This window comes from Artibeus jamaicensis, unplaced genomic scaffold, assembly GCF_021234435.1.
Source record: "Artibeus jamaicensis isolate MK-2021 breed Jamaican fruit bat unplaced genomic scaffold, CSHL_Jam_final scaffold_1964, whole genome shotgun sequence".
In the NCBI taxonomy this organism is placed as follows: Eukaryota; Metazoa; Chordata; class Mammalia; order Chiroptera; family Phyllostomidae; genus Artibeus; species Artibeus jamaicensis.
The window spans coordinates 1,998,964-3,152,396 of record NW_026522030.1 but is presented as its reverse complement, the minus strand read 5'-3'; the positions used below and the strand labels follow the sequence as shown (position 1 = coordinate 3,152,396).

The 1,153,433-nt window shown below is 42.0% G+C and overlaps 1 protein-coding gene and 2 pseudogenes across 6 annotated transcripts; 1 reads left to right on the top strand and 2 right to left on the bottom strand.

Annotated features, from left to right (window-relative positions):
* Positions 1–313,498: 313,498 nt before the first annotated feature.
* BRINP1 (BMP/retinoic acid inducible neural specific 1) lies at positions 313,499–804,919 on the bottom strand. Of its 6 annotated transcripts, XM_053656104.1 has the most exons (11): positions 804,831–804,919; positions 781,735–781,988; positions 698,359–698,456; positions 636,302–636,488; positions 439,148–439,415; positions 378,712–378,902; positions 370,636–370,805; positions 367,588–367,693; positions 345,785–346,021; positions 340,922–341,144; positions 313,499–317,355 (listed from the first exon to the last, which is right to left on the bottom strand). In XM_053656104.1, exons 5-11 carry the CDS (start codon positions 439,363–439,365, stop codon positions 316,215–316,217), a joined length of 2,286 nt encoding a protein of 761 aa, XP_053512079.1. In that variant the 5' UTR covers positions 439,366–439,415; positions 636,302–636,488; positions 698,359–698,456; positions 781,735–781,988; positions 804,831–804,919; the 3' UTR covers positions 313,499–316,214. The 6 variants fall into 6 exon arrangements, with proteins under 6 accessions (XP_053512079.1, XP_053512076.1, XP_053512077.1 ...); XM_053656101.1 differs by lacking the exon at positions 636,302–636,488; XM_053656102.1 differs by lacking the exons at positions 636,302–636,488; positions 804,831–804,919 and adding an exon at positions 783,010–783,099.
* LOC119035939 (uncharacterized) lies at positions 800,795–800,894 on the bottom strand (annotated as a pseudogene).
* A 104,650-nt stretch (positions 804,920–909,569) lies between the features above and the next one.
* On the top strand, positions 909,570–910,037 carry LOC119035928 (60S ribosomal protein L29-like; annotated as a pseudogene).
* Positions 910,038–1,153,433: the final 243,396 nt, after the last annotated feature.

Sequence of the window (1,153,433 nt, the reverse complement as noted above, 5' to 3'; positions counted from 1 at the left end):
TTCTTCCAGATGCCACACAAAGTGAGCTTCATTCACATAGTAAATGAATCAGGGAAGCATACAAAAAAGCAGTCTATTTTTTTACTTCCAATCCCAAGAGGCTGATGAAGCATCCTGACCTTTTTGATGGTATAAAGCAGAAGCTCTGACCAGATCTCTACTCTGTTGAAGATATACCCAAAGCTCTAGAAATAAATAGGATCTCATCAAAATAAAAAGTTTCTGCATGGCTAAAGAAAACAGCATTAAAGTGAAAAGAGAACCAACCATATGGGGAAACATATCTGCCAATGATACCTCAGACAAGAGTTTGATCTGCAAAATATATAAAGAACTCACATGACTCCACTCCAGGAAGACAAACAATCCAATTAAAACATGGGTAAAGGACTTGAACAGATACTTCTCCAAGGAGGATTTACAGAGGGCCCAGAGACATATGAAAAGATACTCAGCATCACTAGCCAGAAAAGGGGTGCAAATTAAAATCACAATGGGATACTACCTCACACCAGTGAAAATGGCCATCATAAGCAAACCAACAAACAAGTGTCGTAGAGGTTGTGGAGAAAAGGGAACCCTAGTTCACTGTTGGTGGGAATGCAGACGAGTGTAGCCACTGTGGAAAACAGTGTGGAATTTCCTCACAAAACTAAAAATGGAACTACCTTTTGATCCAGCAATTCCACTGCTGGGATTATACCCTAAGGATCCTGAAACACCAATTCAAAAGAACCTGTACACCCCAATGTAGTGTGGGTGTATACCCCACTACACCCCAATTAGCAGCACAAATTATAATAGCCAAGTGCTGGAAGCAACCTAAGTGCCCATCAGTAAATGAGTGGATCAAAAAACTATGGTACATTTACACAATGGAATACTGCACAGCAGAAAGAAAGGAGCTCCTACCCTTCATAACAGCATGGATGGAATTCGAAAGCATTATGCTAAGTGAAATAAGCTAGGCAGTGAAAGAGAAATACCATAAGACCTCACTTATAAGTGGAACCTAATCAACAAAATAAACAAGCCAGAAAAATATAACCAGAGACTTTGAAATAAAGAACAAACTGACAGTAACCAGAAAAGAGAAGGATAATGGGGGAAATTAGGTGAAGGGTCATCAAGGAACATGCATAAAGAGCCCATGGAGAAAGCCAAAACAGGTAGGTTCGAGGGTGGGAGGCATGAATGAATGGGCCAGGAGTCGCGGGGGGGAGGTGTTGAAAATGGAGACAACTGTACTTGAACAACAATTTAAAAAAGGAAGAAAAGAAAGAAACTATAGTGAGGTCTATACATCTCTTAGAGTTTATTGTGCACCCTCTGATAGGCATGTCTCTTATCATGACAAAGTCCTATCTGCTACCTTATCTTCAGAAAATTATATCAGCATAATGTCGTCAATGTGATAACAATAGCAATGACCACTGTAGCACAAGCTGTTATCTATTGAATGATTACTATATTTTAGTCATTGTTCTGATAATTTTGCATGTATATTAACTAATAATAAATTTACAATAACTTTATGAGGTAGATACGGATGACCATCCTCACTTTATAGATGAGAAAATCTAGGCAGCAGATGCTGTTAGTCACTCAAGTTCACATGGCTATCACATGGTAGAACTGAGATATGAAGGTAGGTAGTCTGCCTCCAAAGCCTATACTTTTCACCCCTGTACCATCTGATTTACCCAAGATAAGAGAACAAATATAAATAGAAACCATTCGAAACATATCAATGCCTACTTTCTACGTAAGAGAGTTATAAATGTTGTAACATTGGCTTTGGTTGTCATTTACTTTAATTTTGAGACTGCAGAAGAAAAAAGTGTTCTTTGTTCTGTTTTGTTTTCTGGTTTTCCAAATTTCTTCATTCAAAAAAAAAAACCCTAAATTTTAGTCCCTGTTTTTTGAGCTAAGAACTTAGGGATCTGTAATGTTTCTTACTTTTTTATGGTTTTATTTTATTTATTTTTATTAAATATATTGGGGTTACATCTTTATGGTTTTAAAGTATTATTAGAACTAAACACCTCACTCTGCTGCTCCTGACCTTTATACTATTTTACGGTTGTGACAACACATTTCTCAAAGCTTTGATTTTAAGGGGTACTTTATTCTAGATACACACTGATGATACTTTAATTAGCTGTACCACTGCTTCCTGCCATGGGCATCCAAATCCCTTTCCTGAATTCTAACAGAATCACTACTGCCTTCAGCTCCAACTAGGTCAGGTAATCTATCACAAACTCCTCCTTTCTTCTTAGGGACCATTGCCTATAACCCATTCCCTGGTAGCAATCTCTGTATCAGTCATGGTTTTGAGTTGCAAACAACAGAAAGAGAATGGATGCTTTGTTGATAAAAAGCATTTATTGCAATAATATGGGGTAGCTTACAGACTCAACAGTAACTGAATCAATCTGGACCCTGAAATATGCAGAAATCAAGGGAGGCTAGGCAGCAGGCCATGCATCTTTGGACTGCACACACTGGAAGCTCAGTGCTGCAGCCAGGGAAGGGACTCTGGATGTTGCCGTTTGCCACTGGACCCTTACCACCCCTGTGTCTGTGCATCCCTAAATCAGTTCAAGAGCCAGAGTCATGGGTGGGGCCATCTGGTTGCCTATCCTAAGCCAAGTACCTGCACTCACACTCTTGCCCCCAACAAAACTTACCCAGTCCCGGGGGGGGGGGGTTATCCTAATTTTTTTTTCCAAAAAGGAGAGCAAAGTTTGAATATGGGAGCATTAAATAATCAGCAAGTTTCAGTGGCAGAGTAATAACTAGGTTTCAAAACTTTTCCCCTCAAAGAAATATAACAATTAAGAGAAAAGTTCTTCTAACAGGTGAAGTAAATGCAGATAATAAGGCAACAGTCGCACAACGCTTTACACAGTAATCTCACAACCCTTCATAAACCATAGTCATATCCAAGACAGAACTTTTATTCATTCATTACAAAAGTACTTGTTAAGGGTCTCCTATGTAAGGAATACTGTGGGTTCAGTGCCGATCCTTGGGAAATTTACCATATAGTAGTTGCTTTGCTGTTGGTGGCTCAATAAAATAAAATAATTAACTGCCTTCAGTTTTATATAAAATTGAAACTCACTATGTCTTTCTATGCTATTATGCTGGCAAGGAAAATTGATTCACCTTGTTCACTTAAATACCAATAGGAAAGGCTATGAGTGGAAAAAGCAGGCAAAAAAAAAGTGATTAGAAAATTGGGATTGGGTATAAAGGTTGAGATTTAAGTGCTAGGCCACCGAAAGTCTTTCCATACATCAGTGAATCTCAGCTCCAGCCTCCTGACACATGAAATGGGGTAACAGTAAAATCTACTTCTCCTATCTCTTTGCCAAAATAAGGTAGCCCAGTCTACCTGGGCTTGGCTTAACTTAGATTTTTCATAATAAAGACACACACTTTTAAGGGCATAAACTGACCTATATTGACCAACAACATACTTTGCAATCATTCCCCATTCCAAGCTATCAGATGCCATCTAGGTATCACACAAGCTTCATCCGATTTAAATGGTTTCATCTCTCTTACAAAATTTCTTTTTTATTAAAAACCCAAACCTTTAAGTCATTCTCACTATCCATACAATTTTTTAAGTGTTGATTGGTGAGTCACACAGGGTTCTGTGGCAATTACATAATTACCTGTAGACAATGAACAGTAAGTCCTAATTAGGGCTACTTTTTCTAAGGGAACATACAAATCTCCCATTCTTCACATTGCCATATATGATAAAATGTTCTTTTCCTAAAGAACAAAATTGAGAAATGTTTCTGACTCCCCTGGACCTTTCTTCACTCATTATCAAAGGAGACGTAAGTTTCTTAACTGGTAGGATTAGGAGAAGGAATTCAGCATGATCATCTCAGGACCACTGTGGACCTCTCACTCAGAGTATCGGGAAGTAGCCTTCTGTGTTCATTTTTTGTGGTAAATTTATAGGAGATTGAGTAATAGAGTAGATCCCAAACTTCCAAAGGGTTGGTGTGCATTTTAGAGAATAAATTTTCAGAACATCCAAAGGTGGTTGGAGATGAGTTTCCCTATTCTAATGCAACTTTATTTCTAATAACACTGATACTTTGATATCTCTTTGATTTCTTTGTCTATTTCTTAAGGTAGCCATACTCAGGAAAATGAAGGTATGTTACTTATGGGATCCCTGAAAACTCCAGCTTATTCCTTCTGTGGCAGCACGTTCACTGAGCAAATTCTTATCTACATTTTAATAGCTACATGATCAGCACATACTAAGCATAATTTCTGGAGAGAGCTCTCACAGGAACATGGGAAGCATTTCAGATTCTTTAAAAAATACATGCAATTTATTTTTTAAATGATACAACACAAATCTTTCTGCTTTCTTTTTAATAAGTACACTTTGCTCATTTTATCACATTTTCTTTCCTCCAAAGAGAGGGAACCAGCTTTAATAGTATGAGAAATATCAATGAACTCTTTTAGGAGAGACATAAAGTGGATTTCAGTAAAATTCCCCAGAACCCTATGTTTAGGGTTAAGGAGTAAATTAGTCATAGTAAAATACTGTCTGTGGTGTGGAGCCTCCAATCAAATGATACCTTGAAATGAGACTTTCTCCCTGTGGCCATTAGACCATTCCCTAAAATGTCTTTAGCCTGGAGACGGTAGATTACACACAATATGATGTGGTTTTGCTGTAGCACTGTAGTATGGTTCTCACTGCATAGGCTATGCTTGAATAGTAAGAGAGGAATTGGTTTTTAGTGATGCTACTTAAAAAGACTGATGGATTTTCTTTGTGCATGGGCAGACTAGTCCTTCAGTCCCAGGTTGTTCTTGCCAAGAGCTCAAACCACATCAAATTAACCTCATTCATTGATTCATTCATTCATTCCTTTATTTATGTGTTTATCCTCCATTCATTCATTCCATTAAAAAAAGTGTCAACTGGTATCCACCATTTTTCTACATACTAGAAATACACAAATCAATGAAAACAGACAAGAATCTTAAATTCCACTGGGAGAGACTGGTATTAAACAAACTTAAAAGCTAAATAATAATAGTACTTTAAAAGCAGTGAGTTCCAGAGATGGGGTGATAATAAAACAAGAAAAAGGTATATGGATTATTAGAGGCAGAAAAGGTTTAAAGCTTTAAAGCATGTTCAGCCAAGACCATATTGAGAATAACACATCCGAACAATGCCTTGACAAGGAATGGGGGGAACCATGTATCTCTGTAGGAAAGATCATTCCAGGAGGAGGGAACAACAGCTTAAAGACCCCACCAGGAGCATGTCTGGAGTTTAAAGGAATAGTCAGAGGCCACCAGGATTGGAGTTCAGTGAACAGAGTAGATTAGTAGGAAATAAAGTCAGAGAGAGAATGAGAGGCTAGATGAGGCATGACTTTCAGCCTATTGTTTTTGGAATTTCAAAGATTAAGACAGGAAAGCACTGTAGGACTCTGAGCTTTAATTCTGGTTCAGTCTAAGATGGAAATAGGAAGGTCATTTAGGAGGACAATGTAATAATGCAAATGTGGTGCCTTGGACCAGGCTGCTATTAGCAAATATGGTCAAACTCATTTTTTTGTATTTGGAAGACTCAAAAAGCAAAATTCACTGAAAAGAGTAAAATATCATATTTGGGTGTGAGAATTAGAAGTTTTGGTTCAGACAAGATAAATTAGGGATACCGAATATACAGATGACTATAGAAAACTTGATTTCAGAAAAAAGGTAAAGGCTTTCAATACATATTTGGGAATACCCAGACTAGAGTTGGAATCAAAGCTAAGGTACTGAATACAGTCACCAAATGAGTGAGTTTAGTCAGAGAGGAGGTGAAAGCCATTGATAATGCACTGGGGCACTGAAGGATTAAGAAGTCAAGGAGATAAGGAAGAATTTACAAATGAAACTGAGAAGGAAAAGCCCATAGTAGAGGAGAAAGCCCAGAAGATTCTGCTCACATGGTATTAAAATAAATAAGGGCGGTGGGTGGAGAAATATGGTATGTCATGCAATGCTCACAGTACTGGGCATTGGATTTAGAGATGTAGAAGTTTCTGGCAACTTTGGCAAGAGCAGTTTTGCTGGTGTTGTAGATGAAAGATGTATCAGAATGGGCACCACAGAGAACAGTGTAGGTAATCGGAGACCATGACTATAGCACTACCCCAGTCCCTTTTCCTTGAAAGCCTGATGTGTCAGTTACAGTGCACATCAGTACTACTCCTCAGTAATTGTGATGAAATCCCACTTCAAGCACCCAAGTGAACCACCTCTCCTGTGTCTTGAAATCACGTATGGGATTTGTCTTGCTTTGGCAAATGAATCGTCAGAAGTGGTGGGTATCAATTCCAAGCAGAAGGATTATGCTGCTTCCAGCAATGTTTAATAAGGAACTTGATTAGCCTTCATCAAATATGAACAGAAATCTCCACAAATGTGTGATGCTTATATGGTGTGAGGGAGGAGTAAACTTTGTTGTTTTCAACCACTGAACTTTGGTGGTTATCAGTTACTGCCACCTCATCTAAATGAATCTAATAAAACAGTATGTGCCCCTGCTGTGTCACTGTTGTGCCTGCTGGAATTGTACCGGTACTGACTGACTGACCACAGCATGCTCAACACTTATTGGAAACTCAAGCTCTCTGGAACATGAACAGTATTTGCTTTCCTCATCAGTGTTGACAAACTTGGAATGGTAATGATTAGCCCTTATTCTACCTTAGACATGGGTACCTCCTGTTTATCCCCATTTAAGTGGTGGGAGATGGCAATAAAGCATGCATTTTTTAGTTTAGCAAATCTGTGGGAAGGACAAGGTCCATGCCTTCACTGCATGAGTCCACTGGATTAGACAGAAAGAACCAGCTCTCCCTTTATGTTTGAAATTAGGAAATTATGTTTATGCAGAAAAAAATGTACCCATAAACAATGAAATCAGTAATTGTTAGCTACTATTTTTGTTGCAACTATAATTCTGTTATTGCCAGTATTGTTGTTGCTTTGATTGTTATTATATGCAGATGGTCATGATGACATCGAATGTCAAAGCAAAATTTTATTTAGCACAAAAATTTATTTTACTTTTCTCTATATACCAGGAATAAATTAAATAGAAAACCTGGATTCATTGAACATTTGTTAGGTTTTCACTGCCTACTAACCTTGTACGCAGAAGACTAATATTGGCCAAGCCATGTTCAGGTTAATTCCTCCACTTCAGTTCCTTGGGGCCGGAAGTCATTCATCTTGGAAAGGAAAGGTCTCCATCAAGCCCATTTATCTTGAGGGGATACAGAACAAAGACCATATTTTCCCATGTCAACACACTGATGGTGTTTCATCCAGAAGTTTATTGCCCCTAACCACAAATATGCAAGTTGGGAAATTGGACTCAATTGAATTGGATTGGGTGATTGGTAAAGGCCAAAACATTAAGGGATAGAGAGAGAGAGAGAGAGAGAGAGAGAGAGAGAGAGAGAGAGAGAAAATAAGTTGATAGAGGGGGAAAAAGAAAAATAAATACCTGTGTTTTAAAAAGGCAAGTTTATTTCCCATTAAGTATTTCCTCATTATCTAAGTGAATGTATGTTGCTTCGAGTCCATTATTTAAACAATGGCAATAATACAAGGAAGTTGTAGCTGTTGGAACCCTGAATAGTATGCCAAATGATTCAACATTCATTCATGTCTCTCTTTTTCTTCCATAAACAGCACCCAGACAGACCATTCAATTCCATAGGCCAGTAGACTATGAGATATTACATCATTATACTGCTGTATATATAGTTTATTCACCATGTCAGTGAAATTGTGATGAATGCTGGACTTACAACGATCATACCATATATTTCACCTGCAGCCTTTTAAAATAATTTTTATTTTTAAAATTTCCATTATAAATTTCATCAGCTGATCAGCCTTATAATCATGAAAAAATTACTCAGTTCACCGAATTAACATGGCATATTGAAGTTTGGGCAAGCCCTGGTAGCCAGCCTCTAGCCTCTCAGGCTTGTTCATCCACTGACGGGGGGAAAGGGATGAAAGGAACCAACATTTATGGAGCCTTAGTTTAATCATCTCTAAAGTGGGAATAACAATCTTACATTACAAGGTATCTGAAGGACAAATTCCTTTAAAAGATGAAATATTTTGTTTTCAAAGTTAATTTGCACTAGATATATGAGGTTTCCAAAGATGTTATTCTTCTTTGTATTTATTTATTTATTATTCAACAAACATATATTGAAGAGTGAAATGCCATAATTCCTGCTTGCTAAGAGTTTTCAGTGCACTGCAGGAGACTGCTAAAAACACCATGACTGCACAATTCAGTGTAAGAAGTCCTGTAACAGACATCAGAAAACTTGCTTTGAATGAATCAGAAAAAGAGAACAAACCTGGTCAAAAACTCTCCTAGAAGGTTGATCTGATGCTGTGATTTACTTACTAGAACCTGAAATATATTCAGAGAATTTCTGCAACAGGAGCCATTTGTTCAAAATCATGGATCATAGAAAGAGGTGGACATGTCCGTAGTATTAATTTTCTAGAGCTCCCATAACATTGTATCACAAACTGGTGGCTTAACACAGTAGAAATTTGTTGTATCATCGTTCTGCAGGCAAGGAGTACAAAAAAAGCAAGGTGTTGTCAGGGACAACTTCCCTCCAGAATATCTAGGACAAGACTCTTCCTCAGTATTCCCAGCCTCTGGAAGTTACATGTGGTCCTTAGCTTGTGGCAATGTAACTCCAATCTTTACCTCTGTCTTCATACAGTAGTCTTCTTTGTGTGTGTCTCTTTCTTCACCTGGCTTTCTCCTCCCTCTGTGTGTCACTGTACAAATTTTTCTCTTTTAAGGACACCAGTCCTATTGGATCAAGGCCAATGCTAATAACATCTTTATAAGTTGATTATGTATATCTACAAAGACCCTATTTTCAAGGTCATATTCACAGGTGCCGGAGATTAGGACTTCAGTATAACCTCTTGAGGATATGACTGAACCCATCACATTCATGGAAAGTTAAGGGTGGTGAATAGGAAACATATCTGGAAAGGAAACCAGAGGGCTGGAGGCAGATTATGAAGAACACAGAATACCATGTGGAGGAGCCCTTAGGCATGTTTCAGCAGGGGAGTGAATAAAGCAGCTTTCTCTTTATAAAAATAACATATGGCAATGAAAACAAATGGACCAAATGGGAAGTAGTGGTCTTGTGTGAAGGCCATAGCAGTTGTCCAAATAAATAGTAGGTAAGCACAAAAGAGGCCACAGTGAAAGGAATTTTTTGGACGACCTGACAATTGATCCTATATGGAGAATCAAGAGAGGGAGGAAAAGAGGATAACCACAAGGTTTCTAGATTTGGGCACTGGATAACTTGTGAAGCCATTAACCAAGACATGAACCATATGCATGTAGTAGATCTGATTAGAAACCAATAGGAGAAGACAGCTGGAAAGTTTAATTGAGCGCATGTTAGGTTTATCTAGGAAAAAATAGAATTCAAGCAAAATTTTGTAAAATACAAATGATTATATTTTGCATTGGCTTAGTTTTTACATGTTTCAAAACCTTAGAAAAGGTTGTATTCTTGTTTCTTTTAATAGCGAGGTTACAAGGATAACAAATTATATAAAGTGCATGAGTTTTCTATTTCCACATAATAAATTATCACAAATTTAGCAGCTTATAACCACATATAATTATGATCCTCCAGCTTCTGTCAGTCAGGGGTCCAGGTGAAGGTGAGCTGGTTGTCTGCTCAGAGTCTACCAGGCTTGAGTCAGGGCTGTGATTTCTGAAACTCATGATCCTCTTCCACAGTTGCTGGTTGTTGGCAGGGTTCACTTGCTCATGACTGTTGGACTGAGGCCATTACCTGCCCATGCTTCCCTGCCATGCGGCCCTCTTCAGAACTGGGCACTTTGCTACATCTGACCAGCAGGAAAGTATCTGTGCTGCTTTGAATCTCTAACTTCTAGACCTCCTTTTAGAGCACTCAACTGACTAGGTCAGGCCCACTTGGAATTATCTCTCTTTTGATTAACTTAAAGTCAACTGCTGTGGGTTACTTATTGCATATGAAAATCCCTTTGGCTTTCCCATATAATGTGACCTAGTCATGGGAGTGATACCTCATTATAACCACATGTCTCACCCACATATAGGGAGGGAGAGGATTATACAGGGTGTATATATCATGAAGTGGAATTATTGAGAGCCACCTTGGAATTCTGCCTTTCACACAAAGTAACACAGTGCACATTGGTAGAACAGACTATGCTTCATCTCTTCCTGCTTCAATTTTCATATTATTTTCCAACGTGCTCTTTTACCCTCAGTTATGGCACACATCTGATTCTCCCTAAGTAATGAAAAGTTTGGAGTGAGGAGGACTTCCACCAAGATGGAGGCATAGGTGGAAGCACTGTGCCTTCTCACACAACCAAGTTTAAAAACAACAAAGTTTGAGCAACAAAAATGCAGCCAAACCACAGAAAATTGAACTATACGGAAGTCTGAAAACAACAAACCCTTCAGCCAAACCGATAAACCAGTGAAGGAGTAAACAGTGAGATGGACCGTGCAGGCCCCAGTGACAAGAAGTGGCAGAGGGGACAACTATTGTCCCTCTCTGACCATGCCCCCACATACAGCATCACGAACCAGCGACTTGGGTGGCCCCACCCTGGTGAACACCTAAGGCTCTGCTCCTTATACTTAACAGGCATGAACAGATCAAAACGTGGCTCAAGAACAACTCAGAGCCTTAGAGCCGATAAATCTAAGTCATGAAGAAATAGCCAAACTTTCGGATGCACAGTTCAAAACACTGGTGATCAGGATGCTCGCAGAACTGGTTGATTTTAGTCACAAATTAGAGGAACATATGAAGGCTAAACTAATTGAAATGAAGGGAAATGCACAGGAAACCAATAGTAATGGAAAGGAAACTGGGACTTAAATCAAAGGAGTGGACCACAAGGAAGAAAATAATGGCCAAACAGGAAAATACGAAGAAACAAGAATTCAAAAAAATGAGGAGAGGCTTAGGAACCTTCAGGACATCTTTAAACGTTCCAACATCTGAATTATAGGGGTACCAGAAGGGGAAGAGGAACAGCCATGAGTGAAAACTTATTTGAACAAATAATAAAGAAGAACTTCCCCAATCTGGCAAAGGCAATAGACTTCCAGGAAATCCAGGAAGCTCAGAGAGTCCCAAAGAAGTTGGACCCAAGAAGGAACACACCAAGGCACATCATAATTATATTAACCAAGATTAAAATGAAGGAGAGAATTCTAGAAGCAGCAAGAGATAAGGGGACAGTCACCTACAAAGGAGTTCCCATCAGACTGTCAGTGGGTTTCTCAAAGGAGACCTTACAGGCAAGAAGGGGCTGGAAAGAAGTATTCCAAGTCATGAAATCCAAAGACCTACATCCAAGATTGATCTTTCCAGCAAAGCTTTCATTTAGAATGGAAGGACAGATAAAGTGCTTCTCAGATAAGATCAAATTCAAGGAGTTCATCATCACCAAGCCCTTATCATAGGAAATGTTAAAGGGACTTACCTAAGAAAAAGAAGATAAAAAAGATGAACAGTGAAAGGGCAGCAAACTCACAGTTATTAAGAACCACACCTAAAAGAAAAGCAACCTAAGAGGACAGCTAGATCAGGAGCAGAACCATAGAAATGAAGATGACATGGAGGGTTAGCAACAGGGGAGTGGGAGAAGGAGAAGGGGGGAGAAGGTACAGAAAATAAGTAGCATAGACAGTAGATAGAAAATAGATAGGGGGTAGGACAAGAATAGTATGGGAAATACAGAACCTAAAGATGTTTAACCTACGAAATGAAAATAAAATGTACGTATATATAAATACGTTTTTGAAATGAAAATAAAATGTATGTACATATATAAAAAAATAAAAGTTTGCGCAAGGCCTTGATTTTGGACTCAGCCATGGTCATCTGTACTCTCATACAAAATTTATAGATGTTCTTAACCATGACCATTAGTTTGGGTCACATGCTTACCATCAGAAATAATAATTCACTTTGCACCAACCAGAACCAACTAACAAAGCACTGAGATTGGTGCTTATTTTGGAAATGTTTCATGAATTTCAATTTTTTAGGTATTCCAGCTATTTCCCAGTTAACAGTGAAAGTCAATTCCACAACTGTAGCAGTTAATAATAATGGCAGTGGTAATGATCACTCATAATTTGCACTCACACATTTTTTCCAGTCAGCCTGGAAACAACCCTGTCAATTCTATTCAATAAGCACTAATTTATTCTCAACTGTTTATATTGTACTAGGTGCTGCATGGACAAAAATCAGTAATCAGTAAACTACAGTCTTTATCCTGACCTAGCTCAAAGTCCAGTTAGGTGAAATATACAGTTCATGTTACTTCATTTAAGAAAGGAAACAAGGCTTGAACTGGGGAATTATTGAGTAAAAACCACATGGTTCATTAAATAGAAGGGATTGCTTGTTCTAACCTTACAGCCAGCAGGCTATTTACTGCCTTGAATCACTGTATATTTTAGTGATATAATATTCAAATAATTAACATGTATCTATTTATAGTTTAGAATAACACTTTATGGTGAAGCTAAGTAGTGGAAGGAGAGATAACACTGCATATAAGAATGTACTTGATTTTTTCATGGATGCTACTTTCTCTAGGTCAGATGGCCAACATGTTGTGTAGCTGCCTTTGTTGTTTCAAAACTTCTGGAGCAATCTCTGAAAATGACATAAGAGTAACCTTCTCCCTAGGGCAAGGGACTAAATTGTTCCCAAAGGTCAGAAGAAATTTCCCAGGGACTCACAGCTGGAAGGAGGACAAGGTTACCAAATTGCTTTCCTGATTCAGAAGGGAAAAACGAAAAGAATAGAAATAAGACACTCTGAAATCAGTGAAAGGGAAGTGATTTTGAGGCCAAGACAATCAAAGTAGGAGTCCAGATTCTTTAGGGAGGCCTCCTGAAAGAATAGCAATACTATACAAGCAGATGCCACAGAAATAGCTAAATGATTTTGAAAATTGCTTACCTACTATTTAGAGGAGAAAACAATATTCTGAAATAAATGGAACAGCTTTGTGCCACAAACAACTGCATTGTTCTAGATAAGCTCCTAGGTATTCTTTATTTAGAAATACTTAAAAATTTCCCATTGATTCCCATTGTATTTTTATATCTGACTTCCAATTGGCTTGGGCTTCTATCACCTAGGCCCTCCATCACAGTAAGCTGGAGCATTTAGAAAAGGCCAAAGTTTTTTTATTCTGTATGCAGCATTAAAGAAAGTTGTTTCTTGTTCATCAAGTTATTCAACTACACTAATGGCTAGGCAGAAGGAATAAATTGCCAGCTAATTGAATTTGCAGAATGTATTCAATAGTGAACGTATATGAGGATAAGATAATAATGTAAGAGGCCTCTAAAGCTTTGCATTCTGTGAATGAGAGAATGAAAGGGCATGAGTCAGTCTGTGCAATTACAACAGGCAGAAAGGAGAAGAGACAGAAGGGAGGTTACTGGAGAAAAGAGCTCTTGGGTAGCAGTGAGAGGACATTTATAGGAGGAGCAAGAGACAGACTCTAATAGCTATGTGATATCACTGAATAATTACTCCTGTCAGCATCAGATTCTGAACTGGTTCGTAGAAGATTTCCCATGTATATCATTCTTCAGAGACCCCACAAAAACTCATCCCCAAATGAGTTTTTGATATTTGGCAGACCACCAGCTCTACATCATACTTCTGGCCACAACATGTCTTCTGAGTTAGCCATTGGGGTTTCATTCATTCTCAAAGTAGAATAAGCCTATTGGCAGTGGTAGGTGGCCATATGCCAGGAAGTATGCAAAGCCAGATGATACATATGGCTTATATCTCTCAATTAATATTTTGCTCATGGGAACTAAGGTAAACTTATTTTCATAATAAAACAAACACAGACAGAATGTGATATAGACTAAAGAATTTGCATGGATTTTGAGCTATAATTCAAGACTTGAAAGAGATGTTTTTCTTACAGGGTGCCAGCTTGATTTACATATCCAGGTCTTCTAGGGTCACCTTCCTTGATGTTTCAGGTATCTAGGTGAGATAATTTAAAAGAATTGATATATTCTAAGTATGTGCATAGTATGATATAAAATATGTTTTTAAATGTATTAATTTATTAAATATTAATAGAGAGCCTAATCTGCACCACACATTGTTGTTGGAATGAAGTACAGTGATACACAAAACAAGTCCCCACTTTCCGTAACATGTATTCAAAGTCTATCTCATGTTTAGGAAGTTCTTCACATATAATAGTTTAACATAATCATGTGTAATGGATTATTAATTGGTATTCATTTATTAGTTTACTTCACACTCATTTATGGTCCATCTTCTATCTGCTAAGCACTGTGCTACACAATAGAGCAATGGAAGTGAATGCTTCAGACCTGCCCTCTGCCCCAAAACCGCATGAATTTTAACAAGGAAGGCTATCAATTAAGCCATCAGTTCCAGTGCTCTGGAATCGGTTTTATGTAAATAAAGTAGAATTTGGTACAGGGTGATTTGGCAAGGCTGTTTCATATCTGCCTTGGGATACACAACAGTCCTACCAAAGGAAATATGTTCAAGCCTGAGCTGGCTAGATGTGTAGGAGTTGTTCAGATGGACAAAGTAGAAAACTGTGTATTTCAGGTAGGACACCATGAGAAAGGATGAGAGCTGTGTGGGAGCATAACTTACTCTAGTGCATGAAAGAGATTCATAATGGCTGGAATTTACCATGGAGAGCAGATTATAGGGCTGTGTACATAGATCTGATTATGAAGATACTCACAGGTCATGCTGATAGACTTGTGCATTATACTAAAGATGATGAAAGCATCATAAAGGGGGTTAAATGAGGGCAAAACATGACCAATATTGTGGTTTCTAAATGATCACTCTGGCTTCAGTGTGGAAAATGAACTTGAAAGAGGCAGAGAGGAAGCAGAGACCATTAAGGAAGACACTGTAGAACCCAGGAAAAAGAAGATCTAGTCAGGCTGGACTCGGGGAGTGGCCATGAAGATAGAATTAAGTGATATGTAGGAGGTGAATCCATAAGATTTGTTGTTTAGTTGGAGATTGTCCGTGACGACCTGGTTCTGAGGCTTTTCTAAAGGGACTTGACCAAGTCTGCAGCCTGCTAGTGGAAGAATGCAGATCTGAGGGGGGACCTGAGCCTTGGTCTCCATACCACCAGTTTACTATGCTCTTCCTTACCCCAACACCCTCATCTTCACAGCCCCTCTTCCCCAGATCATACAAGCCCACCCTTTCCCCAATGTCTGTGGTGAGTCTCTGCATCTTACCCTTAACTGACAGGTGCCATATTTTCTTCCCAGGTAATGACACAAGCCCCATGTAGGGACTCCTTCTCTTTGCTAAAGAAAGCCAAAGGCCTATTTAGACATGAACCCAATTCCTCCCCTGCCAACCATCACTGTCACAAACTGACCATTCTGGCAGTGTTTCCAGCTACAAGTGGACAGGTTGACTGACAAGAAGCACAGATCTGCTGCCCACACAAATCTAGGCAGGCGAGGGATGGAACATAGGTGTGCTGAACCTGTCTGGTGCCGACAGCTTCTGCTGCACCAGAATTTCAGTCAGCACCATGTTCAGTCAGCCCTTGTGTCACTCAAAAATGGTTCAGCACCAGAGGCCTGGCACCAGTACAGTGCTCCAGGGGTGACTTATAGGGGGCCAACCAAGGTCCTGGGCAGCTGCAGAGAGTGGGGTCACCAGGTCCATCAGTGGCATTTGCCACACCTCCTTCTCTTGCCAGACAATTAGGATGCAGTCCAGTTGGGTGACTTTATCCTGCCCGAGGAAGCGACAGTTAATACTGGGTTGGCAGAGGAGAACATTCCATGCTTCATAATGACTGCCCAAATCTACAGTTGCTGTCTGGAGCATCCAAAAAAAGTTGACTTTTGCTTATTCTTTCTTTGGGGAGAAGGATGAATTATAAATCTCAGTGTGCTTTGAAATGCCAATCAAACTATATAGACACTTACATAGACCTATGCATATGTGTACACACTTGCATGGCACCCAGACATATTTGAGCTAATTTTTGTACAGACCACAAGTGTACAAACAGGCCTATAGATGTATACAAAACACTCATATGCTAAAATATGCATGATTATAAGTACACACACAGAAACTTGCATTAGGATGCACACAAAGAAAAAGTACACATATACATAGTATATATAGTGCTGTACACTATGTGTATACTTCATTGTATACATAGTGCACACAGATACTGATATACAAAAGCACATGTACAGTGCATGCAGACTGGTGAACTCATATGAACATATGTGAAATGATACTTGTGCAAACACATGCACTTACATACACACACTTTTCTCAGGGACAAATAGAAAGGAGCAAAGGATGAAGAATATTTATGTATAGGAGTTTCTGCTGTCATCATTCAAATCATTTCCAAGTGTGTCAAACAGAAGAGGGGAAAAATCAATTCTTGATAGGAGAGGTTCAAGGAGCTGTGAAATCAATTATGTTTTATTTTCAAATATCATTCAGAGAAGTTTACACTCTTTCAGAAAAGTCTGGCCTCGCCAGGGGGCAAAAAACCAGCTGGAAATGGTAATGTGAAAGACACTGCAAAGTTCAAGGCAAAGGCCTGTGCTGAGGTCAGAAATGACACTTTCATCTTCTCTGGCAGGAGCAGGGGACTGGGAGGGTTTCAAGTGCCCCAATTCAAATAATCGCCATGAGGGCTATCTGATGTGACACGGGTCACCTCATTGATTGTTAAGTTTGACTTGGTCAATTCACATTAAAAAATAATTGTATGTGAGCTCTAGAGGGAGCCTTAGAAAGCTCCCCCCAAACCTTCTTAAAAAAAAACATACAAAGATAAAAGAATGAAAAAAGAGACATGACTTGCCCAACATCATCTAGGAAGAGAGTTTGGGACTGAACTCAGCCTCCTGGTTTCCCAGCCCTGAACTTTCTGCTTTTCCCATTAGACATCTGTCTTTAGAACACCCTCCCTACTAGGCAGAATTTTGATTTCTTGAAGACCTTTATAGGCATGCAACTAACAAACTCATGTAGTATTGGAAGCCTTTAATTATAGACACCATGCTGAGGGATGGTGGCTGGTCAGGGATTTCACAAGGGCCAGACCCAGGTGATATGCACAGCCTAGTTGGTTTTCCATATGAACATCCTCCCTGTTTGTGGGATCGCTTTAATTCCAAGTATATGGCCAAGTCATAACCAGGACTGGGCACTGGAATACATAGCATGATGTTATGGAAAACAAAAAGCAAAAACCCTGTATACTCTGAAATGTAGAAATCTTAATATGAAGCAAATCAGCTCAGCAAAAATGAAGAAATTGTGAGGAGGGAACAGAGAAAGTGCACTGAGAAAGTCAGATGCTGCCATTTCAAGTTTCAGTTTTCTCACTGAAAAATATAAAAATGGAAAACCAAAAGATTAATCTGGGTCACCAGGAGTTTTACATGAGCAGATATATTGAAAATGTCATAAATTTATTGGACAGATGTAAGGTATGTAACTGTCTACACTTTTGGTGAAAGAAAACATTATTTCACAGATTTCCCTTATGCTGTTAATTTGCACTGCAAATGTCCTTGCTGTTCCCTGAATTGAACTTGAATCATCCTTAAAAGATTGTCCAACTGAACTGACCTGAGCTGCCATCGCTTGGAACCATTTAGCTGGAAAGGCCCTCAGATGTGATTTCTGGCATTTTCCACAATGGTTCTAAAACAAAAAAGGGAGTTATCGAGTGCCATATAATAGCAGGCTTTGTAATAAAATAATTTTACAGAATGCTACAAATAAGATTTCCCTCTTATAAATTCACAAAATGCCTAAGCATCTTCAACATCTCCTCAGTCTTGTTGACCATGATTCTAAATATTTCCTAAGTGTTTTTGTCATGTGCCATTTCTCCTCAACCTTTTTGCTGTTATTGTTGCATAGCTATTATTCTAAAAAGGAATTTTCCATGGAATGCAATTTGGGGATATACTCTTCGATCCAATACCTTCATTTTAGACAGGATCCAATGCCCTCATTTTGGCCAAGATCATGTAGTAAATTAATGATAGTTTTTCACTTGATAGATTTTTTTCTCTCCTGATAGTTTTTCTTTTCTTAGACCCATTTTGGACACAATTCAGTACCTGGTTTTATTATTTGTTATTGTTTTAGCCTTTATTCATTTACATGTGTTTTTTAACTTTTTTATTTCCCAGTTACAGTTGACATTCAATACTATTTCATATTAGTTTCATGTAGACAGTGTTGCAGTGTTGTAATTTTTTGTGTGTTTTTAAATAAAATAGTATGTGTAAAATTACTCCAGATAACTCCTGGAACATTTCCATCACTCAATAAATGTTAAATCTGAATTTATCTACTTGTGCAGCTTTCCCAATTAGACCATGAGTTCCTGGGATGGTCCAGGTCTTGTACACATTTGTGTGTACCCTTCATACATCTTCTGGCTCCTATGGTCCTCCTAGACACACTCCGGGCACTCAACATCTGCCTTCTCATTTACTGATTGGAAATCAGAGGCAGCCCCAGTTTTATGCCCATTGGAGAAAAGGAGAAATCCTGACATTAAAGCAATAAAATGAAGTATTTCCCCTACAGAGTGAGTCCAGCATTAATAAAAGCTCCATGTTGCACTGTTGTCCTCTCCTCTTATTATGTTTATTTCAAGGTAGATGTATGTGTCAGAACTCTTTATCTATCTGCATTTTCATGGGATTTATTGCCACCGAAGGAACACATGCTTTGACTTCCTGCAAGGGAAACACTATCCTCAGTGGCCTTTCCTCTTCAACCCTGTCCCAAATCCCTCAGTGCCCACAGAGCTGTAGCAACTGGGTAAGGAGCACTGTGTCTGTTGTCATAAGCCAGCATGAAAACTCACCTTACTTATCTTCCAGTTCTGAGGTTTGGGCCAACTTGCTTTTATGCTCTGCACTTCCCTGTACAGAAGCAGAGATGGTGGTTTTGAAGCATCTGTTGGCCCATCCCATCAACCTATCTCTCCTTAATAGAACCGTGATTTTGTTCAGATAGCTATCCATCCTCCTTATGATCAGATGATTCATGGGAAGAGATTCTTCCCCAGAACCAGGTGTATATTCTGACTAATCACAACCAGTGATATTTAAACTTCACATCCACAAAATACATCTGGACAGTTTATTGAAATGCAGATATCTGGGCTCCAACTTCAGAACATGGCCCCAAGGCCCGAGGAGGGCTACTGAAATTTGCATTTCTCACAAGTTCCCAGGTGAGGCTGATTTTGCTGGTCTGGGACCCCCATTTTTCAAACCACCCGTCTAGGTCAGTTGGGGAATTCCCATTTCCCAGTTGGTCTGACTGTAATATTTTAACTTGTTTCAACTCATTGCCCTAAAACAGAAACCAACACAAGGTTATGGGATGTTGTTATTGGGATGTGGTCCTAGGATCTAGTGTGAAGGATTCGTGAACTTAGAAAGGGAAGCAAAGAAAGCCACCAAGGGTGAAGGATTGGGTGAGTCTCCTCTAGGAGCCGCTGGGAGTTATTGCTGCTGCAGACCTAATGTAGGACTCGGAATTTACCTCCAAGGAATTAAGAGGTCAGAATTTTAGTTTCATACTCACTTGTTTAAGGTTGTTACTTAGCATCTTAACCCTTGCATTTCCAGCTTGACCCATGCACAGGCTGAGCATATTCCAGAGGTGGTCATCAGACTGAGAGATACAGTTTTCTCAGGAAGAAATCAGGGCATATATGGGGTTTGCCCAATAAGTTGCAGATGATCTGTGCATGGGCTGAGGGCAGAAGGTGGAAATCCCATAATGTCTACTACTGATGAACACTGATGCAGATTTAGCCAGTGCCTGTGAGAGAGAGTTGCTGGGGGATTCTCAGCAAGAACGCTTTATTTTTAAGAAAACTGTAGAAGAGAAATATTTCCCTTTGGATGGTGTCATAGCTGAATAGGACACAGAAATTACTCTATCCATGTCATTAGCAAAAGTAGCCTGAGAATAGGGGCACTTCTGAGGAGACCAGAGTGGGGAGATGGAAGCAGCCTGCATGTCTGATGAAAATACTGAGATGTTGACATATCATGGCTGGACCTACCTTATCACTGGATGTATCATGTGCAAGACAACAAATGGTGCCATTGTTTAAACCTGCCAGAATTACCATCTTCTCTTCTTTTATTTTAAGCTTTCCTAATTCATTTTACTCTACCAGAATGTATGTATCTAGTGTTTTTTTATTTAGTTATTTTTCAAATACAGTTTTCTGTTTATTTCTCCCATCCCATCCCAGCCCACCCCTCCCCCACCTCCCTTAGTAATATTGTCCCTGTGTCCTTTATACTTGTTCCTCTAAATCCCTCTCATTTTTCCCCCTTAAATTCCCTCACCTTTCCCCTCTGGTCACTGTCCCCCTGTTCTCTATTTCAGTGTATTTGTTTTTATTTTGCTTGCTTGTCTGTTTTGTTGTTTAGCTTCCTGTTAGAAGTGAGATCATATGGTATTTGTCTTTCAACACCTGGTCTATTTCACTCAGCATAATGCTTTCCAGTTCCATCCATGCTGTTGCAAAGGGTAATAGCTCCTTCTTTCTCTCTGCTGCATAGAATTTCATTGTGTATATGTACCACAATTTTTTGATCCATTCATTTACTGATGGGCACCTAGGTTGCTTCCAACTCTTGGCTATTGTAAATTGTGCTGCTATGAACATTGTGGTGCATAGGTTCTTTGATATTGATGTTTTAGGATTCTTGGGATATAATCCTACTAGTGGAATTGCTGGGTCTAAAGGCAGGTCGATTTTTTTTTCTGAGAAAATTCCATACTGTTTTCCATCATGGTTGTACCAGTCTGCAATCCCACCAACAGTGAACTAAGGTCCCCTTTTCCCCACAACCTCTCCAACATTTGTTGTTGGTTGCTTTGTTTATGATAGCCATTCTGACTGGTGTAAAGTGGTATCTCATTGTGGTTTTAATTTGCATCTCTCTGATAGCTAGCGATATTGATCATCTCTTCAGGTGTCTCTGGATCTTCTGTATGTCCTCCTTGGAGAAGTGTCTGTTCAAGTCCTTTTCCCATTTTTTAATTGGGTTGGTTGTCTTCTCAGAGTGGAGTCTTGTAAGTTCTTTGTATATTTTGGAGATTAAACCTTTGTCTCAGGTATCATTGGCAGATATGTTTTCCCATACAGTTGGTTGTCTTTTCAATTTAATACTGTTTTCTTTAGCCACGCAGAAGCTGTTTATTTAGATGAGATCCCATTTGTTTATTCTTTCCTTTATATTCCTTGCTCTAGGGGACATATCAGTAAAAATGTTGCTGCGTGAAATATCTGAGATTTTCTTGCCAATGTTCTCCTCTAGGACTTTGATGGTTTCAAGGCTTATATTTAAGTCTTTTATCCACCTTGAATGTATTTGGTGTATGGTGTAAGTTGGTGCTCAAGTTTCATTTTTTTTGCACATAGCTGTCCAGTTCTCCCAACACCATTTGTTGAAGAGGCTATCTTTACTCCATTTTATGTTACTGCCCCCTTTGTCAAATATTAATTGACTGTAGAGAGTTGGGTTGATTTCTGGGCTCTCTGTTCTGTTCCATTGGTCTATGTGCCTGTTTTTATGCCAGTACCAGGCTGTTTTGATTATAGTGGCTTTGTAATACAGTTTGATATCAGGTATTGTGATCCCTCCTACTTTGTTCTTCTTTATCAAAATAGCTGCTATTCGGGGTCATTTATGGTTCCATATAAATTTTTGAAGTGTTTGTTCTATGTCTGTGAAATATGCCACTGGTACTTTAATCGGTATTGCATTGAATCTGTAAATTGCTTTGGGTAGTATGGACATTTTGATGATGTTAATTCCTCCAATCCATGAACAAGGTATATCTTTCCATTTGTTTGTGTCTTCCTTGATTTCTTTCTTCAGTGCTGTGTAGTTTTCTGCATACAGGTCTTTTACCTCCTTAGTTAGGTTTATTCCCAGATATTTTATTTTCGTTTTTGCTATATTGAATGGGATTTTTCCTTTATTTCTGCTTCTGCTGATTCATTGTTGGTATACAAAAATGCCTTTCTTGTAGTCGAATGTACTAGGGTGACATTGGTTAATAAAATTATATAGGTTTCAGGAGTACAGTTCTACAATACATCATCTGTATATTGTATCGTGTGTTCACCACCCAAAATCAAATTTTCTTCCATAACCATTTACTTCTCCCTCTTTACCTTCTTCTACCTCTCCCCACCCCACCTTCCCCCTGATAATTACCATACTGGGGTTTTCTATTACTGGTTGCTGAAACAAGGGATATGCTGATTCCCTGAAATGCAAAATTAAAATAGTGCTTAACATCCCTTACTCAAAATGTGGTCCAAGGTCTAGAAGCATCACTGGGGAGCAGAATTTCAGGCACCACTCAGATCCACTGAATTAGAATCTACATTCAGCCAGCCCCCCAGGGGCAATCTATGTGTGTATTAAAGTTTCAAGAACTCAGTATCTTACAGAGCTGATGGACAGGAATCACACTATCCAGGGTGAATTTTATTATTTTATGTGGACACTTTGGTGCCTCCTTCTAGTCCTTTTATTCCTCATTCCTTACTTAAAAATAAGATTACATCAGCACGTGAAAATGTATCCATGTGAAATTCATGATTGGTTAATTAGTCTGGTGGGTAATTTTTTACATAGGAGTTAGTTTTTCTATATATTAATGAGCAATTAGAATTCTATTCCAGGAACAGACAACACTGTGAGTTGAGGGAGGTGAGGAATGAAAGAACACACAAATAAATAGGATTACATATTGTGGTTACTTCATAAATCTGTATTTTTCTAAGCCTGATACCTAGCAATCTAAATAAAAGTAAACCAGCTGGCACCAGGGCAACCCTCATAAACAAATAAATCATGTATTGGAAAAAAAGAAAGAAACAAGTAAAACTCCAAATCAAGCAAAGGGCAAGATCTGTTATCATTTTAGAAGGGCCTGAAGTGTGACTTTAACCTCAAATATCCCAAAGCAGTATCTCTTAAACGTACTCCTCAGAATTCATAAAGTGAAATAGGTATTACTTAAATAATAGTTCTGTGATCAAATGAATTTAGACAATGTTGGGAAACAATGATAGAGGTTAGAAGTTTATTTACTGGATTCTTTTCTTTAATTGATCAATATTTGAGAGGCTACTTTTCTATTTCAGAACTTTACCAAAATTTTTCTAGCAGGTTCCTGGGTTCGTCCTCTATCCACTATAGTACTGTCTCCTCAGAGCAGAAAGTGGAATATTTTCAGAATAGTAATAACAACATTGGGTCATTCACTTGCTCAAAATGCATCAATGCACTTCATATTCATATTTATGTTTTTTTCCTCTAACATTGCCAACAAATCCCTTCTTGAGCTCTTACATGTTCTTCACAGGGTCAAGGCTAACAACCTCCCCTTATTCTCTCATGTTGAACACGACAAGATATTTCTTATCTGATCTTTCTTACATATTTAAATATCAGTTTCTCAGATAGGCTATATCTTACATTCTTCCCATCTCTTAGAACACCCTATAAATTTATTTCAGAGCAAGTTATAATTCATAGTAATATTGCTATTATATTTGAGTAATTAGTTATTTAATTGTGTTTCACCCCCTAGGAACAAATTTATAACAGATCTTACTTGCTATCACATCTCTGTGCCTAACACACTGTCTGATGCATAGGACATAATTATCAAATATTCATTTGCTGAATGAATAAATCGTGAATCACTAACACAGCAATGCATGAGGGTTGTTTTTTTTTTTCAGATGCATTTGAACATGGGAACATTTTTTTTAGCCTAGAAGTAATATTCTGTAGACTATATCTTGAGAAATGCTTTTCTAAAGTCAATTCCACTCCTTCTAAGTGTGAAAAGGGGAATATAAGTTATAACTACATTTCAAGCTCTGACTAGCTGTGTGACCATGGGCAGAGTTATTTCAAGCTTGAGGCTCACTTGTGGAATGATGAGGCTGGATGGGATAATCTCTGCAGTCCTTTACAGCTTCTACTTTCTGAAGTTCTAATCATGCAAAAAAGAGTACTGCTTTCACTTCAGTCATAGCATGAGCTCTCCCAGAGTACAATCAGACTGACCTCATTTAACTCCAGAGTATTTATAGCTTTGGATGATAGATCAGGGAAGGAAGTTGACATAGCACATATAGCTTGCCACAGGTCTTCTCTGATGCCTTGTAGAAAAGAGTGAGGAATAAGAGATGGATGGACTGGTTGTATAACTTCTTGAAAGATGGTTCCTTCGAGTGCTAATTAGTGGATCAATACAAATCTTGATGACAGGGACTGGCGGCAGGCCACAGGCTCTTTCCTTTATCCTGCTTTGTCTGACATTTCTGTCTATGTCTTGGATGAAGAGTGAGGGGTTATGATCATCAAATGTGTAGGTGACACCATGGTATGACTGTTCCTGAGGAGAGAATCAGAATTCCAAGTGATCTGAGCAGCCTGGAGAAATGAAAGTACCTAAAATGGTAGAATGTGATAACATAAAAGGAAAGTTCTAGCAGTAGAAGCCACCCCAACTGTAAAAATGTATAATTACAAAAATGTGTGTAAATGTGTATTTGTGTGTAAATGTGTATTTGTGCCTGGGTGACCTTTGGGGGTTTTAGTGGATGGTAAAATCAAAAAATCACTAGACTAATTGTGGTGATCATTTTGCAATAGACACAAATATTGAATCATTATGTTCAATACAGCTAAAATTAATGTAATATTATATATCAATTACTCCTCAATTAAAAAAATCAAAATAATAAAAATATGAAAGATGGCTACCCAACATAAATGTTTGCTGCAAATTGAAACTTCATAAATAAAAATCTAGCATATTAAAAGAGTCAGATGATAAAAAATACCTCCAACTCTGCTGGAGCTCATGATACTATTTACAATTTTGAAAAAGAGAGGGCTATGATCACAGAAGAGTGAACAAGATAATGATCACACAAGAGTGAACAAGATAATGAGAGAGAATTGAAGGAATTGAGATTTAGTCCTGACAAGAGACAACATAATTTTGGAGACCAGGATTATGCCACTGTCACTAATCAGGAATATATGCCTCCCTGGTGTAATTCCTCAGCACCTGAGACTCTTTCATGATGAACCCTACACAGTGTTTTCATTACATTTATGTGAGGACTGAGTTTGGACCAGTTTGATCACCATCGACCACTCAGTAACTAGCTCAGAATATAGAGTATGGAATCAATGAGTTGATGAATGAACAAATTGTTATTTTCCTTATCTATGTTTAGTATTGTAAGGAAAGACCATTTATGTTTTCTTTGTGTATATAATCTAATTAATTCACTAAAGTATTAACTGCAGGTGAAAAATCATTCCATAAACTTCCAAATGTGCCATGGACTATTGGGACAGATGGTGAGTTTATGATACTGGTGGCAAATGTGCCAAATTTTTACTATTTGGAGGACCATTTGTCTGGAGCCACTGTGGACAGGACTTAAATGACACATTTTATTTGGCCTGGGTGACTTTTATATTCTTAAGACATCATTTTGATTCAAAGGTTTGGTACACCAAGTTTGTTGTGATCCAACAGAATAACAGGTTATTTCTTAAATATTGTTTGACATTTTGTGCCTCTGGGCCTTTAGTCTCACTGTTCTGCCAATGCAAAGCTCATTCAAATTTTGCATGTTAAAATCTTATCTATGCTTTATATAACCTTTCATAGTTGGCTTTCACTTAAAATGTTTAATGAACAAATGCACCAAAACTAATTCCTTCCTCTTCTGCATGTCTGTACAGTAGCCATCCTTCCCTTAGACCATCAGCATTTTATCAGAGAGTTAGTTGCCAGTCTGACTTAGAAGACATTAACATGTGCAAGTGAATGCAGAAATCTCTCAAAGGATTTTTCTTTCCTACAACATTTCTGCTAATACCTCCTGATGAAATTGGGAAGATTACATCTGTTATTCAGATCTTTTACATATGCAATTATCTGCCCTTGAACACCAGAACCCCTCCTGGTATTTTTCCCGTTCTACCTAAGTATGTGTAGAACCCGGTGTCAGACCTGTTTTTCTCTGCTCCACAATTAGAGAATGAACTCTAGCTACCCTTAAGGTATTGTTGAAAGAGGGATGAGAAAATGAAATATATAGACCACAGGAAGGGAAAAAGAAAACAGGCTGAACGTGACTGAGGTGCACCTTAAGACTCTGGGGTGGTGAGAAGAAATCAGGAGGACAATATCCATCACTTCATTTTGGTTGACAAAGTTTGTTCACCAACTTGCTGCTTCTTGTCTGTCAGTACAGGACTTTTGAAGAAATTATGCTGTGGTTCTTTCAAATTACTCTTTGTGGACCTAATGGTTTCCTCCAACAATATTGGAATGAATTAAGAGGAATGAGTGAATGAGAAATCTATGGATGAACTTCCCCTTGGAATGTGCTTTGCTTTTAGAAGACAGGGTAAAAGTTGCCCAAGAAAGCCTCTGCCAGGCATGTGCTTGATTTTGGGAACATTGGACACCACCGGGGAGAATCTCTCTCACTGTGGGGCCACCTCCCCCATCTTCCCAACACTGGCTCTTTTTTGTTGTAACTTAACAGTGTCTGGTAGTATTGTCTTCTTTGCTCACAGCACTGGGGTTCATACCACAGAGAACCAAATGGGTTTTCTACCCTCAGAAAACTATTATTTATTAAATATCAATAATAAAATCCAGTGCCAGTCAGGGTTCTAAGCTCTTTATAGGTATTAATGAATTTAATGTTCACAATGAACTCATGAGAAAGGCACCGTGATATTCTCTCATTTGTATCATTATGTTCCCATTTTCCCCCACGCTATTCCCATTTTGCAGATGAGGACACTAAGGCAGAGAGAGGTTAATGAACTCATGCAGCATGAAAGAGCCAGTAAAAGAGTCAACTGAGATTTGAACCCAGGCCATCCAGCATTCTTATACTTCTCTGCCTCTCTCCCCCACTGCTACAAACCACTTACTCTCAGCTCAGAGTTAATATACTGCCTTATTTTATTCCTGTGGTTACACTGTGAGATAGATATTTTTCCAATAGTTGAACAAATGATACAACTCAGTATCAAAAGCAGTTAGAAAAAGGGTATTAAACTCACAGAGTTAGTGAATGGCAGGACCATGATTTGAATTCAGGGTTCGTCTATGCTGTGCTCCAAGAGTAGCCCCTGAATTCACTGCATTAGAATTGCCTAGGGTAGAGTGGTTGGGCCATGCTGCTTAAAAAACACCTGTATTTCAGACCATTCTTGTAACTACTGAATCAGTCTCTGAGGTAGGGCCTCAGCATCTTTTAAAACATGATCACATAGTTTTTTGACTTCCAAAACTGAATGCCTTAGGCTGCCACTGAAAACCTCTTGTGAGAGAGAGGCACCCACCAACCAATGTTACTAGAAAATTTAAAAGAAGATATAAGGTGAATATATACTGAGTGTGGATTCATGAAGGAATGAAACAACTGCAAAAATACAAATTGGAAAATCAGGTGATTTTGTAAACAGTCTGTGTCTAGATTCCTTTGCAGGGTTGTGGTTCACTTGCAGCCCTGAAGGCCTCTTGGGGCCAGAGAACATGGAAAGCAGGAGAGAGGGCAGCAAGGTACTGCACAAAGGACAGGGCTCTGTGGTCAACTCCTGCCTCTCTTATTTGTCCATTTGATTTCTGGTGAATTATGTGTTCTTTTTGCATTTTAAATTCTCTGTCTATAAGATATTCGCCTTGTTGAATATCTTATGTGCAGTGTAAATGACCTACCCATCTAAAGCAGCTGACACACAGTAGGTAGTCAATAGTCATTCATTAATCAATGTATTTATTTATTTATTTTTGCCAGTGATATTTCATGATCAGTGACATTTTTAAGATAGTCAATTGCCAGCTCTCTTCCTACCCAAGCTTATATTATACTAGCCATTACAAATTTCCAGTTTGTCAATTATTTCCTTTCCTTCAGACCATAAAACTGTCTCCTTAGGAAAGAATTTGCCTATTAATGTGAAGTTCATTGCTAGTGGTAGGTTATGACTTATCATCCACTTGCACTTTCATCAGAGAAAGATGAAGATATGCAAGATTACACCAAAGGAATGAATGTCTAATGGGAATAAATTCCAAGACTGTTATAGATGAGTAATAGAACTATTGGGGGCAAAAGTCCTTCAAGAATATCATTTAAACTCCAAGCTCCATGACTTTTTCTATTTATTTGAAATATCAGTGCAGATATGACATCTTTTATTTACTTATCTATTTTGGTGGAAACATAAAATCATCAAGTTGCAAAGGACTTGGAGGTTATTCATAAAAACTCTTAGGCAATGCTTCCCCTTGAAGGATAGACAGCAGTTCATTCCTGTATGTAGTGTTAATACAGTTCATATCTGTTACTAAACCCAATTAGATAAAAAGCCAGGCACCATTTTACAGATGAGAAAAATAAGGTTTGGAGATGGGGGGTTGCTTGCCAAGGTTGCTCAAGTCACTCAAGACCAGGCCTGGAACCCAAAAGCCCGACTCCTTATTTTCACTCCCCTCCCAAGGCCAGAGTACTTCCTGATTCCAGGCAGGCAACATATCACGGATGAATTCCTTTCTCTATCTCTTTCAATCTTTCTTTTTTAGAAACTTTTAATTAGACCCCGACTCGCTGCCATTATTAGTATTTGTTATTAAGTATTAAAAGCCATCCCTGCTTTTTTCTCCTCCTCTGTTCCCCTCCCCAGGCTTCCCACTCTTAGGCTTCTGGTTCTAATTGTTATATTTTTTCACCAGTGATCAGTGGAGCTTCCCTAATGATCTCAACTCATTTGGAGGGTTTATAGCTCCAGCACAGAACTCCAATAAAAGGAAAAGAGAAGCTTTCCTGGAATCCCCTGAGGGTTTTGCTTCTGCCTTGAACAAAATCCTTTCTTTGTAGCTTATACCCCACCTCCACCCTAAGGCACTGTCTTGTGTGGAAAGACTCATTTTCTGCTTGGGGAAGCTGTTCTCCTTCTCCACCCTTCCATCCCTGACTCCTCCTCCTCCTCACTTTCCCAAAATATCCTGTGAGATTCCCATTTACTGTAGGCAGGTGCATGATATGATCTGTTGAATGATTCAATAAATAAGTGCATTAATAAAGGAAGAGAGGAGGATAAAATAGGAAGAATTATGGGCCACTTAGCTTTGTAAAAAAAAAAAGGTGCAAAATTCTTGTATGTGTCAAGTGCTCACAACCATGTGGAATTAGTTTTATATGTAAGAGAGCAAGAAAGGAGCATTATTAAAATACTCCCTGGAGCCAGACACGTAGTGGGACTTATAACAGCTAACTTTACTGAACATTTACTGGGTGTCAGGCTGTATTTTATATGAAATTACTCTTTCAAGCTTCACCACAACTTTGTCCTGCACTTACTCTTAGTATCCTCATTTTCAAGGTGGGGAAGTAAGAGAGGGAGCCAAGATTCTAACTGAAGTCATGTAGCTTCAGAGCGTGGGTCCTTAATCTCTATGACATAGTATTACTGTGATCCTAGGACACATCTCCCAAGGTTTAAGCTTAGTTATTATGCATTTAAACCTTTCAAGGATTGTATCCATATAGTTTCTAATACAATCATTATAAAAACAAGAAGGTGGAAGAAAATAATACTATTATTATTCATCTTTGATTTGGGGAGAACTGAAGACAAGAGGGGGTCATGGTCCTTCCCCACAGCCAGTAACCTGCAAGAAGAGATGCAGGACCAGAAGTCAAGTCCATCAACAGTGAACGGCGATAGGCATGAAGTGACAGTAATGGTTAGTGTGGCATTCTACCTCTGGCAGTGCTATGTGCTAGTCATTTCTCAAGGTTTAGGCTGTTTATCTACTCTGAGCCCTGGTTTTTCTCCTAAGCAAAATAAGAATGCAATGCCTATCTTACAGGATTTGGGGAAGAATGTTGTCTGATATTTTATCTGCTAGAATGTGATACATAATGCATTTGGTTTTCCTTTCCAGGCTCATGAAAGGTATGTGACAAGGTGAGCCTCTCTCTCAAAGAATCTAGGCACATGTTCCTGGGCACATGTATATGAAGCTAAACTCTCTTATCTCACTGTTCTGTGTTGCTTAACCACCAAGGAGAGAAACAGGAAAGCCATCATGTGTATTCATGAATTGAATGACTTCCCTTTGCTAAAGCATGGCCATACTCCCTGTATTGCCAATGGATAAAAAAACCAACTTAGATATATATGAATACAAGGACCACAGTCATTTGAATCTTTCAGACTCTTAAAAGCTCTGTGTTGATAAGGACTAAAATTTAAATCCCTCACCTAAGGCAAAGAGAAAACAGATGCATACAGGAGAATAGAATCATCCATGATCACATGATTTAAAATGCTGGACTTGGATTAAAACTCAGGTCTGGCTAAACCCATTGCTGTACAAAGAGATTACCAGGAGAATAGTGCTTGGCATGGTTTCTAAGTCTTGGAGACCCAAGAACTTTCCAAGGTCTATCTCCCCATGAAATTGTTCATATCAGGAGCAAAGTCTTCTAAGTTTGTCCAGGGAGTAATGCCAGCTGACAGTGATGGAGCCCTTCAGTTCCATATCTGGTTAATGAAGAACATCTAATAAACATGAGGAGAAAAGCCAAGGAGTTTAATACTTAATTATCTGACCAGTGATTGAAAGTCTAATTTCATTTGCTTGTGCTTGTTTGTGAAGGCTCCTATATTTCCAGGAAGGAAAGAACTTCAGAGTTCAGGGATTTAATGTATTCTAGATGAATTCATTAAGGTGCTTATTAATCTACATATTCTAGTAGCTTAATATTCAATCAGTTGTCACCTCTTACTAATTCTGGACATGGAACCAGGAAACAGAGAAAACAATATTATGAATTTGTCACTTTGATTTGAACTTAGTAGTATATTTATTGACCATCAATTATAATCTCAAGAGTTAATTGATTTTCTTTTGTTTAATTATATTTTGCTTTACTTTAGCATTAGATATAATGACCTTATAGTCAGTATAAAAATTTAGTATTCTGAGTTAAAATAAATTTTAACTTTTTATTTTTAATGCACAACAAAAATCATCATAGAAAAAAATCAGGGGCCAGAGACTGTGTGAGAGTATGAGCACAAAGGGAGAAATGAGAGCATTCTAGACAATTTTCTGCTGAGAACGTTGGTGTATTTCTAGGGGCTTAAACCCAGAGTTTTAAGAAAACTAAGGAGAAGAGAAAGTCTGGGGGCTACAACACAAGGTCAAATAGATTATCTATGTTAAGCCAAAACCCCAAAGGGCAGCACTCTTCCTGGATGAACTAGAAGGAAAAACAGCCACAGAGTTTCAAAAACATAAGACATCCGAGGTCTGTCCAAAAAGAGTCCAGTCACTGAATGGTTTGTGCAACATCAATGTAACTTGGCAGCCAAGGAGAGTGGACTGGAATGCACATGGGTGAACATTGATGACTTGGGATTGTGGGTCAAAACGCATATCCTTTTTTGAGTTATCTCCATATTGCTTTCCATAGTGGCTGCACCCGCCTGTATTCCCACTAACAGCGCAAAAGTGTTTCCCTTTCCCTACACCCTTGCCAGCCCTTGTTTGTTGATTTATTGATGATAGCTATTCTGACAGGCCTGAGATAGTATCACATTGTGGTTCTAATTTGTATCTCTCTGATGGTTACTGACATTGAGCATCTTTTCATATGTCTATTGGCCACTTGTATGTCCTATTTGGAGAAGTGTCTATTCAGATCCTTTGCTCATTTTTTAATTAGGCTGTTTGTTTGTTTTTTGTTTTGAGTTTCATAAGTTCTTTATAAATAAACATTTTTTATATCAAAAAATTTCTTGCCCTGGCTGGTGTAGCTCAGTGGATTGAGCGCAGGCCTGCGAACCAGAGAATCCCAGTTCAATTCCCAGTCAGGGCACATGCCTGGGTTGCAGGCCAGTTCCCTGCAGACCAGTTCCCAGCAGGGGATGCACTAAAAGCAATCATACATTGATGTTTCTCTCCCTCTCTCCTTCCCCTCTAAAGATAAATAAATAAAATCTTAAAAATTTTTCTTAATAAGTTTCACAAAATTAATATTATATCACTAAATTTTCTGACTAAAATGAAATTGCTATATGTCAATATATATAAAGAGACAACAAAAGTAAATATAAATAAATATGTGTGGATGTGTACTTATTGCACATGCACATCAGAAAAAATTACATTATATATGTTCAGAAATTTCAATAAAATGACATTCTGAATTAGTCATGGGTCAAGTAAAAACTTAAAATGGACATCAAAAAATATTTAGATCTGAATAACTATGGAAATTCTATCAAAAGTTTGTATTGTAGCTAAAATTATACCTGAAAAGAAGTTTATAGCTCCAAAATCTTTATATTAAAAAGTAAAAGGGATAAAAGTTAATTCATTTAAAAAAATTATTAAAATAGTGGCATGAAAAGTCTGAAGAAATGAGGACTGAACAATAAAAACAAAGATATTTCCTTATCTGTGCATGTGAGAGAGAGAAAGAAAAGGAGAAAGGGAGAAAGAGAGAGACAAAATGAGAGAAAAAAACGTAACTAATAATGTTAAGAAAGGAGTAGAGACATACCTGTTGTTCCAACAATGATTAATAGAAAAAACAGGCAGTATGTATAATAAACAAATATTGAAATAAATGGAAAAACATTTATATTAATTAAATCCTCAAAAATATAGTTTACTAAACCTGACTGAATAAAAATGAGAAATAGGTAGAAAATTTGAATGATTTTTAATAACATTACTGACATTGAACAATGTTTTTATCCATTCCCACAAACAAAGCAACCAGCCCACTTGATTTGAAGGTTAATTTTATAAAACATCTAAAAGACAAAAAAATTCCAATCTTACAAAAAGTCTTTCAGCCCTGGCTGGTATAGCTCAGTGGATTGAGCACGGGCCTGCGAACCAGACAATCACGGTTCGATTCCCAGTCAGGGCACATTCCGGGGTTGCAGGCCGGTTCCCTGCAGGCCACTTCCCAGCAGGGGATGCATGAAAGGCAACCATACATTGATATTTCTCTCCCTCTCTCCTTCCCTTCCCCTCTAAAGATAAATAAATAAAATCTAAAAAAAAAAAAAAAAGTCTTTCAAAGAATAAAATAAAGAGGGTAGACATCACTTTCCAACTTTTTTTAAAGAATAATATTATTTTATAACTAAAACACCAAAAAATTATATGACAGGAACTTAACAGACCCCTTCCACTCAGGGACATGCAAAACTTCAGCAAACTGCATTCAACAATGGATTTTTTAAAAAATGCATTATGATTAATATGAGATTGTCCTAAGGCTGATTAATATTAGAAAAATCTTTACATTTATTCTATCATTTTAACAGATAGAATAACAAATAAATCTCGGTGGATGCAATAAAATCTCTCCATAACACTTGGCAATTGTTTATAATGAAAATTCTCTTGGAACTATGACTGAAATGGAACTTCCTTGACTAGATAAATGAGAGTTTAAAAAATTCTCCAGAGACCCACAGACACAGACCACAGTGTGGTGAAGGCCGGAGAGAGGAGGGGCTGGGGCTGGGTAGAGGCTGGCAAAGTGGGGGGTGAGGGAGACATCTGTAGTGGTGTCAACAATAAAAATAAAGTTAACCAAAAAACTACCAGAGAAACAGAAGAGAAGGAGATGTACACATATAAGGAAACCTGCTACATTAAAAAAAAATAGCAAAACAGATTAGTAGGAAAGTTATAGTACATTTAAGAAGCACTGCTGTTGTGAAAAAGTGTTCTCCACGTGGGAAAAAGGAAATGAAGAGGGATGCTCAACTCATTCTGCCTCATAAATGAAATTTCCAGGTAATTTAAGGACTTAAGTATGGTAACCACATCAATGAAGCTTTTCCCAAAAATGGACAATGTTTTTATTTCTTCAGAATAAGAAAATGCTTCTTAAACAACACCTAAAAGAACAGAGCATAAATAAAATCATTAATTTGACTCTTTAAATATTAGGGACATTCTTCATTATAAAACCCCATAGAGAAAGTGAAAACACAATCCACAAACAGGGAGAAGACATTTGTAACCACATAAATGAAAGAGGTTTACCTTGAAGAATGAATAAATATCTTTAACAAATCAATAAGAAAAAAATTAAGCACAAATTTAAAAAATGGGCAAAGACATGATTCTGCCTATCACTGTAGAGGAAATACAGCTGGCCCATGATATTTGAAAGAATACTTGCTGGATTAGGAATAGGGTACAAGTATAAAATACCTAGAAGATTAACAAAACCTAAGAAGTCTATCAATACCAAGTATTTTCCTGTATGCAGAACCAAAAGAATTCTCATTCACCACTAGTGGGTATGTAAACGGGTCCTTCTGTTTGGAAAACAGTTTGTCCTTACCCAGTAAAATCAAACATATGTACAGCCTAATATTCTAGCAATAATACTAAAACTATGACAAAAAACAAGTGGCCAATTAACCCAAAATTTAGTACTATATACTGGCTACTTGTGCTGAGGATAGGACAGAAATTTCAACTAGGGAAGAAAACCTAGAAGGCTTCAGAATGAACAGTAATCATCTATTTCTTAAACTACTGTGAGTTTAAGGTGTTAATTTATTACATTTTTTTACTTCATAGACATATTTTTACACTGTTCCATATATAAAATATATATTTATAATGTAATTAAGGATATGTTTAAAAGAAAAAAAAATAGTCCAGAAGAGCCAAAAGGTGTACGAAGAAAGAATACACAAGTGACATGATCTGACCTATATTTTCATAGCATCATTCCAGCCATTTTATTAAAAATAGACTGAAGAAAGGTGAGCAGGGAACAGAGAAACCTTTTGTTACCTTAAAGAGGGGTGATAGTGACTTGAGCCACGTTGGCAAGAGTGTCGGTAGTGAGAAGGGGATGGATTCTGGGTAGTGGTGAGGACAATACTAAATGGACTTCATGTTCAACTTGATATGAGTTAGAAGGGGAAAGGTCAAAGATAACTCCACATTTTTTATCAGAACACATCAAGGGCCAAAATTAGTAGCCCTTACTGCCCACGATTATGGACATTCAGTGAGAAGATGTGTGTCTCTTTGTGCTGGTTTTTAAATAGGGAAATTTGAAAGGTTACAGCACTAGTCTTGATTTGTTTTTATGCCCTTTGTCAAAACAAACAAAGAAAACAAAAAGGTAGAGCACAAGGTAGGTAAATTTTGCTGAGAGCTGCAGTTGAGGAAAGAGCTGGAATTCAAGATCCAGATTTATGCCACATGCCTACTTGACTGTAGAATTGTGTTAGACATGTCAACACACTATCTTATTTAATCCTCACAATGATCCCTTTAGGCAAGTGTTATAATCCCCACTTCCTTGGTAAAGAAACTGAGGTTTAAGAGGTTACGTGGCTTACCCCATGTCCCATAAATCTTTGTCCAAACTCTTCAGCTCTCACAACCCATTTTAAGAAACACAAATCAATTGGTGTGCCAACACACTTTTGCTCTACATTTTCCATCTAAATTATTTCTTTGTCATTTTTACATTATAACAATGCTGAATCAACTCTGCAATATCCAAATTTTATTCCATCTCTGGTCTTTGGCATATTCTATTTCTTCTCTATGAAATGCCCTCTCTTTACACCTCAGGAAAATTTTTGTACTCCTTCAAATTTCAGCTTAAGCGATATATTTTTGTTAGTTTCTCCAGTTTCCCCAAGTGGAATTAAGAGTGCCTATACTTAGTTTCCTGTTTCATCCTACACAGAAACAACAATAGTAATTGCCATATTGCACCCTGAGGGAGTATCTGACTCCCAAATAGGGATATGAGCTTGCATGAAGGCAGGAATTTTATGTCGTCTTTGAATTTTCAGGCCACGAATCAGGTCCAATCACACAAACTCATAGTGAGGGCAGATTGATGTATAAATAGAATAACTCCTGAAAATTCACATGGCGTACATGAAACTACATCAAAAGCTTTCCTGGAACCTTAGGTTGGGCAGGAAAAGAAACACATGCAGGCACACAAACTTGGGGCTATATGTTGCTTGTCTCTGCCAAGTAGAGTCACTCTGAAATAGCTGGGTCTAAAACCTCCAGATCTTTCTTGAAGGGGACCGGGTTCTGTTGCAGGGACTAGGAAATATTAGAACACATTCAGGGAACTGGCTCTGATGCCCCCACCCTCACCACACTCAGTCCACTTGGAGATTTTTCCTCTGCACGTGGGTGGCATCCTGAGAAGCCCGATGTTCTTCGCTCTGAGAACTCACTGTGCGGAAGCAGGCCTCCAACAGGCTTGCTATTCCATCCCAGGGTTGCGTCTGACAGTAAGTACTTTTGATATTTCAAAACCCACTCACTGAGATGACAGATCTGCTACGGGGAACTTCAGTGTAAAGAGCTGCTGCCTTTTTTTTTGACAAATGTATAAATTATATTAGCTTTTCCTGCTCTAATTTATGGTGTAATAAAACCTACTCTACCCCAGCCTTGATAGGAAAGTAGAAGTGAAGGGCTCCTCTTGCTGGCTATTGATAAATCCTACCAAATTCTTGCCATGAGCAGAAGTGATGATGAAATTTAAAAGAGCAGAGTGGAAGATGGGACACCAAGTTCAAGCTGGTGAGAAATGAGAGGAATGACTACTGAGAGCTGAAGCAGAAACCTGGCAGGCCTCATATTTCTCCCACCATGATTTATGCCTTCAGGATGTCACTTCATCATGGCTAATGTTGTGTTTGTCACACGCACATGCAAACCCTCAGGTGACAGAGCCTCAAGTCTGAGGCTCAAAGAGAAGGCCAGGGACATAATTATGCCTCAATTCTGCCTCTACACCCCCCATGAAACTTGTGTGTTGACAGTGGAGAATGGGATTCTTCCTGTTTGGGGTTTTAAGGAAAGGGAATTATTATTGGGCAAGTAGGTCTGTGGGCAGACAAACCAAGTACTTACTTGTAAGAGTATGTTAAAAGAAGTCTCCTAACACACACACACACAAAAATCTTCCATAGAATCCAAAACAGATTTCCTCATCACTGCCAACTATAAATCATTTCAGATGCTTAATGAATACTTTTTAAATGAATTAGACAATAATTTCATTGTTAATTTTATTGAAAAAATAGCTAACATTTATGAAGCAGTAGAGCACTTATCAATGTCAAGCACTTGAGATTTAAGTAGTTAGGTGCACTCAGACTAATTAAAGTCAGAGTGCATCTTATCTTAATCAGTCCTTACCAGAAGGTTATGTGGTAGTGTTTAATCCTTTTACAGGAGAGAAAACTAAAACTCAGAGGTAAAATTATCTTTTAAAACTACATAGTGGGTAAATGATGGACAATCAGATTACCCAGATTTCAAGTCAATTTCAATTATTGACAGTTTGTGCTAATTCAGACATACTGTTAAGAAATTGTACAGCCATCAAATACATTAAAAAATTTTAAAGTTAATTTTATTGTTTTAAAAATAATATATGGTTCTTATAAATGTTGCACCCACCAACGCGAGAGACAAATTGTCAGAAACTTTCAGGATTCAGAGATGTTATTTTATTGGCCAAAGTTTTAACCTGAGCATGGGAAGACCCTCAGAGTGTCCAGAGACATGGTGCTCATAAGAGCTGCAAACGAGAGCCGAGCTAAGTGCTTACAGCTAAGTCTTTTTATAGACGCCAGCAAGCAAGCATTGTATAGAAGCAAATGTGGCTGTTAGCTACTGGCTACTCGAGTGGCGCGAGCATGACCTAAGCTTTTTGGGTTTTGAGTAATGGAAAAATTTTAATCTAGACACTTGAACAGGTGGTCCTCTACTTGTTCAGCGCCATTGGTTTTGTAGTTCCGCCTTCTCCACTCCCTACGTTCTTTCCTTGTGGTTTCTGTCTCCAGGCCAAATCTCTTTAAGGCAGTCCCTATTTTAACCTCTATTTTTCTGGTTTCAACAATAAAGAGTTAAAACTACTTGAATATAAAGAGAAAAAATATCATCTGAAATCAACTATCTAGAAATAACCAATTAATGTTTGAGTGAGTATTCCATTAAACATTTCTCTCTGGATAGACACAGAAATATGCACAAAATTTCATATGAATGCAATAATATCGAACATACTGTTCTAAAATCTGCTTTATTTTTTACTCAGCAATATGTCATGGGCATCTTTCCATGTCAATAAATATAGATTTGCATCATCGTTTTTAATTGCAGCATAATTAGAAGTCACAATATTTTAGAGAGGAAAAAATGTCAGAGGCTGTCTACTCCAACCTCTTGTCCACTGTAGAAATACAGTATATAACTGCCATGGCTGAAAATCATGCAAATTTTGCAGCATATTGCCATTCAAAGATGATAGCTCTAATGGTAAGGGAATTAAGCCAAACTTTTTCTCTCTGTTTCTTTCACATGCTAAAATATGTCTATATTATTAAACTCAGCTATCATTTCTGCTTTCTCCCTTTTCAATCAAGCCTTCCTCAAGTTAAATGTTCCTAATCTATCTTTTTTCCCTTATGAGTTAAAATTTCTAAAATTTTACCAACCCAGGTAACTTTTAGGTAAGAAATTGCTTCTAGGGAAAGAAATTTCCCTAGATAATTTTAATGAGTTAATGAACTGAATGCAGTTCTCTGTTTGTGACATGACCATCATTGAATGTGGTGATGTTTTCCTGTTGAGTGATTTAGATACCTTCCTTCTCCCAATACAGTTTAATACCAAATGTTTAGAGAGATGAACAAATGGATGGAAGTTATGTAGAACTTAAATCAGTAGTACAGACATGCATGGGATTTTTGTTTCATAAGGCCTTCAGAGAATGCATAAAAACTCATGGTAAATTGTTCAGATATATAAAAGCAGTGAGGTGGAACAAAAGACATTGAATGTTCTCACTTATTAAAAAATCAATGCACTGAATTAAAGGAAAAGTTAAAGATACTGTGGAGACTCCATGGAATTTGACCAGAAGGCATTCAATACCACCTTGCCTAACATTTTTATTATTTTATAGGATTAGCTGTAGGCCCAAATGTTTGCAAAATCTTGCCCAATGGCATATGGCAAGGAAAAGGGAAGATTGTGTTTCCTGGAACATGTAAGCAAAATGGTGTTACCACCAAGCGATTATGATAACTATGAAAGTTTTCACTAAGCACTTGATCAGGTACAGAAGTGAGATGGACTAAACTTCAGTCATTGTGCTTCTGGGGCCAATTTTCCTTCTCAGAATTAGTATTAAAACTTGCTGTTGAGTTTTGTTGTTATCTTCAAGAGCTTGGCTTGAGTAATTAAGATGATAATTGGAAATTTAGTATTCATTAGAGGAAATCACAATGAGTCAGTTTTCTTTCTGTTTTTTTTTAAGTGTTTTCTCTGGTAATGGCAGATGTTGAGGTTGTGAGTTTGTTGTGTGTGCTAGATGTACAGAAATCTCCTATTCAAGCTGAATTTTTCTCCTTTATTTTTTTGTTGATTGTCTACTTAAATTAAGCTTCCCTAATGAAATGAAGATCTGTTAGCTACATCTGTGATATACTGTCTATGAAATTAGTCAGTATAGATAATTTATCCCATGGGTGACAAGGGTGAGATCACAGAGTGAACCACCAGGTAAGAGTGGAGAACATAAAGAATGGCTCTCCTGCCATTGCATCCACAGTTTGCATGGGCAAAGTACAAGGAGAATGCATTTCATAAGCCCAGGCTCTAGGGAACCCAATTTGTCACCAGCCCACCTTCATGTCCAACACATCCTGGTGGGAGCTTAGCTGGGGTGGACCTGCTACTTAGATCATGAAACCACCAGATGTCAGTATTGGTGCACAGTAGCAATAACAAAATTTACTTCTTGGCCAAATCATATAAAACTTAGCTCTGAGAAAGACCTAGGCAAGCATTGAGAAAGGGGAGTATTTTAGTTTACTTTTTCTTCTTCTTGCTGAGTTGGAACTGACTGACTTTAGAAGAAAATCATCTTAAGACAATGGAATTGCATTATTACTGAATTATCGTGCTTTGTTCCAATAGATTCTAAATAGATATTCCTTAAGGTGTTAGAAGAAAGAAAGAAAATTTGGTAAGTGAATACATTTGTAAAGTGCTACCTTTAATTACATATCTACCACAGGAATTCTTAGAATTTATAATGCATTCACTTCTAGCAAGTCTTTAAGATAGAATAAAGATGTGCATTGCTCCCAGCATTAGTTGGCCATGTTATTAAAGGAAATAATTTTCTAAAAGTATTCTTCATAAATATTGACTGATAAAATTTTCTTGTATTACAAGTGATTAACTCAGAATACTAAATGGTTATGTGATCAACTGACAAGCTCAATACTACCTTCAATTCAATGGCAGAGTTTTATCCAATTTTTCCACATATGCTCTGGTAAAACATCTATAAAACAGTAAAATATCTGAAGGCAACATTAAAAAAGCTAAGACCATAAAAATAAATGGGAATTGGGTTAAAATGAATTTCTGGGGGCTACTGAAGGACTAATACTAAGGTGCCCTTCTTTGTTGTGTCTAATGTGGAAACTAGGAAAGAAATGTGAGCACTACCAGAAAATTCTGCAAGATGAACTAACCACCTACAGATGTATAGGGCAAAAGATTATGGTAGAGACATATGAGTGATTGCCTAAGGCCCAGAAAGAAAAGCTAGAGTATATTCTTTGGGAAATAAGGACATTCAATAACACCCATCTGTATCTACATATACAGAAAGCTGCATGATACCCAGGGCAACATCCTTGCTGAAAGACCTAAGAAGACCCTAAGGTTCACCTTGGATAGATCCTTAGGCTGAGTAGAAGCCCCATGCTAAATGTTAGAGTATCTCAGCAGAGAAAATCAGCAGAGACTGAGAAAGGTATTTGATTTAATTTTGTGTGTGCACTTTAAAATTTTTTTTCTTTAAGCTCCTAGCTTTCCAGGCAATTTCTGTCAAATTATTAGCTGAATGTAAACTAAAGGAATGGAAATTTTAATGACCACACATGACAAGGAATACAGTCTTTGCAATAAAAGAAAAGTTTGGAAAACTCACTAAGTAATGGATTGCTATAACCTTTTACAATCAAAAGGCGAAAGAAAAACAGAAAACTCAGGGAAATAGTGTCTGATTTTCACAGTAACTACAATAAATGATCACTTTTCAAAACAAAAATTACAGGCATTGGAAAAATATGGAAAGTATGACCTAGTGAAAGGAACAAAATAAACCAACAAAATCATTGCTAAGAAAGCCAGACTTACCAGGCAAAGAAAGAAGTTTCATAAATATGCTCAAAGCTTTGAAGGGAAACATAGACAAAGAACTAAAAATATCAGCAAAATCAGGTATAAAAATAAAAAAATAAAAAAGTATCAAGAGGGTATTACAAAGGCAGTGCTCAGAGAAAAATGTATACTTATAAATCCTTATGTTAAAAATAGGAAAAGTCTCAAAATCAATAAACTAAATTTACACATTGAGGGACTTCAGGAAAAAGAGCCAACTAAGCTCAAATCTAGCAGAAGGAAAAAAATACTAAATATTGAAGGAAAGATGAACAAAATAGACAATTGAAAGATAAAACAATAAAGGGAATTAATAAAAGCAAAATTTGTTTTTTTTAAAAGATCAACAAAATTGGGAAATTTTTAGCTAGAATGACAAAAAAAAGAGAAAAGTAAATAACTAAAATCAGACATAAGAGAATATTATACATAAATGCAAATGATTAGAAAATAGTATAAGTAATTGTATGCCAACATATTAGATGCTCTACATAAAATGGACAAATTCTTAGAAATATGCAAATGACCTAAACTTAACAAGATATACAAAATTTCAACAGGCTTGTGATAAGTGAAGAGACTGATTCAAAACCTCAAAACAAAGAAAAATTCAAGACCAGATAGTTTTAATTAAGAATTCTACCAAATACTTAAGTAACTAACCCCCTCCTTTACAAACTCTTCCAAAAGTAGAAAAAAAGAGGAAATATTTCCTAACTCTTATAATTCAAGAATTACTCTAACACCAAAGCTAAATAAAGATGTCAAGGGAAAGGGAAGTACAGACCAATATATCTTATTAATATTAATGCAAACTTTCCAACAAAATACTAGCAAAAGGAATCCACAGCTTATTAAAAAGATTATCCACCATGACCAAGTTGGATTTATTCCAGGAATGCAAAAGTGATTCGATGTAAGAAAATAAATCAATGTAATATATTATGTTACCAGAAAGAGGGGGAAATATTTTAATCAGTGTTCTGTACTAAGATTCTAGACTGTTTTTCTCTCAAATGTGATGTACAGAAATAAATTTAAGTGTCCAGATGTGTCTGAGTCACAATAGATTAAACACGCACACATTCAACAGCTTTATATACATCTATTTAGATTTTTCTTTTCATTTATCCTATACACACATACATGTACACATTATATAAATTGATGTTTATGATGTAGTATGTAATATGTAATATTTTATTAAAAGGTCTAGGGAGCTATGGTACTTAGGTTAAAATTTTTTGACTAGTAGAGAATAGTTACATCCTATGAAGGCTAATAAACCTTCAGTCACTAAAGGTGTTCAAGTATCAATATGATAACTAATTGGTAAAGACACTGTAGAGAAGAATTGACCATCCTGAATTCATTGAAACTGTGGAGCTCTGTAAAGTATTATTATTGGAGTTTCTGGAGCTATTTTAACATTCAAGTACACACACACACACACACACAAAACAATAGTGATGAAAATTTTTCATTTACTCAACTTAAGAGTATACAGATTAAACAAAGTTCATTTGGGATTTCCTGGACCTACAGGTCCTCAAAGGTCATTCTTAGTGAAAAAAGTTGTAGGTAATATTTCTGTTGAGAAGTCCAAGTGCCAAATTGAAAATTAGACAAAAACAGTGATCAAGTTTCTTTCAAATTCTGAGGGCTTATGATTCTTAGATATAGAATTTATTGTGATACTTTTAAAGGCATAAGCAAAATTGTTTTGATCACACTTGTAAGAGTCATGTTTTATGTGAAACAAAGACATAAATATAAACAGTGTATTATTGGACCAAAACTACTTTTAAAATATATGCATGACAAATGCTATTAATGGTTACAATGATGATGACCAGCATGATTAATCATTTATTCTTTCCCATATAGTATAATTAAGATTTTACTTATACAACTTAATGTTATTTTATCTGAACCCTAAATAGAACTTTCACTATTATTCTTTTTTAAAAATTAATTAAAAATTAGAACTTTAGATATTTTTAAGTCATTTGACTAAGATAGAGTGGAGTAGTTTTGAAGGAGACAGTCTGCCCCAAATGTGTATTCAAAAATATCATGTTGACCACATTTCAGAACCTCTAAGATTTTAAGAGATTTAGCAGTGCGAGTAGAGGACATGAGTCAAATTAAATGGAAGAAGGCATTTTAAGCCATAAATTAGACAATAATATAACAGCAATCATTACTTTATATAATAGTCTAAGGCTTTCCATTGACTTTCACTTTCATTATCTTGATGGATTATTATAACAGTTTTAAATAAGAAGTTATGATTTCTTATGAAATCATAAGATTGGCTATTCTTATGATTGGCCATTTCACAGATGGGGAAATGGGTTAAGATTGATAAAGTAAATACCAATGCTAATACTCAGTGGCAGAACAGAGACTTAAATTTGTGGCTTTGTGTGTATGTACCACAATTATTTTTATAAATAGTATTGTGAATATAATTTGATAAGACTGTAGTAAAAAAAAAAACTTAATGCTACAGAGCTCTCCTTTATCACTTTCTTCATCTTCACTGAACTCTGACCTACACAAAGTTGAGAGATCTCATCTATAAAATGGGTAATAATAACATAGTATTAAATTGAAGGGGTTATTCTAATCAATTGCCTAATGGATAAATAAGTCATTGTCATGTATTGAGCTCATAGTAAGTATTTGATAAAGGTTAACTTTTATTATCCCCATTATTCTATTTTCATAAGTGAAATCATAACCAAGCATGCAGGATTTAGTGACTAAGAAAATCCACTTTAGTGTCCCTTAGTTGAGGGTTGGGGAAAACAAAACAAAACATAGTACAATGAAAATTGAATTGGCCTGGGTGCACCCTCTGATGAATACCAGCACGTAGGACCTATTTATTGAGTTAGAGGATCATGGACTAATGGAATCATGTATATCTTGAAATGAAAGTCTCATAGACCCATAAGCTATTAAGTTACACCTTCACTCAATAGCACTAAGAATCAACTTTTGAAGTCACCAAGTTCCTGCTGAATATATCTGGTGAAAAATGACCACCTTGTTTCTACTCAAATATTTTCTTGACCAGGAATGCATTGTCTCTTGGGGCTTTCAATTTCTGGATAGCTGTGAAAGCTAGAAAAGTCATGCATATGTTAATCTAAAAATATGTCATTTTGAACCAACTCTCCTTGACTCTAATTCAGTCTCTTGGGACTACATAAAAGAAGACTAGTCCATTTTTGCATGATGAAAGAATGCATGAGGCACAAAGGCCTACTCTTTTATTTTACCACACTTTTAACCTATTAATGTGGAACTGTCTTTCAGAATTATGTGTTTTCTCCTTGTCTCTCCTTCATCGCCATCCCTAAGCTTTCTTTCTTCTCTTATTTCTCTTTTAAACACTTGGGTCCTTAGCACATGCAGTCACAACTTTTATTAGAATGTCAGGGAATATCAGGTAATTCCTCCACATTGTATGAATGAGAATGCTAAAGTCTAGGGAGACAGCGAACTGATTTGCCCAAGGTCAAACAGGTAGCTCAGATGAAGACACAATCTAATAAGTGTAGATGCAAATATGGTAAATTTGGAGTCCTGTTTGTTTGTTTTTAACTTTGATGTTATGTGATAGGACTACATTTTACAGTACATGTAGTTTATATATAGGAGGGACAAGATGGGAGAAACACTGAAGCACTCTATTTTGTGAATTTCACTCCCAGGGAGTGCAAGGATAATTTTTCATTTTTGTATCTGAAAAGTCATGCATGGCAGAAGTACCTTTCCTTTTTTCTTCCTTGTTATTTTGTCCAGATAGTTATCACTTTCCATTCTATAGTCAGGGCATAACGTAATGCTACCTTGTACCTTTGAAAGGATCGAGTTAAAGAATGCAGTGGAGCGGTGAGGCAGAGAGAGACTTGAGCCAGTGGGAATGGTCTGTTCACAGGGGACCAGCAGAAAGATGTTGTGCAAGGAAAGAAGCAGGTCTTTTTAAAAAGAGATGCTTTTAAAAAATTCTACCAGCTAGATACCTAAGGAGCTTCACTCCAGGGGAAAATGGAGAACTCAGTTATGGAAGTTAATTCAGCTTCATTACTGTTCCCCATGGAGGCAGATAGAGAGGATTTCTAATGAAACTCTTGGAGTCAGTGGCTAAAGTCATGAGAAATGGGATCTTATCCTGCCTGTTGTACTGAAATATCTGAGAGACCTTAGGCAAGTTCCCCTCCCTCTCTCTATGTCTCTTTTCCCTTCATATTAAAACAGCCACGGTGAACTTTGATATTCCCTCATTCTAGATTTCCTGAACGTTAATATATGTGAAAGAATCCCTAGAATGGTAAAATTTGACCTCTCAGTTTTACAGCAAATTTTGGGAGGTATTCTAGATGTGTTTGGAGTGTGCCATTCTCCCCATTACCTGAGTGGAGAGATGCACAACATTGCCTTTAGTCACTGACTGATATTAATCATGTCAGCTCTCTTTTCTACAAGAATGACTGCTTTAATGGGAAACTCCAGCCACTGTCAACATGCCAGGAGGTGTGAAGAAGGAAGGGCAGACGAATGGGAGGGTGTTATTAAAAAGGAAATGATGGATGAGGAAATCAAGCTCAAGCTTTTGTATTATGAAAGGGGGATGGGATTGGAATAGAAGTGGGAGCATGACTTGGATTAGCCTGACCTATTGTCTCTGCAAAGTACCTAAAAATGTTAGCAGACTGAGGCTCTTTTGTTCTACTTATCTCTATGCGTACCACCCCATGCAATGGAGGCTGTGCAGTATAATGTGTAAGAGTGCTGGCTATGAGCTCACCCTGGTTTTGAATCTTGTCTTTGCTGCTCTCTAACACTATAAATCAGTTGTTTCACTGGAGATAACAGTGCCTATTTGAGAGGATCTTTTGGATGATTTAACAAGAGGATACTCATAAGATGATTAACATAGGCCTGGAAATATTAAGCTTTTATAAAGTTAGTTGTTACTGCCAACCCTTAATTCTATATATTATTTACAGGTTTCATGTATTGATACATCATGTAATTTAATGCTCAGAAAACTCTCCAATGTAAAGTAGAAATTATCACTAGGATGCACAGGAGGAAACCACAGTTTAGTGGTATTTAGAGTCCTACAAGTTCCAAAGTTAGGACAAGAACAGAAAGTTGTCTGTCTCAAGATCAGCAAATGAAATTACAATATGCTGAGCACCAACAAGGTGCCATACAGTCTGTTTTGTGCTTTGATAGAGGCTCTTCAACCTCAAGGCAGCTTAAGATATAGTCTTGCTTGTATGAGGGCAATTGATGTCCAAGGAAAGCAAATGATATACCTAACAATGTACAGCTAGTAGGGAAAGAACCAGGGTTTGAGTGATATCCTGGGACACTCAGTCCAGTTTTATTTCTGTGTTAATCTGAGTGTCCCTCAATCGTGCAATTAGTCTATTACATGGTATTTGGTGACAATATGGACAAATGTAATGGGTACACCAGAAGATGAGCCCCTTATAGTTTCAATAGTGCATGTAAATCACATAGCTCAAATTACCAGCAGTGATTCTCAAAGATAGTTTTCTCCAATATTATTTAAAGACCAAGAAGTCGTTAAACTAGTTGGTCTATTGGGTATCCTATCAAACAAGATATCATGAGTATGGGCTAATGTCACATACCATGAGCTTTGAAGACAGATACACAAGCCTGTAATCATATTCCATGATGTTTACCACTTATGTGTCTTGGTAAATGTGTCTTTTAAATTTCGATTTTCTCATATGTGGAAGAAAAACAATACTACCTCTCAGGATCACTGAGAGGATTAATCATGTAATTGAAACTATCAGTGTTCACTCATTAAATGGTGGCTTTAACAATGAAAAATGTTTTAACATGGTAGGTTTGAACTTACTCAGAAATTCCTATGTGTATGTTCTTATATCTGTATAGAAATGTTTCCTGTACTGATGAGTACAATCAGTATTGAAATCAGTAAGTAAAAATTAATTCAATAAATATATGTTGTCCTTCTACCCAACATAACACACAGGCTGGCACTGTCCTGGCACTCTGGAGAAGTTCCCATGTAAGTTTAACCTCAGACTCTATCACTGTGAGTCTAACACAGAAAGGCGCAAAGCATGTCGTATACAGAAAGTTGAAATTTAGCTTTCACCCTTATGTGCTTTCAAAAGGTAAAATGTGAACCTTGGACATAAATTGTTACAGGACATACATAATTTTGATGTAGCCTGTGCATAAGCTAAATAACTTTTAGATTTCTCTTAACAACAATTATCACCCTAAATTAATTTTTGTTGAGTATTCACTAAATTATTGGGAATATATGAGCATCAGAATAGTTACAGAGGTAATGCTGCCCAATAGAACTTATGCTGATAATAGGAATCTTCTCCATGCTGTTCTATACTGCATATAGACTGTATAGCTGACTTTTATATTTTTATTTAATTCTAAGGTAAATTTGAACAGCTACATGTGGCAGGTGGCTATTGTATTGCACAGCACAGGTAGTAAGGAGAGGCATTGTTTTCAGGGTCAGGTGATTAGATTCTAGTCTGGACCCCACCACTGTGTATATTAATATATATACACAAAACACTCTTCCTGTAATGTCTTTTCTTACTGAGGCTAAGGACCCCTGTTCATAGAACAAAAGGGTTTCACTAGGTTCAGGATTACAGACCCATGGCATTGAAGCCTCCAGGGCTGATTCCTGTGCTCATAGCAAACATCACTAAGCAACAACCACACAGCTTCCCACTGAGCCAGGTGTGGCATTAGTGTGATGCGATGCTCCATACGATGCTCCCACAAGTATGTACAGTAGAGTTTCAAAAAAGGGCCTGTGTGTATTTTCTGGGTTGAACCTAAATTTTCTGGCATCTTCAGAGGGATAAAATCTTATGTAAAAAGGATATGGTTGTTCTTCGAGTCAAGCTGAAAATGATAATGATTTTGTCATCTAAGTATTTACTTAAATAGTTTTGAACATATTTGTGAACCATGTGGTGAAGGAACTGTGGACTTAAAATCAGAACAACTGACTTCTAGTCCCAGACCTTTAAATCATTTGCTGTGCGAAATCAGTAGCTATTCACTCTGGCTGAGTAGCCCAGTTGGTTAGAGCATCATTCCTACATGGCAAGGCTGTGGGTTCAATCCCCAACTAAGGCACATGTAAGTATCACATGCAGTGAATACATAAGTGAGTAGAACCACAAATCTCTCTCTCTCTCCCCCATCCCTTCCTTCCTCTTTCCCTCCCTTCCTCTCTCTCTCTAAAATATCAGTTAAAAAATAAAATCAATAGCTACTCAGGTATTTGAACCTCAGTTTTTTCATCTGTAAAATACGGAGAATTAAATGATCTATTGCATCAAAGTAAATGACATCAAAGTACTTAACTAAGAAAAATACTATTAATATTCTGGTGATGAAATATGGATGCTTAGTAATTTTACATAGTATGGATGGTCTTTCACCAAAGAGGAGTACAAGAAACATTTATTTGTATTAAAATTATGACTGTTTTATTGGCAAAAGACATTAGGGACAAGGAAGATTATCTCTCATGATTATTTATGCAAACATACACTGAAACATGTACCTGGTATTGTAGATTTTACATTAACACATATTGGTATATAATTATGAAATGTGATAGATGGAGGAGAATCTGGAGGTCACCTCTTCTGACCTGAGTTTTCCAGAAAGCAGACTCTGAGATGGAAATTAGTGTGGACAATGTTGATTAGAAAGTGTTCTGGGTTTCAGCAACTCTGGAAAAGAAGGAAAGGGAAAAAAGGATTATTGGGATGGGGCAAAGAGAAAAGTCAACCTGTGGGTCAGTCTTAATGGAATACCTTAGTCAACCTTATGGGATATGATGAACATAGTGTGATCCTCAGATCTGTCCTGAGCTAATTCGAGAGAGTCAGGCCTTTATGCTTTCATGAGTTAATCAGACATTGGATATAAGCCATTCCAGGAAGGGAGTATAGCCTTTAGGAAGGACACTTTCTTCAGCCAAAGCAATTTCTAAAGGTGGCTGAGAGCTGTTTTCTTTTCTTCAAAATGCTGAGAGATTAAGTGCTTCATTCCTGAAGGTGGAGGGATCTTGATAGCTCTCTGCAGTACCCACCCAATCATCCAATTCACCACTTGTTTTTTTTTTTTTAAAAGAAAATGAAGGTTCAGCTATAAATGGACCTATCAACAAACAGTATTCTTGGGTATATTAGGACTAGAATCCAAGTCATCATGCTCCCATATAAGTGATTACCCATCTACCAACTCTTCACAACTACACTATAGAGTACATGAGTACTTGAAGTCAACACTAATTCTGGTCAGGTGTGCTGATTCTTCAGCAGTGATTGTATACTTCACATGGTTAATTAATCTGAAATTTACACAATTAGGTCGACCCAGATGACAAGGCAGAGCTGACTGGGCCATGTGCCCAATGCTTGTCACTTCATCTCCTTACCTCTTATTGACTCTGGGGTTCATTTTCCGCTAACAGCTATTCCCCAAAGTTTCTCTGGTCTGCAACTACCAAACCCTCTTATCTTATACATTTCAGCAACCTCAGTCCAAAAGGTAAATAATAAAAATTAGACTCACAAAAAAAGCCAGAATCTTCCTCATTCATGATGTTTATACCTAGAAAAAAATTAGAGCAACAATTTTTCAACCTTGTGACTATTTGGGGCTAGAGAATTCTTTCCTGAGCAGAGCTGTTCTCTGCATTGTAAGATGTTTATCAGCTTATTTGGCCTCAATCAACTAGGTGACAAAAACAGCCTCTTCCAGTTGGGACAATGCAAAATATCACCAGATATTACTAAATGTAGCCTGGTGGGCAAAATAGCCCTGTTTGAGAACCAGTCCTACAGAGACCCTGAGAATTAATGTTTTTTATGGCAAGAAAAGACCTATCCTTTCTTTTCCAAAGCTCTGTACTCCATTCTCTTCCTTCATCCCCATACATTTTGTAAACACTTCTCCAAAGAGGGCATGTAGGATGCCCATAGACATATGAAAAAATGCTCAGCATCATTAATCATTAGAAAAATGCAAATTAAAACCTCAATGAGATATCACCTTACATCTATCAGAATGGCTACCACCAATAAATCAACAAACAACAAGCACTTTTGAGGTTATGGGGAACAGAGAACCCTAGTGCCTCTTCACTGTTGTACTACTGGTGGGAATGCAGACTGGTTGCAGCCACTGTGGAAAACAATATGCAGTACCATTAAAAAATTAAAAATAGAACTGCCTTCTGACCCAGTAATTCAACTTCTTCGAATATACCCCAAGGATCCCAGAACACCAATTTGAAAAATATATATGCACCCCTCTGTTTACAGCAGCACTTTTCACAACAGCTGAGATTAGAAGGAGCCTAAATGCCCATCTATAGATAAGTGATCAGAAGAGCATTTGCAAGGTCCAGCAAGGTTCCCTTGTGACCCCATCTAGTCTATGTGGTGTCTTGTTGCTGCCACTACAAATGAAATCAAAATTAGTGACTGGGAAATACAAATTTATTACTTTATTGTCAGAAGTTTCACACTGGTCTCACCAGACTAAGATCAGGGCATTGGCAGGCTGTGTCAGGATGTGTCATTCCTTTGTGGAGGACTTAGTGGAGACTCTGTTTCCTTGCTTTTCCCAGGTTTTTGAGGCCACCATGTTCCTTGGGTTATGGCCTTCTCCCATCCAAAAGCCAGTGACATCACATCTCACTGACACTGTATCCACTATCACATCTCCTTTTCTGACTCTCTTCTGCCTCTCTCTTCCATTTATAAAAACTCTTGTAGTTACATTGGACCCACCTCAACAATCAATGGTAATTTCCCTATTTTTAAGGTCAGATGATTAGCAGCCTAATTCCACCTGCAACTCTAATTCCCCTTTGCCATGTTACCTGACAAATTCATAGGTTCTGAGATGAGTATGTGAGTATCATTGGCAGAGGGGTCATTATTTTGCCTACCGTAGGAGGTAGCCCCTATTTTGACTTCTAGCTTTATAAATGAGTTCTGTGTTCAATTTGATTTGGTTTTCTAAGCACATAAAATCTATATTATGTGCTATATTTCTTTGTCTGCTTTCATTAAACATATTTTTGTGTTTTATCTCTACTATCAATAGTTTGTTTTATTATTGTATAATATTTCTTTATTTCAGCATACCACAATTCATTTATCTATTCTGCTGTCAAGGGTATTTTGGTTGTTTAGAGCTTGTCTATTGAAACTAAATCTACAAACATTTTTGCACAACGTGTGGACACCTGCACCCATTTTTAGAGGGTGTAACACCAAAGAATGGGGGTCCTTAAGAATAAGGTAGGCATTCCTGTTTGACTTTAAAAACTACTATTTAGTTTTCCAAAGTGGTTTTACCATTTTACTTTTCCAATATAAGAGGATTCCAGTTCTTCCTCATCATCCTAGCTCACACTTCATACTGCCCATCTTTTTAAAAAAAAATTTATTTAGTTATTTTTCAAGTACAGTTTTTTGTCTATTTCTCCCATCCCCTGCCCTGTGCTCCCCACCTCCCTCCCATTTCCTCCCCCGCCCCAGTCCTCATCCCTGTGTCTTTCATACTTGTTCCTCAAAATCTCTCCTCTTTTTTCCCCTTAAATTCCCTTCCCTCTCCCCTCTGGTCACTGCCCACTGGTTCTCTATTTCAGTGTCTTTGTTTTTATTCTGTTTGCTTGTTTGTTTTGTTGTTTAGCTTTCTGTTAAAGGTGAAATCATATGGTATTTGTCTTTCAACCCCTGGCCTATTTCACTCAGCATAATGCTTTCCAGTTCCATCCATGTTGTTGCAAAGGGTAGTAGCTCCTTCTTTCTCTCTGCTGCATAGAATTTCATTGTGTATATGTACCACAATTTTTTGATCCATTCATTTACTGACAGGCACCTAGGTTGCTTCCAACTCTTGGCTATTGTAAATTGTGCTGCTATGAACATTGTGGTGCATAGGTTCTTTGATATTGATGTTTTAGGATTCTTGGGATATAATCCTACTAGTGGAATTGCTGGGTCTAAAGGCAGGTCAATTTTTATTTTTCTGAGAAAATTCCATACTGTTTTCCATAATGGTTGTACTAGTCTGCAATCCCACCAACAGTGAATTAAGGTCCCCTTTTCCCCACACCCTCTCCAACATTTGTTGTTCATTGCTTTGTTTATGATAGCCATCTTGACCGGTGTAAAGTGGTATCTCATTGTGGTTTTAATTTGCATCTCTCTGATAGCTAGCGATATTGAGCAACTCTTCATGTGTCTCTGGTTATTCTGTATGTCCTCCTTGGAGAATTGTCTGTTCAAGTCCTTTTCCCATTTTTTAAATTGGGTTAGATGTCTTCTTAGAGTGGAGTCTTGTAAGTTCTTTGTATATTTTGGAGATTAAACCTTTGTCTGAGGTATCATTGGCAAATATGTTTTCCATACAGTTGGTTGTCTTTTTAATTTAATACTGTTTTCTTTAGCCATGCAGAAGCTTTTTTATTTAGATGAGATCCCATTTGTTTATTCTTTCCTTTATATTCCTTGCTCTAGGGGACATATCAGTAAAAATGTTGCTGCGTGGAATATCTGAGATTTTCTTACCGATGTTCTCCTCTAGGACTTTAATGGTATCACGGCTTATATTTAAGTCTTTTATCCACCTTGAATTTATTTTGGTGTATAGTGTAAGTTGGTGCTCAAGTTTCATTTTTTTTGCACATAGCTGTCCAGTTCTCCCAACACCATTTGTTGAAGAGGCTATCTTTATTCCATTTTATGTTATTGCCCCCTTTGTTGAAGATTAATTGACTGTAGAGAGTTGGGTTGATTTCTGGAGTCTCTGTTCTGTTCCATTGGTCTATGTGTCTGTTTTTATGCCAGTACCAGGCTGTTTTGATTACAGTGGCTTTGTAATTCAGTTTGATATCAGGTATTGTGATCCCTCCTACTTTGTTCTTCTTTCTCAAAAGTGCAGCTGCTATTCAGGGTTGTTTATGGTTCCATATAAATTTTTGAAGTGTTTGTTCTATGTCTGTGAAATATGCCATTGGTACTTTAATCGGTATTGCATTGAATCTGTAAATTGCTTTGGGTAGTATGGACATTTTGATGATGTTAATTCTTCCAATTCATGAACAAGGTATATCTTTCCATTTGTTTGTGTCTTCTCTGATTTCTTTCTTCAGTGCTGTGTAGTTTTCTGCATACAGGTCTTTTACCTCCTTGGTTAGCTTTATTCCCAGATATTTTATTTTTCTTTTTGCTATATCGAATGGGATTTTTTCCTTGATTTCTGCTTCTGCTGATTCATTGTTAGTATACAAAAATTCTTTTGATTTCTGGATATTGACTTTGTATCCTGCTGTTTTGCCAAATTCATTAATTAGTTTGAGCAGTTTTTGGGTAGAGTCTAGGATTTTCCATGTATACTATCATGTCATCTGCAAACAGTGACAATTTTGTTTCCTCCTTTCCTATTTGGATGCTTTTTATTTCCTTTTCTTGCCTGATCACTATGGCCAAAACTTCCAAAACTATATTGAATAGAAGTGGTGAAAGTGGACATCCTTGTCTTGTTCCTGATCTTAGTGGAAAAACTTTTAGTTTTTGCCCATTGAGTATGATATTGGCTGTAGGTCTCTCATATATGGCCTTTATTATATTGAGGAATGCTCCCTCTATTCCCACTTCGCTGAGTGTTTTTATCATAAATGGGTGTTGTACCTTATCAAAAGTTTTTTCCGTGTCTATTGATATGACCATATGGTTTGTCTCTTTGCTTTTGTTTATGTGATGAATTACATTTACTTATTTGCGAATGTTGAACCATCCTTGCATCCCTGGGATGAATCCCACTTGCTCGTGGTGTATAATCTTTTGGATATATTGTTGGATGCGATTTGCCAATATTTTGTTGAGGATTTTAGCATCTATGTTCATCAGTGATATTGGCCTGAAGTTTTCTTTCTTTGTTGTATCTCTATCTGGTTTTGGGATTAGGATGATGCTGGCTTCATAAAAGGAGTTTGGGAGTTTTCCATCCTTTTGGATTTTTTGGAATAGTCTGTGAAGAATAGGGGTTAGCTCTTCCTTAAATGCTTTGTAGAATTCTCCTGTGAAACCATCTGGTCCGGGGCTTTTGTGTGATGGGAGTTTTTTGATTACTGTTTCAATTTCTTTTGCTGTTATTGGTCTATTCAGGTTTTCTACTTCTTTTTCATTGAGTTTTGGGAGATTATATTTTTCTAGAAATGTGTCCATTTCCCCTAGGTTCTCAAATTTCTTGGCATACAGTTCTTCATAGTAATTTCTTACAATCCCTTCTATTTCTGTGGTATGAGTTGTAATCGCTCCTGTTTCATTTCTGATTGGGTTTATGTGTGTCCGTTTCCTTCTTTTCTTGATGAGCCTACTTAAAGGCTTGTCTATTTTGTTTATCTTTTCAAAGAACCAACTCCTGAATTCATTGATCCTGAGAATTGTGCTTTTAGTCTCTATGTCATTTAGTTCTGCTCTAATCTTGGTTACTTCCTTCCTTCTACTTGCTTTGGGCTGTTTTTGTTGTTGTTCCTTGAGTTCTTGCAGACATAGAGTAAGGTTGTTTGAAATGTTTCTATCTTCTTTAGGTAGGCCTGTATTGCTATAAACTTCCCTCTCAGGACTGCTTTTGCTGTGTCCCATAAGTTTTGGGTTGTTGTGAGTTCATTTTCATTTGTTTCCAGAAACTTTTTGATTTCTTCCCTAATTTCATTCTTGACCCATTTGTTGTTTAATAGCATACCATTCAGTCTCCATGATTTTGGGTGTTTTGGATTTTTTCCTTTGAAGTTGGTTTCCAGTTTCAGTTTCTTGTGGTCAGAGAAAATGCTTGGTATGATTTCAATATTCTTGAATTTGTTGAGGCTTTTTTTGTGTCCTATTATGTGGTCTATCTTTGAGAATGTTCCATGTGCATTTGAAAAGAATGTGTATTTAGCTTCTTTGGGGTGAAGAGCTCTGCATATATCAGTTAGGTCCATTTCATCAAGGGTGTTGTTTAATGCCGCAATGTCTTTGCTGATATTTTGTTTGGAAGATCTGTCCATTTTTGATAGTGGGGTGTTAAAATTCCCCACTATAATTGTGTTGCTGTCTATATCTTTCTTGAATTCCTCTAAGATTTTGTTTATATATTTTGGTGCTCCTATGTTGGGTGCATATATATTTATGATGTTAATGTCTTCTTGGTGGATTCTTCCCTTGAGTGTTATGAAGTGACCTTCTGGGTCTCTTTTTATGGCTCTTTTTTTGAAGTCTATTTGGTCTGATATTAGAATTGCTACCCCAGCTTTTTTGTCTTGTCCATTTGCTTGGAAAATTTGTTTCCAGCCTTTCACTTTTAGTCTGTGATGGTCTTTTGTCCTGAGGTGGGTCTCTTGTAGGCAGCATATGTGTGGGTCATGCTTTCTTATCCATGCAGCTATTCTGTGTCTTTTGATTGGAGCATTTAATCCACTTACGTTTAAGGTTATTATTGATAGGTACTTATTCTTTGCCATTTTTGTACCTGTGTTCCTCTCTGTCTGTCTCTTTTCCTTCCTTTCCTTAAAGCAGTCCTTTTAGTATTTCTTGTAGAGCTGGTTTGGTGGAGGCATATTCTTTTAGACTTCTTTTGTCTTGGAAGCTCTTTATTTGGCCTTCTATCTTGATTGAGAGCCTTGCTGGGTAAAGTAGCCTTGGTTGTAGGCCTCTGGTTCTCATTACTTGGAATATTTCTTGCCATTCTCTTCTTGCTTGGAGTGTTTCCATTGAGTAGTCAGTAGCTAACCTTATTGGGGCTCCCTTGTATGTTATTTCTTTTTTCTCCCTTGCTGCCTTTAAGATTCTCTCTTTGTCTTGGAGTTTTGCCATTTTAATGATGATGTGTCTTGAAGTGGGCCTCCTTGGGTTCCTCTTGAATGGGACTCTGTGATTCCTGGATTTGTGTGACTTTTTCTTTTATCAAATTAGGGAATTTTTCTCTCATTACTCTTTCAAATATGTTTTCTATCCCTTGTTCTTCTTCTCCTTCTGGTATTCCTATTATTCGGATATTATTATGTTCCATATTATCTTGCATTTCTCTTAATCTCTCTTCATTCTTTCTGAGCCTTTTTTCCCTTTCCTGTTCTTTCTGTGAGATGCTTTCTACTTTGTCCTCCAATTCACTAATCCGATCTTCTGTTTCATCTACCCTATTTTTAATGCTTTCTACTGTGTTTTTTAATTCAGAAATTGTATTCTTCATTTCCTCTTGGCCCCTGCTAATAATTTCCATTTCCTTCTTCATGTTGATATAGTTTTCGGTGAGATCGTTATAGCTCCCCTGTAGTTTCTGGTAGTTCATTGTGAGCTCTTTGAACTTCCTGATAACCAGTGCTTTGAATTCAGTATCTGATAGTTGACTTGACTCTATTTCATCTAACATTCTTTCTGAGGGTTCCTCCTTTCCTTTCATTTGGGGATTGTTTCTTGGTCTTCCCATTGTTTGTGAGACTCTTCTTCTTAGCCTCAGCTTCTTAGATTAATCTGTTTTGACACCCTGGGTTTATGGTGTGAACTTTTGTGGTGGAATGTGAATTTCAGTGGTGCAGTCTCTTTTGGTTATCCTGTCGTTCTCTGCTTCCACCTACTCAAATATGCAGCAACTTTTGGCTTCTCTCCTACAGCAAAGTGCAATTTCTCTCTGACTCTACTACTGGGAGGCCTCTTCTATGGGTCCAGCTCTGGTCTTTTCATATTTTCAAGTTGATTGTGACTCTTGTGGGTAAAAGAAAGAAATGACAAGGAAAGAAATAAAAGGAAGAAAGGGAAAAAAAGGATAGGGGAATGGAAGAAAGAGCAATAAGTTTAGAAAGAAAAGAAGAAGAAATAAAACAGAAAATCTGAGAAAAGAGGACAAAAGTATCTAAAGATGAAACAGTAATAAAATTTAAAAGAAATAACAGATTACTTTAAGAAAGCAAAAAGATAAAGAAAAGGAATGAAAAAGGAAGAAAAGTAAAAAAAAAAGAAGAAAGAATAAAAATAAAATAAAGTAAAATAAAAAATTTAAAAAAAAAACAAGAAACAAAAGACACACAAACAAAAAGAATCCCCCCAAAACAACAACAAAAAAGGAAATGTCACTTGTTGGCTTCAAACTAGCTGAACCGGTTTTTCTGGTTGCAGTTGGCTGAGGGTCGATTGTTGTGCTTTTTTCAGCCAGCCCTTCTCAGGATCCAGACACTTGGCGCCTCTCCCCAGCTCCCTACAGTGGGGAACTAGGACTTCCTCACAGCGCTCCCCTCCCAGGGGTTACTGCCATGGGCTGGTTTGTGGTGTTTGCGGGCACCTGCACTGGCCTAGTTTCCTGGTTCCCTTTGGGTTGAGCACAGACCTGCCCCCGATCTGTTAGGAAGCTCTAGGCCCTCTGCCCAATCTTGGGTTCGCTGCCAAGCTGGGTGTGGAGCAGACCAGACTGTTGTGTCTATTGGATTCAGAGCCCCAGGCTGTACCTCTCAGTTCTCCTGGGCTGGCAACCACATAGTCCTTGGTTGGGGCCCTTTGTCCTCAGCACCCTCTCTGCAAACCCCATCAAACAAGTCTCTCCTGGCACCCCACCTTGCTTGGCCAGAAAGGGAGGGGGTTGAGGGTCTCAGCTCTTTCCCCAGGACCCCTCAGTTCCCAGGGCTTCCAGATAGTCTGAGGGGGGTGAACTGGAAGCTGGGAGCTGATCTGAGGACTGGGCGCCGACCTAGAAACTCTGTGCGCATGTCATGGCACGCTGCATGGTGTGTATCCCTTCTGCTCCTGTGTTTGTCTGGGTCCCCTGACCAACCTCAGCCAAAAAAACCTAGGGATGGAGCAGCACCATGCCAGGCGCTGGACCCAGAGCTGTGCGCAGGCTGAAATCTCCTCTGCTCCCCTCTGGTTGGGCCTCTTGGCAGGTCCTGGCCCCAAAATCCTAGGAAGGGAGCTTTCAGGGCATTGAACGTTGGCCTAGGCGCCGTCAGGCACTTGCCCAGATACACTGCGTGTCCGGGCGACTAGTCCCCCAAATTGTGCGCAGGCTGAAATCCCTTCCACACCTCTTTGCCTGGGCCACTTGGCCGGTCCAGTCGAAAAATCCCAGGGAGGGAACCATCTGGACGCTGAACACTGTCCCAGGCGCCGTTGGGCTCTGGCCACTGGGCGCTGGTTCCCCAACCATGCGCCGGCGGAGATCCCCACTGTTTCTCTTTGGGTCCCTGAGACTACTGTATCGCTGCTGTCTCCCTACCGTCTGGTTCCTCCGTGACCTTCGAGGTTTCTGGTCCCTTATTTTCATATATGCTTGGCAACTGCTGGCTTGCTGGTTTCTCCTCCTCCGATCAGACAGGTTTCTCTCCCTTTTGTAATAGGAACTGGTATCTGCTGTCCTACTCCATCGCCATCTTGAAAGCCCCTGGAGTCAGTTCTTTATGGGGCTTTTATGTTTTCTTTTTCTTTGTTCCATGTTTTAACTGGCATTAGAGTTGTTGGCTTTTACAAAGAATGGTGTAACAAACACTATGCTACAGTCCTATCATGGGTATACACAGAGTACACAGTAGAAATGGTTGGAAGAACAGAAGAAAGGTGGGAGGCCCACTCCTCTCCCTGCCCTCTTCAGAGGATGAATGCTGACTTGCCCATCTTTTTCAAAGTAATAATTACACTTGATAAGAGGTATCTTTCGATTATAAAGAAGCATCTCATTATGGTTTAATTTGTGTTTTCCTGAGGCTCGCAATCATAAGTGCCTTCTTGTGTTTATTGCCTTTCATGTAACTTCTTTTGTGTAGTGCTTGTTTGAGTCATCTGTTTATTTTTTAATTGGATTTATAGTTTTTTATTTGTAGAAGTTTGTTATATAACCTAGATATAAATCTTTTGTCAGATATATGTATTGCAAATATTTACTTCTAGTCTGTGATTTGTCTTTTTAACTTTCTTAATGATGTTTGAGAAGCAGACTTTTTAATCTTGAAAAAGACTTGTTTTCTTCCTTTTTTATTTTATAATCAGTGCTTTTTGAGTCCTATTTAAGACATTTTTGTCTTCCTAATATTAATTTAAAAATATATATGTATATATATATGCTCGTATATACACATGTACATTTTACATCTTATTCTAGAAGCTTATGCCTTTCACACTTAAACCTATGATATATTTCAATTAATTTTTATACATTACATGAGGTAGCAAGATTCATTTATTTCCCTATAGACATTTAATTATTCATTGGCAACCTTTCAAAAAGACCACATTTTCCAAATTGAAATTTAGTGTGCTATATTTTTTTTTAAATCAAATGATCATATACTTGTGAGCAAAATGGTTGTTTAGTGTCTACTTCCCAACTAACAAAGTTGATTAATTTATAATATCAACTATATTAGCCTTTCCCTTGTGTTGGGGTCCTGTTTTAAATCCTGGATTGATTAATAAATCTGATAAGGTGTTTTTCCATTAATGATATACCTTAAATCCTAATTATTTTTTCTATTAAAAACTATTTTTTAAATTTTTTTATCAACACTGTTACAGATAACCCCCTTTTCTCCCACTTTGCCTACCTCCATCCAGCCCTCAACCCCCCCCTTCCCTCCGGATATCATCACATTGTTGTGTCCTTGGGTTATGTATGCATTTATGTTCTTCAGTTGACCCCTTCTCCTTCTCTCCTTCAGTTCCCCCTTCATTATCTCTGTCCCCACCTGACAGCTGTCAGTCTGTTCTATGTATTCACACCTCTGTGTCTCCCTTCCTTTCTTCTTTCTTTCCTTCCTTCCTTCCCTCCCTCTTTTCCTCCTTTCTTCCTTCTTTTCTTTTTTCTGTTTTAATTTTTAATCTTTGCTGGGGTTTTTTCCATTACCATTTACTTCCCTAACACCCCCTTCGCTCCAGCAATTGACACACTGTTGCCCCTGCCTATGAGTCCTTTTTCTTTTTTCCATGTCTCTGTTTCTATTTTGTTCATCAGTTTACTTTGTTAATTAGATTCCACATGTAAGTGAGATCATCTGGTATTTGTCTTTCTCTGACTGGCTTATTCAAGGAGATGGAAACATGGTTTGGATTGCTTTCTGTCAACCTTTTCTTATACATTTTAATGGATTCATTTTATACTTTCCTACCCTTATGCTATAAATTTCCTAATAATAAAGAAGTGACATATACTAAATTTACTAAATATTCATAGTGTGGAAATACATGATGTTCACAGTGAACCAGGGCTCCCTCTGGCACAAACTTATAGTATAAATACACGTGAATACTTAATAGTCATTGTCCCACTTGTTGACATTCCTAGAGTCAGTTTCCAATGTTGTTCTCATTTTATAGATAATTGGTCCATCTACGGAAGATAAGGTTACTTCCCTAAGATCACAGAGCAATTAACTGATAGTAATTTATATATTTTAGGCATAGTATTTTATGATTTTAAGTTTGGATGGTGCCTTAATATTTATTTTCTTTAACTCAGTTTCAGTCATTCACATCATCCCAGGTGGTCAGGAGGTCTTTCAAAACTATACTTGAAAACCTGAGTGACATATAGCTCATCTTCCCAAGTGAGAATGAGTAAAATGGAAATTAAGAGCTTCATCTCTGGTCTAAGATAAGTATGAATACTGGCTCAGTTACAATTAGCTCTGAGTCATTAAGTAAGCTACATAGCATCACTGAATCTCAGTTTCATTATCTATTTTAGTGAGAAAAATGATACCTATCTTACAGGGTTATTTTGAGAATCTAATGAGATAACGCAACCTCTTGTCTAGCAGAGATCTTGGCATGTAGTAAATTCTAGCATAAAATAGTATTATTGTTTTTTTAATCTTTGGACAGCTCTAACTTAAAAAAGTGTATGAATTAAAATTCATAGGTTTCTATGCCTGTGGGATATCAGAACACAACACTGTCCTTTCTTAAATTATTTAAAGCCTGACATTGCTCCCTTTGAGACTTCTTGTACCCAGGCTTAACTTCCACTTCTTTCAACTTTACTTCAAGTGTTATTCTTTTAAGATTATTAGTTACTTGGGTCAAATATTGATTCTTTTCTAGAATACCCTCAAAGCGAATAGCCTAGGGTAGGTAACCAAAGAATACCTGTTGAGTGACTGATACAAGTCCCCATATCCTTTCAGTCATTATCATTTGTTATCATACTATCTTTTTATTTAATTTTATAGACACTGTATCTTATTTATAGAATATTAAATTTTTAATCATTATAGTTTATATAGAGACCATATACTGCTTAACTCTCTTAAAGATCATGTGGTATTTTTATGTGTTCTAAATACATATAACAGGTTAATCATCACAACCTCTCAATTATATTAGATATTATTTTATTTATCTTAAAAGAAACATACTTAGAGTGGGATATGAACCCTCCTATAAGTGATTTTATAGTTCAACTTCTTAAATACAGAAAATTACTAACTCTAAAATGAATTGCTAGCAAGAAAGTAATTCTACTCACCTCTCTTCTTATTATAATAGAGAATTGTTCTGTTCCCTTGGATAATTTCTCAGTTCTTTTCTAGTATTCCTTTTCTCTTCTCATTTTTCTCTCTTGATATGTCCCTCTACACTCTTGACAGGTTGTTATTAGAAACATTTCTGCATATTAACTTACCTCTACCTTATAAACCAATGTGTGAGTGACAGGCCCTTCAATACACCTGGACACATGAGATGCATCTCATCTCTGCCCGTTTATGTGGGTCTGTCATACTCCATCTCAATATAATCCCAGATCCTTCTTTTTCTCTCTCTAGAGGCTGAACATCAATTCAGCCAGCACTTTCAGGGCCGCCTTTGCCCCACCTCTGAAAAAGAATTCATTGGCATAATCTCAAAGAGAACTCAAATGTATTATTACAATTTCTACTTGTTTGATGCTGGGATAAATCTTCAAAAGAGACAGACATCTGATGAGAAACACTGTCATGTGTTAGAAAGGGCACCCAGTCTGAAGTTAGAAGTCCATGATAAGAATCTAAGTTTAGCCTTTCTGTCACTGTTGGATCTGGGTAAGTTCTGTCACCTCTCTGAGTCTCAGATTTCTTATCTCTGAAATGAAATCAGAGATTAAATAGGATTAATGATGTGAATGTATTCTACTTAAAAAATCATGCCAACCAGAAATTGCGGTTCTGGGAGGTGCCAAAATACACTGTTTCTATTTAAGCAGATTACAATTCAATTTCTTAAAAGGGTCCTAGGTGATTCTTTTATTATTTAATTTAGATCTCTTCATTAATTTATTAACAAATCTTCATCAATAATAAACCATAGAAATTAAGATTAATATATAAAACCAATCACTCTTATATGTAAAGGTAATAAAGAGAAAATATAACTGAAGAAAGAATAGTATTTATCATTATAAGCATTGAAAAATATATAAATTAATATAACAAGAAAAAAGATGAAACTCTAATACTAGTAGCTAAGGAAGATATATATATATATATTATTTTCTTGAATGGAAACTATTTTAAAACTTTGAAGTCTGTCTTAAATTTTAAGAACAGGCATTTCTACCATTGATTCCAAAGGAAATTGGAAAAGACCTTAATAAACTTATTTTTAATTGATCTGGGAGATTAATTATAAAATACTAATTCCTTTATTCTTAAAAAGCAAAATTAGAAAAGATTTACATCACATAAATATTAAAAATATTTCAGATGTATGATAAGTAAAATAATATTTTAGTATGAGAATATAGAAAAAGAACACACATTAAAAATTACAAAAGCAGATCCTAATGCATATGATGATTTAGGAAATACAAAGTGAAGGAAGGAAGGATGGAAGGAAGGAAGAAAAGTAGGTAAAAAAGAAAGAAAGAAGTATTCAGTATATGAGGGTAGAACCATACTTTTTCCCTTAAGGAAGGGGGCAAACATCTGCATAGGGATATTAAGCCTTTTACTGAACTGTAAGGTATGTGTGCAAGGGGTGAAACTCCAAAAGGCTAGTCAAAGCATGAATGGGTGCTGTAAGGTGAAATGTTCTGAGAGCTAACAAAAGGATGGGAGACATTCAAGTTTGGATGAGCCAGAATAAAGAATACACATTAATGGTAGGGCTTAACTAGGCCTAGAAGTAGAAATTTCTTTCATCCCCAACTCAAAAAATTTTTTAAAAGATACTTCCCTCTAAAAGATCAATCTATTCCACAAGTAACTTAACTGCTTGGAAGAACAAAGTCCAACACTTTTAAAAAAAATAAATTAAACCTATGAAATACAGGATCCATTGAAAAATTGTTGTCAAGGGGCAAAATAATATGACCCAAAAGCTAGAAGAGTATCAGTAAATAGAAGTGAGTGAAATATTTTAATTACAAGACCAGAATTTTGAAACAGGAATTATAAATCCATTCAGTGTGCTTGATGACTTTAAAATAATATGGGCAGACACTTCTCCAAGGAGAACACACAGAGCATCCAGAGACACATGAAAAGATGTTCAATATAGCTAGCTATCAGAGAGATGCAAATTAAAATCACAATGAGATACCACTTCATACTAGTAAGAATGGCCATCATAAGCAAAGCAACAAACAGCAAGTGTTGGAGAGGTTGCGGAAAAAAGAGAACCCTAGTGCACTGTTGGTAGGATTGCAAACTGGTACAACCACTATGGTAAATAGTATGGAATTGCTCAGAAAACTAAAAATAAAACTGCCTTTTGACCCAGCAATTCCACTGCTAGGATTATATCCTAAGAACCCTGAAACACTAATTCAAAAGTACCTATACACCCCAATGTTCATAGCAGCACAATTTACAATAGCCAAGTGCTGGAAGCAACCCAGGTGCCTATCAGTAAATGAATGGATCAAAAAACCACGGTACATTTACACAATGAAATACTATGCAGGGCCCTGGCTGGTGTAGCTCAGTGGATTGAGCATGTGACTGCGAACCAAAAGATTGCGGTTCAATTCCCTGTCAGGGCACATGCCTGGGTTGCAGGCCAGCTCCCAGCAGGGGCCAGTTCCCAGCAGGGGATGCACCAGAAGCAACCATACATTGATGTTTCTCTCCTCTCCTTCCCTTCCCTTCTAAAGATAAATAAAAAAATTAAAAAAAAAAAGAAATACTATGCAGAAGAAAGAAAGAAGGAGCTCCTACCCTTTGCAATAGCATGGATGAAACTACAAAACATTATGCTAAGCAAAATAAGCCAATCGGTGAAAGACAAATACCATATGATCTCATCTTTAACAGGAACCTAAACAACAAAACAAACAAACAAGCAAAATATAACCTAAGACACTGAAATAGAGAGAACAGGCTGACAGTGACCAGAGGGGAGAGGAAAGGGAATTTCAGGGGAAAAGGGGAAGGGTTTACAGGAACAAATATAAAGGACACAAAAACTAGGGGAGATGGAAATGGGAGGGAAGTGGGGAGGGATGGGTGGGTGGGCTGGGATGGGATGGGAGTAAAGGAAAGAAAACTGTACTTGAACAACAATTAAATAAGACAATATGGATACAACATTGAGGGAAATGGAAGATATAAAATATAATGAAATAACTCTAGAGATTAAAAATAAAGTGTCATAACTATTCAAACAAAAAATTACCTAATAAGATTAATAAAAAATTAAATATCATAGCAGAGAGTGGGGGTGGGAGACAAAAAAGATAAAAAAAACTTGAAGTCAAGGAAACCATCAAAACTTAAGCACAGACTGGTGAAAATGCATAGTTCCAAAGTCACCCATTAGCAACTACAAGCAGTCTGACATAAAAACCTTAAAATGAGGAGAAAGAAAAGTACAGAAAAAAAAATATTTGTAACAACAGATAAAGCTTTCCTTCATGTTAGGAAACCTATAAACTGACATATCCCAGATGCTCAGAAAATTTAAGTAGACTAAATGCAAAAAACACCACACCAAAGCTACCATCATTAAGTTTCTGAAAGCCAAAGATAAAGAGAAAATTCTTCAAATCAACCAGAGAAAAATACGCCTCATATAAAGAGAAAGAAACACAAGAATGCTCACAGACTTCATGCCTGAAGATATGCAATCCAGAGCACAATGTAACAATGGGTTTGGGGTGCTGAAAGAAAATACATGTATGTCAAGTAAGAAGTCAATAACCAGTGCAGACAACTTTGAAAATAAAGGTGAAATACTTTTTTCAAACAAAGAAAGCTGGGGATATTTTTTTCAACCTGCTCTAAAATAAATGTTAAAGATTTTAGGCAGAAGGAAATGATATGAGAAAGACATAGGTCGGTACAAAAGAAGAAAGCTTGCCAGAAATAGCAAATAAGTGGGTAAATATTAAAAATAAACAACACTGGGTTCTGTTTTATGGTAATGACACAGTACCTTGTATAAGACTAAATGTTCAGGTGATTATAGTGATAAAAACTGGGAAAAATAGCTATTTTGAGACACTAGAAAGCAGTCAAAAGCAGGAAGTAACTGAATAGGATTTATCTCTCAAAAAAGAGAAAGAAAGAAAGAAAGAAAGAAAGAAAGAAAGAAAGAAAGAAAGAAAGAAAGAAAGAAAGAAAGAAAGAAAGAAAGAAAGAAAGAAAGGAGGGAGGGAGGGAGGGAGGGAGGGAGGGAGGGAGGGAGGGAGGGAGGGAGGGAGGGAGGGAGGGAGGGAGGGAGGGAAGGAGGGAAGGAGGGAGGGAGGAAGAAAAGAAACAAAGTCTTAAAAACCAGGAAAGAAATGAGACATTTTATGCGAGAACAATAATAACAACGAAGGCTGGTATTTCATCATAGAAAAAGGAGACTAAATGATATTAATAGAATGACATCTTAAAAGTCTGAGAAAAAAATGAACACAAAACACTGTGTGTCAAAATGAACACAAAATAAACATTTTCAGGTAAAGAACAAAAAACATTCTTATAGCAGGCACATTATGTGATGTGTTGAAATTGATAATTTAAGGGATATGATGCAATATGGTAAACTGGATCTAAAATGAAGAACACTAGTAATAAATATATAAGTCAATATAAAAGTATTCTTTAATTTCTTTTAAAGTGAGTTGAGTGAAGATAATTTATGACAATGACAACAAATAACTCATATATAAAAGTATATTTCCATAAAGTTATTATATGTAAAGTCACATATAATTAGTTCAAATTAAACTGCTAAGAGTGAAAAATGTATTATAACATAAAAATAAGTCAATAAAAGTTATTTTATAGAGAGATATGTGTATAAGTGGACATGAGCAGTTCAAATGCATGTTGTTCAAGAGTCAACTGTGTGTTTGATTTGCAGTCGGTGATGTGCACATTGGAGAGTTGGCTTAAGTTATACACAGATTTTTTAGTGCACAGTGGATCTGTGCCCCAAACCTCTGCCATTGTTCAAGGGCCAACTCTCAATAGATAGATGATAGATGATAGATAGATAGATAGATAGATAGACAGATAGACAGATAGATAATAGATAGATACATAGATAGATGATAGACAGAAATGGATGGTGATGATAGTTGCACAGCAATGTGAGTGTACTTGATATCATTGAACAGTACATTTCAAAATTACAGGGTCTAGCAGCACAATTTACAATAGCCAAGTGCTGGGACAACCTAGATGCCCACCAGTAAATCAGTGGACTAAAAAACTATGGTACATTTACACAATGGAATACTATGCAGCAGAAAGAAAGAAGGAGCTCCTACCCTTTGCAATAGCATGGATGAAACTGGAGAACATTATGTTAAGTAAAAGAAGCCAGGTGGTGAAAGACAAATACCATGTGATCTCCTATAAGAAGAACCTAATCAACAAAACAAGTGAGCAAAATAGAACCAGACATTGAAATAAAGAACCAATTGACAGTAACTAGAGGGGAGGAGGGGGAGGGATAGCATGGGAAAGAAGGGGAGGGATAATCAAGGAACATGTATAAAGGACACATAGACAAAGTCAAAAGGGGGTAGGTATGAGGGTGGGAATTGGGGAGGGGTAGGAAGGGGGAGAGTAGTGGGGAGAAAATGGGGGCAACTATACTCAAACAACAATAAAAAATAATAATTTAAAAATTATAGAGTCTATAGAAACATAGAAAAACAAGGTAAAATAGAATATTAACAGAAAGAGTAGATTTAAATACTGTAATTTAATTTTATATTAAATATAATAAAAAATCTAACATTCCAAACAAAAGGCAGTGGTTGGTAGACTGGAGATGGTGCTATGCTGTTAACAAGACATATTCAATATATGAAGACATAGATAGGTTGAAAATAAATTAATCAAAATGATTAAAAAATATGCACATGGAAGCTGATGTGACTATTTTATATTAGAACAAAATAAACTTTAAGACAAAAATCTTTCTGGAGATAAAGTGGATCACTTCAGAGTGTTAGATGTTAAATAATCCTATCTTGTAAATCCTAAATTTGTATGCAGTTATTAACAGATTCAAACTGCATAATAAAAAATTTGACAGAAATATGGGAAAATACACTAAAACTTAATCATAATTGAAGAATATGGGGAATACTCTAAAACTTACTCACATTTGAAGATTTAAATACTTTTATTTCTGTAACTGATAGGAAAATTAGATATATTTCAGTAAAAACTAGGGATGATTTAACAACATTTTGAATAAATCTGGCATGATTAACATTGAAACAAAAACTAATCCAATAACTGCAGGATACACATTTTTCTCAAGGGCCCTTGGAACAGTTACTTTGACAGATTCAATATCAAATGATCAAAAACCAAAAGTGTGAATTTTAGAGGATTGAAGCAATACAGACTGTGTTTCCTGACCATAATAAGATTAAATCATAAATAAAGGACAATAAGATATCTAGAAAATTTACAAATATTTTCAAAGTAGGCAACTTATTACAAGGCAAGTAGAAATTATTTTTAGCAAAATATTGACAAAACTGCAACATATCAAAATTTGTGGGATACAGCTAATGCAGTCCTTAAAGAGATGTTTATACTTTTAAATACTACTTGAAGGGTTTAAATAACAAAAGTATTTTTGTTCACTGAGGATATGATATTAACTTAAAAAACTCAAGGAATTTATGAATAAGCTACCAGAACTCATACGTGAGTTAGAGAATTTTGCAGGAACATAAAAATGAATACATTTTAAAATCCTAGCAGCAAGTAATTAGAGAAGTAAACTTTAAGATATGACTTATAATTAACATTAAAATATAACATAATTGGGAATAAATGTATTTTGTATTATTGTTCAATTACAGTTGTCCCCATTTTTTCCACATTACTCTCCTCTGTCCTATCCATCCCTGACCTCTCACATTTAATCCCCTCCATTGTCTTCATCCATGGGTCCTTGATACAAGTTCCTTGACTTAACCCTCTGCTTCATTCCCCATTATTTCCCAACTCTATTCCTCTGGTCACTGTCAGTTTGTCTTTCATTTCCATGTCTCTTGTTCTATTTTGCTCACTTGTTTGTTTTGTTGATTAGGTTTCATTTATAGGTGAGATCATATGGTATTTGTCTTTTACCACCTGGCTTATTTCACTTAGCATAATGCTCTCCAGATCCATCCATGCCTTGCAAAGGGTAGGAGCACCTTCTTTCTTTCTGCTGTGCAGTATTCCATTGTGCAAATGTACCACAATTTTTTCATCCACTCATTTAATAATGGGCACTTAGGTTTCTTCTAACATTTGGCTATTGTAAATAACTCTGCTATGAACATTGAGGTGCACAAGTTCTCTTTAATTGGCATTTCAGGGTTCTTAGGGTATAATTTCATCAGTTGAATTACTGAATCAAATGGCAGTTCCATTTTTAGTTTTCTGAGGAAATTTTATACTGTTTTCCACAATGGCTACACTCATCTGCATTCCCACCAACAGTGTACCTTTTATCCCCAATAAGGTTGTGGACAAGGTTTCCTTGTGTAACCCGAACGTTGGCAGCACTTGTTTGTTGATTTGTTTATGATGTCCATTCTGACTGGTGTAAAGTTGTATCTCATTGTGGTTTTAATTTGCATCTCCCTGTTGGCTAGTGATGCTGACCATCTTTTCATATGTCTCTGGGCCCTCTATATGTCCTCCTTGAAGAAGTACCTGTTCCAGTCCTTTGCCCATTTTTTAATTAGATTGTTTGTCTTCCTGGTGTGAAATCATGTGAGTTCTTTATATATTTTGGATACCTTGATTGGTACCTTGTCCCAATCAAAGGTACCCTTTTTTAAATTAAATATATTTTATTGATTATGCCATTACAGTTGTTCTATTCCCCCCTTCATTCCCCTCTACCCTGCATACCCCCTACCCCTACCATTCTCCCCCTTTAGTTTATGACCACGTGTCTCAAGTTCTTTAGATTCTATATTTCCCCTACTATTCTTGCCCTCCCCCTATCTATTTTCTACCTACTGTCTATGCTACTTAATTTCTGTACCTTCTCCTCCCTTCTCTTTCTCCCACTCCCCTTTTGCTAACCCTCCATGTAATCTTCATTTCTATGGTTCTGCTCATGATCTAGCTGTCCTCTTAGTTTGCTTTTCTTTTAGGTGTGGTTGTTAATAACTATGAGTTTGCTGTCCTTTCACTGTTCATCTTTTTTATCTTCTTTTTCTTAGGTAAGTCCTTTTAACATTTCCTATGATAAGGGCTTGGTGATGATGAACTCCTTGAATTTGATCTTCTCCGAGAAGCACTTTATCTGCCCTTCCATTCTAAATGAAAGCTTTGCTGGATAGAGCAATCTTGGATGTGGGTCTTTGGATTTCATAACTTGGAATACTTCTTTCCAGCCCCTTCTAGCCTGTAAGGTCTCTTTTGAGAAATCCACTGACAGTCTGATGGGAACTCCTTTGTAGATAACTGTCCCCTTATGTCTTGCTGCTTCTAGGATTCTCTCCTTCATTTTAATCTTGGCTAATGTAATTATGATGTGCCTTGGTGTGTTCCTTCTTGGGTCCAACTTCCTTGGGACTCTCTGAGCTTCCTGGACTTCCTGGAAGTCTATTTCCTTTGCCAGATTGGAGAAGTTCTCTTTTATTATTTGTTCAAATAAGTTTTCCACTCATGGCTATTCCTCTTCCCCTTCTGGTACCCCTATAATTTTTATGTTGGAATGTTTAAAGATGTCCTGGAGGTTCCTAAGCCTCTCCTCATTTTTTTGAATTCTTGTTTCTTCATCCTTTTCTGTTTGGTCATTTTTGTCCTCCTTCTGGTCCACTCCTTTGATTTGAGTCTCAGTTTCCTTTCCATTACTATTGGTTTCCTGTGCATTTCCCTTCATTTCAATTAGTTTAGCTTTCATATGTTCCTCTAATTTGTGACTAAAATCAACTAATTCTGTGAGCATCCTGATCACCAGTGTTTTGAACTGTGCATCTGAAAGTTTGACTATTTCTTCACTGCTTAGATTTATGGGCTCTGGGTCTCTGAGTTGTTCTTTAGCCATGTTTTGGTCTGTTCATGCCTGTTAAGTATGAGGAGTGGAACCTTAGATGTTCACCAGGGTAGGGCTACCCAGGTCGCTGGTTGGTGATGCTGTATGTGGGGGCGGGGTCAGAGAGGGACGATAGTGGTCCCCTCTGCCACTTCCTGTTGCTGGGGCCTGCACAGTCCGTTTCATTGCTAGCTCCACCGGTTTGTCTGCGAGCAAATGTGTGACCGCAGTCAGCCCTCGGTGGGTCCACCCACTACTCCACATCTGGGATTCACCCACGGCTGCTGACGCACCTGGGCCATGCACCCAGGTCAATCCGGTGGATTTTTCCTGCCTGACCTTGCTCTGCTGCTGGCTCTGCCCCTCTTATCGGTTTGGCTGAAGGGTTCGTCGTTGTCAGACTTCCGTATAGTTCAGTTTCTGTGGTTTGGCTGCATTTTTGTTGCTAAAACTTTGTTATTTTTAGACTTGGTTGTGTGAGAAGGTACAGTGCTTCCACCTACGCCTCCATCTTGGCGGAAGTCCCAATCAAAGGTACCTAAGGTACCTTGATTGGTACCTTTATATATTTTGAATACCTTATCTGAGGTATCATTAGGAAATATGTTTTTCCATATGATTGATTCCCTTTCATTTTGCTGATGTTTTCTTTATCTGTCCAGAAGCTTTTTATTTTGATGAAGTCTCATTTGTTTATTCTTTTCTTTATGTCCCTTGCTCTAAGGGACATATCTGTGAAAATATTACTGCATGGAATATTTGATATTGTCCTGCCTATGTTCTCCTCTAGAACTTTTATGGTGTTGTGACTTATATTTAAGTCTTTTATCCATATTGAGTTTATTTTTGTGTATGGAGTAAGTTGGTGGTCAAGTTTCTTTTTTTTTTTTTTTTTTTTTGCATGTAGCTGTCCAGCTCTCCCAACATCATTTGTTAAAGAGGCTATTTTTACTCCATTTTATGCTCCTTCCCCCTTTGTCAAATATTAATTGACCATGGAGACATGGGTTTATTTCTGGGCTCTCTGTTATGTCCCATTGATCTATGTGTCTGTTCTAGTACCAGTACCAAGCTGTTTTGATTACAGTGGGATTGAAATATAGAAAACAAATGTATTGAAAACTGTGGAAGGTCTCTACATTAAAAATTAAAACACATTGCAGAGAGAAATTATGACCAACCTAATAAATGAAGAGATACATCATGACTGTTAACTTAAAGGTTTAATGGTTTTAAGGCATCCATTCTCCTTAAGACAATCTATAGGTTCAATGTGGTATCAGTCACATTTTCAGTAGCTGTTCATTATAGAAATTATAAAATTATTTTAAAATATGAAAAACATCTTTAAAATAGCCAACCAGATCTTTAATAACAGAGCTGGAGGATTTTTTGTGACTGATTTTATAACTTAGTATACATTCGTAGTAATAAAGATGTTATTTTATTAGAAAAAAGATAAATAAATTGATAGAGAAAAGAATCCAGATGAAAATCTTCACACACTTGGTAAATTCACTTCCTGGAAAGATAATGTAATAGAATTACTTAGGTATTTCAGTAGGAAAACATGGTTTCCTTTAAAAAAAAGTTATTGAAACAATTTGGAAAGAAATGAGCCTTTACTCCCACTTCATACCACACTCAAAATTTTTGAGATGTCATAAACATAAATATAAAAATGAGAGGACTTCCACCAAGATGGAGGTATAGGTGGATGTACCGTGCCTTCTCACACAACCAAGTTTAGGGACAACTAAATATTAGCAACAGAAAACACAGCCAGAACACGGAAAATTGAACTTTTCGAAAGTCCGTTAACAACAAATTCTTCAGCCTGACCGGTAAGGGGCGAAACCAGCAGCTGGTGAGGGGTTGCACAGGAGGACTCGGTCAGACGGACTCAGGCGCAGAATCCAGACGCGTGAATCCAGGCGCAGGGTTGGACCTAGTGAGCCACCGAGCAAGCCACCAGGTGAGCGACTGCGAAGGAGACAGCGGGGAAGCGGTGCTGCGTGTTGACTGTGGTCGCCCATTTGTGCATGAGCAGATAGGCGAGGGAGTGGGCGGTTGGACCGGGGCCCGGCATCCCCGCGGCAAGCGGCAGTAGAGGGCGCCACCATTTCCCCGCTCTGACAATGCCCCCACATACAGCGTCACAACCCAGAGACCTGGGAGTCCAAGGCACCCCTTCTCACACTTAAAGGGCCAGAACAGACCAAAAATGTCATAAGATCTCAAAGCCCCAGAGCCCATAGATCTAAGCGATGAAGAAATAGCAAAACTCTCAGATGCACAGTTTAAAACACTGGTCATCAGGATACTCACAGAACTGGTTGATTATAGCCACAAATTAGAGAAACATATGAAGGTGAAACTAATTGAAATGAATGGAATTGCACAGGAAACCAATAGCGATGGAAAGGAAACTGGGACTCAAATCAATGGAGTGGACCAGAAGAAAGCAAATAATGGCCAAACAGAAAAGAGTGAAGAAGCAAGAATTCAAAGAAATGAGGAGAGTCTTAGGAACCTCCAGGACATCTTTAAACGCTCCAACATCCGAATTATAGGGGTACCAGAAGGGGGAAAGGAACAGCCATCAGTGGAAAACTTATTTGCACAAATAATAAAGGAAAATTTCCCCAATCTGGCAAAGGAAATAGACTTCCAGGAAATCCAGGAAGCTCAGAGAGTCCCAAAGAAGTTGGACCCAAGAAGAAACACACCAAGGCACATCATAATTACATTAGCCAAAATTAAAATGAAAGAGAGAATCCTAGAAGCAGCAAGAGCTAAGGGGACAGTCACCTACAAAGGAGTCCCCATCAGACTGTCAGCGGATTTCTCAAAAGAGACTTTACAGGCAAGAAGGGGCTAGAAAGAGGTATTCCAAGTCATGAAATCCAAAGACCTACATCCAAGATTGCTCTATCCAGCAAAACTTTCATTTAGAATGGAAGGACAGATAAGGTGCTTCTCAGATAAGATCAAATTCAAGGAGTTCATCATCACCAAGCCCTTATTATATGAAATGTTAAAGGGACTTATCTAAGTAAAAGAAGTTAAAGAAACATGAACAGTGAAAGGACAACAAACTCACAGTTAATTAACAACCACACCTAAAACAAAAGCAAACTAAAAGGACAGCTAGATCAGGAGTGGTAACATAGAAATGAAGATCTCAAGGAGGGTTAGCAACAGGGGAGTGGGAGGAGGAGAAGGGGGGAGAAGGTACAGAAAATAAGTAGCATAGACAGTAGGTAGAAAATAGATGGGGGGGCAAGAATAGCATGGGAAATATAGAATCTAAAGGACTTGAGACACATGGTCATAAACTAAAGGGGGGTAATGGTGGGGATGGGGGGGTAGGATGGAGGGGAATGAAGGGGGGAATAGAACAACTGTAACAGCATAATCAATTAAAAAAATAAAAAAAATGAATTTAAAAAAAATGAAAACTACAAGTCTTCTAGAATAAAAGGAGAGTGTCTTCATGTTCTTAGCTGCAAAATATTGAATATGTTATGCATATCAAAAGCATTAATCATTAAGAAAGACAGATTAAATTTTATTAAATTAAAAACCCTTTTGTTTCAAAACATTTTTAAAACTGAGAGCCACAGACTGGGAGAAAATGCTTACTTTAAAGTAGATAAACTTAGAATATATAAAGAGCTCCCTTAACTCAATAATATAATGAAGTATAAATAACCAAATTCAATGACCACAGGACTTCATCCTTTAAAAAAAATAAGTGAGAAATAGACAATCGACTGTATGGGAAAACATTTGCCAATGATACCTCAGACAAAGGTTTAATCTCCAAAATATACAAAGAACTCACTTGACTCCATTCTAAGAAGACAAGCAACCCAATTAAAAAATGGAAAAAGGACTTGAACAGACAATTCTCCAAGGAAGACATACAGAGGATCCAGAGACACATGAAGAGATGCTCAATATGGCTAGCTATCAGAGAGATGCAAATTAAAACCACAATGAGATACCACTTTACACCAGTCAGAATGGCTATCATAAACAAAGCAACCAACAACAAATGTTGGAGAGGTTGTGGGGAAAAGGGGATCCTAGTTCACTGTTGGTGGCATTGCAGACTGATACAACCATTATGGAAAGCAGTATGGAATTTTCTCAGAAAACTAAAAATGGATCTGCCTTTTGACCCACAATTCCACTGCTGGGATTATATCCTAAGAACCCTAAAACACCAATCCAAAAGCACCTATGCACCCCAATATTTATAGCAGCGCAATTTATAATAGCCAAGAGGTGGAAGCAACCTAGGTGCCCATCAGTAAATGAATGGATCAAAAAATTGTGGTACATATATACAATGGAATTCTATGCAGCAGAAAAAAAAAGAAACAGCTCCTACCATTTGCAACAGCATGATGGAACTGGAAAACATTATGCTGAGTGAAATAAGCCAGGTGTTGAAAGACAAACCACATGATCTCACCTTTAACAGGAAGCTAAACAACAAAACAAACAAGCAAGTAAAATAAAAAAAAAACCACACTGAAATAGAGAACAGGGGGACAGCAACCAGAGGGGAGAGGGGAGGGAATTTCGGTAGAAAAAAAGGAGGGATTTAGAGGAACTAGTATAAAGGACATATGGACAACAGCTAAGGGGGGTGGAAATGGGAGGGAGGTGGGGAGTACTGAGGGGTAGGCCGGGATGGGAGTAAAAGACAGAAAACTGTACTTGAAAAATAATTAAATAAAAAGAAAGAAATATCAGTAAGCAAAAAAAAAAATGTTCAACCACACCACAGAGATACTGCTATATACCCACTTAAGTGGATATAATCAAAATGACTGGAACAAGAAAATGTAGATAACAATGTGGAATTACTGGACTTCTAATGCATTGTGGGTGAGTGTGCAATGATTTCAACTACTTGAGAAAATAATTTTACAATTTCTTATAAAATTAAACATATATTTACTTAGTGGTTCCATGTCTTGGATTCTAACAGAGATATATGAAAATGTACATCTACAAAATGATATAACAGTATTCATACAAGATTTACTTATAAGAAGAGTAAAAGACTCAGAATGGCCCAAATGCCTATAAACAAGAATCATAAATAGTGATATATTCACACAGTGGAATAGTATGCAATAGTAAAACAGATCAAACTATTGATGCATGACAAAAAAGGAGAAAATCTCAAAAACGTTGAATTAAAAGTCATATACAAAAGAATGATGCATATGTGGCATAAAATTAAAGAATAGGCAAACTTTTCTATGGTGATAGAAATCAATTTGTGTATTGGGTGGAGAATTACTACAAAGGAATATGGAGAACTTTTGGGCTGGTGGTAAGAAGGGGAGACAATTTTATCAAAATGCATTAAGTTGTACATTTGTTCATTATATGTAAAAATTCCATCACTTACAAAATGGACAAGAATTGCTCTACTTAGGTATTTTAGGAAAAAAGACAGAGATGATATTATATTTCATATAAGCCCTTCCACAACTCCTTTGGAAGATGTCTAATAACTACTGCCAAATTTATCAGGTTAAGAGATTTCCACCCAGGAGAATCAGTTCTGTTTCCCCAAGCCCTGCTATTTCAGTAAAACAAATATTATGAATTCAAAGTCAGGTATGATACTTGATGTGATTCTGGATGTGTTTGAATATACCAACTATCATTTTGGGGAACAATGAATCTAAGTATAGTAATGATATTTAATAATAGGATTTTTAAAATCTATTGAATATAATAATGGTGTTCAGGTTTTGTACAAAAATGTTAATTATCAAATATGGATGATGGTTATATAAATACTAGTTGTACTTTCTTCTGTTTTTATAGGTAAGATAACAAACAAAATAAAATTTAAAACAATTTTTTTAAAAAAGGCATCTTCTCTGTAGGACTCTGTGCTACTAATTATGAAAGTCCTTTAAATGTTTAGATAAATTATGCTGAGTGAAATAGGCCAGGCATTGAAGGACAAATACCATATGATCTCACCTTTGACAGGAAGCTAAAGAATAAAACAAACAAGCAAACAGAATAAAAACAAAGATGCTGAAATAGAGAACAAGTGGGCAGCGACCAGAGGGGAGAGGGAAGGGAACTTAAGGGGAAAAAGGGGGAGGGATTTTGAGGAACAAGTATGAAAGACACAGAGATGAGGACGGGGGGGGGGGGGGAAATGGGAGGGAGGAGGGAGACCGGGCGGGGGGGGGGGTGGGGTGGGATGGGAGAAATAGATTAAAAAAAAAATTGTACTTGAAAAGTAACTAAATAAAATTTAATAATAAAAAAAAATAATAATAAATGTTTAGATAAATGCTTAGGTGATCAATTTCTTTCAAAATTCAAAGTAGAATTATTAAATAGTTCAATTCCCATTACTATATGTCACATACGGTTTCTCTTTTTTACTGTTTCCTCTAGGAAGTTCTAAGGCATTATGTTTCATTTCAGTTCCCTTACCTTAGCCAACTCTTCTTCATGGACACATACTGGAATTATTCTGGATTTTCTAAGTTATTCTCTCCTCAAATGATACTGTTATAATTCTTAGCAAAGGAATGTTCTTTTCTTGACAGAGGGGCATGCATCTTTAGAAAATTACTTCCCAGTTGATTGTAGTATGTCGGCTCCATTTTCTTCCTGGCTCTTGGTGAAGAACTTGGCAAGGCTTGTACAAATTTTCTGGGCTACATGCTATATCTACTGGCTCTTATATTTGTTTCCTTTAGAAATCTGATTTTATTAAGTGTAGGTTTTTATTGCAAGCTATCCCAATTCTCTTTAGAAATAAGCAGTACAATGAAGGAATACATAAATGAATAATTCAGTGAGTCAATGAATTAATGATTGAGTGAGAAAGCCTATGATTCTCCTATCTCTTGTTGAGTCCTACCAAAAAGTTATCACTCTTATCTATGCAAAATGCAGAATTTTGATCAGTATGTTTAATAGGTTCTTATTGATGAAAAAATAATCACTGTTCTAAATTAGCTTAATTTTATACCACATATGCTAATATGAGGCTCAGAAAATCATTTCTCCCAGACAATTTAATACATCTGTCCTGGTTCTCTTTTTCCCTGTGCTCCTGGCCAAATATTTTCCTGGTCTCTGCTGCAGTAAGAGCTGTTTTTCTCACTAGGGTTCCTGGGCTCCTTTGAAAGGCACAGCACATTCTTTTTTTCTCCCTGAGGATGTTTAATGGCCATGAGAACGTGCGGGTCAGGCTGACGCTGGGCAACACCTTTATTCTGAATCAATGTTCAAACCAGGAAGCTTCAGCCTTCATTGTGGTGTGCTCCTCTGCACTGACCATCCTCTTCAAAGCCAGTGATCAGAAATGGTACCATTTTCCTGGAACAATCAAGATACTCATGTGCTGCATTATTTTTAGTGTATTGAAATGGCACCAGAGATGGGGCTTGGCAGATGAATACGAATTTTGATCTACTGTGAACTTCTCTGTAACAGAAGTGACACATTTGCTTTTTGCATCTCTACCCTAATAATAAAGCTTCAGAGGGTATATGGCAGATGGTGGTGGCCTGAGAATCACCTTGTGGAGTGCAAAGAGCAAACGTGATTTGGAGGTATCACGAAGCAGACATCACTCTGCATAGTGAAGAGTAGAATGTCTTAATAAGACTCCCTGCTGTATACATTTTGACCATGATCATTAGATAATGATGATCCAAGATTCCACCCAGATCCTCCCAGAGGAGTTGGTGAAGAATGGCAATTGAAAACTCTGAGTTTGAAGTCAGACAGATTTGGATCTAAATCTTGACTTGTCACTAACAGCTTTATAAAAGTAGATGTCTTTCTTTGAGTTCCAAGTTCCTCATGTGTAAAAAAGAGATAATCATTCCTAATTGAGATAACGTGTAAAAAAATGTTTAGCATAATCTCAACATGTTAATGCTATAGAAACCTAATAAATAGTAATTAATCATATAATTATATACTAATGATTGGCTATGAATAATAAATAGTAACAATAGTAATAAAATAATTCTAGTAATAATATTTAGTGAATCCCATATAGGTCATATTAAAGATGTAAAAATGAGTCATACACATACCTTATATTCATAGGACTGCAGTTTTACTAAAGAGATAAAGCTTGTGACATCTGCCTTCTAAGATGGCTGAGGATTAAATGTGATGATTCATGTGAAGCTCAGTACAGCTATTGTTATGACACATTACTACGACACATGTTGGAAAATGTTAATTTCAAGATGACATTCCAATAATGTGGCTTGGGAAATCAGAGGCAAACAATAACTTCCCACTTGAAGGATTAAGCGAGTAAGCAGAATATGATAAGCCCAGTGGAGGAACACTTGAGAAACCGACATTAAATTTAGAGATGCAAAATAAAAGGAGTTAGCATTGCAGTGGCCAGCAACAGGAGTGTGTGACAGGCAGTTTCATGGCAAACACAGGTGGTTTAAAGGACAGAACCCTTTAGGCTTAAGAACATCTTTTTTCATATATATGAATAAATAGTTAAAGTTCAAAAGAATCTCTTACTCTTTAATTGCTTATCAAACACTCACAAGTTAAACAAGTTTATTGTCCCATTTTCAGATGAAGAAACTAAGACCTGTGACTCTGAAGGCCTTGCCCAAGTTCACCAGACTTAGAAGTGACTGAGCCACACATTCAGCTTCCAGTGTGTTTCCTCACCCCAGGCTGCCTTCCTCAAGCATGCTAACTAGAAATGACAGCCAGCAGTGATATTAATCTCCCAGTGATGGCAGGATACCAGCACATGATGGTATCTCCAAAATGAAATATTCGCTGAGCCACACGGGCTTTCTGTTTAAGGGCTGCCTGGAACCCCAGGCATTAACAGACAATGAAAATAGCAAGTTGAAAACAAAGTCCGGGGCTCTTTCTATGAGTTTGCAGAAGTCATCAACACATAGAGAGTGAATAGTAAGTTTTCTACTGTATGTTAATAAGGACAAGCCTGAGCACTGAGGGGAAGACACTGCACTTCACTTTCAAATCAACTTTAATTTGAACTTAGGGCCAACTTTTATACTGTTCACACTTAAAGTTAACCTGTGGACACATATCTGCATAACAACTTTTTGCTTTATAACTTTATAGTAACCTTAGTTTCTCCTTTACTATCCATAACATAGGGTTATGTGTTCTTTAAAGACCCTTCCTTTTGTTGCTAGTTGCATTCTAAGTCTTAGAATATATTTCAATTTTATAACCCAAGATACTATTTTTTTAAAGACAAGTTGAGATGTCTTTGCCTTTTGAAAAAAAATTTTTAAAACACCGTGTAACCCTGTCATATACCATGGAATTTTAAAATTCCTGCCAGGTTTCCTGCAAATTCCTAAGGAGGTTGGAATATGAGGAAGGAAAGAGCTTAGTTCCCATGAGCTTTAGGATATCTTGATTAAGTTTATAGTTGGCCCTGCCATCCTGTATTTGGGGATTCTGATTTATCCTGCAGACCAAAAATAAGACAGCAACTTCTTTTCAATCTCTCCACCAAAGGCAACTGGCCCCAGTATTTGTCTTTTGAACATTTCAATTTCTACTACAGACGAGTTTAGTCATCTCCTGTGTTACCCTTTCATTTTGAAGGTACATGTCTTCAGGGCCTCACATTCACTCCAAGGATTTGCCATAATTCTGTAAAAGAAAAAAAAAATTTCCCCTCCCTAAGGGAGACTTTGCAGCAAATTTTAAAGATTTCCCTTCACTACAAATCCATTTGGTATTTAACAAGAAGCACAGTCTCTGACAGCTGGTTGTGGAACAGATAAAACTTTCTGTGAACATTTTCCATGTCATTAAGTATTCTTCCACAACATCATTTTTAATGGCCATGGAGCATTTAAACATATGTGTGCCCTATAATTTATTTAACTGATCCTCAATTGCTGGACAATTAAATTGGTTTTCAAAACTCATGCAATTTAGGATTTTACCATTAAAAAAAAAAACACTTGCCAAATTAATAGGAGAAAAAACTGCCATTTCAGTGTTGTTTTATGTTTTAATTTTGTTTACCAATAAATGTAAATACTTATCTCATTAATTGATCATTTAAATTTTATTCCTCTATGCCATCATATAATATTGTTGCCTCCATTCCAAAATATGCACTAATTTTCTCCACTTCTTTCCTGCTTCAGTGATAATACCCTAATCTGAACCACTGTTCTATGTGAACTGCTAAAGTCACCTTCTAGTTAGATCACCTACTTCCACACTTATCTTCATGCAAAAATTGGATAATGCCCACTCTTGCTAATACAGACTTCTCATTCCTCTTACAGTACAATCTCATAGCCTTCAAAGTTCTAGGTGACCTGGCCCTTGCTTAACTCTTTCCCCTCCAACTTTGTCTTGCTCTGCCTCTTCATCCACTGTCCTTTGGCCACACCATCTGTCTTTCTGTGATTTTTAGTTTGTTTGTTATAATCCAAGCTCACTCCTTTTTCAATGCCTTTCTACTTACTTTCCTCTCAATCTGAACTCCACTTCCCACCCCCACTTCCAAATTACATGTGGCTGGCTGTCTTGTCCTTTTAAATTTCTATTCAAGCACTGCCTTCTCACAGAGAAATTTCTCTAACTACTGAATCTGAATGACCCTTTTCTTCCTCCTGGGAGCTGGAGCAGCATGAACAAAGATGCTAAGACATGCATTTCTTTACCATTTTTTACTTTGGGGTGGGGGCATGACTAATGTAAGATTGGACTGGACCACTAGTCAGGAGTCCAGATAATATAAGGAATAATATCGGACAGTCCGCTAAATTGCTTGTATTTTATTCTTCAGGAGTCTAAGTGAGGTTTTTTAGAGTTCTCTATCTCTTCATTGAACCATCATTTATTCATTTATCAATCATTTATTTGAGACCTACTATCTACCAGCCACTGATAGATATTATGGAAGCAGAATTATCTTTGCCTTTAAGGGTCTCTCAATTATAATTGAGAACTAAAATGCTCAATATCCTCAGAGCACATGTAAAATCCCAAACCATGTGTTCTCCCAACTCCCTGTAGACTGTGATCCATTAAGGAGACATCTAAATAAAACAGTTAAGATGTATCAGATTCTTAGGCCCACAATCTTTTAACCAAAGGAGTTCTACTTCTTTCATGTACTAATAACTTCCCTAGCTATCTTTTAGCTAGAGACTATAAATGAATATGTGAAAGCCCTTGGCTTAAAGACCTAGATAAAAATCCCACTCAAACATTCCATAGATACAAACTGTGAGTCTTACTTACCCAAAGGCTTCTTTCACCTTGAGCCAATGGTGGAAAGAGATGAGGAATTAGTGTGCACAGTGCTGTCAGATTTCATCTTTTCCCCTCTGATAGGAGAAGACACCTTGCCCATCAATGAACATGTCATCTTATTGACTGTATTTCTACTCTGGCTGTCCTAGAGATGGAAGGTGTCGGTTCTTATCTCTTTGATCCATCACTGCAACACGTTTGAGGGGAGATACAGGGCCTCTTCAAGTTTCTTTCTCATCTCTTTTAATTATATTCAACAGTAAAAGACAAGACTTATCTCCCCATAAGCAAGATGTTTTCACTGTTTTGACACTGTTTGCTTGCTCTTTTGGTTTGGGGGCAAAGCTCAGTTCTGTCATTTTTGACCTACCAAGGTTAAAGAGGATGTTTTTCTTTCTTTGTTTTCTTCTTTTAAATGAATAGTGGAGCATTGCAACTTGGAAAATTTATACATAACAACTCAGTAGCTGGGCACCAGCTACCTTGGATACCCTCTAAAGTTAGTATATTTAGGAGCCTTCATCTTCAATTGAATACACCCTTAACCTTCACACATATTCTAGAACAGATGTTCTTCATGTTTTTTATGCCATTAACATCTTTGACCTTCTAGTGAACCCTATGGAGTCCATCTGCAGCAGATTAAAGATGGCCACAATTTTTGACACTTCTTTCAAGAAAGCTAGGGAAAGAGTCTGCCTTCCATCAGAATTGGTTATTTATATGTAACCAACAAAAAGGAGTGGAGGAGATGTGCATGACATGTGAAGAAACTCAGAAGAAATCTTGTTTCTTCTGCCTTGATCTTCTGGAACACTCTCTACCTAAATACTGCCTCTTCACATGCTTGCTTTCAGCACTCAGTCACCATGATGTGAGAAGCAGCCCATGTTATCAATACAAGGTGAGGTTCATGGGTCAACAGCCCCATCTGAACTCCCAGCTATCTTGGATATAGACCGGAGTTGCAGTCAAGCCTGATGACTACAACCCCTGATAACAATGAACTAAAACCACATGAGAGATTACATATAATAGCTGCTTACCTGGACCCTTTTTAAATTTCTAATTCACAAAAATCCGAGAAAATAAATGGTTATTGTAACTTGCTAAATCTCCATATAATTTGTTACCCAGCAGTAGATAACCAGAACAACTCCTCAGAAAAACCCTTTTAAATGCATGAAATAAACCTATAAAATTACAAAGAAAACTCAGTACATTAAAAGTCACAAAATACTTTTAAATTTGATTTTAACTCATTAAATTCATTGATTCCTAAGTCATTAAATACCAAGAGGTAGCAGTAAATCTACAATTACTATAACAAAACACTTATTGATTTGCACTTGAACTAGTGTTCTTTGGAATATTCTTTGGTAATCTCTTTCTACTGACTTTGTTTCCTTGTCCCTAACCTAACAACATTGGAAGAAGTTTTTATTATTCTTTTCTACTACACTTAGATGATAAAACTACAACCTTCCAATTTTTTTTAATGTAGTTTTAACAACTTCTCCTTCAAGTCTGTAACTTTTTTATTGAAATATAACTGACTTATAACATTATATTAGTTCTGTATATACAAGGTGACACCCAGATATGTGTATATATTGTGAAATACCACATATATACACATATCTGTAGATAAACACATATGCATAGATATGTATATATATTGTGAAATAACCACCACAATAAGTCTAGTAACACCCATCACTATACACAGTGACAATTATTTTCTTATGAGAACTTTTAAGATCTACTCTCTTAGCAACTTTCAAACATACAATACAGTATTGTTAACTGTAGTCACCATGCTGTATATTACATCACAGGACTCACTTATTTCATAACTGGAAGTTTGTACCTTTGGCCACCTTTACCCATTTTGCATCCCACTCCTGCCTCTGGCAACCACTCATCTATAATGATGAGTTTTATGAGTTCATTTTTGGATTCTGCATATAAGTGAGATCATATGGTCTTTGTCTTTCTCTGCCTGACTTATTTCACTTAAGCATAATGACCTCGAGGTCTATCCATGTTGTTGCAAATGGCAGAATTTCTTTCTTTTTTTACAGATAAATAATAATGCATTACATATATATATGTATATATATACACACACATACGTATACATTATATATATACTGCTTTTAACTTTTTATTGTACAAACAACATAGTATGCTATCTAAGCTGTATTTAAAATATAGCTACTCCAACTCCATAATCAAGTTATAAGGAACAGTCTGTGTCTCTCTCTGTATCCCAGCAGCAGGAAGTGAATAAACTTTTGGCTTCTAGACTAGAGATTTGGCTTACATCTTAGTGAGAGTAGAAGTTATGTACAGAATCTTAAAACTGAAAAGGATCTTAGAAATAATATAAATATCTTTATTTTCTTTTGAAGATTTAATATGTTTATTAATAGGAGACATGCATTTTAAAGGTCTAGAGACATTGTCTAGAGACATATTAAACCTTCTTTTGAAGGTTTAATATGTTTATTAATAGAAGACATGCATTTTAAAGGTCTAGAGACATTGATAAGATGGGTCATGCTGCCTGAGACCTCCAAATGTTTAGGTTCAATCCTACCTGTTTAAGGTTAACTCCCACCTGACTCAGAGGATACAGGTAAAGGTCCTATGAACACTTATTAGAGCTGTACAGGGAGTTAGGGCTTTGCTGTCAGGCATATCTACATTGGCTGAAATATGCTTAACAGTAAAGTTTCCCCCTCCAATTCTCTTTATTCCTTTCCTCTCTTCACCTCCTCTTTTTCCTTCTCCATCCCTCCTCCTTCTCCTCCTTCTGTTGCTTTTATGTCACAAAAATCCCCATTAAATATTGAGTAAATTAAAAATTTCTCTGGTACTAAGAAAATCTCCATGCAACTAAAAAGCAGTGGAATATTAGTTCTTAAAATAGTTCTGCTTCCCAGACCTCTCTGAGATCTTATGAATGCAATAGGCCTTCTAGCCAGAAAGTGTGCCTATGTGCACATACCAATAAGCCCCTGCACACATTTTAGGGGTTCATTTAGAGCACTGTAAGTCACACCCAGGCAGTATACACCAGCACCTCCTTTTTCATGCATATACATTACTGAAGGATCTTGTTAAAATGCAGATATTATAATTTAGAAGACCGGAGGTGGGGCCTGAAGATCTGCATCACCGACCTCAGGTGATGGTACTAGAATCCCCAGGCTACACTTTGAGTTGCAAGAATCTAGACCAGTATTACCACTTACCTTTCAATTGGCCTCTGTAGTTGACACAAAACCTTCATGTACATTCACACTCCCTCAAAATAAAAGGAATTAAAATAGTTACACCAAACCTGTAAGATAAAAAAGATGCAATGTATGTAAATTTCAAAACTTTAAGTTCACCTCCCCACCTAATCTTCATCCAAAAAAGAACATGAAGATAAGAATGCTCGTTGTAATTACCTAAAATGGTAAGTCTGTTAAGTTTTAAGCTAAATTTTCAGGCTCACAAGTCATTTGCTTTCAGTAAACTACACAGTTACATGGTTGGAAGTCTCTCTATTTCTGTCAAACATATACACACATGCACACCACACATCACACAAAACTATACATTCATATATACATATGGTAAGATAGAGGCAGTCATCCATAGCATTGACCAAAGCATTGTAAAGATGAGGAATAAATGGATACATGTCTTTAACCCTGATTTTTCCTATTTTTTTATGTATGCAGATTGAAATTGAAACTGGATTTGTGTAACTTGGTTCTGCCACAAATTTGACATAGTTTCAATGACAAGTCACTTAACATCATAGAGCCTCAGATTCTGTTGTTAAATAATTGAGTTTACCTATTGAGATGAAATTTAGAGCTTTATTTTATTTTTCTCAGAATGCTTTTATATCTTGGAATAACAGATGATATGGGAAGAACTGGAAAATACTACGGCTCTCATTATGGGACAAATCCTTGATGATCCCCTTTCCTTCCCACCTTTCCTTCTGTTTTACTGTCACTGGCCTTGTGGACAAATGGGGTCCAAGCCCCTCAATGTGCATGCTCTGACTTGTGGAGCCAAGAAGTCACATCACATACAGCAGATAAGTAGTCCAGAAGCACAAAAGGATCCAACAAAAGGCCTGTGCAGTTCACACATTCTCATTCTCCTTTACAAACAGGTTAATGCTAGATGGAAAAACCATCATAATCTTGAAAAGGGACAATTTTGCTATGTCCAGGACCTTAACAATCTGGCTAGATTAATAAAGAGAGCTCACAGGTCTTATCTATTTGGTTTCAATCCATGAAAAACATGCACTCCTGCATGCTGATGATGTTTACTTTAGAAATATTTGGAATTTTGTCTTGCTCAATGCATAAACCATTAAGGTAAATAAAATAACAGTAGGTGAAAATATATACCTTTATCAATGCCCATAAGAACACTACTCATATTTTACTGAAGTATGTCCTGGCTGGTGTAGCTCAGTGGATTGAATATCAGCCTGTGAACCAAAGGGTTGCTGGTTCAATTCCCAGTCATGCCACATTCCTGGGTTGTGGGCCAGGTCCCTAGTAGGGGGTGCATGAGAGGCAACTGCACATTGACGTTTCTCTCTCTCCCTTCCCCTCTCTCAAAAAATAAATAAATAAAGTTTTTTAAAAAATGAATAAAGGATAATCCTCAGGTATAATAATGATAGCCAACATATGTTGAACACCTTGGCCAGTTCACTGGGCTTAAAAATCACACTAACATTACTTTATATAATGCTCCATGGTAGCCCATGTGATAGATACTAGTATAATTACCACTTTTAGACTAGAAAAAAATGAGAATTAGAGGCAATAAGTAAGAGCTAGTGAGTGGCAAAGTAAAAAAATCAATTGAAGCTCTAAGGCTTCAAGTATTATGCATGTAAATTTGCAGGGTCTGCCTCAATTGTACTTACAATGTACTCACATTAGAGTATATACATAAAGGTCTGTATTCAGTTACTTTATGACTTGGTGGATGCATAATTTGGCTCAGTCTAACTTTCTGTTTCCACAACAGAGAGATGTTTTGCATAAGAGAGCTTCATGAGCACTTACTGGAGAGTCAAGAAATTCAAGCCAGGTGCGATAGATTGTTTGCAAAAACACAATAGTCATTTCTCTCCCTACCCCTTTGACAGGTGATTTCATAGCAATTTCTTTCAAGAGGTGGACTCTATTGGTGCTCCTCTTGAATGAGAACTAGCCTCCTTACTTTCTATTGGTAATTAGGTAGCAAAAATCATACTGCTCCAGTTTTCAGCCTCCATGTCCAGGGCCCTTGCACATCTACTCTCTTAGGTTGCCTCTTCCCTGTAAATGACCTGGAGTAGCTACAGGGTAATAGCCTTGTGGCTCAGTCACCCCTGTAGCACTAACCAATAGTCAGCACTGCTAAACATGTGCTCAAAGCCTTAGCCAGTCTCTACCCACACTGAAAGATGACCATGTATACTCGGGCAAGCTTACCTGACATCTATCAAGCTTATCTAGGTCAACAGAACCACCTAATTAATCTATAGACCCATGAGCAATATTAAATGGTGGTTGGTTGCTTTAAGCCATTAATTTTCTTAAAGTGGCTTTTAATGTAACAATAAGCTAGACACCAAGAAAGCAATAGCAAAAACATATATTTTCTTCTGTATTGACTATTTAGGGGTTTGTTTGGTTTTTTTGGCATCACTCGTTCATTCAATAACCATCTGATACATGGCTATTCTGAGTCTGTATTTGACATAGGTCAAGAAAGAAGTACTAACTTAAAGCTTTGACTATATTCTATTGTAATGAGGGATCTGTTTACTTTAGAATTGGTTAGAGAGAGCAGGACACAGTGGTGCTTTCTTCGGAATGAAGCACCTTTGTCATCTGGCATTAAAAAACACTTGCTGAATTTATCAAGACTTGGCTGTGCTGACCAAAACCCTGCTCCCCAATTTGATACCTGGGTTTCTTCCTCTTTAGCCCAGCTATAATTTTATTTTTCTGCATGTCTTGCACATTTCCCTATGCCTATTTCTGTCCTCATAGAGTTAGATAAATGAAGTAAACTATTTTTTTTACTTCTTTTCCATTTGACCTACTTTATTTCTTTCCAAGTTCTCAATTCTTAATTTACCCTGTGACCTACCTTATTACTACTCAAATTACTCAAATGCCTCAGTTTACCATTAGACAAGTTTCTAATGATGCATGCTACCCACCTCTCCCCATCTGCCAGAACACTTTCCTGTAGGGTATTTGTGGCATAAAACACTCAAAATGATGATGGGGAAGCACTTGGCAGATATAAAAGAGCTATAAATATACATGCTAGTTCATAAATCAGTACCAATGATAAATTGCATTCAAGTGCTATTTAATTTTTTGTGATCATCAATAAAGGTATAAAAAGTTTCTTCTAACACCCTCTCTTTGGCCACTTTCTGAGCTCCTTCATACAGTTGCCTACTCTCTGTTAGTTACTCTGTTTACCATCTTGATGATGGTCTGTTTAGTTTGAATCAGCTCATTCTGGAAGCATTTTTCTATGGAATACCAGCTCCAGGGTGGTATAGAGAAGAGATTACATTTTCTGCTTCAACCAGTAGAAAACCTGTACATCAAACACATGTGCTAATAATATTCAAGCCTACATTATCTTCTTGTTTCTTGATATCAGTTAATCCTCCACTCACCAGGGAAGGTGTGGTTTGTTCTGGTTGGAGTTCAAAAGGAAGCAGTCCACCCACTGAAACCTACCCTGTACCCTTCCTTCCCATTCTCACCCATGTCCCTTTTCTCCCCAACATCGACTTCTTTGGTTCATAATTAGACTCTCAACTCCCAGGCCCCTTTGGCAAAGTGATGAGCTACTAAAAATACAACTCTGCAGGAATACATTCAACTTCTATTTCTGTTATTTTTTAACACCATTTCCAGATGAACAAAGCAGTTAAACAAAGGAGAGAAAGTGCTGTGATTGTAAAGACAGAACATGGTCACGTACTTTGTTCATTTTAATTACACAAAGTCATCATTTAATAGGAGCCCAGGATGCTGCTAAGGAAAAGCTTTCACAGGTCTCTCTTGATATTTCCAATTTAAAGCCTCTTCCAACAACCCTGAACATAAATATCTTCATTGTAATCCTGAAAATCCCCACATCTCGGTATAGCCTGTAAAACAGGTACTGCTGCTTTCATGGCAGGGGAAGGCTGGGCATAACTGGACTGTTCTACTAATGAGACCTACTTCTATCACACCCCTTACTGTCTCCTGGCATTTAATATGGACCTTTGAAAAGTGGGTTAGGAAATGAGGGTGGGGCAGGAGGAGGGCTATGTGGCAGATTCCCAGGGGTATTAAGAGCTCTGAGTCTTAAGAAGTGGGTAAAGGAGCCAGAATACATATGTGAGGAGAAAAAAACAAAAGTCTTACTTGTCTGAAAATCTAAATCTGGATTTTTCTACTTCTTACCCACATGCTTGATATTTAGTGATGACTACTATAAAACAGGTCTTGTAAAAATGTGTAAATGGTTCTTTTCTTTAGTTAATGTTAAATGCTGTTTACTTAATGTATATTATATATCAAGTATATTGATAATCATACATTGGATAGCTTATTTATTCTGCATGAAATTAAATTATTAGTGCCTGTACATTGTAGTAGGTCATGTGTATCTGAGGGTTCCACATCCACAATTCAATCAAGCAGAGATTAAACACATTACAAAAGAAATTTCTGTTGTTGCTATGTAGTTAGGCCTATGATGGTTGCCTGTGTACTGAACATATGCAGACTTGTTTTTCTTGACATTCCCTGAACAATACAGTATAACTACTTCCACAGCATTTACACTATATTATTTATCATAAGTAATCTATAGATTGTTCAGAGTATACAAGAGAGTGTGTGCAGTATTTTTGCAAATAGTATATCATATAAAATAAGAGACTTAAGCATCTGTGCATTTTGGTATCCACAGGAGTCCTGGAAGCAATCACCCATAGATACCAAGGGACTATATGTGTGTGTGTGTGTGTGTGTGTGTGTGTGTGTGTGTGTGTGTTGGTCCCTGGAACATACGTGGTGTTCACTAAACATTAGTGTAATGAATAAAGGTATAAATGAAGAAATAAACATGTGACTGATTTAATGAATAGTATGTAAATATAACTTTGAATAGAAAGCTGAAAGAAGCTTAGACATTTGCCCAGAATTGAAGACAGATGATGCTTCCAAAAGCAAGGAACTGAGAAATAGCTTGACTAGTGTACAAATAGAAAATCTAAATGCCCTGTGGAAAACACTCAGTAGTTAAACTCTAGACAATTGAAAACCATTGAGTATTTTTACCGAGTGAAGAGAAATGACCAGAAAGGCATTTTGGAGGGATCACTGTGGCAATGAAGAATTGAAGGGAGACTTAAAAGATAGTAGCAAGGAAAGAATCTATCTTTTTAAAATTTTAGTTTCATTGTATGTCACTGAATTGAACTGATAGGAAACAAATTATTTTTTAAAATTACTTTGGAGGACATATGTTCTAATATTCCTTGTGTTTAACATGGCCACCTAAAGTTTTAACGCAAGCCATACATAGCGTGGATCAGTTCCTTCAGTAAACATAACTCTGAGTCATGTCAATTAGCCTGATCTTCTCTCATCTCTGTAATGGGTATACTAATTTCAACATGGCACAGTCATGAGCATTCAAGTGTAATAACATGAACATTTTTGATAAGCCATGAAATGATGATTCTAGCTTATTGTGTTATAATTACTATAATTAATACAAATGCTAGTGTGGGTGATAAAAGTCGAGGAACTGCTCACATTAGCACTATTGTTCCAAAGTTTGTGTTAACCGTAGACTACAAAACAGAGGTCATGGTGGCATAAACCTCAAGTCTAAAAGAAAGGAATTGAGATTAACTGACTATCCTTGATGCTAAACAGTGTGCAGCGCACAGTGAAAGCTAAATAAATGATCTTTACTGCAGTCGTTGATATCTGAAATCACCTCTAACTTCTTGCCCAAGGATTCCTCATTCTTTCATTACTCGTCCACTTTGCCCCATGCCCAATTTCCAGCCTGCCATTTTCCTACACCCATGACTAATGATGTAGAAACTCTTGCAAGCATGCGCCTCACATTGCGTAAATGCAGAAATAGGGGCTTAACTTAAGAGCATGTGAACACAGCTTTTGAAATTATATATGTTACACATACATATGTAACAAAGTATATACTAACAGAAAATTCAGTGCTACAAATGGTTGACTGAATCTTTTATCAGATTTCATATTCCTCCAATCTGAAAGGAAAGAATTTATTCTTGGAATGGCCTACTGAATTTCATCATCCACCCCAGGCACAGATTGATTATGTTATACCAAACCTCTGAATTGAGTTAGGTGGGCCTTGGTTTACTTATTTTTACCTCTCATTTCCTGGTGGCACAGGAGGATACATCAGCTCCTTTATGTCCTCCCTGGTGCTTGCTCTCTTTCTAGCTCTCTTTCAGTCACAAGAATGATCGTATCTGTCCTTAGGCCCATAAAACGGATATTTGATTTGACTGAGATGAAGACCCACTGAGCTAATTTTGTTATGATTAACTGTCTACTCTGAGTTTTATACTTTTTGTGGTTCTGAAACACCAATGTAATCCCGTTTGTCGGTGAACTGAGTCTCTGGCCACATCAGCAGGTCATTGTTGCTTCAAAAGCAGGTCAGCTGAAGCTCCCTCTGGGCAGAGGTGGGTTAATTGACACAGCTGTATGATCATTCTACATATGACTGGACACTGAGGGAGGAAAGATGAGAAAGATATGATGGCCTTTGTCATCGAAAAGCTCTCTAATCCAAAAGAAAGACCTGTGATTACAAGGGAAAGTGATGTGTACAATAATAATAGTAAGAACAAGTTTTCACAGAAACCCATTCATTCATTTATTCACCAAATGTTTTATGAGTGGTAATTGTGTGTCAAACAAATCTGGAAAGGTTTTGAAGTCAGAGTCTCACCTGAGCAATGTTGAGCAATGTTGTGTCAAGAGAACTTGACTAGTTGGACGCTGTGAGAGATAATTGGCAAAAATGGAATTGTTCCTTTCCCTATAGCTAAGTGTCTTCACAATTAGACTCTGTATGTCTTCTCATGAAAAGGGAAAGTTAACCTTTTTTCTAGTGTCCTAGTTTGTACACCCATATTCACAATAGAGTTACTCACAGTAGCCAAAATGTAGAAGCAACTCAAACGTCCACTAGCATATGAATAAATGAACAAAATGTGGCATATACACATGGTAGAATGTTATTTGGCCCTAAAATGAATTGCATTCTGATATATGCTACAGCATGGGGAGACCTTGAAAATCTGCTCATTGAAATAAGCCAGACACAAAAGGAGAGATTTTTTTTTGTTTGTTTCCATTTATATGAGGTACCCAGGGTAGTCAAATTCATAGAAAAAGAGTGTAGAAGAGTGGTTATCACAGGTTGAGGGGAGGGCAGAATGGGGATCTAATGTTGAATGGATACACTTTCAGTTTGGAATATGAAAGTTCTCACAGTCGATAGCAATGATGTTTATATAATAATGTCAGAGCACTTAATGCCCCTCAATTATACCCTCAGAAGTAGTTAAAACAGTAAATTTTATTTTAAAAAATCATAAGAAAAGAGCAAGCCAAAATTATACTACTACTTATAATAGACCTATTTAATAAGTTATTTCTATAAGATGAGCATTACATTTAATACCTTGTGAGTGTGATATCTGACAGATACCACCATCCTACAAGGTGGGTATATCAGTCATGGTTCAATCAGAAGAGCAATTAGAAACCATACCAGTTACTCACACAGAGAGAACTTAGTATGAAAAATTGTTAATCATATTATCGAGAACTGAAAAGGGATAAGGAGGATGGGAAAATAAAATAGAATTGCAGTATCTCCCCTAGGGCAGAGGCAAAAGAAAAGAGGTTCGAATTATTAAATCTAAGAAGCCTAAGGGTTCCCCAGACCTCTGAGAACGGAGCACCATCAGGCATGGCTGGTGTCTCTGAAAGTGTGTGTGAGGCTGCCTCTGCAAATGGTGGCAAAACTGCAGACTGGAATCAAGTACTGCAGCTTGAGTGAGTAAATGTTGCTGAGTTTCATTCATAGTAGAAAGAGAACCAAATAGGAAGGAAGGTGTCTTTTCCTCCATCTCTTGTTTTGATGGTTTCCTTTCAGCAACCCACCCCCAGATGGCAAAGAAAATAAATATTTTACACTGTAGAAAATAGTAAGTTTGGGTCTGAGAGACAGTAGCTTCATTAGAGTATAGTTTGTATATTTAGCCTCATTTTTTATGATGGAACTATGATTTGGATAGATTTGATGGCTTGCATAGGTCACACAGTGAGCTGATGGAAGAACCAGTGTGTGAACTCAGCACTTCCTCCAATGGAAAGTATGTCTTTCACAATGTACTGCTTTGTTTTATTGGTTAATCTGTTTGTTTCTTTAATTATTTAAAAAAATCATTCTTCAAAGTCTCCCATTGTGTCAAGCACTGTGCTTGGTGTCAGTAAAGCAAACACTAATAAAATATGGAATTATGCCAAATTATAGTCAAATCAAGGATACAAGAAGTAGCCAGATGATCATGGCCAAATGGTAAGTGCTAGGACAGAGGTATATGGTGTGCCCTGGAGGACTGTGGAACATTCACCTAGGATGGTAGATGCTAGAGAGAGCATCTTGAGTTGGTGATGCTGGAATTGTGGTCCCAGCTATATACTGTGGCAACTGAGAGAAAAATGGGCATTTCTTTAGCAAGGCTGGTAGCATGATGCAAGTTATTTAAACACTCCCAGTGCCTGTACCCGTCAAAGATGAAGCCTATTAACTTGGCACAGGGCAGGCACCAATCTATGAAGCTTCCTTGCAAGGCCGGATGCTTCTCTGCTTGCCACGAGCCACAAGCCAGAAAGAGGTTGACCTTTCTACAGAAATGGACATGGATTAGAGGTCAGAGATTTTGTTTAAGTGGGCCATCTTTGAAGTCTTTAAGTTTCATGAGATAAAAAGAGCTGCTTATAGGCCTATCTTTTGGGCCTTGCTTTTGATTCTCAGGTAGGAATATAAGAAATAAGACCATTGTGTCAGAACACAAATTCTCATTTCTAGGAACTTCCAAAGAAACTGACTTCTCCCTATATTTTAAGGCAAAGCAAGAGGACTTAACCTTTTCCTATCCTGTGCTTGTTTATAGTGTTCATTGGCAGCAACTCACTACATTCCTTCTACCTTGCTTTTTCTCCTCTGTCTTACTTTGAGTGTGATAAAATGAACTGCTATTTACTCAGTAGTTGACTGTGCAAGACTCTGCACCAAGAGTATCATACATATTAGTGCATTGAGTTCTCACAACAAGCCTATAAGGAAGACAACAAGAAGACTAAGAAAAGATAAGCAACCTGACCAAAGTCACTCAATGAAGAAAATCTAGATCTAATACCAGGGCACAAGCCTAACTAGTGGGACAGGCTAGCTCTCACAAATATGAGGTCCTTCCCTTTCCCCAAAGTAATTATCAGTTGAATAATTGGTGAAAGCTAATATTGGAATAGTTTGCCACCAAAGTAATTCTGTTTGAGAAATAAAACCTTTCAGATACAAACACGTTTTCCATCAGTCTTTGTTTGTGCTTGAAATCCTGACGGTTTTAAGTAATTCAGTCACACATATTTTGTGTCTATTGTGTATGTGGCACTTTTCTTAGCATCAGAGATATGAAAAAAATCCATTAAATCCAGCCTCTGTTATTCTGAAGCTCACCGTCTAACTTACCAGTCATTTTGATCCCCTGAGCAAGCCAGAGGGATGGATGCATGACTTGTATCTGAGACCTGCTGTAGAAAAATGATCCTTTTTTTAAACTAAAAGGAGAGAGTTTGATGAGAGAGGTAAAAGACCTTTAAAAATTCCCATCTTCCTCCTCCTGGGCTTGTAATTTTTCTAGCTCTGCATCCTGGTCTAACAGGAGGTTATTTCCTGGTGTGGACTCACTGAGGGAGATGATTTGGCACTGGAGAGGCAAGGACATTGGGTCAGGGCCTGTGGGGAGGATAAGTAAGAGCTGATTTGTATGGTGTATCTGAGAGAAGAAAAGGGAAGGGAAAGAGGGCTCCTTGATATATTTATGGCATACTAACTATGTCACCAGCAAAAAATAAATTATTTGAGGCAGGAAGTACTTAACCAAGAATAAGGATTTGCTAGTGTTCTCTCTGCCCTAGCCCTAAGATCTCCACTGTCAGTAAGGAACGTGCCTGTAGGCCTCAGTCACAGGCAACACGGGGAAACCCTGAAGTTCTTTTCCATCTCCATCCTCCATATAGGAAGTTTGAGACCCAGAGAAACTGAGACTCTTCAAAGATCAGCCTGCTTTACCACACTCCCACACAAAGGTTCATCCCCAGCATCCCCCTTGACACAGAAAGTGCATTTACATAAACATTAAAAAGTGGCATCTGCAGAGTCCACCCCAGTCCATGTTTTAAATCTTACTTCTCATGGCATTATTATGGGAGCACACCTCGTGAAGAGCTCTCTGTAGATGTTATTACCCCACACGGCAGCTTTGGAAAGTGGGCTGAAGAAGCTGTGAGTTTGTGCAACAGCACATGTTAACATGAGTTATAATATGTCAGGGGCCCTGTGTTAACGATCAGAAAACCTATTCAGCTCCTTTAAGGTTAATCAACTCAGCATTTGTGCCAGGTGTAATGTCTAATTAAAATGATGGACGGGTGGAGAATGCCTCCAGGCAGCGGGAGGAGATGGCACAAAGAGGGAGCACCCGTGCCATATTGGTTTGGAAAATCAATAAGAGGAGCTCATTTTATTCCACTGTTATCTGTGCATTTGCCATTCCGTGGCTCATTTGAAAAAGTGCCAACTGGCTGATGAGTAGGCTCCGCAGAGCCACATTTTTCAGCATTTAAGGATGCTCCAGTTGGAGGAAGCTCAGTAGAACCTCAGGATGTCACCTGAGGGGACCAGACAGAGGAAAGTGTGGCCAAAGGGATCCAGGAAGCCATCCTGGAGTTTACTTTGAATCACCAAATCTGAGAGGTGAGAGCAAGCCAGTTAAAAAAAAAAAGCCACCAGAAGGAGACTGGGGAAAGCTGAAGTTGAGGCTCAGTCTGTCACTAAATAAATTCTGAACCTTGGGGAAGTATTTCCAGCCCTCAGTTTCATCATCTAAAAATGCACATAATCATAACATTAGCTGCATTGCTAACTACCTAAGCTTGTTTTGCGCATTAGAAGAATTTTTGACTGTGAAAATTATGTAATATATACAGATTTAAAATATATATTTAAATATGTACCTGCATCTCTTTTTGCAACTCTATATTTATATGTATTAATTTACTTAATAAATATTTATTAAAATTCTATGTGCTGGGAACTATTCTAAGCACTAAGGGAGATCAAGAAACAGACACTGTGACTGTTCTGAGGAAGCTGAATGACTAATGGTGCAGAAAGTATCTCAAAAATACTTAATTATGGTCTACTTATATTTGGTCAAATCTCTTCTTCCCCCTTCTTAGGAAAATCAACTCCAGGAAAACCATCTGGAAGATCAGGCACAAAAAAATAAGTAGAGGACAAAGAAAAGTTTTCGCTGGGTTGCCAATTTTTAATTTATTAAGATCAGACATTGGTGACCATCTCAGAATGCAATTCATAAATAACCCTTGGGAAAATACGAAATTGTTCATTATTCCTCTTGACGTACTAAGTAGACATGGTTTTTCAGTTCAGTTCACAGCCTCAGTACTTTTATGGCCCACTATTAAACTGTGCGTTATAATTTGAGAATGGCGGATTTACAGGGATGACATGAGCTTTTTGGGAAATAGCTCCCTAATCTCAGTTTGAAAACTTCCTCATGGGAGATCATTAAGTCATGAAATTACCCATATGACTGTAGAAGAATCATGGGGGCCTACAATTTAATTTCATTTCCTTGTCTATCACTTATTCGTGACTACTTTCATTATGAGACTGTTGTCAGACGCGTACTATTTATTAATTGTTTTTGCTATTGATTATGAGAGGTAAATACTAATCAGGGGAAAATCCTCATTTTGCAAACGTGGTCCATGAAACTAAATTATTTAACTATCACATGGCAGACGTTATTGGCTTATCTTGTAGTCTGGGATAAATGCCCCCTGACATTATGGCACAGTTGACGTGACTTAGACTTAGATACTTACAAAGGAATTAAAATAAATCTCTTATAAGCTCCCTGAAAATTCAGGGATCTGAGAATCCAGATACTAGAGTAATATTCCAGCCCTCATTCCCTTAACTCAAACTTTGCTTGGGATTCCATAACACTGCCATTGTTATGTAAAGTTGACAGCTATGATGTAGAAAAACAAAAGAGAGAAGTAGCTCATTCTAAAAAAGCAAGTCATCAGTCTTAAATACAAGGAACTAATAGAGATGTCTGGAGAAAATGGTAGACACAGGTCAAAATTTATATGCATAGGCAAAATAGATAAAAATACACAACAAAAAACACTAAGTTAATTTTTAAAATAAAAAAAAAATTGTAATAGGTTTAGGAAAGGCAGAAGAACCCAGCATGAGCAGTATGTAATCGAAGAATGTACAACTGACTGGCTCTTTATGTAACTTGCACCTTGCTGACTTCGAATGTTGGACTCTGCTGGTTTTTTTTGTTTTAATGTGTATTGAAGAATTTAACCAATTGAGTATTACAATTACTGAAGTTCTGGACATATTGGGTAGTGCCTATTATGAGGTTGGGGGTGGGAATTATTGCTGGTAGGAAACTAAGTTAAAAGTTGACTAAGAATTTCTTGAACATCTAATTAAATGCCTCACTTTGTCTCTGATACTACAACCTTTATCCAGGAAAAGCATATTATCTAGTTGGGTTTTAAGAAGTGAAAGGTATGAAAATAAATTAAAAAGAGAAGAAGAAATAAGAGGAAGAGACAATCACCACCAGCATTACAATAACAAGTAAAGACCCTGAGACTCAGCAATAAGCTTTATCAAGTGCCCAGCACCAAAAATTATTTTACCAATGTTATCCTGATCGGCTCTCAAAGCACCTTAATAATATAAGCATTCTCCTTTGTGCTGATGAGGACTCACTCTGCACTGCAACATCTTCTGTAGCCATAATGGCAGTGCCTACCATAACATTTGGAATTGGAAGTTGAAAATTGGAAGGCTGCCATGGCAACCTTAATCTGTTACCCTCTGAACTTTCTGTGAGAAAGAAATAAAAACTCATTCACCCACTATATTTTGAAATGTCTTAACTTTTATATTATTGTAAATAATGCAGTGAGTATTAGGACTGTGGTGCTCAGACCTGATTCTATAAGCACTTGAGAGGCCTTCACTTAGCTTGAATGATCCATCTTAATTTTACAGTAAAATTATCTCATGTCCTAAATAAATATGTGCCACCTCTTACTTCAAGAAAATGGAAGTGTTGCAGACATAGAAATAGGAACTGTGCCCTATTACATCACAACAAGACTTTCAAACTTCCTGAGTAACGGGACTGGTAAAGACCTGATAAAAGATAAACTGAGACCCAAACCTCCAGTGCCATTGATATTCATGTTTCCAACTTTGCACAAATGCTTTAGAGGAGAAAGCAAGGGCACCTAGGCATCAAATAAACATAATTGTTATGTTACCATATCACCTGTGAACAATGTGACTTGGAGCCTTTGTGACACTACTTTGAGACACCTGTATCTCAGTTATTAAAGGAATAAATTATAACTGGCCTGGTGCACCACAGAGTTTCTGAAAGCATCAAATAAAACAAAGAATGCATGAAAGATTATCTGTTAGTGAAAAATGTACTGAGCTCTTGGAGCCTGGCTCTGTTGAAGTGCCCTGGAAGAGTCTAAGAAAAGAATAAACAACAACAAAAAAAAGGTACAGTCACTGCCTGCCTTTATTTTAGCAGCCATGATTAATAATAAAAACAATAAATTAGAAGGAGTCTTTAATAACTATGCATTTTGAGAGTGCACAGAAAGCGATGATTAATGCCAAGAGGTATATCAGAGGTGGCTTCAGATAAAATACATTATTTTGATGTGGCCAAGGTTGCAAACTATGGAGGAGCCCATTTGTAGATTTATGAGTCACTCGTGGCTAGAGAAAGAGTAAAAGCAAGAGTGTGGACTAACGCAGAGTTCGCAAATTCTACCCTTCATTTGTGAAGATTTGATTATGAGAGGTGGCATGATTATGGTATAACTGGGAAAGTGAGCATCAGTTTACAAACTTGAAATTAGAGTGATATTAATGAGACACCACCTTTTAATTTGGGGGTCATCATGGCCCTGACACCTACTAATAAAGACATGGTGTTTAGAAGTTACCCTGATGGGGTTCTCTATAATCTTTCTACTCTGTTTTCAAAATTGGAGACAATAGCATCATTTCTGATTGTGCTGTTTCTGAGGCAGAAGTCGGGACAGTGAATACAGAAACAGCATCCTTCCATCTCATTGTAATTTTTTTTGTTAATGCTTCAAAGCAAATGACATGAAAAATCCTCTTTAATGGTGATGAGCATATTTTTCCATTTGTAAATGATGACCACATGCATCCATAGCAAGACCATTTTATATTTATGCTCAGCTGAGTTCTGCAAATAGAGAAATTGGCTAATTATCTACAAATTTTTGTTCTTTATCTCCATAGAATTTTAATGAACAGGAATTGCCACTTACTCATTCGTATTTGTGAAGAGGGAACAACCTCTCCCTGTGGTGATTTCTCTTCTCTATAGTTCTCGGGTCTGGTAGTTTTAGGAGAAATAAAATTCTGGCTGGTTGTCTTCCCATTCCCCAGTCCTCTCTACTGCTTTCCAAACCATAATCTTCTGAATCAGGTTTCTTGCCCTCATTATGAGGATGAAGTAGAGATACTTTGGAAATTTTCCTTGTTGTGATTTCTACATAGACTTGCCTTTCTGTGAAGACATGGCTTGGATTTAATTGGGTGTACTCCACACAAAGTAATCAAATCAAATCAACAAATACCCATTGAGGGCAAATATTACAAGGCAGTGAGCTTGACAAAATGCTCCTTTACTAATTTCTGGCCTGAATTCTACAGACCCTAGAAGCATTTGGCACAAGGGTGCAACTTCTCTGCTGCTAAATGATCATCATCATTACCAGTAACAAGAGTTTACTATTGCAGAAAAGGCCTCTAGAATCTGTCTATTTGTCCATTCTAACTGCTAAAGTCTTGGTTCAGGCCTTGTCTTATTTGGCCAAGACAGTACAATTACTTTTATCTGGTCCCACTGCTTCCTTTGGTTCCCCTTCAATCTGTCTTCCCAATGGTGGCTGAAATTTTTATTTTAAAGTATAAATCTCATTTCATTTTTCACACCAAAAAATTATTCATTGGTTTTCTTATTTACTTTTAAACAAATTGCCTCTCTCATTTAAAGAGTAAATAATATTTTCTGTGGGCCACCCATGAAAGTTTCAATTATTTTCATCATAGTGCTACTCAACCAATAGTGCTTTTGCATCTTTACCACCAAATCAAGCTTATCGTATATGAAACACAAAAAAAGCATAGAAAAACCAAAAGGAAAAATAAATGTCACTATGATCATTGTTCCTTCTGAAATTATACTATCAGTGTAGGACTCACCAACAGAAAAATATGTTTGTGATAAGTTTTATTTTATCATACAGATTTTATGTTTTAGATTTTGGTTTGATGGGTCATCATTTGAGTCATTATTATTGTTATGTGGTTTCCTTTTAAATTTTAATATTTTTTAACAATCAGGCTATTGAAGGACCAAATCAATATAATAGAATTCTCACAAAAATTAAAAAATTAACTGTGCTTCAGGAAAAATATCTTATTTCCTTTTGCCATCTCACTTTCTCCTAATTAAATGCTGATATATACATAAAGAGAGGTTTCATTTATAAATCCATTCAAAATGTGGCCATCATTCTGACTAAACCTTTTTAGTTCAATATGACTATAGTACCTTGCATAATGTGATGAGTTAATTTTACCTTGTATTGTTTTTTCTTTTTAAAATATCAAAAATTCCTGTTTTCGACAATATTACACATCACCAATCACCTCCACTTTGCAAAAAATAGGATGATAGAATATAGAATGGAAATAGTGTGGTCGTGCTTGGTTATTAGATGATTATAGAAATCATCCAAAATATATTCATCACTGAACTGCTTGCAAGTATTTTTAAAATGAAGTCTGATAGACAACTCATATAACTTCATGAATCAATAAAATCTAATTTCTTAGTAAAGTCCAAAATCTTTTTTTAAAAGATTTTATTTACTTATCTTTTAGAGAGAGGGTAAGGGAGGGAGAAATAGAGAGAGAGAAACATCAGTGTGTAGTTGCATCTCACACACCCACTGCTAGGGACCTGGCTGGCAACCTAGGCATGTGTCCTCACTGGGAATCAAACCAGCAACCCTTTGATTTGCAAGCAACCATTCAATCCACTGAGCCATACCAGCCAAGTCTAAAGTCCCAAATTTTTAACCAACCCACATTCTTGTCCTCCATGCTTCTGTATCTGCTTATGCTGTTTTTTGTCTCTGGAATGTTCTGTATCACTTCCCACATCCCTCTTCAATCTCTTAAAAAGTTGAATGAATATTCCAACCTCTATGTAAACACTCTAGACAGATTAATCACTCTTCCCACCATATTTTTATGATTGTTTTATATCCACTGAAAAGATTTTTTGTTGCTTGCATATATGCCTCTCTTTGCTCTCCCCCTGCCTCTATGCCAACTCCCCACATTTACTTGAGAATATTAGTTCATTAAAGTTAAGGTGCAGCACCAGTGCAGGGCCCACCAATAAGTCAGTAGTTATTAATTAGAAAGAAGTGGAATGGAATGAGATCAAATGAAATGAGATGGGATTTGATAAGGTGAAATGCAAGAACTATTAAGCCAATTTGATGTCAGGAGCTTTGAGAGTCCATCAAATGTTAAGATGCCACTCTTGAGTTTGGGAGGTAGGGCATCTGTGAAAAAGAAAAATGTAATTATTATCAGAAACTCAAGGAAGTGTATAAAATACATAAATGAGTAGTATGGACCATAAATACAATGGGAATTCAGAGAAATGAGAAAATATATGGGTAGATGTAATAATAGTTTTTTTCCACAAGAATAAATTGTTCTAAAAAATGATCTAAGATGCTTCATTAAATGTGAAGTTACTTTCTTAATCTACTAGCTTTTAAATTGCTTAAAGACTTGAAGCCCTTTGTGAAAATCAAATTTTATTGAAGATCCATGACCCTATCCTAGACAGATCAGCTCCCATTACAACTCCTATTGTCTTTTTTGTCATAGCACTTATTAGAAGTATAATTAAATAATGGCTAGTACATTTATCCAACTCCCTACTACAAAGAAACTCCAAGAGGAAAGAGCCCACAATTCTGCCATGCTCAAAACTCCATCCTTAGCATTTTACATATTGCCTGCCATATAGACATAGGTAATAAATAATACTTGAAGTTCAAAGCAGGGTTACTCTGGTTGAGACTGGAGTGGGAGACTTTCAGCCAGTCACTCCTATTTTCTTTCCTCAGTGGCCCATGAAGCAACATCATGGTGTCTAATGTTCAATAGAGTACTTCTTTTTTTTTTTTTTTTTAAAAAAAAAGGCCCACAGTCTCAATTTCCTCATTCCTCAGTGGCAAATTAGAGATGATAATGAGCAACCAGCAAATTTGTTGTGAGAATGAACTAAGATAAGATAATGCATGTGAACACAGGTTCTAAATTCTAAACACTGTTATCAGTCCTCGCCATGTCTAGAAATGTAGAACATGGCCATCGCCCAAACTCACCTTAAAAAGCTGGACTAGAATCCTAAATGTACTGGCCTGAGCCAAATGTAATTGTTATAATGTGCATTAAAAACATTAACAGCCTCTCCTGTGGACTCTGGTTCAATATAACCAGCCAAGTTCAGATAGATTCAAAACAAATCACCTCCAAATCACCACATACTAGTTGAATTTCTCTTTTTGAAGCCCTCATCTCCACTTCCCATAGATCTTCCCAGCCCCACCAGTTCCAGAATAATATACTCCACTCCTCACACCCTTATTTACAGCTCCTGGAGAGAAATTATGCATGCATTTGACACTTTTGAGTTGGGAGCAAATATTTTAAAACTGCTTGGGTTGAAATCTCCAAATTGTTAGTGTATGCCATAGTTAGAATTGTGCTAAGATGAAAGAGAGAAAGACAAAAATGTTAAACAAAACTTATTTTTAAAGGCTTCAGAATTTACTTATTCTAAAAGTAGCCTACATCTCTTCTGCTTTTGTTTGAGTAAATGCTGCAATGAAATGATAGACCATATAGCCTTAGCTATAAAATCCCCAGGTCCTGCATTTGACAGACCTGGGTCCAAAATCTAGCTCCAACACTGCCTGTGTCTGTTCCTATACAAGTGACTCAGCCCTGAAGTAGCAGGTTTTCTGAGAGGCAAAATGCAGGTACTAGCAATACTCACCTCCCAGGGTTTCCATGAGACTTAAATCAAAGTTTCCCACCAGCGGTCTGTAGGGGCTTGCAGAGAATTTTGAGTATTGCATTGCTATGTGGCCAGGCCTCAAAAGTTCCCAGTCTATGATTTTTTGAAAATTATCATCTTATTCCTGAACTTCTTGACCATAAAATGGATACCAGTGTGTGTTGTGTGCGTGTGAATTACATACCACTGTATTAATAGCTGGACAAGTTGCCTCCTACCATCTCCTTCTTCAAAACAGGGTAGCAAAATGATGAAGAGCCCAAAGTGTGGGCCTAGATTGCATGGGTTTTCAATTCGGGCCCTGCTGCTTACTGTATGTGCCATGTTGAGCAAGTTAAAGGATCTCTCTGATCTCCTCGGTTTACTTGTGTGTAAAACGAGAACAATATTTACCTTTACCACAGGGTTTTTTAGTAAGGGGTAAGTGAGTTATTATACAGAAAGAGGCAAAAGTAGGTTTATAGTTGTGAGTACCTGAACCAGTTTCTTCTTATGTTATTAGTTTTAATTATTGTATTATTTTTCATGCAAACAACTGTATTTACCCCAAAAGCAACCTACATTTACCCCATCCTGTATGTAAGTACCAGAGAAGTCTCTAAGGCAGAGTACACACTATCTGCATTATGTATTACTATTAATTATTTCATTAACATTTTATTGTTTAGTAATATGTAGATTATAAAACATATCTGGGCCCTGACTGGTGTGGCTCAGTGGGTTGGACATCATCCTACAAACTGAAATGTCATTGATTTGTTTCCCAACCCAGGGCACATGCCTGGGTTGCCAGCTGGTCCCTACTGGGGGGCATTTGAAAGGCAACCAATCAATGTTTCTTCCTTCTGCACACCAACCTTTCTCTCCCTCTCTTTCCCTGCCCTTTCCCTCTCTCTAAAAATATATAAATAAAATATTTAAAAATAAAACATATCTGCTATCGGTATTCCTAAATATATCTTAAATTCATTAATTACATATATCATGCCATTTCATCTTTATCAATAATTAAAGGTATTTTTTCTATTATGCAGTTGAGGAAACTGAGCCTTGCAGATATAATTAACTTGCCAAGATCCCACATAATTAGGAGGTAGCAGAAATGGGGATTAAGCCTGATCTGAGTAACTCTAAACTTTACTCCCACTAAAGGGAAGATCATCTACATGTACAGGTCACTGACGGAGGAGTTTTTACACTATTTTCCTTATATTTCTCCACCCATAGTGGGGCAAAAAAGCATCCCCTCATGGCCCTGTATGTCCATAAATTTTTGCTTTTGCATTTATCTGAGTCCCTGGTTCATAGTAGACTCTCAACTGACAGGCCTATGAATGAAATACTACTAATTGGCTACACTTTGTTGGATACCTATGACATTTCAGGCTGGGCACTTAAATGGTTCTAGTCTTTCTGTCATCCATTCTACAGGATGATTCTGCAAGACGGTGCAATTATTTCATTTTAACAGGTAAAATTTCAGAGTATTTTCTCCCAGTCATTCCAGCTGACATGAAGCAGAATCGGGATTGAAACAGGCCTAGTGACCTACCTACCCTGATGATGTGTACAAATGATATCAAACCCAACAATGAAACTTTAATTCACTTCATCAGAGATTCAGAACAGTATGTAACACTTAACATGCTAGCAGGTGGGTAATGAAATCGAGTAGTCTCTCCCTCTCTCTCCCCTCCTCGCCTTCTCCCTCCCTCCCTCCCTCCCTCCCTCCCTCTCTCTCTCTCTCTCTCTCTCTCTGACTCCAGCTTGCCATGGACAAAATAGAAATAATTAAGTGTCAATAACTGAAGTTTATTCCTGGCAAACAGCTGATGAGTATATTTCAGTGGCTCCTGTTTTTTTGACCTTTACTGCCCTAGACAATGACAAAATCTTGTTGAAAGCTCTTTAAGCTGAAATTAATTTATGCTCGACAGTGATTAAAAGAGAAAGTGAGAAGGGGATGGAAATTAACAAATCCATCTTTATCGCTGAGATCCCATTATGATTATAAGGAGAGGGAAAAATCATCGTGGCAGGAGCCAGCTGCAATCTGCTGAGGAGTTTAAACAACCCATCCCGCTTGGGAAATGTCCTTGGGTGAGTAGATTTATCTGTCACTGAGCCTTTCAGAGAAAGGGGCTTGTTTATTAAGGATTGGAATGCTGAGATACTTGGACTTGCTTTTAGAGTAAGGTTCCAGAGAAATAGCTGCTAGAGGGACAGGCCAGGGAGTTTGACATATGAAGCCTCTTGAAAAGTAAATTCTGCAGGTGCTTCTAAGAACAGAGATGGCTGAGTTGCTGTGCTCTGGGTATCTGTTGTGCTGTTCCCTTGGTTCATGCCTTTACGTGCTGACATACTTGTACCTGTAATTCATCATGTGTTCCCTGGGAGGGCTTTGAGGCCAAGGATCTTGTTTTGGCCCTTTTTATATACAAAAAGCTCTGCAGACAGTGCCTATCATAATGTGAACAAGGCTGAGCAAACATTGAAGAAGACACTAGCGTTGTTTCCCCATTCAATCTTCAAAAATGCTATGTTCAAAGCAACTCCTATGAACCACGCTCAGTTGCAGGCAGTGGAGATAAATATTTTAAGTGACTCAAGACTTTAAGCTGTCCTCCTAGAGCCAACCAGTGAATAAGGCTCCTTTCCCCTTGATATTAATATTTGCACCCTCCCAAAGACAATCCTAGACTCTTACTATTTCCAGAAAACTACTATGTACTGGGAACTTTATATATGTCAAACATTTGATACCTGGTACCTCATTTAATACTGAGGACAATGAAAGTAAGTATTCTTTTTCTCAGAGAGGTGAAGTGATTTATCCCAGGGCACCAAGCTAGTGCAGCAGGAGCCAGAGAGTCCACACTCAGACCTATTATATGTACACCACTGCCCTCCATACATCAAAGTTATGAGATGGTGAAGTAAGACCGTGAATCTAAGAAGAGGCCTGACTGTAGGTTTTGCTCAACCTCTTACTAGCTGTGTGGCCTTGGGAAAAATCATTGCTATTTTTCAATGTATTGATTTTCTAATCTGCAGAAAAAGGGATGGTTCCATGCCTTGTCGGTATCACAGGTTAATCTGAGGCTCAGAAGAGATGTATGCAAAAATGGTTTGCAAATGTAAGCTATTGTTATTATACAGTCCCTCCTCAATTCATACATGAACCTTCTCCATAATTGGGCTTAATTTATCTCATAATCATTTATATTTGAAAGGAATGAAACTGACAATATTACATTGCCTCCTGTAAAAGTATAACTAAATGGACAGATGTGTATAAGCTGTGGCTCTTCTAATTGGCTTTAATTATCATTGGGCATAAACTCAGGAAGCAAAATTGCTTCATTTCAAAGCAGGCAAAAACAGTGAGTTGCATATCTGAAAACGTTAATGATAAAGATAATAATAAAATTATCTTTTCTTTGATTCTTACTATAATCTCATGGAAATCAGTATTAATAAAAAGAGGAAGCTGACAGCTTGCTGAGTCCTCAGGGGGAAAGTTGGTCTCTGTGATCATGTGCAAATTTGTAGTAGTTACCTAGGAAGAAACTTTAGGGGCTGATGGTTGGGATGATGGAATTCTGGAGTTCACCAACTTACCCAATGCATTTAGGGAAGCCATTTACCTCTCTGGACCTACACTGGGAAGTAATCCTACTCCTACCCAGCCCCCTTCCTTCAAAACGCAAATCCTGAAATTGGCGTCCAAACATTTTTACAACTCTTATCCAGAATAAGAGAGAGAGAAAGGGAGAGAGAGAGAACTTGCTCACTTAACCCAGAAGGCAAGCTCTTCTAGAGCTGCTTATCATGTTAGTGTGGGGAACAAAAATAATACTGAATAAGACCATTCTTGTGGACTTGAAAGCACAGTTACCATTCTTACAGGGAGCATGGCTGAAACAATGTTTTGAACTCTGAATGAAATTATCAACTTCTTCCTTAGAAGAATGTTAGCAAGTTAAGATAAAGGGTTCACAGGCTGAAGTCAGATGACTTAGGGACAAGGAGTAAGTGCCCATTTCTCTGCAGGGTTATAATTACTTTCCATGTCTTGTTAAACACTTTCAATGGGTCTACATTGACTAGAACTATATTCTTTGCATTGTCCTACAGAGCAATTATTTTCAACTTGAGTGCTCAAGAATTTCTAAAGCATGGAATACCTGACTCTTTAGTAAGGGACACTGACCCCTTTTCTTTTAGGTTGTCAGAGAAGCCCTAACTGGTGTAGCTCAGTGGGTTGGGCATCATCCCACAAACCAGAAGGTCCCTGGTTGGATTCCAGGTCAGGGCACATGCCTGGGTTGTGGGCCTTATTCCCAGCTGGGGGCATGCAAGAAGCAACTGAACAATACTTCTCTTGGACATTGATGTTTCTCTCCCTCTCTTTCTCCTTTCCTTCTCCTCCCTCTAAAAAATAAGCAAATAAAGTCCTTAAAAATATATTTCTAAAAAAGTGACAACAGCCAACACAATAGCCATTCCATGTGAATGAATCAAAATTACACATTTTTTTTCTGTCAGATCGGTAAAAAAAGTCATACATATTTTTGGTGTGCCACAGAATTTTAGTAATTAGTTTATATGTGCCATGAGATGAAAAAGAATGGCAATATCTGCTATAGAACATACATTTTACAAGATATCACAGTCATTACTGAGAACAAATTCTGTAGGGGGAACAATGTGTTGGCGAAGCACGGCATTAAACACTTTACCAGATTTCTTTAGTGCTGGACTTCACAGATGTCTTCACTGTGGGACTTCACGGAGCTGCCCTACATATACTGGTATGTATTATGAGTCTCTAAAAGAGAATGCAATAGGCAAACTACTCAGACATACTTTTTTTAAAAGTCATTTAGGGTGAAGCATTTGTATGATGAATGCATGGCAAATGCAATGTTATGGAATACTTCCTTCACTACCAACTACAATATCTCAATGGCTGATTTTTTGTTCATGAAAGTTTTTAGTTGGTGGACTCTCCCAAGGAGCTTATGAATGAATAGTCTGTGAACTCAGGGAGTCAAGCTCCTTTTATTCAGTGGCTCTGCTATCCCAAAGATGTTACTTCTAGTGACATGGCTGGGAGAGGCAGACCGTGACTGGAACAGTACACAAGCCATCTCATGGACAGGTCTAGATGGGGCAAATACCATTTTTTCCATGATCTACTGTTCAGAACAGTCATATTGTCCCTAGATACAAGCAAGGCTGGGGAATGTGATCTTTCTCCATGCCCAGGAAGAAAGTGAAAGGCATATACCCCTGCCTCACCCATGCCGGTCACTGTGAAGCTCTCTGCTCTCCATCCCCAAAATCACCTGACAGGCTCCAACTCAACAATTACATCTTCCGTCAACTGCTTAGTTTCTTACATTTCACAGTTTTGCCCAATTTTACCTCTTCGTTAATCCATCTCCTTTCCTGCCTTCCCTGAGTCTGAGAGGAAACTCTACCTGTTCTAAAATGTTCCATTATAATGTTACTTCTTTAATTCTGCTTTTTCTGGCCACCCTATCATATCTGTACCAAAAAGCAGTCTTTTCACCTTTCTTTACCACATTACTTATCTCTCTATTATATGTTAGAGACAGAGCATATTATTGGACACTCTAAACTCAGAGTGGGGGGCTGTGGCACGTTATAGAAGGAAAAATATGGTCTTGAGAATAAGACAGACATGGATTTGAACCCAGGCTTTTCATTTCTTAGATGCTACCTTGAGCCAGTAACATTGCCATGCTGAAGTGCTTCCTCACTTGAAAATTATGAATCTAAAATCTTTTTATATAAGGTTGTCAGGAAGTTAAAATGACATAATGCAAAGAGGCCCTTAGCATGAGGTACGTGGCACATCAGAAGTCATCTAGGACTGTTGGTTGTTATCACTGTTCTCATTGCGGTCATTGTTACTCTGAGCCAGGCAGACCTGGTTTTCAGTCCTGACCTTGTCACTTTGTTAGCAGTCTGACTTAGGGAAAATTACTTTCTACTTCTGTGTCTCAGCTTTTTAATTTGTACAAACATAGATAACGTTTCCTTTCTGAGTGAATAGGAAACGCTTTCTTCTGAGTAAGAAAGAAAAAAAATGCCTATCACAATGTGTCACAATGACTGGCACATGGTAGGAGGTGCAAGTAATTAATGAATTTATACAAAACACCACTAACCCTAATACCAGGCATGAGAGCATCTATTCACTTAGGGATTCCATCTAGAGAGGAAAGGACAGCCTCCTCTATGCAGATTGTTCTCCTGCCTGGGGACCAGAGCAAGCACTTCTTCATTAACTACCCTCTAAGTCTTCGAAGCTACAATATAAGCCCAGTTTTTCTCTTCTGATGTGAACTTGATCACCTTCCTCCTTATATACTATCCTCTTAAGCAATTGAAGCCTGTTAAGCCAACCCCTCATCTTTCTCTTTGTCATGCTGAATTCCTTTAATCTCTCTTTCCAAGATCCCTTTTCCAGCCCTTTAATCATTTCTTATTGCATTGCCCTTCCATTTCTAACAGAGCAGAGGCACAGGACACAAAAAGTTCTACAATAATGTGTGGAAATTGAAAGCACTTACACTCCAAATCAACTAGTAAAGGACAGTGTTCATATGTAGGAAGAGTTAGAAACAATCAAGTCCAGAAATTTTTACTCCGCTGCCTATTACCAATGCAACACCCATCAACACCTTCAGATTCAAATGCAGGTGATGTTTTGCGGGTATTTCATCCTCTATGCATAAAACATATTTAGCCATTTATGTCCACATGCTGTATCATCTTGATTTAAGATTAAGTACCTACTGGATGTGCCAGGAATTGATCTATAGGCAAAGAAAATTCTGGATGAAGCTCTGTTTATGTGAATGCAAAATAAATAAATGAACAAGTAACATAATCATATAATGGCTACAGATACAGATATTAGAGAAAACTGTCTTGTATGGGAAAAAATACAGCCATTAGTCTGAGACAGAAGATGGATCTCCCATGTACTAGGTGTGAGTATTGCATGAGGGAATCCTTTCTTTAAGATTCAGTTTTATCATTTGTAGAAATGGATGCTACCAACAACCCTTCAGGGCTTTATTGAAAATTAAATAAATGAAGGCACAAAAAGCATCTAGCTCTGTGTCTGACTCTTAGCACTCATAAAATTACTTTCGTTCCTTGTCTTTGTCTTGCAAGTACAAAGAAGAAATATCAAGTAAAGAAACCATGTTGGCAGAAAGCCTTTTCATAATAGAGTCCTCACATTTGAGTTTGTTATTAAACATCCATTCGTGATGTTATTTCTTCCTTTTTTAAAGGAATGGCCTTTTATTAGTCTAAAAGCAAATTGTGCATGCCCAAAACTTTAAGGAAAATACCTGTCTTTTAAGTCTCCTTTTCTGTTCTACTTTTGTTCCATACAAACCTCGCTTTTCCCCTCTCTCCCTAATTCCCTCGTTTCCTCTGAGGAATTCTTTTCTATCATGTCCTTCATTTCCTTTCTTGTCCCCTGAATTATTTCTTTCTCCATAACCGTGAGGGACCCTGGAAGAAGTAGGCAAACATGATTACACTTGATGATAACATAGTAGCTGTGGCCATGGCCATGGCCTGTGGAGTTAGAGAGTTCTGGGTTTAAATTCAGTTTCTCTCATTATTAGCTAAGTAATTTTGGTAAAGTTACTTAATCTTTTTAAGGACCATTTTTTCCCAACAAAATCAGCATAATAATGGTTCTTTCCTCATAATTATTTACTAATATTAAATAAAATTGTTCATGTAAAACATCTAACCATAGTATACTCTCAATAAACAGTATTTATTATTTCACCTGCTACATATTTAATTCAGGCACAATTATTTCATTAAAAGCCAAGCATTGTGTTGGGTACCATATAGGAGAGACATATAATAAAAGGCAAGATCTCTATCTTCAGAGTCAACAGCTTATTGGAAGAGCAAAATGTCTGCATAAAAACATAAAAGTAATGAGAAAAAAAGTGCCACATTTTATGTCAAATGTGTTAAATGAAAGATCACAATAAGCTTCTATACTGAAAACTAACTCTAACGTGGTAGCTTGGGCTGTCTGGGGAAACATACTAAGAGGAATTTTGAGTCCAGTAACAATGAGTAGAAAATAAAATGATCAACAGTGTCTGCCAAAGGTTCAGAAGGAGACGTTGCCTACCTGTGACACACATTGTGTTAGGAGGCATGTTGAAAGAAAGAATGAAATGTATCTTTTTAGTATTTTTATGAGACCTTTATTTTACTTGTGTTCCTCAGTGTATGGTATGGGTATTGTTATCCTTATTACAACTGAAACTGAAACTCAAAGAAGTTAAGTAATCTTCCCAGAAAACTAGTGGCTTGACACAAATCTAAAATCGAGATAGATTTACACATTCCTACTCTGTCTAATTCAACACTGTGGGCAGGGGGCCATGTGACTAGTCCAAGATAATGGTATATGGGGGAAACATATCCATCACTGTCAGTTATGGCCTGTATACTCTCCCATGAGATTCTTGGCTCATACATTTTCTTTCACATTGGCTGTATGTAGGAGGCCCAGTGGGGACCATCAAGGAGGCCCTAAGGGACAGTAGGACTATAAGAGGTTAGAGGTTTTAGAACCTCTGGGAGGAGAGCTGCTCCAGAGAAAAATCTAGTCCATATTAATCTGTGACATGAGAGAAAAAGCCTCTGTTGCGCCATGTCACTGAGATTTTTGTGTTGTGTTTTGGAACACACAGCTTTACTTATCCTGACTGGTAGAGGTTAGCAAAAAATATTCAGTAGAGGAATGAGACATCCACAGGGCCAGGCTGATGTGCAGATAGACCCTCCAGACAGAGGGACCTTTTCTGAAAGAGCGTGAGGTATGCAAAGTCCTCAGGAATATGAAGCAGAAAGTGGCTAAGATTGGTCTTCCAAGTTTTTATTCTCATGCTTTCTAGCTGAACAATATGAATTTAATTGTTGTCCTGGTTACACATTGCAAAGAAACACATGAGTCAAGGCACCAGGCTTAAAACACTGGTCCATTTATCGCATCGTATATTTTTGTGGGTCAGGAATTTGGTCAGGTCTCAGTGGATTGAGTACCATGTGGTACCATGGAACAACTCAGTTGGTTCCATGTGGCATCAACAAAGGTTACTTAGTTATATTTGGTTGGTAGATGGGCTGTTATGGAAGATCCAAAATGGGTTTACTTCTATTTAAATTAAAATGGGGGATTAGCTGGGACTGTCAGTTGGAGTAAGTACATATAACATCTCTGAGGTCAGGATGTTACAGAATAGAGGTCCAAGGGTGAGGGGCAATATTTGGTCCACCCAGGGATGCCAAAAACTGTTACAGAACAACAGGGTCCCCACACCAAGGATGTTATACTAATACTGTCCTGACCACATACTGGGCTCATCTGCCCACTGCCAGAGGAAAGATGTTTCTCAATGCTAGAGATTTGTGAAAAGAAAAGGAAAGGTTTATTTAAAGCTATACAGACTTAAAGTAGTAACCCAATGTGCCCATTAATGTATCAAAGTCCTTTAGGATAACCACAGATGCCCACAGTGCTTCCTTTTCCCCCTTGCCCTAATTCGTGGTACAGGAAAAGAAGCACATGTCCGTGTTTCAGGCCGCTGTCACCATCAGCTATATCGCCATCCAGGCAGGATCTCCAATGAATCCAATGCCATGTGGCACCTTCTCACGGTCCACTGACAAAGAGTTCTTTCACCCTTCTTCCAGGCAAAGTCTCTCCTGCTTCCTGTGTGGCCTGCCACACAGCCAAAGGGAGCACCCCAAAGCTGCATAGTCCTCTTCTGCCAAAGCTGCAGGAGTCTGCACTCTGGTAAAAACCTCATGGTTCTTTCCTCCACCAGAGTTTCGGAGAGGGTAGGGTCGCCACTCTGGCAAAGCTGAGTGGTGATTCTCTGCTAAAGCCACATGGTGATTCCCTCTACCTCCACTGCGGGGGTCCCCAGTGTGTCCAAAAGCACATGACTTTCTCTCGCTACTGCCACAGCCACGTGGTCCCTCTCCTTCCCACATGGCTGCCTCCTTCCCACATAGCTTCCTCCTTTGCAGCCCCCTTTCCGACTCCTCTACAATCTGGCTACACTTGCCAGAACTCCTGTATTATTCCAAGTTTACTGGGCTGCCATCATGAGTCTGGGCAGGTGTGGCCCCACGGCATGGAGCCAATCATCTCCAAGCTCTCACGCAGATGCTGCAACCAGGGGGGGTTGCCTCCCAGTTACATCTTAGGTGGAAGTCACTTCCTTCTCCCTGGCTCAGAGCATGGCCACAGCTATTTAACACATCTGTGAAACCAGTTAAAGGTTATAGATATGTTAAATGACCATTCTAGAAGTTAGCTAAGAAACTAACTAGAGCAAAACTAACTAGAGAAACTAACTACAGCAAAACAGTTCTCAACAGCCTTGCTCCATTTGTCCCTTCCTCAACTCACACCATGGCAGGGGAGGGGTGAGAACATCTTAATATTTCCGGGACACCTTGAGTTCTGGACCCCATTCCAAACTCCTTTTTGGGGACCCCCTTGTTGGCTGCACCCTATTACAAGGATTCCAAGAGGTAAGGTGGAAGCTGTCCTGCCTCTTAAAGGCTAGTCCTGGAATTTGCCTGGCATTACATCCTCCTTTCTCTTGCTTGGTCAAGCAAGTCATTAATGCTGCAAGACTCTACCTGTCAATGCGATGAAAGGCAAAGAATTTGCATCCATCCTTCACATACTCCATCTGGGATGTGTGAAGTCCAGTTCTCCAGGGCAGGGGCCTGGCAGTGTATATCTCTCTCCTTCCCCGGCTCTCATCAGTTACCACACTGCCTGGGGTTCAGTCTTCATGCTGGTGGAATTACAATCACACCCTAAACACACATCAAAAGAGATGGAAAAGGGAACTAAATCTTACAGAATACCAACTCCTGATTTTAATGGCCAACCTTAACATATTCTCAAAATGACTCTATTTAGTGATAGAGGTTTTATTTCTCCTTTTTATTACTGAAGACAACAATGAAGTTTCAGGAAAGAAAAAAAATAATAAAACCTCTACAGTCATTCAAGGCATTAAATTCCAAAAACAAGTCTTCATTCCATCAAACAAGTCTTCCTTCCATGTGTGTGGCTTAAATGTCCACTGCTCAAAATGCAGACTCTGTGGTCAGGAGCTTAAATACTCACCACGGCCCCCGGAGGCTGGAGCAAAACCTTTCATTTCTCTGAGCCCATTAGTCTTATCAGAACCAAAGGGGGCCCTGTCTTTGTCTTCCCCACCAGGGGATTATGAAGGATTGCTGATAAAAATGAACCCTAAACTCCTTGCAAATATAAATGCTAAATAACAATAAGATGAAAAACGAGGGCAATAATATTGCTTCACATGACATTTAAGAGCCAGGGATGAAAGGCATTCTAAGAACTGTTATTCTCTGTGCATTTTCAAGTCCCCATCTTTCCTCTGTTTTATCCTCTGTCTCTGAAATGCTTGATCATGGTCCTTTTACAGTTTATTTTACTTTGTCTTATTTTTTTTCTACTTTAAGACACACATCACTGTATCGCTGGGGACAGTTTACCCTTTTGTTCCATTTGAAGAGAGAGTGGTGCAGGGTTACTTCAAAGAAGAACCAACCAAAAGCCAATGGGGATTGGGTAATGAAGAAGCCCCACTTTGTTTTCAAGCAGGGATACAAAATTGCACTATCAATTATACAAGGCATGGGGGGTGGTGAGTTGCGAGAGATGAACGCAAATCAAAAATATCGGTCCCACAGCTGGTGTTTCAGCCTACAACTGAGAGATTCATGGGAGGGGATGATTTTAGAGTGGAAGGGACTTTGCAGAACTTTTCATTCGCCCTTGTATTCTGTGGTGGCTCTTTAATAACCTCTAGTTTTGGAGTTCACTTCCTCGGCACCACAGTTGTGGGGTGGGATGTCAGTTCTTACACTGACCTGAAATCTCAATCTTTCCTTTTTTTTTCAAATCTAAACTTCCTAGTTCTTTTTTCCGAGGACTTCAAAGAGCAGGTTTGCTCCCCTTGGGCGGTTAAGAATTGGGATTCATTTAGGATGGGCTAACACCCACAACTCCTTCAACAGTTCCTCAAATGATTTTTCATGAGGTTAGTTCAGTCTCTTGGGAACCTGTAAGAGGACTGGAGGAAGTACTTAGAGAAAAATATAGGCAGAAAGAAATTTGATTTTCTGGCCAAAAGTGATAAACACCTTCGTGGGTGGAGAACAGCTAAGAGGTTGGAGAACGGTTTCTAAGTAGCAGAAGTGGCCTGGGCAGACGCAGGAGGGAAGAGCGTGGAGGGCAGGCGGAGGGAAGGTGTTGGAAGGGCCTCTGAGATTGTTCCCAGGTCTCGTAGGCTGGAGGTCGCTGTGCCTGGGTGCAGAAGGGGCATTAGCTCTGCTCTGCAGAAGGCAGAAGGTGGTGATTGCCTTAATTATGTGGGTGGAGACAGATTAGTTGAATAATAGAGAGGGAGGGAGCAGGTTAGAATTGCAGCTCTTTAAGAAGTTTCAGGTAAAGGGGTAAGAAAAAAGCAGTAGGAGAAGGTACTGAGGAGAGTAAAGGCAGGGAAGAGCTTTCTGGGAAGCTTGGAAATTAAATTCATTATTCAAAAACATGTGTGTGTGCTCTCTGACAGTTTCCAGGGAAATCGTCCCCCCTCCACTCTCTGTACCTTCTGTATTGGTTGTAATTTAACTAGATTTATGTGGATTGTTTTTTTTTTTTTTTTCATATATATCCATACACCGATGCTGTTTTCTTTCATAACTACCTTACTGAGCTACTGGCCCTCATGGCTGCAAGTGGCATTTGCAGCACACAGGAGAAAAAGGCCCTTGTAGGAGTGGGATGGGAAGTATTTAACATCTGACTCTTCAGGAAAATTATAGGTCACTGACCTACAAGCTACCAACAAGACAGCACTGACCTTGGAAGTGGGAGCACAAGCACAAGAGCATGTTGCTATATATGTTTTTGCACCACACCCGGCAGAGAAAGTAGGAATAAATAACACCAAGAGCATTGAGGACAGCAAAATGCAAAAAAAAAATAAATAAATAAATAAAAAAATAATAATAATAATAATAAAGTGTTGAGTTTTGAGGATGCATTAGCTTTTAGTAAAAGTTATTAAATTACAATTAAACTTTATATAATTTAATTTTTTCCTAATGGTGCTCTTTCACCAGTGGCTCCAACATTCCTGAAAATGTATGCTTCTGGCATGAGCTGGTTCAAGCTGAGGGCAGCAGGTGGCTGAATCTCCTCTCCTCTGACATCTGTGGTGAGGGTGTGTGTTGGCGTACAAGTTGGGGGCAAAAAGAGAGACACAGGTGCAGCTAGGGGAGTCTGAAAGGATAGATGGAGACTGTCCATTTATTTGAACTCAGTAGCATTGCCATACACATATGTGTGTATACTAATTATAAAATTATACTTCTTATATACTTATATAATTACTCTAAGGCTTAGACCTTAATGACACTTAGCCAAGATAAAGAATCTCTTTGTGTATTTCATCTGTGCATCTGTTTTCAGAATCTATGGTGTGCGTGTATGTCTATGTGTATATGTCCATATATGTATAAGGCTTGTATATAAATATGTATATTTATTTAATATATAACTATTTTATAAATGCTACTACTATATGTATTTATCATATATGTGTGTGTATTGTATAGATGTATTATATTTTATGTATATTTTTATATATTTATCAGCATCACACATACACACATATTTTCTACATATCCTAGATAAATTATACAATGTTTATTATCTTAAAGCAGGTGTACTATCTATAGAAAAGTATTCAGACTAGAAACTTTAGGGGCATCAAAAAATATTTGTTTATCATGTGCTTCACACCAGGAACTATGGAAATGAGAAAAGACCCCAGACCAGAAGAAACTTGGTCTTCGCTCAAAAAGCCTGCAATGTATCAGAGGAAACAAAGTTTAAACTGTATAAAATCAACAAGTATATGATAAGAGCTAATAATGGTTATCACGGATTGAGCCTATCATCTATGCCAGGACTGATCTTAGGTAACCCTTATAGGCAGCCTCCAGGTAGGAACTCTAGGATTATATGTATTTTAAGATGGGGGGACGTCACTGGTTCTCAGAGAATTCCTTTAGCTTGCTTAGGATTATATGTAAGCAAAAGTGATTTTTCCAAAGGTCTGACTCCAGGACTAGGGTAGGACCCATGGTTTCTTTTTGTATCCTGAACCAGTTCAGACCACGAGTGCTTCTGAAGCTCCAGAGAAGAACACTTCATGCACATCACAGAGGGGCAGACACTGGGCAGCCTTAGGGCAGGTTGGCAGAGACAGAGTAAGAGCCAACCAGAAAGACTCTGCTAACAATAAATAACGTATGTTGCCTCTGCTAATTTGATGTGCTTAGTGGGATGGTGAGGCTTAATAGAAAAGATTAAGCCTGACTATAATTTTGGCCTCTTTTAGGAATAATTTATGATTATTTGGACAGAGAAGTTTTGATATAAAAAAATCTTGGGAACTTAAAATTTCTAATCAAATTAATTAGCCACGTCAATCATATTATATGAGTGTTTAGATGACCTAAGAGAACAGTAGTTTCAAGAGCACTCAAGAAATTTAGATGGGCCTGTTTTCATGCTAACAATTTCTATGCTAATTGCAAATTATTCTTATCTAATCAGTGGAGCCTTAATGACCTCTCCTAGGCAGGAGTTTGTTAGCCTACGTAGAGATTATATATAAATTTGATAATAATTAAGGGCTTAGAGAGAATTATTTTAAACGTTCACTAATTTGGTGATTTTACTACAGTTGTAAAGTGCTATGTGTGTGTGTTTCAGAGAGTGCGATTGAACACATTTTTTTTTACATATCTATAGATTTAGTTATAAAATGAAAATCAGTGTTTGTATTTATAATTTCAGTGAACACAATTTGTCTTTTCCTTTTTAACACTTTCATATGGAAGCCTTGGCTTTGTCCAAGTAGTGGGCAATCTCTCCTTCTATAAAGACGAAACCAACATTTTGTTTTTACTTACTCTGCACTGGGCTCTTCTAAGCACTTTACATAAATTAACACATTTATTTCTCATGATTACTCCAAAAGTCACAGAGATTAAGTGACTTGCCCAAAGTCACACAGCTATTAACTGGCAAAACCATGTAATGTTTCTCAAAAGTTCATGTTTTTTCCAAGAGTGAATCTCACCTTCTTCAGCTAGAATATTATCATTACCACTGACAATAGCTGGTAACCAAAAAATATTCTCTTCACTTGAATGCAAATCCCCACTATTACTGGAAGTTAGAAAAGTAGGCTGCATGATTTAAATGTGTCTTTCTCCTAAGTCCTCAGGTCAATTCAATGCTACATTTGCTAAGAAAACCATCAAAGTTTTTGCTCTCCATTTCCCTCTATTCACTTTGCATGTGGCCTCTTTGCCTTCTCCAGTCTCAACTACAAATATCCCAATTTACACATTTTGTTTGCCTTTTTCAGATTTTAACACTGCTGGGCTATTACCAGTCTATCCCAGGTATCAGTAAGCATTTTCCAAATCTTGCTGAAAATTCACCTTCCTTAACTTAGCTTTACTGGTTTCTTTGGGAATTATATATTGTATTGTATCATAAGCTTTTCATTCATTGGTAAGTACATTTTTAACAACATAAATTGAATTTCAACTGCATGCCAGACAGAATGTAGAATACCTAAAGTATAGGGATTAAAAATAAAAATAGAACATCCCAAGCCTCAAGGAGTCTCCAAATTAACTGAACACTAGAATCACTGGGAGATTGTTTTAAATTCCTGATTCTCAGGTGGCACTTCATTACCAATTTCATCAGGAGCTCTCAGTAAGGGACCCAGGCAATGGGTTTGGGGTTTTTTTGTTTTTGCTTTTTTTGTTTTTGTTTTTTTAAATTTTTTTATTGATTATGCTGTTACAGTTGTTCTATTCCCCCTTTATTCCCCTCCACCCTGCCCCCCCAACCCCACCATTACCCCCCTTTAGTTTATGACCATGTGTCTCAAGTCCTTTAGATTCTATATTTCCCATGCTATTCTTGCCCCCCATCTATTTTCTATCTACTGTCTATGCTACTTGTTTTCTGTACCTTCTCCCCCCTTCTCCTCCTCCCACTCCCCTGTTGCTAACCCTCCTTGAGATCTTCATTTCTATGTTTCCACTCCTGATCTAGCTGTCCTTTTAGTTTGCTTTCATTTTAGGTGTGGTTGTTAATAACTGTGAGTTTGTTGTCCTTTCACTGTTCATGTTTCTTTAACTTCTTTTTCTTAGATAAGTCCCTTTAACATTTCATATAATAAGGGCTTGGTGATGATGAACTCCTTGAATTTGATCTTATCTGAGAAGCACTTTATCTGTCCTTCCATTTTAAATGAAAGTTTTGCTGGATAGAGCAATCTTGGATGTAGGTCTTTAGATTTCATGACTTGGAATACCTCTTTCCAGCCCCTTCTTGCCTGTAGGGTCTCTTTTGAGAAATCTGCTGACAGTCTGATGGGGACTCCTTTCTAGGTGACTGTCCCCTTAGCTCTTGCTGCTTCTAGCATTCTCTCCTTCATTTTAATTTTGGCTAATGTAATGATGATGTGCTTTGGTGTGTTCCTTCTTGGGTCCAACTTCTTTGGGACTCTCTGAGCTTCCTGGATTTCCTGGAAGTCTATTTCCTTTGCCAGATTGGGGAAATTCTCCTTTATTATTTGTTCAAATAAGTGTTCCACTGGTGGCTGTGCCTTTCCCCCTTCTGGTACCCCTATAATTCGGATGTTGGAGCATTTAAAGATGTCCTGGAGGTTCCTAAGACTCTCCTCATTTCTTTGAATTCTTGCTTCTTCACTCTTTTCTGTTTGGCCATTATTTGGTTTCTTCTGGTCCACTCCATTGATTTGAGTCCCAGTTTCCTTTTCATTGCTATTGGTGTCCTGTGCAATTCCATTCATTTCAATGAGTTTCGCCTTCATATATTTGTCTAATTTGTGGCTATAATCAACCAGTTCTGTGAGGATCCTGATCACCAATGTTTTAAACTGTGCGTCTGTGAGTTTTGCTATTTCTTCATCGCTTAGATCTATTGGCTCTGGGGCTCTGAGATCCTCCTGCGCCATTCTTGGTCTGTTCGGGCCCTTTAAGTGTGAGAAGCGGCGCCTTGGATTCCCAGGTCGCTGGGTTGTGACGCTGTATGTGGGGGCGTGGCCAGAGCGGGGAAATGGCGACCCCCTCTGCTGCTCTCACAGCTGGGTGAGGAGGAGGAGTGCCTTAGGTGGTTCACCTGGGCCGGGCCACTCAGAGTCTCTGGGGTATGTGGAGGGGGGTCAGAGCAGGGAAATGGTGGCGCCCTCCACTGCCACTTGCCGTGGGGACCTGCCGGCCCGGTCCAACCGCCCACTCCCTTGCCTGTCCACCCGCGCACAAATGCGCGACCTCAGTCAACACGCAGCCCCGCAGCCCCGCTGTCTCCCCCGAGGTCGCTCGCCTGGTCGCTTGCTCAGTCGCTCACTAGGTCCAACCCTGCGCCTGGATTCCGCGCGTCTGACAGAGTTTTCCTGTGCAACCCTGCTCCGCCAGCCGCTGGTTTCGCCCCTTACCGGTCAGGCTGAAGAATTTGTTGTTAACGGACTTCCGAAAAGTTCAATTTTCCGTGTTCTGGCTGTGTTTTCTGTTGCTAATATTTAGTTTTCTCTAATCTTGGTTGTGTGAGAAGGCACGGTACATCCACCTATGCCTCCATCTTGGCGGAAGTCTGGGTTTTTGTTTTTAAGCTTCCTAGGTGATTCCAAGTTAGAGAACCACTAGATTAGAGGACACAAGTATATTAAAAAATAATAACAGAAATGTACATAGGATACATATGGTACAGAGACAAATTAATAATCTTTTTGAAGAGGGTTTTGGAAGGTTTCTTGGGAGAGGTGCTAAGTTTGATTTAATGAGGAAGAAGGAGAGAACATAGCTAAATCCCCAAGCTTACCCATTTTGCCCAGACACAAAGCAGGGAATAAAAAGTGTCAGAAGAGGAAACTAAGGAAGCCGTCAAGGTGGAAGGTTCTGAACACCCATCTATGCCATTTTTAAGGAGCTTGGACTCGTGTTCTGGCCAATGGGTGTTCTTTAAATGATATCAAGGAAAAAGGCCCCATCATGCTTGGGTAGATGTGAGGTCACATAGACAGTGGATGGAAAAAGACTAGTGAGCAAGGGGGTGAAGAAGAAAATAGTTGAGAAGTGTTGTATTCTAATGAAAGTTGAAGATGGCCTGGTTAAGGATAGTGACAATGAAGGTACAATCTAATACTAATAAATTCAGCATTCGTGTTTAGAAGAAATTCTACACTTACTGATGGCTTGATAGTGGATTAGATGGAGTGAAAAGAGAAATAGGAAGATAAACAGAGAGAGAAGGAGAGAGAGAGAAGGAACTGAGAATCACAGAGATTCTATTTCTGGCTTGAGGATCCAGGTTTATATTGAACTCATGCAGCAAAGAGTGGATAGTTGAGGGAAAAAATAATTTGGGGGAGAAAGCTTATTCAATTCAGTTCATTTTTATTCATCCTAAACTTGAGATACTTATGAAAAGGGAGTGAGGAGAATTCATATAAAGGAGAGTCACTGAGTGTTAGAAGGTGCTATGGAGGAGGATGACAGCATGTATCTGTTGGTTTAGAACAGGGAGGTTATTAGTGACTCTGACTAATATGACTCCTATAATATTAAGTCCTATATCTTGACTCCTTTGCCAATCTCTTCTGTGATGTTATTCAGCAGGGGGCTCCTTGTCTCCTTGCTACTTCTACTTCTAAAAAAGAAGATTTAAGAAAATCAACAGTGGGTGTAGGGGAGAATAAGAGTGATGATTTCATTTGCCACTAAAACAACTACTTTTTTTGCTGCTGCTCTTGCCATCATCACTGGTATATCAACTGTTAATCATTAAAAACTACATTCATTACATACAACTCTACCAAGTTTTTGAGATCTACTTTATTTAATCTTCACATCATACTTTTGAAGCACATACTATTTCCTCATATTTTACAAATGAGAAAAATGTGGCATATAAAGGGAGAAAGAGAATAATAGCATTTCTGTTGTGAGCTGGGTATAGTTAATTGTGCCAACTATTGCTGTAAAAACAAAAACCACAATTTTTTACCTGGGTTTTTTTCTCCAGAAGTTTTAATGTAGCCTATCATTTGAGTGGGCTTTAAAAAAATTACCTTTTGTGTTATTTATTCTCTTTTTAAAAAAATGAAACAATTCCTTTATTGGGTTTTCCATGCTAGGCCAGGATCTTGAGCAGACATACAGGAAACTAATAAGAAGGAACCAGCATACACTGAGTGGCTGCAATATCTCCAGTGTTATAGATTTGTAACCTCTTTTCTTCACAGCACTGCAAAATAGACATTACTATCCCCATTATAGAGAGAGGTAGAGATTGATTTTCAGTAAGATTCAGTAATTTGTTCAAAGTCACACACAACTAATACATGAACTAGAATTTCAACCAGGTCTGTGGAAGTCTAAAGTAGGTGCAATCTCTATTACACTACACTGCCTTCTTCATCTGAGAGCCCAGGGCCACACAGGCTTTTATTAGAGAACTGCAGGAAAAGACTTCACAAAGAAGATCATGTTCAAGTTAGATAGGAAGAATGAATGAAGGAGGTTTTCAGTGGGAAAGGGTATGTCAGGTCACAGACAGAGGGCTTGAAAAGTCACAATGGCCAGGTGGTACTGAAGGGTGGTTAACATGCTAGGGCTGTAAACTTCTTGTAGAAGTATCTGGACTTCACTGCAAGGACCACCAAAGGAAACCTTCAGAAATCATTACTGAGGGAATGATGCACTGCTACTTGTTTTAATATCACTATGGCTACCATGAGATGCATGGTCTGGAAGCCCCAAGAGTCTTCTCTCCTCATTCTTTATTCTTTGTGCATAGCCACACCCCTGGGTCCTGGGCATCTTCAGGCTATGAAATCACATACAGAGGGCAGAGAGGGGGGATAAAGAGGAATATGGAGAAAAAGCAAAACAACCAGAGGGGGAAATAGCAGGTCCCAGGAGACCCAATGGAGATGTCCTCACTGTTCTAACATGCAGAAAATGAGAAAAACAATGAGCACATTACAAACAAGAACATGTGTATGCATTTATTAACATTTCCAGCGTGGTTTTAATTTTCTATGTGCATCCCGCCTACACAGAGCCCGATGTTGTTCATCTAACCTCTCGTTAAGTTGCGCGCAAGTCATCTTTACAACGTGTCCTCTGGGGGAATCTTCAAACAGGTTCTACAGTCTCACTTTTAAATAGCTCTCTTTCAAAATGCTGTTTATATTCGTCTTTTACTGGCTCCTCCCCACCCCCACCACACATGCAAACATATTCCCATACATGCACACATGCATGCTACTATTTGAACCTTTGTCTTTTAGATGAACAAATGAACTTTCTGGCATCTTGGTGGAGTTGGAGCAGGGTAGGTGGGCTTTGGGGCCAGGCACACCCACCTGCCCTGGTTCCTGGCTTCACCACTGACTCCATAGGTTATAGCTCCTCTCTGAGACTTGAAGTCACCATCAGCAAAATTTGGACAGTGACAGAAATTACCTCATTTAGTTTTCACAGGTAAATGAGATAGTGTCTCAGTGCTTTCAACACATCCCTGGATACATACAGTTATTCTCCATTCTTTGTTCATTGTCCTGTCATTTTTAGTCACAAACTCTAGACCTGAGTTCAAACACTGGTTCTTTTCACCTATTTACCGCATTTTTTTAATGAGTCTGAGTTTTAGTTCTAGCCTTTGTAAACTGTATCAGTACAGGAACATTTAGCTGTCATTGTTCCATTCAGACACAGTAACACTAGGTAATATTTATTTAGAAATTTTTGTATGCCTGGCACCAACTCCAAGCAATTTACATGGTTTATTTCCTTTAATACTTTTAACTAGTAATGAAATAGACATCATTATTGTTCTCATTTCATAGATGGGAAGAATGAGGTACAGGTTAAATTATTTGACAAGGCCACACAGCTAATACATGGCTGGGTTAACATTCAAACCCAGGCAGCGAGGCTCCAGAGTCTATTTTAACCATCCCATTCCCTTGTTCCATAAATTGGCATGACCACAAGCACTTAGGAACTTAGTGCGGTTCACTAGGCTTGGCCGATTTGTAACGTTATTTTCTTTCACCCTCCCTCCCTTCTTGACCCAGAAAGCAAATATAGCCTGTGCATTTTGAGAAGGGAAAGGCGGAGGCTAAAAGTCAAATTAGTAAGACAATGCAAGGTGTGAATAAAGTAAGTATCACTATCATCACCAGAGAATCAACCCTGAGCCCCATTGTTCATGGCTTGGGATAAGGAAGTTAGTAGTAGAAATCAACAACCAGTTCTCTGCCCTCAAAGAACTTTAAATCCAGTAAAGAAATGACATGCATGGCATTACCAGTGCCACAATCCATATTCATAAATAAACCTTAAGAGGTGTTGTAAACTTAGGAAAAATGCTATTTATTTCCATACAGCGGCAAGTGTACGATGATCACAGATCAGCATTAGAATGGACAATTTAAGCTCTACCAGAAAAATAAGTAGAATCTATTCTGTAATATTCCCCATTTCTAGCCCACTCCTCTCTTGAAAATAAATTTAAAATGTTGAGAAGAGATAGTCTTGGGACAAATGTGCATTTATACCTGACACAAGTAAGTACAAGAAAATACCTACCATTTCTCTCAGGGGAATTATGCAAATAATAGTGCATAACTCATTTACACAGATGATAAAGAACAAAATGGAAGTCAGGCTAATTACTCAAGCCTTGAATTGGTTCTTGAAAAAAATATCTGTACGAAGGGATGACGGGTCACATGCAGAATGACCAGTCTGACTGGTTGTATCATTCTAGGTTTTTAATGAGGATCATGTAAAAAAAATGGAGGTGTGGTCACTTGGACAATAGAAATCCAACAACGGGGTTATATTAAAAAGATCATTATTGCCTCTGGTATTGTCAATCATGCTCTTTCCAAACTCTGGCACCTGAAATAGTCAAGAGCCAAAACATAAGGTCAAACAGACCTGATTCACCTTATTGCTATCACAAGCAGTTTGTTTTCCATGGGGTTGTATGTAGCGGCCCATGCCTGGGCACAGAATTCCCTCAGGGCAAAAGGGAAGAGGAGAGGTACATGATCAAGTCAATCAGTGGGTTAGGGGCAAAGATAGGAATTCTGCTCTAGAACAAATTCTCTCAATCTTCCTGTGATCTGTGATGCTCTTTGGGTAAAAATAAAAATTGTATCATCTTCAATGATATCATTTCAAAGTAAATATTCCCACAGTTAGAAAAGGATTAAAGGAACTCAAAATTAACAAAGATTACAAGTAAACCATAAAAAAATGGCAATTTTTTATAGTCTTTTTCAGATTTCTCTCTCTCTCTCCACCCTCACCACTCTGGTCCTCCTCCTACTTCTTCTCTGAGTGATGAATGTCTTCTTTCCCTCTTCCTCCTGACCCTGACAAACAAGAATTGATTAAGAGTTTGTCAACTGGGATGGAAACTAAGACAAACAAAGCCAAAATCTACCAAAGAACATAGAAAACAGATCACTCTGATGTAGAAATGAATACTGTTCTACAAACTGCTGAGTCCTGAGGCTTTTGCTGCATAAACAGCAGCAGTAGTTACCAGAATTTGTGGTCATCAGGTCCTAAGATAAGGTACAATTATGTCTAAAACACTTGGCTTAGGAAGGTAGTGGTAGCAATAGTGACAAGGGCTTGACTAGATGTCGGATCTCTGGAGTCCCAAATATTTCCTGCAATCCCTTGGCCACATGGAAATTTCCTAATTTATATTTTTCTTTGTATGTTTTCCCCTAGTTGGTTTGTGTGTGTCCTCGAATTAAAACCGCGATCTTGGTGTTTGCATCTCGAGTCTACTATTTTTACTGGATAAATTTCTGTTTAACTCCTTGGACTGCCAAAAATGTAGTTACCTCATTTTTGTAAAGGAGACACTTAGAATAAAACCTATAGCACAGATTATTGTGGTAAATTAAAGAAATTAAGCATGCCTTAAGATGCACCTTATCACATATGAGTGACACAAAGCACAGTGGATCAAAGCAAAGGGCTGGACACTTGGAAATCCCGCCATTCAGAAGATGTATAATTTTGAGCAAGTTAATAACCCTATTTCTTTCTCATTTTCTTCATCTTTGATGTAAGAATAACAAAGTCTACTTCGGGGAGTTGCTTTGGGGATTAAACAATGTCTGCCTGGGTTCCTCCAGCCTGGTTGCCATCACTGATTATAAATTATTGATGCACTTAATAATTAAATACAGAGAATAATATCACTAATGATAATGATAGTTTAATTTACCTTTAAACTTATCTAGGGCAGGGGCTAACCCTTTTTTATTTTGTATGCACCAAAGGATATATAAACTTAACTAATTTAAATAAGATTATTAGATAATGCACAGGAGATTAAAACCAGCAGGTACTTGATAGAAGTATACTTAAAAGAGTGGTATGGCACTCTACCACAACTATTTCAACGAAGGTGAAGAAACTCTGCACCCACTTGCTTTGCACTGGCCCCAGCTAATGCCCATAGGCTTAGACCAAATGATCTCTCCAGACTATGTGACTCAGGCAGAATTTTGGGAATTCAGGAGCCTTAGCAAAAACTATTGAAGAGACACAGGGAAGGCAGGGAGCAAGGGAAAATCTTTCCAGACTTCTCTGCTCCAGGAATTTCCCAGTCAAAAATTACCCCAAATCTTTGCAAGGCTGGGTTAAGCCACCCTATAAACAGTAAAATGGCCAAAGACAATAGGAAACAAAGATACTACCAAGCAAAAATTTATTACATTGGGAGCCAAGTCTGGGATTCATATGGATGTTGGTCTCAGGTGGACACATGAATTTATGGTCTGTTTGCCTGAAAGAGCATTTTGGGAAACTTTCCAGCATTCATGACTTCAAGTAGATGCTCAAATCAATTTGTGACCCAATATCTATAAAGATCTGTTTCTAAATAGAGCCAGTTCCTTATGAATAAGAGTAAACTGTTAGGGCTTTTAGGCAAGCCTTCTTTTCAGCAAGAAGCATGGTCTGAAAATAAGGTATATAATACACTCTTTATGAGTTTATTGTGACTGTATGTCTTGTTCTTTAAAGAGATTCTGGTATTCTTATGAAATATGAGCAGTATTAGTGAAAGATCTGTCATCCCATGTATAGATGTTGATGGACATTGCAGGTGAAGGCAAAGAGTGCTGGACTGGAAGTCGCAAGGTCTGCATACCGTGCCTGACCTCCCTGCTGCACTAAACAGACTAACACAACTGACCTCCACTGTGGCGAATCACATGGTGCTGTGCACAGCAAAGGGTTAGCAGAGTAACACATTTGGACTAGAGGTGGGGAATGTGGCAAAGGCCCCTGCATTTTGTTCCTCCTTTAGCCACAGAAACAGGGACCGGGTGGCAGCTCACTTTAAATCTTATGTGCTGAATTGGACCTGTGTCTGCATTTTTGTTAGAAAGCAAGTTGTGGGTGGTGGTTATTCTACAAGCTCCTTGGCATAAGGACACTTTTTCCACCCGAGTGGAGTATATTGCTACAAGAGAAATGGGGACAATAAACATACCACCCTGACCATACTACAGTAAGAACTAACCTTCACTGAGCCCTTCCCATGAATGTACACTATACTGTATTCTTGATGTTCTGTATATCACTAAGTCCTTAAAGAACACCTGCAGATTATATTTTCAAGACTGAAACAAAAACTACTCTAAAATGCAGAGCTAGCAAATGGTGAACCAAGATTCAAACCTGCCTGTCAAACTCCAGAGTCTCCTCTCTCAAACACAGTGGTTTTAACAACCTTTTAAAAGAAGCAAATGATAAAAAAGATTTATGCATTCATTTTAGAAAACTGGGAAAAATTCAGACAACTATGAATCACTCAGATGTAATCATAGATGAACATGGTTCCCATTAATAAAAGTAATACAGTTTATTATTTGTATAGCTTTTCACAACGTTTTCATTGTTATTTTAGACAGTGAGCATTTGATCCACATAAAAATCAGGGTTTTCTTGCTCTGCGTTCCACATGTCTCTGGAACTTCACATGGGCCCATCTCTCAGCTCTGAATGCTTCTCATCTGGGTTATCACAGGACACATTCCCTTACTTTCTTCACTTCCCTGCTCAAAGTCTACCTTGAGAGAGAAGCCCTCCAGGTTATCATATAAACTCCGTGAGATCAGGCACTTTGCTCTCCACCTTATTTCTAGAACCTAGTACGCTTTATGTCCTATAGTAGGTACTCAATAATGTTTGCTGAATCAGCAAACATTGGATAAGACATTATGTTTCTCATTTAGAAGTCAAGGAAAGTGAAATAATTGAGGTGAAAAGGCCTGCTTATGTCTAGTGAGTAGTAGAACAGGGCATCGTGCCCATTCTTCTAATTCTTAACCATATGCTTTCTCCAACTCCGCTTGGTCCTGCCTCTAATGTAATTGGCTCTGTGCACAGAGCCGGCGTGGCTCTCCGTAAAGCCATATCAGTGTAACATGCCTAGTAAATGGATCTCAGTCCTGGTACTTACAGGGAAACAATGCAGTATTAAAAGAAGTTTCCAATTTATCTTTCTAAGGGCCCCATTTTTGGAAATGCTAACAGGAAGAAAATAAATTACTCCAACACAACCACAAGAAGTACATGCTTTTCCTTTGTTCCAAAGAGCGAACTTTGTTCCATTTACCCTATAGAAGTCTATACTGAGATCTCAGTCCCTTCCCAGCTCAGTGACCTTGAGGGAGGTACAGCCTCTCCAGAGCTCAAGTGTGCATGTCTGTAGTATGGATGAGTTGGATGGGATGATCTTCAAGCCCCTTTCTGCTTTAACATGTCTGGTGTTGAGCATATTCTGTGCCCTCCTCCCCACCAAGAAGACAGGACATGTCTCTGAGGATGGGAAGGAAAGATATCAGATAAAATTAATGTCAAATGAGCATAAGTCCAGGATCCTAACATGCTTCTCAGATAGGTGGAAGAGAAAGCGTGCAAAATTAAAACCCTGTTGCCAGGTTAAAAAATAAGCCATTTTAAAGAACAAAGTCTGTTACCTTCTTTCTCACAAAAGCAACACCAGGCAAACACCAGTAGGTGGAAAAGTTCCTTTGCTGCTGCATATAGCACTTTTCTCATCTTTTTCTCACTTTGCACTGACTGTCAAATGGTCTATCAAGAGGTTAGTTTGTAATTAAACTCAGATCTAATTGCTGGAACAAGTTCCTAATTGTGTTCTTAAATCCTTTTATTCTATACCCTAGAAACCAGTGCATTCTAGACTTTAAATGCTAGTGTTTTGAGAGAATCATCACATAAGTACAGCTTTTAGCAGAAATTTTGTTCATTTGAAGCTTTTACCCAGAGCATCAATCAAGAAAACTAAAAAAAAAACATGAAACCAATTGGTAAAGGGAATTATCCTCCCTTCACAACAATAATGAAAAATAAATGTGAAGAAATGTTCTGCTTTCTCTCTTTCTGAATTGCAGATAGTGCCACATTTAATGATTGGCTTATATACTAAGCTCCATAGTCAGGAATCTGTCCACTTCTAAATGGGGTTTCCTATCTTTAAAGGGTCAGTTGGGTGCTTTTGAGATGTGGAAAATCTTTTGAAGCCATTAAAATCCATTCCATGAGTCATCCTATTTTGAGAAAAAAAAGAATGTGAGTGATGCGGGTGTCAGTTAAATTTGAATTTGAGTTGTGCCGAGTAAACAAAGCAATGAAACTGAAGGAGTAGAGAAGAACGACAGAACACATCAGTGTCTTAGTTCAGATGACTAAGTATTTGTTGGGCCTATTGAATGAATGCTGCTGGAGGCTAGTGGCTCAAAAAGCTTAAAATGCTTTTTTTGTATTTGGAGAGTATGGTGGGCACCCTTAGCCTCTACTTCCCCACCTCTCTTCCCTAATAAGTCCTTGACTTCTGGGTGACAGTGACCCCACCCCCAACCTTCATGTCTTCTGTTTATTGGTGTAACCTTGTCCAGCCCCTAGCTCCTGGCCACGGTAATGAGGTCATTGGGCCTGGAATAAACTCATGACCCACCCAGTTCAAGTCACTGAAGGCAAATGAGACTCAGTGCCAGGTCTTTCTCTGTGGCAGCCAAGTCCATGCTCTCTCTCCTGCTGGGCACATGAAGCCCCAAGGAGCAAATGACTATCTTTCCACCCAGAATAATTTGAAGTTCTCACTCTAGGGGATTTCTTTTAGTGTTAATCACATTGCTTATAACTGACAATCCTGACTGATAAAGTGTGGGATGGCTAAGCCTCACTTGATTTCTTCTGGAGAACTTGGACATAGGATGAAGCTGACACCACAATCAGAGAGAAAGAGACAGAGAGAGAGACAGACAGACAGACAGACAGAGACAAAGAGAGAGAGAAAGAGAGAAGAGATGCAGGTATTGGTGACTTCATCAAATTCTTTGATCAAATGTCACCTCAAATTATACTTCTAGCTTTTTCTTAAACTATGTAAGTCAGTAATCTTCCATATACTGTTCCCAAAAGCATTTACTGAATATTTATCATGGGGCAGCCAGCGCTGAAGAACCAAGTATAACTTGGAACAAGACATCCCAGGACTCCAGTGTGAGGACACAGAGAGTAAAACTGATAAATAAGTAAACAAGAAGAAAGAATGATAAATTAAAAGAGAGTATTGATTTCCTAAGACTGGCATAATTAAGTACCACCAATTGCAGGATCTTAACTCACAGGCCTTTATTGTCTCCCAATTCTAGCCTCATATCAAGGTGTGAGCAGGATGGTGCCTTCCAAGGGCTGTGAGAATTGCTACATGCCTCTCTCTCTCAGATTCTGGAGGTTTCCTGGCAATTACCAGCATCATAGATGCATTACTATGATGTCTGCTTCATCTTCACCTGGCGTTCTCTCCTGTATCTTTACATTGTCTTCTTTCCGTGTGTATCTGTCTGTGTCCACATTTCTCTTTTTGATAACAGTCATATTGAATTAGGGCCCACTCTAATGACCACATCTTAAATAAATTAGTTACAGTTACAAAAACCCAACTTCCAAACAAAGGCACATTCTGAGGAACTGGGGGTTCAGACTTGAACATCGTTTTTGGGGAAAGCAATTCAAAACATAACACAGAGTATGGGATTAGGAATCACTTAAATACATGAAATGCATTTCTGAGGAGATCTCATTTACTCAAAATTAACAGATCAAATGGAAATAAAAGACTAGATATGACTATTAAGGGAGGAAAATAATCATTTTGGACAGAGAGAAAAGCTAGTGCATAGTTCTTAGTACATATCATGGTAACAAACAAACAAACAAACAAAAAACAAAACTCAATAATAAAAAAGGCTTTTTATTGCTTATGTCCATTTGAGTTGCATTTTCTATACCTTGAAAGTTAAAGGATTAAATAAGTAGGATCTAATTAAATAATGCTTATTAGAATTTTACCTCTTAACTGTAATTTACTTATTAAATCCCCAGTCCCTACTTTCTTTCTTCCACAGTTAGGTGACTTTTTACTTTTTGACTTCGTATTTCTGGATGCTGTGATTTTTGTTTTTCTTCCATGTCCAGTTTCACCAATCTGTGCATTTCTGAGTTGAGGATCATCTTCGGCACCAACCACATTCCTGACAAATAATGGACATGGACAACAATGTGGTGGTTGTGAGGGAGGAGGGTATACAGGTGATAAACAGTAATGGAAAAATGCAATAAAATAAATAAATACATACACACATTGGAAAGAATAGGAAAAGAAAATAATGAGAGGAACCCTCATCTTCTTTAGGAGCAGGGGTATGCCCCTAAACAGGTTTTTAAAAGATTTTATTTATTATTTTTAGAAAGAGGAGCAAGGAGAGAGAAAGAGAGGGACCAAAGTGAAACATCCATGTGTGGGAGATACACCCCAACCCGGGACATGGCCCACAGTCCTGGCATGTGCCCTGACAGGGAGCTGAACCAGCAACCTTCCAGTTTGCAGGTTGGCACTCAATCCACTGCACCAAACCAGCCAGGGTGTGTGCCAGTAAATATTTAACGTGTGACTTTTTTTTTTAAATAAAAAGCCCTGATTTTTAGCAGGTGCCAGTTTCCAGTGTGTCAATACTCCCACAGTGGCTGACTTCAAGCAACAAACATGACATCTCTGGACTGAGGAGTACACACAGCTCCTTCCCCTAAGCCAGAGCCAGCAGACTCTGACACACCATGAACAGGGGATCTGGAGATCTGTCTAGGGCAATGGTTCATGCCCCGCTTTCAGACTAACTCAGGTTGCTGATTTATGGCTAGCCCTTAAAGCTGTAATTTTCAGAAACTTATTTATCTCAGTGAGTGTCAGTGTCCCCCTTTATAAAATAAGAGTTATAGTCACTGCAGAGGATTCTTATGGAAATTAAAGTGAATTATCATGGACATAGCAACCGACAGAGTAGGGAAGTAGAGTAAACAGCTAATATATGTGAGTTTTGTTTTTAATTTTGTTGCTGACAGAAATGTTTTCTTGCCTTTTGAATCTGGCCACAAAAAAATGAAAGCAAGTGGAAACACTGTCACTGGGCATGAAATTTTATCTGACCAGAGAGTTCTCTTCCTCCTTCACTGAATCTGGAAACATTGCAAAAATGCAGGTTTCTAAATGGACATCAACAATGACTCAGTGACTAAAATTGAGCTCATGATATTTAATCTATAATTGGTAACTGGCCACAGAGAACATATGATATCAGTATTTGAAAAAATAGGGGTCCTAAATCAACTGGTGATTCAAATGATTAAAGAATGAGACAAAAAGTAGGGAAATCTTTGAGGACTTGGAGTCTTATCACTCACTGTTTTCAAAGACTGCTTTATTTATGTACACATTAACTTTACTCCAAGAGGAGACTAGACAGCAAGACTCCACCTGTGCAAATTCAAGTTCACAAATTGTTAGGCAAACTAAAAGAAATAAGTTACATAGGCTGTGTGTGTGTGTGTGTGTGTGTGTGTGTGTGTGTGAGAGAGAGAGAGAGAGAGAGAGAGAGAGAGAGAGAGATGGAGACAGAGGAGAAAGAATGTAGCAAATTAAATTAAAGAATATGTCCTTCACTGAAAGCCAGCATAATTTTGAAATGTTGAATGTCCAAGCAGACCCAAACAGTACACACTCCCCATGTGGTGGATTCTGCTCTGTGGGTCTCAGTTTGAGACCCTGCTCTACGTGGAGAAGGGTATCATGCCTGCCCCTGGACTCCACATCAGTTCAGTTTATAGTGGAAATAAATATAATCAAGTTAACTTGCCTTCGTTTCCACCCCTAGATTGGTTCCATAGATTGGTTCTTGTATATCTGGTTTTTATTTTGAGTACTTTTCTTTTATCCACAATCTTTGAAAATAATGCAAACAAAATAGAAGGGCTAAATGGCATAAACCACCAAACTGTCCCACTTGAAGAAGGCAGCTGAACATTTTGGTGAATATCCTTTTCTGTCTGTGCACAGAGTACCATACAATTTTGCAAACTGAACTCATGCTGTATATGCCTCTTTTTAAGGATAATACATCACAATATTTAATCACTACAATTTAGTAAATTTTGGCTCAAAATATGGCACAAAGTAATTGTGTTCAGGTATCAAAGAATCACATCTAGTCAGTGTCTACCTTAAAATAAAACATTTTTCTTTTGGCTTCACTTCTAACAGGCAAGAAAGGGACAACCTTGTTTTAGAAACCAGGCATCACTATTATTAGAAATTTATCAAGACTTTACTCATCTCTGGATTTTTCCCCCCTCTCCTCTCTATATTTTGTCTTCTCTTCACTGATCTTTTTTTTGGGGTAGATGACCTTTCAGGTTATTTCTCATCTGCTGGTCCCATCAACCCTAACTTTGTATCTGCTAAAATTCAGGTAATTGCTTTTAGATGGGTATAATTAAGAAGCCATTAGTGTAAAGTTTCATTTCAGTTTACGCCTTGGTCTGCATTTGAGCAGAGAAATATGAAATTAAGGTATTAGCTCCTTTCAGGAGTATGAGTCACAAGCTAATAAGTTTCAGCAACAGTTTCTCAACTGTAATGATTGTGCTTTTCTCTTTGAAAATCTTCTCTTTGGATTCCTCATAGAGGGAATATTTCTAAAGAGAAGGGAGCATATCTGTAGAGACAGACCTGGATTGGATATGTGACTCCGGAACTGTGAGTGCCTGTTTTGCCCCAGGAGGGTCCTAAGAGATCAGTAAAAAGTAGGCGATGTAAAAAAAAAAAAAATCCAGCATAGAAACCTCTCTGTTTCCTCTCATTGTTATGTAAGAATTCTACCCTTTTGAAGACAACTATGAGAGAGATTTTAAAGCATATTCATGACCTTAATAAATGAGTCCAAGTCAACTACCTGCCTACAACAGTAGTTCTCCAATGTGGCTGCACATCAGAATTACCTGTCGTGTCAGTTTGCATAACCATTGTCCACAAACTGGACATCCTAAAATATTGAAAATATATTTCTTCACTCTTCTGCAGTCCAGAAGTTTCAATTCAAAGTGTTGCCAAGGCCAGACTCCCTCTGAAGACTCTAGAATAGAATTCTCCCTGGCCTTGACTTAGCTTTGGTGACACTTGGTAGTCCTTCACAGGTCTTACCTGTGTGGGTATCTCTGTGTGTCCTTTCTTCTTACAAAGATCACTGCTCATTGGATTTAGAGTACGCCCTAATCCAGCAGGACCTTGTCTTAACACTTGCATAGCAAAACATTTGCATCTTATCTTTTTATCTGCAAAGACTTTTTTCCCAATATGGTTACATTCTGGGATTCCAGAGGGATATACATTTTGGAAGGATGCTATTCAACCTATTATATCGAGAAGTATTTTTAAAATTGTAGTGCCCATGCTGTACTCCAGATTAATTGAATTAAAATTTTGGGAGGGTACACATTGGAATCATGTAAGGAGCTTTAAAAGTAACTGATACTTGGGCCCTTGCTGGTATGGCTCAGTGGCTTGAATACCAACCTGTAAACTGAAAGGTCACCAGTTTGATTTCCAGTCAGGGCACATGTCTGTGTTGCTGGCCAGGTACCCAATTGGGGGTGTATGAGAGGCAACTAATGGATGTATCTCTCACACCTCAATGTTTCTCTCCCTTTCTCTCTCCCTTCCCCTCTCTCTAAAAATAAATTTTTAAATCTTAAAAAAAAATACAACTGATACTTGGGTCTTACCTTCAGAGATTCTGGTCTACAAAACAGGTATTCTAATAAGTATGACATTGAGTTGTTAAAGAAAATAAATGAGATCAAGAAAAGTGCACAGTAGAAATTTGGCACATAACACATTAAGTGTCCCTGGCACTGTGGCAAGCACTTGATATACCACGTTAATATTTTGATTGGTTTGGTTTGATGAGTTTACAGAAATGCAGGTATAATTTCATATATGTAAGATATAATGTTTAATATGCCTTGTTACCCTCTCCCTCTATTTTTTTTAAGGACAAGTCTGATGATCTGTTTTATATTTCTAGGGTCAAGGTTTTGCCTACTATATGATTTGCTATTACTAAACCCCTACACAGCTTGCTTTTCTGATAGACAAATGCTTGTCATTTCTTCTGCATTTGCATCTAATTGTCACTGTCCTGCCATGCCCTGTCCTTTAACAGGTCAACTTGTAAGCTCTAATTTTCTCTAGTCTGCCAGGGTGACTAACTAATTCATTTTGCTCATGATTGAGGGTTCTTGCAGCATACAAGTTTTTCAGTTCTAATTCTAGGACAGTCCCAGAGATTTCAGCATGGCTAGTTACCCTAAGCCTGACTCAATTAGTCACAGATAACAGAACATGCCTAGTGTTATCTCAAGAATATTATACTTATATTAGAAGTGCAAGAATTTTAAAAAAGGAAATACAAATGTACATAAGATATGTCACTTGTCTTCAAGTCTGTATAGAGCTACCAGAGAGCAAAATAACCAATGATGATGATAATGATAATGATATTTACGTATCACTTATATTAATCCACTTAATATTCACAGCAACCCAAATGGTGAGGGGTACCATTATTCTCTTTCTTTAAATGAAGAAACTGGAGTTCAAGCTGCTTATGCAACTTCTGTAAGGTCTCACAGCCAGTATACGTTTTTGCCCAAATGTCAATACAGGCAGTTTGGCTTCAACAGTGCTGGTATTAACTCTCATGCCGTATTGAACAAAGGCACAAGAGATGCACGAATACAAGTAGAGAAGGAGAGGGGAGCCATGCTTCAGCTTGATGTGACCCACAGGCCATTACAGACAATGGGGGGAAACAGAACTGGCATCTACAGCTTGTACTGCATCATGACTTCCCTTAAGTGGTGCATTTAAAGAAAACATTAATTGAGCACCTAACATGTGTGGAGCACATACTGAAATGTTGAAGCAATGAGAGTAGCCAAAATTTTTGAAGTAGTTACTCTGTCCCTGGCACTGTGGCAAGCACTTGATATATTATTTCATGGCATGACTTTATGAAACCCACCAAAAAAGATACTATAATTATCCCCTTTACAGAAAATAAATTTAGGATCAAATATATCAATTAACTTGATTCAGGATTTCATACCTAGTTTTAGGTAAATTCAGGATTCAAACCTAGGTCTTATTTATTGCTTTGTTTGTTTATTTGTTTTATGATGGAGTCTGTTTTCTTAAGCATGTTGTCTTGCTCCTTGAGGTGAAGGAAGCATCAGAATATTTCAGTGAGTCTTAACTGAAAAACAGAGAAAGTTCATGAGGCAGGTGCTTCATAAAAAAGTTAGTTAATTCACCTGTTCCAGATTGCAGGTAGACGGTGAAGGAGATGTGCAGGGAACTTGCCAGCAAGGAGAGCTGGTGACATGGACACTTCTTCATCTTTGGGGCATAGCTAGCTCCCGGGCTCTGGAAAGCACTCCTATGACAAAACTGGAAGTACAGTTAATCAGGACGTAATTGAACAGCTCAATCTCTGACTAAGGGGTGGGGGGTGATGGAGGATGGGGAGGGGAAGGAAAAAGCACATAACGTCCCTCCATTTAAGAGAGTGAAATGTGTCTTCTCATTCATAATGCAGCACCATAATGTTCTTGTATGAATTGGAAATGCCAGGCAATCAAAGGCCATATGTCTTCAGCTTAGATCCACAGAGTGTCCATGTATTTTTAATCAAGGCTGCATCTCTGAAGTATGTTTATGCTTTCTTGGCATAAAAAATGCTCCCTCAGATTAGCTCTGCACCCTGCTCCAGGCTGTTGTTACCTCTGGCCATGCCAGAGGAAAGGAACTTGGCAGATTCCCCATAACCCATTACTGTAAAGCTAATGCAAACTGTACTTGAAGGATAGTGAACACTGAGCAATCCATTAAGGCTGAGGAAATGAGTCACTGAAGTCTTCGCTCCCCAGAAGATCTCTCTGCTTCTCCTCTTTCCTCATGCTGAAAGTTCATTTTCTGCACAGCACCCAGAGTAATATGTTAAAAATGCAAATCCAATCTCTTCATTTCTCTACTTGAAACCCTCTAACAGAGGGTTTTGAAAATAAGAGTGGGACTCTTTGCTCTGGTCTACACAGCTCTGTATGATTTGTTTTCCCATACCTATTTCACATCCCACCTTCCTTCCCTACATTCATGATGCTCCAACCACATTGTTCTTATTTCCGCTCCTCACCACTTAGTATTTACTCTTTCATGCACTCACTAAAAAAATGGTTGAGTACCAGGTATGTGCCAGGAAGTGTTGGGGACACACCAGTGAACATAATAGAAATCTCCCCAACCTTTTAAAACTTATGTTCCAATCAGGGAACTTAGACAACCAACAATAAAGAAGATAAAAATGTAAAATGCATACCATTTAGGAAGTGACAAGTCCTTTACAAAAAAAAAAGAAAATAGAGCAGTATATATGGAGTCAGGCTTAAGTGGCAAGAAATGCTAGGTTGTGACTTTAAATGGTCAGGAAAAATGTCTCATGTTAAGGTATTATTTCTTATGGCTTCTTCTCTCGGAATACCCTTCACCCAAATGTTTACATAAGTTTCTCAGAACTCAGGTCTCCGCTCAAATATTACCTCTTAGAGAGACCTCTCCTGATCCCCCAGTGACAAGTGGCCACTTCTAGCTATGCTATGTCACTACCTGCTGTGGTAGCACTTACAACTATCTGGGGCAACATTTTTTCATTGGTATAGGTACTTTTTTTTGTCTGCAGTACTCATGGATGATAAGCTGCACTAGAATAAGGTTTTTATCAATTCAGTGTTAAGTCTTCTGCGTCTTGATCTGTACCTGGCATGTAACAGATACTCAACAACTGCACGCTTGAAAAAAGGAATGAAGGAATGGATGAAAATGTCAAAACACATTAACTGGATGATTGGGATAAAAGAGAGGCAAGTAATATTTCTCACTGAGAAGTCATTGACAGATGTTATCAACTTATTGGCTAGTAACATGTCATGTATTTAAGCAACACCATCCAGAAAATACAGAACAGATCAGAAAAATAGTATTGGAAGAATAATTTAAGAGATTACATTTCAGTCAAAATAGATGACTTTTATATACCTAAAGTGTCCATTTCTCTCCAGTCTCACTGCCACCACTCTGGTCCATGTGCCATGTTCTCTCGTTTTGCTGCTTCATCGTTGCTGCCATCCAAAACATGTTTTCAAAGTTCAGGAAGGGTGACTCTTTAAAAATGTTTATTTGATTTTATCTCCCATTGCTTAAACCCCTCAATTACCCCCTATTGACTATAAGATAGGGTTCAAAGTCTTAAAATGGCTTCTCAGAAGGCTTGGCCACTTCCCACACCTTCAGTTTCATCTCTCAGTACTTCTCACCAGCCCCGTATGTATCCCAGTGATCTCCTTCACATTGCCCAACACTCTCATCTTTCCTTCAGACAACTAGATGACTTCCCTCTTTGGAAGGGTCTTCTCTGCTCTCTATGTGTGGCTAAGTCATGGTTATCTTTTAGGTGTCTACTTAGTTAGACTTTATATCCTCTGGGAAGGACTCTCTGACCCCTACATTTGGGTTGGGTTCTCTTGCCTCTGGTCTCATACCATGTTACACTTGCCCACCACATTACTCCAATAGTGAGAAATGCAATTGTTGGATTTCTTGCCTGTCTCTACCACTGAAACAGAGCAAAAAATAATTTATGTCTTCTGCATTTTTATAGTTCAGGCATCTCATGTAAGACCTGGTTTATACTAGTTTCTCAAATTATATTTGTTGAATGATCAGATAAAATGCACAGTCAGTTAAAATAGCCAGACTTTTTTTGCAGACAGAACTTTGGGTATTATTTCTCATGCTAAAATCCTGCTCATGGGTCTCACTATTTTGTGGCAACACTGCTGAAAACCGCAAGACACTATGGTAGAAGTTGAGTGTACACTGCTTATTTTTGTTAATGATGTCACAGAGTATAACCTGGTCTGCCTGTTAAACCTTTGGTGATAACCTCTGGAACCAAGGAACTGATCTACCAAGACAAGAATTCTGACTCATACTGGAAATATTGAGCATACTGGCTTCTGCAGAATAAGAGGTTCAAATGTCTTGCTTACCACAGTGGAAAGCACCTTAAGGTTAGTGGCTTTGCCCCATCAGAGACAAATTGAAGTGGCTATAGAAACAAAGAATGCACAAACTGAGCAATGTCTTTGAAAGCACATCATGCAAAAATCTCATTTCACTGATGAGGAAAAAAAACCTCTGCTGGTGTTTAAATAATGTCCTTTTTGTTCTTGTGTTGAATTCTTGACTTTTCCTTACATCCTACAGTTTCTTTCATCTTTAATCCCATTAAACTCAACATATTTTGATAAGTTTTAATTTTTTTCTTAATCAGTGCCAGGCAGTAAGAATATGTCTCTCATGTAAAGGCCACATGTCAATTCTGTAACATAAATGTGAGTTCTCTTTTATGGTTCATTTTGCATTTCATAAGTGCAAGTGCTTTTCATGGCTCATCCTGCATCCAGCTAAATTCAGAAACCTATTCCTCTTTAAAATCTTTTGACTAAGTCACTTGTACCAGAGGTTTGGTGAGCAACACATATTTTATTTAAAATATCACAGGATAAAAAGGACAGAGAGGAGAACGTACCACACATCTCTAAGCAAGCAATTTAGCAATCCTCCCAAAATCCCTTGCCTGTCTTGTCACCAGGAGTTCTCTTTTCTTCCTTTTAATGCATGGGGAAAGAAAAAAAAACATCTTTCTAATTGACTTAGAGCTCTTCAGTATTTTTCTCTAAGCATTTTGAATTCTTCTTTCCTTTATGAGACACCATAATTCAACTCTGAACCAGCTCCCACTTGCAGCAGTGCTTATCCAATGTTAGCAAAGTTATTTAGCTAAACAAAGGGTCTTCCAATGAGCAAAACTGCCCTTTTTAGAAAATGCATCTTATGCACATTGCCTCTTTATGCTTGGCTAGCAAATCCCGAGGAGCCAAATCATTATTAACCTAAGTTTTGAGCATTTGGAAATTCATGTATAAGATGTCCCAAAACATTCTGACCTCATGAAGTTCTGAGGATCACATAAAATAAGTATGAAAGGCAAAATCTGACATATAACCCAACACAGAATAGCCTAGTAGAGCCCTGACTGGTGTGGCTAAGTGGATGGGGCATCATCCCACAAACTGCAAGGTTCAATTCTTAGTCAGGGCACATGCCTGGGCTGCAGGCCAGATCCCCAGATGGGGACGTGTGAGAGGCACGTTTCTCTCCCACAGAGATGTTTCTTTCTTTCTCTTTCTCCCTCCCATCTCCTCTCTCTAAAAGTAAATAAATAAAAATGTTTTTTTAAAAAAGAGTAGCCCGGTAGAATCTCAGTGTGTCCTGGTTACTTTCTCCCCAAGCTACTGGACATGGTGATTCATTTGTCTCCAAACATATTCCTGTGTTAATGTTTAGGAAGCTTCTCAGCCTCTGAAAGATCAGCGGTGCCCCTAAAATTTGCAGAAAAGCACAAGGTAGTCCAAAAAATTACAAATCAAGAAGCGTATCTTGTTATTTGCTCATGACGGAGACATAATCCAAAAGTGTGTGCATGTGTGTGTTTTGGAGAAGGTATAACTACTGAAAAGACTCTGTCAAAGAGTCTTGTCATATTCTAAAGACTGTGTCATATTCTAAAAGGCTTTTGTCCATAACCCTGCTTGACACTCCATAGGCTACTGCTCCAGTTGTTAGTGGCAAACAGCAGCACTTTGTGCTTTTACTTTGATGTAAAACTTTGCCCTATCTAGAAATGTCATGGATTGAAAGGCTTGAAGCAGAGACGCTTCTCTATCTATAATCTAATTCCCATTCTTAGCAGGTCTTGGAAACAATCAGAGTAGCTCTCTGGCCATGGTTAAGCAGAGCCACTGGCTGGAGCCACTTGGTGCCATCTATCAGGAATTTAGAACCTCTTACACCTCCTGCTTCCAGAAACTCAGGGGAGGCAGGATCTCCTGGAGTTCTCTCCTTGGAGCTGACAGCAAAGCACCCCTGTGGGTGATAAATACACTCAACTGCAACACAAACGGGACAGCATATATTAAAAGAAACCACCAGACTCTAGACCTTCAGCCTGAATTTATGATTATTGACTTATTTTGCAATCCCTAAGATTCTCACTGTACAATTAATACGCACTCTGTAAAGATCTGTAGAAATTACAGAGATTGGTTAACAATTGACTAAATATCTATATCATGAATGTTATTTCAGTTAATCTCCACAATAATTTCACAAGATGGACATTTATTTTTATTTTACTAAAGGCAAAACTGAGGCTCAGAACCACTGAGAAACTTGCCTAAGAAGCACATGTGCTAAAGTCACATTTCAAAAGCAGCTACGTCGGGGAAGAGGGTTAAAACATGGTCATGAATAACATGGGTAAGCACACTATACACATTTCCCCCTTAAATCTTCACAAAAACCCTGTTTTGTTATCATTTCACAGATGATAACATGAAGGTCAGGGCAATGAGGTTCTCACTCAGAGAGATCATGCAAATGTTCTATGAAGTGGACACAGAAGCACTCTCAGATAAGTGGGATCTCCAAGGGTAGAGAGTTGGGTTTAGTAAGATGCCCTAAATATTCCATAAGATCTGAAAAAAAAGGAAACTTTGAAGAAGGGAAAAGTGGTAGCAAAGGGAAAAATATAGTTACATTAGCATGGAGACTCATTCTGCTTTTTATTTAGACAGCAAGCCTAAATTTTCTGTGGAGTTATGTAAGAGAAAGCATTGTATCTATGTTCAAAGGGCAAGCTTGAGGAAAAGCTCAGGATACTGCCTGCATTCTAAGTGGCCCAAGTGATGGAGGGAGTGGGCACTGTTCCAAATTGATTAGTTCTGCTACCTTCTCATTATTGTTCCGCCTGAAGTTTGGCATGCAAGCAAGGTCATTCCATGCATGGGTCTGCGTGACTTAACTAATTATGCTACAAATTCCCTCCCTTCCTCACCCCCACCTCTACTACGGCATGCCACCTGCACTAAAGAAAATTAAAAGTCACCACATACATTTTACATGAGTTCCCAAGACTGGTGAGAAATTAATATGTTATTTTTTCACAAAGATACAGCTGTTTTTTTAAGATGCTCATCTAACTCAGTAATAGGGAACCTTCTTCAGCCTTCTACCACAGAGCCAGTACCTCAAGATGGAAAGAAAAAATGCATATAGATTCAGGAGAATATGTTTGAACAAGATTTCTTCTTGCAATTCACCTTACAAAGAAATTTCAGGGCTAGGTACTAGATTGCTGCCTCTCCAAATTCTCAGGAGCCTTAATATTTTTCTGTTCCCATACCTCCTTGTAGGTTGTTCCCTCAGCCTACAGTGATGCTTTCTTATAATGTTATATTCAATTGCTCCCAGTTTTTCCAGGTTGACCACAAATGTCTCAGTTTCCATGAAGTCATATCTTCACATCCAGATAAGATTACTCTTATAGCCCTGGCTGGTGTAGCTCAGTGGATTTAGCGTGGGCCTGCGAACCAAGGGATTGCGGTTTGCTTCCCAGTCAGGGCACATGCCTGGGCTGCAGGCCAGTTTCCTGGCAGGGGACGCACGAGAGGCAACCATACATTGATATTTTCCCCTCTCCTTCCCTTCCCCTCTAAAGATACATAAGTAAAATCTTAAAAAAAAAAGATTACTCTCATATCTGGGGAGGGAGGTGGGGAAGGCTGGGTGGTGGGGAGTGGGGGGAAAGTCAGAAAATGGTACTTGAACAACAATAACAATCAAAAGTATTTTTAAAAGATTACTCTCATATCAGATCTTCAGTAATTCTTTAAAAAGTTCTGATCCCCTCTGACCCTCAGTTTCCATGCTAATAATGTGAGAATAATTATAACTATATTTAGGGGTAGATTTTAAAAGTAGAGATAATGTATGAGAAACCTAACAGAGTATTGGACAAATGATACCAAAAATAATACTAATTTTGTTAATATTATATACTACTAACCAGGTGATACAATGTCTAATGATCTTTGAGTGAAGGGCAAAGCCCTTCACAGTCAAGTTCTAGTCTTAGTTTCTAGCCTTATATCTTGACACATTGTCCAGGATACCTTCTATTTCTACTCCTCCAAAATTCTTTATTTTATTAAACTAAGTTCCTCACTGATGAATGAGCATCATGCACCTTCATTACCAAGGGTTTCCATGGCTATTATTCTTTCCACTTTGTTTCCTTCTGCACTAGAACTTAATGCAAGATCTCATGGTTAGCAAATCACATAGAAAATAAACAGTCGTCAGAATTTAGATCCAGTTTGCATACCCATAAAGAGTTCAGCCAGGCTTTTCAAACTTGTCAAGTTACTGTTAAGAAGCGATTTACTTGGTTATGAGCATAAGCTTTGAATTAACTTAGACAAACTTGGGTTTCAATGTTAGTTGACTGGCTACACAATTGCAAACAAGTTCCCTTAGATCTCAGCTTAAGCAGTGACCTTTGTAAAAATATAACTATATATTTTTATTAAAATTATTATACCTTATAATGTTCAAAATTCATATCCACAAATTATATTCCCATTCATAAATTCATATTTAAAGTTATATTCATGGTATAATCTATATATAACACATGTATACAGATATAATTTCATTTGCATCATAACTTTAAGAAAGTATGTATATATTGTTTGTATATTAGGACTTTATACGTGTGCTGTTATGACTGTATGTGTGATATTAATATTTATATATTAGTCATAAGAACATTAGCTTTAATTCTGACTCAAGGGAAAAATAGATTGAGAAATCAGCCAGTTTAAAGTAAAATAATACATTTAAAAATGTTAAATTACTGTATTTATTTTGTTGTTCAAGTACAATTTTCTGCCTTTTCCCCCCACCCCAGCCCAACCCTCTAGCCCTCCCCACCTCCCTCCCATTTCCACCCTTATGTTACGATTTTTGAACAAAGTGTTTTAATCTAATGACAGGTTACATGGACTTGCCACACCCACTGCTATACTCCCCCACCCTCCTCAGGTCCTGGAATAGCCTCAAGGGGCAAGTGATGACCTCAGGCGCAGTGGGAGGTGACCCACAGTCACCGCTACCCAGAATCACTGGGTGCAGAGGGAGGAACAGTGAATTCCCGGTATTTACTCAATTGTACATAAATCACCTCTAAATAGTTGAGAAACACAGACCCATAGACTAATGTCTGCCACCCAAAGGTCAATGGCTCACTCTTCTATGAGAGAGCCTAAGAAAAAATGTTCTTTATTTTTGGAATTTTTGTGAGTTTATTTGTGCCAAACTGACAACTGCTGGGAAACAAAATCTCAACAGATTGGGAAAATGCTCTGGAGACTGGCAGTTTTGCACCTTATTTTACACGTTACAGTCAAAGGAGAAGACATAAGGAGGTTACATGAAATCCATTGGTGATGGATAAGGGAGGGGGGAGAGGCAAAATAGGGAGGAGGGAAATCCCTGGGATCGGATAAAAAGTACAAGGAATAGACGTATAATTCTTTTACCCCTGTGGGCTTTTACCTCTGTGGGTACAGGGTAGTAAACAGGTAACAATTAACATGATAACAGTAATAAGGAGGGGCTCCGTGGCCTCCTGCTCTGGTGGGGTGCAAGAAGATGCCCTGAGGACTCTGAAGAGAGGCTCTTGCAAGAAGCCAGGAGCAGGAACTCCTCGCCATGGGGAACTGGGGGGGTGGGGTTCAGGGTTACAGGCTCCTGCTTAAAACCTAGCAAGGTGCTGATGCTCAGTAAGTGGCCCCTATTACTCTGAGAAAATAGTTGCTGTTGGTAAGTTTTGACGGATCAACGTTCAAATATTATTAATAATGCTAAATGCATTTATATGAAGTGCAGATAAACAAAAGCAGAAATAAAACTTTCGATCAAAACCACCCCCTTGAGGGCTTCTGTTTCACAATGCACTTTTCCCGTTCCCGCAGAAGGTCCAATGTCACTGAATTCTGCTGACCTGGCTTCAGTAAATTTTAATTTAGCAAAAAGCCTGGTTGAATAGATGCATTCTGAACTCCCAGGCCTTGCAACACTCAATCTGTTTAACAGAAATGTTGTTCTAGTTCCCTATTTGTGCTTTCTGCTGGAACTGGGTTTGCATCTTTCTGTCTCAGTGGAGCATAAATGTAAGGGGATGTCAGGACGGGAACCAGAACTGGAAGGAGCAGAGGTGAAAGTGGCGGCTGGGAGGTCATAGGGGCTGGAGTGTTGGAAAGATACAGGGAAACAGATGATTTCACCGAATAAGAAAGAGCGCACAGCCTCACAGCAGGTTTCCATTTAAAACCATTATGGATTTAGACCCTTTAAATGAGACACTGAAATTGTTAAATAGGTTATTGTCTAATATGGGCATGAATATTGCATGTGCTTGTTTACGTTTTGATCAAGAGATAAATATTAAAGAGAAACAATTAATTTTAAAAAACACATTGGGTGGCTTCAATATGATAGCCATTATTTTAAAGACTTGCTCTCTCTCTCTCTCTCTTTCTCTCTCTCCCCTTTCCTTCTCTTTCTCCTCCTCCTCCTCCTCTCTTCCTGGTCTTAAACCTTCACACACATGACTCACTCTAAATAAAATTCTGTCTCCACCTGATGAATTCATGACCAGATTCTTCTTTGGCCATATTTCATCAGGGAAGTTTTCCCGACTTCCAACCAGTCCACCCAGGACAGTATCACTTTATGTCCAGTTTGCGGGGCTCGAAGGACGGGATCCTGTAAGTTAAATTTTCACTCCCCATTTACTAGTACTGTGACCTTGTTCAAGTTAATCCAGTTGTCCTGAAAATAAGAGTAGAAGCCAGAAATAACACTAATACCTATTCCCCAGATTAGGTATTTGAGAATTAAATGAGGCAATTTATTTAACAAGCTGAAACCTGGGGCTGACATTGAACACATGCTAACCATTTTTATTCTCTCCAACCAGCCTTGTGTTCAAGCTGAACACAAGGGAAATAGGGGAGAAAACAGACTATAAAAAACTATCACTGCACACTACGAGGTTGGATTTTATCTGGTAAGAAATTGAAAGCAATCAAAGGTTTTAAAGAGAGGAGGCATAGCGATGGATTAAAATTTTAGATAGGAAAAAAAATACCTATAGCATGAGATGCAAATAGAGGAAGAACTCTTTAAAGTCTGTTCAGTATAGCCAAGTAATTCATTATAAGCAATCACATTTAATCACCATTCCCCAAAACTAAGAGCCCATTTAATTCTACAAACAGTTATGGAATGCTCACTAAGTGTGAATGCTGTGCTAGAGGCTGAGAATTCAAAGCAGCAGTTTGCATACTGTGGAACCATCCAGCCTAGTGGTGAAGAGCATTGGATTTACAACTGTACAGACCTAGGTTCACTCTAAAGCACTATGTCTTTTTCTCTGAACGAGGGTCTTAAATTATCCAAGCCTCAGTTTCTTCAAAATTAACAAGATTAACAAGATTGAATTAGATACTGTATATAAATCACCTAAGAATGCTTAGGATGTGGTATGGTTTTATTAATGCTACTTATCACTACTCCTATTATTATCGTGGAAATGATTTTGTAGGAATGGTAAATGACACCTTTTTCCAATGCCAGAATAGTCACAGTTTGAATATAGAAAGCGGATATGCAGGCATATAAATTATATTATATTTGATGTTCCATGTTATTAAAAATCACAAATAGTTTTTCGGTGCATACCCTATGTCAGATATTATTCTACATGTTATACATTTAAAATAGTATTTAGTTCTTACAAACTCTACAAGGCAGAGAACACAGTGCTAACTGGTACAGAGCTGAGAAAACACAGGAGCACAGGTTCAGCAATGTGCCCCAGCTCACACAGAGAACGACTGGCAGAGCTGCGTGTGAGCCAGGGTGGTCCGGTGCAGCTGCCATGCTCGGAACCCTAGCTTCCTGTGCTTCCCTGATAAATAAGAATGTGATAACATGGAAACCATGGGAGATTTTCCAGAGGATGTAACATCTGTGCTGGGCCCTGAAAGATGAGCTATTCATTCTGTTTCCAGAAAAACTTCAACAGAACCCATTTCAGATAGAAGGCTATTCCCAACTTTATTGACAGCTAAAATGCCTCTTTCAAGAATCTGTTCTATATTATAATGAACAGCCAGCATTGTTACAAAATCCTTCTATATACTAAATATTTTATGTTGGAAGTAGGGCCATAAAAAGTGGACACCACCCCTACCAGTAGTATAAGGGTAAATTCTAGCTCTCTGTGCAAGCAAAGGGATTCCCTCCAAGATTGTTGATCCTAGAAAAAGTTTTCTGCTGATTCATAAATGGAGGGAGTAGAATAATTTAAGGGTGATATTAACCTTTCCTTCCATTTACTCACATGAATTTTCCTCATGGCTCTGCAAGGCTAACTAATAATAATGGCAGTAATGTTTGCATTATTAGTGAAAACAATGACAATTGTTAATACAATTGACACCATTAGTGTCCAATAACTACCTTAAAGACATTTAAAAAGATAAAACCTCAATGGGTATATGTAACTAATCACGCTATCTTAAAGATGAGAACATTGAGACATTGAATGGTTTGAAAATGTATTCAAGATCATATAACTATATGTGTCACAATCATGGTCATGGCCAGAAGAACCATTAGTGGTCACAGCTGTAGTTATAGATCTCTCTCACACCCTTATTTTGGATTGTGCCTTGTGACAGCATGCACAATTCAGTAATTTAATTTACCAAATCACACTGCACCCTGAGCCCAAGATTTGGGGTGGGAATAAAAAGACATTTTCTAGCTGGTGGCCAATTCCCACAGTCTCACCTGAACAGACACTGGTGCATTCCGACAGAGCAGAAAACAGGTACATACGTTTCTCAGTTGAACAACCCTCTAAATCACGTGGTCTTGACTGGTAAATTGAGGAGAGAGGGGAATCTTTCTTAATATTCTTCATCAATGTGGAGTGTTGTGGTTGTAGCATTGGTCACTAGGTATTTCTTCTAATTCCCCTTCTAAAAGCTACCTCTTAGTATTGTGATTCTTTGCTTCCACAAAGTGAACAAGATCATGGAATATGCTAATGAATGTGAACAGAGGTTTTCTGTATTTTCCCTGATGGGTATTTTATGAGACATACCATACTTTGTTACTATGGTCTCTGACCATTTCTACAATGATAGTGAAAACCTGTGTGCAGGTACTAGCTGTCTCCACCTGGATCCTGAGAGACCACAATGAGTTGAGAGCCCCTTTGATCCACATTAGACTCATTTGAAGGCACTGAGATTTATTGGTTGTCCTCTTCCTCCTCCTCATAACCCTAATGTGATTTTGTATGTAATGTGAGTACTTTTGAAAACATTTGTCACGATACTACAAGAAGGAGATGAGTTCATAAAAGAACCAATTCTAAATACAAGAGAATATATTCTAAGGAACCAATTTTAAATACAAGAGAAATATAAATGAATATGAGAGTCAAGGAGTTTAAGAAGTTGAAGGATTAAGAGGGGAAACTGTTTTTCACCCCAATCTATAAAAAGATATTGACATAGCCATTGACTATAACAAGGGCCAACGAACACTTTGACTTGCAGCAAGAATCAAATGGAAGGAATAGCTATCGCAACCACTGTAAAATCTCTGAGTGGATTAGGTGTTTCAGAGGAAAGGTGTAATTAAGATCTTGGTTTCCAGTAAATGCATTCAATTGCACAAAATGGCTCATGGTGAAAAAAGACTACAATCTTGCCTTGCCCGTGGAAGATTTGTAAGTTAAAGTTGTTGTAATTAATTAAGGTGGCAGGGGGTGGAGGGAGAAGAGAGGCAAGCAAAAACATAACACATCTAAGAAATATATCTAGAAAAGAATAGTGAAAGTGGTACTGGCATACAGATATGACTGGATTCAAAGAGATGTGACAGCTATTAAAATTTAAGTGAGTGGCATGGCACATAAATCACAAATACTGTATGTCTGTTTGAGATTTAAAAAAAAAAAACAACAACACTGGGGCTCTCAAACTCCTTAGTAGAAAAAAAGGCTGGGAAAGCCTTTTGCTCAGCTACTGAATAGAGCATATTTTCATTGCCCACTTTTTGATGCGGCCAAGGAAGTTGATGGAAATAGAAAAATTCCATTTGGATGAACAGGAAATGGACCATGAGAGGACCACAGAAAACAAAAGAATAGGAGCAGAATGGGCCAATAATCTGGGAACATCTTTCACTCCCAGAGGGGACCTTGTCACATTTCTCTGGTAGGATTTCAGAACTGCAGTAGAACAACTGTTGTGCCTCCTTCATTGATCATTGGGAGTTTTTACTGTGGTAATCCTGTGCATGTTCTTCTATTGTATGTTGGCTGATAACATGTTTTTTGAGTTCAGTGCATTAGTTCAAATCTCTGAACTAAAGAGAACTACCTCTGGACTTGAAGAGGCAATGGAGAACCACTCAGGGGTCTGGCCTTCAAGCTGATCACAGCGACTGGATGAGTTGTCTTAAGTTCTTGAGCTGAGCTCTTGCATTTTCTCGTCTAGTGATATGAGGATGAATATGCTGTACAGACAGGAGAAAGAAAAAAATATTTGCCATTAAAGAGGCAGACTGGAATAGGTGTTCAATCTCTTAAAAATATTCTTGATTTTCTCCCTTCTTGGCACATGGAAAAGCACATTTCCCTACTTTTTCAGGTTAGGCAATGTCGTATAACTCAATTTGACCAAAAAAAAAGAAAAATGGGAACAGAAAAGTTCTGTGTCATTCTGAAGTGGAAGCATTATTTATCAGGGCAGTGTCAGATGCTGCCGTGTTGTAGTAATCCCGGAGCATATGTCAGTGTGTGGCCTCCATCAGTCGGGGACCCTCAATGACTATAATAAGCAGAGCATCCTTCTGACTTGAAATGGACATGCAGTGTAAAAAAGAAATAAAACTCTGTTATTTTCAGAGTCTGAAACTTGGTGGTCGTTCATTGCTCAGTATAACACACCAACCCTGGCTTGATCATGGGCATGAACTCATGTTGTATCACTGTATAAAGTAGGGCTCTTCTGGTTGATCAATATGACCTGTCCTCTGAACTTACATCCCTGGTGTGGCAGCCATGTTTTGAGGTTATGACCATTCCCATCATAAAAACTTACCTACTTCTTTGCCACTCTGGGTAGTAGGTACTGCCCTTCCTCTTGAGTGATGTATAAGTAATAAAGTCCAGAGACAAGAATTCAGCAAAATTGCATCCTGTCTCCTCCACGTCCCATCTCTTTGATGAAGTACACACAAATTCACATAATAACTTCTTCCTTATCCACTGAGATAATGAAAATAGTCCTGACCATCCCACCATGGCTCTATTTCAAGTAGCAGCAGCAGTTAGGTATGAACTTAGTCATAAACACAAATGCACTTTACATCTCTCAGATGAGGGGACATGCATTCTCATGCTCATTGACAGGTATCCAAACCTCTTCTGTTATACTGATATGTCATAATAGGAGAAGTTACCCCTCCTCACAAAAAAGAAGACATTATGTGAATATACCCAATAATCATAATTATTTCATCAAAACAAGCTAAGATCCCTTTTTTTTTTTTTTGGTTTTAGCCTTAATGCAAAGCTTCTTCAACAGCATGTCCTATTTTCGGTCTCTCATTTAGTCAAGCAAAGATAATGCACATTGTGGGTGGTAATTGTTTAATAATTCAGCTTGTTGTTATTGAGGACCTGCTGTGTGCTTGGTGTTGTGCTGGGGATAGACAGGGAAAGGCATCTTTGGGGGGAAAGTGATGTTTAAGTGAGAGTTCATGAGTGAGGAAGTTAACCAAGTGTGGGGAAAAAGCATTCCAAGCAGAGATAGTAGCCTGCGCAAAGCCTCTGATGTGCCAAAGATCAACTCATCTGGACATTTGAAATAAGGCCAGCGAGGATGATGTGGCAGAAACAAGTGTGAGACTGGTTGGCGTGAAGACACAGGCAGAGGCCAGTTTGTCCTAGACCTTGTAAATGTTGCCAGAATTTGTGTAATTATATTAGAGAGACAATAAATAATCATTCAGCAGTTACTGATAATCTTACAGTGCCCAACTTCCATTGTTTTGAAAATTACTGAATCTTAGAAATTCACAGGCATCCTGCCCCTCATTTAATCATCTTTTCTATATAAGATTGGAATTCTGTATGTTTATTAATTACCAGACTTACTGAGGGTCGTGTGCAGGACCCTCTGCCAAAGAAGTGAAAGAATAGATATGCCCCTTAGGATACAATAGTCATGGGATACACAATGATAGTAAGAATATTCTTTAAGAAAAGAACTTTCTGTTCTCTGTGTTCACCCATTAAGCAATAAGTTTGTTTTCTCTAATCGAGAATTTATAAATTTAGAAGTTAAAACATGTGTTTCATAAATAATCCATGGGTATCAAAGGGTTAAATGCGTTGAGCTCCCCAGAGAGTAACAGAAACAAGATAGATGACTAACTGTAAGGACAAGCCCTCCTGATGCTACTGACAGAATTTCTTTAGAGTCAATAGCAGAAGAAGGAAATGAGAGAACCCAATCCTTGTTACAGTTGCAGAATTTTAAGGTATTTATTTAACATGCTCTGTGCACAGTTCTAAAATATTCATGCACGTTGGGCATAATTATGTCATTTTATTGTCCACTGCATGTCAGTGAAATGCCATTTTTTTCACTGCAGCTTGTATCACTTCTCTGGCAATTGGGCAAATGGTTATAAACAAAGAAGTCTTAAGAGAGAGAGAATTTGTTTTATGAATTTTATGGTGAAACTTTAAGACCTGAACACTGTACTCCGAGAATGACGGAGGATTAAATTGGCACATTTCTGTACAGAAAACACAGAGTGGTCCCTTTACAGCCGCCACATTTAAAGGAACATTGAACTAATGATTTAAGGGGTCAGCAAATATCCCAGTGAAGTCTGAATAGCAACTAAATTGCTATTTCCCATCTTAAAATGACTATTGTCCCGTGTTGTTTTACAAGGCTCTGGTAGTGGCAATGAGTAGAAGATGCAAGAAAGCTGATTCTATTCCCATTCAAGGAAGAACATCCCATGGAATTCAGCTTTTCATGAGGATTCTTAGCCCTGGCATTGCTAGTTTGTTAGCAGGTGGTTACTGCAGCAGAGCTTTGCTCACAGCGCAGGACAAGAGACTAGAAACTGACCAGGAGATAGTCTGGCATTGTGGAAATTGCCCGAGGTTCGATGCAACCAGTTTAGGACTCAAATCGCAACATTCCCAACTTGCTGGCTGGTTGCCTAGATGTCTGTTACAGTTCACGTAACTTTTCTGAAATTCATCTTTCTGCACCTGAAAATAGACATAATCTACTCCAAGTTGTCACTAAAATTAAATGACATAATATATGTAAAATTCCGAGCAGATATCTATCAACAAACAAGTGTTTTATAAAAAGTTTTTAGGAAAATGATGCTCGCAGGCATGTATGCAATTCCTGTCACATAGTAGGTGTTCAAAAAGTGTTAGACCTCTTTATCTCTCCATATCAGTGCTGATATATTGTCTGTAATTTCTGAATGCTCCCTCTGTATTGTTTTCTCTTCACATCTAGAAAATGCATGCCAGTGAGAGTTGGTTCATTGCCTTTCTGGTTTCAATGTTCAAAACTTGTCTTTGTTTTCTCTGTCCTCTCTGTGCTTGTTTCTATGAGTAATGAATCTCTCTTTATGTCTTAGGGGGTCCATGTGTGTGTGTGTGTGCTTCATCCTGTTTTAGCATTATAGCATTTTTCTCAGGGGAACTTCAAAAGAAGATGAAAATGCAACATTCTTCTTGACCTTTGTCCCAATTTAACTTAAAACCCCAACCAGGTTGTTAAATCCGAAAAGAGCTTTGAATTAGTCTGTCTAGCTTCATTTCATTTGGTGGCAAGAGGGGCAGGTGCATTTTTATAGCATTGGTTTTATTTCCCTTTGTTACAGAGAAATCTACCTTCAGTGACAGCGCTACCTGTGGCTGCCAAATATGACACATAAAACTGAAAACCACCTTGTGTGCTGATCAGACTTAAAAATCCCCATTAACTTACTTTCTTCATCGGCTTCATGCCTTCTCTTTTGCATGTCATTTTCTTTACTGAGAAGTCTAAGGTAGATTTTGTACTACCAATGGCAAAGTACTAATTAAGAAAACCTGAGCATAAACGCTGAGGTATGTCCGTCATCTCTATTAACCAAAGTTTTAGGAATTTAGGGAGTCAATAAGCAATGCAACTTATTCTCAATGTGGCTTAGAGGGTGAGAGCAAGCGGCTTTCTTTTGCTTTTGCCAAAGCAAATGTTTCTGTAGGGGAGGCTTTGAATTGTCTTCATCTATAATTTGTAGATTTATTCGAATGGGCCAGGTTATGCCATGTAAAAAACAACACTTATAAAAAGAAAGGGGAAGGATTTACAGGAACTAGTATAAAGGACACATGGACAACAACCAAGGGGGGTGAAAGTGGGAGGGAGGTGGGGAGCACTGGGGGGGTGGGCTGGGATGGGAGTAAAAGACAGAAAACTGTACTTGAACAATAATTAAATTTTAAAAAAAAAAGAACAATTCTAACAGTACCTGTAACAAAAGTTATATGGCTGGCTTTGGGCCATTATCAGGTAAAACAAATGTTGCTTGAACACAAGGGCTGTGATACACAAACAGTTGATCTGATAACCAAGACGGCTACTAAGTGACTAACAGGCAGGGGGCGTATGCAAGGCAGATATGCTGGAAAAAGTGATGATTCACATCCTGGGCAGAAGGGAATGGCGCGCTGTGAGATTTCATCACGCCACTCAGAGCAACACACAATTTAAAACACACGAACTGTTTATTTTTGGAATTTGCCCTTTATTATTTTTGGACCCTGGTTGCCACGGGTAACTGAAATCATGGAAAGCGAGACCACCGATAATACGGAACTATTATATGTATAAAACACCTTAGATTTTATAAACAATAAAATATTCATTAAGAGGAAACATTTATTTCCTTTGAGTTAGAGAAGCTATTTCTAGGTCCTCGGGAGAGAGCTTGGCACGGGTGGGAGTGTTCTCCTTCGTGCCTGGCGTTCCGTTCCACAGATTACAAGTCGTAGGATGCTATGGTGTTCGGCTCGCCCACGTTATGCTCTGCTTTTGTTTTCTCCTAAAACAGTGCTTTCTACTGATAGTTTGCTTCTAATTTTCCATTAGGAGCTCTTTTCCCCTTCATCGTATTGAAATATTAAGTAGCTAGCGTGACAGCTTAATTCATTTACACCATACCTAATCGTAAAGTCAACATTAATATCACCACCCTGAATATATACAATCACCTGTATTTACACAAAGTGCCATCACAAAACTTGGCTCGTTTTAACTTCACAGTCAGTCTGTAAGATACCTGTGAACATCTGAAATTTACAAGTGAGAAAATGACACTCAGTGGTAGGACCTAAACCCAAGTTTATTGATCCCATGCGCAGGCAATACCCTTGCGATGCTCTAGTGCTCCATGCCTTGTGCAATTGCCCACGAAGTAGGCAAGACTGATAATCAGTGGTATCCATCTGCACCCCAAGGAGAGACTGATGGAAGTCACTCAATGTGTGTTTATCATTGATCCAAAATGATTCACCAATGGGGGATTATGGATTGTTTTAATCAAGAATACTGAGAAAATGCTGAGAGTAGAAATAATGTGGTCGGAGCAGAGCCAGGGATCATTAGAAACTTCACATCAAGGCACACAAGGTTGGTGGCCAAGCACCAGGAAGGCACAGTCCAGAGAGAAACTGGAGTTAAGGATATATATATATATATATATATGAATCACAGCTTTGATGGCTATTATGTACTTGTCTTTGGGCAATTTTCTCAATTCCTCTGGGTCTCAGTATCTTTGTTGTTAAAAGGAGGATAATAGCATTTATCTCAAAGATGTGTTGTGTTCCACAACCCCATCAATTAAATACCCTAAGTGAGTCCATAGCATCCCACCATTCACATTAGTAAGCATCAACACTTTACCCACTTCCATAATGTAAGTTGGCAGCAACAGAGTCTTACTGACTACTGCTGCATCTAAAACACTTTCTGGCAAATGAAAGTCATTGAAGATGTTTTTATAAAATGTTTTTGATTAAAATAACATGAATGAAGTCCATGACATATAGTAAGCTATATGTTAGATTTATATTCCTCTAGAGCTGATTTAAGCAAACTTTTTTTCTGCAAAGGGCTAGATAGTAAATATTTTAGACTTTGCAGTCCACATAGTCTCAATGACAACTCCTCAACTTCACTATACAGTGTGAAAGCAGCCACAGATAATATGTAAATGAATGGACATGGCCAAGTTCCAATAAAACTTTGTTTACAAAAACAGGCAGAGGGCCAGATGTGGCCCTCCAGCCAGAGTTTACCAACCCCTGGTCCAGAGGATACATTTAATGTACCTGTGGTAGCAAGAGCTACTTTTAAAAGTTCTGACTAAAACGTAATGTCCAGGAAGAGGCTTAATATGGGGAAAAAAATAAACAACAAAAGCATGAGCAGTAGATGATGATCCATTCTGATAAAGGTAAGCATTGCTCTATCCGCACCCTCTCCATACTCTCCTTCCTCCACATAGTGTGAGTGATGCTCCTAAGTTCCGTAGCAAAACTTTTTCTTCTTAGGTAATGCCAAGGAGACTTCAATTCAGTTCAGGTTGAACCATTCTGAATAAATAAAATACATATGGATTTATAAGCTCCATAATTCTAATTGGCATGAAAACATTTTATTTATTATTTTATTGAAAATAAATGGGAATTGGGGTATATACATTATCAAATTGCTTTCCATTATTATTTTAGATACAAATGTCTTTTGTGGCAATTACATACTAAGTTTCCATTTATCACAGTAACAGTCTCATTACTTTCTCTCTTCCTTTTTGTTGAGTCTCTGGATCCAATAAAAAGCCATCTCAAAACATACAACTCGCACAAAATGCAGGCGATACCAGTATCTATACCTTGTGCTTTTTGTAATAATATAATAATAAAACATCTGTCATGTACTGATTCCTTATCATGTGCCAGAATCCATGACAGGACATTTACATACATTTTCTGATTTAACCCTTGTGAGATGGGCGGTCATTCCCACCCTACATGACAGAAAGTGGTGACTCAAGAAGTATTTACCCAGTTACAGGACTAGAACCCAGATTTTCAAACTCCCAAACCTTTTTACCTAAAAGAAGAAATATCCATCATGTCCTTTCGACTGTTCTGTGGACATCCTGTTTGAATATCCATCTTCAGAAATCCTCACCTCTTATACCCATAACCTTATAAATCGAGTACTATGATAAAAATGCAGAGTCTTGGGCCATGTCCCAGACATACTGAATTGGAACCTACATCTTAACAAAATCCCAAAGTGGTCCATGTTCGCATTAAAATTTGAGAAGCACTGAGTAAGATATCACTCCTCTTGCACAGATCAAAATCCTGAAAAAACAAAGATTTGGGACTTGCATTGCAACAGTGTGTGAAATTTCATCAAGGAATTGCAACAGTACACGTGCAAAATGTAAAGAGGGTGAAATTACTTCTTACTCTCTGCTTCTAGGAGCAGAGGGACACTACGCTGGAGGAGATAATACCTGGAGCTCCTTAGTAGAAGCCTAACCTAAAAGAAGGGGACAGCTAAGAACTTAAGTCTGCTTTTTTTTAAAATCCCAGGGGAAAGATCAGTGTCTTCTAAAGAGGGGCTCTGTGCCAGGAAAAGTCTTTTGCATGTGAATGCCAGCATCCACTTTTCAAGGTAGCCATTACTTCATGTGCCAAATATTAGCTTGACTAGAAAGTGTTAGACTAGAACTTCATGCGAGGAACATCTTCACAGAAAGAGTCCTCCACTGAAGAATGTTTTTCTACCACATCATCATAATACAGGTGGAGCAAATCCGTCCTCCATGGGGGAGGATTTGTACTCCAAATCTGCTTCTCTTGCCTCCTCTCTACTCTGACATTTCATTTGTTCCTCCTTTCTTATTTCCATCTTTTCCATCCTCCCCCAACCCCATTCACTCTTCCTACCTCTGTCTACACACAGAATGTTGTATTATCCCTCCCTTGTCCGGTGGCCGCCCAAAGCATAATGTAATTTATTTATAATAATACAGCCTGGTACATTAAAAAGAGAGGAATAATAAGAGATTTCTGAGCAGTTAAAATTGGTATCACAATACCTGTGCAGTAATGCCCACATATTTTCTTCATAGGAAAAAAGATCTTCAGATCCTATTTATTCTCACTTTGCTTTTAAGTAAATGGAATATATTCATGTCTCTGTGCTTTATTGTGATAGGAGGTAAATAGGGTCAGCACATTTTGAAGATAGTTTTAGGCAAAGACACAATAAAGCAGTAAGAGGGACACAGCTCAGGGTGTGTAACTGATGGGAGAAAGTAAGAAATGACACAAAACAAACAGAACCAGAGAATGATGGCAGAATGTGAAACATTCTGAATTTTCTAGATTGAGGTTGAAATGATTCAGTATGTACATGAGTGTTCATAATGATGATCTGTCTCAGGAAGTAATAGTTCATTATGTGCAAATATGATACAATTCGTTTTTTAAAAAGGAAATTAGTAAAATAACTTACAGATGCTACTAAAATGTCAAATTAAAGTTTAAAAACAATTTTCTTGTCTTTCAATACTTATGTTTTAGTTAGTTGGAGAAAAATTAATTTATAAGGGGTAGCATATTCTAATCCTCAGACATGTTGAATAAAAGATCATAACCACCTTTTGTAAGTACTCTAGAATTTTCAGTCTTTCTAAAATATGTACTTTAATTTGTCATCAGAGGAACCATTTGTGATTGACAGAATAAATAACAATGCATCTATTTTATAGATGAAGCAACTAAAAGTAAGAAACTATTGATAACTTGGCAAATGTAAACACCCGAAACACAGAGGAGTTATGATCAGCTAATATTTTGCCCAAACTACTACTTACCATATTAAGAGTTTTACTTTTTTTTCCAGTTTTACTTTTTCTATTTCTTTGATTAAGAAAAAAAATCTCAAGCCCTGGCTGGTGTAGCTCAGTGGATTGAGCACAAGCCTGTGAACCAAACAGCCATGGTTTGATTCCCAGTCAGGGCACATGCCTGGGTTGCAGGCCAGGTCCCCAGTAGGGGACACATGAGAGGCAACCACACATTGATGTTTCTCTCCCTCTCTTTCTCCTTCCCTTCCCCTCTCTATAAAATAAATAAATAAAATATTTTTAAAAAATCTTGAAACAGGTAAGTTTTTGGAAATACAGTTGGAAGACAATAATTAAATGATTAAATTACTATAATGATATATGCAGAGAACTATTTTTGAAGAAATAAACTTATTTATTTTCTGGGTTGCTGTAGTTAAGATTTGAGGAAAAAGTGATTGTTTACTAAATATTTATAGACAGTGAACCATGGGTATGAGGTAAGGAGATACATGAACAAGTGAGATAAACCTTCTGGACTCCACCACCTCACAGCGTAGATCACTGATTCTCCACAGGGGGCGATGTTATGCCCAGAGGACATTTGATAATATCTAGAGACATTTAATTCTTCGTAACTGGAGGTGGGACAGGATGTTGGTACCCCAGGTGCCTAGTATTAAAGGCCAGGGGTGCTTTTAAATATCCTTTAGAACACTGGACAGCCCCTACAACAAGAATTATTAGGTCCAAGATGTCCATAGTGCCCAAGTTGGGAAATCCTGACTTAAATGGAGAGGACAAATAATTACTAAATAACAGACCACTACAGTAACCTCAAGGAATAACTAAGTATGGTTGGGCAGGATGGAGAAATTTTCATGGGGACAGTGTGGATTGTCTAAAAGAATGTTTACCAATTACATCATTAAAGAACATACTAGGATTTAAATAAGGAACCAGTATTTCTCAAAGTTCCTCTCCAGAGAATACTTGGCTACACAGAGCTCTAGCACAGAAAGAGGGGTACCACACATTCAGGCAGAGGCACACACACATGCAAATGTCTGCGGTCCAGAATTGAGCAAAACTAACTCAGTCAGTTTTACCTGTACTATAACAATTAGAGCCTTCAGCTGTGACTTTCAAAGAGGGGGACAGTATTCAGCACTCCTAAAACATATTTAAGCAAGTAAATTTTTTCAGGAGCTTGTTTTATGTCATTAGCGTAGCGTGGATCACAGCTTTATAAAAATACTGTTTTAGATAACAAAAGGTCATTTAAGGAGTTTAAGCAGAGGAAGTGGTCTGAGTACATTTTTCTCTTTGGAGGAATAAGTGGTAACTATGAGGAACCAGACTGGAGACACAGGGCAGGGGTGGGATTGGAAAAGAAGAATGGGTGACAGGGATATCAGTTAGAAGATTATTGCAGTAGTTAATGAAAAATTAATGGAGTCCTGTATTAGGTTTGTCGCTCAGAGGATGATTTGGAAGGACTAAAATTTGTACATAGCCTAACTAGACATGAGAGCTGTCATCCAGATGAGAGTAATTTTCTTTATGCCTCATCACTTGTCCTTACTTTCTCCTGTAATTTATTTTGTTCATAGCAGAATGTCCATCTATTAGCAGAATCATAGCATAAAAGACGTACTCCTTAAGTATGTTTGGGATTTCAACCTACAGTGGACTCACAGCCAAGACTCTACCGGGCACAATTCTCATCCAGTAAGCGCTGGAGTGAAGCATTATTCACAAAGGAGGGCAGGTTGCCTTTGTAAACTGCAGCCTTGCATGTTTGTTCTACGCATGCCCTTCAGTTTCCAGGGCCCCCTAAATGGCAGAAAGTTTGGCAGCTCATGCATCACTTAACTCCTTGCTATACGAAAAGAGCTCCAAAGTTACTGAATAGTCCACACTGAACCATAAATTACAGAGTACTTATTTCTTAGTTATTTAGCAGTTACAGTGCAATTAGTTCCACTTAATGTCAACTTTTGCCAATACGTCTTCCATTAGCCTGAAAATTATAGCTTGGTTCTGTAACAGCCGTAATGTTCAAGTAGCTTCCAGACTCCAGCTTGCATCTGGGAGGGGAAAGCAGAGAGGAAATTGCTAGGAAACCAAGTTGATTTGCATGTGGTTGTATGTTCCTCATCCCCAATTCAGAAATCATCTGCTGGCAAACTCACAGCTCCCTTCTGTATCAGTGATTGAGCAAAGGGTCCAAATGAATACAATGCCCACAGCTGGAGAGTATGTATGGTTTCAGGATAACTGGAATTAACTCATCAGTGCTGAAATTCCAGGATCTGGGAAGGTGAAATCCAGGCTTGCCACTCCCTGGGTATAGAGAAGCTTGGATTAGTTCAGGTTTGTTATTTGGTTCAGAGTTTACCAAAATACCATTTCACTTGCTAGACCACTCTCTCACTGATGGTATAAGGGACTTACACCAAACAGACCTTCCTTCTCTGCTTTTATCCCAAATATAGATAGTCCATATGTTTTTCACTTCATAGCACAAAATTTGAAAGAAACGTGACTCAGTATCTAACATATGTACCTCGGTTCATCCACACGGGGGTGATTTTTTAAAAAGTAATCTTTCGTGGGGAAATCTGTTGGTTTAATCCTTCAAATGCTTTTGAATCATTTATTAAGAACCCAATCACAGCACCTATTGCTATGTATTTATTATTGCCAGTTGTGATGTTAATCACTTTTTTCTTTTCCTTTTTTTTTTTATTTTCTCATTTCATCATCAAAACAACCTTATAAGTTCTGTAGGTCACTCTAAATTCCCTTTTTACAGAGAAGGACACTATGGATTAAAGAAGTTAAATAACTTTCTCATGGAGCAATATCCAAAACACATACTATTTATTACAAACTTTTTATTAATGTTTATTCATTAACTACTCAATGTGAGCTAGAGACCAGGGGAATAAAGTGATGCTAGGATTGATGTGAGAGGGTGAGGAGGTTCCAAAGCTCACTTCCAGACAAAACTTCCAAATTTTGCTTGTGTATATATAATGCAATTTATAAACTCCAGGTGTTTGCCAAGAGGACATCTCTCGATATTTAGAATGATGCCAGCTTTGTTGGAAGCACGTGTGACTTCTGACATGCAAGGTCAGCAAGAGCCTGAGCATCCTGCTCTGATTTCTTTTGCTTGCATGCTGCTTAGGACCCTTATGCCATCTTGCCTTGAATTATAATTCATTGTTTACAATCGCTTCCATTTGTCTTCAAGGGCAGGGGCTGGATTTTCTTCATCTCTGTACCCCCTTGCCCAAGACAATGCATGCAATTAGGAGTGCAGCCCCCACAGTAACAATGAACCCAGACTCTGTATGTCCATAGGCACAGTTAGAAACTTCTGTAAATCTTAATTCCTTAATTGGAAGGATGGGAATAATGTCATCAACCTATTTCATAGGGGTTTTGTGACAGTTAAATTGATCCATACACATAAAAGACTAGTACAGTGTATGACAGAGTAAGTTCTCAATAAATGGCTAAAATTATCATTCACAATTTTAACGTGTTGATAGCAGTGATATTAGCCTACCCAGATATAAGAAGGAGAAGGGATCAAGGGAAGTTTCCATGTTCTTCAGTTGCCCAGAAGACCAGGATTGGGTTAAATGCAACAAAAAATAAACCAGGCTCTAGCACATTGTGCACACTTGCACCTTTCTTTTTCTCTTCAGTAAATTGTGCACCTCAGTGGGTTGTTTTAATACAACAGCACATGGCACCAATCAGTGCAGCTCACAGAGTGTGAGAGCCCATCTCTGCAGTCTGCAGGCAGTGGTGGGAGGGCCTGCCCAAATTCGCCCCACAGATTTGCAGAGAGAGCTGGGAGCTGCCTCCCTTGGGCTCTGCATAGGATTTTGTTTTCACTCTTGTTGATAACAGTGCCACAACTGGGGTGTCTGTGTTACATCTGTTATTTCAGTGGCTCCAAAGACAGCCAACATAAGCAATAAACATTGTATTATTTCACCTTTTTTGTCTTCAGGTCCTCAGGTATCCAACTTACTGGCTCATACTTTTGGCAGTCAATGAACATTTGTTGAAAAAATGGAAGTTAAGTATAAAATAAGGTCTGTGTTTGAGTGGCACAGACAATAATCAAATGACCGGTCAACCAGTTCTCGTGAGAATGTTCCCTAGAGAGGAAAGGGATTACTGGATAGCTACTATGCTTTTGCAGCACTTCCAAACATGGTATTAAAATTAAGCATGGCCACAAGGCTTCCACCTATTGGTGGAATCTAAAGTGGTCCAATTCACAGAACTAGAAAGTGAAAGATGGCTACCAGGGGCCAGAAGTAGGGGGTAAAAAGGGAATAATTGTTGATTAAAAGCTATAGAGTTTTAGTTTTGCAATATTAAAAAAAAGTCCTGGATATCTGTTTTACAACAGTAATACTACCAAACCGTACACTCAAACATATTTAAGAGGGCAGATTTTATGCTATGCTTTTTAGCATAATAAGGCAAAACCAAATTGAGTGTGACCTTTTGAATAACTTCCAACACAGGGTTAAGTATAAAAGGTAGGAATACATCTCCTTCCACCATTGCTTCTGTCTCCTAATCCCACAGCCCCTGTCTGCAGAGAGAAATGCTGTTAGTGACTTCTGTGTTTCCTATTAGACATCTAAAACATATGGGTTATTTTTTAAATTTCATGTTGTTACTCTAAAAGTGGATCAGTCAGGGTTTTAACAGACAGGGGAAACCTGTGTGATACACACACACACACACATGCACATGGGTATAGAGGTGTTTATGTTACGAAATTGACTTAGGCAATCGTGGAGTCTGGCTGGCTAACCAAGTCCACGGTCTGTACGATGGGCAGTCAGGAAGCAAAGATCACAAGCTGATGGGAACCCCACAGTCACGAGCCAAAACTTCTAGCACATGGGCTGTGGTCAGGAAGAAAGATTTAAAGAGAAGAGAGAGCAGCTGCAGACCCAGTGGCTGTTTGGAGTGTCTGTCCCTGGGGATGCTGAGGGCTCTACATGTCTCCTGAAGGATTAAACCAGGCCCACCCTGGATAATCTTTCTTCTTAGTATGTATTTATTTTTAATTTTTTTCATTACAGTTGGCATGCAATATTATTTTATATTTGTTTCAGGTGTACAGCATAGTGGTTAGACAATTATATAATTTATAAAGTGATCCCCTGGATAATTATAGTACCCACCTGGCACCATGCAAAGTTATTACAATATTATTAAATATATTCCCTAAATTGCACTTTACGTCTCTATGACTATTCTGTAACTACCAATCTGTACTTCTTAATCCGTTTACCTTTTTCACTCAGCTCTCCCACTCCCTCCCAAGTGGTAACCATCAGTCTGTTCTCTGTGTCTATGAAATCTGTTTTGTTTGTTTAATGTGTTCTTTAGATTCCCTATATAAGTGAAATCATAGGGTATTTGTCTTGCTTTGTCTGACTTATTTCATTTAGCATAATGCTCTCTAGGCCACACATGTTGTCACAAATGGTAAGACTTCATTCTCTTTCGTGGTCAAGTAGTATTTCATTCTATATATGTACATCTTCTTTATTCACCTAAATGCATCCAGTCTTTTCTGGCCTCAGATAAGCTCCCTTCTGATTACCTAAAAACTAACCAAATTGAGAATTTAGTCACGTCTGTCCCTTCACAGTAGCATCTATATTAGTGTTTGACTGAATAACTGGGAGAAAATCTGTGTATGCCACAGAATCACCACAGCTTCTGTTCTGCCCTCCAAGTGTCCTGAGAGAATATTCCTTTAGCTCTCCCTAACCAAGAACATAATATAAGCCCAGTCTAGCCAAGTTGACGTATCAAATATATCACAATGGTACCATGCACTGCATGGTATTAATACTTGGTCTTATAGCACTCCTTTTAGCAGCTGCAAGACTTTTCAAGGCATGGTATGTAATATAATTTCTTCTGGTAGTGAACATTTAGGTTATTTCTGGTCATGTTTCTTACTTCCAACAACACTTTAATGTTCACCTTACATAAATGTCTTTTCTTACATGTGCATATATATTCATAGAATACGTTCCTAGGGGGAGGAATGTGGGGTCAGTCATACATGCATTTTAAAATTGTCTCAGATATTGCTAAAATGCTCTCCAGAGTAGGTACAATAGCAGCTTAGCCTTCTGCCAAATATTCAACGTTTCTTACACCCAAAGGGGCCCTGCTTCCCTCTTTGTCTGGTCTTACCCAGCTCTGCACTGCCCTGTTCTTCCCCAGGCAGAAATTATGTTTTCAAAGTGTGAGTCTTTCTATGAACCTGTATTTTTATCTTCTTGAATTTAACCCCTTTTACTCAAGTGGTTAGGTCAAATATTGAGCCCAGTGTCATATCTGACACGTCTAGCATGCTGGCTAATATATGATAAACCACTGGAGAGTCACAGAAACATGGGGTGAAAGACATTGAAAAGAAGAGATAGTCTACAAGAAAAAACTCACCCCATTGTCTACAAGTTGTTCATACAAACTTATGCATCAGTTTTTAGAACCTATAAGGCAAACTGTCTCCTATTTGATAAATTCTTTATGTTTAAAATTCTCTAAGGCAATTTTATTTTGGAGGATAACCTAATCAAAGAAGAATTACTCAGCTAATAGTGAATGTAACTCAAATGGTAGATGTAAGTGTTCAAAAAGGTTTTGACCTTATAAAGTAGAGAGGGCACCAAACATGTGATGGGAAGAAGGAAGCAGTTTGGTTTTTAGCTTGTACCTTTCACTTTTATTTAAAACCTGTACCTAGATCTGTTCTTAATTTAATAGTTTTACCTTTTCAAGATGAACTCAAAACCCTATTAATGATGTGACTTCTGTTCAGTGAGGTACAGGACAGGTTGTTAAAGACTTAAAAATGCCTGAGCACTTTCAGGAGAAGGAAGATGAACTAGCTCAGATGTTTTAAGTTCATAGATCTACAGCTGTTTGAAAACCCAGGGAATTGAATGGGAATAAAATTGTCCACATCAAACAAAGGCTGTCCATGGCTTTGTGCTCAGTCTGATTTTTGGAGTATCAAAGAAGTTCTCTCTCTCCATGGAGAAAATATCCCCATATATTATAAATCAATAAAGCAAGAGGCACAGAGAAGAAAGTTTGCTATATTCAAGCAAGTAGATAGAGCAAGGGCTGGGGAGGGGCCTGGGAAGGAACATAGGCAGCCAGGACAAGAGAAGACTGATGCTGATAGAGGGACAGAATCAGACAGTGAAAATCATGGGTGGAGACAGGAGCTAATAGAAGAGAGGGAGAGAAAAGAGACAACAAAGGAAAGACTGGTGTGATTGATAAAATGTAAGGGTGGGAGAGGCAGAAAGAATTAACCCACTAAGCCATTCAATACTTTTTTACTAAGTACTTATTACAGAGGCACAATGCTGAGGTCTTCTTATATTTTATGATCTAGGCACGTCACTTGTCTCACACTAGTCCAGACCCTGGTACTTAATACACACATGGCACTAACCCAGGCTCTAGAGACATAGTACAAACAAGATGGGGGTCCTGCTCTGAGTGGAGAAGACAGAAGGAAGCTCAAACAGGTATATATAAACCAGTGTGATACGAACTATCAGAGGGGACATTCAGGAGGTTATGAGAACATATTAAGGGACACTTAACTTTGTCCCAGAGAAACTGCGAGTTAGAAGAGAGACAGAGGAAATGAAAAAGGAAAGTAGGAGAAAGATTAGCATTGGTTGTTGCTGTTGTTGATGATGCAGGTGATGGTGATGCTTATATCAGCCAGTGTTTATTTTTAGGGCACTGTATTTGCTCTCATTTCTCAATAACTAAGTTTTTCTTAGAAGTCATCTCCTATCAACACAAAAGATTTGCATAGTGCTTTCCCTTGTCCCATTTTGAAAGTGAGTAAATTTTGCATTTGAGATTTAGGCAATTTCCTCAAGACCTTTTGAATGTAAACCCACCCATGTCCAAATTCCATTCAAGACTACAGCCTTTCCATTCCACTGAGATGCTGAAGAGAGGTGAGGATGGCAGGGAAGAATGATGAGAGTCAGAAATGAAATAAGAGAGGATGTGCAGTCAAGAAAGAACAAAGGAGAATGAGACAGGAGGGAGGACCTACAACCTACAGAAGATGAGACGAAGGGGAAGCATGCAAGAGAGGACAGAGGAAAGGGGAAGAAGACACAATGAAGAACGAAGGTAGTTCTTGGAAGAGGAGGTTTCCTGGAAGAGAAATGATGGCCGTGAATTACTGAGCAGAGTGATCCTGAATGACAAGGACAAAACAAAAGAAAACTGCTTGTGAGCAGAAGACCTGCAGTGCCTGATATGTAATAAATGTGCAGAAAAGGGGACAGTGAAAGAGGGAGGGGGAAGTGACACAATTAAGGGAGTTCTGGAGTCAAACGGCAATTTTACAAAGCCCTCAAATTGCCCTGGGCCTGGCCCCACCACAGAGCCAGCTTCCTCTGTCCCTGAAAGTTCCCACGACAGGGAAAAAACACACACGGACTGAGACAGGGGCTCAGGCATTGCTGTTACTGTCTCTCTGGACAACATTAGTGCTCTGAAACATGCTCGCTGCTTCTGCAGTCATCTATAAAGGAGAACAGTGAGAGGGGACCATGGATATAACACCGAGGAGGCAGGAAAGAAGGAAAATGCGGGTATGGTGCAGGATATGGAGAGGCAGTAAGAAACATAGCAAGAACTTAAGTAAAATTTCGAGACCAAGTCTTTCATTTTATAGGTGGGAAACTGAGGCCTGCAAAGGATCAAGGTCCTGTCTAGATCACACAGCAAGTTGATCACAAAGCCCTCCCTGACCAGGCTTCTTCCTATTGTAAAAACTCTAGCCCTGGCTTGTGTAGCTCAGTGGATTGAGCCCGGGCCTAGGAATCAAGCAACCATGGTTTGATTCCCAGTCAGGGTACATGCCTAGGTTGCAGGCCAGTTCCCAGCAGGGGACACACAAGAGGCAACCATACCTTTTCTCTCCCTCTCTCCTTCTCTTCCCCTCTAAAGATAAATAAATAAAATCTTAAAACAAAACTCTGACAACCCTATCTGTGATGAGGAAAAGTAAGAAAGACAGGGATTCTGGCTCCTGGGTAATTAAAACAACATTAAGGACCAGCCGTGCTGTTCTGCAATTCCCAGTGGCAAGGGTGTTCACCTGCAGACAAGTCTCTAATGAGTTTTGGGAGCCTAGGTTCTGATGCCGCGGATTTAAGCAGGTGCTGCTATTTCTGTCCTGCTCTGTATTTTCAACCACAGGCTACAGCCTCCTTCAGCTATGGGAAGGACTTGTGAAAACATAGTTCTGCTACTTCATTCCTTCTGTTCCCACCCTGTCTCCTCTTCTGTAAACCGTACCTTTAGCTCTGACTTGTTCCTGCAAATAAGGGGTGCTTCTATACCTCATAGGCTCTGGCTAAGACAACCTGCTTCCTGTCTAGAATGAGTCACTCTGGCTTCTGCAAAAATAGGGAGGTTACCTCATGTGGCCTCTCAGTGAAGGCACCCTGGAGATTCCTTAAGCTGACATCATTAAGCTTTCTCGCAAAGAATAAGTGTTCAAAATATGTGTGCTGGGTCAATGAATGAATGAATGATATTTAAACACTCCATCTTTCATAATGAATAGCAGTGTCATAACTAGACGGGGTGTTGGCTCAGTGGGCAGGGATAGGGGTCAGGGACCATCTAATACAGCTATGTCATAACAAACCTGAAGACAGTGTTCCATGTAAATTATTTAGGCTCCATCCATGCTAGTGAGTTCAAAAGTAAATCAAGAGAACTGAGATCTGAGAAGATTCCAGAGACAGGAAAGAATATGAAAGCATGAGTCTTTGGATCAGCCCCAAGAGGTCGGTGTTTATGGGGTGAGTAGGACAGGGAGGGTAGAAGAAATTTCAGGATGTGCTAAGTAAGGAAGCCTCACATAGACTATGTCAACCATATAAAATCATCAAGCTGAATTTCTAAGAGGGTCAAAAAGGGTATCACGGGCCAGAGGAATGAGCAGGAGGATGAAAGAGAAGCAGCAAAGAAAGAAACTGTGGTGACGAGGTGAAAATTCTGCCATCCTGAAGCTGCCCTTTTGGAATATTGATTTCAAGCGGTTTATTAAGAAACAAGGGACTCATGAAGAACCTTGACCCTCCTCCATTTCCTGCCCAAGAGATTCAGACGAGAAACCTGCTTCAGGCAGGAGATCTTAAAATGCCTCCTTAGCCTAATTTGAATTAAGTAAGGTAGACAAGACAGCACTGAGCAGGTACCTGTTAGCTAGATATCACTGGTGTCCGATTGCTTCTGACTTGTCTAGCAAGAATGTTCTGGCCACATGTATTCTGTTGTGGCCCAACTACCTGTGAATCACCCAATTCTCATTGCTGAAATCTAATACCCTGTTTCCCCACCCCCTTCTCCTTTGCCCATAATGTCTTATATTCCCAATGTTGTCTCACTGTCTTTGAAATTTTTATGGAATTATCATGCCTATGTGAATTCCCCAAATGCGTATATTAACCTTTTATTTTCTCCTATTGATCTGTCTCTATTAATTTGTTGTGTAGCCCAGCCAGAAGAACTCCAAAGGTGGGAGGAGAAGTGTCCATATTTTTTAGCCCCCACAGCAGGGTCCTCCAGAATCAACAAATCACAAAGGGAATGGCCAGTGGGTCCCATATGTTGTATGCACTTGGCAACAGTGAAGAATTGTTGGAAGGAAGGTATTTGAAATAGCACTACTTGAAGAGGGTTTCACTGTAAGAGAATGGGAAGGAAAAAAGGAGTCAGCGGGTGGCAGGGAGTGGGCTGACCTGCTCTTCTGACCCAATGGGAACAGAGAACAGACAGGTGATATTTATCCTGAGTTATCTCTGAGCTGCAGAAGAGTTCCTCAGTTGAAGAGGAAGGAGCTGTAGTGGTCTCTCTGGCAAAGAGACTCTTCTTGCAAGTCAACCTGACTGTAAAAGAGCCTAAAGGTAATTCTAGAAGTTGCTTTGTGAGTGTGTTTCCTTAAAGTAGAAAAATTAATTTTTCCATAGAAAAATTAAATCAATACTTGAGATGGCAGAGGACCACTGTTTCGTAGGAGGTAAAAGCTAGTGTAGTACAATGAGCATTGAATAAATACGCTGTGCTTTTAGCTGGATCTGTGAATTTGAGAGAAATCCCTTCTTGCCCTGAAGCCTTGGTTTCCTCGTTTGTTAAATAGTGATAGTGCTTTCAGTGATTTCCGCGGGGCCCTTCTCTGTATCATGTTGTTTTTTTCTTTTTACTTTTTGGTAGTTACAATATTCATCATTCTTTCTTGATCAGGTAATCTCTGGGGATAGAAAATTTGCTTCTCATTTATACTCTTACCTGGATGAACAAAAGAGAGGCTCTTCAAGCAGAGAACCAGAAGTCTCTGGGAACAATTTAATTTAGAAACGTAGGGAATAGCTTCGAAATCAGTCAGACTCTGAGGTCCTTGAGAACTAACCTAAACGCTGAGAAGATTCTAGGGGCTTTCATATTTCAGTTCCTTGAAAGCCCCCTTCCTCATATGCATAAGTAAAATTGCTTCTTTAACCAAGGTCAGGTTAAATTGACTGGACACGGGCACACGCTGCATTTGGCTGCAAGCCAGCCAGAGCTTAATAACCATCACGTGTCGTCCCATGAACTTTGTGGCTGGGGTCAGCTGCATGTCTCTCTATACACTCTTGTTCTGCAGAGGCTTTTCCTCACTAAGAGCATTTCTAAAGGTTGAATATAGTGATTAGTCACACACACACACACACACACACACACACACACACACACACATTTAATCTTCACCTGTCTTCCCTGTCTGGGGCTCCCCTCCTCACTCACAGTCCTTAAGAGTTTTATGCCTGTATCAAGGAAATGTTTGCATCTGTCTTTCTGCTATTTTCTTTTGTCTTATAAATTCTTAAAGAAATGTACTGTAAGTGAATTTAGTGAGAGGCTGGATGGATGGCTCCAGAGAACAGAGTCTCTTCATCTGAAGAATAGTCTCTATATACAGAGAAGCAAATGGCACCTTTCAATTCTGTCAATGTGATTATTAAGCATTTATAGAGCTTTCCCCTCTTTCACCATACCAGCTACAAGCAGTTTAATTAGTTGGTTTTCACCCCAGAGTCGTATAGATGGTTCAATTTATCCAACCTGAGATTAATTGCACGTGTGAACCCAGGTTCTCTGAAAGAGTGCTTGCCTTGCCATCAACGCCCTCGGTGAACCTCTTGGGCCGGCACTTTTAAAGCCATGTGACCTAATGCAAATCATTTTCTGATTCCAGGGTCAACAGGAAAAAGAAATGCATTTTGTGATACCAATAAAGCATGCATTCTCAATGGTAATGAAATGATAGGCTGTCTCAAGGGGGTTAAAATTGATTCTTACAGGGTAAAAAAGTCTAGCTCTGTACGTACAAAACACAGATTTATATACTGTACAGAAACAGTTGTATAGCGTATTTGTCCCATTAAAAATTTATGGGAGGGCAATCAGAAAAAAGTCTTAAGACTTCTATGGAATGGCAGTAGTGGCAAAAGAAGAAAAAAAAGGAGCAAAGGTTGAGAAACCCTGCAGCAGAAAATGAGGGAAGGAATGTGCATTGAGCAGCTACGGCGTCCCAGCCCTCAGGCCTCCATCATCTTCACAACCTTGTAAGGAAGCCAGAGATAGGTGTTTTCTTCTTTTTCAAGGTATATCACTTTTCTATTAAATTTGTTTGGGTGACATTGTTTAATACCATGTATATGTTTCAAGTATACAGTTCTATAACACACGTGTGTATGAGATTGTGTATTTACCACCCAAAGTCAAGTTTCTTTCCCTCACCATATACTTGACTCCCTCTACTCTCTGCAACCTCCCCCCAACAATGCCAGTTTGTTTAACAAAAAGACTTGGGGTAGAAGACAATTGAGAGAATATGAGCAAAATATTTTAAATGATAACTCTCTATGCAAACATAAGGTGTTATTATTGGTGATTTTTAATATACATAACAGTTAGCAATTAGTGGAAAACAAACCACTCAAAAGCTAGTGGCTTGAAACAACCATTTATTTAGCTCCCAATTCTGTAGGTCAGCAAATTAAGCTGGATTCAGCTGAGCAGTTCCAGTGTTGGCAGGGCTCGCTCACACTTCTACAGCAAAAGCTGCAGGTCGCTCAGGCAGCTCTGCTTCCACAGGTTGGCTGACTATTGGCTGTCTGTCTCTGAGGAGGCCTAACCCTGGCATCTGTCATCCTCCAGCAGGTTAGACCCCCTTTGTTCTCACGGGCTATCTGCAGGGCTCCAAGATGCCCAGCTGATGTGGGGAAGACACTCACAATCAACCTACTCTCTCTTCAATCATGGCGCATTTGTCAGAGCAAATCCCGAAGCCAGCTCAATTTTCAACAGTAGGGAAATCAACTCTATCTCCTGATGGGACGGGCTACAAAGTCACATTGCGGAGCATGTGGACAACAGGAATGAATTGCAGCCCTTTTAACAAGCAATCATTCTCAGCAAAACACGACTAAATAATGATCAATAACCTATCTAACTTGTGAGCTAAAACACACCTTTACAACTCTAAAGTATGACAGGACTATTATCACCATGCCCTAGCTTTGGATGCTTGAAACCACGCTTGGCATGTGTGAGTAAAGACGTTAATACAGCATCCTCTTTCATAAACATCATAGTGGCAAAATAAGCACTTAGTAAATGCTGAGTGAAATAGCTCAGACACAGAGGACAAATACTGCCTGGTGCCATTTATAAGAGGAATATAAGATAATCAAACTCATAGAAGCAGAGAATAAAAAGGAGGTTGCCAGGTGATGGGGGAAATGGGGACCTGTTCAATGAGTATAAAGTTATAGGTATACATGATAACTAAGCTCTAGAGCAGGGGTGTCAAACTCATTTTCACTGAATATAATTTCAACTCCTTCACAGTTAAGGAGTAGGTACATTGATAGAGTCCTAAAATTATTTCAGCCCTTTGAAGGCAACCACAAAGCTGATGTGGCCCCTGGTGAAAATGAACTTCACACCCCTGCTCTAGAGAGCTTCCGTACAACACAGTGTCTGTAGTTAACAGTGTGGTGCTGTATACTTGAAAACTGAAGAGAATAGATCTCAAGTGTTCTTATTACACATACACACACAAAGCCAGGTGACAAAAAGAAACTTCTGGAGGTGATAGATATGTTTGTTACACTGATGGTGTATATTTATTATCATAATAGCATAAGGGGCATGTGCATATGTACAAACATTTCAGAATGTATACACATGTATTAAGTTCATGCAACTGTGTGTATATTAGTTATGTGTCAATAAAGCTGAAAATTTTAAAGAGGGAAGTGAAAGAGATATAGTCCTCTTCCAAAGCTTGCGTGAAACAGCTTCCATTTGAGAAAGGGAGCTTAAAAGGCATGCTAACTAGCCATTCAACTCAAGTCTCCAGTTCTATTCAAGCATTAAGTTAAGGCCTCGGAAAGCTGAGTAAATGCTTGGACGCCATTATATCAGCCTCACACAAGATTCCCTTCCCTGAGTTATGATTCGATGTCACGCGCTCTGCCTTCATGGAGGGCCAGGCTGTGGATCACCCAGGAGAACAGCATTTCCTCATCTTGTAAAACTCTTGCTGTAGATAAAGTACACTGAACAATATTTGGGTTTTTTTTTAGATTTTACTTGTTTATTTTTTAGAGAGGTGGGTAAGGGAGGGAGAGAAACATCAGTGTGCCAGAGAAACATATATTGGTTGCCTCTCGCACACCCCCAACTGAGGACCTGGCCCCCAACCCAGGCATGTGCCCTAACTGGAAATTGAACCAACGACCTTTCCATTTACAGGCCAGTGCTCAATCCACTGAAGCACACCAGCCAGAGATGTGTTTGCTTGTTTGTTTTTAAATGCCATTGAACATGCTAAATTTCTTCTTGGGTTAATGTTCAGAAAGAATTTTCTCTACCGATGAATTTGTATGATTTCTATTATTATGTGTTTTAAAAGGTTTTTTCTTTATAGCTTAGTTGCCAGGAAGAAAACTAATTGTCTCTATACTATAATCTTCTCAACTCAAGGGCTTGAAAGTGCCAATACATGTTTTTAAATGCCCTTTCAAATAACCTTGAAAGGTTATTTGAAAATGTTATTTCTCCTACTTGTTTTAACTGCTAAGTCACCTTAAGCCATTTCAGAAGAAGTCAAGGGATATATTTTAAATATCTGTGGGTTTTTTAAGTGAACTAGTGTCCCGAGAATATGTTTACATAATTATAAGTCTGGGTTTGAAAGATCAGACCTTCAGATGCTATTTTTATCACCCTACATGCAACAATAGCTAAGCTGCCTCCACAAGGATGCGGGTGCCTGTGTTTGGCTCTTTGGTACCAATAACTTTCCTTTCCTGTCCTGTGGTTTATCTGCATTATAGACGGTGGCAATGAAATGCTACCATGAGTTATGAGACATTGTGGATGTGGACATGTGTGAGTCTTCTTCCTCTGCAGCTTCATCTCCTTCCTCATCTCTAACGTGATCCTTGTCATTGTCTCATGGCCCTACTCTGGAAATAGAGTATAGTCAATGTCCTGTAGAGTTCTTTTTGGACCAGCGTACATGAATGTCCTGAAGTTCACTAACTAACACACCTGTCCAGGGAGGTCTTCTGCACCCAGGCCACGTCCACCTTGGCCAGTTCAATAAAAGTCCAAAAGGATCACGAATGTAATTCTTGCTATTCAACCCCAGACTCTGCCTTCAGCTCTGCAGCTGCATTTAGTCTGTTTGCCCTTTGGCTGAAAAAAGGATGAGGCATTTCTCCTGCTTCCTCATAGGCCATCAACTCCCTCCCGCTTTGAGGAGTAGGGAGGTAGGGGAGACGGTGAGAGTGGGAGAAACACACACACGCAGATGAGAGCTCCCAGGCCTTTAAAAATTTGTTTAGGATAATTATATTTAACACATGTTATTTTACAATGGCAAGCTAATGGGAACCAAACTGTGGTATAGAAAGAATGAGGATTCCTAAAAGAAATAAAGTTATTTTACATTAAATAAAACCAGCACAGGATACCAGATGATAAAGTCACAGCGGGAGAATCATGGAGGTTGTCAGAGTGCACATCTGAGACCATGGAAAGAGCACTTGGAGTTGGAGGCTTGGGTCCTACTCTTGGATAAGACCTTGCAGCTCTAGGAACTTCAGTGGTTTGGGGCCTTTATACTGCTCTTGGGCCTCCAAGTGCAGTATCAGGTGGTCTCCATGATCTTATACAAATAAAAAAACCATGACTCTGTCCACAAACTAGTTGAAAGCAAAGAGCACACATTGGGTTCGAATAAGAGTCAATTCCAGTTGCTCTAGGGGTTACCCTTTCTTTGCCATGTTTAATGTGACATTCCATATGTTTTTGTGACTTCCGAAAAGGTCTGGGCAGCCTTTTCTTGCTCTTCTCACTGTAGCGAGGGCTAAAGGAGGGGAGCGGTATGGCTGGCAGAGACTTCCTCAGAGGTGCTGGCAGGGAGAATTGAAAAGTGCACCTTAATAAAGTCACCATTAGTTTAATGTACAGTTGCAACATTCCATTTATTTGCTTAAATTACAAATAATGGGGAAAGATTGTGGAAGATGTTGAGTTATCCCCCCAAAAAGCATGAACTTAACTTCAAAACAGAAACTGAGCACCTATCACATCACACTGAACACCATCTCTGTTTCTCCCGCACTGCTTCCCTGCCCGCCATGGGCTGTTCTTCCGTGGTAGGAAATATGATTATTTTTTACCATTTTTATCCGCAGCCAAACCAATGGAGGATTCTCGATATTTGTGGAACTAAATTGAATCCCTCTTATCTGTTTCCTAAATGAAAGCCTATTTGAAAAATAAGGCCACTGTGTTTATGTGAATCAGGGGATGAAGACAGCAGGCAGAACAGATCCTTAATCCTGTGAAGTTCTTTATCTTGGATTTATTCTCCCAAAAGCCTTTATAGAGGAATGGATTTTCTTTTTTTTTGGTAGCTATAAAGTTTTAAAAAGCAATGTGAAATCTTGAACAAGTAACAATTTTACACTGTACAATTCATCAATAAAATCAGTTATGGAGAATTATGTAATAAATTAAATATGAGATGTAGGTGGAAGTAACAGCACTTCAAGGGATCAACTTCATGTCCCATTACAGGAGAGACAGACACGTATAATAGTCATTGAATAACCTGCCACTATTGACAAGCGGAGAGGGGGGTGGAAGGTATTCAAGAAATGTCATTTCAATTTTCAAAGAAATAATATAGTTTATCTTTTATGACTAATACTTCAGAATTGGTGTTTAAAAAAATCACTTACTGAGGCAATATTAGGTTGAACCAATATTAAGTTGAACGTACTGGTTATGTAAGTAAAAAAAATGGTTGCATATTGGCATGTTTATAAAGTGGCAAAGGTTCTCTCCTTGACCAAACTCTAATCAGTGCCCTTTGAACTCTTTATCAAGAAGGCTCCATCCTTGGGACTGTTCTCCAGGAGCCCAGACTTAGCAAGAATCCTATTAAGTCAAGTTGGTTTCACCAAATTTCCCACCCTCAATATTGGATCACCTACCTCATCTTTCAGTATCCCCCAAATCATCTTTATGTGCCCTCATCAAGGGTTCCTGCTAGACCAGTTTAACAAAAATTACCTTATCTCTTTAGTATTTTCCAGCCACTGACTCCCTGCTGCTAATCTGTATCCTAGCTATAAATTCCCACTTTTACTTACATTCTGAACTGAGCCCTGCTCTATACTGAGGACTCATTTCCTTTATTACAATAATTCCTAATTAAAATCTGCTTTTGCCACTTTAACTCCTGTGCAGCTCTGGTTTTAACAATGGTTCAATCTAAAACTCTAAAACAGTGCTAGAAATTATGGGATTCAAAGAATGTAGCTCTTACTATATTAACTGATTGATATCCTAGTTTATTTGATAAAGAATGCAAGGACACTAACCAAAAGACTAATAATTAAATGGGGAAAAGACTATAAATTGATTAAAAATAAAATCAGAAAATCTACACATTATATGGAAATTTTAAGTTAAGATCAGGGAAAATCAATTAGAAAAACCTGCAAAATATGAGTTTCCTAACAGCCAAGACAAAAGATAAAAAGTCCAAAAAATATTGGTTTTTCACATAAGTAAAAAGCCTACCAAAAGTGAAAATTCGTCACCTTATTCTTACTCTACAAGGAAATGAGTATTCTGTTTAATTAATATATTTTTAAATCAGAAAGCTAAATGAGATAAAGGTGTTTTTGTTGTTATTGCCTTTATGTGGTGGTGGTGGTAGTGGTGATGTTTTTAAATTTTAATTTCTTAGTGAGATACCAGAAAATAAGAAGAATTTTGAAGAATAAAAGGAGAATTTGGGGGGAAAAGTATGGAGAAAATGTCATTAGAATCACAGTCACACAAGTATACAGGATAATGATATTTAACACATATAAGGTTTAATATGTACAGATATCATTCTATATATTTCACATTTATTAACTTATCAATTCTTACAACAATGGTGTGAGGTAGGAAATATCATTCTTTCATGTTTCACAGATGATAAAACTGAGACATCAAGAATTTAAGTAACTTGCCTGAAACCACACAGCTAGTAAGCTCCAGAAGTAGGCTTTAAAGCAGGCAGTTCAAAGCTCATACTTTCTTTTTTTAATTATTATTTTTATTATTTTTACTTAATTTTTCATTTACAGTTTACATTTAATATCATTTTAGATTAGTGTCAAGTGTTCAGCACAGTGGTTAAACAATCATATGCTCTACAAAGTGTTCCCCCAGATATTTTTCATACTCACCTGGCACCACACATAGTTTTGATAATAATTATTGATTATATTCCTTATGCTGTACTTTACATCCTTATGACAGTTTTGCAACTACCAATTTTATTTTTTTATTTTTTTTAATTTTTATTTACTTATTTTTCAAGTAGTTTTCTGTCTATTTCTCCCATCCCAGCCCCCCGCGCCCCATGCTCCCCACCTCCCTCCCATTTCCACCCCCCCCCTTAGTTCTTGTCCTTGTGTCCTTCATACTTGTTCCTCCAAATCCCTTCCCCTTTTTCCCCTTAATTTCCATTCTCTCTCCCCTCTGGTCACTGTCCCCTTGTTCTCTATTTCACCAATTTTATTTGTTAATCCTTTTGCTTTTTTCACCCCATTCCCACTCCTCCTTCCCTATGGCAACCATCAGTCTCCTCTCTGTGTCTAAGAGGCTGTTTCAATTTTGTTTGTTCACTTATTTTCTTTAGAAAACACTGAGAAGTGAAATCATAGAGTATTTTTCTTTCCCTGACTGACTTATTTACTTATCATAATACCCTCTAGGTCCATCCATGTTGTTGCACATGGTAGAATTTTATTCTTTTATATGGCAGAGTAACATTTCATTGTATATGACTACCTCCACTTTTTTATCCACTTGTTTACTGATGGGTATTTGGGTTGCTTCCATATCTTGGCAACACTGCAGTGAATAAGGAGTGCATATATTCTTTCTAATTAGTTCTGATTTCTTTGGATATATTCCCAGAAGGAAACTCCAAACTGTCTTCCTGAGTAGCTGAACCAAACTTCATTCCCACCAACAGTACACAAAAATTTCTGTTCTCCACAGCTTCACCAGTGCTTGTTGTTTGTGGATTTATGGATGACAGCCAGTTTGACACGTGTGAAGTGATGTCTCACTGTTGTTTTGATGTGCATTTCTATGATAGTACATTGAGTGTCTTTTAATAAATCTACTGGCCATCTGTATGTCCTCTTTGGAGAAGTGTCTATTCAGGTCCTCTGCCTGTTTTTTAATTAAATTTTTTTCTGGTGTTGAGTTGTATGAGTTCTTTATAAATTTTGAATATTAACTCCTTAAGAACCATATCATTGGCAAATATATTCTTGCATTCAGTAGGCTGTCCTTTTTTGTTATTGTTGATAGCTTCGTTTTCTCTACAAAAATATTTTAGTTTGATGTGGTCTCATTTGTTTAATTTGTCTTCTGTTTCCCTTGCCCAAAGGGATATACCAGAAAAATATATTGCTAAGAGAAATATCTGAGATTATACTGCCTATGTTTTCTTCTAGGAGTTTTATGGTTTTGAGTCTTACATTTGCATCAATAATCAGTTTCAAGTTTATTCTTGTATATGGTATAAGAAGGTGGTCTAGTATCATTTTTGCATATATCTGTCCAATTTCCCCAATAGTATTCATTAAATAGACTGTCTTTTCCTCATCCTATATTCTGGACTTTGTTGGTAAATACTAATTGACCACATCTGTGGGTTTATTTCTGGATTCTATTCTGTTCCGTTGATCTTTATGTCTGTTTTTATGCCAGTACCATGCTGTTTTGATTACTATGGCCTTGTAGTACAGTTTGATAACAACTACCAAGATATTTCCAACTGTGTCCTTCTAGCTCCAGATTGCTGTGGCTATTTGGGGTCTTTGCCATTTTATATAAATTTTTGGATTATTCTAGTTCTGTGAAATACACCAATGGCATTTTGAGAGAAATTACATAAGATCTATAGACTTCTTTGGGTAGTATGAACATTTTAATGATGTTACTGTTTCCTATCTATGAACATGGTATATCTTTGCATTTATTTGTATATTCTTCAATTTCTTTTTTAAAGTATCTTACAATTTTTCAGTGCATATATTTTAACTTTGGTTAAGTGGTGAGAGGTAGCAGAGGGGGCCGCCATTTTCCCACTCTGACCCTGCCCCCACATACAGCGTCACAACTCAGCAACTCAGTGGCCCTGCCCTGGTGAACACCTAAGGCTCCGCTCCTCATAATTAACAGGCTGGAACAGACCAAAAATGGCTCAAGAAGATCTCAAAGCCCCAGAGCCCATAAATCTAAGCGACGAAGAAATAGCAAAACTTTCAGATGCACAGTTCAAAACACTGGTGATCAGGATGCTCACAGAACTGGTTGATTATAGTCACAAATTGGAGGAACATATGAAGCCTAAACTAATTGAAATGAAGGGAATTGCATGGGAAACCAATAGTGATGAAGAGGAAACTGGGAGTCAAATCAAGGGAGTGAACCAGAAGGAAGGAAATAATGGCCAAACAGGAAAATATGAAGAAACAAGAATTCAGAAAAATGAGGAGAGACCTAGGAACCTCCAGGACATCTTTAAATGCTCCAACATCCAAATTATAGGGGTACCAGAAGGGGGAAAGGAACAGCCACCAGTGGAAAACTTATTTGAACAAATAATAAAGGAGAATTTCCCCAATCTGGCAAAGGAAATAGACTTCCAGGAAATCCAGGAAGCTCAGAGAGTACTAAAGAAGTTGGACCCAAGAAGGAACACACCAAGGCACATCATCATTACATTAGCCAAGATTAAAATGAAGGAGAGAATCCTAGAAGCAGCAAGAGATAAGGGGACAGTCACCTACAAAGGAGTTCCCATCAGACTGTCAGCAGATTTCTCAAAAGAGACCTTACAGGCAAGAAGGGGCTGGAAAGAAGTATTTCAAGTCATGAAATCCAAAGACCTACAACCAAGATTACTCTATCCAGCAAAACTTTCATGTAGAATGGAAGGACAGATAAAGTGCTTCTCAGATAAGATCAAATTCAAGAAGTTCATCATCACCAAGCCCTTATTATAGGAAATGTTAAAGGGACTTACGTAAGAAAAAGAAGATAAAAAAGATGAACAGTGAAAGGACAGCAAACTCACAGTTATTAAGAACCACACCTAAAAGAAAAGCAAACTAAGAGGACAGCTAGATCAGGAGCAGAACCATAGAAATGAAGATGACATGGAGGGTTAGCAACAGGGGAGTGGGAGAAGGAGAAGGGGGGAGAAGGTACAGAAAATAAATAGCATAGATGGTAGGTAGAAAATAGATAGGGGGGAGGGCAAGAATAGTATGGGAAATATAGAATCTAAAGAACTTGAGAAACTAAACTAAAGGGGGAAATGGTGGGGGAGGGGTGTGCAGGATGGAAGGAAATGAAGGGGGAAATAGAACAATTGTAATGGCATAATTAATAAAATATATTTTTTAAAAAAGAAAAGTGTTAGTGGATCATCTGGCATGTGGTAGCTCGCAACAAAGGGTACCAGAGATGGTGGTGGTAATAATTAGAATGCACAGCCAGAGGACCAAGCCTTTAAATCAGGACTCATGACCCCAGAAACCTTAGCTAAAACACTACAAGGGGAGTAGACAACATCAGGCTGATCTAAATTGAGAGACTGTCAGCCCCAAATATTCATCAAGGGGCAAAAATGGAGCAGAAAAAATGACCCCTCACCATGACTTCAGGACAAATTCCTTTTACAACTTGAGAAAAAAATTAGTGTAACTCCTACCAGTTTATGAGGATCATCAAACTACAGGGAATTATAGCTTAAAGAGCCTAAAGGGTTCCACAAATTCAACTCCTCCACTTTACAATTCCTAGAAAATGAGGCTCAGAGAGAAACAAACTCTTCAAAGTTCTAGGGCCAGTCCATGGCCAACCTCTCACACAAAAGTTCCTCTTTGCTGCAGAGCCTGCCATTCACTCCTTGATAATAATTAGGGGTCTTCTGTGCCAGGTACTAGAGAGATGCAAAGATAAGTGAGATTTTTTTCCTCATAGTTCAGCCAGACATGTATCATTGAAACAGACTGAGGAGGGAAGGAAACAAAAGGATTAAACTGGAGAAGCTATAGAGATACTCACCAGTTTTATAGGATAGGGGTCATAGGAAAGGACTGCCTAACTTTGCATAGCAAAAGAAATAGTCAAAGATGGCTGAGCCAAAAAAGAAGGAGATAACTAGAAAAGGAGGATATCTCTTTTTCCAGATGGCAGTCTGAACAGGAATTAAATTAACTATCCGTACTTAGAAAGCATAGACCCCACACCTGGGGAAAAAGTTGAACACACCCAATCACAAAGGATGGATTAAAATGCCTCTCAATTTGATGCCCACTGCCTTGCTCAAACAGGACTCCTATTCATTCTATTTTCTAGGTGAAGAACCCTTAACACGGGAAAGTCAAATAACCTTCCCATGTTATATGATGAGTACCAGAAACTGGATTCAAAACCCAGGCATTCTGGCTCCAGATTCTGCCCCATTCTGCACACAATTTTAACTACCTTAAATGCTATGCAATGTCCTTCTCAGAAAACCAATCCGTTCAAAAGTGAATCTACCCTCAAATAGAAACACAATGCCAGGGAAAAGCATGCAAGAAGTTTGGCACATGAAACTAAAATGCATGAACATAAGTTTATTTTAGCTTATATAGTCAGAATTTACTTGATAAATTTAACTTCATGCTAATTTGTAAAATGATCAGAAAATGAGCCAGGTCCTGATTTTTAAACAGACACTTTTTGACAAAATTGTATGATCAAATGAAATGAAATCTTTCACTTTGCGTTTAACTTTCCTACCATGATTAGGAGGAAGGTAATTTTTGTAAAAATATTTGAGAGATTCATCATCCACCCCCCCACCCCACCAGGCTTCTCCTAATCCTTTGATATTCAAATATTTCCCTTTTGAAGTTTCTAATCATAGTCCTTGTTGGTTTTCTCTTTTTCAATTGTTAATTGGTCTAACTCAGCCTAATCCTCATTTGCCAATGGCTCTGAACGTGATTCCAGAGAACCTCAGCATCCCTTCCATCAACTTCATGATACAATATAGCTTTCCCAGGCCTGCAGTTTCATCCTGCAGGTAATGCACACTGTATTCTCACTATGATGTGGGTACTTGGAATATTTTATAAAATCACCGATAACCTAAACAAAAACACAAATCATTTTGACAAGATGGGAAGAAACAGGGTGAATACCTTGATTGAGACTGATTTTTTTTTCTACCACTAGTCTTTTTCAAAATGTTTTCTTGTAGTGAAAAACTTTTTGGACGGCCACAACTATCCAAATTCAAGTAATGAGCACTCATGTAACAAGGATCCCACATATATACAGATATCTTCAAATTCCCCAGGGTTCCAGAGCTGCCAGGGGGAAACAAGACACCCATCTGCTCAGTTTGAGAAGTAGAACATCTTGGGGAAAAAAGCAGGATAAAGATTTTATAAATAGAGTTGTATTTTATGTGTGTATTCGGCATATGGAATATAGTTCCCACTAATATCTTTCCCCAAGTGTATGGGTGGTGCAGATTTTCTCCAACACTTTGATGGTTTAGGACAGGCTGTGAGCTGCCCAGAGACAGTGGTTCTCTGGGGAGTTGGACTGTGAACAAGCCCAGTGATCTAGTTGATGTTCCCATTGCCTGGAGTAGATAAAAGCCTGAAATTCAGCACCTCCCAACACCATCCTTCTCTCCAGGGGAAAAATAAATAATTAGTTCTGTGTCTTTAATCTGCAGATTTCTTGTGGAGCTGGGGAAGGGACACTTTCATGAAGGAACTTGGAACAATACCAGCTTCCAACTGGTAAGTTTAGGGTTAGAGGGCATCGCAAGAGTCCAGTCCATTCTATTTTCATCAGTGAAAAGAAGGAAGAGGAGGGACCTGTTCTTCAATTCAAGGAGAGTAACTGGTGGTGATGTTCTGTCTCCCCTGCTATGCCCAGGGCTTTTCTGCAGAGTTGGTTTGTGTGCAAAGAGCTGGCCATCTGCTGTGTCTGGGGTGCAGGAGAAGTACATATGTCTGAGTACAGGAGGAGAAACGTAGACTCTCAGCTTTTCAGAGCTGAGTTCCAGAATTTCCTGTGTCTCTGGGGCTTCCTGGAGCCAAGAAGTAAAGGAACAAATATTGCCTGGGGACTGTTCTTTCGGTTTGAAATTTAGCCTTGGAATCCATGAAGCCCTCTCTATTCCTAGCATGTGACTCAACTCTGCTCAAGTTCACACATTTTTAATAAGCTTCTTGATTCCTGACAGTCACTATGAAAGTCACACTCATGTGTGTGCACACACACATACACACCTGCTAGCTACCTAAAATATTTGAAATTCTACCACAATTACTGCAACAGAGGTGACAACAACAGCTCATTGGTAATGCATTTGTGTCAAGTTCAACTGAAGTCTCAGTGCATAGATTCTCAGAATTAGAAGGGACATCAGATGGCCTTAAATTACCCTGTACTAAACTATCTACACTGGGTAGTAATCAGAAAGGGTTATTCAAAGAACCTGTTTCAACTCTGAGATGTTATGATCTTAAATATTATATAATATGAGTTGCTGCTTCTCAGATTAGTGTGGCTATACTTCCAGGGGTGTGCCAAGCATCAAGTTTACAGGATAGTAAATATTGCAAAGGCTATCTTAAAACAAAAAGGGACTCATTGTTGGATTTAATGCAAAGTGTGTATGAAATTTTGCCATGAAACGGAAAACTTCATAAAAGTGACAAGTAAGCACTTGGAGACCATATGTCTCAGATTATTCCACTGTCATTTCTAATTCACAGAAGGTATTTCCATATTTGAGTTGAGATCTGTCTTTCCTCCTGGCCCTACGTGTTAAACGACCTCTCTAGAAGTGGCCAATCCTTCTATAAAGCATGATTTTCAGAGGAGGCCCCATCTTCACTTTGTGCTGCCGACCTCTTGGAGCAGTTTTAATCTGTGCAGGCAAATGATCTGTCAACTCTATGCAGTTCATTTGACCAGTCAGACACATTTGGATCCCAGATTGCACGGCTTCCCTGCCACAGAACCAGTTATTCAACCAGTTCTAGGACCCAAGGAAGACCATTCTCTTCCTGGGCCCCCACCTGCTTTCCCAGACAGCGTGAAAGACAGAGACTGGTCATATCTGAGGCCAGTGCTGTGGATCCTAAGCAGAAGCTCAGAGCTGAGACATTTTGAAACACTCAGCATTGCCCTTAAACTCAGTGTCCTACTGCATTTCTTACTTTAGAATAACTTCTCCTGGCATCTTTAAAATGAGCCAAGCCTCCAGTTCCATAGTCACCCTTAAAGGCTAATATTCTGGCTGCTTAATTTCTCTGAATAAGCATGAAAGTGAATAACTGCATGAGAGCAGCATCCTAAGTAGGAAGGGCCGCTGTTTGCCCCAATAAAGGATCAAACAATAAGCTAGCGATGCCTGTGCCCTAACAAGTCATTGCTGATATCTTGGAGGGCACCATAATGCCACAAGAAAAGTTTAATAAGTGAGAGAAACCCATGTCCCAGGGGTTTAATACTCTCCAGCATAGCTAAGTAGCTTATCCACACCAACCAGCCCTGGCAAACACAAACTCTCCGCCAGCGTTCAAGCCTCTTCATAAGCCGGGCCTGTTGCCTTTCCCGGTCCAGCTTCCTCCTGCTTCTCAATGCTTCTCCCTGTTCCTTGAACATGTTTCATGCTTCTGTGCATCTGCAGGAGCTGTTTTCTCTGCTCCTCCCTCAACTTTGCAAATTCCCTATTCATCCTTCATGATCCAGATTAATTAGGCCTGAGCTGCATGGAGCTGGGTTTGAATTCTTATATTCTAATAGGTGTATGGCTTAGGTAAACTATTTCTGAGTTTGTAAATTGAGTACAACAATAATTATGTTACATAATTGCTGTGATTAGCACATTAAATGCAATTTTCAAAAATTATTAGTAAATGCTCATCACATGGTTGACACTGGTTTATTTTTATTACTGATGGCATTTTTACTAGATTTGAATCAGTATCTGTCTCGTTCCTAATTCCTTGTTCTTAATTATTATTCAATAATAACCCTTTTATTATTAGAAACCAGGGATCTGCACACTTCTTACAAGGAAGAGAATAGTAAATACCTTAGGCTTTGTGGGCCATAAGGCCTTGGTCAGCTCTGCCGTGATAGCATAAAATCAACTGTATATACTACAAAAATGCATGGGCTAGAGAGTTATGAACTCTATATGAAATACCAGATTTTATTCATTTTTTAATGCCTAGCACTTAGTTTAGATGTCTTTAAATTAAGGCTCATGGGCCAAATCTGGTCCTCTATTGTTTCTGAAAATTTTATTTGAACACAGGCAGTCTCACTGGTGTATATATCATCTGTGGATGCTTTTGCACTACAATGACAGAGTTAAGCGGTTGGTAACATTCCCTGTGATTCTCAAGACTAAAACATTTACTATCCTGCCTTTCCCAGAAAAAGTTTGTCAGTCTAACCCCATGCTTGGGAACTATTTGTTGAATGAATGCAGACTGACAAGAAATAGCCAGAATAAACAATCTGGCCTTAGCACCTTGCAAGCTTTAGCAAAAGCAGAAGGACAGGAGCAGGAGTCTGAAATCTGGGAAGATTCAGAGATCAGAGAATAAGCAAGAGTGGTCATTGACTAGAGAGTTGTGAGCCTTGGTCCTAGAGCTGGTATCCCTGTTCTGCGCCCCCTACTAGATGCTGACGGCCATGTCCAGAAAAGGAAGCCAAGACCCAGAAAAGGGAATAGTTGGCTCAAGGTTGTATACCTGGTGTGTACTGGGTTGGTATCAGTCTGACTAAAGTTTGGAGCTTTGTAAACGATGTGTTCACCTACTGGAGACATAGGCTAAAATGCTGACTCCCCGCCCCAAATTGGATGGTTACAAAAGAGCTTTTAGTACCCTGCAATATTTATCTTTGACTTGTTCATCAGTGTTTTCCTAGTTTGTTTCAATGTGATTAGCTTAATGGTGTGCTTTGTGTGTATATGTGTGACAACTACCCATAAAATTTTAAAAATATGTCAGAGCATTTCATAGATGAGTAAATCTGTTACTGATGAGGTGTGGAATTCCCACTGAACCATATTTGGCCAATACTATTCTCTGGACCCTTTCTCTAAGACTCATCATGTTAGAGTAAGATACTTGTGATATTTTTTAGATTGATTTTATTTTGTTTATATATCTTCTATGTAGCCCCCAATATCACCATGAGACTTTGAGTGTATCAACAAAGTTTTATATGATCATGACTAGTTAGTGAATTCATATAGAACCAGTTTTAATAAAAAACAAACTATTTTTTTCCTTTTTTCAATATCCAGCTGCTACCCCATCTCCTACGTTATTTATAAGTGTTTCTCATAGTCAACCAGATATACCATTTCTTAAAGATGCCCACAAAATATAAAATCTTCAGCAGCTGAATTGAACTTGGAGGGGAAAAAAGAAATTTAGCATTTATACGTTTTCTCTGCAGGCCTTTTGGTGTGTGTATAAATTTTAAACTTTGTTCTCTGGGACAAATACAAGCTATCTACCTATAGCAAAATGTCCCCCTAAGGTCTGAAAACTGACTACTGATCCTGGGAATGCCTAGCCGCCTATTTCTTAACCCCTCTTCCTGACAGTGCACACCTTCATCTAATACATTAGACCCCTCTACATACCCCAGCTCCCCAATGTGTACCTTATCCTTGGAAATGACGTTTCCAGGAATGGAGAAGTCAGCCTCTAGAAGGTCTCACTCTCACCTGCTGTCAAGTATGATCATATGAAAATGTTCCCTAAAGTCCATACACTTTAACTGTCATCCAGTGTCCCTTTTCCTGACTTGAGGGCCAACTCAAGCAAGTCTCCCTTCAGACACAAAATACTACACAGAGTTGAAAATGACTATCATACTTCTCCCTGTAACTTCTCTATCTTCAAGTTCAATATCTTCAATCCAATTACCCATGCCAGTTAGTGTGAAGCCCCCAGCCACCTTCCGTGGTCATGACCCCACTCACCAATGCTCACTAAGAAAGGCTTAAGTATCTTGTATCATATATCAGTTGTCATATTTGGCAAGAATTGAATTTGATCACGCAGTTAAAAGAGTAATATATAAATGCACATCTTTTTTTTGTGTGTGGAAAAAAATTGTTCTAGAGTCTAGATCCTGGACTCTGTAGTCAGTGATGGGCGGGGGAGGAGAAGGTGGAGGTACTGAACGAAAAGGAAAAAGGACTCATGGACTTAGACAACAGTGTGGTGATTGTTGGGGGGAGGAATGTAAAAGGGGACTAAATGGTAATGGAAAAAATACAAAAAGATTAAATCATAAAAAGAAAGGCTTTAATAAGATCATGTTTTCATCTCTTTTTCATCTGTTTCCATATATCTTTTATCTTCATTTTTATAACATCATAAAATGATTACGCCTAAAAGAAAGAGAATGACTTGCATGAGTTCATGCTGTGAAATGACAAATCCATGCAAGTACTTAAAGCTAAGAAAATAATATTTAAGTGGAACCACTATGTACCAAGTGCTTTGAACATGTTTTCTCTTTCAGTCTTTAGAGAAAGCTCCAAGCTTTCGTTCCTATTTAACAGATGGTGTGACTGAGGCTAGGAGAAAGGGAGGCCTTCTGGCTACTCCATGGAAGTGAGCAGAGATCACAATTTTTCCAGGAGATCAGCCTGCTTTTCAAATGAGAGTTCTATTCACCTCAGAACCCTTGCAATCTTAGGCCAACCATGCTGCTTCTTTCTGAAAAAAGTAGTTATTCATCTTTTCCTATCACCATAAAATCTTTGAGCAATGAAAGATCATATGGAGGTTGTAGAGTCCAACTTGATTCTGAAGAAGGAAGAAGTGCACTAATATTGGCTTCCTTTGTACTCTAACATCTAGCATTCCATGTTGTTTGTGAAGTTAATACTTAAACAGAATTAATCATTATGCTCACCCCAAACAAGCAGTCTCACCTCATGACATCATGCTCACCACAGCAACATCTGTGCATTAGCAGCATATTGCCTTCAGTTAGGGATCACAGCAATGAGTTAACAAAGTATGACAGCTTCAGATGCTGATGTGAACGGGAGGGGAAAATGTGGAAAAGGTGGAACAGGTGTGCTACTTCTCCTGCCAACATTCCTTAGACCTGAGCTGAGGTGGGAGTGAACATATGAATAATCCTTAAGGAACAAAAATAATCTCCTAACCACCCAGCCAATAAAGAGAAGATAAGAGGGAGATAGAAGAGGCTGTGGCAGTATTCTAGGGCCCTATTTCCAAATGTCAGAGTGTTAGAAAGTCTTGATCCTTTCTTTGCCTTTTGCCCTTGAGCCCTATCATAGCAGAAGGAGCATGGAATCAGATAATCGTGGGCGGAAATTTTTGACTATGCCAGTTATTTGGCTTTTCACACATGGGAAAGTTCCCTAATCTTTTGAATCTTAGTTATATCATCTATAAAAAGGGTGTGAAATTTGCATCCTAAGAGTGTCAAGAAGATCAAAGGGTAATACCTGATGGGGAGCCCTCAGTTTCCCTTTGTTATTGTAAGTGGCTGAAATTTAGAGTTACTAAAGACAGTGGTCAGTGGTGGGCACATGGATGACCAGTGTACCAATTTCTATACTTTGCTACAGGTTTGAACTATTCCACAGTTGTTTGGATTCTAAATTAAAGTGTGTCATTTGTTGAAATCCCACGCAGATGATGGGTATCAATTCTGGATACATTTTCCTCTGTGAGCTTGTTCAAACCCCACCACTTCTCTGAACCTTGAAACTGTATGAAGAAAAAAATAGATTTTTCTGCTTCTGTTATTCCTTGCCACTTATATGACACTTGAAAATAATTTAGCTGTTAAACATGCCTTTCAGCAACTGTAGAGTTATCCATCACTATAACTGCAACATCAAAATTGGATATTTATTTCTATTCTTCCTGTTTAATGAATTTCTCTCTAATGAGATTTCCACAAGGAGGTTTTGCTTTTTGCATCCCCAGGCTGTAGCACAGAACCTGACACAGAGAAGGTATTCAATGCATACATTTTTTGAATAAACAGACACATAACAGATAGCTTTATTTAAGATAAGTATTACACTCAAAATGTCTGCAGAATATTATTGGATACCTATACAAGTCTACTCACTCAAATAGCCAAATGTGCCCTTATATATGTCAGAGTTTGTCTTGATCTCTGCCTTTTAGACTTTTGTCCTTGAGTCTCTATCTCAAGCTAAGTGTGTTTCCCTGTATGGGTCTCTTTATCTTTCTAAATATACATAGATCACTCTCTTCTTTCTCTGCCTTTTTCAATCTCTCTCCTCTCCTGCACTAGGTATCCTCTCTATAGTCCCTTGTCTCTAGAAGCTTTTTCCATGGGACTCTCCTGCCAACATAATTCTATGTGAGTTACATTTGTTTGCAAAACCTTTCACCGCATGAAGAGGTTCTATTTAATTAGTCAAAGTTCAATTTTTTTTGTCCCCGACAGAGCATCATACATCACCAAGTCCAGAGAGTCACTAGCTGGGAAATAAATCAGGATAGAAGAAAGGAGGATAGAATCCCAGAGAAACTCACCATGTCGCAGGCTCAACTGTGCCCACTCTGAGGACCCCGCCCTCTCAGGACCTCAGGGGCCATCCCTACTTGTGAGGGGCACAGGGAGGGAAGCCATTGTTCACCCCAGCAGATGCCCCATTACTGCCGCTGAGGACCAAGCAGAAGATCAGGGAAATTGAGGGTTGACTATCTCCAGCAGAAAATGTCCCACCTGGGAGCTCCCATGACTGTTGTGGGAGAAATCATTTACCTGCCAGAGCCTCTCTTAACTTCAGGGGGAAGGTGGCTGCTTCCAGCCTTGGAAACACAGAAGAGAGCTTGTTTGTGCATTTATGTCCCTCCCAGTATATACCTTTAGGGAGTGCTGCTTTAAGCTTATGATAGGATTGGGGGTAAGATAGGGATGCAGAATGTCTTAAAGCCCCCAGAAAGCATTTGACCTCTATATAAATAATGTTAATTTGTTACTCTTGGTGTTAATGCTCTCTGGACCTCAGTTTTCATGTCAATAAATTGGGAGTTATAATGGCCACTCTTTTTTTCTTCATAATTGTTGCAAGAGTAAAAGAATAAAATTAACAGCGAGATGTTAAAATGACACATTGTTTACTTTCTTAAATTTCTCAAAAGTTACTTTCTATCATATGTTGGGATTTGAAACAAAACAACACATGTGACCGTGAATCCCACACATGCTGTTCACCATGCAGACATATGGGCAGCTGTCATGTGGCAAGAAAACACTGGGCATAGCACGTCCTTACCCTTGATGACCATGTGACCTCAAGTATATCTGTGAGCTTCAATCACATCTGTAAAATTAAGATACTGGAAGTTCCCTATCAGACTCATGCTATAAACAGAATAAGCTCATAAACATGTCTACATCTTTTGTCTCAAAATATCATTAGCTAAACATGATTTTCTTGATAGCTTCAATGTAGCTATACAGACATCACACAGTAGATATTATATAAAATGTTATTCTTCTATGTCATCATTATTCTCTTTCTTGGATTTTTGCCTTAGTTTCTTTCTCTGGAATTCATCACTTAGGCAGCTTTTGCTATCACATGCTATACAAAGCAGTTTATGTATATTTCCTCATTTATTCCTCTCTCTGTCAAAGATAGGCATTTTCTCCATTATACCAAGAAGAGGTGAAAGTGTTCTGTAGCCAGTAAGTGAAAGGCTTAGGATTCAAGGTCCCCATTATTTACTTCTGAAGCTGGGGCTCATTCCTCTCTATTCCACTGCATCTTCACAAGCTTCCTTTGGGACCCGTAAGACCCTCGGAATCTGCCTTGGGACATGAGACAGGTTTTGACACTGAGGTGTAAGGAACCTGCAAGCCTAAGGTCAGGTTGGCTTTCCAAGTAGCAGTTCAAGTGCTTGCTTTTCTGCTGTTTTTCTTTCCAATGTCATAACTCACAGGCCAGCAGGTGACCAGAGCCTGGGGACTGGTAAACTGTAATAACAGTAACACTTTCTCTCAGTACAACCTTTTATGTAGACACATCTGAGGACTCAACCAACATTAATTAAACTGCCCAGCATCCTAATTCTTTAAGGTCAGGATTGCACCAATTTTAAAGAGAGACAAACTGAGATAATAATGACTCTCAAAAAAGACAAAAATCAAGAGAGATCACCTGTCAGAATAGAGTCTGAAGCAGATAAGAGAGGCCCAGTGTCTAAGTCAACTGAAGCAATCACTTGATAAGTATGTCAGAGAGAGTGCTGGCTGTGAAGTCAGGCGACAGGGTTTTGACCTGACCTTTCCATTGTGTATCGGGATGGCTAGGATTAAGACACTTTCTCCTTTTTTTTTTTTTTACTGTTGTTCAATTACACCCCCCCTTACTCTCCCTTGACCTACCCACCCCCCACCCATCACATTCAATTCTCCCCCTACTGCCCCATTGTCTTTGTCTATGGGTACTTTATACATGTTCCTTGACTTGACCCTTCCCCTTCTTTCTCCCATTACTGTCAGTTTGTTCTTTATTTCCATGTCTCTGGTTATATTTTTCTCATTTGTGTGTTTTGTTAATTAGGTTCCACTTATAAGTGAGATCATATAGTATTTGTCTTTCACCACCTGGCTTGTTTCACTTAGCATAATACATGGATAGGATGGCATAGCCACTTTTCTTTTTCATTTTGCACGTACCCATCAGTAAAACAAGGTGGCTGCTGATTACTGCCTTACTTAGAACTGCTTCCTTTCACAGTAATACGGTCTTAAGGATAATGTGCCCTCAGTTTCCTACACAGTGCCTCCTGACTTGTGTTTCCAGGATGTTAGTGAACCATGCTGGGGGAGTGGGAAGGGTAGGTAGGAAGTTTTTAAAGAAACATAGATTCCCTGGGGACCCACCACAGTGATGCTAATTTAGTAGATCTGTGGCTAGACCACTCACTGGGGACTCAAAGCCTTTGCACCAGAGTGGGTAAAATGGTCAGGAGGTGGAGAACTTTCTGGACTCCTTGACATGGGAGCCTCATAAAATCTGGAACACTTATGAATGCAGGAAAGAAAAAATGGAAAAGCAATAAAAATTGAAGCCCTAAATCCAAGTATATGGATAATAATAATGCTAAATCTAAAATGAACTCAGCATTACAATTAAAAGGATGAGATTGTCACATTAAATACAAAACCAAGGCACGGTACAATTGTATGGTATTTTTAACATGAAGCTGCAGAGAGTTTGGAGGTTTAAAGATGCAGGGAAATGTCATACAAACACTAAGGTGAAGAAAGCTGAAGTGCCTATACTATCAGACAGAAAAAATAGACTTCGAGACAAGATTGTTCTTTTTTATCTTAAAGTTATTTCACATGTACATAAAAAATGTAAAAAAAAAAAAGAATCTGTATATGCTCTTCACTCAGATCCTCCAAATGTTGGCATTTTGCCACATTTCTCAATATTCTCTTTCCACACCTCTCCCTCTCTTCCTCCCCCACCCCTTTTCCTTTGTCTCTTCACCCGTGTTGAGATCTGTACATACACCCAAGCCTGTGGATCTTGTTGTGTATTTTCTCCAGAAACCAGGGTAATCTGTCACATAAATCTGAATACAATACTCAAAATCAGAAATTAACATTGGTATAATTATCATTATGTAATCTAGAGGTGTTTTTAATTTTTCCAACTGTCCCACTAAGGTCTTTTTCATAGCAAAATATTTTTTAGATCAGAATTTATTCCAAGATTAAATGTTGCACTTAGTTATGTCCCTTTGCTGCCTTTAATGTGAAATGCTTATTCAGTCTCTGTCCTTCATGACCTTGAGGGTTTTGGAAAATCACAGGTCTTTTATGTAGGATGTTCCTCACATTGGCCCTGTCTGATGTTCCCTCGTGATCTGGCTCAGATTATGCATTTTGGGCAGGAGTAATTTGGGAGTGATATTGTGTCCTTTTTTTCTGCAAAATGTTAGGGAGAAAATGATGTCTGTCTGATTTCTGCTAATTAACTTGTCACTCAGTAATGATGGTGTCTGCCAGGTTTCTCCTGTAAAGTTACTATTTTTGTATTTGTCATTAACAAGTATCTTATTGGGAGATTCTTTGAGAATGAGTAAATATTGTGTTTCTCATCAAACTTTCACTTATTGGTTTTAGCATTCATTGCTGATCCTTCCCTAGTAGTGAGGTGATTTCCAGTTAAAAGCAGAGAGGATAGCCAGAGATAAAGAGCAATAGTTAACACTGAAAAATGGTCAACTCATTAGGAAAACATAGTCATCATAAATGTATATATGCCCAACTAAAGAGCTTCAAAATACACAAAGCAAAACTGGCTGGATTAAAAGGGAAAAGAGAAAAATCCACATTCACCTTGAAGATTTTGAAATACATGAATCAAAACTGACAGAATTTTTTTCAACAAAGAGAGAGATAGACACCATCATAACTGAAGATATTAATACTCCTTTTCAATAATTGGTAGATAACTACATTTTGTAAACTGTATGATTGTCTAACCACTTTGACGTTCACTTGAAACTAATACAAAGTACTATTAAATGGAAACTGTAGTTGAAAAATAAGATTAAAAAACACTATAAAATAATCGGTAGATAACAAAAAATCAATAAGGATATAGCTCTGAAAACACGGTCATCCACATTGACATAAATGACAATTATGCCACACTACACCCCGCAACTACAGAACAGGCAAATTTTTCTAGTGTACAATGAATGTTCATCAGGATAGACCATATGCTGCACTATTAAGTAGGTGTCCACAAATTTTAAAAGGTGGCTGTCTTATAGAGTATACTCTCTAATCAGATGGAATTATATTAGAAATCAACTGTAAACTAGGAAAGTCCCAACTGTATGTAAATTAAAGTGCTACCAGAGTGCATTAGTCAAGAAGGTCCTTGTAGACAAGTTCTAAACATAGATTCCACTGAATGATGCCCTTAGGGGGTCTTGGGAGATAAACAGTATTTGAATGACATATTTCATTATTATTTGATATTTGCACATTGCAACAGAGAAGCATACAGGTAAAGAAAGAATGACCAGTTTAATTAAATATGGATGCATATGTTCAATGCCATGCTTTGGCAAACACTTCCATTGATGAGGGAAGTAAGGCATGAACCATCCCACGTGCCACACTCTATGAGCAGGGCAGAGTGATTCCCCCAAATATATGTAGGAAGGAACCCAGTGCATTCCGGGAAGCTGCTCTTGTGCTTTCCAGATTCCAGCTTCTAGAGAAGGTGACATTATTCTGGCTTCACGGAGCTATAGACATGACGCCACAGCAGCAAAATGACCTGGCAGCACATCCTGCACAAATGCCACCGATCTTTATTAGAGTGAGAGCAGAATGCTTCTGAGCAGCTGACCTCAAGAGGCTATTTCCACCAGTAGACTGTGAAATAAGATCACATCTATAGCTATATGTACATTTACATAGCTTATTTTTTGTTTGATCTTCAGTAACTATATTTTTATTATGAACACTATTCTTTGTGCATATATATATATATATATATATATAAATACTTTCTTTAAAAGTGAAAGTGAATGCAATGCTTAAAACAAGGAAAGTGTTTCTTTTTTTCATTACCCTTCTAGATAGAATATTGTACTCTCCCCATTATTTGGGGAAATAAATTAGTGCTTTAAAATGATTAGGAAACTAAAGGGAGAAAAGTCACACTTGATTTGTATTTTAGGCCATGAACTTCACACTTGAGAGGGAAAAGGGACCTGAGATACAAGCTGTGTGGGTTAGGAATTCGTGTGCTAGTCAATTGGGTGTTGAGAAGAGAAAGGTGGGGGCAAAGGGGCATTACAAATTAAGAAAAGCGATTCAGTGAAGAAGTGACTCAAAAGGTCAGGCTGCTAAGAGTCCCTGCAGGGTGAGAATCAGAAATCACACGCTGCAGCCCACGCAGGCCCACATGAAGGACCAGAATAATTGATGATATAAGAGCCAGGATCTGCGTAATTCACAGGATCTTAAACCGCCCACAGACATGCAGCCCAACTGTCTCCAAGCAGACGTCACAGAGCTCGGATGATGGTGGGAGGGTTGGGGGCTGGGAGGTGATAGGGTAGCAATATGAAATAGGTCCCTAACCCACGCACTGTTTTCGGAGATAAACAAGGAGCAGTGAGCACATGATTATCAAATGCACACTTCATGTGAATGTATGTGCCAGTCCCTAATCACAAAGCAAAAAACGGTGTTGGAGTGGCTATAGTATAGCTTCAAAGCTTAAGTCGATGTCCTTCTGCTCCTTACATTCGCTTTGTATTAGCACACTCAAGCCCGCCTGGGGCAGAAAGGCATGGCTGGCTCCCAGTGGGAATCCTGGTGTTTTCTGTCACTTGTGCTTTCTGTCTCTTGAAGAGCTAAAGGGCATTCAAGAAAGAGTCTAGTATCTGGTTCCTGCTCTCTTTAAAGCGCCATTATCCTACTATTAATCACAGCTCAATTAGTGACTCAGACTTGACCAATCAGATGAACACTTCCTGCCTTTGGAGAAAGGTAGGAAGTGGATGGAAAGGGACAGGGCTGGTTCAGAAAGAGGGACAGAGTGTCCCCATCTGCCACATTGGGGACTGCGCAGTCTCCATCAAGTGTGCACATTTCAGCGTGTATGAGTCTGGCTATTGTCCCCTTATCAGTTGTCCCCTTGAATGGATTTGGGCTTCTGGTAACTGTCCTCAGTGCATCCTAAAGCCTCAGTGCTGTCACCCTGAACCTTACACTCACGACCATCCCTAAGATTTCTCCAAAACAAGAGTGGAGGATACTTAGGTTGATATGTAGTGAACTGGGGAAATCACTTAAGCTTTCTGGACCTGCCATTTTTATAATGTTCAGATTTATTCACTTGGTGCTGAGCCTAGTTCTGGGAACCTTGAGCACAAAGCTTAACAGCTGCAGGCCTTGAAGTGCTCACAATTTAGTAGGGGAAGTTGAAAATCATATATACTATGGCAAGCTGTGTTAGGTGCTAGGGCTGCCGCAACTAAATTACCACGGGTCGGATGGCTTCAACAACGGAAGTCTGTTTTTTTTCACAGTTGGGGAGGCTGGAAATTCAAGATTAAGGTGTCAGCAGGGTTGAATTCTTCTGATGCCTCTTTCCTTGGCTTGCAGATGGCCATCCTCACTTTTATGACCACACAGTCTTTCCCCTGGGCATGCTTATATCTGTGTCCTAATCTCTTCTTCTTATAAAGACATCAGTTATTCTGGATTAGGGCCATCCATGACTTCATTGTACTTTAATTACTTCTTTAAAAACTCTATCTCTAAATACAATTACATTTAGAAGTACTGGAAGTTAGGAGTTCACCATATGACTTTGTGGGAGTGGACAAAATCCAGCCTATAACACAGGCATTATGTTTAATATAATAAACAAGAAAACGTAATCTTTACTTTTGAGATGTTTTAAGGCAAGTGGGTGAGGCAAGTCCTCATCTAAATATAAATCAGGAAGCGGGGATAGAACGTGTTACAAGCTCAAATAAATATATTTGCAAATAAATAGTAAGCAAGCATTTGGAAATGTTTCATGGCAGAGATGGTGAGAAAGTGAAGACCTGACTACATGAAGTATATCCTCCCTCCCTGTCCCTTAAAACATTTGTTCTTGTCAGAACTTTTGTCTTTCCACCCAGCAGTAAACTCTCAACACCATAAAGCTCTAACAGGGTTGGTTAGGGGGGCAGGAGGGGTGAGTACAGAGGCCTTCAGTTCAAAGGCCACATCCTATTTGATAAATGCAGAATCTTTTCTTCTCAGAGATTATCAAAGATTGTTGTTAATTATTGCCTTTTAGCTAAATGATCCTAATTCTCTCAAATATGCTTGTATGAGAACTAGAAGGAGACTTAGAATTCTATGAAATTGAGGAGGAATGTGAATGGGATTTAGGGAGAGCCAGGAGCCTCTAAAACAATAGTTAATTTTTAAATTATGCATATAATTTTGCATATAGGTTCTATATTACTTATTACATAGAGGTCATTCTTTGATGTCTTAATCATAGAGATTAAAAGAAGGCTGAGACTTGGAAGGACAGCAATGGAATAAATACAAAGATCATTAAGAGCAAAGATGTGTCATTAGAAATTAAGGCTAAGATCATTCAAACTCTTGTATTCCCAATTACTATGTACGAATATGAAAGTTGGACAGTGAAGAAGGCTGATGAGGAAGAAAACTCTATTCGTGTGAAATAAGGTGTTGTAGCAGAGCTCTACGGATACCGTGGACTGCCAGAAAGATGAAGCAGTGGGTGCTAGAGCAAAGTAAGCCTGAGACATCGCTGGAGGCAAAAATGACAAAATGCCAAAGCTGTCCTATGTCGAGCACATTCTGAGATGGCTAAGTGAGTTTTCTGGAAGAGACAGTAAGGCTGGGGAAAATAGGAGGCAGTAGAAAATGAGGAAGCTGAATTTGAGATGAATGGACTCCACAGAAAAAGCCATATGCATGAGTGTACAGGAGCAGAGCAGGGCTGCTGAGGACGAGACACTGTGGATGTCACTCATTCATAGGGTCGCCAGGAGTCAGAGCTGACTCAATGGCAGGTAACACACACAAAGATCGTGTTACTCTTTAATAGAAAACCCTCCAAAGCCTTCTTCCCATGGTACCTGGAATAAAATTCTTTCTCATTACCAGGTCTTCCATGGCCTAACCCGTGCTTATTCTCTTATCTCATCTTCTACCACTCTCCCCCTAACTCCCTTAACCATAGTCACCCCAGCCTGCTTTCCAGTCGCAGAATACTCCAGAGTGAGGCTTGCTTCAGGAAATTTGCACAAGTTGTTGCCTTTGTGTAGCACTCCCTTCCTTAGATCTGTTTCTGGTCTGGTTCCTTCTGGTCCTTCAGAATTTAAATATCGCTTTCTTGGAACCAAATGATTATTTATATCCATCATTGCTTATTACCTCACCCTCGTTATTTTTTTCATATTTTCTTTATATCTCTTATCACAATCTGAAATTACATTTTCTTGGTTTACTTGCTTATGTTATCCCACAGAATTAGAATGTGAACTCCATGGAACAAAGACCCATGTTCCTTGTGGTCATCCAAGCATCTGCACCTACATCAGGCACATAGTAGGTGATTGACACATAGTTGATGCATAGATCTTCAAAGTGGTCTATGAATGATTACTCCATATCATTCTCTGTAAACGAACAAACAAATAACGAACAACTAACAAGTAAAGCAATATAGGTAAGAAATACCAATTGCTTTAAATGTGTTCATTTTTAAAATGACACCCAGAGGAGCTCATTCATTTTAACAAACCCTGTAAGGAATCATTCCAGCCCTTTTGTTATCTAGGAACTCTTGTTTGGACCTAATCCAATTGTCAATGTGGCACTGGGGATACTTCATAATAGGCTGACTGGAAGAGAACAGGACAATCACCTCCCTTCTCCCAAACCCTGCACACCTCCTACAGTGCTTTGGATTCTCTCTCAGTATCTTCTCTGAGCTACCCAGCAGCTCATTTCTTGCAGTGCTTTTGGCATCAGTTGCCATATTTTCTGTTATTAGTTATTACCAATCCAAACAAACACTTTAGTTTCCCCCAAACTCTAGAAAGAGGTACTTTTAAAAGGCCATCTTAATTATACATAAGCAATGGAGAATCGCAGAGGATTCATTAACATAATAAACGGAAGTCTATTTTCAGCATTCACAAGCAAGGTGATATAAAAACAACTAATATTCACTGCTCAGCGATTGTGGGTTTCTTTTCCAATGCCTCTGTCTTTCTTAGATCTGGGACTCTATTCTTATAATTTTACCTGAGAGGAAAGAGAGAACTTAAATAGCAGGTGGTTCTTGACCTTTGCCTTAAGAAAGATATAGAGATGAGACCAGAAATACTCCCAATATAGAGTCTTTAAAACAATAGAGGTGATGATGAAATATGAAAAAGAGTGGAAATGTGACAAGAGCGTGGCCTTAGCACTAGAGAAACAAGAGATCTAATCCTAGCTTTGCCACTTACTAAATGCACGACCTTGGACCAGCAGTATAACCTCACTGAGTCTATTTATTCCTCTGCCAAATGGCATTATCTCTGCTTCATTGGGTTATGAAATAAATTTCCATGCATGCATTTCCCAGCATATTCTCAGAAACCTTAATTTCATTACCCAAAAGCACTTCTTTAGCATTGTTCTCTACCTTTCCCCTTCTCCATCTCGTCAGCCTTTCCTAACTTGGGAAGCTAACCCAACTTGATTCCTCCTGAGGCCTCAGGGAGGGCTGTATCTAAAGCCAGCAGGCTCTGGGTGGTCAGTGCCTGCCAGGTGGCAGGGAAGAATGGTGTCCTGGAAGTGGCAATTGAACTGATGACATTGGAGATGGTAGCAGATACTTCCTGGTTGAGTCTGAGTTGACTAAATCAAGGCTCTGTGGTTTGAGACATAATCCCAGTGATTTCCAATTAGGAGATGCAAAATGACAGCTGCTCTTATCCCAAAATCAGTCCTCACTGCTGCAGACCATGCCTCATTCAGTTGAGAGCTTTAACCAGGACTCAAGATTTGTTAGAGCATCAACACCCATCATATTTGAATTATTTGAATCTCTCTCTCTCTGAACCTGAGGTCTCATACCACTTAGCTAACAGGAGTCCTGGGAAGAGGCAAAAAGCAGCAGAAGAAATGGGTTTAGATTCCAACTCTACCACTTGCTGGCTATGTAACCTTGGGCACCTGGCACCCTCTATTTTCTCATCTGAAATGAGGATGGTGACTTGAGTCTCGTGATGATGAAAGTGAGTGCCCACTATCAAAGGGCTTTGTGAATGTGGAAGGGTCGTACACACTTCTTCATGTCACAGATACCCTCTCCATGGTAACTCAAGCCTGGTCTAACTAATGCAAGGAGAGCTAAAGTCAGATTTAAATGATGCAAAGATACCGTAATAAGGCTTAAACTAGTCATTTAACCTCACAGAACATTTTCTTTTTGTCTTTCAAATTGAAGTAAAATTAATAATTGGAGGCTTGCCTTACAGAGTTTACAATTTTAGGAGTGGAATGTAGAGCCCTTTATAAACTGTAAGGTACGAGCAATTATATTTTAGGGCTTTTTCTTTCTTTTTTGTGGGGCAGGGGGGTTGGTTGAGTCAGCTGAATGCTCTGAGCAAGAACAATCTGTTTTCTTTCCTCCTGCCAAAGAACACAAAATACAGAGCAACTCATAGAAACTGGGGCAGGAGAGAAAAGTTAACTCTCTCCACCCCCCACACACACAAAGTCACACAGAGACACACACCCCCATCCCCACAGAGTCCCCCAAGTCCAGCATCCAAAATACCACTGCAGAACTTGGGAAGTGGCCTCATTTCCTAACCAGTTTCTGTATCTTTAGTCCCGATGCTCACTGCTCATTGCCCAGATATAGTGAGGATCTAAATTAAGAACAAGTCCCTGGCTCCAACAGTCCTTGTCACATTGTATGCAGCCCCAGACTTGGATCCCAGGTGACTGGCTCTGCATTTCTTTAGCCTCTCCTCAATCCCCAAGTCAATCAGTCTTCATTATGTTAATTTTATGTCTGAAATCCACCAACTTCTCTTCAATTCCTTTGACACTACCTTGTTCAGGCCACCACACCCTCCCCTCACTCTTTCCCACCACACTCCTTCCCAGCCTCCCTGTCCCCACTTCAACTCTCATTTACTATGTTCTCACTCTGCAGCCGGAGAGACCTTTTTAAAATGCAAAAGTCACTCCTCTGCTTAAAACTCCTCAAGATCTTGCTACTTCTCTAGAGCAAAAAAAATGTCTTAACACAGCTCATAGGATGCTGCATAATCAGGCTCTATCTATCTGTTCAGCTTCTGCAATACACTCCTTTGCCCTCTGAGCACCCTCTGTTTGGGGAACCTGTTCCCTCTGCTTCAGTCTGTTCCTGGAATGTCTCAACAATCCCCTCCTCCTCTGCTTACTTTGTTCCACTTCCAAATCATTAATTCCACACTCTTCCTGCAGGTACTAGTTCACAGACCCTTCTACCAGGATCATCTTCCTCAGTTTCTCACAATGGGCACTCTACATGCTCATGTACTTCAACTTTTCCTGTATGGCAGCTATCCCAGCCACTAAATAAGTATTTCTGTGATGACATAATTATCGGCTCACAAGATTCTGAGCTCTGACAGTGCAGGAGTCCTACATTTGCTGACCACATGGTTCCCAATTTCCACAAAGTACATAGCACAAAATATTTCTGAATGAATAAACAGGAATCTGGGCAGACTATGTAGGTGCTCAGTAAAATTTATTATTGCTATTATTATTGTAGATATTCAGAGAAAGTTGGTTTCTACTTTGCTCCATTTTGTGCCTCCTCTGAAAAGAATTTCCTGCAAAATTTTGTTGATGATGCTCTTCTTTTCTGATAAATTATATGCATACCAAATTCAATATCATAAAATGTATGTATTTTGTAATTCACTAATTAATTCACGTTTGTAACTCTAGCCTCTCCTTAAGCACAACAATTGTTGTATGGACTCATTTTATCACTGTTACACCTACCTTGGTGGAATGTGTGCTTCAGGTATTTGAAGAATTGATTCAGGAGATCTGAGTACAGTAAACTCCCTAATTCAGACTTCCCTGATTTGCATGTTGGGATGAGTGGGTCAGTAGCTCAAGTCTAGGGGGGAAGCTAAGCATATTCATAGATAAAGCCAGGGTATTTATACTGAGGGGGAAATTGGGTGTTTTATGAAGAATTTAGGAATTAGTTTATTGTAAGTTTCCATTAAGAGGAGAATAATTTACAAAACAGAGTAGAGTTGCATCCTAAATACTCTCTACTTAGAGAGACTTCCAGTGATGGCAGCATAAAGAGGTTGATGGGTGTTCTCTGCAAAAATAAGTGTAAAATTAGACCCATTAAATTTACTCCAATGCCCACTTTTTTGAGAAAATAGGATGAGAGAAAAAAAGGTAGAGATGGACACACAGATGCAGAAAATATAAAAAATGAATTTAATTTTGGAAATTTACTCAATGCTGCATTTGATGCGTGCATGCTCCATAAGTTATCAGCTGTTCTCACATAGTGGTGTGAGCATCTTGCCATGACAGGTGTGCTTCTGGTGTTTAAAGAAACAGTTATACACAATGACCATCAAACCAAGTCAGCCACTGAAGGAAAGAGAGTACATTCTATGGATAGCAGGTAGGAGGGCACAGTGGTTAAGAACACAGTTTCTGAAGCCAGGCTGGTTAGTTTCAACACCCAGAATTACCGTTGAATAACAATAGGACATTAGGCAAAGGACCCAATTTCTCTGTAACAGTTTTCTCACCTATAAAATAAGGATAATAATTAGTCTGCATACAATTGTTCTGAGGACTGAATGCCCTTTTATCTAAAGTATCTGGCACAGAGTAAGTAGTATATATGTATGAATGTATTTGTTATTATACGAGTGGTTTTCAAGAGTAATTAAGATCAAATACAGTTTTTACATTCAGCACTGACTATGGAAAATAACTACCAGTGAAGGTACAGCTTCACTGTACCTATGAGATCATTACAACTCATTTTAGATCATTATTAAGCAGGTCTTTCATGAGCCTAAGAGAATAATTTGTTCACCCCATTCAGGTAACTGCTTTTGGGGTTTTTTTCTGTATACTCTTTAAATGGACAAATATATATATATATATATATGCATTTAGTACAATTTTATTTATTTTTAATAGTCCTATAGACCTGACTTTTCATTAATTTCTACTTCCTGTCTACCTCCAATGTCATTGGAAATAATAGTGAGGACTTGCTTCACATTACTCAAGAAAAACTCTAGTTGACAAGTTGCAACTCAGTGGGTAGCTGAAAGTCTCTTTGCCAATCAGCTGCAGAAACCTATAGAGGCGGCAACTGAGAGGATACAAAGCATAAAAATTCAAAGCAAGACCTGAATTTAAATCCAAGAGATTCAATTCAAATTCAGAAGACCTTGAATTCAAATCCAAGATCTGTATCTAACTTGTGGGTTTGGATATGGTAATTAAATCCTAAAGATTAATTTACTTTTCTGGAAAATGGGGATGGGGTTAATAGCGGCATATGTTGCATGAGATTTATCGGGGTAATAAATGGATATTATCTATCCAATATAGCTGACTCATAAATCCTAATTATGAACACACCTACACCCTAATGTGAAATTCCTAATTCTCTTATATTCATCTATATCATTGGCGAGTTAAATAAAACCCAGAGTTGGGAATTACTCCTAGATAATTTGGGAGGCTTATTTTTTAGGATATCCTCCTCTGGAACACATCCTTCCTACTCACAAGGAACATTCAAAATGGGTAGCTTTTAATAAATTGTACACATCCTCTAGAACTGTAGAAATTCTTGGGTTAAGGTAGGTTAACTAAAACTTTGTTAAGAGGATATCTGAACACTGACCTCTGCTGTCCATTGTTTTAGGAAAAAATACTTACCTGTTAACCAGAACCTAACAGATTCTAAACTTGATGTTAGTGTATTCACTGCCCAAGAGAAATAAAGCAGGATATGCAGGTGAGAGACAGAGAGAATAGGAGGCTCTGAAACGCTCCTCCCTCATTGTCTCCACCTGTCAAAATTTCACCTGTCTCTTAAAACCCAGCTCAAAAGCCACTGTCATGTGAAATTGTCCCTGATCATTTCCAGCCCAGCTGTGGACTTCCTCCTGTGAACACTTCCTCTGTACAGATTCATCCATCCTCTATGAGCATCTCTTACATGGACAAAAGCGGTAGTGGTATGTTTCTTATCTTACCTGCAGGGAGGAAACAGACCAGCATTGTTAAAACTTCATGTGTTCTTGTAGAGGTATGAATTTAAATCTCAACTTCTTTACCTGTTCCCAGAGTGATGTTGAAAAAGCTAGAACCTAAGCTTTTGGAAGGCAGGTTCCAGGACTTGGACAAAGTTGGCCAAACTGCATTTGATGAATACTAAATGAAAGGGGACCTTGTGTGAGTTCACAGGGTTTAGTTTCTCATCTCTCAGCTCTGTCCTTTACTCTGAGACCTAGATCACGTAAGTCACCTCATTAAGCATTGGTTTACTCTTATGAAAGAATAACAATAATACTCTGTCCATAAGAACCTTATAAAGATTCATTTTGATCAGCTGAACCTTAAGAATGTTTGTAAAATATTAATCACAGAGCATGTAAGTAGGTATTTTGGAAAAAAAACTGGCATGGTCCAATATGTTTGGGAGTTGCTGGTTAAACAGAAATAAATAGCTATTTAAGGTAGTACTTTATAAAACCTTTATATATCTATGTGTATTATGAATCTTCAGGAAGGAATCTTCAGGAAGGATATATAAGATTCAATGCCTCTCAAAAATATAGTATTGGTTATAAAATCCGTGGTAGTTAGAGCTCTTGATTACAAGTGATGGAGCTCAACTCAAACTTCCAAGCACTTGAGAAATTAAACTTGGCCGTGAGATCAGTCCTATAGGAAGCTGACTATATTCTACTGAGCATTCTTTAATTGACTACACCAAAAATAGCTGCGTTTCCATATACCACACACCATACAGCCCAAAAGAGTAATACATATTTATTAGTTTAAATGCCACAGGAAAGACTTTCACAAGTTTTTTCAATCCATTATGAAGATTTTTTCCCCATTCTCTCTGAAGACATTAATACTTCAAGGTGGACTTGACCTTTTTCCTCTTTCTGCTCTTTTCTAACTGCTTTGGGCTCCCACTTTACCTTTCTCACCTCCTCTGATCCCTCTTGGTTTACCTCCTGCACTCCCCTTGGCCGGTCTCTCTCTGGCACCAGGGCAGCCTATGTTCCCAGCCTTCTTCTTGATCTTCATCTATTTTTGCCTCCTCTTGGACCCTTTGAATTCCTTTCTGCTTGAACTTTCTTCCTCACCTTAGGTCCCGCCATGACATTGCATTCTTAAATATTGTCTTTCCCAGCTGGGAGCCATACAACCTTTTGTTTGCAGAAATCACATCCATATTCATAGGTTGCTAGACATATTTTATAAATCAGAATTCACTGTGAAATACATTAACCCCTCCTGCTGCTTCAGTGCCCAGTAGAGGAAGCTGCAGTCTCTTGCAATTTTGTTCCAAGGAATCAAAGCAATATTCAGTGAATGAGAGCCCACTCAGCTCCTGCAGAAGGGAAGGTACCCATAAGTGACACTCCTGCTAACCTGCTGGTGCTTTTTTTCTCCCCAAAAGTTTCTCTGAATGTAGGTAAATAATAATAATATGAAGCTACACATACAAATACATTTTTCATCTGAAGGTTTCCCTCCTTATCCCAGAACACCACAGCTTCTGGAATGATTGCCAAACATTTAACCTACTGTCCAAGAACCAAGAAAGTCATTCAGTTAACAAGGAACTAAAGCTCAAATATTGGCTTTTGTAGTAAAAAAAAAAAACTGGAGGAGATTAGAATTAGTGTTTATTGTCTACCTTTATGTCTGTACAGGGTTAGATATTTAGAGTCAAAATGATGTTATTATATATCTATATCAATATCCACACATAGATATGCAGCTACAGTATATCTTGGTCAGCTCAGGATGCTATAACAAAGCAACACACACTAGGTGGCTTAAACAAATATTTATTTGCAGCTTTGGAAGTTGGAAGTCTGAGATCAAGGGACCAGCATGGTTGGATTCTGGTGAGAGCCCTTTTCTTGGCTTACAGGTGGCTGCTTTCTTCCTGTGTCCCTCAAATGGAGAGGGCACATTCTAGTCTCTCCTTTTTTTTGTAAAGACACCAGTGCTATATGGGGTCTCCATCCTGATTGCCTCAACTCATTCTAATCACCATCCACAGGCCAACCTCTTGGTAGCAACACATTGGTAGTACAGGCTTCAATGCATAAATTTTGGGGGAACGCAAACATTCCATCCATAACAATATATGGCCACAATTCTCACAGAAGGCAAACTAAGGCTCTGACATAGTCCAAGATCACACAGTGAGTGAGTGGAGTGAGTTTTGAACCCTGGTCTCTCTGTCTTTATTCGCAGGAACATTTCAAAGCTGATTCTAAAAAAACCTAATATAATGAAATAACATAATTTAAATTCTTTGTGAAATCTTAGTCATAGGAAATCTCACTTCCTCTCAAGGAATCTTAGTTTAATAGTGTGAGAAGTAAAAGCTGGATTGAGAATTATGTTCATGTAAGTTTTTAGACTTGTCTCTACCTCTATTAAACAAGCTTCCATCTCTGGGGGTCCTCATTTCCTAAATAAAGATGTTAGAAGATGCCATGTGAGATCTGTGTCCTATATGATTAAAGCTGTCTTTTGTAGAGTGCTTACAGTGTGTCAGGTACCCTACATAGCACTCATTTAAATCCCCCATTGACAACAAACCATTTTTAAATGATAAAAATGAGTTCAAGATGTTAGGTCAATCCAACTAGCAAGTAAAAGAAATTGGAACTCAAATCTGACCCACTGAAATAAGAATATTCAAACCTATAGAGAAATTTTACGAGAGTTTATTTGAGCCACAGTGACAGCATGGTGGAAAGCAAGATCTGAGTAGCTCACCAAAATGACAGTTGTGCAGGTTCTTTTATACATTTGAAAGTAAGATGGGAATGTGAGGAAGATTATGAGGGTGGGAGAAAGAAAGGAACAGGACAGTTAACAAGGTTATATGCTCCCTTGAAGGTGGTTATGCCCTTGAGGGGTCTGGAAAGAGGATCACTTCACAAATTTCAAAGGTTTGCTAACCCAGATGCACGAGAACAATGGCTGATGTATAACCTTTCCCTAAAGGAGGTATAGATCTGGGATGCGACTACCTACCAGTTAGGAAATCATGGTCAGATGACCCTGTGCAGTTATTTTGGTCACTGAACTTTACATCCCTCTTTTTTTTTTTTTTTGTCCATAGACCTCAACCTTTGGCTTAGTTACAATTCCAAATAACAGTATAAATATTCTTTCCAAGGGAGTGCAAATATCTATTAAAATATAAACAACAGTTCCAGGCATGGTCTTACAAATGAAGGTGAGCAGGGAACTATCCCATTGTTCTGTCTGCTATAAACACAACCCTTCAAGGTGAAAAATACACACGGTCTACCTCCCAGGTCAAATCTAAGCTGCTGCTGAGGTAGATCATGTTTGCGGTGCCTTCATCTAACTACAGTGGAAGGAGGAAGACAGAGGTTTAGCTGCTTAGATTTGAACCTGTGGCCCTCAGGAATCCCAGGATATGCAGGTGTTCTACTAATTAAGCCTTCCCACTGACTCTCTGCCTCACTGGCTGTATGTCATTTTTGCTAGTTCTGTACACACCATGCTTAAATTGCCATCGATACTGTACACTCTGGTAAAACCTTTCATCTTCCTATTCCAGGCTGCTTTGCAAATAGTAATTAATTAGGCCTCATAACCCCCTGATGAGATTATTATGTATAAACACAGTTCCTCGCCTGGCCCAGGGGCTTTTGTCATCAGGAGTTATAACTTTAATTCACACCTCCACCACGGATCTCAGGCTACCTTCACAAAGGCAACAGGAATGAAGAGATGAAAAGGGGTGACGTTATGATGCAGGTCACAAAACTTCTACTACTGAACAAACATAGAAATATTTTTCAATGTACAAAATTCATTGGAAACATGATTGTTGCTCATGGAACACCAGAGTTGAAGGGTCAAAGGTCTTCAACAAGACATGGATACCAAGTTTATGAAGGCGATGTCATCAGTGTGACCTTGGGAAAGCCAAGGAAACCCCCCTAAGCCTCCATTTTTCACCAGGAAAGAGTGAAAGTAAGAGTTTCTGTTTCACAGGTTTGTAGAACAATCTTTCAATCAAGACAGATCACAAATAAGTCTCTCAAGGCATATGAAGTATTACCTACAAAGATGAATAACTGCATATCACTGTGATCTGAGCTCATAATGACCTGAAGGGCATAAAGATAAGTTTAACCCCCTTTATCATGCACCTGTTGAGCACCCAGGAGTCCCTGCAGAGCCTTTGGGTGCAGAAAGTACAATGAGAAATACAGTTCATTTTCTGAAGGTTTTCTGCCTCCTTGGGCCTATGCCAGGATACTATGGAGACAAATTTTGAAATTTTAGTCAGCACCAGTTGCAATCCTGCAATCATTCTCTATTTCTTGCTTTTCATGGACAGTGTGAACACAATTACAATGTAAAATTGCTATGGTCTAAATGTTTGTGTCCTCCCTGCCCCCCAATTTGTATGTTGGAATCCCAACCCACAAAGTTATGGTGATAGAAAGTGGGGCCTTTGGGTGATGACTAGGTTTTGAGGGTGGAGTCCTCATGGGTGGGATTGATGCTCTTATAAATGAGACCCCACCGTGCTCCTTTGCCCTGTCTGCCATGTGAGGCTACAGTGAGAAGTCTATGACCTGGAAGAGGGCCCTCACCCAACCAGTTTCTGTTGTTTATAAGCTATCCAGTTTGTGGTATTTTCTATAGCAGCCTAAATGTACTAAAACAGTGATAAAACTAGCCCCTATGGCAAAGCTATTTACTTTTCTACAATATAGGATAAGATTCTACCAGCATATCCCAGGAAAGGGAAGCCATATATATCCCAAATCTATTATTTGTAGTTGGAATATAAGCATCTCTTCTTGCTTGATAACATACCCTACATTGCTCACTTTGAATCTTTTTCATCAAATTTATGATGTTTTAAACTCTACATACATAGCATTGTGTCAAAATTTCTTTTTACAACAGTCATAAATCTGAGGACTTCAATTTCTGAAAGCAGTTTTGTGATCAATGTACAATGACCCTTCTTGTCACTTTTTAAGAAGAAAGAAACAATTTTGATGGAGAAAGTTGTTGTGGAGCCATTTCATGGAAATTTTAAGTGCTCTGTCTTCTTTGCCAATCAATTAATTATGACATAATTTATTAATTTACAAATATTGCATGTGGCTGGTAGAAGTACAGCATGACACAAGCATTTGAAAAAACCTTTGGCAGAATTGTATAAAGATAAAAAGATGTGCCTGCCACATGACCCAAAATTTCCCCAGTAGAAAAGAAAATGTCTCTTCATCTGAAATGAATAAAAATACAGATTCACAACAAAAGATTTATACAGGAATGTTCATGCAGATTTATTTAAAATAGTCAAAAACTGCAACAGTATGCAAAACCAGGTGAATGGATGAGCTACATGTGGCATATCCATAGCATGTAATAATAATTAGCAATACAAAGAAACTACCAGGTCTGCAGGTCATCAGTGTGATGGTTGATTTTAAGTGTCAACTTGAATGGGCCATGAAGTACCTGGATATGTGGTTAAACATTATTTCTAGTATGTTTATGGTGGTGTTTGCAGATGATATTAGCATTTGATTGGTGGACTGCATAAAGGAAAGGGCCTTCCCCAATGTGAGTGGGCACCTCATGTAATCCACTGGAGGCCTGGGTGGAACAAAACAGTAGAAGATTGACTTCATTCTTTGCCTCACTCCTTGAGCTAGGACATAACCTTCTCCTGCTCTCAGTGCCGGGTTCTCAGGCCTTCAGACCCAGAAAGGAATTTACACCATTGATTCCCTCACCATCAGGCCTTCAAACTAGACTACTAGCTTTCCTGGGTTTTCACCTTGAAGGCACTAGATCATGGGACTGACTTCTCAGCATTGAGAATTGTGTGAGCTAATACCTTATGAATCTCTCTCTCTCTCTCTCTCTCTCTCTCAACCCTGGGCAAAAGCAGCCAATGCAGAAGTATATTATGCATGGTTCCACACACATGAAGGTTTAGGTTAGATCAATTAATCTATTGTAATAAAAATCAGATCAGTGGGTGTAGGATTAACTGAGACGAGACACAGTGGAACTTTGGGAGATGATAGACATGTTCTACAGTTTGACTAAAGCAGTGATCATGAAATGTATGCATTTGTTAAAACTTGTTGATTTGTATACTTAAAACAGGCATATTTGTCATAGTGATTTAAGTTATGCCTAGTCAAATGGTTTTTAGAAGCGTATACAAAGAGTTTTATAACATTAAACATTGTCAACAGCCCTGGCCAGTGTGGCTCAGTTGGTTGGAGCATCATCCTGTAACTGAAATGCTGTGAATTCAATCCCCAGTCCAGGTGTACAATCCCTGGTCTGGAAGTGTATGGGAGGTGATCAGTTGATATTTCTCTTTGCCATTGATGTTTCCTCTTCCCCTTCCTCTCTCTTTAAAAGCAATGAAAAAATGTTCCCAGGTAAGGATTAAAAGAAATTGTCACCCTGGCTGGTGTAGGTCAGTGGATTGAGCACAGGCCTGCAAACCAGAGGACCACAGTTCGATTTCCAGGCACATGCCTGGGTTGCAGGCCTGTTTCCAGCAGGGACGCATGAGAGGCAACCATACATTAATATTTTTCTCCCTCTCTCCTTCCCTTCCCCTCTAAAGATAAATAGATAAAATCTTTTAAAAAATTGTCAACTATATTGGTTTCTTTCCTCACTGGCTAGCTAACTTATCACTAACTTATTCATTAAAAGGATAGATAAATGAAAGTCTCCCTCCAATGGGAATTTCTATGCATCAAATAATCTTCCTGAAATTCTAAAAATATCAGACTCCACTTGGAAATGCTCAGGTTATTTTTACAGAGGAAGAATAAACTGAGAGCACCTGTTCTGATTTTTCAAACCAAAGTAGTCTCCACCATGTGGTATTTCACAAAATTTTGGGAGCTCAACCAAGCCTTTAAAGGAATATATAAGCACATTTGAAATATGTTTCTGAGAAAAAAAATATATATATATTGGTTATATCTGTTAGTACCTGCTGTTCAGGTGTGCTTAACTGATGGGAAGATGAAAATACCTCATTCTTAAACTTTCGCAACAGAATGTCATCCTTCATTGTCTGCTTCCCACATGGTATCTGAAGCATAAAGTTCTTACTCGCATGTCTCGGATGCTGTATAAGCCTCAACTCTGGGTAACAAATAAAATTTTGCTTGCTCTGTACCAGGCCCTATGCTAATAACTACTTTGTGGACATTATTTAATTTTCTTCTCAAAACAATGAGAGGGAAGATGACCTTATGCCTTTTATGAATGAATGAAGTAACTATTAAAAGGCCACACAGGTGACATGGTTATGGCGCACCTGGATTCCAATCCAGGGGGAATGGTGACAAGCATGTGTGTCAGTCACAAAGCATCACCACCTCCTTGATGAGACAGCATCTGCTGCAAGCTGGCTCATGACCTCAGGTTTTGCAGACAATGTAACTTCTACCCATGGACTAAGTCATATCATCTGAATAAAAATGTTCAAACATAGGTCACTGGCAGAAGCATCATTTCTGTGATTCTTCCTCTATTGTGTCCTCTGATTTGTAGAAGGTCAAGGCCAGGAGTCTCCATATTAATCACATGTATGCTTTTTTGTTAATATATAAAACCATATCAGAATGTAGGGTCAGCTTCCTAATTCATGTGGATCAGTTCGAAGTACCAATAGATAGTTGGGCCTTGATCAGCTGTGGGAAAATCAGTCTCCACTTTCCACAGGTCCTTTGCCCCAACCCATAGCACAGAGGCAACACCCAAGGGATTCCAACCTCTCATTATAACAGGAAGGTGTTTCATACCTGGATCAAGGGTCCATAAGAGGCTGCTGCTGACTCTGCTGACTTGCCCACTGAATGCATCATTGTGATGCCAACCAGGGAAAGACACCTACAGCCTTGTGCCACTCAAAGATACCCACCATGCACACACCCAACCCCAATCTCATGTAGTCCCCCACAGGGGATAGAGGATGCTGATGGAGCCTCCTCTTTGCTCTGCCAGTGTAATCAGGTCACCATCCTGATGGAGGGTGGCAGTGGCTGTGAAGTGAGGGTGAAGAGCTGGAGTCCGGGCAGGGCCCAGGGCACCAGGTTAGAGAGTGGAATCTGTGAACTCATCTCAGGGAGGGAGAGCCACATGGGGGCTGTGGCTCTAAGATCTCAGCACCCGATCGACTGTCCCATCAGAGTTTAATTTCAAAACACCAATTCAAAGATAAACTTATTAAGCATTTCAAGAGAGCAACAATAGAGCATTAAACCCCATGCATGGGATTCTTCTGAGTGGGAGGCTCTGTGGAGAGTGATTCCAATGGTCACACATCCAAGAAGCCATTCCTGGTTGCAGACAGTGCATGTGACAGTGAGGAGCATGGGATTTGGGGACTAGGATTAGATTCAAATCCCATTCCACTATGTAGTAGCCATGTGACTTATGGACAGTTACAAGCATGCCTTCGCATTCTTATCTCCAAATTAGTATCATTATAAAAAATTCTAAGTATAAAATGAATTAAGCACACAGGCTATGGTACCTGGCACATAGTAGAAGTTATATGTGTTAGCTATTTGCTTATTATTTATAAGTATTGCCCACATAAATGTCCCAAAGCCCTTGTATGCATGTCTCTAAGTAAATCTGTTTTACCACTAATTCACTGATATGATTTATAACAAGTATGCCTATTTAGTAATCTTCTGCTTCATGTTTTTTTATTATTGAATAGATGGTTTCAAAACAATATTATAAAACAATTTGTAAAGAGAAAAAAATCTTTAAGTGCACATCCATACATAATTATTTCAATTCTGCATATAAGATTCCAGTACTTGCCAATATGCATGCATATTCTTGCAATGCTACAATTGTACTATATATATCATTTTATATTTTTTCACTTAACATTAAATGGTAAGCATTTGTTCATGATGCTACATTGTCATAATTATCATTGTAATGATTGCATAATATCCTATTATGTTGATATATCATAATTTACTGTAAATGATTCCCCTATTGATGGACATTTAAATTGTTCCTTTTTTTGACAATTATGGTTAATGCTATAATGATGAGTGCTTTAGTTTTATCCTTTTGTTGAATTATTTTCTTGAGATTCATTTCCAGGAGGGGGATTGCTGGGCCAAAGGGAATGAATACATGTAGGGTTCTTTATAAATATCAAGCCTTTATTTTCCAAAAGGGTAATATTAGTGATAATGCTAATAAGAAGAAGAGGAATAGCAGCAACAGGGGCATAACCTACACAGACTCTGTTCTAAACTCTCAGCAAGTAATATATCATCCCATTCTTTCTATGGTCCTAGGAATTATAATTCCTACTTTGCATATGAGGGGACTGAGGCCCAGGGAAGTTAAGTAACTGACCAAGGCTGTAGATTTAGTAAGTAGAAAAGCTGGGAAACAAATTAGTCTAGTCTGATAAGAAATGCCTGTTCATTAAACCAGGAACTTAAACATTCCCCTTTACTTCCTGCAGGTGATGTGGTAAGGTTCTTACAAATTTTCAAATGATTTCCATTTGGACTCTCCATAGAGATTCCCCCTAGTACCCACTCATCATGAATGTCTGCTCTTTTGAAATGCTTTCTCAATCGCTGTAACATCAGAAAGTAATGGTGATTATTTACCTTCACACATATGTTCTGCCTTCTTGTCTTTCTTTCCCTGTTTGTCATTCTCTCTAGTTCTTTCTTTTATACCTTTCTTTCTTTCTTCCTGTCTTTCTTCTTGTCCTCCTTACCACATATTTTGGTGATCTTTTACATGCTAAGTTTTACTAGAAGTTGATATGGAGTTTTTATTCTTAAGCAATTGTGCCAAATGTTAATAAAATGTTTAAATGCATTTACTTTGCATTTAAATTTTGCAACTTATTTTGAGTACTGTTAAAATTTAATTGGTGAAATCATATTTTTCTTTAAATACTATATGCTAATTAAGAAAGTTACAGAAGCCTTAACTATAATTTGCATCCATCTAGGAAATTGTTTTCCAAAAGAACATCTTCATAATGTATGTGAGCATCAGTCTAGTTATGCACAGACCTTCTTCACACATTCTTAATGGACAATCATTTAGGATAAAGTGAAGCATATTTTGTTTCACAAAGTTCATATATTGTCCTAAGCATTTTTAGTGTGGAGTTGATCTAGTCCTGTTATGTTTTTTTTATAATTACAATTAAGGGAAGAAAATGTTTACATGGTCGTATGCAAATATTTACTGAGCCTCTATTCTCTAATTTAAAAATATGAGGAAAAAAGAGATGTGGAATTAAATAAGTTTAAAGAAGAAGAAGGAGGAGGGGAAGGAGGGAGGGGGAAAAGGAGAAGGAGAAGGAAAAAGAGATGAAGAAAGAAGACTCAAAAAGGGAAATTGAGCAGGTTGCAATAAGTCCTGAAATGGCAGAATCATCTCACCCCCAGCACATGCTATCACAGATGTGACAAGGGCACCAGGGATCATCTCCAAACACCCAACACAAAATTCAGTGGTGAACTACAGAACCAAGCTCAGCCAAGAAAGAACTTTCTAGATTGCTATGCCCATCTCTTGGGGCTCACACATCCCTCTATCTTTCTCATTTCCTTCTCCTCTCACCTCTTTCCCCCTTAGGCCCCTCTCACTGTACAGCAAAACGAAACATTGAAATGCATTATTCAGTCTAGAACGAAATGTCAGCTCTTATTTACCTCTTCCCATTTACTGTTTTCTCTGGTTTTCCTTTGGTTGCTGCAGCAGACCCAGGTCTTGTGGTTTTTGCCTGATATTTAAAAAAATTTGCAGCGATGTATTTTTCCTAAGCATAGGGATGTGGAGCAGCTGAGAACTCAGAAATCAGAGGTTTCTAATAGTGCCCTTTGGTTGCGGTTGTACTGGGGTGCCCAGAAGACAGGTACCAGATAAGCATAGATCAACCCAGTCAGGCTTTTCTAAGACCCAGGTCATCCTCAGGCCCCAGGGATCCTGATACCATGTTATTAAAAAAAAAAAAATTCTTGTGAGTATATTTAGAGAGCAGCAATAATATAAATAAATTCCAGTGCTTTTCTACCAAAATTGGGTGAGGACTGCAAGCTTGTTTCTGTCATGCCAAATGTCTCAGTGTCTCTTAGTATCTATGTCTCATTTCTCTATCACACCCCGAGGTCTCTGCACACGGAACAGTGCTGAGGTGTCTTGGAATACACTGGTCTCCATCCAGGTAAACCTTTGCTGAGTGAACTGCCATGGGACCAGTCGGGGAAAGAAAATCCAAGCAAAATGACTATCGGGACTCTTTCCCTCATCTCTTCAAAGGGGATCATACAACCCAGTAGTGTTTCATGTAACAAATGGGCCACTTAAGTGATACAATTGTAAAGCCTTTGAAATATCTGTGTTGAAATATCTGTGACATTTATTTCAGTATTGCTTAAAAAGGAAAACCAAAATACAGAAGATACCTTCTCAATTACTATCAGTAAAGAACTGAGGAGGTATATCTATTAAATGGATTGAGTGTTTAAAAGGAAGAGTTCATGTCAGCAGACATTGGAAGCTATTATTTCCCCCATAATAGCTTAAGGAAGAAAAAGCATTCTCTACACAGAATACATAGAATTAACAAATTGTTTATATATGCTTGTGTATCTGGAAGGCTATCCTGGAGTATATGCTGGAAGGCAAAGTGGGAGTTCTCATTGTGGGTCAGGCATTGGACTAATGTACACTATTTCATTTAATCCTTACAAGCAATCCCGAGAGATAGATCATGACATTGAGTCTCAGTTATTCACTTGAGAAAGCTGAGACCCAGAGAAGTTGAGTCACTTTCCCAAAGACACACAAGTTGGAAGTGGTGGAGCTGGAAGACAAATGGGAATAGAAAAAGCCAGAGCAGGGCTACTCACACCAGAGGCTGCCTCCCAGCCAGTGGTCTCCCTTGGGGGTGAGATCAGGGAAGAGACTTTGCTTTCTACTTTATAGACCTCCATATAGTTTACTTTAGTTTTACTTTAAGCAAGTATTGTGTTACCATAATAATAATTTGCATTTCTAAAAATTAAAGCAGATGCAAAATGAATTAGGGGTTAGGTCAGTATGAGCTAAGTCTCAGTCTGGAAATAAAAAGAAAGCATTTGTCGTTTCAATGACCAGATGAATGAGAAAAGAAGTGGAAGGTTAAGGCGAAGGAGGAGGAGTTGTAGGCGGTGGAGAAATGGAGGAACCTTGTTTTTTTTCTCTATGGCTATAGGGCTCCAGGGAAGCTTAAAAGGGCCCTAAAAATAATAATAGCAATATCAAAGCACCACTTTGCACTGCCAAACTACAACCACCTTTTTTCACAGTATTTATTTTTAAATCCTACAAAACCTCTTCTCTTTCTTCCCTCCTCCCATATGCCCTTTGCCACCCCATGTGGCCTGCCTCTGTGGCCTGTTCTGGAACATCTGCTAAGATGAGTTACATTCAAGGCAAAAATTAGACGTTTAGTTATTTGTACAGTTCATCAATACAAAACTTAATTGTACAATTACTGGTTGCTATTCTTCTTCTAATTGAATCAGGCAACCTTGTGTGTAATGTAGGACAGAATTGATCTGCTCTATAATTTTTCCCAGAGTTAAAGGGAAAGGAATCGGAATCGGTGCTGAGGGATTAGGCCAAGCAGAGTAAAAGGAACACATACCAGGGTCCCTGTCATCTCAAGGGAGCCCCTCCATGTGCTGAGGAGGTGGGCCCTGTGACTACACTATGTCTCAGGGCCCTGAGGTGCCCATGTGAAGACTTAAGTTGAAGTGGCTAGTGGGAACTCTGTCCTTGGACTGTGTGGCTGAGAATGGGCCTGCCACCTCAGGGGACAAGGATCGGCGAAGCCAGGTGAGTTGTTTATTCATGAGCACATGACTTGACTTCCCTGAGTGTTCATGAATAAGATGGGTCTGATTGCCCACCTTTCCAGGGCAGCCATAAGTATCAAGTTGGATAAAACATATATACGTACTGCTCCTGTCCAAAGGCAGGGACAAACCTGGTTCGTGTCCCCTTTCCCTTCTTTCTACCTCTATGCCCAAGCCTCCCCAAGCCAGTTTCCCTGAACAACAGAGCTCCCACTTTTTTAAAGAAAAAAATACCAGTTCTCTCCTTTGATATCTGCTTTAGAGCTCAGATTGTTGAAGTGTTTCTTGTCTAACAGCAAGTAACACTGACCAAGATTGAATTGTATACCCTCCCTGAGACTCAGTTTTCTCCACACGCTAAGTGAGATGATTGGATAGCACAATCTCTGAGTCTCTTTCATATTAAAAATTCCTTAATTCCCCATATTTTCATTTCTCTCTTCCTTCCTTCCTCTCTTCTTTCTCTTTCTTCCCTTTTGCATCCCATTCTGCTGGTGAATAGAATTCAAACCATAAATTAGACTCAGGTATTTACTTGTGTTGCTCGCAAATAAGGCCTAATTGCGCAAGAATAGGTTCCCTATTTTCTGATTGAATGAGTTCTCTTCCTTCTTCCTCCCTCTGGCTTTCCCTCTATTTTTAGATAGACAGTCTGAAAAGTCTTAATATATCAATGACATTTATAACACATGTTAATATCTAAAGCTTCAATGCTCTATTTGTAGATATGACTGCTGATGAGATGCTTTTGTTATATCCGTGATTTTTATTATAAATAGGATGAAGCCGTGCACTCTTTTTGGAAAATTAAATAATAATAAAGTATTCTCTGCCCCAGTTTGTCCAACTATCAGCTGCAAGTACGAGTTTTTACTTTTTTGTTGTACTTTTTATAAATTGCTCTCTACAACTTCAGGGTGAATATCTGTCTCCTGGAATAGATGGCAGCAGGTTCTTCTGGGAGAATGCACTAGGAGGGTAAGTGCAGACCCCTGGGGATCCATTTTATAATCTTAGAAGCTTCTCAGGCCCCCTAATGGGGCCTGGTACTTTAGAACTCTGGGGCTAGCCAGTGCTGTGGTCTTCACATAAAATGTAAAGCCCTGTCTCTGCATCTCTGCATTTAGCCTGTCTTTGAAGTGCATTTCACAATTATAGGATCTAGATGTTAAGAACATCTGTTTGGGGAGCATCAGACATGGGCTAGAATTGCTGCTGTCTCCCTTACCAACTGTGTGATTTAACCAAGCCACTCAACCTCTCTGAACTTCATTTTTTTATCTATAAAAAGTAGACAATCAAAGAGAAGGTGTGAGGATACAAGACGATATGTATCTAACATTTATGACATATTAAAAGTTCAAGAATAATAGCCTTTGTTAACTTTTGTTAGAATTATCTTTTCTTATTACCTCATTTGTAAAGAACTTCTTTTTTACTCTGCAGTTCCATGCCAACTATCTATTCTACTGACCTTCCACTGAGCTGTAGTTAAATATCATCTGCCACTTTCTGACTGCCCAACTTTATCATGTCCTCTCCCAGACCAACACTCCAACACACACATAGACAACCTACACTCTAACCATACAGAATTTCACTTTTATTCTAAAACATGCCAGAATTTTGCAAGCTTTCATGATTTATCTTGCTACTCCTTCTGCCTACCTATACTTCTTTCTCACCTTAGCTTATTCTCCAGTATCAGTTTAGATTTCATCTGCAGAAAGGACTCCTTGTCTGATTGGAGGTTACACTCTGTCTCTTTGGCCCCGTATTAGCTCTGTCATAGTTTTTGTCAGAGTTATTAGTGTAATAGAGGATGTCATCGCTCTGAACATGGGTTCATGGAGGACAGAGAGTCTATCTCAGCTGCCTTTGTATCTCAAGTCCTATGACTTAGGACAACAAATAGGTATTGATCAACTGATTTCTGTGCATTTCTGATCCATCTTGATAGATTTTTAATTCTTCTGGTATGCGGATTATTACTTGGTTTTGCTGGCTTCCACTGTCTCTAGCACACATCTTTATTAAATCAACAAACATGCTTGAACGTTTATACTCTGCTTGGACCTAACATAGATGATGAGGTATGGTGTTACAATGTAGAGAAAAGCAGGGCTTCTTTCCACACCTGTCATGACTCAGCAAGGATGGAAGAAGAGGGCACATTTCCCTAGGAGACAATATTCCCATGCCTTATGCTGGATCCCATACTTCTCAAATACTTATTCAAAGAGTAAGTGGACAACTTGAGGCAGGCAGGTCTTCTCTCTATGCTTTCTCTTCCATTTCCTATGTGGAATTGATAAATGGAGCAAAGTGCCACTGCTCAGACCCAGCCGTGTTGTTTTCATTTCCTTCTAGCAGGTAGAGAAAAATCATAAGATTTGGAGATGTATACTAGGGGAAGGGCAGTTATGCAATAGGGGGAGTAAAAGGCTCTATTTAGACCTTAAACCAAAGTCATGCATGACCAACCCAATCTTCTCCTAGAAAGTCGCACTGCAATTTCAAGTGTGTGAGCAATTAATAATCATTTTAGACCTGTGGTTACTATGATTTGTTTATCTAGGAACTCTATGAGACACATGAAGTGCAGGTGATTACCACAACAGAAGTCAGGTATTCCTAGATCCTGATCCTAACACCATATAATATCACCAAAATTTTAACCTTGATTTAGAAGAAATAAATTCAAGCCCTTACCTAGTTCACTTGCTGATGCAGACATCCTTGATCACAATTAGTATATTATAGTAAAAAAATTACACAGAGTGATAAGAATTATCAATGTGTATTCAACCAGTATTATAATATGAATGATTTTAAAGAATAAGTCCCACTCTCCCATGCTGATACCTCTGTAGACAGAACTATTATGTTCCATGTTTAGAAATCCTAAAATATTTTAGCTATTTTTTCCCATGGCTTTTAGGAGAGTGTATAGACTTTCTAAAGGAGATGTTGTTTCTAACAGGCTCTCAGCTTTTGATATCTACACCAAATTTCTACAAATTCATAAAAGCATATTGGACATGACTCATCTCCCTTCAAACATCCCAATTTTGGGAGCTGCAGCAAGTAAGCTGATATAAAATAATGTGAAGTGGTTATGAAAGTCTAGTAAAAGGTACATTGGGCAGAGATGAATCATGCTGTATTTGTTACCTATTATCATAATAATGATCTAATAACAAACAACCCCAAATCTCAGTGGCTGACAACAATAAGCACTTCTCTCACTCGTGAGCCCATGGGTTGGTTGAGGCAGTGCAGCTTTAGTCTGTAGACCCAATGGTTGTGTTTCTGGGATCCACATTTGACTTGGGTGTCTCCATCCTCTTCTTCAATTAGTATCTTCTGAGGCACTTTTTATTCTAGAAAGTCATAGGAGTGCAAGTGCAAGCCAATCTGTGCAAGCACATTTGTATGTCCTCTCACATCCTGTCCGTTTGATATTTCATTGACCACATCTCATCACATGACCAAGCTCCTTTTCAATAGTACAGGACTGTGTGTACAATGGAAGGACACTGTAAAGTTACATGACAAAGAGTGAGGATGCATAACAGAATGAGTAATTGGGAGCAAATAGCTGCTCTAGCACACATGCATGACATGCATTCTGCCATTCACCCCCCTACACATATGACATGTGTCATTTTTCTGTCATTGTACTCTTCTTTTTTTATTCTCAGCGTACCAGTCAATGGCAATTGCCATCTCTGGAGTGGTTCATTGCTGTCTGAAACAGGAGATCTCTTTCTATCAGTGTCACTTTAAGCAAATCATTATTTTCCCTCACTAGACCACACTTTCTTTATCTGTAAAATGAGGAAACTGGACTAGATGCTTTCGAATATTTTCTCAGCTCTGTCACTCTATGCTTTTGGTGACTTTTATTCTTCATAAGGCCATATGGTACAATCATTAAGATTTAGGGCCTTAACGTCAGACCACCCGAGTTCATAACTGGGCAACACAATTTGTGTAACTGTAGGCAAGCCATTTACCTTCAATGACCCTCAGTATTCTCATCTGTAAAATGGGGATAATAATAGTACCTACTTGTAAAATGCTCATGGGTGTTAAATGGATTAATGCACTTACAGCACCTATATCAGCACCTAGTATACAGCTATCTAGCACTTGATGAAAGTTTAAGGTTTCCATGATTAACCACTGGTTGCTTCTTTTTAAATGTCTCTTCTCTCTCTCTCTCTCTCTGTTTCTGACTTTCTCTCTTTCTCTTTATTTATCTATATCTATGCCTATGATATAGCTATATCTATATATGTATATCTAGTCAAATCCCTGTGTACTTTTATGTTTCATTGACTATGGAAGATTCTTTGCTCTAAGATGAGAAAGAAACAAGGACTGAGGAAAAAAAGTAGACTTGGAACAAAAATAGGAAAGTTCCTCTGACCATCAGAATTCACCCATCATTATTCATTAAAAATATTTATTGGATATCTACCTACCAAAATAACAATCCAAGCTATAACCCAAAGACCCCAAAATAAATATAATGGCTTCAACAAATCAAGGTTGTTGTTTTTTTTTCTAATGCAGGCATGTAGCATTAGGCTGTCCGAGACTGATACGGCAGGCAGCTCTGCCATACTCCAAATGTGTCTTTCACAACTGGGTCGAATGTAACTCTCCTGCCCTGATCCCCTCCCAGGAACTGGGAAAGGGTGAGGGCAGTTTTGTATACAACCATTTATTTTATGCAGCATATCTTTATTCACATACTAATGACTAGAATGTAATCCCTTCGCCATAACAAGATGTAAGGCTAGCTATAATGTGTAGTCTGTAGTTTGTTGGTCATTTAGCGTGCTAGTATTTAGGATTTCTGTCATTGAAGAGCAGAGCAGATACTGGTGAACAGTTGAGAATCTCTGCCTTAGGAATTCTACTAGATGGACAACATTGTAAAAGACAGGCCCGGCTTAGGGTCCAGTGGGAGACGGATTATAGGCAACGAACCTGACTGTGTACAGGGATCAATGAAGAAGCAAGGTCAATATTAAAACCTGAAGTATGGGTGGGGTGAACCAGGCGACAGCTGTGGTTGAGGGGAAGTAAAGGGCCTCACTACCCCACAAATGTCTGGAACTGAAAGGTACTCAGACTGAAGGGGTGAGGATGGAAGTGAAAGTGAGTCCAGAACACAAACAAAGACTGCAGGAAACAGCGGCTTATGCCATAGTATGAGGTTTGCTTTCTAGCCTATGATAAATGGTCAACATCACAGTTTCTTAAACACGGAAATGAGGGAAATCTCAGGGTCTCACAGAAAACTGAGAAAACAAGTATTGGATGACCCCTAAAGTTTCCTAGTCAAGCAGCAGGCATAAAAAACTGATTTGTGCCTGGCTGGTGTAGCTCAGTGGATTGAGCAAGGACCTGCCACCCAAAGGATTGAGGTTCAATTCCCAGTCAGGGCACATGCCTGGGTTGCAGGCCAGTTCCCAGGAGGGGATGCAGGAGAGGCAACTATGCATTGATATTTCTCTCCCTCTCTCCTTCCCTTCCCCTCTAAAGATAAATAAATAAAATCTTTTAAAAAAACTGCTTTGTGTGTGTGCAGAGGTGTGCAGAGTTGGGGGTGGGTAGAAATAGAACAAGCATGGGCTACGGAGCATACATGGAGGAGTCATGATAGTTTAAGTCTAGCTGAGTGGAGGCTATTTGCCAGAGGCCCGGGATCCAGTGTACGGCAGCCCCTGGAACCCAGCAGCGCTTCACATCTGGGTACTGCTGCTTCCCAACCTTCCAATCTGGCTGCCTTGATTCGAGAAGGGTGAGGAGGGGGAAGGGGAGAAAAAAAAGGAGCTGAACTTTTCTACCTTCCAACTTCCCTCAACCATTTGAAGAGTGAACTAATAGAGAGTTCGGGACTAGCGGAGACAGATCCACGCGCTCGCATCCTGCCAAGCAGAGGAAGGAGCAGTAAAATCGCAGAGGTATTATTATGCTGTCTCACTGGCTGGTGTCTTTAGAATAATCCCCCGGAGGAGTTTAGATTGAAGTGGTGCAGTCACGAAGCAGGCAAACCCATCCTCCTCTTGGAGGGAGCTGCAGCGGCACTCCACCTAAAGACAGCAAGTGGAGCCGCTCTCCTAGTCACCGTGGTGCCTGCTGTTGACACCTTCGGATGGGTTTCGGAGACACTTTCCGCATGTCTACAAATGTACAGAATGTACTCATCCCTGTCTTTCGCTGTCTTAAAGCAGAGAAAACCTGCTTTCTGATCACCAGTGTGTGTGTGCTCACGCGTGTGTGGAGAAGGCAGGAGGGGCACGTACCACTGCGCAGGAATCAGCTGCAGGCCATGTGCTTCACAGGCACCTTTGGGAGCTAGGGGTTCATTGTTAATCCTGCATTGCGTTTAAGGCAACTCCCAGACCCGGAGGCTGCTGGTCAGGGCAATATTGGAATTGACACAAGTTGACCAGGTCACGCCTCCTTCAACTACCTGAAATGGAGCAGGCACAAGCGGCTGACGGACTTCAGCTGGAGACCATACCACTCCCTGGAGTTCAAACCCAGAATGGGCCTCTGGGCCGGTGCCCCCTGCTCATTTTCTACCCAACATCGGCCGCTGCACCTCACCTCCCTTCTTCTGTTGTCACATTTGTAAAATGAGGGCAGGAATCACTTTCTCAAAGGGTTTGTGTAAGAATTAAAACAGTTAACTGGGGCCTGGGGTGTATGAAACTCTCACTAAAAGTTACTCGTCTATCATCATCATTATCATCGTTAGCATCAACTTGGATTTCCGTTTCAGCCTTGCACAGGTGAACCGAGAGTCACCATGGGCTCTCTCTCCCATTCCCTCAGTGTCTTCTCTACCCTCCAAGCAGGCACCGAGTCCTGTGGAGTCCAGCCTTCAGCGTTATCTCCTGTCTTGATGGCCTCCCCTTTGATAACTCTGGGGAAAAAATAAAAGTAGGGATTTTGTCAATGCGCAGCTAGCTCCCAGAGCTTAAGCTGAAGGATCAATGCCTATGAGGCTCAGGAGTACAGGATGGCCCTCAGAGAGGCAAGTTACAGACTCGGAAGGCTGATTAACAGGCAAGATAAGTGATCGCTTCGGCAGCCTGAAAAGGCCCCACTTCCCCCGGTTTAACAGGCTAAGGGAGAAAAGACGATTCTCTATCTACAGAGGTCTTTTCAGAATCTGAGCCAGCGCCTGTTCTGCTAGCTTATCCGGCTTAACGGGGAGCAATCGAGCTACTTACCCTGGGCCCGTCGAAGCAGGAGCCATGGAGAGCGTATTTGAAAAGAGGCAGTAAAAAAACTTACAATATTGAAGGCAAAAAGACCATTGTTTTAAATATCGGCTGTGAGGTTTTTGTAATATATAACCTCACTTCTCTAAGACTCAGTTCCTTCCTCAATAGTTGAAGGTCATAATATTTATCTTATGGGCCTCTTATGAAAATGAAATATATGTAATCAATCTGGCATATAGGAGAGAATCAATAAGTGGTAGCTATTATGTTACTGTTGTAGGGATAAAGTGAGTAAGACGCAGCTCTTTTGTTCCAGTAAAAAAGTGAGAAGTGAAGAGAAATTTGTTGAGTAATATTTAATGGATGACAATTATGTATCTTATGGTATGAATGTGTATACGTGTATATACACATGCAATCAATGCTTATGTTAATAATGAATAATTGTTAAAAGTTAATGGGTGTTAATTGGTAATAGTTGTTAGTAGTATCCTAATTTGACAATAGTATTCTGTATTAGGATGATAAAATGAAATCCCAATAAAAACTATGGGCCCCAGGCTTCCTAGTGGGTGAAGACATCAATGTGCTGGAAGGTAGCAGGCTCGGATCCTGTACAGAGAGTGCACAGAGGCCTCCTGCATTCAGGACTCTTCCAGACCTCACCTCACATGTCTCTTCACTTCTGCTCCTAAGTTGTGCCCTTTATAATAACGCTGTACTCCTTGCACAGTAAGCCCACACTTAATGTGGTCCATAAGTTCTGCTACTTTAAGAGAACCTATGTACAATGAAACCAGTTTTACCATACATAGGCTTATTGATATAAACAAAAATTAAGTTCCTACAGCATCTGATGTGTTTTTGAGGGCCCGTTGTATATAGCACTTTTCTATGTCCCATGAGTCATTATAGCAAGTTATCAAGCTTGAAGGCATCGTGGAAACCCTGGAATTAGTAGCCAGCCAGTCAGAAATGTGAGTGGGGACCCTAATGATGTTTGCCTGGCATTCAAACTGAAAGACATCTTGTGGATTCTTATAGGGAGATGTGCTAACTCTTGGAGGTTTGGTGCCAGAATTAAATGATAGCTTACTAGTTACAGTGCTAGAACAGTTAGGGTGAAACCAAAAATTTGATCTTAGAGTAGTAATCCACCCTTTAACAAGCTAAAGAAAAAAATACATAATCAAGGCCCTGGCTGGTGTAGCTCAGTGATTGAGCACGAGCCTGCGAACCAGACAATCGTGGTTCGATTCCCAGTCAGGGCACATGCCTGGGTAGCAGACCAGTTCCCTGCAAGCCAGTTCCCAGCAGGGGATGCACGAAAGGCAACCATACATTGATGTTTCTCTCCCTCTCTTCTTCCCTTCCCCTCTAAAGATAAATAAATAAAATATTTTTTAAAAAATACATAATCATATCAATCTTGGGGCATTCATAAAAAACTTCGCAAAATTCAATGTTCATGATAAACACTGTCAGAAAATGGGAACAGAAAAGTTTCCCAGGTTAATAAGAAGTATTTGCCCCTATTAAAAAAAAAAAAGAAAGAAAAGCAAAGATAAAGCTATTACCAACATTATACTTAACAGTGAAAAACTTAACTTTTTTGCCCTAATATTCTTAACAAGGCAAAAGTATCCACTCTCACGATTCATTTAACACAGTACTGGAAGTTCCAGCAAGCACATTAAGGCAAGAAAATGGAATAAAAACATGCAAATCATAAAAGAGTCAATAAAAATTTTTGTATTTGAAGATGATAATTATACACCTGGAAAATTTTTTTAAATGCCCTAGAATTATTAAGTGAGTTTAACAAGATGTTATAGAATATAAGTGTAAAAATATTTCTTTATATAACAATGAACATGTAGACATCAAAATTAATAATATAATACTGTTTACAATGACTGAAAAAAGAAATCACTGCAAAAAGGTGTAAATTGAACAAAATATGTATAGAATACTGCACAATACAGAAGAAATCAAAGATCTAAATAAATTGAGAGACTTATCATTTTCATGAATTAGAGGATTCACCATAGTAAAGGTATAAATTCTCCCAAATTGCTATTCTGTTTTAGCTTAATTGCTATGAAAATCCCACTGAGATATAGACAAGATCATTCTAAAATTCTTTAAAAAAAAATAAAGTAGTAGAAATGAGCTACCTGATCTCCAGACTGATAGTAATAAGCAACATCAATTTAAAAGGTGTGGTATTGGCCTAGAGATCAATGGCCTAGAGATCAGGGGCCTAGAGAAGAGAGAACCTAGAAATAAAACTACAAAAGCACACTAAACGGATTTTTGGCAAAGTTGTTGATTTAAGCCACTACATTTATAGTAATTTGTTATGGTAGCAATTGAAAACTATTACCAGGTCCTCACTAATTATTAAGTATGTGAGTTCTGCAACCTAATATTTAAGGAACACTCTCCTGTGATCTTGGGCAAATCTTTTATATTTTATTAGCCTCAGTTTTTACTTCTGTAAAATAAGGATAACAATTTCCCCAAAATAATAGTGCAGTTTTGAGTGCCAAATGAGATTATTCATTTAAAGTAGATAGTAAAATTCCAGGCATTATGTTAGTGTAAAGATGTGTTAGCCATTATTATTGGCAGAACTATAGCAGGTTAGAACAAAGTCACAGATGGAGGAGGAAGGTAAAGTATTAAAAATGAATAAACACCATAAATAAAAGTCCTAAAAGTATCTTTTTCTGTAATGGACCAGATTTGACTGCAATAAAAATATACTAGCCAGATGACCTTTCTCCTGAATCACTTTATATTGTTCTGAAAACATTGATCTCCTGAGTCAGGCTATCCCCAGAGTTTTAGAAAATACTCTAATTCTTAAACAACAACAACAACAAAACTCACACTAGCTTTTACCATTTTGAAATGCAATAGCTTTACTTACATTTTTTATTTTATTTCTGCACAACTTAGCAAATTGCTTGAGTAAGAAAGGCCTGGCATTTTCACAAATTATCTTGGTGCTTAAGAGCACATTTTTTGGGGCCCGGTCTTCTCTTCATATGTTTTAGGAAAGATGAGCATAAAATGATCTTCCTTTTCCAAACCACTAGGTAGATCTACTGCCATCGTCTGCAGGGGTGAGGTACCTACCTACTGAGAGCACTTCTTGTTTAGAGACCAAGTAAAACTTACAACCCCCCAAACTAACTAACTAACCAACACAGAATTAACATTTTTAGTCTTTACTACACCTTGTAAACCTCAAAGCCAATGCTCACGGAACATCGCTGTTCTTTTAGTCACGTGTCTAACCATTAAATATATCTTGCACAGGTAATATGAGCTAGGCAGTTTTTTTTCTGGCCCCTGGGAATATGTTTCTTGCTTGTACAGGGATTATACTCTAATATTCACTACAGGCTAGTGCTTAGTCAGGGACCAGAAATTCCATTAAATTGTCCATACAGCACCTTATACTACCTGGGTCCTAAAACAGCACCTGTTTTGTTGTTACCATGATGAAAAAGTACATGAACAATTTCTCATCATTGAGGCTTTTGTTCTGAAATTCTTCCTTTATAATTTGATCTAACCCACTTCACTCCTCTCTCTGGGTTACTGTCATACCAACCTGTCGTTTGTTTTTTATCTTCTTCAATACTTTTTATTGAAGTCTGAGATTATTTTGCCCATTTATTCTTCTACTTGCTCATAGTCTGTCATGCCCAGTGATTAAATTTCAGGAGGGCAGAGATGTCAGAGGGCTTTTATCTCCCCAGGTTAGTGCCCAGATCTGTATCAATCACAGCCAGTGCTGGAAACATGTTTGAATAAGTGGATAAAGGAATTGTTAGCTAAAAAGTCTCACCCCTATTGGTCTGGAACTGCTCTGTCCACTGTGGTAGCCACACATTGTTATCATGTCCTTGAAATGTGGCGAATTCATAAAGAGATGTGCTTGCAAGCCTAAAGTACCCATTGGATTTCAATAACATGGTCCAAATAAAATACAGTATTGCATTAATAATTTTTACATGGACTCTTTGTTGAAGTGATAGTATTTTGAATATATTGGGATAAATGACATATATTAGTAAATGTTTTAAAAGTTCATTTCAGTTTTTTAAATCTTTTTAAATGTAGCTACTGGAACATTTCCCATTTTTCTCCTTGTATGTGTAGTTCATCCCTGTGGCTTGCACTATGTTCCCATTAGACAGTGCTAGTCTGCAATGATAGTCTACAAAACAAGTTCTGAGAAGTACACAGGTATGGACAGGTAAAGTAATTGTGGAGGCCAGCCAGGTAGAAGCAGGAGACACTTGAAATAAATTCAAATTCTGGCTCCGGGAAGACTGGGGAATGAACAGTTCAAATTGAAAGAGGCAGAGCCAGTATGTCCCAGGAGGTGTCTAGTAGGAGCTAGATGCGACCCCCCACGGGGAGGATTTGGGAAGATGTGGTCTAAGGTTAAGGCTGCCAGACCTCCTCAAACCACATCCCTCCTGAACACTATCAAGATGGACAGCAGCTATTTTAATGAATGCTTTATGGGTATGATGGTGCATAGGAAGACAGACAGGAGGGACTTTTAAAGGCCATTAAATCAATGCTGTGGTATTTTATGCTTCATTCCAACACTCCTGACTCCAGATTGGCCCATTCAGGGAAGTATCTGTGTGTATATGTGCAAAGTTTCTCTAGAATGATAGCGGGAGGCTGTTAGAACGGGCTGGTTCTGCTTTGCTTTGGATGTGTGGTATGCAGAATTGCCCAGGAGTTGAGCCTTGTCTTAGGGGGTTTTCCCAGTGGAGAGAGACGGCTTTTTGTTCAGAGCTCCTGACCTTTATTTGTCTTTGCTCCAAGTGTGTGAACATAAGGAAAGCCGAGGATGTTAGCATTGGTATAGCTCTGAGAGTTTTCTGGAACACTGCTTCTTAAACCGTGGTGTGCATAAAACTCACCACAGGGGAATCCATTGACAGTGCAGGTGTTCTGCTTCTGTCTGAGGTCTGGGGCTCAGGAATTTGTGTTTTTAAACCCCAGTGATTCTGATGCTGATGCTCTATGTGGTTCACACAGATCTCGGATGTGGGCCTCCTGGGTCAAATGAGGAAATTCAGATCCTCGGAATGAAAAGAACTTGTTCAAATCTCCATTGAACCCTGACTTCTGGTGATGTAGCCATGATGTTTTTAATGCATCATTGAGCTAAACCACAACCAGAATTTGGCAAAATTATCAAGCAAAATATTGGGAGCGGGGAATGTTTTAGACTTTCAATGCATTCCCTGACTTGGGTATCAGTCCCATCCCATTCTGTGCTAGTTGTTTTTTGTTGTTGTTGTTTTTTTGCAAAATAGAAGGGTTTTTATTTATGACCTTGCATCTTCTAATACATGTGAAATGGGATGTTAAAAGGTGCTCCCAGAAGACTGAGTTCAAGGGTAAAATTACATTTTGAAATTACTAGGCAGTTTGTTTATTTACCGCAGGACTCATCAGGGCCTTTAATATGAATGTCATAAAATTTATTCGACCACAGAAATCTCACAAACCTCTAGATGGGGACACAACAGAGACTCCAGCGTATGAAGTGTTATAGTATTTGGTATCCATTAGTTCCTGCAATTACAATCATAATCTTGTGAGGAAAGGGCTTTTATTGTAACATTTCCAAGTCAACAGATGAAGAAACTAACGCGCAGGTAGATAAGTGAATTACCCAGAAGCAGAGGCCTAGTAAGTGAAAAAACTCTTTCTCAGACCCAGGTCTTCAGCCACCAAATCTGGGGGTCTTTCCCACTATTCTGTGAGTCAGGCTCATGGTGAATGAATTCAGGAGTTTTATTCAGGAAAGGGACACTTTCTGTACCTTTCCCAAAATTACTTTGCATAGTTTTTTTCTCAAGACCAAACTTGAAGCTTGCAAACCAATGCCTGTTTTAACACCTGACACCGAGAACCTATGAACTGGCTTGGCCTCTGCTGGCTCTCAACCCTTCACCACTGACTGGATCCCATGCTCTCTCTATTGCTAATTAATATTTAACCAAAAACAAGAAAGAACATGGAAAATGCATGGTTGACTTTGTCACATGCTGGTGCACATTGTGGAATCAAAGGCCAGAGTAAAATCAGGAATGAAGGGACCCTACTCAGTGACAGTGTGAGTCCCAGGCCTCTCCTTCCCTGTGAGGCTGGCTGGCTGGCTCCCTCATCTTCAAACCTAGTCTCCTGAGAGCCGGATATGACCCAGAAAGGGAATCCTTTTGGAGCTCACCAATGAACGGCACCCAGAATCAACCATGAGCCTCTGAAAGTAGGTCGACGAAGACCAGCTACTTTGTGGTAATATGTGAGGAAGGGTGGTCTCCTTTCCTAGTCTCTAACTGTGGATGGGACCCCCCACATTTGGGGCAGCCACATCACACAGTGCAGTCCCCAGTCCTCTCTCTCCACTGGATACCCCTGACTGGGGTGAGCTCTGTAACTTGGCAGTCTCTCTAGACCTAAATTCTGCTTTTATTTTTAATAGCGTTCCATTTTATGTATTTTTTTAAATTTTATTTATTTATCTTTAGAGGGGAAGGGAAGGAGAGAGGGAGAGAAATATCAATGTATGGTTGCCTCTCGTGAGTCCCCTGCTGGGACCTGGCCTGCAACCCAGGCATGTGCCCTGACTGGGAATCAAACCACAGTTGTTTGGTTCGCAGGCCCACGCTCAATCCACTGAGCTATACCAGCCAGGGCTAGCATTCCATTTTATATCTTTAGATTTACTCCAAGAGGGCTATGAGTCTCAGGCACAATCTAATAAATAAGACAATCAGATTGCCTCCTTGAACATTTGTGTGTGTGCACATGTGTAACTGTGCATACATGTGCCCTGCCTGAGTGCATTGTGTATGCACAAGTATGAACCACCTGTGCATGTGCAGGTTGTGCATATGTGACTTGCTTGAGTGTGTGCATGTGTGTACATCATGGATATGTGAGTTTGCACGCCCCTGTGCATGTGCGTACATGTGCCCTGCCCCAGTGCATTGATAGGAGGGAAAGGCATTCACTAGGTCCTGCATGCCACATTGTAAACTCGTGTTCTCGCTCTATAAACACATTTCTGCACATGACAAATGCAATCATTAATTATTCAAGAACACAGCTATCCTGGCATCCACCACAGTGAAAGCCTTTGCAGAAAAAAGTGACAGGACTTGACGCAAGTGAAGAAGGACCCAGTGATCTTCCCAACGCCATCCATAATTGTTTTCCATTTTTACATCAAAGAAAACCACCTAGTGCCAGATGGACACAGTAGGGGTTAATGGTACTGTGGCCTGGATACCCCCTTGTGATAGAGCTCACTACTTCGGGGGTGTTTTCCTCTACTGTTTTAGGGTTGAAGTGTTTGCTTGTATCAGCTCCTGTTGGTCCTAAATGGCCCCACAGAGCTTTAAAGAGCTAACTCCTCCCTTCTTCTACCTAGTTGGCATTTGGTATCTTCCCTCAGTAAATAAACAAGACCTTTTTCCCTTTAGAGTATTCAGAAGTTATTGAGAAATAAGATTCAAAAAACACAGCAATGAAAATCAAATGTCTCAGATTCGTTACTGATCCAAGTTTACTTGGAAGGTAAATCGTGTCAACAGCCCTTTTACATCACCCTTGAGTGAACTTAGCCACCCATCCCAGGCAGCATTGGACCACGGCACATCCCTCCCCCCATCTGGGTAGAGACTGGCTCTGTAAGCTGAGCCCCAGGACATGGAGACATGTGGGTCCTGTAGACAGGCTGGCTCGAAAGGTGAGAGCTTAGAAGAGCCTGAGATACACAAGCCCAGATTCTTCTCCCAAACTCAGCAATCATGTAAGTGAATATCCATCCTCTGGGGAAGAGGGAGCATGAAACCAGAGAGCAAGAGAAAGTCTCTTTCCCCTCTTAGGCAGTAAAATAGGAATTTCCTGCCCTCTGTGGATACTTGAGTTGGGGGAAAGAGCATCATCCCTGCCTCCCTGTCTAGCAATTGATATCCCTTGTTCAGCTGTCCTCATTAACTCATAATCCTGGTTGACCTCCTTGAAAGTCATTTGTTCAGATTTCCCTTGTACTTCTGTGCCTCAGAATAGATAAAACTATGATGTCTAGGCAGGGAAAAGTTGAGGAAATGAGGTCCAGAGTGACTAAGTGCCTCCCTCTAGGTCGCACACCGGGACATCAAACCCATGCCCCTCCTTACCTGGGGTCCATGCAGCCATGCTAGCTTCCCAGGTGAGGACCATTAGCAGTGCCTGCTATTGTTACAGTATTATCTGTCAAATGAAATAATGATTCTGAGATCCTGCCAGCCTGAGCCAGATGAAAACTGGCAGCCCCAGGAGGAGAGAGCATTTGACTCAGCACAGGCCCTTAATCCATCCTGCCTGCCTTCTGCCTCCCTCTTGCAAGGCATGGGGAGAGTCATAATACGTCTCGATTGCCCTAGAAGGTAAGCAGATGTTGAATGCAAGCTCGGAGCAGCCCACGAAAAAGAGCAAAATGGAGCATTCTGTTTTCTAAAAGAAGTTTTTGATCAAAAGGGAGAAAGTGAGAACAAAGAAATAAACATGAGGAAAACGTTTTAGGTAAGGGAAAGGATTCGTTGTGCTCCTGCATCCTACAAATGAGTAAAAAGAGAGAGATAGCCAGTCCTCGTTAATGGAACCCCATGCCTCATACACCGCTGGTGGCCGACATTCACCAGAGTTTTGTTCAATTGGCCTGGTTTTGCAGCCAATCAGAAGTGAGGCACTAAACGTGATCTATTTTAAATGTATTGCAGTTGAATTATTTAATTTGAAATTTAGCTGGTGCCACAGGCACTGGAGCGGCAGCTAGAAGAATGCACAAAATTATTTCATTGGAAAACGGTTTAAATTTTAATTATGAGATGGGGCAGTTTGGGGGAATGAGGTGATTGGTTCCTGGAAGCTCTGTCTCCTGGATTCATGCGGAGTCACACCAGGCACTGGAGCGTATTTGATTATCCAGTCCCAGTGTCTGTCCACCAGCTCTGAGGACTAACGGGGGAGCAGAGGCATAAACAGCATAATTATAATAGTAATAATAATTGCAATTCGAGTTTGTATAAAGGACATTTCCACTGATCTTTGTTATCCTATAAGATAACCTTGAAGGCTTTTTGTCTTTTTGTACAAAAGAAGAGAAGGTTACAAAGCCCTTGAGGATAGAAGAGAGCGACACTAAGAATGGGGGACGCAGGATTCTATTTTAATTGTTGCTGTGGTGACTTGTCACCTTGAGCAAGTCACTTTACCTCACCAGGCTTCAACTTCCTTAATATATAATGAGGCCATTTGGGTCCTGAGACTGTTGTGACCCCTTCCAACTCTAAAGTGTGTCTCTCATATGTGATCTTAAACCAGAGTCTATTCTCTGTTGACAAGATATTTTAGGATTCCAAGTAAACACTGCATTCTACTAAACATCATTCTGTTAGAGTCTTGTGTCACCCTTCACTGAGCACAGTTGCACCATTACCCGTTGCAATCACTTGGAGCCAGACGGACGTGGATTTGAACTTGTTATGTGATTCCTAGCCTGATAGCACTGCACAGGCTAATTGATTTCTCTGAACTATATCTTCAGAAAGTGGGGACAGTAGTGGCAACTACTTTATATTTGTGGTGAAATGAAATGAAGCGATCCATGTAAAGTGCTTCACATGGCAATGATAAATAAAGTAGGAACTCAATACATGTTAGTTCCCATTGTCACCATTGTCATCACCATCATTGTCATGACCCTCATCACCATCACCATCATAATATACTAGACTCTCCCGTAGATGCTGGTAATGTGGCACCGAATAAGGTATACTTCCTAATATCAAGGGACATTGATATTCTAAGGAAATAGACACACACTGTAAATATCACTTAGGTTTGAACAAAAATCTTTGAGACTAAAGAAAGAAGGGAAACTGAGGCCCACAGAGATCACAGGACTTGCCCAAGACCACGTAATGTATTATCCATAGTGCTGGGACCAGGATCTCAGTGTTTCCACCTCTTTTTCATTTATTTTAAGGCCAAATTTATAAGATGGCGTTTGAAGAAACTAAGTGAAATTAATATTCAGAGTCTAACTTCTGCAAATTACCCAGTTCCTTCTATTTCCCCACACCTCAGGGTCTATTGAATAAAGAGGATTATGGTTTCTTCTTCATAACTCAATTTGGAATTAATAACAAATGCTGTAAAATGATACATTTACATACCTATGTGTATGCTCATATGAATTTGCAAGCATAGATGTGCAGAAATGTGTCTATAAGCACAGGTAGCCATGTACAGCAGAATCCATTCTGTCTGTATGCACATGTATTAGTATATGCTTAAGCATATGCCCACGTGTACACCCATATGTGGCCATGCAAATATTTGTACACAGGCATACATGTGTCCAAACACTCACCTGCACAGATACATGTGCACAGAGGGTATTTTGACAACACTGTGAACAGTTCCAGCAGCAAACACCATGGAAGTCCCTATAATTTAATTCAGCAACTGTCACTAAAGTTCAGTTCTGGTTCAGGAGGAGTTAGGATCTCCAGGTGTACTGTGGCCTTAGCTCTTAGTCATCTTGAGTCCATTAAAACAATGCTTCAAACCATCAGTTTTCTGCATAATCCATATAATCTGAAACATAGAGTGTGAACTTCATTCCAAGTGAATCGGAGAATACTGGCTAAATCAAGAATAGAACTTGACAGTGGTCCTCAGACTTTAATGCCATAACTTTAAGAACATGCTTAAGATGCTAATCACTCTTTTTCAGTCCCAGAGATCCTGACTTAGTGTAGGGGTGAAACTCAGGAATCTGCATCTAACACACCTCATCAGGGATTAGATGCTGGAGGTTTATGGAACACTTTCAAGAAGTGCTAAATCAGAGAATATCAAAATCTCCTCAGTTTTCAAAAGAGTAAGGGGAGGTCCCAAATAGTGAAGTGACTTTTACAGGTTTTCACTGTTACTAATGGCAGGTCTAGGCTTGGAACCCAGGTCTTGTCCCTGCTTCTCAACAAGGTAGCCTATGGGGTTATTGTTTGGTCTGTGTGAGTCTCTCAACTTCCAACAGGATTTTAAGTTTCCCGAGGTAACATCATTCATGCATATTCCGTTCTCTCTCTCTCTCTCCAGTATTTGAATATGCATGATCAACCAAGTGAAGAGAGTAAACACTGGATAAATGAACTGGGAAAAAAGTAAATATGTATTGAGTTTCTGTTTTTGTGACAAGGTACTGTGTTAGAGCTTTATACCAGCTAGAACTGTGATTGGCTGCAAACATGGGAAAACCTGAGTGGCTAAAACTAATAAAAGTTTGTGTGTTGTATGTTTGTTTACGTTGGTCAGATAAGAGTCTAGCGCAAGAGGTTATTTAACACTCAACAATATCAAGATTGATGTCTGTATATTAATAGTTCTCTTTGCTGTTTCATAATGTTGGTCAGCTCATGGTCACAAGGTCGTTGCTACACCTCTAGACATTGCATTTGAATTCAAGGCAACAGGAAAGCTGGGGAAACTTACCAGCTTCATTTGTCTCATTTGTTGAGGAACAAAGCTTTCTCCAAAAATTTCAACAGGCTTTGGCTTATATATCACTGGGGGAGTATTTAGCTGGGAATTTGCTCTTGGAAATAAAATGAACTGTGCCAACAAAGAGGAAGACGAGATGGCTTTGGGATATTTGGCATCTTTACACTTATATTCTAATAGAGATGGGAAGGAATAATCCACTGTGTATAAAAACAAAGCAGCAGGCTCTCCTTTGCCAATATTCTTAGATGATGGTGGGAAAGTCGTCTTTTCATTCAGCAGGCAGTATTCAAATTTCCCTTAAATACCAAGAACTGAACTAGATACTGTAAACCTAAGGAATAAATAGTCATGTTTCAAGTTTTAGTTTTATAGTCAAGGATATAATTACTAGAGCAACATTGTGATTCAATATAATATGTGCTACAATGGAGACAACGCGTTCTGTTCATGCATGTCATTTGCATGTTCCTTAAAGTGTTCATTTGCTTTCCATATGTCTTCCAAACTAAAACCCACAAAGTTCAATATGATTAAAACTGAGACCATCTTACTAGATTCATTTCATGTTATGTTCTCATACATCCCTTACAACTTGTGTTTAGTTCCTACAGTAGACAAAGCTTATTCTTCCTCAGGACCTTTGCACATGTGATTCCCTTTGAATACCCCCTGAACAGACTTCACCTACCAGTCACTATTCCTCATTCAGATCTCAGCTCACATATGTTATTTAGTCCTTCAGATGAGGTCTTATTTCTTTTTGCCACTCTCATAATACAGTACCTATCACATCTTGCTATTGCATAACCATGTGACAGTCTGATTAATATATATCTCTCAATCTGTACATTAGACTCTATGAGGGAAGGGGCTCTGTAGTTGGATAACTGTTTTATTCTTAGCACCTAGCACATAGTAAGTACTAAAAATCTATTAAATGAATGGATACATGAATGGGTGGAATGAAAGCATTGGTTTTACTTAGTAGGGGTGTCAGGCTGCATGCAAGATACAGCATTTGAGCTTGTCTTCTCTGGTCCTCAGTTTCCCCATCTTTTAAGTGGGTAGGAAACAATGATTTCTAGGGCTTTTCCAGACTTCTTTTTGCTGAGATGCAGTCTTGAGCCCTGACTCCACCTCTCGTTTTCTGTGTGGCCACAGGCAATATGCTTAACCATGCCCAGCCTCTGTCTCCTTCCCTATGAAGCAAGCACAGATGATCTCTAAGGCCCCTTCCAAGATTGGAGCACCTGTGAGTTTCAGAAACTTCCAGAAGAAACATGTAAACCATAGGACGTGAGCTGAAGAAATTGTGCTGAGTTATGGGTTTTGCAGGTATTATCACCACAGTTTCCCAGGAGCATTTCTTGAGGAGAATCAGTGTGTTACCTGGACTCATTTATAAAAGAAATGAAAAGGAAATGGACTCGTTATAATGAACACCATTAATTCATCACTTCAGACTTCACTGTTTGAACAGCAAGGATCAAGCAATTCAATTGTCATTTGTCGATTGAATTCTGCTATTTTGCCTGTTGGAAATGACCAGCCAACACAACAGCGTGTAGACGAGGACATGACTGCTAATTAGCATATATATTGTTTGTCCTGGTACAAATTTATGGCAAACAGCAATATTTTACACTCCAGTAAAGTTAATAAATGAAGCCTTGAGCTATAAAATTTTCATGTTCCTTTGTGCAAAGGTCAATTATAAATAGTTAAGCACATATTCATTCAAAAGCCTGAGGTCTTGCAGCCAGGAGAATGAAATATATTCTGGTCAATTTACACTCTGGCTGGACTTACCTTTTATTTTATAGCCTTGGTGACATCCCTCTTTGCTGGTCTGCACAGTCTGGGTTCCCAAAGAGCTCCCTAAGCTGGAGAGACTGAATAAAATAAGTATGTAAATGTTCCCAGGTCTGTGGTTTGACACCCAGAATGTATTCAATAAATGTCAGATGAAATGGAAAGAGACAGCCCACGGGAGAGAAGGGGCAACAGGGATTCAGAGCAACTCCTAAACCTCTTTGTCACAAATACTGAACTAGAATCAGAATACACAGGTTGTAGTCCATGTTACGTTATGAACTGGATAAGAGCATTTGATACTTAGTTTTCCCATCTGAAAAGAACAAAGAAAACAGATGATATCAGTAGTTTAGCTCTCTATTGCTGCATAACAAAATACCAAAACATACAATAGTCTAATTTTTTTGAAACTTAAATCACATTAATGCATCTCATGATTTTGTGCATGAGGAAACCGGGCAGGGCCCAGGGGCAGATTCTTCTCTTCCGTGAGGTGTCAAAAGACATCATTCAGTGCTGTTTAGTTGGTGGGTAGGCTGGTCCTGAGAGCGCAAGACAGTGTCTCTCACTTGTCTGTGAGACGTGAGATGGCAGGAAGGTGTCTTGGGAGAACGGCAGCAGCAAAGCTGGGCTCTGCTGAGACTGTTGACTAGAGTGTCTACGTGCGGGTCCCCCTGCAGGCATTGTCAGCAGGGTCAGACTTCATATACACAGCAGCTCAGGGCTCCCAGAGAGAGTTTTGTCAAGGGACAGGACATAGAAGCTGCCTGTTTCCTAAGGCCTGAGCCCACAACCTGGTACAGCCCCATTTCCACCACATTTGGTTGCACGGAGGAGCCACAGGGACTACCTGCGTTCCAGCAGGAGGCAACGTGGATCCTGCTGCTTGATGAGAGCAAGAGCAAAGACGTCTTACCCATCTCATCTTCCTCGATCTGTACTTTCTGATCTGGTTCTGCAGTAAAAGTGTCACACAGAAAAGGATTTGGTGCATAAGTAAGTTTGGGGAAGGGTGGGTCAGAGAGCTGAGCAATTTTTTTTTAACTGCAAGGCTTCTCAGTCTTCCCTCATTTTCTCATTACTTGCTGAGCATTTACTTTGTATCAGGACCCCACCAGCAACAAAAATAGGGCAGTGACAAAATGAAACTTCATAACATGGGCGTTCAGACAATAATAAAACAAATATACAACATTGGGTCCTGGTATTTGTCACGCACACAAGATGCAGTGATCAGGAATGACAAGATACACTCTTTCTGACAGAGAAATCAGATAATTCAGGAAGATATATGTCACCACGTAGCTGAATAGTGAGAATGGAAACCATACTAAGGGCCTCCCCAGTAACAATAGCAGAGTCCAAGGTCCCTGGAGTGGGAGCGTTATTGGCCAAAATGTCTGGGAGGAGTGAAGAACTTAAGCGGGTGGCATAGAGACCAGACAGGGAGCCAGGGCCTTGGGAATCACGAAAGACTTTGGAATTTACTGAGTGTAATGAAAAGCCACTGGAGGCTCATGGGCAAAGGTGGAATGTAATCTCACTTGAAAAGTGTGTCTCTTTCTCTTTCTCTTTCTCTCCCCCTCCCACCTGCTTTATAAAGAGTAAACAATAAGGGCAAGCAAGTGGGGAATCAGTTAGAAAGCTACTGCACTATTCCAAGTGAGAGATGATGATGATAGATGGAATGACCAGTGATGGGGGTGAAAGTGGGGAGAGAGGTCTAAGTTTGCAAGATGTGACGGAGATACTGTTGACAGGGCTTCCAGATGAGTGTGAGACATGGAAAAAAGAGTGAGAAATGCCTCCTAGATGTTGGGTCAGTGCAGCCATAGATGGGTGGGAGAGTAACCTTAAATAAATTCGTGCCAGTCAGGACTCTCAAAGTGAATACTTGGAGACAAATTCTGAGGCCCAGAGCTCCAGGGGACACATTTAGGGAAATGATGGGCCACATCTCTCATCAAAGAAAAGTATACCGGACAGAGTGAAACAGGAAAGGGAGATTTTATTCAAGACGACTGCAGTAGGGGAGTGAGGCTGAATTAAATCTGCTGACACATAAGTCAGGAGGTGGAGAGCTGGGGTGGGCTAGTGGAAGAGGGCTGCGCAGTGGTTTGGAGGGAGGGGAGCATTGGTCACTGCGACTGGACCCTGGGTGTCTGCTAATGGGCACCCGTCGAAGCTAAGCTCCTATCCTTTCACAGAGACTGGAAGATGGGGCACGACCTCCTTAGATGACCCCATGTTAAAGCCATGGCTCCCTGGCCCTTGAGAAGGACAATTCTGAGCTGCAAAACTTGCAAGAGTCTGGGAGAAAATGTACACCCCAAAGGGGCAGAGAAATCATTTAAGACTATAAATTGTCCAAAGTAAATTACCTAAGAAAAGGGAGGTCAGGAGCTACAGTCAGGAAGGAACCTGCCCCCAAATTTCATCAAGCTGAGGACAATGTTGACACAGTCCTGATCACGCTCTGTTATACGTGACGATTCCAGGTTTGGAAGCTGAGACACAGTAGACGGAATCCCAGGGACTCGGGTCTGTTCTGCTGCAGACCATCTGTAGGGAAGTTGTGTCCCTGTAACTGGAAGAATCTCCTCCCATTTACCAGCACGGCCGACTCCCTCATCGCCTTCTGTCTTTGGCCTCCGTGAGGCCCACCCCCACCACCATGTTTCAGGCAGCGACTCTCACTCTGTTGCATCCTGTCCCCGCCAGCCCTACTGCGCTCTGTCCTTTATTTTATATTTCTCCTTTATGATCAGTGGCCTCCTTCTGGAAGGGCAGCTTCATGGGCAAAGGAGCCCATCACGGAATTTTTTATGATAAAAAGAAATATTTTTTCAAAAAAGCACAGCATTAGAGGAAGAATTAAGAAAGCTGATACCTCTACGCAGGGGAATAGTACAATAGTATTCAGCCACTTAATGTATACTTATGGAGGGGGTCTCCCGAGGATAGCCTATGTACGGAGAGGATAATTTAGAAGAATTTGAACATAAAATTACAAATAAGTATTATAGTATTATAGACACCAAAATAAAAATATATAACTATAAATACAAAAATGTTGGAAGGGAATATACCATGGCATTCATACTAATGAACTTTAGGCAGTATTATTTGTGTCTATCTTATCCATGTATCTAGATGTTTATCTACAAAATACAATGTTTTATTGTGTCCCTTAATTTCAATATCTTTACATTTTTTTTAAATAATGATAAGGTTTGTTTTTAAAGTGGAAAGTAGAATCTTTTAAAAAGTAAAGACTCTGTGAGCCTGGAACACTATAAGCAGTCACCAATTTGGGACGCATCTGTGGGGTTCGGACTGCTTTGGTACTAATAATAATGGGGCATGTCTTGATGCATAGGAAGGGAGCATCAAGGAGAGAGAAAGCTGGAGCCCGTGTTTTGGAAAACTCCCAGGGAAATCGTTATAGGAAGTAAAGGAAGAGAAGCCTGGGCAGAAGAAGCCAGAGGGGCCGAACAAACCCACAGGGGCCGAAGCAGAGCACTTTGGGGTCCCTCCATGCTACAGGGAGGAGCAAGATAAGGCTTGAAGCAAGCGTTTCCACCTAGGCACCCACTGTGCTCCAGGCATAGCATAAGGATATTCTTTATCCTTAGTAACTATGCAACTAAAAGATTTGTAAAGAAAGCACAGCATCACGTGAACTGCAGGGATGTGTTTTAAGGAGGCGGTGGCAGGGATTAACAGGTCTGTGATTCATGGAGACAGCAATTTACCATTAGTGCTCTCTGCCATGTGTAGGGGACAAAAGTATACAGACAGCACAGAAGTGTGGCAATGAACTGAGCGCTAGGCATAAATGGGTGAAGCAACAGAATGGCTTGACTTTAATGATTTTGAGCTCTGGCCAAGTCCAAAGCATATGTTCTCCCATTTTGGTTGTTTTAGTCTGCTTTGTTTTTTTAAATGCTGAAATGAATTTCTCTAGATAGCCCCTTCTACCAAAGGGAAGGCTCTGTTTATAGAATACTTACTAGGTGTCAGCCGTTGCCTACTGCAGTGTCTTTTAACCCCTCCATGACCAACAGAGTAGGCATTATTATTCTCATTTCAGAGATAGGTAAACTACAACTTAGGAGAGGTAGTGTGATTTTGTTACAAGATCACATGTTCGTTAACTTTAGAGCCATTGTATAGAATCCCTGACTGTCCAGCCACACTCACTTATCATCCCTTTCTACATTGCCAGTCATGTTATGCACACATGAAATTTTTCCACTTCAGCTAGGTTCAGAATCCTCCAAACCTGTTGCTCAGACTTTGGGGCATTATGGATGATTACAATAGGAGCCACAGTCTTTAGTGTTGAGTCTGTTGATTTTCCAGGCTGTTCACTGATGTGACAAGTTCACATGCTTCTCAGAATTCAATTTTCTAGCAAGATGGAAAATGCAATTACAGTATTCAGCAAAATATCGTTGTTGGTTCAAAAATAATTAAGCATCTTATTAAATCGCTGTCTTACCTAGTGGGCTGCAGTGGGGAAAAAGCAAGGGCTCCTCAGAAAGGGGAGTGTATGTGAGGGTGTGTCCCCAGAGGGTGATAGCTAATAACCCGAGTTCTTCGGACAAAGGGCTGCAAGGCAGCTACTTTATGGGACAGAAGCTCTTATTAAAAATGTAATGCTAAAGTTGTCGGAAGCTAAGTTTTTTCATTATAGTAGCTTTGGAATTTATTTCCATGGGATCCATTTCCACTGCACGACATTAAGGGAGTTGGCAGCAGGGAGAAACTCCAGACAGTGAAACACCAGTTTGAGAGGTATTGTACTTAGCCTGTCAAGAAGAATAAAAGAAGCCCGCATTAGAAAGAACAAAAAGGACTGAGCATTTATTGTGTGCCTACTATGCCCCAGGCATGGGATAAGGATATTCTTTGCTTTACCTAGAGAGAAGGAGGCTGAGCTATTAATATCAATGACTGGCTGAGCATCTATTCTGCGCCAGGCACTGTGCAAAAGCACTTAACATGCAGGGTCTCACTGATGGCTGTAATAGCCTAAATAGACATTTAGTAGATAAGGAAATATAGGCAGGAAGTGTTTAATAAATTGCCTAAGCCACTTAGCTCCTAAATAGGAGAAATGCTTTTGATTTCTGGAATTATCATCTTTGACCATTACTTTCAGTTGGTAGCCAAAACAAACAAACAAACAAACAAAACCCTTAAAACTCAGCTACTAAAAAATTTATCTTGTATGAGAAAGAACAAAACCTTGTAACAAACCTCATTTCAAAACCTAGGTGTGTCCTGGGAATGTGGGCAATGTGCTGTGTCTTTCTGAGGCTCTATTTCTTTACCAGTTTTACTGTAACTGGAGTAGCTCATTCCAGTCGCCCAGAGGGCTTGCTAAAATCCAGACTGCTGGGTTCTACCCCTGGGTTATTGATTCAATGAGCCTAGACGGGGCTAGAGATTTATATTTCTGACAAGTTCCCAGGTGATGCTGATGCCACAGATCCCGGACCTCATGGGGACACCCTCCACTATGTGTTCTCTGAATCTAAACTCTGATTTTCCCAGGACTGAAAGAGAGAGCTTGCTATAGTACACAAAGCATTATCTTTGAGACCTGGTCTTATCCTTCCTTCTTTATTGTCTACTCTGTGGTCTTAGGCAAGCTGATTAATCATTTGGGACCTCAATATCTTCATCTGTAAAATTAGAGCTATTGCTTTCTTTGTCACTACCCTGTGGGGGGCAACTTTCCTCGCAAGTCCCCCCATGTGCCAAAGATGAGAGTAAACTTGACTGAGACATGATCTGCTTGGGGAGAAGAGGTGGCCAGTTTCCCAGAGGAAAAAGGTCTTGAGTAGTGGCCAGTTTCTCAGGGGGGAAAAAAGGTGTTGAGCCCCCTCCTCCAGGGCCTTTTATTGGGTTGTAATACACAAGAATATAAGGCAGAAAGGATCAAACCGTAGATAACATTTCAAAGAAATCTGAGGGCTTAGTCTGAGTCAGAGTCTGTCAGGAACAGAGTTTTAGGGTTTCCTGCTTGAACCCTTAACATATGAATGAAAGCACTCTTAGCAGAGCAGATTTCACAGGTTTTTCAGGAAGTCTTTGTGATGCCAGATTTTTCCTCTGGCCACGCTCTAGCAAGGCAAGGAGCTGCACCTCTCCCCAACAGGTATTCAGGCTTAAGAGGATTAGAGCCAGGAAGCGCTTCTCCCAGAGAACATGGGGACTCGGGCTTTGACAAAGCCGGGGGGCAAGAGTCCATTGCTCTTTGTTGCAGCCCCCTCCCAAGTCCTTCCGTGATGGCCTCCAAAGTGGTCGTGTGTGGCCTAGATTGCCCCTCCTCTGAGGGGTCTTACCCATCAAGGACTTCTGACCATGCTTTGGGGGCAGGGAAGAAACTGAAGCAGCATTTGCTACCAGAGACAAGCTTTGTCTCCGGCAGCTCGAATTCCAGAGGCCGTCACTCACTCATCCTTAGCCACAGGGGGTAGAGTCACAATTCCTGAAACCAGGCAGAGCGGTCCCAATTGATGAGGATTATATAAAGTAGTTTATGTATAGTAATCTAGCCAATGTCTGGCTAAAATACTTAATAGATACTGATTCTGAACGTTGGAAAGTTATCATTTTTATGATGCCTGGCTCCATCTTCATTTATTTTTTATTCACTAAATATACCAAGCAACTGTAACAGTTTCTGTGCAGTATTTTTATTTTTTTAAATCTCTGCAGTTGTTATTATAAAAATGTGTTGTATGTTCACCATAGAACATACAGAATAGAGAACAGTGCTAACCACACTACCCATCATTACTGTTGGAGAAACATTACATACACAGTTTTGATCAGAGGTCACGAATCATGAAATTCACCAGAAGAGAGAATTTTGAATATGTTTGAATCTTAGGCCTCTATGACCTGGAAGGACAAGGTATCCCCAGGGAAGAATCCCTGAGAGATAACAGTCAAGTTGAAGGATACTTAACCCCATCTAGAGGGGCTTTTTCTCAAATTGAGAAATTTTCTACCCTCTCCTATCAAGAAGTCATTGCTGATAAAATCTACATTAATAATAATAATGTGTTAATCAATCTGTTAATGGGAGAGACCTGGTTCTTCTTGCTGACACATGTAAAGAATTACAGATCAGCAAATCTATTGGCATATAATCAGTTTATCAGTGACCCGTTCCCATGGAAGAGAACAGGACTGGGTAGAGGGTGGAGTGAAAGGCAAAGTTTCAGGGCAAAGCAGGGTGGCAAAAGCAAGAGCGGCTGAAGACCAGGGTGGCCAGCCCCCGGGCAGTCTGAGGCCAGGGGTCAGAGGCCCAGGGGACTGGGAGCCAAGAGTGTCAAGAGCGCCCTGAGCCCCTGAGACAGAGAGACAGAGAGAAACAGAGAGAGACAGAGAGCACCCTTTGTTCTGAAGACTTATGTAGTTGGTGGGATAGAAGGAAAAAAGTTCTATATTGATTAACAGGTCAATGTGGTGCCAGCTTTCCTGGGGGACTGTGACTACTTGAACTTAGGTATTTGTTGGGGTCTGTTAGCCCAGATCCTTATCTTGCTCCAGACTCCATTTGTTCATCTGGTTGTAAAACAAATACATGACAGGAGGCAGTTAATTAACATTGGGGCACTTCCCAAAGTTACTTAGGGACTCTTTCTGTGAGTATCAGGGACTCCCTCGGACAACAGATAGTGACCAGAGGTAAACCCTTAACCAAAGTTGTTTTATGGGCTTCTTCTTTGGGCTCTGTGGACCCTCTCCCGCATTCCAGGCCCTGAGATGAAAGCACAGTTTCAAGGTTTTTTTCCCCCAGACAGTGGGAATGCTACAAAGAATTTTGAGGACTTCCCTTCTTTCTTGCTAACATAGTGTTTCTAATGATGTTGGAACACCAGGCAATATTATCAAACTAGACTCGGGACTGCTGAGTTAGTGTATGAGACATGTCTCCTTCCTCCTCCCTGCCTCGGTTTACTATTTAATATACCTAATTGGTAAAAGGCGTTTCCTATCAACCAGAATGCTAGACACTGGCCAGTAACAGTATTGTAGTCTCAGAGTTCTTCCTATGCTGTCTCCTGCCACAAAACCAGTTAGAAACTCCAATGGATTAAAAATATGTTTTTATAAATTTAAATGAAACCTCAAGTCTCCCAACCCTCTCAACTCCAAGCAGAAGTCCCTGAACACTATTTTCCTTCTCGACTTTGTCCAGGTTGAAAATCAATGCATTTGGTTCACCTTGAATCTCAAGCTGCATATTTTTAGCAGCAGAAAAGCCTATGTTGCCAGCACCACTGGGAAGAAGGCAAATGACCCCACAGTGTCCTCCAGCCAAGGAAGAGGGCAGAGGGCTCAGAGGGGCAGCACGCCCACAGCTTGGAAGATTCACCAGCTGCCATTCTTAACTAAAGCATGCTGGCTGGTGCCCATGAGTAAAGGACCCTGGGCCAGGAGTTAGACTTTTCAGACAAGGCCCTGGTCTCAGGCCACCAGTTCCTTTAACGATCGAGATCAGAGTGGGAAAGAGGTTCAGAGTAATCAAAGGGCATGAAAGTCCTTTATTAACAATTAATAAATATTGTTAATACCAAGCAGTCCTTATTAAGGAATAGATATAATATGTGTAGTAGGAATTATATCAACATTCAGAGATGCTTACCATGTGCCAGTCACTGTTCTAAGTGTTTTACCTCTGTTGACACATTTTATTGTTACAACGTTTCATAGGTGAGAAAAAACAAGGAACTGAAAGATTGATGCATTACCAGGTGCTGTGTCATTAATTATGCTCTAATTTGAAGGGAAGGGTGTTCTTAAAGCCCTAGTTTAGCAGATTAAAAAATTGAAGGTGACTTCCCTGAGATCACACAGCTTGCGTGAGACATACTTGATACACAAGGTAGAAATATTCAGCAGATTAAGCTGAAGGCTTCCCAGAGGGGACAAGGCTTGGTGCAGCTTGGAAGGATGAAGGGAATGAGGCTGAAGAGTGCGTCTTGTTAAGACTCAAGAAGACAGAGTTCTCCCTGTGCCTTCCCTGAAGAGCTCCTGATGGCCCGCATTTTCTGTCCTGTTTACCTTCCTGATTGCCAGGAAGGACAGGTGTTAAGACAAATATAATCTCTGTCTGTGATAGTCCCATACAGCAAATTTATTCATCCACCCAACCCTCAGATCAAGGGTCACTATGCCAAGAGGTCATCTTTTCCTCTCCCTCTCTTCTCTGGGGGAGATTTCCTCTCTTTTTCATTTGCCCCCACACCCTCTTCACTTGCACTGCCCTTGAGATCCTTCGTGAAAACACCTGCCTTCCTCACTAAGATGAGAAGAGCAGAGCCTTGCCTTACTGGTGTGTCCTCATCCCTGTTGCCCAACATAGACAGCACTCAGAGAAGTACGGGAGAGAGGGTGGACAGAGCAACTTGCACAGTTTATTGATCTGTGTGCCCTACTCTTGAATTCAAGTGTTGAAATCCTAGCCCCGATATGATGGCATTAGGAAGCAGGGCCTTTGGGAGGTGATTAGGATGTGAGGGCTTGAGCAGGATGAGTGCACTTACACAACAGGCCAACAGAGCTCCCTTGCCCTTTTGCCATGTGATGTTACGACCATAAGACAGCTGTCTAGTCAGCAGGTTCTCATCAGACACTGAACCTACTGGTGTCATGATCTTCGATTTCCCTGTCCCCCAAACTGGGAAGTACATGTGTGTGGTTTGTAAGCAGCCCAGTTTATAGTATTTTTGCTGCAGCACCCCAACTTGATTAAGACATTCATATATCTGTTGAATCATTCAAGAAAAAAATTACGAGCTCTTTACTACAGACCATGGACTGTGCTAGATGCTACAATACAAATGTGAGCAAGATCTAACTCCGGTCCTTACAATACTTACACCCTGGCCGAATCCCCAGTCATGGTCAAGGAGCATAGCCCTGGGATTTTAGCTACAAATATAGAATTAGGAATTGAAAGGACAATCCTACTTGTTATGGACACAGCCTATCTTGCAAGATTTTCTTAGAGCTCCCTGTTGCCTCCATGGTTCCTGGGGGCAGCAGTGTCTTTCCCGAGGCTATTTATTAGGAGCAGCACCGTGGGGGCAGGAGCATGGAGGATGCCTCAGTGCTGTTTCCTATCTCTCCAAAGAAAGTCTCTAACCTCAATTTCATTTCTCATTTTTGTTGACTCATTTCACGCTAGTTGAGTGAATTTTCAAGGTCCGTTAGGGATGTATCAGCTACTCTTGTCCTTGTTAAATGGACATGCTCAGTGTAGTCATGGATAGACACAGCCCCATCATTGGGAAGATAAGGTCTGGCTGGAGTGCCCTAAACTGCACCTAAGTCTTCACTGCACCTGAAGAAATGGCTGCATTTCATGAACAGGACCTGGTGTTGGTTCCACCTTTTGGTCCTAATTTGAACAGAAGGAGGACAGAGTGATACTGTCCCTAAGTTCATATATACTTACATTTCCATTGGGAGACAAATCCTCAAATCCTCGAGAGTTTATTTCTCGTTTAAGCTGCGTGTCTATTGTGAGTCAGAAGGCTTGTTGTGGTCCTTACAGTCACTCAGCAATCGAGGCGAAGGAGCAGGCAACCTCACAATCACCGCTTCTCACCACGTCAAAGGGAAACGGAGCTCAGGAGGTGTCATGCCGGTGATCAAATGCTCTGAACCCACTAGTGGTACACATAGTTTTTGTCATTATTTGTTGTGTTAGCGTATGTAGCTGGTTAGTATTAATAAGGGAAGGGAGCAGAAGGAATTGGACGTTAAGCCTGCTTCACTAGGAAGCTTCAGCATGCGTAGTCTCCCCAGAGGACCGCTGTATTTTTCACCCTCAGGACATAATCTCCAAAGCAGGTAGAAAGGACTGGTGATGGGTCATTAGCTGGGATTACCGAGGGAGGAATAAAAGCAGCAGGGGCAGTTCTGTGGGACCCATGCACAGTAGAAGTCAAATGGTACAGGTGGAAGTCCTTCTACTTTGAGGCGTGCGCAACAGGAGCAAAGACGACAACCTTAAAGGGGAGGAGCCTAGCCTGGGAAAGGATTGGATTGGGTAAGGGATACAGACCCCTGGAAAATCTAGGAAATGAATTGGTGGGGAGAATGCCCAGCACAAGCCCCTGGAGGCTTGGGAAGATGATTCAGCTTGAAATCCTGTGATAATATAATAAAGCGTAACAAAGGCCTTTTTCTCAGTAACCTGTTTGTTCGCCAGCTTGTTCGCACACTGTCTCTCAATAGAGGCTGTGCAGGACTGAACATGGGCTCCAAGTGAGGGACCAGCAATTGTGCAGACCCAGTGCCGAATGAGACCAAGCTCTGGCCTGGGTACAGCAATGCGGTGCCAGCTGGAGCACAGCCGGGAACAGACACTAAGCTGGCTGGATGGGAACAGAGACTGCACTGGACTGACCTTTGGCATGGACTGAAATGAGGGCACAGAATTTCTGGACTCTGGCCCTTCTTCTGGGATTGATGAAGGCGAGGCTGGACTTGCACCGAGGGACAGAGTTAAACCACCTGGCCGTGGATGAGACCGACTCGACACCTGGGGACAGTCCTTTGTGTTTGCTCCAGCTTCCATAAACCTATCACTACACCTCATTCTCCCATGTGTTGTCCCCGAAATGCTTTTCTGTGTCATCATAAAGACTCCATGTCCACGGACAACAATTGGATGACCTAGTAACACAGTCCCACTTCACCACAAGGGGCCGCAATCATGAGCTCAGGAATCAGAGAGTATGAATTTCACATCCAAACTATCATCTCCATTGAAACCCCCTCAGGATCCTTGTGGGCCAAATCCATGATATGTTTCCTATCACTAACCCAGCTGAGACTATGACTGCCATTGCTACACTTTCTGGGATTCAAAGCATATCTAAGGCTCACAACACTTCCCTGAAGTTAAGTATGATTATCCCCTTTATACTACCACAAACTGAGGCACAGAGAAGTTAAGTGGTGTATTATTTTGCAAAGTACCTCACACTGGATGGTCTAAACAACAGAAATTTATTTTCTCATTTCTGGAGGCTTGAAGTCACAGGTGTCGGTGTAGCTGGTTGCTTCTGTAGCTCCCGCTTTGGCTTGCTGGTCATGGTCTTCTCCATATGTCTTCATACCTTCTTTCCTCTAGGTGTATCTGGGTGTGTCTAATCTCCTCTTTGTATAAGGACTCCGGTCACATTGGATTACGACCTCCCCATATAAACTCATTTCACCTCAATTGCTTTGTTAAAGGTTGTATCACCAAATACAGTCATATTCTGAGGCCCTGGGGGCTCAAAGTTCAGCATATGAATTTGGGGGGGGGGCAATTCAGCCTTTAACAAGTACCCAGCATTCAGATGGAGCCCATATTTAAATATACGTTATTCTGATTCCAAGCCCACATACCATGCTTCTACCTTCTAGCCATTAGTAAAACTTGACTATATAGTCAGCATCATGCCTGATTTTTTTCCCTTCCTTTTTAAAATAGAGTACTCAGAGGAAGGGTCAGCTCCTTTAGATAGACCAAGAAATTGGGGCTCATGGTAGGGAGTAGTTTCTTCCAGTTTGGTCATCTGGGGATAGGTTCAGGTATTCTAACTCTTGACTATAAAGAAACTCTCTCCTATCTTGCTCTTTGGATGAGGTAGCCCTTTAAAAATGATGCCATATCCATCACATCACCAATAGTAGCTTTTTAAAAGTTCCAACTATGCGCAAACATAAGGACAGGCACTTAACACACAGAAAGCTGACACAATGCTAGTTTTCTAGGAAATGGCAGCCTAAATGAAAAGGCAAGTAATAAACAGTAGAATACAAATACCACTTGATGTTCATTGAGAAGTACTGTCAGCAAATCCCATCAAAAATTCAGGGGAAGATATAAGCACTGCAGGCCACGTAATCAGAGGTCACCTTTTCCCCAGGGTTTAAGGAATGCATTTGCGGGGGCAGGTGATTAGAATGCCAGCAACAACAAAGACAGAGTTTCTCTAGGTGAGTCTGGGACAATTTCTGCTCATACTCTCGTTTACATCGTAATGGCTCACCATTGTCTGCAAGGTAAAGTCCAAGATTCTTGGTTTGCATTTTGCATCTGAACTAATGTATGCGTCAGCTCTGTTATCCACCATCTCCCCTTTATGTAACCATGGACTAGGATTCAGTCCCCAGCATGCCTTTCATTTCCTGCCTCTGATACTCACCTGTGGACAGGAGCTGTGGCAGAAAGGAAAGTACAGGGGCCTCGGACAGGCAGGTCCGAGTGCTGGCTCCGCCACCTACTAAGTAGTGGGACGTTAACAAGTTATTTAATTTAACTACAACTTAGTCTAGTAACTACCTGGCAAAGGATATGTGACAATTTAATGAGATGAAATATATAAAGCACCCAACCTACGGCCACCTCTATTACATAGACTCGGGAAATGGTAGTTATCTTTAAAATAATGATGCTTTTCTTGGGCCAGCAACTCAGTTCTACTGCCTCTTAACCTAAATAATTCCCATAGCATTTTTTCATATTTATACCTCAGCATTCCATTACTGCATCGTATCATCGAGAGGAAGAAGCAGGGCAATGCAGTGTTTAGAGGCTCAGCTCTGGAATCAGCCTACTTACTTATTAACTGTGTGACTTTGGGCAAGTTATTTGGCCTCTCTGTGTCTCAGTTTTCTTTGGTGGAGCTTAGAGCATTGTCTCTTTCACAGAGACAGTTTGAAGATTGATTACATTTACAACATGATACCTGGAGTACAGTATATATTCAATAAATGCTCATTGTTATCTCCTCTTTATAGAGGAAGAAGGAAGGTATGTACTTTGATCAAAGTTGAATGGCTTGCAGGGCAAGAAGTTTTAGCATTAGAGTTTTGAGATGACTCCAAGGTCTGTGATCTTAATCACCAGCAATTTGTTTTCTCTCATGAATGAGAAACACTTGCACCTCCACATCCTTCCCCAAGGTCATTACCTGATACACACACTTGACAAATCTGCAGGCCAGGCAGTAATCAGACTGTGGACAGGACAAGCTGTCTCCCAACTTTCATGTACTCGATGAATAAATCTGCATAGATACCAACCTGCTTCCTTCATCCACCCTCAACACATACAAGTTTTGCATATGAAAACAGAAGGCTCAGGGGTGAAGCAACGTGTGCAGGGTCACATAACTAGGAGACTAATGGTCAAGACCAAAATCCAGGTCACATTCACATGACTGCTGCTTTTTGAGTTCCTGCTCATGGCTGTGTTCCATGATAGGCACTGATATGGGAGAAGGGGAAGAGAGCACGTTACATTATATTAGGACTGGGGCCATATTTGTCTCTGGCACAGAATGGGCATTCACTAAACCTTTGCTGAATGAATTCACACACCTATCTACTCATCCCCTCTTCTCTCCCTCTCCATCCACCTGCCTAAGAAAGCCCCTGCCTCTTACATAAAATACTCTCACATGAAGGAGAATGTGACTTAAACAAACACATACTCTGTGTTGCATCAAGAGCTGTGATAAGAGTGGGTGCTATAGGCACCAAACAAAGCTCTCCTGACTAGCAAAATTGTACATCCTGCTCCACCCAAAGTGCCTCCTGCCCACACATATTTCTTCCACAGCCAAATAAAAAGTCACGATTGCAAGGAAAGCTTACATAATGCTATAGTTATGCTCTTAGCAAGCAACAACAATCATGAAAAGAACTTTAAATACAAATGGAACAAAGAATGGAAGAAATCAAGTTGCATTCTCCAGTATGAAAAAGTACTGCTATTTTTCTTTTTTCGAAAAAAAATATGGTTCAACACGAAGACCAGAAAAGTAAGCACTGCCCTTTCTTAATGGTATGAATCATAGAGTCACTGAAATCATTTCTTTTGGCCAAAAGATCTTACGTGGTACCTAAAGAAGCTTGACATAATTTCTACTTCCTTTGTAAATTTTGTGTTTTTTAGTTCTTGTTTCTCTCTCTCTTATTTACCTTAAGTCTTCTGTTGTTTGTTTTGGCTTGGTTCTGTTAAGTTTAAAGATGCATCAATGTTTTTAATTACCTGTTTGCTTATGTATATTTTTGCATATTTGTCTAAGTGGCAATATAGGCAAAATAAGGCAAGTGTTACTGCATCTATACATTCATGTATTCTATGTTCAAAATAACCTATTAGGAGCTCCTTGATGGTTTTCTCATTTTCACTGTTCACATCTTGATAGACACCAAGTCTTGCCAGTTCTATGCCCTAAATGTCTCCATGCTCACCTCTTTCTCAGCCCAGCCTGAGACACTCAGTGTCTTACTGCAAGCCCTCATTCATGTGCCAGGACTATTGCAACGACCTGTTAAGTATCTGATCTCCATTTGCTCTCTGTAGAAAGGCCACTGATTCCCTACAATGCTGCCAGAGATCATGCTTTCCACCACTTCCTCAGTTTCCCTCTGTGAGAGGGTTAAGTCCGAGCTCCTCAGTGTGACCTGCCGGGCTGACCTACTACAATCTGACTTCTGCTTATGACTCCAACTTTGCCTCTAACCCAGATTAACTGAAAGATTGAGAGGTGGCAACTCTGGACATTTCATTTTGTTCATTGTCTGCAAAATGACCTAAAACTCCTTGTTCTTTTTGCATACTGTTTCCTTGCCTGCTGGAAGAGTCTCCACAATTTACGTATGTCTGTTGTCTTTTATTTCTAACTGCCAAAACCTTAAGATGATCTGTATCCTTGCAAAGAACATTTATTACTACCCCTATCTTTTCTTAACTATGAAAGCACCTCATGGGTACTGCTATCTTTACATGGATTGCATTCAAATATTATATAGGTTTCTTTTGATTGCAGAATAATATATGCATCTTGTAAGGCCTTTTGAAAAAAGAAGCAGAATAAAAAATTTAAATTATTCATAATTTGGTCCACTCAGTTGCAAATACTGTTAACACTGTGGTGGACTCTACCTCTAGTCTTTTCTCCAAGTATATAGAAGTATTTAGTTTGCAAAAATATAATCATACTGTCCATATTGTTTTGTAATCAGCTTTTGGAAATGAAAGAGTATCTTGTGGAAATCATCTCCGCCTCTAAAATTATTTTGTAACATCAGTGTCAATGTTGAAAACAATGTCCTTGAATGAATGAAACAATTTCCTATTGTTTGAACTACAGTTATGTCCAAATGTTTCCCATTATAAAAAGGAAGAAATTACTCTCTTTATAGCTAAATCTTTGAGTGTAATTACAATTACTTCTGTTTGACAAATTTTGACTGGAGGAATTTCTGGATCAGTGAGGATGTACAAGTTTAAGCCTTTTGAAATACCTTTTTAAATTTTCTTCCAAAAGGATTCCATTAATTTGTACTCCCAAAAGCAAAGCATGCCTAGTCCCTCACTAAGGTAATATAAATATATGCTACTTAAGAATTGTTGAATAAGCAAAAACGTGTTCCTGTTGATTTAACATAACCCCTCTGTGAGGCGTATTTTCCTCTACATATTAAACCCATGTTTTTTTTTTCATTTGTGATTTTCTTAATTGGGTCCTCTGATTCACTTTCCACTGTGGTGCTTATCTTTTTTTTCCATTAGTTTTATGTGCCACCCTTTGTCTGTCGTGTATGCCTCACAAACATTGTATCTCTTTTAACTGTCTACCACTGAATTTGAAAATGATTCATGATACAATTCATCCAATCCCCATTGGTTTGAAATGCTACCAGTATAATATATTGATTCATAAGCAGGGTGGGGCAAATGTAGGTTTAGAGTTGTGAGTACACAAAACTGTTTATTCTCATGTTATTCTTTATTAATTATCATATTAGTTTCCATACAAACAACTGGGAGCCTACTTTTGTCCCTCCCTGTATACACTCAGATCAGTTTATGAACATTTTAAAATAATCTGTCAGTTTCTCTATCATTACTCTCTTTCAATATTATTTTGGTTCATGTAAATATTCTTAATCTTCTTATCATTATTAACACTATTATTATTTTAATAGCTTCCATTTCTTGTCTGTGGCCAACATATAATATTTCAGCATACTATGTTTTAATACTTTCATGAAATATATCTGATTTGTTTTTTAAGCAACTCTGAAATAGGGTACAATTATTAAATGAATGTTTCTGCTAAGGAAAAGGAGACATATATTATGTATTATCTAATCAGACAGAGACTAAAGCTCAGGATGGCCTGATACCAAACCTACAAACTCAAATCCATATAAATATTTCCTTTTATTCCTCTTTAACATTTTGTGCCTATTGTCAAGTGGTTTATTCTTGGAGATAAATGGTTTCCTAATTTTATACAACCAGCCTTTGAGTTTTTTTTTCAGTAAACTTTTTATTGTGGTGTCAACATAGGTACATATATAAGGAGTTGCAAACAAGTGTGTGGAACCTACACACTTTGTCTGGATGAACCAGACAAAGAAGTTCATCAGCCCATCGGAGGCCCCACCTCCCACTCATTGCCACTCCCCACAGTATACACTATTCTGACTTCTATACCATAAAAAACTTTCACCTGGTTTTGACTTTTAAAAGACACACACATGAGTATATATTTATATTATTGAGTGTCTTTTCATGTGCCTTTAATGATTTATCTTCCATTACAAAATGTCTGTTCAAATCCTTTATTTTAAAATTTTATTTGTCTTCTTACTGAGTTGAAGTCCTTTATGTATTCTTGATACTAGCTAGTCCTTTGTCAAATTAAATACACAGATGTGTGTGTGTGTGTGTGTGTGTGTGTTATTTTACAACCCTTTTTCTGAAAAAACAAAAAAAAAGATTTTAATTCTGGTGATGTCTAATGAATCCATTTTCCCTTTTATGGTAAGTGCTTAACCCTATGATCCTACAATTTTTTCCTGTTTTTTCTATAACTTTTCTATTTTTAGCTTTTATGTTTACATATGTAGGACCCATTTTGATAGCATAATTTTGTGACTGTTATTTTTCTACAGAGATATATGGTTGTTCAGGTATCATTTATTGAAAATACTGTGTCTCCTTTGAATTACTTTGAAAGCTTTCTATAAAAGCAATTACATATATATGAGCATTGGCCTGTTTCTTAACCCTTTCTCCTGTTCCTTGGTCTACAAATCTAATCTTTTGCTAAAAGCACTTGATTATTTGAAGCTATATATTAAGTCTTAAAATCAAGTAGTGCAGAAAGTAATTTTGTCCTTTGATTTCAAAAAATTGTTTCCACTGTTCTGGGTCCTTTGCATTTCCACCTACATTTTAGAATCAGTTTGTCAACTTCTATTTAAAAAAATGACTGCTGGAGTTTTGGTTGGGATTACAAGGAATCTATAGATTAGTTCTGAGCCCTATTATTTTACTAACAATTCTGGTTCCCCATCTTTTCTCATTTCTGATCTTCAATTTTTGTCTGATCAGCTGTAAGAGACTTGGGAAACTCTGCATTGCTTGCTATTTTCCTGACCTCTATAGTTCAGGAATTCAGCAGATGTCACCAGGAAAAAACAGCAATAGTTCTCCCATCTGTGAACTTTTCTTTTTATTAAAATTCTTGGCTTCCTAGGTCTTGGCCACCAAGACAGCCAGAAGAGCATTTTTTTTAATCCTCATACTCATTAGTTCACCAAAAGTTGTGCTTGATTCTCTACCACCTAGCAAAGCCATCTGTCCCCATATTCCAAGAACTGGTAAATGCTCTGAGGAGTAACATAGAAGCTGTGTGGATGTGAACTAACCTCTCTGATTCTCTTCATTGCAGACTCTGGGAACCTCAGTCTCATTTCCCTCAGTAGTTCTCTTGTGTCTTTAAAAAATTGTTTAATTTTTTTTTGTTTGGTCTCAGTGGGATATTGGTCTTATCCTTACATTATACCCTGAAAGTAATTCTCTTTTTAAAGTAATTTGCTATCCTTTGACATTTGCCCATTTTATTTAAATTTCATCAAATTTATTGGCCTGAAATTGTTTATATTATTCACTTGCTATTTTTCAATGTTTGTAGAATGTTTCTTTCATTACTGATACTGATAATTAGGATACTCTCTCTTTTTTCCTTTTTGAGTCAAACTAAATGTTAGCCAATTTTAATAGACTTTAAAAATAAAGAGGCTTTTGTTTTCAGTGATTTTCTATATTATTTTCTCGTTAAAAAATAATTACCAGTCTTCAATATTTCCTTACTTTATTTACCTTCAACTTGCTTTTCCTCTAGCTTCTTAGGGTAGAAAATTAGATAATTGTTTTTAGGCTTTTTCTTTGGTCTAATAAACCATTTAAAACTATAAATATCCCAATAAACACCGACTTTTCATATATTGTCTTTTCACAACTTTTGATGTGTTATGTTTTGATGTATACCCAAATTCAAATTACTTTAAAATTTCCCATGTACTTTTATCTTTCATCCATTGGTTGTTTAGAAGTGTGTTCTTTAAACTTCCAAATATTTGGATAACGTGCAGATTTCTTTCTTGATCAATGAGCATGCTTTATACAATTCATTTATTTTAAGTCTATTGACACTTTTATGGTCAAGAAAATTATCTTGGTGAATTTTCCATGTGTTCTTGAAGAAAATGTAGCCTCTTGTTTGTAGATGGAATATTCTAGAAACTTTAAGTAATTGACAGAAAATGTTTAATTCTTCTACATCCTTGGTAAATTTCTTTCTGCTTATTCTATCAGTTAATGAGAGATGTATTGAAATTTCAAATATAATTTTTGTCTTTATTTTCTTTTCCACTGTGTCATTTTTTGCTTCATATATTGTGTAGTATGTTGTTAAACACATATAAGTGATAATTTTTATATTTTCTTATTGTGGTCATTTTTTAATATCATCATCTTATGCTGAAATGTTTCTTTTTCTCTAGAAATGTATGATTTTTTAAAGAATTTTAAAAGATTATTATTTTTTTTATTTTTAGAGAGAAGGGAAGAGAGGGAGAAAAACATCAATGTGTGTTTGCTTCTCACATGCCCCCTACTGGGGACCTGGCCCGCAACCCAGGCATGTGCCCTGACTGGGAATTGAACTGGTGACTCTGGTTTGTAGGCTGTCACTCAGTCCACTGAGCCACACCAGCCAGGGCTAGAAATATATGTTTTAATATCTATTTTATCTGACAGTGATATAACTACTATAGGTTTCTTATACTGTGTACATGATTTCTGTTTCTGTAAGTTTAATTTCAATATATTCGTATCTTGTGTCTGAAGTATGTCTCTTATAGGCAGCTTATATTTGAATATCTTTTTTGCATTGAATTTGATAGTCTCCATCTTTTGATTGGAGTACTTAATTTATTTACATTTAATGTAATTATTATACTAGTTGGATTTAGGTCTACCAATTTAAATTTTTTAAATACTTTCTCCTTTTTTGTATTTTTATCATTTGGTGCTAAACAACTATTTTTTAGTGTACATCTTAAATTCCAAAACTGAATTTTGGGGTATATTTCTTTACATTGTGATTTTTTATCTCAGAATTACAATATACATATTTAAATTCTAATTGAAATTAATACTGAATTTATTCTGGTTAAAACAAAAATAGATGATTCTGGGTACAGTGAATTGCCAATTATCCCCTTCCATCCTTTGTACTATTTTGGCATTTACATAACAGGTAGATCAGTAGACAAATAGCCTGACAGATTGAGCAATACAGATAGGTAGTTAGATATATGTAAAATGATATCTACAGCTATACCTATAGCTACATCCACATCTATATATTACATACATGTGTTACACTCAATGTTTGTGATGTAATTTTTGCTTTAAATAGTCATATATGATGAAAGGATCAAGTGTGATGACTGGAGATTCGTGGATGGATACTCCTTCAAGAATACATGCTGATGGGAACATAGCTAACTAACAGTTCCAGGTGGTATTCCCATGAACACTCAGGTCATTCTCCCTGGAGGCTGCTCATAGACAATGCCTGGGCAGGCTGGAGATGTTAGTGCTGCCTTATTCCTGCTCAGTGTGGGATTGCTCAGAGAGGTAGCCTGGCTGAGGGTTTTCTCTGAAACGAACTGTGGGTTGAGTGAGGACTTTCCTACCCAATTCACCTTTTGTTCTCTCCATTCAGAGATATTGGACCTGCACTGTAGTCGAAGGCTTTCTGTCTACTCAAGTTACTTCTTTATGAAATATTCACAAATGTTTCCTTAAAGTAATCTGTCACATCTAAACCCATCTAGGTCTCTCAATTCTTGGACTACTTAATTTTATAATAAAATATATAGATTTATATATAATATATATAATAGTGATATGTATATATCACTACTTCCAGTATTCTGCATCCCTTCATATATATACAAGGCACATTCTGATATGTTTTTCATCCTGAAAGATTTCCTTCATCATTCCTTTAAATTGTGTCAAAGCAATACATTTGATCAGTTTTTTTAAATCTGAAAATGTCTTTATAACACCTTTAGTTTTTTCCAACATTTTATTTAAATCCACTATCTTCTGGCTTTCATGGTTTCTGATGATAATTCAACTATTAATTGTATAATTGTGTCTTTGCTTATAATGTGTGATATTTATTTAGATGATTTCATTTTTTTCTATTATTTTTGGCTTTCAGCAATTTTACTAAGATGCACTTTCATGTTTTCTTTTTTAAATCTGTATACATCTTAAGAGTTATTGAATTGAGCTTTTTAGATCTACAGATTAATGTATTTCTCTAACCACTTTGGAGAAATTTTGACCAGTATATATATTTCTGCTCCATTCTATTTTCTGGGAGTTCAATTATTAGACTGGTCGATATTAACTATAGGTCTTTGAGGATATATATATATATATATATGTGTGTGTGTGTGTGTGTGTGTATAACATATATATACATATACATATATATACACACATATATACTTTAAAATATTTCTTCTTTCTGTATTTTGACTGAAAACTTTCCATTGATCATTTTCAAGTTCACCATTTTTTTCTTTTTGCATCTCAAATTTATTGTTGGACTTATCTAGTATTTTTTAATCTTTGCCTGCTAAATCTAAGAGCTGGACACATTCTGTTTCTAGTTTCTATTGACTGGGTTTTAGTTGTCGTTTGTACTCCTGCATATTGGTCATACTTTCTGGTTCTTTGAACACTTGATAATTTTTGTTTAAAACTGAACATTACACATAGTACATTATGGAGATGCTGGAATCTGTTGTCCTTTTATGAGTATTGTCAGCTCTAAGAGGCAGTTAATTCATCTGTAGTCACACTGAATTGTGTCTTCCTGTGGTATGCAGCCACTGACATCTTTACTCTGTTTTTTTTTTGGTTTTGAGCTGTTGCCTTTTTCAGACATAAATTCTGAGTATTCCCCATATCTGCTTATTTGAGTGGTCAGAGTTTGGGGCAGACTTCCTACATAGTTTTGGGGGCCTACCTACTCTGTGATCCAAATGAACTAAATAAAGTTTCTCCCTGAATTTTCTGGTTCCATTAACCTCTCATGCCTCTTCACTAACCCATGGAATCAAGAGGGTTTCCACTTTTCTGCCGCTGGAATCGCAGGAGGGCTGGGCAGCATCACCCTTCTCTCCTGGTGCCTGAGAAGCGTTTGAAGTATTAGCTCCTCTGCAGTTTTGACCAGCTCTTTTGTTTTATTTTGCAGTGTCTTCAAATGCCTGTTTTTAACTATTTTGTCTAGTTTTTATCATTATTATTTGTGCAAGAAATCACTTGTCCTCATTATGTGGCCATTACTGGAAGTGATGGCCCTGATTTAATAGCATTTTCCTTGTGCTAGTTTCTACTTATATGTGAGGGAAACAATGTATGCCCTACGTCTCCCATTTTGGAATAAATAAAGTATTTATTACAAATTCACAAAATAAATTTTAAAACATCCCTTCTTCTTTTTGTGCTTAAGAACTATTGAAATTGGGTAGAAACTGTGTGGTTCTTAGAGATTTTGAAACCTGTCCATGAAACATGCTGGGCTCGGCAGCGCCTCCATATTCTTGGGTGATTTCCACATTCCATCCATGATCACTGTGTATTTTAGCTTACAGCATATGCTTACACCAATCTTGATCATTTATATTTACTTAGGAAATAGTGTTCTGGATACTTTAAAGTTAATTAGGAAAGTGTTGCATATTGTACTCTTCAGCCATTTAAATAACTCCTCTCTAACCATAGTTGTAAGTTCTTTCTCTTTTCTTAACTGTCCTAGTTAAGTTTCCTCTTGTCTCTATTGCATTCATTCCAATTGGCTATTTACATATCTGCTCTGTTCTTTAGGCTCTGAACACCGCGAAGTCAGGTATTACGCCCTGTGACTAAAACATCTAGTCCAGTGCCTTTCACACTGTCAGTCCTCATGAACTGTGTGCTCAAATTCACTGCAAAGACTTTGGGTTATTTATAGAGAAACAGCCTATGAAGCTGGCCCGAGAACTTCACTTTACCAATGGGGAAACAAAGAAGAGAGTTGACGTGCCCACGGTAACACCGGAAGTCTGGGGTAGAGCAGAGACTTCTTTGGAACAAACTGTGCTGTCTGGCTACAGCAGATCGAATCTAAGACTGCCTCCATGACCACCTCTTTCATACATGTATACTCAATTAAAATATGTACTGATTCCTAAGCCATTTCAAGCACTGAAATTGTGAAAACCTTTCGATTAATATACTTGTCTGTAAAAATCATCCCAGGAGCATGTCAGTGTGTGATGGATGTGCCTAATTCAGTGATTCTCCTCAACTTTAGAGAACCACCCTTCCAGTTTTTGGCAAGAGGGTTTGTTTTATTAAACTTGGAATCCACCATCTAGGATAAATAATGCCTCTGTCCCATTTTAGGAATGCGTTCCAAAGGAGAGAAAGAAATAAGTCTCTTTTTTTCCCTCAGCCATATCTATTTGCTTTTATATGACAATAAACTGAGAAAATTGGATAAGGGATTAGGCTGGACATCAGGAGACCTGGGTTCTGGGCAAAACTCTGCCATTAAATTGCTGATGACTTATTTCCCTTCTAGAGATCACAGATTTCTTACCTTTCTTATATTTCTTAAATTGAAGCACTTAAATAGGTACAAGGAGTCTGAGTGTGCCTCGGAAATGCTTTGGAGGACTCTATTTAATGGGTAAGGCCAGAAAAGCTTTCAGAAGCTCTATCTTCTTCTAACCCCAGAATATAAAAGGGAGGCCCAGATTCTCTAGAGAAGCTTTTTTAAAAAAGATTTTGCCCTTAATCAGGAGGTTTAAAAAAATAGCACCCCTACTGCGATGGAAGCCATTCTCCAAAAATTTCACAAGGGAAATATGTTTTAAATATTCAAATGAGTGAGAGGTTGTGGGTGAGAGGGAGCCTAACACAGGGCTACATGTAAGAGGAGGCATTAGAGATTGTCCTGGAGGACTGAATAAGATTTTCATATTCATTGACTAATCCATTCATTCTTCTAGTGCTTCGTTTATTCAGTGTGATTATTGAGATCCCACCATGTACCGGGCACTATGCTAGTCATTGAGGAAACCAGGGTGAGCATTATGGAGCTGATTCTCTAAAGAAGTAGTAGACATTACCCTAATAATCACAGGTGTCATGACAGATGACTGTATCTTTACGCAATAAGAAAAATACAGTGTGACTTGATATAATCCAGTGAGGGTGGGAAGGGGGACCTACTCCCTGCATGAAGTGACAGGTGCTGGTGCTGATCTCTGACATCCCCTGGGCCAAAGGGAAGGGGGAGTGAGGCAGAGGAAAGGTCTTGAAGGGGGAGGGAGCGTGGAACCGCAAAGAGGTGGAAACCAGGTCAGTGAGGCTGGTGCTGCGAGGCAGGAGGGGACATTGTAAAACAATATTCTGGGCTAAGAGAACAGATGTGGAAAAGAATGTCACTTGTCCTGAGAATTACAGGTAATTGCATTTGGGGCAAGCTTTTAATACCTAAGTAAAAGAAGTTTTTGAGGGGAAAGTAGGTTGAGTTGGTATCGTAGAGAGGTTTAGTTGACAGATTAAATAACCTGAACTTAAGCACCGTGTGTTACAGAGAGAGTCTGAAGAGTTTTATAGACCTTGCAGCTTGCTTTTACAATCTTACATTTGTTGCCAGGTGAGAAGGTAAAAAAAATGAAAAGAAGAAAAACACCCTTCACTGTAAGAAATGGGCTCCGTGAGGGACACAGTATGTGCTGGCAGCTGGATGAGCGTCGGCACTGGCGCTGACACCCGTCTTGTGGGGCCTTTTATGCGGCCAGTTGCGGAAAATGTGTGAGGGATGGAAGCTTAGCCTCTCCCTTTTCATCACTGATGCCGTTTGTTGTTGCTTTCTGCCTTTTTTTTTCTTCCTTGAGGTGTCACCCAAGCAGTACAAAGTGACACGGGGAAAAATAAAAGCATCCCTTTTTCATAGTTGAGTTACAGTAACAGATGGTCATGTTCATTCAGCAAAGACAAATAGCTCAAGTAATAAACACAACAGGGTTGAGAGGTGCGGGAGGAAGAATTTGCCAGGATCCCCATTCGTAGCTGGCTCTGGAGAGAAAGCAGTCTGCTTGTCTAGGTGTTGGGACAGGCACTTGAATCCCTGCCCTGGAAAGACTGTGAGCCCAACAGAGAGCTGAGGAGCTGCTAAGACAGCTTTGGTCATGCCAGGGGCAGGGGGTGAGGGGGTAGGTGCCACCAGGGCCACCTCCCTGTCGACATCCAATCTCTCACCAGGCCCCATCAAGTATGACTCTTAAACATCTGTCTCTCTCTTCTTCTACCAGTTTAGGCTATGCAGGCCTCTGTTATCTCTTGTCTATGTTATTGCTTATTTCTAAATTTTGAGTCTGCTTGTGGTTCATTTTCTTTCAATTTCAGTAATTACATTCAATATTCCCCCAGCTCAAATGAGCACAAAATAAACTGTTAAGCCTAAATTATACCTGTGCCTAAGTCTGTCCCATAGATGATCCTTTCTTTAAGCTTTATTGAATTATAATTGACAAATAAAATTATAAGATAAAATGTACATCATCATAATTCAATATACATATATATTGTAAAAGCATTCCCCCATCTAATTAGTTAATAAACACATCCATCACCTCATATATTTACCTTTTTTAAGTGAGAACATTTAAGTTCTACTCTCTCAGAAAATTTAAATTACATAATGCAGTGATACCAGCTGTAGCCACAATGTCATATATTCAAGTCTCAGTCCTTACTCATCTTACAGCTGAGAAATTTTACCCTTTACCAACCTGTCCCTACCCCCACCATCCCCAAGTTCCTGACTACCACTTCCTACTATTTTCTACTATTTTCCATACATTTGACTTTTTAAAAAATGATTCCTCTTTTTTTATGAGTGTACCATGAAGTATTTGTCTTTGTCTGGCTTATTACACTTAGCATAGCGCCCTCAGGGTCTGTTCACGTTGCTGCTAATAGCGGGGTTTCTTTCTTTCTCGTGGCTACGTAATGTTCCACATATTCTTTATTCACCTATTAGACACTTCGGTTGCTCTTATACCTTGGATGTTGCAAATAGTGCTGCTGCTGCTGCTGCAATGACATGGGAGTAAAGGTATCCCTGCTATCCTGTGCTCGTTCCCTTTTGACATGTATACAAGAGTGGGATTGTTCAATTGTGTCTCTATTACTTCAATAGCCTCCTAATACTCTCCTTTGCAACTTCTGTCTCCCTTTCTTGTGTCCAAGCTACTGGCAAAGTCTTCTTCCTAAAATGCAGATCTGACCATATTACTCTCCCATTCTTGTCTGTTCAGTGGCCGACAGCCTCCTTGCAATTCCATGAATGTTCTGAATAATCCCATGATTTCTCTTTCCAGTTTGCTCTTGCTGGAGTAGCTTTCCCTGCTTCTACTCACCCATCAAAACCCTATTCAGCATTTCCTATCTCTGAGGTCTGCTTTGAGCTTGTCATTTGTAGCATTCACAAATCCCTGTGGTTTTGCCATTAATAATTGTACTGTGTTTGAGTTATTTGTTAAAGTGATAATCTCCCCATTATTTTGAGGCTTCTTGGAGAAAATGGGGACTCTTCAATAGTCATGATTTGTCCCCAGAGGCTATTATGAGCTCTCTGAGCGGCAGTGCTAATAGCTGATGTATATGGAAGGCTGCCATGAGCCACCCATTGAGCTAAAGCCTCCTTTCAATGGCAGTGCAGTAGAAGCTTAGTATAGATTTTTTTAAAATTCCATCTTGGTGCCCTGGCTGCTGTAGCTCATTGGATTGAGCACGGGCCTGCAAACCAATGGATCAAGGTTCGATTCCCAGTCAGGGCACATGCCTGGGTTGCAGGCCAGTTCCCAGAGGCACATGCATGAGAGGGAACCATACATTGATGTTTCTCTCCCTCTCTTCTTCCCTTCCTCTCTAAAGATAAATAAATAAAATCTTTTTAAAAATGAAATAAAATAAAAAAATAAAATAAAATAAAATTCCAGTTTGGTCATCTGATAGAGTGTGATCTATTTGCTGACTCACAAACAATGGGAACAACAAGTTGTGTCCATAAAAGCACAGATGCAGTGAAAGACTTGAAATGGAAGGACAACTGGGAGGTGAATGAAACAAGTCACGTGTCTGCCATCAAGAGGTTCAGTCTTACTTAAGGAGTTTGATAAAATACCTGCTGCATACCCAACCTTGTCCTGGGCACCTAACCAGGTGTTTGTTTCAATATAGGGGCTCCACCTTATTCAAAGTCAACTTTTCTAATCTGTAAATAAAAATATAGGGTCCAGCAGAAGTCAGGCCTGGGTGAGTGTAGTCGGCAGGGTAATAATATGGAGGTAATAATTCATAGTTTTAATTTGAACATTTCACCTATAATGTCATAGGGTGTGCTTGAGTGCGATACTTTTATGCTAAAGAATTACATGCTTATGATTTTGTACTAAAAGATTTTGTAGTAAAAAGAGGGCTTATTTGTGCTGGACCCTGTATATTGGTATTTTGATCACTATGCACATAAATTCTATGCCCATAAAAGGTCAGAGCAGGGTCTCAGTGCTGTGCTGAGGTCTGAGTTCAGTGCTGAGCACTTAGTGTAAGACAAAGAGCATGCTCCTAGGAATCTGCACGGTCTAGTCCCCATTCTGCTACTTTCTCACTGTGTGATCTGGGGCCACCCTCTCCCTCTGTATCTCAGTTTCTTTTCACCATCTTGAAATTGAGAGGAAAGATCTGGATGGGCTCGGTGGTCTCTTCCAGCTTTGATACAAACTTCCTCAGAAGTTTTTGTTTTTGTTTTGTGTTTTTGCATGCATTTTTCTTTAACTTTAATTGAAACAACCCCATTTCCAGCCTTGTGGGTGTTGAGCCAAGAGAAGCTACCAGGAACACCAGGGGCTCCTCTCCTGAAGCTAAGACTTTCATATGACCTTTCTGCAGAGTAAGGTGTAACGCTGGGACCAAGAACTAGACCTGCAAATGGCCTGTGTCTGGGCCCACGTGTTCTTAGGCAGCCACTAGGGGAACTGGAGAGGTAGTCTTGACCTTGCAAAGTCTGAAGTCGTATCTCAGTTTTACCCACAGTGTGACCTGAAGTGAGAAGATCAACCTCTCTCTCCATGTCTCATTTTTCTCAGTATCAAAATAGGGTCAGTCATGGTACATATAGCATAAGCTAATTTTTGAGTAAATGTATGTATAGTGTTTAGAAAATTTTTGGTATATGGTGAGAGTTCCTTATATATCATTATTATGCATATCATTAATCAAAATGCTACATTTAACGTAGAAGAAAAGTAAGGTCCGGGGAGGTGATGGGACGTTTATGTCATCATAGAGCAACCCCCTTTACTAAAATATAGTAATAATATTAATATTAATAATAATAATATAAAAGAAGAATCACTGTCATAGCAATGGTATACTGTAACATTTTGGGTTTACAAGTATCATTAGATAGGAACACTTATTCTCACTTTTCAAGAGAAGAACCCAATTTGGTGAGGTGAAGTTGACTTGCCCAAGATACACAGGTAATTCATAGAAAAGCAAGGATATGCCCTGGCTGGTGTAGCTCAGCGGAATGAGCACCAGACTGCAAAACAAAGGGTTACCAGTTCAATTACCAATCAGAACACGTGCCTGGGTTGCAGGCCAGGTCCCCGGTAGGGAGCATGAGAAAGGCAACCACACAATGATGTTTCTCTCCCTTTCTCCCTACTTTCCCTTCTCTTAATTAATTAATTAATTTTTTAGAAAAGCAGGGATATTGAGCACCCGTTAGCTATCAGAGAGATGCAAATTAAAACCACAATGAGATACCACTTTACACCAGTCAGGATGGCTATCATAAACAAAGCAATAAACAACAAATGTTGGAGAGGTTGGGGGAAAAGGGGTCCTTAGTTCACTGTTGGTGGGATTGCAGACTGGTACAACCATTATGGAGAACAGTATGGAATTTTCTCAGAAAAATAAAAATCGACCTGCCTTTTGACCCAGCAATTCCACTGCTAGGATTATATCCCAAGAATCCTAAAACATCAATTTCAAAGAACCTATGCACCACAATGTTCATAGCAGCACAATTTACAATAGCCAAGAGTTGGAAGCAACCTAGGTGCCCGTCAGTAAATGAATGGATCCAAAAATTGTGGTACATATACACAATGGAATTCTATGCAGCAGAGAGAAAGAAGGAGCTACTACCCTTTGCAACAACATGGATGGAACTGGAAAGCATTATGCTGAGTGAAATAGGCCAGGCATTGAAGGACAAATACCATATGATCTCACCTTTAACAGGAAGCTAAATAACAAAATAAACAAGCAAATAGAATAAAAACAAAGACACTAAAATAGAGAACAAGTGGGCAGCGACCAGAGGGGAGAGGGAAGGGAATTTAAGGGGAAAAATGAGGAGGGATTTTGAAGAACAAATATGAAAGACACAGGGATGAGGTCTGTGGGGAGGGAGGGGATGGGAGGGAGGTGGGGAGACGGGATGGAGGGGGGGGTTGGGATGGGAGAAATTGACAAAAGAAAACTGTACTTGAAAAATAACTCAATAAATTAAAAAAAAAAATTAATGTAAAAAAAAAAAAAAAAGAAAAGCAGGGATATGAACCTGGATAATTTAATGCCAAAATCTCTCCCTAGTTCATTAAATTCACAGGGTTAAAAGTAAATGTAAGCCCCCACCCCACCCAACGCCCCAATATGCCTCTGTGAATTCTTGGCACTGGAATCTGTTCTCTAACAAAGGTTTGGAAAATTTGGACATGAGATTGTTACAAGGTCCATGTATCTATCAGGGTGACTGTTCTTCTGTCTATCCATCCTTTGTCACCAGTTACTTTCAGTGGATCGGGCTGGGAAATGGGGTTGGAGAGGATGTTAGGCCCTGAATGGACTTTGCAAAAGATGCCTCCTCTCCCTCCGGAGAGCCCTGCTATAGTCTGCCTCCTCAAGTGTTTCTCTGAGCCCATTGGGAACCTTGATGTTTCCTTTGAAACTCATACCCCACACCCCCAAACAGATGTCCAAGGACTTTTGCTCACTTAAAACCCTGTTCAAGACATTTAAAGACCCATTATCTTCCTATCAGCCTCTCTGAAACATGCATTATCCCTCCGTCCTTGAAGCAGTTCCCCTGATGCAATGATTAAAACGGTCCTGTGTTGGATAAAACCAATGCAATTTTCCAAAAATCATCATCCCGGCGTTTCCCCTGCCACGGCAGAGCACCTCACCTCCCATTTCTTGGCTTGCTCATTTGTTTTCCTTCAGACAGTCTTGAAGACACTCTTCCCAGTGACCTCTGCTAAGGGAAGGGAACAGTGTACTTTTACCCTGACATTATGCAGACACAATGACAAATTGGTCTATTTTTTATGCCTGACAGAAATGGTACGGGTGGGAAACAGGAAAGACATATTCACTCACATCTCTGACCACTGTTATACACTGACTTCAGAAAAAACTTGCTTTTTCTTTCTTCTTTTTTTTGGGGGGGTACATATTTACATTTATTTACAAAAGCCACCCCTTTCTACTGTACATTGTATTATAAAGTACTGGGGACAAGATAGAAACTAATGCTTGTTTGTTCCTCTGTAGGTTAGACTTTCTTTTTTCTGAAGTTACCCTCCTTATATCCATCCTCATGTTCTTCCTTTAATTAGTCCTGGAACATGACATTTTGAAAAGACGCTGCAGTCCTAAAGGTAATATAACCAGGAACAAACTCATCATTAGTTTCACAAACTAGCTCCTCCTAACCTCTCTCCCCAACCTATCTTTCTCTTTTTTAAAAGATTTTATTTATTATTCTTTAGAGGATAAGGGAAGGAAAGAGGAAGAGAAATATCAATGTATGGTTGCCTCTTGTGTGTTCCCTGCTGGGGACTGGCCTGCAACCCAGGCATGTGCCCTGACTGGGAACCAAACCATGGTTGTTTGGTTCGCAGGCCTGTGCTCAATCCACTGAGCTACACCAGACAGGGCCAACCTATCTTTCTTTGTGACAGAATCACTCTCCAAGTTAGCTTCTATTCAAATGCTAGAGTCCTTGTTACCCCACCCTGTTTTTCATTTGGCATGCCATTAAATCCTAGCAATTCTTCCTAGGTATATGTTTCTCCTTGTTTTTGTTCACCTCTCTTTGCTTTTCTACTGTGTGTTCCTTTCTAGGAGGGGGTGACTCTCCTGCAACTGTTTCTGTAATCTGTGCTATGTCAACCCCATCTGACATTGCATAGTCCTCTGTTGTTGTGCGTTGGATTGTAATGAAAGCAAGGCATGGCTGCATGACTAGCCTTCCTCATCCATGTGGATATTGCATTGGTGTCCTTCCCTGAAAGGAACAGTCATTCAGGCGTCATTGTCCTCTATGTCTCTCAAACCAGGAAGCAACCAAAAGAATGAGCTCCAGAAGGAAAGTATGATAAGAATTTTTCTTTTGTGCTCTTGATCACGGAGGCAGACAAGATGACAGAAAGAATACTCCATGAGGTGAATTGTAAGATGGAATGGTCCACTCAGAAATAGATCAGGAGATACAGAGGGAGGAGCCAGGAGAGAGACCTACTGAAGTACTCTGACCTCGGGGCTACTTCTCTTTCTTATTCCCTGCCTGACCACCATGGCCCCCATCCTCCCATACTTTCATTAACTTCACCTGCATCTATGCCCTAGAAGGGACCGTGAACACCTTGTAAGAAAAGAATTTGGCCTTTTCTAATCAAGGTACCCTGGGCCCCTGGCAGAGTTCTCAGTGTTCCTTAATAGAAGCTTACTACTTTTAATTGAGTTGAATTGTGACAATCTTTGGGGCTGGACTAGAGACTTCAAACTTTCACCTAAAAATATCACTTCTCTCCTGTGTTTATTTTCCTTTTCCTCTTGCATAGTACTTCAAGTTCTTCTTCCCCTCACTTTTGTTAATCCTGAGTGGAAAAAGCTCCATTAATGAAAGATGAAAGGAAGGACCGTCCACGGGTAGGCCATGGTATAGAATTGAGGAGGAGTTTATTGCTGGGACACTATTGCAGCCCAAGCAAGAAAATCCATCAAATAAGGTAAAACTTCTGAAAAAGTAGGAAATCACTTACTCAGGATTTTAGTTGCTAGGATTACGTTTGCAAGTAAAAAAAGAAAAACTGAGGTAAACTGACACATACAAAAATGGCATTTATTACATCATAAAATATCCAGAACTGGGCGAGATTTGAAGTTGAATGCATTCAAAGAACTTGAATTATTTCCATCTCTCTTTTTAGCTATCCTTGGAGTATGTTCTGGATTCTCAGATTCATTCTTCTAGTGTTCATGAGATTTTGGCCAGCAGCAAATGGGGCATTGTGTTTCCTTATTCACCTTAAGTGAAGAAATAAGATTTCTAGTCTTGAAACACTGTTCTTCCCTTTAGCCAATTGAGAAAATATGCTGACCCCAAGATGAGTAATAGACACAAACAGAATGTGACATTCATTGGCTTGTGTGTATTTCACTGGATACCTGAACCCATCTGTGGCAAATAGGGAAGAGTTATAATGATTGCCTTAGACCAAGGTTTCTCAACCATCAGACTACTGACACTGTAGGGCCAGATCATTCTTGTCCTGGAAATGCTATCCTGCGCATTGAAGGAACAGTATCTCTGACTCACTAGATGTCAGTAGCATCCCTCCCAGTAGTGACAAACAAGAAATACATTTATACATTGTCATATGTCCCCCTGGACATAAAGTCACCACCAGGTTGAGAACCACTGGCTTAGACCAAGTGACTTGAGAATTGAGAATCAACCTCAATGCTGGCCATAATCAATTATGTCTCTGTTCACATTTTTCTCCTTTGAGAAATACTTTTTTAAAGTTATAACTTTTATTTTTAAATGTATTTTGTTTAAATTTATTTATTTATTTATTTATTTATTTATTTATTTATTTATTTTTAGAGAGAGAATAAGGGAGAGCGAAAGAGAGGAAACAAAACATCAATGTGTAGTTGCCTCTCACACACACCCTTAATGGGGACCTGGCCCACAACCCAGACATGTGCCCTAGACTGAGAATCGAATCGCTGATCCTTTGGTTCACAGGCCCGTGCTCAATCCACTGAGCCACACCGGCCAGGGTTTTATACTTTCAAGATCTTTATCATGGTATGCCCCACCTATTGTACAATCTAAGTAGTCTCTCAGACATTCACTTCTGAAGGTCAAGGTAGTCTGCAGTGGCTACATGTCACCTATCTGTCTCCCTAATTTTACCTCATAATAACTGATAATCTCGAGTATGGAACCTCTGTAGTATCCAAACTGGAAAGGTCCAATCTAAGCAGGGAAACCGGTTTCAGGGTAGTTGATGTCACTATGAGAGGGAAGGGGGTGGGGGGAGTGAGAATGGGAAAAATGTTATGTGTGGGGGCAAACAAACTTCCTCATACTCATTAGAAGAGTTACCATTTTGCTCAGCTTTCATTCTGTGGACTAGTCTCATGCCAAATGCTTAGTGTGCACTATCTTATTTAATCCACAACAATGCATGTCATTTCTGAGTTTGTATATCCATTTCACAAGGGAAGAAACTGAAGCCATGTTTTATTCTTACCTAAGGTCAGAACCATTGCATTCATGCAGCATGCATGACATAGAAACACTATTTGAACCCAAAACCCCTAATACTATAAGCACTATTTTTTAGTTCAGTGTCTGCCAGTATCTATGTCACTCTCCTTTTATGAGCCAATCCCTGGGAGCTCTAACACTCTAGGATTCTATCATTCATGAGAACAGGGATACTGAACACAGGAAGAAAGAGGAGATTGATTGGCTGGGGGTTGCTCAGAAAGGAAAGGGACCTTATTGAATGAAAGCCTGAATCTGCCTTACAAACTCGTCTTCACAGGGCTGCCTTCTGACTCCTGTGATAAATCCTGCTCCCCCAAGTCACTTTCTTCAGCCACAGCTGCACACAACACAGTAATCACCATCAGAGGGGTCATCACCAAATTGCAAAGGCCATCCCAGCAGAGGAAATTATAACAGATAACACATACTGCCTGTATATACCCATCATGCACACAGGTGCTGCATACAGAAATCTAACTCCATCCCCTGTATTTCTCCTTTGCTTTCCTTCCCCTCCTCCCCTCTCCAATTGCACGGGTTTGGACCACATTTTTTTAAAAAGTCTCCCACTGGTCTTCCTGCTACTTCTCTTTCCTTACCAATCCATTTTATTTAATTGGATTAATTTCCTTTCCTAGACCACTTAACACTTCACTCCTCTGCTACCAAAAATGAACACACAAACCACTAAAGAGCAAAAGGTAACTAAGCGGTGGTTCCTCATCATTGTCACAAAGCCCCAGCACAGCATCCCCACCCTCCTGTGATCTGGTCCCAGCTCTGATCTTATTGCCCTTCTGCAGGCCTGCCCCCTTCACAGCGGACTCTCCCCCTGTGACCTTGACCTTTGCTACTCCTTCTGCTTAGAAGCTGTCTGCTAAGTGTCAGTGTAGCCTGGTGGCCCTGGTTTGCTGATCCTGCTTTCTTCCCCAGTATTACCTTAAGGGACTAAAGTCATCATACCCATTTTGGTCCAAAAAGGGGACCAAAGTTGTAAAATCCAAGATATAAGCTATGTAGTTTGTAGGTTGCAGAGCAGGGTACCGAAACCTATGTCTTCTGACCTTCTACTTGTCCATCTGGTATAGTAACAGTCATCATTTTACACCACATAGTTCAAGCATCAGTATATACACTTGATTCTTGGATGACATGGGGGTTAGGAGTGCCAACACCCCATGAGTATAACTTTTGACTTCCCCAGACTTAATTATTAATCCCCTACTGTTGATCAGAAGCTTTACTGACAACACAAACAGTTAATTAGCACGTATTTTATATGTTACTTGTACTATTTACTATATTCTTACAATAAATCAAGCTAGACAGAGCAAAATTTTATTTTGAAAGTCATAAGAAAGAACAATACATTTACAGCATTCACTGAAAAGATGTGCTTATACCACCTACACCTATGCATTTCAGACACGTTACTCAAGGTCAGCTGCATAGTTGAAACTGCTCCAGCCCCCTTTTGCATAGTGATGTCATTTTCAGACTTCACCTTTTGACATCAGCCCATCCTTTTAAGAGTATTATCAACAAACCTTCTTTTTTCTTTCTTTGTCCTAAACTCAAAGGAACCATCTCCATGAGAGTAATTCTGAAGCTGCTGTAGCATTTATACAGGTGATGCCATCTTCCGTTATCATAATTGCATATTTGGGTGGCCCGCCCTGCGCCTGTTTCATATGGCATGCCATTTGGTGTTTATGACCATTGCATGAGAGTTAACAGCATATGGGGAGCTCACCCACTCTGAATGCTAAGCTTATCCGATCTCTCTTCTACAACTGCCATGAGAAATAACTAATAAAAATGATGACAATAATAGAGGGTCATATAAATGCCAAATGCAATCGCTATTTTTCATCCTAAAGTTTCTTAATATCTCTTCTCCACCAACATCATAAAAGTGGGGGAGGGGAAAGGCACGATATCATTCATAAATAATTAGAAATATTTCTTCAAGCTTTGTTTCAAATCCTTCTACTAAGGGCCAAGATTCCATTTTGGGGTGAACCTGAGGGTGAGGTCCAGTTTCAGGATAATTGAAGTCAAAACTGTGTGACCTTTCCAAAAGACTCTCTTTGTATTCATGTATTTTTCTCCAACCAATAATAATAATAATATAAAAAAGATAGAAGATTAACACTTAACCAAATCAGATGCAGATGGCTGTTTTATCAAGCAAAGGCAGTTTTTATCATTTTAAAAGCTTTTGTTTTTGTGAAGGAAAGAAAATGGGCCATGTTCCCTTCCTTTTTTTTTTTTTTGAGAGAGGAAAAAGCATATGTTTTTTAATTTGAAATGGAGTGTGAATGGTGTTATCTCCAGAGAATTGCTATGCTGAAGTGAATTGTAGAAAATGCATTTCCTTGCAAGCTTTCTGGTAAATTCTTCTCTGACTTATAGAGTTAGTGGCACATTGTATCAGCCTGCCTTTCTAAGAGTGCTGTACTCACATCCTGAGAGTCAATTTCCTGAGCCTCTTTTACTAGATCATCTTGTTTTCTTTGTTTATATTATTGATTTAGGAAAAATCATTTGGTGAATATTGAGTGTTCATTTAAACGAGAATGTGGTAATAATGTAGCAAGAAGCAGAAAGGGCTAAAATATCACTGGGACAATAAAACTTTGTACCTGCCCTGCAATTTATGATTTGCATTATCCTATTTTTGAGCCATTGTACTCCTGGGGACAGAGACTATCACCCCACTTTTGTGGATCAGAAGTAGGAGAATGGAGAGTTTACGTGGTTGTCCTCTGGCTCCCTCTTCATGTCTGGTAACTAAAGCAGAACTAGAACCTTCTCCAGTCCATTTGATGTTTTCTGTTCTGCACAGAAGCTACCTCTAGATTAAAAAACCAACCAATCCATTCTGGAGCATTTACAGAGCACCAACCTTTTAGCTAGCACTACAGTTCAAACAGTGACAGATGTAATAGTATTGTGAGTACTGTCTCAGTACACAAGGTGTTTACCACTGAGTCTAAAAGACTCAGCATGATGTTCTCCAGGTCCATCCATGCTGTTGCAAGTGGCAAAATCGTCTTCTTTTTTACAGCCGACTCGTATTCCCTTGTGTAAATGTCCCGTAGTTTTATATCCATTCATTTACTGATGGACCCTTGGACTGTTTCCATATCTTGGACTATTGTAACAATGCTGCAATGAACATAAGGGGGCATATGTTTTTTTGAATTAGTGTTTGGGTTTCTTCAGATAAATTCCCAGAAGTGGAATCACTGGATGGACCTGAAAACATCATGCTAAGTGAAATGAGCCAGTCACAGAAAGAGAAGTATCATACGATTTCATTCATATGTGGAATCTAATGAACAAACTGAACTAACAAGAGACAGACTCATAGATGGAGAGCAGGGTGATGGCTAGGGTTGAGGGGTCAGGTTAGGGAGTAGAGGGGTCAAGCAAAAAGGAAAAAAGGCTCGTGGACATGGACAAAAGTGTGGTCATTGCAAGGGTGGGGGTAGTGTGAGGGGGATAAATGAGAGTGGAAAAATGCAATACAAATAAATAAAAACAATTTACAAATTTAAAGAAAAGGTAAAACAGAAATGCGCACACTACTTTATATGTTATGAGTATGAAAACTGCAAGGTCATTGTGGGCAGGTGACGTGGGAGCCTCACTCAGAAAGGCATAAAGAATTAGTGATGACATTAGCTAATGCTCGTGGAGCAGTTACTTACTGTGTTCCAGTCACTTCAGTTGTGCCTCTGTCACCGATGTGACAGTTTCCAGTTCTGACCCAAAGAAGGTATTTTGGAAACTTGCAGGAAAGAAACTCTAGTTCTGGCACTTGTCACTAACATGACCAGTAACATGCGATTTTGCTGCTTGGGGCCTCATTTTATTTGTCTGAAAATATCTGTTTAGAAGAATTACCCCATTTAAAAAGTTTCTGTAAATAGCACATACAATACAATAAAATATTGGCCAATAATAATGACATGATAATAATTTGGTATATTTTTGTAATTAGTACAGTTATTTTTATTATTATTACTCTGTGGTAAGGGTCGGAGATACAGAACTGAAAAGAAAATGCCCTAGTCTTAAAAAACTCCACCTAATGAGAAAGATTTTCATATTTCTCTCTTCCTCCCCTCCCTTCCTTCCTTCTTTTTTTCCAATCATTTTCTTCACCCGTTATTTCTTCCTTTGTTTCTTCCACCATTATTTATTGAGGGCCTCTGCTGTGCCAGAAAATGTACTAGGTTCTTGTTTTTTGAGAATGTATTGGGCACTGACCAAGCCCTGAAGGGGCTTTTGTTCTAGAGAAGGAAATAACTCACAGCAGACAGTCACAATGGGGGGTAAGATGTGCCTCCATGGAGGTGCCCCGAGACTCCAGGGCAGCACAGCTCAGTGGAAGGGAGGTTAGAGAAAGTGAGAGGAAGCTTCTCCAGAGAAAGGAGAACTGTACTGAACCCTAAAATACAGTTGGGAATTAGCCAAACAAATAAGCACTAGCTATTTTCCTTGGTGTGGGCATTGCTATTTTACTAGGAGGCTGAGGCTCAGAGCACCTTCATGCTATGAAGGGATACTGCAGGGCCAAGCAGAATGGTTCTGGCTCCAAATCCTCTCTGTCTAATCTGAGTGTTACATCTCCTGCCATTTCAGACCCCAGTTTCTCTAGCTGTAAAATCCCAGTATTATCTAAGATTTTCTAAGGTGCGTTCTGTCTTGAATATTAAAAACTTTCTTGGTCTATGTAGCAATTGCATAAAGGTCTTCATTTGGGGTCGTTTTGTTACTGAACAAGAGGTCCAAGGGGGGGCAATATTTGGCAGCCCCCATAGGGATGCCAAAAACTGCTACAGAACAGGGGCCCTTCCCGAGAACAAAATACTAAAATATACTGGGCTCTTCTGTCCGTCGCCAATCGGAAAGATATCTCTCAATGCCAGAGATTTGTGAAAGGGGAAACAAAATGTTTATTTAATGCTATTCAGGCCTAATGCCTCCACTAAAATATCAAAGTCCTTTAGGGTGTACTCCTACACCCACACAGCTCCCCTTCTCCCACTGTCCCAACTCCGGGTACTGTAAATCAGGAAAAAGAGCACACGTCTGTATTGCAGGCTGCATTGGCACGGTCAGCTGTGTCACTGTGCAGGATCTCTAGTTAATCCAAAGTACTGTGGTACCCTCTCATGGTCCACTGGCAGGAGTTCTTTGTACCCAATTCCAGCCAAAGTCTCTCATGCTTTCCAGGCCATGCGGCCAAAGGGGGCACCCCAAAGCCGCGTGGGCCTCTTCTACCAAAGCTGCAGAGGTTCGCACTCCACCAAAAGCATGTGGCTTTCTTCTTCACCTGGCTGCAGGGATCTCCATTCTGGAAAAGCTGCGTGGTTTTCCCTTTTACCTGGGAAAGAGGGGGTCCGCACTCCACCAGAACCACGTGGCTCCCTCTTTCACCTCACCAAGAGGGGGTCCTCACTCTGCTGAAACCACATGGCTCTCTTTTACATGACTGTAGGGGTCCACACTCTGCCCCAAACCGCATGGCTCTCTCTTCAATGGCTGCCACTTCTGGGTTACTCCCTTCTCCCTGGCTCAAAACTTGGCCACAGCTATTTAACATATCTATGAAACCAGTTAAAGGTTATAGATATGTTAAATAATCATTCCAGAGGTTAGCTGCAAAACTGTTGCTATGCAAAACAGCTCTCAATGGCCCTGGCTCTATTTGTCTCTTCCCCCTGGGGGAGGGGGGGTGGAGGACATCTTATATGTCTCTCCAATATTCCTATACACTTTGAATTCTGGACACTATTCCAAATCTTTTCTTTTTTTGTCCGCCCCCTTGGCCACACCCTGTATCAGTCTCACTATTTGTATCTCTTCCTTGGAAAGGTGTTTCATCCCAAGACTTCATAGATCACTGAAGACTCCCAAATTTAGGTACTCAGTCACAAATTCTCTCGACTCCTCTATTAAACTCAATAAATTCACTTGGATATCTAATAGACATTTCCAATGTAACATCTCCAAAGTCAAAAGCTTGATTTGTTTTTCCCTCAAAGTTCTGCCATCTCCTAATCAGGTAAGAGCAACACTCACCTAGTTGCTCAAATTAGAAGCCTTTGCCCATGTTTTCCTCTCCCATCTAAGAGCCAGCCCATCCGCTCTCCAAAATATCTCTTCCTCTAATGCAACCGTACTGATCAAAGCACCACACCTCTGTGGCTGTTAAAACTACTAGGTAAGAAGTTGATGGGGATCTTCACAAAGGATGAGTCATAAAAATAGCACCAGGAAGCACTGCTCAATCTTAATATCACTTAATGAGTGATAACCAGACCGTGTGTCCCCTGAGATGCAATAGGCAGTCCCAGTCACCATCTGTGCACCTGAAAGTAATAAATCCTCTAGATATAATTTTCAGATCTTAAGCATGTCAGGGGATAGAAGAATGTATTGATGACACTATGAATATGTAATCACATAAATACAGAATGTGGGAAAGTCTACATGACAAAAGATCCAGCTTTTAAAAAACAAAAATAATGTTAATTTTATAAGACATTGAAGAGGTTTTTTCCCCCTAAGTAATTCAAAAGCAGCTGAAAACATTCTGCACTACAAAGAACAGAATAGGGTTTTTTTCAGGGGGGTTATTGACTAGGAAAGGCATGTCCCTTGAAATTGTCGGGCTCATAATTGGCAAGGTTCTTATATGGGTATTTAAAATGTATAGAGCTGCATTCTTGAAATGTGTGTAAATTATACCACAAACAAAAACACTTTAATTGACTTCATAAAAAGGAAAAGAAATTGTTATAGTTTAAAGTACACTTAAGAGACAAATTGACCTCAATGTGCAAATTTTATTTGGATTCCAATTTGGGCAAAAATCAACTTAAACACATCATCTATATAATTTGATTCACCAATGTCACCCCAATAAATTTAATTTAAAAATAAAGATAATAAATTATAAAAAACCTGTAAAGCATAAACATTCTTAACACAATAGGGAAATAGTAAACACAGATATTAGGTAACAATAAGAACCTCAAATTCTACGTGTGATAATAGTAATACAGTAACCAAACAACAACTAGGAGAAGGAGGGAGAAGAAAAGACGGATCTGACCTGTTAGAGATACTTTCTGAGTTAATTTCTGGTGAATATGAAATGATGGGTGGTATTTACCATGTAGGATTTTAAGCCAGGGGTTAACCAACTATGGCCCATGGATTGAATCCAGCTACCACCTGTTTTTATAGTGTTGTTGGAACTCACCCACTCCCCTTAATTTACATATTGTCTAGGATTGCTTCTGCACAGGGAGGGCTGAAGGGAATGCAAGGCAAGGCAAGAGAGGGGAAGGGAAGGCAAGGCAAGGCAAGGCAAGGGAAGGGAAGGCTAGGGAAGGCAAGGCAAGGCAAGGCAAGGCAAGGCAAGGCAAGGCAAAGGCAAAGGCAAAGGCAAAGGCAAGGGCAAGGGCAAGGGCAAAGGCAAGGCAAGGCAAGGCAAGGCAAGGCGGAAAGAAAAGAGAAAACTGAAATATTGATTATGTATGACTACATACAAGTTTGTTTTTCTAGTCTTTCCACTTTTATAAATATTTGAAGATTCCATAGTATTTTTTATACCTAAATGCAAATACATCTCACCACATCCATAACTGCTCCAGTGTAGACCATCACCACCACCTGCACTTACTTCTTCAGTGGCTTCTAACTGTTCTTCCACCTTCCTCTCTTGTCCCGCTCCTCTCTTTTCACTCTGCTTAAGCAAGAGTGATTCCTTTACAATGTAAAGGAATCATTTCAATTTCTGTATTAAAGTATCCAGGGGAAACCCTAGTGTCTTTTTAAAAATTTCATATTTTTATGTATAAAATAGCGATGAATGAACCGGCACCATGCTCACAGGCTTCCTTTCCTTACTGTGTAAAGCAGCCTTTCTTTCTATTCTTCATAAACTCCAAACCAATTCCAAATTCAGGACCTTTTTTGTGCTGTCCAATTACCTGGAAACACTCTTGCCTGACTCTTGGATTGGTCCCTCCCATCACACAAGTCTCACCAGAGAAGCCTTCCACCTTTATTAAAAGAGCCATCTCCCTTAATTAATCAATATTCTCATTCATCCTCCACTATTTGATTTTTTTAGTGTACGTACAATTTACTCGTAGCCTTGTATATAGTTTTCTCGTCCACTAGAAAGTAAGCTACTTATAAATGGAAACTAAACTTTCTTATTGCTTAATTTGTTTTCACCCTTTAGAACAGAAGCATAGCAGAGGGAGTGAAAAAAAAGTATAAACTGAGAAATTAACAGATTCGTGCTGAGTAGACAGAGATATTTTAAAACAAGAACTCTAGAGACGTGTGAAGTCAAAGCAGCAGAACACTGCTAGGTATAGGAAGCTCCGCAGTGCGCAAGTCCAGGAGGGAAGAAAGAAATAGCACTGCCATTTTCAGCTCACCAGACACTTACGGAACACTTACTGGGTAAAACATGTGATGCTAGGAACTGCGGGTATAGAAACTTCCAATGCAAATTCCTCCATACTCAGTGCAGTGCTAAAAATGGTGAGAATAATAATAGCTAACCTGCTAACCAGTGCTGATCATTTCCTGTGTTCAGGCTCGATTCTAAGCAGTCTCCATGTATTATCCCCTGGCATTTCTTTCTGACAATAACACTCTAAGTACTATTAGAATCTCCATTTTAAGAAAAGGAAATTGAGACATAAAGAAATAGAGTGACTCACGAAAGCCAGTAGGTGGAATACTTACAAACAGCTACCAATGTAAAAAAGAAAAACCAGTATTGCTGAACTACTTGTCACATCCCTCCATAGGACTGAAAAGTAGGAAGGATCTATCAGGACATGTCACAGAAGACTTCATCAATGACACAGGTCACAGTTGTCTGTGTCTGGGGGGATGAGAAAAGCATCGCTACCTGCGGGCTGGAGCAATCTCTCCAGGGTGACAAAGTCCCTAACACCACAGAGAGGCCAAAACACAGCTGAACGCTGAACTGCTTGAGCTCTAGAATCCAAGAGTTCAGACTTCAAATCTCATTCTGATATGTACCAGCTGTACGACCCTATCATCATGGTCATAGACCTAATTTCTTATTCCATAAAAAGTCACTTTCCCATTGGGTAGTGTTGGGAATTTCTGTGAACCTTGCCTTTGAAACACAGTAATCCCTGGAACTTTTTTAGCTCTTACTCCTTCCACTTTAGTAGCAGTAAGTATAGGAAGCATATCACCCAAGAAATAGAGTTTGTAGAAAGTAATCTGAGACAAGTGCACTGAGAGCTGTGAATGTGAGAAGTTTGGACTTAGTTCCATAGGCCAGAGGTGCTAACCTCACATAAAGGGAGCCAAGCACACTAAGCAGGAGATTCTATCTAGTTGTGGTTTTGAGGTGAATTCAATAGAAAACCTTAAAGTATGATGATGATGATTAAACAATGTTCATAGCTAAATAGAACAAAACCTCATTGAGAGTCAAAAGCAGTCCTGTGGAAACCAATTTGAGACCTCACTAGAAACAGTGGTGATCTTTTGAAAAAAAGAATCATACTCCAATTTATTTTTGGAACTATCCTAGCACCAGTGGGAGAATGGATCACAGTGGCTGGGACTTAAGTCAGGAGGTCATATTGAAGGTCATTGGAATCAAGTGAGCAGTGAGCACCTGAACAAAAGGAGCTGCAGAGAATCTGAGAAGACCAGCATTATTGGATAAGCCCTGGGGTCCAAAGGAAAAAATGAGGCAGAACCCAGACTGAAAATCTGAAAATACACACCATGGTGGTAATGCAAAATAACTGCAAATTTCCAAAAGTTCTGAAGTTGTCCAAAGCAATTCTTGGGGCAGCTGGATTTGCTCTGGGAGACCCAGATGACGTTCAGGGCCTGGAGTTGGTGATGTCACTGACAAGAGTCTATGATGTGAAGACCTCTGTCCCAGGGTGATGTTGGTGACCTCATTGAAATACGTGTTATGTAGTTAAGGAGGCAGAAAAAGAGGCATTAAAATGTCAACATCTAATATCAGAAACTGGCATTTAGAAAAGGTGATAGGGTGACCAATTAAGATTTTCTTCCATAGTACACCAGCACCTACATCATAGCAGAAAGGTCTGTCTCCGAAGTTTCATAAATCTGTGTCTTCCCTGGAAGCATTTATTGAAATAATTCTTTCTCATAGGCTTCACTGAGCACCATTGTGCACATGATTGTACCCTGCTCAGTGTGGGTGATGTTAAGATCAAAATCTAGGCTCCTTAAACTAAACTATCTCTAGTTTTGCACTGTCCGATATAACCACTGGGCACGTGAGGCTCCTGAGCACTTGACCTGCGACTAATCCAAACTGAGAAGTACTCTGAATGTGTAATACACTGCAGCATTTAAGATTTTGAATTTCAAAATGTGAAGTGCCTTACAATTATAGTTTATATTTATTTGATGTTGAAATCATCATATTTTGGATATGTTGAGTTAAAATGTATTGATTTCATCTGTTTCTTTTTACTTTTCTAAGGTGGTGGCTTGGAAAATAATTGCAATTGGCTTTCACTTGTGGCTCATTATATTGGATGATGCTATTCTAGAAGGGGCTGGCCAGGTGGACTTCCCGCTGCCCCCTAGTGTGACTGGCATGGTCATGGCCTCACGTCTTAGTTCATGCTCGCCTATCAAAAATTCCTGAAATCTGCCTGAAAGAACATAACTTCATTTTTTTATGACATCTCTAACTACATGTGATACTCTCTCTTCAACTTCTAGAGGAACTTATTTTTATAATATATTTCTCTTTATTTTTCATTTAGTTTACCAGAATATAAATTCTCTGAAGATAAGCATCATATATTATACATTTTTATGACCCATGGAGCCTAGCTTAGTGATTCATATATATGTCTTTCTTTTGAGTTTAAAAGAATTTAAAGATTCTGCAATCAGTTATGGAATTGTGATGCTTCAGGAATCCGATCAACTCTGATGTATAAAACAGAGACATTTATCCCCCCGCTTCTGCTTTTGTGATATGGTAGCTAGTAATGTAGACTGTCAACAGCTTCGGACAGGGAAAAATAGATGAAAAATGAGTTCCTAAGAATAAGGAAGCTTAAACTTGGAACGGAGGCCAAAAAAGAGAAGTTAGTAAAACATAGATCTGTATACAAAGGCAGTGGACAGAAAGAGTAGGGGGCTGGGGGACAGAGGTCTGAAAATGCTGACTTACTTTTCAGGATAGGGAATAATAGCACACGTCTAATTGGTCAGCTTTTAGATGTATTCCTGAAAGTAGTCTGATTCCTGTAACCTGTAACACTCAACTTCCACCAGCTTAATGAAATAGAAGTTTAAAGTTAACTTCCCTTTTCAGTCCAATCCAATGTGGAAAATCAGGAGTTCAGGGCACGCTCTGCTCTGCACAGTCCTTCAGGGACCCAGGTTCCCACTGTTTCCCTCACTTTGTGTCTTCTCCCTCCCAGGTCATAGCAGAACTGTCTATTCTGCTACTGCAATTGGAAAAAAGAGAGACTGGAAGGTTTACTAATGGCTCAGCTGAGAAGAGTCATAAGCAAATTCTATTTACATCCCAGTGAACCAAAGTTATAGTCAGATGGGCACACCTGACCTTAAAGGGTTGTGAGGAGGAAACATGGCCTAGATGCAGGTTAAAGCAGAAGAGGAGATCATGTTGGTGACCACGGAGGTCTTTAGCACAATACAGCCCATGTAGGATAGGACCTGCAAGCATTTGTGCTTTCATGTAGTCCTTTAATACAGGATTTCTCAACCTTGATGCTGCTGACATTGGGCCTGGACAGTTCTTTGTTATTCGGGGCTATCCTGTGCACTGTAGAATATTTACTAGCATTCCTGGCCCCAACCTTCTTGATACCACTCACCCTACCCAGTCATGTCAATCAAACATGCCTCCAAATATTTCCATATGTCCTCTGGGTGATGGGAGGTGGGCACAGGTGGGAATCACTCCTAGTTTAATTTAATATTTCTTTATTGAGAAACTTCTGAATGTCGTGAAATATCTTCTGTTTGCTCAAGTGGTAAATTTATAGAATTCTGGATTCAAAGCCATCAGGAGTCTTATTTTTTTCTTGTCCTTTATACACAGCTGTCCTTCAAATATCACACCAGAGAGAAAGCAACTACAGACAACAAATCTTATCACAAATTGTAGCCCATTTATATGCCTGGGTATAATATTTATCCCTACTTCTGTTTCACTGTTTCTCTTGTCTCATGATCAGTTGTTTGCCTCTGGATTACCTTCTATTTTTAGTCCCTGTTTAGACATTTTATTCTAGAACACTGAGTTCACATTCTCACAACTCCTGAATCATGTTTAGTCCAAGATACAGTCCTTTTCCTTTTTTCTAGTAGGAAATAGAAATCATATAAGAACTAAAAGTACCCTATCCAAAGAATGTCAAAATATTGTCACTCAGGCTGATATTACCACATCCTGCCACTCTTTGTAGATATCACTAACCAGTCTCAAAACTCTTTCCTCCTAAAACTGGAGTCCACCTCAGAATCTAGGCAACACTTCCAGTCACTACTGACTGAACAGGATTGGAACAGAACATTAAAGTTATCTGGTCTCCAAGCTCTGATTATTTTAGAGATAAGGACACTGAGACCCAGCTGATGAAATGGATTGCCCAGGCCACACAGGGTTTTGGTTTTCTGGATTCTGGTTTCTTCCTCTGCCCCTGTGGTATAAATTAACGAGGCTTGCCCAAGTCCTATGAGACTTCATTGGAAGTATAACCTTGGAAAATCTTGCTAAAAGCAGGAGCACCGCTTAGAAGGGTGGTCGGGGTGAACTTGAGTTGAACCAGAATCTCTTTTCTCTGCTTTTTGAACAAAAAAAGTAGGTTGAGCAGAGATTGCAGGGGTATAATTACCCTCACCACTATGATTTTTAAGAGATCAAAGAGAAAATATGATTCTGAATGCTAACTACATGCCTGAATTTAAAATTCAAGAAAAATAAGAAGCCGTCACATGAGAATAGGGTTAACCGCGGCAGACTGCGTGGAGGGTGAATGCAGCGTGTATATTTCGATGCTAGGATTTGAGATTCAGTGTTAGCCACAGTCTTTTTAGGAAAAAAACATCATCAGAGTCTGGTGGGAAATCAGAGGTTGTTTATGCTTTATCGTTTGTATACAATAAAATACATTGGGAAGAAAAATTGATCCTGGTTTATTTTCTCATCTGGTTTTTATGTCCCTACCTTCAGCTTTCCTCACTGAGGCTCATACCGTCTGTGTTTATGTGAAATGGGCTGATGGCCCTCAGCTTGCCTTTCAATAATTATAGGTCTCCCTGGGAAAGTGGTTTTACAGGGGAACTTTATAAAGGTTTTAAAGATTTTATTATGAAGGATACAGCCCTTCCACAATTATTAGTTTTTAAAGGTGCTTTGTAGCCATGGCTAGGAGAACAGCTATCGATCCCTTTGCAAAGGGAAGGCTGACTTGTACACCCACATGAGCACTGTACCTTGGGGTCTTTTAAAGTGATGTCACGGCGTGGTGAAATAAAAGGATCATTGTCCTGGTTAGAGGGCCTCTTACCCCAGCTGATGGTCACAGAATTAACTTTAGTCCTATGGGCAATAGGAATCACAAATTCCACTTTTGTTTAATAGTTACATCAGAGGCTGCAACGAACTTCACATTGTGACATGAAGTTCGCCCAAGAGGTGATGGCCAAACTTCTTAAAGAGACAAACTATTTAATATCTCTTGACTCAGGCATTTCTTCTCTATCATCGCGGCCTTTGCCACCATCTCCTTTAGTGGCCACTATTGAAACAGCTTCTCAAATGGGGCTTTCTCCCAGGTGTGTGTGCCCCTGATAAAATTGTTTAGTGCCTCTTCTCCATTGCTTAAGGGAGCGAATCCAATGGTACCTTCTGCATGCGAGGCCCCTGGCGGCCAGGTTCTCGTCTACTGTGTCTCTTAACTTGCTCCCACATGACCCTCATAAACGAGCCTAATAAATTAATGATCATATCATATCTCATTTGATGGGATAAAGTAGTTTATGGCATGTCTTTTAAGGCAGTGCTACAGTCGAATTGATGGCCTGGAAGTTTTATGAGATTTAATTTTTGCTTCTTTACATAGTGAGTGGTCTTGAGTAAACCATTTAACCTCTGAAATCTCATGTCCTAAAATAAGCATAATATGAAGAACAAACACATGTAAGAGGCCAGACACAGTAACTGATGCATCATTGCTATGGTATAAAAAGGTACTTTACTTCCCTATGTTATATTATTTGGGTATAGCACATATGTGACAGGCAGGCCAGGTTTTATCTTCTCAGTTTTCTCACCTGTAGAATAGAGATCATGAAAAGGACCCTTAGCTGTGTTGTTAGGATGAAATGCAATAGTAGATATAACATGTCTTTCACAGTGCCCCAAATTCATTATTATACTGTATTTCAACTACACAGTGTCAGTAGTGAGTTACAGTTGAATTCATGCTTGTGGGCCATTGATCCACTCGCTCTCTTTGGTGGGAATTCTTTTAAATGACCATTGTGGTCCAAGGATGGTTCCAGGTGACAGAGGTACAGAGGTGAATGTTATACATCTTATTCATAAGGAGCTCCCTGTCTACTGAAGGAAAGATTTTCAAAAAGGCAGAACATGAAATAGACATGTAGGAAGCACTCAAACAACGTTCTGTAAATACAAAAATGTGAAAATCGATTTCAGCAAAGAAAGTTTCATGGAGCCCTGGCTGGTGTGGCTCAGTAGATTGAGTGCCAGCCTGCAAACCTAAAGGTCACGGGTTTGATCTCCATTAGGGCACATGCCTGGGTCCATGCGGGCCAGGTCCCCAGTAAGAGGTAGGTAAGGGGCAACCACACATAATGTTTCTTTCCCTCTCCTTCTTCCTCCCTTACCCTCTCTCTAAAAATAAACAAATAAAATATTTTTTAAAAGAAAACGACATGGAAATGTTGGCAATTTGAACATGAAGGAGTGGTCTCCCAGAAGGCAGTGGTTGGAATACAGACAGGCAACACTTTGAGCAGAGGCACGGGGGTGGGGAGGGTCTGAGAATGCTGGAGCCCAGACGAAGGGAGAGGAGTGGGGTGCCACGCGGCTGGGAGAGTCTACTGGCAAGAGGTGGAAGTTCAGTCTGCAGGTGATAGAGATCATTGCAGACTTTTGAACAGCGCAGCACCATGGTCAGAAAAAATGCTTTGAAAAAAATGAATCTGAAAGAAAGTATAGGAGGAAGGATCAGATGGAGATCTGGAGATTGGTAAAAAGGCTGGTGGAGTAATGCGGGTCGGTTACCGAGGGAACTATGGTACATATAGTGGAGATAAAAAGGAAAATCCAGATGGGACGCAGACCGAGGCTGCTCTCAGGGAAAACACATGTAGTCAGTTATTACTAATACGTGGGGAACACTGCACTTTTTGTTCATTATTGCTGTATTCTGGCTTATAAACTCATAACGATTTTGATGCTGAAACCGGAAAAGTTTTTCTGATCAAAGGCCAATTTGACTCGTGAATAAGGTTAACTGAATAACCTGTGGTCACACTGCAGGAGACGTTGGAACCAAGGTGAAAACCTTGGTCGGTCTGTGGAAAACAGAATGGAAGTCCCTCAAAAATCTAAAAATAGATCTACCATATGATTCGGCAATTCCACTTCTGGGTATATACCCAAAGGAAATGAAAACAGGATTTCGATAAGATTTATGCACACCCATGTTTATTGCAGCATTATTTACAATTGTCAAGATGTGCAAACAACCCAAATGCCAACCAACAGATATGTGGATCTGAAAGGATGTGGTACATATACAGAATGGAATGTTACTATTGAGCCTGAGAGAGGAGGAGAGCCTGCCATTTTCAACACCACAATGGACTTTGAGCACATTATGCTAAGTGAGAGAAGTAAGATATCACCTACATGTCTAATCTAAAAAAGTCAAACCTGTAGAAAATCAGAGAATAACGGTGGTTGCCATAGGATAGGGAGAGGAGGGCATAAGATTGATAGTGTTTAAGGGTACAAGTTTGTAACAAGTAGTAAAGAAACCATAGAAATCTTATGCACAGTATAATGGACATAGACAATAGCATTGTGCTAAATTATATAATGTGATAAATATTGCTTCAGTGGAAATCATAATATATAAGTATATGAAAGTACCACACTGCACACCTTAAATTTAGGAAATGGAACATGTTAAATGTATCAAATTGAAAGAAAAGAATGCAGGTCAGTCTAGACCCAAAGTTTATGTGCATTCCCTGTGTGCTCTGCCCTGCTGCCCCCTGGAAAGATGGGTGCTGGGGTCCTGCTCTCTGCTGGCTGAGGCATGACGGGAGCATAAAGTGTGTGTGTGTATGTGGGGGGGGGGGTTGATGGGAGCCAAATCGGTGCAGATTTGGCCATGAAAAGCTAATGTCAAATGCAATTCTGTTGGACCCCGTGGGCAATGGGGCGATGGGGGTGCTTGGGAAATTTTGTGAGCTTAAGACACATGAACATGGGGAAGAATGGAGGCAGGGAGACAGCTTGGGTTTGTTGCGTAGATTCAGGCAGATAACATATTAGCTTGAACTAAGGCTTGGCGGGGGATAGAATTGGACTTATCAATACAGAAGACAGATATTGGCAATATAAGCTAAGGCATAAAAGTAGGTTTCCCAATAATATGGATCCTACTTTGTGTTTAGAAGAGAAATAGATATAGCTGCATCCTTACATGACCCTCTCTCACTCTCTCTCACTGTGTGTGTGTGTGTGTGTGTGTGTGTGTATGTGTGTCACTCTGTAATGTCTTCATATGTAACTCCAGAGTGAGAGGATGAGTCTCATTTGTTTTCCTGTTTTTTATTATAGTTAATATATTATAAGTAATTTCTGTGTCAGGAACTGTGCTAAGAGCTTTATGGTCATTTGCTTATTTAATCTTATAATAGTTTTATGAGGTAGGTGTTAATGTAATTATCACTATTAGTATTATTATTATCATCCCCATTCTAAGGTGAAATTGAGGCTCATGAAACGTAAGCAAGCTGTTGGGAGCTGGTTGCTTTAATAAATACAGATCATGTGTATTTCATCACCAGGGCAAGAACCCCAGCCAATGCCTGCCTGCCTCCATGGTGTAATCTCGTAACCACCATGTGGCATATCATAATTCATCTATTAGTTGCCTTTATTCAAGATAAAATATATTTTACATATTTGTAAATTGACTCACAGAGCCTATAAAACATTCTTTACAAACAATAGCATCATCTCACTCTCACTGTTTATAGAAAAAGAAGACCATTTTGTTTCTTTTAAAACTTTTATTATAAATAAACACATACACATGGTAAAATTCTAAGTACTTTAAATGGTAAAATAATAAAAAAAAAGTTATCCTGGGATGTCAGCCTCCTATCCACACCCAAAATAATACTGTCAACTGTTTGTGTGTGTGTGTGTGTGTGTGTGTGTGTGTGTATGTATGAAACTTTCCAGAAAATGTTGAAAGTACAAGCAAGCATAAATATGTATCCTTTATTTAATTTGGTAAAAACAGGAGAGATCATGCTATATATTGTTTTGTACATTGACTATGTTATTTTTCCCCAAAATGTGGGTTAAAGATCCTTTTATAATTGCAAATAAGAAAATTCTTAATCTTTTCATTGGTTATATAAGTATCTCATTGTATGGATATACTTTAATTTAATTAGTCTTTTATGAACATTCAAAGAAAATTCTTATATGGCTGTGACCAACAGTACCTACAGGATAAATTCTTAGAAGTTGATGTGTAAAAGAATCTATACATGTTTAATTTTAATTGAGATAGACACATCAACTTTTAAAAAAATTGATTTGGAAGAGAGAGGAAGGAGGGGGAAAGAGAGAGACATCAATTTTTTTTTTATTGTTGTTCACATACAGTTGTCTCCATTTTCTCCTCGCCACTTCCCCACCCCAGCCATCCCCACCTCCCACCCTCGACCCTACCCCCCTTTTGATTTGTTGATCCACTTAGGTATGCATTCATTGGTTGGGCACATTCTTGCACATGACCTAACTGGGGATGGAACCACAAACTTGATGTACTGGGGACAACACTCTTACCAACGGAGCTATCCCGCCAGGGCCAGCCAGAGGGGCTTTAGTGCCTGCAAAGATATTCAGAAGCTGTGCAGGACAATGTCTGTTTTCCTGTGCACTTGTTAACACTTTTTGATCTTTGGCAAAATGGTAAATAAAAAAGGTATCTAGTTGCTAATTTAATTTGCTTTCCTTCAATTATGAGAAATTTTGGAAAACTTTTCTCATTTATATGTTTATTACCCATTTTTGTGTATCTTTGCATGAGTGAATTTTTCTATGAACTGTTCTTTTATGTCCTTTCCAGTTTCTTCTTGGCCAATAGTTATTTGTTTCTTAATGATCGAGAAGAGTTCCTTATGGATTAAGGAAATTGGCTATTTCCCCTGTGTGTTGCATATCAGATTTTTGCACTTTACTCTTTTGTGTTGGCTGTAATTTTAAATATTGCACAGAAGTATTTATGTATGTACATGAAATAATCTGTATTTGAATAGTTTTTGGCTTTAGGTTAAATATAGTAAGGCATTCCCACCTCAAAATTTCGTTTAAAGATATTTTTCCTTTATGTTTACAGTTGCATGCTTCATCTTAAGTCTTTGCTACATCTGTAATTTATTTTGCTGTGAAAAATAAAAGTGAGAGTTTAGTTTTTGCCCCTCTATTCACACCAAATATCTAGCTTGTTGTCCAAAAAAATTATTCAATAAACCATCTTTCCTCCTCATATTTGAAATTCTACAGCAATCCATTCTTTAGATGTTTGTTTGGGCCTATTTAGAGAATTTTCATTATGTTCCACTAATTTATTAGCTTATTCTTGAAGCAGTAACACATAGTTTTATTACTACCATATTTTGCCAAGTATAATGTGCATGTTTTTGCCCAAATTTCTGAGGGAAAAATAAGGGTATGAACAATACATGGGAATCGATGCTAAAACATGGGTGCACATTATACATGATGAAATATGGTATATAGCCTTGTGATGCATTTTATTCTCTGATGGTGCTAAGCCCTCTCATTTCTCTTCTTGTGCAAAATGGTTCTGATGATTTCCTCATACTTATTTTCCAGATGAATTTTGGAGTTATATATTCAAGTTCCAAAGTGAAATATTATATTAATGTATTTTTAGGATTACATTGAATATTTAAATTAGTGTAATTAATTTTAAAACCATTTACACATTTTTATAGGATAATAAGTTATGTCTACTTATTTACTGAAATCTTCTTTCATGGTTATTAATAGAGTTTTAAGGATTTTTTTATATAGACCTTACACATATCTTGCTAAGTTATCTAGAAAATTAATTTTTATTAGTACTGTTATATATGAGATATGTTCTTATATTTGATTTAATTTAACAATTATGTGCCATTGAATCTTATTAATAATTTTAGCCAATGACTTAAAAAATTATCTTGTTTCTAGTAATTTAAGTCATTACTCAAAGTTTTTAATGATACATAGTTATTTTATGTGCTGATAATAACTTTCCATTTTTTGTATATCTTAATTTCTTTTCTTCTCTAAATGCAATGGCTAATACTTCCAGAAAAATGTTAAATAATAACACATTACTTTTCTTGCTTTGTTCTTGATTTTGATGGAAATGCTTCTATTGTTACAAAACTACAGACTTTTGCTGGACATAGGATTGAGGAAGTAGCCACCTCTTTCATATTTTATTAAGCATCAGAAACTCAGGTATAAATTTAAATATTTATCCACTTCAGTATTTATTGAGATAACCATATGCTGAGTCTCTTTTTCTTTGATTCAGTAAGATATTGAATAATGTTAATTTAATACTTAATCTTAAAAAGTTGTTTCCTTCCTAGGGAAAAAAGTTCTACTTGGTTATAATTTATAACAAGTTCTACTTGTTATATATTAGTTCATATAAAGAGGTATTCTATTTTCTAAGAATTTAGAGGTTTTATATCAATATTCAGATATGGGATATATCTGCATTTTCTTATGTTGTCCTAATTGTCTGGATTAGTTATCAGTATTGTCTTTTTTTAGTTAACCTACCCCTTTGCTTACCACCCCAGACACATGCACACTTCTTTTAAGTCAATATTCAATGAATCATCTATTTTTTCCAAAACGACCACTTTCCGTTTCACCTTTTGCCTTCCTCATTTTTATATTTTATTTTCTAACCTTTTCAGTTGGATAATTAATTCATTTTCATAATATAATTCATTTTATATAGCGATGTGTATACAGCTATGAATTGTTCTCTAAGCATAATTATAACTCTATTTCCTAAGTCCTAATCTCTGGCATTTTCATTATTATTATTTTCTAGATATTCAACAATTTTAGCTGTGCTTTGCTTTTTGTTCTGGGACCACTATTGAAAAGAGTAGTTTTGGTGGGATTTTTGATCTTGCCCCTGTCCTGGCAAAACCACTAGGATTTATTGTGATCGGGAAATATCATCTTTCAATTTCTACTTATGGTCAATTATTGACTTTCTAATAGGAAACAAATGCTGGTTTGAAATATGTGAATGGGCACCTGTAGAAATGGCTACTGATTGCACACTGGAATGAAAGTAGTAACATCTACCTCATTGGTTTTATTACTTAGGCAATATTTCATATACTTTTTCTTTTATGTGATAGAAGAATATCTTTCTTAGTCATAGAGTTTAATTAAGAAGCCTCCCCACTGTTGTGTTTATGTACTAATCTGGATGTTTCTACACTTTTAATGCAAATGCTGTGATATTAGGAACATAGAAATCCATGGCAATGAGCTTTCCCCTCATTATATCACCAGAAAGTACCTTTTTTGTCTTATTTAGTTCTTTTTCTTCTGATTTTAATTTGAGCTTGCAACTTAATCCCTGGTTTATTTTGAATAATATATCTTTATTCAGTAATTTACAATCTTTCAAAGGCACTTGTTTTAACTGTTTATAACCCCATGTTTTTCTCTGAAACAATATTATGATCTTTTAAAATATTTTATGAGTTTATCTCATTGTAATTAAATAATATGTCTCAATTTTGTCTCTATTCTATCATGTTATTTTATGTTAATTTCTTATATTTGTCCTCATTATTTTTTTATTATTTTCTTTTGGATATGTTCTTTTGTATTTGTTATTTTCTTCCGACAAGTTGGAAAGTTTTTCAACAATAAAAATAGTAACACCCTATATGTTACATTTATGGTTAGTGATGATATATCTAAATAAGTTTTCCTCCATTTAGCACATATAAGTGATATTTACAGAATCCTCCTCCCACAGTGAAAAGAAAAATTAGCACGTGCAAACACACACGCAGACATACACACTCCTCCTTCCATCTCCCATGTTCCCACTTACAATTTTGTTAGCTTCATTGTCATATATATCTTCATGGTTTATCGCAGTTACATTTTGCATCATAACCAAAATTCTCACAGTGTTTAACCATAGTTCTGCATTAAAATAAAGCCGGTGCAAAAAACCATGTTTTCATAGTTGTTCTTTTCAATGCATTTTATTTTCTGCATTTCTTGGTCAACAGGATTTTATGACCTTGTCTTTTTTCAAGAAAGGCTCATGGGTGACATTTCCTGAGTTCTCCCTCATATAAAAATGGCTTTCAGTTGCTTTTTTGCTTGAACACCATTTTGGCATGGTATAAAATTCCTGTGTCACCTCCCTTTCTCTTGGGCCAGGGTGTACTTTGCTTATACCCTTTGCTTCACTGTCTGCCAGCATTGAATGTTGCCTGGACAACAGCAGAAGCCCCTCTGCTCCTCCTGGAGCCCCTCTCTGCAGGGGATTATGTGTGACTGAGAATGCCTGTAGGATGTAGTTCTCCAATTCAATATTTTTCTGTTATGTTATAAAAATATTGGGGCTCTTGTCTAATCCATTCACCTTCTCAATAACATTAATCATCCATATTTTGGCATCTTCTCTGTTTCCCAGCTATATTTTTATTTTTGATCAATTTTACTCTTTATTTTTAATATTATTTTATATTACTTTTCTAAACCTGTCCTCCATAACTTTGTTTTTGGTGTTCAGTGAAGTCTTAACTCTATTTTTTAAAAACTCCTCATGATGACTTAATTTTTACAATAGAATTCGAATGATTTGTTTATTCTTCTCTAATTTTTTGTTACGTCCTCTTCCTTGGGTTCATTCCTCTCCTTGACAGATTTCTCTGTTTCTGCAGCAATGTATGCTGTGCATCCCTGGAATTCTTGTATGATCATGGTTTTCTAGGTGGTAATTTAGATCTGATTATCTTCATTCAACTAATCATGCCATGTAAAAAAAAATGTACAGAGATGACTCAGCAGCAAGCCTGTGTTCCAAAGCAGGATGCAGGAGACGAATTCAGAGGTGGCTGCAAAGGGCTGGTTGTAGTTCCTAACAGGTGGGCGGGGTCAGAGTTTTCACCAGCTAACTTTCAGATTTGTAATGAGTGTGGATTTTATATACCACAATGCGGTACAGCACCTCATCCAGCTGTCATGAGTTAAAATCGTCTCTTCCTTCACTCATTACCTTACCAGCTACCCCACACCCTTGCTTACAGCAAATAACGCCCATGCCATCCACTAAATGACTATCTGGCTATTCCCATAGTGACCCCAAAATAGTTGAAAGTTAAAAGCATGCCTAGCCACTACACACCTATTAGAATGGCTGATACAAAAACCTGGCAGGAGCAATACCAGATGCCGGTAAGAATACAGAACAGCAGGGAACTTCCTTTGTTGCTGCTGTGAATGCAAATGGTAAAGCTACTTTGAAGGAATCGTTTGGCAGTTTATTACAAAATCAAATAGAGCCTTACCATACAATCAAACATTTGTCCATCTGTTTTTTTTCTCAGTTAATTTGAAAACTTATACCCATATAAAATCTGCATGTGGATGTTTGTAGCAGCTGTATTATAATCACCCAAAACTGGGAACTTTTCAGGTGTCCTTCCAGAGGTGAATGGATAAACAAATTGTGGTATAACCATCAAATGGAGCGGTTCAAGGAAATAAGCTATTAAGCAACTGAGGACATGGATTTACCTTACACATAGATTGCTAAGTGAAAAATCTCATCTCAAAAGGCTGCATACTTTATGCCATCCTGGTAAAGGGGAAACTATAGAGACAATAAAAATATTAGTAGTTTCCAGGGGGAGAGTAGAAGAGGGAGAGTTAAACAGGGAAGTTTTAGAGAGGTGAGTCTCTTCTGTATTATACTGTAGTGGCGGATACACGACATTATGCGTTAGTCAAACCCATGGAACTTTACAGCACAAAGAGCAGCCCTTAATATATGCAAATTAAAAAATAATTTAGAAGCTTGGTCATTCCAGGAAGGAATGCACACTGTGACAAGAGAATTAAACCGTATTACAAATGTATGAAACAACCTCAGTGAAGATGGCGGAGGAAGGGAAATGCTGACTTAATTTGGAAAGGAGTAGACCCTGTAAGACAAAAGACAGAGAAACTGCATGTGAACACTGTACTCTAGCAGATGAAGTGCTTTCCGTGGACATGTGTGTACAGTGAATTCTGCATTGCATGCTTGGACCCATGAGGTGGGTGATTGTGAAAATGAAGATGCTCTTCATTAGAAATTTATTAGTAAAAATAAAACTTTCTGAAGTATATAAAACATTTTACCTTATTTATTCTCTTCATCAGCTGTATATGTTCATCATTTTACCAAAATTGAGTTTAGAGAGATTAAGCACAAAGCTCAAGATCCTACGCACATTTAATTTGTAGCAGAATCGGCACTCAAAATTCAAAATATCTGACCACTAGTCTGGTGCTCTTTCTATATAATATGTTTTTGTTTTTGTTTTCTCTGAGCCTAAAATTATGTGCCTGTCTCAAGTGGAATTATCTGGTTAACCCAAACCCAAACCTATCTCAAGAATCAACCACTGAAATTCAAGAATGGCCAGCAAGCACTAAGGGCTCTTTAGAGCTTCCGCTGCACTGCCTGGGCAGATGGAAGCCATCCAGGGGCAGGCTGGCTGTTAGCGTGTGGCTGCCAGCACCTCAGGGTGCCCCCGGCAGGGCCTCTGTGCTGGCCAACCGGATTGGAATATGACCTCTGTTACGTATCAGCTGTGGGAACCTGGGCAAGTTGTTAGATATCCCTGAGCATCCAACTGTGATTATTTGTAGGGGGGGAAAATAAAATTCTGTCTGGAAAATGCATGGAAAATTACCCAGCACAAGTAAGATTTTCAATACAGCAGCAGTAATTGTAATGACCACCAGTAGTAATTGGCAGAGTTCTACAGAGATAGTTAGGGCTTGTCATGGCCTACAAGGCCTCACATGATCACAATGGTCTCGTGCACTATGGTTGAGCAGCCCCTGTTTGTGACTGTGAGGCCAAGGAGCTCCTATAGAAGACACATAAAGGCAGCTTCAAGTCATGCTCCTCACCTAACACAATCCTGACCACAGAATAGAGGTGATTGCTGATACAAGATAAGAGGTAGTCTTGGATCACTTCATTTTCTAACCTGATTTCAGGATCCGGTTGCCTCTAACAAGGGTGTGGAGAAGATCAGTTTTGGCCTTGTGGTAGCCAGCTTCTCTCTCTATCTACCAGACATGTTTATTCATTAAGGCTGAATATGATTCAACTGTATTCTGCCGGGGCCCATAGCAGGTCACCTCCAAATATGCCCACAATGGCATATTGATCATTTTGAGTTAAATTTACTTGAAAAGCAACCTATATTAGAAAGCTATGTTGACCCTCCTTTGTCTCCTTGAATGTAGAAAGTAGATCTCCCTGTGAAAGGTGCCCTTTTTGCTCCAGGGTAGCTGGAAGAGAGACATTCTGATGGCCAGATTGAGGAATTCAGAGCCAAAGAGTCTGCATAAACAAGAGTTATTACATACTCTGCTAATTTACTGTGCCAGGCCCTCCTTCTGTTTAGATTTCTTACAAATGAGCACCCAAACCTAAGTTTCTTTGTCCCTCTAAATCTTCAAAATCCATTGTTTGTCTAAAAAGCTTTAAAAGCTGCCTGCTTCAATCATTTCTCTGAAGATCATTTGTGATCTTCCATGTACACAGTATGAAATTGTTTTTTCTCCTGGCAATCTGCTCTGATGGTGTAAATGTTATTATTAGTCCAGACGTAAGAACTCAAGGGTGGGTGGTTGAAGATGGAGTTTCCTCCTCCCCCCAAAAATTCATATGAGGCCTGTCTGCAAAAACTCCAACCATTGTTAATATAAAGAGAATAGCCCTGGCTGGTGTAGCTCAGTGGATTGAGCGTGGGCCTGTGAACCAAAGGATTGCGGTTCGATTCCCAGTCAGGGTATATGTCTGGGTTGCAGGCCAGTTCCCAGCAGGGGGCGCATGAGAGGCAACCATACATTGATGTTTCTCTCCCTCTCTCTTTCCCTTCCCCTCTAAAGATAAATAAATAAAATCTCTAAAAAAAGAGAGAATAGTTTGTGTGACATCAATGTAACCTGGAAGCCAAGGGGAGTGGACCGGAATGCACATGCATGAACAATGACAACCTCAGTGGGGGTGGTAGACACCATTGAGTGAGCATGTGGACTATCTGACCATTGCATTCAAAATGACTGAGCCAATTGAACAACAAATCTGCACAAATACTGCATTAAACTTTAACATTCCTCCCCAGAAATTATTTGGATGATTCTGGAGGCTGCAGCTATGGGCAACTGGTGATTGGCAGCTTCATCATGACAATGCACCTGCTCGTGCATCATGTCTCGTGCAGACTTTTTTGGTAAAACATCAAATCACTCAGGTGACTCAGCTCTCCTACAGCCCAGATTTGGTGGCCCCAGACTTCTGGCTTTTCCCAAAACTAAAATCACCTTTGAAATGAAAGAGATTTTAGACCATCAGTGAGATTCAGGAAAATAAGATGGGGCAGTTGATGGCAAATGGGAGAACTGTGTGAGGTCCCAAGGTGCCTACTTTGAAGGGGACTGAGGCGTCATTGTCCTATGTGCAGTGTTTCTTGTGTTTTGTATCTTCTTCAAGAAATGTCTCTATTTTTCATCTGGCCATAATGCATGGCTGGACACTTTTTGGACAAATTTCATATAAACAATTTGGGAAAATCACCTGTTACATATTAGAAACTGTTAATATCTTTTATGCTTTTTTGTTGATAAAACAAGGGTTCATTACAGAAAATACTTACAAATATAAAGTAGAGAATAAAAATCACCTTTAATACTACCAACCATAAATATTCCACTTTATTTTAAGATGTTTGCACTGTATTTTTAATGCAATGCTCACATATTTATGTGTGGGTACAATATCTCCATAATATTTTTAGCATTATGGAGGGGAGTGGATTTGATGAATATTTTGAAAGACATATTTAGCCTTATTGTTTTTTAACAAAACAGATTAACAAGCCAAAAGAAACATTTGCCAAATAGGAAGTTATTGTTTGAAGAACGAGTCTTTAGCCTTCATGAACAAACACAGAGGAAATTCTTTACATGTTGATGGCCCTTCTGGAGACCCTGAAGGTGTTTGGGGACCCTGCCTTTTAAACAGGGGAAAACTTCTCCTCCTCCATCATTAATTAGAAAATCTTTTTACTTCTAGATAACACCAAGTTATGTTTCCATCCAGCCTGAATTAATGGAGTCTGAATTAATGAGGTTTGCCTGTATTGACTTCAGCTTCTTTAAGCAAGTGTCCCCTGTGATAAAATCACCTCGGATGCAAAAACGGAACAGTAAGAATTAAAATATGCACCAGCAGAGTGCCAGCTCTATGCAGGCTTTAAGAAATCAATGAGATACCATTAAGACTTTAAATCTTGCCCCACTACCAGGAGGTGAGTGGATTGTGTTTCAGCTTGGATAAGCAATTCCAGGGCACGGGCTTGCCATAGAAAATGCCCTATAGGCATTGGGTCTCTGGAGGTACAATTTGGGCTCTGTCAGCAAGAACCTTGCAGCAAAAGATGATAAGGCAGGCCCTAAGGTAGGCCCAGCCCAAATCTGAGTGACACTTGATTTTGATGCAGATGGAGAACCGGGCTGGTGTTCAATGGAGCATTTAGTATAAACCATCATGGTTGGTGAGGGATCCAGGTACTGAGAACACCAGCCAGATCAAGAGTGGATGTTGGGAATAATTGGGGGTTGGAGTAAAAAAAACGCAAATGGAGGTTGAGAAGGCAGAAAAAGAATAAATTTTTTTGCAATGCAGCAAGAAAATAGTTACCCCAGGAAAGAACCACTTTCTCATCTTTACCTTGACTCTCTCCTGCAAAAACTTGTCACCATTTTCCATGTACATATTTGCATTATTTGTGATCGTACCCTGCTTCCTAAAACTGAGAGTAAATCCTTCATTGCTGTTGTATCTCCAAAAGGTAGAATAACATCTGACACATAGCTAATGCTTAATGAATGTTCATTTAATAATAAAGGGAGGAATGAAACTCCTTCCTTTAGTGTTTTTAGTCTGTAAAAGGGAAAAGAGGTGAAATAAACCTAGGAAGTGGTTGACCTAGAGTGTTTGCCTGCACTGTGTTATGTTGTGGAGCTATTGTAGCACAGTTAAAGGTTTATGCTTATCTTTTTAAAAAGATTTTATTTATTTATTTTAGAGAGATGGGAAAGGGAGGGAGAAAGAGAGGGAGTAAAGCACCAACGTATGGTTGCCTCTAGCACATCCCATACTGGGGATATGGCCTGCAACCCAGGCATATGCCCTGACTTGGAACCAAACCAGGAATGCTTTGGTAGGCTTGCACTCAATCCAGCAAGCTATACCAGCCAGGGCAGGTTTATGCATACCTTAAGTATCAGGTATGGGCTCTGGAATATCATCCTGGGTCTGAAGGAAGGGGGTTGGTTTCTCTAAATAAGTGGTGTTAATTGAATTCAGTAAAGGTGACTTAGGACTTTTTACGTACTAAACTTCTTTGGTACCTTACACCTTCAAAACTCTGAGACTTGGAAGTCAGCAATGAAAGCACAGTGCTTGCCATGAAGCCAATATAGAACGAGGTTGAGGGATGCATCCTGGATCCCAGGACCACTGGGGATTCTGTTCTGGTAGCATCACTTACTTCCTGGCTCACTAAATTTAAGTAAAAGGACATCCATGAATTAGAAGCACACTGCAAGTCACTGTCCACCTCATCATTTATTCCTCACAGCTGAATGAGTGTTCTAGTTGTATTTGGAAGAGTGAGTGAGCTTTCTCCCCTGGGATCTGGGTACTTGTAAAGTAGTGCACTGGTCTTCTCCCCAGTATGCCAATACTTGGGATGGGAACTTTATCTTCAAGGAGAGAGTCCCATGGTTGTCCAACGCCATTATGTGATCGGGTGGGCATATTTGTAATTCTGGTGCACACCTAAACCATATCCTTTAACCTTTATTGGTGTGACAGGTAATATTTAAATTTTCAACTTTCAATCTCCACTGGTTTAGAACACAGGTGATATTGGGCCCCTAAAAACATCATCAGAGACACTTGACTTCAGGGAGTCAAGGATTCCTCAGCCATGAAATAGACACGCCAATACAGGCACTCTCTGAAGTATGATGGGGAACAGAGAAGATGATGGATGGAGAAATGGATGGTTGTTTCAGAGGTTCCCCAAACCACCCTGAGGCTCACTGATCTGAAAAAAACTCACAGGACTCAGAAGTTGTTATACTCACTTTACAGTTTATTATAGCAAATGGACACGTTAAAATGTACAAAAGGAAAAGGTCCCGGGGTAAAGTCCAAGAGAAACCATATGCAAGCTTCCTGGTGTCCCCAGCAAAAATTTGTGACAGATATGTGAAGGGTTGCTACCCAGAGAAGCTCATCCAAACCTTGGTGTCTAGGAATTTTACTGGGGTCAGTTACACAGGCATGCATTGTTTCTGTGGCTGACCTCAGCTGTTCTAACTCCAGGTCCTCAGAGCGAAAATAGGCATTCACTCTTAAATCACATTTGTTAGCAGGAACGATCTGGTCAATCTGGAATGGTTGTCCCAAGGCACCCGGCCTTCAGAAACACTTCTATCAGACAGAATGTTCAAAGAGCTTAGAGCTCATCTCCTGGGAGCTGGCCAAGAGCCAACCCTGAAGATAGGCCTTTCTCGAAAATGTGCATGATCTGAGCAACCCAGGTCCACGAAGTTAATCCTTTCCTGCACAGTGGTCAGTTTTAAGTGCAGTAGTCCAGTCCTTCCCTATCCACAGGACGTATGTTTCACGCCCTCCAGTGGATGCCTGAAATCACATCACATGTAGTACTGAGCCCTATACATACTGTGTTTTTTCCTCTACGTGCATTCCTATGATAAAATTTAATTTATACATTAGGCACAGTAAGAGATTAACAATAATAACTAAGAATAACACAGAACAATCATGACAATATATTGTCATAAAAGTTTTGTGCGTGTGGTCTCTTTCTCCCTGATAACCAGCCAATAACTGAGAAGGCTACTAAGTGACCAGTGGGTAGGTGACAAGCGCACACTGCATAGGGTGGCGGGGAACAGCATGAGATTTCACTACACTACTCAGAATAGCACACAACTTAAAACTTATGAATGGTGTATTTCCAGATTTTTCCATTTGATATTTTCAGGCCATGGCTGACCATGGGTGACTGAAACCGTAGAAAGCGAAACCGCAGATAAGGGGGGAGGCTAACTACTACGAGGTTAGGTTTCCTCATATGGAAAAGTACTAAAAAATGTACAGATTTTGACAAGAAGAATGCTATCCTAAAGAACAGTGTGAGAGCTTTCTGACTGCGGGGGATCCACGATTTTCTTTTGAGAAAGCAAGGCAGTAAGTATAGTGCCATGCATAGTAGGTGCTTGAGGTGTGACCTTAGGTATTAAGGTCTGGTATAATTCCAGCTCATCCCAAGTCCCAGAGCCAAAGACATTTACTGAGATTCAGTGTCTGTTTCTTTAAAATGATAATGGTTAGAATGTGGGGGATGGGGCGGGTGGTGGCTATGCCTATCTTTCTGGAAAAGTTGTTTGGAGAATTAGAGATATGAACCTACAGTCAGTGCCTAGTCCATAAGTAACAAAACGATCCTTTTTCTTGAGGCACAGTCAGAAGTCAATTCATCCTAGGGAAACCCTTGGCTTACCTATGACTTCACCCTCATGTGCTGACCTGGTATCAAAGCAAACCACAGGAAGGCTTAAACAAAGCATATCACGATGCCAGACCTTTGCTCTGGTAACTGGGAGAAGTGTGCCATGTTCCAAATATGAGCATCGTCTAACACAGTGATTTTCAACATCTTTCATCTCACTGCACACACAAATTAATTTTCTGTGGCACACACACACAAAATGTACTATATATATATATATATATATATATATATATATATATATATATATATATATATATATTTGCTGATCTGACAGAAAGACTAAGTAAAATTTTGATTCCTTCACACCAGACTATTATTGTGTTGGCTGTTGTCATTTTTTTATTTGACAATCTAAGGGAAAAGATGTCTGAGTAAATAGTTAGTTTCACATGTTTTAAAAATTCTTGCAGCCCTACCCAGTGTGACTCAGTTGGTTAGAGTGTCATTGCATGAACTGGAAGGTTGTGGGTTTGATTCCTGGTCAGGGCCTATGCCTATGTTGTGGGTTCAGACCGTGGTTGGGCCTGTACAGGAGGCAGTTGACTGATGTTTCTCTCTCTCTCTCCATCCCTTCCTCGATCTCTAAAATCAATAAGAATATCCTTAGGTGAGGATAAAAATATTTTTCTTTAAATCCTGGTTGAAAATCACTGGTCTGATACAATAGGATTCCTCCTTTCTAGACTCAGCACGATGTTTCCATTCAATTTTGCTCCTTATCAGAGATCTGAAAAGTGCATATTAAGACTTCAAAAATTTTTGTTTTTTAATCAGCTTATTAGAGAGTTCCATGCACAATAAAACCATTACATGGCTGCAAATTCTGGCTGCTATGAAGGGTTCCTCGAAACATAACATCTTTAGATTGGTGTCACCAACACACATCCAGATTAAGGATGTTTGCCAGCTTGATGATCACCAAAGGTGACAAATTCCCATCCCAAGGGGACAGAGGAAGAACAGATTTGTCATACCAGATCACTCTGCCCACCCACTGGCCTGGCCAGGCCGAATCCTGGACCAGATGCCTCTGGAGAACGAACATTAAATATCTACATAGGCTTCTGAGCAGAGCCCTGAAATGGAAGTGAAAATTTTTATTCCTGATTTGTATTATGTACTAAATGTTAATGTCCCCCACTTCATTTCTTGATAGCCTGTAACTCAGTGTGATGATATTTAGAGGCGAGGCCTTTGGGAGGTAATTGGGCTTAGATGTGGTTCACGAGATGGAGCCCCCCAGGTGGGATTAGTGTCCTTACAAGAAGAAGAACCTTGAGCTCTCAGTGTCCTCCATGTGAAGATACTACATGAAGATGGTCATCTGTAAACCTAAAAAAAGGCCCTCTCCAGGAACTGAACCTCCAAACATTTGTTATTTAAGCCACCCAACTCTAAGACATTTTGTTTTAGAAGCCCTAACTGACTAAGACAACTCATGTCTTCCGGTGACTCAAGGTCACTGTGTGACCCTGGCTAGGTCTCTTTTTATTACTCTGGGCCTCAGTTTGTGCATGTCTAAAATAAAAATAACACATGGGTAATCCACTTTTTCATTCAACGGATATTTTCTGGGCACATACCTGGTGCCAGGTGCTGCATTAATACTAGAGATGCAAGAGAGATCAAGATAAGTATGCTCCTTATGCTAGTACTGTGACCTCACACCTGCCCTGCCTATTTATGTGTAGTGAAAGCTAGTTTATTCCCCACGCTACAGATGGTGGAAATGTTATATTTCTTTTTTTAAGAAAATTATGTATTTCTGAGTTGTTACTTATCTGATTAGCAGAATCAGGTAAGTGTGGAGGCTACCACACTCACTGATGAAGTTCCGTTCAACCCTCTCTAGATTAATCATGCACATACATGGTCCTAGCAAAATGAGGCAGAGGCCTGGTCTTGGGTCCCTACTGACCAGCCCCTTGCAACCATTGCCTGAAGATGCTGTGCGGGACTCCTGCATGCTTCTGCTACAGAAGACCACACTGAGGTCACTCATAGGTTCCTCTCATGTCTCAGAGTCTTCACAGTGTTATCTGAATACTTCCCTCAAGGACACACCAGGTGTTTGTTCTCTGAGGCACCTAGACCAGCAATTGCATCAGAATTTCAAAGCTCATACAAGTTCTTTTCTCTGTGTATACACATTACTGGTGTCTCTTTGTGTATCTAAATGTCTTCATATATAACACCAGTCAGATTGCCTGAGGGCCCACCTTAATGGCCTCATTTTACCTTAATCACCTCTTTAAAGGTCCTCTTCCCCAAAACTGTCACATTCTGAGGTACTGAGGTTTAGAACTTCGATGTTTGAATTTGGGGGGAGACAATGCAGCCATCCTCACTGTCAACTACTTACTACCTGAGATGCCATTCTCCTCCTCCTCCTCCTCCTTATTTTTCCTCCTCTCCCCCTTTCTCCCTCTCCCCCTTCCCCTCTTCCTCCTCCTCCTTTCTTTTTTCTTCCTTCCTTCCCCTCCCTCCTTCGCTTCCTCCCCCTCTCTCTTCTTGTTCTTGTTCTTTTTCTTCTTCTTCTTCCCGTCCCTCCCCCTTTCTCCTTGGTCCTCCTCCTCTCCCTTCTCCTCCTCCTCTTTCTTCTTTTTTTTTTTAAGAACAAAACCCAGGAGTGGTACAATGTGGCCATTCTGCTCATCTCCCCAAAGGACTCCTCTGTAGCATAGCCTCTGAAGCCAAAGGGTGTGCTGGCCTTGCTCAAGGGTTGAGAAGTGCCCTTGGGGGACAAATGCTGCCCTTTGTGTGTGGTATACATGAAGGCACAGAAAGGACAGTCGTAATGGATAGTTACTTCTTGTTTATGTATGATGAGCCTGTATTCAAGAAAATAAGACACAGTTAAATCTCAATCCAGATATTCTGCTTCATTAATGGTAATAATTGATAATAATAGTTTGTGTTTACTATGTACCTGGTGCTTTATATGCATAATCTCCTTTAATCTTCCAATTTTAGGAAACCATTGTAAGGATCCAAACCAAAAATGTAAGCAGATAATGTACTTTCAGAGGCAGAGTGGAAAGAATAAATGTTTATTTTGCTCTTACATTGTGAAAAGTTCTATTTTAGTTATTTTCTCTGCATTAAGTCTTTAAATTTTTTATTTATTTATTTATTTTTAGAGAAAGGGGAAGGGAGGAAGAAAGAGGGGGAGAAAAACATCAATACATGGTTGCCTCTCACATGTCCCCACTGGGGACCCAGCCTGCAACCCAGGCATGTGCCTTGACTGGGAATAGAATTAGCGATCCTTTGGTTTACAGCCTGTGCTCAATCCACTGAGCTACACCAGCCAGGACCTAAGTCTTCTTTTTAATCTTCACAATAACCCCTATGATATTACCCACCTAAGTAATATCTTCACACAGGGATGATGAAACCAGACTCAAAGAGATTAACTAACTTGTTAAAGGTCACACAGCCAAGGCTGGGTATAGGCAAGGGTTTACCCTCAAGGGGAGCTAACTCCAGAGTTCTTACTCTTAATCACTATTCTAAACAGATGGTAAGCTGGATGGATTTCTTGAATCATCACTAGGATGATTAGAACTTAATGTGAGACAAATCCTTTGAAGTGGATCAGTTCCTGGGCATGCGGTAGGTTCCCATGAACTTACTCCATTCCTGTCTAATCTGGGTTGGGGCCAGATGTGACAGGCTCCCATGGCATCTTACACTCCTCCCTCCTGAACACATATCACACTTAAAAATCAATGCCTCTTTTCCCCCTTTAATTTGCAAACTTCAAAAAGTATTTGTTGAATGAGTGAATATAGAGTTGGACTCTTATACCTTCAATCTGTACTGACTAAGAACAGTATTTTCTCTAGCTCTGGCTTTGAGACTGAACTCGTGGGTGGTAATCAAGCGACTGCAGCTGTTGGGGGAGGTGGTCTATACAAATTGGAAACCAGGCATGTCCTGCTGGCCTTAATTGCCACATCAACATTCAATGAAGCACACTCACCAAGTCCTTAGCTTGGCAGATCATTCTTAGCATATCAAGTTTCTGCACTGTTTGAAAGATATGGAAAATAATCTCTATGTTTTTCCACTAATTTAGACCGAGTATTTCAACCTTTGTCTGCCTTCTGCTCAGCCTAACCTTGCAAAAGAGACTCTCCTCCCAGGTGTTTCCCATTTGCAGGTATCCCTTGTGCTGTAGGTGGGTTTTTGAGCGAAAGTTTGGCCCTTTTCAAGGAAGCAGTAGCAGCCTTTAATGCACCAGGGAGCGCTGAGCTCACTCTGCTGGTCTGGGCTGGTTGCTAAGCAACATCTCTGCTTGCCTGGAAATGGGGTGAGGCTGTACCAGGCTTTGTCAGAGAGCACGCAAGGAACAGTGACTTGGAGCTGCTTCTCGTCATTACTCCTCTTACAAACTCAGCCTTTCATTCTCCTTTTCCCTGATTCTATTTTTATCATTTAACAACAATATCTCTGTGGATTGTATGCTACCCCTGTTTCGGGTTTTAAATGCATGTGTTGTCATTAGTTGCCTGTGAACTTTTGGAAGGCGGGTTTTGCCTAACTCTTCCACTCAGTTCCTGTGCTGTTGATGATTCCAGAGGAGCCTTACGTGCCACAGGGGAAGCCAAGCACCAGTCTTGAGCCACGCCTGACCCACAGGAAGAATGAAAGCTAACTTTCACTGAGTGCTGACTGGGTCGCAGGGGGTGCTAGGCAGGCCTTACCTGCACTAACCGATGCAAAGGGTGAAAATATGGCCAAAGAAACTTCCTCATGGTAACCCAGTCAAGTGGCAGTTATTCTTTTCCCCATGGGACAGATGGTGAATCTGAGGTGCACAGAGGTTAAGTAACCTTCCAAGGTCACGGAGAACTAAACCTCTAAGGCCCTAGACCTCATGCTGCTAACCACTTCATCTTACCACTTTGTTTCTGTGCTAGATAAATACATTGTGAGGCTGATCTGAAGTCCACTGACCTTTTTGATGCCCTGGTTTGATGTAAATAATAGCTTTTTCTTAGGGATTTATGAGGATTGAGTTAGATGCATGTTAAGTACCTGGGACTCACAGGGGCACAGTATATACTAGATACTTTCCCCCTTCAGTAAATGTATGCTGAGTCCCACTTCCTAAGACCTGGGTGGCCTTACAGGGTTAGAAGGAGAGAATGGCATTTATAGTCCCCTTTCCATAGACATCACTTGAGACAACACAGAAAGAAGTGACATTTTTTGTAAGCATTTAATATCCTTTAATTACATAGTTTATTCATTCTGCCTTTCCGTCAGTGAAGTTTCCGAGCCACTGTAAGAGAAAGAAAATAGCTTTGCATCTCATGGATGAGAATTCTGGACTTGAGAATTCTGGGACTTCTTGGGTAAGGGAGAGAGAAATAGTTTGAGAAAGTCCACAATAGCAGGAAACCAAACAAGGAACAACAAAGATGTCTTCACAGTGCCCCGCCCACCATTTATTGAAGTCACCCTTCCTCCTCTCATTCATTCTAATGATCCCCTCCAGCAGTTTGAGTCTGCATTGAAATGGGCCTGGGATGGGCGTTCAGGAGTCTTGAATCAGAGTGGCTCGGGCTCTAGCCACACTGTTGAAACGTGGGAATGGATCAGGCTGGGGATCAAAGACTTCCTCTTTGTAAGACAGCTATGAGGAACAGGCTAGGGTTTTCCTCTCCTGCTCCCCACCTGCCCATCTCTCTGCCAGGGAAGAGTCAGTAACGCTTTGTCTGAAGAGCCTGTGGCCCTACCTGGAGCCAGTGGGCCCCCAAGTGTTTGAGAAGGTGCTCTATACAAGAACTAAGGGCATCTGGTCTCTGGGTCAGATCCCTCTGTCTTCAGAGTTAAATCTGTCTTAGAGCACCCATCCCTCCCAGATCCCTGCTGAATGAAGCTCTGTGATTACCTGAATGCTATCTGGATGCCCTGGTTTCTGGCTCAGAGTAATTTAATGGTCATATGTTAAGAGTGGTGCCAGGTGACTTTTAAAGTTTGCAGTATTCTTATAGATAATGTTTTTAGACCACTTATTTGCTCTAATTAGAGAAAATGTGTGGCATAGTTAGGAGACCTGATTTTGGAGACTTACAAATTGAAATTTCAGCATTAGCTATGTGGCCACAAATTATTTCCGTTTCTTCCTGTGTAAAACTGAGGTGGTAATTAGGCCCACTCCACTGGGTTGCCACAAAGTTAAATAAGGTTCTGAATGTATTGTTGGGCCTGTAAAATGAGGTCAATTGCTTTTTAGCTATTGTTATTAAGATGATTAATTTGCATATTATCTAAAGTGTATTTTTATGTAATTTATTTAACAAACACAAACTTTCAGTATACCAATCACTGTGCTAGGCTCTTTAAATAGACTTAATTCTCATAACAACCGCTTTAGACAGGACCTATTAAGTAGCTCATTTTTACAGAAGAAGAAATTGACGCCCAGAGAGGTTAACGGTCTCAGTCATTGCCTAGGTAGAGGGTAGATGAGTTCCAGGGCTGTGCTCTCTGCCCGAGCACTATGCTGTCAATATTCTTCTTGTCAGAAGTCGTGTGGAATGTATTGGGTTAAACACAGTTCCAGGTTAAATCACTAACCTGGGAACTGGGAAATGTGAGTTCCAATCCTCTTTCTTCAGGTGCTAGTAATTCAGAAAAACCCAGCTCCTGGATCTATATTGTTAAGCTCAGCATTTTCTTGCACATTAACAAAATATTAGGTGAGGTAATTATTAATGTATAATATTGTGTTATATGATTAACATCCTATCATTAACAACCCCTTGGCAGTGTTTATAATCATTCTGTAATTCATAGGAACATTACAACTCCATCGCTCCTGCAAGCCGGTGGCACAGTCACACCAATGCTCGGTCCCCGGGGAAGGCTTGCAGAGACCACTCAGCAGGGGGAGCGCAGGCATCCTGCTGGCATGGATATGACAGTTTAGACCTTCCTCCTTATCTTCAGCTCTGAAGCTTCTGAAAAACAAAGTTTATCAAAGCCATTTTCTTCTTGGGGTAAATGATTTAGTTTAGAAGTTTATGGAGACTGTGAAACCTTGACTATGAAGAGGCCCCTTGTTCATTCTTAGGGAAAGGTTCTCCCTTAGAGGGAGCCAATACAGTTTTGGTGGTAGCAAGAAAGTAAGTTTGGGTGTAGAGGTCAGCTACTCACCTCAGAGAGCAACCCAACTTGTGACTGATGAAGCTCACTTGTCTATTCCAAGCTACTTCACTGAGGCTTTTATTTTACTAAATTGACACTGTTGTAGACAGAATGTTTGTGTTCCCTGCAAATATGTTGATATCCTAGCCCCCAAGGCAATGATGGCGTTAGAAGAGGCAGAAATGTGAGTAGGTCATGAAGATAGAGTCCTAATGAATGAGATTTGTGCCCTTATAGAGAAAGCTGAGAAAGTTCTCTTGCCCCTTCTGCAATAGGAGGACACAGTGGACAAATGGCTCTCAATGAATGAGGAAAGGGAGTCTCACCAGACACCGAATCTGCTGCCATCTTGACCTTGGACCTTTCAGCCTCCAGAAAGGTGAGAAATAAATGTTTGTTATCTGTGGTATTTTTGTTAGTACATGAACTAAGACAGCACTCTGTCCTTCAAACATATACCACTATGCCAGGTTCATGGGCTAGGCTCTGTGACTGCCAGTGATGGAATACTTACCAATGCATTTCTGCCCTTCCTTTATCCAAGCCCATTACTTTCCAGCTTAGAAACATCTTTCTTTTTATTGGTACTTACAAAGAATATATATGCTTAATGTGTTTTGGGTTTCATGTATGTTGGATTTTATTGAAGTGAAAATAACTACCATCAAGATATTTATCCATATCGAAAGGTTTTCTTAGGCTCCACCGAGGAAGAAATGCCAATCAGCCACAAAGTTAGGCAGTATAGAGTTTTATTGGGGTTTGTGCACCCTGACGAGGTTCTCCGGTCCACAGAGTGGGGCCGGGGAAGTCCCGCCCAAGCAGGGAATATGACAGGGTTCTATTTTGGTTGGCCGTCTTCATGGGAGCTGGGGATTGGTCCCCTTTGAACAAAGCGGCAATATACCATTGGTGGCTTTCCTTGGGCTCAGGTTGCTATGCAGATATCCGTACTGGCAAAGCCTACCCTTTTGGCTCTCGGGTTTGACGTCAGCTGTCTTTTCCGGGTTGTAGTTCAGCTGCCATTTTGGGTTGTAGTTCAGCCGCCATTTTGTCCTACCCCACCCATCTTGACACATGTGTTAAAAACTGCCTTTCCTGAGGGCAGGAATCTATGTATGAACTACATTAACTTGATACATGATCTATGCTAAAATAAGCTTGTGATAGTGTGAAGGGAACTAAATTCATGCTCAGTGTTCAAGCTTGTAGAATAACTACAGGAAGAGCTTCTCATCTCTGAAGATGGAAGATTTATAGATCTTTAATGACCTTTCTAGCCCTTCAAGTCTAGGCCGTATGTGTGCACTCCCTTCTCCACTTTCCCTGATAAATTGGCCATCTTTAAACCTAATAATGTATTTTGCCTTGAAGTCTATTTTGACTGACGTTAACAGTGCTACCTCAACTTCCTTTTTGTTCATATTTATCTAGTTTGCCTTTATCCATCCTTTTATTTTCAACCTTCCTTTCCCTTTTGTTTTAAACATTTATAACAACTACCTCTGTCTTTTTTAATGACCAGTTTTTTTCAATTATATTTGTTGTGATTATCTGTGTGGTAAGTTGTTATTATGTCTGTGTGCAACTATTCTAATAAGTTTTTCTCCTTTTCTCCTCATTTGTAAACCTTTCCTCTATTAATTTGAAAATTTTACAAGCTTTATCTATTATTTTAGAGATTAATCACTTCTCACTCTTTCACTCTATGAACTCTTCCCCCAATCATTTATCACCATCTAGTGGATCCATATTCTTCTTTCTTTCCACAGGAAAGAGAATCAGAGAAAATGTCACTGAGATAATTTTGTCAGCATAGACAACCTAACAAGAGACTCCATATTTAAAATTATATTCTTGGACTTGGATACCCCAAAGCCCCTCTCCTTCTATTGTGCCTGTTTGTTTTACTTTCCAATTTTTCTCACACTTGGTGACATGTCGTTTCTGCGCTACTATGATGTTATCACTGAAGGGAGTCTTGCTGCTAGTGCGACCTCTTCCTGGCCTCCTCTTTGAAGGGAGCAGATATGCCAGGGTCCAGAATTGTCCAATGATTTTGTTTGATAGCTAATTAATGGCCTTCTATGGTTTCCATGGCAATGCCACGCTTTGCTGCCAGGCCTTATCCAAATGGGCATTCTGTTCAGTCTTTTGCCTTAGCATCAGCATATTAATCAGACACCACAGGTCCTTGGTTGCTGCATCAAATTGGTAAGACACTAATTGAATTAAAATTTCACTTGAAGGCTTCAGGCTTTTCTTCCTCCCAGCTGGTGTGTGTGTGTGGTGGTGGTGGTGGTGGGGGGTGGACTTGGTTAGCTGAAAGGGCCAGAATAAAACAGGAGACATTTGGATATCCACAGAACTTTGTATTCATTTATAGCAAAGTATTTTCATTTCACCTTTGAATAAATATTTTGATGTCTGAATCTCTCTCTCTCCTGGAAAATTTATCTAATTCCCTGACCTTTCCAATGTGTTCTCTTTGTAATAGGAAGTGGAGTTAGTATTTTCAAGGTGAAGAGAGGAGGCCTTTCTCTCTCTCTCTCTCTCTCACACACACACACACACAGGGTTAGTGAAGTCTAGGGGAAGAGCTCAGGTTGAAGGCCTCAACTGAACTTTAATAAAGATTAGGTAGCACAGTGCATATGAAGATTGCCTAGCAATCCGTAAAGTGCTGTGCAAATAGAGGGGTTATTAGATTTTGAGTCTTTGAAAGGTAGAGATGAAAGGGGAGAAGAAAGAGAGGCAACTGAGGGATGATCAGTCTTAAATTCATTCTTCAGCTCATAAAGATTATGGATGATTATTTCAACTTCTTATAAAGAGTCAAAATCCTCCCTGTCCTTGGTAGGCTTACCACTTCAAATGATACCTTTCTATAGCTATTATTTTAACTGACCCTAAAGTACACCATGCATATTTATACCTTTGTGCTTTTGCATTCTTTGTTCCTTGGCCCTCTGTTCCTTGTTATTTGCCAACCTCCTATTCACTTTCAACATTGAGAATGAACTTGCCCATGGGCTTAATGCCTTTACCAACCTTCTGAACAGAGTTAATCACTTCTTCAGGGCTCTTCTCTGTGTGCCTAACTCATAATAGCACTCATCATGGTGTACTGTAATTATTCTTTTTAACTGGTAATATGTCTGTCTTTTTCATTAGTTTGTGAGTGACAACAAAAGAATGAACCATTTCCTTACAAATCTTTATTTTTCTGACATGCCCCATTTGTGTACTAGGTGTTGAAAACATGTTTTGTGTTTTACTGACCTGCAAAATCTTGTGCTTGATGAATAGCTGCTATCTGGAATGAAGAATTTCCAACCTAAATGAATAGTGAAGCTTTTCAAAATCTGAGGTCCAAAAAACTGCATTAATGTGAAGTGCATGTTACATGTTAAAACTGGTTTTAAGTATACATACTAAGAAAACCGGAACATTAAAGTTGGAATCTACCACTATGAAATAAAGACCCTCTAGATACCCAAAGAAACTAGGTAATTCCTTACCTCTTACACACTGTAGCCCTCTCCTTTTTTCATCTTAAAATAAACCATATTGGGAATGGTGCTGTCTTTGAGTCACGTTATCCTACATTCCGGTAACCTCTGAGGTAGGTCTTTCTGTTTTATCTTGGGTAGCATTACTATGAGAGAGAAATGCTCATCCCTGAACTGGGACCAGTGGATGGAAGGTACGCAAAAGCTGATCAAGGTATGGGAGGTCTAGCTAATTGATTTTTTTTTGTAATATACGTGGAATGCGCACTATTGCTCCCCTTCAGTAATACAGGAATCCAGAGAATGTGGATTTTAGAGCTAAATAGCTTCCTGTCTTTGAAATGGCCCAGTGAGCCAACCGCAGTCATCTCCCTAAGGTGGTAAAGAGGATAGTGGCACTGGGCAGACGTTTAGACCACAGGTGTTCTACCTTGTTTTCCAGCTCTAAAATGTGTGATGCTGTTTTGCTGCCAATACAGAAAGGAAGATCCAGATACTCAGAAGTACCTCCAGCAAGTGCCACCTTAGCAAAAAGATAAACCCAGCATTCCCGGCGATGGAGTGGCATCTACCCAAATCCTCTACAGGTGTGCTTTGAAATAGTTTTCTTTCTTGTGTCTCTCCTTTCACTTTGACCCCCACGTCCTAACACAAGGCTTCTCAGCTTTCACAGAAGCCAAAGAAATGGCAGTGTTATTTTATGTATGTGTGCGCGCTCTGAGTTAATCAAAAAATAATAATTTTTTACATACTTCCTTGGGGAAGTCAGTTTGGCAGACCAACGCACTATTTAAACCTACCCTATTTTATTCTGGTTATTGATTTTTAGTCAAATTAAAATTTAATATATGGAGCATTTCTAGGAAATCTGACATCATTTCTTTTTGGAGAAAGGAGTTTCTTGATTAAAAGAAAACAAAAATTACCAAAACAACCTGAGGCTGAAATATACTGTGTCCCTTGGCAGTTCGCTTGGAGGAGAAAACCTGATCGTGGCAGCAAGATTTTGGCAGGGGGCTGCCCAGGAACTCAGGTCCCTGATCAGACAGTTGCTGTGGGTAGCCAGGGGCATGCCTTTCTCTCTGAGTCTATTTCCCAAATGAAATCAAGGAGTTCAACCATTGCTGTCTAAGGTTGCTATTGGTTTTAACCCCGTGTGATTATGCCTTTCTCCCCAATCCCATCTGTTGAGCAGCTTCTAGAAGCTTCAGTTTATTCAGCATGAAAGAAGCTAGCAGGAAGAGACAGCCCCTTCATTGCATCCCCACCCTTGCGTGGAAAATGAGTCAAAAGAACCACAAAGAATTAAGCATAAAGAGGGGAGAAATCATAACCGAAGAAATATCTTCTTTATCTATGTCCATTTCCTCCCACAAGGAAAAATGGCAGTGTCGGTTGTACATTACATATATCTCTCTCTCTCTTTAGTGTTTCATCTTAGCACCTGCACAGCAGAGACCTTTACAGTTCATTGCATATGCTCTCCCCCTCCTCCCCCTCCGCACAGAACCTGAGGCCTAAGAAGCAACTCCCTCCAAGCTCCTCACAACGCTGAGACCCTTCTTCATGACATAGGATAGACATAACACACATGCCCCACGGTCTTATACAGTTGCTAGAACGTTTTTGAGTTTCCAACGAATGAAGATCGTCCTCCTTCTCTTTGAATAGTAATTACATTTTACAAATTTTTTATTTATTCTGATCTGTTTTGTCCTGTTCACGTTTGTACAACAAAAGGGAGAGTCCGTGGCCGGGAGTCCCCGGTTAACAGAGCTTGGCTGTCATCTGGTCCGACTGTTTGAGGATCTCCGTGTTGTACAGGTCCAAGGCGTGGTTCACCCTGATGATCTCGCTGTTGGTCAGCTTCAGGCGGTGCTTCAGCATACAGGAGAACAAGTCCAGCTGGGGCTTCCCGGGGGCCACGGGAGGGGCCAGGCGGTTAATTCGGTCCCGAATATCCAGCAAGAGGAGCATCACGGACGAAGAGGAGTAGAACTGGCCTCCCTGCGTGTAGGACTGGTTGACCTGCTGCACCGCGCTGCGGAGGAGGTCCGCGTTGAACCTCAGGCTGTAGCCGAACACCTGCACATCCGAGATCTTGATGTAGAACTGCCTCTTGTTGGGGTCGGAGAGGTCCACCGGGCCCTGGCCGGTCTCATTCCGCAGGACGGTGGTCAGCCGAGTCCGACTGCGTAGGTAGATGTGGACTGTCTCGAAAAACGTTTTCCACCGATTGCCCAGCAAGAGAGTCCAGTTGTAGCACTGGCTGTTTTGGAGACGGACCTTCTCCCAGCGCGGGTAGCCGAACTCGCCGAAGGGCATGTTCCAGCCCTCCGAGTGGCTCCCGCTGAAGGGGTTGACGTAGACAAAGAACATGGGGTCCAGACTGCTGTTTCGCATCTGGCAGATGCGCATAGACATGCCGATCACCATGTGGATGAAGTCCATGCGGTTCTTGTTGCTTTTGAGAGTGAGGGACATGCGCTTGCGCCACCGCGGGTCAAAGAAGGTGTCGAGGCGGATCTCGTTGCTGACGAAGGTGGTGTGGACGTAGAGGCGCGAGTCCATCTTCTGCAGCAGGTACTTCAGCTCCAGGTCCTGGAAGTCCAGGTCGGTCTCGAAGCTGATGAACTGCTCGCTCCGCTCCGAGTCCACATTCTGGGGTTCGCAGCGGCCTCGGTACAGCTTATAGCCCTTGTTGCAGGAGCCGCAGAGTGAGATGTTGGCCAGGCTGCACATGGCACAGCTGTTGTTCCCGCCTATGATGCAGGGGATGGGGCGCTGGCAAAGCGTGGTGCTCCCGTGGCACACGCAGCTCCGCTGGCTCTCCAGGAAGCTTCCCCAAAACCCGTTCTCGTTGCAGTAGAGAAGGGACTGGACCCTTGCCAGCCACTGCTGAATTGTCCTAGGGGACAGAGGGAAAACAGAGAATGTTAACCACCGTGGGCAGGCGATGTGTGATGGTCATCCACCTGGTAAGGTTCATGGAGCCGCCCAGAGAATGAAAGGATTGGGAACATCAGTTTTAACGGGAAGCATTCTGAATGTAAATGATGAGCACGACATTGTCAGTCCTCCTAATGTCACGGGCCAGCTCTATGACGCCTCACTTCGCCCGGGTAAGTTCCTTGTTCTCATCCAGAAAGTGAAGGCATGTTCTTTGGGGTCCTTCTAACGCTATGACTCCTTTATACATTTAGCCCCAGATCAGGTTGATTCGGGAAAGTGTCTAACCCCAGACACCCCTGGCTGTTAACTTTAACAGATTGTGAAGTTAAAAAGGAAAATCAGCAAGAGAAAGTAACTTTAACCTGCACCAGATGTTTCAAACCCGCTCACAGATTCTCTCACATGGGTTATACAACATGCAACCTCAACACAAACACTACGTTTTATAATTTTATATCTCTCTAGAGATGGCGTAGTGCCTCTATATTGATGATCTTCCATGATCCTGATAGTGGCTTTTCAAAACATGTGAGAAAGATGTTATTACCCCCATTTTTCCAGACCTCCCAACTCTCAATGCAGTGGCATTTCCATTACAACGTGTATCTCTAGGTCTCCCCCACCCACTGCCCCTCAGCAGTTTTATAAGCAACAGCTAAGCATGTCCCCAGATCCCAGCCACTGAAACATTCCAGGTAAGAGATACTCTAGCAGAGCTGAAGCAACCAGAGAGTAGGTGAAAATGTGGAAGGCGGTCAGCTTAGGGGCCTCCCTCTTTCCTCATTTCTGTGCTCATCACCTCTTGGCTGTCTTCTATGCTACAAATAATCCCTTCCATGCATCTCGCACTTCCAACTCTGCATGGGGCACATTCACTCCCATATTCTCACTTGCACCTCACAACACCCTGAAGATAGCTTGGGACTTGAGTGAGGTCGGTCAGAGAGTGCTTAAAATCCTGGCTCCTGCAAATGGGGGCTGAGGTAAGGCCAGGCAGTTCTCCTCACCTTCCTAGTCATCCCTACCGCCCAGGGCTGTTGTGAGCATTGCATGAATTTTTACGTGAAAGCTTACCCCCTAACTCGTGGAGTGTTAAGGGCTCAATAAAAGTTAGCTCTTGTTATTCCTGCAAAGGGACTGTCAGCTCCATTTTATAGACACGGCGATAGAAGCTCAGAGGTGATATGATGGACTAAAAGTCACACAGTGAGTGAGCAGAGAAGTCTCCTAGCTATGGCTTTCTTCATTTTTAATTAAATGTCAAGCAACTGTCACAAGAGCCCTTCTTAAAGGCCATCATGGACCATGGTGATGTGGATGGTGATGATGATGATGGCGGTTCATGATCCAGCTTTAGGAAGCTGGGAACAAGCCCATTTGCATTGTACTGCCTGTGGTAGGAAGTGTTAACAATCATCTATTGGATCAGTTCAAAGGTCAAGCCACTGTGGCCACGCCCAGGAACCCTGGGGTCAGTGGCAGAGCCCGCTATAGAAAAGCAGGTGTGCTAGCCCAGGTGGAACTGAGTTCAAAGCTCAGTTCTGCACCCAGGGACAAGTCGCTTCATGTGTTTAAGCCTCAGTATCCATATCTAAAGCGAGAGTAATAAAGCCCATCTTATGCAGTGGGTGAGAGGATTGGGTGAGATAATATATTTAAAGCCCAGAGCCTGGCATAGAGCAATTATTGAAAAGGTAATAATAATAAGTACTCTTATGCCAGGGAATAAGCTATTCCTTTGAAGGTATTGAGACACTCTCAGGGATTTCACTATCTCTCTGGAGTTTGAGGAAAACCATTTTGTCATAGGGGGACATTTGAAAATGGATACTGTTGAAACGTCCTCCCAGGATGCTTTGCTTTGAATGTGTTGCTTATCAGCTGAGAGAAAATGGAGGAATAATTAGTGTGCTCCTTTGAAATTGCTCTGCCTTTTAAATCCACAGAACCTACCAGCCCCTGGCAATAAAAGCTCCCTCACAACCTTCAAAACACTGTATCGAAACACCTCGTTTTCTTGTCAGTTTCCCTTCCCTGGCTCTGAAGCTTCAGAGGGAGGGTCCCTTGTTCCCTGAGCATCTAACTGAAAGACCGACTCCCTATTAGTGTTTGTTGAATGAATGAACAAACAAAATTAATGTTCTTTCTTCTTATTCTTCATTAAGAAAATCCAACTTCTCTTCTCCCCTCTGGACTGCAGTATTAGTTTCCCATACTGTCCACCCACACAGCTCGGCCCCCTCCAGTCTCTGCTGCGCGAGACCCATCCTATCACAGCCTGGAGAACAGCAGCAGGCCCAGCCTTCGGGAAACGCAGCTGGAATGATAACAAGCTATGCGGATCCCATCTCCCAGACCAGAACATTGACTGAATATTGGCTATGAGTCATCCGATAGTTCTGTGAGCCGCAGGGACCCGTCACACGTCTCTGATTGCACGGTTCCATCTGACAAGAGCGTAATTTCAAAATGCCTCTTTCAAATGGCCCACACTTGCCCCTGTCACTCCCTCTCCAAGTGACAGGACAGTACCCCATTTAGAGCTCCTCTGTTCCCATCTGCAAGGCATTCTATAACCCCGCAGAGCACCCCCTTTCTCGTGTCTCATCATTGGGGTCCTTTGTCAGGGCCACAGCCCCCACTCCTTGAATCAATGCTTCATTGTGGCTGAACCCTCAGAATCCTCGGTGGGGGAAATAAAAAGATGAAAGTTCCTGGTCATGCTGCAACAAGCAAAGGAACTAGTGGCACATTAGGATTCCAGCCCTGTCGAGCAGGAGGGACTGGGGACAGAGGCCCTCTGAAGCGCGTTAGCGAGCTGAATGGCACCTGCATCTCCTGACCTCAGAATAATCATGAGGTTGTGGGCTGTATCAATGAAGGCATTAATGATACAGCGAGAGGACTTAGAACGCGGCAGAGTGAAGGGAGGGGGCAGGGAGGGAGGCTCTGGGAAGGGGAAGGAGGAAAGAGAAGGGAGAGAGGTGGAGTGTGGGGGAGGGAGACCAGAGAGGAGAAAAAGAGGCGGTGTTAGAGCTGGTGGGGGAAAGGTAGGAGTCTGAGCTAAATGAGCAGCTGAGGCGATGCAGGAGGCACCTGGAGAGGGAGAGGGCGATGGAATGAAATTAGAGCTGGGAGGAGAGAAACAGAGAAGTGCAGCCACACCTTCCACTGTCATAACTCACAGACTCGGGGAACGTGGGCACTGGAGGGGCCATCTGAGGGCAAGTCCTTCTTTTCTCGAGAAGTGGCGAGAGGGGGCCACAAGGCAAGCAATGCTACTGTTGAGTCCTTATGCCTAAGGTCAGTGGCCTTTCCATTGCTTTTTAATAATTTTGAGAAGAGTAAAACCAGAAATACAAACTCATTCCAGTTTTTTATGTATTTGTTCTTAACAAGCAACTTCCAACAATGAGGACTCCACCTGAATCAGATCAATCTCCTATACCTTCTCCACCTGCAGCCTGAGCTCTAGGTAGTAATTACTGATATTCAGAAACCCTGCAATGCGCAATAGACGGCATCAGCCTAAACTGACCAAAACAATCAGTGGCTACTCGAATTGAGCATTCACTGTACACCAGGCACTGAGCTGGAGGAGCATAACCAACCATCTGCATTACAGAGGAAGACAGCGAGGCCTGGAGGAGTGAGAGAACTTGTCTCAAATCGCGAAGTTCCTCCCTATTCAGATATCAGGGTCTCTCACTCCATCCAGCCTGGGTTCACTTGTTGCAATGCACCATAATGTAAAATTAGGACACTGAAGCCAGCAAGAAGAAAAAAGAAAGCAGGCCGCGATAAAGAGAAATAAATTACATTAACGGAAAAATACTGAAAGTTTGACCATGTGAAGGGCCTATTATCACATTCCTTGCTTCCGCTGAACCTGCCAGGATCCCTCGCCTCCATTCACAGATAATTGGAGCTCACAACAAGTGCAAAGGGAGAGGCTGGGGACTGGGGGTAGTAGGGACTGTGATCTATAAATACAATCCCCCGGGCTGGCTGGTGACAGCCTGCCTCAACCCTGGCAACAGAGGAGTGGCTTAATAGATCTGCTGGAGGCAGAGGTCTCACCAAGGACTGACACAGCCCCACCACAAGGCAGTCAGTTCGAGGCAGTGAGGACCGAGTTTTTACATGCTTTTCTGTGTCCCTAGGAATCCAAAGCATCTTCCGTTTGTAGCCAAAGCTCAACCCCAGTACATCTACATCAGCATCTTTCTGTTGGATGGGATTTCAGTTCATTCTGATGGGGGACTGAGGGGAGTGCAAAAAGAGGAAGGAAGGGAGGGTAGGAAGAGGCACTTTGATTTCTAAAGCCGATTGGCCGGCATCCACAGAGGCTCACTGAACCACAGAAGCAGCCTGAACCACAGGAGCAAAAGCCCTGGAAATGTTCAGCCCATCTCTCTCCTATTTAGACCCAAACACTGAGATCTGATGGTTTGCTGGAGGATCTGTGTTTTCGGAGTGCTTTCTACACCATGGTGCTTAACCCTTCACCCTACCATCAAGTCCTTGAGATAGGACTCCCTGGTGACGATTTCCATTTTACTGACATGGCATGAGGTCCAGAGAGGGACTGTGCCTTTGTCATGGTCACACAGTGAGATGCAGCCCACCAGAGCTCAGGGTTTCTGATCCAAATGCAGGGCTCCCTTGGTTGTCCTGCCGTAGTTTCTCTGCTCTAAAACCCAGACTGGAGCAGAAGCTAGGCTCCAGGCCCTGGAGACACCTCTGCTGCTCACCAGCAGGCCTTGTCTTTGCCTCAGCCAGGATTTTCTGGCAACATGACAGGTGTCCCAGTGATACAGCATGGCGTCACTCGTCATTTGAGGACGGTGGCTATGCCACCCAGGGCTTCCCATCAGTGCTTTCAAAGACACACATCTCCCTTTCAGAGCCACCTGGGTGGGGAGCCCAGGCTGGTATTCCTAATGCAAGCAAACTCCCTGCTGATTTTAATTGGAGGTTTTGCCTCAGACAGGAATGCAATGTGGGCCAGTGGCATTTTAGGGAAGATCATACAAATCGGGTGCCAAGGAGTTGGGGGGGGCAGACCTAGACTAAAATAGAAAGCTATAATCCATAATTCCCATTCACCTACCAGGAGTGTTTATTTTAAAGTGGAGAAGAGATGAAAAAAAAATTGGAGTTCTGAATTATTCTGTTATTTATGTCCTGTGCTTCTTCCTTGGCATTTTTTGACATTGTAATGGGTGTCTGAGTGATTCTGTGAGATTCCACAAAATGTATTCTCTGTAGACCTTAGACTAGCTGGGGAAGACAAACAATTGTTTTTAGGTTTCTGATGATGCACTGATTTTTGGTTGTGCTGTGTGTGTGTGTGTGTGTGTGTGTGTGTGTTAAGGAAATGGTGCTGATAGATAAACACATAGACGCTGCCAGAATGCTTGGGGCTCAACTGAAAGCAGCCTTGGTTTATGGATGCGCTAGTATGAGTTATAACTGGAGATCAGACCCACTCTGTGCTCATCATTTTCCCCAGATAAATATTTAGCTTGTTAATCATTTCATTCTTGAGAGTCTATCATTCTCTTAATAACCTACATACCCTTCTTCTTCTCAGTTCTTCACGTGATGTCAGGAGCCTCACTGAATGGCTCGCAGTAATAAGGAAGGAGAGACCACAAGAAGAATTCTGGGGTCCCCTGCCACAACAAAGATGCTTCTTCCTATTTGGTTTTGTGGAGGCAACGGGTCTTGTCTGGAGGGGAACTCAGGCAAAAAGGGTCCAGGGAGGAACTGGGAGAAGAGCAAGTAAAAATCCAATAGGGGACTCCTTTTAAGTTAGGTTGTCAGGAAGTTAACTGGGGAGGATTGTGAAATAACTTTTGCGATTACACAGTTCTGGGTCTGCAAGAAGGTGACAGACAACATCAGCTACATATTCAAATTCAGCACTTTGCTGTGGGGCATGGATGCGCTGGAGACAAGCGAAGGAAGGAGCCAGGAGCTTCTTTGGGGCTGGCAGCAAGGCTGAGAGAGGGGAGGGCTGCAAGAGTGGTTTGTTCTTCCTGGCCAGTGCTCAGGCAGAAGGATAAGAGACTCAGACCAAACAGTTGGGAAGGAAGGAGCTAACCCTGAAATAGAATACTGGTCTTCTACTCAATAACCTGGGCAGTGAGGTGGGGGGAGCATAGGTGCGGGAGTCAGTCAAGGACATGGCTGGACTCTGCTCTACCACCATTTGGCCTTGGATATTGGACCACGCTATTTGACCTTGGATTAGTCACTTCACCTCCTTGATCCTCAGTTTGCTTACCTGTCAAATGGGGAAAGTAAAGCCTACCTCACACTTTGTCCTCAGAACTAGACTTGATGTGCAAAGGCTGCTAGGAGGTTTGCAGTGAAAGGAGGTTATTATGACTGACCATGAACGCTTATTGTTACTGAGGGTGAAGAATACTTCGTTTTATAAATGTTCCAGGTAAAAAATACTCCTCTCCCTTACGAGAAAGCTCAGTTCATTACAGCTCAATGTCCCAGTCTCGCTGCTCACTCACCCTCCACAGTGCATTATGAATGTTGTCACCGTGATGCTTGAAGAAAGAGCTAGAGATGTGGGTTTTGGAGTCAGAAAAACTGGGTATTGAATCATTGCTCTGCTACTCATTACTAACCTTGAGCTAATTACTTGTCCTTTCAAAGCTTCCGTTTTTCTCAACTACAGAACAGAATAACAACACAGTACTTGCAGGGTTGTTTGGAGGACCAGATAAGATAATGGATAAAAAGCTTCCGACATAGTAGGAGCACAGTGTCTCCCATGAAAATCAACTATTGTGTTCCTCCTGAGCTCACAAAGAAAATGGCTCCTTTGAAGCAGGTAATTATAGATTTTTAAAAAATCCAGGGAAATAGTTCAATAAATGTTACTGGGTCAGTTGACTATTGATATTAAAACAGCAGCAACAACAAAACCTCTTTATGACACTTAATCCCTTCTGTACCCCCAAATCATTAACAGAGGGATTACAGATCTAAATGTGAAAAGTAAATACTAACAATAGTACCAGCATCAGAAAAACAGCTTTTACAAGAAAACATAGGGGAGCATCATTATGAAATGGGAGGCAGCATAGATTTCTTAACATGGCTCACTGTAAAGAAAAAAAAAAGATTAATAGGTATACATAAAGATTAAAACATATCCATCAAAGATACCATCCCAAGAGTAAAAAGGCAACCCTTAATCAGAGAATGTATTTGCAATTCCTCTAGCCAATCAAAAACTGCATTTATCTATGTAATACACAAATAACTCCTGCCCTGATTGGATGCTGGGGCCGGTCAAAGGCATTTTATGCTGCCTGAGCCTTCCCACTCCTTTCTGGGTCTCTTTAAACCACAGCAGATGCAATTATCACAGTTTATGTTTATCCTGAGAAAGGTCTCAATGGATTATTTAATACTGTAATTTGTCCCAGAAAAAAACCCTACAAATCAGTGAGAAAAAGTCAGATAACCAAAAGGGAAAACAGGCAAATGATGTGAACAGGCAGGGTATGAAAGGGGATATTCAGAAGGCCAATAAGCACACGAAACGCCACTTCATTAGTCATCAGGACAATGCTGATTAAAACTGCAATGTGATCCTATTACAGCAGGATGGCTAACATCAAATAAAAATAAAAATAGAAAAGATGGGAAACCCTGAGTACTGGCAAGGATGCTACTGGCAGGAAAAAAAATTGATTCAGCAAATTTCCAGGGAAACTGGAAGTATCTGCTAAAGAACCTTGGAAGCTGAACTATGAATACTCTGTGTCCCAGCAATTCCAATCCTAATCCTAATACCCAGCAAAAATGCATAGACGGGGGTCACCCAAAGACACATGTAAGATGGCATAACCCCAAACTGGAGGCTATCTATGCAAGTGACTGTCAGCAGCACGACACACTTCTACAAACAAAATAGAAAAGTCTTGGCCATACATGAGCCTGAACCACACGAAGGGATCTCATAGAAAAATGAAAAGAGGAAAGAAGCCAGACACAGAAGAGTCCACACTCTATGAAAAGAGGCAAATCTGACCTGAGGTGGGGTAGCAATGAGAGGAGCTCCCTGAGACAGAGGGTTCCTGGTGCCCAGAACAGGATGCACAGGGTTCCTGCCATGCTGACGACACCCGAACTTTTTAAAAACCTGGGTGCTGCTGGTTACACGTGTAAATTCGCTTTGTGCAAATTTCTGTTGCTGTGCACTTAAGATGTTTTCACTTTCTAGATGTCCGTAATTCTGCCATGGGTCACTTAACTTCAAAAATCATCCTTTAAGACAAGCCTAATAACACTTCTAAGGTAGTGATAGTTTACATTTTTATATCACTTTTAAACATCCCAAAGCTCTCCTGTGTGGTTCTCTAATTTTGATCATCACAACTTCTCTGTGTCGTGGGCTGGGTGGAATGGGTAAAATGAATCTCACTGGAGCTATATGAAAAGCAAGGCTCAGAGAGCAGCGTGACTTACTGAAGGTCACCAGCGACTTGTCACACCACTAGGACTGTAACTCACCCATGTGTGAGGTGGCTGCTGTGTAGGTGGCAGACGGTGGTGGGAGGGCTGGGAGGTGGCTCTGAAGGAGAACATGAAGGAGCTACCGCAGGAAATCTAAGAACCCAGCTCTTTTTCTGATTCAATACTCTGTGCCTCCAGGTTCTATGCCAAACAGGAAGCCACCTTTCAGCCCCAGGGAAGGAAAAAAATCCCTAAAAACAACAAAAGGGGTCTGGAGATGCTTTTATTCTCTTGCTGCATTAGTGGAGTGAGTCAACTGCCCTAACTTCACGTGCAGAATGACAACCAGGGATGCAAACAGAGATAGGCCTAGTGTTGTATTGTACAAACCCTGCACATCACTTGGGGTGAACTTGACTGCTGGAATCTGCCTGCCCCTCACCCAGGTTATACACCCGTGGGTGGCTGCCAGGTTCAGCCTCATTGACTGCCTTCTTTTTACCCCCCCTAAATAGAGAAAAATGCCAAACATATTCTTAGATGAAAGCTTCATTGCCCCATGGTTGGGAGGGTACAGGTAAGCTTCTGTGACCCACGGCCAGCTGCCCCCTGATAGCCGGGGGCTACTCGTGGGCTTGTACCTCTTCTTAAATAGAACAATGTAATACACTTAAATAGGTTTTGTCACCTCCCTTCCCATCCCCCTCCAAAATAAATCAGTATGTCGAGGATTATCAAAGTAAGCAATTTATTCTAAGGGGAACTCTGGGTTTAGGATGGCAATTTCCAGAATACTGGAGCTGAATGATGCTCAGACAAAGCCTGGTCCATGAAAAAAAAGCCCAGAGAGGTTTATGTGCTCGCTTGAGGTGATATAAGTAGTTCCTGCAAGTGCAGAACCAGCATACTCCTCTTGGGGAAAGCTACACATGTACAGTCATCATCTTTGCCCCAGCCTCTCTGAAAGGGGCTGGCAGCATTTCCCTGGGTGGCTGTGCATTGGGGTAAAGGAACTATTCACACTCTCCAAGGATTATCAGACACTGGCTCTGAGCTGATACTGGCTCCAGAAGCCACAAAATGTGACTGTGCCCCACCAGACAGAACAGGTGTTCAGGGAGGTCAGCCAATCAGTGGAGATTTAGCTCAGGTCCTTGTCACAGTGGGTCCAGTGGTCGTCTCCTCTAGTTATTTTCCTGGTTCCAGAAGGCACAGTTGGAATTATTCCATAATTGGAATACTTAGCAACTGACAGAATCATCTTCCTTCCCACTTCTGGTATCCAGACTATACGATATACCCACCAAACAATAAACATTATGGAACATTCTCTCCCATTAACCAGCTTCCAAGAAAAGAAAGCAGCACATCATGCACTTTGGTTGCTGCTTGTGGCAAGACAAATCCACTAAACAACAAGCATAGTTGACAATGGTTCTACAGGCCAATTTTATATTACAAAATGCTTCCTCACACGGTCTCTGAAGAGCGAAGTCCCCTCTGTACTAAAGTGTATTGTAATGGAAAGAGAAACAAATGAAAAACCCCCTATGTATGGCAGGTGGGCACAGATCCTTTGACACTTGTTCCTTAGACTGTAGGGCGGGTTAGTCTTTCTTACCTCCCCTTGAATCTGGGTAGATTCTACCACTGCTCTTTGACCAACACAAAAAGGCAGACATGAGTCACTCAGTTTAGGGATTTAGGGATTCTCAAGAGACTAGCAGCTCCCACCTCCTATCTTTTGGAAAACTCCACTTATAAGCAATCTGACCAAATGCTGGAGTGGCCACTTGGGAAGACCCCAGAGAGTGGGTACTGTCTAGCTGAGCTCAGCCTTTGCCACCTGTGTAAAGGCACCAGGCATGTGAGTGAAGCTTTCTTAGAACCTCCAGCCCAGCCCAGCTGCCACTAAATATGAATGAGCATCTTCAATCCACTCCACGTCGAACAGAACTACCCGGCCAATCCTGGCATGAATTCCTCACTCAGAGATCATGAGCATAATATAATGGTTGCTGCCTGAAACCTCCAAGTTTGGGTCGATTTGTTATTCAGCATTAGACATGCAAACAACTATATACCATGAGCCCCAAAGAAAACTCAGGCTATCTCTCCTGTACTCCATTACAACCAAGCCACATGACTATGCTAGGCAGAATTCTATAAATGGCTCCTCCCTCCCCAAGATTCCAGGACCTGTGAATATGATACCACTTCCTGCATTGTGTCCCCTTACATGGCACCCTTGACCTAAAGATGGGGAGATTATCTCAGTGGGCCTCATCTACGCAGATGTGTCCCACGAAAAGCAGAGTTTTCTCTGGCTTTGCAGGGAAAGAACTCTGAGAGATCAAGCATGAAGGACTCCCTGCATCTTTGTGCCTTTGCAGATGGAGGGCTACATGTGTAGGGACTGAAGAATGGCATCTAGGAGTCCACCCCCAACAAGGAAAAGGTGGCCTCAGTTCTACAACCACAAAGAAGTGAGTTCTGACAACCTGAATGAGCATGGAGTGGATTCTTGCCCAGAACCTCAACATCTTGATTCCCACCTGTGAGGCTGAAGCAGGAAGCCCAGCTACCTCACGCCCAGACTCCCAACCCATGGGAACTGTGAGATAATAAGGGCATGTTTCTTTAAGCCTCTAAATTTGTGGTGATTTGTTACACAGCAGTACAAAACTAATATAGTTACTCTGGCCAAATCACTTCCCCACTCTCTTTCATTATACACTTTAATGAAATGACAGGGATAGATTAGATAATATTTTAGGTTCCCTGACAGAAATGGCATTTTATGGTTTTGTAATTTAACCCTCCTAAGCCTCAGATTCCTAAGGTAAAGCAGAGATACATGATCTGCTGGTTGCCAATTTGATCTTATCTGCTCAACTCCAACCTTTCTGTGACAGAGACACCTTTTGTCTTGCCCACCTCCCCTTGCATAATGCCTGGAACTTAGCAGCTGCTCACTACGTATTTGTTGAATGAAGCAATGGATGGATGAATGGATAAAAATTCCATGTAAATATCCTAACAAAGGACTGTGCCTATGTAGGACAGCAGCAGGGGTCCAGTCATCAATTTCTGTGACCTTAGTCTTCTCTCCTGTAAATGGGGACACTAATCCTTGCTCTAGTGCCCTCACTGGTAATGACAAGGATCAGGTAAGCTCATTGGTGTGAAAGCCCTTTGCAAACTTTAAAATAAGCTGTGGGTGAGTTATTTGTCTTAGCAATAGTTTATTGTTTTGGGTCAGGACTGTCCCTAAGCCAAATGGAGTAAATCGATTGCCTAATTACACCAGAAAGTACATAGCTTCCTGCTGTCACTATGGCTGCCACTGGGAAGCAGTCACCCCACTCCTCAGCAGGGGTGGTGCCTGCAGGGCACAAAGCCACTAGCATCTGATTAAGACTAGCTGAAGGATGGGGATCTCCAGTGACAGGAAGGGAACTCACAACCTAGTTACCATGCCAGTCATCTGGGTCACCACCTCTTCATCTTGTCTAAGTCGCTCTTTCCCAAGGCAGTGAACTGGGGAACGTGGTTTCCAGAAAGAACTTCGAAAAGAAGGGTTCTGTGGCCAAATTAGTTTTAAAAATATGTATATTTGACTCCTTCTTCCGTTGCTTTTTTAATCCAACACTTCCTAAACATATTCAGTCACAGCACCTCCTTTCCTACATGTCCCTCACATTATTCTACAGGATTCACTGGGGGGAACTCATTTTGACTCGGTTTCTTCCACATGCATGCAAAGTGAGGCGGGACCATATCTATGGCAGTGAGGGGACTCTTCTAGCCCAGGATCAGTGTGGTCCCCAGACCAGCAATGTTACTTTATCTAGGCCAGGATCCATCCCGGATCTACTGAATCAGAAATCCCGGCCAGCGGGGCAGGGCAGCAATCTGTGTTCAAAAAGCCTTCCAGGGAACCGTGAGGTCCACTCCAGTGTGAGAACCAGGCTAGAACCCACAGACCTGGGCTTTACCCCATGTCGACACAGGGCGGAACCCCTGGATCCAGAGGAAGAGGTGCACTGGCTGCCAGAGAAGATTAAGGCATTCTTCCTGCTTGTTTTCCAACGGCTATTCAACACCTAAAGGATAATTAACATACAAACCCCACAACTAGCTGTTCCATCCCTCCATAGTTCATCTCCACATACTGGATTAATCTTAATTCTATAACGTGTAAGGCCAATTACATTGAGAGCTAATATACTGACCACATATGCTAAAAACTCTATACGTGTTCTAAGTGATCCTCACAGTAACTCTGTGGAGAAAGTTCTGCTATCATCTTTGTTTTACAGGCAAGGATACATGGGACCTAAAGACAATGAGAATGCACACAGCTCACCAGGATTTAACAGCGGATTGTCTGGCTCTAAAGCCCAATCTTGATTTATGTGCTCTCTCTGATTTGCAATTTCCCATTTCTGGATGAAATAATCTCACATTCAAATTTTCATAAGTACCTGTTGTTTTCTTACATGGAAAACCATCCCCCCCCCAGAAATTCAAAGCATTATTATACCTCAACTCCTATCTCAAATGCATCCTGACTTCAGTCCAGCAGATGCTGAGCCCTTGGGTGCCAGGCACCGGTCACTTTGGGAAGGAGGGTACCCTGGTGAGCAAGAGACAAGTCCCTACCATTATAGCATTTTTGGTCAAGCAGGGAAAGTCTGGGACTAAGTAGACAACGGCAAACGTGCCAAGTATTAGAAAATCACTCAGCAGGATGCAGTGAAGATACACTGTAGGACACCACAAACTGGTTCAGTGAGCCAGACAAGTGTCCTTAAGAAATGGAGGTTCGATGTGAAATTTCTGGAATGAAAAGAGGAATCCATGCATGCAAAGAGGGAAAGGAATTCTCCAGTCTTCCCAGCAGGAATGTATTTCTCTCTTTTTGCCATTGTTGCTATTCAAATTCTGTATTTATAAAATGGAAAGTGTAATAGAGTATGTTTTATAGGGATGTGGAGAGGATTAAATGAGCACATATATATGTAAGCATTAAAAACTATATGTATGGTACATAATAGATGGTCAATCTGTGTTAACTATTATTACAACTTTTTTTCCTACTCTATGACCTTGAGCAAGTTGCTCCAGTAATAGTGGCAAATTACTAGTAATGAGAGCTTCTGTCTCAGGGCAAGCTCATAACTGACCTCCATGGGAGTGACCTGACACACACCTGACACCCTCCCTTCCATGAGGTGAAGGCGGGGAGTGAGGATCACAGCGCATCTGATACTCGTGGCTGGTTAGTCATGGTCCGACACAGCCTGCAGGCTTCTGTTCCCTCCAGGTGACAAGCACACTTACCGAGAGTCAGTTTTCTGTGTTCCCAAACCTGTTTGCCAGTCATATTGGCTATTATTTTATCATGGAATTAAAAGCAAATAAATTGATGAAATAATGAGCTTTTTCTATGGAGACTAACTTGAATCCTATGGAAAAATTCTACAAAGATCTGTTACTGAAAAAAATCCCTTCCATTTAAATAAAGGGGGAGTGTCCAAGAAAGTTGGGAAAGATTTATAAAATTCCACAAACATTTAGAGTATTTCTTAAGAGTCTTCAGATTACTGCTCCACTTTGAATAAGCTAAAATTGGAAATATTATACAAATATTGGTCAGGAGTATGCCAGGAAGCTAGTAAAATGTCAAATAGCATATATCCACATCCTACAAAAAAATTGGCCCTATTTGGAAAAGTTGGCCCAGTAATATATATGTATATATTTTAAGTTAAAGTAAAATGTATTTATATATGTGCAGCATATATACGCTTTAGGATTCCCTAATTTAACATACATTTTTCAATTAACTGACAAATTATTGGTATCTAATTTATCTGGCAAGGATCCTTGTGCTTTGAGTTCTTACTTGATGCTGAAAGTGGCTTATATGTTCTTTCATTGATTTTCCATTATTAATACCAATTAGGAACTGAAGCTCAGACACCTTAATACTGGGCCAAGGTTACAATGTTAGTGTTAGTAATGGCAGCCACGCATCTTGGCCTGTCAGACTTCAGGATCTGAAGTCTAAGTATCTTAAGGTCCATTGCCTCCCTGCTATATTATTAGATTGTGTGGGGCACATGCTCAGTCTTCTCTAATGGAAACGTATGTTTCTTGGAAGCAGAAAGTGTCTCCATCAAACACCTAGGATCTTCTATTGCTGCGCTCTTGACTGTATTAACATTGTATCTGTTCATTTCTTTATAGCTTATGAGGAGTTTTCACAGACATCATGTAATTGACTGGGTCACGAAACTCCACAGGGCAGCCACTCCTATTACCCCGATCATACAGATGAGGAAACAGGGGGTTCAGACAGGCTTAGAGATTTTTGGAGGTCATGCATCTAATAAGTGGCAGAGCAGGATCTGTCAGTCTAATAAACTAAACCCGACTTCAGTTCAATAAAACAGAGGAAGTCACATTTGTCTGCCCCCCTGCATGTGTCTACGGAGATGAAATCCAGAAGCAAGTACGTATGCGTTCAGAGAGAAGAATCAAAATCAGCGTGGATATTGAGGGTCATCATAAGAGAGATAATGATTATCTTGGTAGGCAGAAACTTTCCACAGACACCAATTAAGCACTGCACGGAACGGGAAATATGTTAAAAGCTGACATAGGTTCAGAAGGTATGGCCCCAGGATTGGAGCTTGACGTGGATGCCGCCAAGAGATTTTCATCTCAACAATGCATAATTACATTGTGTTTGGCTAAGGCCTGGACTGGACTGCTGGGTCAAGGCTGTGTGAACATGGGAAGTAAAAATAAACCAAAGACCAAGAGTCATTGGAAAATGCCAATGATTAGACTGCCTGCCCTTAAGTTAAGGTTCCATGAATCCGCTTTGCCTCACAATTATATAACCTCTACTAAAACCAGGTAATGGGATATAGGGAAGAAACATCAAATCACAGTGACATTAAGCACCTGCTTGGTGCTAGGATTTTTCTTCATTTCATTGAATTTAATGGACTTCAAGAAGTATCTATTTTTGCTCTCTGTTGTTGCTGTTGTTGTTTTTTTCTTTTCCAGGAGGATATAATACTTTCAGGATTTAAATCCAGGTCAGTTGAAACCAATCTCCTCTTGCAGTTCCCTTTCTACCAGTCTGAGGGTCCCGACTTGCAGCTGAGGTCAGTTCACAAATTCCCTGAGTGACCTTAAGCAAGTCACTTAACTCCCTTTGGCCTTAGTTTCTTCATTTGTGAATGAGGAAGATGACAGAAATATATACTACACCGGTGGAAAATCTGTAGATTATTTACCTGGCCATGGGACATAATTGTAAAAGATGATGTCAACATGCCTTGGGGACCCCCCTCCCAAGTAGAAAATAATGGGTTTGTCCATGCATTGACCAAAGTGACTCGAACAGCTCCCGTGTGCTAGGACATGATGCTGGTGAGTGGTGGAGAATGTGGTTACAGACGCACACCTGCAGCTGATGATCTCACAGAGAGGCAGGCGTCAGTAAATAGACAAATGAGGGAATAATGGGAAACTGACACTTGGGCTTCATCTGGGAGGTCAGCACGCCAGGAAAGCGTGTAATGCGGCCTTTAGGCACAAGGATTGCAGCCTTTAGTGCTGAGGTCCAAAGGACACATAGAAGCTACCAGGACAAAGGAAGATGAAGGAACGAGGAAAGCTCATTCCATGTGGAGGGGTAGCCATGTGAAGCCTGTGGAGTGGGAGGGAGCACCCAGTGAACTGAAAGGATATATATAAGGGATGTATTATAAAACTGTACAACTGAAACTTACTTAATCTTATCAACCAATGTCACCCCAACACATTTAATTAAAAAATAGAAAAAAAGGAGATAAGTCACAGTGCAGCTGAGAGAGCCCAGGAAAGGTGGGAAGGCCAGGCTGAGTGGTAGGCAGGGCCAGACCATGGCAGCCTTGAAGGTCATCTTAAGTTTCTGCTCCTCCTCCTGAGAGTGGTGATTAGTCACCCAAAAGTTTTAAGCAGCTAATGATGAGATAGAATTTGATTCCTAGGTAATAATTCTGATTGCTTCCTGCAACATAGATTGGAAAGTGATTAGATTCAGAGAGATTTGGGGGGAAGAAAGATCTTAGTTTGAACTCTCGGCTACTACTCATTAAGATGGACTAATTAGTATCACCTGAAAGCAATACTTCCCAAAGATCCAATTACTGACCTTCTACCAATATTTGGGAGCTGAACTGTTGCTCATTCTCTGTGACATCCCTCCCAGAGCTAGGAAGGACCTCAGGGACACTGAGCCCAGTGATTTCCAAACAGTTTCAGGGGGGAAAAAAAGTATCACCTTATTTTTCCCAAATTCCATGTGAGCTTTGATTCAGAATTCCATGGATAAAAGGTGGCACTCAGGGTTGGGAGTAATTAACTGTCTGGTACCTAATCTGCACTGCACCCCTGTAAGGCATGGGTGTGGTGCCGAGGGTTCTCCAGAGCACCTGCCCCAGGCCAGAGCCAGGGCTAGAACTCAGGCCTCCTGGTTCAAACCAGTGTCCTCTTCAGCTGTGATGCTAGGAACTGAGATTTTGAGGACAAAGGCCCTATTGCTTGTCTCTCTCTCTCTCTCTCTCTCTCTCTCTCTCTCTCTCTCTCTCTCTATTTTAACAGTAGACTTTTTTATTGAGAGACAGAGAGAGACAAGAAGGGATGGAGAGAGAGGAAGAGAAACATGGATGTGGGAGAGATACATCATTCTATCTTGCACACACCCCTGACCTGGGACCAAACCCACCACCCAGGCATGTGCCCTGACCAGGATTTGAATCAGTGACCTTTCAGTTTATAGGACAACACATTAACCAACTGAGTGACACTGGCCAGGGCCCTGTTGCTTGTGCCTTTTAAAAGCAGCTGGTACAGGGCTGGGAGACCAGGTGGTGAGTAAATATTTGTGGAATCACACAGAAGTCAGCTAATTCGGCATGGCTCTTTTGTTCTCACACTTTCTCCCTTCCTTCCTACCTTATTTTTCCCTCTTTCTCTCCCTCTTTTCTTTCTTCTTCACTTCTTCCTTCCTTCCTTTGTAATAAGAGGCGATTTCCCCCATAACAGTGTATTCTAGGCAGGTCATCTATCACCTCGGACCGTCTTGCCTCAGGCAGGTAGAACAGCACAGAGGTTACAGGAAAGGAATCTTGCCCCTTATTTGCTGTATAATCTTCAGCAAGCCACATAACATCTCTGTTCCTTAACTTCCCCATTCATACAATGGGATGTGTTAGTGCTACCTGATTAAATGAGGTGAAAGTGGGTCAAGCAGCGTCTGGTGCATAGCAAATGCCTTAGAAGCACTGACTCTTAAATACTACTTTGGGACTAAGCTCAGCTTCATTCTCTTCCTTACGAATTTGGTTTCAAGTTCACCCTACTTGCATAACCCCCTTTCCTAGAGTTCTCAGAGTTTACAAAGTGCTTCTAGACACAGAACCCCTGAGGCATGAAGGAATTGTGATGCCCATTTGCAGATGGGCAGAAAGTCCCAAGTGTCAATAATAGCAGTGACCAAAGTGAAAGTCCACCTCCCAGTCTTTCCCCCTTTTCAAATGCACAATGCAAGGATCTCCTGCTAACCAAACAATGCTCAGACACCTTCCTTGTGGGTTCCAGCCTTCCCTTGACCTGTCCAGTCACGGTGCCTTGACACTAAGGCCCGCTCCTACATAAGCTAAAGGAAATCAACCACGGTATCTCTGGGTCCCCCCAATAACCTTATACATTATGAGCACCCAGTAAATTTCTGGTTAGATGTTGGACCCCACCATTGGCAAGTGTGGTCTGGAAATATCTTGCATTCCAACAAGCACTAAGCCTTGGGGTAGATGAGTCTTACTTGTTTTGGTGCTTCCAGAGCTCAACGCAGAGTAAACTCCCAGAAAACGCTTGCTGTGTTGTCCTGCGCTGAACCTGACCTCTTCTCTCGAACTACAGGAGATGCACCTGATGCCGTCTGTCTGCACTTCTGCCTGGGCTTCAGGACAGATTTGGGGCTCCACAGCTGGGGCCATTTCCTGAATCTCAGCACACCACATCAGAGACTGTAAATGCTAACCCTGGTCCCCCACCCCATGACCTTGATGAGCTAACCCTGCCTTTGGCATCAACATACACTCCACCCAGGGAACCCAACCAAGCACGGCTGCCTCTCCCAGGCACCGCATACTGTTGGAAACCTGCACAGGACTCTTGACTGCCAAGCCCACCCATGGAGACAGCAAGACAATTGCACTCCTGTCACTTACCTGCCCTGTGACCTTGGACATGGCAATTACATATCTGACTCATTAGTTCTCTCATCTGTGAAACAAACTCAATAGCATCAACTTCACAGAGATATTGTAAGGATTAGATGAAAAAATATATGTAGGGCAAATAAGATGAATGATAATAATAACAAACACAAAATAATAATGACTGCTTATTGAGTAACTAGTGTAACCAGCATCCTTATCAATACTTGAAGTCATTGAGTCTTACAGAGGGCTATACAATTTGTATGCAAAATATTGATGACTGGTAAAAATAACAGTAAAAAGTAGCCAACATATATTGAGTGTTTTCCACCTGCCAGACACTGTTCTAAGTATTTCATGTGGGTTATAGGACTTAATCTCCAAAACAGACTTATGAGATTGGTACTAGTATTAGTCCCATTTTACAGATACGAACATTGAGGCTCAAAGATGGTAGTAAGTCCCCCAGAGCTCTAGTATAAGCAGTGACACTGCTTGTTATACTAGTTACTCAATAAGCAGTCATTATTATTTTGTGTTTGTTATTATTATCATTCATCTTATTTGCCCTACATATGGGATAGTTACCTCCGGCTCTCATTATACTTAATTTATCCTGTGGTAAATCATCTCCAAGGAAGACTCCTTTTGTCCCCAGTGACCTGTATCTCCCAATATTCACACCTTTGAATCTGGACTGGGCTTTTAGCCAATAGAACATAGTTCAGGTGATGCTCTCTGACTTCCAAAGCTGAGTTGTGAGAAGTCTTACAGCTTCCTTTTGGTCTCAGAGAACTGTTTTGCAGAGCTGATAAGCAGAACACCCTCTGCCTTCCACCCGAGTATACAGATCCCAGCATGCCTTGAAACAAAGGTCTCACTAACCATATTTGGCTTTTCACTATAGTTTATAGCTAAACATCTCTTTCAAGTAGTAACAAAATAATGTATTTTAATTTACTTTTAATCTTTTCAGTCACCATTTATACACCCTGTGGGTGGAGGTGGAAGAGGTTATAGGGTGATAAATGGTGAGTGAAAAAAAAATATTTATTGATCTTGGGTACATTAGTTAACTGTCTATGCTTCAGTTCCCTTATCTATAAAATAAGAATAGTAAGAGAGTAAGAATTCCTAGGTTCAAGGTTGCAGTAAGGGGCAAGGTAGTTAGTTGATATGTAACACATAGAATAGTGCCTAACATTTAGAACACATATACTAAGTGACAACTCTCTCTCTTTCCCTCTCTCTCCAACCCCCACCCTCTTAGTATCTCTTCCACTATCGTTTAACGGAGGCAGGCATTTTAAATTTTAAAACCTTAATTCTCACACTTAACCTGAAGGCAAGTGTTATTATAATGGCATATTGCAGATGAGGTGAAGGACTTACATAAAGCCTGTTGGCTGATAAATGATGAAGCCAGGATGTGGACTGCATCTGCGTGTGGCTATAGCTCTTTCCCTCTCCCACCCAGCCTCCACCATGTCACCTGTCTGCCACTCAAGTGAAAATCCCTCTGACACGCATGGTAGTGACAGCATCTGCTTGCTGGACTCGTCCCCCACAGAGTCTGGCACACAGACAAAGCGCACCCTAGCAATCAGTTCATGTACAGATTCCAGCTGGCTCGGCTCAGGTGGCCCAAGATCCCCTGGGTTAGCACCTCTGTCTGACAGTGCTCCAAGGCAAGGAGGTATCCTGCCTGCTGGTGTGAGAAATGCTCGTTAAAGCCTTAGATTCAGATGTTAGGAAGCAGCCCCCAACCAGCAAGGAGGTGCAGCTTCAGATGGACCAGCACAGGCCAAGTTTCTGTGCCCCGTCTTCCCCAGTACCCAGGATTCAATACCCCTTAAATGAGTGTAATTGAGACACTGGCCCAGGTGGAATTCCAGACATCCTCTCCAGGTGCATGGATGAGGGATGGTATGATTCGGGCAAGTTTTCTCACCTCAGGAGGAGAGAAGGCAAGGCTGCGAGCTCCTTCTTTAAAGGTCCTGGTGGAGACAGGACACCTCAAGGTGTCGACAGCAGACTGCTTGCACAGGAAGTGGGCCTCTGTGCTCAGAAAAGTGAAGGGACTTGCTCAGGGGTCACAGAGCTTGCTAATGGTAGGACATGATCTCAAATTCAGCCCCCTGATTTTTTCTAGCATTCTTCCATCGCCCGAAGCTGTCCCTCCTTCCTCCCTCCGCATGCCTGTAGCTCCTCTCCTGGAGCTCCTGAGCCTTCCCTATACCTGGCATGCCCTGGGTGCTCTGTGCTCTGCCTGGGCCTTCTTCTCACTTTTTATTAATGTCTTCCCAGCATCTTTGGGCCTTTGGACCCTTCACTTCATACTCTAAAGTGACAGCCAGCAACACTAAGGCATATCTTTTGCAAACCTGGTCATGATGACCCTTTTCTACCAGATGTGCATTCAGTGTGCTCAGTCCTGGGGATGCAAGGTTTCTTTACCTAAGGATCTTAGCAAAAGCCAGATGGTGTTTATGCTGCATTATATCTCCCCACAATTCATACATTCAAGTCCTCACCCCAGTACCTCAGAATGCGACTCTGTTTAGAGACAGAGTCTTCAAAGATGTCAGTGAAGTTAAACAAGGTCACTGAAGTAAGCCCTCATTCAACAGGATGGGTGTCCTTAGAAGAAGAGGCAGTTAGGACACATATACCCACACAGAGGGATGGCCATGTGAACACAGGGAGAAGACACCCACCAAAGAGAGGCCTCAGGAGAAGCCAACCCTGCCAACACCTCCATCTCAGACTTCCAGCCTCTGGAGCCATGAGGGAATCAGTATGCCCTTTAAACCACTCAGTATGTGGTACTTCGCTAGGTCAGCCCTAGCAAGCCCTGTATATGGAGCTTTCCTGATTGCCAGCAGAACTCCTCACTCCTGTAAAACACATTGTTCACAGTACTGTGTCCTGTGGTCATTTATGAGTCTCTCCAAGTGCCCGCTGCAGGTCACAGGACAGGCACTGGAGGGATCTAAGTGGAATCTACTTCGGACACTCACTCATGGTGGCTGCTGTGGCATCTGTTGCAGATGACAAGGAAACCATTTTGAGATGGAACCTCTTTCCCAGCCCTGGTTCTGCAGCATGGCAGCAAGTGAGCAATGGCCAGAGAAATCCTTTCTGATTCACAATATAATTATCACATGCTCTGTGCAAAGCAATGGGCTCAGACTTGAAAGGAGTAAAGAAAACAGGGATGAGCACAAGCAAGTGTAGAAGAAAGAGGTTTGATAACAGGAAAAGACAAGAAAATATGCTGACCAAGGCAGGGCTTTTAGGTTCATGGGATTTAAAAATAAGGAGCCTTCTGTACTGGCTGGTACAATCTGGGAAGACTTCATGAAAGAGGCAGCATTTGCCCTGAGTAAAAATGGGTGTGTGGATGGGGGTGTTTGGGATGCTTACACAAGCAGAGTGATTTTTAAATTGTGCCCATAGAGCATGGGGATTAAGAACACGGTATTTAGATTCACAGAGTCAGGGTATCTTGTCTCTTCCTCTTATGTTAGGGTTTCCACACCCCAGCACCACTGACTTCCAACCTTGCTGCAGGGGCCACCCTGAGCAATAGCACCTCCACCCCTGATAAAGACAATAAGACATGTCCTCAGACAGTTCTAAATGGAAACAAATTACCTCCCATTGAGAACCACTGACTTTCACACTATAGTTTTGACCAATCACTTCACTTCCCTGAGCTTCAGTTTTACGGCCTCTGTGCAGGGGGTAACACTCCTGTATATTGATATGTGGCTGACACAGAATCTCCTCAGTGACTGTGACTTAGCCTCAATCCTTTTAAGAGCAGATCTCTTTTCAAATGACATTGAATGTGCAACCTCCAAATATGAGGTGAATGAGAGAGAGCACAGCTGCTTCAGCTGAAGCAGAGTGGAGAGTAACCAAACCTGTGTTCTGCTCTTCGCGGTGCCTGCGTGGAAACCCTCAAGCCACAGCCACAGAAAAACCCAGACACAGTTAGCTCCTAAATGCCATGAGAGAAGGAACCTGAAAGACCTGGATGTGAATCCCAGCTCCTTCCCCGTGGGCCCTGTGTGAAAGATACGCCCTGTCTGGCTTGCCTGTCTGGCAAATGCTGTCTGGCTTGTTTGCCCTGTGTTCGCCATTCATCAGCACACCTGGTACATCAAAGGCAGGGCTGGGACTAGAGTGAGGCAAATGAAGCATCTGAGCATTTAAGGAGGTGCTCACTCTCAGGTGAGGACCCTGCACTCACAGGACCCAGCCACGGTATGCCCCCTTAAATATTTCATGGCAGGTGCCTTACTTGCTTCACTCTACTCCTGCCTGACCAAAGGACCTCGGTAAACAGTTGACTGATTAATTAGGTAAGCCAGTTTCTTCACCCTTACGATGGTGATCCTAACGGTCTGCTTTTTCAAGTACTTTTAAATTGAAAGAGAAAATGCATTTTAAGCAACCAGAATAATTTCCTATAGCAGTCAGTTAGTTCCCTTCCTCAGTCAGATGGATCAGACACAACACAGAGGCTGAAAGTCCAGGGTATAGTTAGGAAACAGTGAGAAATCCATTGTTTCAGTGCAGCCAGAGCCAGCAGGGGAGAAGCCAGAGACGGTCCAGAAAACTGTCCATCTGGACACGCCCAAATGCATCACCGGCATCGCATTTCCCCCTGCAGCAAGCAAATGCAAGCTAGTAACAGGTCCGAGCCTGCAGAGGCAGTAGACAGTCAGCACTTACCTCTCTCTAGGCAGCTGGTGGTTGGGATTGTGGCGGCAGCGGACGCTGAGGCCGAAGAGCTTGCGGGCGGTGCGTTGGATCTTCTGCCTCTGGGCCTCCATGGAGCTCTGTAGGAGCTTGTAGCGGTTCTGCAGGTCCCAGTCGTTGCCCCAGTGCTGATGGATGCTCCCAATGGTCAGGAAGTGGTTGCTGGGGAGACGCTTCATAAACGATTTAAACTCATCTAGTGGGAGACAAAGGCCAGGGGAGAAGGGCTGAGCATGACAGCCCCAGCTGAGGTGGCCCACCAACCACCAAAGCAGGCCTGCAAATAAAACTAACTTGCGAGAGGCCCATGAACATGGCACTGGCCTGCTCCGCTCCCAGAAGGGAGTGCAGGGGCCCCTGTGCTTTCCAGGAAGGTCTTAGACTTGGCTGCTATAGGAGTGAACCTGCATCCTGTGCAAGACAGGGCTTCCCAAACTTCTGTCCTCTGAATGCCAACTGGACAACAAGATTCACTATCACTTGGATGTATATTTACTCAGCAGCAATTAAACACAATTTTTATCCAGTTCTATGGTACACGGAAAACCATGATCACATGTTTTCAGTAGAATGGGAGCTGTAAAAATAAGTAGGACAAAAACAATGTTCATAAATTCTGGCCAGTTATTATTACCTGCTACCTGACCAGACCCCTGTACCTGCTCTCACTTTGAAATACAGAAGTAGCAAGGGATAGAGAGATGTTAAGGACACATCTGTACCAACTAAAACATTCTTTGATGTATTCTTCAGGTCTGACAGAGAACTGAAATGGATCAACACCCCTCCTGTGTGACCCAGGCTTACAGGAAGTTGTATGCTCATGACGTCTTATGTCATGTCCCACTTTGGAAAACTACAGCTTAAGAGACGGGCACAAACCCTTGAGTCTCCTGGGGGAAGGTTTCTGCTTCTGTGGTGCTCAGTTTCCAAGTGTCAGCCTGTGCTACAACTTGACACAGACTTAGAAATTATCTGGGTCAGCTGTCTCCTTCTGCTTATAGGGAAACTGAAACACAAAGCGAGAAATGACTTTCTGAAGGTAGAACAACCCATGGGCGCCAAGAGGCGGGGCTGAAACCGGAGCTGCTGTTTTCCGATCTAATTCTCACTGGTCTACTCGGCCATGTCCCCCTTCAGCTAGTGGGGAAATTAAAAGAATTAAGAGGTTAATCATTTCATAGGTGAAAATGATTAGATTATGCAGATAATAAAATGCACATGTACATGGATCTTGAGCCCAATATTTTCACTTTATGTTCTAAAACCTACAAGGAAATTTCAGGTACCTTAGGCATTCATTTTACTTTTAAAAAATGCTTACAAAGTTCTCAATAAGCTCCAGCTTCAGTCTTAAACACCTAGACCTATGAGGTGGGAACTTTTAGTACCCCCTTTTCTAGAAACTCGGACACAGAGAAGTAGATTAACTTGCCAAGGTCACACAGCCACTGATGACAGAACTCTAGGCTGGCTCTGAATCGGATGCTCTTACTTAGCATGTTACATTTACTTTCAACCCAAAAAAGAAAATCAATGTATTGGGGGGAAAATAAAAGGGGCTGAAAACATACGCACAGGAAAACTGCCTCTGACTCCCTGAGAATTGAGGCACCTCATTACTGACAGTCAGACATGCACATGCCTGCAGACTGTGCCTCACCCACCCAGCAGCTGGGCGACCATTAATCTCTTGACGCTTCAGTTTCCCCATCTGTCAAGCAAGGACAGTAGCATCTAATTCAAATGTTGAAACAGTGACACAGGACTGTCTCTGCCTAAATAGTTACTGAAATACAGAAAGTGCTCAATGGATGGCAGCAGAAGGTTGAGAGGGTGACACAGGGCTGCGTGGTGGGGACATTCAGTGAAAAGGCTGCAGGCAGGGGGCCAGCCCAGACGCTGCTGCTCCTGTGGAACACACACGTGCAGACGGCTCCGCTGACCTTGGAGGTCACGGCCCTTCCCATGAACCCGAATTTGGGTCAGATAAGAATACATAATTTAAAAGTTAAAGTGATTAAGAATTGGCCAAAAATGTCCATTTGTTTTTTTTCCCCATAAGATGGCTCTAGTAGCACTTAGCTGTCTTTAACTTCATTTTAAACAACTTTGTTAGATTGTATTGTGACAGCTGTATTATCAGCGTGCATTTAGAAAATACTTATGAAAGTTGGTGAATTTTTGTGTAGCCACTTTAATATTGAGGATGGGAGAAAATACATATTTCCAGCATATTAAGCTTTATTATTTTAAGAAGGGTAAAAACACCACTGAAACACAAAGAAAGGTTTGTGCAGTATATGGAGAAGGTGCTATGACTGATCAAATGTGTCAAAAGTGGTTTGCAAAGTTTCATGCTGGAGATTTCTCTCTCGATGATGCTCCATGGTTGGTTAGACCAGCTGAAGTTGATAGCCATCAAATCAAGACATTAATTGAGAACAATCAATGTTCCACCATGTGGGAGATAGGCGACATACTCAAAATACTGAAATCAATAAAGTTATTGGTGAAAATGAAAAATGTGTCTTTTATTTTATGGAAAAAGAAACTAAACGGGCTTTTTGGCCAACCCAATACTTTCTTGACTAAAAGTGGAGGGGTCCTCTCCCAATAAGGATAAGCAGCCCCCCATTTGTGCATGTGAACTTGGTCCTATTTATTTGACCACCAAACTGTGGAGCCACCAAAGAATCTATGGCTTTTACATGTAGCTGGTCATAAATCCCTCCAAATTACCTGGTGCTGAAATAACATGGAGGAAAGTACTCATGCACACGCTGCAAAGATGTGTATGGATGGGTGGATTTGTCTTAATGGATAAAAACATGTCAAATGCATAAGTACTGGGTATCTCAAGTAAATGTGTGCTCCTCTGGGGAGAAAGCATGGCACCAATAATTTCCATGAACTATTGAGCTTACTTTGCAAAATCTCAGCCCATCAGCATCCCACCCACCCACCCAAAGCAGTTATTTCCCTTAGGAATAAGGACCACATGCTCAAGACCCTTATTGCTTGTGTGCATGGCTTTGCATTCTTTTCTGCTTTTTAGCAATGGGGAGAATCTCTTGCAAAAGCATTTCATCAAACGCTTCCTTTGTTTGAGGCCAAATAATCACCACAATACATTTCCATTCTGAACCTCTGGCTTTTATGCATTCCTAGGATTTTAAATGGACTAATGGGTGCAGATTCTTAAGGCATCCACAGTTCCACTGGAGCTGCATGACCTTTTAAGAGCAGAATCACTGATGCATCGTGTGCGCTGGTTGGGGACTTGGAGTTCATGGAAACCAGTAGTTTTCAAATACAGCTCAACAGAGCTCAGCTTTTATCTCTGCTACACAGTAGCTCCAAGGTATGATTTTGTTTGATCAAAAGGGTTTTTGGCTACATATTTGAATAAATTCAAGAATTAAACACATAAACATGTCCTCTCATTTATCAGATGAGGGAACTGAGGACTGAGGGTAAAGTGGAATTAATAAGGTACAAAAGCTGCTGTGAGCACTGGGTCTGGAATCAGGGATTCCATTACCGACTCCATCATTTACTATGTAACCCTGGGGAAGACACTGGGTCTTGGCGCCCTCCCTCCTCTATAATCCAGCAACACCATTACTTACTCTAATGCAGTTCTTGTAATAGATTTAAGGAATATAAAGTTGTTTTTAAAACAGTAATGCTCTCTATATATGCCCATTTATTTAACAGATATCCAAGCACATTCTTTAGGCCATTATTTGGCATCCCTTCACAGAAGTCTCAAGGATTCCCAAGCTTTTCATGTTCAAACTGAACACACAGTTTTCTTTCCAAACTGTGCAGGGTGTTCTAGCTCCGTGAATGGTACCCACATCCATCAAAGTGTCTGACAAACAGACCTAAAAGGAGTTCTTGGATCTCAGCTCACTCTTTCTTTACAAGTCCTGCTAGTTCTCCCCTGTAACTAGCTGAGCACCACTGCACGTTTCTCCGTTGGACTCCCTTTGCCATTGCCCTAACCTACGTCACAAGGCATCTCTGTCTCGGCGCCTGGGAATGGCCTGCCGCTGGTTGGCTCACACTCACCCTTCGATCTCTGCACGACAGCCAGACACTCAGACCCTGCTCTTCCTCAGGGTGGCCTCCCTGACCCTCCTGACCACGTCAACCTCCTGCTCTGTGTGATGGGCTCACAGTAGCTTCCCATTCTTCAGACATGATTAAAATGTCAGTTATCTGCATGGTGACGTGAGTAATACTTGGTTTTCCCATTAACTAGAAGCTGCAGGAGGGCTGAGATCCAACTTTGCACCTCACCCACTTCATGGCCTTAGGTGACAGACTTTCTTCCTCTGAGCCATGAAAAGCAGGAAATAGCTCAGTGACCTGAGCAGTGACTTCTAGTTTTGACAGTCTGTGAATTCTTTGGGTATCTATATGAACATCGACATGTATATGTCTATATACATATATAGATTTACATATGTGTGTGTGTTTGTTGATCTAGAGAGACTGACAGACTTGGGAAATAATACAAATATGTTTAACTCTCCATCACCCAGAGGCTTCCTATGTGCAGTGTGGCATTACTCTTTCTGTCTCCTGGGTTCAACAAAGATAATACATCACAGGACCACAAACCTGATTACACTATTCATTATCTCACTCAGTGCCCTACCCCATGACAGCTACTAGACCCTGCTCTGGACTCTCCAAAGTGAAAATGGGTGGTGGGTGGGTGTCAGTCACTGGTCCCTCCCAGCAGCCTAATCCCAGTCGGACAATTTCCTTTCCTGGACTTGGCTCAGGGCCATTCATACAGCAGGAACATGTCAGGCTCCCCACCTGAGTTCTCCAGGTCCTTGTAAGCTTCGGCCCAAGACTTGGCCATGTTGGCCAGCGTGTACTCCATGATCTGGATGTCGGTGATGGGGCAGTTGCACTGGGGAAACTCCTCCGCACACTGGCATCGGCACTGGCTGTTCTGGCACACATACTCCCCCTCGCCGTTGCACATGATGTAGCTCAGGGCTGACTGGACAAACTTCTCTTGCAGGTACTGAGGGAAGATGATCTGCAGACCTATTTGAGAATAGCAAGAAGAGGAAACAGAGGGGTTTAAGAAGGTGTTTCATTAACAGCTTCAAAAGGTGACGGGTAGGAATCGGAAGCTGCTAGCTTTCACCCTGTGTACTGTAACCAAAATATCTTGGAGCCTGCCTACATCCAGTCAGGTCATAATTGGTGAGGCTTCCAGTAGCATTGCTTCTACTTCAACTTATCAGGTCCTGACCTTGGCCGTCTCTGAAATGCATACTCTGTTCTGTTACACTAAGACCAGGGTCTGGTATATATCTTTTCTATTTTAAGAGAAAATCCTTATTGGAAAACACAAGATCATTGTTTATTTTTTTGTATTTCCTTCATTTCTTTCCTTTTCCTTTCTTCAAATATTTATGAACCCTATTTATGAAGCACAAGTCCTGAGCTAGGCAGTAGGTCTACAGAGATAAAAAAAAGAAGATAAAAAAAGACACGCTCACAGCCCTTGGGGAGTTTGCAATGTAATCAGCAGGGATAGACAGAGACACACATCATCATAACACAGCTTTATAGACCCGAAGCGGAGACGGCCCTGGGAGGCAACGGGCAGCCGAAGACTGCAAATAACATGGCTTGGAGAGCAGGGAAACCATTGTAGAGGAGACGGTGTTTGGACTGGTCGAAAAGTAAATAAGAAATCATCTTGTAAAAGGAACAGGAGGAATATTCTGAAGAGAGGAACCGCAAGAACAAAGACATAATGTATCTGTGAATGCAATGAACTCGGATGGGTGGGGGTGCCTTCTGTAGGAGAACAGGTATTAGAAAGGAGCAGATACCAGAGTGCAAAGAGCTTAACTCTAAGGAATTTGAACTTCATTCTCTGGATAATGGGGATACTTTGGTAAATTTCAAGGGTAAGAATAAAATGTCAAGAGCAATATAATTTCGTTAGATCACTGTATCAAAAACATATCAGTGGTAAATGATACCAGAGACACTTAATTTTCTTTCTTTCTTTCTTTTTTTTTTTTAACATGAAGAAGCCAGGGAGCACAGAGAGAAGGTGACCAGCAAGTTGTTGGCTATGAGTACTCTTTACCACCTCTCATGATCTTTTCTCTATACTTGAACTTATCGAAGTCTTAATCCTCAGAGCCAATGATGGAGAAGGGTTTATCTGGGCATGAGCTCTCCTCCTGTGCCCTTGAAATGTCAGCATAGCCTCTGGTGCCCAGACAGTAAGACAACTCGGAGTTAAATTAGTTCATTAATGTACTTTCACCTGGGACTTTCTCTCTACTTCATTTGGAGCTGCTAACAGTTTTAGCCACCAATGCATATGAGCTTAATGGTTTTACTACCCACTGTGCAAAAGAGAACTGTTGTATGGATTAATTTTTTTTTTTTTTTATCATTCATGCTTCAGGGACATTCCCAACCCTACTCATCAGGGATTTGCTGAATAAACTCAGCATTTCTTTCATTCTCTGCTTCCCATTTGTCTTTCTAGATTTTTATCTTTCCTTCTCTTGCCTTCAAATTATTTTTAAAAAGCAAAGCTCCATCATTTCAACTTGTGTTCCTGTGGCATCTCAAAAAGACTATTGGAGAGAGGCATTGTGGTATTGAAGCTGGGGCCTTCAAGCATGCCATGAGGCTGAAGACCACAATGAGGCAGCCAAAAACTGGGCATCGCTAGAGTCAGCCTCCTCCCTCACTATTTGAGTCATCTCAAACAACTTATTCTACCTTTCTGAGACCCTACTTTCTTTTCCATAACATGAAAATACTTTTAGTACTTACATCAGAAGATTGTGGGGAGGACTAAGTGCAAGAATTTCTGCAAAATGTCTAAAACAGTTCCTGGCATATAGCAAGTAGATGTTAATTATCCCTTTTGTAGATGATGTGATAATGGTACTCCTCTGATTAAAGTTTCTTAAAGTTTCAACAGAATCTACAGAATGCATGAACAATAGCTGTGGGTATTTAATCGGAAGAAAATGACACTCAGAAGGCAGTCTTTAGATATTTAGAGAGATTTCACAAGAAGCAGGGTTTAGCATTCTAGGCCTGTTGAACCAGCAGTGGTGGGAGGGCTATTCAGGAAGGTGTATCCTATGTGAACGTGCATGAAAGGCGTTCTAGCAGATAGAGCTGCACAACTTGGGCAGTGGGCCTCTGCGAGCCTGGGTCAGGGCCACACTGATGAGCACGGGTCCTCATAAATTTGAGTAGCTGCTCGGAAGGGCTTGCTGTATAGGGATATAATATCAAAAGGTGGGCAAAACAAGTCAAATCAAGCAGAAAAGTTTCTTCTAAACTAAGTCTACAATTCTTTCTGAGTATGCATTATTGAGTCATTTTATCTGTATCACAATTTGCACTTCCAAAGCAAAACTTATTTTTAGCTGATTCCTATCCCCTATAGGCATCTGAGTCTATGGATTGGGGTTGAGTTTCTGTTGCTTAAAGGAATTCTATAGACTATGCCCGCAGTCCTATTTTTCTAGCTTGCTCATCATTTTCTTTCTCCCTTTTGTAGGGGATAAAATATTCTATTCTTGGTCCCAGCCCAAAAGGAATTTGGGGAGAGCATTTTTAGAAAATTGCGTCAAACCATTTCTCTGTTTGGCAAGGATACAAAAGGCAGTATTACCTACCCCATTTAATGCAATGGAAAACAGATGAAGTTTTGAGTTGGGGGGCTTGTGGGAGAAGCTGAAATGCAAAACTGACTGCTCTTTAAAAATGGAAACTCAGAACACGTGAGCTGTCTCTGAGGCTGAATCTCCTGGGCAAATTTGAAAGAGAATAATGAAGACATAGCAATTAAAAAGCACTTTTCTGCAAAATGTCATTACTGTTTTAAAGTTACATAACCATTTCTACAGCAGCGGAGGTTCACAGAGCAGTCACCGCCAGAGCCATGGCTCCTGATGACCTGCGTCCAACAAAGAGACCCATTGCTGACCTCCTAGATGGGCGCCTGAATCCGGCAGGCTTCAATGGGAGCCATAAATAATTTGGAGGGGGATTTGGCCTCTGGAACCACTGCTTGAAAGATATACAGCTGCTGGCTAGGTTGGAATATTCTGTCCCCACAGTTCCCAAAGACACATACACACAGAGAAAGGAAAACTGAGAAAATGAGGGAGAGAAAGAGAGAAAAAGGCCACTGTTATTGCCAAGCATATAAATTTTGCTTCACAAAACCCAGGAAGGCAATAGTTGAGAGTTGCATTTGAACACCAATTCACCCACGCTAAACATATGGAATATTTTCCCCTCAATCTCATTATACTTTGGGAAAAAAATCTTGTTATACTTTAAAATGGAATGTTTCAGTGTTCCGCAGAGTGCGTGGGCAATGTAGATGTGGGAACACCCACGTCGCCTTCTCTTTTCCTGCCTTTGCCCCACTCTCCTTAGTCCTTCCTCCCACCTCGCGTTCAACACATACACCTCACAGTGTTTTCTGTATTTTCCAGTCTGAAATAGGATTTTTTCTTCTCTCCAGCACACAGTGAAATAGCTGTTTTCTGGTCCCCCTCCTTCCTCTCATCTCCTAACATTCTCTTCCTTATGCAGAACACACCAGGCATCCTGTCCTTTTCCAGTACCTCCATGTGCCGGTCATATCCTCCCCACAGTCTCTGCACTTATCCTTCCCTGCGCCTAGAATACTCTTTTCCCGGACTCTGCCTTCAGCATTTTCCTGCATTCCAGCCTTCCCAGACCACCCATGTTAAAATGCCTCTCTATCTTCTTCCTAAGATTCATTACTTACTGAAATTATCTTATTAGATTGCTTTCATGTTTATTTTTCCATCTCCCCCATTAGAGGGGGAGCTTTAGGGAGCAGGGCCTTGCCTTTCCATTACAGGCCTGAGTATAAGTTAAGGCCAAGCCCAGTGTAGGGTACATGAACTCATTTGGCAAATGGAAAAAAAAAAAAAAAAGCTATCCTATGTTTTATCCCAACGGAAAAACAAGTTGTCCCATTAGATTTAGAAGATAGAATTGAAAAGCTAGGTGATCTGCCCAAAGCCCCAGAGCTAAAGTAACAGACTCAGAACCCAAATCTAGGAATTCCAGCTGAGTCTTGAAACACAGGAGGGTTCTCCCACCTCTCCAGTGGGCAAGTGTGAAAACTGAGACAAAATCCTGGCTTAGCGTTCCTGCAGTTGCTCTGGTGCAGAGCGGCCTTCTGGGAGTGTTGTAGGCTCTCTAAACTCGGGTTTCTTGCCTGTGAAATTAAAAACTCCAATAACCACCTTCTAGGGCTGTTATGAGGAGTCACTGAGGCCGAGAAAAGGCATAAACACCACTTAAACAAGAGCCTGGTTGTCATGGGCTGAATGTGTGCACCCTCCCCCCCCCCCAAATTCATTATGTTGAAACTCTACCCCCTAGTATTAGGAGGTGGGGCCATTGGGAGTTGATTAGTTCATGAGGGTGGGCCTCCCTGATAGGATTAGTGCCTTTATAAGAAGAGAAAGAGACAGGATCTCTCCCTCCCTCTCTTCTTCCTTCTTTCTATCCTTCCTTTTTTTTTTTTTTTTAACCTCTCTTCCCCCTTCTTTCCACACATATTGCTTAAACCCTATTATGTGCCAGACACCCCTGCCATGGACACCAGGGTGAATGAGGCAGGCAACTCTCTGCCTTTGCGGGACTTACAGCGTAGGAAGGAGACAGATGTATAACTAACCAAGATGCCTGGATGCAGTGAGAACAGTGCTCTACTAGAAGCACAAAGCTGCTGGGGGAACAAGAGGAAGAACAGCTAACCTAGAATAGAGTGGGGGTGGTCAAAGAGGCTCTCCTACAAGGAGAAGCCTTTAGGCTGAGACCCGATGTATTAACAGGAATCAGGGGATGAAAGATCCACAGGAAAAATAGACTAGAAAATGAAAACACCATAGGCAAAGGTCTCAGGCAGTGGAACTTCCAACTAAGAACTGACTTAATAATCTCCTTCTTTTCTGATTAAAGTTCATCATTTTTTTGTTTGTTTGTTTATTTACTTGCTTCCAAATTCTCTAGAGAAGTGAATACAAAGTTCTGGGGCCTCAGAGAAGATCACAATTCTGAAGGGAAAAAATGATATAGAGCACAGATCTATCAGCTCATTAGATGAACGGCAACAGAAGTCAAGGATCCTTGTTCTTCACAGGCAGGAAATATACCTGAGATTGGAGGAGTGCGCAGGGAAGGCTCACTGTATTGCTGAGTTTCAACCATTGGGGGAGGGGGGTGCCGCAAAAGTAACAAGAACTTTCAGGATTGCTGAAGGATTCCTGGAGACCTCCAATAACATTGTCAATACTATTACTACCTAAAGCAAGCACCTGTTTTCGGTGACTGTTCTCAGTGAGGCCTGGGAATATGAAACAGCTAGAAAAGAAGACCCGATCAACAAAAGCTAAAGGTACTTCTGAGATCTGGAGATTCTAGTCCAACCTTCCTCTCTGACCATGATCCTGCTCGTTTGCTGGTAAGAACTCAGCCTCCTCCTCCTTCCTTCAACAAGGTATGTGAGGAATTGTTGAAGCAGATGCACCCTACCTTCTAAAGAAACAGAGGGGCTACTTGGAGATTCAAAACTAAGGCACAAAATTTTAAAATAACAGACAAAAACGTAACTGATAATTCAATCATAAAAAGTATCACCACGTCTGGTACATAGTAGCAGATGATGTTTGAGAAACATATTTTAAATACTGAATGCCAGTGATCTATTATGGAGATGAAAGAAAAGAAGCCTGGAGACAGAAATTATGGAAGACTTGGTGATACGTGTGGGATGTGGGCAGAGCCTTGAAACCTTAGCATGACCTTGAATAGACCAAGGGCCGAGGGCTTACTGTGAGTAAAGATTACTTACTGTGTGAATACCTGGATCAGTCAAAGTCTTGTTCAAAGCAAAGATCATGTATTTTTGTTTTTTTCTCAGCTTTATTTTAGTTCATATCCTAATTGCTTAGCATATTACTATTTTTTGATGGACTCACTCTTTTCTGACCTACTTCATTAGATATTAAATGCATGATCTCATATAGTGCTAAGAGGAAGGGGGGAAATCCAGGTTAGGTTCTATTTTGGTTGAATATCATTTTTCCTATCCTGTGCTTGCATCAGAATGTGGCTTCCTGTAGATACCTCTGAGTCCTATAGGAGTCCCAGCTGTTGTCTTGTACCTGCTAAGTTCTGCTTGTTAAGTTCAGTCTATTTCTGAAAAGCACGAGGTAGGGAAAACAACAAGGACTGCACCTTTTGCTAAAAGTCCTCCTGATCCCCTTCCTTGTGAAAGCCTTGTGATTTCAGACTGGCAGATAGAGGACTTTATGGCTCCAACAGCCATTCTGAACTCCAGCGTAATGAAGGCATGCAGGTCAATTACCCATCTGTTTGTGTTTCTATTGCTGTGAGTTACGGTATCCATCGCTGACAGCTCATTGGAGTGGAATGAAAATAAGACAATAATTCACCGGGTGAAACTGTGCAGAAAGGGCAAAAAGGCTATGATCTCATTCAGAAGTTCAGCCCTGTCTCGGAGATGGGTCATTTGCTCTCTGGGAAATAAAGAAAGGCAGCTACCTGGGGGAAGAGCGGGTGCGTTCTGGCTCCCTCTTCTGGAGAGAGTAACCTTTTCTGTTCCAAGGTATTGTCATCTATTCTGTAGGATCTTAGGAGTAGACTTGGAGCCCTTGGATGAAAGATCCATTTTCACTATCAGAAGTTCTGAGGTTCGATGACATGGAATGCTTCAGTAGGTAGAGAACTCCTTCCTCAGCAGAATTTGAAGGCTGACACAATAAGAATGTTTTAAAGAACCCAAGGTCCAAATGGCACATGGTAGATTGGCTTGTCATTAACTCATATTCATTGGCCCTACCTGCAGTGTCCTCCCTTTGAAAACACTGCATGGCTCTGCCCTGAACTCAGGTGAGTTTACATGACATGTTTTGGCCAATCAAATGGTGGTGGAAGTGATGTATGCAACTTCCAAAATGAAGTAAGAAGAACCAACACGTGGGTTCATTGGTTTGTCTTTCCCCATCCCCACGGGAACAGCAATGTTCCATATTGAGGGCACCAGATGGGTGGAATCACCATGGACTGTGACCATGTCGTAGCATCAGGAAAAGAAGCATCTCCTTTTGCCAACCACTGACATTCAGGGACTCTTTGTGAGCACAGCATAACATGGTCTACACTGGCAGACACAGGAGTGGGAAAACTATGACCTAGGTGCCCACTTATCCCACCACCAGTTTTTGTAAATTAATTGTATGGCAGCCCAGCCACAGAGATCTAACTATTGCCTAAAGCTGCTTTCACATTACTATGAAAGAGATGAGTATTTGCAACAGCAACTGAGGGAGGCCCACAAATCCTAAGGCCATCTGGCTCTTTTCTGAAAAAAGTTTGCCAGCCCCTGAACGGATTGCTCATTAAGAGTCTTTCAACTTTGATTTTCTACGAGTCTACTCTGTACCACACCATTCATTCATTTATTAAGCAAAGATCAATCAGTGACCATGTGTCAGACACTCTTCTGGGCTCTGGAGAAGAGACTGGAAACTGGACACAAAATCCTTGCGCTCACGGAACTTACCTTTTGGTGAGGGAGATCCACAATGAAAGAGAACACATAAAAAGGGAGCGGGGTTTATACTGACAAAGGTATGAGGGGTGGGGAACTTCTACATGACAATTTTAACTTTAAAAAAAAGAGAAAATGGTCTAAACTATGAAATCGCCAAGGATAAAAAGGTAAACATACTTTTATAATTACATTTCATACAATTTATACATGAAGGATGCCTTTGAGCTTCAAAAAGAGGTTGATTCCATTTAAGCAAAAGTTTCTTCATAGAATGCATGATAAAATCCAAACCTGACACCCAGAAGACTCTGTGTGGCCTGATCCTAGATCAGCAGATGTCTCCAAGTTCTTCCCTAACCTGGCTCCCTTGCTTTGCCACTGACTCTGTCCTCATGGGCCAAGTTCCCTCCTATTCAAATGTTGGCCTAGCTGTTACTAACTGCATGACCTTGGGGAGTTAAGTCCAAGAGGCTTGACTGTTCTAATTCTCAATTTGCTCATTAAAGCTTCTGTTGTAGTGCTGGAGTCAAAATTAAATGAACAATTTTATATTTTGATTGTGGTGTATCTTGATTATATGATTGAATATGTTTGTCAAATCACAGAACCCGTTCACCTCAAAAGGGTAAATTGTTTTGGATGTAAATTAGACCTCATGAATTGGAAAATGAAATTAATTACATGACACATGTTAGATTCCTAGTACATGACCATTGTTCAACTAATAGCATTTCCTCATCTGTTTTCTGTGCTTTCCCTGGAGGCCTTTGGCAATCTCAGGCATCCCCCTGTCGGTACCCTGAAGCACCCTGCACATAGCTCAGATTTTACCAGAACACTGGCCACATCGTGCTATGTATATCTATGTTCATGTTCCTCCTGGTGTGTGAGCTCCCGGAGTGGAAAAGGCAATGCCTTGTTTATCTCCATTTCCCAGTCACCTAGGGCACCAGTAAATGTGTCTGAAGAAAGATGAACGTACACAGATCACACTGCAGAGAGGACTGGTTCCCTACTCTGTGCCCAGCATGCCCCACCTCTCTCTGGAGCCACCCCTCCTTCATGAGCAGGACCTGATATCTTTCCCAACATCACAGCTGGAAACCTGAAGCTATATTAACTTCAGCACAGCAGTGAGAGACAGGTGTTCAGATGATACAAAAGGACCTGACCACTAATTTCAGCGCATATTTGTTTTTTATCCATAGCTATAAATCATGATTCTTGGGGACTACAGTTATTTTTAAAAATATTTCTCTGCATTCTTTCCAAGATACCAAACATAGTGCTAGATCCTAGTAGGTATGCAAAAATAAAACCACTCAATTCAGCAATTATTTGGAAAGACCTTTTCCTCATTACTTTATTAAGTTGAGTGTTTTCCTAGATGCTATAGATATGGAAAGTGAATTAAGACGTGATTTCTGACCTCACGAGTCCAGGGGATAGGAATGAATCCAAATGGTATGTATAGTCAGGCATTAGCCAAGTTGTATACCACAGAAACATAAATCTGTAAATGTACCCAGAATCAAATACAGTCAGGAAACTGTATTTAATCCACCTCTTTAGACTCATAGTCCACATTTGCACAGTTAAGGTACTTATAAGGCCTGCAGTAAGTAAGTGAGTGTGGATTATGCCATTTAATCCAGTGCTTCAGGAGCATCAAGCTTTTGTCGAGTTACTGTGTGCAAATAAATAACCCCAGAATCTCGGTGGCTTTTAATCACAAAGGTTTGTTTACTGCTCATGTTTCATGTTGGCTGGGCTTTGACTCCTTCCCCAGAAGTCTTCTCCTATTAGGATCTGGGCTGAAGGAGCAGCCTTCCTCAGGCAGATGCCATTCAGATAACAGAGAGAAAATCAAAAGCCAAGGTAATATCTGAAGTGTCTGCTAAGATGAGGCATGCATCTTGTCCTTTCACATTCCATTGGCCAAAGCAAATCCTATGGCCAAGTCCAATGTCAACTAGCTGAGAAGTGTGCATCTTCCACAGGACAGCACCACCAGTTACATAGCAACACCCTGGCAGCTACCTGAGGGGAAGCCAAGAGTGCAAGCATGTGAACTACCACAGAATAAGCTTGTTGTGCCAAATCTTTTTTAAAGAATTGAATTATCATATTCTTCAGCAATTTCACTCTTAAGGTATATACCCAAAAGATTTGTAGACAGGTATTCAGACAAAACCATGCACACAGACGATCATAAGAGCAATGTTCATAATATTCACAAAGGTGAAAGCAACCTCAATGTCCACCATCTTATGACTGGTAACCAAAATGTGGCACAACCATAAAGTGAAATTTAAGTTAGCCATGAAAAAATGAAGTACTGATATGTGTTACAACATGGATGAACCTTGAAAACATTTTGTTAAAGAAGCCAGACAATAAAAACACATATTGTATTATTTCATTTATAGGAAATATCCAGAATGAGCAAATCCATAGAGACAGAAAGCAGATTAGTACTTGCCAGAGGCTGAATAAAGGGAGGAATGGGGAATGATTGCTTAATGGACACAGAATTTCCATTTGGGGTGGCAATAAAGGTCTGGGATTAAATAGTGATGATAGTTGCACAACAGTGCGAATATACTTAATGCCACTGAACTGTGCATTTTACAATGGTTAAATAAGCTTTATGTTATATATATTTTACCGCAATATAAACTAAAAGATTCAAAACAAATTGATTTGACAGTTCAAATAAATTTCAATCAGTAGCTATTTGTTGAGTACCTACTAAGAACGAAACACAGAACTAAGAATAAGTAGATAATGAACAAGTAAAAAAGGATATGGTTTCTTCTCTCAAGTCTTTTAATTACAATTTAGTAGCAAATATGCACAACTGTGCACATAAGACAAGGTGGAATGCATTGATAATATAATAAAGGCACATGGAAACTGCTGTTTGCAGTGCCAAAGGAGAGCTTCTTTCTGACTGAGATGATTTGGGGAAGTGGGGAATAAGGATTGACTTAACAATCTTAAAAAATATACTGGTACCATATCTATCAGAGTCAATGAATTAACTTCCACAAGTGCTTTATTTCAGTTTTTGGCATCTTGGTGCCTGGTTTCTGCACAATCAATGAGCTCAATGAGGAACTGATGGAACACGGTTATTAAAGGAGATCATATCACCACACTGACCACTTACTATGCAGGATCTCCCTGCCAAGTACTCAGCCAAGACTTCATTGAAGATATGGCCTCAAATGACCTCACACCAAGAGGTAAGTCCCCTGAGATCCCTCCTCTCAACACCAGCCTATACCCCATCAGAATTTCCACCTCTTTGTACAAGTCTAAGTCTTGAGTCACCAATTGATTCCAGATTTCTCCAGGTTAGATGCAGCACTTTCTATAGCCCTGTACACCCCCAGAATGTTGAAAGACCTCACTAATTGTCTGTTATAAAGGCATTTGATCTGTCCCAGTTCTGGATCCTTTGGAGAATATGAGAATAGCTATGGAAATGGAATACCTAGCCACATATACAAGTTGGCATGTAATTTTAGGAAAATTTCAGAGTTTCTGAAGTAACTAGCAGAACCTATAACCCTTTCTCTAATAAAAACTATGATTATGATTTATATGTTCCAGGTCGATAAACAATATAGTATACAGTCTAAGAGCACCAGCGTTGAGTGGGCCTGGGTTCAAATTCTTGCTTTGCTGCCTACAAGATAGTTAAGTTCTGGGAGCCTCAATTTTGAAATCTGGAAAATAGACCTCTGTTGAGGTATACATGAGACACTAATATTAAAACACGAGGTCTATACCTGGCATGTGAGAATTATCCAGTAAATTGTAGCTATGATGATTATTTTTTACCAGCCCCTTGGTTTTTTGGTCAGAGGCTTTCTACATATTTTTCTATTTAAATAAAAAATAATGGCTCCAAGGCAGAGGTGTTTTTACTCCTGTTCTACAGATTACAAGTCCCAAAGAAGCTCAAAGACTTAATTAACCAGTCCAAACTCTTATCACTACCCAATGTGCTCTCCTGAACCTCCCCATTCTGTTTGTTTTCTGGTTGAGTCTTTAACTGACATTTCAATCCACTCTTCAAGAGGAACTCTACTTTTCCTTCTGATGACACAGAGAACGGAGTACTCCTTGGCTCATAAAGGAAAACCAATAGCTGGGTGGAAGCCAGCAACCCCATTGGCATGGAGGTGTTGCTCTTTTATCCAACAGAGGGAATCACGGGAAGGCAGAAATGAGAATTCCCATCAATGCCTCCCAGGCCCCTGCTAATGAGGCGGGAAGGACCTTTGTCATAAACCACTGACTGCAACCCTGGGCTGATTCTAAGGAGGACTCATCCCATGGTGCACTGGCCACAGTCACTGAGTGGTCCGCTCTGGGATCAAAAGGCCACATGCAGTAACAGGAGTGTAGGAGAGGCAGGGACTTATGAAAGAGAGACTTGATCATGTCCTGTTCCCTCTTCCTCTACTACTACAGTCAGGCAGGGACGTATTACCATTCTACCCTCATCTAGAATGTGTTGTACTGATTCAGAGCTCCTCCAGAGAACAGCAGTAGCCTTAGGAGCCCAGGTGACTAAGAATTAAAAGCTGGAGGACCTTGGCAAAGATATTTTACCTTTCTGAGCCTAAGCTGCGTCATCTGTATAATGGGGAAGATAAACCCTATCCTCTTCATTAGTTGGGAGGGACAAATTGGCTAGTGGATATCAACACATGTCTAAGAAGAAGCAGCAGCTCAAAAAGTGTTCTTTCTGAACAGTTCTATGCTCTCTGTTCCTTTCTATCTCTCGTTGCAAGATGATGTTGAAGATAATCATCTTCACTCCATCTGTGGTGTCTAGCTACTGAGGAAAGAGACTGTTTGTGTCACTTCTCTCCCTGGGCCTCCTCCTCTTACTCCTTCCTCTCCTCTCCCTCTCTCCCCTCCCTCTCTTCCTTTCCTCTATCCTTTTTCCTGCTTTCCATTCTTTTCTTCCTTCCTCTTTCTCCCCCTTTCTTTCTCTTCCTAGCCTTCCTCCTTCTGGTGTCACTTTAGCACCAATCACACACAAAAATTCAGTTCAGCAATGTGTATTAAGTTCCTATGTCCATGGCATTGTGCAGAATATGATGAAATAGAAAGTTGGCAAGGCGCAACCCTCTCTTAAAGAGAAGAAATAAAACCAAAACACAAATGAATGTGTTGCAAGATAAGTAAAAAAAATTATGCAATAAAAGAGGTCTTAAAAGAGGTTTTTCAGAAGAGGTGGTATTTGGAGGATTAAGGGACATGGCCCCTGCCTGGAAGATATAACAGCCAATTTTATAGAAGAGGCACATGTACTTTAAAGATTGCTATCCCTGCAAGGTAGCATAGTGCCTAGCACACAGTAGGTCCTCAAGAAGTGGTTGTTAGGCTGAACTGGATCCAGAGCAATGTGGAATGAGAAGTGTAAAAGTTCCAAGAAAGCAGAGCTCACTATGTTCTGGGCAATTTATTCATATAATTATTCATTCATTCATTCATAAACAAATTTAACAAATAATACTCTGAGCACTGTTTATGTAACAGGTTCTACATGTTTTTCTAGAGATAGAGAGGGTCCCTACCATCGAGGAATTCACACTTCATTGAGAGAGTCATGCTGGTAATATAGAATGATCATGTGTGTGTGCCTGTGTCTGATAGAGAGATAGAGTGATAGAGATAGAGAGGGAGAAAGAGAGAGACAAGTTCTAGAGAAGAAGGTGGGCGGGTGCCTAATAACCTGGGCAGAGAAGGTAACAGAAGCTTTCTTGGAAAAAGTGGAAGTCCAGAAATTTAACAGATGATGTGCAAAGGTACAAAGTAATACAAAACAATAATTTAAAAAGATGCGTATAGTAAAATGGAAGAAATTCCATAGATCTAAAGTAAAGATATGAGTATATGTTGGAATGCAGATTAAGACAAAGACAAGAAGTTAGGCAAGGGTTTGATTATGTTGCCTGGTGCCAAGTTAAGAAGTCTACACTCTATACCAAAATCTCTTACAGAGAAAGTGAAGGGTTTTAAGCAGGAATGTGACAGTATTGGATTTGATTTTAAGAAGACCACATTTGCGTTTGTGATGGGGATGGAGAGTAGGAAGGGTGAGAATCAAGGAGACTGGCTTGGAAAAGATTGTGTGGTCCATGGAAGGGAAGAATGATGGGGGACAAGCTGAACCAAGGAGTGTGTGCAGAAGGAAGGATCCCTGATGGGGGGTGGACGTTAGCGCAGGGCACTGGAGGATGAACTGAACTTGATAAAAGAGAGAACCAAGATCACTTAGGGCATGAAAGGATTCTGGATGCATGAGTGATAGGAGATAGAGCCTAGTTACAAAGGAGCTGAGATTTCAAGCAGAGACAGAGGCAAAGAAAAATGAGAAGGATTACAATGAAGGAGGAGGAAAGAAGGAGGAAGGAAAAGGAGGAAGAAGAAAAATAATTTGAGATCAACAAGGGAAATAGGTGAAACAGACCATTTGGACATGAATAATTAGAAGGAGGCTCTTAAAACACACCAGCCTCAGGTGGCCCTGTCTGGAGGTGCAGGAAGTAGATGTTGCCTCCTCATGTTTCCAGCCTTTCATCCCATATCCCCTCACTGCCTAACCTCCTGTCTTTTAAAGACCTTTACTTTCTTTCTGTTCAACTTTCTCTTTGAGATGCTGAGAACTGGCTAGTGACCCCACTCCTTTTATTTTCATTGAGAAAAATATCATATGCCATTGAAACCAAGATGTCATTCACTGTGAGATGTATAATTGTTTTATGCACACTAGGATAAAAACAGCCTGCTAATTAAACTATGACATACCACTAGATATAAGAAACATTCTAATTTCAGAGATGCAACTTAAATTTATGAAAAGTAATCAGAAGAAAAGTTCAAGAAAATGCCCTCATTACCACATCTATGACCTGTAGCCACCTCTGAACCCTTATGTCCTTTCATCTTCCCTTCACTGTAGATAAACTAGCAGGCTCTCTTATTTAAGGCAAATAATTACATTAGTACACAAGACCCTATTTGCTCTTGTCTGCTGAACTTGGAGCTTAAAGCCATCCCTCTTTTTGTAGAATCAACTTTTCCCTCTCTAAATAATAATTTCCATCAGCATACAAGTTTAGTTGCTTCCATATTTAAAAAGAAGAAAAGCTGTCCTACTCCACATCACCTTCTGCTACTGTGCCTTTCACTGCAACACTGCTCTGTGGTTGGCTGTATCATCTGCCTTCACGTCCTCTGTTTTAATTTCCTCTAGACCACATTCCACTTAGGCTTTGATTTCTATAACTCCATGGAAACATTTTTGTCAACATCACCAAAAACCTCATGTTGCTAAATCCAGTGCTTAGTTCTCAGTCCTTATCTTGATCCTCCTATCAGCAGCATTCTAACAGTTGACCAGGATCTGGGTTTGGAAAAACACTTTTTACTTGGCTTCCAAGATACTATAACCTCTTGGATCTCTTCCCACCTCCTTGGCCACTTCTTAGCTTTCTTTTCTTGTTCCTCATTATCATCCCATTATCCCAACCCTTCAATATTAAACTCTCCATGGCTCAATAACTGGATTCCTTCTCTTCTCTAACTACACTTTCTCCAAGGTAATCTATCTAATCTCACATCATTAAATATCATCTCTATGCTAATTTATATCTTGGCTTCTCTCCTCTGACTTTACAAAAGCACATTCAACATATACACTTGTATATATAACAGACTTCTCAAACTTAGGTAAAAACCCTATTCCTCATGTCCCATCAAAACTTATCCCTCCCACAGTCTTCACCATATCAACAAGTCAATCTTATCATTAAATGGACTCAGGCAAAATTTGGGGATCACCATCTTTTCTCTTGCACTCACAAGTTTCTCAGTGCAGTTCTGAATAATGGTGTCCGCACTATTTAAAAATATATCCATAATGCAATCACTTCTCACAACTCCCACTGCCACTCTCATGGTCCAGGCCACCATTTTTCCTCATCTTGATATACACGAAAGCTGCCTAACTAGGTTCCTTGTATGTGTTCTTTCCCTCAATAGTCTAGTCAACAGGCATTGTGATTCAGTTAAAATACAAGTCAGGTCAAGTTACTCCACTGTCTGCCTTTGCAGTGGCTTCTCATTTAAACCTCAGCAACATCTAAGGTATTTTCCATGGTCTACAAATTCCTGCATGACCTGTTCCCTCACTGTCTCTGACTGTAAAGAAAATATATTTCTTGGTTTACTTGTTTATGTCTGCTCCCCCCACATTCTACATATAAGCTCCAAAACTTGGCTCCTTCATTGCTATATAGCCAGCTCTTAAATCCATATCTGATATAGAGTTTATGTTCAACAAATATTGCTAAATATATATGTGAATGTATGAATGAAAACATTTCTGGATCATCCCTAGGTTTCAGCAAAACATTCTTTCTGCATCCCTTTCCACCCTTTCCACATCAGTGGGCTACTGAGGCAGAGCTCTGCTCTCTGTAAACCTCACCAGATGGATACTTGATTAAATTACATGACAATGTCAGTAAAATGCTCAGTGGGCTTCTTGGAGAGAAAAATATAAAAATAAGAAGCTATCATTATGCAATTAGCATTATTACTACTAGATAACTACTAGAAGCTGTTGCTTCTTTGGCTACTAATAGCCTCTGATCATTTCTATGATCCAGTTTTTCCCTCATTTTTAGTCTCCTCTAACCTTCTTTCATTTCTTTTCTATTTATTTCTCTTTACCTTTGCCCTGTTTTGTGGATCTTTAATGAAATACCACAAGGTAAATGGCATTACAGTGTCATTCATTATCATCTCTATCTGCCAAAGTGGACCTCTGCAGACCCTCCCCCCCCAGCCTTGTTCAAGGAACAGAGAGCAATGCTATTTAGAGAAGAAGCTCTTAAGTCACCCCCTCTGCCACACTTCCTCACCTACAAAATGGGGGTGTTATGTATGCCATTTTCATAGTGATGCTGTGAGGATTAAAAATGTAATAAATACAACTATATAACACAAACAAGTCTAAGTTAAAATGAATATAATAACAACAAATTGGCACAGTCCCTGTCTCATAAGGAAGAGCTGAATAAACAGTATCTATCACCTACCCTCAGTGCACGCAGACTGTGGGGCTGGACCACCTGCTGCTTTTTGATGTCCCTGCTGCATTCATGTTTTTGTTTCCAGGAGATGTCAAGATGGAGGACACTATTAAATACACTGTTTACTAGCTGCACATTACATACACAGGAACATATGCATACACATCACGTGTGTGCAGCTCTTTGTGTGTCCACAAAGTAAACATACCCATGTGCTGCCACCCACATTGAGCAGAACATCACCAGCGCTTCCAGAAACATCGCTGGTCCTCCCCAACTCCACGGATTCTAAAACGATGTCATTGTTTTTTACTAGTTTTGAGCCGTATGTGAATGGAATCATTCTGTGGGCATTCATCTGTGTCTGGCTTTTTTACTCGATGTTCTCTCCATGAGATTCTCCCATATTGTTTCATGAAAGGGTATCTATTCTGTTCTCATTTTTGTGTTGTAGCCCATTATGTGAATGTATGACTATTTATCTATTTTCTTGTTGATGGGCATTTGGGCCTACTTCCATTTGAAAATTTTGAATAAAGTTGCTATGAACATCCATGTTTTTTGGTGAACATAGGTAACATTTCTGCTGGGTATATTCCTAGGAGAGCTGTAGTTGCTAGGTTGGATGATGAGGGCATACTGAGTTTTTAGTAAATATTGCAAAAGAGTTTTCCAGAACAGTTGTGCTCACTTATTCCCCCTATCCCTTGCAATGGGTGTTAAGTTCCCATGGCTACACATTGTCACTCCTTGATATTGTCAGTGTTTTTCATTTGAGCCAGACTGATTGAGGTGTTATGATATTGAACTGTGGTTTTAATTTACATTTTCTGAGGACTAGAAAAGTTCATTACCTTTTCAAATGTTTATTTGCTATGTTGATATTCTTGTGTGTGAAGTGCCTGTTCATATCTTTTACCCATTCTCTTGTCTTACTGAATTGTCTGTCTTTTTCTTATTGGTTCTAGTGGTTATTTATATGTTTTGCAGAGTTCTCTGTCAGATACATATATCACAGATATTTCCTTCTACTCGGTAGCTTGCATTTTCATCCTATGAATAGCAGCTTCTGAGGAACAGAAATTTTTAATTTCAATGTAGTTCAATTTATCAATCTTTCTCTTACACTTAGTGCATTTTGTATTCTGCTGAATAAACATCAGAATACTGCAAAGATACTCTTCTGTCTTATATTTAAGAAGCTTTCTTCTGTTACCTTCCAGCACCAGAAGATTATTCTCCCTCAGATATCATTTTCCCCCATGATTCCTCTACCTAGGCAGACAGAATAAATTACTCCCTCTCTGGACCTCCATAATAGTATGCATTACTTTCATTATCTCTATTATATATTACCTTGAATCATATGTGTCTTCCTGTCCATCCTCTCTATCTCATTCCCACACTCGATTCACTCAATTATCTAAATTCTTCATGATCTTTTTACTAAATCCTGGTCATGATGCCTTCTAAGTACAATAACTCTAAAATTGGCCTATTTTTCTCACCCCTACTGCTACCTCCATGTCTAAATTTGTGACATCTCATCTTAAGTACTGCAATAGCCTCTAACTGGTCGCCAGTCTGTAACCTATCCTTCTCTAATTAATTGGCCACACGCAAAAGCTAGCATGGTCTTCCAAAAGATCAATCTCTTCAGGCTACTTCCTTTTCAAAAACCCTTCCACGGTGCCCATTATTGTCAAATTAATGTTCAACTCATTAACGTGCTGCAGAGGCCTCCCAGGATGTGAAGGATTACTTTGTCTTTCTCACCACTGATGTCTCAGCTCTAACCTCTTAAAGACTTTTTCAGTTCTTCAAATGCCCCTTCATAAAGACTCTTCTGTCTGCCTCCACATCCATGACACTGCCCTGGTCTTCATCCTTTGGGTCTCATCCTACGCATCATTTTTAGCAAGAAAGCTTTCCTGACTCCCTAGTAAATTAACTCCCCATGCTCACTGGTATTATAAAACCCTCATATTTTTCTCCATTGCAATGTACTATGCCTATTATTATTTAAGTCCATCTTCTCTGTTAGACTGTGTGTGTCCTTGGGGTAGAAACCGAGTCTTGTCTACTCCTGTATCCTTATGCCAAACTCGATGCTAATATGGTTCCTTAAAAAATATGTACAGGGCAGGCAAAAGTAGGTTCACAGTTGTTCATATGGGAAATATTACAATAATTAATAAATAATAACACAAGAATAAATTGTGTTTCATGTACTCACAACTGTAAACTGATTCTTGCCCCACCCTATATATAGTGAGTTGAAACAAACTGATTTGTGTTCATATGCCCACGGTATAACACTGGGTTTGGCACATAACCAGTCCTCAAGAAAAATCTTCATAAAACACTAGAAATGCTGGTATTGAGGTCTTAAAAACCACTAACTTCGATCACTCCACCCAATGGAATGATGATTAAATAATCTTTATAACATTCTAACCAAATGTCATCTATTTATAACTTAGAGAGTCACTATATATTTCAGTTGGCCATTCTAGGTTTGGCATGAATGTGCATTAGAAAATCTATTTTATACTGAGTTTAAACTGAGATGTATTTTATCTCAGTTAAAAGCTGGGGTCCTTGTACTTTCCTCTAAGTAGATCAGGTAATCCATATTAATGAATTTGACTATCTTTTTCTGCAAGACAGTCCTTTAGGTATCTGCAGTCAAGTCCTCTTGCTCCAAGTCAACCCTCCTCAGCTATTTATCATAAGACAGGCTCCTTCAGGCACACTGTAGTTTCTTGATGGTAGTTTGGGTGGTCTGTTGGATGCACAGACCTGAATCCAACCCTCCAGGTGTGTTCTGACTGATCTAGCATAAGACAAAGTTCTCACCTCCTTTTTTCTGAAAAATATATTTCTATAATGTAACCAATGGTAGACCTGAGTTTTGGGGGACTGAGACTTATACTTTAGTTGCTTCATGAAAACAGCAATTTAAGATTAGATATGAAAGTGCATATTTAGAATGAGAAAGTCTGAGGACTCAAAAGGTGAGGAACCCTAGACCTCAAGCTTCATTAGTTTCATGGTACATCAGCCTCTCTAAGTGTCCCCATGATCTTAATAACTTCCTAGTAACACCCTGTGAATCTGTTCTAAATATATTCCAATTATAAGTTACAGGTCTCTCCTTCTCTAACAGCACAGCAGGGTGATCAAGGCAGACTGAGCCAAACTTCCTGGATTCAAAGCCTGCTGGCACCTTAAGGTCACCGTGGGTATCATAGGAACAAACTAGTGTCGCTGGCACACCCAAGGCAGTTCTGACTTTCCTACTAGGCATTACCGAGCTCATCTGTCTACTCTTTTCTCTACTAAAGAGGTAGGGTTATTCGTCCTGTATCTGAGGGTATGTTTTGTTTTAACATTAAACCACTTTCTTGGCCTGAATTTCCCAGAGGACTTTCATTCATTGTTCCCCAGTGACACTTCCAAGCTCTCCCGAACCATTTTCCAACCATCTTCTATAACAGGAGTATGAATCAAACAGTTGCCAAGGAACCAGAATATAAAAGTCACATTAAGTTCTGCTTAGCTCTACCTGCCAATCTCAACCCAACTTTCCTCCCACTGACATTCACAATCACCTTTATCATATACCTTTCTAGAAGGTCACATTTTTAGTCTGCTCAAAGTTAAAGCATGCAATTTCTTTTTTTGACTATAAAGTTAATACATGAGCAGAAAAGTTAGAAAAGGCACCACAAGCCCCAATCATCTATAACCTAATCACCAGAGGTAACCTCTTTTAACATCTCAGCTCATTTTCTTGCAATATTATTTTCTTTTATTCATTTATACAGTCATGCCATACATTCCATCGGAAACTATTCATTTTTAAATTAACATTATATCAAATCATTGTCATGTATACTTGGAAATTCTTTATAAACAACATTTTAGTATCTACTTAATGTTATGTTGTATGGATACTACATTAATTCACTTAGCTTTCTCATGTGGAAAACTGAGATTTTTACTGTGTTTTTCAGATATAAATTATGCTTTTAAAAAACAACACTATCTGTACTTAGAACTTTGTTAATTTTTCCCCACAATCTTCCCTCCACTTTATGATGAATTAATAAGGGTAAAATTGCTATTTGAAATGGTGTATTATTCTAAATCATGAGTACACATGGAGCGACTAGCGTGGACCTGATATATAACAGACACTAAACAAACACAGATATTTCCACAGAGCCACAGATTCATCCTTCTAGTTGTTCCATTCTCACTAGCAATGAGTAAGAGCATGTCTCTCTACGCTCCACACAGCAATGAGTGTTCTCATTTGTCAACTTGGCCACAAGGGCACACGCGTGCACAAACACCTGTGTGTGTGTGTGTGTGTGTGTGTGTGTGTGTGTGTGGATATACAGAAAACCACAAATTATTAACGCATAAGGGAAAAGAAGATTACATAGAACTAAAAATTTCATAAGTTGCCCTATCGCTCTTAGAATTCAAGTAACAGCTGCCAAAATACATTGAAAATCAAACACCATAATGTAGGAAGTTCAAATGACATAATATAAAACTATAATATATATTAGATCTGGAGAACCTATAAATAACACCTTTTAGATATTTTTATTAAAATAATCAGGTAGAGCTCACATTTCCATTCTTGATATCTGAAAACTAATTAATAACCATGAATTTAATGCCCTGTCCATATTAAAAATTTATAATTGTATCATGACTGTCTTAGTTTTCATTGGTTTCCCTGAGTTTCCTCTACCTCTTCTTTCTCCCTGCACATCATGCCTCCCCCTAGACTACCTCCCCCTCCACCCTCTGCCCCACCCCACCCCATCACCACCAGCACTTACCTTGAAGATGAAGTTTGCTCTCGGTGCTTTGCAGAAGGACAGAACTCACAGAGTCCAGATTGTCGTAGCTGTTACAGCCCAGAGGCCCAGTGCGTGTCTCTGTGACCTGGAGGGGACATTAAGGGTGACGGATGTGAGAGAAACACTCCCAGGTATGGGACAAATCCTGCAAAGGGTTGGCCCCCAGCAGAGCAAAGCCATCAGAGAAAGCCATCTGCCCCAGGCCAAGGACCAGGCCTGGCTGTCTCCAAGCAGATGACAAGCTAGCACACTGATTAAGCAAATAGTCTGGAGCCACAGTGCCCAGCTTCTATTCACAGTACCCTTTCACAAAGCTGCTTTACATATTATATGAACTAATAAGTTAACAGGAGAATACATTTCAAAAACATGGGCTTTAGAATCAAGAGAGAATCGGTGTTAAATCCTGGCTGATGCATTTATTTGCTCTGTGACCTAAGGAAGTCACTTAACTTCTGTAACTTGAAGCTAGTAAATCCTTTCCAAAGAGGACGTGAGACTAGACATGATGGGCGCGGGTGCCTAACACATGGCTTACACTCAAAAATGAGCATCTTACTGCCAAAAGTCTCTTAAATTGTATTACGTCCATAGGCACTATTATCAGGCAAGAACAATAAAATTATCCTCATTTAAAAAAAAATTTCAGCAAGGAGCACAATCAACACCACCATACAACAAAACATCCAGATCCTACAGTTTCCAAAACATCGTCTTAGAATAAGTGGATAATAGGCAGATGGCTATTCAAAAAGATAATTTTGAATCAGGACTAGTCTAGTATGAGAAGAGGTTTCTTCATCCTGCTCTTCCCATTTCTCTTCTCTTCCCATTTCTGAACACAGGCACTGCAGAATTGTTGTGAGATCTGCACCCAACTGTAAAGACACAGCAGCAAGTGCCGTTGGAAGTGAGGGCTTGGGGAACACACACAGGGACCTCCAAATGCCAGCTCTGCCTTTCTCCAGCTGAGAGGCCTATGGTATGTAACTTCCTTTTCTAAGCCTCAATGTCCCCATCTATAAAATGTTAGTAATACTCAGCCACCTCAGTGGGAGAAGGGATTGTATGTTTGAAGTGTTTAGCACTTAGGACATGGTAAATAAATGGAGGGCCATTAGCTTTGGAGTTCTTAACAAATGACTTATTCTCTTTTGAACAGAATAATAACACAGTTGTTAGAACATAGCTGTTAATGAGTGACGACCCAGGAAAGGGGAATCATGGGCAAAACTTCCCCACCTGGGTCATCCGTTGCATTACACCTGGATGGCAGTGAGGCCCCTGCTGGTCAGCTGAGGCTGGAGGGAGAATCAAGAAATGTCAAGAAAAACCGAAGTCCTGGACTGAGTGTGGAAAGCTGTGGTCCTGTAAGAATGGCTTCTGGAGTGGCCTCTGGGCAGTTTCTCTGCAAAAGGCCTCTGAAGGAGGCAGGCTGCCCTTCCAAGAGGCACAAAAGAGGATTATCTTGTGACAGGCTTCAATATCTCAATTCCCGCCCCCGTCCAGTGGGGAGAGAACCGTTTGGTGATAATAAAAACCAGGCCTTTGCTTCACTCTGACTCTGATGGCTTCATAAAGATCCGTCTCCCTGTGCTGAGTTCCCTAACAACATAATCCCCCCAATACAGGCGATTCTTCTCAGAGAAGTGGCTCTTTGTTTGTTGATCTGATTTATTTCTCCTCTTCCTAGCTCCCTCCTCAGTAACTCTCTCCCTCCCACATTATTCTCTTGCTTTGGTCAATTTCTGACTCATCTGCCTGAGTCTCCCCCCTTCACTGCTCTCCCGCCCAACACATATACACTTTTTCCCTAGAGATATCTTTGAAACTCTTAATATAAGGCTAGGTCTTCCTTTTATTCAGGAAAAAAAAAAGTCTGGAGATTGAGAAGTAAAAAGCAGATATAATCTGGTTGTAAAAATATTCAGATGCAAAAAATTTGCATTGAAACCCTTAGAAGAACTAATCAATTATACCAAAAATGTCCTCCTTTATACTTGTTATAAAATTGATCCCTGAATTTATTGCATTTAAAATGAAATGTATTTTTTTAACATTCTTGTGCTGTAAGTCACCTAATTAAAAGTTTACAGCTGCTCTATCTAGTGTGGCTATTAAAATTAAACTTAATTAAAATTTAAAAACTTACAAATTTAATTGCTTAGTAGCCACATTTCGAGAGCTCCATGACCCCGAATGACTAGTGACTATTGTCTTGGCCAGCACAGACACATAGGGCGTTTCTGTCATTTTGGAAAGGTCTACTGGCTAGCGCTGGTGTAGATAAGCAGGAGCCACTGTTTTTGTAAATAAAGTTTTACTGGAACACAACCACACCCAGTTGTTTACATATCTTCTATGGCTGATTTTTGGGCAATAGCAGCAGAATGGATTTGTAGCAACAGAAGCCATATGATGTGCAAAGCTTTAAATAGTTATTATATGGCCCTTTACAGAAGATAGTCACAGATTCCTGGTCTAGAGATGAGAGTTCCAGTCCTTGTGAAGGTTCTCTCTCTCTCTCTCTCTCTCTCTCTTTCTGTGAAATTCTGAGCAAGGGTATTTAACCCTTAAATTACAGTTTTCCATCTATGACATGGGAGAAGGAGATAAAAAAAACACAGGTGCTTAAATTTTTTCTGTAATTCAGTAATCTGACTCCTGCTAGCTCTGTGACTTTGGGAAAGTCACGTACCCATTGTTGCTCTGGTTTTTCACTTAGGAAGAGAGCCTGAAAATCATTCACACAGGAGAACTTTAGGCATTCAGGAGAGGATTGTTGCTAATTATGCTGTGACCATAGCCGGGCTGCCCCGGTAAATCAGTAGCAATGATCACACTAATGACAGTGCTCATGTAATTACAGGGCCCTTGACAACATCAGTCAGAATGGTTGTCAGGGTATACTGTTAGATACATGGGTTTGAAGCCAGGGATTGTATCTGCCCATCAACTCTCAGAATACCTGGGTTGCAGCGCTGTTGTCTTAGGAACCTGCCACCCCAACCCACCCTCAAGCTGTACCTTGATTGCTCCAGTTGATATCTGGATCTCATGGAGCCTCCTCATGGTGCCATCACGGTCAACAAAGTAGGATGATGCAAGCTGGTGCAGAGCTTCAACGCTTTGAGTGGCGTTCCCTGACTTCCTGTCGAGGCGACTTTTGTCCATGTACATGGTCAAGGCCTCCTCCCCTGCATAGAAAGGAAAGAAGCTCAGGCAGCCTGTCCAGCTTTGGGGCAAGAGGAACAGCTCCAGAGTGTGGAAGGTAAAACACCCTCCAACCTCGCACTAATTTGCCCAAATTTCTTTCTACCACTGAAAATCAAGAACACAAGGAAAGAGAAATAGTCCATAGGTGACTGTAAGAGCCAACCTCCTCTGAGACAAGGATCATGGAAAAACTCCTAGTCATCAAGGGCAGCCCCTACTAATCCACTTCATAGTTCTCACCAGCATCACCTCACGACTCACGTCCTCTTTCTGAGGTACAGTCTCTTCTGTAAGTGGACGGATTTACCATAGACCAGGGATGTCAAACGCATTTTCAACAGGGGCCACACCAGTCTCACGGTTGTCTTCAAAGGGACAAATGTAATTTTAGGACTGTATAAATGTAACTACTCCTTAAACAGTTAAGTGAGAGCTCAGTGCTCCTGCCAGGTAGAAACAAGGTGCTGGGCCAGATAAAACAAGGTAGAGGGCTGAATTTGGCCCATAGGCCTTGTGTTTGCCACCTGTGCCACGGACAGTTCCTTCCCCTTCCTTTCTGCTCATCCTATGTTTACTCATCATCATCCAGCTCCTCCTTTTCCTCTTCTTATCTTTCTCCTTTCCTTCCTTCCTCCTTTCCTTTCTCTCTTTCTCCTTCTGCTACCCCTTCTAGACAGACAGATGGATGGATGAATAGGTGGATGAATGGCTAAACAGACAGATAGATATATGATAGATAGATAGATAGATAGATAGATAGATAGATAGATAGATAAAGACATAGTTTACAGAAAGATATCCAGAAAGGAAAAATCATGTGCTTATTATAGAGAAAATTCTAAACTGCCAGCTCTGTGAATTCAGACACTGTCTATATTAGCTACTTCTTTATCCCTTGTACAAAACCCAGTGCTTAGCATTTAGTAGATAGTCAGTAAACAATTAATTTGTCCTTTTCTATTCTTAAATGCCTACATATACCAGGCACTGTGTTTCCGAGAGTGTGATGGAAAAGAGGTTACATCTAAGGGAGAGGGGCGATGACAGCAAAGTTCAGTGTAGGGGGAGGAAGGGAAAGACAGAGAGAGATGTGAACTTACTCTTATCACTACAGGACGTTTTCCTTAGAAACACACGCATATGCATTGATTAACAACAGCACTACCTTATGGTGCCTCTTATTTTACACAACAAGATATTTCACCAGAACTTCAGATGGGAAGATCCAGATACACCAAATAGATCTGATCATTGCCCATCTGGTTTTACCCTCTGCTAACAGTGAACTTGGGGATGTTTCTTAAACTCTCTGTTCCTCAGTTTATTTATTAACAAGCTTAGGAGAAGAATAGCACTTACTCCATAGTGTTATTAAGAAGAAAAAATTAATTAATATATGTAAAGTCTCTGTACCAGTGTCTAGTGCATTGTAGCAACCAAAAATCATTTGGAATAGTAAAAAGGTGGCCCTGGACTTGAATTAGCAGCTGTGTGAGCAGGTTATTCACCTGCTTCAGTTTCTTCAGGTGTAAAATTGGGGGTGTTAATTGTACTTACCTCATACAGTTGTCACAGGGTTACTGACTCCTGTCTGGCACATAGCACAATGGAAGGACTAACTACCATTATTTGATCACCATAAACTATCAGTTGTATGAGATTTATCCTTACATCTAATTGACCCAATACAATAGGATACTCAAGGAAATACTATCAATACATTCTTTTAAATGCTCATCTGAGGATTTTTTTCACTGCATTTAGAGAGAGGAAGGGAGAAAGAAGAGAAGAGAGACAACATCAATGCAAAAGAGAAGCATCAATTGGTTGCCTCCTGTAACCACCCAGACGGGGATCACATGTGTCCAGACCAGGAGTCACACGTACCTGTGACCAGACAGGAAATCAAACCCGCAGCATTTTGGTTATGGGACAATGTTCCAACCAACTGAGCCATGCAGGCCAGGCCAAACACTATCAGTACTTTTTGAGGACAAATCCTGAAATCTAAGGTAACTGAAATTTCTTTAGCATGCTGATGGCTTTTTCAATCAAAGAGAAAAACAATTTACTTTCAGAAGGGCAGTGGCTATCATGAGCAGTAGGCACAGTCCTGACCCAAAGGTTAACTCCTCTGCCTTGGATCTTTTCATGACAGCGTCTAGAGCACAGTTCCATTGCCAGAGCCCCCACAGGCCCCCTCCCGTCTGTCTCTGCAGTGCTGTCTCTTTCCCTGTCCTACCCAGACCATTCCTCTATCCCCATGATTTATTCTGATCAATCTTCTTCACAGGCTTTCCTTGGCCTTTTTTCCCCTCCTTGAGTGGAATGCTGTTCTGTGTTTGCCCCAAATGTCTGACTGCTGATGTCCTATGCAGCTTTCTAGGTTCAATTCACATGTCATCTGCCCTTACTACCTGTCCTCTGTCCTTGACCTGGCCAACTTGTAGACACCCCTGAGAACCTGCTCAGGTACTGCCTTCCCAATGAGCTTGCCCCAACCCCACCCTCACCCCAGGAGAGACTAGTCACTCTCCCTCTCTCCGTCACGAGCTTGTTTGTCCATTCAGTTTAGTTCAGCAGGCACTGGCCATTGTGTGTGTGCTGAGCACTTTGGCAGGCACTGGGGTGACAAATGAGTAAGACATTGTCCCCATGCTTGAGTCACTAAGTGACTAGGCGCCTGCTGTCCAACACAGGAGACACCAGCCAAGTGTGACTGCTGATCACTGAAGCATGGCCAGTCCAAACTGAGATGCATGGTAGGTGTAAGCTACACAGCAAACATCTCCAAATGTTAAAAAAAAGAAAGATCCAGTTGTTTATTCTATTGATTACTTGTTGAAGTGTTACTATTGTTAAATATATTTTATATATTTATAGTGAAATATATATTTTAAATTGGTTCTCCCCTTTTTATTTCCACTTTGAAAAATGCCATTGTGAGCAAATGTAAAATGGCATGTGTGGCTCACACCACGACACACATTTCATTCCTGTTGGACAAAGCATGTCTAGGAAAAGAGAGATGGAAATCATTTCAGTGTCTCAGGTGAACAGTGAAGGTGCAGGGATGCACAGAGTGGGATGCAGCTGGAAGAAGGGGGCCTAAATCCCTGTTGCTAATATAGGATACGGGACCCTGTTGGTCTTGTCTCTCCAGCTGCCCCCTTGCTATTCTCTAGGTATGCTTTATCCTGCACAAATTCACCCTGTTTCTTTCATTATTTGAAGTCTGCTTTTCTCCTTCTAACTTCTACTCATTCCTCAGAGGTCACCTAAGACAATACCTTCTCTGAGAAGTCTTCCCTGAATCCTCCACTGTTAAACTGAGTAAGAACACTAACCCCCTGCTGCCACCATCTCTTATTTCTCTGATATAGCACCTATCACATTTTCTGGTGATGCTTGTTCAGCAGCTGATTCCTTTACTAGAAGAGAAGTACTGTGACATCCAGGAGTATGAGAGAGTCTTTCATTATTTCATTGCTATTACTTAGCACAATATAGGTATGTATTATGTGCTTAACAAGCTATTGCAGTGTTTCTGGATGAACAAATGAATATGGAAATGACCTAATCCAACAGTGTTTATTTATTGACATATCTACCTCAATGACTAGACTGTAATCTTCCAATGAGAAGATTCATCATCATCAAAATTAATCTCCAGGTTCCCTATGCCTCTGAGCTGGGTTCAGAATAAGACACTCATATTTGCAGTTCCCCTTGAAGCCTTCATTGGTTATCCAAGAGGACATGATCTTGCATTCTTTAAACTCCATAGAAGCCTAAATAGATTTGACTTAACAATGACTTCATATACAATGAGACTTTGAGTTCAGGAGTGGTGGGTGGTGGCCTGGGGGAACAAGGACTCAATCTGCTTCTCCTAGGTCAGACTGAGAGCAGATGTTCAGTTATCATCTGAAGGATAAATGGATGGGTGGTTGATGGATGGGTGAAGAGATGATTGAATGGGTACATGAATAGATAGATGGATGGAAAGGTAAATGATTAAATAAGTGAATAGTCTAGAAGTTAGAAGCAAGCGGCAGAGGAAATAAATATTCCAAGTGTCAGCTCAGGCTCTCTAAGGGGCCTGTGAAAGAGGAGGTGAAACAAGCCTGTTCCCTCTGGACTGAGAACTGCCGGCAGCAAACCTTAGATCAAGAGGGGTTAATGGGATTCTCGCTACGTTATTAAGACTTAATTTCTTGTTTATTAAGAGAATGTTCTGTTTAGAGTTGCTTTCCCATTTGGGCATTCCTGCAAATTGCCTCTTCGCCCCACAAAGGCCTTCCTTCGGTCTCTGTCCTCAAGGGGACTTCGCCTCGCTCTCTGCAGCACAACTTTCATGGGGGTGGGGGTTGAGGTGGGAGCCGATCATCTGACCTTCTGAGTCAATAGGGATACTGCTGCCAGATGGGGGTTGGCGATGTCTGAACTACAGGTTTCTCAGACGCCTCTCCTCCTTTCCCTTCTGGGCCCCTGTGACTTTACTCTCAGCCTTGCTCTTAGACAAGCGGAGATGTCCCGAAATGCAGGGTGGGAAACAATGAGTAGACGCACAAACATACACACAAGTACAAAAACATGAAGCCTCATGCATAAAAAGACATTTGTGCAATATACACACACTTACACACATGTGAAAGCTCACATAGACTCATATCTGTGGGCATCACATCCATATGCATGTGTCCAGTGAGAAGTGTGTGTGTGCTGAGTGCATACGTGTGTCCGTATAGGTTAATGTATGTCCAAGTACATATATTTGCACGCCTCTGTCTATGCATACATATAAGCTTAATCATACACATCACACAGATATCTGGGCTCCAAGGGCTTTCTTTGGGTCAAAATATGATTTTCCAAGGGGGTAAAGGAAACTGATATCCCTGTGTGTCAACACAGACCCTGAAATTTTCTCTTGGCCCCCTTCCATAAGAAAATCATGCCTACCAAGCGTGTTAGGAGTTGAAGAGACTTCACTGAAAAGCTGAGGATCCCATGGATATGTCTCAGTTGTCAGCCCTCCCACTGCCTCCCCTTGCTCTTTCTCACTCCATTTTCTTCCACTTCCCTCTCCCTCAGGAGCCATACGAGTGCATTTGCTTGTCCCACATGTGACAGTTTACGGATCATCACTGTTGTCTGAGTATGCCCTTAGGAACTCGCTTGCCACCTCAAACAGCTTATCAAAGTGTTTCTCCTAAATAAATATCGTGTTCTCAGGAAAAAATGACAGGAATAAAATTTTTTGCACCTCCTTCTATTTAGACTGGAAAACTCATATCTAGACAGGAAAATTAATTTTTTAATGTCTTCTATTCATCCAGTGGGTGGTAGGGATGGGCTTTAATACTGAGTCCCTAAGTTCCTTAACCCCATTAAATGATAGCAATAATAATATTATTAATAATAATAATAGTAACAATAGCAAAAATTTGTTAGGTGCAAAACACTGCACTGAACACTTAAATAGATTTTTTTCTTTAATTTTTTAGAGAGAGGGGAAGGGAGAGAGAAAGAGAGGAAGAGAAAAACAGATGTGTGAGAAACATCCATCAGTTGCCTCTCCTATGCCCCCAGCTGGGGACCTGGCCTGCAATGCAGGCATGTGCCTTGACTTGGAATCAAATCAGTGACCTTCCCATTCACAGGTTGGTGCTCAGTCCACTGAGCCACACCAGTTAAGGTCTCACTAAACACTTTCGATGCACCATTTTATTTAATCCCTATGAATTAAGTACTATCATTATTTCTAGTTACACAAGGGAAAACCAAGGCTTAGAGGAAGTGGGACTTGGCAAGGTGACAGGAACCTGGGGAGGAGCAGGAGGCAGGGTTGGAACCCAGGCAATCCGACTACAGAGCCTGCCCTCTCATTCACTACAACTTACCACCTCCCTTCTCTCCCATTGCATGAGGAGGCCCTTCAGAAATATTCTTCCTTGAATGAATGAATGAATGAATGAATGAATGAATGAATGATGATGACATGAGAAGGACCCCACTGTGTTTCTGGCACATTGTGCTCAATCAACAGTCAATCTTTTCTTTTCCCCGCCCCCACTCTCCCATGTTGAGCTAACATCTGGGGTCTGCTGTCCAAAATCAGAGCTCAGTCCGAAGCTTTGCCTATTTTAAAATGTTGTGCTGTGAAAACAGGAGAGGAACAAAGCTCTGTGAATAGTTCACCCCTTGCCTTGGAGAAATTAAAAATATATTTCACTGCAAAACAAAGGTCTTAGTTATTTGGGATTTCCAGAGACTCAAACAGAACACAGCCTCTAATAAAAGAACTGAATTGGTTGCCGTATTTTTTTTTTCAGGTAAAATGAGAAGTGAGAGAAGTTCACAGAAAGGCATACAGGTTAATGCAACACTCAGTGTGGAAGTGATTTCATTTTCGCTTTACAAGAGAATAAAACTTATGCAACATGATTTAACATTCAAAGTCTGACTTCACCTAATCTCTGACTAGCAGCACGCAACAACCGTATGCTGGTTGGTTGTTCTGGGGAATGGGTGGGTCGGTGGATGAATCAGCTGGTTAAAGACATGACCAGAGCTGGGTCAAAAGCTAACACAGGCTTTGTAAACTGAAAGACCTAAATTGAATTAAAACAACACACACAGAACTTAGCTTTGTCACTTACTAGCCATAATGCTTCTGAGTCTCAGCTTTCTTATCTATGAACTACAGATAATTTGACTGAACATGCAGTTTTTGAGGACTAAAGGCAATGTGCAGTGCCGACTATGGGCAAATACTTAATAAGCAGCGGCTATTCTTGTAACAAAGAGTAAACTTGCCAAACCAATCCACATTCCTCACATCACCAAATTTGTAATTGGATCTTCCTCAAGACATACATACACTGTGTGCTCAGCCTAGAAAGCTTCACACCTGCCTTCCACCTGGGCAACTCCTGTTGAGTGTGTTCATACACATTTTCCTCCCTAAAGTGTGTATGAACCAGTCCAACTCATGGAGCTCACCCCTCCTCTGAGGGAGAAGGTCAGCTGGTACAAGTAGTTACACCCTAGCCCACCCAGCCTGTCTCCGTCCATACACCCCTCTTGTTTAGCTGCTATAAGCCCTATTCGAAGGCAGCTCTCTGAGTAGGTGGCACGGTGCTCCACCACCAAAGGGGTTTTCTCAACCTTTAGTGAACCCCATCACTGTGGCAGAAGACTGATAACAGGGATTGTACCTTAAAATATAAAATGATGCATGCCCGCAAGACCCACAAGCACCTAAATGCACTAGTCTCCACCATCCTCCCCTCTCTTGTGTTTCCTTATTTCCCTTTTATCCTCTCCTCTTCTCCTTACTCCCTTATGGCCTGACTGGACTTCCTGGGATGGATGGACAAGGCTGAACAGGGTGGAGCAGTGGGTCTGCCTTCCTACTAACCTATTCCTAGCCCAGAGAAGATACAAATGATACTCCCTTTGTAAAATGCTAAACTCAAATTATGAGTCCCTAAAGCAGACTTACATTAACAAATAACATTCTCTAAACAACATCTGAATTTTAATTATTTCCCCCAGATTAGACTACATTCCAAAAGGGAATAACACAATAACTAAATTAAGCATTCCCAACAAACCAAGCTAATTACAAGATGAAGCCCTGTTTCTATAAGACAGTGAACTGTCATTGGACTGTCCCAGAAAACAGAATCCACTGCTCTGATATGATCACAAGAACCAAGACAATTTGGCTTATCTGGCAATATACGCTTTTGAGTGATGTGCCAGGGCAGAGATGCGTTAATGCACACTTCTGTACATTAACACATCTCTGGGCGTCCCACCCTCCCCAACATCCCAGACCCAAGTCACAAGGCTATGGCCCAGTGGCTGCTGACCTACCTCCCAAGGTGGCAGAAATGAGGAGGTGGGTGCCGTACTTTTTGATGATGGTGTCGATGAACTGCTGAGTGGTGGGTCTCCTGCCAAGCAGGCGGATACTCCTTTGAAACTCCGGCATGAGGGGCACTGGATGACGGACCAAGTCTCTCCTCTCGATGGCTGTGTTCCTCACCTTCCAACGGGCAAACTCCCTGGGCAGGAGAGATGAGTGAGACTCTTCAACTTACCACCTCTACCCAAAGCCAAAATCTACCCAACCACCCCATCTGAGTATCCCTCTGTAGGTGAGAGACTGGCTACAGTTATTTTTAGTATTTCTTAAGTGATACTTAGAGCTGGGGCTCTCAATCTCTTCAGCCAGCAAAAACTTATTGAACACACATCTTGTCACTGGGATACTTTGGTAGACCAGAGAGATACAGTAGTGTTCTCTTGTTGCTCACATCAAGGATACCAAAAATCACTGTTGTCTAGGTGCTTACCCACCTCCCTCACTAGACCACAGGTGGCAAACACAAGGCCCACAGGCCAAATCCGGCCCTCCATCTTGTTTTATCCTGCCCAGCACCTTGTTTCTACCTTGCAGCAGTGCAGAGCTCTCGCTTAACTGTTAAGGGCAGTTACATTTCTACAGTCCTAAAATTACATTCAGCTCTTTCAGGGCAACTGAGAGGCTGATGTGGTCCCCCAGTGAAAATTAGTTTGACACCCTTGCACTAGACTGGAATAATACCATAGAGGTAAAATCTTCCCACATACACGGTGCATGTTACATGGTAGGAGTCTTAAGAATGCTATCTGGACAAATAAGTAGATAAGGGAGGAAAGGAAGGAAGGGAGGGCTGGAAGGAGGCTGGCTGTGTAACGATGGACAAGAGCTAAGGCACAAAGCAAATTGAGACCTGTTCTAAGACAACTGCAAAACCAAATACTAAGCCCAGAGCTCAGTTTAATTCAAACAATTAACATGAATTCATTGAGCAACTGCAGTTTGGAAGGAATTAAGCTGTGTTCTGAAGATTGTGCAGGGGGATTCCCAGTCTTCCTTTCACTAATGATGGAATGGATCAAGACCAGAGAGCATTGACCTTGAGAGTCCAACTCAGACTCTCACTCTGGCTCTTGAAAACTATGTGGTGTGATCTTAGGTAGAGCACACCACTTCTCTGGACCTGCCTTTCTTTCTCTATAAAATCCAACTGGTGTTATCTATTTCCTGTTGTTGGAGGACTGGTTCCATTAAATATAGAGTGTGACCCACAGATATGGACGACAGTGTGAGAACTGACTGTGGGAGCAGCGGGTGGGATGGGCAGAGGAGGGCAAAGGGAAAAAATCATACTGTCATAGAATAACACTTAAAACATGATTAAAAAAGAAAGATAGAGTGTGCCAAGCACTAATTCAGTGTGAAAGATAGTTTCATAACTTTATTTCCTCATGAGTTCCCAGACATGTAAATCATTAAAGGTTCATGGATAATGAACAAGGAGCATGCACACTGAATACGAGTAGAAATTTCAAGGCCTTGGCTCAGGTTATCTTTGCTATAGTAATGACCTCCTTCCTACCAAAGACAAATCTTCCCAGGAACAACCAGCTCTCCAACCTGTCTGAGTTACAAGCTCCAGGTCCCTTGAGAGAAACAGACCAGCCAAGAGGAATGTGAGTTCAGCCTAGATAAATGACAGGAACCAGAGTTTAATGAAAAGGTCTCTCTCTCCCACCACAAGATGGGAGAGACAAATGAAGGATGGGGCATGGCGCAAGAAGAGGCAGAGCAGGATGGGACTCCCGCTGAGACATGCCCAGATAATTCAGTGGTGGAGTCTGACTCCTGATGCAGAGGAAACTGGGTCTGAAGAAAGCTTTCACATCAGAACATGTTTCCAAGACTCACAGCTTGTGATCTGTCTGCTTAAGAAACCTCTGTCCATAATTCATAACATAGTTCAAATTCTAAATAAAGCAGAGCTGAGTACCTCACACACAGGTACTTCAGTCAATCAGCTGCACTCAGTGAACCTTTGCAGGCACAAAGTATCAAGTCTGCAAAAGGGGGATGAGCATGTCATAGTTGTATGTCCTTGTCTCACATCCTTAACAACCTTACAGTTGGGCAGGGAAAAGAAATTTCCAATTTATTGCAAATCAAGGACTACAGGAGACAGAAGAAAGAAGAGAGATTTCTCAGGTGTCTGGGCAATGCTTCATAGAGGAGGTTACAGCTGAACTATAGTTCTGAAGTTCATGTGGGGCTTAGATAAATGGAAATATTGTTAATACATGCACAACTATGCACATGGAGGAAAGGGCCAGAACAGAGTGAGGGAGGGAGACACATAATGCATCATGGGAAGAGCTGAACAGGACAGGAGGTGTGAGAAGAAGGGGGTGTGGAAGGAGAGATGGGGCAAGAGTGACCAGATATGGGGAGAGGGTAGTGTAGCAGGTAGCTTGGACAGGAACCCCAATGATCCCAGCCCCCTGGAGTTCACACCCCCATGTAATCCTCTCCTACTGAGTGTGGGCAGGAGTGGACCCAGCAACTTGCTTCTAAAAACTAAAATTGAAGGTGATGAAATGTTACTTCATGATTAGGTTCTAAAATACGGCAACTTCTCTCTCTTTCTCTCTTTCTCTCTCTCTCTACCCCCACTCCACACTGCCATTTCATGAGATGCTCTATGGAAAGGTCCACATGGAAAGGAACCAGGGAAGCCTCTGGCCAACAGCTTCTGAGAAACTGGGACTCACTGGGAACTGAGTTCTAACAGTAACACTGGGTATGAGCTGACAAGCAGGCCCAGCTAAGCCACACCCAGTTCCTGACCCACAGAAACTGAAAGATGATAAATACCGTTGCATTAAACCACTGTTGTGCAGTAATTTGTTACTCAGCAATAAATGACCAATGAAAGGCAAAGAGAATCATCAGATATTTCTGAGCAAAAGGAGTCTCCCTCATCAGACTGTCCCTGAAATTTATTAAATTATATGTATATTAATTATGGAATTATATATAAAGAAACATGCATATATTTCATAGACATATATAGTATAATAGACACATACATACTTTTATATGTTATATATTATAATTATACCACTCATTACATATGTATTATTTTTACTTACAACTTATGACCTTGGGTGACAATTTTTTATGTGACTATGTCTCCATTCCTCAAAACTAATGCACAGAGAAGTTTAAAGTAACATCGAAAGTCATACAACTAGTTAGTGGCAGAGCTAAAAGTAGAAAACTGGTATGCTGATTCTTAAGTCACTCTTTCAATGTAGATACTGAAAGGTAGAATATAAAAATGTAGTAGATGGAAAGCATTATGCTGAGTGAAATAGGCCAGGTGTTGAAAGACAGATGCCATATGATCTCACCTTTAACAGGAAGCTAAACAACAAAACAAACAAGCAAGCAGAATAAAAACAAAGACACTGAAATAGAGAACAAGGGGACAGTGACCAGAGGGGAGAGGGGAGGGAATTTAACGGGAAAAAAAGGGGAGGGATTTGGAGGAACAAATATGAAGGACACAGGGATGAGAACTAAGGGGGGTGGAAATGGGAGGGAGGTGGGGAGCACGGGGCGGGGGGGGGCTGGGATGGGAGAAATAGACAAAAAAACTGTACTTGAAAAATAACTAAATAAAATTTTTAAAAATAGAAAATAATACAAAGTGTAGTAGAACCAGTACTGATCCAAGGAAATAATGCCCCCCCCCACCGCCAAATGATGAGCCCCTGACACAATTCCTGTTTGTTCGTTTGTCTGAACAGCCTCCCTAGTCTTCCTGATGCTCACCAACGCCACCCCCAGGGCTTGCTGTCCAGGTTGCTTCCTTGAAAACACTAGGGAAGCTGATGCTGGGTTCCCGGCTCCTCCCCAGCAGGGTGGGTACAAGGCCTAAGAGAGGGGCTGCATGTGGCCTGCTGAGCACAGCGCCAGGCTCTTGGGAGGAGCTCAGTCGCTGGGGCGTGTTATCATGAAGCACAGGTCCTCAGCCAGGCACCGCATGTTCAACATCATGAACAGAGTTCCCATCCTAAGGAATTCCATCTGACTGGGAGAAAGTGGATGTTTAGGAAAGCTATTTAGCTATGGTGTACTATTTGCAGTAGTCATTTTAGTTACAGAGCAGTCAGACAGGAGGGTCCTTGACAGAGTCTGGAGCGGGGACTGGGGTGGGAGTAGCAATGTCAAAGAATTCTCCTGTACAAGTTGAATCTTGAAGGCAATGTAGGATTTGGGCAAGAATGTTTCAGGAAAAAAAAAGCAGTATGTGCAAAAATGAAGGGGAATGAGAAGATAAGGCAATTGGACAGTGAGGGATGCATATGTATGAACAGCATTCATGTGTGTGTGCACGTGCATGGATTATAAAATGATAAGAGGAAGCCCCGGCTGGTGTGGCTCAGTGGATGGAGTGCCAGCCTGCGAAACAAAGGGTCACAGGTTCAATTCCCAGTCAGGGCACATGCCTGGGTTGCAGGCCAGGACCCCAGTAGGTAGGGGGCTCACGACATGCAACCACACATTGATGTTTCTCTCCCTATCTTTCTCTCTCCATTCCTCCCTCTCTAAAAATAAATAAATAAAATCTTTTAAAAATGTTTTTAAAAAATGATAAGAGGAAGAGGCAGACAGGTTTTCAGGGATCACAGGACAAAGGGCTTCGTGTGCCAAACTTTGTTATTACACTTCAGTCTATAAACTTTGTTCTTATTGGCCAAAAATCCAGACTAAAAACTTTCAAATAATGAGTTCATGAAACTCTGACTGTCATAGGGATATTAGAACAAAGACTGTAATAGTCACAGAATTCTACAATTTTATATTCTTTACCAAAATGTACTTAAGCAAAAGGGCTTTATAGTATCAGATCTATTCAGAAATAGAATTAAACAACATTAGAACTGAAGTAATTGATTTGTGTTTTCAAAATCTGGGCACCTACTATTCTTCCAGATCTGAGGATGCAGCAGTACACAAATGAAAGCCCTGCTGGCAAGGAGTGTGCGTGCAGGTGAGTGTGGACAGACACCAGAGACAAATGCAGAACACATCAGAGGGAGGTACATGTTATGAAGACCAATAACGCAGAGGAAGCAGGCTGGGAGGTCCAGGGGTGGGTTTATATAGATGGTCAGAAAAAAGCCTTCCTGATCTGATGACATTTGAGGAGAGACTTGAAGGAGATGAACAAGAGACCCTGGAGCCACTGGGCAGAAGAGTGATCTAGAAAGAAGAAACATCAGGTGCCGAGGTCCTGAGGTAGAAATGGGTTCACTAGGTTTGGGGGCATCAAAGAGGCAGGTCTAGATGAGTAGAGAACTTGAGATGAAAGAAAGAGAGAAAGAGAAAAATTCCTCAAAATATGGAAGCCAAAGATCTCAAAAGTCTATGTTAGATTTGGTAAAAAATTTTGTGTTTTCTTTCTTAAATATATTGTATTGATTATGCTACTATAGTTGTCCCATTTTTCCTCCCCTTTCTCCCTTCTGCCCAGTACCCTAATTCCATCCAGCATTCCTCCCTTAGTTCATGTTTGCGGGTAGTACATATAAGTTCTTTGGCTTCTCCATTTCCCATATTATTCTTAACCTCCCTCTGTCTATTTTGTATCTCCCGATTATGCTTCTTATTTCCTGTACCTTTTCCCTATTTTCCCACCTCCCCCTTCCTGCTGATAACCCCCCATGTGATCTCCAATTCTGTGATTCTGTTCCTGTTTTAGTTGTTTGCTTAATTTGTTTTTATTTTTGTTGTCTTAGGTTCAGTTGTTAATAGTTGTGCATTTGTTATTTTACTGTTCATAGTTTTTATCTTCTTTTTCTTAGAGAAGTCCCTTTAACATTTCATATAACAAGGGCTCAGTGATGATGAACTCCTTTAACTTTACCTTATCTGAGAAGCACTTTATCTGCCTTTCCATTCTAAATGATAACTTTGCTGGATTGAGTAATCTTGCATGCAGGCCCTTGCTTTTCATGACTTTGAATATTTCCTGCCAGCCCCTTCTTGCCTGTAGTGTTTCTTTTGAGAAATTGGCTGATAGCCTTATGGGAACTCCTTTGTAGGTAACTCTCTTCTTTTCTCTTGCTGCTTTGAAGATTCTCTCTTTATCTTTAATATTGAACAATGACCCAACCTGACATACGTTCTAAAAAAGGAACAGATAATCTTTTTGTGTTAAGGGCCATATAGTAAATATTTTAGCTTTGCTACCATAAACAACACATAAATAAGAGAGTGTGGCTGTGCTCCAATGAAACTGTGTTTGCAAAAGCAGATGGCAGGCTGGATTCAGCCCATAGGGAGTATGACCCCCATTCTAAAAGCATCCCTGACTCCCTTCACGGAAGCCATCAAATTTAACTCACTTGACTCATGGATGGGAAAACCGAATTTCAAAGACGTTCAGTGATCTGCCCAAGATCACACAGCAAATGCCTGGCAGGGCTGAAATCAGAGCCTGGTTCATGACTTCAAATATAGTGGTTTTTCAAATGCAACATACCACCTTTAAAAAAATAAAAAGTTAAAAAAATGTAAAAAATAGGAGAGTGAGAAAGCCTTGCTTGTCACGTTGCCTAACTGCTCTGCTGGCCCCGGAACAATTCCATGTAAGTTCTCAGTGAATGGAACACAACATAAAATACATCTTTCCTTCTGAGACCACAGAGCAAGTCAATTCCCCTTGGAGGAGAAGGCAGAACTCACAAAGGCACAGGATCCGTGGAATGTGCTTATGCCCAATTAAGCCTCCCAGCAGGACGGGCAAACCAATTAGACTGAGACTAGAAAAGGACCCTGGATGGGAGGCCTGGGGTGGCTGCAGCAAGGCCCATCCTACTGAGCGAGCAGAAGATGGAGGCTGGTGACGACAGAGGCAAGGGCTGCAAGAAGGCTGGGGCCAGGGGGGCAGGAGTTAAGATAAGGTCGGAGACAAAAATCGAGTCCAAAGCTTAGCATTGACTTTGTAGGAATGCTCACTCATCCTCTTTATTAACCCTCTGCTCTCCTGCATACACACACACACACACACACACACACACACATATTCAGTGACAGGTGGAGCATGAGGTGGCACTGAGGGAGAAAAGATGGTAAGGCAGGCAGGAGCACTGGCTCTGTGCCCTCTGGAAGGTGTTCACTCTCCTGGAAAATAAGCTGATGTATTAGGTGATGTTCACCTCTGTTTCTCTCAGCCTGGGCTCTGGAGGTAGAAACCTTGTGCTAAGTGAAATAAGCCAGTCAGAGAAAGACAAATACCATATGGTTTCACTCATATGTGGAATCTAATGAACAAACTGAACTAATACGCAAAATAGAGACAGACTCATAGATGGAGAGCAAAATTACAGCTAAGTGGGGAGAATGGGGGAAGGGATTGAGCAAAAAGGGAAAAGGGACTCTGGGACATGGACAACGGGATGGGGATTGCAGGGGTGGGGAAAGGAGAGGAGAGGAGGGTATACAGGGAATTAAATGGTAATGGAAGAAAATACAATAAAATAAAAAAAGAAATCTTGAGTTAAAACCTGACTCTGCTACCAATTAGCTACGAGATAGTGGAAGTGTGCTTACAGTCTATAAAATGTAGATGTAATCCAAGGGAAGCATAACTACTTTAAAAGGATGGGTTTAGGGTTATATTAATTCATGCAAAGCAGTCAGTACCCAGGACATAATGAGTCCTCAATCACATGTTAGCATTAAGGTAGGATCAATATTATCATTGCTGCTATGCTTATGCAAAAGGCTGCAAAGGAGAAGCTGGGTGACAGTGTGTGGATGGTGGGAGCAGAGAGGAAAGAAAACAATCATGATCTTTTAAGTGTCAACAGTAGGTAGAGCTTTTGGGATAGGTGGGATCTGAATGCTGTGATGTATGTCAAAAGTAGTGAGTCTGAATTTAATAAATGAACCAACAGTTTACAAATTCTTTCCAAATCTACCTCGCTTATCTGCCATGAAGACCAAAACCAAGTATCTCCTCAGACTGAATTAAACAAAGTAATGGTTGGAAAACTTTGTAAATTGCAACAAGATACAAAAAATTGTAAGCTGCTGTGGTATTTTTTTTATTATTTGCATAGGGCACATTTATAATGATGTTTTTATTGCTTAATTTTTTTTTGTTTTCTCATGTAAAACAGGGGGGTGACAATTTCTACTTCTTGGGGCTGTGAGGAGAACCGTAAGTGCTGGAGAACCATGAGCTCCCTCTGCTGCCTTCTAGATCATTGAGGCTCCTAACAAAGTGTGATGAAGTGAAGGGTTGCTTTCCTCTTTTTTAAGGAGCATATTTTGCAGCTTTTTAAAAATTAAATCTGATCTCATAAAAGAAATAAGTGGAAGTGGTTTTCAAAAATGCATATACCATATAGACTTAAAATAATATAAAACTGGAAGAAGAAAGAGAAAATATAAATTTTGGGTCAAGACAAACATGCAAAATTAATTCTATAAAGTCCTGAACACTTGATAGAAATGGACTAAAAATGTCTCTGAGCTTCCTGGCAGCCAATGGAAAAAGGGACTTCCTTCCAAAAGAGCCATACAGCCAAGAAAATAACAGAGCAGCTGTTGTTCACAGTTGTAGGAGAAACACAGATTTCCTAGATGCTACGAGAGGACAAGAATCTTCCCTGGTTTCAAATAAAGAAATGGATGGAATGGCTGCTGGTGAGGGATGTCTTCAACAATACCCCAATGTCTGATTGGCTCACTATAGCCTAATGAATATGCCAAAGCACCATTCAGTAAAGCAATTCCATGAGAGTCAAACGTATTACAGTCGAAATGTGTAGCTCTCTTGTGGTCTGACTTAATCCAAGGGTACACTTTAGAACAGTTTATAGACACTATGCCCCCAATAAATGTTCACTGAAAGCATGATTGATTATGGCTACAGGAGGTTTGCATGTGTTTACTCTGGAGTGGCTTATCCCATTGGTTGCATGAACTAATCTTTTGCAAATGGAATAAAAACAGGCCTCTGTGTATGGAGTGCTGGGGGGTGGGGCTCCTAGGACCACCACTGTCACTGTTAGAGGCAAATTATCCCCAGAGATGAATGAAGGGAATCACAGAGGAGGCTAAAGAGGAAAGGGGGGGAGAGACAGAGAGGACATTTTTCTTGTCTGCTGTTTCCAGTCTCTCCCCATATGACCCCTATTCAGCTCATGGAAAAGTGAACCCAAGGGCATATGTGAAGTGGAAATGATGCATCTTAACAAATAGGGTGTCTGCAGCACATCTTCTGCCTGCCTCCATGCCCCGGAATATAAGTGAGAGTCAAGTGGATCTCTGGGACATTATGGCCCCAGAGGGATGAGCAGAAGAAAAGCAGAAAGAAACCCTCTGAGCCATGCTTATAAATAGTTTTATTTTAATCACAAGACATAGCCTTAACATTAGAGAATAAAATAATCCTTGTTTAATATATATATATATATATATATATATATATATATATATATATATATATATATATATAAGCCTTTCCATTTTCCAAAGTGTGTTCACTTAAATAATTGCACTTTTATGCTTACTCCAACCCAAGGAGCAGTTCTGAAAGCTCTGATGAAAATACAAGTCAGAGAAATGAGGGCAACTAATCCAAGGGAAGCATCTTGGAGTGGAGCTACCTGCTTCTTACTGAGTAGAGACTTGAGAGGGAAAAATAGAAACCAAACAAGCACACTTGGAATTATTCAGCTTTCGTATAAATGGACCATTTGCAGAAAAGCAAATGGAATTTCTTCATGGTGCACCATCACTTAGGACAGAGGAACCACTGTGAGGGTCATGGAAATTTATCTGGGGGAAGTAGCCTAGGATACACTTGCTTTCTTTTGCCCTGGAGAAGAGTTTTGACCAGTTTCCTGAGATGCCCTCAGTCAGCTGAGCTGTCTTGCTGCCTTGCCATATGGAACCCAAACCATCAGATGGAAGGGCTTGGGAGCGATCATCCAAGAACATCACAGCCATTTCACAAGAAAATTGAGGCCCAGAGAGGAAAAGAGACTTGCCCAAGGCCATGGCACCAGCAGTGGTAAGAGGAGCTAGAATCTGGGTTCCTGATCTCAGATCCAGTGTTCTCTATCCCGATCCACTGTGCTGACCTCTTCTCTCGATTTTGTGGGGTCTGGAGTGCACTTGGTCCTTTACAAAGCTCTGCCATCATATTCAGTATCTTCCTGTCAACCTGGAAGATGGGGAGTCTTGCTATCTGCATCAGATGTGGAGGAAACAGGCCCGGGCCCATGAAGGCCACGTGGCAAACCCAGGGCAGAGCTGGGCCAGAAACTCAGAATGCAGGATTCTCTGCTGGGCTCTTCCCTGCTTCTTCCTGCTTCCTCCTCCTTCTCTGCACACTCTAGCCATATGTCACCAGCTGAGGGACAACAGGTCCCAACCCACCTTGCCAGAAGCACTCCTGTGCTCTGCAGGAGAACAACAATACCTATGATATCAAAGGAAGGCAAATGTTTATTCCCTGAGCACCTGAAAAAGAGACACTCAGCAGGTCCTTTCCCAAAGATGTGGCAATGTGGAGGAACTCAGACTAAAGTTGGAAAGGCCTAGCTTTGAATCCTAGCATAAAGCTGCTCATCAGCTGAGTGATCCTTTGCAGATTGCTCAGCCTCTCTGAGCCTCTTTATCAGTGCAACAGGAAGCCCAGTTCTTACCTTGCAGGGTTGCTGGGAGGAGTAAGCATAATGAATGCAATTAATCTGGCAGTAGTAGCTACTCAATAAATGTTCACTATTTATCCTTTGGCAAGGCATTCTAAAAGGCAAATTTGTAGCATAAAACATAACTTTTAATGGATATTTTAAATGATCTTAATATGCCCATGGGCTCCAGGGATTACACAAACTGCATATAAATAAAATATTTAAAATTCTGTTTACTGGATTTGTCTCTCTGCTTATTTCCAAAGCATCTATTGTGAAAGCATGACTCATAACTAAATATAGATTAATAAAAGTTTGGAGCAGCAATTATTTTCCAATTATCATAAATCCCATTAAACACTGCAATTATATGAATTTTCTTTTTCAGATCACAAAATTTGAGAGCTCCAAGGGACCACAGAGGACATCTTCCCACCACCTTCAAACTTCAGATGGAACGCAGAGACTCTGAGAGGGCTGAGGATGTTCCTGGGGACACTTACCCATTTCAAAATCCAGTTCACATACACACAGACCTCTGCCCCCTTCCCTTTGCTTCAGTGAATCCTTTTAGGAGAAAAATGAACAACTTCCCCAGGAAGCAACACTACTTTTAATCACCAATGCTTTCTTGTTAAATGCTTTAGAATTAACCAGAGTGCTGCTATCTCAGAGACTCCTTAACACTCAACACTCCTACTTAGGTTCTTTGGTTTCCCTATGGAGAAAGCTCCCTTATTCCTGCTCTACACTAGTTCAGAAATATTTTTGCCTTCAACTCACTCAATGCACATTGACCAACCTATTGGTCTTATGTCAAAAGTTGGGGATCTAAAGCCATCCTTTACCTAAATGTATCGAAGTCCTTAAAAATGATTTAACTCAGGGGTCGCTCAACTATTGCTTACGGACCCAATTTGTTTCACTGTCTGCACTGTGAACACGCTTTTACTGGCACACAGTCACACGTGTTTGTTTCTGCATTGGCTGGGGCTGCTTTGACATGACAGTGGCAATGGTGTGAGAACTACAACAAAGACCATGGGGCCCACAAAGTCTACAATACTCACTAGCTGGGCCATTACAGAGAAAGTTTGCTGACCCTAATTTATCCCATTGACCTAGTCAGTCAAATAATGTATTTTAAGGGAATAATCAGGGATGCTACATCAAAGATTATAGATTGAACTACTCAAAGAGTAGATCAGTAAATTCTAAGTTTTTTCTTTTTAACAAAAAAGACTTACTTGCCCTAAAAATATTTGAACACTACTGAGCCAACTCAAATTAGAAAACAAGGGCACTTTCCTACAGAGTCTGCTTGGAGCACCTTTGAGCCTAAATAAAATCACTTGTTAAAATATAAATTAGAAGGAACTGATCCAAAATGCCGGAATCACACCTGATTATGAAAATAAACATGTTTCAAGTGGAATTTATGATTTGATGATTAAACACAGTAATTGATTTAATATATGCAACGATGAAAAAATACCATCTGGGGTGCCTAAGGCATTTTCAGAGGTATCTGATTGCTCAACCACCACAGAAAGAAGAAAGAGAGCACCAATTTTCCATTACAACCCGACGAGCTGTGATTCCACGAACACATGGCTCCAAGGGCTAGAATTAGGATGCTGGGAGGTACCGACAGAAAGGCATAGCACCATTTAATAAAGCAAGCTCTTTCTGACTGTCAGAAGCAATGTGAATAGAGCAGGATGCCCTGGGAAGTAGAGAGGCTCCTCAAGATACGGAAGGGGAGTTTGAGTAACTGATTGACAGAGATGCTTATGGGGGAAACTCAGAATCCACATGGTTGTTGGAAAGTGTTGCCATTGCTGTATTTACTGACTAGGAAAACCAATGAGTTCCAGGAAAGGAAGATGTGTATGGAACATTAGGAACTGTCTTCTAAGTGCCCAGGCGAACTAGAAATGTTTCAGTCAGGAACTCGTAATTGTAACCACTGACGGGTATATTGCTTTTAAGTTGGCAGCACCAGGATGCTAGATGACAGTTATGGGAGAGGTTACCTACTTATCTATTTTTAGCTCTGTGTTAGTGGGATGACACTCCAAAACACATTGAGAGATGTCAGCCCCCTGGACGGTCCCACAGCTTCCCCCTGATTATGAATTTTAATTCTATTCCTTCTCCTACAGCACATAATAATGGTTCCTCTCCATCAAATGGTTCTCCAATCCCTCCCTTTGAGTGGTCCCACAGATGACTAGGAAATTGTATTATTCTTGAGCATACAGGCATTTCAATGACCACATCCTATGAAAGCCTGGCAACCACTCTTCTGCAAACTCATTTGGCACTCTCCATTGAGTTCCGACCCCTCTATCTCATATGCCGATGCTTATCCACCTAAATCCATAGACTCAGCCACAGATTATATCGATTTCCCAACATTGGACATGGTTGATTCTTCAGATCCATGTGCCTAAGCACAAATGTATATTGGCCACCTAACATGGGCCAGCTGCTTTGCATTAATATTCACAAGTGCCCTGGAAGTTGGTTATAATCATCCCCACTTTACATATGAAGAAACTAAAGTTTAAAGGCTCAGCAGATTTAACTCTCTTTATTACACTAAGGACACACCAGATCTGACTTATGATGACTTTCAACCCAAGATTCTGTCTAGCAAGCTAATTGCCTATTAAGTACCTCAAGTCCATGAATATATATGAACTGTTCTTAAACTACCCTGTATATCTTATTTACCTCTTGCATTTTTGGCAAAGTGCTGCCAATATTTTGTCCTCCTGTAGACCTCCTGTTGGGTCTATAGAAACAAGACCTGAACTTTGAGCAAAGGCATTATAAATCCACCACCTACTTTACCATGATAAGCTGTACTACCTTAGAGAAAAATTTTCTTTGTATTTCACTTTTCCCTTCTGTAAAATGGACAGCTGGACTGGCTGAGTGAACTTAAAATTCTTGTTTAGATGTGAAACATTTGATTCATAAATTCATTATTTTAAATAAATATTTTTGTTTGTTTCTTTTGAAGCATCTACCGTGATTCTGTCTCTACGGTAGATGGTAGGCAACAGAAGTGAACAACATTGACAGAGAACTTGTATTTTTCTGGGGAAAAGACAAATACAAATATTCCAACAAATATTTTTGTAAAATAAGTCTAATATCTTTGTAACTTACATAGACTTCTCTGGGTGAGGGGAGGATCACAGAACCCCGTCTGTCCCCTTTACCACCCTGTGCTCAGGCCCAGTCGGAGTTGGATTCTACCTGCACTTTGTGAAATGAGACCCACAGGCCACTTTCATCGGACTTGGGTGGAAATCCATGTTGAAACACAGAAACAAGACCACACTCAGACAGCAAATCAGAGTCTCCATCTCTGCCTTTTGAACAAGATTCTGACTGATGCTTCTACGGAGTAAAATGGAGACCCTTGGGACTGATGGGACACCTGTGTTTACTCTGATCTGGAAAGCAGGAGAAGCTTTTCTCCTAGCAAACTCCTTCCCTACCTCCTGATCCTCAGTCGGAAGTCGCTGCTACAGGAAACCATCCCCAACAAGGGGATGCATCCCCAGCAAGCTCAAGGACCCTGAACCCCTGAACACAGCTAGCAATTATGTTCTTGTGTGATGATTTTACTGTCATCACCTCCACCTGACAGTAACCTCCATGGGCAAGGACTGTGTCTATTTTGCTCAGCTCCAGTAAATTCCTGGAATTCATAAAGTACCCAATAAATGATTATTAAATAAATTAAGGCAGCACAAGTGAGTTTATTAATAGACGTCTCTTCTCCAGCATCAAGAAACCTGTGTTTTTAGACAGCCCCACCCCCAACAGATTGTCTCACTACCAACACTCAGCCCCTAGAATATGGCAAGTTACCCTATGACTCTATTTCCAAACTCCCCAAGGCTCCAGCAAATTCTTGTTTCTATACATGACTGCACCGTGTTCCATGTGTAGACAAAGGTGGCAATTTAAGCCTCAGGGGTGAGAAATTTTGGAATTAATCCTTGACACCCTAGTGCTTTCATTTTCCCCTTTTCTAATCAGTCGCACATCTAGTAAGTCCAAAAAGTATGCAGGAAAGGATTCTTGTGGGATTAAAAAAAAAATAAGATTCTTAGCCAAGACACATGGAGGTGCAAATGCTGCCCACCTGGTTCCTCAGTTTCACCGTGACAGCCCTACAATTCTCCTCAGTATTATAGCCAGAATTCTATTCTCAGAGTAGGGCTTAGCCGACGACACCTCCTCCACCTTGTTAGGAAGCCAGCACAAGTCCCTACTGTCTACATAGTTCCTGTTCTATATTCCCCATGACCAGAGTTGAACTTCAATCTCCAGCTCCTGTCTCCATTACCTGATTCCAGTCCAACTGAACTGCTCTGTGGACCTACTCATAACAATCAGCACCTCCTACCTTCACCTTTTCCTCCCATTTTTATGAGTTTTCAGAGACTAGCCACTACCTGAAATAAAGCCCAAAGCATTTCCTTCTGAGTGCACTGCCTTCTGTGACCTGTCCTGCCCAGGACCATCCAGCTTCTTTGTGTGATCTAATCTCTCCCCTGGCCCTGGCATGTACACAGCTTGTTTTTGTTTTTGTTTTTATTGTGTTTTTGAGCTCCATCAAGTGTACAAACCCACTCTGACCTCCAGGCTTTCCTACCTCTTAAAAGAACTCCCCTGCTTCTGCTGGTTTATTCTTACTCACCAATAGCACTTTGTACTTCCCCAATTAAAGTGTGTCTGACCCTGCACTAAAATTGTCTGTTCTGTCACTGCTCCATGAGGCATTCTGCATGATAATAAAAAAGGTAGCTTGCTTGGGGTATTCTCAGCACCTAGCTGAAGGCCTGCTGTAGAGGTTCTGAAATATCTGAGGAAAGAACAGCCGAGGTGCTGCCATGCTCAGTTGGCTCCATGACTTCCCACGTATTCATTCATTCCCCCAAATGCTGAGCACCTATAGTGTTCAGGGTGGCCTTCTAAAGGGGTAGATACAGCAATGAAAAGGACAAACTGTTGTGCTAGTCAAGCTCTTATTCTAGGAGGAGAGTCAGTCAATAAACAAACTAATGGTGATGTAATGAAATGCCAGACAATGGTAAGTCTCATGGAAAACAATTTTAAAAAAAAGGTAGAGGACAGAAAATAACAGGGATAGAGAGGGTTCATTTTTACATGGAGCAGGAGAAGCTTTTCCAATGAGGAGAAAAATGACTGCAGACCTGAATGAGGCAAAGGAGACTTGGATATGTTCCAGGCAAAGGGAAAAGCAACTTCAAAATGTCCAATTCTGTGAGTGAACAGAGTATATGAACAATGACAAGAAGGTCCGTTTGGAGAGGTAGGGAGAAGTGATGGGGACTACACGCAGTGGGTCCTGGTGAACCATGATGAGGACTTTAGACTTTGAGTGCTGTGAAAAGCCACTGGAGGAGCCTAGGACGGGTGACAGGATTTGAGCTGAGTTTCAGAAGATCGCTCTGGCTGCTTTGTGCGGAAGAGCTGAAGGTGGGGATAGGACCCAAGTGAAAGACGGGATTGCACCAGGTGGCCACCCCAGTGGTCCAGATGGAAGCAATGGTGGACTGGATTAGGGAAACAGTGGTCAAGATGGCAATAGTACTGTGGATGTATGTTAGAAGTGAAATGTATAGGATTGTTGGCGTGGGATGTGGAAGTCAGAGAAGAATCTCGAATGCTTTGGGCTCAGAGTGCAAAAACTGGGTCAGTTGTGATGCCATTGAACCAAATTGGAAACATTGGTAGAGGAGCACGTTAGAAAGGAGAAACCAAGAATTCAGACTTTGATATGGCACAGTTAAGAAGATTATTAAATAATTGGGTATGTGAGTCTGGAGTTCAGGGAAGAGATCTAAGCTGAGGGTATAAATGTGAATAATCAGGATAGATCCTATAAGGCCACGAGAATAAATGAGAACAGGCGAGATCATCAAACAGTGGGTATATGTGGATAAGAGGTCCCAGGACAGAGACACCAGCACTCCAACATATAAAAACTGAAAAGAGAAGGATCCAGCAAAGGCACCAGGGAGGTGATCCAAGTCAACAAGGAGAATCGATGAAAGAGGGGCTGAATTTTAATTAATGTAAAAACAAAACTCTCTACCGTGGCCTGTATGACTGACCTCTGTATACCTCTCCTGCTTCATCTTCTCCCATTAACTGCGCCCTGACCACAGTGGCCTTGTTTGGTCCTCAAATAGGCCCCATTGCCTTGTCTGTCAGTACCATTGTAGCCTGCAGGGGGGGCACTTCCCTCAGATCTCTGCGATGCTGCCCCCTCATTCAAAACTCTAGGTCACCAGCTCAGAAAGGCAATCTCTGACCAACAAAACTAAACTAGTCCCCATCCCATTGTCTAGGTTTTCATTTACTTATAACAATTGTGTCACTGTCTGCAATCATTTTATCTGTTTACATTTTAGTATCTTTCTCCATATACTCTCCAGGCCTCAGCCCTTTCCCCCAATACAACACACTTCAGGAGAACAAAAACATTGCCTTATTCACAGGATGACTCATTGCATGAGCCTATTAACTGTGCCCAGCACTTAGTAGGTGCTCAGCAAGTATTTGCTGAACATATGAATGAATTCACCTGTCCAAATCCAATATATCAAGACCAAAATAAAATCCTACTACATTGATGGAAACTTCCCTAACCCTTCCATCTCAAAGCAACGTATGAGACCAACAATAACATCTGGAAGGAAGAGGACAGCCTGAAAATGAAGACAGAATAGGGTTCAAGTCAGAACCCGTTCTGCTTCTAACCAGCTGAGTGGTTCTGTACCAGTCACAGGTTTTCTGGGCTTGTTTCCTGCACAGTGAGGATCATAGAGATCTTTCCCCCACAGGTTTCCTATTAGACAAAATGTATGTAAAGGCCTAGCCACATAGAGGTGATCATTAAGGGCATTATCTTCTAATCATTATCCCTCCCTCCCCTGCATCCCCAGGCAGGCACCTGAACCTCTCATGACCCTGGATTACAATTCTTTTATATGTGGGGTTTGACCCCATCAAGCACTATGGAATTATCAATACCAGGGCAGTGACTTGCAATTTCCAAATTCCTTGTAAAAGCTTATAGCATGAATCACCTTCCCCTTCCTCAGGGGCATAGAGCATTTTTAGCCTGAGTTTCTCCCGCTTCATTTTTACTAGTGTCTTATCCCCTTCAGTGCTTCATTTGGACTGTGGGACTTTGCCTATATAACCCCCCTCTGGTCACGCCTGCTTCTGGTTTCTTTCTTCTTTTCACCTTCCTTTTTTAAGCTAACATCTATACACTGTCTTCCAGCTTGCAAAGCACATTTCAAATGCCTCAGTTTAATCCTCAAGCTGTCCTATGTGTAGAGATTTTTATTTTGTCCAGTTTTAAATGTGGAAACTGAAGCTCTATAGGCGACATAATCTAGGTACATGTGGTCTTAAATTCTCCGCTCTCCCCTTTGCCACACCATTCATTAATTCAGAAATTTTTCATTCATTCATTTGTGCATACATCCACTCAGCAAATACTGACTAAGCACCAGACACTATCCTAAGCACTTGAGATATATGAGACGGAAACCAAAAACACCTGGAATTTACTTATAAAAAATAGTGTGTATTTATTCTTACATGTTTAAACTTCAGTTACCTTCAAAGTCCTCTCCATTTGATGCAATGCACCTATTGAGGCCTTTTTTTCCACTGCTAAAAACTGTGTTTGAACTCATAGATTTTGATGACTTTTAGTGCTTCTGCTATTTTTTGTTTCACCTCTTCCACATTGCCAAAACATTTCCCTTTGGGGACATTTTTCATTCAGAGAAACAAACAACAAATAGTGATCAGAGTGAGAATGGGTGAATAGGGAGGGTGGGGCACAACGGCCATGCTGGTTTTGGTCAAAAACTGCTTAACGCTCAGTGTGGTGTGAACAGGTGTGTTCATAAATTACCCATCACAAAGTGGGCAAATGTGTTGAAAGAGTCTTTAAAACAAATTCACTGAAGCCAAACACAGCCTCTCACAGCAACACCAGCTGGTACACTCATAGACATGGGTTCCTAGAACACTCACCTAGTGGGGGAAGCCTGTGCTGCATGGGGATCTACCCTCCAGAAGTTCATTCTACTTTGTGGGGTGCCCCCTTATATTAATGAACAGAACAGTCACAGATGAGAAACTTCTCTTCTAGTGAGAGATGACAGACAAAAGTTAATGAATGTTTTAAGCAAGTAAAATAGAAAGTGATAAGAAATATTAAAAAAAAGTAGATCAGGGTAAGGGAGACTGGATGTACTGGTGGAAGGGGTACAATTTCACACAAGATGGTCAGGGGTCAGTGAGTCACTGAGAAAAGACCTGAAGGAGGTGGTTAGTGACCTGTGTATATTGGCACCTGGTAGAACAGCTTCCCAATCAGAGGGGACACCAGGACTTTTGGTGACAAGACTGCAGTCACTGGGGGGCAGGAGTAGTAGGAGGGAATGTCAGAGAAAACAGGGGTCTAACCTAATGTAAGATCTTCCTGACCACAGTGAGGATGTTGGTCTTTATTATAAAATAAATGAGGAGCTATTGCAAGGTAATGAGCTAAATAAGTGACATGATCGAACTCATGTTTCACAAAGATCACTCCATGTAGAGACTAGAATGGAGAGGAACAGAAGTGGTAAAACTATGTAGGAGGCTTCGGCCATGAGCCAGCACAGCAGGATGAACCAGAGGAGTAACAGGAGAGGCGAGGAGTCATGGTCAGATTCTAGACTGGTATTTTTGAAGGGGGGAAATATAGACTTTCCTGATGGATCAGATGAGGGGTGTGAAAGGACAAGGGAAATCAAGGAAGAATAAAAAGGTTTTTAGATTGAGCAACTGGAAAGTGTAGATCTTCCATTAAGTGAGATGGGAAAGCCATAGGCAGTAGAGATTTGGCTGGCAGTAAGGAAGGGCAATCAGAAGTACGGGTTTGGACATGATATATTAGACATGTCCACCTGACATTTGGGCAAGAAGTCCAGTGTGCAGCTGGGTATACAAATCTGGATTTGAGAGATGTTCAAGCAGGAAACATTACTGAGTCCCTTCTGCTCCCCACACACATACTCATTTCCAAAGATGATCTGAGTGAAGACTCATTCAACCCACCTATATATGCCTACTCTTCACTAGGAACTGTGTGTGAGGCCAGTGTTGATATGGCTGGTCCAGCTGGTGGCAAGTATGACTTGCCCAGTAAACTCTTTGCTGGGTTCTGGGAACATAAAGGTCAAAAAGACCAGTCCTCCTTCCCAAGGCATTGAATCTCAAGTATAGAAAGCTAAATTCCAAGTTCTGTAACATCAGGAACCACCAGGACTGCTCTGTTTACTGCATCATCCTGAGAACTTAGGCTCAGAATGAATGTTTATGGAAATGGTATACCATAAGTCAGGGAGAAATATGAACAGGAATTCATACTGAAAATTCATAGCATTGGAACCAACATGTACTGCTGAAGGCAGTGGCAACTGAGATTATGTGCAGTAGATATGGACATGTAGCAAAGGGTTGAAGGTATGTATATAGAGTCTCAGAGATGTGAAAAATCATGTACAGTTTGGGAATTCCAGTGCTTCTTCTTCTTCTGGGGCAGGATTCACTCATTCTCTGTTGATAGGCATTTGTGTGCAGTGGCCTACACACAGTAGGAGAGGTGATGTCATGAGAGGAAATGGAAGAGCCTTGGATGCATAGGCTGGATGATTCATAATGGCATCCATGAAGCATTCAGGCCATAAAGATATATGCTGAATCTAGTCAAGAGTCTAGATCTAACCTCCAGTTTACAGGAAATACAGGGGGAAGAGGGACAAGTTAGCACCACAAGGAAAAATTGGACAAATCCAGAATGGGAACTCTATAGATAAATCTCTGACGTTTTCACAAAGTCACTGTTATTTAAAACAAAAACCATAAATAAAGACTGGTGCAGGCAATTTTATACTGAAAGAGATTAGAGAGACAAAAAAAGGCAATTGTGTGAATGCCGATCCAGTAAAAGAAATACAGCATTGAAAAAGTCTTGGAAAACACTGTGGATATTTAAATAAATATATACTGGTTATTAGATTGCATTTTGGAACTATTATTAATTTTCCCAGGGGGTTTACTGGTATAATTATTTTTACTAAAAAATTTATGTATTTATTATTTATAGCAGGATGCATTATTTATATTAATAAATATATTTATTTATTATTTATGCATCCTTATTTCTAGAAGAAGTGTGCTGAAATATTGTAGAGGAAATGGCATGATGTCTGCCTTTCCCTTATTTCAGAGGGAAGAACGAGGAGGGAAAGAGAGAGAGAAAAACAGATTGAGAGAAAGGAGATAGAGCAAAACATTAATGATTCTCATATACAGGTATGTAGTTGTTGATTTTCCTTTCATATTCTAAAATTTTTTAAAATTTTTGACTATTTAGCAAATATTTTATAAATATTTTTTGAAATAAAGGGTTTTTTAAATAGATAATTATTTATCCTCTTCAAAGTGACATCCTGCTGAGGGGGCTGATCTAGGGTTCCCTATGTTGAAATGAGCACGAGAATGACCAGTGCCGAGTTCCGAAGAGCAGACAGAACCAATACCTCCCAGTCTGCTGTGCGAATACCTCAGGGACACCACCTGCAAGTCCTGACCAGCCAGCTCCAAGGAGAAGGAAAGCCACACAGGCACAACAGGGCAGCCCACCGTGGGGGATACAGGCCTTGTGTGTGTTGAACTTGCTATTTCCAGACATTTTCTTTCCACACCATTTCCTTCTCTAGCAACAAACATGAAAGATAAGTTTCCCTAGTGGCCGAACTGGCTGGAGCAGCCACACGGCAGAAGCAGATGCTTCTCCCTGAAAGCTGTCCCTGCTCTAGCTCCCTCTCTTCTTTAGTCAGTAACTCCAGGTAGCCTGGATTTCTGTTACATTTTCTCATGTTTATAACTAGACACAAAAGTAGTTTGAGCTAGGGCTTGTTGTGCAGGTCTACTGTCCTTAGAGGTGGTTGTCAGGTCAGGGAACATAGACCAGGGAAAAAGGTGCATATGAAAATTCCCAGTCGCCTCCAAAGAGGAGGTGCAGAAATCACACCTGCAGCAGCAGCTTTGGGTGCTGTGGTTTCTGAGCCCCGTTCTGACAGCTGTCCACACCCACTGTGTGGGAAGCAGGAAATAAGTCAGGCACTCCAGAAATTTACAGTCCACACAGGGAAATATAAAACTCAGGAAGCTCCGTCTGGCTCTATCTTCAAATTGTTCTGTGAACTTGGGCCAGCAGTGGTTTCTCTTCTCTGGGGAAACTCAGTTTCCTCATCTATAAAATTAAAGGGTTGAATCATGTTTCCCTGGAGTCCCTGTCAGTATATACTATGATTCTCTGACACAATTAGAGAACAAATGAGTATGAACCTGAGCGATTTGGAAACTGAATCCAAAATGAAACCAGAGAAGTTCAGGTTGGCAAATGGAAGGGGAAGATTTCACTGGATCTGGGGGCTGGTGAGTAAAGACATTTCAGGGTTGGGGAGACTGGTGAGCAAGGCACAGAGGCTGGACTGAAGCAGCACAGAGGCAAGGGTGGGCAGCGGTGAAACAGGCATGTGAGGATTGGCCCACTCTGTCCAGTTCACCCTTCAAGGCCAAGTACAGCGCGACTTGCTGGAGCAGCGCTCCAGCCAGAATCAGTGCCTTATGATCACCTCCTTAGTACTCACTGGTCGATACTAATTATTGACTACCTCCTCTGAGCCACATGTTTTAAAGAGAGTTTCACTCAACTGTTTCAGCCAAAAAGCCAGGATGAAGTTGCAAAAATTATCAGGCTCAGGGAGGTCATGTTACTTGTCCAAGGTCATGCTGTTAGACCACATCTCTTTGCAACTCTTCATTCTATATGTCCATGGCTTACATTGCCCCAGGATGAAGACCTTCCCAAAGACAAGCCACCTTTACTTCTGTACTCCCTGGGCCTGACAGAGAGTTGAAGCTGACTATCAAAATGCAAACTCAACTAAGATCATATTGAATGTCGAGCCCCAGAGACACACTGTAGAAGGCTGGGCGCTAAAAGCGGAGAGTAAGTGTGATTGGCAGCTTACACTCCGAGTCCACCACATTCTGTTTACCGTGAGTCATTCCCCAAATTGCCCAGCCAAGGAAACCTCTGCCTGCCCCTCTCCCAAAACCCAGCAGCTGTGCTCTCTGAATGGCAGGTGTTTCCCAGCTCAGAGAAATAGAGAGAGCACATTACAGGGAATGAGGGCAGAGGAAGAAGCCAGCTTCCCTTTTCTGGCCTTGAGTGATCCAGCCCTGGAAAGCAGGGCACTAGGAGAGGGCACATGAGGGAGAAGCAAATTCTAGTAGGAAAAACAAAATGAAGAGTAAACAGAGTTAAATGATTGCACCCCAGCAACTAAGAGATGGATTTGGTGGAGATTACGGAGAACCTTTAAGAGCCCATTTCCTCCTGCCAGTGGATATTGCTGGATGGGCCTGGATTCATTTTACTGGATGGGACCGCAGCTGGCTCTGCCTGGGACCGACCATGCGCAGTGCTGGCAGAGCACACCCTTTATCTGGGCAACCTCGAGGAAATCCCTCTAACTTGCTGTGCACCAGGGTCCCTCTTTGGAAAGTGGGAGGGGGGGTTGCAGTCCTGCCTACCTCACGGGTCAGCCCCAAATGTGAGCATGGCCCCAGGGCCCAAATGTGATCATGTGCTCAGAATCAATCACAGAGCCTTGCTACAAATCAGGAAACTGGGGCACGGAGAGGTGAGTGATGTTAGAATCATAAAGCACCAAGGAGTGGGTGACTGCAGGTCACAGAGGGTGAATTTGGCACTTACCTTGGGAGATCTTCTAACTAAATTAGATAGATATAGATAGATAGAGATAGAGATAGATACAGGCATGCACATACTATACATGTATGTACATATACTAAGTGCAGTATATATAAAAACATGCCTACATGTACTATATAAAAATATATGTAGTGTGTATATACAAACACATATACTCTATATGCAGTATATATGTAGTACTAAATCATTTATATATGTGTATTACATATATTTTTATATATACTATACATATAAAATGTAAATACATGCTATGGATATTACACAATTATAGTATTTAATGCCCATTCTAATCTGTGGGTTAAATCATATCTTCATTTATATACATGAAAATGGAGGCTTAGACATTAAAGTGATTGCCCAAGGTCATGCATAAGTAAAACCAGAGCTGGGTTTTGAACGTGTGTGTATCTGACTCGAGGCCTTGTGTACCTGAGCTACCGGGTCTGACATAAATAACACCCTTTTTTACTACAAAATCTTTTATTAAGAAGAAATCATATGCATGTAATTCTGTAACATAACAATGTCACACTGGAGCACACCATATGACATTGTAGGCGAAATGTTCAAATTAAAACTACAAATTATTACACACATATCATTACCCTGCCCACCACTCTCGAGCAGGCCTGACTTCTGCCGGGCCCTGCATTTCAGTACTTGTGTCCTGATAACAGATGGTTGCAGTTCATAACGCACATCTATAATCAAAACTCATTTTTTAATTTTAATAAAGAGGCTTAAACTCAGGCTTATAAAAGTCCAGCTCCCAAGGAGCAGGACCCTTTCCAATCAATGAGGAAACACTGCAGGTGGTTAACATCAAATCATCTCTGTGTTTCTTACGATTTTGCCCTACCTTGAGTTATGTACGTATCCTTCATTCCCACCAGACTGCGAGCTTAACGCTGTTATGGCTCTAACCCACTGTTTATCTCTGTCCCCTCTGTCCATGTTTAGCATAGTGCCCAGCACTCTAGTTGCTCATGGAACCTGTACTAAGCCCAGTTGCACCAGGTAGGCACTCTATTCCCAGTGATGAATTTCAATGACTCCAATGGGCTAAGAAGAGAGTTGAGGTTTCATGAACAGTCTCAATATCAAGGACACTCCAAGACTAGTTCTGAAATGGACACACTGTTGGGTATATTCAGTGCAGTATGCTGGATGCTTGTGACCTTGAGGTCTTCTACAGTGGCCTAAGGAGCAAGTATCCAGTCACACCTGCAGGGCAATTTCCACCAGTTCTTGCTGCATTCCTTATTCCTAAGGCAAGAGTCATGTCACCTTGGTGGAGCACACTCTCCCAATGGCCCTCACTCCATCTGGCACGCACATGAGAAGGTATCTCAGATTCGGAGCCTACTAACTGGAAGGCTGTGATGTAACTCTGGCTTCCCTAGAAGTGAATCCTCCAACAGTTCGACAGAGCTGTACCCTCTCTCCGATCCTCCCTGTCTGACCTCTCACTGACCTCTGCCCTGCGGTCTTCTCCTCCCTCGCCTCTTCCCCTCCCCTCCAGTTTCTATTTCTTTTCACTTTTTCTTTATCTCCTGTCTCTTTTATTGTATCGGTTATTTTTTTCTTCCTCACTGCCTTCTCCTTTCCTTCGTTCATGCTTCCCCCTCATGACGGCCAGACAAACCATCTTCATGGGAAGACTCATTTTCCTGAAATGTCTGTAACAGTCATCTTAATTGGGTACTTTCCTAAATACATCCAAAACAAGTCCATGAGTTTCCATCATAACATTTCCTAATGACAGTCCCATTGTGTTTAATTATGCAACCAATATGTGAATGCAATATATTCGTTTTAAAAAAGGTTTCAATTATAGACAATAGCCCTTACCATGGTAAAAAAAAAACTTTCTTGATTTTTAATTTTACATTCACATGTACATTAATATATTCTTGAAAATTTCAAGTATTGTTTTGTATGTGTGCATGCATATATGTGTAAAATATATGTGGGAAACACTGCCATGTGCATTGTTCTTTAATTTGCTTTTTTTGTCCCAACAAAATCCTCTCTAGGAATCTTTTTGTCAGTAACAATAATTGTGCTTTAATCTTTTTAATTATTTCGCAGTGTTCTATACTATCAATAATCTGCAATGTATTTATGCACTGACATCCTGGTGGAAATCTAGGCCACTTCTAATATCTTCACTATTATTTTATAAAGCACTTGGCAATGAACACCCTGGTCCATGTCTCCCAATCTATGGGTGCATGTTCTCTCTAGGAAAGTGCTAAGAGAGGCATTGCTCGATTGGAGGACTTGCCTATTGTAAATGATATAAATATTGCCCAATTGCTCTCCAAAGCAGCTGTATAAATATATATGTTTTCTCTTAATTTCTGTGGATGCACCATAGTTTATTTATCCATTCACCCACTGAAGGATGTCTGAATCGTTTCCTGTCATTACTTTTCATATCCTCTCCTCGTTTTCACCTTTCCTCTTCTCCTGACACATTAACTTCTGAAACAGATGAGTTGCAGTGAAACCTCCACAGAGGAAGCACAGGTCCAGGTACCAGTTTGCAGAAGTCAGTGCCTTTCCCCCTGGCTCATGAAAGCTGATTGTGTGGCTCTCTTCCTAACTCCACATTCAGTGATGTCAGGTAGCTTGATTGTGGGAATATTTCCATCATGGAAAATGACAAATGCTAATAATCAGAGCTTTTACAAGGGAGAAGGTACACATTGCTAATGGTTGTTAAACATGCATGCACTATGAGCACACCTCTGATTCCAGAAGAAGAGCCAAACAGGACAGAACTCGAGAAAAACCCAAAGCCCCCTCAAGGGTCCCAGCTGAGTGATCCTTTAACACAACAACACAGATGAATGCTAAGTGCCTGATGGTCAGACTTGGGGGCCTTGCATCTTGAGTTAGGACAAAAAGATTATAGCTTTTCAGAAAAACAGAAAGAATCTCAGGAATTTCAGCATACTAGGAATTTCTCATGGTAGTAAGTATGGCATCTATGACAAACGACAGCCCACCCCACCTCCCACCCCTCACTTACTCCCCAATTCCCTTGTCTGATGTATTTCAAAAGAGGTCCCCAACATCTGCTTAAAGAAAGTTCACAGAAGCAGAGATTAGAGTAGTGGTTGTCAGGGACTGGAGAGGGGGAAGGACGTTGGGAGGAAGGTGGACATGTTGGCCAGAGAAAGTTCAGTTATGCAGGATGAATAGATTCTGTAGACCTAACATACATACAGCCCAGTGACTGTAGTTCATAATGCCGTGCTGCATACTTGAAATTTGCTGAGAGTAAATATTAATTGTTCCTACCAAAACAACCCTCCCCCCCAAACCAATGTAAGCACATGTATTAATATCTTCAGCATGTAATCATTTCATATGTATATATATATCAAAACACCACATTGTATACCTTAAGCACATATAATTTTTAGTTGTTAATTTTATCTCAGTAAGGCTGGGAGAGGTCAACTTTCCTGTAGTTGGCTGCTCATGACCTCCTCTCACTAGGCTTCATCTACAGGGTCTGACGGAAGTAAGGTCTGCTTGAGGGTGGTGGGTAGGGTAATAATATGGGTGTAATCATTTATAGTTTCAATTTGAACATTCCACCTACAATGTCATATGGTGTGCTTGAGTGCGATATTGTTATGTTACATAATTACATGCTTATGATTTTGTAATAAGAAATTTTATAATAAAAAAATGGGCATTATTTGTGCCAGACCCTGTACAATGACATAAGCTGCACCCTAAGTCTCTTGTTCATTGTTGCTGTCCCTGGTGCTTGGGGGAGGGAGACACATCTTGTCCCTGTCCCTGTCCCTCTCGGGGACCTTTTTCTGTACTTATAGTTTGGGGTTTGTACCGGACAACATCTCGTGTCCCTTCAGGACCCTGACTCCCCTGAATCCCCACCCTGTCTTCCCATGAACCACCCCTGACCGACCCACTGCCTCCCTGCCTCCCTCCACTCAGCCCTGCTGCACTGAGAGCACAGGCTGTACTTACAGCACAGCTTCCTGAGCAGTGGACCGCTCCCCACAGTCAGAGGCAGCGTGGCCTCCCTGACTGATTGTTGGCTGATTTTGTTTGGCACTTTTTTTCTGGCCTCATAGAGAGCTCATTAGGAAACCATGTTCACGTTCCAGAGATGATATTTGCCACCCCACTCCAATGGGAAACTTCAAACAAAGGGATGGATGAGGGACTCCTGAAGAGCTAAGGGAGGCCCTGTGTCAACTGAGTAAATAAGACAAATGCATCTTTTTAAAAATATTCAGAGCATTTTTCTTTCATTGACTTTTTTATACTCATAATACCTCAACTAAAAACTAAACAGATTTCCATTTTATTGATGAGAAAACTGAGGTTCAGATGCATCCCCTAATTTGCTCAGAACGAATCAATAACAGAGCCAAGCTCGCATCTCTGATTGTAGGTTCTTCCCAGTGTTCTTTGCAGGGGAGAGAAAAAAGTGATATGAATTCAGGCTGTTTGGGGAAAGTTGAGTCTGCATTCATGAAAAGGCTGGGTAATTTAAATATTTGAAGGCAAACAAACACCATCTAGTAGAGATAGTAACTGAAACACATCCCATTGAAAGTCTCTGGCTGGTGAACTTATCAGCTCTGCCAGAGGACCAGTCCCTGACTCTGTGAGGGTCCACTCTGAGGGGCTTCCTCCATCCTCCACTTCCTTGACCCACCATGCTGCATCTGTCTACCTGCCAGTCTCCTTTAAGAAACTTGAGTTTCTAAAGGGAAGGGACCTTGTCTTATTTACAGTGTCTTCAGCACCTAAAATAGTACCCGACAAGTCTCAGGTGCTTAATTACACGTATATCAGATGAAATCAGTCAGGGGACCCTTCAGAGGTAGCCAATGTCTCATTCATGTCAATGGTGTAGAAGAAGGTGGGAATTAGTTAGCCAAGTGTTGATCAGTGAAGGCTGCATTAATGTAACTGGTGAGAGTAAATTATAATTAACATATCAATTCCACATGTAAGAAAGAGGTGCCTACAAAAATGCTTAAAAACGTTTGCATGAAATACTATCAATAGCACCTAGAAAACTGTGTTCATGCCGATTTATTTGGCTGTTTTCCTTTCAAAGAGAGAGTAAGAGAAAGCTCTCTACCTGCCCAAATCAGCACAAATTCTGAATTACTGGGGTCAAAATTAATGAGGTTTATAAGAATGTTTATATGCTTTGACCTAATAATCCTTCTCCTGAGAATCTATCCTAAGGAAATAATTCAAAGGAAGAAAAATGTTATGTGCACAGAAAGGATCATAACAGCCTTGGTTATAATTTTGAAAAGAGGGCAATAAAATAAAATGTCCAACATAAGAAAAATGGTAGATTATCTCAGGAGAGACTTTTTTGAATCCAAGCCAGTGTTCAGAAAATTAATGTCGGAGCCATGGATATATGGTAACATACAAAGAAAAAGAACACAGTGGTTTCCGATCCTGCCAACATGAGTAAAATATCTAGTATCTTAAAATGCTGTTGAATTAAGTCCAGTTGAAATTTAGTCGTAATTATTTAGTGGGCCTAACTGAACAAGGAATCTCACTACCCAATTTATTGCCTAATCATTACCTCCTGGTTCATCTTTTATTTCATTCACTGAACATCTACCATGTATAAGGAGGCACTCAGTACACACAGAAAATGACATGGTTCCTGTCCTCAAGAATAATCTGGGGTGAAGAACTGCCATTACATAACTGCTCTAATGCCAGAGCAGGTGAGGTTTGGTTTAATTCTGAAAGAAGACTTCATGGAGGAGGAAGCAGGCAGCCAGGTCTAAAAGACTTTGTAGGATGTTAACAGATGGAACAAACATGAGTAAAGCCCACAGAGTACTATCTAGGAAATGGGGACATACCCAAAGCCCCCAGTACAATGGTGCGGGAGAGGGAGTGATGGAGATAATTGTGGTTTGGGGATAAATGGTGGAGAAGCCTTGAGAGCCAAGCCAAGGAGCCCAGCTGGCCCTGCTAACACTGGTTCTGTGAGTGTAGAAATGAGACAGGCTACAGATAGGTCAGGAATTACACACGGTTCTCATTGCTCACTGCCTTTCGTGCCTGGCCTGGCAGAGATAGTTCTCCTCATATGGGATATTTTACTCTGTTTTTAAGGGCTCTTCATTTGTCATTTGGGACAGAAAGTTGGAGCCGGTTGCAATCTGCAATCAATCAGCCTGCCTTTGTGGAAGAACTACCAGGAAACTGGTGTTCTTCCTCTGTGGGTCTTTCAGCATTGATGTAAGCATTCAAAAACCACTTATACGCAGTGTGTATGAGGAGAGAGGGAGGGAGGGAAGGAATAAGGGAGAGATGAAAAGACAGAATGAGAGAGAGCAAGATTGAAGGGAGAGAGAGATTAAGGCTGGATGGGATTTTCTACAGGCAAGCTGGATAAATGGGCACTGTCAAGGAATATGAAGACTGATGGAAGGGAGATATTTTGAAAAATATTAAAAAGCACCCATCATTGTACTAGTTTATTATGTATTTTCATTCTTTTATTTCTTTCACTTATGCTTCTATAAATCTAGCATCTAGGCCTACAGACAGATAATTTTTTAAAGCAAAAAGCAAGTCATGTGTGTATGTGCAACATGCTTTATTTTGCACAAGACGATACATCATGATTTTTTCCAGATCACTACACATAGATTGTCTCTATCCTTTTTACTGGCTTTGTGGCATTAGAAGAATGGACCCTAATTTATTTGAACAATCCTTACTGATAGATATTAAGGTTGTTTCCATTTTTTGTCCGGTGTTGGCTAATACCAGCAGTGCTGCAGAAAATGTCACTGTAGGCAAAGACCTCTGTACACAGTGTGAGCATTTCCTGACAGTGTTCCCTAAAGTGGAATTACAGGGCCACAGGGTAGAGACATACCAAATTCTCCAAAATACAGATTTGAACATCTCTCAATAAGGTCTGAAAGCTGCTGGTTCCTCACATCCTCTACAGGTCTGAACAGTTGGACAAGGGCCTTTCACCCGTGTCCCACCCACCATGTCCCCTGCCTGTGCTACTACATATGCCACTGTTGAGGGGTGTGCTCAACTCGAGTGCAGGGCTGAGATGAAAAATGGCTGAGATCCACAGTGGGACCTGCCCTGCAGCTGAGTACAGCTGAGATCTGGCCACGCCCTTCTAGAAGGTCCTTCAATACAGGGCTGAAGCTTTCCGGACCTTGGTTTTCCACTTGGGAGACAAGTATGTGGGACTTGATGACTGAGGGTCTCTTTTGGCTTGGACATGCAGTGATGCCAGGAAAGGAGGAATGAAGGAGAGAAAGGAAAGAAAATGGGGAGGAGGGACCTAAAAGAGAAGAGTAATGGGAAGGAATCAGAAAAATAGATAAAAAAATGAAAAACAGAGAAACCAAAGAGCAGAAGCAGTGAAAAAATAAGCTCATCCCCACTGTCATTGTTACAGAAAAGCCTTTTTAAAAATTCAATATGTAGCAATGCCGGAAGCTATAATCTTTGGAAGGAAGAGAAAGGAATTCTAAAAGGGAAGTGAGAAACAAGGGTGTTTTTCTTTTATTTTAAATGCCCCTCCCATTTAATTTTGCCCAGAAATAATGTTTTTCATGTTGAGTGAGACCAAGGGGAGAGTAATAGCCAGTCACAGGGGATGGAGCGAGGTGACAGATTACCTCTCGTGGCCGTGTGTGTCCGTGTATACTGCAGACACAGAAGTGCTCTGTACCTGCACAGGGGGTGGGTTCTTTTTTCTTTAAGGTTATATTAATCACAACTGCCTGAGTTATCATCCTCACTGACCACTCCTTCTTAGATTCCTCTCGTACCTTTTTCAGGGATAGGAATTGATGCCAGGACCTGACCAAGGATGCAAAGCTATAGGGAAATAGAAAGAGGAGTGGCCTAGATGTTTAGAGAATGTGAGGCCTGAATCTGCCCCTCACTGATCCCATAACTGTAAGCAAAGTCATTTTCCCTCTCTGGGCTTCTTTTGACGTTCTCTAAAATGAAGGGGTTAAGAGAAAACAGTCGCCAAAGCCCCTGGATAGAGCAGCAGCAGCAGTAGCATCTGGAAATGTGCTAGAAATGCAGGATCCTTGGCCCTGCCCAGACCCACTGGCTCAGAAGCTCCGGGAGTGGGGTCTAGCAATCTGTTTCAGCAAGGCCTCCAGGTGATTATGATTTGGGCTGAAGTTTGAGAATCACTGAACCACAAAAGTACCTGTTAATTTCATGGAACCCAAGCTTAGCCTTGAGGATGAGGGGGACGGAGGAATGTGAAATTAAACACTGTTTTAGTCTCTGGTCTCCTGGGACAAGGGTGACACAGGCCTGATGATGTCATCCCTCCTGCTTCCTCTTATTCCTCACCACCTTGCTGCTTAAACTGTAGTCCTTGAACCAACAGCATCCGTTTAATCTGGAGGCTTGCTAGAAATTCAGAACCCCAGGTCCCACCCTAGACCACTGACTTTTAATAAGATGCTGAACTGATGTGAATGCACATTCACGTCCAAGAAGCCTGCCACCACACCAGTTTCTCCCCTTCCCTTCCCTTCCGTGATTCTTCAGCTCACTCATTCTTCATCACTCTTCTTTTTCTTTTACTCACCCTTGGAAATGCCTGTGCTTTCTAGAGGCACAGCTTAAACCTAGGCTGACCATCATGCTGAACAAATTGCACACTACCCAGTGTGCACACTTATATATCAGATTACATGTCCAGAATCATTGGCTAATAAAGCTGCACTTCTCTCTTCTCCCTGTGAGAGGCAGTGTGGTACAGGCCAGAGCCAGGAACTCAGCCACCACCTGATCCAGAGTTCCAGTCCCAGCTTTGTCCCACCTCCGTGTTTGACAAAAACATTTAACCTTCAGAGCCTCATTTCTACAATGGAGATATCATGCCTTTTCCTTGGGCTGGTTGTGAAAATAAAATGAGATAATGGAAATGAATGCAAAAGACCCTATTCAAATGTGAGGAACTGTAATAACTATTATCAAAGCACTGCTTTGCCTCCCTCCTTCCACTGCAGATCTCAATTGTGTGCCCTTCACCTCCTACCGCTGAGTGTGGGCCCCGATTTCCACATTCCTGAGCCTGTCTCCAGGGTTTTTATTAGGAAAGCAGATACTGGATTGTTTCATTCCCTCCCTGCTTCTCAATAAATGTGTTGATCACCCTGTATATTCCAACATATCAGCAGCTAGTTACAGAGAGAAAAGGTTGTCGCCAAGAAAGATGTGTCATTCCACAGGAAATTTGCGTTTAATATGTCCAAGGGAGCAGCACATGGAAATCTCTTTGAAAATGATAAAGTCCTCTAATGAAAAATAACACTACAATCCTGAGCTCATTTCAGCAGATAAATATTTAATATAGACCAGCCAAGATTAATTGCCAACTGCAACACACCCTGCCTCTGGCTGGTGAGGAAAAAGAGCATCTTTACGTTAATTTACGACAGAGTTTTTGAAACAAGCAAAGCTTAGCTTGTCCCGGTTCATTTTGCCTGCTGTTGAGAAATGCACCATATAGTTCCCAAGGCCTCTGCTCAGCCCTGGTTCCTGCTGCAGAGTGAAGTGGACAGGCCACTCCTTTGCATACTAATCAGTTCTGGCAGGCAGGCAGGAAAAAAAGTTCCACAGAATCCCTGAAATCAGGACATGAAACTCACCAGTGAGAAAGATGGTCTTCGTTCTCATGGGGCTGGAGCAGAATGGACTTGCACATTCGAAATAGAACAGGGACCACCGTGTGAACAAAGAAAATGAGGGAAGCACACACATGTGGCAGCCACTAAGGAATTTGACTTCAAGCAGTTACCTACATTTAACTCTCAGCAGCTGGCAAGTTCAGTAAGAATGTCCTCGTTTTAGGGGTATGATAGTGCTGAAGCTCAGAGCAGTTCACTGGTGCTCCCAGGCTCCACTTGGCTAATAAGTGGTAGAGGTACAATTTCAATTGAAAGATTCCTCACTCCAGAGGCACCCTTCAAAACCTTAATTTAATTACTCATGGGACTGCCAAAGTTTTGAACTTAGGGATTCATACCTCAGAGAGAATGTCCAATTAAGGCCTTTGGGCTCTCAGACCCTTTCTACCTCCTCTTCCTTCCTCCTTTATTTCCTTCTCTCTCTCTCTCTCCCTCCCTCCCTCTCTCATCTTTCCATTCTCCACATTTCCTCTTCCATGTTTCCTCCTCCTCCTCCAGAGAGCATCCTGCTTTCTGGTCCTCCATGGGTTTCTGATACCACAGTAGTGATATCTGTTACCATTCAAGAAGAAACACAACTTCCAGAGGTTCCAGCAGTGTCCTTTGTTTGATTTTCAGTGGTGGTACACTATTAACTCATATTAATTAATTAATTATAGATGTGGGATCCTGCTTGTACTAGAAAGGAGAGCCAAATGGGTTCACACAGTACCATAAATATGCCTGGGCAAAAGGTTGAGCAACCGGGAAACAGAGTAATACTTATCACCCTCTTCCAATTAGCAACACTATCAAAATCATCACTGCCATCATCTTCACCTTCATTAATATGAATATCAGCCCTGGAACCAGCTAGAGATATTATTGTTCCCACCAATAAAAATGCCATCACTAATCTTTGTCATCACCAACATTACTATTATCAGCAACTTTTTCCAACATAAAAAGCCTCTCTGCATAGCTGAGGGCACCTAGGGTGTCATCACCATGACCATTTTTAACAGAGAGCATTGAATGCAAACCTACCACATACTGGAAATATAAAGAAGAAGGTGGCCTGACTGGTTTGGCTCCATGCATTAGGCACTGTCTCATAAACCAAAAGGTCACTAGTTCGATTCCCAAGGGCACACAGCTGAATTGTAGGCCAGGTCCCTGGTTGGGGGAGTACAAGAGGCACCTGATCAATGTTTTTCTCCCCCTTTTCCCCTCACTTCTCCTTTCTCTAAAAATAAATAAATAGACTTCTCCCAAGATGGAGGCATAGGTGGAAACACTGTGCCTTTTCACACAACCAAGTTTAAAGACAACAAAGTTTTTAATAACAAAAAAAGCAGCCAAAACACAGAAAATTGAACTATACAGAAGTCCGACAACTACGAACCATTCAGCCAGACCAGTAAGAGGGGCAGAGCCAGCAGTGGAGCGGGTCAGGCAGGAAAGAGCCGCCGGACTGACCCAGGTGCGCAGGCAGCTGTGGGAGGATCCCAGGTGTGGGGCAGCAATGGGCAGACCCAGCGAGGGCGCAAGGCAGCAGGCTGACCAAGGTCACACATTCTCGTGCACATAAACCAGCGAAGGAGTGAGCAGTGAGTCAGATCTCGCAGGCCCCAGTGGCAGGAAGTAGCAGAGGGGACCATTATTGCCCTGCTCTGACCCCTTCCCCACATACAGCGTCACAATCCAGCGACTGAGTTGCCCCGCCCTGGTGAACACCTAGGGCTCCACTCCTCATACGTAACAGGCACAAACAGACAAAAGCATGGCTCAAGAACAACTCAGAGCCCCTGACCCAATAAATCTAAGTGATAAAGAAATATAGAATCTAAAGAACTTGAGACACATGGTCATAAACTAAAGGGGGGGTAATGGTGGGGACAGGGGGTAGGGTGGAGGGGAATGAGGGGGGAATAGAACAACTGTAGTGGCATAATCAATAAAAATACATATATAAATTTTAAAATAATAATAAAATCATTTTTAAAAGAATAAAGTATACAGCCTTAGCATATATGAAATTTTGATGTAACTGGGAAGACAGATTACTAACAATATAAAGTCTGATTTTAAATGTCAAAAGAGGGCTTTTTGGTATTTTGAAAAGATCAGAGACAGTCACACCTGCAATAAGAAGCCACACAAGAGGACAAGGAGCTCACTGGGAAGGCCATTCTAGACTTGTGTCTGTCATTCATACACGCAGAATTTTTATGAAGTCATCTAACCACTCTTTTCTCAGTTTATTCAGTGGAAAATGAGAAGTACTAGATAGATTTTAAGGCCTTTCCGAGCACCGAGGATTCTTCAAACTCTGCAATTGCACTGCATGCAGCCAACGTGGTTGGCTGCATTTTTCCCTCCAAATAGCCAAACTGTGTGGCTGATTTCACCTTAAGGAAATCAGAGGCAGAGAGAAATTTGAGGTAGGAAAGGGAAAAAAAAAACACCTTAAAAAATCTCATCTGATTTATCTCTCCTCTCTGGAGATCCAGTCTTGGGTTATTCCAAATTCTTAGTTTACAGGCTATGGAGCACTTTAGTTTTCAACAATTCACACATGGCGCTTTAAGCTCTCTCTTTTGAGAGTGTCCATTCATATGAGGGACCTGGTTGCCCAGAGTAGAGTAGTTCTTGAATAACATCCTTAATGTATCATCGCAAGATGAAATTTCCTCATCATCTCTGCTCAGAGAGGGTTCACAGTTTTAACTTTTATTCCACACACTCTTCTGGGAATAGACAGCCTTAGGTTTGAGTCCTACCTCTCTTCACTATTTTCTGTGTTACTTGGGACAAGTTCATTACCTTCTCTGTACTGTAAACACCTCATCAATAGAAATGTTATAGCCACATCTCTATGGTAGAGTAGTTATAATTCTACTGGTGACATGTATCAGAACACTGAGCCTGCTACACTGAACTTGTTCCCCAAAGGTCAGAAAAATAAGACAATACCAATAGTGTAGCTAGTCAAAATCTCAAAGGTTTTCAGGGTTATGGAAGTAATGCTCAAGAGTATATTTACTTACTACAGTCTCTCGGTGGTCAAGTCTGAGCACTTACCCACATCTGGAGGAAACACCTGTAACACAGTTCTGCCCATAGTCAATATGCACAATGATGGCAAAGATTTACCAGACTTATCAGTTAAAAGCCACCACGAAAAAAAATATCTGGATTTTCATCGTTCATTTTAAAAACTCACTAGGAGCCAAGTAATGACAGGTCCCGCCTTTGGGTCAAGGTCTACTTATTACATTGCAGAATCGGAACAGATGGATGGGTGGTTGTTAAATGTCTGGTCTATTAGCATACAAGGACTTCTTCCCACTCTTCGTCTTTCTTCTCATCTCACCTAAAGGGATTCATTTCAGGAAAATAAATGACTTTTCTATTAATAATTCACTATGAATGATGTTGTCATTATGTGATTCCTGGAGGCCAGATATATGAGGCAATGGTCACCACTCAGTACTCTTTTTGTCCTTTTTTGTTGATAACTGTTGCATACCTCAGATACAAACTGGTGACTTAATGCTAAATGCTTTGAAGAACAAAGTGGATAACCAGAACACGAACCTTGACCTCATCAACCAATACACTCCTTGTAGTGATGAAAGAAGGTAGAAAAGAATAGCATATTTCAATACAGAAAGCAAAATAGTCTCTTTCAGTGGTCATTTAATTAAGCAACAAATAATGAGAACTTACTATGCATTATATATCAAAGGTAAAACTGGAAGTAACAGGATTTGGAGGAAAAAGATGTTAAATCTTAAATAGGATCAAGCCATTTCTTGTGATCTTTGTAAAGTGGTGCGAAACAGTTTCTTACTCAACCTCATAGCCTTAGGATAGAGCACAGTGCCTGGCACATAGTAGATGCTTAATAAAATATTTGAATAAAATAAAAAGAAATGAATGCACTGAAAAGGGGGTGTCATTTAAACTAATTCTTGAAGTCTGAATACAGTTTCAAAAGTCAGAGGATGGAGAGGAAGGAGAAGGAGCAAGAGAAAAGAATGATAAAAGGCATAGAGGCAGAACAGTGAGAATAAAATTCAAGGAGTAGTAAGTGATGAGGTATGACCTTGCCTTTGAGAAGAAATACAATAGTAAGGATATTACTGAAAGATCAAGCTGGAGTATTTGGACTTCATATATGTAAAAACTGGAAGCCACTGAAGATGATAGAGAAGAGGGAAACACTAATTTGACTTTCGTGTTAGGAAATCAGTGAAGTCTAGCTGCTCTGTGCAAGGGGGAGATCTAATTAGGAAGGACACGATTGTACCTATGGAACTGAGAGATGCTGATGAGAGTGTATGAGGGCCAGGGAATGGAAATAAGAGAGCAGAAAAAAGAAATCAGAAACAGTAGTGTTTGATGCCCCAGTTGATTTGTGGAAAGTGAGAAGAGACATGTTTAAGACCTCCATTAATCTGGCTATGAAAACTCCTTAAAAATATAATCTCATATAGAGCCTCAACAACCACAGATAATGTCTGCAGAATGCTAAGTGTTCCAATTGTTATTTATTTTAGGTTCCCACCAGCTCAGAAACCTGAAAGAACCTATGTACTGGCCAATAACCTACTGACATTAAGTTGAAGACTATGGTGTTTTTATCCATGACTGATTACATGGCTAGGTGCAATTCTTTCATCTTAAACATTCTGAATTAGATAATTTCTCACAAACTACATTAAACAAGTCATTACCATCTCCTGTATGGGGAATTCTGTTAGCCTCTTTATTGGTTCAAGCTTTACGCTTTATGGTTTCTCTACTGGTAGATTTACCTACAGTGACCCTTACACATGTAAATTAGGACCTTCTGGTACAGGCATCAGTGGAAATCCATCAAGCAAAATCTCCTATAGATAACAATAAAAATGGAAAAACTTTAAAATAAATACAACAACAACTACTTAAAATACTGGAAAGTGACACAAAGCAGACAGAAGTCATAGGAAAGTTTATTCTTAAAAAACTGAAACTGGAAAAGGTAAGAATTGCAAGTCTCTGGCTTTCTGGCTTAAGGTGTTCCCCAGGCCCAAAGCAACACTGTTGGAAATCTACAAAAGAGAACAGCAAAGAACAGAGGTCAGGAACAGAAGAACAGAAGAAAATTATAAGTGAGAGTCATGGCAGCAACAACCTCAAAATGTGTGAGAACCACTATCTACATTAAAAACTCTGCCCATATGATTTACTTAATGTGGAGAAGAGACTGTAGGGGCTGGTGCAAGAGATGGTAGAGAACAGAACAGAATCTACCCATCAGTCATAGAACTGCACAGGGAGAGATCTGCACATTTGCTTCTTTTTGAAAATTAAGTGCATACCCTAAATGTGTACGCTTTAGTGACAAAGTTTGAGTCATTATGTGCTTGAAGTTTCAGAAGACAAAACCAACGATAGGCAAAACTGCTGAAAATTAAATGGTGAGAGAAACTTAGAAACAAGAAAACCAAAGAAAGAAAGCTCCTCGAAGTTGAATTATAATCTCTCCCAATTATTTGGCTGACCACAAAATTTGCATATAGAGAAGACTTGCAGGATGCCAAGCTGATAAAGCAACAGCTGGAAGTCATAAAAGCAAAGCAGTAATACTCATGCCTGCATGCCGCAGCTGAGACAGATTTAACAGCAGTAAGCTCAGGCCAGTTAACAGGATACAACAACAAAATCTACAAGAACAATAACAAATATTTTTAAAATACAACATAATTTGAAGGTATTGCCTCATGTTATTTACAATGCCTACTTTATAACCAAAAATTACTATACTAGCCAAGAAAATGCAATTCAAAAAAAGAGGGTAATCAGACAATAGAAATTAATTCAAAATAAACCCTGATTTTTGATTTACCAGACAAAGACTTCAAAGCAGCAATTATAAATATAACACATATTTATAAATACATACATATATTTAAAAAATTAAAGGAAATAAGAAGATGAATAAACAGGGAATCACAACAGATATCTAAAAACTCTATATAAAAATAAGAATTCTAGAGATAAAAGCATAACAATAACATTTAAAACTTTATAACACAGACTTAACAGCATAATTGGGATGACATAAAAAGGTAAATTTGAAGAAAAATCATTAAAAAATATATAATCAAATAAATGAGAGAAAAATGATTTTAGAAAATGAACTGCACATCAGAGACATATCTAAAAACAAATAGTCCAAGACACATGCAATCCAAGTAACCAAAAGAAAAGAGAGAGAATAGGGAAGAAAGATATTTAATAAAATAATAGCTGAAACTTTCCCATACTTAGGTAAAAACATTGACTTACATGGAACAAACAAAGCTCAAACAAGACAGAAACAAAGGAATCAACAAAAAGACCTACAGTTAGCATCATATTTAGTAGTACAAGAATAAATGTTTTCCTTTCTACATCAGTAATAAGGCAAGGATTTACACTTTCAACACTTCCATTCAACATTTATCAGAGGTTCTTGCCAGTGCAATAGGATAAGACAAAGAAATAAAATGCGTGCAATTTAGAAACAAAGAAGTGAATTTCTTCATGGATGGTGTATAAAAGCTTAAGAAATACAAACAAGCTACCAGAAATGCTTAGTAAAAATGCTAAAGTTGGAGAATACAATATATAAAAATAATTATATTTTTATATACTAAAAATAAAAATATTAAAATTAAAAATTAGAATTTACAACACCATTAAAAAATATGAATAGGATTAATAAAGTATATATAAGACTTACATGCTAATATCTATAAACTATTACTGAATAAAATTAAATATCTAAGTAAATCAAGCAATAAACCATGCTCATGGTACAGAAAACTTATTGCTCAGATGCCAGTTCTCTCCAAATTTATAGATGCAAAAAAAAAATCCCAATCTAATTTCCAACCAGTAATCAATGCAGTGTAATAGTAGTGGAAGGAATATAATAGTATTCACACACAAATGATCAAATGATTTTCAAGAAACATATGAATGCAATTAATTGGGAAAAATGTCTTTTCAAACAAATACAATTGATAAAAATGGATATTTGTACTGGGAAATAATATAAACATTGACCCTTACCTTACACCATACACAAAATTTAACTTGAAATGACTCAGTACAAGTACCACAGGTCTATGTGTAATTAACTAACACAGAACAGAGAAATGTCAGAGTTAGTCCTTAGACATCTGACCAAGAGGGCGACCAGTAGCACCTTGACTCTTCTATTTTCAATTCATTGCAAACTACTAAAGTCAAACCTCCTAATATGGACAAATAGCTATGAAAGTTTCCTGCAAAGAAACTACCAAAAGAAGATAAAGCAAAAGAAAATGGTAGAGCTGGTATTTCTCCTATCCCTGGGATAAGCACATCAGCAGTCATAGTATAAACTAAATAATCATTAAAAGCAATCATATCTGCCAATTTTCTTCCCCAAATATAAAACAATCAAAAAGACTAGACATTAGTGGATAGTTTGCATCTGTCCACCATTGCTAATAATACACTGTTAAGCAATATATTAATTTTTTAAATCTGTATTTAGTGTTCTTGTTTTACTTTAATTTACTGTTCTTATTTATTCTTTTATATCTTTTTAAATGTCTATGTTTTTGCTTGTATAATAATGAACATTACATATTAGTACATGTTTATAACCTGTAAATGAACACAAACATCTTACATGTTTACAATATTCATGTATAAATGAACATCAATATATGGTGGTATGAGATTTTTTTTGAAAGACAAAGATGCATAATCTTTTGAGACCACTGACTTAGGAAATAAGTAATAGAAAATAAGATAGAAAAGAGAAAGCCACAACTGGGAAAAGTACATGAACTAGAAAACATATATCAATTAAGAGAGAAAATGGTGATTACTTAGACATAAAAGCAAGAGAAATTAAGAACACAAATTCCAGATTCTTGAACCCTGACCTTTTCACCAACTAACTGCATAATCTTGGGCAAGCTACTCATTTCCTTCATTTATGACTCAGGGCAACAATCACAGGTTGCTGGAAGAATTGGCAATAGCATCCATGTAATGTGATGAACAGAGCTGGAAACACAGTAAGCACTCAAATATTAGCAGTTACTATAAGTAGTAGTAGTAGTAGTAGTAGTAGTAGTAGTAGTAGTAGTAGTAGGAAGGAAGAAAAATACTTGAGAATACTGTCCAATGTTTAGCTTGGACCCCTGCCTGATGAGGTGCCATCATTTGAGAGAGAGAATACAAAAAGAAAATTTTTTTTCTCCGAATTAGATTGACGGAGAAGGGGGAAAATGAAAATTCTGAAATTTCATGAAAAAGTCCAATGGAAATATCCATTTGGAAGTTGGGTAAAAAGACTTTGGAGTTTGTAGGAGAGATGAAAGCTGAACATAGGTATTTGGGAGTTGATAAAGGAAGACCTGGGATCGAGTGTGGCTACCCATGGAGAGCAGAAGCAAGAGCAGCTTTTGGTTGTTATCAGCTCTAAGAGGGGAGGCCCTCAGAAAAGACTTAGATAAAAATTCAATAACACAGTAGGTGTGTCCCTTAGATTGTTGTTTGGGCTCTCAGGAACTCCACCCATACAACAGATTGCACAAGAAAATTAGAAAATGGTGCTCTCTCCAGTTAGACAAGTGACAGGGAAGTATTTTTTTAGGCGAAATTATGTACCTTGGATTGTCAAAGGCATCAACAGTCACTGAAATTAAACCCCTCAACCCCATACTATACTTTAATTCTTTTTGGTTAGACTATGCTAATTAGAATTGTTTTGGTGACAGGAGAGCGACTGTTCTGTCAATTCTATCAAGGTGCTCCTTCCCATCTTCTAGCAACTCTGATCATTAAAACTTCTCATCCAGAAGACTGCCTTCCGGTAAGTACTGTCAATTCTCTCCTGGAGCAGGCCAAAGAGGAACTCTACAATCCCAGTGCAGGTTCTTGATATATAAGTTCACAGGCTTCCTACACCTAATAATTACTGGTCCAGTGTCAGGGGATACTTTGTCTGGTTCTCTTTGAGAGACAGGTTTCTGAGTTACTACGGAAAATCCAGCACCCACTGACAAGGGGATGAAGAAGCTGACACATCTGAATGTGTCTTTCACCTGACCTTGCTCCCAGAAGTTAGTGGGTGGTACTCAGCGAAGGAATAATATCCAAAAAAGGAAGAGTATTATAGCAGAGACTAAAATAGAATGGCATAATAAGTACAGCTATGCATCTCCTGTCTACTGTCCCCCATCCACAAGAGACAAAAGGATCTCTACTCTAAATTGTGGTGGGTTGGTTGTTTTTAATGATATCACATCAGACTACTAATTTTAAGAAAACAATCTTGGAAAAAACACTTTTTTCCCCAGAGTTGGGGGATGACACTCACTGTGAGTTGACTTTCTGAAATCTTTGTAAAGACAAGGGACCCCTAGATTCACACCAGGTAAGAACTGTATATGCCTCATTCCTCCTCCTTTCAAATATCACCTCTGAATCCTTACGCACGTACAAGGTCAAGCACTGCCTGTCTGCAAAACTCTCCTCCATTCTCCCTTAAAAAGTATTAGAATCAGCACAAATGATTTACCTAAACTACTGAGTGCCAGTGACAAGAAGAGCGCATCGAAAATAAATAAATAAAGTACCTGTGAGAAAGTTAAAATAAGTAATGAAGAATGTGTCAGAAGGCCTGGATGCAAGACATTGTTCCGTCACTTACCAGATATATCATCCCGGACAAATCATTCAGCTGTTTAAATCTCTGGCGACTTCATCTTTAAAATGAGGCAACATTACCTACCTCATATGGAAAGTGCCTTGTGAATGTTAAAGCATTACACAGGAAAGGTATATCTGAATAGGAAGAAGAAGATCAGGGAGAAAAAGAGTGGGAAGAAGAAAGAAAAAGGGGAAGAACACAAAAAAAGAGAAACAAGAACTGGGGTAATAGAGGAAAAAATTTTGTCAGGTAACAAGGTGATTCAGTGTCAAGGATGGAGTAGGACCCAGACTCCTGATCTTCCCTACTTCCCAGAACTCTGCAGAGCCAGTGGGTATAAGCACTTTGCTTGGCTGTGAATCACAGTTACGTGATGCCCCCTCCCAGCTGTGTGACCTTGAGCAAGACATTTCAGTGACCTTGCATTTTCTAATATGTAAAATATGATAAAGGTAGTATCTGTCATATAGGACTGTTCTGAGGATCAAATGACTAATTAGGCTATTAGGCTATTTAGCTACTCACTCAGTATCACATATAAAACTAGTTTATGAGTTCCATTCAGTGTATGCTTTATTTTTCAATGTTGTTCTTGGTTTGGGAATGAACTCCAACTGTATTCTGTTTTGGAATCCCTCCCACTATCCTATTCATTTCAGCTCAACCTGCAACATCAAGAGAGGGAGAGTTACATGGTTCCCCTTTCCCAACACTCTGCCTTTGAACACCTGCTCTCTAGTAGTTCTTTCCTTGCCCTTGGTAATAATAATAATACTTAATAATAATAATAACAAGAACAGTTATCATTATTTAAAAGCAGGTTGCTCTGAAGCTGTTACAGAACTCTGTTGTCTACAGGGAGTGCAATACACTTTACATTTTCCTTTTGCGGACAAGCATCCCGGGCCTGGGTGCCCCGGTGCTTTTTTGTAAATCAAAAGAATATTAAACTCATTATGTTGAAGCACAAGCTACCCTTTATCAGTCAATTTGTCTGGGTCAACTGTCCTCGAACATTTATTCTGGACATCTAAAAGATAGGACATCTAATTGTCGTCTTCGATATCATGACTGCGGTTCATTTTGTTATCCTAAAATGATATTCTGAAATCAGGCCACTCAAGGGCAATTATTAGGTGCTGAAGCACTATCTTCCCTCTGAACAGTGGAAAGGATCCAAAGTTAGTCCCAGGTGCTGGGGCCTGTCAGCAGGAATAACAGGGACCATATTTACACGAAGGTGCAGGGTTTACCAAGCACATTTACTTCCAGCATCCCCTTTAGAGCATCACTCTTCTACATGGAGGAAAGATGATAAGATTCTATTTCAGGAGAAGGGAATTGAGGCTCAGAGAGGATAGATCATTATCAAAGCTCTAACGCGAAGGAGAAAAAGAAACTCAAATGCAAATCTTCTGTTGCAGATGGAGTTCACCTGTACCCCACTCTCTTTCATTTCTTCCTTGTGTTCCATAACCAACTTTCAAGGTATTCTCTCATGTTAATTAAATGCTTCAGCACTGAATTTTTACACTGTGTCTTAGCCTCACATCGATACCGTCAGCCCCTCAGCCCCTTAACACTCCAGCTCAGTGATCCTCACCTCCACCCTCTTCCAGCCTCCTTCTTCCCGTGGTTACTCCTAGAATGTGTCATCTCCAGGGCCCCTCTAACTCGGACATGTTGTATGGAAACATCCAGTCTCTGACTTGTTTTATCACGATACCTGCTTCCGACCTCTTCAAGACCTATCAAGGCCCTTGACAGTCTCCTTTCCCTTTATCCACTATCTACTGTCCTCACTTCCTTTTGAATTGACTTTGAGCCAATGAGCCATCTCCACACTTACATCTGGCCAATACTTTTAATTCTTGATCAATTGTCCTTCCATCTCCTTGGCAACCCACTACCCTGTTTGAACCTACATCCACCACCCATTCTCTTTCCTCAAATTTTTAGTTCTTTTGGAGAATAATATATCAGCAGCCCAGGTTCTAGCTGTTATAAATTGATGGTCACCTAACTGCTTCCTGGTGACTGCTTACATTTTCTTAATCAAATCCCTCTATAATTCTGCAGATTAGCTATTTCAAAATCTCTCCACATACTACTGGCATTATTTGCACTCCCGGGACCCCTTCCCCAGTGACTGCTTTCACAGCTCACTTCACAAAGAGAACAGAAGCATCCGACGTCCTTTCCGACCCCATGAGTAATTTATCTGCACCTGCATCTCTCTTTCTCTTCTTCCCATTTCAATAGAAAGGTGTGCCTCCTTTTACCTCCACCTATTCTTTCCTTCCCTGCCTCTTGAGAAAGTGCTTCTTCGATAGTAACCCTACCCTGCTCCTCAGCACCAGTCTCTCCCTCTTAATGGTCTCATCCCTCTTAGAAACCAAAGAAAAACAACAACAAAACCCTCTTTATTTCAAGTATCTGCTCCCTTTCATAGCTATGCTTCTTCAGAAAAAAAAAAGTCTACTCTCTTGCTTCTCACATACTCTTCAACCCACTGCAATCTGACTTCTGTCCCTGACATTCCATTTAAACAGCTCTTGCCAAGGTCAAGATTTAAGTATAAAAGACTATTTTCAGTTCTAATCTTATATAATATATCAGAACCATGGCTCTGATTACCTACACCTTCCTCCTTAAACATTCATTTATTTTAGTGTCTACAGCACCAAGCCCCTGGTTTTCCCCCTTCACCATTGGCCATTCTTCACCTCCTCAGTGTTTTTCCCTGTGCATGCTGAACAGGCTCCTCCATGGGCCAGCACGTCTCCAAGGGAGATCGACAGTTACCATTACTAACCTGACGACTCCGTATACCATAATATTTTATCCATGCTCTCTCTTTTGAGGGTCAGAACCATTTAGAAAACAACTGCCTACCAAGTCTTTATCTGGATGTTACAGGTAAATTAAACTCCACATTTTGCAAAGGTGACTCATCTTCAAATGCACAAAACCCCCAAAAGTCTCTTTGCCTTCCAGGGCTCCCTAGCTCAATGAAAAGTTCCACCACCCACCTAGTTGACCAAGTTAAAAAAATGCCCCCCTCTTTTTCCTATTTAACTTAGATCCAGTGATTGGTCACTGAAGGTAAAATCTTGCCAAGTCCCTCTCTTATTGAGTCTCCCCCCTTTCAAACTTCATGCTCAAATACTGAGTCTTCCAATTCTCCTTAAAGTATCTCTAGTTATAATTTCATTTATGTGCCAATCTTGAGATGATGAAGTCAGACATGGGGAACAAATCAGCAGCCATCAGGGTTAGGGATGACAGAGGAGAAGGGAAAGATGTGACTATAAAGGGACATCACAAAGGAGACCTCTGTGGAAGTGAAACTGCCCTGTGTGTCTTCATTGTGGTGGTGATCCCATGAATCTGCCCATGTGATAAAATGGCAGAGAACTAGGCACACACACTCCCCTGATGTCAGGCTGCTGGCTTTGATACTCTGCTACAGTTGTGTAAGCTGTAACCCTTGGGTAAGCTGGGTGAAGGGTAGATAAGACCTCTCTCTACTATGCTTGGAACTTTTATAAAAAGATTTTACTTATTTATTAGAGAGAGGGGAAGGGGGGAGAAACATCGGGAGAAAAACATCGATGTGAGACAGAGACATCAATCAGTTGCCTCTTGTATGTGCCCAGACTAGGGACCAAACCTGCAACCCAGACATGTGCCCTGACTGGATATCAAACTGGCAACCTTCTGCTGTGTAGAACAATGCCCAACACACTGAGGCACACACCAGTCAGGGTGACAATTTATGTTTGGAACTTCTTGCCAATCTATGGCTAATTCAGATAAAAAATTTAAAAATATATCTCAAATCCCCGTTGGTACTACTTTAGTCTAAGGCATTCCCCACCTTACCTGGGTCACTGCCACTGCAGTCAGTTTTCCTGCCATACATTCTGCACCCTCGCCCAACTTTCCTGCATCAATTCCTTTCTCTCCTTTTTAGCAGGCTTGAGCTTTCTATGAGGACAACCTGAACATGCTCCATCTCTGGGCCATGGCCTCTAACAAGCTCCCTATTGTCCTTGGAACCTGGTTCCTATTGTACATTATGTGTTGAGACACTGCGTGGCACCAGAGCATGTGAATAGGAACACCGTGGGATACCGTAAATGTTCGAGGAAAATGAGGGATACTCAACTTTTATTGGGCATTGTAGAAACTACTAACTTCAGATACTTTATAGTTTTGACATTAAAGCACACTGTAATCCTTTCGATGACGGCTTATTTTTTGTGTGTGTGAAGGTGGGTTTTAGGCAGTTGGTACAATTACAAAGGACTGCAGAGCAATTAATGAGGGACAGGAAATAAAGGTTGTAGTATCCAGTTCGAAGATCGAAGAAGTAGTAACTGTGCTTATTTACAAACAAAATAAAAACAATTTTCTTTTGATTTGCATGCATTATTTTTCAAATGGCCACTAAGCTTATTGGGACATAAACACTCCATTAAGTTGTTTGGACCTAACTACTTAATAAACAGAATTGTTAGTATTTCTCTGGCCTAGGGGACTCATAACAAAATCACTGAGACATTAAGAGAGTATCTTGAAATGAGAAAATGTGAAATGGGAGCCACCGCCTGAGGGTAAAGTTCAAAGTCTTTAATACAACATACATATGGCTCCCTCGTGACCTAACCCCATCCTGACTTCTCTAGCCAGCAGCGAACATTTCCTCTGCCCATCACTCGTGTCTGTCCCTCTGTGAACACCACCTGAAAACACATACATGCATGCACAAGTGCACATGCACACACTTACATTCCTCTACCTTCCTTGGCCTAACTCCTATTACACAGATCTCAACTTTAAAACAAAACAAATAAAACCTCCTCTTGAAAGCCTTCCTTAATCTTGCAAGAGCCACCTCAGTGCCACTTCTTTGGGCTAAGACTCCAGTGCTCCTCACACAAGGCAGCAACTTGATTGTGTATTGCCTGTCCCTCCCCAGCTCCCTACCACACCCCTTGCGGCACAGAGAAGAAATGCCTTGGTGCCACCAGAGGCTAATGCAGTCCCTGCACATGGTAGGGACTCAACACATAGTTGTTGAACAAATGCACAGATGAGCAATGCCTTCCCAAACCAGACAACCCCCAACCATTTAGCAGTGATGAGATGTCCCTATCATTTGTATTCACCTCCTTCCTTCTCACACAAACCACACTGCCCCATCAATGTAATATCAAACCTGTGGGTGTCACGCCACAGTCACAGAGAGGCTGTCACGAGTGCTCAGGCTAAAGGCAGCTCTGAACAACATGCCTGTAAGTTGAGAAAAAGCAGAGTTACCCCCACCACACAAACACACCCCACCCTGGAGTGCTGCTGATTGCTGTGAAGGTGCTGGGGTGAAAAGCCGTCCCCAAGGGGCCAATGTCCCCCAAGCGTTAGACATCAAAGACAACCTGGCGGGCACCGTGCAGTGGGATCTGGAAGATGAGATGTCGCAGACTGCTCCCATCACCTGGGCTAATTAATAAATGAGACGCCTGCAAATCATGGGACGTGAGCTGTTTACATGAATCAGCCCATCTGCTGGTTAAGGATACCTTGCCAGTGCACAGGCCTCTGGATTCCTGCTACATGTGCCTCAGGGCATCGTAAATCTTCATCTCTCTGGTCCTGTTTCTCCATCTTCTCCTAAGAATTGTCCTCTTAGACTAGGAATAAGGCAATGCTGGCTTCACAGGGCATTACCTAAGCACACAGGTCAAGCCTCCCACCTGCTGTTGGAGTCTTCTACAAGCCTTTGCAGAGTCTATGTTGCTGAATTTCCAGGGGTTGGTGCTTCAGACAGTTAAGGTAGCAGTCTCAACCCCTTGCTCCATGCTGAATACCATCATGTTTTATCTTCTTAGATCTTCACAACAATCTTGGAATATCTCCCCATTTTGCAGATGAAGAAACTGAGGCTCAAATTTTAACAATCATGCTCAGGGTCTCAAAAGTGGGAAGCAGCAGAGCCAGAATTCAAACTAAGGTCTGCCTGAGTCTAAAGACCTGATCTTCATTACTAAGCTATAGTGATGGTTTTAGGGTTCACATACACTTAGCTACAGACTTGCAGCTGTACGTTTTCATCAAGGTTTGCAAGAGCAAGTCAGATGTAGATAAAGGGTAGAATGTAAGGCCTTCCTCCAAGCCAGTCTGGGAGGCCACTGCTAGTGAGACCCAGAGAGAAGGCCTAGAGAAATAAAGAAATTGCCTAGAGCACAGGTGGCAAACACAAGGCCTGCAGGCTGAATCTGGCCCTCCACCTTGTTTTATCCAGCCGGGCACCTCATTTCTACCCGGCGGCAGTTCTGAGCTCCTTGCCCTTAGTTAAGAAGTAGTTACATTCATTCAGTCCTAAAATTACATTTGGCCCTTTGAAGGCAACTACAAGACTGATTTGGCCCCCGGTGAAAATGAGTTTGACACCCCTGGCCTAGAGGCAGAAGCCTGGGCGTTCTGGTTCCTTTCATGAGAAATACAAAGGTATCCATCTGCTGAGAACAAAATAATGCGCCCTGCCATAGGGTGCTCAGAATGGAACCGGGGCAGCAGGTACGCCTGGATGCAGCCCAGAAAGAGAGCTGTCTGACAGGTACCCAAGCAGCTCTGTTGGTGGCCCTGAGTGGTGCTTGGGAGTTAATGAACTCCATCTTTATCACCTTTGTCTGGGATCCAGCACTCCTTCCTCTTCCTTAAATTACTGCCACAGCTTTCTGACCCTTGTCTCTTACTCCCATCCACGCTTCCTCACGCTGCTGCCAGAGTGAATGTATGTCGGGCCATGCTGGTGCTGTGCTTCAAACCTGCCATCGATTTCCTATTGCCCACATCAGACAAGGCATAGGCTCGATTCTGCTCATCCTGAACCCATGGCAAGCTCTGCTAACCAAGCACGGTGCAAGTTTTCTTTCCTCTGAGCCAAAATGTGACTGCAACATAGACTCAAAGTCAGTGTTTTCCAAACTGCAAGGCCTACCCCGTTAGTGGAGGCTGAAGTCAATTTAGTTGGTACACACCTGCATTTTTTAAAGTAAATGAATCTGAAAAGAATAGATTAGGTTAGAATGCAATAGAATATAAAATATCAAGATTCATCACATGTAGTAAGGTTAAGATTTCTTCATGAATTTTCATTTCACATATATCTAGGTATCTTGAATGCCCATGCAAAATGTATTTTTTGTAGCATGAGTTAGGGTCAAAAAATGGAAATACAAAACAACAACAACAAAAAAACACTGATCTAAAGAGCTACACAGTAAGTGTTAAGGTTGGTTCAAATCAGCGCCATCCCAAATTCTCCAGCCTCCTTGCCCTTGCAGGTGCCACTCCATCTGTCCAGGCTGCTTTTCTCCCTACTGCCTTCTCATGAAACCTGAATCCTCCTTGAAGACTGGGTTCGATGCTCCTTCTCTACAGTGCCTTCCTAGATTTGCCTTTTCCTCCCATCCTCCCCCACCTTCACAATTTCAGTGCTGGAGAAAGCTCCCTTCTCCCACACAAACACAGTTTCCAGGGCAGTGCCTGATCAGGGTACTTAGCAGGAGGCGTTGTAGTTGAGGGTATTTTCCTCAAGATGCCCTCAATTCCCTTAGAGCAGAGATCAAGGGCTTCCTCTTCCTATCCCCAGGACACAGGGCAGAGTCTGGTTAGTAGGAGTCTGGAGTTCAACAAATATCTTCCAGAAGAATAAGTAAGTGACAGATACTCCAGATCATGGATCCAGTCCCTCTCTTCTTCCTTTGTCAAGATTTGGAACATAGTACCCAAAGCTTCCAAGGGCTTGTCTCCATTCTCCTAATTTCCCCATCATAGTGATGGCCTAGTTTGTGTCAGTTAAAAACACTGGTCAGTTGATTGGCCCCTATGAGGAAGGTGTGCAAACGTCCATTTTCAGAACTCGCTCCTGACTAAAGCTGGACAATGGCTCTGCGGAGACGTCTGCAGCTGCTCACAGAAGCCAGTTCAGCGACAGCATGGGAGCAAAGAGGGGACGTTAACAAAGGCACCAACTGAGTAGCAATAAAGCTATATGGTTCTTGGAAGAGGAAGATCAATTTTAAATAACCAACATGGAAGATTATCTTTGAATTGACCACAAGTGGCTCAGGTGATGTTTGCTGGGTAACCCTTCCCATCTGCTCTATTCAGGGAGACCTTGATCAGAAATATGGGTGAAATAAGGGATAAGGGAGAGGAAGGTGCAGGGTACTGGCTCTCACCATGGGACACTGACCCAGTCTCATCTTTCTTTGAGCCTAGTCAGCATCCTCTAATGCTCCTGGGTGAAGTGTATCTGAAGGACTTATGAAACCTAAACTTTTTACTGTCTGTGGAATACTATCATCAGAGGAGAAACCCACCGGACTTCCCAGATCTCCCAAAGGAATAGAGACTGTTTTCTCTGGAGTGGAAAGCTAGTTTCCCATAAATGCTCCCCATCTGCATCAGGAAGCAAAAAGCCTTTCACCTTCCTGGCATCAACAGCCACCCTGACTGAGCCCCTGTCTAAAAACACAGATGATCCCTTCCCCTCTGGTCCAGCAGCCAGACTCTGGGAACCTGGGAATGGTTGAAATACGGGCACCACCACATGCTGGTGCCCGGCCATATTTCAACCATTCCAACTCAAACTCATGAAGACCAAAATCAAAGACCATTTACTTTAATATTTTCCCTCACCCCTTTCCCTTTTTGTCTAAAAATACTTGCTCTAGAGAAAGGTTTCTCAACCTCTACACCACTGATGTTGTGAGCTAGACAGCTGTTTGCTGCAGAGGGCTGGCTGTGCATTGTAGGATGGTTGGTAGTTTCCCTGATCCCTGGCCTCTGCACACTAAATGCCACAACCAAAAATGTCCTGGGGTATTTCCAAATGTCCCCTTAGGAAGAGAAATATGCCTGACTGACAATCATTGCTCTAGGTCAGAGGTTCTTGTGTCTATCCTAGACACACTAAATCCAAATATGTGAGGAAGGACCCGGGCATTGGTACTTTTTAAAAGCTTTGCAGGTGCTTCTGATGCGCAGCCACTTTGCATATTGAATCAACTGTGGCTCTGGCCTCTGTTGAAGTTCCTACTGCTGTACCACAGGGTGGAATGCCAAACTTAGGAATAAGAAAAAATAGTGCAAAAGTTAAGGAAATGAAAAGAAAGAGAAAAAAGATAAGGCTATTACTTGAGACAGGAAAACTAAAGATACTAATTACATTCCTTTTAATTATAAACCAGGAGGTAGATTTTGTCCTAAGTTCTCAAAGCAAAAGCTCTACAGGTAGGGTGGCTTCCCAGGTGAGATGCCAGACTCCCAAGCTGAAGAGCGGTCCCTTTAAGAGTGCTCTGACTGAGGCCAGCATCCAAAGAAGTGACATTCGAGCTGCCAACACCAGGGAGTGCCAATGACTCCTTAAACCTGCTCTCCAGAATTCCAATCATTCTGAGAAAAAGAAGTTGTATAGACAAAGAAGTCTACTCAAATATTATTAATATTCTAGTAGCGATCTGTTTTCCAAACAAATATATTTATGTCATTTGGGAGGAAATGTAGCATGGTTAGCCATGCAGGCTCTGGAATCTGCTTGCCTGTGACATGTCCTACTTGACTGAGAATTAGCTCTTTCCTTGGACAAGTTGTGTAAATGGGGAAGATAACACGCGAGGCACAGGATTATCGTGGAAATCAATCAGCTGGAACAATTTATACACCCTGAGAAGTACCTGGTAGGTTTTCTATGTTAACAACTAACTTATCATCATCGTTATTATTATTATTTGACTATAAGATCTTTTTTCCTGAAAACGCCTTTTCATAGCACATTAAACTAGAGTTCCATATACTATGCTTTAAGAAATGCTAATTTTGACTAATTTTAGCTGCAATAATAGAAATATAAACTTTGCAACATGTGATGTCTAGATTCCATATGGAATGCTGAGGTTTATGGTTTCCTTTCAAGTTCAACCACAAACATCCTGAGTGATACAGCATGGACTTCTCTCTCACGATCACTTGTCTGTAAGCTCCTTGAAGGCAGAGACCTGTCTAAACCGCACATCATCTCCCCAGTGTATAGCATTTAGTATTCCAACTCACTACATATTCTTTAATGATTCTGGATAAGGACCACATCTCATTGATCTCAATAGAACCATCCACCTATCCCAAGCCCCATTCATTTTGTGGTCCTTTACCACAAAACCTAGTAAGATTTTTTGTGAAACACAAGAAAGAACCATCAAGAGAGCAGATTAAAACTAAGATTCATGCCAATTTGAACAAAATGCAAGAAAGTTAGATGATGAGACTCAATTTACCAAGAGTGATCTGCACTCAAATTTTAGGTGTTTATTTAAGGCTCAAACAAAGGTGCACCATAACCACAAACCACTTACTCTGCAACCTACAGGGAAGACAGCTCAGTGTGAAACCACCTCTATGGCACAGTCACTGCCACTACTGGTATCTCTCCCCTACCTTGACTCTCCATAACCAAAGCCTACAAAAGGTTATCACGATACTATTAGATCTGCCTCTGAAATAATTGCTAAATTTACAGCAACTACTAATGATCTCAAAGTCAGGAAAAAAAATAAACACAAAAATAAATCACAAAAAGCAATAAAAACATCAGAAACACCTTTGAACCGAACTGACTTTGAAATTAACATAAGTAGGACATAAATAATTTTTAGCAAAGCAATCAGCTCTCTTATGTAGAGGAAAGAGTGTGCATTTATGCAGCTCCTGCAAAATTCCAAGTCCCATATGCTTGATATCTATGTTATTTTTCACCACAACCACACATTTAATATTATCCTCATTTTATAGATGAGAAAACTGAGCCTCAAAGAGGTTGGTACTTGCCCATGTTCAAAGGAAGTCTCTTGGCATTTGCTAGTAAACCAGGTAATTAAGAACCAGGGAGAGTCATGAACACGTAGTGTTAGGGACTCATGTTGTGGATTCTCTAAAGCCTGCTTTTGAATCCCAGCTTGTCCACTTCCTAGCTGAAAGATGCGAACAATATACTCAGAATCTTGGTGTCTTAGTTTTCTCAATTGTAATATGGACAAAAACAGTATTTCCATCACAGGATGGCTATATTTAATGAAAAAGATATGTATAGGCTTATCAGAAAGTTAAGTGATTTTATTAGAATAGTGATTTAGAATCTTATGAAAAAAAATTGCAGATATAAAAAATTTTTAATTTTACAAAGCATTCTCAAACAAATGTTTATCATTTGCCTTAGTGGGTAGGACAGACATCATCCCTCCCAACAGAGGAAATAAGGTATCATCTACATACATAAAATTACACCTATTTGTTATTGAATCTTTTTCCTTCTACCCTACACTGTGGTCTTGTGGGGCGTGTGCTTGAGTGTGTGTGCATTATTATTTTCTTTTGCTTACCTCTTTATCTCTAATTATGGCACAGCTTACGGCATATGATTTGTGTTAAGTTCTAAAGCAACGGATATATGAATGAGTGAATGGTGCATGCACCAGGATGCCAAAGCTACAAAGTGGCTCTAAAATAAACAAAACCTGAGTCTCCAGACTCCAAGTCCCAAGTCTTCTCTGCTACCTGCCACATTCTATTTTTAAATGACAATATTTCACAGAATCAAGGACAGATTCAGACATGGAAAGGCCCTTGGAAACCACCTTAAGTAATATGTCCACTTTACAGGTGAGGAAACAGAGGCTAAAAAAGTTCCATTACTTAGCTGAAATCACGCATTGAGGAGGTGAGTGACCTGGGCCAGCACCAGATTCCCTGGGACCAAGATCGATGATGCTGCTATAGCATGCTGGTAGAAGCTGGCAGAGAAGTCCCCCCACCCAGCCTCCATGTGTCAGCTCAGGCTTGTGAGTGACACAGCGTGTGCCTCACACACCCAAATCACTACTTGTGCATATACTACAGCTCAGCTTGTGAAGCAACATGAGAGAAGGCTTCTGCTGAGATTTAATTTGAAAGGGTCTCTTCCTTGCCAGTGGCACCATCCCCCACTAAGACTATGAGCTGACACTAGCCTCTGGGTGCAGATGCACGGGAAGGAGATAGCCTTAACCCACTAAAATGAGGAGAGCAGACCATCTTCTGAAGCTTCTAGATCACTCAGGGCTCCGGCCTGGATTCAGGGTGGGTAAAACTGGCCGAAGCTTGAGGTCTAAAACATTTCAGTGAAGCTGGCTCTGTAGCATATGGCAATGTGGCATAATAGTCCACTAAGAAAGTCTATCCTTCCCGGTGCAAATGTCAACTTCCTAATGTGCTGTACCCATAGTAGCACACAGGAAGCACAGGAAATCACAGGTGGACATGTCCTAGTGTTTCAACAAAGCAGCACGCCATGGAGAGAAAGTGTAAATTAACCACCAGCCTGAGGAGTATGTCCTAGTTGGCATTTGCTCTGGTTTGACCTGGTTTGGAGAGTTAATTTGTCTCTGTTACCCATTTGCATGTCTATCAGAGAAGCCTCACCAAATCTCTGCACATAACAGGTTCCAGATCCACATTTAAGGTATTAACGTCAGACCAGTTACACCTGTCCTGCTCTTTCTTCTTTGTAGCACTGTGTGTGTGTTTAATTAATGTTAGTCTCTCCTACGAAAGCAGGGACCATGTTTGCTTCACTCATCATTGTATCATCTGCCCCCAAACAGCACTGGGCCTGTAGATGGTGCTTAATCATTATTTGAGGATTAAATAAAAGAAGAAAGAAATAACTAGATGACCAGGGGCCTGACCTCTGAGGTGAACTCCATCATTTAATTAACCATGTGACCTTGGTTAAACCTTATACTTAATTTTAGAGCTAGAAGGGAGCTTAGAAATCAGCATGTTGGCTGACTGCAAACTGTTTTAGCAGTGGAATCCAAAGGAAAGCATATGTAAAGCCTGGGTCCAAAAGCAGAAGAAGCAAATCTTCTCTGGGGATCCTGCCTGATCACCTCCTTCCCTTGGCCTGTCTTCCCACACTACGGTGACTTTTAGGACTTCTTTCACCGATCATCAGGATTTCAGAGGGCACTGGCTGAAAACCACTGACCTACATCAAACCTATCATTCAGTAAGTAAGGAAAGTAGGATCCAGGATAGGAGGGGGCTTGCTTAATGGCACTAGACCAGTGCCTGCTGAGCTGGAATTAGTATCCAGATGTCCTGACCCCAACCTCATTAGCAACCATTCACTTCTCAGGATCTGTTTAACTACCCTGGAAATGTTTAGCAGCATAGAAAAGATGTTTGGAAGTGGACTTTCAGAGCTCTGGAACACTCCATAGTCAGATACCGTGCTGGAGGGCCATGAAGCACTGTGGCTGGAGGAACAGTGGCTGACACTGTGGGTCAGGTAGATCTGTGTTTGGAGCCCAGTTCCACTCCACACCAGATCGATGAGCTAGGGCAGCAATTTTCAACTGGTGTTCTGTGACACACTGGTGTGCTGCGAGCTGACATTCTCAAAATATCTAAATCAGTAAAGTTATCAGTGAAAATTAAAATGGTGTGTTTTAATTTAAAAAATAAAAAATAAATAAAACATGCAATACCTGACTATTTAGTCAGGAGCACAGATCTCTTTCCCCTTAGACTGTCAAATAAACAGTGACAACAGCCAACATAACAATAGCCATTCAGTGTGAATGAATCAAAATTACACCTATCTTTAGTGTAAGATCGGCAAAAATATATGTTATTTGGTGCATCGCAGATTTTTAGTAATTAGTTTATGTGTGCCATGAGACATAAAATGTTGAAAATCTGTGGGCTGGAGCAATGCATTCAACTTCCCCAAGTCCTGGTTTTGCTACCTGTAAAATGCCAAAGCACTGCTCATCTCACAGAGGAAGTAGTGAGAACTGAGTGACCTGCCTTCATGACACATTGTAAGTGCCCAGTAAAAGGATGCTACTGTTGAACCTTCTGTAGCTGTGGTTCTACTGAGGATATCCTTTTAAGTCTCAGTTATTTCAACAGCAATCACTAACACATATTAATCATCTAACAAATGTGATAATTCCATCGTGAACTTCCATGATGGCCATCACCATGTCATATTGTGACTACTTATATTCTGACCAACTTATCTCTAGTGTCTAGCACAGGGTCAGGCATATAACAGTTGCTAAGAAACAGTTGTAAACAATGAATGGATGCCTTCAGTTCTAGTATATTTATTCATGTGGGTGGACTTATCAGATTTTGTTTCCAGTCCAGGCTCCACATTTCTCACCTATATAACCTTATTCAAGTCAATCATATCCTGATCTTTAAAATGGAAATTCAAGCCCCAGTTATCCCAACTTTAAATTGTCCTCAGGAGGCTCAAATAGAAGAGAAGGCCACCGATAAAACCAAGGGGTTGTTCATATCTGACAAATCACAAACATCTGGATCTTCACTACTTCTTCTCTTCCCCAAAATCCAACATCTCAAGCTAATATCTTTCCCATACCAGGGATTCCTGATATCGGAGCATTATGTTGTGTGATCAATGAGCACCATACTTAGTCTATGCACAGTCACTGAGCGCAATGGCTGTAGTCTGTCAGAAACTGTTTGAAGAATCCAAATTTGAATGGTTAAGTAGATAACTATTGTTCCTGGGTAACTTAGAAATAGTTCTCCTAAGAAACAGTTTAGACTTTTGAATCAATAATTACATATTTTTGAAATTCTGATCTTTTTTTTTTTTTGAAAGAAGAAATGCACCATTTTCTCATCCTGGTGCTGTTTTTCTTTTCATGCACACCCCATATTCATTTTTCTTAGTGTTCCTGTTTTTCATCATTCCCAGGGTACCTTTTCAGGTAACTCTGATTGTTTATTGCTCCTCAAGGCTCAAAAAAACTTCATCTGTGAACTCTTGCGTAAATGGGACCATTGCAAGACCTCAGTCACTAGTGGGTCAAATTTTAAACTAGGATCTGAATATTCAGTATGAAATCACAGGCATTTGCAGCAAATAGAGATTTCATAAATAACCCATTCTCAGCCCATAATGCCACAAAATGTGCAAAGGAGACATGCCTATTTTCATGTCAAAAATATAGAAGATATAAGACCTGAATCCTTGCCTCCCTAGGTGCAGGCCAAGATTCTTTCCTTCACCATGCTTCCCGGCTCTCCTATCCTAACTCATACAGAAGTGTTACTGGTTGTCCTTCCTTGACCTTAACACAAAAATTATACCTCTAGAGAGCTTTTTATATTCTCCAATTCATTTGCACCCACATCTAGCATGTATGTGTGTATACATGTGTGTAACTAACATGTGTGTAAATAACATGTGTACATACACATATACAAATACATATTCATGTATTTATGTATGTGTATATATATGTGTGTATGTATATGTGTATATATATATATATATGATGTCTGTCCAGAAAATGTTCATCCATTGTTAATATAATGAGAACAGCCTGGCTGCTGTGGCTCAGTGGATTGAATGCAGGCCTGCAAACCAGAGTCACTGGTTTGATTCCCAGTTGGGGCACATGCCTGGGTTGAAGGTCAGGTCCCTGATAGTGAGTGTGCAAAAAGCAACCACACAAAATGTTTCTCTCTCCCTCTTTCTCCCTCCCTTCCCCTCTCTCTAAAAATAAATAAATAAAATCTTTTAAAAATATATAATGAGAACAGTTTGAGTGACATGGATGGAACCTGGCAGCCAAGGAGAGTGGACTGGAATGCTCCTGTGTCAACAATGACAACTTCACTGTACTAGTCAGTGGGGGCAGTAGACGCCATCGAGTGAACATGTGTACTGTGTGGCTGTCACATTCAAAATGACTGAGTAGAGCAGTTAATCTGCATCAACTTTTGCGTTAAGCTTGAACATTCCTCCCCAGAAACTATTTGGATGATTCAGAAGCCTGCGCCTATGGGCAAATGGTGATTGGCAGCTTCACCATGACAACCCACCTGCTCATACATCACATCTGATGCAAAGTTTTTTTGCAAAACATCAAATCTCCCAGGTGACTTAGCCCAACTATAGTCCAGATTTTTCCAAAACTAAAATCACCTTTGGAAGAGAAGAGATTTCAGACCATTGATGAGATTCAGGAAAACACAATGGGAGAGAACTGTGATTGAGAGAGAACTGTGTGAGAGAGAACTGTGTGAGAGAGAACTGTGTGAGGTCTCAAGGTGCCTACTTTGAAGAGAACTGAGGTATCATTGTCCTATGTACAATGTTTCTTATATCTTGTATCTTCTTCAATAAATGTCTCTATTTTTCATATTACATGGCTGGATGTCTTCTGGACAGACCTTATGTATATTCTGTCCTCCAAAAGTTTCCAGTTAGGTAAAAAAAAAAAAATACAAGAATGCATACTAATTTTAAATGGCTTAAATCTAAAGAGATAGAGCTAAGTTGGCTAAGTTGGTTGGAACATTATCTGATAACCAAAAAGCTGCCAGTTTGATCCCTAGTCGGGGAACATGTGGGAGGCAACTCATTGATGTTTCTCTCTCACATCAGTGTTTCTCCCTCACATCCATATTCCTCTCTCTCCCTCCCCCTTCCACTCTCTCTTGAATGAGAATAAAATAAACCTTAAAAAAAACTAAAGAGGTATAAGGAAGGATAGGAAGCTGTAGAAATATCAGAGAAGCTGATCAAGTGAAATAAGGAGACCCTATGATGGCTTTAAAGAAAAGAGAACTTTGGGCTAAGTTCTTTTTATATGAATAGGATTCCAAGAGGCCAAGAACAGATTCAGATTTGTTCAAGAAGGATTGTTCACTCAGTGTCCATGCTTATTTCCAAATATGTGCATACCTTTAGGTAGGGTACTGGGTGCACAGCATTTGCAAAATAACACTACCAAAACCTGATGTGGTTGACTAAAAATATTGTTCCCAGGGTTAGAGTCCCAGTCCCCCCATTTACATTGTAACTTTACACAAGTTATTTCACTTAGCTGAAGCTGAGTCACCTCCCCTATAAAGTGGTGAAAACAGATCGACCCTACCTCTGGTAGTTTATAAGGTTTAAATGAAATGGTATATTTAAAGTATAAGTGCCATCTCCAGCATAGAGTAGTACTCAATGAATATTAGCTCTTTATTCTTGTCATTGCTAATCTCTTGTGCAAAGTAAAGAAAAAGGAAGAAAGAAAAAAAGGCTCTTCACCAAGAGCCTGCTGAAGGGGCATGATCCCTTGGCCCACACCAGATGTTCCCCTTATAGCAAGGCCCATGCCACCAACTGACCTGCAAAAGCATTCTATGAATGGAAATCAAAGGCTAGCTTAGCCCAGGTCTTACCTGTATATTTTATATCTGGTTGTAAATCCTTGTCGGTGTCTTTCCACAAAGGATAGGTAGCTCCTGGAGTGGTGGAAAGGCCCCCTGTCTGAAATGAGCCAATCAAATTCCTTGGAGACATGTTGGTCTGTCCCAGCTGGTTCCTGGTGGGAGGGCTGCACTGAGATACGGCCCCATATAAACAGGAAGTAGAGGAGCTCAACAAACCTCCAGTTCATGCTTTTCTGCCGGCCTTTTTCCTCTCATTCTTGCTCCATTCTGTGGAGTCCTGTGGAGAAAAGAAAAGGGAGAGAGGCAGGGAAGGGAAAAGAGAGATAAAAAATAAAAAAGAGAGAGAGAGAAGAGGGAGAAAGACAAAGGGGAAAATGGTATTAACACATCTTTTTAATACTACCTTAAATCAGTAGGGTATTTTAAGGTTTACAAAATCCAGTACAGTGTCTGGTTAAGAGCAAGCATCTATGGAGATCTGGGCTCACGCTTCTGCTTTTGCTGGTCACATGCTATATGAACATGTTAGTTGCTTCACTTCTTAGTGATGAAGTTTCCTCATCTGTAGAACACAGCACGGGTTTAAGTGCCTATACCTTGGCACCTGGCACATCAAAAATGATGAAGGCATATGTATTGAAAGAATACATGAAGTGAATAGATGCAGAAACAGAGTCTCAGGGATGTGGAGGCAGAGTCCAAGTGTCTGTCCCACCTATCATCTTCACAATCAACCTGTCTCTCCCGACAAGGACTCAGTAAATGAGAATTCCTTCCTCTCCTCCTCTCACATAAACACATACCTACTGAATATGCATTTTGCTTTTGTATAATTATATGAATGCACAAAGTCTCAAGATGGAGCATGACTTTCTGGGTTGGATACCTCACAGATGATGTGTTCATGGAGCTCTTTAGGGTCCACTTCTATAGGGCTCAGTAGAATGTCTCCCTCACCCCAAGGAAATGTGACCAAAGAATTCCCCTGTTGGTGATTCTAAGTCTCAACGTTCCCTGTGTTCAGAAGGGAAACTAAAGGCCAAGAAACTAGGTGGGGTCTTGCCCATCTCTTTTGGGGAGAATGGAAGCAAAGTACAGTGGTGCCATGTTAAAGAAATGTTAAGACTGAGGAAGAACTTAGAAAGAGGCTCCTTGCATGGAGGAGAAGAGAGAAACCACAAGGCCATGTCTAGCCTTTTGAAAATTTATAAATTGTTTTTTATCATTTCCTCATGATTCTACTTACTAGCCAGAACTGTGCTTTCTGTGTCCCCTACCCCACTTATTCTAGAAGAGCTTATCTGAGTCCATACTGAAAGGCAGCTTTGAAGCCAGGTTTTATCAGTTATCACCAGTATGATTTCAGCAAAGCCACTTAACTTTTCTGAATCTCAGTTTCCTTGTCTGCAAAATGCGATTAACAACAGCACCTGTATAAAAATACAATGACACAAATCACAGAAAGTGTTCCAACCAGTGCCTGGCAGTTAGTAAGTGCTGTACGATGGGGAGGACAATGGTAATGAAGAATGTTGGTCCTGATGATGTCCACTTATTCCCTGCTGGGAGTGTATTTGCTCATATTGTCCCCCCTGCCCAGCTGAGTCCTGTTTGTCCTGTAGCAGCCAGCTGAGTCAGGTCCTCAAAGGCCATTTCCTTTTTCTATTCATCCCCAGAATCATTCATTGATCTTTTCTCTCTGCTCTAGTTGCTCACTTTATATAACTGTATGTTGGTGCCTATTATTTTTTATTATACTTGATTGTTTCTGTGTCTGTCTTACTCATTGGACTGTGAGCCTTTGTCTGGCAAGAACCGTTAAAAGACTGTTTCTACACATGGCCAGCAGTGTGATTTGGGGCAGTCATGTCCTCTCCCTGGATCTCAGATCTTTATTCCTACCTTTTAAAAATGTGGCAAGGACACAGACATTGTGCCAAGTGTAAGGTTACCATAAGCATGGATAAATAAGATATCTTATTTGTCTACTCTTCCAAGTAGGAAAGAAAGTAAAGCTAAAAAAGAATAAGAAAATCAAACAAAGAGATGGAAATTTCCTGCTCAGCTGAATGTTTCTTTCTGTTGCCCAACTACACCACTTTATTATGAGTAGCTACAGAAATCTGTTTGGCCCCGCAAGCCCCAGCTGTCAGCGGCCAAGAAGTGAGGCACATGAGTGGAGGAGTGGGCTGTCAGAAGCTGTGGCCTCAAGTTTTGTTCAGAGCCTCAGACAAAGCCATACGTGGTGAGTACAGAACTGTCACAGCTGCAGCTGCCAACACTGTCTGCCAGGCCCACCTGAGTGGCAAGCAGGGGGTGGAGGCGACTGTTCGGAGATCCTGGTGGGGAGCTATGACACGCTGAAATCGCAGCATGTCACCCATACAAACCTTCCACATGGCTTCTGTTGTAAGTGGGTGCAGGGTGGGAGCTTGTTAAGAGAATGCTTGGCTGTTAGACTGTTCGCAAGGAAACACAATTCAGAACACTGCAGCTTTCCAAAGTGGAAGGAAGCTGTGCATCAAGCAGCAGAGTACACGTGTGTGTCTGTGCATGCAAGAGTGTGAGACCTTGGTCTACAGTCCTAGAATTTGCTGAAATCTAAAAGATTCAGTCCAGTTTTCCCCAAGTGGTTGCCCTTTTGTGACTCAAGGGACATCTTTGATTGTCATGACTGAGGGGGTGTTAATCACATCAAGTGGGTAGAGGCTAGGAATGCCACTAACCCTCCTACAAATGATAAGACAGCTTCCCACAACAAAAAATACTGAACCCACATGGCAGTGGTACAAAAATTAAACCTTGCTTTTATTCAACTTTTTTTTATAGGACATGACCTCAGAGGCCAATGGTACTAGACTTCTATCTTTTGGCTCCTTGTTTTGTTTTGAGATGTCTCAACAACACAGTGGGCATGTACAGCCATGTTAGAACCTTCTCTGTTGTTGAGGTCTACGCTAAAATCTGCTCGAGCAAGTAGGGACGAGTGCTTCAGGGAAGAAGTCTGAATGTGTATCTCTGATGACTTAGAAAATCACAATGATCCACAGAACACTAATAATGAAAACAGAAGTTTCTATAAGGTGAATCTTAATGGACATGGATGTTTTGTTGGGCAAGAACGAGAACCAGTGGATATGTTACCTTCATGTGGTCATATTATGATAGATACTGTGATTCGTATTCAGTAAACAAGCCCATGTTAGTACCAACTGTACTAGACACTCGGGATCATTTAAAAGTCATGTGACTGGTATTTATTGAGCATCTACTATGTACTTGGATCTCATGTCTGTCATCTTGGTAGTCATCAAAGAAACCAGTATAGAGTAGATGTTAACAGCGGTGACCACAGCTATCTCATTTCACAGATGAGCACCTTGGGACTTAAAGACATTGAGTAACTTTCCCAAGCTCGCAACTCTGAAGTACTAGATTCAAGATTTTAACCCAAATTTCTCATCACAAAGTCTAATAATTTCAACTACATCCCCACTGTTATCCCATCCCAGCTGAAATTAGGTCCTGTGCTCCATAGGTTCAATATATTGTGGGGAGTCACACCCATCCGTGAGACATTCTAATATGAAATATGCTGTCATAAATACTACAACAAAAGGAAAAATCCATTGGGGGAGGAATAAAGGTCAGGGATAAAGTTTTCAGTCCAAATATCTAAAAAAAAAAAATTCTACAGAAAACTGGAGCATGGCCTTAAACAGCATATAAGGTTTTATTAAGGAGAGATGAGGTAAAGGAAATCCCAGCAGAGCAAGTGGCATAAAACAAGTCTAGAGGAAGGAAGAGGGTTGAGTGAGGGCATGTGTGCCCAGGGTAGGACACAGGGTAGCAAAGATTTTGCTGGGAATAAGCACCTCTGAGATGTTTGATCATCTACATTTCTTTCTCTCTCATCAAGCAAGAATGCTGTATTTCATTTTGGTGTTATATGCTAAGGACAAAGCACTGGGGATGGTCAATAAATTCATTTATTCATCCATTAACATATTTAGCTGGAAATGAAATAGCAAACAGAGCAGCCAGGGCCCTCTGGGAGCTTCTTTGCTATTGGGTCGGGAGGAATAAACAAATGAGAAGTAATCCATGATGGTGAGGAGTGCTCTAAAGAAAATCAAAGCAGGTAAGAGAGGACTGAGAGAGAGGGTGCTGCTTTACACATGAGGTGTTCAGGAAAAGGTTCTCCGATTAAGTGGGTTTTCATCAGAGACCTGAAGGGGGTGAAGGTGTGAGTGGTGCAAGTGCCTGGGGCAGAGGGGTGGGGGCAGGGTGGGGAGATGTCAGTGAAAGGGAGAGAGAGAGGGGGTCAGCACCGGTTTGCATCTGGATATAGTCACAGGTCAAGATGCATTTCATTCTCCTGCAACGAGCTTATAGATGAGTTGCTGTGGAAGTTTAGTCTGAGGAAGGAATCATGCATTAAATGAATATCTGCTATGACCAGGAAAGTCAGTGTAAGAAAGGAATCATGCATTAAGTGAGCACTTACTGTATACCGTGAACCACTCTAGCTGCTTTACCCATGGGACTGCCTCTTGGTATCATGAGAGATTATGACTTCCATCTTATACAAGGGGGAGGGGAACTGAGGTTCAGAAAGTTTGAGGTCCAACAGAACTGAGCTGGCAAATGACAGAGTTAGTATTGGAGTCGGTGTTGTCCAGTTTGGGAGCCACTGACCACATGTGGCTCTCAAGCACTTGAAATGTGGCTACTCCAAATCAAGGTGTGCTATAAGTTTTAAATACACACCCACCAGATTGCAGAGATTTAGTCAGAGTAACAGAATGTAAAGTATCTCCCTAATATTTTATACTGGTTATATGTTGAAATATTACTATTTTGTATATATTGGATTAAACAAGACATTATTGAAATTCATTTTACCTGTTTATTTTTCATTGTCTTAACATGGCTACTAAAACTTTAAAATTACATATGTATATGTTATTCTATTTTTAATATTTTTATTTATTTATTTTTAGAGAGGGGAAGGGAGGGAGAAAGAGAGAGAGAGAGAAACATCAATGTGTGGTTGCTTCTTACATGGCCCCTACTGGGGACCTGGCCAGCAACCCAGGCATGTGCCCTGACTGAGAATCGAACCTGCAATCCTTTGGTTCCCAGCCCGCGCTCAATCCAGTGAGCTATGCCAGCCGGGGCAATGCTATTCTATTTTTATAGGACAGTGCAGGGCAAGAATGTTCTGTGGCAGTGCCTGAGAAGGTCACTCCTCCATCTCCAAGTTTTTATCCACATTTGGAGGACTGAATTCACTCTCTCCTACAACTGTTTGAGCCCCTGTGCCACTTGTTTCCTCCCTTCAAAATCAATAAACAAACAGACATTAAATACATCACAAACAAAAACTTCCATATTCAAGGGCCACATCTCCCAATTGCAATCCTACAGACAGCCCTGCCATGCATTTTGCAACTATTGTATTTCCAACATGCATAAAGAGAACTTCTTTCCCACAAGTTTAGAGCCTGTAAAAAGGGGGCCAGTTTTATTCCCAGTGCTCCCTTGACCCCCATGACCTTCTGTCAGTCCCAGGCCCTCGGTTGCAGGTACTCTGGTAGACATGGAGCAGCAGAAGAGGGATGTAGAATGGAGAGCATGTGGGGTGCCCTTGGATGAACCGTGCTATATATAAGCCTGCAAAGTTATTAAGGGAATCAGGCTCATCCCACACAGAGCACTTTCTCTAATTGTTGGCATTGTAAATCATTTACATCCGAGCAGCACACAGAAGAAATGAGAGAGAAGGGCCTTCCACAGCTTTGTCACCAAGCTCTTCCGCCAGTTCTGTTTGCACTGCAGAGCCATGGCCCACATTCTGGGCTGAGAGAGATAGGAAATGGCTCCTGTACTCCCCGCTCCCCACCTTCAGGGTCCCTAAGGTGGGTCACCAGATCTGAGGTCACCCACAGCGCCTGCCTTTTGAGCCTGGGTCAACCTGATGATCTCACCCAGGCTTCGACTTAGAAACCCGGATCTCCAGCTCAGAATTCTCACCAGAGATACAACCTACACAGCTGGGTGACTCTGAGCACTCAGTTTCCTCATCTGCACAAGGTGAACAATAACAGGAGGATGAGTAGTACCTCTTAGGGTTCAAAGAAGGATTACATAGAATTTTTAACACAACTATCTTAGCCTCATTTTCAGCTGAAGCCCAAGACAATAGGAGCCATATTCTAAAGAGAGGTGGGTGACCACTATTCAGAATTTCCAAAAAGGTAGCCAAAATAGGCTTCCTGGTATTCTCAACCTTTCAGTCACATGACAGCACATCAAGTTAGATCATGAATGGAGTCCGAGTGAGAACAGACTGTGTGCTGTGACTCTTTCTGCCCAACCCCAAACTATTCAGGGACAGAGTCAGGTAGGAGCCCCTCACCTTGAGTTTCAACAAGACCACTCAAAAAACATGATAAATGTCCCTAAGAGGTTGGAGGAACATGGCACATTAGTGTCTGACTCACACCAGAGAAATCTAAAAAAGAATAAAGGAAATCTAAAAAGGGGCCAGCTGAAACCAGGTGGCAGAAAAGGGACTGCCATTTGGAAAGTAACTTCTTAGCCTCTGTGTAAAAGAAACATGCCCCCATAAATGACAGCAAGAGAAAGCCAGGAAAGGTTCCCCTGGATCCTGACCTGGAGCAACAGAGGATCCCAGCAAAAGGAAATGGAAATTGCCTTGCAATTTACCAATGACCCAGAAAGAACTGGTCGGTGAGCAGCTGAAAAGAGATGTAGTTCCCTTTATCAAAGGAACCACAAGTGAGAGATTCCAGAGGAAAAGAGAAGCTCCAGATACGCCCAAAGTACTTCGTGTGACAAACATTAGTACTGAACACCTACCAAGCCCCTGGAGCACTGATGCTAAGTTGAAGAAAAAGTACTAGTAAAGGAAGAATCTTGCTAACTCCTTGCCCCTCCATCTTGAGAAAACTCTGTACCCTGAAGAAGTCAAGACAAGGTTAGTGAGATGGAGGAGATATGGCAATATCATAAGCTGGGGAAAGACAAAAGAATATGGAGGAATAGTGAGGTTTCCACTTTAAATAAAATTTGAGTTGGTATAATATACTTAATTGGACACATTAATGGCTAAACCATGGCTAAAGATGAGGAATAGAGGTGAAAAGAAAAAATGTTGAATGTAACTTGAAAATATGGCTTGGTCTTAAGTTTTACCCAAATGTCAGGGATACCTGATCCCAGAATAAGTTTAAACAATGGAAAACAGAGCTAGGATTTTTTTTCTGATCTTACTCTATGAATCCTGTTTAGTCAAAGTCAAAATTTCATGTATTAAAATACTGAACTCAGTGCTCACCCAGCTCAATGTAAAAGTTCAATTAGAATGTATTAATCAGGGCACACAGAGCAGGAAACAAAATTAGAACTTCTAGTGTACATGTTGATTACCTATTTTCAACACTTAGCCCAAATATCAGACAGCCACAAGTCACAAAAGTCACAAAACACACTAGAGTGAAGAATGGGAGTTCTACAGCTTAAGGAGGTTGGGCTTCATCACTCCTTCACTTTCACTGTATCCCAATGCTTTGATGCTTACCTGTGCCTAGAGATACAAATTATATTATCTGATTTTAACTAAACTAACTCTTGCAAAAAAAAAAGCAAGTCACTTAAGAAGAATTTACACTCATCAAGATCTGGAAATAGTCCAAGTGCCCATCAGTAGATGAGTGGATACAAAAATTGTTGTACATTTATGCAATGGAATATTACGCAGCTGTAAAAAAGGGAATCTTACATTTTGCAACAGCATGGATGGGTCTAGAGATTATTATGCTAAGTGAAATAAGCCAGTCAGTGAAAGATAAGTACAATATGAATTTACTTACATGTGGAATCTAATGAACAAAATAAACTGATGAACAAAATACAAACAAATAAAGAAAGTGTGGATGACAGTAATAATGATTCAAGCCAACATGAACACAAAGATGATGGAGGAATAACGACTTTATAAGACTGAACCAAAATAATGATGATTTAATTATATTTGTCAAGAACTAGCCAAAACAATTCAAGATGATCAAGAGTACTAATTAAAATATGGATTTACACATGCAATTATTAATGCTGACCCTTGCCCTAAATAAACACTGAGCACTGGGGAATTGTGATATCAGCTAGTGAAGGTAATGTGTGTAAATAATTAATGTGCATACATTCATAGAGAAGTATATAGTCAAAATTTTTACTGAACTTTATGTATGTGACTGCAAAAGAGGTCTAGAAACTACTATAGTGAGTGTTCATTTTACTTTGTATAGTTTATATTATTATTTTCAACCACATAATCAATATGTCTAAGAAAACCCACAGGCTTCTCAAACTCAAATTACCCCAAACTGAAGCCATCATGGTTCTCTCAAACTTCCCCTTCTCCTGGTATTCTGCATTCAAGTGAACCATGCAGTCTCCCAAATCATGTCTATGAGAAGCCTGGGGCTTTCCCTAAATTCCTCCTCCACCCTATTAAACAGTCTCCTCTGCCACCATTCCAGCCACCACCACCTCCATCCTGTCAGTTCTCTTTGTTTTCCTATTCACCCACTTCTTTTTACAACTTTATCCTTCTCCTGTCTTCTACAAACCTAAGTGTAATACTGCATTTCTTTCTCCCCACCCTTGGACACTTTACCTTAGAAACATATTTTTTTTCTAAGCCCATTCCCTCTTGATATGCCAATCAAAACATGGCTTTCTCTCACTTGGACTATCACCATCATCTCCCTACTGGTTTTCCCTGCTCCCTGTATCTCTGCCATCTCCATCCTAAGCCCCACTCTGGTTGCCACAGCAATTGCTCTAAATACAGACCTGACCACGACACTTCCCTAATTAAACGGACTCAACAATTCCTTGTTGAGTGCCCTACCTCTGAGTCTTGAATTCATAAGCATTTGTGAGCTGGATCCTTTGTACATTTCCCTTTTCCTGCTTCTGCTCTTCCACTTCCTACCCTCAGTTCACCTTGCTCTTTCCCCAGTTGCACTGATTGAACACACTATAAACTTTGTGCCTCATTGGTTTTGCTTATATGGTTCCTCCTTCTTGAAACATCCACCCCCATTTCCCAATTTTATCATAGGCTACTACTACTTCACATTATATTTTAAATGCATTAGTAAGAGTGGGTGAAAGACAACTGTGCACCTATCATGTGCTAGATACCATGCCAGACTTTCTCATGCCCATGACATTAAAGAAATCAACAGAACAGTTCTATGAGATAGACAGCATTGCTTGTATTTTGCAAATGATAAGACAGATTCTTCTAAAAAATCTGGTTATTTTCCCAGTGTCACATTATCTTAAAATAACAGAATTAAACCTCAACCTAAGCCAATTCTAACAAGGTTTTATGACTCAGGTACTTTAATATAATAAGCTAAGAGACCACATCATCCTTAGTTGTAGATTTTTTATTTGACAATCATGAAGAACCACAAATTAACTGTAAAGATGTCAACAAGAAAATGGTTGATAAGTCAAATTGAGATGTGAAACTTCTGGAAATGTCAAATTTAGGGAAGGCCATAGCAATCTTGAAAGAAAACTGAAATATGTGGGATACTTATTTTTGTGATTTCAGGATGGGATCCTAAATACTATATATATTTTTGTAATTAATAATATATCTATAAGTTATGTATAGTATCGTTTTCTTCATACATATTTTATTTGGAGCCACATTTAGAAATGTAAAGCTCTACTTTCAGGGAAACTGCCTTTTAAGCTTTCCCTCAAAATTATCAGCAGTCTTTGCAGGAGACCTTTCAAAAAGGAAAGTAAATTAACATTTTGGAATGTCTTTTCTGGGTCAGTCTGATAAAATGCAACAAATATTTGTTGAGTTTCTACTATTTTAATTAGTTCTCACAGTCCAAAGTAGGAGATCGACAAAGAAGAAGGTAATTCAAATATAACGTAACAGGACAAAGACAGGGTATAGCCCCCGTTCTGTGGAACATGAAGCCCCAAGCTGGGCTCCCTGAGAATGCTTCCTGGAGACGGCATCCAGGAAAGGACTCAGAACCTGAAGAATCCTGTGAGGTGACAAAATGCGGGCCCTATATTTTAGGCCAGGACAAAAATATGTGAACAGAATGGAGGAGTGTGGTATGAATATAATATCTATAAATGTTTCATATTTCAAATAGTTACTGCAGTGAGAATTTTGAAGAAGAGGAGGACAGGAGATAGTGCAAAAGAGGATAGTGCAAAAGAGCTAATTGGGGTGACTTGTCTTATAATCGTATCATTATGCATGACTGGTAGTATCTTGAAGAGATAGATTCTCCTCCCATTCCTGCCCTGCCCCCCCACCAAGTGCCGTATGACCAGGATCTGGACCCAGACCTATGGTAGGAACCAAATCAGTATTTATTAAATTAATGAACTCAATAAATCAAGAGCTAGGATTAGCCCTGTGAGATCACAAGGATCCACTGATGGCTTTTAAACAGAGGAGTTCTACATTCAAGTTTCATTTCAGATGGATTACTCTAACTGTAAGAGTAGTGGATAGATTTAAGAGAGACAAGGATAAAACTGAGGAGGCTATTGCAATAGTTTAGGCTAGCTATGGCTTGAACAAAATATGTTACTTTTGACAGAAAGTGAAAAAAATGGAGAGGCAAAATTAGCAAGAGTTGATGACTGTGTGGATGGGGCGATAAAAAAAGATATTATGATGAGTCCTAGATCTAGTTTGATAATTAGACTGATGATGGTGTGATTCATGTTAATAAACAGTAATAATAAAAAAATTGGTTTAGAATGAATGATAACAAGTTCCCTCTCAGATCTGTTAAGGCTGAGGTTTCCATTGAGCATTTAAGTCAGAATTTTCAGTAGACTAGAAAGCCCTTGAGTCAAATCAAAAGAGAGGCCAAACTAGAGGCAGAGATTTGGAAATCAATTTGAACTAGTGATTCTTTGAGCTCTGGAAATGGCTGAGAACACCCAGTAAATACAGGTGAGACCAGAGTAATGGAAACAAACTTGGAGCAGTGCTCATATTCAGGAGGGATAAAAAGGGAAAGAATTGCATTAAGTAGAGTGAGAAAAGATTGTAAGGCAGGGAGGAGAAGAAGAACCATGAGAGAATATCAACAAAACCAGAAGAGCAGAAATAGGAGGAGGGCCCAAAGTTTTCAAAAAACTACAGAGCAGTACAACATGTAAGGATTCAAAATATCTCTTCCACATAAGAATCCAGAGGTGGTTGACAGTGACCAATGCCTTAATTGGAACTGAAGATTTATTGAAAGAGTTAAGACATGAATGGGACATGAATAAGTGGAAGCATAGGTTGTAGAGTACTTGGCAAAGAAACATATCCAAAAAGCAGTAGTCAGTGCTTCCTTTCTCTCCATGAGAAAAGAAAGCACAGAGTCCAAGGGGAATTTTTTTCTTCATAGAAAGATTAGGATGTTTGTAAACTCAGAGAACAGGTACAGAACTAAAGAAGAGAAGAAAGCTATGAAAGAGAAAGGAAATTAGTACTAATTGAAAGAACAGCTTGGGGTCTGGGGCTGGGGTGGAATGCCAAACTCTGTACCAGCCATTAGGAAATCAAATAAAAATAAGAACATGTCCATGGATTTAGAGAGCCATAAACTGGCAAGAGGAGAAATCCTTATCCCCCAAATTGCAAAATAATACATTGAATTTTATGGGAGACTTAAAGTGTTGTTGGGACAAAGGAGGGGGAAAGTAATTCAAACAGAGCCAGTTCAAGGAGATTTCTCAAGGGTGCTGAGATTTTACTTGGATTCTAATGGTTCAGTCATGATTTCCAGCTGAAAAGAGAAAAAATGACTTGATAGAAGGCATTTCAGGTAGTGGGATCAGATACAGGAAAAGGCATCAAAACATGCAAACCCACTGATTGTGTGCAAATCAGTGAGTTAGTAGCTGCATGGGACACAGAAATGAGTAAGAAAAGGACTCTGCCTACAGAGGCATGCTGAAGATCCAGGAGTTAGAACGGATGCCACAGACAGGAGCTGCCACTACACTGGTGCTCAAAATACAATTGTTCAATAAGTAAATAATGTTATGCTGAGTTAATGGCTCTCAATTCTTCCCTGTGGCTAACCTATTCTTAATATTCAGTGTATCAAATACATAAAACACTTAACTTTCCATCTGAACCTAAATTTAACATTTACTCATGAAAAACTCTGACCCTTGGTTTGGTGCTTCTAACAGGTCACTAATGGAAAGAGCTGAAAGATTCCTAGTGGATGCACTTGGATAGAAGCACCTTGGGCTCTGCTAGTTTTGTGAAATAGGTTCATTCCTTCTTGCAGTGCTTTTTGAATGATGAACTCTGAGGACTACTACAACTGATGCTTGTGCATGACAGTCGTGGAATCCAAAGCATAAGGCAGGGGACACACATCTGAGTATTTAAACAGGTGCTAGGTTGGCAATCACAGTTTTAGAAAAATATGGTGTGTCTGGAGACTGTAAGTGCCCTCTCTCACCAGCACTCTCTTAAGACATGCTCATTCCATCCTTGCATTCCAGTGGGATTTCATGCTGCAAAGGGACCCAGCTCCCATTTGATCTCAGAGCCACTTTTGACATTAGCAGGGATTTATACCTCTCATTCCAAAAAATGTGAAAATTAACATTCAGCAAGGTAACACCAGGGAATTATTTAAATAAAACACACATCATTCGCTTAGTCCTCAGGACAGGCCTTTGAAGAAGATATGATCATTATTTCCATTTAGTGGGAGAGAAGATAGGAACCAAAAAAGTTCAGTAACTTACCAATGTTCTCACAGCTAGAGTGTGATTTTGTTTTGTTTTGTTTTCAAACCTTAATGTACTATGATTTGGGTTCTCTGTTGCTACACACACAGCAATTTTTCAACACACATCTGCAAACCTATGTAAAAATTTGCTGAGCTAATGTTACATCATTGTCCTTCTGCGGTTCTTGTTTTGGGGTGTTCCCACTGCCCTGAGTGTTCCTTGGGAAACATGTGCATGATCAAGTCTGTCTTCCTCTATCACCACTGTCTCTTTCCAACACTCTCTAAGTCCTCACAAATCTGAGAGCTGTCACTCTACCACAGATGATCTTTGATCCCATTAATGTGAGAATCAACCAAAGACACAAGGGATTCAGCACTGCCCTCCCTTTGGCATACCCTCGACCACCTAGGTCAAAATCACTAGAGATGTTTAATAAATATTTAACTTTCTGGATGCTTCATGAGACCTACTGAATTGCAGCCACTAGTAAGAAAGGTATAGGGATCAGTACCTTAAATAAATATTCCAGGTGAATATTATGTACACTAAAGTCACATGCTCCTGTAAGATCACTGCCATGGCAGGGGAGGAAGATGGGAAGGATCATCCGAATCCACTGCCTAACTCTAAGAAATGCCTCACAATTACTGGAATGTCAAATATCACAATAAGCTAGCACCAAGATCTTTCCCATTATCCTTCAAATCCCAAATAAAACCTCTTTATGGTGACTAATTTTGAGAACACTTTATCACCCCTCAGAGCATCTATTTTCTTATCTGTGTTACTAGATTTGGAAACTTGGATTAATAATTCTAGCCACCATTTTTTTTGAGTCCTTACTACAGCAATGATCATGATGAACAAAATGAATGAACATTTAGCAAATGACAGAACTGTGTCAAGAATTTGACAATATTTCAGTTAACTTTCACATCCACCTATGAAATAGGTGTGGTAGAGTAATGGCTCCTAATCATCGCCCTCCCCTATAATCAGGCACTCTGTTGTGCTGTTTTCCAGCTCTTCTACTAAACAGATGAAGTCTATTCCCCATCCCTTACATTCAGGCTCGTCATTGTAACTCCCTTTGGTCATGAGAATGAAACAGAAGTGATGATGTGCCACTACTAAGCCTCAAGAGATGTTGTGAGTTTCTGCTTCACCTCTTGTGCTTCTGCTAATGCCCAAGAAGGATGTGACTGGTGTTTCAGAAGGAGGATGAAAAACATGCCTCAGTCAACCAAGCTTAGAGCAGAGCCCCCAGCTGAACTTCAAAAGCAAGAATAGCCCAGCTGAGATCAGTGAGGCTGGATTAGACCAGCTGGCCCCTAGCTGAGTCACAGATGCAGAAGCTGTGATAATAAATGCCAGTTTTTTAAAGCCACTGAATGGGTAGTGATGCTAGTGGGAGGGTAGCTAACAGACACACTCTTCCCATTTGGTAGTAAGGCAATTGGGTCAGTAATTTGTTCAAAGTCTCATCATGAACAGTTAAGAGTCAAAGTTGAAATTTGATTCTAGGTCTCTCCAAAGTCCTGCCTCTTAACCACCACCCTGTACTGACAGCTACTGGGCCAGGAACTCTGGTCCCCAAACCAGGTATCTTGAAGCCTGTGAGTCCCAAGCAGTCCCTGCTTGTAAAATACATTTTATTGCCCTAGCCAAAGTAGCTCAGTTGGCTGGGCGTCATCCTGCAAACTGAAAGGTTGGATTCCTGGTTAGGGAACATGCCTGGACTGCGTTCGGTCCCCAGTCTGTGCACGTGGAGGAGACAACGGAAGGCTGTTTCTCTCCCTCTCTTTCTTCTTCCCTGCCCCTCTTTCCGCAATCAATAAAAAGGAAAAGAAATTCTTCTTTCTCCTTCCCTTTCCTTCCCTTCTCTCTGGAATCAATAAAAAGAAAGAAAAAAATTCTAAATGCATTTTTTCCTCGAGACTTCATCAGGAATTCTGATGAGGTCCTAGATTCTGCAGTCTTGCAACACTACCAGGTGATTTTAGTGCATTTGTGGGGATGACTGGTCCCTACTGGGGATAGAAGAGGAGGGTTACTCCTAAAAGAGGAGGTCACTGAGGTCCTTGCAGGCTGTGAGTGTGCAGCGTAACCTAATCCATCTATGCATGTGAAAGGAGGCTGCAGGTTTTAAACCAGAAAGGAACATTGTGTTTCTTTGGGAGTTTGAGGAAAGAAGGAAAAGAAAATTGCATCTTTTGGATGAAAGGGCCCTTAATCTTCAAAACACAAACCATTTTTCCATACCAAAGCCCCTTCAAGCCTAGGAAGTCTGCTGAGGCCTCAAGTCAGGCAAACAGCTTGTGTTTTGCAGATTAAGGAGCCTTTGACCCAAAGGATCCATTTCTGTGAAACTTCCAAGGAAACCACTGGTCTATTTCTAACTGATACACCCCCTGACTGAGTCGGCTTTAAATGCAGGCCCAGAGGAGGGCTGCTTCCCTGCAGGGGCACGGGCCTAGCACACAGTAGACATTTAGATGAAGGACAGAACACCTAAAAGGGATTATTTGCCCCCAAAACCGCACCTGCTTTTTTGCAGGGATGCCCCAAATGCTCACTATAGAATAAACACAACTTTGAAAAATTGAAAAGTGCCCATTCAAGGAAGAGGCCTAAAAACACCAAGCAGCAGGAGCAGGCATATGTCTAGCACTCTAAAACTGTCCTGTGACCTCATCTGATTCCCACAACAATTCTGTCCTATGTAGGATGAGGAAACTGAGCCCTCACTTCATAGACAAAAAAACCAAGTTCCAGAGAGTTGAAGTCCAAAGTCTAAGATCATGCAAACATGTCTCCAGACCCTTCCTAACTAGACCGCAGCTCCAGGGCAGCCAGCAAAGGCAAAGCCTGAAGCAGGGCTGTTTGTGAGGATCTAGCAGGGAAGGTCATTAGGTTTACCTGACTCTGGACTAGGTTGAGTCTAAGTGCTAGGCCCATGCTGACACCGCTGCAGAAGCAAGATAAGGGAACTGCTAACCCCATGTCCCCAGAACTGGGTGTCTGTACTTATTAACATCAGGAAGGTGGGCTTGGGTGATTTCTTCCAAATTTAACACTATTTCAGGTTATAGTTCTATGCTGGTGAAATAAAGAAGAAACTTACATTACTTGAGAGAGAAGAGAGGGAATGAGGAAAGAAGCACTGAGGCAGAGAAAGAAGAGGAAAGAGATAAAGGGAAAGAGGGAGAGAACAGACCGTGCTCAATTCTGACATGCCTTGGATACAAGGAAATTATGCCAGACAAGAGAAAAAGAGTCTGAGAGAGTGGATAGATTTGATTCATCTAAGCCTTAGGAAAGCAAATATTACTGAAATGTTGGCTGACTGCCACTGACTTCCAAACAGAAAAATGGCTTCCAGATACACTGTGGGTGCTCGGCGGAGTCTGTTAGAGTGAGTGATTGGGTGGCCGTGTGTGCTGGAGAGGAGGGGGGAAATTATAAAGTTCTGACAGTGACCAACAGAAGGAACCAGCCCAGGAGCAAGAGAGAAGGCACAAGCTCAGCTTCCCCCCAGGAGGGCCTCTGGAAGTGGTTAGCCTAAGACTGAGCCAAGTTACAACGTGGGATGCCACGGGAGCTGGTCAGGGTGAAAAGCATGGGTTTGGGAGTCAGGAGGCCTGGACTGGTCTCTAATTCACCATGTGATCCAGGTCAAGGCTCATCCTGTCCACAGACCTCTGTTTGTCCACACAGAAAACAGGTAGAAGTTTTAAATGATCTCTAAGGGTCTTTCTGACTCAGACATTCTATGGCATTCTCTGACATTCTATGACATTCCATGATCAAATATCAGTGACTTTCACTCATTCTACAGGTACTCACTGGACACGTTTCAGGTGCCAGGCAACATGATAGGGGATGAGGTAACTGACTATTCATAAACCTAAATTTATGGGAAGATAAATATTCCCTAAATTAGAGGGCAGAGTAGATCAGATGACACCTTTGGGTCATTGCCCACATCTGAGGAGTGGTGATAATCTCACAGAAGGCTGAATTTAGGTTTATGAATAGTCAGTTCTTCTTTGGGAAAGGACTTTCCTGAAGAGCCATTAAGGCCTCATATAAGCAGCAAGTTCTTCTGTTGAGTCTTACTGGAGCCCGGCCTGCTCCCCGGAGAGGCAGTTCTTACTAAGGCTGAAACCCATGGGGGAAAGTCTCCTGGTCTGCACACTAATGTGTCTTACTGGCATCACCATAGACATGTCATAAAAAGGATGAAAAGAAAACCCATTCAAAATGTCCTTCTAATACCCTGAATAATTTTAGGTTGAATGGTACTCAAAGAGGATCAAGCCCAGCGCCCTCATTTTATGAGAAAGGAAACCAAGACTTGTCCCATGTCCCATAGTTAGTGGCAGAAACCAAGAGTAAAAGACAGAGTCTTCAATGCCTCCTCCTGTGTACTATTTCTTCTACTCCAAGCATCCTCTTTTGTTCTTACAGGCATGGATTTTTTTTGTAAGGTTTGGTTGTGTTTTAGCATCAGGACCATTTCCAGTGAAGTCAACTTCCCCAAATTCAGCAACTCATTACTCTGAAAGCAATCATACTGTGATGTGCATGAGGGATGGAGAGACATTTGGGCCTTTGGAGAACACAGTGAAGAGGTGATGGAGGTGGGGGGCTAGGAGGGTGGGAGCAAAATGCAGGAGAGAGAGAGAGAGAGAGCGCTGGGGAGCAGAGGGAACAGGAATGCCGCAGTCGGATGCAGAGATGGAAACAAAGCAGTTGTATTGATTTGAAAAGGCAGCTTTGAGGTCGACGCTGGCAGCCTGGCTCTTTCTGGCAGGTCTGTGAAGGCACACACCCACCCTCAGAGGTTCACAGCCATCTACTCTGTATGCAGGGGGTGAATTGCAGGGAATCAAGACCAGATGGGAAGTGTTTGCTCGACAAGATGAGAAAGAGAAGAGAGAGGGAGACAGAATCTGAGAATGAAAGAGGATGGATCCCTCTCTCGGATGTAACTGGTGAAGGGGCCCAAAAGGACAGGTAACCTGACTCTACAGAGGTGGGAAGGGGCAACTCTCTCTTTAAAAGTAGGACCATAGGGATCAAAGGAAAGTGCCCAACCTCTTCCCCATCAGCATGGCTCCATCCCTAAGCAGATTTCATCCTCTCTCATCTGCTAGACAAACCTCCAAATTCAGCTCCTGAATTCAATCCTTCCCTTTTAAAGCCTTGCTGGAAATAGATGGTCAATAAATGTTTGATGAGCAAATAAACAGCCTCTGACATTGATTTCATCATGTCAATAATGACGAATTTTTAGTACATCACCATTTCTTCAGGAAACATAAACTCAGAAGCCTCAAGCCCAGGCATAAACATGAGGGAACAGAGTGAGTGGCAGGTGCAGAGCTTAAGAAGGGAGTAAGGTGACAAATGCTAGCACATGATCCTGTCTAGGACAGCGGATGGCTTCCATGCAGAAAGTATCTCTGGGCTGTCAGCCCCCTGATTTCTAGAAGAAGCCAGAAGGCAATCCAGATATTTAGATGAAATCTCTCCATTTTTAAGCATTGACAAATGATCCTTTCCCCTGACATGTGAGGGTCAAAAACATGTCTAAGTGCCAACGGGTGCATCTGTTTTTTGATTTTGGTTTTATAGGATCAAGCCCAAACGTGTCAATTAAACACCCAAACCTCACCCTTAACTAGATTGAACCTAATTCCCTAAACCTTGCTTTTCCTTCCCGTACAATAGTACAGATCCTGTAATGACAGTAAGTCCAATTTCCCAATATCTGGGGAAATATACTGCTGTTTTGGTAGCTGTAGATCATTTTCTCTGCTTGTTTTGTACCACCTAAGCCCTGCCTCCTCCAGGAAGCCTTTTCTGACTTCATCAGCCCCTTCTCAGCTCCAATAGCTAAGAAGGAGTAAAACTGTTTTGTCTTTTAGAACACAGGCCACCACCCCATGGTTACTTAGTAGGATCCTGCAGTAGAAAGTATTTGACTATAAACCTATGGTACCAGTGTTCTAATTCCGGCTGTCCTGCCTGATTGTGTGGCCTTGGGCAGGTTAATACCTCTCTCTGAGTCTCAGCTACCACCACCTTTGAAATAAGAATATTGACCTAAGGTAGCAATTTTAAAAGTGGGCTCAGATCTGGCCATGATGAACAGACAGGTGTTGATGTGCAGGGGAGGCTCTCCTGGCCAGTCTTGAAAAACAGCAACTTCTCAGGCTCTGACTAGTTTCCAGCATTCAGATTGTGGGTATACATTTTTTTCCTCTGCAATTAGACTGGGCTTTTCTTGAACTCGCCTAGGCTTCACTATTATTTATTATGTGCCAGGCACTGTGCTAAGTTCTTTTCCTGAATTTGTATCTCTCTTGTCTCTGAGCTCCTAACAATGGTCTGTGTACACAGTAAAAGATACAAGGAGAAAAACACCACCTGGGAAGTGGTGGTCCCTTCCTGGCCACTCTCTCACCACCTTATCTTGGCAGTCACTTCCAGTTTCTAGAGTTCAGTGTCCTCTTCAAAAATAAAAAAAAAAAGACTGAACTTAGAAGGAATCATTCAGTTCAATACAGAAGGAGAAAGAGAAAGAAAAAAAAGGAAGAGAAAGAAAGGGAACAGAAGGGAAGGGTAAGGCGAAGAAATTAGAGAGGAAAGGAAAAATGAGACATTAGTGTCTCCATAAATGGAGAGGGGATAGAGAAAACTTTAGCTTCTCTTTCTACCTGGACAGCAGTTTCTATAAATCTTGTTTTCCTCTAGACCAGAAACAGAAAATGTTTCCTTTAAAGGGCCAGGTAGTAAATAGTTTAGGTTTTATGGGCCATATTGTTCATGTTTCAATTACTCACCTCTGCCATTGTAGCATGAAAGATGTCATAGACAATCAGTGAAAAATGTGCATAGCTGCGTTCCAATAAACCTTTATTGGCAAAAATAGGTAGTGGGCCAGATTTGGCCCCTCTCCAAGTGCCCTTATGTTCTAGAAAGGATTCACCTCCCCAAGCTATCCTCTCAGGAACAACCTCAGCGTTTCTATCCAGAAGAGGACACAGGGGTGACTCTTCCTCTCCAGAGATGGCACTAAATTGGTTTTACTTATTTACTTAGAACTCATAACCCACCTACATGCCAAACACAGCTAAAGTGACATTACAAAGTTAAATAAGATATAAATCAGGACAATTAGAAATAAAAATGGAACAAAGAATAGTGAAAATGAGTGAAGAGATGCTACCAGGTACCTGGGAAGAGCTAATTGATCTGGATTTAGTGTTGAGGTACCTGGCAGCTGAAGTAAAGTGAAGTTAATTGGCTCCCAAGGGGCACAAACTGTGAGGAGGATCTCATTAGGATCATCCCTCTACAGTGAAGAAAAAAAAGGTGGAGCTGAAAGGTGTGACAGTGTGTCCTACCCCTGGGGTGCAGGGACAAGTCCCCAATCCAAGAACTTCCTCTTCCCCAAACCAGGAAAGTCTTCAACATATCACAGTAATAGAAGGAAAGCACAGGTTTTGAGATAGCTGGGCTGTGTAGGCCCCAGAAGCTGAGGGGCTTAATTGATACTCTCCATTTCTCACTTTCTGATGTGTCAAATGAGATACTTACCCTTGCTTACTTCATTGAGTTGCTGGGGGAACTGAAATTATATATGACAAATGCCCAACCAATGATGAGGAAAGAGAAAACTTGTGATTCTTGTTAATTCCTCCTACAGATTGTTAAAATCTTCATTAGACGTAGCTTTTTGAATGAATGTCAGCCCTGACATTGCCTGTCTCTGGTGAACAAGGAAGAGAAAGTAGGTACGAATCATGGAAAGGGCCAGAGAATAGGGAGCTGATGGGCATCAATGAAAACAATGGAAGAATGAAACGTCAGAACAGGAAGATGTGGCTCTGGAAACAAACTCCAGCACTGGGTGCTCTGTGACTCCAATCCCTGCCTCCCCCTACATGTCTCAAGGTGGCTACAACAGCATGGTGACAGCTCTCTTTTTATTTCCTTCTTCCACATTTTAGTCTAGACTCAGATCTTTCACTTCGCCATCCAATCAAGCCTGCTTCTCTCAAAATGGATGGATAAGTAGGGAAGGACTCTTCAGGAATTCTTAGAGTGAAAGAAGGCAAGGAGATGCTACAGACCCCCCCCCCCGGCCAGCATTTTATAAAATCAGTGTTATCTCTGACTGGAAGAGACATGGTTTTAACCGAAGACCTGATTTTTCATGAAGTAACTTTAACTCACATAGTAAAAAAAAAAATCCCTGTTCAACTCTGTCTCAATGCTGATTAAGTCAAAGAGAAAGGCTCCTTCTGTTTGATGCTACCATGTCTTTAGATTCTCCCTAACACTTTCAAATATTCCTTTTCAATACAAGGAGGGCAGGCCCAAAGATCAGGTACTTGGGCAGGAAAGAATATAGCTGAATATAGAAGTGAGACTGTAAGCCAGAATATCATTGTGCTATTTTTGTTTTAATTGTATTAATTTGTGCAGTTATACCATCTATTTAATTACTATCTATTTAGTAAACAATGTTCTTTTAAAAAGAAAATAGTTGTAGTGAGAGGAAGTTTCCTTTATAAATGTATGTATGCATTTATACAATAAATGAATTAATTTAAGGAAAAAAAACCAAAAAGTGGAATAGCTGAAACGAAAGAGAGCAGAAATTATGGTGGTGCCTGGAAAACCAACATTTCAGAAACATTGATCTAATGCGATTTCTATGTTTTACAGACAAAGAAACAAAGATGAGAGTAATGGCTACACAAACAATGGAAGACCATGGACTTTGGCACCAACTCCCACAATCACCTCGAGAGCATTACATGCCGAGTCTGAGCCTCCACTTGTGTACCCACAAAATGGGGGCTCAGCTGCATGTTCATCATGTTGAGATTCATGTGTTGAGCACCTGGCCAACCTACAGACATGGGACCAGTAAGACTCCACCTATCGGCGACAGATGATTTGTAAGAAAAATGAACTCAATGGTATTTATGAAGGCCTGATACTACTTTCATTCCTATTCCTAAACGTAACTGTTATTACAGTGCTACCCCAAACTGCCCCTATGCTGGCACAACATCAAGCAAACAATAGACTAGAGAGATTAAGTATGAGGTTCTGGAACTGACACATCCTTGGTTCAAATCCTAGACTTGCCATTAGTTAACTGTGTGACTTTGGCAAGTCATTTTATTTCTCTTTGCCTCTGTTTACATATCTGTAAAATAGAGATTACTATAATACAGTGGGATTTTGCCTGGATCATATCAATAAAAGTGTGTAAAGATGTTAGCAGAGTGCCTAGAATACAGGAAGTCTCCACTAAATGCTTCCTAGTGTTATTAGGGCACAGTGTCAAGCTGAGATTCCTCCAGGTCACTCAGCACAATGGTACTTCTTCTGCTGTGCTGTGTCCAAGATGTGACCCACCAGGTGTGACGGGAAAAGGACCCACAGCTATATAAAGTGCAGATGCAAACAGATTGCTCTGCAATGCCTCTGGGAAATGAGATATGGAGTCAGTGGAGGGTGGATTTTAGAAGAACATCCGATTAAAAGCACATCAGTAAGAGAAAGCTGGCTATTGGGTCACATTCTTCAAGTCATAAACCCTGAACTTAACAACTGCTCTATTTGACGCCTGGTACCACGTGGCCTTTTCCCCCTACTCATCAAGGTGAGTTTCCCACCTTCACTGCAGTTACGTTGAACTAGATGGATCTGACTTTTTCAGAATGTCTCCTCCTGCTGCACAGCATCCTGTTTAAAAGCCACCCCTGCCCCTCAAAGGAGTTCTTACACCTCAAAGCCCATCCTTCTACATTTAAGATCTGCCCTCTCATTCTTCATTTCTATCTCTATAGAGTAGCTCCTAATCGGGTCAGTGGATTCTCCCTCATGGGGTCCCTGAGAAGTAGTGATCCTGGGCAGATACTGAAATCTGAGACACTGTTAACTGTCCAAGTTTGTGCTGAATGGAAAGATCGGAATGTCCCTCTCCTGCCTAGACTCCCTGGATGCCCCATACCAGAGAGAATTGGTTGGGACAGCACACACAAAATGTTTTAGTACTATGGCTCGCACATAGCGAATGCTTAATAAATATATGCTGTTATTACTGGGAATATATATGCATACACACACATATATCCTAGCACCCTCAAACTCTATCTGGTTAATTTTAATCTTTCTTCAGAAGTGCAAGCTCCTTAAAAGTAAAGGTCACACTGTCTTGCTCCCTTTTATCACCAGCACATAACACACAGTAGGTGTATAATGTGTATTTATCAGTTAATTAAACTCCCCCAGAGCAGGGACCTGCCTGTTTTATCATTTTAACCACAGTCTCCAGTACAAAGAGAAGCCTTTCCACGCCTGTTCATTGCATAAATAGGTGCATGTGTGAGCATATGGATGGATTTCCAAGATGCTCTAGTTAAAATGCTTACCTGATACCCAGTGCTGAGGTTCTGAACATACCCCCATGGCCCTGTTTCTGGCCACAGATTCAGCCTCAAATGCCACAGCCATCACCCAATTGTGCAAATGCCTTTATTTTGCTAAGACAGGCACTCAGTCAGATAATCCATTCAGCATCCTCTGTTCATGCTTTAAAAAAAAAAAAAAACCCAGCCTCTTCTGTGGCTTACCAAGATCCCCAAAGCACATAAAAAGCAGGGCCTCAGACTTCCTGCCTCCACCCCACATGACCCAGTCTCCTCTCATAACCTAATGTTCCAGAATTTATTTCTTCCCTGCACAAAAACAAACAAAAGAAATTGTTGACAAACTTCTAAAAATCAGCAAGAATCTATGCAACATCTTGGAGTCAGGTATTATCCAGATGGCAGCCTAATCTCTGACAACAAACAAAATCTAGAGAGCTGGAAGCACCCACAACCTCTGCCTCATTGAGTATTCACAAACACACATCTGATTCCACTCACATCATGCAGCAACCCTTTCCATATTTATCCCATCTTAAGTACACTCGATAACAATTCCAGACCCTGAACAATGTTCTAACTACTTGAGTTCCCTTAATTCTATTTTTAATGTTAATTCCATCTTTTCATCAATCCCCTTATGATAAGGACGGTGTTCATCATGGTAGAAAATTCCTAGGAGAATGGGAATTCTATTTCTGGGTGTCTCTACAAAAAAGAATGTCCCATCAAATGCAATAGCTCCAATATCTTCCACCCTAAGAGGAAAAAAATAATTTTACCAATTCTTCAAAGAACTTTCCAGAAAAAGGAAACTATGTGGCTTTAAATCTTTTCCATAGGCTACTTCAGCTCTTGGTCCAGTCACCTCACTGCGTTCTCTATAGCAATACCCTGCATCATCTAGTAGGGGTGTCCAACCTTTTGGCATTTCTGGGCCACACTCAAAGAACAAGAGTTGTCTTGGGCTGCACATTAAATACACAAACACTAACAAAAACTGATGCTCAAAATAAAAAGGTTTTAAGTAAATTTATGATTTTGTGTTGAGCCGCATTCATAGCCATCCTGGGCCACATGTGGCCCATGGGCCACAGGTTGGACACCGCTGAAGGCCTCTCTTTGTTGGAGGCTTTTTCAACTTCTTTATCCTATGCACATTAGCTTTCTCTAAAGCTGTACTAATGGTTAGTTCTGAATTTGAGGTTAGGTGACTTCCAATTTTACTCAACTAATAGGTTATGGAGCAGGGACATGCACCTGGTCTTATGATCCAAGTCAACCTGGGCTCCCAACTCCATCATTTCTGTGTGACCCTTCATGATGAGAATTAACATCTGCTGAGCATTTCCTGTGTATCAGCTACTGTTCTAATATCTTTACCTGGATAAACTCACATAATCTTCACAATCATGCTGTAAGGCTTTTATTATACCCACTTTACAGGTTGGGTAAGTGAGATAGTACATTTTAAGTACTCTGCCTGAAGTTATATAGCTAGTTAGTGGGCTCACACCCAGGCAGTCTGGTTCCAGAACCCAAGCCCTTAACCACTAGCTTACTCAACACTGAAGTCTTAACTGTGAGCTTCATATCAAACTGAAACTTATTTACATTGTGTATGTTCCACTATACCAAGTAGCCCTGAACATAATACATGTTTGATTACCTGGAGACTCACTTAATCACACATATAATCATGACCTACCATTGGCAAGACATTACTGAGGTATTACAGGATATGATAAAATACACAAAGATATGGTAATAGTATTCTGGATTTGAAGGTGCAATGAGAAACAGACATATTCTGCATGACCTACAGCATCAGCAACAGTCTTTCAGGTTCCATAGCCAAGTCGAATCTATAAAACCAACTTTTGGGGACCAATATAACATTCTCAATGTATTTTTGTTCTAGAAAAGGGCACTTCTAGAAAAAATTGTAATTACTATTACCAGCAGTTTATAGGACAACATACATTTTACCCAGCAACATAAAATAGAGAGTGTATAATCCCAAAATAAAAAATTGCTCCTCAAATTTAGACACGAATTTTAGACCAGCATTTAAGAGCCATCAAGCTATAAGTCTTGACCAAAGGAGAACAGCATGAAAAGGCATGTGCAAAAGGAAAACAACAGACTGAGGTGGAGCTGAGGGCTGTCAGACCTGGAATTCACAAATTGATGAAGAGGTTAAAAATCTCAGAGACATTTCAAACCACAGGGTATGTGGTTCTATGGCTCTTCCTTCAAGAACTTAAAAAATGCTATAAAAAGGTAATTAGAGGACAAAAAATAAAGTTTATGTGTTGTTTTATGGCCCTTTCACTTTAGGGTTCTGTCTCTGGTGGATTGCCAAGGAAGGCAGCTGCCATTAAATTAACCAGAAATGTTAGGCATCTCCTAAGATCCCACTACAGTCAATGTGAAGGATGTTATTAACAAAAGCCTGAAGATCCAACTTCCTCCCAGATTCCCACTTCCTCTCCTGGGTGCACCAGGAGGTTGCTCACACAAACTCTCCTCTTTGCTCCAAAATTTCCTGCAAAGGCTGGAAATTTTGACTGAAATTCTACAATTAGAGTGACTTCTTTGTAGAGTTCTATGGGATTTTCTTACCCTTACAGTAACCATAATTGTTACTTGCTCAGCCTCTCCCTCTTTCCCAGCTAAGCAGATATTCATAAAATGCCCAATTGGAGAGCAAAGAAAAAAAAGAGCAGACACTATAGGCAGACTGACCTGGTTTGGGCTCAAACTGTGGAGCCCACTCTCTGTGCTGGCCAGTCAGGTCAACTCTTTTAACCTCACTCTCACATCAGACAAAATTGTACCTCTTCAGAGCATCTTCTTTTCTGATCATTCGATGAAATGAGTAACATAAACCATTAACACAGTTTCTGCCACAGATACACAATAATTAAATGCTTGGTAAAATGCTGCAGTTATCATTATAATTGGATCTTTTGGTGTTCTGAGACCAATTTCAATGCATGTGTGGGGTGGAGGTGTTGCTACACCAACCCCAAGCAATGCTTGGACACCAGCTGGGTGTCCTACAATTCAGCTCAATTCTGACACCATCTACCCAGAGATTGCATCAGATCCCACAGGTAAAGGGCTCAGTCCTATAAGACTGTCCCTCCCCCAACACTTCAGATGCCATTCACAAGTCCAGGTAACCATCTGTACTCCTGACTAGCCCACTCTCAATCAGGGGTTCCCACGACTTCCTCCTTGGGTTTGATTAATTTGCTAGAACAGCTCACAGAACCCAGGATACCTGTCTACTCACTAGGTCACTGGTTTATTATGAGGGGATATAACTCAGGAACAGCCAGAGGGGAGATGCAGAGGGCAAGGTATGACGAAATGGCACAGAGCTCCCATGCCCTCTCCTGGTACACTACCCTCCCAGCACCTCTACATGTTCATTGACCTGCAAAGCTCCTCCAACCCTGTCCTTTTGGGGGTTTTATGGAGGCTTCATTACTCAGGCATAACTGATTAACTCATTAACCATTGGTGAAAAATTGGACTTCCAGCCTCTTTCCCTTCCCCTGAGGTCAGTGGGGTGGAGCTGAAAGTTTCAACCCTCTTAATTACCTGGTGAGCTTCACTGGCAACCAGCATCCACTCACGGTTTCCAAGTTATCTCATTAACATAACAAAAGACACCTGTATCTCTCTCATCACTTAGGAAATTCCAAGGGTTTTTGAACCTCTCTGCCAGGAAGGAGGATGAAGGCCAAATACTGTAAATCACAACTTTATATTGGGCTACTTTCTTGATTAAATTTATCAAAGGCTCCTCCCACCTCTAGATGTCAACTCTGAGCTGCTGTCACTTTACTCCCTTATTATCCATGTCTCACTCTCCATGCCTCTTTTCAGAATCTCTACCTTTGCCTTCTAAATTGCCTGCAGGTCTTTTCAGCATGTTTCAATCTGTTTCACCCCTCTGTTACCTTTTCCCAAGCCAATCCCTCTGCCAAGAATGCTGCCCTACCCTATCCCCACACCAAACCTGATAACCCCATATCTTTAATATTCAGTTCGAGGTCATCCCCTTGAACTGAATATTGAAGAACCCCTGGATCCCCCAGGAAAAGGAAAACACAGCCTACTCATGACTCTATACTAACATTTATTATGTTGTCCTACACGTGGGCTTTTAGAGGGTACGCACTTTGCCTTATTCATATCAGTATCACCCACAGCAAAGCAGGACCTAATGCATGGCATCCATCCAGCAATGTTCCATGAACAAGTAAGTACGTAGAAAAATAAACAAACAAAAAGAACTGACAAAGGAATAGCAGGATTTGATAAGTGTAGCATAAGTGCAACATGTCACAATTTGCAGAGCATTTGGGTTTTAATTAAACCATTTGATTCTCACAGCATCCTGGGGTGTTCCCAGGAAATCCAGACTCAGAGCATTTGAGTGACCTGCCAAGTTAAAACATGGCAGAATAAGGACTTGAACTCAAGTCTTCCAATGCTAATGTGAGACCTTATTAAGAACTAATAATTGTTTATTAGAAAAAGTAAGTAGATTTAGCTTAGAATTGGGGACAGACAAAAATTAGAACTGATGTTTCCATTGCAAAGAAAAGTGACGAAAACTAAATGTGGGGTGCCCAGCACAACAGGGGAGCACGGTGGCCCTGTTGGGGCACATAGGAGAACCTTTGGTTTGGGGAAATACATGATAACCAAAAAGGTACTGAAAACAGATTTTTCTAATTTCCTGATTTCACTGATGGCCAAGCCCATTTCCTGTGCTGCATTGCTTGCTACAACTGAAGTTTCAGCCCTTGGAGAGAAGCCGAGAAATTTCTGCAAATGTTTTCTCTTCAGCAGATGGAGCAGAAACCGAGAAGCATTACGAGGAAGATGGATCGGTGCGTCACATTTGCAACAATAAAAATACAACAACGGTTAAAAGCAGTCTCAGTTAAATAGAACTGGGAACCCAGGGTTGGCCTAAATCTTTTTTTAATTAAAAGTGAAGGAGAATTTCAAAGTTCTATTTCAGCCCCTTGGAGTGTCAGTGCAGTGCATTTGGAAGGTTTATGTGGCTTGGCTGGGTGTCAGACTGCCTGAGATTTATGTGGGTTCAGATCGTAGCCTGAGAAAATCCCCAGCATAGGAAACTGTGAGGGGATGTGGAGGGGATGGTAGAGCACATAGGCAGGAACACCTAAGTACAAATTCTCTGTCTCTTAGATGCTATTTGTGTACAGCTCACTTTGTCCACATGCCCCTCACCCCCAAGACCACAATTTATTTTCCTGGGTGATTATGGTTTCAGCTGGTACATATATGTTTACCATATACATATTCATATAGTCACACACCCATGCATACAAAATAATGTCAAAAAAAGAAATGCATGCATACCTACATGTCCATGAGCATGAGTGTGAACACACACACACACACAACCTGCATTCGCACACTGGTACACTCAAATCAACATATAAACAAAAAAAATTGTTAAATAGACTCCATTTCAAACACCAGCCCTGATCACTTCAATTCTGAGAGCCTTAGTTGGCCCACCGTCAACATAGAAACTGTAATACCTACAGTAGCTACTTCATGGCTTTAAAATCAGATATAGTAGTATGCATGAAAGCACTTACTTCATTGTGAGAAACACAGTAGATGCTCAACAAAGGTATGCCAAAAGCCACAAAGTCATTTACATATCTTACCTATTCATGAGCACATTCATTTCCACATAAGTTTATTCACATATGAATGCACATAGGAATCTATAAATACTTTCAAATGCAATTGCATACTCAGGTGAACAATACCCAAACTCATGGTCTGCATGTGCATGAGCAGCACATGCACACACAGGCACACACACACAGCTCCCATGGCACACAGCAAAGAGTTCTATACACACTGCAGACTTCTCTAAGCTAGGTTCTTCCTGCACCTGTTACAATATGCTGTTCTACCTGAGGCCCTGTGAGAGAATGTGGAAGAAACAACTGCTACATATAAAATGGGTGCCAGGTTAAAAATTTTAAAAGTCTTGGCCAAACAAGCCAATACTTCAGAAAAAAATGTAAGCAAGGACACAGATCAACAGTAGTGTGCCTACCATATGTATATAAGAGGGACCTCTGGGGGAAAATACAGGAAGATTGGATGCCCCAAAAGCCCTGCTATGCAAAACACTTGTCTAGAAACCTTATAGAAGTCATATAGAACCGCATATCACTACTAACCTTCTGGGGTTTACAGTCCAAAGGAAGAAGACCAATGTTTAGGAGACTATTTTCTAAAATGACAGCACGGCTAAGATTGGCAAACATGAAGAATTACATACAGCAGGGATGGCGTGAGTAAAGTCATTACTTCCTACTTTGCTTCAAGTTTTCTATGAAAATAAAGGTCAGTTTCAGATGTCAGTGAAGTCAACGATACCCCACCAAGAACTTTTATGACACTCAGAAACTCCACCTGTCTCCACCATCAGTGCCGGTAGGCCAACTTACCATTAGTGTTATTAAGTATTATATCTTCCTTATGGCCACCTTTTTCCTGTATAGAGATTCTCAAAAATGTTTGTATTTTTAATGCTACATTGGTATTTTCCATGAACTGGGCAGGAGGGTAGACCAGATAACCATAAAATTCCATTCTCTCCTAAAAGACTCTAATTTCATGATTCTGTGATTTTTAAAATTTGGCAGTACTAACAGTTTATTTTTATATTCCATGAATATTACATTCTATGAGTCTAGGAGATTCTGACTCTGAGTTTTTATTATTCTAAGATTTCCTGATTCCAAGATTTGATAGATCTTAAAATTCTACAACTATGACTCTAAAATGCCAGTATTATAAGAATCTGACACTTAGAGCTTACAATTCCAATGCACCAACACCTGGATGCAAATGTGTTTATTAAGCTCTTCCCCATGAGACAGGCAGAACCTAAGTCAGGGTTAAAGTATCTATACATAAATGAGGAAGGCAGAGTGCTTGTAAAAAGAAAGAAAAATGCCCAATAAGAGCTCCTAACACATCTTAAGACTTTCTGAATATGTGCTTTAGCCCAATCTTCCTCCTAGACTCCATTCTGTGGCCTAGAGATTGAGAATATCTATTGTTAGAACACAGGTGTCAGAGAGACAAGGCTTAGGGGTTGCTTGTCATTCTATCCCTGGCATCAACACAAGGCCTGAACCTAGAAGGCACTCAGTAAATATTGTGAGATGCAATGAGTCAGTCAGACTCATTGTAGAGCTCTTCCTCCTCCTTCGTTCCTATTGCCTCTTTCTAACCTTCCTCCACCTTTTTCCTCCTCCCTTCTCTTTTATCCTCCTTCTCTTTCCCCATCACCTCTTAAGACTATGCTAGAATGCCCATGGATAATAATTATACAGCCCTCACTAGAATCCAATGATGTGTGGACTATTATCCCCACTTTACGGATGAGGAGCCTGAGGCTTAAATAAAACAACTGACCAAAGATCACATAATTAATGTGAGAGAAAAAAGTGTCCACTCTAAATTTTCTGACCCCGAGCTCAGCACTCCTTCCTTTGTCCCATAGCTGCCTTATCATGTTCTTAATAATAATACAGATGACTTCATAAAAGATGAAGAAAACCAGTACCTCAAGAGAAGCCCTCACTTCCCATTCCTGAATTGAACCCTGAATTCATTGTGTCGATCAATACCAATTCTCCTTTCAAGATTTTCAATAATGGAAGGTCTACCACACCCAACTGTTCATTTCATTTTCTGCTCTTTCTTCTTCTCTTGGGAGTGCTGTACATGGCATGTGTTTATTTTTCAATTAGAGCAAATTACACTTAATTTTGTTTTGAGAACTTTTTATTTTTTTAAGAATTTCACAGCCCAGGGTGAGATAATTGAGACCCTGCTGTTTTTGGAAGCACTATCTAGAAAGAGCAGGCCTAGATGTTACACCACCTCAGAGGAAGTTATCCTTAACCCCCCCCTCCCTTGCCCCACTGTCACAGTGTCCACCCACTCCTTTGTCACCGCCCCAGCCTAGAAGGACATCTTCTGTCTGAACCGTTACCATAACCTGACACCAGACTTCCTCTCTCCACTCCTCTTTATCTTCCTTAAGCCCAGATCTAATCAAGTCAAGCATTGTAACAGTTACCAAGAATTTTCTAAACACAGGTGACTGAGTATGAGCCCCAAAGCTTTATATGCTGCATCCCTAGATTCTTTCTCTAGCTCCACCCCTCAGCAAGCTCTGCAGTCATGAGGAACTATTTCCTCTCCCGCTCTATACGTGGAATGCCTTTTCTCCACCTCTCCCACTGGCTGCTTAACCTTCATGATTCACACAGCCAGACTCCCTCTCTGCTCCCTAACACCCTGTGGCTCCAATTTCAGCCACCTGTATTATCTCAGGTTGCACACATGTCTCCTATCAGACTGGCTCTCTGATCCCCCAAATTCTGCTACTTAAAATGTTAATTACCTAAGTCATTAATATTCACTAGAGAACTATTATGAAAGACAGGTAAATATAAAAGGGAGAATAAAACTCTTTCCTAATGAATCACCCACAGATAACCACTCAAACATTAAGGTACATGTAAAGCCATGCTATACACATTTTGTACCTTCTATATTTTTAACTAATAATTCAACAAAAAATATGTCCATGTTGCTAAATGTCATGTGTGCCACGTATTGAGCCCTTACTATAGATGAGGCATGTTGCAAAGTGCTCTATATACGTGACATTCATTCTCACAGTAAGACTGTCAGGGAGGTACCTCTGCCAGCCCCATTTTACACACCACGATCTCTGCCTTCATTCCTCTAACTTCTGAATATGCCCCTCTGCTACCACTCTTAATGACTTGTTAAATACTCTTAACAGTTATGCATACATGCTACACCCCTCAATCTAGAGACGAGGACACCAAGGCTTGGGTACAGTAAAGCCATTTGTCCCAGGCCACACACTGAGTTGATGTCATGTCAAAGATTTGTACTCTCTATCTGACTTGAAAGTGGCTGGAAGTTTGCAGGCTGGAGTTGGAGTGCCAGCTGCTGTTGGCTGACTCTGTGGCCTTGGCCAGATTACCTGATGTTTCCGTGCCAGTTTCCTCATCTATAAAATGAGAATGACAATGGCAATTCCTCAAAGAGATATTGTGAGGATTTAATGAGTTTATATGATTGGTGCTTTGAACAATGCCTGGCAGATCATCAACATTATATAAATGTTAACTATTATTACTTTTTATTATTATTACACCCTGTTGCATTAGAGGAAATGTTGCCCATGACCCCAGGTATGTTCTCCAACTGGAAATGTCGTGTAGGAAAGAAATTATTACCAGGTTCAAGGCACTACCTTGCAAATGAGCTTGCTCAATCATTTTTACCAATCCCTTGTCTCCCCTATGTGGCAATGTGATACCAGCAATTAGAGGAGAGATTGAGAGTAGGAAAAGGCTCTAAAATATGTCAAATGACTGAGACAGATTTCTTTATTCTGAATATTATCATGGGTCAGAAACCAGAATAAGACAGAGGATAATTGGCCATTAGAACTAAAAGTTATCTTCACCATAGCCCAGTTTAACTTTCTCTTGTTTTTTAGATATAAACTATTTTCTCTTTAAGATTCAACAGTATCTGAGTTGGTTCTAATACCTTAGCCCTCTGCAGCCCATGTCACCATAGCTCTTGACATGGTTTTCCAATCTGTAGGACCAAGGTATCCAGTGAGTGCATATAGAAGAGCAGCTGATTGACAGCAGAGCATGCTGCTTGCTCTTGTGTGAACTCTGTTTATCATCCTTTTTCTCAGGGTCCCCCTCTTCCTTATTGTTACAATTTATTTTACCAAGTACTTATATGTCATAATATGCTTTACCTCATTTACCCTTTATAGTCATACTCTGAAGTTGAAATTATCCTCCCCATTTTTCTGATGTGGACCTTGTGGCTCAGAGATGAAAGGATTTGCCCCCAAGTTATGTGATAAGTGATAGCATCAGGTCCTCAACCCTCATCATCGGACACAAGACTTAACATTCTTTCACTGGCCTGAACTCCTGCCATCTGTCCTCTAAGGCATCGTCCAGCTCTTAGCAGCATGGTGGCCTCCCAAAACCAAGGTTGATCATTGCTACTGGGTTTCTATTGTCTTAGGTCAAGTCCATTGTTGCAAATCATCAACCATTCTGTCATGCAGGCCCTGCCTTCCATTCCTGTCTTGTACACATCTAAATGAGAAAAGCATCTATCTGACAGGGTTCAGGACATGGTATAGATTGGAGGCTTCGTAAATCTCCTTAATACCTGCATTTTCCTTTCTCTCCTTTCTCTGTCAACACCGTGAATATCTTCCTCTCTCCCTGTATTTTCTGGCTGCCAACTTCGTAGCCTCTTAAAAATACTAATTTAACTTCACAGTGCCTGGACAAGAAACTTAGCTTGGCTAGTTTATTTGCACCTTTAAGATGTGGGAGTTCAAGTGCTACTGAGGCCAGGACCAGTAGTCATAGAATAAGCTGCTTTATAACTCTGGGCCAGAGCTAAGATCTTATTTTTCTTGAGAATGGAATAACCAAAGCCACCTTCGGTAACAGTAGCCCTTTTAAAAGCAGCTCATGAAGTAGCACCGTGAAGGTGACAGGAATTGTAACAGCCAGATGTTGTGAGAAAAGATGATATATGTGTGTATGTGTATATATGTGTGTATGTGTGTATATATGTATATACATGATCTTTCTCTTTGTCTAAACATACATGCACACATGCATGCACAAGTATGTATAAAGAAAAGAATATTGAATGTTGTTGAGAATAGATAGGAAAAAGAAGAACAATAGATATGGGGGGAAAGGTTCAAGGCTGAGTTCTCCTTTCCTATTAGTGGCACCTGAGTGCAAATATGATCATACAATCATCTACTATAAGAATGTGATATGAGAGATGGGACTTCTAGGTAAAAATAGAAATTTGGGACACATTTGGCCAACAAACCTATAAAAAGCCCAAAATATTCAAGTTCACCAATAATAAAAAATGAAAATAGCAATATGACACCATATAACATTAACAGTTTGGTTTTTAATACCAGCATTCAGTCTTGGCAAGAATGCAGGGAATAAAAGACACTCTTGTGTAGCATTGGTGGAAATCTGTATTGAATACAGCCTTCTACGAAATGTGATTTTCATTCTTTCATTTAAAAACAAACAAACATTGTTTACTGAACACTAATTTTGTGCCAGACACTGTTCCAGGAGCTGTAAATACAGCAGCGATCAAAACTGACTTGTCCCTGACTCCTTGGAGCTAACAATCTAGTGAGGAAGGTGATAAATAGGTAAACACACAGGACATCGGATGAGTGTACTAGAGATGGCAGGTAACATGGTGGAAGAGGACTTGCTGTTTTGCATAGGTAGGCAAGGGAGGTCCTCACTGAGATGATGCCATTGGGGCAGAGATCTATTAAGTCCTCACTACAAAATAAAGAATATATGCCATGCTTGGCACATACACTTTGCCACACTAAAAATGGTTTCGTAATTGTGACATTTCAGCCATCTCTAAATATTGTGGATGAAGATCCTTCCCTCTTCTTTTGCCCTGACCCACGTGGCTCAGTTGCTTGAATCTCATCTCACAAAGCAAAAGGTCACCAGTTTGATTCCCAATCAGGGCATGCGCCTGGGTTGTGGACCTGGTCCCTGGTCAGGGCACATGCCAAGAGGCAACCATCAGTGTTTCTCTTCCTCCCTTTCTCCCTCCCTCTCTCTCTTTTTAAATATAAATAAATAAAATATTTTAAAACAATATTTCCAGAACTCCCTCACATTCTATCCTATGTTCTCCCTAAATCTGTAATTCCCACTCTCAGGAATGACAGAGAACAGTGCAGGTAAAACTATGGATGATCAAGTACTAGTTTTAGGAATCACTTGTAAGGCTTCACTGGACTTTGGACAATGCTGTCCTGTTGATGTACCTTCAGAATAAAATTCTTGATGACCCCTCTCAGCCCTCCCTTTCCCCAGCCACCTCTGGCAATGGCATTTGATGAGAACCACCTTATCTCAAGGAGTGGTCCCTCCAAAATGTGTCCCAGCAGAAAAAAACATATTTCCACCCCCTGCCAGGTAATCTATTTTTTAATCTTTCACCTGCATTCCTAAACATAACAAAAACACTAATTTTATTGTTTAAATGGCCCCATATGCTTTGTGAAGATGTTTTTATAGTGCCAGCCAAGGCTCCTTCCAGGTCCTCCCCTGTCTGCCTATAAACTCAGAGTCCATCAAACTCAGGGAGAAATCTAGCTTATCCCCTACCGTATACTCATAGACTAAAATGTACTCACTTAAGGCAAATGCCTGTGTCATAGCTCCCAGAAGCTTCTTTTGAAGTTTTCTTGGGGTTTACAGGGTCTCTAGGAGTTCCACAGCCCACCAGAGTTTTGTCTGTTTTTGTGGATTGCAAATTCTTAGAGTGGAGATTAGAGAACTGACCACTTGGAAGTGTGGGTCCTCTAAGAAGCGGTCATATCCTCGATGACTGGCCATGCCCCACCTGAAGCAGCTTGCAATCTGTAATTTGACTGTGCCACATTACTCGTAGGATCCCTTATTTCTCACACAGGTTCCCACTGATTCATTTGCAGGACCTCTGAAAGGCCAGATAAATTATAGCTCAGCAACCCCTTCTAGACCAGGATTGGGTTAACCCTTACAAAGGGTTCTAGCTGTTCAGATAGGTCATTTACTTGGAAGCCTGCTGCTCCAACCTTCCCAGTTTAACAAAAATGATTGCATCTCGCTGTCGTTAATTGCCTTCTGCATCTACCTCCTCACCCTTGGGGGGATACAGTCTCCTAGGTGTTCCCAAGATGGTCCCAACCTCGCTGTATGCAGCTTTGCACCCGTGAAACAAACCTCTGCAAATGGAGAATGGGATTTGTTCAGAATGATATATTTTGTGTCCCCGCCAGGCTCCCTATTCCTATGTGTGTCCTCCACTGGAGAGCAGACAGCCAGGGTAATTTACCACTCTGAACTTTCTCACACTGGTTCTATTTAGTCTCTGCTTCTTAAGTCCACCTGCAATTTCTAAAAGAGAGTTCCTTTGAGAGACAAAGATCCCCTTCACCCTCATATGAAAAAAAAGAAATTAATTTCACTTTTCCTCAGCCTCATTATCTTCTTAATTGTCTTGTTTGCCCCCTTAGTTAGCAAGGACTGTCCACGGATTTCTAGGCAGCCTTTTTAGGCTACTGTGTTCCAGAAAAACAGTGGTTTTTTTCAAGCTACCACTTAATCACTCTGATGTTGAGAGTTAGAACAGCAGCACATCTATCCCACTCAGCCACTCTGTCTTGAGCCACAGTCTGTGCCCTGAGGTGTGACTTCTTTCAGATTTGCTCATTTCTGAAAAGATGTCTAAACCTTATGATGAAGCATGGCCGTCATGCGTGTCTATGTCTCTCTGCTTTCACAAGAATTTTGTCGTGCGACATTTCCAAAGAGTTCAGCAAACTCCTTCAGTGAGGCAGGACATGGTTTGGTCCTACTCAGTTTGCAGAAGGCAAGCCCAGGAAGGGGACAGATATGTTCATAAGGTGGTCCAGATATACAGTGGTTGAAGCCAGGACTAGAATCAGGTGGCCTGAGTCCCTGTGTTCTTATTACATGAAATTTAGAATGCAGAGGGATATAAAATGAAAAGATACAGTCTCTGATCTCCAAGACCTTGAGTCTTGGCCACCCTCTTCCTTCTTCTCATCATCTCTACCTCTGTATCTTCCTCTGAGATCTTCCACTTCCCCAAACTCTTACAGAACTTCTGAAATGACAATTACCAGTCTACCATGAATGGTAATTATTTACAGATTGGCAGATCCCCTCTATTGGGTTGCCAGCACCTAGCAGGATTCATCACCATACCCCCTAAGTCATTTTGTTCGAGGCCTTTTCCAGACAAGATATGCAATAAATATCTGCTGATCCAAACTGATTCCAGCTGTCTCCCTTTCTCACCAGATTTCATTTCAATCATCTTCCCCCCAGGTATTCATTCTCTTCCTCATTTTCTATCCATCTCCCCTCTTTCCATTTCCCACTTCTCTTTAGATTTGGGTATCTCCAGAGTATGTAGCACTCAAAGAAGGACTGCAGATTAAGATTGGAAGGATTCATTGAAATGACGGACAAAATGTGCATGCGATGGAAATCCATCGACAGTACTTGATGATGAGCTTCTGTCAATCTCCAAACTCTCCTCAGCTAAGTTCTCAGACAAACTGCTTCCCAAACAGGGAGATTCAAAAAAAAGAGAGATGTCAACCTTTCATTCCTTCATCTTGTATAAGGCTTCTGTGATTTGACCTACCTTTTTTATTTTTAACTCATGACATTCTCTTTCTTATTCAAAAGTTTAACCACACTATCCCTTAAATCGTCTAAGCTTGCCTCTCTTTAGTGACTTCATCTTTGTTCTTGTTTCTGCCTCTCATATCCTTTCCCCACATAATCACATGGCTGGTTCCTTCTACTTAAATCTCAGGTCCAATATCACCCCCTAGAGAAGTTTTTTCCCAACTCCCCTGTCTAAAGTTATACCATCTTCATTCCTTTCCAGCCTATTACCCCAATTATTATTTATATGACATTTACTATTCTATGAATTTTACCTATTTTTGATTCATTTATTATCCATCCCTTCCCACTAGACTAGAGGCTCCATGAAAATAGGACCACATTTATGAAACATTTCTAATGTCTAGATCTGTGCTTTTCAATAATAGTAGTCACTAGCCACATATAACTATTTAAGTTATAATAAAATTAAGATGAAAAGTGCAGTTCATCAGTAATACAGCCACATTGTAAGTGCTCAGCAGTTACATGTGGTTAATGGCTATCATATTGGAGAGTACAGAGAATAGAACTATTATCACAGAAAGTTCTATTTGACAGGATTAGTCTCGAGCAATACTTGGAAAATAGTGAGAACCCCATATTTGTTGAATAAGTGAATGAATGGAAAACTGTAATCTCTCAATTTCGGGTCACCCTCCAGACTTTTGTGGTTGGTAAGCCCTATAACTCAGATAAACTAGATAATGCCCATAAGACAGTATCCAGCTTGGTCAGGGGCCCAAACAAATGGTACAGGAGACAAGGCTGTGAAAATGGCCCATGTAGTCTGAACAAGAGTACTCCCGGTAATGCAATCATGCTTCCACAATACACGAAGAGCTGATATTTGGGAGAGAATTATACTTGTGTTGGGTGATGTCAGGTCTTAGAAGGCAGATTTAGGGTCAAGATTCCAATAAAGCTCTTTCTATAGAACACAGGCTGGTTTGTGTGATACTGAGTTTGCTGTTGCTGAAAGTACTAAAAATGAGACTGAGTGGCTATGTACTATGGATGTTACAACAAGGATTCTTGATTCTTCGATGAGGAGAAAGGTTTTGTTATTGAGAAAACTGAAAACACAGATCCTTTGATTCAATGACTTCACAACTCCATTATAACATCAATTTCAAAGAGTTAATAAGAAGCCCCTGACTATTCCCAACATCTGTTGAACAACCCAATCCTGTTTGCCATCCACAGTGGTTACCATTAAGTCACTGGTACACTGGAAAGAGTAGAGATGCCAAAGCAAGGCCTTAGGTTCAAATCTCATCCGTTCTTTATGTGACCTTAGGCCAGGGACCAGCCAGCAAGAGTTTCACTATCCTCTTCTGTAAAGGAGCTGTATCTGCCTCACTGGGTAAGAAGAAAGATTAAATGAGAACAAATCTCTGGAACACAGTGAGGAAATGCTCACTTCAAGTAATTTCACCTGTCCATATCACCACTGATACCCCTGTATTGTAGGTACAGTGATGCAATTTTGAAGCCATAATTGTATTGCTTTGAGTGAATATGAGGCAATGAGAGAGAGAGAGAAAGAGACGGGGGTGGGGGGGAGGGAAAGAGAAATCACAGCTTCTGCTGAGACTGGAAAACAGCAACAGCAAACATTAATAGAACAAGTAGTATATGTCAGTCCTTGGGGATTAAAAAAATACTCCTAAAAAGACCATATGGAGGAGGGCAAGCTAGACATATCCCCACAGAGCTATCAAATAGGACAAACAGAGATGCAAGTTAAAATAGAGTTTCAGAGACAATTACACAAAAGAACAGGAGAGAAAGAGATTAATTCCAAAATAAGAATTTGGGAAGACTTCCTGGAAGGGTCATTTGAGCTGGATGTTGAAATATGGGTGGGATTTTATAAAGTAGATGCTGAAGTCGAAAAATAAAGGAATAAAAGTATTCCTTGCCGAAAGATTAGAATGAAAAACAATGAGGAGGATTATTTGGGGAATGACATTTGAAGGTTTGTCCTCTTTACATAATTCCCATCTTGTCTTTAACATGATTACCAGGAATTCATTGGCCGATTTGTTTATCTTTGGAATTCAGCAAGTGTCATTCGGGGAGAGAAGAAGGGCAGGATATGTGTAACCTTAGCAGAGTGTTCAGGTGATATACATTGGTGATTTTGTCTAAGGAATTGGGAGGGGACAAACCAGAGGATGCAAATCAGAAAATGTCTCTGTACAGCTGAAGACCCCTTGGGCAAAAGACCTTTCCAGACAAATAGAGGGCTTTGTGGTCAATAGTACAAACTCTTGCAAGCACCAAGATGTTTTATTTGGACTGAGTAGGAGAGAGTGTACAGACTGTTTTTAAGGTCCCTACCTGTGCTGTTTCAAATAAATACGTTGCAGCCTCAGCTGGGCCATCTAAACTCAACAGGGGCCCAGGAACTGATTTGGAATCTCCAAGCTGTTTCTCTTTGGTTGAAATGGAGTCACAGCTCCCCCTTCTGGGAACTGAAGTGCCATCCAGCCCCGGAAAAGCCGGCTTGGAAACTGCTCTACTGCAGATGGGCCTGAAACCCCCATGTTTTTTTCGTCAGTGCTCATCTATACCCCGAAACACACATCCAGGAGTCCAGGAGCATACTCCTGTGCGGGCCTCATTCTTACTTCGCAAAAGCCCATCTTTCATAGAGCTTTATATTTCTCCTTCCCTGTGACTATGTGTCCCAGTCTTCCTGTGGGTGATGCCTTTACCATACAGGAACACAAATTGGTGCGGAGGTTGCAACTTCCTTTTGGGGAATACAGCAAGTAAGAAAGGTTTCTGGATCTATGTATGCACATGTCTGTATGAGCGCAGGTATGCACGTGTGCCCACACAGGCCACAGTGACTATAAGATCCAGGGTGAGATTCTCATTAATATGAAGACATTAATTTGCTGAAAGTATTTGCATCAGTGGATGGGTATACACTTGGCTCTATGGAAAGCAAACCACTCCTTAATAAAGAGCTCAGGTACAGTTCAGGTGCACTACGGTCATAGCCAGTATTGGATTCCCGCCTGTGTGTAATTCTCTGAAGGCAATGGAGAAAGAATGTATGGGGTGTGTGTGTGTGTGTGTGTGTGTCTGTCTGTCTGTCTGTCTAGTGAGGAGAGCGACTGAGGAATTAGACCCTTTCTCCCCAGGGTCATGTTTTCAGCAGAGCAGCTTTGAGGTGCATCTCCAAAATGAGAAGTTTGATGACGGAAGACAAGCGATTGTCTTGGGTGGGAGTGGAGTGGCAAGACAGGGGTGAGGAGCAATAGACAGTCCCTGGGCAGTGTGGCAAATGACCTGGGTGTCAGGCTTCAGGGGTTCTGGCCCTGGCATACCACTGACTCCCTCGAGGGAATTCTCATCCCCTCTCTGGGCCACAGAGTCCTGCCTGTCTGGTCTTTCATATTCCGTTCAGATTTCATTGTCTATGGATTGAAAAGAGAAAATATGAGCAGTTCCTTACATGGGGTCTCCTCCTCTGCCTTCGCACCCCTATCCAAAATGAACTTGGGAGCTCTGTTCTGATGTGAGTTTCTGGAAGCAGATTCCCTGTAAAGGCTTCAGTTTCAGGTGTCAGCCTCTGGCCAGAGAATGACAGTGTGTCTGCAAGTACTTGCAGGTAGCACCGGCACCCACCCGCCAGGGCAGGTTCTTGCCAATACACGTTTGCTTTTCTCTCTCCCCAGAAGATACATAGATACATATGTATAAATAATTGTTAAGACATGGATATTTCTACTTTTATTTTCCCAAAAGGTCTTTTCATGGCCCCTTCCCAGCCAGACACGAGGCTGTGTCCCAGCATCTCAGCCCTTGTCCTCCCCTAGCCTTGCTTCTGAGAGCCGAACCGCTGCCTCTTACCTTGGAAAAGTAACAGCTGCCGAATCTGGAAGCCATGAACAGCAGTAAAACTCAGCATTTTTGCTGAGTCGGGCAAGCCTTTAAGAGGCAGCCAGGAATCAAATCAATGACTGGCCCTGGAGTCCCAGCCCAGCAGGACCTAGCCAGGGTGGCCAAGGACTTACCTAGAGAGCCTCCTAGGAGTGGAGGAAAGAGGAAAGAAGGACTTGGCTCGAACTGTCTTCCTTACTGAGATTCTTCCCACTACCCCCCACCCCCGATGCCCTTGGCAGTATTTTGGAACCAAGTAAGAGATGTGAAGTACAAATAGCAGGACAGCAGTTTAAGTCAATTACTGCCATATCCTGCCATGAGTTCTCCACCCACCACCCGTTCCCAAATTGTACGTCTCCGTCAGTACTGAAACACACAGGCGCATGCACACACTGCCCCTCTGCCTTCTCCCAGTATCCTCCTCACTCCAGGGGAGCCATGAGGAGGTTCAGTGTAGGAAGAGATGCTCTGGGGCTTCCCAAGCCTGTCTGAAATGGGAAAGAGAGAACGGAGTCTGTCTTAGGCGAGTGCCCCATCCATCTCCTTCCATATTACCCAGCCCTTCTCCCAGATGAAATTTGTAGGAATTGGAGATACTGTGTAACTGTAATGGATGAGCAAGTCCCTGAGGACCCTTCCTCCTTTTCGTTTAAGGGGATCTATGCAAACTTGCCCAGATCCTCTCCCAAAGCACCAGAAGCAGAAGGTGCTGTTATGCTGCTACAATTACAAATGAAGAAGCAGGGCAGAGTCTATCCCAGACTTGTCAAACCACAGATAAGGAGCTCATTGCTGAGTTCTTCCTTCCTATGTCACCCACTACCCAGTGAGTCCAAATTCCCATCAGAATCCTGGAGCCTGCCTAGTGTGGAATTTAAAGTGACAGCATCTCATTCCCTCAACATTTGGCCATTTCTCTTTCATATGAAACGGCGCGTCCGAGTGTAGCAGGTCTCCATCCTTTGCAGAATTTTCCTTCAAGGGTACCAATATTGAGCTAAATAAGGTACCATCCTTATCCCCATAACCCTCCCCAACCCCAAGCCCAGAGCCCCAAGAGGAAGTCCACAGCGGGTGTCCCCATGGCTATGTGATCCTGTAGTAAGGATCCCTTCCGTGTAAGCTGGAGACCTAATTAAAAAGACACACAACGCACACATACAAACACATACGAACAAACATGCGCACACACATCGCGTCTTAACTAGGTTATAGGACCCTCTTTACCCTTCCTGTGTACGTACACACACACACATCACAAACACAGCCATCAAATGCAAAAGACGACGCTGCACATGCAAACACACACCAGCACCACATCAAGTTCCCACCACGGTACACACGTCGGGAGCGCGCCAGGGAGCACAGAGGCCACTAACTAAAAGCCGCATTTAACCCTTTGCACCCCAGAATACTGAGCACCCCCCTTCCCGGGAACCTGAGAGGGTTTAGAGGTGGCGGGAGGCAAGGGAAGAGCGGAAGGGTGCTGGGAGGAAGGGGGCGGAGCGGGCGGGGGCGCCCCGAATGCGGCCGGGGCTGTCTCCAAGGGCAGATGGGCTGCGGGGCGCTGCGCCCCGGCTCCGCCTTACCTGGAGTCAATGTCCGTCTTTGGCGGAGAGCTGCAGGCGGACGCTTTTTATTCGGTTTGGTGGGAACTTGGGAGAGCCCTGCGTCCAGCTCGCATACCGGGAACGGCGCGGGGACTGCAGGCGTGAGGGTACCTGGCTCCTAGCAGCCTGGCTCATACTCAGCCGTAAAGTCCCCTTGGCTGGTCCCGAGGACAGGCATGAATCCCGGCTCCGGAAGGCGGTCACTATTCCCTCTGCCCCCGGCTTTCTCGCTGGTTCGCTGGCTCTCCCTCCCTCTCTCTTTGGTTCGCCTGAGCTTTCCTCCTCCCCCCCAGCCAGATCAGTTCACAGCCGTGGGGACCCGGAGCGAGGCGGCTAGCGAATGGAGAGGGAAGTCCAAGTGCGCCGCGGTCTCAGGGCGGGGAGCAGGGGAGGCCGGGCTACGCGGGGGGAGGGACTTACCCAGAGACGGGCGAAAATGAATGGGGGAGCGGCTGCCGGGGGCGGGGAGGGAGGAGCCCAGAGCCCCGCTTTATTCCGAGGAGTGTTTTGTACGTCTTTAGGCTGAGGAGGAAGAAGAGAGGAGGGAGGCCTCTGAGCAAGGAGGGGCGGCCTGGGTGGTCTGAGGCTGAGCTACTGGGGAGTCTCCTGGGTCTGGGGATAGGGTGGCGTGTCCCCGAGTGAGCACCGAAAGGGACTGAGAAACCCGCATCCTGGTGTTCTCACGCGCGTCTATGGCTGTGTGCTTCGCGAGTATCTGCGGGTTTCTGGGTATGCGGGTGCTTGTGCGTCTGTATCTGTCTGCGTGTGATTTCGTCTGGGGAGGTGCCCGCGTGGGTCTGTTCGCATCGATGGGCCTCTCTATGAGTATTTGACTGTTTGTTTCTCAGTATCTGTAGGCGTGAGCCCACGTAACCTCCCAGAATTAAGCAGGTTCTTCTCTAGGTGGGCAGGATGTAGGAGGGAAATGCTGAGGGGACGCAAAGTTCTCTCCATCGAACAAGCTCGGGAACGACTGGGTTGTGGCATGCCTCTAAGAATAGCATTGTTGTTAGAACATGTATTACAATAATGTTGCCGTATTCTGCTAGGAAAAATCAGGCTAAGGGGCCGCCTGCATATTCGAGGTTAAAGCCAAAAACTAGTTCCCACCAAGCGGCAGGGAAGGGGCGAGAGGACTGTGGGAGTGAGGGTATGAATACAGAGAGCCAAAGACCCGGAATTCAGCCAGAGACGCAGGCTGTACTTGCTGACTCGGGGCCTCAGCCTGAAGCAGGAAAGAAGGCCGGTCCACGATCGGAATTCTCACACAGCGCACATTCGGTGTGTTGGCTTGCTTTGCATCGTTTTAAAATGTAAACTAAATCAGCAATGAGGACTCGTAGCCCCTGGAAACTTAGGCAGTGGTAGGTGACAACGGTAAAGCTGCCAGATGGACGCACAGGGAGCAATAAAAAAAAAAAAAGTGATGAGAAATTTAAAGGAACCTGGATTCAGTAAAAGTGCAGGCGCTATACCAGCTGGAATCCTGTAACTATGTGATCTTGGTCACACTGCTTATCTCTTACGCCTCAATTTCTTACCTGCATAATAAGAGAATATAAACACCTATCTAACATGGTTAGTGTAAGATTTAAATGAGTTAGCGTGTGTAAAAGTACTTAGAATACTTCCTGACAGTAAGCACTCAAAGCATGTTACCTGTAATTATGATTGCTATTGTTATTCATGTGATTTGTATGCAAAGGGCGACAAGAGAGATGTGATAACTAGGGAGACCTAGAAGGATCTAAGGCCTGGTGAATTAATTACAGAGAGAAGAGTTGTGAAACAACACAGAAGATAAATTGTTCAGTGAGGAATTGAGAACTTGAGAAAATTATTTAATTGACGAGGAGGGAGGAAATAAACGAGGAGGAGACAGAGAACTGACCAGAATGAGCCTGGGTCTCAGCAGCACAGGATGGGGGAGGGCGGGAGCAGAGGGAAGCAGGAGTGCTACACTTCCAAGCGCCTCTCTGCTTCTCCTACACTCTAATCCAAGTCACGGGTGGTCAGCACCACGGACAGCTCTCCAGCCACTGACCTAGGGAGTGATCGCTTTCTCTATGCCTGGTAAAAACTTCTCCTTCTTGCTTGGACTGTTTTCTCCTTCCCTCCACTTCAGGTTGAAATCCTGGGCAGAGGTTCTTGAGTCAGTTCTGACTTTGACTCCAACCACAAAGAGACACGCTCACCACAAACGCTGCTTCTCCCATCCATTTCAGAATGCAGCCCGGGTCGATGTCTCCTGTCCCTCCCTCCTTCCTTTTTTCATACTCCCCTGCCTTTTCTCTTGTCTTTGTCTACCCCATCTTGACCTTTATTATTTCCTTCTTTTCTCTCTGTTTCTCCATCATCTCTCTTTGAGTGAGAGTAGGCACAGCAGCCCTGCTGGGAACGTAGCTTTGAAATGAGTCTGAAACAACCTAGTTAGGCAGCTTCGGAGGAGGCCCAAGATATGACTAATTCTTCTTAGCTCTTCTGTCTTAATCAGTCTCCCAAGATAGGCTGTGATCCAGATGCCTTAGAAAGAGAAGACTTAGCACTAAGGAATATTTTCCTATCTTCCTCTCCTCCACCCCACACAGATAATATTTCCCTCAGGAAACACAGAACCCTTCCCAGTTCCAACTATTGTTAGAAAAAAAGAGAAGAGGGAAAGAGAGAATTTTTGAACTTTTATCATGCACCAGGCATTTAATTTGGAGCTTCCCTGTATTCTATAAGTCTCAAAATGCTGTGACGTATGGAGTAGGTAATACAAACCCATTTTTACATAATAGGATATTGGATCTTCAGAAACTTGAGTAGCAAGCCAAGGGACAGCTAGTAGGTTATGGATTCAGGGATTCCACACTCAAGTCTAAGTCCAAACTCTTTACTGTGTCCCCTGGAAATAGTAGAGAAGCATTGAGGTGATTGGAAAAGCTTAGAATTTTAATGGGGTCATCACACCCAACTCCAAATATCAACTTAAATGGCTGAGACCATGGCATCTTCTGTGCCAGTGGAGTATTTATTAGCTGTTGTGCCTGCAGGAGGAGGTGAAGGTTTTGCATGGGCAGATGTAAGACTTACCCAAGCCTTATGGCTTGAGTTTTTAATAAAACGCCAACCTTTTCTGGTCTTAGTTCATTTGCATTTGGCTCTGTTTAGTTTCCCCTGTTTCTGTGAAGAAAGGCTAAGAGAGCCATTTTTAAAAGTCTCCAAAGACTCCTTGGTCATCAGAAAAGTTCTCAGTGCAAAGCATTCCTAATGAATTATGAAGAAAGCAATCGGAACCATATGGATAACATTTCTGCAGAAATACACATGGGTGGGAAAAGGTTTAGAGGCCAAAAATATATTTCTTTTTTTTCTCCTTTGCCAAAGAAAGAACATTTAAAGCAGCTTGAGATATGTGAGAAATGTCTTGTTCTTTCTTTGGGGTGGGTGTTGGTGAGCAGCTGTTTGCTATTTCCACTGAATTTACCAAGGGCTTGCATGGGGAGGAGGTGCCAAAGAATTAGGGTAGACTTAAGAAAGAACTTCCTGTCTGTAGATCTTGGGTCATCTAGAATCGGACCTTTTTCCAAGGACATTTAATGAGACAATGTGATGGTTCCTTTTCAGTTTTCCCATTATGATGGCTTGATAAGCATTGGATCATATTTTTAGAATTATAGACCCTTCTGAGAACCTCACAATTTCTATAGGCCCTCTCTCTTCTGAAAAATATATTTACAAAAATACCCACAAAGTTTACCAAGGCATTTCACATGTCAAGCTCATTCATGGATGTGTATACCTGGATCCCAGCTTCAGGAACTCTAGAGTTGATGACATTTTGGGTCTTCAGTCTGACCTTAGATTTTATAGGCTGCTTCATTATATTTGAGCTTAAGAAATTGTGAAGTAGAAGTCAATAGGGAAATAAAAAACAGGTAAGCAGCCATGTTTTCCTAGGAATAGGAAATACTGACAAATGTTCAGTGACAAAGTGGAGGTTTCACTTCCCCCTCCTTAAATAAAGATAAGATTTAGCCCTATTTGTGCAGGACGTGCAGCCACCTGCCGCTGCCTCAAAAGCTTAAATTTACTACTCCTGTCAAATCTCAAAGGAGTTAAAAATCCTTTAATCTGGGGTCCTTGGGGTTCAGAACAGACTGAACAACTGCAGAAAGAAGCCCACATTTGTTAAGAGCCTACTGAATATAAGGTGGTATAAAAGATTTAGAAATAAATATCTCCCTTGGTATCTGTCTTCTAGGAGTCCAGACGAAGTCCATTGCTGAGCCGTACTTATCTCTAAACAATCACAATGTACCACAGAATGTAGCTGGCATTTGAAGGTCTCTAGGAAATGCTACGAGAGCTAAGAGGAGGGAAAGTTTGCCTGTATATGAGATACATTTTGTACCTATCAAGAGCTATTTTTTCTTTGTTTTAAAAGCAGCTGAATTAATAAGAGCTAATATTTACTGAGTGATTACTATGTATGAGTAACATTCAAGCCTTCCTTGCCTCTCTCATCTAGGTTTTTATTAGCATCTCCTAATTGAATAAAAATGTTATATGCCATTTAGTCCTTCATCTCTCTCTCTCTCTCTCTCTCTCTCTCTCCCTCTCTCGCTCCACACTCCCTCCCTTTTTACTGTCACCATTCCCAAACCTGTTGGGTCAATACGCTCAAAACACAGCTCTTATCTATCACTATACTTATCCAAAACCTGAAGGATTTTTAATTGCATACCAATGTACCAAAGTCTGAACATTTCTGCCCAGAATTCAATGCCCTCCATCACCTGGCCCATGTTCTTCACTATATTATTTATACCTAGTTATCATCACTGCTAACAAAAATTAACTGCTAATTGCTTCTAGTTCCCAGTGTTTCTCCCTCTGTACCCTAATTAGACTGGTCCCTCTACTTCCATGTCTCTTTCTCCCCAGTGACCCTTCACTTCTGAATGACAAAATACGGCCCCTCTTTAAATATCTATTTCACATATGTCCTCTACTACCTCAATTAAAATAAAACACACTTAAACATGAGGTGTACAAGGCTTGATTTTTCTCCTTAATATCATGTCTCCCCCTCCACTCCAACCACACTGGCACTCTGTCAGTTACTAGAGTCTGCAAAGTTCTTTGATGCCTCCCAGGGGTGTCCCACCTGTGGTTTGTGGGCTGCCTGTGGCTCAGGATGGCTACGAATGTGGCCCAACACAAAACTGTAAATTTACTTAAAACATTATGAGATTTTATGTGTGTGTGTGTGTGTGTGTGTGTGTGATTATATGCCGTAATGTATTTAATGTGTGGCCCAAGACAACTCTTCTTCTAGTGTGGCCCAGAGACACCAAAAGGTTGGACGCCCTTGCTACTTTGTGCCAGCTGTTCCTTCTGTCAGAAGCCACACTCCACCACTATCCAAACCCCACTCACCCTTCCAAGGGTCAGGGGACCTGTCACTTCCCTGATCTCCAGACCAAGGCAGGTCCCCTGTTATCAGCACTCTCACACCTGTATGACTCCTTCGTAACATGCATCATCGTTGTAATTAAAAAGTGATTGGTGATATTATTTGTGTAATATATGTCTCCTGAGCTAGAACCAGAATTCAAAGTCTTAAAAGTTATATTCATAATGAGGTCTTGGCACATAAAAATACAGTGAAAAGGTATTACCCATGCCCTATGCTCCAGAACTACTCTGTGCTTCACAAATATTATTTAATCCCTCAAATAGTCCTGTGATATCAGTACTATGATTATGATAATACCCCTCCCCATTTTCATAAGAGAAAAACTGAGGCACAGGGAGGTTAAATGCATTTCCCAATATTACATACCAGACCCAAGACTCAAACCCAGGCCTCCCCGCTACAGAAGCCAAGCCCACAGTCACCGTGCTACTCCAGGCCTTCACATGGGAGAAGCCCAGGATACAGTTAATTGGATAAACAGGAATTCTTGATAAACCCTTCAATCTTTAAGAATATTAACACTCTTCACTTTCTAATTTGATGATGCCTATTTGCATATGTGAACCTTGATCTTAGTATTCCCAGCTACTGACTGTGATCTTTCAGCAACCACACTGATATTCTGGAGCCGAGCCATCACCTGCTAGTACCTTGACTGGGATTTGCATGCTTCCTGGTCCCCCAACAGGCTCCCTCAGGCACAAGAATGGATGCACTTGGACACACTCAAACTTGTTTCACTAGATATGCCCAGCTCTCTCTCTCAACTCCCTCTCTTCCAAGCTGCCAAGGTTCCAGCTTCCTTACGCCTGAGCTTGCCCAAGGTATTACCTCTGTGGCATATGATTTCTAAAAACAAATTTTTAATAGGTGTCCAGAATACTATCCTGTTGGCTTCATCTCAAAGAATAGCCCTACTGAAAATTTCAATATTCTCCTTGAACTACTAATTCAGCATATGTAAGCCCTTCTGAAATCTCAGACAGTTTCTCCCTTGTTTTGCTTTGTTTTTTTTGGAATGTTACTTTTTGCAGTGATTGAAAGATGAGGTAGGCACAGCAGGTAGCTCCACTTTACAGTAAAGGAAACAGGCTCAGGAATTTAGTATGACTTACAGGAGAATAACACTTTGTTATGATGGACCCACAGCTTGACCCCAGGAACTCAAACTCATCAAGGCTGCTGTACTGGTTCTCTCTTTATTTCTCTGTTAAACACTATTTTGGTGGGTTAATGATCAGTCTATTTCACCCTTCATCTCTCCCCTCACCTTCCTCTTTGCAATAAACCTGCTTTACCCCAGATCCCACTCTCTGCCACATTCCACTAGGGGGAGCCCTACATAGACTATTGGTAGCATTTGACTGCCTTGCATCCATTTTCCTACTGCGTTTACACCACCTTTATTTGCCTTTGGGAAACCAGCCTTCTAAGTGTCTCAGTCCATTTGGTTCTATGGGTGCTGATTCCAGCCCCTGGCACTAGGGCATATGACCAAGACTCGTCAACCAGGGCGCTCTACCCCAGTTGTTACTATGGTTGGTTTAGACATTTGTACTGACGCAGGTTGGTACAATCATTATCAGGCCTAGAATATTTACTGGAACTATTATTTAAAAGTACTCATAAAAACAAAATGATAATAATGGGCATACTTAGCTGGTAAAAATCTAGCCTGGAGCTCTGGCAATTCCCTTTGCTACCAAAATGAGGAGGCCTGACTGAGAATGAAGGCAACATGAAGGAAGACTTAACCAGAAAATAGATGGAGACATACCTGCAGTCATAGACAGACACTTGACCCTATGAGCCAATAACATCCCTTTCTGGTTAAGCCAGTCTGATTTGGATTTTTGTCATTCATTACCAAATATATGCTAATAGAACATTATCTATCAGGGCGATTGAGTTGTTAGATATACAATGTGAAGCATTTGATTTACAGAGACCAGAATTGGAGATGAACTTGGAGCCAGGTGAATAGCCATCGATCCAGGTCTCTCTCTGGTAAGCCCTGTGCTCCAAACAAATCAAATCCATTCATCCTTCTGGGACATGTTCTCAAGTTACTTCAGAGGAGGCCTTCTATAACTGAATCCCAGGGACCCTTGCCCTTGTGTAACCCCTCTCCTTTGAATGTGGGCAGAACCTGGGAATATATCACTGTCATGATTATTTTATGTTACAAGAAAAAGTGGGTGGTCTCTAGGCCCTAACTGACAGCTAGCAGGAAATCAGGAACCTCAGTCCTACAACCAGAAGGGCATGGATTCTGCCTACAACATCTGAGCTGAGAAGAGGACACCAAGCTTCGCGGATGACAATCACAGCCTTAGCTCACCCGTTGTTTTCAGTCTGATAAGACCCTGAGTGAAGAATTCAGTCATTCCATGCCTGGACTTCTGACCTACAGATACTGTGAGACCATAAATGTGGCTTTTTAAAAAGTCACTGAATTTGTGGTTGCACACTCACAGAAAATGGATATCATCTATAAATTAGATAGTTGTATCAAATTATATCTATAGTCTTCCTTTTCAGTTCTGATGTTGCATGACAATACCTGCTGGTGCTGAATACCTGCAGATTCCTATATGATCTCTCAATGCCCAATAGCCTACGTTATGTCCGTTCATAAATACCTCCCAGGCTAGAGAAGGAGAAACTCTTCCCACTCAGCTTGTAAAGATATTGTACCCAGTAACTTCTTTTCTTATAAAGCCTTGCTCTGTTGATTTATAATTTTGAAGTTAATTTCATCTGGATAAGCATGATTAATGGGGGTGGGGAGTGTGAAAGTAGCTATTTGCCCCACAGCTTGCTCTCAGTAAAATGGTCTTCGATATGGTGACATCATTTTTTCTGAGATGTGAATAATCCCTGATTATGTTCAAGTCAGTGATCGTGGTGGATACAAGAAATAGACTTTGGAGTCAAAAGTAAATGGATTTGGGTCCAAACCTGACATCAGCATCTCTCAGGAAGGCACAAAATAATCCTTACTAAGAACTGTATACATGTAGCATTAACCCTTTCAAGCTTTGATGTCTTCATTTAGCAAATGAGGATCCAATAATTTGTCCAGAATTTATTTATTGAGTACCTTCTTTAAGCCAGACCTTCGATCTATAGCAGTGAACAGACCATTCCCCTTGGGAACACACAGTCTCATTAGGAAGTAACCTTTATCCCAACAAGGTTTTTATAATGATTAAATGAGATCAGCACATAGCATGAAACCTGACATGCAATACCTAAATCAACAGGAGCCACACTTAGAAAGGTTATATCCTTGAGACTTACATAATTATTAACAATAGCATTTCTTGAGCACTTACTTTGAGCTAGGCATTTCTTTGGGCCAACTGCTGTCCATATTTTAACTCATGTTATCTGCACAAAAATCCCAGTGGTAGATGTTACAACTATTATCTCTAAAGAGAAAAGAATTAGCAAGCATTAAACTAAGATTCAAATTCATATAGTTGAACTCATAATTCAGTGCACTTAATCCTGATTTTCTGCCACTTCCAATTTGATGCCTTTAAAGCAAAAGAGGGGAGAGAGTTTATGCTTTGTTTACACATTTCTTTTTGAATGGTTATACCTTCTCTATAACTCAATCTTATATACCATGACAAATTCTGAGCAAGTTACAATCACTGACTGGGTTAGACAAAAGGATATCACCAGCTTTGCTGTTTTCTGTGTTGTTTTTATTTGCCGTATATTTCATGCCCATAATGTGCCAGAAAGTTTGCTAAGAACTTCAGAAATATTCTTTAATTACATTAATTGATTGAAATAAGCTTCAAAAAAGCCATAAGTCACAGGTCCTCTCCACTGTCCTCTATGAAGAAACTGAGGATTGCAAAAGTAAAATGATTTGCTTAAGAACCCAAGGCTAGTCAGGGCTGGCTGACGATTGGCTGGGAATCCCAACCCTATGAGTCTGTTTTTAACTGCCGTGCTCTTCCACCTTCAGCCCTGCTGGGCCCCAGTTTTGTGAACTATAACACAGAACAGCATTTACTAGAGTCCACAGTGATATTAAACTGACCTATCAACACATTTTCATTCAGCTTCAGCGGTATGGTTGGCTTGTTATTTTATGACATAAAATATCCTTTTGTCAGTGTTTATAATTGACTTCTAGTGCAATTAGCTTGATTATGCTCACAGGCTAATCTTTGCCTTCTTTCAAACCACCAGATCGGCTTAGATTTTTCAATATTTCTTGGTGTCTCCTTAGCGTTACCTCTTGTCTATCTCTTGCCTGGGGCAGCCATTGCTAGTGGATCAGAAAACCCTCTCCCAGAAAACCCCAAAACACTTCTTAGTCCAGCCCTCCAGGCAACAACTACCAATCAATTAGATTAGTCATGAGAGATGAAACCTACGTGTCAGCCCTGGATGTTCTCTGCCAGAGACAGGTGCAGGCCCTCTGTAGATGCCAGAGATAAAAGCATGCCTGTCTGATGGCAAGATCAAATAGAAAGAAATATTTAAATTGTGAAATAAGTATATCTTTATCTTTCTATCCTGAAGGTCGATCGCTGTGTAACTCATTGCCTTCTCCATCTTTTATTACAGATGTCAGCACAGAAAACTGTTTGTGGAGCCTGGGTCTCTACTGCTACTTGTGGAAAATGCAATATTTATGAAACCCAGGCATATTTGCAGATATCAAACCCAATTTCATTGATATGTGAGCACTGCAGGATTTACTAGGGACAGGTATCCCAAGAAACAAATTAATTTCTATTTGCTTAAACAATGAGAGAGTAAACAAGCCACGGTTAATGAATTTAGTCATTGTTTTTCTCTGCTCGCACGTGTGCCTGTATTAGATCTTGCTGATAATAACGCTGTTAAGTAATCACACCACGATACAGCCAAGCCATATACTTTTTCCTGCTAATCATCCTGCAGGATCACTACACACTCCGAGGGGCTACAACAACTTCAGACAGGCTTTGAATAGGAGCACTTAATCCAACTTGCAGTATTAATTAGCATTCTCTTGCTTATAAATGACAAGAAACTCATATGAAACTGCAGCAAAAAAAAAAAAAAGGAAAGAAAGAAAAAAGAAATGTATGGGTTAATGTAACTGAGAAAAACAGATGTAGAACTTGCTTGGGTTTGGCTTCATGTCATCAGGACCCATCCTGCCTGCCTTCTCGGTTCTTTTTGTTTGTTTGTTTGCTTGTTTTATTTTGTTTTCTTTTTTTCACTCTTGTGTAATTACAGTTGTCCCCATTTCCCCCATTACTCTCCCTCACCCTACCCACCCCTATATCCCACATGTAATCCTCTCCCCTCCCCTGTTGTCTTTGTCCATGGGTCCTTTATACACGTTTCTTGATGACCCTTCCCCTTCTTTGCCGTTATCCCTCTCACCCCCCCCCTTCTGGTTACTGTCAGTTTGTTCTTTATTTCCCTGTCTCTGGTTCTACTTTGCTCTCTTTTTTGTCTTTGTTGATTTGTTTTGTTCCACCTATAGGTGAGATCATATGTATTTGTCTTTCACTGCCTAGCTTATTTCACTTAGCATAATGCTCTACAGTTCCATCCATCCTGTTGTGAAGTGCAGTTATTTTTAAAAGATTTTATTTATTTATTTTTAGAGAGAGGGGAAGGGAGGGAGAAAGAGAGAGAGAAAAACACCAATGTATGGTTGCCTTTCATGCGCCCCCTACTGAGGACCTGGCCTGCAACCCAGGTATGTGCCCTGACTGGGAATTGAACCAGTGACCCTTTGGCTCATAGGCCATCACTCAATCCACTGAGTTACACCAGCTGGGCCACTTTTAGTTTTTTGAGGAACTTCCACACTGTTTTCCACAGTGACTACACCAGTCTGCATTCCCACCAACAGTGTACTGTTCTTTGTCTCTTGGGTTGACTAAGTAATCAAGCAGTCATCCTTCACAAGTAGCTGTAGGGTGAATATTAACTGCTCCCAGATGTCCCAACAAAAATCCCAAGATTGTGTCTAAATGGCAGTAATAGAGTTGTGTCCCCATCACTAAATCTCCAACATGGTTATTTTCCATGTCCAGAGAATAACTCAATATCACCTCAACCAGATGGATTAAGGGGAAAAGGTAGCTCCTTAGAAGAAAATTGGGGGATGCTATGACAAGGGGCATGAAGAAGAGATAGGTGTTATATAAGCAACTGATGTCCATATCACCAACCCCTTTGACCTGAATCACAGCTGGCAATTATTAGTCTCTCCTAGGAAAATACACTCAAATATAACTTTAAATCTTAAGTAATGTTTTAGTATTTCACCTAAAAAGCACCTGTGGATGCTCAGGCTATTCACTGCCACCACTAGTTGTGCTCCCCTGAGGAACTTCTTAGAACTGGTACCTTCATTTGCAGCACACAGATCATTTTTTTTTCTTGCACCTTGCATTAGGCTTCTTACAGTATCCCAGAATGCTTTAGTGGAGAGATTCTTCAACACTGCTGAACCTTCCATAATTTACAATTCAATGATCACCGTTAATTGTGAAATATTTTAATGATGTTATTTAACATCACCAAAGATAGTAAAGATTGATTTTATTTCTTTTTATAAATTTACATGCCCAAACTTGCCAGCATCACAAAGAACAGGAGGAAATGCATATGATTAGAAAGTGGAAGCTAGAAATAGTTGTTTTTTTAATTGTCTTTTTTTTTCCCCCCAGTTCAAGAGACTACAGAGAACAATTCAGGTATCTATGTACTGAAAATATCAAAACAATTAGCCAATAACCTTTATATGCTTTTTCCAACTTTCTCATCTCCACCAGTAGCTTTAATATATTGGTTTCTTTGAAGCACATGGATGGCCATGTCTAATCAATATGTTGAGAGATCTATGAAACTGGCATGTAAGAAGAACCCAAGTATTAAGTTCAGAGGCCTATATTCTCCTAACAGCTTTTCTACTCATTCAACAGTGTGACCCTGTGATTAGCACAAGCTTGGATGCCCAGATCTCAGCACTATGGCAACAGAATCTCTGCTGATGAGCTGTGCCTAAGAATGACAACAGTCTCCTTTGGTCCTATAAACCATCGCCAACCTTCTAAAAGCTGGCTGGTAAAGCAGCCACAAAACTCCTAACATCCCATGGAGATATTTAGGATTAATATACAAAATGAGCTATATCATGATAAAACATGGCAGAAGAATAGTTGTGTGGTTAATGAAGACTTTCCCGTGGAGATAAAGAGCATAGCTTTGCAGTCAGACAAAATTAGGTTTGAATTTCACCTCTGCCATTAATTTAATCGGGCCAGATTGCTTTACTTCTCTGTGTATCATTTGTCTCATATGTTAAATTGATCCAATAATATTTAGTTCAGAGAACTGAGTAAAGATTAGAAACTACTACTGCTTGGTAAAATGCCTGACATACTTAATTCTTAGTCCCATGTGTGATGAAATCAGATGTATGTCATCTCATTGTCATGGGAATTAAAGTTCACTAAGTGGGTCTATACCTCATAAACACTAGATCCAAGGTTAACACTCAGAACCTAGGGTCTCATCTGGCGTAGAGCAAGCATTCGGTAAAACCCAACTGAGTAATGACTGAAAAAATCAATGCACCTACATTCAACAACAATGAGTCCAGTCCTCTTTTTTCTTCTTTTTTTTTTTTTTGGTTCTGCATGCAAAGATTAAAAATTCTAACACACTATGAGCAACCAAAATAGGTTTTCTGCTTGGTGCATTAACCTAGATAATGAACTAGTGAAACAATGAAAAATATTCCCTTAGTATGTATAATGTTATCATTTTTTTACCACATACAGTCAGAAAAGTAAAGCATATGAATGAAAGCAGGAAATTTTTTTATATTCACTCTGTTTTAAAAAAAATAATTACCAGTAAGTTGAAATGAACCTAAGAGCTGGAAAAAAAACCTCTGGCTGGTTCCTCAAATCCTTGACAGGCCATTCAAGATGGACCAAGATATGTCCTTCTTGTTCTGCAAATCTTTGAGGGCAGCCACAGGGTTCTCTGCACAAGGGACATTACATTTCTCATTGGTATTTTATAGACAAGATGAGCAGCAAAGTCCCTTGATCAATGAGCTGGAATAAGACCGTTTTTTTCCTCATACTTTTTTCAGGATAGAATTCTGTCCTGAAAGGGGAAGAGGCAGGGAGGTGTTTTTCCAGCCCAGTTTTCAAGCTATGCCACATGCCTTATTTTCAAGTCAGATAGTTAATGTCTGTTCATCACAAGCTCAGACCAGGTTAAATGTTCTCCAGGAGAGCTGTGTTGATATTCCATAGCTCTCCAGACCTCTGGTAGAATGCCAACTGCATTTCCCTTCTGCAAACAAATGCCCCTCTAAGTGGTGATCCTATTTGACAGTGCCCAGAAACCATTGTGCAAACATCTGTCTCCTGGGTAGTTGCCATATCTACCTTCAGAAAGATCAGTGGGCCTTGACTGTCTTCTACATTATCTTAGGTATGGATCCTTCACACAAGTCTCTGCAGAAACACAGGTGAGGCCAGACCTCTCCCAGGGTTCCTGTGCTTGTAGATATTCAAAGGCACCTTGTCCACACATTAATAAGCACACAAAATTTCAGAGTTAACAGATTAGCCAGGACTATCTGTCTCTAGGAGATCTTGGTCTGGTCCTGAGAGTTGAGATGAAATATTATTAGGAAGTCTCCGTTTTATTTTTGTTTGTTGTTAATGTAGATTTTTTTTAACAACCATCACCACTCTCATCCTACTTAAACTGCATAATCTTTCATGCCTTAGTGAGCTGGCCAAATTTAGGATACAGTGGACTGAGTGAGGGTCCTTACACACATGGGCACATCTTCATTCATGCCACACAGAATCCCTTGGAACCTAATAGCATTTCAAAGCTTGAACATTGTTGGGTAGGATGTAGGGCAATGGGATTCTAATCTGATATGACCCACTCTCTTCCCAGCTGCTTTATTTATCTAAACAACTAGGAATATCTTTAAAAGTATCCATAGGGCCCTGAATCAAGGCTAAAATGACCTTCAAAGGTCAAGTCTTGTACTCTGCTCCATCCCATTTTGAAAATGATGTTTGAAGCTCAGCTATCAGGGAAGATAGTTAAAATAATTAAAACTCCAAAACTGAGTTGGCTTTATGGAGTGGTCCCCAGGTCACTGAGTGGTTGTTGCCACTGAAAACTACCCTTTGAAAAGCATCCAGTCCACAGAAATGAGAAACATTGTTTTGGAAGAGGCAGTGACTAGCCATGTGTGGTTACTGAGAAACTGAAGTGTGGCTAGGCCAAACTGAAATGCGCTGTGAGTATAAAATATATACCATTTATTTAAAAAGTATGAAAAGAGAATATAAAATGTCTATAACATTTTTCATGTCAGTTACATGTTGAAACGATGGTATTTTGATATATGGGGTTTAATAAAATGTTATAATTAATTTCATCCATTTCATTGCACTCTTTGTAATGTAGCTACTAGCTATTCCAAAGGATTTTGGAAAAGGAAATATCACTCTAGATGAGAACAATAGAATGATGAGAGAGATCCTGGGAGGGAAGAGTGACTTAGTCATTGGCCCTGGAAAACAGGTAGAAGGTAAATAATAAATGGTAACTAAACAACCTTTTATTTATTCCCACATTAATACACAGAACAACTCTATGGTGACATCAGTGATTGCATTCCCATTTGAAATATCAGCTAACTGAGGCCAGTAAAGTTGAGGTTGTGTGCCAGCCCAAGGAAGTGGTAGAACTGGGCACATAAACACAGGTCTTTCTACTGTCAAATTCAGGTTCTCTTTCCTATACCAAACTGTGTCCCTCTAAAATGTATTTACTTTACTATAGCCAGGAGGCTGAAAATTTTTAGTTTTGATTCTTCACCTTATCTCCTTTTGCCCATCACTCACAGACCTGCTAACAGGATTTAATATTGTTATTTCTTTTTTTTTTACTACAACCATTTCTGGCCCCTGCACTCTGCTTGGTGCTGTACAAAAATAGTTTGCCTTTGGGAAGAGAGCGCTGGGCCTGTGCACCTCCATGCCCAAATCCATGTTTATAAACCAGGCAGGGTAGAGGGAGATAGAAAGTTGGCTAAGTCTGGCTCCAGGGGGCATGAATTTCTGGCCGAGTTGGTAATGGAAATTGGAGAATTTCATCTCCAGGTCAGTGACTGAATCTGGTCCGGTCTTTCACTGTCTGCTCCTATATGATTACTTGGTAGATAGAGGCTGGGATTTGGGACATTCTCCAAAGATTTCCCTGTTCTCCTAATGCTCTCCCTCCTTCCTTCTAGCCCAATTCCATGCCATTCTTTTAGGCCTAACTTCCCCCCAAAACCTTCCTTTATTAGTTGGAAATTAAAAGTTAATTCCCACTGACCTCACTTCCTCTCATACAAAATGAAAGAAAGAATTAAGATCAAATTATATAGAAAGATAGGATTAATGTCATCGCTGTATATTCTAACTATAGTTACTATTATCATCATTAAATAGTATTAATTTAATAAAACATCTTATGTGATTTGTTTTAGAAATGAAGGTTTTAATCATGTTATAAAGGATTTTTGAGTTAATGGTATTGTTAGGCTGTTAGATAATGCTGTCCATATATATCAGGTATGAAGTATCATTTTTCAAAGGGTGGAATACAGTGGTACAAAGAAAAGTTAATTAGATTCAGAATGAATAGACTTGCTTTAGATTGGACTCTTCTATTTACCTTGTGCATGACATTAGGTGACTCTCTTACTGTCTAAGCCTCGGTTTCCTTAGGTACAAAATGTACTAAATGAAATGTGAGCCTTTTTGAGTTGACATGCGTCAACTCAGTAAAGCAGGTGCCCTGAGTGCTCATACCGTATTTTTTACTGTTTTGTGTTTGAAAGGAGTGATCTCCAACATGAGGAAGCATACATTTTAGAGATGAAAGGATAATTCATTATGACTTCTGAGAAAAAATATTAGAATTCTATTTCTATTTATTTTTATGATCCTCTGAGTTTTTCTTATGTATGTAAGTGATAATAAATATATAATATAGGTGTAATACTGAATAACATTTAGAAATAAATATATTACATTTATAGAGAATGTATATTTATGATATTTTTACTATCGGAATATACTATTAAAAGTGATATAAATAGCACTGTTTTAAAAGGGTCCTTTTCTTTTTTTTTAAGTCATAGAAGTTGAAGATGAGAAAAGTGAAGATAACTGAACTAAATGAATTGAATGCAAGGTCATGCCTTAAAAGTTAAATGTTAAAATTAACGAATTATACAGTATTCACGTATCTTCCTCTTTTTCTCATAATTTAAAATACTGTTAAATGGTAGTTGTCTTTTTAAAACAGAACATGCTAGCAGTGTTTTGTGGGGTTTGTAACATGTGTAGAAGTAAAAATGCATGAAAACAGCAGCATAAAAGCCGAAATAAGAGAAATGAAAGTATGGTATTGTAGAGTTTTTATACAATATGCAACTCAGTAGGATATTACTTGAAGGTAGACTATAATACCAACCACTAAAATAAACAAAAAGAGAGTTAACAGGTGAACAAATAGTACAGATAAAATAGAATCACAGAAAATGCTCAATTAATGAGAATAAAAGTTAGGAAAGTAAAGAAAGAACAGTAACCACATTAATAACAAAATAAAGCAGACCTGGAAAAGGGACAGGACAACAGCAGAGGCCGTCTTCTCCCCAGTAAACAGGTCGTGGTCGACAGCATTCTAAGAACCCCTTACATCTACATAAGTTTAAAATGATCAAAAACTTACAGAGTACATACATGTTCGGATCAAAATAGAATTCAGCTAGAAGCCGGAAAACACAAATGGTTTTGGGAAAATCCTAAACTATTTGAAATTAAACCACACACATCTGAGTAATCCATGCGTGCAAGAAGAAATCACAAAAGGAAATAGAAAACATTTTGAATTGAGAGTAGATTAAATGCAACACCACAAAACTGTGGCTTTCAAGTAAACCAGTGCTTACACAATTTGCAGGATTATATTCTTATTTTAGAAAAGAAGTCACAAGTCAACACAACATTAAAAACTAGAAAAAGAAGATCAAATTAAACGTAATGTAAGTAAAGAAAAAAAGAAACACCCATAAGAATGGAAATCAAAGAAATAAAAATGCATTTTGCACATTGAAGTTAAAAGTTAAATACTGAAAAAAAGCAGGCAAGTAATTGCAAAAATCAATGAAACACAAATTTGATTCTTGGGAAAGATCAAAATTTGACAGAACTTAGCTATATTTAATAAGGATAGAGAAGGACACAAACAACCAACATCAGGATTGAAAAAGGAGACATCCTTATAAACTCCATAGGCATTCAATGAATAATAAGAGACTATCATATCACAAACAACTTTGTGACAAAAATTTTGACAGCTAAGATGAAATGTATGAAGGATTTGAAAGTCATTAACTACCAAGGCTCACTGAACAAGAAACAGGTAACTGGAACATGATATCTATTAAAGTTTATAGATTCATACTGAGAAAACTCCCTACAAAAAAATTTCAGGCCCAGGTGACTTCATCCAAATATTCACAGTCAAAAATAATACCAATTCCACATAAATACTTCAGGTAAATGCAAAAAGAAATAATACTTCCTGTTATATGAATACAGCACCACCCTAATATCAGACCATGAAAAAATACAGAAAAAGGAAAATATAGACTATATCTCATAAATATAGATAAAAATTATTTAATAAAAATGAATGAAATCAATTGAGTGATAGCATAAAAGGGCAAATCTTTATGAATAACTGAAATTTTATTTTCAGGAATTCAAAGTTGGTTTGCACAAAGGTACAAAATTAGTAATAGTGCAAAGCCATCCGGACACTGACAGCTGTCACTGGCACATGCTTTACAAGTTAAGAGCACAGTCCTCTCAACAAGACTGCCAAGACTTTTGCCACAAATTGCAAGGTTCCCAGGCTAGCTGCACTTCTAACAAACTGGGTGCAAATGCAGGGTTTTATACCCTCCCCTCGGGTTCAATAATTCGCTGGAATGACTCACAGAACTCAGTACAGTTCTATGCTTCTGATTATAGTTTTATTTTAAAGGATACAAATCAGGACCAGCCAAAGTAAGCGACCTCTAGGATCAGATTTGGAAAGGTGCTGAACATGGAAATTCCACGTCCTCCCTCTATTAAAACAGGACATGTCATCTACCTGGCACATCAATGTGCTAATTAATCAGGAATTTCAACTGAATTCTGGTATCCAGAGTTTTTATTATGCAGGCATGACTCATTGGATTATTGGTGATGTGACTGAATCCCATCTCCAACCACTGTCTCCTCCCCAGAAGTCAGCCTGATATCATCTGCTTCCAACTTCTAATAACATGGTTGGTCTTTCTGTCAAGGCCAGCCTCCCACCTGAAACTATCTAGGGAACCACCACAATCACCTCGTTAGTGTAAACTCAGGCTTGATCCTAGAGACTCACCATGAATAATGAGACACTCCGATCAATGAGGAAATTACACAGGTTTAGGTTTAGACATTCCATTCCGAGAATCAGGGACAAAGGTCAGACAAGTTGTTTAGAATATAACAACATTCAAAATGCTATTGATGTTATCCACCATAGCAATAGACTAACAAGAAAATCTATATGATTATTTCAATCAATGCAGAACAAATATTTGAAAAACTTCAACATTTGTCAATAATAAAAAGAAACTGTCAGCAAATAAGGAATAAAATTCTTAGTCAGATAAAGGGCATTTACAAAAATCCTATGGTATTATCAGGTTGGCCAAAAAGTCAGTTTAGTTTTTTTCCATGAAATAAAGACACATTTTTCATTTTCACCAACAACTTTATTGACTTGGATATTTTGAGTATGTTGGCTATCTTCTGCTATTGGCTTCTAATGGGTAGAGGACAGGGGTGCTGCTAAATATCTTCTAATGCATAAAACTGCCCCCCCCAGCAAAGAATTATTTGCCCAAAAGGTCAATAGTACCAAGAAAGTTTGCAAACCACTTTTGACATGTTCCATCAGTCACAGCACATTTTCCATACACGGCACAAATCTTTTTTTGCATTTCAGTTCCCTTTTTACCTTTCTTGAAATAATAAAGCATAATATGCTAAAGATGTTGCATATTTTCTCCTATCTTCAATATCAAAATGACTGCACAAAAATTTGCCAATTTTGATTTTTTTAATGCACAGTGATGTGACAGCTGTCACAATATAATCTAACAAAACTGTTCCAAGTGAAGTTAAAGACAATTTAGCACTACTAGAGCCATAGTACGTAAAAAACGTAACAGACATTTTGGCCAACTCAATAGCTTATTCAATGGTAAAAGACTGAATGTATTCCCCAAAAGGCCAGAAACCAAGGAAGCATGTTTATTCTCATTACTATTAGTCATTATTATATTGGAGATCTTATAGTGTGCCATTAGGCAAGATTTAAAAATAATAAGCTATCTTTGTTTCTTCATTTGCAGATGACATGATTGTGTATAAAACCCCCACCCCCTCTTCTGTTAAACCTGTTATAAAGCTACTGTACCTGAGAAGTGAGTTAAGCAAAAGTGTATTATACCAGATGAATGTGCAAAAAGTAGTTTTTCTCATACCAGGGATAAACAATTAGAAAGTGAAATAAAAAATATATCTATGATTTTAATGGAATTAAAAAGCATGAGCACTCTGAGATAAATATAACATATGGCAATATATGTGCACTGAATATTTAAAAATATTGCTACATTTTTTCAAAACATGTGAATAAATTGAGATGTGTACCATCTTCATGAATCAGAAAATTTAATATTTTAAGCTGTCAATTCTCCTAAACTAACCAGTACATGCATGTAAGTCCCAATAAACATCCCAATAAGTACTTTCTGTAGAACTCAAAAAGTTGATTATAAAATATATGTATGAAAATGTAAGCAACCTGGAATTATCAAAACAATTTTGAAAAAATAACAAAGTTGGAAGACTTAAACTACCTGATTAGAAGGCTTATTATAAAACCACAGAATTAAGACAGGGTTGTTTTGGAGAAAGAATAACATATAAATCAATGGAACAGAACAAAATATCAGAAATGGATTCAAACATAATTGGTTAATTGATTTTTGACAAAAGAGCCAAGGAAATTCAATGGAGAAAGGTATTATCCTTTGGAACAAATGGTGCTGGCACAATCAGATATGCACATATTAAAAAAATGAACCTCAACCCTTACCTCACCAGTCACAAAAAGTGAACTCAAAATAGATCATAAAGTTAAATGTAAGAGCTAAAAACTAATTCTAAAAGATAATATATATGGAAATCTTTGTGACCTTGGGTTAGGGCAAAAACAGATGACTATTGGGATACCAAAAGGAGAAATTACAGAGAAATTTCAAATAGGACCTCATCAAAATTAAACTTTGCTCCTCAAAAGATATTGTAATGAAAATAAAAAGGAAAATTACACACTGGGAAAATACATGATAAGTTTATAACTGATAAAGGGCTTATAACCAGCATATATAAATAACCCATTCAACTCCATAACAAAAAAGACAAGCAGTAGATTTAAAGAAAAACCAAAGAAAAAAGAAATAATCTGAACTGATACTTCATCAAAAATAATATACAAATGGCAAAATAAGCAGAGGAAAAGATGCTTAACATTGTTAGATATTAGATAAATACAAATTTAAACCACAATGAGATACTTCCACATGCCTGTTTAGAATGACTAAAATTAAGAATGACAACAGCAAGTTTTGCTCTCACATACTGCTGCTGGAAATGAAAAATGACCCAACCACCCTGCAATTTCATGTGTAGTTAAAATTTAACTCTGCATTTCCATTCCTAGATATTTACCCAAGGGAAAGAAAAACGTATATCCACATAAAGACTTCTACAGGAATGTTAAGAGCTTCATAACAATTGGCAAAACTAAAAAGGTGTATGTCCATCACCTGGTGAGTGGATAAACAAATTGTTATATGACCATAAAAATGGATCTGGAACAAACTAACGATACCCAACAACATGAATCTCAAAAGCTTTATGCTATGTGAAAGAAGCCAGACATAAAAGCCTATATACACTGTTGGATTCCAAACGACTTTGAAAGCAGCTCAGTGGTTGAAAGGGACCCAGGTGAGCAATGGAGATCGACTACAAAGTATCACAAGGGATTTTTTAGGAGTGAAGAAAATATTCCAACCTTGATTATGGAAGTGGTCGCACAATTGTAGACATTTGTCAAAATTCATTGAACTATATACTTTAACTTGATGACTACTGTTGCATGTGACTTACACCTCAATAAAGCGGATTTAAAAAGACAATCACCTATATGGTTGTCAGTAAAAAGTGGAGGTGGAGGTACACTTCATATTAACAGTGATTGTCTTCTGTGGTTCAGTGTTAGCTGTGCTTTTTGTCTTTTTTTCACTGCCACTCACTTCTTTAATCACATATTCAGAAACCAATTTACTAACTAGTTCCGACATTCTACAAATCACTGGAGATACAATGGGTGGCAAGGAAGATGTAGTTCCTGCAAATGGGTACTCCACACTCAAGCCAGCAGTTTCTTCTCTGCAGGTCCTAATCTTTCCGTGATGACGTTATTTTATTTTTGTCACAGGAAGGAGAAAAATGTATTTCTAACTTCAAGAACTCTAGAGTCTTTGGATCTTCTTTTTGTGTGAGTTTGCTTCTCTGATTCTATACTGGGCCACTTTCATAATCATCAGCATATGTTCAGTACACAGAATGTACTGAGTTGGTCAATCGTTGTCACCATGAAGAATAAGAAAGAATGAGAATCTGGCTGCTTCCAAAGGAAACACACGACATGGTTTAAATCTCCCACAAAATGAATCAATATTGGCATTTTACATAGTTACATTGTTTATATAAGTAAATACCCTACTCAAGTATCTATACAAGTAAACAAGAGGAAAATGTACTGGTATCTCAGGATCGAATGAGCTATTATATGAGTGTGCATGTTTTAATAATATAGTCATTATAAACTTTTTATAAAATCACTGGCTATTTATTCAGCTAGATAAAACATTAGCAATCATCTACTACAATATTCAAATTTTAAAGACTCATAATGACCTTTGAGAAGAAAATGACCTTTTGAAGATGACACTGCTCATGACTAGAGGAGTTAGAAATAGAATCCATGTGTCTAGCCCTGGCTGGTGTGGCTCAGTGGACTGAGTGCCAGCCTACGAACCAAAGGGTCGCAGGCTCAATTCTCAGTCAGGGCACATGCCTGGGTTGTGGGCCAGGTCCCCAGTGGGGAGCGTGCAAGAGGTAACTACACATTTATGTTTCTCTCCCATTCTTTCTCTTTCCCTTCCCCCTCTCTAAATATAAATAAAAATCTTTAACAAAAAAGAATTCATGGCTCATCTGGAGCCATTTTCGATGACTCCAAATCCAGATTATACAGGTAGCTAGTACTTTAGAACTTATAATTTACCAAGTTTCTAAATTATATGGCGTGTATTCTGCCTTTTTATCAGTAACCATGCCATGTCCCAGACAGACATTATCAATCAATCATCACACTTTCCGGCTAAACTCTGACACAGCCTCAGTCCTTCCTAACAGCTGTTCCCACAGATACTACCAATAGGTCCAAGTAAACACTTAGGTTGAAACCCACACAAAACACACACACACATGCACACATCCCTTTTGCATCTATAGCAACCCAACAATCTTTCCAAATGAGTTTTTACTGTCCTGTGTTCCCCAGACTTCAGCTGAAAAGTGCAGATGATAACCTCTATTCTAGCTTGATCTGAGGATGAGATGAGACAATAGGTCTGAAGGAACTTTGAAAGTTCTGACACTGAAAATGGTAAATTGTCTCTATTTCCTCACCTCCATTTCCCTCTCCCCAAAAGGGCATGTGGCTGTAGCAGAGTACAGGCTCAACCTTGCATCTTGATATCGAACCAAGGTAGAGTTAAAAGGGATTTATGTTGAGGCCTTTAGTTCCCTTTCCATTATATACAGTTAAAAGAAAATTAACTTAAACATGGGCACTGAGTAAGATGCTCCCAAAGAGAATAATGTCAAGTAGTTGGAAAGAGAAGTTAATGAGTCAAAGTCCTGCCACATTTTCTGATCAATCTGACCAGCTGAGCAGAGATATTCTCCATCCATGAGCTGGAGGAGACATGAAGACAGTTGCTCTTCTTTAAAGTACTTTCTAGCATGAATGATAGTTTAGAAATCACTCCTGAGCCCCAAACACAACATTTGCAGTAAGTAAAGCCCTCTGTGTGTACCCTCAGACTTCTCTCTTGTAAGGGTGATGCATCTGAGGAGAGCCTTCTGCAGATTTCAATCCACATTCAATTTTATGGCTAAAATTGCGCTCTGAGGGAGAGCACTAAACATTACACAATTATACAAATTTTAAAAAAAAAAACAAGAAAGCACAGAGTGAAGATTTGCAAGAGAAACAATACAGAAAAACATGATAACATTTTTTCAGATGGACAGAACAAGCCCATTTGAGAAGGTGTTATTTGACCGAGGACTTGGGAGATTTGAAGAAGCCCAAAACAGAAGTGCCAATAGGAGTACAGGGCAAGAAGAGGGCCTAGAGTCAGAAAGGAGCTAGCTCCAGACAGAAATCTCAGTGTGGACAGGGCAAGAGAATGGAGGCAGCTAAGGTGTCAGGTTGGGCAGTGTGGGCGAGAGGTATCCATAGTTTGGGATCCATAGTTTGGAATTATTTAAGTAGGACTTTCACACAAGGTGGTAGGCATTGGGGTGTAGTTTTCTAAATTGCTACAGGCAGCCTTCCCACAGTCTGTAAAAGCAACATGGATTCCTCAGTCCATGTTGGAGAGAAGGAACAGGAGTTTTAAAAAGATGCGAATGCCGGATTTGTCTGCAAAACTGCAGTGAGAGCACAAGCTCCTCTTCGTGTTGCTGGTTTAAACCCAGCAGATCGGCATGGGCTCTCAATAATCACACAGAAATGGAGACACATAAATAAACACCATTCCCTTTCTCTTAACAGGGTCTGTGCTACCTTTAGCTTAGCTCAGAGACGATTAATTGTAGCTGCTCGGAGGACAGGGCATGTTGTGAGTGAATTAATGTGCTTCAAGGGCCCTGTGTGTCTGACTTTTCATGTTGTCTAAATTTGTAACCTGTAAGACTGCATTTCCATAAGTTTTGAAATGCAATGCATTCTGTGGTGCTCGGAACTCGATCAGGATGAAAAGAGCTTTAGAAAGTAAGATGTTATTATTGTATTTGCCTTGGCAAGAGAAAACAGTCAAAGAACACAAACAGAGAAGAAGGAAAAAAAATGATCCTATATAGATTAGTACTCCCACACACCCTGCAACCTGGGGGAAAGAAAGAAAAGAGAAAGAAAACCAGAAAACCTCGGAGAAGAATAAACCTTAGCAAAGACTGAACACCACAATCAGACCTCTGTGCTGTGAAACATTTACCTTTTTGAACCCCGAAAAGAAAATTATACTCACTGGAGGAAGAAAAGAGTTATTAACAAATCAGTTATCTGATGCTTAAATAATATACCTGCTAAAATGTGGCTTCGAAGTGATTCTACAGCAGAATTAATTAGTTCAGCATTTTGGCAATAAACTCATCTCCCTTCTCTTTAGCTTAAAAAAAAAAAGCAGGCACAAACTATTAATACATGACACCAACTATGTGATAAAGCAGGTATTTTAAAGAAATAAATTTGATAGGCTGGTCTTTAAATCTAACTGCTGTTGAGATGTAGGTGAATTTGGGATTTTCATTAAGGATTCTGAGCAGAGCCCTGTTCAGGAAATTGGCAACCCTGAACTCCAGACCTGGCTCCGTGATTTACTGCTTGTGTGACAGCCACCGAGCCTCTCTGAGCGTTATTTCTGCCATTTCTACAGCGGGGATATTAACATCCATCCAGCTTGTCTCTTCAGTGGCTGTGATGAGCAAACCAACCATCACAGGTGCAAGTGTTTTGAAGACGTTTAAACTCAACATACAGGTAATGACTACGTTTACAAGAGAGTAAGTGTGAAAACAAGGCAAAATGCTAGGCCTGTGCAGTCTGACATGGTAGTGGCTGGCTACATGAGGTTACCGAGAGCTGGAAATACCACCAGCGTGATGAGAAATTCAGTTTTTCATTCTATTTAATTGTACATCACTTAAATTTCCACTTAAAAGCTGATACTCAAAAATTGCTAAAGAAACAATTTTCGGTGTATTTGGAAAACCCGGGTTTAAGAATCAACTTTTTCAATTATATAACTTTTATGAAATCTAAATCTGGGTCAAGTTTTTTATGAAAATTTACGCTTTGTATTGAGATATGCATGAAGTATAAAACACACACTGGATTTGGAAAATTTAATGTGAAAAAGGGAAATTATTTTATTAAGAGTTTTGTATTCTTACATGTTGAAATGAGAGTATTTTGAATACAATGGGTTAAATAAAATATATTTCACCTGTTCCTTCTTTAATGCAGCCACTATAAAATGTAAAAGGGCCTGGGCATCATGCTTTTATTCATACTGGACAACGCCTGGGTGGCGTGTGAAGCAGGGTCTGGAGTCAGCCACGTCAAAATGCAAGCATTTCCTCAACTCTAAGATGTGCAGCATCTCCATTTCCAGGAGGAACGTGCACCAGGGAGGATTAAGCGCTTGGTGTAAACTCAAGCAGCTGCAAAAGTACAACTGGGATCTGAACCTATGACTTGAAAGTCCTTGTTTTCTTAAAGCACCAGTGGCATGGAGTTCGGCACTAGCTGCACAGCTGAAGAAACATATGCTGATGGACGTCTGGTCTAGAGCCAGCAGGTCTGAGGTCTGAGCCGGTCTTGCCATCAACATCCTGTGAGACCTGCCTGGGGACACAGCCAGCCCCTAGCTGACACTCAGTTTTCTCACTAATGAGGGTGGGGCCCTAGAAAAGAAATGTTTTACAAGTAGCCGTGGGTCAGTGGTTGTGGGCACAGCTGGTTGCAGGAGATGCACAGAGACTCAGAGCCACAGGTGAATATTCACTCTATTTTGATGATAGTAAAATAGCTGTGTTAATTTTTTTATATGGAGAATATATGTAATGTGCACACCATGCTTTTTTCAAAGATATGACTGTTTTCTTTTAAAAACTCATTTAACTTCAGCAGGCAGAAAGATTGAAAGAGGATAAATCACTGGGAGTGAACAACAGCAACAACAAAGAACTTGAGGCGATGTGCAAACCCCTGAAGTTTGGGAAGCTGCTTTAGAAGACTCACAAGGTCCCTTTGAACTCGGACTAGGGTTATGTGGTGTCTGATCCTAAGAGACGACATCTGCTGTGCGGTGCAGTCTTGCTGTGAGACAGGTGGAGAGCACTGAGAGCAGGTGGAGAGATGTGACGGCGGCTCTGTCACGGCAGAGGGGGAAGAGAGTGTTCCTGGCTGCACAGGGCAGCCTGGGAAGGGGTGACTGGCATCGCCGTGGGCTGGTCCTCGAAGGATGGGGAGAACTGAGATACCTGATGTCATGTCGAAGGGGTAGGGAATCTCAGAGGTATGCTTCTTTCACTCTGACACCCTGGGGATGAAGAGTGCAAGTTTGGAGTCCAGTGAGCTCCAGGCACATCCCAAAGCATATGTTTGTTTAAAAGAAACAGAGGAGCAGGCGCCTGTCTTCTGCTATGTAAATGGCATCCAGCATCCCTACTGCAGGCAAATTCAGATCCCGACACAATGAGTTCCAGCTGTGTCCACTGGACACCTATTCACAATGAAATTTAAACAGTAATCATGGCCTCAGCATCCGCACCCCACTAGCATGTCCTTGATGCAATTGTTATGCACTCTCCCAGGTCCTGAATATAAATCAATTTTCATGACAGCAGGGTACAGAGAAGAATGCCCCAGGCAGGAGGCAGGAGCCCCAGGTTCTCTACTCTGCTCTCTTACCAATTAGTGAGGTGACATTTCCCTCAACACACATTTCCTGGACACCTGGTATATGTCAGGGGTTATGCTGAGCATTGGGGAACCATGGTCAAGGGTAGGCTGGGCCTGCTCCCTGTCTGGACTCTGGACTTCCTTCCTAGTCCTGGAGGAAGGCAGCTAATTGAACTACTGCAGAAAAAGTCACTGTCATTCTCTGGCTTTGATTTCCCTTCTTTGATACTAGCTCACTGTGTTAGCTGATTTAGGAGATGGCTCTTCCAATCTGTTTTTCATTCATAAATACTTTTTTGAGTTCCTACTATGTGTCAGGCACTTTTCTAAGCACTGAAGTTGAACTGTCTCATATGGTAGCCACTAGACGTATGTGGCTTTGATACACTGAAATGAAGCCACCCTATGCTGAATTGTGCAGTAAATACAAAATACACACTGGATCTCAAATACTTAATATGAAGAAAAACAAAGTGTCCTGGCTGGTGTGGCTCCATAGATTGGGCACTGGCCTGTGAACTGAAGGGTCACCAGTTCAATTCCTGGTCAGGGCACATGACTGAGCTGTAAGCCAGGTCTCTGGTTGAGGGTGTGTGAGAGACAACCAATCAATATTTCCCTCACATTTCACTTCTTCCCTCTCTCTCTTTCTCCCTCCCTTCTTCTCTCTCTAAAAATAAATAAAAATATATTTTTCAAAAGAAAAATAATAAAGCAAAGTCTCTCATTAATACTATTTGACTACATGTTGAAATAACATTTTGGATATATTCATTCAAATAAAATACAGTACCAAAATCATAGTCACCTGTTTCTTTTTACTTTTTTCAAGTGGCTACTAGAAAATTCAAGATTACAAATGTGGCCAGCAGATGTGACTCACATTATCTTTCTATGGGACAGAGGTGTTACAGAGATAAAGCAGTGAGGAAAAAAGTCCTTCAAGAATTAAAGTTGCAACAGGTGAGAGGTTTGGAGAAATGTTGTCTAATAAATTAGTAAATCAGAAGGTTGTTTGAGGCTGATATTTGATGGGACATTTTATTCCTAGACTTCATTCCAGTTCCATAAAATTCCAGACCTGGGAAGGGCTTTTGAAGTCATTGCATTCAATCCCCTTCTTGCATGAATGGGGGCAGGGAAAGCACTGGAAATCACAACTCCAGCTGCACTTATAAACTCATGCTGAATTTAAACAGGTTGAACGTCAGAGTCCTGCTTTGCTCCTGCTGGCTTCTCCGGTCAGTTGAAGAATGCTGAAGTCACCTTTGCTCGGATTTTATGTTAACAACACTGCATCAAGTGGTCATGAAGGCAAGTGGAAGGCCAGTGAGTGGACAGTCTTTCCTGCCCTGCCATTGCCTTTGTAGACTTGCCTAAGTCACCTCACCTTTGGGCCAAGGTCCCCCCATCCATGCAAGAAGGGGATTGAACAGGATGACATCAAAAGCCCTTCCCAGGTCTAGAATATTACGGAACTGGGATGACGAAGCCCAGGTGCAAAATGGTCCATCAGGTGTCAGCCTCAACCTTCTGATTTATTAAGAGTCATTAGACAACATTTCTCCAAAACCCACTCCTGCCCAGAAGGGTGTTTAGGGAAAATTCAAATTAATGAAGAGGCCTCTAAATACACTGTGTCAAACTTTAAAACATCACTCCCAGAGAAGGGGAAGGGGAAGGCCTTCAAGGGAAGGCCTGAGGGCTGTGCTGTCACCACAGCTGCCTGGGGACCCAGGGACATTCCTTAGCAGATAGTAATTAACATGATCCCTCAGGGATCACCCAAGGAAACAGGGGAATTCTTGTTCAGTCCATAGACACCAGCTTTGGGGATGAGCTGTAACCAAAACAGGGATTTGGCAAACCAGGTGGCAGCCTGTGAGGAGTCCCAGGCGGGGCTTGTGATCGGGGCCCAATGGGCCTTTCAACCGGCAGCCTCATGTTCATGAAGGACCCCAGGTTTGGGGTGGCTTTTTTACATAAATTACAAATGAAGTTATACAACAAGTCACCTCTGTGTGGGTTAACTGTGTGTATGTGTGTGTGTGAACACTATGTGGGCATTTATCCACTTGGCATATGGCCTTGGCCCCCCACTGCCTGTTAGAGGTGGTGGTCATAGGAGGTATTTTTCTACCTCTTCAGGAGCCCATCTGCTACAGTTCTCTCCGCGGATGATAAAGGTATTCAAATGCAAATACCACTGAAGGAGAAACACTGGCTACTCCAGGATGAATGACATTCACACTAAGCTACAAAGGAGCGATTGATCAGTGATGAAAATCAATACACCTGGATTGCTGTGTGACCTTAACTAAACATCTATCTCTGAGCCTTGTTTTAATCACTTACAAACCAAGAATGTATTAAATCTGTTTCCTTTCGTGTATTGAATCTTGAATGCACATTAGGATTCCCTGGCAGGTAGTATTTAAATCAGAACCAATTAGGGTTAGGTCATCAGTTCCTCCATGATTTCAAAACTAGGAAACTCTGCTCAAGGTAAACTGACAATTTCTGATGAGCAAGTTGGCTAATATTTATAATTAGGAGTCCCTTCTAAGCAGGGGAGCAGTGGAGACAGGTCTCAGGGCTGGCAGCTGCCCCACGTATTAAAAAAAACAGTGAGCAAATAAACCGTGGCAGAGAAGACCAGAAAGGTGCAGTCCAGTAAAAAAAATGATGTGAGCCACATATTTAAGTCACATGATATGACCTAAAATTTCCTAGGACCCACATTTAGAAAAGTAAAAAGAAACAGGTAGAATCGATCTTAATCATTTTATTTAAAGCAATATTTAAAGCAATATATAAAGCACGTAATTAATAGTATATAATTAATATTTTATAGCCACATTCAAAAAGTAAAAGCATGTGAACTTCACCTTAATGACCTATTTTATTTAATCCAACATCAAAATATTATTTCAACATGTGAACAATAGAAAAATTACTAACGGTATTTTTACACTCTCTTTTCTAACACAGTAGTTGGAATGGATGTGTAGTAGCACTCAGGTTGCATCGCCATTTGAACCAGCCACATTTCAGTCACTCTTTAGCTACATGTGACTATGGCCCCCAAGTCAGCACAGATCTAGGCCTTCTTACCCAGCAAGGTCAGTGGACCACACCTCGGGCATCACCTGAGACCGTGTTAGAAAGCAGAATCGCAGGTTCCATGCCAGACCTAGCAAATCAGAACCTGCATTCCTTGAGTGATAGTTTACACAGTAAAACTTGAGAAAGCCCTGTCCTTTCCCAGTGCTTCCAGCAACGCTCACCTGTATTAACCCCTTGAAGATTTAGCCACTGCCTACTTTGCTGGACAATTTATTTCTGGTTTCCCCTTCCAGACACAATGAACTGCTCTCTGTGATGCCAGTCAGCATGTGCCCTTACATTTTTGAGCATTTACACATGTTGTTTCTCTGTGTACCCTCCCTCCCTTCTCATGGCCGATTTCCAGTTGAATTTCAGCTTTGATGTTCTTTTCTTAGGAAGACACCCATAACTTGCCCCCTTGAGTCCCCTCATAGATGGGAGGCTCCTTGATGACAGGGAGGGCATCAGTCTACTCACTGCTCCTTCCCAAGCATCCAGCACAGGACTGGCATGTATTATGTGGGCAGGGATTGGGGGTTCCATATTTTTTGTTGTTGTGGGAAAGGAAGCAGAGAAGAAAGGCAAAAGGAGAAGAAGGATAGGTTTCTCCAAATAAGAAACTGAAATCATGTTTCCTGTTTAGAAAACTCTCAGTATAACACTGAAAGTTTGGGCCAGAGGGTGGGGAAGAAAAGGGAACCAACATGGGTCAAAGGCTCCCATGGCATTGAGAGACCGTGACTGCCTGGAGGTGGGCCACCTGGGGTCTGGACAAGTCACTTCACCTCTCCAAGCCCCAGTTCCCTCACTATGAAGTAGAGATGGTGATGCCTAAACAGGTGTAGAAGTTCAGTGAAAAACCACATCTGCAAGGTTTTGTTAACTGTGAAGTGCTGAGAAAAGAAAGGAATTGTGGTTGGGTTCCCTGACATTGCAACCCTTTCCCTGCTCCTCTCCAGGCTCTGAGTTTCATTTTCCACTTGAGTTTAGAAGTCAAATATTTAGCTGTGCTAATGGGGTATTGGATCTTTTCATTACAGCCCCACCACTCCGAGTGTGCAGCTTTGCTGAGATAATAAAAGATGTGAGACCTGGTCTCGCAGCTGCTTAATGCAGAAATGCTATGGGAACACACCTGGGGTGCAACTTCGAATGGAATCAGTGGTGAAGTTAGTCATGTCCCCAGCAGAGATAAAAGCATTAATATCCTATTTCACCCTCAGCCCACACTGGCATGATGTTGATTAAAATTATTTCTAAAGTTTGAGTTTTTTTTAAAAATTGTAAAGCTGTATGTTCTAAGAAAGAGAGAGTGTGTGGATGGGGGGGAGTCAGGTGGGGGGGTATAGGAGTTGGATTTGCTACCACTGCTTGAAGTCTGGTTTCAGATCTAGTTTTAATGGCATGCATTTTCACAGTCCCATGGCTTACAGGGAGCCACAGGGAGGCTTTGCTAAGTGCACTGGGCCTCCGCCACCCCCAGCCTTGCCTTCTGGTCTTCTGTACTAGGGTATGTGTTCTTGTGCATCTGCGCAGGCCTGTTGTTTTGAGCCTGTTTTATGGGATATAAAATAGAAAGCTTCTGCTGCAGCACTGACGTGTCTCATGAGAAAACGTACAGGTGGGTGTGAGTATGCCAGCTCCCTGGGCAGGTGCACATATTCACACGTAGGTAACTCATGTGCGTGTGGGGTGGGGTTGGTGTAGGGGTAGGTGGAAGGTGGTAAGAGGCCTTGCTTGATGAGGAAGAGGTAAATCACACATTAGGTAGAAGGAGGTGTGTGCATGTTATGTATATATTTGCATTAGAATCATAATCTAAGGGTGTGGGATCCTATATACAGAAAAATAGCCATGAGCATTGACAGCGAGGTCTGTATGACCACAGGTTTGCTCACAAGACAGACACAAGGGTATATGTGCCTATTAGTCCACAGATACTTATTGAGCATCAGTTACAAACTGCTCAATGCGCATGTGGTCCAGTGCAGGACACGAGGACCTGAACATACTAGCCAACATCCCTCTCCATGTCAAGCCCTCTATGTGTGGTTGGATTTTTCAACTATGGCATTATTGACATTTTGAGCCAGAAAATTCTTTGTTGGGAGAGGGCCACTCTTGTATATTACAGGGCATGTGGCAATATCTCTAACTACAAATACCACCCACCACTTGTGACGACCAAAACTGTCTGCAGATGTTGCCGAGTGTCTCCTGGGAGCTAACTCACCATATGTTGACAAGCGCTGATCTATGGAGAATGACAGCTATTTAAAAATCACAAAACTGATTATATAAGCAACTACACGTGCTGAGGGGGAAAAGCAGGGTGCTGTGAGGGTTAGAGTAAGCTGGCCAGACTGTCAGGCGAAAGGGCTAGGAAAGGCCTCTGGGACGGATGAGATGCACGTGTGGGGCATTAAAGGTGAGTGTGGCTCAGCTGGGTGAAGTGAGCAGGAACAAATGTGCAGGAAGGAGGCACAGTAACGGAAGACAGGCCCTGATGGAAGAAGAAAGGAGCACATCATTCAACACAAGCCAAACGGAGATACTGGGAGAGCCTTGTGGGCATGGAGTGAGTAGGAGAAAAGAGAGTGGGAGAGATGAGGCCAGCTCTCAGGGTGGAATCTGAGCTCCCTCACCAGAATATGAAGGCAGGAGAAGATCAGGAAAGTGGGGCATCGGACAGAGGCACCCCCAGGGTTAGTTCTTTCCTGAGAGGCACTGTGTCTCTGAAAGAATCTTGAGGTTATAGTGATGAAAGTGTGGAGAATGTCTACATATCTGCTCACACCGGAGGCTTTGGCTAAATGAAGAGAACTTGAGGCAGCATGGTGTCAGCCCCACCTGTCTACGAGATCGTCTTGAGAGAGCAGGTGGTTTCAAGTTTCATGGAGAATGAGAATCAGGCTTTTCAGTAGAGTGTTTCCACTTACAGCTGGATCCCAGTTACCCTCAGGCTCACCCACAATATTGCACAAAACCTCCTTCATCTATGAGCACAAACACTCATACACTCACTCACTCATACAGCTTCACCTCCTTATAATTAACCAATAAATAATGAGCAGCATATGAATGGCATTTAAAATATACCAAGAAATATGCCAATGCCTTTCACAATTGATATTTCCAAGGCTCCTCTTTCAACTTACAGATTAAAAAAAAAAAAAAAAACACTAAACCTCTGAGAAGTGACCAAACTTCCCCAGAGCCACATATTCAGGCTATGACAGAATGGGGATTGGACCCGGGTCTGGCCGACTTCAAGCCACCTGCTCAGACACCCTGCCTCCCTGGGAAGAGGTACACACACACCATCTCTGATTAAATCAGTCCCTGTTTATAAACTTTCAGCAGCTCCACAGAACTTTGCTATGGCTCCTGCCACTAGGAGCCCTCCCCTGATTCAGGCCCCAAACTATCACCAAACTTGCCCAGGCCACCCCCTGCTGCAAGTCAGTCAACAACACTCAGGAAAAGGCAGCCTCCTCAGGGGGCTATCAAAGTCCCTTTACAAACTCTCCTGCCCTTCTCTGCAGCTTCCTCTCTGCTGTTCTCAGAATAGCTGAGTTCTCTTGCAACTGCAAGTATTTGCATATGCTGTTCCCATCTCTAAGGATGTCCTGGCCTCTTTTTGTTTTTTGCTTTAGGAACCTCTACTATTTTTAAAGACTTAGCTCATTTGTCACCCCCCCCCCCCATGCCTTCCTTGATAAGCCCACAACATCTACTCACACCTACCCTCCCTGGGTCCTTTCCACCAAGCTCCTGGCAACCTCTAATGCAATTGAGTGTCTGCCATTTCTCTCACAAGTCTCGGAGGTCCTGCAGGGCATTAGTGTGATCTCTGCAGGACCTTCCCTCACAGTAGATGCTCAATAAATACTTTGTTATTCTACCCCTACGCAGCTCTCTTAAAGTGCTTTTGCTACCTTTAGGAGAGTGAACACCCAATAAACCTGTTAGATTAGCCACCTGTATAAATTGTTAAAGAGAGAAAGGCATGGGATGAGGCTGGAGCAGAGGGAGGAGAAATGGTGTGTGTATGTGTATGTGCCTGTGTGTAGGAGGAGGACGTTCATCAAAAGAATCAACAGAGGTTCCTAGGGAGGGCCTGAGGACAGCGTCTCCTTTAATCTCTCCCCACCCACTAGAACAGGAAGGGTGTGGTCCAGTCCACCAATCCTGGCTCTAGGGAAAGTAAAACAGTGGAACGCATTCAAATCTTGGGACTTTTTTCAGGGACCCACATGGGAAGTCCAGGGACTGTTAGCTATCCCAGCTTCAAGGTGGCAAACAGTGCCGTAATGCAGCCAACTCAACCTCCTGAATTCTTAGGCAAGAGCCCCTAACAAGTCTAACCTAACCTAACAAGTTACTACCCTAACAAGTCTTGTTTCCCTGTCTGCCTCCAACTAACACATTCTTTCTGTCATTCCAGTTTTCATTCTCCAAGAAGAAATTTGATAGATTCAGCTCACCCTCCCAGGACAAGCTATTTCATGCTTCACTACCAACCAATGAATTAATTCTTCTATGTCAGGTGATTATATCTGATCCAATTAGTGTCTACCCCCAAATAGCAGGCTCTTGTAAGTGAGAGAATTTTGTCTAGAAGAGGAGGTTGGGCATAGGGGACACAGTAAGTGATGTGTTCCTTAGCAACCTGGATACCCACATAGGATAAGGCAGGTCCAGTGGCCTGGAGCCTGGAAAAGTCCCAGTCACTGAGGTGGAGCGGATACTGAGGACCAAAACCCACATTTTAAGGACATTCCTTCTAAGGATAAAACAAAGTAGTCAGAGGCTGGGGTAATACACAATGGGCTCAACACAGTGGGCTTTGAGTTTCTACCATGACAAAGTCAGCATTCAAAGACATGTGACATTTGATCTGTTTATCATAAAACTCACCATGTTCTGACACTCTCTGAGCATCTTAAATGCCTGAATCATGTCCTACTTGTTATTTTTCAGGGCCAGACATAGTACTAACACAAAATTAATGGTAAAAGGAGTTTATAGCTGAATTAAATTCCTGGATATCTACCTTCAGGTCTGCCTGTTCTCTCACCAGCTTGCAAGCTTCATGAACGCAGGACTGGGTCATCCTATTTATTTTGGTATCACCTTATTAACCAACCTGGCACAGGGCCTGACATATAGTAGGTGTTCACTATGTGTCTAAAAGCCACACCACACACACATGCCTCTCAGTTATTCCTAATATACACAGATCTCTTCTACAGACACTGACAACATTGTCTCTAAAGTCAGTTGCCCAGGTACAAACCCAAGTTCACCACTTACTGGCCATTTGACCATGATCAAGTTCCTCTTTGCATCCGAGTCTCTTATTTCAAATGGAAATAGTAATACTTGCCTTATAGGGTTGTTGTTTGTATTAAATGAGTTAATACATGTGAAGTGCTTAGAAGAGTACCTGGCATGGAATCAATGCACATAAAATTGTGTTATCTTGTTTTCTCTCACATTCACACACTCTCTGCAAATAGTTCCAAATATACACATACCAATCCAATAGTTATCTTTACCTCCTGCTTTATTTATCTGGAATGGTTTCGAAGCCTTTCTTTGTTCCAAAATTCTCAATTAATTGATAGCTTCCTAAGCAGAAGCAAAGCCTATAATATTCTCACAAGCTGACACATGCCCTCTTGCTCATGAGTATCCATCCAGGTAAAGAACTTTGGTTTTCTTTCTTTTTCTTTCTTTCTTTTTTTTTTTTTTTTGCAGCTTCTCCCAGATATTGATTTTGTGTAGCCACTGTGGACAGTCTTCCAGGGACTCCTGACACAAATTGCATTTGTATATGTGATTTGGGCACTAAACTCAGTCCCGTGGCTACCCTATCCATAATGAAATCCCAAATGTCAGCTGTTCTGGAAATAATAATAACACAGAGGTAGAAATGAATGAGAATGATGATGACGATGTTGAGGATGATGAATAAGAACATGTACTGAGTTCTTACCATGTTCCAGATCCCCTATTAATGGCTTGACAGGTATGAATAAGACATGTCTCAGAAGGGGATCTTTTGTTCTACTCATCAGGTCAGAGAAGACTTCACAGGAGCTCTGGCACTTGACCCAGGCCTTGCAGAATGATCAGGCCTATGACTGCTCACTCACTCTAAATTTTATTAATCCAGACAGTGTGTACCATATAGCTGCTTTGTGTTGAGCATTTGGCTAAGCACGGGGCATTTAGAGATGGCCAAACTTGATCCATGTACCCACAAATATAGTGTAATGGTGAGGGGGGGGACACACAAGTGACTACTAAATACAACATTCAATACAACGATTACAGTAATTGATGCACATTCAAGGTGCAATTGAATCATTCATGGAATGATGGAAACAGCGCCTAAGTCTGCATGTAGGAATCAAAGAAAGTTCCATAGAGGAGTAAGTAATATTTGAGCGAAAATAGTAATGAAAATAAGCCATTTACTGAGTACTTTCGTGTGCTGGGCATTGTGCTCCACAATTTATATACATTAACCAAATAAATCCCCATAACAACCAGAAAAGATAGGGAGCATTCTCTCATCTTTTTTGAAAATTGACAGAGAAAGTGTATAGCTGGTCACAGTCGTGCATAAAGGATGGGATGGAAGCCAGTATATCAAGTAAGTCAGTATCAGGTCTACTTGATGCCAAACTCTTGGCTTTTAGCTGTTCCCTAGATGGCCTGAATGTCTCTGAAATCAAGGAAAGATCCAAAGTAGACGGACTTCCAGGAGAAAGAACTTACACTTACAAAGGCAGAGAGATGTGGAAGGGCCAGCAGACCTGGGCACTCATCAATCAGTGTTGCTGGTGGAGCAGGCGTTGGGTGGGGATGAGCTCTGAAGAACACGATGAAGAAAGCAAGGGAGTTACAGCTGGGAGGGCGTTTTGTGCTACAATTAGATGTTTGAATTTTGTGCTATAGTCTACAAGGAAGCAAAAAAGGTTCTGAGCAAGACTAAGATAAAAACCAGACCTGCCTAGGGAAAGATGGATTAGGGCAGAGGCTAGGGGCTTTGAATGCCAAGCTAAGGAGGGTGTGCAGTTATGTAAAAAAATATTGGCAAGAGTTAAAAGAAACTCTCTTTCGCCTTTTTCTCTCTGCCTGTCAATCTAACCCATTGAGATGGAAGGCTGTTGAGTTTATTTGATTTCGGGAAATGATATATTTTGTATGGTTTTTTTTTCTCTTGCTATCTTTATTTCCCCCCTGGACTGCATATCATTGCATGCAGTGGCCTGCACATTCTCAGTTTTCGCCAAGAAATGTACTTTCGGGGTTGTTGGGCCTGTAAAACATGAAATTAACCAATGTCGTATCTTTCACGCCCTCCTCCCTGCTCACCCAGGAGCTCAAATTAAATTTCACACTGAACAACCCGAGCAGCTGACATGCTCCACAGACACCCGGCACACGGCTTTGATGGCTGCAAGGTGGATGTCTCTGTCACCAGGCTCCGTGTCAACCCCACCACCGCTCCAATTTGAATGGCAAAATGTAGCTGATTCTGGACTTGGTAAATTCCCCCAAGGCCAACAGGATCTGTCCCTGAGTACATGAGTATTTGCAGGGAGGTTTACAGCCTACTGAGCAGCACTCATGAGAATCTGTTGAGCGGGGAGTGTTATACTCTTCTCACAGGTTGGGAAAAAAAGGCTCTGGAGGTAACAAAAGCCACAGGGGTCTTAGGCCACATGGCCAGTCCCTGCTATATCCTCAGATAAGAGGCATTTATGGGGAACAGGGAAAAACCTAATGGAAGACTGTCCCTTGGCAATTTCTTGAAAATAGAAATTGCCACTTTCAACCTCCCCCTTTATTTTAGACCCCATCTTCTCTTCCAGTTCCGCACAAACCACACCATTTCTATTGCCACAGCACCTGCACTCTCTCTTTCTGTGTCCAGATCCAGCTCAGCACACTCCTACTTGACCTGTCTCAAGGAACTTGTACTCTCCATTCACCATGCCTTTGTCTAGAACACCTTTCCTGTCCAAGATTTTCCGTCTTCAATCGTAGCTAAAAGTGCCCATCCATAAAAGTGGAGTTCTTTGTCCTCCTTACAATTAATTTGTCCCTAAGCATGGTCCCACAAAACTGGAGTTCTCAGAGTATGTTTGTTATAGGCTGCCACGTATTTCATTCTGTAGCCGCATGAGGCCAGGGGCCATGTTGAAGCATTACGCAAAGCAATGTTTTGCGTATAGCAGTCATTTGTGTCTGCTTTACTAAATCCAGTGTCACCCATCAAATCAAAAATGTCTTTGTGCCTCATCTTTCAGTGCTTTTGCTGGGTGAAAGTATCTATATCATTTTAACACATCTGGTAATAGTTAATCTCATGGATAAACCTAGAGAATGCATCTGATGGGTGCGAATGAGTAATACTTCTTTCAGGATTTGTTTACATTTTATGTTGCCTAGCAAGTCAATTGACAAACTTTGGGGGCTGGGGAGAGTGCAGGGGGGCAAAAAGGAAAAAAACAAGGCTTCCTAGCTTTGAAAAATAATCATACTGAAAGACATTTCTGAGGATATCTAGTCCACTGTTCTCCCCCTAATAAATTCTCCTTCAATTGTTGTTTAAACTCTTCCGAGCAAGGGGGTCATTATATTATAAGGCAGCACCTCTTACAGTAGAATCTCACTGTGAGACACACTTTCTTTACCAAGCTTAAATTTGCATTTTTTCCAATGCAATGGCCCTGGTCCTACCCTCTGAATAAGCCTCTGTATTCCTTCCAAGACAGACAGTTTCAAATACCTAAAGACAATTCTCATGTCCTCCTCATATTTTACTTTCTTCACTCCACCCATTCCACAGAGCTTAACACTGAGTTTCAGAGAGAAAAAAGGACTTGCCCAAGATAACAGAAAGTCAGAGCCATAGCCATTTTCCATTATACCATAAGGAGTGTGGTGGTTAGTTTATGTGCCAGCTTGTGCTAGACTAAGTTATGCAATTAACTCACGTAGGTGTTTCTATGAAGGTGTTTTGTAGAAATGCTTAATGTGCATAATCAGTTGACTTCAAAGGAGATTATCCTCCATAATCTGGGTGGCCCCTCATCTAATCAGTGGAAAGGCCCTAAGAGCAGCACCAAGGTTTTCCTGAGGAAGAAGAAATCCTATCAAGGGACTGTGGGTCCTGCTCTAGAAGTTCCAGTCTGCTGGCCTGCCTTGGAGACTGACAGACAGACACATGCACACACACACTACTGGCCCTGCTTCTCTCTGCTTCTGCTTTGTCAGCTTGAACCCTGATTAATTGTATTAAACAAGGAGCTTTATGCTTTACCCAAAGACTTGACAATGGGTGCAGAGGATTTCAGACCCTAAGACAGGACTGAAAGTGGAGACATTTATGGAAAGGGGGACCCTGAGCTCCTTTCATTACCGGCCATGAATCTAGAGCTGGCCATGGTGGCATTGCTCGGCTGGTGGCTTTCCTAGAGTATCACAGAGCCCCATGCATTCACAAGGGGTGCAGGTGGGGGGCACTATGTCTTCCACCTGTGCTCTTGGAACAGGAGCAGATTCTGGCCCCTTCACCCTCAGGCCCCTGGCTCTTCTGCTGCTACACCCAGCTGAATTGGGGAGAAGGAGCCAACCAGACTGCTTCTCCCCAAGGCAAATGACATCGATCAGATGCAGGTGACACGGGTTAGGCAAGCACCTGCTCTTCTGAAGCCCGGGGCTTTCTACTAACCTGGGAAGGAATCTGCTGCTGCAGCTTGCTCTTGGAAAGGTTAGATGAGAATTGCTTGCAATAGTGAAGCCTCGGAATGCTTTTAAAACTGCCCCAGGACACCACTGAGTACACAGAGTGAGCTGGGGATGGGGGTGGGAAACAGAGCTTTTGGCTCGTGGGATCAGCCTCCTCTGTATAGAGGAGAGGTGGTTGAGTGGTGTGACACCAACATGCTTCATGGCTCAGCTGCCAAAAACCTAATTTTGGAATTTTTACTTACTAGTTTTGTGATATCTCTGAGCCTCAGTTTCCTCGTTGGTAAAACAGGAATAAAAACAGTACTTCTTTTTAGGTTTCCATAAGGGTTATTTGCACTTGTAAATGCATGTAAGACATATAACACATACAAATTTCCTGGCACATATGTGCTCAATAAATTTTTGCTAGTTATTGCCATTCATTTCATCCTTAAAACATTTGATTGAAGTTTCCTTTGTTCCTAGTCATGGCTGGAAACTTGTCCTTAGCATATAGGAACATTGTGAAGAGTCTAACTCTTATCATAAGACAAGCCACGGTCTCTTCCTCTCTCTGACTTTGAAGAATTTGCTGAGTTAACGCAGGTGAAAATGGGCATAAAAATACCCAGGTTGGGGATGTAGCAAATGGGTATGAAAATAGTCCTAGGTTGAGGCTGCTGAGGTTCAAATCTCAGCTATGTCACTTCATAGCAGTGTGGCCTCACACTAGTGACTTAATCTCTCTTTGCTGTAGTTTCCTCCTTGATAAACTGGGTACAACAATAGCACCTATCCCCCAGGGCCCTTATGGGGATTAAATGCATTAAATATGTATGAACACTTGGAACGGTGCCTAGCACTTAGTAAGAACCTGATAAATGACTAAGATTCTCACTGTGCTCTCAGTAAGGATTAAATGAGATTTTAAATGCTTTAAAAATATCTAGGACCTAGCAGGTGCACAATAAAGTAACAGTGACTGAAGTTCCTGTTAGTGCATATAGTAGTAATAATAATATCATCATCATCAATATTCTGACTTTTATAGACAAAATACATGTTTCTGTAACACAAAGTTCATCTTCAGGCCTTCTCTGTTTTAATCCCTTTCAATTTTCTGCATTAATCTGGCTGAGTCTCAGGTCCATGTGACTCCCCTGTTAAAATAGTAAGTCTTCAGTAACTTCCACTTGCAGAATAAAATTCAACCTCTAGACATCTTTAATTTAACCTCCATGATTCAGCCCTTCCTGAGCTTTTGCTGCTTCACTTCTAGCCTTATGCAATTCTCCATCTCTCCCCTGCTCCCATCACACAATCTGGATCCAAGACGATTCACATTAGACCATCAGGTCTGAAAGCATGTCAGCCTGATGGAGTGAGGATCACATAATTGTAACATAAACCAGACATCAGCTGCTTACCCTGTACCAAGCATTAGGCTAAGTAATTAACATGTGGTCTTCTCTTTCAATTTAATACTCACAGTGACCTGTGAGGCAGAAATTACTAATCCCTTTTTAGAAAGAAGGTACAGGAGGTTCAGCCAGGTAAAATGACTTCCCCAAGGTGCTATGGTTTGTTCCTGGCTGAGCTGCTCACGAACTTCATGTCTTATATCCCTGGCTCCGTATTTATTGAAAAGGAAACATTTTATTTAACTATAACATACACAGAAAAGTAGAGATATCATAAACGTGTGCTTTGATGAATTTTTATAAACTGAATATACCCGTGAACTAAAATCAAGAAAGAGAACATGAATAAACTCACCAGCCACACCCCCCAAGTCCTGCTGGTGTTCCCTTCTAGCCCCCACTTCCCTGAAGGTAACCGCTCTTTGTGATTCAGTGTGTTCAGTGACACACAAATCCTGTGTTCATGTGTTCAATGACATGGGTTATTTTGCTATTTTTGTACTTGATAAAAATGAAATCATGTGTACCTATGTTCTTTAGTTCAAGATAGATGTGTAAGATCCATCCATACCATTGCCTACAACTATAGATCATTCATTCTCATCGCTGTCAGTATTTCATAATGAATTACCTACAATTCTGTGTAGGTGGGCATGGCCCCGTGCAAAGCTTCAACAGAGACAAGTCTATGAATCTGAGTAAACATCACAGCACTTATCACTTGAAAAGACAGGGTTGGTGCTATGCATGTGAGCAGGCTATCCATGGGTTAAAAATTAAAAGGAAGCAGGATAATCTGATACCCTTCAAGTTCAATACCTGATTCATGTATTATTTTAAAGACTATGTCTAAATCCAAGCACACAACTTTACACACATGTTTAAGAATTTGGAAATATCTCAGACTTTCTTTAGAAAGATAGGAACCCCAAACAGAGAACTGAGCGAACTGTTTCTGCCCAAGAGTCGAAAATCCCCAGCCCTGTCCGGGCTTCTTGTCTCAGTGACCCTCTGACCTCCATAGTCTGAGCAGCATCTATTTCCCTCTACCTGAGCCAACCTCCCTGGATAGGATACCATGGTCAGCCTAAACTTGGAGCTTCTGCCTGGTGTATCTTTCTCAGCAGCCCTACTTATTCATCCCTTCAACTGTTCTGGGTACTAGTGTCATTTCTAGGTTTCTGGGTAGTGCTGCTATGAGCATCCTAGTACCTAAGGATGCATTTCTAGTGTTAAACAGTTTTGTGGCTCTGTATTAAACTAGACTTCTGAGTGAGACATCCTGAGTGGCCAAACTGCATGCATGTCTCCTCCGGAAAATAAATGAGCATGCACAGCCACGCAGACTTCATTGCTTTCATATCTCTGACAAGGAGCAGTCTCTGGGAGAGGTTGAATCTGGTGACTAGTTACTGTCACAAAGGCCTCAGTGTCAATTACACTAAGCAGGAAGAGCCTGTTTTGGCAGGCATTCTCTGGCACCTTAAAGAGAGTCAGGACTTCTCCCCATTCAACAGGTTAATTTCGACAGCTATTTTAGGGGATCTTTCTCGGCCAACTCATTCTGCAGGCTCATCAGGATGTAGCCATATTCAATTGTAACAGTGACACCTTTCATTTGCACAGCATTTTATAATGTAGAAAGCACTTCTTACATGTGTTTCTTAGTGTCGTGGACACACCCCACATATATTTTATCAATACCCCCTTCTGGCTGCACTTCACAGAAGAGAACAGCCTCAGAGATGCCACTGTCACCCAGGTGGCATAGGCCTCACATGTGGCTTGGTTGACCTTAAATATCCTTTTCAAGATGTCCTGCCTTTTGCCTAAAACAAGATATTTGGGTGCCTAAAGAATCCTTCTGTAGATAGAGATGACCTGGTGATTTTTACCTTAAAGAAAAACAATATGGAGTTAAAGTAGTTTCTCTCGTGCTACACAAAATGTAGACCCTCTGTCAACTACAAATTAATTCTCAACAGCTATTTGTAAGTGAGGAATGAGAATGGCCCAAGTAAGCCCTTTAACAGCAAGTTAAAGGGCGACTCCAAACCTACAAACTGTAGTCCATCAGATTTAGGCAGGACTTCCTCACCATCCCTGATTCCACAAACCTGTAACTTCTGGTTTCTACTTCTAGAGTCCCCACTACTCAGCTCAAGGTATCATCCTTTCCTGAATCTCCTTTTCCAAATCCTGATCCAGCTTCACTTTTGATTGGGTTCATGTCACCCATGGGTTTTGCCACTTTTCTGGTTTTTATCCAGGTTTGAGTCTTGCTATTCTCTACCATTGTGCCAATCCAAAGCCTGGGGAGGACTTGAGGCTCTTTTATGTGAAGAAATACTGGTTCTGCTTACAGATATCCCCCCAAGCCCCAACCACTCCTGTGGGGAAGTGGGTCACCCTTCTGTTTAGATGAGAGTAAAAGTGATTCTTAAAGTCTTCCATTGGGATGACGATGTGGTCCCTTCCCCATCTGGCATCTTAATCACAAACAAGTAGATGAATCACTCAGCATAAAACACAAGATTATCTCTTTAACCAGTGAATTGATTATCTGCATCAGAAATCATCAAACTTCTCTAAAACTCCAGACAGTGAATATTTTAGGCTTTTGGGCCATTTGGTGTCTATGGCAACTACTAAACTCTGTCATTGTAGCATAAAATCAACCATATATAATATGTAAATAAATGAGTATGGCTGTATTCTAGTAAACCTCAATTTAAGGAAACAGACAGTGGGTCTACTTTAACCTATAGGACATAGTTTCTTGACCCTTCATCTATAGGGCCAATTCCAGGTCAAGGATCTTAGCATCAATCTATCACAATGTAGAACCTGCCAAAAATTAGTTATGACATCAGATATTTGATAGCAGAGTAAAATGACCATGTTAATTTCTTTTCATTTAACTCTCCCACTGGAGAAGTAGCATGCTAGGTTGATAAAATCTCAAAATAAAATTTCTACTTGAATTTTGAAGGGAAGAAATGCTAATGGGCAAGACAGAGTAAAGAGAAAGTTCAGATGTTGTTTTTTTAGTTGTAATAAAGAATCTTGACTCATGGTGGCTTACCCCAGTGCATTCATTGTTCACACAATTATACCAGAGTCGGTAGATCTCAGCATGTATTGAGTGGCTCTCAACTTGTCTTCAAGAATATAGGCCCTTTGGATTTTTCTCCCCTGCCCCTCACACTGTGTTGGCTTCACTTTCTTGTGTTGGTCAACTTGCCGTTGGAAGACTGGTGTAGAACCTCCAAATATCACATCATCACAGGTCTGTGTCCAAAGCGGAAGGAAAGAGATTGAGCAAAGGGCCTTCTTAAAAGTAGGTTTCTATTATGAGGAATAGAAATGTTATCGAGGAGCCCATCTGAAGACTTTGTCTCACCTTACCGAGAATTTGATCCCATTGGCATCCATAACCAGTAACTAGCAAAGGAGAATGGGATGGGCCACTGGCTTAGAAAACTCATGATTCTAGATAGAGAGAACAGAATAATGGCTGGCAGAGGGGAAGGGAGTTGGGGGACTAGGTAAAAAAAGGTGAAAGAATAAAGAAGTACAAATTAGTAGTTACAAAATAGTCATGGGAATAGAGAATACACAGTCAATAACCTTTCGATAACTATGTACGGTGTCGGGTAAGTACTGGATACATCAGGGGGACACTGCATCAAGTCTCTGATTGTCTGACCACTATGCTATACACCTGAAACTAACACAAAATAATGTACACTGTAACCGGTAAAAATAAAATTAAAAAAGACAAAACGGGCACTTTATTAAGTTAAATGATACAATTTCACTATAAAAATATAATAGCCCTGAGAAAAAAAGAAAAATCATCATTCACTCTCTGTGGGGAGGGGTACATTCTCTTCAATCAAACTAGTAATATGTGCAAGGAAGCAGGTGTTACAGAGAGGAGGGCACGTGGGGAAGGTCAGTGGGTAGGAAACCATGAGTTTGGATCACATTGATGCGAGGGAGATCCGGAGATCCTCTGTGGGGGTGGCAGCATGTGGAAGAGCCTGCTGGGGCAAGAGGAGGATAATGCACTCTCTTGAGCTCAAGCTCTGGCTGACCCAAGCTTTTCAGCCCCAGTGATTCTCAGACATTAGCGCTCCTCACAATTACGAGGGGCCGTTGTTGAAATGCAGCGGCCTGGGTCCCTGCCCTAGAATTATGATTAAATAGGGCTGTAAGAAGGGAAGCAGGAATATGGTTTTTCAACAAGTCTCCTGGGAGACATGATGCAGGTAGCCTGCTGCTCACACCATGTCAATCACTACAGGACTTTGAAGCCTGGATGAGAGTGATGGACACGGCAGAAGCAACCGTCATACCACACTTCCAGTTTATCTTACAAGCAGAGATGCAGATATGGGTATGTAAAGGCTGGGCACATAGAGCTTCCCTTTGTTGTGAGAAAGACATACATCAGGGATTTTTTCATCACATGACTATCAAGCCAAAGTGCTTGTATTAAAATGTGTCTCCTACTACACATGTACAAAGCTGCAAGGCTGAACATGAAGTTAGGGGAATTCATGTGAATGGGATTTGTAAGCCACCTGGAACTTTAGACAGACAACATAGGACAAGGGCTTTGGGTGCAGAGAAACTTGGCTTTGATCCATAACATTATAAATTTGAACACAGCCTAATATTTTTAGCCTTGGGGTCCACCTATATGAAATGCAGGGAAACATTTTCCCTCTATCCTTTGATTGAGTGATTGCTTAAAAAATTAAGGAATAAAAATTATCCATGTGAAGCATTTATTGCAGTGCGTAGGGCTTCTAAGTGCTCAGTAAATGTCAGCACTCATCACCATCTCTGTCCTCATCCTATTTTCAGTAGTGCTGATGGTTTATTCATGTTTATGCATGCTTATAGTTATTGAGGTTGTCTTACTAACACTCTCATTTATAGATGTGAAACTGAGTCCTAGCTATGTGAAATGACTGGCCAATTTTACCAAATTAGCTGGCTGAGTTGGGTCTCAAACTCAACTCTATTGATTTGTGATTCTCTAATCAAATTCTCTAATAATCCACATTCTAATTTCACAATGAGCAAGTGTGACCTAGTTTCCTGGCTCAAGTTAAGACAACACCCCACTCTGGGGAAAGCTGTTTCAGTTTAGCCCCCTTTTGTCTTTTTCCTTATCTCTCCCCCTGTCTGACCTGTGCCCTGGTCACCATGGAGGGGTAATTAAAAAGGGGAGTCAAGATGCTCACTGGTGGGACCAGGAGACAAGCTGATGTGGCTTGACCTGCTGGGAATTGACTACAATCAATTTCTCTGAAGGCCCATCCAAGGCTGCCACTGTAAAGCGCTCAGTGAGCTGATCAATGGTGGCCTTGAGTGCAGCGGAGGGAGAGACAAAGTGGTGGCGGCAGCCCCGGGGGCAGTCTGCAGCCCTCTGGCCAGCCCAAGCCCAAGGTCAGCTCTGTGTCCCTCTCTCTCTCCACAGGGCTCCCTGACAGAAGTGTCAAAACAAGATGGGGCATCTGGAAACACATGAGAAATGTTCCGGGAAGCTCTAGGGTTGGGGGGAGGGTGGGCAGAAAGGAAACTCATTTGCTAAAGATAATAAAAATAATAATAATCTTATATTCATCATCATGACTATAATGACAGTAGTGGTAATAATGGTAGGGTACCCAATTTTATCTTCTACATCTCTGTATCCAAATGAAAGTCATTTAAGGCTCGTTGTTTTGTGGCAAATAGAATTCATTACATTTAATAAAATTTTAATTGATGTGAAAGAAGCCTAGTATTTCTATTTTGTGCAGTTTCTCTTTCATTAAAGAAATAGTCAAGTACTACGATGGTATAGTGCCTAGTATGCATTGCACCTTGCATGTAGTTGGAGCTAACTTCATTTCAATATGTAAGACAGTGTTATATGTTATGAATAAAAACTTAATGAATAAAATATGCCTTTTGCTTTCAAGAAATTCAAATTCTAACAGTAGTGTGTAAACAAAGTGCTTCGTTCATTTGGGTTACTGTAACAAAATACCAGAAACTGTAAAGCCTATAAACAGTAGAACTTGATTTATTTCTCACCATTCTGGAGGCCAAAAGTATGAAAACAGGGTGCCAGCATAGCTGGGTAAGGGCACTCTTCCAGGTTGCAGGCATCTCAGTGTATCCTCAAGCGGTGGAAGGGGCAAGGATGCTCTGTGAGGCTTTTTTGTGAGAGCATGGATTCCATTCATGAGAGCTTCATGCTCATGACCTGATCAGCTCTGAAAGGCCCAACCTTCTAACACCACCACCACACTGGGTTTAGAAGTCCAACATGGGAAATTCATGGGGATACATTCTGACCGTGGCACAGGGCATTATGATGATAAAGATGTGACTGAAGCCATAAGAGAGCCAGAGGAAAATGCATCAGCTCTGGTGAAGTCAGGGTAAAAGGCGGGGTTGGGGGGAGGGAGTAAATGAGAGCCAACTAGAAAATTAGATATAATTTCTGCAGGAAGAAAAAGCCATTCAAGGCAGAGAGAAAAACACAAAGGAAAGAAAGTGTACAGCGAGTTTGCTGGAGGGAAGAAATATAGTGTACTTAGAAGGTGCTTGAAGAAGAGTTACCAAAAAAGGCTGGAGGGGAAGGCAGGAGCTTGGAAAAAAAGGGTCCTCATTTTCCACAAAAAAATTTACACATTTTCTTTTTCCATCCCTTAGCCAATGGGAACCAAAAAAAGTTCTTAATAGAAGAATGTTCAGTCCTCATCTGGAAATTGGATTATTATAAATAGAAAAGAAGAGAGAGAACTGAAAGAAATATGCAGAACAGGCAAGAAGACAGAGGTTCAAAGAGGTGAAAGAAATCACTCTGTTCAGCAGCCAATAGAAGATCTTGTATCCATTTTTGACTCACATTCTAGTGTGCTTTCCAATACTTTATACCAGCCAGACAGGTAAGGGCACTGCTTTTGGAATTAAATAGATGTAGTTTAAGTCTTGGCTCTGCCACTTTGGGGCTAAATGACCTCGGGTAGGTCAATCAACTTCCTTGAGGCTCAATTTCTTCATCAATAAAATCGGGACAAAATGCCTATCTATTGAGTTAACACTGGATGTGATAATATATATAAGGACTTCAGCAGAGTCCTTAGTATGTTGTAAGACTTTGATAAATGTCACATTATTATTAACTTCAAATACCCTTTCCATGTTTCCTTTATGAACCTTTCTTCCACTTCTTTTGACATCTCTTTGAATACTTTAGTATCTTGGATTAATTTTAGGCATTATGAGAGACTATCAGAAAAGCTATTCTGGTTGGAAAGGACTTTCCCTCACCATTTTGAACACACCACCCAGCTGACTATCAGATATAATCTAAAGAATTGTGAAGGGACATGAGAAATTTGGATGGACGTGCAAACTGTCTTCATGTATTTTAAAGCTATCTGTCTTAAAATAGGTTAAGATGCATTCTTGTTTGGCTTCAAAGGTAAAAGTTTTACCAGAATGTGGAAGCTACAGAGAAGTTTGTGTTGTTTTGGTAAAGAGAATTCTATTGACTCTTGTAGTCTGTGAATCAAATGTTCTAAATCACCTGGTCGCAAGTTCCCCCTCACTGAAAGGATTTGAGTTGAGATTGATGACTGCAAAAGGTGTTTTAACTGGAGACTGAGTTAAATGATCTCCAGAGCCCTTTCACTAAAACTATGAAGTCGTCCACTAAATGTTAATAAAGGAGGCCATTTCTAATTGTGTTGGAGTTTCTAAGTGACATTATTTGGTGTAGTAGGGTGTGCATACGGACAGCCAGGAGCCAAATCCATCCTGTAGTTGTATGTATGTTTTCCAGCACAGGGACAGATCATATTCTGCCTAGTTCACCACAGTCTACACCATCCCCTATTGTCCTACCCTAATGAATTTTACTTTAAGCGTTTGACCCTGTATGAAAATAGCCTTAGACCCAAAGTCAAGAGGCTCAGTTCTGCTGCCGGCACTGCCAGTAATTTGCTCTGTTACTTTTGGTCAACACCTTCCCATCTCAGCCTCATGGTCTTTTCTGTGAAATAAGAGTGTTGGATTCAATATTTAACCCCCTCTTTGCTGTGCTAGCATTCTGAGATCTATTATCATAAGGAGAAAAACTCACTCTAATGGCCTTCCTTGGAAAAGCAGTGTCTGTCTGTGAACTCCCTGGAGAGAAGTGGACATGTATATGCTGTCTTTTCCAAGAAATGTAGTCATTTACAATCATTAATAAAAACTGATGAATCTGCCACCAGCCTTCTTGGCTTTCCCTGGATTCCAAGATATTTCAAATAATTAAGCTGAGATACAAATAGCTTAACTTTGCCAATGTGTTCTCTGTTGAGAGAAACCCTTTTTAGGCTTTGTACTCAAAATAGCTAAGCCCCACATTATTTTAACTGACCAAAGCTTCATTTGAAGGTTGTTGTTGCTGTCATTTCCCTATGAAGAGTGACAGTTAAAACTCTGAAGAAAGTGATATGAGAAGAATCTCAAAGACTTCAAAAAATGAGAAAAAATTGCAATAACTGCTCGATCATTCTGAAGCTTGTGTGTGAGGTTCTTTCACTCCAAAGAGCAGTTCCACTGTGACTGGAGTCCATTTACTAATTGTGTGACATGGGGCGCTCCTCCTGCTCCCATTACAGGACAGTCCCTCTTATCTGCTGAGATCAGGATCTGTAATTGCAGGTTAATGGAAAGTCAGAGAAAGCAGGAGTGCTCTGGAGTATTAAAGAGCAGTCTACCCGCAAGGAGGGGCTAACTGGCAGTGGGCATTAGTCAAATCTTCAAAGAAAATGGAAAGTGTTGGTTAATCCAGAGAATTGATTAGTTCAGAAGTCAAGAATGATTGTATTTAAACAATTACAAAATACAGAAAAGCAAAAAGAAAGACAATTGTCTAAATCCACTCAGTTAACATTTTTTATATAAATACTGCTAGACCTTTCTCTTCACAAACATTTTCTATATGTAATTCATATGTATATAGTATCTAGATATGTTTTACAACATATGTAATATGTAAAGAGGTCACACAAATCATTTTATTACCCACATTTCACCTAATGTCATAAGCATCCATTAAGACTCATAAATATGAATACATATAATAATTTTATTGGCAATTTTATTTCCTCATTTAAAACCCCCAGTTATTCACAAAATGCCACCTATAACACTTCTGTCTTTCAGGTTTTCTACAATGAGAATGCATTAATTATGAGCATGTACTTAAAAATGTGAAAAACAGAAAAAGAAATGAAAAAATGCAAATATACTTGTTAAGAAGTGGCATAGTTGAAGTTTAAGAGTGTGGATTTGTGACTCAAGCCTACCTGGTTTCCAATGTTAGCTCTATTCCTATGAACTGTGTGACTTTGGGCAAGATACTGAACCTAGCTCAGCTTCAATTACACCATCTGAAAATGGGAGACATAAATCACAGAGGCTTGTTGCAAAATTAAAGACACCATTGTCTGTGCAATGCTTTCCATAGACTTGGCACTCAAGAAAACAGTAAGGATCCTCATTATCATCGCTGATTTACCGAAATTTGAAAAGATATATGACAAAGAGAATTTAAAAAAAAAGGAAAAAGTGGGGAAAAATGACCAAAAAAAATACACTTTGTTTTAGAAGTTCCTAATACCTATACACTTTTATGTTCCTTGATTCTTGGATATCACGTGTAGCAATATACCTCATTACATTTAGAGAATATCCTCCTTCCAATTGCAAATAGTCCAAGGTGCTTAAGAACAATTAAAAATGACTTATTACGATAATACAAATTTATACAATTTTGCTAAGGGGCTATTGCTGCCCCTATATCTTTCACAACTTTATTGAGATAATATTCACATAGTATACAATTCACCAATATTAAGTGCAAAATTCAGTGGTTTTTAGAATATTCACAATGTTGTACAACTAGCATCATGATCAATTTTAGAACATTTTCATCACTCCCAAAATAAACCTCATATCCATCAGTAGTCACTTCCCATTCCCCACACTTAACTTTTTGAGGAAGTGCCAGAGTGTTTTCTGAACCTACTATACCATTTTACATTTTCAGCAGAAGTATGTGAGTGTTCCAATTTACCCACATTCTTTTCAACATTTGTTATTGTCTATCTTTTGATTACAGCCACCCTAGGGGATGTGTAGTGGTATCTCATTGTGCTTTTAATTTGCATTTACTTAACAGGTAATAATGTTGAGAATCTTGTCTTAAGCTTATTGGCCACTTGTAAATCTTCTTTAGAGAACTGTGTATTCAGACCTTTTGCACATTTTTGAATTGGGTTATTATTTATTTTATCATTGAGTTGTAAGAGTTCCTTCTATATTCTGGATACAAATCTCTTAGCAAATATATTATTTGTAATTACTTTCTCCATGCTGTGGGTTGTTTGTTTGTTTTCACATTCTTCATGATGTCCTTTAAGACATAAATTTTTTTAAATTCCAATTTAGTCCAATTTATCTATTTATTTTTCTGTCACTTGTGCTTGCAATGTCTCATCTAAGAACCACTGCCCAACTCAAGATCACAGAGATTTACATTTTCTCCTAAGAGTTTTACAGTTTTAGCTCTTATATTAGGTCTATGATATATTTTGCTTATGTTTCATTATGGTGTGAAGAAGCCACTCAACATTATCTCTTTCGATGTTGATATCCAGTTGTCCCAGCACCATTTGTTGAAAGAACTGTTTTTCCTCACTGAATGGTCTTGGCATCTTTGTTGAAAATCAAGTGAACATAAATGTGAGGGTTCTGGGCTCTCAATTCTGTTTTATTTACATAGATTTGTGTCCTTATGCCAGTACCCTCATACTATCCCATTTTTTTTATTTAATTGTTGTTCGAGCACAGTTTTTTGTCTTTTACTCCCATCCCAGCCCACCCCCCCCCCAGTGCTCCCCACCTCCCTCCCATTTCCACTCCCCTTAGTTGTTGTCCATGTGTCCTTTATACTAGTTTCTGTAAATCCTTCCCCTTTTCCCCCTGAAATTCCCTCCCCTCTCCCCACTGGTCACTGTCAGTGACCATACTATGCCATTCTATATTATGTTTTGAAATCAGAAACTGGATCCTTCAGATTTGTTGTCCCCCATTCAAGGTTCTTGCCACCCCACCACCTCCACCCCACCACACACCAAGTATGCTGAGGCCCTTGCATCTTGATATACATTTTAGGTTCAGGTCGTCAATTTCCGAAAAAAGTCAAATGGTATTTTGGCAGGGATTATCTTGAATCCATAAATCGACCTTGACAGTACTGACTTCTGACCCACGAACATGATGTCTTTTCATTTCTCTGTATTTTCTTTAATTTCTTTAGTCAATGTTTCTGTTTTTCTGAATACATGTCTTGAACTTCTTTTGCTTTATTTATATTTTTTCAATGCTCTTATAAAGGGCATTGTTTTCTTAATTTCATTTTCAATGTGTTCATTGCTAGTTTATAGAAATACATTTAACTTTTGTATGTTGAGCTTGTATCTTAAATATTATTGAACTTACTTATTAGCTCTAATGATTGTTATGTATTCCTTAGGGTTTTCTACATACAAGATCATGATGTCTGCAGATACAGCTTCTTTCTTTTCATTCAAAATGTATATTAGATATATATGTGTATATATGTGTATTGGATATATAAATGTATGTGTACATTTATATGTGTGTGTACACACACACACACACACACACACATAATCCTTGGATAGAACCTCCAATACAACATGAAGAGATATGCTGAGAGCAGACACATGTTCCTGATCTTGGAGGAAAAGCTTTTAGTCTTTCAACATTAAGTATGCTATTAGCTGTGAGTTCTTTGTAGATGCCCTTTATCCGGTTGAGGAATTATTTCTATTTTGTTGAGTGCTTTTATCATGAGAGAATATTGTATTTTTGTCAAAATGCTTTTTCTCTATTAAAATTATCATGTGTTTTTGTCCTTTATCCTATTAATAGGGTATATTACTTCAGTTTATTCCCGTATGTTGAATCAGTCTTGCATTCCTGAGATAAATCCTACTTGGTCATGTTGAATAATTACTTTTGTATCATGTTGCACTCATTTGCTAGTATTTTTTAAAGGGCTTTTGCATTATACTCATAAGAGATGTTGGGATTTAGTTTTATTTTCTTGTCATATCTTTGTCTAATTATGGTATCAGAATAATACTGGCCTTTCAGAATGCATTGGACAGTCTTTCCTCCCCTTATATTCTTGGAAGACTTTGCAAAGAATTGATGTTAATTATTCCTCAAAAGTTTTCTAAAATTCCCCAGTGACTCAGATCCTGGGCTTTTCTTTGGGGTGTTTGATCTCTTATTATTCAGATTTTCCATTTCTTCTTGAATCAATTTTGCTAGCTTGTGTCTTTCTAGGAATTTGTTCATTTATTATAGGTTATTAATTTGTGGCATGCAGCTGTCCATAGTATTTCCTTACAGCCCTCTTTTATCTGTAAGGTCAGTAGTAATGTTCCTTTTTTCATTCCCAATTATATTAATTTGAGTATTCTCTACTTTTTTTTCATGGCCAGTCTAAAGATTTGTCAATTTGGCTGATCTTTTCAAAGAACAGGTTTTGGTTTCATTTTCTTCCTTTTATATATGTTGTTTTTTTTCTCTCTAATGCTTATGATTTTTCTTCCGCTCACTATGGATTTAGTTTTGTTTTTTTCCCCTTTTCCTAGTATGTTAAGGCATAAAGTTAGGTAACTTCTTGCCCCTACATTTTGATGGAATGCAGGCTCGGACGTGACAGTCATAATAGTAAAAGCAGTTATTTATTTTTTACTGTGTTAGATATCTGTATACATTACTGCTAGACTTCATAACAAACCTGCAAGTGAGGCATCCTTATCCCTATTTTACAAATAAGAAAACTGAGTTCTAAGGAACAAATTGAGTTGCCCGAGACTACACAGCAGAGCCAGTAATTACACTCAGTTCTATATGGCTCAAAATTGGTGCTGTTTCTGCCCCACAAAGAGAAAGAACAAAGCATGAGATTGTGAGTCATTACACCTGAGCTCATTTCCACTAAAAGCACCAACCTAAGTCCTGCCTGAAACTCATTTTCCCCAAAGCATTGGATGGTCAGTGGCCTCTCGTTCTTTGGGTCTTAGCTGCAGCATCACTCCTGGGAGCATCTCTGACCATCCTTTCAAAAAGAGGCCCATCTCCTCAGCCTGCTTCTCAGAAGTCTATCGGTTTCTTTTGTTCACTCATTACATTTGTTAATGTGTTACCATTTACTTCTTTATTTACCAGTTTGTTTTCCTATCTTGCTTTTGGTCTTTTATCCTCACTAAAATGTAAATTCCATGAGGTCATTGTCTTGTTCATTGTCTTTTCTCAGCTTCCACCATAGACCCTGGTTCATAAAACATGTTCAATAAATATTTGTAAACTGAATGAACAGGTAAGGTAAGAGGTACCTAATGTCTGCTCAGCTACAAAGTTATGGAATTTCCTTGAAGCTGTTTTCCAGTCGTAGGGATTCACTCAAAGAAACTCAAGAAAGAGGAAGTGAGAAACTCCCGTATAACTCAATTTTTAATCCTCACAGGAACTAGAACCTCACTGGGTATCTCCTCTCCCTTCTCTCTCTCTCTCTCCCTCCCCTGCCCTTCCTCTCCCTGGCATCCCACCTCTCTTCTGTCCATCATACCTTCTGGGCTTCTAAGGACCAGCTTGGCAAGTCTATTACAAATTTAAAAGTTTTTGCTTAACTTCTGCCAAGATGGAGGCGTAGGTGGAAACATTGTGCCTTCTCACACAACCAAGTCTAAAAACAACAAAGTTTTAGCAACAAAAAACGCAGCCAAACCACAGAAAATTGAACAATTCGGGAGTCCGAAAAACAACGCACCACTCAGCCAGACCAGTAAGAGGGGCAGAACCAGCAGGGGAGCGGGCCAGGCAAAAAAGATCCCCTGACCCAGGTGTGCAGGGAGCCAAGGATGGATCCCAGGCCCAGGTGTGGGGTAGCAATGGGCAGACCCAGTGAGGACCCAGTGAAGGTGCAAGGCAGCAGGCTGACCATGGTCACATATTTGCATGCAGATAAACCAGTGAATGAGCGAGCAGTGAGACAGACCACTCAGGCCCCAGCAGGGGGAAGGAGCAGAGGGGACTGCTATTGCTCCCTCTCTGACCCCGCCCCCACATACAGCATCACAACCCAGCAACAGAGTTGCCCCCTCTGGTGAACACCTAGGGCTCTGTTTCTCATATGTAACAGACACAAACAGACAAAAACATGGCTCAGAAAGAACTCAGAGCCCCAGAGCCGATAAATCTAAGCGATGAAGAAATAGCCAAACTTTCAGATGCACAGTTCAAAACACTGCTGATCAGGATGCTCAAAGAACTGGTGGATTTTAACCACAAATTAGAGGAACATATGAAGGCTAAACTAATTGAAATGAAGGGAAATGCACAGGAAAGCAATAGTGATGGAAAGGAAACTGGGACTTAAATCAAAAGAGTAGACCAGAAGGAAGAAAAAAATAACCAAACAGAAAAATATGAAGTAACAAGAATTTGAAAAAATTAGGAGAGGTTGAGGAACCTCCAGGACATCTTTAAACGTTCCAACATCCAAATTATAGGAGTACCAGAAGGGGAAGAAGAATGGCCACAAGTGGAACACTTATTTGAACAACTAATAAAGGAGAACTTCCCCAATCTGGCAAAGGAAATAGACTTCCAGAAAATCCAGGAAGCTCAGAGAGTCCCAAAGAAGTTGGACCCAAGAAGGAACACACCACGGCACATCAGCATTACATTAGCCAAGATTAAAATGAAGGAGAGAATCCTAGAAGCAGCAAGAGCTAAGGGGACAGTCACCTACAAAGGAGTTCCCATCAGACTGTCACCAGATTTCTCAAGAGACCTTACAGGCAAGAAGGGGCTAGAAAGAAATATTCCAAGTCATGAAATCCAAAGACCTACAACCAAGATTGATCTCTCCAGCAAAGCTTTCATTTAGAATGGAAGGACAGATAAAGTGCTTCTCAGATAAGGTCAAGTTCAAGGAGTTCATCATCACCAAGCCATTATTATATGAAATGTTAAAGGGACTTATCTAAGAAAAAGAAGATAAAAAAGATGAACAGTGAAAGGACAGCAAACTCAGTTATTAACAACCACACCTAAAACAAAAGCAAACCAAGAGGACAGCTAGATCAGGAGCAGAACCATAGAAATGAAGATCATGTGGAGGGTTAGCAACAGGGGAGTGGGAGAAGGAGAAGGGGGGAGAAGGTACAGAAAATAAGTAGCATAGACAGTAGATAGAAAATAGATAGGGGGAGGGCAAGAATAGTATGGGAAATATAGAATATAAAGAACTTGAGACACGTGGTCATAAACTAAAGGGGGGGAATGTGGTGGAGAGGGGGTGTGCAGGGTGGAGGGGAATGAAGGGGGGAATAGAACTGTAATGGCATAATCAATAAAATATATTTTAAAAGTAAATAAGAATAAATAAATTAAAGTTTGTGCTTAAGACTTAAATTTTGTGTTTAAATGATCCACATGAATGGCCAAAGTCACATGGATAGTGAGGGAGGCTAAACACCAGGTCTTCTCACCCACAACATACATAGTTATTTTGGACAAAGATTCAAGATCTCTGGCCCCAGGCCCACAAAGTAGAATCTGTTTTGTAAAATTCCTCGTTTCACAGGCTGGGAATCTGGACACAATCCACTTACGGGATATTCAGCCTATGGAGAGTCTCTTGACTCCTGCTGCTGAAGAAATTGCATTATTGGATTTTTAAATAAACTATTGGCCTGAATATCTAAGAGCCATTCTTGCAGACCTTGACAGGTTTATTTTTTTTTTAAATTAAAAATCCTGGCCTGAGGCAGAATGAAAATGTCTGCAGATTTGTAATCAGTGCTTGTTTCAGATTTGAAATGCACATGAGAAACTGGAGTTTCGTGTGACCTGATCTTGGAATGCCACACAGGGGACTGCTGACTTCTGTGAATCTAGGTGTTCTTGATGGGAATTGTCCTTAATCATTTCCAGGGGGACAAGAAAGACTCCCAACTACCCCCATATGTGAAGGTCATTTTCCTCCTCCTCCTTTCCCAGTCGGACAGAAATCAGTCAGTCAAACTGCACCATGTGGCTGAGAAAACAAAGGCCCGTGAGACACCCAGGACTGTGCATAAGGCCTTGTAACACAGAGCTGACCTATATTAGGAGAGATCATGGACGTGCACACACACTTCTGTCAGTGTGGGCCCAGAGCACACGGAAAGCTCAGCACTGAGGCAGCATCTTCAGAAAAATGCATGAATTAGGCATCCAAATTATATTTTCAAATACAATAAATTGGTAGGGAAAAAAAGGCTTTCAGCCCCCATTAAAATAGCTGGCACACACTATGATACTGAGTCAGGAATTTTCACAAAAAAATGTTTGGATTTCATACATGTACGTCAAGAAGGCAATGCTTTGGGGATTGAACTAACAAATGATTAACCTGCAATGTAAGAGGGTACATAGAACCTAATTGTGTATTCGCTTTGTTTACTTGTTCATTAATACTCCCCAGGTTCCACAAGGATTAATGCAGAATTCTAAAAAGTATTTTGTTTTTAAATGTCCTTAGTAGAAATCCAGTTTTTACATCTAAGCTGAAGCCAGGATGCTGAAGCAGGTTGCAGATTGGGAGGACCCTCTCCACACACCCCATCCCAAACTTCATTACAGTACATATTTCAAAAGCAAAACTCTCAAGTGAAACAACTGACCTGAATCCTCCCCATTAGTAAAATTATGGAGTTAATACTTGCACTCCAGTCCTCTGACTCCATACCAAGCCCCCATTATCAGAACCACCTCTGATTTAAATCACCCCCAACTCAACACAACAAGTGCCTTCACGGGGCCAGGCCCTGGGCGGGAATCCGGCTCAGAGGGATAAATGAAAACATGGCCCTGGCTGTCCAGGAGGTCATGGTCCAGTGAGGAAACAAACAGAGAAATACACACGGTTGCACTGGAGCAACGGCTGCAGGAGAAATTGAAAGAGTTATCAAAGAATTACTTCTCCAAAAGCTGCTGATCCCAAATTGTATTTTTTCCCCAGGTAATTCCTTTCAAAATTTTAAGAAACAGATAATTCTCTGTACCTCATATGCTGCCCCAAGAGCAGAGAAGTTGAACAGCTCTTTCAGTCATGGTCTGAACCCATCAAAACTTACCCAAAACAGGATTCAAAGGTGTCAGAGGCTACATTTCCACCCAGGGCCCAGCCCCAACCTTGGCAGTGCTGCAGGGACCAGGTGTGGACCCCTGAACCAATGTCGGCTGACCCACTGGCCAGCCAGCAAATAACAGAGTTTCTCTCTCAAGCTGTGGGAAATAGAATCAGAGAGAGGATGGGTACCAGGGCCATTTAGCTGTCAGCACTTGGAGGACAGTTTATACATTAAGGAGCATCTGCCAGCAGAGAAAGTTTTCTAAGTGAGAGGGGATAGAGAAAAGGAGAGATCAGAGGCTCCAGAAGCCGAGGGAAGAGAAATATCATGTAACTTTGAAAAGGCAGAGAGTGGCTTCGGTTTCCAGTAAGTTGCCTAGCTCCAGTTCCCCTGAGACCAGGCTGCATCGGCTTCTGTTTCCATGGTGTTGCCTTCTGAGTCCCTTCAGTGACAGCCTCTCCACCACCCCCACCGGCTGCACACTCACTGCCCCTATGCTTCATGGCATCAGTTTCTAGTCTTCGTAATAAAGGTAGCTTTGCCAGAATAATAACGGCTTAAAACAAAGAGACAAAATTATCATTAGCTGCAAAAGATAATATTTTGATACCTCGAACACTCAAGAGAATCGACTAGCAACTACTAAAATTAATAAGAAAGCAGAGATACCGGGTACAAAGTAAATACACCAAAATAATAGCGTTTTTCTTTACTGGCAATAACTACTTGGGAAATATGATCTTAAACCATCTCATTCACAACAATAACAGAAAACATAAAATGCCTATAAATAGCTTTAACAAGAAATATGTAAGTTACCTATGAAAAAAACCACAACACTTTACTGTGAGATGTAAAACATACTTGACTAAGAAGGAAGATAAAGAGTGTTCCTTGGCAGAATAATCAATAATGTAAAGAGATCAGTTTTTCCTAAATTAACTTAGAGGTTTATCCTATTTTCCAGTCAAAATCTGGACAAGATTTTTGGAAATTTTAACAAGATGGTTCTGAATTCACCTAAAATAATAATAGGTAAAAGCAGCTGAGTCATTTTTGAAAAATAAGAATTATTAGAAAGGCTTACCCTCCTATATTTTACAGAAAAATCATAAAAACATTATGTTTCTGGTACAATAAGACAAGTCAATGAATAAAACAGGCTTTGAACAATAAGACTGGGTTTACACTCACACACAGACATTTAATATATTATCAAAATGGTATCACAAATTTGTAGGGGGAGTATTATTTTTAATACATGGTTCTGGGGACCTTTCACAAGGGGTTAAAAGTCTTGGAGTGCAGAGAAGCATTCACCAATCCTGTCTCTAATGCATTACATGTTTATAAAATAATTAAGTACTTTTAATTTTTAAAAACAAAAAGTAACTAATAGCAAGAATTAAATTGAGGGGCAAAGAAAAAAGAGGATATTTTAACTTAAAAAGGAAAGAAATTACCCACAAGAAGAAAAACTTGATGTTACTATAAGAACATTGAAAATATTTTGTACTTGCTCTGGCTGGTATGGCTCAGTGGATTGAGCACCGGCCTGCGTGCAAATCAAAGGGTCACCAGGTAGATTCCCAGTCAGGGCACATACCTGGGTTGTGACCCAGGTCCCCAGGAGAGGCGTGCAAGAGGCAACCACACATTGACATTTCTCGCCCTCTCCTTCTCCCTCCCTTCCCCTCTGCCTAAAAATAAATAAATAAACAAACAAACAAACAAATAAATAAATCTTTTAAAAAAAGAATTTGTACTTAAACATTAATGACAAAATCAAAATACCAGGGGGTTAAGTGGAAAAATTTTATGCCAATATAACAGAATAAGGGTTAATCTAATGAAATAAAAAAATTGATACAAAACTTTCAGATTCCAATTGATAACTGGCCATAAAATGTCACAAGAGGCAATTTGTAAAAAAGAAAATGCAAATACTAGGTAAGCATATGTTTAAAAAAAGGCAACCTCACTAGCAATTAAATAAATGCAAATTAAAACAATGAGCTCTTATCCTCACCTCTCAAATTAGCAAAACCAGAAACAAAATTCTCCTCTAAACAGAGCCCTGTCAGATACCATTCTTCTCTGCTCCTGGGAATATAAATTTGTGCATCTTTTGAGAAAACAATTCAAGTATTGTATCTAGAGTTAAATAGATTGAAAAATTTTAAAGCAGTATTACCATTTATAAGGTCCAAAAAAACTAATCTTCAACAAACTAAAAATATACCAAGATATACATTGCAGAGATTTGTGTGTGTGTGGGTACGTGTGTATGTTTTAATAACAGCATAATTAGAAGCAAAAATACACTCAAAAAGAACTGATGAAAATGTGGTATATTCCATAAGAGAGAAATTAATGTACACATTGTAAATGAGAGTTGGGAAGGATTTTAATTTAAAAAAAAGTCCTTATTAGTATCACATTTTCAAAAATAGAAAAAAACCCTCCACATACATTATGCTCTCACCTAAGTTAGCACACACAACAAAAATACTTCAAACATGGAATGACTGTTAGTGATTTAGACTGGGAAACAGAATTTCTAAGCATTTTCTAATTTTTAAGCTCATTTTCTACACTTTCAGTTATTTTTTAAAAGATTTTATTTACTTATTTTTAGAGCAAGGGGGAGGAAGGGAGAAAGAGAGGGAGAGAAACATCCATGTTTGATTGTCTTTTGCATGCCCCCAACTGGGGACCTGGCCCACAACCTAGGCATGTGCCCTGCCTGGGAACCGAACTGGTGCCCACTCTGTTCACAGGCCAGCACTCACTCCACCGAGCCACACCAGCCAAGGCTACATTTTTAAATATATCAGTAAAGGAATACATATTGCTTTTATAATCAGGAGCAAGAAAGGAGAGAAAAATGGGAAAACTCATCTGGCTACAATGAAACAACAGCTGTGATCACAGGCCTTGGCTTTGTGAGCACCGAATGGGTCTTGAGGAGTACCACAGGAAACATCTCCACTGGAGCTTACAGAAGTGGGCTCTGGGCGGGGAAAGGCCATGGAAGGGCACTCTTAGCAGGGCCCACTTCAGTAAGAGGTCAGAGAAACACAGATTTAGAGTTAAACACTAGTAGGACACATGCAAAGGGAGAAACTGTCATTTGTTTATAGAAAAAAAGCATGAAAACAAAACTAGGTAGCTTGTGCTAAAAGAGAAATTCGGCAGTAAACAATGACGTGTGGGAGCAACAAAGCAAAAGAGAATCAGGAGAAATAACACTGTGCCCCCGTTGAGTCCTCTCTCCCAGCCTGCTACCCTGTCCATTCAGGTAACCCTCTCCATGTGTCCATCATCCCATGCATTCAACTTGCCTGACCCTGCCTCCCATTCTGTCATATTTCTCACTCTCCTCAAGCCATTTCAACGAGGATGGAAAGAGAATCATGGCTTGTTCAACTTCGGTAAACTCTGGGGCCTTTGGTTTTCTCAGCAGGGGACTACTGAGTTTAGGGTACAAATGTTGCAGTGATTGCAAGATGTTTGGCTTGTGCTTTTTTTTTTTGAAACCCTCCCAGTTGAAAAAGGAAGGCAATTATATATAGAAGGTTACTGAACACCTCATTAGCCAGTTAGATACTGACTTAATGCACAAGCAATCTTTTCTGTGTAAGACATTGTGCTGGATTGATGCAAGGAACTGGAATGGCTGAATAACAAAGAATCTCCACTGCAATAAATTTATAATTTAAACTATTGGGTCTTAAAGTTGGCTGCCCATTATAATCGCCCAGGGAGCTTTAAAAAACACTGATGCTCAGATCACATCCTCAGAGACTCTAATTTAATTGGTCCAGGGCGTGGTCTGGGCACCAGGAGTTTTAAAAGCTCCCCAAGTGATTCCAACGGGAGCCAAGTTTGGAAACTACTATCTAAAGAGAGTGGAAGACAAAATGCCTAATCATTAAATGGTCCCAATCACATCACTTTCTTGGATCAAATCCTTCATGGATTTGCATGTGAAAGTAAGTTAAAACTCTTCGTTGGCACTGATGGCCCTGTGTCACCTAGTATTCAGTATCTGCTGGACCTTATACCTCTGAGGCTCCCTGAGTGTTGGACCTTATTCCTCTGAGGCTCTCCAACAGAAGGTCTGTTGCTCGAGCATGCCTTTAGCTGCTGACTCTGCTCCAAAACAGAAAATAGGCAAGTATCTGCCCATTTTAATTGTTTGCTATTGGCTACCTAGAGAAATGTGCTTAGAAAAATCCTGAGACCATCACAAAGCTCAAAAGGAAAAAGCAACATGATCTATTAGTAATGTCTGCCATGGGCAAGAGATAGAAAAGGGCAGATCAAGTGCTAGACATTTACCATGCTGGCATTATTCCTCCCCCTGCCCCCCCATGGGTCTGTAAAGTCCTCCAGACCATCCTTGAAAGCACACCATAGGGCCTTTTCCTCTTGGAAGCCTGCTCATTATCTTCCAAATTCTCCCTATCTTGCCTCCTAGAGTTTGTGAAACTTTCCTCTTGAATCCCCATTAGCACTGTGTTGTCACTTTTACTACAGAAATCAATATCAGCTTCTGTGAATACACCTCAAATACAACATGACTGATTCTCCAACTTTAGCTTGCATTACAATCACATTGGGGTTTTGTTAAAACACACATCACAATTTCCGATTCAGTAGGTCTGGGGTATGGCTTGTGCAGCCGTCAGCCTCAGCTCCCAGGGCTGGGGACCGCATTAGACAACCATTATTCTAGAAGGCCTGTCTTACCTTTTAGTAATATCTTGAACATAGTGGTTGCTAATTTTTCATCAAATTAAACCACAGCAATCCAAGACAGATATGGTAAGTGACAGACACACACTGTAAGAAGTCACATTGGTTTGGAATGATACAAATTTTTTAGATGACAAAGTATCTTTCAGGCAAAATAGAAATCAGGGTGATTCCTGGCTCACTACCTAGAGCTGGGGTCAGAGACAAGGAGCATTTTAGAAAGATGCCAGGCTGGTAATTTGGAGACATACTTATTGTCTCCATCTGTCTCAAGCAGGCAAGCCCTGAATCGACTGTGGATTTCACAAGGAGGAAGAGAACCTGTGAGTGTGACCAAGGGTAGAATGAGGGGCACAGGGAAGGAGAAGCAGTGGCAGTAGACTTTAGGAAGAATTTCATCTTGCATCTCTAGAAATATGTCTCCATTGGCTTTACTAAAAGCTGCCCCAAGGCTGATGGGGGAGGTGGGGGAGCTGATAGAAGATGAATGAGGGGACTCTCTGGGAAGATTTTCCCGGCTCTCACCGTCTGGGTTTTAAAAGCCATTTCAGCAATTGTTCAGAGCTGTCAAATGTCTCTGTCAGATCGATAGGTTACTGTGGAATTTGCCCAGACTGTTGGCCAATCAAAATGTAAATTCCAGATAAATTTAATACATAAACCAACTTGTCTTCCTCAAACCATTTTGAAAGTCATGAAAAGTAATTTGACTTTTCCTCATGACTGTCATACTGGAGACACATTTCTGCTGGTGTTAAGCATTTATTTGGCCTCGAAATTCATTGTGGGTCCAGTGATGGCAAGGGAAGTGCAGGTCTATGAGCACTTAACAGCCACGTCACCCACGTGCCTCAGAGAAGGCTGGCAGCTTCGATTATCTGGGTGCCCTTTATGGGAAATATATAAATTAATATGAATATGTGTGGGGTCTGCATGCACATGAAGGGGTGAGATCTGCTCGGGAGAGGTATGGTAAAAAAGTCACAAACTCCCTTTTTATGTCTCCCACGGGCAGGCTCATTTTCTAAAACATGCAAGGTGAGTCTGGATGCATGATTATGCATGTGCATGTTGCAACCTATCTTTTCCAACAAGAACCATAAATCTTTACATGGAAAGGAAAGATTTATAGCCCAGCCAAGATGGCTCCAGGCCCCATGGGAAAGTAAGCATTAGAGGCATGGCCTAATTTTTCACATTGAAAAAACTCATAATGGGAAAATCATGTAAGCAAGAGGTATAAAGCTTTAAACTCAGGAACATCTAAAGGAGCGATTTTGCATTGAATTATTTTTCCTGTGGTCATTAGACTGCAGATGACCTACATCAATGTGACATTAGTTTATCAAACACTTTCCCATCCATTATGCCATTGGATCCTCACAATGCACATTGGAGGAGCTAGGACGGCCCTCCTTTCACAGGTGGGGAAATTGAGGCTCAAGTAGGTGAAATGGCTTGACCATAGCTGTACAGTAAGGGTAGAGCCAAGCCTTGAACCCAGGTGTTCAGAATATTCTCCATTGTATGCTCAGGTACTTTCTACCCTCCCTATCCTAATCTGCCCTTCTATGGAATGCATTGGGTAGGCTTTTATATCACTTTGTTATGGCTGCTATAACAAATTACCACAAATTTGGTAGCTAAAGACAATAAGAATCTATCCTCTTGTAGTTCTGAAATGGGCCTCAGTGGGTTAAATCAGTGTGTCAACAGGGCTCTGTCCTCTGGGAAGCTTGAGGACAGAATCTGTTTCCTTGCTTCTCCCAACTTCTAGCTTACATTCCTTGGCTCCCTTCAGACTTCCAGTTGGTGGATTCGTTCCCATGCTGCCATCTCTCCAGTTGTCCACTTCTGCCTCCCTCTTCCATTTTCATGGATCCTTCTGATTACAGTGGGTCCACCCAGATTCTAACAAAGAGATAATCTCCCTGTCTTAAGGTCAGCTGATTAGCAACTTAATTTCAGGTACAACCTTAACTCCCTCTGCCCATGCAAACTAACATAGCTACAGATTCAGGGATTAGGACAGCTGCATAGCACAGCTCCCCTGATTTTTAGCTTCTAACCAGGTCAGCCAGTGCAGGGGCAGGAGATCAGGAAGGGAAGTGAGAGCAGTCCCAGTGTTTATTTCCCCTGTTCTCTCCTTACTGTGCTGCATTTCTGTGGGAGGCTGCATCAGTCTGTTAAGGTCACAGCTCTGTTAGGTGGTCCACTCCTGTAGCTAAAGATTCCTCTGGTTTCTACCAGGCCCTTGTTCCAACAGGCCTGCGGTGGTAACAGCTTCCCTTAGTTGTTATCTTCTTGCTGCTTCATGACCCTTGGTGGGGCCCTTAACCTTCCCCACACTTTTGTCAGCAACCCTTCCATTAAGCCACTTTCAATCACTCCTTTAAGTGTGGCATCTGCTGCTTGCCAGGACCCTGGCTGATGGATGAAGAAAACACCTTCCAAGGTCAGCTCTTTCCCTACACCACACTTGGCTGAATGAATGAGGTAGCAATGAGGGCTACAAAATAAGGAAAGACGTGGTTCTATTTCAACAATAATTTCCTTCTTTTTTTCTGCTCTGTCTAGGGCATAAAATCGGGGCTAAACTAAGAGCAGTGGCTATTAATATTATTACTTTAATTAATGGAAAGGTCTGTTTTTGAAAATAGGAGAGAGCACTCCTTCTGGTTCAAAGTGGCTCAACAAATAATGAGAAAAATGCATTCATTCCTTAGGGTTGGTGAGTTTTCACACTCAGAAACAGCTATGTCTTCTGCTTACCCCAGTCTTATTTCTCTTTCAACTCTGCAACTAGCTGGTTTTGTGATGTGGAATAAATGTTGAATACACATGGTACACTCCAAGCCCCATCCCCTGAGCTCTTATTTGTCTGGCCTCATCTCCTACCACATCCTCCCACCTCCCTCATTTCACCTGAATTGCCCTGAGGCAGGAGAGAATGAGGAGGGAGGAAAATCCAGAGGTGGCCCACAGACTAAGACAAAAGACATAGACACAGAACAGAAACTAGGTTCTAAGACCTGTTCCTCAAGAAGGAGGGCAGTCTGGAGGTGCCCCAGAGCTAAGACAAAGGATGTTGATACAGGACAGAGACCCTGTTCTAAGACTTGTTGTCCCCCCAAGCCTCTTTCTGGAAAAGCACTGAATCACTGTGAATCATGACTACACCCACAGAGGAGATGCTCTGTGACCCCTGTTTCATTATAATAGCGTTATAATAAACTAGAGTTGTGGGACCCCCCTGCCCTGGTGGCAAGTCAAGGAAAATCATGGGAGACCACATGAGCAGTAGCTTAAAAGTCATATAACTACTTGCACATGCACAATAGAACCCTGCCAAAACTAGCCGGGAATTATCTGCCATATAAGAACAGAAACCCTCTAGCCCCTGAGGGTCAATCTCTGCTCGGAGTTGGCCTGCTCCCATGTTCTGTGGAGTGCACTACCGCTTAACAAATCTGCTTTCTCTCTCTCTGCTATAAACTCTCTGAGTGTTCGTTTCAATTCATTGCTCATGATCACTAAGAACATAGTTACCTGTGCCCATCTGGGATGACCCTGGCCTTTTTTCCATTCCTCTATCTGGAGAAACTATTCTCACCTGAGACTTTGCCCTTGCTGTCTCTCTTCCTAAAACCCTCTGTCCTCAGAATCTTCAGATGGTTGGTCCTTCTCAATATCAGGGTCTTAGCTCAAATGCCACCTCTTCAGAGAGAGCTTCCCTGACCAACCTGAGCAACTGCTGCATCACAGCACCCTGTTTTTTTATAGGACTCATCATCTAATATCACCTTTAAACATTTCTTTATATTCCATTATTCCCCAGTACACCATATACGTCAAAAGATCAGTGGCTTGTGGGTCTTATTCATTACAATATCCTAGCCTTTAACTGTGATAGGTACAGTCAGAGTGGTTATCTAATTATTAAAACTAATGACATTAGCTGACACTTATTCAAAACTTATGTGCTGGGCTCTAACTGTTCTAAATGCATTTACTAATTTTAATTCTCTATGCAACATCATGAAATTAATACTATTGTTATGCCCACTTTACAGAAGAGAAGCTGAGGCTTCTAAGAATTGTGAGTTTGATCATTCCCAGTTACAGATGGCGAGTTGATACATAGCAGAGGAGGGTTTTGATCCCAGGCAGTGGGCTGCAGGGTCTCTGTTTTAATCACTGTACTCCACTCTCTGTTCCCTATACAAGGAGGAGCTTTGGGCTTTCCATGTATGTTTTCCTGACACTCGTTCTACCTCTTCACACTCTTGAATGTGACATCCCATATAAATTTCAACAACCATTCCTGACAGAATCCTTCTTTATTATCTTCCTATTTCAAATCATACCATGTATGATAGATACATATCAAATCATGTCAGAAACAAGGATTAACTTTCTAATTATTGACTCTTTAAGTTAAAAACCCTCACTCAGATCTCTAGTGTCCAGCAGAGTATGTATTAAACACACAATAACTGATATATGTTAGACAGGCTGTATGTCAGATACTTAATCGTTGAATAGATAAAGATACTTCATGACTTCTAAGCCACATAGGCTGGTCCAAAGTTTTGACCATTTAGTCCCAAAGTTCCAAAAAATATTGGAATCAGTAAACTCTAACAAGGAAAATATGGGACAAGAGGTGGCTCTATCATGGAGCCCAATCTGACACCAATGTCCACAGAAATGGCAGGAGATAAGCATGTGTCCAGAGAAAGCAACTGCACTGGGACCACCTGACAGAGAAGCAGAGTGATGATGGGGAAGCACAGAAAGGGTTTGAGATGTTGCTATGAGCTTGGCAGCTCATCAAAGCTGAGTGAGGATCCCAGCCTTGGACATGCTATTTCCCACCTCCCAGCATTTGCTTCTTCTGCTGGCCCTGTGGGTCAGCACACACATCTTCTCCAGATCCGTAACGACGTATAGCAATTTATCCTACAGAGTTTTCAAAAAGAAAATCGAAAGTGTTAGGGATTAATTAGGAACCATGAGTTCCAAGAAACGGCCATTGGGTCTACAGTGATGGCAGTTCAGAAGCAACAGGGATGGTGAATAAGAACACTAAAAAGAAAATGAGGAAAGCTGTTGTTATTGTGTGATTTGTACAGCAACTTTGTTAGGAGAGTTTATCAAAACGGTTGGTGATAAAGTGATGTGGGTGAGTAAGAAGCCTATAGCAGTCATAAAACACTTGAGGTGGTGCTGGAAAAAATGGATGAAATCAAACATAGAATTTGCTCAAGATGTTTAGATTTTATAACCCTGTAATCATCTAATTTAAAAACAACTATAATTCTAATGATAACAATAAGCAACAGATTTTATTGAAATTCCTGCAAGAAAAGATAACTGTGATTGTTAGCATAAAACAATCTAGTATGAGGGATGGGCTGTCCTCACCCTTGATCAATTAGTATTTGACAACGGGGTGGTTTCTTTGCCTTGTTTTTGCAGATCGGGCTGCTGCAGTTCCCATCCTGCATGGTTCTAAAATGGAAGCCTAAATCCTTTCCCCATCCTGGCTACTTTGTTCCATTCCGCCACATTTCTGTCTTTCTGGCATCATGTGCATCAAACATATATAAATTAATGATTTGGATTATTCTCTAAATAGTTACCATACATGTTCCTCTCCTGCCAAAAAGATTATGAAGTTGCAGAAAAGGAGAACTTCTCTCGAGCAACTTTAAAACCCAACAATGATAGGGATGGGTGCAGACCTGACTTTCAATGGAGGCAGGTTGAGTTGAATTAGAATGAAATTTGCCAAAAGGATTTGCAGGATGTTGACAGATGTTGTACAGGAGTGTGAGGCAGGAGGGAAGGTGGTGACAGGTTTCCCTGGCCAAATCCTTTTGAGAAACAGTGGGTTAAACAAAGTTTAACAGGTTTCCTCCCTACAGGGCTCCTCCATCCCTTTGATATGCAAATGTACAGTATAAGCCTCTGAGAGGGGCTTTCCTGGGCAGAATTTGTAAAAAAACGTATTTGCCATAGAAGACTTTATTTTACAGAGAAACTTAAAAGATTAGTACTCCACCGAAAACACTTAGAAAACATTGAGTTTAATTAAATATAGATCAAAAAGATTACATTTTAATTAAACATAGATCAAGATTACGTTTTCCAGTCCCTTTAGTGTCCTCATTTATAAAAATGGGGATGATAATGCCACCTACCCCAAAAAGTTCTTATGAAGATTAAATAAATGAATATATTTAAAGGACTTAAGACAACAGATGTTTACTATCGCTATCTCATAGGTGAAACTATTAGTTCCCATTGCACATGGCTTAGGGGCTCAAAGCTAAGGCCTGGGAACCAGATGGAGATGAAGTGGGTTTACCTGACCTTGCAATCTCTCTTATCTTATCTCTCTCCCTTATCTGTGAAATGGGGCTGATCTAGCCAACTCTCTGGAGTTGATGTAAAGAGCAAAGGAGACAATGTGGGTAAAAGGGCTCAGCCCAGAAATTGGTATGCAGCACCCATCCAATAGGTGGTAGCTCTTAGTTGTGAGATAATATTCAATGAAAGTTACCGAGATGCAAATGCTGTTCTCAAGGTTGAGATATATTAACACATGATCTTAATAAACAAGAGGTAGATGCATGTTTAGTCCCATGTTATAGAATGAAAATGGAGGACCAAAGAGGTGAAACAACTCTCCCAAGGTATATAGCTCAGCGAGAGTCATGATTCAAACCCCATCGGGCTGACTGAAGACCTAACTCTTAACTGCTGTGCAGTCCTGCCTCTCAGCTTCAACCAGCCTGTTCCCCATCCACAGTGAATGACACTGGCTGAGTGGGGTATTTAGCTCCTGGCTTATTACTACCAGCTCACTCAGGACAGAATGAATTCTGCCCAGGGGCCCTTTAGACCCTTGTCTGTACAGCGTGATTCCTGTCCCAGGATGAGAAAGCTGCAGCCAGCCAGCTAGTATGCTTTTAAGAGGCCTTGTCTGCATTACTTAGACCAGGCCTTTCCACACAGGTAGACTCTGAAGTCAGAAACCCCATAGGCCCTCTCCCAAAGTGTCTAAGTATTCTCAGAGAGCTGGGGACAGTGGCCCTTAGTTCTTACGCAGAGAGGTGGAAGACCTGGGCATTCAACTGTCAACCCAAACTAGATACCTTACTGATAAAACCACATGAGAAAGAGAACACCACAGCCACCATCTGTTCCAGAGGAAGTGTTGAGTCTGAATCTGACTGAAGCCCGAGACACAAGCAACTGTCCCCTCTCCAAGTAAACTGAGGCCTTGAGAAAAAAGGTGCTTTGTCTTTGGCCACTGAGCCAGCAACTTGAAAAGCAGGGACTTAAACTTCCAAATCATTTTCTTTCTGTAATTCTCCCAACATGCCCAGCAAATAAAGAAGAGTCAGAAGGAAGGAACTGTGGGTGAACTTAAGACAGATCCATCCACAGAGAGTTTTATCTGCGGATGTGATGCAATGGGCCTTGGCTTTAACTAACACCCACGAGTTCAAAGATGCCCAAGATGAGAAGCTATGCCTATGTCCACTTTTCTAGAGAGTTATAAACCGAGACCAAGACATCCATATTTTTTCCTTCTAAGGCATCACCTGATGGTAACTGAGGTTATGTTGGCATTTCCAGGAGCTGTATTTATGTAGTGCTTTTATCAAGTGAGGCCATGGCCATGATCCCACAGCAGGGCCAGGTCAGGCAATTGAAGCATTACATCATCTCAATTGAGCTGTTTTAGAAAGAGGCTCCAGAACAAAAGGGGAAAGGGGCCAGGATGATGAGGAGCAAAAAACTTCACATGTTCAACAGATAATACATGTTATATTCTGGTTCAGGTTCCTCACAGACATTATCTGAATCAGTCTTCACAAGCACCCTGCAAAGTAGGCATTAAAAACCAGTTGTACCGAGGAAGAAACCAGTAAGAAGGGTTAAAGAGGTCTCAGGATTCGCGCATAAGTGCTTTATCTCCCTGATTCTGAAGTCCACCCTAGCTGCTCTCCTTCTCTGCCTCTGTCTTCAGAGCTGGTGCTGTGTCTCCCAGTTAGTTCACTCTGGCCAAGTCCCTTCACCTCTCTGAGCCTCAGATTTCTCATCCCCAAGTAATACTAGTTCTTCCCTACCTAGAGACTGGCAGCATGCGGATCAAAGATTTGAAACCATTCCGACCAATTAAATGATAAGTACGTAAACCATTCTGACCAATTAAATGATAAGTATGTAGTATTTTTGTAAATAGAAAAAAGAGCCATTAAAAAGAGGCAAAGTATCAAATGCAGATTTATTGGCCTTGTTTCTTCTTTTCAGCAGCTCTGTTAACATATACATATGCATGTATATACAGGGAGGGGCGAAAGTAAGTATTCGGTTGTTCCTATGGCAAATAACACAATATTTAATAAATAATAATACAAGAATAAACTTTGTTTCATGTACTCACATCTATAAACCTGCTTTTTCCTCATTCTGTGTATGTTATGCATCTATATATGTGATATATGTATATGTACATAGACATAGCTACATACACATAAACATACTACATATAACTACACATATATCATTATTGCAGCCAATTCCTTTTTTTTAATTATTTTATTGTTGTTCAATTACAGTTGTCTGCTTTTACTCCCCACCACGCCCCCTCACCCCAGCCACACCCTCCTCCCTCCCTTGCTTGCTTCCACCCATCCTTGATTTTGTCCATGTGTCCTTTATAGTTGTTCCTAAAAACTCTTCCACCCTTTCCCCCATTATCTCCTCCCACGCCACCCTCCTCTGGTTGCTGTCAGATAAATTTTAACTTCAAAATCTCTGGTTATATTGTGCTTGCTTTTCTCTTTTGTTTATTAGGTTCTGGTTAAAGGTGAGATCATTTGTCCCTTGTTATTTGTCCCTTGCCACCTTGGCTTATTTCATTTAGCATAATGCTTTCTGGTTCCATCCACGCTGTCCTAGAGGATAGGAGCTTCTTCTTTCTCTCTGCTATGTAGTATTTACACAATTCATATTGTGTAAATGTACCATAGTTTTTTGATCCATTCATTTACTGATGGTCACTTAGGTTGCTTTCAGCACTTGTACTGCAGCCAGTTTTTCCACAAAGTCATTCATAAACCACTTAGCATTGTGTGTTTCCCTTTTTGACATGTTGACTCTCCTTATTTTTTCTTTTTGGGGGGACCTTTACCTTCAAAAGATTCACTTAACATTCCTCTCAATATTCTAGTCTCTAATAGCATCACTGAATGACTTATCTTCATGGTTTTATGCAAAATGTAAAATATTTCATGTACTTTGTGAGTTTTTTCTTCCTAAATCAAAACTAAGATTCTTAAAATTATATGAGGTCTGTACAGGAAAAGTCTAGCCATTGTTAATATAATGAGAATGGTTTGTGCAACATCAGTATAACCTGGCAGCCAAGGAGAGTGAACTGGAACGCACATGTGTGAACAATGATGACTTCACTGTACTAGTCAGTGGGGGCAGTAGATGCCATTGAGTGAGCATGTGTACTGTGTAGCCATCACATTCAAAATAACTGAAGAAGTACAGCAACAAACCTGCATCAAATTCTGTGCTAAGCTTGAACATTTCTTTATGGAAATTATTCAGATGTCTCAGAAGACCACAGCTATTAGCATCTGGCGATTGGCAGCTTCATCACATGCCTACTTGTGCATCACGTCTAGTGCAGAGTTTTTTGGTGAAACATCAAATCACCCAGGTGAATCAGCCCTGCTACAGTTCAGATTTGGTGCCCTGTAACTTCTGGCTTTTCCCAGAACTAAAATCACCTTTGAAAGGAACAAGATTTCAGACTGTCAATGAGATTCAGGAATATACAATGGGGCAGCTGATGGTGATTGGGAGAATTGTGTGAGGTCCCAAGGTGCCTACTTTGAAGGGGACTGAGGCGGCATTGTCCTATGTACATTGTTTCCCACATCTTGTATCTTCTTGAATAAATGTCTCTATTTTTCATATTACATGGCTGGGTAGCTTCTGGACAGACCTCATATTTCCCTAGTGTGGTGTTTGAACACTCGAGTTAGCCTGGATTCGAATTGCAGCTTTGCCACTTATCTGCTGTGTGATCTTGGGCACATTATAGTCCCTTCAACATGTAAAATGAGACAGTATTAGTGCTTACCTTTTAGGCAATACATGTGTACATGTGAAATGCTTAGAACAAGTCCTGGAACATAGAAAGTGCTCAATACATCATTACTCTAATTATTTTATTCCACCTCCAGGAACATAGAAGAGATTATGGTAAATTATCTATGACCATTGTTTGTTCAAACTCGCTTGCAGGTGACTAACAGAAGTACATTTGAGCTGGTAAAACATTACTTCACCAAGGGATTGTACAAATAAGCACAAATAAATGTATGATTACAAAGTCTTAATTGGCACTTTAAGAGAAAATTAGCCAAGTACTCCGATAAACAGCAAAGCATATTTTATATAGAAGTTTCTTTATATATAAGGCCTTTTTCAGGAAGAAACATTTCAGGGAAAGCCTGAAGGATAAGGAAAGAGTGGCCAGGCTAAAGGTAAGAGAAAGGGGCAGAGTTCCAGGTAAAGGGAACAATGTTGCAAATGCCATAGAGAGCTTGTGCTGGACTGTGGTAAACAAGGGGGAGAGAGGAGAGAGCAGAGGTGAGGTGAGGAGAGAGAAAGAAGATTCAAGTGGGGCTCTGTAAATCACAATGAACAATTCAGATTTCAGTATTAGAAATGGGATGCTATTAAGCTTTGCACAGAAAAATTTGGGGAACTGACTAGCATTTGGTGTAGACCAAACTGATGGACAGGTACCAGGAGCAGGTATAAACACCAATTAAGAGGAAACCAGGACTGGAGGTGATGGCGGCTTAGCCTAAGGCCGAGGTGATGAAAATATCAACAAGGATGTGGTTTCAAGAGTCATTTTGGAGGTGGAACCACTACATCCTGGATGGCTTTGATGGGGACAGTTACTAGTGTCTCAGGAAACATGTTTTGAGATTCAATGTATCAAAATAATTTCCATTAGGACAAGGATGGAATCTAGTCATTGTATGGGATTTAGTAGAAAGCCCATTCAGATTCAACCTGAAGAAGAAACTCCCAATAATTAAAGTCATCCCAGAGTGAAATAATCTGTCTAAAGAGGTAACAGATGATTTGACTTTGGAAATGATCAGAAAGAGTCTGGGCCATGGTATGAGATTTTATGGGAATCCCCCTTGAGGACATATTTCAAAACTTTGGGAAAGAATATGTATCAGAATATTCATAGTTGACTGATGAACATGAAGTTATTATGTCATGTGCCAGTTTTAAATGCTGAACATGGATTAATTTGACCTTCATAGCTACTCTATGGGGTAACACTAATATTATCCCTATTTTACAAATGAGGAACTGAGATACAGAGACATTAAGTAATTCATCCAAGGTCACATCATGGGCAAGCGGGTAGGAGCAGGATTCGAACGCAGGCCATCTGGATGCACTAGACACAGCCTACAAATCACAACCTTGGGGAATTATTCAGTACATTATAGCACAGCCATTCTGTAGAAGAGTATTATGTTATTAAACAAGGTGGTCATGAAAAATACATTGCAAAAATGAAGAAAAAGAATTAAAAATAGCTTCCACGTGTGTATACCATAATTATCACTGTGTACCAAGCACACACAGACATACAGAACATGACAGAGAAGGGGTTATTAGGCTGAAGGAGATAGAGCTGACTTTTTTCCTGTCTTCTCCAAATTTTCCCCTAGTGTGGCAATACTGCATTTATTCAGAAACTATCGTTGCAATTCAAAACAGATGACACCATTTGCACCAAAAAGAGCTGGAAGGAGATTGGACTTCCAAGAACTCTCCCAACATGGAAATTCTATGATTCTATTAGAGGGAGGTTTTTTAAGGGCACATTGGGTATCCAGTATGAGTGTCTGGATGAAGACAAATCCGTCACAAATGAAATGCAAAATCTCGAGTGAAAACTTTTTATTTTGATTTAACAGTCAATAATGCAAACTAAACACCAGTCTATTAAGACAAATATGTTTTTGAGGCCTCACAACTCTACATTATTAGTCACACATCCCCGACAAAGTTGCTAAACTTCCATAAATATGTTTTTAATGATCGGATAATATTTATCTAATGCACTCTATCTCTCACATTAAGTTGAAATTAAATGCACCGTTTACTATGTCATATGCCTTCATGGCTTCAACAATCCTCTCTTTTATTCTCTTTTGAGCTTTGATAGCAATTTGCAATGCAGCTGTGTGACATCTGGTAGCTGAGAAATGCTGCTGAAGAGGTTTTCAATCTCGGAGTTTGATGGGTCCCGATATCTAACAGTGGGCCATTTCTCATCAGCTTTTCCCAGATGACACAATGCATCTAAGGAAAACGCGGTTGGGAAATGTCCACGCGTCTGCCACTCTCCCCACCTCTGAGCTGAGGGATATTCCACAGCAAGTCAATGTGGCCTGCTGCAGAAGAAAATGAGAGAATACATCATGTTCTCTCCTATTTTTTGTTTCACTTGTTAGCAGCTATGTGACCTCAGAATGTTGACCTAGGGTAAATTGGCACTGTTTCATAGGAGGGTCTATTCTATTAGGGTGAGATGAGGAATAATACTACATTTCCAATTAAAACAAACATTAGTGATTTAATCAGAGCTCTTTGGGAAAAGGAGAGAAGCCCCACATTAGTGTACATGTTAATTGTAAGGCATATTCCAATTTTAGAAATGTTTTTAAAATGACAACAAAGAGTATTATCTAAAATTTTGAAGATATGCTACCTTGATAAATCAAAGTTGGCAAAATACAGTTGTGTTAATTTGTCTATTTCTTTGATTCTCAACATACGAGTCTGAGTTACATCCTCTGATCTCTTTTTGACAGAGGTTAAGTGACCCAGAGGTGGGACTCTAAGCAGCTCTTTCCAAGCATGTCTTCACATTGAGGAGAATTGCTCCCCTTCTCACACTAGAACCTGTGGGGAGATGGAAGGAGAACTTGCAAGCACAGCCTGCTGAGTTCCTTCCCAATATTTGTTTCTAACAGCAACAGAATTTGTGCTAGAACCTGGCTTGCATAACTCCACGGTTACCTACTGTGGCTGATATTTATAGTTATTTCCAGTGTTAAAAGTTCATGAATTACTGATTTAAAAAATCGATTGAAATTTCACTGAATACTTGCCGACTGTTTAGTTCTTTATCACTGCTCTAGGAAAATAGAGTAATAACCATCGCCAAGGATCTAATAGTCCCTACATGCTATGTTTTACCACTTAATATACATCATAACAGTTTATATTCATAGCAAGTCTATGCGGTAAGTGAATTATTTTACAGATGAGGAAATCGAGTTACAAAGAAAGGGAGTAAGTAACTTGCTCAGGATCTGAAATTCAGGTCCAGATTTTTTTCTGATTCAAAGCAGGTTTTTTAATGATTCTATTTAGCCTACTTTCAGGACCTGGCACGGAAAATACTGGGGGAAATGTTTCTTCCCTTAAGGAACTTGAAAACTAGCTAGTGAGATAAGATAAACCACATAAATGGTCAGAATAAAAATGCCGCCCAGTGGATGTTATTCCCCATTTTTCAGATGGATAAATAGAGCGAAAGGCTATAGAATCATCAATGAGACAGAATTCAAACCCACTGTTTTTAAGCCCTGTTTCCATTCTTTTTTCTCTCTATTGTGTCTGCCATCCCATTTCATTTTTGAGAGGGAAGGCAGGTCCAAATGATATTCATTAACTGTCCCAATATGAAAGGTTTATCACACTTTGATGATGTGACTGCACCCAGTGATTTATGTCTGAAATTCCGAGGATGGGCTGTGACATCTGACAGGTTCTGTCTCTTAGAATCTCGTTTTCTCCTCCATCCCCATCACTTCCTGCCCAGCACTCACTCACCCCTAATCATAAATACTGCCTGCCACTTTTACGATTATTGGTGATTAGATGTGATGAATTCTGATACTAGTCAACTGTGGAGGAGATATTAAATACATTAGCTAATTTTTCCTTAATGCCTCATCCAATATGAATCAATATTGGTTTAATAATTAACATCTTTAAACATTTTTATGTATATTTCATGATGAGACAATCCATGTTTATTTTATGAAGATGAAATATTTAGCTCCCTGCCACCAACAGCAAAGCCACTCCAACTTGGAGCTTTCTCTTTAGCCTGCTCTGGGGCCATCGTTTTGTGTCCTGGGAGAACTGGCTGGTTCTGACTGTAACCTGGTAGAGCAGGCTGAGCTTGTGATGAGAGGCTGCAGCATCTGGAAAGAGGAAAGGCTCACTGCTGAGGAGCAAGTTCTGAGAGGACAGCTCCAGCGCCCAGGTCTGCCCCAGTTCTGCCTCAGTCCTACTCTCCTCCTCAGGCTGAAAGCATACACTGAGTGTCGGCTCCAAATAAAATTCGACTCTCTCACTCAAGGAGAGACTCCTGAGGGGGTGGTCAGAGGCAAGGCTCAGAGCAGTGATTCTCAACCAGAAATGGTTTTGCCCACCCCTGCCCTCCAGGGGACATTTGCTATGTCTGGGGATATTTTTAGTTATCGCAACTAGAGGGTATGTTGCTATCATCTACAGGTCAATTCCAGGGATGCTGCTAAATACCTTACAATACACAGGACAGCTCTGCACAACAAAGAATCATCTAGTCCAAAATGTCAGCAGTGCCAGGATTGAGAAACCTGCGTTACAGACAAGCAGCACTGGGCCTGGCACCCAGGTCTACCGAATGTAGTTACATCAACTTGGAAAGTTTCTGGTCCTTGCCTTCCACATTTCTAAATCAGGGATGATAATTATAAATGGGCATAAATGTATAAAGTCTGGTAAAAAATTAAGCTAGAGGACAAATACTAAAAAAATCAGTGTTTGGCATGTAGGGACAACCACAGTATGCCTAGCTGAACCTGAGATTGTGGGAAGGACTAGAAAACTCTCAACAAGAGGGGAATGAGGTATATTGCACAAAATACACACAATTCTTGATGCCACTGTATCCTCTCTCACAATCTGACTTCGAAGTTCCTTAGTACATTAGTTTGAGCCTACTCCTCAAGAGGCCTTGGGCACTTCCAGTCATTCTTAGCAGCCTGCGACCACTCAAGTGAACAAGCTGGCCTTCCAGAGAATGGGAGACCATGTGCGGCAAAGATGAGTTATCCTAGCTGAGGGCTTCTCAACCTGGACCAACAGCAGACCACAGACACAGAAGAACCATCTAGCTAAGCCCACTCTAAACTGACACCTGGCAGAATGAGCAAAATAATCTGATTGTTTCGATCCACTAAATGCATGTGTCCTTTGTTACTCAGCAAAGGCTAACTGACAGAGTAAGCTAGAGCTGAGTTCTGGAGGACAGGATGAGTGAACCCAGGGAAGAGGACAGAATGTGCAAGAAGACCTAAAGTGGGGAGAGGGCAGAATTCCTACCAGCTCCTAAATCAAAGGCTGACTTCCTTTAAGAAGACTTTATGGATTCTCTCCTTGGAGAATCATCAGCTTATTTCCTTTCAAAAGTTGGTTTTTCTTTTTCTCCTTTTCCTGCACTTTACTATCAGTGCTACCTAAAGACCCAGTCAACAGGAGGCCCTGCTCTGAAGTCCCAAGCCCCCTATGCTTCAGAGTTGTGCTAATACAGTAGCCACTAGCCACATGGAGCAATTTAAATTTGAATGAATGAATCAAAATTAAATAGCAATTAAATTCAATTCTGCAGTTATACTGGCCACACTTCACATGCTCACAAGCCACATGTCGGCTCAGATAGAAAGCACATTCATCTTCACCAAAAGGACTACTGAAATGTTGCTTACAGATCCTCCTTCTATCTCTCCTTTGGGTAAAGGGGCTGAGGACTCTATGGAGCAAAGGAATAGGCTCACCTGGAGCCAAGAGCCCAGCTTTCAGACCTTGTTTCAGGAGCCTGGTCCCCCAGAATGATCTACTGGGATGGCTCCAAGTCTACTCGCAAAGTGTCATCCATGGATCTGTGCCCTGGAGAATGGACTCAGCTGCTGGTGTCACACCTCTGCATCTCAAAAACTGCCCGAGGTGTACATCCTTAATGGAAGGGGTGGGCGTGTGGGCTGGGTTTCCACACACAAGTGCGCGCAGACCCTCTCGATGCAGGCAAGAGCTGGGCTGAAAAGAGAAGGTGGGGTGCAGGCCAAGAATCTAGATTTCAAATCTTGACTTGAATCCAACAAATGTTAGAGGCAGGCCTGTTTACGGCCTCTACTTTATAGCTGCATAGTACTTGTATTAGTTTTGCATTGTTATTTTAGCAATCTACTACACACATAGTGGCTTAAACCATATAAATGTATTATCTGACAATTCTGATGGTCAGAAGCTTGAAATGGGCTACAATCAGGGAGGCAGCAGGGCTGCATCCTTTCTAGAGATTCTAGGGGAAGATCATCGCCTTGTTCTTCATAGTTTCTAGAAACTCTAGGTCTTTTGGGTTCTGTACCCAGTTCAAACATGTGTGGGTGTAGGGGTTTTCCACGGCACCCAGTATCTCTTCAGACACCAGCTGGATGCCTACCAATTTAACTCAGTTTTGACACTGCATGGAGATAGCATTGCATTCGACAGGTTAAGGGATCCCTGCCACAAGACTGTCCCACTACCCTCACACTTTTACATAAAAGTTATGAGCCCAGGTTGTTACCTGTGGTTCTGACAGACCAGGATGCCAATTGCAAGCCTAGGTTATTATCTGTGCTCTTGACCAACTAGTTGGCTATAGATCAGAGGTTCCGATGCCTCCTTTCCTGGGTTCTATTTAATTTGCCAGAGAGGCTCACAAAACTCAGAGAAAGCCCATGTACTCCCTAGATCACTGTTCATTAAAAAAGAATATATTTCAGGGATAGCCAGATGGAAGATATGCACCAGGCAAGTAATGGTGAAAGGACTTGGAGCTTCCACACCTTCTCCAGGTGCACCACTCTTTCCCATTTTCATGTTCACCAACCTGGAAGCTCTCTGAACCCTGTTTTGGATTTGTTTATTTTATGGAAGCATCATTACATGGACTCGACTGGCTAAATCATTGGCCATTAGTGATTGATTCAACCTCTCTCCTCCCCAGACATCAGGGGGTAGAAACAAAAGTTCCAACCCTTTATTTGTGGTTGGTTCCCTGATGGCCAGCCCCCTCCTTAGGTGCTTTCCAAAAAGTCTCTTCATTAATATAAACCCAGTTGTGGTGGAAAGGGCTGGTTATAGATAATAAAGCACCATTTCACCTTTATGTCTGAATGGATTTCAGAAGCAGAGGACAAGAGCCCAAATATTAGAACAAAAGATGCTCCCACTGCTCTCATTGCTCCGGATATTCCAAGTGTGTTGAAAACTGTGAGCCAGCAACTATAGAAGACGACCAAATATATATGAGAAATATATTCTAGTGGTCTAAATGACCAAATATATAGTTCTTATAAATCACAGTCTCACACTATGTTACTCATGTTCCTGTGTTGGTGGCCCTTTCCACCATCTTCAAAGCCAACAATCTTAGTTGAGCCCTTCTAATGTTACCATCTCTCCAGTTCCACTCTTCTGTCTCCCTCTTCCACTTTTAAGGGCCCTCATGATTACACTGGACTCACCCAGATAATCCAGGATAATACCCTTATTTAAGGTCAGCTGATTTGTAAACTTAATTCCATCTGCAACTTTAATTCCCCTTTGCCATGTAAAGTAACTTGTTAATCGTATTAGTAGTCATAGGGTGCAATTATTTCCACCTTACAGATGAAAAATCTGAAACTAAGAAGATAGTAAGAAACCTGTTTGAAGTCTAGCTCCTTGTGTAAAATCCAAATTTGAACTAAATTGTACAACAAAACCTGAGCTGTTATCATCTAACTTCTTGCCAACAGTAAGTCTGTCTAAATAATCAGGAAATGTGTTCTTTCTGAGTGCTGAGAACTACAACCTCCTGATCTGCTGTTACACATCTGGAAGCATGTCAGGGCCTTTCCATGCTTTATCCAGTTAATCCACACAACATTAATAATAATACATACTGTTTATTGTATTTCTGCTCTGAGCCATGCATTTCATATGCGTTATCTCTGTTCCTTACAGCAATCTTACAAAGTAGGCAATATTATATCCATTCCTACAGTTGGAGAAACCAAGATAGAGGAAAGTTAAATAAATTACCTGAAGCCACTCTGTTATCTATTTGCTTAATTTTTAAGCTTCTACTAACTGTCAGGTACCGTTCCAGGGACCTGGAACACAACAAAGTAGAATACTTTTATTCTCATGGAAAAACTAGATGATGATCCAATCAATAAATTAAAAAATCAATCTTGTGAAAGGTAATGAGTACCATAGGAAAAATATAAAGGAGTTCAAAACTAGAGTGTTCAGGGAATGTATACAGAAATGTGCTATTTTTATATAGAATGGCTAGCCAAGTCATCATTGAGCAGAAGCAATGAGTGAGAGACCAGTACAGGAAGCCACCTGGGATAAGAGCATTCTAGGTGGTATGAGCATCACAAGGCAGAGTTCCAAGGTGAGAATGAGCTTGGTGGGGTCGAGAACAGCAGGAAGACAAATCTGGCTCGGCAGGGAAAGAATAGTTTACCCTGCTGAGCTCCCGAGGAGTCCAGATTGCTAAGGCAATGTAAAGTCATGGTAAGGACTAGTTACTCTAAACAATATGGGAGGGTATTAATCAGAGGAAGATTTTAAGTAGAGAACGGCAAATACAATTCATATTATAAAAGAACTACTTGGGTTTTATTTAAAAAAAAATAGACTGAGTGGACCAGGGGTAGCTGCAGGGAGACCAACCAGTGAGGGGCTCTTGTTTTCCTGGAGAGATGATGGTTAGCAGCAGAAGTTGTGAGAAGTGTTCATATTTAGTAGGAGAGTCAACAGGATTTGCTGGTGGACTGGATGTACCCATGAGAAAGAAAAGAGTAAAGGATGGGCACAGATTCTGGTCTGAAAGACTGAAACAATAGAGTTGTCATTTACTATATATGGGGACATCTAGGTGAATCTGGAGTCTAAGGAACTTTATTTTTAACCATAAGAGACATCGTTGCATGTTGTTATGTTAATTGGTAAGGTTATTCAGAATAGGGGGAACAATGGTTCATAGGAGCCAGGATGATTTATGGATTGTAAGACTGACCTTGCTCAAAGGTTGGACTAAGGGATGAGAGAGAGGCACAGGTGGCATCTAGAGAAAGAAGGAGATGGATTGCCCTTAGATAAAAATATAAACACTCTGTAGCAACAAGAGGGAAAGCAAATTATATGGACAAAAATTCTAGTAGGCTGGTATTGTAAGTGGAATATGTACATATTCTTATTGATTTTCTAGAGAAATAGGTAGCAAAGTCTAAGCAAAGAGTGAGAAGTGAGGGAAAGGTGCTGGAGATGTGAGGTCAACAAAGACAAGATAAACATGATGAACCGATTAGAGAAATGGGGTAGAATCTAAATCCAGGTCTACTGGGTTCCAATGTCAGCAAACTTCTCATATACCAAAGGCTTTAAGATTATCCTGCAAGGTAACTAACTGTATTTTATTCCCATTGGAATGAATAAAATGGGAATTTCACGAGTTTATGTGGATCAAGACCTCTCGGTTTGTTATGTTGCAAGATCAGATTTCAAACTAAACCTTCATACAACTAATTCATTGTGAACCTGATCCCAACTGCTCCTGCAGAGAAAGCAAGGGCCATGGATGACTCCATGAAGGGGCAGTAAGGGACCGGGTCCCCACCTCACGGCCCTTGGAATGATGGCAAATGTAAAAATTATTTGTAGGTTTCCTTGGGCTTTTTCAACTGCATTTTGCCCTAATACCTCAACCTGTTCCTTTGTGTACTTATTCCTTTGCCTTCAGCTTTCTTTATTTTTCAGGTGAGTTGAAGGAAGATAGAAGACTAGCTTTGATCTGCCCCTGTGAATCATGTGGTAGGATAGCTCTGTGTCCAGGGCTTTGAAACTGGGCTGCCCTTTCCTGGAAAACATGAAATCAGCATGGAATAGCTAGCTGTGCCATTTTGTGGAAAGTTTGAGTACTAAAATATTTTATGAATTCAAGTGTTAGACTCTTTCTCTGGGTTAAAAGAGATCTTGGAGATTGCCACGCCCAGTCTCACTTTGTACAACTAAGGACTGAGACCCAGAGAGAGGAAGTGATAGCAAATGCAGGATGAGAGATCCTGGCTCTTTCAATCCTATCAAGGACTGAAGGAAACTTCCAGAAGTTTGCATATTCTTATCCAAACTTTAGAGTGGGCCACAGAAAGTAAAGCAGGGTTCACAATTTTCCAACTGAACTCCTCAGTTCTACAATGACATTTGCAAATAGCTTGAGGAAAACATTTTTTTCCCTTTGTTTTTGATGTCTAAAGTTTAAACTTTCTTTAAAGGTTGTATTCTAAAAAGGTTGAGTTCATGGTGAGTCAGTGACTCCAAGACAGACTGCAGGGCTATTTAAAACCAGCCCTGTGAATTGAGTGCCTTCGCCACACAAAAGGCCATAGTGGGCCCTGGTAGAAACTGTCTGTGATAAGAGAAAGTGGGGAAAAAGGAAAGTACCTCCAACCACTCAGGCAACATGAGGATCTGTCACAGCTTCCTCAATTTACTGCCTCACTGTTCTACCCACACACTGAAGTGCATCTATTCTTACTCCCTTCTCTCCTGTTGCAGGATCTTGTATTACCTAAGAGTTTGCCCTCTGCTCCGTCTTTGAACTTGTCTCTTTACATCCCCTCAAGACATTATTCCATCTGCTGGGCCCTTCACCTCTAAGAGGCCTAACTCTCCTTTCTTTACTCCTGTCTTTCTTTTAATAACCACCTCTGTCTCAGAGCAGTCCCACCTGGATGTCATTTTCTCCTTTCACTTCATCTTCAATCCTTCAAAGATAAATCCTTTGGAGAGGTTCTCTAACTTGGTTTTTCCTACATTCTTATCTTCCACTAATTCCCCAACCCAGTAAAATCAAATCTCCTCTCCCAAAATTGTATTCATACTTCTCCTTTTGAAGGCACTAACAATTTCCCAATTGCAAAACCCAAGGGACATATTTAGCTTCTTTATTATCTGATATCTATGCCATTGGTATTGATTACTTCCTTGTTGAAGTAATTCCCCTCCTTTGCCAGTTCCTACAAGATTCTTCCTCCTTTACTGACTTTGTAAATACTGATGTTCCCCAGGTTACCCTTTGACCCTTCTCCTTCCCCTCTATCTACTTCTCTCTCCTCCGCCCACTTTTCCTTTTCCTTCTCTTTCCTTCCTTTCCCTCTATTTTTCTCCCCCTATACATTTCTTCCCATTCTACACTTTGTCCTGTGACAATAACACTCCAACTCGATGCATAACCTACCACTTATAGTCTAACAATTCTTACCTTGACATTTTCTTAGCCTTTTTCTGAGTGCCACACACATTTTTATGATGGTCTATTAGCTATCTTCACCTGTGTACCAAGATTTTTATCGCATAAATCTGCTCTCCTGGGCTCTCAATGCCACCATCACCCCCAACCCCAGCATACATAGTCATTTACCAAGTGCAGCTTTTGCTACAGCCTCATGGTAGTACGGCCTGGTGGAATTTTAGGGGGCTGCCCAATAGACAGCTGCCCAGGCATCTGGATTGCAAAAGAGGTGGCTGAGCTGGAGATTCAGGTTAGGAACAATCCAGAAGAAGGACAGTTATGAGTAGATGAAATCACCTCAGAAAGAGCTCAGAACAGAAACTCAAAACCTAGAAGTCCAAGTATGGCCACCAAAATTATGTCTAAATTTATATACTAGGTGTATATATACTTTTGAAAGATGCTTCTTAGCTTTCAACAGGTTCTCAGAGGGGTCTATAGATCATAGAATTCTTTAAAATCTCTAGTATGGGGCACAGAGAGTTTTTTAAAAATCATTACAAAAAATACGGGGTGGAGCAAAAGTAGGTTGACAGTTGTTCATATGGAAAATAACATGATAATCAATAAATAATAATACAAACATAAACTCTGTGTTTTGCCTACTCACAGCTGTAAACCTATTTTTGCCCCACCCTGTATAAGAAATGACTGCGTGCCACTAAGTAGATTTAGGAACCAGCCCTGGCTTTGCCACTAACCCACTGTGTGACATCAGGAATAATGACCTGAAGCTCCAGGGCCATAAGAAACCTTCCCAGCCCACCCTGAATTTTCCCTGCAGCACATTGTACATCTGGGGTTGTAATTTGCTCTGCTGATTTAATGTCTGTCTTCTCCACTCGATGGGAAGCTCCGAGAGAGTAAGGTCTATGTGGCTCCCTATTGGACGGTGAAACATTGCACAGAGTAGGTATTTTTCCCTGGTTTCCTTCGGACCTTCAGTTCTCTCCTCTCGGCTGCTGTGTCTCTACCTATAATGTTAAAATTTCATTTTTCACAATCCGTTTCTTCAGGCGCCAACAATCTAAGGTAGTGTGGCTCTTCGCCATTGTTGATCTCCAGAGCCTGCTGAGCCTGAGCGCTGGTTCTTCCACTGAAGCAGGGCAGGCAGGCAAAGGGGTATAATTATAACAAATTGTGATGTGCATTACAATAATGGGATTAGAAGGTGCTAGGGAGCAGGGTGGGGGGCCAGCGCCCTCTGGGATTCAGGCATAAACAAAGCTCCCAGCCATCACTTTTGACTCCTCAGAGCAGAATGGACATTGCCCCCTTCAGGCAATACTAGGTACTAGTCACACAGACCACATGCTGGCAATCCCATGTTACCCCTTCCTAATCATTTCAGATACCATTTCCCCACCGTTCAACTGCAATTCAGCACTCACAATTTATAAAAAAATAAATTACCTGCCTCTGTACTGTGTAATTTCCAAAACTAACTGTTCGCCACAGCAAAGCAACAATGCCTGGCTCCCAGAGGAAACGTCATTCTTTCTTCACCTTCCTTCCAGCCTCATTGTGTGCCGGCCGCAGCAAGTGCAGAGGACAAGCACACCAGAATTCAGCCCACCTGCCAGAGGCTTTGCTCCATAACCTGCACAGCTGCCATTGGAGTGTCTTTTTTTTTAAACAGAGTTCCTTAATTTTTTTTTTGCCTAATGGCTTCTCAGCTTTTCTTTCTTGGAATGATACTCTTTCACTTTTACTTTATCTTATTTTGAATTAAATACAGATTTTGAAATTATATTTCTAGTCTATGCCACATTCGAAGTAATAACTTCTTGACTTCCCTGTCTTTCCCTTTTTCAGTACCATAACGGTGAGAGGGTTTTTTTTTTTTTTTTTAAGTGTTAGGATTTGGAAATACCAATCTAGTCTCTGAAGCCCAGTTCTACACCAACCATAGCCAATTCATTCACCTGTCTGAACCTTAGTCCCCTCATCTGTTAAATGGAAACAATAACAGTGATAGTACCGCTTTATATCTTTTTGGGGGGGGGTGATTTTAGATCACAGATGATGGGGCGGAGTGTTTGCATAATCCTGAAATTCTCTATGTAAGTATGTAATCAGTACTATTTCTTTCCAACTTCATGGTACATCTCCCATCCTGAGCTTTGGTAAGCAACTCCCTTTCTTCATCCATCCCCCATCCAATTTCAAAAATTTAATCAACCCACCTAAAATTCACCTCTCCATGGTAGTGAAAAATTTGCCTTTTTTAAAACTAAGCATATCAGTTATTCAAAGAAGCAATTTTGCTAGCTGTTAATTCTCCATTCAACAAATATATGTCCCATGCATATAAATGTCTAAGATATGGTCTTTGACCTTATACAATTTTGTTCCAATGCCCTCGATAACTCCAGATGGCTGTGATGGTTACCCTGTGTATGACTGATCAAGCCTGGTAAACTGACAAAGCAGTAACTGCTTGAGCAGGAAGCTTTAATTGTTAGGAAATTATTCTTCATGTTGAGCTAATCTGTCTCTTCCTGAAATTTCCATCTATTGTACAATTCTAACATTTAGTATTTTCCTGCACAAGAGTTCAGATATTTGCTACCAAGTTACTTCTCCCCAAATGTCCCCTTTCCAAGTAAGAATGTAAAGTTCCTTCAGTCATTCTATGTATTCGATTTTCTCTTGGACTCCTTCTTGTGGCCACACTCTGGTTTATCATCACTGAACCTAAACTGTGATTAAACACAAGACTGCAGATATGGTTGGACCAAGATTAAGTAGAAGAGAGTCATCACTTATCTCCACTGAGCATGAAATTACCCTTAATTTAGCCTGGAAGAGCATTAAGCTTATTTTGTTGTTGTTATCGTTACAGTCAAAGCTCATTGTTGACTTGTGCCATAGTTAAATACAAATACAACCTAAGAATTTTAACCTGCCTTTCTTTTAAACTATATCTTCTTCATTCTATATTTATAGAGTTGAACACAAGTAAACATCTTATACAGGTCCATGTTTATTTTTATTTATTCAGATTTAACCCAGTATTCTCACTTATCAAGAAGTTGTTGAATCCTGATTATCATTCAATGTACCAGCTGTTCCTCCAAACTTCATCCCTGGAAGGTTTTTTTTAATCAATAAACCTTCCATGCACTCCTGCTGTTAGTTAATGTGTTGCAAATTGAAATTAAGAATGAAGTTTATATATAAGATGATTATAACCTAAATTATTTTGTGCCTTTTTTGATCTTTAAAAATTACTACAGCCTATAAAGACAAGACATTGTAAAATATATAAGGGATACCACATCTACTACATAATAGGTGCTCAAAAAATACCTATCACAGATCAATGAACAAAATAACCCAACTTTTAAAAACAATCAATGAAAATACACAAAAAAATAAGAGAATCTTCCAGACAAAGGTTGATGATAGGAAACACAAAACTGTGAAGACAAATTAAATGCTCAATGGAAGTCAAAAGCCAGAAGATGTAGCAGTATTCAAAAAGAGACTAAGCATTCTAAAACTGGGAGGGTAGAGAAAGCACTTTCCCTGAAATAGCTCCAGGCTGATAGCCAATATTGATGGTCTTTGAGACTGCTTTGATGAACAGAAGGGAGAACAGACAAAAGTAAAGCAGTCCCTCAACACACACACACACACATGATAATATTAGCTAACTCCCGTTGAGCACAGGTGGTGGGCCCAGGTATTCTGCTAACTTGTGAAAGTCTCCCAACAACCCACTGAGGTTGATGCTGTGGTCATGTTCACTGTATAAAACAGAAAAATGAACCTTGTATAGGTTACATAAATTGCTCTAGGTCATGTACACAGTCAAGGTAGACATAGAATTTGAACCTTGGTATATCATGGCTACCAATGTCCACAAATGTCTGTATTTGAACTTACAGAGGCTCCTTCTTACACGTTATAAACACTGGCAATAGTTAATCCATAGTTAAATACAAAGGGGATGTATTATCATATCAAGACTCAAAGTATCATTCTTTAAACACAAATAAAGGTAACCCTGTGGGTTTTAAGCCAGGTAATATTCCTCTCCAAAGAGCCTGGCCTGGATTACACACACACACACACACACACACACACATGTATATGCATATAAAGTGTTTCCATTTTCCCTAATCATATTTGTTCTATCATACCTACCAATTCTGATATAAATTTTATCTGTAATCTACACATTATTAATGTTTAGATTAAAAAATTAAGTGGACATATCAGTTCATGGCCTTGGATCACCCTCCAAATTCACATTCGTCCTACTCAGAGTCAACTTAGGTGACCCATTTGTGAAGTCTCATCTCACTGTCTTACCCGAGCCAGCCTATCTCTCCTTTGGCTCTCCCACCTCAATGCACAGGCCATGTCTGTGTCACAGAAATGATACTGGGACTAGGGGAGGTAACACCGAGACAAATAATGGGTTGGACCAGGTGGGAAATGGGTGTTTTCCAGATGGGAAAGCAAGCACTGAAGAGACAAGGACCAGAACAATCAACTCCCAGACATTAACCTCAAGCTTTGTATTGAGGGGTTTCCACAGGGTGTTCTGGAAAGTCCCACAGATACTTTATTTCTTCATCAAGTATTTACAAAGAACCTACTATGCATGCAGCTCTCCTAGGTACTAGGCTAAAGCAGTGTACAAGGTGGAACATGGGTTTTACTGTCTACTGTGGAATAAATGGTAGAACGAAAGCCCAGACACCAAAATCTTAGTACTAATTTTGCTAATAATTCATCTTAGACAGACACTTCACCTCCTCGTGACTCAATTTTCTCACCTACAAAATGTTCAAGTGAAGAGATGCTGAGCAATGCAGCAACTAAGGTCCCTTTTGAGCATGATGACTGAGTTGGTTCTACTAAAACTGTCACTACCCTGGAGACCCCATGTCGGTGGCTTGCCTCAGGTGTGCCATTTTGGGGGAGGGGAAGGGAAGGTGACCTGCTGAAAAAAGTTCTTTCTCATTTTCACAATAGAATTATATACTCCCCTCTGCAGGTCTTTAATCTTCCAGCATTTATCCTATCAGTTCTGTCTCTAGTGAGCCCTTATCCCAAGATGTTTGTCTATTAAATTAAGAGTTTTGCAGAAGGGGAGAGCCATTTAAAGGCTGTAAATCACCAGGCAGTCTTTTGGCTGCTCTCTGCTCTGAGTCCCACTGCATCATCCTGCACTCAACCTGCTGCAGCCACCGCCACCTCCCCTAGTTCCGAGGCTCAGCTCGCAGGCAGACAGCTCTGGAGCGGGGAACCTGCACAGACCTGCCTGCTACCAAACCCGCTCCAGCGCTGGGCCATCCTGACCTGGGAGCGAGGGAATGGGGAATGCATGTGACTCATCCGTTAACCATCAGCAACACAAATGGCAACTTAGCTCACCCAGGTTCTTCCTTCACCTCCACCTTGGTGCTTTACATGCACCCAAGCCCTTGCTTAATACCTCAGCTTTAATAACTGTGTCTTTTGATTATATTCAGGCCCCTGACTTGAGATTCTAACCAGAAAGGCAGAAAAATAATACACTTCTGGAACCTGATCCATTATAAGACAGATATTGTATGTGTCCTCTACCACTTATATTTTCACCATTTACCTATGTGCTGAATGACATTGAGTTTCCTATATTACAAAGAGATGGAGGCCAAGAGAAAGAGACTGAGGCCAAGACAGATCACCTAAATTGCTCGAGGTTTTATAACCCATTAGAAATAGAGCTAGAATTTTGAATCTGAAGCTATTTTGTACCAAAACATGATACACACTCATGCATTCACAGGTGCTTTTTGAGTGACTACTATGTGTCACACAATGGACCATGCTAATGTTAGAGTAGTAACCAAAACAGGATTTCCACACCCACCTAATGCATATAGTCTACTATGCAGCAGCATTCTACTCTTTCAAGATATTAGAGACACTGGCAGAAGCTCCTTCTCCTTCCCTCTCAACTTGATGATGGGAGTCCTATGCCTGGGCCCCCACCACCTTCTGAATTTTGCTCTGACCATTTTTTCAGCTCTCAAAAAATCACCACAGACTTCATCACTCATGCCTACAGGGAGCCCCTGCCAAGGGTGGTTGTACAGGCCTGGTACTGATGATCTCATTTCTGGCTCTACTGCACAGTGTGTCTTTCCTGCTACTCTGGATGGTCCCCTCTTGGGCTTCCTCTCTTGCACTTCCTCATTTCTGGGAAGGTCTCCAGGTCCTGTCCCGGTGCTTGTTCCATCCTCCTATATTTTACATTCACATGCCCACCTGCCTCACAAGGTTTATCAGACTTCAAAGCAATCATACCCAATGGTGAAACTCAGGGACAAAACCAAGAACTGGGTTTTTCCATTTATCTGTCTCATTCCGTAAACCCACTGACTTCTGGCTGCTCCCTGAGCCCTTCTTTCCTACATTCCATCTAGGTTGGCCTTCTTGTGAATGGCCCATGCCCCTCAATGACCCTTTCCTTTTTTTACTCATGGTGGTGCTCTGCAGCTTCATAAGATGCTATCACATATAAAAACGATATAAAGGACTCATTCATAGCATGTAGAATGGAAATCACTTGGGGCAAATCAGGAGGTTTGATTCGAGTTTCAGTTCTACCTGTTACCTGCTTTGAGTTATGAGTCATGCTCACACACTTTCTGAGGATGCTCTTTCCTTATCTGTTAAACAGGAATCTCAAAGATTATGGCTTTATAATGTGCCCACTCAGCTAGTCTGAACTACTTTTCCCAGAATTCCCTTTCTTATTTGTGTCTGGTTAGGATACGCCACAAGGGAGGCCCTTGGGTGTTTCTGGAGGGTGGAAAGGGATTAGCCACCATTGCATAAGCTCACTGGCTTGAAGCAGAAGCTGACCTGCAACAGCTCTACTTTCTCCTGGGTCCTCCTTCAACTTCTACCACTCCTGGCCCGGGTGTATAAGTTCACCTCTATGATAAAAGATACAAATGTCTTCTGCAGAATATCTACATCACCAGGGCCAAAAGCAATTAAGAGAATCAACATGGGTTTCAGTCTATCCTCATGAAGTTCCAGTGTATGCTCTAAGTTAAACCTGTGCTTGATATCCCCAAATTTATACCCACCTTCTCCTGACTTCCAGCCCTCTAAGCTTTGGGTTCCAGCAACAGATATGCTTACAGAAATGCTTAGCTGGCTCTCATCATGGCACAAGGTCAGATATCTGTAACAGAGATTTGTGTGTATATGCAAGCATGTGTGATGTGTATGCATGTGTATGTATGTGTACCCTGGAGTCTGCTTCTCTGGTTGAACCCTAATCGATATAAAGGACATAAAAGAAAAAATCACAAAATCTCAGGAACACAGAAGAATAACTATTTATTTAGCTTATGGATCTGCAGGTCAGCTGGGACAATTCCTTAGGAAGCATGTCTGTGGTCACCTGGGTGACTTTGTTACATTCGTGTTTATTCTAGAGCCCAGTGTGAAGAGACAGCACCTATCTGGGGAAGCTCTATTCCTGGAGATGGCAGCAGCTTAACAGGACAGTTCCCAATGAACAAATACATTTCAAATCCAGAATCGTATCATGTCTACCAGCATCCCATTGGTTAAAGCAAATCATATGGCCAATGTCAAACTTAAGAGGCAAGGAAGTATATTTGCTTTTTGTGGTAGAAAAAAAGTGTATGGTGTGACTGCGGAGTGAGTTGAAGCCACACTTAAAACACTGTGACTCAGATGCCCTCGCTGAGTCACCTAGTTGGTTGGAGCACTGTCTTGTATATCAAACAGTTGTGGGTTCAATACCTGGTCAGGGCTCATACCTATTGTAAGTCTGATTCTCGGTTCAGGGTGCGTATAGGAAGCATCTGATCAATGTTTCTTCCTCGTATCAATGTTTCTCTCTCTCTCTCTCCCCCCATTTCTAAAATTGATAAATGTATCCTTGGATAAGGATTAAAAAAATTCAGTGATTCAGAAAAGTGTCTAGAAACCTCCCCCTGCTGCTGACAAGCTACACTGTGAGTAGTTACAGTTATGAATGAACTGCGAGATCTCTCTCTTCCAGGTCTGACTCTGCTATCAACTAGCTGTGGGTTTTTGAGAAAGACGGTTCCTAATGCTTTGTTTGGAAAATGAGGATAATAATCCTTATCCCTAGAGTAAGATCAGTTGAATTTTATCTTTTAATGATTCTGTGATTTTAAGATGGGTTTGTTTTCTCTATTGTATTCAGTCATTTTTACATTTCCTTATTTTAAAATACATTATATAATACAATTTTTAAGTCATAAGTAAAAATAAAGACTGCTTTTAAAATCCTGACACCTAATTTTATATTCGGTTCTCTTCACTATGGAAATCATTGTTGAAATATTGCCTCTATCATTCCACATCTTTCCGTCACTTTCTGTACATGCACACATTACACATACACACAATCATATTCTTCCACATCGTAGCTTGCTGAACTTTTACTTTTGCTCCATTTTGGTCTGTTCATTGTGGTCTACATAGACTCATTTCATCCTTTTAAAATCTTCTGCATTCCCAAGTGTGAATCAACCAGGAAATATGTAATATTTTCTTCTTTGATATTCACTGCAACTCTTCCAGACATAGTAACCCCTCCCTTATCAACGGGGTACATGTTCCAAGACCTTTGAAGCCATGAAGAGTACCAAACCCTTTATATACTATGGTTTTTTTCTATATATACATTGTAGGAGACCATCCTGCATGGCATGGGCCCAGCTCTCAGGGGAAAGCAAGGTCCGATGCACAGGACCCATGCCCATGGGTATGTTCTCCCTCGGGAATTAGACCTGCAATGTACCTAGACTGCTCTGAGACTTGGTTTTGCTAAAACTCCCTCACCCTGAATAGAGACAGCAAGTGCCTACTGTGACTTCCTAAAATCCGTGCTAAACCTTCCAGGATGAGTGTAACCAGTTCAACCACTTTTCCTTTGCATTTGCAAATATCCTCCTTCTGTGATGTGATTAGTGTCATCCTCTCCTTTGTTTTCTGTAAAAGGGAACCACCTAAAGCCAAAGGTTAAGTAAATAAGGACCATCGTGTAAAGTGCCCAGAAAAGAAATAAAGGCCTATGATGGTGGGGGCTGAGGCTCTTTCTCCCCTTGAGAGAAAAGCCATGCTGTCTCTTTTCCTCCGCAGAACTCAGTAGTCTGTGTGAATTTCTCATGCCTCATATACAATGTGGCAGACCCCACGACCTGGGGTCCACATCATACATACTTAAGATAAAGTTTAATTTATTAACTTACGACAGTAACTAATAATAAAATAAAACAATTATATAATATACTATAAAAAAGTTTTGAAAATGGGGTCTCTCATTCTCTGAAAATGTCTTGTGCTTATTATGGTGATGTAAGATGATGAAACGCCTCATTGGTGAGAGAGTGAGGTGCATGACCTGAGCATCGTGCTGTGATGCTGGACCACTCCTGAGACCTTCTGAGCTTACATAACAAGCACTTTACTGCTTCTCTTTGGCATATCTGAACTGCAGCATCACTGCTTTTGCACTTGGGGGCTACTGTTCAGTAAAATAAGGGTCACCTGAACACAAGCACTGATACCAGGACAGTTGGTCTGCTCACCCAGAAAGTTACTAAGTGACTAATGGGTCAGGAGTGCACCCGGCATGGAGCCACTGGGCAAAGGGATGACTCACATCCCAGGTGGGATGGAGCTCCATGGAGCTCGGTAGAGTGCAAAAGTAAGATTTCCTCACACTACTCAGAACAGTGTGCAATTTAGAACTTACGAACTGTTTATTTCTGGAGTTTTGCATTGAATATTTTCAGACTGCAGTTGACCATGGGTCAATACAACCATGGAAAGCAAGATTGCAGATAAGGGGAAACTACTGTCTGCCTTAACAAATCAAATGTTGAAGAGAACACCTTGGTACCTGCCTTTGCTTAGTATGAGAATATTTTCTGGAGAAGAGAATCTAAGAAATAGTCACATTTTTGAAATTTTGATAGATTACTGCTATAATGCCCTCTAAATAAAGCCAGATCTAATTTACACACTACCAACATTACATAGAATTACCATTTCTCTGAATCTTTACTAATGAAAAATGTCACCAATTTTTTTTAATTTTGGTTTGTTTGTTTTTTTGCTAATTTAATGAGCCACATGGATGTCACAGGACTATGAAAATGGTTTAACTTAATGATATGTAAATTTCACTTCAATTTAAAAAAATCAAAGCGTGCAATTCACCATATTAACAAAATAAAAAAAATCCTTACAATTATTTCAATAAATTTAGAAAACACATTTTTACAAAATTCACACTGATTTATGATAAAATTTCTCAGCAAATAAGGCAAATAAGAAAACTTAAATCTATAAAAGTACATCTACAAAACTTAGAGAGGTAACATTATCCTTATTGGTATCATACTGATTACAAAGATCAGAAACAAGACAATGATTCCCACTTTCACCATTTCTATTCAATATTATATTGGAAATACTGACCATTTTCAATAATACAAAAAGATGTGAGAGGCATAAAAATCGAAAGGAACAAGTAAGTTGTCTATTTGAAAATATGATTGTTCACAAAGAAAATCATAAGGAATCTAGAAAGTTATTATAAGATATAATAAATAAATTTAGCAAGTTTGTAGGAATCAAGACTTTCTTTAAAAATTAATTGCATTGGTATACATACAACTATACAACTGAAAAACAAAATTCAAGAACAATTTCCCTTATGATAACAAAAAAAGTAAAATACTAACTATTGTAAATGAGCACAAACTAAAAAATTAAACTATTAGGAAAATACATACCTAAACTAAAACATTGCTAAGAAAAAATTCAGAAGATCTAATTACCAAACCCTATGGTACTGGCATTGGAATTGACAGATGAATGCAATACAGGGTCCCAAAGTTGACCCATAATTATATGGTTCTTTTTTTAAACAAAGGTAGCAGAGCCAATCCAATAGTTAAAAAGAAAAGGTTTTCCACAAATGATGCTGAAGAAACTGGATATTCATATAAAAAATAATAAATAACTGAATGTCAATGCTTATCCAAAATGTATATGCAATGAATCACAAACCTAAATATAAAGTTAAAAAATAAAACTTTTTAGAAGTAAATATTAGTAACTATATAATAAATATAAAATAAAGGCATTATCTTTATGATTAGGAATAAACAAAGTTTTCTGAATTGAGTCATAGAAAGCAAAACCATAAAAGAAAAATGTGATAAATAAGACCTCTTCAAAATTTAAAAATTCTGCTCCACAAAAGATACCATTAAGAAAATGAATAGACAAGCCATAGACTATGAGAAAATATTCATATATGTTCAAAAGGACTGTTATCTAGGATAAATAAATAATTCTTACAACTCAACAGTAAAAAGACAAACAATAAAGAGTGAGCAAAATATTGAGTACTCTTGACAAAATAAATGTACAAATGGCCAATAACTATACACCTACCAAAATGGCTAAAATCCTCACGACATCGGATGCTAACAAAGATGCAGAGCAACCAGACTCGCTTACATTCCTGATGACACAATGGCACAACTGCTGTGGGTGGAAGCTGTGACAGGTTCTGATAAAGATAAGTATACACCAACCCTATGATCCAGCAAATTCAAAGACAGGAGAAGGAAAAGAAGGCATCCATAGGAAGACTTGTATATGACTATGCATAGTGGTGTTATTCTTAACAGCCAAAAGCTGGAACCCAGCGAAATGTCTATCAGGTGGTCAATATACACACAAAATGATGTGTGTCCACACAGTGGATTGCCATGCAACCATGAAAGGAAATGAATATTAGACTCAGTGAAAAAAGCCTTACTTTTGAAAAGTACGGATTGTATAAGTCAATTTATATGAAATTCTAGAATAGGCCAGTCTACTCTAGAGTAGGAAAGAATCCAAACAGTGGCTGCATCTGAGAAGAGGGTGAGTGTAGTGAGTGGGAATGCATATGAAAGAACTTCCTACAATAATGGCAGACAAAGTTCTGCATTTTGAGAGGGGTTTGGGTTACACGGGAAAATGCATTTGCCAAATCTCAGTGCATACTTCAAGATTTGTGCATTGCTTTGTATGTCAATATAAAAACAGGAAAAATATAAATAAGTATTACTTCCTGTTCATGAATAATGAATTCTTTAGAATAAATGTACAGATGCTGTAGTTTCCTTTGAAGTATAAAATAATCAATTAGGAGGTGGACACGCAGGTTATAGAACAAGTATAATAAAATGTTAATGGGACTTTGGAAATAGTCTGGCAGTTCTTCAAAAGAGTTAGCGTGGAGTTTAACACGTGACCCAGCAATTCCACTCCTAGATCTATAGCCAAGAGAAATAAAAACAGATGTCCACATAAAAACATGTATACAAATGTTCATGGCAGCATCATTTATAAGAGCCAAAAAGTCAAAACAACCCACATGGCCATCAACTGATGAGCAGACAAATGGGACACAGCATACTCACACAATGGGATATTATTTGGTAATAAAAAGCAATGAAGTAGTGATACATGCTGCAGTACAGATGAATGTTAGAGATTCTGCTAAGCGAAAGAAGCCAGTCACAGAAGGCCACATATTGTATCATTCTATTTATATGAAATGCCCAGAATGGGCGAATCTATAGAGACAGGAAAGAGTCGCTTTCTAGGGCTGGGGGATGGCAAAAAGGACATGGGAGGTGGGGGTGGGAAGGGAGGTGACTGATAAGGCATGTGGTTTTGGGGCAGGGGAGATAAAAATATTCTAAAATCAATTGTGATGGTTGAACAACTCTGTGAGTATACTAAAAAGTCCTGAATTGTATACTTTAAATAGATTAATTGTATATTATGTGAATTACATCCCAACAATGCTATCATAAAATTTATTACTGATAAAATGCAAGTGGTAGGTATACCAGTGTTTACTGTAAAGTTAATTCAACTTTGCTATATACTTGACAAGTTTTAAAACAAAACAATCTTAAGATCTTGGTTGGACCTATCTTAAGTTTAGAGGTTAGTATGGACAAAACGGGTATTTGCACACTATCCAGTCTTTCCAGTTAAGAATAGACCACATGCTGTTTAAGTCCCTTTTCAGCATCCTTGCTACACGTCATCTCAGGCCACCTCTACTGAGTGTGTGATGGGTTCCACTGCTCCATCACTGCACAGCTCAAGGTGTTAGAGAGACCTTCCTTATATGCTACCAAAACAAAAATCCCTGTCACTACTTACTAGAACCTGTTCTAGGCTTTTTGAAATTTCTGTCACATTTCATTCCCTCCTGCAGGATAGCAGTCATAAGTCTGTGATTCCCCAGTTTTTCAGGCTTTACATGCCTGGTTCTTCTAGCTGTTTTTTGTTTGTTTGTTTTTCATTTGCATAATTCTGAGACTCTTCATTATCTAGAGTACCTTTCTCTGAAAATCTTTGGTTTCTCCTAACTTCCCAGGTATAACAAGAATGAAACAATGTGGCTCAGGTAAGGTCTGATCAGTGTGGAATAGAGAAGAATTATCCTTCCTCTTCCAAAACATTTTGGCACTATTAGTACTAAAATTATTGTGCAATAGCTTTCCCAGGCAACCATAGTTCACTGCTAGTTTATTAGTCTAGAAAACCTGTGAGTCTATTCTCATATATTACCAAGTAAATGATGTTCTTTTCCATCTGTATCTGAAATGTGCACCCCACCCTTTTTAAAACTAAAGGACTTTCCTCAGCATGTTCACAGTGCTAAGCGTCTGAATGTCTGGTTTAGTGGCCGCCGAGATTGGAGAGAGCAGCTTCTCTGCATTTGCGTCATTTTCATGATGAATAAAGCATAGAGAATCACTCTCAGCTGGTAGCGATATTCATAGACTTCCCAGATTGGAAGAGACCTTAAAAGACCGTCTCATCCCTCCTCCTGTCACCAAGCAGGATGATATCTACACCAATCCTCTTCAGAGACAGGGCAGCAGCTGTCACCAATCTACCCAGATCTCTAGGCTGTCCCTCCGTGACCCAGTCTCAGGTTAGTGTATTCCTCTTGATTCTGTGTTGAGAGCCTTGGATGAATGCAGTATGGAAATTAGCAGGAAGTAGTGGAAATAAATCGCCTGTACTCAGCTTCTTGTGCCCACAGTATCAGCCAAAGAAAGGCAATTGAGGGCAGGCGGAGATGCTGGGCTCGCCAAAGGTGTTGAGGGGGGCTTGTAGTTCTCTGCGTCAAGGGCCCATAATTACTTTGTCCCAGTCATCCACTTGGAGAAGAGGATGCTATGAATAGAACCTCGTCTTACCACATGCTGCTCTTAGGCTACAAAGTGAAAGATTTTCCAGTGAAAGTAGGTCAGTGCAGTTTCTGGGTACAAGGTCACTTCGCTTACTGTCTGGGTCAGTCCCAAGACCTAGCGTCTCTTCCTCGTGGGAGACTGGCATTCAGAGTGCACAGAGTTCTTTTCCATTTTTGCCAGGCTCATGGTATCACAGATCTGGAGACAAGAGGCGGGTCATTGGATACCAACACTGGCCCTTAAGTGTTCCAAATGCTTAAGTATTAAGCATTCCAAAATGCTTATTAACTACTGTAGTGGTTTTCATATATGTCCATCATTTTTTTTGAGACTCATCCCTCCAGGAGATGGATCTTCATTCCCCTCCTCTCAAGTGTGGGCTGGATTTGGTAATTTGTCTCTAACAAATTGAGTGTGGCAAGGGGAGAATGCTAACTTGGCAGTGGAGCCAACTGACAGACACCCCCTCACCCAAACGAGGTTAAGAGCAGCAGTGATGCTGATGTCATTCTGCCAGAGCTGGCTTCACGGCGTGCAACCTGGACAGCCAGACAGGGCTCCACACTCAGAAGAGCACTGCACTTGTTTTAGCGCTCTCCTTGTGACATATTGCAATTCTTGATTTTATCGTTGAATTTGCATTTTGTAAAGTAAGTCTGATGGGAAAATGCAGCATGTGTGTGAGAAGAGATACATACAATGTGCATACACACCATTCCTTGCCACCCTATTTAAAGACAGCATTTGGATGCCCCAAGCCCACAGGATCAGAGGACGCATGATGACTGAAGTCCAGCAAGACTCAGAGCAAGTACAAAGTAACAGTGTTACACCGATGACTGAGTAAGCAGGGAAACTGACAGCCTTTAGAAGCCACACTTCCCAAGTGGATCAGAACTTGCTTTGAACAGAGAAAGAAGGCAGCAGGGTTCTAAGAAACATAGATCACCAAGAAACCCTATCATATCCTCTCTTACTCATGTTACTTCCCTGTTTCAGACTATTCCTTACACTAAAAATGATAACAGAAGGAAAATGAAATATGGGGCCACCAACATTATGTTTCCTTTTAGTCCTGGCTTATTTATCAGTAAGCAGAGGTAGAGAGTATAGGTAGAATATGTGCATAGCATAAATGAACCTGGAGAGCATTGGGCTAAGTGAAGTAAGCCAGTCAGAGAAAGACAAATACCATATGATTTTACTCATGTGGAATCTAATGAACACACTCAACTAACAAGCAAAACAGTGACAGGCTCATGCATAGAGAGCAGGCTGATGGCTATAGGGAGGGGTGGGGAAGGTGAGGAAGGCGAGGAAGGCTATAGGGGGCATAAAAGGTGATGGATGGAGTTTGACTTGGAGTGGCGAACACAACACAGTGTATAGATGGTTAGTTGTAGACCTGTGCACCTGAAACCTGTATAATTTTGTAAACTAGTGTCACCCCAATAAATTCAATAAAAAGGAAAAAAAGAAAGGAAAAGTTTATAAGGAAAAGAAGTGAAATAAAAAAAACAGTTGCATTAGTCTTATGCAGCTTCTGTGCTGTTTCATTAGAAACAAAACACATGCATGTGCGATCTTCAAACTACAAACTGTGCAATTTTGATAATTCTGCATGAGTTAAATTATATTTGCAACTAAAACTGCCATTGCATAATATAAACAATAAAATTCATTTCTATCATTTAAAACATTGCTTTTTCGTGCCCTGGCTGGTATAACTCAGTGGATTGAGTGCAGGCCTGCAAACGAAAGGATTGTGGTTCAATTCCCAGTCAGGGCACATGCCTGGGTTGCAGGCCAGTTCCCGGCAGGGGATGCACGAGAGGCAACCATACATTGATGTTTCTCTCCCTTTCCCCTGCCCCTCCCCTCTAAAGATAAATGAATAAAATCTTTAAAAAATTAATTTCTTTATTTACAGTGACATCAAATAAATTGCAAATAAAAAACAATGCAAGAAATTGAGAGGGCAATTATGGAGAAAAAGAAGAAGTTTGATACTTTAGTACCTTTAACAATTTTTTCTGCTTTTTGAACACAAAGCTTCACTTTGTCATTTTACAACGGGCCCTGAACATCATGAATCCATCCCCACATGTACCCCTGATATTATGTGAACACTTCTGATGTTCTTCCCCCGAATCCTTACCTCTAGTTTGATCACAAGAGTCAGATGGAGTCAAATTCAGGGACATTCTCCAAATACCTGAACAGTGTTCTTCAAAGGTGTCTGAATCATGAGAAGGAGGAAAAGACCAAGACACTGTCATGGAATGGAAGACGTTAAGAAGACACAGCAACCCAATAGAGCACAGGGCCCGGGAGTGGGCGCTGGATTAGCAAAACGTCATTAGAGCAGAAACTGCTGAAATCCACGTCCGTGGTTTGCTCAAGAGTTTACTCAAGAGTACTCATATTAGTTACTCATTAATGGCTTAGTTTTGATAAATGCATCGTCAGTATGTAAGATGTTAACATTAGGGGGAGAAGTCAGGTGGCATGGCTATGGGAACACTGTACTTTCTGTTACTCTTCTGTAATTCTAAATTATTTTGAAATAATTTCCTATATTTACAAAATCCTTAATGCAGGGTCTACTATATGCAGAGCACCACTATAGGTGTGTTCATATGTGTTCTTCTTTAATCCTCATAACAGCACTATGATGTGTATATATTTGTAGGGGTATATATTTTCCATTTTACAACAAGGAAATTGAACCTCAAAATGTCTAAGTGGACCGAAGATCACAAATATCTAAAGTGGTGAAGCTAGGATTAAAACAGGTCCAATTATCACTTTTTTCTCTAAATATCATTATTCCCCACTTGTCTCCCAAATAACATCCAAATCCTGAGCGTGATAAACTAAGGTCTCCCTTATCTTGCTTTAGTTCCAGGCTTATATTATTTTCCACTACATTGCTTCACGCTTGAAACTTCCCACCAAATTTAGCTTCTTCCTGATCACAAGGCATGGACTGTATTTTCCCTACTTTGCACACTTCCATCCCCACCTGAAACGTCCCCAAATCCAATCACGTTTTATATTTATGACCCAGCTCGATTGCTTCTTTCTCTTTCAAACCTTTCCTTATCTTCCTTCTGGAGTAGTCTCTTTTCCTCATCTCAAATTCACAGTATTGTATGAAATTCTATATGGTGGATAATTTAAAATAACAATAATAACCCACAGTGTTATTAAACACTGACTATGCCAGGCACTGTCCTGGGTTCTGTGCACGCACCATCTCATTGTGTATTTGCACACAGCAGTCCTTGGAGGTAGATGCAATGGTTTTATCTATTTTATAGATTTAAAAAAAAACCTGAGACTTGCAGAGTCTAAGTAAATCACTCAAAGTCACAAAGCTACCACTAATAATATCATTAAATGATGTAATTTCTGAGTAAAGAATTTCTTTAAAAAATATTTTATTTAATTTATTATTGGAGGAAGGGAGGAAGAAAGAGAAGGAGAGAAATATCAATGTGTGGCTGCTTCTTGTGCCCCCCTGACTGGGGGCCTGGCTCAAAATCCAGGCATGTGCCCTGACTGGGAATCAAACTTATAACCCTTTGGTTCACAGGCTTGTGCTCAATCCAATGAACCACACCAGCCAGGGATGAATAAAGAGTTTCTTAAATGCCAACTAAGTCAACCTGTTATCCAATGCTTGGACTTTTTCTTTAGCATATGAGGAATCTAGATCTAGAGAGATTAAAGTGGCTTGTTTCAAAATAGGTCACTGGAACAAATGGGTTAGATGGAACCTGGCAATCCCAGCACATGGCTATCCCTCCCATGCCAAGTGCAGCTTCACACATTTTTGACTGATGAATATTCTCAGCCCATCAGGAGCACTGGCTCAACATCAAGGCAACTGAGGCCTGGAGAAACCTTCCCACAATTCTCAGGCGAATCCACAAAATATCTCTGCTTTGCAGCATCTATGACCTATGGGTGGAAGTAGTCCTCGGTTGGCTGTTCACAGACCATAGCATCAGCATCTTCTAAAAAAATCTTGTTTGAAATGAAAATTATTGGGTTTGAAATGAAAATTATTGGTTTGAAGTGAAAATTATAAACCAAGACCAACTGAATTATGAACTCAGGGGATAGGGTCCAGGATTCTGGTTAAGAAGCCTTTCAGGTAATTATGCTGCTTGCAAAAGTTTGAGAACTAGCCCTGGCTGGTGTGGCTTAGTGGACTGAGCAAGCTCCTGCAAACCAAAACATTCCCATTCCCATCAGGGTACCCAGGTTGGGGGGAGGTGGGGCATGCTGGGTCCCTGGTTGGGGGCATGCAAGAAGCAACCAATTGATGTTTTTCTCACGCATTGATGTTTCTCTGTCTCTCTTTCTCCCTCCCTTCCCCTCTGTCTGAAAATAAATTAAAAAATTTTTAAAGTTTGAGAACTATTGTATCAGCACAAATTCTAAAGCACAGAAACAAATGTGTGTTACCACCACAGCAATTCCGTGAGTTTTCTGGACTACTGTGTGGTTAACTTGTTTGTTACCCGAAGAATCTGGTTTTCATTTTTCTTAGTAGACTCACTTGGCCATTAGCATTTGAATTGGGAAGAACAGGAGAGAGGATCATTTCCAGCAAGGTCAGCCAGCTTCTTGACTTATCTACCCCAAATCTATTTCCCTCCTTCTCCCCCTCCTCTCCTCCTCTCCTCCTTCTCCTTTCTTCTTCTTCTTCTCCTCCTCCTCTTCTTCTTCCTCTTCTTATTCTCCTCCTCCTACCCCCGCCCTCTCTCTCTCTGGTTAGAGTTGTCATTTGGGTCCTCAGTATAATAAGATTAATGGAAAAATGTCAGGGTTTCCTTTTATGAATATGAGAAAGCTTTGTTTAGGCTCTGGCTAATACAGCTGTGCCTTGATTTTCAAGCCCCAACATGGTAGTTTGAATTATGTTTTCAAACTCTTTATTTCTCTATAAAATGATTCCATCTACACACTTTGCCTTTGTAGTACCTCTGTTGATGGAATATATTTCCTTGTCTCACTGATGTTGACCTTAATTTCTACCAATGCAATGTAAGCATATGTGACATGAGCAGAGGCTTTAAACTGGCTAACATAGCATGGTCCTATTGATCATCTTAACCCATCATTAGAAGAGCATGCCCTAGGTAACCAAAGAGGATGATAGAACATGTGGATGGTACTTAAATCCAATACTTTGCCTAATATGAAGCCCAGATTACACCAGCTGAACCACAGCCAACTCAAAGGTTTGTGAATAAGAAAACAATTATTTATTGTAAAGCACTAAGAGTTTGATGTGTTAGCAGTAATAACTAATGCACTTAGACTATCTCAGAGCTTACCACATAATCTGCAGCCAACCTTCACAAAAGAAGAATAAATATGAGCACCCGGTCCCTCCAAGAAGAGGTCTTAGAATATGACCACAACAATAACCAGAGAGAATTTTGCTTCTGCTTTGGATGTAGGAGATATAAGTCCAAGACCAACTACGGTTCCCACAACTAAGACTATCAGAAAACATCATATACCTTTTAAAGATATTGAGGATTTGAGACACTAAGAAGTCTAAAAGAATTGAATTTCAGGGAGAGTTAAACCCTTCCTTCATGAGCCAAAAATAATGACTGCTTTTCTCTCTGGCAGCATCTGCCATGTTTAGGCAAGAAAGGGTGAAAGGTTAAGCCTTCCATAAGCACAGGGTCTTGTAAGAGGTAATGGTAAGTTAATAAAGACTTTCATTGTTCTCTGATCTCAAATGATGAGTTGCAATTTGTATGACTCCACATTGCAAAACAGTGCTAGTTCCCCTGGCCACTAATTCTTCCCCACATACCTTCAGCTGAGTGCATGGTGTCACTGCAAGAGGGTGAGGACTGGACTGGCCAGGGAACAATTCTCTTCATCTAACAGCCCCAGAGCTCAAAATTTCTACTAAAGAAATACACACAGGATACACCTTGATCTTGGATATTTGAAACCAGAGAACTAAAACTAAATAAAGCTGCAACTCAGATGTGACCTAACCCAACTCATGACTGAATCTAACTGAATTCATTACATTTTTATTCTAGTTTCCTCACTGAGAAGTTTTATTCTCTCTGGGGTAAAAGAATATTTACTCCAGTTTCTATGATTGTTTAAAACACAATATTTGACATACAATAAACTTTCAAAGTCTGCAAATGAAAGAGGCAACTGCTTGCTACCCATAAACAAGAAGAAGAACAGCCAATAAATATAGATACACAGGTGACTCAAAGGTGACCCACAGATACTGGAATTAATAGGTGATGATTTTCCCAAATTATAACCATGCCATAAAATAACTTAGAGGAAGTAAAAGAGAGATAAAAGTGAGAAACGTAATGGAGAAATAGAATCTGTAAAACAGCTCAAAATAAACACTCTAAACTGAAAAGTACATTAGCTGCAAGAAAGAACTGGGTAAGCCTAACATCAAACCTGATACAGCTGAATAAAATAACAGTGAATTTAAAAGCAAATCAATAAAAATTATACAACCTGACACATGAAGAGAAAAAAAGTAAAAAGGTATATGTAAGACAATAATAAATGATGTCATTGGAGTTCCAGAAGAATAGAGCAGAAAAAATATTGGAAGAGCCAATGGCCAAAAATTTTCCAAAATTGATGAAAGATATCAAATCATATATCCAAGAATATCTCTGAAACTCAATCACATTGATGATAATCGTAACCTATCTCAAGATGCCAAGCATAAGTGCTGAGTACCCTAATTTCCCCTTGCACCAGGATCTGTTCCCTTTGCTCACTCTCATTGATGAACCTCCTGACATAACCCCTACTCCAGTGGCTCTCAGACTCTCTCACTGAACTCTCCCTGTACTGACAAAGTCCCACTTGGGAGCTGCCGATGCCTCTACAACCATCTACCTCAGGCTAACCACATCATGCCACCAAGGGAAGTGGTGATTGGGTGTTCTATGCAATTGAAATGCTACTTGTCAACACCTGAGGCAGCTCTTTCATAAGGTCAATGATGTCTGATTTATTATGAAGTCAAGATTCTGCCTGGTAGGAATATTCTTAACAAGCTAAGCAAACCACCAGGAAAAAATATTGAAAGGCAAATCCATATGAAGGAAAGAGATGAAAAGCTAACATTATAAAGAGATACTGTGAGACTCTGGAGAGAAGCCACCTTGGATTATTCATTTAAGCTGTGCAAGATGCAGAACACACAAATTTTATTTGCAGGTCTCCTACAAATGCTACTAGAGTGTTTGTTGTTTCTGCCACCATGAGTAAAGCTGTGGTTCTGCCAGAATGGTCTGATTGTCTGTCTCTGAAAGATCTGAAGGTCTTTGCTTGGAACCTGATTCTGTCATGAATAGCATAATGCAATGATCCTATATCCTGAGGATGCTACACCATCAGACGATTGTGTCCTAGACCACTTTCTTCCTCCAGGTCTCTCTCCCATCCTAGTTCATTCCACCCTTACCCCACTACCAATTCTCTCCTTTTTTTTAGATATGTCTGTTGGGCACTAGTCCAAATCAACAAATATTTAACAACAACTATGCTACTTGTAATAAATAGACATAGAAAATAGGGGGTTTTTTTTAATAAAAATTCTGCTTAATCAATAAAGGCAGTTTAGAGAGCTTTGTTATGAAGGATTCTGAGGCCTCTTCTAAGCAATACTGTAAGGTATGCTGTGATTGACTGTCAGCCTGCCTGTAGCAAGGGATAAGGGAGAGGCAGCACATTCCATACTTGACAACCTGGCTGTAAGGCATGTAAATACATAGTAAGGGGTCTCTGTTTCAAAGAGTCTCTCAGTCTGTTGGAAAAACAGACAAACATATAAGTTGTTAAATCACAAGACACACAAGCCAACAATGAAATGTTAACACATCCTAATACAACATTTGTGGGAGAGTAATTTACCTTAACCAGGATTGAGAAAGGTCTTTGGTAAAGAGGAATTCTGAGCTCTTCCTTAAATGGAATTAAAACATTTGTGACTCCAAGTCACAGTTACAACTGTAAGTGGCTTTTGGCCATTTAATTTTGTGTTACTTTTCTCTTTTAAAACCCAGCATTATATTCTGGAACTTGTGAGTTTGATGCCTGATCTTACTAGAGTTGGGGAAGCTAATGTTAAGCATGATCTCCAGATTCCATCCTGACTTCCTTTAAGGCAACATTTCATGGCCCTCCAGCTCATGGTGTACATAATCCCACTCCAAACCCACCTTTGAGCATTTCAAGGGCCTGGGATCCATGTCCAGGCTCCATGAACAGAAGAGGATTTCCATTAGCTCACAATATACCCATGACACTCCATCAAGGATTAATTGCCTTCTTTGAAGCATTACATTTTCCTTTTCACAAGTGACATAAATGACTTTGAAATAGAGTGGTAATTTATAAATTTAATTTGTCATATATTTGCAGCAGAGACTATCTGTCTGGTGAGATTCAGATGTAGGAGTTGAAGTCCAGTTCTCCATTGTGTGAGCATAGGGAGACAGCTGGATCTGCTCAGGAGGTAGCCCTGACTCATCCACCTACAATGGTAAGCAAGTAACTGACCACAGTGCAAATGAAGGGCAAAAGGGAGGGCTATAAATGAACATGGCAAAAGTGAGGCCATACATAAACACGGTATTTTCTACACAGTAATCCTTCCCATTAGCAAAAAATGCTGCAATGAATGTTCTGGGCAGGACTAGGATGGAGTGAACAGATGGGCAGTAACATAGGAAAAGGAGATAGCTCCCTCCTCACCAGTCAGCTTTAAAGCTTCTCCCCAGACTCATGAGATCCAGCCAGTAACTGCCAAAGAACCTGGCACATCAGGGCTAACCCCAACAGTCATCTTCTTTTTGAAAGCATAGAACAGAAACAACCAAAACAAAACACTGGATGAATCATTTGAAAATAATACTTTTGAGTAATTATAAACGTATTTGGAGTTCAGAGAAGAAGGTTAGTATGAGCTGAAGAGATTAGGCAAACCCCCAGAATGAGGCTGGATTTGAACTGACCTTGAAAAAATGGGAGAAGATACTAGATACGGTAGTAATATGCTTTAGAAAAATAGGAGGCAACATGTGAATATGTATATACATTCAACAACAGACAAATAACAAGAGAATACATTCCATGAAAGGCAGGATGATAAGCAAAGGAGCAGAAGTGGGACTCAACATGACTTGTTTGGGATGAGAAGGATAATTTTGATTTGATTTGTGAGTAGGGAACATTGGGAGATGTTTGGATGGGTGAGAGGGAGTCAGATTTTGGAGGGCCTTCAAATGAGTACAGGATTTAAAGAAGATAATTCTTATGGCTCATGAAGAGGAATTGGCATTGGGGGGGCTGGCTTGGAGACAGTTGCAAGAACTCCAGCCAGAGGTATTGAAGATCTACAACATATGGTTAGATGCTCAAAAATAGCCCCAAGCCTAATGGATGAAGCCTAGACTGGGGGAAATGGCAGCAGAAATGGAGATAAAATGTCAACTTAGAGAGACAATTCAAATGAATAGATGTCTCAATGATGAACTGGATATACAAGTGAGTAATTTGAAGAAAAAGCTCTCTAGATATACGGATCTACCTTAGTGACTTCCTATATCATTTTCTCATGGAAAATAATACATAATTCTACTTTGGAATTAGATTTCACTTCAGGTCTAATTCAGGCAACAAGGATTAAAAGACTTTCTAATGCAAGCTTTCACTCCAGCCAGTGGCAGGGATGCCAAAAAAAAAAAAACAAGACAAAGTCAGTTAGGATGATTCTCACCCAATTTGGCAGCTCCATCTCCTCAAAATTTCTCAAGGAATCCACCAAATCTCAACCATGTGAGAAGGGACTGATCTTTCCTGAGGGCCTCCCTAGGTGTTTTCTATGCATTTAAACCTCCTATCAACCCTGTTGATATTACACACAACTCTTGGCACTAAATGACAAGAAAGCAATCACAGAAAGAAGGCAAACCTTAGGCACTGAGGGTCCAGTCTGCCTGTCTCTAAACACACTCTTCCATCTACGCTATGCAGGGACTATGCTTCTAGACCGGAGGACATTTTATTCTTTTTTCAAAGTGACAGGTTGTAAATAACTCTCTCTCTCCAAGTGCCCAGGCCCAAAACAGTCTTTGTAAGTTCAAGAAAAAAATTTAAAAATTGTAAGACCAGGTAGTTCCCTGCAGAGACAAGACTCCTCTCGCTAGTGTGACTTGACTCAAGATAAAATCTAAAAATGAGCTTCTGTTTCAAGGGTTGTTGTGAAGAATGTGCACGTTTTTTTCTTCCAGGTTCCATCTGTGCCTGTTCCTCAGTCACCTTTACTCACTCCTTCTCTCAGTAGGTGTGTGTTCTGACCCTTGCCTCGACTGACCCCACGGGACTTCATGTACAGACTCAGCTCACAGATGGGTTCCAGGGACTTTGTCTTACACCCCTCCTAAGGCATCACCTGGGGACCTGCAGTACCTGAAAGGCCACAGATGTGGTGATATTTCGAATTGCAACAAGGCCATCTTTGTGTCTCCGTAATTCCCACTTCCACTGCCTATTTCCACTTCCGAAGACTCCTGAGATGTAACTGCTATGACCTGAGGGAGGAAGCAGCAAACATAGGGAGAGAGAGGCTGAGGCAAATGCAAGTGCATTGGCAGGAGGCTGGATCCGAATAAGAAAGCATATCAAGCAGTTCCCCAGGACTTATGGATGCTGCTTCCACTAGAATGCATGTATATATTTCAGCTGGCCAGTGAACACACCAGCTACAGGCCAGGGACAAAAACATAATGGATAATCCCTAAGTGTAGCATGGAAAGGAAGATATGTACACCTTTGCTGGTGAAGGTATGTGATAGGAGAGAGGCATAAACAGGGCTTGGGGAAAGATAAGGGTTTCCATTCATCAATATATATTCATTGACTCCTTTTTGTGTCAGATAATGTGCTAGTTGGTGGGATGAAGTACAGCAGACAGAATTCATGTTGGAGGCTGGCATTAACCCCATGACCACACAATGAATATATTATAAACAATTTAACAAAGAAAAAAATAGTCCATGGAGTTAGAGCATTTATAGAAGGAGCTCTGACCCAGTCTATGAAGTGGGAGCCATTGCAGGCAGGAAAAGCTAAACATGGGAGAGTCCTGAGAAGAAAACAGTCAGGCACGCTCTAAGCCTAGTGTGTAAATAGGGCCAGTGTAGCTGGGGAGCAGAGTGGCGTGACCCAGGAATGGAGAGACGTGGGTGAGAATCATCCTTGGCAGAACGTTATGGGCTACTCTGAGAATCGAATCTGAATGATTGATTGAGAAGTTGTTTTGCTCACTGGTTGTTGGGCACCATTGATTGGGTTTGAGTGGACAAGTGAAATGACCAGATTTGCAGTTTTTACAGATTATACTGGCCATATGTGGAGAACTAGAATGCTGAAAGCTCACAAATGGTAATTGGTTTCTAGTAAGATCTGCTGAAGTTAACATGTCACTCTGAGGGCAAATGTGGATGGATATAATAAAGGAACCAGTTTTTGCTTAGTGGCTTTTATGTACCAGGTATTGTGGCAAGAGTTTAGCAATTCTGATTTCATTTAATCTTCATAAAATCATTGTGAAGTAGATGGTACTTCTGCCATTTGACAGATGAGGGACTATGTACTTTAGAAAAAAAATCACCAATCCAACCATGTATCTATCCATTCATTCATCCATTGGCTTGTTTATTCAATCACCAAATTTTTTTGGAGCACCTACAGTGAAGGTACCTAACTAGACACTGAGAGTACATTAGCAAACAAGACATGGTCCCTACTCTCAAAGAACTCATAGCCTAATGGAGATACAGATGAGTAAACGGGTAATTTGGGTTCAATGGAGAGAGTTCTATGATGTGGGTAAGCCTGTAGTAGTTGGAAGAGCAAAGGCAAAACCCCCATCCTCACTATTTCAGGTCAGAAATCTTCCCTAAGATCTCAGCACCTGTGTGTGTCAGAGCTGAATCTCAAATGTATGGAAGTGCACCTTAATTGAAACCCATGCTTTTCATAAATATAATACAAGCAATTACTTTGGATTATTGGATTAAACTTTGGGAAAACACATGACACATCTTAACTAAATCCCCCTGGAGATTCAGCTGTGACACACTGTAAAAATAAGCTCACCTGAGACTGGTGGACCTCCGCAGCCCTCCCCTGCGCGGCCCGGACTTGGCTGGAGCCTGGCCACTCTGGTAGCACTGAGCACTTAGGCCTCTGTAAGCACCTGCCCAGGACAGGCTGTGCATTTAATGAGCTGCCACAGCAGAGGGGCTCCTGGCGCCTCAGCCGATGGAAATGGCCCCTCAGGCCAAACAAAAATGAAGTGCATGGGCTGCCAGCGTTTTGGAGCATGAGAGAAAGAAATCTGGGTTGACTGAGGATGAGCTATTAATTATAATCTCGGCTCAGGCCTAAGAGTGGTGAGAAGTGTTTCTTCTGAAAATCACTTTTCTCAGAGAAAAGGCGTGTGCTATCACCCATTTGGTTCCATCTGACAGGCCCACAAGGACCCTGCAGGGGTGTGTGAACACACACACTTCACACACACTCAAATTCACACACATATGTTCACATACTTCACACTCATACACTCACACAAGAACAGATACTCACAAAAACACGATCACACACATATTCACACGCAATTCACACAGTGACACAAACATGCACTCACACACACATACTCTCATATCCACACACACACATGCTCACACACTGACACATTCACACCCATGCACACACTCATACACATATACACACACGTTTCACCAAGCACTAATTATGTGTCAAGTATGGCATTTAGTGTTTCTCTGCATCTTATTTCATTTCATTCCTATAATTACTCCTTATGATTATTTCTTAATTATTACATGTTTCTTATCAATAGACCAAAAAAAAAAATAGAGCCCCCATTGTCACCCTCCATTTGATTTTCCAGACTCTTTTCTTCCTTTTACACAAACTTATGAAAAAAAGACGAGGAACAAGTATGAAAGACACAGAGATGAGGACTGGGGGGGGGGGATGGGAGGGAGAGGGGAGACCGGTGGGGGGGTGGGGGGGATGGGAGAAATAGATTTAAAAAAATGCACTTGAAAAGTAACTAAATAAAATGTAATAAAAAAATAAAATAAAATAAATCAAAAAAAGAAAAAGAAAAAAAGACTAGTTACTTAAAAGATAACGATGCTGCACCAGGTTCTTTTCCTTCACCAGGCCCTCAGGAAGGGAGCTGGCATTTATGATCTGGGCCTTTGAGGGGGATCGGGCTGCATCATCCCAGAAGACCACAGGAGGAGGAGGGGAGGTGGTCTATTTTTGGGGGGCGGAGCAAAAGAGACCCAGCCTGAGCTGTTCCCGCCTAGAGAGGAATTGCCGCTGGCGGGCAGACCCTGGCCTGGAGGACACCCTGAGTGGGCAAACGAGAGTGGGCTGCCACACCTGTGTTCAGTGAAGGCTATCACTGTACAAGGCTTCTCAGGGCCCTGTGGAGTAGCTGTGCCTTGGAACGGGGAGGCCAGGATCAACACCTGCAGCCAAAGGATTGACCATACAGAGGGGATAATGCACCCACTGCAGCAAACTGAGGACCTGTTCCCTCTCCTGATTTCTAAAACTTACTCCACCCTCAGGGCAGAGAAAGGCCTATATCAGGAGCAAAGCTTGCACATTCCATAACCATCTCCACAGACACTGCTCATTAACCCAGAAAACAGGTCCGTCCCTCATATACCTGTAAACTCAGCATTATACAGTGTCTCTAGCCCTCTTTTCTACATTAACTGATTTTTAGTGCCTCCATGTTCATGCCTGTGTGTGCACGTGTGCATCCCTATGTGGGTACTCATGCAGAGGCAGGGGCGTGGGGGGTCCATCCGAATGATTCTCTTAGAGCTGCACATGAAAGTAATGAGCATCTTAAAAACTCAAACATTATTGAGTGGCTTAGAAAAAAGGATGAGGGAGAGAGAGGGAGACAGCCAGCAAGCGAAGCCTCCTTGACGGGGGGCCAGGACGTCTTTTATCACAGGAAACATCAAGGCCAAGCTCAGAGCTCAGGGAGCCTGGGCAGCTGCCCGCCTGGCCCGGTTGAAATCTCCCGTCCATCCCCAAGTCTCCCTTCAGTAATCCTTCAGCACACTGGATCTCCTCCCATATGTCACTCTTTGGGTTTTGGCAAAGTCCTCATTTTCAAGCGGAGATAGAGGAGACATTTACATACGAACTTTGTATCAGTACAGTGAATTACTTACAACCATGGTCTAGAGATGAGATTGAATTCTATCTGCATCACTCTTGGGTGATTTTTGGCAACATCTTGTACCTCTTTTTGCTTGGATCTTCTCATGTATCTAATGTTTTTTTGTTGATGGTGGCGGTGGTAATTTTTTGTGGTGGTAGATGAACTACAGTATGGTGGGAAGAATTAAATGAAGAGATGCAAATGAAGTGAATGGCTCAGTCAACACTAACCTCATCATCATCACCACCATCATTACCGTTGCCACCATCTTCATCGTCACCACTGCCACCATCTTCATGACCCTTACCACTATAATCACCGTCACCACCACCTTCATCATCATCACCAGCCATTTATATCCTATGCCGGATGTGGTTTCAGATTGACCAGCTTCGTAACTGAGTATGACAGAACATGAGCAACAGCAGGACCATGTTCTCATGTGGGAGAGTGAGTGGGGAACTTCCAGGGATGAGGAGATTTTGTCAACAAAAGCAGAACTGCGTAGGGCCCCGAGCTGCTGGTGATGCGGGGGTAACCCTCACATGTGTGTGGATGTGGGATGGATGGCCTGTGATAGCAGCAGCTCCTTTAGCCCCTCCAGGCTTGATGGGAGGAGGGCTGCTGCAGAGACCAGTCAAACACCTCTGTCACCAGCACTGCCCCTTTCTAGGTCCCTGCCAGAGTCCTCCCACCAGCAGTGTGAGGGCTCCAACAGTGTTCAGAAATCTGCAACATGGATTCTCCACCATACAGAGGAAGGCAGTGCAGCTTAGAAAGGAAGAAGGCTTATCTGAGGTCACACAGCAGGTCGGCTCTGGAGTTGCAACTGGGACTCAGGTCACTGAACTCCCATTACAGGATATCTTTCTAACCCTACAGTGTCTCAATTCAAATTCCAGCACTAGCCTGTGACAGAGGTATTTATCGAGCAGCTCCCTTGCATCTATCTCGCTCCTGATCTGCCCCTAGCTAACTGTGGCCCTTAAAGGCACCCTTCCCTTCCCTTAAAATTGGGAAATTTACTTGTAAATTGGGTGGCTGATCTGGAAGGTTTCTGAGGTCCCTCTAGCTTTGATGATCTGTGCTTCCCCTGCTCATGAGTCACGGAGGCTGTCAGATGTCCTAGTGGGAGGAGGACACAGCACGACAGGTGGCATCCCTGACTTTGAGGGGGAACTTGGCAGCTCTTCCTCCTCTGATGCTGATGGGGAGGGTGGGAGCTGGCAGGAGGATCCGCCCACTTTGGACAAAAGCTATGATTCACCCAGTGGCAGAAGGGAGGGAGGGAGGGAGGCACGGCAGCCAGGAGAATGGGACCCCAAGAGCGATATGCCAGTGATCTAAGCCCCAGACCCACACGCACAAAAGGCCTGGAGCTGACTCAGGCAAACCCAGAAGCTTGAATTTACAACTTTCCTACTGAGATGTAAGGAGGCCACTTTTTTGTGTGACAAAGATATTTCAGGATTATGCAGCCAGTTTTTAGTGACTCAGTTCTTCGTGGCACAGCCAGAGGGGTCTTTCTAAAATAAAAATTGGGTCATGGCATTTTCTTATCTAAAGTCTTTTAGAGACTCCCACAATCCTTGCCATGGACTCCAGAGTGGTTAGATGGGGCCTCTGCTGCCCCTCCGGCCTCCTCCCAGCCTCCCCCTCTCCACCACTGCCTTACTCCACTTCCCAAAGGACCCCAGCTCATTCCCTCCTCCCTGCTTTTGCATGTGCTGTTCCCACCACAGGGATGCTGTTCACTCCACACCTCCACCACCCATTCCTAATTCTTCTTAGGTCTCTGATTAAATATTACGTCAGCAGAAAGGCACTTCTTGCCCCTCCCCAATCTAAATTATGATCCACTCTGATATGCTTGCTCAGAACAACATTCTCTTTTTCCTTTTAGTGCTTCCCTCAATTCTTAGTTATACATCTGTTTGGGATTTTCTGTTGCTCCTTCTCCCTTTCACTAATTCCCAAGCCCCATGTTTATAGCCCTTTCCTCCTTAAAATGCCAGTTCCTAGCACAGTGCTTGGCGAGTGAATAGTGAACACACAGTAAAGAAAGTTTTTTCCTTGTTTAAAAAAAGGAATGTATCATCACTGAGACCCACATTAGGAATAACTGTCATAAAGTGTGAAATGTCCACAGCTCCTTCTCAAAGTGCCCTCAGGGGACATGCGCCATTACCTAAATCAGCATTTCGCAACATTCCACCCGGGGGAGAGCAGTTTTAGAGCCATAAAAATGCCCAGACTGGACAGAACTCTAGCAAGAACATCCCAGCCAGTGGGTGCAAATTCTTGTTCAGTAGTGGAAGCTGTTTCCTGGCCAAAGCTTTCTTCAAACCCCCATATATGAACATGAAAGCCAAGTCCCTAACTGAGGTGGGGGCTGGGGGCACAGGGAAGAGATTCCTAGTTTAACTCTCCCTGGGATGCAGTAGTGAGAGTCGTTACCTTGGGTACAGGCAATAAGGGGTCCCTTGTCTGTAGAGAATTTAAAAACAATAATATGATCAAATAATAAACATAAAACAACAAGATAAACATGAGACAATAGGTCAGCTAATATTTGGTTGGTATGTTATAAAACCACTCTAGACACCGTCAGTGATAAAATGCTCCTTGTCAGGAGAGCAGACCCCCACTCCTTTCATGCTGAAGATCCCCATGGTCTGCCTTCACGGAATTTTTATCCAAAGTCGTCATCCAGGAGGGAACTGACTCAGCCAAACAGTAAAGCTTCCATGTTGGGCAAGCTCAGAATGAGGGCACCCAAAAGCACTAGCTCAAATGGCTTTAGCGTTGCCTTTGTGGCTACTCCAGGAGCAGAGGCTTGAGTCTTTGAGAGGCAGGACTGGGAGGGGTCAAAGGCACAGACTCTGGAACCAAATGGTGTGGATTCACATCCCAGTCAGGCCCTTCACCAGTGTGCTGAGCTTGGGCACCTGGCCTCTTTGAGCTTGTTCTCATCTATAACATGGGAATACTTAACGACCTACTGTAAAGTACTGCTCTAGGGACTAGAAAAGACAGTCCGTGTGAATTGTCTGGCAAGGGAATAAGCACCAGTAAATGTAAGTTTTAGTCATTGTTTGTGGTTTACATGTCTGGGGTCCTCTTTATTTCGATGCCACATTGATAGTTGTTGGGGAAAACACGCAGCATCAGGGTTATCCTTGACACCAGCGTTGCAGGGGCATTTCTCTCTATCCACGGATGCTGCTTGGCAGGGATTGGCTGTGCAAAATGCTGCAGTCGATAAGAAGCCAGGAGTACCTGGGGAATCCCCCCAAAGCACCCACTGAAAGCTTTACCTATATGCCTGATCTTGCTAATCCAACTGACCTGGAGGAGAGGGATTGGGCCCTCTGCACAGGACCAAAGCTAAATATATATATTTTAAATCACAGAAAGTAAGCTGTCTTCTTAGATCCAGGGAAATACTACTGTTTTTTTTCTGCTCCCATAATTCTGGCAGGCCTCGTGAGCTTTCATAGACTCAAATAATTTCTCCCTCTGGGTCTGGTAAGTCACTTTTTATATAGCATCTTATTTAATCCCTGCAATCATTTTGCAAGATATTGCCATTTGTCAGGTTGGAAAACTGAAGCTCAAGAGGTAATGCTACTTGTCCAAGGTCAAACATCCTAGAAGGAGCAGAGCAGGCAATAAAATGCAGGCCCATGAGAATCTGAAGTCTTTACTATTTCCTCTATGCTACTCTGTTGCTCTTTTTACATTTTATTTCTCAAACATTAATTCATTCATTATTAAGCCAGCCTTGGATATCAGAAGTCGCCATTTTAGAGGGAAAGAGAGCTTTAGAGAAACCACAATGAATGCCCTGTCACATAATAGTTTTGAGGGCACAGCTATGAACCTACAAGATGCAGATTTGGGTGATCACAAAGCTGACCCATGTGCATGGGAGGATCTCACACCCTCTGCAGCTCCCAAATATCTTTCCTGAGAGAAATGCAGAAAGGAGCAAGGAAGGTATGCCATTTTTTCCAATGCTAAACAGTAAAATATTTCTCAGTCCTGCATCCGTAGGACTTTGAAGAAGCTTCCTAAATGAGCTCTGCTTCAAGATTTTCAGAAACAAAAGCTTTGTTCTGGATCTTTGTAGCATCAGCTCTCTGGTGGAATGGAATTTTCCATTTACTAAAAGCAATTGACTTCTGAGTGACAGCATCCTCCCACTCAGCACCTGGATCAGGCCCAGGCTTTAGGTTCCAGGAACTGCCATGAAATTCCTGAGCCCACGTCTACTGTGGCCAGGCCGTCACATCAGGTGTGGGCAGGTGTCCACGCTGGAGCCTATCTGTGAGAGCTGAGGGGTGCCTTCCACTCTTATAGGTACACGCAGGGAAACCCACTCCACCCTGCAACCCTTTTGAGGCAGAAATGTTCCAGCCCAAGAACATATGAGTCATGGTGATGACTACTGTTGACTCAAAGCAGTGCAGGATGTAGTGCACGACCAAGGGAGGAGGCCCCTGGGGACTGTCCAGGCCAGACTCACTAGTTTCCTGATAAAGAAACTGAGGCCCAGTGAGGGGCAAGTAATCCATCTAAGGCTGCCCAGTGAGTCAGGACAAGCAGGAGTTATAGCATTTGCTCGAGCTGATCAGGATCTAAGGAACCCTGAAGGGTGGGCGTGGCCAAAAAACACTGAAAAGGTATAGGCATGTTTCAGAGATTGGTTCCATTAGTGTCCTGGGAAAATGCCGGCAGATTCTGGCATGATCGAATCATGAGTCCTTCATTTCTTCTCCTTCCTTTGGACTGGGAATATAGGGCATGAGACCTGGAAGGGATCTTAGGAGAGCCTCTAGTACAAATGCAATATTCACAAAAGATGATGCCGAAGGTCAGGGGCATGAAGGACTGCACTCGTGGTCCTAGAGCTGAGTGAAGCTCCTTGGACTTTCACATCTGTGACCGTGTTAGGGGGAAGCTGACCCAGCTCCATCTCTATCCATCACTTGCACTTGCCACCTGACCACTGGAATCATATTCATTCATTCATTCATTCACTGAACACATACACAGAGGGTGCCCACAGGTGCCATGCACTACTCTGGGTACAGGGATATAGGAGCAAAGTAAACAAAGTCCATGCCCTCAGGAAGCCTGACATTTACAGGCTCTTCTCAAATGTTCCCTCCTCAGTGATGCCTTCTCAGGTCGCTCCAGATGGAAAAGGTCTAACTTCCCGTAATTTCTACAGCATACAAAGCCAGGAACTCAGCAATGCCTAACAAGTGTGTCTTGAATTATTTTATTAGCTAAGTCAGTCAGTCATCCACGAACACTTATTTAACACTTTCTAAGATCTTATATTGGTGTTTATCATATACTAATGAGTTTTATGGTTTTCAGGATGTATGTCTTATCTCCTCAAATATAATACAAACTTATTAACAATGATGAGGACTATGTATTTCCTGTCTCACTATGGTAGATATGAAGCTTACTGGAGGTAAAATAGTTACTTAGTACATGTTGTCAGAAGGAGAAAGAAAGAATGACTAGTAATGAAAACTCTCTGAACTTCATAATTAAAGACAGAATATTGCCACTATTTCAAGATTTGGAAACTGCAATTTTTCTAAGTAGGTCATACTCAGAACAGAATTAAAGTCAACAACTTCTGAATATGGGTCTGGGTAACCCACAGGCTGTTAGCATGAAGTTAGGAATGAGAGCTCTCCAAGGGTCACTGCCTAGCCAGGCCCATACTTAGGGCCAAAGCAATCATCCATCAGAGCCTTGGAAATCCATTCCAGAGCTAAGCACCTTAATTTCCAGAAAGTTCTTATTCATGGTCACCTGGAATCTCTCCACTCTTTTGAGAATTGGTTCTGACCTCCATGGGAATGGAGTTTCTTAACCACATGATGGTTAAGAGCACACACATTTGTGACAAAGTGAATATGGTTCTTAACTCTCTGAATTTCTGCCCCTTCCCCTGTAAATTCATTGGTGACAGTCCCAACTCATGGACTGCTGTAAAGATTAAATGAGATCATCTGTGTAAGGTTCCTATCCAAAGTCTAAGCACTCGGTGAGCCCTCAATAAATGTGAGCTCCTGTAGTTGTTGGCTTTCATCCATCCTTCAGCAAATCTCTTCCGAACCTGGTATGTACAGAAGTTGTGTTCATTGAAGCAGAGTCAAACACAGCACAAGTGGAATGCCCATGTTGAAGCATATAGTAAAGAAAGCTTACTGTAACTTGGGTTTGAGGAGGAGGTACCCTTTGAGCCAAGTCCTGAAGGATAATTCACAAAGAGAGACAAAGTTGAGAACACTACATGATTAAAGGGCTGGGCGATTTGAATGACTGCCGTGTTCCTATGCAGTGGGGGTGCAGGGAAAGTAGATGAATATAAAGGGGAGTAGGACTGGAAGACCTGGACTCATCCATTTGCAGAGTGTTTGAGTACCATGGAGCATAATTTGAACTTAGTTTCTCAAAAGTCAGGGAGCCATTGAGAAGTTTCGAGGATGAAGGTGGCATGATCTGACCCAAGGCTGGATGGAGATTTCAATTCAGGTGCACAGGGATGATGGAGAGAGGAGACACTAGCATCAGGAAGAGTAGTGAGAAGGTCCTGTGGCAGTTTAGACAAGAGGTAATAGCCTCTGCATCCCACAGGACTCCCACCATTGTCACAGCCAAATGACGGGGATAAGCGGGCCCCCGTGTACCCTTCTCACCACCTTTCCTATTTCGTTAGTCCTTAATCACACACTTGGATGGACAGGCCTCCACATGATGCTGAGGGTAAATCTCAGGGTCTGTCCACGTAGCTTCCTCTCTGCCTGCAATAACCACCCCCAAATATCCCCATGGTCTGGTTCCTTTCCAGATGTCACCAAACCATCTAAAATGGCCCCCAGTCACCTTTAATTCCCTCATCCTGGTCTATTTTTACTCATAAAACTTACAGTACCTGTCATTGTACCATATCTTTACTTGTTTATATCTTTTCAAAAAAATTTTTTATTTATTTATTTTTAGAGATGGGGGAAGGGAGGGAGGAAGAGAGGGAGAGAAACATCAATGTGAGAGAGAAGGATTGGTTGTAGCTTGTGCACACCTGGACTGAGGACCAAACCCAAAACCCAGGCATGTGTCCTGACAAGGAATTGAACCAGTGAAATTTCACTTAGTGGAATGACACCCAACCAACTGCGCCACATAGGGCAGGGCTTGTTTATATCTTGATTATTTTTCTTGAGGGCAGAAAACTTATCTTTCTCATTCTTGTCTATATCCTTAGTGCATACCCACCACATTATAGGCTCTTGGAAAATATTTGTTGAATAAATAGTCATCCTTTATCCCTAAATCACAGTAGTTTCTCACCAACAAGGCATTTTTGTCAGGGGACAAGAAAAAAAGAGGAAATAGTTTCTGTCCTTGAAGACACTACAAAATGTGTGTAAAATGTTTGAACCCATGTGAACTCTGAGAGCTCATGGCACAAAGAAAGAGTTTTAGGTGGTGAAAATAATCACTCGAGAGTAGAGATTCTTGGGGCTACAGGGAGCATTGGGAATAAAAGTTTGAGGACAGAGACCTCATCAAGCTCCCTAGCATAGGACTGGCACATAGAAGGCTCTCAGTAATCATAGGATGAATTACTGAGTGAATGACACATTTTGCTGAGTTTCTTCCAACATGTCCATGCCTGTTTTAAGTGGCAAGATGGAAAACAGAGTAAAATACTGGTCCAGAGGCCAGAACAGAGCTGGAAACAATGAGGGAGGAGTGAGCAAGCTCATGCTTTTATTCATGAAACCCCATATAGACCATTTTCCTCTAGCAATCAGGAGTGCTCCTGTTATGTGGTGTTACAAATGCTGCAACAACAATGTCTTGTATTTATGGAGTGGCTGCCTCTGAGGGGCTCAGACCATTTTACAGACATGATCTCATTCATGCTGTCTTAGGTCTTGTATTCAATTACAGAGTGGTTCATTGTTCCAAACGATGCAAACTATTTCTCTTAGATGCACTCTCAGAATTATCCATTCTCTGGTTACAGGTTCAGAGATTTACAAATCATCACCAAATGGCTCCAGAATTGCTACAGCAGGAAAGGTAGTGGGCGGAAATGGAAATTTTCTGAATTCATAATTTATGAACTCGTCAAATATTAGGAAGTCGCTCTTTGTATACGCATCTTAAAAAAGCAGGGAAAACAGGCTATGACTTAGCTGCAACCACATCATGTAATAATAAAAAGAAGGAAAAAAGAATATTAATCTTCCATAATGTTAACTAGGACTCTAAAAATAGGAGTTAACCAGTGTGGCTAAAAGGCAGGGTAATTATTACTATAATAAGCCTAAGAGCAGGGGGTGATATAAACATATTTCCAAGCTAAGTATCACAAGAAGTGGGTTCTTCACTTGCCCTGCTATGAATTTTTGTGTGGCCTTGAACCTCTAACTTCTCTTGGCCTTGGTTGAATAAGGCAATTGGATTAGCTGCTCCCCAAGTCCCTTCCAACAGTGACATTTCATGTGTCTGCGTGGTTCTGCTACCCCCACCATAATCAACCCCCACCACTACTGCTGACTAATGTGCAACCTGGAACATAATGGGTACTCCCAATGCACTTAGGAGATGAATGCATCTAGTTTTTTATTAGTTTTTACGCTAAGTTTGATTTTATACACCTTAGGTGAGTGCCTGTTATGTTATAGGCACAAATATGGTGCTGGGGCATCAAAATTTGTTGAAAACATCATCATTGATTATATATCTATGTACACACACAAACACATGCCATACATATACATATGTGTGTGTATCCACACACATCTGTGACAGAATCCAAGATGATTAACTTTGAGTCGATAGAGGCTTCTTGGAGGAGGTGACAGAAGCTGGGTTTGAATGGATAATTAATAGGAGTTCACCAGATAAACTACAAAGGAAAATGACAGAAAAGGAAGGGAAAAGCATTGTTGTCAGAGGAAAGAGCATGAACAAAGACCCAGAGGTGCAAAAGACCTTGGGGAAATGTGGATAAAGTGTGAGAATGAGTCGGCAGGAAGCCAGGTTGAAAAAGTAGGCATGACTCACATGGTTGAGAACTCTAAAGCCTGGCTATGGTTCTCATGCTGTGTAGGCAACTGTGCCACTGAAGGTCTCCTAATAGGAGATGGTCACAGTTGATTTTCAAAAAACAAAATTAGGAATTTCTTTGCCATTTACTTCTCACCAAGGAAGGCATGGACTCAACATTATTCTTATTTTACAAATGGAGAAAGTGAGAATTAGCTATCATAAGGCAGCTGCCTACAACCAAAAATCTTAAAAAGAAGAGAATATATATGAATATATATTTAATATAATATTATGCAGCAATAAAAAATGAATTCTTGCCCTTTGCAACAACATGTATGGATCCAGAGGCGATTATGCTAAGCAAAATAAGTCAGTCAGAGAAAGATAAATACTAAAACGACATACGGTTTCGCTTATATATGAAATCTGAAAACAAACAAACAAGCAAAACACACAAAAACAGACTTATAGAAACAGAGACGAAGGAATGGTTACCAGAAGGGAGGGTGGTGGATGGAAAAGAGAAGGGGAATATAGTCAATACTATTGTAAGTTTGCACAGTGAGAGATAATTACCAGAGTAAGTGGGTGGTCACATTGTAAGGTATAAAGATGTTAAATCACTATATTGTACACCTGAAACTAATATAAACAATATATATTATATACCATTTATACTTAAATTAAACTTTTTTAAAAAGCAGGACCACAAATAGACTCTTTTAATAAATGCCTCTCAAAATCTACCCTCTTCTACCTATATAACTTAACCTAGTCTTCCTCTTCTGCACAGAAGCCTCATCCCAGCAGATAAGTCACCCACTGGTTCTCTGGGCACCCAGTGACAACTCCCTTGCCTACTCTTGGCCCCATGCTGTTCTGTCAACCTGGGAAATGCTACTTCTGTCCTTCCAGGCCAAATTCCACAAATACTTCAAGATTCAACTCAAGCTCCACCTACTCAGGGAACTTTCCTTAGCCACGCTCATTTCCACAGTCCTTTCAGAAGGGCTACAGTGTCTGTGGCATGTACCCCCGAGGCTAACAGTCCTGCTTAACTCATCCAGTTTAACTATCCAAGATGGTACACAGCTTCGTGTGCCTTCTGATGTCATGCTAGGCAGTGGCAATAACAATGGTGAGCAAAAGGCACAGTCCTTACCCTCATGGAGCTTAAATCTAGTTTGAGGAGGTCAATAACAATGACCAGCCATGGGTTTACACACTTAGGTGGTGTCTTGGAAGGAAGAAACAGTGCAGTCACAATGGATAAGAAGAGGAGCCCTCCGGTAACTCAGGGAAGGCTGCCATGAGATGATGTTCAAACTGGGACCTCAAAGATCAGACAGTGCATGGGGGTTAACTAAGAATTGAGAATCGGAGACAAAGGAAGGAAACCATGGCCAGGGCTGAAGGAACACCCTGCACAAAGCCCCTGGTGGGAGAGAACAAGATGTATTGAGGGACAGAAAGGAGGGAGGGGTCATCTGCCAGGACAGAAAGGAGCAAGCAACAGAAACTGACTGGTGAAAGTTAAGCCCAACGGAGAATCATCAGAAAGATATTGAGAAGTTCACAGCTTTACATGTAGGTCTAGGAAGCAAAACAAGTCCACACAACCTGAACCGATAACAAAAATGGCATGTAAGCAATGTGGTAGGGATACTGATGGCTCCACAGCTTTAATACTGGGCCCTACAGTGAGCATCTTCCACACCCCAGCCCAGGGGGTTCTGGGATGCACAGCCTCTGGCACCCTCATCGCCTGTGGCCTGGAAACAGGCACACGTCAGTGCCGCCAACATGATGATTTTTTCCCCACAGTCCCCCCTGCCCCCCATATCACCTCCTCCAGTCAGGCACCTCTGATTGGCTGATCATGCTCTCATTCCCTGTATAGCTGGAAAGGTTTACATCTGGCTTTTTTAGGTTCTAGAGCAAGATGTAGACAGCTTCTCATCAAGGTTTAAAAGGTGGAAAGCTCCCCAAACATAAAAAGAAGATTCAGGTGCTGGACACACAACAGCAAAATTGAAGGACTAGTGCGCCCATATAATTCTCTGATTGTTTTAGTTGTGTTCATCTCATCTGCTGCACAGAATCAGGATCTCTTGGGGGGAACTGTCCGTGATTTCTTCCTCATAAGCTCATCCGCGACTGGCAGCCCTGGCCATGTACTCCCTGCTCAATAAATTCTTGTTGACTTCAGTCTAGTTCATTCTGCAAAGGTCATTTCATTTGGCCTTAGCTGGGAGATGGTTTTCAAATGTAAAATATGAATAACTTGGCCCTGGAGTGAGTAACATCTGCAGATAATTATGTCATCTGGCCATGCAGAACCTCTGGGCATGGAGAAGCTTTCTGGGAATGTGAGCCGATAGGAATGGAAACTGCTACTTGATGTAGCCATCGCTTCTTAGGGTCTTATTCCCTCCAGGGCAGTAGAGAAGCTTATGTCTTGAAAATGCATCTGGGCAATCCACGGTAAGGTAGTGGTTACTCAGGTGAAAAAAAGCTCCTTAAAAAAAGAACAATCTACACAACCAGGTGCAATGCCTTGCAGCAAGGAGTTTCCTTTCTCATTTTCTTTTACAGCGCTAGGGTGGGAAGAGGGCTGGATTAGGAACCAGAATACTTGAGTCCAAGGCCAGGCTCTAGGCTTATTAGACACAAGGTCTTGGTCAACTCCCATTATTTCCCAGACCCTCGGATTTCCCTTCTATAAAATGGGTGTGATGATTTATTAGGGTGCAAACTGTAAGAGGTGTCTGCTGTTTCTGCTTGTTTAGCATCCTATCTTTTTCTGGAAATTGTTCAAACCTCTTCTAGAACAAGGACTCTCAAATTTGAGCATACATCAAAGTCACATGGAGGGCTTGTGGACACACAGATCCCTTCACTCTCTTTCCAGATTTTATAGGCCTGTGGCAGTGCTTGAGAGTCGGTATTTCTACTGACAGGGGAGGCTCACATTACTGGTCCAGGGACCACACTTTGAGAACCACTACACTAAAAACCATTCCTCTCTTATTCTCATTTTCTGACATTCAGAGGCTAAATGACAGCATGCCAGGTTCTTTCCTGCCCTGACATCGGCAACCTCTTAAACTGTCCACTTGTCCCAACTCATTTTGTTACATCGACAGGGGCCCAAACCCATTGTCTGCCCAACTTATCTAATCAGTATCCCCCACAAGCCTGCCTCTAATAAGTTGTTTCCAAATTAGAATTTTGCAGGTACTCTAAAAACACTACCATTAAATATTTTATTAATTGCCAATTTCCCTGTCTTAGAAAATATACTCAGATGGTTTCATTATATAAACATTGATTTTTTAAAATTTTTATAACTTTCAAGTCTTTTCAATGTGTTCTGTGGCTCCTTCACATATTGCCTCAACTATTCCAATCTCCAATTTCTTTTCATTTGTATTGGTTTCAAGGTACAATGGCAGCCTGGTGTCTTCTTGCATTTACAAGCGAGGTGCTGGGATTTGATCTGGTGTTGTATGACAAATCCTTCTCTATTGCCTGCATGAACTCTTCCACCAACTTCCAGACCTGAACTCCTACCTCCATTGTTCCACCACACACGCAGACCATGCCCCTGCTGGCCGCTCTGCTCTCTTTCTGAAACACCGAGATTCCTCTCATAAGCCAAAATCCTGCTATTGATTCAACCACTGTGCATGCCATGTGAATGTCTGCACAGACCCCCTCCTTGCAGCTACAACTTGATTAAACATTTAGTTTCAACTGCCCCATCATGGCCCAACCTGGCCAGGATGCTGTTTCCTGATTCAGTCTCTGCAGCTCTGTTAAGAATTGTTGCCTGACATAGAGACAACCACCTCCCTGCACTTTTCCTCATCCAAATATTACACATCCTTCAGGTTAAAGCTGAAAATCCTCCTCCTTCATGACATGTCCTCAGAGTCCCTCAAGTGGAGAGAATATCCACCTCCTCTGGATATCCAGAGCATGTTTATTGCTCCTCACTCACAGTTCGTAGCCCTGTCTCTATTACTGTTATTTATAGGTAGAAATCTTATCTCCCCCACTAGTCTATAAAATCTTTGAATGCATAGTCCCCTTGTCATTCATCAATATATTCTACATTGGAACTGGCTTGGCACCTTGCACATATTGGAAACTCATACATAAATAAACCCGTGTGTCTCTGGGGTGGGTCCCTACCCCAAAATGTCCCTCTCCTAGTCTGTCATATTGATGAAAAATTTAAGATATAAAATTAGTTGCCCTGAGTTGCCACTAAGTGCCCATAGAAGGGGTATCTCATTAGACCATACTTAACAACAAATATCTCTAATAATATGGTCAGCAATTAGATGGCCCTGGGGCATTTAGGGACCCAGTGTGAAGACAACCCCTATAAGCATGATTTTTTTTTTAAGACAAAATGTTTCTTCTTTTAAAATCCATAAGCATTTTGAATTCTATTCCATAGACACCAATTTTTCACTTAATACAACTATTTTCTTCCAGTGGTCAAATAAGATTAAGCCCCAGGCATCTATGCCAAGTATACCCTGTGGCTCTGAGCACCCTCTGGCTCCCCAGCATAGATGATGCTACCCCTGACTACAAGGCACAGCAGTAAAAGATCTGAGTCATTACTATATTTCTCTGAATTAAGGAGTCTGTTCTTTCCTAGCTGAAGGCAAAGGGAAGACAATATGAGACATGGGAGACCTAACAGGAGCCACCTAACATGGTGCTTTCTTGAGGGACAGTGTAAGACAGATCAGGGGGAGACAGGCAGAGGGAATGCCCCTGGCATATGAGACTAGTCAAGGTCCCCCGAGACTAAAGATGAAGGAGGGAATCTGATCTGCTCAACAGTTTTCCAAATGATGGTCCTGCCTTGGCCTCCCCTCTTCTTACTGAATTTGGAGGTGTGAGATAGAGAGGTCACCAATTCATTTTGTTATTAGAAGCTGAGCTAGCTTATCCAGAGCTTGGGGGCTGTCAGCACAAGACTGTTAATGAACATGTTTCCTGTAGATAATTATAGGAAAGGGAATATTGAAAGCACTTAAAACATTTCATTCTTTTTAATTCATTAATTATATTGCAATTATCCCGTACTCAGGAGCTAGGCAGGAGGCTGGATTCCAGCTATTCCGGTAAGACTCCAAGGGCAGAAATGAGGGCTGAGGGCTTGGGGAGAGACAGCCTAAAAAGAAAAGCTCAGAAAAGGTGAACTGTGCAGATACAGGAAGCTAACTGGAAAACTCTTAAGCTAAATCCAGGGAAAGAACAACACATCTCTTTTATAATGACTATTTATTATTATTATTATTATTATTATTATTATTATTATTATCATCATCAGCAGCAGCATTGTTTTCCTACCTACATTAAAATTGCCAGAGTTCTGATAGAATGGTCGTAAGCAACCTGACCCCTCCTGAAAACACCTGGCCTTGAAATTAAATCAGAAAACATGCACACTTTTAGAAAAGGAGTAAGTCTTTGGATGACTGAGGAATAATAGAGAAACAGGTCTAAATACTATACCTTAGACCTGTGACTTTCATTCTCTCCTCAAATTTTTATATTACCCATAAAATAGAGTTGTAAGTAAACTGGATTAACAATTATGTCCTGGACCCCCCACCTAACATCAGGTGCATCAGAATGATGGCGGTACGGATGAGGTCTCTGCCCTCACAGAATTCTGTGAAAACAGGCAACCATAGTATGGAGGAGGGACTTGTACAAAGACCGTGGGAGTTCTAGGAGGGAGCTCCTCTTGTGACCAGGAGGAGGGGTGGGGAGAAGTATTCCCGTATGTTCTCTCTCTGCCCCACACATACCACATTAATAATAAATATTACACCAAGTATCAATGCTTTCCGTCTTTATCCTCCTGGTGTTCAGGAATTCTAGGCTGTTTTCTTTCCCAGAAAGGTGAGAAAGTCGGCTTTACATATAATTGGAGCTACAGCCTGAAGGACTGCAGTTGGCTAGCTTGACATTCCTTGATCTTCTACCCCTTTCGCCTGTCCTTTTGCAATCCCTAGCTTCCTTTTGTCCCAGTGACCATGCCACTGCCAACCTCCATGCCATCCATATGTGATGTAACCCCCTGATAGCAAAGTACAGTGTTAAAAGTCTGAGTCATTAATATATTTCTCTGAACCAATGATTCTGCTCTGTTCTAGCTGAGGGCAAAGGGAAGACAATGTGAAACATGGGGGACTTAGCAGAGGTCAACTAGCATTTTTTTCTCCTGAAGGAATACTGCAAAATGGATCTGGAGGAGACAGAGTATCCTTGGCATTGGAAACTAGCCAGGTTACCATGACCCTGGAGGTATGTTTCTCCTTGTCTTTATCATGTGAACTAGTGCATGTCACTGACCATGTAGACCACAGATGAGTCAACTGAGTTGTCCCAGGCAAATATGTTAGCAAACACAACTTGTAGGTGACTCACAAATGACAAAAGACACATGGTGGAACCTAGCTGAGACCAAAGGAACTACCCCAGCAGAGTCCAGTACAACTTGATATGAGCTAAATAAATGTCTATTGTTTTAAGCCATTATATTTTTGGGTAGTTTGTTATGCTGTATTAGCTACCTAATACTTAACTATATTACAGATCAGTTCAACTCAACCAAAGGTTTTGAATACCTACTATGTTCCTAGTTCACTGAAGGAATAATAATTAGTAACACACAGCTTCCGTTCATGGAAATGTATTGTCCAATACCTCATAAGTGTAACTAAGCAATTGAACAACTGAGATTTTTAATGTTTTGTCTACGGGTTACTAGAGTGTCTATGTTTAAGCCTTAGGGTGGTCTATGGACTCCTTGAAAATGTATTAAACTTGTACATGTATGTGCTTCTGGATGCTTTTAAAAGAGAAGGCCCTTGGTTTTACAACACATTCTCAAAAAGATAAGTGACCCAGAAGCTGCTGAGAACCATTTGATGATAATGCAATCTAGCCCTGTTCACATTGCCCAACATTCACATGACAGCCTACTCTATTTAGAGATATTGTTCATTGCTGACTCATCCAATCAGAAAGGTGCCTTCAAAAACGATATGCTGCCAGAGGCCACTGGGGTTTATGTGTTGGGTGATCAGAGTGTTATGGCTATCTTTTAAAAAGCTTCCAACAGATAATGTTATCACCTCCTTGTCACATAGAGCAGAACCTCTGTACAATCCAAAGCATGTTTTCTTTAAAAAGCAATGGGCTTATCTATGTCTTCCTTTTGCTCACACCCACTATAGGGTTGGTAAATCTTTCTCCCAGGGCAAGAATAAGGGTCTATTATTGCCTATAGCTTCACTCTATTGTCAACAAAGTTCTCTCACTTTACCAGCAATGCAGACTATCTTGTGCAAGGTTCTTGTTTGAGGATTTCATTGAGATCAGTCTGAAATTAAGAACCACACCAAACCGTGTTACAACACCTGATATTTGGGGAAACCGTGTGATGGGTAGGCTAATTATCCCTTTCTCTAGGTTATTTTTTCTTCATTTTTAAGCTAAGTATCCATAAAAATTTGGGGGATTAGCAAGGTAAAGGAAAGAAGTGCACTAAAAACTAGAAGAACAATATCTTATTCCAGTTCTTCTATAATTTTGCTTATTAGCATCTTTGATCAAAGCTACCATCTCTGAGTCTAGATTTTCTCATTTGTAAAACTGGGATTATAATCCACACCCTACCCTCATCACAAAGATGGTACAGGTAGCACAAGCAAATAATATGTGTGTAAATGCTTTACAAATTGTGAAGTCCTACCAACCTAAGGTTGGTCTCCTCTGTTTAGTGTTCCTATAACTCACTTGGAGTCTTATGCCTGGTCACATGTAATTCATCAAATTGTCACCTATGGGATTAATAATATCATATATCATTAGCAGATGGACAACATCATTCTCCAAAGTAGCCCCTCCAGAAAGCCTTCCCTGACTCCCACTGGATGACTGGAGTGGCCAAGTGCTGAACTTCTATAGTCCCCATGCTTTCTTGGATTGTCATGCTAAAATCACTGGTCTGAATCAAGAGATGTTATAATTTGGTGGTTCAGAGCATGAATTTGGGAATAATGCTGTTTGGGGTCAAATCTTGTAACAACCACTTATTGTATAAACTTCTCCAAACCATCTAACTTCCCTATGCTTCAGTTTCATCTCGAGGGTAAAGTTGGAAAGATCAGAGTATCTATATACTTCATGGTTTGGGGAGAGTAAAAGAAATTGAGTATGTAAAGGGGTTCAAATAATCCCCAGCACTTAGTGGAATATAAAGAAAACTAAAAAAAAGTTAGCTAATATTAACTCTTTTATGCACCAACTTGGGAGTACCCTTAGTGGTAGTTAGTCAGGGTTGCATTTCCCATAAATTTTCATAGCTTCACTATCTTCTTAATAGGTGCTCGACAAACATTAAAACATGCACGTCAACATGAATAAATGAATGATGATAGGAAGAACTCTGGTTCTAAGGGCAGTACACATAAATCCTGGTCAAAGCTCAACCTCTAACTTCTTCTGACACCTCTAAAATACATTATTTACCAATCTAACCCCCAATTTCCTCATCTATGAAATGCAATCAGTGGACCAGATAATCAGTCATGACCATTTCAACTCCAGAGGAATATAAAATGAGATTATGAGGTGAGAGGATGAGTTATTTTATCCAGAGTCTACTGGTGGGCCAGACAATTTACATAGAACATCTTGTGACATCTTCCAAGTGCAGGTAAACTATCAGGTAAACAGTGCTTCCTATCAGGTAAACAAGATTACCTTCATTTTATAATACAGAAACTGGCGAGACTCACAGAGGTTAAGTAACTTTCCCAAGACCACATGGCTAGTAATTTGTGAAGCAAGGACTCAGCCCAGTTCTGACAAAAGTCAAAGGTCAGTCCTTTCCAATATCTTACTGAATCCAAGGTATACAACTGAAACATGGTGTGTTGTAACTCATGCAACATCTTCCCCATCAAAGGGAAGCAGAGGCAAGAAGCGGGGGCAGGACAGGTATACTTAGAACAGGTGTGGAGAGAGCTGTCATTGGACATACACATTTAGACACATCAGCATCTGTGGTGGGATCCAGATGGGAAGAAGTTAAGCAGGGGAGACAGTAGCAGCTATGACATTAGCCTTGAGTTAATTGCTATTTTGGTGTCCTTATGGAAGGAAACATCCACTGTACATATTCACGCAGCAAATGGAATTCATAACAACTTCTTTGAGTTGGGAATCACTTGTCCCCTCCTCCCTGGAGCTAATCCAATGTCTATATTTAACCCAGCAGGCTGGGTGGCATTACATTTGGATGATTATTTATAGATACCCTCAAGCACGGTCTGCTGAAAAGCCACAGGGATTCTGCCAAGGCTGGGGAAAGAACAGCTCCAGATGTGCAACTGCATGTGAATCAATGTCTGGGCCTTTGTGGGATGAAGGTTTCTGGGAGCTCAAGTGTGCATGAGATCTCAATGTCTCTGCCTCTTATTTTTATTCTCAATTTCCAGCATGAGGGAATTTGCTTGAACATGGTGGCGGGTAGCTAGATCATCAAGTCTCACAGTTGAAAGGAAACTTAGAGTCAGGAGCCCAATCTCCAATCTGATATCTGAATTTTTCTGCAGTATTTTCATTCAACAAATACTCACTAATGACAACCTGAACCCTTGCCATTCACCCATGCAACAGAGAGTGACCGAGAACCAACACGGAGATGAACACTAGGGCTGCACACATGGGTGAATCAGAGTCTCTGCCCTCAAGTAGTCATGTCAAGTTGGGAGGATGATGGGTGGTTGGAGATTCACAGGAGACACAACCAACAAGACAACAGTCATAATGGAATCCCAGAATGCGGCGTGACTCCTCGGAACAAAGTGTCTGGCGTGGATAAGGCCTCCAAAAATGGTGACCTTTGTTATCATTCCATCTTCCCGATGTGGTTGGGGAAAGCCTCACTGCTTGAATATTAAGTTCTATTTCTCCAGGCAGAGGAAAGGGTAAATAGGACAGCATAAAAGAACAGAAAAATAGAGCATTTTCAGGAAAGGGTGAAAAAAAACAGAGGGTCTGAACTATATTGACCATGCTGAAGACTGGATTGAAATGAGACTGGAGGGATAGATTGGGCTCATGTACAAAGGGCCCTGAATATCACACTAAGTAGAAAGGAACTGGTCAGAATCATTTAATAAGTAAAGAAGCAATAAACTTTTTTGACTTAAAATATGAAAAAAATCCATATCAGTTTATATTATTCAAATTTTAGAATTTCTTGGGAATGAGAGTGGGAATCTGAACTATTACTCCCTCTGAGCCTCAGTTTTCATATCTGCAATGTGATTAAGACACACTTCCCCTCAAGGAACTTAAAGTCCAGAGAGGATAAGACTATTAATATGGTTGTAGTGTAAGGCAGCTCATAATTACTGTTGTAAGATGCCCTACGAGTCTTCTTTGTCTAGTACATTGGTTAGATACTACAATTATGAATGCTATTATTAATAGCTACTTTTACTGATCACTTACCATATGCAGACCACTTGTCTACAATACTTCACTAAGTCTTCACCTTTAATTTAATGTTAGTGACAATCCTGTGAAGTAGATATAATTAGATCCATTTTACAAGTTATATAAAGCTTATAAAAACCAATTAATTTGTCCAGAGTTGTACAGCTAGTAGAGAGAAGTAAGGAGTCAAACCCAGAGCGTTCTGATCCAAATCTTATAACCTGCTTACAACTTGTCACATCCTACTGTACACCTTTGAGGAGTATACTGTTTCTCTGTGTGGTCCGGGAAGTTAGGAGAGGTGGTGGGTGTTGTTCATCTATCTTCGTGTGGTCTCAGGTCTAGAAGTTCTTCACTACTCCCAGAGCCTATACTCCAGACCACCTGGAGACTCAGCCTCTGTGAGTGGTCCCAGTTACTCCTCATTTACATTGCTTGGGGAATTGTGCCCATGAACTTTCTAGCCTATTTTCTAATATCTCATTATTTACAGGGTCAAAGCTGAATATATACATAAGCTTGATGAATATATACATATCAACTTGATGTTAAGGGTTTATTTTAATGAAATAGAGTTTGCATACTTTTTAAATTATCTTAAAGTCTCAAATGTATGACCTACCCATCTCTGGTATGAACTCTTTGTGTCATACGATTAACATCAAAAGGCTGTGTATATTTTATTAGAACCCCATCTTCAACTAGCTGTGCAATCTTAGACAAACCACCAATTTAAGTAAAAGCAGCAGGTTGGGCCACTTTATTTTTAAGTTTCTTCGCATTTAGTCATTCTACATCCTGGTCCTGGACTAGGTGCCACGAAGCACAAAAACCTGAGGAGAGAAAAGTCTTTCTCCTCAGGGAATGTATAATCTACTGCCATAGACAAAATCTACCTGAACCAAAAGTTCAAGCAAACTGTCACAGTGAAGCACAGATTAATCTCCAGAAGAAAGTGGCTTGGGCTGTAAGTTCTGGCAGTGTGGAGAAAAGATGATCATTTGGCTGGGTGGCCAGAAAGAGGTCAGGGAAGAAGTAGAAATGTGATGTGGATGAAAAACTTGACCAACTTCATCATTCTCCAGAAGTGACCTTGGAGATAAATCTACATGCATCATTGTTGTTATGTTTTTGTATGTATTAATAGTCTCTGTGTTTGTAGAGATATATACACTTGTATCAGCACTTGTAGAGATACATTAATACACTGAACAAGAAGTCATGAGACTTGAATTCTAGTCCCAGCACCACCACTAGCTATGTAGCCATCGGCAAGTTCTAAAATTTCTGGGTCAAAATTTCTTCACCTATAACCAGAAGGCATCGAAGCAGAGTATCCTCAAATTTCCTTTCAGCTAAAGATACTAGTTACATAATTCTGAATTTAAAAGATCAAAGAAGGGAAAGCGCACAAGAAAAAAATTCAACACCTTTACTAGTGGTACCTTTCTAGTGTAAAACCTTTTTGCTGTGGCACAAACACACTTCCTCTTCTGGCAAAAAAAAAAGTACAACACTTCCTGAAAGATGTCCTAAATGTTCATTAGGTTCCAGTGACAACATTATAAATGAACACCCAGTGACAATCTTGTCACCTATTAATTGTGCACCACTTTTTACAGGTGGAATTCTGGGATTTATGCAAATGAAAGATTAGATCCTCTGTTATACTTTCTTGGTAAACTTCCAACATGCTGACTTAATAGCTGCAGTGTGCTAGAGAAAAAAAAAAGCCCTTTACATATATTATAAAGGAGATAATGAATTATTATTCCAGAAGTAGGCTTGTTGCACTAATTTGCATATAATGTTTAATTTTTACCAAATGTTTTATTTTAATACATACAAAAATGATCAAAAACTATCAAAATATGTTAATGAACTTTTTATTGCAAGTATGTGCTGCCCTTGATTTGGGGGGCTTATTATAAAAACATTTGAAATTCTCAATAGTAAAGTGATTCTTTTAATAAAAAGAATATTGAAAATAGACAGTGTTGAGTTGGAAAGGACCTTAGAGATCATCTAGTTAAAACTCCTTCTTTTATAAATGGGGTTACTGGGGCTCAGAGAGCCAGAGTGTTTGTCCACGGTCACAGCGCTCGGTGGTGGGGCGTACCAGGACTCCTGCTGTCTAATTTGTTGCATTTTTCACTGGTCCACATTATCTCAAACTAACAGGCTTAATGTTTGTATTTCAAATGTTTAGAACTGTATTGGTTAAACATTGTAAGTTGTTTGAACTTCTATTATGGAGACTAAGATACAGGGTCAAGGTAGGGAGAGAGAGAAAGGCTTCCAAACATATAGACAAAAGGAAAACAAGAAACTCTTTATAAAAAGAATTTCCTAAGCTACTGTCATTCAACTACCATCTTCATGATTTTTTGCTATTCAGAGACCATTTAGACTATTATTTTACTTAACTGGATTTCCTTAAATCAATATTTTTAGTTGAATAAATGCATGTTATAGAGGGACTTTAAATTACCATAGAAAATGAAAAGCCAGAAGTACATGTTTTAAATAGAATACGTTGAAAACAATCATAGCGAAAACAATAATAATTAATAATAATGAAAACATATCACTGTTAATTAAATCCTAACAGGATTCTGCTACTAATCAGAGGCTCTGCGCCTGGAGCCTGCTCTTACTTTGTTATAAATAAGGGATGGAAGTGGGGAGATTAGCAAGTGTTAGAGGTGTTAAAGATGTTAGCACCCAAGTAAGATTTTTTTCTCCTTGACATTTAAAGATAATTGAACAGGAAATAACTTCTTCGCAACATGATTCAGTGTTTTCTGTGTCCCGCTTCATCTAAATCACCTCTTGGACCAGCAACAGGGCATGTTTCACACTTTGGAAGATGCTGGACCAGAATGAAATACCTGTTATTTAGATCTCTGACACATGACTGACCAAGAAAACATAGCAGGGAAACTGAAAGAAATCTCAGCAAGCATCAGGCAACATAATACAATGGCCAAGGTACAGATTCCAGATCCAGCAACCCAGCAAGCATCCTCCTCTTGCCACTTAATAACTGTGAGAAAAGTAAAGTAACTGCTCCAAAACTTAGTTTCCTTATCTGTGAAGTGGTGATAATAACAGAACTTGTCTCGAAAGATTGTTGTGAAGTTATCAAAAATATATGTAATAAAAATCAAAAACATTTACTGAGCACATAGTAAATGCCAAGTTTTATGTATATAATATTCTGAATCCTTGCAACAGTCTGTAAGAATAAGTATTCTTAATCTCACTTTACACTTGAGAAAACTGAAGTATAGGGAAGCTAATGATTCCCCAAAGCTACTAAGTGGTAGACAAAAATTTAAAGCCCAGGTTTTGTTGTCTTCAGTTCATATCTTCTTAGCAATATGCTTTACACATGCAGATATGATAATTAGAGGGAGAAAGGCTATCTCAGGTGTATGGGACACTATGAGCAAGAATTCCACATGTAACACCTATATACCATATATAAGACCTATAGGGTAGCAGTGAATTGTTCAGTTGATTATTGTTGTATTAGCTAGCTACTGCTACAAACCAGCTGCATAACAAATCACCCAAAACTGGAAACATGTAACAACGAGTTTTTATATTTTTTGTACTTATATTCCAGATGCTATCTGGTGATTGTCTCATCTGCATGTGCCTACAATCTCCCTAAATTAGCAGCTACTTGGGACTATTCCTCTCATGGTGGTTCACAGAAGCTCAAGAGAGGAAACCAAATGGCACATGCATACCTAATACCTCTGATTGTATCATATCCATCCCTCCTCACCTTCTATGTCCACAGTAAAGCACCCAGCCAATCCTGAAGCAGAGCAGGAAATTATTTCTCCCGGGGAAAAGGGAGAGGAATGGCTGTTTGCTGGAAAATATTCTAAGGTATCACCATTATGGGGTGGAATCTACCAAGGGAAGTAATGAGAATGAGCCCTGGGAGGCCCCATCAGAGTCTGACTGTGGAGCACCCCCAGTGCCACACTGTGTGAATGTGATTCCGTAAGCTACATGGAGTTACTGAGGGTTTCATGTGAAGCCTGACTCTCCCTCGTTGTCTCCCATCTCCTTCGAGTTCCTCTGTTTACCAGTTCACGATACAGTGCTAGGAAGCTGTCACTGTCAACTAATGCTCCTACCTGGGGTAGATGGTACTGCAACCTGCAGTGTCTTCACTGGAAATATTCAACAATAGTGGGGAGTCGAGCACTTAACAATCTTTTAGGGAATACATGAGATACCTCTTGAATTCCAAGGGCCAGATGAGTACTAGCTCTGTCTAGTCTGTGCAGTTGGCCTAACGGTAGAAAAAGAACTAATAGAGCAGAATCTTGTCCTTGCCAAGCCAGATGGCCTCTCTTCCAAAGATCTTTTCTTCTCTGTCACTAAATCAGCCCACTTCCATCCTCTATCACCTTTTCATAGGATTTACCATGCTCTGACATTATGCCATAAACTGGTTTGCTTTATTGTTTCTTGGCCTCACTGGAATAGGAGTTCTAGGAGGCCAGGCGCCTTGCCCATTTTTCTTGGATGAGATCTTCAGCATCTAGAATAATGTAGACACATGTAAGAACTCAGGGAATGTGTGGTGCACAACTGCACGGACACCATGCTGGTGCCTGTCCATTCATTGGCTCTTCTAATCCTCACACTTCCGAGATCCCCATCACTCAACACCAGCAGATTTTGTAGCCTTACGTTGGTCCTACCAATCCCAGATCTCCTGGTGATAGCTGTTGCCTGCTCTTACCCCCGGTAGTCTTTTGTATTCAATAGGGTTCCTGATTATAGATCAAAAACTGTTTAAACTTCAGCAGAGAAGAGATGTACAGGAAGGATATGAGTAGCTTATAGCCCTGATGTGAATGCTGCAAAGCCATGCTCAGGTAGGACCCGAGAGAGAGAGCACAGTTCAGCCCTTGGCATTGGAATGACCTGCTTCAAACGTCCTGTCCCCGACTCATCCCCTTCGACTCATGTCCAGGCACTGAACTCCCAACCACATAGAAGCCTCACAAATGATTTATAACTAACCCTGAACCTTTGGGTTACCCCTCTGAGGTTCGAAGTCTTCCCTGTTAAGGGAATCAGCAGCGGTTCAAAAAAAAGTGGTAGCTCATACCACTTTTAGCAAGATCCACCAGTCATATTGCTAAGTGAAGACTTGAGGTACAGAATGATGTATCCTTTATTTAGAGCAAAAAGGTATGTGTACGATGATGCACACATCCACATGCTTTGCCCTGGAAGGCTACAAACAGTCACAGTGATGGTAGTTTCCAGCCAGTAAGAGAACTGTGACTAGGGGATGGGGAAAGGGGACACTCCTTTTTCTGTATGTGGCTGTTTAAGTCTTTCTAATTTTGTGCCATGTGTATACATGACCTAATGAAAAGATGAATTTAAAGCAATTTTTAGAGGGGTGCAAGATGGCAGAAGAGTGGGTAGAAGCTGCACAAACCTCTGCCCAGGACCAAACTGGAATTACAACTACATTGTGGAGAAATCATCCTGAATCAAGTAATTTTAAAAAAATAAAAATTAATAAAATAAAAATATCAATATTCTGGGCTGGAATATGTGATTGGTTTACTTAATTTATTATTCATGCTTCAGCTGCTGGAAGCAGGGGGAGGAAATATTTTTCTTCCTACTGCTTAGCAAGTGGGGGACTCTCCTTTTTCATTTATGGTATGTTCCCTTCACACACAGGCAGAGCATCTAGACGCATAGCACCTGTGGGAGTCTTCCTACTGGCCCCAGTTGTTTACCCCTTGATGTCTTCACAACCCTTTGAAGTAATCTTCACTTCCTTCCACAGAGGGCAAAGTCCATTTTACCACCCCTTGAATTGGGTCTGAACCACATGAATTGCTTTAGACCATGCATGAAATGGATGGGATGGAATCCATTTCATCCCAGGGGTGGGAATGACAGGGCATCAGTTCTGAACCTAGGCTTCAAAGTCTCTTGCACCTCCACCATCTCCATAGAAGAACATGCCTGGCTCACCTGTTGGTCCACGGAGGAGGAGAGGCACGTGGAATCACCTCGTAGGGCCCAGCTAAGACCAGCAGAGCTCCCTGGGTTCACCGCATGGCCTCTGAGATTTGTGGTTGCTTGTTATGCCATAATAGGTGACTGATAAAGCAACAAAAATGAGTAATATCTGATGCAGTCACTACTTTTGAAATCGCACAGCCTGGGTGACCTTTTGCCCTCTCTTAAAGGAAGAAAAATCACTGACACCTGGTAAACTGCCATAATGTGTCACACATAGAGCTAAAGGCTTGACCTGCATTTCATCTTTCGATACTATCACAGAAACATTAATACATCCTTTTTACAAGAGAGGAAATAGAGGCTCAAACAAGTAAATAATCTTCCCAAGTTTATATAAATGGCGAGTGGCAGAGTTTGGATTTTAAACTTTTTATATTTGATGTCTTTCTTCCTTACACACACAGAAAAAAACTATTTCTCGAGCAGACACAGTCTAATACCTACTCCCTACCAGGAAGCCCTATCTCTAACCAATCCCTAGGTGGACTTTTTTGTCTGTGTCTTGGGACACAGGAAAGTGTCATGGGACAAAGAGAGATCTCATATCCATCTCCAGACAGTCATTCCCCGCAAGGCCGAAACTCTTCTGGAGAGAGGGGCCCTGGGCAGCATGCAAACTTCTGAGCTCAGAGCAGCCTCAGCTAATAAATCATTTGTGAGACAACAGCCAGCGGTATCTAGTTACTGGGGGCAGTTTTGCCATCTCTGGATAAAAAATTGTGCTCTGCACTGCAGGCTGAACAATTTCTTGCTTCAAAGTGCCCGGGCTTCTTGTGTCACCCTTTGTTCCCAAAGCCCTATAGCAGGCTTCTGCCTGGAAAGATAGGACCCACACCCACTTTTCCAGAGATGCTCCTTTGCCCGCTGGTTTACAGAGGTTAGGAAGAAGCCCCGCCTGCCTGCGGAACAGCTGGAAATTCATGGCTGGTTCTTCCAACCGTGGTCTCATTTTCTCCTACCTTCACCTCAGTGATCTCAGCTTAATTACCCCTGTTTCCCAGGAGGAACATGAGGTTCTAGAGCACAAGAGAGTGGCCCCAGGTTGTACAACTGACAACTGGCAGACCTGGATTTGAAATCTTGGCTCCTGAAACCAAGTCAGGGACTTGTTCATGAGGACTAGCATCACAGGGCATCACAGTGCCTGACTTGCATGGTGTTGTGGCCATCCTTTGGAGATAAGCTTTGCCTTTTACTCCATAAAAATGCAAAACGTCTGTGAAAGCATTTGATTAAGCCACCTCTGTAACTTAGTCTACAGGAGTGGATCATAGAATAAGGTAGAAGGAATGGACCTTATTGGTGGGTCTGGCCCAAGTGCTTCATTTAGTATCTGGAAGTACTGAAGTCCCTAGGCCAGGCAGGTAAGTCAGTTACTAGAGACCCAAATTTGTGTTTTCATATCACAAGAGCAGCCTACTGTCTTCTCTACAAAGCTAGTCCGCAGCAAAAAGTCATGGTGTGAGGGAGAGCACAGGGCAGACATGGGGGTGCAGAGCAGAGGCAGGCGGGTGGCTATTGGCAGAGATGGGGCTATTGCTACTGCAGTGGAGGGAAGTTAAGGATGGGAGAGGATACAGGTGGGGTTCCCATGTGAGTTGGTGGGAACCTGACCTGGAGGCCAACTCTGACTCTAAACCCAGTGTGTACAAAAAAATCAGGAAGGGAACTGTGATAGAACTGAAGGCAAATGTAATGGACTTGGGAGTTACTCCTGTAGTCCTTGTGGTTGGTCCATGTTCTGTGGATGGAAGCCTCAGGCCAGATCCCAGAGCCATTAGGTGAGAGCAGGGGCAGGACATCAAGATCAGAGACAAGATAACACTAGACTTGGATCAGCTAGGTAGGCATGCTCACTGGGGCCTCCAAAACAAGACACGTCGGTGTTCAAGTGATTAATTCCTTGTCTCCATTACTCTAAATGAGCTGAACAAATCTCTCACTGGGCCTGTCACACTGATGTTCCGCATGCAAATTGTTCCTAATGAGCAGGGCAGAGGGCTGGTCCCCTGGTTTGTAAATCCATTCATTCCACAACACATTGTCTTGGTCACATATTTCCGTGACACAATCCATTGGCAGATGAGCTGTTAAAATGAAACATAGACCATTCAGAGCTGTTTTAGGAATGTGATGTCTCACTTAGAGAGAGGCACTGTGCGTGCAGAGGATTTAGGATTAGACTACCTGGGTTCATGTCCTAACTCTGACAAGTTTCCCTCCTATGAGTTTGTGTATTTCCATTCATAAAACTAGGGGCTTGGGCTAGGCTGCCATTTCCAAAGTGTTTGCTAACATATTTATGGTTTGCAAAACAAATTTTAAAGGATTTAATGAAAAAAAGTGTATATTTAAGAATGAGAATTATTGCAGAAATATTAGAGAAATAGGGGAAGTTGAACAAGGTTTGTTTGTTTTTTTACCATGGGACAGCTCAGAACCATTACCATGTTAATTTGCATTGCATTTAATCAAACAAGCTTTTTTAAAAACAAAGGATTTTGTTTATCAAATCTCCTGGGAACTGCCAGACCAGATGATGCTGGAGATCACTGCAAACCCTTAACTGCCTGTAACTATAAGGAATCAATGGGATTTAGAGAAAGAGGAAAAGTTGGATGGGATCGGATCACTGAAATCAAGGACCCTTATTGGGCACCTGCTCTATGCCAGGTATTATTTTTCTTGTTTCTCCTTCACTTCTCCTGAACTTGAAGAAAAAAATTGAAAAAGAAAGGAGATTAAAACCACCTACTTGATTTTATTGTATTAGATTTTTTGTATGTTGCATTTATTGCACTGCATTATATCTGTTCTCAGTGTTGGCAGCAGATCTTACTGAAACTCACATGAACCATGAGCCTCTTACCCACAATCCCCATTTATCTGGCTTCCAGTCTCTGTTGAACTACCTCCAGGAGCATGGAACTCCTTTAGCTTCCAAAACTACCCACTCCCACTTTGGGCAGCATTTCCTTAGAAAATACTCCAAGTTCCTCCCATTTTTCCTAAGTGGACTAAGTGTGATCAGGGAAGTTCATTCATCTTTCTGGGCCTCAGTGTCCTCATGTGGAAAATGAAGCAATTACCCAACTTGCCTCTAAGTGCCCCTCTGGCCTTAACCTTCTTGGGTTCCAATGGGGGCCAGTCCTATAGAAAGTCCGAAACACAGGAAATATTAAGACAGTCTACCTAAATCCTTTAAGTCTGATCAAAGACTAACACACCCAAGACAAGTTGTAATGTCTTGTGACAATAAGCACACTGAAAGAAGGGCGAGAATCATGTATTCTAGGCCCTTCTCTTACCAATTAACTGTAACCTGTAGCAGATTGTTATGGACTGGATGCTTCTGTCCTCCCAAAATCAGTGTTGGAATCCTAACCCCCATTGTGAAGATATCAAAAGGTGAGGCTTTGAGAGATAATTAGATCATGAGAGTAAACCCTGAGATTAGTGTCCTTAGAAAAAGAGACCGCAGGGAAGTTTCCTGCCCTCTGTCCATCACGTGAGGGTACAAGGAGAAGTCAGAAGTCTACAACCAGGAGGTGGTCTTCACCAGACACTGAATCTCGGACTGCCAGCCTCCAGAACTGTGAGAATTGAATTTCTATGGTTGATAAGCCACCCAATGGATGATATCGTATTACAACAGCCCAAACTGACCAAAGATACAAGTTAACTCCCCTCTCTGAGCTTGTTTACACACTTGTAAAGTGAGAGTCATGCCATGTGACCTCTAGCTGTAGTCTTCTATATGCCTTTGACAGGTATCCAGAAGTCGTTCTTGAAGAAATTTGGTAAATAAGAAAGAAGAGAAATGCTTTTACTAGCAGAAGAAATACCAGAAGCTTTGAAAATTGTCACATCATCCAATCTTTCCAATGGACAGTAGAAAAGCTTGTTCAGTAATATAATGGAGAGCAATATCTAATGACAGCTAATAATGATTTATTTGGTAATTACCATGTATCTTTTATACTCTATTATTCAACAAACATTTTAAGCACTTACTGTGTGGCAGTCACTGCTAAGTTCTGTGGATATAGCAATGAGTAAGACAGACACAACTGCTCTTCCCACAGAATCTGCGTGTGTGTGCATGCTGTGTGTGTTGAGGAATAGACACTAATCCATTGAATAAATAAGCAAGATAACTGGAAATATGGCATTGGTGAGCAAATAGACTTGATTGCTATAATAGCAGACCCAAATAACGCTGGGTTATATAAGATACAAAGTTTATTTTTAATCACACAACAGCCCAGACATAAGAAATACAGAGATAGTATGATGATTCCACAGCATCGGAAGAACTAGCTCCTTTCTTCTTGTTGCTCTGTCATCTCTATGGCATTTCCCCTGCTACTTAGTTAAAGCAAAAATCATCATTCCTACCTTCTACTCTGTAGGAAGGAAAGGGTGCAACTTTCTCTTTAAGACTAAGGCTCAAAAGTGGCAAATCTCACTTCTGCTCATATCTCATTGGCCAGAGCTATCACATGATGATCCCCCCCTGTCGAAAAGCTTGGAAGATGTAGTCTTTATTATCTGGGACTATTCTTTCATTAAAATTAAGAGTTTTACTACTACAGAATAAAGAGAGAGTAGATATCAAGGAATAACTAGCGATCATTTTCATACATAATGATAAATAATACAAAAGGTATATCAGCCAGATTAGGCTAGGTTATGCTGCAGTAACAAACACTACTCCCCTCAACAAAATTTAGTGTCTTAAGATTTATTGTTGCTTATGCTGCATCATGGGTCTGGAGGATAAGGGATTCTCCTCCCATCATCAGGTAGGGACTCTTCTTGAGTACAGTAGTTACCATGCCAGAGGAAAGAGAGACCTCTAAGAAGGTCTTGAATTAGCAATCAAATGCTCACAATAACTGGTGATCTTTGCTCACCACTCATGGGCCAGAAGTAGGCACCTGGCCCCATCTAACAAGAAGAAACCAGTGTCATCCTGTCCAGACCATGGGAGGAAGCAGAACTGAAAACATTTGGTAAATAGCACTGCTCGCTACTCTGAAGGGTAATGGGACAGAGTGGCTTGGATAGGAGGAAGGTCTACTTTAAATGTCAAGGCCATGGAGAACTGTTCTGAGCAGTCATTGGAGCTGAGACTTGCATAAGGAGAAACAGGTTGAAAGCATGTGAAAGTATGAGAAGAGCACACCTTTTTAAAATTTTTTTCTCATTCTGGTTGCTATGTAAAAAGGACAAAGGGAGAAGCAAGGAGATCAATTGACAGTGATTATCACCTTAAAGCAACCTAATAGGTAAGCATTATTGCCATCCCAGTTTTAGAGATGGATGGAGGCAGAGAGTTCAATAAGTTACCCCAACTCACACAGCTAGTAAGTGGCAGGACCAGAATCTGAACCCAGGCAGTGTGACTGTGCAGTGAACCTTTGAACCTCTGACTTACATTAATTATACTGCCTGCCCCAGCCCTTGGGGTGGACCCTCTCTCCTAGAGGACAACAGGTTTGAGATTGTGATTAGAGTGTCACATAAATGGGGTGGGGGTGTGAGGCATGTAAATACAAGGTGTCAAAGACCCCACCAGGAGAAGACTGTATAACTCTCTGGCGTTGTCACGAGACTTCTCCCCTAAAAAGCCTTTCTTGTGAGTCGCTGTTTATTAAGTGGAGAGAGAGTGGGGCGTACACATTCCTGGCTTGTGCAAACCCCTGGGCTTGAAATGTGCCCGGAGAGAGGCAGTGGCAGGGGAAGAGCCTGTAAGGCTGGTTGGGGCCAGTTTTGCCCACCAACAATAATGAAAAAAAACTCATCAATTATTCAAACTTCTTTCTGATTACAGTCTCCATTACAAAGTACTCTCATTTTACTAGAGCACAGCCAGCTTCCCAAGTACTTCTGGAGATTATCAGAGGGAACGGTACCAGTAACACAGACCCACTTGGGACTAAGAGAAGCCAGCAGGGGTAACAGGCTTCAGCTGAAGTGGAATTCAGCTTAGTCATGACACTTCAGCTTAGTGTGGGGAGAAATCCAGGAGTGAAACATGGGGCTTGTCAGCTCCCTACCCCTCCTTGCAGTGTAAACCCTGACAGCTGGCTATTCTGTTTGGAGAGCGAATGTCCGACTTAAGCTTTGATTGCCTAGACAGCCACTTCAAGATGGCGATCTCGGTGAACACGCAGCCAGCCACAGGACTAGATGAAGAGGCAGGCCAGCCTTGCCTCCCCAAAGCCCCCTCCTTTGTTTTACGGATTTTCTTTGCATTCAATAACTGACAATTAGGGCTGCTAGTTTTTTTTCTCTTCATGCACTTTAAATTCCCAATCTTATGCTTTAAATTCACTAATAAAAGCAAGTCCACAAAACCCTAGTCCCTCACCCTCGACCCCAATAACAGCAGAAGCCCAGACCCACACACATATATCTCTGTCTCTCTCTTTCTGATTCTCCCTGTGATCTCGTGGTGTTGTACCAGGTGTGCCACCATGTTCTTTGGTACTTGTTTTTTAAATACAAACCTTCTTTGGTATTTTGTTTTTCAAAGTCTTCTGATGGCTGTTGCTGAGAGCATCTTGCAATCACAAGAACCACAAGGGCTGGTCCAACCACAACAATGGTAATTGATAGGCTGAGATCTGCACAAACAGAGTCCTTCAGTACTAACTGCTGCTCCTGGCTTGCTCGTGGGGTGGGTGGGAGGTTGGGGGCTGGAGAAAGTTCACGGTTGGAATCAGCCTACTCTCCGATCAGTGGACAAGAGCATGGAGGGAGTACCTTTGACTTCAGGCAGATGCCACCCGCAACAGAGGAACTTGGCAGAACATAGGCAGGACTGAGAACTCCAACAAGTTTATCTTGGTCTTCAAGGTTCTAAAGGAAATTGGGTCCAGCCCCCTATCTGACTTCATTTCCCTTCATTTCCCACCATTCTCCTCTACCTGGCTTGCACTGCAGACTTGCTGGCCTTCTAATGACTCCCAGATATTCCCCACATGTCCCCATCTCCATTACCTTTGCTCTTGACTACCTGGAATACTCTCCTGCACAGCCACAATATTCATTCTTCCACATGCAGGACTCTGCTCTAATGCCATACTCTCGGAAAGCACTCCCCCAACCCCACTGAAGGCACCCCTATGTCGATTACCATGTTTGAAGCTTTTGCTTTGTTTGCTTTCATAATAGCCACCACTGCCTGATATTACAGCATGCTTTCACTTGTTTTTGCTTACTTGTCTCCCCATAGAGTATAATCTCCATAAAGATGCTGTCTACCTTTTTCACCTCTATATCCCCAGAATTTAGAACAGTATCACACAAACAGTTCTCATTAAATATTCATGGAATGAATGATGATTAGAGTCAAGTGGCAGAAACATTTACAAAGCAGGGGCTTGATCACAAGGGAACATAAAAACTACCCAGTTACTGGAACCAGGGTGAAAATGAAAACTGGAATTAAGCCAAAGTAAAGGAATGCCACTTAGTGGCTGGCTTGAGGCTACTTCCATGGATTTTATGCAAAGTTCAAGGTGGGGCCAAGGCCTCAGGTGGGCCACACTGTTCCCCAGATTGGAGCTGTGTGTGTCTAAGGTACATGACTATGATCTTCTTTTGTGGATCTTCTTGAGTCCAACTCTTTTTCATGCAAAATCTTTGGGAAGTTGAGTGAAGACCCACCCTGGTTCCAAAATCTATCTCCAATGCCCCATCCATCTACTCCTAAACACCCCTTATTTCTGCTTCTGGTTTTAGAGCCCAGTGGTAAGAGATGACTGTGATTGTAAACAGCAGAGAAACCCAGAGCCAGCACAGCTGGCAGCGTCCTGCCGTGTGTCATTTTGTCCTGCCTGCAGTCTGCTGAGAGCCTGTGGGCCGGCTTGTGTTCCTGTGGCAGGGCCAATTATCTTCCTATCACAGCAACAAGCATCTGGACCACATACCTTGACAAGAGCCATGGCTTATTAGGAAGATTACACACTCCAGAGGCTGCCCCATTGGTGTCTCCAAATCTATGATGTAGACTGGAGCCACGCACAACTTTCTGAGGCCCCCACCCCATGATGTGGGCCACCCCACCCCACACAACCAAGGAATGACAATGTGAACATCGATTTTAGTGGTAAAGTCACCAGCCTGATACGTTTGAAAGAGCTCTGGCTTAGGGGAGGTTTAGAGGATCTGGTCCTTCCTCTGCCTTTGACTCACTGCATGAGCTAAGATCATTACCAAAGACCTCTGGGCTCAGTTTCTCCTCTGTACTATGAGGACGAGAGTGCCTGCCTTCCCTCCCCAAGTTGTTGTGGAGGTTCCTTGTCAAAGGTATATTCTGCAGAACACTGATTATCATTTGTGACTCTCTGTGGGGAGAGAAGAGTATGAGAGGTCAGTGGGCTACCATTTTGCCTTTTCCTTAAGAATTTAGACTAATATTACATAACACTTTCTTGTAAGAATAATGCCTCCTCACCATAAAAACTTTCATATTTAAATTCCTGGGTACAGCAATTTATACCAATTTTTAAAAAAATAACATCAGCTATTTATTCAACTTCCCTCCTTTAAACCACATTTCTCTCCACCCTCCACACAGTCCTTCATTTTGGTGTTAGGGTTGATAGGATAAGATTATGATCCCAATATGTGGCTATTAAATGCACTATCTCTCCCACTTATCACATACACATTCTACAAGATTTTTTTAACACTTCACAAGGAATAATGCTATTAATGGTAGAGTTTCAGATGCAATGATCTTATGATTGGGAATTCGGGGAGGATGGTCATCTTTATTCCTCAAAGTAAATGTGATTTCATAGAGAATCAAAGCCAAAGAACTGTCTTGTCATTCTTTCTGACACTAGGCTCAGAATCTTCAGGTTTCTCTTTCTTCACATACCCACCACAGCCCATGGAAAGCCAACCTCAGAGGAACAAGGACAAACTCAGTTATTTATTAAAAAGTATAGAGGTTATTAATATTGGGTACCTGATTATTTCTTTCCCCAAATCTTCTTTACTTGCTCATTTCTCTTGACTCATAGCCTGCTTTTCAGAAACTCAACCTTGGACCCCACCAAGTCTAGAAATACAGCATAGTGGGATGGTAACAGTCTGGGAGTTAGGCGACCTGGCTTTGAATACTTGCTTGACCTTGTCAGAGTTTCTGGTCCTCCACTAAACCTGCCCCTGCAGTGAAGCTTCAGTCCTCTCACCATCACAACGGGCAGGGTCAGGGAGGTGATACCCAGATCTCTTCCAGCACCATGATTCCATACATTCTCGATTGATTTCATTTCAATTAATCTTGATTCAATCCAATTTGCTATATTCCAATTCAATTATTTCCATTTAGTTTAGTAATTCTATTTCATTCTGTTCAAGTCAATTCAAATAAACTAAATTCCACTGACTCCAATTGGATCCAGAATTTCCTGGTGTCCCAAGTAATTTCAAGGGCTGGAGAATCTAGGACTAAGCTGGGGTGAATGAAGGGCAGACAGTCCTGTATGGCCCTCATCCTGGTCTGAATAAAATTACCCCTGGAATACCTTGGGTCTTTACAGAGGAGAGCATGAAGCATTGGGAAGAATGTAGGATTAGGAGTGCACCGTAGCCTGTGTGGCCTACCCATAGTAGGCAATGAATAAATACTTTTTTTGAGTGAATGAATGTACATGGTGTAAATATAAAAAGCCCTCCCATCCTTTCTCAAAATCTGGCTTTCTCTGCAACCTTGGCCAAATCACATCACCTCCTTACTATCCTCATGAGAGAACTGCAGGTGCTGCCCTAGGCAGTCCAAATCTAAACTCCATGTCTGGGATCCTGTGAGTCCCACTCTCTCTTGGCCTACCCAGAGTGCTTCTCCAAGGAACAGAGCTAGAAGAACAATGTCCCATGATTGGCTCTCACAGCTTCCCGAAGGGCAGCACAGCAGGTGAGCAGGGGGAGCCGTGATTGCGAAGCTGTGATGAGCCGAGCGGGATTGATTAGCTCGAGCTTCTTAAGTTGAGTGGTTCCAAAATTTCCCTAGTGTGCACATCCCTCCCCTTGGCTCTTGTCCCCAGAGCTGCAAGTTCAGCTTCCAGCAACAGCCACTCTCCTCCATCTGATGTTCTGTTTTCCCTTAAATGACTTGGAATTTAAGAAGTTAAAAAAAAAAAGAAAAAATATTTAGTGCTTACTCTATGACCAATGGACTTCTCTGATCTTCATTATATTCTAATGATGACCTCATAAAATAGTATTATTAGCATCCCAGGTTATGGATGATATGGCCAAGGCTCAGAGAGGGAAGTCATTGACCCAGTCACACAGCCAGGAACTGCAGGAACCTCCAAATCTAGAAGAGATTTTACATGCATAGCAGGGAAACAGGTGTGCCATGCATGCCAGCTCCCTTCCTGGTTTCCCTCGTCTCTGGTGCAGCCTGTGAGACCACAACCCTCCATCTACGCCCAGGGCCTTTGCATGCTGCTCAGCCTGCCGTCCCATGTTCCCTCCCGGACCAGAGCCAGATCACTTCAGAAACATTGATCCATCATCTGCTGCAGTCCCAAATGTCCCATTTGGGCAAGAGTCAGGCCATCTCCCATGTCTAATGAGATGGGAGTCAAGCAAGCAAGGGCCAAGGTCAAATTGAGCAGAAGGTGGTGTTAGTAGGCAAGCTGCTCTGTCCAGTATTCCCAGGATCCTTACAAAACCCAGGCACCCACTTGTGAGAGATCAATGCCTAAGGGGCTCCTACCCTTCTCCCATCAAAATACACCAAACCAGAGCTTCTCACCTCAAGACCTTGATATCTCTGCAACACGGGATGGGCAAATGGGTTAACCAGATATCACTACCCATCATAGAATTCTTTGCCTTATTATCTCTCCTTGGTAATTTGGTTCTTTAAGCATTTAATTCTAAGATGCTTAAAAGGAAGAAAGGGGAAACACAATCAATGTTGATCAGGCAGCTTGCATGGTGGTTCTCATATTTGTATGTGTGGTGACTTCAGCAAAGGCTAATTTGAGCACTTTCCTCCAGAAAGTCTCATTCATTCATTCACTCGTTCCTACTCATCAAGAACTATTCCAGAGACTGCAGGCATAGTAGCAAAAAGTTACTACCCTTGTGGAGTTTAAAGGGAAAAAAACTGAGAAAACAGGCAATGAAGAAATGAATAAGCATACGGTGTATCGGACGGCCAATGCTATGGGGAAATATGGAGCCTATTGATGGGTGAAGGGACCTAATGAGGAGGAGGTCAAGGGTCTGCATTTTAAACAGGTGCACCAGGGCATTCTGATGCAGCAGTCCCACACACTCTGAAAAACACCGGCTGACTCTATGTCAAAATCTGTACGTGCCGATTTCATTTCATAGTCACACAAAGAAAGTTGGTCAACTGTTGTTACTGTTACACATTTAGCAGATGTGAAAACTGAGGCTCAAAGAAAAGAATTTGCTGAAGTTATCACAGCTACTAAGAAGCAGCGGCTGACTTCAAAGCCTGCTCTTTTCCTGATGCAATAGGTTAAGTGATGTTGAACACACACAGCATGGCTGCTTCAGAAACACGTCAGTCTCATTATCCCCTAATGTGGTCAGATCCTCCCTGTTTGCAAAGCACATCCTCACCCTTTGTTTCCTTTCAGGTTCACAACACTGAGGAAGGGGGTGTGAACCCTGCTTCTCCCCTCCCCCCAGTCACGGAGGACAATCAGTGCATATGCCTGCAAACCCGAGTCTGTCCCAGAAAGGGGAGATGGCCCTGCTGACATACTAGAGGACCGCTGGGTACCTGTGTGGCCACATGAAGTTTGGGCCTTTCTCTACCCACCCAATCTCGATAAGCGGCTCCTGGTCTTGGTTCCCTGAACCCCAGCCTGCTTCCCACTTAGCTCAACCCTCCCCCTGAGCTCTCGGCTTCTGTCTAAAGAGCTTCTCTGAGCAGGCAGATGATGATAATGGCCACAGCAACAAAAACAATAGAAATAACAATAAACACTTTGAACAGTGGTTGCCACAGTCAGCACTCAATAAATATTGGTTTAATGAGGGATTGAATGGATAAATACTTACACAAGTAGTCCCCCCTTAGCCGTGGTTTCAGTTGCCTGCGGTCAGTCGCAGTGCAGAAAACATTAAGCGGAAAAATTCCAGAAATAAAAACGCCCCAAGTTTTAAACTGTGTGTTATTCTGAACAGCACGATGAGATCCCCGCTCCGTCCCACCTGGGAGTGAATCATTCCTTGTCCAGCATCTCCACTCTGCTGCCTATGCTCACTCAGTAGCCTTCTTGGTTAGCAGATTGAATATTAGTATCACAGGGCTTGTGTTCAAGTCACCCTCGTTTTACTTCATAATAGCCCGAAAATGCAAAATTAATGATGCTGGCAATTTGGACATGCCAGGGAGAAGCAGTACAGTGCTTCCTTTAAGTGAAAAGGTGAAAGGCTGGTACTATCTGGGGTTTCAGGAATGCACTGGGGGCCTTGGAACATATCCCCCATGGATAAGGGGGGACACTGTAACTAACATTTTGTAAGCATTTTCTGTGTTCAGGTGCCATGTTAAGCGCTTGTTCATTTAATTCTCACAAGAGCCCTATGAGAGAGGTACCATTGTTATTACCCTATTTTACATAACAGTGAACGGAAACTTAGAAAGGTCAAGTTATTTACCCAGGTTCACAAAGCCAGGAAACAATCAAGCTTGCCTGTGGTGTGTGTCTGTCTGATTCCAAAGCCCGTGTTCTCAACCAGATCCATATCATCGGGAAGCAAGATACACGATCCTAATCTGCTCCGTGGTGAACTCCACCCAGGACCACTGCCTGGAAACCTCTGCAGCATCCACTGCAGGAGCCGCCAGATTAGGCTGTCTTGAATAACAGCACTGGCTCAGATCAACACTGAGCTTTCTCCGTCACTTTGGCCACTATACTTTGAACCCTTGGAAAACTCATTTTGGGCTGACCACAGAGCTAGCAATGAGCTCCCTTTAGCCCTTGATCCCATCAGCTTCTGCAGTCACATCAGTCTGATGCCCCAGCAAAACTCACAGCTGACATGACTGACAGTAGTTTTATTTAATGTACCATGGAGGCAAAAATCTTTAAAACTCCATCCACTGAGAGACAAGTCTATGAGGGGGAAGCCCCAAAACCCCAGAATTATCTTCTGGAGGGTGGGACCCTTGTAGTACAGTCTTCCCCTGCTAGGTGAGTGTTCTAGGAACCTATCTGTACCAGTGTACCTGCTGGTGTTGTTGTGAGAGGCTGCATTCAGCTTCAATGAATTTCTTTTGAAGACTCTTTCAATGTGTTTGCTCATTTCATTTCACCTGCCCACACCATGCTGAGCGTTCAGCAGTTTTTGACCCTTTGAGGGTGGTGGGTGTGCCCCATCCTCCCTGTTCACCTGATCTCAACCTGAGCAACTCTTTTGGTTTCCCTGGATAAAAGAAGTCCTCAAAAAGAAATGTTTTGCTGATGTGAAGAGTTGAAACAAAAATGGCAGAAGCCCCAAAGGGCATAGAAATTGATGAGGTCAAAAACTGTTTTGAGCAGGGGAAGAAATGTCTCAATAGGTGTATTGCGTCGAATGGAGAGCACTTTGAAGGTGACTGAAGTTTAAACATGTAAGAATAAATACCTTTTTTTATAAATAAATTCCTGGGTTTTTGGGTCCCGCCCTCTCGCATGTCCCTACCCCTTGAATATAGCAGGTTTGTGACTTGTGAGACTGGATCCTAAAAGATAAAGGTTTCTGGAATTTCCTTTGAGAGCTTTTTTCACTTGGGTGGGGGAGGGGAGGAGTTGCTTGGGTCAAGATCCGGTGAATAGGGAGGGTGGGGCAGTGAGGGGGCGGGGGAGTCATTCATGCCTTTTGAAATAGAATACTGTCTGCATTCTGGGAGCCCTTGAGTCAATATGTAAAATGTTCAAATACCTGGAGGCCGCCTCTCTGTGAGGAAGCGAGTCTACACAGAGAGTTAAATGTAGGCACTTTGGTCAATGGGTTCAGAATGAGCCCAGCCTTCCAGTCATTCCAGCCCAGGGGCCAGACAAAGGCCTCTGGACTTTCTGAATCTTCCCAGCTAAGGTTCCAGGCAATTGTGAAGCAGACACGAGGAGCTGTGTCTTGCCCCACTGTGCCTTGCACCACTTCCTTCACAGAATCCACAAGCACAATATAACGACTGTTGTTTTATGTTACCAAGTTTTGGTGTGGCATGTTCCATAGCAACAGGTAACTGGAACACCGTCTCCACACCTGTCCAGCCTGGTACTGTAGTTCATGGTTAAATGTGCAGGGTCTGGAATCACAGAACTGAGGTTGAATTCTAAGTTATGCCGTTTTCAAAACCAGGCAAGGTATTTCACTTCTTTGAGCTTTAATTTATCTGTAAAATAGAAATAATCATAATATTTCAATCCAAAGACTATTATGCAAATTAAGTGAGATGTATAAAAAATCTTCTTAGAGAATACATAGATAGTAAGCATTCGGTAAGTACTAGCTGTGACTATTATTATTGAGGGCCCTAGTAAATACGGTTATTATGTTAATACTTTACAGATGAGGAAACCAAAGCTCTGAGAAGTAAAAGGACTTTTCCAAGGTCAAACAACCGATCAGATTTCCTAATTCCAAGGCCCTGGGGGCCTTGCCTTTAGGACATGAGCAGCTCTGGGGGCCATCCAATCATTTCCAAGGGGCTTGGGAAGTGAGGAAAACACCACTGATCTTTGCAGCCATTAGAAAGCACCAAACTAGTCATGGAAGAACTGTCCCTGTACCTCCACTTACATAGAGTCCCAAGCACCAAATTAGAGGGACATCTTCCAAACACATTCCCAAATAGACTTCTTTTTAAAGCGAAGCTAAAAAAAGATGCAATACTCTAAATGCCATCCCTCCCATGCTGGTAAGCAGCTTATTTAGCCCAGTGTGTGGCCACCTTAAGAGGCAGAAGAGAGAGAGTCTACTGCTGAGAGTTCTCTCTGGGAGTGCTGGGGGGTGAGTGAGTCACTGGGATGCTGGGGAGAGAGAGCAGGGGAGGAACAGGGAACCGGCTCAGGTGGCTGTGCAGGGACAGGGAGCCCTGTGGGGTGTGGGGTGGGGGGGGGGCCCCCGAGGTGAGGGGTGCGGAGAGGAGAAGCTAGAGTTGGGCATGCATTTTCATGGGCATAGAAACTGGAGCCTTAGAATTGGAGAGCTGGAAGAAGGCAGTGTTTATCATTTCCCCACTGGCCAAATGGGGATAGAATAGGCTTCTAAAAGTGAAGTAGATTTTGCACAGAGTTCTTATTAGCAGCCCAACTACATATTCCCCAGGTCTATGGAGTACGGATGGTATCTCTTTTGCAGAGGACCAAACTGTGCTTCAGAGTAAGAGGCATTTACTGAAATCCACACAAGACGTTAGCCAGAAAGCCAAACTCGAACTTGGACTTCAGATTCTGGGTTTTGGCCCCATACACCTTCCCAGCCCCATAAACCCAGAGTAAGAGACTAGCCCACTACTTTACCACCTAGAAATTCATTGGGTCAGAAAGTCTTTCCCCTGTAATACCAGGGGATGTGTCAGTTAACAGAGAGTTGGAGACTTGTATGTCTGTTCAGACCGGGAAAAGCAAAAAAAAAAAAAAAAAGTGTGAAAATTAAATAGAAAAGATGATTTTTTTAAATTGGAAAGGATCACCCCTTCTTTGGAAGAAGAAATCAATACTCCAAAGGATAAAGTAACTTTTTCTAGCTGGTGGAAGACATAAAGTGTTAAGAAAGGGGCAAGGGCTCAGACACCGAGAGACCCAGAATTTCTTCCCAGCCTCGGTCTTCACCAGCCCAGCATGCTCAGGTAGAGCCTCTATTTCCTTGTGTCTAACACAGAAGTCCACGTGACCTCTGCATGTGATTGCCTTGAGGATTAAGTATAAAACAACTAGCATGTAGGAGGTCTCCCATAATTCTTCCTTTAAAAAAAAAAACCCCACAAAACTCAACACAGTACTCCTTAGTCCCCAAGTCTATGAAAAAATGAGATTCCTGTGTGGATAGTATGTAGCGGCCATGCCTGGCCACTCTTCTTCATCATTTGCAGTGGATACGCACAGAAGAGCCACCCAGCAACACCACCAGCCCACCTTTGGGGATGTCCTCAGCATGCAGACATGGCACCCTGGTGGCCATTGTTATACCCAGCTAGGAAAATTACAGCTAGGGCATTACCCAACCCTAAATCTGCAGTTCCTGGAACAGGGTAATGAACAAACATCCAGGAACAATTGGGTTTAAAATTCTAGCCAAATAAGGTAACTAACCCTGGCCCGCCAGAAAGTGCCCGCCAGCAGCAGCACCCACCAATCAGGGACCCTCGCCGTTTTTAAATAAGGCAATAGCTAACTGCCACCTCTGCTTCTGTATGCCTTTGCTTGCTTGCTAGAAAATATAAATACCCAGTAGTCTGTAAGCCAGGCGCGACTTCCATTTTGTAGCTCTGAGTAGCTACACGGCTCCGGTCACAGTTGGGGAAGTTCGCCCCTGTGCAGGAAAATCTTTGGCCATTAAAATTTTTATCAATTCGGTTCCGGACTCCGAGAGTGTGTATTTACCTGCCAATCGTCTACAACAGCCATGTCCTGCCCAAGCCAAAGCTAGCTGGCCCAGAGGTAAGATCTGCAAACAAGCCAGATCGGCCGGAATGTTCCCTGGGATTTTCACACCAGAAGAAAGGAAGCGGTTCAGTCTCTCTGGTGTCGGCCACAGGGCGTGAGTGATGAGTAGCCCAGGTGGCCGCATCCTGAGCCTCACGAAGAAAGCCTGACGTAGAGAATAGAAGTGGCGAGCAGAAACGAGAGACTCAGGAGAGCTGCCATTCTGGTTGTGTGGAGTCCCGGATTCCAGGCGTCATTGTGACCCACATGCACCCCCTTTCCAAGGCTCGCACAGTGCACCAGTGTCCTTCTAGTGAATCAGTCTGTTCTAGCCCATGCATTTATCTCCCCTGAGTTAAACTGGGTGATCACAGGCTTCCTATCCCATGACCAACCACAGTGCCTGAATGATGACTGAAATGCCTACTGAATTCTTATCCTAAGACCCTGTGATTTTAGACTGTCAAGACCCCAACACAGTAACCCAGAGATAAGACTTTTTAGCAAAGGCTTCATATCCACCCCCCTCTGACTGAGTCCCTAACTCCTAAACTTAAGAGTGGAAATGATACTTTTTTCCCTACAATTACATAGCAAGCTGAGCTTTACAGTGCCTTTTATCATACAGGAAACTTCAAGACCTCTACCTGGAGGTGTTATTCTTTTTTCTAATTTTATAGAAGCTGGTCTCCTGATCCCTCGAGACTCTTCTTCAGGGAGTCTGACCCTCAAAGAGCCCGTCCCATCTCCACTCCTAGGTCAAGCACGTCTGAGAGCAAGAGTTTCTAATTTCCGGCTGCTCCTTCCCTTTTGAGCCAACAACCCCTCTCCTGAGGCAGGTCACCTGGGCCTGCACTGTGGTTGTCCTCCTGAAACAGCTCCTCGGGCTTCCTGTGGGAAGTCTTGCCACTTGATTCACTTGGGCAGAGTTTTCGGCACCAATGGTGAGTGAGCCGCGTCTGAGGAGATGTATTGGGGAGGATATCAAAACTGCAAAATACATGACCCCTCACCTGCAGTGAGTCACCATCTGGCTAGGAGGAAGGCCATTGACATAAATAGTAGCAACCTTTCAGGCAAATGTGCTATCATCCAGGTAGCACTAATTTATCTAAGGAAAGGGAACAGCAGCTGACCTCCAGAAGTTCTGAGACGGCCTGCCAGAGGACATCAGAGCTGGTCTTTACTCAGCTACTTCACAGCTCCGTGACTGGGAGCAAGTGAATTGATCTTTGGCATGTCAGTTTCTTCCTCTGTAAAATGGGAGCAGTAACAGTGACTCCCCCACAGGCTTGCTGTATGGCTTAAATGAGTTAAATGTGCATAAAGTGCTTAAAACTGTGCTGGGCACACAGCACGTATCCAATACTCATTAGCCCTCGGAGTCAGCAGCAGCACCAATGAAAAGGTCAACACGAGTATACCAGGGTAGGATGTAATAGTCAGAGGGAATGATATAGCATCGTGTCAAAGCATGTCATGCTTAGAGTCTCATGGCTTATCTTAGAATCAGGTGGCTGGAAAATCAAGTGCATGGGAGTGTCAGGGGCTGACCCTCCAGCATAGGTGTCACCAAAGGTTTTTAGTAAAGGACCAGATGGTAAATGTTTTAGGCTTTGTAGGCTAAGAGGCAATGTCCCCAGCTCTCTAAGCCACCGCTCTCCCCAAAAGGCTAACCCGTCCATTGCATGTTTTACATTTAAATATGTAAAACCATTCTGTGTTCACAGTACACGCAGGCCACTCACCCACTGCATTTGGCCTATGAGCTGTAGGCTGCCAGACCCTGTCGCAGGAGAAGGTTAGGACTGTGTTAGGACTGTGCTGGAAAGGATATCATAGGCCTTATTAAGGAGGCTGAGAATTCAGTACCAGGTACACATGTGACAGAGCAATGAAGAGTGTGCACTGAGGGCAAAGAGAGTGGGGGAAGTTTAAGTTCACAGTCCAATTAGAAAACCACTATGAAGCCCTGGGTGGTGTAGCTCAGTGGATTGAACATGGGCCTGTGAACCAAAAGATCATGGTTTGATTCCCCATCAGGGCACATGCCTGGGTTGCAGGCCAGTTCCTGGCAAGGGACACATGAGAGGCAACCATACATTGATATTTTCTCTCCTTCTCTTCTTCTCTTCCCTTCTAAAGATAAATAAATAAAGTTTAAAAAAAAAGAAAACCACTATGATTACAATGAAAGTGATACTTGTGCAGGGGCAGCGGCCATGAAGATGCTGAGAGATATTTAGAGGCGAAATGAACACAACTTGTTGGCTAGATTTAGGCTAAAAGGGAAAGAGAGGCAGAACACTCAATGGATCTGCTTATCCAGTGATGGATGGACCTTTGCTGAAAGTGGAAGTGAGTGCTCCATCCCCAGAAGCATTCAAACAGAGTATAGATTCCTGCCTGACAGGTCTTCTGTAGATAGCAATGAATGGAGGTAGGAACAGATAAAGTCTCTCCTAGCTCTGAGGGCCCGTGATCCTCTGGTTCTATGACTGTCTTTATCAATCTAACGGGAGCAAACAATTTGTTTAGTCAATGAAGGATATAGACAAACTTTACCCCTCAATACAAATCACCTGGATTTTGCAGAAAGCTGTCTATTTTCTAAAGCGTTCACATCCATTATCTCCCCAAGGGACCTGGAAAAGGACTCTGAAACCTGAAAGTGCTAGACAAACGTGAGGTTGTGTTATTATTATCATTATTCTTTTAAAAGACACTACAATTGAAAATGAGAATTCTCTATTTTATTTCAAATTTAGTGCAGTTCCTCTGACTTCAGTCCAGTGAATTATTCATTTCTATACCCCTCTCACTTATTGGACAACGCTTGGCACATTGTCGTAAGAAAGGAAAAAAAGAGAAATGCTTGCCAAAGCCTAGCAGTGCATCAAGAACCAAGCCAGGAAGCACTGTATCCACACAGCCTTTCCTGGCACTGCACAGGAGGCCCCATAGTCCCCCTGCTGGCTCCCAGTGCAGTGATAACAGTCTCCTTGTTAATAATAGTCACCATTTATCAGTGTTCCCATGTGGCAGGCACCATCAGGGATTTGCAGACATTCTCAATTAAGGCTTTTAAGAACCTCATGAGAGATACCGCTGTGGTGCCCATTTTACAGATGAGAATGTCAAGGTTCAGAGAGGCACAGCTGCTTGCTCAAAGTCATAAAGGTTAGCATCCTGCTTTCAACAGTTTAATGTTAATAACCCCACCTAATGTTAATAACGTCCACTGGGAAGGAGATGCCAGAAGGCATTTTGTACCTATTCACTCTAGAAGGGAGAGGCTGGTCTGCTCCCTGTGCCAGGACTGGTAATAAGGTCTTTTGTCATAATTGCCTTCCCATCTCAGGGTCCCTCTGGGAAACAGAGGCTCCTTGGATCCATAGGCTCTGAGGCAAAAACCACAGCTTCTGGGACCCCAGTTCCAGCCGCCAATGCAGCTACCAGCCAGCAGAGGGCAGCTGCAGGAAGCCGTCCAAGGACAACCTCCACCCACATTAGAGCTAATTAAGCTGCTCCAAGCAAGAAGAAAGTGCATTTCTGCGTGATGAAAGCAAACAGATCTACTCCTGGGAGGAGCAAGCAGGAGGATCAGAGAGGAGGGACATTTATCGGCTTCCATGAAGCCAGCTGGATGGTGCCGTGGTGCCTACCAGCAGTGAAACACTGGCCTGTGGGAACCAGACCCAGCGGTGTCCCACAAGTCTCTCCTCCTTGGGTGAGGCCAATAGAACAGGAAGAGTCTGGCCCAGGCCTAGAGATGCTGTGAAGCCAACAAAGGAGGGACGGGAGCTGATGAGCAAGGGGCAGTCTGTCTGCAGCAGAAAAACCCACCCAGACATACCAAGAACACACAGGATGCCCACCAAGTGTGTGTTCACAAAACAAGGTGGAACACACAAACATTTTGTGTGACCCACAGGGGCTGCCTGACTTCCGGTGTTAAAACCTGGACACTTCAGGCAGACCATGCTGCCTGGTTACTTGCACACCCACAAGCATGTGGATAAAGCTCAGGTGCACACGTATATTCATGCACACACACACACAAAATAAATGCAAATATCCACCGATGCAGATGCAGTGAATTCCAGTACCATATCTGCCACACATCTGTGCAACCTAGAACAAGTTACCAAACCATTCTGTACCACAGTCTCCTCGTTTGTGAAGTGGTCTCTAGCCTGGTTTCTTACAATCATACGCATGCTCTCTCGGAAGTTGGGAAACCGGTCACGTTCCCCTAAGCAAGCCTAGGGCTGCTCCTCATTTCCTTTACCAAGTCTCCAACCTTAGAAGTATGAGCTAGGTGGCCCAGTCCATGTCCCTGTCCCCAAACCAATGTCCCCAGATTGTTCTTCTCTAACAACACAGGCATCTCTAAGTCAGTGTGTCTGATTTTCTCCCTATCAGCACAATCATACTGAGCACGTGATTTCTTTTTCTGTCTCCCTTTGCCACTTAACTTTAGCACACAGCATAAGCGTGGCATAAACATCCTTTCAAAGGGCCACAGAATGTTTCCTTATACGGCTCTCTGTGCCCCCGTAGATCGTTATTTTGTCCTGCTATAAATAATACTCCAGGAGGAAAAAAATTCATGCATAGATCTTTTCTCTACTTTTGGAATCTTTCTTTAGAGAGAAAAAGTCTCAGAAATTAAATTACTAAGATTAAATTATATTTTAAGACATGCACATTGCCAAATTGTTTTCCAAAACGGTCGCCCCAGTTTACACGTGGACCAGCAATGCATGAGTCTGCACCACCTCGCTCTGGAAAGCACTGGCCATCTTCTTCCGGTTTCTGCTTTAACGTTGTTAGTGCAGCAGACGAAAAATGTTATCTTGTGGTTTTAATGAACATGTCTTTGATTATTAGAGAGAATGAATATGTTTTTCTTCTGTTTGTGAGCCAGCTGAATGTATTTCCTCTTTTAAGAACTGCTTCTCTGTGCCCTCTGCTCACTCATCTGCTGGGGTCTTAGTGAATTTAATTGATTTGCATGCGCTCTTTACATAATAAAGATAGTAATCCTTTGTCACATTTGCAGTGGGAATTTTTCTAGTTTGCTTTGTGTCTTTTCCTTTGTGGTTTCTTCTGTCACTTCTAAGCTTCTGCAGCCACCCCATCCTCCAGAGACTTGATTAATATTCTTTTCTAACGCCTGATTTTCCCCCACCTCTGTTATGATTTAATTCTGTAAGCTTAAGATTCCATAAACCTCAAATCCATGATTCTGAGCTTGAGAGATGAGCACTTCCAGCACTGGGTTATCTTCCAAGGCCTAGGCTCCTTGACCTGTTCACCTCTCCTCTTTGCCCTTCCCTGCTCTGCAGATGGTAAGCTCCATGAGGGCCGGCTGTGTCTCCCTCCTCCAGCGTCCTAGGAGCCCAGCACGATGTCAGGCACACAGCAAAGGAGCACTGCATCTCTAATGCTTGACTATCTTTCTTATCTTTTCTAATCCCTCCAGAACCCTTGGGCTCTGGCCCTGCATCCAAGCACGTGGATTGGATGGTCAGAGTCTGAGAACACCTAGGACAGCAGAGAGGGTGTTACCAGAAGACAGGACAGGAGTGGCTGAATTAAAACTGTAGAAGAACATGGCATGTCAGAAAAACCAAATAGTCCAGCAAGCCAAAAGCACAAGGCTTGCACGGCTGTGATAGAAAATGTGGCTGGAAGTGCATGTTGGACCCAACTGGTGAAGAGCTCTGCATGTCATTATTGGAATTTCATTCACAAAAATTCTATTCTCCAAAGTGCAGCCAGGGCAATTTTTTTTAAAAATAAAATAAAATAAGCTCTGGCTTGTGTAGCTCAGTGGATTGAGTGTGGGCCTGTGAACTAAGGGATTGCATTTATACATTGATATTTCTCTCCCTCTCTCTTTCCCTTCCCCTCTAAAGATAAGTGAATAAAATCTTTAAAAATATAAAAATAAAATAAAATCAATAAAGGCATTTTTAATTTATTTTTTAAAGATTTTATTCATTTATCTTTAGAGGGGAAGGGAAAGAGAGAAGGAGAGAAACATCAATGTATGGTTGCCTCTCATGTGTCCCCTGCTTGGGAACTGGCCTGCAACCCAGGCATGTGCCATTACTGGGAATCGAACTGCAATCCCTTAGTTCGCAGGCCCACACTCAATCCACTGAGCTATACCAGCCAGGGAAAAAGAAGCACTTTTTAAAAAGATAAATCTGATCATATCACTTCCCTGCTTTACACCCTGCCAAGGCTTCCTTTTGCACTGGGTTACAGTTGAGAATCTTGGGGTTTTTTTTAAATATTATTTATTTATTTTTAATTGTTGTTCAGGTACAGTTTTCTGTCTTTTACACCCATGCCAGCCCGCCCACCCAGTTCTCCCCACCTCCCTCCCATTTCCACCCCTGCTAGTTTTTGTCCATGTGTTTTTTATACTTGTTCCTGTAAGCCCTTCCCCTTTTCCCCTGAAATTCCCTCCCCTCTCTCCTCTGAGCACTGTCAGCCTGTTCTCTACTTCAGTGTCTTTAGTTATATTTTGCTTGATTGTTTTGTTGCATTATGCTAAGCAAAATAAACCAGGTGGTGAAAGACAAATACCACATGATGTCACCTTTAACAGGAACCTAAACAAGAGAATCTTGTATTAAGTCTACAGGGTCCTGCCTTCCTCATTTATCCCACCTCTGGCCATTCTGCCCTTGCTCACCATATTGACCCCCATCCCATTGTCAAGGCCAAGCCCCTCCACACCCCATCGTCAGACCTCTATGATTGCTGTTTTCTTATCCTGTTAACCTCTCATTCCGGCACTACAGCCGCTTCCTTCCCTTACTTGGGTGGAGTTCAAATGTCCAGTGCTGCCCAGGCTCCAGTCACTCCTGTCACATCCCTGGTTTTGATACAGGGTGCAGCCGGGGGGGGCCCCCAAAAAAGATTTGGAGGGGTGTCCAGAATTTGGAGTGTGTAGAAATATTGGAGAGATATATAAGATGTCCTCACCGCCCCCCCCCCCCCCAGGGGGAATGGATGAATGGAGCCAGGCCATTGAGAGCTGTTTTGCATAGCAACAGTTTTGCAGCTAACCTCTGGAATGGTTATTTAACATATCTATAACCTTTAACTGGTTTCATAGATATGTTAAATAGCAGTGGCCAAGTTTGGGGCCAGGCAGAAAGGAGAAAGTAGTGGATGGGGACTCAGGATGGAACTAGAAGGGACTCAAGATGGGAACTAAGGGCTGCTCTCCGGAGTGAGAAGGGCTTGGACTCAGAATGTAACTAAGGTCTGCACTCCTGAGTGAGAAAGAACTAGTGGAGACTCAGAATGTAACTAAGGGCTGCTCTCCTGAGTGAGTGGACTGGGACTCAGGAGGTAATGGGGGACTGCGCCCCTGAGGAAGGGTGCTGCTGTGTGGGAGCTTGGAAAAGACTGGCTCCGAGATATGAAGGGTCCCCGCTTGGCCAGATGGGGAGAGAGCCACGCGGTTTCAGCAGAGTGAGGACCCCCCTCTTGGTGAGGTGAAAGAGGGAGCCACGTGGTTTTGGCAGGGTGCGGACCCCCTCTTTCCCAGGTGAAAGGGAAGAACCACGCAGCTTTGCCAGAATGGAGATCCCTGCAGCCAGGTGAAGAAGACAGCCACATGCTTTTGGTGGAGTGCCAGCTTTGGTGAAGAGGCCCACGCGGCTTTGGGGTGCCCCCTTTGGCCGCGGGGCCTGAAAAGCAACAGAGACTTTGACTGGAACTGGGTACAAAGGACTCTTGCCAGTGGACCATGAGAGGGTACCACAGTACTTTGGATTAACTCGAGATCCTGCACAGTGACACAGCTGACGGTGCCAGCGGTCTGCAACACAGACGTGTGCTCTTTTCCTGATTTACGGTACCCGGAGTTGGGACAGTGGGAGAAGGGAGCGCTGTGTGGGTGTAGGTGTATACATAAAGGACTTTGATATTTTAGTGGTGGCATTAGGCCTGAATAGCATTAAATAAACATTTTGTTTCCCTTTTTCACAAATCTCTGGCTTTAAAGAGATGTCTTTCCAATTGGCGGCGGACAGAAGGGCCCAGTAGATTTTAGTATTTTGGTTTTCGGGAGGGGCCCCTGTTGTATAGCAGTTTTGGGCATCCCTGGATGGGCCAAATATTGTATTGCCCCTCCCTCGGACCTCCTCTTCTTCGGTAACAGTTTCACTGTCTCCAAGAAACTTATCATTATCAAAAATGATCTTCCTTGTCTACCTTCTTGTTTGTTTTCTGCCTCTCCTCCTTGAATATAAACTTCAGGAGGACAGAGGCCTTCTTTGTCTCTTTTCCCTCTATAGTTCCCTCACTTAGAGCAGGACCAGACGTGTGATCCAGAAACACAGTTCTGCCGGCATGGTGGAGAATGATTCGGAACTGGGGAAACCAGGGGCAGGAAGGTGGAATGACGTTTCGTGAAACGACTGATACCAGAAACTTTCTAAGAGTGGGATTTGACTCAGGGAGATAGAAGAGTGTTGTGCACTTGGTATTGGAAAGAAACAAAAATATGTGCAGAGTGGGAAATACGCAGACGTGCAAACAAAAAAAAATAGGCAAAATCGTGAATAAATTTAGCTTCCAATGGCTTTCACATGACCTCATAATGTCCTCACCATCACTATTCAAGGCAACCCAGGCACAGGCTACTGTCTTCATTTCACAGTTGAGAAAACGGAGGCTCAGGGAAGTTAACTCAGGATACACAGCCTGTGAGCAGTGGGTGTGGACAGAAACACGGAGGTCCTGACAGAGCCCTGGGTTCTGCCTGGTGCTGTGGCGTCCCGGTTTTCCCATACTTCTCATGCTCCGCAGAGTGGCGCGGTGGCTAGGATCATGCCGGAGGATTAATGACCCTCCTGTAAAACCTTCCCTGGCCTTTGCGCCTGCAGACAAGTGCAATGTCCCTCCCTTCCTTACAAGACAGTTAAGACACCACAAAGTCAGGGAGGAGGCCATTTGTCGCCACATTAACAGTAAATGTCATTTGCTCCAGTGATATCTCCATATCTGACTTTTTTTCCCTCCCCCTGGCTGGAATTACAACAAAATGGAGCAGGGACCAAGGTAAGGAAGAGATAAACAAGGCACAAAAAGAGTCGGGGAGTAAGGGAGAGACGCCTCTGTTCAAGCAGGCAGACAGGCTGAGAGACCCAGATGTCCTCATCTTCTCTAAACTGGAGCCTGCAACGTCTTTAGGGAGGCAGCAATTATCAGAGGCTCAGCAGGGAGGCAGGGGCCGGCCCTGCTGGAGAGAAGTCTCTGGATACAAGAGCAGCAGAGGAGAACGAAGAGCCTGGAATGTCTTATGATTCTTTTGAATGGGACAGCTCTCCCACCCCCCAATTTGGCATGCCCAAAGCTTACCTATTGTTCAAAGGCGATCTGCTTCAATGAGCTTACACAGGTCATACACATCATTTTAATTCAAAGCTTGTAATGATTGGTCATGTTTCTTTATGCAGAGAAAGAAGTGGAAGGTAGTAGAGACGCCCAGAACTGCACCTGCTCCTGAGTCTGGAGAACAAGGCACGAGATGGGGGCAGAGGACAGAGAAATGTTTCCATCTGGACATTTTCCTAAGGTGACAGATTAGCGCCTTTCACCTTTTGGCATCTTTCCAGTAATTTGCATCCAAATACAAATGGAGGTACCATTTGACAAGCCTTAGTCCTACATGCTGACAGTAGTCCAAGAATAACCTGATTATGCAGAGGTAGTGTTTACGGAAAAATAGGTTAAGTTTGAGGGAATGGGGTCCCAGAGCCAACCGTCCCATAGTGCACTCACGCAGGACTGACCGGTCAACCAACTTCTCTCTCCCTGCTTCCTCTCTTCTTCCTCTCTCTCAACTCCTCCCTCCTTTCATTTCTTTCACTCCCTCATTCCTTCCTCTTCTTTTTTTCCCTCTTTTCCTTCCCTTTCCCCCAGTCCAAATCCATTTTTTTTAAAGATTTTATTTATCTTTAGAGAGGAAGGGAAGGAAGAGGGAGAGAAATATCAATGTATGGTTGCCTCTCATGCGTCTCCTGCTGGGAACTGGCCTGCAACCCAGGCATGTGCCCTGATTGGGAATCGAACCCTGATCCTTTGATTTGCAGGCCCACACTCAATCCACTGAGCTACACCAGCCAGAGCCCCAAATCCATGTTTTTCAGATCTTTTTCATGTGTTAAAATAAGTTTGGTCTCTCCCTCTCATTTTTAGACCAACTGCCTACAAAGTCTTATAAAATAAATTGCACTGGTTCCTTTGGGCTGTTCAGTGCATATTTGCACACAGGTAAACAGAGGCATTGTTTTAAGATAGAGGAGCCCAAGCACACAATGTCTCCTGGGAAGAAAGGAAAAGAAAAGGGCAGAGAGCACAAGTCAAATTCATCCATCCGTCTATTCATTCATTCATTCATTCATTCAAGAAATATTTGTTGTAAGGTAATTGCAAGCCAAGTTCTGAGTTGTCACTGGCCTCGTGAAGTGCCCAGCCTGGTACAGAAGTTGATAGCTACCAGGACTTTATAAGTGAGTGACATCAGTCTTGTGCTAGGGGGCATACAAGGAGTGCCAATGAAGGACACACAGCGAAGCAGTGGCCCTGGAGTCATTTCTCAGAATAATTAAAGCAGCTCAGGCCAAAGAGGGTGTATGTAAAGCTGTGTTTAAGGAGAAAAGAGGAGGGTGAAGCTCAAGAGAGCCTGCTGGCCAGGAGATGTGGGTGGGATGTTAAGGACGGAGGCAGGAGCAGGATCTAGGGGTTGGAACAATGAGTAAGAGGCTCGGATAGGCCGTATCCTTGTATGTATGTATGTGTGTCTGTTTTTAGTTGGGAAAAAAAGTGCTCAGTCAGTCAGAATCCACAGGTATATACCCTTTTCTGGCTCTCCTAGAAGGAAAATCCTGGGAAGCAGATTTGGTTGTGTTGAGTGTAACAAATGTTGAGAATGCAGATCTGAGAAGCAGAGAACAAGAGGGCTAAACTGAGAAAGGGATGTTGTTGTAACACACAGGCTTTGTTACCGTTTGTGTGTGACAAGGCTAATAGATCAGGAAATGATTGTCATTGAAAAGGTAGCCTGTTACACACACAAATCCCAAGGGGACAGGGCAACTCGGCCACGAGGGGCTACACGGGTAAGCATCGGCATAGTTTAGGAAGCAGAGGGGTTAGGGGTAAGGGGAATGTAGACTATGTGCTTTTACAGTGGTTTCCATGGAAAGGAATGGGCAAGGCAGAGTAAGCAGGTTTAATATTGGCTAGTTTAAGTGATTTCAGTAGGCTCTAAGGCATAGGGGCTGTTCCTAGCCCTCTGGTACCTGGTTCTGAGGTGACTATGGCAGGAAAACAGTGATCCAGAGTGTAAGAACCCAATACAGGAGGTGATGGAGGTATGAGCACTGAATTAATTGGTTTGCATATGAGACACCCTCGCAGGTGAGTTCTTTACTATCTCTAGAAATTGACTGAAGGTGGTTCCTCTCAGGTCCACAAGGCTCCCAAATGCCAAAGCATGAAAAATACAGAAAGTAAAAAAGGCATGATCAATACAAATGCCAAGCTGTTAAGGATGAGAGCCAAGGTGGGGTGGGGGGTAGGAAGAAGCAAAGGTGCAGATGCAGGCAAGGGGAGAGCACAGACTGAAGAACATAGCTGTGTTTGTGAGTGTGAATGAGTGTCTGTGTTTCAGGAAAGGGAGAGACAAAGAGAAACACAGAGACAGGGAGATGGCTCAAAAAATGGAATGTCAGAGAGATAGCCAGGATAGATAAAGATGATACTTAGGAAGTTTTGGTTCCTGATGGACATGTAAACCCTTCCTTTATTGAATAAACTAGTTCATTAATGCTTTCAAAACTGAATTTGAGGAGGGGCTGGTATTATACTATATGAGACTGGCTTAAGATAACCCATTAATATTTAGATTTTATGTCTATATTCTAGTCTAGTGCAATAATTTTTAAATTTTTATGAGCCATAGAACCTTGGCTGCAATTAAGATCTTACACAGAAGTCCAGCACATCGAAAGGATGGGAGCAAAGGTACTTGGGCTGAAGAGAGGGGGTCTTAAGGCTGTATCAGCCCAACTCCTCTCAGTCCCCACTGCAGCCCCTGGAGGGCCTTTTATCTGCAGGGCAAAACTTCCCTGGGCATAGTTTGAAACCCTCTGCTCTGGGACTGAGATAGCCATACAGACCGGAGCCGAACCTGGGGACAGGTTTAAGATGAAATGCAGATCAAAGACGTGGTCTCTTTTGGGGAGTGGGGGCACTCTGCAGCAGTCCTGCTCTAGAGAGAACCCACGGACCTGCATCTGGCATGTAGAGAAGAGGTTAAGAGAATGAGTTTTTTAATAATGTGAATCTAGTTTTGAAATTCACCTCTGATGCTTGGGCAAATCATAGAAATCTTCTCCACCTCAGTTTCTTAATCTATAAAATAGGATGCCTAACATGTATCCTAAAGCATGATAATCAGGATTATACCAGAAAATGTACTTACTAGAGTGTTTAATTAGTAGCAAGTGTTCAGTACATGTAGACTATTATGATCAGCCTCATTAGTATTATTCCCCAAAGAACTAAGCAATTCATGCTGGTTCATGCTCAGTAAGACCTTTCTAGCTTTCAGAGCTGCACAAAAATAGAAGGGGCTCTCTGACTGTGAGTGGCTCTATTTGGGGGATGTTTAAGGAGAAGTTCAAGGCCACTGCACAGTGACATTGCCAAGAGGATAAACTGATAAAGTGAAGGATGGGACTACATAATTTTCCTAAGTCTATTCCAGTTTGAGAATCTAAGCCTTGGGATCCAGTCTTGAGATCTCAACTGTAAGATTTTAGCATATTAATATTCCATCAGTTCCCGTTTTGGTGAGCCAGAGATACTTCAGGGTCAGACTCAGATCTTTGCTGGGAAGTTGAAGGTGGAAGGAAGGGTAATGCTGGTGGGGTGAAGGTCACTCCAGTAGCCTATCAGTCCAGTCTTCCACAAGGCTGTTGTCTCTCAAATCACTCAGGTGGATGAGACTTCCTGAAATAGTAACAGGTCACAGGCAATTGCTGCTTCCCAATGCAATTAGAACCTAATTTGGGGAAGTACGTTTTTTTGAAAAGGTTCATTAGCCAAATGCATCCCCCAATTCAGTAGTTCAGGAAAGATGGATGGGCCCAATATGTAAGCATTTTGCCAATGCCCTGGGAGAGCAGACAGTCAGTTGCATTAAACGAGATGGGAACACAAATTACTTTCCACCTTTGGAGCAACAAGTCATTGGTAACACCACCCATCGCTAGATACACTTCACCCAGCACATGAGGGCCCCCAGAAGTCAGTGGGAATACTGCCATCCCTCCCCACAGTGTAATCCTGACACCTGAGAGGGGCTTTCAGGTCTTAGTCCAAGCAAGCAACTCTGACCTTAGGAAGGAGTCCCCTCCACATAGACCCCGACCATAAGGTCCCTCCTGCCCCAGGATACCCGTGCTCTTCTCATCAGAGAAAGTGTCTCCTGAGACATACATATCCAGATCTACATATTCACCTCCTACTGAAGTTTGCCTCATGGACTCAAAAAGCAATGCAGTACTTTCTCTTTAGATAGTTGTCTTCTGGCTTCTCTACTCAAGAGAAAACACACTGAACCTCTTTGAATGCATTTGATTGTACTTGATAGCCACTCACCCTTCTGGGCTTATGCTCCACCACTGGCCTTTGGATACATTCCTTTTGCTCTATGAGTCTCCTAAAGTATGGTACCCCAAATAGCACATGAGTCTTCAAGTGTCACCTGGCAGTTACAGAGCACAGCTAGCCTAGCTCCCCCTTCATACCAGGCACTATGTAATGATACCTCAAATAATAGATACCATTTACTGAGCATTGCTATGTGCCACACAATATGTTAAATGTTTTCATCTTTACTACAACCCTGTGAGGAAGATATTCTTCTCACATTATAGATGAGGAAGCCAAGACATGGCATCATTAAATAATTTTCCCAAGATGACATGACTGTGTATAGTTGAAGTCAAGATTTGAATCTGGAACTCTGACTTTTAATCACCATTTTACTCTACCTCTGCCTAGGATAAGTCATCCTTTTATGTTTATAATATTTGCTTTATACTTCATACAAAGTGGGTTTTTTTGTGGTAAGAACACTTAACATGAGATCTATACTTTTGACAAATTTGGAAGTATAAAATACAGTACTGACTATAACTGTAATGGTGTATAGCAAATATTTAATTATCTTGCTTAATTGAAAGTTTATGCCCACTGATTAGAAGTGTCAGATAGTTCCCTCTCCCCAACCCAGCAACTACTATTCCACTCTCCGATTCTATGAATTTGACTTTTTAGATGTCTCATATAAGTGGAGTCATATAATATTAGTCTTTCTATTACTGGCTTTTTTCACTTAGCATAATGTCCTCAAGTTTCATCCATATTGCTGCACAATGCAGAATTTCCTTCCTTTTAGAGGCTGAATAATACTTCAGTGTATGTACATGCCACACTTCACTCATTTACCTGTCGATAAATGTTCAGATTGCCTCCACATCTTGGTTTTGTAAATAGTGCTGCAATGAACACAAGCGTGCTAAATTCTCTTCAAGATCTTGATTTTAATCCTACCGAGAAGTGGGATTGTTGAATTATATGGTAGGTAATAATCAAGGAAGTGGAAATCAAAACCAAAATGAGTTATCACCTCACACCTGTCAGGATGCTATATTTAAAAAAAAAAGACAACGTGTTTGCAAGGACGTGAAAGAAAGGGAACTCATACACTGTTGATGGGAATGCAAAATGGTGCAGCTGCTATGGAAAACAGTACAGAGGTTCCTCAAATCATTAAAACTATAACTGCCACATACAAAGTGTTTTCATATGAAAATCATTTCATTCCAAGAAAGATGCTCTATTTCTAATCCCCTGAAACCTCGATGTCTATTCCACATGAGATGTTCAAAGGTCAATCACCCATCCAATACTACATTCTTTAATTTTAAAAACTGTAAACCAAGACCAGTTTTTATGCATCTCTTACATTTTACTTAAGTTGTTTCTACTAATTATTCCACTCATTGAGGAAATTTTGAGTATTATTTTGTCATCCAGTGTGTCTACAACACCTATATACCTGATCGGTACTCCTTCTATATCTTCATCTCTATTGTGCATACATGAGTTTAGAAAGCACCAGGCCAAGAAGCATGGTAGGTTATCCTAGTAATTCAACCACTAACTAATCTACCTTGTTATCATCTAGTCCCATGGTTTCCAAACCAAGATGATATCCAGAATCAACTGGAGATCACTAAGATCACCAGATCCCACTCAGAATCATCTCAGTCAAAACCTGAGAATGGGACTCAAAAATATGCAGGTTGGCATAACCCCCCTGGAGATTGTAATCATCTCTCAGGCTTATTTACCAATGATCTAGTCCAATTTTTATAATTTGTCCAGAAGGCTATAAGGAGAAACCAACTCTCTTGCTGACATTGAGACATGCTATACTTGGGATTCTTCCATCTAATATACCCATAATAAGAGAAAATTAGGTTACTTTAATATATAATTTAATCTTGCTAAAAATTCAAATAATTTTCTCATACTTGATAAGGTTCAGACTTAATTTTTTAGGCCCACCAATGGGAATTATAATATGTTTAATTGATATCAGTGATTAACTCATGATTATCTAGCACTACATATAATTTTATCAGAGAAAAACCTGACACCTGGAGAAGCAAAGTGGCTTTCCCAAGGTCATGCAATGAGTCAGTGGTGGTCCCAACTAGACTCCAAATCGCCTGATTTGAGCTCACTCTCTTTCAGAAACATCATGCTACATCTTAAATTTATACTTGGCTTTGAAATTCATTGTGGTTTTGTTTGATGTACTACATATCAGATGGCTTTCTTTATTCAATTTTGCTTCTGCTGATATAAAAATAAATTTGCATTCTCTGAGGACATGAAAACTAATGGCAGGAAAAAAGGGAGGGGAAGGGAGGGAAAACCATGGGAGTATTTCAACCATTTTCCAAAGGATATAAATTCAAATTCAAATTTAAATATTCTGGAAAAAATTCACAGAGATGTTAATTTCAAAAAGTGGGAGGATAGTGGAAAGTGTTCTGGATCAAAGTTCTGGCCTGATGACTAAATAAATTGATAAACTGTATAAGAATCCAGGTTGTAGGAGTCTTATGAACCTCACTTTGCCATGGAAAAGTGCATTTCTACTAAGATAAAAGGTGATATTATTCAATTCTTTAATCTATGTATAAAAATTAAAGTAATTATTCTATGGCATACTAAAAACTAATAAAGTAGAAGTCACATTACAAGGTCACAGTATTAAAATTAAAGCCCACTTACATTGTTGAAAGAATGTTTCAATATAAAATCAGAAAATATTTGAAAAAATAAAGAAGGCATTTTATCTGTTCATCACTGTTATAATAATGATAGTCACAATAAGTAGTCATTGAATTCTTGCTCAGTATCAGACACTCAGCTAAACTCTTCCATACACTGTCTCATTTAGTCTTTACACCACACCTGGGAAGCAGGTATAGATTCCATCATACAGATGGGAAAGCAAAGTCCTCAAACTCTAAAACTGCATGGCACTATAGTGTGCAAGTACATTTACACTGACTTGATACCCAACTTAAAAACATATTAAAGGAATAAATAAGCTGAATATCTAAGAAATAACAAAGACTTAAAGTGTCTATCTATTCATATGATCTAAATTTAAGATTATAACACCCAATGGTCTGGAGCTGGTGTACTTGTGTCTCACTTTCTCATTTCTAAAATTGTCAAAACAGATCACTGTTAGAAAATTATTATTTTTAAGTACACAGTTAGAAGGTGTCGTGGCACGAACACAAACCACATTTCTCTCTGTGGCACTATGATCAGCTCCAAATACTCCACCCTCCCCAGAAGTCACCCTCTTATTGAATTTTGGAATTGTGTATATATACAACTGTAAAATTACTCCAAAATTATTCACTGCATCAGCATAACTTGGCATGTAATTATACTTAGTTTTTGCCAGCTGAACAAAATGGCATTCCCGTCTTCTTTGGTTACATTCTTTTGTATTATTGGTCTCCATTAACCGCTGCAGGAAGGGAATGGCTAACACTTATTTAATACCTGCTAAGTTTTACAGTACATGCCAGGCATTAACACCTTCCACCCTTATAACAACCTACAAGGAAGAGCATCATTCCCCCTCTGTGACAGGAAGAGAAGGCAAGTGTGGTTCAGAAAGGCTAAATAACTTGACCAAGGGCATACGGCTGGGGAGCAGCAACATCAGGATTTAAATCCCGTAGTTAAGCAGCCTCCCAAAGGTGAGGCTGAAGCACAGAGAAATCATGCAGGGTTTGTCCAAGGCCACGCAGCAAGTCCATGATGATGGTTTCAGGCTAAAAGCCAAATTTGAATCTTCCTGGATTGGAGACTCTTGAACTAGTGATATTTCTTTGTCATAGGAAGCATGGGTAAGTTTTAATTGAAATGATGAATTCCTGAGCACGCTGCTTTTTGAAATACAAATACTATGGGAGAGAGTGTCAACACAGACCCTTTCCAGACCATTTCAGAAAGTGAGTTTGTTGGCTTACCTCTGGGAACATACATGCAGGGAACAGTGTATGGATCTCTGGGGAACTAATTTACGTAAGAGCTGGGGAAATGCCAGGAAGGTCTGCAGATAAATCAGGGAGCATCCAGGTAGTGAGAGGCTTGGTGACTGGAGGCTAACAGGCCCGCCCCTGTGTCCTTCTCTCCCTGCTGTTTTCCAACCAGAAGGACAAAGCTGGACAGAGGACAGTGGCGACTAGCCAAGAAGTAAAAGGAAAGGAGAGGGTGTTCCTTCCATGCACATCTAGTCAGTCCATGTTCATTGCACTAGCTTTTATTTCTCTCCATCCCTACTTCTTCCCTGCTCCTTATCTGATCATCATTCACTAAACTACCTTCCGGCACCATCTCCCTGCCTTAGTCACAATCCCCGCCACCAGTTCTCCAACCAGACCAGCAGCCAGAACCACTCTCTAAAACTCCAATCAGAATCTGTTCCTCCCTTGCTCAAAAGTTCTCGATTCCCCCGGCCCACAGAGTAAATTGGACTTGGCCTTGCTTTATCTGCTCCTGACCCCCAAAGGTTGGTTCCACTTACCAGAGCTGGGACTGGGGCGAGGCAGGGGAGGCACTCAGCACGGGTGCTAAATTCAAGGGGGTGCCGAAATACTTAGTAATCAAGACAAGCATTACCCCAATACAATGTATTTTATAAAGAACACAAGTAATGCAAATAAACCCATGATGAGCAAGCTATCAAAAGTTTAAGTAAAAAGTGCTGTGCCAAGCCATGTCGGAGCCCGAGGCAAAAGGAAAAATCAGTAATACTGATGTGGTTTTTACTTAAACTTTTGATGTTTTCTTCATCATGGATTTTTGCATTGATTTGTATTTTCTTAACCATTAATATTAAACAGCAGCCCTAGCCCTGCCTGTTAGATCTAAAATGTGACAGTACCAGGTTACCAAAGACCTAGAAGAGCATGAAAAAAGGGGGCACTTTTAAATTTGAGGAAGTCAGAACTGGGAGGAGGAGAATGGGATAATTCAACCAGTCACGTAATTTTAGGAACAAAGAACTGACCGTAAGAGGACAGTGGCAGGGAGAGGTCCTTATTTGGTCTTTGCCACAGTTTCCTATCCTTGTGCCAGCCTTAGAAGAGTCTGAGTTATATATTACCGACCCTCCTTGTATATGTAAGAAAAAACTAAGTGACTGGTGAGGGGAAACCAGAAACGAGAGCTGAAGTGGAACCAAGGCCCTCTGAACCTTCATTTAATTGTTAATTTATTTATTCATCCAATCATCAAATATTAAGTGCACAGGAGTGGAGTTGCCAGATAAAACATGGGATCTCCAGCTCAATTCAAATTTCAGATAAGTGTGAATAATTTTAGTACAAGTATGTCCCAAATATTGCATGAAACATACTTAAGCTAAATGTTATTTTTCTGAAATTCGAATTTAAGTGAGCATTCTATGTTTTTATGTATTAACTCTGATAACTTGTATTAAAAGGTTACTATGTGCCAGGCACTATACTAAGAGTAGAGCACATACTGAAAAGTAAAATATGCCCAATTGCCATCCAGGACAATGGCTGAGGGAGGCATTAGTAGAAATACTGCACAGGTTACTCTAAAGTGTGCATTGTGATAATGTCTTATGAAAGAAAGGGATAGAGTTCAATACTGGGACCTAACTTGGTCTAGGGCACTAAAGACAGCTTTCCTAGGAAAAGCATATTTGGGCTGAGACTTGAGGGTTAGGTGGGATTTAATGAGATAAATAAAAAGAAAGGAGAACTTTTTTTTTTTTTTTTGGCAGAAGGATCACTATGTGTGAAAGGATCCTGAGGTAGGAGAAACTATGGTAAGAGGAATGGAAAGAAAGCAGTGCTGCTAGACTTTACAGAGAGAGAGAGAGTATTAAGAGGCTGGAGAAGACGGCAAGGGCATACACTTCAAGCTTGGAATGTCTGGCTTTGTTCTAGAGAAATGCAGAGTTACTGCAGGGTTTCTAAAGCACTCCCTGCCTGTTGGTGGAGACCCTAAGATCCAGGAGGAACTAGGGGACCTGTTAGGAGCCTCTGCAGCAATGCAGGTAAGAGATGGTGGTGACCTGGACTGAGTGCTGGCCAGGGGTTATGGAGTGAGATTTCAATTCAGTGTCTTTCCCATTACCTTAGACTGTCAGGTGAGAGATGATGACATTAGTGATTGTGAAAGGAAAGGATAGACGCAAGAGACACTATAAAAGTAAAATTGACAGGACTTGTTCAGTAAGTGCTTCTGGATTGATTGAGTAGAAATTAATGTCAGGTGCCTTCTGTGGAGAGAGGGAAAAAGCATACACATCATGCAACTGTTTAAAAATTGCTCTTTTATGTTCTCGTACCTCTTTTAATGTCATCAAATGTCACCTCTTCTGATTGTTGCATGTAATGTGACATGTAATTAACCATGCAGGTAGCAGGATGTGTAATTAAGCATATATGCATGGTGACTTGTAATTAAGCACACATTTATTGTGATGTGAGCATTGCTGGATGCTTCCTGGTGTGTATAATTATGCATGTGTCAGATGACATGAAGTCCCAACTCATTCTGTGAACAGGCCAAGGTCTCAACTCCTATCTCGACCTCTTAATTGGTATTAATCTACCTCTTTTAGAAAAACATCTTTGGTAATTGAACCCACTCTACTCTGAGGCATGAGCTATAGAAACATCCGTGGATACGGAAAAGAAAGCCCTGTTTCCATTACACACACACACACACACACACACACACACACACACACACATTCACACATATATACACACATACACTCCAAAAGAGAGTACTGGGTAAATTTACAAACATCCTATGTGTGATAAAATGTTCTTACAGAGTTAACAGGATGGTATAGGTTCCCCACTAGTCCATTCTGTCAGAGAAGGAAGCCCAGTGTTGGTAAAAGGGTATATTCTGTAGTCTTCAGTGACCTTCAGACAGGTCTTACGGTACCTGGTCCACCAATGGAGCCTGACTATTTATCCACAGGTAGCCTGGTCTACCTGTGGATAAATAGTTTTTGAGGTCAGACTGACAATTACAGTCCTACATTGCTATGTATTAATTTCATTAGACAAATCACCTCTCATTTTTCTCACTTGTAAAAAAAGTAATAATAACAGTAGTATCTTGCTCAAAGTTGTCATTAGGATCAATAAGATTGCATCAAAAGGCTTTGAACTAAGTAAGATTCAATACTTGTTAACTCGACTTTACACACGTTTTCTTGTTCTACCCCACACCATGATTCCACGACACGGAAATTATTATTCCTTGTTATAAATGAGGATGCTGAGGTCTGGAGAGGTTAATGGGTCATACAGCTATTAGGAAATGGAGGAGGAGTACAAATCCAACGCTGTCTTACTCCGGAGCCTATGAAAGCTTTATGGCAGGACCCTCCTTTTGGTTACAATGAGACTTTGCCTCAGTATGAGCATTATATCAGAGTGAGTTCCAGATCCGAATATAACTTTCTAGCCTGTTACACAGGACTCATTAGGGAAAATAGAACATAAAGGTGAACAGTGGAATAGAAGATTGGAACAAAAGAAAACTAAATCAGAGTTTTAAGTCCATTACTTATTACTGGTGCGAGCTTAGCAACTTCTTACTCTCTGAGCTTGAGTTTCTTCATCTCTAATATGGGGGCTTTAACACCTTACAATAGTGTTACTGAGATGAGTAAAAGTAAATTTATCTGTAACAGTAAGCACAGAACCTGGCACACTACGTGACCCCAATGGGAGCTGCTATTATAATTCTTTTTCTTATCCATTTTCTTTTTCTTTTTCACTTTTGTAGTCCCTCAGCATCTAACACCTTCACATGGTACAAAGCAGAAGCTCAGTAAATGAGTGTTAAATTGATTTGAGCTAGTTCTTACTGAAAACCATCAGATACGTTGGGGGAGTTTTGTAGCTCGAGACTCCTTGAATAATGGACTGGGATTCTTCTACACTGAGAAGGATTATGGATTCTACATCAACCTGTTGGGCAGAAGGTGGACACAAGAGGAAAAGACCCAGCACCGCTCATCTGCCAGCACTGACTTGCCTCCCTCATCCTGGCCTTGGGATTCCTCTACAAGGGCACCACACAAACACTCTAACATGCCTGGTTATCATGTCAGTAGTGAGACACGGGGTGTCAGAGTGACAGGGGGCTGTCAGGAGGCTGAAATGTTTTCTGTCTGCTCTGGAGAAGGGTTTTGCTGAAAGTGAGGAGGGGAGGAACACAGGCTCCTGATGGGGCTTGGCAGCTGATTTCATTTTTGTCAGAAGTGATCTTTCCTTCTGTGCTAAGGGGGGAGGAGCATGGGGAGCTGGGGAAGGAAGGGAAGCTACACCCAGATGGTACCACCAGGCTGGCAGAGAGTGAGAACATGAGTCAATGAGAAGCAGGCTTGCTCCCGGCAAGGTCCCCTTTGATCATTCTCTTAGATCATGACTTTCCTGGTGTACCCTTTGTCAATGACCTTGACGCATTGGCCAGAAATGACCTGGTGTACCCCTGTACTTGTCGATGACCTTGACCCACTGGCTAAAACATTAACAAAGCAAGTTCTACCTCTGATTAGAGAAAAGACCTGGAATCTTCCTCTTTTCATTACTCATCTGCGACCATTTTATTCCAAGTGTACATGTCTTCTGACTGCCGCTTGATGCCTTAGCTCAATTTTTCTAGCAGTGACACTTGACACTGACCATATAAGAACTTTGTCTGAGACCCACTGCTCTGGCTCTCTCCAGCCCTAGACATGGTGAGTTGAATGCTTTATGTAGGAGAACTTTTCTGTTCTATGTCCAATACTTTAGTCTTGGAGGAATGCACTCTCATACATATCCTTCTGAAAAGGTGCTAAAAGATAAACAGCTGAGCTTCCGCTCACTCTCCATTATGGGGCCTCACCCTTCTGGATTTAGCAGACAGCCCTCCTTGTCCAAGAGCCTCATGGGGTAAGTGGACTCAAAAGTCCACCATTTAGATTCATGGTATAGGAAATACTTGAGTCTATGACCATAAATCTTGTACACCAGCACCCTTTATCAAAGATGCTTGACATCTGCAGAAAGCCACATGGGCCCAGATGTTTAGGCATACAGTCTATATGTTGTCCCCAGATTTATCCATTTTCCTCGTGAGCACACTTTTTTCTTCAAGAAAAGTTCCAGAGAGATGACCAATGAGACACCAAACCCTTGGCCCAAACACACTGCAGATGCACCTACTTACCTTCGGTGTCCTAGGGCTCACCTGACTGGCCCTGAAGCAATTTAGACAGGCACACACTATCTGTACCTTTATCTAGCAGGTTTTTTTTTTCATTTGATCTGGCATCTTATTTAGTTATGTGTGCAGATAACCATGTTATCAAAGATAGAGATTACATACACAATTTATGTAAAAGTCAGGGTTTAAAAAAGATAACAATATTGGGAAATCCTTTCACATTCCAGAAATGTCAGAAGAGTTTATTCAACAAATAGGCACTAATTTTCTGTTAAAGGCCAGAAACTACATCAGGTACCAGGATTCAACATGAGTAAGGCACAGCCCCTGCCCCAAGAATCCTCCAGTCTAATGGGCAAAAAGGCAAGTACACAGACTTTGATACACTACCAACGCCATATCAGGGCAACCACAGAGGCTTCATCTGCCTTCCAAGGCATTATGGAAGGTGTTCTAACCCCTGAAGAACAAGAGGAAGGTACATCAGGGAGGCAGAGAGACATACCAGAGTGAAGGGGTAGCATGGGCAAAGGCAGTGGGTTGACACTGAACACAGCATGGGAAAGAGGGACTGTGCAGAGGTCAGTTTTGTTTAAGCAATGGGGTGGAAAAGAGTATAAATAAGGGCTGGAGCAGAGTGGTGACTAGTCTTAAGAATAAGACCAACCTTGGCTCTGCTCCTTACTAGCTGGGGACCTTGCATAAGTTTTCTACCCCCTTTGAGTCTCAGTGTCCTCATTTGTACAAGGTGGGTCCTACTATACCCCATCTCATAAGGCCAATGTAAGGCATGAATGCACTGTCACGTATATGTATTTAGAACCCTGCTGGCACAGAGTGGGCGCTGAACAACATGAGCAGAGAAGAGGGGGCTGGTCAAAAACCTTCTGAGAGATAAGGTTGGCACAGCTCAGATCCTGAGGGGTTTTGTTAGATGCACTAAGAAATAATGCTTGAACTCCAACCACAAAGAGCTTGTATTCCAGAAAGGGGAAGGCAATTATAACTGAATGAGATAAATAATACAATATGGAGAGAGAGCGGGTGCTGAAGGCGAAACTCAGAGGAAGGGGAAAAATTCTGAAGGAGCTGGACCCCTGGGGTGTGGGCAGGGATTTTGGTGGGGGTAAACTGTGATGGGAGGGAAGCTGCTCTCAGGCACATGGTGCAGACAGGTGCTATCTTCAGAACAAATGCACATTTTAGCCCAGAGGTTTTAGATAGGCAGGTGCAGAAAGAGAAAAGTCTCTGAGCCCTTCCATTTCAAGAACCATGTTTCTGCCATCATCCCTTGCTGTGCAGACGCACTGCCCACTCTCACAAGCTCCCTCACCTGATCCTCACCATTCCCTGACAGTAGCTACTGAAATCCTCCTTTTACAGAGAGGGCTCTGCAAGGTCAAGTGATTTGCCCACCATGATAGAGTGAGTTGAGCTGTGAAAGTGATGTCCTCTGACTTCGATGCTTGGATGCTTAATCATTAATTTCAGATATTTAAACTTCAGGTAAGATGCTTCCCCAAGATTATTTTCCCAGAACACAAGGGAGTGAATGCTTCATAAAACCAAAAATTATTTTTAAAGCTCAATTTCAGTCAAGTAAGGCCATAAGATGAAGCCTTTCTTAGTGCACTAGGAAGTGTGTGAATGAATGTATGCACATACACATGGGTGTATGTGCACATGTACACATGTGTGATGCTAACACAGTATGTCTCCTTTGCTATTGCTTGATTTTGTGTGATAGATATACATAGATTGGAGGTAGACTGGTAGACAGACAGAGTGACATGTATGCAGGTGGACAGATGAAGGGGGTGGTGAGTAAAGCTATCCCAATTACCTCAGTGGTTGACTCTAATAAAACAGCTCTGTTGGAATAATGCAGTGCCTGAGATGTGGGGTGTAATATGGTTAAATGCTTTTATAGTTCCCCATTAAAGTAAGTGGACAGAATTTTATATAATATTGATAGCATCTGAAATGTGTTCATTCATAGCTCTGCCTAGAATCTCAAGTGACAGAGTGACTGGCCCAGGCATAGATGGCATGCCCCAGCCAGTGTGCCCCTCAATGCCCAAGTATCTGGGGTGTTATCTAGCCAACAGAGCCCTTCCGCACTGTGAGGAGCCAAATTGGAGGCCGGAGAGCTAGGATTCTACCTTCTCTAGTTCCTACACCCAGCAAAGAAAGTATAGACACAAAGGAAGTATGCCCACTAAGGCATAAAAAAAGCCCTTACTCAAAGTTGTAGTGCCAACTCAGCAAAATCAACAGGTCTACAAATAGATGCATTATTTTTGTAAAGTCTCTTCCCCCACTCCAGCCATAAGAACAAAGAGTAAGAATAAGAGTTTGATTCCACCCCCCAGACCCTGGCTATAGCTGATTGTCCCAGGCATGAGGACTCAGCCAAATGAGGCCAATCAGAAATTTCTCCTGGAAAATCTTAAATGGGGGTCCAGGGAGCTGGTCTGTCCTTATTGGTAAAGCAGATTTGCCTCACTAACTATAAACTGCTTGCAACCCTGCTTCTCATGATGGCAGCAAAGCCCTCCACTAGAACTTAATCCACACAAAGAGGAAAGCAAAAATAAAGATGAAAATGCCTTGTGACATTCAAATTCTTGGTTCTGCCATACCATGGGAGCCCCTGAAACACTGCTTTAGTTGCCAAATAAAAGGTCCCCAACTTTGCCTAAGCAAATTCAAATTCTGGAACACATCCCCTTCAAACCCATTTTACTTTATATCCTCTATATATTATATAATAATCAATAACTATATGATGAGGTGTGTCCAGAAAGTATCCAGCCAGGCACGATGAAAAATAGACACATTTATTAAAGAAGATACAAAAAACACTATGCATAAGACAATGATGCCTTAGACCTCTTCAAAGTAGGGACCTCACACAATTCTCCCAACTGCAGCACAATGTACCTTCTACTCTGGTAGCAGAAGCTGCGGAATGAATTTTGCTACATGTTTCATACCACAGTCCTGTACCAAAATCTCAGACACAGTAGTTTTGGAATCCCTGGATCAACTTCTAGTTCTCGAACTGTCAGTCACCAGTCTCTGTTGATTGCAGCCCATACACGTTCAACCTTCTCAGGTGTTCTGCTTGTTGCAGGCCTTCCAGAACCTGGATCATTTTCAACAGATTTTTTTACCATCTTTAAAGCACTTGTGCCACACTTTTATTTGTGCTGCACTCATTGCATTGTCCCCCTAAGCCTTCTGAATTATCTGAATAGTTTCCACAGAGGAATGTTCAAGCTTAATGCAACATTCGATGCAGATTTGTTGCTCTACTCCCTCAGTCATTTTTAATATGATGGCCACACAGTATACACGCTCACTCAATGGCATCTACTGCCCCCACTGACTAGTACAATGAAGTCATCATTGCTCATACATGTGCATTCCAGTCCACTCTCCTTGGCTGCCAGGTTATACCAATGTCATGCAAACCATTCTCGTTATATTAACAATGGCTGGACTTTTTTCAGACAGACTTCCATGTGTCATGTATATTGACCTTTGTTTCATGTACTGATTACTTTGCTACATTTCTTTATGCTTTTTCTCATTAAGTCTTCAGAGTAATCCAATGAAGTTGGTATTATTGTCATTCTGCTTTACAGATGAGGAAATTAAGACTCTGAGAAAAGACGCCACTGATTTTCATATACTTATTAAATGGCAAAGCCAGAAGTTAAATGGGGATGAGTTTGATGCTAACTCTGTGTCCTTAAAAAGTATAATCTCCTTTCTCCCTAAAATGCTCCCGCAAATCTAGACTGCCCATCCGATAGTGACATCTGACAACAGTCAGGCTCTTGCCTCACCTGGGCAGTCACTCCAGGTTGCACGGACTCTCTGTCACTCCCAAACATATTGACATCGTCTCCTGTGCTATCCTTGGCCTGTGCTGGGGCCTCCTAACTGTTCTCACAGATCCCAATGCTTGTCAAAGAAAATCCACCCTTCACCTTGTAAATGCCCTTTTTCTTTCTATCTAGCAAATGCTACTTTGATCATGCTACTCCTTCACTAGAAAATCTTCAGTGAAAACACATTTTATACCAGGCCAAGGTCAAATTCCTTTGTAAGACATTCGATACTTTCCATGGTCTGACCCCAACCTACCCCTCAAGACTAATTTCCAGTGAGTCTCAAAACCACTACCTCTTCTCCATCCACCCTTAAAGTTCTCATTCCTAACGTGCATTTTTCCTGCTGCTCTCCCTGTGAGAGAGCAGCAAGAATTATCTTCTCTGGCCGAGTTAATTTTTTCCCCATAATCACACGGTTTCTGAGAGGCGGATCTAGAGCTGAAACCTCCGTATCCTGATTCCCACCTTCTACTACCTAAAAGTATTCACTGAATATTTTTTCCGCCTGTTTCCTGAGAGCATTGAGTTAGCTGATTTCTAAAATCCTGCGCTTTTCTCTTTAGGGGCGAAGGCCTTAAAGAACTCTGTTAACATATATGGCATGAGAGGATAAATATTATCATTTAACCTGCAAGATCTTTCTTTTTAAAAATCTTTATTAAATTTATTGAGGTGACATGGGTTACAAAGATTATATAAGTTTCAAGTATTCAATTCTATAATACATGATCTGTATATGGCACTGTGTCCACCACCCAAAGTCTAGTCTCCTTCCACCTCCTTATATGTGACCCTTTCACATTCTTCTCTCTCCTAACACCCATTTCCAGTCTGGCAGTCACCGATACTGTTGTGTCTATGAGGGTTTTTTTTGTTAGTTCATTTGCTGCTTTCTGTTTTATATCCCACACATGCAGTGATATCACTCTTCATAGACATCATAGAGTGATGTCTTTAAAGATTTTGGATGATGTGACATAGGATATACACATTTTAATACAGTGGAGAGAAATGCCTGGAGTCTGCAGCAATTTCCAGAAATACAGGCATTTGTAAAATGCTCTGGGAAGGGCCCAGGGAACAGAATGTGAACATTACAGGGAGCTTGTTTGGAGCAGGAACAAAATAGATGCCAGGCATACCAGCCACTTTGTCTTTTGTCCACTCACCACAGACGAAATAAATCCAGGGTCAAAATTTTCTTAAAGGAGTTCTAGTTTCACTTTCTATCCAGCATAAAACTTCCCTTCCCATGTATTTGAAAGCTGATAACCCACTCTCTGCCACAGCTCATGTGGATGGAGAGCTCGCAGTGCCAGCCTCCCATGGGGCAGCCGCAGGGTGAAGCGCTGAGCTGGCCCATGGGTCCCGAGATACACAGCCAAAATGACTTCCCAGCATCTCCCACCGCCGGTCCTAGTCTGCCTCCGAGACCCATTGAATGAGCCCACTCTTTCTCCTACGCCACTGTAATCCTTCCATAAAAGACATTTGAACATGACTCCTGGACCATTATGTTTGAACCATGAGCCTTTCTCATTCTGCGTGGGCACTCCCACCATCAGTTTCCCTTGTCCAGGAACTAACTCTCCAATAAGGAGGCCTTTCATGGACTGATGGCCATTAAAGGCAAGTAAATGTGCTGACATGTACGATCACAGGCAGGATATTTTCTGGAAAGCTGTGGCCTCCTGGAGGTCAATGCAAGAATATTTCAATTTCTGAAGATTAAATTGGGTTTTACTAATGGCTTCAATTTCCGGTGGATTGAGACAGAGGAAACTAATGCAAAGAAAAGGGATTTCAATCAAAAACTCAACTCGCCCACCAGATTCAGCCCCAGATGGCGTGCTGTCCCCAGGTGTCCTGCAGTGGATGTCTTAATCAGGCCCCCAGCGGAATTAGCCAGGAGGTGTTTTTGAATCTAATGCAAGTGTAATCAGACGCTGCTTCATTTCGAAGAACTGTTTGCTTGGAAGGCTCTCACATAGCCCAAATTATCAGAGTTGTCCCTTAAAGTGTGCCACTTTACCAATGGGATCTTGAGTAGGTCGCTTCTCCTCTTTGAGCCTCGGTTTCCTCATTTTACAAGACCACAGTAAGAACACTGCCCTGCCTGCCTGGTACGGTCCCTGCTGTGTGGACATTCTTCCAGCTCTTCTTCACCTGGTCAAACCCTGTGTTACCCTTCCAAATGTGTCTAAGACATCACTGTTTTGGAAGAGACCCCCACCAGATTTCCTGAGCCCCCCAGTAGGTCCCCTTTGAGTGGCTCCCATAACTTGTCATGTTTACCTTTTCACGAAAGTCCTGGTGCCTGGAACTGTATGCTTAATTCTGAATTCCCTCCAGGACTATAAAATTTCCAAAAGGAAGAAGCCCTGTTTTCCTGCCTTGACCACTGCCTTTCTCAGTGCCCCATACCTAATGACTGACACAAAAATATGTAGTAAAAAAGTGAATAAGCTTTAAAATGGATGAAAGTACAAACATACAAATATAGGGAAACATGATGTTTATCTGAAAACACACACCTGAGTGTAAAGGATGTTTTTAGTGGAACTTTATACAATACAAACGTTATCATTAGGTCTTGACAGAGGAAAATGATGGCCTCTAGTCATGTGACTCTCAAGTCAAACCAGGCTGTTAAAGCTAGAGATCCCAATGATGGCATGTAAGGAGTCCCTCTAATTTTAAAGGTGAAGGAGCCTCAAAGGCAACTATACTTAGATATTAACATGCAACTAATTTTAGCCAAAAACTCTGAAAGGTGCGATGAGGAGGTCACAGCATGATTTCTTCCTGATCCGAGGTACCTGGTTGGATACCTGACGGAGGAGCACTTGGGCATCAGTCCTTTCAGCCACATCTCTCTCTCCAGTGTCAGCACAGAGACCAGTCCCAACTGGGCCTCCACTGGCTGAATGCAGATGCAACGGGCTCTGTGAGCCTGGCCATGTGCCCTCACTTTGCTTCTCTGTCGCTGAGAAATGGGACAACCTGGGAAATCTGGTGGGAGCTCAAATATGTGCAAACCAGAAGTGCGGGTGAATTAGTGACTGAAGGGCCACCTCTGGCCACTGGATGGGTAAACTTCCCGCTGCCCCTAGGCTGACAGTTCTGAGTCATTTGATGACTTTCTAAGGGTTCCTGGCAAATTGAAGCACCAGGCTTCTGGAGCAGCAGCCAACCCAATGATGCATCCTTGTCGGTTTTCCCTCCTTCCCTAATCTCTCCCAGCCCCTCACTCTTGTTCCTGGGGATTAGTACCTGCAGGTGAGCTGTCATCTGAGACCACCCCCTCAGGGTCATCCAGGGTCAGAGACCTAGGGTTTGGTTCTTCCCCCACTGACCCTCAAGTAATACCACTTATATCACTGGCCACTGGCTAATTATGTTTTATTTTTATTGAAGTGAAATTCACATATGATACAATTAACCATTTTAAAGTGTATAATTCAGTGGTATTTATAGAATTCACCATGTTGTGCAATAAGCAGCTCTTTAGTTTCAAAAACTTTTCATATCCCACAAAAAACCTCCCATTACCCATTAAGTAATTGTGCCCCATTTCTCTCTCCCCATCACCTTGATAACTTCTAATCTGCTTTCTGTCTCTATGGATTTGGCTAGTATGGCTATATCATATTAAAAAAATCATAAGGGTGAGCTTTTGTATCTGGCTTCTTTTAGTTAATTTTTTCCACAGTTCATCCAAATTGTAGCATATATCAGTATTTTGTTCCTTTTTCTGGCTGAATAATATGCCATTGTATGGATATACCACACTTTGTTTATTCCTTCATCTGCTAATGGGAATTTGAGTTGTTTTAACCTTTTGGCTATTACAATAATACTGCTATACACATTCATGTGCAAGTAATTTTCTGTAGAAATACATGTGTTTACTTCTCATTGGATATATACTCATAAGGAATCACTAGGTCACATAGCAATTGTGTTTAACTTTTGGAAAAACTGCCAAACTTTTCTACAGCACATCCCTACCAACAATTTTTATATGGCTGAGTCCTGCCTAGATCTTGACCTGTTTGCCTGTGTGGCCTGTTCATTGGCTTGCATCTTACAGGTATAGCAATCAGCAGAATGTTTATAACCTTAATAAAAGCCATTAAAGAGAGAATAATCTTTTTGGAAAACAGTATTAATTTTGATGCATCGGGTTATAAGGTGGACATGAAACACAAGAGGGAGAGTCGTGCTGCTCTTTATTATGTAGGGAGATGAAGATGGACCTCTTAAGAAGGAGGAAGAAGAGTAGAAAGAAAGGAGTTTTTTAAATGGCAGGAAGCTGAACGCTGGGTACTGGCTGTTGTCATTTCTCTCAATCTTGGATGCCCAGACTTCTTCTGTAAAGTACAGTACACTTTCAAACACCAGGAATAGATCATTTTCATCATTATGGTAGTGGTGGTTGCCAATTTTGCAGAAGGGGTGAAATTTTACAATGGGCATAAAGTAATGTAAGGCAAAAAAAAAAAAAATCCATGGAGTTTCTAAGAGGTAGAGAGACACAGACAAAGGTAAACACCCTCTTCTATGCCACACCTTACTCCTACCTTAAATTAGCAGAAATCTGGGGAGGGCTTCAGCCTTATTCAAAACATGGATTACCCTAGCTCACAAAAGGCAAGGAGTCTTCAAGGGGATATCTAGGGTTATAGAAGTATAATCAATACCCGTGGGGGACAATGGTCATACGGCCAGGCAGATAATTATCAATGCTAATTGTGAATACATGGAATCAATCTGCACATTTCAGCACTTGAATGTAAAACAATCAGCAAACTAAGTACAAACACTCCTTTGAATTGAGCAACACACAGGGCACTTTGCAGGAGCAAGTACGTGGCAAGAGGCTCCTTCAGAGAGCTCACAGCCTGGTAAAGAATAGATGACTCAAACAGAAATGACTGCTCTGCAGAATGGGATGTCCTAAGTTTCACGAGGTGGAGGAAATAGAACATTGGATGCAGTCCACCTGAGGAGTACGAATATATCGCTGGAGGAATTCTGAGGGAAGAGAGGCAATCGGATGGGGAAAGATGGAAAGGCAGGGTAGGGGAGGAGAGGGGAGAGGGAAGGGGAAAGGAAAAGGGAAGGAGACTAGAACTAGGAAATGAGATCAATAGTGTTCAAGGAAAACTTTAAAGAGGCAATAGAAGGAAGAATAATGTAGGAGTAGATGCTAATAAGATTTGAGTCAGAGGGGCATAAAGTCAAATACTAGCTTTTCCATCCATTAATCTTCTGTGTCTTTGGATAATCTATTATCTCTCTGAGCCTCAGTTTTCTTATAAGTAAAATGGGAACGTTACCTACTTTGTAAGGTTGTCATTACGAATAATTTGGATGATGCATTAAAATACTGGCACAGACTAAGAAAGTATCTTTTGATATTTACTGTTTCACTGAGTATACTTAACAAGTATAAGGTGCTGCATTTTGTTAAATGACATCCATCTCTAGAGATGTCATATGTCATTTTTCTCCTTAGTTCTATCAATATAGTAGATAATATTAATAGATTTCTTAATATTGAACCCCCATGCATTCTTCAAATAAAACCCACTTGGTGGTGATACACATCTTTTAAATAGGTTGATGTTAATATTTTTGCATTGATACTCAAGTATTACAGATCTCTACTTTTATTTTTTTGGTGCAATTTTTGCTAAGTTTAGGAACAAGCATTATACTCATCTTAACGAATGAATATGAAAGAGTTCCTATGATTTTATACTTTTCAATAATTTATGTAGCTGACATATTCTGATTTTAAAGATTTGGTAGAATTCAAATATGAAACCACCTGTCCTAGTGAATACTGTATAAGAAACTTTGTAACTACTTTAAGTTTTCTAAGACAAATGGTCTATTTTGGACTTGCTAAATTTTAGAAAATTATGGTTTTTAAAAACTATCAATTTCATCTGATTTCCCAATTTATTCCATAAAACCATGCAAAGTAGTCCCTTGAGAGTTTTCTTCTTTTTTTAAAAGCTATTTTCCCTTGTTATTTCTTCCTTTTCCCCTTGTTATGTCTAATTTTACATATCTACATTTTCATCCATCAATTTCTTGATTAGATTTGCTGATGGCTTATTTTACTGATTTTTTTTCAAAGTACCAACTTTTGGATGTCTATATTAGTTTAAGTGTTTTTTATTTCTTTTTTAATTTAATATATTTTATTGTTATGCTATTATAATGTTCTATTCCCCCCTTTATTCCCCTCTACCCTGCACACCCCCTCCCACATGCATTCCCCTCTTTAGTTCATGTCCATGTGTCATACATGTAAGTTCTTTGGCTTCTACATGTCCTATACTATTCTTAACCTCCCTCCATCTATTTCATACCTACAATTTGTGCTACTTATTCTCTGTACCATTTACCCTCTCTCCTCCTCCCACTCCCCTGCTGATAACCCTCCATGTGATCTCCATTTCTGTGATTCTGTTCCTGTTCTAGTTGTTTGCTTAGTTTGTTTTCGTTTTTGTTTTAGGTTTGGTTGTTAATAATTGAGTTTGCTGTCATTTTACTGTTCATATTTTTTATCTTCTTTTTCTTAAATAAGTCCTTTTAACATTTCATATAATAAGAGCTTGGTGATGATGAACTCCTTTAACTTGATATTACCTGGGAAGCACTTTATCTGCCCTTCCATTCTAAATGATAGCTTTGCTGGATAGAGTAATCTTGGATGTTAGTCCTTGCCTTTCATGACTTGGAAAACTTCTTTCCAGCCCCTTCTTGCCTGCAACATTTCTTTTGAGAAATCAGCTGACAGTATTGTGGGCCCTCTTTTATAGGTAACTGTCTCCTTTTCTCTAGCATCTTTTAGGATTCTCTCCTCATTTTTAATCTTGGGTAATATAATTATGATGTGCCTTGGTGTATTCCTCCTTGAGTCCACCTTCTTTGGGACTCTTTGAGCTTTCTGGACTTCCTGGAAGTCTATTTCCTTTGGCAGATTGGGGAAGTTGTCCTTTGTTATTTGTTCAAATAAGTTTTCAATTTCTTGGTCTTCCTCTTCTCCTTCTGGCACCCATATGATTCCAGTGTTGAAATGTTTAAAGTTGTCCTGGATGTTCCTAAGCCTCCCCTCATTTTTTTTTTTTGAATTCTTATTTTTTTATTCTATTCTAGTTGAATGTTTCTTTCCTCCTTCTGGTCCACACCATTGATTTGAGTCCCAGTTTCCTTCCTGTCACTGTTTGTTCCCTGTACATTTTTCTTTATTTCACTTAGCATAGCCTTCACTTTTTTCTGTAGTTTGTGACCATATTCAACCAATTTTGTGAGTATCCTGATTACCAGTGTTTTGAACTGTGTATCTGATTGGTCGGCTCTTTGTCACTTAGTTGTACCTTTTTTAGAGCTTTGATCTGTTCTTTCATTTGGACCATTTTGTGTGTGTGTGTTGGTGCACATAGTAAGGGGCAGAGCATTAGGTGTTCACCAAGGCTGGGCAACCCACATCACTGTCTCGTTGCTGTATGTGGGGGAGGAGTCAGAGAAGAAACAGTGCCACTTGCTCGGCTCTCCTCTGGCTTTCAGTCATTTACCCACAACCCACTATTAAATTGGGCCCTTCGGGGGCTGATTCCTGGTGGATGGGTTTGTGTATGTTCTAGGACCCTGTTCGCCTCCCCAAAGATGTCTCCTGTGAGGTTGGGAGTTTCTCCCACTGCCACCTCAACCCCCACAGGTGTTCTTGGTCAGAAGCATTGAGGCTTTATTTGCCCACACTGGAACCCTGAATTTCATGCACATGGTCTGTCTCGCTCCCCAGTTGTTCCTCCTGGTTTATCTGGACACCAGTGTGGGACTGCCCAGTCTGCAATCTGTCACCTCACCTGATCCTATAGCCACTGCCTTACCGCAAGTTCTCTCTGACCGGCTGCCCATCTCTGTCCCTCCTACTGGGCTAGATGAATGTTTCTTCTTTGGAAGAAACTTTGGAAGGAAGTCCAACTCCTTGGTTGTCGGACTTCTATATAGTTTGACTTTCTCTCAGTTCTGGCTGGATTTTTTTTAAAGACTTTATTTATTTTTAGAGAGAGGGGAAGGGAAGGAAAAAGAGAGGGAAGGTTACATCACTGTGTGGTTGCCCTTTGTGCCCCACTACTGGGGACCTGGCCTACAACCCAGGTATGTGCCCTGACTGGGAATTGAACCAGTGACACTTTGGTTCACAGGCCCACACTCAATCCACTGAGCTATAGCAGCCAGGACAGTTCTGGTTGTTTTTTGTTTTTAAATTTGTTATTGTCCTTCTTTTGGTTGTGCGAGAAAGCAGTATGTCTACCTATGCCTCCATCTTGGCTGGAAGTTCAGTTTAAGTGTTTTAGTTCATTGGCATTTCCTGTCATCTTTATTCATCCCTTGCTATTGCTTTCTCTTAGTTTATTTTATTCTAGTTTAGCTTTCTTGAGTTAGGTATTTTATTCATATGCTTTTATCTTTTTAATTGCATTGATATTGGCATTTCATGCTATAATTTCTTTCTCTGAAAAATGTTTTAATTTTATCTAATATATTTTATATGCAATTTTAATTATCATTATTTTCAAATTATAATTTTGTTTTACTTTCCCCAAAGTTTTTTAGTAATCAGTCAAAATATTTTCTAAGTAAAGAAACTTTTTAAAACTTGTAAATAGTTTGTGCTTTCCTTGAATATAGTCAGAAATGTTTATTATTTATAATATTTGGTATTTATTTAGGAGCATATGTGTTTGTGTCTCTGTGTTCTCTAAAATATGGACAATTGCATGATTATTTTATGCATTTCTGAACATAATTTATATTATGAATTATTAAGAATCAAATTCTAGTTATCTTGTGTCATTTAGATCTTCTAAATTTTATCAAATTTGGCCACTTCTTGTATTGAACTGAATTAGGCATCTTACATACTGCTATAAGTTTCTATTCCTTCTTGTGTCTCCTATAGTTTCTTCTACATATTTTGCATGGTTTGGAATGCATAAACATTAATAATGGCTCTATCTTTATTGTGCTTCACACAATTTAACATTATAAATATTTTTATTTGTCTCTTTTAAATAATATTGTTATATATTTAGAGTGATCAACATCCCAGTTTTCCCAAGGACTTCCCAGGATGTGAGAATGTCGGTGCTAAAAGCAGAAATATGGGGTTCCGCCAAGATGGAGGCATAGGTGGATGTGCCGTGCCTTCTCACACAACCAAGATTAGAGAAAACTAAATATTAGCAACAGAAAACACAGCCAGAACACGGAAAATTGAACTTTTCGGAAGTCCATTAACAACAAATTCTTCAGCCTGACCGGTAAGGGGCGAAACCAGCAGCTGGCGGAGCAGGGTTGCACAGGAGGACTCGGCCAGACACACTCAGGTCCGCGGAATCCAGGCGCAGGGTCAGACCTAGTGAGCGACCCAGCGAGCAACCAGGCGAGCGACCGAGGGGGAGACAGCCGGGCCCAGGGCTGCGTGTTGACTGAGGTCGCGCATTTGTGTGAGGGTGGACAGGCGAGGGAGTGGGCGGTTGGACCGGGCCGGCAGGTCCCCACGGCAAGCAGCAGTGGAGGGCGCCGCCATTTCCCTGCTCTGACCCCACCTCCACATACAGCGTCATAACCCAGCGACTCTGAGTGGCCCGGCCCAGGTGAACCACCTAAGGCACAGCTCCTCCGCACCCAGCTGTGGGAAGCGGCAGAGGGGGTCACCATTTCCCTGCTCTGGCCACGCCCCCACATACAGCGTCACAAGCCAGCGACCTGGGAATCCAAGGCGCCGCTTCTCACATTTAAAGGGCCCGAACAGACCAAGAATGGCGCAGGAGGATCTAAGAGCCCCAGAGCCAATAAATCTAAGCGATGAAGAAATAGCAAAACTCACAGACGCACAGTTTAAAACATTGGTGATCAGGATCCTCATAGAACTGGTTGATTATACCGACAAATTAGACAAATATATGAAGGCGAAACTAATTGAAATGAATGGAATTGCACAGGACACCAATAGCAATGAAAAGGAAACTGGGACTCAAATCAATGGAGTGGACCAGAAGAAAGCAAATAATGGCCAAACAGAAAAGAGTCAAGAAGAATTCAAAGAAATGAGGAGAGGCTTAGGAACCTCCAGGACATCTTTAAACGCTCCAACATCCGAATTATAGGGGTACCAGAAGGGGGAAAGGCACAGCCACCAGTGGAAAACTCATTTGAACAAATAATAAAGGAGAATTTCCCCCAATCTGGCAAAGGAAATAGACTTCCAGGAAATCCAGGAAGCTCAGAGAGTACCAAAGACATTGGACCCAAGAAGGAACACACCAAGGCACATCGTAATTACATTAGCCAAGATTAAAATGAAGGAGAGAATCCTAGAAGCAGCAAGAGCTAAGGGGACAGTCACCTACAAAGGAGTCCCCATCAGACTGTCAGCTGATTTCTCAAAAGAGACCTAACAGGCAAGAAGGGGCTGGAAAGAGGTATTCCAAGTCATGAAATCTAAAGACCTACAACCAAGATTGCTCTATCCAGCAAAACTTTCATTTAAAATGGAAGGACAGATAAGGTGCTTCTCAGATAAGATCAAATTCAAGGAGTTCATCATCACCAAGCCCTTATTATATGAAATGTTAAAGGGACTTATCTAAGAAAAGAAGTTAAAGAAACATGAACAGTGAAAGGACAACAAACTCACAGTTATTAACAACCACACCTAAAACGAAAGCAAACTAAAAGGACAGCTAGATCAGGAGTGGAAACATAGAAATGAAGATCTCAAGGAGGGTTAGCAACAGGGGAGTGGGAAAAGGAGAAGGGGGGAGAAGGTACAGAAAATAAGTAGCATAGACAGTAGATAGAAAATAGATGGGGGGGCAAGAATAGCATGGGAAATATAGAATCTAAAGGACTTGAGACACATGGTCATAAACTAAAGGGGGGGTGATGGTGGGGATGGGGGGTAGGGTGGGGGGGAATAGAACAACTGTAACAGCATAATCAATAAAAAAAAAATCAAAAAATAAATAAATAAAATAAAAGCAGAAATATCCCAGGCAAACTGGACAAGTTGATTATCCTATGTAAATTCTACCTTTTCTGATACAGAAATTGTAAACTTTATTTTATTTATTTATTTTTTGGTAACAGGTTTATTGAGATATAATTCATATACCCAAAATCTTACCCATTTAAAGTACAGAATTCAATCATTTTTAGTATATTCATATAAATGTGTACCCATTAGTGCAGTGAATTACCCATATGATGGAATATTATGTGGTAATCAGAAGGACCAAAGATGATGCATATTAAAAACATACATGAATCTTGAAAGGATTATGCTAAGTGAAAGAATACAGTCATAAAAGAGCACTTTCTATAAGATTGCACTGATGTAAAACATACAAGATAGACAAATCTATAGAGACCAAAGGTAAATCAGTATTTGTCTAGGACTAGGGGGTTTGAATGAAATGGTAGTTGCCTCACTAATGACTATGGATTTCTTTTGGGAGTAGTAAAAATGTCCTGTGATTTATATTTTTATTTGCCTGGTATACATTCTCCCCATCTTATTATTTTAACTTTTCTATATCTCATAATTTCAAGGTCTATGTCTTTTACTTTTAACATAGCATAGAGGTTTGTTTGTTTTTTATACTAAATCTAAACTTTTAAAAATAAGTTAATTAAGCCCATGATATTTATTGATATGATTATCATATTTGCCCTCTGATCTATCATATTGTTTCAGATCATATTTTATAAGTAGCCTATCTTTTATACAAATTGCCTTTCTGTTTGACACCTATTTACCTGTTTTTTAAGTTTTTCTGAGGTGAGAAACCTTAGGAAAGTTTGTGCATTTGTTCAAATTGTGTCCCTTATGTTAATACTAGTATATATAATACCTCTAGTATCCTCCTTTGGCAAATGACTACTGGTTTACCACTATAAAGAACATTGACATTTTCTGGTAATCTCTTATTTACCATCTCCTATCCAAGGAATTGATTTAAAGTAATATCCTTTTATTCCCAGGTAATAACTATAAAGCAATCATAAACTTACTCTACATTTCATATGCTCTCCCCCATTATTAAAAGTAGATGCGCTGTTCCTGTAATTGCAGAGCGCACAGTTCTTAAAGCCTATACTGTCTCCCTCACACTCATCACTGATACCTCGTGCTACAAGTAGCCATATATTTAACGCTCCCCACCAGGCCTTATGTCAGTGTCTCTCCAGTCATTTTAATGCTCCTGTAGTTTACTCAGGGAAGGCTCCTGGGGACAGTATTTCCTGAGTTCTTGCTTATTGATAGCAGTTTGTCTGCAGTCTTTATACTTGAAAGTAAGTTTGGCTGGGTTTATAATATATGACTCATATTTTCTTTCCTTGAGTATCTTAAATATGTCACCCCATTGTCTCCTGATACAAAGTGTTGCTGTCAAAAAGTCTCACGACCATCGGATTTCCTTTCCCTTTTTAAGGAACTCAGTCCTTTTGCCTGGGAACCCAAAGTACTTTTTTATTATGTTTCAGTATCAGTCATTCTGGGTCATTTTTCTTGGGCACATGATGTGCCTTTTCAGCATGTGGTTTTCAATCTTTTTTTTACTCATTCTACAAAAGTCATTTTAGACTGTTCTTGGTGATTTTATTTTTTTTTTTTTTTCGGTTTTTTTTATTTTATTTTACTCCTTTTCACTTTTACCATTTAAAAGGCATTGTCTGCTGTTTTTATTCATTCTTATGTTCTCCCCAAATTAGTCTTTATTTCTGAAATGAATTTTTTTTACCGATAATTTTTTCTTCAGTTCTGTAACATCATGACTAAATTTTTCTTCTACAGATTTATGCTTTTCTTTTATTTCCCCATCATTATTTTTATTTCTTTTTTATATTTTGAAATTTTAGGCTACAAGTCTTGTAGATATGTTTCAATGGACTCAAACTTGATCCTTTTCTGTTACCTATTCTTTTGTGAAATTAGTTTCCCACAACTTCTGGAAAGAATAAGTGGGTCAAGACAGATTTCCTAGCTTCATGGTTCTAGGGCCCCCCTTTTCTTGCTTCATGGTATGACCTGTACTTCCTTAGCTCTCCTTGTGCCTCTCCCACTTTTCTCTGAACTTTTCTTTCCCTTGTTCTATCCCCTCTGTCCAGCCAAGTTGCTGCTCCCAATCCTTCTACCTGCTTTGTTTTAAACATCTGGTGGAGACTTGGCTTCTGCCCTGCCTTTAGGGTCATCACAAAATCTGTTTACCCTTTTGTCTATACCTTTTTTTTTTTAAATAAATTTATTTATTTATTTTTGAATTGTTTATGCTGTTACAGTTGTTCTAGTCCCCCCTTCACTCCCCTCCACCCTGCCCCCCCAACCCCACCATTACCCCACTTTAGCTTATGTCCATGTGTCTCAAGTCCTTTGGGTTCTATATTTCCCATACTATTCTTGCCCCCCCCCAATCTATTTTCTATCTACTGTCTATGCTACTTATTTTCTGTACCTTCTCTCCCCGTCTCCTCCTCCCACTCCCGTTGCTAACCCTCCTTGAAATCTTCATTTCTATGTTTCCACTCCTGATCTAGCTGTCCTTTTAGTTTGCTTTCGTTTTAGGTGTGGTTGTTAATAACTGTGAGTTTGTTGTCCTTTCACTGTTCATGTTTCTTTAACTTCTTTTTCTTAGATAAGTCCCTTTAACATTTCATATAATAAGGGCTTGGTGATGATGAACTCCTTGAATTTGGTCTTATCTGAGAAGCACCTTATCTGTCCTTCCGTTCTAAATGAAAGTTTTGCTGGGTAGAGCAATCTTGGTTGTAGGTCTTTAGATTTCATGACTTGGAATATTTCTTTCCAGCCCCTTCTTGCCTGTAAGGTCTCTTTTGAGAAATCTGCTGACAGCCTGATGGGGACTCCTTTGTAGGTGATTGTCCCCTTAGCTCTTGCTGCTTCCAGGATTCTCTCCTTCGTTTTAATTTTGGCTAATGTAATTATGATATGCCTTGGTGTGTTTCTTCTTGAGTCCAACTTTTTTGGTACTCTCTGGGCTTCTTGGATTTCTTGGAAGTCTGTTTCCTTTGCCAGATTGGGGAAATTTTCTTTTATTATTTGTTCAAATAGTTTTTCCACTGGTGGTTGTGTCTTTCCCCCTTCTGGTACCCCTATAATTCGGATATTGGAGCGTTTATAGATGTCCTGGAGGTTCCTAAGCTTCTCCTCATTTTTCTGAATTCTTATATCTTCATTCCTTTCTGATTGATCATTTTTTTCTTCCTTCTGGTTCACTCCATTGATTTGAGTCCCAGTTTTTTTTCATCTCTATGGGTTTCCTGTGGAATTCCATTCATTTCCCTTAATTTAGCCTTCATATGTTTCTCTAATTTGTGGCTATAGTCCACCAGATCGGTGAGGAAGCTGATGACCAGTGTTTTAAACTGTGCGTCTGAGAGATTTGCTATTTCTTCGTCACTTAGATTTATCTCCGGGGCTTTGAGGTCCCCCTGCGACATTTTTGGTCTGTTCTGGCCCTTTAAGTGAGAGAAGCGGCGCCTTGGATTCCCAGGTCGCTGGGTTGTGACGCTGTATGTGGGGGCGTGGTCAGAGCGGGAAATGGCAATGGCGCCGCCAGTCCAAGCGCTCACTCCCTCACCCGCGCGCAACCGGGCAACCACAGTCAACTCGCTGCCACCGCCTCCCCACTGACTCCTCCGTAGTTGCTCACCTGGTGGCCCACTCGGTCGCTCACTAGGTCCAATCCTGGGTTTGGAACCCGTGCGACTGGATTCGCGCGTCTGGATTCCGCGCCCCGGTCGATCGAGCTCTCCTTTGTAACTCCTCACCCGACGCCGGTTTCGCCCCTTACCGGTCGGGCCGAAGAATTTGTTGTTAGCGGACTTCCGAAAAGTTCAGTTTTCCGTGTTCTGGTTGTGTTTTCTGATGCTAATATTTAGTTGTCCCTAAACTTGGTTGTGTGAGGAGGCAAGGCACATCCACCTAAACCTCCATCTTGGCGGAAGTCTCCCTTTTGTCTATACCTTTGTGTGTTCTGATGTGACATAGATTTCAAAGTGATGGTGTGTCATTCACATGTGCTCATAATTTGAAGAAATCTTAGTAACTCAGATTTTTAAAAAAATAGATGGGTTTTTGGTTTTGATACCCAGCTCCATTTTTATAGGGGATTTAGTAAGATGCAAAAACCATATCATCAATGTCATCTCCCAGAATTTGCTGTATTGCCTTTTGCAGTGATCTTTAAAACACTCATTTACCACGACATCCAACATGCGCAGCTGTCACATCCCCATGAATAATCACTGAATCTATGTTAAAGGTCTTTGCCTCATTAGTTACTGATTCTGTCATGTGACCTCTATAAACATGCATAATTAATGTTAATGGAGGATATTTTAGACAAATGTGTCTTACTCAACCACTTATTCATTATTCAAAGTAAACTAGTAAAATAGCCTGTGTAAACACAAATAAGTGGACTTCCTCTTTGGGGAAGTACCAGCTGAAGGGAAAAATATCACCTGTGTGCAGTGCAGTCACTGGAGAAGAGGCTGGGAAGCCACAATGAAGCTATGACATAGATGGACACAAAAATGTCAGAGCACACAAGGATCAAATGGGTTGTATGGGCAACCATCACTCAGTTCTGTGGCTTCTCAGAGAAGTGAGAGCTTAATGAGAACTTGGTATCCAAGACATCCCTCATGGGCAAGGGAGAATTTGAACAGTCTGAGAGAACAAATATATTTGGATTGACAGGGCATTGTAGCTGGGTAGGTCTATTATGGCAGTGGATGCAGGTGGGTTCATGCCTGGCTGCTGAGAAATGGAGTCATTTCTGATTTGGAGCTCCAGAAGCAAAAGCAGCATTTCCCACCACTTCTGTTTATCTGCCTAAACACATTGTTAAATGAAATACAACAATGCAGCAGAGATATGGTGGTTGTGAACTTTAGGTAGAGATCTCCCTGTTGCCTTCTAATGATATTTCCCTAGCTCCTTTTCCTGGGAATGTGGAGTGTGACTTCATACTTGCAGGATCCATCCAGATAAGCTGTCAAAGGCTAGGGCTCTGCTGATCTAGCGATATACACCTGTAACTCAACTACAACCCATCCTCCTTAGGTCCAGTCTTTGTAGCTCACATATACCCATGTGCGCACACACACTTTATTGATTATGGAGAGACATGCTACAAAGATGACTGATGTCCCTTTAGTTATCTCCCTTTCTCCACCTATTTTCCCAATAGTACTTGTCACATTGCCCCGCCACCATCGGCACCATCCCCGTTCTGTTAGTCTCTCTCCCAGGACCTTTCCTCATTGTCTTCCCCTCCCCTACACGTGTTTTCCCTCCAGATCGCACTATTCCTTTCCTTCTGAGAATGTACTTCTGAGAATGTACATTTCAAATCAGCAAATTAAAGAGTCTCATCTCAAATCTATTCTCTTCATAAAGAGTAGAAGAAGGGGACATTGTAAATATCACTAAAAGATAGTCCCAACCTGGTAAGTCCATGGTTTCTCCTATGGCTCAGTTTTCAAGTTCTTACAGACCTAAGAATTTTCTTCAAGACACTTGCTATTCCTTCCCCATTAGCCAGTCAGAGCATATGATAAACTGTATTTACCAATCGCTATCAATACAATTGGCTTTTAGCTGGATTGAAGGCAAGGGGTAAAGCACGCTGTCAATTGCTGTCATTGCAACCTTAATGTTATAACCAGAGGGCATGGGAACATGGGGTGCCAGGACACGCAACAGATCAGAAATGTCACATTTCCTTATTTAGGACTACAACCCTGAGATTCACAGCCACTTTCCTGGTTGCACGGCTCACAGCTTCATATAAAGAACAAGCCAGATGTGCCACAGTTGATGATCGGAACAAGTGTGTGTGTGTGTGTGTGTGTGTGTGTGTGTGAAAGAGAGAGAGAAGGAGAGAGAATGTGTTAATGGGGTGGGGTAGTAAAGAGTGAATAAATTTATACAGCCATTTCTGACTACCACTACAAAGCACTGTATACTATAGTGCTGTAATGGCATAATCAAGGAAGAGGAACATGTATTAAGATACGTTCTGCCCATAATTAAATCCTCCCAATTATCCATTGTTATCCGCTTTGTGCAGATGTCTGAAATGTGGCTCAGAGAACTCAGATAACCTGCCCGAACTTGTACAACACAAGATCTCTTTGACCCTTGAGTTCCTGTTCTGTCCACTCTCCAACGCTGTTTTCAGAGTCCCCACCAACACCCCCACCAACCCACTGGCAGCTTTGCATTTCAATGAGGGAACTAGGTTGAGGTTGAACAGGGAGCAGCTATTGACAATGGCACCCCAGCTAATCTCCACCTGACCAGTGGTCCACCATGTTCTTTCTCAGGTTTGATAGACCAAACACGAGACACACCAGCTCAGCCACACCAGTTGGAGGAGACAAGCAAGAGGCCAGTTTGTACTTTCTCTCTGGCCAGCTCTGCAGCCTAATCCTCTTCTGTCCTAATGCTGGGATCACACACTCCCTCTCCCCCACTAGCCTTGCCTCAGAGGATAGCAGCACAGCTGGAAAAACAGATAGGTCTTTCTAACCTTCTCATGCGTGTGCTGTGGGGCCAGGTAGCTCTATAAATATGGTAATGGCTTCCCAAGCGTGTTTCGACTGGAAATGAGACTGTGACGCAGGCAATAGGATGTTCCCACCAATAACTGCCGTGGCAGCCTTGCTGGAGGGGACTATGCATCTGAGCTTCAGGGTCAAATGAACTCTCCCCATTCCCCTTGAATAGATCCCTTCTCCTCCTCCTCCCTCCCTCCCTCCCAATTAATCACCTGGACCCACCTGTCCCCTTAAAGCACTGATGATATCACCAAGGGATGAAGGCAAGCGGCAGCTCATGTTTAGTCTGTTACCAGGAGGCCCAGACTTGTGATGTAAAAAAATACACCAGCAACAACACAGCTACACTGATGTGTACAATGGGGAAGCAGCTTGACACTTCCCTGCCGAGAAAAACGACAGCTACAATAAAAGCCAAACGCCTGCTCAGTCTAAACAACTGTGTGCTCAAAGACACTCTGCTGTTACCAGCCTTTCCTCAGCTCTTCCTTCACTGACGAGAGTGGATGGTGACCACCACCCCCGAATGCCCTGGAAATACGGTCCGTGGAAAATGGTGCCTGGGATTCTAGACAGACTTTAGACAGAGCTCTTAACACGACGCTAGACACTTCCTTGCCTGTCACATGAAAATAATAGCGCTCTGTGTCAGGTTGTTAGATGATTCTGAAATCCTAGTGGAGGGTTTCTGCCTCCTCCATCCCCACCTGCTCTTTCTTGTTAACATGACCTTTCCTTTTTCAGGCAGCAAGCGGCCAGACCACCTGGCTTACACTGATTCAACACAGGGAGAGTGATGCAGGAGAGAAAAGGCTTTTGGAGTGTCCAAAGTCTAGGACTGGAAAGGGGATGACATGCTGGGTTCCTGGGACGTTTTATGGTGCCCTCCCGCTGGTGCCTGTGGAGGCCTTCTCGAAATATCGTCGCTACCTGCAGAAACCACAGTGCAAAATAGCTTTATGAGGCAAAACCATGACTCTTGTTCAAATATAAACTGAATGCACTTTGAGGCTTTTAACTCAATGAATGGAGAAATCAGGAATAAGCTACAGACCTGTTCCAAGGAGAATTTAAAGAGCAGACACATACAAAGGCAGTCAGAAGGCCGAGACGAATGTGTTATCATATGTGCCACTTGCCTGGAACTGGGAAGGTCTGAAAGTGCAGGGGTGAGGGAGGCAGCAGGACTTAACGGTACCTCTCTGGTACAAACTTCACCTCTGTGGCCAAGAGTTACTTCCATTACTCACATTACTTCCATTTCCTCAACTTTCAGAGCTGTGAAATAGCTCAAAGGCAATGAAAGGTGAGAACTGGAGAATCACATAACCAGAGGGAGTGCCGGAGGGTGTCTAACAGTCCATAGGAAACCAGTCATCATTTTTTTACTATTTCAAAGTTTTTAAAAATAATTTTTTTCTGATGAATAGATACAAACTCAGAGGAAGCCAATTATATGGAAATGTACTCATTAAAATGGTTTAAAACTTTGTGATACAGTAATACACCGAGCTCCTAATACTCTTGGAATGTTCTAAGTGATGAGAACAATAAAGGTGTCTTTTGTTATGTTAATAAAGTTACTTTTAAAAGTCGCCTAAAGATAGGGGCTGGTTGCCAGTGGAGCCAAGTGACTAGAGAATTGGAATTTTCAGTCTTACATCAAAATTGCCAGGAAACTCCCAGAAGCTAGGAAGAGGTTGCCAAGGGAATGTGGTAGGTCCTACTGATAGCTTGATTTCAAACTTCTAGCCTCCCAGTCTGTGAAAGAACAAATGTCTGTTGCTTTTAGCCACCGAGGTGGTGGCACTTTGTTATGGCAGTCCTAGCAATCTAATAGAGAGGCTTCCTAGAAGAAGTGACATTTGAATACATTTCATTTATTCCAGCCAGAAACACAAGATTTATTTGCCCAACAGATGTGGACCAGAAGGAATTGTTTCTTTAGTTTTTCTAGTATTTACAAGTCTGCATATTTTATATACACATTGGGATATTCAACTTCCCTTACAAAATGAAAACAGCCCTGTGTCCTATGAGCTGGAGTTCAGTGAAGGCTGTGCCTTCCTCAGCATCATGGGTGGGGTCTTGGGCGGGCCCTGCTTCCCTGCACTCTCGCACCTGCCCTCCGCACCCTACACCCCCTGCCTGGCATTGATCATGTAATAAATGAACGAACAGGGTCTAAGAGCTTAGCCAGGACAGAGTTCAGACCAGGAGTTTCTGCATATCTCCCTGGAGCTCCAGTGAACGGCACTGACTGCCACCTGTCCCCCAGAGCCCTGGCCACTTGCTGCGTCAGTGTCAGTGGGGGATGAAACCTCTCCCACTATCTGTAATTAAATCACCACTCTCCAGACATCCCCTTGGTCTGCAATTTATTACCCTGCCCTGGATCTCGTGCTCTTGCTGCTGAATTCCAATGTGATGGATCTCGAGTCCCTTATGAGTTCCACAATTTGCTCTTTAAGTGGAAACGTTTACATTTTGATCGCCTAATATGGTTCTATCATTTCTTCATCCAGCAGGATTTCAGGGCCCAGTACAGCACTCAGAAAAAGTAAACCAGTACTCCCTGCCCTCCTTCACCAAGACAAAGCCCAGGCCAAACCTAACGTGTCTGAGACGCCTTCCACAGTGGGTACATGAATACCCGGGATGGTGTGAATATCCATCCCAACTCAACATGGAAACAGGTGGAAAGACTTGGATCGGAACTTCAGCCTCACTACTTATTAGAAGTTTGGGCAAATTACTTGACCTCTCTAAATCTTATTTGTAGAATGGACATAAAAACAGTCTGTGGGAGAGATAGTAAAGGGTCAAGGGGTTCAAATGTATGTTGACAGAAGGAGAGTTGACCTCAGGTGGGAAACACACAATGCCATATACACATGATGAATTATCAAATTGTACACTTGAAACCTATTTAGTTTTATTAACCTATTTGCCCCAATAAGTTCAATTTATTTTTTATTTTATCTATTTTTTTATCATTTTTATTATTTGAATACAGCTGTCTTCACTATAGCTGTCCCACCAACACTTTCCCCGCCCCACCCACCCCCCTCCTCCCACCCTCAATCCTACCCCCTTTGGCTTTGTCCATGGGTGCTTTGTACATGTTCCTTGATGATGCTTTCCCTTCTTCCCCCAGTTATCTCCCTCTCCCTCTCCTCTGGTTACTGTCAGTTTGTTCTTTATTTCAATGTCTCTGGTTATACTTTGCTCCCTTGTTTCTTTTGCTGATTAGGTTCCACCTAAAGGTGAGATCCTATGGTATTTCTCTTTCACCACCTGGCTTATTTCACTGAGCATAATGCTCCCCAGTTTCATCCATGCTGTTGCAAAGGGTAGAAGCTCCTTCTTTCTTTCTGCTGCATAGTGTTCCATTGTGTAAATGTACTACAGTTTAATTTAAAAAATAAGTCTGTCACACAGGATTCTTATAATGATTATATAAGTACTGAGCACAATGCCTGACATGTAACAAGCACATTTTGAAGTTGGCTGTAGCTTTTACTATAATTGTTACTGTTACCAATTTCATGGCTACTTTTATTGTTGCTGTTGTTAATTATAGCAGAATGCTGCACTATAATGCTCCAAATAGGGTCCCAAAATTCAATTGCATAAAATAGAGGATCACATTATTATAAACTTTAAGAAAAAACCTTGAGTAAAATTACTATGCAGAAGGGTAAACTTGCCTATCATATTATATCTAAATTCATGTCATCATGACATGTGTTTTTTACAGTGTTTCTCTGAAGTGCATTTACTCTGCAGGAAAAAATACACCTGTTTGGCATCAGTTGGAGTCACAAGGCAGATCCAGTATCACAGGAGAGCCCTCCCTGGTCATTTGCAGAAGCCCAGAGCTGAGCATGGAGCTGTGAGCAATGGCTTGAGTCGAAGATCATAAAGAAAGATCACACTGCAGGGGCATACAGGCGTCAAGACAGAGAGACGTCACTTGGGATGGCGCCTCAGGCTGATGGAGATATAAAAGATAGGATCCCTGAATAATAATAGAGGTGACAGATAACCTTCTTTCTGAAAATTTGGGTAGCCTGTGTTCTCTTTAAATAGGAAAGCAAACGAAGCAGGGTTTTTCCCCCTCCACTTTCTCCTATAGTTATAGCATTCCACCTGAGAACTGCAACTTATCTATGCAAAATATGAGGCCATGTCAACACCATGAAGGATTTTAAATATAAACAGACCAATACAGATGCAAGGCAGAGTCATCTGTCTCCCTAAGGGACAACCTGTTTCATGTCACTCCTCTGATCGGCAAGCTTCAAGGGGTTCCCTGTTACCAAAAGAGCAAGGTCTGATTCCCAGGATGTCTGCATGCTGCCCAGATGTGGGAAAGGTAAGCGTGCAGGAGAATGAGGCAGCAGCCAACAGAGTCGAAATGCGGCATTTCCGACATCAGTGGAAACCTGACCCCTGTCCAGCCAGACACCGGTCAATGACCTGGGCCCCCTCAATCCATCTCTTTTCTTCTCCTAACACACCCATCCTATCAAATAATCAATCACACACTGAGCTCTTATCAATGGAACTCCTAAGTAGCTCTTGAACATGCCCACTGTTTCGCTTCCATTCTCTTTGCTGCTGCCATTGTCCTGGTCTAAATTCTAACTAGAGTACCATTCGGATCCTAGATCTCTCCCATTTCTCCCCCCAGATCATCCTTCATATTCATTTTCAGAATGGGAAAAACTCTGATTTGATGTGTGTGCTGAGAGAAAGTGATGGGGAGGAAGAGTGTGTCCACGAGAAACAAGGCTTGGCTAGAGAATAGGCAAATACTAATAACAGGTTACTTTTTATTGAGTGATTATTATGTATTGGTGCTGTGCTAAATGCTTTCTGTTCATTATCTCACTTAGTTCTCCACAAGTCCCATGCCACAGACAGGTGAGACTTGGAGGGTATGGTAAATGAGAGACAGCTATACATTTTTTTTGTTCCTCCCATTGAGACATGAAGTCTAATTGCCCTGGCTTTCCCCCAGGCTGTCTTCAACACTTGTTCCAGCAGGACAATGCAGCAGAAGTGGTGTTCTGGAACTTCCAACACTGGATCATGAAAAGCCTTTCTTAGAATATCCTCTCTCTAAAAGCTTTGAGCAACTATGTGAAAAGCCCAACAACACTGAAGTGGTCACTCAGTGAGAAGCCCAAACCACAGGGACAGGTCCTGGAACACAGGGTGCCATGTGCAGACAGACACAGGCCAAGGAGCACTGAGCCATCAGGTGGGCAAGTGAAGAAGCCCTCTGAGAAGTAGACTGTCCGGCTGAGGCCACACGGGTCCAAAGTGAACTGCCCAGCTAGGCCCGAGTCCTTGATCCACTAGACTGGGCTCAAAATAAAGTGGTTATTGAATGCCACCACATGCCAAAACATATAACCTGAACAGAGAAGTTAACTCACTTGATCCAAGTTACATAGATCTTGGAAATGAGTCTCAAATACACGTGGAATGATCCCAGACTCTGCACTGTCAACCAAAGGGCCATACTGTTCCCTCGGGTGGAGAATGTTGGGTAGTAAAGTTGGGAAAGTCAAATGCCCAGAGTGAGGAAGGGGGAATGGGGAAAGAGGCCAACATTGATCGAGGAGTTTCATGTAGAGTCATTGCGCTAGAAATAGGTTTTCTAATTTAATTCCTGGAAAAAAAAAAAAAACATTGAAAACAGGCATTGTTACCTCCATTTAATTAGAAAAAGCGAAGGAAAAAGAAAATCATGTTTCAGTAGAATTTGCCCAAGTGCAACATCCAGGAAGTCATGGAGATGGGTTTTAAACTCAGGTCCAAGTCCAAAGCCATCGTGATCACTGTCCTGGGTGGCCGTCTCCCGGAGTGAATTCAGGAGCAGGTCCCAGGGCTAGATCCTCCCGAAGGAAGATGTTTGTGCCCACAAAGGCAGGTTGCAGCTCCAGGTAGGCAGTGAGCATGCTAAGGTGAAGAGTGATTTATTCCACTTCAACATCAAAAGACAAAACTTCTAATTAAAAGAAGAGAGAGAAAGCTGCCAGAGATGGAGCAGGGAGCCCACACCATCTGACAGTTTCAATTTTCACTGGCAGTGCACTTTCACGGATTGATATTCTTTTCCTGCCGGCTCAAGAAAACCACTGGCTTCCATACGTCATCTTCCAAAGTCACAGGTGACTCCTGTTTTAACCCTGGCCTTGCCAGAAACTTCTGCAGCAATGATACCCACTGTGTTTCAATGGTCACTACCTGCTGTGTTAGAATCTATGGAAAATGCTTGCCTCTGTAATTCCACTTAACCCCCACAAAACCCTGTGGGGTGGGGACTACTAATGTTTTTGACTTAAGGGTGACTGGATGAAGTCCTGGCAAGTTCATCGGAATTGCTCAAGATCATAAAGCAAATATATGTCAAGGCTGGAATTTCTCTAATGTTTGAACCCAAACACTTATATTACAGCCTAACCATCTTCACCGGCAGAGACGTAAGGCTCCATACTTTTTACTTTGCCACACTTAAAAAAGAAATTGGAGACACGAAAGAATCCTGTAAGTCAGGGGTCCCCAACCAGTCTAAGGCCTGTTAGGAACCAGGCTGCCCAGCAGGAAGTCAGCAATGGGAGAGAGTAAGTGAAGCTTTAACTGTATTTACAGCCCATCCCCATCGCTCACGCTGCCAAGCCTGAACTCCACCTCCTGTCAGATCAGCGGAGGCATGAGATTCTCACCGGAGCAGGAACCCTACTGTGAACCGTGCATGCGAGGATCTAGGTCGTGTGCTCCTTAGGAGAATCTAGTGCCTGATGATCTGAGGCGGTGATGCCAGCGCTGGGGCAGCTGCAAACACAGATTATCATTAGCGTAGATTCTGCATTATGGTGATTTGTATAATTATTTCATTATATAATGCAATGTAATAATAATAGAAATAAAGTACACAATAAATGTAATACCCTTGAATCATACTGAAACTATCCACTGCACTCCTGGTTCATGGAAAAATTGTCTTCCATGAAACTGGTCCCTGGTGCCAAAAAGTTTGGGGACCACTGCTCTAAGTTATGTGCATGAGTGTATTGCCCTTACGTTATAAAGACCAAAAAGAAATTAACTCAGAACCATCCAGCCCATCAAATGATGGCAATAACAGCTAATGTTTATACCAGGCTTACTATGAGCTAGGCATTGCTAACTACTTTAAATATATTACTTAATTTTCATAATATAACAATAGTAATTATAAGTCCGATTATTATCCCCATTGTAGAGATGATGAAATTGACACAAGCTTGGTGTCACTAAAATCACACAACTACTAAATGGAAGCTCAGTGATAAAACCCATCCCTCCCACCTCCTGGTCTAGAGTATTGTTTCACTCCACCCACCACATCTTATCATACATCTGTCCTTTACTTAAAGAAATAGAACAATGCAGATGGGTTATTAGGCTGAGGGCCTTAGGGACTTGACATTAAAGCATTGGATATTGAATGCCTTAATTAAGAAGAGAGCATATTTGGGGCAGGGCTAAAGTGCAAAATTTAATGAAGCACTCAATTTTAGGAACAGCACTTGCATGACCCTGGTGACGAGAGGAAGCTCCTCCTCACATTTTGACTCTCAGGAACCTTGACCCCCAGGGTAAAGGGTCATCCTGGTTTTGGAGCATATTAGTGTTGTTCTCATGAGAGGTGTGAAAGATGTCCTGTGGGGGCTGTGATGGGAGACATCATTAAATACATCGATTTATCACATCATAGCACCAGACACAGGCACACCACTGTGGGGGAATCACAGGAGGAGCCTTTCTTTTGGACACTCAGCACTTACTGAGGGTCTTTAATTTCCCCAGCACTACTGATACAAAGAGAACCCTGGTCCTTCCTCTGGAGATGAGAGACAGAGAAGTCAAAGTCCTCCACAGAATCATACACTGAGCACCACGTGAGCACTGGAGTGGAGGTGTGCATGCCCGGAGTGCAGAGAAGAGCCCAGCTACATCCCTGAGTGTGGGGAGGGGGAGGGATAGTCTGAGCTGGGACCTGCACCATGTAAGGGCTCTTTGAGTCTAGCTAACTCAAGAAGAGAACAGCAGCAGCAAAACAAACAAACAAAAATTATTGGAGGGATATAGGTCTTGAAAAGAGGGAACTAGACTGTCCCAGAAAGTAGGGAAGAGGAACAAGTGGATAGTCTCGTCAGAATGCTGTAGAGAGAATGTAGCTCCAGTCATTTATCCAGTGAGTGCTACTCTGCATAAGACTCGGACTTTCAGAGAGTGTCTGAATGGCCTCGTAGGTCAGCAGTCCAGCCTTGGGCAGGAAGAGAGCACATACAGTGGGGCAAGTTCAGTTCAGTTTCTAAAAGGGAAACCAGGTGCCCTCATTCCCAGAATGAGGAGATGCTGAGCAGGCAAAAAAGATGGCTATTCACAGGGTGGAAGGAGGGATGGAAGAAAGGGAGGGAGGGAGGAAGAAAAAAAAGAGAGAGAGAAAAGAAAAGCAAGGCAACCACATTAGTTTCCTAGGGCTGCTGACACTGTCTCACATACCAGGTGGCTTGAAACAACAGAAGAAATTTATTCTCTCACAGTCCTGGAGGCTAGAAGCTTGAAATCAAGCTGTCAGCAGGTCTGTGCCCCCTCCAAACACCCTAGGGAAGAATCCTTCTTTAATTTTCTCAGCTTCTGGTGGTTGCCAGCAATTCTTGGTGCCCCTTAGTATGAGGCTACATCACTCCAATCCACTTCTGCCTCCATCACCACATAGCTTCCTTCCCTGTGAGAGTGTCTTCTGTCCTGTCTCTTCTTAGAAGCACACTGGCCCATTGGATTAAGGGCCCACCCTAATCCAGTATGACCTCATGTTACCTTGATTACATCTGCAAAGGCCCTTTTTCTAAATAAGGTCACATTCACAAATACTGGGTGGTAGGACTTCAACATATATTTTGGGGGGATGCACCCAACCCACAAGAGCAATCAGGTGGAGAGACAGGACTGTTGGAACTTCACCGAAGGACACAAAACGCTCAGGGAACAGTGACATATATACATGGCCAGAGACAGGTGCCCCCATATATACATGGGATAACTGGGAGCTGAGGCAGCTAGAGATCAGATCATAAAGCATGTTTGCTGCCTGACGAGGCAATTTAGCCTTCATGTTGCAGGCAGCCGGGAGCCCATTTTTTCATCCCGGGAGTGGCACAATCCAATCTGTGTCTTAAATGGCCTTCTGGATGCATTGTGGAGATGGGTGAGAGGGAACTCAGCAGAGAAAGGGAGATAACTTAGAAGCCTGGAAGCCATGAAGCAATGATTTGGGCTGACTGAGGAGTGGGCTAAAGGCAAAGCTCTTTTAATTTCCCCTCACAATGGCTTCTGAGAGGACCCTCATGTGGAGGAGAGGACATTCCAGGAGCAGCTCCCATTCTGGCTCCTGGAAGCAGACATCTCTCCTGCAGGACCTCAAAGACCTCCATCAAATCCTCCCACTCCTCTCCTTTGCCTCCTCTTCTTTGAATGTCCTTGAAAACTCTCCACCTGTCCCCATTCATATGCAAAGGTAACATGGATTGTTCTTCCTCTAATCCCTCTGGTCATTCATCCAGGCTCTTCTTCTCAGTGCCTCCACTCATCACATCTTTGTGAAATGTACTTGGGAAAAATGAATGTCAGGAAGCAAGAAGGGGAAAGAGAAAAGAATCTGAGATGTGCACCAATCAGCTTTTCCTTGCTTCATCCAGATGGGTGTCTGATAGAGCCCAGGTCAAGGTTCAGTCTTCAAGTGCCCCAAAAATTCAGGGTAGGTGAAGGTCAAATGTATGCAGAGATGTTAAAAATATTACAGAGAAGCTTCCATTAGATCAGAGAACAACAACAAAAAAAGGACTTAGCATTTAGAGAAAGCATTCTTTGTTTCACATGGATAGAAACTGGGGCTTGGAGAGATTCAAAAGTGAGACTCAAGTTACTCTGTGAGCACACTGCTTTGCTGAACTTGGACCACTAGACAGGTTTCCTGAGATCCTGTCAAGAGTTGGGTGCATCTGTCTCAGCACTCACTGATCCAGACATACTGAACTTTTTTCCGTTCCCAGAGCACCCCCTGCTCTCTCAGTTCCATCCCTCCCACCCCATCACCCTTAGTCCTTCAGATCCTAGGTTGGAGATGACATCCTCCAAGGCCGCCCCTCTCCTAGCTCCTCCTGTAAACACTCTTGGTGTGACCAATGCTGGGCTTCACCTGCCTCAACCTGAGGAATATACTCATAACAGCCTTGCCATGGACCTTTGAGCCAAAGTTGGGCACAATCACCTTTGGTAATTCCTTCCCCTTCCTGGGCCTCAAGTTTTCCATCTCTAAAATGAATGGTCAGGCTATACTATTTTCTGAAGTGTTTTAAGATGTCATATAAGGAGGAAAATATTCTAACTCAAAAACCACTAGATTAAAGAAAGTAAATCAAGTTTCCGCATTGCAAAACCACTTCCGCAAACCCTGATCATGTTTCTATGCCCTGGAAAGCTCCAAGAGGGAGCTTTTATTGCTATTATTGCTATTAGTATTACTAGTTTTAGTGTTTTTCTCTCCCCACTTTATATAGAATTTATATAAATTCTTGTTGTTTACTATGCACCAGACTCCATTCACTATTCTAAGTGCTTTCTAAGCATCAACTTATGTAATGATCTTAACATTCTGAATGAATTATTGCTGTAATGTTGTAGATGAGGATACTAAGGCAGGGAGAGGTTAAGAAATGTGCCCAAGATCACACAGCTGGGAAGTTGGAGAGACAAAATTCAACTCAGGGTGGCTGGGTCCCATGCCTGTGCTCTTAACCACTGGATTTCGAAGAACTGATGTTCCATAGAGCATGTACAGAGGGGAAACATCTTCAAAGTCTCCGAAGTTCTCTGAGATTTCACTTTGGGAGTTTTCAGACACGGTTCAAGGAACTGCTGTACTACCCTTACTATCGGCATCACCCACCCATGGCACTGACACCTGGGTAGCCCACTCCTCCACCTCTGGGACTGGGCACCCTGGGCTACCACAAGCTGACCAAATAAAACATGAAAACAGTGGTGGAATGACCACCATGAAACCTCCTCTCCTCAAATTTTGAATCAGCCAGGCTCACCCTGTCCCCTGCCCAGTCCCCTACCTCCGGGCTGCTGAGGTCCCAGCCTGCCTCCCACAGGACGCAGTGATGTGTTAGGATAGCTCAGTGAGGAAAAGAGATACCTGTTCTCTGCGTCTCTGACATTTCCATACTCAGCCTGTGAGAGCAGAAGACAGGAGTCCACCAGCCCCAGCAGGAAAATGCCTGACGATCTACAGAGGCTTCTAGGAGCCCCATTCCTGTGCCCACCCTTTGGTACCTTCCTCTGAATCTTTGCTCAGCTGCTACTTCTGTGTCTCTGGTCCCCAGACAAGGATTTAAGTGATCTCAAGAAGTAAAATTTTCTCAAGCTTCAAGGATCTTGGGGATTGTTTCACTCTGCCCCATCATGTACACACTGGGAGACTGAAGCACACAGAGTGGGAAGGGACTAGGACCTTTCTGAGCTGATGGCAGAGTTAGGACAACTAGAATTTGCTGACTTTGAGCTCAGTGTTCTTTCCAATAATGCAGTTGTTTCTTAGATTGCTCAGGAGGGAATGAAGAACAATTGATCCAACTGTCTCATTTCACAGATGGGAAACAAAAGTCCAGGGAGAAGAAAAGACATCCCAAATCATGACCCATGACCTTGCTTTGGTGATTCCTGCTCACACTCTTCCCTCCTGAGACTGTGAGTGCCATGAAAACAGAGTCCTTGCTGGCTTCACCGCCACACCTGGGACACGACTGGCACAGAGCAAGTGCTCAATGAATAATAGTTAATGGAAGATGGATCTAAGACCAAATGAATCAAGACATAGAAAAATGAACAGATGAATGAACTAATAAATAAATTCACTTCTCTTAAGGTCTTGGTCCCATTTGAGAAGAAGTGCCTAGGGACGTAACACTTTCAAGTTGTGTTCACTCCTGATGTCAGACGTCAAATCAGCTTCCCAAGTTTTTCTAAGCATGTGATGTGATGAACAGAGAACAAGCAGTCGGCATCATCATAGATCTGGGAGGATGGACCACCACAAAGGTGCCATGTTTACCTTTCCAGGTTACAAAGGTCTCTGCAGACCCATTATCACAGTAATCCTCAAGACAGCCCAGTGTCTTAAGATACATCATGCCCACTCCACAGACACTCCACAAATAAGAAGACTGAGCACCACAGAAATAAAAGATCTATCCCCTGGCCACTCAGATACCAGGGCAGGGTCAGGCTTGGAATCCAGTTTCCCTCTTGGCCGTGCTGTGCCAGAGACTGTGCTAAGGCTATCTTGTGTACCATTAAACTAAGAACAGCTTGTACTTTTTCCAAAAAGGAACCTAGAAACAGCTGGTATCACTGTGCTGGGACCCTGTGGGCTCAGAAAGAATTTAAACTACAGCTCCAAGGACAGAGCTCATTTCTCACTCTGTCTCATCAGGAGTGGCCATCAGCGCCTACAGCAGGGAGCCTGCCTGTCATCCACTCACACCTCCTTCTCACAGGTGACAGCCCCACCAGCAGCTCTGTCCCACATCTGATGCCAATTTCTTAGAGACAAATGGTGGGACTTTTTCTAAGAAACTAAGATCTGCTGTTTGTTCAATCAATATTTGTTGAGCTCCCTGCTGTGTGTACCTATATTTGCTAGGGAGTTTGGGGAAGAAGAGAATGAACGGTCCTATTACTTGCTAAGCAGGACACTAGATAACTTATATACATTATCTTCTGTATTATCATTTGTTACTGCTGCTGTTGTTGTTATTATTTAAGGCTATCTTTTATTAAACATTTATGCTGTTCTAGAATTTTATCAGGCACTTTGCGTTTCTTATATAATGATGATTATGATTATACAGGGTTGAACAGTGCCCCCCAAAGTTCATTCCCATTCAGACTCTCAGAATGTGATCCTCTGTGGAAATGGGGTAATTGTAGGCATAACCAAATTAAGATAAGGGGATACTGGATTAGGGTGAGACCAAACCCAATTACTGGTATGCCTTACACGATGAGGGAAGTTTGAACACATACTCGGAAGCCTTTCTGCCAGCTCTGAATACTCAGTTTTTACATCAAGCAGACTCATTAAATATCTCTCCAAATAATTTTAGTTGCATGCTAAAAGGAAATCTATCAGTCACTAAGAGCTCAGTCCTAGTTGATCACAATTTACTATGTTCTGAGCAACACTGCAAGCCTTCTACTTAGATTAACTAGTTTGGTCTTTGCAGTTGTCATATATCTGTTATTGCTCATTTTACAACTGAAGAAGTTAAATACCTTGCCCAACATGACATAGCTAATGGGAGGCAAAGCAGGGATTCCAACCCAGATTTAACTACACTGCTATGAAGAACACACATTTTCCCTCTTATTTGCTTGTGATCTAAGTCTATCACTTATCTCTCCCCAAACTTCTCAAGAGATGGCCATGTCGATGACCCTCTTGCATTGTCTAGAAATGTGCCTCACACTTGTCAGCTGGATCATCAATCCGAGTTGAGTGATTAAACACAAAGCATTTCTCATCTGTGAATCGTGAATGAGCATGCCTGCTGCATTTAAGGCCTGTGAGAATGCAATGAAATAACCCACATAAAGTGTCAATCTTGCAACCAGACAAATAGCAAGTGTTAGCTGCTGAAGCTGCATAAAACACAGGCCTATCCTCCAGGAACACATCTTTAGAAGGTGATAAGGTGTTTGGAAGAAAAAGTTTACTATAAGACATAACCAAAAGCTTCCTTAAAATTAGATAGAAATTTGATTACAATGATGGTTGTACAACTCTGTAAATTTACTAAAAAATCATTAAATGGCACACTTAAAATGGTACATTTTATGGCATGTAAATTATATCTCAGTAAAACTGTTGAAAACAATAGAATGGAGAGACCAATGGGAGAAGGTGGCATTGAGGTCCCAAGATCTGGGCCATTCTGTCCACAGGAGCCTACAGATAGAAGCCTGATGCCTGAGTGTTGCAAGGGTCCATGAGCCCTGAGGGGAGGTGGGGATATATGAGGTTCAAAATACACACAAATGCAAACTGTATAATCAAAATCAGTTCACACAAATGCAGCCTGCATAATCAAAGTACATTGTTTAATTAAATGTCTCTAAAATCTAACATTATTATCAACTATGTCAAATATGGGTCTATCTTGAGAATTTTAAGGAAATATATTTAGTGTGGAATATGAAGATATTTCAAAGAGTTTCCCAAAGTAAGAGTGGCCAAAGTCTACAAAAGCTTGCAATGACCCTCCTTATAAATACAGTCCCATCCAAGTATACCATGAATTTTTTCAGCATAGTGCAAAGGTCAGCAAACTTTTCCTGTAAAAGTTTAGACTAAATATTTCAGGCTTCATGAGCTATCTGGTCTATATTGCAAGTATTTGACTTGGTTCTTCTACCCTGAGAGCAGCCATAGACGCTGTGTCAATAAAGGTGTATGGCCACATTCCAATAAAACTTCACAAAATGAACAGCTGGTCAGATGTGGCCTGCAGGCTCAGTGTGCTGACCCCTGGCTGAGTGGCGGGACACCGTGCTGGAGCTCTCCCGGTTCCACAACTAACACATTCCACAAGTCTAGCTAGGTCACTTCTTTGGACTTGGCTTTCTCATCAGGAAGTAAGGGGAGGAGTTTACTTTGAAACAGTGCATCTCCTCCAGATACTGGGAAACTAGACACCACCAGGTTTCAGAAGGAGCAAGCAGTGGGCTGCTGGAGGGGGTGCTGCCTACCCCTCTATTTTTTTCTCCTCCACACAGGCAGAACAATCTAACTCTCCTGTTTGCTCCCTCTCTGTCCTCTCTCAGCACCCAAGCTTCCTCTGCTGTCTCCTCTTGAGCACAACCCATGAGGGCTGCCCCTGCCATTGTGGCCGTAAGGCTTTCTAGCACCCACGTCCCCATCAACTGGTTCATTCTCTGACCATGAAAAAATCCTAAGGCAAGAACCCAATTGGCCTACCTCATCTTGAGTCAGCATGAATCAGAGGTCACTGTGGAACATGAGATGTGTTGCCTTCCATTCCAGGGTCCACCTTGCTTAGTCCAATCATCTGCTGCCTGGAGTTGGAGAAAGAAGAAGGAAAAAGGTTAAGTCCAAGACATGGATGTTTAGGAGCCCATCTTTAATTCTCCATGGATTGTATTTCCCCACATGCCAAGAGGTCCTAAAGTTAAGCATATAAAATATGAGCTTTATTAGGATGAAGGGGTGCTATCATCCAGTTGTGTTTTCCCTCAGTGGCTTTAGGAAGTCACAGAAGCTCCCTAAGTTCTAGTTTCTTCATCCATAAAATAAGCACAATAATTGTTTTGTTAACTGTGTATGCTGAAAAAGAGAAATACAGTGGATACTTACTATGTAGCTGCTTCTCTTACTATTATAAGGATAATGCTGTCTAGCCTATTTGTGTAATGTCATTATTAATCTCAAGCAATTCAGTTAAACATTTATTGAGTATTGACCATGTACATGAGCGCCATCATTCATGAAATGTCTCTGAGAAGTGTTCAGCCTGGACTCATGTCTGAGTTCTGCTACTGCTATTATTGTTGTTATCATCCTGTGTCTGGTGGATTGGCTCCAGACAGCTGGGCCGACACTGCACAAAACAATCTGACTTAGAAATTCTTGGCAGGCAGGCAGGCAGAGCCAGAGCCCTGCAATGAAAGTAATACAACTCTAAATAGATATCCAGGGGACTTTTTTTCTATATTAAACTATTGATTTTTCATAAACTAAGAGTACAAAAGGCCAGTGAAAACAATTGAATCCCAGAGCACAATGCCAAAAAATGAGACAGCTCTTTGTCCCTTGTTGGCCACTTTCATGAAGTGACTTTGTTTTAGAGAAAAGATAAAACTCCTTTATTTCTAGGAAGTAAGTGGAAAAAAGGAAGAAATGGAGGGAAGGAGGGAGGGAGGGGCAGAAGGAGGGTATAGTCTAAAAAAAGACATAAACTGGAAGACAGGAAACCTAAGTTCTAGCCTATCTCAGCCACTGAGCAAATTCCTCCCTTCCTTTCAGAGACCAGGAGGTGAAACTTGATGCTATGTTTGGATAGTTTAGGACTCTGTTGTGGGAAGGGAACAGGGAGGACAGAAAGGATGAATAATGGAAGAGAAGCTGAGAGGACCCACAGTGGACTGATGAGGACAGTACCAGCTGGACTTACTCATTTAGCTTTACCTAGATTCCCATGTGATCCCAGAGAATGTTCTCAAGAACCTTGGCTCCCAGCCAGTAGGGAACCCTAGTAGTGGTCACTGAAGCTTGTTCAACTGAAGGAAGAAGCCTTATTTGATAAAAATAAGCCAAAGTATGAATAAAGTTTCTGGACCTTGGGAGGGCTGTACAAGTGAAGAAGTCTGAAGTACAAGCTCATAGCTTTAGGACAAGCCCTACTCTACCCTGGATGTGGAAGAAGGGCAAGCCCTACTTCCACCTTGGGTGGAAGAAGTAGGGGAGACCATTCAGGGAAAGCTATGGTCCATTTCTCTCCAAGATTGGCACTCTCCTATCTCTGCAGACTGAGACTGAATGGCACTCACTGAGCATCAGTTTGGTACTCCACATGCATGGGCTCATTACAGTCTTCACTGGGAGTTGAGGTCATGGTTTCTACTTCATGGAGATGTTGGAGGCAAGTCACTGCTCCAAGCACTGAGCCTAGCATTATTTAGAGACTAAGGACAAGATCACTTTTCTACTGCTAAGACATTTTGTTCATGGGAGTCACATTTGTTATATGCCAGGCACTGTGATGAAGTTTATACAGTGTCATTATTTACTCCTTATGGCAATCCCAGGACATAGGCAATCACATTTGATGTGTCATCATTCCAGCTTATCTCTGGAATCAGCATGAATAAGTAAAGCCTGGGCTACTACCCTTCCCAGACACTGCTGCTCACCCAGCCATGGCTTGTGGGCCAGGAGCTCAGAGATATTCAAGGATCTGGGACCATCTGTCTGATGTTAGCACATGGGTGGGCCACAGAAGTCATCTGCTTTCTTTCTTCCTTGTGGAAGGGAGAGAACAAGCTTTTGGAGGGCTGGCTTTGTGGGAGGAAACTAAACATGCAAGCAGATTCCATCTGTCCACCTTGGGCTCCAGTGCCATTGCTGTGCTCATTCCTTAGCCATGACAATCCCATCACATGTCTGTACTCCTCACCGACGCCGAAACTCTCACTCATAGTTAAATGCTGAACTCAATTCTCACCGCTTCCAGAAAGCCTGTCCTCAGCATTATCACTGTCCATGAACTCTCTTCCTTCTGACATTCTAGGACATTCTTACTTTAAAAATTTATTTTAACATAGATGAGGGCTCTTAGCCCCATTTACAAATGAGCTCTCAGGCTTATTGCAGCAGTGACTCAAGGTGTCATTATGATTGTTAGTTGGGGTTACTCTAAATGCAGACCAAGGAGTAAGGATTGGAGTACAAGTATTTCATTTGTGTGGGGACATAAACCCAGTAGGAGAATGGAGAGGTGAGATGGGGGAAAGGAAGGCAACCCATAAAAGGTGGGATCCTGAGGAGTAAGCTCCCCATGGGAATTTAGGAAGCCAACACAGATTTCAGAGTTGTCCCACCCAAGGAGCAAAAAGCTGGATACAGGATGTACAGAAACTCCTGTTAAGCATCATGCAGTGGGGTTGTTCCATCCTCCTGTGTAGATGAGAAAAGTGGGTTTCAAGAAAGAAAGATCTCAGTTGAAAGTCAGGCCAGGAGCAGGTCAGGGAGAGCAGACATGGGCAGGACACCAACTGCATCTACCATATGCCTGCCTCTCTAACTTATCTCTACAGTCAGATATTTGAGCCACGAAACAGGGGTTGCTGAGGAAATGAAATAAGCACTCATCACACATGTAAGTTGTTAGCACATCTAAGCAATTAAAAATATTGACTGTCATTTTTTTCTAACCAACACTAGATCTATATCTGAGAAACTCAAGGCACTTACACTTCCTACAAATGGGAAAACTGAGGCCCGGAATCATCTAAGGACTCCTTTGGAGAAGTGAGACAGTTTAGCATTGGAACGTGTATGATTCTCCCAAGAATACAATTCAAGGTCACAGAAGTCCTTAGATCAACATGCCCTTCGTGTAAAGGCCCTTTTCTACTTGAGATAACACAGCTATGACGTGACTTCATCAGTGATTTCTTACTGTCATTCCTTCTAAGAGAGTGGCTAATGAGTTTGCTTTATTTATATGGGCCAGGGGGAGGACAATTATTCTCCTTAGTAGCTCAATAAACAATGATTTTACTTAGGACAGGATGCTGCGTATGAGTTGATCGTGAATAAGTAACTTCCTGGCAGATTTTGAGCAAGCTCATGAGCTTCTTTGAGCCTTAATATGTTTCTCTTTCATTTTAAGTATATAACTTAACTAAAATTTACATTTAGTAAGATTCATTTTAGGTATGCATTTTTATGAGTTCTGGAAAACATGTAAAGTCATATAACCACCACCAGCATCAAGATATAGATATTTCCACCATCCTTAGACATTCCCAACCCCTCTCTATATTCTGTTCCTTCCCCTGGCCCCTAGTGCCAGGCAAACACTTGACCTGACTTCTGTTCCCCTAGTGATGCTTTCTCCAGAATGTAATGTAAATGGAATCATACAGTATGGAGCTTTTTGCTTCTGACTTCTTTCACCTAGTATCATGCTTTTGAGATTCGTTCAGGTTTTTGTTTGTGTTGGTTTTCTATTTTTCATGGCAGAGTAACACTCTACTGTAAGCATTGCAATTTGCTTAACCATTACCATCATGGACATTGAATTTTTTCCAGTTTTTGGTGATTATGAATGAAGCTACTATAATCATCCTCATACAAGTCTTTGGTGAACATGTTTTTATTTTTCTTAGATAAATACCTACAAGTAGAAATGGCAGAGTCATATGGTGTTATGAACTGAATTGTGTCTCCCTATAACTCATATGTGGAAGTCTTAACCCCTAGTACCTTACAATGCAGCTGTTTCTGGAGATAAGGTCTTCAAAGAGTTGCTTAGTTAAAATGAGACAGAGCTCATGCTAATCTAACTGGATTGGTGTCCTTATGAGAAAAGGAAATCTGGACACACAAAGAAGCACCAGGGATGTGCACACAGAGAAGACGGACCATGTGAGGACCCAAGATGAAGGTGACTAATGTGCAAGTCCTAAATAGAGGCCTCAGGAGAAGCCAAACCTGCCGGCACCTTGATCTTGGACTTTTAGTTTCCAGAGCTGTGAGAAAATAAACTTCTATTGTTTAAGCCACCCAGTCTCTGGTGTTTGTTATGTCAGCCCCAGCAAAAACAAATACATATGACAAGTGCATGTTTAACTTTATAGGAAACTGCCAAAATGTTTTCCAAAGTGGCTGTATCATTTCGCATTCTCAGGAACAATGTAAGACTCAGTTCCCTCCTCCAATCCTACCAGTCTTAGTTTTCATTCCCCATTTTAACAGCTATACAGTGATGTCTAATTGTGGGTTTAATTTGTATTCCTTTAATGACTCATGGTGTTGAAATTCTTTTTAGTGTTTATTGTTGCTTTTGTTATTACCGTAGCTCTTCTTTGGTGAAATGTGTGTTGAATTTTTTGTCAATTTTTAATTAGTTTATTTTCTCATTAATGACTCACAAGAGTTCTTTCCATACTCTAGATACAAGTTTTTAAAATCAGATACTTCTTTGTCCCCTCTTTATGCCTTCTCTTTTCATTGTTTAATGGTGATTTTTGAAGAGCAGTAGTTTCCATGAAGTCCAACCTATGATCTCTTCGGTGACTCCTGCTTCTTATGTCCTAAGACATCTTTTGAGCACCAATGACATTTCTGCTCTGCTCCTCCATGCCTTAATTTTCACAGGGGCAATTCCTCATTGTTGAAATCATGCGGAGCAGGTGAGTCTATATAAGTCAGGGATGAAGGAATAGATGTCTTCTTGGCTAACAGACCTAAAGCCATGTTCATAGCTGCCTTCCAGCTTTATCATTAAATGGCAGTATCTTGATGGTCTGTGCCAGTTTCCCCTGAATCTGGAGCCAAGCATGGAATAGAGAGACCCAATAATAGACAGACCCAATGTGCTGAACTCCCTCAACCACCAACAGGAGGCACTTGTGAATGGTTGGAAGAATGCAATGGAATTTAATCTTGTAGGTACTAAAAATCGGGAGAATTGTGGTGAGAGACCAGGCAAGAGCCAACCCAGAAAAGATTTAGACACAACAGGACAAAGTCTGGCCTTTATCTTAAAGTCATTGCAAATCCACCAAAGGGACTCAAAGGTAATACAATCTGATTTGTATTTTAGAAAAGTCATTCTGGCTTCAGTGTACTGAATAAATTAAAAGGGAACAAGACTAGAGGGAGGAAGACCAGTTAGAAATTGTTAGAATAATCTTGACAGGAGATGGATTGACAACTGAGGGTGGGGCCGTGCCAATGGGAGTGGAGAAAAGTGTAGAGATTACGTTAAATCTCTCTATTATTTGGAAATACTCCCAGTGCCTCATTAACTCTGTCCTTAACAAAACAAAGAAAAATGTTAATCGCTACCATTATTGCTAAAACATCCTGGATCTTTCTTGATGTATTTACCACAATGGCTAATTATACTCTAAAGTCATGGTGCCCAATGGGCAAGATAAAACTACTGGTGGTATTTATATAGCCCCTTTCTCTGGAAGGGAGGAGCATGGCTAACAATCAAGAAACCACCCATAACTCAGACAAAGAAATTTCTCTCCCCACTTTGAAGATCTGCAAGTTGAGCAGAAACTGCAGGAAGTGTATTATATGTAATATTATTTTCAATATTATTGAGAACTTACTATGTGCCAATCACACCTTAAATGTTAGCTCATTTCATACCAACCCTGTTGAAATAGATATGACTGTCTCAACCTGGAGGCTGAGAAAATCAAAGTGCAGAGGTGGAGTGACTTTTGCAAGGCTCTGCAGCTAGAAAATGGGAACAAAATGAGGATTTGAACCCTGTGCTCCTTTGGTTCCCCGATATGTTATTCCTGGCCATTGAAAACACTATGCTTCCCATCAATATGTCATACTCACACAGACAAAAGTACTGTGATATCTTTTGGAGACATAGAACTAAAATAACTTAAGGGGATTAGCATTCATATGTCTTGGTGTTGGGATTTTTACAAACATCTTTATTAGCATTCTCCTTAGGGAAATATTGATATTTTTAACTGATAAAGAAAATGCATGGGTATAAAGAAATGGTGCCTTGTCCGAAAGCCAACAAGAATCAATCCATAAAATTTTAAGACAATTAAGAGAAATGAACTGAGACTGGAAATTGTATTTCTTAAGGGAACAAAACCATCCCCTGGTCTTAACAAGGGAAAAAAAGATTTTCATTGGTATCCATGGTTCTTAAATAGGTGACGTGTTATGAATCTCTTTTAAAATATAAGGTGCCATTATAGACTGTCTCTCCCACAAAATGCACAAAATATAAAATTTAGTATATAATTTCAAGTACTTTGAAGAACTTCCCCATGCCTCCTATCTATAAACTCCTGATCCCAAAGTATTATGCAAATATAAATATTTAGTTTAAGTTGCTTTTAAGTGAAAATCCACCACACTAAGAATCAGAAAATCTGGGCTCCAGTCTCAGTTCTGCCCAGTTCCCCAATGAATCATGATGACCCAGACTCAGTAACTTACAAGAGAAGTGTTGTTTCTTGAGTGTTCATGGGTCAACTGGGGAATGGCCATTCTAGGCTGAATTTCACTAGAGAATATCTATTCCCCATGGCTCTCTTTCTGGAACCAGTGGGCTAGCCTAGACATATGCTGCTGATGATAACGACAGAAATTCAAGACAACAAGCAGAGACACATGAGACCTCTTAACACTCACACACAGAATGAGGACACTGACCTACCTGCCATGTTCCACACAGCCAAACCCAAGGTAAAGGAGTGGAGAAATATACCCTATTAGCTTTCTATGCTTTGCAACAGATCACCGTAAACCTCAGTTTAAAAGAACACATATGACCTCATAGTTCCCATGGTCCAAATGTCTAGGCAAGGTTTATGTGCATTCTCTGAAAGACTATATTTGAGGTGTCAATCAAGGCTCAGTTCTCATCTGGAGGCTTAAATGGCAATCCATGGACTTCCAAGCTCACTTGTTAGTCAAATCTATTTATTAGTGGCTGTAAGTGCAAGAACTTCAGTGTCTTGCTCAGCTCCTAGAAGCTGCTCATAGTCCCTTCCTTACCAAATGGACCTCAACAGAATACATACTTGTTCATGGCAGCTTGTTTCTTCAATGTCAAATGCAGAGAGAGGGCAAGTCTGCTGGCAAGGTGGGGTCTATATAATGTAATACAATCCCATAATCACATTCTTCACCATTGCCACATTCTGTTGGTTAGAAACATGCCACAGGCCCTGCCCCCACTTAAGTAGAGTGAATTACACAGAAGTATGAAGACTAGTGAAGAACCTTAGGGTTCTTCCACCATCCAGCCTGTCTGCCACAAACCAATTAGAGTGAGATTTGAGGCCAACAATCAATGTACCATCCCATTATAGAGCCACAGGAAGCAAAGGGGAGTCACAGTAGATAAGACACATAGGAAGGTATCTCTATCTAAGTAATATTTGGGCAGAGATGTGAACAAATAGACCAGTGGTACAAAAAAATAATTTGGGATTTCTAGAGTTTGGGAACTGTAGGAAATATACAAGAATTGAGAGCAGAAAGTATGTTTTAAAATGGACTATCGCTTCAGTCTATTTTCCAGTGATGGCCCAGACACCAGGTCTTTTCTAATCTTCCAATTAAATTGACTGCTTAAATTGCCATGCCAGAAACCCATCCTCCAGACAAAGAGTACTAAGTGGCTAATGAGGTGAGGAGGAGATCATGAGAGGGAACGCCGGGAGCTTATGCCTGATGGGACATTTCTCTGTCAATGATGTGCACGGGAGCAGGAGAGAGAACACGTAAAAGATGTAGGGCTTGAGGCAGCCTCCAGAAAGGCAGTGAGGGCTGGAGATCCTGGCAGGTCAGGGCTATGAAGGAGAGGCTCTGCCCAGTCGGCGGTGGATAACTGAGCAGAAGGCCAAGGCACCAGGTTAATTGACTGAATGGGAGAATCTGACAATAGCTACACTGAAGCAGCAATTTTGTAAAAAAGCCAGAGCACTCAGCAGATGCAATGCTCCACTGTAAGCCCTATAATGTTGCTCTCTGAACATTGGATTCTTAATCTGTGAAATGGGAAGATTGAACTTAAGTCCAGGGCTAAGCAAATGGTGCCATGAATCATCTGTGAAACAGTAGGAATTAATGATGTTTATATTTCTATCAAATGTGTCCTGTGCTTAGTTACACTGCCATTTAAAACTCTACTGAAGTTTAAAAATGATCAAATATACATTGATTTGTGGCCTCTAGAAGATAGTTGCTTTGCAGCTCTAAGTAAAGTGCTTTGTCATAGCACTTGGTATGTTGTGAGATGTCAGTAAAACAATCACAATTATTATGATCAGTTGTTGTATGATTTTCTTCATGATATTAAATGCAACATACTTGGAGAGGTAGTAATGCCATCAGCCATTAGTTTTACAGCCAATTTAGTGAATCCCTATCAAGAATCCAAAAAGAATAAAAGATTCTAACTTGTACATGGTAGGTGCCTCAATAATGTACTTGTAAATTAGTAAGGAAGAGCCAGCTACATGCTGGTCCCAAACATTGGCTAATGCTAAATAACCATCATTCATGGTTTATGCATAGAAATGTAAAATACACTAAGCACACCACTGTTGAGTCTCTCATGTTCTCCCCACACTGGCCCCAGAGGTAGATAGAAGAGATATTTGGTCTACTTTGCAGGTGGAGAAACTGAGGGATAGATAGGTTATGAGCTTTCCCCACGGTCCCAAACTAAGTTGTAAAATAAGGGGTAATATGCACACCACGTCCCACTCACAGGATCACACAGAATTTGTTAAAAAATGCCAACCACCAGACCCTCTTCTGAATACATATTAATCAATAGAATGGAAATGTGGTCCTGGCAGTTAGATTTTTTTTAAAGTTCCCAAAGTGAACCTGATAGAGAAACGATGACATTAAACTATAAGCTCTGCCAGGGCAGGGACCTCTGTCTTGCTCACTTGGGTGCGATGTCTGGCACCAACTAATACATATCAATTAGGTGAACACACACACACATACATGGATGAACGAGCACAATGCCTTAGAATCATCTGGGAACTCAGAAATTAAAGAAGGGCTGTGGTTTTTAGGGAACAGTGCAAAAACTATGAAGACACAGAGCAAATCATTAAGTTCAAATTTAAATTCAGCATGACTCTGTGCACTTATTATATAGCAGAGACAGCACTAGGCAATGGGGATAAAAGGTGAATAAAGAGCAGTCCCCTCCCCTCAAGGTACCACTAGCCGGGTAGGGAAATAAACTGTGTACACTGATACCTAGAATACGAGGCAAACAGGACCAAGAAGGGGAAGTGCCACTGGATGGCCACCTTTCCCCTGTGATCTTATTCCAAAGTGCTGAAGCGATCATAAGCTGTACAGTCCCAGAAAGGGGGAGGCATCCTTCACCTGCTCCCCAGGTTTGCTTTGTTCACCTGCACAAATAGCTGCTCTCTCTGGGAGCACATGGCTATTTGCAGACACAGGACGCAGGAGCTCTTGCTGTCTCTTCCACAGAAGCCTGTGATCAAAGACCAGCTGTTCGCACCACACTTGCTTCCAGGTGGGGAAACTGAGGCAAGGAATTTACAATAGACCTGATGTTTTTCCTTTTTTTTTTTTTAAGTTTTCTAGTCCAGAAGGATGAAAGTCTCATGAATCTGTGATCCTTCATTCTGCTGTACAAGTCCTGACAACACCACCCCCACGCCCTTTCCTGGGTTTCTATAGATCCCTAAAACCCAGCAAAAACCTTTCTCATATTTAGTGATGACGTAGGACTCAAATCCTCCTTAGCCCCTGAATTTCAATTAATATCCCCTTCTTCTCACCCTCATTAGTCTTTGTTCTGCTGACTGGCAGATTAACAAAGTACGAAGTAGGCTTCAAATACCTGCAGGACAACTTTCAGTGGCTCCTAGTAGCCAGAATCAAGTAAGGGCTGACTCTCCCTCCCCAGCCCCACCTGGCCCCCTCATCACCAGCTCTTCTCACTTCCAATGCATATACTTCATAGTGTAGGCTATGATGTTGCATATACTGCAACTTCCAGTGCAGGCTGCATTCTAACGATCAGTCCCCAGGGATGAACATTCAGGCACTGTGCAAAGGTCAGTGTGCAAGAGAATCACTAAAACGAAGACCACTATGTGCACTTGACAGATGGGCAACAAATGCTACTGGCTGCCTTGATTTTATCACAGCACAGCAAAAAGGAATACCAGCAAAATATGCTTAGAGGCTGATAAATTTATAAGCACATCTGCAAAGCTGTGTTTTTCATCCCCAAGGTTAGCAACAACCTTCATCATGCCAAATTCAGTGGTCAGCACTCAGAGCTCACCTCACTGAAACACTTGGCAGGATTTCGTCCAGTTATTTCCTCCTTACTTCTTTAAGTACTTTCTGCCTGTGATGACTAGGACTACCCTGGTCTTCCTCCCACTTTCCTGGCCATTCCCACTCAGTCTTCATGGCTGGCTCCTCTTCCTCTTACTGATGTCTAAACGTTGCATTCACCCACCTTCAAAACTGTTCCCCCTGCTCTTCTGTTTAAAACTTTCAATGGTTTTCCATCAAATTCAGAAGAAATTCAAATTCCTTATCATAAACTATAAAGTTGTATATGATACCAGCTTGTTCTCCCTTTCCAACCTAATCTCCAGCATTTCCCCATAGCTAGCTCTATTCTAAACTCACTGGCCCTCTGTAGTAATAATCAGCAGTTGCGGCATAACAAAAGTATCCCAAAATTTAGAGGCTTAAAGCAAGAGTAGACATACTATCTCATCATTTCTATGAGTCAGAAGTTTGGGAACAGATTAGCTGGACAGTTCCAGTGTAGGGGTTATGAGATTACAGTCTAGACGTCTTGAGGCTGATGGCATCTGAAAGCTGGCCTGGGGCTAAGTGGCTCCCTAACACAGCTGGCAAGTTGGCAGGAGGCCTTACTTCTTCTCCACAGGAGCCATTCTGCAGCGCCCTTGTGTGTCCCCATGACAAGGCAGATCACTACCCCCCTTGAATGGGTGATTCAAGAGGCCAAGACAGAGCTGCAAGTGTCATTTATGACCTAGTTAGAAGTCATCTTGTCACCACAGGCCAGTTATGAATCAATGTGGGAGAACACACATAAGAGAAGAAATACCCTGGGAAAAAGAGTACCAGGACCATCTTGGAAGCTGGCTATCCCACCACCTTGCTGTCCTACAAACTTATAGAGCTAGTGGCCACCTTGGGGCTTTGCACTTGTTGCTTGTCCCTTCTGAATGGAAAGAAATCTTTCCTCTAGAAAAATACCTCTCTGGATTTGTGGAAAGTTTAGTCCTTCATGTATTCAATTAACTGCTCAGTGTTACTTTTTCAAACCAGACTTCTCTTATCTAAAACATTCCCCTATTACCATCCTATCACTTACTTTATTCTTTTTCCTAATACTTATTACTATGCTCCACAAAGGCAGGGCTTTTGCCCATTTTATTCAATGTCAAATCTCAAGTGTACAAAGCAGTATCTGGCACGAAGTAGATGCTTTCTAAATATTTGTTGAATCAACGAGCAAGTGAAGGAGCAAAACTTTAAGTCTTGGGGCATGAGAGGAAACCAGATTTATTCTAGAGTACAGAGAAGTGAATTCAGTCATTCCAAAAATACTACTGAGCCTTATAGATCAGTTTCTGACTATTCAAAGAGGCCTAAGACAGAATTTCTGGCAACCGGGAGCCTCTGGTCAAACACCAAGCAAATTTCAGATGTTAGCACTGTGAAGTTTAAGAGGTTTCTTACCATGTTTGACTGTTGCACTCAACACGTTCTCTTAAGGGAATTGCCCACATTTAGCTGAAGAGTTTGAGCATTAGATCAGGTAGTCCTATTTTCCCAGATACAGGTGATTGACTCACGGGCACTATTCTATACACTGGAGATCAACCTGTGATTCAAATGGCTAGCACAAAAAAATATTTGAGCCAATCAGTTGTTCTTGAAAGCTTGAATGAAGAGACAAAGAAAAAAATTATATATACACAGGGCCACAGAAGCCCAGAGACCCTGAGGCTGAACTGAGAGATTTTAAGATCAAGGCACCCAAAGGAATGTGCAAGCTGACATTCTGGGAACAGAAACTGTGAGTAAGTCTGGAGGGAAGAAAGGAGGAAAGAGCGGAGGCACAAGGAGATAAAGAGGACCTGTGAGATGAAAAGAAAGAAGAAAGAGTGTGAGAGAGATGGAGAAAACGGGTGGGCAGTCAGAGCTGAAAGCAAATAGACTGTCCATCATTATAGCTGCCCTTCCCCTGCTCAGTGGTTCATTTTTGCCAAGGTTCCTGTACATGTAAAACCTTTCCATCAAGAAGTTTTCCTATTTTTTCTTCTTGAGTCAAATTGAGTAACTCTATTATTCAAGACTAAACTCACCCCGACCGCAGTATACAGTTTCTGAGAAGCAGATCACTATACACAGATTCTTTCATGTGTGAAATAAAGCTCTTGGTGCATCCCTGGCAGGTGTCTGCTCTCCAACATTCCTAGTGCAGTGGGGATGGGCTTCGTCTGAAACACCCACCTCATTAAGTGCCTCCCCCACCACATACCACACAGAACATGCGTGGGCAGAACAAGCTCAGTGGGGCAGTGGCTCTCTCCCACTAGACGGTGACTTGTTGCTCCCTGAATTTACCAGGCCATATATGGAGTCTGGCCCACGGCACACACACACATGGTAAGCATGTGAAATGACTAAATAGATCTGCCTCCTCAAGAATCCACAGCCCCGGCACATTTGCACTTCATTGTTGTTGGGGCCACTGGTAATAATAATCACAATCATCATATCAGGGACGCCAGGCTGGGTACTATGCATGTTGTGTGTTTATTACCTCTCTCAACACTGTTAGTTCCTCTCATGGATCTTTGGTGACTGAGATATTTGATGCTAAAAATTATATTGTTATTCTCTTCTTTCCAATGACAAAATCTTCCTGTTTCCAAAAATAAGAGGCACAAGCATTCAGGTTCTTTCCTCTTCCAGGACCAGACAGCCTTTGAGGCTTAGACATTAAAAAGTCAGAATGCGCCCTGGCTGGTGTGGCTCAGTGGATTGAGCAAGGGCCTGCGAACCAGACAATCACGGTTCGATTCCCAGTCAGAGCACATGCCAGGGTTGCAGGCAGGTTCCCTGCAGGCCAGTTCCCAGCAGGGGATGCACGAGGGGCAAATCTACATTGATGTTTCTCTCCCCCTCTCCCCTTCCCCTCTGAAGATAAATAAATAAAATCTTTAAAAAAAAAAGTCAGAATGCCCTAGTTCAGGGGAATGGGATGGAGGACTAGAGGAAGGAAGAGAGACTGTCTGTAGTAAGATGATAAAATATTCTATCTAGAACTTTATGATGACTATATTACATTGTCCCAGAAAACAACAATTAAGTCCTAAATAAGGGAGGTGATACAGGGTTATGCTCAGTTTCTCAAACCCTCACTGTATGTCAGAATCACCTGAGAGGTTTTCCAAACATGCAGACTTGGATTTACTACAGTGGAACATAGCACATCCTATGACCCAGAAGTTCCACTCCTAGGGACATACTCATCAGAAAGACACATACTTTTGCTAACCAGAAGATTTATGAAAGAATGTTAGTTTTAGCATCATTGGTCATATCCAAGAATGGCAAAGTTGCACATCGACAGCACTTGACCAAATGCACTGTGATACATTCACGCAACGGGATACTCTTCAGCCACAAGAAGGACAAAGCATTACGACCTTGCTCATCAGTACATCTCATAAATGTAGTAACATGAAGATAGACAGATAAGTATTTCAACTACATGAATCCATTTATATAAAGTTCAAAAATAGTGACTCTCTGCTTTTTAAAGTAAAAGCCACCATGATTCTTAGGCGGAACGAGGTGGTAGTGAAGGACATCATGAGGCTCTGGGGGACTGGTTTTGTTCCGCGTGCATGTCATGTTTACCTTGTGAACACAGTCACACTCGTTCACTTTTCTGTATGTCTAATGTATTTCTCTAATGTATTAAAATGTTTACTTAATACATGCTTATTCCTCACCTTCCATGATGATGATTCAGGTGTTATGGGGTAAGTGGGGCTGTTATTATTTTTAAAAGCTCCTCAGATGATTTTAATGTGGAGCCACATTGAAAATTAGCAAAGCTTTGGTCAGACAGGACTGGATTTGAGGCAGTTGTCACATGCTGTGAATGTGACTTTAAGCTTCAAGCAAGCCAACCCCTCTCTCTAGACTCAGTTTCCTCACAATAGAGAGGGTACAAACTTCACACATATATTATAAGGTTAAATGAGATAGTACAGAATAAATGCTTAGCACATTGAATGGCACCCCCAAAAAGGGGCCAGGGAGTGCTAATCATTATTATATAATTTTGTCCAAGATTGACAAGTATTTATCAGACCTGATCCAGATTCGCTAGATCACAAAGCCCATATTTTTATGTTTGTACTTGTATTATGTGTTGTTTTGAGGACACTGAGCCAATTCTTTCAAGGGACAATAACCCTGACAGCAAAGAAGAGAGGCCCTGTTCCTTAATCACCGTGCGTTGATTAGGTTTGATTGCATGTTCCATGGTTATTATTGATCTGGGGAATGATTGATGGTCACTGGTTGTCACTGCCTCATCTTTGCTATAATTGCATGAAATATTTGTCGGGGTTGAGCACCTTTTACTCAGATGCATTAACAATAATTTCCCCAAATGTGTTCCCTTGAAAGAGATTGAATTATTTCCAAAGGTCCTGTGCATCTCCTTTGCAGCACAGGAAAAAGTGCATCCATAAATTACTCAATTGACACAGATGAGGACCTGAATGGCAGAGCAGTCGGCTGCAAATTCTTCTTCCCAGACACGTCCTGTCTGACGGCAGGACTGGCAGAGGCTCTGGGGGTGCCACCCCGGCCACGCACCAGCATGACTGGTGGCTCCTCTCAGAGGGGGAAGTGGACAGGCCGCTAATCCATGTTGGGGCTCCAGCGTCTGACAGCGGTGACAAAGGCAACTTGAAATTAATCTCCCGGCCGTGATAGTTCTCTATTGCTGTGCCTATCTCTTCCCGGCTGGAACAAGAAGTGAAAGGACCGAGAACAGAAAGAGTACCTGCCATGGCCAACACAAAATCGGATCCGAATTCTTGCTGCAGTACCCACTGGCTGTGCCGTGTTGTTCTGACCCTGTCTCCTCATCTTTAAAATGGACACACACTCGCGTATCGGGTAAGTAAAATTTCTAACGTTCATGTAAAGCTCCTTTCTATGCAGTCAGATGCAACTTAAATCACTGGTACTAGAAGATGTTTTTAAGGATTTATGTCTCTGTGGCATAAACAGCTCAGTTTTCCAAAATAGTAGTTATTCCCCCAAATATTTTACTCACCTCCAATAAGGAAAGTCTTCAAAAAAATTTTAATCTGAGGACAAATTTTCTATTTTTCTTCTTAAAGAGTCAATATAAGTCAATAATGCTAATTTTAATAGAAGTCCATTTGAATTTTTAAAATGTCTAATAAGGAATTTTTTCCTAGTTACCTTAAAAAGTACGTATAGGTTAGACTAAAACTCAAATAGTGAGGACTAAGCAAAAAATATATCATCTAGAGAAAATTGATAGTGTAAAGAGAAAGAGCATTATGCTAACATTCCTATTTCTAATTGTTTGTATAAATTTTAAACTATTGATGTTATCATTAAGTTAAACATTGGGCTAATTATTCTGTGACTGTTATTTAGCATGATCTTTCAGAAGATCCTATAAGGCATATATTATTATACCTACTTTAAAGATGAAGACATGAGGAGGATCAAAACTGTTAAATACATCCCTAAATTCATACAGTGGGTTGGAAGGGCAGAAATTTAAACTCAGGTCTGCCTGACAGCAAGGCCAAATTTCACTAATGCCAGCAGAGCCGAGGCCTTTGGCACGCATCAGCAGGAGGCACTTTCTGGGGACTAAACAACAACTAGTGAAAGATCCTTGCATTTTAATGTCATAAGCAAGAATAAATTCCACATGAATTGATTTCTTGAATGAGCTCATAACCCTAACAGGAAGTTCAAACACTAGGGCCTTGTTAGAGGTGTGTGCTAGAGGAGAAAAGTTTAAATTAATGCATTGACTCAACCAAAATGTATTAACCACCTACTATCTGTCAGGAACTGTACTAGTACTGCATGTAAAATAGTGACTACCACCCCCAGACCTGGCCCTGAGCAGGGGGAAGTGGGTCAGGACAGAAATTCAAGAATAATATAAGAACCTAATCCAAACTTTGACTAACACCATGAAGGAAGACAAAGGGAAGGATCTGATTTAGTTTCTATGTGTGGGTTTTGGGGAGAAGGGTGTATCAATATATCCCCTGAGGACATGAGGGGAAGTGACATTATAGTGCCAAAATTTACAGCGGAAGTCAAATTTAACTAGACAAGGATCAGGAGGGAGGGCATTCCAGGCAGAGGTGAGTGTGTCTGCAAGGGTCCTGGACCTGCGAACACAAGAAACAACACACCTGGCTACAGGACAGAAAGGCAGGGGGAACACCGAGTGTACTTTCAAAGACGGCCACACAATACCTGCCGTCGCACGTGCCCTTTTATACCGCTATTGCTACTCCCCCATTCTACAAAGGATGTTCTTCAAGCCACCCCGCCCCAGGAATGTGAGTGACCCTGTGAGTGATCTAACTAAATATGGTAGTGATGACAAAGGACCATGTTGAGTGTAACTCATGTTTCTTACCTCTCAGAAGCCAGCTTTCACATAAGAAAGCATGGCTACACTGAGAACATCATGAGTTGGGGCCCTGCAGGATGAGGCACCATGGAATGCAATGGAAGCCAAAGCACACTGAGGTGCCCCACCCAGGACCAAGAAGAAACCATGAAGGACGTAAAGCCTCCAGACCCAGCTCCCCAGAGGATGCCACGTGGACCAGCAAGGAGCTACCTTTAGGAAGGAGCTGAGCCCTTTCTAAACCATTAACTCCAAACTTGTGAGAAGAGAAAGTGTGTATTTTAAGCCATACATTTGGAGACAACTGGTTTTGAAGTAAGATAACCAGAACATGCATGTGGAAGTAAAGGGAGACAACCTAAGGGAGAAACAGCGGAGGCTGTTTCTTCAAAACTTGCTCCAGCGAGGGAATCAGCCACCATCACTGTGTTTGGCAGAGAATCAAAGGCAGGCAGGGGAGTGGAAAAGGTTGACCGTGGGAAAACCAGAAGCCTTCAGGTGTGCCGTGAGGGGAGGTCATTAGCATGGGAAGCTAGAGATGGGCATCCTAGGTGATTTGTTTGGGGACTCTACCTGCCTTTCTCTGGTTGGCCTTGACTTTGTGTCAGGCAAAAATTAAGGAAGCTGGCTGTGACTGATCAAGTGCTGACCATATGGAGCCTATGCCGCAGAGTTGCTTTGGTTTTCTACAGGTCTACTGTCATTCCATTGTCCATTTCTATGCTCAGTGTCTCAGGCAGCACTGTAGAAGATGAGGCTGTAGGAGTAGAAGGCATGTCTCGCCTCTTTCAGCAAGCATTTTAGACTTAAGAATTTTGTTGCAGATATGCCAATTGGAGTTGATACTGTGCTTGGCATACAGACACATATATGCAAGAGAGGTGAAGTAAAAGCTACCACATAAAGCATGGCACCCAGAAACAACAATGACTGGTAACTGAAAATTAATTAGTGAGGTGGGAAGGATCAGGGAGGTTGAGCAAGAAGTGCTGCCAAGTCTTTACTAATGGGGTTTGCAGCCAAGCGAGAGGATCCAGACACAGAATAATCTAAGGCCTAAATCAAGACCATGGAAGGGCTTCGGGCATCATGCTTAGACCCACTGACTTATTAATTCAGCAAAGGCTAGCCACTCAATTTTATACAATAAGGGCTGTTCTGGTGCCAGAGAGACAGTGTTGAACAAAACAGCCAAGTGCCCCCTTTCATGAAGTCCAGAGTCTAGTGTCAAGGAGATAGGGAATAGATATGCAACAAGTAAACTATGAAGAAAGTGAAGCATGGCCTGGACAGAGAGTGACTGGAAGGTGGGGTGACTGCAGGGATTAATTTAGAAAGGGGAGTCCCAGGGAAGAAGGAAGTGGCACTGGATGGTGAGAAAGGGCCAGTGATGCTAATGCCTAGAAAAAGAGTGCATGGGGGGAGGGGCAACACAGCCATGCAAAAGTCCTGAGGCCACAAGGATCTGAGTATAACAAGGGCCTGAAATTCAAGGTCCTGTGCTTGCACCCTGGGCACTGTCAGCCCGAAGTCAAGGAAGGCAAACATGAGGTCAGGCTGTAGCCAGATCCTGCTGGACCCTAAAGGTCTCTGTCAGGAGTCTGGGTTTTATTTTAAAAAATGATGTAAAGCCACTGGAGAGATTGGGATGGGTGTGGGGAGACTGATTCAATCTAATTTGTACTTTTGAAAGCTTACTTTCCTGCTCTTTAAAGAATAACCTTTAGTACATGCTAGAATAGATGTAAAATTCAGAGAAGACTCTAGATTTTGACAGAACAAGACAGGTGTAGTCCTAGAGTGACTGAGGCACTAAGGATGTTACCAAGGCAAAGGGAGATGGTGGTCTAGTTTCCAGACACAGGACACAGGTGTCAGAGGGAAAATGCAAGGACCCAGGCACCCAAACCACAGTCTAACATCAGAGTTACTCTCAATGATGTCACTAAAACCACAGCTACCTTTTATCAAATACAAGCTATGTGCCAGACAACTAAATATTCTCTTGTTGAATCTTCACAATAACTTGAGCTTAATACCTTTTTCCTTCATTTTACAGATGAGGAAATTAAAGCTCAGGGAGTTAAAGGGACCTGTTCAAGTACACACAGCTTCCCTAGATTCAGACGCAATCCCCACAGCTAGTGTTCTTAACCACTACATACATTGCTTCCCCGAGCAAGGCAAACTTGAGCTTTAATCACCTGACTATTGAAAGCAGCTTCTTTAAAGGCTATGCCCTCGCATCTGAGTGAGGACAGCTGTGCTGGTCAGAAGACCCAGCTAGAAAGAAAGGTAGGAGGACGAATGAGAGGGCCAAGAACTGGGCAGGTCCCAACTCTCAGGCTCTTCTCTAACTTACATTCATCACCAGCAATGCACAAAGAGCCCAAATTTGGAACTGTGTGGATTTCTCAGCTGCAGCCATCGCCTGTCTGTCACTCCCAAGTCTGCACATGCATACAGATACGCATACATCCCTCTGCATATGCCCAGAGATAGGTACAGCACGTGTGCATTCTTTTCAGTTTTGCAGAAGCAGCAGATGGATAATTGCTGCCCCTAAATGCCTAATCTGCTCTCCGGGACATGGGCAGATTTCTCAGCCAACAAACTTAATTGAACTTTCTATTCCAGCTGGAAAAGGTTACAGAGTTGCTGCGCACACAGCCCAGGCAGGATGAAAAGGTCAGCGGCTCAGTCCTCTTTGTAATGGATTGACCAAAGGCATATTGTTTTGTTTTCTTCTTCTCTTGTTATCCCCCTTTCGCACAACCACGTGATTGTAAAACTTAATTAGCCTCATCCAGGCTCCCTTCCCCAGCATTTAAAGATGTTCATGTTCTGTGGATCCTGCTGAGGGTCTCAGAAAGGACAATCTAGCTCCCATGTGAAGGAAGAGCAGGATTTTGTTGAAAGCTAAGTGATCAGGCTTTTTAGAGCTCCCTAGGTACATAGTCAAAGACCCTCTATTAAAAAAACACTTCTCAAACTTCAGCCTGTGTAAGAATCACCTTGAAAACTTTTGAAAACATGGATTCCTGGGCCCATGACCTGGAAATTCTGAATCAGACTGGGCAAGGCCTAAGAATTTGCATTTTGAACAGGCCCTCTGAGGGTGCTGATCCCTGCTGGTCCCAGGACAAGACTTGGAGCTCTCTGCCCTGCAGCTCTGTCCCTACTGACCCTTCTGACCTTGCTCCCAGGTATGTGCATCAGTAAAGACACTGTTTCCTGAAATGGAAAAGATGGAAGAAACTGGAACCTTGTTCAGATTCATTCTGGTTGGACTCCTCAGATGGTGTAATTCTGCGTGTTCCATTTTAAGAAACCAATGGGAAGTTAGAGTCCATTCATAGTTACACCACCTGAAAGCATTCTAGTGACACTGAAGTTGGACCTTAAACAATGGGTAATATTGGAATGTGCTGTGTGCTGGGGGCAGGTGATAACTCCTACAAAGAACTAAGACTTTTTTTTTTAGCTAGAAAATAAATATTTGAGAAACATGATTCCTGACGCCTGAAATAGGGATTAAGCTTTTCCACTGCAGCCCCAAAGGCAAGAACCAAAACTTGTAAGAAGGGGGCCAATTCTGACTATGCAAGGAAGCAATATATAAGGAACTAGTTTCTAATAATTAAAATTGGAATTGACTGTGGCCTGGGGGAGTGTGTGCCCCATCATTAAGTAATGTCCAATCAGAGACTGGGGAACTGTTTACTGGGATGGTTATAAAGTAGATTAAAGCATTACAGAGAAAGTTGGAAGAGATAGTTAACTTCTCCCATAGAATTCTGCACACAGTTAGTGCTCAATAAATGTCAAAATAATATATCTCGAGATTTCCTGGTCTTACTTCCCGTAGGAGTTCTCGAATGAGTCCCTCATGATCCCTTACTTGGCTTCTTGCAACAGCTTCTGATATGGTCTCCTTGCTTCCAGTTTCACATGCCATTAAATCCATCCTTTATATGGCTGCCAGATAAAGTATTTAAAATGCTAATATGACCATGTCACCCTGTGGTTAAATTCATCTTCTGCCTAATACACCTAACTCTTTTCCCATTGTCTATATTATATATTATAGTATAAAACAGTTTTCACTCACTTGCGTGGCATGCAAAGCCTCTAAGACCTAGACACCACTTACCCTGCACCTCTTATTCCTGCTGCTTCTTTTCTTCACTGAAGGGGTTGTCTTAGATGTCTTCTTATAAAATAATTTACTACAAGTATTGCTGAGCACATATTGTCTATCCGGCATTTCTTTACCTTTGTTTTCCACCCCAGCTAACTTACTCTCAAGATCCAGTTAGGGGCTATCTCTTAAAGGAATCTATCCTTGATACCTTACGTTAGGATCAGAATGAAAACCATTACTCACAGATGAGTGAATTTTCCGATATCTTCATATTAAGATGGAAGCTGTCAGTTGATGGTTGTTGGTACTAATCTGACGCCAACAGGAATCCCCAACTTGGGGTGCAGTGAAGAAGGAAACTTTCTTCACTGCCAAACAGCTTGATGGTGATGCAGCATGGCTGTGAAAACAGCATGGCTATGAGGCAGACCCGGGCCCAAGCCCCTCTTCAGTTAGGCAGCTCTTCTCTGCTCCACTTTGCACTAGTCCAGCTCTACCGGCCTTTAGTCTGGGTAGAAAGGAAAAGTGCACTCCCCAAGCCAGCGAAGACCTAACTTACATAGATAGAAGTCCCCACCCCAGTTCCTGATTGGTCTATCCTCATGCAAATGAGGACTCCAAATCCTTACAGTTTGATTGGTCCAGAAGGCACTTATTAGTCAGAATAGAGCCACTCTGATTGGTTGGAGTCATGCCACTCTGATTGGATGGGGAAAGCCTTCATTCTATTGGTTGAAATAGGATTCCAGGAACTCATTTATAAGGGCTGACTTCAATGGCAGAAACCTGGTGCAAGAAGGTAGTTCAGTTCAGGTATCTCCCTGAAATGCAATTTGCATGACAGACCCCTGAGATCTTCTTTCTCAGGGTCCACAAAAGTGAAGTTGTTCTTAACTACAGCATGAGGTAATATATTTTCAAGAAGACACAATGAAATCTCAGGATGATTGTGCTAAAAAGTGAAACGTGTCACTTGTTAAAGAACCTGTATATGTAAATGCCTGTGGTAGGAAATAGGCACTACAGGGTTTAACCTGGCCAGGTGGAGACTGGGAAACTAGGGAAAGGGTGGCCATAGCAAGGGGCTGCCTCTTCTACACGCCACCATATTGTTACTGTATGTTACTAGTGTTTCTAGCTCTTATGTTTCAAGACAATACAAAATCCAGGTTTTTATAAGAAATCTCATAATTTTAAAATATTTTAAAACAATGTCTGTGGGGAAGATACAGCTCACAGATTACTATTTTGCAACCCCTGTTAAAAGTATTTTCTATGCTAGTATTTTAGCCTGCCTGTTATTTACTTGGCTGCCTCCACAGGCACCAGGACAAGTGAGAACAGGTCACTCGCCTCCATACCCAGGTGACATGAGGCAGAAAATAAATGTACCAATTAGGATTTAAGAATGCAAATTTTGTTTTTTCAGCGTATCCCTAATCACGTAAGATTGAGCATATCCTTTCATTTTCCCACACCTCAGTTTCCTCTGCTGTCACGTGGGAATCTTCATTTCTATTCTGTGTACCTCAAAAATGTTTTTAAAAAAATAAATGATATATGAAAGTGGAATTGCCTTGAAAAGAGCAAAACACTTGCAGATTGAAGGCACTGAAAGCTAGTTTTGCAGAGCAGAGACATCTATGCCAACTGCACTGTGCTTCTGAGTGGGCTCGTTCCACCATAAGGGTAAAACTGAGTGGGTTTTTTCCCAGCAACAGTTCCTTCTGTTTCCCATAAATACTTTGGTTCAAGACAGGTTGGTTCACTGGGTGAAGTTCAAGATTGATTGGTAATTGCTTTCTCAATCCAAAGATCAACGTAAAGGACACATGTGCCTCTCATTCCTACACTGATTACTGAACCTTGGTTTAATATGTCACATGTCCTCCTACACAGAGCTCTCTCTGCCAGACAACAAGGATTCTTGTCAAACTGTGTTTTTTGTTGTTGTCGGTTTTTACTTTAGATAAAATAAAGACATAGAAGAGAATCCATCAGTGTGACTATTTTTCTTTTACTGGGGTAACTGGAGCTCCCAGTTAACCCTCTGCACCATGGCTTAAATGAAAGACCGAGATAAAGCCTTCCCAGAAGAGAAAAAGCTTGCCCGCAATTCAGGTACTAATTACAAACATGTTAAATCAATACAGCAGAGTGGGTAAAAGCATGGGCTTTGGGTTGACTCTCAGTCTGGGATTAACTCTTGTTTTCTTTGTAGGACCATATATTTGACTGCACAAAAAATGCCTACAGCCCTGGCTGGTGTAGCTCAGTGGATTGAGTGCGGGCCTGTGAACCAGAGTATCACGGTTCGATTCCCAGTCAGGGCACATGCCTGGGTTACAGGCCAGTTCCCAGCAGGGGACACACACCCATACATTGATATTTCTCTCTCTTTCTCTCCTTCCCTTCCCCGCTAAAGATAAATAAATAAAATCTTTTAAAAAATGGCTACAATTCTTCATTTCTCCCTATATCCATGCCCTCTGCAATGTGCCTTTGAGGCATCTCTAAAAGAAAAGTCTGCTTCCAATTCCTTGAGTAAAGACTGTCCTTGTGACTGGGCTAACAGAATATGGAGGGAGTGACATTGCCAACTCCAACTTAGGCCTCAAGCAACCTTCAAGCAAACTCTCCTTCTTTTTTTCTTGTCCTTTTTCTTTTCCCTCTCCTTCCTTCATCTCCTCTTCCTCTTCTCACTCCTGCTCATGTGCAGGTCCTGCCACTGTTATGAGAGCGGTCCTAGGCTATCCTGCTAGAAGATGAGGCATGTGGTCTGGTCACCCCCATCACCCCAGCTGACAGCCAGACAGTGCCAGACACTGAGTGGGGCCGACCTTGACCATTCAGTCTTGAGCTGACCCACCAGATGCCTGATTGAGCTCAGTTAAGATTAGCCAAGTCTTGCTCAGACCAGTAGAACTACCCCACTGCCCTAAAAAGTTATGAGAAATAATACATGCTTTAAGTTACTGAGAAATAATACATTGTTTAAGTTACTGAGCTCTGGAAGGTGGTTTTTCATGGAGCAATATTTAACCAATACAAACTTTGAGCAAGTTAGAGATCTTTCTAAGTCTTGATCCCTTGGGCCCTCAGGTGCAAAATGGGAATTTTTTAAAAAGATTTTATTAATTTATCTTTAGAGGAGAAGGAGAGAGGGAGAGAAACATCAATGTATGGTTGCCTTCCATGCATCCCCTGCTGGGAACTGGCCTGCAACCCAGGCATGTGCCCTGACTGGGAATCAAACCACGATCCTCTGGTTTGTAGGCCTGTGCTCAATCCACTGAGCTACACCAGCCAGGGGGGGCTAAAATGGGAATTTAACATTAGCACCACGCAGAACTGTAGCAAGTACTCTAGGAATGGCTGCCTTTACTGAAATGATCCAGATTAATATTACTGAAATTGTATTTCTTTAAAAACACTCATGATTCTAAATGCCCTCCTCCAAGCACTCTCTCTCTCTCTCTCTCTCTCTCTCTCTCTCTCTCACACACACACACACACACACAATGAAATGAATGAAGCTTTGCTGTGAATTCAAGGTTTCACCCAGTACCTCGTAACCACTGTATTTAAATAAACTCTAGCATCATTGGAATGTGACTAATAAAACTCAGAATCCCCATTCCCTTGAAAGAAAATAAGACAAAATGAATGAAGCTTGCCATTGTTCTTTCTACAGAACTAGTTAGTATTAAGAGTGTTAAACCCCATACTGCACCCAATTTGGTAATTTGGGACTTGAGAGACTCAGTTCTTTTAATTCTCTGCAAGGGAAAAGGCTCTGCCAGAAATAAGACCTTGTAACACAACTCCAGTGTTATCTTTATCTGGAAATTTTCAGAGAAACCTGAGAACCTTTTTTACCACACTCTCTGCCACAAAGTGGATCTCTCTTCACATCCTTGCTTTTCGTGCTGGGCCCGACCACATGTAGTTCAAGCTCACAGACCCAAAAAAGGAAAAGTTCTCTATCTCCTCTCTGCCTCTCCCTCCAACTCTTGACTGACCTTCACAGACAAAATTCCAATTTCTTCTCTTTCAACAAAGTCAGCTTTTTGGGTAGCAGGTTGAACTCTTTTTCCTCCTTCAGAGCTAATGACCTACCAGTAACTCTACTGTTTTTATCACCTATAACCTCATGTTCCCACAGAAGAGGAATGTTGCCATTGGCCCTTCCAGGCCTTTGATGGATATAACTGGCCAATCACAGAGCTCCTGTCTGCTGAATCCAGAAGTGGATTTAGTTCATAAGAGTAACAACACAAAATACAATGATAACAAACACTGGTATAGCATTCACTCTATGTAAGACATTCAAGGCTTATTATAAATTAACTCAGTCCTCTCAACAATCTTATGAATGTTCTTATAATCCTAATTTTGCAGATGAGATAACTTAAGAACAGCAACATTGAGTAAGTTGCTTAAGGCCACATAGTAAATAAACTGAGAAACTTAAAGAGTTAGGCAATTTAGAAACAGAATCTGCACTCAAAATCACTATGCCATTCTAAGAGAACATTCCAGAAAACCACTTATCAGCTGTTGGAGTTGGTAGAAGAGATGAAATCTATTTCCTCTGATTATAGAACATTATTGCTAAAAGGTATTTTTAGGGGGGCACCCCATTTATCCCCATTTTTACAGATTTAGGAACTGAGATCATGAAGAGTAAAATGGTTCATCTAGAATCAACATATTTTGAAAGCATGGTTAATAGGAAATAGAGTCATTCTGGTGACCTTTGAAACTTGCTGTTGGCCATAACCTTCATAGTAGCTACTATTTATTGAATTCTCATTAAAGATCAGATACTATATTAAATGTTTTTCTCATTTAATTCATGCATTTTTAATGCATCTCATTTTTTCATGCATTCTCATTTAATTTACAGAAATTTCAGATGGGAAAATGGAGGCTCAGAGGGGTTAAGGAATGAGCCAAGGTCACACAGCTAAAAAGGGGAAGAACAGAGATTGTGATCTGGTTCTGGCCAACTCCACGCCTCCTGGGTTTAACTACCACACAACACTGGACAAGGTCATGCCCTCGCTGAAGTCATGGCACTGCTCCTGGTGGAGAGGGAACCAGAGATCTGCTATTACTTTATAAATTCTTCCATCACTGCCTATACCCTGTGAAATCTGAGGCTTCACCCCACTGAACTTCCCAGAATGGAACAGAATCCAATTCTGAACCTTGAAAAATCAACTGTTGTCTGAATGAAACATTTCCAGAGATGTATTGGTTGCATATCTCAAAAATACTTGCCTGGGATTGGAGAGGAGAATTTCAAGGCACTCTAGAAATCTGGAAGAGAATCAGAGGTGAAATAAAATTCTGAATGCCTTTTAAATTCATAGGCAGAACAATGGACAGCACTATTCCTGGAGAATTAAAATATAAACCCCTTGAGGGCAAGAGTCTTGTTACTAAATTCTGTTTGCTGCCCTCTAGTCAGAATAGAGGCACACAGTAGGTGCTAATGAGGACTCTCGCTCCAAAAATTAAAGGGCCTTAATGAAATCTAAGACAGTAACATCATTCCATAGGGACAGGAATGAGGCTAAGCAAGATGACGTGGCAGTCCAAATAAAAGCCTCCTAGTGCCACACTCAATACACACTGTATATGATGTGCAATCACACAAATTGAAGGGAAAATAAAAGAGTAAACAAAGAGTAATTATTTCCAATCATAATACTTGGGTCTAGGTGTGGTACAGAAAAAATTAGAGGTCACCTAATTCATCTCCCCAACATGCTTAATCCTTAGACATCTTTTCAGCTGAACTTAGCCAAACTCTAGGAAAACACTAAGAATGGTAGAGTACAAGGTAACTTTGGGTCAAAGTAAACAGGAGTAGCAAAACCTCTCAACAGCACTATTTTTCTCTCAACTACAACTTTCAATTCCACTTTTGGAAGCAATTAATATATACCACCTACAACAGTAGGCCAAGGTGATTCAAAGATCTCTTTTCTAATCAGCCTAGTTGTGAAGTTAAAGTTATTTTACAAAGATGGTTCAGTGTCTCCAACCCAATATTCTTCCTCTAGCCAGAGGCCACTATTCTTGATGGAAGAAAAGATTACAAAAGAGAAGCTCATCCCAGAGTCCACAGACCATCAAGTTCTTGGCTTCCACCATGGCCTACAGATTTCCAGACTAAGAACTGCTCAGGAGGCACTGAGCCATGACCACTCAGTATCTTCAGAAGCAATGGACCACAGCCACTTAGCGTTAGAAGTGGCCTTGGAGATCATTTAGTTCTGGCCTCTCATTTTACAGATAGAGAGGCAGAGTGTTAAGTGACTAGCCCAAGGTCACACAGCTGGTTAATGGCAGAGCTGGACCTAGGCCCCAGTTCACTAGACTCCTGGTCCCATTGTCCATCCGCTCGCTCATGCTGCCTCCTCAGGCTGCTCAGCCACCACCAAAGCAGCTGTAGCATTTGCTTCTCACAGTAAACAACCCCCGAAACAGATAGGAAGGCCTGTCTTCCTTGTACTTCATAGCTCTCATCTGTCATTCCCTTCCATCTAATGAACGATGTGCTTCTGGTCTGACTACACCTGTTAGGAAATGATAGCTTTTGACTTCCCTCTAAAACAGCTGCTTATACCTCGTTGGGCCTATTGTATAATGAAGTGAGCAACTCTGTCCTATTTATGGACAATTTTAGCAAAATATAAAATCATGACTCTCAGATAAAAATAAAACAAGCCTGTGCCAAATATTTTATTCAACTCATGAATTAATGAGGGAACTAGTAAGATGCTACAATGCATTCCGAGGAGATTTAAAGAACACACATAAGTAACCAGGAAGGCTGACATAGATGACAAAGTGATGCAAAACTGGTTAATGTCCATAGACCAATAATCAATTCATCTCCACTGGACAAGATGTCACTTACTTGGATAATAATCATTTGCATGATTATCAGTTTCCTTTAAATTAAAATGGTAAAGTAGCTCAGACAATGCAAGGCACATATAACCCAGAATGGTGAGCCAGACAGGACCCCCAATCAATTTTTTTTGCTCATTTTGAAATCTTTACAATTTTTCTGACAGCCCCAAGTGCTAATAACTATTCCCTTGATGACGCTATCTCCAAATCTCTCTAGGCAGGAGAGAAAGTGCGTGGCTGTCATTGTTCCATACTCTGAGAGCCAGGTCGGTTCACTGCCCTCTCACTCCACGTACACAGTGTGCGGCCAGATCTCACCAGCCTTCCACATTTTATCTCTCAGCAAGCTGTCAAGACTGGAAAGGGCCTGCATAGCTAAACTCAAGTCTTCCTTATGGCTCCTTCTTGTTGCGTAACCTCTGAGAAGTCATTTGACCTCTCTAAGCCTCAAGTTCTTCATCTGTAGCATGGTGGTCATAGTTTCTGATTAACAGGGTTTTTGTCTCCTCGATTCAAATGGAGTTATGTGTATTGGACCATGCTTTCTCTATCTGGTTTGTGAGGGACATATGCTGGGGGCACACTTAGGTTATTTATTAGAATGAGGGTTTGTTTAAAGGAGTATAGGGGCATACATGAGTATTCAGTATAAAGGAAAAAATATCATCAGGACAGTTACCTGGACCTTGGTCATCCCTATTATCATCACTTATGAAGAAACTAATAATGAGAATACTCATTATTAAGTACTCTACTGTGTACCAAGTATCTTATTTGTATTGTTTTTGACCTTTGCTATTACTTTTGAGGGAGGAATAAAATTATCTCCATTTTATTAATGAGGAAATTGGGATGCAGGCAGAGTAACTCTCCCAAAGTCTCATAGTGAATGAAGGCTTGTTCCAATAGTCAAACACAGCTTTCTCTTGGGAGAAAAATGCATGCCCGTAACCACTATGCAACACAGGCTCATTTGGAAGGTGGTTGAAAATTACTTGGAACTGTCACCTGTTTGCAAAGTTCCTCTCTCTGTGGTAAATCCTTTACTTTTACTTCCACCAAGAATTTTATCAGATTATTGTTCATTATTAAGTATAAATCTTCCATATTGGATATAGTCTGGCCCAGTCACCTCAAAGCAAAGACTGCACTTGTGTCTAATATTTTCCTCCTGATCATAGGACATCAGGCCATTCCCTATCCTCAGGGAATTCAGCAGAGAAATTAGAAACCCAAACTCTTGGTCTGGCTGAGTTTGCCTCACTGTGCCACACCCCAGCCTTTTAATAAATGTGAGCTTTCCAGCAATTTACTTAACCTCTATATCTCATTTTGCTAATCTACACAATGGAGTAATAACAATACCTACCCCACTGAGTGATGTTTGAGGGGTAAGTGAAAAACTAATTTACATAAGCATTTGCCTAACCACTGCAAAATAACAAATATTCAATAAATGTTAGACATCGTTATCACAAATTTTCATTACTATTAAGAGAACACCACACAACACATAGGAACTAAAGAAAAAACAAGTTGGTTGCAGCCATTTGCCCCAAATGATTACTGTGTAGAAATAAGGCATTGAGTCTTTACACCCAGTCAGACATCCGTTTCTTTGTAAATCATGAAATATCATGCATAGTAATAGTGTCTAATTTTTCTGATCTTAAAACAACTTGTATTTTAGGTATTTAAGGCTTTAAGGGACAAAAGCCAACCATTCAAACTAGCATGAGTAAGATAATGAAAAGTGTTGCATAGCTTTGAGAGATTTCTCCCTTTACCCAGGAACAAGAAGAACACCTGGTTCCCAAAGATCACAGTCAGAAACTAAAACACCTATTTGTTTTCCTCTTCTTTTCTGGGCCACATGGATTTCCATGCTTTTCTCTCCCTGTCTGTGCTTCACTCTTTTCTCCAAGTCCATCTTCCCTGGTCAGCTCTTCATTTGTGCCACACACATCATGACCGCATCACACAATGGCAGTCTGTGCTCTTCAGCCAACAGGACCTGCCAATTTTTAGCTCACTGACTCAGTCTGCACCCCAATTCCAAACATCCAACAGAAAGAAGCAAAATGGCACAGTTCACCCCCTGGGCTGGTTCCCCAGTGTCCAATTCCTACTTGTCCAATCAGCTTGAGCAAAGACAGTCAGGTCAATGTTAGCCAGGCAGAGGGGACCACTGCTCTGAAAGAGAAGAAAGTTTCAGGTACCCAAGTAGCATAAACTACCATACATTTCCACATGTCAACCTAAACACACTTGATTAACTTCTTTAAATCAACATAAAGGAAATGATGTTCAGGCAGAGCACAAGGGGTAGAATCCTGACAAGCTGGGTAGATTCTCACTGTAATTCATTAGTGCTTCGATTATTTACAGCATGTCTATTTCAGAGCCCAGGGAGATTTTTCCAGACAAATGATTGTGTTCTTCCACCCAAGAAACAGAATCTACATGTGCTTCTGCTGACAGCTCTGTTGCTGAGATGCTGCACCTAGACACTGCCATGGGTGTTTTGGGGTGACTTTGTACAGTTCAGGATTTGACTACATCTTGACTATCCTCTCTAACATCACAGTGAACCAGTAAGAAGTCTTGGCTTAATAGCATTTGACTGGAGAGTGGACACAAGGGAGATCCATGATATAAATACCTAGGGGCATTACTATTAATGACATTCATCCAGTGGCACAAAAATAAGTGTGTTGTACCTGTCCTCCCAGAGCATACACATTAAAGAAAAGCACTCTGTGAAAACTTATTAGAGGGCCTTTATTTTGCTTAGGCAAAGATGACTTGAAGGACTGGTGCTATATGCTAATTTTAAGTGTCAGAGAAGGTTTAAAAAATAATTTAAGAGATAACTTAAGATTCAGAGTTTCCAATTTGGATGCATGGGAGAGTTAAGTGGTGGGGAAAGCACTGAGCTGACTGGCAGAAGACCTGTGTTCAAGCCTTGACTCTGATACTCCATACCTGCAGGGACTTGAGAAAGTCACTTCTATAAGCCCAAGTTTTATCATGTGTGAAATGGGGCAATGCCCTTGCCATGGATAGCAAGGAGAACCAAAGCTAATAGGCAAACAGGTATGAAAGAACACCTAAGTTTTAAATAAATATGAAAAGTTTTAGGTCCACCATCTCATTTTACTTTTAGAAATAAAGGTGATGACCTAGAGACATCTTGGAAAAGATCACAGAACTAGTTGGTGTCATCTGTTTCTGTAATTCACATTTCTTAGCTCTCAACTCAAATCCAACCAACTGCTACAAGACCCTGATGCCCTTTTAGTTACCTGAGCCTATTTAGCATGGTAGAAGGGAATTGTGCTTAGGGGGTTGGAAAGCAAACATTGTCTCAAGTGTTATTTCCCACTAGCTGAGCTAATGGTAAGCCAGCAATTTAATCTTCACAAACATCAATTTTCTCATCTGAAAAGTGGGTGCAATAATAATAGGGTGTTCACAGAGTTGCTATGAGCTAAAGTATGTAAAAAGTCCAGTACAGTGTTTAGAATACAGTAAATGCTAAACACAGATTACTTATTATGATAGAGGACAAGAAGAAGGAAGCAGTGGTTTGAAGGAGAAGAAAAGAGAACTATTTTTCATAACTTTGAAGTCCAGGTTAACAAAATGTTCTTCTGGGGAACAGAAGAAGGTGAGGTTGCCACACCACTCCAAGTTGAGTCTTTTGATGCAAAGGCAGCATTGAAGGGTTACGGCATCTGGTATCCTTGAGTAGAAGTCAATCCAGAAGCTAGTATAGAAGAGGCCAAATCATGGGCTGGTCCTTCTCAGAAACACTCAGTTATGTTAAAACTACACAGTTTTGTGTAGTATGTTTTACGTAAAAACATAACTTCCTATGCAGTTATGTTAAAACTCCTTTACCTGCCTTTCAGCGATGAAAAATTATTTGAATTTTAATTCTGCAAAATCACCTACACTGCACCTAGCTAGACACTTCATACTATGCTACAATCACAATAGATCTCTCATCATTCCCTGTACCTGGCTAAATCTGAATTTGGGTCAGATTATCTCTCAGGCTGGAATCTCTTCCCAATAGATTCTGCCTATGAAAATCTCATTTGTCCCCCAAGGTTCAGTTCAAATGTCACTCCATCATTAAAACCTCCCTTAATCGAGGCAAATGACGTCTTGCCTTTTATTACTATTCAGCATGTTCCTTTATGTGGATGTCTCCTTCTGCATGTCTGTCCTTCCCTACTGTGCTCTAATATCCTTGAAGATGGAACCAATATATACTTCATGTCTGTGTAACCAGGAATGCTTGGTCTAAGGTCTTACACATAGAGGTGTTAAATATTGGTTAAATTGAATTAAAATTTATTTTTGAGCTTTGCAAAAAACTGTGGGTTGCAGGAAAGGCACTCATGTATGATTTGAGTTCTTCCAATCCTCAGATGGTGTCACTTGGTAGAAACAGGGTTCCAAACTAGTTGCTCAAGACTATTTTCCTAGCAACTAAGTTAGCTCTTACTTGTTAAGCACCTACCATAGATGAGTCATTGTTCTAAACTACATGTACAACATCTTACAGATGTGAACTCTCAAAAAAATTTGGTGAGATTGTTTCTACTATTACCCCATGTTCCAGATTAATAATGACTCATCTGATGTCGCACAGCTAATATATGATGGATTCTGGATTTGTCCCCAGATTTCACACTTTTTACCACTATTAATACTCCGTCAGAGCCAAAGCAGCCCTCACCCCACCTCAGATGTCTTAAAGGGGGATTTGAGACCAAGAACCACAGGGCCTCCTGTGCTTGCGTGACTTCTTCCTCTTGGACATAGACATCAACCCCTGGCTCACTTTCTAAATTCTGTTCCCACCACCCTGAAATCTCAAGCGAGGTCAGCCAGGAACTGCACGAACCAGCCTGAGCAAGAGCAATGATAGTGATGCTATGGTGAAATTGCCCTGTTATTTTGTCCTCACGGTAGAACATTAAGACAGGATGCAGAGACGGTAAAACAGTGGTCGTTGCCCATTTTCTCTCTCTCTCTCTGTAATGTTGCCAGAGACTTAAATACGATTGAGTTAATCTTTGAAGAAAACAGAAAAGACTGTAACAATAAAGGCCGTAACATGGTTACAAATGAGAGCTACTGCTCCCTTCTGCATTCTAAGATAATTCTGCAGAGCTTCATTACCAGAGCATAATTGTGTTATAGAACTCTAAATCACCCTGCTACACTTAACTGGCAATAACATTAAGATAGCGCGGATATTCATTTTAATTAAAACATAGCCTCCAACTATTTCCCTGCTGTAACAGGCAAAACTTTCTCTTTTTCTCCCCCACCCAGAAACTTTCATTTGTTAGCACATCTATGGTCAGCAGTAGGTAGGAGATTGAAACACGATTAGGAAACCCCACGTCACAATCCAGGAACATGTAAAGTTTTGCTGAGGAAAATGAATACCAGGAAAGCGGGTTTGGGTTTAACCTTTTTCTCCTGTGAGGCATTGACAATAGTTGTTGCAAAGAGAATGGGGTTCCCAGATAATCAGTTCAAGAGTTATGCAAATTGGAGTTGAGATGTAGTAACTCAGACATTAACAAAAATCTTAGTAGCCCAGCAGTCTTCAAGAATTTCCCATTGCCTGTAGCACAAACATTCATCCATGTAACGAGTGCTTATTGAACATCTATGTTGGTTCGCACACTGGGGATGCACACGTGATAGAGCCTGGTTCCTTCCCTCAAACACATGGCAATCTGGTGAGGGAAACTGACATGTAAACAAGAAATGGCATCACCAAATGCTCCGTGGGCCGAAGTGGCCCAACGTCCCTGTCTTTCCATAGAACAAGAAATGTGAGATGGGCTTTGGAGTGCATGAAGGACTTTTCCAAACAGATGAGGGAATGAAAAAACCAGAGGAATGATGTGTTTGAAAACAAAGTTGCATGAAACAGTCTAGGCTCTTCAGGAAATTCTAAATGATTCAGTATGGCTGGACTGTAATGTATAAAGAGTTAAGGGGACATGACATCAGTGAGGCCCAAGGTGTGGAAAGTCTTAGATACATGGGCAAGGAGTATGGGCTTCAGCCTATAGGTGGCACAGAGTCTTGGAGTTTAATCAGGGGAAGGATGGGGCAGACAAGCACTGACAGCAACATGACTCCTGAGGCTGCAGCACGAATTTTGTAGCCTTGCATTCAAGGCTTCATGTTGCCTCTCCATCTACAGAGAAATATGAACAAAATAACAACAGCATCGATACCGACAACATTTCTGAATGTGCACTATATGTCTAATGATTTGCCCATAGAAAATCTTATTTAATTCTTAAATGTTTAAAGATTAACATTCTCCATTTTGCATGTGAGAAAACTCAGGCACCAACAGATTGAATAAGTTGTCCACTGAGATCACCCCAGTGGAAGTGGGGTTCCAACTCAGGTCTGTCTGATTCCCGATTCCCTGGACAGAATCACAGTCACTTGGCAAAGCTTCCAATGTCAGTTATAAACAGTCATTCTAGTCAGCACTCTGCATCTACATCCCGTCACTAAAAAGAGAATTCTGTATATTGTTCTCTAACCAAGAGCCCGGCCCTTTGTGACTGGTCCTGCCCAAGTCCCTTGAATTTCCTCAATTCGTCTTCACTCTCCACTCTCTATGCATGTCTCCCAGTCCAAGTCACACTTCAAGATTAGGCTCAAGGCAGCATGTTCACCAGGAGCAATTGCTCTCATTAATTACTTCTATGGCACGTCAATCTATGTTCTAGGGGCTGGGGTCGCAGAGATGCACAGAGAACAGAAAGGACACAGATAGTGTCCTTTTCTGATGGAGTTTGCCTTCTAGGGTAAAAGCTACAGAGTGTCAGAGTGGGTGTGGAACTCAGGCAGTCTTGCTTTGCATCTGCACCATCGACGTAAATGCTACAAGGCCTTATGTGACCACAGACCACTTAACATGTGGCCAGTCCTAACTGGTCTGTGCTGTAGCTACAAAATCACACATGATTTCGAACATGATCAAAAAATGTGAAATATCTTCCTGCTATGTATATATTGATTGTGTTGAATAATATTTTGTATATAATGGGTTACATAAAATATATTATTAAAATTAATTTTACCCACTTTTTTTTTACTTTTTCTGATGTTGGTAATGGGACATTTAAATTTGCATGTCACTTGGATTATATTTCTATCAGACATTGCTAGTCTACTCTATACATCTAAGCAATATGCTATGTTACCTCCTTAGAAGAGACTGATGCACATTATGGTATCAACAACACAGTGACATAAGAGAACATGTCCATAAGTGAGTGGGAGTGGCCTGTCCTTGGACAGGGTGAGTAGGAAGGTCTGTTTGAAAATGCGGCATCTAGGCATAAATGTGGAACACAGCTGTGCAAGGGGCTGCAGGGGGTACCAGCAGTTCAGAGAGCTTATTGTTTATGCCACTAGCCTGACAGTTAAAGTCTATGTTAAAGTGTTTTGTTTATAACTTTTTTTCACTTTACAGAGGGACACCAAGAAAATTAAAACCACTTGATTTTTCTTTAAATCAATTTTTTAAAGTCTAAACTTCAAGAACCTTAATCTTCGACATTCACTTAGCATCTATGGACCTCATTTGCATCCATAAAATTGAAAAATATTATCCCTAATTCATCACAACATTTATATGAGATACAGTATTAAGAACAGCAACCACAATGTGAGTATTTAACTTCCCTTCTTTTGCAATGATCCTTAACTCATACCGAACATGAAATGTCATTATCCTGTATCTTTCCAGCCCTCCTGGACCCTGTCGTTGAGCTTTGCACGTGGTGGATGTGCAATAAAAGTGCTGAGTCAACATCCTTTTATAAGTACCAAAAAAACGTGGAACAAGCATATTTGCAAGACTAGAGACAACTGGGATATTTTTGAGCCAATCGTTATAAGTAGGACACTTTCTTCAGAAAGTTTCTGCAACCACATTCCCTCTACTTGTTTAATTCCAATTCAGAAGAGGTTGTCCAATCACTCCCTTTAGTTATCTTTGTAAAGCTTTAAATAGATGACAAGTTCTTCCACATCCATTTGATCTTCACAATCGCACCGTAAAGTTAGAAGAGCAGGAATCAATAGAAAACTGAAAACAAGAGACGAAGCAGCCTGTCCAAAGTTGAACTGCTAATAAATGGCAGAGCTCACCCTCTACATCTGGGCCAAAGCTTTTCTCAACACATTATGTTGATCCCTCTAAGTAAGAGTTCTTTAGTAGGATGTTGCATCTTGAAAGCTTTTGCATAATTTTCCTGTAGCTTCAACTATGCTCCCTGTACCAGCTTCCCATGTCTAGGCACTTTCTTGTGGGTGCTTACACGTAATGGGAAAATGTGTTAAATGACTGGGCACATTTGTCTCAATGAGCCACTCAGGGTTTGTTTGTTGTTTCCTATCTTGATTGCTTTGCTAAATCCAAGTTCTAATGTGTTGATAGGTTTTGAAATTCTCCAACTTGCAGGGAAGGTACTTGCTATTTTCCCAGAGTTTGACTTCGAGTACTGAAATCAGAATAGACAAGGTTACAATGCCTGCAGGCTTCCAACAAGAGATTTCAAATATTTCTAATTTCTTCAATTTAGCTTCATTTAAATTTTACTGAGAAGTAATTGCACTGAATTAATATAGTTACAATTATGCTGAAATCCATCCATTAACATCTTAAAAATTCTTATTAATCTGGCAGCAATGTTATGGATAAAAACAGAAATACATCCTCTATTTGGAATATAAATTAATATAATAAGAATGCTGGAAATTATTTCTCCAGGATATGAATTCCTTGAGACAAGAGACTGTGACTTATATTTCTGTTTTCTGCTTTTAAGGTGCTGCTTTGAGCACAAGGTAATATTTGCATGTGAAAGTACCTGCAACCCCTTGTCCTCATCCCTGTTTCATCAAAGGGACCTGATTAAAAGTCTACATCACAGTGCCTCTTCTGCATTTACTGGTTAGCCTTTTAAAGTCTCTCTTTTTTTTCCAAAGATGTATTTGAGACAAAGAGTGTGTCCCTCTTCTTTTTTCAACCTACCAGCTAGCACAGTTTTTGGGATTCAATAAATACACCCAATAAACTGCTGATAATTGTGGTGGTAATCACAGCAGGACAGGGTGACGATTGCACTGACCCACCAGCCTTAGCGTTTGTGTCTTTAACACAGCAGATGATTTTAAGTGGTGTGGGCCCCGTGAACTCAGAATCCACTTGAAATTTATTCTGAAGTTGCCCAAAGTACCGTCTGAAAAGGCTGATTCTTTAAACACAAAATGTGCCATTTATCTGCATCTCTATCTGATTAAGTATTGTTCGTCAACACTCATCCATTCAACAACGGTATACAAAGCATCAACTATCTGTCTGTGGGTGTGTGTCAGTGATCAAAACAGACATAAACCTTGAAGTCACAGAGCTTACAGTTTAGTGACGGAGGAAGGCAATAAACACATGTTGCATAAACATGTTACATTTAAAATCATAATTAATAAGTACTGTGATGAAAATGAATTAGGTTTACAAAGGGGAATAATATAAGAGTTCACTTTCACTAGGTAAACTCCTCATTGGTGTTGGCACAAAAGCCTTTTATTGTGGTCCTCAGGAAAGAGAGGAAAGGCACAAGGTAACGTTGGATATGTCTGTAGGGTCCAAATTATGCAGAGTCTGTAGGCATGGAAGGTGCCGAGCTTTGAGCGTGAAGGAAAGCCACTGGGGTATTTAAAGCAGAACACTGATTTCCTACGTACTTAAAGCTTTCCCCTGGCTCTTATCTGGGGAGGAGATTTGGTAAAGGTAAGTGAAGGAAAGGAGCCACTGCAGTAGTCCAGGAGAGAGACGATGGAGGCCTGGGCCAGCTTGGAGGAGGAAGAGATTGACAGAAGTCCATGCATCTGAAATGCTTTTCATAAACAGAAAGGACAGGAAACTTGATAAGCATTTGGATATGAAAGAGAAAGCAAAAACTTAAGGACAAGGTTTTTGGTTTGAGCAGCTGAATGATGGCAGTACCATTTCATGAGATGAAAGGACAGAGAAAAAATAATCTTTAAAGTCTTGGGCATGTTTAACAGAGATGTCAGGGAGACAGATGAACAAATCTGGAGTTCAAGGAGTAATGTGTGCTAGAGATTTACATTTAGGAGTTGTCAGTGTATACGGGGTCCAACACGAATAACACCCCTTTTTTATTACAAAATCTTTTATTACAAAATCATAGGCATGTAATTCTGTAACATAACAATATCACACTCAAGCACTCCATATGATATTTAGGTAAAATGTTCAAATTAAAACTATAAATTATTATACCCATATTATTATCCTACCAACCAAACTCAAGTAGGCCTTACTTCTGCCAGACCCTGTATGTGACATTTCAAGCAACGAAAATGGATCGATTTTTCAAGGACAGTATATGGAGAAAGAAGTATGTGAACATTTTATGATCAGGTTAAGGAGGAAATGTACAAAGAAGACCAAGTAAAGGCAGCTTAAAGAGAGAAGAGAAATTGTTAAGAGGGGTTTGAGAAGGCAGAGTGAATGACTTTAATTAAAATGGAGATGGAATAAGATGTGGGCAGAAAACTGGTCATTGGACTTGAAGATCACTGCCCTTGAAAGAGCAGTTCTGGTGGCTTGTGAGGGGAGAGCCGGGTTGGAGTGCACTGGGGAGTGTTTGGGATTGAAGCAGTCAAGTTGGCATGACCAGACAACTGTCTTCTGAAGCTGACTGCAAGACAAGAAGTGAGGTGGTAACTTGTGAGAGGTGTGGGATCCAGGAGAAAATTAATTGAGAAAGGGAGGGGGTGGCAGAATACATTTGTGCAGGGAGGCAATGGATCCCTACAGGAGAGGCTGATGAAGCAGGATCTAGGTGGGCAAAGGGATGGGAGGAACTGAGCGACTAAAAACATAAAATCAGAGAGAACACTTGTGGAAAAATTGGTGTCTAGTGTAACAAGAAGAAAAGCCTTCTCAAATGCAACAGGAGGGATGGAGAAGGTAGGTGCGTGCAGAGATGGATTCATAGATTGGGTGGATATTTTCTACTTTAGTGATAAGGTATTAGCGAAACTTCAATGAACTGAGGGTGACACCCAAAGTAGGATGGTGTGAATGTTGTTATCACCACGTCCGCAGAAGTAAGCCGACTAAAGGAACACAGGAGGATTGTGGCATATGGTTCAGAGCACATCTGAGGTCTCAGATCATGGTTTTTCCTAGATTTGTTCAGCTGTCTCTGTGCAGACACTGAGGGATTTAAAACCAGTCTCATTAGATATCAGGTAATATGAGGGAGAGAGGAGCAGAGGCACTGAGAGCTTTCATGGTACAGGGATTATAATGATGGCCTATAGTATCCAAGTTGAGTAAGAAAGGAATCAAAGGTAGGCAGTGTTGATGGCTAATGTTAAACTGGTGGGTCAGCCCTGGCCTGGCGGCTTAGTTGGTTGGAGGGTCATCCCATGCACCAGAGGGTTGCAAGTTCCATCCCTGGTCAGGGCACATATGGGAGGGAACTGATCAATGTTTCTCTCTCACACTGATATCTATCTCTCTCTCTCCCTCTCTCTCTCCACACCCCCTCTAAAGATCAATGAACATATCTTTGGGTGAGGACTAAAAAAATGTCAGAACGACAAAAGGTAACTTTAAAAAAAAAAAGACTGAAAGATCTAAATGCCGGATGAGTCAGCAGTCTGGATTTTGACATTCCCGGGAATGAGGAGAGGCACTGGTAGAGAGCAAGACTATGACATGGGGCTGTACTGGAGAGTGATGAGTGTCGGTAGATAACCACAATAATGAAGCAGGAAGCAGTAAGTGTATTTTAAAGAACATAAACTTTTGCAAAAGGCAAGGGAGCAGCCACGGATGGAAGGAATCCAGTTACTCCAACTACTGGTCTGGAAATACGTGACATGTGAGAAAAATTGCCCCCTAGATAAGGCTGTGGAGAATACATCACCCTCAGGGCACAGACATATTTCAGGCAAGGCAAGAGGGTGAAAGGAATGTTCCAGAAAGAACTTATGGATATAAAAGAGATTGTGAGTCACAGATGAGGGGTACTGAATGGCCCAGGAGAGGAATTTGGGGGAGTGGTTTGGGGGTGGGGGGAGTAGATCAGCTTAAGACACAGAACTAATGAAGAGTTCCTGGCACATAATAAACATCCTGTACCTGTCGGCTGTTGTTCTATTTAATTAGCATGAGATTTGGAGGTAATGGATTACCAGACAGTCTTGGAATCCTGGCAGTCACGGCCAGACCATGAATAATGTGACTCCATAAAGCATCCACTTTGAATCTATTAACTCCATTTCTCTAGGTGGAAACAGATAAGAAGTTGAGATTATAATATAAAAGAATAATTACCTTCACACATAAAGCATAAAAATTCACTGTGCTTCTAATTCCCAGAAACAAAGCATTCAATACTGAAATACCAACATTGTTACACATTTGTATTAACGTCGAAATTGTCTACCAACTTGTTGATTTTTGAAGCGTATTAGGGTAGTGTTTATTATTCTCAATATTTCCGTGTCTTTGGAGTAGTTACTTTATCTCTATGAGCCTTGGTTTCTTCACGTGTAAAATAAAAATACTACCTATCTATATCACAAGATTATTATGAGAGGCAGGAAATGAGGACTAAAAAAACATAAAAAAATAAAGTATAATTGAGGAATACTATCATCAGTCTCCCCCATATTCAGAATATTACCTTAAAGGGGAGATCTACCTTGTTAATGCCATTTGTAGATAAATTATCCACATCTGTGTTTCCAGCCGCAGTTGGCAGGAAGCTAAATGTCAGCTCTTTTCCATTTCCACTGTCATGCAAGGTGGGACAGACACTAGGGACACCTCAATCCAAAATCCCCTCTCTGGAACTGGTCCCTTCCCTAAGTCGCAGAGGAGGGTTCCTGATGCCATTTTGTCCCAGGTGACTCCACTGTTCAGAATGGAATGTTCCAGATGAGCCGGTAACCCTTTCTAGAACAAAGAGGTATCTATGCTGATATCCCATGGAATCCACAAAGATGTTCAACTGGGCTTCACGAAGGAGTGACCCAGACTGAACAGCCATCGGAAATCAGGGCAGCTGCTCCCCCAGAGGTTACAGCTTCAGGTTACAGCTACAGCTATGTCTTCCTTTCTGTTTAGACTACTTTGATCTTCCTGGCTTGTAAGTGTGACCCAGACATAGCCACTCCAGGCCCAACTTAACAAAATCTCCCACCTGTTATTGTAGGCTCACAAAAGCATACTATCCCAAAGATAGAACAAGTGCAGACCATACATACAGTCCTCATAAGCTCCAAAAACCAACAGATTTGCAAATGGTAATACAAATGTGTAATGAAATAAAATTGGCATTTCAGTTTCTGATGCTTTCTTTGATGTGAATGCTTTGCACCGTAATAGTCAAGGGCACTAACTACAGTGGAGTGATTAAGAGTGGTTAAGTCCACTCTCCAGCTGTCCAGGTTCTAATCTCACAATAATATCTAGTAATAATTTGATGTGGGATCAGTTGATAATGCCTCAGTTGCCATATTTATAACATGGATAAATAATAGTACCTACCTCATAGGGTTATTGTAAGAATTCTGTATAACAGCTAAAAGCACTTAGTCCAGTGGCTGGCATATTTAGTGCCCCTAACACATGTTCATGATAATTGTTATTCTTAAATAGCTTTCCCCGTCCTTTACCAGGAAGGCCCACTAGCTCATTTAAAATTCCCCCATCACAAGAGATTGGATCATAGTTTGTAAGCCAAATACTTCAGGCAGAAAGGCAGATAACAAAGTAGAGTGGTAGAAAACTGCCCAAAGAAAATTTAACCAGAATTATTTTATGATCCCAGATTATTAGACAAGGAGTAGAACATCGTCCCAGCCTACACCTAGGATGTACTGTCTTCCCAGGAAAAATGGCTGGAAGAGAAACACCAGTGAGTCTTACCAGAGCTTGAAATAGTTGCATTTGCTGGGACCAATCATTTCAACATCCTGAGCCTCAACCGTAAAATGAAGAGATTGAACTAGATTGTTCCGTGATCACCTCAAGCTCCACCACTCTGTAACCCCACGCTGCATGCTCTGTTGTGCAGTGATACAATATGGAAATTGCCAGCGTGAGTAAGTGAAACCTCGACATGAACAGAGCAGAGAGCTGGCGATTACACAATGGGAAATGTCGAGAAAATAACCTTATGGAGTGGAAAGTATTGGATTGTCTGATTATGACTTACCCTCCAATATGAAGATATAACCATGCTTGGCTGCCCAAGGGTAAAAATGTGGTAATGTGTTAAAATGCTAATGAAATTGGAATTCTATAATAGATGTTTAGAACAGTTTAGATTACCAAGACACGGGAAGTTAGAGAGGATAGCTCATAAATCCTGATGATAAGGCCAAACTCTTCAGAACATTCAAGGCCTTTTATAGTCTGATTCCAACTTGTCCTTTCAAGCTCATCTCTCCTCACACACCCCCATGTACCCTGTGTTCAATCCGTAATGAGCCATTTGACATTCTCCGAATACAGTGGGCTCTCCGGTTCCATATGCACCTAAGTTCTGTTGCTTCCACCTCCATGTTTCATGTCTCTCCTTTCTACTGTGGCCATCTATTTCCAGATCACTCTTACTGACCTCATGGGATTAGTCACAGAATTTCCTGACTAGTCAGCCTGCCCCTAGGGGAGGCTGTTTGTTCTCTCTAATCCACTATCCTCACAGTTACCAGGGTATTTTTCATAATCATGCAGCCACTAGTGTCTCTCTTGCTTAAAATTTGTTATTTTGTTGTTTTTAAGACAAAGTCCAAATTCTTTGATATGGCTTGCAAGACCTTCATGTTCTATTCTGCAGCTACGGCGCCCAGCTCATCCACAGCATGTGCTTCCTGGCATGGCAGGCTCTAGGCTTGCTGTCAGAGTTCACTGTCCCAGACAGAAGAAAGACTCTCTCACCCCTGCACATGCACATGCTCATCCCACTGCCTGCAGTCTCCCTGTCTCAGCACCCCTTGCCTGACTTACTTCTACAGAGGGAGGCCATCTGTCATCACCATTAAGTCCCTACATTAAGTTCCCCCACTGTGTGCCCCCAGGACTCTTGTGCTCTTTTTACTGTAACACTTTCACAATGTTGTCACTACCTGTTGAATGGTTTACTTATGTACCATGTGCTCTTCATTCCCCAAGAAACTTTTTACTTGTTGTCAAAGTGCAGCTCATATGTTAGCACTTTGGGAAAAGCCTTCCTGACCCCACGAGGCCATTCCTTGTTCCTTCTTCGGTGTGCTCATGGACACTCATGTACAGCTCTGTTCATCACCACAAACCCCATTACTGGGAATGTGCACACTGCTACAGAGAGCATTTCACAGTTCACCCCAGAAGGGTACACTGTTCTGTGGTGATGACAAGAATGATAGAAAATCCTCAGGTTCTGAAATAATTTGGTATTAAAATAGATGCCAAGACTTAGCCCCAGGGTAGTGCAGAATGGGGCTACCCATCTTATGTGTATACACACACACTCACCCTTCTGAGATTCCAGGTGGTCATTCCTGGATATGACCATTTAGTCCTTTATCATTTATCATTGAATTATCATTTCTTTTGCCAAGTAGCAGTACTTTCACATCTTCCATATTTAAGGCTCTCAGTCAGATATGATCAAGAGCATAAATGTTACTTCTCTTTTTTCATAATGTAATGGTCTTCCTGTTGTAATATTAATCTGTAACTAATTTCATAGTTGGACAACTGTTTTTAATGACCTAGTATGTCAAAGGCATTGTTCCCCAAGTCTTCAGATCATTCCTTGCAGGACCTGTCACCAAAAGGGCGAATCCATTTACTTGTCATAATACAGGAGCCAAAAGCCTCATTACACTAATTAAGAAAAGGTACATTGGGTCTCTGTTGGTTGAGACCTAAAAGGGCCCACGTGGGACCTGAAAAAGAAATAAAATGTGGTCATCCAGTCAAAGACATTTTGAGTAACACTTAAATGGCCACAGGCATGGTAACTGTGAAACTGAGTTCTTGAGTGCCTAAGTCTGGTTCTATCTTAAAGGAAAGTGACCAGCAGGGAGAAGGATAATGGTAGAAAGAAGGGGAAGGGACTAGAGAAAGAACATGTATGAATGACCAACAGACATGGACAACACTGTGGGAATTGACTACGGGAGAGCAGGGTGTGATGGGCAGACGAGGGCAAAGGGGGCAAAATTGGGACAACTGTAATAGAATAACAATAAAATGATTAAAATTTAAAAAAGGAATGCATCTACTCTGTCTTGATGAAATAGGTAGAAACAAAAACTTTTCCAGGCCTTTTCTTCTCATGCATGTATGTGTCTCCAAGAACCTTATCTTCATCATGAAGAATGAAATGGACGGAATGAATTGCATAGTGACTAATTTTTCTGTAACTTACTAACACTGATATCTGTGATGTGTAAGATTTAGGCATCTGATGCTTAGACTAGGATGAAGCAAAAAACTTATTATCTATAATGTTCAGGTGTCATCCTTTAACCAAAAATTCTCAAAATAACCCTGATAATATTTAAAATCTTATTTTATTAATGAGAAAACCACACCATAGGGAGTTAAGTAAGCTGGGATATAAATCCAAATCGTCTAAAATCACTCATCTTTCAGCTCTACCCCCAGCAACCTGCCATTTTTCTCAATACCCCACCTTGTAATAGGCTCTATATGTGGTGTCAAAATTTTATAATAGAGTCTTCAGCCAAGACAGGAATTGGGAGGGCCTGTAGGAGCTCAGTCACAGAGGCCTTACAGGAAGAGGTCTATGGCTACAACAGAGCGCTATAATTACAACAGTCCCTCCCCTTAACTTCCTCTTCCCCTCTGTAAAGAATGTCCTGTTTCCTGCTTTCTTCTTTTTGGACTTGGCTCTCTATGGTTGTCACACCTCACTGCAATTTTTTTCTTTCTCCCTGAACAAATTCCTTTTGCTGATGAAAGAACTACCTAACTTTTGTTTACAGTTGACAATAGCTATACAGATAGAGATAGAGATCATAAATCTCTAATCTCATTATAAATAATTACCTCAGAGTCATTCTGGTTTTCAGATCTATTAACTGGACAGACTTAAAGACCTTTCAACATACAATTCTAATCTTGTCACTCTTCTGAGACAAAGCCATTCAGACTAGCTCCTGCTTTATTCAACGTGAATTCTATGCACAAATCAAAGTCACCATTATGAAATTTTTAACACATTTTACACATTCTAAACTTCAGCCATGACCTCACACTGTCCCCTCCACCTAAAATACCCTTTTCACTGGTTGTCACTAACTGGATACCCTTCTACTACCTAAATCCATTCAAAATGCTTTCACCTCTTGGAAGTCCTTCCTTAATCCCATGTCCATGCTCAGAAAATCTGAGACCTCTCCTCTCCTTCTCTGAATTGCCCTAGTGCATTATATGGATTTATGATATGACTCTTAGCTCTTTCTATCTTAGATTATGTGTGTGCCTGGTTACTTTTCCTACTAAACTTTGCACTCTTTAAGTACAAGCCCAGTCCCTAGTATTCCCATTTGTGCATTGTCAGATTCCTTGATTTTCTTCACCTTTGCTCCATAATTGACTTAATAAGTGATTCCTCTCCATTTGAAGCTCCAGGGAAGTGTGTCATTCCCATGCCCCATAGCCAACTCTGCAAAGCAAATTGATTAGCCAGACTCCACAGGGCAGGATGTGCTTTGCAATGTCCCTTCAACAGCTCTGCATTTAGCTCTACGTAGAAGGGGATGCATTGCCAACCTGAAAATGAGATACCTGGATCAGTCAATGTTAGCTAAGGGCTATGACGTTGAAAATATTATTTGTGAAAGAAACACTACCCTGTAACAAAACTAAAAGCTCCTAGATTCTGAGAGGAATACCAATGCTCTGTCATTCAGAGGGGAAAAAATTTATTTTCCCATTGCAGATTTTATTGTTATTCAAAATCAGACCTAGCTTAGTAGCCGTTAGGTCACTCATAGGCAACACAACTCCCCTCCCCAATCCTCTGCCCACCATTTCAGCCTGTTAGTTAGCTCATTAATGACTGACAGATCACTTTCTTTCCCTCCTTCCATCCTTCCTTCCTTCCTCCCTCCCTTCCTTCCTTCCTTTACTCCCTCAACATACGTTAATCTGTGTTAAAAATTGGGTGAGGTTTGGGTGCTATGAAAGCAGTGTTAAACTGGTATTATGACCAGGGACCTTGGGAACCTTTAATACTGTCCTAAATCCCTCTTACAAAGTGCCTGACAAAATATGAAGAAAAGTCATGCTATTGTTAGCTTTGGCTTTAGCCCAAAACTCCAATGTTGAAAACCGCAGTAAGCTGGGGCCAATCATTCCTTTTTCCTAATCTTGTTAGTCCAAAATAGTTTTAGATCAAAGCAGACTATGGGCCTTGATCTGTCTGTTTCATTACCTGCAAAGGCCAAAGCCAATCCCTGAATCTTACCACTAAGAGGAAGAGAAAAGCTGATCTAACTCACTTTTGCCATGACTTAGGAAATGCCCTGCAGTGTTCTAGGAACAGAGAAAAGAAACCACAAGCTGCAACCATGATTGCTCATTTTTCAAAAATGACAGTAAAAAAAATGCCTTCTCAAAACAAAACAAAAAATCCACAACAGTTTAATGGGTTAATTTACATATGACCAATCAAATTCAGGGCTCCTCCTTGGGAATGGTGGAAAATGCTTTCATCTTGATTCATTAGGGAGATCCCTTAAGTTCTTCTTAGAAATCAATAGGCCTGCTTCATGCCAGGCGCCATGCTAGGCTCGGGAGACATAAAGATAAACAAGACCCAAAGTCTCTGTCGTGGAAGAATTCTCCATCTAATGGGTAAGCCAGACAAGTAAATAATTCCAAATCTATATGATGAGAAACAATAAAGGGAGAATTAGTATTGAGCTAGTGGGTACTGGTATGATCATGCAAGTTAATAAAATATTGAAATGTTCTCAACCCTTTTATAAATACCTGCTTTCCTGAGACCCTGAGCTATACCACCAACTTCATTCTCACTGCCCTTAACAGCTTCAAGGCCCACTATGCCCCTCAGACTACAAGGACAAGAAAGGGGCCTCCAAAACTCTAGTCCAGATTAAGAGTTGGTGACCATTCTTATCGGTCAATGCTTGAGATAACTCTAGAATGGAAGTATATGCAAATTAAAGGTATAGGACAGAGGAGAGAAAATTTCCTCTGGCTGGAGAGGTGTGAGACCTACAAAATATGTATGGCTTCACAGAGGAGGGGACACTTGAGCCCAGTAAAGACTAAGGGGGTAGGTCCTTAGAGGCAAAGCATGAAAAAGAGCCCTGTGTAATGAAGCAGAATTAGCCCAGTGGATCTTAGATGCAAAATAATCAAAAAGAGCTGCAAATAGGGGAGGATGGTACCAGGAGATAATTCTGGAAAAGAAGTCAAGGGTCTTGTATGCCTCCCACTTGTGGGTAAAAGGGAGTTTTGATGAGGGTGTGACATGACAGCTGTGCCTATTGATAGGCAAATCATGGGAAGAGTATAAGCCTTGTTCCATGTATTCTTCATTCTAGGATTCTCTTTTTGATGGGCCCAGAAAGAGAAAATAATAGATTAGTTCTGTCTCATATGAGTGAAAAAAAAATCAGAAGTCTTTACACAAATCCTCCTCACTATCTACTATGAACTTTTCATAGGAAACTTCCTTTCTTCCCATTCTATTGGTGAAATAAAGTCAAATGTGTATATTGAATATTATGACAATTGTGATTTCTTTCATTAAATCAAAGCTTTGGCTTCAGGCAAATTTCTGCAGGTACCACAGCACAGGTCTCTGTTCATCTGCACAGTCTCATACAGACTGGGCAGTAGACATGATAGAGGTTAAGGAAGTCAGCTGTTCCTCTAACTAATCTCTCCCAGTGCCTCAACAAAGCAGGGCCCCATATTTTCAAAATTTATGAATCATTATTCTCAATCAATCTTCATCTTCCTGAAACAAAGTGTTAGTCTCCCTCCAGAAGATATAATTGATGCCTTCCTTCCCTTTGGCCATTTTAATCACTGTTCTCCAAAATAAATCCATCTTACTATAATTTCAAGGAGCAAAAACCAGAGCCCCTGAAACATACCAGTTCCCAGTGCAAAGGCCAACACCATGGTCTCTGGCTTATGACCAACACTACCAAACTCATACCCAGTTGTACCAAATACCTACTGTGTGTCAGGCACTGTGAGATCCATGCTGAAATTCCAAACACAAAGAGGATACAGACCCTGCCTTGACCTTCTGAGGTCTCTGCACATGAAAGATACAAACAGGTGACTGCTTTCCCAGGTACAAGTGGTCTTATGCCAAGGATATGAACTTACATCAAAGACTTGGAGGTACAGTCTGTTTCCCAAAGTATATCTGATGAACTACTAGTTCAGCAAGGTGTTAATAGTTTGATGTATAAGCAAAAGATTTCCCTGGTCAATCACATTTGAAAATCACTGGGTAAACAGGAGTCTACTGCAGGACCTCTCATCAGCTTTGTGAAGCACATGGAATAGTCTCCCAAATCCAACCAACCAGGAAACTGTTCACTGCAGATCATCTCATGGAGGACGAGGAGCTCCCAAGAATATACTTGGGACAATGCTGATCTGCCTTGTCCTGGGTACGGAGTGAGCACAACATCTCCAGAGCATGTCTTGCAATGTTTCCTCTAATTTCATTTTCTTCACATTCACTATCCCCAGAGTCCACCTGATTTCATGTGCCGATGCTTCCCACCTCATGTGGCCTGCATGCAATGGGAAATCTTGGCATTTCACTAGCTAGAAAGGCTTGGACACATCATGGCTAGAAATTCTACTGTGAATGTATATGATTTGTAGATTGTTGAACATGATCAATCCCAGCAAAGGTCTCTTCTTTTAAAAAAAAATGAATGTTTTATGTGTGTTTGTCTCTGGGTATATGTATGCTGGTGCTTTCTCTTCTCAAGCCAGAAAAGTTCCTATTTATTCCTACCAAGTGTTTCCTCTTTCTTAAGGATGACAGATTATACCTACTAAATTAGTGTGCTTTCAGAGAACCAAAGGAAACATGCTTCTGTGATAATGGAATCTGTAATTCTTTGCTAAATTCTTAGTTTTGATAAAATTCCACTTTATCAGAATGAAGGTACAGTAAGCCATATAAATCAACATTTAGCAAATGATATTCTATGCTGACATTTCTGTTCGGGAGTTGGTATTTTATTTGGGAGACAGACATTTGCTGAATTTATTAAAGCGGTTGGCTTGTCTTAAGGGGTCAGCTACTATCAATAAATTCCTTTCTCCTCAAGAAAAATGTTAGCTGCTTCTTGATGGGCTTGCTATGGGTCTTGGAGAAAATAGTTAAAAACTATAGTACAATTCATTTATTCACAAGTATTTGTTGAGCACCTACTATGTCTCTGACAGCATGTCAGAGGCTTGGAGAACAATGGTGATCAAAACAATATCTAGATGTCTGTATATGATGAGATGGATATTTTTTATGAAATATGGTTGAAGAGTATGTAGAAGCTAAGGAGTTACACAAATATGGCTGAATAGAAAGAAGCTCCCACTGAGCTCTCTCTCCCTTCTCCCTCCCCACACCCACCCCTAAGCAAAACATACTGTATTAAAACTGCAGCTCCTATTTTTGTGGAGCCAGAGAAGCTAATGAAAAAACAATGGGTCTGTGTGTTTAATGTCTTCTTGACACACAGCAGAACAGAGAAGAACAAAGGATTGACTGGGGGTTCTGAATCCCCACCAACAGGAACAGACCTCTTAAATGTGATGATCATGGAGAAGAAGCCTTCATGACCCAGAAGGCTCCTGTCATCCTCTGTAAGGCACAAGAATGCTCCTGTGACTTGTTTTTTTAAACGATCAAAGTAACTGAGATAGGAAAAAGGAGGGGATAAGATCTTTTTTAAGAAGGAATGAGTTTTCTTTCTCTATAACATAGATCAGAAGCTGTTTACCTGGACTATATCAGAATAATATGGAGGGTTTGTTAAAACACAGAAGAATTTCTGAATTGGTAGGTTTGGGATAGGACCCCAAAATGTGCATTTTAAATAAGATTCCAGGTGCCGCTGATACTGTTGGTCCCAGGACCACTCTTCTTCCCTGATGAGGAAGTTCCCAGTCACTTCGGTTGTTTCAACTAAAGGACAACTAGTGAGTGAAAATACTTAGGACACAAATTTAAAGGTAGGAGGGTGTGTGAAAAAGTAGTCTAAATTGAACAGAACTGATATTTTTGACAACTTTATTAAGGCACTTAGCAGGAGCTTGAGAACTTATTAATAATGCCATTGTCACATTTAATCCCACCACATACATGACCAATTAGCACCTATCAAGGTGAAGATCAACTTGTTAACCAAGGAACAAAAAAGAGCTATTTTCCTCACTAAAGAGTTAAATATTATATGTTTACTATCCATTTGTGTGAAAATTTTGTTTTTAACACAGGTAGGTATTAAATGCTTCTTGAGATTCAACTCTGAGTAATTGGAAGAGGTAGCACTTGTCTGTAGTAAGAGTCACCACTTACAACTTTGCTTAGTAAGAATGAGAGTTAATAGAATTGAAGTCTCTACAGAGTCCTACTCAGAGTGAATGCCCTGATTAACACCTAAGGTTCCAAAATTGAGTGATTTCTTTCCCTTTAGGCTGGAAGTTTCGGGAAGAACTGGATCAATCTTCATTTCCAATACTGCTTCTCCAACACTTAGCACAGTGCCTTGCATACTGCAAGTGCTCAATAAATTTTGCTAAATAAATTGACCCATCACATATGCAAAACACAGCAAATGCCCACAAGTGATTAAAGCAGCCTAAAGGTCCCCTTCCCAAACAACTGCCTTTATGTTTGAGCATGCCTGTTAAAAACCCAGCATAATACTTGGAAGGGACTCTGTCACTTTATTAACATCTTTATACTGATTACTCCAAAATCAGAAGTGCTTCAATTCTGGGAGGGGTTTTCTTTCTTAAGAATGAAGGCATAGGGCCAGATCCCTGGGTAGGGAATGTTAGGAGGTAGGGCTGCAGAGCTGGCTGGGGCAGGGATGGAGAAGGTCCTAGGTCAGCAAAGGACAACCTGCATGCTCTGTAGTCTGGGTGGGAGAAGAGGTAAGAAAAGGGTTATGAAGCCAAACTTCCTCCCTGGAGGACCTGCTGGAGGGGATCCAAGGTAACATTACTTATGTGATTTTACTTTTTGAGTGCTTCAGTCTTAGAATCATCGAACTATGGACCTGAGGGACCTAAATTTCTCTGATTAATACTTAAATACGTTTTACCGAAGTCCCATCAATTACTGTGATTCTCTTGACTAGATCCTCCCTGAACAAATCCAAAGGCCAAGAATCCAATCTATCAACGGACAGCTCACTGAGTTAAAACATTAGTATTATGCTAGTGATTAATAATACTTATAGTAGAGGCTACAATTTCTTGGGAGCTCTGCCTCAACCATAGTGTAAACTATGATCCATACATGATCTCATTTAATCCTGATACCCACCAGGTGGGTATAGATCAGCAAACTCAGGCTCAGTTTGGTTGACCCAGGTACTCTAGAATCAGAGTGCTTAGTCCAAATCCAGGCTCTGCCTCTGATGAGCCATTGAACTTGAATGATTCAGAGAAATTCCAAGCACCTGTTTTATGATCCGTAAAATAATAATAGTCACCTCATTGTGAAGATCCCATGAGCTAGATCTGAAGATGGCAGCGGAGTAGGACAAAGAGGATTCCACTTCCCCCCACGCATGGGAGAAAAATCTGGCCAATCTGCGGAGGAACACAGCAAATAGCAATAGTGTTTCAGCATATAGGAAAATAGGAGTCCAGAAATTGCAATGGACACTGAAAGACCAGACGGTGGGGAGATGGCTGCACGTCAATAAAGTCTGAGGGACCAGCACAGAGGCCATGGGCTACAGCTGCCTCCTCCCCTGGGCAGGGCACCAGGGGCCCGGGCTGGGTCTGCCACAGACTCTTTGGAAGCCAAGGGCTGGCGGCAAGGTCCTTGTGAGGGATCTGATGCCTTGGGAAAGAGCCGGATCATTGGCCCCTACCCAGCCGGGCACAGTTTGAAGAACACCGGGAGAGACCTGTTTGCTTGAAGTGTCAGACAGAGGAATGGGAACAAGGAAGCAAACAAGGGGGCCTTGATCACCTGTGGAGTCTGTGGTCACAGGCTTGGGAGAATTGATAGTCGCCTTGCATTCTCTCCTAGCACTGGGCCTGGGCCGGGTCTGCCTTAGACTCTTTGGGAGCCAAGGGCTGACAATAAGGTCCTTGGGAGAGAGCCGAGTCATCATCTCCCTCCCTATCCAGCCAGGCACAGTTGGAAGAATACTGGGAGAGACCTATTTGCTTGAAGTGTCAGAGAGAGGAATGGGACCAGGGAAACAAACAAGGGGGCCTTGATCACTTGTGGAATCTGCGGTCACCAGCTTGGGAGAATTGAGAGTTAACCTTGTGTTCCCCCATAGCACTGGGAAAGGTTTGCACCCGAGCCTGCAGGAGCAAGGAAGCCTGGCTGGGCGCACGAGCCCACACCCCAGCCCACGGTGGTGATTCCTGGGGAAGGGGTGCTCTAAAGGGGACCTGGATTCACTCAGTGGGGCACTGGGGAGAGGCGCTGGTCTGGATCTTGGAAGAGTGCTCATGAGACTGGCTGAGCACACCGAGAAGGGAGAAAGACCACACCAATTGCCCCTCAGCCTGCTGCAGCCACTGAGACCAGAAAAACCGGTTTGGCCAGGTGGAAACCAACAAGAGGAGGTTTTTGTATTTTTTTAAAGTAATCTTTTATTTTTTAAATTTTATTATTGTTTTATCTTTCAATACTTTTTTCCCCTCTTTCCTACTTTCTTGTTTTATTCCTTCTTCCTTTCTTTCCAAACTTATCCCTTTTTCCTCCCTTCTGCTGCCTTTTTTTTCTTCCCCCCACAGGTGAGACAAAAAACTTGGAACTGTGAAAAGACCAGAGTTGGACCCAAAGAGGGGCATCCCAACAGTAGAGACAGAGAGACAAATTTCACTTTGCTCTAGCAGAGAAACTACAAGTTACTGCATATTTGTATTATTTTTTCATTATTCTTACATCTTTTATTTTAATAGTATCTTTATATTCCTCCTCTTTCTGTATAGTCTTCTTTGCTTTGGCTGGATATATTGTATCATTTGTCCCCTCATTCATAGTCTATTGCTAATTTACTGTCCTTTACTTCACCTGTGTTCCATCAACACATTATTGAAGGTCCAATACTTCCTATTGTTGGTATCTCATAGATTTTGTCATATGATTGTTGCTCTAATATTATTGTAAATAATAGCTATTTCATACTATTGTAAATACTATTCAACACCCTCCCAAATCTTAGCCCATTTTATTGTTTCCTGAACTATAATACTGTAGTGGTTAACTCTATTCTCTCTCACACTACACCTATTTACCATCCTTTATTCTCACCTTACCTCAGAATCTGACCTCCCTCAACCTCACTGCTTTCTAGATTCAAATCACAAACCTTCCCTCCCCAACAAGAGCCTTATCTTCCTTCCATTCTTTCTAAAAAGTGGCTAGTTGGGTTGAAGATTACGGTTATCACTGTACATAACCAAAGGATCTCCTATCTCTTCTCTATCAGCTGTTACTGTAAATATCACAGAATACTCTCCTGCTGTCATAAACCATTTTGCCTTCCCCTCCAAATGATCATAAAAAAAAGAGTAGGTGGAAGCGGTAAACACCAGGATACCAACTGGAAGAGGAAACCCGACAACAAAGTAACCACCAACAGATAACAACAGAAAGGTGTTGTCACCTTCCAACAGGAAGGTGAAGGAGAGAGTGGAAACCACACAAACCTCAATCCAAGACCTATCTGAAAATATAACTAAGCAGTGGAGAAACCACCCAGTGCAAACAACTGAACAAGAGCAAAAGAGAATCCTCAAAACCCTGTATACACAGAAGAATGAGCTTCAACACAACCCGCCCTCACCAGCACAACAAATTAAAAAAGGTGGTGGACAGAGGGACCATCAGTTCACCAGTTGGTGGGAAGGACCCATAAAAGAAAGACACAACAACAACCAAAACCCAAAGACAAACTCAGAGCCAGTGTAAAGGACAGCCCAAGACCAGCGAGCTAGGGAGATAAAGGAGACTATACCACTGAATCTCACAGGTATTATACCACAGAAGTTCACACCATAAACCCAGGAAGCCAGAACAAATCAATTTAAGAAGCTGAAGCTAACAAGAAGAGTTTCACAAACAATGGGGAGACAAAGAAACAATCCCCAAATGAAAGGAAAGGAGGAAGCCTCAGAAAGAATGCTAGATGAAACAGAGGGAAGTCAGCTATCAGATATTGAATTCAAAGCACTGGTTATCAGGAAGTTCAAAGAGCTCACAACGAGCTACCAGAAACTACAGGGGAACTACAATGAACTCACTGCAAACTATATCAACATGAAAAAAGAAATAGAAACTATCAGCAAGGGGCCAAGAGGAAATGAAGAATACAATTTCTGAACTGAAGAACACAGTGGAAGGAATCAAAAGCGGGATCGATGAAGCAGAATATCAGATCAGTGAGTTGGAGGACAAAATAGACAAAAACTCCCAGAAAGAGCAAGAAAAGGAAAAGAGGCTCAGAAAAAATGAAGAGGGATTAAGAGAAATATAAGACACTATGAAACTTAATAATATTCGAATAATAGGGATACCAGAAGGAGAAGAAGAAGAACAAGGAATAGAAAATCTATTTGAAAAAGTAATGATGGAAAACTTCCCTAATTTGATGAGAGAAAAAGTCACACAAATCCAGGAAACACAGAGAGTCCCAAACAAGAGGAACCCAAAGAGGCCCACTTCGAGACACATCATCATTAAAATGGCAAAATTCCAAAACAAAGAGAGAATCTTAAAGGTAGCAAGGGAGAAAAAGGAAGTAACATACAAGGGAACCCCAATAAGGTTACTACTGACTTTTCAATGGAAACACTCCAAGCAAGAAGACAATGGCAAGAAATATTCCAAGTAATGAGAACCAGAGGCCTGCAACAAGGCTACTTTACCCATCAAGACTCTCAGTCAAGATAGAAGGTCAAATAAAGAGCTTCCAAGACAAAAGAAGTCTAAAAGAATACACCTCCACCAAACCAGCTCTGCAAGAAATACTAAAAGGACTGTTTAAGGGAAGGAAGGAAAAGCGAGACAAAGAGAAACACAGGTATCAAAATGACAATGAATAAGTACCTATCAATAATAACCTTAAATGTAAATGGATTAAATGCTCCAATCAAAAGATATAGAATAGCTGAACGGATAAGAAAGCATGACCCACACATATGCTGCCTACAAGAGACTCACCTCAGGACAAAAGATTTACACAGACTAAAAGTGAAGGGCTGGAAACAAATTTTCCAAGCAAACGGCCACAAAAAAAAAAAAAAAAAAAGCTAGGGTAGCAATATTCATATCAATCAAAATAGCCTTTAAAAAAAGGGCCATAAAAAGAGACCCAGAAGGTCACTTCGTAATACTCAAGGGAAGAATACACCAAGAAGACATAAACATTGTAAATATATGTGCACCCAACATAGAAGCACCCAAATATATAAAGAAAATCTTACCGGATTTCAAGAAAGATATTAACAGCAACACAATTATATTTGGGGATTTTAACATCCCACTGTCAAAAATGTACAGATCTTCCAAACAAAATACCAACAAAGATATTGTGGAATTGAACAATGCCCTAGATAAAATGGATTTAACTGATATATGTAGAGCCCTTCATCCCAAAAAGCTAAATACACATTCTTTTCAAGTGCACATGGAACATTTTCAAAGATAAACCACATAATAGGATACAAAAAAAGGCTCAATAAATTTAAGAAAATTTAAATCATCCAAAGCATTTTCTCCAACCACAAGGGACTGAAATTGGAAACCAGCCCCAAGGGAAAAGACCCAAAACACTCAAAATCATGGAGATTGAATAGCATGCTATTAAACAATGAATGGGTCAAGAATGAAATTAGGGAAGAAATCGAAAAGTTTCTGAAAACAAATGAAAATGAACTCACGACAACCCAAAACTTATGGGACACAGCAAAGGCAGTCCTGAGAAGGAAGTTCATAGCAATACAGGCCTACCTAAAAAAGATAGAAATATTTCAAACAGACAACCTAACCCTATGTCTACAAGAACTCAAGGAACAACAACAAAGACATCCCAGAGCAAGTAGAAGGAAGGAAATAACCAAGATCAGAGCAGAATTAAATGACATAGAGACTAAAAGAACAATTCTAAGGATCAATGAATCCAGGAGCTGTTTTTTTTAAAGATAAACAAAATAGACAAGCCTTTAAGCAGGCTCAACAAGACAAAAAGAGAGAGGACATAAATAAACACAATCAGAAATGAAAGAGGAGAGATTACAACTGACAACACAGAAATACAAAGGGTTGCAAGAAATTACTATGAAGAACTGTATGCCAAGAAATTTGAAAACTTAGGTGAAATGGACAAATTTCTAGAAAAATATAATCTTCCAAAATTCAATGAAGAAGAAGCAGAAAGCCTAAATAAACAAATAACAGCAAATAAAATTGAAGCAGTAATAAAAAAAAACTCTCAACACACAAAAACCCTGGACCAGATGGTTTCACAGGAAAATTCTACAAAGCATTTAAGGAAGAGCTAACCCCTATCCTTCACAGACTATTCCAAAAAATTCAAAATGATGATAGACTCCCAAACTCTTATTATGAAGCCAGCATCATCCTAATCCCAAAACCACATAAAGATACAACAAAGAATGAAAACTTCAGGCCAATATCGCTGATGAACATAAATACTAAAATCCTCAACAAAATATTGGCAAACTGCATCTAACAATACATTAAAAAGATCGTATACCATGATCAAGTGGGATTCATCCCAGAGATGCAAGTATGGTTCAATATTCACAAATCAGTAAATGTAATACATCACATAAACAAAAGCAAAGACAAAAATCACATGATCATTTCAATAGATGTGGAAAAAGCTTTTGATAAGGTACAATACCCATTCATGATAAAAACACTCAGCAAAGTGAGAATAGAGGGAACATTCTTCAATATAATAAAGGCTATATATGAGAAACCTACAGCCAACATCATACTCAATGGGCAAAAACTAAAATCTTTTCTACTAAGATCAGGAACAAGACAAGGTTGTCCACTTTCACCACTTCTATTCAATATAGTATTGGAAGTTTTAACCACAGCAATCAGACAAGAAAAGGAAATAAAAGACATCCAAATCAGAAAGGAGGAAACAAAACTGTCACTGTTTGCAGATGACATGATAGTGTACATGGAAAATCCTACAGACTCTACCCCCAAACTGCTCAACCTAATAAATGAATTTGGCAAAACAGCAGGATACAAAGTCAATATCCAGAAATCAAAAACATTTTTGTTTACCAACAATGAATCAGCAGAAGCAGAAATCAAGAAAAAAATCCCATTTGATATGGCAAAAAGAAAAATAAAATACCTAGGAATTAACCTAACCAAGGAGGTAAAAGACCTGTATGCAGAAAACTACACAACACTGAAGAAAGAAATCAAGGAAGATACAAACATATGGAAACATACCATGTTCATGGATTGGAAGAATTAACATCATCAAAATGTCCATACTACCCAAAGCAATTTACAGATTCAATGCAATACCTATTAAAGTACCAATGACATACTTCACAGACATAGAACAAACACTTCAAAAATTTATATGTAACCATAAATGACCCCAAATAGCAGCTGCAATTTTGAGAAAGAAGAACAAAGTAGGAGGGATCACAATACCTGATACCAAACTGTATGACAAGGCCACTGTAATCAAAACAGCCTGGTGCTGGCATAAAAACAGGCATATAGACCAATGTAACAGAACAGAGAGCCCAGAAATAAAACCAAGTCTCTACAGTCAATTAATATTTGACAAAGGGGGCAGCAATATAAAATGAACTAATAATAGCCTCTTCAACCAATGATGTTGGGAGAACTGGACAGCTATGTGCAAAAAAATGAAACTCAAGCACCAACTTACACCATACAAAAAAATAAATTCAAAATGGATAAAAGACTTAAATATAAGCCATGACACCATTAACATCCTAGAGGAGAACATTGGCAGGAAAATCTCAGATATTTCACACAGCAACATTTTTACTGATATGTCCCCTAAAGCAAGGGACATAAAGGAAAGAATAAACAAATGGGATCCTATCAAAATAAAAAGCTTCTGCATGGCTAAAGAAAACAGTATTAAAATAAAAAGAGAACCAACTATATGGGAAAACATATTTGTCAATGATACCTCAGACAAGGGTTTAGTCTCCAAAATACACAAAGACCTTACACGACTCCACTCTAAGAAGACAAGCAACCCAATTAAAAAGTGGGCAAAGGACTTGGACAGACATTTCTCCAAGTAGGACATACAGAGGATCCAGAGACACATGAAAAGATGCTCAGTATACCTAGCTATCAGAGATGCAAATTAAAACCACAATGACATACCACTTTACACCAGTCAGAATGGCCATCATAAACAAAGCAACAAACAGCAAGTGTTGGAGAGGTTGTGGAGAAAAGGGGATCCTAATCCATTGTTGGTGGGATTGCAGACTGGTACAACCACTAAAGAAAACAGTATGGAATTTTCTCAGAAAACTAAAAATGGACCTGCCTTTTGACTCAGCAATTCCACTGTTAGGATTATATTCTAAGAACCCTAAAACACCAATCCAAAAGAACCTGTGCACCCCAATGTTCATAGCAGCACAATTTACAATAGCCAAGAGTTGGAAGCAACCTAGGTGCCCATCAGTAAATGAATAGATCCAAAAACTATGGTATATATACACAATGGAATTCTATGCAGCAGAAAGAAAGAAGGAGCTCCTACCCTTTGCAACAGCATGGATGGAAATGAAAATCATTATACTGAGTGAAATAATCCAGGTGTTGAAAGACAAATACCATATGGTCTCACCTTTAACAGGAAGCTAAACAACAAGACAAACAAGCAAGCAAAATATAACCAAAGACACTGAAATAGAGAACAGGCAGACAGTGACCAAAGGGGAGAAGGGAGGGAATTTCAGGGGAAAAGGGGGAAGGATTTACAGGAACTAGTATAAAGAACACATGGACAACAACTAAGGGGTGTAAAAATGGGAGGAAGGTGGAGAGCACTGGGGGGTAGGCTGGGATGGGAGTAAAAGACAGAAAACTGTACTTGAACAACAATTAAATTAAAAATTAAATATCCTCATTTTTTAAAAAAAGATTCCATGAGCTAATATAGGTGGAGACATTATCAGAGTGCCCGACTCACAGTAAGTCCCAAGTCCTCCAGGTCAGAGAATGCCAATAGCATAATAGAGGTCCCAGAATCAGTACAGGATACAGCTAGGTCTCAAACTCAGCACCTGGGACCCTGGATCCATGCCCTGAATGCCCACACTGTCCTGTCCCCCCTTTCCCAATGCACATCTCATGGTACTATTCTGATACACTCAACAGAGGACTTTGTCCCTAGCTCTTCTCCTCATGTAATCCAGGAAGGTTTGATTTTTTTAAAAAAGCAACATTTGAGAAAAGAGATAATAGAAAAATTGAATCCTATAACCTTCAAGTCGGATGATGACCTCAGACCCATCCTGGATCTATCAGGAACCAAAAACATTTTCCTAAAGAGAAATCCTGTTTCCCCTGCAAAGTCCATCTTTGGTCAAGTCAGTGTTTTATTTTCATAGACCATCCCTTCCCCAAAGAAAAGCTCCACCACCACTTTTGGACTCTGTCTTTAAATGCCATAGAAGGCAGCATGCACTTAGACAACAAACCTCACTTAAACAGGAAGATCACCCACTGCCTTTCCCAGAAACCACTGGGGACTGCATGCCCAGCTGTCTGCCTCTCCCCAAACTCCACTCTGGAGGAGAAAACAATCTGCCTTCGGCGAAGACTCCGTAGGCAGCTGGAATAACCTTGCAGAAAGGAATAGCTAGGGCAGGTAGTAAAATGACTTTGTGAAAGACAGGCCCATCTTCTGGGAACAGGACAGAGAGGAAAAAACATGGGCTGCCTAGAAACTCATGGATTGCAAACTTAATTACCAGACTGTTTCTGGAGAAGAAAATACATATTGTCTGATATGGGTTCACAGGCTGATAAATATTTAATGGACAAATAATGAATCTCAGCATAAATATTAAATGGAGCAACATGAAGGTATACAAGGGTGAGAGTGTGCTTAGGGAACAAGGCTCTAGACAGTAAGAGAATGGAATTGTAACAGGAATAGAGAGATAGGTCCAAAAAGTAGCAGTCTCTCTGAGGGGAACCTGGGTCTCCTTAGAAACCAGGTTGGTTACTTAAATAAGAAAAGAGATGAGCTGCTTTGCAAAATGTAAACTGCTGTGGAAATGATGGGAGGTAGTATTTTTATTACCACTTTTAATATTTATTTGAAAGACAGCATCAGTCAATTTACCTGGAAGATGGTAACCATTGAGAGAGTTGGTTACAAGCAAAACAAAAACCTAGGTGGGATGAAAGGAGCATTCCCTTGAGATAGCACAATTGTTTGTACAGGTGTGTGGGTTTGGGAAGGTGAAGCTTATTCAGAAAGAGCAGAAGCAGATGGTGCAGCTACTGGGAAAGGTCTCAGAACAGTTTCTGTTTATCTTGAACCCATTATGTGGTCAAGATTATGTGAGGGCTAGGACCAGAGAATGAGTAAGAATAGATGTGGCCCAGTAATTTCATAGAGCTCACCATTGCCCAGTGGAGGCTGTAACTCAGAAACTACCAGGTAGTGTAATCAGCACCAGGACAAGGAAATAGCTATGGGAGCACAAGGATAAATCAGGGTTAAATCAGGGAAGACTTCCTGAAGGAAGCAGCTTCTGTGTCACACCTTCATGGTGATTTGCTAACCAAGTGATCACCTGTTTACTTGTCTGTCTCTTCCTACTCAGTGAAAATCCCCATGAAGAAAAACCCAGGGGTATCAAAGGAGAATCCACATGGTAACAAAAAGAGGTCATGAATGCCAAGGTTAAAAAAAATTATTTGAATTAATGAATGATAATGAAAGCCAATATACACGTTAACAGGAAGTGTGTGCATCTGTGAGTGTACATATGTTTCCAGCCCACTTGTGTGAAGTGTAGAGCAGGTAGAAAGCAGAGCAGAGAATGCCTCTTCCTGAAGTTCCTTACAGAACTTTAAAACAGGAACCAAAAATAGACTTAAGCCCCCCTTGCTCTGTGTTTTTTTCCACCATCTGTCAGCCCCACTCCCCTGGGGAGAAGCTCAAGCTGACAGCAGCAGAGTGAGGGAACAGGGGTGTGGGTGGGGAACTTCTCTTTTTTCTGCCAGGATGAGTTATTAATTAGCTTCCAAGAAAGTAGAGGAACAATGAGCTTCAGTCTTCTCACTTGACAAATATTGCACCAGAGAGGTCTGGTAGGTCACCCAAGGTTTCCCAGCCCCTTTCTTCATAGAGGCAGAGCCAGATTCCTGGGGCTGACTGGGATTCTCTGCACCAAGTCTAACCATCCCACTCAGAAGTAAGCAAGACCCCTCTCTTAAGGGGATGGGATGGTGGATGTTTTAGAGAGATGAATCAGGGGAGATATTTGTGGTGGGTGTTCCCAGCTTCTCGGTAAACCACACATTTCCTAACCTTCTCCCCAGGAACAAGCCGCAGTCTTCAATAAACTCTACAACAGATGCTGTTTACTTCGTGCCACAGAATCCTTCCAACCCCTGATGCATCACAGGCAACCAAGCTTTTCATCTCCCAGCCTTAGGACCCCTGAGAAGAGGTGGACAGATGGATGCTCTGTCTCACTCCCTGGAGGCCTGTTCCCATCATTCTAATTTCTCCCACTAAGCCTCAAGCTTGACCTAGAACATGGAGAGAGGGGTGGGGATCAGTCTCAGAGACATCCAGAACTTGCTTCTCTCAGGACCAGAACTCTGATCTCCTCTTTCTTCCCAGAAAACCATCAGCATCACCATCAGGGTCTGCATCTGAGTTCCTTCCTCCTCCTTCACCTGGTGAAGACATGGAGCTCCAAGTTTCTCCTTTGGTGTCATTTGGCTTCTCCCAATATAACTTTCACCAACTGTTCATCCAAAGGCAAAACTCCCAAGACTTATCCATGTTTGATAAAGTCTGAATGCTGTCCTGGAGGAGTAGAATCTGAGAAAGACCCTATGCATCATGGCACAACCTGGCCTTTTACATGAATACTCAACACATGCCCATCAAGCACCTACATGTGGGCACTGCACTGAATGCTGGGACAGCCAGGACCCCCTCTCCCTCATGGGACATAGCTAATAGAGGCAGAGATGCATTCAATAAAATACTATAGATAATAATTAAATACAATGCAAATGAAATCCAAAGAGACAACCTGATGTCCTTAGTGTCCTAGCATAAATCTCTACCAAAGCCAGGACTCAGACCTGTCGTCTGTAACTATCCCACACAGACTCAGAGAAAGCACACCTGTGATGATTTAGGCTAATACTGGACAGAAGATGTCCATCTCCACCCCAGGAAGCCCCCAAGTTCAGCCTTCTTCTCCCTGCTGTGGTACACCATGGAAAAGCTCAGAATGCTCTCCCCCTGCCTACCACTTATTTCATGATGAAACCAGAGGTGCTTACCTTTCCTCACCTGCTGCTTCTCAGCATGAGACAAGGACCCAGGGGGTCTGCCCTGATGGACAGGCCCAAGAACTGTTTTTAGATTCTTACCAGTCAAGAGCTGGGAGGGGTCTTAATCTTTTGGAGTGCCACACCTTTTTCTTTAACAGTTTCCAATAGAAGTCATAATCAAAATCCCAATATGTGAATGTAACCAAAGCTGAGCTGCCCTGACTTAATTTAAGAGTGAGGACCTTCAAGGGTCATGAGGATCCAGTCTCTCTCCATGGGGCAGGTCTCTAAGGAACTTCAGGACCTGAGGATCACAGACTGAAAATTGATGATCTGACTGAACTTATTTTGCCTGAGTAGCTGTGCAACATGCTTGGGTATAACTTCTTGCAAATGGGTTATAGATCCACCTGCGAAATGGGGATGGATATACTTATACCCATTCTACAGGGTAAGAGTCCAAACTCTCCTGGGGGACTAGAATCTGAGAAGGACCCCTTACATTAAGGCAGAACCCCTTCCTTTTACATGAGGGCCTGATGAGGTCCTGAATACCAAAGCACCGTACAAATCGCCGTGCGTATCTGTAAAGGAGCACTGTGGTGTTCAAATTCTAGGTCCACCACTTTGTAGCTGTGTAAGTAAATCTCCCTTGATCAGTTTCCCCATCCATAAAATGAGAACAGTAGTGGTACCTATGTCATAGCCTTATTGTGAAGTTCAAGTGACATCATGCCTATCGTATGTTTCATCCAATTGCTTGAACTGCAGGAAATGCTAAGAAAAATGTTTGTTTTCAGTCTCATCTTCTCCACCATCAGCATGACCATCATTTTCATTTAAATTTTTATTCATTTTGAGAAAACTGGACATGAACCTGGAGTGCTATAGCACCAGAATGTGACAGAAGCCATCTGTGACTAGAAGGGGACATTTAATCTGTGAAGAAGGTCAACACAAAATAAGCCCAGCTGAGAGATGAGGAGAGAAATTTGGATCATATTCTTTTGGCACCGAAGCCCAGCCAGATGAGGAAATGTTTATGTTTGGGACCTCTTAGCTAGGGAGCCCCCCAATATTTTGTTTTAACACCCACACGTGCACATAGCCACACATACTTAAACATGAACCGGGAAAGCGGCCCAGGCAGGAGGGGGACCTTGCCAGGGGCCCTGGCTGACTGGAGGGCAGTTTGTGGAGCCTGCCCCTCCTGGCATTGCTTCCTTCTCTGCCTCACAGACTATGTTCTCCAAGCTGCCCTCACCTTCCTCGGCCTCATGCAGAGACACCAGGGACCTCTGGTTTTTCTCCCAAACCCAAAGCACGCAAATGGTTCCATGGAAATGTGTCTTGGTGAGGGAAATAGTCCAATTACAGATCTAATGAGCCAGTTTCTGTGTAATCTCCCCCATAAAGGCATGTGAGGCCCCAGCAATCCTGAGCCCTGCTCCAGTGACGGCGGCAGAGGGGCAAAGAGCCCCGTCTGGCAGTTCAAACCCCCTTAATACTGCACGGGCTGGAAAGTGAAATGACTGATACCATGTAATTAGGCCTTAATTATTTATCATTTTTGGTTAATTACTGCCACTTGCAAGTTAACAGGTTGTAAAACTCCTGGGCTGTGTTTATTAAATGTTAGGCGATCATTAGCAAGGAAATGCCATCTTCCAGTGATAATGAAATATCCGTAAAAATCCATGACCGCCAGCAATGTAGGATTTGCAGCCACTTGGGAGACAGTTACATGGATTTATGACTAATTATACATTTTTGGAGTCAGTATTTCCACATTTGAGAAGAAGACTTGAATAAAGGCTACCATGTCTCTGGGGAATCTTCCATCTTTCCTCTGGTGCACAAGGGACATGAGTAGGGGAGGGGCAGGATAGTAGAGAAAAGTAGGAGAAAGAGTAGTGAAGGACAACTCCTGTCTCAAAATATTCACCTCTCCTCGGGGTCACAGTGTCTAAAGGCCTGCCATTAGAAAGCCATTTCTTGAACTATAATGCCCCAAACTTCAGATGCCCCTCAGAAAGTCAGTATCCCTGGGAGAAGTTCTTCATAATTAAACAGACAACATACCTTTGGATAGCCCTTATGAAAAAAAAACTTGTAGTTTTCACAAAAAGAATGATTGCAATATGAGTCCAAAGACACACAAAGTGGGCATGAGGCCATGGGAATAAAGGCGTGAGAACTGGACCAGAGGAAGTGAAACCGCCGGCACACCTCAGCTGCAGTTACACACTCCATTCTGGAGAGCACATTCTGAAAGCAGCCTTGGAAGGACAGAATGAGTTCTTGACAAGGGAATTGGACATGAGAAGGTAAAACCCATTTCACAGGAAGATCTTTTCAAAGAATTGAGGATGTTTAGTCTGGAAAGGCAAAGCCTGCCTGAATAGCTTGACAGCTATCTTCCTGTGGTTTGCAAACAAAACTTATTCTATGTGTCCCCAGAAGGCAGATCCAATGGATCAATGCTACTCAGAGGAAAGCTTCAGCTTTAAAATGTTTGAAAGGGTGAGAGGTGTCCACCAATGGAATGAGTGAGTTTACCTTCTTAGAGGTCTGTAAGCAGGACCTGGACCATCACCTGAGGTGATCATCATTTAAAGATACTGTGGAAGAACTCTTTTACTAGAGGGATGGCTGAATGAAAGAGAGTTAAATGTTTAAGTTCTGTGAATTTGAAGTCATTAATACTTTAGTATCAACTATTTGATTTCGTGTCTTTCCCTGGCACTGGGAGCTTGGAACAGTAAGAGTCCTCTGGGAACTAGAGGTTGGGGTAAAGAGATATTGAAAGATTAAAAACATGTACAGGAGTGATAGTGTAGCTAGCTAAAGCCAATGCAATTTTGGACAAGTTCTTTTTATTGGGAGGGAATGAAGATAGTATCTCCCAACTGTTGAATGGCCAGAGTCTGGGATGAGATTTTATCACTGTTGATGGAAGAGGGGGCGAAACTTCAGTTCCCAAGGCTTCTGCTAACCCCCTCTGGATCTTCTGTTATGTTCCCATCCCAGCCCTGAGCTTCTCCTTCTGTAAGCAGGGGGCTGAGCCTGGTGGTCCTTCAAGACCTTTCTATGTCTAACATGAAATGGTTCCGGGTTCTAATGTGGAAGCGATTCTGTGCCCTCAGCCCTCCACTAGACCTACCTGTTTCTTCAGCCAGCAAACACAGAAAATGCTGCCTGTCTCTAAGCTGCCTCACTAAGATGCCATAAGGAATAATGAGGCTATTTGTCGCTCCTCCGAGCTCGGTGTTGAATGTTCAATCACCATCGAGAGGTACTTGTACGCAGACATTTCAGGTATATAATATAATATTATGAGCATAGAATACATAAAAAGATTTGTAATTAAGATAAAGAATCAATCAACCTATCCTTTCTTTTTTATAATCTCAGCCCAACCAAATGACAAGTGGCTGCGTTCAAGGTCATAGAGTACTTGTATGTATTTGTGAATTTATATATTTAAGATTAAATAAAGCCCTCAATTGAACCAAAAAGGCACAGCTATCAGTCATTGATTTGGCCAATGCACAGGGACTTGACGTAGCACGGAGCACCATGAGGCATGGGGGGCAAAGGTGGATGTGCTCTCTCTCTCTTCAAAGATCTTCTAGTCTAGTGGAAAGGGTTGGAATTGTGCACAAAAAGCTTATACCAACAGAGCATGGCCACTTATTCTTGAGCCCCCTGCCCAATGCAGGGACTGGCACATAGTAGGCATTCCTAAGTGGTTTCATGAATAAATCCATGCACAAAAGTTTTCTGGGCCTGTGAAGAGCAGTACTGTTAAAGCACCAGAGGAGGTCGGAGAAGGAAAATATTCCTGCCAGATGAGAAACTCAGAAAATACTTCATGGAGAAATTTGGCTCATGAAGCCTTGGAAGGAAGAGAAGAAGGAACGTTCCTGTTGGTGGTTTCCACAAGGCCAATGTCCCAGAGGCAAGAAAGTGTGGGGCAAGGGCACAAAACTCATTCTGACAGCTCCATTCCCTCTTCTCTTGCCCACTCCCCTGGGCTAAGCTGACTTCTAATGGATATTTCTGCCCTCAGTTTTTCCAGAGATGATCTGTCCTACCCACCATTGCTGGCCTACCTTCCTGAAGTGCAGTTATGCTCATGCCCCTGCCCTTGTCAGAAGCATATGCTGACTCCCCACTACCATCTGAGTCAAGTTCAAGCCCCCAGGACAGTAACCTAAACCTTTGTGATCAGGCTGCAGTGTTTCTGAATGAACTCACTCATGCTCTGTCTCACTCCGCCCCTTCTAGACAGACCGTCCTGCCCTCCATTACAGATTATCCTTTGTTGCTTCCTTGTCTCTACTTGTACTATTCTTTATACATGAAAACCCTTCTCATAATACCTTGAGGTCCAAATTTTATCCACATCTCAAGGTTTAAATTTGGTGTTGCCTTTTCATGAAACTTGCACCTGAACTCCTGTGGAAGTCACCCATGAACTCCTGTTCTATGCCTGCATCACTTACACCTCATGCTTCCTGTCCTAGCTAGCTAAATGGGCTAGCTAGGACAATGGGCTTAGTCTGTTCCCACCAGACAAAGTAAACTTGCCTGGAAGATAATCTTCCTGAACTTATCTCAGAACTGGGACAAGAGCAGGTGCTCAATGTGAATGTAGTAGATTGCTCAGGTTTCTGCCAAATACTCTGAGCTTTCCCAGTGGCTATGTGTGTGCTGCTTCATTTTCTGGTCAAGACTGACCAATAGAAAGGCAGAGAAAGCTGATAAAGTGAGCCTGTTAGAGTCCCGCTATAGGGATCAGAATGAGGAAATGGAGTGATGGAAGACACCTGGAGATGCATCTTCCCGTGGAGGGCTCCAAGAAAATCACAGACATCTAACTGCTGAAGTCCCTGGAACTGCCCTGGTTTCTCTGTGGGGTTTTGTTTTGTTTCTGCTAATTCTTGTCTATCATTATATTGGTTTGCTAGGGCTGCCATAACAAAGTACCATAAACTTGGTGGCTTAAACAACAGAAATGTATTGTGTCACAGTTCAAGAGGCTAGAAACCCAAAATCAGGGAGTCAGCAAGGTTTGTTCCTTCTAAGGGCCGTGAGGGGAGGGGTGTGCCCCAGACCTCCATCCCTGGCTTGTCAGTGGCCATCCTCTCCTGTGCATTTTCACATGGTAGTCTCTCTGTGTGGGTCTGTCTCTGTGTCTCAGTGTCCCCTTTTGAGGAGGACATCCATCATATTGAATTAGGGCCCGCCAGACTACAGTATGACCTCATCTTAGCTTAACTAATGACAACTGCAACGATCCTATTCCCAAATAAGTTCACCTTCTGAGGCACTTGGGATTAATAACTCAGTGCATAAATTTTTTTTTGGGGGGGGACAAGATTCAAACCCATAACAATCTTTTTAGCTCTTATAGACCAAGTTACTTTGGTAGTATTCAAATACTCCCATTTTGTTTTCTTAAAATATTCAGAATGTGATTGTTTGTAAGCAAAGGACTTTGACAGATAAAGTGAGAGTGAATAAATGAATGAATAGGTGAGTTAGTAAATAAGTAAGTAAGTAAATAAATTAATAAATAAATGACTGGGTGGGTGGATTAATGGGTGGGTGGTGGGTGAGTACGAGAGTCAGCATGGCCACAACCTGGCTTTGTGCCTCATCCATCCTCTCTTTTCTTCATATCCATCTGTCAGTAGGAGTTGTCAGTTCCTTGGGTCAGGGCTGGACAAGCAAAGGGTACACTAGAGCCCATCCTTGTCACCTCCTTTTTGTAAATCACCAAGCAGGGGATATTTCATTAAAGCCAATCACAAGAAAGACAAGACATGGTCTCTTTTGCTAAGCCTACACTCCTCCAGGGAATGCAACAGAGCATCAATTACTTAGGAGGAAAGTCACATTTTATTCAGCCAGGGAACATGATGGGGTGGGGGAGTCAGAAAGATGAATGTGAATATGAGCTTTTCCTGGTCTCTACTAGGGGAAATAAGGCTGCCCCTCAGCTAATTTTAACAAATGCCACTGAGTAGTGAGTTTCCCCAGAGGTCTGTGTCTGTTCTCCCTTTCTAGCATATTAATTGGAAACTGGAATCATTGTTGGAGGAAAATAGAGTGCACACCTCCACTACTTCGCCCATGTAATACAGAATCCCAGAGAATCTAGAGGAGCCAAGGAGCAGCCTTAACCACTTCCTATGTCTTCTGGCATGACTCGAGAGCATCCCACCAAAGGGTGATCTATGTCCCCAATGGTATTTAGAAGGACTCCCTACATGGGGACACACTAAGAACCTGTCACACAGCCTCATGTACAGATGTTTCCTTTGCATCCCATTGTTATTCTGCTGCAGAGACTCATTTTGTAGAGGCAGAAATAGGATACATTTACATTTATTTGATAATATGTCCTCTCTCAGTTACTTCAGCCATAACAAGAACTTAGTTAGGTACTCTACTTCTCAATTAGGTCTTCTTATTATTACCCCAAGGAATCTTGTATGTCTCTTTTTATTAATCTATTATATGGGTATAATATTTCTATCCTACCTTCCCTGAGATGACACATTACATGGATAATGAGAAAGGTCCTTGTAAAGTAAACAAATGACAAAAGTTGTGTAAGAATTTAAAGAGGCAATGATGGGGAGAGTTTAAGCTTGATTAGAGGAAGGACTGTGTTCAGTTCCTAAGGGAAAGTGATTCTGTACAGTTCACCATCCAATGCAACCCAAACTCCTATGTCTCTGTGCCTCCACCAAGGAACCTCTGATCAAACAGCTAAGTAGGACACTGATTGTGAAAACCAGAATAAATCCAATTTGAATGAGCATAGAGCACATTTTGGGAAACATCTCCAAAATAGTTTTCAAGTGGGATGGTGACCAGCTGTTCCCCTCCTTGCTTAGGAAGAGGGAAACTACCATGGGAATTTAGGTACTAGGTGTAGGTGAGATTATGTTGGTTCTAGGGAGCTGTGATTTCTAAGTGGTAGAGAAGGAAGAGAGGGTCATGGACCAAGCAAGATGGTTACCCTTTATTTACCTTCCTAGAGAAAATCTGGCCATGGTATCCCTGTGCTTACCACCCTTCAGTGGCTCCTCACTATCATTAGCATAAATTCAAAAGTTATTCTCTTGAATTTAACTGGCTTCTAGCATCTTCTTCTGCCTCATTTCTTGCTATGCCTTGATTCACACTGTACTGTCCAGTATCACAGATCTCCTCCTATTTTATACATACCCCTCACTGCCTTTACTTCTGTACTTCCTGCTTTACAGAGAAACATTTACTTCCTCTTAACCTGAATAACTTCTTCTTATCCTTTAAGACTCATCTCTGCCTTTGTTTCCCAACAAGACTTCATATACATTGGTACTCCTACACAGAAAAAGATGCGTTCTCTGCAATGTCTCATGTACATGTTACAACCCATAATTGTGATAAATATACAAGATCTCTCTCCTAAGATATATGGCAGAAACTTCTAATCTTTGGCTTTTGTACATCCTGTGTGATCCCAGGGTGGAAAATGGTCTGGGGATTCTAAATATGTATTAGCATCTCTAATACTGATTTATTATTTCAGCAACACTTCGAAATATAACTTCTGATTCCTGTTGGTTAGAATCAGCTTTTTCATAGTCACCTGGATCTGGGATGCCTTTGGTATCCACACTTCATGACCAGGAGTTGTTCATTGCGTCAGGCCTCTGGGTCAGGGGAGCCCTCATGATTTAGAAACCTAGGATGTTACTTCAGAGATTGATCTTCTTTCCCAAAGCATTTTCTACGTTCATTCAAGTGCTGGGAAAACTGATGCTAATGATGGAGCTACAATCAGGTGGGAAGCACACAATGCCCAAATGCCATAATGGTATCTGAAGCCAGCAGGAAGTGGAGGGACTCCTTCTGCACATCTGGACACTGTGAGAGGAGGATGCTCAGAGTACAGATAGGCAACTGGGAGTGGAAGGTCAATCCAAGAGATGGCAAGGTCATGGCACTTACACTAAAATTCAGGGAAAATCATTCCATTCCTTGAATGGAGGAAGATTACATAAAAGCTATTCATGGCCTTATAAGGAGGGCTGGGTTACAAGAATAAAAAAATTGTGGATAAATGCACAAATTTCTCATAGGGACCAGGGCTCTGCTGTAAACTTCCATTAAAGTACATAATGTTGCTGTTCATGGTGCTGAATCCTTCCTGACTAGAATATAACTCACCATTCTCCACCTCATCCCGGAGAAGCTGCTAGGTACATACTACCTCTCCATTCATTCAGGCTCCATTTTAGCCATTATAGCAACATGTTATAATTGCTGTGTTTACATTCTGTCTTTCTCACTAGATGTGAACCCCCTGTAGCAGACAGTATGTCTTAATCACATTTGTTTTGCTAGAATAGCACTAAAACCATCCATCCACTTCACAAATAAATATTTAAGCATCTGCTATTTATCCATACAGTACTCTAATTCTAAGAATGCAAGGCAAAACACAAAATATTATAGCTAGCCTCAGGACTCTTACAATCTAATGGGAGGGAAAAAAAGCAAGTAAACAGAAAGTACTATAATACCACGTGGTTAAGTGTTGTGATAGAGCAAAGTATCTGGGACCACAAGAACACAGAGGAGTAGCCACAAACCCAGTCTTTAGAGTCAGAAAAGGCTTTTAGAGGATTTGTCAGGTAAGATGAAACAAAAGTATAGGGATTAGCCATAGAAAGGGTGAGGCTGCAGAAAAGGTAGGTGGGGGAAATTTTTCAGGAATGGGGAATGTCAGGTGCATTGGCTCAGGCAAGAAAATATGTGAGCATAGAGTAGTCCAGGGTGGATCACAGAGGAGCCAATGTATTTGTGATTGGACAGCTGGCAAGTAATGTTAATTTTATTCTATGGACAATTAAAAGACATGAAATAGATGTTTGCAAGGGAATGCGTGAGTAGACTAGACATTTAATAATCACATGCTATGTGTTCAATTCATATTTACTAAATGTAAGAATGAATACACGAACAAATGAGATTCCATGAATGTTTTCCCTAATAAAACACATGCTATGTTATTACTTTCTGGGATGGGAAGGAAATGGGAGGCTGAAGAGTGCAGCTTAAGCTTTAAAAGGTGAATGTGACTGGGCTATCTTTTGGGGACAGCTTGGTTGCTGCTAAGGATAGAAGCCAGAGGATAAATGAAAAGGCCCTGTGTGTTGCCTTACAATTCAATCATTAGGCTATAGTACATCAAGTACAGAACACACAAAGATGGTGAAAATGAGCTGTAAATCCACTGCAGGATAGTTCAGTTTGGGTTGACCAAAAGTTCAAGACAATTTGGTGTTTCATATTGAATAATTCAATGGAAATGAGAAAGGTCTTGAATTGATTCCAAACCTCAGGGATGGTAACCCTGAGGAAAACATACACTCTTCTAGAATCAGTTTTTGGTATAGTCCTGGGATGTCAAATCATACAGAATAGGTGCTGCTGGAATTCCATTCAATTTCAACATTCCCTGGACCCCCCAAATATTTAAGGTTCCATATTAGGCTTGAAAAAGAGAGGTAAATAAGATAGGAGTTACTTTATGCAGGGAGTTCACAATCCCCAAATGGGGGACTTTTAAGAAACATAATCATACAACTGCAAGTCCAGGTTGAATAGACTAAGAGGGAGAATAATAACAGGAAATTACTCTCTATTAGAGGAAATGAGAATGTTTTACAGTGAAGACATGACATTCTCCTGCATCTTTCTTGTAGGATTCTGATAGACTGAGATGGTGAGATCAAGGGAGGGCATTCCAGGTTGGGGAAACTGGCTTGCAGAGGCACATGGCTGAGAACCGAAAGGGCGCGTATCAGTGTGGGAAGGGGTGCTTCCACTATAATGGAGGGGATGAGAATGAAAGTTAAAGGCAAATGAGGCTGGGAGGAAAGTTTGCAGTCAGACATGAAGGTTCCTGCAGTTCATGCCTGGCAGCTCAGACTTTATTCCCCGGAAGGAGGAGGAACCACCTGGTGTGTCTGAGTATGAGACTGACACAGCCAGAGGACGGATGGTGAAAACAACCCCTGTCTTTCTCTCCGGAAGTTTGATTTGCATGATTCTGAGAAAGGAGGAGTTTGGACCTTTTAGTTTCATTCTCCTTCCTGCAGACAGCCAAGGTTTAGAGAGGCAGATAATGCCATCCACACCCTGTTCTTCAGCCAGGCAGACCTGGGACCCCAAGGATTCTCATTTCATTACAGAGGGGCTACGGCACCAAATGAGCCATCCCCTACTAATGAGTCTGGCTGCATCTGGAGTCAACCCATCAAGCAAATGAACGAGCAGCTTGCCTCTCACATTTGGACAAAAGACCTGCAGCAATGGCAGCCAGAGGCCCAGCAGGCCAGGGTGAAGATGCAGGTGGCAAGAGAAGAAAAGGCCCCGAGGGAGATATCCTGCACGGTAAAGAAAAAGGAAGGAGCAGGGAACATTGGAGAAACTGGCACTTCTCAGTCCTCATTTGCAAGCAGCCACACCTATTATGGTGGAACCGGGAAGCCTTTATTGGACTACAATGGCCCGAATATTCATCCGGGAACAATTTTCTCCAGAACGGGGAGCCAGGTCAGATGCTGTTTATCATTCTCACTTCTCTGACTCCACTTCTTCCTCCAAAGACCCAAGGGGGGGGGGACACAAATAAGTGACAAAGGATCCCTTTCTCTGGGAATAATTCAAATTGGCCACCAATGTCTATACAGAGATTATTTCTCTGAGACCTCAAAATGACGTGCAAATTCAGTACTGTCATGCAGTCCTATCCTTTAAGGCAACATTCTTCCACTTCTGATAACACTTCACTCAATTTCAACTCATGGTTTTATTTTTGACCACCTATTTGTGTGACCAGGGAACAAGCTAGATGTCATCACATGCCTTTTCTCACATAGAGAAAAAGATATAATGAAAGCTAGGTCAAGCAAAAAAAATTTTTTAAGTTTTATAAAAGACCTCAATGAATTCCAATCTGAGCTCAAATAGAATAAATAGTCCAAATTGTTCCAATAAAATTTCAATTCTATGATATATTCAAAGAAAAGGTCATAAAATAGACTGAAAACAATTTTGCATGCTAATAGACCTCATCAGAGCATTGGGACCTGCCTGTCTTTTTTATTTTAGTACAGAACATGGGCCTATCTCTAATTACAGAGGACAAAAGTCTAGACTTCTTTATTCTAAAGATGCCAAGAGCTGCTGATCTAACTGGAATGAGGAAAGGTCAATAGGTGATAATGTTTTCCATTGTGTGATAAAATATTTTTCCAGCTACAGGATACAGAGTAAGCAAAGCAAACCAATAGGTTTCTTTTTTCCTTTTTAATTCCTCATATAAAAGTCTCTAATTCAGCACTGAGCACACCAATCCTGTGTCCCTATGGATTACATTATGCCTTAACCCATATCCGAATTTCTTATTCGTGGAAGTAAAGTGAGGCTGAGGGCCTTGAACATCCCTCCAAAGAAAGAATCCTTTACTGTGGTTAAGAATAATCTGAGGCTCTTATAAAGTACATATCCCTGGGCCCCAGCTCCAGAAGTTATAAGGGCCAATCTGTTAGAGAGTCACCCAGGACTCGTGATTCCTAGGCAGTGATTCACCCAGGCAGTGATTCCTAGTCCACCGCCTTTCCAGCTACATCCTGTGCCCAGACCGGACCACCTGGCAGCTCTGTTCTGGAGGTGCATCTCTATGTATCTTCTCTCCTTTTCCTTCTCACTTCCCTAAACAAGCTGGCTCCAAAAGTGAAATTGGCTCCTAGAAATCAAGCTAGGGAATAACCTGACTATTTCTTGCCGAGAAGTAATAATTATGGCCCTGGAAGGATGCAATCTGCATACATTATTGCAAGTTATGCCAACAGAATGTCAACATTTGTCAGGAGGAATCTCGAGCAGCAATTACTCCAGGTCCTGGCCTGGCATTCTGAGACAGACTTGGTGGTGCTAATTGCAGCAAAGGTGAACTGGCAGGTAGTAGGTGGTGGGTTACACAGAGGAAAGACAGACAGGGAGACACAGTCTTGAAGGTCAATGGATAGAAATGAACTTGGAGCTGGATATGTCATGGGAATAGTGGTGATGGAGATGTTCTCTACTAAAATGACAGGGAAGCCAGTCATAGGCATATTCATGTTTTGGCACCAGGTTTTTCCCCACTGTTAAGGGCCCACTTTCTCTTAGACACTGAGGACATTTAAAATTTTAATGTCTTCATTGTAGGGGGCAAGGAAAAGTGATACAATCCATCAGTCCATCCATTCATGCATACATCTGTTTACTGAGCACCCACACACACCTGCCACCATATCAGGGGCTAGAGAAGGGAAGTGGGTTTAGTTCTTTCTTGTAGTCTAGAAAGACAGATCCATAAACAGACCATCCCAATATAATACAATGGCTGGATACCAGAAGGTATCCAGCCATGCAATGTGAAAAATAGAGACATTAGGACAATGAGGCCTCAGTCCCCTTCAAATTAGGCACCTTGGGACTTCTCACAGTTCTCCCAATAGCCATGAGTTGTATCATCATATTTTCCTGAATCTCACTGATGGTCTGAAATCCCTTCCCTTTCAAAGGTGATTTTAGTTTTGGGAAAAGCCAGAAGTTGCAGGGTACCAAATCTGGGTTATACGGGGGCTGAGTCACCTGAGTGAGTTGATGTTTCACCAAGAAACGCTGCACAAGACATGATGTATGAGCAAGCACATTGTCATGATGAAGCTGTCAGTCACCAGTTGCCCATAGCTGCAGCTTCCTGAATCATCCAAATAGTTTCCATGGAGGAATGTTCAACTTATTTTTTTTTCAAAGAGGTATTAAATATCAGCTTTAATATATTGTTAAATGAAAAAGCAAATCACAAAACAGTATATATCGAATGCCACCATTTGTACAAAAAATGAAAAATACGTGTACATAATATGCTTGTAAATATATGGATTATCTCTGTATTGATACATAGTAACTGGTAACTATGGTTACTTTTTTTTAACACAAAATTTAATGCAGATTTGTTGTTCTACTCATTCAGTCATTTTGAATGTGACAGCCACTCCGTATACATGCTCACTCAATGTCATCTACCGCCCCCACTGACTAATAGAGTGAGGTGGTCATTGTTCACACATGCACATTCCAGTCCACTCTCCTTGGCTACCAGGTAACATTGATGTGTGAAAACTGTTCTCAGGTTATTAACAATGGCTGGACTTTTTCTAGAAAGATCTCGTGTGCTAAACATTAAAGCAGATAAACTTATAAATGCTCTGAGATAATGGTGAAAATAGGGAGTGGGGAGGAGGAAAAAACACATTTTGTGAAGGAATTAGAATTCAAGCACACTTTAAAGAATGAGATGAGTAGAAATTTACCAGTGGCAGAATTCTACAAAGCCTATAAAACACAGATAGAATAATACCAAAATATGTATCCAGAGACTTGGCAGGGTGAAAGGGAAAGGAAGTGGAAGAGCTTAGTTGTACTCCTGTCTCTGCCACATTGGAAAGGTAATGGAGTTCACTGATGAGTAACTTCTAAGTGATATAGATTATTTTAAAGGCAATATCTTACTCAATATCCAGATAATCTTGTCTTAAGCCATTTTACAGTTGGAGAAACTGTCTAGAAGAAGTTAAAAATGTTGCCCAAAGTCACACAACTTAGATCCCCAAGGCCATGCTTTCTCCACTATCCCAAGTCCCTGCCTAGACAAGCCACCTAAACACTTTGTTTTCTTATTTGTAAATGAAATGATTGAATCCATTCTAGTTTTTTCATTCGTCTCCTAAAGTGTCACTAAAGTGCAGGGAATAAGTGAAAGCTACTGTGGGGGCCTGGGCAGAGGGTGTTCAGTGAACAAAGTGGCCAGCCACAAACAGATTCTTCCTTTAAGTCTCTTGTTTTACTTATACTAAAAATTCTTGAGAACCTTGCAGTCTTCTCTCTACTATATCCTTATTTGAATAGACATGTGTCAAATTGCATGTAAGTTAAATTACTTTTTTTCTTCTCCCAAAGAACTGACTAAAACTAACACTCCAGGAAGTGGTGGCCAGGAGCTATGAAAGTAGAGGAATCAGCAGGACCACTTCACCTAGCAACCAAGTTACAGGGAGCCTCAAATTTTTTGCCAAGTAGTGGTCCTTTGTGCAGGGGAGTAAGGTGATACCTCATCACAAGAGGAGCTCCTAAAGGGAATCCACCAACCCCTAGAATGACCTGAATCACAGCATGGAGACCAGAATTGTCTTAAGTGTGGGGGTAGGAGAACTTAAAAATACAAAATGTTCCCGGGTCTCCCTGAAGCCCCCAGGAGGCCAGGCTCCACCCATACCCCGGGCTGTGGATTCCTGCTGGGAACACATTTCCAAGATAGAGGAGTACAGCTTCAAATGATCTTAAAAAGGTCCTTGCAGTGATTTGCTTCCTCATGACCGTGAAAGTCTTTCACTTTCAAAATTCCTGAGCTTAAGCAATTATAGTTTAAGGAATTATAGGAAAAGAGTTACATTTACACTCAATGGGATGAGGATACATGAAAAGGAAGGCAAGACAATGTGTGGTTCCATCACTGATTGTGTGACCTTAGCTCTAGGAGTTTCAGCTTCTTTCCTGTACAAGACCCAAATCATAAGATCATGAAGGCTGTTTTCCAACAAAGATATAATCAATGATTAAATCTACCAACTAAGGTGAGATTCTGTGCTAGAAAGGTTGATTTGTATGAGACACCGGGACATTTAAGAGGCTGAAATAATTTTACAAAATTGGCTACTCATGTTGAAATTTACCTCTGGGGTCATGGCTCAGACTTTGAATTGGAAGTGGCTGCTGTACCTGTCACAGGTCCCAGGCCATATAAAGTTTAAGGGAGAGAATAAACAGTAGGACTCAAGGGAATCCATAGCACTAACATTCATGTCCTCAAACCTAGTGGAAAGAATAAGGAAAGCAGGCTTAATTAATAACCCAGCAGCAATGGATGAGCAGAAGCTACCTGGGCAGTGGCAGCTTCCTGGCTGTGACATCCTCACACAGGGGAGGGTCCAGGGCACTGACCCAAGCAGTGCATGTCTGTGATAGAACATGCCTACTACCTTGGCTGACACATCTTAATTAGTTTCTGTCTCTCTGACTGGGCTACTTTTCTCCCCAGGACATGTGACTAATTCCTTCAAAGGGATCAGCAACTGGTGAGGAAAGGCTTCATCATGATCAGTAGCTGATTCAAGTGGGGTCAGAATGTTGACTTAGAAAACTACAATTTTCCTAGAGTCTGAATAAGTCCAGGATCAGACACAGGCCTTTCAGGTTTAGAGAATTTAATTTAGATCAATTGATTTATCCATTGTGGACAGGTGGACTCTATGAATTATTTTTTGAACAGGATTTACAACATGTTTTTTGTCCCCTAACATGGTTTTTAAAAAGAATACCATGGTTGCTGACAAACTTCCTGGATCTTTACAGGATCCATTTCCCACTAGACAACACTCATGTCAAGAGACAAAAGGACAGAAAATGGTGTCATGGATAAAGAAAAGAGAGGGAGGGGAAGCTATCACCAGCCACCCCCAAGAGGGCACGGGGACTGGACTCTGGAGGAGGTTGGCTTTGATTACTTGCATGTCTTCTTTAAAGCACAGCCAGCAACAGTGGAAAGAGAAGAGAAATTGGAAGTCCATGATAAATTCAAGTTCCTCATTGATATTTTTTAATTAGGCAGAGAATCGGCATAAGTAGGCAGAGATTTGGTCCACAGGCTATTGTTCGCTGATCCTGATCTCAAGTGAACTGTGATGTCACCATATTCTCCTCCTACCATAATTCACTATTCCATTATATTTAAACATCTAATATATAGCTCTCTGGGAAAAAAAAATCCCCCACATACACAGCACCAGAACTTTCAGACAGGGAGCCAATAATCATAACCATTCATTTATTATGCACCAGATAGGGCACTGGCACCTTGCACATATCATTTCTCTCATTTGCCGCCATATCAGTAAGGAAAGTATTACCATCTCTATTCACTGATGATGGATGTCCTTGGCTTTTGGTAAACAAGAAGCCTTAGCCCTGCCCCTAAATTAAGAGTGGCCATGTGACTTGCTTTACCTAATAAGATGTGAGCACATATGTTAGATGTCATTCCTAGAAGGAAACTTTTTATCATAGTGACCAATTCTTAGAGCCAGCAGATTTGGAGGCAATCTGGAATTCTGAGGCAGCAAAAAAGTACCTACTCTGGAGGGTTGTACAAAGTCTGCAGTGGGCTTCGAATGAGAAAAAAAATTGTGTTATATGAAGCCATTGAGATTCTGGGTGTTTTTTGTTGTTGTCACTGCAGCATAACCTAGCCTGACCTTGCTGATAAGGAAACTGAGACTCAGCAGGCAACGAGTAACTCATTAAGAATATACAGCAAGCATAAGTTAAGTGGCCAATGTAGGATTAAACTCAAGTCATTCTGACTCTAAAGCCTGGTTTCTTCTCCACTGTGAAATTTAAAACAAAAAGAAACCTGTGTTCTTCCAGGGAAAAGGAGCCACAATAATCTTTTTCAAACCATGATTTGCACTTACTTTAAAGTAGAACTCTGAATCCTTTCCTTGTTCTCAAGGGCCCTGCATCATTCTTCCCTTGTATGCCTTACCACCATCCCTCCTCTTGTCCTCTCTGTTCTTCTCTTGCTGTGGTCCAGTCACTCTAGACTCATTTCAGCTCCTTGAACTTTCCAAATCCTCTTTCTTAGGGGCTGACTTCACATACACAGTTCTCTAAGTCTAGGGTGTTTTTACCTCCAGTTGGCCTAACTGGCTTCTCTTACCCTTTAGGGTCAACTTAAATGTCCCTTCCTGAGAATCATCTTCTGTAACCACACTCTAGTAACGGTTCCCACCCCCAACACCATTACCCTCTGCTACTGCATTCTCCTTCTTTCTTTCTTAGTCTTTACTTCAGCATGGATCTGTGTATGTGTTTGGTTACTTGCTTATTTTTCTCAAGAAAATGAAAAAATGAGGTTACTTGTCTATCTTTCTCAAGAGGTTCAGACCTCTGCCACATTTTTTTTTAGCACTGTATACTAAACTCTGCACAGTACCAAGAGCACAACAGGCCTGCAACTCTTTATTTGTTGGCTGAGTGAAGGTCAGCATCAGGTTTAGTAGTTATTTCAGATATAGAGAGGTGGACAGATAATGGATTCAGAGAGCCAGCTTTGCCATTTGCTAGCTATGTGATTCTGAACAAACAGGTTTATTTCAAGTTGCAGTGATCTGGTGGTGACAGAATGAAAATTACTTCTCTGATGAGTTAGTAATTACCATGGATCGGCCTCTACCCCAGGAATCAAGTAATGGAGTTCCACTTACAGAAATCCAGTTGAATATAATCCAGTATTAGTCTGAAGGGAATAAATAATTAACATACCACTTCTATGATAAATAACACCAAATCTGTATTCATTCAATATCTATTAAAGGCGTCACTAACCATTTATTGATTTTTTTTAAAAGGCCATACTAATTAAATAAAAAGTTAGATTAAAAAAAGCAACAAGCCAGACAGGGAAGCAGTGTCTGATACTTTCTACAGGTATGGCCAAGGTAAAGATGGGAGACATCTCTGAACCTGTGTGGGGCGGGGGTGCACACTCATGCTTATTTAATCTACAAAATGGAGATAACATCCACCCATATCATAAGTTTATGAAGAGTAACAGTAAAAGTGTTAGGGAATTGGTAAAATTCTTTACAGAGGCACTATGATTTGGTGGATCATTCACAGGTCTGTAATTCTACACACTTCAGGTGGAAAAGTTTACACTGCTTTCTGGCTGTGTGATTGAATTGTTTTCCGAGTCTCGTTTTTCTGTGACGTGGGAGACAATAGCTGCCATTGGCTCACATAAGAGTTAAAGATTATAGATGTAAGATACATGGCAATAATAGGGTGCTCGATACTGGTTGTTGTTGTGATGTTAGACATGCATTATATAGGGCAGCTAAACAACATGGTAGTGGGTAGCTTCAGGCAGTGGATTTGTTGGGCCCTTGAAGGAGCCCAGCTTCTAGATTCTTTGGAAGCTGGTGGATGCTTCCTTGCTCCCTGCACCTGAGATGTTCCAGTGTAACAGGGACATATGCTACTTCCAGGCCTCAGCTCCAGGTATCCAGGGAAGCAGCAGCACTGCAGGGTGGGGATTGGACAACTTCCACAGGGCCCTGGAAAAGAGCTCTGTGTTCCTCCCTGCCTGTGTTATGTAAATAGGAGGCTTTAATTACTCTAAGTAGCTCAGCCTTTAGCCCCTTAACAAAAGTGCTCACAACTGATTCTCTGAGGAAATTGACTCCGAAATCTGGCCATCAGAGTGCCTTGGAGAAGAAAAAGGGGATGGGGGAAATGACGGAAGGAACTGGGTTGATCAGACTGTGGCCCAGTGGACAGGGAAGCAGAATAGCTGCCTCCAGCTGGGGCCAGCACAATAGCATGGCAAGTCAAAGCCCACCATTCAGTCGCTGTTGATCATGCTTCATGGCAAGGGACATCTGATGACTGATAAGACATCTGGATGGTGGCAGCACAGTTTTCGTATTTCAGGAGATGCCTGGAATCAGGCAGTTAAAGGCTTTGGACTTCAATGTGCAAATGGATCACTGGAGATCTTAAAATACAGTAAGTCTGGGCAAGACCTGAGGTTCAAAATCTCTAATAAACTCCCAGGTGATATTGATGCTGCTGGTCTGAGGACTACATTTTGAGTAACAAGTGCTTAAGTGACTTACCCAAATTCACCCAAATACCAAGGAGCAGACAAGATTTGAACCCATGAATGACTGCTCAATAAGATAGACTCTCCACCACCACCACCACCACCACCAAGACTGCTTTAGTTTATTTTAAAAAGACTCATTTTTAAAGAAAAGCATCCATTTACTTTCTAATTATGTTCTGTTTCTCAAAAGCTGTTGGTTTATGTAAGCAGGTGAACTGTCTCTCTTGCTGCTATCCCTACAAATTTGCTTAGCAAGTCCTTCAACTCCTATAGCATGTAAAAAAATCACAAACCTCAAGTTACCAAAATGAAAAGAAGGAACTTTTTGCCATGTCCATCATAGGCTTTCTGCAACCCTGGTGTTGGATCCCCTAAGTTCAGGATCATGTGTGAGAACTAATGGTCCAACCCAGAAGGTGGAACTTGATACCTCATAAATGCAGGGGACTACTTTCTTAGTCAAAATTGGGGTGAACTTCACACAGAGAGCAAACCTTAGTCAGCTGTAAGCTTTTGTGATTTTCTACCCAGCAGACATACTGTTTTAGAGCTAAGTTAGTCTTAAGGAGAATGTTAAACCAAGAAGGGGCTTTAAAAATATGTCATTGATAAGATGTATATGGTATATCCCAGAGCAAACACTAAGAAAATTTGAAAAAATATCTAGCAAAAATATTTTAAAAGTTAAAATTTTACACTATAAAACAGTCACTTAGTAAAGAGCAAAAAGTAAAAAAGCATAGAGGAACAGAAAAACATGAGACATAGGGAGTGGGGTTAACCATGGTAGTTCTTACATGTCACTAATCTGCCAGTGACCAAAAACACTCTGCTTCATTTCAGTTTTTCAGAGAAAGTATTAATATGCACTCAAGTTCTACTGGGATAGCATATGTTGTACTCAATGCAAAAACTTTATAAGAATTATCCTTAAAGTTAGATGATCCCCTAATACTCAGCATTATCCTAAAAGGCATGAACTAATGCAATAATATGAGAAAAATAAATGAGTCAAATGTTGGAGTCAGGTGGCCCAGTGGTAGAGAGAATGGATGATGGAGACACACTTGGATTTAAAACTTTGGCTCTTACCTACTGTGTGAAAAACCCTGGGCAGTTTCTTATACTCTATGCCTTAATTACTCCACTTATAAAATTAAGATTTTGATGATAATAATAGGACCCACTCATAAAATTAAGTGTGCAAATGAAATGAGTTCATATCTATAAAATACTTTAAACATGTAAGTTCTGCATAAGTACTTGCTATTAATCAGACAATATAATTATATTAATAATTCACATGAAAAATCCAAAAGACTCAATAGCTTAATCTTTAGAATTAATAACAAGGGAGCTCAGCAAGGTTTCTTGATGCAACATCAACATAAATGATCGGTTGATTTTTTTACACTTGCAATAATCAATGCAATCACACAACAAAAAGAACAAAAGAAGAAACACTTACTTGTCCATGCTGGAAAGATGATGGAAAAATCTGATTTAGAGTAATCATAGAATGAGATAAACTTGGAAGTGAGGACGTAGAAAAGACCATGTTCCAAAGCAAGGTGCTCCGTGTTTATACAGTAGAGATGGGAAAGGGAGGTCCAAGATCATCTCAGATTGTGTTCCACCTTGGAGGCTGTTTATGGACCAGCAAAAGGCCAGGGAATATGTCAATGACTGGAAAGTGTCCTCACCATCACCAGGGCAGGAATCCTAACAGGAAATGCACATGTCTTAAGGTCACTACTTTTCACTATCCCCAAACCTCACCCTATCTCACTAGCCACGCTGCATGTCCTCCATCTTACTGTTGTTTGTTTCCACTGTTGAGAATACCTTTTTTTTTTCATTTTTAAGGATCACATTATTTTATTGATTAAAATGCCTTAATCAAAAAGGCCTTAGTATATGATTAATTCTATATTGCTATAAAATGTGATTAATTCTATACTGAAGTCTAAATCAGTGGTTCTTGACCCCTCATTGTGTATGCATCTGGAAGCTCTTTTCTTTTACTTACTGAATTTACTGGGGTGACATTGGTTAATAAAATTATATAGGTTTCAGGTGTACAATTCTATAATACATTAGCTGAATATTGTATTGTGTGTTCACCACCCTAAGTCAAGTCTCCTTTCATCACTGTTTATTCTCCCTATACCCATTTCTATCCCCACTTCCCCCTTCTGGTAATCATCATACTGTTGTCTGTGTCTATGAGATTTGTTTGGTTTCTTTGCTTAATCTCTTTACGTTTTATACCCAATCTCCCAAGCCACCCTCTCGACAGCTGTCAGCCTGCTCTCTGTATCTATATGTCCATTTCTATGTTCTCTTTTTTCATTTATTTTGTTCATTAGATTCCACACACACATGAAGTCATTTGGTACTTGTCTTACTCTGACTGGCTTATTTTACTCATCATAATACTCTCCAGGTCTATCCATGCTGTCACAAAGGGTAAGATTTCCTTTTTATGTCCAAATAATATTCCATTAATAAATGTATCGCAACTTTTTTTTTATCCAATCATCTACTGATGGGCACTTGGGCTGCTTCCAAACCTTGGCTATTGTAAATAATGCTGCAATAAACATAAAGGTACATATATTCTTTTGAATTAGTGTTTCAGGTATCTCCAGATATATTCCCAGAAATAGAATCACTGGATCATAAGGCAGATCCATTTTTAATTTTGAGGGTAATTCCATACTGCTTTCTACAGTGGCTGTACCTGGTCTGCATTCCCACCAGCAATGCTTATTGATTTATGGACAATAGCCATTCTAACAGGTATCAGGTGATATTTCATCATGGTTTCAACTTGCATTTATCTGATGATTAGTGATTTTGAGCATCTTTTCTCATGTCTATTGGCCATTTGTACGTCCTCTTTGGAGAAGTATCCATCCAGGTCTTTTGCCCATTTTTTAATTGGATGGTCTTTTCATTAGTTTTGGATATTAATCCTTATCAGATGTATTGCTGGTGAATAAGTTCTCCCCTTGAGTGTCTTTTCTTTATTGATGGCTTCCATTGCTATGCAAAGACTTTTTAGTTTGATGTAGTCCCATTTGTTTATTTTTTTCTTTTGCTTCTCTCACCTGAGGAGATATAGTGGAAAAAAATATTGCTATGAGAAATGTCCAGGATTTTACTGCTTATGTTTTCTTCCAGAATTTTTATGGTTTTAAGTCTAACATTTAAGCCTTTAATTCATTTTGAGTTTATTCTTGTGTGTAGTATAAGTGGGTGGTCTATTTTCTTTTCTTTTTCTTTTTCTTTTTTTGCACGTATCTGTTCAATTTTCCCAACACTGTTTATTGAATAGATTGTTTTCACCTCATTGTGGGTTCTTGCCCCCTTTGTCCAATATTAATTGACCGTAAAAGCATGGGTTTGAAAACACCTTTTCCTCTTCACCATCTTCTTATACTTCAAGATCTATTTCAGATGACATCTCCTGGGCAAATCCTTCCCTGACTCCCCCACTGAAAGTCAAAAATGCCTGCCTTGCTCTTTGTCCATATTATGTTTGTATTTGGCTGAAAAAAAATTAGAGATTGAAAAACCTGAACAGACATTTCTATTCAGCAACTAACTGCTCCATTTACTCACTGACTTTCTTTCTTCAGATTAAACCAGAGAGATCCAGAATATATCCCCTCCTTCTCCCACAGCAGACATAAGTATTTGGGATAAGACCTCACTCTCAAGACCCCAAACAGGAGAATTCTCCCCTTAACTTCTGCAGCCAACTCCCAGATGAGGATTTGCAGAATATTCTTAGCTTCATGGGATCATGAGGGAAAAGGTCTTAGGAGAGGAAATTAGATAAACACAGAAATAGAGACACAATGTTGCTTAAATCCTCTTTCCCTAGGAATTTGGACACTGAGCAGATGTTTGCAAAAAGTATGGTTCAAATGAGAGTCGGAAAATGATGAACTATTCCTGGGCAACCCAAGGAAGATAGGAAATGCCAAGGGATGTGCTCAGCTCATTCTGATGCTGCAGACACTTGGGCCATGTTTAGCGAATCCAAAATAAAAACTGCTTTGGCTCCAATAGAAAGAGAGCTGAAAATGGTGCAAGATAATGATGCTTGCAGCACCGATACCTGGTATCACCGTGCCTTTTGAGCTAAATGATTAATCTACAAAGATATAGATCCTCTCGAGATTCTGCTATTCAAAGTCTCTCTTCTTCCTTTGGTCACTCAAAAACTATCTAACACCACTAGAATGTCATGTGAGGTGATGGGGATGCAGCACTTGACCCCACTTAGCTTATAGTTTAGTGGTGGCATCAGAAACAAACAAATGATCTCAAACATAACTATAGAATTACAATTATGATCAGTGATGAAAGAGAGGCACAGGAGACAGTAAGAGTGAATAACTGAGGGATGGTTAATCCTAGTTCAAAAATGGGGAGAGAGTACACAGGGACAGCCTCCCTAGGAAATGATATTGAGCCTGAAGTTAAAGCATAAGTAGATTCAGGCAAGTCAAGTTGAGGCAGAGGGGTTCAGAGGACTGTAGCACAGAGAAGAACTCTAAGGTGATTACAATGGCCAAGATAGGGAAGCAACCTAAGTGTCTATCAATAGATGAATAGATAAAGAAGATGATGTTTATATAGACAGAAGAATATTACTCAGCTTTAACAAAAATTAAATCTTGCCATTTGTAATAACACATTAATGGATCTGGAGGGTATTGTGCGAAGTGAAAAAGTCACACAGAAAGACAAATACCATATGATTTCACTTATATGTGGAATCTATAGAACAAAACAAATGAACAAACAAAACAAAACAGTAACAGACTTAGAGATACAGGAAACAATCCAGTAGTTACCAGGGGGTAGAAGTGTTGAAAAGTAGGAGAAAGGGGTGACAAGGATTAGGAAGTACAGAATTCCAGTTACAAAACAAGTAAGTCATAAGTACACCATAGAGAATATAGTCAACAGTATTGGAATAATTATATATGGTGTCAGAGGTAACTATTGTGGCTATCATTCTTAATAAGAATATAAATATAAATATCAGATCATGATGATGTACACCTGAAACTAATAGGATATTGTATGGCCATTACTCTTCAATTTTTTTTTAAAAGGCTCTAAGGTGGGAGTTTGATGACGTCAAGAAATAAGAGAAAGTCAGCACAGCAATAACTGCACCTGCTGGGTGTAGAGTGGCTCAAGCTGAGGTTAGTAGTAAGGAAGAAACCATATCCACCAAGGCCTTACAGCCTATGTTAATTCGTGATCGTGAACTTTACATTTAAAGCAGCTAAGCTGGAGGACGACGTGGTCAGAATTTGCATTTCAGAATTTCTAACAAGGCTTTATTTCGATACTCAACTTAGGTTACCCCTCCCTACTGAAGCTTCAAAACTACTCTTTCTCACATATATATCTCCACTTTATCACCTTACAAAGCATGTATTTTTCCTCTTTTTTGCCCACAACTCAATTCTTTAAAATGTGGTGTCTTACACTGTGTTATTTCTTTAGTGTAATAATCTTGCATTTTTACAAGATGTGAAATTTCCTTCAGAATAGGAACCACCAACTCTCTGGGTCAGAAAACAACCCAGCAACCATTTAGCCTGAATACTCATGAAATGTAAAAATGACCTTGAACCATTTGAGAGAGAGGAGATTATATTTTCTCTGCTTGGATACTTCTTAGGGATGGGATGCTCCCTACCCCTGATATCTCTGAACGAAATGCTCCCCTTACGGCTCTCTTCTGCCATATGACGCTGTGCAAGATACTCCCACTCAGTGCCATCCTCATCCCTCCTCCCACTGGAAGATGAAGATATCCCCTTTTGACCCACCCTGATTCTTTCTCCATACTGCCCGTAGTGTGGTATTTCCTCCAAACAGTTCTGCTAAACCCCTTTGTGATGGATTTGTAGTATGTCAATGTAATGGGCACTGCATTTCCTAGAATTCCCTTCACTGGGTCAGAATGAACATGGGCCAGAAGATATATTTTGAATGACTTGAAAGGCAATTGAAGAAATATCCATGTTCTTTTTTCTATTTGGAGGATTATTACAGGGCTCAAGGCGCTCTTGCTGATGATTAACTTTATGTGTCAACTTGACTGGTCCACAAGGTGCCCAGACAGCTGGTCAAACATGATGCTGGGTGTGTCTGCGAGGGTGTTTCTGGATGAGATTAACATTTGAGTCAGTGGACTAAGCAAAGCAGATTGCTCTCCCCATGGATAGACTTCATCCAATCAGTTGAAGACTTGAATAGAACGAAAAGGCTGATCCTTCTTTTTGTTAAGAAGGAACTCTTCCTGCCTGATGGCCTTCAAGCAGGGACCTCAGATTTTTCCTGCATTCAGGCTCACTGCAAAACACAACTGGCTCTTCCTGAGCCTCCACTCTGCTGGCATTAAGACCATAACTATGTCATTGGCTCTCCTGAATCTTCAGCTAGCTGATTGCAGATCTTGGGACCTGTCTGTGTCCATAACCCCATGCACCAATTTCATGTGTCTATATTCTGTGGGCTCTGTTTTTCTGGAGAATCCTAATACACAGCTCCTGCATGCAGTGCTTACCTACTGGTTCACCTGGTTGGTGTGGGGTTGTAGCCAGGCAATGGGCTCCTCCAGCTTTCATAAATATCCTCCTTGAACTTCCATTCCTGGGAGAGGTGTGTGTTTGGCTGGGGCAAAGAATTCCAGCCTCCATCGCCGCTGAAGGCTAGAGTCAGTAAGAGAGTAACGCAGTTTCCAGTCTTTTCTCAGGAATGTCTACTCATGCTCACAGGTTCCATTTTTTCTTCCTCTTCCATTTTATGTTCATCTTCACTTGCCTGCCCTGTTGATCTCAGGCTCCATCAGTAGACACAGAAGCAAGAGCCTCATATAGACTATTTAACCAGCTCATAATCTATAACCAAGATTATGTAAAGTTCTGTCTCTGTAATAAATGTTCTGCTTTGATCAAACATTTACTGATATACCCTTCAATAGTTTCCCTCAGTGTATCGAGACCAATGTCCTGAATGTGCTCTGGAGAAGGGCTTGTATGTTATGACCCCTTCACCCCCTCCCATCATTTTACACCCCTCTACTCTCACACTCCACTCTTTAGCCACAATGGCTTTTGTTTTCCACTTCCTAAAATACATATGCCTCAGTGGCCTCCATATTTCTTCACACATGGTTCTTTCTGCCTGAAATATTCTTTCTTTTGTCAACTTTTGTGGCATTCAGATCTTAATATAAATATCACTTCCCAGAGAAATCTCTAAAGAATCTATAGAATCAGAAAGTGGGTGCATTAATAGTATACCTCCTCACGATTATAATAATTATATATACACATTTATATAAATTTAAATATTTATTTTTCTAAATGGTCATATCTATTCTTTCTTACAACAGCTTCTCACAACAACCTAAACACTGAGTGCCCAGCACTGATGGAACAATTGTGGATGCTGTTACATTCCCTGTTAGTCTTTTCCTTTCCTTTCCTTCCCTTTCCAAATAATACATCCTTCAACTGCTCATAGTGGGTTCTGTTTATCCATCTTTCTCCATCATGAACACATCATGGACTTCTGCCGTTAACAATTTCAGGATGAGAACTGAATCTTTTATCTCCCAATTAACTTGGTCTTCCAATCAAATTACTGAATTTTTGATTGGGAAAAAATATTTTGGCAATTTATGTAATCCAAATTCTCAAGTTCATTAGCAACTCTGCCTAGTACATCCCACCTATGTGATGACCTTAAATAGTAGCTATGTCAACATTAGCAGCAATGTTATGGGACTAGTATTACTGCATCGCCTATTTTTCCAGTGTTTCAAATATGTGTTTTATGGAGGAATATGCAAGAAATGTGACTATGGCTCCACTCACAACCATTTTAATAGTTCATGACTATTTATAACAATTATATTTCTTCTATTTTACTTTTTAATTGTGATCTTCAGTAGAATGCCTAAATTCCACATAAATTATTTATTTTTTACTTTGAGAATGCTACTGGGAGGGGCAGAATTGAGTAGACAGTTTATGGTTTGAGATATTTTGAAAAAAGAAAAAACTATATAACCTTTTCAACATGTCTTCCATTTTCTGTTTTTACCTCACCTCGATTTCTTTTACTCATGTTTCAAGGGATTTCTTAAAAAACAAACTAAAAAAAAAAAAGCAATTGCTTTCTGCACGTTAACCATTGGGGAGTTTGAAAAAACCTTCCAGATGGGAAATATATATGAAAAATCTCATCTCAGTGAAAAATAAATCCTCCAAATAGAGGCATGTAATGAAACACCTAATTCACTCCAACTATACTGGTCATATTGCTGCAACATTATAATGCCAGATGACTCTTTTAGCACCATGGACAACAGCTGGCCTTCCATCAAGAATGTCTAAAATGAATGCCATGCAATCCTTTCCCAATAAAAATTTGGCTCATGTTTGAAGCCCATTGCATGTCATACTCCTCATATCTATGCTCAGCAATTAGTAATTTTTAATAAGAAGTTTTAAAAGTGTTTTATTATGCTTATTCTCAGGAAATCTGGATTGCTACATAAAGCCATTGAACAATGGAATAGCTCCTTCAACAGTTGTCCAATTGCAACATCAAAATTCATTTTCCCAATCTTCAAATTTTGTGACCTCTGAAATGTTGGCACTAACAATTATGTCTCTTATAGGAAATTTTTTCTCCCTTTAGCTTCACCCCCAACCACAGCCATAACATACCACTGTTAGTCTACAGCCTTTCCTCACCTTTATCCTCTTTTTACTTATTTTATCTCCTAAATGCATTTGTCTTCCACAAAGCAAGTCATTTTCATTATTTTTCTCACTCAAAGTACTTTTTTTTTTTTTTGGAAATCTCTTCCAGTTTCATGGTCTCCACCATTCCCTCTACACCGATGGCTCTAAAATCTCCTTTTCTACCTCTGACCATCACCCCACATGCCACTGCCACATTTCCAACAACATGCTGAATCTTTTCAACTGGGAGTGTCTAATACCCCCATACATCTGAAATGAAACTTATATTCCCTTCAAAAACCTGTGTTTTGTTCTGTTTCCCACTTATGGTTTTAATGTCTAAAAGTTATTCTTTACTTCCTTCTCTCATATCTAAACAAGTGTCAAGTTATGCCATGTGACTCCATAATAAGACTTCCCAGACAAACTGAAACAATTCATTGCTTACCTAGATTTCAGTCCCCATAGGGAAAAGCAAACATGGACTCTCTTTACTATATTGTATTGTCCGTTGGAGGCTGTACATGGCTCCAAGTTCAGAGAGCATCTCTACTTCACAGAAGAAGTTCTGCATGCCCATTTCAATGCTTCTATACCCTAGTTCAGGGCTCATTTCCTCTTGCCTGTCTCTTGCAGTAAATCAATGTAGTTGAAGGAACTCAAGCCAAGAAACCCCACATTGAAAATATGAGTTTCAACATTGCATCTCACACTAACTACCTCTGTGTGACTTCTGCTAGCATCAAAGTTTTCCCAGGTATAGAAATGGGGATGGGAATAAAACCATCCCAGATCTGTTGTGTGAATGAAATGAATTGACATAGCAAAGTGATTAGCCAAGCTCCTAGCACAAAGTAGAAGTGTCATGAATATTAGTTTCCTTGCTTTTGTCATCCTGACCCGAATCTCTGTTTCCAGCCTTTCCATTCTGATCCATACCAAGCAGTACTGCCAAACTGATCCTTTCATACTGCTCCTCGAGTAGTTCTATTATGGTCCCAAATGACTTCAAAATAACATTCAAAACCCTTAACTCAGCATTCAAAGCTTTCAGTAACTACTGGCCCCAATTTATACTTTCAATTTAATTTTCCACTCTACTTCATTGAAACTACAAAGAAAATTACCTTGAACCTTGCATTTCCAAACACCAGGCCTGTTCATGTTGTTTTGGTTTGTTTTCTTAAGACCAGATATGCCCTTCACATCTCCAAATCCACGTTTTAAGTTTCAGCTCAAAATCCACCTCCTTCTTTATTAGATCCAGGATTCCTAAACTAAATAAGATTTCCTTTAATTGAAAATTTCTGCATTTTAACGTTGCATAAATTTTATTTAAATGTGATTTAAATATGCGTTGCACATGCCATTGAATCTGTTTTACTTTATTGACCTCATATCTATGATAGTTATTTCAAATTCCCTACATAATTCCCTTTATGTTCTTTAAATACAGGAAGTTCATGATAATGATCAATAAATATTTGGTCTAACATAAATATTGCATCAATTATCTTCATATTTATTTATGCCATGTCATTAATGAGAAACCCTTGTAATCAGGAAAGGGTCCAAACAATGAAGCATTTGAGGTATAACATTAGCAATCCTATGAAGACCTATATTAGTTTGAGAAGGTTTAATAACCTGAGAAATAAACTCTCACCTGCTGCCCTTCTCAAGTCGGGATGGGTCTGGCTCAGATTGGTCCAACACATACATAAGACTGTCATCCCTGGGCTCCTGCCTTTCCCAGTTAACTGAATTAGACTTCTCCTATTGTATAGATATGTCCCCCAATTTTGTAGATACAAACCCAGTGGATAATAACATTGTGGTAAAGGGGAAGCATGTTTGCTTTCCCCTGTGGGAAGTGAAATCCAGGTAATAAATTGTTTTGGTTAGCATGGGAAGTCTTATTATTATTGCCTTTATTTTTGATGTCATTGGACACAATAGAAGCAAAAAGCTCTAGGGACAAAGTACCAAGTTATTAAACTCATCATCGTAGCTCTCTAAATAATCTTCTCTTCTCCATTCCTGTCCTGTCGTTAAAAGGATTGTGATAGTATTTTGTGTGGAGGAAGACTGAAGTGTGCAAGGAGCCTGAGTCATTTTGATTTATAAAATCTTATAAACCAATTACGTCTCATAGGATTACATCTGGTCCATATTTTTTAAAGTAATCCCATGATTTCCAAAGGTTCACAACCACAGGGAAAAGGGCCCCAAGTTGCTGTCAGAGGTATTTAGAAAGGTAGGTGTGACCACCAAATATGTTCAGAGCAATGTTTACAGCTGTAGATGGAGAAAGAAGAGGAGTAGGAAGTGAGCATTACTTCACCCTTGGGATAAAGATTGAGCCCTTTTCTCCTCTGCTCTGATACAGACAACAAAGAAAAAGAGGCAGGGCCTGCTGGAAGTGGCTGACAGCATGGGAAATCCAGAAGCATATGAGAAGTTTTGAAACACTTTTGTTGAGACATTTTCAGCTAGATGGCCCATGAATCCTAAAGGTTCATGGATAGGCCTTTTCTTTGTCTTTGTGCTGCCTTATTTTGGTCCAGGAAGTACCTTCTGTTTAGGAGTCACATTTAAAGTCGGGACAGGCAGAGACAATAGTTAGAGGAGAGAGGGACCTGCCTGCTGAGCTTAGGATGGGCCAAAGACTGGGGGCAGTCTGCATTTAGGCTGCCTTCTAGGTGGCCCAGGCCTGTTCCCAGAAAAGAAAGCCAGAATTCAACAAAGTCAGACCCTCCAACAAAGAGTATTAAATGTTTTGTTTTCCTGGAACTGGCCTAACACATAGCCTAATGGTTCAAAGGTAGGTTCAAAAGACAGCCTGCCATGGTCTGAATCCCAAATCTTCTACTAGTTAGCTGTGTGGCCTTGGTCGGGTCATTTAACCTTTCCGTGCTTCAGTTTTTTTAGCTGTCACATGGAAAAACAAGAGCAGCCTATTTCTGTGAGTTGCTGTGAGAATTAAATAAGTTAATTCAGGTAAATCATTTGAAACAGTATCTGGCCCTTAGTAAGTCCTATTAAATGTCTGCTCATTGTTTCTCTACGGCATTTGGATGGAGTTCAACAGGACCAGGGTGCAAAGCAATCCTCTAGCAGAAATTCTTATTACATTTGAATTACCCTTACTAAATTTTATGTGAGGACAACTTTCCATAAGTTTATTAAATCAGCATTTATTTACAAATGTTACACTCTGCCTATCATGCATTTTATCCAAGAGACATATCGAAGTTCTCTCCCAGGTAATCAACACCAATTAAATGATGGTCCTTGAAAACAGAAGCATAAACAAGGCCCTGATGCAGAAATTGGTAACAGTCCATCCATTCTGTGGACATATGGGCTTTCATTGCAATCTCTTTCTTGGAAAGGGATTCATAATTAAACCATTTTACTTGCCTAGAAAATATTTTGACTCGCACTGACTTGCATCACAATATTTGGAAGCGTCAGATAAGAAACAAAGTGTGTTGTGCGCAAGAAAACTAAGTCTACCTGACACAGAAGCACGTAGGAATGGGCAACTGACTGATGGGTGTGGTCAGTTATATACTTAGTTTGGCCTTACAGGCACCTGAAGCCATGGTTCCTTAATTATCATGATAATTAGGCCAGTCTCTGGATGGAGGGTAAATGATGTGGGTAATGTGACAGAAGCCTTTTCCTGAGGGCAGATTTACACTCTCATATTGGCAGAATCCACTATTTGCTTTGTGATTGTGGAAACATTTGGAAGGAAACATTAATTTTCCATCCATTAACTTTGGTGGATATAAACACCCCAGAGGGAAAAATGTGTGAAGCCGCTTAACAACCTTTTGGCTGTTAGGCAGGTAAAAATGTTTTGAAAACATTTTTTCTTTGCAAAGAAAAAAAATAGAAAAAGAAAAGCAACTATTCAATCAGGAATAGTCTGTGTTTTAGAGGTTCCTATAAACGCTTGCCCCACCTCAAAAATGTAGCACTTCTGTTTGGTTTATTCACCACCTAGATATAAATGGACCTGAGAGTATAAATGCTGACTAACAGAACTCTTTCAATTATATATTTTTCTCCTCTGTAAGCCAGATACATTATGTTAATAATGACTGAGCAAAGGAGGAAACTGTAGGCTGCAGAGAAGGAAAATAAGTGGATGAAACAATAAAAGTGATTTTAGTTTTGAATTGCAACCTTTAGAATAGCTAAAGCTAAACCCAAGTCACTAGGGTCTGAAAGCCAAATTTGCATATTGCAGAAGAGAAGCTGCAGTGGGGGAAGTTGCGTGGCGGCAGAGGAAGTTCAAAAAGATTTCTGTGTTCTGGGGATGGAACTGACCACAGTGGAGGTAAAGCTGCATCACCCCGAACACCTGTTCATTCTGCCAACACATAAATAGCGCATCATCCATCAGCTAGTGTGTACTAAACACCATGTCGGGAAGACAGCTAAGGAAGACAGATGTGGCCCCTGTTCTCCTACAGCTTTAAGTTTAGTAGAGAACATGGAAATCAAATAACTAAACACAATTAAATAACTACACTAAATAACTAAAATAACAACAGTCATGACGATTGCTATAGAGAAAAGAATGGACTGTATGATAACATGGACCAGGGAAGCCTGGGCAGCATGGAGACTGGAAACGCTTCCCTGAAGAAGGGAATGTGTAATGTGAGGTTGAGGCGTTTTTCAGTGTGACTAGGTGTGTGGATGCATGTGTTTGGGTTGGGAGTAGAGAGGGATGGTGAGAAGAAAACAGCCTGAAGGCTCCATGAAAAGAGGGGGTCCATGGAAAGGCACTAGGGCAAAAAGGAACTTGATACATGGAAAATCCAGGAGGGAAAGAAAGTGAAGGGAAGTGAGTGGGATGAGAAGGGGTCTGACAAGGAAGTGGGCCCAAGAATGCAATGCCCTGTCGATCAGTCAGGATAAGGATTTGGGATTTGGAGACTTTGGGCGGGGGGTAATTTAAAAAGGAAAGAAACACAATCATGTTTGAGTTTTCAAATGAATTCTCTGGTTGTAGTGCCAACAATAAATCTGAGGAAGCAACAGCTTGTCTAAGAAAGTGTTAGGAGGCTGTGGCATGGGTCAGGGGAGAGACAATGGTTACCTGGAAAGGAACATGGCCATGAGAATGAAGACAAGTAAAAGTGTGGGGGAGGTATTAAAAGGGATTTGGGACCTGGTGCCAGTGAAGGGGCAGAAAAGCCCCCACCTCCTCCATGCCCCATTCTCCCAGAAATAGAAGTAGGTTTTCCTTTAAAAACTGAACGTATTAGTGACTCTCAACCAAGCTTTTCCTCACATGCAAGTTATTTTGTACACCTGCCACTACGACATATCGGGGAGCAAATAAATGCTCAACACACCAAGTAACAACTTATTTTCATTTTTTTTTTTTTTTGCTTTTCTTGGTTTATACAAAACTAAAAGTCAGCTGCCTGTTATCAGGAATGACCAGGAAGTGCAAAGCTCTGGTTAACCAAGGAATGTAAAGCATGCCCTGTGGCACTTACTGATTTTCAGAGACGTGGCACACAACATGTAAGAGACAAAAAGTATGAAGGCACAGGAGGAGGCAGAGGGATGGGCTCTGTCTACAGCCAGTCGTGGTGCTGGATGTGAAACCCTGGACAGGTCACTAGACTGTCTGGCAAGACAGAGGTTGAGAACATGGATTGCAGAATCAAATAATCATGGATTTTGTTTGTTTGTTCATTTGTTGTTTTTTGTTTTGTACCCCCATGACTAAAATCATATGGTTCTTATCCTTTTCCATCTGCTTATTTCACTTAACGTAATACTCTCAATATCCATCCACATTGTCTCATATGGGAATATTTTATCTCTTTTTATGGCTGAGTAGTATTCCATCATGGGAAGGGGTATGGGAGAGAGTGAATAGGACACAGGGGGTCATATATATGGTAATGGAAGAAGACTAGCCTTCAGCTGGTGAAGCCTAGTCTTCAAACAATAGAATATACAGATGTCTTATAAAGCTGTACACTGGAAATTCATTGTTATTAACCAATGTTATCCCAATAAATTTAATTTTTAAAAAAATGATGGCATCTATGAAACTCTGCTCTAATTTTTTACATGTGAGCCTGAACCTGTTCCTTAAGGGCTTTTAGACTCAGGCATCCTATCTGTGACAGGAAGACATAAATGCCCGCCTCACATGGCTGTTACAGCCAAAAATGAGATCACACACGTGGCGTACTGAGCACCTTGTCTCTACCTAACATTCTTCTATGAGTTTTGTTTGCTCATCTGTGTGCTGAAAAGAGTAACACTTCTCCTACTTCAAGGAGCTATAAAGGTCAGAAAAGTGAATACATGTGACATGTTTATAATTTTTAAATAAATTATGAGTGATCTGTCCTTATTAGTATTTTTCTGCTATTATTTTATAAATAAATACTAGAGTTGAGCTTCCTCCACAAGCACTCCAGAATCTTGTGGTTCTTTTATTCTATTGCTATAGCACCACTGTTCTGTAGAAGTGGCTACAGAAGGTGTGTGGAATTGAGTTATATCCACACCAACCCCAGGGCAAATCATGGCATCTATTTCCCAAGTTATCAGCTTATTGACTTGCAACTGTTTTTTCAGGTTGATATAAAAACAGAATGTAGACAGGGAAAATGCATTCTTCCTAGGTAATAAAGGGTTTTGGTTATGGAATGGCAGGTGAATCAGCTTTTGCTGTATGAGCCATCTGCAATTACTAAGTTCTATAAACATCTCTGCTTAATATGTACCTTTGGGTATGGATATGTCTAGTTGATGATTCCATCTACTTGAAGACTGGTGGAGGGGCCTTTCTTGACAATTAACAGGAATGGAGGGTCACCATGTGGGTATATTTGAAAGGCACTGACCATGTTCCCTAATTATCCCACCCATAGCTACTCAATGCCTGGAACTTAATTATTAAAATCAATTCATTTGGGCCTTGACAGGATTTCAGTGATAGAAGCAATAAAATGCAAAAGCTGAAAGTACCTTCGAGATCGTTTAGTCCAACTTCATTATTTTATGAGTGAGCAAACTGAAGCCCTACAGGAAGGTGTTTCTCTCCCGCCAAGGTCAAATGCTAAATTAGGGACCCAGCCCAGTCTAAACATCCAGTCTCCTGGTATCAAGTCTGGCAAGATTCTGACTGACCAAACAACTTTCCTGATGCTCAAAAGTCCCCAGAACTCAAGAGAAGCCTCTGTCTGCATTCACCCCTGAAAAAGTCAGAACTTCAGCTTATTCCCTGACTATTTTTGGCGCCCCAACTGCCCTCAGGATGAAGTAGAGATGCTGATGTTTTATGTTTCTTTAAAAGAGAGAGCCCAACTTGCTGAAACATAAAAATTAAAAAATCTCAAATATAACAGCTATTATAAAGAAGGCTATCTGGCAGAAAATTCGTTCCCTGGGAGAGGAAATGGGATTAAACAAGGGATGAGGCAAAGGCATGAATCAGCAGTGACCGTGTTTAAACTGAGAAGTGGATGTGTCTGTGCTCTGCGGAACGAAACAGCAGGTAAATTGTTGTCACATGTAGGAGCACGTGCCCTCTGCCAGTGCAGAAATGTCATGTTGCCTGAGCCTCTAAGTGAACTGGAGAAGTAGAGAGAATCTGTCAGTAATTTCATGGGGCAGAGAGGTTGTCCCAAGTAATAATGGCTAAGGTGTTGAGCACATAGTGTGTGCTAAGAACCTAGTTGTAAGGCCCTTGAACTCTTGCAATGAATCTGTGCTGTCCACACACCACATTATCCCCATTTCCCAGGTGAGAAAACTAAGGCTCAAGAACTTGACCAAAGTCACAAAGTTAATGGATCACAGAAGAGGATGTGAAACCAGGTCAGTCAGATTCCTAAACACCAGTAATCTGAACAGCTTCCAAATCAATAGTCATGCACCTTTAGAATCTTTCAACTCTAAGGCTAGTTTTAACAACCCACTCCATTCTTGGCTGAGCCTCAAAAATTCTGGGTCTCAGATTTTTCATTTCTTAAATGGGTGTTGTCAAGAACAAGGCCATGAGTGGGAAAACAGTTATAGGTACGTGAGTGTACCTATAACTGGGATCTTTAAGAATCATTGTTATCATTCTACAGTATTTGTGGAAACACCTCACTAAGAAAAAGACTGATATAGAAAACCATGCTTATGTGTGCCTTTTGAGGATAAATCAGAAAATCTTTTGAAAGGCTTTCTATAATGGTCATTAAGAATTTGAGTAATGGCTTCCAGGGGAAGAGAAATTGCATTTAAGTATTATTAAATAAAATTTAAAAACATTGAACTCCCAGGAAAAATACCCAATTGATAAGTGAGGTATGACTGCATCAGGTGAAGAATTTTTGTTTTCCTTCCTTCATGATACAGACTGACCAGCAGGGTTCCAAGGAGAAGGTTATACCGTAGAAAGAGCCCTGGGTGAGGAAGCACCTGGCTGTGCTTCCAACCATGTGACTTGGAGCAAATTGCAGTGGCTCTCTGAACCTCACTCCTTTAATCTTTCATTGGGTGACATGCTTGCTCAGGTCTGCACAAGCCAAGTTTCTACAGAAAGTACTAGCTCATTGTGCTGATCTCTACCTAGCCTGAAAATGTAGCAGGCAAGCGGTCCTATTCATTTAACACATATTTATCACCATAGCAAAAAAAAAGGCACCCTACCCAGCTCTGAACAAGTCCCTGAGATAAAGGGAACAGGGTCCAGTTGTGCCACTGCTGGTGCAGAGGGATTGTAATGCCCCACAAGACAGCCATTGACTTGGAAAAGTTTCCTGTCCGTGGTCATTTTCAGTCAAAAAGTAACAGAAGTTCAATTCATCCTACCTTTGTTATTTTCTTTCTTACTGAAGAAAGGCAAAACCAAGCAGCCGCATTTCCAGGGGCTAGTTATTACTCAAGGAAGAAAGAAGTATCTCTTGCCTGTTCCAACCTGCAGAGAGCTTTGCTGTCTTCCCAGCAGGTACGAGCGGAAGCGGGCAGGTGAGCGGAACAAAGCTGGACCCCGTTGCTTCCAAAAATCATTACTCTTTGAGTCTGTTTCTATTTTGTTTGTTAGTTTATTTTATTCATTAGATTCCACATATGAGTGAAATCACATGCTACTTCTTCTCTGGCTTATTTCAGTTAGTAGAGAGACGAGACTGACGGGTGTCAGGAAGGAAGGGTGTTAGGAGGTAGAGGGGTGAGTGAAAAAGGCGAAGGGATAAAGCAAAAATAAATAAATAAATAACCCAAAACCTCAAAGACACAGACAACAGTATGGTGATTACCAGAGGGGAAGAAGGGTAGAGGGAGAGAGTAATGAGAATAAATAGTGATGGAAGATTCGACCTGGGGTAGTGAACACACAATACAATACACAGATGATATATTATAGAATTGTATGCCTGAAACCTGTATAATTTTATTAACCATGTCACCCCCATAAGTTCAATAAAAAACTTTAAAAAAATCATTACTGAAGTCATCAAAGTGGACCAGACCCTCCGTGGACCCAGTTATGGGAGGAGTCAATCTGGCTGCAAGTCCAGGATCCCTTCCCTCCCCTTTGCTGTCCCTGCCCGTGCTCCTTCTTTTCAACTTCCCCCTTTAACTCCCTGCTCTGATGCCTTCTTGCCCTCTCTGTTGTGTTTTCTCCTCTCCCTTCCTGCTTCTCTCTCTTTCTCTCTTCTGTTTTCTCCTCCTTCCTCCTTCTCTCCCTCCCTCTCTTATCTCCCTGAACTTTTCATCTCTGTTCTTCTCCTTTTTCATTCCCCATACCTCATCCTTTCATTCTCTCTTTGCCATTGTCTTCATTCTTCTCTCCATCACTTGAATATAATGGCTGCTATCTGTTAGGTTCCTGAGATACTTAATACGTATGTGAATCAGTGAGTCAATATGTTAATTTTGTTAGACAGTATTTCCCTAGTTATTGATAGTTTAACCAGCACCCTTTGTCTTCCCTGAGATGTTTCCATTCCAAAAATAATGCACAATGCTGAAGACTCCTCACTCCCCTTTACTCACAAACATCTTGTTTCACCCTCCGTGTATACATGTGGCACTTTGCTAATGCAGACAGTCCATAAAGTATGGCCACCATGAGACTCCTGAGGCAGGAGGGAAGATTAGGTGTTTTCAAATTAGGAAATATTAACCTGTCTACAATGACTACTTTAATTGTGGGCAACGGCCTGCACATGCGTGTGTGAATGTGCTATTTTCTTTCTGGGAAGTCAGTTTGGGAGCATTTTCTCTCCAGAATCTGCCAACAGAAGGAAAGCGATAATCCAAAGATCTCATATGACACCGCTTCTATTCATCAATACACTTTGGGTTAGACATTGATGAGTAAGCCTCATACAAATTATCTCATTTAACTCTCACAGTTATGCCATGAATCGATATGCTTATTATTCCCATTTTAGAGATGAGAATGCTAAGAGTTAAGGTTGTTAGAAACTTGGCCTGGGTCAGACAGTTGGGACATAAAACAAAAAGATGGCCACTCCTGCAGGTGAGACCAAGAGCACCTGGAGCAGTATTTAAACTGGGTCTAAGGGCCCTTCCTGTGAATCCTATACCAAAAGGTCTACACAACTCAACTGCGGTCTTCTCTTATGCAGAGCCAGTCAGTCTTCTAGGATTCAGTTTTTTCACTGACAATGCAAAGTAAAGAGAGCTTATCTTATCCCACAATAACATGGAGTGTTACCTGTTAACACATGGCCTACCATTGCTAGATGTTCCTTTCTTTGGCCACAGAAGACTCACTGGTGGATTCAGACATACAGATCTCAGGAAACTGGGCCAACAACTGAAGAACTCTTGGAAATGACACACAACCCAACAATGTTGGCCTGGAGACCTGATCTTTTTCTTTCCACTTTTACATGCATGTGTGAGTGTGTGCAGAGAGAGAGGATACACAAGACCATCAGCATCCAGATGCTTGATTTTAAAAATGACTGTCATTAACTAAATGGCATGGACTAAGACCCCTGCTAGGAATTATTTAATCCCTTTTCACCTTCTGCCTTTATGATGACCCTGACAAGGAAACATTATTCTCCCCATTTCGTAAGTGATAACACTGAGGCTTAGAGAGGTGATGGAACTCTCAACAGACCAAACAGGTAGTCAGTGGGTCCTGGGGGGAGCTCTTCTCTCCTGCCTCAGAGGCTTCCTTCAGGGAGACTCTTCTTCACCTTGGGAGGTGACCCCTGTAAGCCTTTGTGTTCGTGCCCTTATTTCAGTCTAGAGTCTCGGAATTCAGAGAGGTTAACTTGGTTGCTGAAGGTCATTCGACAAGCCAGGGCCAGTTCATTGTCACACACACAATATTAGTTTGATTTTCAGGGACTGAAGAGAAAATAGAGAGAGACTGAAAAAGAAGCCTTGGTCATTTTTAATTTATCACCTTGGAGAATTTTTACTTAACACTGACATAGCATTTTTCCCCGAACCTAGAATTGCAAACCAAGATCAAGGGAATGGGAGAAGATCTGTTAAAAACAAGATCCTTGCTTATTTATGGTAATTAAAAGCAATAAATATTCTTGCCCACAATGCAAAAATCTCAAATAGCCAGTGGGTCAATACTGTTTCCTTGATTAAGATGGTAATAAATCTTTCTTCCTTTTGAGTCAAACTAAGGAAAAGGGTTTTATTTATGAATTCCATGGCCTGATGCTGCAATATTTTCTAAACAAACACGCCTGGAATGGAGAGTTTCTTTGCGTGGCATCCTTGCACAGGGGCCATGCTAATCTTCTCTGTATCGTTCCAATTTTAGCATATGTGCTGCCGAAGCAAGCACAGGAATGGAGTTTCACGAAGAGTGTTTTTGTGCCCTCTTCCAACCTGCTTCCCCAGCAAAGCCTCTGTCCTCGCGTGGCCCTTTGATTAACGCTCCAGTTGTTTCCCTCTCCAAATGTGCCACATGGCAAGAGGTGTGGGCGCCCCTCTTCCTCCTCACCACCCCATGAGTCTGGTTCATTCTCTATTCTAGGGGAAAACAGCAAGACACAACTCTGCACCTTTAGACTCCTCTCTCAAAGGCTGTTTGGTATCTGACAGGAAGGACACTGCCCTGACCCATTACAACTGTTTGCTTTTCTCGATCTGTTTTTATTATCTTTTTGAAACTGGGTGTTTTCCCAAGCTCAGAACTAGTATCACTTTTGTGTTTACCTGATCAACACTGCTCATTTAAGAAGCTGTGTGAGGGGCGCATTGAGTCAGCCTTTCCCACAAACCCAGAAGAAGCCAGAGCTCAGGTGCTGAGCCCTTCTCTTTGGGGGCTCACTGGAGGGACACTGTGTGCCCTTTGGGAAAGGGCGAAATGTCATCCGCTGAGCCTCTACATTCTAATTTCTACAAACAAATTGGTTTTCTGAGGCCCACCATTTTTCAGAGCTCCACAACCCCTGTGAACTCTGTATCAACTCCTGCTTGGTTAAACCAGCCCCGTGGGGAGGGCGGAGCTAGCTAGAAGTAGCAGCTTCTCTCAAGTTCAGCTGCTCTGATACACCCACTTTCTCCTTCCTTTGGCAAGAAGCAGGGATCTGCTTCTGCATCCTTAGAATTGATTTTATATATAAAGCTTATATACTAAGTTCAAGTTGCCTCAAAAATACCACTCTGGTTGGGGTGACTTGGGGTTGACTTGAACATTTAGCTAACACAGCATAATGTGTATCTGGCTAGCTTAGAGATAAACACATGAATGTTCATAAGACACTCAAAAGCAGCAACTTTCTAAAAGGTTTCTGGTCCAATTTACTCCTGTGCAACAATGCACATTTTATTTTCTATGGGGAAAAAAAAGCCTCAGAGAATAGGTTTGCTGAATAAGATAGACCCTTTTCATGCTTATTTATTGAATCGCAGGTAAGCTGTGAGATGCTTTATGCTAAAGAGGGCGCAAGGTAAATAGTGAGGAATGTCAAGAGTAACTGCATATCTGTGAATAACAGTATAGAAAAATTACTGGCTAAAATGAAGACTACATAGCAAACCTCGGTCCTTGTATGCCACTATATTCCCAATTCATTATTCTGTGCCACGCTTGTAAATTTGTACCACTTTGCATTATTTTTCCTTGGGAAACCTAGGCGGGGTGAGAAGGGGAAAGAAGTGCATTGAATTTGGAGTTCGGGAACAGTGGTGGGTTGTAACAATGCAGAGAATGCCAGGCTGGGGCTCAGAGGCAATGTAAAGCCCCTGCTCTGGTTCAATAATGGGACTGGACCTGGGTCAGAGAATTCAGGGTCAGGGGCCGACATTCACAGTGGATCACATGCCTATGGGCAAGGTTGGGACTCAGCAACTGTAAACGGATCTTGGTCACAGACCTGGGCGCCCAAAGTGAAATCGAAGTTCTTCTGTTTAGGACAGGGGCAAGAAGAAACAGGCGATAGAGAACTAGGTGGGAGACGTGGACACAGTGGCACAGGCCCACACCACCTGCTCTTGGTTCTGAAATCCCATTGACAGGGAGGAGCCCTGTTTCATTATCTGGCCTCGATTCTAAAGGGTCAACAAAGACACTTACGGACTCACACACACAATATCATATATCAACAGGCTAAGGAAGAAATATTGTATGATCAGATGTAAAAAAAATTTTCACAAAATCTAACACCCACTCATGATAAAAGTTCTCAGGAAACTAAGAGTACAGGGGATAATGCTCTCAAATTAATAATGAACATCTGCAAAAACTTGCAGCTAACATTGTACATATGGTGAAACACTGAGTCACCCCCACCAAGACTGGAGCAAGGAAATGTTGTCCACTTTCACCATCCTTATTCCAAATAACACTGAAAGTTCTAGCCAGTGCTATAAGCCAAGAAAAATATCACAGGCATACAGATTAGAAAGGAATAGAAAAACTGCCCCTCTTTGCAAACGGTATGATGGCCTACACAGAAAATCTCAAGGAATCTACAAAACAGTAGAAAAAAAATAAACGAATTCAGTACAATTACAGAAGACAAGATCAACACACAAAGTTACTTCAATTGCTATATATTAAAAGTAAACATATGGAAACAGAAATAAAAAACAATACTATTTATGATGGCTCCAAAGAAAATGAAATAATGAGATTTAACTCTAATAAAATGTATATAATCTATACACTGAAAAATTACAAAATGCTGTGAAAAGCAATCAAAGAAGACCAACATGAGTGGAGAGACATACTGCTGTGTGAAGGAACCCTGAAGAGGATAAAGTGGCAAGGTATAGAATGGGAGAAAATATTTGCAAGTCACATATCCAACAAAGGACTTATATCTAGAATATATACAAGGAACCCTTAAAATACAACAGTTAAAACAATACAAAACAATTCAATTAGAAAATAGGCAAAAGACATAGACATTTCACTAAAGAGCACAAACACCTAACAAATGTTCAGCATCATCAAGGAAATGTAAATTAAAACCACAATGAAATATCCCTACACACTTAGAATGGCTGAAGTAAAAAATATTGAGTACACCCAGTGCTGGAAAGGGTATGGAGGAAGTAAATCACCTGTCCCTTGCTGGTGAGAATGACAATCATAGAGCCACTCTGGAAATAAAATGACATTTTTCTATAAAGTTAATCATGCAGCTACCAAACGACCCAACAAATGAACATTTATCTCAAAGACATGAAAACTTGTTTACACAAAAAACCTGCAAATGTTCAAGCACCTTTATTCATAATACTATATATTAATAATAGTCCAAACCTAGAAATAAATGTCCTTCAATAAGCTAATGGGTAAGAAAACTCTGGTATAGCCAAACATGGAATACTATTCAGCAATAAAGAGGAACAAACTCTTGGTTCATGTAACAGCTTGAATAGATCTCAAGGGAATTCTAATGTGTAAAAGCAGCCACTGTTTCAAGATTGCATACTGCATTATTCTATTTACATAACACAAATGGACAAAATTATAGCAATGAGAATAGATTAAGGATTGCTAAGAATTAGGGGAGGGGGTGGGGAGAAGGGAGAGATAGTGTGGCAAAGGGACAGAGATGGGGTTTTTTGAGAGTTTTCATCAGAGATTGGTATGATCTGCTGGTGACATTAGGACTTCAGCTTAGAAAAAAAGACAGGGTTCCAAGGACCGCAGCCTTTAGGAACCATGGGGCATGCCAGCCTAGAGGATAACTGGTGACATCCTAGAGAGTGAAGGAAGGTCATGGAACCAGATGGTGTAAACCTCAGAGGCTAGAGAAGGTGCCTTAGAACAAAAGAGAATTCCAGGCCATGATAGATTAAATAAGAGCAGAGTTTCCTAAATGACAGTTTTCCTTACACGACCATCGAGATATTTATCCTGTCTGTATCCTACCTCTACTATTATATATTCAGTCTTTGTTCAAACTGACTCAGGTCTGAGATAATAAATAGTTGCATAAAGTAAGAATTCTGCCTGTGTACTACCTGAAGCCATCTGGCACCCCATTAGTCATACATATAACATGCTTTGTAAAAAGCTGGTGGGAGAGAGAGAGAGGAGGGAGAGGGGGCACATTCTGAGCAGAAAGGAGCTGCCCAAGCCACAGTGCGAAAGCATGAAAGCACATGATATATTTAGAACCAAGAGAGACTGGAAGGGGAGGGTTTCTGCAGGAGCAGGGTGGGCAATAGAGTGGGTGACAGGGCTGGAAAACACAGGTCGGGGGCAGAAGGTGGAGGAAGGGATTGGAATAATCAAAGACCACTTCACTCCTTTTGTTACCTCTCGCTCAGGCAGAAAGTCTGGGCAAGTGTCCTGGGGACTGCGTGTTCTCATTCTCTCCCTGGGCTGCTCAAGTGTGGGCAGTCATGTGTAGCTGTGCTAACACTACATGAGTAAAACCAATCCCCCAGTCCCTTCAGGCTGCACACCTCGCCGCCTCCACTGCTTCCATCCGCTGATTTGCATCCAGGCAGGTTGTGTAAACAAGGCTGTTAGGGGACTATAAATAACCACAGCCTGGATTATGGTTCAATAGTCTGGTCTAGGGAAATCAGAATTTCCACTTATCTCCCATGCCAAGGTGAAGCCTCTTAACTGCTCTCAGGATTCTCACCCTTTGCCTCCCAAGATGCTGGTGCTGATCTGTAGCTGGATGGCTCCCTTCTGGTCTGCTCCTCCTCCACCCCTGCCTTCAGGACCAGATGCTGGCTCCCCGAGTTGTCAAACAGAACCACAATCTGTTCTCACTTTCCCGGGAGGGCTGGGCAAGTGAAAAAAATCCTAAATTCTCTTCAGAGAGATTCCCCATTTATACCATGACCTTCCCAAGGTCATGAACTAAGTCTTATTCTATCGTGTGGCCCCCAGCAACTGATCTAATCTCTAGTTCATGTAGTTGGAAGTGAACTGCCGAGTTATTCAGAGTCTATTCAACCATGAACTTGAGTTCAATTCCAACTCCACTGCTGTATGAACTTGGGGAAGTTAATTAAACTTTCTGAGCAGATAATTACACCTACCTCTTAGGACTATGGGGAGAAGAAAATCTGATGGTGTATGCTAAATGCAGAGCATGTTTCTGGGATATAGTAAGTGATAAATAAGTTGTAACTATTTGTAATACTGTCGTGATGATGAACATGATAATGATGATAGTGTGTACTCACTGAAATGATTCAAAGCATTTATACCTAACTCCATGTCTCTTTAGACCCATTTATATGATTGGTTTAACATGGCAGAAGGGCTCAGAAGAATTGAGAGTCATCTTCAGTTTAGTGGTAAAAATGAAGGCCTGAAATTAGAAGGTTCAGATCCTAACACAACTTCTTAAAAGTTACAAGACTCCTATTAAATTCTCTAAATTGTAGCTGGAATCCCAATAAGGTGGCTCCTGAGGTTAATTTGGAGAGCAAGTTAGATCATTTTGAAATCTCTGAAAGTTGTATCTTTAAAGGTATCAGTGGTAGCTGATAGGTAAGGAAATCTGTCAGTGTAAAAAGTGTGGGAAACTTCATTCCACCCTGACGAACCTGCAGCCTCTCTCCATTGATGTCTGCAGAGTTCCCTTTAGAGTCAGTGCTGGATTCTGGCCTCTGCTCATCTCACCCCACCTACCACCCCCATCTACCTGGCCACACACCAGTAGGAAGAAGTCACAGGCCTTCTTCCTACTCTTTGAATGTTTCCAGCTCACTCTGCCTCAGGGCCTTTGCACTTGCTCTTCTTTCCCACAGATCACAGCATTCTGGCTCCTTCATGCCATTAGAGCCTGGGGCAGTTATTGCCACCTCGAACACCCTTCTCTGATGTCCAAGTCAATAATCTCTCTAGTCATTTTCTGTCACCTGGCCCTTCTTAGTTTTCTGCCTGACACATTATCTGAACCTGTCATGTTTATTCGTTTGGTTACTTCTTTTCTCTGTCTCTCCCACTGAAAGTTAAACTTTATGAGGGCAGAAAGTTTATTTGCTTATTCATTGCTCTTTCTTGGTGACTAGAGAACATACTAGGTTGCTCCAAACATGGGTGTTGAATAAATTGAGTTGGGTGGTAGAGTTTCCCTAGAAAACTTGCAGTCTAGATGTGGTTCTAAGATTTACTCAAATTATAGAAGGCACAATACCATGCAATGGGAAATGCGTGGAATCACATCTGTCTGAGCTTCAGTGTCATAGGCAACTTCTACAGTCACACAGTCTTTTTGCATTTGGAGGAGGCAGCCCAAAAGGGAGAAGGACAAAGAACAGAGGGCCGGACCAGGACTAGTCATCCATTACCAGTGGTGCTACTCACACTCAACAGGACATAAACAGAAGAGGGAGGGGAGGCAATGCAAATGGAAAAGGGCTCCTGAGAACAATTCCATCACCTATGTCACAAGCACACAGTCAGACTACCTCCAATTGGGGCCTATAACTTATTGAGTATTTGTTCTATGGCAGCTGTACTGCTAAGTACATTTTTACTTATGATATCATATAATGCTCACAATAGCCCTGTGATGCAGGCATCATCAGCAGCATCATCAACATCATCATCACCAGCAGCAGCAGCATCAACACCATCTCTATTGTTCTTGTAAAAAAGTGACTCCCTCACTTCTAAAACTCATTATATTAACAACCGGTCCATACTGCTTCTGCTGCTGCTGAGCCCTTCCACCATAGCCCAGTAATGCTGCAACCTGGTTTTGACCACATAATTTTAAGCACAGAAAAACAAAAACAAAATGCCTCAAACAAATTTGTTTTAGGAGAAAGGAGCAGGAGGAGGAATTAACATGATTTACTTCAAGCTGTCATGTTAAGGTCTAATAAAACATCCCTCATTGAATTCCTTGCCATGACAAAGCCTTGTTTGTTCACATAAATATATCTTATTTTCAGTGATATAATGTAGAATATATTGTATATTATATTTTTGCTTTTTCCCCTACCTACCAGGGAACTCAGAATTAAATTCATTATCTGATCACAAAAACTGCATTTATAATTCACCCATTGGTTCAATAGCAACTAAAACAAAAGCAAAAACTACACTTAGCTGTACAGATATGGATACACAGCATAAACAATGTTAAGAATTCTGTTAGCAAAGTAGGTCAACTCAAAGGCCTCCTCTGCTCATTTTCATTTGTTTAAATCTTCCTTTACATTTATTTTCTCTATTTCTTAAATTTGTCCCTAAAATACTGAGGAGAAGTTGGTAGAACATCAACCCTAAATGAACAAAGTCCTAATAAAAATTATTTGGCCTCAAAGTCCAGACTGACAGAAGCACCTGTGTAGCATCCTATACAAGCAATTTCATTTCCTCACATCAAGGGCATTTCTTAACGACATTCGTGTAAGTCAGAGAAGCCTGGGAATTCATGATTCTTGAAAGATGGGGCCAATTCATGCTTCTCAGTAAAGTGAGGATGTTACATAAATACTGATCAATCATTAAAAGTGCTTTTGCCGAGATGCAGGGTGTGGCTGGGAACATGGGAATTTGCATTTCGTCACTAGGTGACAACAGGCAGCCCTGCCCACATCAGCTGGTTGCCAAGTCCTATCAGTTCTACCTTGAAACGACTCTCCAGTCCGTCTTCAACACCATAACTTTGCTTCAGACTTGCTGGGCATGTACCGCAGCTTTCTATGCCTGTCTCCATGGCTCCCACTCCCAGTGGCCATTCTCTGTCAATTCAGTCTCTTGCAGGCCATTTCCTTGTTTACACAACCCCTTTGGTTCTATTTTTCCAAGAATGAATCCAGATGGCTTAATTTAGCATTTGAAATCCTTCACAACCTTTTACCCCAGGACTACCAGGTACCCCACCCTTCAACTCACCCACCCTCTGTGGAGCAGCCTGTGGTCCAGTTAGTTCCTCAGGTCTAACGAGAGAGGAAGAGATGGCTGGGATCCAAGCTCAAAATCTCTGAGCAGCAGCCTGATGTGACTGCGGATTCCAGAGACAGACACACAGTTGGCTAAGGGTTCAGGCTAATGAGTCCAACAATGCCTCACTTTTTTCCTCAATAAAGTGTAGAAATAGGACCTAACTTACAGGATGGGACTGCAAAGATTAAATTAGAAAATGCATATAAAGTGCTTAGCACAGAGCCTGGTGTAGGGTTAGAGCTCAGTGTAAGTCAGCAATGATTATCCTTCCCTTATAAGAATTTGCTCCCAGAGCCCACCTGGACTCCTGGTTCCGGAGAGATGTTCTGGACTTGATGGACAGCATTGAGGTTTTTTGTTGACTCTGGGCCTAAGATATCAACTCCGGGCAGACTTGAGCCATCCTCAATTCCTTTCCCCAGGCCCATACCCTAATCCTGTCCCTTAACATCCTAACATTCTGATGGCACTAGGAGAAATGGAAACCTAAGCCCCCCCCCCCCCCCCCCAAATCACACCAAGTAGGTAAAGCAGGAGGAGGGTGGTTCCTGAGGGCAGAGCCACCAGAACGAAGACGCCTCTCTGTAAGAAGAAAGTCCATGTCTGGCTTTCCACATCAGCTACATGAACCAAAACAGGATGATCCCAAACACCAAATATCTTACCAAGAGCCAGGAATTCACTACCTCTGTTTGCCCCAAAGAGTGCTTCACTTTTTTGTATGTGGCCTCAGAATGCCTTCATCCTTACTCACATTTGAGCTTCTCCTCTTCCTGGGTAGAGACAGGGCTGGATTCACTCCCCCTACACACACACACACACCAAGTACCCAGTTTAGAATGTGCCACTAACACACACACAATTCAAGCCTTTGCTGGGGATTCTCCTTCACCTTAAGATGCCCCACTTTTTTTCATTCATTCACTTAACAGAAGATTATTTAGCACACTATTAGGTGCAAGGCTCTGGAAGAAATATGGAGATTCAGCACTGAACAAAATAGGCTCAGTTATTGCACAGAGGTTACAAAACACTTTAGAAGAAAGGTAAATGACCAGGTAAGCAATACAGAAAGTATGGTATCTGCTGTAAGTGAAATTATCAAAGTGTCACGGGGAAGACAATGTGGGAGATGCACTGTATATGAGATGGGTCATTGGGGAATGCCTCACTGAGTAGTAACATTTGAGATAAGACTTAAAAGGCAAGTAGGTAGATGGGTGAAGAAGGTGAGGGAGTCAAGCAGAAGAAACAGCACATGCAAAGGCCCCAAGACTGAGCCAGTGAAAAGGCCAGTGAGGCTGGAAAGTGGTGGGCCGAGGCAGAGAGGCATAAGAAGACATTGTTAGGGAGGTGGAGAGAGATTTCCTATCCACCCTCAAAACCCAGTTTGAATATCACTTCCTCCTTGAGCTTTCCTAGGCTAACCCCCCCACACACAGAATTTGCATCCCCCCTCTCTGGTCCATACCTCATTTGTATGCATTTATAGAGTGTACGGGCAATGCTATTCATGTCTATCACCTGGTTCCTGGAGCACATGAAACTTAAGGTAAGGAATCAATCTTCTTCATCTCTGCCTCCTCCACTCTACCTTGCACCAATGCCTAGTACAAAAGGACTATGCCATAAATGTTGCATTTCTTTTGGTGATGCAACGTCAAAGTACAGGTTTCTTAGAACATAGAGAGGACATTTTTAACAGTGCAACTCCAAGCTTTTGCCACTCTCACCAGGGAAGAAGTGTGCCAGGTTTCCTTTTCCTTGCCCGTGACTGTTTTTTCTGTTTTCTCTCCAGCTGTGTTGCCTAATTAGCTCCTTATTACTGTTTCTCAATATGAGCAGCTACTAACAATCACCACACCACAAATAACTTGATTCAAAGCTGGCCATTTCGCAGGAGAGAGCCATTGAGCGCACTGAAGTTTGATAAATAATGAATGGCCGCAGGACATTTAGGAGCTTGTAATTTAAAAACAAAACAGGGCCCATAAGATAGATGGAATCACCTTGGATCATCAGCCTTGGATATCTCTCTACACAGTAGCTACTGTGAATATTAACATCATTTTCTTCAATCACCGAGCCTGGTGAGGGGATAGCTATGGTGTGGCAACGTGTATCGAGTATCAGAAAATCCCTCCAGCTAGCTACTGGCCTCGTCCAAATACTCCCAATGGCTGTGTAATAGTCTACAGAAAAGATCAGTTTTGACTCTGAAAGGTCAAGGGTCAGAATATGGAATGAGGCAGTATGTCCCCAGTGTTTTATGAAATAACAGCATCACATTTGATATACATGGATGCTTCACACTAACAAATGACCTGTGGTCTGAAAAAAATGGGAAAGTTCTACTTCAAACAAAAAAATTATATTTTTTTCCTGTAATGCTTTTAAGTGTATTTGATATTCTAACTAACATGCATTATAAATCACATAGATGGGGATATAGTATTTAATGTGCCCCTAATCTATTTGAACCAAAGATTTTTTTTCAATGTGTACCTACAATATTATAATGACCTACAATGATAACTGAACTGCTTTAGTCCATAATGTAACCACAAAAAATGGTAACATCACGGCCTTTAGTTTAGGAGGCCTGGGTTCAAGTCCCTGATGAGTCCTTTAAAAACATGTCCTTAAGCTTGTCACTTAACCTTGAAGCCTCACTTTCCTTACCTACAAAGGAAAGTGAAATCATCGGTTCCAATTTCACTGCCTTAATGGGGTGATTAAATATGTTAATAGAAATTAACCGCCTTTTAAGAAGTGTAAGCACCACATAATTTTTGTTTTTATTATTAATAAAGTTCAATATAAAGCCTAAGCATCCAGAGAAGATAATAGCAAGTTTGCCAGAGTAGGGAGGTTTGAGGTGGATCCCAGAAATCGACGAGGCAGTGGTAGAGCAATGGGCACATAGACTCACAATACTGCTCTCGTTGGAACCATGCAGGGCTCCTGCTGGTGCTGCTGCTCTCCAGGGCATCTGAATCCCTCTCCTGAGTTCTGTCTTAAAGTAGCCCATACCCACCTACTTGGCTAGCTCTCCTAGCCTTCACAGGAGCTGAGATTCATCCGACAAAGAACTACCATGGCTTATGTGGAAAGTCAAGTTTACCTAAAAGACACAAACTTTACAAAGCCTATCAGGAATCTTTAAGGATCTAATTGAGTCTGGTGATTTAGTTTTGCAAACCAGGTATTTGGACCTCTGGCCATATATATTACTAGTATATCTGCTGTCCTTGAAGTCTTTCCTATGTGGATTGCAAGACAAATCACTTATTCTTCAGTCTTGTCTTGAATGTCCATACTCTTTACTTTATCCCTCTTCCTTAATCAGAAAATTTTACTCTTCCACCTTCCACATGTCATCACATTTGATACCTAACTCCTCCTGGAACTTCAGTCTCAACACTCCCACCTTTGGTTAGGCCACCCAGAATGATGACAGTGCCTTGCCATTCCTAAATGTCACTAGATTACCTAAGCAGTAACCCTTGTCCTGACATGAATCCTTAAAAAAACTCAGGACACTGTCCAGAATGTACACAGGATTTTAGTGTGAGTTTGGATGTGCGTGATTCCCACTTTCCCTGAAACAGCAGGATTACTAATATAGTAGTAGTTCAAGGATGTTGAATAGGCCCTTTCAAACATATCATGGAATTCCTGCTATGTGCTCTTTATGGACATCGCTAAAAGGCATAGTGCAGAAGTTAATACTTACCAAAATCTAACTTTATATACTCAGTGATGTTAGAGTTAGAGACTCTACAAACTACATTTCCCAAACTCCTTTGTCAACCTTCTGGTTTAGACTGGGATCTGGAGGGAGATTAGAAGAAATAGGGAGGAAAGAAGCCCTTTCCTGTTTGTGATGTGGCCAAAGTCGTCTCCCTGATAGTTTCCTCCAGCATCGAGCTTCTTTCTTCACTCCTAGGCATCCTTATCCTCCAGAAGTTGCATGGCACTTCCGTTTTCAAAGGTCTGACTGCCAGCTCTACTGGGCCCTCCTGAGATCCCAGGATGCTGCTTACTCTAACCTCTGCCTTTGCTCCCCAGCCCCAGGAGGAGTAGCTTCTCTCAGCATGTACTGCCTCTGAAATATTCTCTGTGTTTCCCTTCTCTTCTCTTTCAGCTCTCTAACACCAGTATAACTAGTTGCCTATGTTCAGTCCCCCTTGTTGAACCATATAGTATACTTTCTGTTTTTCTGGCTGGATCTGGACTGATAAAGTACATGGAATTATACCATGTACCTTTCAAACCAAAAGCTCAATATCCAAGGCTATAGGCTTGCACATCTAAATGCCTTTTTAACATTTTTATGGTCATAAATTCATTTTGTAAATCTCATGACTATTACATATTCTCTTCCAAGAAACCACATTTTCACTAAATTTTGAATATAAAAACAAAGGGTTCATGGATCCCCTAAAGTGTCCCCCACAGTTTTTTGATTAACACCATCTACAAAGATATGAAGATTTCCAGAAGGTCATAAAATGTTAATCATTCTTAATTTTCAATGTAACACTTATTTAGGTATATACCAAAATTTCCCTATTTGAAAGACAATGTAAGAACCTTTACAAATGTATCACAATGAGAACTTCATATTTTGGTGGATCACCCTGAAGTATCTTATTTGATCCTCAGGACTATTATATAAGTAGATCATAGTAAATGTTACATTATTTTAATTTATAAAATTCTACCAAAGAAATGTTATGTGAGCTACCCATACTCACAAAACAAGAAATAGCTGAGCCACTGTTAGAATAAAAAACAAATGGGGCACAGCCTGGCAGTTCTTTCTCTTTTATCCTGGAGAGAAACAAGAGGGACAATAGTTGAGGGGAAGGTAAGAAATCTGCAATTCTAGAAAACTGGATTACTGATAAATAAATAAAATAAAACTGTGTCACAAATTTCTACTATAAGGATATTTTTGCTTTACATACTCTAGTTTCTACAGAAGGTATTAAAGAGAATGATCAGCAAGCCTTTTGGAACTAGACCGAAATAAACCAGGCACAACATAAAAAGACCTGAACTCAGAAAAATGTGTAGATTTTCAGAAAAAAATTCATCATGCACTTCTTTTCTTTTTTTTTTTTTTTAGCATGGGCTTTGAAATAAAATAGATCTGGATTCAAATCAAGGTATTATCATTTATCAGCTACCTATATGGCCTTATGCAAATTATTCAACATCTTTATCTTCAGTCTTGTAATCCATAAAATAGAAAACAATGTCATATGATAATTAATATTAAAATGAGAAATGTATGAAAATGATCAGCACAGTGGCTGGGACACACAGTAGGTTCTCAAAGCTCATCTCTCTTTTCTCACTTTATTCTTTCTAAGTCATTGCACTGATAATTATGGGGGTTACAGTGTACTCTAACTTCAGCCACTGTCTCTGCAGCTCCAGAATACACCCTGTTGTTTCTATACCAAAGCAGATGGGGAGTTCTCTCTGTATGATAAACATTGTACTACAGACTGTAATATATACATACACATATATGTATATGTGTATGTGTATATACATGTATATATACAAACATGTACATACACACACACACACACACATATATATATATAGTGTGTGTATATATTTTATTTTCTGCTGGTAACACTGGAGCCTTTCCCAGGAGAGTGACTAATGTAACTCAATTCAATACGGAAACACTTTGATGACCTTTTCATTTCTTTAGTAAGACTCTTACTCAGCTTGTGATTCCACCCCCTTTACAAGGAGCTCCAAGGAGCCTTCCTTAATGGAGCCCCTGCAGTTGGGTCCGTGAGGGGCTCTTCCAGGCACTTCACAGATAACACTGGACTGGGTGAATACTCAGGTTTTCTGCATCATTAAACATTGCTTAACTATTGTTTAAATGTTTTGGTGTTGATTAAAAAAATCTCAAATGCTTTTGGGGAGAAGTACTGGATGTTTTAAGAGATTTGTTTATTCTGAAGTCATCTGTCAACTTTTCTTTAAGAGCTTTCATGATGTCTCATCAGCCCCTCCAAGCTCTCTGTGAATATTTATGAATTTCTCTACGCAGCCCCACCTATCCTCCAGCTTCAGACACTGTGATGACCTTGGGAGCTCAATGTCCAGATTTAGGAATAAAGAGACCCTCACAGCAAGACTAGCTGATAGCAAAATTGTTAAGAATATTGCTGAGATCATATAATGAAGATGAAGTTGTGGATTCTGTGTGATTTTCCAGGGTGAAGGGATGGAATGGGTGGACTATTTCCCTGGTACAGTTATTATCTTTATGCAGGGATGTGCTTTTTCAACACCAGCAAGTCTTTGGATCTTAGCCCAAAAGACCGTACTCTGAGAGCTCCCCATAACAAGCACGCCTAAAAGATGGACCAATGGGTTCTGGCCAAGGTAATAATTTCAAGAGTCTCTATGAGGAGGGCTTATTTGTTCCCACTTAGTCTGTAATGCATCCTCTTGCTGCATGTGGCTTCTCTGTGCAGGTGAGTTTTGGGCTCATGTAAGAGATGTAAGAAGTGCTAAGAAGATCATGTCCAAGCACAAGTGGCCAATCACATGTGGAATATCCTTGAGGAAAATTAAAGGGGCAGGCAGAACCCTACAACTTCTCTTGCACTCTCCCCTTAAAGAATAACCCTATCTTTACACACACGCTTTCCTGGGGGCCTCACAACTCCAGCACTCAGCTTTCAACCTCTCAATTGCCTTAATACAGTAGGAAAACATGTCTCCAGAAAACTAACCAAGATTTAACACTAATTTTAGAAATAATGGCAGGATAATAAGAAAACATCTTTGAAGAGGTCAGTGTCCTTCCTTAAACTGTACAGTGTAGAAGCCCCATACCAAAAAAAGCACTCCAATAGAGATCAGAGGACCTGGATTCTAACTTCAGCTCAGTTTTTTGCTAGTTGTGTGGCCTTACGCAAGGCACTGTACCATGCTGAACCTTGGAATATTTATGAGGAAGGTGAGAAAATAAATTCTGAACCAAATGACATGGTGAATCTTTGGAAAGGCTATGGAATTTACAAAGCAAGTGAGATTAATAATAATCTTACTATGATGCAGGTCAGGTAAATCAATTTAGTCTCACTTTACAGATTGAAGAAATCAAAGGCCTCAAAGACAAAATTTCCTTTCAAATAACTGAGAACCAGCAATAAACAGAAATGAAACTTATAACCACACATCTGGAGTCCTTTTTGGAGATCTCCGCATTGTAACAAGCAGTCTTTCTCCAACAACAACAACAACAACAACAAATGCAATGCAACTTTCTTCATTTTACTTTTCTACTTGTTGCATTTGTTTTTATTTATAGAAGAACATTTAATATGAGATCTATTCTCAACAAAATTTTTTCCAACAAAATTTTAAGTGCACAACAAAGTACTGTTAACCTAATGCACAATATTGCACAACAGACCCCTAAAACTTATTCATCTTGCATAAGTGAAACTTCATACCCATTGAGTAGCAATTTCCCCCATTTCCCCTCACCCCAGCTCTGGCAACCACCATTCTATTTTCTGTTTCTGTGAGCTCGACTATTTCAGGTACTTCACATGAATGAAATCATACAGCATGTTTTCTGCGTCTAGCTTATTTCACTTAGCACAATGCCCTGAAGTTTCAACCATGTAGTCACACATGGCAGCTTGTTGAAACTTTGTATAAGGTTCCTTGTATAATTTTCAACCAATCCTTTGTTTTGTTGACTTTTTCCTACAGTATTTTTATTCTTTATTTTATTTATTTCTGCTCCACTTTTTATTATTTCCTGCCTTCTGCAGCCTTGGGATCAGTTTGTTATTCTTTTCCTAGTGCTTTGAAGTTAAAGTTAGGTTGCTTATGCTCTTTCTTCTTTAATGTAGGCAGGTATTGTTATAAACATCCCCCCAGTACTGCTTTCACTTTATGCCATAGGTTTCGGTGTGTTGTATGTTTACTTTTGTTTATCTCAAGATATTTTCTAATTTCCTTTTTGATTTCTTCTTTGACCCACTGGTTGTTCGCTAGTATGCTGTTTAACTTCCACATATTTGTGAATTTTCCAGTTTTGCTTCTGCTATTAATTCTAATTTCATCCTATCATGGTCAAAATATTTGGTATGATTTCAGTCTTTTTAAATTTGTTAAGACTCATTTTGTAACTTAACCTGTAATCTGTCCTAGAGAATGTTTCCCATGAACATCCTATTGTGAGCAGTGTGACATGTGTGTTTCTGTTCAAGTCCACTGGCTCCTTACCAACCTTCTCTTGAGATGTTCTAGCAATTATCAAAAGTGGGATATTAAAGCCTCCTAGTATTATCGTATTGCTGTCTATTTTTCCTTTCAATTCTGTCAATGTTTGCTTTGTATATTTAAGTGCTCTAATATTGGATGCATATATATATATATATATATATATGTATATATGTGTGTGTGTATAAAATTGTTACCTATTCCAAGTGAATTGACCCTTTTATCTTTATATAGTGTTCCTTTTTCTCTCTTGTGAAGTTGTCATTATTAGTTTAAAATAGGCTATTATAACCATAACACATCTTATGCAAATGTCATGGTAACCACAGAGAAAATATCTGTAGAATATGTGCAAAAGGAAAGGAGAAAAGAATCAAAACTTACCTATTCAAAAAAAAATCAATACAACACAAATGAACACAGCAAGAGAGGAAAAGAGGGCAAAATAACTGCAAGGCAGATGAAAACAATGAACAAATGGCAACGGTAAGTCCTTCCCCATCGATAGTGACTTTAAATGTAAATGGATTAGATTAGACTCCCTAATTAAAAAATACAGAAAAGTGAATGGATTAAAAAAAAACAAGGTTCAACTAAGTGCTGTTTATAAGAGACGTTTAAGTGTTGTTTAAAAGAGATTTAAGGATCTGCATAGGCAGAAAATGAAAGGACAGAAAAAGACATTTCATGAAAATAGGAGCCAAAAGAACACACGGGTGGCCCACCTCGTATCAGACAGAACAGATTAAGTCAGAAACTGCCACGGCTTCCAGTGGATGCCTTCCCTGCATGATTCACAGTGCTGTTTCAGGTAAACCAAAGCTTTGGGAAATTTGAATTTACCTAACTCATCTCAGTGTGGCTGTAACAGAACTGTCTGTGTTCATGCGAGTTTACTCCCTAATCAGGATTATTTGGCACAGGCAATTGGAGTTTTGGCAGCCACAGGTCTAGACAAACCACAACAGTAGGGATGTGGGGAGACCTAAAGACACCACAAAAAGGGTAGTAAATCTCATTCGTAAACTGAGGCTTAAGGACAAGATAAGGGAGGGACTGAGGACAATTTCTGCTCACATCACTGTACAATAGAAATAGAAATGGAGAATTTAAAGGTGTCTGTTTCAAACTGCAAATTCATAACATCAGGAGAGTCCCAGGAAAGTGCCCTATTCTCATTTTTGGTCCTCCTCCCCACCATGTGGGACTTTATAAACCTCAGTAGATCTTCCCTCTCCACCAGGCCCCTTCCTCCCCTTCCACTCCCCAGGACCACCCCACACTCTCTGGAACTTGCAGGTACAGCCTGGGCATTCCCTGCTGCTGCCCCCTTTGTTTTTTTTTCAGAATGCACTGCAAAACCCACTTCCTGTACTTCTGTTCTCCTGGTCCCCCAATCTCTTCACCTTTTCCCACATATCCTTATTAATTCTGACATGTAGAAAGCAACACAATATCTGTGCTTAAAAATGTCAGTGTAATCTATGCACCCAGTAGGCAGTCAATGGACTTAAAACAAAATTGAAATGAACTGCAAGAAGCTCTCTCCAGGGAAACACCTCTGCTATTGGGATGTCTGCCTGGGCCTCTCCTGGAGTCCATCATCATCTTTGCACCAGAACCACATACAAACACGCGCCACGTAGTTCATCAGAACACAAGCTCTGTGTGAGTGTGCAACGGAGAGCTTATTTCCACAACAAGCAGAACATCAAAATAACTTCAGAGCCTACTGCGGCAGGAGCTTTAGCTGCAAGATAAAGAACAGGCAAGCAGGGGTGGGAGCAGGAGGAGAAACAACAGACCCAGAGGAGAGAGGAAACAAGTGAAAGAAGGGACCCCAGGTTGTGCAGGAAGGTGGAGGGAGGGAGGCTGAGATGGGGCTCCCTGTGTTTCCCCATCTGAGCAAGCCACAGAGGTTGTTGAGGGAAGAAGGCAGCTCAAATGCATAAATCAAAATCATAACTCAGAGAGCACGTGTGCAAAAGTGATTAATGTAAATTTCTCAAAAAGCTGATGAAACTGTTTCTTCAAATGGAAAGTCCAAGGGAAGAAGAAATGTAGTGCTGGGATTGGTACCACCTGATCCATCAAAGAGTGAATGGTGAGAGGCTGGTAGGGGTGTTGGAAAGAAGAAGTAGTTATCAGCTCAGACTCTCCACCCAGATGAACCTGAGTCCACACTGCGGCTGTACGATCTTGGCCACATTACTGGCCCCTCACTTTATCTAATTGTCAAAGTGGCCCTAGCCCTAAAGCAAAGACAAAATGCATTCCTTGAAAGACTGATGACCAAATTAAATGAGGCCTTGCAAAAAAATAAACACTCAATGAAAATAAAATAAGGCAAACCTTGCCCTGGCTGGTGTGGCTCAGTGGATTGAGTGCCAGCCTGCAAACCAAAGGTTGCTGGTTCAATCCCCAGTAAGGCATGTGCCTGGTTTGCAGGGCAGATCCCCAGTGGGGGCGTGTGAGAGACAAACCTATTCAATGTGTCTATCACACATCAGTGTTTCTCTCCCTCTCTTTCTCCCTCCCTTCTCTAAAAATAAATGAAATCTTTTTAAAAAATAAGGCAAAACTTAAAACAATTTGAGAAAACATCTCAGAGTTTTCTGCAGAGATGAAGAGAGAAACAGCACAATAATAATCTCTATTCATGAAGCTTTATGGGGTTTAGATAGCCCTTTGGTAGTTAGTGCTTACAACACAGGGACTGTTGTTAACGTGGTACCAGCCTGGACTCCACCTGAGCTCAACACCTGCACCTGAGACCTGCGAGCCTGGGACCTTGAGCATCTCCTCAACTATTCAGATCCTCATCTGTAAATTGTGGACAATGGTTCCCACCTCATGAGATTATTGAAGGGATTAACTGCATTAACACTTACTCAGAACAGTGCGTGGAATACGCTAAGACCTCAATAAGTACTAACTCATTATCTCTCTCATTTTACAGAACAGCAAAACAATCCCAAGTCCCAGACAGACTCTGGTACTTGCCCAAGGACTCCCAGGAAAGAAGGGAGATGGGCTCAAATGCAGGGCACCAAACTCCAAGCTCACGGGTCTTTTTGTCTGCACAAGTTCTCCCTGAGCTCCCTGCTGATTCAGTTGTTGATGGGACACAACACCTGCAGGACCGGAGATGTGTCAAGGTAACTGCAAGGAAGATAAGAAGAGGAAATCCTCCAAGGAACCCAACAAGCAGAGAAAGGGACCACTGGAGGGGTTAAAGGCATGCAATGAGAATGGTGAACAGAGCTTTCACACAGGCCGTTCCCTCTGCCTGGAATACCTTTCCCAGCTTCTTCTCTTCACTCTTCACCTGCCAGAATACTAAGTATCACTGCGATGTATCAGAGTCTCCAGAGAAACAGAACCAATGGAGTGTGTGCGTGTGTGTGTGTGTACTATCATCTCTCTAGTTATCTATCTTTCATGGAATTGGCTCATGCAATTGCGGAACTGTCAAGTCTGAAATCCATAGGGCAGACTGACAAGCTGGAAATTCTGGCAGGAGTTGATGCTATAATCTTAAAGCAGAATTTCTTCTTCTCTGGGAAATCTTGATTTTTACACATAAGGCCTTCAACTGATTGGATGAGGCCTACCCACATTATTCACTTAAATTCAGTTAACAGATGTCAAACAGACCTGCAAAATGCCCTCACAGCAACGCCTCAGTCATCATTCGGTTAAGTAACTGGTAACCAGAGCCTAGGGAAGTTTACACTTTAAACTAACTAACTATCAGGGATGTCAACTCAGGTGTTCCTTCCTTAAGCACACCTTCCCTGGCCCCTCAAACCCGGCCAAGGCCTCCTATCGCACCTTCACGGAAGCCTGTAGTTATCCTTTAAGGTTTACACTAAAATAATTATAATTTACATAATTATTAGCCTAAGGTATAAGTACCATTACAGCAGGGACTGTTTCTGTCTTCAGGACCGATGGAGCTTGACATGGGGTTGGCTCCCAGAGCAGATTCACATGTGTTTAAATGCACACAAGTTCACCTTTGGGGAGAATTGTTGCCTAGGAGTGGCGGTGGCAGCTGAGTGCTGAACACATGGGGCATTGTCAGTCTAAAAACCATTTTTTCAACCCACTCATCGATTTCTAGAATTGTTATAGAACAGATTGGGAGAAATCTTGTTTTCATCTCAAAAAAAACAACAACAAAAAACTGAACTGGGCAATCGTTTTCTTCCCAGCATGAATGGGAAGCTTGCTTGGCCTTTAGGGAATTATCAGAGCATGAAAAGAGGGGTGATATCAAAACCAGGAAAGAAATGTTCAGATCAGCCTTTTCCTTCCCATTTTCCTCTGCACTGGGATAACTCCTTTTGATGTATTTATTGCCAGATTGGTTTCTTTGTACTTGAACATTTTTAGATCCTCAGTTCGGAGCAAGTCCCCTTGTTATCAATGTCAGCCAGTCCTGAGTCAGGATTTACTACGAGTTTAGATGACTTTGACCCTGGCTTCCTGTGGGGAATGGCTGAACTGTGATTTCACTGTTTTGGATGATGTATCTTCATTCTTCAGAGTGAATTCAGAGATGTGGTGGCATCCCAAGAAGTGAAAGGAAAAGATGGGATTGAAGAAGAGTTATTTAAATGGGAACTGCATGCGAGGGAAGTAAGTCACTGAAAATTTGGTTAAATTTTATAGACCAGTTAACTTGGAGGACAGTGGAAAGGGGCTGTCTTTATTTGGAAAAATCTTTTAGTAAGTGCTCAGAATAGAAGATGGGACCTCAGATGTGAGTATCAGCTGCCGCCAAAATATCTGAGGAAAAGACCAATGGTTCTTTATGATGGAGAGTAACTTGGGGCTTCCTTTACAATCTGGGGCAAGGAGATGAGAGAAGATTTCAGAGGAAGGCTGTAGACTCGTGTTCATGATGGGAACCTGGGAGCTGTGGATATGGCCCTTCCCCATCCCCCCAACACACACACTCACATTCACTCCCTTCGTGGCATTCACGCTGTCTACCTAATTCACAAGCACTTAAAATGAGAACTCCGTTGTGATTATTGTAAAAACTGAGGCAGAGACTCAGACTGGTATCAGGGTAGACTTGATGCCAAAGATTCTAAAAAGTGCCGGACCTTGAGTCCCAGGTGGTGTGAAGGATGTAAAGTCTCCAGGAATTCACTGCTCTGTTGGGGAAGACTTTGGGTAGCCACAGGGTGCAGAAGGAGCAGCGTTCCAATGGCTTCCCCTGAATCTCACCTCAGAACAACTAGCTAATGAACAAGATGAGTTATATATATCATATAATTGCCATAACCACTCTATGCGGTACATTCTCATCCCCACATTACTGACAACTCAAGAAAAGCATGCATGGAGATCAACTCCATGCTGGTTAGCAACAAACCCAGGCTAGGACCCAGGCTATCCAAGCACCGATTCCATCATAAAGACAATGTATGCACCATGACGTGTTCTAAGTGCTGTTCACGCTTTAACTCATTTAATCCATCTTTTTATACACAGGAAACTGGGCCATAGAGGATTAAGTGGCTTTCCCAGGGCAATGCAGCTAGAAATACAGCCAGGATTCGAATGCATGCAATGTCTGCCAGCAAGCCAGGGTTTAACCACTAGATGTCCAACCATGTTATGCTGACTCCAATTAATCATTCTATCATTTGCACCTTTCCAGTATGAAACAACATCCCTGCTTCCCCCCATCTCCCTGCAGCCAGTTATCAATTTATAACTCCCTGCTGCCGGCTGCTCCATATATTACTACACTTTCATATCTCGCATCTCCTTGCACTCAGTTATGATATGCACCCAGTTTATGAGAGGCCAGACCAATGACTTTGCTTTGTATTTCAACAGTATTTGCATTAGGGATTCCAAAACCTCAACCACAAGGAAATAAATTAGCAACTAAAAACACCTTGGGTGTCAGGTCAATAGCTTCTGAAAGATACTAGACAGAGCTGTTTTGAGCTTTTATTAGAAACTCAGCCAACCATTCATTCACTGATTTATTCATTCAACAAACTTTTATTGAACTCCTGCTACAACATGAGGAGGTGGATGAGATGCAGGAATGATAAAAACACCCAGCCTTGTATGTACAGAGTTTACACTCTCCCAGGGAGGCAGAAACCTATCTAAAATGGAGAATTTTATAAGAGGGCTTCTAAGGGAAGCAGGCTGTCTTGATGGGCAATGAGATTCCTGTTGTGGAAGTAATCAAGGAACCTAGCCAACTTCTCGTCAAAGATGCTGGAGATTGAATTCAAGAATCAGAGGTCTGTTGGGACCAGACTAACTTTAAGTTCCCTAGAAGCACTAAGATTCTATGAAAACAAAGCAGAAACCAGTGAAATGCAATAACAACAGGATCTGTCAGATGCACTAGAACACAGACCATGCAAGAACTAACTCCAACTTGCAGAAATAGGAAAGGTTTGTAGGTTGTTGGGGTCAGTGAACAAAGGGTTGGTTAATTTGAAGCCAACACACTCATACCTTTCAAGGCACTTTAGTTTCCCAAGTTATTTAACCTTTCTGAGCTTCAGTCTCCTAATCTCCAAGACAGGGTTAATTATGCCTGCCCTACCCATTTCTCCTGGCTGCTGTGAGGATCAAATGAGATAAGGTATAAAGCAGTCCATAAACGAACAACTGTTATGCAAATATAATGTCAAATTAGAAACAGTGCAAAGGGGCCAAACATTAATGGTGAAATTTCAAGCATCAATAGGCAGGATGCATCTTTCAGTTGAGAACTTTCGTTGGAATCTCAAACCACATCACCTAACACTGATAACAGAACACCCCTCTTTAACTGAAATTCAGGGGCTGCTGTGTCCTTGATGGCCTCATACAAGATCACTCAGTTTCTTCCTCTAGTTTTCCTATCAGCATATGGTTGGTAATTGTTGCTCCTTCCAAAACCTAACCGTTACCCTGCCATGTAAAATATAGATATTGAATATTTATTTCCCTATTCATTGAAATTAGATGGCACCATTTACCATTGCTTTGACTTTCTGTGTATTTTGATATATGCCAAGAGACACCGAGGATAAGATAGACGTGGATAGAATCTTAAGTAGCAGGAACATCTACTGACATTTATGAGTTCAAGTCAGTCAATGTCCACGAGCCCTTACTATGGACCAGAGCTAACAGTGGCAATGCTTGAAGACACAGAGGTAAATAGGATATAGCTTCTGCTCACCAGGAACCCACATATTGACGAATGCTCTTTGAAAGTGACCAAGAGAATGGACTAGTTTAAATGGGCTGTAAATCAAGATAACTACCCCAGTCCTAGAGCTGATGCTGATTTGCTGGTTGACCTCTGTTAAGACATCTTACTGCTTTCTGTCCATCTTTTGTCAGTACTAAATGAAAACCCATAAAACATTGCTTTAAAACCTGTTGAAAATATTTGCCTCCTGCCAACCAGCTAGTTGAAAATCCTAATAAAAAATGAAAGAAGAACAGCATTCAACCTCTCAGATGAGTCACTTATATATTAATTACACAGCGACTTCATTCTGCCACTTACAGAGCAAAAAGGAAATACTTGAATAAATTAAATTATTTTATCCAAATCAGCTAATTCCTTCTTTCTGACCTTGCTTGGATTTGGAATCACTATCTTACTGAAAATAAAGAATAGAGAGATATACAGTCATGACTGTGTTTCTGGTAGAATTTTTATTTTATTTACAGTAAGAAAAGAAGATACTGTTGCCATTTAGAACTAACATATTAACTCCTTGTATTCTCTCTCTCTCCCCTCCCCCCTACATTTCTTAGAGTCTCTTGCAGCTAGTTAAAGCCATACGATCAAGTTCTACCCAATGAGATGAAGGTAAGTGTTATGTGAAACTTCCAGAGAGGCTGCTCAAGTAGAACTGATTCATTTTGCAGACTGCCCTTTCTACCCATTGGACTTTCCAATACAACCTGCATTATGAACATAATGGCTGAAGACCTAGACACCATATATAACCACGAAGTTACCTGAGGATAAAATTAATACCCTAAGATGGTAAAGTGGAAGGTTGGAAGTCTGTATCTTGCTCACACCATGAAGCCATTATATCAGCCATGAGAACCATCTAACCCAAGACAAATTCTTTTACGTGAAAGACAATAAATAAATAATTTAATTTAAACCACTATTTTCTTGAATCTCTGCAACTCGTAGCTAAACCCAATTCCTAACTCAGACATTACCCAACTCAGCCTGTTTTCACTGGAAAATAAGTAAAGGGAGATATGTAGAGGGGAGCATAACTGGAATCCATACTGAAGCACTCAATACACAGAATACTGTTCTAAAATATTTTGAAGAGGTTAGTGTGAAAAACTCTGCATAATTGTTTATGGTATCAGCCTGATGATATTTAGCCATTTTAGTTTTCCACTCAATAGAATCTAAATGGTAGAAGAGTAAAAAATATGTCTATAGATAGCTATACATATTGACACAGACATATATCATAATAGCACTATTTATTAGGTGTCTATTATGTGCCAGTCATTTTATATTAATTATCTTGAATTATCACAAACATATAGAAAGATATGTATCATCACCTCCATTTTGTAGGCAGCAACATTGAGGCTCAGTAAGGTACAGTAAATGGGCCTAATTTCAAAGAGATAAGCAAGTCTGTCTCAAGATAAAGGCCATACCCTTTCCGGGATGCCATGGAAACTGAGTTAATTACAACCTTGGTTGGACAGCTAGCACAACACCCCAACAAATGTGGAAAGAATGTACAACACATAATAGTGTTAAATACAATTAGCAGGTAGAGATTTCTTGGAACAATTCTGCATACTTGATGATTTTTCAAGCACCAGATATGAAGGGCATAAAATGCATGAATCATGGCTTTTAGGGAACAGATGGTTAGTGTTCTGTGTTATTCCACTTACAAAGTTTTGAGAAGACTGACAATAATAAAGCTTGGTCCAATGATGTTTGTCATCTTCAGTCCCTAACTCCTCCTCATGACTGCTGCTTCAGCTCCTCTCCTCCGAGATCACACCCCAATGATCATCCAATGAAAACTGCCTTTTCATCAGGTTGATTTTATATAAGGCATTCCAGGTAATTTTCGTATTCTATCACATTCCACAGATTTCTTAGAGCCTATACTTTCAAACCTTTTCATCAGAACTGTAGGAAGAACATTTAAGGCCATTTTTCAGGAGTGTTGGCTCTGAGTTTTGAAAATCATATTACAAGATCATAAAGAAAGCTGGCATCAATTCTGTATTCACTTTGGTCTAGATATTTTGCATAGGTTATCTCATTTAATCCTCAATTAACACCACAAACTAAAGGACACTATTATCACCAGTTGGCAAATGGAGAAAGCAGGATGCAGAGGGTTGAATGGCTCACCACAGGCAGGGGAAATGTTAGATCAGGAATTTGTACCCACTGACCCCTTAAAAAATCTTGAACGCTAAATAGGTATAATTATTTAAGGCTAGGTAAAAGCTGTATAAAAATCCTCAAATCTCATTGTAATAAAGGTTTACTATTCACTCCTCTTATATATGTATATATATGGCTGTCCAGGGTCTAAGCTCCATACAGTCATTCAAGAACACAAGCCCTTCCACTGAATGATAGAGGCTTCTACCATCTTCTAATGCCTCAGAGTCCTCCTCTAGATTATCTGCATTCTGTCCATGAACAAGAGAAGAGAGAAATTTAGTGAAAGTTTACATAGAAGGATTTAGAGGCTTGGGATGTTTATAGCAAACTTACTTGTACTTACATTCATTGGCTAGAATTCAATCACATGACCACACCTAAATGCAGAGGAGGCTGGGAAATGTAGTCTCTCAGGAGTAAAATGAAAAGGGTATAATGAACCATCACATTTTCTCTCACAGTATTTAGTATTGGTGTGAAGGTGGAAAAAGGAGAAGATAAAGAAACACCAAGTGAAAGGACAAAAAACACAGTGGTCAAAACCACTGTGGAACAAAAGCACAGTGGTTTGAAATAAACTAGTCAAAATTTAAGGAAACAACAAATAATTTGATATGGCAGAAGCCCAAGTCAGAGGTTTGAGTGGTGAGTTGAGGAGCCACATAATTCAGGGACTTGGAGCATATACTAAGGAGTCTGGACTTTGTTATATAGCTAAAGGGGAGCTATTAGATTTTGAACCAGTGAAAAACGTGATCATATTTGAAATTTAGGAAGACCATTCTGTGATTATTATAGCTAGTGACTGGAGAGGGCAAGACAAGAGGCCAAGAGTTCAGTTAGGGTACGACTGAATCATAAATATAAGATGTCATAAGGATGTTTTCAAGGAGGTCAAAAAGAAGATGAATGTTATAAATTAGATTAATGAGGTAGAAGCATGAAATTAAAGGAGTTTACAAAGGATCATATTCTCTTTATTGCCCAGTTCAACTTTGCAATTATTATCTCTGTCTTATAGATAAAGAAACTCACCTCAGGGTAGTTGAAGGACTTGCCAAGGTCACACAATTACTTAATGTCTGAGCCAGGAGCCCTTCCAATCCCAACTCTACATCTCAGGTCTTCCCATTTTACCATCTACAAACCTCAACCATGCCTTCCCTACAAAAGTCACTTATTGTTTATGAACACTTATTCCCACCCCACCCCCTGCATCTTCCATTTTCCAGGAGAAAATATTGCACATTCCTTCAATGGTGCCTTAGATCGCCTGCCCTAAGCTTCTCCAGCCTTCTGACCACATTTGTCTAGGTGCATTTCAATAACCCGGTCTCACCAGGGTGAAGGAGTCCTTGCCTGAGACCAGTACTTTAGTTGTAGGATAAATACTAAAGCAGCACACCTTCCACTGTTTTTTTCAACTTATCAAAAATACATAAACCCCAAATAGCTCAACTACTTTTTAAAGTATACTTTTCTTTTTTTTACTGCCCAAATGTGCAAGCCACCTCACTTATAAAACCTGATGAACCATTAGTTGTTTCAAACTATCACTGGTTCTTTGATTGAGTTGTCCAGACCCCACCCACTCATTTGTAGATATCTACCCAGTTGGATTAGTGGGCTCTTTTCTACCTTTGGAATCTAAAATGTTTTTATACATTGTGTTTGGTATACTGACTGGTAAATTCATTAAGCAAATAAGTGGTGACAGTCCCTGACAAATGATTTTGAGGAGGAAGAATATATGACTTAGATCCCGGCTCATGAAATTGCCAACATTCAAAACCTACCCCTTCTTGTTTTTCCATTATCAATAATGGTACCTATTAATTTGCACCTGGTTGTCAGAACTCATATTTAACTCCTCTCTCATATTTCATTAGTCATCAAATTGATTCAACTTCCTAAAAAAAGTTTCAAAGCCAAGGAGTTATTTATTCCACTGTCACTATCCTAGCCCATGACACAATCACTTCTTCAATGACTGCCACAAGCCTCTAATTAGGCACTTTGAGTTTGAGCTTTGCCTATTTTCCCCTCTGCAGCCAGAATGTAGATCTGGCCAGTGTGTTCTCATCTTCTACCTGCTTGAAACTCTCCAGTGCCTCCTACCCCCATCACCCATGAATATACTCAGGCAATTCATTCTAGTTTCTGCCCAGTGCTTAGAGCTCCAGCCACCTCCTTCTCCCCTTCCCCCTCCCTATCTCTCCTCCAGCCATATGGAACACCTTTCAGTTCTCCAAATGCAGCTTGTTTTTTCCTCACATCTAGGCTATTTCACCTGCTGTTCCTTTTGTCTGTGACACTTCCACTTACCCTTTTTTGTTCCCCTGCTAACTCCTATTTTTTTCTTCAGATCTCAGTTTAGTCTCATTTCCACTGCCAATCCCAGCCTGACCTCCAAGACTGAGTGTGAATCCCAGCATTTCCCCTTCCTCTATTTATTTCACTAATTGCCATGTTCCCAGCACCTACTATCATTTTCTGACACTGTGTCATCCCACCAGAAATATTTTTTAGATGGCCTCAATTACTTAAAAACAAAACAAACAAATCTTTGCTTGGAAAGGAAGGAGACACAGCCAAGAAAGACCTTGTCTGTCCTTAGGATCGATGTGTGGTGTTAATGGAAAAGATCTCCAAAGTAAAATAAGGCTGCAGGTAAAGTTAAAAATGAACCTGAAAAGTAACAGAAGACTGTGGGATCTAGAGGTGGACAAATGAGATAAAAGAAGCTAGCCTGGGTTCAGATTCTCTGACAAGGTTTCTTCAGTCCTGTTCCACACAGCGGGGATGGTGGAAACATGGCTTTAAAATGCCCAGAATTTCAAATAGCTTTCTCTTCCTCTTTCCCTTCCTTTTCTTCCTTTCTTCCTTCCTTCCCTTCCTTCCTCCCTCCCTCCCTTCCTCCCTCCCTTCCTTCCTCCCTCCCTCCCTCCCTCCCTCCCTTCCTTCCTTCCTTCCTTCCTTCCTTCCTTCCTTCTTTCCTTCCTTCCTTCCTCCCTTCCTTCCTTCCTTCTTTCCTTCCTTCCTTCCTTCCTTCCTTCCTTCCTTCCTTCCTTCCTTCCTTCCTTCCTTCCTTCCTTCCTTCCTTCTCTGTTTCTCTCTCTCTCTCTCACATACCCATACACATCTAGTTCAAAATGATGCTGAGTATAAACCATGTCCCAGACACTGTTCTAGTAACACTGAGTTCTAAAGGAATTTCTAGAGAATATATACATTGAAATTACATAATTTAAAAAGAAAATGAAGTAAGAGTCGCAACAGAGATGCATGAACAAAAACTCTCTCTGAGGCAGCCTGGGAGAGTTTGCTCTGGCACACAAGGGCTAACTGTCATTCCTGTCCTCATCCTCCCCTATTTCCAAGATGCCATTCCTCAGAGAAAGCTCATGGAGGAAGCCTTAGACCTTTTGGACATTAGAAAACAGTGTTCAACATAAATGTGGCCATGTATAATAGATAGGCCATGTGACTCCTTATAGTTTGTAAGAAAAATTTGCCAAAGAAGGAACTCATGTTTAACTACCTGTTTGAGTATGACTTTGGATTTTTGTTCTTTCTGAGCCTCAGATTTTCTTATCTATAAAAGACATATTGTCACTTATAAAAATATTAGAATTGGAAGAGTTCTCTGAGATTATCTAATCTGATATCTTCCAAATAAGGTTCCACAAAACATCTTAGGGATATGAATGGGCTTTTCTCAGAAACAAGAGTCCTTAAATTGTATGCATTTTGGTAGCAGTAGCTCAGTATTTAACAGATTTATTTACTTCAGGCCCTTTCAGAGCCTGTAACATACTGGAGTATGCTATGCATCTCTTACAGGTAGGTATGGTTCACAGAGCCATTTTACCAAGAAATATCTTGTGGACCAGTGCTGGGTGGAATACATTGGATCTGGCGTAACCCACTGCTCCATAAAAGGGAAACAGGGATCAGAGCAAGGGAGGGACTTGGCCAAGGCCACCCACTTAGCACACGGCTAAGTCACAACTAGATTTCTAATGTCCTGGTTCTGCTGCTAGGTATGTTTTCCATTAATTATGAAGAAGGTGAGGCTCCAGTAGTAGCTCACTGTGATTGTATAGTGGTTAGTACTCTGTGCTGTGAAGAAGGTTTCCTCCCAAGGCTCCTGGTTCTTGTGAGGTACTAATAAGATATAAGAGTGCAAGGTTAGCAGAGACTCAGCTGTAAGGTATGTATGTGGACCTCTTTGCTATTAAAAGCTCCCAATAGAAGATATTTCTGCAACCTAACACTGGCAGAACCTGTACTTCAATCAGCACTTGTTACCTGGCCATTGCAAGCCCATGCCTGATCAGGTGCATGAGTGAATGCCAAGCCCCACCTTCTAGAAGCTGGGCCAGCACTGACAGACACACCCAGTTATGGACCAGCTTTCAGTTTGCTGCATGGTCCCATTTAAATGCTTGTGGCATCAGGCTCTTGGCCAAAACTTCTACTTGACTTTCTCAGAGGATTTCACTAAAAAGTCAAAACACTTGCAAAAAACAGAATCTACACAAATGCTAAACAGTATCTCTGTGATGTACTAGTTAACATGGAATTAGAAGTGAGAGGCAACCCCTTTTTAGCCCAGGAAACTCACTCTGAAGCAGCAGATCAAATAAACTGGGAGAAGAGAAGGCCCACAAATTAAAAAGCTGCATTTGAAATCTAATCAGATATTCTCTGAATTTACTCACTACCCCTGTGGTACTATCCAACTTTATTAGTATTTTATTCTGTATTCTCTTTTAAAGTGGTATTTACATTAATTTACAATACTCACACAAAATTCTACTAAAAAGGAAAGAACTTTTATAACTTTATTATTTTCCTCCTGGTTACTGTCCCTAGGTTTTCAGTCCACTAATAGGGAACCCTTTGTTTTATTTCTTGTCTGGGAGAAGAATCGTGAGATCTCTTCAAGGCTCTTTCCTGCGGGGCTGTTAAAAGCAGTGGGGACACCCATCTCAGAGGGCGTGTGCTGTAATTGGCTATAAGGGCTAGGAAGTTGAACTTTCTCAGTCTCCTTTTATCTTGAGTGTCTTGCAAGTTTCTAATCTTTCTCTGGTTTGGCTCTGACTTCAAAAGAACAATAAGAACTCAGCTATGAGAAAGCAGAAATGCTGGGTTATACCCCTCCCAACTTTGATGACCTCACATTCCACCTTCCTGGAAATGGACATCAAAGCTCACATTTCTGACCTGACAGTTCCCCATCCATCTCAGGATTACCACTGACCATCCACAGAGAGTCCTGGAAGCCAACACAGAGATCATCATTTTACAGGTGAGGAAACCAAGGCCCAGAGGGAAAATATAATTTATTCAAGATCATACAGAAAAAAAGACAGCTGAGTCAGGACTGAAATCCAAATCTTCTCTCTCTCAACCCATTGTTGGTTCTTTTTTCCCATTATCTAAAACCCTGGAGTTCTTTCGAGAGCAGCTATCAGCCCAGGTAATATTACCGTAGCCAGAGTGAGTACCAAATCCACCTACTGATTCATGCCGACCATGACCAGTTTCCTGAAAACCCTTCTGCTTCCTCTAAGATTTTTTTTACCAATTTGTAATTAACACAGACAATGAATTACATATGGCCTCCATGTTTACTTCTCTGTGTGAATTCTATAGCAGCTGCATTGTTTATCAGTTCAATATGTTTAGGACAGCTGCTAGATCTGTTGATAAATCACCCTGTCCTTTTCTTCAGTCTTCTACCCCAGCTATTTCTACAAACAACCCAGTCTAATAGCAGGCCAGCCTTGCCCCTGACACTGAATTGCCATGTGTCAAAAGGTGAAATTAGAGAATTTAAGAGATATTATTATATATAAGCTCTGTATTTCCCTTAAATCTATGAAAACACTCTTTTTAAAATATGCCAAATGATATATTGATATATCTATCCCATTAAGATTTATTATGCATCTATGATATGTCTCACAGTACGCTGAGTTCAGGGGACACAAAGGTGAACAGCACACACTCTGACCTCAAGTGGCTCCTACCTGGATAAGCAAAACCAGTCTCTGAGCATGTTCTAACAGCCACATAATAAATGGCATTAGGTCAACAGAGGGAGAAGGTCCAATCCTACTTGAGAAATCAGAAAATGCTTCCCAAGGGAGGTGACTATTCAGACAAGCCTAGTGGCTATTGGAACAGAAAGGACCCCATGAGAAAACCCAGTTTGGCTCTCTGACCTCAAAACAATTAGAAAACACGACCCCATTTTGCAGATGAGAAACACAAAACTCAAGAAGACCATGCGATCTGGCCAAGGTCACCTTGCTAGTGATGTCATTTCTTCTAAAGTTCCCGGATTCTCCCCCTACTCCTCAGTCAGGAGAGGCAGCGCCTTCCCAATGTGCCAATAAAATAAAAACAAAAACAAAACACTGTAGAAATCCTCCAGGATCCAAAATTTATTGAGATTAAAAGTAACCCTTGCTCGGTAAAAGAATCCACCCCCCCACCCCCGCCACTCAACGGAGTTCCCATCAGCAACCAGAAATTGTTGCAATCTAATACATTTATATGTTTTGGTTTTCTTAATTTATTTCAGGCACCTCATTTTCCTGGAACAAGAGCTGTTATTTATGACACAGCAGCAAACATTTTACATTTATAGAGGTTATGAATTTTAGAAATGGCTTTAGTGGCAATTTAATCTGTCCTAACTATGAGGCATTTTACAATGACAATTAAATTATTATTAAAAAATAAACCTCAAATGACATCCTTATCACTTATCAACATATCAAAAGTTTCACTGAGTTGCATTCTGGGTGGGTCGTAAATATCCCAGTATAGGCTTAGTAAATCCATGCAATAAACTTGAGTGAACTTAATTAACTCCTACAGTATATTTAAAAGAAAACTCCTCACACATTTTGATGTCGGGGAATGAAACATTATTTGAAAAGTGGGTTTATTACATTCCAGGGTGCACACTGATATTTAATATTTAAAGACTCTTAAATTTGATGTACTGTGCCGGTAGCCGAAAGGCTTCGTCCCACAGTGTGGGAGGGTGAGATGGTGAATTTCTCTCCCCAGCTCACAGGGGGAGCTTTTAATTTTACTGGCCAAGCCCCACATACACTGGTCTATTAAAGTCTATACTCAGAGAACAGTCAAGGATGTTAATGTATACTTTATCAAATTAATTTTAATGGAGGCCTGCTGAATAGCTAATTCTCAAGCTATGTTCTAAATTGTTATAAAACAGCTCTACTCCAAATTAGCCAGGGTGCCGCAGAGATGTCAGCAGATAACGTCAGCAAAGAATCATTTACTACAAATGAAAAACTAGGGGTTTTCTTTTTCTCTGTAGAGAATCTAATAGAGAAAAAGAGAAAGTCAATCTAACTTACTCCCTGATCTGAACTTATAGGGCACATTGACCAAAATAAAGTTATTTTGTCCCAATCCACATTTTGATAATTACCTCGAACAGCAACAGGGGCTTCCATTTCAAAATACTAGATTTGACATTTGACTTAAATATAGTGTTCTCTTTTATGTCCAGGTTTCTATGTACTTAAATGGCAATAGCCAGACATAGATAGCAGATGGTTCTCCCTCAAAAGGCAGAGCTAGAAACAGTTCTATCAAAATAATGGAAGGCAGTCCTACAATAGGGTTTGCCTGTGCTAAATCACTTTACTCAACATACTCAAGCCTACTACAAAAAAAATGTGGAAGAGTTTGTTCTTATAACCTTCCCAGAACCAGAGGACATTATGGGATGTAGCTCACTCCATTGCCTGAATGATTTACTCAGTGTTTCCTTCAATAACTCCCAAGCACCCTTCACCCAGATTCTTAGGTAACATTATGTGCAGGGCTGTGTACTTCCAGTTCTGTATATAGTAAGTCCTCGCTTAACAGTATTGATAGGTTCTGCAACTTTAAGTGAAATGATACATAACAAAACCAGTTATACCATAGGTTAATGTTATAAACAAGAGTTATATTCATACAAAATCTCATTGAAGTTATAAAATGAAGTTGAATGAAACAGTATTATTCCAAAACCTGATGTATTCATGTGCCCGTACTATTGTGCACCTATTTTCACAGATATAACTTTGTAACAAAGTCTGTCACAATGCTTTTTTTGCATTTTCTTGTCTGCTACTATAATATGCTTTTGGCAATACCCAACCAATATAAATCACCATTTATTCATTTGTAAAACAAGAGAGTTAAACTGGTAATGTATAGTTTTCTAGCTCCAGCTTTATGGCTCTAAGGCTCAACGACTGTTCCTTGTAAAAAAAAAAAATACTTGATGAGCACCTACCATGTGTCAGGCACTATGCTGGCACTGGATATAAATTGTGGAAAATGTAGCCAACGGTGATGTTCTCACAGACCCTGTAGACTAGGCTTTATTTCCTTAGTATTTGCTACTGTTATAAAAGTGGTGCTTCCATTTGTTTGTACCAAAAACGGTTCACTTGACACTCTTTAATTTCTGTATCTGGGGCATAGCAACGAAGGCAAAGCTTCCCTCCCCGTTACTCCATCCTGAATGCCTTTAAATTCTAGTATGATGTATTCCTTAATACATGTTTCCAACTCCGTTACCAAATAAAAAGGCATCTCTGACTCCCCTTGAGGAGCATGCTTTCCAAGGGAGGGTGGAAGAACACCTGGCAGATGCGGCTAGCAGAAGTCTGCAATACCGAGTTTATGATTCTCCCTCTTCTAGCCCCAAATCCATTTTACTTTCCCGTGTTATATTCTTATAGTTTTAAGGACCAGATATATTCCCTTAATTATACCAATTCTCAGAAATTCTATTCTGGGGCCATAACTGCCAAGTTCTGTGTGAAGATATGCATTTACATTTAAATGCGACCAGAGACTCTGCAAAAGAAAATGACTAAATGAAACACATCTAAAGATTTACCAGAAAGTGCTTAGAAGGGGAATTTGCCTCCTGGTCTATTGTCTAAACTGGTTTGTTTTAGACCAATGATCCTATGGAGAACAACAAAAAATTAGATCAATTATGAAAACAATAATCACTACGAAGACATCTGAGAACTACCAAGACATGAAAGGCTGAAATTCCAAAGGGAAGGAATGTCTCAAGAGGTGAGTCTGACATTTGGTGCTGCTTATCCCTAGGGGTATTTGATGATTCAAAGGCATCTCTGAGTACCTTAGAAGCTCATCATAAAGTGGTAGTCTAGAGGCCAAGAAGCTTAACAGAGCAATCTTACAAGACTGGAGAAATTAAAATTGGAGTTCAGGGCCTGTCAAGGAGGAGTTTTCTCCTGTAATTTTTGAAAGGCTCTATCCCAAAGCAAGGATAAACAAAAACTGAAGAAGGCCTTAAAGGCAATGAAATTACTCAGTGTGAATCTACAATAATAGATACATGTCCTTATACATTTGTCCAAACCTATAAAATACACAGCACCAGGAGTGAACTCTACTATAGTTTGTGGTATTTGGTGGACAATAAAATATCAATATAGAGTCATCAATTGTAACAAATGTACCACTCAGGTGGGGGATATTGATAATGGAGGAATCACTGCATGTAAAGGGTGGGAGGCAAGAGGTATATGGGAAATCTCTACACTTTACTCTCAATTTTATTGTGAACCTAACACTGCTCTAAAAATAACCATTAAAAAGACAAAAACCTCTTTAAAAAGACTGAAACCCAGCTTCAAATTAGCTCGATCTCTGACTCAATCTTTAACTCTTTCCCTAATCTAACTATCTTTTAGAAGCAAAGGCAAATTCTCCCTAGAGAATCAATATGTTTAAGGAAATTAATGCCAGGATAGATCATGTCAGTGGAGGATAAGAAGCCATAAAAGAGAATCAAATAGAAATTCCAAGAACACGAGAGATGAGTTCACAGAAGATCAGAGAGACCACAAGAAAGAACTGTTAAACTAGAAGATAAAACAAAAGTAAATATCTGGCCTAAGGCACACATAAAACAAAACAATAGAAAAGCAAATAAGACACAATGAGACAGCTTGAAAAAGTCTGAAAAATTACATGCATTTGGAGTACTAGAATGAGAGGAGAGAGAGAATAGATAGAAATAGGATTTGAGGAAATAATAACCAAGAACTATCCAAACCGATGAATGATATCAAGCCACAGATTCTAGAAGCCCTACAAACCCTATGAGCATAAATAGAAAGAAAACTACATGTAGACAAGTAATCCAAGAAAAAAATAAAAAAGGTAAAAGCAGCTAGAAGACAAAAAGACATATTATCTTCAAAGGAGCATCAACAAGAATTACAGCTGACCTTTGAGCAAAAGTAACTGAGACCAGAAGAAAATGGAAAGTCTTCAAGGACTAAAACAAAATAATTATCAATCTAAAATTCTATATTGGAAAACAAACATAAGTAAAATAGAGACAAATGCAGAGACAAACAAAACTTAGATAACTCATCAATACTTGATCTCCACTATAGCAAATACTAAAAGATATACTCCAGGCTGAAAGAAAAGTGTATCGATTGAACCTTTCCAAGCACACAGTATATGGGGTAAGTCTATATAGATACTAACTGTATAAAACAATAACAACAATGATAGTTTTTGAGATTTAGTATTTATAAAATGAGAACACAATGAAATAGTATAAATGTGTAATGTGAGTACAGGGAAGTAAAGGATTGTGAGGTCTTTGAATTTTCCAGGAAAAGAATAGGTAAAAACTGATATATTACTCTTTAAACAAGACAAAAATACTATAATCTGCAGAGTAATAATACCAAAATAGAGGAAAATAATGTATAAGTAGGAGGAAAAGTGAAATAATATAAGAAAATGGTTAGAATAATTTTGTTTTTCTTAGCGTGAAAATGCCATTAGCTCTAAAATTTTGATAGTTAAATTCCTCCAAGTGTCATCGTATAGGCCATTTAAAACAAGCCATTTTAGGTGTCCCAGGCTGGCTTTGCCATCATGCCAACTCCACTCCAGGTTGCAGAGGGTGTGTGGTAAGTACTATAGTTGGAGACAGAAAACCTGAGTCTGAAATTCAGATGAGACACTGACTAACTTATTTTGAACAATCATCTTTAACCATGCCTGCTGCACCTGTGAATTTAGCATGACGAACACTGTCTCGATTTTCCTTTGGGAAGCTCAGAGGAGAGAAGAGATGTGAGACTCTGTGAGGAGTTACACAAATGCTTATAGTTTAAGGAACAAATACTTCTTTCCAATAGGCAATACGAATAGGGCATCAAATATATGAGGGAAAATTAAAGTCAGTTATGTTCCATTTGTATTAGTCAGAATTGGCTAGACTAAGATGAAGTAAGTAGTAGATCCTGGAATCTCAATGGTTTCGCACTGCAAATGTTCAGCCACAGTGCGCACAGGTTGGGTAGTGCTCAGTGGCTCTCCTCCAGTACTGACTCAGGAACTTCCACCCAGAAGGGCCCCGGTCAACACAAGACCTCATGGCCACCCACAGAAGGGAGAAAAAGAAAGGAAAACTACACAGGATATTTTAGAGTCAAGACCAGAAGTTGAATACAGTCACTTCAACCCCACATCCTATTGGCCAAAACCAAATCACATAGTCCCAAATTAACTTCAAGGTAGATTGGGAAATGTCTTCCCTATGTCCAAGAAATGGGATTGGTTAGCATCAAGCCTGTCTCTGACCCACCACTGATGTCCGAGTTGTGTCCACTGCATATACTCAAAATTAATGAAGTGGTGACTTTCCTGTTATACCTTTGTTTTCATAAACTATTCATTGAGTTCCTCCCACAGATTTTATTAAAATACAATTAAACAACATATTACTCAAAAAAAAAACCCATTAGATCAGTAGTCCATCCTTTCAAAGAATAATTTGTTTAGGAAAAAACAGGAATTACAATACAAGAAACAGGTGAGACAGAAATAAAACACTCCCTCCTCAAGACATTTTATAACAAGAGTCCCAGAGAAGATCCATTACTTAGGGAGAAAAAAACTCTCCAGTGACTCATACAGTCATAACTGATAGGTAGCTGTGCTCTTGTGTGTCCTGATACTCTCCCAAATACATCTTTATAACTAAGACTCAGGCCAGGAGACTCAGAACTTGGAATATTTTTACAAAAATGAGAATATCCAGGCACTGAACCTGGATTCTAGTCAGAGCTCTAGCAGCAACTACTTCTATAGCTCCAGCAAACGGACTGATCTGATTATTAAAAGACTAGATTGATTAAAATGTCCTAAAGTGGCCCTGGCTGGTGTGGCTCAGTGGACTGAATGCCAGTCTGCCAACCAAAAGGCTACCAGTTCAATTCCCAGCCAGGGCACATGCCTGGATTTCGGGCCAGGCTCCCTGGTGAGGGTCACATGAGAGGCAACCACACATTGATGTTTCTCTCCCTCTCTTTCTGTCCCTCCTTTCCCTCTCTAAAAGTAAATAAATAAAATCTTTTAAAAAATGAAATTGATTTTAGCCCTGGCTGGTGTAGCTCAGTGGATTGAGTGCGGGCCTGCGAACCAGAGTATCGAGGTTTGATTCCCAGTCAGGGCACATGCCTGGGTTGCAGGCCAGTTCCCAGCATGAGACACACAAAGAGGCAACCATACATTGATAGTTCTCTCCCTCTCTCCTTTCCTTCCCCTCTAAAGATAAATAAATTTTTTTAATGAAATTGAAAAAAATGTCCTAAAGTTGGGATGCAAAAGGTATTCTGTTAAAAAAAAAAATGTTTCTATAGTCAATTCAGTTTTGGAAACACTATGGACCCAAGTTATTTCTGCTTCCTTCTCCCAGTGTATTTTGCATGTGATGCTTCCGTAGCCCATATCACATGATACTTAGTGGATGCTTATTGTCATTTTTATAATAACAGCCTTACCGCTGTAAGCAGTTACCGTGTGTGTTTTCTGTGTGTTATTCTGGTTAATATTCATATTAGTCCTTACATGGTTGACCCTATTTTTAACTTTGTTTTACAGATGAGGAAACTAATGATCACAGAGGCTGAGTAACTTGATTAGATTAGAATAAAACAGGTAATAGAAATCGAAGCTAGGATTTAAAAGAGGGTCTATAAGACTCCATCCAGTCTTACAGAGAGCTCAGTTTGATCCCAGCTCTGCCACTGAACTAGTTGTCTGGGGCCAACTAGTTAACCTCACAAAACTTCAGTCTCTTCACCTGAATATCTAGATAACCTGTGTCTTGTTCCTCACTGGGGTTTTGTGATCATAAAATGAAATAATGAATCTGAAAGGGCTTTGCGAGTACTTAAGTACTATGCAAATGTAAGCTAATTAATTAATGAACTCATTAACATGTTCTCCTGCTGAGCTGCAGTTAGGGCCAAATTATAAATAATCCTCATCTTGCTGGGAATTTAACCAAGAAATTTAGGATGGTGGGAGGGAGAAAGAAGGATGTGGACCCAAAGTCTAAAACTCTGCATATATTAATGAAGGTACTTTAACTCAGAATCATTTCCATTGCCAGCCCTATAGTTATTTTTTTCCCAACAAAATGCAAGGAGATGGAAGATTTAGGAGGGATGAGAAGTCCCTCTAATATGTTCATTAATAGAGAGGATTCAGCACGTCATCCCTGCGCCTTAAATCCACAGATGTTGTGAAGTGGGAAGGCCCTATAGTCTAGGTCTTCATTACTTAGACTTAGCAAACATTTTTACAATGTGCCAGGGACTGTTCTAAGTGCTTTGTAAGTACTAGCTTTTTAAATTGTTATAAAAACTCATGAGTAATTACTGCTCCTATCCCCTTTTTATAGGTGCAGAACTAAGACACAGAGGTTAAGTAAATTGCCCAAGGTCATGCAACCAGAAAGTAGTGAAGTCAGGATTCAGAGTCAGATCATCTGGTTTCAGAGACCACGCTCTTAATACAACATCACATTCCTCATCACTTGCAGACCGATTGGTCCACAATTCATCCACAAAGACATCCAGGAGAGCCTTTTACCTGGAGAAGCTGGTGGACAGTAGCAGCCCCTATTTGTTGAGCCCTAATTATATGCCAGCTACTGCTTAAAACATAGCATGCGATTACAGTGTTATTGTCTATATTCCCCTTCACCTTTTTTACCCACCTGCCATCTCAGTGGGCTGGTCACATTGTAGGGCATGAAAATGTAATATCATAATATTGTACACCTGAAATTACTATAACTAATATAATATTGTACAAGGTCTTTCCAGAAAGTATCCAGCCCCGTACTATGAAAAATAGAGACATTTATTGAAGAAGACACAAGATACAAGATACATTGTTCATAGGACAATGACATCTCAGTCCCCTTCAAAGTAAACACTTTGGGTCCTCGCACAGTTCTCCCAGTCACCATCAGCTCCCCTGTCATATTTCCACGAATCTCTTCAACAGTCTGAAGTCTCTTCCTTTTTAAAGGTGATTTTAGTTTTGGGAAAAGTCAGAAGTTGCAGGGTGTTAAATCTGGGCTGCCGCAGAGGTGAGTTGCATGGGTGATTTGATGTTTCACAAAAAAACTTTGCACAAGACGTGATGCGTGAGCGGGCGTGTTGTCACAGTGAAGCTGCCAATCTCCAGTTGCCCATGGCTGCTGCCTTCTGAATCATCCAAATAGTTTCCGTGGAGGAATATTCAAGCTTAATGCAAATTTGATGCAGATTTGTTGCTCGACTTGCTCAGTCATTTTGAATGTGATGGCCACACAGTACACATGCTCACTCAGTGGCATCTCCCATCCCCAGTGACTAGTACAGTGAAGTCATGATTATTCAAGCATATGCATTCCAGTCCACGCTCCTTGGATACCAGGTTACATCGCTGTTGTGCAAACAATTATCATTATATTAACAATGGCTATACTTTTTCTGGACAGACCTCGTGTACCAACTACACTTGAATAAATAAATAAATGCACGGTCCCACTGAATTTTCAAGGGTATGTTTGGAAGAGAGAACTATATCTGCAAGTCCTGCTGCTCTTTGCATTTACAGTCTACAGGGAGGCTAGACTTCGTCCTCCCCAGGGCAGGGAGCTCCCGTGGCTGGACAGGGCTTCGGACTGCTGGGTGGAGAAATTCTGGACGAGGAAGCCCATTTTGCTATGCAGCCTCTTCACATTCTCCAAACGGCTTTACAGGAATGAAGGCAATATTCTGATCTCAATCTTTCTGACTCAGGTGTCTCTTAGTTGGTTCTGAACTCAGGCAAGAAAAAGAGGAATGTTGCATACTAATCAGGCTAAGCCCCAACAGAGGAGAAAACTGAAGACAGTTCCCTTATCCAAGGTCACAGAGTAGGACTTGGAGGAGCTGGGGTTCCAACCTACAGCTATGATGCTCATATTTCCTAAGTAAGTGTAGAACAGGGTACGTTTAAAATTCAGGGCAGGACAATAGTAGGTTTACAGCTGTCTGTAAGGAAAACACTACAATAATTAAGACATAATCCCACAAGAATAAACTCTGTGTTTCACACACTCACAACTGCAAACACTACTTTCACCCCACCCTGTATGGACCATCAGGAAAGAGCAAAGGTCAGGCTCTGTTGTGGCTTTTTATAATACTAGATGTTTTTAAAATAACAGAGTAGCCTCATTTCATAGTATTTGACTTTAGGAGAAGGAAAGAACTTGCTTCCCACACCCAGGCCTCTGTGAGAATAAGAGGTCTGGCCACAGTCCTACACAGAGAAGTACAAAGGTCTGGACCTGCCTATGGATTTGTCTGATTCTAAAGTCAATGCTTATTCCACTACACATGACATGATTTCCCCTGCCTTATATATTATATAAACAATGTGCCAACTAAAATAACCAAAACTGACAGGAAAAAAAAAACAGTATCATCCATAATTCAGTAATCCCACTACCCTAATAAATCAACCATGCTTATCTGCCCACAATCCCCCTTCAATCCTGTGCACAGGCAGTTGTGGCGTTTATGTAATTAGAGCCCTAGAGTTTCCCTAAAATTCTGTGTCATGGTCAGAACTAAAATTTCAAGGACTCTGGGATGTGGACAACAGTGTGGTGATTGCAGGGGGTAGGGGAGGGTTAAATAAACCCTGATGGAAAAAAAAACTTAAAAACTGTTTCAATAACTGCATAAAATGGTCATTTTGATTTACTAAGACATGTTCTTTGTATTATACAGAAAGTATACCTCCAGTGCTGCAATGTTACAGACAACATGGTGACAACCACCTTCAAGTGAATGGCTCGGATTTCTTTGTGATCATTTCCTGAGCATCGGTTGCAGTGGCGGGTTTTCCGGGCTGGGCCGCTTCAACTTGCACAAGGTAGAAATGGAACTGGCATAAGCATTAAACATCTCCCCAAAGCCTTATCCCTCCCACCCAGCTCACGAGACAAGATGCCGAGAGAGCAAGGGAAGCAAGTCTGCCCATGATTATAACAGTCAAACATGTTTAAATTAAAAAAAAAAAAAACTTTAGAATATTTAACAGGATCAGAGAGGGAAGATTGCCGAGATTTGGAGCCTTTTAATAAATATTAAAGATGCATTTCCCCTCTCCACTCCTGGCAGGGCATCAAGCATGGAAGAAAATCAGACAGAGATGGAATTTGAAAGTCAGGGGCCTTTATCTTTGTACCAGCATCATCTGGCAGGTAACAACAACAAAAAAATCTATTGTCTTTACTTGATGGGGAGGGGGGAGTAGATTTACTTACTAAAAACGAACATCGGAATATTAAGAGCTGCTCAGAAGATGGAATCATAAGATGTTGGAACAGGAAGAGAATCTGATCGCCTAGGCACTTCGTACCCTACAAAGCAGGCAACTGTGGCCCATCAAGGGATATAAACTGGCCTCTAGACACCAGGCAGAGCCCAGCCTCTCCAGCTCCTGCCCAGTGCTCCTTCTGACGAGCTACACTACTCCACTCAAAATAAAAGAGAACCTAGCAGACAGCCACCACTTGGAGACTCGATGCCTCCCAACTTCTTACTTATAGGTTAGGCTGCAGTACATCAGAAGGACCAAACTCATTTCCAATCCAACACCCTGAAAATCCCCAGGAAGCATTCCCCAGGAAATGGGCGTCCTTCTTCCCCCCACGCAGTTGGCCTGCTTGGTTGCTCACTCCCTGAAATGCCTGCCTCCTAAGAGCCTCGGTTGGTTAAGGTGGGTCCTGATGCCGCTCAGACAGCATTTTCCATCAGGACTCATGAGTGTAGGCTCTTGTTCTTTCTGTTTGGGCTCTTATCCAGTCTGATTTGCCAGTGTCCAGGCTGTAATCATTGTTAAATACTTCTCATTTGCCAATGTTTTTCTATAGAGTACCAGATTCACAAGATTGTCACAAAAAAAGAAAAATAAGTTTGCAGACTGTATAAATAATAAAGCCTCTGAGAAGTTCTTTGAGGAAAGTTCTCCTAACGGGTGTTTAACTCACTGTTCCCAATTCACTAGACCACACAGGCATAGTGCCACCCTCTTCACCCAACTGTTCTCAGTTTTAAGAGAGACCTACTACCATACCATCCTATAAAACTGGTTTTCTGGGAACACAGCCTCATCAAGAAAGTAGATCCCTACCACCCAGTGGCTCCTGTGTCTGCGAGTTCCATCTTTCTTGTACGAGATGCTGATGAAGACCAGTTTGGGAAAGAAAAAGTATTGAAAAAATGGTAAAGAGAATAACTTCCACCGAAATTTTATTTCCTTTACTCACTCTTGAAAAAAAATTACTTCAATTGTCATATGCTCAGTTTCTTCAGCTGTTGAGACATGTTTAACGTTGACTCCCTTGCAGGGTTGCTGTGAGGATCCCAGAGACAAAGGCGAAAAGTATTGATCATGGTGTCAGGCAGACGGTAAACAGTACGAGTGAGCTATAATCATCCAGCCCTGGGCTCATCCAGCCCCGAGCATTGTGGAGGGTGCCCTTGAGGCTTCCGCTGTCAATGAGCTCACAGGCTGGTAGGCAGACGGGATAGGACAGTGACCTGCAGTGACGACAGATAAGACAGAACTCAATCGGCCAAAGCTGGAGGGAGGTGGTGAAGTTGGACTGGTCTGAAGATGTTTCATGATATGACTGAGCCCTGAAAGAAATCCTCTTCCCCTTAAAAAGCACCTGCCACTGTATGGACACTATAGGTTAATAAAATAATAATAAAGTAACTGCCTTCTGGAGAATGTGGTTGCCAGGCAGGGGAAGAATGAGGAGTTACTGTTTAATGGGTATGGAGTTTCAGTTTGGGAAGATGAAAAAAATTCTGGAGATGGATGATATGTTGGTTACATAATGTGAATATATTTAATGCCACTGAGCTGTACACTTAAAATGATTAAAATGGTAAATTTTGTTATGTATACTATACCGCAATTTCTTTTTAATTTAAATAATCGTTGCCTTCCCAGCCGAGGGGAAAATTAGCTCCCCCTCTCCCACTTCACTCTACACAAATTCATATCCCTGGTTGAGACGGCACCTGCCAGAGCACGCTGGTCCCTCCTCGACTTAGGTGATCCATTTCCCATTCCTTCCAGGCTTTCTCTTCTGGTGCAGCCAAGCCTCCAGATGGTATTGCAGTAACTCAGCTCAACATCTTCCGCCAGTCTTTTTCCCCCTTCTCCCCCAGTTCACTTAAAAATAAATTGTCTTTTTTCGTAATTCCAGACAGAACATGAAGCTCGCTCTCTCTTTTACGCTACCACTGAATTCTAAGTACACAATTATGCAGGGAATGTCTTTAGATCCACCAGCCTGAGAACTCTTAAACAGATAATGGTTTTCATCTCAACAGCAGCGTTACACTGTACCTAAGTAAAGCTTCACTTATAAAAAAAATGGTTACCAGGGTTATGAAAATGTCAAGGTAGTAAAATAAGTGAATATTAAACCCTCCCAAATAAAATATGCCAAAAAATATTCACAGTTTTTCTAAGGCAGCCGACAGCGTACTACTTTCTACTCTCCACTCTTGCCCATGCTGCCCCAAAGCAGCATCCAAGCAGCCGCAGGACAGCCAGGCCTCCCTCCTCATCTACCTGTTAGTAAGATTTCACAGGTAAAACAAGCCAGACAATTACTCTGCCCTCGTTGTCTGTGGTTAAGACTTAATTGGATGGCTGTGTTCAACTTTGAGCACTGTGTTTCCAGAAAGGGGAAAAAAAAGTGATAAATTGGATGTAGTTCAAAGGAAAGCAGGACAACGAATGAAAGCAGCTTGGAAAATAAGACTCACTTGGGAAAGTTAAGGTAATTCTGCACATTTTCAGCTCCATGAAGAGATGGGGGAGAGATCATGGGACCCTGTAATGAGTCAATTCAGGCCCAGTCTCCAAGGGCCTCACCAACAGGAGGGAGAGGAGGGGGCAGGGAGTCCATCTTAGCCCTGTCTCTCTGCAGCTCGCAGCATGGGGTCTGGTATGTAGTAGGTGTTTAGCAAAACGTTCTTGCTGATTGCCCCCTAGAGAAAACACTGCAAGTAGATTGCTACACCGGCTCATGCTGATGCTTACAAATCTCTTTTTCTAGGAAGGGCTGAATTGTTGCATTTGATCCCCAGCAAGAATAATTTAGGAAAAGTAAAATCAATTTTCTCATCAGGACAGTCATGAATTAAATAACTGACCCCAAGTCTCCTGTCAGCCCCGCTAACTTACAATGCTCTGTACTTTTAGCTACACTCATTGTGTTGCTCAAAACTTTACAACTTCCTGTGGCACCCAAGGTAAAGTTCAAAATCTGGAGGGTACAACAGGGTTTACATTCTAGCCCAAACATGCCTTTCTAATCTAGCTACCTCTTCTTCCCTCTCCAAGTTCACCTACTCAGATAGACTTGTCTGCACATGGTGCTTTCCCGCCATTTCTTTTAGCACACAACATCGCAGACAGCTGCCTCCCTTCAAATCTCAGCACTACGACTTACTGTCTATGTGACCTTGAGCTTTCCCTCTATGAATCTTCTTCCATGGTATGTAAAGTGGGGACAGTAATAGTTCCTGTGAGTCTTAAATAAGGTCATGCACATAAAGTATTCAGCACTGTGCCAGACACACAATACTCTTCCCCTATCTTCCTGTCTTTGATAGTGCTGTGTTCCTTTTCTAGAATGATCTTCAGCTTGCTTTTCACAATTTGCCAAAGTCTGTTCACCCTCACTGAAGCCTAACCCACATCTAACCTTACTCACAAAGTCTTCCCGGAATGTCCAGTCTACCACGATGCTGCCCGAGTTCTGTGAGCATTCAGCACTTGGTCTCGGGACCGGCTCACTGGAGACCAGATCATGTTTGCCACGGAAACATCTGCTGCCCTCTCTGTAACTCGTCCCTTGGGCTCAGCTCCCTGCACAATGGAAAGAGGCATGAAACAAAGTCCTAACACTCAAGAGGAAGGAGGAGAGAGTGTTTAGATGTATTTAAAGGGCATTACCATGGACCAGCTACTCTACTAAGTACTTTCACGTACCGTCTTCTGATTAATCAAATAGCTAACAGCAGTGGCTCTGAACCATGGCTGCACATTAGCATCACTAAAAGGCAGTGTTAAATATACGCATTCCTTCTATCCTAGGCCAGACCAATTTAAACAGAATTTCTGGTGGTGGAATTCCAGTAGTTTATATAAACTCTCCAGGGAATGACCATGAACACCCAAGGGTGAGCACCTCTCTCTGGCTTACAAATATAATTGTGGAAAACACACACATTCACACTTGTAAATACACCCTCCATGGTTTATCCTGGTGATACTAAGCAGTCTTAGAGCATTCACCCACCCACGCTCCCACCTATTTTTTACCCATTCATTCACCCAGCCCACTTTTTGGTGTCTTACACACTCTACTTTGCTAGGCGCTAAGAAAGACACAAAGATAATGCAGACTCAGATTTTGATCCTTATGAAGTTTATATATTAGTAGGAAAGAAGAATTTTATATTCTAATCCTTGACTCAGGGGGAGAGTGACAAACGCTCCCCAAAATATGCCAGGTACCATGAAGTGTCCACTAGTTGGCATCAGGGTAGGCATCACAGAAAGGCTTTAAGATTTGGGGAAGATTTCAGTGTGTGGCAAAAGAAGTGATGGTTTTCAAATGGGAAGAAAAGGCCTGAAGAAAAGGCAAAGAGGTGGGAGGGCACTGGAATCACGAGGCACAATGGGGCTGGAAAGCTGGCCTAGTTGCCCACCCTACACCTATGCAAGGAAGCTGGAACATTCTTACCCCCCCCACCCCGCTCCTCACTTCCCCATGAAAGCCTGAGCTCACATCCCTGCAGTCCTTACGGGGCAGCCTCGGAACTGAAGCACTCTGCTTCTTACCTTCCCAGGGCCATGCTGCCTGGGGGACTTAGAAGTTAGTGAGGCCCTTTGGGGGTCCTGTTCCTCTCACTTGAGCATCTGCATGTCTCAGTCTCAGGCCAGTGGAGCCACTTACTGGCTGCTATGTATGCCTGGCAGGTGGAAAAACACGTGGTGTCCCCCAGGTGCTGACATTTTGAAAACTCTCAGCAGAAACCTGTGTGAATGGATCCCAGAGAGGCTGGGAAAGGATGAAGGAGCCATGCATTTGAAGGTGCACTGGCCACCTTGAGAAATTAATGTGGTGTCTAAAAGTAGGACATGTCCCAGGTGGCCAAGAGTAATGGCATGTGCCAGAAGTTTGGATTCTGGCCCCAACCTTGGACTCTGGTGAAATTAAGGACTTGCAGACAAGCATTATTTTATTTAATCATAATAATATTTATATGAAAAAAGTCATGGTACAATGTCCACTTTACAGTTGAGAAAACTGAGGCTAAGAGAAGAGGTCTAGGTCTGTAACTGAAACCCATACTAAAATATTGATTTTCCAATGGCAGCACATAGAAACAATTTAGAGGGCTGTAGCCATTACTCTTTTTAATGGAATGGAATGCACTGGAATGGATGAGAACAGGAACATAAGGGTGAATCTCACACAATAAGGGTACTGTTTTGTGAAATTTTTATTTCAGTTATACACAGACACACACATGTTAGATGTATCACATACAGATTTCAACTCTATGCACAGACGCATATACACTTACGTACATGCACTGGGTTACAATGGAAGTGTTTATCTATCTGAAAGTCAAACAATAAAAAAACTGCTGTAAAACACTGAGCATACTCTCCCCTGGATTTTAAAAACTGAATTTTATAGAACAAACTTTCTCCACCTTTTAACACAGGGTTTTGTAAATCGGAAACTTTGGAAGAGTCACATAGCTGAGAGTGCTCTGATGCAGAGAATGTCCCTCTGGTGGTTCTGGAGGAGTGCATCAAGCATGGGACCTTACAAGCCTAGGTTGCCTCCTCCTGTTGGAGCTGTGACCCTAGTCCAGGGGCCTAAGATGGCCTGTGTCTCAGGGTGAAGCCACAGCACAGAGGTGGCACTGCTGGAATCCTGCAGGAGGACCTGGGTCCTCTGGGATTCCCAATCCAGCTGGAAAACCGAATTGCCATCTGGTAAATCACAAGACGATTTTTGTTCTTGCCAGACGCACCCTATCAATATGGAAGATACAGACAGTCTTCAACACATACACAGGTTCTGTTGCCAAAAGTTCCTTTGTAACTCAGATGTTCAGAGCTTGGAATGCATCACCCCATGGAAACAAGGATATAAATAGAGGTTGGTTTTTTCATGTTTTAAAACTCAGAGGGTGTGTGACACACTGTATTTTGCATCGTGAACTGGGTAAGAACTAGGTGAAGGCATATTTGCTTGTTGTGGGAACTTGCTCATAAATTCCTTATGCTTCCTGAGTCTTAACTCATTTCAAAAGGGAAGGTCACTAAGAATGACTTCTTTAATAGGAGAGTTGGGGTGTCATTGTGAGGTGTTACGTGTACATACAGAGGGTTGGATACTAGGTCACTGTGGCTACCATTACTACCATAACGTCTGGTACAGAAAACACATATGGCCTTGACCACAGAACCTAAGCACTCACGGGGTTATTATAAGCATGAGGGAGAGCAGGTACAGAGCACTTGGTACAAAGCCTAATGCAGTGTGAGTGTTTAATAAGTGGAGGGAGGTTTTGCTGTCTCAGGAAAGCCTGGCCATATCTTCATACACTTTCCAGGCTGACCTGAATCAACCCCTATTAATACTCCTGTATTCCAGGAAAATTAAAATTAACAAGTGCTTGGCAGATGGCAGACTTATGTTCAATCCCTTGCTCGGTTACATGTGACATAAACAAGAGGTAGATGCTAAGGTCCCTCATGCTAAGAATGCAATGCGGAAATGTTGCTAATGTCCACATTCCAATGAAATCAGACAACACCTCAAAGATGATGAAGAAGCCAGGGAATGAGAGGCTGAGCAAGTTTAAAGCTGATAGTATAGTTCCCTGGTCCAGCTGAACTGCATCACTACTGGCAAGTTACTGATGCACATGGGAAAATGATAGTGATAATGGTTAACCCTCACCCATCATTAACAGTCCCCAGGGAAAACCTCAGGCCAGATGCTCTTCAGAGCAACTGTCCACGGGCCAGTGGCTGAACTTTGCAAAGGAGAAGGAGACCGAGTGCCACAATAATGAAGTTCCCAGGAAGGTCTCAAGTTTCACACAGTCTTTACAATACTCAAAATGATCTCTCTGAAGAAGGGGAAAAGAATTATAATTACATCTGTGAAAAGGGCTTGAAAAGGAAAAAAAAAATCCCACCATATGGTCTGTGGCAAATGTTTTGGAACTGAATAAATAACGTCGTGGGTGTTCCCCCCCCCCCATTTCTGTTTATACGTCTACGTTATTCAGGCCGACTGGTGAATGTGGATGGGTTTTTCTTTTGGAATAGAAATGCACCGGGTAATTTAATTTTATGACCGTTAATAATACGGGTCTCTTTCTGCAAGCAAAGACATTTACAAACTTGTAATCAGATATTGTGATTTGGGTGTAAACCAATCACCCACAGGAGGCAGGCAGACATTCCCATCCAGCTTTCCCTTTGCAGTAGGAGAGCATGAAATATGAAAGGGCTTGGAGTAAAATGTTCAGGATCCCAGAGGGGAGTAGGGGCGTATGGTCACTGGTTTCAATGGACAACCACCCTCCAGGAAGGAATTTTTAATGCCCGAGAAATGGGCATTAATAGGCATTAACAATCAAATGTGTTCCAGACTTTGTCCAAATGGGATCTTGTTACATGTTTGCATCAACTCCAAGCTGTGATCAGAGGAGGAAGGAGAGGTGAGAGAAATGAAGTGACCTGCTCCTGTTTGCACATAGTAGGCTGTCAATAATTTCTTGTTGAAAAAAATTAAACATATTTCTTGAGTCTTTACTGTGTGCCTGAGGTATCTTCATGAAACTCACAATCTATCTGCTGTCTGAATGTCACACATATGCCAGAATAATGAGTACATATTGTCCATCTCTTACCTTCAGAAATAGGATGATATACAGTACATGGAAGATACATAGTACATGGAAGATACTCAAAAAGTTCTTGTCAAGTGAATTAACCTACACAACATATTTTGCTTCCCAATATTCACCCCATATTTTGCTTCCCAAGAATCTCAAGAACTTCCCTGCTTCTTGAGGAAATGATAAAGTGAGATCAGTGCAAAGACAAGAGGACAAACTAGCCTGAGGGTCTGTAACTTCTATTCTGACACACCCACTAATCTATTCTGCCTATTTTCTCTGCTTTGCATCTTGTCTTGTCTTGTCTATTTCAACTCAAGTTATTATCTTACCATCTATCTTATCATCTCATTTCCTCAAATGTGCCTTCCTTCTTCCTATCTAGACTTTATGTCCATGGCACTTAGAGCAAAGACCTTTGCTCAAGAGGATTCCTCTTCCAGGAGCACATTTATCCACCTTTACCTTGAAAAAAAAAAAAAAACTTGCTCTATCATCATTTAGGACTCATGGATGTCAACTAGATTTATAGTGGTTGCCACTTCCCAATACATACATACAAATATAGTATCACTATGTTGTATGCTTGAAAGTAGTATAATGTTATATGTCAATTATTTCTTAATTTATAAGTCACCTACTCTAAGAAGTCTACCTGGATTACCAGCCATCTAAGGTAGGGCTATATACTTTTAGATTCATTTAATTTTTATAAATCTATAGTCAATAAGGACCAAATTATAAGGTTAGCTGTGAGTGTCTCAACCCTCCCTGAGCCCCATGCATTGTTTGCATGCAAAGAGCCAGTCTTTTTAGCTCAGAGACCAAGAGCTTTATCATGTCGATTCTAGAACATTCGCACATACTTTAGAAATTGAACTAAATTGAGGGCAGAGCATAATTCTTATCATCCTTGTCATCTCAGCACAAAGTATGGGTGAGACACACTCCTCAGCCATGAGCTGACCTGGGTACATGTCCTGAGATCGCTGTCACCCACCTCTAGACTGGTCTGCTGGATCCCCATTTTCCAACCAAAGTCCAAAGGGCAGAAGGGCATTTAAGTGGAGTGAGGCCTCGCCTGACCCCAGAACTCCCGTGTATGAGAAGTGATGTGGTCTTAGAGAGGCAGGCAGCCAGCCACGGGCCTGGCCCAACGCACAGCAACATCCTGCCTGGTCTCCACATGGTTAAAAGAACCATCGTGATCCACGGCCTGCACTTGGAAACTGGGAATTTTTCATATAAAATCCCAGATTTCTATTTTCTCTTGAAAAATATCAGAAGATCTAGCATCACTTGGCCTGAGTTCCTGCCCATATGTTTCCAGTCTGGTCCTGCATGTATTTGCATTTATAACCCTATGTAACTAACTGTATGTTTTATTACTTTATTGACTGCATAAGCATTAAGGGAGCACGTAGTTTGTTAAGCTGGTCCTTGTTACATTTGGAGAATTCCCCGAGGTCACCGACTTTGCAGCACATTGTGTACCTCTGAGTAGAGGAAATTCTGAGAGCAGGAAGGAGAAGATTCCAAAGGCGGTTCTCCAGTTTCTTCCAGTCTTCCTTGCAAAAACCTCAGACAATGTGGCAATTGCCATGACATTTCCTTGGTAAAACTCTTCACTTCCTTTTACTTAGGGAGATGGTTCCAGATCAAAGAATGGGCTTATGTATTTCAGATTAGGGGAACTCAGGCCAGATCTTGGGGTTCTAAACTCAACTCTTCCCATTCACTTCCCAGGACTGATGGCACAAGTCCACTACCCTCCAGGCTGCAGCTGAAAATATGAGGCCACTGTAAGGGAACTAGATTTTCTTCCAGGCACGACAGGGAGCTGTTCAGGGTTTTGAGCACACAAGAAGCATTGGCAAGTTGAGGCGTGGAAGATCCCTCAGGCTGCTGTGCTCCATGGAGAACAGATTTTGTGGGTGGAGGTTGTAACGAGTGGAAGCAGAGAGACTAGGCATCTCTTGATCGAGGCAAGAGATGGTGATGGTGTATTAGTTACTGATGCTGCTGTAGCAGATTACTGGGAGTTTAGCTGCTTAAACCAAGATAAAGTTATATCTTACAGCTCTGGTCATCAGAAGTCCAATATGGGTCTTACTGGCTAAGATCAAGGCGTTGGTCAGGCTGCATTCCTCATGGAGGCTTCAGCAGAGAATCCATTTCCTTCCTGTTTTCCAGTTCCTAGAGGTTGCCTGCAGTCCTTGGCTGATGACCCCTTCCTCCATTCTCAAAGCCAGCAGTATAGCATCTGCACCTCTCCCAGGCTCTGGCCCTCCTGCCTCACTCTTACAAGAACTGGTAATTATGTGGACTCCACATGGACAATCCAGGGTAATCTCCCATCTCAAGATCTTTACCTTAATTATACCTGCCAAGATCCTTTTGCCACAGAGGATAACATATTCATAGGTTCCACAGGCAACTTTGCAGGGGAGGGCGACTACTCTGCCCACCACAGAATAGAAACTATAAAAATGGGAAGGATAGGACTCGTATGTATTTTAGAGGTGTCTCTTCTGTGTGCTACAGACCCCAGGCACTGTTCCAGAGTGTCTCCTCCTCAGGTTCCAAGTATTTCTGACATTATGGGCTCCTAATGGCAAACAACCCTCTTTTAAAAGTGAGAGGACCAGTTATTCCATGGTAAGCAAATGGGGGAAAAGTGAAATTTTGTATATGCACACAGACACACATGTATGTACGGGTTTGCATATTATATATACACACATACATATATTACCTATATACATGTATATTTGTGTATTTGTGTGCAGCTGAATGCTTGATTATATATACATATGTGTGTATATGTACGTATGTAATTGTATGTATATATACAAAATTACTTGTACGAGTGCACACACATAGTTGACTGACTGGATTTTCACTCTAGTTCCAACACTGGTCACCTGTCCTCCTGGCCAGGTGACCCTGAGCCTCCCCTGAGCCTCGGTCTCCTGGCCTCTTGAATGGTGTCCACCATGTCAGTCCTGCACTTCATGGGGTTCTCTATAGACAAGTGAAATTAGGCACGTGAAAGAACTCGGTATAGAGCATAGGACTCCATGAAGCCAAGAATTAAGGAGTGAGAAATTATCTCCGAATTTGAAATTTAAATCATTTCCGTCCTCTGCTCAATCCAGCTGCCCTGTTTTGGTTCCTCCCTGCAGAAAGATTTAAGTCATACAGGTTTGACCTTGCTGCCAGCTGGGGAGGGCCCAGGGAGGGCCACAAGATCAAAGAGCCATGGAAGGTTAAGTGGATTATTTAATTCATGAAGAAAATCATCAAAAGAATTAGAAGAGCTGCCAGGTTTTCTGTGTCATAGTCCAGGGTGCCCCACAGGCCACCAGGCTAGATGTTCTCTCTGAGCATCTGCTTCTATGCACAAGGCATGGGCTACGTGCCCACAGGTGTTACTACTGCATGTAATTCTCACATGCACCAGAGGGGGTTGCCCCACTATGATTCCCATTCACAGACGACACCAAGCCTCAGAGAGGGTTAGCCCCTTGCCTGAGACCATGTTGCTAGTACATGATAGAGCAGATAGGTCTGTCTCATTTTAAAGCCCTTGCTTTTAATTGTTTTGCAATATTTGTTCACCAATGGCTGTGTCCTGGCTGTTAAGTGTAAGAAGAGAGAGAGAGAGAGAATTTTCAAGCTAGCTACCACATGATTAACATGGTATTTGTTTCAGGTTAGGTCCTCTTGCATCATCTTTAATAAATAAAAATCAGCCCATGCCTATGTACAGTACTCTTATTTTCCTTATTTAATCTGTCTCTAGTTGAAGATTTTACCCCCATTTCATACATACAGAAGCTAAGGCTCAGAAGGACTGAACAACTTGCCTAGGGCTACACAACTTGTAAAAGGACTGTGTATCTTAGGAGCAGGTCTTCTGACCCCAAGTCCTTTTAAGTTTTTGAGAAACATTAAGATTTTCTAGGTCAACTCCCTTATGCCACTATAAGGAAACCAATGCCCACTGGGGAAGCGACTAATACACAGACACACAGTGGCTAAAAGGAGAGACTGGAGCCTCAGACAGATCTGTGCTCAAATCCCAATCTTCCCATTTCCTTGCTGCATGTCCTTTGAGGCTTTCTTAAATTTCTCTATTAAAAGGTACAGTTTGCTTGTCTGCCAAATGGGGATAATACTGTTGGCCATAGATTTTAGTGGAGGTTTGACTCCAGATCAAAAGTTCCCCTCATGTAGCAAAGGGTGGCGCTTAGTAACACAGCCACGGCTGAAGTCTGGGGCTCATCTCTCAGTCTGATGTGTGTTGCAGAAGACACTCAAGTCCCTTTGCAGTTTTCAGTCACATCTGCATACATGGTGACACCATGTGATGCAGAGTGCCCGGTCTGAGCAGCAAGATTGCTGAAGCTGATAAAATACACTAACCATGTGCTCTCTTAGAGCTTCAATCACCTTAGCCAATTTCTTCTTATTTTAACAAAGAGGGCAAGGGTCACCATTTGCAAACCCACATCTAACGATACCATCATTCAAGTTAGGACAGATTCTGAGGTTACAAGTTTTACTGACACCGTAAAAGTTCAAGATCAGTCATTTCATGTGCTGAAAGAAATTGGTTATATTTGGGGTGCCTGTAATACAGGGAAATGTTAATGCTTTCTTTGATAAAGTTTTCAGGAGAAAAAAACCCTCATGTTTGAACGTTTTATTATTCATATTAAGCTCTTTAAACTGCCCAGCAGTTCTTGTTTCATTTTAAAAATCTTAAATTTGAGACATAAACTCCCTGACAGTGTGGGTCCCTTTAAAGGTGATATATGCCTGAGGAATAAGGCCAGTCAAGTGTTCTAACCACAGACGGTAAAAGTCATGGTCAGGTTCGAAGAATCAATTAGAGTGAGAACGAGGCTGTGTAAATTTCAGGACTCAAATGGCAAAATATGAAGACAGTGCTGAATTTAAAGCCTTGGCTGGTGTGATTATATTTCATTTCCTGATTGGCAAGACAACCCTCAATGGGGTATTAAATTGTATTTTAAAAAGCAGTTTCTTTCCTATTTAAAATAATGCAAAGAAAGGGAAAAAATAGATCCAAGGAAAGGTAACAACAAATTTGAGGCTTTATGTGGGTATTTGAGAAAAGACAGAGAGCCTGGAGGGGGAAGAAAGGATCAGAAGTCAGAACTTGGGAAGGGGTGGGGGGCTCCAGTCTGGGCCCCGTCAGCTGGCAGGGCTGCTATCTCCAGCAGGCTCGTGACTGCTTGGCCTGGTGCAGCCAGCTCTGTGACGAGCTGTGAGTCTGTGCTGTGCCTTACATCAGCAGCAGATCTGATGTTTATAAGCAAACAACAGCTTTAAAACCTTAAAATATATACCGAAAGGGTGTCCAAGGTTCCCAGCTTGTCTGACGGCGGAGCTCGCAGAGCAGAGGAGCTGCAGAAGGGAGCAGCCTCCAGATTCCCCTGCCTGCCCATCCCAGCTCAGAAACTTCCCAGCAAAGAGTAAACCTTGCAGAGACCCAGCTTTGTTATCTGCAGGATGTGGGGAGGGTCCACGTGGGGCCTAATTTGCAGGGTTGTTCTCAGGATTCGATTACATTGGTGAAGGTACTTATTAGCACACCACCTGGTTCAAGGTAAGCATCCCATAAGTGTTGATTATCATCAGATTATAATTCAATATAGGAAAGAATCAGTGGCTATTAAAAGAAGGAAAGGTATGGAAATGATTCCATACTTTATTCCTTCCCAACCATGCCCACCACATCCCGGAGTGCTAACTTCACCTTTCTCCTGGTCTTATCTCAACCCTGATCATACCTACAGTTAATGACCAGGCCAAACCAAGAGCAGTGTTAGTGCAGCAGCAAGACTGCTGGGTCTGAAGACAGAGGGCCTGCATCCAAGCCTGTTTCTGCTACTTAGAAACTGTGAGGACACCAGGCGCTTACTGTGCCTCCTTGAACCTCAATCTCCTTGTCTATAAAATGGGATGATTAACTCTATCCTATCTATCCTGCAAGCCTGTAATGGGGATCAACTGACTCAAATGGAAGTGAGAGGGCCTGCAGAAGGTGGTGTACTGTTGAGATGTTTGGTAGCATTACAAGGACCACAGAAACCTACCTTGACCATATCCCCCATTTAGACACACCCCTAAGTTAAAGCTACTCTCATAAGGACCCTAACCTAGCCCTCACTCTGCACACTATCCATCTCGTACTTTGCAATTTAGAGAAAAAAGAAAAAGGGGACAGGAGCAGACAAACTGTGCCTCAGAACAATGGAGGAGCTAAGCCACAATAACAAGGACAGCATATACACCGTGGTCTCCCTGCATGGGACAGATGTCACCGATCCTCAGCAGCCTTCCCTCTCCCTGAGCCCAGATAGGGCTTCAGGGTTTTTCTCAACACAGTGCTCAAACTAATCACCACCATGTACACTCACTACCTGCCACTGCCATCAAATGAAAGACCCCCTGGAAACTTATAAAAACAAAAACAAATGGGGTGAAATTCTGAACTCTGGAGTCAGGTTTGGATTCTAATTCCAACTATAGCCCTTACAAGCCAGGGACTAACAGTCAGTCCCCACTTCTCATCTGTGAGTGGTAATTGAGAGGCGTGCTTCATAGGAGAACTCTGTCTGCCAGAAACATCTGCCCAATAGTAAGAGCACAATCACTGTTAGTGATGAACATTGGCATTAAAAACTTGCTTCCCCTATAAGGTTAACTTCCCCTGTCCCTCCTTCCAAAAGAAAAAAAAGCCCAACTCAGAATCATGTAGAAAATTATGGGTTTTAAAGAGAGACCGCCCTTGGCTCGAATACCAATGTTGGCATTACTAATTGCATGATCTTGAACAAGTTGTTCCCATGGTCTTAGCCTCAGTTTCCTCATTTATAAAAGGAGGAAAGCCTTTCAGGACCTCGGAAGGATTAAAATGAATAATATACATAATGTGCTTGGCCCTCAGTGGACACTGATCAATGTTCAAATATTAGTTGGAAAAAAATTGAGTATGAAGCATAATAGGATCAAGTCAAATCCACTGGAAACATAACAGAGGAAACATTTTTTTTGAGAAGGTTAAAATGAAATCAGATGTCTGAGGTAGATTAAACTTCCTTTTCCCCTCTCTCTCTCTCTCTCTCCTCATATCAGATCTGTTTCCGCAGGATTTCATCTGAATAATGGAACGTGGTGATTTGCAATAGGCGGCACAGGAGCATCCCCAGAAGAGGAGGACTGAAGGTTATTTGTGTGTCACTGCTAAGACTCTCTCCCCTGATTCCTCAGATCTTAACTTCCCACAGAATCCCACACTCCATGGCCCAGCCTCTCCCCTCCATCTGAACATAAGAGGTCCTGTGGCCCAATGGCTCTGGAACTAAAGGGAATGCTGTGCACCCCACACCCATTCCTGGAGGTTTCCAAAGCTCATTCATCTAGCAAAGGCACTGAAAAGTCCTGCAACTTAAATATGTATAAATATAAACATATTTAACATATGTTAAATATGTATGTTTAACACAGGACTGACTACAGAAAACTTTTCAGGTAGACCCCTTTTTAAGGTTTCACATAATTACTATTTGAACAATGATATAGTGTTGAATCACCCAAAAAAATGACCAATGAAGGGAGATTTAAAATCTGAATATTTGCTGAGACTGTCAGGCAGACACAAAATATGGAGCTGACCAGAGACTGTATGCGCCCCTTTTGTGGGTTGAATTATGCTCCTGAAAAGAGAGCTATAGGTCCTGACCCCCGGTTCCTATGAATATGACCTCAATCAGAAATAGGGTCAGGTTAAGATGAGGTCAAACTAGATTAGGGGAACCCTAAATCCAATGACTAGTGTCTTTATAAGGAGAAAGAAACCTGGAAGACCAGCAAAGAAGGCTATGAGGAAATGGAAGCAGAGCTCATAGTCAGGTGGCCACAAGCCAAGGAACACCAAGGATGTTCTGGCTACCACCAGAAGCCATAAGGGGCGAGGAAGGATCCTGCCCTGGGAGCTGCAGAGGGACTGCGCAACACTGCAGATCACTCCGCTGCAGATTTCTGGTCTCCAGAGCTGCGAAAGAATAAATGTCTGTTGTTTTAAGCCACCCAGTTGGTGCAACTTTGTTGCAGCAGCCCTGGGAATCAAACGCAGTCAAACCTCAGTTCTTCACTGTCTCCCATCTCAAAACAACTCAGTCATCAACCAAGTTGTTCACGGAAAAAAATGTCTTGGTTGTCAGAAAAAAACTTCGGTTCTCAACCTGACAAGTCTTTCACGATGATACCTGTATAATGATGAGTCAAGCGTCTCTCAGGTGGCAAAGGAGAGAATGTACAAGTATGAGTATGATTTCGTTTTCAAACAAATTGCTTCTTGAACAGCCTTCCAGAATGCATGAATTTGAGAACTGACGTTCCACTGTACATGTACTCGGCTACCAAGTTTTCCTCCTACACTACTGGTTGCTCCTTCTCAGTCTCCTCTCCAGACCATTAAATGTTAGAGTGCCCTAGGTAGAAGACCTTGAACCCTGTCTTAACTCTATTGTAGCATATAGCATAGTTGCTACATAAGATCAGACCCAGGACCTTAGCTTGAATATCATCTATGGGCTGATGAATCTGCACTGCATATTTAAGATGTACTTATTACATCCCAATTGGAACCCTTGACCCATCCTAAAACAATGTTTTTAATAGCTCTTCTCACCTAGCTTCCTCTTGCCCAGCAGTGACCAATCTGTTTCCCCCAATTCCTCAGGTCAAAAGCCTGGAAGTCACCCTTGAGTCCTCTCATTTTCTCAGCCCCCACCACCAGTCCACAGGCAGAGACAGCTGAATGTGTTCACGTTCACCACCCACGTCACTCCCACACCGGTCAGTCACCACATCTTGCTTACATGAATGGACAACAGTAGCTCCCTCCTGGTATCTCTGCTTCTAATCTCAGCCTTACTGTCTGTTCCTGACACAAGATCTGGAGTCATCACAGTAAGTTCTAAATCCAACTATGCCTCCCACCCATGTCACGGGCCATCCCTGCAGAACAAAGTCCCAAGGCTTCATGATGGCCCCAGCCCAGTCCTCAGCTGTCACTGGGATCTCATTTCCTTCCACCCTTCCCCTTGCTCAGCACCAGCTACTGGCCTTGAGGTTCTCCAATGAACAAGCAGCACCCACTTGAGGACTGTATTTGTTGTGGCCTCAGCCTGGGTTACCATTCTCCCTGATACCTACATGGATATTCCCTTGATTCAATCAAGTTTCTCCCCCAAAGCACCTTTTCACAGTTCCTTACTACTGTACTGAAAATGAAACTACTCCCACATTCTACTCCCATGCCCTGACTTACTACTGGACATCATGTGGGTGGGGGGTGCACAGCTGTGCACATGCGTGTACAGCTTTCATTAGGATGTGCACCACACAAGTGGAGGAGGAGGCTTCAGCCGTCTTATCCACTGCTATGTTCTCATTCCATAGGAGAACACTTGGCACATAGTAGGTGCTCAAAAAATGTATCGAGTTATTAAATAATTCTTTCCAAAAGAGTGGAGGGAGTTGCACAGGAAAGATAATATAATTCATTGCTTTCAAAAAACAGCTGAAATCTTTTCAAGAAACAGCTCTCACTAAAAGCTGAAAACAAAGCAGCTCTAAGACAATAATTTTCTGGCAAAATAAAAAATGCAGTCTTCAGAGCTATCTCTCAGTTTACAGAGAAAAACACAGTTTCTAAAACTACTCCCTATATACATCATCTGAATCTTCTTTGTTTCATTTTCACCACTAAAGTGTGCGTAAAATTTTTCAAGGCCATAGGACAATGTTTCTCAACTAGTGTACAAGTATCATATACTTCAAGGAACTTTTAAAAATCTTTATTTTTCATAGTCCGTCAAAGCAGATTTTCACATGAAACTCTTACAAATATCTTGTAATAAGGGTCATCTTAATTGGGAGCTTGGTGCAAGCCAGGAATTTTTCAGACATTCTTATTTAGACCTCTCATACTCCTAGGAGGAAGATACTGTACCATAAACCCCATTTTTCCAGGTGGGAAAACCAAGTCTGGGAGAGATTAAGCAACTTTCTCAAGAGCTTATGGCTAATGAGTGGAAAGTGGAAATTCCAACCCAGACATTTTGGTTTCACAGTCTACTCTCTTGTCCAAAATACTCTCTTGTAGGACACTGACCAGCAAGGCAAGGTCACATAATCAATATTAGATATCATTACTCCCACTTTATAGAATAATAAACCCCAGGTCACAGAAGGGAAGGGGGTCACTCAAGGTCACAGAGCAAAAGTCAGCCCTCACCCAGGTCTCCAGACCCTAGTTCAAAAATGTATTAGTAATAAAAGTCACCCAACAATGGAATAGCTCCCATGATGGGGGCATCATCCGATGAAGAAGACATCTGAGCACCAGATGGGGATGAGGGTTATGTGCACATGAGTAGAGGCACAGAGTAGAGCAGGAAAATGACCTGCCCAAGGTCACACAGACAGTAAGTTCTTGCACTCTCCTCCTGGGGCCAACTTTTTACTACATCACCAGGATGCCTCCAATCTCTGGTGCAAGTCATCAGGTCACATGCATAGAATGCCTAAAACTATTACAAATGGTAAGATCAATTGTGTTGTGCGTGTTTATATATATCTGTGAACACAGTGAAGGGGAGTGGAAGATTTTTTATGGCTCGATTTTATGGGGGGTAATTATTTGATGGCTATTTTGGTAACATCTTTTGGTGATTAAGTCCAATTAGGAAACAGATGGCTCCAAAATATTGTCAAACACGTTGGACCATCAGCAAATCACTGATTTAATTAGGTAAATAATTAAAATGTAAATGTACACCTGATCGTCCAAAAGAGGGTAAAAAGACTGATTCTGGGGTTGTTTATGAGCCCAGGCAAAGGGTCAAGGCAAAAGTGCCTCACGTCTGAGTTGCTGCTTCAGTGCCTCCTCCATGTCCTGCCCCAGAAGGGCCTTTGGGAGGCAGGCCCAACAATGAAATGACGTGAAAAAGTCCTCTGACCGTGCCAGGCTGGGCTGGTAGGGGAACCTCCGTAAGGGAAGACGTGAAGCATTTGTTTCTAAGGATCTAATCCCACTTTCTTTCCCAGAGAGTTGGAAGCCTCCCCACCGTCCCAGACTCGGGCTCCTTTTTTGAAATACACCATCGAACTCACCTGCTTTCAGCTACCTCCACCCTTTACCGAACCAGCAAGTCATTACATCATCATAGTTAGGGGAACAGGTTGTGAGGAAAGACATGTGTTCAAGCATTTGGCTTTGTCACCTGGTTCAATTTTACCATCTGTAAAATGGGGGTAACAACTCAAAAATGTCTGAAGTGCTTTCTATGAACCCAGTTTTGCACCATGCACTTTACATACATGGCGTTATGTACTGCTCACAACACCTTTATGTAACTGTCTCCATTTTACAGAAGGGGAAACTGAAGTTTAGAGTAAAGTAAGCAACTTGCCAGTATTTGTTCAGATCATGTTTGCTTGTGTGTAATACCAACCCTAAGTAACAGTGACTTACACGCAAATGAAGCTGATATCTCTTTTCTCCATCTAGGCCACCCAGGGTATTCTGGATGGCTCTGTGATGACCAAGTATAGAGCTCTCTAGCTGGTGCTCCAAAATTTCCAACACACATTTTCTGCTCCACAGTCCAAGAAGGATAATTCAGCTTCAGCCATGAGGCTCACAGGACAGCACGCCCCCTCCCTTGGAGGACAAGTTTCAGAAGGTGGGCATGCTGCCTCAGCTCACTTCCCATTGGCCAAAATGTGGTCACATAGCCACACCCAATATCAAAGGATGTTGGGAAGTTCCGTCTTTCTTCTGACAAAGCCTGTGTCCAGCTGTGGGAACCAGCCTGCAAGGTGACTTACACGGATGCTCAGCTCCTGATCCAGATGGCCTTATGCAGTCCCGTCTTACACTAAACCAGGGCTGGTGTGACCAATAGACTACAAGTAACAGCGTGTGCCTTCCAGCACAGGGCACAAAAGGCATCGCAGCCTCTGCCTTGTTTTCTTAGGCCACCTCCTTGAGGAAAAGCTCACACCAGGCCATAGAGGCACTCCCACAACTCTGTGGAAATGTCCACATGTAGAGGAGCTAAACTTCAACTTGTCAGCTGTGTGTGTGTGAGCCGGCAGGGAAACCTCAGGCCTGCCAGTGAGTCAACCTTCAGATGGTTGCAGATCTAATGGCTGTGGTAGACCCTGAGCCAGAAACATGCAGCCAAGCTGCTCTCAAGTTCCTGATGCCCGGAAACCACGAAACTAATTAACAACTGTTGATTTTTTAAGCTACTAAGTTTTGGGGTGATTCATTACCCAGTGAGAGATAATGATTCACTAGCTAACACTTGGGAGTCCTATTATGGAGGAGGAAGGAAAGTACGCAGGAGACAACTAACCATCTCTGCCCCACCACACACACACCTAAATGTAAGCAGCACAGAACCCAAACCCATGTCATCTGACAGGAGTCTGAATTTTTAACCAGCTTCCTGGATACATAATACCTTTTTCTGGATTTCTGCAGCATCTATTTTTCTTAGCAAAGAATTTCATTTTAAATTGTAGGTTGCCTTGTTCTTTCTACGAAATTTTCATGCATAGTGATGTATTCTTTCTTCTATGTCTTAAAGGTAGCAGTATATGACTTCTTTCTCTCTCTCCCCCCTCTCTCCTCTCTCTCTCTCCTTTCTCTCCTTTTTTCCCTCCTTCCCTTCCTCCTTCTGTCCTTCTCCCTTTCTTTTTTCCTTTCTTCCTCCCTCCTGCCTTTCTTATTTCCCTCTTTCCTTCCTTCCTTGCTTCCATCCATCCATTTATCCATCCATCTATCTACCCCTCCACCTATTGCCAGGTCCCCTGACTAAGCCAGATCTGACATTTCATTTTGCCTCAAGGTTTAGCTGAAGAGAGATCTTTCCCAAGTTCACAAGATTAGCACAATTCTGTCTCTTGCAGGCTGCCAGCCAGAGACTGACCTCAGTTATCGTTTTGTTTCATTTCGTTTTTTGCCATGTTGGTCCCTTCCTAGGGTACCTCACAGCATGGTAACCACCCCAGTCTGAGCAAACAAGTGAGAGAACAAGAGAGATACCAAAGTCTTTGTATCCTAATCTCAGGAGGAAAAACAGCCTGTCATTTTTGTTGCGTTCTATTCATTCGAAGAAAAGGACTAGGGCAGCCCACACTAAAGAGGAGGGAATGATAGAAAGGCAAGAAAGCCAGGAGGTGGTGATCGCTGGGGACCCTTTCAGAAGCCACCTTCTTTCCTTCCTTCAAATTCAGATTCATCCATCCATCCTTCGACCCACCTTTGTATCAGGCAGGACTTAGGAATCCAAGCTTTAGAGCCAGGCAGCCTCAGAGTCCACCCAAAAGTTGTTACTTGTCAGCTTGGATGAGTTACTTAATCCCTCCAGGTTTCTATTTCTTACCTGTGAAATGGAAACAAGGACCCTCGTGGGATTGCTGGATAATTTAATAAAATATATAATCTAAGTAACACACAAGTACTGCATCTGAAACATTAAAGTGCTCAATAAGTGGCAGCTATTGCAATCGGCATGATCACGAGCCTCTCCTTTGAATCCTAGTGGAATAGCTGCCACAGATCTGTGCATTACACTGGAGTTGACACCAGTGTGCTAGTGTCCACAATTGCTTCTGATGCTCCCTGTGAGTTCAGAAGGGTGTTATCACTTGTTTACAGATGAGGAAACAGACTCAGAGAGGTGTAGTGATGAGACCAGGGTCACACAGTGAGCTAATGCTGCTGGAACCTGAACTAGAACTCCACTTCCAACTCTAATCACTGATTTCTGTTCTCCTATATGAACGTTCACTCTTCAACAACGCAACCTGGGTATAGGATCACACTGACTAAAATCTCTTTCTTCCTGGATCCTCTTTCCTCTGAAACAGTTTATCCAGACCTCAGGGTGAATTGAGATGTCAAATGAAACCACAACCCTTGATAGCAACACGGGGCTTTGCGGGTTGCTGGAGCTTCTGACAAGCAGCCACCTTCCATATGGCCCTTCTCCCTTACATGGACATCTGTCCCAAGCTCACAGACCTGTGCCAAGTCTGAAAACCCACTTCATTTCCTGGATGGGGCAAGGGCAATATGAAGGATAACAACAATAACATCCATTGACATCCTGCTGTTCCTTCTGGTCTTCCCTTTTTAAACTTGCTTACTACAGTTAAAGTTCAACCAACCAGATAATATTTTCTAGGATATGTGAATTCCAAGGGGACCATGGAGGATGCTCAAAAGTATACAGCTTAAAAGCACCTCAATAGCAAAAAAAATTCTAGCCAACAGAGCAATTTCAGAAAGAATGGGCTGTAGGAAGAACTCATCATGGGTATATATGGAGAAGTCTCCAAATCCAACTGTGTTGTCAAGTTACCTGCTCAGATTACTTAAAATACACATTCTCAGGCCCAGCCACAGACCAATTGAATCAGAGTGTTTAACTACAGTGTATGTGAATCTGCACCTTTCATTATCCCCAGTGAGTCTGGTGACCAGCCAAGCACAAGAATCATGAACCTAATTGCCAAAAAATCCAAGTATCAAATTAAGGCTGGACCAGATTAGTAGTTTTTTAACCAAACTGGTCCTTAGAGGAACATGGTGGTGAGACTGAAACCAGAGGAGGGGCGTGGTGATGGGAAGGAAAGTGGAGCACCTAGACTATACCTCCCAGTTTCATCAGAGCACCCTACTTTTATTGTTTTCATTCACTTGTACTTCCACATAAGACGCATCTACACGAAAGATGCTCTAGCTTAGAAGGCTTCAAAGCAGCTGAATTAGATGACCTTTAATTTGTTTAATCAACAAATAACCACCAAGGGACTTCTACACGCCAATCTCTGTGCCAAATCAAAGCCAAGTCAGACATAGTTCCTCTTCCGTGGGAGCTCACAGGTGAGTGGGAAGAGAGAGCAAGAGAGTCGCTCAGAGGCACCAAAATGTCTAGAGGAATGAGAGCACAATATTAGCTGCATCCTGAAGGCTATATAAGAACTTGCTAGTTATAAGGGGAAAAAGGAGAAAATGAAGGTAACAGCAAGTGCAAAGGTATGGAGGTCTGAAGGAATGGGGATGATTCAAGTATCTTTTGAGTGTGGCTCAAGCTCAGGAGACATGAGAATGGTGGGTAAGTAGGCTACAAGGTGGCAGAGTCTTTGGGCAGGACAGCTTCCTTATTGCCAATGAGGGGAGAGGGGGTGAATAAATGACATGGGAAATCACATGTCATTGGATTTGAAGAGAACGTCTATTGGCTCCCTAGAGCAGTGATTCTCAGCACCAAGTGACCCTCTCCCCAAAAGAGGTACTTGGCAATGTCTATCAGGGGTTTCCAACCTTTTGGCATCTCTGTGCCACACTGGAAGGACAAGAGTTGTCATGGGCCACACATTAAATACACAAACAGTAAGAAAAACTGATGAGCAAAATAAAAAGGTTTTAAGCAAATGCATGATTTTGTGTTGGGCCACATTCCTAGCCATCCTGGGCCACATGTGGCCTGTGGGCTGCAGGTTGGACGCCCATGGTAGACATTTTTAGTTGTCACAATTGTGAGAAGGAGGGGGTGCTGCTGACATCTGTGTAGAGTTCACAGATGCTACTAAATGTCTTACAATGCACAAGACAGCCCCCAAAATAAAGAATTACTTGGCTCAAAATGTCAGCAGTGCTGAGCCTGAGAAGCATGCCCTAGAGCTCTAGGACAAAGTCCAACCTTTTTTGACTATGGCATTCAAGGTCACTGGTGCAAGGCCTCATGGGAGGTGTAGCCACTAAAATAAGGAATTGTGAAGGGATTCAGTGACAATACTGTATTCCACCATTATGATGGGTCAACGGCCTTGGGGATCACATACCATAGTCCAAGTAGGTAACCTAAGGATACAGAGGGGCTATGATCTGTTTAGGGTCTCTGACCCAATTAGAAGAAAGGATCCAGAATTCTTGGATCTGAAGCTAGATGTCCAATTCTCTGTTCTCTACAGCCCAGATGGCTCCTTCTCCCTGCCTGGGCCTCACAAGGATTTTGTCTCCCTTTCCCACTCAGACTGTTACACTGGCTCCATCTGTGCTACATGAATCACTGTGAACTCTCCACCTCCACTCCCACCCAGGGGCTTAATGAACGAAGCCTCTGCTTTACGACCCCACAGGAAAGCTGTAAGAAGACACTAGACAACCACCTGCCTGAACTAGATAGAGCCTTGGGGCTGTGTGGTATGGGCTGGATGTGGCTCTGAGGTCAGACCTGAGTTCAAATCGAGCCCCCATCACTACAGGCAGCATGATGTTGGTTGGACTTTGCCCCTCTGAGCCTTAGTTTCCTCATCTGCAAAAAGAAGTTGATCAGAGTTTCTGTCCCATGAGGTTTTGAGATAATGCACACACAAAAAAAATGCACAAGGCATGGCAATGGGAGCTTTCCAGTAGGTGGGGGCTGTGATGACATCTGAAAAGATGGGCACCCTCTTGGGACTAATAGCAGGTGCCATGGGAGGCAATGTCTAGAGATACCTTACCCCTGCAGAATCCACCCTTCCTCTCACTGCACAGGAGTCCATCTTCCAAAGTGGCCTCAGAGTGGAGGGGGGAAAGTTCTTTCTGAACTCTGCCTAATGGGCCCACTGTTATCCTGGAGACAAGTAATAACTTGCATTCTTAAGTTGAAAGAAGGTCCTGAAATTATTAATGTGAGCCTATCTTCAACTAAATAAGCCAGGTCTACCTGAACCTATTACATGTGTATTATACATGACATACTCTGCCACCCCCCAGACACGGTCGTTCCTGGCCTGAGTACAGTGGCCTGTGCAGCCTGGGGCATGCCAGACCTTCTGCCCTGACTGAGCTCCTGCCAAACAAACAAATGCCAGAAGCTGGGCCCAACCCTGGTGTATTCCATGTCAGCCTCAGGACCAGCTGCAAAACCCTCAGATGGCCATCAGCTTTATGGACCTTCTCTCCTCCTGATCCCCAATTTACCACTTCTCAGCATCTCCCATAGTCACACAGATTAATAGCACTCACACTCAATATGCTTTCATCTGGCCCCAGAAGAAATGTTGCAAAGGAAAACCTTCTGCTCTATTCTTCTCAATTCCAAATTTATACCATTAAGAAAATCAATTTATTAAGCATCAGCCACAAAGGTACCAGGTCTCTTGCCAGCCATTAGGATACAGGAGTGAGCAGGTACTCAAAGCCCCTTCCTCAGGGTGCTTGTTCCAGCTATAACCAAGGGGAGGGGTGTAAAAAACAGGCACCTCCAAGAGACCTGGAGGCAGCTCAAGTCCTGTGATTGTCATGATAGTAAAACTTCACAAACTACTCTTACAGGAATCAGGCAGGTGAATCAGATACAGAGGGCAAGTCAAAAGGAAGAGCATATGCAAAGTCATGGAATAAAGAGTAACTGGGGCAAGTAGAAGAAATTAGAGAAAGTTCAGGCTCCCTGAGTGGAGAGAGATGGAAGATGCAAGAGATGAAGCCAGAGAAGAAAGCAAGGACTAGATCATAAAAGGTCTCGTGGAGGCTATTTCCTAAGTTCAGTGAGAAGTCACGTATTTGTATATGCAGAATAACCATTCAGTTTAATGTGTATTTATTTAATGCTTCCTATGTGTTCAAGTGTCCCCTAGGCACCATAAATGAGGAGTACAAATGTAGCATAAAATGTGACCATGGATTTCTCTGTGGGCAGGACAAAGATATTCTTTAAACCATGTGACCGTGGTTTAAATGGGACCATTTCAAGACCTTGGAAAGAAGGAGACATAGTTTGTCTTGTTTGGAGAGTTGGCATAATGCTTAGCTCAGAGTCGTGCCCAGTAAGCAGTGGATGAATAAAAGCAAAGGTGCGGTCATCTAACAAAGGCACCAGCTCATGGGGCGGGGGGGGGGGGGGAGCAGAGAAGTGAAAAGACCAAGCCAGAGAACTAGTGGTCAAAAAAATCTTCCACGAGGAGACAAGACTGAAAGGAAGGGCAGGAGGGAGGGGAGAGCACTGCAGGCTGTGGGGATTGCATGTGCAAAGGTGCAGGGGCAAGAAGGGTCATGGGTGGCCGGGGTCCAGGAGACTGACCAGACAGCAATGAAGGATTGGTTCTCAGGAGCTATGAGGGGCATAGTCGGGTGGACAAGGTGGGTCTTCATGTGTGAGATTCCTGAAAGACAGAATGCAGACTAATGCTTGATCCACAACATCCTGGGGAATCTTTGCAGATGCTGGAGAAAGGAAGTATCCCAAGGAACACCTTGTTCAGGAGGCCGCAGGCTGTGGGAACACAGAGGGAAAGACAGGGAAGGACCCGCAAAAAGCAGCTGTTGTCATCTAGGTTAAATGCCAAGGGAACAAATTCTAGGTCCAAATACAGGGGACTTACACTAGGTACTAAGAAGGGGCAGGAACCTCACTGAAAAGTGACTAGAGACCAGATCACACTGTCACACTAAGCATCCCTCACCCCAGCCCCCAAACCTCAGAGAGGACTAGTACCTAGTTGGATTATTCATATTTCAGGACAATGAATGGGCCACATTCACCAGCGGATAAGGCAACTCTACGTTAAAAAGGTCCAGAGCAGGTGTCTGCAAATTACAGTGAACAGTCCAAGTCCAGCCCTCTGAGGGTAGTTTTTATGTTTCGGGATGGCTGGGGAGGGGGGGAGAAAAAGAATAGTATTTTTTCACACATAATTTAAATTTCAGAGTCCAGAAGTTAAGTCTTATGGGACTGCAGCCACGCCCATCTGACTAGCTGCGGTCTGGCAGCTCTCCAGCTCCACAGCCCACTGAGCCTGAAATGCAAACTGGTCCTGTAGAGACAAATCTGCTCGCCCTCCTCTAGACCTTTCTGTCTGGAGCTGAGGGCCTGCCTCTTCATTTGTTTCCCCTTCTCCCATATGGCCAGGCCTAGGTATGCAATCATCTCCAGGCTTAGAGGGAGCTCAACATACCAGGATTTAAATTTTACGTTCTCTTCACCATTGTTGATTGTACTACACCTCACCCAGACTCCTTGTAGGGGGAGTGGGTCTGGTTGGGACAGAGATTCATAGTGTCTACCATGCTCCGGGCCCAAGCTCCCCCCACAAACCCTAATAAAGGGCTTTAGGAGAGGGCGTGGCCAAATGAAGGTCATGAAGGGGGACTCAGGAAGACCTCACTGTCACCCAGCGTGACAGTGACTTGAGAGAGATGAGACGGTGGCCTGGAACTCAGCAGGATAAAGGCTCTTCTCTATGAAGAATACGAATGCACGGATCGGAGTTGTCCCGGCATTCTGGATGGAGAGTGACCACCCCGGGGTGGGGGGTGGGGCGGTGTCCTGGTCAATGTGGCCTGGGAGGCCTGATACCAATTCAATTTTCACCATAGCCCACCTCCATCAGAATGAGAAATCTTTTCTTTACACTCTTATTAAACCCTAATCTTAATCTTATTCATCATTATTAAGTCTTGAAATTGTCTGGAATATTTAAATAGGGCCAAACTAAGTCAGAGAAAAGGATTTAAAGGGATAGCTCACATTCTCTTCAAAAAGCGCATCAAATAACCACTAGCGATTCAGCCCCCAGTGGAGACCAGGACTTTTCAGGGAGAGAATTTCAACAAGGGCACAGGGAGGGGCTGCGAACTACATCCTGCCCGGCTAATAATCGTCTTTCTTTCAAAGTCTCTTCAAAAACTTATCAAGGAAAGGAAGAAGCATAAAGAAGATGAATTAAGAGCTTAAATGTCCCTGGGACCTGGAGGGGCATTAAAAGAGAATAGTTCGATAGGCCTCCCTGCTTTTGGGCCCCAAAGCAATGCTCATTAAATAACTCCAGTGCCTCGGTCGCTGTTGCTGAGGCACTAACTTCCAGCAGCCGAGAGAGGTCAGATGGCCTGGCCCAGCTGTTATATCCTGACCCACAGCAGGGGGCCACCAGGGCCTCTCAAACTATGTTCCGAGGAAGAAATAATGGCCCTTTCATACTTTTTCCAAAATAAGAAATTTAATTTGAGGAGATGGCTCGCACTTTCACTGCCCTCCCCACCGTACACAGAAGGAGTGAGTGTGAACTCATCAGCACTGAGGCTGCACCTGGGCAAGGGAGGGTGCACACTCTGCACACACATCGGCCCACTGAGTCCCCGCAGGAGCCCTGACACATGGGTCTCACGGTCTCCATCTTGCAGAGGAGGCGTTTCACAGGCAGGAGAATGAACACCTTAACCACAGTTGGCCCAGCTCCGCTCTGGCCTCTGGCTGCACAGCCCTTGTCTTTTCCCTCTGCTCCACCGGCTTGCCCCCCACCACCCCACTGCCCCTCAGCACGAGGATGACTTAGGAGAGGTGACAGATTCAGTATAGGAAAGGGATTCTATAACAAGGGACATTATATTTTACCATCATTGTTAGGTTTGAACCCTGGGTGTTAAAACAATCTATCTAACCTTAACTCTCACTAATGTATATATATTAGGTGGAGGAACCTATATGCCAACATAAAAATGTGGGAAATTAAAACCTGCTGACATAAAATCAAATTGCCCAGCCATAAAAGGTGTCGCTTTTATGTGATTATCTTGCCAATATCTTCGTGTTGCTAAACTAAATCAAACTACAATTTCCCCCACATGCCCTGAATTTAATGGGAACCATTAATGGGTGTGATTCCTTATAGATCTCCTTGTAATAGAAACATGGCCTCTTGTGCCCTGGCCGATTAAAGTGCACCCACTGGGCTGTCATTTGTTGTGTTGCTTTGAGAATACTGAGCAGTGGCTCTGCTTGAAACAACAGAGATGTTGACTTGCATTCAAGGCCTTTCTAAAATATCTAGCGCCAGCATATCTTTCCAGAACATTCTTCCTCTGCTCCCATGAATAAGTCTTTCAGAGCATCCAAGAATATCGGAAGTGAAATGGAGTTTTCCGACCATCGAGTCCACTCTGGTGAGTAGAACTGGAACCAGATGCTGGCGCTGAGCAGCATCTTGGAGCACTGGGTTGAGAAGGGCTCTGAGGCCAGCCCCAGGTGCACTGAGTGAAGAACACTGTGACAGACTGGCCGACACCGTCTGACCTGGCCTTGGCAGGTGGAGTGGGAGCACAAATGCCACAACTATGCCTCTGTGCTTTAATGTAGCCCCTTCAGTTTACAGATGCAGAAACGGAGGCTCACAGAGGGCAGGACATTGTTAGAGTCACACAGGGCATAAGCAAGGGAGTCAAGACCAGACTGCCTTGCTCCTCACTCCCAGCCTGTGTTCCCTCCAGGATAGCAAAACTCCAATGAAAGGGGATAGAGCGCATTGGCAGGCTCAAGGGGCCGATGGTTTGAAGAAGGCAGGAGGCAACTCCAATCCCAGTAATAAAGAAGCAAACTCCCCTAAACTCTCAAAGATCCTTAATCAAATATCCTTAGTCCATTTTAAGAAGTGATTATCCCTTCATTCTTCTGTCCCAGTTTTTGTCTCCTTCGCTGCATCAGGCTGGAATATGGTTCTACCGACCCCAAATCTTCCCCAAACAAGTTTGTGAACAGTTACTGAACTCTGGGGTCTTTTTATGACTTTGAATCTTTATCAGTGAGGATCTGACACCCTTTCTCTGACTCTTATCCATTGGGAATGGTTGATCATTGGCATTATCCCCTGACAGAATTCAAGGTGGAGTGAGACAGGACAGAGGAAACAGTTGAAGTCATTAGCCCCTCCATGGACACATTCATCCTCCTCTCAACATCTGCAAACCTTCCCAGAGTCCCCACCACCTCCATGGCAAAGCCCCCAGGTCTTCCCATGGCCCTTAGCACCTGGCAGAGTCTGCCAGCCAACTTGTCCAGCCTCAGCCTTTCCCAATCGCTCTCAAGCATGCATCAGCCTAGAGTGGGAAGAGCAAAGGGCATTGAGGAGCTAACTCCCACATTACCAATGGACCTTTAGTAAAGGGCATCTTTCCTTCTTTGTCCAGATGTTACTTCGGAAAGAGTGCTGAGCGCGACTAGCAATGACTTCCCTACATGTGACGGTGGGTGGCACCAGGACAAAAAGTACCAGGTCTGGTTGTAATTTTGCTTCAGTCATGGTATCATCAGCTACTGGTGACCAAATCCTGCATACACCTGCTTTGGTGCCTTTGGTTATATGCAGTTTCCTATGCACCAAGTCCACTTAGAGGCCCTAACTTAATCTTCAAACCCTGGCTCCAGAGTCACCACCTTTGAGAAGCTGTCCTCAACTCTCCAGACTGAATGAATCCCACAATGAATTGCATCGATCACTATTCCAGGAGTGTATAGGAAAGTTAAGGGCACAGATTCTGGAGATAGATGGCCCAGATGCAAATTCCTCTGCTGCTACTCAGCAGCTGTGTGGTCTTGAGCAAGGAACTCAGCCTCTCTGTGTCTCCATTTCCTTACCCACAATGTTGAAATACCACCCATCTCAAAGGCTTGTCGTAAAGACAAAAAGAGTTCATGTGCTCAAAGTGCAGCATGTTGTGTGGGGCCCAGACTGAGAGCTCAGCAAGTATGAGCATTCAGCACTTGAAATTTTGTCACTTAATAACGAAGTGTTTACCTGTCTTTTACACTGAACTGCAAGTTTCTTGAGCTCAAGGATTTGATTTTGGTCATCTTTGAACTCCCTGCCCACCTAATGCAGTGTTAGTTACATAGGTGCTTGTGAATATTTAATAGGTAACTAAATGAATGAGTAAATATGTTTCAAGGCTTCTAAGTCAGAAGGGAGAGTCAGCTTCCAGGTTCTCTACTGCTGGTGCCTTATACCAGTTCAGAGGGACTCGAATGAAATGTTCCATGGATGTCACTGTGAGTCGGAGGAAACCCTACATCACAGTGACAGCCAGACTCATATTTACCTTGCACTACTCTAATAACCTCTCACTAATGCAAAAAATTAAAATTCCTTCCTCTCTTGATGCAATCTCTGAGTGGCAAACACTGATGGGTTTTTTCCCCTTCTCCTTGAGTTTCTAATGAAGCAGAAGCCAACAAGACTGCTTTATGTGCCTATCTGTCTGCACTAATGGTGTCAGCAGAGATGGACGCACCTTCCCGAAGAGCATTTGCTTGGGACCTAGTGCAAGACAGCACAGGCAAGGCATACCCACCCACAAGGCATTGACTTTTTATTGTGATTATGGGATAAGAGTTTATGTCACTTTCCACAGGTTCATTTTTGGATTGCATGTGATGCTTATCAGCAATACTTCCAGTAATTCATTTGTTCATTCACTCATTCAACAAATAGGTACTGCAAATCTGCTGTGTGGCCAGAACAACCATGTGACACATTCCAGGGCCATCCTTCACATCACAATCTATGGAATGATTGAGCACCACTTGGGGACTGAACCTCCACACATGGTAGCCCTGCAAGGGACAGTGCTGCACATGCAAACGTGAATAAGATGCAGGCTCCTTCTTTCAGGAAGCTCACAGTCCAGTAGGAGAGTAATACTTGTAAGTGCATAAATTACCAGTCCTGCAGCAGGAGTAAAATAGCTCATTCAGGGCAGACGAGCATTCCAAAGGCATGCTTGGCTGAATCTGGGAGGGTCAGGGAAGACTTCTTTAAAGGTAGTGAAATCTGATTTAAGTTTTGAAATATGCATTGGAGTCTATTAGGCAAGTCCAAACAGAAGAGCTGGGGGTGGGGATTGTATAGTTCCAAGAGAAGAAAGGAACATGGACAAAGTTATTAGACGTGGAAGAGCATGGTCTTTCATAGTGCAATAAGCCATTAATGCATTATTGTTATTCACGTTGAAGGTGTGTGTGGAGGTGGGGGTGGTGAGGGAATGAAGGACCTTGAACGCTGCAGTAAGAAACTAAGACTTTACAGTGGCTGATATGGGGCCATGATGAGGTAGGAAGTGGAAATGAGACCTATCGCAGTCACATGGATGAGAAGGATCATCTGGTGGCTAGTTTGGAAGTACATGTACTTTGGAAGTACATGTCTAGTTTTTCAAACTATTCTGTACTGGTTATCTCATTTTAGCTCTGCTGCGGCTTAGGAGTAAACTGGACATGACCCCATTTCCTGCAATGGGATGACAGCAGACCCTAACCATGCACGTATAGGGGACCCAGTATTGCCTGTCTAGTCTGACAGATGGACGTAATGTCCTATTGGCAGACTGGCAGATAGATGGCAACCCAAATCGACCAGCAGTTTTTCACTTTTGCTCGTGGACAGCTCTCTGTGCATGCAGAACACAGACCTGGGGAAGGCAGCCTGGCACCACTCAGTGTAGGCAAGTGGTCAGCATCAAGGAGCCCTTTTGCTACTTATTGTGTTCCAAAATATTTCTCTTTGCTCTCCCTTTCAAAATCTTCTTTGCCACTTACTTTCATTACCTTCACTCTTCCACCTTCCCAGCAGATAAGAAGTCTCTTCAAGGCAAGAGCCACGTTTACCATATTGACCATCATGTCCCAGTTGCCTGACACATAGTGATTGCTCACTAGACATCTGACTAATGTGGAAGACCAAGTGATGGCCCCCCCAAAGACTGAATGATGGCCTCCAAGCCCCAGAACCTGTGAATGTTACCTGACATAAAAAGAGGGGGCTTTGCAGATGCAACTAAGCTAAGAGTCTTGAGATTATTCAGGATTATCCAGGTAAACCCAGTGTGATCACATGCCCTCGTAAGAGAAGAGTAGGAGACCCAGAATTAGAAAAGAAAATGGGGTGATAGAAGTAGAGGTTAGCTGGCCACACTTTGAAGATGGAGGGGAGGCCATGAGCTAAAGAATGCAGGTGACTTCTAGAAAGTCTAGGAAGACTAGGAAGCAGATCCTCCCTTAGAGCCTCCAGAAGGCTCATGGCTCTACCAACACCTTAATCTCAGCCCAAAAGACCCATTTCAGACTTCTAACCTCCAGCTCGGTAAAAGAATAAGTTTTGCTGTTTTTAGACATACAGTCTGTGATGGTTGGCTACAATGGCCACAGGAAAGTAATACAGTGAATGGTTAAGGGTTATTCTCAGTTTGGTGATAGGGAAAATTGTAGAGATGGCAGGATTTAGAATCAGGTTCCAGACCTAAAGGAATATGAATAGTGATGCAAAAGTTAATCTTTATAGTTTGGAGAGTCCTTTTATGTACATTACTCAGGGAATGTCAAGCTTAAAGATATCTGCGATGCATACAAAGAGGACCATCCAAGACCTGAACACTGTCCACTGAGGCAAATGTCATGGAGTCAGGAGCTGCAGCTGATAAACAGCCTCCTACTTTAAACTACACTGTAGGATGATGCACAGTTAGCGCTCTGGCAGGGCCGGGCATCAGACTCAGAGGAGAGACCTCCGACCATTTTGTTTTGAATTTCAAGGACTTAAAATGAGATCGACCCTCTTCCGATTTCCCGGTGCCCAGTCCAGTACTGTCACCAACAGGCACAATGCTGTGCAGTGGGTCTCTAGAAGTCAGTCACCTGGCACAGCTGAAATTCTGTCCCCATCAACTAGCAGCTCCCCCTCCCTCCTCGCCTCAGCCTCACAGAACCCCCATTCCACCCTCTGCTTCTGTGAGTTGGACTAGTTCAGACACCTCATACGAGTGGAGTTATGTAGCATTTGTCCTTCTATGACTGGTTTATTTCTTTAGCATAACGTCCACAAGATTCATTCAAGTTGCCACATATTGCAAAAGCTCATTCTTTTACAGCTGGATAATATTCCACTGTATGGATAAGCCACATTTTTTATCTGTTCATCCGTCAGTGTACATTTACATTGTTTGCACATCTTGGCTACTGCGATTAGTGCCACAATGATCTTGAGAATGCTCATATCTCTTTAACCTTAATTTTTTTCAATAAATAGCCAGAAGTGGGATCGCAGCATCATAAGTTAGTTCTGTTTTAATTTCTTAAGGAACTGCCACTGTTTTCCACAGTAGCTGCACCATTTTGCATTCCCATCAACAGTATACAAAGGTTCCAGTTTCTCCACATCATTGTCAGTATTTATGGTATTCTTTTGTTTTGTTTTTGTTTATTGCTTTGAGAGAGAATGAGAGAGAGGTAGACAGACACACATTGGTTTGTTGTTCCACTTACTGATGCATTCATTTATTGATTCTTGTGTGTGCCTTGACAGGGAATCAAACCCACAACCTTCTTCTATGGGGATAATGCTCTAACCAACTGAGCTACCTGGCCAGGGTGGTTTTGTTTTGATGGTAGCCATCCTATCCTGATGTGAACTGATACACATTGTAGTTTAGATTTGCATGTTTCTGTTGGGTTTTGAACTTCAATGATTAAGGGAGTACAATCTGTCTGTTGTTATAAATGGACTGGACCACATTAGCCAGTTCTGCATTTGTGGCTGGAGGATCACCAGTCCCTCCCGTGTTATGACTGGGAGTCCCTTGTGGTTGACCTGAATTGATTGATTAGGCACTGAGCTATAAGTGGTTTCCAGGGAACTGTGCCAACTCTTCTTTTGAAAGGCCAGCCTGTGAGGAATCCATCTTAGACAAGTTCGCACTTACCTCCCAAATAAGAAGGCTAGTGCTAGGGGATCACCCTCTACAACATTACTCAGGGTATATCAAGAGACAAGATATGTCAGTATCTCCCAAGGCACCTGCAGAAAAATCCTATTCTAGAACTGCACTTTAGTCCTGCTAAATAAGAATTGCTGGAAGTGATGCCTAGGAATATGCAAATGTCTATCATTCAAAATTAGAGTTGTCCAATGGGGAAAATGGAGGCCCATGGAGCAGAAGGACATTTCACAAAATCACAGAAGGTCACTGACAGAATATTTTGTCCCTGACCCCAGGAATACAACAGTACAATTCAGGGAAGATCAGCCACACTCACGTGAAAATGAAATACTAGCAAATGTGTGGAGTGCTCAGCAGTTCCCTGAGCACACTGACACTCACTATTCTATGCAATCATCACCACACAATTTTCTCCTGATGAAAAAGTGAGATGAAGTGACAGGCGGTCTGATTCCAAACCCAGGGATCTTTTATTTATAGAGAAGATCTAAGAGGAAACGTTCAGTCAAATGCGAGTTATCATGCTACCAGCTACTAGTGTAGTTGGTGGCTCTGGGTGGCAGGAAGGTGCCAGGGTGGGAGGGGTAACTCAGAGAAGTCATCTTAGCAAAGAAGAATTTTTGAACCAAGTCTTGAAAGAAGTTTTCAGCTGGCTAAGAGGAGTCATAGATTTCAGGGTCTTTGCCATAATGAATTCTCAAAAGAGTGACACTGCGGTATTAAAAACATGATTGTAATGTTTCCAGGGGAAAAATGAACAGTCTAATCCTGCAGAGGATGGATATCGGTGACGCTGACTTATGTGCACACTGCCGAGCTTCCCTAATCAGCTTTTCCTCTTAGTGCAGCTCCGGGTGAAGGCTGAGGGCTGAAAATAGTCCACTCCAAACTCTTGATTGCAAAGTGTTTCGAGAGGGAAGACGTGGGTGACAGACTAATAAAACACAGGAACAGCTTGCATTTGTGTTTTCCCACAAAGTCTCTTCCCCCCCCAAACTTCCCAACAACCCTTGCAATATCCCCCCAGGGCTCTAGCTCCACCAGCCTCACCAGTCAGGTCATTCCATGGCAGTTCGGCTGAGCACCTACTAGGTGCCAGCCATTGTGGTCATTACAAACATCATCTCACTTAATTCCCACCCACGCCTGTGAGGTAGGTTTACACTCGGAAAACCTGGGATACAAACTAAGTATTAAAGGTAACAGACTCAGTCTACATATCTCAGGTGCCTAGCATGTGCTTTTACAAAGACTCAAGTGATTTCACCCTCATAGAAAGTCCCATTAATTAGGTAGGTGGCATTAAACTTCAGTTCATTCCATGTGGTTTAGACATGATAGAAATATATTTGAACCAGACCTATTTGACTTAAAAATGATTTTTTCCTACCATCCTAGGCTGCCTTTAGTAGATTTCCTAATCTTGGAGGAGGAGAAATGTTCACGGTCAATAAGTACCTTTACGATGTGATCATCACAATAGGCTACAAGCTGTAATGAAGGTATCTACAAAGCCGGGTAGCCACTTGGAAGGAGAAACAGCCAGCTGCCAATTTTGCCACGTGGTCTTTGCACATGCTATTCCCTAGCAGCACAAATATCCCTTCCAATAGTCCTTTCCAGACCCCACCATCTATGCTGCTTGTGTGTTTTTCTCTGCCATTGTACCCTACCTAGTTTTGTTGTTTTTTTAACAGTGCTGTTTGCAACTTGCAGCCAATAAGTAACTTCCTTGCTTATTGTCTTTCTGCTGCAGCTGCATGAGAACTCCACAGGGACAGGAATGTGCCTGTCCCAGTCACGACCATGTCCTCAGTGCTGACACCGGGAGATGTTCGATAACTGTTGAGCAAAGCAAGGAATAAATGAGTGAGTCAGTGAATGAATGATAACTTTGGTGACTTAGTCTTCAGAACCATCCTGCACATTGTCATCCCCCTTTCAAAGCAAATAATCCGAAACTGCCGAGACCATGACAGCACAACGGGGCGAGGGCAGAGGGAGAGTCAACCCAGTTGCCCTGGACCGAACTCCAGTGCACATCTCACTGAATCAAACCACACCACCTGCAGTTCACAGACTCTGAAGACTGTGGGCACACTGGTGATTAACTGGGGGCCTGGAGGAGGGAAAAGGCCAAGGGACCAAAAGGAACAGAAAGAGGGGCTGAGACCACCCCCTGATTCATTATAATAAATCATAATATTAACTAATATCTACTGTCTGCTTACAGCTTTACCTGTGTAACAGAAGATTTTATGCCCCAAGATTCTGCAGCTGTAAGAACACTGCATTTGGGATAAATCCTCAGATGCAGTGCCTGCACCAGAAATAAAAGTTGCCTGCTACACAGTTGTGCATGAGACAGAGGGAGAAGGAAAGGGAAGGGCTGGGTGTGGAAAACGTAGCACATTCCGCAATGCGATCCTTCCCCTGGACTCCCCTGGCTTTACTGACCTTACAGCATATTCAATACATGTTTATATCTCATGAAATCTTGTGAAAAAGCAAAAGCAAGAGCAAACTCGACAGGGAACTAGGAGCCCAAGAATCGGAGCAGCCAGAGAAAGTAAGTCTACTTTTCAAACTAAAACTAAAAGCAAGTGCCACTGTATGAAGTAAGCATACTAGTCCACCAGTGCACTGGGCTTGGAGATGCCCTACTGGGATCTTCCTCCAGAGAAGGGTGTGTTGTCCTGGTGACTGGGACAGCCTGCTGCTCAGACCCTGCAGGGACTGCCCCTCTGCACAGCCTCCTTGTCCAAGGCCATGCCCTGCCTGGCCATCCCCATCCAGTGACTGACAGCTAGAATAAGGAAGATAAAGGCCAAGCCACTCGGGCCCTAATGGGAAATCTCTGAGAGCTCTTTCAGCTGCAGAGCTTGCCTTGGGGTCAGCTGAGGTTGTCATGGGGGCCATTTCATAGCTCAGCTCCTCTCTAGCCAATCCTGCTTCCTTTCAGTGTTGTTGACCCCAAGAGCACTCCCTGACACACATCCTGCATGCTAAACTCTGTCTCTGAATCTGCTTCCCAGAGAACTTGACCTATGGCACCCAGAAGACCTTGGGACTTTCACTGGCTGTGAGATTCATGAGACTTGAGGCAAATTATAACTGTACCTCTCAACGTTTATAACTACAAAGAAAGCATTTAGTCCCCATGCTGCAGGCAGGGAAACTGAGACATTGGTTATCTCATTCACCTGCAGTGACCATGTGGAAAAGATCGGCGCCAAGAATCAATGTTAAATCTGACCACGTATTAGCCACCCCAATCAACAATGATAATACAAGAGCCCCCTTCTGCATTCTCTTTTCCATCAAACCTAGCCTACAATGCTTCCCCTCCTCTCCTTCCCCAGCACATGATTTTCTGTGTGTGTTTTGCTTTGTTTCTTCCATTTCCTGTGGCTCTCATTACATCCTGCCTCCCATCAGGGACGCTTATTCTCAGTCTGTGTCCTGTAATGAACCATGTTCTTTTTGAGGATAAGAGCTACGTTTGATTCATCTCTATGTGCCTACAGATAAAAAAAGCCTAAATAAATGTGAACTAAATTAAAGTTATTCTACATTGATTTATCCCTAATTATGGAATGAAAGCCTTTGTTCTAATATAAAAGGGGGCAGGAAGTTGTTTTTTGGGGGGAGGGGGTTATGGGATACCCTGCTGACACTTTTGAAATCAGCCCCATTGTACCCTTGCCCAAGGCTGTCCCTGATGGAAAAACCAGGAGGGTGAAGATAATAAGTGTATTTTTTAGGCCTCTGAAAATTAAGACCCAAAGGGGGTAAAAAAAAAAAAAAGAGAGAGAGACAAAAGCAAATATTAGTTAGGAATTTGACAACAAAAATCTGAGTTAACAAATTAAATGGAGGAAGAGGAATTAAATGACATAGAAGTTCCTATCAACAGATTCCAAAGCCATGAAACGACATCTCTCGCTCTTGTTCCTCTGCAAACAATTCCAAGTGTAAATGTATTTTTGGCACAAATGGCTCTGTCCTAAGATTCTTGATTATAATTATAATAATGGGTTTCTGAAAGCCTGCAAGTGGTTCTGGGAATGATAATAAGGGTTGAGAAAAGACACGTTGTTTATGTGGTGAGTGTTTGTGGAATATTAAATGAGGGTGGGAAGAAAACCTCATGCTATACTTTCCACAAACTCCAAAATATACAATTATACCCAAGCAGCCCATCACTGCCTCCCTCTCCTCCAGGCACACACACTACATCAATTCTATTACCCTGCAAATCGGGGACCATGCAGAGCAGGAAAAGCAAGCATCCTTCCTGTTCTCCTTGTAGAGCTGCTCATCTCTTAGGAGAACTCTTAGCTTATTCATTGGAAAGAGGAGCAGCCTCAGTCTAAGAGATGCTGATCCTTCCCTCACCTACTGTTTAGTCCTGGTCCTGGCAGGTTATCCAAGTCCCTGGGCCTCCTACCTGCAGCCACACCGAGGAAATCTCACAACCCTGATGTGGGTTCTCTGTGTAACAACCATAGTGCTTTCTCTTACTCTGTAAGATCCTTGAGAACATGAAACCTGTCTGCTCTGTTGGTGGTGGTGGCAGCGTTTCATTGTGGTTAAGACACACATGACATAAAATTTAGCATTTTAACCATTTGAAGTGTACAATCCAATGGCATTAAGTGCATGCACAATGTCGAGCACCCACCTCCACTCTCTAGTTCCAGAACTTTTTTATCACCCCACAAAACCCATACCCAACAAGCAGCCCCTCTTCTTGTCTCCACCCCCTGCAGACCCATTGTTTTTTAACTGTCACAGTGTCCACTCCTGTCTCGTACGTAGTAGGTCCTGATTAATGTTTAAAATCTAACAACTGCCCATTTGACCCATCATTAGTATCTTCTCTGCCTACTTCAGTAGATTATTACTCTCAGATGCTTACGGTAAGTTGTTTTATATAATAGTGAGGATCCCAATAACTGCTATTTATTGTTTGCTGTGTAGAAGATTATTTTAAATAAGTGAAACCATACAATATTTGCCCTTTTGTGTCTGGCTTCTTTCACTTAGCAAAATGTTTTCAATGGTCATATATGTTGTAGTGTATGTCAGAATTTCATGGCTATTTATGAGGGAATAGGAATGTGCGCATGTATCACATTTTCTTCATGCGTTCATCCATCAGTGGGCACTTGGACTGTTTCCTTCTTTTGGCTCTTATGGCAAATGAATGCTGCTGTGGACATTAGTGTCCAGGTTCTGTGTGGACACCTGTTTCCCACCAGGGCTGCATGATTTTCCATTCCCACCAGCCATGTTCAGGGTTCTGATTTCTCCACATGCTCACCAACACTTATTATCTGGGGCTTGTTTGTTATAGCCATCCTAGTAGATGAGCAGTGCTATCTCACTGGGGTTGAGATTTGTGTTTTCCTAATGACTGATGACGTTGGACATCTTTCCATATGCTTATTGACTAATGATGTTGAATATCTTTCCACATGCTTATTGGCTACCTGTTTATCTTCTTTGAAGAAATGTCTATTCAAGTCTTTTGCCATTTAATTTTTTTGTCTTTTTTGCCGTTGAGTTTTAGAATTTCTTTATAGAGGGGTGGGCAAAAGTAGGTTTTCCGTTGAGAGTACATGAAAAAACAGAGTTTATTTTTTAGCATTATTTATTGGTTATTGCATTGTATTCCATATGATATAAACCTACTTTTGCCCACCCCTGTATTTTTCTGAACATTAAAGCCTTATCAGATAATATGATTTTCAACTATCTTTTCTTATCCCCTTGTGAAAAATACCAGCAGCTACCTTATCCACAGTCTTATCTACAATCCACAAAACCTCCTGTGAGCTTCATGACCACATGGGTGAGCAAGTTTGCCCTGATTCCACAGCCGAGAGATCAAGATTCATAGGTGACGCGACTCAGTTAAGGCCACCTAGCTGGGAAAAGACTCCAGAACTCACAAGCTCCTCAGTCTACTGCATGGGTTTCTCCTGGCAATCAGGGACTGGTTCAGGGTCACTGGAAACTCAGCTCACCCAGGACCCTGGTGCCCACCGTAAGAGACATTCAGACGCCTCACTTTTGGAAGCCCATTCTGATTGGAGGAAGCTCTGGAGAGAAACCTCACCGCAGCATGGCGGCGTGGTCTTAGGGCACAAGGTGCCAGCTCCCTCGCTCTCCTGGGCACCTTTCTGTCAATCACTCTCACTTCCTTTGTCATCTAAACCCTGCCCTTGGAGGCGTTGCATTTTTACTTAGCAACCTCTTCTCTCACTCACACCATTTCTGTCCATTAAAGGCACAAAGCTGCAAATATTGCACTAACAGGCTTTATCTTCCAAAATCAGCTCTAAATCAGCACCATGGTATGATTGCAGAGCAACCAGTTATGAGTCATAACCAAGCCATACTTTTTCACACACGCTTTATGCTAAGCGATAGGCAAGAATAGATGCACATCAGTTGATCATAGCGCCACTTACTGAACACTTAATAGATACATGCACCGTGCTAAGCACTTCCTATTTGATGTCATTTATTCTTCTTTTTGCCTGTGTCATCGCCCGCAGATGACTGCTGGCTTTCTGATGGAAAGACTGGAGGCTTGCTCTGCTCAGAATCTGACGTAGAGTAAGCTCTCATTGTAAGGATGTACAGCCGGTCCTTGAATAACATCATCTCACTCAATGCCATTTATTTACAACATAGATGAGATGCCTTGGAAACTAAACTCTTAATTTATATCAATTAGCTTATGATGAAATTGGTCTCATTATACACCAGTTCACTCAGAGTCCCCAAACTTTGCAATGGCATTAAGTTGAGGATAGCCGTCTTCCAGTGCAGCTGACATTCGGTAAACAGCTATTAATGCCCCAGGATTTCTTAACCAACTCACTGGCAGCCCCACAGGCCTTGAGATGAGTGTCAGTAACTCTTTTGGCTTTCCAGAAGAAGAAACCAGCCCCTAAAATATTTCATAACTTACCAAGGTCCCCCCAGCTGGTAAGTAAAAAAAGCCAAATACTACCCACATCCTCAGACTCTAAAAGCAGAGTTCTTTCCAGTACACCGTGAATGAATGAAAAATTTTAAAAAGCGTAGAGTCTAGTTTGCAACCTCAAAATGCTTCCCCCTGGTTAATAAATCGGACTAACACTCCAGGAGAGAGTAATTGAGTCTATAGTGACAAGCAAAAATGCCACTGCCAGGGGTCACAGGAAGGAAAGTAAGTCTCGTGGGTGAAAAAGTCTTATGAAGGAAATGGAGATTGGCTCGGGTCTCAAAGGCCCGGTAGGGTTTCAGCGGTGAGCTGGGCATGGGGAGAAGTGCATGAGTAAAGATGCAGAGTCAGGAACGGCCTGACGTGCACAAAAGTGCAGGAAGCAGCCGAACAGGGGATAGGATTGTACTCCTGGGGGATAAGGTTGCAGGGGGCCCTGAAGGTCAGTGGACAGGAAGGCGACACTGCAGGCTCCTGAGCTAAGCAAAACCATGATAAAAAGCACATTTGAAATAAAGACTCTATGCAAAGAACACAGAAGGACTTTGTAGAGAAAAACCCCAGCCCTTGCCATGGGCTTGATACATACTCGACAATGAATAAATGTGTAAGTGGATGAATAAATAAGCAAATAAACACATAAATGAGGAAGATGATAGAAACAGTGGTAACACTGGCTACCAGGAGCTGTGAGACCTGGGCTTAGTGACACTGGGGAAGATTTGGCAAGACTTAGTCCACTGGATGAAGTGAGTAGTGAAAAAAAGACCATCGCGAAACCTCCCTTCTTTCTCCTCACCCTTTTTGCTTCCTGCCACCCTACCCCCAGCCCAGGGCATCTGAATGACTTCAGGCTTCTCTGGCAGGCAGTGAAAACAGGGGCAAGTACCATGAAGGACATCTCTCCTAAAGCAACATGTTGACTAACAAAAAGGCTAGATGCCAATGATACAGTTTGTTGTTACTTTCCTGCCAGCAAATCATGCAGGCTGTCTAGGTGTGCATTCCAGAAGGGTGTTATGGAACAATAATTCCATCAACAGCAGCTGAAATAGGCTGGGAGAGATACAGGCTCCCCAGGAGCGTGTGAGCAGCAGCCCTCTGATGAACACGTTGTTGACTCATTTGCATTAAGAATCCTGCTGAACGTGACCTCAGAGAGCAGCGCTGAAGCTTCCTCTCTCCCAGGTTTGACTTTTTAATGGTGCAAAAATTTAGTAATTCAGCAACTATCAGGGATACAAAATCTGATACTGGCTTTCTAGTGATTGTAGGTCTGTCTTCACTCACAGAGTAAACAAGATAATGTTTAAGAACACCTAGCACACACATGGGACACCCCAAACTGTAGGCCTGTTCGAGCCAGTTTCCCTTGCCCCTAACATGCAGACCAACTCTCGTTCTTCCCAGCTCTCAGCTCCCATTCATGAAACTGAGATGCTGTCCTTGGAACCTAATATAGCGATTGGGAAGCTGCCATCTGCTAATCAATTTCTCTGAGGCTGCCCACCTAGAGTGCTATCTGAACATCCCTTCTTTCTCCCTCCATCCTTGCAGCCTTCCCAGGCATAAAGGTAAAGTGCCATCTAAGTGCTGTTGTTGTGCCAAGACTGGGGAAGCAGCAGTTACCAAGGCAGGCAGGGTACAAAGCTGCCCTCAGTGAGCCCTCCCTCCACCCCTCTTGCCTGCCATTTGCTGTGTTCTATCTGAGGCCTGCTCTTCCTCTAAGAACCTCCAGTCCCAGGAGCCTTCAGGTTGCTGACTTTGTCTCAGTCTGGAACGACAGAGTGGGAAGAGCACTGACCACTTAAGAGCCGGGACTCTGAGCAAGCCATTTCCCTTTGCTAGGTCTCAGTCTCCTTGTTCAACAGAGACAAAAATACTAAACTTCTCAGTTACTGAAATGGGTGGAGGGAGAATGAGTACCTGGTACAGGGCAGACACATAATGAGTAGCTACTATCAATACCAACTTCATCTATAAAATCAGAATACTGGTAGCTTCCCCTTATTAACATCACAAAATCTCAAGAGTTGCCCATTGTTCTTGGTATAATTATCCAAATCGTTACAATGGCCTGCAAGCCCCTGTCTGCCTCCGCAGTGTCAGCTCATGCCACACTTCCCCTCATTCCTTCAGTCCTGACTGTCACGTTGACCAGTTGTCTGGCACATCAGCTGTACAGTCGTCAGTGCTGCTCAGCAAGTACTTCTGGTCCCCCTCCTTCACAGCAGCTTTCAAAGCTCCCAGTGACATAAGCTCTGTCAGCCTAGATTCCTGAATGGGAATGACTCAAAATGGAGCTCTTACGCTAACTAATAGCGTAAGATGTGTAGTACAAGTAAAAAATAAATCTTCATTATGTCCGGCTCCTAATCTCTGGGAGCTCCTTGTCACTGCAGCAAAAGCTATCCTAACCTGACTAATACACTAACCATCTTCCTTCCAGCCACAGGGTCTTTACTCAAGCCAGCCCCTCTGCCTGAAGCCTCTTCCCTCTCCATTTAATAACTCCTTCAGATCTTAAAACTCAAGCATTTCTTCTTCAGGGAAGTGTTCCCTAATCACATCATTCTCCCCTATCAGAGGCTCTCATATTATCAAGTATCTCTTCTTTACAGCTCTTCTCAAAGTGGCAATTTTACCTTTATTTTTGATGATTTTATTAATTTTCATCCCTCCTACCAGACTGTAAATTCTACAGGAACAGGGTCCAGATCTGTTACGGCACATCATCTTATTCTCAGTACGTACCACAGTGCCTGGCCCATTGCAAGCCCTAAGTAAATATTTGTTGAATAATTGAATGGAAAAGGAAGGAAGACGGAAAGGAAAGAAAAGAAAAGGAAAGGAAGGGAAAGAAGGGGAGGGGAGGGGAGGGGAGGGGAGGGGAGGGGAGGGGAGGGGAGGGGAGGGGAGGGGAGGGGAGGGAGGGGAGGGGAGGGGAGGGGAGGGGAGGGGAGGGGAGGGGAGGGGAGGGGAGGGGAGGGGAGGGGAGGGGAGGGGAGGGAGAGGATGTAAGGTAAAGTAAATGCCTGGGACAAATGTTCTTTGGCCTTAGTTTCTTAGCTTGCACCTTCTATAGTTAATTATATGGAGTTATCAGGACATTTTGTCTCCTTTATGTCATTTGCCCTTGAAAAAATGCAGAGAAGTTGCTAGAGTCCAGGTTGTGGTCAGAGTTTATGACCCACACAAGCCAGCCAACCTCTGCAGGCCCCTCAGTTCCACTCCCTTGTGCCCAAGGGGAACCACAACAGAACCCAGCCCCCACATCTCCACTACAAGAGTCAGCCAAGGCCCTGGGTACTTCAGTGTCCCCAGGTGCTACCCCCAGGCATTGATACTAACACAATGGTCTTTGCCTCTCCATAAATCAGATTTACAGAGCACAGTGCATTTCAGAAGCCTGGGGGCACCTCAGGGGCCTCCTGGTTCAATGGAGCTCATTATGGAAATCAGCTAAATCCTGAGGAGTGAGATAAGTGCAAACTGTTTACCAGCCCCTTCCACCAGAGACAGGCAGACCTCACTAGTGGGAGCTCACTGGTGGCCTCACTCAGTCACTCAGTGCTCTTTATCTGCTGCTGTGACTAATCTGCGGGGAGAGAGGTACACATTTGAATGAGAGAGCTCTTCAAGGGGCTCCAGGTGCTTGGTGAAGGGGAACAGAGACAGGCTGGCCCAATCCCTCCTAACCATCCGAGAAACAGCCGCTTCCTTCCTTCCAGGACAGATTTTAAAGACCAGCAGAGATAATGACATTCAAACTCACCACCACTAGGAAGAAAACGCTTTGCAGCTTACAAGGTATCTCCACGTTCATTAACTTGTTGGAGCCTCACAATATTTTACCAGGTAGGCATACTGCTAATACCTCCATTTACCAGGTGCAGGGAGTGAAGCAGCTGGCTCCCAGTGTAATTGGTGAATTCTGTTTTTCTCTACACAAATACAGTGTATGTTCCACTTCACCAAAGCTCCTTAAATGGCGATTACTAGAATTCCATTAATGGGGTTCAGGGTATCCTTAGACTTGTTGAACCTGCATGCAAATTGTATGTGTTCATGGATGGGTATTTTTTCTGGGCAGTGAATTCAACATATTTACGACTTTCTCAGTAGTTAAATGTTAAGATGTTATACTAGACCCCTGGAGGGCATGGGGCATTTACCTGTAGGTCCATGGAGGTCTGTAGGCTGGACATCTTTGCCCACCCATCCATTTTTCCCTAAAGAAGAAATGTGTAAGTGGAGTGAGATTTGGTATCCAAACTCCATGTTTTCTGATTCCTCACCATTTCCCCCCCATGGTGGTCTGAGTGATGCCCACCTAGGATACCCAGGGACTGGGTATCATCACTTGGGACTAGGAGCCCAGTCCCCTCTGGCCAGGCTGTTTCTGCTCTGGTTGTAGCAACAAGGACCGCCATGCCAGCACAAACCACAGATATCCATGATGCTCTGCTAATCAGCCAGACCCCAGAGGTCTAGGCCTCCTCCTGTGCAGGGTAGGGCTGGGGGCTGGGGAAAGAGGTGAGCTGTACAAGTACAGGGTCTGATTCTGTCTTCAACAATCTGGATATTTTTTTCATTAATGTTGACCTTTAAAAAAATAAAGAATTAAACACCATCTATTGTAATTACTGGGATTTTGGCGCTCCTTCACCTTGCACTCCTTAGGTGAGTGCCTCCTCCCTTGCCTCACAGCAGTCTGGAGTCAAGGAGGCTGCAGCCTCTGCGGAGTCCAGCCTGCATGCAGACCCCCAAGTTCACTGTGCTCTCAGGTGCCTGCCTGTCACTCAGAGCATTTCAGGAAACCCCTAGCTCAGCCCTACTGTGATGTTAAAGCACAGTGTGTAGATGAAAGTGCTGAGGTCTTGTGTAAGACCAGCAGGGGTTTGGACCCTGGCTCTCCTGTGAAACCTGGAGGGAAGTCACTTCACTTCCCTGCATCCTTGTTTTCTTATCTGTGGGACAGAGATAACACAGTGATCCACTGTGAACCAATCTTGATTTCCAGGCCAGGAAAACAATCTAGGCAGCAACCCAGAGTCCAAACAAGAACCAGGAGTGTCTGAAGGTCCCCACTGCTCTGCTTGAATTTAGAGAAGATGAACCAAGGGGGATGAGTCAGGGCTTCTTACAAGAAGACCCAAAGCCTCCTTCTCGACCTGGGGGCTCTGGCGTTGGAGACCTACAGCCCTGGGTGTGAATCTTGTTGGCACTCCCACTTACTTGAGACTGTGGACAAGTCCTTCAACCTCTCTGAGCTTTGGTGACTGTTTATAAATGAAAATAATGCCCGCAGTATAAAATCATTGTGGGAATAAAGCATGTTCAAAGCACATGTACCTGGCTGCATGTGCCTGCTCAGCTGCTATAACAAGACACTACAGCCTAGGTGGTTTGAACATGGAAATTTCCCTCAGATCTGGATGCTCAAAGTCTGAGATCAGGGTGCCAGCATGGTCATGGTCATGCCGTGGTGAGATCTCTCTCCCTGGCCTGCAGATGGCTGCCTTCTCCCTGTATCCTCACAGGACAGGGAGAGAGTAAGTTCTCTGATGCCTCTTCTTATAAGGACACTACTGCTATCTGATCAGGGCCCTACTCCATGACCTCACACAACCTGAACTACTTCCTTAGAGGCCCCGCCTCCAAATACAAGCATACCAGGAGTCAGGGCTTCAGTATAGGAATTTTGGTAGGATGCAAACATTCAGTGCACAATACCAACATACAGTTAATATGCAAGTACATTCAATAAAAATAATAAGTATTATTAAAGGTGAATAAACAGGGGTGAGAAGAAAAGCATGCCAGGAGCATACAGCATGTTGGCAGCAGAGCTAAAACCTGCACCCAGGTCCCCAGGCTGAGTCCAGTGGACTGATGCCCCTGAGCTACTACTTCCCACTATAACTGACTGGAAGCGTTTGAGCAGCAGAAAAACTAGAGCCCGGTTCCTGAATTTGGTGGCACCAGGTGACTCCAGGGAACCTCAGCTCAAGACCTGGCTCTCTGGCCCCTTCTGCAGTCAGATGAGCCCCCAACCATGCTGAGACCCCTTCCCAGCCTGGAGCAAGGCACAGGACCACAGCCGGCCTGGGAGGCTGGCTGCATGGCTGTGTGTGTACGTGAGTGGGCTGTGTGTCTGACCCAACACCAGTTATAAACTGCCTCTTACTAGGTCCTTTACAGCAGACGCCTGCATTTCCCAGAATAATCTCGCTCATTACGATGCCGGCAGACTTTTCAAGCCAGCTCATTTTTCTTCCCTTTGTCTCAAATTCCAATACCCTGCCCTTTTCATGAGATTTCCAAGAGAGTAGTTCACAGCGCCCATTTTGCAGGGAGAGAGGGGGGTGGAAATGTCCCCAGAGGGTGAGCTGTATCTCAGCCTTGGTTTAAAAAAAGAAAAAAAAGGATGAAGCAAAGAGCTTTGTCTGCTAAATCTCCCCGTTTTGGAATCAAATGTTATTTAAAATTCAGGACAAATTCTAGGCTCTTTTGCTGACAAATTTTACACCAGTACAGAGGAGGTGAGAGGGAGATGAGAATGGCAATGTGTGAGGTGCCCTTTAAGAGTTCATCATGAACTGGCCATTAAGTGAGCACCTACTGTGTGCAGGATCCTGTGCTAAGTGCCAGAGATACCATGGCAAACAAAACAGATACTGTGTCTCCCCTGGAACCTAAAGTCTAGTGAAGGAGACAGACATGATCAAATAGCCACCCATATTTACGATTATAACCTGAAGCCCCTGCTCGAGAGGAAAAGTGTGTGGTCCTAGCAAAGCATGTAATTAGGACCTGGCCCAGTCGAGGGCAGGGGACACTCTGCAAAGATGTGATATTAATTCTGGCACCTGAAGGATGATGAATAGTGCTCAGCCAGGTGAGGAGGGGAGCAAAGTCTTCCAGGAAGAAGGAATAGAAAGAGCAAAGCCTTGGGGCCAGAGGAAGTGTCACTGTTCCTGGGTCCCCAGAGAATGACAAGGAATGGGGGACAGGCCTGCTGATGCAGGCAGGGTGAGGTCATGTGGGGCCTTACAGCCAAGCTAAAGCTCTGGATCTTTATCCTCAGAATAGGAGGGAGCTAATGAAGTGTTCTGAGGTGATATGTAAGGTTTAGGGATTGTACATGCTACTCTGGCTACTGCGTAGAGAATAGACTGGATCAAAGCAGGGAGGAAAGAGGGATCCAGATAAGAGAACATGACATCCTGGGCCCCAGAGGAGGTGGTGGTGACAAAAGAGAGAAGTGACCAATTCTAGGGAATATCCTTGGTGGCATCATGAGTACAGTTGCAAAATGAACGCAAATTCTTCCCCTCCCTGTATGCCCTGCTACAGGGGTGCTGAGCTTGGCCAAGAGACTTTCTTTGGCTAATAGGACAATAGTAAACATGATGCAAACAGAGACTTGAACAGTATCTGTACATTGGAAACTGCTCTTCCTTGCAACTTTGGGGACCATGTGATCACCAGCCTAGCCTGCTGGAGGTTGAGAGGCATAGGAAGCAGTGGCCCCGAATCCCTAGCCAACAACCAACGAACTGCCAGACATGTGTGATGCCATCTCACATCATTCAGCTGCCAGCCAACCAACCAGCTCATCTCAGATGCACAAACAAGCATAGCAGGAGCCAGCCAAATGGGCCTACACCAGAACTGCCCAGCTGACCTGGAGAACCTTAAGCTAAATAAATGGCTGTCACTTTAAGTCATTAAATTTTGGAGGTGATTTAGCTAACTGGTACATGAACGGTTCTGTCTGTCTTCTTTCAGCAGACCATAAGTTAATGGAGAGTAGGATGTTCTCTTTCCTGTTTACAACAGGCAATGATAGATGCTCAATGAATATGTATTGAATAAATGAATAAATGAATGGATACTCTCTATCTGGTTTCCCCTGGGAAAGACTTTCTGTACCAGCCCCAGGTCTTCTCTCCCCTCCCTGCAAGCAGCTGAGATGCAGGCACTTCTGGGTGGAAACCAAATCCATGTTCAACCTTTAGAGCTGGCTACCACAGACTAGGCTGGCATAACATTAAACACTGGGGACCATGGGGAAAGGCATATTCTCTCCCTCAGATGTGTTCCCTATCTGGTAAGAGGGACAGAGACAAATGCAACACCTCTCCTGCTCACTGTGCACTACTCTGAGCCAGGCACGTCACACAGTGTTTCCTGTAACCCTCACAACCACCACAGGGGGAAGGGATCTATAAGGGTGAGAAAACGGAGGCACGGAGCAGTGAAATTGTTTGCCCAGTGGACTCGAGCCAGACTCAAACCCAGCTTAATCTCACTTTGCTGGGTGTGATATTGGTCCAACAGAGTTGTGCAGCAGAGGTATTCATTCTGCCTGGGGTGGGAAGGCAGGAGCAGCACGTGTCAGAAAAGGCTTGGCAGGCCTGCTAATTCTAGAAGGAAGAACAAGGGTTCCCTGTGTGAGCACAGCAGGAATGACATTCCAGGCTGAGAGTATGGAGGGGACTGAGGCAGAGGAGGTGTGGAAGTGGGTGGTCTGTCCCCGGAACTATGGCCAGCCAGGGTGGCCACCAAGAGGAGGGGTAGAGATGCAGCCAGCACGGGAGGGGTGGTGGAGCCAGTGAAAGCTGCAAGGAGCGGCCACCGGTCTCCCCTGAGGCCAGTCTGAGCCGGTCCTGACAGAGCTGGGTCACTCTAGGCAAGGGTTAAGACCTGGCTTGCTGTCCCAGCTTTGCTTCCCTGCTGCATGGTTTGGGGAAATTAGATCCCTTGCCCACTCTGGGCCTCGGTTTTCTCCTCCATAAACCGGAAGTGTAAGGCAAGAGTAAAGGAATTTCTCCATGCTGAGTGCAGTCTGTACAGTAGAAGAAAGTCGCCTCACAGACTTAGTGCGAGGGCTGAACAGGTTAACACATAGGCAGTGACTGGCACGGGGCCCGGGGCATGGTACGTGCTCAGTCACACTAGTCACGGCTACTGCGGGTGTCATTTCAGGCTGGTTGTCAGAGTAACCCTATGGGGAACCATCAACCTCAGAGGCTGTAGAAAAACACTGCCTGAATTAAATCTCAGCTCTGCCACGTTCCTGCTGGGAGGCTGGCAGGGTGTTGCTTAACCACACTGGGCCTCCGTTTCCTCGTCTGTAAGCTGGGGGCCCTCCCTCATGGCATCTATCTTATTGGTCTGTTGTAAGAATTAAAAAAGGTAATTCTCATAAACGCTTAACATCTAGAACTAAGCACCTACTAATAAATGTCAGGTATTGGTCGACACCCCATTTTGCAGACGGCATAGCCGAGGCTTGGAGAAGGGAAGAAACAGGCTCCTGGTGACACACCTGACAGATGGACTGGCAGGGACTTTACCCAGGAGAACCCTGGTCCCTCTCCAGTGCTCCTAACTGGTACCCCAGACGCCTCTGAGAAACCTTCTGGCAACCAGAATCCTGCTCAGAGCGTTAGGGCTTCTCACCAAAGTCTTTGTAAAGCTCCAGAATAAACAATGACTTCTCCAGAAAACTTTTAAAATCCCCAGAGAGGTCGGGATTAATGTACGTTCCCGATGTAAACAAGCACACCACATCTCCCGGCTGGTTCTATGAGGGGAAGCTCTAAACCCCTATGATTCAAGGGTGGTAAATGGTAACTGACAAGGCACTAAACTTTGTCGGGGGGAGCGATTGCCTCAAATCCTCCCTGGAACGAGGCAAGGTGTAAATAAAGGGGCACCTGCGAGATGCAGCCGGAAGGGAGAGCACTGGTCCCCAGCCAACACCACCGCTGACCTGCCCGGAACCTCGCCCCTCTGCGCGTCCCTATGTCCCTGTCAGTACTGTGACCCGTCACTCAGGATCCTAACTGTGACATGTTTGAGAGTGAAAGGGCCTGCTATGAATAATTACACCAGGGTCACGGATGCAAACTTGGTTCCAGGACCCCGAGACAAGGACACCCTATTACCAAATGCTGAGACGCACCATCATTTCTAAGAGCCTCACCTACTGGGACAGAATCTGTTGCTGACAACTGGTCCCGTTCAGGTACTGAAATGCACGGAGCACTGGGACCCCACAGAGTGACCCACTCAGCAGAATGCAGTGGGTTGGGGAGAAAGCTGGGCTGCATCTTTTGGGGGGGGGAACCAGAAGAACCATGATAAAGAGATGAAAACAGAAAAGAGGAAGAGACGTTGTATGGTAGCTCCTCCTATCTTCGTGGTGTTCTTGTGAGGCAGTCGTGGGACACACCCCGCCATCTTTCCCCACCCATCAGGTGGACGAAACACAGCGACAGCTCGGGTGAACTGCCTGCATTAGAACAGAAGCTCTCCACATTGCCCTCCCTCTGCCCCAGGCCTGAAGTGTCCTGACATGGCTAACCTCACCACCCTCAATGACCTGTACCCTCCAGACTTTCCTTGGCCCACTGGACTATCAGGTATGGCAGGTCCTCATCCTGAGCCACCCAGATTGGCAGATGACACAGGCAAAGTTGGTGAGGTGACTGACTCAGTTGTGTCTGCTTGGCTCCCAGGATCTGGTCGCGGGAAAGAGCTATTTCCAAACATAGTTACCATCCATTTGACTCGCAAGTGGGCTGCTTACCGAGAAGTCAATGGTTCTACCTGGTGACTGGAATTACCAGCACAGTCTGGAGCTCAATCTGAACGTCTCTCCTCGAGGAGATTTCTCCTCCTTGACTACAGTACAAGAAGCCTCTTCTACTTGGCACCGACTCGAAAGAAGGAAGAGCTCTCAACCAGAAACACTTCATCTCTTGCCAGACTCTTGCTCTGGAATTTGATGGAATCATTCTTTAATACAGCTGCCTTTCTCCCCCACATCAGAGATGATTGAAGGCAGTGGAAACTATTCCTATGAGAAATGTGGGTTTTCAGTCAAGCACACAGAAATCTGAAGGGTGATTTGATTAGAGTAGCAGCTTGGCCAGCGAAAGGAACAACGAATTCCCAGAGCCCGTGAGACACTGGGAAAAGGCCCGAACCTCTCTGAGTGGCTTCCTCCTAATCCCTCTCACAGAGACTGGGTGGTTCAGTCAAATAATGGGCACCAAGTGCTCAGAAACTCCACAGCACCCGCTCACTTGGAAACAATGATATCTTTTAGGGTGTGAAGTGTTTTTAGAGGGAAGGGGCCGCTGATCAATTATTCTCTTTGCTCATGCAGGGCTGACAATAGCACTACTCTGTGTAGTGTCTTTAAAATGTTCCTAGATTCCACATTATGCACACGCTGGCATTTCTTGATGGTGTGGAAGAATCCTACAGCAGTTTGGCCTCCCTCAAAAGGAGGGCTGGTTCCCTGGGGGTTAGAGGTGAAGGCTCAAACCTCAACTGGGGGCCTAAGGCAGAAGAGGTGGGGTGTGGGAGTAAGAGTTAAGGTCATTACGTAAAATGGGGTTCAGAGCATAGAGCTGTTTATGATGACTGGTCTGAAGTGTGAGCCCAATGCCTGGTCCCTGTGGCATGGAGAAATTTGGGGGGGTCAGGGGGATTTTTTTTTTACTCACTTTTCTTAACTGAAAAGGGAGTAATGTGTAATTCTTGTTCCTTAAGAATAGAATCTGCATCCAGTTCTCTATATATGGTCAGTAAATATTTGATTAATAAATGCTTTCACTAAACACAATTATTATCATGTGAAGAATTTCCAAATACACCCAAGTCCCCGAAGGCATCCCTAACTTCTAATGGGGGCCAATCCTGACCTCACACCCTGCAAGGGAGACCACCCTAATGTTATTTTTTCTGAATCCAATGCTGATCCACAGAAAGTGTGTAGGGGCCCTCTTCCCTTCTTTCCTCTCCCCAAGTGCACAGATGGAGGCTTCAGCTGTCTGCACCTCCCACAATGCAAGAAGAAAGGCAGTCAACTGTGTGTTTAGGTGGGGATGGTCTGTGACGTTACCACGAGTGGTAGCAGTTTGCTGGAGAAGCTATGTTCACCCTGCTGAAGTCAGGCCATTTATCCTGCTGTCCTCTTTCTCTTCCCCCTCAGGCTGAGCATCCTTGGACAAGTTGCTTTGCCTCTCTGAACCTAGCTCTTCCTCCAGTAAAACAGGGATCCTAATACCTACCCCAGCAGGGCTTGCAGCTGTGAGGAACAGATGAGATAATGCATGAGAAAGGTCTAGCCTCATGCCCAGAACATTTTAAAGGCACTACACAGAGTAGTGCTATTAATTTCTTCATCAGCAGCTGATGAAAGGGGAGATAGGGATTAGGTAAGATAATGTATGTATTAAGTACTTCACATCATGTCTGGCACCTAATGAGTGCTCTGGAAGTGCTGGCTTTTATTAGTGGAGATAAAGACGTGTACATTACAAAAATAATAATAATGCAAAGTAGAAATGGATTAAGCAGGAGAATACAAGTTCTCAGTTAGATCAAAGGAAAGAGAGGCAGCTGCTTCCAGTTGAACAAATAGGATCAGCATTTCTCCAAATTCCCTGATGAGGACCACTGTGAGGTCTTATTAAATATATGGTCATTAGGCATAGCCCATGTCCCGTCTGTAGGTCGGGGGCTGGAAAATGGGCTGGGGGAAGCTGTATGTTCAACAAGCACCCCAGAATTTGTAGCATAGAAAAGTTATGCTACATAACTTGGGAGGACTCTGTAGTGAATGACATCCAAGCTGGGGCTCGTCAGCAAGGTGACCATAGTAACAGTAATCTCCAGCTTTGTTCAAGGATGAGGCACTGTGCACACACTTCACACCAATCATCACAAACAGTCCTGTGAGACAAAGAGGCATCACCAGACCCATTTTGCAGATGAGGACACTGAGATTTGGGAAATTGAAAGGATTTGCTCGAAGTCACAAACTGGAAAGTACCAGAGCCAGAATTCAAACCAAATCTTGTGTAATCTAAGTGTCTATAAGCTTTTGACTAAGCAACACTTTCTGGATATTCCTATGTGTGATGAAGGACGTTCCAGCAGTAGAAGCAGCCTGAGTAAAGGCCTGGAGAGGGGAAAGCTGTTGTTGGAGAAATGGCAATGTTAGTGCAATAGCGCAGTAGCTAGAGTAGCAAGGAAGTGAAAGGTAGTCATGGAGAGAGGTAGGAAAGGTAGGTTAGCCTGTTGGTTGGGGTTCCAATTAAGCTGATATTACCAAAAGACCCCAAACTGCAGGAGCCTAAATAAGATAGCAGTTTGTTTCTCCTTCACCTGAGTGACCCATACCAAGTGCCCCAGGGCCTCAAGGGGCAGGGTAAAGGCAGCTCTGATGTACCTGGTCCCCAGTGACCCAGGCTTCTGGGTCGGCCCTAAAATCCTCAACATGGGGCTTCAGTCCCTGGTCTGAGGTGCTGCTACTTCTGAGCCAGGAAACAATGGGGACATGGAACCCAAGGAAGGCAAGTGTGTCATTTAGGAAATGGCCTGACATTTATTAGAAATGAGAATGGCACTCACTTTACTGCCACTCTCCCTCCATTGGCCTGAACCTAGTCACATGGCCACATCTAGCTGCAAGGTTAAGTGGGAAATACAGCATCTATCTGAGCAGCTAGGTGCTCAACTAAACTTGGCAAGAAAGAGTGTTTGAAAGAAATTATTAAAAGGAAAGAGAGGTGAATGGATTCTGGGGATCTGTGACAGGGCCATATTGAATTATAATATATCAAAAACAGTTATATACTGCTTTATCTCTACCTTACACTTTCTAAGTGTTTAATCTGTATTAACTCTGTCAATCTTCATAACCAACTTGAATGCAAGGGCTGAGGGCTTGCCCAGAGGAAAAGGCCTTTATAAGAAATATTCAAAGTGATGAAAAGCAAGGACCTGCAACCAAGATTACTCTATCCGGCAAAGCTATCATTTAGAGTTGAAGGACATATAAAGAGCTTTCTAGACAAGAAAAAGCGAAAGGATTTCATCATTGCCAAACCAGTACTACATGAAATGTTAAAAGGGTTGAAGAAAAAGAAGAAGAAGAAGAAGAAAAGAAGAAGGGAGAAGAAAAGGAAGAGGAACAAGAAGAAGAGGAAGAAGGAGAAGAAGAATAAATAATAATAATAATGTGAACAATATAATGGCAATAAATACATACCTATCAACAATTGAATCTAAAAAAAAACAGACAGACCAGAAACAAACTCATAGATACAGAGAACATTTTGATGGTTGTCCAATGGAAGCAGGTTGGGAGGATGGTTGAAAAAGTGAAGGGATTAAAAGTACAAATTGGTTGCTACAGAGCAATCATGGGGATGTAAAGTACAACATAGGGAACACAGTCAATAATATTATAATAACTATGTATGTTTCAGATGGGTACTAGATTTATCAGGATGATCACTTAGTAAGGTATATAAATGTCTCATAAGTAGGGTATATATCTGAAACTAATAGAATATTGTGTGTCAACTATAATTGAAAAATAAAACGTGATTTAAATAATTTTTTTCATAAAATAAAAAATTTTAACAATTTACAAAATAAAACCTATTAATAAAAAAGAAGAAGAAGCTTTTAACTGGTATGGGACTAGTGAGAGATTTTGAAAAGGTTTGGTTGGGCACTATTGGTTCCACTCTCTCCATCTAGTTAAGGGGCACCCAGCAGTAGATGCGATGAAGTGGCTCAGCCCTATGGCTCCTTGATTCTGGGGCCTTCAATCACACACCCTCTTTGTCTCTCTGTAAAACAAGGGGGCTGGAATTGTTGGAATTGTTGGTTTCTGAGGTGTCCCTCACTTGACACTTTTATGTCATTTCCAGGTGCCCTCCTGTGAGCCCAGAACTACAGAGAACACTAGAAGGGAGAAGGTACACAGGTACAGAGAGACCATGCATCACCACAAGAAAAGTCTACCCCAACAAGACCGGCAGATGCCACTCTCTACCTCTCCATCTTTCACGTGTCAGTGAGCACTGCCACTGTCCTTCTGGCAAGTAGGAAACCTGGGAGTCATCCTCACTGCCTTCATCTTCCTCTCCTTCACCAACACTCCAGTGTCTATTCCAACACTGTCAATCTGACTCCCTTCACATGCTGAGTCCATCTCCTTTCTTCTAACCCTACTGTTACGACTCCAGGTAGAACCATAACCACCCATCTCTCACCTGGACTACTGCAGTCACCTCCTAACTGGTCTTCACCTTCCCTATCTGCCCTGCTCTAGTCCATTCTCAGCAGCAAAAGAGATCCTGGGAAAAAGCAAATATAAGCTTGCCATTATGCTGCTTACAGCCCTCCAAATGTGCCCCCTTGCTCTCAGAGAAAGGGCCAAACTCCTACATTGTCTTACAAGATCCTGCTTAGTCTAGGCCAATTTACATGTCCAGCCTGATGTTATACAGCTCCCTCCCTCCATCACGGACTCTAACCACCTGGCCCTTTTCATGGGTGCATGAAGCTCCCCTCTCTCTTATCTCAGGAAGACTTTTATAAATGTTGTTTGCTCTTTCTGGAATGATTCTCTACCCCTTCACATACCCATGTTCATGCCTCGGTTCAAGTGTTGCCTTGTCAAGGACATGTTCCCCAAACCCAACCCCCAGTCTATGTTCAGTGCCTCCTCTCTCAAATTCTATCAATTTATATATTGACTTATATGATTATACGATTGTTGACTGCTGTCCACTAAACAGTCTAAGCTCCAAAAGTATAGGGACCTTGTTTATTTTATTCACCATCAACTTTCCAAGGAAGATAGGTGAATAAAAATATTTATGAGCAAGTGAACATCATTCCCCATCATTAATAGAATAAAATTCCCAATTTCCTATCTTATCCTCCAAAGCTCAGCTCAGTCTGGCTCAAGTTCCAGCCTCAGAAATATGACCACTGATGTACACATCTTCACCCAGCTTCTTTCAGCCCTCACAATGATTAATCAAGCTAAATACTGTCTCCATTTCACAGGTAAGGAAACTAAGAAAAAGACAGTAATGTTCTCTGGCATCACAAATAATGCCTTTTAATCATCCTTGATATCGACTTGTTTAGATTTTCTAATATTCTCTTCTAATCTTAGGTGGTTTAGGGTGATTGCTACTTGAAGCAATGGGTATAAGCAAATAGACAGGATTTCTAAGAAGTTGGAGTTCAGCCTGAGAGAGCCTTTGACAAAGACATGAGCTGTGAAACTGGTGTCAAAAAAAATGGGAAAGACAAGAATTAAGTAGACAATCTTTGATGCTGGAAATCCCACACTCCTGAACTCCTGAATAGTCTCCAGGGATGGGGGAGAGTGTGGTGTTCACTTGGGGCAAAACCTAGGAGGCTGACCCACATTGAGATACCAATATTAGACTGTTTTTTACTTATATTGTGTACACATGCAAACATGTACACATACATACTTGTATATACAAACACATGTGGCCTGAAGGTACTCCCCACATATTCTCACCAAGCCATATTACTTCTCTGAACACCAGGACAGCAGATGACTAAGAGAACAGCTAATTTTCCTCCAAAGGTATACTTGAATAAGATGTAATGTTATCAAAGAAAGAAATCTAAGTTTCTAAATCTCTGAATTACATAGTAATTTAAACACAAGCCTTGGTGTGACAAAATAAAACATGATATATCAAAGTTGGTGGGAGGATTTTGTAAATGAAAGGAAAGAAAAGCTGGTAATTCAGAGAAAACAGAGAGAATGAAAATTGAAGTTCTCTGGTGGGAGCAAGGTAGGAAACACTTTAGGAAGAATGGTCAAATGGGAAATAGCGGCCTGTGTTCAGGATGCTGAAAGGCCTCCATGCACCTTGTCACTAAAACTAACCATGTCACCTCTGGTATCACCTGCGTGCACCAGAGACAGGTAACTCACCTCTTCTGTCCAGATTTGGATCCACTGCATCACCCTCCACTAAAAGGGATCAAGGCCCTTCCACAGAGAACAGTTTGCACTGAATTGTGAGACAGAGGAATCCAAGGTGGCTAGAGACCTGTTATATTCAGGAAATGGGATATCGGAGATGGTGACCAAGAAGACAAAGATGGCTGGAGAACAGCTCCCTCAGAGGAGTGACCCAAGGCCTGTACTGGTGATGTTGAGAGTTAACATCTATATGCCAGATCTATTCTAAGCACTTCACAAATATTAATTCGTTTTGAACTCACAGCAACCCCACGAAGCCTGTGTTCTGGGACTAAACCCCAATTTACATAGAAATAAACTGATACAGAAAAATTAAGAATATATTCAAGGTTACATAGGCCAAACTGCACCTCTATTTCCTGGTCTGTAAAAAGGGTTAATAACAGAACCCACTTCAAAGGTTGAGGATTAGATTAGATAATACAAGCAAATCATTTGATGTAGGACCTGGCATTTAATATAAACTCAGTGAAGATAATAAAGTAAGCTATTGCCCTTCTTTGTGAATATGTCCTTAAAGACAACTTATGTCTATAAGTTGTTCATTTGGGAGAAAAAGCAAGTGGGGGGGTTGTCAAGCTGAAAATTGATGCTTTTGTTGGGTTGTCACAGGCCTATTGATCTTCTCTGAGGAATATAAAGAGGTCATATTCATAATTCACATTTGAATTATATCCTACAGTATGTCCGAGTTAACCCTCAGAAGTAGATTCATAGCCATTTTACGAATGAAAAAACCCAACTTCGAAACTGGAAAACAACACAGGCCAGGTGACACGGGGCAGCACGAATGTGGATGGAGCCACAGTCCAGGTCTTCTGCTACCAAGGCCGGTGCGGTCTCCCTAGCCTCTTCGGGGTCCTTGGCCTCTCATCTTGTCCCTCCCCCCCTCCTCCTACAGCCAGAGAAGGTCCAATGAACAAACCCCAACTGGGCTGAGGGTTGATTTGCTACTAAGGATTATCACGAACATTAATATCCATAAAGGTGAGAAGAGGTCCAACGACACAGCAGTTTTCTGTTTGTGAATGTTTTTTAATCTGACAGTTTCAAAGTCATGTTTGTATACTGTGTTGTTTGGTTATTGTTGGAGCAGGGAATTGTTAGCAGTGGCTAAACGCACACATATGTATGGTGTACATCCTATGTGATCTTTGTCTCAGGCTGTATCTCTAAGAGGTACATGTGTATACATGTGTGTTGTTCCTTACATGTGTACTTCTGTGGTGTGTGTGTTTTACTGGACTGTATGCATATGTATGTACTGTGTTTATATCTGTGTTAGCTGGGCCTGTATTTATACACATACAGCTCTAAGTATTATGTGTGGTTTGTGTGTCTGTATTTGTGTACTGTGGTTATTTATGCCAGTGGCATGTGAATGGGCATTGTCTAGCGTGAGCTGGGTGCATATACTGTGTGTGATATAAATGTGCTGGTTGTGTTAACTGCATTCTCTGTGCCTTGCAGTACGGGTGTGTGACAGGGTGCAGGCTGTGTGTTGTACGTGGACATGTGGTGTGTCTAGGGACGATGCACTCTACATAACTGTGTGTGCACGTGGGAGAGTCTGTATGTGTAGTCTGTGTCCTGTGGGTTACAATAAGATCTGTCTGGGTGCGGTCAGTGTCTGTTTTAGACTGCAATCTGCATCCATGCGTTGTGTGAGCATTCGTGCTGAATTTCTGAGTGTCTGGATTGTGCATGTGCACACGGACACACACGTACATGTCAGGCATGACTCTGTCACCCAGCCTGCCTCCCAGTGAGTCACGTTCCCCCTCACCTCTTTCTTTGCCCCCACTCCCCACGGCTCAGTGCTGGCGTCTGGTAGTCATTAACTGGTCAGACATTTTTATCTCCTCAAAATATCCTATCGCTCATGCTCAGCTCAGTAATCACAGGAATGGGCCTCAGAGACAACATTTATGCTGCATCCTCCACAGACGAGGAGCGCTCCATGTCCCTCTTACCTATTAGTCACTGAAACCAAAGCTCACAAGCAAAACAGCTGCTGTCTCAGCCAGGTTAACTCCTTTTGAGCCAGTATTTGGTGTTCTCTGTGAAGCTGTAAATACTGCATAGGCCCTGCTGGAACACAAGGGGCTAGGAGCTTCATGACACCTGCAAACCTCAGGTTCCAGCTACCGTAAAATAAGATGGTTAGGCTCCACCATTGTCCCTCAGATGGAGAGCTGGCGGCATTTGCAGGCAGGGGTGCCGGGCACGCACATTATTGAATAACACTGTTCCGCATGTTGCAGGAAGTTAGCTCGCCCAGCCCCAGCCACCTGATTCCTGATGCCTCTAGTATCCCCAGTCATTATATCTAAAAATGTCCCACATGTCCCCAGTGTCCCTGGAGAAGCTTGCAAACTACTGAAGGGACTTAAATGACATTTTTCCATCATTATCCTATTAGGACCAATCTGCTGGTCCAGGGACCACACTTGGAAACCACCCATGGAGAAAAGACAGCAAAGATGGTTCCCTGGACTCAATTCCAATGTGTATGGTAGAGGAGGGAGGAGGATGAGGGGAGGGGAGGGTACAGGAGGGGAGGGGGTGTGCATACCAGAAACAAGCAATGCTCCAGACACCAGTTGGGTATCCTACAATTCAACTCAATTTTGCTATTACCCACCTGGCAAAAGCAGCAGATTCCACAGGTTGAAGGCTCAGTCCTACAAGCCTGCCCCCCGCCCACTCAATACTTCAGAGGCCAGTAGCAAGCCCAAGGTTGTCAACCTGTATTTCTGACTGACTGGCTAGAAATTGAAGGTTGCAAGGCCACCCTCCAAGTCAGGAAGCCAAACACAAGTCCAGGTTGTTACCTGCACTTCTGACCCACTGGCTATAAATCGAAGGTTCCCACAACCCCCTCCATGGGTTGAATTTGCTGGCTCACAGAATTCAGAGAACATTTCGCTTACTGGACCACTGGTTGTTTCATGACTCAGGAACAGCCAGATGGAAGAGATGCAATAGGACAAGCAGTGGGCAAAGGGCACGGAGCTTCCATGCCACTTTCCCCACCTCTCCATGTGCTCCCCTGCCTGCGAGCTCTCTGAACCCCATCCTTTTGAACTTGTACAAAGGCCCCATTACATAACCACAAATGATTAAATCACTGGCCATTGGTTTAATCGCCAGCCCCTCTTTCTGCTTCAGAGATAGGTAAAAGCAGTAGGGAAAGTGGGGCGGAGACTGAAAATTCCTACTCACGATCATATGGTTAGGTACCCTGGCAACCAGCCCCCATCCTTAGGAGCTTTCCAAACGTCGCCTCTTAAAACTAACAAAAGACACCTTTATGCTCTCATCACTTAAGAAATTCCAAGGGTTTGAGGAGCTCTGTGCCACAAACTGAGAGAAAGATCAAATACAGCAAGTCCTCCAACAACACCGTCTAGTCATAGTGTGGATGAGATGCCTGGGAACTTAAACTTTTATTTACATCAGATGGTAAAACCTGTTCCACTACACCTCATTTCTCTTAAAATCATAGATCCTATTGACAACATAAGGACTTCCTCTCTACATCTTATATTATAAATCAGAACATCACAAAAGGGATGCAGAAGAAGTAGATCACCTTAATTATATTTTTTAAAAGGAAGAAAACAACAGTCATAATTCTTATGTACCAAGCATATATGCTGAATGTTTCACAGGCATTACCTTACCCAACAACATTCTGAAGGAAATATTATCATTCTGATGTTGCAGAACATGCACTTAAGGTCTTAGAGAAACTGGGTATCTCATCCAAGCCCACGAAGCCAGGAGTCCAAGTTCTAATCCAAGAAGTCTGACACCAGAGTCTACGGCTCAAACACGTCAGCGAGTTCTGTGGCCCAGGGCGCTGGCACTTCGTTGGATTCCGAGTCACCATCCCATTTTGGCCTCTGTGAGTTCTAGTTTTTTCCATCCTTGGGTCCCCTGGTATGGGGTGTCCATTCCCCTCACTGCACCACACTCACCCAAACCATGAACCTCTCTCCCCTGGGTTGGCTTGAGGGAGTTTCTGTTTCTTGCCCCCTACGTGGTTTACCAGCAAACTGGCCCAGTGAGGGCCAGACCAGAGGGCACCTGCCTGTGACCCCAGCAGGTAGTTCTTTCCACTTCCCCTGGCAGCTCCCCAAGAGAACAGAAAAGTCCTTAATTTAATCAATCATATCTGCAAAATTACTTCAGGTTTCTGGGACGAGGGTTAGCAACGGCCAGTTTGCCTGCTATACAGCTGGGTGAGCAGTTAAACTCATCACTGGCCCAATCAGTATGTATTGAATTAAGTTATCTCCATTCTCCAAGTCCCTCTAACCTCCAACTGTCTAATGCATTGAGAATTCCTAAAGTGAGAAAAGATCCCGGGTTCTGTTTGTAACGATGCCACTCTCTAGCTCTGTGACTTTGGGTGAGCCTCTTAGCCTCTCTGGACAGAAGTTCCCCCATCTTCGCACTGAGGACTCTGGAATACCTGTCATGTACCCCTCCTATATTTCTCCGGGGACCAGACACGTAATAAAAACATGTAAAGCAGACCTGGCCAATGTGCCCAATCCAGTGAAATGAAACATCACAGGTTGGATTCCAGGTCAGGGCACATGCCTAAATGTGGGTTTGACCTCTGCTTGGGGTTCATATGAGAGGCAAATGATCTATGTTTCTCTGTCACATTGATATTTCTCTCCCTCTCTCTCTCCCTCCTTTCCTGTCTCTCTAAAATCAGTAATCATATCCTCAGGTAAAGATAAAAAAGGAAGTGGTGAGGCTGGAGGCAAACTGGAGAACAATGCCTTACTTAAAAAGCATTAAGACAACATGTCTGTGCCTGCCAAGTAAAGCACTGATACAGGCGTCTGTACCCCCCTAGACCCAGGATCTCTGGTGATGGCTCTTCTAGCTCGAACACCTGCTGGCCTTTGCAGAGCCTCATCTTGTATGCACGTGTGTGTTTATTCTCCCACCTTCCCAGCAGAAAGGGAGGTACAAAGCTTAACTGAAGCACTTATATCACAAGATGCAGAAAAGGAGGAGCTGAACAGAATAGATCAGAACCTTTCTTCCCCTCGTCCCCAGTCTACAAATGCACTGTGCTCAGGGAGCAGTGCCGCAGCTGGACTGCGTTCAGCTTGGCCGAAGCTGGGAGGAGACCCCGAGCAACCCAGGCCTCATTTACGAAGGGTGTCATTTCACCCCTGCTTCCCAGATAATGTAACTGAGTCACTCAATTGAGCATAAAATAGAAATTTGGCTTATCTGCCTCAGACCTGACTTTACTATTTTCTTTCTGCAAAATACATTTTTCACTATCTTATCTCCTAATAAACAATCCTAGCTTGGCAGCCTTGTGGCAATGGCGCTGAATGCATTTAAGAGACATACTTTTTCCTCTCACTCCCTTGCTTCAAGTTTTCTGTTTAAAAGCTCAAATTTTCTTTCCCTCCCTTTTGGAAAAAATATATATCCCATTTGTATGCTGTCTTCCTTTAAAGAACATACATATATTTCATGAGTTGTTCTGATGGGTCCCTTCTTGTGTTCCCTTCTGCTCCCTTGATCAGTATTAAGAGGGACTTCCAAGACAATGGTGTATCAATTTGATGGATTTTAGGACTAGGTGGGGGAGGTCAAGGTGGCTCCTTTAAGAAAGGGGCAATTTCTAGAGCGGTCAGACCCCAGTGGATCCTCCCAGATGGTGTGGTGGGCAGGACACACACTGATGAAAAGCCAGCTATGAATGTTTAATGCCTTCTCTCCAATGCAGACTGTCACCGGACGCACCAGACAGTGAAGCTTAAGCCACAGAAGAATGAAGAGGGAAAGGGAACCAACATTTACCGGAGCTCTCCTCAGGACGACCTTTTGAGAGAACAACCCCAATTAAGCAAAGAGGAGGAAACAGACCCATTATTATATAGGAGAAAACTGGGGGGTTCAATGTAGCTAATGCAGCGCCAGAAGATGGGATTCACTGGCAGGTCTCCAAACACCACTTTGGGAATTAGAATCACACACACACACACATATACATTTTGTGGCATAGTATTTGTAGTTGCTAGGTAATTGCTTTATTCTGAGAGTAACCTGAAAAAGCAATGGGGGTAAAAGTCTCCTCAATTGGCCTCCATTCTGTTAATTCCAACTTGTACCACCTTAGAGTGGGAACACAGAAAGTCATACATGCATGGATTGCACATTTGACAAAAGCACTTACTCCACTGCTTTTGCAGTCTGTTCTCAGAATAAAATCCAGCCTGTCCCAGATCTGATCCCTGCCACCTCCTCCACACCCTTGAATGTGCCATACTGCTTCCCTAGATTCTCTCCAGGAGAACCTGGAACACTTACTCCTCATGTGCTAACTCAAAGGCGACCTCCTCAGAGAAGCTTGTGTGACCACCATACTTCAGGAGGCCCTCCTATTATTCTCTCCGCAACATCCTCCTGCCCCCATCCTTCACAGCCTTGTCACAAACCCATACAATTTATACTAGTGCATCTGCACATTTAATAACCATCTCCCCCACCAGTCTGTTAGCTCCAAAGAGTGGAGAACTGTTCCATTTTAATTTCAACACATCATCCCTGTGCCTAGTACACTCCCTGGCACTGAATGGGTGCTTAGCATGTATTTGTTTGATGAATAAATGAATCGATATGACTCACGAGAGTGCAGGGTGACAGCTATTTTTATCTTTATTTTCTAATAAGTAATGAAATCAGTAAGAGTTAACATTTCTTTCTTACTGCCTGTGTGTCTGATAGGATTCTAAGAGCTTTAAAACTCACTGTAATCATCTAAGGTGGTCACTATTCTTCTTTTCATATTACGTATGAGGAAACTGAGGCACGAGGAGCACAGAACTGAGGTCAGAGCATAGGATTTCCTGTTTAAAACTCCCAGTCTTCCTACTCAACCTCAGGGCCTCACATCAAAGCCCCCAGTGGCGAGAAAAAATAACCAAGAGAAAAGAATCATATAAAAATTACTCTTAGCCCAAGTCACTATTTGCATTGGAAAATGATCCGATAAGAGTCTGCAATCTCCTCCAACATTTGCCAATCTCGGGTCGAAGATATTTGTGCAAAGAGACAAGGCGTATTTCCCAAACCCGTCTGGCCACTTGGGATGGTCCTTGGGGAGAGCCCTGTGGAAGGCCATCTTGACCCTCCCACTTTGCTTTCCCCTGGGAACTCATGTCTCGGGCTTACCTGCCCTCTGCCCGGCCCAGGCCTTTGCCAGGCTGAGGATCCATTTCTCCTTCCCAGCCTGGAGAACAGGATGAGGTCACCAGGGCCTTCTGTTTCTGCAGGAAGCCAGAGAAGATTAATCTGTGGGCAGAGAGATGACGCCCAGCAGCGGAGGAGATTTATGAGGGAGAGAAATCCAGGCCAAGGCCCCTAGGTTTGTTTCCCTCTATCTGTCTTATGACTACCACAGAGCCCTATGGTTAGAAATTTCCAGAGGTCCTCTGATCCAGTCCCCTGCCTCCTAAAGACCTTTAAGCAAAAAAACATGACCACCTGTTACTCACAACACTTAAATTTCTATAGCTTTCTTCCCTCCACATAGTGCAACCCAGATGAAGTCTAAGCATTTTCACCTGGCATGGGAGATGCCCAATGGTCTGACTCTATCCTGCCTAATTTCCTCTGAACCTCCAAGACAAACTCCACCGCAGCCAAACTGGTACTTCCCCTTGTCTTTCAACTATAACTCCCACTTGCAATGACGTCCCCCTGCTCTTCAGTAATGTGACAGAAGCTTCAGTGCAAATTTCCCATCCCCAATGAGCCATCTCTGCCCACACAGGTCTTCATTACATGAATGCATATTAATGAGGGTGTGTCTTTTAATGGCCAAATGTTTATCATCTTATCACTTCCTGGTGGCTTTAGGGCACAGTTATGACATATGCCTATTTCTTATGCACCAAATGCACAAGCATGGTGCCTACCCCCATGGGCGGCCTGCACAAACAGCATGCACCTCTGTGCCTCTGCACAGTACTGTTCCTCTAGTTTGTGCCAGCCAGACAAACTCCTTACCCATCAAGACGTAAGGAAACTAACACTGTGGGGCTGGTTGTCATATGCCAGGTACTGCTTGGTAGGGTTTGCTACATGTGATCCCAATTCATCTTTACCAAAATGCCAGGACAGCTAGCATTATGCCCAGTTTACACATGATAATAACGAGGCTCAAAGAGTCTAAGTTCATTTATATATAATCTGTTCATTCAATCAACAGTTATTTATTTTATATCTACAGTGAAACCCATCTGTCAGGATACTTATTACTCATGTTAACTTTCTGAGAGCAAAACCCCTCAAACAGAAGACATGTGGGCCTCCAAGAGGGAATTATTTGGGAGAGAGTAACTTTCAAAGAGCCTGTTATAGAATTCTACATGATCTCCACTGGTCCCAGCTGCTTCGAGAGCCACGGGCTTGGGTGCAGAGATGGCGAAGTCCAAGAACCACACCACACAGAACCAGTCCAAAAAATGACTCAGAAATAAGCATCAAGACACTCTGATCACAAAAACATGAATCTTCGGGGGGTAGACCCCAAGTTCCTGAGAAACATGCACTTTGCCAAGAAGCACAAGAAAAAGGGCCTAAAGAAGACATAGGCCAACAATGTCAAGGCCATGAGCACACATGCCAAGGTTACCAAGGCCCTGGTCAAGCCCAGCATCCCAAGGGGAAGTAGCCACAAGCTCAGTGGAGTTGCTTATGTTGCTTACCCCAAGCTTGGGAAACATACTCATGTCCACATCACAAAGGGTCTCTGGCTCTGCCAGCCAAAGGCCAAGCAAGGCTCAGACCAAGCCCCAGGCTGAAGATGTGGCTGCGGCTCCAGCTCAGGTTCCCACTTGGTCTCAGGCTCCCAAAGATGCCCAGGCCCCTGTGAAGACTCCACAGTAGAGGCCTCTGTCTGCCAATGTGAGGACAGAAGGACTGGTGTGCCCCTGGGGCTGCTGTCTGCATGGAGCTGGTATCCTCCTGTGGTGTTTGTGCAAATAAACCTGAGGCAGAGTCCATCAGCCAAAAAACAGAAAAAAGAAAAAAGAATTCGACATGGTCTCTTCTCTTAGTTCAAAGGTTCTCAATCCCCCTTTGGCCTCTTCACTTGCAACACACTCAAAGCAGGGACCAACACCAGAGAGAGCTTAAATCCAGGAAGATCATTCCATTCAAGAAAGCAAGTGGAATACAGTGAGGGTGATATTAGAGTGGTAACACTGAACTCACCCTACGTTAAAAAATTTTTTTAACTTCTTTTTATTTTTGTCTTGTAACAAACTAGTCCTACCTACCCCTCATCCTAATCTAAGCCCTGAATTGGGGTAGGGCTGCCCTGCCTTGTGTCTCTGCTGTATGAACACACATCAAGCTGTTCCTCAGGAAGGCGTGCCCTTGCAAGGAAGCCAGATGGGTGGGGGGATCAGCCCCCCTCTCAGGCTCCGGTTCTGTTTGCCAGGGGCTCTCAGGCCTGCCTCAGACCTGCGATGTCACTGAGATAATGAAGAAAGAAGCACCAGGCTAACAGCCTGCCTCGCATCTTCAGTACATCCTGATAACGTTCCCTAATGCTTACATAAACTGCATGTCCCAGACTCAGTGGCTCTGGGTACTCTGGCAGGGGCCCAGCAGGGCTGCTCTGGCAATGCTCCCCACACCTGAGAATATTTCTCAGTCAAGGGCAGCTCCTTGGAGAAGAGGTCTGTAGAGCTGGAAGTTGCCCCATGGACCTCAATTCTCTACAGACACGTAACCAGTATATAATTACCGGGAAGCCATCCCGTGCTATGCCTGTGCTGACCAAAAAGACATGTGGTTTCAGTCTTCATGTAGCACCCACACTGGCAGGGAGGTGGTCACTGCCACACAAGGTGTTAACAGGAAGGACGAAGAGCTAGGACAACACTGGACTAGGGCCGTCATGGGGGTCACCCTCCTTAATCTTCAAAAGGAAAGCATTTTTCTATACACTGCCCCTTGCATTTACCAAGTTTCTGCTCTGAGCCCAGCATGAAACTAAGCACAGGAAACACCCTGATAAATAAGATACAGGTGGCCCAGTATCTCTTTCTGTGTTTTCACTATATCCCCTTCCATATTGGTTGGCTAGGGCTGCCATAACGAAATGAAAGACACTGCGTGGGCTTAAATAACAGAAACTTATTTTCTTACAATTCTGGAGGCTGGAAGTTCAGCTTAGGCATTGGTTGGTCTGGTGTCTCAAGGCCTGTTACAGACAATGTGGCTTGTAGACAACCACATCCTCACTGTGTCCTCACATGGCCTTTTCTCCGTGTATGAGCATCCCCACTATCTCATTCTCTTCTCCTAAGGACACCCATCAGCTTGGACCAGGGCACATCCTAATAGCCTCATTTTAATTTAACCATCTCTTTTAAAACCCTATCTCCAAATATAGCCACACTGGAGGTTGGGGCTTCAGCATGTGAATGGGCTGTGGGGCTAAGCAGACATAGTTAATCTATGACATACTCCATGTGTAAAGTATGTTACATTTTTAAAGTTTAAAGAAGATTTTAACTACTTTCAAGAACATGAGCTTTGGGGACAGGCAAAGCTCGGTGTGACTTCCAGATCTGCCACTTAACCTGTTGCTTGATATCGGACACATGATCTTAGGACCCTCACTTTTGCTCATCTATAAATTGAGAGAATGTTCACATTCTCAGTGTCTTGGTGGGATTAGAGATGAATGGCACCGATAACGCCAGGAGTATTTATTAATGGCAAGAATGGTAGTTCGGGGCAAGACCAAAATAACAACAGCCAGTATTTATGGATCATGAATATTTCAATCATGATTTGAAGTGGATTCACTCATTTAATTCTTAACACAATCCTAGGAAGTAGGAAGCAGGAACTGCTATTCTTCTCATGTATAAAGTGAAGCACAAGTTTAAGTAGATGTTCTCAAGGTCATACACAACTAAAAAATGGAAAAGCTAGAATTTCAACTCAGGTGCCATGGCTTCCAAGGTCAGTCTTACTACAGCCAACTCACCAAGGACTTCAAACAATGCCCTGAACCTAAACAAAAGCAATACTACCATGGCCTACAGTTGACATAAAAAATTAACTCCAAGATGATAAGGCCCTCAAGAAAGGTAACTTCCCATTCTGCTTGAACTTCACAGTTTTCATGGATTTTTATCAGGGAAACAATGACAACATGTTTCAGACAGGGCAGCCAATATAAAAAAAATGTGATTCATCTACAAATGAGCTGATGAAATCCCCACCCCAAGTAGAGAACATAGCTTGAATCCATCCTTTAAAGCCTAGAACATTGATTAAAATACTTTTATAAAGTAGGAAAAAAATGAAGCTAATATTAAAAAATCCTGTTTTATTAATCCCTAAAGGGAGGATTTTATTAATTCCTTTAGAATCCAATAAAAAGTGTGGTTTTTTAATCAATGTTGTTTTCCAACTCCTGTCCAAGTGTCAAATCATAGCAAAGTATCTCCCATTTCTTGAAAAGCATCCAGATACAGGGTCTGGGGTCAGGAGCATGGGGGACAGATATGGACCCAGATCTCCTATTAAACAGTCCTGCTGCACAGGACAAACCGTGAAATATCAACATGATATGAAAATGGAGAGTGCAGGTGAGGATTGCAGGATGGGGAATCTCTGTCTATTTTACAAACCGAAACTGTTTCAGAGCAATACCTGGCACATTGTAGGTCCTCAGCAAACACCTGCCAGATAAGAAGCAGGAGAATAATCATGGAGTATCTGAGAGACATGGTAAGAAGTTTCACTTCAACTCAAAAAAAAACTATCTAAAAGCTTGAAGTAGGGCAATAACATGGTCTAATTCAATTTGATTCGTTTTGTTGACAATTACCTAGACTTACCATTGGGAAAGGGGATGCAGATATGGGGAGGGGAATGACACAGGATACCGATTAGGAGATCATTACAAAGGAGAGATGATGACGGCCCGGGCTAGGAGGGTAGCAGTGGTGTCAGGAAGGAGGAGATGGATCCAAGATATAGTTGGGCCCCAAAGTTCACAGGACAAGCTCATGGACTGGCTGTCAGATGAAGGAAAGAATCAGTATGACCTCTTGGCATTTCACAGGTGGATGGTTATGACATTGAGTGAAATGGAAGGAATAGAAGGAAGATTGGGTTCAGGGAGGGCAGAAATCAAGGATTGTTTTTAACATGGGAAGGGTAAGAGGTTTACTAGACATTCAAGTATAGGTACCAAACAGTGGTTGCACGGGTAACTCGTGAGCTCAGAAAGATGCAGCATTCTCAGGGGTGGAGGTGTTGATGCTAAGTGGCCCAGCAGAAGCCTTTGAATCAAGGGTAAGACTTGCTTTTCTACCACCACATTGTACCCATGCTTTAGCCAAATTAAAATCATAGGGTTCTTAGAAACAGACAAATATAGTGAACATAAATCCAAACACCAAGGACACTGTGGGTCAGTGCTTGTATTTCCTGAAGAAAATCCCAGACTTCCAAATGGACCCCCACATCCTTTGAGGGACCTCTCCAAGCCTCTCTAGCCCTTGCCCATACCCAGTGAGTTTTAGGTTGTAGTTGTTGGTTCCCACATATAGTTAATGCTGGGTCTAATCAGATGCATGGTTTCATCACTTGGGCTTAATGAGGTAAACCAGACCTCCGGTAATATTGCCTATATAATTGACATGGTTCTCTGGGAAACATTACACTTTATAATGAAAATACTGTATATAATTAGAATCTAATAGGAAGAAAATAGTAATTAGCCAGAATTAACTGAACAGACGCAATCAGGCAAATAAAGGTTATCCTCAGGAGAGGACCCTTCAGAGTTCAAATGCTCGTCCTGTAATTGTAGAGGAGCCCCAGTAATTAAGGGTAATTTTTCCCTGCATCGTGGTGAAAGATTTTCTGGGGTTTTTTGTTTGATTTTTTTTTTTTTTTTTTTTGCTGAGTTGCAGAACAAGTGTGGCCAAGGCCTAAAAGGGATCTGGAAGGGCGTACACACAGAACGATGGGAGAAGGGTGGAGGCAAGGGAAAAGCAGGGCACCCAAAGCCTAAACTTCCAGGTGCAAATTCCAGATCCTGCCCTGTAATTAACCAGCTGTGTGACCTTGAGTAAGCCACTCCCCCTCTCTGACAATGACAGTAACAGTGGCTGTCATAAATCGAATGTCTCCTTACCCTGAGCTGCATTACGCACCCTCAGACAGCATCTAATCTTTGTGTTCCTAAGCGCTGAATAAACATTCTTTTTTGTTTTCAGAGCAAAGGTTTTTCTTTTCTCCTCCACCAGATTAAGCCAGACAATGAAAAGATGAATATTTACAATGACAAAAATTACAACTCTCTCCAGGATTTTGTGAGGATCAATTGAGATTATGCCCCCTTTCAAGATGAAAAGACAAGGACACCTGCCTTTACGGAGTACTCCTTTGCACTAAGAACTCTACAAGAGCCTGCGCTGTTTGGCCCCATGACTGAGCTGCCCCTGCTATAAAACAGCTACCCCAGAAGTGACTCTGGGACAACCACTTGCATGATTGGGGAGCCAGCTCCTGCTCAAAGGCTTTGGCCACACATGTGCTTACAGGAGGGGGTACGGGGTGGCTCCCTGACCTGCTTAACCTGCGGGATGGTCAGAGCGGAGTGTAGCTGGATGACAGTCAGCCCTGAGGGCAGCCAGGCGAGCCGCTGGGCTGGCCACTGTGACTCAGGACTCACGTGAGGCTGCAGGAAAGGTACCTGCGTCACATGGTCCAGGGTCTCCAGGGGTCCACGTACTTTCTCCGCAAGCCTCTTCGCCATAAGCGCTTTTGTTGTACAAGTAACTGGCCATAAGGCAATTTTGCCATAAAGGGTAAAATTATGAAAAAATAAAAGGAACATTTGAAAGGATATAATTAAACAGGAAAAGAAGAATAACAAAATTAAAAGGACTTTACTGCAAGAAATGAAAATATATTGTTTCCGAAATCTTTTGTTCATAGTATAATAATTTTTTTTCATGCTCGTTGATTGGTCTGCTTGTTGGGCCTGTGATTTCTTCCCTCATTAAGAAAAGTATCAGCTTCCAACCGAAGAATCGATAATGAATGCTCTCGAAGACTGGTGAATTAGTAGCTGCCTCTTTTGTATCTGCCACAGCTTGTTAAACTTTGGGTTTCGATGGGCGGGAGGGACAACTGCTCCCAACAATGACTTTGCAAACCACTGTTACCGTTTTTCTGGTGTCATGTGTAGTCTGGCTTCATGCACACGCACCATCCTCTATACCCACCGTTGCGTAGGCCACTGTGGGGGCTAGAGTTTACCTATTATAAAGTAACTTAAAGAACTCAGTGGAGAAATGAAACCGAACTGAGAACTACCTTAAACACATTAAGTCTGCCAAATGTAAACCAAACCGGTGGCCAGTTGTTTTATCTTTTACAACAAAATTGCCTTCTGGACACCAGTTACACGGTGAAAATGTTTGCGCAAAAATGTGGCAAAGTTTTTTATGGCAAAAATGCCAGATGGTCTCTGTGTGGGAACTGGAATGCCAATGAAGAACCTTTTTCTCACTAGCAGAAAAGAGACATATTTGGCCCAGGGTCAAACATTCAGCCCTCGGCCATACACCAGCTGATTGACCACTGATTCTCTGAGCAGCCTCAGTCAGTATGGAGTAGCAGGGCCGCCCTTCTTGGAGATTGCAGGATTTGGTAAGTGCTGTGATAAGGCGAGCTGGGAGAGGTTATTGAATACTACCTACCTAGGAGGAATGGAGACGGATCTGAGAAGACTTCCTGAGAGAGGCAGCATTTGAGCAAGGCCTGGTGAGGTGGAGATAGGAAAGAGAGAGATGTTCAGCCCAGGAAAAGGCAAAATGTCAAATGGGTAAACAATACATGTCAGGGGGAAATCACTTGAAGCTCTGCTATGATAGATCTATAGAGACGCAGAGATTTCTCATCCTCTTCTGGAAGGGAACCTCAGGACGCCTCGTGCCCTCTGTCCACTCCCACCCTCCTCTCCCCCCATGAGAGAAATAATGAGTTTTCTTGGTGAGATGAAGAACAGCTCCACTGCCACCCAAAGGGCTTACTTACATGGGCAAGTGCAGGAAAAAACGGTGTCTCCCAGACACAGGGAAAGAGTCTCTGTGGAGTTCCCTTCACCTGCCTCTGCCTAGGAGTGGTGGGTACTGAGCACAGGGACTCACTCGGTCCTACAGGTTCAGGCAGGCTTCTCTTTGCTGTGCTAGGTTGTCCCTCTGTCACAGATGGTGTGGGTGGGTTCCACAGTCCAGATTCAGGAAAAAGGTTCAAGTGCAGCTGACACTGGTTTTTATTTCCTACCTGAATCTTTGTATTTGTCTTTAATTGAGTCTAACCCGAAGGGAGAAAGGAGCCAGGAAGTGGCAGCCTTAGGCCCTCCATCCTTAGGCCCTACACAGGCTGCAGAATCAGTTCATGGCTTGGTGTGCACAGATGACAAGGCAGGTTAGGGGTGGTGGGAGGTAAGGCTGGGAAGGTGAATTAGTGCCTTAGGAAAGGGGGTATGTGAGTTCCAAGTTGTCAAACAATTTCACTGCCCTTACTCCCAGACCAAATACCAAATCCATCTGAAATCTGAAATGTACCCTCCCTCCAGCAAAATGGGGATCCAGTCTTCAGATGCCTGCTATCAATCTGTGTGTTGAGACTTGTGCCCAAAGTATGTCCATGTCCTGGATTCTTACATCCCATACTCCACACCTCCACCTACATCAATACCTTATTGATACTAAAGATGCACATGGGGAAAGGTTGGAGAGTGTTCCTAAGAGCCTCTGGAGGGAAAAAGAATGGATGGACACCAACCTCTAGTAAGGTCAGCTATCATCAGAGTGATAGATATGCATAGTGTGTTTATTAAATTCTTATTATATGCAAGGTTTTTAAGAGAAGTCAGGGAAACCAGATAGAGGGGTTAAACATATGTCTTTCATTTTAAGAATTCACCATTAGCAAGAGAGATGAGATTGTATGAGATAATTATAATGCAAGGTGAGAGGAAATCAGATGATTTGATTACATGCTATAAAGTGCTGTGGGTATACAATGGGGAGAGGAGTCTTTGGCAAGAGAATTTAGAGAAAGTTTCCTGGAAGAGATGGCCTTGTAGCTGAGGTTGAACTCTGGGATTTTTAAATGCAGAGATAGAAGGAGGCCCTTCCCAGTGGATGAAGCATAACAGGCAAGGCCAAAGGGCTGAAAAATTATGGGGCAAACATGGGGGGGAACAGGAAATCACGAAGGCCACTAGCTCCATGCACAGACGCATTCTGAAAAATATGTGGAAGCCAAATCTTGCAGGATTTTGATGTCACACCAACGTAGACTTTGCGTGCATTTTCAGAAGGTATTCCAGCAGGGAGGAACATGTCTTAAGCAGAGCTGTATCCCAGTGCAATTAACCAAAGCAGCGCCCCCTAGAGGAATGAGATGGAGAAGAGGAGACTTCTGGGCTGCGTGTCTTCCCCGGAGTATGTCTCTCACCTGTGCTGAGTGATGGGCAGTGACATCAGAGGCTGGTTTTACAGATCACCACGTGCCTCTGCCCCCTTCCTTTCCTCTGCCAAAGCGGGATTCTAGGCAGTTCCAGGTGCAGCCCTCTTGGCTGGGCCTCCTATTTCTATTATTAAAGCTACTTAATGCCTAATTACTCAACCAGCCACAGGCCTTCAGAGAGATTCTTGCCAGAGAGCAATCGGATTTGTCAGACATTTCCAAACAGCATACAACTCTCTTGGAGGTCTCAGAATAGCTATGTCAGTAGCCCTAATGGAACATAATTTCCTGTAAAGGAAAACTAATTTAATATTTTCAGGTATTATGTAACCAAGTGCCCACAGAGAGAGGGAAGAAACTGTTAACGAGAAACAATCAGAGCACAGTACCCCTGTGAAATCAGAAAGCCTGCAGGTCTAGTTAATGCTGCAAAGGGGACCCATGGGAGTGGCAGATCGCAGAGACAGGAGTGGGATGGTGTCATGGTGAAAGCGAGTCATCTTGGAACTTGGCTAGACAGGGGTTTCAGTCCCAGAGACTGTCTCTGAGGCCATAGACCAGCATGGTCTCTGAACCGTGCTGAAGTTTCAGCAGCAGCACAGTGGGAATGATAAAATAATCCTAACTCCTCTGGTTGTTGTGGGGATTAAATAGAAACCTTTGTGGGTAGTGCATAGCACATAACCTGGCACCGTAAAAAAAGGTTGCTGTTTTATTATAACTTCTATTACTGATCGGAGTCAAGTTAAGTAAAACTGACTTCTTGCTCCCATTTCAGGAAGAGGAGTTGAGGTCAGGATACCAGCCATCAAAACCTTCTGGGGCTTTCCGACCTCAGTTATAGAGGAAAGGAAATTGAAGTTCAGAGAAGGAAGTGGACTTTCCCAAGGTCGCCCAAGGGGCCAAGCAATAAGCCAGGTTTCAATCCACAACTGTAGGACACCCCAATCCATTCTTTCTTCTTCACTCAGCTGTCTCCCTGAGAAACCCAGGGGACTCATTCTTTCATCACTTAATCTCCCTCAATCCTCTAAACCTTATCTGTTCCGATTAAGGCGAGCCTATTGTGCTCAAGATGGGTTATTGCTTTTCACAATCCTCTCTCAACATAAGAATAAATCAATCTTTTTGTCTTAATAAGTTTATAATCATAGTGGAAATTTAATGTGCTTATCGCCGTCCTTGATCTTCAGGCTTCAGCCAGAAAACTCCTTCCCTATCCTTCCCTCACTGAAACTTTACGCCCCACATTTGTTTTTCTTTGCTCCTCTTGGTTTGGTTTTTTCTAGTTAATAGCATAAGCAATCCTCTCCTGCCATCTCTTCTCTCTAGAGCTGAATTTTGTCCCCATCTGCTTTTTTGTGAGTGCTTGCATTTGCTCACCACTTTGCATCCCCATATTCGCTTTTTAAAAGTTCCCAGGGCTCTGAGTTCTCAGAAGGCAGCTAATCCACCCCCCTTCCCAGACGAGACTTCATTCACTTATTTATTCACTCATTCGGTCAATACTGATTGAGTATCACCAGGTGTGGGCAATACAGTGACGATCAAAATAGACATGGTTTGGATCTCTTGTAGTAGGAAAGATCAACACTAATCAAATAATTACAAAATATAGTCTTGATATGTGATGCAGAGCAACACAGGAACAGAAGATGCCTAATTTGCCCATTGGTGGGAGTCACTGGATGGGCAAAGAAAAGTCTCATTCGGGTGTAGGAGTTGAACAGAAAGAGCAGGTTGGAAAGGGACTTCCGGCCGAAGGAACAGAGTGGGGGGAGGCTCTTCACCCAAAACTGTCTCCTACCTACTGTTTAAAGCTCTCTGGAGGAAATGCATCTACACTCTACATTTCAGGTGATCGCTTCATAGTCTTTTGGGTTAGAGATGTTTCCACTTCCTTCACATTGTAACAGCCACTTAAACTAAGAGAATCATCTGCAGGGGGACTGGCAGGGCCCTTGGCTATCATTGAAGGTAACCTCCTCACTTTACAAATAAACAACCTGGTACCTGAACAAGGGAATGACTTGCCCAAGATGATAGGAGGCTCCAGGCCAAGCCTCAAGTCTCATTCCAGTCCTCTTTCCCCAGCTTGCAGTTAAATTCCACTATAACAGAGTTTATTAAAGACAAGGCGTGTGTGTCTTCTGTTATGGATTAGTGGCTACAGTAGTAGTAATAATAGTCACCTTTTTGTTGAAATGTTTCCATATTCCAGGTACAGTTAAACAGTTTACACTTACTTGCTTTTTTTAGAATCACCCCAGAAACCCAGTGGTACAGGGCATGACACTGGCCCCTTGTTTCTCCCTGTCTCATGTCAGCTGGCTGAGCGCTCTATTCTGCTGAGGACCTCAGGCCAGAAAGCTGAAGGGACTCTGCACATGCAGCCTGACTTCCTTCTCCATACCACAGCCTTCAGAGCACGATTGGCCATTTAGCCAGCCTCGGTCCGTGGGCCCCATTGCATACTAATCAGTCACTAGAAATAGACGCATTAGGGACGAAAACATTTACTGGCAACACTATCTGGCTTCAATCTTTCACCTTCACTGAGTAATGAGATGAGCTAGAACACTAAAACCAACAAACAGCCTTTGGTGTTTACAGCAAATGTTTGCAAGAGCACAGGAGCCAGAGGTGCTCTGGGGAACATCTGGATTTCTGGAAACTGTGTGATTACACAGATGTGTGAGATTCATCAAGCTATAAAAATATCCTGTGATGTATGTCAGGGAAGAAAAACAACCTCCCAAAATGGATTTGGTACCAATTATCAGTCATAACAAAGACACCAAAGGAAGGCTGATATGACTCCAGGCTCTGAGAAGACCTTCAAAGCCAGGGTGAAGTGGATGGATTGGAGGGCGATCTCTCGTTGGTGGTGGCGGGGGGTGGGGGGGGCTGAGCATGTCAGGGATCCTATTTATCTATTACTTCATCTCTCAGGACCCTCTCAACGAGTACCCATTGCACTACAGGGATTGAGCCCCTCCTGTTCTTACACATTTTAGGATCTCTACATTGCCCCCAAATACCTTCTACTGGTTTCTGAAATGCTGTGTAATGTGCCCTGAAGCACTTTCCAGATTCATCTCATGCAGCCACCCCTTACTACCAATATATAAGACACATCCTGTTTCCCCAAACATGTAAATTGTCCTCATGCATACTCACTGCACCATGCCTAATGATGCCCCTCAAAAATTGTCTTGCTTTTTTTCTTGAATGATTGAGCAAATAAATAAGTGAATGAATTGGCTCTGGGCCTTTGTATGTGCTCAGGCCCGTGTCTGAACTCTCCCAAGGCTCAGAGCTCATGCAAGAGTCCCTCTTCTATCCCAGGCCTGATCCCAGGTAGTATCTCCTCTGGGTAGCTTTTCCTTCCACTCCCTTCCCCAGATTCTCAGGGCACCTGCTAATTTTCACATTCCCAGATATTTTGCCTAAGCCTTTAGCTTAGCCCACACGGCTTCTTTTTTCTTTTAGATGTGTCTGTCTTTCTCACTGTTCTATAAGCTTCTCAGATGCAGAGATGCTGACTTGCTCGTTTTTGTAGCCCTGATGCCCAGAATAATATTCCATACAAAGCAGTGTGGTGGCCCTAGGTGAACCCCTCTAAGAACAACAACAAAAAAAACTCTTCACAGGAAGTTCCAAGGGCTTGTGATTCTAAAAAGAACTGCATTGTAACCCTGAACACACCGAGAAGATACTACATTCTCAAGGAAAGACTCGGGGAGTTGCTCCTCTTCTTTTGCGAGCCAAGACTGGATGAAGTAGTCATTGCAACTGTGAAGGCTTCGATTAGTATGAAAGGTGTAACACTGTGCCCAGGTGGAATTTAAAATCCAGCGCTAATTGTTTCTTTGGAGAAGACAGTTTTGCAAGCAATAGTATGAATAGAAAATACTATGAATAGAAAAATGCATAAACACTATGAGTAGATAAAAAAAGATATTTTATCTATGCTATAGCACTACCAAGTTCATCAAAATACTTGTAAGGAGGAATCAACAATTTACCAGGCCTTTACTCATATGATATCTGTATATTATGAGGGAGTGTAAGTGTAGCTATTTAGTCTAAAATTCACTGAGCCCAGTGTTCAGTTTATTCCACAGTGGGAGCCCAATTAGTCTCCATATGCCCATGTATAGCCCTGGCCAAGGCCAGCGTTAAAATAAAACCCTTTGACCCACAACCAGGGACACCTGCCTGAGTGAAACATATTTTACAACACAAAACCACAGTAGAAAGGAGCATGTCACCTTCCCGTCCCTTCCATGTCCCACCCCAGCCAGAGTCCCCCTCCTTCTACAATGAGACCCTATAGGGTCAGTGGGGATAGGAAATTGTGACTGGGGGAACTGAGGGCCTCCCTACCTGGTAGGCTTCAAGAGCCTGTGGACAAGAGCCTGGAGAAAGAGGCAAAACACCCATTCCAATAAGGAAGGAAACGGCTTTAATCTATCAAAGTAATTCTTCTTCTTTCAGGGAGAGAACATGAAATTGCACAAAATGACTTACAGAATGGCACCCAGTCTGATTAGTGTGGGGCCCAGAGCTCCCTGCGCTTAGTATGTAAGGTAGAAAGCCTGTTTGAATATTTTTTTAAAAAAAAATTCTCAACATGAAAAGGGAGAAGAATGCATTTGTCTCGTCAAAAGGTAAGTTTGCCAGAAGCCTGTATTTGGAGGCCATTGTGGACGAGATGGGTGCTTAATGAGGGGCAGGGGAGGGAGAGACTGTGGTCATCAGAAACAGTGGCATGTTATTCCTGACCCTGCCATCGCCCCGGCTCTGTGTCTCTCTGTTGCCTGCAGGGTGAAGTATTAACACCTCAGGTAAGCATTCAGATCACTTTAGTGTCTAGACCAGGAATCAGCAGTAAACATTTCCTATAAAAGGACAAAATGGTAACTATTTTAAGCTCTGCACACCCTAGACCTCTGTCTCAACTGCTCAGCTCTGCTTTGCTGTGAGAAAGCAGCCATAAATGACACATAAACGAAAGGTAATGACTGTATCCCAATAAAACTTTATTTGTGCACACAAACTTGTATTTCATATAATTTCTCAAAAGGCCCAAAACATTAGTAGCTCTCAAGCGGTATGAAAGTAGACTGCTGGTCCGTGCGGCCCTTGGCAGGCAGTTGCTTGCAAACCCCTGGCCTAGACTCAGTTTGCATTTCTCGCCCCACCTCAAGCTGCTTCTTGGGGTCCTTCGGTTCGAATGGCTGTTTTTTCCCTGCACAAGCCCTTTCATTCCCAGAATCTGTGCCACCTCCCTGTTCTTTCTGCCCGGGTTATCTTTCTCTCCCCTTCCAAAACATTATCCGTGTTCTTCAAGCCCCCAATTCATCACCTCTTCCTTGGTACCCCACTTCTTGGCCAAGAAGTGGGATTTACTTTATCTATGAGTCTTATCTCCAGTTCCACAGTCTAAGCCACCTATAAATAAAACAATATCCACTAGTTACATTCATCCTTCAATTGATTCCCCACAACAGACCTCAGAGGTAGGCACTTTTGTGTTCCCTAATTCACAGACAGAGAAGTTGTATCTTAAAGAGGGCTATTCGTTTGCTGGAGGTCACCCCATGACTAAAGACCGAGGAAGGACTGTGCCCCACGCATCAGGCACAGCCTACGGTCTTGACCCTGATGTTACACTGCCTGAGAGGAGACCTCACAGCTTCCAAGTTGCAGGCTGCACAGTAGCTCAGAATAAGAGCACTCACTGTGTGTTTGCTCAAATGAATGATAACACCTGTGAAGCCCCAGGGGATTCGTAGCAGGCAAAGACCCCAAACACCAGGGAGAAATAGACAATAATAGCTGACAACCTGACTTTAAGAGAGGACAGTCAAAACAAAGCAAAGGATGGTAAATATCAGCCCAATTAACGCACAAAGCAGGGAGGATTTGTGCCATTTAGTGTGGGCTCTAGCCTTGTCTTGTCTGCATGGGTATCCCCGGGGGCAGTGCTGTGGGATGGCACCAGGCCAGATGGGATGATCTCAGTGGCAGTGGGGCACCCTCCCAAAACGGTAGTCAGTGGTCCACTTAAAAATCAGGGAAGTATGCAATCTGTTTAAATGGACACCCCACCCAGGAATCTTCCTTTTTAATTTTCTGCAGTTGAGTAGTTCAGCCCTTATCTATCTCACTATCTCCACTCTGCGGACGCACCTATTCCCTGAGGATGATGGGGACCCAGCAGTTTTCCAGCATCATCATAATGTTGCAGGGAGGCCTCTGTTTTATCTGCTCCTCTGTATCTCCTGACTTGGCTGGGAATAGTGTGCCTGTTCTCTGTGGGTTCATATGTGCATATTCAATACAAATCAACGAGCATATACTCACTTACAACTGTATGCAATGTCCTGTGCTGTGTGATACTGATGTGGGACCAATGGTAAGTAAGACAGTGGTTCTGTTTGCAAACTCTGGGGTTTCCAATCTGGGAAGCAGTCCGATGCTGGCAGAACTCAGGAGCGACATTTTCCCCCTATCCAAAGACCAGTGTTGTCGAAAAGAAAAAGGACATACCATGGGGCAAGTAAAAAATAAATAATCTTCCCCATGAAAAACAAAACAAACAAGTCTTGGGGTTTTCCACGTGCTTTTAGTTCTCTTGATCATGCCTTCCTTATTCTCTACATCTCTAAACTTGAGACCGTAAACTCTGATTTCTAACCTCAGCCCAGTGCAATCTTAGATATCCTGGCATTTGGTCCAGTTCCTCTGAGGCCTGTCCAAGTTTGTCCTTTTGCTGCAGGCTGGCCATCCTCTCTTTGGAATATGATCTTGGTGCATTTTTATTCCCAGATTTGTTTCTCTGGCCTTGACACTAGCAATTTAGCTGACACCCTACCAGGTGAAAAGACACGACAGCCAGTGTTGTAAGCGGATACCACATATCACTAATTCCACATTCAGTCCTTTGGTAAATATTTAGTGAGCATCAGTGCCAGGCACTGGGCCATGTACTGGGGAAGGAAGATAATGATAACCTGCACCCCAGAGGCTTTCGCTATTGATATGAACAGTTGGCACTGCACGATAAGTTCTGTGATCCATAGAACACACACTCCTGAAAGTTTCCCTTTGTAGCAGCCCCTGTGCCAGATGCCAGGCTTTCGGGGATAAATAAGACAAAGTCCTTCCTTCGTGGAGCTCATGGCGTCACGGTGGCCTGGGGCAGCATTCAGTCTGCTCATAAATATTCAGCCCTTCTACCTCCCAGTGAAAGATAGAACTGCTCTTCCTCCCCTTCTTGAACTCTGGCAGGGTGATTGGATGCCCCTTAGCCAATGAACCAGGAGTGGAAGTGACAAGTGTCACCTCCAGCCAAGCCTTTAAAATGATGGATCCTATTAGAAGGACATGGGAGATAGGACCATGGACAAGTGGCCTTATCTCTCTGTGCCTTGATTTCCTAATCGCCAAAATGAACATAATATTTACCTCCGGGGACTGTTAGGAGGGTTAAAAGATAGTAGAGGTCACACAATTAACACTATTATTTAGAACATCAGGATTCTAGGTCACAAGTAACAAAAAAAATTTTTTAAATACCTTAAGCTAAAATCCATGGGACCAAATTAGGTCATATAACTGGGAAGTGTGAGGGACGGAGCTGACTTCCAGAATGGCTGCACCAAAGGAAAGCATGTCCCTAGTCTCTCGCTTTCTCTCAAGCCAGGGCGACTCCTGCTGGCTTCATCCTTAAACAGATAAGTTCCACAGGTGGGGCGAGAGCTCTGGGCAGCTCCATGCTAACCTGACTACACAGCAGGAAGGAGGTTTTCCTCTAACATCTACCTCAGGGCTGTCCTCCAAAACCAACCTCTGTGCACACCTGGAGACGGGGGAAGGGAAGCTGGATACTCTTTCAGGTTCCCCAAGTCACCTTGTCAGGGCCACATAATCTACACTTTCCTCAGACTCGCCTGGTGTTGAAGGGGATCTGCCCCCCAAAGGAAGGAGTGCTCCACAGAAACAGCTGAGAGACGGGCACTGTGCTGCTGGCCCTGGGAAGCAGGAGTGGTGTGGATAAGGAGGTGGCCTGAAGCACGGCAGGGGAAAAGCAGGAGAAACCTGTGCTTGTGAGAGCCTAGCTCAACCTGGGTATGTGTACTTGTCTGCATGTGCGCATATATGTGTATGAGTAGTGTGTGTATTTGTGTGTGCACATGCGCATATGTGTGAAAAGGCACACGTGTAGGTGTTTGTGTATAAATGCACACGGATGTGTACATTTGTATGAGTGTGCACATGGGCATGTGTGTTTTCATATGTGCACGTGTATGTGGCATGCCTGTGGGGGTGGGAGACTGGATGTGGAGGGTGGACAGGAATTGGCAGGTGATGAGGCTTGACAGAGAAGCTGCAGTCGGTGGATTCGGTGGCATGTCCTGCAGGCCTGCACCTTAAGCCATGAGGCTGGTGACAGAAAAGCTGTTCTGGAATTCTGAAACATTCAAAGCCCACTGGCAGTAGCTCTGCAGGCATCATAATGGCTGAGAGGTCACCATAATCCAGAGAATTAAAAACAGCCAAGAGCACAGAGAACCTGGGGAGAAGGAACCAAATGGCTCAGATGCCCCCAGGGGCTGTGCCAGTTTCCCACGGGCTCAGCTGCCCTGGGGACTATTTTAAATAGCTATGCAAGGTTTCCAACAGTACCTGACTCGCCAGCCTTAGCTCTTATTCCAGTTCATTAAAAGTGTCCATGGGTGGTTCGCACCCCATGCCTCACCTGAAGGTGAGGGAACCACCTCAGAAACCAGCAGGTAAGAACCACCAGGAAACAGATGCAAGAGACCACTTTGGGCTCCAGTCTTTTTATAGCTCTGAGATGATGCTGCCCAAAGGACGTGAGGCTCTGGAGCACACAGAGGCACACATACGACGGTCACTGCACAAAGCCCAGAGATCAAGAGTGGGACAGAACAAAGGACGTGAGTGTGGGAGCCCAGCAGGCACAGATCACATCTCAGATCCTGCACCAGTCTGGCTGCATGACCACAAGAAATTCACTCAGCCTTTCTGAGCATCAGTTTCTTCATCTATACAATGGGGATATCAAAATCCTTTTCCTAAGGATTACTACGAAGATTAAGTGGGAATGATGTCACTGAAGCGGAGATTAGGATCCCCAGTGACTGATTGGAGTTCATGCATGTTAACTCCCATCCCGCTAGTCAAGCTTAACTCCCAGGCCCCTCGGAAAAGTGTTTCCTCCCCCTAAATCTACCCAGGGCTTCCCTGGGTAGGTGGAGGTGCCCACTGTATAATAGTGTATCCTCACTCGACAGCCCTTCAGGTCTCCACTCAGCCACTAACCCTGGGAAGTCACTGGTCCTTCCAGTGTCGTTCTTGCCTTTGTCAGATGGGAAGGTTTGGATTAAATCAGGGGCCACAAATGGGTGACATAAGGGCCCATGCACTTTGTTTGTCTGCACAGGGTTTTGTCACATTTGAGTGTTGAAAGTTTTAGGTCTCACGGACGCTCTCCTCTCCCTGTGACCCCAGCCCTCACCAGTCCCTCAGGGCTCCCATCTGCCTCCTGTCCTGTGTGTCTGACCCTCTGACCTTTGGAGTAAATCATTGCAATGACTTTTCCAGCCCAGAAATTCTAGACCCAGGAATCCTCTATCTCCCAAACAAATCATTACTGTCCTCAGGCCCACTCTCATTGTGGCCTCTTACCCTAGAACATAAGATTTCTCTTCTTCCACTTCTCCCAGATTCTACTCACCTCCGACAGCTTTCCTCTGCCCCAGACTAACACATTCTATGTTTCCTGAAAAAGTTCTCTGAAGCCAACCCTAAGTTACAGTGTTCAGAGGATGCAAACAGCAACGATGTACTTCAGAAAGCTTTCTTTAATGCACCCTACTCCGGTCTTGTCAGTTAATAGTTAATCATCATCGTTGTCTATACTTCACACCATGTGTGTGCCAGACACTGCTTTAACCTGCTTACCTACAGGCTCTCATATGATCAACGGCCCTGCAAGGAAGGGGCTGCTGTCCCCATGCTACGAAGAAGGCAATGGAGTTTGCAAGAGGTGAAATGACTCACCCAAAGACACACAGCTAGTAAGCAGACATGCTACAATTTGAAATGAGGTTCATTTGAACCCGAGTCACTCTTTTTTGTTTGTTTGTTTGTTTGTTTGTTTGTTTGTTTGTTTCAGTATTCAATGAAGTAATAACATCAAAAGTTAAATGATATTGCAGATTAAGAGAGAGAGTACAGGAAACTGGATTTGCTTTCCACCCAGAAGCACCACTGGCTCAGCCCTGAGATTTAAAAAAAGGAAAAGGAAACAAAGAAAATTCCTCCTCCTCCTTAGTTTGGGGCCGGCATGAGGGGCAAGATTTAATTTGTACCGATCTGCAAATATTTTCCTCTTAAGTGTCCATTTTCACCAGACATAAATTGGACTGAATTGCCTTTATCTGCCAGAGCTGGAAAACCCGTCACTATAAATTGATCCCTTAACTCCGCCGTCCTCCTGAAACAATTAGCTGCTCTCTGACAGCTTCCATCTCTCTGGTCATCAGCCACTGGGTCACTAAGAGCAAGGCTGTTCTCAAAGGTGGTCCGCTCCTCTGTACCCCTCAAGTCCACTTCTATGTATTCATTCACTCCAGATTCTTCTCTCACAGCATCCGGTCCTCACCTCCTGAAACAGTGCTCAGTTCTGCTGCTTCCTCCACAGCCTCACCACCTCCGCCCTGGCTCAGCCCTCGGCTTTCCAGGCTGGGCTCTCGCTTCCCAGCTGCTCTCCCCCCTTTCCCTCCAATCTGTGCCTGTCCAGTCTTCACACCATAGCCAGAGTGATCTGTCTGTCCAGTGGCCAGATGACAACTATCCATCTTCTTCATGGAGGAAGACATGCATGTTCATTCTCCAGGTGGAAGAAGTCTCTGTTCTTAACTTGAGGTGGGGAAAGGCTCCAAGCTCCACTGAAGATGAGACAATAATGTATTTCCCTTCCCCTCTTGGGGTGGGGGAAAGATGCAGACAAACGTGAAGAGCTATCATTTATTCCACACTTACTATGTGCACTCTGGTGGAGGCAGCATGTGTGCAGGCTTCCCTAGTTCACCTCCTGGCTCCATCACCTATCAAGACTGGATACCTTTGGTTTGCTCCTTCAGACCCTTTTCACCTTTATCTGGCTCTGTGCCCTGGAAGCTGGTCTCTAGGGCCTGGCTGGAGCTGCTTGCAGACAATGCCTTGGAGGAGAGGGAAGACAGGGTAATCACTATCTTCCCCCGGACCCCCACCACGGCCCAGTTCACTCCCCACCTAGCCAAGAGGACAGCTTCTTTAGGGAAGCCCCCTCCTAGATCACAGCTACTCTCTCTGAGTTCTGATACCTGCTCCCACCCTTGCCCCATAGCCTGGGGTGATTCCCAGCCACCTTCTCAGCCCACCCCTTTATTAATAGGCCCTGCCTTATCCCTCTTGAGTTACTGCCATTTGAGTGAGTCATTGGTTTCCTGCTACACCCCGACTTCTAGAATGGGGGAACTGGGGAGATGCTGGTTGTAGGGTACAAACTTACAGTTCAAAGAGGAATAAATCCCAGAGGTCTAATGCACAGCATAGTGATTACAGACAACAGTACTGTATTACATGCTTCAAAGGTGCTGAGAGACTACATGTTAAACGGTCTCATCACCACAAAAAAAAGAAAAGGATAATTATGTTAGGCATTAGAGGTGTTAGCTATACAGATGTATCAGATCAACAACAACCCACTGTACACCTTAAACTTACACAATGTTATGTGTCAGTTATACCCTTATAGACAGATATACATACATACGTACATACATACATACATATGTACGTGCACAGAATGTGATCCTGGTGAGTCACACCCCTGCTGAGCCCGAGTCTCCCTCCTCATCTGTGGAAGGAAGAAGATAACGACAGAATGATGAAAGGAAGGAGGATGAACTGCGTGGCTGTGGTGGGAATTAAGAGAGGAAAAGCACTCAAACAATGTCTGGCTCACAGAAAACACCCCAAAATATTAGTTTTTCTTTATATCATTAAATGATACACTGTTCTCTCAATTTTACAAGCAAAGACAGTCTAATAGAAGTTGACTGACCAGCAAAGTCATCTTGCACCTATGAGGGCCACGATTCAAACCCAGGGCTCTCTCTGACCCCAGAGACTGAGTGGTACCCAGTGCAGTAAAGCACTGAATGTGAAACACTGAGGCTCTCCTCCAAGATGCTAAGATGGGACCTGCCTTCCCTGGTGCCTCAGCCTGAGAGGAAACCTGTGCTCTCTGCAAGGACCCACAATGCACCTGGATAATTGCTCTGTGGATGCTGAGCTGGGGACGGGGGCCTCCTTGACCCCTGCAGGCAATCAGCTTAGCCCATGAAGCGTGAGATTTAATTACCCTTATCTAAGCTTAAATAACTGTAAATGTTATTGTTGGTCACACGAATTATCTCGCCCTTTGAAAACACCCAGCCATTTCCCTGACTCTGTGCTTTCCACAGGCAGGGAAACGATATTGTTAATGTCACTGCGGCCCACCCCTATTTGAAACCCTGTGTTGTGCAGACTGTGTGTGTGACACTGTGGAGGACCCAGTAGGAGGTCCTCCAAATTCCTGGTTGTCAGCTATTGGCAAAGAAAGGCAGTGACTGCCACTGGGGAGAGAGGAAAATAGAACTGATGTCTCTAACTCACCACTAGGTAACTGGGAGATGCTGGGAAAGTAGCTGAACCTGTCTGGTCTTCTTTCCTGCTACATATCCTCAGCCTCTGTGTTAGTGACTTCTGGTAAAAACGTGGAAAGTTTGCAGACAAGCGCATGGAAAACTGGGAAAGGCTGGGACAAGAGTTTGGACTCACCCAAGAACAAGGGCTGGGATGAAGCCCAGCCATTGGGTGCAGCATTAGTCGGCTATATAGCCTTATGGCTAATGCACAGGCTAGAGAACTAGACATTCTTGAGTGCAAGTCCCAGATGACCAGTTGTAACTATATGCAATGAGCAAGCTGCTTCTCTTCTCTAAGTCTCCATTTTTTCACTAGTAAAATAAAGATGATAGCACTTCCCCCCATAGGGTGTGCTATGGGAATATGATAGGTAGAAAGAAAGGTAGATAGATAGATAGATAGTTAGATAGATAGATAGATATAGATAGATACAAAGCACTAAAAATAGTAAATAATAAATGGGAAAAATTACTATTTTGCTATTATTATTATTTATGACCATCTCAAGAATATATAAATAGGCAAGAAGTTTGGTATTCAAGATGATGAAGAAACATGATAGAAGTAGTTATTATCAGTTATCATTATTATTATAGTATCTAACATTTTAATCTACTATTATGTTTCAACCCTATGCTAAGTATATTAAATATATTACCTCAAAAAATTTTTACCACCATTCTTGGAATAGCAGCTATTATTTTTTACTGTCCTCATTTGACAGATGAGGAAATGGAGGCTCAGAAAAGTTAACTGATTTGCCCAAGGTTGTTCAGCTAGTGAGTGGCTGGCCCTGGAACTGGTTTCATTAGAATGAGGAGCCCATATTCTTCATGAAGTAGAACGGGGAGTACATGGTAGTGGAGGAGACAAGAGCAGACAACATGGAGAGAACCAGAAGGAGCAGCATGGAAGTGTGGCACCAAGAAGCCAGGCTCATTACAGTAACCAGGGAGTCCTTGGTGGTTCCTCGGAAGAAAGTAGGGAAAGAGAAGCCCTGCCAGCACTGTGGGCCCAGCCAAACACGTCCTCAAGATCCAGGCCAGAAACCAGGACTCAAGTCATCAGGGTCACAGCTTCAAACAGCAGGGCCCTTTGGGATCTCTGAATTAGGAAGTTGGAAAACCAGAGCCAGACAGACTTGAGTCTTAGATCTACCACTTGAATTACAATCATGTTCTCGACCCTGCTGTGCCTTAGTTTCCAATACGGGTGAGGTGAGTATCAGTGGACACATGAGTGACAGACGGATGGCATAAATGCCACCACACCCCACTTGTGCGATCACTGCAGATATCATTAATAGAACATTTCTATTGCACTGTAACTGCAGGATTCTGCTTCAAGGGCTCCAGAGATGGCCTCTGACAATCAATCAGGGCAAGCACCAGACGAACCTGGATGGAAACTAAGGCTTTGTCCATGTCTGATGCTGTGTAATTCTGGTAATTTGTTGATTGATTGTACTATTCTTGTCTTGTTGACCTTAGAGATGGTCGAGGTATTTTCAAATGAAGCACAACTGTAAGTGATTATAAAATGTAAAGCCAAAAAGTGTCTAAAATATGTCTCATCCAGTTGTTCTCAAACTGCAGTCCTTAGACTTCTAGGGCTCTTTGCAAGTAGCTCAGGGGCTGTTTTGCCCAAGGCTGCCAACACTCTCCACCTGTGGGGATTTTCATTTTTTTCTGTATATATTATGATTCCTCATTAAACTTCATTCTACTCATTTATTTATCCAACAGATACTGACTTAGAAAAGAAGATTTTTATTCCCCACATTGAAACAGAGAGAGAGAGAGAGGGAGGGAGGGAGGGAGGGAGGAAGGAAGGAGGGAGGAAGGAAGGAAGGAAGGAAGGAAGGAAGGAAGGAAGGAAGGAAGGAAGGAAGGAAAGAACTTGAAAACAACTGATCTAATCTACTTTACAGATAGAACACCTAAGCTCCAAGCATGGAACAGGACTGGGCCAAGATCTAAGGAAAGCTAGCATAGCTGAGTTGAGCACGTCTCCCGTAACTTTCAGCCTCACTTAAGCCTTTTTTCATAGCACCCAATTTCTCTGTCCATAACGCAACTCAACATTAAGTGCAAAGAGGAAACTCAGACTTTTTTGGCAAGGACAACTGACCAGGGGCTAAATTCGAAGTGGAATGTTGAAGTTGAGAACACCAATAGATGTTGCCTTCCAGGGAAACACAAGTCAGATGGCAGCATCCAATCTGTAGGAAGGTCCAGCTAAGATATAAACAGGAAGGTTGGGACACGTGTGCAGATCTCAGAAGGCAAGAGTGTATACATCCCCAGCCATATAGACTCAGCCTACCCCCATGAGCAAACCCTCCTCTGGGCCATTTTATGGTTGTTACAAATCGACTTGAAACCATCTGCTTCCTGACACTCCTGGGTTCCCACAGATCTTTTCACTGGCTTGAGTGTCAGCTTCTGCTCAGACCAGAGATGCTTCCAGTGGTTTATGGCACATCTGGCAACTACTGAAAAGGCAGTTCTGTCCTCTATGGACAGATTCTTCTTCCTCTCAAGGTTTGGGCACTCCTTTCTCATTCATACAATAATTCATCCTCTCCCTTCATCAACAAATTATTTTAAGTGTACCAAATAAAATGCTAAACCCTGGGGAGATACTAACAGGTAACAACTCTCCACTCCAAGATGCTATTGTCTTATTCAGCAGCTAAGGTCAGTGGCTTCTCTCCTTGACACCAAAACAGTCTTGAGAAACAACCTCCTGAAAATCACAAGGCACATCTGTTTTGGAGAAAGTCCTGTACCACAAATAATCACCAAAAGAGAAAAGCTAGTCAATCATTGTGCAGTACAACTGCATTGTATAGGAGGGTGATCCCAAGGAGGACAGGGCCTTTCCAGGGTTTCATGTTCATCAGAATCCAAGCCTTCCAGTAAGCATGAGATTGCTGCAGTGCTAATATATACAACTGCCTAGGACTTATCTGCAAAAGGCAATCCTCTTTCGAATGCTGAGATACAGCCAGCTCATTCTCACCTCGAGCCTGGAACACTCACACTCACCCACCCACCAGCCCAGAACACACTCCACCCCATTCTTTTCTTGGCTAGTTCTTCATGCCTCAGGTCTCAGCTAAAATGTCACTTCCTCAAAGATGTGCTCCAAAAGATCCACATTTAGATTTTCTCCCATGTAATTTTCTTTCATAGCACCCTGTACTTTTACTTCATAACACTAATCAAAATTTGAATTTTTTAATATACTTATAGATTTATTCAATATGTGGCTTTGCCACAGACCAGTAAATTACTTGTTGTCTGAAAGGGTAAGCAAGTGGTATAACCAATGCTAGAATGCTCCCAAAGCGTATCCTGGATTCTCAATAACATGAGGAAGGTGGAAATTATTCTAGCTTGCTGTATTTTAAGAGATGTTATTGATATCAGAATGAATGTCACATGTTAATCTCAAAAAAGTACATTTTGGTCAATTGATGTGTAAATCAAGATCACAGTAACATCAACTACAAAAATCTTTTACTTACTTTAATGTTACAGAATGCTTTATTGATCAATAGTCCAACCCATCTCCACAAAAGCCCACCAGAAGTGGGCCTGTTGTTGTAGGAGGCAGGAAGAAAGGTCTTCCTAGAGCAGCCTTGGCTCTGTTTCCAGGTGTTTGTCCTCAGCAGTTCCATCCAGGCACTGTTTTTTACCTGGTGACTCTTTGCCTCTTGGGGCATATACCACCTATCCATGAGCCCTGGGCCACACTCTAAATAGATATGAGCCCTCCAAAAATATGGGCTTTCCTGGCCCTCCTGTTATCAGTACATGTCAATAAAGGGAAAGTCTGAACTTCTAAAGTAAAAGGAAGTCTAGGTCATTACCAAGAGTCCCTATTAATTAGGAAAGAAAACATTGATGGAGAGATGCCTATAAAAAGAGCACAAAGGGAACATGATGTTAACCAAAGTGGACTTGAGGTCTGAGGGTTTCCCCTACCTATGTAGAGAGCTGTCTCCCAATCCTGTGAAAAGTCCACTGAGCAGGGATGATGATGATAACACCAGAATATTGTCCATGGTTATATAACTGTGTACCAATCATTCTGCTAAAGTTCTTCCATAATCTATCTCATTTGATCTTCTCAACACCCCTACAACCTAGATGTGATGATCGCATTTCCCCATGAAAGAATGAGGTTTCAGAAAGGGGAAGTGATGCAGAAGGTGAGACTTGGAACTGAGGTTAGAATTCAACTTTACCTACTCCCAAGACACATTCATCCATTTATACCACAAACATTTATTTATTAAGCACTTCCTATATGACTAAAATACTACAGTGATCCCTCACCTATCACAGGAGTTAAGTTCCAGAGACCCCATCAATAGGTGAAAATCCACGAAGTAGCAGTGTTATATGTATTTTATTATTTATATATATTTTAAGGCTTTATAAACCCTTCCCACACTCCTATAAACCTTTTCCACTCTCTTGTTAACCTTTCCCACACTCTTATAAATACTTCATATGCTCTTAAACACTTTCTACACTCTTAAACCTACATAATTTTAACAACATATCAAATTCTATATGAGTATTCACCAGTGAAGTATACAGTCACGGGTTTAAACCCATGATACAGTGGAGCTGCAAATAAGTGAACCATGATACAGCGAGGGACGACTGTATTCTAGACCTTGGAGTTACACTATGTAAAACAGAAGTTAGAAATGTCTGTCTTTATAGAGCTTGTGTCCTGTGACTAGTGACAGAGTCCATGAATCTATATAGCTCTCATATTACTAAAACAGAGTCAGGGAGAGAGAAAACTAAAATACTTGGGCTCCTGGGTTCCATTTTAAATTTCGTGTCCACCCCACCCAGCACCACCACCCCAGAGCTCCCATCTCTAAAGCAGGGCAAACACACTGAAAGCAGGAGGATTTAGCCATAGAATTTCAGACACAAGACCCCAGGAGGATATCATCATTGTATCACTGTGGGCTATTTGAAGCCACAGTCAGTTAGGCCAGGACTTTCTTTTTTCTTTCCCTTCTCTTTTTTCAGTTTTCTCAATCTTTGAGGTAGTCTAGGGGAGAGGTATTGCATTTTAGGAGTGTCCAGAGGCATGCCACAGACTGTGTATTTCAAGCATGTCCTTTAATACGCTTACCTATCCTTTGCATGTGCTTTCTCGGAGCAGAAATAAAGGGTTCCTGCTGCCCAGACCAGCCCTGGCCACCTGCTCTTTTACTTACTGCCCCCATGATCCTGCTTGGTCCTTCAGCAATGGATGAACTCTTACAGTTGGACCCCCCTCTGTGACTTCAGGAGGTAAAGCTACTCCCTGAGCCCCTGAGTCTGCATCTATAAAAAATGAGCAAGCCAGGCTTCAAGTTCATTTAGCAGCCCCCCTAGCCCTGAGAGTCTAAAGTCATGCAAAGGAGCACAGACAGGCAGCTTCGGCTGCCTGAACAGAGTGAGCTGAGTTTCCTGCCCTGCCTCCCTGCCTCTTCCTGCCTCTTGCTCCTTGATTCCCTCGTCAGGGAGTACATACCCCTCCCTCCCTGCCCATCCCTATCAACTCAGGGCTGGCCATATGCTGCTTTGTTTACACTGAGACCCGATCCTGAGGAGGCAGATCTAACCCTCACCACTCTCGTGCTGCCTATTTTTACCCGCAGTGCAGCTCACTGCGTGGGTGGCAGGCACGAACAGCCCCAGCTCTGCCCAGCAACAGCCTCCCAGCCAACACAGGTCAGCCCAAATATGTCCCCTGGGGTCTGTAGCCAGAAGCCCCACCCTCACAGGGTTTCCTGCAGTTGGTAGACAGAATTGTGGTTTGAGAGGGTTTGAGGGGAGAAGAAGAAAGAAGTAAGGAAGAGAGAGACAATCAGAGAAGGACATGAAGGAAATAATGGAGGGAGGTGAGCAAGGGAGGGAGACCTCATGACCACCCACCATGCCCAAGCTCTGTGCTGTGTATTTTAAGTATAATCCATTCTTTTATTTATTGGACAAATATGCATGAGACTTTCCTGTGCACCACACACTATGATAGGCACTAGAGATATGATGGTGGATAAAAATAAACACATCCCTGCCCTCATAGTGAGGCAGACCAACAATATCACTTAATCCTCACAACTAACTTAGGAAGTTGAAATTCCCATTTTACAGATAGAAAAACTAAGGCTCAGAGAGGTTAAGGGAAACCTGCTCTTTACACCACACTAGACCATGTTCCTCTCCCTTCACTTTCATCTTTGTATAAAATACATAATGTTTTTGAGACTACCAAACAATGGGTTTTCCATTCTTTTCAATTCACGATGCATTGCAGTTTCCCAGCTGTGGGAGCAGAGAGCCAGAGGAAGGACACTTGCTAGTGAAAGTAATAAAGTTACCCTCCCCCACCATTTAGACTATCGATTTAGATTTTAAAAATAATAAAACAGTAGTCTTCAGATTTTGTTTAGAAAGAAAAAGGATTTCTAAATTCCTAAAGCTCCCACGAGATACCTAGAACTCGGCCAGACCAAGCTTAACATCAAGTTATATCCTGTGTACCTCAAGATATGGCATAATTCAAATTTCCATGAGACAAGAGGAGGAAAGGGAAAGTGTTTGCCAAGGGGCCGATCTTTAGAGGGGATATGATGAACGTGGAGGGGAGGCCTGGGCCCTTGAGAAGAGAATCAGAGCCCCACCCACCCCTTCTAGGGGTCACAGCCCAAAAAAGGGTCAGGGAGAAGGCATAACAGTAAAACCCCCATTAGAATAATCATTTGTGACTTCCTCACAAAATGCACCGAGGTACCAGGGGATAGGAACGCAGTCCTGGCCAAGTGTCACTGACTCTCCTAGCCTACATGTGAGGACCTCTCATATAGAGGCTTTGAAGTCAACACTCAAAGTCACCAGGCCCTGAGGTCTCAAGGGACCTGGTCATGTCATGGGGGGTTAAGGCAAGTGCCCAGAAACAAGTAGAACAAGACTCCTGAGCCAGCAAGACCAGAGGCCAGCTGGTGGGTCCAAATCTTCTCTCTGTCACCACAAGTATAACCAGCTTTCCCCTGCATCTTGCCACTGGCTCAGGAAGGAGAGATGAGAAGGGAGCAAAACACTGAAAAACTGAGCACCCACCTGAGAGAAGCTAAGTTTAAAGCAGGGAGACCCATATTCCTTTTCTTTATTTTTTTAATCCAAATGTTAATGGAAACTAGACTGATATGAAATTTAAACAGTCATTAATGAGACATTTTTGGATTTTGTTTAAAAACATTTGAATCTTATCGTACAGATTATTCCCCCAGGATATTTGTTTTGATTCTCTGAAGATCTCTGAGAGGAAGGAGGTGAAGTCAGATACAAAAGTCTGGCTTTGGGGCTCTCTGCCTGTTAGCTTCCAGGTTCCCTCAGCTTCTTACTGCCTTTGTGTTGTCTTCATTTATCCCAAGGAAGCCACAGTTAGGAGACACCTGAAAGCCTAAATCAACACTCCACACACATACCCCTACGTGTTTTCAAGGTGAAGTCCATGCCCTGCCCGCGGTGATGAGGCTCAAAGTGGACATTCCCTGCGGTTACTCAGGTTCCCTGGCTCTGCGCCCAGCACTCTGTCAGCCAGAGCAGGGGGCCCACTCTATGCCCATCTCTGGATTTCTCATATTTGCAATACTTCATTTTTATTTATCTCCTTTACTTGGGTCCAGACTTGGTTTTTTGACTAGGTGACTATTAAAGAAGCCTCCAAGTGAAACAGTCTGTGACTCATACTCAGTCTTCTTGGCTCTCCTTGAATCACCCTATTTAAAGTGAGCAAACACTCTGCTTAGTTTGCTTAAGCATCTGACTTGCAGGGACAGAATTAAACCTGAAGGGTGGACTGAGTGTCATTTTGATGAAATTGTTGTCAAAGCCCTGCCTGGTGCATTTCTGACACAGTCTGTGAATGATGTCCCTGTCCAGGCAATTGGTATCCAACCCCCATCATCTACCTTGGGATTCTTGGCAACATTACCCTCTCCCTCCAAAAGCTTGCCTTGCTTCTCTGCCAATCTCCAACATTCCAAGAACAATCTAACTTTACAATTCTGGATCTAGTGACTTAGTTTTTTGGTTTTTGGTTTTTTGTGTTTTTTTTTTTTTTGATAATTCAACCAAAATTTTGAGAATTTGGTAAGCAGGACTGGGAAGAAGACCAGTTAGCTACTTTAAACAAAACAACTTCTCTGGACCGATATAACATGGCAGTCATATAGCATAAAGGTCAAGGCTTCAGGTTGGATTTAGATATTCATTCTTAGTATGAGAAATCACTGGGCTAACCACTGGGCTAATTACAAAATCATTCTTATCTATTTCCTTTTAAAGGATCTCGAAGGAGCTATATACCATATTCAGTTGGGTTAGGGCAGTTTGAGTTGTGAGAATTAAGAACTCTCTTTACCATTAAACTGTAATTGAGATTTTGGTTGTTTCCAACTGCTTCCTCTTAGTGTTTCTAAATGAATGAAATGACCACTGAGCTTTCTCTGCAAAAGCACTATGAAATGGTTCAGGCAGAAGCTCAGAAGATCTGGATTCTCATCAGTGCTTCCTACCTTGCTCAGTGACTCAGGCTAGGTAATTAACCTCATCAAGACTCTCCAGAAAATAAAGACACTACTCTAGGTTGGATTGACCTCATTAGGCTTTGAGTGATAGAATGAAATCATTCAATCAACTTACCAATGTACGCATACACTTAAAATCTATGGCTCCTTTATTTGGGAACCTCTCCCTATGTAACTCTTCATCTGGCTGTTATTTAGACTCTTTAGTATCTTTTGCCATAAATCAGTAATCTAGTAAGTAAACAGATTTTATTACGTTTTGTGAGCCATTCTAGCAAATTAATCAAGCCCAAGGAAAGGATTGGAGACCTCTGAATTGTAGCTGGTAGGTCAAAAGCACAGGTCTCAACATGGGCTTATAACAGGTGTCTGAAGGGGAAGGCAGTCTTGTGGGACTGAGCCCTTCACCTGTGGACTATGATTCCATCCCTGGACAGAGAGTGCCAGGATCGAGTTAAATTCTCAGACACCTTGCTAGCATCTGAAAATTGCCTCTTGGTGTAGGGAAGCCACACACATGTTGGAATTGGGCCTGGGAAACTTTTTAGTGCCAAATTTCCAAGATGAGATATAGCAGAGAACGTTCCAGGAACTGTCAAAAGGGCAATGTGGTTGGAGCTTACAGAGAAAACTGGAAAGTGATTTAGGCATAAATCTGGTCCTCAAGATGTTGACCACGTAGTAGACTAGATAAGATATATATTAGCAAAGATAATTTAAGGTAAAAATCCTTAAAAAGAACTAATTTATATGAAAGAGGCAAGACTCAGTTGGGGTCAATGGGAGAAATGGGGCTGAGTTGAATCTAAGATGGTTACTCCATCAGTAAGCTTTTGGATGTAACAAACTACCACATAACTTAGTGATTTAAAACAACAGAGAGCTATTTATCCCACATTTCTGAGGGTTTCGGTTTGGCAACAGAAGATGTCAATCTGGCATCTTTATGCCAGATCCAGTCGAGCTGTTCCTTTGGTCTTGACTTGGCTGGAGTCCCTCTCCTTTCCTATCTCTCATATCTTTCTAGCATATCCTGAAGTCAAGGTCATAGTGTAAGCACAAGAAAGCCAATTAGGCAAGAACTAAAGTTTCCTGAGACCTAAGTTCATACTGAGAGCACCAATGTATTCTATCGGATAAAACAAGTGACAAAACTAGCCCAGAGTCACAGAGTAGAAATGACAAAGTTACAGGGTAAAAGCACATGGATTCAAAGACTTCATTAATAGGTGCTATCAGTACAATCAACACACCAGAGCTGCTTAACTTGAGAAGTGTAAAATATTGTATCTGAGGGAGAATTCAAATGGTGGGTGAAAGGGAGGCAAGATTGTAGTCAAAGAGGCAAAATGTGTTGAATTTGAGGACTGCAATAAAGAAAGAAATGGGAGACTCAGCAATGGAAGTAGAAGCCAGGAGGAATAAGTGGATGAGGCTTGAGGAGTGGGGAAGGCATGAGGTGCAGAACTAACTTTGTGCAGACCCGAAGAGAGAATGTTGTCGCTGTCCTTATGTAACAGGACCTGCCTGGTGCAGCACTATAAGAAGGCTGTTCCATGTTTTATCTTAAGGATTCTTGTTGCAACCCCACTCCTGGTGCAATTTCCACTCTGTAGAAAGGTCATGGTCAGTGAGGGGACAGGAGGGGGACTCATCAAGAGAATGCTTCTTCAGTCAGGCCTTGAAAGATGAGTAGATTTTATGTACAAAATCCACTTTAGCCCCTATGCTATCCTGTGAACATTATACTTATTCTTAGACACAGAATAAACTGAAATCATTGAGACCAAAGGAAATAGAGCTTTTAGATGCCCCAATTAATTTCTTTATCCTAAATATATGGAAAGCAGACAAGAAGCATATCCTAATAACATGCATTTACTTCCTAAGTTCCTCTTCACAACACTTACTTAAAAATCTGTCATTAAAAACAATGAGGCTATTCTGATAAAACAGCAACTCGAGAGTTATGGATGAGAGTTATGATCTTAAAACAGCTTGAGTACCTTTTGCTTCCGTTGTGCAGTATGGAGAAAAATCTTTCATCCAGATAAGTAGTGATACTCACTTACAGAGTTTGATATGAGGGGAAAAGTACTGCCCTGGTGTTAAAACAAAATCTCTCTACAGGGTACAAGGTTAAATTCTTCTAATTAATGACACATTCACATTTTAAAGACAGATAAATAAGTAGATAGACTGACTATGGAAGAAGATGCACATACACATACACACAAAAATAAATTCTTTGGTAACCATGGCTGTATAGAAGGTGATTATATGATGCAATGAAGTGTATACATTACTTTTTTTTTAAAGATTTTATTTATTTATCTTTAGAAGGGAAGGGAAGGAGAGAGGGAGAGAAACATCAATGTATGGTTGCCTTTCGTGCGTCCCCTGCTGGGAACTGGCCTGCAGGGAACCTGCCTGCAACCCTGGCATGTGCCCTGACTGGGAATCGAACCGCGATTGTCTGGTTCGCAGGCCTGTGCTCAATCCACTGAGCTACACCAGCCAGGGCCATTACTTTTAATTATACTTTTTAAAGTAAGTTGTTTTTAAGTTAACATATACACTTGCGTAGTCATGAATGCTCTCCTCCAAATGCACCCCCATCCCCTGGAACATAACTTTGAAAGAACTCTGCTAAAAGGGCAGAGGAGGCAGAAATATAGCAATGCTGTGGTCTTGGGAAAGAAAGTGAGGAGGCACATGGACTTTGGGGTCACAGTTGTGTTCAAATCCCACCTGTGTCACTTACTAGCAATGTGATCTTGGTCACATTCTTTCATCTCTTTGAGACTTACTCTCCCCTCTATTAGTATTCCAACCCTCCTTTCATCCAATTGTTATGGATCCTAAATAAATGTTACTTCTTTTTTCTCAATCCTGTTCAATCTCTTCTTATATCGGAGTGAAAGAGAGATCAGATCTTTGATTTGCTCAAATGTTTCTCCAGATGCCCCCATGTTCTAATAGCATCAGCCTGTCAGGTTGTATCTACAATGTTTATAATTCAGGTAGCAAATTGATTTTTGAAAGCACCCTGGGCCTGCTCTGTCCATGTCAGATAAGCTCCAAGCATTAATTATGCACCAATATTGATGTTTTTTGTCTGACAAGGTCTAATGTCACCATATTCAAATTTGGCTGCTTCCTTGTTAGAAAACCCTTCAAAATGTGGCCTTGGAAGAGACAGCATGTGTCACCTGCAATATTTGAGATGTTCCAGAATTGAAGTCTTCAATTAGAATTAAAGACAATGCCTGTCCTTGTCCTGAGCCCCAAAGAGAAGGAGCTGGTAGGATTCCCAAAAGCAGCCTTGAAAGAAAGCAAATCTGGTATGCTATACATGGTGGTGATGTGAATCATTTGAACACATTTGGATGTGCAAAAGATACAAATCAGGTAGTACAGTTTGTATTTGGAGGCCTATTTATTTGCTCACTGGCATGATCAACCATAAATATCTAGCCAGATCTAACTGATTCCACAGAATCATTAGAAGAATTGGGATATATTTCTAAAGGAGAATTATAATCACACTTACACCAGTGCCTCAGACTTGAACTGAGCAAATAAACCAATGGCAATCTCATTCAAATGTTCTTATTGGATCTGTTTAATTTATCCAACAAATGATCTCTGTCCTCTGACTGTATGCCAGGCGCTGTTCTAGGAACTGGGAACACACAGGGCACAGACCAGCAAGCTCTTGTGCAGTATTTATTCCAATATAGATACTAATTCCAGTGAAGCATAGATTAGACGTTCTTATTTCCAAGACTTCACTAAGATGACTTTCCAAGGCAGAGAGGGGCAGCTGAATAGTCTTTTCTGTGAGTTTAGGACTTTTATTAAAATAGAGGCATTTGCTAATTTCACATCAAGCAACTCCTAAGAAATATACTTGAGCATTCTAAACAGAATTAATGCTTCACTCATATTCATTTATACTACGGATGTTTTCATGATGTCAGGGAAATTGTAGGAGGGCTCTTACAGGGGATAATTATTCTACTACTCTGCATTTTCTGAGAAGTAATTGGGTCAGATATGGTTGCTACAGCCTATTTGTCCACTGAAGTAAAAAAAGAAAGAACACTTACTTCTGGTAATAAATAGTTTATACAAGTGATGTTATAGGAATATGAAAAATTGAAGGGGAAATTTTTTGCACATTCTAACATATTTTCTTTTCTATTGTTTCCCTTCGTTTTTCTTCTCTCTTTCAAAAACATGTTGCGTGTGGCCTTGTCCCCGGTACTCTATGAGACTGGAAGAATACAGACAAAAGAAATACAGCCTTAACATTCACGAAATTCTGAATATAATTTTTTAAAATAAAAACGTGAGTAAATGAAATCAATTCAGTGTAGGACTTACACTGGATTTCTTCTGGAATTCATAGGACACTCACAATGTAATGGAAGGAGCAATGAGCCTGATACTCAAAGATTTGAATCTTTTCTGTCACTTGGGGAGGAAATGGAACCCTTCTCTTTTTCAGTTTCCTCATCTGAAGGAAGGGACTTCACAACTTGGTTGCGAGAATGATTTCAACCTGCCGATGTGAAGTATGGTAACAGCAGCAAGCCCTCAAATGAAGTGGATGAACCACGGTGGCTATAATTCATGGTAATTTCTATGAACCTGCCACTCTGAGAGAGCTGGGAGGAATGGTGATAGCAATAATAGCTAACCTTTATTGAACATATTTATTATGGGTAGCTGTCAAAGGAAACATATAGATACTAAGCAAGGTAATATTCAAATGATCCCTATGGGGTAGGTATTCTTCTCTCTCCTATTTTTAACATGAGAGTGCTAAGGTGCAGATATGTTGAATGATTTTTCCAAAGCCACATAGTAAGTGGTACAGACCATGTCTGAAACTGAAAGTCTGGCTCCAGAGGTCTACCCCAACATATTCAGCACTCCAGTGTTCTAAGCACTGCACTGGGTATTGTAGGAACTATAAAGATTAATAAATTATAGTCCTCATCTCAAAGTGTTTATAGTCTACTGAGAGAAACGAATAGGCACTCAATTACTTAATGGCACTGGGACATAAAGTGAATGGATTGAGTTGACAATTCCATGGATAGAAAGGAAAAAGTCAGTATATAGTGGTCCAGAGCATCATGCTAATAGATGTGACTGTTAGTATGCAACATGCCAGTGACGTTTTAGAGCTGGGGAGTGTATTTTAGGAAAGTCTCCTATGACTGTAGGAAGATTGAATAGGAGAGAACTGGAGAAGCTAGAGATCAGGAGATGAGTTAGGAAACCATGGTGTCAGACCAAGGGAGAGATAATCAGAGCCAATGAAGAGGCTCCAAGTGGCATTCATCCAATTCCTAGATTTGTTCAAATTTTAGGAAGGGAGATGAAATTGAGACACAAGGACCATTCTGAAGGGGAAAAGAGTACCCAAAGTCTCAGCGTAAAAGTTCCCCATGGGAGGTAATAATATCATGTGTCCTAAAGCCTCCTTCCCAGACTCCACACCATAAGAGTAGCTACCTGATACGTCAGAGCCCAGGGTGTTAATTGAGCCACACTTTATTAAGCAGGAAGGGTACTGAGCCTCCAAAGCAGGCCTCAGGTCCTACTGATCACTTGCATATCCAGGCTTACACTCAGGCAAGGCTGTCCCTTGGGGTGGACCTGCCAGTCTCTGGCAGTCACAGCTTCTATACCACCCAGGAGGCTCTATAAGCTGAAGCAAGGTGGCTCTCAAGTCCTGGCCATCTCTCTCTCCTCAGTGTGCTGACCTCAAGGGGCAGGTTTGATGCAAGTGGAGTAGAGCTCTGTGTGGGCCTCCAGGCTAAGCCACGTGCTCAAATCTAACTTTTATCAGGAAGCTTTTCCTTGAGAGACCAAGCTCATGCAGATCTATTAATAAAGTCTCTTATTTTTCCGTGCATGTAACTCAAAAAGACAAAAGAGAACAAATGTTAACAAGGATGTGGAGAAGAGGGAACCCTTGTAAACTGTTGGTGGCAACAGAATATAAACTGGTACAGCCATTATGGGAAACAGTATGGAGATAACTCAAAAAATTAAAAATAGAACTACCATATGATCCAGAAATCCCACTTTGGATATGAAGCCAAAGGAAATGAAATCAGTCTCTGGAAGAAATTTCTGCACTCCCATGTTCGCTGCAGCGTTTTTCACGTCAGACTCACAGAAGCAGACAGTAGGTTGCTGGTTTGCAGAGGCCAAGGATACAGGAGATGTTCAAGGGTACAGGTCAAGGGTACAAAGTTCCACTCATGCAGGAAGAATAATTTATGGAGATCTAACATACAGCATGGTTACTGTAGCTAATAATATTCTATCATATACTTCGAATTTTCTGAGAGGGTAGATCTTAACAGTTATCACCAAACAAACAAAAAAGGAGATGATGACTATGGGAGGTGATGGATATTTTAATTAGCTTGATTGTAGTGATCACTTTATAATATATATGTGTATCAAAACACCAAGTTGTACACCTCAAATATATGTAACTTTTGTCAATTATGACTCAATAAAGTTGAAAAAAAATTTAATTAAAAACATAAAATAATATTTCTAAAACAGCACCAGGTTACAGAAGGGGCTCAGAACTGTTGGTTCCCTTCATCCTTTTCTTTAGCACAGTATGTTGTCAATAAATCTTCATGGAATTGAACTGAATTGGTGACCCCACTTATAATGGAAGATACACGTTTTGCTGTGGTTAGGTACATGGGCACTGGAGTAAAAACACAGAGTTGAGCCTGTACTCCTTGACTAATAACAACAGTAAACCAGCAAGTAGTTTGAACTACTCTGAAGCTCCTGGCATATGTAATAGGTAACACAGTACCTACTTCATGGGTTTAGCTGATCCCTGAAGATACTTCTCCAGGAGCCCTCTCTTCTACCATGTCTGAATAAGCTGGGGGTGATGGTCTTTTTTCTTGTCATCTTTTCTAGATCATTCTTTTTTCTCCTCCTACACACACATACACACACACACAGGAATTAAAGCTAATACCACCAGTCCATGCCACCTCCACCCTTCCTTGCTCCTGTCACCTACAAACCTTCAAGTCACCCTTATTTCTTGAAGGTCTTCGTTTGTGGATAGTTGACAGTCTCTCCATTACTTCTAGTGTAATTATTTTTAACATATAAATAGAAGCCTCAATTGTACCCTCTGTAAAACAGGACCAATAATACCAACCTTTTCTACATCAAAAGGGATGTGGGATCCTTGTGGTGAGATTCATAAAAGATGATGTCAGTGAAACACCATAAAAATTATAGACTACCATTCACCTAAAGATTTTATTTTTCAGTCCATAGGAAGTACCTCTAGATCCAAAATGGGAGCAGGGGGAATTAGGAAATAGTTGTAAATTGAATAAGTCTTTTGCAAATATGTCTGTCTCAAAGGGAAGACAAGACCTAGCTTCTTTCCAGCTCACTTTCTAGTCCAATGACCTAGAGTTTACTGCTATGCTTTTATTCTCACCACAGTGTTCTGAGGCCCATATGAAAACGTCTGATAAACTTGGAGCTTTTTTTGATGCCTGGGAAAAGAAGATGTTTTCTATTCCAAGCATCCATATCTTTTTAGAATATTTTTCTTCATATTCTTCTGGAGGTTTTGATCTCACATTATTTCTCTTTTGATTCGAAGGATGGGGAGGGGAGCAGAAACCTACAGGATTTTTCATTTGTTTATTGCAGAAGGCATTTAAGGCCTGGTTTCCAAGTTGGTCTCTGAACTTCCACACTTACTCATGTGTGTCAGGAAGCTGGGCTGACCTCCTAGGAGGAGAGCTCAGTGAAGGTCAAAAGATGTGCCTGACTGACATGTGGGACCTCAGACATTCCCACCCAGACCCAGACCTCTGTCTCCAAGCTGGGGACAGCATCACTGTGATGGAAGGGGCTGCTAGGAAAGTCTTCCTGCCACCTGACTCTTCAGTGTGGCCTCTGACTTCTACTGCTTTTTCTGCCATGAAAGAGAAATTCATGCCTTTATTTAAAAATAGTAGAACTTGATTCCATTTCGATTCAACAGATACTTATTGAGTGCCTATGCCTATTTTGTACCATGCGTTGGGCTAAGAGCTTCAAAGATGGAAATTATTCAGCATCCGTGAGAAAGGGGGTCCAGGGTACTCAGGATTCAGACTGCCTGGGTTCAAATCCAAGCTCTCTCACTCACTGGATATAGGATGTTAGGCAAGGCTCTTCATCTGTCCCAGTCTGAACGTGTTCATGTGTAAAATGGGATGACAGCAACAACAGTAATGCCAATCACATGGTGTTTTAATCCATACAGAGCACACAACACAGTACCTGGTCCATAACTTTCCATTAACAGGCTAAGGATGTGGATGATGCTCTAAGTGAATATAAGCAAAAGAAGTCTGATTCCTGTCTTCATACTCTAATAAAAAACATAGACATTAATCAAATAGCTACATAAGCTTATAATTATAAAAAATGCTACAGTGGACATACCTGAAACTAATATAATACTTTATGTTAATTGTAACTGAAAAATAATTTTTTCAAAGAGCTACAGTGGATTACATCAGTTGCCCTTCCAACATATATATTCCAGCCCTCCCCACTGTGTAGTAGCCACGTGTTTGGGGGGTAGAAATAGGACATAAACCCCATCTCAGCTCTTCAAATGCATCCTGAATGGCCCAATCTAACTGTGTAACTTCCATTCCATTGTCACTGTGACTGACTCAGAGGTTCACATGACCTAAATCAAGCAAATAAAAGGGAAGCCCAAGACTTTTATAGTGAGGAAGAAAACTCCCTTTCTCTACCACTGGATATGACAGAGGACATATTGGATCCAGCAGCAATTAGCAACCATTCTCTCGACCACTAAAGGAGCCAAGTTTCAGGGGATGCCAGTACTGTGGAGGGCAGAAATAAACTATATAAAGCAAGCAGGTCTTTGGTAATAGTGTCAAGCCACTGGACCTGGCCAGACCTGAAACCCAAAATATCTTGAAAATATCCAGTCAAAAAATAGTCTTCAATAAAGAGAAAAATAACTAATTAAAAATGGGCAAAGGATCTAAATAGACACTTCTCCAAGAAGGACATACAAATGACCAATAAGCACATGAAGTGGTGGTAAATGTCATTAGTCTGTATGGAAATGCAAATCAAAACCACAATGAGATGTCATGTCACACCCACGGACAAGGCTAGGATCAAAAAGTCAAATGCTAACAAATACCAATGACAATAGAGAGAAATCAGAATCTTCACACGCCGTTGGTGGGGATGTAGTCACTTTAGAACAGAGTCTGGCAGTTCCTCAAGCGACTCCCCACGATTACCATATGACCTAACAATCCCAGTCATTGGTGCATACTCAAGACAGACAAAAACACCTGTCCATCCAAACACTTGTACATGAATGCTAACAGCAGCACTATTCATAATATCCAAAGGTGGAAACAACCCAAATGTCCATCAGCTGATGAATGGATAAACAAAATATGATATACAATTAAATATTTCATACAATGCAATGGTAGTCAGCCATACAAGAAAATCAGTAACAATACATGCTGTGACATGAATAAACCTCAAAAACATTATGCTAAGTGAAAGAAGCCAGTCACAGAAGAGCATGTACTATTCACATGTAACTCCATTCACATGATGTGTCCAGAATAGGCAATTTGTAGAGACACAAAGTACATCAGTGGTTGCTGAGGGCTGAGCGGGTTGGGGGATAGGGGAATGATAGCAAAAAAGTATGGGATTTTTCTGGGGTGATAAAAATAGTCTCAGTTGACTGTAGTGATGATTGCGATATCCTAAAAATCATTTATTTAACTGTACAAACATTTTAAATGGGTAAATTGTATAATATGGGAATTATATTTCAATAAAGCTGTTAAAATTAATAAATTGCCTTCATTAACTCAGTTTTGAGTTGGGTTTTAGTTACAACTGCTATAAATAAAACCCCGAAGAGTATGTATCTCACTTATCTGATCTAATATGAACACAGAGGATGTTCAGAGTAGAAATCATAAACAGAATTCCTGGTGGGTGGAACAGATCAGGAACAGTCTGCTCCTCTCTGCCAGACCCGAGAGGTTCCCAGGCCATCTCCCTCCTCTACCTGCAGAGCCTACCACTGGCCCTCACCCACAGACGGCTCGAGAGTCCATTCCCACATGAGACAGGACTAGTCTCTCGGCATTTTCAGCTGATCTTGTGCATGTCATTCGCTGTCAGCCTTAAAACCGTGACAGACATTTCATCACTGTATCACCTTCTCCTCCTCAAAGCCCACCCTCTGTATCTTCCTCTAGCTGTGTGGGGAGTTCTTAGAAATTTAAGTCAGCATTTTTTCTGATGATATGTCCCAACCTGAGGTCCTACATAGGTTTAGGCCTTGACTTTCTCTTGCAATCATCCACTGTAAAGACAGAAGAAGTTACAGTCTATGGCCATACACATCTGATCTTGTCTGATCTCAGAAGCTAAGCTGGGTTGGGCCTGGTCAGTACTGGGATGGGGAGAAGGAAATCATGCATGTAAAACAACTAGCATAATGCCTGCCCCATTTATATACTCAGTAAATGTTAGTTTTCTTCCCTCTCTCTCGGCAGACCTCCCATTTGTTTACTGACTGTCCAAATTCCAAGTTTTTCCAGTCTTCTGCTTTGGCCACTGTAATCCACCTTTTCTTTGGAATATTTTTGGGTGGCTACTTGTTGAATTGCCCCCAGCTATAACCTTGTTCACTGGCTATTCAATGCTCTGACCCAAGTAAAGTTAGCTCCCATGGGTGCTTCATCAGTGACTACCCCATCTGGCAATAACTAAAAACTGGTGCTACGCAGTAAAGTAACATGATACATTAGCCAGACCTAAGCCTAAGTATAAGTACCACAGGGCAAAAAAAAAAATGTCTATCCTGCTTACCCAGTATCCACATACAATAACACAAAGGCAGGCACATGGTAGATCCTTGGGCGATATTTGTTAAATGGATGAATAATCCCCATTGTACCAAAGTTATTACCTAACTGTCTGTCTCATCTTGTGCATTGGAACCTGCCACTGGGCAGCACCACTGTTGTCAGATCATTGTCATTAACTCCAGAACTTAGCACAGAGCCTGTATCTGATAAGGGTACTCCACGCACAGTGGTTGAAATCTTGACTTCTTCTACAGAGCCAATTACCCAGCCTGTTCTCTCTGAACACTCACAAGTTCTCAGATGAAACTCTTTTGATGCACTTACCCAATTCTGCCTTGCACTGTAATGATTTACAAGAATGGCTGTTTCATCCCATGAGATTGTGAGCTCTTCTGAGGGTGGGGGCTCCATGTCTTTCACCTTCTGGGGCTCCAACCTGTTGCATAGAATGAAACACAGGAAAGAAGCTCAGTAAGCATACTTGTTAAATACCAAGTAAATAATTGAGTAAATGAATGATTACAAAGAAAGTGAGAATTGCATGGCAGAGCAAGTGAAGCCGTGGTGCCTGGAAGGTTGCAACATGGTCTGACCCTCTGATCAAGATATGTTAGTAGTCTTGTTTGTTTTATTATCTACCTCTACCACCAGACTGTAAGTCCCTTGAGAACAGCACTCATATCCAAATGCTTACCACTGTATCCTCACTGTTTAACACATAGTAAGTCTTTCAATAAATGTATTAATGATGGCACATTCACCCACCCAGTAAGTCCACACAGTCCCAGGACTCATTTCCGCTTCTCCTTTGAATCCTGCAGTGAGCAGTGGACACTGTTTGCCTTCTAAATAAATAATGATGCATTCACAGTGATCAGTCTTCTTCCATGTGCCCCTCTTCCGCCTTTGTACTTTTCCTACTGGCTGGAATCGTTTCATCTGCCGTTACTTCACAGGCATTCAAGCCAGGCTCTGCTGTATCAGATGATCAAGATAAACGGCTGGAGTATTTTTATGAGTAAAATCTCTTCAGGTTTCAGTACATAAATCATTTGTTGTGAAACCGCTCATTGTCTTTAGGCAAGGCTATATCATAAGGGAAAATTCTATCTATTTATGAATCAAAAGTCAGGGGATTAGGAACAGTTTGGAGAAAAGAGTCTACAGTATAAAGATAAGATTTATCTCTTAATATTCTCCTTACATACATCCCTCCACCCCTTTCCCTGACTTACTGTTCAGCATAGAATAGGAATTCAATTTCATGTTTGTTCCACAGAATCACAAAGGGGAAAAGCAGGTCTTAAGGAGTAGAATTGAGAGGATACTTTAGGTCCATACCAAGTCAATCAATCCTATTCAGATTTCAAGTTGAAAGCCTCTCCCTCAGAGAAGTTTTCATAATGACTTAGGCTAAATTAGATCCTTCCTATCAGTCATTCTCATAGTACCTTTATTACCTTTAAAAATTAGAGTTGATATACAATATTATATTAGTTATATGAGTTTCAAGTATATAACATAGTGATTCAACATTTTTATACCTTACAATGTGATCACCTCATTCATTTTAGCAACCATCTGTCACCACGCAAACTTCCCACAATATTATTGACTATATTCCCCTTCACCTTTTTTTTTAACCTATCCCTCACCCTCTCCCTTCTGGTTACCATCTCTTTGGCCTCTGTTTTATTGCTCTTGTTATAGTTAAAATTCTCTTGCCACAAATAAAAATTATGTACGCGGTCTGTCCAGAAGGAATCCAGCCATGTAAAATGAAAAATAGAGATATTCATTGAAGAAGATACAAGAAACATTGTACATAGGACAATGATGCTTCAGGTCCCTTCAAAGTAGGCACCTTGGGACCTCACACAGTTCTCCCAATTGGCATCATCTTCCCTGTCATATTTTCCTGAATCTCATTGACAGTCTGAAATCTCTTCCCTTTCAAAGGTGATTTTGGTCTGGGGGAAAGCCAAAAGTTGCAGGACATGAAATCTGGGTTGTAGGGGGGCTGAGTCACCTGGGTGATTTGATGTTTCACCAAAGTATCTGCACGAGACATGATGCATAAGCGAGGGTATTGTTCTGATGAAGTTGTCAATCACTAACTGCCCATAGCTGCTGCCTTTGGAATCATCCAAATAGTTTCCATGGAGGAATGTTTAAGCTTAACACAAAATTTGAGGCAGATTCATTGCTCTACTTGCTCAGTCATTTTGAATGTGATGGCAACACAGTACACATGCTTACTCAGTGATGTCTACTGCCCCCACTGACTAACACAGTGAAGTCATCATTGTTCACACATGTGCGTTCCAGTCCACTCTCCTTGGCTGCCAGGTTACATCCATGCACGCAAGCCATTCTCATTATATGAATAATGGCTGGACTTTTTCCAGACAGACCAGTATTCCTTTGTCTGCTTGCTCAATGCCTGTCTCCCTCAGTAGACAGAGGGATTATGACTGTATTTGTTTCCCACTATAACTCCAACCACTAACAAAGCGTCTGGCATTAAGTAGGCACTGGGCAAACATCTGTTTTAAATAAACATGTGATAAGAGTTTTCTTAGCTTTTTTCCAAAGTTAATCACAAAAATGAAGCAGACATTAAATTGACTAGACATTAAATATTACCTTTTAATAAAGTAAGTGCTTATTCTTTGAAAACCATTGCATATATTATCTCATATAATAGTCTCAACAATGCCAAAACCTAATCAAATGGATAGTATCTTCATCCTAGTGATAAGCTTCAATGACTTGTCCAACATGAGCCAGCCATTAATGGTAGAGACAGGATTTGAACTTTCATATGTTAACTCCAAGTTCAAATTCAGTTCTTGCCACCATACTCTATACTCTCCCTTCAGAAGATCACAAGGGTGCAGAAGGAGTTTATTTCCTAATGCAAACCATTTTCTCCTTCCTGGCTCTCCATCACTAAAAGGAATAAAAGAAGTAAAAATGACGAAAGACCTAAAAGAGAAAGTTTTCCTTTCCTCTTTAAAACGTACAAGAAAATCAGCAGCCACAAGTCCGGACATGGTCAATGTATTTTAGGATGCGCTAGCATCTGCCTGCAAAAGGGGTTCCCAGACAGCCCTACAGGATGTCAGCCCTCGGGGCCAGGTCCTGCTCTAGGTGAGATTCATCTTTTGATGTTTCAATCCAAAAGGCTTCACTTCCAACAAGCTCTTCCAAAAGCAGATCGACACAGAAGCACACCCATTCCTGCACACATACATGTACACACACATGCATGTGAACTGAAAGCTGTACCACCAGAGCTCACAAATGTACTCATGTCTATGTTCTCACAGACAAGCAATGCAGTGTGGCCTCTGCCACCATGGTAACCACACTATCAGATGAACACACTCATTCACATATGTCACCACAGAGGGGAATCCTCACTGATGTTTAATAATAACCCATGTCAATATACAATTTGTAACATGTGCCCTTTTACGTCCATTTTTCCACTTTACCCCCATAGTCACCCATGTGTTACTTGATTTAAAAAGTAATTCAACCCAATGGCTTCATAGGGGCCATTAACTGGAACCTCACGGGATAGGTTTCAGAGGCTCTCTAACCTCCCCTAAACTGGGCTGTGTGCCTCTACACCATTTTTTCTGGCTCTTAGGGTCCATGGACTTCATGCTGATGCTTATTCTTCCCAGGGAAGGTTTCGGACCACCAAGTTATGAGGACAATCTTATTCACCTGAAAGTAAAGGTACCTATCAACACAAAATGCATAAAGTGGCTTTTCTCCCATTTCCTCCCTTATTCACACATGTGCAGCCCTGAGGAATTAACCCAGCAATTATGACTTCTTGATGGATGAAGATACTGAGCACCAGCACCTCTGAGCTCGTATCCACTGACACCCACTCATTTTTTCCCACCTGCCACTCTTCTGTGGTGGAAAAAAGAAGTAAAACTGACATCTGGGCCCTTTGCCCTAGATAGAGAATTTCGCATGTTTTCTCCAACTCCCTGAGCCATGAGGTCACACACAGGTTATTCATCTGACAACAACTGAGGCAACTGAAAAGTAACCATTTTAATCAAAATTTGAGTTTCCTACCCTTCACCAAGTCAATATAACATTTTGAACAAACAGAAGATAACAATTCCCTAAGACATTACCCAAGTTCATCTTTAACATCTCTGTAAACATATGTCCAAAAAACAAACAATTTTTTCTTCTCCTTGCCTGGAGTGCTCCTTGTCCACATAGCCATGTGGCTCTCCCACTCACTTCCTTCCTTCAAATCTGTGTTCAAATGACATATTATAATTCACACCTTCCCTCACCAGGCAACAATCGCCAACTTCCACTCCCCCACCCCACAATGCTCGAGCACTCGCTTTGTTTTTCCCTTCAGCAGTTACCACCCTGGAATATATCATATATTCATGAGGCTATGTGTTTAATGTTTGTCTCCCTGTGCCAGAATGCAATCTCTACTGGGGACTTTATTCATTTAACTTGCTGATCCAACACCTGAGAAAGCCAGTAAGTATGTGCTTCATGAGTGGAGACTTACAGAACATCTATAGAAGTATCAGCAGCCTCGCTGCAGGTAGGGACAGTGACATCCTCATCTTTGTCTCCATTACCCAGCTTGCTATGCACCTGTTCTGACACAAGAACACCTTTGATCTCCACTTTTGATCTCTTTTATTGTGTTACACACCTAACAGGAGTTAGTAAATGTCTATTGGATATATTTAAAAATAGGATAGAGAAAATTATCATCTAAGAAACACAGATAGTCGCAACAAGAACAGGGCTGAGGTCAACCCAAAATATCTAGCAGCTGGAAGCTGGATGGTGTCACCTAACTGCAGTCCTTGCTGCTGGGCCATGAGTCCTTCCTTGGAGGAGCACCTGAGCAGCGCAGTGGTCTTTAGCCAGTGCTGGACCTGTATCGGCCAGTGAGACCTGTGAGTTTGTGAGCATTGGTTAGACATCCTCGTCCTATAGGACATGCCTATTGCACTGTAGCAGCATCCCAGGGGATTTCATCATCGTCACAGACATTTCCCAGGCAAAGCCCCAAGTGAGACCCACAGCTGTCACATGGCCTCACCCTGCCATCAGCTGCTAGCCAGGCACATCCTAAGAGTGGCAGCTGTTGACACTCTGTGGATAGCGAGGTCCAGGGGATGTCTGCTTTGTTCTGAATCTTGTCAGGGGACAACTCCACCCAGAGACCTCACCGATCTAGGGAGTTAGGCTGATGCCGTGGGTGTTCTGTGGCTGCTGTCACCATCGAAGTTTGCTTCAGCTGCTTGAGAGAGACAAATGGAACCAGCCACAAGGACCTACTTCCCTCACAGCAAATACATCTCATGCACTGGACAGGAGTCATCCTCTTTTCTAGTGAAAGCCTTTACCTTTTTTAAGCACAAAACTTACAGATACAAACGTGTATGCTTGATGGGTTCAGAGTTGGAATGCAGGTACACTTGCCATTTGTGAGTCAGAAGATACCCACTAGAGTTGACTTAGAGTTCTGAGACCCACACCACTCTGCAACCATGGGCAAGTCACTCCCCATCTCTGATCCTCACATCTGTCGACACAAGTATGGTAAAGAAGGAACCCACTTCTTATTTTTTAATATTTTATTTTTCAGTCACAGTTGATATACAATATGACGCTAGTTTCAGGTGTACAGCATAGTGATTAGAGACTTCTCTAACTTACCAAGTGATCATCCCGGGAAGCCTAGTGCCCACCTGACACCACACATAGTTGATAGAACGTTATCGACTCTATTCCCTGTGCCGCACTTCACATTCCCCTGACTGTTCTGACAACTGGCAGTGTGCGCATGTAAATCCCTTCTCCTGGGTCACTCAGCTCCCCACTCCACCCCCAAATCTAGCAACCATCCAAATAAGGAAGAACCAATTTCTATGGCCTCGCCCGGCTCTGACATCCTAGCAGCTCCCACTGTAGAGTTACCAGGAAGCACAAAGCTGGGCCAGCGGTGATGCTGGATCCTCTCACACACGTTCCCTACTTTACCCTCACATCTCTGTAGACTTCAATATTCCCGATACATAATCCTGAGGTTCCCAGCAAGGAAACTGCAAGGTGATGGAGTCAGGGGAAGTGATGTTTCTGAGGACACGCAGATACCAAAGGTGCACTGAGATTAAACCCAGGTTGCCTGACTCTTGCAACCTGACCCCTGACCTCAAAATTATCTTCAAAATCATGTGAAAACAGCCCTGCCAACCACCAGAGGCCCGAGTGCCCAGTGTCTGTCACTAGCAGAAGGAAGGAACAGGGATTAAGTTGCAGAATAAGAAATTGAAATTGGAGTGAAAAGTAAATGGCCTGAAAGTATTTAGGTACCAAAGTAGAAGGGACAGCCTTGTGTGTACAGAAGACATAGACTCCCATAAACCCGGACCATTTGAATCTGGTTCAGGCTGGACACAGGCACAGGTCAGGAGGCCTGGAAGCCTCTCCTCATGTTTCAGGAATAAAGTATGAAAATGAAGATCGGGAGAATCAGAAGCAGAACTATCATGCTGGTCTTTATCTCCTTGCAGGTTTTCTTGATAAACTAAAAACCCCAATCCCTTTATTTGAGAGAGTATCATTTATCCAAGAAGATATTTCATTACCGTGTCTCAGAATCTGCATGACAATTGTAGCCACTAGATAGAAAAGTTGTTAACCACATTGTGCAGGTAAGAAAACTGAGGCTAAGCAAGGAAAAGTTAAATGAGACAAATTTCTTCCTGACCTTTAGATTCATCATCCTCACACCTCGCTGATATGGCTGACACTGCTGGTGACCCAGCCAATAGCCACGTTCTTCAGACTCTCATTTTATTGGGAAATCACAGCATCATTCTAAAAAAGTATATTTCCAAGACTCCCCTTCAATGAAGATGGATCATGTGACCAAGTTCTGGAGAGACAGTAAGTAGACTTTAGTGGCCAATTCCAAGAGGACCTTTTAAAGGGAACTGAATCAACCAGAGTGGGCCCTTTAGGCTACTCTCCCTTTCTTTCTTCCTCCTCCCTATTCAGGTAAACCTGAAGGTCCCATCCACCACCTTGGGCTTTGATGAGGTGACCCTGAGGACAAAAGCCAGGCATTGGGATAGAAAAACCAAAAAGATGTTGGGAGGCTGGGTGCCTGAGCACCTTGAGGCTGCCATGCCAACCCTGGCTTGCCTTCCTGTGGAATTCTTGTACATGAGAAATAAATAATTGATTTTCATGAAGCCACTTTTATTTGGGCAGCTTCATTTATACACAGTTAACCCTAATCCTAACTGCTACAACCAGACAGATTTATTTGAGAAGTGACCACAAGAAGACTGAATTCACTATGAGACCTGGTTCCTTCATTTCGCTCACATGATCACAAGAAGGAGGAAGGAATCTGACATCACGTAAGTCATCAGTCTCCAGATGCCATCCATTGGATGATACTAGCATTTTGCACATCAACAACAAAGAAAAATGTTGCCAATTAAACTGACATGCCACTGATTATAAGATGCAAATCAATTTCAGAAATGCAACTTGAGAAAAAAACAGCCTAAGAAATATGTGTAGTGATAATTTAATGAAGCACAGAATTTAAATGTTAAGTTTATCAGACAAACCCATTCTTCCATTCCCATTTTAAAGAAAAGAAAACAGGCCCAGCAAGGAGCAGTGACTTGTGCAAGTTTAGCAATGGAACAAGATGAGAAACTTGACTGCAAATCAAGAGCTCTCTAATAGGTCCCAACAGATACCAAATTTTTGTTCATGTTACCATGCCTGGTAGTGATGGGTTTATTTAATCAACCACCTGTTCCTGTTTTTGCCTCTAAAAGTCGTGGCACTGAATAAGTAGAGACAAATGCCCTCAGCAGTCATGGGAGATAATGAAGCCAGATTTCATAGCAAAATCATGCTGTACCTAGTCTACACCTTCTTCAGCACCTGGGGAGGAGCTGGAGAACAGCGAGAGGCCCCCAAGAACTGTGGGTAGGAGCTTCTGAACCACAGGAAATTGAGGTGACCCAGCAACAGCTGATGGCTGAGACCCCCAAGAGAACCTCAACACAGTCCTCAGCTCCATCCTCCTACACAGTAAGGAAACTCTCAGTCAATGGTGCCCATCACATGGGATGTCGACAATCTAGACTCCCAGGTTATCAGAAGGGGAAGGGTTCTGAGAGCTCATGCATCACTCCAGCCTACACCAGAGATGGAAACGGTTCTCATCTCCCAGAGTCTGACCGGGGTGAGAAACCACACTGGCACCAGTGCTGTTGATTCTGGAGGCAGAGTGCAGTAATAGGGCCACTTTAATCATCCAGAAAGAGCTGAAAGGAATAACAGGGATGGTCCAAGCAAATAACAATGAAGCTTTCAAAACATTAAGCTTCTGAAATCATTATCCTATTCTTGGTACTATTTCCATGTCTGCTCCCAAATAGCCTATGTCCTCACTCTCTACATCCCTCCTTTCAGTCCACCCTTTTACTAGATTATGCATAAATATGGTATGAAGAGCTGTTAACAGTGTAGATGGCCGATGACAGCGGCATTTGTAAGGGGAATCCATGACATAAGGTATGTGAAGCAGTCGTGATGGCAGAATGTCAACAGCAACCTGAGGATGGAAAGGCACCTGAGTCATTGGGACTGCCCATAGCTATTGACATCCTCAGCAGTCTTTCCTCATATGGGAAGAATACAATAAAAAAATAAGCATGGTTTTCTCGGTTTTTTTCTACCAGAAAGTCTCCAATTCTCAATGTGTGTGTGTATATGAAAGACGAATGGAATTAGTGTAACTTCCACACAATAAAACAATATAGACAGAAGTGAAGGATTATTTTCCAAAATACACAGTGGCATGGATGGGACTCAACATGGCAAAACAGAAGTGTCTAATGGGCCTGCTTTATGTGAAAACATGGGGATGATGTATGATTGACAGAAGATTTGGAAATGGGCTCTGGCGCTTAGATCAAACAAGAGGGAGTGCATGAACATGGGCCTTTCTCTGGTACTTACATCAAATAAGATGGAGTTCGTGGAGATGCTTTAAAAACTAGAAAGCACTACAGATATGTTTTCCTCCATACCACATGACTTCTTGAAATGGAATCGTTCTTACAGTGCACTGAGTATATTGCCATTTAGTCCTCCCCACAATCAGAGCTAGCATCACCTCTATTTCACAGAAGAGGAAGCAAAGACTCAAAAAGTAACTAGCCCAAGACAGTGCCCTTCCTCAAAATCGTAGTTAGTTCTCAAGATCGGGGGTGAGGGAAGGGGTAGGGTATTGTGTTCTTCATTGTGATTGATCCCAAGAAAAGGAACACAGAACTGATGTTATTGAGCACACCCCCAGAACAAGCCTAGGAATTAGTACTATCTTTATCCCCACTACACTGATGAGAAAGCTGAGGTTCAGAGAGGTTAGGAACCTGCCCATGGTCACACAGCAAGGAGGTGGCAGGGCCAGATCTCAGACTGAAGTCTAGTAAACACAAGGATCTGGGTAGTTTTTTCCAGGACAGAGTTTTTCCACTTCAGGGTTGTGAATATGCACTTGGTTCCTTTGAACTAATAATGCATCCCCGCTCCCCTAGGGAGAACATCTTCAATCTGCATGGATATTGCCAGGAATTTGTTTATGGGGTAAACAAATAGTCTTCCTCTCTCTGTAAACCTGCATTCCACCAAATTAATATATAATGAGGTCCTCGTAACACTGAGACATTATTTTCCCTGCAAATCCTGGATTATTTAGAAGATCAGACCTTGCTTTGCTTGGCAGGGGAGCTGTGTTAGTGATTCATTCCGAAGCACAAAAGGGTGGAACAGCAACAGTCGCTGGAAGAAAGGTGTAAACCAGGAGAAGGAGGCAAGGTCAGGGGTGAAAGGGGAATAAGAGGGAGGAGGAAGGAGGAAAGAAAAAGGAAGGAGGAGGCACCTGCTGTGAGTCTAGGAAGAAGATGCCTTTGAAATGCAGACACCAGGGCAAATCTCAATGCAGCAGCTGATCCTAAGCTTCTAGAAAAGAAACTGGAGTTAGCACTTGTCTGGCCAGAAAGGCAGCTGGGAGAAGAAGATAAAAGAACAGCCCCTTGTTTCGTCCTCCCACCCCAACCCCACCCTGCTCACACACAACTTTGAATGCCTCCAAATGCAGGGGAGAGAAGGGGTGGCTGGGCCCAAAGACAGGGGTGGGCCGGATGGAGGGAGCAGCCTGAAAGCTGATCAAAAACACTTTCAAGTTAAGATTAAACCCCGCAGATTGCAGGAGGCCAATTTAATGGGAACCGGTCCCTGTTCTCCCTGTCCCCTCCTCTGGCTTCCCATGGGAAGGGGACCGGGCTGTGATGTTGCTCATCAGAGAAACCCCTGGCTACCAGATCTTACCCAAATGAGCAGCTGTGAAAGGCTAAAGAGATGGAATGAGGGAAAAAATAGTTTACAAAGTGTTGAAAAGGAGAGGATGGGAAACAGGGATTTTAATGATCTTGCATCCTTCCTGTGGAGGGAGGACCAGGACACCCATGGACACTTAAAGGTCATTAGCTCTGGAAGATGAAGCTGGCAGAGGGGAGGCCCCCTGGCCTGGGAAACAGGCCACCTGGGTTCCAGCTCCAGCTCAGCCATTTCACTTTTCCAGGCCTCAGTGTCCTTAGATGGAAAATGGGAAGGGTGGGAGGTTGTTGAGCCATTGTGTGCCAGGGTTAAGCCAAGGAAGTTTGTTCAAATCCCCCCTCTCCCACCTGGAAGCTGTGTGACCCTCACAAATGCCAACTTCTCTGAACTTCAGCTTCTTTTCTGTGAAATGGCAATGACGACCATTTCTACCTGGTACGAGCATGGTGAGGATTAAGTGATCTAGTCCCTGTGAAGCGCACAAAACGGCTTATGACCCACTGTGTGTATGCAGGATAGAAGTCAGTGTTTTCTTTATTACAAGGTGGTTCAGAATTGCCCTACCAAACTTGGCAGGATTTGGGGGAGGAGGGGGTTCCTACAGATATAGATTTGAGATCGGGCCCTGCAAGCCACGTAGCTTACCCCTAAACTGCAGGTTTTCATTCAGAAGAAGGGGCTTGTGGGTATTAAACAAGGTGTGTGACTGCCAAGTGCTTCGTAAACCTGAGGTCTACAATGGTTGTCTCCTATCAGTGGAAATGGGGAGCTGTTTTCAGTGGGCATAAAGTTTCAGTTGTACAAGATGAATAATGACTTCGACAATCTGCTGTACAACATGGTGCCCGTTGTTAACAATTCTGGGACGCGCACTGGAAAGTTGTGTGAAGAGGGTAGATCTCATACAAAGAATTGTCACCAGAGAAGGAGGAGGTGGAAGAGAGGAGGAGAAGGAGGAGGAGAAGAAAAAGAAGGAGAAGGAGAAAAAAACTTTCGAAGGTGATGGATGTTTATTGCCTAGATTGTTGTGATGTCTGCCTAGGTGTATGCCTATGTCCAAATTCATCGCATTGAACACATAAAATATGTGCCCTTTGTTATTTACCAATTATCCTCCCAAATGCTGTTTAAAAAAGGAGACCATTTCTATTTTATGAATATATTATATTTAGATGGAAAAGAATAATTAAGCAGAAAATTATTGGACGTCCCATACCTTTTCAATAAGCATAAGTTGCATTGTGCTTGGTATTCAATACTATGTTACTGTATATAAATAAATTAGATGATAGATAGATAGATAGATGATAGATAGATAGATAGATAGATAGATAGATAGATAGATAGATAGATGATAGATAGATAGATAAAGGTAGGTAGGTAAGCAGGTTGGTAGATAGATATGTAGCTAGATTTTCCAGTTAGCTCTAAAGAACTTCCCACTCTCTCAAATTCTAGGGTGCTATTCTGGGCCCTTTGGGGTTATGCCTCCTCCTAGCTGACAAGAGCCACTTGTGGTTGAGTACCACCCCACCAGTGCTCAGAGAGCACGTTACTCTGTTTCTAGGTGCACAGCCATGAAATCAGAGGCAGAACTGAGCATGGCCAAGGGAATGTCCTGTGGGGTCTCTGCAGGTTGGGCCTCCAACCTGCCCAGGAAGCTGCACCGTCACCAATGGTTACAAACAGCAAGGTGTTTTCTGCTTCTCTTTTCCCAGTGGCCAGGATACAAGCTGCTTGAGCTTAGAGAGAGGCCCATTTGCAGCCACTGCAGCCCCAAGGAAGGTCAACCTGCCAGCAACTTTTCCTCCTAATTGACAGTGTGTTGTGGCCTTTTCCATGTTAAGAACAAAGCCCATTGCTTTGATTCAATTCCACCTTTGGCTGTTGGAGCTGGTGCATCCTGGAAGAAAGACAAGGAGCAGGGGCATGCTCTGACCTCACCACTGACACTGTGCCATTTTTCAGCCCCTATCACCTCCCCAGGCCTCGATTTCCCCAAGGGAATTAAAGCTCCTAAACTATCTGGAACACACAGCATTCTATGTCTATACTTCTAGCCTCAAAGCAGGAATCGTACAATGTGGTGAGCAGATATTACAGAGACCTTCGTTGAGCTCGCCTGCTGGTGTCCATGCCCTTGTGTGGTCCCCTCCCCCTGAGTGGCAGCAGGGCCTCTGACTTGCTTTGAACCAATATGGCAAAGATTCTGAGATGTTATTTCCATGATTAGTTGCATGAGGTTGTATCATCATTCCTGCTAAAAGACTCAGGCCCTGGCTGCCTTTGGTAAACAAATGGCCATGTGGGGGAGGCCCCTGTGGAAAGGAACCAGCAAGGAACTGAGGTCAGCCTTCAGCAAACAACCAACAGGAAACTGTTGTCAGTATTATAGCTGCAAGGAACTAAGCTCTGCCAAAACCGCGTAAGCCCCCAACGACCCACAACCACCAGAGCCAGCCTTGATAGGAGGGGGCAGCCCAGCCAACATCTTGGCTTCAGCCTCGTGAGCCCCTAAGGCAAAGGGTGCAGTAAAACTGTAAGTGGACTCGTCACCCATAGAAACTGTGGAATAATTAACATGTTGCTTTAAGCCCTCAGTTTTGTCATAATATTGGTAATGGCAATAGATAACTGATACCATAAGAAAACATTAAGTAACACCACTGTGGAGATATACAAAATATAACTGTAGAATGGACGATGATACTAATTGTGGTTCTCAAAACATAACATGGATGTTATCCAGTGCCTCCTTCTAAAGGAATCTGCCCTGTACATGGCTCCTGCCAATTTTATATTGATTTATATTGATGCAATCTGGACCCCTAATTCCAATGCAGCAAAGATAACTCAGAACTGCCCAACAGAAGTCTAAGGTGAGCCACCTATGGGATTTTAGATTTTCTAGTAAATGCATTAAAAAAGTAAAAACAAAAGTAGATTATAACGCCATGTTTGATTTAACTGATATGTAAATGTATGGTTTCCACGTGTGAAGTACTCAGGAGCCACACAGACCTGATGACTATGTGGAAAATGCAGGGTTAACTGGACACCTGCCTCAGAGGTAGCTAGTCCACGGACTGACCGTCCACCGGAGAGCCAACCCTATGGCTTCCCCTGACAAGCCAAGCCAGACCAGCCACATTTTTTTCTCCAGACTATTTAAACCAAGAAACATACACAGACTGGTAGTTGGTGTTTGAGACTGGCTGGAAGGTGAGGATGGGAGAGGCCGTGAGAGGCCAGGAGCAAGATTTGGTGTAGGGGGAAAGGATCTCAGAAATCCTGGAAGCAAAGAAAAGCAAAAGGTGAGAGAACACAGCAGCTAGAGGGAAGTAGAGACGTTCAAATAGCAGCCACTGGAGTAAGGAAGTGGTCTTCCCTCATTCATTCAACAGATATTTATGGAGGACTTTCCACAAACCTAGCCCTGGGCCAGGCACTGGGGGCTCAATAAATAGCTAAACAGATACAGTCTGTGCCATCACGAGTTTGCAGTGCAATGGGAAGTGATGGACAGTTAACCAAGTGGATATGTAGTTACACAAGAGTGCTTTAAGAGAGACTTACAGTCTATTTAAAGTGTATCCTTTTAGATGAAATGACAATGAAGCTAGATCCTGAAAAGTGAGCAGGAGTTTCCTTGGTGACAAGAGGAAATGAGAGTGTCCAGGCAGAGGGACACATGCAGGAAGGCACAAAGGCACACAGACCTGGCCACTCAGAGGCTAAAAGGATACCATAGACAGGAGCATAGTCTGATTAGGGACAAAAGTCTAAGTTGAGACTGGAGAAGCAAGCATGGGAGGGACATGTAGTTCAGGGACCTGAAGGCCACAGGAAGGGAGCCCTGATCTCTGGCAGGGGTCCTGGGGGTCACTGTGCCTCCAGGACAGCTCTCTCATTCAAGGTCCGTGGGACCTGGTGCCACTCTTGAGTCCTGGTTCTTTCATGATTTCCAAGAGACGTTGTTCCCCATCTCAACTCGACCTCTATCTTTCAAATAAACTCCTTTCCTTTTAAATAATGTGAGTGGGTTTCTATGTGTAGCAAATAACCCCAGACAAAAGCAGTACCCACTTTATGCCTGACCTAGGCACCCCACTTTGCAGTGATGAATGGGTTTAGTGGTCATAATCAGGACAAGCGACAGCCGTGTACTGATAGGTGAAGCAATGCACTTATAGGTGCATCCCCAGCCACCCAGCACAAGCTCTGAAATATAGTAGTTGCTCAGTAAACACATTTGAAACAAATGATGCAGTAGCCAGACAGGTCAACATCCAAATTCTCCTTTGGCTTCAGTCTTCTGGGAATTCAAAAATGCCCAAATTGACCAGGGAAGCTAATTTACACCAGGGGATGCTACACTCTCCATACCTGAGACCAGTGGACAGGTCCCTGAGGGTGCCAGCACAGTCTTGCCACCTCCCGGCACTCAGAAAAGGGAGAAAAGCCACAGAGTGGTGGGGAAAGGATTTTATTACAGTCTAACAGCTGAGGACATAAAGTGAAAGTCTAAGCCAACCCCTGTCCCTTGTCCTAATGCTCACACAAGACAGAGGATCAGAAAGGGCTAAAAAGGATAAAAAGTCTTCAGTGGAACACAGCAAAGTAACTCTAAAGGAAAAGTAAAGACAGGTTTTCATTGATGTTTGTTATTCTCAAACCAGATTCTGTCACACCAAGTGCCTGATACCCAGTAGACGACCATTAATACTTAGTGATTAAATGGATGGATGGATGGATAGATGGATGGATGGATGGATGGATGGATGGATGGATGGATGGATGGATGGATGGGAGGAACAAGGAGACCTGGGTTCTACTCCCAACTCAGCCAGACCAGAAACTTGCCCTGTGATCACAGGAGAACACTATTCCCTCTAGACACCATATCTTCGTCTCTAAACCCAGACCAAGACCCAGGGCCAGAAAAGACCGGTTTCAGGACCCTACGCACCCCAGATGCCTTGCTTCATGGCACTAGGGGACAGGAAATGCCTCTCGGGTACAGTGCAGTGGGGTTAAGGTAGCAACCTCAAACATGCCCACAATTCTTACTGCAATCCCGGGGCAAGATCGCGTTGCCCACCTTCCCACCCTGACATGAGGATGTCTGCATCCATTTTTACAGGCAATGCAGAGGGGGTTCTTTTCACTAAATCCTGTGGGTGCTTCCCAGTGGGACTTGGGCTCGGAATCAGTGAGAGAGCATAAAAAAACATGATGGTAAGTAGCCATAGTGGGTATCTCCTGCCGTGAAGTCCTGTTGCTCCGGCTGGTTGGAGCCTCACACCCACGCCCTTCTTTCCCTCATTCTTCCTTGCAATAACTATTTGCTGAGTGTCTGCAGCACACCAGGCAGTGTGTACCAGACACTGGTTAATTCATGGTGAACTGAGGAAAACCACCCTCTTCACTTGTTGCAAATGATCTCCTCCAGGCTCCAGATGTAATTCGAATAACCACACAAGTAAGCGTGCACGGTGGTCACAACAGTGCAAGTTCCGGGAAGCAAAGTGCGGCAAGCACTGAGGGCGAATGAGAAGGTGCTTAGCACAGCCTAGGGGAGCCAGGATCTGAAGGATGTGCAGGAAGCATCCAGTGAAGGGGAGGGTGGGCCTCCCAGCCCTGTTTACAGGAGCAGGGAAGAGCAGCCCCTTTTTCGTAGAATGCTCAGCTCCACCAGCTCCTCTTCCTCGCTCACAGGATGCAGATGTCCTGAGCTCTTACTGCAATTTAACCTGCCATTTTTTCCAAGTCTTAATCACACTTTATCGAAATGTGTATCAGTGAGAGAGAGCGAGCGTCTGCCAGCCCTCCCCTCAGGCAACCGCAAGATTGAAATCCTGGGAAGACCACGGCACGTCTCCTATTTTAATTATTTTTGCATCTTCCTTGGCTGGTCTCTGTTTTCTGATGACTCTTTTCATCCCTTTCTAGAAGCAGGCCCCACACCCTCCCGAGGTAGAAAACGCACTTGTCTCTAGCCGTGTAGAAAATGTTTCAAGTATGTCAAGACGCCAATTGGCGATGCAGCATGAAGGAAGAGTCTGCTCTCTTAGAGGGGCTAGCAGAAAGCACCGTAAGTGAAGAGCATTTCTCAGAACTTGGGGGTATTGTAAAGAACATTGACCTTAGGGGTGAGCTGGGACTCCAAATCTGACAAGTTGGCTACCTGGCTGGGTGACCTTGAGTCTGCCAGTTGGCTTCACGCCAGAGCTAGTTCTGAGTGCTGGACAAGGTCTGGCTTTCTTGGCCCTTCCAACAGTCGTGAGACAGGGGCGGCTCTCACCCCTGTTTACATTTCAGGGGGGCAGTGAAGGCATACATTCCCCACATGCTTCAGGGGCCCAGCACAGAGTGGGGGTACACACCTGGGCGGCCTGTCTACAGAATCCCCACTTTTACCACCAGGCTGGACTTGCTCAGTACAGTAAAAAAATGTGACTCTCCTTTTAAATAGAAGGGACCTCGAGACACAGAGGGGCTGATCACTTGCCAAAGTTCACACAGCTAGTAAATGGCAGACCTGGGATTCAAACCCAGAGCTCTGACTTCTGTGGCTACCTTTGAAGATGGTCATGCCTCCATGAACCTGGATCTCACTCACTGACCACTAGCTTAGTGAAGGATTCCTAGGTGTACCGGGGATAGAGAGACATAAATTAGGCAGAGTTGTTGCCTCCCCTGAGAGAATGGTCTGGTGGGGAGGACAGTTGTTAGGCAGACAAATCAGTGGCAGGCCGCTCTGAGGGTTGGGCAGAGCTTTAAACAAGGTTAGGATGATACAAGCTCGAGTTTAGCATCTGGTTCATAGTAGAAACCCAGTAAGGGAAGGGATTCCTTCTTTCTTGGTCTGTGAACATGGACAGGATGGGGTTAAAAAAGAGGGACAGAAAAAGAGACATCAGTGGGAATGACACCATCATGGTCACGGGTTAGAAGCCTGGGATGCAAAGTCCTTAAAAAACATCCTTCCAGCCCCGGCTGGTGTGGCTCAGTGGATTGAGCACGGGCCTGCGAACCAGACAATCGCGGTTCGATTCCCAGTCAGGGCACATGCCTGGGTTGCAGACCAGTTCCTTGCAGACCAATTCCCAGCAGGGGACGCATGAAAGGCAACCATACATTGATGTTTCTCTCCCTCTCTCCTTCCCTTCCCCTCTAAAGATAAATAAATAAAATCTTTAAAAAAAAAATTTAAAAAAAAAAAAACATCCTTCCAGTCACTGTTCAAACACCTTTTATGACACAGAACTCACCGCATCAAATAAGGAATGCATATACTCTAAGTGATTACAAGTGCTGAGGCTGGGGAGGGCTTAGAGTTTGTTCATCTCTAAAAATGGGGAAGATTACGTTCTCGTCAGAGTTTTTGTGAGCATTGATGAAGTTAGCCCCCAAAATCTCTTCCAGCAGGGTTCACCCCATTGTAAGCTATTAATTGATGAAAACTAAATTATTACTACTAATTTTTGTCATTGTTGTGCCTAAGAGCCCCCATCTCAAAGCAAACAAACCTGGGCTCCAACCTCACCCACGACACACCTGCTACAGGAGTGTGGACAAGTCCCTCACCATCTACAAGCTTCATGTTCCCCATCAGCAAAATCTGACGAGTCATAATGCCTCCTTCAAAGAATCAAAGATTTTGCATCTGACCTGCTCAATACTGCGCCTGATTCCTCTCCTGTGCTCAACGAAGAGAAGCTATTCTTATTCACGTAAAGAGGACAGCTGGGCCCACGTACAGATGTGACGTCACCAGCTGATCCCAGAAGAGGAATTTGAGGGCTGAGGAGGCAGCCAGTTCTCCAGTGGGCGCTGGACCAGAAACCACCGCTTTCCTGCCATTATCCTGCCCTGTTGCTTCTACTGTAGCCTGCGCTCCCCGGGAAGTGACGGATCCTTGTCTGACCGCCAGACTGGCCCAAAGGTGGAACTTGCTTTCTTAGAGGGGAGGGGGCCCCTGTCAGGGAGGTGTTCAAGCTGAAAATCCATGACAGAGACACTATCAAGAGAACTCAAACATTGAATCAGTCGGGAGAGGAAGGAGAGGAGTGAAGGAGAGTGGGGCGGATGGTGTGGAGTGGAACAATGGTTGTCAAACTGTGTCCCGTGGAACCCCGATCCTACGATGCAGCCCCAAGTGTAGCCACAGAAGATGGGGGAGATCCAATGGCTGCGGCTCAGGCTCCCCCTACCCCTGCTTCACAAGAGCATCTCCACTTTTATTGTTTTTGTATTTGTTTTGTTTTGGATGGAGGTCTGTATTAGTTAGCTGTAGCCATAAAATCGCTGTTATAAAATACCACAGAACTGCAGGGACTTCAACAATGAACATTTGTCTCTCACTTGTCCACATGGTTCAGTTGAGCTGAACTGGGCAGTTCTGATCACTCACCATGGGGGGCAGGGTGGGGAAGGGATGGGGCCAATTGATCTAAGCTGGGTTTAGCTGGAACCATTCTGCTCTGCTCTGCGTGTCCCGCATCCTCCTTCTGAAACCAACAGGAGAGTCCAGGCTTGTCCTTCAAATAATTCATCCTGTGCCTCTCCCTCGCTGTAGGCTATTTGGGAAAGCAGATACTTGTCTGTATGTCCAGGCTCCGAAGAAAAGCAGACGGCGAAGAATTCTGAAGTCACTGGCCTTTCTGAATGCATTTTGGTTTTTACCGCATAACTGATACTGCAGACTGGGAAGAGGAAGCTTACAAAAACAGGAGTTTTGAGAGACGAAATGACTTTTTGGTGACTATAAATATGACTCTGTGCATCAAAACCTAAAAGCTGAAGAACCCAGGGCGGCCCATGGAAAGCATAAAACCACAAAAAAACAGAAACAATGGGTGGTGCTTGAAGAAAAAGTTCCCCTCCGCTGAGAAGGGAGACTACAGTCTGAAGGGAGGACAAGAGGAGAAGCAGCAGAGGAGAAATACTGGACCTCTGGGTCCCCCAGGTTCCCAGCCTCCTGAGCCAGGTGCTGGCTGTAGGAGTGTGTCACTTACCGCCACGTAAATGCTGTGCAACAAACACAAAGTCTCAACAACATATCATAATAGCTTTTATGCTCTTGGAGGTACAGGTCAGCTGGGGGGTCAATTTATTGGTCCCTGGGCTTGTCTGGGGTGGTTCTGGTCTATGTCTCCCTCATCCTCCTGGGATCAGAGGGAAAGCTGAGGAATGTTCGGTTGGTGATGGCGGAGGCACCAGAGGGCCCATGGAAACAGAAAAGGCCTACAAAAGCCTAGACCTGGAAATGGCACATCATTACTCCTTATTCTATTGACCAAAGTCAGTCACGTGGCTGAGCTCAAAGTCAAGGGGAGCAGGCAGGTTGGGTGGATAGGGTAAAGGGGTGTGTGCTGTCTTTATGGAAAGAATCCCAAAGCCACATGCAAAAGGCATGAATATGAAGAGGGGCAAAAATTCTTAGTGCCAGTAATGTAACTACTTGGGGTGAAGTGATAGGAACCCAGGTGAGTTGGGCAGGTGATGCAGTAGCGGGTATGGCTGCCTGCACAGGTCAGCAGCCATGGCTGAGCAAAGGTCCAGGTGCATGATCCAGGGTCAGACTCATAAATGCCATAACCCTCAGAGGATGCTGAGAAAGCAGACATGCAGGGCACAGAAGCGCTGGTGGGAGTGAAGAGATGTCCAGTCAGGACGCGGGGGAGGAAGTGCGAGGTTCTGATAACTGGGGGGCCGGACAGAGACCACCAGCAACAGAGGCACCTGGATGGAGGCCAATGACCCATCACGGGACAAGCCACACCTCAGGGAGACCTGCAAGGCCACATGCCCTCCTGCCAATGACAGGTACATAAAAGTAAGGGCCACTGGAAATAGCTCACCCCACCCACGTTGGGGAGAAAGGAAGAGGAGGAAAATAGAATCCTGAGGTTCCTTCACTGAAATCTCAAATCGATCACATTTAAATCTGAAAGCCACTGCATTCTTTGAACATACAAGACTAAGTTTCCTGCCTCTGGAAGACACGTGAAAGTTACATGTAAACATGGTTTATAGATGGTGGTAACTGTGCTTTAAACATGCCACTTAATATGTATCCACTTCTGTGCATTATAATCACATTTCTTTTTCTTCCTTTCTTTTTTTTTTTTGCTGGACTTATTGTTTTTCATCAGAAGATCAATTACACTGCTAATGGAAGCCTTTCAAAGGCTTGTATCAAGCCCCCTGCGAAGGACAGAAGGAACTACCCTTATGGAGAGTCAAGCTGTGCACTGACCCTGCCAGCTCTCCCAGGTGCCGCTTCTTCCTTGAGCTCTGGGATGCTTTTTTGCACCAGCTGATGTGGAAGGAGTCTGGTTGTCTAGCATTCTCCAGGGAAGCTGTAACTTGTAACTTAGCGCATTGATTATGTTGCCTTTCCTTTTCATTCTGTATTTCTGGGAGTGGGTGTGGTGTGAGGGGCGGGGACCAGATTGGAGCCAGGCTGTCCTTATTTGACTTACCAGTATTTGGAAAGCATTTAAGTTTTCCTCTATTCTATTGGAACGAGAGTGAAATTCAAAATTCCTAGCTGTCTCTAAATACCAACTGACTAAGCCTAAAGACTCCCAAAATAAACAGCTTAGCATTCCGGGAAGTTACCAGAGACCTGAGGGTTTGGTAAATGAAGCCCACACCTCCTGCCCTCCTCACTTAGATTCTGCGCAAACGGCCACTGTACTGCCAAGACAGTGGACATATGTTTGTTTTGTAGCCAGTCGATAAGAGATGCGTTTCTAACACTTGGGCTGGTGATGCTGGGGCCCAAAAATAGAATGCTATGTCGCCAAGAGGATGAAATTCAAATTCAGCTATGTTAGATTGTTCCTTTCTACCTGCCCCATTCCTACCTATGTTTAAGGGGCTGATTCAAGTCTTATACCCCCTCCACATAGCCTCTCATAACACATTGCCTGTATTAATGCCTCCCAGCCTTTAAGCAGCATTTATTTTAGGGCCGACAGCACTTGGATACATGTCATCCCTCCCATTTCCTGCCCTGTACAGACATTAGTAATTGATCACAGCACTGCTTCCTGCTGATTTCACATTCAACCTCACAGTTCCCCTCCAGGCAGTCCGTACTGGTGAACAAGAACTGGCACTGAAGGTAAAACAGCCTCGGAGTACCAGATTTCGATTCTATTTTGAACCTCTAGGCACAGAGAGGAAAAAATAAGCATAACAATAGCTATCATTGATCAAACAAGCTCTGTGCTAGATGCTTTCCAAATATTACCTTGTTGGTTTCTTTTCAAAACATTGCACATTAAGCCTGGCTAGTGTGGCTCAGTGGATTGAGTGTGGGCCTGTAAACCAAAGGGTCACTGGTTCGATTCCCAGTCGGGGCACGTGCCTGGGTTGCTGGCCGGGTCCCTGATTTGGGACATGCAAGGGGAAACCTCATGTTGATGTTTCTCTCCCTCTCTTCTTCCTTTCCCTCTCTAAAAATAAATAAATAAAATGTTTAAAAAAAAACATTGCACATACATTAAGCATCATGTCCCCCATTTCATGGATAAGAAAACCAGGGCTCAGAAATGTCAAGTAATTGGACATGGTCACACAGCTGGGAGGTGGTGGAAATGGAACAAGCCTAGTTCTGTTATATGTTATGGCCCCTGGAGTTTTGATTTCCCCAACAATCCACCTTGTCCTACAGGTTGTTTGTGCCTAACATGCCGTGCTATTTCAAACTCTGAGGCCTTACCTATACAAATCCCTTTTCCCAGAATGCCTTTCATCCTTCCCAGCTGGTGGAAACCCTCACCACAGGCATCATGTCCTCTAGAAAACCCTCCCTGACTCAGGTGTAACTAGTGCCATTTTTCTCCCCTCGACAATGTTGCAACAATCTACTGAATTTTGACGTTTAAAGTTCCTCTTGAAAGCAGGGTCTGAGCACCATTGATTCTTCCATACCAAGTTAGGAGTGAATGAATGAATGAGCGAGAGAATGAACACCTGGGTTCGAGGCCCCCAAGAGTGAGTTGTTAACTTTTCAGTCCTTCAGGAACTCAACTGACCTCCCGTGGTCAGTTCTGCTGTCAGTTTTCCAGGGTCATAGGCACCTTGGTTTCCCTTCCGGGAGGATCCAGGAACCCATTCGAACATGATGACATAATCCACTGAGGCCACCCAAGGAAACACACCCAGGGTAGCGACCATAACTTTGACCAGCTGAGTTAAGGCTCAGCCAGGACACACAATGTCAAGTGTCAGACCCAGAAGGCCAGGATGTAGCAGCTTTCTCACTGGCACCCTCTTCTGTCTGCCCCTCCAACATTCTTCCACACCACCCTAGAGTTATCTTTCTCCAACAAACATCTGCTCATTACCTACCTCTCCCCTCAAAAGAAAAAAAGGAAATGTTTCTCCCACAGGTCTCCATTGCTCCCAGAAAAAAGCCTGAATATTTAAACGTAGCACGCAAGGGCCCCCATCACCTGAGCCCAAATTCTTCTCCAGCCTCTCTCTCATCCACCCCTGACATCTCAGTCACCTAGAGTGGCTTGAATCACTACAGGAACTGTGTGATTTCTTGTACCTGGGCCTTTGTTCACATTAGTCTTTCTTCCTGAAATGACCACCTCCTTCCTTTTATCCTGGGTGGCTCCTGTTCATTCTCTATGACTCAGCTCAGGTATCGCCTTCTCCTGCCTCCCAGAGTAGGTCAGGGACCACTGTGTGTCCACAGCCCCCACCTAGGCCACAGCACTTGCTTTACCCCTGCACCTGTGAGGTTAGCACCTAGCACGGGGGCTGGCAGGTCAGTGCAGAGGTCGTGTTGATGAATTAAGCGTTCAGAAGAAGCACTATGATGCAATCTGGGCTGCAGCTTTGTTTTTATGGGTTGCCAAGATATGTCATGGGGCTAGCATGCACAGTGGGAGACATGACTTCATCCTCCGACCACTCGGTATCAGGGGAAGAGTTAGAATTTGTAACCTCCTTTGAAAACTGTAAGTACCTCTCTCTCCCTATACGTGTCCCCTTGCCCCCAAAGCTCTGGACTGCTCACACCTGATGAGACACACACAGTCTATTTCTGAATCTCTCTGATGATGAAACTGTAGCTAGACCACTCTCCTTCACATTTCTTCTCTCTCCTCCGACCATGCTTGACTTAATCAGCTTGGATGGGTCCGCCTCTTTCAGCTTCTGGGACTCAGTCTCCTCCCTCCACTGATAATAACAACAAGATCAAATAGCTACGCCTTCTAGAGAGCTTACAGTGAACCAGGCTCCAAACCTATTTTACATGTATTATCATCTCATTGGATCCTCACAACAGTCTTCTGATGACACGCAGCCAATCAGTTTAATTTCCAACCTGGTTTTCTCTGGTTCCAAAGTACTAAGAAATTCTTCATTTTACTCTTTAAAAACTTTCCCCTCTAGGGCATCCCCACTCCCTGCCACTCACTATGAACCTGCAGCAGACAAAGAAAAAGCCACCTCTAATATGTTCTCTCTACCCTGGTCTTTTCCCTTTCTCAATAAATCCATTTAAGAGTAAAGTGTTTGATGGACAGTTTAATAGAGCTCTCCTTAGACCTGGCCACATTAATGATTTCTGGCTGGCTAAATGTCAACTTCCGAAGCTCAATAGCTATTTTCCTTCTTTAACAATCATTGTTTCACTCGGGGTTCTTTTGGTGGACAGGGTACAGTGTTTTAATGGGTCACCACTAAGTCTGTGGACCTGAGATTTAAACTAGACTCGCTGTGCGACCTTGATCAAGTTATTTAACCTCTCTGGATCTTAATGGTTCTAAAATGGCAACAGTGATGTCCATCCAGGGCCTGCCTACATATCAGGAAGGAGTAGTTCATTGTGTCTGCAACATTCTTTAAGATTGACTTCCGTAATAACGCCAAAATTACAGCGTAAGCGGGAGAGACACCGTATCCAGATAGACACAAGACGACTACTTTATGGGGGGAAACGAATAAATATAAGCCGTGACACCATTAAAATCCTAGAGGAGAACATCGGCAAGAAAATCTCAGATATTCCACGCAGCAACATTTTTACCGATATGTCCCCTAGAGCAAGGGATATACAGGAAAGAATAAACAAATGGGACCTCATCAAAATAAAAGCTTCTGCATGACCAAAGAAAACAGTATTAAATTAGCAAGACAACCAACTGTATGGGAAAACATATTTGCCAATGATACCTCAGACAAAGGTTTAGTCTCCAAAATATACAAAGAACTTACAAGACTCCACTCTAGGAAGACATCGAACCCAATTAAAAAATGGGAAAAGGACTTGAACAGACACTTCTCCAAAGAGGACATACAGAATATCCAGAGACACATGAAGAGGTGCTCAATATCATTAGCTATCAGAGAGATGCAAATTAAAACCACAATGAGATACCACTTTACACCAGTCAGGATGGCTATCATAAACAAAGCAATAAACAACAAATGTTGGAGAGGGTGTGGGGAAAAGGGGTCCTTAGTTCACTGTTGGTGGGATTGCAGACTGGTACAACCATTATGGAGAACAGTATGGAATTTTCTCAGAAAAGTAAAAATCGACCTGCCTTTTGACCCAGCAATTCCACTGCTAGGATTATATCCCAAGAATCCTAAAACATCAATTTCAAAGAACTTATGCACCACGATGTTCATAGCAGCACAATTTACAATAGCCAAGAGTTGGAAGCAACCTAGGTGCCCATCAGTAAATGAATGGATCAAAAAATTGTGGTACATATACACAATGGAATTCTATGCAGCAGAGAGAAAGAAGGAGCTACTACCCTTTGCAACAACATGGATGGAACTGGAAAGCATTATGCTGAGTGAAATAGGCCAGGCATTGAAGGACAAGTACCATATGATCTCACCTTTAACAGGAAGCTAAATAACAAAATAAACAAGCAAATAGAATAAAAACAAAGACACTAAAATAGAGAACAAGTGGGCAGCGACCAGAGGGGAGAGAGAAGGGAATTTAAAAAAAAAAAGATGCTTGGACAAGGGACAGATACGTAAATACATGTTCAGCCCCACTGTGTTCTCATTTTTAAGTATAAAAGTGCAAAATTCCTCTGTAGATTGTCTTTGCTGTCTCATTGCCACTTGGATAATGCAGATGAGTTCTGTCCGTGAAACCTGTCATGTTCTATTATTTTCTGGAGCCCAGGAACTTTGTTTTTCTTTGGTGGGCATTTTTATCTCTCTTCTGAGCCAATGGACTTTGCACTACGTACTGTCAGAAAAGAAAATGCAAGTTTTATCCTGATTCTTTCATGCGCCGTGTGCTGTAGACCATCAGCCCCATATTATAGATAGAAAACTTGAGTCTGGGAGATGTTAAGTAACATTCTCAAGGTGATGCAGCAAGCAAATGACAGTGTTGGGGACTCAACTCTACGTTGAGCCGGCAAACAGCACTGCCCAGTGGACAGTGTCTAGGTCCAGCGTTGGGCAGGGTGGAGTGAGTCAGGAGCCTCTGAGCAATGGGGCAAATTTCCTCTCTGGATGCAGAGTGAGTTGCGTTTAAAGCCTTGGAATCTATGTTGAAAGCCATAAGCAATGGTCCCTTTTATTTTCCAGAATCTTTTCTTACTTTTAAATTTCTCCACTCTGGCCCACTTCCAAAGCCTCGAGTTATATGTTTAGATAATAAAAATCGTCATCCTGGGTCCTGTTTGTGTGAAATCGCTGCAGCAGCTCTTCTCCGCATCCTGTGGGAAGACGGAGCAGAGAGCGTGGTGTACGAACGGTAGTCTTTATCACATAACATCCCGAGACGGCAGACGTATCTTTTGAAATGATGACGCCTCACCTGTCTGGAGATTAAACTGACATTTTCCCCTGTTCAGAACCTGATCTGGACGGCACAGTGCTACACCCTTCAAAGACACAGGTCCAGCCAAGCACTTCAGTGCTACGTCTCATTGAATCCTCACAACCAGCAATCTTTGCTGAGCAGAAAACAGAAGCTCAGAGACCCTGAGTAACTCGCTTAAGGCCACACAGCCACCAAGGGGGAGAGTAGGTATGTGTACTTGGCTGCAAGTGTTTAATCACCCTGTCAGAGAACAAGGACAACCACCACAACTGCACAACCCAGAGAGACAGGTACCAGCTTGAGTGTTTTTATTCCAAGGCAAGCAACATCTACTCTTGCTTGGGGTTTATTTACACCAACCTCACAACAGAAGTCTAACCTGCATTGCCTTCTAGCTGCAGTGATGCGGGAGGTGGGGGGGAGGCTGCAGACACCGGCAACAGCCAGAGAGATTAGTGGGAGGATCACAGATGTGGGAATGAGGACGTCTGGGTTTTCCTTCCCGTCTGTCTGCTAACTCAAAGCACTTAAGTTCTCAGCAGCAAGTCGAAAAGTTTGACTAAGTGGTCTCTGAGGATGCTACGGGCTACTGAAGATACAAAGAAGAATAAAATAAGACACAGTTCTTGTTTTTGAGAAACATGCAGTCTCCTAAAAGAGATAGATGAAAAACACAATTCTAGGATGGGACAGACAAAAATCATTGTTTGACAGAGGAAGAGGTGGAGAGTTTTTCGTGGGAGCCAAATGTAAGGATTCATTCCAAACCGAGATACACGGTAATAGATCCCTATTGCAAGAATGGTCTACATCTCTTTTTTTAATTGCTGAATGATTGTCATTGCTTTTAGATTAATGGTACAGGATAGACTAGACCATTGCACAGACTGTTTTGTTAACTGCAAAGTGCTTGATACCTTAGTTCTGTGGACAATGCATCTATCCAGAAAGCCTCCTCTCTGGCCCTTCCCTGGCACTGAGGGAATAGCCCAGCAGCCGAACGCTCCTACTAAAGGGGCTTCTGCTCAGTAATGGTTCTGGCTTGTTCTGTTATACCAAGCACTTGATTTTATCCTTGTGAAATAAAATTCAGTTGTTTTTGTTTCTCTCTCCTAAATCACATCTAGTTTGATTCTTTATTGGAGTTGGAATTTTTTCTTCCCTTTTATTTGGTCCGGGGTTGGGGGGATGGGTCTAAAGACTTGTGAACGACCCAGAATGGATGCAGGTGTGGATTAATGTAATTAGATGGCTCCTAAAACTAAATGAGAAGCTGTTTGCTCTTGGAGAACTGGGGGGGGGGGGGGGGGGCTTGAGATCTGACCCCTACTCCACAAGGGGCTCAGGTGGAAGGAGACACAGCCTGCCCTCTGAACTCTCACTAAGGAAATATTTGAAAACATCACTGTGATGTAGTTTGGGGGGTGGAGGGGGGGAAGAGAAAGAGACATTAATTTGTTGTTCAATTGATTTATTTATACATTCATGGGCTGATTTTTGTATGTGCCCTGACTGGGGATCAAACCCACAACCTTGGTGTATAGGACCAACACACCAACCGACTTAGCTACCCATTTTTCACTGACATCACCAGCCCCTGCCCCCTCCTGCACTTGACATCTCAGGCCATGTGGAAGTTCTTTGTTATTGCTCCTCTAATACTTCATGATTTTCTCATTGCAATGCTGCATATCCTGTGCCCTCTGGCTAGAAGACACATCCAGCCCACCTCTCCCAGCCCTCAGAGGTGTACTTATAACTGACCACTGTTTTCTGCTTACACATCACTGTCTCTGGGGAGTCTTCCCTGACACCCTGGCTCTGGGTAAGCCGCTTCCTCTGGGCTCCCTTTCACACCTCCATAGCCCTGGCCACCCTGCAATCCTAACCACGTGTGTATCTCTCTCATTCGACTGTCAATTCCCTGAGCATAGGAACCAGGCTGCCTCCTTTGTCCACACTCTTCCACTTCCCTGTTTATGACCTTGAGGTGGGGGGGGGGGTCACTTAACTTTTTTATGTTTGTTTCCTTATCTTTAAACTTGAGATAATAACATAGTACTTTCACTCGATGAAACATTAACACATGCAAAAAGCCTAGAGCTGAACCCGACACAAAACAAGGGCACAGTGAGCGTTGGCTGCTGTCATGACTTGAGTCACTGCTTTCAAGGCATCAGCAAATGCCCAAGGGCACACCCTAGAGCTTTCACGGTCCATCCTAGATCAGAGGGGCCTCAGCGGTCAGCTGGTGCACATAGAAGAGGAGTTTTCTTTTGCAGTTATTATTTCTATTCAGAAAAGTACAACAGGTAATGAAAATAAAAATCTTGCTTCGCTGCTTCCCTAAAGGAGATCATCCCACCTTAAAGCCTATTGTGTGGGAGAAAGAGCCAAAGCTCAGAGACCAGAGGTGGCATTCTCGAACACAGATGGCCTGCATGTGGCGAAAGAGTGAAACTAAGTCCCGCACACAGCGCTCTCAGCACAAGGCCTGTCGCCCCTGCAGCGAGGCTGGACATTCTCTGGTTATCATTCCCCTCACTGGATCGCCGTCCCTTGTCCCCTCAACTAGGTGGCCGCGGGCAGCATTAGCCACCATTCCTTGGGTCCACAGCCCTTTGTACTCCTCCCTCTCTGCTGGCACAGGGTATGTGCACAGGCCCAGGGTAGGTGCCGTGGTTCCTTTGCTCCAGCACTCAGCACCCAGTATGGGACCCATCTCAGGTATGTATAATAAGCTGTGCTGGTTTGGCTGGTGCTTGACCCTCCACCAGTGGGTGAGCTGGTTAAATTTGTATTTATGAAAGAGGGAGAAAGGCTTGCCCTTGAGTTACAATGTGTGTGAGTCAGACCAGAGAAAACCCAGGCCTGTGATGAGACACCTGCTCCGCTGGCATTGGCAGCAGGGGGACTGCACACGAGCTGTGGGTGGACACCATCGCCAGCCTCACTCTGCACATGTGGGAATGGAAAACGGAGCAACTGTGGGCTTTGATTGCAGCTGTGAGGCTTGAACCCACAGGGGCGGGTCCCAAACCCACCCAGTTTGAATCCTCCCAGGTGGGCCTGGGTCTGAGCTCCTAACACCTCTCTCAGCTGCCTCTCTCAGGCGGCCCTTTCGATTTCCAGAGTGCCCCACACGTCCTTGATCTCAGATTTCGTGTCTCATTATAACTCTGGTATTCTACACCTCTGATCTAAACATGGATAGTCTTTTATTCTTATCCTTGACGCTAAATATAATCACTGCTTTAACTGTAATAATAGACTTCTGAGGAGTAAAAAGGAGCGAGGGGGTCCCCTAGTCAGCCCCATCCCAGCAGATAAGCATGGCTCCTCCTCTGCCTTTGCATCAGAATCCCCTGGGGGAGGGTTTAAAAATGCAGAGGTATAGGCCCCACCTCCAGCCCCCCCCCCCAACTAAATCAGAAATTTGCTGGGGTCAGGTTTAAAAATTGCTACTTAAAAAAACTAAATCCCCTGTACTTCCCAAGGGCAACAAGAACCCTGAGGGTGCAGAGGAGACCTGGGAGCCGGATCCCTGGTTGGCTCAGTGTTGTTCCACTAGTACCTGTCCTGTGACCTTGAGGGAGAGGGACAGCCTCCCTGAATGGCCAGTTCCCGATCTGTGAGACGGGAGGACTAGTTTTCACTTATAGAGATGCCCAATGACCTAACTGCGATGTCACTGACAGAGTTCAACACATCACAGACACACAAACCTAAGACCCCCCCCCCCCCCACAGTAACTGCATTAGTACAAACTCCTTTGCTCTTTTCATTCTGACAAATCAAGATGAATGGGTCAGGTATCGGTCACCGAAATGAGAGTGTTAGGTGTGAATTCTGGCTTCCCCTCTCAATTCCTTTGTTACCTTGGGCAAAGTGCTCACCCTCAGCTTCCCTACTTGCCAAGGGGGCCCGGCACCGTAGACCCCAGTAAACAGCAAAGGGGACTCCATATGTAACGCATTTAGCACAGACCCTGGTTCACACAAAGTGTGAAGTGCATGCGAGTCACGACATTCACATCCGTTTCTGTTGCCCGCGTGTTACAGTTCCATAAAGTCAAACCGACACGCTTCGCTTGACTCAAACCGCGAGTGTTCAGGGACTGGACCAGAATTTCAAGGACTTTTAGTCCTGCAGGTGCCAAGTTAACAGATTTTTGTTTTGAAACTATAAGGATTTAGGACTTAATCCATAGGAAATGGGCTTGGCAAAGCACCATAAGAACCAGCATAACTTTTAACTCAGTCTCCGTCCAGGCCTTTATTCACTGATACAAAATTCATTTAACATTCATCTCCAGGCTGGGGCAGCTCCAAATAAAAAGGTGGTCTGTTCCAGAGAAGGAGATAGAGGGAGCAAGCGCGTTAGACAAAGGTATCAAAATCCAAAAAGATCTGAACAGGTCTGAGAGATGAGCCAAATCAGGGTAAAATTGAACAGGGACAGATGCTCGATAAATGCTGCCTTGGAAGAGTGCTCCGTCCCGCTTCTGGGTTCTAAACCCCAGACACAGGGATGCAGGATGTGGAAACTGCGGTATTATAGCTTCAGTGCTCAGTCCCCTAATGGCCATCAGGCCTTCATGTCCTAGTCACTGCGGGGTCATTGCTGAGACAGGAGCCCTGGAGCCCACCCGCCTCCACCATTTATCAGCTAAATTATTCACCTCTCGGTGCCTCTGTGTTCCCATCTAGAAAATAGAGATATAATAGTGTCTACAGAGTTGCCGAGAGAATTAAATGACACAATGCATTGGCCCGATCTAGAGACGCAGAGAAAAATAAAGCCATTTCTGTTCCCAAGGAAGACACGGCCTCGCAGGAGAGGTTGACACATGACCCACCAGGGCTTGCCCCTCCGCCAAGTCTGGCCCTGAGATGTTGTCAAGCAGGGGTCGGCAAACTGCAACCGCCAGCCGAGCACGGCCCTCTGCCCGTTTTCACAGATAAAGTTTTATTGGAACGCCGTCAGATCCATTCATTTACATACTGTTTATGGCTGCTTTCCCACTATAATAATAGTGTTGTATCATTGCAACAGAGACCATATGGCTTCCACGGTCTAAAATATTTATTATGTAGCCCTTTATAGAAAAGTTATGCCAACTTGTTAAAAGGAAGGTGACTCTGCCTTAGATGCCAAGACAGAAGAGCATTTTTGAGCCCCTAATATGTGTTGAGTCCTCTACAGAGGTGAACTCATATTTTTTCCGGTTAACACATCTGAGATTCTAAAAGTTTTGAAAACTGACTCAAAGTCATGAATAAGTGTTAGAAGCAGGATTCACAAGTGGGTCTAAAGACTCCACATGTTCGGCTCTTTTCACTGTCCCAGGCAAACTAACGTGATCGGAGACTAAGTCTGAGATAGGCACCGGGTCCGAGCGCTAGCTGTGCCATCTGCAGCCCTTCTTTCCGAGTCCGGGCTCCCTCTGCTCTAACTCTGGTTCCCAGAGAACTCGCTGTATGTCTGGGGCTTGGGTATAAGTGCAAATAAATATGCTCCCACCAGCTGCCCTGTCTCTCCAAGAACTGTTGTAAGATTCAATATCGCTTCATAAATTAGCATTGATTAAGTACCTACTCTGTGCCAGATGATGCTTCTAAGCTGATACCTGAGAAAATTCTCTAGAAAGTGCTTTGATAGCCAACAGAACTGAGTTTAAATCCTGACTCTGCCCTGCTGAAGCCATGGGTCTTGGAAAAATTACTTAGTGTCTCTGAAACTCAGTTTCTTCCCCTCAAACCACACCTACAACACACAGTTCTAAGGAGTAAATATGATAGCCTGAGAGAGGCACCTAGCTATTCCTGAAAGCTATTCCCCGGAGTCCATGAAAGCTATTTACAGCAAGCAGGCAAATTTTTTTGTCCTCCTTCAACCACTGCCCATCCTGGGGACTCCTTGCTTCTTAATGTCTCCCTCCCCTGCTCTTATATCCATTCGATTGAAGGCCATTACTATTACTATTATTACTGATCCCCAGACCTTTACTGAGCCTCTACCACCTTCTGAGCCCTGTAATAGGTGCTTTGGAAAAATGCATCATCCTGTGATTAGAAAAGCATCTACTCTCTGGCATTTCAAGCTCTGGTTTTAAAAACAGGAATGACACAATTTGAGAATGATGAGGTAACTAATGAAGATTGTGTAGTACCTCGCTCAGAGAAGGGGGACAGTAGTGCAGGCAGGGACCTCAGGAGACAGTCTGGAAGGAGAGCTCAAACAGCCAGAAGTGAGGGCTCTGGGCACTGAGGCTGGGAAACAAGGAGGGGACAAGGAAGCATCTCTTTGGCTGGCTTGCAGGCCACTCCTGGGATAGTCACAGGGAGTATAGCACAAGCAGTCATGTGGCAAAGAAACCCTGGACTCTCTCAGCTCTGCTGTGTGACCTTCAGCTCGTCCCTTCCCATGCTGGGCCTCAGTTTCTCCATCTACAAAATGGAGACAATAAAACTGACCTCTTCGTGGGCTCATTGTGAGGTTCATACAGAATGAAGCACGTGAAAATGCTTTGAAAACTAAAACTCATGGACATGTGGAGAAGCATCAGAGAGAAACCAGAGAAAGTAGCAAGTACACATGCACACCTTCATATTGGTGACTCCAAATCTCATCCTGCCTTGGGGTGTGTGATCCCAAGAGGCCTCACCTTGGTCCTCGCCACTGGCTGCAGTGCCCAATCCCAGCTGCCTTCCCCTCAGCTGGACAGAATTTATGTCTCTGCTCACAGCCTCACGTTTCAGACAGGGCAGCTCTCCCACCACTCTCTGATAAATTAAACCACAAACAGATTTTCTGTTTGTGTCCTCAGCACTGCCCCAAGGGAAGGTGAGAGGAGGCAGGTGAGGGAGAAAGAAGGGGGTCAGTTGTCTCACTTTGTGGGGACGAATGGCAGGATCAAAAACTCAAGAGGAAATAGAGGCAGCACAATGATTCTCCTGTGCCAACTAAGTGCTGTGCAAACTTAAAGATAGTGACTAACCTCTCGGAGCCTCAGATCTTATAAACCAAATTGCTCATGTCTATACTTTTTTTTAACATTGAAAGCCATGGGTCCTTTGTTCTCCTGACTTAGTAGTCACAACTTACATATGCAGAGAATTTTGGTGCTTGTAAAGTTCATCTGTATCTACTCACATAATCCATCCTTATAGCAAACTTAGGAGGGAGGTGGTACATGTTCATTTCCCCATTTTAGAGATTGGAAAACCCAAACTCAAGGTGAGGTCACACAGGATTAAGGTGGACTTTAATGACTGGTGTCCTTATAAAAGGAAAACTCGAACAGACACACAGAGACATGCACAGGAAGAACACCATGTGATGACAGAGGCAGAGATTGAAGTGATGTGTCTGGAAGCCAGGAAACACCAAGGATTGCCTGTAACCACCAGCCCTAGAAAGAGGCCAAGAAAAATCCTTCCCCAGAACCTTCAGAGGGAGCATGGTCCTGCTGATACATTGGATTTGAACTTCTAGCCTCCAGAATTGCGAGAAAATAAATTTCTGTTGCTTGGAGAGGTCCAGTTTGTGGCACTTGGTTATGCTAGCCCTAGGAAACTAACACAACAGCATTGGCAGCACCGAAAATGAGTGGCAGGTGTTATATCCACCAGCATCCATCTTCCCCTGAAGCTCTGGCCTCTTCTGATTGGTCAGGTCTGTGTGTATTTCACTGCCAACGTGGTCTGTTCCAAGTAGTAGAAATCTGGCAAAGCCTCAGGTCAGTCCATTGTAAAGAAGGTTTTCAGAAATACTGTGTGAGTTTTCAATTTCAGTGATTTGTAGATCCCTTCTCAATTCCTTCACTTAAAAAAAACTATTTTAACCATCTACATTAATCCAACCATCCACTGTCCTGAATCTAATATGTCCTAAACACTTGGGACACAATAGTGAATGAGATGAGAGATATGAAGAGATCCTGAGAAGACATATCTCAAATAGTTTACATCCTGACTTTATGCCCTCAGCCTCCCTGCGGTCCCTAATCTTAGAAAGTCCTGAGTGATGGGTTTTACATTGCCGAGGTTCAAATATGAGTCCCTATTCCCCTTCCCTTCCTGCATGCCATAGTGTTTATAGGTAGATGACTATGTAATTAATTTATCATACAGACTGGAACATTTTTGACTCAGGAGAGGGCATGCTTGATAATTACGCGGTAGGCATAAACCAGGACTATCCAAGGCAAGGCAGGGGGCCTGGTCACCCTATTTATAATGGGGCTGAAATGGTCTCCAAGGTCTGTAAGCTCAGTAATTTAACACGAGTATCCCAGGTCAATTAGCTAGGGTGGAGAGGAACAAAGGAAGGCCATTATGTACATGGATGCCGATCAAAGTCATCATGACTTGAGAGGAAAGCCTCCTGCCTTCCTTCGGGTTCACTGTTCTGTGTTGATACTGGACCTCTCTATGCCGTATCACAATGCATCAGCAGCAGCCAACAGCCTGCCTAGCTTGACGTTAATTCTTGAGTTTGGAGCTTCTCTTAAAATCTCAGAATGTGAGACTGTGAAGGGGAATTAGAAACTATGGCCAAGGCTGCCAGAGATTTTCCAATATCTGTACTCCCCTTCTTTCATAACAAGAGAATTTAGCTGCCCAGTTATGGTCAACATTCACCAGCTTTCCTTGCAGCAAAGGAGTGGCCATGTGACTTAATTCTAGTTAATGGATGTAAGCGTGGGTGTTGAGTGAAAACTTCTAAGAACACCAGCTGTTGGGTATCCCTTGACCTTTCAACACTGCCTTCTACCGTGTTTCTGTGACATGGATATCACGGTGCTTCTCCTTGGACCTTGATGTCAAAGAGCACACCATGCAATGGGGGAGAGGTGAACTGGAAGGAACCTGAGACAGGGAACTCAATGCAGTACCACCCCTAGCAGCCCTGGAGCTTAGCACGAGAGAGAAATGAGTTTTCACCTTTTTAAAGCCGCTGCTCAGGGCCCTCGCAGCTAAGCCCAATCATGGCAATATGATCAAGTTCCTCCAATTCCTGGTGTTAATTCTGCAGGCTGGGAGAAGTAAGTCCTCGAGAGGCAGTAAGGGGACATTCAGAATCAACTTGGCTAATGAGATAATTAAAAATAGCACGCTTTCCCATTTCTTGCTTCCACTGAATTCATTCTCCTATTCCATTAACTTTTCCTAAATACAAACAATGTGTCCAACAGTACACAGATGCTGAATCAACAAAGCTAAGTAAATCATGGTTGGTCTTTTCAAAAGCTCACGTTCAAGAGAACAAATAATAAAATTACAGTCTACATATTGTGTGAATGTGCATGTGTGTGTAGGTGCACAGTACAGGAAGGAGCAACCAACTCCCCTAGTGCCTGGGCTCAGAGAAGGCTTCAGAAGGGAGGCACCATTGAAGCGGGGCCCTAGAGAAAGTCTAGAGGTCTGCTAGTTGGGGAAGGGAAGTGGCATTTTCAGCTCGTGCCAAAGTTTGAAGGTGAGAGAGGATATGGAACATATGATAAGCACAGTAATGTCCCCAAAGATGTCCATGTCCCAGTTCTCAAAACAAATGAATAGCTTGTTATGATGCAAGTGGGGATTAAGTTTGCAGGTGGAATCAAGTTTGCTAATCAGTTGATGAGATGAGACTATCTTCAGTTTTCTAGGTGGCCCCATCTAATCACAAGTGTCCTTAAAGGTAGAAAAGGAGTCAGGAGAGTCAGAGTGATGTAATGGGAGAGAGAATCTATTGGCCATTGCTGGTTTTGAAGATGAGAGAAGGGGGCCATAAGGCAAGGAATGCAAGTAGCCTCCAAAAGCTAAAAAAAAAAAGGCAAGAAATGAAAAGATTTCTCCCTAATCCTTCTGAAAAAGAATGCAGCCCTGCTGACAGTTTGATTTCCATCCAGTGAGACCCATTTCAAACTTCTCACCTCCAAAACTGGAAGGTAATAAGTTGTGTTATAAATAAATAAATGTGTGTTTAAAGTCACTAAATTTGTGGCAATTTGTTACAGCCGTGATTGGAAACTAATGCAAGGAGGGTTGAAAGCTCATCAGGGTTCAGTGTAGAGTGTGTGATTATAAAGGAGGCCAAAGTTTCTTACATTCCAAGGTGAAGATTTTAGATTGCATAGATAATAGGTAGCCACTGAAGGACTGTGGGGAGAGAGTGATGTGGTCAGATTTCCATTACAGTGGTTCCCCAGCTGGTACAGGTGATGTGGAGAGGTGAGACCAGGGGCGGGGAGATCCCTGGGAGAGCACAGTGGTCCTGGGGAGAGATGCTGAGCTGGGAGGTTGCAGGGGACAGCTCCCTCTGAGTCCTCAGGACTATGGGCACCTCTGCATCAAGCAATGGCAGCTGTAGGCAGTACTCCTTTCCCCATTACCTCTCTTGTGTCCTTCCTGAGGCATCATGTGCAGGGCAAAGCTCTGGACCAGAGAGACCTGGGCTTGAAACCTTCTCTACCCAAATGGGGCCTGGGCCAAGTCCCTTCACCTCTTTGTGCCTCTATTTCCACATTTGCAATATGGCGATGACAACCCCTCCCTCAGAGTTCTTCTCTGGTGTGACACTTCACAAGTCACCTCCAACCTTCCTATGAATGCTTGGATTATCCCACTGTGCTCCCTTCTGGGCATTCTCCCCATCTTGATTTCTGGATAAAGTTGCCAAGCCCAGAGTTGGTCTTCAAAGCCCTCTGGGGCTGGGCAGTCTCAAGGGCCCAGGGTCCTGCAGAGTACTAGCCAGAGGGCTGGACGCCATCTAGAGGGCACCAGCAGCAACACCAAGAAGACGGAGAGCTTCCGGTCAAGATAGTAGCATAGGCAGACATGGCTCACCTCTTTGCACAACCACATCAAAATTACAACTAAAATATACAACAACCATCATTCAGAACCATCAGAAACTGAGTTGAATGGAAGTCTGACAACTATGGAATTAAAGAAACCACATCTATTGAGACTAGCAGGAAGGACATAGATGCAAAACAGGCTGGTCCCTCACCCACATGTGGTGCATATTCAGAAGGGGTATCTCGGGAGTGAGGAGTCCCAGCCCCACACCAGGCCCCCCAGTGCAGGGTTCCAATGCCAGGGAAATAAGTCCCCACAACTTCTTACTGCCAAAACCAGTAGGGATTGAGTCAGTGGAAAAAAACTGTTGGAACCCAAAGCAATTCCTCTTTAAACACTCACACACAGACTCACCTACTCAGACTCACTCCCTCTGAGCCCCAGCACCGGGGTGCAGCTTGAAGGACACCAGTGGCATACGGGGAGAAGATGAAGTATCTGGCATCAGAGTGAGCAGAAGCCATTGCCCCTTTTCTGAGTCCTCCTTCCACAGAGCCATGGAGCCGGCAGGATGGTGCCATACTTGAGACTCCATCAACCTAGCTAGCACTGTTTGACCCACCTTAAAGATCCCCAGAGACTCTATCCCACTCAACTTTCAGGCCCACTCAAGCTGCTTTTCCATATGAATGGTTGGTCTTGGCTCATGCTTCACAATTTTGTAAATCCTATCAAATAAGCAACAGCTGGCCTCGCTGAGAACCAGGCCTAGCACGAGCAGGGGCCAGCCTAGATTCACAGCTTGGCTTCACCTGGGAACCTCCAAGCACAGCACAAGTAGCAGCCATCTCAGATAGCTTTACAGCTCAAGAAGAATTGCCCTGGGTATAACACAGGAGGGGGCTGACCTTGGCCTGCACCTCCTGGGAAACCCTAGAGTCAGTGCACCCGATGGACAGCTATAGAGCACTTCAGAACTCTGCCCCCCTGCCTCTGCACAGCTGATCCTCCATGGAGGGTGCAGGTTGGTGGTAAGTGGTCACAACCAATCCTTGCAGTTGATTGGCCTGGGTAAATCCTTCCCATTGATCTGCCAGCAGCAACCAAGGCTCAACTACAAGAGGAGGGTATACTCAGCAAACACAAAGGGCGCACCTCGAATACTCAGCTGGGGTGATAGGGGAGGCTGTGCCACTGGACCCTACAGGACACCTACTACATTAAGCCACACTTCCAAGACACAGAGTCAAATCAGCTCTACCTAGAATGTAGAAACAAACACAGGGAGGCCGACAAAACCAGAAGACAAAGAAACATGACCCAAATGAAAGAAGAAATCAAAATTCCAGAAAAGGAGCTAAACAAAATGGAGATAAGCAATCTATCAGACGCAGAGTTTAAAACACTGGTTATAAGGATGCCCAAGGAACTTAGTAAGGACCTCAGCCGCATAAAAAAGATCCAGTCAGAAACAAAGTATTCACTAATTTAAATAAAGAACAATTTACAGGGAAACAACAGTAGAGTGGATGAAGCCAAGAATCAAATCAATGATTTAAAATATAAGGAAACAAAAAGCAACCAATTAAAACAAGAGGAAAAAAGAATCCCCCCAAATGAGGGCAGTAAAAGCAGACTCTGAAACAACTTCAAGAGGTCCAACATTCACATTATAGGGGTACCAGAAGGAGAAGAGAAGAAACAAGAAATTGGCAATTTACTTGAAAAAATAATGAAAGAAAAACTTCCCTAATTTGGCAAAGGAAATACACATGGAAGTCCAAGAAGCACAGAGAGTCCTAATCAAGTTGGACCCAAAGAGGAACACTCCAAGACACATCACAATAAAAATGCCAAGGATTAAAGATAAATAGAAATCTTACAAGAAGCAAGAGAAAAGCAGAAGAAGAGAAAAGAAGTTCTCATAGGCTGTCAGCTGACTTCTCAAAAGAAACTTTGGGCTGGCAAGAAGAATTCAAAGTGATGAAAAGCAAGGACCTACAACGAAGATTACTCTATCCACCAAAGCTATTGTTTACAATGGAAGGGCAGATAAAATTCTTTCCAGACAAGGTAAAGCTAAAGGAGTTCATCATCACCAAGCCATTATTACATGAAATGTTAAAGGTACTTATTTAAGAAAAAGATCAAAACTATGACCATTAAAATGACAAAAAAAACCTTGAAACTGTCAACAACTGAATCTAAAAAAACAAAAAGAATGTAAGCAAGCAACCAGAACAGGAACAGAATCATAGGTATGGGGATCAGTTGGAGGGTTATCAGTTGGGAGGGGAATGGGGGAGATGGGGAGAAATGGTGCAGGGATCAAGAAGCATAATTGGTAGGACCAAAATAGACAGGGGATGTTAAGAAAAATATAGGAAAGGGAGAAGCCAAAGAACTTACACACAGGACCCATGGACATGAACTAAGGGGAGGGTCGCTGGAGGGAATGGGGTACCAGGTGGAGGAGGGGACAAAAGGAAAAAATTGGGACAACTGTAACAGCATAATCAATAAAATGTACTTAAAAAAGAAGACGACAAGGAAAGCCAGAGAAGTTCCTTGAAAGGACCAAGGAGGATGCTGGAAAGCCTGCACAATAAAATGATGTGTGGATCATAGAATCTTAGATGCTCCAAGTTGCTTTTGGTTCTGTGCACAGTAAAATGTGAGACAATATTTAGAATCTTAGACTCTCCAAGTTACAGATTGTAGAATCTTTGAATTCTAGAATCTGGGAATCATGGAACTATAGGTTAATAAACTCTCTGTTCTAATAGTAAATTGTGCAGTTATTAATTCAAGCAAAGACAAACAAAGCTATCAATTTCTGTGCTGGTTCAGATCAGTCTTGGCTGCCTGGAGCTCTACATAAAGAAGGTATCTGAGGCCATGTGGGCATCTTTGCATATGAGTGCTGAGATAGATTAGTGATGTCTGCCTCCTGGGTATGAGTGCTGAGATAGATTAGTGGTGTCAGCCCTGAGATTAGCATTAAAAGGTAGTAATATGTGTGCCTTGTATCTATCTACCAGACCTCACGAAGAAGTGGGAAGACAAACATTTTGCCACCTTCAGCATGTCAAGTGTTTTAATTGTGTGTATTAATCATGTTTTATCCTCACAACAATCTAGGAAATGTGTGATTATCTTCACTGCATAGACTTAAAAAACAACAACAACTAAGGACCTGAGAAGTTACTGAGTAACTCACATGGGTAAATTAAAAATGTTTGCCTTTTAAAGGGAAATTATAAACGCCTTCACTCAAAGGTATGCGGAAACTTTAGGCATTGCAGCCATCTGTTGGGAAGAAATCTTGATGCAGAAAGAGTGCTTTCGGCATTTCTTAGATCACAAGACCCCCTTTGTTACCCACAGTCCTTCCATCACCTTTGCTAAGAATCGAATGATAGGAAAAAAAGAGAAGAAGAAACATAGTAATACCTTACAATGCAGATGAATCACACTTTAAGACTAGGCACACAGTATCAAGGTCTAGAATTCACACCCGAGACAGGTTAGGGCTTTGGACGTCCACTGGGCAAAGGGTCTCTCCACAGGCCAGACTGCAAAGGCATTGGGCAAGGGCCCACTCTATACCTGTCTTTGCAGGTGGTGGGAGTGGCAGACAGGAGAACTGGGTGCCAGCCTCCCTCTATCAGAAACTGTCACTGTGACTTTCTGCCAGTCCCTTCCCTTTGCCAGCCTTCTAGTCTCCATCGGAACCTTGGGGAGGCTGAAGGAGACCTATGGATCTCAAAATGGTCAGTTCTACTTCCAAAAATTGGCTTGGACACTTCCAGGGGCATCTGTGGTTGTCATAATAGGTGGAAAGGACACCACTGGCATTTGGATGCTAGACAGCCTGCAGCACACGGGAGGGAAGGCCCTGCATGGTGACAAATCGGACCGTGCCTGACTCGATTTTGGAATGTCCTACCTGACAGATGTGAAAACTTCTGCTGTAATTATCTGGGCCTACATCCTCATTTTGTTTCCCGTGTAAACACAGGGAATTTTTGCATGATTTTAATATCCACTGAGTTGTCCAGGAATGAAACTACCATGCAAATGAAGGAAGAATTGTGCTTTGTTTTGTTCGGATCTCCACTGTTTCAGAAAATCACAACTCAGAACGCCATGCTATTCACATGGCCAGTTTCACACATGCAGTTCAGTTTCCACCAAGAAATCATCTGAGTGCTGTTATGAAAGCAGTCTAGCCATACCCTCTTATTCTCAAATCAACATACATATTATTTTATTATAAATTACTTTGCCTTTTATTTTTTCATTTACTTCACTGTGCAGGCATTATATAGATTTTTAAAATGAGATGTCTAGGTGGGTTATGTAATTTATGAATTCCATTTCAAGGTAATAAAAGGAGCATCACAAAATATTAGTCTTGAAGGGTTGAGAATCACTGGGTCACATGACCCCTGGGTACTTTCCAGCCTCAGCAAAGTCCGGGTATTATACAAAGAGAGGCATGCCCAGGCCACAGGCCACACATTATAGGCCAGGAATAAGGTTAATTATCTTGTTTTCTGCAAATCACCCTCACCCACTCAATGTCCCTTAGCCATCCTAGAAGTACAGTAATCCCCACCTCTGTGTGCATGCTGTCTGATCTCTTGAGTGATGACATTGCCTGGAACTGAGTGTGAGCACATTTGAAATTGCTCAAGAATGCTGCAGCTCCACAAGGTCAGAGCAGAGCATGTGCTTTTTAAAAAAAAAAATTTATAGTGTCATTGATTTCTTCGTAAGTCATTTAGGCCCTATTATTTATTAATCCACCTGTCAAGGTTAATTTAAACTTCTCAATAAAGCTGTTTGACAACACCTTTGTTTACCAGATTGACAGCTCCATGACTAAAGAGATGGCAGATTGATTCCTCTGGCCTGGACAGAGAGCTCTGAGAAGGACCTTCCAGCAGGACTTGCCCTCTCTGGGAAGTACAAGAGACCTCCCTCACACTTGGTGGGGACAGGAGTCAATAGCTTTACCCTCCATCCCCACACAGGTGCTGACCCCAGCACTTGCATCAGACACTGAGTGGCCACCAAGTCCTATAGACTGTGTAGCCTTGACTTCTCGCCAACCTTTTTCTCCTCCCCATTTCTGTTGCCATGGTCTTAAGTCATGGTCATCCTCTCCCCAGCCCATTGTACTGGGCCCTTAACTGGTATCCTTACCTCTGCTTTTGTGTTCATGCCTTCTACCCTTGGGGATCTTACAAAAACGTAAGTCTGCCCATATCACATCCCTTAGTATAACCCTTCAACTATTTGCACAGAGTCAAGTTCAAAGTCCTCCATGCACTGGCCCTGCCTACCACTCCATCCACATCTCCCACCACTGGTACTCTGCTACCTTGCACTTTATCTTCCATCAGTATCATGCAGCCTGCTGTTCCCTCTTCCTATATCCTTGTCATCATGGAAACCCCAGCACTAATGCAGTAGCTGTCATATGTGGTCCTGAATACCTCTTCCAAAAGAGTGACCACTCTCTGCCTTGGATTTTTGTTATTTAAGAACATATCCATTGAGTCGGTAAGTAAATATGTATTGAGTGTGGACCATCTGCCAGGTATGGTGCTGAGCACTGAGGACACAAGAGAATAGAGAAACCTTTTACCTGTCCTTCCAAAGCTTACAGACTAGGCTGAGAGCTCCTTGAAGGAGTTGTTCTTAAACATTTCCCAGCATGGGGCTGCTGGAAGCACAAGAAGACAGGTGAGGATAATGTTTATTGACTGCAAGCGACTGCACTTATACTCTCGTATTTCATCTTAGCAATAAGCCTACAAAGCTAGTATTTTCATATCCCCCTTTAGAGATGAGCGAACTGGCATTCAAGGGAGTAAAACAGCTTGTGAACATTCACCCAATACCTTTGTGGTAAGTCAAGCATTCAAACTGTGGTCTGACTGATTCCGATGTCTCAGTTCTGTCTCTACACTCTACTGCTCTCTTCCACACAGAGCTCAGGCCTGTTGAATGAGTCCAGGACATGCACCAAATCAAGTGCTCTCTTTTTGTTTCCCCGAGTACCTTCCACGGCATCAGAGTAGAATGACTGACTTTAATAATGCTTAGTGGCTGAGTCTGCATCATTAGGTGGGTTCATGACCCACTGGAATGTAAGACCCATGGACTCCAGGACCCGTTAGGTTAACTAGCACCTGTAGGTACTGAGTACACATGCTTAAGTGAAGTAACACATGAAGTTCCCTGAGAGAGTTTGACAATGAGCCACACTTGACTTTGAGTGGGACAGTTTCTTAACCTTGGTTGAGTAGAGTGCTGGTCTGATTCAAGTTCACATCTCTCACCTTCACAAGTTCAAAGTATATAAACTTGATCAGATATTTTATGAAAGAAGGTTTTCAGAGTCAACATGCTTTCTGAATGATAACAGTGTAACAGGCCACTATGCCACAGTCCTATGTAAAGACAGACCCATTGCCCCTTCTTCAGACACTGGACTAATATGGTCAGAGTGATGCAGATAGCATGGAAGAACCCAGGGTGTATGAGGCTTTGAGGAGTTTGTAAAGAAGAGGATTTTCATTGCTATTCCATTTGTATTTATAAAAAGTAATTCTTTCATATATAAACCAGCCCCATTTAAACATAAAAAACACGTTTTGGATCATGTGGGCTTGAAATGCTCTATTTCACACTTCTCCCATCCATGTCTGATGTGGGAGCAAAACATGTAAGTGGAGCAGGTACTCAACCAGCCCTCCAAGCCCAGAGCCCATCATCTCAACATCTTTTTGGACTTAGGCATGAAGGTTAATGGCTATAGTGAAAGAGATTGAACAGAGGGGTCAGTAGAAGAGAGGATAGAGTCTTGAGTATGTTGGTACCAGCTCCATAAGAGGACTGGCACATCCTCTGCATGGCCTTGACAGGTCAGTTACACTGAGGAGAGAACATCAGCCTAGGCTTTCAGGGACAGGACTGACGGAATATTTGTGGGTTCTGGCCAGCCACCTTTGCTAGCTCCACCCACCCACAGAAAGAGAGCTTGTTCATCTGATTGGCAAGAACCTGAAGTTCTGGCCCTGTTTCAACTGACAGAAAGGGTGGGTCCCAGCATATTAAAAACCTGCCCTCTTGTCCAATATTTCACTTATGTTCACATGCCGGAGGTCTGTTCCCATTTAATTTTTTTTTTTCTAGTTTCATGTCAAGGCACAGGAGGGTGCTCAGTTAAGCTCACCTTACCATAGTCTTTTCTTCAAGGTGGCAGTTGGACCAGCAGTTGGATCAGCACTTGAGGAGTAAATGTACTCATTTTCCTTATGCTTCCAGCTGGCCTTTATTCCTATGATGGACATAATATCTAGTCATCAATTTTCTGGAGGCAGACAACTGGGGATTATCTAGAAAGAGATTCAGAGTGATTGTGGTTGGGAGGAGAGAACCTCACTCAAGCCTCCTGTATGACACCTTCTTCCATGTTCTTTGGTTCATTTTTTACCAGCATTTTGCTCTGGATATGGGGAATCATTTCACTTTGTAAAAATCCAAACTTGACTTTCCACTTGTCTGTTGATCTTTGTACAGAATTCCCCCCAAATGCCACCAAGGACAAGGGTGAATTTTAAATTCTTGAAATGCTTTAGGCTCCTAGATGTCTTACTTCCTGCCACCAAGATTTTGGGTGGCAATCCACTCAGAACATGAAGGTGAGTTCCAAAGGGTTCCATGAAGGTGAAATCACAGTCTTCCTTCAGCTGCCATAAAAATCCACAGCTCTTTCCCCCTCACATTCCAGGGACCTAGAGGTCTTCGTTAGGTTTGCTTTGAAAGTCAAACACTTTCAAAGCTTCCATTAAACATTTCAGCTCCAGTTACTTCCTTGGCTCAACTTAGGGAAGAGGCAGTGGCTGTGAGTCAGGAAAAGTAGGTGTTATATCCAGTTCTGAAACTAGAATAAAATATAAAATGCATAAAATGACAAAGCCCATTACTGTCTAAAACCCCCTATGTCTACACATTCACCTTGAGTCACTCCCTGCACTTTCCAGACATATTGTTCTTTTTGTCTGTAAATTAGGCTTGACTTTCTCTTGCCTCCATACCTTCAAACACATCAATTTCCTGTTCCCAGACTGCTCCCTGACCCTACCTTCTCCCTCACCTAACTGCTGGTCACCCCTCAAGTCTCAGCTGAAACATCCTTCCTCAGGGAAGCTCTCCTGAGTCCACAGAACAAGTTAGTGCCCCTGCCATTCATTCCCATAGCACCCTATGCCTCCTCCCTGAAGTAACACTCATAGCCCTCAGAGTACTTCTGTGGAAGCCTTGGATTAACTGCTGGGCAGTGAGCATCATTAGTACAGGAAAATCTCAGTCTAATTTACTGGTCATCACATCACTACTGATTCAGTCAGGACCAGTGAGGTTATGCTGCAAAAATAAGCAACGCCAAAGATGCAATGGTTTAACAGAAAGATTATTTCTTTCTCACGTACAGTACATGGGTGGGTCTTCAGGGGACTCTGCTCATTGTAGTTCAGGCTGATGGAAGTGCTCTTAATGTGTGCAGCTGTGATCACACACCAGGGAAAGGGGTGTCTCACTTGGCAATTACATATTCCAGCCCAATGGTGTCACATGTCTCTTCCATTCAAAGCCTTTGACCAGAACTAGTCATGTAGTCCCATGACCACACAACAGAGCCAACAAATGCAGACTGCCAGATATTGGTGTACAACACTAACGGCTACCCAGCAGTAACTCCTGAGGTACAATGGATTCTCAATCAATACATGTTGAGTGATGATAGGAATAGACCCTATTTATCAAGCACTTTGTTTCAGACACCATGTGCTAATTGTTTTACTGAAATACAAATCCATTTCTTCCTCACATGGCATGAATCATAATGTCACCTAGCTTCATAAACCTGTTGACTCCAGAGTCCCTTCCAGCTATTACCATACTTCTGTAAAATTACCTGGAAGATCTTGCCTATATTTGTTATGCCCACTTTCCCACCTCCTGTCTTAACTTCATCCCACTCCAATCAGGATTATTCAATCCCACCACTACACTGGGACTCTTCTCAAAGTCAGCTGTGGCTCTGTTCTGCCAAACCAATAGCAAGGTCTCTGTCCTCCTTGTACTTGACCCTCTGCCAGCTTTTACGTTGTCAGATTCCCCACTTGAGATACTTTGCTCTCTAGCTATTCATGACAGCTTACTCTCCTTGTTTTCCTCTCTCCTCCCTGGCCATTTCTGCTTCCTCTCCTTCATTGGGTCCTTCACTCTGCCAGATCTCTGAATATGGTCACACTGTAGGATCCTATCCAGCCTCCTACTTTGTCTCACTCTCTAGAGGGTCTTAACTCTCCTGGGGCTTAAACCACCATATACTACACATCCCCAGTACATCTTTTCCAATCTGCTTCCCTTCCAGCATCCCCATTTGGTATCTAAAATTTAACAGCCTCAGACCAGAACTATATTAATTCCTACATCCTGCCTCCACCCTAAGCCTTTCCCATCTTAATAAATAGCAGCACCATCCCCTCAATTGCCCAAGCCCAAGATCTAGGGGTCAGGTTGAACTGTCTTCTCTTCCTTATACCCCACATCTAATCTGATGGCACATAATGGGTACACCCATTATGATGGGTGATGACTCCAACCAATTGTAATTATTTCTAACTCTTTTCCAAGCCTCAACCAGCCCTTATCTGGAAAATTATCACAGACCCAAATCTGCCTTGAAACTCTTGGCTGGCCTTCCCATAGCATCCAAATGAAATCCACATGCCTCACCGAGGTCTACTAGTTGCTGGGTCACCCAGCCAGCACCTCTTCTGCAAACTGACTCTTCCCCTTCATCCCTGGTTCATCCCATTGCAGCCACCTGGTTGTTCTTCTACCTTCAGGCTCTTGCATCCCAGGGTTTTTCACTTGCTGTGCCTACCACTCAGAGTACTCTCATCCCAACATTTTGTATGGCTGGCTCCTTCCCATCATCCACGGACCATGTCAAGCATCATTTCTCTAAAGGGATGCTCTCCATACACAGTAGACATTCTCTCTCATAAGTTGGTCTCAAGCACTGATAATACTTGAAGCTACTTTAGAAATGTGAATGAACATTGGTTGATGTCCCTCTCCTGCAATAGTGTCAGCCTCATTGAGGTAGGGCTGTGCCTGCTGGCTCACAGCTCTGTCTGTTATGCCTAGAACTTGGATTGGGTCAGGGCAGACATTCCATAAATATCTGTAGGCTGACCCACTCAGAGGCAGGGCCCTACCGTCTTCATTTTACAGAAAAGTAAGGCACAGCCATGTCAAGGAGCTCGTCCAGTGTCACACAGCTAGAAAGTGACAGATGCAAGGCTGGGGAAGAATTTGTTTGCTTCTCAAGTCTCTGTTCTCACCCCTGCATTGCCTGTTACTAGAGAGTGGTGGCTAAGTGCATTATCTTTGTCTCTCTGCAATTCCTTTCAGTATTAAAATTCCATTTCCTTCTAAGCATCTTTGCAAAGGCCATTAAAGGTCATCTAGCATCTAATCTCCTTGCTTAACTTTGGACCTAAGAGAGTCCTCTGGCACTTGCTCAGCTGTAAAGTCAAGCTAATACCTGCTAGTAAGACTTGAAAAAGAGGCCTGACAAAGTGTTGGGCACATAGTAGGGCTCAATGAATGTTAGCTTCCTTTCTCCCTAAGGCCATCCCATTATTTCACAAATACCTGTACAGCAATGTTCCATGCTTGGTGCTATGGGGATTACAAGAGGAACTTCCGTTAGATTCTGCTCCTAGAAGCCCAAATTCTTATCAGGGACAGAAAACATTTACTCAAATATGTTTAACACAAGCCAGGAAGTGCCAGGCACTTGGACATTGAAGTCCAAAAGACCTGGGTTCAATTCTTGGTCCCCTCCAGCTGTGTGATGTTGGGGAAGGTACTCAACCTCTCTGAGGTACACTTTCTTCATCTGTCAAATGGAGTCAACACCTACACTTAGTACCTTTTACAGCAATTAAACAAATCGATATACAGAAAATAAAGAGCAAGTGCTTAATAAATGCAAGCTGTTAGGACTGTGGTTCCTGACATTTACTGAACACTTACTAAGTGCCAGGCATGTTCCAGGTGCTTTACATGTATAACTCTCTCCTCACAGTAACCCTGTGAAGCAAGTATGCTTACCGTATGTCCCTCAGAGGGTAAGGGAACAAAGGCACAGAGAGGTTAAACACCATGCCCGAGGGCTTGCCATAAGTGGCCTGCTGTGAGACTCAGGAGTCATGCCCCTAACCGCTGGGTGAGACCATCTCTCCAAGGGGGATGCCGTGGTGATGAACCACAGAGGGGAGAGAGCTGACTTCCAACTGCACGGTGCCCGCAGAGTCCCTGTGGGGACGGAGTTGAGCAGCTCCTGAGTCCTTAGCTCCAGCCACATGCATCCAAGACCGGAGGTTCAACCTCCCAACCCCCAAAGTCTGGCAGGACTGAGGTGTACTGTATGAAAATTGCCCAATAAAGTGTGAGAGCAAACCAGGCAGAATGCTAAAAGACTGGAGCACATAAAATTTAAAAACAGCCCCTGACAGCGCAGAAATCAAGGCAAGATTTTTGCAAAAACAACTTTGTTTCCAGCTGAATAGAGCTTTAATATGCCTGGTCATTTAGTCTGTCTGCTCTCCTTCCCCTGAAATAGGACCGTTTGATCCTGGGTGAATGATAAGGCAGGGCTCCAGGTGGGCAGAGGGACAGCAGGGAGTCAGTGGAGGGAGGTTTTGGGGGGTACACAGCCCTTTGTCCTGCACAATCATTCTTGGCCCGTGGTGGGGGAGGAGCCTTCTCTGAAAGCTGAAGTAAAGGAGACCCTTGGAAGTGGTCCCCAACAGTGAGGGTAGGGAGGGATTGGGAGAGCTCAGCAGAGGGTTGCTCCCTAAGTCTTAGAAGTTTTGGTCAGAAGACACCTTGAATTACAATGTGGGAGCAGACCACAGGGAAAGCGTGGACATGAGTCAGGTGAGCCCAAGTCCAAACCCCAACCCTGAAGCCTCTTATCTGTGTGACCTCAGGCAAGTCCTTCTGCCTCTCTGAATCTTGTTCTTCTGTGCAACACAGGTAAGAATATCTGCCTGGTAGGGTGATCCAGGAGTTAAATGCCGCACCATCAGTGTCAGGCACAAAGCAAGATCTCAGTCAGTGTCCCTGTGACCTCCCTGTCCCAGTCTGTTCCACCAGCTGTGCTGAGCAACACATGTCCCTGTTCGGGAACGAAGATCCATTTTCTCTGTGGGCAGTTAGTTCTATCTGGACGTGCTCTGTGGAGGGCTTGCCTTGCCTTGCCCTTAGGCCATGCCTCGTCCCAGAGACACTGGCATCCAGTGACTGGTCAGTGGTAGGGAGGGATGCTCTTTGCCCTCACCCTGACTCAGGACGGCTCTAAAGGGATCTAGAGGGCTCTGTGGTTTGGCAATGGTTTTATCGGGACCAGATGACAGCTCAGCGTCTCCCTTTGCCCACTCCTGCTTCATGCCCAAGAACGTCCCCTTACAAACATCCCACACACTAATCTCTGTCCCAGAATCTGCTTCCCAGGAAATCTGACCTGTGATGTGGTCCTTATATGTTCCTCTTCCTAGACAAGACCCGCTGCCTGACAAGAGAGGGGAATACCATCCAGAGACCTGAGGAGCACTGGGCCCATTACTGAACAGACGATCATAGCTTGGGTCAGGGGCTCCTGCTGGGCAGAGTGAAACACCTGCTTCTTGCCCAAAACATCTACTTGTGTGAGTTGGTAATATATATTAATTACTCGCATTAATTGACTGCCCACCACCGGTCGGAGTCTATCACTCATTAATCTGAAGTCCACCCCAGCAGATGTTTACCATCGTCTCCTTTTACAGATGAGGAAACAGGCACAGACAGGATCCTCGACCTGCCCAGGATCACAGAGCTAGTAGGTGGTGGAGGGGCGTCCGCAGCTCCAACAGTCTGGCTCTGCAGCTCACACTCTCGAGCACTGCTCTACTTCTGGAGACCTTGTCCTTTGGGCCAAGGGAGGAAGGACTCTGCATAGACAGAGCCCAAGGGGGTGGGGAAAGGTAAGGACAGTGGAGAGATGGCATGGCATCGAGCCCCATTGGACCCTGAGAGATTGGGGCCCCCTGGGGAAGGGCAGACCCTGCCACTGTGTACACTGTCCTCTTGAGGAACTGGATGAAATGGGGCACAGGAGCATTGTTCTGGGAATCAGGTGACAAGATGAAGTGACAACTAGGACAGGGGCACACTTCCCCTGCAGAGGTGGAAGGCAGCTTGAGGACGCTGGGAGGTAGCCTCCTTGGTAAGAAACTGGAGTTTTCACTGCAGAGACAGTGGTAAGGCCCAGAGGCCAAGCGCAAAATGCACAGACTTCTTTATGAGGAAGTGGGGGTCACTCCTGGTCTGAGGGCTCCTCCGTACTGGGAAAGCCCCTGTGCTGGCGCTGCGGTTCTGATGCCTTCTTGGTGAAGGCTTGGAGCTATCAAGATGCAAACATTAGAGTTAATGTGGTGACAAGTGACCCCAGAGCTTGGTAACATCTGCATATAGGGTTACAAAATGTTCCCATTGTGCAGATGGAGACACTGAGGTTCAGAGTGATAGAGCAACGTGCCCAGGGTCTTACACCCACATTTCAGCTTGCTTGCTGTTTGAAGGTACTCAAAGTGCCTCATTTTCTCTTCTGGTGAGAAGCCCGGGCTGTAATCCCACATCACATGGGGCATGTTAGCCGTTGCGGTTGCCAAAACCCAAGAGGAAACCCTGAAAAATTGTGGTAGCATGATTTACCTGTCTGAGTCAAGTCTTTCTCCTCTCAGCCATCTCCCTTCCTCTCTCTCTCAAGCTCTAATATCTGCTTGCTATTAAAATAATAACTAAAATAAATAGATTTCAATCATGAACAATTGAAAGAGAAGCCACAGGAGACCCAAGTTCTAATCCTGGTTCTTTTTCTATCCCCCGTAAGACTTCGAGAGCCTCCCTTCTCCTTTCTAGTCTGCAAGGGCCTTGGTACTAAGATAAGTGAGTTGTCCTAGATCACCTGTAAAGACCCTTGCAGCTGAAACACTTATAAATTAAAATTTGCTTATACTATAGTAGAAATGACTGCGACAGCTGAAAAACTCAACTTCTGTCATGAGCACTGTGACCTAACAAAGATCAACAACTTGAGCAAAAATAGTCCTGTGACAGTATTTTATCCACAGTAAGCATGGGTCATCGGGTGCCTTTAAGTGACAGGAAAAAGAAGCTAACATTGATCAGGTCATTTATGTATATTTTCCTCAGAAAAATCATACCCCTCACAACAACATAAGATGACAACCATCCCACTTTTCAGACAAGGAGGCTAAGGTTCAGGGGTATTAAAGAACTTGGTCAAGGTTACCCAGCAACCAGCAACTGAGTGGCAGCCGGAGTTCGTTCCACCCACCTCACTGAGTCCTGCCTCCCCCCCCAGCCCTCCCCCTCCACGGGAAAGGGGATTAATGGAGACCTCCTGCCATCTCCGCTCTCCAGCCTGGAAAGGTCTTTTGTCTGATTTGCATTGATTTTCATGTGTTTGTTTGTTCTTGATGCATTTGCAGAATCTGAGATCCGGGCTGCAAATAAGGCAGATGAAAAGAGAGGTCAGGGGATGAGAAGGCACACTCCTTTCAGCAGTATTGAAAATATTTCCTGCTGTCTCCACTCTCTTGTTTGTTGCCTCTTTAATTCCTCCACAGTAATTTGCCAGCCCATCTCCAGCCCATCCATTTTCAGACCCTGGTCGGTGATGGGTCATGAAGGTGCCATAGAAATTGGTAGATTCTGAGATATTAATTTCCAGCCCTCCTGCCTGGGTACAACGGCTGCTTAACTAATCTTTCTTCCTCCAGTCTTGTGGCCCCACCCAATACAGCCTAGAAAATGCTACAACATGAAATGTCCTCAAGCACAATCTGATCATCTTCGGTGGCCCCTTATTGTCTTCAGAAGAAATTCCCCCAAAGTTGTCCATGGTTCAGCCCCAGGTTGCCTTTTCAAATCTTAGATCCCTCCTGTTACCCTGCTTCTGAGCAATGTGTGCCTACCCCATCTGCCCATCTGCTGTAAAGGGGCAGTGGTTTCCCACTCCCCACCCATTTCATGCTCCTTGTTCCCAATTTCCAAATCGGCCCATCCGGCAGGTCCTGAGCCTGACTCTGAATCATCTCACGGATGGGACAGAGAACCATGAGACATCATCCTTGTCTCACCTTCTCTGCATCTCTCCTCTCCCTGCCTCTGTACCTGAGCCCGAGCCTAGTAAAGACTGAACTCCATCCACAAAGGCAATAACCTAATATAGCTCGTGTCTGTGTCCCTGTCCCTAAGGAAGAGCCTGGAACACAGTAAGCCTCAGTAAATGCTTGTGAATGACAGAAGCCAATTCATAATTGCCCCTTACATTACAAGAGCAGTTTGCAAGAATGATCCATTCCTCAGGAGAGGCTCATGAAGCCCCCAGGAAGCAAGGTTACCCCTCACCCTTAATATCAGGACAAGAGTTTTGCTCTCATGTCCAAGTGCAATGTCAGCAGGTTTTTATTTTACAGAATTACTCTTGTCCCTTTCAGTGGTTCCAGCCTCCATCCAGACCACTCTTAGTCACAAGCCCTGGGAGGACCAGGAAGCTTCTCAGAGATGCTAGTGCAAACCCCAGGGGGCTTGCTGATGCCACCTGCCAACTCACCTAGAGGGCCTGGCCAGCTGAGCCTTCTGGGTTCTGCCTGACAGGTGCCAACTGCTCCTGAGAGGGCAGCGAGGGGGACCAAGCGAGGCAGCAGGGCCACGGCAGCTGGTGCCCACCTCGCATCCTTGGCACCTGCCAGACTGACTTCATTTTCAGATTTCGCACCTGCAGATGTTGAGGAGATTTCTTGGCCCATCGGGATAACAAGATCAGGTTTATTAATTTGCAGCTTCCAACTCATCTGGACTGCTGCTCTCAGCCCCAGGGTCATCACCCAGGCACCCATCTGGCGACCCTTTTGAAAGGTCCTTTGACGCATGTCTCCTCCACGTATCTGCTTCATTCCTGGCGGTGAGCAAAGAAGCCAGCGCTCATCGAGAAAGGTCAAATGCCCGCACTGTTTGTTCACGAGGGTGATATTTCACCAAAGAGCAGATGCTTCCTAAATGATAAATAAGAGCACCAGCTCCCTGCAGGTCTCAAGGGAGGGGAAGGTCTCCACTCCGTATGCAATGCAGGTTCCAGCAAAGACTGGGAAGGAGGCTGGGCAGAGCTGAGTTCAGCAGAGTACATGCATTCCAATACAGCATCCACCCACAGAAGGGATACTGCACACAGCACATAGTGTGTCCTCCACCAATGCTTATCAAATAGGTAGATGACTTTCACAGCCATCATTTATTAAATGCTTGCTATGTGCCAGGCAGTCTGCTAAATTCTTAAATATATCTTCTCATTTAATCCCCAGTACAACTTTATGAGGAAATGGGCTCAGAAAAATTTGAGCTAATTGGCCAAGGTCCCTCAGCTAACACACGGTGCATCTCAACTGTGTGCAGGTGCATGGCCTGAGTCATCACCATGGCACAAGGACACGGAGACTAGTAAATTTGAGCCTAGATCTGAGTTCTGCCTGGAGCCACACAGGTGGAGGGTAAGAACTCAGAAGTGCCCTGGACATGGAGGTGGTGAGCTGCCTGTTCAGCCTAGAAGACATGTTCATACCTGGCATTCAACAGACTTGGGTTGGAATGTCGTGCCCTCCAATCTCTAACTGGATGGTCCCCACAGGAGTTATTGAGTTTCTGATCCTTATTTTCCCCCTCTGTAAAATGGGCTGAATAAGAATGCAAGATTATCATGAGCATTCAGTAAGGTAATAATATTTATAGGAACATAGTAGATGTTTAATACATGTTAGCAGTTATGAGTAGGAGTGGCCAAGCTATGTATAAAATGAATAATATGGGTACATTGAGATGACAGCCAGATTTTCAAGATTAAGAAGTATCTCAAGTTGTATGTGAGATCAAAGGCCACCTCTTAACATCCTTGCTGTATCTGCCAAAGGCACCTATCACAGTGTACATTTGGGGTCCACAGACCAGTGCACAGACTCAATTGCTCTGCTCAGGTCTTCACCTGTGCACCAGGAGCACATGCCCCACTCACCTACAAGGTGGCCTGCAGCACCCAGCCCTGCCCAGGGGGCCAAGGTGCATCATGGCGTCTGGGGCTGAATGAGTGGGGGCACAAGGAATCCTCTACCCACCTTAGATGGCAATGTGCCCCGGGCCTGAAGCAGGGTTGCTCCTGCCCTTGGATCTCCATGGATCCAGCTTCTCTGTCCCCAGCTGTCCTCCCTCCATCAATGCTCAAAACAAGTTGCCTCTGCTGACATCAAGGGACAGAGGCCTTGAAATCCTGCCATTCTTCTTTTTCCTTTCTCTTTCCTCCCACTTAGACACCTACACAGTGGGCGGGGCAATGTGGTTGTCTTATTTATACCCCAGATGTACCCATGTCTCAACTCTGGGATAGTCAGGATATAGAGGAATAAAAGAAAGAAGGGAGCCATTTGCACTGGAGAATCAAGGAGGACTTCACAGAGGTGGTGGCTTCTAGACTGTGGTGTCTAGACAATGGGGGGGAGTGATCGGGAGCATGCGTCGTGTGAAGGAGAGTGACAGGAGAAGCTGAAAAAAGTAGGCTAGGAATAGTCTTAGAAAGCCTTGAATACCCTGGCAAGGCCCAAAGGGTATCCTTAAGGATGGTGTTTCTTAGCCGAGGAGAGAGAACCCCACACATACACCACAGTCTGCACACCTACCGCTGGCCTATGGGGTAACTGTGCACAAATCAGAAAAGGCTCCCTCCTCCAACAGTACTTTTTAAAGTGGGTATATTAACCTGGACAAATACAAGCAGCCCAGATTTGTCACAGCAGGATGTGGGCAGATGGCCCCTTCGGCTATATTAGGTGCCCCTAACATGGCCCTCAGGTAAAGAAGGAGGAGGGGACAGGGACACAGCAGGAAAAGCTCTGGCCCTAACCTTAATCTGCCCCATCAGCTACAACTCACCAGCATAGACTCTCCGTATCCCCAGCTTCTTTCTAACTTGATGACCAGAATATATGCATGTGTTTCATTAAGAATCAGATGCTGCTGCTGCTGCTGCTGCTGCTGCTGCTGCTGCTGCTGCTGCTGCTGAGTGGATGCACCCCCTTGGTTTGGCCTGGCTCTGCCCCAGGGGAGGTTTCAGAGGTCAGTGAGCAAACACACTCACACACACCTCATCCATTTCCATCCTGCCTGGCACAGGCACACACGCCGTTTGCAGAACAGGCTGTCTGAGATCCCAATCCATCCCTCAGGTAAGGCTAGAATGTCAGGTTCAGAGAGAGAAGGTAGGAACCATGTCTCCAAGAGAATAGGTAGGTGATCTCAGAAGTTCCCCAACGTATGGTCAGGACAGGAGCACATGTATATTCTCCAATGAGCATGTTGTACATGAGCCCCCTGGGCATACACACAAGCCTGTGTGCCAGCCAGGAGGTCTGCATTCTTCATGACCGTGTGTGACCCTTCATTATAAGGGAGTCTATATTTCTAATGTGGGTGATGTTTCCTCAGATGCGCAGTGGACAATATGAACATCTGTACCATGGCCTAGGAAAAAGTCCTATGTGTCTGGCTCTCTCCTCACAAGGCTTTTGGGAGAATCAAATAAGATAAGAGATAGAAAAGCACTTTGATCCTAGGTTTTATTATTATTGTTCTTTTACGGCCCTAAAAGAATGTCTCTCCTGGGCCTTTGAATTACCTAGACCATTTCTTTTTCTATTGACTTTGGATCCCCAAGAGGGAATCCCATTTTCAACATGTTTTAGCTGCTATAGATTCATGAAATGATGGAATGGCAGTCCTGGAAGGCACCCATGGGATTATCTACAACTTGAATGCAGACAGGGAAACAACAGGTGATCATTTAACCTAAGGACACACTGCTGGTTAGCTCAAGCCCTTCACCTTGACCCATTTGTCTGGTAGGGTCCAGTGGCTCTGAGATAGGACTATTGCTTGAAGTCACACAAAGGCAGGACCTCAGGCACCCTCTCATCTCCAAGGCTCTTTCTGAGCAAACTTGTGGAAGCTGAGCAGCCCTGTGGCCACCTCTCTGTCAGCAGCTGAATGAGCAGGCTTGACTAGGCTCTGAGCTTGCCAGAAAGGAAGTAAACAGGCATCAGGACATGGGTGTCCCCACACACCACCTCAGCTGCCTCCGGTGCTCAAAAGACCATGAGCACTTCACATGGAACCCCTGACAGACACACTATGTTATTCAGAGTTGCTGACAGGTGGGCAGGAGAGTCTCAAGAGAAACAAAGAAAGATTTATTGGAAAGAAAACAGAAGGCAGTTGGGATAGTACAAGGAGTAGAAGTTAAAAAAGAAAATGGCTCTAGTAAAAAGAGCCATTTGTCTGTTCTGGCCAACAGACAAAGGAAACACAGATACCTTCAATCCATCTTGCTCAACAAACTGCACCTCCAGCATGCCTTTCTAAACAGAATGATTTAATTCTCCCTCTTTAGGGCTCCTTGCTACCACGGGCTGCCAGAAAGGAGAGTGCCATAAAAGCTCTATTCCCTTTTGGTGCCCAACTTTATGGTTAGAATTATCATTATTACCCCCACTCCGCTTCCTACCAGTCTGTGTTTGGCCTGTCCCAAAAGCAGATGAGAACCATACTGTTTGGGGGATGCCTCCTAATGTCTAACCCAGGGCCAAGAACACAGCAGGCATTTCTTTTTGAAGGGACTTTATTTAAAAACAAAATATTGGGACATCTGATCTAGAAGACTGAATGTTCTTTGAAAGACAATAAGATGCAATATTTGAAATGTGAACTTGCCTGAGAACAGGAGATAGATAGGTGAGCAAGACATCTGTATTCTCTGATGACTAAGAAATGATAGCCAACGAAACAATGAGTTAGCAGTAGCAGATACTTTTTTTGCCCAGTAGGTCATAAGACTTCCTTCTCTAATTCCCAACTTCCAATTTCCAATGTTTACTTAATATTTCAACAAATTTTGACTGAACACTTGCTATGGGCCAAATATCAGCATACATCTTTGGGAAAACAGATGTAAACACAAGAGATGATGTGGTCACTGCCCTTCATAAAAGGCAGAATGCAGGGGACAATGTGTAAATGAAGACCATTGACATCACGAAGGTATGAGCAACGTGCTGTTGGAGCAAAGAGGAGGCCCTCCAACTCTGCAAAGGGAGCAATGGGTCACTTCACCAAGGAGGTGACCTTTGAGCTGGGCCTCAAAAGTGGGTAAAAGGTTAGGGGTTCGGCAATGGAGCTGAAAGCACCTTCTAGAAACTGCAGAGAGGCCTTAAAGAGCAGGGGATGTCTCAGCAGGACGTTCAGTGGGAGGTTGGGCAGAGGTGAGGAATGAGGCTGTGCATGCTAGCTGGGAAGTCAGGGCTTTGACCTTGGGCAGTGAGGGGCAGGGTGGTTGTGAACAGGAAGGCAGGGCCCTGGTGGGCATGTGGGGAAAAGATTGCACTTGGGAAGAGATGCAGAGGGCTGCCACCATAACAAAGGGACTGGGAAGTAAGGCTTGGTTTAAGAAAGTCTATGAGGGTAATTGACAAGACTCACTGACCATTTGGATGGAAAATGAAGGAAGAAAAATATGGTAAGAAAGATGAAGTTTTGAGCCCCCATAGCTGACAAAGCTACTGGTGCTATTAGCCAAATTTGGAGATTAGGCTGAGAATCCAGTTCAGGGGAAAAAACAGTAACTGCAGCTCTGCCTCCTTCCCTCGGTTAGAGCCCCTAGGGCCTGACATCAAGTGGGGACTCCATTATGAATTATTGTTACCTACCTGCTAGAAACATACACCGTCTTGCAGATGAAGACATGTACATAGATAATATAGTCCAAGACAGACTGGGGTACCTTTCCAAACAGAGAGCAGAAGTCAGAAGAAAGATGATCCTTACTGGAGAAATCACAAGAGGCTCGCTAGGGGGAGGTAACAGTGAATTTTTGCCTTGAAGGATGAATACGAGTTCAACAAACAGAAATGTGGATGAGGAGCACAAGCCAACGCAACAAGGGAAGTGTGTCAAGGCAGTGTGGCAGTAACAGGAGGGATGAAGAGGAGTTGTGAGAGAGAAAGCAGGAAATATTAGAAATGCCGGTGTGAATCGGTGCTGATTAGGAGCATGGTGGAAAGCCATGGAAGGTTTCCAAGCAGCAGAAGGACCTGGGACTTAGAAAGCCATGGCTGATGATGGCAGAGGCCCACTGGAGCCGTTTCAATGGATCCTGAAATGGGGAAAGGAGAAAATGACTTTCCGAGCTGCCTGTTCAATCTCTCATGGGTCATCTGTTCTTGGACTCATGATAGCTCTCTTCTGAGACTAGCTCAGGAAATGCTCTCAGAGCTAATAATTTTATGTCAAGTCTTGTGTAACACCAGGTTGGATTAATTATTGATGCAAACTTAGGCAAATGAAAGCTCACTCTGGCTTGGCAAGATTCCCTTCTGCAAAATTAGCTTACGCAGCTCTGGCTGCCTCCTGAGGAGGGGCACACGCCTGTCAGCAGCTCAGACACACCAGTGGGGACCTGCACACGGAAGGGCTTTGAACCTCTGACTTCAGATCTGCGCCCAGGATCTCAGCCACCTCCCGACACCATCTGGGCTGGGGGGCGGGAGAGCAGGCCCAGAATGAGCGGGAGCATGCTCCCAGGCCTCCCATGGGTTCCCTCGCAGCCGGCCGTGTGCAGAAAACAATATCAGCAATAACAACCTCGCAGATTCAATTTCATCCATTTAATTAAATGGCTTCAGCGCTCGCAAATTGCAGCGATGGATGTGAGCTCATGCCAGACACACAGCTGCAGACCTGTGACACAATGCACTCAGGAAGGTGCAGCAAAGACTTGTTACCCCCAGGGGAAAGCCCAACACCAGGCAGGGTGTGAGTGAACGAGAACACACTCCCACCCTGCAGCCTTCTGAAATGGACAAGGCCCTTTTTTTTTTTTGAGGACCTGCTATATGCCAGACATTTATTGGGGACCTGCTATACACAAGGCCGTTGGAAATACAGAAGTGAAAGAGATGGCCTTGACATAAAGGAACCAGAGTCTCCTGAGAACACAGAGGACCAAACACACGATGATATGCTAATGTCCTCGGTGTGTTCATAGTAGAGCTCAGTTAGGGGTGCTGGGGCCAGGCCTGGGGGGAAATGGGGTACAAGTGTTTGGGCAATACCTTGAGTGATGGTAGTCCCTGGGGGAAGAGGGAAGGTTGAGCAGGACAGCATGAAAGTGTGAGGAATACTGCAGGAAACAAGATGCTCACACCCCTTGTCCCTCTCCCCACAAGCACTTCTGTCCTGCTCCCCAGGCATACATCTCGTCTATGTACATGAGGAAGTGCATCCCAAGACAGACCAGTGTGAAGGGATGAAACCTGGAGTAGGTCAACCGAGAGGGAAAAGCGTTAATGCAGCAATGACCTTGGCCGTATCATGGCCTGAGGCTTTTCCCCACCTATAAAGTGGAAATAATGCAATGTGTGCATCAGGTGTCTCACAAGTTCATCTCTAAAAGGTGAGGTACATAGTAGGCAGTCAACACTTGTCTCGAATGAATGAAACATGGTGGAAGTTCTTGGTCAAATGAAAAGCCCCATACAATATAGGAGGTAAGAATTGTACTCTCAAGTTCTCAGTCTCTTCATTAGTCCAGTGTCAATTGATTATGCTTTACAGTTTACAAAAGGGAATGGGAGTTGAAAATAGCATTTCGTGAGCATTCATTCACTTATTTAGCAAGTATTTATGAGCTAGAAGCTATCTTTGCACTCTGTGGTTACAATGCTGAACCCCTGCCTCCCTGAAAGTCATGGTCAGTAGGAAGGTGGATACTAACAAAATAATTTCAGTAATGAGTATGAAATCATTCACTGTGGTAAGAATGGCTTGAAAGGAAAATGCAAGAAAATGTGGGAATGCAGGAAAATGGCCATGAGAAGCCTTCTCACCCTGGGGCCTTTGTCCGTTGCTTCCCTGGCCTGGGGTGCCTTCCCCCACTCAGGACAGGCCTGGCTCCTGCTTGTCACTTGGCCTCAGCTTAGACGTCACCTTCTCAGCACGACCTTCCCTGAATATCCTTCAGGCTCTCTCTAATATTAACCTGGTTTTTCTGTTCACAAAACTAATTTTTATCTGATATTTCATTTTTATTTTACATACTAAAGCATGAAACCGGTCAGGAAAGGACACTTGGCCAGGAAAAAGTGGGATGGAGAGTCCAGCATTATCTGCAACCATAGCTCTCCCATTCAGGATGTCCTCGGAGACAATGATCTGAGAAGGGATCATCTTGGAAAGAAGTATGGTCTCTGAAAACGTGAGGTTTCATGAATCTCACTGTAAAATCAGGATAATAATAGAACCTACCTCCTAGAGCTGTTTCAGAATGTTCTTACAACAGTTTGGGCAAATTCGTTGTTGGTAATAGTAATTGAGTTGGTGGTGATGGTGGTTGTAGGTGGTGGTGATGATGGTCTTGGTGGTGGTAATGGTGGTGGTGGTGGTGGTAGTGGTATTGGTGGTGGTAGTGATGATGGTAGTGGTGGTGGTAGTGATGGTGTTGTGAGAGTTTTAAAGCTACTCTCAAAAATGTATGTGACTGAAGTGGGCTTCAAACATCACCAGAGATTAACTAATTCTACTGAAGACCTCAGAGATCATCTCTTTCTTCTTAGGGTAAGAATTCCTGTGCCAAGTTCTAGTGTGGCTGTCCAATATTCTCTGTGTAGCCCTCCCAAATAAAAAGAGCAGTAGGTAAAACAAACCTATAGTTAGAGAACAGACTGACAAGGCTTTAGATTCTGATTCTACACTTTACCATTTGCTAGACTCTGGAAAGGCTACTAAAGCTCTGAGCCTTCTTCAGCTCTGAAATGAGAAGAAGAAGAACTGCATTGTGGAATTACTGGAATTATTGAGAAGATAATAACATTGTATGCGAGGTCTGGTGTAGCGCTTGTCACACTCCCTGTGCTCCGTAAATACCGCTCACCTGCCCTCTGATTATCTCGAGTGACAGAGGCTAATAAAGTTCCTGGGGGCTCCCTAAAGACCTTTCAGCTCCCGAATTCATCCCTGATTTTCCGAATGACTTTGAGCCACAAACCCACCTTTTCTGAGCCTTGGTTTCCCAGCCTCAAATATTAGAGTAGCCAGTTGTTTTTTTTCTAACTTAATTATACCCTCGGAGAAAGTGCCTCATGGTGCATGTAACTAAATTAAGCATTAATTAAAATAAAACATGAGTTCAGCAACAATGAAAATGGGAGAAGAAATATATAATAAAATAATTCTTATATATATACAGCATACCCCGCCTTGGTCTCAAAACCCTCAGGATTTAAGAATGGCTTGCTTGAAGGCTGATGACGAGGCACTTGTTCCCACATCATGTAAGATAACTATGTAGCCACAAACTTCCAAATAATTTTCTCCCAGAATCAGGGCTTTGAAATGTTAGCAAAATTCAGCCTGTGTCCATTTCCTCATTCAAACAAAGGCATCCGGTTAAATACAGCTAGATGTTGAGATGCAGACTAAATCCTTCCTCTATTAAACAAGCATTTTTTTTAATGTGCTGCTCTATGTCAGTCCCTGTGCCAGGCTGTGGGGTCGCAGAAGTGACAATATGGCCCCTTTCCAAGGGAGCTCAGAGTCCAGTGGTCAGGCAGAGTGATGTCAGGGTGAAGCAGAGGCCCGGGATGCCCAATGGTCTTGGTCCTACTCAGCTGGCTCCTCACTCTTCCCAGAAAACCTCTTGCACTCTCCCCTTACACCTCTGCTTGGGTCATTTCCTCTGCAGGATTGCCTTTCATCTAACCAAACCCTCCTCAAAGCTCAGAGCTCTGCTCAAAACCACCTGGGAGGGTCCCAAGGCTGCCTTGACCAGCTCACCCCAGCCTACTGCTCCCTTCCCCAAACTTCTTCCCTCCCACAGACCACACCATTTCCTAAACATAACACTTACTGCTTACACATTGATATATGTGTTTTTATAAGGGCACATTATTATGAAGGGGACCTCTCAGGACCCAAAGGGACCTGAGAGATGATCTGGTCCACTACCTTTATTTCACAACTGTAGGGCCTGAGAGCCCCAGGGGAGAACAGACAAGCCCACAGTGACCTGTGGAATGAAGCAGAACCTCTTCACTCCCTGGCCATGCTCTTTCTGTTCCTGCTACCAAGGTGCCCCCACCACCTCACTGGTTATGCTGTTCCTTCAGGTTGCTGGGTAATGGAAAGAGAGGCTTGTCTGGCTGGCAGGATGTACAGATGTGGGTGGCCAGCATCACTGCAGCAGCAAGCTGTGGCCCTCCCAGCCCAACTCAGTGCCACCTGTATAATAATCATCACCTCCTGCAGGAAGTCTTCCTGATTAGTCCAGCCCATCCTAAGCTCCCCTCTATGAGGTCTGTTACATGCTTCGGCAGTTCTTAGAGGAGAGGAGCTGACAGAATGAGTCTTATATCCTGGGCTGGCCAACTTAGTAGATCCCAAGAAAATTGATTCTCCCTGAACCAATTTCCTCTACATTGGTAACAAAAAGCATCTTTGAGCAAAAACTGGATTCCACTTCTGTTTATTAGTTCTCTGATCTAAAAGCTATAGCAGGGGTGTCCAAGCTTTTGGCATCTCTGGGCCACACTGGAAGGAAAAGAGTTGTCTTGGACCACACATTAAATACATTGCAACATGTAACCACAAAAAAAAACCTCGTAATGTTTTAAGTAAATGTACAATTTTGTGTTGTGCCACATTCATAGCCATCTGGGACACAAGTGGCCCATGAGCCACAGGTTGGACACCCCTGCAAGGAAAGAGCAGTCAACTTGGAGCTTGGTTTTAAGTCCCATTTTGGTACTTCTTGCCCGAGCCTCTCTCAGCGTGTCTCAAACCTCACCTTCTTTGGCTTTCATTTCCTCCTGTCACCATAATAGCCAGCACCCATGGCAAGTACTTAAGGCACTCGTGGGAGAGACTGGAGGAGCAAGGCTGCCAACATGACACGTGCTCCCATTTTCAGCCCCAGGTCTCCTTCTATCTTGTGGCCTCTTTGGAGGACATGCGAACAATCCACCTGGGAATATTGAACACGGGTCCATATGGAGCCAGGCTTCACTTCACATCTTGGCCTCAAATAAATGTAGGGAGCTACTCTGAGATTTATACTTAGGCGGGGGGGGGGGGGGGGTTGGTTTGTGTAGCACTCTCTGATTCTGAATTAGGCAAATCATAGTGTAGGATCAACCAACACACTCCTATTCACACAGCAATGCCCTCTGGTGAGAACCACTGTTGGCTTTTCTCTTAGAACATCCTGCCTTTACCCTCAATGATGCTGAAGGCCAACATAGATTGGTCTGACCATTTCTTATGCCCTCCTACCTGAGCAGACAGTACAGAGCTGTGAAATAGTGTGAGGTTAGCATCCATCAGGTCTGAATTCCAGCCATCATCCTGTCCTTTACTAGTGGTGAGATGTGGGACAAATATCCCAATACATCTGGGCCTCAATTTCCATATCAGTAAAGTAGAAATAATAATAGTACCTGTTCCTTAAGCTTTTGTGAAGATTAAAGAAGAAAATCTGTCTAAAATACTTAGTATAGTATCTAGCATGTAGTAAGTAATAAGTATTAGCTATAAGAACTGCCTATATTGCCATCATTATCTGTATCATCATTATTAATAGTAATAATAGTAGTATTAATAATTCTTTTTAATTCAGTGTACATGACTGAATTAAATGTTGAGTGCTTTCAGCATAAATCCCCACCAAGCCCTGGGTGTTCTTTCAATATAATCCTCACCTATCCAGTCTTCCACAATTATGGAGCAATTACTAGAGCTCATGAGAGATTTAAATCTCATTAAACAACATTTATTAAGCACTTAGGGTATGCCAAGTTCTGTGATAGACATCTACAAAGAAAGATACATAAGATAGCCTCTGCCCACAGTCTACTGGAAAACATACAAGGACACAACTCTGAGTGGCAGATTCTCATAGGGATAGTCACACATACTTCATGATGGCATCATGTCCAACATCACCTCCCCCAGAAAGCCTTCCCAGATTACCTCAGCATCCTGAACTCTATCCCATGAGTAGTCTCCTTTCTCCACTGTCACATGACTCAAGAGCTCCTTGATGAGAAGAAATGACTATTCCATACCACCCCCCATGCATTCAGCCCTGCTAATCTCAAATGATACAGAAACAATACAGCTTCTGTTCTTTAGTTCCCTGCCTCATAATGTAAAAGGAACAGTTGTTGACCCGGAGGTCACCAGCTTTGTTTAATCTCACTTTTGAAGACTCGCATGGGATTCTTCCCTTCCTGACCCCAAGGGTCCTCATCCACAGAATGGGTCTGCCTCCTGGGGCTGCCGTGATGATGGACAACATGAGTCAGTGTGGCTGGTCCATAGCAGGACTTTCCACCAGTCCTTCCCATTGTTTCCTGGTCCTTCTCTCCAGAAAACCATGGACTGTGTGACCATGGTTATGTGACCACATATCCCTGCAGAGCCTGAACCAGCAGCACTGGGCAAGTCGCACACAATTACAATGTCATTACCTTACCAAGCACAGCACAGTACATTTACTAATATAATTACACTGCAATTCTCAAAGTCAATGAACAATGTGCATTTATGAAGTAGTGTCCTCTACAGTTAAGGCCACTTCCCTCTTCTAATTCTCAGGGTCACCATCTCCCCCATCGAGGACTTCCTGCCAAAGGAAGAGCCCAAGTTTCTTGGGGAAAACATGAGGTGGGGATTGAGGAGCTACTCTTATCTTTCCTGTCTGACTATTCCAGACTGATGGCAGACAGAGGAGCGAGGAGGAGGAGGACGGCAGGCAGAAGTACATACACATGAATTTCTGATGCTGTCACCCTGTACACACTCCTCACCTGGGCAAATGCCTTCTCTACATCCTTTAAGAGACCTCAGACCCCAACCTATGTTATGAAACCTAATGCAAACATGAAGTTGCTCCAGACCAGAGTTGTCCCCTAGCCCAGCAGGAACAGGACTGAAGTCCCAGCATAGATCTCACTTGGCCGTGCCATGTAACACCTTCATTCATGTCATCATTACTGTGTCATGCAAAGCACTTTTGGCTTCTCCAGCCTTTCTCATGTGTTATCTCATTTCACACCAGCTTAATAAGGTGAGGATTCTCTCCCCTTTTCAAGGAAGGAGCAGACACTCGAAGAGATGAACTGACTGGCCCAAACATATGCAAGGAGGAAGTTAGCACCCATAGGACAGGTGGTTGGGGTTCGAACTATGTCTCGTAGGAAGCCTGTCCCCTCTGTGGTGGGAAACAGGAAAACTTAGGCTTCTCTAGCTCTGAGTCTTTCTATGGGGGCTTCTATTTCCAGCCCTGATACTTCCTAACTAGGGGACCTTAACTGGCTCCCCTTTGGTCATCACTCAAAGAATCCTTCATAACCCCCAAATTATTAGTATAAGTTTCCTGTTGTGCTTATCTGTTTATTTTCTGGCTTCTGCATTAGACCATATGCTTCATAATCACATAGATTTTGTTCACCAATATATCCTTAGTACCCAGCAGAGTGCTGGACCCATAAAGGTGTTTGATGAGAATTTATCAAACAACTGAATGAATAAATAAAGGACCAAATAAAGAGCTCTCATTGGCTGTGTGATGCCCAGAAACATACTTTCTGCTCCTCTGTTTCCCTCTAAAAAAATGGCAATTATTCTATCTACTCTGGGGGGCCTTGGGGAGAATTAGAGATAAGGTCTATAAAGCACTTAGCTAACTGCCTGATGACATAGTAGGTGCTTAATAAATAGGACAATTATCATTAGTATTTAATGAACACTTCAAGGCAAAGTCTCCACCCCACACGTGCCTTGCCATCTCTGCTCTCAAAAAAATGGGGGCTTCAGAAGCAGCCTTAGTGGGATGTGTGGTAGGCATGTCACTGACATTTTCACACACAGAATAAAAGTCCATTTGTGCCATCCCCTGTACATTGGGAGCTGAGCTGGTTATGCTTTCTCAAGCCACTGTGCTCACCAATGCCTGTGTGATCATCAGTTATGCTCAAACCCCACTCCTGGGTCCCCAGCACTAGTAGCAGGCACTGCAGGGAGAACTCACTTTCACTGAGGGGCTGTGATTGAAAGAAGAATGTCAGTGTTCCTTAAAGTTCCAATGATCTCATGGAAGCATTGTCCTGGGAGATGGGAGCCTGGGCCACAGCTCCCAGTGTGCTCAGTGTTGCTGGGTGACCATTTCCGCTTTGGGAACTTGGTTTGCCCATCTGTGAACCACAGATGACGATACCCATCTCATATGACTAATGTGAATAAAATGAATCATAGTGACTAGTAATGGAGGGTTTGTTATATGTTACAAACAGTTCTGAGTGTTTGGTCCCATCATCACACCTTCCCAACAACTCTTTTCAAATCAGGTTATTATCAACTCCGTATTTGAATAAAAAAATGAAGATTCAGAGAGATTAAGAAACATGTTTAAGGTAACCCAGCAGGTTAAGTGGCAGAATAAGGATTAAAATCCAAGATCTTAGTCATCAGGTTATCCTGCCTTCTGATCAAGATGGGTTGAGACAAGGTTAGACCCAAAAGGACAGGTGGCCCTGGTGTTCTGTGATATTGGTTCCAACTCTGCCACTAACTTGGGCATCTTATACTTGGGGCCTCAGGTGCCTTATCTGTGAAACTGGGATTTTGAACTAGGTGATACCCAATGCGTTTTCCATTTACACATCCTAGATTAAGATGTCAGAGGTGTGGGTCTGTTGTCAGACATGGAAGACTCAATATAACTCCCTGAAGCCCCGCTTGAAGGCAGGACAGTGCAATCTACTGGACATGAGAGAAAGTCAGATAGGCCTGGGTTAGAATCCCAGCCCTGGCCTCTTCCTTCTCCCCTTGTGCCTCAATCCTCACATCTGCGAGGCAGAGCTAATACATCCAGCCTCAAAGACCTCACCTTAGCCTACCAAGTCCTGTGACCCACGGACCCACCTCACCTCCTCCCAGGCTTACTCTCACCCACTCTGTTCTGTTCACAGCCTCCTACCTCAGGACCTTTGTACTCGCTCCTCTCTATTTCTGGGAAAACTCCCTCCAGATAGCAACTTGCTCCCTCCCTTATCCTCCCCAAGCCTTGGTTCAGATGTCACCTTTTTTTAGGGCCCCTGGCCCTGCTGTATTTTTCTCTGTAAGCCTAATCACCATACTATACAGCATCTGTGTCTTCCCACTAAGGGTTGGCTTCATGGGAGCAGCCATCTTTGTTTCACCATTGTGTCCCCAAATATCAAGAACAGTTCCCAACACATATTAGATGCTCACTGAAGACTTGTCGCATAAACAAAGGAGTGGGCAATATTATTCAAGAAATAAATATTCTTTTCTCTTCTTCTCCTCCTTCATAATAAGTCCTACCATGAAAGGAACACTCGCTGACAATGTTCACCTGTGATGTCACCCCCAATACCTGTAGCTTCCAACTACTTGATCTCCTAGTAACCAGAGATGCCCTCTCTCAGCCTGTCACTTTTCACATCCCTGGTTCTCCCCAAACCAGTCTCTCAGACGTGTTCAAGGGACCTGTGAATCTTTTAATTAAAACAGTCTGCTATGATGAATCTGTTACTATAGAGCCTTACCTATGTAAAACATTAATAATACAAATTTCATTTGTTTATGTCAGTGCCAAGTATTAATTTTTAATGGCAAAATGTGTGAGTTATGAAAGGCATTAATGCAAACCAAATCACAGCTGAGTATGAAAAGGAAATCTATTTTTTAGGGTAAGCTGTGGTGATGAAATATCATTGTAGCTTCCAAGCCAGAGGAAGGGAAAAAATATTTCTTCACCCCTCAGCAGTGATTAAAAAAAAAAAAGACCCAGATGCCCAGGTGAAAAAAAACCTGATCATCACATTAATGACAATTTTAAATTAGAGTAGAGAGCTGTCTCTTTTATCCTGTAAAGGATCTCTGATAGCAATTTCAAAGCAAGAAGTTTGGGCAAAATTGTCCTAATTAACTAGCTGCCTGGTCACATTAATAATCCCAGGATAAAATATTAGAAATAATTTGTTACATTTGCACGGCACAATGGAGTTTGCAAAGCACTTTCATTCATTATGTCAACTGATCCCTGCAACTCTGCAAGAATGGAGAACGTATGCCCATTATACAGAGGAGCTCACTGAGGCTCAGATCCATTCAGTGACAGGGCTGGGACTGCGGTAACTGTTTAGTTAGCAAATGAAGGAAAAGTGGGAAAGCAATGGTAAGGGAGAGGAAAAGGAGGAAGGGAGGGAGGAAGAAATTTAGAAAATGAACAGACCAGAATCTTAATCATCAAAAGAAGACTGTTTTAATACCAAAGTAACTGGCAGTTGTGGAAATCAGCCCAAGCTGTCCTTACAAGAGCCCTTCACTCAGCATGGAACAGGGGTGGGGTGCTGTCATAGGCGCAGCTGTTGGCAGTTTTGAGGGGGAAATTTAAGCATTTCATGTTTATATCCCAACCAGTTAAGACTCTTCATTATTAGTAAATAATGAGAGGATTGATTCAGCTGATCTTTTCTACTACTCTAATTCTGAGATTACATGATTTATTCATTCACTCGACACACACATGAGAAGCACTCAGGCACAGAGAGCTGTGCTAACCTGCGTGGCCACAGAAAGGAAAGGCATTCTGTCTGTCCTCCCGCAGGTCCCTGCCCACAGGAAAGACAGAGGCTCCACAAAGCAATGAAGGTGCAGCATTGGGGGTGTGCGCAGGGCCCAGTGGGAGCAAGGGATGGGGGACTTGTAGAGACATTGAAAAAGGCAAACCGAGGCTCATTTGAGGAAAGGAACACTGATGGTCAAGAAGCAAGGAAAGAATACTCTGGCCAGAAAAAGAGCTGCACTTAGCGTGGAAAGATGGTCGATACTTAGAGCGAGCTGGGCCATGCTCCCTCCCGACACACTGGGAAAGAGTCTGTCTTTGCACCTTCTCAGCTCTTGTGGCCTCTGGCCATCTTTGGCTTGTAGCTGCATCCCTCCAGTCCCTGCCTCTGTCTTTTCAGGTGGCCTCTTCCCTGTGTATGTCTGTCCTCTCTTCTTCTTATAAGGACACCAGTCATTGAATGTAGGGCTCCACCCAAAGCCAGTTTAATCTCATCTCAAATTCATTAATTCCATCTGCAAAGATCTTATTTCTAAGTAGGGTCACATTCTGAGGTTCCAAGTGGATAGAAATGGGGGTGTGGGGCACTTTCAACTTAGCACAAGAAGCAAGATTCTTTAGAGAAGTACAATAACAAGAAATCAGACATTTGCACTACAAAGATTAAGATCTTGCTAAAATTTTTCCAGGACCTAATAACACTAAAATACAGAGTGTGGCACAAATAACGTCCCCTCTTTATTACAAAATATTTTATTACAGAATCATAAGCATGTAATTCTGTTAACATAATATCACACTCAAGCATACCATATGACATTTTAGGTAAAATGTTCAAATTAAAACTATAAATTATTACACCCATGTTATTTCCCTACCAACCATACTCAAGCAGGCACTACTTCTGCCAGATCCCGTAGATTCTCCTACCCGACCTCAAGTGACCTCACCACAGGTTGTTACCTGTGACCTTCACCACAAGAAATGCAGGTTCGAGAAATGCATGGGTAGTGGGAAAGACAATCTTCACTGTTACAGGTGATCAAGGAAACAGGCCCAGAAAGAAGTGACTTGGGCTTCTGCAAGGGGTCTGGAAGCTGAGTCCCCTGACTCCAGATTGGGGCTCTTTCTATTTTATCACTCTGCCACAAGAGTGATACTGGTGTGCATGTCTCCACACAGCTAAACAACGGGCCCCCACAGGGACAGAGCCAATGACCCAAAGAGAATGAGGCAGGCAGGATTCTGTTTCTCTGTGCAGCAGATGCCCAAGGTCTGGGGCTGGTGTCCCTAGCTAGGGGCAGAACTGAGTGCTGGCCCTGGCCAGGAGACACCAAGTTTTGCTCAGTTTTCAGACTGTCCTGCCTCCTATCGTGGAACCTGGCAGGCAGTCCTGCCCATGGTCCTAAGTTAGAAAGAGGAAGAGGGTCTCCTACGGCACTTTTAAAATCTTTTCTAGTCAAGATGCACTGATCTTGATCTTTGCCCAGTGGTGAAAGGCAGGAAACTGAGTGGCTTCCAGGGCTGGAGAATGTCAAAGGTGCTCTTTGTACCACCTCATGGGAGCCTCAAGGTAGTCCAGGCCAATGGAGATAATGACAGCTCCAGGGCTCAGCTCAGATCCTTTCGTGTGAGTGTTCACCTGGTCCCAAAAAGATGAGAGGAAGAGAGGGGGAGAGAAACACACACACACACGGAGAGAAAGAGAGAGGGAGAGAGAGCTGCCTGGTGCCTGGAAGGTGCACTCACTCGGGATGCATGAACTGGCCGGCCTGGGATTAAGCCCTAAACCTGCAGTTTCCTGCTGTGTAACCTCCAGCAATGCCCACTCCTATCAGCCTCAGTTTTCTCACCTGTGACAAGGATGCTCCTCACGTGTCTGTAGGGTTGGGATGAGATCATGCATCTTTAGAATGTATTTACACATCTATCTGCCTTGTTCCAGAAAGAATTTGCATCACCTATGAGATACTGTAGACACAGCACTTTGCACACTGCTTAGCATGTAATAGGTCCTCAATCAACATTAGTCTTCCTTACTAAGGAAAACCTCAGCAATTCCATCTAATTCAGTGAGAAGAGAATGCAGCAGGCAAAATGAATTAGGGAAATGTAGATATTCTTAGAGAAAAGTAGTCTTAATAAGTAGATCACCTATTCTTCCAATAAAAAAAATAACTCTGGAAACTGGGTAGCAATATGTAAAATGTTCTGATATGAGTGAAAAGGCAGTGAAAATAAAATAAGATAAATTTTTAAGGGGAAGAGATGCAATGAATAACAAATACTTCATTTGCATGAGGCTTTATGCAATATGTTGATCTAACAAGATAAAGAAAATTTTACATCCCCCTCTCCCCGCCCCTTCTAGAATTCCCTTGGGTAAAAGAATGGCACTTGTTTGGGTAAATAATTTGGGAAGAAGTAAGATAAATGTGGAAGCTACACCTTCCCACAAGCCCCCATACCTTTGTCAGGTTACTAACTTACACACAGTTGCGGTGGTGGACATGGATGGAAGACGGTGGACTTTGTGCTCAGACTGATGCAAAGAGTGAAGAAAAATGACAGATACAGACACAAAGTCATGGAACAGAGCAAAGTCAGGGAGCTGTGGGATGGGAACATTCAGAAGTTATAAGAAGAGCCCTGGCTGTGTAGCTCAGTTGGTAGAACGTCGTCCCAATACACCAAGGTTGTAGGTTTGATTCCTGGTCTGGGCACATACAGGAATCAACCAATGACTCTTCCATGGATGGGTGGAACAACAAATCAATGTTTCTCTCTCCCCCTTCCTCTCTCTCTCTCTAAAATCAATAAAAAATTTTTTTCAGTTATAGGAAGAATTCAAACACTTGAGGAATTGAGTCAGAGTCAGAGAAATAGGGGGCCTGTGCTGACATCTGTGTTGACACCTGTGTTACATTTTTATACATGAACAAAGAAGTAAAGAAAAAATGAAAACAGGTGATATAGTAGGATGGAAAAATTGGGTGTTGCTTTTCTAATACATTTTCCTAGTTGTAAAGCTATACATAGGCACTGTGAAATATTTTAAGTATATAGAAAACATAAGGAAGAGAAGCCACTGTCAAGATTTCGGTGTGTTGTTACATGAGTCTTTCTCCTATGTACATGTGTGCTGGCTTGCATACTTGCGCATGCACACATACGTTCGAATGCATAAGGTAACATACATCAGATTTTCTGCCCTCCACTTTTTCTGCTCAACCACGTAACATGAGCATTTCATGTGACATTAAATTTCTTCTTTTCATTTTTAATGGCTGTATAACATTCCATACTACAAGAGGGCATAATTTAAGCAATTTCTTGATTTTGAACTTCATTGTTCCAGATAACACCCCAATGCATATTATTATACCTATACATATACATGGCTATTTCTCAGGATCCATTTCCAGAAACAGAACTGCTGGGCCTGTGTGTGTGTGTGTGTGTGTGTGTGTGTGTGTATGTATGTATATATATATATATATATATATATTATTTATTTATTTATTTATTTAAGGCTTTCTTCACATTTGGCCAAATTTCCTTCCCCATATACTGTACATATTTCATACACCACCAACCATGCCTGAAAATGCCCAATTTCTCCACAAGCTCACTTCACCCCAGGGATAACCTTTTGTGCCTGTCAATTAATGAGTAAGAAGAGTGTATCAGAATTGTTTTAATATTTGTATATTTGTTCATCTGTGATACTATTTTCAACTTGTCTATAAAGTATCAAACTTTATATTTTATTGTTTATGAATTACATGTTCATGTCTTTTGCCCATTTTCTTATTGGAACTTCCTCATTTTTCCTCCTTGTGCATTTTAACCACTTGTCTGCCATATATGCTATAAATATTTGCTTAGTTTATATTTAGCTTTTTAATTTGTTTATAGAGTTTTTGAAGCATAATAGTTTTTTTACTCTATTTAGTTAAATCTATCAATATTTGCCTGTATTACATATAATTAATATTTAGAAAGGATTCCCCATTCTGCGATTATATAAATATTTGTTTATTATTTTTTAACCAAAATATGCTTTCTTTCTTTTTTTAATGTTTTTATCTTCAGCCTACCCATGTAATCTATATGAAATAGTGATCTAAATCAATGTATTTCATAAATAGTCAACCATTACAACACCAGTAATTGACTGATCTAGTCTTCCATTAATGCTGCATGCTACCTCTATTGTGGGTGGTATTTCATGAGCCTATACATCACTGAAAGGACTTTTTGTTGACTATATTTGACTGGGTATAAAAATCTTGAATCACAAAGTTTTCTCTCAAAATTTTATAAAATTTGGTACATCATATTCCAATATCTAGTTTTGCTTTCCATATTTTTTCTATCCTGTAAGAAATTTACAGGAGTTATTTAGTTTATTAAGGTTTAGAAGAATTTGCCTAATCATCTAAGATTTCACCTTTTGGGGAGGTAGTTTTTGAGATCCTCTTATCCCAAAGCTCTCTCATATTTATTGTTATATTATGCCATGTCTACTTAGGCCATTTTTATCTTTTTTAGAAAATCATTCAGTTTACCTGGGTTTTCAAATTTCTTAACAAGAAGTTTTACACAGTACAGCCACACCTCAGTATTTGTCAACTTCCTAACTCATCACATTTTGACGAGAAAAAAATGTTTCAGACTTCCGCCAAGATGGAGGTATAGGTGGATGTGCCGTGCCTTCTCACACAACCAAGTTTAGGGACAACTAAATATTAGCAACAGAAATCACAGCCAGAACACGGAAAATTGAACTTTTCGGAAGTCCGTTAACAACAAATTCTTCAGCCTGACCGGTAAGGGGCGAAACCAGTGGCTGGTAGAGCAGGGTTGCACAGGAGGACTCAGTCAGATGGGCTCAGGCGCGGAATCCAGATGCGGAATCCAGGCGCAGGGTTGGACCTAGTGAGTGCGAGTGACCAGGAGAGCGACCGCGGAGGAGACAGCGGGGAAGCGGTGCTGCGTGTTGACTTTGGTCGCCTATTTGTGCGCGAGCGGACAGGCGAGGGAGTGGGCGGTTGGATGGGGCCCAGCATCCCCACAGCAAGCGGCAGTAGAGGGCACCACCATTTCCCCGCTCTGACCACGCCCCCACATACAGCGTCACAACCCAGCGACCTGGGAGTCTAAGGCACCGCTTCTCACACTTAAAGGGCCAGAACAGACCAAAAATGTCGCAAGTTCTCAAAGTCCCTAAACCCATACACCTAAGCGATGAAGAAATAGCAAAACTCTCAGATGCACAGTTTAAAACACTGGTCATCAGGATCCTCACAGAACTGGTTGATTATAGCCACAAATTAGACAAACATATGAAGGCGAAACTAATTGAAATGAATGGAATTGCACAGGAAACCAATAGCGATGAAAAGGAAACTGGGACTCAAATCAATGGAGTGGACCAGAAGAAAGCAAATAATGGCCAAACAGAAAAGAGTCAGGAAGCAAGAATTCAAAGAAATGAGGAGAGTCTTAGGAACCTCCAGGACATCTTTAAACGCTCCAATATCCGAATTATAGGGGTACCAGAAAGGGGAAAGGCACAGCCACCAGTGGAAAACTTATTTGAACAAATAATAAAGGAAAATTTCCCCAATCTGGCAAAGGAAATAGACTTCCAGGAAATCCAGGAAGCTCAGAGAGTACCAAAGAAGTTGGACCCAAGAAGGAACACACCAAGGCACATCATAATTACATTAGCCAAAATTAAAATGAAGGAGAGAATCCTAGAAGCAGCAAGAGCTAAGGGGACAATCACCTACAAAGGAGTCCCCATCAGACTGTCAGCAGATTTCTCAAAAGAGACCTTACAGGCAAGAAGGGGCTGGAAAGAGGTATTCCAAGTCATGAAATCCAAAGACCTACAACCAAGATTGCTCTATCCAGCAAAACTTTCATTTAGAATGGAAGGACAGATAAGGTGCTTCTCAGATAAGATCAAATTCAAGGAGTTCATCATCACCAAGCCCTTATTATATGAAATGTTAAAGGGACTTATCTAAGAAAAAGAAGTTAAAGAAACATGAACAGTGAAAGGACAACAAACTCACAGTTATTAACAACCACACCTAAAACGAAAGCAAACTAAAAGGACAGCTAGATCAGGAGTGGAAACATAGAAATGAAGATCTCAAGGAGGGTTAGCAACAGGGGAGTGGGAGGAGGAGATGGGGGGAGAAGGTACAGAAAATAAGTAGCATAGACAGTAGATAGAAAATAGATGGGGGGGGGGCAAGAATAACATGGGAAATATAGAATCTAAAGGACTTGAAACACATGGTCATAAACTAAAGGGGGGTAATGATGGGGATGGGGGGTTATGGTGGAGAGGAATGAAGGGGGGAATAGAACAACTGTAACAGCATAATCAATTTTAAAAAATAAAAAATAAAAAAAAGAAAAAAATGTTTCAGCCCTTGGTGCTTGCTTGCCACTCAGTGCCCCTTTCTCTAGATGAAACAGAGGTCTACGTGTCAGTCACACTGAAGCTCAGGGGCAGTTCAGCAGTCACTGGTTTAGGTGCTCATCACAAGTTCTGACAAGAATTAATGACAAGTACTGACGCACCATTCTGTTTTATTTTGGTTTCCACTTTATCAGAGTTTAGACTCCCTTCCTGCTATATCCAATGTCAAATGCCTATGTTTTCTCCCTCTTTTAAGTGTTAAAATTATCAAAGATTATCTACTATTCTATATTAAAAATTAATTTTTAGGTTTATCAATTTGGCCACTTTTTTCTAATGTTTTAATTTCAGATAAAACACGAACAGAATGTATTCTATTCTTCTTTCTACTTATTTTGGGCTAATTCTATGACCATCTCTCTCACATTTCAGGTTGAATGCCTAGTTTATTTTTTTTTTCTCTTTCCTGCCCGATAAGAAAGTGGTTCAAAACTATGAATATTCCTTTGGGTAAATCCTTGGCAATATTCCATCAATGTTGATATGCTGTATTCTCATTGTTAGTGCATTCTCCACAGTCTATAGTTATAGTTTGTTTTGATTCAGTGGTTGACTAAAGAGTAATTGAAATTCTTTCTTATCTCATCCAACATCCTTCTGAGCTCAACTTGCCTCCTTTGGCTTTCTTAATTTTTTTCCAAGCAGACCGTGTCTTCTTAATGTCTTCAAATGAAGCAGTTTTTTATAAGATTTTTAATGGGCTTTCTTCCCCAATTGTTCAACTTCAAGAAAATTCAGTCTATCTGAACCCCATAAAAATATACAATGTAAGAAACATATGGGCCCTCTCTCTGTGTCCTGGATGATGACTAAACCCCTCTTCAGTCTTTTTCAGAAGAGGAGAAGGGAGAACTATGCAGCCCATAGCCCAGTTCTCAGCTTGATGGGGGGTGTCTCCTCTCTTACACTAAGGACTTGGTCTCTAATCAGGTAAGACACATGGAAGAACTGCGATTCCCGGCATGCAGCCTGTGTTCATTCTTTGGCCTACAGCACCTCATGTGTGTGTCTTGAACTCCATGGTCTAGAATATAGCACTCTTAGTGCACACACACTTGCATTTTTTGTTAAAAACTCAGCTGACTGTCCCCAATTGAATGCAGACACAGGAAGAGGAGGGAAGGAGGGCAGTAGTAGTCAGGGGAGGGAGTGAAGGGCAGGAGAAAAATGGCTGCTGAATTTTCTGACTTCTAGGGTCCCAGGATCTCAGAGACAAAGGAGTCTCAGAGGCAGCACAAAACCCTGTTTTACTTTTCTTCAAGCAGTCTGTTTCATAAAACAAAAGTAAGGCAAAAAAAAAAAAAAAGAGAGAGAGAGAGTAGGGCAACTTTCTCTTAGTCCAACTCCATCTGCTTTAGAGTTAGTGGAAATCCCTCTGATTCTGAATTAGGCTGGTGACCAATCCCAGTTTGGGGTAATTTTTCTGAGCCTTTCTCTCATGTTTCCACAGGTATTTAGTGAAGAATTTAAAATAGCTGTATCCAGGGCTTGAGAGCCAGATGCCATTTTAATGAGCATTTTTTATTAATTGTTGTAATTTTGTTTTATGTGATAAATTCCAATCTTGCTGCCACCTAAATTCAGTCCCACCCTTGCTTGCTGGGAGTGTTGTGAACATTCTCTCTTCTCTGCCTCCAGTCCTATCATTCTTCAACCCAGTCACCAAGAGAGATCTTTCTACAGATGAATCTAGTCTGCTGGTCCAAAGCCCCAGCTCATCCACTCAAACGCTCACTGAGCACCCTCTTGGTATACCAGATAGCTGACAGTTCCTCGGAGGCTGTGGGGACCAGGAAGCCACCCAGTGCTTTCTTCTTGGGACAACAGGTCATGCAGTTTACCCAAGAACATGCAGGACAAAAGAAGTTGGTCTTCAACTTCTTCAGTTCATCTCCTTGAGAGTAATATTGTCAGGATCAGAATCAGTTACATAATTTGGGGGGCCCATTGTAAAATTAAAACACAGGTCCCTTTGTTGAAAAATTATTAAGAATTTCAAAGTGGTATTCACCCAAGGGTGGGGCTCCTCTGAGGGGAGGGTTCTGAGTGACTGCACAGGCTGAGCACCCACGAAGTCTGCTGGCATTGTGCTAACAATCAGTTATCGGATGGCTGGAGCTGGAAAAGTTGAAAGAGATCATTGAGACCAAATCTAACCTCTTCACTACTCACTTGGGGAGTCAGGTCTAAAGCTTAGACAGGACGAGATCTTGACCAAAAGCAAGTGACTGGGTTTCTTGTCTTCAAATTAGAGGCACTTCTCTCTTCCATGCTGCCCATGAGGCTATCTGTTAGTCATTCAACTACACAGATGTGAATAAAAGGCCTAGGACATGCCAAGCCCTGGGCTCCAGCGCTGATCTCCATTTTCTCATAGCACACAGGCAGTGTGGTTTAGGGGGAAGGTGTCCCAGATTTGGAGCCCTTATCCCACCAAGAACCTGCATGTTAACATGGTCAGGTAGATGGTGCTCTCTGGGCTCTAGCTCCCTCTTTTGCAGTAAGAAGGCATTGAACCAACTGGTCTTGAAGGTCCCCCCCAGACCCAAATTATGTGGCAACTTCAGGGAGGAAAGTATCCCCATAGGACACCAAGGGAACTCCCACTCCACCAAGGGTGTAACTTTGGGCTAAGCAGTCCTTGGGTGAAATTAAACTCTGTTTTCAACTGAATTTGCCAGCTTTTCAGTCAAAAAATAAATAATAATAAGTATCACAACTACAAGCTGTTCCAAGCCAACCTGCCCTTAAACAGATAATCGGATTTGCATAAATTGGTTGCTGCTGAGGTTTAAGTAATTCATCAACATGGCAGGCTCTTTTTAATAGCCACACAGAACTGCCAGATTTCAAGAAAGGATCAATGGCAGCCCATGTCCCAGGGATGTGAGCTGCATTCTCAGGATGCCTGGGGCTGCTGGGTGAGGTCTGGAGATAGGACTCTCTGCTTCCTGCTTCTACATGGATTCAGACAAAGTCTGTGCTTTCCTTATCGTATTGTATTGGTGTATTCAGCAAATCTTGTTCACAGAGTTAGGGTGAAGGGAAACACCTGAGTCCTTTTGAAAAACACAAACTATCCAGAGACATCTCAGATTCCACCAGGCTCAGAGGAGATGAGAGGGGTAAAGCCATGTGGTAAATTGATGGGAGACAGAACTGGGAGATATTAAATGTAGAAGATCAGAGTAATGAAAGTCAATTTCACTGCCTTCAAATCTCTGAAGGGCTGTCATGGCCTAGAGAACAGAATGGTTTTGGAAAGGCCCAAAATTGGGGCCAATAGGAACCCCTGGGAAAGAGGTACCAGGTTATCTGGAGATGCAGTCTTTAGCACTCCCTCAATAGCTATTGCTGCTTCCAGTGTCAATGTCACCCATCCAAAAAGTCACCAGAAACACACCCGTAGTCAAACAAAGCTGACTTCTTGGCTCATTGCAATGAGGAAGAACATCTCCCATGGGAACCAAGAGGAGTATCAATGAGAGGATGTGAAGATGACTTATTATAGGATGTGAGCTTTTGTTAGGTGATTTGGGAAGGGCTCAAGGATATAGGATGTGGAGTTCACTCCATTAGGTGTTCAGGAAGTGGAGGTAATTCCACAATGGGACACTTGAATAATCTTATGTAAAAGGAAAAAAATCATTGCAAAACTTACAACTTAAAGAAGCAAAGAATAGTCACTCATATTAGCTTTCAGTGAGGGCTTACCATGCAGATGGGAACAAGGGAGGTGACGGGAACAATGAAGGTGATGACATGGTTTCTGTGCCCTTCCCCACAAGAGCATTAGATGAGCTTGGACTTAGGAGAGAACCCAAAGGAGATGTGATGATGACATGCAGAGTGAGACTTAGGTCCCAAGCAGTCGGAGCTTTGGGAGCCTGTCACTGTGTGTGGCACAGAATCAGAGAGAGAGCCTTTCTTCCCCAACTCCACTTGAGGCCGCCAAATGCCTTGGCCAGCTTCTTGCAGTGGGGTTGCTGAGGGAGCTTAAATCTCAAGAAGCAAATGAAAACATAACCAGAGACCTTTGTAGTGGAAGCCAGAACATTCAAACAAGAGTAGAGTTTCCAAGAGCATCTGCAAGCCAAAGGAGAAACCTGGAGGCTGTAGGTCAGCAAAAGATGAATACAAACATTAGTATGATTCTGTTGGTCATCCTAGGCTAGATCTCACAAAGAGAGAGTCTGTGCCCACATAATTTGCAGGGCCCTAGACAGGCACTTCTCAAACTGTCCATGCTGAAGAACCAGTCGTTGATTGCCATTCCACCATGGGACATTGTGTGGACTGCTGCATGTGACTAAGTCATGGCTTCTTCCACCTGCAACTCACCACCGACTTCCAACCACACTCAAGCTTCCCTGTTCAACAAGGGAAGTCCTCTGATCACATGATTAGATGTCTCAGCAACGTCAAATTGCCATAAAATTTTCTAAACACAATTTCCTCCCATTTTTTTAAGGTTATTACTCCTCCTCCTGGGAAAGCCAGTGGGTAGGGGAAAGCAGGATAAATGCTTTCTTCCCAACAGTGCATGGACCAGCACCAGTCTGTGGAACATATGTCCCCTAACACCATCCTTCATCATCAAAGGTCAAAGAGATCCTTTAAAAGTTACCTAGTCTCATTCTCTTCCCAAGAGTGTAGCATTTTGCTAAGTCAAAGTTGACTTAATTAATTTCTTAGACCTATAGAGGCCAAGACAGACATAAGACCTGGGGAAAGTCAGCAAGAATGTGATAGTCAAGTGGCACCTCCTCTCAAAGATGATGTTGTGTGCATGTTAGTTTCCTGTGGCTGCTGTGACCAAGAGGCACAAACTGACTGACTTAAAACAACACAAGTTTCTTTTCTTACATTCCAGTTGGTCAGAAGCACACAATGAGTCTCGGGGTAAAATTGAGGTGCCAGGAGACCTAGTTTCCTTTGGTGGCTCGAGGGCAGAATTCATTCCTTTCCCCCTTTAAAGTTGCTGCATTCCTTGGCTTCTGGACATATCCCTCCCAAGTTCTGCTTATATCATAGCATCACTTTCTCTAGCCTTTGACATTCTTGCCCTTCTTATAAGAACCCTCTTGATTACAGTTTGATGTCCCCCACTCAAAATCTTTATCCTAATCACATTGGAGGAGTCCCTTTTGCTATAGGTAAGATTCACAGGTCCATGGGATTAGAACAGGGACATCCTTGGGGTAGCCACTCATTATTCAGTTGGGAAAACACATTTTCTTTGGACTTTTCTTCCCACATCAGGACTGATTCAATTAAAAAAAAATGGTTTTAGCTCCTCATTAGCTTATATTCCAACCCTAGCTCATATATTTGTGTTGTGTGACCTATGGCATGTCATTTCATCTTCTCTGAGTCTCAACTAGCCCATCTGTAAAATGGGCCGTCACCCTGCTTCAGAGGGCTGCTGTCAGGATAAATGGGAATGTGTAATTAAAGGGTGGAGCCCCCCAGTAGGTGATCAGTAAATGTTACTTTGCTTTTCGGGGGGATGTAGTGCTATCCTTCCTTATCTGCCCACAAGGAATGTCAGTGACATGGGGCTTCTCTTGCATTCAAGGAATCCACACTATTGTGATTTCACACACATTTCTCTCGTGCTGCCTTTTATCTCCATGAAATCTCCCCCTCACATCATCCCCCCAGCCAATGCTCATGGCAGCAAAAGAATATTTCCAACCTTAGACCCAACAGAGAAGAGACAATGGGCAGCACACAGGATAGTGGGCCACACGAAGATCCACTCCAAACCTCCTCCTCCTCTCTGTCTGCTTTGAGGCCAGACATGAAAGGCCTCTTTAGAGAGATGCAGAGAATTGTCATTAGAGCCTTTCTTCTCTTGATAATGGTCCTGCCAGAACCAAAGGAAAGAAAGAAAATACAAAACACGTTGATGTGCTACTTATTATAATACATGGGCTGCAGTGTATATATAATCATGAAAATCATCCTTTGACCAAAACTGCTACTGTCTTTATGCCGATTTTAATATTGTGTACTAGCTAAAAATTTTCTATTGGTGGTTTCAAAGAAAAAAGTGATAGAATTTAGAGGAACCCAAAGTCATTTAATCTATCCTCGAAAAAAAAAAAGGCAGTATCTAGTGAGTCAGTCTCTACTTGCACATCTATAGTGACAGTAAGCTCACTATCTCCTTCCTCCAAAGTTCTTTCTTTGGGACCTTGAAATGATAAATAAGCGCCCCTCCCCTCCCCTCTTATTTTGAATCAATTATGAAGGAGACAGGCGAGTCAATGGCAGATAATACATGAGCTTCATTTCTCATGAAGGAGGACTGGAGTAGGCAAACTGGATGTTAGACCACAAGGGACTTAATATGCCTCCCTAAAGACTGGGACCAGCTTACAGGGAGAAGTGGACCTCAGAGCAGCCCCCCTCTCACCAACTGGGTCCTTGGAGAACCCTGCTGCCTCACACCCCATGTGGGCCCAGACGGTACGGGCATGTGGCACTGTGCTGCCTTATGAGAGTGGCACAGGGCCCTTGCTCCACCAGCACAGAGAGATTCAGGCTCTCACCATGTCACCAGCTGGGTGAGTCACTCCTCCTCCTAAGGCTTAGAACCAACAACAGGCAAAAGTCCAGCGGAAGCTTTCTTCTTCAAACTTCTGACAGATCCTGCTGTGTGTATCACTAGTAACCCGAGGAGGGAGAACATGGTTCGGACCTATGCAACTGTTTGCATCAATCAGTTCGATGGCTCCTCTTGATTGACTGAAATCTGCTTCCATTCAAATCCATGCACTCTCCCTAGTTTGGGGCTCTGTCACTCTACAAGCCAAGAAGCTAAGGACTGTACCCACCACCATGGGCTCCATCGTCAGCAAACCTCAATTCAGACCTTGGCTCTCTCATTGACTCACCATGTCTCTGTGGACAAAATACTGCTTTTCTGAGTCTGGGGTGGCCAAATGGCCTTGGCTGGGACAAGTGGGATAACCCCGCCTTTCTCCACGTGCTTCTCATCCTCCAACAAGTTCATCTGGGGATGGTGTGCAGGGGAGCACAGAGGGACAGAAGTGAGAGCAAGCTGCAGTGTACAAGTATTTCTCAAGACTCTACTTTGTCGGATTCCTGAACATCGCATTGGCCATCAGAAGTTACATGGCCGAGGCCAGTGTCGACAAGGAGGACCCTGCTAAGTTACACTGAAAAGGGAAAGGAGAAGAACAGAGGCTTTTAATGCAATCAGTCTGCACAGGAGGAGTGACAAGAATAAACAGAGGGAAGGCTGAATGAGTGGGGAGCGTAGGAGACAAAGGAGCTCTTCCTTCCCAGCCCTAATCAGCACAATAGTAGCCACTTTCTGAGCATCTCTTGTGCCAAGCACAAGGTCAGACACGCAGCACTGTTTTCTCATTTCTGCAGCACAACAACCCTACAGGCAAGTATTTCTATTTTACAGATGAGCAATCAATGTTAAGGGATAGAAGAGCCAGGATTCATACCCTGGTCTATCAGACACGAAACCCTGTACACTTTTGACCACCTCCCACTACCTTTCACACCCATTAGGAATCAATAGGGAATTAAAGATTGAGTCCACGTGATCAAGAACCAGGAGTCTACCCTGGATCCCACCTTTTGTAGGGGAGCATCCTTTCCTCTGGAGCCTCACTTTATTCCTGTGCTTGCTTTTCTCACCACCACCTTCACTTAGGCATTCCTATTTGAGCTTAATTAGGTTTGCACTAAGTTCATGAGTTTCTGTAAACTTAATGGGCTCTAAAGGGAATATAGAGATCTTTCTCACCAGGTGTTTAATGCACTTACAAGTTGTCCCCCCTGCACTAGCAGACTCATTTCCAAGTTCCATCTGGTTAATGGGTGCAGGTGAGATGGAGCAAGGTGCTGCGCACCCGCCCCACGTGCCCCCACCTGAGCCCCATCCACACAGGCCCAGCTGCTTCTTAATCCCCAGCAAGAAGGTGGGAGTGAAATGAGAAACTCTCCAGACCAGCTTTATCCCCAAACAGGCCAAATGCATTCCCCACCTCTGTCCCTGGACATGTTTGTGAAAGGCAGGAAGAACTTGACCTTCTTGAGTACCTACTATGTGTGAAGTGCTATACCCACAGTCACTCTCCCATCTCATTCACTGAGCGAGTTAGCCAAGTATGGACCCTGGAGTCAGTTCACCCAACTAGGCCACTTGCTGGACCTTGCTAGGCCTCTGCACCTCAGTCGTCTGACCTGGAGCTGGGGATAAACATGGCATTCACCTCAAAGACTGTGGTGAGGATGAAATAAATTAAAACTTGTAAAGTGCATGGAACAGTCCCCGCCTGGTAATAAGGACTCATTAAACATTTGCCACTAGTACTATAATTTTGATTTCTATTACCCTCACATTTGTGTAAGACAGGCACTTTCCTCATTTGCAACTAAGAAAATAGGCTTGTAGGGAAAAAGAGATTTGCCCTAATTACTCTAACTTTACAAATAATAACTAACAGTGAGGGTTAACTTTTCTCTGCCAGCAAAGTCCCTTGCCCGTCCACCTCACAACCACCCCCCTCCCCTCTCTGTGGATGAGGTGAGCATAAAGAAAGTGGTTGTTAATGCAAGGAACCCAATTTTCTCCAAGACAACAGCAGAGAAGAGCTCCCAGGAAGTAGCCTCTGGAGGGTGCAGATGGCTGCAGCCTGGCTTCTCTTTGTCCCCAGTGAGGCCACTCAGTGCCCAGTCCCAGGCTGGGACACTCCCACTTGTCCTCAGCCTGGGATGAATATAATGTGACCCTCACTCTGCATCCCCTTCCTGTGCTGACCTGAGGTGGTAGCCTGGGGTTCAGGAACAGCATGGTGGGTAAGGGGATCATTTGACCAGGCTTTAAAGGATGTGGCACTTCACAGAGCATGGAGAGGAACAGAGGAAGCCCCAAAGCAGCAAATACAAAGGACCAGAAACGCAAGGGCTTTGGGCTTATCCCTGAGGGGGAGTCAGGAATCTGGTTAGTCCAGGGGATAATGTGATTAGGGCTGTGGAAATGGTGGGCCATCTTAAAGGGCCTGGAGTGTCAGGAGAAGGAATCTGGGCTTTATCCAGGCCTCTGCAGGGGGCCAGGGGGGTTTAAGTGGATCAGGTGACACAATCAGAGCTGGGGTTTGGAAAGCTCAGTCATGGAGACTGATTTGAGGCTGCTGATATTAAAGGAAAATCCACTTTGGAGGGCCTATCACTGTAGGTCAGGTAGCAGATGGGTCACAACACACACATCCCAGTTGGACTTTCCCAGTGATGTTAGAACAGGAGTCCGCAAAGCATGTGGACCATGGGCCAAATGCCCCCTGCTGCCTGTTTTTGTAAGTAACATATTTTTAACAGTCACCATCCATTTATGTCTTAACTATGGTTGCTTTCATACTATCCTCGCAGAACTGTATCATTGCGACAGACACTCTCTGGCCTGCAAATCCTCAAATATTTACTATCATACCCTTTTCAGAAAAAGTTTGCCAGTCAGTATCTGTGTTAGAATAAATTGCTATTATCCCTATGTTATATGTGAGAAAACTAAGGCTCTGAGAGGTGAAGTGACTTGCCCAAGGTCACACAGCTTGTAGGTGGAAGCAGAGAGATGGACACAAGGGCTTGTGGCAATGGTAAGGTAAGAGCGGGATGGTGGCCCAGAATGCCTGACACCAAACCCACCACCGCAACCCCTGTGGCATCCCCCAGTCCCTTCCTCCCGGCCTCCCCTGCGGTCAGCCACGGGGACTCAGGCGCCTCTTTGTCAGCCAGAGCCTTTGCTCTGGTCCCCACACCGGCATCAGATGACTAATTTAAAACCTAATGCTTCCACCATGTCCACCCAGCTGCCCCTTCTTTGGCTTATCGCATCCTATTCAAATCCAAAATAAATTATTTCGGCCCTGCAGCCTTTGGATAAAGAAAAAATGAAATTAAAAAATAAAAAAGAAGAAGGCAAAGCTTTGAAGGGACAGCCTGCCTGCCTGCCTCTCTCCCCCACAGTTGTAGCCTTTTCTCTAAGCTGGCACTGATAACCTCCAGGGGATCCTGAGCTCAGAGCTGGAGGACAAAAGCCACATGTCCTCCTGAACCCTGGGTCCAGGTGACAAGACAGAGAAATGCAAAGATTTCAGGCATGAGATGGTCCTCCCTCTCCCTCCAGTGTGACAAAGACTGTCCTCTTCGATAGACCAGAATCACATGGTTTCAGGGGATAGCATCACTGGAGAGAGGAATAAATGATTACCAATCAATAATCATTAATTTATTCTTTAAGGGCGTGCTATTCACCTGCTGTATCTACACCAGGTGCTGGGCTAGGTGCTTGGCACACAGAGAGGATCAGCCAAAAGGACCCTGCTTGTATACCTGTTATCAACCATCCAACCCACTGACTGCACCTTACAGTTTGCAAAGCCTTCCTCCTCCACCACTCTGTCATTAAGGGCCTCATTTTGTAGATGGGAAAACTGAGGCTTAGAGAGGTAAAGTGACTTACCCAAGGTCACACAGTAGGTAGGTAGCAGAACTTCTCAAACTTTTCCCCCATCAGCGTTGCTGGCAGCATTATGGAGTGGTTATAAGTCTGGCCAGACTGACTCGGTTTGCTAGCTGTGTGACTTCAGCCAAGTTTCTGAGCCTTGCTCAGCCTCACTCTGAAACGAGAAAATAAAAGCTGTTTTGTGGGGTCATGATGGGGGTTATAATGGAAAAGAAAAGGGATTTAGTGCAATGCCTGGCACACAGTACATTCTCCCCAAAGGAGGGCTTTGTCTGCTGTTGACGTTGATGTTGCTGCACGTTGGGCAAGTTGATGGAACTCTCAGAGGTACTGTCCCCTCCTCTATACAAGGAGAGACCAGTCCACCGGGTTTGTTGGAAGGACTGAAAGCCTCAGGCTTGTTTGAGGTTTTGGATTTTGTTTTAGAGGGGGGTTGTTTCTTACTTATCACAAGTCAAGCAGCTAATGTGAGTGTGTATCAGCACCTCCATTCAATCCCTGCCTCCATCTCATGGGGAAGATCCCTTTGGCTTTGTTTACATGAGAGGAATGCTCAGGCCAGGTGGGAGCCAGTGACTTGCCCTGGGTCCCTCAGCTAGACAGGCAGACAGACAGACAGACAGACAGGCTTTCGGTCACTCCACTCCTCACCTTTTTCTTCACACCAGGACTAGAATGGTACAGATTCTAATCCCTGCCCTACAAACGGACTCAGAAGCCCAGGGAGGTGAAGGGCTTGCTCAAGACCACATGCTCAATTCCTGTGTGGCCCAGCTGGACACAGAGCTGGTCTGGCTGACCCCGAGGCTGGGGCTACCACCATGAGCCCAGGGCCACCTTTCACTTATATGTGGAATCCAATTAACAAAACAAACTGGGGAACAAAAAAGGAACAGAGCCATGGATACATGGGACAGACTAACAGTGGTTCAGGGGGTGGCGACTGGGTGAAAGAAGGGGAGGGATTAGTCAAAGAACATAGATGCATAACCCATGGACACAGACAATAGGGGAATCTCTGCACTTTGGGTGACTTGCTAATGGACTCATTATGCTGCTGGTGTGACCCAGGAAGGAGTGAAGAAACACATTAGTTTAACCTCCCAGCCTCTACAGAAAGCTCTTACCTTGGGCCAGAGAAGGGCTGAGCCCTCTGGGACAGAGAGGGGTGGTTGGTGTGACATTCTCCCACCTGAGCCCTTTCACAGTTGGCACTGTCACATAAGGCAGGTAGCCTGGTATAGGGAAAGGGCCTGAACTTAGGTTCAGAGAGACATGAGTTTCAAGGCCAGCTCTAACACTTCACTAGCTGTGCTACCTTGGGTGAGTTTTTCTCTGGGCCTTGGTATCCTCGTTGGTAATACAGAAATAAAAAATGGTACCTACTATATAAGGTTCTTATAAGTCACAGGTCTGATAACAGAGTAGCAGCCTTGGGGACAAAGACTTGAGTTTGAATTCAGACATCTTCAGTCCAGGAGGTTGGTAAAGATGTCAGGGAGAAAGTTGACAATTACAATAAAAAGTAAATAATCTGCAGCTCTGAAGAAGATTGAGACAGGAGAAAGAGGTAACTAGATGTCCTCAGCTGCCTTTCCTGATGGCCAAGGTTTTGGCCCCTAACTGTGCCCCAAATGGCAATAAGGTCACAAGAGACAGGGAGGTAAAGGGCTGGTTCAGGCAGGACAGAGCTATGCCCAGGTGAGGAACTGAATTTACTGGACATTTACTCTGAGTCAAGCAAGCGAACAGCACCCTAGTCAACCTGCTCAGCAGCCCCAGGAAGCAAGTTTTATTATCTGCATTTCACAGAAAAGGCAGAGAAGTGAAATTTGTAAAGATGAGAGAAGTGAAATGTCCTGCTGAGAATCACATCACTAGGTCATAAAACCAAGGTCCAAGCCCAAGTCCATTTGATTGCAAAGCCAGAGCTTTCTGCACGCCGCCCAGGGCCTGTTGGGCCAGCAAGCAGGTCAACCACCTGCCATCAACATCCTGGGCCTGGGCCACCAGAGAAGCCTTAGCCACCTGCTGTCAGGTCTGGAGAAGGGTGGTCAGCGTGGAGCTGAGGCCAAAGGGCAGATGATAAAAGGGGAGGTTCCTGCCACTTGGGGATGAAAGGGAGGAGAAAGGGAGGAGACATGGGACTGTAAACAAATGTGACCTTCAGAGGACTTTGGGACCAGAGTCAGCAAATTGGTGCACTTCACCTCGCTAGGTCTCTTCCTTCTCTGACTTAGACTCACAAAACCTTCTCATCAGGATTAGATGAGATGGTGCAGGGGTCAACAGAGAGCCTGGCATGCAGGAGGTACTCAGTAAATGTCAGCTGCTCTCTGTGGCAGCACACCCGTAGTGCCTCAGTGGGGATACCAGCCCCCAGGAGGTCCAGTTGGAGCATGTGTGTCTGTTATTCACATGTGTGCATATCTACATGCACACGCAGGTACATGTGAGTATGAGTGCCCTGTGTGAGCACGGAGTGGGATTGCCAGTATGAGTGCTGAGGCAAGTATGTTGGTGCCCTCGGAATGCCTTAGGAGAGAAGAGAAAAGGTGCGAGACAGGACAGATAGAGAAAATGGTAAATTGAGAGAGTGACAGAGAGAAAAAAGAAAAGACTCTACAAAACTCATTATTTCTGTCTGTCTGTCTCTGTCTCTCTCCCTTTCCTCTTTTCTCTCTTTTTCTCCCTCTCTTTCCCTTCCCCCTTCTGTCACACACACACACACACACACTCAGCACACACTGTTCTGTGTACACCCATGCACACAGCCATCCTGAATGTAGGCACAGCCTCTCCTCAACTTTTCCAAATGTTCGCACTCACTCCTGCCCCTGCACACACACTTGTGACCCGGATACTATTAAACCCAGGCATCACTCAAACACCTATCCATCACATCTGCCTTCCAGATCTAGGATCATCTGTCTGTCTACACTTACGGCACCCACATCCACAGAAGAACCCTGTGTATATAAACACTGCACACAACATACTGCATAATGTGCCAAGACACACACATCCACGCATCTCCCTTCAGAGTAACTGCCCTCTCACTGTCATTCCCTTTGGCCACCCACAGTGGAGTACGTGCTAGGGGTCAGGCACTGTGCTGGGTGCTGGGAAGACAGTAGTGACAGAGAACATAGTCTATATGTGCTAATACAGAACCTTTCTTTCCAGCCCCTGATGTTTCCTCCCAGGAGTAAGAGCACAATTAGTATAGCTCCTGCCCTCTCAGTCTCTTTACTCTCTCTTCCCTGGGGATGTGGAGTGACTTGTAGTATCTGATTTGTGTGTTGGGGAAGAGAAACTGAGCATGCTCAGCTGAGCTCAGCCCTCCTTCTCGGGAACAAGCTTGAGCTCTAAGTGCACAGTTCTCTGCTCCTTCGGTCCCTAAACCCTGCCTGGGAAGGCTGCCATGGTGGGAGGCATGTCCCCCATCCTCAACTGAGTGAGCAAGCCTTGCTAGACCTAGAGGTCTGTGAACAGAGCCTATTGGCCCTCACACTAAGTCATGAGTCATCTCAGAGGCCCCAATAATGTACTCATCCATTCATCCAAACTATTGGTATCCATCCACTACCTGACATGCGCATTCTCATCTAAAACCCACTTCGATGTACAATTTATCCCACATATGAACCCCATGCTACCCATATATATACCCCCATCCTCCAAGCACCCAAACCCACCCACCACTCTGTCTACATTTCCTTCCAGACCTCCACTCCCATGCCCCTCAACAAGCCCCCCACTTCTTGAAAGCATCCCTCCTGCACCACCTCAGATCTCACTGCAAGTCAACCCTCTGCTACCACAGGCAAACCAGGCCATGTCACAAAGCAATTTTGCCCAGATTTTTCACTCAGCTCGCAGATAGATAACAAACAGGAGTATCTTCCCAGCTAATGGGGGTGGAGGGGGGAATCTGGTGAGCTCCATTGCTGCCAATATGCATTTAAATGGCTGCATCTAGGAGGAAAATCTAAATGAGAACCGGAGGGAGACTGGGACACAAGGAGAAATCTGTCTGTAATAACTGTGTGAGGTGAAGCAAATCAACAGAAAGCTGTACACTCGCTTGGGGAGAGAGAGAAGACTCTGCTGGAACACGTGTGCTCGGAAACTTATTGGAATCTTTGCACTTTTAATATAATGGCATTAGTGTCACGGTTCCTCGTGTATAAACTTTAGCCGACACCCGAAATGAACGGAGAACTATTTCCCAGTGTCTCTGATGCTTGGAGGTGGGGGCAGGGAGAAGCCATATACTTAAGGATCTCCTTTTGAATCTGGGTGGTATCAGGCAGCCCTGAAATGCAGATGGAGACTTCATTTGAAGGTAGAGCAGACTTAGTTCAAAGCCAGGCTCTGCCACTTAAAAATTAGGTAACCGAGGTTCCTATAACTCTGGAAGCATCCACGAAATAGAGATAATGATGCGTGACTCCCTGAGTTGAATTGAGGATTCCATAAGGTATATAAAAGAGCTTGGTAAATAATAAGCACTTGATCAACGCCATTAATAGCCCTGGGATTGAATCCTGCCTCTGATCCTAATTCAGTGACCTAGAGGAAGTTGCCCACCTTAGTTTCCTCATTGTAATATGGGGATAATGATAGTCTTTATCATGATGATGCATGCAAAGTGCTTAAAACAATGCCCGCACTTTGTACATGTTCAATTCGTGGGAGTTTTTATCATAAACAACATCACCACTGTAAGTCAAAGATGCTGAAGTTTAGGAGAGAAGGAGGTTGAGTATGAGTTTAAAGAGGAGGAAACCAGAGATGTGGTAGATGATTGAGTACCACAGATGTGGCAGGTGAGAAAGCTTTGGGACAGAGCAGCTGCAAGGACTGAGTAAGAACAAGTGGGCCCTGGCTGGGTGGCTCAGTTGGTTGGAGCAACATCCCACACAGCGAAGGAAAAAACAAGTAGCAGGTCCGATCCCTGGTCAGGACACATACCTAAGCATGCAGGTTCAGTCCTGGTCAGGGTGCAAACAGAAGACAACCAATTGATATTTCTCTCTTACATCTCTCTCTCTCTCTCTCTCTCTCTCAAATCAATAAACATATTCTCAGGTGATATTAAAAAATTTTTTAAAGAATAAATGAATTTAGAGGGTACTTTCTAGCCACTGGCTTTTGGGCTGTTTGCCAGGCACAATGCAATGCAACTACTCCTCCCTGCAATGTTCAGTCCTTCAATAAAGCTTCTCCCGCATGCCATGCCATGGAAGTACATGTGTACTTCCATCGGCAGTGACAACCAACAAGAAGGGACCACCTCTCAGTGCATGACAGGCAGACTTCTTCCAAAGAGAAAGAACCAGAGCCAGTCCAAGAACAAAAATTTGAGAGGGACAAGACATCCAAATCAGAGATGGTGGTAAAAATGTAAGCTCCCAGGGTATCTGCAGAAATCTGGAGATGTTTGGGCTTCTAAAGAGTGTGGAGTGAGGATCTGAGCCAAACTGCTCCAGATCTTAGGGAACCAAGAAGTTCCAGCTCACATGTGTGACATGAATATATCTACAAAGGCCTACAGAGACAGAAATGTATGTACCAAACTATAAAGAGGCAGCCGTACACTAAAGTTAATATTTTTTCTTTCTTATTTCTCTCTAATGTTGCTAAATGGTCAACAGTGAATATATTTTACAATCAGAAAAAAATATCTATTAGAAGTAAAGGTCATAAAGTGAGGTACCACAAATTGCTGCATTTCTCCTGGCCTGCAGTGAATGCATTAGAGAGCATGACAGCCTCCTTCCTGTTCTAGACAACACACTCCTAATGACAGAGTTTAAGCCGGACACTACACATCACAGAGCTGGGCTGGCTGTCGGTGCTAACACCTGCGTACCTTTGACACATGCTGGCTCTGAGCCGTATCTCTCCACGTCCTAAGCCCCTGCTGCTGATGTTTGGGGCCTAAGCACAGGATCAGTAGTTATCCTCACATGTTTTATTCTGTAGGATTCTAGCTTAAGTTGTAAGCTGCTGAGACCTTTGCTGAGTCTGAGTCTATCTTCCATAACTCTCACTGACCTCCTCCCACCCCAAGCATCTTTTCCTGGGAAAACTAAGAGATGCCTGCCATCCATATCTCCTTTTCTTCATTCAGTTATAAGATTTAACATTTACTGAACATGCTCCATGGATCAGGTAGCATTTTTAGAGCTTTGTGTTGTGGCCAAGCTCTCTAACACCCACACAGACACCAAGAAGAGGAGGCACTTCCTTTCAAAGAACCTAGGGCGTGCCATGATCAAATGCAGTCAGTGCTGTAGGTGCTATGCTGGCTTTCCTACTAGGGACCTTGGGTAAGTCTCCTGCCCACCTGGCTCTAGTTTCCTCCTCTGTAAAAGGAAACTGAAATAATACCTTATGGGGTTATTCAGATGATTGAATGAGTTAACACATGTAAGGTACTTGAAAGAGTGCTCGGAGTGCTCAATTAATGCCAACAATTATCACAGCAGGATATAAGGAGACGCAAAGGAAGGAGGTCTTCAGAGAGGTGTTGAAACTGTAGGAGGAGGAGCAGGTCTTTTCTATGAGTAAGCAGCAAGGAAAATGCTCAGGCTCTTTGCAGACAGGTGGCAGCAGGGGCCAAGGCCTGGGGCAGGAAAGCAGGAAGCAGCGGGTATCTCCACTCCCCACAGGTTCTCGAGTGGGAGCGGCCTCCCCTGCTGACCTGCACAAACCACCTTCATTTGAGGCCCCTAGGGTGGGACGGCACCTGAGACTCTCCAGGTTTGAGCTGTTTAGCGCTGGAAGAACGCAAACTTCTGCTTCAAAGAGAAAACGCATTTGAAAGGCTTATGAAAGGGCTTATGAGCCTTCTTGTACATCAAACACGCTTTACAAAGCAACAGTTTGATGAGTTAAGTGCAAATGAATCAGAAACACAAGGATTAAATTTCCCTTGAAATACACATAGGTTTAAAGATTAAGAGGAAATTGCCTGGCAAAATGTGCTTTGGGTTGAACACTACAAAGTAGTTCAAGTTGGTTCCTGTCTGCCACTTCCCCTCCGTTATTAGTAGAAATAACAACAATAATAATAGTATCAAAACAGCTTAATATACTCTTAGCTCACTTGAGGCCAATGGAAAGATCTAGTCAGTGCATGAAAAGTTTAAGTGTAATGATGGAAATAGAAGCCCAAGCAAGGAATTAGGACGGTGCAGCAGAGACTGGTGGCTGTCCATCACAGCCACCCCGGCTCCCTCCGCAGCTCACAGTGGCAATACATCCCCCATGCTGGGTGTCAGCAAACAGAACAAGGGACGGAACAGGCTGTGTCATCTTTCAGCCTGACCCATAAAAATCACAACGTGTCCCTCTGTCCTCTCTCACACATTGAGCATAATCTTGGAGCTCACATGTTGAAAATGGTAGACTTTGTCCATCCCACCGCCAGAGAACTTTATGCAAATACAAAATAAACTCCTATTGTGTGAAGCTGTCAAGGTCTTAGTGTTACCGAACAACAGATCCGAGGAGGGGGCAATATTTGGCCCACCGAGGGATGCCAAAAACTGCTACAGAACAGGGCCCCCTCCCAAGGACAGAATACTAATATCTACTGGGCTCTTCTGTCCACCGCCAATTGGAAAGACATCTCTCAATGCCAGAGATTTGTGAAAAGGAAACAAAATGTTTATTTAATGCTATTTAGGCCTAATGCCTCCACTAAAATATCAAAGTCCTTTAGGGTATACACCTACACCCACACAGCTCCCGCTTCTCCCACTGTCCCAACGCCGGGTACCATAAATCAGGAAAAGAACATACCGTCTGTTTTTCAGGTCTCTGGCACCGTCAGCTGTGTCACCGTGCAGGCAGGATCTCTCTCTAGTTAATCCAAAGTACTGTGGTACCCTCTCATGGTCCACTGGCAGGAGTTCTTTGTACCCAGTTCCAGTCAAGTCTCTCCTGCTTTCCAGGCCACGTGGCCAAAGGGGGCACCCCAATGATGCGTGGGCCTCTTCTACCAAAGCTGCAGGGGTCTGCACTCTACCAAAAGCATGTGTCTTTCTTCTTCACCTGGCTGCAGGGATCTCCATTCTGGCAAAGCTGTGTGGTTTTCCCTTTCACCTGGGAAAGAGGGGTTCCGCACTCTGCCAAAACCACGTGGCTCCCTCTTTCACCTCACCAAGAGGGGGTCCTCACTCTGCTGAAACCGCGTGGCTCTCTCTTTAATGGCTGCCATGTCTGGCTTTTAAATCCTCGCACCAATCTTCCTTTGTACCCCCATTTCTGACTCCTCCCACGATCAGTTACACCTGCCAGTATTTCTGTATTATTACAAGTTTACTGGGCTGCCATCGTTAGTCTGGGCAGTAATCATCCCATGTCCTAGAGCCAATCTTCTCCAAGCTCCCATGCAGGCGCTGTAACTTGGGGATCTGCCCCCAGTTGCATCTTGGAAAAGTGACTTCTTTCCCCTAGCTCCAAGCCTGGCCACAGCCATTTAACATATCCAAGTGACCCACCAAAGGCTATAGATATGTTAAATGACCAGGCCATGGATTAGCTGCAAGGCTGTGGCTGTACAAAACAGCCCTGCATGTTCCTACTCCATGTGTTCCTTCCCCCAGCTCACACCTGTGGGGGAAGGGGTGAGGACATCTTATATGTCTCTCCAATATTCCTATACACTTTGAATTCTGGACACCATTCCAAATCTTGTTTTTTTTTGGGGGGGGCACCCTTGGCTGCACCCTGTATCATTAGGACTTCTCAGTACAGCAACGACTGTCACTTTAACCAAGACAGATAGAAGCAAAGTCATGTGGTAGGAAAAGAAGAAATTTGGATCATAAATCAGTACACCTGAGTTCCAGTCTCTGCCTCAAATGTGCTGTGTGGGGCTCTGGGTAAGGCCCTTCCCATCCTCTGAGTCTGTTTTCCTGCTGGTAAAATGAGGATTTTAGTCTAGAAGTCTGGCTGTAATGTTTAGGATTAAAAGATTCCAAACAACAGATTTTCATTCTAGTGAAAATTGGTATTTGGTTATACCAATATTTGAATATTGGTATAATATTCAAATATTATACCAATATTTGAATTCATTTGAATTCCATTCTAGTCAACAGAGATTTACTAAACACCTACTATTTGCTAGGCATCTGGGCTGCAGCAGTAAGTCATCAGTCCAGGCACTTAGAATATCAGTGTGAAGATAAATGACAATAATGTAAAATAGCAGGAAGTAAATAGATGATAGATACATGATAGATAGATAGATAGATAGATAGATAGATAGATAGATAGATAGATAGACAGAAGATAGATGATAGATAAATTAAACGCAGCATCCCCAGCTCGGCCTGGGGGAATGCTGTGGTATAAATGAAGGCCACTAGAACAATGACACTTGAACTATGTTTGGAGGAGAGAAGACCATTCTCAGGCTAACAAGGTAGAGGCCTGTTCGGGACAGATCCAGGGACTTTATAGCTGAAAGGGCTCTTCTTTCACAGATGAAGAAACTAAGGCCCAAAAGGTTAATTAGACATGTATCTGATTAATAGCAAATGTGAGCACCATTAACAAATTCCCTCTTAGTTTGCTTTTGTTTTGTTCTTAATAACTGTGAGTTTGTTGTCCTTTCACTGTTCATCTTTTTTATCTTCTTTTTCTTAGGTAAGTCCCTTTAACATTTCATATAATAAGGGCTTGGTGATGATGAACTCCTTGAAGATAGTAAGTAGAAAATAGATAGGGAGGAGGGCAAGAATAGTATGGGAAATATAGAATCTAAAGAACTTGAGACACGTGGTCATAAACTAAAGGGGGGCAATGGTGGGGGAGGGAGTGTGCAGGGTGGAGGGGAATGAAGGGGGAATAGAACAACTGTAATGGCATAATTAATAAAATATTTTTTTTAAAAAAATTCCCTAGTTTCAGTTTTGGTCCAGATTTTTCAAAGTACAAAACTTAACAAGGATAAAGATGTTTTCTTCTTTTTCTTTTAAGTAAAGTGCTCTGGGAGAACAGGTTGGAGATTCAAAGGGCTAGGTGAGGCTGCCCCAAGTGACCACCCCCATCAGAAAGTACCCCTTAAAGGTGAGCAAGACATCCGTGCCCCTGGGGCCTGGGTAAGGGCAGATGGCCTAGTCCATTTGGGCTGCTCTAACCGAATACCACAGCCTGGACAATTTAGAAACAACAGACATTTACTTCTCACCCTTCTGGAGACTGGAGTCCAAGATCAAGGTGCTGCCATAAGCAGGTGAAGACTCTCTTCTAGACTGCAGACTTCTCATTGTATTGTCACATGGCAGAAGGGGCAGGAACTCTCTGTGACCTCCTTCGTAAAGGCACTGATCCCACTCATGAGGGCTGTGCTCTCCTGGCCCAACCATCTCCCCAAAGCCTCGCCTCCTAATACTATCACACTGAGCAGTAGGATTTGAATACATAACTGGGGCCGTGAAGGGGACACATACATTCAAACCATAATGGGGGTGTTTTCATTTTGTATGACAAATTGCCACAAACGTAGTAGCTTAAACAATAAAAATTCATCTGCCCTACAGTCCTGTAGGTTAAACATCGAACAGTGGGTCCGACTGAGATGAAATTATGGTGTTGGCAGGGCTGCATTCCTTTCTGGAGGCTCTAGAGGAGAATCCATTCTAGAGGCCACCAGCTCCTAGAGTCCACCAGCTCCCATCATTGCATCCTAGTGCCTAGAACATCACTTGGTGCAAAGTAGATGGTCCTCCTAAGCTTCAGACTTTCACCTCTGTTCCTTGGTTCATGGTTTGTCCTTTCCTTCCATATCCAAAGCCAACAATGGCAAGTGGAGCCCTGCTCACATTGCTTTATTCTGATATCCTCTGTTACTTCCCCCTTCCACTTTTAAGGCTCCTTGAGCCCACCTGGAGATTATCCAGGATAATCTCCCTATTTCAAAGTCAACTATCAGCATCCTCAATTTAATCTGCTACCTTAATTTCCCTTTGCCATATAGTTTAACATATTCACAGGTTCCAGGGATTAAGACATGGACATCTGTGAGGGGTCATTATTCTGACTATTACAAGAGAAATGGTGTCAATTCATTCTTTCATTCTTTATTAGGTGCCTGATGTGTGCCATTCACTGTTGTGAAGTCTGAGGAGACAGTAACAAGATAGACCTTTCCCCTGCCTTTGTAGAACACACCGTCAAGTGAAAAATACATGAAAGAGGCACCAACCAAGAGTGATGGGTGTCAGAACAGAGGAAGTGTGGGACTAATGTTTGGGAAAGTATCTCCAACAGGAGGCATCTGTATCTTTTTGCCTTATTTGTACCTTAAACCCAGACTAAGACTCTTGTTGGGATGGAACATCTGCTATAACCACAGGCTGTTCCAAGCACTGAGGACACAATGATGTGAAAAGACTTCTCCCCACCCTGAAAGACTGTAAAGCCTATTGAGAGGTGAAGATGGGTGTTCAGGCAGCCGCATCAGAGTGTGGTCAACAATGCCTTTACTCATCACTGTGCAGTCATAGGTAGCAGGATGGGGCAGGCCAGAGTGATGTGGCAAGTATCGAAGTATATGGAGAAGAAACCATAGGCAGCATTTCACAAGTCTACAAGAGTCAATCAGAGAGTCTGCTTTGAAATGTCAACCGTGCACATTAAAGTCCAAAGGCAGAGATTAGATTCCAAGGATCAAACCAGCCAAGGGAGGCAGTCAGAGGAGTATCAGAAAGGTGCTGGGATTCTTGGAGCAAGTCCCTGGAAGGCATTTCTACCCAATCATATCAGCCTATGATGAGGTTCAACGAGGAGATGTCTTCATCTTCCACAGATGTGCAAGTGCTGCCAGGGGTGTGGGTAGATGCTGGCTCTGCATCAAGTAAGTTTCTGGGTTCTGGCAAAACCTTATTTTCTGTTTTAAATTAGTCTCTCTCTCTTTCTCTCTCTCTCTTTCTCTCTCTCTTTCTCTCTCTCTCTCTCTCTCTCTCACACACACACACACACACACACACACATCTCTTTTAGTGCATCATCACTGGGTTTCAAGCCACCATGGGTATTCCAAATTGGCAAGGATGCATCAGGAAATCAGAGGTAGCCACCACCAAGTCCACCAGTGCACAGATGATGAGTCCCTGCTTCTTCATATTGCTACTTTCTAGTTCAAATTCTAGGGGGTGTGTGAGCACTTGGGTCATGGGCCCATGACCTCACTGCAAGGGAGACTGGGAAAACAAGCATCCAACAAGCCCAGCATCTGTTATTCGATCTCTGCTTGTAAGATCATGGACCCCAAAACAAGGAAAAGGGAGGGCAAAACCCACAGGTTGCCATAGCAATTGGGAATGCTTTCAGGAGCAAGTTTCAGAATATCCAATGTTTTAAAGTGACTTATTGAGAAAAATGTATTGTTTCACATAACAAGATGTCCGTAAGTAAGTGACTCTAGGGTTTGTCCAAAAGGTCAACTACAGCATCAAGAACTTGAGCTCTTCCCAACTTTCTGTTTTGTCATTCTCTATATTAGCTTAGTCACCAGCCTTGTCCCTTCATGATTGCTAGATGACCTCCACATGCAAGGCATGGCACATCCAGGATTAGGCCATGTACTATGGTTGGATAATTGTGTAATTGCTCCAGGTCTTCTTCACCCCTTGTACTTATAGCCTTTTCCATGTGACTTTGTATTTTTACTCACCTAAAAGGCATAGTCCATTCCCCCATCCTTTGAACCTAGGCTGTACTTGTAATGTGCTTGGGCCAATTGGACGCGGCAGAAGAGATGATATGTTAGTTCTAAGCCTGGGCCTCACTGAGCCATGTGTATTTCCACTTATCAATTTTCTGCAATTTCCATGAGAATGTGCCAAGGCTAAGCTGATGGAGGGTGAGAGACATATTCCCCAATTGCCCCTGGTGGCAGTCAACCAATAATCAGACATGTAAGCGTGCCCAGCGAAGACCAGAGGAAACACACAGCTGAGCTCCAACTAAATCAACAGTCTCAGACTCATGAGCTAAATAAATGCTCATTGTATAAAGCCACTGAGTTTTGGAGAGGTTTGTTACAAAGCATTATGATGGCAATCTATAATTGATATACACATCCATACTGCAAGGGAAGCTGGGAAAACAATATCTGGTCTTTTCAGGCTCAATAATGATAGAGAATAATGGCTACTGGATAGGCAACCAACAGCATCTGCCACAGCAGCCAAGAGGAATGACAAATATCCACAAGGCCAAGGGAGGGTGAAGACAATGCCAAATGCTTTAATATAATTCTTCAAAAGGGATTGGCCAGTGGGTGAAGGGTTAAGCAGGGAATGAGATCAAAGTAGCCAAGTCCTTATGCGGCCAAGATTTATCAGGTCTTTCTGCCTGAGTTGTGATGATAAATACATCAGGGACTGTATTATCAGCAAGACAATTGCAAAATCAGGGGATGACTCGCTGTAATACAGAATTCATGAACCTCTGGAAATAGCCTGTATCAAGGCACTTCTCCCAGGCCACTTCAGCAGAATTTGAACATTCACATTCTAATCCATGGGCCATCTTTGAGTTGAGTCCCCATATCTGGATGATCCCACAAGATAGCTCACATTCCTGGGCACGGTCTACACCAAACCTACAGCAAAAAGTAGAATTGACCCCATCTTTGGCTGGCTCTCCCAGTTCCTTGTATGTATATTGCCTCTTCTGTTTCTCAACAACCTTCATGATCTCTTGGAATCCTTACCTCCACCATAGGAGGTTGATATCAATCCTAATCTCAGATGAAAACACTGAGGCCTGAGAGGCTGTTCCTTTCCTGAGGCGACAAGCAAGATGAGGAGAAAGATCCGCTCTTTCTGCCTAGGACCTCTACCCTGGATCTCTCCTTCACTTAATTTAGGTCCTTGCTCAAACACCACTTCCTGAACCACCCTTTCTAAATTGTCACCCTCATGCCTTTCACTTACTCTCTTTTTTATTGTTATTAATATGAGTAACTCTTATCACTACCTGACATGGCATCACTTATTTTTCTAATAATTTTTAGTAGGTCTCCTTGATAATAATGGAAGCTTTCTATGAGTAAGAGCTTTGTTATACTTACAGAGATATTCCCAGGGCCTATGGCAGTGACTGACACATAGCAGACAGTTAATAAATATTTGTTGAAGATATGAATGAATAAATGGATGAATGAATATAATAATCAGGTTGACCTTTCATTTCACTCTTGTGGAAGAACAGAGCACTCCCCCCCATCCAAAGTCATTTTAATTCTGACATCTTGCTTCTGCAGAATTTGCTCTACTAATGGAACATCTTCCTTTTGCTCATGTTCTACCTTTACCCTACATCACCTAGACCCAAAAAGAAACTCAAATCCATTTGTCACCACAAACGTTTCATACAGACAGAGCGTTTTTGGGCATCATCAACTTTACTGATCACTTAGGGTGGGTACTTAGAAGAGGAATTTATATTATATGAATACAAACAATTTTGAATCAGACATCACAGTTTTTAATATGTGCTCTGGCTACTCAGTACATCAAGGAATCTTCACCAGCCATTTCTCCCAGTCCCCATTTTTTTCTTTCACCACTGAAAGTTGTCCTAGGTCCTTCAAAGCTGGGTTTGAAAACACTGACTTAATAAAATGAAGTCTTCTTCTATGCAATTGGCTTTCAGTAATGAATTAGCACTGCTAGAGAAGCTCTGTCTATAAAACTTATAAAAATGAAGAGAGAAATGAAAGCAAAAAAATTATTCTCATAACTCAAGGAGCCTCAGGAATATGTTTACAGACACCAAAGTTTAATGAGCCCAGTTCGAGAAATGCTGGACTAAATTGTTTAAACTTTAGATAACCAAAGGCCACCACACCCAGTTTCCTAGTCATACATGATAAATCTAAGACCAGAGAGGTGTGTGGCTTGCTTCAGGTCACACGGCAATGTAGATTTGAACCTAGAACTCCTGGGCTTAGTTCTTTTTTATTCTACTTTCTCTTCTGAATTGTCTTCATAAGTAATCTACTTAATCACACTCTCTGCATAGAATTACAACCTTCTTCTACTTTATTTTTTGTTAGGTGGCTTGGTTTATTTGAAGGAAGCAGAAACAAAATTTTTGCCTGCAATAAAAATTTTTTTCCTGAGGAATTTAATTCCCCAAATTCATTAAAGTTGCAGGTTTCCAATGCTTTCAAGAATCAATAGTTTCTTCTGAACATTGAAGATAAATGGCAGATTGGTACAAAAAGAGAAGTTTCAGTCTACCTCTTTCTGGCATATAACAGGCTTAACTTCCACCAAAAGAAAGAAGCATGCTTTGATTTGACCCTCCCCACCTAAACCTTTCCCACAGCCAAACAAATCTGTTCACTCTCACTTCATGCAGTCCTCCATTTACTCCTTTGGCAAATATTAATTGAGCACCTATTCTGTGCCCAAGTCTCTGAATCACAAAACTGAGTCTCAGAGAGAAACGATGGCTTGCCCAAGGTCACAGACCCAGTAAAGTGGTAGAGCCCAGACACGCTTAGAATAAAACGACTCATTTTAATATTTGAATTACTCAGACTCTTGAAAGCAGCTTAGAGCAAAGATCCCATGCAAAACCAGTCAATGGATCTGAAGGGAGACATACCCTTTAAAACAATAAGCAAGAAACCATTTATACAGAAAGAAAAATTGAAGGGCATAAAGTAATGAATCACCATTGCAAGTCGGCACAAAAAGAAAAATTAGTTCATAAAAATGTAGTTGGATAAATAATAGGTTATTTCATCATGTAAATATATCCCAAAAATAACTTTATTGAAATGAAAACAACTACCCCAGCCTAAACTATTCATCACACTAACATGTACCTAGAATCTTAACAAATTTATAAAAATGTTATATTCTGTAATCTTCCTGATCCCATGCAAATAAATAGTGTGCTTTGACTGTCTCATTACAAAATGATTAATCACAGTTGCCAAAAGCAGCCAAGAAGCTAATTTTGATTCTGCACATTGTAGGTGGCATTTGGGGGAGTCTCCAAGGACTGTATCTCTGAATATCAGACCTTCTGGAATGAGGATCTCAGTCTTCTGCCTCCCCTAGTGTGGACCGGCCTGGAGAAGAACCACCATTATCACTTTTAAACTGAATATAGCTTTTTTCCAGCTAAAGACATTCAAGAGCTTCTTATTGGGTAGAATAAATCAGGAAAGGAAAGAAGGATAGAAACTCACATTTGCTGTGGTTATTTTATTTTATCCTCTCAACACCTCAAGAGATTAACTATTAAGATTGACCACAAATGAGGAGATTGAAGCCCAAATTGCCCCAAATCACTGAGAGACTGGCCTAGCTTTAAGGTGACATACTTGTCCAGGTTGTCCCAAGACTTTCCCAGTTTGAGCATCAGAAGTCCCAGTGGATGAAAAGGGGGCCACAGGCTAAACGTGACAAGCTCTGTTGTTCCTGCTGGGACCCCATCCCCACATACAGCACCACAACACAGCTACTGGGCTGCCCCGCCCTGGTGAACACCTAAGGCTCTTCCCCTCATACTTAACAGGCACGACCTGACCCAAAATGGCTCAAACAGAAGAACAAACCAAAGCCCCAGAGCAAATACAACTAAGCGAAGAAGAGAAAGCCAACCTATCAGATGCACAGTTCAAAGCACTGGTGATCAGAATGCTCACAGAACTGGTTGAATTTGGTCACAAATTAGATGAAAAAATGAAGGCTACATAAGCTAAGTGAAATAAAGAAAAATGCAAGGGGAACCAATAATGATGGGAAGAAAACTGGGACTCAAATCAATGGAATGAACCAGAAAGAAGAAAGAATAAACCAAACAGAAAAGAATGAAGAAACAAGAATTCGAATAAATGAGGAGAGGCTTAGGAACCTCCAGGACATCTTTAAACATTTCAACATCTGAATTATAGGGGTACCAGAAGGGGAAGAGGAAGAGCAACAAGTGGAAAAATTATTTGAACAAATAATAGAGGAGAACTTCCCCAGTCTGGCAAAGGAAATAGACTTCCAGGAAGTCCAGGAAGCTCAGAGAGTCTCAAAGAAGGTGGACCCAAGGAGGAACATACCAAGGCACATCATAATTACATTACCCAAGATTAAAATGAGGGAGAGAATCCTAGAAGCAGCAAGAGATATAGGGACAGTCACCTACAAAGTAGTTCCCATCAGACAGACTGTCAGCTGATTTCTCAGAAGACACCTTATAGGCAAGAAGGGGCTGGAAAGAAGTATTCCGAGTCATGAAAGGCAAGGACCTACATCCAAGATTGCTCTATCCAGCAAAGCTTTCATTTAGAATGGAAGGGCAGATAAAGTGCTTCTCAGATAAGGTCAAGTTCAAGGAGTTCATCATCACCAGGCCCTTATGATATGAAATGTTAAAGGGCCTTATCTAAGAAAAAGAAGATTAAAAAATGTATAGTAAAATGATAGCGAACTTAATTATTAACAACCACACCTAAAACAAAAACAAAAACAAACTAAGAAACAACTAGAACAGGAACAGAACCACAGAAATAGAGATCACATGGAGGGTTATTAACAGGGGAATTGGAGGAGGAAGGGAGGAAAATGTACAGAGAATAAGTAGCATAGGTGGTAGGTAGAAAATAGTTGGGGGAGAGAATAGTATGGGAAATGTAGAAGCTAAAGAACTTATGACATATGGACATGAACTATAGGTGGGGAATGTGGGTGGGAGAGGGTGTGCAGGGTTGAGGGGAATGGTGGGGGGAATGGGACAACTGTAATAGCATAATCAATAAAATATATTTAAAAATAAATTAATTAACATGACAAGCTTCGGGGAGGCCTGCATGGTGGGCCTCACAAACTCAGAGACCTAAAGTAACCCCCTAGGATGGCCTGAAATTAAAATTTCCTAACTAAAAGCAGTTCATGGAGAACAGTCATGTCCTAGGCCAGCAGTTTTCCCTAACGAAGGTCAAGCTTTACCTTAACTGAGCCTGTGTTTTTCTTTTTCCTTCCTCTTTTTCTGCATCTACTATCACATACTTTATAACATACCTTTGGGATATCAAAGTAATTTTCTCCAGCCAGCCCCCCCCCCTGCAACTACCAGAGCAGAGACCACAAATCCCCTCACTGTTATTGTTATCATGTTGATTGTTGACTGTTAACTATCCTATACCCACCAATGTAAAAGATGTATCTATTCCTTTTACTTTTTATCCAATCTCAGAGATTTCCCACTTTGCTTTCTCCCACCTGCCTAATCTATCACTGTGAATTTCATGTAACCCTTTAACGTCTCCTTTTTTATTCTAATGTATAAAATAAGGTACAAAACTGCCATTTCTCAGAGCATTTCCTTGTTGAGGCTTTGGATCCTGGCAACTGTCATCAGTTTGGCTCAAGTAAACTCATAAAAACTCTTAAAGTTTTGGAAGTTTCTTATGTTGACATCTTATATTCTGGAAACCTCCTCTCATGTTGGCCAGACTAGTACAGCTTGTCACCATATCCAGTGATTCGAATGTGGGTTTGCCTGATTTTAAGGCCCCGTGCTCTTTGAATCTGTACATCTGGAACCTCCCTCTAGAAATCTCAGAGGACATACTTTGGTGGCAAGAACACTTTGGGCTTAGAGACAGAGAACAGGGTTTGAATCCCAGCTTGGCCTCTCATCCTAGAAGCTGTGTGCCCTTGGACATGGCTGGGAAATCTCTCAAGCCTTCTCTTTTCTCACTTATAAAACAGAGGGAGAGAAATTAAAGATCAGGCTAAATTATCCCTATACCTTCCTCTGGCCCCAACATCCCTTGCGTCTAACCGGGCTCTACTTGTCCTCTGTCGTCTTCCCCATATAGACCACCCTGGACCTACCAGCAGAGGCAAAAAACCTCTTTCATCTCTGTTTAAAATCCTGTTCAATTACCTCTATAATTAGAAAAAAAATTAAACTTTTACTTTAGAAATCCCATTACATTTTCCCATTTTTCAAAGAGTTTGTTTTGAAAGAGAAGCTAGTTCCTGCAGGAAAAAAAAAATAGTTTCTGGCTAAAACTGTGAATTTTGTAACTGCAAGCTCTTTCAAAGGCAACAAGACAGACCATGAAAGGATGGTTGCTAAGGAGACAATTGTATTTAAATTTTCAGTTCACAATAGACTCAGGAAAGATATTGATTGGATGTGAGAGGGTAAAATTATTTTCTTCAAACTAGGGGCAAACTTGAGGGTCTGGCTAGAGGTTCACCCTTCCTGGGGTGGAGAAAGGCTGTGTTTGCACTGTTTTTCTTTGTTTAATTGGAGATGCTAAAAACAGAAGAAAAGCTGCTTGCTTTACATTCTCCATAGCAATCTCTCCCTCGAGTTAGCTCAAACTAGGAGAAGCAAACACACAGAGAAGGGCATCGTGCTCACTAAGCAACTAATGGTTCAAAGGGATGTTTTGCTAACAATCCTGAGGCCAGCACCTATAAGAAACTAATAATAGGAGAAACACATATTACTTTCTACATAGGAGAACATTCTTCTCAAACATTCCCTGTATAAGCCTCACCATAACTCAGTGAGGTTAGTATGATTATTTTCATTTTACAGACAAAAAAACTAAAAAGGATTAAATAAGTTGTTCGAGATGTCTTAAATAGCACATGGCACAGCAGGGATTTGAACCCAAGTCCCTAGTACCAGAACCCAGACTGCCACCTCTAACTCAAGCTATCTCTCCAAGGTTTTGAGCCCATATTGGCATAAAACCCCTAGAGCCTATGGACAAGCTCCAGAAAAAATATCTTCGGTTAAAAGTGTCCAAAGGAGATAGAAAGATAAGTGTTACTTAAGCCGAGAGAGAAAACCAGGATTTGGTTAAGTCAAAACTGATAAATAAAGGGGAGGTACCAATTACCCCTCAAACTATCAAGAAAGGTAAAATCAGCCAACGGATTCATTCTCAAGAATAGGAAAACAGATCTATTATCTAGAGTTTCACAAGGAACCTAGAGTACTCATCAGTCACGGTAGCAAAATGCGGAAGCAATTTAAATGTTCATTAAAAGGAGATGGCGTAAATAAATTAAGATACATTCATGTGAAAATAGCATCTGGCCATTAAAAAGAATGCGGTACATTCAAAGAACTAAAGTGGACCATTGGCTAGGTTATAATAAGTGAAAAAGTATAAGTGCACAACAGTGTGTTTTGCGGAAAAGAAAGAATTTATGAAAGTGTGTTACTTGAACGGAGGGCCTCTTCCGTGCCCCTGGAGGGGTACAGAAAAAACAGTGCTGCTTCTGCAAATTTTGCAACTCGGGGATAGGAAGGAGGAGACTTCGTTTTCACTGCTTCTGTTATTTTTATCACTGTCAAGAATTGATTCTCAAAATAAATTTTCCTCGATAGATTATAGATGATAAAGATATATCCATGTGCGCCCTATGTGTGCATACATGTGTGTGTGTGTGTATCCTCAAGCACGGATACAGCTATAGATATAGATAAAGATATACCCCATGTGTTTCTGGAGTGTTCTTTTCCTTGCACATCCCCCAGGAAGATGAAGCCTTCCATTCACTTCCCACTCTTATCTTCAGTCTTCGGCTCAGGTCTTCTATCTGGTTGTGTGGAGCCCCGTGTGTTACAACACACAGAGCTAACAATCCCCGTCAGGCTTCAAAACTTGTTGCTTTACAACAAGCTTCCACATCTATTTGATTCTCATAGCAACCCTTTGAGAGGAGAACCTTGGGCACCATTCTGTCCATTCTGCAGGTGAGGAAATAGATGTGTCTTGATGCAGCCACGAGCCTGGAGAGTCTGAGCTCTCTACATCCCAGCACCAGGCTCCTTCCACTGATCAGACCACCTGCTTAGCAGAATCTTCATTTCACTCAATCCTGTGGGCTCAGCCACAACCTACCTCCAACCTAAAGCCTCCCCTACCTTCCCACAGCCCCGAGGCCCATCCCTGGGCTCCATGGACCCCCCACCCCAGCACTTAACTAGATGGGTGGCAAAGGTGTTTGTTTATTTTTCTGATGCCTCCCCCACTCCTAGTGTGAGCCCCTCAGCCAATCACTTCTTACTCCCCTTGCTACCCCATGCCCAGCACCATGTCTGGCACCTATAAAATGCTCAGTAGATATTTGTCAAATAAATGATTCAGGGAACAATCATTCCAGAGCCTGGTAGCTTCATATAATTTGAGTTATTGCATCCCCCCCCAATCTGGAAAGAAAAGCTCCCAGACGACCCCTCAGCTGCATTCAGATATTGTAAATAATTGATCATAAAGATGAAACATGCAAACTGGACGGAGACCAGGGAACCTGTCAATATCATGGGAATAAATTTCCATTCTCAGCAGCCCAGTGCCTGAGCTGGCTTCCCAAGGCCATTAAACTATCACTGCAGCTCAGGCATTAGTTGGAATAAAGTGTTGGTGTTTATTTGTTATCATTTCTTAGTAAAACTAATTAAGGAACTAATTGATTGCTTTGTTGTTCTACTAATTAACTCCATATGGTGCCCATTTCCATGGAGATAGACTATGAGTTATGGGAAGGGCTCTGATTTAATGTGTTGTTTCTGGGTTTGGGGACAATCCTTTAGAATTAAGCATCCTTTTCAATATCATTTCCCTTCATTGCCGCAACCATGTTCTTGGCATTCCTGGCACCTTGAGGATGGAGAGACAGGAATGGCCAACACCTGCCAGGAGAGCACTGGGTAGAGAGAAGAGCACTGGGCTGGAGCAGGTAGTGGAGGAAGCCCTGGGCTAAGATAAAAATAATTATTTTGGCAGAATTCTCTGCTTGTTACACCAGCTATGTACCTGGCCCCTGCTGAATGTTGTACATACACTACCCCAAACCCTGTCAAGTAGCAACACCTGCATTTGTGGACCCATTTTTGCAGGGGGGAATAAAATCCTGAGTTCTCAGAATCACTTGTGTTAGGTTAGTCAGCTAATTTATTTGTTCTTTCATTCAGTGTCCAACAAATATGCAGCACCCTCTGCAAATGAGGCACCATTCTAGCCTCACTCTGGAAATTGCTCTGAACCAGAATCAATTCTTCCCCTCACAAAACTTATTCTCTAAAGGGGGAGGCACATAGTAAATAAGAAAACATACAAGATTATTTTTAATCATGACAAAGAGTAGAAAGAAAACAAGAACAAGTGGTAAGAAAGGGTGATGGAAGTGCAATTTTAAATCAGATGGGTAGGAAGGACCTCCACGAACAGGTGATATTTGAGCTGGAGTCTATATGATAAAAGGGAACCAGCTACATGAATATTTCAGGCAAGACCCTGCTGGACAAAGAGAATAGCAAGTAGAGAGCTGAGGCAGGAAGGAGCTTGCTGTGTCCCAGGAACCAGAGGAAGTCCATGAGGATGACAGGAGGGGGACAGACAGGAAAGGTGAAGTCAGACAGGGGAGCAAAGCCAGGCCATGAGGTCCTTAGATGTCACAGGAGAGTCTAGATTGTCTTTTCTGTGGACAATTCCGTCCACCTGACTCCTGAGCTCACGTTCTTCCCATAGCCCCGTGGTGCCCTCAGGTACAAACCTAGGCAATCCCACTGACACACGCAGACACTCACCAAACATGATCCAGACAGGGTCCTTTGAGACCGGCTTGCTCTGTGGCTCCCAACCTGTGACTCTCTGTCCAGGGTCAATTGGTCCAGGAATGGGCATACCCTTAACCCAAAGTCAGGCTCCAAAACTTAAATTAACCTTCCTTGAAGGCTAGGTCACACTATGCAGGTTAGCATTCAGTAAATACTCAGTCTATTCCCCTTCCCCGCCAGTCAGTGCTGTGTTGGGCCATGTGACTTGCTTTGGCCAATGGAATGCCAGCAGATGTGATGTAAACAGAGGCCTTATACACCTTGGGTAGATTGGCTGGGACATTGTGCTCTGGTGATCTGTCATGAGACAGTGTCCAGGTATCTGCTGTCCTTCAGCCTAGCCTCAAACAAGCCCATAGTCTGTAGCCAAGCCCAGCCAGCCACAATGTGTAAGAGTCACCCAGCATAGATTAGCTACACCACAGCTAACAAGCAGGCTGGTGAGCCTAAGAATGAATGGCCATTATAAGCTGCTGAGATTTAGGGATGTTTGTTACACAGCATTGTTGCAGTTATAGCTATTTGGTATGCCTATTATATAGCACTTGACTAGATTCCTCAGTTTCTTTATAAAATGAGAAGGTGTGGCCCAAAATTCCAGAAGGCCCCAACCAACTCTTAAAGGGACAAATGTGCTCTCTGTTCTGCCACTTTGGGTTCCAACAGTTGTTGAGACTTTCTGAGAACTGGAAATAGTTAGCATGGGAAGGGGTTCTATCTCCACCACCCTCCCCAGAAGTGTTCAGATCAGGCTCCAGCTCACTTCAAATGCAGCTGCCCACCCAAGTTTTCCCAAATCCCTGCCCTGCCTTCTCCCCTCCAGTCCCTGTCTCTAACCTTTCCAATTGTTCATTCCTTCTGAAGCTCTAGGATAATCATTGCAGGAGAAGCAATCACCTCAGCCTTCTACAAGTCAAAGAGGCAGACAGGCAAGCTGGGGTATTAGACTGTCAATTTCCGGGCCCTACCAAATGTTAGAACAATTTCGGTGAATTACAAGCAATAGAAAATCACTTTGGGTGTTCATTAGGCAGGAGGCAGGAGCGATGATAAATGCTCTGGAAGCGGAAGCAGAAGCAGGCTTTCCTGGAGCCAAAAACCTACCTTCTAGCCTCTTCTGGGGATGGCTCACTTAACCCTCACTCTTCTGGAGAAAGCCTAAGGAGCCCACCAGGTCTGCTGAATGGAGATAATTCCTTCAGGCCCTGGACAATTCACTGCGCATTTTTAGAGGACCTGTTATTTATGTTGGATCTCAGGGATGAGTGAGACACACTTGCTATTCCATTGCTGAATCCAGTGAGAGAGACTCACATAGAAATACTGCAATAAAAGAGAACAAAGGACTATGAGAGTAAGGAGGAAAGAGAGACTGTGATTCCGATGGGGGATAAAGGCACCTCACAGGAGAGGTGGCACTTGAGTGGGGTCTTGAAGAATGATGAGAACATTAAAATCCATGCTTAGCCCACCATTAACACAGTAATCATAGTAATGGCTAACACTCGTATAATGCTATTGTGTTCAATACTGTGTTTTATATATATAATTATCTAGCGATCTTTAGGTAGAAACTATCATTATCCCCATTTTATAGATGAGGAAACCAAGTACAAAGAGAATAAGTACTTACCTAAATAATTATAGCCAATAAGCATGCATGCAAGTAAAGCAGACCCGAGATGGTTCTCTAGCTCTTTAGGGAAAATGAGAGATGATTGATGAACTGAAGGAGCATCAGCCAAGAAGACTAGAGTTCACTTTCAGATTTCACCACTTATGACTCAGGTGATTTAGGGGACTTACTTAGACATTCTGAGCCACAGGCTCTCAAGAGAAGTTAGCATGGTCCCAGGTATCTAGGAGGAGCATCCAGATATAGTGGCAGGTAGAGGTCAGTGTCAGAAAACTAGATCTGCATTCATTCTGTCACTCACAGCATTTGTGGAACACCTGTTGTAGGCTTAGCTCTACTTAACCATTGTGGGGAGAAAGGTAAATGAGACCCTGTCCTTGCTCTTATGGGAAATGCAGTGTGGTAGGGAGTGCTTGTACATATTTATCTGGGTGCTTGCTCCTAGACGCTGGGGCCACTGAATTTCTTCCATTGGACCCCAAGGTCTCTGCTCCACTCTGCTCCTTCGCTGCACACGTAGGGATAAGTCATCCTCAGTGGAGGACAAAACAAAGATTGTTGTGAACTCTGACAAATGCAAAAAAGATGTACACCAGCAGAGCTAGATTTTCTGACCACAGAGATGACATAGAGTACAGGAGAAAGAAAAACAGGAGAGGAGAATGTTGGGAAGGAACCAAGAGAACCAGAGAGGGTAGAGTGGAGGTCTGTCCAGGGGAAGAAAGGGAATGTGTGCCTACAGTGTCAGGGTGTACAGGAGCACAGACTGACTCCACAGCATCGCAGGCGACCCTGCTGGCCTGAGGTCAGTCCCATCAGCCAATGGACACCCGGCTGGCAGCATTGGTCTGTTTCCCACAGATTGTGCCTCTGATTGGTTCAGCCCATCAAAACCATCCACGATCCTAGGTTCTCTGATGCTTTCAAGGTCCCCAGAGCAGAGGATGGAAGGCTTGGACACCTTGTGGAATATTTGTGACCTGAAATAAAAGACTCAACCTCTGACTAAGGTGAGGCTAGAGGGAGCCAGCCTCATTTTGCTGTCCAGAGAGGGAGCCAGAGAAATGAGGGCCCTGGGGATGTGGGAGCTGGGGTGGAGCCTGCCCAGTGTCCCAGGCCACAGATGAGAATGAGGCCAGCACTCACAGTGGAGACAGCAGACTGGGTCAGGAAAACCTTTAGAGATGAGGTGACCCTTCGAGTAACCGCTGGCCTGAACCACCAGGGCTTGAGGTAGAGAGGGACAGTCATGAAGGCCAACCGCAGCAAGACTAGGGCTTCCACTGAAGGGCCTGGGTAGCAGGAGGCACCAAGGTAGAAGCATGACTTGGGATAGAAAATAGGACCCCTTAGAAGGGGCTGGGATGGCAGAGCACAAGACTGAGGCCCCTCTTGTTTCACATCAGGAGGAGTTCCAGCCCTGGCAGCAGGAGGAAGTCCCAGGTGGGGCTCTGGGGGCTCCAGCGTGGTGGCAGGGGGAGAGGTTCAAGTGAGACAGGGCCCAGAAGCTACGCAGCACTTGCTGGGTAATGACGGATGTCACACATCTGCACTTTGATCTCAAAGCCAATTGCCTAAGCCCAAGATGGAAGAAATACAGGTGGAGAGGCATTTATTGGAAAAAGGTCTAAAAGTAAGAAGTGACTACAAGCTCTGGAGGAGTCAGCCCTGAATTAAACCTCAATTTGTTACTGTTGTTCCGTACACATGACAGACTCTAATGGACAGTCAGGATTCTTTAGAGGCACCCTGTTAAACTGGTAGAAGGAACAGGAAACTAAAGATGCGTGGACCGGTGGCCTGAGGAAAAGCACCCAGGCTCTGAGGCCAGACAAACATGGGTTCAAATCCTGACTGGGGTGCTTATTAGCAGTAGAACCTGAGCAAGCTATTTTATTTCTCTCGGCCTCAGTCTCCTCAGCTGCAAAGGATATTGGGAATATTACAGAAAAGCAAATGTAAAGCATCTGATAGAATGCCTGGCACAAAATAGGTGGCTCAAAATATAGTGGCCTTTAATGATGATGAAGGTGATATTGATGGTGATGGTGGTAAAGTTGATGGTGGTGTTGATAGTGATCATAGCAGTGGTGAAGATGATGATGATGGTGATGACCAATAAGATTAAACTGCTGCCTTTCAATTAAGCCAGGCTGAGAAGACACGTTCTCACCACACCCCCTAGACCTTAGATACTTTTAAAACCTTGAGAAATGGAGAGTAAGTCTCTAGGTGGTTGATAAGAGAAATGTTATACTCATTGGCCTCTGGGAGGAAAAATAGTTTATTTCATGGTCAGCCGAAGCTGGCACTGGGGGTGGACAACAAAGACAGCTGTCATTTGCTGGGCCCTCACTATCATCAGCAAGACACTAGGTGCTTGTGCAGTCATTATCCCGTTCACCCCACCAACACTCTGTGAGAGAGGTGGGAACAGTGCTCCTGACAGAGGGAACAGCCTGTGCAAAGGCCCTGAATGGGGAGGAGTTAGATGGCTGGAGAGTGGAGAACAGAGGAGAGTGGGGCAATTGAGGCTGAACGATTCCAGCACAGTTCCTAGCACATAGTAAGTGCTCAGTAAACCCAGACCCTGCCATCATTGTCATCGTAAAAGACTCTGTAAGAGTCTGGGTTATACCAAGATGAGAGAGGCACTGCTACAGGAGGGAAAGAGCTCCCTGTCACAGGAGGCATGAAAGCAGGGGTCATCAGATCTCTTATGTGGAAGAGCAAATTGAAGCATTGGGTTGAGGTAAAGCATGGATCTGCGAGGTCTAGAAGCCATTGCAACCATTCCTCCCCATGAGCTGGCGAACTGAGGAGAGGGAGGCTGAGCAGCCACGAGGATATATGGGGTAGCCCTGCAAGCCTTGACTGTAGGTGGACCCCATTTCCCTCAGCCATCCACTCATTACCATCTACCTGGACTGGAGGTGAATACCACCAGAGGTGCCCAGCCCAACACTGAGCATCAACACCCCAGAAAGGCAGAATTTCTCTGTGCCTTAATTTCTTTTGAACTTGGCCTGCCTCCTTTGTTCTCCCATTTTAATAATTCCATTTGCTCCACTGCCCCTCCCCCCACAGCCATCACAGATCAACCCCCCTAGCAGGGAGCCCCTTAATTGGCAGCAATGGTGCCAACGCTCAGCTGTGCCAGGGAAGAAGCGTTTAGTGATGATTGTTCTGTATGGCAGGAGAAGAGGGAGTTCTTCAAAACCAAGGAGCTCCAGTAGCTTGCTCAACATGATTCGAAGGTGATAAATCGGCCCTGATTTTTTTTTGTCACTTTTTTCCCTTGCTGGATCTTCTGACAAGTGGCCACTGCTGAGATTGCTGGAGGGGACAGAATTACTTTCAACTGCAGCTCCTGCTTCCTTGCCACCTATCTATCTTCCCTCTTCCCTTCAGGAGCTGCCACAACCTTTGACAAGGCCAGCCCCAGGGCAGGAGATGCCAAGAGAGCCACAGCAGCCTCTTTGAGGTTCCAAGTGCCCAGTCTGCTGGGTTCTGAAAAGAAAGATCTAGAAAGAAGGTAGGGAGTATTCACTGAAACATGGCCGTGGGGCCTGAGGAGTGGCCCCAAAATTTCAGGCCCTGAGAATACTCTCCCTCATTTCCTCACTCTGTTGTCATGTGATTCATTCATTCCACAAGCATTTCTTGAGCACCTGCTACGTGCCCAGGCACTATATTAGGGAACATAAGTAAATTAAACTGAAAAAAATTACTGCCTAGTAGATAAAGGGGAGACACAGGCAATAAACAATCCATATAACAAATCAGGAAATTATATCTACTTAAAGGATGTTGAATGTTACAGGAAAAAAAACTAAGCAACAGAGGGAAAAAGTGATTGAGAATGGGGAGACCGCAGTTTTCAATACGGTAAACAAGATAGAAGGTAGCTGGTACCTTTAAGTGGCAGAGCAAGGCCCTGAAGGCATTCACTCATTCTGTCAATGGCTCATTCATTCATTCATTCATTCACTCATTCTCCCATTCAACAATTCCTCTCTTCACTCACTCACTCTTGCATTTGCTTGCTTACTCCCTCATTCAAGCATTCCTCAATGAGCTCACTCACCCAGCAGTGTTTCAGACCCTGAGCCCTTTTCATCTCTGCCCTACAACATGCCCCATGCCCCTCCTCTGCTGTACCTTTGCATCAGCGGTTCTCATAGCCTACAAGGTTATTTATGCTCATCTCCACCTGCAGTGCTAGGTTTGCAACCAGCCCCTCCAGAAGACTGCGCCTCTGACTTGCAGTCTGGGTAAGGGCTGCAGCTCAGGGTTTCCACACTCGGTCCTCTCTCTCACGGCATTGTCCCAGCAGTTGGCTCCTTAACCTGACACTACCACAAAACCACAAGCTCCTTGAATTTGGGACAATGTCCTATCTCTGCACCTGGCATCAAGCCTGGAACACAATAGATATTCAGTAAATATTTGTAAAGTCAATCGGGTGTCAGGAGCAGTCTGGGAAGAGAATCAGAAGAATTGCCGACCAACCAGGGACATGCTGCGAGAGTACATCCGTGCTGAGCAGCCCATGCACCAGGGGCTGGAAAGACCTGAGCAAGCCCCACACTGACCCAACAGGGCCAACGTTTCAAACTCACCTCATGGACGAGGACACTGAAGCACAAAGAGGTCAAATACCCTGCCAAAGATCCTATAGGCTCAGCTGGAATTTCTCCCACGTCTGCCTGACCCCAAACCCTGCTCTTGCCACATGCGTGTGCTGCCTCCCTTAAGACAAGTAAAGTTCATCTGGCCAGTTTGAGCATGAGCCTGGAGGTCTGAGACCACATTCATGGGGTCCTTAGCCCCCACCTAGCTATCTGCTGCTGACCGATATTAGAGTATTTTCCTGATGCTGCATTTAAATGGGGCCAGACCTCCCCAAGACCATGCGCCCTGGCCTCAGACCTTTCAACTGGTAATTACTCTGCAGCCACAGTGTGAGATCATCCATTAACCTGAGGCCAAAGTGCACCCTGCTAATCAGCCAGCTCTGATGCCATCAAGCAGCTGTGCTGATTGCAGACCTTAATCACGGAGGGACGGGCACAATCAGACTGTCCAGTCCTCCTCTGAGCCCGAAGGGAAAGAAAGTTTTATTATAGTGGGGCTGACATTTGGCAGCTTCTGCAAAGAGAGGTTGCCATAGGCCATGTCGCAGCCAAGACTCACTTAATAACCAAGCATGACCAAAGGAGGAGGAGGAGGAGCTTGGTCGGGCCAGGCAGAAAGACGATGCAGGAGAAAAAGATCAAGGGAAGGAAAGGAAGAAAACGTTTTGAGTGCCACAACCCAAGCGCTGCACCTTGTGCCTCACTTCCATTGCCTTTAATCTTCAAGTGCTGTTTCAAGCCCCATTTACAATGGGGAAGCCGAGGTTCAAGTAAATTAAGAAACTTCCCAAGATCATACAGCTAGTAAGAGACAAAGCTAAGACTCCAAGGCTGAATTTTTTCTGGCTCCAAAATCAGTGCCCTTTCTACTCCCTCAAGGTGTGGAACTGGCAGGCCGGCTGATTTCCCCATATTAGGGGATGACAAAGCTGTTGATGTATAAGTTGAGACTAACGAGCAATGCCTCTTCCAGCCACATTTGCATTTGAAGAGAAGTATGATTAACCTGAAGAAGAGGCTCAGTAATAGTAGGATTTCAGATGTGGTGTTAGATGACTGGAAAGCTCCATCAGCCAGAAGGACTCTTCAGGTCTCTCTGGGTCCCTATTTGTAATAATCCCCATCCTCCTCATTTTCTTTAATCACTTTGGCCATGAAAAAAAAAAAAAAGAGAAAGCTTGAAACCCTGTGTTCCTTGGAGAATAAAAATAAGAAAGCAGTACAAGTTTCCTGGGACCAAGGCAAGACATGTCCACCTTGGAGCACCTTGGTGGCCCACCTTGGTTGGCCCAGTGTTAAGAAGGCATCTTCAGCCTTGAAGAGAAAAAGCTATCTAGAGAGAGGCAGTGCACCTCACAGCCAGGACAAGATAGGCCGGTATTGGCTTTCCATTGTCCACACTGAGAGGGTGGCCTGGGAACTTAAAAGTGGGGAAAGGACACATCCAAAGGGCTCCAGACAGGTGACCCCTGCAGCTTGTCCATGACTAAGGGGATTCCTTGCTTCTTCCCACAATCTCCCACGTGTAACCCAGGCACCTGCCCACTGGGCTCTCTACTCCTATGCCCAGGAGTTCCATGTCATATCGCCCTGTGTTACTTATTGCTTTCATAACACTTCTCTCTGAAATCACCTCCTTTTGTGTGTGTGGTTTTTTGTGGGGTTTTTTTTGCCTTTCCATTAAAATGTTAGAGACAAGGAGGGTAGAATCTTCTCTGACTTGTTCGCGGCTGTAGATCCCAACAGCTAGATCAGTACCTGGCACACAGGAGGTGCTAGGTAAACATTTTTGAATGAATATGCTGAGGTTGGGGTCATGGAAGAGTGAAGGATGGGGGTCCTCAGCACAGAAGGAGGAACAGTAGAATGAGTCATGGGATTGTGTTAACTGTCTAAGATTTGGGGTCTAGCTTCTACATATAAGGTACAAGGATATGAAAAATGACATGACAAAGGTTTAATCTCCAAAATATACAAAGAACGTACACGACTCCACTCTAAGAAGACAACCAACCCAATTAATAAATGGGAAAAGGACTTGAACAAACACTTCTCCAAGGAGGATATACAGAACATCTAGAGACACATGAAGAGATGCTCAATATCGTTAGCTATCAGAGAGATGCAAATTAAAACCACAATGAGATACCACTTTATACCATGTCAGGATGGCTATCATAAACAAAGCAACAAACAACAAATGTTGGAGAGGTTGTGGGGAAAAGGGGTCCTTAGTTCACTGTTGGTGGGATTGCAGACTGGTACAACCATTATGGAAAACAGTATGGAATTTTCTCAGAAAAATAAAAATCGACCTGCCTTTTGACCCAGCAATTCCACTGCTAGGATTATATCCTAAGAATCCTAAAACATCAATTTCAAAGAACCTATGTACCACAATGTTCATAGCAGCACAATTTACAATAGCCAAGAGTTGGAAGCAACGTAGGTGCCCGTCAGTAAATGAATGGATCAAAAAATTGTGGTACATATACACAATGGAATTCTATGCAGCAGAGAGAAAGAAGGAGCTACTATCCTTTGCAACAAAATGGATGGAACTGGAAAGCATTATGCTGAGTGAAATAGGCCAGGTGTTGAAAGACAAATACCATATGATCTCACCTTTAACAGGAAGCTAAACAACAAAACAAGCAAGCAGAATAAAAACAAAGACAATGAAATAGAGAACAAGGGGACAGTGACCACAGGGGAGAGGGAAGGAAATTTAAGGGGAAAAAGGGGGAGGGATTTGGAGAAACAAATAGGAAGGACACAAGGAGAGAACTAAGGGGGGTGGAAATGGGAGGGAGATGGGGAGCACGGGGTGGGGGGACTGGGATGGGAGAAATAGACAAAAAACTGTACTCAAAAAAATAACTAAATAAAATTTTTTAAAATGTGAAAAAAAACCACATGACTACTAGTTCCAAAGGGTCATTCTTTTTTTATAAAATTTAAATGTTTATTGATTTTGAGAGAGAGAGAGAGAGATAAATATGAATGTGAGAGAAACATCATTTGGTTGCCTCCCATACACACTCCCCAAGCAGGATCGAACCTGCAACCCAGGTATGGTCTGACCAGGAATCAAACCCATAAACTTTTAGTGTATGGGACGATGCTCCAACCAAGTGAGCCACACTGGCCAGGGTCCAAAGGGTCATTGTTGACTAGTCCCTCTATACTTGTCTCTGTTTAATCATCTTTGCTTTCTAGAATATCTCCTGTCTGTTCACTCTTCTCCATCCCTTCCTCTGTGCCCATCTGGATTGGCATCATCACTGACCCACACCTCTCTGCCACCTCCTCAAGGGCTCTTCTGCCTTTGGCACCACCCCTTCCATGCAGCCCTCCACCATATAGCCACATCAGCCTCCGGTTCTCATCAGCGATGCTCCTAAACCTTCCATGGTCCTGAGTTACCTATGGAATAAACTCAGGTAACTCTCCCATGCATCCTCCAAAGGCCTCCAATATCCGGCCCCTCCTCTCTCCCTGACCCACCCAACTACACTCCTACCCCAGCCTCACTGAACTCTCATCCCTCAGGTTCATCAACCTCCTCCTGTGCTGCCAGCTTTTGTAGATTCTTCTCCCACTGACTCGTGCACCCCGAAGCAGGTCTCAGGTTAAATGTCACTTCCTTGGGGTCACTCCTTATACTTACTTCTCTTCTCACAGCGCTCACATATTTAATCATGAGAGCTCAATGTCCCCCTTCCTGGGAGACTCTTCACCCCTATGGACAAGTGCCAAGGCTTTTTGCTCTCCAGTGGATCTCTAGTACTGTTGTAAAGGAGGTACTTGACCTTAATTGAATGAATAAAAGAACAAATGATTCTAAAACTGCAGAACCCCAGTTTGATCTGTGACCCTGGGGCAGCTACTTAGAGGGAGGAAGGGTCTTCCTAGCTCCCACAAACCTTGCAAGGGCTGCTCTGCCTGGGCCCTGACACCTAGGTGCACTCTGTCTACTGTCTCCTTCTTTGACCATTCTGTTGCCCTCTGCTGGCCAGAGTAACAATTCCACTGTGACGGGACAGGAACCGGGCAGAATTCTCTGTCCAGCTGTCCAGATCTGGTCAGTCTTTGCCTACCTCCCCATAAGATTTAAATGTTGAAAATGTACGACTTATTTATTTTTTATTTCTTTCTAGTTGAACCCCAACTTTTTTTTTGAGACTCAGCAAGCACCGTTGAAAAAAATGAAATCTAGGAGAGTAGATTTAGGTGCTTCTTAGTGGTCACAAAGAGAAAATTAAAGTAGAAGGACATAGTTTTAAAGTCACATTTGAATCTGAGCTATGTGTCTTCCTACCTGTGTGACCTTGGGCGAATCACTTTGCTTCTCTGAGCCTCAGTTTTCCCACCTGTGAAAGGGCTAATGATATCCTACTTGCAAGAATGTTGTGAAAAAACCAAAATAAGCTAAGCAACTGGCTGCAGTGTGTGCTCAATAGGTGACTTCTGTCACTAATTGATAGGTCACAAGCTCTGGCCTTACTCAGTGTCTCTGGCTATGTGACCTTGGGTAGGTAGTTTCTCTTCTCTGAGCCTTTCCCACTCCCCTCATCTCCAGAGTCCTCACTAGGATTCTTCTTTTCCCAAATATGGCACAATAAGTCACCCACCTCCTTAAGGGACCTTTCATAAGCCCAACTAGACCCTGAGGTTAGGGCTGCATAACCAGATCACAGAATCCATCCATGCATCCTTCCACTTACCAAATGTCCCTGTGACATACTCTGGTTTCTCTTCAGATTGTATAACTCTTTTGCCTTTTACCAAATGTCTCTGTGATGCCCACAGCCTTAGCAAGTATTGTCACATTCAAGGAGGAGGAGGAGCTCTCTACCCTGGCTTCTTTTCCCCCTCCTAATTGTAAATCCCATTAATTCAGGTCAACAGACATTCACTGAGCACCTACTCTGTGCCAAGTGCAGCAGTAAGGAGTCACAGATGAACAAAGTGTACTCCATCAAAACCCAGAGCTTGGGCAGAGATTCATCCGAGACTGGAGTTTGCCCCCTTTTTTTTTCCTGGACTCCTGGAACACCTGCTGTGTCTGGGGTCCAGCAGGAAACCAATGGCATAGTAAAACGTCATCACAGAGACAAGTTTAATAAAGTCTATAATTTACAAAGACAAGGGCAAGGCTAGGGAACACCAACAGGGTTACGGAAGTATTTTGGAGTCACCTCTTCTAGGTCTGAGCTTAGCGGAAGTCCATCTGGGGAAGGAGGAAAGAGAAGAAAATTACTCTCTCTCTCCTCCTACCCTTTGATCCCCTGCTGTTGCCTCCTATTGGGGGAACCCAACAAGAATCCATAATGGAATTCCTAAGGATTGGCCTTTCAAAACACAGAGCAGGTGGAAGACACCAGAGAAAGAACCTGGAGGAGCATACCTGCCTGCTATAGAGGATGGGACATGACGCTGGGAAAGACATGACCTTCCCCTTTCCACTCATGAAATTTCCTCCTATGCGTCTGGGTTGTCATTTATACGAATCTGTCACAGAGGGGAGTTCAAGGCACAAAGTGTTATTGTTGGAACACCCCAAGTGCCCCCAAGGCCCTATTGAAATTCTTTCCCTCTCCCCAACTCTCCTGGTAGCATTGCAGGAATACTACAGCTCATATTCATCTGTCTCCAGAAGATTAAACCATCCCCTGGAAAAGGCCACTGCTTCCCAAGGGAGGAGAGCCTATTTATGTTCATTCCCTCAAGAAACCAACTTTTCAGGAAAAAGAAAAATGTACAGGTGGATTTCTTCCCCAGCTTGAGAAGAAGCTGCTTCTTTTTAGGGAAGATGTAGGTGGTAGCAGTTATGTGTATCTGAAGGACTTTGCTCTTTAACTCAACCCACCCCCAAAGTTCTATTTGAGTGGAAATGCTGAGAAAACCAACAATAATAATAGCAACAGTAACAACAAACATATATATATTGAACACATATAGCTTGGCACTTTGTTGTCGACTGTACATGACTGGTCTGATTTGACTGTCACAAGCCTCAGGTTTCTATTAATAACCACATTTTATAGATGAGGCAACCAAGGCACAGAAAGGTTGAGTGACCTACCAAAGATCACAGAACTGGCAAGAGGCAAAGTTGGGGTTGAACTCAAGTCCAGGTAGGTCTCTCTCTAAAGAAACATTTCTCAATAGGAGACTGAAAATGTCTAGAAATATTTTTGATCATCACATCTGGCAGTGGTGGGGGAAGAGGTACTAATGGAATCTAAGGGTAGAGACCAAGGATATTTCTAAACATCTTACAATGCACAGCCCCCAACAAAATGTCAAAAAAACTGTCAGTGCTGAGGTCAGAAACCCTGCCCCAAAGTCTCTTAGTACCTACTACTGCATCCAACCAATCCCAATGACCTGTCAGCTGGGGAAAAGCCCACCAGGAGAACAGGGGCCGAGATCAGGCACTGCCTTGTTGAAAATGTTGGTCTTTGGCCTAAGAACATTGGAAAAACCCTGAAGAATTCTAAACAGGGAAGAGACATGCTGAATTTGAATTTCAAGAAGACAACTCTGGCTGCTGTGTGGAGAATGGATTGGAAGGCATGGAGGGAGACCAGCAGGCCAACTGCTGAGGTCATCCAGATGATGGTGAACTGGAAGGATGGGGTGACGGAGACAAGTAGGTAGATTAGTGATTTATTTAGAGGGAGGCAAACTTGACAGGACTGGGTGAAAAGAAGGAAGTATTAGGGATGACTGCCAGTCTTCTGGCCTGAGAGACGAGCTTGATTTTATTATAGACCTTGACTGTCCCTATCTTTCCATAATGACTTCTTGATCAAAGAACCGTGTGTTTCTGATGGAGAGACCAGCATCTGCAAAGCTGCTGAAAAGAGAAGAGGTTGAAGCCCAACCTGCCAGATATGGTTGTGCGGGAAGTCAATGATGCGAATGGCTCTCCTTAGGGTTAAGCAGTCTACATGGCAGCCTGCACTTTCCAGGTTGTCAGACCTGCTGCCTGAGTTCTTGACTGCAGATTGGCCATTACTTAGCAAGGCTAGAGTTTTGGGAACAAAAATACCTAAAGCTAATTCAGTCCAAACACTAGAAGTGTCAAGGAAGCATGGCAAGCCACTACCTCTAGTTCTTTACAAAGGACCCTACAAATGGGGAGGAAAGGAGGTCAGAGGGGAACAGGGGTGGGAGTAAGTTTAGAGCCCATGAGTGGAAATGGGTAGAGAGAAACAGTTCAGCTTAGTGGAATAACTATTTTTTTAAGTTGCCAGGCTTTGTTTAGGTTGTAATGGTTACTGATGATGATGTATCTAGCTCTGTGTTCCACCCCACCCTATGCAGCTCCAAGTAGGATCCCTCCAATCTCACTTCTTACTCTCTTCTTTCTTGTCCCTCTTGCCATCTGTGGTGGCCTGGGAGTCCGGGAAGCCCATGGCATTTCAAATGGCCTCACTGTGGGGATCCACACCTGGAAGGTTCTCCAGGACACTCTGAGGAAGAGCGGGTTGTTTATGCCACACAGCTGTCCCTGCAGGGATCAGAGCTGGGCTAGTCAGAATCAGCCAACACTAACACCAGTTCAGCCATGGACACATCTGAGCTCACCACAGAGGAGGATGATTATGACATGATGCAGGACCCTAAATTCCTTCGGAGAAAAAGAACTCTTTAATGAAAGCTGTTCCACCACTAAAATGGTCTACCTTGTAAAGCAATGAACTTCTCATGACTCAGAGAACCCCAGCTAGGGCACAACAAACTTCAGTCAGAGGTTCAACAGGGATCTCAGCATCTGGTGGGTAGGATGTTGACATGACCTATTAGAAGACAGGTTCAGCTCTGAGTGCACAGGATGTCAACAAGGTATGGTGATATCTCCAGGTTGGCTATTTTGAAGCCCAAATGGTATCTCCAACAAACTTAGTGCATCTGCAGCAGCAGCTGAGAAAAGTTACACCAACACTTGTGACCACATTGCTTACTCAAAAACTCTCTCTGCTGAGCAGGAAACATCACCCAGATGGTTTTTTGAAATGTACCAGAGATGTGCTCAAAGCTGCTGACAGAACTTCAATAAATGTGCCCTCAATGTAAACATGCTTCCACTCTCTGTCCTCTGATGAGCACATTCTTGGCTCCCACCCACCTAAACCCCTCCACACTCTCTCCTCCATCTGAGGAGGATCAGGGGAAAGAGGGTCAGGCATGACTCAGGAGATGGTACAGGGACAGCCATGCCCACACCTTGAGGTAAGTTGTCTGGTGTGGCTCTGGTGATTCTAATATGGGTTCTTCCAGGCCCAGAACTTTCTTCTGAGCTCCAGACCCACAGAGCCAACTTCCTGTGAAGCATCACCTCAGAGATGTTCCACAGGTATCTCAGATTCTCCAAGTCCTTAGCATAGCTCACTGTAGCCTTCCTCACCCCTGCCCAAATATACTCCTGCCCCAGAGCCCAGAGGAGGTGTAGGAAACCCAGGGTAAAAGAACAGGGAAGTGAGATAGGGAAGAAAAGGAAATCAACCAGACACACATCAAGCCATTGTGCTGTGGCCAACTGAAGCTTCATTCCACATGAACACGTGAGGAAATCGTATAGACACAAGCCCCAGAGTCACATTGTGTGTTGGAGGAGGGCAGCCCAGTGGGGTGTTAATTCCCTGGCACTTACATCTTGTCTTACCCACAGGCAGTTCCTAGCTTCAGAGAAAGCCTTCAGGCAAAAAGATCTGTGTACTGCATTTGGAAGTAAGCCAGGAAGTGGTTGGGCTCAAGGGAGGTAAGCAGGACATCAACTAAATGTTCTATAACATCAACTCCGATGGAGTCCATCGCCTAAATTACTTTCCAGTGTTCTAGATTCTCCCCATTCTAGACTCTTCCATCTCTATCCGGGCTACCATCTGCCTTTTTGCAATTATCACTGACTGGTGTCCTTGCCTCCAGCCTGGTACCCTACAAACCTTCTCCAAACTGCAGTCTAAGTGAGGTGACATGCATAATGGGTACAGGATGAACTTCCTGTCCCCTTCTCCATACACGACTTCACTAAAACACCTCACATCTCTGTACCTGGTTTTATTTGTTTGTATGTGTGTGTTTCCAAGTGAAAAGTAGGCATGAATCTTGTACCTTCCTCATAGGATTACAGAGAAGATTACATGACTTGATATAGGTGAAGTACTTAGAATAGCACCCGGTACATAGTGATTGTCCAATAAATGTTAGCTATTAAGCTCTCTATAACAAAAATGTGATATGTCACCCCTGCAAGTCTTCCCTCTGAGAACCTTACCCTGGAGAGGTGAACTTGAACAATTGCTGGAAAATTCAGAACCTAGAAAATCCTAGTGATGTCCTTGGAGAATAACTTTATACCCAAGAATTGAAGATGCTATTGGTGTAGTGGGCGCCTTCGGATTAAAGAAGCCACAAAAGTATGAACTTGTTCACCATGGGTATTGAACCCAAGAATCAAGGAAATAGGAGAGGCCTATAGCTAAGTCTTCCCCAGTCAATGGCAGACTTGTGATCAGAAAGGTACAATTAAAGAAGGAAACAGTTTCATATTTGGTGACAGCCCCAGTCCTGCCAGTAGAAGAGAGACTTCAGAGTCAAGATAATACAGAATTAACATCTCTAACTCATAGTGTGTCTGTTCTTGGTCAGGTGACTTTCCCTCTCTGAACCTCCATGGCCTGATCTATAAAATGAAAATAACACCACATACTTTATAAACACGTTGGAAGGATTAAATATTATTATCACTTATATAAACAGCCCAGAGAGACAGGCAGGGTCTCAGTAAAATCTTGCTCTCCACTCACAGTCGTTCTCCTGGTCCTGCTCTCTGTATGAGTACATGGAAATTAGAGGACCGTCTTGGGTATTCTGAATGGCTCATCTCACATCCTCTCTTCCCATCCGTTTGCTTCCATCACAGCTGCAGCCACCACCTGTGTGTTTGAAGTCTGACAACACCTCACATTTCTTGTACCATCTCTCCCTCGACTTACACCCATGGCCTCCTGACAACTTCCTCCTGACCACTAAACTCAGATCTGGTGCATATAAATGTTGGTGCCATTCAAAAGAAATGGTTGTCACACTGGAGCCCTACTCACAGTGACCCTAAAGACAGAGGTGAGAGGATTCCTCCCAGTAGGTGGCAGTGTCCTTGGTAGTTCACCTTGAAGGAAGCATAAAGGTGCTGAGGTCTGAACATACATGGATTCCTGGGCAATGACAAAGGGTTGATCAGGGGCCTGGAAGGAGCACAGAGTTTAGGGACCAGGAATTATAGGGAATGTAGAAGAAGCATGTGAATGGATCTGTGGGTATGGAAACAAAACATGCAGGCCCTTGTCTCGCGTTACTGCACACAGTAGGTCATCCAAGCAGAAGAAGCACTTAACAGCGAGACAGACAGGCTGATGCAACCAGTGGGTGCCAGCCAGCCTCCTTCCTGGGCCCCCCGACTGTTGTGCAGTGGGTCTTTAAACAGAGCATCCAGGGAACAGGGATGGAGATTAAATATAGGCTTAGTAGTTTGGGCTCCTTCTCACTAAGGCTTATCTAACTACTGCCACTGATGAATGCCTAAACTAACAGCAGCAGACACTAAAAATGAGTCCTCAAAATAGCACCACAAGGACACTAGCTAGCCACTTGGTGGCAGATTAATCACCTTGAACTCCTTTGATTGAAGACAGGGCAGCCATCATCTGTACAGAGATTGAGATCCACTCTAGCTACAGGTCTATTGTCTTTGACTGCGTTGCCTCTGCCAATGCCACCAATCATAGACTTAAAGAATGTGGGGCCCTACATAATGTCACCTTAGACCCATGAAAGAGCTAGGGCAATGGGTGCATGACCTCAGGACCTTTGAATATTTAGATGTTCCATTAGAGGCTCAGTTAAGAAGCCAACTTTGAGACAGTGACCTGCAGAGCTGGGACACTGTCCTCCAAGTGAAGTATACGGTGCTGGGTCACTGGTATTTAGAATACATATATAGGTCAAGAAATCAAGGTTAAAAGCAGGGTTGACTTCTCTCACCCTCACTTCATGATATACTCATGGTATTTGTTCTTTCCATTCCTGCAGCCTAGTTCCCATTAGAGGAAGGAGGGAAACTTACTCTGAGAAAGAAAAAATATATATTGCTTTGTGAGATTCAGGAAAGCCAGTAGCATAGTTCTAGTCTGAGTCTGAAGGCATGGGAATCAAGAGGACCAGTGGTGTCAAGTTCTAGTCCAAGTTCAAAGGTCTGAGCACCAAGAGCAGCAATGAGATTTATACATCACATGGGATTCTGCATCCTCCACCACACCATGTGTGACTCTCAGCCTGACAGTAGGAGAAATGTAAAGTGTCAGCTCAGCAGTCAGGCAGAGAAAGAGGATTCTTCTTCCCTCTACCCTTCTGTTTCCTTCAGGCCCTCAACTTGTTGCATGACACCCATCCACTTTGGAGAGGGTCCTCTGCTTTACTCAACCCACAGACTGTGGGGGTTTGGTTTCGGGATGATTCGAGCGCATTACTTTCAAGCTCACCTCCTTGTTGGGCAGCCCAGTTCCTCACAGGCCTGGATCAGTACCAGTCCCCAGCCCAGAGGCTGCGGGCCCCTGCTCTGTCTATATAACTCCTCCAGGATCCCCAGTAAAATGGAGCCCTAGTGGCCCAACGTACCAATCTGGTCCATCCGACGTCCTTTGACAGGCTTGCATTATTTCGCTATGATCCCACTCCCGTTTGGTCCTTGGGATCATTTTCCAGAATAAGCTACCTCACTGTAAACTGGCTGGGGAAAATAACCCGACCTCTGTGAGCCTCGGTTTCCTCTTCTATAAAATGGAGATAACAACCGCCCCTCCCTCCTCAAGCTGCTATGAGTGGAAGTGCCAACCACCGAGCCTGGTGCCAGGAGATGGGATGAGGGCTCGGGCAGAAACTGGGAGAATCGAGACCACGGATGAAGCACTGGTTGACAACTTCTTTCATAAACTACAAAAATGCCTTGTTTTCATCTTGTTCCATGTTTAATTCTGCTTCAGTCCCACTAGACACCCTTCACACAAACATTCCGACTGGTACATTTTTCCCTTTGGTGAGAACCAGGTTGGGGAGGGGAGCTAGCATTTCTCTGCATTCCTATTGGTTCTCGTTCAATTATTCATCAGCTCCTTTCCAAGGAAAGACCCATCCCCCAGTGAAGATGCAGTTGCAAATGCTGCCTAGGAAAAAGCTGGACTGGAGTTCCCCCAAAACAGGGCCCAGCAGTGACTCTTTTGCTTGAGAGTTACCTGGCTGTGCCTCTGAATTCTTTAGGAATAGGATTTGGTTTTCATCAGTTTTGACATCCCTTTATCCAAAGCTTTGGATGCCAAATTCACAAAGGTCTCATGAATAATGCATGGTGACCTGAAAAACTCCAGGCAGGTAAATTAAAGATGAGCATGAAAAACCTGGATGCTCAGGCTGAATTCAGCTGTGACCACAGCAGGCAGTTCTGCTACGCGGGATCGGCTACTGGTTATCCACACTCTGCTTCCAAGGCCTGCCCTGCCTTCCCTGAGATCTGTGATGGAGGGTCCTCCACAATGGCCCACTAACCTCTGCAGTGCTCCAGTTCTGACCTTGACCCACAGCACCCTTCAAAACCCTGGGATACTCATCCAAAGTCCCATTTCTGCTACACCTTATTAGAAAGTTAAAATTAAACCTAAAAATGAATACATGCAATGCCAGGAATGATGAATGATACAGTGTCACTCTTCCAAACCACATACTTGCTGTGCTTGCACGAAAGTGTCTCTGCACACCACTGCAGTTAGAGGAAGAAGAGGAGTTATTGATATTATCCACCTGCAAGAGCAGTGACCCCCAGAACCCACAGGAGGGAACACAGGAGAGAGCTGGTCTTGGTCTGGTCTCCTTGCTGTCATTGCCTGGTTGAAAATCCTAGGGCCAAGTGCTCTCTATCTCTGGTTTCAGTTTCCCATTCTACAGATGGGACAACCGAGGCCCAGAGTAGAGAAGCTGCTCTCCCAGGGTCACACAGCAAGTCAATATTAGAGACAGGAAAAGGACCAGACCCTGTTTTCCAGTGCAGCTCTCTTCCTCTGACTCTGCGATGCCCCCCATCCTCGCTCCCAGGTGAGCCATCCCAGAAAGAGGAGGGGGAAACATACTTGCAGGTGATTTAAGGCCGGATGCTTCCAGATCGCCCCGCTTCCTCTGGGTAATTTATGGGTGTGTGAACAGGATGATGGGCTCACTGCTTACACCACGTAATTCAAAAAATGCAGCCGCCCCAGAAAGATGGGCGAGAGGTATAAAAATATGTACATTTGATGGAGCATATATATGTGTTTGTAAATACAGTCTGTTATTGCTCAGTGTTATTATATATCCATCATCTTTCTTTGGGTTATTGGAAACATAAAAATCTTAAAGCACTAAAAACACAAAGAACGATAAGTCACCCAGGAAAGTATATCTTCTTGGGGATGATTTTATGTCGGGAACAGTTTCTGCCTTCTGAAAATAAAGTCCTTGTACTGCCAGGGAGGGAAGAGGAAACATAGGGTGGGGCTGCAGGGCAGTTCCTACAAGCCCCTGGGCAAAAACCAGTCTTAAAGGGGTGGATGGGGGAAAAGGCTGTGGGCAGAGTTCAACCCCGTTGAGGTTCCACCATTTGGGCAAGCTATGAACTTGCAGGCTGGTTTTTTACCTATAAACTGGGGATCGGAGTGCCCACTGGTTCCACAAATACTAGTTCCCTCCCCCTCAACCCACCCCATTCTAAGCAAGCGTCAAATGTGGCCGCACAAAAATGACTTTGATGTATCAGCTCCCCACTCTCCGGATTCCTCCTGGCAGGCCAAGCAACCAAACCATGAAGTGGAACCATAAACCAAATTCCAAGCAGCAGACATAGTCAATAACACAGGCATGATTTTTAAGTGAAATTAATGATTTTTCGAATATAGATTTCCTCCCCATGCCCTTCCTTCCGTAACTTTGGAGATTTGTGCTTCTACACACATTTGGTGATGCTGCTAGGGTCTGGGATTCTGTTATTAGTCAAATGTTAAGGAGACCTGGAGGGGTTGTGGGGGTGGGAGGTGAGTGGCAGGGGTCACATGTGCAGAGGGTGCCTTCACAGTGACAGTGGAGGACACGGAAGCACGAACACCAAGAACAGCGGACTAGCATGATCCAAACCCTGGCCCTCTGTCCCTGCGGTCCCCATCCGTCCTCCACTTTGCCTTCACCTTGCACATCTGAATATGAGGGGCTGGCTAGGATGCTCTTTCAGGCCCCCATAGGACTTCACTTTTAGCATGAGGTGAGGATGATACACATTCTCTTTTATTCACCTCCGAATCCCCATCCTGTGAAGTACCAGAGAAGGTACTCCATAGTAGAGGCTCAATAAACATTTGTTTTATTAATTAATTTTGTTTTCTTTAGAAATTCACTTAAGTGACCCCAGAGGCAACAGATCAATTGCATTCATAGCCACAAATAATGGTGTCCCTGTGGCCCACTTTTGCAGTTTGTTAGGCCTTGGAATTTGGACTCATCCATGTGACTTGTTTCTACCAATGGGAAAGTAGCGGAGTTGGTACCCACAGAAACTTGCAAAGGTCCTGCCACTTTTCCATCTGTCTGTCTGTCTGTCTGTCTGTCTGTCTGTCTCTCTCTCTCGCACTCAGATCCTGCCCCTGCTGCAACCAAGCTGTGAAAGGGGGTGAACAGAGCATGGAGGAAAGATGAGGTGCTCCAGTCACAGCCACGAAGACCAGACAGCCCAGAGCTGACCTGCCAGCTGACCTCAGGCATGCAAGCCAGCTCAGCCCATCATCCAAGCCCCACCCGCCCGAAGCAACTGGTTCTCCCAGCCAACATCACAGGCAATAACAAATGATCATCTGTCATGAAGCAAAAGCTAACCGATACACTAGGATGTAAGTGATTTAATCTAAAAATTAGCAGACCTAGGGAGTGCAGAGCAGCCAGGCCTCAGGGAGAGCAAAGGAGCCCTGCTGTGAGCTGGCAGTGGTTTGGCTGTTCTCTCCTATCCACGTGCTCCTCTCTTCTGGTGCCACCCACCAGCACCCACACCCTCTATCTAGACATGTCCTCATTCCTTAGGCTTACAGCTGGGCATGGGACCCACTGTCACCACCCAGCCTCTCCCTGTACCTGGGTCTTTCCGCCTGGGCCCCGGCTACTAAGTCAGTGCCACTGCTGTCCTCTACTCCTGCACTCACAGTGAAGCTCAGTTGACAAGAGGGACAACCACCGATGCTGTGTGAGTATATGTATACATACACATGCGTATATACATATCTACATATGCACTACATACACATATACACATAAAAGCATATGTACGTGTGTGTGTATATATATATATAAATATATATATATATAAATATATATATATATATATAAAAGAAAGATGCTTGAGCCTCAGAACAGTGATTAAACTAGATGGCTTATCCAAGCCTAAGATTCTTAAGTTCTCTCCCAGAGAGGAAAAATAATCTTGCCAAGTTCATTCTGCAAGACTCAAACTCAGTAGTTTTGACTCTTTATCCAGAGCTTTCCCCACTACATGATATTAAATTTCCTCACGGTCCGATCCCTGGGAAGTGGGGGGAGCAGCTTCAGACAGAGCCCCAGCAATTATGCGAGAGAGCCTGCCATCGCCCCTGGTGTGCTCCCTCTGGGGCGTGCCTGTCCTCACGGGCCGGATGAGCGCCGGCCAGTGTCATATTATTTACTGTGTCTTTCACACAGCTCCCAATATCAGGTGTGCTCGTGATACTAAACTCCACTCTGACATGTCACCCGCCCAGAAATTTTCTGCCACAATTTTCAGGACAAAATGAAAGACCCTACGGCGTGGGAGCTCCAAGGCTGTTTGGAGCAAACCGATTTCAAGGAGTTTTATCAACAGGCGATGAAAAATGCAAAGCACGCAGAGACAGCTTTACATCTTTTGTTTGGAAGACCAGGAGGGCTCATGCACGCCTGCTGGGCTCAGCAAGTGGGGAAGCTGGACTGAACCTGAGTCGGGGCCAACCACCTTCCACTGCCGGGCAGCCAACTCGGACCTGCCACTGGGATCGCAAACGTGGCTCAGGCAGACTCTGGACGAGACGCTCAACGTGCTCACATTTACTGAACGTCTGACCTTGGGGAAGGCTCTTTCTCTCCACCTACAGTTCCTCTTCTATGAAGTGGAAATAACGCCCTGGCTGGGTGGCTCAGTTGATGGGAGCATCATTCCATACACCAAAAAAAAAAAATAAATAGAGGGTTCGATTCTGGTCAGGGCACAGGCCTAGGTTGTGGGTTTGAACCCCAGTCAGTGTGTGTACAGGAGACAACCGATCAAAGTTTCTCTCTCACATCAGTGTTTCTCTCCCTCTCTAACCCCCTTCCCTTCCTCTCTCTAAAGTCAATAAACATATTCTCAGGTGAGATATGGTAACAGTATCTGCCTCCAGTGAAACTAATATTATTGTGAAAATATGAAAATTCATGTTAAGTGCTTTGCCCTGGGCCTAGAACATATGGTAGATGGTCAATAAATGCCAACTACCATTATGATTATTTTATAGAAGAACTCTCCAGGCACAGATGAGGGTGATGAAAAGACAAGGAAGCAAGAAAGCTTTTCCGAAGGAAGATACGACAACTGAGCTGGATCAGGGGAAAAGAGTAAAAGGAAATCTGGTGGATGTGCAGGAAGGGCATTCCAGCTAGATGGAAAAAGCAAGGTTAAGAAGGCACGGAAGACTTGGGTGGGTAAAAAAGAAAAAAATGAGTTGATATGTTTGAAGGGCAAAGTTCAAAGTCATGGAAGGGTGATAAAAGATAAATCTGGAAACACAAGCAGAGTCCAGAATGTGAAAAACCTTACATTTTACATTCAGTATCTTAAGATTATTCTTTTAGGCACCAAGGAGGCATAGGAGGACTTTGAACCCAGAAATAGTATTATTCATACACATTCATACTAAAGTGAGAGTGACTGATATGTTTTCAAATATGTCCTGCCAATTTCCTAGGAATCTTTGTTACTATACAAGGGCCAATCCGTTCGATAACATTAATAGCTAATTCATAAAGTGTTTACAGTGTGAAAAACACACCTTACTTTTAAATCTGTAACAACCCTATGTGATAGGTTGATATCTTACTACCATCTTCTTTTCATTTTACAGATGAGAAAACTGAGGTACAAAAACATTGACTAGCCAGCCCAGCATCATTTAAATAATCAGTGGATTCAGAATTTTAAAGTCAGGAACACTGGCTCCCAAGTCTGTTGTCCTAACCATTATACCACAGTACTTCATAGAAAAATAAGTCAGTCTTTAATGAAGTACCTCTGGCATAAGCAAGATTCCTAACTGGAGAAAAAGAATGTTTAATGGTATAGTGGAAAGAACTTGTCTGGAATAAAGGAGAACTGAGTTTCAGACTCAGCTTGACCTCTGAATCTCCGGGTGACATTGAGCAAGTGGCTTCCCCTCTCTGGGCCTCATGTCCCCATCTGATCCACAAAATCCTTCTACCTGTGATGTGCTCTGGTTCTGGAGCTTTCTAGGAGTGTCTCAGAGAGTAAGGGTTGTTAGATTATGCAAATAAGAATCAATTCTCAAAGCGTAGACAGAGAGATAGAGTCTGGAATAAGGAGAAAAGGGGCTAGCTGGGATGACTCTAAAGACCAAACAAGAGGTCACTATTGTAAGAAACAAGTGAATCGACCAGGGGAAATGCAAGTACCTCCACTCCAACCCCAGTCTGGCTACGCAGCAACCAGTTCAGTTTCAGAAAATACTGAAGCCAAAAGATCTCTTAGAGGTTATGTTACAAGTCCACGATTTCCACATTACTTTTACCTATTTTTAAAATTTTTACATGGAATGCAATACACAAGCTGATTTTTAAAAAGCAATGTTTTATTTGTGTGAATGTATTTTATAAATACAGGTTACAACCTTTACTTATCGTAAAATCAATAGAAAAGAAGAAAGCTGTTTTGATTAAGTAAATTGGATGCTCGAGTAGATATAAAATTGCAATTGTCACCTGTAACCCCCTGACTTCACTTTCTTGTGTGTGCATTTATCGAAAGAGCCTGGTAATTTCCATTACTCTTGGTTGCATAGTATTGTATAGTATCTTAAAAACGTTATTTACACAGACGAGTAGCTACAAATGCTGACAGGTTATTTAAAAAAAAGTAAAGGTGGCTTTGTATAGGCTACACTTCAAAGTGATCCAGAGGCTTAAGAAGAAGCCAAAGATATTATACGAAATATCCTATTCCAGATCACATCTGTGGCGTAGAGTTTATTCACTCGCCCATTTATTCAACAGTTAACCCACGTGGTATTCACTGCTCCAGGCACTGGGGACAAGGCAGGAAACAGAACCAAAGCGCCCCTGTCCTCTTGAAGTTTAAAACTTTAGCAGGTGAGAGATGGACGACCAATAAATAAGTCAGTGAGATCTGTAGTGTGATTACTACACCACAGTATAGTGTAGGACAATGCGGTGGGAATGAATGAGCAGGAAGGAGCTGGGGACTCTGGGGTGGAGGGGAGTTCGATTTGCAATGGGTCAAGGTGGCCTTACTTGGAAAGTCTACACAGAAGTTTGAAGGAGTGAGGAAGCCAACACCGAGCCTTCAGGATGGGCATCCAGCCAGTGCCACCAACAGGGTGACAGGCCTGCCGGGCCAGCTGGAGGAAGAGTAAGAAGGCTGAGGCGGAGCGGCTGGAGGGACTGAGCAAGTGCGAGAGCAGTAGGAAGTGAGGCCAGAGAGGAGAAGGGTCAGGGATGGGGGACAGATCACATTTGGCCTGGGAGGCCATCATGTTGACCCTGGCCTCCCCATAGACTGAAAGGGAAGCCATTGAAGGGAGATTTTTAGGCAGAGAAGTGAGAACACATTTTTACAACACTCGGGATGCTGGGATGAGAACAGAGTAGAGGGACTAAGGGTGGAAGAAAAGAGAAGAGGAGGTGTTTGCCATAACTCAAGAGAGGATGATCGCTGGATTAGAGGTGGTAGTGGAAATGGTGAGAAGTGACTGGATTCTGGGTGTGCTTTGAAAGTGAAACTGACAGGTGCCCCTTACAAATTAGCTCATGAGAGAGAAAAGTCCAGGATGACTCCAAAAAGTTTGGTCCAATCAAGTGGTCAGGTGAAACTGCAGTTGACCTTTCGTGAGATGAGAAGACTAAGGAAGGAGTAGATTTGAGGTGGTTAGGGATCAAGACCTTGGTTTGGCATGTGTTACCTTCAAGAAGCCTATTAGAGACCTAAATGAAGATGGACAGATGAGTCTAGAGTTCAGAAAAGTGGTTCGACCGGGAAATATTCGGGGAGTTGTCTATTGCAAAGGGTGCTTCAAGTATGAAGGAGACAGCATGGGATCAGCATATGGACAGACAAGAGGTACAAGGGCTGAGTCAGGGCTCCCCAACATCAGGAGGTCAGGGATTGGAAAGAAAGCAGCTAAGAGACTGAGAAGGCACAGGTGGGCAATGGGGGAGTGGATGGCAGGAGGGTCATATGTTCTAGAGACCAAGTAAGGAAAGTGTGTTCAGCTGTGTCCAGTGCTAACAGGACAAAGTGTAGGCCTGAGGCTACACTGCTGGCTTTAGCCAAGCAGTGGTCATGGGTCATGGGTAAACTTGGTCAACCCAGTACTGATGGAGTGGTGATAGCAGAAACCTAATCGGGTTATTGTAAGGGAGCTTGGAAGAGAGGGATGGGAGCTGCACTAAAGACTGATGTTACCAGAATGCTTGTTATAAAGGAGACCAGAAAAATAAACTGGCAGCTAAAGGGGCAAATGGGATGTGTTGGCTGTTGTCTGTTTTAACACAGGAGAAATCTTGGCATGTGTGTGCATGGATGTCAATGACCCAGGAAAGCAGGAACCCGCTGGGATGTAGGTGAGAGAGTGGACAATTGCTGAAGCCATGTCCTTGGATTGTAGAGGAGCAGGGTTGTCCTCAGGAGTGGGGACTATGCATCTAACTGCACTGATAGGAGGACAGGTGAGACATGAGCACCCCGAGGCAGGGCAACTGTAGGTACTGGAAACCTGTGGAAGTTCTCTTCTGATTGCTTTTATTATCTCTGTGAAATGGGAAGTAGGTCATCAGGTGAGAATGAGAGAGGGGGATGTGGTGTTGATGGTTCAAGGAGGGAGGAGAAGGTGTGAGAAAAATCGTCTAGATGAGAGAGAGAGTGAATGGACCAGGGAGACAGATGGTGCCGCCAGGCAGCGTGAGGGCCTGTGGGAGTCTTGCTCAGGACCCTGAGGGAAGCCGTCCACATGGCTGCCTGCTTTTCTCCAAACCCACCTGGCCACCTTGGGGCAGGCACAGGATAGGCAGCAGTGGTTATGACCAGGTTTGTGTGGTTCTGCCAAATAAGCATGAGATGGACAAGAGCCAAGGGTGTGGACTCTGGAGACAAGGTACCTGGTTACAAATCCTTAACCCACCATTTATTAGCTGTGTGACCCTGAGCCAGTTACCTAACCTCTCTGTGTTTCAGCTCCTTCACCAGGTCCTTAAATAAAAGTAAAATGAGCTACTATTCATACAGTATTTAGAATAGTACCTGGCACACAAAAAGCTCTCAGTAAATGTTAGCTTTCATTATAATCAATACTATTTTAGGGAGCCAGCAAATGGGTTTCTCAGCCAGTTAATACCCTCACTGTCACAAAACACTTCTGAAATGTATCTTGTAACATTAGGAGATATTGATATCATTTTTAAAATCTCATCCGGCCCATTTCTGTTGGATACACTTCAGCATTCCAAGTCTAATTTCTCGTTTTCTTTTTTGTATGTTGAGACCAGCCATTAAGTTTCAATTTCCTCACTGAGACTTTATCTGCTGTCAGCACTGTGACAGCTAAAAGTCAGTCAGGAAGCACCTGCAACATACGAGGACACGGTATTGTCCCGACATGCCATGGCAGGGGCTGAGCCACTCCTCCACCGTGAAGACGGCAGGTATCTGAGACGCACCTGAGCCTCGCCTTGGGTTCTAGTTGACCTTAAGAAACATTTTTCTCTCAACTCTTGATGCTACAGCAGTACATACACCGATACACCTGCCTATGAGCAGACAGGCACAGTAGCAATTTTTAAAAAGACTTTTGCAGCTACAGTTTCACTAACAAAAGACCCACTTACGAAAGGTCTCAGTTTATTGACAGAGTAAAGGACCAAGTCGGTGGCAGATGGGGAGACGTAACACCAGTTCTTTTGTGAGTGCTTCTATCTTTTCCGTGGAAATGGAAAGACGGCCATCGGCTGAGAGCAAGGGTGTGGGGAAGGAGCAGGAGGAGGCAGAAGCCTTTGCAGAAGCCGAGCGCTTTAACGCCCTGAACATCTAACCATGTGAAAGTTCAGAAAACAGTGTGTCTGCACATGTATCCCTTGGTACAGAGGTTAGGCGCACCCCCTCTGGAACCAGCTGTGGGTCTTGGGCGTGTCACTTAACCTCTCTCAGCCTCAGTTTCTTCATCTGAAAAATAGAAATAATTACAGTGCCTATTTCATGAGGTTTGAGAATTAAATGTGCAAAAACAGGGGCAGCCTGTAGAACAGAATATGATGAAAATATTCACTATCACTGTTATTGTTTTTTTGAGAATTTAAATTATATTGCTGTTTCAAGTCAGGTTTCTGCAGTCCCTAAGACATCTCCTTGGATCTAAGGTTCTTCTGGCCCCCAGGCAGGGAATATAGTGATTCCTCTGATCCCTCATAAAACTAGAGATCCTCTGCCCACCATGATCAGACCTGGATATAATTTGCCATGGTGGCTCTGGGGAATAAGTGAGCCCCAAGGGAATGGAGTGGAGGGGTCTTCCCTAGGGGCCCATTCAGAAACATTCAGGAAGGTCCAGTGGGCCACCAAAGGGTAAATGAGCAGAAAACACATTTGAGGGGATGGATCCAGAGGGTAGCATGAACCATGAACTCGTGGACCAGCAGCAGGAATACAGAATCCCAGGCCCCAGCCCACATTTACTGAGCCAGTACCTGCACTTTAACTAGATCTCCAGGTGACTCCTGTACACATTGAAGTTTGAGAAATGCCCACTCAACGTGGCTCACCCATCTCATTTATTCTCCACAACAGCTCTGCCCACTTCACGGAGAAGGAATGTGGAAGCTCCAATGGTTAGTTCACTGCTCGGTTACAGTGCTTGCCAAAGGGCAGGTCTGAGCCCAGACCGCCCAATTCCAAAGCCTGTGTTCTTCCCATGACCTTGAGCAGCACAGGAGGACAAAAGTCTGCATGGGCTCAATTTGGGAAAGGGGTAACCCATAGAACCAGGAATCCCATAGAACCTTCCCATAACACAGTATGGAAACTCGGTAGGACTACCTAATTCACTCACCTATTCATTCAACAAACATTTCCCAAGAGCACCTACCCTAGGCTGGAAACAGTGGTGCAGAGAAGAATGTCACTACAGCGGGGCTTGAGATACTTAGATCTGACTGGCGAGCTGGGAATGAGCCAACCATTTCTGTGTCCCACACCCTCCAACCCCCACTTGAATATCGTGTCAATCCCTCACTTCTTTTCCTGTCCCTCCAGCCCTCTCAACCCCTAGTCCTGCCCTGTTCTCCCTCTCTCGAAAGGACCCAGCTGGACTCCGAAACAGAATAGCAGCAATTGTCACCTGGATGATGGCTCTGCCAGAACCAAAGCCGCAAATGGTGACCTAAGTCCTCTCTGTAAGTTGGGTTGCTGGCATTCCTGTTGGTTTCAGAAAGCCGAGCCTCTGACACTCGGCACCCGAAGAGTTATTGCCCAATTGAGTCCCATCCAACTGTATTTAATGTTCTTTGGCTGAGGCCTCCCTGCTCCCAGGAAGCAAGCAGAGGCCTGTTCCCAATTCAAAGTGTCCCCCAACCCCCAACAGAAGCTCGTGTGCAAATGAGCACATTGGACCAATTTAGACCCAGCCGACACTGGGCAAGGCTGGGTTTAGAGTTTCAAAAGCAACAGTATCAGTTGGAGGGAAACAGGATGGGAGGACTCAGAAGCTAGAATGACAGAGGTCAAGTTTATGGCAGCACTGAAAGTATGATTTTGTCAGCACAGCCCCAGGAGACAGCAAGAAAAGTGAACCCAAAGGCAGTAGGTTCTGCCACCGAATTAAATGGAAAAAGCAGGTTTCGACACAGAATGAGCCTTGTTTAAAATACGGCAAGAATCTGTATACTCGGGTGTACACAAAAATGTCCGGAAGGAAATTAAGAGTTAATCTGTGCTGAGGGTAGAGTAGCTCTGTGCTAATTTAGAACGGAATGAGCCACCAGGCCACCAGGAGGAAGGGTGGTTCTCCTGGCCGTTCACCGCCAGCAGCTCAACATTAGCAATGAGTCGACTAGGCAGACATCTGCACGTGGACTTGCTCTTTGCTTCTAGCCCATTGCTAGAGAAATTACCTATTTCTTTCCATGCTTTTCTTCCCTGTGCTTTTTATAACCTCCAAAAGGATTGTATATGCCATCCCTTTCCAGGCCGAACCCCTAACTCCATAGTTAGGTCATTTACAGCTGCAGAAGGAAAACTGTCGGAGCCAGAAGGCCGCGGTCGGCTGTGTTAGAAAAATAACTTTGCCATGCTGTTTTGGCCAACTGGAAGAAATTAGGACCCTGGGGGAATGGACCCAAACTAAAAAGCCTTCCATTCTGCTCTAAATTTTTGGAGGAGGGGTTCTGTGATTCATATAAAACTGGGACGTACCTCTCCCAATATCTCTCGTTTTAGAGCAGATTGACACATCATGCTCCAATCTCTCCCAGTGCCCCTCAATATCAGCAAAACGAAGTAAAAAGCGACCTGCTCCTAAAAGCAGCCTTTTTCCTTTCTGGGTTCCCTTGGCTTCACAAGACACCATCCCAGACAGGACAAAGTGTCCCCGTACTAAGACAATGACAGTAAATGCAACAAGTGTTTAGGGAGTGCTTCCCACGTGTCCAGCCCTGTGCGAAGGGCCCAGCATGCGGTATCTCGGTGAGGTCTGAAACCCAAACTGTTATCGTCCCCAAGTTGCTCAGGCTCCGAAAAGATGAACATCTTGCCCACCCAGCTTGCCAGTGAAAGAACCAGAACTCAGAGCAGGTCAGCTGGCGGCAGTGCCTGGCCATCTGCTCTCTGGCTCCCCCTTACCAGGTGTCAGCCCTAAAACATTATCAGGGGTCCCCCTGGGTCACAGGCTGACGGGCCAATTCTGTTTCCTTCTCTTGGCTTACGTCTACTTCCTAGACATTCTACAATAAACATGTTAACTTTGAAATGAGGTTGAGAAAATTAACATAGAACAACAGAAAAGGAAGAGAAATGTTGGACCCGGGCTGTCTCCAGAGAGAAAGGCTGTGGTCAGGGAACCTTCTGTCAGTTCCAGCCTTGAGTTGCCTTGTGCTGAGCTCAGAGCTAGTGCTGGGGAGGCCAGAGGAGAGGCACCCAGGCCTGCAGAGGGCTCCCCCTCAGACCTGAGGGCCTAGGCTCTTGTCTGAAAGTGACCAAATAATTTCCCATCTAAAGCACACAGTTGTTTTATGTCTCAAATACACGATCTGAGGCAAGAGTTAGTGACTTCTTTTTGATTCCCTGGAAGTGTTCCTTGATGTCATCATCTCTCCTAAGCCACCAAAGCCTGCCTACAAGGAGACTGCTTGTCTGGTAAGCTCTGCGGGGGGCTTTTCTCTCCTCTTGGGGAGCCCTGGTCTGGCAGGTGACTGTTGTGTACGCCCCACTCTCCCACCGCCATTGTCTTCCTAGGCTGAGGGATCTGCCCAGGGAGGTCAAGGGCGACAGGAGTTACCCCAGGGAGGTTGAGGGTGACAGGAGGCAGCCCCTGGTGCTGCATGGTTGACACTGCACGAAACAAGGGCAGAGTGTGCACTCAGTGACCACCGAGTCCCCGTGATGGTTCACTGTGTCACCAGGCTGGAGAAGTAGGTGGTCTTCAGGCTCTCAACCTTGCTGGCTACGGAAGGCCTACAATTCTCCAACTCTGGCCAGGACCTCGAATATCCAGAAAGAACAAACGCATTACTGGGAGAAAGCCGCCCTTGCCCCCAGGCCCTCTGGCACCGGAGCAGGTACTACCCCTGCCTGTGTTCTAGGCAGGAAGCTCAAAGCAGAACCTGGGCAACTGCATGTTCATGTTTGTCACTGGTCGAATTCCAGGAGGATGGGTGAGCTCTGGGCAGCATCTGGGAGACAAAAACTCTAGCAGGGCCCTTTATGGCCCTTTAGTTGATAGGTTTGGGGGGTAAGCATGGCCCTCTGTGCTCTCACAGGTTACCCCACCACAGATGGGGTTTTACTCTACACGATAAAACTGTGTGTTCACAGTGGCAACATATGGGTCTTTGTGTGGCCTCGTCCCCCTGCAGATCCGTAGCTGTCCAACCAGCCTGCTATTTGCATATGTCACTGTACTATTCAGCAGAGGCAGATGAGACCAGTCTTGATTGGCTTTGTCTGATAAAAGCCCATAAAGGAAAAAGGGGAATGTAGAAGAAGGGAGTCACACTTCTTCACTGCAAGAATTTCAAAAGAACTTGGAGAGCATCTCCTCACACAGTCTGTACCCACTGAAGACCTCACTGAGCAAGCGTGGAATGCCCTCCCTCTGAGGCAAACCCAGCTTCCTAGTCCTCGTCCACATCACATGTCCAGCTGCAGCCACTACCCACTTGGAGTTGGCATGCAAGATAAAACATTTTTGACAACCCCAATAAAGTCCAAATCTATCCTGTTTACAGATGGGGAACCAGGCTCAGACCAAGGGAGTGAGTACAGCAGAATCATTCAGGGAGTCGTGACAGAGGCAGTTAGAAGCTAGGACTTATCTGACTCCAGCACTATTTCTACTGAACCTGAATCAGCATTCTCGAAACTGAGAATCAGGGAACAGGAAGCAAAAGGAAATGGAGTAAAAGTCAGGCCTGGCCTGAGCTGACCTGGATGCAGATCTTACTGCGGACAAGTGCCTTCACTCTCTGGTCCTCAGTTTTTTCACCTGCACAATGGGATGAGAAGGCCTAGCTCACAGAACTAGTGTGACGCACAGATGAGACAGTGCCTAGCAGCATCCAGCACAAAGTGGAGAAACAGTACATGTTACTTCCCCCACCACCAACATCAGGCTCCCAATGTTTTCCACTTCCCTCCATGCCTCCTTTCCAGCCAAACCACCTCCTGGGCTTGAGATCACCACCAGTGATGGATGAGACTTCAGTTTTCATGGTTGCCCGGACCTGTTCCTTGGACAGATGACTTTCATTGCCTGTAGGTCTCTGCTCAGAGTTGTTAACTGCAGCCTGAAGCTGCATTTCCACAGCACCTGGGCTCTCTGTCTATTCCAGAAGGTGCCTTGGGGATGTGCTCAGACTCCCTTTGTCAATTCCCAGGTAAGGGTGGTGACATTTTCAGGAAACTCCACACACAGTCAGTGTCAAGTGCCCCTTGAGACAATTATCACTCAGACTCCAAAGGCACTCTCTGGCTTTGCCACTAGTTCAAGGGCTCCCCAAGGGCAAGGCCTGGGTCTTGTTTAGCTGTGGATCTCCTGGTGTGTGGTGGGTGCTCTTGATAAACTGCATTAATGACCCTAACTCTCCACCCCTCCTTGTACCCACACCCTCTATCTTGTAACTTTACAATGCTCTCTCCCTACAGGCAGAGTATAACTCCCCAGCATAGGCCTGGCCATGTGACCTTTTTAAAAAATTCTAAGGAGATGTGTATTCGTTATCTATTGCTACATAACAAATTACTCCCCAACTTAGGAGCTTAAGACACATACTTTTTATCTCATAGTATCTGTGGGTCAGACATCTCAGCATAGCCAAGTGGGTGCTCTGCTTCCAGACCTCCCTGCAATGGGGCTGCAATAAAGGCATCAGCTGGCCTGCATCCATTCATCTCAAGGCTCAAGCGGGGAAGGTTCTGCTTCCAAGCTCACGTGGCCTGTTGGCAGGATTCAATTCCACGGAAGCTGTTGGCCAGAGCTGCCCTCAGTTCCCTGCCATCTGAACCACTTCAAAGTACATAAGCCAAGGAGATCGTGGAGAGGATCTGCTAGCAAGACAGAAGCCCCAATTTCTTGTAACCTAGTCACAAAAGCTCATGGCTTTTGTTGTGTTCTGTGAGTTAGAAGCAAATCACAAGCCCTGCCCATCTCAAGGGAAAGCCTGAATGCCAGGAGTTGAGGATCCCTGAGGACCGTCTTAGAAGGAGACCTAGCACATGCTAGTTGCAGATGTTGTGAGTGGAAGGAAGCAACATGTGTGTAGTGGAGCTTGTTTCTTCTTGTACTTCTGTCTCCTGCATGAGAAGGATGTTCCCCGGTAACCCACTAGTCCCAGAAGGAGGATGAGAGACACATGGTGCACAGCGGAGACCCCCCCCACCATCTGCAACCTACAGCAGAGTCCCCAGTATGTAGACACATGAGTGAGCCCAGCTGAGACGGACAGAAGGAGCCTAGTCCAGATCGGTTGAACCCAGCAGAAGCCACTGGGGGTTCATGGGTATTTGTGGTGATGCAAAAGCTAATCAGTAGTGTGAACAATAATTATTAGTATGACATATAATAATTTATTTTTGCTTCTCGGTTTCCTCATCTGTAGTAAGGGCATAATGACATTTATACATTACAGGGTCATTATGAAAAGTAAATGAGTTAGTACTTACAAAATATTTACAACAGTGCCTGGTGCATAGCAAGCAAGCCTAAGTGCTTGTTGAATTAAAATAAATAAATCAATAACAGTTCATTTGTTTCAGTGTTTACCCAAATGTTAAACACTTTATATGCATTATCTCATTTACTCATTACAACAGTCCTATGAGGTTGGCACAATTATTGTCTTCATTTTACAAATCCGGTTTAGAAAGTGTAGGAAACTTGCACGGACTACACAACTACTATGTGAGGAAGCCAGGATTCAAATTAAGGATTGGCTGAATGAGTCCTAAGATCGGAACGCTAAGACAACAGTCCGTGATGAAGAGGCTGGAAATATAATGAGAGGTGCAAGCAGGTGAACTGAGTTGTTTAGGACACAGGCTGCCAACATGGGGCAGGCATCAGGGAATTCCTTTTGTTTGCCTGTTATGTGCCTGTGGGGGCTAAAGGGATGAGACAAGGATGATGTACGGAACAGAGACGTGTAACTAAGAGAATCCTTAAAGAGTCATGGGAGAAGCATTTTTAAATAAAAGCCAGTTGGAAATGTGAATTGGATTGTTCATCATGACACCAAGAGAAAGACCTACTCATCAGTTGGGTGGAAGATTGCAAAGGGCTCAATATAAGGAAGAACTAGGTAAAACAGCGGTCCCCAACCTTTTTGGCACCACGGACCTGTTTTGTGGAAGACGGAAGTGGGGGCGCCGGGAACAAACAGCAAGCAGGATTCTGGTGAGCTTCGCTAGCTCTGGCGCTGTAGATGGGGGTGGGACGGGCAGGGCGGGCGGACCAGAGGCGGAGCTCAGGCAAGCATTGCTTGCAGCAGGGTTCCTAACTCGCTGCGGATGGTACAGGGAGTTGGGGACCCCTGAGGTAAGGGGTCTAGCTACTAGACCATGAATAGAATGCCCGAGGAGTCAGTGAGCACCACCAGAGATGTACAAGCAGAGGAGGCCCCCATGCCAGGAATTGCGTGGAGCTTTCTGCCCTGGATGAGGAGCCAAATGATTTACCCTGCAAGACCTCTTCCAGCTCACGGAGTCAGAGCTTCCAAGAAAACAATTGCAACGGTGGGTGCCCAGCCAAGACCTTGCTGTTGGGGAACCGTCGTCACCTGCTACATTTCTGATTCCATGGCAAGAAACAAAGGCAATTTACAATGAAGCTCTATTTTATACTTTCAAAAAAAAATAGGAGTGAATAGTTGATTCTAATTCCAAGCACTGAAAATGCTCAATTAAATTAACCTTCATTGTAGTCTTCAACAGAGAGCTTAGGCATGTTCACCCTCACCTGGACTGATGATGGGCACAGACACCGCCCACACTCCTACTTCAACCCAACTTAGCCTTCTTCCTGTTCCTTCCCTTCTCCTGGCTTCTCCAAAGCTCAGTCCTTTTGCAATGGAAAGCTGTGTTAGTTTCTGCAGCCCCCTCCTCCTCTAGTTTTCTGCTGGTATCCCCATCTTCTCCTTCTGGAGGCTCCTCCAAGGCCATCATCTCTGCTCTCTCCCTACAGGGTGGTGACTCCCAAAACTCTGCCAGCCTTCCTTTCTGACCAACCCTCACAGCTCCATGAGTGATCTCAGTCACCCTGGGGGATGTCACCACTATAAGCCAGTGACCCCCTGTTCTCATGCTCTATCCCAGATCTCTCCCCTGAGCTGAAACCTGTGCATGCAACTGCTGCTAAACACTTCCACAGGTGTCCTTCAGGTGTCCTTCAGGTGTCCTGGTCTCCACCTTTGTGGAACTTCCTTTTTACCTTTCACCCAAACCAGATCTTTCCGGCAGCATCATCTACCCAGTCTCCAAGCTGTGTATCCTTGGGTAACGTTCCCTCCTTGGGCCTCAATTTTTCCATCTGTAGAGTGAGGAGGTTAGATTGGATTATTTCCAAAGTCCCTTTCAATTCTGACCTCTTGTGACTCTAAGAATTTTTAATGGTGCTATGTTCTATTGGTTTGGAAGACAATAGAATGACAAGTAATCATAAATAATAATAGCTGTATTTTACTGAGCAATTACAAGTGCTAGAAATTTCTGTAATTGCTAACTGTGAGTCACTTCCATAGAGTGGCCCCATCACTGTTATCTCAATTTTGAAGATAAGGAAATGGAAGTCCAGGAGCTTAGAAGATTATTAAAGACACACAGCTGGGAAGTAGCAGCATGAAGCTTCACACCTCCACAATCTAGTTCACATTCTTGGGCTCTAGAGCTGGGTGAGAGTCTTGAGTTTGAGTCCTGGCTTCAGATTCTAACTCCTTGTCTTTTCTGGCTCGGTTTCCCTATCATTCAAGTGCTGATGGTAGTAGTAGTTACTATTAACTCACTTGGGGACCTGCACGTCCTGCCTCCCTCCCAGCCCTCACTGCTTCAGGGAAGAGATGTCAGGTGGGAATGCAGTTCTGGAAAAGGCTGAACAGCCTTAGATCCCAAGGGAGCCAGCACATGAATATTGATGTGGGGACAACACGGCTGAATCAGAGCAAGGCTTCCCATCCCCCAAGCAGAAGAAAATGTTTTTAAGAAGTGCTGATAGAGTAGATCGGGGGTTTTTCCTGAGAAAGAGGTCCTATCCTCCCCAACAGTCCAGGTCTCCATGTGTGGTGGAGTGGGGGTGGGGGTAAGGAGGGTGGCAAAAATTCTAGGTTCAGAGACCTGAGAATGAAGGGGGGTGAGGCCACCAAGTTTGGCTCAGAACACCCCTCTCGTAAGAGCTGCTGTCTCAGGTCTGGGCAGAAGGGCCTGAGACTACCTCCCAGCATTCTTTGCTCCCAGGGTGCCTCAGGAACCACAGAGAATCCCTGGGGCCAGAGCGGCAGGTTTATAACTGATAAGACTATCACAGGAGGCCTTGCTGTCAGGATGGAGGAGGACCCAGCAGCATCACCACAAAGACCATCAGGTGGGAACTGGGATGTCCTGGCAGCCAACAACATGGATAGATGGTGAGTTGCCTGGTACCACATGCCCACACCTCTCTGGGTCCTGCCATGCACTGATACTTTGCAAGGCCACTAGAATATAAAACATACCCCCAGGGCAACATGGAACCCAAATGGCCTAAGGTTAGGTTTCTGCCATTCAGCTAACTGGGGGCTCACAATAAAAGCTCAGTTTAAATATGAATAAAGAAAGAGACTTCCAGCCAAGATAGAGGTGTAGGTAGGTACACTTTGTCTGCTCACACGACCAAAAGAAGGACAACAAATTTAAAAACAAAAAATAACCAGAACTGCCAGCAAATTGAACTGTATGGAAGTTTGACAACCAAGAAGTTAAAGAAGAAACATTCATCCCAACCAGTAGGAGGGGTGAAGATGGACAGCTGGGATGGAGAGGACTCACGGCAACATGGTGGCTGGAGGACCAGACGGGTGAGGCAGCAGCTGGTGGACTGGGTGGTCCCGCACTTGAATGCAGATAAAATGGAGGGAATGACTTGGAAGAGAGACAGAACACACTACCAAGGGTTCCAGTATGGAGAAATAAAGCCTCAAAACCTCTAACTGAAAAAACCTGTGGGAGTTGCAGTGCCAAGAGAAACTCCCAGTCTCACAGGAGAGTTCTTTGGAGAGACCCACAGGGTCCTAGAACATACACAAAACCACCCACCAGGGAATCAGCACCAGAAGGGCCTGATTTGTTTGTGGGTAGTGGAAAAAGTGGCTGAAAGCCAGCTGAGAGCTGAGCAATCCCATTGTTCCCTCTAGGACCCCTCTCCCACATACAGCACCACAACTCAGCCCTGTGGGTTGCCCTTCCCTGGTGAATACCTAAGGCTCCATGCCTTACTATGTAACAGGCACACTGAGACAAAAAAATATGGCCCAAATGAAAGAACAGATCAAAGCTCCAGGAAAAATACAACTTAGCAATGATAGCCAACCTATCAGATGTCGAGTTCAAAACACTAATTAGGTTGCGCACAGAAATGGTTGAGTATGGTTGAAAAATAGAGGAAGAAGTGAAGGCTATGAAAAGTGAAATAAAGGAAAATGACCAGGGGAACCAACAGTGACGGAAAGGAAACTGGGACTCAAATCAATGGTTTGGACCATAAAGAAGAAATAAGCATTCAACCAGAACAGAATGAAGAAACAAGAATTTTAAAAAATGAGGAGAGGTTTAAGAACCTCTGGGACAACTTTAAATGTTCCAACATCCAAATCATAGGGATGCCAGAAGGAGAAGAGGAAGACCAAGAAATTGAAAACTTATTTGAAAACACAATGAAGGAGAATCTCCCCAACCTGGCAAAAGAAACAGACTTCCAGAAATTCTAGGAAGCTCAGAGAGACTCAGAGAAGTTGGACCCAAGGAAGCACACACCAAGGCACATCATAATTACATCACCTGAGATTAAAGATAAGAAGAGAATCTTAAAAGCAGCAAGAGGAAAGAAGACCATTACCTACAAAGAAGGCCCATAAGACTGTCAGCTGATTTCTCAAAAGAGACTTTACAGGCATGAAGGGGCTGGAAAGAAGTATTCCAAGTCATGAAAGGCAAAGACCTACATCCAAGTTTACTCTATCCAGCCAAGCTTTTATTTAGAATGGAAGGGCAGATTAAGTGCTTCTCAGACAAGGTAAAGCTAAAGGAGTTTATCATCACTAAGCCCTTATTATATAAAATGTTAAAAGAATTTATCTAATAAAAAGAAGATAAAAATATGAATAGTAAAATGACAACAAACTGACAACTATCAACAAGCATACCTGCAAAAACAACAAAAACAAAAATGAACTGAGCAACAATTATAACAGAAACAGATTCACAGAAATGGAGATCACATGGAGGGTTATCAGCAGGGATGGGGAGAATGGGGGGAAAGGTACAGGGAATAATAAGCATAAATGGTTGGTACAAAATACACAGGGGGAGGTTAAGGATATTATGGGAAATGGAAAAGCCAATGAAGTTATGTATATGACCCATGGACATGATGCAAGGTCAGGGAATGCTGGTGGAAGGAGGATAGAGGGAGGAGGGGAATAAAGGGAAAAAAACAATGGGACAACTGTAATAGCATAATCAATAAAATATTAAATAAATAAATAAATAAATAAATAAATAAATAGATAGATAAATAGATAGAAGTTGTAGTTCAGTTCTTGTCCCCTGAGGTTTGTGGACTCTAACCATGGCCACTGCATACATAAAGCACTCTGCTCTGTGCCTGGAACGGCATGAACAAGGAATCAGTGAGGGCTGAGGCTGCGACCACTGCCTGGGAGAAGCTTCTCTTCACACAGGCTCTTTCCTGTCCCAGTTCTTCATGCCCAGTTGTATCTCAGCTCCTTGGAGTAGAAGTCTTTGCATCCCCAGTAATCTCGTATCCAACTGCAGAAGAAGACATCACTGTCCCACTGACTGCAGAAGCTTATTGATGCTACTGTGAAAATTAAATGGCTTACTGTAGATTACTCTTTGACCCTGAAATTCAAGTTGGACTGTGTCTGTTAGTTAGCTAATTAAGCAGTTTATTTAGTAATAGCCAAGCTCTATGAGACACAGTTATGAGAAGGAAAACCCTTTAGATCCATGCAGCCCAAACTTTGAGGTGCCCACACAATCCATGGGGATCTTGTTGAAAAGCAGATTCTGATTCAGGGTCTGGAAAGGGGCCTGGGTCCTGCATTTCTAAGAAGTTTCCAAGTGATACTAATAATGCTGATCCACAGACCACACTTAGAGCTCTAAAGTGAACACACTGGATTCAAATGCCATCCCTGGCTCTTGGTGGCTGTGTGACCTCAGTAAGTTAATTAACCTCTCTGAGGCTCAATGTTGTCTTTTCTTAAATGGGATTCCACAACTTCTCATTGAAAGTTTGTGTAGGGTATTAAAAAATAGTCAACCTAGCCCTGGCATGTCATGAGCATTCAACAGGAGACAGTATGAGTTACTACGACAACATAATCCTATTTCTGCAGAGTGTAGGACCATACCTTTCCATCCAAGCCCAAGGATGCCCTCTTTCCTGATATTCTAGAAGTCTGTGAAATAGAACAGCTCTGGAATGAAGAAGACTGGCACTGTCCGCAGGGAGGGCCAGCACTAGTCTTGGCCATTGGTCTGCTCATCGTGCCACACCAGGTTGGAGCATCTTGCTCTCAGGGTTAAATCTGCCCCCTGCCCACACTGCAGTCCTCCCTCTCTCCTCTCTTCAGGGCTATCAATCCCAAACCAGCTCTAAATGTGTCTTTATTATTCATTGGCTGTAATCAGCAGGGATATTAGGGCAATTCCCTGGCTTGGGATCAAGTTTTCCCTCCATGCCAGCCTGAGTCTCTCTCTGAGGTCCCCAGATCAGTGGTAAATTTGCAGGACCCAACCGTGGAAATAAAATTTCAGTTAAATATACTGGAAATTAGATTAGACATTATGACTGGAAGGAAAAAGGAAAGATGACAACAACCCAAGGCTCGGAGGGGAGGGGCCCGTGTACATTCCACAGGCAAATCTGAAATGAAAAAGCCATTTTGCAGCCCGCCTGACTCACCAACCCTGAGAAACCAACAAGTGTCTGTCCAGCTGGGGGCCACAGGGAGTCAGACTCACCTCCAACAATGAACGGAGGTGGATCTCACCTCAGAGAGGCAGGGCCAAGCTCACATAATGTGCTGGCCTTGATGCAGATGACCAGAGCTCAAACCCAGGTGCATCACTGCCAAGGTGCATGAACTTGGACACACAACATGCTCACTGTGAGCATGGAGCCTCCACACCCTGCATTGTGGGAGGATGTTACTAGCAGCACATAGCTCAGAGGATGGTGACATGAAACAGTGAGATCCTAGTGTTGCCTGCTAAGAAGCATGAACTGGGTAAGCAGAATAAGAAACACAAAACTCACACTAAGAGGTATATTTTGCATTATGGTCCTGTGCATGCATATGTATACAAAAATAGAACAAAACACATAACATGAAAACAAAATATACCCAAACTGAAAACAACCCAGCTATCCATTAGCAAAAGAATGGATGAATACATCGTGGTCTAGTCATACAATGCTATAGTGCATTGCAACAAAAATAAAGAACTACTGATACACACAATAGGAATGAAACTCATACTCATTATGCTGAGCAAAAAAAAAAAAAAGCCAGACAGAGTAGTGTACATGCTGGAAGCTTCCATTTAACATGAAGTTCAAATAGGCAAAACTAAGAGATGATGATCAAAGTCAGCAGAGTTACTACCTGAGGGAAATTCTAATGGGCCAGGGCCAAAGGAACTTTCTGGGGTGCTGGGTATATTCTATGTCTTCTTGATGTAGGTGGTGATCATATGGAATATACTTATGTAAACATTCACCAAAGTGTACCCTTGACTTTGATCCAATAAGTGCACTTTACCGTACATACATTGCACCTCAATTTCAAAAGTATTCTAAATAAATAAGGACAGCAGCACAGGTGAAATGAAAGCCCAAGCAGTGAGGTTAGTGCAGTTCTTAGCAGGAGTAAGAATTTAGTATCTGTGCAGTAGATTTGATTATGCTCCATGGCTTTCAGGAACCTAAGGGTGTGCTGTGCTTCAGGAAGCAGAAACCCCTCTCTCACTTCTTTGGGTATCTCTGATTCTGGGTCCCTCCTCTCTTCTCTGGAACCTGATGCCTCCCTTGGAGTCCATTCGGGAAAGCTGTTCTGTAAGTGCCTCACTGCTGCACACCAATGGGCTCGACAAGCTTCTGACATGCCATGCTGGTTTGCTCTGCACCGTAAATCCTAATCTCTTGCCCCTGAGATTGCGGTGACAAAGATATATAACATTTTCCTATGCAATGGGCTGGAATTATCCCAGGGATAATGGAAAGGTATTTTTCATCTTTAGGGTGTTAATGAATATAAATGGGATTCCTAGCCCATTGCTCTGCTTTTTGTTCCTTCTGGGAAGAGAGATCATAGGAAGAAAACTTCCAGAGGCAGAAGCAGAGTGGAATGCCATGTTCTTCCCTCCCATGCAGGACACCCCCAAGTGTGGGAACGACTTCACCAGTGCCAATGCCTTCCCTTTCTGCCCAGCTGGTCAAAAACTCTTCCAAGTAGAAAGTAATTGATTTATCAAGTTACAGTATTTTTTAGCTATAAAGAATTGCTAACCAATAAAGTTTTCCAAGTGAATCAGGACTCATGAAGTCAATGCTTAAACCTCTTTTCTTTTTCTTTTCTCGATTACAGTTGACATCCAATATTATATTAGTTTCAGGTGCACAATATAGTGGTTAGACATTTATAAAATTTACAAAGTGATCCCCCCCAATAAGTCCAGTACCCACCTGGCACCATCTATAGTTATTATAGTGTTATTGACTCTATTCCCTATTCTGTACTTTACACCCCCATGACTATTTTGTAACTGCCAATTTGCACATCTTAGTTCCTTCACCTTTTCATCCAGCCCCCCAACCGCCCTCCCATTGAGCAACTCAGTCTTTTTTCTGTGTCTATGGGTCTGTTTCTTTTTTGTTTGTTTTAGATTCCACATGTCAGTGAAATATTATGGTTTAAACCTCTTTTCTAAGATAGGATACTTCTCTAGGAGCTCATGGCTTTCTTCTGGGCAGTAGGGAATGTGTTTCCTTCATGCAAATGAGTCCCCATATCTCTGGGAAGTCATTCTGCCATCTCCCCACCATGTGTGTTTTGATCTATGAGGTCTGTCTAGAAAAAGTCCAGCCATTGCTAATACAGTGAGAATGGTTTGTGCAACATCTATGTAATCTGTCAGGCAAGGAGTCTGGACTGGAATGTGCATGTGTGAACAATGACAATTTTATGTACTAGTCGGTGGGGGTGGTAGACACCAATGAGTGAGCGTGTGTACTGTGTGGCTGTTGCATTCAAAATGACTGAGTGAGTGGACCAATGAATCTACATCAAATTTTGTGTTAAATTATTTGGTAATTCACAAGGCCATAGCTGTGGGCAACTGGTGATTGGCCACTTCATTGCAATAACATGCCTGCTCATGCATCACATCTCGTGTAGAGCTTTTTTGGTGGAACAGCAAATCACCCAGGTGACTCAGGCCCTACAGCCCAGATTTGCTGCCCTGAGACTTCTGGCTCTTCCCAAAATTAAAATCATCTTTAAAAAGGAAGAGATTTCAAACTGTCAATGAGATTCAGGAAAATTTGACAAGGCAGCTGATGGCGACTGGAAGAACTGTGTGAGGTCCCAAGGTGCCTACTTTGAAAGGGACTGAGGCGTCATTGTCCTATGTACAATATTTCCTGCATCGTCTTTAATAAATTTCTCTATTTTTCACATTACATGGCTGGATACCTTCTGGATAGACCTCATATGCTGGATTAACTGCAGGATGCAGAACGTTATCCTCCTCAAGTCATTTCCATGTCATTTGTTGTGCCTAGAATATGTTGCTTTTCTCTGCTTGGACAGGGGATGTCAACAGTGGCTAAAAAGTGGTGGGGGGCATCAGGAGAGACCCTTATAATGAACTGTTCTGATCTATGTCAGTGTCAATATCCTAGTTTTGATACTTTGCTAATGTATTACAAGATGGTGCCATTGGAGGAAAGTGGGTAAAGGGTATACAGGGTCTCTTGTAACTATTTCTTATAACTCCATGTGTGCATTTGATCTTTAAAAACCTCCTCAGATAATCCAACATGTAATCAAGGTTCAGAATGATCACTCTAGCCCAGCACTGGCCAAGAGAAATTTCTGTAATGATGGAACTGTTTTCTATCTGCATTTTTAATATGGTAGCCACTAGCCACTTAATGACCACATATAGCTATTAAGCTCCTAAAAGGTGACTGGTATGACTGAGGAATTAAATTTTGAATGTTTAAACTTAATGTTGGATAATTTAAATTTAAATAGCCACACATGGTATATTGATTTGTTAGGATTTCCTTAACAAAGTACCACAAACCAGGCTGCTTCAACAATAGAAATGTGTTGTCTCGCTGGTCTGGAGGTTAGAAGTCCAAGATCAAAGCCTCGGTAGGGCTGCTTCCAGTTGAGAGCTGAGAAGAGAATCTGGACTTGGCAATACATTTTGAATAGAAGAAGCCAACTCCTCTAGAGCAGAAGGTTTGGGAATGATGAGTGGAAATAAAACTGGAAAGATAAATTGAGGCTAGATCACTCCTAAATAATCAAGATTTTGTGTAGGAAGCTGCCTGAAATACTCCTCTTTTCCACAGTGCCATGAGCCAGCCTCGGATCCAGACCCGTGAGATTCACCACTACCACCATCATCTTTGTCATCATCATCACAATCATTAACACCATCATCATCACCTTCCTCATTATCACATAATCATTGTCATTATGTCATTATCATCATCACCATTGTTATCATTGTCAGTACCATCAGCACCATCATTATTATCATTATCATCATCACACGAGCTACTTCTGAGGAACTGTGTCTAAGAAAAGAGCACTGGGCTGGGGTGGGGGTCAGACACGTAACAGAGTCTCAGCTTTGTCACTAACTAGCTGTGTATATAAGTATACTTTCCAGAAGTCATTAGTGCCTCATCTGGATAAGTCATTGGTTTCCTCATCTGGATAATGATGTATGCAGCTCAAATTAAAACAACGAATGAGAAAATGTTCTAGCAATACTCAGTAGTAAGGATATTCTGCTCTCATTAACATTATTCTGTGTCCTTCCTGATCTACCTTGTTCTCAATTTCCCAGGAATATTACCCTAAAGTTAAACCTCAACTCCTAGGACACATTTACAATCTCAATACCACTGCCACACTGTGGTGTGAAAAATGTAATAGAGTATTGAATCTGAATACTGTATTGAAAAATGCAATACTGTATTCAATCTGTGTATTAAATCCCAAGCTCTGTGACTTCAAGTGAGTTACTGTCCCTCTCTGAACCTGTTTCCTTGCATAGATAAATGGGATCATGAGGTTGTTGTAAGTATTCAAATAGATAATGAATATTAAGTCCTTGGCACCTGGACGATACTTAATGGATGTCCACGCTATGTCCTTCATAACTCCTTTTTGTTACAGGCACCGAGGTGGGAGTGAGGATATACTATTACCAAAAGGACCCTTCACTAGGTTCGACTGTCTGTCACCACAGGAAAGAGGTCTCTCAATGCCAGAGATTTGTGAAAAGGAAAGGAAATGTTTATTTAAAGCTATACAGTCTTAAAGTAGTGACCTAATGTCTTCATTAAGATATCAAAGTCCTTTTGAATACCCACACATGCCCACAGTGTCTCCTTCTCCCTCTGCCCCTAATTCAGGGTACCATAACTCAGGAAAAGAAGCAAACATCTGTGATTCAGGGTCCTGACACCATCAGCTGTGATGCTATCCAGGCAGGATCTCTGATTAATCCAAAGCGACGTGGCACCTACTCATGACCTACTGGCAAGAGTTCTTTCACCCTTCTTCCCGGCAAAGTCTCTCCTGCTTCCCAGGCCATGCAGCCAAAGATAGCACCCCAAAGCTGAGTGGTCCCCTTTTACCAAAGCTACAGGGGTCTGCACTCTGGCAAAACCATGTGGCTCTCTCTGGCAAAGCTGTGAGGGGGTCTTAACTCTGCCAAAGCCATATGGCTCCCCCTCTCCACCAGAGCTGTGAGGGTCCCCACTCTGGCCAAACCACATGGTTCTTCTTCTCTCCACCAAAGCTGCAGGGAGAGTGAGGGTCACCACTCTGCCAAAGTGGAGCGGTGGTTCTCTGCTACAGCCGAATGGTGATTCTCTCCCACATGGCTGCGGGAGTCCCCTCTCTGCCAGAAGCACGTGGCTCACTCCTTCTCAATGGCTGCTGCGTCTGCATTTAAATTCCCGTGCCAATCTTCTTCCATCACCCCATTTCCGACTCCTCCTACAATCTGCTACGCTTGCCAGTACTCCCATATCCTCCCAGCTTTACTGGGCTGCCATGGTGAGTCTGGGCAGGTGTGGCCCCATGGTGTGGAGCCAGTCTTGTCCAAGCTCTCACACAGGTGCTGTCACCTGGGGGACCTGCCCCCAGTTACATCCTGGGTGGAAGTCACTTTCATCCCCCTGGCTCAGAGCATGGCTGCAGCTATTTAACATATCTATGCAGCAAGTTAAAGGTTATAGACATGTTAAATGGCCATGCCAGAGGTTAGCTACAAAGCCTTTGCTGTACAAAACAGCTCTCAATGGCTCTGCTCCATTTGTCCCTACCTCCAACTCACACCTGAGAGGGGCAAGAGGTGAGGACATCTTATATGTCTTTCTAATATTTCCTGGACACCCTGAATTCTGGGCCCCATTCCAAATCCCTATTTGCCCCCCCCCCTTGGCTGCACACTGGTACACTTTAAGGGTGGCATTAACATGGGACACCCAACATATTGGGGAAACCACAACCGAAAGAGGGAAACTGATTTGTGCTGTTTTTTTCAGGGAGATCCTGGACGAACTTGGACTGGGTTACAGGTCTCCTGACTTCAGACAAGGGACCTCTGAATTAGAACATAGCAGTCCAAGGAGAAAGCAACCCCTGCTTTCCTCATTTGCATTGTACGAATGAGCAAGAATTCCTGAAAGAAAGCTACTGGTACAGATAGCTCTTTGGAGAGAGAAAGGGTCCCAACAGCTCAAAACATGAGAGGGGAAGAAATAGTGTTCTCTACCCAAATATACTTCTGAAAGCATCATTTCATCTGTACTTGCCTCGGTTACAAATAGAACTTTCCTTTCCAAGCAAAGTTACTTCAATAGTCAGCCTAATGTCCTGTGGAAGGTATATGTTCCTTGCATGCATGAGTTGTTAACGATGGTCCCGCAAAGGCCAATTTGGGGATGCCAGACAGCATGCACAGAAAAGTGAAAATGAAATGCTAGCTAAACTGCTGTACACAAGGGAGCATGTTTCCATCCACTGGTGGGTGAATGAGAGGCTGGAGCACTGATTGCTGGCTAATCCGTACAGGCAGAGAGGTGGGGTTCCAAACCGACTGTGTAAACGGAGCCTCTGAAAGGGCACAGTGGGGGACCAGTGCTGTGAGCACGGAAGAACACCAGTCTGGAAACAGGGAGGCCTGACTTTTAGCCCCAGATCTGCCAACAGATTACCCCAGGCTTTTCAATCAATCCAGCTCCCCACTGCTTCATGCAAAGAGCAAAGGAAGTCGTGGAGGATATAAATGGTCACAAGCACTGCTATTTATTAGCAATTGCTTTTATTCATTTATTGAGCTCCTACTCTGTGTCAGGCACTGTGCTGGTACCAGGCATGGCCCAAGTCCTCTCAGCCTGTAGAACCTGGTAGAAGAGACTGGGAGTAAACATTTAATTACATTTACTATAAAATATATATTTATATCATTTCAAATTGAATGGTGGTTACCAGGGGTTGGGAGGTAGGGGAAATAGGAAGAGATTGGTAAAGGGGTTACAGACTTTCATTTATAAGAAAACTAAGGTTTGAGGATCTAAGGTATATCATGGAGCCTGCAGTTAATACTGTATTATATAACTGAAATTTGATAAGAGAGTAAAACTTCATTGTTCTCATGCTCATACATGCGAAAAGTATATATGAGAGATGATGGATGTGTTACTTAACTCAGCTGTGGGACTACTTTCACAATGTACTTGTATCAAACCATCACATTGTACACTTTAAAATATTACAACTTCATTTGTCAATTATACCTCAAAAAACTGAAAAATAAAATTGTTGACTGGGCCAAAAGGTTGGTGGGTGCTCACAGAGACAAATGCGAGATGAGAATTTAAAAGTAAAAGAAATATAAATTAGACCCTCTGTTGAGTTCTTTATAAACGTAATCATATTTTATTCTTACAACAATCCTTTGAAGTTGATTTTATGGTTACCCCCAACTTACAAATGAAGAGCTGAGTCAAAGATGGTTAGGCCAATATGCCCAGAATCACAGGAAAACAGACTGAAACCCGGATATGTCAAACTCCAAAGCCTATTGTCCTGGTTGCTCCATTTCTGCTATCTCCCGGACCACTAAGATCACCCTCCCATTCTTGCTGGACCTCCCACTGAAGTTTTCTCTCTGTAATTAGCTATTGTGGTATTAAATTAATACTGCATGACAAACAACCCCAAAATGCTAGTGGCTTGCAACCCTTGTAGGATCTCTGGTCATAACTGGGCTTGATTGAATTCAAAGCTATGGGTTGAGTTCAAGTACACTACATATATCTTCCTTCTGGAACCAAAGGCTACCCAGGGCATATTATTTCCAATAGTATATTATAAGAGCACAAAAACCAGCCTAAATTATACAAGCCCATTTAAAGCCTCTACTCATATCATGTCCACCAGCATTCCATTGGCAATGCAAGTCATATGGCCAAGCCCCAAAATATTGGATGCAGAAGTATATTCTTCAAACTATAGTGAGAGATACTACAAAGTCACATGGCAAAAGATATGTGTATGTAACTGGTTAAAGTTATCCAATCTATCATACAGTCTGACACCTTGGCTTCTGAATCCTGCTTCGGACAATCTGCAGCAGAAATTGGCAAGATGCTCCCTCGGTTTCTTCTTTTCCTCATGAGAACATAACTAAACTACAATTTTCAAGATTTCTTTCTTCTAGAATGGTGTGACTTGCTTGGCCAATGGGATGTGGGCAGTAATGATGTTGCCGCTTCCAGGGCTGGCCCTAAAACCTGTGAAGCCATCCTCCCCTCTGTTCCTTTTCCATGTCAGCTAGCTGAAGGCCAGTGACCTGTTAGAGGACTTCAAGTCCCTGTGGGAGCCACTAATTAGAAGGAGCTTGAATGTCCACATCTTTGCTTGGAGGAGAGGGTACAGGACAGCCCACCTGACCAATAGGAGCCACAGTGGGCTTTATGGAATTAAGAACTGAAATTTATATGTTAAGCCTCTGAGATCTGAGTATTATTTATCATAGCAGCCAATTCTAACTAATACATCCTCCTCCTGCGTGGGTAGACTGGTACAGACTCTGCTTCAAACTTTCCCAGCCTCTGTGCTAAATGCCCAAATTGTGAACCCATCAACCCCAAGCTGTGCTAATGGTGCTGCCCTGACTTTCACATCAGGGAAGAGATGAACAGTCCCCTATTCACGTTGGTGTCTGGGTCTCCCCCTCTACTAGACCACTCCTTGGGACCCCCCTGACTCTAAGAGTTGGCTCATACTTGACTGAGTGAGTTCAAGGACTGAAGACAGGTCTACTGAAATATAAGACTGGGGATCCAGGAGGCTCCTGAGAGAGAACTCATCCTGGAGAAAGAAGGACCCGGAATCATCAACTAAACAAAGCTCTGGTTCTCAGAGAGAAGGAATGAGAACCTGAGCAATTCTGCATATACCTTAAATGCTGTCGTCTATCCAGACCGGACTCCCAGGCATAAGTTTAAATCCTAGGGAGTGAGGAGGATGCTGGTTAACATAAGAGAAACTCAAAGAGCTGCTCACTGAACTCTTGGTGCATTGAGACCCAAACAATGTTCCTTTCCCTCTGCCCCCTCCCCAGAGAGTAACTCACATGAGGAGCAGCACCCCTCACCTCCCACTCGCCTGCATCCACTCCAGTGAAATATGCTCCTCCAAGGTTGTGTGGTCCAACTTTTTTAAGGAAACCTCTCAAGAGGAGTGAAGAATCACTGATTAGGTTCCCCAACCATAATAATTTCATGAAATTCCATTTGTCACTTTCTTATGGATGTGTTTTGATTCTTCTCCACTGACAAGCAGTGAGAAACCATTAGGGTTTGAGAGAACAGCCAATTTTCTGGGGGGGTGGAAAGGAGAGTAGAGAAGGAAGAGAAGCTCAAGAAGAGAAGAAAACAGAATTACCAGACAAGAATAGGTGGTACAGAGCCCTTCTGAGACTAAGAAGGGAGCTGAACATGGAGGTCTAGAAGCATCTGGGAGGGGTCATCAGAAGATCTCTCCTCAAAGACCCCAGTCAACCCTGTCTCAGGCTAGGCTCTTACATCACTGAGTGTCCCGGGTAAGTCAGGACTCCCTTTAACTCTGGTGTCCTCGTTTAAAGAAATGATGCACATAATCCTACCTGGCTAGATTATCCTGGAGAATGAGAGGCACTGGATGTAAAGATCCTGGCACAGAGCAAGTGCTCAATAAGCAGCGGCAATAGTGATTATGATGATAGCAGCAAAGAGTCATAGATTAAATGTGGGGTTGGTTGACTCCACAGTATCTCTCCCAAGTACAGTTTCATGTGAGACCTCAGCTATCTTTCTGGGAATGAAAGCTTGTTGACCCCTGTCAAATTGAGCGGAAGTATCAAGAGCTAAGTGGAAGAAAACTGTATTTTGGCAGTGACTCCTACCAACCTTAAAATCATGGTATGCAGACTGCCATTCTAGACTGGATATATAAACACAGTAAATAAACCTTGTCATGAGCACATAGTGTACAGCAGTTCAGATCCATTTCGCACACTGTGCTAGACTACATTAAGGTCCCAAATTTTCAGCATTCCCTGTCTCCCCACACCTTGACATGTGACTGTAACTCCTCCCACTGAAGAGATGAAGTCTATTTTCTACCTCTTGAATCTGATCCCAACCTTATAAAGTTTCTTAGAATGAGGTAGAGGTCACAGTGCACCCATTCTGAGAAACACTTCAAGAAGCCATGCATATTTCCACTTATTCTTGGGCCTTTCTACTCCCATGAGAATAGGTTAAGATGAGCCTGCTGGTCCCAGAAGAAGGATGGGAGGTCCTATGAGCAGAACTGCCCCAGCAAAGCTGACTCAGCCTGGCCGACTCAGCCCAGCCCAACCAGAGCACAGGTCCCCACCCACTGCCATGACACAGCATAGCCAGTATCAGTCAAGCTCAGCCCAGATGAGCCCAGCTCCAACCATACCGGCACATAAGCAATAAAATCTTATACGCCACCAAACTTTTATAGTTGCCTGTTGTACTGTATTGTTACTGTGGCAATAAATAACATGACACACACTAATATAGATCCATCGGCCATGGTGATCTGGAGTTTTATGTTAAGAAAATGTCACATCCAGGCTAAACAGAGAAGAAAAACTTAATGGATTAGATATTCACCGTGAGCAGAGAAACTGGGAGAGACAACATACAGGAAATATTTTTATCATCTCTGAATGGCACTTAGCAAAACAGGTATTTTGGTTGGAGAAAATTTTATCTTTCCATAGGACCAACCTCCCAATAAAAATTAAACTAAAAATAAAATTTAAAGGATCTATTTATATTTCTCAAACACCCTTGCCTAGAGTCGATTTCAACATGGATCAATCACTCTGAGTAACACTGGTAACTAACTCCAGCATCAATCTATTGATCTCTTATCTCTTTGTCCATATTTTTATTCATTATCTTCTCTCTGCCTCCACAAGTACAGGGTTGGGTTTTATTCTAACATCCACATTTTAAAACACACACTTAAGAAGTGGAATTCATACAGGTGAGGGTGACCAAGATGGTTCAAGATTTCATAATCACATTCTTTTAGAATAAAAAAATAACACAAAGAGCCTGATCACTGATTCCAAATGTCAGAGCAAATCAAGTTTCTGTATCTCCAGAGGGCTAAATAAGGAGGTCAAGGTTATAGGACAACAGGCTGTGCTCAGCATAGAAAAGACCTTTCTAACAACCAGAGGGATTTGCAAGTGGACTGGGGGACCTTGGGAGATCAGGAGCCCTTGGTCACTAGAGCCTTTCAATGACAGCTGGGTAACCACCTCTTTGGACTATTATAAGGGGGATTTCTTTATTGGGCAATAGGTAACATTATATTATTAGATCCACTTATTCTTTCATTGAAAACATTTTTTCAAAAAAAGAAATCCAACGCTCCTGAGTGTCAGCTACATGCTTAGGCACAAGGCTTCATGTCAGGGTAACCAAAGATAATTTGCAAATTGGTAGCTTCTGGATGCCTTTGGAAAGTGATAAATGATGGGTATATATTCCTTCCTATTTCACCACCTATTTTCTTTACGTTGGAAAAAGAATAAAAGAGATCTGTTTGAGGACTTCCGCCAAGATGGAGGCATAGGTGGAGACGCCATGCTTTCTCTCACAACCAAGTTTAGAGACAACTAAATGTTAGCAACAGAAAACACAGCCAGAACACAGAAAATTGAACTTTTTGGAAGTCTGATAACAACAAATTCTTCAGCCTGACCAGTAAGAGGGGCGAAACCAGCAGCTGTCGGAGCAGGGTTGCACAGAATAACTCGGTCAGACGGACTCCGGCACAAGGAACCCAGGCGCAGGGTTGGACCTAGTAAGCTACTCAGCGAGCAGCCGCGGGGAAACAGCGAGGGAGCAGGGCTGCGGGTTGACTGTGGTCGTGCTTTCATGCGCAGATAGACAAGCGGAGGAGTGGGCGGTGAGACTACAGGACTGAGCAGGCCCCACTGCCAGTGGCAGCGGAAGGTGACACCATTTCCCAGCTCTGACCCCGCCTCCACATATAGCGTCATAACCCAGCGACCTGAGTGGCCCCACCCTGGTGAACCACCTAAGGCTCTGCTCCTCACCCAGCCGCAAGAAACAGCAGAGGGGGTCGCCACTTCCCCGCTCTGACCACACCCCCACATATAGAGTCACAACCCAGCAACCTCAGAGTCCAAGGCTCCGCTACTCACACTTAACGGGCGAGAACAGACCAAAAATGGCTCAAGAAGATCTCAAAGCCCCAGAGCCTATAAATCTAAGCGATGAAGAAATAGCAAAACTCTCAGACGCACAGTTTAAAACACTGGTGATCAGGATCCTCACAGAACTGGTTGATTATAGCCACAAATTAGACAAACATATGAAGGCGAAACTAATTGAAATAAATGGAATTACACAGGAAACCAATAGTGATGAAAAGGAAACTGGGACTCAAATCAATGGAGTGGCCCAGAAGAAAGCAAATAATGGCCAAACAGAAAAGAGTCAGGAAGCAAGAATTCAAAAAAAATGAGGAGAGTCTTAGGATCCTTTAGGACATCTTTAAATGCTCCAACATGCAAATTATAGGGGTACCACAAGGGGGAAAGGAACAGCCACCAGTGGAAAACTTATTTGAACAAATAATAAAGGAGGATTTCCCCAATCTGGCAAAGGAAATAGACTTCCAGGAAATCCAGGAAGCTCAGAGAGTCCCAAAGAAGTTGGACCCAAGAAGAAACACACCAAGGCACATCATAATTACATTAGCCAAGATTAAAATGAAGGAGAGAATCCTAGAAGCAGCAAGAGCTAAGGGGACAGTCACCTACAAAGGAGTTCCTATCAGACTGTCAGCTGATTTCTCAAAAGAGACCTTACAGGCAAGAAGGGGCTGGAAAGAGGTATTCCAAGTCATGAAATCCAAAGACCTACATCCAAGATTGCTCTATCCAACAAAATTTTCATTTAGAATGGAAGGACAGATAAAGTGCTTCTCAGATAAGACCAAATTCAAGGAGTTCATCATCACCAAGTCCTTATTATATGAAATGTTAAAGGGACTTATCTAAGAAAAAGAAGTTAAAGAAACATGAACAGTGAAAGGACAGCAAACTCACAGTTATTAACAACCACACCTAAAACGAAAGCAAACTAAAAGGACAGCTAGATCAGGAGTGGAAACATAGAAATGAAGATCTCAAGGAGGGTTAGCAATAGGGGAGTGGGAGGAGGAGAAGGGGGGGAGAAGGTACAGAAAATAAGTAGCATAGACAGTAGATAGAAAATTGATGGGGGGGGGGCAAGAATAGTATGGGAAATATAGAACCTAAAGAACTTGAGACACATGGACATAAACTAAAGGGGGGTAATGGTGGGGATGGGGGGGTAGGGTGGAGGGGAATGAAGGGGGGAATAGAACAACTGTAATGGCATAATCAATAAAAAATAAATTTAAAAAAAAGAGATCTGTTTGAAAATACATCTGTTTGCAGACAGGAAAGAAAGGAGGAGGAAAAAAAGACCGGAATGGCACCATCCCCCATCTCCCTGTTCTGAAGGCGTGTGGTCCCAGCACCTACCACAATGTCTGACAGGTACTGAGCACTCAGAAAGCGTGTTTACAAACAAGCAAATGCATGTTTGTGTGCACATAGGAAGGACCTTATTCCATGAGAAAATTCCCAATACACCATCGAACAACTACTTTATCTTCCCCTGTCCTTGAAGAGTAGGTAATGGTGAAGAAAACTTGATATGTGCCCTGCCCCCCAAGATATTGACAGCCTCCCAGGAGAGGCAGGCAGCTAACAGTTCAGAGTGTTTATCTCACTTTGGAGTTACATGTCCTGTGCAAGAAGAACACTGGGGACCAGCACTGGAACTCTGCCTGAGCCACCAGGACAGGCTCAGAGGTGGCGACAACACTGCAGCTCAGTCTGACAGGTGGCACAGGTGTCACCCATGTGCATGGTGGAAAGGCCCTTAACCACAGCAGCAGTGAGCCCAAGCATAGGTCTAAAGAAGGTAAGAGCCAGAGGCATGGGGAGGGCTGAGCATCTTCTGGGGAAACTAAGGCCCAGAGAAGTTAAGGGTCTTGCTTACATCATGCAGGTAGAACAGCCAAGCAAACAGCACAGGTAAAGGCATAGGGGGAATAAAAGCTCTAAATAACTGGGGTGAAAACTGCCAGGGTGGACATGCTAGATGTGACGAGAAAGGCTCCTGTATTCTCTACAATTTTATGACTTTAAACAGCATCTTTCTAAGAGCCCAATCACTAGTAGAGCTGCTGTGGTAAGGAAGCATGTCACCCAGGGTCTGAGGAGATAGTTAGCAAGAAAATCTATACAACCCTGGCAAAGTCACATGCAGAATATTGCATTTCCTTGGGGGGCACCTCATTACCCAGCCAAAACAGACAAATTGGAGGGAGTTCAAAAGTGAACAAGAAAAAATAATTAGGAGAATGGAAAAATTGATCCAGGTGGAATGATTAAAGGAAATAAATGTGTGCGCATGCGTGCACGTGTGTGCGTGGAAGTGGAAGCCAGGAGGGGCTGGAGCAGCAGCCTTCAGCAGGTGTGCAGGGGAGGAGGGTTGGGGTGGAGGGCGTGGTTTGGGAAGGAGCATGGCTGGGGACCAAGCAGTGGATGGGGAGTAGGGGCCAGGGGGCAAAAGTTAAGATAGGAAAGTGAGCTTCCAGCTTGAGAGTCTCACTGGATCCAGGCATGTCTTCATGTCCCAGAGGAGCCCTCCGTCACAGCTGCCAGGATGTGCCTGGGGATTTGTGTCTGAACTGGAGGGCCTGGCCTGGCTCCTTCAAAGACTCCTCAGGCATGGGAGATGTGCCTGGAGAGCACACAGCTCAAGAGAACAGGTTTAGGAATTTGAATCCTGCTTTTGCTATGCTCCACCTGTGTGATGCTAAGCAAGACCCTTGACCTGTCTGGGCTTCAGTTTACCTGGAGGATGCTCAGCACTCCCCATGCCTCTGGCTCTTACCTTCCTTAGAGTCATGCTTGGCCTCATTGTAGCTGTAGTTAAGGGCCCATTTTCCGCTCTTGCCTGATGCAGAGGGAGGCTTCCCTAGGTCCTAACAGGAGTTCTTAGCCCTTTCCTTCCATCGACCCCATCTCTCTTGCTCCAACCCTCAACTCTTGTTAGAGTGCTGGACATGAAGAGCATTATGTGTCCCCACTCCACCTTCCAGGCCCTGGGGAGGACCTCAAACCCCATCCGGGATCCACCATTCACTAACTGCATGAACACAGTCACCACAACACTTCAGCTTTCTGGGCCGGAGCTATCCATCTGCACAGCCAGCACAGTCAGGGGCGCCCCCAGGAATGGTGTAGACTCAGTAAGCCTGCGCTGTGGTACATCGAGCACAGAGCTGACACACAGATGACACTCCGTGATGGCAGCTGCTCTTGTTGGGAGGACTCTGTTCCTTTTCTCCACTGATGGCTCACCTTGTCCGCCAGGCTGAGATGAGACACCTTGGAGACACCTGAACCCTCCTCTGTTTGTATCGACATCAGTCCATGTGTTGTTCATGGCTTCCGAGGACTGCACCTCCTCTTCCATACCCTTCCACTTGCTCCCTGGGCTTGGACCACTGCTGTAACACAATGACACATTTCCATGCAACATGGCCTCTGTGCCTGCTGTATGTCCTTAGCTCCAGCTTCCTGAAGCCCAAGTTCCAACCACACCATTCTCTCAATGGCTGCCCAGAAATGGCAATAAATGCAAAAGCTTCAGCCTGGCATCCTGACCTGGCCAAAGGTCCCTTCCTCCCTGTGTCTCCTTCCATCTGCTCCTCTACCCCCTGCCTACCCCACACACAAATGCATGACCCACCCTCCACCCACAGCTAATCTCCCACTGGTTCCTGAACATGCCACATGCCTTACACTTCCTGGCTTTAGCTCACCTGGAATACCCCAGCTTCCCACTTGGAGTTAGTGGCAAACTCCCTCAGCTCTTTTTTTATATCCTAGTCACTATTTTCTTTGTCAAAAACAGTGGAGCATCTAGCTTGTGCCATTCCGAGTTTAGAAGCGGTGCATTTCTCATCAACTAAGCAAGTTGTAAGATCATCTGTGAGGTCAGGAATCCATTGAGTCTCTTCATCTTTGGAATGGATATTCCATAAAATGAAGCAGGAACTTCATGAAGTCCATGGCTGTGGTGTGATGGGGTATCAGGGGTGGACAGGTGAGTCTGGAGCCAGAACTTGAAGAGCCTTGAATGCCACATTCAGAAGTTCCTTTTTTTTTTTTTAACCTACAGGCATCAGGAGCCTCACTGGGTGCTTTCCAGTGCCCACTAGTGCTATTTTCTCTCTGTGTCTTCACACATGCTGTTCCATTTGGCTGGAATGCTCTTCCGGTCTCCCTACTTGGATAACTCCTCCTCCTCCATAGGATTCAAAGGAAAAACATCACTTCCCCAGGAGGCTCTTCCTAACCCTTCACCAGGATGAGCGCTGGTGATCGTTGGATCATGGGTGGCTGTTACTGCTGGTTTCATGCTGGTGTGGCTGACACTCTAAGACCCGGTGAGCCATGTCCACCATGTTTCCTGTTGGGCCCCCAGTCCAGCAAATGTCTGGCCCATGCTACAGGGAGAAAGAAAAGGTAAAAAGGAAGGAAGGATGGGAAGAAAGATGGGGTGTCAGTTCTGTGCTTTGAAAGAACTTGGGAGCTGTGGGGAGGATGGATTGAAGCAGGTGAGCTTTGAGACAGGGGCCTGGTTGGACGGCATTTGTTGTAATCACAGTGGGAAGTGTGGGGTCCTCTGGGGTGGAACTGTGTTTCCCCAGTGCCAATATCGCGGTAGCACTCTGTACCTCGTAATGCGGTCTTCATTGAAGATAGCATGTTTGCAGACATAAATACTCAAGTTAAAATGAGGTCATAACTGAAACAGGGTGGGCTCCTAGTTCCAATATGACTGGCGTCCTTATAAAAGGAGAGGATTTACACAGGTAATATGGGGAGAATAACAGCATCCACCCTGTGAGGCTGCTGTGGAGATTATAAAGCGCTTAGCTCAACACCCAGCAGAGAAGAGAGAACAACAAAGAGACAAAAACAGAGAGACAGAGAAACCAATAAATGGCAGCCGCCATTGCCTCCCAGGTCCACATGCAGGTTAGGGTGGTAAGCCTCTCCAGGTTGCCTCCTTCCGGCTCTTTTCTTCTCCTAAATCAGCCTCCTTCCCATCTACTCCCACTTTCCCCAGCGTGGACTCCTAGCTTCGTACCCACGCCCAACACGGCTGCGTCTCCATCCACAGAAGGTTAAAATTGATGGGCCCCATGTACGGCTGCCACTGCCTGCCCAGCGAGCTACATTCTCTGTCAGCGCGTCCTGCAATTCTTTTGGAAGTTTGACAGGATTAAGGGGATTAATACATTAAAGCATTATTACCGCATTCACAGGGGATTTTCAAAAGACTTTACACCATGATCTATTTGTCCTGTTATATAAAACTCGCATTAATAGTCTGATGGTAAAGGCGGGGTGGGAAGATCTATCTATGGAATCAATAAACTTATTTCTTGATAAACATTCAGCAGGCGAGCCGGTCATTAAGGTCTGCAGACCCTCCCATGGCGCGCATCAATGAAATCACCCCGTGGAGAAACCATTTGCCAATGAAGTCCAGGGTTTATTTGCGTCCTTCAGTCCACAAATGGCAGGGGGCAGGAGAGAGAGTGGCAGTCGCCCTGCTCCGCAATTCACCCGGGTCCTGCTGACCCAGCAGGCACTTCAACCCAGAGTCGCGAGTGAGGCAGAGGGAAGCTGAGCAGCTCTGGCCCACAGTGCATTGTGGGCTCCCTGGATGACAGGAGGGGAGGCCCCCAACAGGGCGTATGGGGGCACAACCTGGATCACTCCCTGGACATACATGCAAAGGGCTCTTTTCTTTGTACTGCTGCCCCCTGGGGGCTGATAAGGAGTCCTCCATTCAGCTGTCCACTCCTTGCAAACTGCAGAGAATGAGGTAGCATCATAAAAAACAACAGCTTACTCTTGATGTAGCACTTACTGATTGCCAGACGCCATGCTAAGCACTTCCCATACATTATCATTTAACTATTACAGCAGTCTTTTGAGGTAGGTTCTCTTATTATTCCCATTTTGCAGAGGAGGAAGTTGAGAGGCCAAAGGGCTTAAATGCTTGCCCAAGGCCTTGTAACTGTAGAGTAATAGAACTGACACTTGAAGCCAGCAATCAGGTTCCAGAGTCCCAGCATCCAGGACACATCAAGGTATCCTGCTAACAAATATCACAGACATTGTTTCCACCTGCTGAGCAATTGGACTTGTCTCATACAAGTCTAAGAACTTGTATTGCACTTAATTCTCACAGAAACCCTTTGACACAGGTGTCGTTCCATATTCCCATTTTTCATATAGAGAAACTGAGACTCAGAGAGATGAAAATGCAACTGGCCATGGTCACACCAGTGGAAAATGCTGGAGGTGAGATTTAAACCCAGGTGGGGTCTAGCCCAAGACTAGACCTGTAACCAATCTTAAAGCACAGGGCCCTTCTGCACTCAAAGCACAGCTGTTAGATGATGCTCGGCATGTCACCAACAGCTCAGCAGGCTTGTCTGAGGCCCTGGATGTGAGAAGAAGGAGGACACAGGCCCAGGAGAATGCTGGCCAAAGGGCTGAGCACTGAGGCCTGGCCCAGAGCAAGGTGCTACTACACTCGACTCTAGGCTCCTGGAGAGCAAAGTGTTCTGGTCACCATCACTGTAGTCCCAGACTTAGCCCAGAGCCCAGCACAGTGTAAGGTCTTCATTAAATAAATTATTGAATGAATTCCTGTTTTAGAGACGAGGAGGCCAAAGCCCAGACAGGTGAGGTGAGCTGTCTGAGATGACACACCTAGGACCAGGCTAAGCTAGGATGGGGTCTTGTTCTTATCTTATTCCTTAGGTTTATCTCTTGTCACAGTTCTCCCTGCTCACCTCCCTCCCCTCCACACACAAGTGCAAGCACACAACACACACACATCCCTAAGCTTTGACCACATCACACCAGTTTACTCTCCTTCACCACCAAACTTGCATAAACAGGTCCCCCTGCCTGGGATACCCTGCCCCAAGTTCCTCTTCACCTGGCTGATTCCCACTCGTTTTTGGCGTCTCACAATAGTTGTCGCCACCTCTAGGAAACTCCCCTTGGCCTCGAAGTTGGGTTGGGCCATGGGCCTGTCTCTTTGGCTGCCACAGTCCCCTGTGCACTCTCCTGTCTGTTAATAGCCTGTATTATGACTGCCCACTCCCTCGAGATGGGGCCTCCTAGACACTGGGCCTGTGATTTGCCCACATTCCTCCACACATACCTGGCTTTGGGCTTCAATAAACAGGTTCTGAATAAGTCAACACAATGTAGCACTTTCACATGTTCATATGCATGTTTATACACACACACACATTAAGAGCTACTTATTGAGTTATCATTGCGTGGGGGGTTTTTTCCTACTCTTGTTAGTTGTCTACCGTTGTGTAACAACTTTCCCCATCAACTTAGGGGCTTACAACAACAACAACAAATATTTGTATTATCTTGCAGTTTCTGTGGGTCAGAAATCTGGGGGCAACTGAGCTGGGTGGTTCTGGCTTGAAGTCTTTGATGAGGTTGCAGTCAAAACGTGGGCTGGGGAGTCAGCTGAAGGGGCCAGAGGGTCTGCCCCCAAGGTGGTGCGTCACCTGGTTACTGGCAGGAGGCCTCAGTTCCTCCCTGCACGGACCTCTCCAGTGGGCTGCTTGCGTGAACTCATGACATGGCCGCTGGCTTCCTCCAGAGTGAGTGCTCCGGAGAGAACAAGGAGGAAGTCGAGTACTTTTTATGACCTGCACCATCTCACAGCATCACTCCCCCACATTCTCTCTCTTCATTAGAATCTAGTCATTACGCCCAGCCCAAACTCAGGCGAGAGGAATTAGGCTCCACTTGTTGAAGGACCAGTGTTGCTAGATTTGTGGACATATTTTTAAACATTCACACTGGTGAAGGAAACCAGAAAGATTCAGAGGGCCTTTTCCCTGTCCCTTCCCACTAGGCAGCCAAATTATAGGATTCTACACGCCCTCACCAGAGAGGATTCTGAACAGTCTGTATTTTAGAGCAGGAAACCAAAATCACTGGAAGATAAAAACCCTCACTCCTTCTCCTCACCAACACCATGCTCGCTGGGTAGAGAAAACAGAAGTCACTGACCCTAGAGGAGAGGGGAGCTCCCTAGAACTGAACGAGGAGGGGGTTGGAGGAGTAGATCCTTCCCTCCTAGGTTCCAGTTCCAGTTCCAGAGCGTGGCACAACCCTGTCCTTGCTCACCCACCAGGCCTCCAACAGAGGACACTGCAGGCTGCCCATGGAGGGGGTTGCTAAGGACTGAGTGAGGCCTCAAGAGTAGCAGTGGGGTCTCTGAATAGCCCACCGTCCACTGAGAGACCCCTGAGGGACCCCGGAAGAAGCCCGAGGAGCCCAATGGCCCACCAGACAGTAAGACCAAATCTCCACATAGCACCCTGACATCAAAGCTGCCCTGGTACCGTAAAGGCCCTCAGAAACTTAACTCCTTCCCCATATCTAGACCCAGGCAAGCCCCTCATCCCCCAATTTATTCAAATACACCCATAAGAAAGGATGAGGGTTCCCAATACAGGTTGACCTGGGATGGAAATTCTCTCCACCCTGGAAAGTGCGGCTCAGAGAAAAGATGTCATTTGATAAATAAAACATCTGAACAGCTCATTCAGCACCATGGTCTTTGTTTCTAAGTTCTCTTATAATTCAGGCAGTATTTTAATTAGAAAAACAAGCAACCAAAAAGCAAGAGTGAGAAGGAAAAAGAACTACTTTTTACTTAAGACCTACTTAAGACCTACTGAGTGCCAGGAAACTGATTTAATCCTCATGATGGGGTTCGTATTTCCACTTTACAGGCGGCAAAGGGACTGGGGGTTTTATCAAATGCCTTCTGTGGGTCAGGCACTTGCCTGCAGCTATAGGATCTCCCTAAAAACTGTACAATGAGGAATTATTATCCATGTGCTGCAGATGAGGGAACGAGGCTCAGAGGTTCAACAACCAGCCCAAGACCGCACAGTGGGCGACGGAGTTGGCACCCCAGGGCACAGGTGACCATGCTGGGCTGTCTCCTTGCTGAGAAAGACTCCAGAAAGAACCTTTTGTTAGCATGTCAACATCTTTCTTTTAAAAAATCTGTATTTTCCCCCCTGCAAGTCTCCTCCCACCATCCTTGTAGCCTCTCACAGCTTCCAGAGGGGCGTTGGGTGGGGAAGGGAGGCGAGAGGGGGAGCTGGGATCCACGGTCAGCTCCGAGGAATGAGTCTGTGGTAATTTCACTGGATTAAGGAGATTAATACATTAATGCATTATTAGCACTTTTATAGGTGATTTCAAAGGGTTGAGCGCTGTGATCCCTGTGTCCTATTACATAAACCGGCTTTAATTGCCTTAATTGGCCCATTGTTGCTGATGAGAGCAGACAAGCAGCAGGCCCGTGTGTCTCAGGGCCTGTGGTTCTCAGTCTTGCCACAGCTCCAGGCCAAGCCAGGAAAACTTGGGGAAGCTGAGTCAGGGTGTGGACTTCCAAAGCTCTGTGGGATGTGCAGTCCAGCATCTCTGATCCCTGCCGTGTGGAGCAGAAGACCCTGACTCCAGCCCAATGGGTCTGCTTACTAGCCTGGTACCTCACATCCCTGAGCCTCAGTTACCGTATCTGTTAATGGGGGTGAGGATTTTATACGCCTCATGGTGTTGCTGAGATAATGCAAGGAGCCAACGTGGACGGACGCGCTTTGTCAATCAGACAGGTCTGTTTGGATTGACTGACTTGGTGAGTTTGTCTCTTGGTGTTTATCTGTTGGGAGAGAATACTAACAGCCCCTGGAGGGAGAGTAGGTGGAGGTGCAGGAAGGCCTGAGAGAGGTCCCTGGGGAAGGACAGCCAGGCAGGCTGAGGGAGGTGGGCGGTGAGTTGTGAAGGAAGCCAGCACACTCCAGCACGGAGGCCCAGACAACTCAGCATCCCTCCCACTGGCTGAGTAGCAGGTCACCCACAAAGTCACCAGCAACTGTGGATCTTGGTTTGCTGGAATTTAATTGTCTTTGCTAATTAGGTGCCTGAGTTGGACCCCCTACAGGAGGTGTGTGTCTGCAGATTCATAGAGGAAAATAATAATAGAATCTTAGAATCATACTTTCAAAGGGGTCCCGAAAGATTTTTTTCCTAGAAACAAAACATTCTGCATTTCTGCAAGCCTAGGCCGGATTGCAGAAAAGATGGTGCCACAGGGCCCAAGCTGTGTATCTGGAAGGGAACCACTGGAGTGGATTGGGACTCAGGACATTCACTGACTTAGACGCCAAGGATGGACTGTCAGGAGCCACACTGGCAAGGTGCAAAGGCTGGAGGTGGCTGCAATGATTAGGTGAGAGACTGTGAAGCCCCAGCACTGGCCAGGATCCAAGAGCCACAGAACAAAGGGAATGCAATTTTGTATTGTTGTCAATGAAGGGATTTGAGTCATCTGGGCATGGTGACCCATCCAGGAAGTGGGGGAACAGAAATAAGGTGTTGCACCCAACAATTTTGCTTCCTCCCTTCTGGGTACATGGTCAGACTGCATGCTCTGCCCACCTTGCCATTGGTGAAGCCATGTGACTAGCTCTGGCTGATGAGTTGGCAGTGGCCCAGCAAGTGGCAAAGTTCCCAAGGGTGATTCTTCGGTTGGCCTTCGACCCCGAGTGATCACAGTGACAATGGCCCCCCTGACACCCTGCAATACACATGGAGCATAAACAAGAAATAAAGCCTGTTGTTTAAGCCTCTGAGACTTGGGGGTTCTTTTTTATCCAAACCCAGGCTTGTCTATCCTAATACAGAAGAAGTAAACTTTATGATCAGGGGTATGTGGACACCATCAGTACAGTAAGATCCATGTAAATGAAGTAATAATCCCCAGTTCCAATCAAGGGCTCTTTTGCTTTAAGCCAGACACACTGCCTCCAAACTTGAAAAGCTAACTCTCTCTTTGGAAAGTTTGCCTAGAATTTCTCTGTAGCTAACATTTGCTTTTTGGTCCAGATGCTGGGAGAGAGAAGCCCTGAGAGTTTCACACGCATTAGTCATGGCGCACTCAGTCCTGGATGTGGGCCGTTGGAACTGGGCTCCCATTTCACACGTGCATCTGCACCAGGCAGATAGAGACCGAGCTGTAATTAGTCTGCCCCTGGCCCATGACATTCATGCTTTGGGGGGGGGGGGGTGTAAAAAAACTGTAAATCTCAAAGTCTGTTTGCTTTCAGCACAGCAACTGCTATGAGGAGGTCTGGGAGCTCTGACTTAGATTTAAACTTAACTTCCTCACAAAGCCTGGGAGACAAGTTAGGAATGGATCAGGTTCTTTTCAGAATCTCCTGTGTTCTTATCCAAATTTGCATGTTTTTCTTTTCCTGGGTAAATTACTTTTCCTAGTCTGAGATAAAGATGGAACTCTCAGGATAAATGTTGATATCTTGATTAGAGAGAGAATTAGTGGTATCTGAGCCCTAACTATGTACAAGCATTGTACATAGTTATCTATGTATATAGATATACCTGCGTTATATACCTGCGTTATCTATTATCTCCTTCGATCATCACAGTAACTCTTTCAGGCAAGTTTATTGATTCCATATGTAGGGAAAGGCATTTAGAGATGTGAAATAATGGCTAGGATATGAATCCAGGCTTTTTCCCCACCACCACCCTGCCTTGGGACCCATGATTAAAGTTATGTCCTGATAAAATAAGTATAGCCCACCAATTATAATGCCTTAGGAGAGCAGGTGGCATTACAGAAAGAACATAGACTGTAGACTCATTAGGACAATGGTTTAAGCCCCGGGACCACCAGTTAGTGGTTTTAGAAGTTATAGTACCTTCTGAATTTCCTTTTCCTAAAATGGAAGAAAAACTGAAGGGAAGTGTGCTGTGATAATAATGAAGTAAACAGATAAATGGTCAAGATAATTCTCAATAGTGACCAGAGCTATTAGGGAAGTCAACCATATATAAGATAGTGCTGGAATGATGGGTCCTGGGGAGTGGAGGTCAACTGCTCTTGACTGGGTGGTCAGAGAAGACCTCACTGAGGAGGGGTATTAAGGAAAAAAAGAAAAAGAAAAACTTAGGAGATCTGGATATGGAGCAATCCAAGAAGAGAGTACAGCAGATATGATACCTTTAGGTAGGAATATACCCGATGCATTTGGGAGAGAGCAAAAAAGCCCAGTGTGGGGGGTGGGTAATGAGCAAGATAGGAATGGGTAAGATAGGTCAGAGAGGCACACAAGGGAGCATGGCTCTTTGGCTGTTCAGGAAACTCCAGAACAGGATTCTCCCCAAGGAAATAGGAATAAGAATGACAATAACTTAGCAAGCAGATTCAGTGAGTCCATATAAGTAACCTATGACCAACACTGCATTTTTTTTTTAGGGTAAGGTTAGCTGCTGTAACAAATAAGCCCTTTCTCACCAATGTGATACTTCAGTGCAGGTGTTCTTGGTTGACTGGCATCTCTCTGATTCCCTGACCCAGGCTCCTTTCATCTTGTGCCTCTGCCATCCCCTCGGGCTGCAGGGTCCTCTGCATCTGGCCCATGAAAGAGGAGAGCAAGCATGTGGAAAAGGCATATCCTCTTCCTAAACACTTTCATACAGAAGTCACATACATTGCTTCCAACACACAATGCAATGGTAAGAACTAGCAATGTGTTCCCACCGAGGTGCAAGAAGAATTGGGAAATGTAGTCCATGGTTGGGCAGCCATGTCCCAGGAATGACCCCACACTGGGGAAAGAGCATACATTCTGACCAACAACCAGACACCTCTGCCAGAAATACTGAACAAAGAGGTTTTTCTGGTCCATCGTAGTTGCCACTGAGGTGTGAGCACAGTTGGCCTACGTGAGGGCACAGAGGACACTACCTATGCTATGTGCCTCAACACCCTGGACTAGAACTTTCCATGCAGTGTGCCTCTTTGGGTGTAAGATAGAGCCCTCTTCCACAGGCCACAGGCCTGAGGTCTAGTCTGACTCTCCTCAAGTGACCATAAGCCAGTCACCAAACCTTTGCCTTTTCTGAGCCTCATTCTCCTCATTGGGAGAACAAATATATATGGTAACAGTTAAATCTGAAGGGGTTCTTTTTTACCCATGGAAGTCCATGATTCCATGATACAGAGGGTTTTCCCTGCCCTCTGGCTGACTTGGGACATGAGGTTGACTTTGCAGCTCCTGCCTGTGAAAGGGCCAAGTACTTAGGATTAGAGGAGGAGAAACCAGCACCCAGGTGCCCCAGGCTTGAGCCTCCAATAAGGCTTGAACAGCCTTATTGCTGCTTCCACCAGATGGGTCACCTTCCACCCTGAAATGTCTCCCATGAATTATGTGGATCTAATCAGAAAGGTTAGGAATTTGCAAAGCTTCATGCCCTTCTACTGCATAGACTCTGAAGTGGTCGGTTTCTGGAGAATTCCTAGGAAAGGCAGAGAGGACGAGAGGGAAGAGATAAACCATTGAGAGAGAAAAATATGAGAAAAGACAGACAGACAAACAGGACATTCAGACAAGGAATTTAAGGTTAAAGGAAAAGCAAGTCACATAGAAAGTCCAAGGTGTACAGGGGCAGGGAAGGGGAAGGAAGAGAAGAGAGGTAGGCAGGCTCAGGCTGGTAGCACAGGTGCTGGGGGAGAGACAGACAGACAGACTGCCCATCCAGGGCAGGGGAAGAACTTCCCAAGCCCAACAATGAGATAGAGTTGCAGAGGCTCCAACCAAGACAAGGTGTAGGGAGAGACAGATGGCAGCAAGTTTCAGGAAGACACGATTCCAATCACGCTCATTGAAATGGATGTTGGCGAGTTCAGAAGGCAGCAAAGCATGGGACTGGGAGGAGGAGGAGTGGTGGGCCATGGTGGAGCAGGTTGGGGGAGCTTCTGCCAGGGACAGGGCTGCTGATGAGATGGCAGCAGCCGGCCTCAGCAGGAGGGCCCTCCACCAGCACTCCCACCGCAATTGGACTCACCTGACAGTGGAATGAGTAATGAGTTCATTAAAGCCTCCCGGACCCGATCCTGAAAAGAAGATGAATGTGGCAGAGAGAGGCAAGGCTCTAAGCGCCTGCCTATGGGTGTGTGCGGTGCCGATGGCACCCCCAACACCCTGCTGAGAGCAAACAGATCAACTCCCCTGCTTTTTAGGCCCCTTACAGCTCCCCATTGCCCACAAGGGCAAGTTTAAACCCTTGTCCTGGCACTCAAGGCCTCTCATGAGCTTGTCCTTGCTGACCTCTCCAGCCTACAGGGCAGCCAGCCCTTTCAACCCGCTTGTAGCTGCCCACACGTACATGGCATCTCATGAGGCTGTGTCATTCCCTGGGAAAGCCACTTGGCTTGGAATGGCCTTCCCCTCCTCACAGGTGTCCATGCCGTAAATTCCTAGTCACCCTTCTGAACCTTGCTCCAGAGTCACTTCCTCTGTGAGGCTTCCTGTGGGCAACAGCACTGGCCATGCCTCCTCAGGGGCACTTGGGTGCCAAGTCCTCTTCTAGAATTTATCATTATGAATATCCACTTCCACAGCCAGTTGCCCCATCCAATGCCAATGCCAATGCCAATGCCGCTGCATCCCTGTATCTCATTCATCTCTGTTTCCAGAGGCTCGCAAGGCACAGGGAGGCTACCCACAGGATTTTTCTAAATGCCATCCTAAAAGTTGGCACCAAATTTCAGGGGACCAACGGGGCTCTGGTATTTCTGATTTATGAGTGTTAACCTAAAAATAATAGGCCGGCCCTGGCCGTTGTGGCTCAGTGGATTGACTGCCACCCTGCGAACCAGAGGGTCATCAGTTTGATTCCCAGTCAGGGCACATGCCTGGGTTGTGAGCCAGGCCCCCAGTAGGGGGCACACGAGAGACAACCACACATTGATGTTTCTCTCCCTCTCTTTCTCCCTTCCTACCCCTCTCTCTAAAAAGAAATGAAGTCTTTTTTTAATTAAAAAATATAATAAATAATAAAGATAATAGCCCAAAATAAGAGGCAATGTACATTCATCTGAGATTTTAAATTTCTTTTAATTAAAAAAAGAATAGCTATTCAGTAAGCACTGATTCAGGCAGAAGCCCAAATAATGCTCTGACAAGGAGCCAAAGCAGGGAGTATCTATGAGAAAGGGAAGGGCAACGATTACATCAATAGACAGAGGGCACTGCTATCGGCGCACTTAAGCTAACATAGCGATGCCAATTCTAACAACATTTTCAATTTTCAGTCCCGGAAGTCGCACCTTCAGGAACCAGGATCCCACTCCCTCCCCAGGAGCCTGGCTTGCTGTTGGACAACTCCAACTTCTGGAAGGTCTTCTTCATCCGGTTTAAAGCCCAGATTCCTGTGTCTTCCACCCACCGGTCTCCCACAGATGCTGTCATTTCTCACTTTGGCGGGTTTTTGTTATTTCAGGTTTTGCTTCCTTTTTTCCAAAAGACACGTTGAAATAATTTTTTTCCCTTGTCATTTTTACAGGCTTTCAGCTTGTCCCCCTGGCATCTTTCGAGCTTGTCTCTAATTCTAAATACTATTTGAAAGTGAAAAAAAGGAAGTATTCAGAGTCAGATAAAGTTACCTGTGATTTTTTTTTCCTGGCGTGCAGGACAGTTGGCCCACTTTTACCCCGGCACCTCTCTCTTTCTTTTTCCAAGCCTCCCCACCCCCGGGGCAGGGGTGCCATGGAAACGGGTCAGGACCTACAGGAAACCTAGTGGCGGGAGGCCTGGGTTCTGATCACAGCCCGCCCCCTCCCATCTGAGCCCACGAATAACGATACCTACCTCAAAGCACTGTTGGCAGATTAAAACACACCGAGCCCTGAATCCAGTCTCAGGCACACGGTATGTGTGCAATAAATGCCAGAGTTTTTAAAAAAAAAATCTGTTTGCCCCCCGATTTAATGGGGCTGTTAGTCTGGGTGAATACAAGTTAAAAAAAGATATTGAGTTCCTGTAACCAAGCCGGGAATCCCACTGAGATGGGTGGAAACATTTATCTCTTTGTTGGTTCAGTCAATATGTGATAAGACCTGGCAGGGTCCAAGGCCGACACCAGTGGGGGGGCAAAACTACAGAGCAGCAGTGGACACTGGAGAGAACACCCTCAGTGGCAGACAGATCTCAATTTGAACCCTTTCCCGGTGACTTCAACCAAGTCACTCTGCTTCCCCGAGCTGTGGTTTTCCCATCTGTGAAATGGGTATAGCAGGAGTTGCCACTTCATAGTCAACAGCTGAGGAAATTTTAGAAGAGGGTAGGTGCTCATTAGCAGCCTCATCTTCCTACCCCCATCTATAGAACGATAACTGTGGCACAGAGTGTACGTAAAATTGCACTAACGTAAGGATTACCATTAACAAGGCAGTTGAATGGGGCAGTTGAGCTTTATTTTCCATAAGAAACATTGAGCAAGTTATTTAACTCAAGTGATGAAGTATCAGTTTCCACGCCTGTGAAATGGACATTAATAATACTGATTCCTTCCTCCTGAAGCAGCTGTTAGAATTAAATGAGGTCTTGTCTATGAAAGCGCTCCGTACAATGCCTAGCTCCAAGCAAGTGTGCAGTAAATGTTAGCTGACAGTCGTAATAATAACCAAAGTAACTGCTGTCTCTGGTATCGATGGGTATAATGGAAAGATCTGATCTCGAATCCCAGTTGTTTTTTATTCACTATGCGACCTTGAGCAAATCCCTTCCTTTCTGGGCCTCAGTTTCCTCATCAGTAAAATGGGAATGAAACTAACTCACGCGCAGCACTTCTGTAAGGGTTAGAAGCAACCTATAGTGCGTGCCTGGCACATAGAAAGCACTCTGCAAAAATCTGCAAACCTGTTTGTATGATTTAAAATGAGCCGTCTGGGTGCTCTGTGCCTCACTGTCCTCTGTGGGGAGATGGGGTGTTATCCTTCCCCTCAGGGTGGCAGTGAGGAAGGAAACGCAACTGTGAGAAGAGTGGGGACAAGGCTGTGACCATCAGCACCGCAGCACTATCCTGCCCTCTGACAGCTGGATACATACGGTAGATCTTGGGCCCCAATTAACTTTCACACTTCCAAGTCCAAGTTCAGGAGACACAGTCCCCAGTACCCAGTTGAATTATGAACCCTGCATGTGAAGGATGTTGCAGATGAAGGATGTAACAGCCCAAGGTCTGTTTGCGTTTTATGTGGGGCAGGTGGGGGGCGGGGTGTGGAGAAAGACCCATCAAGTCAAATTTACACAGGAGCCCCAAGAAGGCGGTAACCCTGCCCCCTGCTTTATATCTCAGAAACTGACCCAACAAGATGCCTATGAAAAGGAGAATCGTGAGGGACAGGCAGAGTCATTTGGCCTGTACTCAAAATGCTTGTCTTGAGAGGGACTTGGGGAACTAAAAGAGATGGGAAGTTTCAGCATCGTGGACTGAGGCCCATAAAAGGAGCCTCTTCTACCTGCCCAGTCTTTCCACTGTCCAGTCCACAGGCTACACCCAATCCCACCTCCGACACCATTGCCACCACTGTTCCCGACCTGGCATGCTCTCCTCTCCCTCATCTCTGCACACCCACCCTGTTCCCTGAAGCCACCCAACTCTGAAACATTCCACTTCTTCCATGAAGTCTTTGTCAAACATGGCACTTAGCGAATTTATTTCTTTTGAACTTTTCACGTATATTATTTCTCTCATGCCTGCAGCCATGCTGTGATGTAGGTAGAATTAGCTTCCTTTTAGCAGTGAAGGAGACTCAAGCTGTCCGGCTGATCGTCTCTCCCAAGGTCACAGAGGGACAGTCTCTGCAAACAATTCCCTTTCTGGCACACCGTGGCTACTCCATCTGCATCACCATTTCTTTCTTCTTTGAGTTCAGTTTGCATTTATAAGGCAGTCCCTATCACCATAATTATTCCCAAGCCAGAAGCATTCCCTAATGGACTGATCAGTGTGGGCCTGTTAAGGGTAAGGATCACGTCTTTACCCATCACACGTCCATCCCCTGGGCCACCCAGCTGGGTGCTGGACATCTTGGTCATAGTAGTCCGCAGCTGCATTGGTCTGGTCAGCCTGTGTTCCCTCCTTCCAGGAATTTTCCTCTCTCACTTGAGTGATATTGCCGGGGTTGGGGAATGTCATTCCTAGTACCTGGAAACTCTTATCGAGAAGGGTGCACACATGACTCAAGACAAGTCAGTTAGAGTCCATTCTGATTGTATGAATGGAAGATGCGTGTCACATCTACCCACAGAGCAGAGACTGGGAGAACTCACCCCTCTGCACCTTCTTCTTCTCAGGGCTCACTGACGAGCCCATTCACCAGCTTCCTCTGTGCCTTGATGGGGCCATGTGACTACTCCTCACCAATAGAATGTGCACAGAAGCGGTGTGCATATTACCATACAGCTATGTAATGAATAGTAGGTGTGTCTTCACCGTTACCCACTTCCCTGGGTAAGTAGCGAGAATTCCATGGACCTAAAGATCAGAGATACAAATGGAAGGAACCTGGGTCCCTGAGTGACTACATGGAACAGAACAAACCACTCCCTCACCCCAATCCCATGTAGGACTGTGGCACAAACAAAAAATTCTGCTTAATTTTGTGTTAAGCCACTGAAATACTGGGGTGTTTCTACAGAGTTCGCCTACCCAGGCCAATTAAAATCACACACACAAACATTCCCATCTTTCTGATCCTCATAGACAGGAGCACCCAAGAGATAGGGGAGGGCCAACTTACGGAAGGCCTTGCTCACTAATGTTTGTCTGTGCCCATAAAGCCAGCAAAGAATGTGGAGGAGGAGGGGTTGCTGGAAGGAAGGAAAGGAAGGAAATGGGTTGAACTGCTGACCACCGTACACTGAGCGCCACTCTACGGACTACGCGCTACACGGCAGCACATGCACACTGTCATCTCACTCTCCCAGAACCGCACTTTACAGACGAGGAAACCGACGCCCATGTCGCACAGGTGAGCAGCAGCACCACACCTGGCAGGGGTCAGACCCAAACCTGCCCAGCTCCAGGTTTTTAATAAAAAAGCCTGAGCCCTTTTATTAAACCACACCTCTTAGTAAGATTAGTTTGGCCCGTGTGTTTTCATATCGTTTTTCTCAACAGGGGTTATATAGTCCTTTTATAACAGTAAAAAGCATACCCGCACACACACCAGAAATAAGTAAGTAAATAAATGAATCAATAAAAAGTGAATCTGGCCACAGAAGAGGAACCAGAGCCGAGATGCCAGTCACCGCAGGGCGGGTCCTTTTGCATTAATCCTTTGAAGGACAAGCTCTCCCACACACAGAAATGATGGTCCAGCTGAGGAAAAATGACAGTAGCTTTTATTGCAATTTCCAATCATCCCAGGAAAATGAAGCTTTCTCAGGAGCCTTGTAATTGCCAATTTGTAAACACTATTTATGTAAACTCTGATTCCCTCCACAGCGTTAATCGGGTTGGGTTTGTATAACCAAGTTGAGTTTCTCACTGTGTTTTACACAAGGAGCTCTGCCTTCTGCTGCCCACAGAGGCTTCCCCAGCCCCCAGCCCCCACCCCCTGGTACCTCTCTGCCTCCGTTTATGTCTTCCTGGTTTGCAACTTCTTAATGATGTTATAACGAGATGCCAGTTATATGTGCAAATTGAAGAGAGGAGACATTGAGAGATTGCTACCTGGTGGTAAATTTATTAAAGTCAAGGCAGTTTTAATAACTTCCTTGTATATGCATCCGCCCCCATGTCTGTAATATTAGTTTTGGTTGTGTGTGTGTGTGTGTGTGTGTGTGTGTTTATGCCCCTTATTAGAACAAGCATGTTAGGGAAGTATAAGGTGAGGTCATGGAAAAGAAATCTAATTGCTTCCATGTTGGTCTTGTTCCCTAAAATAGATTGTACAGGAGTAAACTATTCTCTTCTACTCCCTTGGACCTTGTCCAGCTTGATCGCCCTATTTCTTGTATCACATGCAACCCTTCCCATCAGTCTTCATCATCACCACAACCATCATCATTTTCAGGGCCACCATTTATGAAGCGCTGAACTCAAGATCTCATAGCCAGAAAATGATAGAGATTTCAAGTTCAAATCATTCAGGATCTTAGGCTCCTGAGCTGTTTGTTCTTCAAACTTTCTTTTGCCTTCCTTGCTCCCAGACCCTCCTGCATTTTTTCATCCCCTGCCTACATTTTCTCAGCCCCCTTCGCAAGCTGATCTCTCTCTCTCTTCTCATTCTCCTTCCCACCCATTCTGCCCTCTGTCTTCTCTTCTTTTTCAAGAGTGTCATTTCTCACCCTGGCTACCCTGTTTATACCAATACCCCAACCACGGTTGTCTGTCTTCCCACAGCGTCTACATCAGTCTCTCCTGAACACTGGACTCGACACCTCCAGCCACCCACCCACCATCTCCGTTGGGTGACATGCAAGGTCCTCACAAACCCAAAATCCTCCCCAAACTCCCCCTCATCCTGCACTGGGCACCAGTTAGAAACCCAAGCCTTTTCCACTCCGGATGTTGGCTGCCATGAGAAGGGAGCAAGGTAGCATGGTCTTCCCACCTGGTCCTCAGCAGTGACTCAGCACTCCCCTGGGGGGCCAGGGGCACATGCACCCAAGTTGTCCTCTCTTCTTCCTCTGAGAAGCAGGCTGCCTCTGGGAACCAGGGGCCCCTTCCATCTCTGCAAGGCAGAAAGGGCTTCCCCATTCTAAGGCATAGCCCTAAGGAGCACACTTGTCAGAGATGCAAGCCACATTCTCCCGCATCAGCTTTAACAGTAATAAAAGCAGTGTTTTTGTTTCTCTATTGCTTTTCTTTTGCTTTATTTCCCAATTGGTTTGAAACTCAGGGAGGAGGAAGGGTGCTATTGATTGAGCCTCCTCAAACCCCCAACAGCTGGCAGTCACCCCAGATTCTCCATCTCCTGTCATAGAAAGTCTCATTGAGTCCAACTGAGTTGAACTTGGGAATAGCCCAAGTCTTCCTTTTCATTCCACCTTGCTCATGAGTGCCTGGTCTAGGCTCTTCATCATTCACCTCAATCACTGTGACAGCTTCCCTCTAGCTTCCTTGCCTCTGTCTTATGCCTCTTCCTTCCCAAGCGAGCCCTGCTCAGTGCCCAGTGGTCCTCCCAGAGCATAGCTGCAGTCATGGCTGCCATTATCTAAGGTGAATCCCCAACTCCCAATGGGGCTCTCAAGCCCTGCATGATGTAGCCTCCAAACCCCCCTCATTCACACCGCATTAGACTCACCTCTAACCCCAGTGCTGTCTCTTAGGCAAAAAAGTTGAAGCCTAGAGAAGTAACTTGGTCAAATCCAAGACCAGAAAGACTTAGTCATTGTTGGGATAGAAATACAGTTAAAACAAAGAACAGTATGTAAATTCTATTTCCTAGAAAAGATGTCTAGAAATCTGGGGACGATGGGGCATGTCTTGGATCCAATAGCAAGGATGAAGTCATTTTTTAATTTTTTAAAAGATTTTATTTATTTATTTTTAGAGAGGGGGAAGGGAAGGAGAAAGAGGGAGAGAGAGACATCAATATGTAGCTGCCTCTCACATACACCCCACTGGGGACCTGGCCAACAACCCGGGCATGTGCCCTGACTGGGAATTGAACCAGTGACCCTTTGGTTCACAGGTCAGCACTCAGTCCACTGAGCCACACCAGAGTTATTTTTTTAAAGCACTCACATGTGAATTTACTGAGAGCAGCAACTCAATAAACCTAACACCTAAAACAACACCCAGTATATATTAGGCACTGAGTAAAACTTTGTTAAAGAATGAACTGTTTCATTTGAAAGACTGCCGACCTTGGAGTCAGATGTCTTTGAGTCAAGTCTCGGGTTTGCCATGAACTGTCTCTTTAATCTTAGAGAAGTCACTTCTTGGGGAGCCTCAGTTTCCTCATCTGTAGAATGGGATTATGTTACCTCTCTGGCAAGGTCTTACTGTAGACTGATTGAGACACAGTAGGTGAAAGCATTTCATAAACTAATTTTCTACAATGCGATACTTACTTTATAAACTGATTTTACACAATTGTGAGACTTAAGGCCCTGCCTCCATCTGTGGGACCTTCGAGACCAACTCACATTCCCCGTTGATGCATTAGATTCAGAAATTTCAATGTGAGCTTAAACATCAAAACTCATGTTGCTGAAGAACGTATTTCACTTAAAAAAAAAAAAAAAAGCCCATCATCCTCTCTAATTTGAATCATGGGAAAAGCATGAAGGGAATCAATTTTTATATGAAAATTGCCTTCAAAATTGCTGCAGCTTTTGTTCACAATCAGGAGACTGTAACGATGCAGCCCGACTTCTGTTTGTGTGCTTGATTTGATGCTGGAGTGAGTGCGGGCTGCATACATTTGTTTTTATGGTGTTTTTTTTATGTTTGCAAACAGCATTCTTTAACCTGAAATATCTTTCAGTTTAAACGCCAGCCGTTAAATACACAAAATGGCCAATCAATTTTTTCCGTGCTTACACTCAATTCCCGGTTTTGTGTGAATGCTGAGAGCAGTAAGAAATAAATCAAAGAAATAAAGAGAATCAGATCTGGGGTGACGCTGGCCTTAAAGAACATCCCCAGTGGTGCCCCCTGGTTTTACAAGTGGGAAACTGAGGCCCAGAGAGGGTAGGATGCTCACCCAAGACCACACAGCTAGTGGGAGGCAGGGCCTGGATGAGAACCCCGGACTCCTGCTCCCCACTTTGTGCCCATCTGCAATGTCCCCTCACTTCCCCAGAGACATGAGAACTGCCAGTACCTGGTTTGTGTTGAAAAGACCCCAGCACCCACCAGAAATGTGGAGGTGCAAGCAGGAGGCTCCAGGCAAACAGCCACAGTGCCCATGGGAACAGACATCCACGAAGCCACAACTTCGTTTTATTTTGAGAGAATTTACAGGCAGCTGATATTCCTATATTTAAGTAGAGAAACAGGATTCCAACCCAAAGAGAAACAGAAAGTCCGTCTCTTCTGTAACTGTGGTTTCGGATCATTTTTACCTTTGCTTCCCATCTAAGCGCATAGGGCATAGGCTGTGGAGTCAGAAGGACTCAGCTCTAGGCCCCTGGGCAAGTGACTTCCTGTCTCTGAACCTCAGGGTGCCTGTCTTTAAAATAACAACAATCACCCTTCCCTCAGGGGTGGTCTTAAGAATGAAGAAGTGCCTCGTTTAGAAAGCAGACCAAAATATGGGCTCGGTGAATGTTGGCCACCCTTTCCGACTGACTCCTCCTAATTTATAGCATTTGGGGAAGAATTGCCTTAGAGGCTGCAAAGAACTAGGTCACAAAGGAAGCAAATGGCAGGGTGGGAACAATAGTGCCCTGCAAGCATGACACCAGTGATGGACCACCACGCCCACCATATCCCACGGCTGCTCCCCCTGACCCTTTCTTGAGTTTAAAAATTTTTTTAATTCCATTTATTGGTCAACTTTCCCCATGAGAACACATCTTTAATTTAATCATGTAAATCAATGGGAAAATCTAATTCACTTTAGAGAAATTTGCTCTAAGGCAAGCCTTATGGGAACAACTCTGTTCCTTAAAGTGTGTCTGTAGCAAGTGACGTGTGTCTCTATCACAGTTGCAAAGGGAGATAAATTAATCTCCAGCCCATTTTAGGAAATAGAGAGTTGATTAAATAAATGGTAGCTCTAGTGATTCAAATGATCTGTCATTTTCAAACATCTCAGACACCCGTTTTAATGCTAAATTTTAGCTTTCTAAAATTGTAGATTCCATTTGCGTATTTAATATTCAATTTGCCTGATTATCACTTTATTAGTTCCAAATACATTTGATTCTTCTGATGCCTGTTGCAACGTCTGTCTGGCTCTAGTTTGTGGAGTGCACCCCGAACGGGGGAGAAATTGCTCACTTCCAGCCCTGAGTGCCCCGCTTTGCAGACGGGCAATGCTCTTGACACTATGTCATCTTCTTCCCAGGAAGCCACCACCTGCCAGCCTATGGATTTATTGCGTGGGTCAATTAAGAAATTGAATGTGAAAGGGTAGAGTAACCAGCACATATTGTTCTGACACCCAACAGTGATGGACGGGCGAATAAATGACTGAGTCCATCCATAAACCTCTATTCAGGGCTCTTCCTGTGCCAGAGACTCTGGAAGTGGAGGAACAGGGATTATTATGTTTTGTTCTTAGCCTTAAGGACCCCATCGGTTACTATAGCTGATAAGTAAGTAAACAGAAGCATATACCCCTGCACAATATATGCTCCAATAGTAGGAGTACAGAGGAGGTGCCTTTGACCCACTCTTGCAATCAAGGAAGGCTTCCTGGAGGAGGTGAGCTTTAAATTTAAAGGCACAGTGGAAATTAACCAGTGAAAGGAGAGGAAAAGTTGTCATTCATCAATAAAATGCAACATATTTGATTGTGTGGTACAGCTGTTATAATCTTGACCTTGAAAAACGCTAGGGGAGCAAAACAGACACTTCTTCGACTGTGTCTGTCTGAGGTCCCATCAGAAAAACAGACCCACCCTAAGCATAACGCATTTAGTATGGGAAGTAGGATTTACACACAGGTGGGAGGAGCTGGGGGAGGATCAGAGAAGCGGTCGCTAAACATTTCAGCCCCAAACGCTGGAACCAATAGAGAAGCCAGAGCTCACCAGACAGTCTAAGGTGCCACTAAGATGACATTTGGTCACCAAAGTGAGAACTTGAGGAGAGGTGCAGAAAGCCGCCACAGCACAAAGGCACCTGCCTTACTTCACTGTCTAACACTCCTGCAAGTTCCTCTCATTGGAAAACTCTAACCCAGAGCCCTGTAGAGAAAGGGATTCTGGGAAACAGTGGACTGGACGGTAAGATAGTGGTGCCAAGTTGACAACAAACAGTTTCACCTGCTGTCCCACAAGTGACGTTAATCAACCAATCACAGAGATATACATACATATACGTATATACCATCATGTGAAATGTATAAGTCTGATCCACCCTGGTGGACATGGGAAGGCTTCCCATGGAAACTCACCACTGAGCCAGGGCCCAAAGGGTGGGGAGAGAACATCAACAAACCCTAAACATTACGTCACATTTCTCTCACATACTAACCTGCCACCACAGGCTCAAGGGAAGGTCTGTCCTAGCCTCCCCCAAAGGCCAAGGAAAAGTTTATTGCTCTGCAGGCAAAGGGTTAACCCAGATTTTGAAAAAAACAAAACAAAACAAAACAAAAAAAACCGCTCTGACCCCAGAAGACACAAACAGAAGCCCTGAGCCACATTAGGCCCAGAAGGCTCCCCGCCAGGTGCGCACCTGAAGAGTCAGGGGCTCTGAGCTGACCTGGCCCCTGCGCCCCTCCCCTCCTAGCACCACAGCAAATGGATGAAAAATTGTATCATTAAACTCTTTGATGTTCTCCTGTCTAATTGAACCTGCGAAATTTCCTAAGGTTCTGCAGCCTCCAAAAATTCAATTTTCCATGTAATGCATGGTGACGTGTCAATAAATCATGCTGTAAAATAAATGCACAGATTCTTTTGTGCAGGAGCAAGTGAGGAATAAACCTTTCGTAATTGATAAATAATGTCATTGGAATCAATAGCTGGCAGAGGAGTTGGAGGAGCAAGCCTGAATCATGTATGAGTGCTCCGGGGTGATCAATGCCTTTGAAACAGCCAGGAGCTCGGGAGCCAAGTGTATAAATTACTGCCTTAATATCACAGCAGGGCCCCAAATTCAGGAGATGGGTGTGTTACTAATCGCTCGGGGATGGGAAGACGGGTCTGGGGTGTGGGTGGGCTGAGTTCCCAGGTGGGCCCTCTTTGGAGAGCTCATGGGGCCCCTGCAGATGGGCTTCAATCGCGATGAGGAGCAGACTGTGCAATCTGGAACTTGGGATGGAGACAGTGCGGTTCCAGCTCTGACCAGCCCTGCCAGCAGCCTGTGTTGGCGGCAAGGAGAAGCGATCTGCCACGGCAGCCGCGAATGCTGCTTAGAAAAATAGCCTCGCTGCCCTCGGATGCCTCAGTGATGCTGGGGGCTGGCACTGACGTACGAGATTCATGAAGACAAGCCTGGGAGTCACCGAATCAGGTGCTGAGTGGCAGCTGGACCAAAGGGGATGCTGGGTAATAACGGTCAGGAGCTCTGAGCTTAAGACTCAGGTAATTCAGCACTACCACAAGCTACGTGATTCTAAGCAAGTTGCTTAAGCTCTCTGTGCTTACTCCTCTCCCCTGCAAAATGGGATAATAATTGCAACCTCGCTGCCTCGTGAGGATGAAATGGAATCATGCAAATATCTGAGCTCAGTGTCTCTCCCTTACTAAATACTAAGCAACTTGGAACTGTAGTGCTTTAATGATTGTACAAGGTTTCAGACACCATGCAGCCATGTTCCTTGTATTATCTTCTTTAATCCTCACAATCATGCCGTGAACATGAAGTAGTTACTATTATTACCCCCATTTCATGGATGAGAAAACTGAAGCACAGAAAAGGTCCATGCCTTGCCCAAATCACACTGCTCTGATCAGTGGGGCCACGACCTGAATATGGGTCCAGAGCTGCGCTCTTGACCACGAAACTCCACTAGAGCATCGCTCTGACCCTGGAGCCTCCCCGGCCGTGTGGAAGGCTGTGCATGGTGGGCTTTCCCACAGTGGTCTTCGGGGCACACCACCTGACCCATGGCGGCCCAGTGGAGAGGCAGTAGGTTGGGGTCCCAACTCGCCAGGATGTGCCTTTGAAGCCACCACTTTCATCGGGAAACTCAGAATGATAATTGCCGTCCCCTGAGGTCATCTCTAATCACTGTGGGAAGAGTAGGTGAGTTTTAGGGTCAGCCTGGGCCCTGCCTGGCTGTGTGCTCTTGGACAAGAAGGGCCCCTGAGTCTGCATCCTCACCTCTGCAGTGTGAAACCTGACCCCCGCCTCCAAGGACAGAACTGAGAGTAAGATGAGACAACCCGTGTACATCACCTTCATACCGGTACCTGCAGCCAAGTGGGCCCCCCAAAAATATCTGTTATCCCTTACCCACTTTCCCTTTCAAAGAAAGTACTTCGGAAGGAACCCCCAAAAACATGCTGCACAACTCCAGGGGGAGCTGGTGTATCTACCGCTGCACACCTGGGTTCCTCAGCCAGAAGAAATACGAAGCAAAACATTTAGCAAATCTTCGGATCCAGCTGAGGCCTGCACCAAAGTGGTCCCCACGCTGTGCGTTCCCCTGACCCTGTGCTCCCCAGCACACACTCTGCTGTCCTGTAACAAGGCACCACGCACCTTGCTGGAGGGTCAGTGTAGTGAGGACGGGTGTTCTGTGTCTCGGGTTGGGTGCGTTCTCCCCAAATAGCCCCTCCCTCTCTTTTCTCATCTGCCTAGAAGGAGGCAGAGTCACAGGATGGAAGGAGCCTGTGTCCCTGACAGAGGCCACCAGACCAAGGGTCCTAGTGGTGGACTGTCACGTGAGCAAAGCATAGGCTTTGTGACGTTGGAATGGCAGTGACTCAGTCAGATGGGCTGAAGCTCCCAGATCCCCCCCTCCAAGGACAACTTACTGCCCAACTCTTGAGATACCTGTCAGCACTCAGCCCTCAATTGCCACCCCCTTTGAGCAAGGACTGTCCCTGCCACAGAGAGCCCAAGGACATGCCCCTCCTGTGGGGGTCCACATCAGTGACTGATGGGGTGTAGAAGGGTGTAAGGCCCACCTGTACCACAAGGGACCCTCCCTCTGCCCAGTCCCGCTCTTCCTTCTCCCTTCCACGGGTGTGGATGCCAATGGCACTTCCTAAAAAACCTCCTGCACACCAAACTTTATCTCCACTTCTGCCTCTGGAGCGGGGTGAGGAAGGCCGGCCTGGGACACCTGCCCTGGCTGATGAAGCATGGGCTGAGAAAGTTGTTACAGTGTCGGCCATCACACCCATAATCCAGGCAGCAGGCTGAAGAGATGGATGAAGGAGACAGCACCTTCTTGAGAGGGCTCTCCAGAAGTCTCACCGGCCACAGCTGAGCCACAGTGGCCACACTAGGCACAAAGGAGTCTGGGAAATATCTCTTCATTCTGGGCAGCCGTGTGGCCCACAAATAAAGCACTCAGGAAAAGGGGAAGCCTGGATGTAGCAGGAGACAGGCTATCTCTGTCATGGAGCCCCACCAGGGAGCCTGTCTTCACCACTCGTACTTGCACAGTACCTAGAAGAGCCCGGAAGAGTGCTCGCCACCGAGTAGCCGCTCAGGAAATATCAGACAACTTGGTTAAAGGGGAGGGAGGGAGGGGGTGAACAAATCAGGGGTAGCCTTTGCCAGGGAACCCGGGATGACTTTGGAGCCATTAACCATTAACTGAGATTAACCGAGATAAGGAACTAGGGAAGAGAAGGCAGAGAAATGGTTCAGATTCATACTGGCTGCGTTTAGGTGCCCGTGGACCATCCAAGGACAGATGTCCAGTTGGCAGCTGGATCCACTCAGCTGAAGTGCCTGTGGGAAGCCGAGGCTGGAGCCGCGGGCGGAGCCTCCCGCACCTGGGCAGCGGTCCAGCGGAGAGCCGGCCAGACTCACCCCGAGAGAGGTGTGGAGCCGCAGTGCTGCCTACGAGCCTGAGCCGAATTTCCAATTAGCGGCAGCACGCCGCGGCTTTTTGTTTTGTTTGTTCTGCATTCCTCCTCCTGTGTTAATTTCCCTATTTGCTCTTTCTGCCCATTTTGAAAGATGATTGGTTTTCTGGGCGAAGAGCCTATTTGTGTGTGTGTGTGTAATTTTAAGGCCTTGCACCATCCCAAGCTCTCACCCAGATATGGGATATATATAAATATATGTACCCAGTGTAGTTATATACACACACACCCCGAAAAAACGAGTGCACATGCAACCGAGTGGTTAGAAAGGTGGCTCCATGGACACACACCTGAGCGGAGCAAACGCGTGGCTGCCTGTGCTACCTGGCAGGTGTCATAAAAACACCAATAAGGGAAAGCAGAGGAGTGTTTGACTGGGAGAGTGATTCTCGTTTCCTTTTCATTATTCTTAATAAAAGGAGATGGTGCCGAAAAATTGTGTTTCCTGGGTTATTTTCCCCAAGAGATCTTTTATAAAACACGGAATACATAACAGACCGTGTTGCCGGCAAATGCCTCATTAAGGGAATATAGTTAGAAAGAAATAGTAACCAAAATGAGCAGTTATTTTCTTTATTTTTTTACCCTCTGTAAGATGGAGAAATTAGATGCGATATGGATTTACTAACAGCCCTCAAACAACACTGTGGGGACGGGGACGCGATGCTTGGGCTCCGAGACGGAGGGTCCGTAAATGCTGCTGGGCACCGAGGCAGCCGTCCGGGGAGGCGTGTCACAAGCCCCGGATAAAAGGGCTTCTGCTCTCCAAAGAGGTGTCTTGCCATGTCATGGCTTGAGCCCACCAGGTGGGTTTCTGCTTCCTTGTCTCTCTCTCTCTCTCTCTTTTTCTCTCTACGTTTTCTTCTGGGTGCTCCCAGACTCTCTCTGTAAGTGAGCGGACGGCTCCAAACCTCCCTCTCTAACTCACTCCCCAGAGCATGCAGCCCCTGTGTCCAAGAGATTCCTAGACATCTCCATCCACATGCCCCTGGCTCTTCAAAGTCACCGTGTGCCACGCCGAGCTCCTGATCTCCCCCCACACAACTGCTTTTCCGGGGTTCCTATCTCAGTGGACAGCATCACTAACCCCACCCAACTGCACGGATCAGAAAAACCCTGGAATCCTCTGGACCCCACAGCCAATAGTCACCATGCCCTGGAGATCCAACCCCCCAACTGTACGAAATGCATCCCTTTAACTCTAACTCGACCGCCACCCCCGGGTCCAGGCCCCATCTTCTCTCTCCGGGGTCACCACCCAGCCTTCTCCCTGAGCTCCTGCTCCACTGCAGTCTCCATAGAAATCTCTGAATGATCTGTCCAGACTTCTGTCACAGACTCTTCGGTGGCTTCGAGTTATCCCCTAGATAGCACTGTGGCCACCTGGCTCCCCAAGGCCAAAACGTCGTTACCTCTCCCCTGGCATCTCATCAACTCCTCCCTTCGGTCTTCCTCCAGCTATTCGACCTGTTGCTAGTTCCCCAGATGCCCCGCGCCATCCCCTACCCCTGGGCCTTTGCACATACTATTCCTCAGCTGTTCCAGGTCCCCACTGCTGACTCCTTTTCTCTGCTGGCTTCGACTAGCCCCCACTCATCCTTCATAATGAGTTTGAGGCTCCACTTCCTCCAGGAACCCCCCTAGGGTTTCCCATGCTCCCAGAGCCCCTCCACCGTGACAGCTCCCACTGGGCTAGGTTATTTTCTAATGCTGTTTCTTCCAAAGACTATGAACTCAGTGAGGACAGAGACTGTGTCCTGTTGATTTCCTGGTCCCCAGAAAACAACACAGTAACTGCTACATATAAGGGATCGGGTGTTGAATGATTGGGAGTAATGGAACAACCACAAGAACCAAACGGCCTGCAAAGACGAGGACAAAATCGTGTGTCTGCTGAGATTTCTACGTCACGTGAGTGTGTGGCCTACCATGAGGAAGAAAGCAGATATAAGGACCCTTGAAGTTCTTTTCTAAGCCAAGAATCTGGGCCTCTGCTCTTCACAAAGATCAAAAGAGTGATCCGGCGGTCCCCAACCCCAGCAGAGCAGGGTCATTGATTGAAAGAGTTTCAGATGCTTGCTGTAGAAGCAAGAAGACAGTATTTGAAACCAGACAAACCTGGGTTCAAGCAGTGTTTAGCTTCTTCTCTCTGAGGCTCACCTGGAGCGTAAACATGCTGACCCCTCATTTCTGGGTGATCACAAGGTCTAGACATAATCATTACAATTAAACATAGGGACTGATATGTACTAAATGGAAAACAACAGATTATACGGATTACGATGTATGATTGCATCAGGTCAAAGACCGACATGGTGTCTGTGGAAAACCATAATTAACTTGGTGTTGTTATTTCCACTTTACAAGTGAGGGGACTGAAGCTCAGAGACATGAAGAGACTTATCTAAGGTCACACAGCTGGAAAACCAGCTTTGAATCCCAGTCTGATCTGGGATTCAAACCCAGGTCTGTTCGGCCCAAGCATCAGTGCACTTAACCATCCACAGGGGCCAGGTTGCCTCTCTTGTGATTTGACTGGCGAGGACCGTTCTGGGCTAAAGAGAACGATACTCAAGCATCAGGAAACCGGTGCTCAGTGAAGACCTGTCAGATGGGCCACTCGCTCTGGAGCACTGAGTTACCTGTCTGGCCAAGTCAGTCCCTCCCTCCCTTCTGCCATTTGTCAGCTCCCCCCCACCCTCCCCCCACCTGTTACTGAGAATCCTACCGCACCGATTGTGTCCACCTAGACTGGTGGTCTTCTGAGCCTTAGGGTTCCTAGGGAGCAGGGACTCCCACCCCATCCCCATTCCAAACAGACCCACTTCTTTTTATGTTTTATACGTGGTCTTCTATGTAACATTTTTTTCTAGTCAAAACATTCCGCTGCTTTAAAATTTTTCTAAAGCCCAGATCCACCCAAACACTTTCATGTTACAGGTGGGGAAACTGAGGTGCTGAGCACCGTCGCTGGTCCAAGGTCCTACCGCTTGTTGGAAACCAAGCTGGGACCTGCCCCAGGTCGCCCCCCAACGCCAGCTCTCCCCAGACCACTCTCCCCACCCACTCCACCCACCTACAGCTGTCCAACGTGAAGCAGATATAACAAGCACAAACAGGAGGTGTTTATCTCCGAATAACTGTCATGGAACAGAATAGGAAAAATCAATGCGTTCATTAGCACCGCTGGGAGGGAGCAGGAGGCAGGACGTGGACAGGTGCTGCTTTCGGGCTCTTGCAGCACACGGGACTTGGGGCTGAGGAGGCTGATGGATGATGGGACGTCATCAGACACTCGCTGGCCTCGCCCTCAGGTGCCACTTGGGGGAGCCTCCACCCTCTCCCCCACCAGGATTTGATCCACAGGATTTGTCACAGTATTGACTGTGACAATGTCAAAATTATATCTGGAAAAACAGTTAGCTTTCATTTCAGTTCCCCAAGAAAATGAAGGGAAGTGATGATTAGAAAAATATTGATGGCCAGGAAAATCAGACAGCCTGTCTGAAAGCAAGACTCAGTCCAGTCCTCCAGACTGGGAGCTGGCTGAGCTTCAAAGATGGCCCCGCCCAATGCCCTCGGGTTAGGAATGGGAAGGGAGGGACAAACCTGAGATCAAAACCCAGGCCTCTGGGAGCTTCTGGAAGGCAGAGAGCAAATCTCAGGCATCAGTCCCCGGGACCTGGCACAGAGCAGGCCACTCAGGAAATGTCAGTGAGTGAATGAATGAAAAGTCTTCTGCCCCAGGGCCAAACTCCTTCTAAAAGGCCTCGCCTGGCAGAATCATCCTCCCAGTAATGGTCAACACTAAACATCTCAGATCTTTCGCCTTTCCTCTCACATTTTAAGCACAGAAATCCCCAAAAGCATGTCATATCAACTCTCACCACAGTCGCCTTAATTGTGACAGTGAGTGGATTTGTTTCAGAGTTGAGACCCAGAGACCCAATCCCTGGACCCACTTAGCGACCCCTTTGGGAACGTTTGAGCCTCCTGCTCCCACTGGAGAGCCATTCAGTCCGGCAGCGGCGGGGTAACCGAGTTCTCCAACGAGCCCCGCTCTAGCCTGGGTCCTGGGGACAGGGCAGTGGGCACACTGCAAAAACCTGCTCTTGCAGAGCTTGCATTGCGAAGGGGAGGGACAGGCCATAAACAAACAAATGCAGCGCATGACGTCTGGTCTGGCAGAGTCAGCGTTAGGAAGCAAAAATAAAGGCAGGTGAGGGGCTCGTGAGGGGCTCTGTGGAGCTGGGACTTCACTTACTTCCCTGGAAGTGGAGACTGGGGCTTGGGGGCTGAGAAAGAATAAAGGATGTGCGTGCAGCTTTGACCTAATAGGGTGTTGGGTAGGGAGTTCCAGGGGGCACGATCTGCCACCCAGGTGGCTTCTGTCGGCTCACAGCAGCTCTCTGGAGGAAGAAGGCAGCTGTGACATTAGTAGCTGACACCGCCAGCACTGGAGGACCAGGGCAGGGCACCTGCAGCCTCTTCTGCTGTCTACAGGGAAAGGCCCCGCAGAGGGAGTGACGTGGGAGGAGGGACGTGAGCACACAGAAGGAGCAGGACCGGGAGAACACACCTGGAGGAAAAGTGGTCCAGGCAGAGGGAATATGAAATGCATGGTGCAGTGGGCATCTTCGAGGCCTAGAGGACTCAGCGATGCTTCTCCTTTCTCCCTCATAAGTGGCAGAGGAGCAGATAAGACTTGGAAGCCATTCCCCGACATTGGAAAATGCGCCCAGGGCACATTTCCTAAGATGTATCATGGCTGTGAGACCATTAACCACCCCATTTCATAGATGTGGTGCTTCCCAGTGTGCAGAGATTTTTCCTGTGCATTAGCTCACTTGGGCCTCATTGCAACAGTTAAAGGAGATGTTATTATCCCCACTTCACCCAGAAGGGAGAGCTCAAGGGGAAGCCTCAAAATACGTCGTTCTCTACACTGACCGCAGCCACCACCAATCTCCCTGACAGACCTGGGCAGGCCTAGGAGGAGTGGAAAGTCACCAGGCGGGAAACTAAACCGTGGGAAACTGCAGCCTGGGAAAAGGCCTGCCCGGGAAACTGCCTGCCAGCCTTGCCCAGGACTAACAGATGCCCAGCGAGATTGGGGTCTGGGGTCGGCCTATCCAGTATAACAGGATACAGCTTTAACCTGCGGCTGACACAATGTACGGTCCGCAGAAACGGCACCTACCAACCACCTCTAGCCGACCAGACTCTGACACCCCAACCAGTTACCTTCCCCAGTTTTTGCACTTAAAACCCCTGCCCTAAGAACAACCAAGTGAGTCTTAATCTCCCTTGGTTGGCTCCACTTCTCCTCTTATTCCCAGCTAATAAGCCCTGCTCCTTGGCTCGGTCTGGTTTCTTGAGCGACTCCAACCTCCCACTCCCCCAACCCCCTGCTCAAATACAGTGGTCTGATGCCAGGACGGGGGTCGGGCCTGCCTTATTGATGGGGAGGGCCTCTGCCCACCAGAGGCCGCAGGTGTGGGCACAGTGCTTCCCTCTGCTGGTAATCCTGCCCAGAGCCCTATTCTTGCATGGGAGGAAGCCCAGAAATCTTGCTCTGTCTGGTCCTTCTTCCTTTTATTTATGCTGCAGAACGTTTAGGTAGACCCAGAACCTGCCCCCAGGAAAACAAATAGTTCTCTCTCTCTCTCTCCCCTGCCCCCTCTCTCTTCTTGGGCACTGAATAAGACCCTGAGATTTGGGATAATAACACTGACCTCATGGTACTATCATGATGCTTGAATGCAGGGTGATTTCAATGGCACCTAGTAGGCCCTCAAACAGGGCTGACTACTACATCAGCTATTCTTTCTGTTCTTTCATGCCAGGTTCAGAATGGCATAGGAGTTGAACCGGGTACCCTTTAATATCCCACTCGGCCAAGGGCTCTAGGCTTCTGTGACCTGCCGAAGGTCACATAGTAGGAGACAGTCCCCCTAATCCAGGGCTCTGCCCACCGGGGAGTAAGCCCCTGGAGTGCTTCTCTTCCACACAGGTGATGACTCAGGAAAGCTCATAACCAGCAAGAGCATCATCTGTGAAGCTTTAATGGGAAATGTGCTTCGGCACCAGGTAACCCCTCAACTTCCACTCACCAGTCCCTCTTCTCTTTTATTTACAAAAATCATTTTACTTCTAAAGCCCACGGACAATTTGAGGTATGCTGGGAAACACTTAATGTTGTGCGTTTGGATTTCTCTGCGTGAAATCTTCCTCACCTGGTCTCCTGTTCACCTGGTCTGAACAGCTTCCTTGCTTCTTCCCCAGGCTCAGCCAGTGGGACCCTGTCTCTGGTCTATATAACAGAGGGTAGACCCTGAGGAAATGTGTGGTGTTGGATTAATGAATCACTACAGATAGCACCAGCAGTTGCTATAAATAACAAAAAACTGGAAAACTTAGATTAGCCATAAACCAACTGTACCCTTGTTTCACCAGAGTTGATTTCCCAGACTCTCCTACTTTTAGGAAAAAGATACCCCCCTAAAGAAATAACGAAGACAATGATGTCCTCATCCGTCTTTTTAAACCTCACAACACAAAGGCAAATCTCCTATATCTTTTCCATTTCCATCCCTAAGCAATGAATATTCTCCTACTGACTGCTCCGAATCTGGTTTTCTATGTCCTTAAAAATGATGCCAGCTATAGGACCATCCCAAAGAGGGCCTGCCAGCAAAGTACTTAACAAAGCACCTGGCAACAGGGCTCGATAAACATCATAGGTTTTTTAAATACCAGAGCTGGGAGACTCCGAGCACTAAGACTCACCCTCTCCCCACTTTCCAGAAGAGAGCCGGCAGCCCCGGCAGCCAGCGGGTTACTGCAGAGCTCCATCCACACGGCACTCACGCCCTTCCCTGGGCCCCTCACTCCTATTTTAACTTGGTAGAGGCCACTGTCTACTTTAAACCAATGCTGGAAAGAGCTTTGCTCAGCAAAATGCAAGTTTCAGCAAGAAGATGAAATAGCAACAATATTTAAATAAAGGTCTAATGGAACAAACCAATAATACTCTCCTTGAATCCCATTCACCCACCAGGATAATTATTTGCCTTTTCATTGTTCGGGTACCTCCTCTGGGCCCAGGGCCCTGACACGTTCCATGGTGGCAGAACCGAGGTGCCGCAGTCTGCGTTTGTGTCCTACTGCAGATGTATTCTGTGTGGCGACAGTCCTCATAATTACCATTTTAATGGCGCCATAATACACCTTCACATTGATAGACCATAATTTACAAAACTGTTCACCGATTGTCGGACATTTACCTTTATACGGTATTTCTTATTATAGATAACGCTATAATGCACCTAGCTCTTGGCAGCAGGTGAATTACATCCCCAGAATAAAACAGAAATTCCCAGAAGTCCGTGTTTAGAATCAGAGGACATAAACCTCATTAGAAAACCGATCTTATTACTGTGATTTTTTTTCCCCCAAAAGAACTGCACCAACTTCTGATACACTAGTGGAGGGTACTAGTGCCATTTTCACTGTAAAGTCTCACCATCTTGGATATTCTGACTTTGTTTTCATTTTCCTTGACTCTTTTTCTGTTTGTAACAGAAATACCTGTTCCTGTGGAAAATTCGAACAGAAAAAAAAAACATAAAGAAACTAAAAATCATCATAACAACCAAAAGTCATCACTACTAAAATTTAAGCATATTTCCAGTCTTGTTTCCCATGCGTAGAAGAGGCTTTTTTCCCAAGAAATTTAGGTTATATTCTATCGTCAGTTGTGTTTGGTTTTACTTATATGAAGTCGCTGTAAAAATTGTGAAACAATTAGCTGCTCTGAATGCATAATAACCCATGTGTACCTTTCAGGGAGCTCCCCTGAGACTGGATGTTTAAGTTGTATCCAGTGTCTCTGCAGAATAAACAAAGCTGTCGTGAACGTCCTTTCCTGTAAATCTGAATCTAATCCTTATTCTTTCTGAGGCACAGGGAACTTAAAGTAGGAAAACCAGATCAAAGGGTATGAATGTCTTGGAGACATCCCCGGATTTTAAGGGTTGAACCTGAGAAACGCCAGGGAGAATTATGTTACAGGAAGGCCGCCCGGGTCTGGGCGCAGCCCCAGGGCTCAGCCAGGCAGTGGGCTGGAGTACCAGACTCAAGACGTGAGACAAGGCATTCAACTTCCATGTCTGTGAAATGAAACAATTCCTTTCGTCACTTGTCACTTGGGGCTACAGAATATCCAAGCCCCCTTTCCATAGGGGATTCTCTGAGTTAAGAAAGAGGTGAAGCCCCTCTTCTCGTTCCAGAAGCCACATGAGGCCAATCCCCCGTCTGCCTGACCCCAAATGCCCACAGAGCCGAGAACCCCACACAGGACCCGAGCCGAACCCGACTTTCAGAGACAGCAGGATCCTGCTGCATCTGCCTCCCTCCTCTCTCACCCTTGGTTCTCCAGCCTTTACATCAGCTCTGCGAGTTCCCTACTATCCTTCCAATAAATTCCTTTTCTGCTTAAGTTAAGCAGAGGGAATGTTTAATGTTGCCATCCAGAACCAACCAGAAGCCAGCACGTGTAGGTCTGTGGGGACTTGGGGTCACATGGGCAGAAATTCTGGGAAGGCACCAGGCCCAGAGTTAGCACCAAGGAAGCACTGACTGCTACTGTAATTGCAGCTACCAGGCAGCATGGAGAAGCGGTCCGAAGCCAGGACGCTGGAGCCAGACGGCCTGGGGTCCATTTCTGGCTTTACCCCTTCCCCACTGGATGACCTGAGACAAGGGACGGAACCTCTCTGTGCCCCAGTTGCCTCATAGGCAATATGAGAATAATAATAATACCTGCCTTTCGGGGCTGATTTAAGGGAAAAAAGAGGTAAATACATATTGAATGCTTAGAAGTGTTCCGTGTGTGTGCTATTATCATCATATCATCATATCATCATCATGACAGCTCACATGGCATCTCTCACGTAGTCAGGTCACCTTCACAGCCTCCACACTCCTCAGTCCCAATACCGTTCCCAAAAGAGGGGAAACCCTTATGTTACGTTTTCAAAATGGAGGTTCAGAAAGATTCCTTCCTGCAGCTTCTACAACTGGGAGGTGGCAAAACCAGAGCACACACACCCCGGACTCTCATGGTGACGGGTAAGCTCCTTCCGGTCCACTCCATGCCTGTGTGAGTGCAGTGTGTCCTAAATACTTAGTCATGGACGCATCGTGATGAGTGAGTGAACACGTGCAGCACATTGAAATATCTAACATTTGCTCAGCACCAGCTGGGTTTGAGCCTTGTGCTCACACATGACACATGGGTAATTTTCCTCTCCCAACATGGCTTAGGTATTCACACACATCCTATTTCTCGCGAGGAAACTGAGGCTCAGAAGGGTTTAGCACCTTGCTCAAGGCCACACAGCTGAACAGCTGACCCTGCACTTGTCCCAACCCTGTTAAAGAGGACACTTCCCACATCGCATCTGCCAGTCACCTCTCTGCTCACATTATTTCCCAGCTGAAGTGTACAAAAGGTTATTTTTGCTCCCAAATGGGCTTTTAGAAGCTGGAGATTAAATAAACGAACGTGTGACCAGTTGGTTGCGCAAGGTTCGCACGCAGCCAGCTTAGGTGTCAGTCCGCGTCACGATCACCGCCATTTGACTGCCGGGACGCCTGACAGCGGCTGTGCCCAGTATCCTATTTATACAATGAATCTGTAATGTAATTTCACAAGGTTCCGAAATGCACCGGGAAACTCGTGAGGACTCCGTGCCTCGGCCTAATGCATATGAAACAGGCTGGAAGCGCGCCTAGCAAACACGCGGGCGAGAGCGTGCTGCAGCCGGGCGCCTCCTCGTCTGAAAAGGATTATCTTGGAGGAGAGGGTGAGCCTGAGCCGCTGCCCTCCAGCCGAGTGGACACGGATCCCACGGAGCTGGACAGGCGATTTGTAGACAATTTGTGGGCGGTTCCAAACCAACCTCTCCTTCAGGAAGCAGCATATTTATGGCGGTGGGGACGGACAGTTGCAGAATAAATGAAATGGAAGTTTAAAAGCAAAAGATTTGTTTCTGTTCCCCAAAGCACGTTCTAATAAGAACCCCATTGAATGGCACTAAAAAAACTAGGGCTCTGTCTCCACGGAAACTGCGTCGTGTTGTCTGTTTCTACCTCTTTGGGGTCTGTGCTCTGATGTACGTACATTCATTCATTCATCCGCTCATTCAACAAACCTGTCACCCACCTCCTCCAGCTCAGCCCTCTGGCCAAGACACAGTGACCCATAGTTACTGTATCTGCTCAATAACCCAAAATATAGTTATTGAGCAGATACTATGAGCCAAATACTGTCTCTGTGCCAAAACGGCAAAGGTCCCTGGTCACATTCCAGTGGGAGAGAGAGACAAGCAGGGTAGCATATATGGTGGTCGGTGCTACAAAGAAAAACAAAGGTGGTGCAAATTTACAGAGGTGGCCAAGACAGGGACTCACAGCAAGCCCCTGAGGCTGAGAAACACGGAAGAAGAGAGTGATACTATCACTCTTTCTTTCCATGTATGAAACACTGCAGTCATCAAAGTACTTTCAAGTAAGTGGCTCCTTCAACATCCAGGCTCAGGGCCTCCGGCCCTGGGCCCTGCCTCCTGGGGGTCTGTCCCCAGATCTTGGGTCTCTGCCCCAGTGTTTTCCCTGAGTCCCTTGAATACCCCTTTCCTGCCATTTTCTAGCACTTTATTATGCTTTTCTTTTCCTTTGAACATTTACATATTATGTTTTTGGTGCTGATGTATATTTTGAGATACAATTTACAGAGTAAAATCTACTCTTTTTGGTATAACTTCTATGACTTTTGACAAATGCATAGAGTCAGGTACCTGCCACAACCACCAAGAAGAATTCCATCAAGCTGCTCCCACCCAAATTCTTTAGTGCTCCCTTATGATCAAGCCTCCCTTACCCCCAGTTGCTGGTGACCCCTGACCTGTTTTCTGTTTCTATGCTTTTGCTTTTTATTAGGTTGTTCTATAAATGAATCATAGAGTATGTTGCCCCTGAGCCTGGATCCTTTTACTGAGCGTAACTTGCTGTGACAGACAGCAGCAGTCTGTCCCTTTTCACTGCTGTGTAGTATTCCACTGTGTGGTGCACCACGGTGTGTCTGTCTGTTCACTCATTAAAGGATGTGTGGTTTGTTTCCAGGGTTTGATGATTATGAACAAATACTTGCATTCAGGTTTCTGTGTGAAGACATGCTTTCATTTCTCTTGAGCAAATACATAGGAGTTAGATTGCAGGGTGACATAGCAAGGGTAGGTTTAAGTTTTTAAGAAACAGCCAAGTGTTTTCCAAAGTGGCCATGTCATTTTGCATTCCCACCAATCATCTGACACACTGTCTGGGGTGTGTGTGTGTGTGTTTTCTATCTCCCGAAAGCAGAACATCATCTCCCCAAGGGTGTGGAAGGGATGATGTTTTGCTCACTGCTGTCTCCCCAGTGTCTGGCACATAATAGGCACTCAGTGAATATCTGTTGGTTAAGCAGTTGATGATCTGATTAATTCTCACAACTTGAAGCAATCTCATAAGGGAGCTATTATTGTGCCCATGTTACGGATGAGGAGCCTGAGGCCCAGAGCCCTTAGAGGACATGTTCACAGTTGCATTTGATCAGCTGTCCACCTTGAGAACCAGCTCGTATAACCACATCCCACTCCAGCCCTGAGATGGAGGTCGTGCTTTGTTCCCGAGCTGTGGAGGGGCACTGGTGGGTTGTAATTTAATTTAATGTAATGATGGGCTCCCTGAGTGTGATGAAGACTCAGGAGGCAGCGAGTGAGAGGTGAAAACGGACTGGAGCACCAAGACTCCTGCGGGGCTCGTGCTCATCTGGGCCTGAGCTGAGGACGGCCATCCTGGGCTAGACGCAGACCTGCAGGGCTGGGGAGTGTGGACGTGAGCAAAGACACCACACAGATGAGAACGAACGGCCACACGGGCACAGCAGGGAGGCCTCAGGTGTGCCGGGATTGGAGGCGGTGGGCACCGACAGCTGGAATTGGGCTGCCTAGGACTCGGCATCTCAGGCAGTTGGTTTGGGGGACATATTTGGCTTTCTCTGGTTGGGCCTGAGCAACCAGAGAGGTTTGCCCTGGAAGCCAGGGCAAAAAAAAAAGAAAAAAAAGAAGAAGAAGAAGAAGAAAGCTGGCGATCATTGTCCTATCCTGATTATTTGGGGCCAAGCAGGGCAGAGGGTGTGGGTTAGAGTTCTACTATCATTTGTGGTCTACCCGTTGTCCATTTGTATTTTATGTGCTCCAGGGAAAGACAGAAAGAGGCGGCAGACCAATGGGAGGAAGAGAACAACTGCGGGAATAAAACCCAGAATTTTTGTTTCGGCTCTCTCTCTTCCAACCACGGGGCTTCCCATGCATTCCTGGCTCTCAGCTTCTTGAAGACTAAGTGTGTGTGTGGCTGCATCTTTGTTAGATTAGCTGGGGCGGGTGGGATTGAACAGGACAGTGGCTTGTGGGGGGGTTTTTCTCTCCTTCTTGGAGCAAACTGCTACAGCTGCGGGGCTCATGTGGGCGGGAAGGAGGAGGAGAGTAGGGGAGGAGGCCAGGCAGAGACGTGGGGCTGCAGGGGCCTTCAGCACCTCTCCTCACAGCCCCCCATCAGCCCCCACCAGGCTACCACCCAGCAACTGACTGCACAGCCTGGCCCCTTGGAGATAAACCGCCTTTGCTAATTAGGTGTCTGGTTCAGCTCCCCAAAGGAGGTGTGCAAGCAACATCACATGTAAGAATAATAATAGAATCTAAGAATCACAAGCTCAGGAGGAGGTGGAAAGGTCTTTAGTCCTCACCCTCTCTTCCTTCCCTCATCTGTACAGCAACTTCATAATGTTTCAAATGACTTTGGGTTTGTAATAAAAATAAAAGTTAGCAAGGAGGAAGGAGGAAGTTGCTCTTGGCCGGTTACCATGCCTTATCTCATTTGATCCTCACTCTCTGAAGTCGGCGTTATGCTATTATCCTCTGTTTTACAGTGGAGAAAAGAGTCGCTCAGAGAGGCCAAGTAACCTGCTTCAGGTCACACAGCTAAGAAGGGACAGAGCGCAGACTCAAACCCAAGGAGGCCATCTGAGCTGCGTGATGGCATCCACGCTCTCACAGCGCATTGGGATGGGTGAAGCCAGTGGTGGGAATTCTTCGGCCTGGAGTCTGGGTAGGGAGCTTTAAAAGGCCCACTTTGTGCTTTGGTGGGAAGGGCACAGGCCCTGGCATCAGGCAGGGCCAGAAAAAATGCCCACTCTGGAGCTGATCACCCGCCTGGCCTTGGTCAGACCCAGCTCCCTCTCCGGGCCTCAGTTCCTCATTCTCTAAGTGGGGAGGACACACTGTATCTGCAGGCACACCGAACACGAGTCCCTCTCTCCCCCAAGCCTGCTCCCCTCCTGGGCTCTGGTCAGTCTTCTCCTGCAAGGGTGATGGAGCCACATGCTCACCGGGGACATGCCTACATGAGCCAGACAGACAGACATGAGTT

Excerpts from the sequence above, each read along its gene's own strand:
- BRINP1 (XM_053656104.1), bottom strand. The coding sequence starts at position 439,365 with ATGAACTGGAGGTTTGTTGAGCTCCTCTACTTCCTGTTTATATGGGGC. Across the intron at positions 378,903-439,147 it reads ACCAGATATAAAATATACAG|GGAGTTTGCCCGTTGGAAGG; the intron begins GTAAGACCTGGG and ends TCTCCTGCCCAG. Across the intron at positions 341,145-345,784 it reads CAAGGACCTGGAGAACTCAG|ATGAGTTTAAATCGTTTATG; the intron begins GTGGGGAGCCTG and ends GTCTCCCACTAG.